General features: G+C 47.2%; 5 protein-coding genes, 2 long non-coding RNA genes and 5 pseudogenes across 19 annotated transcripts in view; 7 read left to right on the forward strand and 5 right to left on the reverse strand.

Annotated features, from left to right (window-relative positions):
* Positions 1–72,881, forward strand: part of IQCA1 (IQ motif containing with AAA domain 1) — a 175,243-nt gene extending 102,362 nt beyond the window's left edge. The window contains 12 exon segments of the mRNA XM_030916569.1: positions 5,431–5,506; positions 12,795–12,844; positions 12,846–12,902; positions 13,073–13,192; positions 17,962–18,020; positions 20,856–20,938; positions 29,691–29,798; positions 33,090–33,289; positions 52,369–52,455; positions 58,661–58,838; positions 65,683–65,921; positions 72,471–72,881. Coding sequence (XP_030772429.1) covers positions 5,431–5,506; positions 12,795–12,844; positions 12,846–12,902; positions 13,073–13,192; positions 17,962–18,020; positions 20,856–20,938; positions 29,691–29,798; positions 33,090–33,289; positions 52,369–52,455; positions 58,661–58,838; positions 65,683–65,921; positions 72,471–72,599 — 1,386 coding nt within the window. The 3' untranslated portion in view covers positions 72,600–72,881.
* Positions 72,882–130,764: 57,883 nt separating this feature from the next.
* Positions 130,765–204,215, forward strand: ASB18 (ankyrin repeat and SOCS box containing 18). Of its 3 annotated transcripts, XM_010364394.2 has the most exons (6): positions 130,765–130,969; positions 153,283–153,405; positions 156,653–156,920; positions 181,412–181,916; positions 201,521–201,634; positions 203,155–204,215. In XM_010364394.2, exons 1-6 carry the CDS (start codon positions 130,765–130,767, stop codon positions 203,338–203,340), a joined length of 1,401 nt encoding a protein of 466 aa, XP_010362696.1. In that variant the 3' UTR covers positions 203,341–204,215. The 3 variants fall into 3 exon arrangements, with proteins under 3 accessions (XP_010362696.1, XP_030772873.1, XP_030772872.1); XM_030917013.1 differs by lacking the exon at positions 153,283–153,405; XM_030917012.1 differs by lacking the exon at positions 130,765–130,969 and having other exon boundaries at positions 153,165–153,405.
* On the reverse strand, positions 171,504–232,152 carry LOC104663269 (annotated as a pseudogene).
* Positions 186,238–186,412, forward strand: LOC115893395 (annotated as a pseudogene).
* Positions 231,237–238,272, forward strand: GBX2 (gastrulation brain homeobox 2). Of its 4 annotated transcripts, none has more exons than XR_004053288.1 (3): positions 231,237–232,182; positions 233,189–234,093; positions 235,505–237,329. XR_004053288.1 is itself a non-coding variant. In XM_010364392.2 (2 exons), exons 1-2 carry the CDS (start codon positions 231,660–231,662, stop codon positions 233,710–233,712), a joined length of 1,047 nt encoding a protein of 348 aa, XP_010362694.1. In that variant the 5' UTR covers positions 231,237–231,659; the 3' UTR covers positions 233,713–234,389. The 4 variants fall into 4 exon arrangements, 1 of the variants encoding a protein (XP_010362694.1); XR_004053290.1 differs by lacking the exon at positions 231,237–232,182 and adding an exon at positions 232,234–232,488 and having other exon boundaries at positions 235,505–237,327; XM_010364392.2 differs by lacking the exon at positions 235,505–237,329 and having other exon boundaries at positions 233,189–234,389.
* A 25,598-nt stretch (positions 238,273–263,870) lies between these two features.
* Positions 263,871–913,898, reverse strand: AGAP1 (ArfGAP with GTPase domain, ankyrin repeat and PH domain 1). Of its 8 annotated transcripts, none has more exons than XM_030916435.1 (19): positions 913,093–913,854; positions 699,133–699,191; positions 690,198–690,285; positions 689,443–689,454; positions 665,493–665,578; positions 662,098–662,239; positions 656,461–656,595; positions 607,400–607,527; positions 605,760–605,915; positions 598,476–598,568; positions 518,526–518,630; positions 491,624–491,792; positions 469,262–469,420; positions 432,130–432,291; positions 364,291–364,445; positions 360,238–360,328; positions 351,766–351,988; positions 275,880–276,135; positions 263,871–271,852 (listed from the first exon to the last, which is right to left on the reverse strand). In XM_030916435.1, the coding sequence occupies exons 1-19, from the start codon at positions 913,253–913,255 to the stop codon at positions 271,649–271,651; spliced, it is 2,586 nt and encodes an 861-aa protein (XP_030772295.1). In that variant the 5' UTR covers positions 913,256–913,854; the 3' UTR covers positions 263,871–271,648. The 8 variants fall into 8 exon arrangements, with proteins under 8 accessions (XP_030772295.1, XP_030772292.1, XP_010362689.1 ...); XM_030916432.1 differs by lacking the exon at positions 913,093–913,854 and adding an exon at positions 735,337–736,723; XM_010364387.2 differs by lacking the exon at positions 689,443–689,454.
* On the forward strand, positions 316,138–324,412 carry LOC115893213. The gene is made up of 3 exons (XR_004053187.1): positions 316,138–316,282; positions 318,772–318,873; positions 324,228–324,412. It is a non-coding gene; the product is annotated as an uncharacterized LOC115893213 (long non-coding RNA).
* LOC104663262 lies at positions 408,700–409,234 on the reverse strand (annotated as a pseudogene).
* LOC115893212 lies at positions 520,258–520,386 on the forward strand (annotated as a pseudogene).
* On the reverse strand, positions 616,930–617,817 carry LOC115893211 (annotated as a pseudogene).
* LOC104663264 (60S ribosomal protein L29) lies at positions 843,674–844,341 on the forward strand. Its single transcript, XM_010364386.2, has one exon. It carries the CDS (start codon positions 843,715–843,717, stop codon positions 844,180–844,182), a length of 468 nt encoding a protein of 155 aa, XP_010362688.2. The 5' UTR covers positions 843,674–843,714; the 3' UTR covers positions 844,183–844,341.
* On the reverse strand, positions 897,937–900,286 carry LOC115893214. The gene is made up of 2 exons (XR_004053188.1): positions 900,239–900,286; positions 897,937–898,556 (listed from the first exon to the last, which is right to left on the reverse strand). It is a non-coding gene; the product is annotated as an uncharacterized LOC115893214 (long non-coding RNA).
* Positions 913,899–1,002,500: the final 88,602 nt, after the last annotated feature.

Below are 1,002,500 nucleotides of genomic sequence, written 5' to 3' on the forward strand. Positions count from 1 at the left end.
TAGGACTTGCCAGTTTCTGGAACTGTGAAAAATACATTTCTTTTGTTTATAAGCCACTTAGTGTATAGTATTTTCTTATAGCAGCTTGAGCTGATCAAGTCATTAGGAATAAACACCTAAAAACCATTAGTATACTTTCAAGGCAGGAGAAATCTGTCTACATGGTATATGCATTAAAAAGGTAGGAGGACTTTGTCAACTCGGACTCATGGTGTGCTGGGAATGTCCAGACAGCGGCATAACTGCAGGCCACCTTCACATGCCGCAAAGGCCAAGGAGGTCACCGGCCATGGCTCCACCCATGACCATTAAACCAACACCGTTGCTTGACTGGGAGCCTGGGTAGCTAGAACAGTCCACAGGAGATGGCCAGGAGGGTGAACAATCTGGAAATCTCTTTTGAGCGATGGGGATAGGAGTCAGGAAGGTTTCATCTGGAGCAGACTTAGGGCATGAAAAGGGTGCAGACTCCTGAGGCTCCAGGAACTGGGCCTCAGCTGATGGAAGGACAACTTCAATGAATCTGTGGCCTTCAGTCAAGCTGCCTGGGGTGGTTTTAAGAAAAAACAACTCCCAATGTCCACACACCTTGGAAAAGATTCTCACTTAATTGAGCATAATTGGTCTAGGGCAGAGCTGGGCATTGGAATTTTTTTTTTTTTTTTTTTTTTTTAGCTTTCCATTGGGTTAAGTCAGAAGAGTTGTCTGACAGTGGAGTGGGGCACCCGCCCTGTGTAGAGGAAGAGAGCATCAGAACTCGGGTCATGGCTGGCCTTCCTCACCTCAGGAAGTGGGCCAGAGTGTGCAAGGCCAGCCACAGCAGTGGGATGGGATCTGGGAAGGTGACCCCTGGTTTCTACTGGCGGAAACGTGTGTGTGACAGTTACAGGGAAGCCCTGGACCTGGGAACCACCCAGTAAAAGGCATCGGGGGAAGAGGGGCTGTGGTGTGGTGCAGTCGGGCCCCTGAGGCATAGTGAGCAAGGAATCCGGGGACAGGAGGACTCAAGGATCTCAGAGGCAGGCCCCGTGCAGCTCTAGCAACCTAGCGAGTCCCACCCTTAGTAGCTGCTCAGGAAAGGTTCACAGGTAAACAGATAGGCTCATGCACCTTCATTTGTAAAAATCAAGATAAGGCCACAATGAACAGAAAAGCAAACAGAATGAAGTTCAGCCCCACCAACTAAAGAAATATAATTTTTCAAAAATACCATGTTGCGCCTATTCATCCAGCAAAACTTTTAAGTCATAAATTATGATTCTGCTATAGCAGATATACATCACATGTGCATGCAAACTAGCCTGCTCCCAACCCCTCGAACCCCCATTCCAGCCAGAGTGATGTCCCAAGGGGCCAATCCCTTCACACCAGGCTCCTGGGTAGCTGCCCTGCTTGTAAGCCAACTCCAAGCTCCCTGAAAAGCACAGCTCACGGTCCTTTCGAGGGCCATCCTCTTTCTCTGTCTCTCCATCTCTGTCTCCCTGTCTCTCTTTTCCTCCCCACTTCTCTTCTCTCCCTCTCTCTCTCCCCGCACTGCAGCCTCATGTCTGCCCAGCCCCACGCAGTCCCCACAGCTGCTGAACCTCCTTCAGCCATCCCTGTGAGACACAGCCTCCCCATCTGGACTTGACACATGCTGTTCCTTCTGCTGGAAACACTTTGCCACACCTCAGTCTCCTTCCCTGGAGCCCTACCCCTCACCCTTCTCCTCTTCCTCCCCTTCATCCATCCCTAAGAGCACAGCCTCACCAGTGTAGGGGCTCCCAGAGACCAAACATAGAACAATCTGAGTATCCAAAACAAAAATGGCAATAATAGACAATAACACTGACAAAAAAGTGATAAAGATGTATGACTCCTTAGTGATACCTGGAAAGAGAGAGACAGACAGATGATAAATAGTATCTCTGAGGATAAATATACTAATGAAAGTGATTCTAAATTTCTCTTTCGTTCATGGATTCTCCCTCTTTCCTCCCAGGCCTTGCTTTATCCACTGCTGGTCTTTTCCTTGCTGCTCTGCAGGCTTTTCTCTAATGCCCGGGTCTCTTGGGAGCCAGGAATGGGGCGTAGCTAACCCGAACTTTGAGTTCTCGGTGGGACTTTCTTACCAGAGAGCTTTGATTTAGTGTGAGCTCTGGAAGGTGGGTGAACTGCGTCATAGGCTTTGGGCCCCCTGGTGTTTCTGGGTCCAGGTTCTCTCCCTGGTTCCCCGCTGGCTGCAGCTCCCCCTGCCTGGCTTATGGGCTGCAGTTCCAGGCAAGCCTGCCATGTCCCCACCTCCCCATGAAGTGAGAGTCCCCTCTGCAGCACCCTGGGCCTCCCCTGAAGCTCTTGTGATCCCGTTTCACATGTCTTCCCGGCTTCCTGGTGACCTGAGCAAATGCAAAGCTGAAAGACACAGTGGACTCAAAACAAAATACAAAGCTGAAAAATGCAAAGCTGAAAAAAGACACGGCGGATTCACAGGGGGACAGACCACAGATGAGAGTCAGCAGGGGCAGGAGGTGTGGCCTTTGAGTGAGCTGGTAACCATGGTCTCAGGGGGCCGTGGAAAGCCCCTGGGAACACTTGAGCCAGCAGGTGACTTGATCAGAGCTACAGTTGCCTCAGAAGGTAACTGAGGCAGCCAAGTGTGCCTTTGCTCCGGGTGTAACCCAGCAGTGTCTTGGGAGGGAGAGCCACTGCCAGCCCTGGGCTGGGGAGGATTCGAGGAAGCCCTGGCTTTCCCAGGAACCTGGGGCATGCGCTGGGGAGAGTCCGATGGCTCCACACCCGGCCTCTTTTATTCCGATGGTTGTGTTTTATTCTCGTGTATCAGGAAACCAATGTATCCACTATGGTTTCACCTTAGCAATAGAGAGTGCCTCTTTAAAGAACGTAAGTGAGTCTTTAAAGAAACGATGGTTCTATTGGTCAGGGATTCTCAGATCTGGCAAAAATCACGATGAGGGACGCAGTGAAGCAGCATGACAGTGGAGACTTTTTCATCAACCCCAAGGAGACCCTGTAACCATTAAGCAGCCCCTCCCCTTCCCCCCTCTCTGCCTCATCCCTACCCCCTGGCCACCATTGATCTGCTTTCTGCCCGAGTTTGTCTGTTTTCATATAAACGAGATTATACACTGTGAGGCCTTTTGGGTCTGGCGTCACACTCTCAGCCTAGGTCTTCACGCTTCCTCCGCTCCGTAGCCTGTGTCCTGTCTTCGTGTCTGTGTTCGCTCTTTCTGTGGGTGAGTTCAGCATTTCATTGTGTGGAAATACATTATGTTTACCCATTTATCCATGGATTGAGCTATACTTTTCCTGTTCTCGCTTCATTCAGCAAATGTCGCGCACAGGCCAAGCGGCCAGGCCACAGGGCTGTCGAGGGTCGTCCCTGCCTGCTGTGTCTGGTGGGAAAAGCAGGCTGTTCTGAGGAAATGACAGTCCTGCAACAAGGGCAGGAAGGCCATCGGAGAGGATTTCAGGAGGACGGGAGGTCTGTTCAGAGTCTGAATTCATCAGAAAGCATAGGAGAAGGGTGGCCTTCCAGGCGGATGGAACAGCAGGGGAAAGAGTGGGGCAGGTGCAGGGGGGTGGCCTTGTCAGCATCTCTGCGGTGATGGTGGAGGCAGGAGGTGGCAAGGACAAAGGCTGCAGAGGGGGCAGGGGCACTCCTGGGGGACCACACCTATGGGGGTGGTGTGTGGTCTGCTGAGGGGCTTGGACTGTATCCTGTGGGGGACGGCACCTCCCAGGAGCTCCAAGACAGATACCTCTGTGGGGCTTTCAAGGAAGGAAGTCGTGAGGCCAGCTCTGCTGCAGACCCCTTCCAGCAGGAGAGAAGAGAGTGACCCCGCGTTAGCCAACCTTGGAGCAAGGGGCCAGGGCAGTGGGACTGGAGGCGGAAGCAGGGAGACCCCAGGAAAGCCTCTGCGGCAGAACAGTGGGGTTTGGTGATTGCTTGGCCATGGGGAGAGAGAGGAGAAATACCTCTGGATCTGATGCATGGATACTACACAACCATGAGGGCCTGTGGGGGCAACGTGTTCAAGCCACTGCATCCCAGAGTCCAACCCTGGAGCCCAGAAACGGAAGGGCCCATCAGGTGCCAGAGTCAGGGTGTGCTTGGGAAGCAGCCCAGGGGAGGCACGCCCACGTCACCCAACTGCTGCCCTTCCTCCCACTGCATAGAGAGTACTGAGCCTGCTTCAGGAACCCGAGGACAGAATAGAGCCAGCGTTGTTCCTTTCTCCCTCTCTAAGGGTAGCAATAGCCATGATGGTGGTCATCGGAAACCTGACTGTTGAGGCAGTTCAACATTATTGCAGAGAAACATCACATGAGGGTTTGCAGGGCCTAGCCCTCACTATTAGGCACAGGTGAACCCTGGCAGCAGAGGGGCAGAGGGGGTCTTGTGCTGGGGCTCAGAGCAGAGCTGTGGCCTGGGCTGATGGCAGGTAGCACTGCAATCTCCAGTCTTGGTGCACAGAGTTGGCAGCAGGCACCAGGGATGGTGGCCTGGCTATCTCTGCTGCGGGGGGCCCAGGGTACGGAAGCTAGCTAGATCCTGGCTCCAGGAAGGAAGCAGGGCCCCAGAGTCAGGCTGCGGCTCGAGATGGCTTCCAGGCTCAAGGACGAGGCAGGTAGCGAGAGGAAGGAACAGCCCAGGTGCTGGAACTGGCAAGCAGCACAGCTCAGCAAAGGATGGGGAGTAGCTCCAAGGGCTGGTTACAGGAACATGAAGGAGGGAGGCAGATGAACTCAGGCTGGGAAATCATCCTTCAGAGCGAGGAAGGAGTGAGAGCATGAGAAGACAGGACCAGGCTGGGTGTGGTGGCTCAGGCCTATAATCCCAACACCGTGGGAGGCTGAGGGGGGCAGATTGCCTGAGCTTAGGAGTTCAAGACCAGCCTGGGCAACATGGCAAAACCCCGCCGCTACAAAAAAATTTAAAAATTAGCCAGGTGTGGTGGTGCACACCTGCAGTCCCAGCTACTGGGGAGGCTGAGGCAGGAGGATCGCTTAAGCCCTGTCTCCAAAAAAAAAAAAAAAAAAAAAAGTTTTTTAATCAAAAAGAAGACAGGATCAAACTCAGGGCATGGGGTACCCCAGGGGAGGCCACTGAGAAGGGAAAGCTGGTATCAGCAGGGGACACTTCAGTGAGCCTGGACCACCCACGCCTGCTCAGTGGACACAGCACTCCATACTCAGACGGGTCAGAGGGGCACTGCCCCGGGGGACCAGGACTGGGCCATACTCAGACGGGCCAGAGGGGCACTGCCCCGGGGGACCAGGACTGGGCCATACTCAGGCCAGAGGGGCACTGCCCCGGGGGACCAGGACTGGGCCTGCACAGCATGAACCCTAGTCACGGTCATCACAGTGTCTGCGCCTTTTGCTGCCCAGTCTTGCCTGTGATTAATGAAAATATTCTGCTTTGAACAGGAAGAAGATGAAAAATGGAAAATGTCACCAAGTCTTTTTCTTCCTGCCATGAAGGAAGGATGTAACGCATACAAAGGTAAGTTTAGGAGAACATGCATGGTCACCGAGACAGCAGCACGTCCTGGGAACCCCGTCAGGGGAGGCTGCTGCATGCTACTCACAACCGAGACGTTCTGCCTGTCTCTATTTTAAATTTCCTGGCCAGGCGAAGTGGCTCAGCGCCTGTAATCCCAGCACTTTGGGAGGCCGAGGCGGGCAGATCACCTGAGGTCAGGAGTTCAAGAGCAGCCTGGCCAACATGGTGAAACCCCGTCTCTTCAAAAATACAAAAATTAGCTGGGCATAACAGCAGGCGTCTGTAATCCCAGCTACTCGGGAGGCTGAACCAGGAGAATCGCTTGAACCCAGGAGGCAAAGCTTGCAGTGAGCCAATATTGCACCATTGCACTCCAGCCTGGGCGGCAGAGCGAGACTCTGTCTCAAAAAAAAAAAAAAAAAATTCCTTTTGGTGGCCTGAAGCATACAATTAGTTAAAAGGCAAGACACATTTAGGATGAGAAGATAGTCAAGACCCCCATCCTGTTTTTGAACCCTTCAGACTTCAGCTGAATGTTTTCATGCTAGTGGCAGGGAAGAAAGATATTTTTAGATTACTTAAATTAAGAAAATTGATACTGTATGTACAGTAAAATGTCTTAATCCTATTAGACTAAGACATGTGCCTGAATTCTGACACACGATTTTTTTGTCAGTTGTTCAGCCTGATGTGTATAGCTGTCATCTGGCTGGATATGCAAATGTAGGAACTGGTCTTTCAGATATTTGCATTTTAATTTCCTAGAACTATTACCCAACTCCTGTGGTTCTACTGTGCCCTCAGGATAAATCCAAACACAGTGACCTGTCCAGATGACCTCGGTCATTAGTGCTAGTGTGGAAGTTTCTGAAAGATGCAATCCGAATGTGAAGTGGAATCTTTCCAAATGGCAGTCATTCATGGCCTCCTTCCCAACCTTGGTCTTCTCTGGATATTATCAACTTAATAGCTGTATTTTTAAATTGACTCTGGGCTTTCACCTTAATAATTGCACCTCATCCTAAGCAACAATATGAATGTGGCCATAGGTTTGATATGCTAGTGACATAAGATAAAAATGCCTGCATGCCACTGAAAATTCTCTTACATACCATGCAAGGGCACCCCACCGCATGAGATGCTGAACTGAAGTGGAACCCCAGCGGGCACGATAACGTTGGCAGGATTTGGCAACTGAATCCATTTTCATTGGGAAGAAAGGAGGTCAAAAGGGAAAACTAACATTTATTAAGTACCTAAGACATGCAAGGCTTGGAGTTTCTCCATGCCCATCTCATTTAATCTTCACAACAACTGGGAGAGGTAAATGTGGCTCTCCTCGTGTGGGCACGTACTGGTAGAAGCCTTGCTGTCATCCAAGCTTAAGAATCCATCACCTACTTAATGGTGCAGAGCAGTCACTATCAAAAACACCTTTTCACTTGCATATTCCTTCAGCAAACAGTCAGCATCTCCAGGGTGCTAGCAGTGCTAGCCCGGAGATATAAAGGTAACACCTGCCAACAACAAGCTTATATGTTGGGGGTTATAGTGGTGGGATCGGGTGGGGAGAGTGGCATAAACTGGGTAGTTTCTGTAAGTTAGGATGACAGTAACAACATCCAGTGGGACCTGCTGGGAGTTGCCATCATCTACATGGTGGGGCCATGGGCCTGGCTAGGGTACCACTGGCATCAGGTGTGTGTCTACAGCAACAATGCCATCTAAGACTCTGCTTTGCACATCATTATTTGGTCTTTACCGCCACCCTCACTGGCTTGTTACTGCATGTATCTATAACTCCCATGCCTTCAAACACTCCAGGTAACATACTAATTCGTTTTCTTCTGAAGCGCACCTTTGTGGAGCCCTCCCTCTCAGCTGCGATCCTTGAGCCTTACTTGGCCTTTGCTAACTTCTTGCCTCTCCCTCATTTTGGTGGAGCTCATTCTCTAGGATGTCCCAAGAAGGGACTCACAGAGGGGAGTTCTGGCTGCCATGGGCATCTGAAAGCTGCCCTGCACTCACACTCAGACAGCAGGTGCCCCGGGATGTGGAAAGCAGGGCTCCCTTCTCTTCTGACACAGCTAAGACGAGGGCACAGGAAGAAAGGAGCCGGAGAGCAGAAGGCTGCTGTCCCATGGCAGGAAGTCAGGGGCTCGTGTCTGAAACTGATAACTCAAGAAGTAGCATGTGAGCATGTTATATAGACACTAGGAAAAGAACACAGAAACTACCCGAAATAGCTTCCATGAAACCAGATCACTACACACTGCCCCTGTGGCCGCTGCGCTTCCTCCAGCAGGCCAGTCACGCTCCACCTCTGGCCCTTATGCTTTCTGTTCCTCTGGCTCAGAATGCTCGTCCCTTTGGGCCTCGGTGCCAGTGAGACCTTCCTTAAGGGCCCTTGTGGAGTGACAGTCCCCCTCTGCCCGTGCCCACCCTTTGCCCACTTGGGTGTGAGTGTGTGTTCACGGACGTTGCTCACGGTGCCATGCCAAGTCCTTGAGGGCAGGACCTTCCATTATCCACCTGCTCTGAGAGCAGTGCCTGGCCCATAATCGGGCTCAATAAAGTCAAAATATAATAACTGAATTTGTCCTGTGGATTGTTAATGAATAAATGAATATAGGAAAGAATGCCATTGGATAATGTAATTGGCAGGTAGACAGAGTGGGACAGGTTTTTCATTATAATCTGTTTAATACTCTGACTTTGTTTAAAACAATGTGTATCATTCTGATACAAGCAAAAATTAATTTGGGAGAAATCTACCGTCCCCATGGGAAGCCAGCTCTTGCAACATGCTGACCGGCCCAAAAGCTCTGAAAACTGTCCACGCCTTTTGTGTAATATCTGTTTCCATTAATGACTGAAAAAGCAAGCAGCATCCCTCCTGGAAGCAAACCCGTGGTGTCATTTTCCTGGTCGGATGGTGTGGCATTGGACTTGTTATCTGCCAGGTCTTTAGTAACTTCAAGGAATTAAATGTCTTCCTCTTGGAATTCTTTTCTTAAAAAATCAAAGGTTTTCCTCTTCAAATAAAACATTAGCATTTTAATCACTAAGATTAGCCCCCCGCCCCGGCGCCCCTCTTTCATTGCCCCCCCACGTGTGAAACTGGCTTGGTCTCGCTTTTCACATTCTTAGGATAAAAGCTCTTTCTCCACTCTAGGAGAGAGTGGGGCAGTTGTTGCCCTTTGAGGGCCATGAATAGCTTCCTGCATTTATAAATGTCCATGAAATTCTTGAAGGGATTGAAAAGTGCCCTGCGCAAAAGTGTCATGAGAAAAGCAAAGTTTCAGTAGAAAACTCCATCCATTTAAACGATCTAGAGGGGAAATGGGCAAAACGGCTGTGCGGCGTTTTATTTTAAATATAGTTGCGACTCCAGAATGAGAATGCGTTCCACCGTACAACTGTTTCTACATAAGTAATTGTGTCATGGTTTCCCTTCTGTGAGAGATTCTGCCTTCCTTTTATCATTAAATACGTTATTTCCTGATTTTAGTGAATCTAGTGAAAAAGAAAAGTAGCTTCCAGTAACTAACAAAGCTGTTCTGTTTAAAATGCCCTCAATGTAACAGGTAGGTGCTGCTATTGCAGAAGATTTAGAAATCCTACAAGGGGGATTGTTATTAGTAAACAGCACGCTATGACACATTTAAACCTTTTCTAGAATTTTCGAGGAAGAATGCTTACAATTTTAAACACGTCAAAGGAAGCATTGATTCCTTTTCCTACATTTTATCACTACGTGTTATTCCTACATTTTGAAGTTTTTCACAGTTTAAGCTTATGCACATTTCAGAAAATTTACTAGAAAAGAGCAATTGGCTTCAAATGCAGGAGTTGTAAACCCTCGGGGCGTTTGGAGTACACGCATCATACAAGCTAACCACAAAGTCTTAAGGGAGTGCAGGGCAAAGAATGAACTTCCACATATTAGTGACATGAAGTATCTCTTCCACCAATGGTATGCTTTAGACAATGTATGCAATACTTGTTTTCTACACCCTGGCTCTCAGGCTGGCCTCTCACTGGGAAGGATTATGTGTAATGAGAAAAGTTCAGCCCAGGCCCCCTCCTGTAGGCCCACTCCAGCCCATCAACCTTTTTCTCCTCTTCTCCCCTCCTGTTGTCACACCTGTTTTGGGCTGGCCACCTGCCCCATGTGAATGATGACACCCCTTGAACTTCGGCCTCACCTCTGCAGTCACCTTCAGAGTCCCATCCGAGCCCCCTTCCCACCCCCAGCTCTGTGCCCCCAATCCCTGGGCCACCTCTTATGAGACTGCCCTGTCAGGAAGGACACCTAAGTGCATTGGTACCATGAAAAATTTGCCACCTTTGTGATTTATTTTTTGTCTGCTTGTAAGCCCACATTAAAAGAAATCTGCATCATTTTCAAAAACCTGCCCAACTGACCTTGCATCACCACAGGCTGCTCCTGCATATCTCTGTGGCAGAGACGGTGCTCAGCCAGCAATACACACAGCCCTGCCCTTCAGTTTGCTGGTAGGAGGTAGGCTGGTCAAGAGCTCCTTGCTGGGTCCTGCTGGACCCCCCACCACCACCTCAGATACCTGCTGAGCCATCCGTGCTGTAGTCTGTCCAGAAGTCAGGTGGACCTGCCTCTGCCATGTGTGGCAAACAATCCCTTCTGCCCAGAAAGTGCTGTGGTCACCTCTGGTATCAGCATCTGCAGCTTGTGAACCCGACCCGCTCTTTTTTATTTTTCTTTTTGAGACGGAGTCTCGCTCTGTTGCCCACACTGGAGTCTCAGCTCACTGCAACCTCTGCCTCCTGGATTCAAGCAATTCTCCTGCCTCAGTCTCCTGAGTAGCTGGGATTTCAGGCACGTGCCACCACACCTGGCTAATTTTTGTATTTTTAGTTGAGACGGGGTTTCACCATGTTGGTCAGGCTGATCTCAAACTCCTGACCTCGTGATCTGCCCACCTCGGCCTCCCAAAGTGCTGGGATTACAGGCATGAGCCACTGCACCCAGCCCGACCCACTCTTTTTGAAAACTGGAGCTGCGTTTCCGTGTCCTGTCTTCCTGCAGGTGTCCTGTCCTGGGGGTCCTGACTCTGACCACTAAAGGCACAGGCACTGGCCCTAGGGCCCCAGTTGCTCTTTGCTGGCACACACCTGCTTTGGGGCATAGCTGTTTCTGGTGTAGCTGCTGTCCTGTGTGATCCTCTCCCTCCAGGAAGTAGAGAGTGTCAGTGAGGTAGGCTAAGACCCTGTGAGATGCTCTGCTTCCTGGGGGATGGCAGCAACTATTTGGGGCTACACTGGAACTGTATATATTTATTTATATATAAATAATTATTAAAAATAAATTATTCATGTAACTTTATTTTATTCCATTTACCATCACCGTATCGGCGTGAGGAAGGGGTTATTTTCATTTCTCAGAAAGGGGAATGGGCTCTGCAAAGGCTGTCCCCTGCTAAGGTCACCAACTGGTAGGTGGTAGGGCAGGGGTTCCACCTGGCCACAAACAGTGGCCCTTGCACCAAGCTGTGCTGCCCCGGGCAGATGGCAGGTGGCCAAAAACCTCGGGACAATTGTCCTGCCTATTTGCCAGTTCTGAGTTTGCATCAGAATCTCCCCAGTCTCTCTCCACCTCTCCTGAGGGTCTAGGCTTTCCTGGGTCTCACAGCATCTCATCCCTGCCCCTTTCCTTGTTCATCCCTTTTGCCAGTTCCTGGTCCTCTGTGGTTTGTTCAGAGACTCAACCTCTCCTTCCCATTCGTTTACCCACATGATTCTCTGGGGAAGCTTCTCTATGCTAGGTCTTCACGTTTGATGGCTCTGGGTCTCTAGCAGCCAGATCTGTTCTTCTGTCTGTGACTATGACTTTCCTCCCAATGTAGAGTTAGAGCGCCACCCTCTCCCTTCTCGGTCAGCGGGTCATGCCATGCTTGTCAGGGAGGCCATGCTGAGAAGCCTCCTTCATTCATTCGCCACCCCACCTGCCTTGCCTCGGCCTGCAGCCTCTGCCGTCTTCACAAGGGGCAGCCCTTGTCCCTCAAAGGTTGGGAGCCTCTGTCTGTGCCCCAAGTCCTCAGCTACCTTCCCAGGTTAAAGGTCATCACAGCCCTAAAGGCAGGTCCCAGTGAAGTGACCAGACTGGTTGGCGGTTGTCAGCTTCACAAATTCCAGCAAATTTCCTTTACGTTCTCGACATAGATTCCAGAAAGACGTCTCCTTCCCCAAATGACAAGTCTTGGCTTCCCACAGGAGACCTTCTTCCAAGTCCCACGTCGAGGATCCAGCTGTTCCACACCTCAGCATACATTTGGAACCTCCCTTCTGAGAAAGGAACTCTATTTCCATTTATTTTAGTGATGGGAAATTATTCTTATTTTGTCTAGGGTCATGTTTCTCTAGGTCCACCCTCCTAACCACCAGGAGGAGGCAAAAGGGAAATTTTAAATATGTGTGATTTCAAAAACATGCAAAAAGTAATTCGGAAATTTAGCTGTTGAATTAGGGAGAAATACTGGGTACTTGTGTGTTTAATGTTGTCTGTTTTATAATAGGAGGCAAGGGATAATTCCTGGAGGGTTCAACAGGCAACAAAATCTTTCATATTTTAGTGAATCATTTGAAGAAAAAAGAATGAGATAAAACATTATAAAAAGGATCACCTATGATTGTATAATCCCACCATTAACATATTGTTTTTACATGATTATAATAATACAGTAGAATACAATTGTATCACACTTAAAAAATATTGAGTAAAACAAGGCCGGGCACAGTGACTCACGCCTGTAATCCCAGCACTTTGGGAGGCCAAGGCGGGTGGATCACGAGGTCAGGAGATCGAGACCATCCTGGTGAACACAGGTGAAACCCCATCTCCACTAAAAATACAAAAAAAATTAACTGGGCGAGGTGGCGGGCACCTGTAGTCCCAGCTACTCGGGAGACTGAGGCAGGAGAATGGCATGAACCCAGGAGGCAGAGCTTGCAGTGAGCCGAGATCGCGCCACTGCACTCCAGCCTGGGGGACAGAGCAAGACTCCGTCTCAAAAAAAAAAAAAAAAAAAAAAAAAAAAAAAAACAATATTTTTACATCAGCAGTTTTTTTTCTTTTTTTGGTGTATTTACAAGCACATATATGAATGTCATCTGTCCAGCTTATTTTACTCAAACTTTTATCCTATGCAAGAGCATATAAAGTTAGGCTTATGTTTATATGGCAATAACTGTTTTCACTAACCTACATCTTTTTAAATTTTTTCTTTTTCTTTACCCTTCTGGAGTATAGAGATCTGGATGAATAAAGATGAGTCTTGGAATTTCTCTCAGGACTTTGATCCCAGAACTGATCAAAGAGGAGAAACGGAAAGAATTAGAGTCAGAGATCAGGGTGCAGGTACAGCTATGTTTATGGTGTAGTAATAGCAAATCATTTACTTCAACCATTGTGCTTCTTTACAATTTCCCATTAATAACCTGCCCCATAATTTAAGGGATTTTTAAACTTCACAAACAAAACTCAAGACGTGCAAAGTGACTTAAAAGTAGTGTTTTGTATTCTCCTAGGTTGATGAGTTGATGAGACAGGAACTAAAAAACTTAAAACTAGCTGTGGACAGAGAAAGGGAGCACCCAGCAAAAGCAGGAAAGAAGAAGAAGGTGAGTGGGGAAGGACCCTGCAGAGGGGTGAGGTGGAGCCAATTCAGTCATGAAAAGCAGCCCCTGCCATTCTGTGGCATGTCCAGGAGGGCTGCCTGTTGCCAGGACACCTCACGGGGAAACATGCCTGCCTTTGGTAAATTTAATTGGTCCACCATTTAACCTTTGGCCTGCAGATTCATAAATAGGATAAACCCAACCATCTGAGAGTAACATCTCCCAAGCCCTGGTCAGTTGCAGATTCATATTACTGATAGCCTCACTGATGGAATGAGAACTATCAAAAGAGCCAAAGCACATTCCCCAAATGGTCTCCCATCTGTTCCTGTACATAGAGCTATAAGGGAGGCCAATGGTAATGAGTAGGATTTTGTGAGTGGGGGAATCATAGGGAAAGGAATTGGATGAATTGAAGTGTAAGTTGCCACCAATCCATCTCACAGTGGTTTAGAGTAGCTAGTTAGATCAGAGTATTTTAAGTTCTTTTAGTTTGCCCCCTGCTTCTACCTTCATTCCAGAGACAGCCCTGTCATTGGGGCCAGATACCCAAAGTAGAGAGCGGGGAGTTCTTCCTCCCTGTCAGTGCTGGCATGAGCACAGGCAGCCTTTGCTTGTCTGGCAGCTTTCTCCACATTCCATGACTGAGCCACTTTTCCTGTGATTCACACATTTTCTCTTAGAGATTTCCACACATTCAGCTGCATTTGTGACTACTTTTGCTAGATCAGGGCCATGTGGTCTTTTCAGGATGACTGGCTCTTGATCCATTTTGTATTGATATTATGGTTTAACCCTGAAGGCAGCTGAATTGGTGTTCTGAAGATCCTTCACTGTAAGCTGAAAACACCAATTTAATAACCATCCATAGATGAAAGTACCTTCACAAGAGCTCTGGGATTCAGGTGAGAGGCTGCAGCACCCAGGTGGAGCACAGAATCATAAAAAAAAAGATGCATTGAAAAGAGTAAGAATGAAAGTTTCACTTTACTCATGTCACCCCAAAGCCCACACATCCTAGTGTCAAGAGATATTTCCTAGACCCATGAGTTCTATCTTGGAAGAAAGGGACAGAGAAGTGAACATCTGACTTTACCATGGAGCTCAGCACCAGGCCTGTGGATCCCAGTACCATGGGCCTCCCACAAGCCCTGATACCAGCCCCATCCACAAAACTCAGTATTGGGCCTGTCTTTGGACCCCAGAACCGTGGGCCTCCCACAAGAAGAGAGCTTGCTTCTTGTGGCAGCTGTCTCCACTTTTGTGATAGCAAGTGTAATAGCAAGTCATTTACTGCAACCATTGTACTTCTTTATTTTTGCGGGCCCATCCACAAAAATCAGTGTTGGGCCTGTCTTTGGACCCCAGAACCAGAAAAGAATCAAAATATAGCACTACAAAACATCATTCAGTTACAAAGCAACTTGTAACTTGAGAGAGGAACGAAAGAACCTCAAAATAGAAATAACTTAACAAAATGGCAAAAGTAAGCCCTTCCTTTCAAAAATTACTTCAGATGTATATAGATTAAACTCACCAATCATAAGATATAGAGTCACTGAACAGATTTTAAAAATTCAACTATATGCTATATACATGTAATTCACTTTAGATTTAGGGACACATAGGCTGAAAGTGAAGGGATGGAAAAAAGATACCTCATGCAAATAATAAGCAAAAGAGAGAAGAAATGGCTATACTTATATCAGACAAAATAGACTTCAAATCAGAAACTGTCACAAGAGACCAAAAAGATCATTAACTAATGATAAAAGGGTCAATTCAATAGGAAGATATAACAAGTATAAATAAATATACACCTTTAATCAAAGCACCTAAATATATGAAGCAAGTATTAACATATCTGAAGGGAGAAATAGACAGCAATACAATAATAGTAGGAGACTTCACTATCCCATTCTCAGTAATGAATATATCATCCAGACAGAAAATCAATAAGGAAACAGCAGACTTGAATAGTGCTAGGAACCAAATAGTCCTAACAGTTATTCTACCCAGCAGCACCAGAACACACATTCTTCTCGAGTATACATGGAACGTTCTCCAGGATATATCACATGCTAAGTCACAAAACAAGTCTTAATAAGTATAAGAATATTGAAAACATTCCAAGTAACTTACAACTGCGATGAAATGAAACTAGAAAACAATAACAAAAATAATACAGAAAAATTCACAAATATGCAGAAATTAAACCACACACTCTCGAACAACCATTGGGTCAAGGAAAAAAATTATAAGGGATATTAGAAAATATATCGAAACAAAATGAAAGCACGACATACCAAAAATTATAGGATGTAGCAAAGTCGATACTAAGAGGGAAGTTTTTCACCATAAATGCCTACATTAAAAATGAACAATCTCAAATAACCAACGTACCTCAAGGAACTAGAACAAGAGGGGAATATTAAACCCAAAGCTAGCACAAGAAAGGAAATAACAAAGATTAGAGCAGAAATCCATGAAATAGAGAATAGATAGACAGTAGGAAAAAATGATAAAACTAAGAGTTGGTTTTCTGAAAGGATTTTAAAAATTGACAAACTATGCTAGACTAAGAAAAAAGAGATGAGATCTAAGTAAATTCAGAAATAGAACAGAGGAAATTACAACCAATGTCAAAGAAACAAAAAAGATCATAAGAGACTATTATGAATAATTAAATGCTAATAAGTTGGACAACCTAGAAGAAATGGATACATTCTTAGAAATATACAACCTACAAGACCAAATCTAGAAGAAATAGAAAGCCTCAACAAGTCAATAACAAAGAGATTAAATCAGTACTCCAAAACCTTCCTGGGATCCTGGAAAACAAAAGGACATTAGGGAAAAATTAGTGGAAACCTAATAAACTTTGGGTTTTTATTGATAATATTGTGCCAATGTTGGTTTCTTAGTTGTGACAAATGTCCCATAGTGATGTAAAATGTTAATATGGAAAATTATGTGAGAGAGATACAGGACCTTTCTGTACTATTTTTGTAATTTTTCTGTAAATCTAAAACTACTATACAATTAAAAGGTTTTGTTTGCAGATAACGTTATTTTCTTGTGGAAAATCCCTAGGAATCTACAAACTCCAAATCAACTTACAGCAGCAAGGGTGCAGGATATACGATAAGCATGCAGAAATCAATTGTGTTTCTACATATTGTCAATGAATACATAGACACAAAAGTTAAAATGGAATGTGCTTTTAAATCACTCAAAAAATGAAATACATATGTGTAAATCTAACAAAACAGATATAGGACTTGTATGTTAAAACTGCACAATGCCAGTGAAAGAAATCAAAGCAGATCTGAATAGATAGACATACCATATTCATGAATTGGAAGACTCAACATAGTAAAAATGTCCATTAGGATATTTTTATAGGATAGGATTAATGCAATTCTATCAAAATACCAGAAATATAATTTGTAGACATAGACAAGTTTATTCTAAAATTGCAAAAGCAATTCAAAGGAGGAAAGATAACTTTTGAATAAGTAGTGCCAGAGTAACTGGACATCTATAAGCAAAAAGAAATGAACCTCAACCTAAGTCTCACACATTATATAAAAATGAATTCAAAATGGGTCACAGACTTAACTTTTAGAAAAACAAAAAGAGGAGACTTTGGGGACCTAAGCCTAGACAAAGAGTTCTTAGAATTAGCATCCAAAATACAATTTTAAAAAGGAAATATTGGATTTCATCAAAACTAAAAATGTGAAAGACCCTGTTAAGAGGATAAAAAGACAAGCTACAGACTGGGAGGAAATATTTGCAAACCACATATCTGACAAAGATCTAGTATTCATATACTCACATATATAGAACTCTCAAACATATAAACATATAAAGAACTCTCAAAACTCAAAAGTTAAAAGACAAGCAACCCAATTGGAGAACGAATGAAAGACATAAAGAGACATTACCCTGAAGAGGATGTACAGATGGCAAATAAGCACATGAAATAAGCACATTTGGAGCATGTCTCTCTAGGCCGTCACAAGTTCCTGAATGCAAAGCCCCTTGGGAACTAGAGGTAGACTGTTGCCTGGCCCTGAGGGCTCCAGATTTGGGGCTAGACGCTAACAGAGAAAGGTGATTGGGTACTGCCTTAGTCTGTTCGAACTGCTATAACAATGTTCTTAGGCTGAGTAATTTATAAACAACAGAAATTAATAGCTCATAGTTCTGGGAGCTGGGAAGTCCAAGATCAAGACACCAGCGGATTCGATGTCTAGTGATTTTGCGTCTGGTGAGGCCTCATTATCCACTTCAAAGATGGTTCCTTCTAGCTGTGTCTTTACAGGGTGGAAGGGTGAACAAGCTCCCTCAGACCTCTCCATGAGAGTGGAACCCTCGTGACCTAATTGCCTCCCAAAGGCCCCATCTCTTAATACCTACCTTGGGGGTAGGTTTCAACTCATGAATTTTGGGGAAACACAAGCTTATATCAGGCACCAAAGGTGAACACAGCTTGACTCTGTGGGACAGAAAGCCAGAATGCTCTTCCCTCTTTGGAATTTGGCGCTTTGCAATTTCCACAGTGGGGATCTCACGTCTATCCACACAAGGACACACCTACATAAGCAACTTGGGATGGGGTCTTCCAGGACAGTCCCTACGTCCATGAAAACACTGCGGCTCCATGTTCACGCCACCACAATTAACTTTCCACCTCCCACCACCCCCAGAAAACAACGTGCTTAGCTAATTTCTAGGACTTATTTGCTTGCCTGTTTTGACTAAATTGTTGGTTATTTCCTTTTTTTCCAAAGAAGAAAGGCAAAAAGAAAGAGAAAAAGACAAAGAAGGATAAAGATTTGACAGCGGACAGGTGAGGAATGGACTCGTTGTGTTGTGATGCATGTGAGAAGAGGGTGCCCCAGAAAAGAGCACAGGAAACCCCAAGGGCACCCCCTCTGTGGTGCCACGCCCTCTTCATCCTCCACAGTCCTGTCCCTACAAATCCCAGACTGGAAAGATGCCTGGGTGGCCCAGAAGGCAAACCTGGACCCCCATGACTTCTGACTTCATATTTTTTAAGTTTTAAAATTCATGGAAGGGGTGTTGTTTAAATTTTTTGTTTAAGAAATAACGGCCTGGTGAAGCTTTTGAGGAAATATGGAGACTCTGAGTACCCACAGGGCAGGAATCTGCCCAAGCGCCTCTGCTGGGGCCCTTGCTCCTGCCGCGGAAGGAATGAGAGCAGTGAGGCCCATGGGCCCAGCTTCAGTGCAGAACGAATGAATTCAGTGTTCATTTTTAACTTGAAGTGGCCTGAAAGTGCTTTAACACTGAAAATAAATAGTACCTAGGTTTTCAAATATTATCAAGGAATTTAATTAAAATCCCTAATAAATAATGTGGGAAATAATTTTGAATGTATATTTTTCTTCCCATGGGTCTTATTAATAGGTCAACACCTGTCGCTCCCCTGTTGGGGGTTCCCTCCCCTCCCTTGGTCATGTCACTCTTCTGTTTGGGCATTCCCTTCCCTCTCCCTTGGTCCTGTCGCTCCCCTGTTTGGGGGTTCCCTCCCCTCTCCCTTGGTCCTGTCACTCTTCTGTTTGGGGGTTCCCTCCCCTTGGTCCTGTCACTACCCTGTTTGGGGGTTCCTGCTTCTCCCTGTGTCCCAGCGTTACTCTCCCCAAACTGTTCGAGAGAAGCTCTGTGAGAGAGAAAGCCCTGCCTAGAGCTCTCTGGGTGGGAAGAGGAGGCCAGAACACCCAGAGGGGCACCGGGCATCTGTAGCCTCCAGGGAGGCCAGAACACTGCCGTGGCCCTGGCAAGCAGCCCCTGGAAACACAGTCAGGGGGAGTGTGCGTTTCTGCTCTCTAGAGAAATGGCTCTCACAGGACATCCATAGAGGGAGAGGGCTGCAGGTTTCTCCACTCAAGTCTCCACTGTTTGAGAAGCAGTTCCAGGTCGAGAAGCTGGGGCTGACTGCTGCCTAAGAGGCAGCTGGTCAGTGTTTTGCGTCTCAGGTGCCCCTGTTCCTGGGGAGGCACACATCTGTCCATGTGCAAACACTGGCACCTCCTGGGGCAGATTTAGGGGACAGAGGGGCCTCAGAGTCCCATCCCTTGAGGAAGGTGCAGCCCATGCTCACACACAATGCCACGGTGTCTTCTACCAGCATTTTTTTTTTTTTTTTTTTTTTTTTTTTTTGAGATGGAGTCTCACTCTGTCGCCTAGGCTGGAGTGCAGTTGTGCCATCTCAGCTCACTGCAACCTCCGCCTCTGGTGTTCAAGCGATTCTCCTGCCTCAGCCTCCTGAGTAGCTGAGATTACAGTTGCCCACCACCAGGCCCAGCTAGTTTTTTGTATTTTTAGTAGAGACGGGGTTTCACCGTGTTGGCCAGGCTGGTCTCAAACTCCTGACCTCAAATGATTGGCCCACCCTAGCCTCCCAAAGTGCTAGGATTACAGGTGTGAGCCACCACGCCTGGCCTCGGACCTTCTTAATATCGTTTGTTCTGATTATGTTAGAGAATCTTCTTCAAATTTATGTTAATATTTTATACCTGTGTTAAGTGTTTATATTAAATAAGTATTCAAGTTAAAACACTGAAGTTGATACCTCCTTGATATATATGGGTCAAATACTGCTATCCCAAATTCCACTAAATTAAATCTTTCTTAACTTTCAGCAGAGGGCATACTACTTTAAACATGTTTGATGGAATACAACTCCAGTCATCCAAAGACTGGGGTCATTGGATTAGCATTTCCCCTAATAGTATTTGGCTTGAATCTAGCTGATATTCTCGGGTGTCTTTTAATCACACTAACTTGGGTCACAGGACAGTCAGAACAACTGTCTAAATAAAGTTGTATTTACAGTTCTCAACTTAGAGAAAGACCAGAGTAGGATGGAAGAATAAAGAAGAGGAAAAGACAAAACATCTCAAAAGATTATACTGAATAATATTGGAATTTAACCTATCTAATTTATGCAAGCCAAACCCAGCTAGTATCACTGGGAGTTTCATCCGTTATGTGGGATAGATACTACGTCTATTTTTTTCTCAATTAGTATAAATTACCAATGTGCTGGCTATATGCCCAAGGTCCTTTTAGAGAAGTGATTTTGACATCTGTAAACACTCCATAAAGTATAACACCCTCCTAAAACACCATCACCCTCATAGCTTTAGACGTTTTATCTTCCATATAAGAATTATCTTCAGTCTCATCCTTTGTTCTTTGTAGGTATTTCTTTCAAACAATTGTGCAATTGGGTTAAAAGGAAACATAAATTTCACAAAGGATTAATGACGTACTACAGCTTGCAGATGCCAGCCGAATATATAATTATAGGTCCATTGCGTTACTATTACTGGGTAATTTCTAATTCATATTTGTGCCATCATGAAGACTGATGGAAGGGCAGACTGCAGGAGTTATAGCTGGTCCCAGACGCCCAAAGATATCATTCTTATTAATGGGAAACATCAGATACACACATGGATGAGTGAAAGTATTGTTTTTAAAAAGCCTAATTTATCCTCAAATTGTAGAAACACTTCAAAACTCCTTTTATTTGCATATGAACAAATGTACTTGGAAATAGATCTGGTTTAAGTTCTCCACATATGTGATCATTAACAGAAATACCACTGATTTCTGTGTGTGTGACTCTGGAACAGACACTCTGCTTTCTCCCCAGGACCATCGAGTCTCTGTATAAGGAACTGGTGGAAGAAGGATTACTGATCCAGGCTCTGAAAGTCAACCTCTCTGATTACATTGGTGAGTACACAAAGAATAATGCATGTGTGTGTCATGTGTCACCTCTTGTGTTTTGAAATCCCAGCAGCCAGAAATATGTTTTATTTACATTTTTGTTCAAGCCAAAACCTAGCCCATGGTGGCTTCTGGTAAATGTCTGTTGGATTGAAATGATTCAAATAACCTGAGAGGATGCTGTGAACTAACAGATTCTCTTAATAAAATGGTTGCAGCTCTCTCCCCTAACGTAATAGAAGCAGGTTTTTAACCTGCTAGCAAGGTTCCTCAATGCATTCTTTCTGGCATAATCTGATTTAAGGAGATGGGGAATTGTTTATGATTTCACATGTTAAAAAATGCACCTGGGACAGCACCTAAGGCTTCCACAACACACTCCTTACTGCAGGAATTATTTCCAGAAGATACCTTCCAATAGAGACACAAATATTGGGGAGGAATGAGGTGGGGACATTTGTTATCACAGCCTCACCTAATGGTTTTCTCTGAATTTTTAAAAAACATGATGATGACCTGAAAATACACTTAAATCTTAAAATTCCTCATAACTGTACCACCCTAATGCAGTTATTAGTTTTACTTTTATGAAGAAATTACCCCAATGGATGACAACATTCTCCTACATAACCACAGAAGGAAAATCACTCAGAAAATCAAACAATAATGCAATACTGTTACCTAATATACAGTGAACTTTCAGCTTTCCCAATTGTCCTGATAATGTCCTGTATACATGTTTGTCTTTCTGCATCCAAAATCCAGCCAAGGATGGTGCAAGTGATTGTTGTGTCTCTTCCGTCTCCCATAATTCCTTCCTTCTGGAACAGTTTCCCAGCCTTCCGCCATCTTTCACAACCCTGGCATTTTTGAAGAGTCTGAGCTGTTCACAGACTGTCCCTCAATTGAATGTGCGTCATGGTTTCCTCATTATTTGATTCAGGGTAAACATTTGACAGGAAAACGATGGCGTGTCCCTGTCAGTGTTTCCCACTGGGGGCACCTAATGCCACTTTGTCCCATCAGTGGTGATGTTAAGTTTAATCCTGTGGCTTAGGCACTGTTCCCTGGATTTCTCCACTGTAAAGCATCATCTTTCCCTTTATAATTAATGAACAATGAATCCAAGGGGTGATATTTTGAGGCTGTGGAGATTCTGTTCCCAGCATCCTTTCAGGCAAGCGTTTTAGCACCCACTGACGATTTTTATCTGCATCAGTTATTGCTGTAGCAGTTGTAAAGTGGAGATTTTTCTCTTTCTATCATTCCTTGTACATTGAATAGATATCATTCTTCTGTAAGAAAGTATGTAATCTTTTAAGATCATGTTATCAGTGTAGACACATGGATTCTTTTTTTATTCAATGTATTATCTATGCCTATCATTATCCATCCTGTTATTTACATTGACCCAATTTTGGTCTGTGAGAGCAAGAAGGCTGGCATTCTCCTTTGATCAAAGGATGGTTATTTTAATCCCTTTTCAAGACAGCCTTGTTTTCTTCTTGAGGACTTGAAGGAGCCCTCACATTTCCTAACAGCATAAGAATTTTGCCAGAATATATATTGAGATATGTTTTGGGTTTCTATTTATTTTACTTTCTGTGTTTCTTCTTCAGGTGCTGGAGAATTTTCTCCTGTGCCTTGATTCTGTTTTGTTAATTCTGTTAATATTTTTAAATGGCTATTTTTAACAGAACCTTCTCTTATTTATGGTTTGGATTTGTGAACAAAAGATCCTAGTGCCTCGTACAATGCCTGGCACATGGTAGATTCCCATTACCTATGTGTGGACTGACTTCTCAACTAATTATTAGTTTCTTATCCCTTCTGAACTTTTTCAATGATCTGTCAATTTTCAGGAAGCATCTTTAAGATGCCTAAGGTTAAAGTGGATGGAGTCAGCCATTTAAGAGTGGCTCTGATATGGTTTAGATCTGTGTGCCCACCAAACCTCATGTAGAATTATAATCCCCAGTGTTGGAGATACGGCCTTGTGGGAGGTGAGTGGATCATGGGGGCAGTTTCTCATGAATGGTTTAGCACCATCCTCCTTGATACTTTCTTCACAGTAGTGAGGTCTCACAAGATTTGGTCATTTAAAAGTGTGTAGCAGTCTGGACACAGTGGCTTATGCCTGCAGTCCAGCATTTTGGGAGGCCAAGGCGGGCGGATCACCTGAGGTCAGGAGTTTGAGACCAGCCTGACCAACATGGAGAAACCTCATCTCTACTGAAGAAAAAAAAAAAAAATTAGCCGGGAGTAGTGGCACTCATCTGTAATCCCAGCTACTCAGGAGGCTGAGGAAGGAGAATCGCTTGAACCTGGGAGGTGGAGGTTGCGGTGAGCTGAGATCGTGCCATTGCACTCCAGCCTGGGCAACAAGAGTGAAACACCATCTCAAAAAACAATAATAATAATTAAAAAATAAAAATAAAAGTGTGTAGCACCTCCCCCTTTTCTCTGTCTTGCTGTGGTTCCCACCATGTGAGACATCTTGCTCCCTCTTTGCCTTGTGTCATGATTGTAAGTTTCCTGAGGCCTCACCAGAAGCCGAGCAGATGCCAGCATCATGCTTCCTGTATACCCTGCAGAACCATGAGCGAATTAAACCTCTTTTAATTATAAATTACCCAGTCTTGGGTATTTCTTTATAGCAATTCAAGAACAAATTCATACAGACTCTAAGTGAAAATGACTCAATCTAACCAAAGTAGTCAAACATCCACCAAAATCTGGCACACTTTGACCTTGTCCATATTTTCATTTTCTCCCAGGTAAGGTCCTTAGCTTGAAAGATGGCAGTGTATCTTCCTAAATCCCCACATCGTAAAACAGATGAACTAGAAAACAAGACCAGAACCCCCCAGGCAACACTTGCACCACAACTAAATGACAAATTTTCCTCATTGAGCCCCAAAGTACAAACTTTAGAGACACCAAAGGACCTGGGAATAGGAGACCCCAAAATAACCAGAGATCAGTGGGCCAGGTAATGTGCAGTGGGCCAGGTAAGAATCAAAGCTGAATCTAGGAGGAGTTTTGCCCACCTCAGTAGCAGATGAGTGCAAAGGACCCGAATAAGAAAATGCGAAGGGGCTGGGACAGTGATTCACCCCAGTGCCTTCCTCCACAGGGCCCATACTACGAAGAAACTCTTGGGAGTGAAGTCAAACTTGAACAGGATAGGAAAAGTAAAGATGAAACATAGAGAAGACCCAGAAGAAATTAGGGAAGGGGACCAGAGCCAGAACATCTCAGAAAGCAAGCCACCACATTTTTAGCATCTATAAAAATGACAGAGGAGGGAGCTCTGTGAAACTGGAAGAGCTATCCTGCACCACACCTCCTTCTAAAAGTATTGGACTATTCGCTCATATAAATTTGAGCAATGGAAAAGTTCAAGGTCAAAGCTCGTGCAAAATTATCATAAGAAAAAAAGAATAAGAAAACATTAACATCCCAAAACGACATCTCCACAAAGCAGGTCTATACTGAAACCTGCTATTGCAAAACAATATACATTCAGAGACTGGGTGCGGTGGTTCATGCCTGTGATCTCAGCACTTTGGTAGACTGAGGGGGGCGGATCATTTAAGATCAGGAGTTCCAGACCAGCCTGGCCAACATGGAGGAACTGCTGTCTCTACAAAAATTACAAAAATTAGCCACGTGTGCTGGCACACACCTGTAATCCCAGCTACTTGGGAGGTTGAGGCAGGAGAATCGCTTGAAGCCAGGGAGGTTGCAGTAAGCCAAGGTTGTGCCAATGCACTCCAGCCTAGGGATCAGAGCAGGACTCCATCTCAAAAAAAAAATAAAAGTTAATATACATTAAAAAATTATAGAAGACGTGTGAGAACAGCATAAAATAGAATAAGTACAACCCAGAAATGAGGTGAGAACTCTCAATAAATATAAATAAGGAGCAAAATGTTATAGAAAAAAAATTATAATGAATACAAGAACAAATAAAAATAATAATGCTTAGAAATAAAAGGCAAAAAGACAAAATTTTTAAAGCAAAATTAGAAATGAAGAATATTAAAAGAATTCAAAAGAGCATGTCAAATATTGATGACAGACAAAGAAAATCCAACATACAGATAATATGAGTCCCTAAAGAAGAAAATCAAAGGAACAGAAAAAATGCAAAGAATTTCGGCCAGCCACAGTGGCCCCCACCTGTAATCTCAGCACTCTGGGAGGCTGAGGCAGGAGGATCTCTTGAGACCAGGTGTTTGAGATCAGCCTAGCAACATAGCAAGACCCTTCTTCTACAAAAAAATAAATAAAAACTAGCTGGGCATGGTGGCACGCACCTGTAGTCCCAGCTACTTAGCAGGCTGAGGCAGGAGGAGCGCTTCAGCCTAGGAATTTGAGGTTGCAGTGAGTCAAGATCACACCACTGCACTTCAGCCTGGGTGAAAGAGCAGGACCTTATCTCAAATTGCAATTTTATAAATATATATAATTTTAATTCATGAAAATTTCTTTTAGGCCTTTTCCTGTTTAGAAAAAGAAAGCGCAGCTCGCTGGTAATGCTCATTTAACTTTATGCGAACATGCTTTTTAAGGCTGAAGCAAATCTGACTGATTTTCAACGTGAAAATAAAATGTAGAAACTGTTCTTGGAGTTATTTCTAAACAGAACTAATATCAGAATCATCTGAATCCTCAGAATTGTCTATTTCAGAGAAAATCAGATTCATCAAATGAATCTTCAGCCAACGACCATTGGAAAACAATGTCAAGATCACGCATAGGAATGCTGCGTTTCTTAGGATTTGATATTTTCAGCGATCAAGAATTACTATATTTTCTAAATGGAAACACCACCACTGAAAACAGAATGCTATAAATAGAATGATGTCTTTTGTTTCTGAAGTCAATATACTAGAGCTATGCAAAAATAATAATAAAAACGAGATGCTTCGTGGCAAAGTTTTCTTGGGGTAAATGCTGCAGCCGAAAGCATCTCTGGTGAGTATTCTCAGGGCAAACAGGAAAGGGTTTAAATGTTTAAAAAACATTAAAACCACATAATGAAAGACCACACTGTCTATCTGAGAATATTGACTCAGATTGATCAAGAAGACATTCTAATAAAAGTGCCTTTGGGCTTCTATGTAAAAGAGATCACAGGACTTGGAAAGGAAAGAAAATTAGATTATCATCAGACTTTTCCACAGCAATGCTTTACACCAGAAGTAAATGGAATAGCATATATAAGATGCTCAAGGAAAGGAAGCAGGATCCTAGGATTTTGTACCCAGTCAGATTTATTTCAAGTACATAGGACACAAACTGATAAACATACAAGAACTCAGCAATTTTCCCCAAGCCCTTCCTGAAGAATCTGCTAAGAATGACCTACTGGCAATCAAAAATGGCGCGAGAGACCTTGGCATGCGGATTGGTAGTGAGCATTCTCCATGTACCCATAAAATCAATAGAAGGTGAGGGCTTCAGGAGAGAGAACACGATGCCTAACAGCTGTGTGCGCTGCCAACATGGCATTGCAGACTTTCTGCCTTAGGGGGACTGGGCTCTTACACAGCTGGGAGCTTCTTCCTGATCTCATAAACTTGGGGAGCTTGGGAATGGCCCCCTGCCTCTGGAAAGCACACTGCTCTCAGCACCCAGCTAAGTCATGCCTCGTCATCTTGTCTAAGAAGAGAATTAACAAGATGAGGACCCAGGCACCCTCACTCACCCTTGGGTTCCCTGGTTTCGAATTTATTATCTTGTTTCCTTTTTAACACCTTGACAACAGAAGCATGGCCCAGAGGGTTCCTCTGTTGCCTGTTCCGTTGCTCCAGAGGCCTGTGCTACAAAGCCTCAGTGCTCAGAGCCCTTTATTTCTTCCTGCTTCTAGAGAAGGAGAGAGGGTGGATGTGGGCTGTTCCTCCCTAGCCCTTCATCCAGGCAGGGCAGGACAGGGATCCCCAGACACAGAACATGGTTTCCCAGATGGATGTCTCCACCAGGCCAGGAATGCGCTACGCAGATCCACCATGCTCAGCCGCTGGACACAAAGTTGCTTTTTATAGTCTTGAGATTTGTAATCCCACTCTTTCCTCAACACCATTGAACTCCAACAGTCATTAGAATCACAGCAGATGAGAGCTACAGGAGACTGAAGGGGAGGAACAGACCCAGAGGATGCGAAGCCTGCATTGCAGAGCTCGGGACGACCCCTTCCTCCAGGCCCAGCCCTCAGCTCCCACCAGCCCACCCCCACCACCCAACCCACTGCTTGCTGCGCCCTTGCATGGCCACCTTGCTCCAAAACTGGCCCTGTGCCCAGCAGCAAGCACCTGCCACAATCTCAGGTGTGCGAGAAATAGCAATTTCCTTATTTTCTTTAAATCACCTTAATTTGGCTTCACAACCCCTATACTAACAAGGTGATTTAAACTCAGTCCTTCTTACCAGTCCCCACCCCTTCCCCTAGATATCATCAAGGCCCCAGTTCCCAGGTAGCACCAGGCTGCAGAGATATTCTGGGGGGCTGGTGCCCATGAAGGCCCCCCAGACCTCCAGGGCCTAGGGGCTGGATGCCCACTGCTCAGGGACCACTGACCAGTCTTTGCTCCCAGGCTCAAGGAATCTCTCATTCCTCTCCTCCTTCTGAGGCTGCTTCCTCCAGGATGCCAGGCCTTTACTTACTCTTTCTGTGCCTCAGTTTCCACTACTATGGGATGAGGCCATTACAGCGAATGCCTCACTAAATTGCTGTAAACATTAAGCGAGTTGCTAGATGGAGCACCCCAGGCCGCACCTGCACGGCATTCAGCTGCTCCCAGCTGGCGTGTGGTCGGCGATCTTTGGTGATTCTTGGTGTAAAACCATCACCTCCCTCTCTGCTTTTATCTTCACGTGGTGCTCTGCCTCTGTGCATGTCTGTCTCTGTGTCCAAATTTCTCCTTTTTTATAAGGACACCAGTCCTGTTGGATTTAGGGTCCGCTCTGATGACCTCATCTTAATGAAATCTATCTGCAACAACCCTATTTCCAAATAAGGTTGTGTTCTGAGATGCTGGGGATTGGGACTTCCACATAGAATTGCAAGGGGATTCGATTCCACCTGTCATGCAGCCCCTGTTTGGTTTTCTGCCCCTTGTTCTGGGTTTCCTGGCATTGTCATGCCCTCTATCCCAAATGCCTTTTCATCTGCCACTTTCTTCTTCCCTCCCCTGTGGAAGATCTGATATCTGTGCAGGGAATCCTGAACTTTCCAAGCTCTGAATGCATGGATGGGAAGGGGCATGACTTCTACGCGGGACCACCGCAAACCCAGGAACGTGCTTTCAGTGCGAGTCTCAGAACTTGGCAGGCAGCCCAGGCTACTTGTGTCCTTGCCTCTGTTAGAAACAACACCCACTAATTCAACGGAATATAATTTGTTTAAACAAAATCTGTTAGGTTCTAGAAAATGTGGTGCGTCTGGAGATTAATACGGGTTTAGATAAGCAGGAAAATTGGGGTCACTTTCCTGTCACCTTTAATGTCATGTTTACTGGCAATGAGCGCTGGATTTAACGGTTGTTACAGGATCTCTTTCTATTCTAGTGGAGGCTAAATTAACCACTCTTCTATTTATTACCTGCTCATTAAAAAGTGTGGTATCTGAAGCCGTAATAGATGCTTTCATTATCGCTCATTCTCCCAACCCATACCCATTGTCCTTGCCAAGGACTTTTTTTATGTGGAGGCTCTGAAAGGCTGCTCCCACCCCACAACAAAACAGCAGTCACTGTCTGAATTTTAACTCTGATTTCCTCAGCATTTGAAAATGCTTAAAAGCTTGGGGTATTTTCAGTGTTTCCTACACACATCAGTGTGCATATTGTACTTGCCGTACACGTGTAGCATCCGAAGCTCTGCGGGACCAGGACTCGCTATAGGAAGAAAGCATCAGGGAAAAAAATCCAGACACGATGATTCATTCATTGAATATTTTTACTCCAGATTCAGATACAAATCAAGAGAGAATCATATGAACCTATAAAGGTCCGTCCTCATGACAAATGGAGACAGCCAAACTAATTTTCTTGGTGACCTTATCTAAATTAGTTAGAAAATAACACTTCAGATTTATGACTAGTTACAATTAAGCCCTTTGATATCTTCTAATTAAACCTGTAAAGATTTATTTCTATATTATTCCTTTGGTCATCTCTTAAAAATATAAAAATGTAAATGAATATTACCCTCAAAAGGAGATGTTTCTATTTATCCTAAATTAGACTCATACCCTTCCTTTCAAATGACTGCATTTTACACTCAGATTTACACTGCTTAATACAAATTCTACATTTTTTGTAGAATTTGATCTTAAATAACTTATTTTTAACGTTTGCACAAATGTTATACATAATCTCTGGGAATATAAATAAAGCGAAGCCCCGTCTATTTCAGCCTTTCTTGTGTGTCCTTCTGTTTAGCACTTTGCCCCATTTCACGTAACTCAATATTCAAATGTTGTTTTAGGAAGTATTAGGAGGTTAATATAATAGTCAACATAATTCCCAGTTTACTGTAGCTAGTAGAGCAGGGCTTTCTTGCCTGGATAGTTTTTCTTCAAACCTTCATGTGAGGAAAGAGGTGTTCTTCATATTGACTCTCCTAATAGGATTCTCTTTGCTCTGAAATGTTAAATTTGTATTCTCTGATCGTTTTTGCAGACCAAAATTATGCAGCTCAGACCAGCGCTGTTTTCCATTTATTTTTCCTCTGTTTCTTTTCTCTCCAGGTGAGTACAGCTACCTGGGGACTACTCTTCGCCAGGTATCCATAGAACCCATGCCCTCCCTCCTGGATGTCAGACAGCTCATCACGTTGTACGGAATCTGGCCATTAGGTAAAGACTCGGCGTGCGCGGATGTGCCTTTTCCAAAGCAGCTTGCAGCACTTGCTAGTTTGGACAGTGTGTTCCTGTTTGTCAGCAAAAGTGCACTGCAGCTTAACTTTTCCTTCTGAGAATTCTGAGTGGGCACAGTTTCATTTTGATAATGTGCCCACGAGCATGCAAAGTACTACCAGGGAGAGCACTTCTGCACCCTCTCTGTGTGCCTGCTCAGCAGTGCTGGGCTGAAGGACATACGGGCAATGAGCTGGGGAGATAATAGGCAAAGCAAGTACCTGCAATTACGATTAATCAAATCAGAGAACGGGCTAGGGCTACCACTTGCCTTTTACCCACAGGCTCCTATTACTAGGTCCTAAACAGAGGCGGCCTTTCAGGAGTCAGTGCAAGTGTATTTCATGGATCTAAAGGATCACCTTTAAGGCCCTGCCAGTTTTCACCGAAGTCTACTCTCACTGCTAAATGAGGTTCAATTGTGACTTTTTTCAGACAGACACACTAGAGCTCTGTGGTGTACAAGTGATGCAGGAAAGATGGGCTCTCCGTAACACAGATATCTGCGGCTCATGTTCGCTTTTTTCTTTTTTTTTTTTTTAATGGCTTTGATATGTGTATGACCTGAATCACCTGGGGCAGGGATGGCAACTCCAGCCAGGAGTTTCAGTTCTGACAACAACTCTCAGATAGAAGTCATCTTCTATGTGTTTAATTTGCTTTAAAATGAGATGGGAGTAGTTCAAACCCTTAGTGTTCCACTTTGACTTCAGCCTATTGGCAAGAAATAGTTAATTCCTCTTCTAAATTAATGTCAGAAGTAGTAAATGGAATTTGGGATTCATATACATATATATGTATATAAAATATTTTATATACATATATATATATTTTTTTAAATGGTGGCCACTGCCCAGACTAAAAACCCGGTCACTCAGCAGAGGACCTTGAGAACATCTCGTGGCCGCTTACATACCTGGCCAGGAGACACCGGCTGCAGCCTAGGGCTGGGGCTTAGACTCTGAAACCACCTTGGTAGAGAAGAGGAAGCCCAGGAAGTATCTGGTCAGCATCCACCCACCCTCCTGGAGGTATTACTGCCACACAAGATCATGGAGAAGTGAAGGGAGGAGGCGTGCGCCCAGAGCAGAAACCATGTCTGCTGTTTCATCTCCTGCCAGACGCCTCCAGGTGGATGTGGTCCAGCTTTTACTGATTCATAAGCAGTTCCAAGATGCAGACGCACTTCCTTGGAGTCACAGGGCTAGGAAGGAGCTAAACTGGGTTGAGGACACAGAACACTGGCCTCCTTGTTATCTCTTAATCCTCGGAAAGTTGAACAGGACTCAGGTGGGAAAACTGGAACCATACTGTGTCTCTTGGTAGCTCTGCAAGAGGGGCAGGAAGAGCTGTGGACACTGGCACACGTGTGTCCTGCCAGTTCCTGGGCCCTCTGCCCACCTTTGCCCTCCCTGAGGTCAGCCAGGCCCCAGTTGAAGAGGCCTCCCTGGGACCACCCTTTTCACGTTTCTGGGTGACCTTGGTGACCACCTCCTTTCTCTGGAAGGCCACTGCCTGTGTCACTGCCACACACTCTCGCAGGCCCACTCACCTGCCTCTGCTCCTCTGCCTCCTGCCGCGCCCCTCCCAACCCAAGAGTCTGTCCCTCAGCACTGTTCTCTCCTCCCTGCCCCGCTCCCAGAAACCTCTCCTGGCCCCCTGGCTTCAGCCAGCACCCCGGCACCTGCCGTCCCACACCACCTTTCAGGTCCCTGACCGCTGGCTCCTCACCCCTCCCTGTGCCAGCCTGGCTTCCCGGCCCCACGTGAAGCCTGCCCACACACCCCCTCACTGCATGTTACCGTTCTGCCCGTTCCTCAGAGGCCAGCCCAGGTGCCACCCCCTCCTGGAAGTCCAGCCTGAGTCCCGCGCGGGGAGCAGTTTCTTCTCTGAACTCCCTGTGGCTCTCCTGGACCTTCGCACCGCTTGCCTCCCAGTTCTCATTATGGCAACTCAGGTTCAGCTCTGCCCCTGGCCTGAACTGTCCACAGCAAACCCTGAGTCTTTTCCACATTTGTGTCACTCCCCGCCACAGCCCCCACTCCCACGGGCACCCGCCCTAGCTCCCAGCCAGGGCCAGCACAGAGCGGCCTTTGATACCCAGGTGTCCAATGCAGGGCACATGAATGGCATCTCTCTCCTGTTGTGGAAAAGTCTGTCCTTTATCCCGTTAGATTGCCGCAGCCCCTGCTAACCACAAAAAAAAGCACGCTCATTGAATTACATTTTGAAGAGAATTTGCTCAAAACCATTTTCTGAGTTTATGTGGAGAATGGTAGGTAGCCATAAGAATGACATGTCCAGTCATCACTTAAAGTTTCTCTATCTTTTCAATTATACAAGAAAAAAGAAAAGCATAATCATTATATTGGCATTTACAGATTATCAAAAAGCGCCCATTAAGTGACAGGAATGCAAACTAACATGATAGTAAATGATTTGATTGCAGCACTTTCCAGAATTTAATCCCATTCACTTTTCAGTTGCTTTGTGCCCAGTACCTGCTCTGCTTGTGTTCTCTGCAGTGGAGAAGACCCACACCTGAGGCCCCTTCTGGGCACTAAGGAAATTGACAGTGGTGGAGAACACAGGGCATGAACCTCCGAATGACTCTAATCATCCAAGTCACTTTATTATCAAGTGTCAGGTTAACTCTGCCGCTACTGACAGCTAGAAACCAGGGCAGGAGAAAGAAGTTCAGGCTACTGCTGCCTGGATCTCCGTCTTCCCTTTATCTCACAAGAATCACTAAATGGTAGGCAAGAGGGTTGCAAGGAAATAAATACTTAGTCAACCTTATCGTCTGTGTCTCCACATTCCTCTTCCCAAGCTTGCAAAGAATTTAATGCTGCTGCTGACAAGCAGAGAAAGCACTCAAAAAAAAAAAAAAAAGAAAAAGAAAAAGAAAACAGCCAAAGGTAAGCTATTGCAGGAATGCTCTTTAAAAATTATGATTTTAGGGGAAATACTGATGTGGAGAGGGGGAGAAGAAGGGTATTAAGGACCCGCAGAGACCCTATGGCTCCACCACGAGCCCTGACATACAAATTAAGAGTGTCACGGAGCCGGCTGGGATGGAGGCGTGTCTCTGGTTTGAAATGCTTTCGACACCTTTATCACTGTTGCAGAAAGTGGGGTCCACACAATGCCGTTTTGACCTTGAGTTATCCTAGTTGAAGAACCACTGATTTTCTTGGCAGAACATTAGCACCTTGCCTCTGCCTTTTTTAGGTTCTGCAGCAGTGCATGAAAAAGCTCCTTTGGTGAAATCGCTGCTATTAGCCGGGCCGTCTGGGGTAGGGAAGAAAATGCTGGTCCATGCCATCTGCACCGAAACAGGAGCCAACCTCTTCAACTTGTCCTCCTCTAACATTGCTGGGAAATACCCTGGCAAAAATGGCCTCCAAATGATGCTGCATGCAGTCTTCAAGGTATTGATTACATTTCTTGGTTTCCAACTCTCCTCCCTCTTTCAAATTACATTTCCAAACCCTGCAGACAATTTCTGTTGGCAGACAAGCATGACTCTCTTAAATTTCCTCATTGTCTACTCCTGCAAATTACTTCATTATTGCATATGGCCAAACACACACAATTAGAAACAACTTCTTTCTTTCCGTAAGCACCCTACCGTGCCATCCTGATCACCCTCCCTCCTTTCTTTCCGTAAGCATCCTACTGTGCCGTCCTGATCACCCTCCCTCTGCCACAGGAACCCTTCTGGAAATGCTTTCATGTCTCATTGAAAATTAAACCCCCAATTGCTTTGTTCGGCCCACCTCACTTTAATAATTGACATCAGGTAGAGATATTTGCATTATTTGGATTCTTCCTTACATGACGTGAGTTACCAAGGTATGGCACCTTCTGTGCTTCTGTGCACTCCTCACACAGGTGTGATGGAGAAGCCTGCAGGCACCTAAGCCAACCAGAGTAATGTAAAGATGCGGTGATATCACAGGATCCGAGCAGCTCTGTGATCTTAGCTAAGCTGCTAGCTTCCCTGGGTCTCCATTTTATCATCACAAAATGAATGTGTTTGAAAGAACTTTGATACAGAATATTTTATATTTAATACAAAGGCTTTACAAAATTTAATTTCTACTTGCTTCAGAACCTCCAGGTTAGCCTTATGCTATTCATTTCAGTTAACTGCCTGTGCCAGCTTTTACTGTATCAAAACCTACTTGGTGGCAAACACTGTCCCATATTGGAGGCCAGGTGTTGGCTCTGTGTCTGCTTTCTGAGGGGCTCTAAAGCATGAGAGATGCTCATCAACGAGGCAGTTTACAGGAATGATAAATGGACAGGAATGTCTCCTCCTTAGTGTCATGCTAATACACCAAGAAACGAGAGAGTGACAGTAGTAGGATTTCTTCCCTTAGCCACATGGTCCCTCCCACTGCAGCAACTCAGGACATGCCACTCTCCTTTTCTCTCGTGCTTGGAAGGAAGGAGTTCACAGAGGAATCTGTGGAGTATGCAATGTGTAACCACCATTTTCATGCACATATGATCATTGTACAACTTTTTTTTGAAATTTATATTCAAGTCATTTACCTATAGTTGATGCTTGAACAACACAGGGGTTGGGGCACTAATCCACTGTGCAGTTGAAAATCCACATATAGCTTTTGACTCCCTAAAAATCTGATTACCAATAGCCTACTGTTGACTGGAAGCCTTCCCAATAACAGAACCAGTTGAATACCACATACTTTGTATGGTGTATGTATTATACACTGTATTCTTATAATCAGCTAGAGCAAAGAAAATGTTATTAAGAATACCATAGAGAAGAAAAAATCTATTTACTCTTCATTAAGTGGAAGTGGTTCATCATAAAGGTCTTCATCTTTGTCTTGTTCACATTGAGGAGGCTGAGGAGAAGGAGAAAGAAGAGGAGGAGTTGGCCTTGCTGTCTTAAGGGTGGCAGAGGCGGAAGAAAATCTGTGTATACATGCACCCACACAGTTCAAACAAGTGTTGTTTAAGGATCGATCAACTGTACCTTTCATTTAGTTATTGGTTTCATTGGTTCATTTCATTGTTTAGGTTAATTTTGTATTTTTTAGTATTTCAAAATTTCTGAGAATTTTGAGGAGCTCTCCAACTATATGCATTTCTGTATTTCTCCCTGTAGTACTGTCAGTGGCTTCACATTTGTTGAAGCACTGTTATGAGATACATCCACGTTTAGGACTGTTATGTCTTCCTTCCTGGTTGATTATTTTATCATTATGAAATGACCCTTTTTGTCCTGGAAATACTCCATGTCTTGAAATCTACCTGGTCTGATACTAATGGAGCCACATCAGCTTTCTTATGCTGAGGGTATATGGTATATTTTTATGCTGTTTTATTTCCAATATGTCTATGTCTTTATAGTTAATGTGGGGAAAAGAAAGAGAGATCAGCCTGTTACTGTGTCTATATAGAAGGAAGTAGACATAAGAGACTCCATTTAGTTCTGTATTTGAAATGCTGTTAATCTGTGACCCTACCCCCAACCTTGTCCTTGCAAGAAATATGCGCTGCAATGACTCAAGGTTTAATGGATATTGGGCTGTGCAGGATGTGTCTTTGTTAAACAAGTACCTGAAGGCAGCTTGCTGGTTAAAAATCCTGCCCGTCCCTGGGCAATGGAACATCTCCGGGTAAAACCCATTGTGTGCTTTGTTTACTGAGCAAGGAGAAAACCGCCTTTAGGAATAAGGTGGGGCTTGCTGGAGCAATACTGCTAAAAGGCTTATGGAGATGTTCGCATATGCATCTCAAGGCACAGCATTTTCCTTTAAACTTATTCATGTTACAAGGATTTTTGTTCATATGTCTTACTGCTGATTTCCTCCCTACAGTGATCCTATTGTCCAGCCACTCCCTTATCATTTTGATGGTAAAGATAATTATCAATAAATACTAAGGGAACTCAGAGGCTGGTGCCGGTGTGGGTCCTCTGTAAGCTGCATGCCGGTCCCCCGGGCCCCGCTTTTCTTTCTCTATACTTTGTCTCTGTGTCTTATTCCTTTTCTCAAGTCTCTCGTTCCACCTAACGAGAAACACCCACAAGTGTGGAGGGGCAGGCCACCCCTTCATCTGGCGCCCAACGTGGGGCTTTTCTCTAAGGTGAAGGTACGCTGGAGCGTGGTCATTGAGGACAAATCGACGAGAGACTCCCGAGTACGTCTACCGTCAGCCTTGCGGTAAGCTTGTGCACTCGGAAGAACCTAGGGTAGCAATGGGGCAAACTAAAAGTAAATATGCCTCTTATTGCAGCTTTATAAAAATTCTCTTAAAAAGAGGGGGAGTTAAAGTGTCTACCAAAAATCTAATTATGCTCTTTTTAAGCAGGCCACCCCTTCAGTTAAAGTGCATTTCTTATGGATAGCACACAGTTGGATTTGCTTTCTTATTCAATCCGACAATATATGTCATTTCACTGGAGCATTTGCTCCGTTTATTTTAAATGCAATTACTTAAATGATTGAGTTAGGTCTACCATTTTGCTAGTTTGTTCTCCATGTGTTCCATTCCTCTTTCATTCAACTTCTCTTTTCCTGCCTTCTTTTTGGTCTTTTTTAATTTTATTTTTCAGTGCTGGCCTACGGATTACTGTAGTCATTCTTAATTTATCACAGTCTATGTAGAATTAATATGGTATTTTACATAAAATATGAGAATCTTGTGACAACATAATCCACTTGTTATCTCTGTCCTTCATTTTCTTATTATACATTTTACATTTATAAATGTTATATATACCACAATAGAATGTTATTTTGCATTTCACAGTCATTTGTATTTTTAAAAAATTAAGAGAGAAGAAATACAGTATTTTATACATCTCCATGTATTTGCCATTTTTAGTACTCTCTGTGTTTCTGTCAAGTTAAGTTTTCACCTGGTATCATTTCCCTTTCAGCTAAAGAACTTCATTTAGCATTTATTTTAGTGTAGGTCTGCTGACAACAAATTTTCTTGGCCTCTATTTTATTTATCTTAAAATATTTTTACATTGCCTCCATTTTTGAAGGATATTTTTGCTGGATATAGAATTCTGGGCTGACCTTTTTTCCAGCACTTTTAAGACATTATTCCATTGTCTTCTGGCCTTCTTTGTTTCTTTTGAAAAGTTAGCAAATTTTTGAATTATTTATCTCCTGTGTATAATGTGTAGATAAATAATTCTATCTCCTGTGCAATCTCCTGTGTCATTATTCTCTGAATAGTCATAAGATTTTCTCTGTTTTGATTTTCATCAGTTTGACTAGTGGTGTGTCTAGGCATTCAGTGTTTGGTTTTTGTTTTTGTTGTTGTTGTATTTATACTGCTTGTAGCTCACTGTGTTCATTGAATCTGTAAACATATGTTTTAAATCAAATTTAGAAACTTTGGGCCATTATTTTCTCCAGTTTGTATTTACTTCATTCTCTGTCTTCTCTCTTTCTGAGGCTCTAATTATATACACATTTGACTGCTTGATATTGCTCCACAAGTCACTGAGGTTCTGTTCTTTCTAGTTCCCACATTGGATATTAATCTGTATTCAAATTTACTTACCCTTTCTTCTACCATCTCTAATCTGCTATTCAGCCCATCTTGTGGCTTATTTTTTATTTCTGATCTTCTTATCTTTTGCTTTTCATTTCTAGCACTTACATCTGCTCATTACTCGTTTTCATTTCTCTGCAGAGTTCTCTATCCTGCCCATTTCATATGACCATCTTTTTCCTTCAAGTCTTTGAACTTAATTGCCTTAGAGCCCTTATGTGCTTATTTCAAAACCGGGGTCATAATGGGGCCTATTTCTATTTGACTGCTTTTCCCTTGACCATGTGTCACATTTCTCTGTTTTTTCATCTGATTGATAATTCTTACTGTATATTAGACATTGTGGATGGTACGTTGTGGAGCCTCTGAAGCAAGTGGGGCTTTGTTCTAGCAGGCAGTTAAATTACTGGCTGATCAGCTTGAACTTGCAGAGGCTTCGTTTTCCATTTTGTTAATATGGCTCTATTTTGACTTTGTCTGTGGTCCAAAGCAAATCTCTTAGTCCTGGAATATGGTCTTTACTCCAAGGTATCAATGGAAAGCCTGTTTACCAAGCTCCTGTGACTTGGCAGTAGCTGAGGAATGTGCTCCATTCTTTTAGTTTTTCATCTATTGCTTTTCACAGAGCTTCTTAGAATCTTCCCCCACGCAAGCACACATCTAAAATTAGCCAGTGATTTGAAGGTGAGCTGGAATTTGAAGCCAGACAACCTGACTTGTGGCCTCCATGTGCTTAACTACCAGTAAGCACTAAGTTCTTCAGAGGAAAGGTAAAATGAACCCATCCTCTTGCCCAAAAGAACACCTAAATTTGTTCATTCTAAACATCAAATTTTGTTGACATTTGACATTGTCAAGTAACAGACAGAAGCACATAAGTATAAAAATATTAGTGTTTTGTAAGCATCCACATATCCCAGACTGTTCCATACATCACTATGTATTAAGTCATTCAGTCCTTACAACAACTCTATGAGGTAGGCATTATCATTATGCCCATTTTTCTGATAAGAAAACTAAGGCACAAGTCATTTTAGTAATTTTCTTGGTTGCAGTGCAATGATAGGATCTCACACAGTCTGGCTCCAGAGCCTCCAAGTTTCAAAACTGCATTATACGGCTGCTCACTGAAGTAGGGCTGAGTTAAGTATCCGTTTTCCGACCCACCAAACAGTTTAGTAGCTCCTGGTGTGAATCTAGGACAGAGCAAGGATGTGATCTTTCTGTTCTCACTCTAGGAAAGTCTTTGTTCCTGCTGCTGAGAGATTTTGTCTTGATACCAGAGAAGTGATCTTTGCGTCTATTAGAATGATCACAAACTGGCATTGTGTGGACCGCAAAATGCTGGGTGTCAAATTAATAAAATGTGGAGCACCACATTCACCCACCTGGGCCACTTCATGTCAGAGTGCCTGACACACACCTCATTAAGCTTCACCTTTCTTGTGTATATAACTGATTAATGAAAGACCCAGAGGTCTCAGGAGTGGGAGCCATTCAATTAAAAATTGTGTGCAGTGAGGCCACCGTGTCCCAGTGTGACTGACAGAGCAGCTATCTGCATTGCAAAGAAGTATTTGATTTTAATTAACCACAGGCAAGGGGGACAGGATGCTCGTGCTGGTACATTGGTGGCAGGAAGCTGGAGTGCCTGACTGTGCCGTGTGAGCCGCAGAACACGGGTCGTGGCTCGAGGGCAGCAAAATATGGTTCGTGGCATTTGCAGGAGAAGGTGAAATAACAGAAGGGCCTGATTCCTCATGGAGTCTTCCTAGAGAGAAGTCCTGTTAGCAAGTTAATCTCGAGAGGCTAAATCATGAAACTACTGGGAAATACGCGTCATTTCTCACTTCAGGCAGGTCGCATTCGCCTCACTCACAGCACCGAGCAAGCACGCAGGGAAAATGAGTTTCTGATTTGTTGCACAACCGTAAATTCAAATCCATTTTGTGATCATTGCATTTGGAGGATTTCTTTATTTTACACACAGTAACTAATAGAATAATGAGTGAGGGGTGATGGGAAGCATTTCCTTTTTAAGAAATGCATTTACAAGTAAATGACTATTATTTCAGATTCCCTATACTACTAAAGCTATACATAGAAAAGAATATACATATCTTGGAAATATAAGGAATATTTGTCTAACCAATTAATAAATATTTGACAAATGATGAACATGCAATAAGCATTTCACAGGTAAAAGAATGTATAAGGCAGGGCTGTTGCCTATCACCCACCCCAGTCTCCTTGAGTCTGTATAACAGTAAATCAGGGCACAGAGGAGCGGGAATGGCTTTTTCTGACCTCTGCCCTGGAGTCAGGCACACGCTAAGGCGTTTTACACATACTTTCTCTTTTAATTGTATCAAAGCTCTGATGAGGTAGGAATTAACATCCCCATTTTACAGATGAGAAAACTGACACTCAGAGTGCTGAATTTCAACAAAAATGCAAAAGAACCAGAGGACTGACCTCTGGATTTCAGTCCAGGTTGGGCCCCAAGACCATCGCATGGCCCCCCCAGCTGGCCTCTGGGGAAGCCTGGGCTCCGCATGCCCCTCCCTGTGGCAGGCTGTGCCCTCCACAAGACACAGGGATAAGGCTTCTCCTGGGCCAGCGAGTCCTGCTGGGAATATCCCAGTGTGAGACAGTGAAGCAACTGAAGGCCATTCTGCTTCTTCCTGCATCCCCATTGCCAGTGAGGCTGCCCCCACCCTCCAGACCTCTCATTAGAGAGGCAAGGGGAGGCCAGGGCAGGGCGCAGGGTAGGAGGCTGGACCAGAGGACGCTTCAGTGGCCCCCTTGGTCCTGGGCAAGGGTCCTCTCTGCCCCCGGAGGTTCGTAGGTTCTGCTTTCCTGCCCTCTGCTTGGTGACCTGGCCCCGAGGGCTGAGTTAGAGTGAGGACCTGGGAGAATGAGGCCGAGGCAGTGTCCACTGTAGAACACGTGGCCCATAGGGGTCTGCAGCCTCTGGACAAAAGGGACCCTCAATGCCCTTGTGCCCCTGTACCACCCACCCAGCTCAGTACCACCACCCGGCTCCTCGGTGGGCTCACAGCCAGCAGCCTATGGCAGCACACCAAGGGCTCTTGCCCAGATGTGGTGTGTGGTGGTGTGGACGGCGAGTCCAGGTGTCCGCAGGGGCGCCTGGCCAGTTTCTGTAGCTCATAGAAGGAATGTTCCTCATAGTAGAAGACTTCTCTTCCTGATTAATAACCCAGACAAAGACATTGCTGCTATTTGTGGATGATTGTATTTAAAACCACACACACACACACAGATGTACAATTAGTGTAGTAAATATGTTAGTCTCATTTTACAAGGTAGATATCAGTAAGGACGATGCAAGGCCTACACCTGGCCACCAAAACAGGGCTGATCAAAAAGGAGGGGGAGAGGAAAGAGAGGAGCAAGGACGGGGGAGAGGGACGCAGGATTTAGCGATTCCGGTGCAGCCTCAGGTGTGGCCGTGGTGGGAGGCCAGTGCCCTGAGTCTTGAGCGCGTCATCCATGAAGAGGCCAGACTCCCCTTCAACTGTGTGCGGAGGCAGCTGCAGGCTGAGGAGGGGCGTGCACATAGGCTTCAGAACCTTTTGTTCTTTACATAGACTTTACTTTTCAGAGCAGCTTTCAGTTCCTAGCGAAAGGGAGGAGAAAGTGCAGACAGCTCCCACATAACCTGTTCTCACATAGGCAGGGCCTCCCCACTCTCCACGCCCCACAGTGGGCCACACCCACCATGTGCTACAGTAAGGAACCCAGACAGACACCTCACTAGCGCCCAGAGTCCGTCAAAACCGCTGTCGGTGGGGGTGCAGGCCTCTGTACGGCCAGTGAGGCCTCTGCCGTTGTTTCCACTGCCTGGAACATCGGCGTCAGTCCTGGGAGGCCACGTCAAACCAGACACCGGGGAGGGGCCCAGGTGGGGAGGGAGACCTAGACCCCCACACATAGGAAAATTCTCGGAATTTAGACACATGCACCCGCAAAGAAAGGAGAAAAAAGAACACGAAAGAAAGGCCCCTAGACCACGGTGGGCCATGTAGCCGGGTCCAGCTGTGTCAGAGGCTGCTGTGGGAAAGGATTCCCAGGAGGAAGGAAACGAGGGCCAGGCTTCTCCAGGACCCGGGATGCACATCCCACTCCACCTGTCCAGTGACGACAGGGAGCACCCCACGGCGGGAGGGCGCCAGGCTGTGGAGGCCCCGGGCGCTGTGTGTCAGTCAGGTGTGGAAACACACTCTGCAGGCTGTCAATCACCAGAACCACAGAGTGGCACCCGCAGGTGTTCTGTATCGGGGCAGTGGGGACAATGTCGGACCAGGGTTTGAGGCCACAAGCATTCAAAATGTTTAGGCAACCCGGAAACACTCGGGGTGGAGGTGATGGAGGTGCCTTGGGAAGTTGAGAATGGCTTTGCACACAGGTTTCTCCAAGCTGGCCAGAGTCCGTGTCACCTGGCGGGAATTCATTGGCCCTAGTGTGGTGGGCAGAGGGCTGGGGAGGAGACAGGGCTTCAAGAGTTAAGTTCAGGTGGTTTGCAAGCCTGACGCCCCCCACTATCCAACACCTTCCCCTTGAACACAGTCTGGAGAAGCACTAATTGCATCGACATGTTCCTGTTACTAGCACCAGCCTGCCCCCGACACACATGCACACTAACACACTTATGCACACTAACATACACTCACACAAACACGCACACACTAACATACACGCACACGCGTGCACACTAACATGCAAACATGTGCACACTAACACACGCTCATACGCACTAACATGCACATGCACATGCACACACACTCATACACACACTCACATACACTGACACACACATTGACCACATATACACACACATACATGCATGTCCTGTCCTAGTTACTCTGCCCAGTCTCTCCTGTGAGCCCCTGCATCCCAGCTCCTCTCTGGTGCTTTGCTCTGCCTCAGTTTACCTCCCATCCCACCCCGGGTCAGCCCAGCCAGGCTTCTCTTTCTAGTGTACCTCTGCCCTTCTTTTGATGATCATTTATGGTTTATGTCCAGCTAATTGCAGTGAGGACTTGAAGTAACCTCTGCAAGAACATAAAAGGTATTACAAGGAAATATAAACTTAAAATGTTGTTTTTCAATGGTGGAAATGCAGGCCAAAATGTCATATGAACTATTTAAACAGAATCCAAGTGACCACAGTATGGGAAAGTGAACCCCCTCCCCCTGCAAATAAGCCTTACTCCCCTGCACCCTCCCTAACCCCGCAGCACCTCACTCAGCGTCACCCATTCAGACACAGGCAGCTGCAGCCTCCACAGGCAGGGTCGATGTCTCCCAACTCCCAGACACCCCGGCCTCCTACCAAAGAGCTCTCAGATGCACCGTAAATACGTGTGGGATGAATGAATGAGTGAATGAGTTTCAGCTGAGACACAGCAGCTGGAAAAAAAAAAAAGTAGCTGTTTTTTTCCTGCAGTTCTCCTTGGCAAGCAAAATAGGATCCTTTGAGAGAGAACCTCCAAAATGTCCAGGGGTCATCTGGGCAGAGCATCTTCATAACCTATGCGTGCCGAAACACAAACAGGTTTTAATTGTTGAGCTATTATCCCCTGAGAATCTAATTCTGATGGTGAAAGTTCGACAGTGTTTCTTTGGAAAATACAAAAGATCAATCCCATAAAATGCATGTGGATGGAGACGTCTTTAGTTGTTTGCTAGAACTTGCTAGCATTTGAAAAAGCACACGGTGGAGATTTGTCTTTATTTCATAATTGACACAAAACAAAAACCCTCTAGTGATATTTGATAGGAGCGAAGAGCCCTCTACTGGCAGGTGAAGTGAATTATCTGACAGAACTCTGGAAAGTTCAATTATGAATTAATTAATGTAATTGTCCATGACCTCAAACTATCTGTGGGTAATTTAAATGAAGCCTTTTCATAGCTAAATGAAAATTAGAAAAGCAAAGCATACCATTTTTCATTAGCAAATTGGCAGAGAGTTTTTTATTATTAATCCTTGTTGAGGAGAGGAGTGTGGAGAGCCAAAGCCCTCATTTATTCCTGGGGACAGTGTAAACAGATGGAACCCCCAGGAGGGCAGTGCAAGAGCACGCGTAAAAATGACACGCACAGAACGTCCGGGCGCCTCCACCTGGAAGCCTCTCCCGGCAGTCATTCTAAGGAAATTCTCAGCCAGGTGCCCTAAATAAGTACTATTTGGAGTAGTAAAAGATGAAAACCATCTATACATTCAAAACAGGGGATTAATTAGAACCCTAATCCTGGTGCTTCCTGTTAAAATTGATAATGGAGAAATAACTTTCATATGACATGAACAAAGCAGCCCATAAAGCAGTATGTGTTGAACAAGATCCCATTTTCGTAAAGGATCTGTAAGGACAGGAAATGTTCGACGGTTGATTCTAGGTGGAGGGAGAAAAGGTGTTGTTTATGCCATTCTGTATATTCTGAGATTTTTACTAAAGAACACTGCTTTTCCGCAAACTGTAAGAGCAGATCTTATTCCCAGCAGAGGTGCCTGCAAACATTTCCTGTGTGGCCTGCACACTTTCTGCAGCAGCAGCCACCCTGCCCTCTGGTGTCTGTGGTGCAAGGAAGATGAGCCCTTCTCCTCCCAGCCCATCCTCCTGCCTTCTGTCCCTAGCCCGTGCTATCCCCAAACATTTCCTGGGCACTGACTACCCCAGCGCCACATCCTCCCCAGGCTCACTGTCTGCCCGTCTTTCTGCAGGAGCTCTCCCTGTCACCTGGCTCTGTTCCCTCCACTCCCTGACAAGGCCACCACTGACCTCCTCATTACCAAACTCTCTGGCCAGCACGGGCCACCGTTGGCCACCCCACCACCACCACCCTGCTCGTTGGCGCCCTGGTTTCGAGGCTGGCTATCCCTCCAGACCCATCCCTTCTCTCCACAGCTGCTGCTCCTTGGCAGCCCAGACCTCCTCTTCTACCATCGTCTTCCCTGCGTGGCCCCAGGCTCTCTGCCACCCTCTCCCGGCCTCATCCACTGTCCCCCTTTATTCGGGAATTCTTTCCATTCACTCTTGAGGCGTCCACTGCTGCTGGTTTGCTGTGGCCTCGGAGGCCTTTCCTGCCCTTGCCTCTCTCCTCTCTGGCCCCAGCACCCCTCCCTGCCTGCCCTGCTGTGTGGGGGCTCATGGCAGCCGACACTGACCTCCTCATTACCATCCTCTGGGCATCTAGCATCGAGCCCCCTCCCGCAACCCACAACCCACTGTTATCAAGTCTGGCCAGTCCTGCCCTCCCCATCCTGCCCTGCCTATCCCCCGCTGTGGGCTCTCATCTTCTCCCTGCAGCAGCCCCTCAGCACCTCCGTGCCTGGGAGGTGTCCTCACTGTGCCACCGCCCACACCTGCCTGCTCCCCAAGGCTGGCACAGCTCCCACCACATCCTCCTCTACACACTCCCCAGAGGCACATCCTCCTCCACACACTGCCCAGAGGGATTTTTCTGTAACATAAAAAGGATCAAAGTTCTTGATTTAAGTCTTTTCCATGCCTTCCACAGCCTCTAGGATACAAGCAACCTCTGTAGCATGGTCACGCACTTTTCTGACCCCTTCCAGAAGTGCCAGGCGCTCCCCATGTGCCCCAAGTGAGGACACCTCACCCTGTGCCCTGGCTCCTGGCCCGAGCAGGGCGCTTCCCGGCCCCCCCCCCCCCCCACCCTTCAGACCATCTGATCTTCTGGAGACCTTAGAAGGCCTGTCTGCTTTAACCGCTATCTGCGGTCTCCATTCCTAGTTCCCCCCACCTGCCCACTTCTCCCTCTTTCTGTCGTTGGTGGCCCTCACTGACATCCTGATTTCCTTGGAACACCCTCAACCTCAGGTCTGCTCTCCCCTACCACAGGTGGGCTCCTGGAGGTCAGGGACCCTGCGTTATTACTCTTTGTGACCCTGGCACCTAGCACAGTGCCTAGCACATCAAAGCTCTTCTGTAAACGTCTTATAAAGGAAGAAATGAAAGAACAGCCTTCATTCTACATTCAGGGCCAAACCTAGCAAAACCTGTCCTTCTTCCCCATGGCAGTCTTTCACGCATTTGAAAACAGCAAACTGACCTGCCTCCAGTCTTCTCTTCTCCAAGACAAGCAGCCTCTGTCCCATTCATCCCTCCTGGACAAAGCAGCTTCCACTTGACACTGCCTCAGTTTCCATGCCTGTCTTCTCTGTGGTCAGACCTGAACATGGTCACCAGGGGTCCCATGACCAGCAGGCCCCTCAGCTTCCCCAGGGGAAGGTCAGGAAAGCCAGAGATCTGAGCTCTGGAGGGCAAGACAGTGATGGCTTTAGGATTCTTCCTGCTGGGATGAAAGATGGTAGTGGATGATACAGGTCAAGGGTAGAGAGACACTTTGGAATAGGCATCCCATCTCCCCTGGCAATGTGGCGGCCACCTGGCCCATGCAAGGCCTTATGGGTGCTGGGCAGACCCAGATCCCACTCCCACCTCCAGCACTTACCAGTTGCTGAGCCAGCACATGACTCACCTCTCACCTGGCTCTGCCTCAGCATCCTCATCTGTGAAAGGGCAGAGCCGCGGGGTGTGGTTGGCACACATGGAGCATGTATCCAGCGAGGATGGAAATGGTGTCCTGGACGCCAGAGCACTTTGCAAACAAATGTTAGTTGTACTGTTATCATCATCCAAGAACACCCTTGGAAAGCGTTTTCTGTTTTGTTTGGTAATAATTGAGCCCTTCCAAACCACATCACTCCAGAGTGCCCCGTACAACCTGTGTGTCCCCAAAGCTGGTGAACTAGGGAAAGGAATTCCTTCACAGGTGTGTGTTAAAAATACAGGAAGCATGGAATTCCCCCATGAGTTCTGAAGGAGCTCCAACTTAAAGGAACAATCACTGACGTCACAGTCAACAGAACGGTGCCGCCGTTTTCAGAACAACTGGTTTAGAATCAGACGCTGGAAACAAGACTGTGAGTCTCACCATCATTCCAAGTTAGTACAATTCCTGTTTCAAGGCTGCGCAGCTTCGTTTGTTAAGAGCAGAAAGAGAAAAGTTAACGCTGAAATTCTTGGTGTTCACATCTGCAATTCCCATCTGGGTTGAGAAAATAAAGGTCCCAATAGGAACTATGGAAAACCCGTTGCTTGCCACGTGGACATCGTGCGAAGTAATCCACAGCAGCCACGAGTGCAGTCAGCTAAGACGAGAGACGGTTGTTTTTGTTTTTGTTTTTAACTTTTATTTCGGGGGTATGTGTGCAGGTTTGCTACATAGGTAAACTTGTGTCACAGGGGTTTGTTGTATAGATTATTTCATCACCCAGGCATTAAGCCCAGTACCCAGTAATGATTTTTTCCACTCCTTTTCCTCCTCCAAACCTTCACCCTCAAGGGAACCTGTTGTTCCCTTCTTTTTGTCCATGTGTTCGCACTGTTTAGCTCCCACTTATAAGTGAGAATAAATGGTATTTCGTTTTCTGTTCCTGCATTAGCTTGCTAAGGATAATGGCCTCCAGCTCTATCCATGGTCTTGCAAAAGACATGATCTCGTTCTTTTTTTATGGCTGCATAGTATTCCATGGTGTATACGTACATTTTCTTTATCCAATCTGAAGAGACAGTTGTTGATGTGAAGATGATTTCTCCATTGATTTCAATTCTAAAACTAAGATTCTTAAGAGGTACTGAAAAAAATAAGGTCTTGCCTTTGTTATTACAAATTATCTTTTCTCTAAGAAGTGTAAACCTTTTTACATACGTCTCATGTTCTTATTTACTTTTGGGCTGAAAGTAGGGAAGCTTTTGACTTAAAATAGCTGTAAGGGAACAACGGCCCCTTGGAGCTTGCCCCCTCCTCGCTCTTCAGCTCCGTCCCTTGGCAGCAGTGCCCAGGCCATGTTGGAAGGAAATCGGGGGCTTGCACCAAGGAGCTGAGAGAATGGAAGACGTGGAGTTGAAAGGGATTAGGAAGTGCCATGAATAGACTGTGGGGCTGTTAGGCGTGGGGAATGAGACAAGGGTGGATACCCAGGCCTCTGGCTTGGGTAGGAGCAGAGTCACACAGGGAACCGGCAGGAGGCAGGATGGAGGGAGGGGAAGGTGGCCTTCTGAGGCTTCCCATTCCATGTGGGAATGGGAAACTCTGGCTGGAGCTCTGGATGTGCATTTGGGTGTGGTCAGCACGTAGACACCAACTGAAGCTACCAGAGTGGATGAGATCAGCCCTCAAGGTGGTATTGAGAGAGCGCAGAGAAACCAGGGCAGGGTCTTTGGGCACCTGTGCCTAAGCCTGCGCATAATAGACATCTCTGCTTCCGGGTGGGGCTTCCTGACCATGGCTGCTCTTCAGCATCATCTGGGGAGCTTTAAAACCTGCGGACGCCGGACGACACCCCAGTCACACCAGAATCTCCAGGGCTGGGACCTAGGTCGTATTTTCCAAAGCTCCCCGGGTGAGCCCAGTGAGAAGCACTGAACTGTCAGTGAAAGAAAGAGGCTTCCCTCTCCAGCTCGTGCTCCGTCCCTCCTCTCTTACCTGCTACTGTGAGACTCCGCACACAGGGATCTCTTTTCTCCAACTTTCAAGCACATGTTGTTGTCAACACCACCTGGTGCTGCTGCTCCTGACTGGGTGCACTTCCCGGTTGGAGTGACCCTGTTCGGACAGGACCCATCCCGTTCCTCTTCCTGCCCTTGCTGCTCTAACGGAGGGTATGGTGCCCAGCCGGGATCAGTATAGATCAGTTCAGTGTACAGTGTCGAGCTCCATTTCCAAAGGCCCTTGAGCACGCCCTGCATTTTCTCCTGGATTTCCCTCCTGCCGCGACTTTCTCCTGCACACTGACCAGAACTCAGAGGCCCCTTCGAATCTAAATTTTATGCAAAAGTTTTCTTTGTAGAAGCACAGAATGTTTAAGCTGGAGAATCACGTAATACTTTGCTGTGATCTACCAGAGAGCTGATTTTATTAAGCTTTTTTAAAAAAAAATCAAAGATGAAGAGAGAAGAGGAGAGAGTTCCTTTTTCCTGTAGCATTTTGTCTGTTTCATTGATGAAAGCTCGGGGGCAAAGCACCTGGCTTGGTGTTTCTCCTCATCAGCTAGTCTTCTCGGCTAGGCTTTGAAATAGACTCACTTCTCAAGTCCACTGGCAGGTGCTATAGGTAATAACCTATGCATTGATTTGAGATTTCAGATTTTGATTTTGTTTTTTTTTTTTTTGCCATAAGTTATTAGGGTACAGGTGGTATTTGGTTACACGAGTAAGTTCTTTAGTGGTGATTTGTGAGATTTTGGTGCACCCATCACCTGAGCAGTATACACTGCACCCTATTTGTAGTCTTTTATCCCTCACCCCCCTCCCACTCTTCCCCACAGGTTCCCAAAGTCCATTGTGTCATTCTTATGCCTTCGCGTCCTAGTGAGAATATATGATGTTAGGTTTTCCATTCCTGAGTTACTTCACTTAGAAAATAGTCTCCAGTCTCATCCAGGTCATTGCAAATGCTGTTAACTCATTTCTTTTTATGGCTGAGTAGTATTCCATTGCATATACATACCACAGTTTTTTATCCACTCATTAATTGATGGGCATTTGGGTTGGTTCCACAATTTTGCAATTGTGAATTGTGCTGCATGTGCAAGTATAAACACGCGTGTGCAAGTATCATTTTCATATCTTTTCCTCTGGGTAGATACAGTAGTGGGATTGCCAGATCAAATGGTAGTTCTACTTTTACTTCTTTATAGAATCTTCACACTGTTTTCCATAGCGGCTATACAAGTTTACATTCCCACCAGCAGTGTAAAAATGTTCCCTGATCACGCCAAAAAATAAAATCCTAGTGGCAAGGCCAAAATAAAGTGCCCACAAATGCAAGTCACCCCTACATTCAGCAGAAAGAAGGGTAGGAGGTCTGGTGCTCTAGGTTGCAGTCAGCCAAGATCGCACCCCTGCACTCCAGCCTGAGTTTTATACCTTGGCATGTTTCTGGGGTCTTGCATCCCTTCTCCCCTGATTCTTCCCTTGGGGTGTGCTGTCCGCATGCACAGTGGCCTGCCAGCACTTAGGAGGGAACATACACAGTGTATTTACTGGTATCTGACGTAGAAGTGATGGCCCATGAAGGAAGAGGGCGAGGCCTCTGGGATTTAAAGATGAGGGTTTGGGTTTTGTTAGCAGCAAAACATACCCAAGTCATGCGGCACCAAAGTATGTTAGCAGTGGCAAATCCATACGGGCCTGCAGCAACCTCAGTTCTTGCCTCCTCAGAAGAAAGAATTGGACCAAGGAGGCAGAAGGAGAGACCAGGCTCGGCAAGTTTTAGAGCAGGAGGGAAAGTTTATTAGAAAGCTTTAGAGCAGTAAGGAAAGGAAGGAAAGGATACTTGGAAGAGCGCGGGGTGGGTGACTTGAAAGACAGGTGCACTGGCCGGGCGCGGTGGCTCACGCCTGGAATCCCCGCACTTTTGGGAGGCCGAGGCAGACAGATCACTTGAGGTCACGAGTTCAAGACCAGCCTGGCCAACGTGGTGAAACTCTCTCTCTCTACTAAAAATACAAAAATTAGCCAGGCATGGTGGCACGCCCCTGTAAACCCAGCTACTTGGAAGGCTGAGGCAGGAGAATCGCTTGAGCCCTGGAGGCAGAGGCTGCAGTCAGCCAAGATCGCGCCACTGCCCTCCAGCCTGGGTTTTATATGTTGGCATGCTTCTGGGGTCTTTCGTCCCTTCTCCCCTGATTCTTCCCTTGGGGTGTGCTGTCCGCGTGCACAGTGGTCGGGAGGGAGCATGCACAGTGTGTTTACTGGAGTTGTGCGCACGCTCACTTGAGACGTTCTTCCCTTACCAGTCGAATGTCCCTGGAAGGTCCTAGACCAGTTAAACACCACCATTTTGCCTCTTAGCGCGCATGCTTGAGCCCACTCGCCCAACCCCTCAGATCTTACTGGGAAGCTGCTGATCGCCAGCTTCCGGTGTTTCTGTTTATCGGGAGACTGCCTTTTCCCAGTGCCGGCTGTGACCAATGATTATTATAGAGACAGTAAACAACCTCCTGCCCATCATGGGATGGTCACCTGATGTTGCTGGTGTGTGTATATATTGGAAGGAGCCCTCTCCTGCTCTGCTTATGCCCGACTAGCTCCCCACTGTAACATGACCACCTACTCGTCTCTGGGGCCTCAGTTCTCAGTTCCAAAGCAGAGGTCCTAGGGCTGGCCCCACATTCATGGTGAGAGTAGATGAGGGAACCCATGGAGGCTGCCTCAGCTGCCAGCACAGACTCTAGCCCCCAGCCTGGGCTCCAGTCCTGCTTCTGCCACGCTGGACCTGTGTGACCAGGGCCGTCACTTAATGTCTGCAAGCCTCGGTTTCCTCGTCTGCAAACAGGGATGATACCAATGGTTCCTGCTTTGTAGGGTTCGGATGAGATAAGCAGTTTATTCCACGTGTGCGAAGGCCTCCAGGAGGAGGCAGTGCCAGGTGTGTGCTGGCTCTGGCCATGTGTGATGCTGGGCACATGGGTGGCTGATGCCTGGCACACGTCTGCCAGCTCACTCACTGCAGATATCACACCACATCGGCTCAGGGATCAGGATTAAAATTTGGGATTCTGAGTTCCTAAATTCTGTGACTCTGGGACTGCAAAACAACACCTACCAAATGGTGCTTGGCTGGCACTCTTTTCTCTCTGAATGTCCGTGTGTGCTGGGGCCTGGGAATGCCGCCGGCCCAGGCGTTGGGCCAGCGCAAGGATCCAGTACAATCAGTGCCCACTTCTGCCTTTGAAGGTGCATAATCTGCTTTATAGCCCTGACTTGCCACTTCGTCCATAATGACGGGGAGGCAGACACTGTGGAGTGTCCCTAGTGATTTTTCCAGCATTCGTTGAATGACTGTCTTGGTTTAAAATCATGCCCGCTGCCTTAATGATGTTTTAAGAAATACAAAAATAGGAGTACATAATGCTGTATTCACCACGGCTTTTATCTGTCACAATTTCGCACAAAGCACAAATTGTTGCAAAAATACCTGAACTTCGCTATCATGGGGGTGCTTTGAAGAGATTGTTAGGTGTACAGCAATTATTCACGGGCCCACGGTAAGTCCCATCCCAGCTCTGTCGCGAGGCCCTGCTTGTCCAGAGGGGCTCAGAGCCGCCTTTCAGGGGGAGCCTGGGCCACAAAGACACAGCCAAACAGAGATGAACAAATAGCCTCATGGGGGCCCGAGTGCTGAAACGGGTTTTTCTCATGGTAAGCAAACTTGAATAAACCTGGGGACGGCCAGAGGTGGTAATTAAAACTCGTGGCCCAGTTCCCCATCCATTTTCAGCAGAAAACTGTGGGTTTCTTTCAAGCCAAACTGAGAGGATGTTGGGGTCCTAGAGCAGAATGTTTGTCCTCAAGCTTGTGCTGCCTGTCAGAACAGGACTGAGAGAGGAGGGGGTTAGGGGAGGGAGGGGGACTTCTCCTGCTGTGAAGGAGGGGACGTGGTGGGGCAGGTTTGGAGCTGCAGAACATTCCTGTGCCTGTGCAGCAGAGCTGAGGAGCCGGACAGGGAGCGCCTCGCCCTGCTCCTGGGAGAGCAGATGCACACCTGAGAGGGAAGTGCATTTACAACCAGCGCTCTGCACACCCCAGAGGGAAGCAGGTTTGCAGCCAGCGCTCTGCACACCCCAGAGGGAAGCAGGTTTGCAGCCAGCGCTCTGCACACCCCAGAGGGAAGCAGGTTTGCAGCCAGCGCTCTGCACACCCCAGAAGGAAGCAGGTTGCAGCCAGGGCTCTGCACACCCCAGAAGGAAGCAGGTTGCAGCCAGGGCTCTGCACACCCCAGAAGGAAGCAGGTTGCAGCCAGGGCTCTGCACACCCCAGAAGGAAGTGCATTTACAAGCAGGGCTCTGCACACCTGAGAGGGAAGCACATTTACAAGCAGGGCCCTGCCTTTTCCTCTGCAGGTGGCTCGACAGCTCCAGCCCTCCGTGGTGTGGATTGAAGACACAGAAAAAACCTTCTACAAAAAAGTTCCCAATGCAGAAAAGACGGTGAGGACTTTCTCATGCCTTACTTTGGCCTTTTCTTTCCTCCAAAGGAGGCCCTTACCAGGGCCTACCTCTACTTTTCGAGAAGGTCTTGCCTTTTCAAGCAAGTAAGGAAACACAGAGGCTGTCTGTAGTGGTCTCTGTCTGTCTGTCCTCTCTGTATTTGAAAGGGTTCTGTGGTCTGACTTTATGAGGCATAGTTTGGAAGGAAAGGAAAGAAAGTGTGGAAGAAAGGGGAGAGGGATTTTCCACCCAAACATACGATTCAGAGGTAACGAACAATTTAGAGAACTCTGCTCAGTTAAAGCAAATGGCACACATAGGAGTTATTATTAGGATTTCCTATTGTTCATCATCATAAATAGCAAAAGGCCCAAAATTTATGAACAAAGACCCTCAACAGAACTGCTAAGTGCACAGCATTCGGGGCCTCCAGGGGGTCCTGTTTCAATTGCTTCCTTCCTTCTTTTCTCTCCTTTCAATGGTCCCCCCCACCCGCCACTTCCCCCCACAAATCACCAGCAAATTTCCCACAAGTTAAAAAAAAATGTGCAGATACACGAGATTGTTATTCCACATCAATTTGCACCAAAGCAAATAGTGGTTAACTGTGAATTTCTGATTAAATTCATAAGGATTTTAATCACTTTTGATCCTTATGTATTATACATCACTTTTCGCAGGTAGAGATGATTTGGATAAAGAGTGGAAGCTCAATCTTTTCTTCCCCAAATGAGCCTTGATTGCTCTGCCATTTCAGAAAGTCTTCAGAGAACTCATTTATTATTTAATCTGGGGTTCTACTAGTTCGCTCCCTCTGCTGGCGAAGTTGCTGCATTGCATAAAAATTTGAAAAGGTCCACAAGTAGTTATGCGAAATGGATGGCAGGAATGACGGGGCTCTCCACCAGGTCCCACGTCTAAGAGAAATGCAGGGCAGTGTTTCATCCCAGGTGTCACACACCTGGAGTTATTAGAAACCTGGCTCATTCATGGGCAGGGGCTACTCCCTCTCCCACCAGACACCAGACATCAGCCTGGGGAATGGAAGACACTGGCCTGGAACTCAGACCAGCCATGCACAGCATTCACACAGCTGGCTGTGTGTCCTTAAACAAGTAACTTAACCTCTCTGAGCCTCCGCTTCCTTTACTATTAAATGAAAGCATTTTAGCCTGCGCGGACTCCGAGTTCATGCAGCCCCCTGCATTCTCCCACAGTGCCCTGGGCTTGCCATCAGTGCCTGCGGCTGTCTGCTCACTGCACGCCTGAATCTCGGAGAGCAAGGGGAATGGGAATGTTCCTCCTGAGAGAGCCAGAGGAGCACTGGGGAAGGAGCACTGAGAGGGGGCCTTTGAGAGAAAGCTGGAGGCAGGGAATGAAATATAGGCCTTGTAGACACCCTCGCATAAAGGGAGTGGATGTGAGGGGAAGGAGGCCCACTGAGGAGGGAACGGAAAGCCATGAAGCAGCAGCCGAGCCTGCAGAACCCTGCCCTGAATCAGCCCTTTTGCTGCTGACACAAAGCGAACCTCTCAGCACTGTCCCTGATTCGCGCAAACCCTGCCCATGCCTCGCTTTGTCCCTGTAGGAAATGAAGGCCACTGGAGGCATGGTCTTTGTTGTGGACGAATTGGACATTTTCTCAGTTCCCTTCCCATTAGAGGAGTCCGTTGTCTGTTGGGGAGGTCAGCTGCACTGAGGACCAGGAGTCACATCCTGGGATAAGTCCTAGGGGACTGCAAGTCAAAGGGCACCCCGGCTTCCTGAGCATCTGCAAGGCCGACCAGGGGACCTGAGCCACCCCAGACTCAGAGCTGCAAGAGGCATGAACACCATCCTCCACCCCCCACCCCCAGTATTTCCACCCCTGGCTCCAATGCTGCAGCAGGAGAGGGACGGGGGAGGAAACCATTGCTTGTGCATGCCCAGCTCTACACGGAACTCCAGCTCCACTCAACCTGCACCGTGCAGTGATAGCATTGCGGGGCCTGCCCTCAGGGAGCAGGGCTGCAGAGTTCCTGCTGCCTTCCTGCATCTCCAGGGCCATGACCGGGCCAGTCCTGCTGTCCTTCCCAGCCTCTGAGACTCTGTGTCTCATCCAAGATCCTCAGCCACCAGGGCCCCAGGTAGCCATGAGCACTGGACGTCCACATTCTGAAGGCGACCAAAGCCAAGGGCAGCAGAGGCATCCACAGGCAAGAGGAGCCCAGGAGGCATTGTAACTGCTCCTCATTGCATCACTCGGCCACCTGGGGAGCCCAGTGTCCTTCCTCCCACCTGCCCCGGCCTCTATCCCAAAGACTGCCCTGATCCCAAGGGCACAGAGGCACAGAGAAGAACATCCAGGAGGCTGGCACTCCACCAGCTACAGCCGCCATACAGGCAGCAGGGCCGACCTTGACCTGGGGTTAAGGGACTCCGGGAAATCCCCTTGAAAATCCACAGTGACTGAAGGCACCCTCCAGCACCTCTGCCTTTGGGGTGAGACCCCTCCCACAGTCAGAGGCAGGAAGTTCACCCGGGGATGGGGCATGGCGAAGACCAGTGACGCCTCCCGAGCATGGAAGTCAAACTTCACGGGTGCAGGGACACTGCTGCAGACAGGAAAAGGAGGACCCCGGCGGCGGTGGGGGACGTCGATTGAACACCTCCTCTTTCCCAGGCACAATACATATGTCAGGGAAACTCCCGGCAACTCTGAGAGGAAGGCATTGTTTTCTCTGTGTCACAATAGAGAACAAAGGCTCCCAGAAGGCACACAGCTGCTCGGGGCTCATGCTGGGATTCAGAAACAAGGTTGCCAGAATGCAGAGGCTAGAGCCTTCTCCCCACCACGCACAGCAGAAGCTGGAAGACACTTAGGGCAAACCACCAGCTTCGCCTTCTGCCCATAGGGTCAGCCCTCCTGGTGCACCTAAACCACACCGCATCCCTGCGGCCCTCTCAGCCCTGGTGCTGCTCTTAACATCATCCCAAAACCTGCCTTTGGGGCCCTCTTGTCTTAGAACCAAATGGGCCCTACTCCAGAATTCTCTGTCCTCCTGCCCACACTCCTGTTCCCCTCACACTGTCCTCAGCAACCTTTGAGAGAAGCCCTCACACCTCTAGAATTTCAGCAAAGTGCAAACTCCAAGTACGGCCCCCCCAACCCCTGCCACTTTTACAAACACACCCCTGCCCCCGGCAGACACCTGGACCAGGCCCGCTCCCTTTCTCCTCCTCCTAGAAGGAGAGCAGTGTCTCCTCCCATCTGCGCCTCGAGTGCACTCAGTCAGTTGTTTGTGTCTGAGGCGAAGGCGGTAAAGAATGAGGCGCACAGGCTGCTCCTGCATTTTCTGCCCCATTACCCTTTGTTACTTCATCTAGCAAGCGCCTCCCTGACATCACGATAGTGCCTCCACCAAGGAATTGCTGCTTTCTTGGGGCTGGCTGTGGCGGTTGTTTTGTGGAGCTAACTGCAGAATAGCAAATTGAAATTGCTGCGTGGATGCTAGCCACTAATTTGAAATTGCCCAAAGAAATACAGTTGTGAGGGACTGGCAGGCCCCACGGTAGGGGCGGCAGTTTTGGAGGTGGCCAGGTGATTGTGGGGTGGTTTGCTGGCATGATTGATGAGCGCACAGGTCTCGTGCATAATGGACAGCTCTGCATTGGAACAGGGGTGATCTGAGTGTAGGAGAACTACCAATTGAATGACACACCTAATTCTGTCCCCTCTTCATGGGACTGCACCTCACCATCAGCAAGGATGTCACTCTGGACATTTTGCCCAGGATCAATGTTTGTTATCCAAATAGGCTGATTCATTTCAAATGTCCCTGCCATTTCAGGACACAAAGGTAGCAGTATCATCTTCTGCCTCGGAAAGGGCAGGGATCACACTGCCATCACCATGGCAACTGGGTTGCTGAGGATGGGCACAGACCATGCAGGTGTGTCTCTAGCCCCATGGATTCTCAGTCTCCAGCCTCGCCAGGACCCTGAGATCAGTCCTACTTCCATTGTTCTTTGGGCAGCTCACATGTGCACCCCACATGCCCAGTCACTCCCACCACCTGCTTTGTTCCTTAAAGGCGAGTCTCACCCCTTAACCCACCACCATCAGCTTGCTGCCCCCACCACTCTATAGAAATTGTTCTCACGAAGTTCTTAGGGCTGGGGACGGTGGCTCACACTTGTAATCCCAGCACTTTGGGAGACCGAGGCGGGCATATCACTTAAGGTCAGAAGTTCGAGACTAGCCTGGCCAACAAGGCAAAACCTTGTCTCTACTAAAAATACAAAAATGAGCCGAGCGTGGGTGGTGCGCACCTGTAATCCCAGCTACTCAGGAGGCACAAGAATCACTTGAACCCAGGAGGTGGTGATTGCAATGAGCAGAGATTGTGCAACTGCACACCAGCCTGGATGACACAGTGAGACTCTGTCTCAAAAATAAAAGAAATTGTTCTCACAAAGTTCTTTGACATGAGAAGTGCAAGACTTTTCTGAAAACTACAAAAACATTGTTGAAAAATATAAAGGAAGCGTAAATAAATGGAAAGACATTTGTATTCATTGGTTGAAAGACTTAATCTTATTAAGATGGTAATAATTCCCAAATTGGCCTACATATTCAATGCAATTCCCATGAAATAGCTGGCTTATTTGCAGAAATTGGTAACTAATCCTAAAATTCATCCAGAAATTCAAGAGACCCAGCCAAAACATTCTTCAAAAGAAAAATAAAGTTGGGGGACTCACATGTTCCAATTTCATTTTCCAACTTACCACAGACCTACAACAATCAAGACAGTATGGTACTGGCCTAAGAAGAGACATAGATCAGTGGATCAGAATCAAGAATCCAGTAATAAAGCCTTATATTACAGTTCATTTTGACAAAGGTGCAAAGACAATTCAATGGAGAAAGAATAATCTTTTCAACAAGTGGTGCTGGGACTATTGGATTGCTACCTGCAAAAGAAAGAGTTGGACCCTTACCTCACACCATATACAAAAATCAACCCATAATGTATCAAAGACCTAAAAATAAGGGCTAAAACTAGAACAATCTTAAAAGAAAATATAGGCATAAATTTTGTGACCTTAGATTAGGCAGTGGTTCCTTAGATATGACACCAAAAGCATAGGCCACAAAAGAAAAACTGCACCTCATCAAAATTTAAAACTTTTTTGCTGCAAAGGACATCCTCAAGAAAGTGAAAAGACAACCCACAGAACAGGAGAAAATGTTTGCAAACCATGTAATATTGAGGGTTTTCTATCTATTAATAGCACCTACAAAGAACCCTTACAACTCAATAATAAAGAAGATAAATAACCCAACTTTTAAAGGGAACCAACAATCTAAATACACATTTTTCCAAATAAGATACACAAATGACCAATAAACACATGAAAAGATACAGGAACATCATTAGCCATCAGCCAAATGGGAGCAAAAATGGCCTCAACTGTGCTTGGGAAGTCTCTGCAGAGGCTGTCACCATTGCCCCTGGTGTGCTCCTCCTTCCCAGGCTTCCTCTTCGCTGTCTGCACTGGGGGCGAGGTTCATTGGCAGCTAAGCTGTTGCCCATGGCAACATGGTCAGATCTGACTCCCACGGGCTGGAAGTCATCCTCCCTGGGGTGCTGAACAGCCAGCCTGTCCTCGTTCGTTCCTCTCCCTCATTAGTGCTGAGATTATACTAAAATAATTCAGGTTCAAACTATTTCCCAACTGCTTCAGAGAGATAAGTTTCACAATCTTATGTAACCAGGTATTTTTCAGACATGAGATGCAGGAGCTGGGCTCTTCATTGTTTCAGCAATCGGCAAAGGAAGTCTTGTGTCCAGCTTCCAAACAACTCAGGAAAATGGGAGCACCACAGCTCATTACAGGTCCCAGTGAGCTTCCTTCCATTTGTAAATCAGCCACCACTTCCCATTCCTAGGGTCAAGGTGCTTCCTTCCTTCCCACCCTCTAAATCTGGACACCAGAGGTTGAGGAAAGGAAACACTGACAATTAAAATCCACTGGGTCATACTGGGAAGCACATTCCAAGATCCATCCCAGGACAAACCTTAAGAAATTGTGTTTGTCAGAGCTTTGCAATCACTTTAACAAACGATGCTGCAATACATTCTAAGTAAATTTTCTTTCATTTTTTCATTCTTTCTTTCTGTATGTGGACCAATTTTTTTTTTCTCTCTCTCTCTCCCAGAATGAACCTAAACGCCTGAAAAGACACCTTCCCCAAATCCTGAAACTCCTGAAACCAGATGACCGGATTCTGATTGTGGGGACCACACGGCGTCCCTTCGATGCTGAACTCCAATCTTTCTGCAAAGTTTACCAGAAAATTATTTTGGTGCCTAGACCAGACTATGCTTCCAGATACGGCAAGTATCCCCCAGCGCCTTCCCATGCATGGTAGCTGAGGCTGGGCTGTCCACTGTGTGCTTGCCAGGAGGGTGGCCCTTGGACCCAGTGAGCGCCAGATGAGGGGAGCCTGCACCCGGTGGGGTGTGCGCACCTGCACCCAACCCAGAGCACATGCTGCAGATGTAAACCACTAGGCCACATTCTGTTCTGAGCGTATTTCTCTCTACCCAAGACAAAAGGAAACTGGACGAGGATTATGATTTCTGGCCCTGACAGTGACAGAAGCCTTGTGGGTGCTGATTCTTCTTGGGACAGGTAGATAGGATCACTCACCTTGCACCCATGGTGATGGTGTTTTCCTCATAGAGCGTAGTTTCTTTTCACCGGGTTGGGTTTTTTGTTTTTTTTTTTTTTCCTTCCAGTCTCAAAGTCCAGTTGCATGATGATTTACTTAAAATGAACATTAAAATACAGGGAGAGCTTACTTTTTCAATTCTTTCTCCTTAAATAGATTCAAAATCCACTACTTTTGAAACATGTTTTTTAATGGGAATGACACAAAAAAAGGGCCCCTGGGAGGCAAAGCAGTGGAGCGGGGAGGAGCCTGGGTCGGGGTTCTCAAGATGCCTGGCTCAGAATCCTAGCTCTGACCCTGCATAGCTGGGTGACCCTGACAAGTCGGTCACCTTCTGAGCCTCCATCTTCTCATCTGTGAAGCAGGAGAATAGTTCATGCCACAGGGCTGCTGTGACACTCACGAGGTGTTAGCAGAGCACCTGGCCCCATATGGCCCCCAGGGAGAAAGGGTGTTGGCAGCAGTGGTGGTGGAGGTAGAGGAAGAGAAGAGGGTGGCATGGGCTGGGCAGGAGGAGGGAATGGCAAACGGCAAGGGAAGCTGAGGAGAGTACTGGCGGCCGTTCTGTTATCTAGTGCTGTGTGAAAACCTCCCTGAAGGCTCAGACAGCACATTATTCCACCGTGTGCTTCCAAGGGTTGTCTGGGCAGAGCTGGGGCATTCTCCTTAATGTACCCCATGATGTGAGAGTCACATGAAAGTTGAGGCTCCTTCATCTGGAGACTGGACAGTGTGGATACCCAGGATTGCTCTTGCATGTGACTGGAGTTGCTGCTACCATCATGGGCACTGAGTGGGGCCTATGTCGACCGGACAGGCTGCACCTGGCCCAGTGCAGCTTCTCACACCCGCAGCTGGGTCCCACGAGGGGTTATCTCATGAGCACATGTTTCAAGAAGTTGGGGCAGTAGCTGAAAGGATTCTTGTGACCCAGCCTCACAAGCCACAGAGTGACCATCTCCACCCTCTGCTGGTCAAGAGGAAGGCACAGGGCCAGCCTAGATTCCAGGGCGACCGAGGACACACGGGTGTGAATGCACAGGGGTGGCTCGTGGCGGGGCCACCAAAACACTGCACTGGTCGGGGAGCGGTGAGGACTTGGAGGTGAGATGGCCATGGCACTATCGGTGTTAGAGATGGTGGGGGGGGGTTGGCTGGAGGTGATAGCATGTGCTAATGGAGACAGAAGTGCTTGCTGGCAGTAGGGGTGGGATGACGCTGAGGAGGCAGAGATGGGGTGGCTGTCTTGGTGGCGGTGTGGGTGGCTCTGGGGAGGGTGTTGGGAATGGTGGCAAAGGTCACATTTGACACTGGAGATGAGGACGGTCAGTGGCAGGAGCAGTAGAGGTGCTGGTGGCAGTGGTGGTGGCCGTGGTGGCAGTGGCAATGGTGGTCAGCATGAATGATAGTAATACAGTGATTAGGTCAGACTTGGTTTCTGTTCTTCCTTCTCCAATCACATGAGCACTGCAAAGCAGAGGGCACGTATGGTCCTCTCTGACTGTTCATAAGTTGCTGCTCAATTTTCTTTGCTAAAAGAACAACCCCCTACTCCCTGCGTGCTATAAACAGCTAGCTTCTTAGCCACTGTTTGCAACATGTGCTTATTTCCATCTTGATAAATTGTGATCCTGGCTTTTTTTTTTTTTTTTTTTTTTTGAGACGGAGTCTTGCTCTGTCGCCCAGGCTGGAGTGCAGTGGCGCCATCTCGGCTCACTACAAGCTCTGCCTCCTGGGTTCACGCCATTCTCCTGCCTCAGCCTCCCAATTAGCTGGGACTACAGGTGCCTGCCACCATGCCCAGCTAATTTTTTTTGTATTCTTAGTAGAGACGGGGTTTCATTGGGTTAGCCAGGATGGCCTTGATCTGTTGACCTCGTGATCTGCCCGCCTCGGCCTCCCCAAGTGCTGGGATTACAGGCGTGAGCCACCGCGCCCGGCCGATAAATTGTAATCCTGGCTTTCTAAATCAATGTTATACACAAAATACAGGAAGACTTTAGGCCCAGCTATTTCTGCATCCATCTAGTGCCTTCTTCATCTTTTAGGGCCTCAAAACACCCCCGCCACAAACCTTTTGCACCCAGCCAGCATCAAAAGAAGCAAGGGAAGACAGGGTGGAGAAGTCACAGGAGATCTTAAGGACTAGACCCAGAACAGGCCAACGTTTCCTCCAGCCAGATCACATTGGCCAGAATGAAAAATATGGATGAAGGGGGTAGGGCTGTCCAGCCAAGAAAGAAGACAGCACGTGACGGGCGGGCACCACAGGCTCGCCGCAGCCCACACAGCCGATGCCATGGGTTCCACGCCCCTGGCCTTAGCAGGGCTACCCCTCTCTCCTCTCATGCACTCTTCTTTTTTTCTTCCTTTTTTGTATTGTGTCTTTATTTTAAGCTATGTTGATGGAATAAGGTAGGGTATTATTAATTCAAAGGGGCTGGAGCATTATTCTGGACTCTGGACAGAATGGTTTTTATTGTTTGACAAAACTATAGGCCCTTTAAAAATGAAGCTACTGATGGATGGCTGGCAATTTTGTTCTTTTGATAAAACACCACGCATCCCTTAAGATTCCAATCACACTACAGATGCCTACCTGAATCTCCTCACAGTATCGTGATGGGAGAGGAAGGAGAGAAAGCGTCCCTCCACCTGTGGGCAGATGATAGAGCTGCACCAGACACTTCTCTCAGGCCCTGGGTTCTGTCCACTGAAGCACATGCTCCTCAATATTTCTATCTTGGGGAGTGATGTGTTCAGGCCACCATTCTGGCTGACATCATTGCCCCTCGTCCAGCATTTCCTCCAGTGACCTTGAAGTTTTCATAGCCACAGTGGCTGGGACATCTGTCATAGAGAAAGACTGTTCTTGTCTTTGCAGTGATCAAAAGTGGTATCTTCCAGTCCGTAAAGCAAGGGCTGCCGATCCATAGCATGGACGGCGGCTTGGCCATCTCTCCACCCGCAATGGAGCTCGAAGGTGTGCCACAGTCCCCACGGCCCCACTCCTCAAATTCCTCCAGGCCACGTGGGGACAGACAGTGCTGAGAAGTGAAGGCTGGATCTGTGGAGGAAACGCAGCCCTCAGGTTCACCAAACATCATTCAATCTCTCCTTTTTTCCCCCAAACCAAGCTGTCTCTGCAAAGAAAATCCACCCCCCAGGCTGATGGATGCCCTGTCTGGTCCCCAGAAATCCCTTCAGGCTTCCTTTTCTCCACATTCCCAGTGCCCTCCTCCTCTTGCCTCTCTCCCTGGGGTCGATTTCGCTAATAACCCAATTCATCACAGGCCCACCCGGACCCAGTGTCTAGTCGGATGGGTCCAGGATCTGTCTTTAGCCATTTCTGCAATCCCAGGCTTCAGAGGGTCAGAAGCTCACCCACATCACGTTATTCACCTCTCAGGCATTTGGAAAACCCCAAATAAAAATGAATGTTCAGAGACTGCATCATCTCGAGCACCAGCCAAGACAGAATCCACTGGGAATGTTGACAGCAGATGAAGGGGAGCCAAAGGCCAGATTCTTTCATCCAAAGAAGGGAAAGAGAATGTAGATTGGTCTGAAGATGTGAGGAGCCTTTTGCATCCAAGAGACCAAAGTAAAATTCAGCACTCGGCCTGGAGAGCCCCTCTGCTGCCCTTAACACTCTGAGGCCCCTAGCCTCGGTCCTCACCAACACAGCCTTCACCACACCCCAGGACTACAGTGCATCTGTGCTCCCCACTGTACTCCTAGACCTGAGACCCCACAGCCTCTGGGGCTCCCATGCTCACTGCCAGCTCCAGTCTCCACCCAGCCCACCATGCTGTGCCTCCCGCCACACCTGACACCACCGTGGGCCCCAGAGCAGCTATTTAAGGGCCAAGAACCCATGAATGGGTGGTTGTGTAAAAGCAATAGAAACGATTCTTTGAAAGACCAACAGCTCAAGTTCATCAGCTGCAGGAAGGGAAGCCAAGCCTGGTTTTGCATCCCCTTCTCTGGGTCTTCAGATGAGCGGGCAGGTGGGCAGGTCCCACCACAGCTGGGACTGCCTCACAGAGCTCTCTTGCTGCAACTCCAGTAAAAATGGTCATCTATGGAGAGTAACCAAGGAGTCATGTATTGAGAGGAATCTTGACCGAAACTCTCCGTGAATACCAAGTATCCTACACTTTAAATGGGCAGCAGCAGGTTTATATGTCCCTCTGGCCCTTGTTGGTCTCCCTGCAGGTCTCCAAAGCCTCGATGCCTAGTCGTCCACAGCTCGGAGGAACTGACAGGCCCCACGGTACACTTCACCCTTTCCCAGTACAGTAACTGTACTCCGTTACTAATGCATCTCTACTCATCAAGTGATCACTCCTGCAAAAAGGTTGGACGATTTGGGCAGAAAACTTCCAAGATTGTGACTGTTGTGGCCTCACAGAGAAGCCAGGAAGAGAGTTAGTTATTGGTTGCCAGGGAGCACATGGCCCTCACCCCTTCCCAGTGATGGTTCCCTTTGGCACCACAGGTAGGACTTTTGCTCATGCTAGCCCAGAACTGAGTCCACAAGCGTGCAACCCAGCCTGGGATACTGACTTCAGCTTTTGGGGCCTTACCTGTGACTCTCCCATAAATTATGTTCCCTTCTCAGCTTCCAGAGTCACCACTCAGACCCACTGGTACTTTGTTTAGATGTTATAAATGTGACCAGCAGACACGTCGGATCTCAAGTGAAGATGTGGGCTAGGTGTTGTTGTTGATGATCATTTTTACCATGGGTTATGTTTTCTTATCTCTAACTCTGCAACAGTTATATTTGGATAAGGATACTCTTCACCTGCTGCCATCTATCCCTACACAAACAGGCTCTGAAACACTCTGTAGCTTATTTTGTGTTGTCTTTTGTACTTGATGTTTTAATGAGGGTTAGGAAACTTCAGTGCAAGATGGAATGAAGAACAATCATTGTTATTGTAATAACAACAGTAACGTAGCTACAGAAAGTCAAGTCCCCACCAAATGCCGGGCTGCTGCACTTCCGAGTGCGTTATAAACACTGTTGGGCTTGTTTTTCACAGCAGCACTGAGAAGTCAATCCTTCTACGCCTGTTTTACAGATAAGACTAGTTTGAGGCTCAAGCTCAAAGAAACCCACCACAGAAGGAGCAGAGTAGAGTCGGGATCTGATGATCCTTTAGGCCAGTTTGGGGTCCCTGTGGCCCTCCTTGGTTTCACTGCAGGTCTCCAAACCCTGAATGCCTGAGCATCCGCAGCTCAGAGAAACTGGCAGGCCCTGAGGTACAGTTCACCCTTTCCCAGCAGCTCAGCTCACCCACAGGGCCAAAGACCCCCAAAAGAGGACAGTGGGGGTGAACTGCTGGAGTAGCTCACAGCCCAAAAGCCAGATTCTCCAGCATGGTTCATAGTTACATTATAATCCATTGTATTCCTTTACAGTACGTAGATCTTTTCCTTTTATCAGCCATTTTTGGATCAACATATTTGTATGATATAGTCATTTAACAGACTCAGAATTAACCCCTTACCAGGCCTGACAATGCTCAGATCAGGTAGTCATTGACATTTTTTTAAAATGGTTTCAAGCGTTCCTCAAGTAAACTCAAAATGGTTTAGAGATATTAGACCAGATTATCCCAGTGCTGAGACTGACAGATGCTCTTGTCAACACCCTTCACCCTTCTCCACTGTCTGGATGTAATTAAATAAGTTACAGCAAGTCTCTTTTACTTCCCTTGTGTTCCCTTTACAGAATAGACGTAATTCTCCAAATACAGAATGATTTTAAGGATTGTACAGGAGTTCATTCCATCTCTAAAGTTAAGCATCCAGAATTATTTCATAGTTCATTTTCACAGCACCCCTGTGTTCAGATTGAAATATCTCATTTACTCCAGGTCCCACAAACCAGAGAACACCCAGGCACTCATCTGAAGGACTCTAGTCAACCAGTGTGTGTTTACAGTTGCTGAGGGGGAAAGAATAAGGGTCAAATTGCTCTATTTAATACAATGTGTAATACAGTGTCTTCCACTGAAAGGGAACTGACCCTGGCAGTAGCTGATGAAAATTGGAATCTGCATTCTGATTCCAGATGTAAAAATAATGTGAGATATTAACTTTATATCTAAAAAAAAAGTTAAACTCCTTATCCAAATTACTTGGGAAATACAATATTCTGATGAGAAGAGATGCCATTATACACCCTATGAAAATTCCAAATGTTGAAACATTAAAACTATACTGATGGTGGTTTTATGTTTTTCCTTGTTAATTTGCAGGGCACTTGTGGATCTGTAGACCTCAGGGTCATTGATATGTATGGCTTATGGTTGAAAATTCTCTAGAGGAAAGCATTTAGTAACTTGGCTTTGGTTCATTTGAGTTACAAATAAGTTAGAGTAGACTTCTGTGTATTCCTTTCTTGATGAGATGCAACTTTCAACCGAGAGGGAAACTGGCACTGATTTCTCAGTGGTAACCCTTGTTCTCTGTATCTTTTCTGGATACAACAGTTCTGTGGAAACAAATCATTGAACGCAATGGAGGAGTCCTCACCAGTGCCTTGAATGTCAGCTGCCTGGCGAAGGTCACTGACGGCTTCACCCAAGGACATATAGTCAAAGTGGTTAAAGCTGTGCTCACAGATCAGAGAATCCGGCGGCAAATTCATAAACCTCTCACTGCAGTTGAGTTTATTACCACAATAACCAGCATGAATCCGGTGTACAAAGAGGAAGAAGAGAGCTTTAAGGTAAATGGAACACCCTGATGACCAAATCTTAGCAGCAAACACTCCTCACACTGCCTCCTCCCTCTGGAGTTCCTGGGCGTCATGAATTGGAACTCTGCCATATACAATGACATTTGGAAACCTGAAATTTTGGATGACAAAATCTTTGGGGTTTTGGCAGTAAAGCATGTGTCTTCCAAATTTCAGGAAAATCATGGTGTGTGGCCTTATATATTAACAGCCAAATTGCAGAATTGAGTAGTAACTTCAAAACCATTGGATTCACATAGGCACATATACTTATTTTGGTTTTTACTTCCTATTTGGTATTATGGAATAAGTTTTGCATAGAGAAATCATTCCCTAAAGAGGATAGTTCAAGCCAATGCTGTTTGGGGCCCATAATTGTCATGGAACACTTTGTTTTTCAGTTTCAGTTCGTTTGCAATAGGAAGCCACAAGATAACTCATCAAAATTTAGTTTTCCGACGTTTGAATACATTCTGACCTATTCACAGAAATTTCTGGATCTGAAGGAAACTTTGAGAATTATTTCTTCCAACACCCTCTCTTACAGGAGGAGTGCCCAGGCCAGTGGGCACTCCTCAAACTCTGCTTGCTCTCCTTTAAGCCAAAATAAATACAGTGGTGTTGTCTTTCTGAAGGAAGTTTTCCCTGGCCAACTCCAAAGGTAAGAGAAGATTATATGCATGCAGTTGAAGGCCACCACAGTATCGGCTGTGCAGTCACCAGAAGGGGCAGTGAAATCCTCATCCGAGCCCATCTCTGGGAGCCTGCTTCACATCAGGAAAATCTCCCTCTGCGACACATCACTTCTCCAGCAAATCTGAAACTATGATTCCTTCCTGGTTTGCCCCTAATTCTTCAGTGAAGCATTAGAAAGGTGAAAAATAGTCATAATAGTGATTTCAGTAATAATGGTCTAGCACAGGAGTTGGCAATCTTTTTCCATAAAGGTCCAGATAGTAAGTATTTTAGGCTTTGACAGCCATGCAGTCTCTATCACAGGTATTCAGTTGTGCATCAGATACAAAAGCATCCATACACAATACAGAAATGAATACGTATGACTGGTTTCCAATAAAACTTTATTTGCAAAAACAGACAACAGGCCAGATTTGGTCCATCAGCCATATTTTGCTGACCCCTGCTCTAGCAAGGCTGAAAAAAAAATTTTAACTCTAGCTGAGTGTTTACCAAGCATTTGAATTATTAACCTATTCTCGCTAACTGTTTAAACCTGTTCATAATTGCTGATATTATCCTCTTCAAATTATACATCATATTCTTTTCTGAAATTCCCAGTTTTTTTCTCCTTTCTAAAATATTAATTTTCCTCCTTATTTTGAGAAGTTAGATGATAGGGTGTGGAAGCCTATCCTTTCTCATGGCTGACCCTTTAACTTTCCAAAGTAATCTCTAGAAGTTTTTCTATCTATAGGTGCTTGAGGTCGATCATACTATTCAAGAAAAGGAATTACTACCCTTTTATGACCTGGGATGAGAATGCATATGCTTCACACATCCATTCTCGGTGTATTTGTTTGCTCTATTCATTTTCAAAAGAAACTGCATCATTTTCCCGCCATTCCCCTTTCCACCCAATCCCTTTGTGCTTCCATTACAGCACCAGTGCTTGGCCCTGTGCCTGGCCCCAAGTAGATGCTTAATCAATTTGTTTAGGGACACATTAATTAAACACATGGATAGATGGAATGACACCCTCACACTGTCCTGAATAATGTGATACCATTGCTCTGGTTCCTTCTAATGAGGCAAACCCTGAGCAATTTCCCCTTGTTGTGCTTCCGACGTTATCTCAGATGAAGACCTTGCAGATTCTCCGAGCACATTCTACCCTGCTCCACAGACGTGATGGAGAGAATATGTATGAAAACAATGATAGTAAGTCTAATAATGTTAGCTAACACTTACTGACTGCTTATTATATGCCAGCCACTGTACTGACTCATTTAGACTCATAACACCCTGTTTTGCACACGAGGAAACTGAGATATGGAGAGTCATGGTAGGCTGGATAATGGCCCCTCAAGGATGTCTGCATCCTCATCCCTGGAACCTGAAAATAAGTGAGGTTACACGGCAGAGGGAGTATAAGGCTGCAGATGGAGTAAGCCTGCTAGTCAGCTGACCTGAAGATAGATTATCCTGAATTATCCTGGTGAGTCCAGTGTAATCATGAAAAGCAGAAGAGGGAGTTGGAAGAGAGAACCAGAGAGAGCAGTCTGAGAAGGCATGTTGGTACTCCAGGCAGGCCAGCGTTGCTATCCAAAGGTGGAGCAGGGGCCACAAGCCAGAAAAGCAGGTGATTTCTGAGAGCTGTAAAAGGCAAGGGAAAGATTCTCACCTAGAACCTCCAGAAAGGGACACGGCACTGCAGACACCTCGATTGTCACCCAGTGAGGCCCGTTCTGGGTTTCTGACCTACAAACCTGTGAAATCATAAATGTGTGGTTTTAAGCCACCATGTTTCTGGAAATTCACTGCAGCAGCAATAAAATAAACAATACAAAAGGCAAGTAAAGTAACAACTAGAAAGTAGCAGAGCTGAAATTCATACCTTTCCCCAAAGCCAACTTCATTTACTATATTCTGTACTGGGTCTCGGTAAATTAGGAGTTCATCGCCCTGAGTACAATGGCCACCTCACCTTACGTTAAAAACAGAGCCAAGGCGAAAAGGAGGAGGAGGGAATCCCCCAGTGCCACTAACAGAGAGGAACATCTCAAAGACAGGAACAACTACATGAGCTAATGCATGGGTAGCCTAGGGGTGTAGGATCCCAACAGAAAGGCAAGGGGAGGCCCGTGAGAGACAGAACGCTGGAACTGCACGAAGCTGGGACACTTTATAGGTTGCCATGGGGAAGTATCAAGGGACTTGTGATCTTCTCCGGGATCTAGGTGGGGAATAAAAGTGGCCCACAAGAAATCAAAATCCAAGCTACGCCATGCACGTCAAATTTCCAAATCTGTACTGCCTCCATAGTCCCAGAGTCTCAAGTTGAAATATTAATATAATTTTTAAAAATGATATGATATCATTAAAATCCCTGAAGTCACATCAAAAGCAAAATTAAAAACCACTCTGTATGGAAATTTAGCCAAGTCAGGGTACATAGGATTCCTACAGGAAATACCAGCCTTGCTGAAGATGAGTTCATAATAAAAAATTATGAGCCACAAGCAATAATCTACCCCAAGGAGAGTCAGCAAATGCAAATAACAGAATAGCACTACCAAGAATCTGAGATAAAAGGACATTCTGAAAGAGACTACAAAATAAGTATGTTTAAATTAAAGACCAGAAACATTAGGGAGGAAAAACAGGCAAATTTGAAAAAGAACCAAATAGAACTTTTGATAGTGAAAAAAATATATAGTCATTAAAATTAAAAACTCAGTGAATCGAGGCAGACAGATCACCTGAGGTCGGAAGTTCAAGACCAGCCTGACCAACATGGAGAAACTCCGTCTCTACTAAAAATACAGAATGAGCTGGGCGTGGTGGCACATGCCTGTAGTCCCAGCTACTCGGGAGCCTGAGGCAGTAGAATCGCTTGGACCCAGGAGGCGGAGGTTGCAGAGAGCCGAGATCGTGCCATTGCACTCCAGCCTGGGCAACAAGAGCGAAACTCTGTCTCAAAAAAATATATAAATAAATAAGTAAATAACTCAGTGAATAAATGTCTGTGGATTTGACAAAACTAAAGAGAAAAAACAAAAGAACTGAAAAAGGGAGCAAAGAAAATGCCTAGAATGCAGCATAGAGAAAAATAAAGGATAGAAATCAAAGAGAGTTTAAGAGTTGGCTGAACATGGTGGCTCATACCTGTAATCCCAGCACTTTGGGAGGCCAAGGCAGATCGCTTGAGGTCAGAAGTTCGATACCAACCTGGCCAACATGGCAAAACCCTGTCTCTACTAAAAATACAAAAATTAGCCAGGCGTGGTGGTACACGCGTGTAGTCCCAGGCTGAGGCAGGAGAATCCTTGAACCTGGGAGATGGAGGTTGCAGTGAGCCAAGATCGTGCCACTGCACTCCAGCCTGGGTGACAGAACAAGACTCTGTCTCAAAAACAAAAACAAAAAGAACGGTTTGTGAAAGATAAAATAATACCTGCTTCTTTTATGACTGGATCTTTGATATCCCTGATATCACCAGGAAGCATTAAGGGAAGCATCCGTCAAAAACATCATTATAAGACCTGGTTCTGTATTTGAGTTTAGAGGATCTTATAGAAGCAACTGTAGAACTACTATGGAGGAAAGAATAAGAAGAGAGACAGAGCCCAGAACAAAACTTCCCACTCTAAATGAGTCTTGGCCAGGCACGGTGGCTCACGCCTGTAATCCCAGCACTTTGGGAGGCCAAGGCAGGTGGATCACTTGAGGTCGTGAGTTTGAGACCAGCCTGAACAACATGACAAAACCCCATCTCTACTAAAAATACAAAAATTAGCCAGGTGCGGTGATGTGTGCTCGAGCAAGACTCCATAAAACACACACACACACACACACACATACACACACACACAAAACAAATCTTATATCAAAATTCCAAAACATTTTAGGAAATCTAGTGCTAAATACAATCTGACAAAATATTTAAATTAATTAATATGTTCAAAAAATAAATGAGAGCATGACTTCCATTAGAAATGTACAGAACATTTTGGGGAAAAAATGAAACGAGAAGAGATAATTATGAAAAAATGTTACAGAAAGAAAGCTTAGAGAGTCAGAAACTGAGGTCCAAATTGCAGAGAAAAAGAAAGCTTAGAAATTAAAAATATGGTAATCAGTATAAAGTGGCAAAGGAAATGAAAGAGGTGTGAACTGTAAACTAAACATGGTCAAAGAGCAATCTGTGGACTGGAAGATGGTCCTGGGGAGCACCCCCCGGTAGTCAACACAGGAAAACAAGAAGGTAAAATCCATAAAAGTATAAAAATCCATCAAAGATGGGTTGAAGACGCTGACCTTCATTAATGGAAGTTCTAGAAGAAAAGAATACAATAAGTGTCAGAGGAGCAATTGTTTAAAGACATTATTACTGAGAATTTTCCTGAATTAAAGATGGATTGAAAATAAACTCCAAGTGAAATAATTTATTAACTAATAAACTCCTAGTAACCAGCGGAACAAATCAAATAAATCTATACCTAGATATATTGTTGGGAACTTAAGAACAAGATTAAAAGCCAGTCTTACAAGCTACCAGATTACCTACCAAGAAACAATTGAGAAATCAGACATCTCTTTAACAACCATAGGTGCCAGAAGATAGCAAAATAATATCTACAAAGTACTAAGGAAAAAAAACTGTCTGCCTAATATTTGTATCCAGATAAACTGGCATACAAGAGACAGGAGAAAAGAGACATTTTAGGATATATGAAGCTGGGCACCATGGCTCACGCTTGTAATCCCTACACTTGGGGAGGCCGAGGCGGGCAGATCACTTGATGTCAGCAGTTCGAGACCAGCCTGGCCAACATGGTGAAACCCTGTCTCTACTGAAAATACAAAAATTAGCCAGGTGTGTTGGCGCACGCCTGTAATCCCAGCTACTCAGGAGGCTGAGGCAGGGGAATCACTTGAATCAGGGAGGCAGAGGTTGCAGTGAGCTGAGATCGCGCCCTTGCACCCTAGCGACAGAGCGAGACTCAGTCTCAGAAAAAAAAAAAAAAAAGACATACAAAGACTGAGAGAGTTTCCCACTGACAGCACTTCAGAGAGCAATTTAGCCATATCAAGTAAAATGGAAGATATTCATTCCCTACAACCCCAGGAGTTCTATTTCTACGTATGTGCCCTAAAGAAGTTCTCTCACATAGGTACAAGGAGAGGTGTAAAAATTGTGAACTTCAGCATTCTTCATAATAACCAAAAATTCAGATGTCATATATCCATTACTAGGATAATTGATAAATAACACGTAATATAATCCTGCAATGAAATATTGCTATTATAAAGTTTATAAACCCAAATGTTTCTTAGGTTTCAAATAAAATGCAAAGGTTGAGAAAAATGCCATTGTGGGGCCAGTTACAATCACTAAGTTCTTGGTTGGTATTTGGGCTTCATTATTTCTACCGTGGTTTCAGCAGCACCTCCCCCAGAGTAGTTGAATGATCGTCCATTGTTCATTGAACATGGCCACATGTGAACCATGAGCACCCTTCACATTCCCAAGAAAACCCAACCTCAGGACACAGTAGGATGCCCGGAAAATAGACGACTTTGTTGGGAAGGATTGCTGGTTAGATTTAGCCTGCGATTCTCTGAAATTGTTAACTCCCTGAGTTAACAAATCATGCAGAAATACAGGTTGAAGTTTCAAATCATGCAGAAAAACAGGCTGGAAAACCCACTGAGAAAGAGGTTGCATTAAGCATACCTTAAATGCCCAAAGTACAATGGCTGCTTGCCCCTTCCTGCTTAGCAGGCTTTTCTTTATTTTTAAGAGTATTGCGGTGAATTGGTATCATTCTGACCCTTTCCGAAACTTCTATTTTATTTCAGAACTGGTATGCCAAAACCCCTCTCGGTAAAAAACGAGCCTTGGCGATAACAGGAGGCAGCACAGAAAAGGCAAAGGACAAAGGGAAAAGGAAAGAAAAGAAAGAGAAAAAGGCAAAAAAGAAAAAGTAATGCCTTTCTGAAGAACCATGCTTGAGTCTCTGGGATGGAGAGGACCCCAACTCGCCAAAGATTCACCATTGCCCGCCTGAGGAAGCCCTCAGGGGAAGGAACTTAGCAGTTTGCAGGTGAGCTGATGCCGCAAACCTGCTAACAACTGCGTGTGCTGTTATGCCTTTCCCAGGCTGGACACCTAGCTGGGTGTTCATCACAACTTTCCATAGCTTTAATCCACGCCAAGTTTGTATGTAACTGAAATTCACTCTTGACGCCCTCCACAGTCTTTCCAAGTTGGACTCTTCCTGTCATTAGTACTAGTTGTCAAATTTAAAATGTGACAGTTAAAGAATATTCTAGTTTGACAATTAGCAAGCAATGAGTATATCATCAGTACACTAGCTTTTTATTAATGGATGTATACTGTATAGTGTCTTGCATCTATTTTAATAAATTAATTCTTTGCTCTAGTAATAGATTTTATATAATGAAATAAAGCTGTTGTCCTTGAACTGACTCAGTAATTTGGTTGCTGGAACTAAAATAGGATCTTACAAATGAACTGTTCCAACATCCTAATTTTGAAGTTGAGATAGCTGAAGTCCAGGTCCCACTGTTCATATTGGGGCCTGGACATCATCAGCCCCACCTAGTCCTCGTTGGAAGGACTGAAAAATTGTCAGGCCAATGACTGGATGAAAAACCATGGCATAAAAATGGGGTAAATGCAGAGAAGAGAAAGCCTACATGAAGAAATAAAACAGGGAAAATAAGAAAAAGATTAAAGAGTAGGGAAAGCTCAAAAGAGAAATTTAAATTGTGTGAGGATGTGAAAGGTTATTGGTGGAAGATAGCAAGTAATCCACTTCTGAATTATGGTAAGAACTCAATCAGAGGAAGTAGACTTCAATTGAGATGGGATGAATTTAACTTGAATTTTAAGAATACCCTGTCTGACCGTTTGGGGTTAGACCACAGAAATTCATAAACTCTCACACTGCATAGACCAGGTCAGGCATCCGAGTTTTACCAGGATTCCCAGTGGCTTGGATCACCAATGGCCAAGAAGGTTCATGGTTTGCAGGTGTCTTCTGACCACCGGCACACCCCCAGCCTGTGTCTGTACACAGCAGACTGACACAAATTGGGACAGACAGAGACAGTCACAGGCTGATGTGCCCGGACAGTTCCGCACTCCCCATGAAGTCATCCTCCTCCTGAGTGTCCTCTCAAACAAACTGCTGCCTTCAGGGTGCCCTGCACAGATTTGCCTTCTCATTACCAAAAGTGCCCCAATTTCCACAGACTCCCCTTACCCACTTCAGACTATGTCTAGCCAAAGCCCAGGGTGGCCTGAGAAACGGCAGACTCCCCACCCTAACATCCCAGAGTGATTTCACATTCATGTCTCCAAGATGGTTCTGCCAAGATCCTTTCACATGTCATGAGACCCCACTTACGGCCCAAGAAGAGAACATCAGGGCTCTAGGATTTGATGTCCATTGCAAAGTAACGAGATCTGCACCGCAAAGAAATGAAACATATGAGGGTAAAAGTAAACCATTTTTTAAAATACCATTTCACTTGATCTTAGTTTCATGACAAGCACACTTTTTCAGAACTCATAAAAACCTGTGCAGGTAACATTTAATAAACAGTAATGAAGTGATGGAAACTTGATACATATGCTTTAGAGCACCATCCAATAGAACTTTCTGCAATGATGGAAAGTTCTAGACCTGTGATCTCCCAGTAGGGGTCACACTAATCTACCAGGCTACTAAGCACTCAAAATGTGGCTGGTGCAACTGAATAACTGAATTTTTAATTTTATTCAATGTTCATTTTCATTTAAATAGCCACACGTGGCTGGTGTGACTGGTGTATTGGGCAGGATGGCGTTAGAGTAACTTAAGTTTAAAAATTGGTAAAGATGGCCGGGCGCGGTGGCTCAAGCCTGTAATCCCAGCACTTTGGGAGGCCGAGACGGGCGGATCACGAGGTCAGGAGATCGAGACCATCCTGGCTAACACGGTGAAACCCCGTCTCTACTAAAAATACAAAAACTAGCCGGGCGAGGTGATGGGTGCCTGTAGTCCCAGCTACTCGGGAGGCTGAGGCAGGAGAATGGTGTAAACCCGGGAGGCGGAGCTAGCCGTGAGCTGAGATCTGGCCACTGCACTCCAGTCCGGGCGACAGAGCGAGACTCCGCCTCAAAAAAAAAAAAAAAAAATTGGTAAAGATATCTAAATATCCTTTCTACATGCTCACTCCCTTTTTCCCAGCACACTAACATGGAGACGTGATTTCCAGGGCCTCACTCAGCCTTTTCCCAAAGGATGGCTTCCTGCCCTGCCCAATGCTAGGTTTGTGCTCTACTTCCACAATGTAAGAATTAAAGAAAGAGGAAAGAAACATGAAAAGCAGCTCAACAGTCAAAGACAGGTTGATTTTGGAGAATAAACCTAAGAGGGGCTTCTGGCTGAGTTAGGTCAGAGGCATGCTCTCTTACAGACCAAGAGTATTTCAAGGTTTAGGGCAGGAGAGCTTATCACAGGTTTGGAATGTTTCTGTGTCTTTTTGTCCCACTTATCTGGGAGGGAGAGTTGTGTGTCTGTTCCCATACATCTTCTGCAGCTGCAGGCATACCCACCGAGCCTGCTTTTAGCTTCCCTATCTTAGCGCACCTAAAGGGAAAGGAATGTACTTATTAGGGTCCATTGTTTTACTGGGGCCCGTTGTATGAGTGTGAAGTTTGTTGGTTACCCAAGAGACTTTCCTCCCACCCTCTGTGCCCGAGCTGTCTTATATGGGTGTTACTCTCTACTCTTTCTGGCTGCTTGCAGTTAGAAGAGAAGTGATATCCTTGAAATGCAAGAGGCTAGAAAGGGAGCTGGAACTGTCTGAGATGTCGGTGCTCCTGCCCTGTCACACATGGGGCCATGAGCTCTGTCTGAAATCTTGGCTAGTGTCAGCCAGCCCCACCTCTCAGCCAAAGATGCATACACTTTTCCGCTGCCCATGGATCAGAGGACCCTTTGTCTGTCACCGCAAAGTCCACCAGAACCAATACGCCATAGCTCAGCACATGCTGGTATTTAAATCACAGCCTGCTGCTTTGTATGTGAGTGGGTGTGGAGAGGGGGTGTAGATACGCTTAGATACACGCACACACATACTCATATTCTGCGTGTTTTACACAAATGGTAACATGCCATTAGAACATATATACTGTTAAAAGCTTCTTGCTGTTTTTGCTTAATTCTGTAACTTGAATATTGTTCAATATCAGCACACACAGACGGGCCTCATTTTGTATTCTCTGCATACTACCCCACTTTATAGATACACCATCATTTATTTAATCAGTCCACTCTGACAGATATTGAGATTATTTCCACCCTTCTGCTAGTCCATACTTGCTGTAATAAGTGCCCTTACATAGTCTTCATGGGTGTATACCAAAAAAAAAGGATGTAGGATTAATTCCTAGAAGGGAAATTACTGGGCCAAATTACCTCTGTCTTTCATTTGGGTAGCTATTGACAGACTGTCCTGTAAAGAGGCACTGGTCACACCGACGCGGCAGGCAAGGGCATGGTTCCTTGTCATCCACGGAGTAGGTCAGCAAACTGTGAATCTATTCACCATCCATGCTGAAAACCCAGAGTCCTCCTGGAAGGTTAGACCGCCATGCCCTGAAACTCCCACTTTTATCTGACATGGAGAGGAAGGAGGAAATGGGAGGAAAGCGATGGCGGGGCTGGACCTGCGGAGGGATCTGAGGACTCCTCAGACCTCTGCTAGGGCCTCCGCTGCCCTGGGCCATTATGTGACAATTAGCTCCTCTTGAGCACGTTCTGAAGTGGAGGGGACGGTAATTAATACCATTAACCCTCATTAAGGGAGCATTCTGCGGGATGGAGTCTGATTCAAGTGCAATTTGAGCTCTCAGGTGGCTCTGCATTTAGGAATAAGTAGGTCCCAGGTCCAAAACCAATGCCAGGGCATGCTGAAAAGATGCTCCTGAGACCGGGGCTGTCGGAGCTTCACCAAACAGCTTCAGAGACAGCAAACTGAAAACGCCCTGATGCTGAAGAATCTCTGTTTGAGACCCTTTTTAAACACATAGCCACATTTAATACGAAGGCCATAATTGTGGTAGGTGGTCACAGGGCTGTTTCACAGGAGTGACATGATTTTTAGCCTCTAATGATACCATGGAACCCAAGCCACGGCGTAAGTGGCTTGTCCTGACCTTGAAAGTCTTAAGACTTGAATTGAAGAGAAGCATGCAATGATGCTAAACGAACCCAAGGAGACAAAGCCTGTGGGTTGCAAACAAAGCTGGCAGCCGCACAAGCAACAGGATGTGAGAAACTAAAAGGACATTGGCCCAAAATGTGTGTGTGAAGGCACCTGAAACCTCCACCACTAGAATCATTCATTCGTCAATGCAGGGTCGACCCCCTAACAATTCTGCTGCGTTCGAATTCACAGTTGCAGCACAGCAGTGGTTTTCTGGCTCATGCTCCAGTTCTGTCACGGAGCACTCTCTGTGTGCTGTGCACAGTGCTAGGGGCTGAGGATGCAGGAGTGAGCTGCTTTGCAGTCTAAGGGGGAAGGACACATTAAGAAAATGGACATATAAATAAATGTGCAAGGCCAGATCCATGCAGTGAACATGAGGAAGAGGAAACCCTACCTAGGCTGAGGGATCAGGAGTTCCATCCCAGGACACAGGGATGAAAAGGCTTCATCCCTGCAAGAACCCTTTTCTGATGGAGAATCTGAGAGTTCGTGATGAAGTGGCAGGTCTCTCTGATTCTTTGGCTCTTCTTAACGGCTGCACCTACTGCCTATATAATCACCCAAGATAGTGCGTTCAAGGCCCCTGGCACAGAGGTACAATCAGTAAGTGTTTATTGCTTTATAGATATTCAGTGAGTTTCTCACGTTGAGCTTTGGGGAGGCAACTGGGAACCCAGGAGTGCGGGGTAGGTTCTGGCCTCTCCACTGCATACTGGTTTTGTTGACAGGTGACTGTCAGAGTTCCCAAGGCCACTAATCCAGTTCCTCAGTGTGGCAAACAAACACTACCTTTTTTTGGTCAAGAGATTAAGCATCCTAGAAATGTAGTCTCTTCAGTCAACTCTAGTGGGTTTACAGCAAGGTTCTGACTGACCCTAACTCAGGCTTCATCCCAGCTGCATCCTGGGCAGAGCCTGGATAAGTCCCAGCTCAGCACACAGCGTTCTCCCTGGATGTGCATTTCATCTTTGCCTCCCTGGGCTATCGTGAGGAGTAAACTGAGCTGTGTACCTGGCACAATGCCTGGCACGAGGGCACATTCTCAGTGAACACTGCCTGCTGTTCAATTATTGCTGAGTGCCCAAAGCAGACCCTGCCCAGCAGAACAGGTGCCATGGGGGCGGGCTCTACCTTCCTGGAATGGAAGTGCAGGCTGTGATGAAGGAGGAGAGGCATGGTAGAAGGGTCCTGTGAGAAGCCCCTGGGGCCCCAAAAAAGCTGGGGCCCTTCTCCAGGTCCTCCCACCACCCTTCTTCTCATTTCACTCTGCTCTGTTTCTCCTGCTGGGGCCACTTTGGGGGTGCCCTGCACGTCTGTCCACCACTTCTTGAATATCCCTGGCTCCACCTCTGGAGCCCTTGGCCAGCCTGGCGCCCACCATTCCTCAGGCCTCGCTCCCTACCTATGTGGAAAGGAAGATGAGCCGGGTGCTATCAAGAGGGTTGTGGCTTTATGGAAAACTCGCTGGGCTGGGCTAATTTCACAAACCTTCTGAGTGACCTTGGGTCAATCTGGCCGCACACATACACACACATGTACAGCATATACACATGCATGCACACACACAGGGCATCCATATACACCACACACTATGCACATGTACACATGTGATCTGTACACACTACACACATAAACACATGCACACATACAAACACAAACTATATACACAAACCACATGCGGTACATACATACACATGTGTACATGTACACACAAACACACACAACAGACATGGACCACTCCCTACACACACACTCATATACATATATACATATACAGGCACACATACACATGCATATACGCATCCCACACATCCAAACACATCACCCCACACATGCACGTGTTCACACACATGCATGCACATACAGGCATGCGTACAGTCCCACAGCTGCCATTATTTCCTCGGTGGGCTCACAGCAGATGCTGGTGACCTGCACACACACCCCTGGGCCTCAAGCCTCTTCCCAGGGCTGCGGCAGGGACAGGAGCAGCAGAACGGGGAGGCCTGGCAGGTGCTGGGATGTGTTTACTGTTTACACCGAGCGCACCGGGAAAGCAGCTTCCTGCTCCCCGTGGGAGTCAGAGGAGCCTCCAGCTGCGGCAGGAAAGGCTGACGCAGACACCGTGGCTCCCAGCTGCACTGTGGGCCCAAGGAGGGCGGGTGGGGGGCCCTGCTGCACCCAAGGAAAGCGGCGTGGACCGGCAACAGGCCAGAAGCGCTGCGCCACTTTACAAGCTAATGAACTTTCCAGGACACAGCGCGGCTCCCCTGCACCGCACCGTGAGACCGTGTCTGCCTGGGAGGAGCAGGATGGAGACTGAATGAGGGGTGATCTGGGACCCTTCCAGGGGACCCCAGGAAGCCATATTTATTTCTTCATCAATAAAAGACCTGGAGTGATCCCCATAAAGAGGCTTCTAGCTCTGAGTTCCTCTTGTTCTTCAGATAGAGGCACTCCACATGCCAGGGGCCTTGAGTTTTGGAGGGGACAGATACTTAAACCGTAGCACTCATTGTGCCTGAAGACGCCATTGCAGACTCCTTATTTTGAAATAAATCTTTCTAGTCGTCTTTTAGAAAAATGTAAGTATCCATGAGAGGGGTGTAAACATGTATGCTTTTGTTGAATTAAGACACAAGCACAGAAAAGGGCTCAACAACTGACATGTAAAGTGGAGATGCTCCCAGCTCCTGAGAAGCCCTTCTCCTGATCACTGCCCTCTCCATTTGCAAAGGCAACTATTGTCCTGATTCCTAGTATCCTAGGATGCTGGGTTACTTTTAGCTGGGTTTGAACTTTATGTACATGTAAGTAAAGAGTGTGTATTCGTTTCTGTCCGGCTTCTTGCAGCCAATGTTATGCTTGTGAGACTCCTGCAGCCTTGCACACAGCTGCAGTTCATCCACTTCCATCACTGTATAGTGTCTCCTTGTAGATGCCACACTTAGTCTTCTTATTTTACTGTTAATGAAAGCCTTTTTTTTTTTAGATGGAATCTCACTCTGTCGCCAGGCTGGAGTGCAGTGGCGCGATCTCAGCTCACTGCAATCTGTCTCCCGGGTTCAAGCGATTCCCCTGCCTCAGCCTCCTGAGTAGCTGGGACTACAAGTGTGCACCACCATGACCGGTTAATTTTTTGTATTTTAGTAGAGACGGAGTTTCACCATGTTGGCCAGGATGGTCTCGATCTCCTGACCTTGTGATCTGCCTGCCTCGGCCTCCCAAAGTGGTGAGATTACAGGCTTGAGCCACAGTGCCCAGCCGAGTGTCTATCATTTTTCTTCAATTTGGGGCTATTATGAATGATGCTGCTGTGGACATGTGTGTCTGTCTCTCTACACACATGTGCACACATTACTGTTTGTATATGCCTAGGAAGACAACTGCTCACCCCAGAGCATCATCACATGTGGTCGCAGTGCCACCAAGTTTACTGAGGTGGCTGCTCCACTTTCCCTGCCACCAGCAATGCATGCAAACTCCCACTGCTCCACATCCTCCCAACGTGGTGTGGTCAGCCGTTTTCATTGTCCCCACTCTGGAGTGTGTGCTATCACACAATGGCTTTAATTTCCTCTTTCCTAATGACTACTGGGTTGCACATCTTTTCATATGAGTAGTGATCATTTGAATATTACCGCACTTTTTAATAAAACCCCTGCTGAGTAGGTTGTCTATTTTTCCATTGGGTTGTCTATTTCTTTCTTATTAATTTTATACTTTAGTGAGAAGCTGTTTGCAGGTGCACGGTTGTGAATATTGTCTCCCACTCTTTAGCTTCCATCTCACTGTCATAATGGTGTCTTTTAATGAAAGTTCCTGCAGTGGCTCATGCCTGTAATCCCAGCACGTTGGGAGGCCAAGGCAGGTGGATCACCTGAGGTCAGGAGTTTGAGACCAGCCTGACCAACATGGTGAAACCCCATCTCTACTAAAAATACAAAAATTATCTGGGTGTGGTGGTGGGTGCCTGTATCCCAGCTACTCCAGAGGCTGAGGCAGGAGAATCACTTGAACCCCGGAGGCAGAGGTTGCAGTGAGCACTCCATCCGGGGCAACAGAGTGAGAGTCCATCTCAAAAAAAAGAGAGAGAGAGAGAAAAGAAAATGAATTCTTAATGTTAAGGTAATTTGGCTTATCAACTTTGTCTTTGTGGTTACAGTTTTTTTGTGTCCTATGTAAGAGTTCTTTGCCTGCCTCAAGATTCTGACACTATTGTTGCTAATAGCTTTCAGAAGCTTTTATTTTAAGTTCTGGTTACATGTGCAGGATGTGCAGGTTTGCTACATAGGTAAATGTGTGCCATGGTGGTTTGCTGCACCTATCAACCCATTACTTAGGTATTAAGCCCAGCATGCATTCCCTCTTTTCCCTAATGCTCTCCCCAAACCCACTGTCCTCCGACAGGCCCCAGTGTGTGTTGCACGTGTCCGTGTTCTCATCGTTCAGCTCCCACTTATAAGTGAGAATATGCAGTGTTTGATTTTCTGTTCCTGCGTTAGTTTGCTGAGGATAATGGCTTCCAGCTTCATCCATGTCCCCGCAAAGGACATGATCTCGTTCCTTTTTATGGCTACATGGTATTCCATGGTGTATATGTACCACATTTTCTTTATCCAGTCTATTACTGATGGGCATTTGGGTTGAGTCCATGTCTTTGCTATTGTGAATAGTGCTGCAATGAACATACACATGCATGTATCTTTATAATAGAATGATTCATATTCCTTTGGGTATATACCCAGTAATGGGATTGCTGAGTCAAATGGTATTTCCAGTCCTAAATCTTTGAGGAATTGCCACAGTGTCTTCCACAATGGTTGAACTGATTCACATTCCCACCAATGGTGTGAAAACGTTCCTATTTCTCCCCTTTTCAGAAGCTTTATTGTTCCACTTATCACATTTATATCTGCCAGTTTGCCTGGAATTGATCTTTGTTCATGGTTCAAGTTTTATTTCATAGCCATATGAATATGTGATTGACCCAAAGACCCAGCACCATTTATTGAAAAGACTGTTCTTTTCCCACTGCTTTTCAGTGCCCTCTATCATTAAAAACAAGTATTTAAAAACAACAACAATGGAAACAAGTGTTTATGTAGGCAGTGATTTGCTTATGAATCCTCTATTCTGATCTACTGCATCTATCATTCTGCCAATATCACATTGACTCGAGCAATGTAGCTTTACAATAATGGTTTGCATCCATAGAGTAAGTCATCCCACCTTTTTCTCCAAAGTATCTTAGACATGCTTGACATTTTGCACTTCTAAAGGAATTTATAATCAGCTTAGGCATTTCCACCAAAAAACTAATATTTTAATGTAAATTATATTGATCAGTTTGAGAAGAACAGACATCTTTACATTATTGAGTTTTCCAGTCCATGAAAGTGATATTTCCCAGCATTTGTTTTAGCCATTAAATTTTCTTAATGATGTTTTGTAATTTTCTGTCTACATATCTTACACATCTTTCCTTAGATTCACTTTGAGGTATTTGATAATTTTCCATTATAAATTACATTTTGAAGTTTTCCTCTATACTTGTTTGTTGCTGGTATATAGAAATTGACTTTTTGAATTGGTTGTATATCCAGCAACAAGCCAAACTTATTATCTAATTTTAATTATTTTTAGATTCTATGGTGTTTTTTAAACATCCATAGGCATATTGCCTTTGGCAAATGACAGTTTTATTTATTTGTTTGCAATTCTCATAGCTTTTTGTTTCTCTTGCTTTATTGCACTGGCTTGGCCATTTAGTTATGATGTTGACTAGAAGTGATCATACAAGACATCCTTGTTTCAGACCTCAGCAGGAAAATGTTCAACATTTTATCAGTTAGTACAAAGTTTTGAAACTATACTTTATCACATTTCATGTGCTAACAATGTTTATCATGTATGGATGTGGACTTGTAGCAGATACTCTTTCTACCTCAATGAAGATGATTATGTGACTTTCTCCTTTTGTTACCATGGTTGATTTTACTGAATGATTTTTAATTGAGTTTTTAGTGAGATAATTATTGATTCACATACTTAAATAATATGGAGAGATCCTACATAGGTTTTACCCAGTCTCCCCCAATGGTAACATTTTGCATAATTATAGTATAATATCACTGATACAATATACCAATTTTATTCAGATTTCTACAGTCTTCCTTGTACTCATTTGTGTGTGTATATATGTATGTATTAAGTTTTATCATCCTCTCAGGTTTGTGTATCCATGAGCACAGCCAAGATACAGAAGAACAATTCCAACCCCACAAGGATCTCTCATGCTGCCCGTTTCTAACCACATCTACTTCCCTCCTACTCCTCTTCCTTTAACCCTTGGCAACCAAGAATCCGTCCTCCATTTCTAAAATTGCGTCATATTAAAAATGTTATATAAATGGAATAAACAGTTCGATACCTCTTAGGATTGGCTTTGTTCACTCAGCATAATTCCGTGGGAATAAGTCCCATGTTGTTGCATGTATTAAAGGTTCATGGCTTTTTATTGTTTGATAGTATTTTATGGTATGGATTCATCACAGTTTTTTTCACCATTCACTTGTTGAAGGACATCTGGGCTCATTCCAAGTTTTAGCTGTTACAAATAAAGTTGCTATGAGGATTTCTGTACAGGTTTTTGTGTGAATATGTTTTTCAGTGAAAAATTGAGATAAGGGCCCAAGAGTGCAATTGCTGGTTCTATGTATGTTTAGCTTTATGAGAAACTGTCAACACTGTCAAACCGTCTTCCATAATGGTAGTACCATTTTACATTCCCAGGTGCAACGTATGAATGATCCACTTTCTCCACATCCTCATCAGCATTTGGTATTGTCACAATTTTTTACCTGATATATATGTAATAATTGATTGATTGATAATGGTTAAACCAGTGTTGCATTTTCAAGTCAAAGTTATGTTTATAGTGTATTTTTTTCATATATCATTTTATTTTCTTTAGTAATATTTGGCTTAGAATATTAGAATATTTGCATCTATGTTCTTAAATGAGACTTGTTTTATAACTTTCTTCTCTTGTAATATTTTTGTTAGGTCTTTATATCAAGACCTCATAAAATCAGTAGCAAAATATTCTTTCTTTTTCTGTTCTTTGCAAGAATTTCTGTAAGATTAGTATTATATTTTCTTAAAGGTTTAGTAGCATTCATGAGTAAATCCATCTGTATAGAAAGGATTTTAATTTCTTAATGAATTTAAGACTATTCAGATTTTCTATTTCTTCTAGTGTCAGTTTTGGTAAGTTGTGTTTTTTAAGGAATTTGTCTATTTCATCTAGATTTTCAAATTTATCAGCATAAAGTTTTCACTATACGTTGTTCTTAGCTTTAATACCTGTAAGACCTGAAATGTTGTCCTATTTTTAATTCTCTGATGTTAGTTATTTGTGCCTTTTCTCTTTTTTCCCTCGATCAGTTTCATCAGTGCTTTATCTTTCCTTTAAAAATAAATATTCAGAGGGCCAATTTTTTGATTTGATGGCTGTCTTTATTGTAATTTTTTTAGTTTATTAATTTCTACTCTTATCTCTATCATTTCTTTCCTTCTATTTCTTGGGATTTAACTTGCTGCTATTTTTCTTAACTTCTTGAGGATAGTTAACTCATTAATTTTTACTCTTTTTTCTTTTCACTATATAGATTTAGACCTATACATTTTTTTCTGAAAATCTATCTCTCGATAGGTATTAAGATTTTCCTTAATCTCCAAGTATGAAATATGGTAATCATGCATTTCAGGCTATACTTATGTGCATATAGAATTAGAGGGGCATATATCAAAATCAGTCATGGGAATGCTTATTTTCTTTGTCACTTTACAGGCTTTTCCTGTATAATACATACTACATTTGCAATTAGAATACAATATGTATATATTTAAGAACTATGATGTACACACGTAAATTAAAAGAAATTAGATCACAATTCAAAAGTGGAGGTTTGGGCTACTATAATGCTCTGTGTGAAGGCATGGTAGACTGAAATGGCTTTGAAAGTTCCATAAATTGAGTAATTGTGGAAAAGCAGATTCAGTGATGTCTCAGTCCTGATGTTAATTTTAATTTTTGTACTAAATCCTTATCTCTATATGTCCTTAGGGAGCACATCTGGAATCTTAGGATAGGTTTTTGAAAAGTGAACCTGTTGAACAATGGAAAATGTGAGTTTTAAGGAATCAATTAATGATTTAAAATATTATAGAAAACAATACAAAAGCTTGTATCTACTTAGCTGAACAATGGCCTGGAAAGTGAAGAGACACATCACCTTAACATAGCTGTAGAATGAAAACACTAGAGGAGAAGAAATAGAAGGAAAAGGGGTTGCACAGTTTCATCCTTTGCAAACCTCACCTGCATTCCCTACTAGCAGCCACTGCTCGCTCTGGCCTGGCTTAGCATCCTGTCGCACTCCAAAGCCTAGGATCGCGTGTCCAAGCATGAGCTTTTCTCAAAGAGGAGACCAGTGAGACAAAAGTGAGCCCAGTAACTGCCCCAACACACACACACACACACACACACACACACACACACACACACACACATATGCACCCCTATCCAGCTGGCCAAGCCCACAGTGTTGCCTGTCCTGGCTGGTCCCCTTTGTGCTCTGCACTATCTCTGCTCTGAACCTAGTACCCCAATATCTGCTTCACTGGGACCACTCTCTGCTACCACAGCAACCATCAGACCTCCAGGATCCTAAGAAAACAGGAATATTGGATGCAGTGCAAGGTCAGTTCTGGCCATGTCTGGAGAAATGTGACCGAAATGAGACAGAGAAGGTGAAGAACAAGGCTCGCTCTTGATAAGACACAGGAGCAAGGCCCCACGGTGAGCCTCGTCCCTGGGATCGGGAGAAACTGACAGACATAGGACTGCCAGGAGATTCCCGAGCTCACAGGGAGCTTGAGCTCTGCCCGCTGCCTCCGACGCTGTGGAGTGAGCACCACCACCTGCTACCTCCAACACAACCCACCCAGGTGCAGCGCTTGCCCTGCCTGCCAGCTCCAGTGTGTATGGGACTCAGAGGGGTGGGGAGATCTCATTGTGTGTGTGGCAGTGAGGCCTGGGTGGAAGTTGATACCAGCTGGAAACCGATGCCTCCCCCCAGCACACACCTGGGGGCTGTGCAGAGAACTACACTAGGCCATGGGACCCCCAAGGCTCCCTGAGCACAGTGTATCGTCCTGGAAGGTGAGATTGGTTGATGCTTGACTCAAACAGCCAGAGCAGGCATGATAGCTCCCTCTTGAAAGATAGATTTTACTCCAAGTGGAAACTAATTGATTCTCCCTCAGCAACTTTCCCAATTGGCTAGAATTCTAAACTGACAGATCGGCGAATGGGGAAGTAACTTTTATATAAAACAGTGAGCCACAGACTTCAAAGTGTTCTCTAAGGGAAATTTAATTATATCCTCCCCAACAAGACATCCAAAATACCCTTGCCTAGCTTTTGTGTGTGTATTTATATGAGGCACAATGCCCACGTCCTGTGACATTAGTATTTCTTTTCACATCACTGGAAATCTGAGTACTTTGGAACTGGTTGGAGCAAATTATAATGCACCCAGCCAGGGCCTTTTGTTACGCAGCCCTTCGACAGTGGTGCCTGCCTGGCCCTCTGAAAGCCCAGGGACCACTGGAGTTCATTTGAGAACACTCTACCCCAAGTTGGTTGTGCAAATTATTTCTGCTCTATGCAGAGAGTCTTTTTATTTTCCTCATGACATCGAGTGACTTTGAATCTTGCATAATATATACTCACACATACACAGGGGAAAGGATTAAGGCACAACCAGGATTAAATAATGCTGATAATAACGAGCTGATGAAACCGGAACCGTCGAGGTTTCCTGTATGTCTCTGGGGCATGGCAGTGCCATGTCCACTTGGGGAGGAAATTCTGGACTGCCAGGACTGGGTTTCTTCTGCAGATGTTTCTGTGTTGTCCTCCAAATGCTTAGCATCTGGATTTGGGATACCTTGGGCCGTGGTGAAGCCAGCTCCTGCCGTTTCTCCTGGGTCCAGGAAAGGGAGGAGTGTAGATCTTTCCAGGGTCAACCAAGGCAAAGGGGGCAACCGGACAGCAAAGGATGCCCACTGCTGCTTCATGGGCCTGTCCTCCTAGGCTTAGCAGTGACCTTGCTGGTGGCCAGGCTGCCCTACACCCTTTGCTTTGTGAGGAAGGTGGACCCAGCCTCTCCTGCACCCATCACTGATCAAGCTGCGGGCAGGCACGGGTGCACAGGCAGCACCAGAGAGCCTGCCGGCCCTGCAGGGATTTGCACCAGCTCTTCTTACCAGCATTGCTCCTCCGGTGGCCAAGGGTGCCCAAGCAGAGATGCCGGTCACTCAACTCAAGGCCTCCCTCCTTGGTGACGCTGGAAACATCCCTCCGTCCTCCAGGAGCACAGTGAGAGCTGGATGAGGAGATGGACCATTGGGCACCTGCCCAGGGGTCCAGTTGAAAGGGACACCAGCACAGCACTGGGGTCACAGTGCCCTCAAGTGGAGATTTGCAGGCACTGCTCTCCATCACTTCCAGATTAAGAACATGCTCTAGGATGACCCATGTGTGTGAGAAATCTCTTACTCTAAATATAAAGATGGAGACATGGCATTTTGTGGATGAGTATATTTATTTGCTAACAGGAAATAAGCTATTCGCCATCTCCAATAAGTAAATGTTGGACAAATATTTAAAGAATGTCAAGAATGTCTGTTTTGAGCCTGCTAGGGGGACCTCCACACGTCCTCCTGCCCCTGCCTTCCCACCCACTCTGCAAATGCTCGCAGGCAATGGCCACCTGCGAGTAAACAGGATGTCTCTGTGAGTAAACGGGATGTCTCTTCCTTGGGACCCTGGAACCTCTCGGGAGGGGTTGGCCTTGGTAGAAAGGGAAGGAAGGGGGACTAGGGCTGAAAGAAACACTCATTTAATGAACATTTTCACTGGGCCGATTTTGTGCAAGGCCCCAGTGGCTATCGACCTTGTGATGCATGGTGTGGCTCTGAAGTGTGGACTGACAGGGCTGGACTTGGGCCAGGGCACAGTGCAGACTCAGGGAGTGCCTGGAGCAGGGAGCCACCACGAGGGAGTTCTCAGCCACTGTGCGGCTGCTTATGTCCTGTAGGAAACATGCAGCGCAGGTAACACGTGTATTCTGATGCCTCTCTTGTGGGTCTCACCTGGTCATCAGCCACCAACCTTCTCTCTTGGCTTCTCATCACCTGCCAGGTGCTGCCCAGAAAGGAAGAGAAAGACTTTGGCTTAAAGGTGGACCCCAGAGGTCCCAACAGCTGGAGGCTCCCACTCACAGCTCCCCTGTATCAGAAGCACTTGTTCCTTCTTTTTGGTTGTTGTTTTGTTGCTTTAAGTTTTATTTTAACTGTTGCATAATAATTGTGCGTATTTATGGAGTACAGTGTGGTGGTCTGATACCTGCCCTCCTGTGTTCATTGCAGCACTATTTACAATAGTCAAGGTGTGGAATCAAACCAAGCGTCCATCTACGGAGGGATGGACTAGAAGAATGTGGTATATACACAGCCGAAACACTATTCCACCGTAAAACTCAATGAATTCCTTTGCAACAATGTGGATGAGCCTAGAGAATGCCATGTTAAGTAGAATTAGCCAAGCACAGAAGGACAAATGCTGCATGTTCCTTCTGGATGGAAGGCAGAGCTCCCACACTGGCCACAGAGAGCTCACTATCACACACCAGTGCTAGCATGAGCTGCCACAGCTGCCCACCTGGGCCACTCACAACTGTGCCACAAGAATCCCCACGCAGAGATCTCTGTGTATTGCTGCATCTGAGTCTGCTGGGTAAGTTCCCAAAAGTGGCACAGCTACGTGGAGGCTCACACACGCAGAAGATGGTGAAGAATAAAAGTCATAGACCAGGGGACACAGCCTCCTGCCAGCCCTCCACGGGGGATCTCCTGGATGATGGACACCCCCAGCAGAGGATGCCTGTCAATCATTCCTGCCATCAGAGGAACTGCCCAAAGGCAGGTATGTTCCACACTGAGAGAAGCAAGGCCTGGTTGGAGACATTTCCTGAATTGTCAGTGTCTGCAAATGCCTTCAGAGGAACCCAGACACTGGCTGGTTCCACCCTCTCCCAGGTCACTTTTCAGTTGGCAAAGCAAGCACAGCACAATGTCTGTATCACTACATGAGGACATCTGCATCACTGCAAGCACACAAGGACACCTGTGTCACTGCAAGTGCACCATGATGCCTGCGTCACTGCAAGCACACAAGGATGCCTGTCACTGCAAGCACACCACAATGCCTGTCACTACAAGCACACCACAATGCCTGTCACTGCAAGCACACCACGATGCCTGTCACTGCAAGCACACCACGATGCCTGTCACTGCAAGCACACCACGATGTCTGCATCACTGCAAGCACACAAGGATGCCTGCATCACTGCAAGCACATGAGGACACCTGTGTCACTGCAAGCACACAATGCCTGTCACTGCAAGCACACAAGGGCATCTGTGTCACTGCAAGCGCACCACGATGCCTGTCACTGCAAGCACATGAGGACGCCTGTGTCACTGCAAGCACACTACGATGCTTGTGCCCCCACTGCATATGAGGACACCTGTGTCACTGTGCATTTAAAAGGCCCCAGGACCTCCCAGCCACACCGGACACAAAAGGGAAGAAGAAAGCAGCAGGGAAGTTATTGTCAGGGGAAAGCTGAAATGAACTCCAAATACATTGAGAGTAGAGAAAATGCTTCCATTAGAGTTTAATTCCACGCCCTCATCACTGGTGGGATGAACATTTCTGAAAGGCAGCTCCATAGAATGTTGCTGAAAGAGTCTGGCATCCTCACACCCCCTGCCTGAGATGATCCTAGAGGACATCCCTGCCACCACCCTTTGGGCCACTGTTAGGATGCTGAGCTGGGCTGCGGGAAAACACCAGAATTAAATCAAAAATGGGCAATGGGGAGAGGACCTTCTAACTGCAAGGGGGCCAGGAAGTTGCTGTCTTGACAAGTCACTGTGAGGCTTAAAAGTAAGCTTTAAAAATAGCATTTTAAAGGGAGTGGCTCAAACAGCCCTGGCTCAGGGACAGGGATCTGCAGGCACTGGCCTCTGCCGTCTCCCTCCTTGCGGCCTCCCCTCTCCTTTGGATGGTGTTTTTTGCAGGCTCCACCTCCCACGTGCCTCTAAGCCTGGGGCACTGTCTTAGGAGCCAGGGGGTCTGCTTGAGATGCGTGCTCTGTACGGGTTCTTCTCCTGCCGGATGTTGAAGAGGCAAGCCCTGAGCACTGACAATCCAGGAATTGACGAATCCACCGGAAAGTGTCCGCCCTGAATCTCAAAAACCCTAAGGACAGGACTGCTTAGTGTGGGCAGTACTGTGTGCTTGGGATGGAAGGACTCACGTGAGGAGGAAGGACCTGACTCTGAGGACAAACATTTCTGATGGCCAAGTGAAGACTCCATCCCACAATCACCCCGCCCCATCCCGCCTAACGTTTCCCTCACTTTATTACAGGACGGGGCTGCAATGGTGTAAGAAGCGGGGGCAGAACAGGAGACGATTATACAGTGGGACAGACATAACCTCTCTGAGCCTCTGTGATAATTTACACACAGGATAATATTAGCAAGTTAAGGCTGCGAGACCCGATGTCTGAAGAGGTGTGATATTAACCAGACAGGCTTCATATTTGAGTGAATGTGGAAGAAATGCTCAGGAATAGAAAATTTGACATCGACCCCTTCTTCCCTCCTTATTAGAATGAGGGATCTGACATGCCTTCCCCAAAGCTAAATAAATGTGTGTTTGTCCACGACTTTATCTTTGTCCTGGCCAGTTATATTAGAATATGACAGTTATTTTGACCTTACCAAACCGCCATCCCCGCCACATCCAGGGTACACACACACACTTCAGTTGACATATCTAATTTGGTTTCATTGTGGGGTGGGGTGACATGTCTCATTGGAAATGTGACATCCTAATGACTTCCACTGACTGTGGAAAGATGTGCAAGGGCTCCTTGAACAAGATGGAGTTTCCGAGTCCTCCTCCTGTTGCCTGGGTGAGACCCTGTGGAATGGAGATTGTCGGGGTGATAAGAGGAGCTGGATCAGGAGAGGGAGGCTGATATGAATATATTGGGGCCAATAAAATCTTCTTGAAAGCTGGTTTCTTGGATACAAGTTGAGGACATGACACCGCTATCATCCAGGGTGTCCTGCTGGCATTATTAGGCCAATAAACCTCCTAAGATTCTCTCTCCCTGCACTTTACCCCGGGAGCCCAGCACCCGACAGCCGTGAGGGGGAGGAGCGCTGGCAGGGACAGCATGATGTGGCCTCACGTTGCTACCGCCCAGAGAGCTCTCGGACAGCTGCAGGTCAATAAAACATCCTCAGACCCTGCCCACTGGACCCCATCTCTGCCCAGGGCCCCTAGGATTGCAGGGAAGACAAAGCTGGTAAGTGGGGACAGGAAGGCTCACTGCACAAAAGGAAGGCTCACTGCACAAAAGAGATGCCTGTTAACTAGAAAGAGTTCACAGGGGGCCCCTGCAGATGTCATCAGGAGACATCACGAAGAGAGAGCAGTGGATCGCACATGTCACCTGGAAGCAAAAATGATGGAAGATCCGGACTGGGCTTAAAGAAACTGACTAGGGCCCCAGTGCATGGGAGGGCACCTGGCAGAACGTGATGTACTGGTTGCCTGAGAGATGTTCACCTGCAGCTCCAGGATCCCATATGTGCCATGCTGCACCCTCCACCTGAGCAGCGCCTCTTGGTGTTAGATGTGCTTTTGACTTTCCTGGGGCTCATGTTAATATACAGATTATGTTTCAGTGGGTCAAGGTAGGACCCCAAGACACTGCATTTCTAACAAGTCTTTGGGTGATATTGATGCTGCAGGTTCCCATAAACACTCTTAGAAATACAGGATCACATCCTCCACCCCAGACCTACTGTATCAGAATGTGCTGTTTATGACATCCCCAGGTGACTCAAATGTACATTAAGATTTCAGAAGTTCTGTTTAGACACCCAGTCTTATTCCCTGAAAATCAGAAAGAGGAGAAACTGGAGAAGATTGTGGACGTTCTTGCCACCAGACAAACAGTCAGAGGCCCCTTATGAACGGACCATGCCTGGGAGCAGCTAGGACGTAATAGATAAGCGGCCGACTGAATTGCCTGTCCATGGCTTGATAGCTGCTATGGTTTGAATGTGTCCCCCCTAAAATTCAGGGGTTGCCAAGGTGATAGTATTAAGAAGTGGGGCCTTTAAGAGGTGATTAGGCCATAGGGACTCCTCTCACATGAACAGGGTTAGCTGCCCCTATAAAAGGACGTGGCAAAGGGAGTTTGTCTCACCTGCCCTTCCACCTTCCACCATGAGAGGACACAGCCAGAAGGCCCTCACCAGACACCAGATGTCAGAGCCTTGATCTTGGACTTCCTGGCCTCCAGAACTGTGGGAAATACATTTCTATTCTTTATAAATTACCCAGTCTCAGGTATCTTGTTGTAGCAGCACAGAACAGACTAAGACATTCGCCATTCATCTGGTGGAGTCTACGCTACAGTGGATTTGTACCCTGACAGCTAAAACACCAAGACCCCACAGGGTCCCTGAGTTTGCTCATTTCAAGTGTACTGAGTCACTGGTGCTCAGGCATTTGCTAAAGTGAGGACAGTAACTGGAACCTAATGGAGATGGATCAGATATGGTGGCTGAGAGGCAATTGGGTTCTACAAAGTTCAGTAGCACTTGCCATTTAAAATCCATTTCCGGCCGGGAGCAGTGGCTCACGCCTGTAATCCCAGCACTTTGGGAAGCCAAGGCAGGTGGATCACCTGAGGTCAGGAGTTCAAGACCAGCCTGACCAATATGGAGAAACCTCATCTCTCCTGAAAATATGAAATTAGCCAGGTGTGGTGGTGCATATTATAATCCCAGCTACACAGGTGGCTGAGGCAGGAGAATCACTTGAACCCAGGAGGCAGAGGTTGTGGTGAGCTGAGATCACGCCATTGCACTCCAGCCTAGGCAACGAGAGTGAAACTCCATCTCAAAATAAATAAATAAATAAATAAATAAATAAATAAATAAATAAATAAATAATAAAATAAAATAAAGTAAAATCCATTTCCCAGTCAGCAGGACCTGGCGGAAGCTGGTATTCTGCTCAGGAAAACTGTCTTGCAAAGACAACACTCAGAATGCCAGGGTCTTCCCAGCAGTCAACACCCTGGCTCTCACCTTGCCTATAGCAATACATGCCAACTTTAGTGCTCATGATCCAAGAACTTTTTAAAAAACTTCTATAAAATGCGGTATAATAAACCAATTTCCTTAAAGCAGGAGCCTGTGAATTTTATCTTTGGAATACCCCCCTCCTTACTGCTTCCTCAGCAAATTTCAGACCTGGATATTTCAGATATTGATGTGGCAATAATTTAATTTGTTTTAACTTGCTTCTTGTTCACTTTCATAGAGATTGAACTTTTTTTCTATATTCTGGAATATTCTGTGAATATCCTTGTCTTATTAGCTTAGAGTACCTCTTCATATGTTGAAAGTATTACTCTTTCTGGTTGTTTTATAAAATCTAAATGTTCTCCCCTAGTCTGTCTTTTGTCTTTTGATTCCACATACAAATATCTGCATACAAATGTCTGTCATTTTTACCTAATCAAATTTGTTCATTTTCCCACTCTAAAGTTTTTTAAAATTTTCCTTTATTTTACTTTATTACTTTTATAGTTTTATTTAAAATCTAGCTAATACATCTGGAATATATTTATATGTGTGCTGTTAGTTAAGAATCTAACTGTACTTCTTTTCCAATGAAGGAAGTCATTCATCCCAATACTGTTTACCAAATTATCTATTCTTTCTATTATTGATTTTAAATTCCATGATATATGATTCGACGAAAAGGAGTGTTACAAAACACGTTAAGTATGATGCTATCTTTGAAAAAGTCATAAAGGAAAATATTAATGTGGTTATTACAGGAATATAGGATTATTTGTAGTTTTATAATTTTCCGTTTCTGTGTATTTTCTGATTCCCTATCATGAAGGTATAATACATTTAGATTTGTATTTGCGTTTGAGGTTTAATGCTTCCAAGTTGTGATAGCATGGGTGTGTGTGCATATGTACGCATGTGTACATGTGTGTCTTTGTCCACATGTCCAAACCCCTGGGCTTGCCTAGGTGTATACATTCCAGTGGCCTCTGCCAGGTACTTCCAAGGGAAGCCCTGAGGTTAGGATTCAGTTTTCACTGACCTATCCATATGCTTTCTCGTGATGGTCCTTATGTCTGAGCAGAGGCATGGGCAGGATAACTGATTGAGCTGGGTGTCGTTTATGTTTGTAAAATTAAGTGAAGACACTGGCCTAAGTGGCAATGGGCCATATGGCTGCAGATAAACACGGGTGGCCTTTCAGGAATGTCATGGCTCCAGTTCCCATGGCCCACGGTGCCATATGCGATCATTGTCCCTACTTGCAATCGTTGGGCCCACCTTGTGGAAAAGGGATAACCTACTTCTCCTATCGGTCCCAACATCACAGTCCTGTTTCCATCAGTGCAAACCTGTGTCTGTCCAAGTTTTTTATCCCACTGCTCTAAATATTCAGGGTTAAACATTGGCACCGCGCTTGGGTTACCTGATAAGTATAGAGACAACAATGCGTTCCATACCAGAGAGTGGTTGCTCACCCACCACTCACCTCTATGGGCAAAGTTCAGACGCCAAACGTCGGGAGTTGACAGAGTGATCTATTAGGCCAGGTGTACGGTGCTAGCCCAAAGAATTGGCCACGCTCTTTCATGACCTGACTGTCCTATAATTTGACACACCATTTCTCAGAAGTAACGGAAGCCAGAGTCAGAAATGGACAGTAGACATGCCTTCCCCATTCCTGGCTATATGAGAAAATAATTTTAAAAACAGGGGTACATGACAGCAAAAAGGCAAGGAACCCAAATGGTCTTTTGTTAAAATATAGATGCACCAGAACATGGAATTTCTTTGACCAGTCAAGTTCATCTGTGTTTATGTGAAGATTCAAATACCCATACACACACACATACAAAAAAGAAAAAAGAAAAAAAAATAACTAAAATACTTCCGGATGCTTTGATTTTATGTCTTGCAGGAAACAAGTCATTGCTTGCATAATTGGTGAAAGGGAAACAGATGTAGAAATAGACACAAAGAAAACCACTTTTTAGGCCAGATGGGGTGGCTCATGCCATATTCCCAGACGTCGGGTGGCTTACTTGAGGCCAGGAGTTCAAGGCTACAATGAGCTATAATCACATGACCACTCCAGCCTGGGCAACAGAGCAAGACTCTGTCTCAAAGAAAAAAAAAAAAGAAAAACATTTTTAAAATATTCCTACTGACCAGTTTGGATAAAACCCTACAGGTTATCAGCAAGAGATAATTCCTTAAACTAAGAATAAATAAAAGGGAACATATGCTTTATCTAAAGCAACAAAACAAGAAGCAGGAAAGAAGGACGGTAAAAAAACACAGAACAGTGAAGCCCAATCCTGCCACCCACAGGCACAGACAGACCTTGGGCAAGACTCGGTCTCCCCAAACCTCAGTTGCTTAGTCTCTAAAACCAATCATCTGACTAGTTCAAGATTCATCCCAGGTCTAAGAATCTCAATGTTCAAAATGTACAACTTTACTGATTTTTATTTTGCTACTTTTCTGTTGCTTTAAGTAGATATAAACAAACACACCTAATAACATTTAAAAAAAAAGTTAAGTGGAAAAACAACCCACAGGATAGAAGAAAATATTTGTAAATCATGTATCTGATAAGGGGCTTATACTTAGAATATATAAAGAATATTTAAAACTCAATAATGACAAGCTAAGCAATCCACTTAAAAAAACAGACAAAGAATTTAAATGGACGCTTCTCAGCCTCCCGTGTAGCTGGCACTACAGGAGTGCTCCACAACACCTGGCTAAATTTTTAATTTTTATACAGATAGGGTCGCTCTGTGTTGCCCAGGCTGGTCTCGAATTCCTGGTCTCAAGCAATTCTCCCGCCTCAACTTCCCAAAATGCTGGGATAACGAGCATCAGCCACCATGCCTGGCTCTGTTTTTCTCATTTATTTTAATTTTTTCTGGCTCCTATCACCTATGTTTGCTTAGGTAACCAGGAACATTGAATGCTATAATTTTGATTGAGAATATGATTGCATTGCTTGTATTTCCAAATTAATACAGTTTCAGCCAGGCACCATGCCTCATACCTATATTCCCAGCACTTTGGGAGGCCGAGGCAGGTGGATCACCTGAGGTCAGGAGTTTGAGACCAGCCTGGCCAACATGGGGAAACCTCGTCTCCACTAAAGATACAAATTAGCCAGGCACAATGGTGGGCACCTATAATCCCAGCTACTTGGGAGGCTAAGGCAGGAGAATCACTTGAACCCAGGAGGTGGAGGTTGCAGCAAGCCAAGATTGTACCACTGCACTCCAGCCTGGCAACAGAGTGAGGCTCTGTCTAAAAAAAATAACTAATTTAAACAAAAAGACCAGTCTCGCTTGACCTAAGTAGAAAGTAACTACACTGGCCAGGCGCGGTGGCTCACTCCTGTAATCCCAGCACTTTGGGAGGCTGAGGTGGGTGGATCACCTGAGGTCAGGAGTTCAAAACCAGCCTAGCCAACATGGTGAACCCTGGTCTCAACTAAAAATACAAAAATTACCCAGGTGTGGTGGCATGCATCTGTAATCCCAGCTATTCGGGAGAAGGAGAAGGAGAAGGAGAAGGAGAAGGAGAAGGAGAAGGAAGGAAGGAAGGAAGGAAGGAAGGAAGGAAGGAAGGAAGGAAGGAAGGAAGGAAGGAAGGAAGGAAGGAAGGAAGGAGGAAAGAGAGAGAGAGAGAAAGAGAGAGAGAGAGAGAGAGAGAAGAAAGAAAGAAAGAAAGAAAGAAAGAAAGAAAGAAAGAAAGAAAGAAAGAAAGAAAGAAAGAGAAAGAGAGAGAGAAAGAAGAAAGAAAAGAAAGAGATAGAAAGAAAGAAAGAAGAAGAGAAAGAAAGAAAAAGGAAGAAAGGAAAGAAAGAAAAAAGAAGAAAGAAAAAGAAAAAAGAAAAAGAAAGAAAAAAAAGAAAGAACTAGGGAGGGAGGGAGGGAGGGAGGGAGAAAACTAACAAAATGAAAACAAAAAATACAAAATTCTAGCGAGATAGGATTGCCTGCAAAGGCTCTCACTCCAAAGGAGTCCTCATCTCTTACTGTTAAAAACAGTTGAAAATGGGCAACTGACTTCCTCACTAGGGGGGCCCATGTGTCTGAAGGCCGAGTCTGTGCATCTCTTAGAACCCACTCACCTCCCTCCAGTGACATCTGTCATATGAACATGTTCTTGCATTGCTATAAAGAAATACCTGAGACTGGGTAATTTATAAGCAACACCATACATAAAGAACCCCAAGCCTTAAACTGGGGTTCACCAGGCACTACAGTTATGTATTTTTGTTTTAGAGAGACAGGATTTTGCTCTGTCACCCAAGCTGGAGTGCAGTGGCATGATCATAGCTCACTGCAGCCTCAACCTCCTGGGCTCAAGCAATCCTCCTGATTCTTTAGCGACTTCATGGACGCCTTGAGAATCAGGATGGGTGGGTGCTGCCCTCTGGCCAAACAAACTTCATCTCAGATGGAGGAACAGGAGTCTAGTGGCTTAGCCCCTTCCCTTGTTTTTCAATTAAACCTTTTATTTTTAGATAACTGCAGATTCACATGCAGTTGTAATAAATAATACAAGAGAGATGAGAGATCCTGTGTCCCCTCCACCCAGTTTCCCCCAAAGGTAACATCTCGCAAAATTATAATACAACATCACAAGAACATTGACAAAAATACAAAGCACTGATCTTACTCGAATTATCCTCATTTTGTGTATTCTGGTGTGTGTGCACATGCACTTAGTTCTATGCAATTTTATCATGTGTAGGATCCTGTATCCACCACCATGGTCGGGATTCGGAACACTTCCTCCAGAAGAATCTTTCTTGTTGCCTTCCTACCAGCACACCCACCTCCCTGCCCTCCTCCATCCCTTAGCCCTGGAAGCCACTATCTGTTCCCCAACTCCATAATTTTGCTATTTCGAGAATGTCATATAAATGGAATGAGACAGTGTGTTACCTTTAGGGACTGACTTTTCTCACTCAGCATAATGCCCGTGAGATTCATCCAAGTTACTGCATATGTCTGTGCCTCTTCCATTGCTGAGCAGTACCCCACGGTATGTCTGCACCACAGTTTCTTTAGCCACTCCCCCATTAAAGGACACTTGGGTTATTTTTGGTTTGGGGTAATTACAAACAAAGTTGCTATGAATATTCATGTATAGGTTTTCGGGTGAACCTAAGTTTTCATTTCTCTGGGATAAATGCCCAGGAGTGAAATTGCTGGGTCTATGGAAATTACATATTTAGTTTACGGAGACGCCACCAAACTGTTTTTCCAGAGTGACTGCACCATGTTACACACTCACCAGCCAGGAATGAGTGAGCCAGTTTCTCTCATCCTCACCAGCATTTGATGTCGCAATTTTTTTTTTTTTTTTTTTTTTGAGACGGAGTCTCACTCTGCCGCCCAGGCTGGAGTGCAGTGGCCGGATCTCAGCTCACTGCAAGCTCCGCCTCCCGGGTTTATGCCATTCTCCTGCCTCAGCCTCCCGAGTAGCTGGGACTACAGGCGCCTGCCACCTCGCCCGGCTAGTTTTTTTTTTTTTGTATTTTTTAGTAGAGACGGGGTTTCACCGTGTTAGCCAGGATGGTCTCGATCTCCTGACCTCGTGATCCGCCCGTCTCGGCCTCCCAAAGTGCTGGGATTACAGGCTTGAGCCACCGCGCCCGGCCCGCAATTTTTTATTTTAGCCATTCTGATCGGTGTGCAGCCATAACTCATTGTCACTTCAAGTTGCACATCCCTGGTGGCTAATGATGGTGAAATCTTTCTGTGTGCATATTTGCCATCTGTACTTCCCCTTCAGTGAAATGGCTGTTCATGTCTTTTGCCCACTTTCCCTTCTTTTAACTAAATTTAATTAACTGAAAAATGTGGTGCTACTTTTAGAGGAACAGGAAGCATGAATCCCAGGCAGAAAAAAAAAAATCAGAAGGTGTGCCTCCTCAAACTTTCATGGACCTGCAGAAATAGCCAGCAGAATTAGCTGAGTTTATTGAACAACTGTTGTCAAGAAGAACATTTAAATAACCTAAGCCGAAGCCTCAGTTGTTTCTGCCAAGTTCTTTGAAGGCTCCAGAAGAATATCCCTATTCGATGCTCTTCCACAGGTCACCGTCTGTGCCTATTTGAAGGGGGGTGGGTGTGTTGAGAATAGGGCTAATGTGTCCTAGAGGGTCCATTAGGATGCAGTCCCAATCCTAATACAGCGTGTGATGAGCATCACATTAAGAAGCTATTTTGGTAGAAATGGACATTAAGGGGTGCCTGGCTTACCGTTTTCCCAGCCACAATCATCCCTTCTCTGCTCTGTGCTATAGCATTCTGAAAGACCCTTGGGTATTTGAGAAAATAAGCAAACTGGAGCTGCTGTATCTGAGGGAAGTCCCAACTCTAGGGAGAGGAATTTCAGCCCCTCCAAGCAGGGGCAAGGGACACACGATGAAACGAGGCACGAGAAGTGCCCTTTTCACCTGCACACCATGTTCACAGCAGTGTTACTCACAATACCCAAAAATGGAAGCAACACGCATGGCCATTGACAATGAGTGGATGAGCAAGATGTGATTTTCTACATGCAACAAAATACTATTCAGCCTTCAAAGGAAGGAAATCCTCACACACGGATGAACCTGGAGGACGTCATAGTCAGTGAAATAAACAGGTCACAAAATGACAAAGAATGTTTGATTCCTCTTAGATATGGTACGTAAGATAGTCAAATCCATAGAGACAGGCGGCAGAATGGCGACTGCCAGGGGCTGGGGCAGGTGGGAATGCGAGCTGTTCAATAGGTTCAGAGCTTCAGTTTGAGAAGAAGAAAGAGCTCTGGAGATGGACGGTGTGATGATCTCACAATAGTATGAATGCACTTAAAGCCACTGAACTTAAAAATGGCTAAAATGAGGCCAAGCACAGTGGCTCACACCTGCAATCCCAGCACTTTGGGAGGCTGAGGCGGATGGATCACTTGAGTCCAGGAGTTCAAAATCACCCTGGGCAACATGGAGAAATCCCATCTCTACAAAAAAATACAAAAATTAGCCAGGCGTAGTGGTCCCACCTACTCAGGAGGCTGAGGTGGGAGGATCACCTGAGCCCAGGAGGCGAGGCTGCAGTGAGCCGAGATCACGCCACTGCCCTACAGCCTGAGTGACACAGTGAGACTCTGTCTAAAAAAATAAATAAATAAATAAAAATAAAATAAAAAAGGTTAAAATGGCAAGTTTTACATTATGTGTATTTTACCACGACTTACAAAAAACGAGGCCAGGCATGGTGGTTCACACCTGTAATCCCACCAGCACTTTGGGAGGCCGAGTTGGGTGGATCACTTGAGCTCAGGAGTTCAAGACCACCCTGGGCAACATGATGAAACCCCGTCTCTACCAAAAATATGAAAAGTTAGCCGAGTGTGGTGCTGCACACCTATAGTCTCAGCTACTTGGGAGGCTAAGGTAGAAAGATCACTTGAGCCCAGGAGTTGGAGGTTGCAGCGAGCCAAGGTCATGCCACTGCACTCCAGCCTGGGCAACAGAGACTCCGTCTCAAAGGAAAAAAAAAAGAAAGAAAAATGCCGGCCGCAGTGGCTCATATCTGTAATTCCAGCACTTTGGGAGATCAAGGCAGGCTGATCACTTGAGGTCAGGAGTTCGAGACAAGCTGACCAACAGGATGAAACCCCACTTCCACTAAAAATAGAAAAATTAGCCAGGCATGATGGTGCATCCCTGTAATCCCAGCTACTTGGGAGGCCGAGGCAGAAGAATCACTTGAACCTGGGAGGTGGAGGTTGCAGTGAAGTGACAGAGCAAGACTCCATCTCAAAAAAAAAAAAGAAAGGAAGAAAGATGGACTGTCCACTTTGGACACACATGGATCTGTGGCCTTCCCAGTCACTGGCTGGGCCTGCTCCAAAGTGCCTTGTTTTGATTCCCCACACCTCCAGGAAAGAGCAAAGTTTAACGACCTGGCAACGAATTCTCATTACCTTCTGAAGCAAAGAATACTTTCCAATTTGCCAGCAGCTGAGTCCAGCCTGATGAGGCTCACCTGGCAATGCTCCTCTGCCCTTCGGAGCTGTGGGAAAAAACTGGCTTTGGAGCAGGAATTTAAGGGAAATTGAGGTCTTATTGGTATTAAATAGATACTTGTTCACATTTTTATCTCTATCAAATCCAGTGGACGCTGCCTGAGGAGAGTCTAAGCACTAACTCTCAAGAGATCAAGGGTTTCAGAGCTAGAATGGACCCCAGAGATAATTTCATCCAAGCTCATCATAGTCCATATGGAGAAACTGAGACCACTTATCAGGGCAGGAAGGGATAGACCCAGGATGCTGTCCATGGCCCTACACCAACCTTGGGCATTCAGCCCTCCATTTATCACACCATCCAGGCCCCATTTAGGCTGTTATTGTAGTCAAATGCCCCTGGGAGAAACACACCTCAATTTCCTACCTGTGGCCATATGCAGATGAATTTTTTTTTTTTTTTTTTTTTTTTTTTTTTTTTTTTGACATGGCATCTCATTCTATCACCCAGGCTGGAGTGCAGTGGAATGATCTCAGCTCACTGCAGCCTCAACCTCCCAGGCTCAAGCAATCCTGCCACCTTAGCCTCTCAAGTAACTGGGATTGTAGGTATGCACCACCATGACTGGCTAATTTTTGTATTTTTGGCAGAGACAAGGTTTCACCAGCTTGCCCAGGCTGGTCTTGAACTCTTGGGCTCAAGTGATTCACCTGTCTTGGCCTCCCAAAGTGCTGTGATTACAGGCATGAGCCACCTTGCCTGACCCACCCACGGATAATTTTTACCATCATGTACATGAGGCTCTCAGCTAAATAGATCTATTTTCCTCTCCCAGGAAGAGGAAGAAACTCCTGTCCTCACAAAGGTTACACCCACGGCCACAGAGTCCTGGCTGAACCGCTGTACACACCTAATGTGTACAGTGTCACATTCACGCCTCACTAAACAACATTCATATAATCATAAAGAGAGCATTGACTGAGTCCTTGCCGTGAGCCAGCACCGTTCATGTGTTAACGCACGTGAGAGTGTTATGTTCCCCTCATTTGATGGAGGAGACTACTGAGGCACAGAGATGTCAGGTTACACCACATGACACGTGGCTGGCGAGGGATGTTAACCCAGGTGAGTTCCAAAGACTCCAGTGGCAAGGGGGATTTGCCTCAACCTCATGCTGATTGATTTAGGATCCAACTCTTACAGCTAACCCCACTCCCCTTCTACAGCATCCTGATGGGTGTGCCCTGTCACCACCTGCAAGGCCTCTTCTCCCGAGGCCTTAGCTCTGCGGGTTCTGGGCAGGTGTGAGCAGAGGATGGGAGGTCAGCGGTTGGCCCCAGGAGAGACACCTTGGGGCTGCTGCCCCAGGCTCACCTGGCCTGGGCTCATCAGCCACATTCCAGGGCCTACCATGGAGAGAGAGCCCCTGGGGACAGGCTTCTGGTCACTTCTGTGAGTGGCCAGTGGTGGAAGGACATCCCTCCCATCAAAATAGTTCCTCTCTCCCCTGCTGCTCTGAGTCCGGCAAGGCACAAGCAGAAGAGCTGTGAGAGGATCTCTCAACCTCCTGAAGGGAGCCTTCCTGAGCTTTCTCATGTGGCCTGTGCCAGTTTGGAAGCCCTAGATGTGATCTGTCCTTCATCCCAGGAAAGAGTTCCATGTCATGTCTTCTAGTGGTTGGGGAGCCGAGTCCTGTCAAAATGGAGCCCAGGACCTCAGCAGCCAGTTATCTGTGGCCGAACTCAAACCAAGATTCCATTAACTGTATTGGTCTGAAAGATACTTAGTCCAATGGGGATAAACATGTCCTTTCATAAAAACTGTCAGTCAGCGTTTACAATCAGGGAGGTTTCCTGAACTAGACTCCTACTCGGGAAGTAAGTTAATCCACTTAAAATTTAAATGATAAAATAAGTCCTTTATTTCTGCACTATTTAGATTCAGAATTTTTGTGAACGCTGACTGCTACACTCAGTCTTCGGCAGCCGGCTGGCCTCAGGTTCTATGACGTTTATGCTGCACCAAGCAAGATACGAACACATTGCACAAAAATAACCCACAGTAGTGGGTCAGAGTGGGGAAAGAATATTTTTTAATTTCTACTTGGGTTTTTAAGGTAACGAAAACATCCTGCATATCAATTGTGACAGTGGGTACATGACAACATGCATTTGTCAAAACTCAAATCTTACACTTAAAATGAGGGAATTTTATTGCATGTCAATTATAGCTCAATAAAGTTGTGTTTATTTATTTATTTATTTATTTTTTGATGGAGTCTCACTCTGTTACCCAGGTTGTGGAGGCACTATCTAGGCTTACTGCAACCTCTGCCTCCTGGGTTCAAGCGACCCTCCTGCCTCAGCCTCCCAAGTATCTGGGCTTACAGGCGCCCGCCGCCACACCCAGCTAATTTTTGTATTTTTAGTAGAGACAGGGTTTCGCCATGTTGGCCCGGCTGGTCTCAAACTCCTGACCTCAGGTAATCTGCCCACTTTGGCCACCCAAAGTGCTGGGATTACAGGCATGAGCCACCATGCCTGGCCATAAAGTTGTTTTAAAATATATATATATATATTTACTTGGCAATGTTTTCTTTTGTGCAAGGTGGACCCATGTACTTTGTCTGGTTTTTTGCAAATCATCCTGTGGAAACCCAAGTTTGCTCACTGCAATTTTGTGATCCCTTCCAGTGGTGATTTGGCGACTGGTGTAGACCAGTGAGCTCAGTAGGATAGTTTCCAGGCAAGGAAGTGCTGAGAAGACCCTAATGCTACTAGATCAAGGGATAACGCCCCACTGTTGCTTGCGGCTCTCTGTCAGCCCTGACCTCCTCTTTCCCAGCCCCCCTCCCAAGGCTGTGTCCATGGCAGCCAACCTGTCTCCCTATTTCTTTCTCACTAGCCACCCCTTGTCTTCTTGTCCCAGGTGCCCCATCCTTGGCTTTGTCTCTTCTCTATCCACACTCACCCTCTGTATAGCATCATCTCACCAAAAGGTCTCAAATGCCATCTAAATGCTGATGGTTTCCAAATTTCTGTCTTCCAGCTGGACCTTTTCCTCAAACTAAAAATAGTGGAGTGTTTCCAACTGCCTACTCAACCCCTGCCTGGGATACATAATGATGAACTCCAACTTTAAAAGTCCAAAGTTGATGTCCTGGGTTTGCCCACTGATGCCTTTAGCTCCCCAGGCCTTCCCTATCCCAGTCATGGACACTCCAAGCTCTGGTGGCTCAGCCCAAAAGCCTAGAGTCACCCTGGGCTCCTCCTCCTCTCACATCCACATCTGATCCATCAGGAAATCCTGACTCCTCTATCTTTAACATATTTTCAGTTTCCAAATTCCTCTCATGCCGTCCACTGCTACTGCCCTGGTCCGAGCCACCAACTCTCACCTGAATTGTTGCAGTAGCTCCATAAGTGTCTCCCTGGTCCCACCCCTGCCCTCTGTAGTCCACCCTCAGATCCTTTCAGCAACCAAAGCAGGCGAGTCATCCTCTGCTCCAGACCTCCAGTAGCCTCCCAAATCCCCCAGCAGAAAAATCAGCCTCCTCATAATGACCTTTAAGCCCCTGCATGACTTAGCCACCCTTCATCTCACTGCACCCCAACCCAGTGAACCTCCTGGTTGTTCCTCAAACACAGCTAGCACATTCCTTGCCCAGGGGTCTTTGCACCTGCTGTTCTCTTGTCCTGGTACACTCTTCCACCCACCCCCACCCCCAATATCTGCATGGCTCCTTCCTCTCTTCCCTTGGTGTTTGCTCAAATGTCACTTTATCCAAGGAAGCGTCCAGATCACGCCACATCAGAAAGCAGCCACCCTTCACCTCTAGTGCTCCCCATCCTTATTTTCCTTCAAGGCACTTTGTGGCCTCTGAGGTGTTTATTTGTTCAGTGTCTCTCATAGAAGCATGGGGACCTTGTCTCTTGTTCACCCCTGTGACCCTGGTGCCTGGAACACAGGATCACTAACTGAGTTCCTGAATTAACCAGTGTGTGCTCAGTCCCCTTCTTCACCCTTGCCCTGCTTCTGCTGGGCTTTCTCGCCCCCCCGCCCCCACTCCGGAAGCCCCACTCTGCCTCTCTAAATCATACCCCGCTCTGGAGCAGGTTCAATGTCACCCCTTCCAGGAAGTCTTCAGAATACATTCCAAACTTACAATCATCTTTTTTCTGATGAACTCCTCCATCACTTACATATCATGTCTACCACCCTTGCCTTTGACATCATGCATTAAAATGTTCTCTAGACTTATGACTGGCTGTCAGCCATATTATAAAGCCTCGGCAAGAAGGATTATTTGGTTTTAATGTTTCTATTCTGTGCCCACTTACAGAGTCTGGAACTGAAAAGACATGAAGCGCACACTTGTTAAACATGGTAACTTTCTATTTCGCCCCAACATCCACACTTGAGAGGTCCTAAACTCAGGAGTAGAGGGGGCCACTGAGGGGGTGCTACCGTCAGTAGTGGGGGGCCCAAGTCCCTACAACCCCAGGCAGTCTGGAAGGCACCAGGAGAATGAGCCCCTCTTCTTCTTGGGCACACATTTCCCCCACCCCAATAGTGGCTTTGTCCCGCTGGTGGGACAGGTGAGGGAAGGGGATTACCACTGCAGGACAAATGAGGCCCGCAGCTCACCCGCCAGAGGGAGAGCAGTAGCTCTGCAGAACAAGTTCCCAAACATTCAGGCTGGTCCTACAGATCCACGTGAAACCAGCATCCCCTCCCCTCCTACCTGGGTTCCCTCCCTCCATCCTACCTAGCTCTCCCCTCAGGCCATCTGCAGCACCCACAGGGGATTAGAATGGGCTGCACTTCCCTGCCCAGCCGGGCTCGGACATCCCCTTCCTCGGCTGTCACAGAGGGAATGTCTGGCATCCTGTGTAAATTTGTTTGGTGCCTGGGCATTCTTCTTGGTGATAACTGGGCTTCTAATTGATTCTAGACATGGGGGCAACTGGACTCTCCCATGCTGTACTCCAGCCGTCCTTCACAAGGCAGAGACTTGGGGAGGTTACATGAAAAACCAGTCACAGCCAAAGGACATAACCCACCTCTGGCAATGGCCACCTGTCAAAGAAGGTACAGCCAGGTCAAGATGCAAGCAGCCAGCACCATTTAGAAGGCAAGAAACCTGGGAACAGCTGCATGGCCTTCAGAACTCTTCAGTAGAAACGACAGATGATTCTGATTGTTGTCTTGTGGTTACTTCCCCTCTACCCTCCTCCCTCTCACCACCAACAGAGAGGGAGCTTCGAACTAGAATACATTTGAATGACAAAATAATTTATGCTTAATTAAGGTGCTGGATTTAAAATAAGAAGTGTAAATGCATAATCACGTGGATTGTTTAATCTCATTGTTTTGCCACTCATTAGCCACTCTTCAGAGATCAGTGACACAGGAGCCATCTCTCTACCCCCAGGTTCTCCTTTCCTCTCCTTCCTAGAAATTATGCCAGATTCACCTTCCTAAAACAGCACCCTGGTCATTTCACAAGCTTTCTCCAAAAAATTATATAGTTGCTCATGAACAGTCGATCCCTGGCATTCAGGACCCTCCCTGCTGCCCCAGCCCCTTCCTGAGGCTCCATCTCACTTGTGCCCTCCTCTCCTGCTGGTCTGGTCTACACACCTGTTGGTGTTTCCATATCATATCCCTTTGCTCACCCACCTCCTTCCAACCAGGAAAACCTTCCACCTTCCAAAATTATGCCCATCCCTTGGATTCCAGTGCAAAAGCCACCTGCCCATGAGTTCTCTGGTTACTATAGCAAGAAGTCACCTCCCCCTCACCACCACTTATTGCCCAGGCTGATCAAGTTCCTTATTTTATGTTCTTATCTTCCCATTTCTTTTGGCTAGATGCCCCTAGAGACCATGAACCTTGTTCTGCAAGCCTAGCGCAGAGGCTTACTAGAATAATTCTTTGGGATTAAGGACAACTGAAAGATAGACCATGTCTCTCCTTAACCCTTCATGATAGATCAGAGAATAAGACCTGTGACAGGCTCAAAGCAGGGAGCATCCCTTACTGCAGGTGCCACTAACACTCATGGTCTCTCCATGCTACCCTCCCATTTTCCCTTTGCTCCTAATCAGCTACTTCACTGATATGGTTTGGCTGTGTCCCCACCCAAATCTCATTTTGAATTGTAGTTCCCATAATCCCCAGGTGTTGTGGGAGGGACCCAGTGGGAGGTAATTTAATAAGGGAGGGGCGGTTACCCTCATGCTGTCCTCATGATAGTGAGTGAGTTCTCACAAGATCTGATGGTTTTATAACGGGCTTTTCCCTCTTTGCTCAGCACTTCCCCTTCCTGCCATCATATGAAGAAGGATGTGTTTGCTTCCCCTTCCACTATGATTGTAAGTTTCCTGAGGCCTCCCCAGCCCTGCAGAGTTGTGATTCAATTACAACTCTTTCCTTTATAAATTACCCAGGCTTGGGTATGTCTTTATTAGCAGTCTGAGAACAGACTAATATACTCTCCCACTAACCACAACAACCATTTCTAATGTTTACTGCTGTACAAGCTCTGTGCCCAGCCATCTCTGCCTCTCTCTCAGCAAATGATTCTGACTCTTATTGTATTAAAAGAAAAGATACCACTAGACTTCCTCTCTCACTAATCTGGACTCCTAGGACAAACTGACATCTGTCTGTCCATCCTTCTTCCCTCCTGAACCAGTGAGTGTGTTCCTGCTTCAGCTGGAGGTGAGACCCCTGACTCTGTGATCATCAGCCTTTCTGCTCCATCGTTTTCTTCCTCTGGCTGCAGTACCTTCCATACAATGAATTCTCTCTGTGGGCACTTTTACTTTTTGGGAATCAAGCATTCTCAAAGCTCTGCAGTCCCACACAATGACAGGTCCATCCTTTTCCCTTCAAATCCTGTCTCCCTGTGACAGTGGACACTCAGTCTTCTCTTTCCTCTGGTCCAATTCTCAGCAAGGCGCAGCCTTCTGCCCCTGGGGTTTGACCAAAGTGGTTTCCCTCATCCTCTGTCCTTCTGCACTGCTCTGTGCCACTAAACACCGCTGATGACTCCCTGGCCTCAGCATCCCGCTCTGCCCTGGGTTCCTTGCTGATCCCCTCTTCTCTGATCATCCCCTCGCACTTCTGTGCATGCTCCCCTTCCCCTCCACACCTCTGGGTGTTGGAACACTGGGGTTCTGTCCTTAGCTGCTTCTCTGTTTTTCTGGGTTTCCTGGGTGACCTCCTTCAATAATATCATCTATTGATGACCCTGTATTTGTTCTTCTGGTCCAGAATCCTCCCAGACATGTACATCCTACCACACCCAAGAAATCTCCATCTGTACGTCCTGCAGGTCTACAGGTGCGACATGTTCAAAGTTGTTCCATCATTTCCCCTCGCAGAACAGTTCTCCTCTTCTCCTGGGTGTTTCCACTTGCACTTAACCCCACAGGCACACAGCCCTGTGGCTCTTAATGCCTCTGCCTCACTGTCATTTGAGACTCTCCAGTCATTGCTCATCTTCCTACAGGGAAGCATGACTCAGCTGGCCTCCTGTCCCAGATAATGTCCCATTAATCCATTCTCCACAGTCCAAGGGAAGCCCACACCACCAGCAGTTAGCCAAGTGCACAGAGCCAGAACCAGAGAGCCAGCGACATGAAGCAGATGTCACATGACTCCTGGTCAGGGTGGCCTCAAGCTGCTGCCTCACAGGATAGAGGATTTAGCCTGTGGCTCTCTACTCTTTGGAGGCCAGGGTGCTCTCCCATGGACAGGATTTAGGAGGCCCACAATAGCATTTGCCCCTTTGCCTTTTGCTGACAAACCCACTTGTGACTCACCCTTCCTGGGTGCATTGATTCATTGCGTCATCTCAGAGCTGAGACTTACCGACCTGAAAACCATTCCCTCTCTTTTTACATTTTTATGTAAACTTATATATAAATTATATCTATAGTGTACTCTCTTATAAAATAGATGTCACTATAGAAAAAATATAATACAGATAAGTCAACAGAAAAAAATGAAATGCATCCTTCAAGTCTTTTCTCTAAGTAAATACATACTTTTTACAAATATGGATCATAATATCCATTTGGTTTTGAAATCAGATGTGCACTTAACAATAAACTGTAAACAAATTTCCATGCCATTAAATATTCTACCAACACAGCATTTGTATGGTCACATAGAACTCCAATGAATCAATGTACCATCATTTACTTAGCCAATTCCCCACTGTTGGATATTTGGGTTGTTTCCAGTTTAAAGGGTTTTAGTAAGCGGACCCTCCCAGGGAAATGTTCCCCCTACGGGAATCACTTGCAATCTTCCAAATGACAGTTTTTCAGCTTCAACAGTCTTGAGATCTAACATGCACCAAGGACTATTTCTAGGCCATCTCATCTACTCCATTAGTCTGTTAATTCCCACACTCATACCACACTTCTAATCACTGTCACTTTGTACCTTCTAGGACACCCCCAATCTTTTATTCACTCCTCAAAGTTTTCTAAAGTAGCCTCATAAATGTGTTCTTTTATTTAAAAAAAAAAAAGCTTTCAGTATGTTTACAAAAATAATACCATCTTGTGGTAGAAAACTGAGAACACACAAAAATTGTAAACCATTTATAGATAACCATGGTTAATATTTGGAATCTCCCATCTTTCTCTAAGCATAATTGTAAATATACTTTACTAAAAATGAAATCATGTCATGCCATGCATTCCATCCTGCAGAAACTTTATGCCCACCAGAAATGTACAGAAATGCCCCCTTTCCTATAGGCATCCCAGCATATACACACACATTTTCAAAGTTTTATCAATTGAATATTTTAGTTTGCATTTCTTTGAATATTAGTGAGACAGAACATCACTTTTAGAAATTTATTGGCATTTTGACTTCTTTCTCGTGAATTGGTTGTAATTGTCGTTGGTCCTTTTTGCCTTTTTGCCACATCAGAGATGTGGAGGTGTCCTTACTGAATATTAAGAAGCCCTTGACATGTGAAGGTTTGATCCTCTGTGACATTTCTCACAGGTGCCCTTTCCACTTAATTTTTAAGGCTTTTTGGTATTTGGAAGTTTAAAATCGCTTGTGTGGGCAAATCTATCTTCGATATTCTACCTTTGTCTTGAAGTTTAGGAAGCCCTTCTTCACCCCAAGGTAATAAAACTGTGTATCTACAGTCTCCTTTAGTGGTGGTATGATTTCATTTTCATTGTTTAAATTTTTAAATCATCCGGGATTTCTTTTGGTGCATGGGATGACAGATTTAACTTGTATTTTTTTCAGCTATGCCAACTGCATTTGTTGACAATCCTTCCTAGAATCATGACTTTAAATGTCACTCTTTTTGTTTTGGCTGCTACAGAACAATATCTGCAACTGGGTAGTTAAAAAGCAACATAATTTTATTTCTCACCTTTCTGGAGGCTGAGAGTCCAGGATCAAGAGGCTGGCAGATTCATTGTTGAGGGCCTGGTCTCCACGTTCAAGATGGCGCCCTGATGCTGCATCTTCTGTTGGGGAGAAACGTTGTGTCCTCCCATGGCGGAAGGTGGAAGGACAAAAAGGGCTGAACACTGCATGAAGCTTCTTTTATAAGGGCCTTAAATCCCATTCATGAGGAAGGAGCCCTCGCGGCCTAATCAATCTTACAGGCCCTGCCTCTTAAGGCCATCACATTGCTAACACTTGAATTTTGGAGGGGACACATTCAAACCATCACAGCCACTATTTACATATTCTAAACCTATTTGTTAGTTCTGTTTCTGAATTTAGTATTCTTCCCTTGATCTTGCATAGATTCTTTTGCCACTGCCACACTTTAAGAATTATTGTAGCTTCATAACATATTTTGTCAGTTTGGCAAGGCAGATTTTCTTCCAAAATTCTTTTATTGTATTTATTGGACATTGTTATGAATTTATTTTCCCAGGATCCCTCCTTCCACAACTTGCACAATTTTCTAACTTTGCTGGTACAGGAAAAAGCCATTAATTCTGTCATTTAAGGCAAAGCAATAGGCTAGCTTACCAAATACTTTTATAAGCTCTAATTAATGTTTTTCAATTGATTTGCTTGGATTTTCTAAATAGCTATAACATTTGCAGATAACGATCAATCATTTTGATTTTCCTTTAAGATATTTATCATTCCTGTTTCTTTTTCCTGTCCTATCACAGTGGCTAAAACTTCTCAAAGAGTATAGAATACTGATCGGGGTCCCCTTGACTACATGCTCCCGTACGGTAAAGGTTGCATTTCTGTGATGCTCCTGACCTTCCTCGAATTCTCATATTTTCCTTCTTGGGAGCATTTGTTTGGGAGAAAGAATTTGCCTGCATGGCTTAGCCTCTTCTGGATTCTCTTTGAATCTGCCACCTGAGAAGACAGCATTGTCTGGTTTTCTCTGCTTCCTGAAAGAGCCAGCCCTAGCTGGGTATGGGTGGGGAGAGTCAGAGCTGCCAGTGGCTGTAGTATGTTGTCTAATTCAGGGACTACTGACAAGCCCTTCTGGCTTCAGATCTAAAGCCACATGCTGCAGTTGGCTTTATCAGTAATGAAGCTGACATTCTGACCCATGTGTCTGATGACTCCTCTCAACTGATTTCAAACTGAGACAGGGAAGAATTGATGATGGTGAGCTTGCTTGTTTTGCTCTTGACCATAGTAAAACTCACCATTAAATATGATGTTGGTTGTTCCTTTTGGACAGATAATCTCTACTATGTAAGAAAATATCCTTTAATTCTAGCTTACTAGTTTTAATAAGAAATGGATATTTAATGGTATTAAATGTTATTGTATCATCTATTGAGATACAATCGTATTTTATCATATTTTATTTTTATTTTATCTCATAATATACCAAAGGATGGTAAAACATGTTAATAATGTTTTTAAAGCTAAACAAATTTTGCAGTCCTACAATACACTATTTGAACATATGTATTATTCTTTGAGCACTTCCTGGATTTGATTTGTTGATCTTTTACATACAATTTTTTGTCTTTTTTTATTTCAACAGTTTTTGGGGTACAGGTGGGTTTTTATTACATGGATAAGCTCTGTAGTGGTGAATTCTGAGATTTCAGTGCACCCCTCACCTGAACAGTGTACACTGTACCCAATATGTAGGCTTCTATACCTTACCTCCCCAATATCCCCCCCAAGTAACCAAAGTCCATTATATCACTTTTATGCCTTTGCATCCTCATAGCTTAGCATACAATATTTGGTTTTTCATTCGTGAGTTACTTCACCTAGAATAATGGCCTCCAGGCCAGGCACAGTGGCCCATGCCTGTAATCCCAACACTTTGGGAGGCCAAGGCAGGCGGGTCACTTGAGGTCAGGAGTTGGAGACCAGCCTGGACAACATGGCGAAACTCCGTCTCTACTAAAAATACAAAAATTAGCTGGGTGTGGTGGCGCATGTAATCACAGCTACTTGGGAGGCTGAGACACGAGAACCCCTTGAACCTGGGAGGTGGAGGTTGCAGTGATCCGAGATCACGACACTGCACTCCAGCCTGGGCAATAAAGTGAGGCTTTGTCTCAAAAAAAAGAAGAAAAAAAAAGAATAATAGCCTCCAGCTCCATCCAAGTTGCTGCAAAAGACATTATTTCATTGCTTTTCATGGCTTAGCAGTATTCCATGGTGTATATATATGCCACATTTTCTTTATAAACTTGTGGATCAGTGGGCACTCAGGTTAGTTCCATATCTTTGCAACTGTGAATTGTGTGGCTATAAAACATTCAGTGCATGTTTCTTTTTCATATAATGACTTCTTTTTCTTTGAGTAGATATCCAGGAGTGGGACTGCTGGATCAATGGCAGTTCTACTTCTAGTTTTTTAAGGAATATCCATATTGTTTTCCATCATGGTTGTACTAATTTACATTCCCACCAGCAGTGTAACAGTATTCCCTTTTCACCACATTCATGCCAACATCTATCGTTTTTTGACTTTTTAATTATGGCCATTCTTGCTGGAGTGAGGTGGAACCTCATTGTGGTTTAATTTTGCATTTCCCTGATGATTAATGATGGTGAGCATTTTGTCATGTTTGTTGGTCATTTGTATATCTTCCTTTGAGAAATGTCTATTCATGAACTTTGCCCACTTTTTGATGGGATTATTTGGGGTTTTTTTCTTGCTAATTTGTTTGAGTTCCTTGTAGATTCTGGATGCTAGTCCTTTGTCAGATGCATAGTTTGTGACTATTTTCTCCCACTCTGTGGGTTGTCTATTTACTCTGCTAATTATTTCTTTTGCTGTGCAGACGGTTTTTAGTTTAATTAGGTCCCATTTATTTATTTTTGGTTTTGTGGCATTTGCTTTCTTTGTCTTAGTCATGAATTCCTTGCCTAAGCCAACAGCCAGAAGAGTTTTCCCAATGTTATCCTCTAGAATTTGTATGGTTTTAGGTCTTAGATTCAAGTCTTTGATCCATCTTGAGTTGATTTTTGTATAAGGTGAGAGATGGGGGTCCAGTTTCATTCTTCTGCATGTGATTTGCCAGTTTTCCCAGCACTATTTATTGAATAGTGTGTCCTTTCCCCAATTTATGTTCTGCATGTTTTGTTGAAGATCAGTTAGCTGTAAGTATTTCGCTTTATTTCAAGGTTCTCTATTCTGTTCCATTGGTCTACATTCCTTTTTTTTATACCAGTACCATGTTGTTTTGGTAATTATAGCTTTGTAGTATACGTTGGGTAATATGATTACATCAGATTTTTTTCTTTTTGATTAGTATTGCTTTGGCTATGCAGGCTCTTTTTTTTGGTTCCATGTGAATTTTAGGATTGTTTTTTCTAGTTCTGTGAAAAATGGTGATGGCATTTTTGTGCGAATTGCATTGGATTTGTAGATTGCTTTGGGAAGTATGGTCATTTTCCCATTCATGAGCATGCAATATGTTTCTATTTGTTTGTATCATCTATGATTTCTTTCAGCAGTTTTTTGTAGTTTTTCTTGTAGAGATCTTTTACCTTCTTGGTTAAGTATATTCCCAGATTTTGTTTGCAGTTATCGTAAAAATAATTGGGTTCTTCATTGGATTCTCAGCTTGGTTTTTATTGGTGTATAGCAGTACTACTGATTTGGGTACGTTGATTTTGTAACCTGTGACTTTACTGAATTTGTTTATCAGATCTAGGAACTTTTTGGATGAATCTTCAGGGGTTTCTAGGTATATGATCACATCACAAGTAAAGAGTGACAGTTTGACTTCCTCTTTTCCAATTTTGATACCCTTTATTTCTTTCTCTTGTCTGATTGCTCTGTCTGGTACTTCCAGTACTCTGTTAAATAGAAGTGGTGAAAGTGGGCATCCATGTCTTGTTCCAGTTCTCATGGGGAATGCTTTCAACTTTTCCCTGTTCGGTATGATGTTGGTTGTCAGTTTGTCATGAATGGCTTTTATTACTTTGAGGTAAATCCCTTCTTTGTCTATTTTTTTAGGGTTTTTATCATAAAGTGATGCTGGATTTTGTCAAATGATTTTTCTGCATCTATTTAAATAATCATATGGTTTTTGTTTTTAATTCTATTTATGTGATGTATCACATTTATTGACTTGTGTATGTTAAACCATCCCTACATCCCCAGTATGAAACCCACTCGATCATGATGTATTGTCTTTTTGATGTGCTACTGTATTTGGTTAGCCAGTATTTTGTTGAGGAGATTCACATCTATGTTCATTGGGGATATTGGTTCGTAGTTTTCTTTTTTTGTTATGTCCTTTCCTGGTTTTGGTATTAGGGTGATACTGGCTTCACAGAATGATTTAGGGAGCATTCCCTCTTTCTCTATCTTTTGGAATAGTCTCAGAAGGATTTCAACGGATTCAGGAGAAAACCAATTTTTCTTTGATTGGTAGAATTCAGCCGTGAACTCATCTGGTCCTGGATTGTTTTGTTGTTGGCAAGTTTTTTTGATGACTGATTCAATCTTGCTACTTGTTACTGATCTGCTCAGGTTTTCTGTTTCTTCCTGATTTAATCTAGGAGAGTTGTATGTTTCCAGGAATTTATCCATTTTCTCTAGATGTTCTAGTTTTTTATATGCCATTTTTGTAATTATATTTGTAACTGATGTTACTCTGGCTTTGTTTGCTGTTGTTCCTGGTGGCTATTATGTTTGTTGTGTTTTGTCTTTTTCTGAATATTTCTTTGACAATATTTTTAATTTCTTCAACAAAATTGATATACTTTGGCTTTCTACCTTTTCATTATTTCACTTTTCATTTTCCTGAAAAATCATTTCATTAACACTTCCAAATGAATTAAAATTTTAAAATATTTCTTCAATATTTAAAATTTTACTATCTAGTTTTAGCCTCCTTTCCCTAAGGCTATATATCTGTGCTCATTCTCTTTTTTTTTTTAATTGACCTTGGTAGAGTTTTTTTTTACATTTTCTTTTTGAAATGATACTGAGTTTTTCAATCATTTCAACTATTTTTCTATTTATTTCATTCATTTCTAAATTTGTTAGTTCTATATTCTTGCCTTTTTAGTTTTATTTTTATATTATTTTATCTGTTGTAACAGTGCTTAGTTCCTTTATTTTCCTTCTTTCTTTGTTTCATAATAAAGACATTTAAGGCTACGAATTTTCTTCTGAAGACAACTTTGGCTACCTTCCACAAATTTTGTGATGTAGTACTCTTGATGACATTCATTTGAAGCTAAATATCTTATTTCTGATTTGATTTCTTCTATAACCTACAAGTTATTATTTAAAATGTTTTTGTTTTTGTTTTGAGATGGTGTCTCACTCTTTTGTCCAGGCTGGAGTTCAGTGGTGAGCTCTCAGCTCACTGGAACCTCCACCTTTTGGGTTCAAGCAATTTTCCTACCTCAGCCTCCCAAGTAGCTGGGATTACAGGAGCCTGCCACGATACCTGCCTAATTTTTTTGTATTTGTAGTAGAGATGGGGTTTCACCATGTTGGCCAGGCTGGTCTCAAATTCCTGACCTCAAATGATCCACCCACCTCGGCCTCCCAAAGTGCTAGGATTACAGGCGTGAGCCACCACGCCTGACCTGTTTTTAATATCCAAGTGCTTTGGTGATTTTTGCTTTTTCTAAGAGTGCTGATATGTTTTCATTTTGTTCACTTGTAGTCAGACAATAAATAAATACATTTCTTTGAAAATTACTAATATTTTCTGTATGGTCTAGGATATGAACAAATGTCCATGCAAAAACAAATCTATAGATATTTGAAAAGACTGTGTGTTGTTGATTTACAAACTACAAAGTGCAATATGTACATTAAATCTATTTATTTATTATATAATAGTAGGCAATGCCTCTGCCACTACCCAACACATTGGGTAGTTTCCTCCCGATTTAAAATAGTTGTTTCTTGGTTGTTTCTCTTTACACCACCATTCCACTACAAGTTCTTGCCCATTTTTCTATGGGACTGCCCACCTTTTACTAATTCATTTGTAGGATCTCTCTTTTCAGTAGAATTTTTGGGTACCTAGACCACTAAGGGTCAATAAGAGGAAGAGGGGAAGAAGTAGGAAGTCTTGGGAACACCAAATATCATCCCAACCAGATGACTAGTGCTGACAGATTGGCCTTTGACGCGTAAGGCTCGGAAGGTGAGCTAAGAGACAATTCAGCCCAGAGTCAGTCTCCATGGAGCCTCCTGGTACTCTCAACAGAAATTCCTGTTCTTCCTAATCCATCTGAGGATATCTTCACCTACATCTCCACTCCTTACAGCCCCATCTTTTTTGGTTTCAAATTATGGAGAAACTCTCATTACAGATTTCTCTGATTATTTCTACCTGGCATTTGTTTCCATTGCTTTTTTTCTTTGAGACAGTCCATTTTTATTTATTTATTTTTGTATTATGAAGTGTAAGATGCAAATAGAAAAGTACACACACCAGGAAAAATGCTGATGAATTATCATGAACACTCCTGTAACTAACACCCAATTCAAGACACAAAACACTCCCAGAAATTCCTCTTATGTCCCTTCCTAATTATTACCTCCTCTTGCTCTTTCAAGGCAATCATTATCTTTTTTTTTTTTCTGAGACAGGGTCTCACACTGTCTCAGGGTCACACTGCAGCCCAGGTAGGAATGCAATGGTGTCATCACAGCTCACTGAAGCCTCCACCTACCAGGCTCAAGCAATCCACCCACCTCAGCCTCTCAAGTAGCTGTGACTACAGGCATGCACCACCATACCCAGCTATATTGTTTTTAGTATAGATGAGGTCTCCCTATGTTGCCCAGGCTGGTTTCAAACTCTTAAGCTCAAGCAATCCTCCCACCTCAACCTCCCAAAGTGCTGGGATTACAGGTGTGAGCCACCATGCCCTGCCAGCAATCATGAACTTGACTGTAATCACTGTAATTTGGTTTTGCCTGTTTTCTAATCTTTATATAAATTGTGTAATACAGGATTTATTCTTAAGTATTTGACAAGTTTCCTTATTCAATATTATATTGTAAGAGTCATCCAGTAACTTGTTACTTGTTACCAGTAACTACAATATATCCATCTTCGTTACTGTATGTTTTCCATGGTAGGAATATACCCACAATTAACTTATCCATTCTCCTGTTGATGGACATTGGGATTGTTTCTAGTTTGGGGCTATTAGGAACAATGCTACTATGAACATTCTAGTAGGTGTCCTACACATGTATACACATTTCTATTGGGAATTTCTGTACACATTTCACCTGCGAGTGAAAATTTTGGGTAACTTCAACTTGAGTAGATAATCTCAGTTTTCCAAAGTAGTTGTACCAAACGTATGTGTATGGAAGTCCACATTGCTCCAAATCCTCAAAAACACTGGTCTTTGCAAACTGTGCCCATTCTAGTGGCTATGTAGTCATATTTCAGTGTAGCTTTAATTTGTGTTTCTCTGCTGACTAATAAGCTTAAGCCCCTTTCATGTATTTATTGTTACTTGGATATTCTCTTGTGGAGTATCCACTCCAGTCTCTTGCCCATTTTTCTACTGAGTTGCCTCTCTTTTTCTTATTGATTTTTAGAAGTTCAGTTCTTTATATGATCTAAATATGTGCACTGTCAGTTTTATATGTTGGAAATATCTTTCTTCACCCTACGGTTTGCTTGCTTTTTTTCCTCTCTTAATAGTATCTTTTGATGACAAGTTATTAATTTAAATAAAGTATAATTAATCAATTATTGTGCTCTACTTTAAAAATTATTCCTTACCAAAAGTAATGAAGATGCTCATTTATCACCTAGAATCTTCATTTTCCTTTTTTTTTTCTTTTGCTTCTCATTACAATCCACCTGAAGGTAAAAACTTGTTTACATAGAATTTGAGATATAGGTCAAATTTATTTGTTTGCCCTGTCCACTCTGCAATGGTACCCTGTATGTTTAAGTCTAATTTGGGCCCACTAGACTATTCATTGTTTTCATGTTTGTTTTTGTGCCCGTGCCACATGGTCATAATGACCATAGTTTTACAGTAAACCTTAGTTTCCACTAGAGTTAATTCTCTCAACTTAGTTTGGAGGAAGTATGGCTTTGCTATTCTTGAAAGATTTATGACAATTCTATGCAGTCAATGTGTGCGCAGCTCCTCCCAGCAGTAGCCCCTGGGTGGGTTCTGGCCAGGCCTGGCTCCTTTCCATCCTGCCCATCCACTCACCTCACATGGAGGCTGCTGGCTTCCTCAGCCAGGCCAATAACTGAGTGCACCTGCTTCTTCTCTACCTTCTGAGCTCCACCACCTCTCTCTGCAATTCCCTTCTTCTCAGGTGGTACAAGGGCAGATTAGCAAGTATATGGCAAAAAAGACTCATAAAGAGGGAGAAACTGTCAGTCCCTACTTCCTGTAAGTCCCCATAATCTTTGCATGATTCCTTGAAAACCCTCCCTTGGCTTTGGGACTCGCCAGTCACACATCCACCTCCATCCTCTATAGGAAGAAAAAGGGATAACTCTTTCTCCTTTAACTCTAAACTCCAAAAAAAAATCAACTTACTCTCTCCTCTCAAGGGACAGTGTATTAGTCCATTCTAGCATTGCTATAAAGAAATACCTGAGACTGGGTACTTTATCAAGAAAACAGGTTTAATTGGCTCATGGTTCTGCAGGCTGTACAGGAAGCACGGTAGCATTAGCTTCTGAGGAGGCCTCAGGAAACTTACAAATCATGGCAGAAGGCAAAGGGCAAGCCAGCATTTCACATAATGGGAGCAAGAGGAAGAGTGGGAGGTGCTTGCTGCACACTTTTAAACAACCAGAACTCCAGAAAACTCACTCACTATACAGTACCACTGAGGGATGGTGCCAAACCATTCGCGAGAAACTGCCCTCATGATCCAATCACCTCCCACCAGACCCCACCTCCAACACGGGGGATTAAAATTTGACATGAGATTTGGTGGGGACACAGATCCAAACGATATCAGACAGGGTCTTAGGGCCAGCTGGGGCAGCCCTCAGTCCTCACTGCCAAGAAGAAACTGACTCCCCACTGCGGGCAGCTCTCTGAACTTGGAATGTGGGGTGCTTGGTACTTTCATACTCAGTTTGGGCCTTAGATGTACTAGGCCACTTCCTGTTTCACTGTACTGTTTATTGTTTCCCAACTTTTTTTTTTTCCAACTGCCTTAGTCCATTCCTGCTGCTGTAACAAAATACTACAGATTGGGTAATTCATAAACAGCAAGGATTTATTTCCTCACAGACCTGGAGACTGCAGAGTCCAAGATCAAGGCAATGGCAGATCTGTAGTTCTGGGGTCTGGTGAGGGCCTCCCTCTGCTTCCAAGATGCACCTTGAATGCCGTGTCCCGACATGGCAGAAGGTGAAGGTCAAAAGACCCTGGCTAGCTCCCTCCACCCTTTAACAAGGTCACTAGTTCCATTCCTGCAGGAGGGGCCCTCGTGACTCAATCATTCCCTTAAGTCTCTACTATTTTAGTACTATCATATTGGTAAGTCAGTTTCAACATATGGATTTTGAGGAATACATTCAGACCTTACCACCAACTTTTCGTTAAACCACATCGCAAGTCTTGAGGTGTTGTTGTTGTTGTTGTTGTTGTTGAGGTGTTGTTGTTGTTGTTGTTGTTGTTGTTGTTGCTGTTTTGAGATGGAGTCTCATTCTGCTGCCCAGGCTGGAGTGCAGTGGCATGATCTCAGCTCACTGCAAACTCCACCTCCTGGGTTCAGGCGATTTTCCTGCCTGAGCCTCCTGAGTAGCTGGGATTACAAGCACCCACTATCGTGCCTGGCTAATTTTTGTATCATTAGTGGAGATGTGGTTTCCCCGTGTTGGCCAGGCTCGTCTCAAACTCCTGACCTCAAGTGATCCACCTGCCTCGGTCTCCCAAAATGCTGGGACTGCAGGTGTGAGCCACCATGCCTAGACAAGTCTTGAGTTCTTAATTTCAATTTTTTTTGAACAACTAAAAATAATTATTGAGATAATTTTTTCAAAACATGATGTGTTTGAACTATTTTCTGCATCCTTGCATGTCTGAGAATCTCTTTCCAATATACATGAACATTAAATAGGCTCAGAATGGAGTTATTGGGTTACAGTATTTTCCCCTCCATACCTTGTAGCCATTTCTCGGTTGCTTTGTGCCACTTTGTCATATGAAGAAACCTGCTACCAATTAACTAATCTGGTTTTTCTATGTTAAAAATTAGGAGTTGTTTCTTTATCCCTGAAATACCAAACTGTCATCAGAATATGTTCAGGTGTGTTTCTATATTTTCACAAAATATCCTGAAAGATACTTTTAATTTAAAGGCAAATCTTACTTTTTAAGGGTGCTTGAAAGGGGTTTTAATTTGGAGAGAAGACATTCTACTCATCAGCTCAGGGAACTCGTCTTAGTCTTCCTGGGCTGCTCAGTTGTTCTGGAGGCTGCAGAGTCCAAGATCAGGTGCCATCAAGGCAGGTTTCCTGCTCAGGCCTCTTGGCTTGGAGGCAGTTGCCATCTTGCCCTCTGTGTGCTCACATGACCTCTTCCTTGTGCATCCACAGAGAAAGGGAGAGCTCTAGTATCTCTTCCTCTTCTATAAGGACACCAGTTCTATAGGATCAGAACTCCATCCTTATGACCTCACTTAACTTTATTTATCTCCTGATATGGTTTGGATCTGTGTCCCCACCCAAATCTCATGTTGAATTATAATCCCTAGTGTTGGAGGTAGGACATGGTGGAAGGTGATTGGATCATGAGGGTAGAGTTCTCATGAATGGTTTAGCACCATCCCCTCGGTGCTGTTCTTGTGATAGTGAGTGAGTGAGTTCTCATAAGATCTGGTTGTTTTCAAAGTGTGTGGCACCTTCCCTGTCTCTCTCTTTTGCTCCTACTCCAGCCATGTAAGACATCCCTGCTTCTGCTTCACCTTCCACCATGATTGAAAGTTTGCCAAGGCCTCCCCAGCCATAATTTCTGTACAGCCTGTGGAACCATGAGCCAATTGAACCTCTTATGATGAACTGATGGGTGCTGACGAGTTGATGGGTGCAGCACACCAACATGGCACAAATATACATATGTAACAAACCTGCACGTTATGCACATGTACCCTAGAACTTAAAGTATAATAAAAATAAGTAAATAAATAAATAAATAAATAAAAATTACCCAGTCTCAGGTATTTCTTTATAGCAATGCAAGAACAGACTAATACAACTCCTTAAAGACCATGTCTCCAATAAAATCACATGGGGGTTAGGGCGTCAGCATATGAACTGGGGGCATGAGGCACAATTCAGTCCACAGCAAAAGGTATATTGTCTTACTTCTTTACTTATTATGTTCTCCCTACTCTCATTTCTCCTAAGATATACACATTTCCTGAATCTGTCTTTGGCATTACTTTTCTTTATGTGCATCATTTTGTTCCTTTCATACTCTGAGTTTGAGAGGATTTCTGTGTCTTGTCTTTTAAATCACTGACTTGGTTTTCTGCAGTCTCAATCACTGTATAAATTTCATTTTAAAACTTGAAATATGGTTTTCATCCCAGAGGACTCTTCCTTGGCCCTCTCTCATTCCTCTTTCAGACAATGTTTATCTAGATTCTCAGTGATAGTATGGATTTGGGATTTTCACAAATTTTCTCACTTCTCGCAGCAACTCTTGTTTCATAAAAAGACATTTACCCTGGGACTCAAAAATCATCCATTCTTTCCCACTGTTGAATTAGAGTTCATGCTTTGCTTATCCTTGAGTGGGGAAGGAGAGAATGACAAAGGGAAGGATAAAGTCTGTGACTTTCTTCAAATGCTAGTTAAGGTGGTATATTAATTATCTTTTGCTGCATAGCAAGTTACTCCAAAAATCTAAAGGGCTAAAGCAGCAAACATTCCTAATTTTACAGTTTCTGCAGGCCAGGAAACTGAACATGGCTTTTGGTGGGTGGTTCTGTCTCTCAGGAGGCTGTCGTCACCCTCAGGCTCCACTAGGGCTGAAGGTTTTCCTGCCCCTTCCCCAGCCCCACTTCTGGGGCCGACTCACCACAAGGCAGCTAGCTTCCCCCAAGGGGAGCCACTGAGGAGGAAGCTACAGAGAGCACCCAACGCAGAAGCCATAGTGTTTTTATAATTTATAACCTAATCACAAAAGTGGCCACCCGTCACTTCTGCTTTAGTGGCACCATATCTGTGAGAAGCAAGTCACAAAGCCTAGCCCAGCCCATGTGAGAGCAGGTTACACAAGGGCATGAATAAAGGGCCATCTCCAATGCTGCCCACCACAGATGGGTTGGATCACGATTATGTGTGTCTGTGGTCAAGTATTTGCAGGCCCAAAGAGAAGAGGACAGACATTAATCCTACGGAAATTTTATTTTTCTGTAACAGAGGCGTGGAAATTAAAAAAAAAAAAACTAGCAAGAGTGATGGCTAGGGAGCCCCACCACTAGGGCAGGGTATTCCGTTCCCGTTTCTTGTGTGCTTCATTTTTTAATCTATACCATCCTGAATGGCAGGCGCTGTGCACCTTTCTGAAGCATGCATGACTGCCCCCCAGGTGCCCACCACAGCCCTCCTCATCTTGCTCACTGCTGCCAGCAGCTGAGTGTGACATGAGATGCTGAGGTTCTGGGCACACTGTGGGGCTCAGGGGTCCTTTCTGAACCTGCCAATGAGGCAAGATCTGCCCCCACTGTCACCCCAGGGCCCCAGCCTGCATTTCTGTCTACTCACACCCTTGGCCAGCTGGTCTACCCTTCCTCAAGCCTGCCCACCCTGTTGATGCCAGAAATGTCTTAAACTTTTTGTCACAGGGATGCACTTTGTCCTAAGTTTAATCACTGATACAGATTTTCTCCATTTTTCTCATTTTCCTTTATTTCAGAGATGATTTGAGATGGAGGTAGGGGATTAAATTTGAAAGCATATGCTCTCTCAAATTATTTTTCGTCCTTAAGTGACTTTACACTGTCCCGCTTTGATCTATTAGGGTGATTTTAACCTCTAATTATCAGAGGGCAGACTTTCCACCTTACATCATTGTGCTTGACTGATGATCCTCTTACCCCCAATGACAGTGTCAGTCGAGAAAAAATGACGAGACAAGTTCCAATCACTTTAGGAGGTTTGTTTGCCAAAATTAAGGACACACGCCCATGACACAGCCTCAGGAAGTCCTGATGACATGTGCCTAAGGTAGTCGGGGCACAGCTTGGTTTTATACATTTTAGGGGGACGTGAGACATCAATCAGTATATGTAAGAAGTACATTGGTTCCATCCAGAAAGGCAAGGACAACTTGAAGCAGGGAGGGGTCTTCCAAGCCACAGATAGATGAAGAGACAAATGGTTGCATTCTTTTGAGTTTCTGATAAGCCTTTCCAAAGGAGGCCATCAGAATATGCATCTAGCTCAGTGAGCAGAGGGATGACTTAGAATAGAATGGGAGGCAGGTTTGTCCTGAGCAGTTCCCAGCTTAGTAATGTTGGGGTCCCAAGATTTTCCTTTCACAGCAGAGACTCACATAATCAGTTAAATAACTCTTTAAAAGCCATGACCCTTGTGGTCTAGTCTCAAATAAGCATCTTGATTAGGAAAACACCATCCAGCAACCAAGAGATTATATCAAAGTAATGGCCTTTCTTTCTTTATCCAATTCCCATCTACTCTCAGGCCTCTTTCTGTTGAAGTCTCCCCTGATACTCCTGGTCCCTGCCTTAGCCCTTGCCCCTCTTCTTTTCCCTCCCACCCCTTCTACATCTTTTCTCACAAAACTACATATCAAGAAACCAAAATAACCGACAGGAAGTGTATTAGTCCATTCTTGCACTGCTACAAAGAAATACCTGAAACTGAGTAATTTATAAAGAAAAGGGGTTTAATTGGCTCTTGGTTCCACAGGCTGTACAGGAAGCATGGCTTGGGGAGGCTTCAGGGAACTTACCGTCATGGCCAAAGGTGAAGGGGAAGCAGGCACATCTTACATGGCAGGAGCAGGAGGAAGACATAGAAGTGGGAAGTGCTACACACATTTTAACAACCAGATCTCATGAGAACTCAGTAGCATGAGAACAGCAAGGGGAAAATCCACCCCCATGATCCAATCACCTCCCCCCAGGCCTCTCCTCCAACATTGGAGATTACAATTCAATGTGAGGTTTGGGAAGGGACACAGATCCAATTCATATCATTCCACCCCAGCCCTTCCCAGATCTCATGTCCTTCTCATTGCAAAATACAATCATTCCTTCTCCATAGTCCCCCAAGTCTTAATTCATTTCATCATTAACTCAAAAGTCCACAGTCCAAAGTCTCATCTGAGACAAGGTAAGTGCCTTCCACCTATGAGCCCATAAAACCAAAAACAAGTTAGTTACTTCCAAGATACAATGGGAGTACAGGCATTGGGTAAATATACTCATTTCAAAAGGGAGGAATTAACCAAAAGAGAGGGGCTACAGGCCCCATGCAAGTCTGAAACCCAGCAAGGCAGTCATAAATCTTAAAACTCCAAAATAATCTCCTTTGATTGCACGTCTCACATCCAGGTCACACTGATACAAGAGGTGGGCTCCCAAGGCCTTGGGCAGCTCCACCCTTGTGGCTCTGCAGGGTGGAGAGTGCCTGCACCCAGGGTGGAGGCAGCCATGGCTGCCCTCAAGTGCTGGCACTGAATGCCTACCACTTTTCCAGGTGCATGGTGCAAGCTGTTGGTGGGTCTACCATTCTGGGGTCTGGAGGATGGTGGCCCTCTTCTTACAGCTCCTCTAGGCAGTGCCCCAGTGGGGACCTTGTGTTGGGGCTCCAACCCCACATTTACCCTCCATGTTGCCTTAGTAGAGGTTCTCCATAAGGGCTCCACCCCTGTAGCAGACTTCTGCCTGGACATTTAGGCATTTTCATACATCCTCTGAAGTGTAGGTGGAGGCTCCCAAGCCTCAACTCTTGCCCATTGTGCACCTGCAGGCTTAACACCACATGGAAGTCACCAAAGCGTCTGGCTTGCATCCTCTGGAACAGAGACCTGAGACACACCTGGGGCCCTTTTAACCACAGCTAGAGCTAGAGTGGCTGGGACACAGGGAGCAGTGTCCTGAGGTTGCACAGGGCAGCAGGGCCCTGGGTCTGGCCCATGAAACCACTCTTCCCAAATCCAAACCATATCAGGAAGGAAGAGGAAGAAGCTGACTAGGAGATGGAAGAACTGGGCACAGAACAAGAGGCAGGACCACACAACACTGGGATGCACAGCCAAGCTGTGTGTTTGCATCTTAACCCTGCCATTTAATAGCCATGTGGCCTCAGCAGTAGCTCCCCACTCAGTTTCCTCATCTCTCAAGTGATAATAACCTCAGTACCATTGAGAGGAGAAAACAAGTTATATTCGCAACACCTTTAGAAAGTGTGTGGCATGTATTGTGAATTATATAATCAACACACACATCAAGAAGTGCCTGGCATTAACCAGAGCTCAAAAGGTGTTTACTGAATGAAAATCATTTGTGTGTTATTTGGGCTTTGATGATTATATTGGTAGGAAATACCCATATCTCCAATTGTACAACTCCATCCTTGCATCATCACAAATCATGCCCCAATAGAGAAAAAAAGTATTTCAAGAATTGTCAACTGACTTTCTTCACGTCTAGTCTGTGCACACATCCCATTGCATTATTTCCAGCCTCTGAAGACACAGGGGAAATGAAAGTGGCCCCTACTCTCTCTCATTGCACAAAGAACCACCTCAAGTTCAAGTATCAAGATTGCACTACAAAGTGGCTACTGCAGCCTGGTGGGTTGACGGGTGAGCCTGGCCCCACACAGAATGGAAAATACATTCACACAAAGATCTCGGTCAAACCTGTCAAGACAGAAAAGCTAGAAAAGACTCATCGAAAAGGAATTCAAATTGGGCATGGTGGCTCACACCTGTAATCCCAGCACTTTGGGAGACTGAAGCGTGAGGGTTGCTTGGGCCCAGGAGTTTGAAACCAGCCTGGGCAACATAGTGAGACCCTCTCTCTGCTAAAAAGAATTTAAAAATTAGCCTGGCATGGTGGCACACACCTCTAGTCCTAGCTACTCAGGAGGCTGAGGTGGCAGGATTAGATTGAGCGCAGGAGGTAAAGGCTGCAGTGAGCAGTGATTGTACCACTGCACTCCAGCCTGGGCAACAGAGTGAGACTCTGTCAAAAAAAAATTAATCTTTAGCAAAATTAAAAAGCTTCTGACCACAAAGAGAAATATCTATGTCACTGGAGCTGAGAATTAGGAGAAATTTTAAAAAGACAGTGGGAATCAAAGACAGGAGAGAGGATGATGCGAGATGATGGAAGCCTCTGTCCTGAGAGCAAAGCCCCAGCTGATCCAGAGTGGGAAGGGCCCAGCAGCTGGATCTGGAGGCAAGGGAGCACCCAATAGCACTCAGGGGACCAGAGGATGAAGGAGCTGCTCTCCATGCTCTCAGGGAAAAGCAGGGACATTTCAGGCCCAGAGAAGAAATGAGTCTCAGTGGTGAATCCATAGACAGGGCTACATCTCAGTCACTTTGAGTGAGTCTAGATGGGCACAGTGCTTGTCCCTTACTCTGAGGTCACAGGAGGGTCTGAGGACTTGGGACTGTTCATTTCTCCCAGACCATGGCCTTCCTTTGGCGATGGACTTAGTGCTGGGACTAAATTAGACCCCAGTTTTATCAACTAATTTATTAGGCTTTGTTATTTTGCTGCAAATGTGTTCAAAACCAAAAGTACTGATGGAGGAGAAAATCACAAGCCTGGCAGTCCTGACCTCTTTGGATGCAGAGCCGCATGACATTAAAAATTCCAGACAATATTTATGCTTCTCTATAAGATACGTGTTATTAGTCCTCATCTAAACACATTTGTAAACATAACTTGATGTAAGTTACATACAATATGTCACTGAAAATACATAAATTATGGTACCCTCCAATGATTATTTAAAAATTAAAATAGAACAATAAAGCGCCCTTTATCTGATGCAGAGAAAGCCAGGATCCGTCTGTCACTGATTGCTGAAATATATTCTACACCTTTCAAGGACAATCGCTGAAGGAGAAAGTCAAACAGATGATTTCCTAGAAGTTAAAAGGGGAAATATTTGTGCTGGGTTCCTTTCTCCTCAAATGATGGTTTAGGCTGCGGGGCACTGGGGTGGGGAGCGGGTGACATTAGATCATCACAAAAAGAAAGAAATAGAGACTAGAAGATTTCATGCTGAAATAAAGAAATTCATGTTGCCTTAAATATAATTTGTGTTAGTTACATTTCAATTCCTAATTTATACATAGCAGGGCTGATAAAGAATTGCATTATAACGAAATTAGCTGGAATAATTAGCATAGGGTATGTGCCACTGATTAAACACCCAGCAGATAGCTTGGTAATTAAGATCAGTGAGTGTCGTATTTTGAGGCTTTGTCATCTTATTATCTGCCTAACAAGTGCTTCATCTTTACCTCCCTTCTGATTTGAAGTTTGATAGCAGTCTCTAATAATTCTCATTTTGTTTCTTTAAATTGCCTTGCCCCAGTGCTGATCATTTTCCTATGGTCACTACCCCCCATTTCATTGTACCTACACAAATGTACTAGCACTAGATTTCTCCCTACATGTAAGACATTTGATGCTGCAAAGTATTTGTGCTTGGAAATTTAAGCTCAAAAATCTCCTTCAAAACCCCCAGTTCTTGGGCCAAAGAAAGAAGCCGAGACCAATTATACTCTGCAGTTCGGTCAAGCCTCTGAACAGCAGGCAGATGCTCGGAGTTCGTATTTCCCTTCTGGGCAGAGTCCATTGCCAGAGATTCCAAGGATGTCTCCATCGGGGTCCATTTGTCAGGGTCTGTGACACTAAAAGGCAGTCACTCCAGTGGCGCTGGCTGCTGCTCATTCATGAGCCCAACCTGTGGTGCCATTGCTCCTCCACTCGGGGAGTCTGGAGTTGGTTGTTGTCATTAAAAAATCCATTGGGGTTTTATCATAGAAGGCAGGGCATTACTATTATCAAAGAATAGAAGGCTTGGGAGGGTCAACTCAAGTTCTTCACTGGCTGAGCCATTCCCCCTGCACCTCCTTAGACTAAAACCAGGACATTTCCACGATTGAAAGGCAGAGTAAATACACTAGCTGTAACAATCAAGAATGCCTTCAGCTGTACGTAACAGAAAACACACAGAAAGTGCTTACGGCATAAAAACAAGAGGTCTGGTGGCTGGGGTTCCAGAGCTGGGGCAGGGGTTCAGAAATGTCATCCCCAGTCTCTCCCCCACTTTCCGTCCCACTCTCCTTTGTGTGATAATCCTTCATTTCATATCTGTTGCTTCCTGGCTGTGATGTGGCTGCTGCACCTCCAGATATCATGTCCATGTTCAAGGAAACAAGAACAGGAAAGAGAGATGCCAGCCACTTCTGTCCTTCTTGATCAGGAAAGCAGATAACTTCCCAGACTCACCCCAGCAGCCCATGCCTGCTACCGCCAGCCAGAATTGGGTTGCAAGGGAGACTGGACATTGAGTAGCAGGCAAAGGAGACTGGGACTGACACTACTGACCTAAATCAACGTGATGCATCCCCAGGGACTGGGCACAGTGCCCCGCCAAGAAAGCCAGGCCTTGTTGGGCAGGGGGAAGGAGAGTGGATGTTGGGCAGTAACTACAGTGCCTGGCACCTCAAGTGCAGATGGAACAGAAGCTGGAAAATCACACAAAGGAGCTGAAAGGAGGAAGAGGGTATATTAGTCAGTGTTCTCCAGAGGAACAGAACCAACAGTATGTAGGGAGAGACAGAGAATTTCTCTTCAAGAATTGGCTCATACTATTGTGCAGTCTTGATAAATCCATCATCAGCAGGGTGGGCTGATAGGCTGGAGACCCAGGGAAGACCTGAGGCTGAGACCAAAGGCTGTCTGCCGCCAGAATTCCTTCTTGCTCAGGGAAGGTCAGTCTTTTGTTCTAATCAGACCTTCAGCTGACTGATGGAGGCGCACGCCACATTAGGGAGGGCCATTGGCCTCACTCCAAGTCTGCCGGTTCAAGAAATTCTAATCTGATCCCAAAAACACCTTCATAGAAACTTCTAGACTGGCGTTGGGCCAAGTCTCTGGGCACTGTGGTCCTGGCCAAATTGAGACATAAAATTAAGCACAAGGGAGAAGAAAGTGGGGAACGGAAAAGGTGGCAAGAGGTAAGGCAAGGCGAAGGAGGCCCTGTAAGCTCCATGGCCTTCACTGGGCCCTCAGAGACCACAGTACACTTGGTGTCAGCAGAGAAGCTGCAGGAACAGCTGTGCTTATGCACAAGTTGTCATGCAGAGACCCAAGCACACTGAAGACACAGGTCAAGGAGAGAAAGCCCCACCTCTGCCCCTAGGAGTGCACAGAAATCCACCTGAGGACTCTGCACTCCCACAAGTCATGGAATTATAGGCTTTGAGCCAAGTTTACCACCCTTGAGGCATGGGGAGGTCGCAGGTAATATTTAGGTTACTTTTCTCTCACTTCTGTGATGCTTTTGTCTTCCTGAGATCAGCCAGTCCTTCTCTGAATTTGGAAACCAAAGATTCCATTCTATTCTATGCAGTTGGAGGCACGTCCAATTTACAGGTGACCAGACGCTCCTTTTAGAGGAAGTGAAGGAACACAAGGGGTAGAATATTAGAAAATATTCCTTTCTGCAGAACGGAGGTCCAAGCCCAGTGCCAGGAAGAGGTTTAAAAAGTTTCAGGAGAGAGCCTCACTTTTGATAAAAGAAGACATTATTCAACAATACCCATGAAAGCTCTCTTTGAAAATATTGTCTCTCCTTCTTACACCACTCACAAACATGTCCACTGCCCCCACCTCTAGAATAATCCTTTGCTGAGGCCTCTGGAAAGATTACTTCACACCTCCCTGCTGGCCGGTGGCCCTCCCCAGGGACTGTAAGAGGAGCCAGGGTGCTGCTACTTATAGCAGCCCTCACGCCACTCTTGCGGACAGCTGCTGACTTTGGAGTCACTTTAGAGGAAGAAAAGAAGGGCTGGTCACTGCACAAACGACACAACAATGTCCAACTCGGATTACCTTCCCGACTACCCACTCAACTCAGATTTAGTGAAGAGATTAAAGTCTGCCCTGGATGCCAAAGATGAGGAGAGAGTGAGGGATTTAATCTGCACTGAAGTCACGCCCGTGGACGCCGTGATAGAACTGGCCAATGACGACTGGATGAAAGACCCCTCGGCTCAGCTGCCTCCCGGCATGCTGCTAGGTAAGCAGAACGAGCCTGCTGCATCTGGGACTTTATTACTAAGTTACGCTGATGGGTGGGCAGATCCTGGAGGTAGAGGGGCAAATGTTTGGAAAAAGCAAATGATATGTACTCGGATATCTGACTCTCATACATACGTGCATACACATGTACTGCATAGACTGTGTACATGCATGTGCTACATAAGCAACAAGTGCAACACAACACAAAAAAACTAACCCTTGGTGCCATAATCCACCACAATGGCTGCTCTGTGGCTCCATTGTTTTCCAAGCTTGTCCATTTGCATATGTAAATTTCACCCACTGATAACCATATCATACACATAATTGTGTGTTCTGCTCCCCAAGATCTAAAAAATCTAAAGTATCTTCCATGTTGCTAGTCTTCCTAATTTCAATCCCCTATTGAAATACTTAAACCAAATGCCTACAAAAATATAATATTTGGTTACCTTTTGGCTTCTATAAATAATGCTGTAATGAGCATCTTTATTAGGATTCATATGGCTTTTTTCTTACTTGGGATTATATCCTTACCATAAATTCCTAGGAGCCATATAACTGGAACAAGAACATAACTTTTTTTCAAAGTGTATTGTTTCTAAATTGGTTCCAAATTGTTTTCCGCAAGGGTTTCTATTCCCTCTGACAGTGAGGTGATGTGTTTTGCCACAGCCTCACCAAGGAGCATCGCTGGTAATGAATGTTTGTATTAAATTGCCATTTAATAAGCGTACACTGGTAATTCTTCACTGCCTGCGCCCATCCTTTCTTTGCAGGTCTGGACGAAGTCTTGTCCACAGGATTTTTCTTTGTAGGCCTCATCAGGTGCAAGACTTGTCTATTTGGGTCTTGGGCAGGAACGCTCCGTCTCTTTGAATCATTTTTATCATTTTGTAGGACTTCTTTATGTAGCATAGAAATCATCCCTTTGTTGTGCTTCCTCAAAGTGTTTTCCTGACCTGTGATTTACTTTTAGTTGTATTGTGCTGTTTCCCAGTTTGTCAGATTAGGGGACGAGGTTAGTCTTGGCCCCTAAGGGGTGCTAAGGGCTCCTCTTCACCCCCATTCTCCCTTCCAACATAGGTGCACACATGCACACACATGTACGCAACATGCAGGAGGAACACGGATGGGACATGTGTGAGAGTTGCTGCCAGGGAATGGAGCTTTCGGGGTGCTGAGATGCTGAAGTCTGAGAATGGAACTTCCGAGGGGGTCCGCCCCACCCCCTTGGTTTGGGTCTAATTCCTGGGCTGCCTCGCAGTGGGGACGTAAGCCAGCCGCTTTAGGAAGGAACCTTCTCTTGCTTCTTCTTCACCTTGGTTTTCCTAATATCCGGCAGGGGTCAGGAGCCATGATTCAAAACTTGGTACCTTCCATCTCTCTAGATGATTGCCCTGGGGGGATGTGGTTAGGGAAGGTTGTCATCACAAGCAGTGATTGGACCAGGAGTGCTGAGCTGTACATCTTGCATTTGCCCTCAAGGCCCACCGTACCCAAGCAGCCCCCGAGGCTGATCTCTGCAAACTGCGTCAGTCCCACTTGCCCTGTGGCTCCTGTTGGGTGCCACTAATGAAAGGAGCTGGGGGAAAGCGAGGGCAGGGCGAGTGCTTCCCCGGCCCTCCTTGCCAGATCGCTGCTGGGTTTAGCACCTCCTTCTGTGGAAGGCTCGGCTCCTTCCCAGCAGCTCCTGCCCCTCTTGCACCATCAGGTACAGGGTTAGGAATGGCCACCCACTGTGGCTGCTGCCGCCTGTAGGTGGTCTCCTGTAGCTCCTGTAACCCTGCCTGCCTTCAGGATGCCCTGAGCTCATGCCATCTGCTTTCTGCTGAGATCCCGACTGCAGCAAGCATCCTCTCAATAGCTCTTCCTTTATAAACCTGTCCCAGTTGGTTGAAGATTTGTGTATTGGGAATCTTGAACCTAAATATCCTTTCTGTTCACATGACTAATTGCCCTGCAAAATCTTTTCTGTGTGTCTCATTTTACCAAACACTTGAAACTGTGAAAATGATGATAAGAATGTTACATTCCTTCCACAATGAATCCATTAAGTTATAAATTACATACTGATATGGTTTGGCTGTGTCCCCACCCAAATCTCATCTTGGATTATAGTTCCCACATGTTGTGGGAGGGACCCAGTGGGAGATAATGGAATCATGGGGGCTGTTTTCCCCATACTATTCTTGTGGTAGTGAATAAGTCTCACAAGAGCTGAAGGTTTTATAAGGGGCTTCCCCTTTCGCTTAGTTCTCCTTATCTCTTGCCTGCCACCACGTAAAACATGCCTTTGTTCTTCCCTCGCCTTCCGTCATGATTGTGAGGCCTTTCCAGCCATGTGGAACTGCGAGTCTGTTAAACCTCTGTCTTTATAAATTACCCAGTCTCCGGTATGTCTTTATCAGCAGCATGAAAACGGACTGATACACATACACATGTACTTTTTCCTACCTAATGATTCAGCAGTGCAGGAACAATTTGATACTGATGACATGTTTAAAGTGCTTGGGTCTCTCCAGGTTGCTTCAATTCAGGATGATGGTATGCTAAATGATTAAACAGGTGATCCTAGGGCACGCCTTATCAGTGACTTTATCACAGAGAAAACAGGCTGGACTTCAGGACGAGGGTGCAGGGAGCAATACAGTCAGACGTTCATTTGGGGTATGCCACTCTGGCTAACATGGGAAACTAGGATTTGAAGGAGGCAGAGAAAGGCTAGGAAGAAGATGAATCTAGCTGGGAGTTCCACTTATTAACGAGGGTACGAGATTAGATCACTGCTTCTCACATAGAGACCCACAAGCTTCCTGAGAAAAGCTCCAAGGTGGGATGAGCTTGGGAACTGCTTTCTGCTGGGTCCTCCCCTCAAGAGATTGTCACGATGACATATCAAAGACTTGGAGGAGTTTTACCACAAAGGGACTTAAGGATTGCAATTGCATTTGGCGCGGTTTCTCATCTCACCCCAGAACCTCACTTTCATGTCTGCTGACAACCCGTAGAATTGGTGATTTGCAGAGGCTCTTGGGGAGCTGCTGCTGGCTTGGATCATCGTTTAGGTTCCCTCCTTCTCCATGCTTCCCTGAAGCCATAATCGCAAAGACTCACTGTCGCAGCCTAAAATTGGCATAGGCTCCTTTTTCCTGTGGGAATAAATGTTCTCTTTCTCAAGGCAAGGGAAAGTTTGGGGGGATCATCCTTCACGGGAGAAAGAGCTGTTTGGATTGTAAGCTACATGTAGGGTATTTACAATTTTTGAACAGTGGTCAAAACTCATCGCAATGACCTTGAAATGCAGCACTTTTGGGAATAGACCCTGTCAAGCATCTAAATCCCTGAGAGGAAGAATGTGAAAAGGAAGGAATGATAACACAGGAAAACGGGGCTGGGCCAAGAGAGGGGGCAGAGCTAGGGATGCCCACCCGGGCCAGGAGAAGGCAAGGGTCAAGGCTCATGTTGGCAAAAGTACCTGGGGGAAAGAAGAGGGAAGAGGTTTCTATCCCAAGGACAACCTCAGTAAACAGAAGAACTCTGAGTTTTGTTCAAAAAATGACAATATGAAAAAATAAGAAAAAGAAAAGTAACCATTCTTTCTGCATGTTAACATGATCACTTGAGGACGTTGCCTCTTGCACTACAATCACCATGCTCATTGGCCTGTAAACGTATTACTTCCACCAAATAGAACAGAAAGAAACAATATATTTTGATGCATCCATGTCAATATCACCACAAAAAAAAAAAAAAAAAAAAAAAAGCATAGAGAAAAAGTGGTATCCAATGGTGGAAAGAAATTTTTCTGGAGAAGTCCCTCAGGTGAACATGTGCCCCCACCTTGGTGCAGGCAGAAGTCAAAGGAACTGAAAGTTTTAGCCCTAGCAGACATTGGGGCAAAGCCCAGAACATACCCTGAGGCAGGCATTAGGTAGGAGAATGGTCATCAATCCGAGTTCTCTTAAAGAGGCGACTGGCCTGTGCCCTTGCGAAGACACACGCTCTCCTGCAAGGATGGACCTGGGATGCCCAACATCCTGCTGGGCTCACTGAGGCTAAGCCCCCCAGCTCCCTACAGTGAGCCTCCCCATCCCAACAGGATCCTCCCAGCCAGGGCTGCACCTCCTCTGCTCACCTTTGCCATCTTATCCTTCCAGATCCCAAGCAGGGGAGGTCACCTCCATTGGAAGGCCATCCCTGAGCTCTGGGACAGAATCTTGCATCCTCCCTCCATGAAAGCATAATGCCTTTAGTCTCCATCCATTACTGAAATGCATGGCCTTGCTAGGCTGGTTTTTATATACTGACTGGACAATTCAAACCCAAATGCAACCTCTTCCAGGGCAAGAACCTCACCTAACACTCGATTATAACCAGAGCCTAGCACGGAGTTCTAGCCCTGAGAGAAAGCTCGGACTCTGGGTGCAGTGACTGGCATGGAGGAGCCAAGCTCCTTTGCTCACCTTCAGCTGGGTGGGCACAGACTGCATTTCCACAGACACTATTGGGATTTGTGTTTCTGCAGAGAAATATTTAATTCTACTTTCTGCTAAAGCCAAGTCTCTATTGTTTAATATTAGTAATAACTGCATTATTTGTGCTTGCCTCTTTTCAATACCAATTGGCTCAGTAGCTGCAGAGAACACAGAGAGGGAGAAAGTACTGGCTGGGGGAGGGGCAGTGAGACCCATCTCGCCCCCAAATGCATCAACTGTACAATTTGGTAACTAGTGTAATCAAAAGACTTAAGAAACAACTGATTACTAATTGCTATTATTAAGGATGTCAGCATTCCATGATTTTGCTGCTGATATATTATATACAAGTCAAGATGCTACTTGAATTCTTGATTGAAATAGAAAAATAGAGGCATTATGTTGTGTTTGGGGTAATGGTATTTAAGCATCCAGAGGAAAGTTAAAGAAATACTAATTGAGTTTTTATTAAGAGATCTCACCAGCCGCATGTATAGGTGGGGAATGAGTGAGGGTAAACACACCACGGACATGTGCATACGTGTGAAAATGGGGTCCATCTGCAGAATTAGACTTCTCATCTAAGGCTTGATGTGGGGCGAACCATGACACATGGGCCGTATCCCCTGCTCCTTTAAGTCAGACATCCTTCCTTATGCCTGGAGAATAACATCACTCAGGACAAACCAAATGGTTGACTCTAAGTTAAATGAGCACAGCTCCCGCCTTGGAGGAATCATTTTCCAACGCAATGACAAGAGCGTACCCATTGATGATGGTGCCAAGACGTGGTGTAATGGGAAGGACAAGGGACTGAGAGGAAGGGGACCCAGGTTCTTGCCTAAGCTTTCCCATGACCTGTGTGACCTTGAACATGTCAGACCACCTCTTTGAACCTTAATTTCCTCATTTTCAAAAATGGATTGGTCTGGATCATCTCTAAGCATCTTTACCAATCGGACTAACTCAGGTTCTAAGACAAATGGCTTGTGTTTGTGGAGGGGATGAACAAAGCCTCCCGACCCCCACTGCCTTCCCAGGAGTGGTGGATTCTAACAGGGGCTTGTGTGGGCCACACCCCGCCTTGGAAGGAAGGGCTCCAGTGCTGAGGTTCAGGTCAAGAGGCAGTGAAGATACCAGCTGGAAGGTGCATAGGAAGCTGGTTTACGAACTCATATGCACAGATGAAGCAGCAGCTTGGCTCAAGGCTTAGGAAGAATAAGTCCCCAAATCAGGGCATGTTCAAACTGAAACTGGTCCTACACAGAGGCCAAGCAGGAGGAGTCGGCAATGCGTCAAGGACCTGCTGTTCCCTGGAGAACAGGTGAGAGCATCTCCAAGAGCTCTCACCTTTCCACTCCTCCGGCTGAGGAAAATGAGGCTTGGAGAAGTTGCATGACACACCTTGGGTTCCACAGGTCGGCAATATAAACCCAGTGCCCTTTCCTGTGCTCCACGGCGCCTGTAGTTCATCCCACAGCTACGTTCTACAGACGGGAACACTGCTGCTCACCTGTGTTGCTAGTCGACAGCCAGTTAGGAGCAGAGCGGGAGCAGGTATGCTTCCTGACTTGTAGTCAGGGACTCTTGCTGCCTACCCACCCAGAGACATTTTGCAGGAAGGTCCCTGAAAAAACTTCCCAGTGAAGCTGTCTACAACCTTTTAATCTGACATGATGCACATATATGCATATGTACACATGCACACACACAGTCATGCACACATGCACACACACACACAATCTCAGTAGATGGAGTCCCTGGTTTCAAATCATTGAGCAAAAATAATCCAAAAAATCACAGGCAAGTGAGTGGGGTGCTAGGCTGGAGAATAAAAACAGAAATGGGAATAAAAACAGAGAGGTCACCCACGGCAGGGCAGGCAGGAGGAGAAGCGTTCTGCTGTCTTGACTGCTCATCCCACCAGAGAGCGTGGGGGCAGGGAGACCCTGCTCGAAGCAAAATGAAATTAAACCTTTCTAAGTACTTATAAATCAGCACCTAATGACACTATCCCACCACCAGCCTGAGCATTGCTCTTATTACTTTGACTTCACAAGCCAGGAAAAGATCCGGAATTATGCACAAATTATTGTTCCATCTTCTTAATTAACGCTGATTGCAAAATTCTTGCTAAAGTCCTTGCTAACAGACTCAATTATGCGCTGCCTGAATTGATTCACCCAGATCAAGTGGAATTTATTAGAAATACACTTTCCTACAATAACATCAGATTATCTTTGAATATAGTTAAATTATTTAGGAATAAAATGGCTGCAGCAGCAGCCCTCTCTTTAGATACAGAAAAATATCTCCCACCACCTAGAATTAAAATGTTTCTTTGCTTTCTATGAGACACACACCCTAGGCTCTTTTTTTTTCCCCAGAAGCAGGTTGAATCACACTGTGATGAGATGAGATGCATGCCTTAGAGCTAATGGTCCCGCTTCAAAGGCACATGGGCAAGAAAAAAAATCCTACAGGGTCGCGTCTCAGCTCCCCCCAAGTACGAACCGTCACTGCCCGTGGAACACAGTGAAATTGCAATTAGACTAAATCAGGATATTTTCAGAATCAAAATTGAGAAACGGGCTAATAAAGAAATGATGTATGCTGATGACATACATCTATTAGCATCACTCCCAAGCACACTGGAGAGTTTGGAAAGAACAAAAAGAAATGAGAATAATAGCGAAGAGGCTTTTCCACCTTTCCAAGATGACGACAGTTTCCTGCCACAAGTGCTCGGCTTGAGAAATAAACATTCCAAAGGAACTAATTGGAAATGGCAGGCATGCTCTCTATAGCCTGATTCTAGCTTCGCATCCAATGCCCCACTATCTTTTAATGCCAGCCTCTGCACCTGGAGATTGGACAGGGACTAGGTTTGTCTTATTTGACACATCCTGCACATAGTAGGTACCTAATAAATATTTATGGGCTGGGCATGATGGTTCATGCCTGTAACCCTAGCACTTTGGGAGGCTGAGGTGGGCAAATCTCTTGAGCCCGGGAGTTTGAGAGCAGCCTGAGCAACATGGCAAGACCCTATCTCTACAAAAAATACAACAATTAGCCAGGCACACACCTATAGTCCCAGTTACTTGGGGGACTGAGGCAGGAGGATCACTTAAGCTGGAAGGTGCTGCAGTGAACCGGGATCGTGCCACTGCACTCCAACCTGGCAACAGTGAAAATCAGTCTCCAAAAAACAAATGAATACATAGAAGTTAAAAATAAATAAAAAATAAATATTAATGCGCCAAATAGCACAGGGAGAACACAGTAGAAATCCTCTGGCTCCACCCTCGAAAGAGGAGCATGTTCCTGGGAGACTGTGACCCAAAGGAAGGAAGCACAAATAAAGGGAGGCCAGCAGCAAACGTAGTGCCCCCCAAGGCATGGCACCTGGGACAGGGAAGTGGGACCCAACTGGGACTTGGGTGTGTAAGTCAGAGAAGAGAGGAAGCCCCAGGCAAAGAGATTGGAACGATATTGTTTGAGGCCACAAATTCTAGGCACAGGTGCTTACCCTTACTTGGAAAGGCCATGAGGAGCCATTCAGCAAAGGAATGAGGTCATCTTAATTTGTAAAGAAAACACCTGACTCTTTTACCTAGTTAAAGAGAAGATAGAGGAGAAAGGACAGGTGCCAGGAGATGCCACCAGCTGCCAGCTGTCCCCTCACAACCACCCTCCTCCTCTGCTTTACCAGCAAAATCCTGTGGCATGCAACATGCCCACCTGAAGAAAGAAATACATCTCCCCACTGTGTTAGTCCATTCTCACATTGCAATAAAGAAATACCAGGCCAGGCGCAGTGGCTCACACCTCTAATCCCCAGCCCTTTAAGAGACCCAGGTGGATGGATCACCTGAGGTCAGGAGTTCAAGACCAGCCTGGCCAACATGGTGAAACCCTGTTTCTACAAAAAATACAAAAATTAGCCAGAGGTGGTGGTGTGCGCCCATAATTTCAGCTACTCAAGAGGCTGAGGCAGGAGAATCCCTTGAACCTGGGAGGCGGAGGTTGCAGTGAGCCAAGATCGTGCCACTGTACGCCAGCCTGGGCGACAGAATGAGACTCCATCTCAAAGAAAAAAAAAGAAATACCAGAGGTTTAATTGGCTCACGGTTCTGCAGGCTGTATGGGAAGCATAGTGGCTTCGGCTTCTAGGGAGACTTCAGGAAACTTTCAATCATGGCGGAAGGCAAATGGGAAGCAGGCGGCTTACACGGCAGGAGCAGGAGCAGGAGAAAGAGCGGGGTGGGGAGTGCTACACACTTTTAAACAAGCAGATCTCACAAGAACTCACTCACTATCTTGAGAACAGCACCAAGGGAACGGCACTAAACCATTCCTGAGAACTCCGCCCCCATGATCCCATCACCTCCGACCAGGCCCCACCTCCCGCATTGAGAATGACAATTCGCCTGAGATCTGGGCGGGGACACAAATCCAAACCCTATCACCCACTTCCCCTGAAGCTAGGGCTGGTCTTGTTCCCATCAACAATGGGATTCACAGCAGATGGAGGAGGACAGAAGACAGAGCCGGCAAATTTGAAAACATCAATAGAAAAATATTTGATCTGAAGAAGAGAAAGTAAAATGATGGGAAATTAAATGAACAGGGTCTGTGGGACAAGATAAAAGGTTTAACATACACAACTGGAGTCCAAGAAAGAGAAGAGAAGAGCAATAACAGGATGGAAAAAACGATTAAAGAAATAACTGCCAAGCGTTTCCCAATTTTAGTGGTAAAAAACATAAGCTTATAGATCCAAGAAGTTCAGCCAACCAGAAGAAGGGCAGAGTTGACAGAAGGGGGTCGGCTGTGTAGGGCTCGCATGGCTGGGTGCTCAATTCCTGTTGCTGAGTCAGGTTTACTCTGAGAATAAACAGCAGGTTCCATGGGAGTGAAGGGGTGAAACGTGTGCAGAGAGAAGGGTGCAATCAGTTCGATATACGGAGATGCATCATGTAACTCTTCTTCCCACAAACCTGCCATGCTCTGTACTGCCTACAGCAAAGGCTGGCCTGTGGGTTGGCTGCCTGTTTTTATGAATAAAGTTTTATTGGAACTCAGCCACCTCCTTCATTTACATATTCTTTATGGCTGCTTTCATGTGAGCGTAGCAGAATTGGGCAGTTGCCACAGAGACCATATGACCTGCAAAATGTAAAATATTTACTGTCTGGCACTTTATGGAAAAAGTTTAGTGACTCCTGTCCAACAGCACACAGTTTAAATATTATAACAGGCATCCAAAGGCCTAAAGATGTACTCTGAGCTAACTCAGCCCTGCCGTTCGTTCCTCCCAACTTCTCTGCTGTTCTCTCCCCACATCCCTGCACCCACCCAGAGGCTGATTAGTCACAGGGCTACTCTGAGGAGGCAGGAGTCACTGTGGGAAGTGTTTGATAGAAATTGACAGTAAGTATTTAGACATGTTTACAGCAATTTAACACATTAATGTAACATCTATGAGTTTGATTTGCAGACTTGTAATTACCTGTTGTTTTTCAGTTTTATTTTTGCCAGTAACTAATTTCATTGTACTTTGAAAGAGAATCAGACCAGGTGAAGTGGCTCAGGCCAGTAATCCCAGCACTTTGGGAGGCTGAGGGGGCAGGATCGCTTGAGGCCAGGAGTTAGAGACCAGCCTGGGCAACATAGTGAGACCCCATCTCCCACCACACACACACAAAAAAATTAATAATAAATTAACCGGCAAGTGCCTATAGTCCCAGTTACTCAGGAGACTGAGGTGGAAGGATCACTTGTGCCCAGGAGTTCAGGTTCCAGTGAGCTATGACTGTACCACTGCACTCTAGCCTAGGCAAGAGAGTGAGATGCTGTCCTTAAAAAAATAAAAACAAAAATAAAGACTGAGCCCCTTGAATAAGAATCAAACTGCAACAGATTAGAATCAGAAAAGAAAAGAAAATCCGTGCTCCCTCACCTCGGGTGCTTAAGAAACTCTGGTCCAAGCCACATCTCCACAACACCTCAGTCCCCAGTCCCTTCCTGGCCTTTGCACAGCCACCTCCTCTGCTGCTTCCTGTCCTCTTGTGTGCCAGCAACACACGCACCATCCTCCCAGTGGCTCGTGAGCTCAGGGGTCAGTGCTGGATGCTGATCAGAGCTTGTTTCGCAGGAAACTTCATAGGATTAACACCTAGAAAGCCAGGCTGGCAAGGGCAGTGGGGACCCTTGACACCACCTAACCATGCCTTGGCTGACTCCAGGGGCAGCTCTGGAACAGAGATGACCCGTCACGGTTTTCCCTGCTTGGGGCCAAAATGGCAGGACAGCTCTAGCTGCACCTGGTTCCATCACTGGATCTGGCCACATTGCGGGGAGTGTTACTGGGTGAGGCAGCTCTGCAGCTGAGGCAAACCGTGGAGGAGCCAACAGCTGGGGTGACAAGTCCTCCCTACAGCTGGGGCCTGGGCGGCTCATCTCTGTGTCCACCAAAGGATCTAGGCCCCTCCTCTCCTCTCAGTCCTGAATCACAGGCCTGCTGTCTGTGGCGGCTTCATTTCCTGCTCAGGTGCCCGTCGGCCTGACCCCTCCACATCATCAAAGGGCTGGCTGCCTTCCTGACTGCACCTGTGTCCCCAAGCGCCATAGCATGGTGGCTAGTGACACCTGCCTCTTGCTCAGGCCGGAACATAGGGTACAGCTCCCCACAGCAATAGATCAGGAGGAGGAAACAGACATCCGGGGGAGGAAATGCACCTTCCGTGTCCTACACCTCCCTCTCGCTTTGCTCAGTTGCCACATTAGGGGAAAGCTGGCCCTTTCCCTAGCCCATCACTCTGATCCCTTATTTGCGGCATCCCCATCTTAATACCTGTACCTCCATAGAGCAGTGATCTGATTCCACCGTTAGTTAATGGTGGCCGTCTGCCCTCCCACTCAATTCAACACTCCTTAAAGGCAAGGATTTCTACTTTTTTTGTGTGAGACAGAGTCTCGCTCTGTTGCCAAGGCTGGAGTGCAGTGGCACGACCTCAGCTCACTGCAGCCTCTGCCTCCCGGGTTCAAGCAATTTTCCTGCCTCAGCTTCCTGAGTAGCTGGGACTCCAGGCGCCCACCACCATGCTCGACTGATTTTTGTACTTTTAGTAGAGACAGGGGTTTACCATGTTGGTCAGCCTGGTCTGGAACTCCTGACCTCAGGTGATCCACCTGCCTCAGCCTCCCAACGTGCTGGGATTACAGGCGTGCGCCGCCGCGCCTGGCTAGATTTCTACTATTCCACCTGCCTCAGCCTCCCGAAGTGCTGGGATTACAGGCTGAGCCACCGCGCCTGGCTAGATTTCTACTACTTATTTCTGTAAGCTTCTAGTACCTGAAAAATGCTCTGTACATGTAAACTCCGTATAGAACATTTCCAAACTGAACAGAAATGTACCCTCCCACCTGCCAGCTGGGAGAGCATTAATGTCACTGAACTCTTCAAAACCTTGACTTTTAAAAAATCTTTCACAATAGGCAAAAAGATGTCTTGTCATTTTTAACTTGCATTTTAAGTTAGTAAAACTGAACGTGATTAGCGGTCCTGTGGTTTAGCGTCACTTATAGTTCTTATCATTTTTTTTGGAAGTTTAAAGTTCTAATTTTGGAATTTAACTCCGTCAGACAAAACTGGCCTCACTTTGCTGTATGCAGTGTCGACCAAATTGTCTCCCAGACCACCCTTCTCAACGGCAGGACAGGTAAACTTCTTGTTTCTAGAAGGGATATAAAGGATCACAGGGCAGAACATTCAGACCAAACCAACTTCAAGAGAGAAGTATTTTGCTCTCTGTGTGAGATTCATAAAAAACAATCAGTCTGAACACGCAATTTGTCTCGAGAGGCAGGAGCTGCAATTTTATCATGTAATTAAATCCCCACGCCAGTTGTAAAGAAACTTCGTCCCCTTTATCAGGGAGAGCTTCAATGATACGCTTTCCAGCAACGTCCCCAGAGTCTATAAATGTCCTTCCAGGGCTATTTACTTGTGGTTGTGCACGCTGAGGATTGGGCCGCTGCGTTTTGCGCTCATCCACAGCGGATCCACGGCGTTCAAGGGCACCTTTGTTTCTGAGCTTCCAAAAAAGCCCTCCTGGCTGCCAGTGAAAGCGGCACTTGACCTTTGGGTAAGATCACGTTAATAATGAGAAGTGACTGTTGTTCTGCATTATCTGCACTGGGCTTGGTAGCAGTGACGGGAAAACAAGTTAGTGAGGTGGTTTCCTCCCTTATTGTGTTCCTCCACTTGATGGAAATGAGATTTCTTAATAATGTGAAATCAGCACAGACAATTTAAGTCATTATTAATAGATGTACTTGATCTGAGGAAGTAAAATGTTTTAATGTTTTGTTAAATGAGGTGTGCTGTGCTAACATTGTTATTCAGAGAGGAGGTTGAGATACTTTAACATTTTTGATATTAATGTCTGTGTGACTAACTCTGGTGGATGGATGTGTCCTGGAACTCTTAAAAGCAGAACTTTATATACCTGCCCGGCTTCTTATTTTTAATTTTTTTTTTTAATTCTGCAGGGAGTGGGGTGAAAGAAAGGTGGCTTTAGACATTAAAACAGGAAGAATAAAGACCAGAAAAGGGTGTGAAAGTAACCCCACTGGAAGGCCTGGGGCTGCTGCACCAGTTTGTAGTAATGTTACTAACCCAGAGTCCAATCAGACTTAGTACATGGCTATTTACAGAAACCCTTCAGGTAAAAAAGGGGAGAAGGAAATTGACCAGGTCAACAAGGTGCACTGGCATATTTAAGAAAGAGTGCACGGAATCTCACAATGTCCACAAGGGTAATGACCTTCTGCCCCTGTCTGTCCACTTGGAAATTTCCAGAAGGAAGCCAGACATTTGCCAATGACCTAGGAAAGAATCTGAACATTTGCCCTTCCCCAAGAACAGAAGAAAATGGCAGGGTGTCCTGCAGCCTCGAAAACTCTACCTCTTGGCTTGAAGGTATGGAAAGTTGTGACCATGCAGAAAGAGCGTGACCCTGCCACAAAGCCCGCCAGCCCCAGGTTTAGCCTCAGCTGGATTAATCCTTGGAGGCTTCTGGGGAAAAGAAAATCACTAGTCAACTCAATGGCAGGAAGCAAAGATCCCAATGTCACGTGAAAATAATCACCATTCAAACACTACCATTTGGATAACCCATTATAATTTCAAGGTGGATTTTACCTTTTTCATCTCATTTGATCCAGAGGCAAAAACTCCCTCTCATTAGCTACCTACACTATAGGACTCAGTTATAAAGAACTAGTGTTTGTGTCTCCTGCAGATGAAATATTATGCTTACTATTTAAGCCTCCAAAATATTCTTTGCAAAATTATATTTAAATCCAGTTGACTTACCTGGCAAATATTAGAGAAATTCCGTCTATTCACTCTGTTAGCCAGACACAAGCCAGGCCTCCTCTCCTGCTTGGATTCTTGCCTTCCTTTTCCTAAATTCACTTCATGGTCTGCAACAAAAGACCACAGCAATTACATTTGTTTAGTATTCTGCCACGGTCCACCCATACAAATGAGCTTCCTCATCAACTAAGTATACCACTTGAAAAACTAAAAATATTAAAGGTACTGCCTTGGAGAAAGTTACATTCATCAGAATCCCTCTCTTTCGAGAAGGGCACTGTATTTGTCTAGAAGCATTTCCTTGACCTGCACCCTGGAGTAGACGTTGAAACCCCACGGGCCCTGGCAATGCACAGAACGACACGGAAGAAAAAGGGGGAGGATTTCTATGGCTGTGCCAGAGAGAAAGGAAACAGACACGGAAGTGAAAAGTGGAATAAGGCTGTGCAAACTGTGATGGACCCCTTCACATCCTCACTGTGATTGCCAGATACACTAAGTGATGCTCTTAGTGGGCTAGCTTGAAAACAAACCAACCAACCAAGAAAAATCAAAGAAGCCCATGGTGGCCGCCATTGTGGGAGGAGAGCGGAAGGTACACAGTGCAAGCAAACACAGAGGTCAAGGACAACACCAGGAAGCAAAGCACAGGGGCTCTCAGGAGTTCTCAGAGGGACTCTCAGTTCCACAAAGCCAAGAGTGCTAATGAGAAAGGGAACTTACATGGTCATCTGTCTGACATGAGTTACTCTTACTGTACAGACGTGCTTTGAATGTTTTCACATAATTTGCTGCATTTATGCCATCTAAATTTGGGTATAAATATCAATGCATCAAAACAACCAACAACATCTGAACCTGAAAACAAGAGAAATAAACTTCTAGTGCCCCAAACAGGGAACCCATAGCAGTGAGTAGCTGTTTCAGCCACACAATTCTCAAGGACAACAGATTCCTACGGGCCTGGGGTTTGAATGCGGCATTGATTGAATCAGCCTGTTGCTCTGATCTGTTGAGACCTTTTGGAATCTTGGCTGTGTCACGCTCCATGGCAGCCATCTGATCCCTAACTTTCCACATATGCATTCAAATCACGATATGTATCACACAGAATAGAGGTAAGTCCAGGGATAAAAGCCACTCCACACTGCATTGAAAGGGTCACAGATTCCACGGCTGCCTTTCACAGCAATGGTTCTCAAACTTGGCTGCATAGTAGAAGTTCCTGGGGACTCTTTTTTTTTTTTGGAGACAGAGTCTTGCTCTGTTGCCCAGGCTGGAGTGTAGTGGCATGATCTCAGCTCACCACAACCTCTGCCTCCTAGGCTCAAGCGATTCTCCTGCCTCAGCCTCCCAAGTAGCTGGGACTACAGGCACATGCCACCTTGCCTGGCCGATTTTTGTATTTTTAGCAGAGACAGGGTTTCACTGTGTTGGCCAGGCTGATCTCAAACTCCTGACCTCAGGTGATCCACTTGCCTCGGCCTCCCAAAGTGCTGGGATTACAGGCGTGAGGCACCACGCCCAGCCACCGGGGACTTTTTAACAGTTCTGATGCCCAGGCTGCACCTCCAGCCCATTATGCCCGAAACTCCCAGGTGGGCTCCAGGCATCGTGTTTTTTAAAGTTCCCCAGGTGATTCATTGTTCCAGCCAAGGTTTGAACTGCTGCTGTCAAGGCATCATGTGCATTATTTCTGCAGTTTGCATTATTTAGCCAGAGTTTCCTAAAGAAAGACTCACACTGCTTCCATCTCCTCCAAGAGGCTGTCATGAAACTGGCATTGCAGGTTGATGCCTATACCCCCTCCGCATATTTATGATAACCCTGTCACAGAAGAAAATTCTAGTCCACCCCGACGTGTTCCTAGTGACTCACGGAGCTCCAGGTGATTCCACTCCATTTTCTAAATGCTCCCAGACCATCCTTTTCATAATCCGTGTAGGGATTTTGCCCAGGTCTAATGTCAAGATCATCAGTCTGAGGAATCCGAAGTCTCTTTCCATTTGAAAACGAAACCTCTAGACTTCTGGTCCTTTTTTTGTTTTATTGCACAGTTCCTCAAAGACTTTGACAATTGTTCAGCAACTTCATACGCAAATTCACTCTTGAAAGAAGTTGAGGCCGGGCGCGGTGGCTCAAGCCTGTAATCCCAGCACTTTGGGAGGCCGAGACGGGCGGATCACGAGGTCAGGAGGTCGAGACCACCCTGGCGAACACGGTGAAACCCCGTCTCTACTAAAAAATACAAAAAACTAGCCAGGCGAGGTGGCGGGCGCCTGTAGTCCCAGCTACTCGGGAGGCTGAGGCAGTTGAATGGCGTAAACCCAGGAGGCGGAGCTTGCACTGAGCTGAGATCCGGCCACTGCACTCCAGCCTGGGTGACAGAGCCAGACTTCGTGTCAAAAAAAAAAAAAAAAAAAAAAAAAGAAGTTGAATTTGTATATGCGCTAAAGTTGGCAAAGAAGATAAAACCTGAGTTGTATCTTGAGGCTATGTATTGGCTTTGACTAAGCGGAGAAAGGTGAGGACCAAAAAAATAATGAGATTAAAATGACCTGACCCAAGCAAGCTATAGATAATGTGAAGGCGGCAGGCAACAAAGAGCACAGTCAAGAGCACTGGGTCAGAAAACAGTGTTATTCACGCCACTACAGGGCATCGTTCAGCTGCTGGGAAAGAAAACTAAAGAACTTCTGTCTGCTGGAGTCCTCCGCTCCTTGCTTTCTCCTGTTTGATCCTTGCAGGCAGGGGTATTATTAGGTTTTTTGCCTTCAAACCCTCAAACCTTAAGACTCACCCTAAAACATAAAAAAGATTACATAAATGCTTACTGAATGAATGAATGAAAATGAATGAATGAATGGGTTGGTTTTCAGGTTTGTTTTAATGCAGTCATCAACATGTGGCTATTATTGTTCTTTAAAAAAAAAAAAAAGACAGCTCTCTGCCACGCTTATGAAGTCATCTGCATGTCCTACTTATGAACTAATGCTATCTACCATGAGCTATTTTTAAAGCTCTCAAAAAAAAAAAAAAAAAAAAAGTCTGTTTCTTGACTACTATGCCTTACCTACTGAAACCAAGCTTGGATATTTAGGGAGCTGTTGACAAATAACACTGGAAAGCTAAATTTAGCATCTGGTGCAGTGTGGCATGGCTTTTATCCCTGGACTTACCTCCAGTGTCCCAGCCCTTTTAAAAATAACCAATGACAAGCTATATCAGGCATCAGAAAATTTGCTAGTTTAAAGTGAAACACAGGTTCAAGTTGGATCAGATTATAGCTGTGCATGAGTAAGTCCTTCAGAAATTTATCTAATCACGAACAATCAGTCTGAGAAAAAATAAAATGGCAAAATGGCTATGCTTAGAGAAAGGAAAGACCCCCAGACCTTCATATTGTGGGGAAATGAACAGTGCAGCCACGGAATACACAACTGAAGGGGGAAGGAGATGAGACCGAAGCCCATCATGTTGTTCTGGTGGACATTTGAGAAGCGAAGTGGTCTCCACTGTGTTACTGTTGGTCATTTTATGCATGCAAACGCATTTGACCTCCAATGAAGGCTCTAAGTTCCTAACAAATATGGTCCATTTCTTCTTTACTGATGCATTTTCCGCTGCACCAGCAGACTCCTAAGCACACAGTGGGCTCTTTGAAAAAAAATCTCTGCTGTTCCCATTGATGACATTGATGCTGCTTTTGCTACTGATGATGTGGATAAGGGAGATGAACTTTAAAAACATGTGAAACAAAGTTTTAAAGAGTTCTCAGGGGGCATACGGTAGCCAAGATTTTTTTTTTTTTTTTTTGAGACGGAGTCTCACTCTGTCACCCAAGCTGCAGTGCAGTGGCATTATCCCGGCTCACTGCAACCTATGCCTCCTGGGTTCAAGCAGCAATTCGCCTGCCTCAGCCTCCCTAGAAGCTGGGATTACGGGGGCGTGCCACCACACCAGGCTAGTTTTTGTATTTTTAGCAGAGACAGGGTTTCACCATGTTGGCCAGGCTGGTCTTGAACTCCTGACCTCAAGTGATCCACCCGCCAAAGTGCTGGGATCATAGGCATGACCTACTGTGCCAGACCAGGTCTTCTTACAAAACCTAGTAAGGATCTCTACAGGTGGGAGAAGGTAGGCTGTGCAGTGAGGTCCACAGATCTGAGGTAAGTCCCCACGCTGAGCACCCGAGATCTGCCCCAGGCCAGCGGAGCGTCCACGTTACTATGGTGTTCTTCCCTAAGGGCGAAAGGCAATAGATGGCCAAGAATAAGAGTAAGAACCACTGAGGAATTTTAACATTGAGCAAATTTCAAAGAGTCCAGTCCATTCGCTCTCTCCCTTATTGACACTGAAGACCTTCTCTGTGTGGAACACCATGCAGTGCATGGAGAACTTCCCAGAGAGGAAGAGGCAGCCCCAGCATCCTCCAAAAAGCTCATGGTGAAGTGGGACACAGACAAGGAACAGCAGTAATAGTTAGAGTGCCCAGTGCCACAGTCAGGGTGCAAGGACAGACATCAGGACTGGTCTTGGAGGTCAAGGGAGGCTAAGCTGTGTTGGAGGATGAATGAGGCTGGCCAGGCAAGGAGGGGAAAATAAGAACCGCAGGCAGAAGGAACAGCCTGCACAGACACCTGGAGAGATGAAGGCACTATCTGGGGACTGCAGATCCCTATGCTAAGGTGTGGCGTGCTCCAGGGACAACAGTGAGGGCAAGGTAGGAAGCCCTTGTACTCATGGGAAGGTGCTTGGGCACGGCTTTGTCAGGACTGAGAAACCCTGAGAAAGGTAACTGAATCTGTGAGTCCCAGTTTCATCACCTGCAAATGACCTCAAGGGTAACCACCTGCAGGGATACACATGACACAGAGTCACTAACAGTGGGTGTCCAGGGAGCAGTAGCCCCCGAGTGCAGCTGGCCCTGACCCCCCAAGAGCTAAGCCCAGTGGGCCCTTCTGCAGCCTCAGAACTGAGTCTTTGCCCAGAGGTCAGATAAACATGGTAAAAAAATAAACTCATGGCCCCCATGGCCACCAACTGGGGTCATGGCCAAGCCTCCCCCCACACCCAGCTGAGGTTGACTCTCACGCGTGTGAGCCCCTCAGCTTTCATGGCACATCCCCTGTCCCTTATCCCCCTGCATCATAGATGTCCAAACGTGGCCTCGTCCCTCCCCACCCAGCACCCCGCAGCCCTCCTCTGTAGAAGAGAGGTGGGTTTTATCATTTGGGTGAACCTCCAGGCCTTGGGTCAGTCTGTGCACATAAACTCATGCCTGTAACAAGGGTCAGAACAAGGGTTCTACAACAAGGGTCAAAACACCTCTATATCAAACCATAAATGTGTGTGATTTCTACTCCACCCTTTGCTGCAACCTCTTGTAAGGAAAATCAAAGGTCTCCCTTTGCTGGGCACCCCTTAGTTACAAAAGATCTTGGTGAAAGGGGCAACCCAAAGGCCAGGTTACTCTTCCAAATAAAGAGCCCACACAGAAAGCCTGCTCTGGTTGGACACTCCGAGGTCGGGGGGCACTTAACGAGAGGTTGGGGGAGTCACAGGGCAGCCTTTGTGTGCAGAGAAGAATGAGAGAGAAGAAACTAGCATAAGAGGAAGCTTAGGAAGCTCGACTGTGACCAAGGATGCGCAGCCCAGTGAGCTGTATTCCTTCATTTCACATCTTTTTCCCTGTTGCTTCTCTGCTATTGCTTCCTGGTTGCAACACCATGTGGGGATGGGATCCCATGGGTCCCCAGGTCTAACATTGGCCATGAGCAAATGGGGGCTCATGCTATGCCCGCCTCCCTGGGCGAGGGTCTGCTTAGCTCTCCTGGGCACGTACTCCACTGCCCTTCTCTCTGCTCATCCAGGCAAAGCTCTCCTGACCCTTTCACCTCTCTCCAGCTTCTGCTCACATAGTTTGTATTGTAACTCATGTGCACAAGTCAAAGAATTCTGTCGCTCACCATCATTGGCCCATTCCAACTTCCTAATGGGGAAAAACAAGAATGGTTGAAAGAAAGAAAGAAAAACAGGCCAAGCACGGTGGCTCACACCTGTAATCCCAGCACTTTGGGAGGCCGAAGTGGGCAGATCACCTGAGGTCAGGAGTTTGAGACCAGCCTAGCTAACAAGGTGAAACCCTGTCTCTACTAAAAATTAAAAAAATTAGCTGGGTGTGGTGGTAAGAATCTGTAGTCCCAGCTACTCAGGAGGCTGAAGCAAGAGAATCACTTGAACCCTGGAGGCAGAGGTTGCAGTGAGCAGAGATCACACTGCTGCACTCCAGCCTGAGTGACAGAGCAAGACTCTGTCTCAAAAAAAAAAAAAAAAAAAAAAGAAGGAAGGAATTGCATATGATTTATATTACAAGAAAAAAAAAATGAGCTTATTTAATTTTTTGACAATAAAATAACCAAACCTTAGTAAATAACTCATAAGTTACTAATCAAGAACTGTTACCATTCATTCAAAAAAAAAAAAATGTGGCATTTCTCATCTTCAGCAAGGGACACACATTTGGGGATCAGTTATCCATCCCTGGAAGAAACTCACAGGTACCAGCACCCCAGATCATGTCTTTGGGAACCTCCCCCATCTGTCCCATGGAGCCTCCTAACACCCAGGGACACTTATCTGGAACCTGGTCATTTGCAGTGTCCAGTGGGGCCTCCCTCACACATCCTCAGGCTCGCCACAACCCTTGGAACACACATCTGCTCATCACTGGTCATGGCAACAGAGAACATGGATGGGATAAAAAGCAAAAAGACACTCTTCAAACCAAGAAAGAGAAGCCTCACTTATTTCAGGTAGTAATTAGTTTTTTTTGAGACAGGGTCTCACTTCACTGCCCAGGCTGAAGTACAGTGGCACAATCATGGTTCCTTATAGCCTCGAGCTCCAGTGATCCTCCCCACCTCAGCCTCCCAAAGAGCTGGGACCACAGGTGCACATCACCATGCCCAGCTAATTTTTTTTTTTTTTTTTTTTTTTGAGAGATGGAGTGACTCTTGCTCTCTTACCTGGTCTCAAACTCCTGGACTCAATCAATTCTCTCACCTCTACCTCCCAAAGTGCTGGGATTGGGCAGACACAGTGTCTCATGCCTGTAATCTCAGCACTTTGGGAGACCGAGGTGGGCGGGTCACTTGAGATCAAGAGTTCGAGACGAGCCTGGTCAACATGGTGAAACCCCATCTCTACAAAAAATAATAATAATAAAAACATTACCTGGCCGTGGCAGCACATGTTTGTAGTCTCAGCTACACAGGAGGCTGAGGTAGGAGAATCACTTGAACCCAGGAGGTGGAGGGTTGCTGTGACTATCATGAAATATTATTCTTCTTTTGATTTTTCCCAACTATTTATAAATGTAGAAACCATTCATAGCACCCAAACCATACAAGAGCTGGGAGTGGAGAGCGCCGACTAGTGACAGCAGACAGACCCTTTCAGCCCTATCACCCTGCGAGTAGGTCCTGCTACGTGGCACCGCCTTCACTTGGAGAGAGACTAAATCCTGGGGAGCCAAGAGCCCTCTCTGGAAAGTGGCTCCTGACAGTGCTGACCCAGTTCTGAGTAGGTCCTACCTGATGAAGTGGAAGCCAGCAGAGTGGTGTGGGGGGACAGAGGACGGACTCTTGAGACAGACGCACGTGGGTTCCAATCACAGCATAGCTGCTAGCTTGCCAAGAGGCCGTGGTCATGCTGTTTCCTTCATGTGGTTGTTATTGGGAGTAAATAAATAAATATGGTACTACTTAAAAAGCAACTAGTGTACAATGGGTGCTTCATAAATATTTGTTTCTTTCCTCTGAGCTTAAGACTTTTATTTCCAGATTCTAAATATAGTACTTTTTTAAAAAATCTGAGAGGATATTACTTATTTGCTAAGTATTCTGGTTACTGACGTCATATTTATAAGTGAGTCTCTTACTCCACATAAACAGGTAAATTCAATGCTATTTAAGACTGGGGAATCATCTGCCCAACAGCAGGATAAACAAGTCCATCACAATTAAATGTGTGCTGGGAGTCTGCCCTCGGTGCATGGAGAGCTGCTTTGGAGCTATCCAGATGTGGTCTGTCTCCAGAGTTAGCATCTATATCATCACAAAGCGGGTGGCTGAGCACTGCAACATCCCAGTGCTCACATGCCCCTGGTCATATCAAGTAACCATTATCACATCAGAGCCCACAGGAGTTATAAATACACCACCATCGAGCCCCAACTGGATGACAATTGAGTAATGACAATAGAAATAGCTCACACTCCGTAAGACCATCTTTCCTGTTCCTGAACTGAAATCGACGGTATCGTAATGCAGAGACAGCCAGGGCCAGACAGAGGAAAACTTCAAATCTTTCAAAAGACAGAGAAGGAGCCGCAAGCTAGAGCAGGGTCTCCAGTGCTGGAGTACCACACTGCCCTGGTCGCAGGGGACCTGGAGCATCTGAAGCCCCTCATGGACCAGTTCTTCCAGGATGCCAATGTAGTATTTGAGATCAGTAAGGATGAGATGGAATGGCAGGTGAAATCTCCAGCCACGTTTGGACTGTCAGGTACCCTTGTTCTTTAAAGCTCAGTCATTTATTTTTAAGGGGCTACTAATACTCTCCTGGAATGTAAGGCTCCCGTGTGTAGACTGGGCACAGTGGCACTGGGTTTAACCTATACAAGAAAAGGACATCTGACGAAGTTTGCTCTGCAGTAGTTTTAAAGTGTAGGTTTTAGGTGATGGCCTATAAGAGATCCAATTGGAAAGGCAAAGCAGCGATTGGCGGGAATGCCTGTCCGATGACGCTGTGTGTGCCTCTTGTCTTTACAAAGGAGCATTGGTTTGGGTGCAGAGCTGCCTGTGCCTGCATCTGGCAGCCAGGGAGGTGGGCGCTGAAGAAGGAAAGTCTCTCCTTCAATTCTGCCCGGAGCAGCCTCTGGCACACAGCTCTGTGTGAGGTTTTTCTATGAATCTGCAAATGCCACAGCTACAGCAGGGTGACCAGGGCACAGCCAGCATCAACAGAGGCAGGACCCCAGGGCTCTCTGTAGATCCTCCTCCTGGAATCTAGGGAATCCCGAGAATGGGGAAGGAAAGGGGAAGAAACCAGAGGTCCTGACTTCGTACATGTCTGCAGGTGCTCTTGCTGCCTGAACATGGTGACTGTGCGCTGGGCAGACAAGCAGACCTCCCAAGTGGAGAGAGGTCCCCTCCTCCCCCTGCCTACTCAGGATGTGTAGACGCTTGCTGACCACCATGCTGCATCCGGGCCTTTCTCGGCTGGCATTGCTTTGGGCACCCCACCTGCCACCGGCTCAGATGCAACATATTTACCAGGAAGTTTCATGTGTTGGAATCTACAGCAGCTCTGCCAGACCAAGGGATTTGAGAATCTGAGGTCAGTGGCCGGTGGCCAGTGTCCCATGTCCCTGATTCTTAAGCTCCGGCAGGCAAAGAATGAGGAAGGTCGGCTTCCAAAGAACTGACACAGTTCTGTTTATACCTCACATGGGAGAAGAGAATAAACTCAAGACACTGTCAGTGGGCCAAGCAGCTTCTGCCAATCAGTGAGGCGGTGGGGGCTGTGGGAAAGGCAAATGGCAGTTCCTGTCGGGGCTGCATGTCCCAGCCGAGTCCTTCTGGGCCTCCTCTCCCTCACCTATCCCAGGCCAAAACTACCAACTGCAGCCCTGGACATACACACACAAATGTCACAGTTTCAAATAGATAGTCACGTTCACCCATCATTTGCACATTCTGTATCCAAAATCAGGTTCCTCTTTCCCTCCTGAATCTTCCCACCCCTAAGTTCTGCTGCTGTCCTAGGGCACACCTGGACAACAGGACGCCGGAGCATGCCCACAGTGAAGGGACGCGGGCTGCTACTGAGGAAACCGCAGCCCCCACGTGAGTAGTGGCCCGAGGCCTCCACACAGGCTGGGAAGAGAGGGAGGCAAGCTCAGGCTGCCTGGATTCCAGTCTCCTTCAGCACAGCCACCTGACTGCCCTGTAGCAGATCCAGCAGCAGAAACTACCAGACCCTGTTTGAAAACAGTGGCCCCATGTGTTCTCCCATGAAAAGACTTCCCGGTGGTCAGTTCCAGCTCCCCTGGTGGGGAATTGAGTACAGGGAGCAGGTCCCCAGTGGCCACCACCTCAGTGCCCCTCCGTGATGGAATGCCGGCCCATCCAGCCCACAGTTATAGAGAGCACTGACATGGGTGAGCCGATGCTTAGAGGGACGCACAACATGCAGAGAAGCCTTAATCCATGTCCCTCCTGGTGGCAGAACTGGGACCAGAGGGTGGGAGTTGCAGAAAGCGGATTCAGGCTTCCTGACTGCATCGCCAAGGACATGGAGATGGTGCTGGCCCATACTGTGGCTGAGCTAGATCCCCACCTGCGGCTTCTTCCCATCAGTCCCTGGGAAGACTCAGGAATCCAGAGTGGGTTTACTGACCTGCTAGGGTCGGGTGGGCCTGGGTTGGGGACTTAGCGTTCCCCAGAGAAGGCAGTAAGTAGTTTTCATCTCTCAAAAAAACGAATCGAATCAAAAAACCAAGCGCTGGTGCCTGCAGGAATGTAGGTTATTGTTACCACGGGGATAACAGTGTAGATAGACTACATCCATCACCCCCTCCAGATCGGACCTGGTCTTCACGGGGAAGGGCAGCTCAAACCCATGCAGGTCCACGTCCCCGGGGCCTCTGGCCACCACCATTCCACGCCAGTCCCACAGCTTCCCCTTCCCCCACCTAGTGCGCAACAAGCTCCAGGCTGGGCCTTGGGGACTCAGGGCGGCTGGAACTCGGCACCACATGCAGGTAGGTAATTAATGAATGGGCTTTCAAGGCTGCTCAGCATGGGTCCCAGGAAGGAGGTGGTGGCCTGTGAAAAGGGTCTCCTCTGCGGCTCATTACAGCCACGGTATCGATTCTTCCATCATTATCAGAAGGCCTTCCTGCCATGTGAAATCCTGCCCCTTGAAGTGTATTCACCAGGGACTACGTCCCCCATTTCCACGAGCGCTCCTGGCCGCTAACAACCTTCCACGGGCTTTTTGAAAGTGCCAAAGTTTTCAGAGAAGTAAAAATGTATAGCACCTGCTCCATTCATCCCTCAAGAAAGAGCAACCCTACACACACACACACACACACACCCCTAAAAAGCGCAAAGAAACAAACCAGAATTGTGCTGAATGTGGACCGCCACATCAAAGCGCGCTTCTAAAAACTCAGCCACTTGCAAGAGAGCTAAACTTTCTCTGAGTCCTTTTCTTGAACAACCTTGGTGATGTGTGGGTCAGTTTGTTTTGTCCGTTGTCTCTTCTTAATGACAAAGGGACAAGTTTGGGGCTCAGCTAAGGGAGTGCTGGATTCGGGAAAATTCCACAACCCACTTTCCTCTTTCAAGCTGCCCTAACTCAGGGCCTGGAACGGTGGATTCCTCACTTCAATTCGCCTACCGTGCACCCTGCTTGGACAGCTTTTAACTGACCCCACTTCCCAGTCACCCTCGTATTCGGCAAAACCATCTTGCTTCTCAATACCTGGCGCCCCATCTCTCTGGCTCCGTTTTAGCCTTCAATCTCTCCTCTGTACTTCTTCCTCTGTCTCCGCCTGTCTCTTCCCAGTGTGTCTCTCTGCTCTCTGTCTCTGCGTGCGTCTCTGATTCTATGCTCTTCTCCCTACATGCCCACCTGGTACCTACCTTTAAGAGACGCGTCACCCTCCTTCCGCCTTAATGAACACCGCCCACCACCCCGACCACTAACCTCCCCCTGACCTTACACTCCACCTCCCTCCCCGCAGGCCTCTGGACCCTGGAATACAAGCGCGAGCTCACCACGCCCCTGTGCATCGCCGCGGCCCACGGCCACACCGCCTGCGTGCGATACCTGCTCGGCCGCGGCGCAGACCCCGACGCCAGCCCCGGCGGCCGCGGCGCCCTGCACGAGGCCTGCCTCGGGGGCCACACGGCCTGCGCCCGCCTGCTGCTGCAGCACCGCGCCGACCCCGACCTGCTCAGCGCCGAGGGCCTGGCGCCTCTGCACCTCTGCCGCACGGTCGCCTCGCTCGGGTAAGGACCTCAGGTCAGGCCCGCGGCGCCCGCCCCACCCCAAGACCAGACCCCTCCCCCAGGCCCCCGACCCCGCCTCCGCCTCCGTCCCAGCCCCCGCCTCCGGACCGAGACCCTGCACCCTCGACTCTGCACACTGGATCCGCAGGTCCGCATCCGCCCCGTCCCTACCCTGGCCCCTGCTTCGGGACCCAGAGCCAAGACCCCTGACCCGGGACCCCAGACCCGGCACCTCCCGGCCCTCGTCCCGCGCCCCGGCCCCCGCGGGTTTAATTAGCGCTTGATTGCGAGCGCGCGCGGGAGGCGCCACGCCGAGGTAATGAGCGCGGTGATCACGGCCCAGCCGCCGGCGCCGGGGATGCTAAAAGGCCACTGGCGGGGTTGGAGGCTGAAAAATTAGGGTTTTTAATGATAATTTTATGCAGAATAATTGTCGCAGTGTGACATAAATGGTTAGCTCCTCGGGCGGGGCTTCCAGGCCCGCTCGGAAACCGAGCTGTGCCGGCCTCTAGGGAGGCCCAGCGGCCGTGCAGCCAGTTCGCGCCCGGGCGCGGGGTCTGGGGGTCCCACAGCACCCCGTCCCTGGAGAGCGCCCTCCCAGCGGTGCTCCGGGGCTCGGAGAAGAAGCGGGGCCACGTGTCTTTGTACAGGACTCGTATTGGGGTTTCTCGGCTTGCATTGTGTCATCTTGACATTTCTGTTAGTCAAAATGCTCCAGCCCCTGCCCTTGGAGTTGTCATTGCGTGGCCTTCTGTCTCTAGGGGAAGATTAAGGAAAGTCGCCCACGCTTAGCGCTGGGAACCCGTGCGGCTCTCAGAAACCGCATCGCCCTTGCTGCTTCTCCACCGACTGTCACAGCTGCTGGATGTCCTGCCCAGCAGGGGCAGCAATGCAGGCAGGCGGGGCTACTGGGCACTCAGGGACCCAGCCAGGGGACCCACCTAAGAAAGGTCACCTGAGTTCAGAGGGGGGACTCAGAGGGCCACGTCGACCCCCGCCAGTCTTGTGAATGAGGAAGGAAACAAGGTTCTAGCAATGCTCTTTAAAAGCAGCTTTACGGAAGTGTGATTGACTTTCAGCAAGCCGCACGTGTTTGAGGCGTACAATTTGGTAAATTCTGCAGATTATACACTCGTGCAACACCCCACAGTCCGTGGAGGTTAGATATTTATCATTGTCCCTGTGGCCTCACGATGCCCACGGTTCTCCCTCCCACTGGCCCCTTCCTCATTCTCCATCCCTAGCATCTGCTTTTTATTACTTGGCTTAGTCTGAAATTTCTAGAATTTTGTATAAATCGAATCTGCAGTCTTTTATCTGGCTTCTCTCGCTCGACATAATTATTTTGAGATTCATCTATGTTGCTGTGTGTATCCGTAGTTCATTCCTTTTATTCCTGGGTAGTGGTCTGTGGTATGGATGAACCACAGTATGCTCATCCATTCATATGTTGGGAGACATTTGATTGTTTCCAGTCTGGGTCTTTTACAAAGTTATCATGCACATTTGTGTGCCAGCCTTTGAATGGGCATATGCTTTTATGTCTTTTGAATAAATACCTAGGATTGGAATGGCTAGGTCACATGATATGATTAAGAACATAACTGTTAGGCTAGGTGCGGTGGCTCACGCCGGTAATTCCCACACCTTGGGAGGCCGAGACAGGCAGATCACTTGAGTCCAGGAGTTCGAGACCAGCCTGGGCAACACGGCAAAGCCCCATCTCTACAAAAAATACAAAAATTAGTCAGGCATGTTGGCATGCACCTGTAATCCCAGCTACTCAGGGGACTGAGGTGGGAGGATCGCTTGAGCACAGGAGTAAGCCCTGTTCACGCCACTGCACTCCAGCCTGGGTGACAGAGTTGAGACCCTATCTCAAAAAATAATAGTCACTAAGAAATGGCCCAACTAGTTTGGAAAGTTGTATCATTTTACATCCCCACCAGCGATGTCTGCATGTTCCAGTTGCTTCACAGTCTCGCCAATATGTGGTATGGTCAGGCCTTAACTGTACACATTCTAACAGGTGTGTAGACATATCTTGTTATAGTTTTGATTTTCATTTCCCTGGTAACTAGTGATGTTGAGCATTGTTTCATGAACTTACTTGCCATCCACATACAGTCATCTGTGGCTTAACAATGGGGATACATTCTCAGAAATGTGTTGTTTCATCATTGTATAAACATCATCGAGTATATTTACACAAACCAGGATGGCATAGCCCACTGCCCCCCTTGGCTATATGGTTTAGCCTCTAGCTCCCAGGCTGCAAAACTGGACAGCATGCTACTGTACTGAATACTGTAGGGAACTGTAACACAATAGGAAGTATTTGTGTATCTAAACATAGAAAAGGTACAGTATAATCTTATGGGACCACTATTGTATATGTGGTCTGTTGTTGACTAAAACCATTGTTATAAGGTACATGACTGTATCTTCTTTGGTAAAGTGTCTGTTTAAATCTTTTGCCCATTTTTTAAATTGGGTTGTTTGTTTTCTTATTTAATTTTGAGGTTTCTTGGGATATTCTATATATGAATCTCTTGTGAGATACATGATTGATAAGTATTACCTGCCAGTCTCTGGCTTAGATTTTATTCTCTTAGCAATGTGTTTTGAAGAACAGAAGTTCTTAATTTTTATGGAGTCCAGTTTATCCGTTTTTTCTCTTTTAAGGATTATGTTGGGTTATGGTGTCTAAAAAAATATTTGCCTAACCCAAGGTCATACAGATTTTCTCTTATATTTTCTTCTAGAAATTTCATAACTTTACATTTTACATTTAAGTCTGTGATCCATTTTGAGTTCATTTCTGAATATAATGTGAACTATGGATAGAAGCTTTTGATTTCTTTATTTTTGCATATGGATATCTGACAGTTCCAGCACTGTTAGTCAAAAATAAGTATTTGTGCATCTCAACCCTTCCTTTCTCCACCAAATGGTCTTTGCACCTTTGTCAAAAATGAATGGACTACATATGCATGAGTTTATTTCTGAGCTGTCTTGTCACGCATGTGCAAAACAGGGCAAGGTCTGACTGGTTCACCTGGTGAAGACATGAGGAGCCACTTTATTACATAAACAGTGAAAGGAAGAGTAGCCAGTGGTGTTGGCTCCTCACAGTCTTTATCCCACACACCAAAGAGGGTAACACCTAGACAAAAGGGGCTGGATGACGTCAACACAAGTTGAAGAATACCCCATTTCTGAGCAGCCATGCCTAGATCTGAACGGAGAGGTTCATAGCGTGTATCTCTATTCTGAAGGGGCTGAAGCAGGAAGCTCCCTGCCTCCTCAGGATCCAGAAGGCATTAAGAAACCGTCTTATAGCAACCTCCTCGGGGACATAGCCAGGCAAGGGGGCAAGGGCCTTATAGCAACTCCTTACAAGCTTCCAACCCAGGAGTACCCAGGTGTTCTGCCGAGACGTGGATTCAGTACTGGTTTGCTTTGTGGCCTATGTGGATATGTGCAGGGTCACCAGGGTGCCATAGCAGAGCCATCCCCCTTCATCTCTATTCTGTTTCATTGCTCTATTTGCCTATTTTAACACCAATACCATACTGTCTTGAACATTGTAACTTTATAATACATTTTGAAGTCAGGTAGTATAAGTTTTCAACCATTGTTCTTTCTCAAAGTTGTTTTGGCTATTCTAACTCCTTTGCATTTCCAGATGAATTTTAGATTCAGTTCATCCATTTCTACAACATAGCCTGCTGCGTTATGTGGTCCAAATCTATAAATCCATTTGAATAAAAATAAAAATATTAAGGCTTTCAAATCATGCACACAATATACTCCTCCATTTATTTAGTTCTTCCTTTTCTCAGCTGTGTTTGATAGTTTTTTAAGGTACAGGGTTTGCATATATTTTGTAAGATTTATCCCTAATTATTTCATTTTTGATGCTGTTGACAACTGTATATTTAAATTTCCAATTCTGATTGTGTGTAGCTACTATATAAAATTTATAATAATTTATTTTTGCATATTGACCTTGTATCCTATAACCCTTCTAAACTCACTGTTCTAGTAGAATTCCACAGGATTTCTTGTAAACAATCATGTCATCTATAAATAAATACAATCTTACTTCTTCTACAATCTAGATGCCTTTTATTACTTTTCCTTGTTTTATTGCACTTACTAGAACCTCCAGTGCACTGCTGAATAAAAATGGTGAGAGCAGACAATTTTTCTTGTTCCTGATCCTAAGGAAAGCATTAATTCACCACTAAGTATGATATTAGCTGTAAAATTTTGCAGATTCCTTTTTTCAGAGATAGAGAGCTCTCTTCTGTTTCTAGTTTGCTGACAGTTTGTATTACAAATTAATATTGAATTTTCTCAAGTGCTTTTTCTACACATATGGAAATTATCATATGGTGTAAGTTTTGTCTGTTAATATAATACTTTATATTGATTAATTTTCAAATGTTAAACTAACCTTGCATTCCTGGGATAAACCACACTTGATCATGAGGAATTATCCTTTTTTATATATTATCGGGCTTGATTTACTGGAAAAAATATTTAATATCCACATCTATGTTCATGAAAGATATTGGTCTGTAGTTTTATTTTCTTATAATATCTTTCTCTGGTTTTGGTATCAGAGTAATGCTGGCCTCAAAAATAATTTGAGGAGTATTCCCTCCTCTTCTATTTTCTGGAAGACCTTGTGTGAAATTATTATTTCTTCCTTAAATGTTTGATAGAATTCATCAGTAAAGCTATCTGGACATGGAGTCTTTTTGTGATAAGGTTTTTAACTATGAATTTAATTTCTTTACTAGCTATAGGGCTACTCAGATTCTTTCTTTTCTTTTTTTTTTTTTTTTGAGTGAGCATTTTAGTGCTTTAATAGTTGTATTTTCTAAGAGATTGACCTCTTTCAGCTAAGTTGTTGAACTTACTGCCATAAAGTTGTTCCTTATTATCCTTCTAAGTGCTGTAGATTCTATAGCGATATCACCTCTCTCATTCATGATGCTAGAATTTGTCTTCTTTTCCCCCTAATAAGTCTTACTTTTGGTTTCATTGTTTTTCTCTATTTCATTGATTTCCACTACACTATTATTCTTTCTTGCTCACATTTGGGTTTCATTGGCTCTTCTTTTCTAGTTTCTTAAGGTGGAAGCTAATGTCATTGAGTTAGGAACTTTCATGTTTTTTAATATAGGCTTTTAGTGCTATACATGTCTCACTACGTACTATTTTAGCTGAATCCCACAAATTTTAATATGAGGTTTTTACTTTCAATCAGTTTTAAATACTTTCTAATTTTCCTTTTTTTTTTTTTTTGAATCATGGGTTATGTAGAAGTATGTTATTGAGTTTCCAAATATGTGGGGATTTTCCAGATATGATTTCTAATTTAATTCCATTGTGGCTAGAGAATTTATTTTGTATGACTTTACTCCTTTCTAAATTTATTGAGAATTGTTTTATGATCCAAGATATGCTATCCCTTGGTAAATGTTTCATGTATACTAGAAAAGAATGTATATTCTGCAGTAGTTCAATGGAGTGTTCTATAAATGTCAATTAAATCAAGTTGCCTAACCGTGTTGTTTAAGATTGCTATATACTTGCTGATTTTCACTGGACTTGTTTTACAAGCTATTGAAAGAAGAGTGTCAAACTCTAAGTATAATTGTGGATTTGTCTGTTTCTCTTTGCAGTTCTATTGGTTTTTGTTTCAAGTAATTTGAAACTCTATTATTAGGTACATAAATGCTTAGCATTATTCTGTCCTTTTGAAGAACGGACCTTTTTATCATCATGAAATTATTTTTCTTTAGTAATATTCTTTGGTCTAGGTCAGGTGCAGTGGATCACACCTATAATCCCAGCACTCTGGGAGGCCAAGGTTGGAGGACTGCATGAGGCCAGGAGTTTGAGACCAGCCTGAGCAACATAACAAGAACCCTTAGCCAGGGGTGATGATAATAAAAATGTATTTCTCACAGTCCTAGAGGCTGGGAAGTCCCAGATCAAGGTGCCAGCAGATTCACTGTCTGGTGAGGGCCTGTTCTCTGCTTCCAAGATGGCATTGTGTTGCTGCATTGTCACATGGCAGAGGAGCAGAAAAAATGGAAGAGGCAAATTTAATCCCTCAAGCCCTTTTATAAGGGCACTAATCCCATCTATGAGGGCCTAATCACTTCCTAATGACCCACCTCTTGATACTATTACATTGGGAATTAAGTTTCAACATGAATTTTGGAGGGACACAAACATTTCAACCACAGCATTTGTCATGTGGACCTCTCTAACATGAAACTGGCTTCATCAAAGTATGCAAGCTGAGGAGACAATAGAGACGATCTGCTTGCAAGATGGAAGTTATTATTCACAGAAACAATCTCCTGTTACCTTTGCAATAGTCTATTGGTTAGCAGCAAATCAAAGGTTCTGTGCACACTCAAGAAGAGGAGAGAAGAGCATGGATATCAGAAGATAGACTTCAATGGGGGACCATGCTAGAGACTGCCTACCACACCATCCTTTCATTTTTTAACTTACCTGTGTCTTTATTTTTTAAGTGGGTTTCTTGTAGGCAGATTATAATTGAGTCTTGCTTTTTTTAATCCAATCTGACAGTTTCTGTTTTTTAATTGGGTGTAGATCATTCACATTTAATGTAATTTTGATACGGTTAGGTTCAAAGCAAATGTCTCTTTCTTTTCTATTTAGTTCATCTATTATTTGTCTCTTTATCTTCTCTTCTAACTTCTTCTATTCTGAACATTTTTAACGATTTCATTTTACTTCCTGTTTTGGCTTACTAGATATAACTTTTTGTTGTGTTAGTGATATCTTTAGGGTTTATAGTATACATCTTTACTTTATCACATTCTACCCTCAGGTAATACTATTCTACTTCATGTGTAGTATAAAAACTATATGGCAGTATACTTCCATTTCTCTCCTCCTGGCCTTTGTGCTATTATTGGTAATATACATTTTACTTCTACATATAAGTCCCGCAATACATTGTTATTATTTTTGTTTAAACAGAGAATTTTCTTTTAAATATATTGAAGTAATAAGAAACAAGTGTTTGTGTTTACTCATATAGTTACCGCTTCCAGTTCCCTTCATGTAGCTCCAAAATTCCATCTAGTATCATTTTCCTTCTGCTTAAAGGGCTTTCTTTAACATTTCTTGCACTGTATGTCTACTGGTAATGGGTCCTTTCAGCATTTGTATGTTTGAAAAAGTCTTCATTTCACCTGAGTAATTGAAAGGCATTTTTGCTGGATACAGCATTATGAGTTGACAGTTCAGTTTTTTATTTTCTTCTTCTTTTTTCTGCACTTTAGACCCATAACTGTACTGTCTTCTAACTTGGATTTTTTAAAATGAGAAATTTGCTATCACCTTTTTGTCTTTGTTCTTTCATATCTAATAAATATCCTTTTATCTGGCTTTAAGATTTTCTGTAATCACTGGTTTTAAGCAATTTGGTTATAAGGTGCTTTTATGTAGTTTTCTTTGTTTCTTTTTTATTATTATTAGATGATGTCTCACTCTGTTGCCTAGATTGGAGTGCAGTGGCATGATCTTAGCTCACTGCAACCTCTGCTTCCCGGATTCACATGATCCTCCTGCCTCAGCCTGCCAGATAGCTGGGATTACAGATGCACGCCACCACACCAGCTAATTTTCGTATTTTTAGTAGATCCAGGGTTTCGCCATGTTGACCAGGTTAGTCTTGAACCCCTGACCTCAGATGATCCGCCCACCTTGGCCTCTCAAAGTGCTGGCCTTAGAGGTGTAAGCCACCACGCCAGGCCAGTTTTCTTTATGTTTCTTATGCTTGGGATTCATTGAGTATCTTAGATCGGTGGGTTTATATGCTTTTCATCCAATTTGGAAATATTTTTGCAATTATTTCCTTTTTTTTTTTTTTTTTTTTGAGACGGAGTCTGGCTTTGTCGCTCAGGCTGGAGTGCAGTGGCCGGATCTCAGCTCACTGCAAGCTCCGCCTCCCGGGTTCATGCCATTCTCCTGCCTCAGCCTCCCGAGTAGCTGGGACTACAGGCACCCGCCACCTCGCCCGGCTAGTTTTTTGTATTTTTTTAGTACAGATGGGGTTTCACCGTGTTCGCCAGGATGGTCTCGATCTCCTGACCTAGTGATCAGCCCATCTCGGCCTCCCAAAGTGCTGGGATTACAGGCGTGAGCCACCGCGCCCAACTGCAATTATTTCTTCACATTTTTTTCTATACAACCAGTACTCTCCTTCAGGGACTTCAATTACACATATACTATGCCACTTAAAATTGTTCCACAGTTCACTGATGCTCTGTTCATTTTGCTCAGCCTCTCTCTGTCTCTCTGATTGATTGATTGATCTTCTCTTCTGAAACACCTGATCTGCCATGAACCTTATCCAGTACATTTTTATCTCCAACACTGTAGTTTCAACTTCAGAATTCCAATTTTAGGACTTACATTTCTGTATTTTACTTAACATGGTCAGTCTTTCCTCTAGCTTCTCCAACAAGTGGAATATAGTTATAACAACTGTTTTAATGGCCCTGCCTACTGATTCTGTCACCTGTGTCATTTCTGTGTCACTTATTTATTTATTGTAGAATTGGGGTCTTGTTTTGCTGCCCAGGCTTGTCTCAAACTCCTGGCTTCAAATGATTCTCCTGCCTCACCCTCCCAAAGTGCTGGGATTACAGGCATAAACCACTGCTCCCAGCCTCTGGGTCACTTTTGATTTTTTGTGGGTTTTTTTTCTCTATATTTCATTGGGTGTTTGATATTTTTGTATTCTTGTCAATATTCTTGATCTCTGCTCTGGAACGTAAAGTTACTTGGAAATAGTTTGATCCTTTTGGGTCTTGCTTTTAAGCTTTATTAGTCAGAATTCAATCAGTAGTTAGTCTAACATTAATTTTTTTTTCTACTACTGAGACAACTCATTTTGGTACTCTCTCCATTCCTAATTATTTATAAGGTTTCACACTTTGGTTGCTGAGAACAGCCACTCTTCCTGAACCTGTGCATTCCTGAACCTGAACCTATTCCTGATGAGCACTGCACCACTTCTGTCCTAGAAACTTTCTGGTAGAAATCCACCAGCCCACACTCTCAACCTCTATGCACACAATATATTTGACATATTTCAGTCAGTTCTAATCCTTCCTTTCAGGTGGTTCTTTCCACAGCTTAGGTAGTTTCCTCATGCCCACACACTAATTAGTGTTGAGCTGAATCCTCAAGGGGGCCCTCTGCAAAGTTCTTTCTGTGTGAAGCTTTCTCCTCTCCAGCACCCTACCCTACAAACTCCAGCTGCCCTGGGATCCCTAGACTTCCAGTGCCATCTCCTCCACTCAGAGAGCTCACCAGGCTCTGCCTGGATCCTCTTCATAGAACCCTCAGCCTGGGAGCCCAGAAGGCCTTTGAGAGGTTGAGAAATCCAATGTTGCCAATCATACTGGGGAGTAAGTTCCAACCTTGTGACACATTTCTGTCCTTAGCTGCAGGCATTCTCCACTTTCCACCAGGAGATTTTCTTTCCAATTATTAATTAAACATGGGTTAATTTCTACCTTGCATTCACTTGCAATTTTTGTTCTTGACTCATCTGATAGATGATTTGCTGGGATGTGAAAAGGTGTCATCTTGTGAAAAAATTATAGAAATTCCATTTATTTTGAAACACACAGCTCCAAGGTCAACCAATATTGATTCCATTCCTGCAAGCATTCAATCACCAGTTATTGAACCCTGTGAGGGGCTGAAGCTGGGCTGCATTAGACATAGTCCCTGCCCTCAAAGTGCTTGCAGTTTCAGGGGAGAGGAAGGTAATGATATGGCAATGTGCCAAACATTGGACCAGAAATACGTCAACTATATTGTATGCATGGAGGTTGAGAATGGGATGCTGGTGGATTTCTACCAGAAAGTTTCTAAGACAGAAAGAAGCATCAGCTTTATTAAAGGACGGAAGCCAACCAAATCAATTGCAAAAGTCTTTCTATATACTAAGAAAAGAGGCAAAATTATTCAATTGTGCATTGAATGCATTCACGTTTGATCACATTTGCATGCGACACAATTTTATATCTACACTTACATATTTAACACATTTGAGGTCCAGGTTGAATTCCAATTCCAACACTTACTAGCTGTGCAACATTGGACAGGTTATTTAATTTTTCTGGGTCTCTGTGTTCTCACTTGTAAAATAGGGATGATAATTGAGCCTACTACATAGGACGGTTATGAGAATTGAATGAATTACTATAGCTAATTTGCTGAGAAGAGCACCTACCAAATAGAATTATGCAGGTGCTGACTGCAATTGCTGGGGCCTCATGTCTAATCACTGTATTTCTTTTATGGGAATTGAAACTGTATTTTACTATTTCAAATTCATTTGGGGGCTTGATGTTTCTTTCCTATCTCCATAGTTGTTGGTCATTTATTACTTACTTGCTATAATGTCTTTAGTCAAGAATATAACTCCCCATTATAACATGTTCCTATGGAAAATATAACCCATTTGATGATATTCCAAGTCAGGGTATTCACCATTCCTCCCTCCCCGCCTTGCCAAAATGCATGGTTATATTTATTGTTCTCTCGTTCAAAATTAAGTTCTTTAAATGCAACATGGTATCCTGCATTGGATCCTAAAATTGAACATGAACATCAGTGGGAAACATGGTAAAATCCAAATAAAGTCAACAGTTTGGTTAATAGTCTTGTACCATTGTTAATTTCTTTGTTTTGACAAATATACCATAATAATATTGGATATTAACTTTAGGGGAAGCTGGTGAAGGATATTCAGAAACTCTCTATGCTATCTTTCCTACTCCTCTGAAAATCTAAAATAATTTTAAAATAAAAAGGTTTTTAAAAATCAAGTCTGCTTCATACCTTAGGCCCCAACTCCTCTCCCACTTTAAAGGATCAGAAAAGTATTGCTTCTTACTAAGAAATGAGAATGCAGCACCCAATCGTAGCACAAAATAAACACAAATGCTGTGAACCCTTACAGTACTCCTGAAGAGAAGCCAACAAGCTTACATTTGGACACCATAAGGGGCTGAGGCCATCTGCAGACCACCAGAGCTACTCAGCTTACACGCTGCACAACAGAATCTAATATCCTGGCTTCCGTTGGTTTTACAAAAATCATACGGGCCCAGGCCATTGTTTAATAAGGACTTTTTAAATGTCTTTTTATTAGAGTGAGGACTTAAAAAATCTCTCTTCTTCTGTCTTCCTCTTATTCCTCCTCTTTCTTCTTTCTCATTTCATTTTCTCTTCTCTGTGTCGCTCTATGGGAATCTTTCCCTTTGACTGTTTAATTTGACACTCTTGACTTATTTAAATCTGGATTATTGGGGGAAAGTTTAAGATAAGTGATGAATAAACCAGCATTTCAGGCAGAACTCTGTAATAGCTGACTTAGAATCCCTTCAATATCAATGATGATAATGGAATATGCTGGCAGGTCCCATTGAACACCTCTACAATAACACAGCCAACTACCTTGAAGGATAAAAAGTTAATAGATGTCGAAAGGGCCTGAGGTTTTGACCATGGCTTTTCAGCTCTAAAGAGTCCCCCTAAAGTCATACTCTGAGGAGGTCTGGCTTCGGGTAGTATAAACATTATCACTTTGACAAGAAAGAGCTACTTTCTCTGCAATCTTTTTAAACACAGTAGATTTTAGGTCATCCTTAATTTTTTTACCTCACAGTAGAGAGGGGGTCGCTGACCTACATACAGAGCCATTCCATTTTCTGACTCTTGATGACAATGGTCTCCACACCTAGGGACCCTGTTCTGCTCCATCCCCTTTTAGTTGGCAATTCGCCATGGGCACAGGACTTTAAAACCTTTGAGTCTCTGAGTTCCTGGGATTAAAAAAAAAAAAATTACCTGTGCTTCCTTCCAACCAGCAAGCTTCAGAATTCAGAATTCAACACACTGAAAGGGATATCAGAGCTTTAATCTAGGAGCCTTTTGAAGAGATTTTCCCAAAAAGAAAAGTTCCAGTAAAGTTACTGTGTTCACATCAGTAGCCTGCATGCTAGCCTCGCCCTATTTATTATCAGATTCCTCTCCTTGATCCTTTTTTATTCGAGATAATTAAAATAAGAAAATAATGTGTTGATGCCCTATTCTTTTTCTTGTCTATAGCTGTCTTGATTTAAACAAAAGTGAGGATGACTTGCTTTCCTCATGGAACTTATTAATGAAAAGCATGCAAGTTTACTTTTTTGTCTCAGGTGTGTTAATTCAACTAAACAAAAAATAATTCATGTGGGCACAGTGGCTCATGCCTGTAATCCCATCATTTTAGGAGGCCAAGACTAGAGGATCACTTGAGCCCAGGAGTTTGAAACCAGCTTGGGCAACATAGTGAGAAAAATTAGCAAGGTGTGGTGGCACACAACTGTAGCCTCAGCTACTTGGGAGGCTGAGTCTGGAGGATCACTTGAGCCCAGGAGGTCGAGGCTACAGTGAGTCATGATCATGTCACTGCACTCCAACCTGAGTGACAGAGTGAGACTCTGTCTTAATAAAAACGAACAAAAAAAAAAAATTATTCATCAGCTGGAGTTGGATCTATAAAAGCAGCTAATTATCTTATGGGTTGGGGAACCCAGTAATCTCCACCTAAGAACAGGAAGTTCACCTGCCTGAGATCCCAGGTTCACAGGCATTGATACATAATCCAGAAAACAATACACTCTTTCCACATCCCAGGGGAGTGACTATTGGTTATTCAAGTAAAGAGGAGAACATGGTCTTGTTCAATAGAACTTTAAGGCATCTTTGCAGAGAAAGGCGGCCCCCAGTAGATGATTTAATATTTGCAGAATGTCACACATTCCTGAGCATTTGCAAATGTCTTATTTACTCTGAACCTCTCAGGCCTGCAAGGCATGGTACAGATTAGAAAACCGAGGCTCAGAGAGAGTCCGTGTTATGCCAGTGAGGTGGCAAGGAACAGAAACCAGCAGAGCCAGGACCCAAAGCCAAAGGTTGTGAGAACAATGCTAAAAGATTGCCTCTCCTTTGTTAACTGAAGTTTTTTTTCCCAAAAACTGTCTATAATCAGGAAGTAGTTCCACTTATCTCTGGCCACCTCCCTTCAAACATCCTCTGTTACAAGTGTGTTCCCTTCCCTGCCCCTCAGTGGCATCCCAGGCACATTCTTCAGCTTTCTAGTCACTTGGCAAGTCCCATTTTAATACCCAAAAGCCAGTCCAGACCAAATCAAAACTTTACACTCTGGGCAAAAGCCTTGATCAGACACTTTCTGAACAACATACAAATGGCCAATAAGCAAATGAAGAGGTGCTCAACATCATTAATCATCAAGGAAATGCAAATGACACCACAAAAAAATATTCACCATTTCACATGCATTAGAATGGCTAAAAAAAAAAAAAAAAAAAAAAAAAACCCTGACAACACCAAATGTTGACAAGATCAGGGAGCAACTAGAACTTTCATACACAGTTTTGGGTGGGTAAAATGATATCTCTTTGGAAAACTGTTTGGCAGTTTCTTATAAAGCTAAATACATACCTACCAGCAATTCCATTTTTAGGTGTTTACCTAAGAAAAATGAGAACATATGTCCCCAGGAAGACTTATACAAAAACATTCATAAAAGCTTTATTCATAATAGGCAAAAAATACAAACATGCAACTGTCCATCAATATCAATGAGAAAATGGCTTAAAATTATGGTATATACATACAATCGAATACGACTCAGCAATTAAAAAAAGAATGAATTACTCCATGCTTGCAACAGTATGGATGAATGTGAACTGCATGATGCTGAGCAAAAGAAGCCAGATACAAAACAGTGGAAAATTTTGGAAAATGCAAAACTAACCCACTGTGAGAAAAATCAGCACAGTGGTTGCCTATGGGGGTTATGACTGACTGGTGGTCAATACAAGAGAAATTCCTGGCAAAATGGAAATATTCTACATCTTTATGGAGGTATTGGTTACACAGGTATAGTCCTTTGTTGAAATTCCTTCAATTGTGCTCTTAAGACTTGTGCATTTCTGTGTGTGTACCTCACAAAAGATATTGTATTAAAATATATATATGTATCTACATGCATACAATGTTTCTCTCATCCAGTTTAAAGCTCCCCCTGGCCAGGCGCGGTGGCTCAAGCCTGTAATCCCAGCACTTTGGGAGGCCGAGGCAGGCGGATCACGAGGTCAGGAGATCCAGACCATCCTGGCTAACACAGTGAAACCCCGTCTCTACTAAAAAATACAAAAATCTAGCTGGGCGAGGTGGCGGGTGCCTGTAGTCCCAGCTACTCGGGAGGCTGAGGCAGGAGAATGGTGTGAACCCGGGAGGCGGAGCTTGCAGTGAGCCGAGATACGGCCACTGCACTCCAACCTGGGCGACAGAGCGAGACTACGTCTCAAAAAAATAATAATAATAAAAATAAAAGCTCCCCCCACCTCACCCCATCCCTGTCTAAGAAGCTAGTAGAGTCTTTCCTTTTCCATTTCCTCCGTTTCTTTTTTTTTTTTTTTTTAGAGATTTGAAGTGATTTTACCTTTATTTCCTTCACTTTAAGCCAATCATGAAATTTCACAGTGATTTCTGGGGTGGGGGCAGAAGGAAGGTGGTGTTAAGAATCATCGGGGCTGTGGCACAGTCAGCCCTCAGAGGTGCAGGCAGGGTGGGCCCTTACTGGAGCAGCTGGAGGAGCACGGACTGCCCTGCCGGCAGGTAGGTGATGTTCTCAGAACGTGAGAACTGGTATGTGATGTCCTCCACGGCTTCCAGCTTGCGCAGCTCGATCAGGCCGTCCCCTGCAGTGGCCAGTGAGTTGGCAATCAGCTCAGCCGCCTTGGAGTCACCCTCAGCAGAGATGATGGCTGACTTTTTCTGCTGCTCAGCCTTTTCCACCACAAATCTGGCCCTCTCTGCTCCCTGCTGAGCCACCTGTTTGGCTTCCGCCGCTTCTGTGAACTCCTTCCCGAAGGTCAGATGTGTCAAGGACACGTCATCCAGGATGAGCCCAAAGGTGGCTGCTTGCTCTGTAAGATCGTCGCTCACCTGCCTGAAGACCAGTTCTCTCTAGGTGATTAGTTCTCCAGCATCAAAGCGAGCCACCACTGACTTGAGGATCTCGGTCGTGATGGATGGCAGCACATGCTCATCATAGGCCTCTCTGATGCTGGTGAAGATGCGAGGAAGCTGGCTAGCGACGGGTCGGAAGAGGATGTGCAGTGTGATGTTGACATTCTGTAAATCTTTGCTACCAGTGATGACTGGCACATTACGTGGTCGAGAACGGCAGTCAAAGATAATTGGTTTCTGTACCCATGGGATGAGAAATTGAGTCCCTTCCCCTACCACAATGTCCTGTACTCTACGGAACTAGTCAAAGATGACAGCTCTGTGCCCAGCATCCACATTATATAAGGCAGAGTTCACCACGCCTCCTGCAACAGCTAAGGCCAGGTCAAACTTGCCAATGGACACAAACACTTTGGCAGCCATGTTTTCTTCTGCTGGACCCTCTCACACCTGCTTCCACTCTGACCTCCATTTCCTCCTTTCCTTTCCTCTCCGATGCTACTGCGTCTTCCTCTTCATCTAGTATATTGGGACCAGGGGATGAGGGAAAGACGAAGAAAAGTTACACATGCCTTACTGAGGAAGGGACACCAAAGAAGCTTCCAGAAAGTCAGATGCTGCTTAGTGGGCATGTGAGGTGTATTAGGCCATTCTTGCACTGCTATAAAGAAATACTTGAGCCTGGGAAATTATAAGAAGAAAAGCTTAATTGGCTTACTGTTCTGCAGGCTGTACAGGAAGCATAATGCTGGGATCTACTTCTAGGGAGGCCTCAGGAAGCTTTTTACTCATGGCAGAAGGTAAACGGCAAGCAGGCACACCACACAGTGAAAGCAGGAGCAGGGATGGGAGGTGCCACACACCATTTTTTGGAGACGGAGTCTCGCTCTGTCACCCAGGCTGGAGTGCCGTGGCACCATCTCAGCTCACTGCAACCTCCGCCTCCAGGGCTCAAGTGATTCTCCTGACTCAGCTTCCCAAGTAGCTGGGACTACAAGCATGTGCCACCACGCCCATCTAATTTTTGTATTTTTAGTAGATATAGGGTTTCACCATGTTGGCCAGGCTGGTCTCGAACTCCCCTCAGGTGATCCACCCATCTTGGCCTCCCAAAGTGTTGGGATTACAGGCATGAGCCACCACACCTGGCTGCCACACACTTTTAAATATCCAGATCACCCATGAACTCGTTATCGTGAGGAAAGCACCAAGGGGATGGTGCTAAACCATTCGTGAGAGATCTACCCCCATGATCCAACCACCTCCCACCAGACCCCACCTCACCCCCAACATTGGGGATTACATTTCAACATGAGATTTCGGCACTGATAAATATCCAAACTATATCATGGGGCAAACAGTGGAGCTGACTTTACAAATCTTGTTCACGAAATCATTTTTCAGTTTGCCAAGGTTCCATTTACAATGGGGAGAGAATTTGCCCAAAATAACATCATCCACTGCAATCATCCCACACTTCAGAAAAACATATGATGGTTGGCAGCCATTGCTCCAAGGGAAACCATGATGACAGAAATGGCCAACCAGTTTCTTTCTCAGTCGCCCTCCTACCCTGATGGATTTGTCTATTCATATCAGCCATTTCAATTGCAAACATTTATGCCTGATAGTCTCATAACTTAGCATCCCAGGAGAGAGGGAGAGAGAAGAAAATGCAGAACAGAAAGTGGGTAGATGGAAGATCCCCAAAGGAAAGCTTCAGCAGAAGGTCCAGGGAAATAAAGTGGAACTGCTCCTCCATCAAAGTCATGGAGCTGTGGCTTCCCCGTCCTTCATCGGAGTCAGCTGGGGCATAGACCCACAGGAGGGAACCTTCCTGCAGCAGCTTCATTAGAAAACACGGCTCTGTTGTCCTCCCAAGGCTCTCCTCCTACCTTGCCCCCATAGGCTGGCACATGCCCAGCACCCACCCTGGGACCCAGCCTTCAACTGCAGCCACACTTCCCCTGGGATGTGTCTCCAGCCCATCTGCTTCTGTGTCATCTCTGAGGAGGAAAAGCAGCAGTAACTAATTCAACAAGATGAGCTCATAACACCCATTACCCCCACTGAATACACTGTGTAGTGCTCAACCCCCTTCTGTCTGTCAGAAGAGATTCCAGCAGCAGTCATGTAAGGAGAACAGGAGAAGGAGCTCAGGATTGCCCAAAGACTCCGGCGACTTCCAGAGACAGATGCTGTATTAGTCCGTTTTCATGCTGCTGATAAAGACATACCTGAGACTGGGCAATTTACAAAAGAAAGAGGTTTATTGGACTTACTGTTCCATGTGGCTGGGGAGGTGGAAGGTGAAAGGCACGTCTCACATGGCAGCAGCAAGAGACAGAATGAGAGCCAAGCAAAAGGGGATTCCCCTTATCAAACCACCAGCTCTTGTGAGACTTACTCACTACCCAGAGAACAGTATGAAGGAAACCGCCCCCATGATTCAGTTAGCTCCCACCGGGTCCTTCCCACAACACATGGGAATTATGGGAGCATAATTCAAGATGAGATTTGGGTGGGGACACAACCAAACCAAATCAGATATTTAACATTTCCAACCAAATGTTCAGAAGCAATGTCCTTTTCCCCCCACACACACAAAAGAGGTGACGTTTGAGTCTTGAATGCAGCCTTATTTTTATCAGTTGTTTGTTGCTGTTGTTGTTGTTGTTGCATTGCTCAGTCAGCATCATCTTTTGGTGGCTGTGGAGTCCTTATATTCACCACTGGATAGCTGGGGGCTGGAGTTCATATCCCAAACAGAACACACTGACTGCAAGGCTACCATCCTCTGCCAGGCCCTGCCCTTGAGACCACTGCTTAAACCTCAAAGACGAACTCCTCGCCAAAAATGAGGGAAGACGTCATCTACCATGCCAGTAGCTGGGAGGACTGGGTGAGAACTAGTTACTGTGCCATCCCATAGAATGCGGTCCCTGGGTCGCCTTGCCCTACCTTCAGTGTCCTGTCGGTGAGTCTGTCCAGGAATTCTTGTGGAGTGATAAAAGAAGAAACACTTCTCCTTGCCTCGAAAGGAGCATGGCACACGTTCTCTGCTTACTGAACGAATGAAAAGGTCAGTGATAACTTGTGGAAAATGCCTAGAACAGAACCTGCCTCAGAGAAGGTGCTTAACAAATAAAACCAGTTGGAAGGGGCAGTGGAGGGGTGTGTGACTGACAGTTGGGAAGCCACATGAAGCAATGAGACCTCTGCTTTGCCACTTCCTGGCCACATGGCCTTATGCATGTCACTGGCATTTTAAGCCTCAGTTTCCCCAACTGTAAATTCTACCTACAATGCAAAGTCGTTGCAGGGACTAAAGATAAATAGTTGTTAAAAAAAAAAAAAAAAAAAGACCAAGTACTGGGGAATCCAAAAGACCTTTCAGTTCAGAACCAGGAGGCAGAGAAGCAGCATTTCCAGGGCTTTAAATAAAGAGGGTGATCAGGAGGCAGACGAGACGAGAGAATGGAAGCCTGGACAGGCTCTGGCTGAGAAGAGGCATCTGGGCAGAGCGTGCAGGGAGCATGGAGGTTTGGCATGCATGTGAGACAGGTGGGAGCAGGTGGGTGAGACAGTTGGGTAAAGGAAGGAGCAAACAGTGGGAGAGCCCAGGCTGAGGCCTTCAGGCCTTGTGCCCTGGGAGGGGACTAGAAAAAGCCAGTGCTTTGGGAAGGTGCTAGAGGGTGGACAGGAGGGTGTGCAGGGAGTGGCCAAAGTCCCACATCCCCCCATCCTGTAGACATGAATTGGAATGACATTGATCCAGCAGTCCCTGATGGGTTCATCTCTATTAACTCCTGCCTTTGGGCTTAAGTTACTTTTTCTTTCTGCTGTCAATCCTAGGCCCCTGTAACAGCCTGTCATTGTAGTCATTATCAAAGACAAAGATGAGGGACCCAGAGATGAATGTGTTTGTCCAAGGTGCTTCATATCAGAAGCTGCTGAGACAACATGATGTCTCCTTAATCTTTGCAAGATAAAGACAAAGTTGTTCTGACATCCTCAGATGGGAATTCTACCCTTAGATCCCAACAGTGACTGTTCTACCCTGACCCCAGGCCTTTCTGACTTTTGCCTATCAGGATAGCAGGAAACCCACTCACAAAATCTTGCCTTGGAGTAAAAGGCTCAGCCAAGGCTGGGTCCCACACATAGGCCTGCAAAGCTTCAGGGATGCTTTCCCTACTGAGCTATTTCTTCTTCCACTGGTGACATTGACACAGAGAAGGCAATGAAATGACAAACTATGCTTTCCCCACTGGGCCATTTCTTCCACTGGTGACACTGATAGGAGGGATTGAAATGATAGTGTTTCAAGGATGGGCCTGGGTCCTGGGGTCAGGTCTGTTATCACTGAGTAGCTCCCAGCCAGCCCAGCCCTCTCCTCTCCTCACCTTCTCATGGGCATTGCCATACATACGTTCCAAAATGTTGCCTATACCTAAACAGATCAATGGAAATTTCAAGCGTATTCTGGGAACCTGGAAAGCCAAAGGGATATTCTTAGAATCCATGAGCTGTTGCTGGAGCAGGTAGGGAGGGTTTTGTTATTAATAACCCCTGTTATGGTTCTTGTATCAAACTGCACCTTGACTTATTTTGGAAAACTTGAAAAATACATGCAGGCAAAAAGGAAACAGAAGCTCCCACTATGCCCACCATCCAGCGATAAACACACATTGCCCTCTAAATTTCTAGGTTTTTTGGCAGGGCACAATGGCTCATGCCTATAATCTCAACACTTTGAGAGGCCAAGGCAGGAAGATCACTTAAGCTCAGGAGCTTCGGAGCAGCCTGGGAAACATAGCAAGACCCCGTCAATACAAAAATAAAACAAAAAAAAAATTCAGCTGAGCATGGGGGCACTTGGCTATAGTCTCAGCTACTTGGGAGACTGAGGCAGGAGGACTGCTGGAGCCCAGAAGTTCAAGGCTGCAGTGAGCCGTGATCATGCCACTGCACTCGAGGCGAGATGATAGAGCAAGATCCTGTCTCTTAAAAAATTAAAATTAAAATCAATTAAAAACTGAAATGAAAAATTTCTGGTATTCTTTTTTTTTGAGATGGAATCTCACTCTGTCACCCAGGCTGGAGTGCAGTTGTGCAATCTCAGCTCACTGCAAGCTCCGCCTCCCAGGTTCACACTATTCTCCTGCCTCAGCCTCCCAAGCAGCTGGGACTACAGGCGCCTGCCACAACTCCCAGCTAAGTTTTTGTATTTTTGGTAAAGCTGGGGTTTCACTGTGTTAGCGAGGATGGTCTCGATCTCCCGACCTCGTGATCCGCCTGCCCTGGCCTCCCAAAGTGCTGGGATTACAGGCGTGAGCCACAGCGCCCGGCCAATTTCTGGTATTCTTCATATACTCATAGATATATTTATGCTTTGTCAAAATGGGACTGTACAGTGGTGCTATTTTGTAACCTGATCTGTTCACATATCCACTGCAAATATATTTTCATGCCATTAAATAGGCTCTCACACCTTCACTTTTAATGACTGCCACTGTGTGCAAGCAGAGACATGCCCCAGTCAATTTCTTGTGTTGTTTCTTCCCCATGCTTGTGGTTCTGCAACTTAAACCATTGCCCACTCTAAAAAAGTGCCAAGGTTTAGCCAATTAGAAGCTCTTCATTAAAAACGAAAAGGGCATCTGCAGCCCTCCAGAGGGTGGGCCAGCGTCCTCATTCCTCTGAAAGGTATCTGTGTTGCAAATAGCAGCCTGGCCATTAGCCAGCTAGGCTGTGCATGTGGAAAAGCCTGGCCATTAGCCAGCTACAGGCTGTGCACGTGGAAAAGGGGACTGGGCGCATTTCCCTGTGGACTTCTTTAGAGACGTTGAGCTGCTTAAAAAATTTTTTTCTTTAAAAAGAAGAAAATGTTTTGTAATTGTTTGCAAGTGCTCACAGGCTCAGTGGCAAAACGAGATGGAACCCTTGATTTCTAACCTCCTGCTGCACTGTTCAAAACTCCTCCCAGAGAAGCAAGTAGGAAGCAAAGTAAAGCACTCTACTGTAAAATTTGCATCCTCCCTTAGCCAATCCTGGTCCCAAAGGACTCCACATCAAACTGTACTTGTTTGTAAAGATCTTTCACTCAAGACCACTTCTCAAGACACTGCTGATGTAGAAATGAGACAGTCCAAAGGGAGAATTTAAAATATTGAGAGCCTCTAGGTAAAAATATAAATGGATTTAAGGGCAGCCGGGAAACCCTCAGTGGATGATCTTGTTCAGAGCTCCAGTTAGGTAAATATAGTAGAAAAGCAGCGGCAAAGAAAAGCTGAAAGGTGTTAATTAATGGAATGTGTTTGTTCAACACGCTTTTAGGGAATACCAATAGTGTGGTAGGCACTGGGAATCAGAGATAAACAAAGCCTCCATTTCTACACCCAAGGAGTTCAAGGTGCTATTTTTTTCTTTTCTTTTTTTTTTTTTTTTTTTTTTTTTGGATAGATTCTCGCTCTGTCGTCCCCAGGTTGGAGTTTAGGGGCACAATCTTGGCTCACTCCAACCTCCACCTCCCGGGTTTAAGTGATTCTCCTGCCTCAGCCTCCCGAGTAACTGGGATTACAGGCATCCACCACTACGCCCAGCTAATTTTGTGTTTTTAGTAGAGATGGGTTTTCACCATGTTGGCCAGGCTGGTATCAAACTCCTGACCTCAGGTGATCCACTCACCTCAGCCTCCCAAAGTGCTGGGATTACAGGCATGAGCCATCGTGCCTGGCCCAACAAATATTTGAAATATGGGGTGACCAATGTGGTGCCTGGGCACATAGTGCAAGGCATGTGACAATACAGAGGTGTGACCCCTCTTCCTCTACCTGGTGGCACAGGAAGGCTTCTAAAAGGAAGGAAAGATGGGACTGTGTGGGCCATCGCGTGCAGCGGGGCAATCTGGAAGAAGCAAGCAGAGGGCATGGGGGCATGGCACGGCAGCGTATGCACTCAGCACCATACCTGGTCAGGTAGAATTGAAGCACGGAGAGGCGGCACCTCAGGAGGTGAACACGGTGAGGCCCCCAGGAGCTGGATCATGATGTGTCCTGGGTCTTGAGGAGAGCAGTGTGGGCTTCGCCCAGCAGGCAGAGGGAGTGGTGGGGTTGTCGGCAGGCACATATTTGCTTCGCACTGGAAAGGTTCCTTCCAGATAGTATGCAGCTTGCTAGATTGCAGCAAGGGGCAAATAAAGAGACTCATAAGGATTCAGAGAAACCATGTGGCCTCAACAAAGGACAGTGACAGTGGGAGTGGAGGGGGGAAGCAGTTCAGGTGATGAGATGGACCCAGCACGGCTCAGTGACCAGTTGAAATGGGGCAGGGAAATAGAAGGGCATGAAAATGGCAAGGAGCAAGTCATCTAGAGCAAGACCCCAAAGAGGCCAAAGAGGACTAACTCTGGGTCAAGATGATCGAGAGGGAGTGCCTTCTTTAGGCATGAGGAAGAGGGAGGCAACAGCAGTTGTCAAAACAGATTCTAATCAGTGTTGAAACAGATGTGTTTGCAGAAGGCAGGCAGGTGAGGGAGTTCCTGGGAGCTGCACCTTGAATGAAGCCAGTGCAGACAGCTAAGAGGGAGGAAGGCGGAAAGAGGGCAGAAGCTCCAGGACCAAGGTCAACACTAGGAGTGGCTAGTGAAGAGCAAGGCATGAGGAGGCGGCCTTAACACTGAAAGGTATCAGTTAACTGAGGCCCAGCTGAGACTAAGTCCAGCTCCATGAATGCTACGTCCTCCAACAGGGCTCAGCAGACCGGCAGAGAAAAGGAGGGGGGTGAAGAATGGACGCTGGCTTGAAGATTCGGCCATTTGAGTAGGGGATGGCCATGGTCCCCTCCATTCAAGGGAACTGAGGTTGTAGATGAAGAGGTGACCACAGTGCTGCCCAGGAAAGGAACTGAAGCCAGGAAGGGTAGAGAGAAACAAGAAGTCCAGGGCCGGGCCGGGCGCGGTGGCTCAAGCCTGTAATCTCAGCACTTTGGGAGGCCGAGACGGGCGGATCACGAGGTCAGGAGATCGAGACCATCCTGGCTAACACAGTGAAACCCCGTCTCTACTAAAAATACAAAAACTAGCCGGGCGAGGTGGCGGACGCCTGTAGTCCCAGCTACTCGGGAGGCTGAGGCAGGAGAATGGCGTGAACCCAGGAGGCGGAGCTTGCAGTGAGCTGAGATCTGGCCACTGCACTCTAGTCCTGGCGACAGAGCGAGACTCCACTTCAAAAAAAAAAAAAAGAAGAAGTCCAGGGCTTCGGTCTCTATAGAGCAAAGATGGCAAGTAGGACCAACAGGCGTTGGGGAGCTGGGGCTGTAGTCTGAAGTTGGCATGTTTGCAGACTTCCAAGGCGGGAGCGGCCTTATCGATGGCAAGTGACTGTGGGAGCAGGTGGCTGAAGTTGGGGGTGGACTTGTGTTTTTCAGTGTCCGTGAAGGACAAGGACCAGCGGAGGGAGGAGGGTCTGTATGAGTGTCTTCCCGCTTCCAGGCTGGAGCACACTTCTCACTAGGCATCTGAGCCCAGGCTGAGCTGTTTAGCGTGCCCCCAGGGGATGGGAGAGGCTCTGAGGAAGCGTTGGTGCCTGGAGTAGAGGAGAGTCATGCTCCTGGAGGCAGCAGAAGAAAGACACTCATCTCTGGGGGAGACCACAGGCTCCCATAGGGGTCTAGAAGCTCCTAGAGACCACTGGGGAATTCGGGTGCAGCCAATATCCAGTCTCTTCAAGAAGCACAGGTAGGCTCACAACAGGGCACGGTTGTGCTTCCCACCTAATGCTCCCCGGACTGTCAGAGGACAGAGCGGTGCCAGGCTGAGTCAGTGTCCTGAGGGATGGGGAAAGTCCCTTCCTGGTGCAAGGCAAGGCTTGCCTCACACCCTCACAAAGCTGAGCGGTTTCCAGAAGGGCTAGATGGGGGCCGAGAAAGAATCTGACCCCCAAGGGCCTCTCCCTAGAACTGTGACGGCCAAACGCTTAACCTCCGGGTGTGACAAACAGCCCAGGTAACCAGTGCGTGGAGCACTGTCATTTGAACCACATCACCCTCCCAGAAAGCTCCAAGAAGTTAAAATGTCCTTATAAATTGTAACTCTGCACGTGGATTCTTATGACATGTCCTTGGCTATTTCCACCACTCGGGAACTGGTGTTGCCATAATCTCGCTCTTTTTTGTTGTTGTTGTTGTTGTTTTTGTTGTTGTTTTTTCCAGCTTAGTTTGAATTTCCGACGCCTTGTATGGGAGAACGGAGCATGTCTTTTCATTCAGGGATCACTTGATATTTTGGAGCAGCAGGCCGGGGGTGGAAGGGTGCGGGCGTCCTGCGGGGCGCCCAAGTGATGGGCCCTGGCCTCCTACAGGTGCGCACAGGCGCTGCTGGAGCACGGGGCCTCGCTGCAGCGCGTGGGCGGCAAGGGCCGGGACACGCCGCTGCACGTGGCGGCGCAGCGCGGCCTGGACGAGCACGCGCGCCTCTACCTGGACCGCGGGGCGTACGTGGACACGAGGAACGGCTGCGGGGAGACGGCCCTAAGCGCGGCCTGCGGGGCGGCGCGGAGACCCGACGAGCACGGGCGCTGCCTGCGCCTGTGCGCGCTGCTGCTGCGGCACGGGGCGGAGGCGGACGCGCGCGACGAGGACGAGCGCAGCCCACTGCACAAGGCCTGCGGCCACGCGAGCCACAGCCTGGCGCGCCTCCTGCTGCGGCACGGCGCCGACGCGGGCGCGCTCGACTATGGCGGGGCCTCGCCGCTGGCCCGCGTGCTGCAGACCGCAGCCTGCGCGCTCCAGGCTGCACCGCAGCGCACGGTGCAGGCGCTGCTCAACCACGGCTCGCCCACTGTGTGGCCCGACGCCTTCCCCAAGGTAAGGCAAGATCCGGCCGGGCTGGCACGTGCCCTGGAGTTTTGCCACTTAGTGACCGGCCTGGGAGCTGGGTTGCATGCGGTGCTCTCAAACTGTAATGGCCCAGGCACCCCTGGGGACTTGTGAAAATGCAGAATCTGCTCAGTGGGTCTGGGGTGGGAGAGCCTGCATTGCTAACAAGCTCCCGGGTGTGGCCGAGACTGCTGGTCCTGGGACCCCATTTTGAGGAGCGGGAACCTAGAAGCCTTCTGATTGGAGCCACTGGGGAATTAAGGGGTTGCATGTCAAGAATGCATCCTTTCAAAGTAGTCACCTGGGGACGGACGCCAGGCACTTATTTCGATGATGCAGTCAGAGCTCAAAATATTTTGGCAGCTCGTCTTTAGGTATAATTTTCAGAACGATGAAAATCAGTCTCTTGCCGCATCTGGCATTTGATCTGAAACGAAATTACCCAATCTGATCATCCACCTTGTTAATGAGAGCGCTTCGTACATTTGCAGACTTCTCTCATTCGGTCCTCACCACATTGCAGTGAAACACGAGAGGCAGGTGATATTCTCCCTCTACCTGGGGTTCGGCCAGGTAAAGTGCCCTGCCCAGGTCATTGCAGTGTTGGGACCTCACCCCCATTCTGGCTCACCCTTGCTGCAGACTTGACTCTGAACAACTCATCCTTGTTCCACCCGTCAGATCTACCCTGAAATAATAATAATAATAATGATAGGCCGGGCGCTGTGGCTCACACCTGTAATCCCAGCACTTTGGGAGGCCGAGGCGGGCGGATTACGAGGTCAGGAGATCAAGACCGTCCTAGCTAACACAGTGAAACCCCGTCTCTAATAAAGAATACAAAAAACTAGCCAGGCGAGGTGGCGGGCGCCTGTAGTCCCAGCTACTCAGGAGGCTGAGGCAGGAGAATGGCGTGAACCCGGGAGGCGGAGCTTGCAGTGAGCCGAGATTGCGCCACTGCACTCCAGCCTGGGCGACAGAGCAAGACTCCGTATCAAAAAAAAAAAAAAAAAGAAAGAAAGAAAGAAAAAAGAAATAATAATGATAAAGAATAAAGATTTCTCACCTCAGACAATACCCAAAAGACTGAAAATGTTTCCAAAATATTGGTTGGAGTAAGAGGTTGTCCTCCCCAAACGACTTCATTGAAGGGGTCATTCCATTAGATGTAAAACCCGGGTATTTTTAATTTAAAAATTATCTCCGGGCCTGGCTAACACAGTGAAACCCCGTCTCTACTAAAAAAATACAAAAAGCTAGCCGGGCGAGGTGGCGGGCGCCTGTAGTCCCAGCTACTCGGGAGGCTGAGGCAGGAGAATGGCCTGAACCCGGGAGGCGGAGCTTGCAGTGAGCCGAGATCCGGCCACTGCACTCCAGCCGGGGCGACAGAGCGAGACTCCGTCTCAAAAAAAAAAAAAAAAATTATCTCCATCAACCAAGACTCATCACTCATAGGCATAAGACATATTTTGGCTTGATTAGTTTTGAACAAATAGCTGAAAAGCTAATGTGCAAAAGGACAGTGTTCTCAGTGGTCTGAACCATCAAGAAGTGAGATTCACACATTTCTCTCAAATGCTAACTTTCCATTATAGGTGCGTTCAGAGTAAAGACTCTATCTAGGAAAAGTTAGAAAATCCCCCAAGACAACTCCCCTAGTGTTTCCTTACTTGAGAAACAGGATGGCACTTTCCGGATGCTATCTCACCCCCTCTATGGGTAATTGTCTTGTGGTGGTCCACTAAGGCAGTGATTTCAATATGGTGGACTCCTGAAAGGGAAGAAATGCTAGCATTTTTATGTTCTGTGACAGCTACCTTTTATTTTTATTATTTAAATTTTAATGTTTCCCATCATTAGCAGGCTTAGTTCATCAACTTATAACATGGAAACAAGACTCACCCACTGCCCTTCCCATGCACGTTACGTCTGCATTAAACCAACACACACTTCAACCCTTGTCATATGAAACTGCATAAAGAATGAAAAGAGGCCAGGCATGGCGACTCACACCTGTAATCCCAGCACTTTGGGAGGCTGAGGCAAGAGGACCACTTGAGTCCAGGAGTTCAAGACCAGCCTGGGCAACATAGCAAGACCCTATCTCTACAAAAAATTTTTTTCAAAAATTAGCTGGGCCTGTTGGCATGCGCCTGTAGTCCCAGCTACTCAAGAGGCTGAGGCAGGAGTATTACCTAAATCCAGGATGTGGAGGCTGCAGTGAGCTGTGATAGCAACACTGCACTCCAGCCTGGGTGATAGAGCAAGACCCTGTCTCCAAAAAAAAGGAATGAAAAGAGAAAACAAACTTTACAGGATGGGCCACAAGGGTAAAATATCTGGGGCAGTTTTTTTTTCTGACTTATTTCTCCAGGACAGAATGGGGCAATTTATTTTAAAGAAAAAGAAAGGAGTCAGTATATTTCAGTGGTGACTACAAGTAATCCTTTGTTAGCTTGAAGTTATTTCAATGTGAGTGATCTCTGACCAGGCTTTCAAGTCCTAGGGGCAGCCCCACAGGCACCATTTCTTGGAACAGGACCTCTGACCCCTGGACTCTGTTCCCAAGGCTGTAGGAATTACCCTGCCTTGACTAGAGATATAGGACAAAGCACAGTGCCTCCTCTCCGGGTGTTCAGGGGCCCTGTTCTGGGATGGGATCACCAATACTATGTCAGCCACACAGGAATGGGGTAGTCAGTGATACAACTCATCCTCCATTCAGGTTGGGGGTAGGTTTAGATTGGGGGGACAGTTTGTTCTGGAGAAATCTTAATACCTTGAGGCTTTCACCAAAAAGCATTGCCCACCACTGCCTCCCTGAACATAGCGCCTGCAAGTGCAGACCTTCCATCAGTGTTTGCTGAATGAATGAAGGGATTCCAGCCACTCCAGGCTTATGGCCTGCACTAAATCTTTGTAAATAAGGATTCCACCTCTTTGCACGGGGATTCCCCCAAACCTCCAGTGGGTACCCCTACACCTGGCCAGGAGTGGGTGGCAGATGGGGACACATTCACCATGCTGAGAATCCCCTAAGCAAAGGCAGCAGTGCCTGTAATGTTCTAGCCTTGTCCCCACAACCGAAGCAAAACACTCTGGAAAGCTAGAGGCAGCCTCTTCCTCCACCCAGTCTCCCTGCAATCGCTCCTCCAGGGACGGCATCTAATCATGTGCGACATCAAAGCAACAGACCCAACAGACGCGGCAGCCGGCCACAAAGATGCTGGGCAGGCACCACACGGGCGCCATGGCGAGGCGAGCGCAGAGCCACCAGCACTGTCACAGGGCACGCCGTCCGTGGGCAGCAGCCGTACTGTGAATAGATGTAAGGAGACACCCATGGAGCACAGAATTACTGAGGCAAAAGGTTTCACAGCGAGCTTATGACATAAATCACAGCTCCCCATGCCCAGACAAAGGCACCATTGCCGCGGCAGGCGGACACAGGGCATCCTTCCGAGCCGGCGCAGTGCTCTGCACTGAGAATCAAAGCAGTGTCATGGCTTCGGAAGCCCACATGTTGACAGTGCCAGGCCTTTCTGCCCGGCTGACCGCTAGTTAACACTGGGGGCAGGGACAGGGCGTCGAGGGCAGGCACAGGGGGCAGGCTGTGGATTCTGGCAGGTTTGGATTCTGGAAGGTGTCAGGACGGGCTGGGGCTGGGCCTGTCAGACAGCAGGCAGGAAGGCAGAGAAGCACACACAGATGTGGACCTGAATTTGTTTGGCACCTGCCACAGGTGACTCTGTGGGCTGGATGCTTGGTCTAGATAAAAGGCTGTGCTCAGGGGCCTCTTTCCTTCAGCCTCTCCTTACCTGGAAGACGAATTTGTGAAACAGTCATGAAGTTCCATGGGATCTTTTCCCAAGGAAGCACTACTTTGCTCTTCTCACCTCTTTGAAGAGCATATTTCTGGCTCGACCCCAGAAAATGATGGAGCATCCAAGAGTGTGGGAAGGTGTAAGTCCAGCCCCGCTCCAAGATGGGACACAGAGCTGATGGTAGCAGCACCCAGCCAGGGCTCACACCCCTGCCCTCCCCTGCCTCCTTCACAGGTGTTCATTTGGGAACCTCCTTGATTGACCGTTCAGTTTACATGGCCAGCCTTATTTGTCCCTGGATGTCACCTGATGCCCGTCCATGAACACTTTTCATTCGCAGTCAGCATGCGTAGCCAGCACACTCTAGCCACTCCTACCCTGTCTCCTATTTTGTGCTATTTCCCAAAGGCCCTTCTGTTTCCTGTGGTGCAGAGGCCAGCAGCAGCCCGGGGAAACGCACCTGCAGGTGGCTGTAAAGAGTTCAGGCTCCCACCTGGCAGAGGAGATGCCACGATCTCAAAGGTGGTTTTCTCAGGGTGAGACTTCTGGATTGCATTCCAGGTCTGATGACCCGCACGGTTTTCCCAGATACGAGAAACTCATAGATGCAGAAACTGCATGATTTGTGGTTGAGAGGGACTGCATTTCCACTTTCCCCTGTGTAAAAATGAAATCCTAATAATACTTCAGACTCAAACTTGTCCACCAGTCGGGGACGTGCAGGGACAACACCAGTAATGAACAATTTCCCCTAAGTCATGTAGGCATTGGCTGTGCTTCCCACGGGCATCCCTTTAGTACTTATGTATTCATTCCACAGACATTTGGGGGAACTTGGGTGCTTGGTACTGGAGTCACGGGGAGGAGCAGGAGCATACGTATTTCCCACCCTGGTGAGGCTGCTTGTCACGTGGATCAGCCAAGGTGAAGTTGCTGTGGTGAGAAGTGCTGCAAAGCACAGAACAGGGGTTTCACCTGGCTGGGGGGGCAGGGTCCAAGGCTCCCTCAAGTGTGTGATGAGTGAGCCGAGATCTGAAGGCTGAAGGCTCAGCTGTGTGAAGCAGGGGACAAACATTCTAGACAAACGTCCTGAGCAAATGTCCTGGAGCAGGACAGGCACGGTTGTCCTGTGCAGTTGGAAAAATGACCCAGTCGCTGGAGAGGAAACAGCTAGGGGCACCAGTTGAGACTAGGCAGCCAAGTGGGGCCTTAAGGGCCTGGGCCTCTGACTTGGGAATATTAGGAGTTGATTACATAATTTTCAAGGAAGGAGATTACATCATCAAATCAGTATTTTGGAATTTCTAAGCTCAACGTAGAGAACACACAAGGTAGGGGGTGGTGGCAGTCCAGGTGAAGGATTCACATAGCTTGCATGGGGGATGGAGGTTGATGCAAGAATAACAGACTCTAGGCCAGAGGCAGTGGCTCATGCCTATAATCCCAGCACTTTGGGAGCCACAAGGATAACCTGAGCCCAGGAGTTTGAGACCAGCCTAGACAACATAGTGAGACCCCATCTCTACAAAAAATTAAAAATAAATTACCTGGGCATGGTGGCATGCACCTGTAGTCCCAGTTACTTAGGAGGCTGAGGCAGGAGGATTACGTAAACTCAGGAGGTGGAAGCTGCAGTGGGCCATGATCACGACACTACACTCCAGCCTGGATGACAGAGCAAGACCTTGTCTTGTAAAAAAAAAAAAAAAAAAAAAAAAAAAAAACAGATTCTAGAAACATCTGCAAATCTCTGGTCTTGTCTCAGCTTCTGAGCACTAACCATACTGCAAATGGAGGCCTAAAGTTTTCATGTTTTCTTTTTACCTAATTACAGAATCAGGTAGAGACTGCGCTTATCCCGATTCCACAGGATTTTTAGTGGGAGATTTCTGAGGTAGCAGTAGTCAAAAAGCAGGGCTTCCCCTCCCATTTTCCCAGAGCCCAGTGCACCCAGTCCCCAGCGGGAGGAGGGAGGAGAGATCATAAGTGGGGCGCCTGTGTTTTTCTTGCTCTTGTTTTATTTCTCCATCTACATATAAAGCAATGTGCCTGTGTGATTTTCCCCCTTAATTTTCTTTCTGCCGCCTCATTAGCTGAAGAGAGTGCGCGTGGATACTAATGACATCAGCATGTCAGAGTAATGTGGCAGCCGCCTCTCCGCAGACAGCAAGGAGGCAGCGGAGATTTTTAAACTGTGTTGGCGTAAAAATAATGAAGGCAGCCAGCTGCCTGGCAAACATGAGGGGGCATGATGCAGAGGACGGGGAGGGGCAGGGAGCCCCAGAGAGGTGGAACAGAGGAGAGACAGAAAATGAATTCCCAGAGACAGGCAATAGGACTCTGTCACAGTCTGTGACCCGGTGGGGGAGGGGTGGGAGGAGGCGGTGCTTTTGCTCTAAGGGAGGACAGCTCTTCCCAGGGTGGGGCATGTCTGGGTTACCTGCGGTCCCTGGGAGCCATTTAACATTTTGCAGAGAAGTGACAGGGCCAGTGGGAGGGTTGCTGGAGGGTTGCGATGAGCAAGACCTAAGCATCGCCTAGGGTACCAGATAAATAGCAGCAGACTCCATCCCGAGGGGTCCAGCGTGAGTCCTTCTTAATGGCGTGATTTTTTCCCAACACAGAAGGGGATAATTGAAATCAGAGATTGCCGTGCACAAGGAAATGGCATGTTAGTGGGGCTCACGATAGCCGGAAATACCAACATGTGTGGGGCGCAGAGAGGGACAGGGCTGGTGAGATGGACTGGGAAGACTGTGCCGGCCCCAGGCCACCTGCCAGGCATTCCCTCTGCGGCTTGGTCTCTCCATGTCTGTGTTCATGCTCCGTCTCTCTCTTTCCCTAAAGCTTGCTAAGCCTGACTCAGTGACAGTAATGGATGAGAACAAAAATAATTGGGCGTGGGGAGGGGACCACTGATAATAGCTCTTACAATGTCAGTATGATGCCCAGTCTAGAAAGAGCAGCTCCTGTCCTCTAAAAAATAGCTTTGAAGGCACAGATTAGAGGAAGGAAGAAAGAAAGGGAGAGAGAGAGAGGAAATCCACAGCAACAACAAGGCAACCTCATGTCTGAGTCTAGGAAGACCCAGACCCAATGTCCTTCTGCTGCACGGCCGTAAGTTTCCAGGCTGTCAGGCAGACATTACCAAAAAAAAAAAAAAAAGGTCAGCCAGGCAGTGGGGGACGCCTGTGAAGCCAGAGTAAAGTGCAGAGGTGAAAATCGCAGGAATCCCGGTTTCAGGGCAACCTGCCAACTGCAGGAAGAGGGTAGCAGGAGGAAGCCTCCAGGCCAAAGTTCAAGTCCACCAAGCTAACCGTCCAACTGGGAACAGGGCTGGATCAGGCCCTCGTCCCCCTCCCTGCACGCTGTCCCTCCACAGTCTCCCGGGTAGGCACAGAGCAGGACCACAGACTTCCCCTGCATGTTGGCAAAATTTGCCTCTGGTTCTCTCCTTAATCAAAGACTAATAAGGAGAAAAAGGAATGGATTCATGGGGGAAAAGAGGACAAACAAAGAAAAATAGAACAGCATCCAGAAAACAGAAAGGAGATCCAAGAAAATCTCAGAAAGTATATGCCATCCTCTATGGAGTACAAGAAGACATAGCCTCTGGGATCCATCGAAACAGTACTAGTTAGGATGAAAACTCAATAGAGTGACATGAAAAGGAAGATGGAGGAGATAGTATACCAAGAAACTAACAGCACAGATTGAATTATACACTAAAGAAGGAAAAGGCAGAGTTGATTCATAAAGAATCAAATCCATGGGTGCTGGGCCATTGACCCTTGTGCTCTCAGACCCTTTTTCCTGCTGTTCCTGGGTCCTGCTCTGCATCCTGGCGGACAGGGCGCAAGGGAAAGCCCCCTCAAACTGCCCTCAGAGCCCCCATCAGCTGGCTTCTAGTTGGACTCAGCCAATGGGAGACACCATGGGAAACTGGAGTATGGAGGAAGAAAGAAGCCAGGGTAGTTCTCCTCTTCTGTCTCTGTCTTGTGTAGCTTCGCCAGCAGCACCTGCATCTTCTCTGTGACACCAACACCCACCAGAAGCCCCTCCCTTCATGGCCCCAGTCCCCAGTGGGTAGCCCCTGACTCAACTTGGTTCCAGCAGATGGCCCTGCTCTCTGGACTCTGATTAGGCTACCTCATCCCACTGTCCCACCAACTCTAAGAGTAATGACAGCTTTCTATTTTGCTAATCTCTGGGCTACTTCACCTTCTCCTTGTTGGAATCTCAGCAGTTTGATTACCTATATAATCAATTCCATGTGTAAAGTTGTTTCTGGTTGAAATACCTGGATTGGTTTCCTTTGCCTGATTGGACTCTGATACAGGTGTCCAGGTGGTTTAAATCACAAGTAGCAGAAAACCCAATTCAAACAGGTTTAAAGAAGGAAATGTATCTTTTTATCTCACATATCAGTAAGTGCAGAAGTAGCAGGCTTCAGAATTGGTTGTTTCAGTGTCTGGATGATGTCCTCAAAGAACCTGGTGCTTTCCAACTCTCTGCTCTGCCATCCTCAGTGAGTCAGCTTTGTCCTCAGAATGGCTCCCTCATGGCCACAAGATGGCTTCCAGCAACAATGGGCCCATTTCCTTGTTCATATCCAGTTGTTCCTTTTTTCTAGAAACCCTGAGGAAGTGTCATCAGTTGGCTTAAACCTGCCCTTCTCTGAACCAATAACTGGCAAAGGAGATCGGATTACCATGATTGGATTAAACTCATCATCTGAATTGTTGGAAAGTCAACCTCAATGTTCACTATAATGAAAGACTAATGTTAAAAACTCTTCTTAAGTGAAGAAAAGAAAAAAAGAGAGAGAAACTAAAAGAGAAAGTGATGGTAATAAAGGATAGAGTAGAGAGCCAACCCACAGATAAGTGATGTTACTGCAGAAGAGCCTAGGACAAATGGATCAGAAATAATAACCAAAGATATAATAGAAGAAAACTTAGCTGCACTGAAAGTCTTAACTTTTGGTTGGCAATCAAAAGGGTGTTCTCTGCAAATCAGTGACGGGAGGCACATACCTATATATGTTCTAACTTAAATGTTCTAAAAAGACATGGAAAAATCTGGCAAAGTATTTAAGTAGAAAACAGGCCATTCATAAAGGAAGAGAAACCAGGCTGGAGTCAGATATTTCTACTGTAATAGTAACATAGGACAATGAAATATCATCTATAGATTTTGAAAGGAAAAGTTTGGACACTAGAATTTTAGACTCAGTGAAGATAGTTTCATTTTGATGACAAAAGACACTTTTAGATATCAAGCGTTCATAAAACATGCCTTTCTAATGCATTTTCTGAAAAAGAAAAAATACTTCAATTATTTATCAGCAAGTATTTACTGAGCACCAGTCATGTCCCAGCAACATACTAGGCACATGGGATAAGTGAGTGAACTGATAAGGGAAAGAAGTATTCCTGCTATGTGGAGCTTACATTCTAATGGGGAAGACAGGCATTAAACACTGAGCATGATCAGCAGACCAAAAAGGTGATAAGGACTATAGAGAAATTAAAAGGGTGGAAGGCAGTTGTAATTTTCAGTTGGGCAGTTAGGGTCAGTGACTGCTGAACAAAGACTTGAGAGACGTGAGGGACCCACTGTGCGGATGTCTGGGGAAGAGCAGTCCAGCAGAGGACCAGCCATCTGTAGCCTAAGGCTGGAGTGGGCCGGTCCTGCGCACAGAACCACAGGGGACCAGTGTGGCCGGAGGTGGAAGGAGCTAGTGGGATGGGAGTAGGAGATGAGATTGGGGGGGTAGGGGAGAGGGCACAGGTTGTGTGAGGTCTATAGGACATTGTAATGACTTTGGCCATTGGAGGGATTTAAGTAGAGGAGTGACGTAATCCAACAATATTTTGTAAAGATCTTCCCCTCAGCACCATGTTAAGCAGATACTTGAGAACAAGGACAACAGACATGGAAAGATGAGTTAGGAGGGTGTTGCTGTGGTTCACATGAGGGATGATGGTGGTGTGAACAAGGAAGGCAATCTGACCCTGGATATATTTTGGAGGTAGAGCCAACAGGATTTTTTTAACAGATTGGATGTGGAGTATAGGAGAAATAGGGGCAATGGATGACTCTGATTCCAGCCCCAGAGACTGCAAGAATGAGTTTGCTGTCAACTGGGAATGGGGCAGGTTATGGGTAGCACAGCAGTTTGGGACCTGGTGAACCAGGGAGTTCAGTTTTTGGTATGTTGAGTGTGAGATACAGTCAGGTGGAGCTACAATGTAAGCAGCTGGGTATTCAAGCGCAAATTTGAGAGGGAGAGATTTGGCCAACCTGGAGATATACCTTTGAGGGTCAGTGAAAAGGGATGGTATTTAAAGCCAGGAAACTAGACAAGATCACCAGCAAGTGAGAGTAAATGGAAAAAAGGAACAGGCCTGAATGCAGAGACAGTCCAATATCTGAAGGATGGAGATGAGACAGCAGCTAAGGAAACTGAAGAGGGGCGACCAGCGAGGTGGAAAGAATGAGAGCACACCTTCCTCGAAGCCAAGTGAAGGCTGCATTGACATAGGAGACATCATCGACATGTCAGGCATGGCTGACACAGCAAGTAAAGTGAGGCAGAGTATGGACCACTGGCAAGGCAGAGCCTGGGCCAAGAGCAGCATTGGTGCCCTTGGTAAGGACAGTATGGGAGAGTGGCTGGGGCTAATGGCCCGTTGAGGTGGACGTACTGCAGCTGACAAAGAGATAACACTAAAGAAGAGCTCAGGAATGGGGAAATCAATCCCCAGATTCTCCCCACCCTTCCCCTTAAATATCTCTCAAAATCTCCTACCCTCCTGACTGCCACCACCCAAGGTGAGGTCACCACCATTTCTCCCCTAGATGGACACGTCTTCTTCACTGGGCTCTCTGTCTCCTCTAAACTCTTCCCCAGATTCAGCCTTGGTGATATTTTCTTGGTTGGTTGGTTGGTCGGTCGGTCGGTCGGTCGGTCGGTCGGTTGGTTGGTGGTTGGTTGGTTGGTTGGGTTGGGTTGGTTTTTGAGACAGGGCCTCACTCTGTTGCCCAGGCTGGAGTGCAGCAGTACAATCATAGCTCACTGCAGCCTCGACCTGCTAGGCTCAAGCAATCCTCCCACCTCAGCCTCCTGGGTAGCTGGGACTACAGGTGCACACCATCAGGACCAGCTAATTTTTTATATTTTTTGTAGAAATAGGATTTCTCCATGTTGCCAAGACTGGTCTCAAACTCCTGGACTCAAGTAATCTGCCTGCCTTGGCTTCCCACAGTGCTGGGATTACAGGCCTGAGCCACCACACCCAGACTTGGTGATATCTCTAAAATTAAAATCAGACCCGGCCGCTCCTCCACTCGTACCCGGCAAGTGCTCCCTGTGTCAGCCTCCTTCTCAGGCAGATAATGGACTCCATGGTCTTCCCTGCTTTGCTCTCCTGTTTCACTGCCCAGCACTCCCCATGTCACACTAATTCCCCAGCTGACATTATTTGCTCCTTCTCACCTCCCAAACCTGGCGTAACATGTTTTCTCTGCCTAGAACACTCTTGTCCCCAGAACTCTCCATGCCTTTTTTCCCCCCCACTAACTCCTGCTCCACGGCCAGGTCTCAACTTGGATGTCACTTCATCCAGAAATCTTCCCCTGAACTCCCCCTCATATGACCACAGCACCTGCATTGTTGTTGTTATGTTTGGGACCATAAAGCTCTGTGAAGGTGGAGCTGGCCATCATAACACGCAGACAAAACACAATCCCTGTCTTCTAGTAGGAGCTCGGCAAATATCTACAGAAGGGATGACTTAAAGTACAGGTGGTGAGCATACAACCAAGCTAGAATCGTGACAAATAATTGGGAAGCGAGTTGTAAAACTAAATGCAAATATCAAAATGGTTACTGAAGGAGATACGCAATATAAAATATGATCATGTAATAATCACAAACTGAACCCAAACTCCAGTATTATTAAGAAAGGAAGGGAGGCCGGGCGCAGTGGCTCAAGCCTGTAATCCCAGCACTTTGGGAGGCCGAGACGGGTGGATCACGAGGTCAGGAGATCAAGACCATCCTGGCTAACACGGTGAAACCACCTCTCTACTAAAAAATACAAAAAACTAGCCGGGCGAGGTGGAGGGCGCCTGTAGTCCCAGCTACTCGGGAGGCTGAGGCAGGAGAATGGCGTAAACCCGGGAGGCAGAGCTTGCAGTGAGCTGAGATCTGGCCACTGCACTCCAGCCTGGGTGACAGAGTGAGACTCCGTCTCAAAAAAAAAAAAAAAAAAAAAAAAAAGGAAGGAAGGGAGAAGAACTGGTTAAGAGAGAAATGTGAGAGATAGGGTGATGGAATATCCAGAGAGAGAGAGAGAGAGATTTTTTTTTTTTTTTTCTTAGACAGAGTCTCACTCTGTCACCCAGGCTGGAGTGCAGTGGCATGATCTCAGCTCACTGCAACCTCTGCCTCCCAGGTTCAAGCAATTCTCCTGCCTCAGCCTCCTGAGTAGCTGGTACTACAGGTGCGTGCCACCACACCCAGCTAATTTTTGTATTTTTAGTAGAGACAGGGTTTCACCATGTTGGCCAGGATGGTCTCCATCTCTTGACCTTGTGATCCGCCCGCCTTGGCCTCCCAAAGTGTTGGGACTACAGGTGTGAGCCACTGCACCAGGCCTAGGTTGATATTTTTTTATTTTAAAGGTAACTAATAGCATTTTAAAGACAGTGCATACTTCCAAAATATGGAAGATGAATCCAAAGAAAATACATACCTGTGCAACAGAACCAGAAAACAAAGGAAACAAGAAGCAGAAAAAAACAAAAAGAATAAAGTGAGACTGGAGTGAGACCAAACACTTGATTTATAACAATAAATGAAAATCGCTTAAACTACCTTTTTATCAACACAGACTCGCAAACACATTTCAAACAAACTGAAACAAAAGGTTAAAATTTAAAAATGAGGCCAGGTGTGGTGGCGCACGCCTGTCATCCCAGCGCTTTGGGAGGCTGAGGCGGGTGGATCACCTGAGGTCAGGAGTTCAAGACCAGCCTGGCCAACATGGTGAAACCCCGTCTCTACAAAAATACAAAAATTAGCCAGGCATGATGGTGGGTCCCTGTAATCCCAACTACTCAGGAGGCTGAGGCGGGAGAATCGCTTGAACCCAGGAGACGGAGGTTGCCCTGAGCCAAGATCTCGCCATTGCATGCCAGCCGGGGTGACAGAGCGAGACTCTGTTTCAAAAAAAAATTAAAGAATGAGCAGAGGCCCAGGCACGGTGGCTCACACCTGTAATCCCAGCACTTTGGGAGGCCAAGGCGGGTGGATTACGAGGTCAGGAGATCGAGACCATCCTGGCTAACACAGTGAAACCCTGTCTCTACTAAAAATACAAAAAATTATCTGGGTGTGGTGGTGGGCGCCTGCAGTCCCTGCTACTTGGGAGGCTGAGGCAGGAGAATGGCATGAACCCAGGAGGCGGAGCTGGCAGTGAGCTGAGATCGCACCACTGCACTCAAGCCTGAGCAAAAGAATGAGACTCCATCTCAAAAAAAAAAAAAAAAAAAAAAAAAGAATGAGCAGAGAGAGATAATTCTGGCAAAAACAAACCAAAAAAAATGTATTTTTATGTCAATATGCAAATAGAATTCCAGGGAAATACACAAAATGAGAGGGGAAAAAATATGCATTTGATATTGACCAAGGATATAGTCCATGGTGAAAAGATAACCATTATAAACTTTATGTGCCAAAGAAGATTGTGTTACAATAGAGAAATTGACTGAAAAATAATTTAGGTGATTCTTAATTCATATCTGTCCATCACAGACCAAGTGAGCCAAGAAAAAAAAAATGAAGTGCAGTAGCCCCAAACTATAAATGTGACAAACATATTTTGAAAGAAATGAAATGCGACTTCTGCTAATGCCGAAACAGACACTGTCTACAGCCATATTGCAATATACCAGAACACTAATAGTAAAAAGTCTGTTAATTTTAAACAATAACATAACCATTTGAAAATGTCATAGCACACTCCCAAATAACTACTGCCTCAACAGTTATTTAATTGCAGACTATTAAGAAAGATGAGCTGGGTGTAGTGGCTCACAGCTATAATCCTGGCACTTTGGGAGGCTACAGTGGGAAGATCACTTGAGCCCAGCCTGGGCAACATAGTGAGACCTTGTCTCTACAAAAAAATTTTTAAAAATTAGCCTGGCATAGTGGCATGCGCCTGTAGTCCCAGCTACTCAGGAGGCTGAGGTGGGAGGATTGCTTGAGTCCAGGAGCTCAAGGCTGTAGTGAGCCATGATCACACCATTGCACTGCAGCATAGGTGACAGAGCAAGACCCTGTCTCAAAATAAGGAAGGAAGGAAGGAAGGAAGGAAGGAAGGAAGGAAGGAAGGAAGGAAGGAAGGAAGGAAGGAAGGAAGGAGGAGGGAGGGAGGGAGGGAGGGAGGGAGGGAGGGAGGGAGGGAGGGAGGGAGGGAGGGAGGGGAAGGGAGGGAAAGAAGGAAGGAAGGAAGGAGGGAGGGGGAGGGAGGGAGGGGAAGGGAGGGAAAGAAGGAAGGAAGGAAGGAAGGAAGGAGGGAGGGAGGGAGGGGAAGGGAGGGAAAGAAAGAAGGAAGGAAGGAAGGAAGGAAGGAAGGAAGGAAGGAAGGAAGGAAGGAAGGAAGGAAGGAAGGAAGGAGACACTGCCTCAAAACTCTTGGCTATGACCCTACCAACATTCAAAGGGAAATTTATACCATTTTAAAAGTTGCTTTTATTATGACTCTAGAAAAAAAGTTATGAAAATGACTGCGCAGTCAATCCAAGGAGCATGAAAGAGAAACAAAACCTACCTAAGGAGATAGGAGAAAGGAATTAATTATGATAAAGGCAAAAATTAAGGGGTTAGAATATTTTAAAAGATAACTGATCAAGAAAATCCCATAGCTGATTTCTTGAAAAAAGGTGCAAAATGGAAAAACCTCCAGCAAAACTAAACAGGAAAACATTGAAAACACAATTACAGTGAATTTCAAATGAGAAAAGGTGCTTATTCATTGATACAGTGAAGATCTCTTCCTTCCACCTTTATGGATCTGTATGGACCTCATTCTACAGCTCTCGGCCCTCTGCCTTCCAGCTGGGTTTAGCCAGTGGGGTGTCCTGGCAGCAGGAGGGAGGAAAGGAGAGTGAGGGCAGAACATGCATTCTCTGGGCTGGCTCTTTGCCTCAGGCTAGCTGTGTATCCCCAAGCAAGGATTGCTGCTTCTGCTAAGACAGCTCACCTGACTGGCCCTTCAGCGCAGGATGGTAATACCTCTGCCACCAACCCCACATTACCACCCTGACCCTTGTCAGTTTCCTTGTACCCACGTCTGGTTAAATAGTTCCTGTATCAATAAACACTTCTGGAATGATCCCATATCGAACTCGCCGTCTCTCTTTTTTTTTTTTTTTTTTTTTTTTTTTTAGACGGAGTCTTGCTCTGTCACCCAGGCTGGAGTGCAGTGGCAGGATCTCAGCTCACTGCAACCTCTCTGCCTCCTGGGTTCAAGCAATTATCCTGCCTCAGCCTCCCGAGTAGCTGGGACTACAGATGTGCACCACTATGCCCAGCTAATTTTGTTGTATTTTTAGTAGAGACAGGGCTTCACTATGTTGGCCAGGCTAGTCTCAAACTCCTGACCTCAGGTGATCCACCCACCTCGGCCTCCCAAAGTGCTGGAATTACAGGAGTGAGCCACTGCGCCCGGCCTCTCCATCTCTTTTCTATTGGACCTTGACTGGTACCTATGCAATGCTAAATTTCTTTAAAATGAAGATTATTTTCCAGGAAAATACAGATTAACAAAATGGACTCAAGAAGAAATCAAAATAAAATGTGCCAGTAAACATGAAAGAAATGAAAAATATCAAATTATGACCTGCAACTAAATGCCAGGCATAGACAATGTCAAATGCAAGATCTACTGTGCCTTCCTAATTCCAATAATGGTCTGCTTTTTAAAATCTTCCCAAGTATTAAAAAATAAATAAATTTTCTCAGATAGTTTTACTAAGTTAACATAACATGATGTTAAAACCTGACAAAAATAGCTCAAAAAATAAAACTATAAACCAAGTTTATTTATTAAAAGAGATTTAAAAATCTTAGTAAATTGAGTCTGGCACTGTATTATATATACTATACTATTTCAAGTGAGAAAAGGGGGCTTATTCATAGATATTATAGTGAAGATCTAGCCTGATCTAGTATACATAATAGCACATATATCTCTCTCTGATATATAGTGATATCATAATTATATTTTTTATATATAATATGTGCATTAAATATAGAAGAATAGCCAAATAGGGCCTGTTTTATGAAGGCAAAAATGGGTCAGTATTGGAAAATCTTTTTCTTTTTTTTTTTTTTTTGAGGCAGAGTCTCACTCTGTCACCCAGACTGGAGTGCAGTGGCATGATCTCAGCTCACTGCAACCTCTACCTCCAGGGTTCAAGCAGTTCTCCTGCCTTAGCCTCCCAAGTAGCTGGGATTACAAACGTGCACCCCCATGCCTGGCTAATGTTTGTATTTTTAGTAGAGAAGGGGTTTCATCATGTTGGTCAGGCTGGTCTTGAACTCCTGACCTCAGGTGATCCACTTACCTCAGCCTCTCAAAGTGCTGGGATTACAGGCATGAGCCACCACGTCCGGCCTGGAAAATCTTTTTCTATCAACTTGGTTAGAAAAAGGCAAAACATGAAATTACATCTTAAACTTTGTAGTAACCTAGGAATAGAAAGATATTTTCTTCACTTAGAACAGAGTATCTATTTGAAACTAATATTCAAGGTTATATTTATGGTGAAACATTAGAGACAATCCTATTAAAGTTAGGAATAAGATAATTATGCATGCTATTAATGTTGTTATTTAGTATTGAACTGAAAAGCTCTAGCCAGTGTAATAAGAGAAATATTAATATTGAGGAGGAAAAAAATCATCATAGACAAAAGTATTGTCTACCTGAAAATAACCCTAATAAATAAAATGTACTTACAAATCAGTGAAGAAGTGAACACACCAATAGAAAAATGAGCAAAAGACATAATTGAGCAATTCACAAAGGAAGAAAAACAAATGGTCAAACAAACAAAACAAAAGTAAATAGTCCATATTGGGGCGGGCGCGGTGGCTCACGCCTGTAATCCCAGCACTTTGGGAGGCTGAGGTGGGCGGATCACGAGGTCAGGAGTTGGAGACCAGCCTAGCCAACATGGTGAAACCCTGTCTCTAATAAAAATTCAAAAATCAGCCGGGTGTGGTGGCACCTGCTTGTAGTCCCAGCCAGTTGGGAGGCCGAGGCAGGAGAATAGCTTGAACTGGGAGGCAGAGGTTGCAGTAAGTCAAGATCACACCACTGCACTCCAGCCTGGGTGACAGAGCAAGACTCCATCCAAAACAAACAAACAAAAAGAGTAATTGATTGTAAATAGATTCACAATCTATTCTGCATGGAAAAAAATCAGATTTCAAAATCATATGCAAAGCATTCACCCATTGTTGTCATATATATTAATTTTCTGTGTAAACACACAAAACATTAGCTTACACAAAATGTTAATAGTAGTTATCTCTGAGGAATATGAATTTTTTTTTTTTTTTTGGTTTGTCATATTTGTATTTTTTTTTTTTTTTTTTTTTTTGAGACGGAGTCTCCCTCTGTCGCCCAGGCTGGAGTGCAGTGGCCGGATCTCAGCTCACTGCAAGCTCCGCCTCCCGGGTTTACGCCATTCTCCTGCTTCAGCCTCCCGAGTAGCTGGGACTACAGGCGCCAGCCACCTCGCCCGGCTAGTTTTTTGTAGTTTTTAGTAGAGACGGGTTTCACTGTGTTAGCCAGGATGGTCTCGATCTCCTGACCTCGCGATCCGCCCGTCTCGGCCTCCCAAAGTGCTGGGATTACAGGCTTGAGCCACCGCGCCTGGCCAATATTTGTATTTTAAAGGGGTTTTAGGTCTGGAGCTGTGGAGAAGGGAACCAAGCTATGAAGTGAGCAGCCAGGATGAGTGACTTCAATACTTTCTTCTGTTTGACTCTGTGTCCATAGAACCCCAGCAGACATGATGCAGGGCAGGCCCCGGTAGTGGTTCAAGTCATTGTTGCAGATATATGGCAGCTGGTCTTAGCAAAGTTGCATAACTTCAGGTTTCTCAACCAAGAAGTAGAAAGAACAAATTATACAACACTTGGCAAATCTTAGACCTCAAAAAGAGAGAGCTACGAAATTGCCCTGCACCTCTCCGAAATCTAATCTGAATTTGGTCCAGCCTCTTTTTTTTTTTTTTTTTTTTTTTTTGAGACTGAGTTTCACTCTTGTTGCCCAGGCTGGAGTGCAGTGGCACAATCTCGGCTCACTGCAACCTCCGCCTCCCGGGTTCAAGTGATTCTCCTGCCTCAGCCTCCCGTGTAGCTGGAATTACAGGCATGTGCCACCAGATCTGGCTAATGTTTGTATTTTAAGTAGAGACGGGGTTTCTCCATGTTGGTCAGGCTGGTCTTCAACCCCCGATGTCAGGTGATCCGCCTGCCTCAGCCTCCCAAACTGCTGGTATTACAGGCGCGAGCCACTGCACCCAGCAACTGAATCTGGTCCAGCTTCTAAATCCAACTACTAATTTACAGAAAACAGAGGAAGAGCAGCATGTCCGCAAACCCCACAGGAATGTAATCAGCAAAAGCCACACAGTGAGAAACGCTACAAATAACCCAGTTCCCACCACAAATAAGTCACATGAAACAAAAAAGGACATCTAAAAATACATCACAGCAACCAGGCTCACTATGTCGGCCTTAACTAGAATGATTATTCAAACCAACAAATTATGTTGTTCATATAATGGCATTTAAGAGAAATCTGTGAATTTAAACACTGTATATGACATGATATTACAAAACTATTGTGAATTTCTCAGATGCTATCATATGTTTCTTCAAAGGGTCATATAAAAGATGCACTGAAATACAGATACAATTATAGGATGCATGGAATTTGCTTTAATCTTAGGGGAAGTGGATGGGGCAGGATTAACCATGGGTTGATGGGAGGGGTGGTACATGGGTTTATCATACTGTTGGTGCTACTTTTGTGTATGAAGGTTCAAACTTCTCCATAACAAAAAAAAAGTTTATTTTTTAAAAGCAAATAGTGTTCCCATCTTTATGGTGAAGCTAATGGACTTGAATTATAAATTTGCGAGTAAGGAAACAGGAATCTTTGCCAGTGGGGACTGTGAAAATAAAATGGAAATGCCAAGTCAAGAGGAAATTCAACAGCAAAACGATTCCTCTCCCCCAATTCTCAATTTCCTGACACATTTGAAAATTGAGGTAAGAAATTGGGAACACCATCCTCGGGCCACACTTTCTCCTAGCAAACTTCATTCCTTTTCTCTGAGCAGCTCTCTGGGGGGCCAAGAAGGCCTACCAAGCCATCAGCATAGCCCCCCGGGAACCTGGATGCTTAAGCACTTGGCCCAGACTTTGGATGGGCGGCCATCATCACGGGAAGAAGGGCTCCCGTGCAGAGCGGTTGCCTTGTGTCTTTGTGTGCACTAACTCAGGTGATCCCTGCAGCAACCCTGTGGTACTGCTCTGTTGCTGTTTCCTGTGTGACTTGGGCACAGGGAGGTCACACAGCTAGGGAGAGCTTCCCCGCACAGCCCCCCACCCTTTCCCCACTGAGACCCAGAACCCAGTCAGCCTACGCTGCGTCTTTCACCTCTTCCCACCAGGTGCTGAAGACCTGCGCATCGGTCCCCGCAGTCGTCGAGGTGCTTTTCAACTCCTACCCTCAGCTCTGTGTGTCAGAGTCCTGGAAGGAAGTGATCCCTGAGGAGGCGTTCCAGGCAAGAGAGCTGCCTTCCCGCCTGCCTTTAGTACAAAACTTGTGTCTGCTTTTGCTTCTTTGCATGGGGAGTTTTGCACTGATATTCAGCTAAGTGTAATGCATCTGAAAAAGGAAGAATGGGAAATGAGGGTGTATTTGCACAATTTCTGTTTTTTTTCTGGAGGTTCCATAATCACACAGCCAGGAGCTTGTTATAGTAGTTGCAGTATCATGGCTTCAAGGAGCACAGAGCCCCATGCTGGCCTGAAAAACGCCAGGGTTCTCTTAACCAGTGTCCAAAGAAAGGCCAGAGCTGCCTGAATCCACGGGCCTAGCTCCATGTCAGGACATACTACTCTGGCCCTGTGAATCGGCTTCATGCTCCAGCTGCTCAAGATATGACCAAGGAAGCAGTGGGCATTACATCTATCCACAACAAAGTCCACAGGTGACTGCCCATTAAAAGAGAGTGAGAACAGGCCAGGTGCGGTGGCTCATGCCTGTAATCCTAGCACTTTCAGAGGCCAAGGCAGGCAGATCACTTGAGGTCAGGAGTTCAAGACCAGCCTGGCCAACATGATGAAACCCTGTCTACTAAAAATACAAAAATTACCTGGGCATGGTGGCAGGCGCCTGTAATCCCAGTTACTCCGGAGGCTAAGGCAGGAGAATTGCTTGAGCCCAGGAGGCAGAGGGTGCAGTGAGCCGAGATCGTGCCACTGCACTCCAGCCTGGGCGACAGAGCTAGACTCCATCTCAAAAAAAAAAAAAAAAAAAAAAAGGGCCGGGTGCAGTGGCTCAAGCCTGTAATCCCAGCACTTTGGGAGGCCGAGACGGGTGGATCACGAGGTCAGGAGATCGAGACCATCCTGGCTAACACGGTGAAACCCCGTCTCTACTAAAAAATACAAAAAACCTAGCCGGGCGAGGTGGCGGGCGCCTGTAGTCCCAGCTACTCGGGAGGCTGAGGCAGGAGAATGGCTTAAACCCGGGAGGCGGAGCTTGCAGTGAGCTGAGATCCGGCCACTGCACTCCAGCCTGGGCGACAGAGCAAGACTCCATCTCAAAAAAAAAAGAGAGAGAGTGAGAAGAGTTGTGTTTGTTTTTTCTGTTTCACTGACTTGAGTCATGTGTGCATGACTGACGACTAGACCAATGCCACGCACTCGCTCCTGAGCCCCTCCCTGGCAAAAGGGAAGAGCTGGTCATGACTGGGGGAGATGAACAGGGCCACCCTGGAACTGCAGGGCTGCTGTGCAAAGAGGATAGAGCAAAACGGAATTCGGGGAGACCACCTGGAGCATCTGAAGTCACCCCAGTCAGAATCCCCTCTCCCTTGGCAGGAACTGTGCTGTGGGAGAGCACACGAGCCCCCGGGTAGAGGGTGGTTCCCACAAAGTGGTGAGTCTCTCCAGTGCGCTTATCAGGGGTCACCTAGCCATAGAAAAGCCCGCTTGTCCCATCCGTGGTCTAGCTAGGAAGAAAACGTATGTCGGTTCCACGTGCCCAGATTTCTAATCCGCCTGCCTTCCCTTCCAGATGCACAAGCCATTCTACCAGTCCCTCTTTGCCTTGGCCCATACCCCGCGCTGCCTGCAGCATCTTTGCCGCTGTGCCCTTCGCAGACTGTTTGGCAAAAGATGCTTTGACCTCATCCCCCTGTTACCCTTGCCAAAGCCCCTGCAGAATTATGTACTTTTGGAGCCACGGGGTGTCTTGCACTGAAACACAGAACACTGCAACCAATGCTGTCGTTCTCCTCGCTGCCCTTCCGTGGAGGCCATGTTGAGGAGAGCACCCTGGTGAAGATGGAGGTGATGGCAGTTCCCTTCCCACTTGCTCTCGGTGGGACCGGGTGAAGCACAGACCTTGCCAAGCTGCAGGTTCACCTCGAAATGGAATTGGCAACAAAAGCCCTATCTGCCTCTCAGGGTCGCTTGTGAAAATCCAGAGAAATCGTGACTATCACAGCACCTGGTCTCGGAAAGTACCTTTCAACAACAGTTAAGCCAAAAGGTACAGTGAGTCCTCGCTTAAGGTCTTCGATAGGTTTTGGGAATCAGCTTTAAGCGAAATGATGTATAACAAAGCCAGTTTTCCCAAGGTTAATTGATATAAACAAGAGTAACGTTCCTACAGCATATTTCTGGTCACAAAAAGATTGCCACACTTCTAAATAAAGACCAATACAGTTCTAATAGTAAACATTGAAATAAATGCAAGCTACGCATACCCTTAAGAGATTAATAACAAGTAAGATAATTATGTGCCCAATTTTTAGTGAATCAGTAAGTGATGGTCGTTGTCCTGCTGGTGGGTTAGATCAAGGAATAAATGTTTGCAAAACGAACCTTGTCAGGAGCACCTCCTGCCACACGAAGTTCAGAACAGTCACCAATGTGGCAGGCTTGCTAGGCCCTCTCATACTGCGTCATTTATTGTCATGCATTTGGATGATTATTGTATGCCTTATGAATTTTTACTTTACAATAATTTGTATTCATTCATTCATTCATATTCTAACATGCTTATTCTAGTTCAGGGTCATGGGTGGCCAGAGCCCACCCCAGCAACTCAGTGTGCAGGGCAGGAACCAGGCCTGGACAGGGTGCTGTTCCATTGCAGGGTACTCACACACCCCCACACCCACCCACCCACACACCCCCACACCCACCCACCCACACACCCCCACACCCACCCACCCACACACCCCCCACACCCACCCACACACACACCCCCACACCCACACACACACACACCCCCACACCCACCCACCCACACACCCCCACACCCACCCACCCACACACCCCCACACCCACCCACCCACACACCCCCACACCCACCCACCCACACACCCCCCCACTCCCACCCACACACACACACCCACCCACACCCACCCACACACACACCCCACACCCACCCACCCACACACCCACCCACACACACACCCCCACACCCACCCACCCACACACCCCCACACCCACCCACCCACACACCCCCACACCCACCCACACACACACCCCCACACCCACCCACCCACACACCCCACACCCACCCACCCACACACCCCCACACCCACCCACACACACACCCCCACACCCACCCACCCACACACCCCCACCCACCCCCACACCCCCACCCACCCACCCCCACACCCACCCACCCACACACCCCCACACCCACCCACACACACACCCCCACACCCACCCACACACACACCCCTACACCCACCCACACACACACCCCCACACCCACCCACCCACCCACACACCCCCACACCCACCCCCACACACACACTGGGGCAATTCAGACACCCCAGCTCACCTCACCTGCTCAGCTTTGGGATGTGGGAGGGAACCGGAACACCCAGAGAAAACCCACACAGACAGTGGCCCTGCCCAGGAATCAGTTTTGTTTCTCATCAGTGTTAAAATAAAATGACATTAAACAAAACATTATTTAAGGACCTGCTGTATACATATTTTTCCAATGTGTTAGCAGCCCTCATGCTGTCCCTGAGCCTTGGGACCCTCCCCTCACAGAGAGGCCTCTCACCCCGCTGGGGCCCGACCACCCAGGGAAGCTTTGTACCCTAGATCACGACGGACCTGCATGTTGAGAAAGGACACTTACAACCGCCGCACACACACCTGCCCAGGGCCTGTTGGTGCTCCCAAGCACGTTACAGTCCAGAGCTCCCCTCCGTGCTCCCAGGCACGTTACAGTCCAGAGCTCCCCTCCGTGCTCCCAAGCACGTTACAGTCCAGAGCTCCCCTCCGTGCTCCCAAGCACGTTACAGTCCAGAGCTCCCCTCCGTGCTCCCAGGCACGTTACAGTCCAGAGCTCCCCTCCGTGCTCCCAGGCACGTTACAGTCCAGAGCTCCCCTCCGTGCTCCCAGGCACGTTACAGTCCAGAGCTCCCCTCCGTGCTCCCAGGCACGTTACAGTCCAGAGCTCCCCTCCGTGCTCCCAGGCACGTTACAGTCCAGAGCTCCCCTCCGTGCTCCCAGGCACGTTACAGTCCAGAGCTCCCCTCCGTGCTCCCAGGCACGTTACAGTCCAGAGCTCCCCTCAGTGCTCCCAGGCACGTTACAATCCAGAGCTCCCCAGAAGGGCACCAGCAGGATGGTAAGTGAGAAGTTGCCATCCTGTGTGAGTCTTCGTGTGACACCTTCACCAGCAGCCACTGCTCCAGCTCCAGGAACAGTCTGGGAAGTCAGATGCCAGGAACAGACACAGGTTGATTGAAGGGGCCTTCAGCTCAGCCTGAGCATCATGCCAAGAGAGATGCTCTAGACATCAAGGACTATATCAACTTTGTCTTATTTTCTCTATTCCATATATATGTACACCTTGAGATAGAGGGTGGTTCCCACAGAATGGTGCATCTCTCTCTAGTGCGCTTATCTGGGATAGTCAGCCATAGAAAAGCCCGCTTGTCCCATCCGTGGTCTGGCTGGGAAGAAAATGTATGTTGGTTCCACGTGCCCAGCTATATATATGCCAGAATCTCACTCTGTCACCCAGTGGTGCAATCATAGCTCACTGCAGCCTCGACCTTCTGGGCTCGAGTGATCCTCTTGCCTCAGCCTCCCATGTAGCTGGGACTACAGGTGCACACCACCACACTAGGATAATTTTTTCTATTTTAAATAGATGGGATCTCGCATGTTGCCCAGGCTCTAATTCCTGGCCTCATGTAATCCTCCTGCCTCTGCCTCCCGAGTACCTGGGATTACAGGAGTGAGCCCCTTCCCCTAGCTTACTTTCTCTATTCAGATTCTTCGACATCTGGGGCCTTGCTGATCCAAGAGGAGCTGACCGTCCCCCACTCCCCACCAACCAGGCTTAGCCAGTTCTTAGAGACAGTGAACAATTTCACACAGAGCATGCTTTTCCAATGTTAGCCAACCAATCTGGAGCCCAGAGCCCACACCTCAACCACCTCTTATATCCCACTCTTTCTCACATGCCAGACCACTGTCTACTCCAGAGCAGTTGCCACACAACTTGGGACAGCCCCATGCCCCAGAATCTGCTGAAATTATCAGACTAGCCAAACTTTAGCCTTGCCCTCTCCTGCCCATTCCTCCCCAACCTCCTGAAAGACCCTGAGGCTTCCCCATGAGCTGCCCCCATGTCACAGCATGCCCTCTCCTCTTAGGAACAGTGTGCAGTAAAACACATTTTCAACAGCAATCATCTCCTGATCTGTTGGCCCTATGAGACATGGAATTGTCTATTAATACATTGTATTTTAAAGCAAAGACTCTTCATGATCATCCTCCAAGGACAAGCAATGGCTCTTGTGCCCCGATGAACCTCAGAGGAAACACTCCCTCTGTATTGGTCTGTTTTGCGTCGCTCTAAAGGAATAGCTGAGGCCGGGCAATTTATAAAGAAAAGAGGTTTATTCAGCTCACAGTTCTGCAGGCTGTACAAGAAGCATTGTGCCAGCATCTGCTTCTGGTGAGGCCTTTCAAGAAGCTTTTACTCATGGCAGAAAGTGAAAGGGAGCCAGTGTGTCACATGGCAAGAGAGGGACAAGGGAGTGAGGAGGAGTTGCTGGGCTTTTTAACGATCAGTTCCCAAGTGCACTAATCCAGCAAGAACTCACTCAATATTGCAGGGAGGGCACCAAGGCCCTGTGACCCAAACGCCTCTCATGGGGCCCTACCTCCAACACTGGGGATCAAACTTCAACATGAGATTAGGAGGGAACAAATATACAAACCATACTACCCTCTCATTGGTAGAGTCTGGAAAGAGAATTCAGACCCCAGCAAATAACTGCAGGGTGAGGTGGGATGTTGTATGCACCATGAGTATAGCCCATTATGGAGTGAAAGGGGGGCCCAGGCTGAGTCCAGGAAGTGAGGATGGGCATCATGAAGGGGGTAGCCAGGCTGTAACTTGGTGGACCATCAAGTTTTAACACAGTGGATCTGCCCAGGGAGTGATAAGACAGCATCCCCCAGTCTATCAGCTGACCCACCTTCACCCACCCTTTGAGATAGACAATTGATCTGTCCTACAAAAGGGCCATGTCAACTCAGCTTCAAGACCCCTCAGATCCCCATCCCAGGCAGATGATTCTCCCCAAGCCTTTCCTACATAGACTTTCAGGAGTTACCACTGCCTCCAAAGGAAAACTTGAATGAAGGCAGGGGTGCAGGGAAGTACAGGGTTCCGTGGAGGGATAGTGATTTACCCTCCTGGCTGGGAGGATCCCCACACTTTGGCAGCTGGAAGGAGGCAAGGCTGGAGAAGGTGGGGGCAGATCAGGAGATACTTGGCTTCCAGACCTAGGATTCTGAACTTCGCTGGACAGGCTATGAGGAACCACAAAACAGGTAAGCAGGTTTGGTCTCAGTGAAACTCTAGGAAGATCGCTTTGTCCCGGAAAGGGATGCAATGCACTGGAAGATGAGTGAGTAGCAGCCCAAGGTAACACCTTAGAGACAGGTACAGAGCTTCTCTACTGAACAAGAACAACGACTGAATTGAGTTACTGAAACTGGCTCAATTTGCTGACCTGGGCAGTGAACATATCTGCGCCTCTCTCGCTTACTTAGGAATTAGTAAGATGTCTGATATAAGGCAGGCCTTCTCCAAATTTGAAGGGATTTTGTTGAAATGCAGATGCAGACTCTAGAGGTTTGCAGTGGGGCCCAGATTCTGTGCTCCAAGCATTTGGATGTTTCTATTAACCTTGGATCTGGTCTGCAGGCCTCACTGAGCAGAGAAACTGCAAAAACCCAGGCCCAGAGCCCAACCCAGAGAAGGAATTCGATCAATGGTTCCTTCTGTTATTAGGATTGTTTTATCATTAGAAGAAGAAAACAGCCCAATATTAAGATAGAGACTGTAAAAAATGGGGAAAAATAGCAATTTTTTTTTTTTTTTTTTTTTTTTTTTTGAGACAAGGTCTCACTCTGTCAGCTAGGCTGGAGTGCAGTGGCTTGAACATGGCTTACTGCAGCCTCGACCTTCTGGGCTCAAGTGATCCTGCTGCCTCAGCCCCTCATGTAGCTGGGACTACAGGTGCACACCATCAATTTTTTTGTTTTTTGTAGAGATGGGGTCTCGCTTTGTTGCCCAGGCTGCTCTTGAACTCCTGGGCTCAGCAATCTGCCTGCCTCAGCCTCCCAAAGTGCTGGGATTACAGACATGAACCACAATGCCCAGCCAGCAATGTTATTTAAATAGCATGGGTAAGAACAGTAAGAAATACAGCCACCATGGCCTTTAAGGAGCCCAGTCCTCACTGAATTCTGAAAATGGAAATATGCCTGTCTTCTAAGACTATACCCTCCAGCCACCCCTTCCACCCCACCCTACCATAGAAAACGGTTTGGTTGACATTCTAAAATTTTAAGTATGTATTGAAGAGTCCTGGAAGAATGCAGAGCTCTTTTAAAACATACTGACGATCGAGACCATCCTGGCTAACATGGCAAAACCCCGTCTCTACTAAAAATACAAAAAATTAGCCTGGCATGGTGGCACGTGCCTGTAATCCCAGCTACTTGGGAGGCTGAGGCAGGAGAATCACTTGAACCTGGGAAGTGGAAGTTGCGGTAAGCTGAGATCACGCCACTGCACTCCAGCCTGGGCGACAGTGGGAGACTCCATCTCAAAAATAAATAAATAAAATAAAAGAATACTGACTTAGCTGGGCATGGTGGCTCATGCCTGTAATCCCAGCACTTTGGGAGGCAGAGGTGGGTGGATGACCTGAGGTCAGGAGTTCAAGACCAGCCTCTGACCAACATGGCAAAACCCTGTCTATACTAAAAATACAAAAATTAGCGGGACACAGTGACAGTTGCCTGTACTCCCAGCTCCTTGAGAGGCTGAGGCCGGAGAATCACTTGAACCTGGGAGGTGGAGGTTGCAGTGAGCCAAGACTGTGCCATTGCACTCTGGCCTGGGTGACAGAAAAAGACTCAGTTTAAATAAATAGATACATACATACATACTGACTTTACACTTCTAAAAATCTAATAAATAATAATCAATTATTAGGTTTCCAAAAACTTATTTTTCCCCAAATTGCAGCTTAAAAACGGCAACATGATTCTCACAATGATCCCCGAAGGTCTCCCCGTAGCTGCCTGAAATTTTGTCAACATGGAGGAATTATTTCTTTTTCATTATTTTTACCCCTAAGATTTTTAAAATTCAGATGCTCCTGGGAAGAGTTAATCCATGAAGTTCCTTTGGAATAAACCATTCACTCATTTGTTCATTTATTTATTTATTTTTATTATTATTATTATTTTTTGAGATGGAGTCTCGCTCTGTTGCCCAGGCTGGAGTGCAGTGGCGCCATCTCGGCTCACTGCAAGCCCCACCTTCCGGGTTCATGCCATTCTCCTGCCTCAGCTTCCCGAGTAGCTGTGATTACAGGTGCCTGCCACCATGCCCGGCTAATTTTTTGTATTTTTAGTAGAGGCAGGGTTTCCATGTTAGCCACGGTGGTCTCAATCTCCTGACCTTGTGATCCACCGGCCTTGGCCTCCCAGAGTGCTGGGATTACAGCCGTGAGCCACTGCCCCTGGCCTATTTTTAATTTTTTTTTTTTTTTTTACATTTTATTGTGGTTAAAAGCACATAATATAAAATTTTCCCAGCTGGGCACAGTGTCTCATGCCTGTAATCCCAGCACTAGGGAGGCCAAGGCAGGTGGATCACGAGGTCAGGAGTTCAAGATCAACTTGGCCAAGATGGTGAAACTCTGTCTCTACTGAAAATACAAAAAAAAAACCAAAAACAAGAAAACAAATTAGCCAGGCATGGTGGCGGGCGCCTGTAATTTCAGCTACTCGGGGGGCTGAGGCAGAGAATTACTTGAACCAGGGAGGTGGAATTTGCAGTGAGCAGAGATCGCGCCACTGCCCTCCAGCCTGGGCGACAGAGTGAGACTCGTCTCAAAAAAAAATTTCCTGCTAGCTATTTTAAGTGTACAGTTCAGTAGTGTTAAGTAGATTCACACTGCTGTGTAATAGTTCTCTAGAACTTTTTCACATTGAAAAGCAACTCCCTGTTTCCCCTCCCCCCAGCCCTGACAACCACCAGTCTACTTACTGTGCCCATAGTTTTGACTGCTCTAAATACCTCCTACTAAGTGGAATCATACAGTATTTGTCCTTTTGCAACTGGCTTCTTTGATTCAGCATAGTGTCCTCAACATTCATCCATGTTGTAGCATGCCACAGGATTTCCTTCTTCTTTTTTGGGGGGTGGGGGTGGGGATTCAGGGTCTTACTCTGTCACCCAGGCTGAAGTGCAGTGTCATGAACACAGCTCACAGCAGCCTTGACCTCCTGGGTTCAGCTGCTTCTCCTGCCTCAGCCTCCTGAGTAGCTGGGACCACAGGCACATGCCACCATATCTGGCTAATTAAAAAAAAAAAAAAAAAATGTTTTGTAGAAACAGGGTCTCGTGCCATGTTGCCCTAGCTGGTCTTGAACTCCTGGGCTCAGGTAATCCTCTCACCTAGGCCTCACAAAGTGCTGAGACTGTAGGCATGAGCCCCATGGCTGGCCTCTTTCTTTTTAAAAGCTGAATAGGCCGGGCGTGGTGGCTCACGCCTGTAGTGAGCACTTCGGGAGGCCAGGGTGGGTGGATCATGAGGTCAGGAGATCGAGACCATCCTGGCTAACACAGTGAAACCCTGTGTCTACTAAAAATACAAAAAAATTAGCCGAGCGTGGTAGCAGGCACCTATAGTCCCAGCTACTCGGGAAGCTGAGGCAGGAGAACTGCTTGAACCCGGGAGGTGGAGCTTGCAGTGAGTCGAGATCGTGCCACTGCACTTCAGCCTGGGCGACAGAGCAAGACTCCATCTCAAAAAATAAAAATAAAAATAAAAAAATAAAAAATAAAAGCTGAATAATATTCTGTTGTATATACTACATTTTGTGTATCCACTCATCTGTCAACGGACACTTAGACTGTTTCCACCTCTTGGCTATGGTGAAGAATGCTGCAATGAATATGGGTGTGCAAACAGCTCTTCCAGATCCTACTTTCAATTCCTTTAGATATATAGCCAAAAGTGGGATTGCCAGATGAGACGGTAATTCTGGATTTAATCTTTTAAGGTACCTCTATATTATTTTTCCATAGCAGCTGCACAATTTTACCTTCCCACCAGCAATATGCAAGAGTTCCAATTCCCCCACATGCTCATCAACAGTAACTATTTTCTGGGTTTCTATTTTTTTCTTGACATTTGCTCATTCATTTAGCTATCACTTTTGAAAGTCTGCTGTGGGTGGAGCCCAGTGCTTGGGGCCAAGGATCCATCATCAACAAGACACACTTGACTGGTGCCCTCCTGCTTTTGGTGCTCACAGCCAAGTATAGGACAGCTTGTCTCAAGGCTGCTGGAGAAACCTGGGCATATTAGGAAGGCATGGAGAGGAAGGGCTCCCATCCTTGGCCATGTTCTCTCTGCCTATGAGCCTGTGTTGAATGAGGGCTGTCATATTCCCAGAGCAGGTAGCAATTTGTGCACCGTGTGGCTTCCCTGGCCATTGTTCTCATTAGTGTCCCACAGGCAGTCAGGCGATTTCTGTGATAAGCATTCCCTTAGTCCCACCCCGCCAAGTCAATATCACATGAACTATGGCAACCAGACCTTCAGCCAAGTGCTCTTGGTCAGCGTGGACCATGTGCAGCAGTCACACAGCAATCAACTGAACCTCCTCAGAAAGAATCCTTCACTCTGCCCCTAACTTCTCAGGAACATGACATCACAGCTGCAAGAGAATGGGTAGAAAATCAAGTGGCACTAGAAATGAGTTCTGAGTCACCTGGGTTCTAGTGGCTGTCGAGATGTGCTGAATATTGTACCTGATTTATGGATGGCCGTAAGACAAAAATGGCTAGTGGGTTATCTGGCCCTATCTTAATCATCAGATGAGATGGAACTTATTCATAGTTTTGTAGAATTTACTGCTAGCAAATTGCTTTGTTAAAGCAAAAAAAAATAAAATGCCTGACAAAAATATTGTTTCAGTGACTGTGTTTAGCTATGCTCTGTGCTACACGTGTTAGGAAGTTCTACAAGTAAAGGACTTGCATAATTCCACATAGATAAGTGTATTAGTCTGTTCTTGCATTGCTATAAAAAATGAGGCTAAGTAGTTTATAAAGAAAAGGTTTAATTGGCTCAAGGTTCTACAGGTTATATAGGAAGGATGGTGCTAGCACCTGTTCCCAGAAAGGGCCTCAGGAAGCTTCAATCATGGCGGAAGGCAAAGGGGGAGCAGGTGCGTTATGTGGCAAGAGTAGAAACAAGAGAGTGGGTAGGTGCAACACTCTTTTTTTTTTTTTTTTTGAAATGGAGTTTCACTTTGTCACCCAGATTGGAGTGCAATGGCACAATCTTGGCTCACTGCAACCTCCATCTCCCAGGTTCAAGGGATTCTCCTGCCTCAGCCTCCAGAGTAGCTGGGATTACAGGCATGCGCCACCATGCCCAGCTAATTTTGTATTTTTAGTAGAGTCAGGGTTTCACCATGTTGGTCAGGCTAGTCTTGAACTCCTGATCTCAGGTGATTTACCCGTCTCAGCCTCCCAAAGTGGTGGGATTACAGGCGTGAGCCACCATGCCTGGCGCAACACTCTTTTAAACAACCAGATCCTATGTGAACAACCAGAGTGAAAACTCACTCATCACCAAGGGGGCGGCACTGAGCCATTTGTGAGGGATCTGCCCCCATGATCCAAACACCACTCACCAGGCCCACCTCCAACACTGTGGACTGCATTTCCACATGAGATTTGGAGAGGACAAATACCACTCACCAGGCCCCCCTCCAACACTGTGGACTGCATTTCCACACGAGATTTGGAGAGGACAAACACCACTCACCAGGCCCCCCTCCAACACTGTGGACTGCATTTCCACACGAGATTTGGAGAGGACAAATACCCAAATCATATCATTCTAGCCTTAGACCCCTACATTTCATGTCCTTCTCACATTTCAAAACACAATTATGTATTTGCAATAGCCTCCCAAAGTCTTAGCTCATTCATTAAATCAAAAGTCCCAAGCCCCAAGTCTCATCTGGAGTGCCTTCCACCCATGAGCCTAGGAGGTCAAAAACAAATTATATACTCCTAAGATACAATGGTGGTACAGGAATTGAGTGTACATTCCCATTCCAAAAGGGAAAAATTGGCCGAAGGAAAGGGTCAGCAGGCCCACCCAAGTCTGTAACGGCAGGGTAGTCATTAAATCTTAAAGCTCCAAAACAATCTCATTTGACTCCACATCCTGCATCCTGGTGTGAGGGCTGGGCTTCCAAGAACTTGGGTAGCCCCACCCCTATGGCTTCCCTGGATGCAGCCCACATGGCTGCTCTCACACGTTGGAGTTGGGTACCTGCAGCTTTTCCACACTGAGGTTGCAAGCTGCCAGTGGCTCTACCATTCTTGGGTCTGAAGGGTGGAGATCCCCTTCCCACAACTGCATTCAGCAGCTGAGCAATCCTGCATTTCCCCTCCATATTGCCCTAGTAGAGGTTCTCTATGGAGGCTCTGTCCCTGTGGCAGGCTTCTGCTTGGGCACCCAGGCTTTTCCATACATTCTCTGGAATCTAAGTGGGAGCTGCCAAACCTCTTTCACTCTTGCATTCTGTGCACCTGCAGTCTTAACACCATGTGGAAGCTGCCAATGTATATGGCAGCTTGTGCTCTCAAAAGCAGTAGCCCAAGCTGTACCTGGGCCCCTCTGAGCTGATGTTGGAGCCAGAGTGGCCAGGATACAGGGAACAGTGTCCTGAGGTTGTACAAGGCAGCAGGGCCCTGGGCCTGCCCCACAAAACCATTCTTTCCTCCTAGTCCTCTGGGCTTGTGATGGGAGGGGCTGCCTTGGAGATCTCTGAAATGTGCTTTCAAGGACTTTTTCCCATTGTCTTGGACATTAACACTAGGCTCCCTTTTAGTCATGCTAATCTCTCTAGCAAATGGTTGCTTAATAGCCTGCTTATATTCTTGTCTTGAAAATGCTTTTTCTTTCTCTGCGACACAGCTAGGCTGCAAATTTTCCAAACTTTTATGCATCAATTCTTTTCAAATATAAGTTGCAACTTTAAGTCATTTCTTTGCTTCTGTAACTGTAGATTGTTAAAAGCAGCCAGGCTGCCTCTTGAACACTTTGCTGCTTAGAAATTTCTTCTATCAGGCTGGACACAGTGGTTCATGCCTATAATCCTCCACTTTGGGAAGCCAAGGTGGGCAGATCAGTTGAGGTCAGGAGTTCGAGACCAGCCCAGCCAACATGGTAAGGCTCCATCTCTACTACAAATACAAAAATTAGCCAAACACAGTGGTGGGTGCCTGTAATCCCAGCTACCTGGGAGGCTGAGGCAGGAGAATCGCTTGAATCCAGGAGCCTGAGGTTGCAGTTAGCCAAGATCATGCCACTGGACTCTAGCCTGGACAACAGAACAAGACTCCATCTCAAAAAAAAAAAAAAAAAAAAAAACAGAATTTCTTCTACCAGATACCCTAAGTCATCATTCTTAAGGTCAAATTCCACAGATCCCTAGGGCATGGACACAATGCAGCCAAGCTCTTTGCTAACGGATAACAAGGGTGACCTTTGCTCCAGTTTCCAATAAGTTCCTCATTTCCATCTGAGATGGCTTTCATTGTCCTGGCCTTCATTGTCCTGGCCTTCATTGTCCATATCACTATCAGCATTTTGTCACAACCATTTAACCAGTCTCAAAGAAGTTCCAAACTTTCCTTCGTCTTCCTGTCTTCTTTGGAGCCCTCCAAACTCTTACAACCTCTGCCCATTACCCAGTTCCAAAGTTGCTTCCACATTTTCAGGTATCTTTATCATAACACCCCCATCTTTGGTACCAAGTTTCTATATTAGTTGGTTCTTGCAATGCTATTAAGAAATAGCTAAGGCTGAGTAATATATAAAGAAAATAGTTTTTTTTGTTTGTTTGTTTTTTGTTTTTTGTTTTTTGTTTTTTTTGAGACGGAGTCTCGCTCTGTCGCCCAGGCTGGAGTGCAGTGGCCGGATCTCAGCTCACTGCAAGCTCCGCCTCCCGGGTTTAAGCCATTCTCCTGCCTCAGCCTCCCGAGTAGCTGGGACTACAGGCACCGCCACCACGCCCGGCTAGTTTTTTGTATTTTTTAGTAGAGACGGGGTTTCACCGTGTTAGCCAGGATGGTCTCGATCTCCTGACCTCGTGATCCGCCCGTCTCGGCCTCCCAAAGTGCTGGGATTACAGGCTTGAGCCACCGTGCCCGGCCAAAGAAAATAGTTTTAATTGCCTCAGGGTTCTGCAGGTTATACAGGAAGCATGGTGTCGGCATGTGCTCCCGGTGAGGGCCTCAGGAAGCTTCAGTCATGGTGGAAGGTGAAGGGGGAACAGGCATGTCATATGGTGAAAGCAGGAGTGAGAGCAAGAAGGGGCAGATGCCACATTCTTTTAAACAACCAGATCTCATGTGAACCACCAGAGCAAGAATTCAGTCCTCACCAAGGGGATAGTGCTATGCTATTCATGAGGGATCTGCCCCCATGACTCAAATGCCTCCCACCAGGCCCCACCTCCAACAATGGAGGTTACATTTCAATATGAGATTTTGAGGGGAAAAACATCAAACCATATCAATAAGAAGAAGAGAAAGAGCCAGTCACAGTGGCTCACACCTATAATCCCAGCACTTTGGGAGGCCAAAGCGGGTGGATACCTTGAGCCCAGGAGTTCGAGACCAGCCTGGGCAATATGGTGAAACTCCATCTTTACCAAAAATACAAAAAATTAGCCAGGTGTGGTGGCATGCACCCATAGACCCAGCTACTCGGGAGGCTAAGATGGGAGGATCACCTGAGCCTGGGAGGTGGAGGTTGCAGTGAGTCAAGATGGCACCACTGAACTCCAACCTGGGTAACAAAGTGAGACTTTGTGAAAGAGAACAAAAAAAAAAGAGAAGACAGAGAAGGAAGAAGAAGAGGAGGAGGGAGACAAGACTAAGAAAAGGAAAGGAGGCAATTAGAGAAGCAGGGAGGGAAAAAAGGAGACAGGGAGGTAAGTTAGTTGATAAACATGTAAAGAGGCACTCTACTTTAAGACTAGAATTATCTTGGCTTACTTCTTTTCCAGTGAACAAAATATACTCTGGTTTGTTTGTTTTATTAAAGGGTCTAAAAATGTTTTCCTTTCTTACACAGTTCACATTGAACATCATTCTTTTTCTCACTGAATATATTATCTAAACTCAATTCTACAAGGCCTAAATTATTTCCTTTAATTTCAAATTTAGCTTTTAATGACACATTCACACAGCTCAAAATTCAAAAAGTAACAAAAGAGTAAAGGATGCTTTTACCAGCTGTTTCTACTTAAAAAAAAAAAAAAAGAAGAAAGATAGCAGAGGGCCAGGCACAGGGGCTCATGCCTGTAATCCCCACCCTTTGGGAGGCAGGAGGATCATTTCAGCCCAGGAGTTCAAGACCAGCCTGGGCAACACAGTGACACCTTATCTCTACCAAAAATTTGAAAATTCACTGGGCATTGTGGCATGCACCTGTGTTCCCAGCTACTCAGGACGCTGAAGCAGGAGGATCACTTAAGCCTGGAAGGTCAGGGCTCCAGTGAACTATGATTGCACCACTGCACTCCAGCCTGGATGACAGAGGGAGACCCTGTGTCAAAGAAACAAAAAAAGACAACAGAGGAAAATTTTCCCTCCAACTTTTGTTGAATGTCTGATTACTACTTGTCATTTGACCACAGAGAATTAAAAAAGAAACAAGTGGCTGGGCACAGTGGCTCACACCTGTAACCTCTGCACTTTGGGAGGCCTAGGAAGGCGGATTGCTGGACCTCAGGAGTTCAAGACCAGCCTGGGCAACCTGGTGAAACCCTATCTCTACCAAAAATACAAAAAATTAGCCAGGCGTGGGCTCACGTGCCTGTGGTCCCAACTACTCGGGGGCTGAGATGAGAGGATCGCTTGACCCTGGGAGGTGGAGATTGCAGCGAGCAGAGATCGTGCTACTACACTCCAACCTGGGTGGCAGAGTGAGACGCCATCTCAAAAAAATAAAATACACAAATGAAGCTCTCTGCCAATATTGGTCCTGGCGAGGCTGGCCTCTGTCAGCACCAACCATGTCCAGGACAGGAAGAAAAAATCATGGTTGGACCATCAGACACAATCCACCATCCACAGGCAATTAGTACACAGAGCCAGCACTGTGTGACATGTTATGTTTAAAACTCTGAGCCCAGCATTAGGCCTGACTTTTTAGTATATTTATGTTGATTTAAGTTACTTGATAATCACTGACTCAGTATGGTTTAAAGAAAATCAAAGCCACTGACTCTTTAAGTCTATGGAGCATTTGCTGATCCCAGTAACTATATATAATTGTCAAATTTCCAATCTCTGAAATGACCCTTTAGACACATACTGATGGGGCAGGCTGTTGAACTTTTGCAAAGACCACTTAACCTTCTGCAGAAACAGTGTAAAATACAGGCTTGGGGAATGAGCTGGTCCACTCCAGCGCCCCCACCTCCTGTCCACGCCAGGCACCTAAGAAGCTACTCAATCACTACAATTTCAGGTGCTATTAGCTTGCCAAGTGCTTTTCATCTCTTAAGGGCTGCCCTAGGACCAAGGGATAAACCAGGAATGTTGTACCTTTTATTCCATTATTTTAAGGATAAATTACTGCTTAGTCAAATTTGTTATGTCCAGATGGGATATGCAGAAACCCCTGTGTTTCAATTATGGTCAATACTGCATCTCATTTCTAGGATTTAAGTGTAGTTTGGGAACATCAAAATCCCTTTCAAACTCTGGGATTTGCCTTGAAATGGTTAACATCTTTCTCTGTTAAAACAAAAATTAATTTCACTAAACTGCTAAAATAAGCCTGAGCAATCTAGAACCCTGCGGAAGATTGCATAGGTATTGAAATTCATTTTCAGAGAGGCCTGCAGGTGGCGCCATAAGCAAACGGTCTTACCCTCGCCCACCACCCTACTCTCCCCAGAATTAAAAAACGAGGAAAACAGGAAGATCTTAGCTCACATGGTAAAGGGGAGGAGAGCCTAGGAAAACTACAGATTCGTAAACTATCGTATAGAATCGTGCTGCCATAATAAAAAATTCAGTAATTAAAATATTGATTATGGAATTGCCTGCTTCCTTTGTATTAAATATGTGCAGTTTATAGGCAATGTGTTTATAAATAAATATAATTTTCAGTTGACTCTTTTATGATACCATAATAACAGCCCAATACTCATTTGTGTGTTAAACGTGTTCTTTAACAAAATTATACATTTACTATTGCAATGTAACTAGCTGGGTTTTCAGCCTTCGTCTCATTTTCCAGAATGGTATTTCTGCAGTCCTAACATTCTCTGCTTAATCACTCCAATAAAAACAGTGGATTTCTTTGTAATGCAATTTGTAAGCAATAAACATGATTGAGAATGCAGTATTTGCTGTCGACTATGTTTAACACAGGGTTTTAATTTAGTGGGTAATTATTCATTTGGTAGACACTTTTTCCATTCACATTTATTTTCCCTGCTCTTAAGAAAGTTCGCAAGTTTGGAGAACCTTGGAAAACCAGGGTTGTGGCGTATTTGATGTAAGCCAGAGTTTGATACAGATGTTACCGCAAGAGAACATTTTTTTTATCTGCTAAAGACAGGAGGTCACATTAACTCGTAATACAGACACATAAAAATGTGATTATGGGTTCTAAACAGAACGCAGTAGGCTCCTAGTTAACACAATGAGATTTCTAGGAAGTGATGCATAAATTCTTCAAAAATGACACATTTCTCACGTTCCATTCCAATTAAATTACTGAGGCAGCTAACAGCCATGAGCACAAAGTACGGGATAAAATGAGGGTTTGCTTCTTGTAACTGTGTCTCTGTGAAAGTATATTTTTATGAGAAGCAGTTAATATTAAGCTATTATTTTTCAGCTGGGCTGGAAGGGATGTCTTGAGCCTTTCTTGTCGCGCTCTCCCTAGAAGAGCCTCCCCCTTTGTTTCTTGGGTTTGCTGATAGGAAGAGCGCGTTGCTCCACCGGCTACCGCCTCCACCTGGGGCTTTGGAGTGAAAGGGATCAGCCCAGGAAGGGGTCCCCAGCGCCAGTCCCCAAGGGTGGGTCTAATCGCTGCCCAGAGGCCCTCAGCCAGGAGATTCAAAGGCGGGAGGCGGCCCCTCTGCTCCGCTCCCCCTACCCGCAGCACCCGGCCGGGACGGGAGGTGCGGGCCTGGCCCCCACTAGCAATCCGCGAACACGCAGGGCCCGTCCTCCACGCCCAGCTCAGGCCTCAGGGACACGAGCGCCCCGCGGCTGCGCGGCGTGGGAGGGGGTTCCGACAGCCTGCGGAGCCCAGCCCCACTCTCCCCAGACCCGCTCGCAGCAAGAGGGGTTCAGGGCTGTTCCCCCGGGAAGGAGGCCCGAAGAGCGTGGAGCTGCCGGGCGGGGTGGGGCGGGCGGGGACGTCGCAAGACAAAAGGATGTGAGGCTTCAAATTCAAAAAGATGTTTTGAAAGCCACGCGCTGGGGTTTGAAAGGCGCTGGGAGGACGGCGGCAGAGCGATCCCAATCAGAAATGCGGTTTGAAGTCCTAATGAACTTGATTGCGTGAACATTTATAATCCCCCATGGCCCTAAATGAAATCAGATATAATCAGAAGATACAGGGAAGGGAGTGTTTACAGCCGACGCCGGGCGGCCGCGGGACGGGGAGATGCGGCCTCGGTATTGATGTCGAAAATGATGGATAACGCGGGAATGGCAAATATACTATTTGTCTAATGGCTCGGCAATTAAATTCCCCTGTAAATGACCCATGCCTCATTTCATCCTAATCTATGGAATTTTGATTGAATTCGTCAGCTCTAATTGAAAAATACTGCACTTTAATGTCTGCATTGCAGTTTCAGGACGAGAGTGGTTTTAATGAGACAGTGCCCCCATGACCCGGGAATATTTGAGACTTTTATTCGGAATTTAAAGCCAGGAGATTGCTCGACTGAGCCCTGAGATTTCCTCTCCTGTATCCACGTCCATCCATCTCCAGACGCGATTTAATAAACGCACTTGCGGATAAATGCGTCCCCGACCCTCGCGCCGACGACGTGTTACCCCACGGGCGCCCCTCCTCGGAATAAGGGACGGCGGAGGCCGGGGCGGCGCGGGGACTGGGGGACTCCGAAGAAGGTCCTGGCCCCTCCCCGGCCCAGGCTTCCCTGCCCTCCCTGCCACCCTGGTCCCCAGGCACTGTTGCGAACCCCAGCCTCCGCCTTCCCTAGGCCAAACCTAGGTGACCTCCCTGGACGAGGAGGCCTGGCTGCTTGCCACCCGCTCACCGGGAGAAGAGACTCGCGCACTCCAAGGGGCCGGGCCCCGACGTGCTTTATATGCAAATGGCGAGGCGAAGCCATCCCTGAGAAATTAGCTACTTGCTGAAGCATATTTACTAGATTGAAATGAGTTAAAGAGAAACATTTTAAGTCGTGCAAACGAGATAATTGGGCCGCATTAAAGCTGGAAATGTTTGCTCCTTTCAAAAAAAAAACAAAACAAAACGCCGGAGGAGGAAGACAACAGAAAAAGGAAGCGCAGAAATGAAGCCCCGGCTGATCAGAGACCGGAAATCCGGTAGTGCACGGGACGGGTTCCCTCAAGGATCTCGGAGGGGATACCCCGACCTGAGAGGTCCTGAAGGCAGCGCCACTCCCGCCCCGGCGCGCGGCCGTTCCCTCATTACAAGGGGCCGATCCCCACCGCGGCCCGCAGGGGGCGCGCTCAAGCCAAGGTCCCGCGGCGAGAACGGTGCCCGGTGGGAGCCAAGGGCGAGGCCAGCCCTAGGTCCTTGGCCGGCAGTTCGGGTACCGCCCCCAACTTCTCCCCCCTCCGTCCCGCCACGCTCCATCGCCAGCGGTATTCAAAACTCTGATGGCATGGGGGGGTTGAGGGGGTGGCCCTGGGGAGACCGAGTGTGGGGGCAAGCAGGAGGCCTAGGTGCACGCGTTGCCTCTCCCCGGCCCACAAGAATGTAGCTGACGTTTTGCACACATATTTTAAAGTAAAATAATCCAAAAAATGACAGAAAAGACTTCTCCCTGGGAAGGCCATGCCTGGCGCCCTGGCGATGCCAGACTTGGTGCTGAGAGCAGACGGCAGAGGGAGGAGTCTCCAGGGTCGGGGACGGCCTCCGCGCCTCCGTCTCGATTCGTGCAATGGGGATGGCGCTGCGCCCAGCCAGTAGAGGCGCTCGCGGGCTCTCCCTTCCGGGGAGAGGCATCGTGTGTTGTGAAATGTCACACTGCGTCCTGTTCCACTGGGTGGCCTCTGATCTGTTTTTAGATGTTCCAGAGGCCGGACGCGGTGCCTCACGCCTGTAATCCCAGCACTTTGGGAGGCCGAGACAGGTGGATCACTTGAGGTCAGGAGTTCGAGACCAGCCTGGCCAACATGGCGAAACCCTGTCTCTACTAAAAATACAAAAATGAACCGGGCGTGGTGGCAAGTGCCTGTAATTCCAGCTACTTGGGAGGCTAAGGCAGGATAATCACTTGGACCTGGGAGACAGAGGTTGCAGTGAGCCGAGATCACGCCACTGCATTCTAGCCTGGGTGTCAGAGTGAGACTCTGTCTCAAAAATTAATCAATTAATAATAAATAAATGCCCCAGAATCTGGTGCCCAGAGGCTGCCCTCCCACGGATACTCTCACTCCGAGAGCACAGGCTTTCGCCCCTGGCTGGCACGCACTCCCCAAGCTCCCTGCAGCGTGCTTGCTCCTGCAGCTGCCCTCCTGAGCATCCTCTCTGGGCCAAGCTCCCGGCCCACGTGTGTTACACGATCGAGTTCAGTGCCCAGTGCCCACATCAACTCGTGCTATATTAATTATCCCCGTTTGGGGGACACAGTCAAGCCGCTGGTGGAGGACAGCGGGGATTCCTGCCCACTAGGCAAATGGAACTGCAGAGGGAGGGTGGCCTCAGCTGCAGCCCAGGACCCTCAGGCCCAGACGTCCGAGGTCTTCCTATCTATCCCCTTCCAGGACCTGCTCAGGGTGAGGCAGAGTCTGCGGAACCTAACATGGATTCTATAAGGAAGCCGAGGCAGGTTTTCTAAGATCACCTCCAAAATCTGACGGTATTTCTTACACCTTCAGCAATCATGGAGGTCTGATTTTATTTCCCCATCGTTTATGACAAAGGCTTCTCTGGTGGCCTGGGTGTTTAAAATGAAAAGAAACTGGAGATCTTTTTCCTGTCCAACTATAGGCCTGAGAAAGACATACCTCTCAGCCCTTCTGACCCCTGGGGATGGACAGTCAGGTCCTACCCTGGATTCCAGAGCCCAGCCAGCGTCCACGGCGGATGCCATTTCTTACGTGGTGCATAGGGGGCGCTGCGGGTGCTTGAGCGCCCTGCACACCCACGAGGATCTTCAGGTTAATACTTCAGAAATTGTGAAGCCTTAAATAAAACTGTTTCCTGCCACTCTCTCATTAACTATAAAATCTATAATACTTATTTGAGTTACGTTTACAGATATGAATAACCTTGTTAGACAGCTAAAAATATAATGTAAAACTACATTATGAAGTTCACTTCATTTTAAAGTATAAATTTCCAAATAACTTACAATATGGGGAATGAACTGAATGTGAAACTTTTTTGGTTAAAGTTAAACTTTAAAAAGTCTCTCATCTCTTAAGGTTTCCAGGATTGTCTTGTTTGTGCTTTAACTGGGTCTACAAGAAACTAGAGAGCAAGGGGAAATTGATAATAATAACTAAGAGAGAGACTAGGAATATCACAGCAACAATTAGATTCTAAAACATTCACCTCCATAAAATAAGGAGATGGGGAGGGAATGAAGTTGGGTAAGTAGAAGAAGAAAGTCCCTGAACTCAATGAAGGCATCAAAGTTGGTCACATGATATCCACTCCAATCATCGTCATTTTCTGAGCCATGATCAATTTCAGCTCCTTCTAAAGCTTCAATGTTCATTATTGTCACAGACTTCAGGGAACAGGTTTGTCCAGGTGGAGACAAGCCAGATAGCTTCTGACTTTGGTTCATTTCCCATACTAGTTTTTCTCATATGCCCAGAAGGAAAGCTAGGAGGCAGAGGGCCTGCAAGAGGCCCATTCACAAAGTCACTGTCAGCGGTGGCTGCTGTGCTGTGGCCTGGTCACACTAGGTATCTGACACACAGGGGACCCCCCCAGAACCAGCCCCCGGCTCCTCTTCTGGTGTCAATGGCTGTGTCCCCTGCAGATAGCAATTGCCCGCCTTCATGTGTGGGTGTAAAGGAACCGCAGGGAAATGACACACGGTCCTGTGAATGACTTCCCCCTGCAGGGGTGTTTTAAAGTCACTGTGCAGAATAAATACTAGATAGCAAGTCTGAACACCTTTTCTGTAACTCCGTGTTCATCATTTGGAGAGAAAAAAAAAAAAACCACTCACTATACACACACACACACACACACACACACACACACACACACACACGGACAACATGCCCCATGCAAAATGTTTTCATTTCCTACAAAACCCAGAAATGTCCTCTAGGAATGTCTGAGAGGCAGCATTCTGGATTCCAGCAATTTTCTGGATTCTTCCCACTGTGACTCAAAGAATTAATCTCTCCTCATTCCCTCAGTTTCCTATTTATTTCACACGCACTCTAGCAGTTTTTGGTCACTAGCTGGAAATACTTTGGGATCTTTGGATTTGTTCTCTGACCTCACTCTTGGTTCCCCTTTTTCTAAAGCTTGGGAACTTCAGGCCACACCCATAGGGAGATGGAATTGTTTGCAGCAAAGTCATGCAAATTGAGTTATCCGTATTTTCCCATGATAAATGGAAGAAACCCAAGGGTTTCAAAGGCCAAGGAGGTCACCATTCCCAATTATTTCTGCAATCACCAAGAAGGGCCGTGTACTTAAAGAACCTGAGGCACTGGGAACAATTGTAGACCTAAAAACAAAGAGGCTCTCCTTCCTGTGAACTCATCCCGACCTTCTTGGGCAGTAGCAGAGAATGATCAGGGGGTGTGACTTAACTGTGGAACTGCTGGAGATGGCCCCAGCCTACCTTGCATTTCTCATGGCTCAGGAGCTGGCTCAGCCTCTTGTGAGACCATGACCTCACAGCCCACCTTGGAGCCCAGGATAGGTGAGGGTTCTAAGAGCCTGAAGTGGGTGGGGGCAGTTGAGTCTGTCGTCACTGGCTCTGGTTCTCCAGGACTTTCAAGTGTCTCAAACAAGAGCAAAGATCTACCCTGGGATGCCCCTCCAATCTGGAAATATGTCTGCCCCAGGTGGTTTCAGGGCAAGGGTTCTTTTCTCTGATTCTGTAAATCTGGTGCCCTACTTTAAGTGAAGTTATCGTGTTTACTTTCTTTAAAGGACGGGAATCTGTTGCCCTCACTTTTTTGTAAACAGAATGGACCCCCCCACCACCACCTCGCATCAGCATACACTCCCCTCCTGTTCTCTCCTGGGAAAAGTCCGTCAGTTAGGGTGACTTTCCCGAGGAGCTTTCTCTGACAGGCACAGGGGTCCTTTGGAGCAATGTCAATGGGGCTAGACACACCTACCCTTGAGTTTTCCAGATGAGCTTATTTCTGAGTGACATTTCCCTGGGAATTCCAATGACTTTCACCCAGGACTTCCACCTGGTGACAGAGGCCATTCCAATTCTCCCTCCCCGTTTAGTCAACATCTCTCCTTTCCATTCATACCCAACCCCGTGCCCCTGTCTTGTGACATTCTTTTCAGGAGGAGGAAATAACCAGAGGAATTTCAGGCTCTGCTTTGCAGGATTTTCTGGAAGAAGAAACAGTTCTTGCTACAGCAATCGCTGCTCATTTGGTCCCAGAAGAAGTTAAAGTTGGAGGGGTGTCCCTGTTGTGGAAGGCTGTTGATTCAACACCCTTCTGCTCCCTCCAGCGCGGTTTCTAAAGGGTTAAATGCGTGCCCTCCGGGCAGACTGCATCCTCTTTAAAATACTAAGCCCCTGAAGCAGGTCGGGGCCATCCTGGAGGCAGCGGCTGGGGACTTGGTTTGGGGTGTCCAACAGTCTCGGGGGGTTCCAGCCTCCAGGGAAGATTCATAGGGTCCATGGCCTGCCTCTCCTAGACACACGGTCTCCTGGCGAGCATTGGAAGCTCGTGGGGCCCACAGCTGAGTGCCGGCCACCGTCCCTGGCCTGCTGCTTCTTCCTCCGTGCGCTGGACGCTGACTGCGTCCAGCCCAGGCCCATTGCGACGCGCCCGCAGCCTTCCAGTACAAGACAGGCGGGATGCGGCGCCCGCACGGTAGCGGACCCGGGCTCCTCAGGAGGGCTGCTCGAGAGGCCGTCCCGAAGGTCCCCAGCCCAGGCCAATGCGCACCCCCTCACCCCTCGGTGCCCTCTGCCGGGCTCCCAGGCCGCAGTTCACGCGGTCCGGGGATTAGCATCTCTGTGAAGTCCCCCAAACAATGCCTGCTGTGCGGGAGATGAAAGCCGGGCTCCGGGTGGCAGGGCGCATTTGAAGTCCCCGAAAGGTGGGGCCTCGGGAATCGAGGGAGCAAATGGGAGGAGATAAAGCCAGGTGAGAAGCGCCTGGCGGCCGGTATCCCCCTCACCAAACACTCCAGGGACTGGGGTTCGCCAACGGACGCGGCCTCCAGAACCCTGGCAGGAGTCAGATCCGGACGGGACACAAGTGGACACCACTTCCATCCGCAGCCCTGGCCTCTGCCCGCACAACTGCAGCCTTTGAGCCCGAGCCCCCAGCCTGGCCTCTGCCTGGTGCTCCCTCTTCCCAGGCTGGGAGCCCCAGGGCGGGCGTACGCCTCAGTCCCCACGGAGAATCCCCCTTTGCCTGGCTAAGTGCTCCCAGAGAGACGTACGCTGAGCGCGGGCGCTGGGCTTCCAGGACGAAGGCGATGGGCGATCAGTTACCCCCAGTGGTCTTGAACTGCCCAGCCTCAATCGTTAGGGCTGCTCTGAAAAAGAACTAGGACACCCACAAGCGCCCTCTGACATCTGGATCCCGGCCGGGGGAGCCGAGCTCCGCGTGGAGTTGGGGTAGTCCCGGGCTCCAAGCGCACGCAACGCGCACCTGGGTGCGCAGTCAGCGCCACAGCGCCCGCCGCCCCAGGGGCTCCGGGGCTGTGCAGAAGTCCACCCCCACCTTCCTGTCCCCAGATCCCACGAGGGCTCCCCTCGCGGGCCTAGCGGCTGTAGCTCCTCCTGTTCCTGGTCGCTGGAGTGGAGAGGGTGGCGCAGGTGTAAAAGGTCACGTTTCCCAGCCTTCAGGCCTGCGGATAACATTTTCCAACTCCCAGGAGGAAATGAAGAAGCAGCAGAAGAAAAACCCTCCCCTTCACATTTCTATTTTGCAGTTGTTTTGTTTCTGCTACTTTGAGGGTGGGGGACAAAAAGCAAAGTTTCTACATAAGAATGTCGCAGCACACACAGTCCCGCAAAGTGTTTCTTCTTCAGGGCGCTTTAGAAAACCCCCTGTCCTGCTTTCTGCATGGTCAAGGAGCAGAATAATGAAACCAAAGACTTTTATTTTATAAACCACTTGATCTTTGCTTGGGAAACTCTATTAATTGAATGGGTTTGCCTTTTTTGCCAGTCCCCTTTATCATTATTTATGGGCTTTAAATTGTTTAAAGTTCCCTTGACGTTCAATTTACAAGTTTGGGGACTTTTTTTGTTCTGCCTTTTGTCCTGGAGAAAGACATCGTGTTGGAAGTGCTTTGAAAAGCCAAACATGAGAGGTTGGCAATGAAAGGGAAGCGGGCGAGATCCCTTTTAATTCCGTCCTGTTGGTGAATGGCTCTTTTACATAATTGCAGGAGCTATTTCAAAGCCAGCCAAGGGCTGACTTCACTTAGAACCACATGGAGTCTATTTTGGGCTTTCAGATTAAAAAAAAAAAAAAGCTGAATAAAATGTTTAAAAAGATGAGGCTTCAGTGCTTTCTGCTACTTGCAAATTGGTGTGTCTGATGGGGAATTTTACACAAGCACCCCTTTGTAAGTGCGTCCTGGCCTCGGGAGGGACTGTTCAGGGTTAGCTGGGTGTGAATCCCAATTGCCCTTCCATAAATAAAACCCATCCCAAGTTATTTCCCAACTATTGCCAGGAGCAAGAGCTGTGGCAATGACCACACGATCGGGCTTCTCAAAATCCCTGTAAACAAAAACAACTCGGTTGCCCGAGAAACCAGCCTGTCGCCTAGGACTGGGCGACTGGCGGGAGCGCCAGACCCGCGAGGCCCGCAGGATTCCCCGCGTCCTCCGAGACCACGGGCGCCCACACCGTATCCTCTCCACGACCACCCGCGACCTCGACTCTGGCGGCGGCAGCGAAGGGCGCGATTCGCGGTGCTTCCTCCTCCAGACTGAGTTGGGCTGGGCTGGGCAGGCCAGCACAAGTTTGCTGCATGAATATTCATGTACTTGTGCGTTTTCTATTTCACCCTCAACCTTCATACATCTGCATGCAAGCGCAGACTGGGACAATCCCGAAGCGAGGGGCCAACTTAATTACCATCACTTTTTCGGAATGTCTGAGGTTTTAAGTGGCATAATCTGAACCTGACACTAGCCTAGCACCTGTCGAGTAAAGTGCCCAGGGGCTGAGCTGTCTTCATCTGGGTTGGGGAGAAGAGGGGAGGGAAGTTCACCAAGTTAACTGGAGTTGGAGGACCCAGTTCTCCCTTCCGGTGCGCCCTTCATTTGTCCTAATTGGAGGGGGGAGGGGATAAAGTTGCAAACATCTGTGCCCGGTGATTTTCCCGCGCAGACTGGGCCGAGCTGAGTCACGGAGGACTCTGCAGTTTGAGGCTGTTATGAGCTAAGGCAAGTAGGAATCCGGAGGATGGATAAGCCATGTATCTGTCGCTCCTGTCCATAAATCTCTCCGAGGATCCGAGAAAACTCTAAAGGCTTTTATTATCCGCAGTCCCCACGCTCTGAACGCTTTGCAGGTAGCTGAGGTGCCCCGAATGAGTCTTGTTAATCACGCCGAAACACAAGGATCCTTTTATGACACGAACAGTCGTTTTCTAAGCAGTTAAGCATTAGACGAGAAAGTATTACTGCATTGCATTTGCGAAAAAAGCACTAGTAAATAAAATTCATATTGATGAAAATTATCTGAACTCACTAATAAAGGATTAGTATTATAACCCCTGCAGTCAATACTTTCTATGGCAATTTATGGATGCAAATAATATGCCATCAAATTATTTCAAGTGTAGCTATAATTCGACGGACCTAAATCTTCTTGCTGAACTTTAAATGTAGAATAATCACCAAAATAATCAAAGGAATCCCTGTCTCTCGGAGGGTAATCAGGCGACAAAAGTCCCTAGAACAATATTTTTGGGGCGAAATAGCAAAGTGCATGGCAAACCTGCTTAGGTAAAATGAATAACAGCTTCCCCGGCATGCCAGTGGCAAGCCGGAAGGGCCCCGGCTGTAGCCACGTAAATCAAGGAAGGAGGGGAGCGTTTCTTAGTATTCAAAAAACAAGGTAATGGCACCCAAGGCTGTGTTACTGTAACTATCTCATAATGAGAGGGAGTATTTATTATGCTCATAAAGATATCAGCCTTTTGCCCTGGGCTTCGATTTTTTTCTTTTTCTTTTTCTTCTTTTCCGGGACTGAAGGAGGGATAGAGCCTGGAAATCCCACAGACACTTCCTTCTCCATGGATCCCAAAGGGAATTCATTTCCCCTCACACTGCCTAAGCCACCTTGGGGTCTGGGCGTGAAGTCAGGGGAGGCAATCCAGGCAGCGTCCTAATGAATTCCTTTCAAACCGTCTGCTGCCGGAGCCATCTATTACTGCGGCCTGGAGTGGGGAAACGCGCTCGAGACGTCTTTGTCCGGGTGGTGGTGGGGAGGGAGGAGGAGGCGAGGAGGAGGAGAGGGCTGGCGGCGGGACCATCGAGATTTCCCAGCGCCCCGGGGCGCCAAGGACACACCCTCCCCTCTTTCCTCCAGGCCCGCTGGATGGGCAGTGGGTCTCCGGCGGGACTCCTGGCGGAGGAGCTGATCTGGGATTAAGGCGTCCCCCGGGGGGCCTTGGGGTTGGAGGGAGAGAAACAGGAAGAACGCGAAAAAAGAGCTTCAAAGAATCGGGTCGATAAATTCATAAAGATCGATTTATCTTTATCTCCCAATTAAATGTGCTTGTAAGTGATACATAACACACGTCCAACACGGGCCAACTCCCCAACCACTAGCTCCTCGGCGTGAGCTGATTTCTAATGACCGAACTAACAATGCCCTTCTTTCCTTCTCCCCAACCCGGTGCTGTTGGCGGTTCAGGGCTGACGTCTAGACCCGGGAAGTTGAAGCCCGGGCCTTGGAGTCGCGAGGAAGCCCCGCGCGCGCTGGTGCGCTCTGCACGGTCTGCCCTTGTCACGAAATTAATTCCATTTTTAAAGGGAAGACAAGAGCTGAAAGTTTTTGTTTTAAAATGGAGGAGGGGATAAGAACGTCCCTGGTTTCCCTCCACCCCCAAATTCCCCTACTTCCAAATTTGGGGGTCTTTACCATTGTCGAGAACAGGGGAAACATCCTGAGGGGACCGGCTCCATCCCGCAGTCAGCAAAGAGGAACCGCGCGCCCTCCAGTCCTCGCGCTGGAAACTGGGCGGCGGCGCCAGGGTGAGCACTCCCTGCGTTCGCAACGTGCTTAATTAGCGCCTATTTACAAAACGCAGCTTTTATTTGAGCAAACATCATAAAGCTTTCATCAGGATAATCTCACGTTACACAATCTGGAGGCGCAGCAACTCCCCCCTTCCTCCCCGAGGATGGAGCAGATAAAGGACTCTCTTTATTATCATAATTATCGTGGTTGTTATTTTGGTGCGCGCTGGCAAAGTGTGTAAATAGGTGCGATGATTAAGAATGTCATGAAAAATGAGAGACGGGATCGCTCACGGGAAAGCCCAGCCCGGGATGGGGGAAGCAGCAGCCTCCCCGCCCCACCTGGAGCGCAGACCAGCAGCGAGCAACCCGGCGGGTTCCCGGCAGCGAGCAGGGCCTGCCTGCTCCCAGCCTTCGCCCCGGGGGTGGCTCTGGAGGGGTAGGACCCTGTCCCCAACTCCAGGATCCTGGCCCGGACCCCAGGCGCAGCCGGAGCACCCAGTGCTGGAGCGAACCGCAGGCAGGTTGGTTCCAGGACAAATACAGTAAAAGAAATAAAGCGCCCCCGGCCCAGCCGCGGGGGTGCGAGCCCCGGAGGCTGCCCTTCGAGGCGGCCTCGACAAGGCTGCAGGGCCCCAAGGTCCGAGTCTTGGAGGTGCCATCCGCCCCTCTCAGGTTTGCGCGGCGCGGGCTAGGCACTCAGGCTCCCGCTCCCCGGCCCGCGCGCCTCCGACGGTGGCGCCCGCAGCCCGTTCGCGGCCAGCTTGGGTGGAAAGGGCGGGGCCCCGCTTTCGCCCCACCCCCTCCCCGCTCAGCCAATGGCCAGCGGCGCCCAGCCCCACGTGAGGCGAGTCGGGCCAGGCGGCAGGCAAAATGTGAATGAGAAAGAGGAGCGCGATTTAAAGGTGCTGGCGGCGCCGGCCGGAGACAAGTACGCCGGCTTCGCGCGCTCCCCAGCGGCCTGCGGGAGGCGACGGACGGCGGGACAGACAGACGGACGGACGGACGGCAGCTTACCGGGGCTTAGGGCCGCACCCGCGACGCGCGCGGGCTCCGACGGGCAAGCGGCGGACGGGGGCTCCGGGGAGCCCGCGGGGCCCGGGCGTCCTCTCCACTCCGGGGCGCACGGTCTCACCCCGCACACCCCCTGCACCCGCCGGGCATGCAGCGGCCCCAGGACTGAGGGGCGGAGGCTTCTGCTCTCCGGATTCCGCTCGGCCCCTGCCCGACACTCCCGGCCGTGCTCCCGGCGTCCGGCGGGCTTCCCGGCGGCGGCGCGGCGCGGGGACTTTTCGCCTCTCGCTGGCCTCTCCCGAGCGCGTCTATGAGCGCAGCGTTCCCGCCGTCGCTGATGATGATGCAGCGCCCGCTGGGGAGTAGCACCGCCTTCAGCATAGACTCGCTGATCGGCAGCCCGCCGCAGCCCAGCCCAGGCCATTTCGTCTACACCGGCTACCCCATGTTCATGCCCTACCGGCCGGTAGTGCTGCCGCCGCCGCCGCCGCCGCCGCCCGCGCTGCCCCAGGCCGCGCTGCAGCCAGCGCTGCCGCCCGCACACCCTCACCACCAGATCCCCAGCCTGCCCACCGGCTTCTGCTCCAGCCTGGCGCAGGGCATGGCGCTCACCTCTACGCTCATGGCCACGCTCCCCGGCGGCTTCTCCGCGTCGCCCCAGCACCAGGAGGCGGCAGCGGCCCGCAAGTTCGCGCCGCAGCCGCTGCCCGGCGGCGGTAACTTCGACAAGGCGGAGGCGCTGCAGGCTGACGCGGAGGACGGCAAAGGCTTCCTGGCCAAAGAGGGCTCGCTGCTCGCCTTCTCCGCGGCCGAGGCGGTGCAGGCTTCGCTTGGTGAGTCGGCGGCGCGCGCAGCCGGGACTCGGGGGCGGGAGGAGGCGGGGGCGGGCCAGCGCCGGGTTCCCGCGGGAGACCAAGGGGCGAGGCCGCGCCCCTGCTCGACCCCCACCGGAGGAGCTGGAGGATGAGGCCCGGCTGTGCCGCTGGGCCTCCGGGGGACATTCAGAGCCACGCAACAAGCGAGGTCTCGGGGGGGCATTTAGCGCCCAGCGACCAGCTGCTGCCCTGGGCCGCGTATCTATCTGACGATGCGTTTGGCCGAGTCCGCCTCTACCGCTCCGTGGTGACCTGGGATCCTGGGTAGGTTGCAGCCTCTAGGGGAGACGAGTTGGGCTGAGCGTCTCAGCCGTGCGTGTGCCCAGGGGCGCCCAGACTTTTTAAACCCCTTCGCTGGTCTTGCTACTTTCCGGGAGAACGGATTGCTGGGAGGCTGTGTGTCTGTGTGTGTGTGTTGGGGGTGTCTGGTGGGAACTTCTAAGGCCACAAAACATCCCTTTGACCAATGTTGTCTGTCTCAAAAAAGACGGTCTGGGATCTGCACGTCCCTACGCTTCCACTCCGGTTAGGAAGCAATTGAGGTTCACTGAATTTTCACGGTGGGGGAGGCAGGATGGATCCTGAATCCCCCCATCAGTCCTCCACCAGCCCCCACCCCAGGGACAAAGCGGGTAATCTCTTGGGCCTTGCGCCTCCTGCTACTTCTCCTATGCTGCCGAGGCTGGGAGGGTGCGGGGGAGGCATGGCGACCCTTTGAGTGATGGTTCTGGGCGAAGGGCCGTCGCCTGTACTGCCTCCTCTCCTTTGAGCTTTCTCACGCTCCCCCCACCCCTCCTCTACCCCTCAAAGGCCAGGAAATCACAATGTGTTAATGTCATAGAAAGACAATCCGCTAAAGGGCGGGGGGCGGGAGGGGGGCACGGAATGCCCAAGTGACAGTGGGAAGGAGAAAAGAAGGCCAGTGTGCGAAATGTAATAAAATGCCGTTTGGTTTTGCTTTCAGTCGGGGCTGTCCGAGGGCAAGGGAAAGACGAGTCAAAGGTGGAAGACGACCCGAAGGGCAAGGAGGAGAGCTTCTCGCTGGAAAGCGATGTGGACTACAGCTCGGATGACAATCTGACTGGCCAGGCAGCTCACAAGGAGGAAGACCCGGGCCACACACTGGAGGAGACCCCGCCGAGCAGCGGCGCGGCGGGCAGCACCACGTCTACGGGCAAGAACCGGCGGCGGCGGACTGCCTTCACCAGCGAGCAGCTGCTGGAGCTGGAGAAGGAGTTCCACTGCAAAAAGTACCTCTCCTTGACCGAGCGCTCGCAGATCGCCCACGCCCTCAAACTCAGCGAGGTGCAGGTGAAAATCTGGTTCCAGAACCGACGGGCCAAGTGGAAACGAGTGAAGGCGGGCAATGCCAATTCCAAGACAGGGGAGCCCTCCCGGAACCCTAAGATCGTCGTCCCCATCCCCGTCCACGTCAGCAGGTTCGCTATCAGAAGTCAGCATCAGCAGCTAGAGCAGGCCCGGCCCTGAGGGTCCAGAAGGGCCAGGGCCTGGCACCCACCTGGAGAAGCCCCCGCACCCAAGGGGACCCATGGTGGACTCCACTGTGTTTGAAGCAACAAAGTCACAGCCCAATTGCGGCCATCCTAAGCAAATTGAGAATATATTCACTAAATGGGCTTAAAAGACTGCTTTTGAAGGGGCTTACAGCCACACCAGAAGACACGCTAAATATTTATTATACTATCCTACTTTGTACATAAATATCTCTATAGACTGGATCTCAGCTGCAGTATTTTGAAAGTTATAGGACTTAATTACCCAGTCATGTTCTCCACTCATTCCAGAAGAAAACAAAACCTCTGCTGTAATATGTGCCGTTAGCAGCCACCTTTCCATACTTTTCCAAAGGTAAACGTGAAACCCAAGAACAAGCGCTGGGGTTTAAACTGATTTTGGTTTGCGTTCTGGCTTTTTGAGTTGACTGAAAAGCAGACATTGTTAGGCAGCCTGGAAATTCGCTTTGCTTTGCTTTGGTTTTGCGTGGCTTTCGTTTCCCCTGGGGTTGCCTATCCTATCTGAGCCATGTGAAGCACGTCTCTGTTGTGTTAATTTATTTGAGTGTAGCTTATTTTCTTATAAGTTATGACATTTAAACAATTTCAGTCCTGTGAATAATAAAAAGGAGAGGGGGGGAGAAAGACCAATCCCTGGGCCTCATAAGTGTGTCCAGAATTTGAATGTCCCGGGCACTGCCAGGGTGTGGCCGGGCAACTGGTCTGGGACCAGTACTGGAGAAACATCCCCTGAAACCTGTTTCCTTAGGCAGCCTGGACTTGAGCCACCCGGCACTTTACCAGGTTTAAAATAGGAGGGCAAGAGCGCCGATAGGGTTACGAATTTAAGAAAACCTAATTTTCACCTTAGAAATCTATATCCCCCTTTTGCACAGCCTAATCGATACCTAGTAGGCCGGCAAACTTCTGCCAGAGGAGGAGGTGGGTGCCCGGAGGAGGCAAGCGAGTGCGGGTATTGGTGGCTTTGCACAAACTCCTGATGCTCCAAATCGACTACAGCCAGGAAGGAAACGTCTTTCCTTTACAAATATCTCCGGCCCGAAAAGAAGCGGTGCTCGCCTGCTGGCAGAGTGAGGGTCCATAAATCAGGCTCCGGGCGTTATCTGGCGACAGGAGCAAAAACCCAGCGAGCCCAGCCGGCTTCCCGGCAGCCCTCAGTGGGAGGCGGAGACGGGCTGGAGCGCCCGCGGCCGCTGCACCTCCCCTTCCGGGCGGGGTCGAGGGGGCGGGACCCGGCCACCGCCCCACCCCAAGGACGCCCCAGTGTCCCGCACTACAAAGGGGGAAAAGGGGAGAGGCTACGCAGGGAGCTGGGAGTCGGTCTGCAAGGGACGGGGAGCTGCGCGCCTCCCCAACTCGGTGGGGCGTGCCTGGTCCCCAAGCCCATTCCTGTCCCACCCCCGACCCTGCGCTCAGAGCCCCGAGCTCCCTGCCGGACTCAGAAGCGCGCCGCCAGATACTGCGGTCCGGCCCGCAGGAGGCTGCGGCGGACAGACCCCGGGCGCCCAGGGGCGTGCAGCGGGCCAGAGAGGGTGAGCGTGGTGGCCACCAAGCCAGCAGCCCGAAGCGCGAGAGAAGCCGGGGCTTCGCCAGCCTCAGCCTTTTGAGTGGGGGAAGGAGGGGAGGCCGGGAAGCCGCTGCAGTGCAGCGGCGCTAGGCCCTCGGCGTGGTTCTCAGCCCAAGAAGGGGAAGCGCGGCCCGCCATGGGTTAACACTAATATTGACTTAATTTTTACTACTTACAGGCCGTCACCTCCCCACGCTGGAGGGGCCTGGGGACCAAGACCTCCACCCAAACTTCAGGCGCAGGGTGAAGGCTGGGAGCGACCGAGTCACCCTTTCCGCCGCGTTCCCAACAGTTCCGGTGGCAGAAAATGGCCCGGGCTTGGTTTTAGAGCCCAGTAAAATAGAAGGGCCAGTCCTCCGAGGGCCTCGGCCGGCTCTGCGGGGCGCCGAGAGCTGCAGAGGCTCTTGGCCGCGCCCCGCCCAGCGCCACGAAGCCTGACAGGGAGGGGATGGCTCCCGGGTCGTGCCCTGGCCTGGCGCGGGGGCCGCAAGGCCCGGATCCCACCTGCCAGGACGCGCACAGCGCAGGTCGCCGGTGAGCGCCATCTGCTCGGGGCAGGTCCCCGCTGGCCACACGACGCTGCTGCAGCATTCGAGGCCCGCAGGGACGTCGTTCCCCGACCCACACACCTGAGCCAGTCTGCCCGTGGCTGGGGGCGAAGAGTTTAGCCGGGAAGGTGGAGGAGCTGCGGCCTCTGCCCCGCCAGCACTGCGGGTCGGGGGAAGAGACCCTGGGACTCCCCGCAGATCCTGGAGTGCCCCCGACATCCCCTTCCACCGTAACAAGTGTAACCCCCACCTGCCTTCTCCAAAAGCCCATGGCAGGCTTGAGGGGCAGAGGGACTGGAAGCCTTGACCGCGCAAACCCGGCGGGAAAGCGAAACCCACTAGGAACTGGAGGCTGCCGTCAGGAAGTCCCGCTCCTGGGACCGAGCTCCGGGCCCTCCCAGCCTCGAGGTCCTCGCCCTATGGAGACAAGAGGAGGAGAGGGCTCGAGCTGGCCGACGCCGCCCGCCCTCCTGCTCCTCGGGGTGCTGACCCCCTACCTCCCCAACCCCTGAGCGCCGGGGCGCCCCCGAGAGCCCGGCAGGGAGGCCAAGGCCCGGGAGACAGGCCGAGGGGAGGAAGATAAACAAGCGGCGCTTGATGGCCGCTGTCATCATGGCCGTCATCATGGCTTTCATTTGGCTGCCTAATGAGTCACATCACAGGCAGAGAGAAAAATTGTCAATCGCCCGGGCCCTAATGAATTTTTTTGCAAATTGTAATCAAGCCAGGCCGTCTCAGCTGGCTGATTAATGAGACCCACGAGGCTCGGCCAGCACCTCCGCTTTTTATTCCATCCCGTCCTCCCTGCACTAAATTAACAGCAACTTGTCTGCGCTTCAAATTAACTCCCAATGATTAATTCTGATGGGGGGGGCCTGAAGAATAGCTTGTTCTAATAGGCTCTGGCCTGAGATGCTGTTAGAAATTAATACACTTCCCCTTTGGCTGCCGGCTTTAATCCAAGGTTGGGTTTTGACATCACTATATTTGTTGTTACAATAAATTCCACTTACATCTGCAGATCAAATAATTACGCTTGGGAGCTCCTTGGACCTGCGCCCCTAGCCATGCACTGCCATGCCTCAGGGCTGCTTGCACCCCGCAGCCACCGACCTAGGCAGAGGTCGGAGGAGGGCCACAGGAACAGTCACTCCACCCAGTGACTGCCCTTGCTCCCTGGCAAGTCAGACACCCCTGCCCCCGTGGAGAACCAAAGGTATGCTGAAAATCCGCAGCCATCTCCCAGTTCGTGGGGCAGGGCCCTCTTTAGCTTGGTCCTGGGCATCAAGCAACTTCCTCTTCCAGGAGGATCCCAGGACTATCTTCCCAGCAGCCAAGACCACCTGCACTGGAGGCTGCTCAAATCCCAACCTGCTCTGGAATTTTCGAGATTTAGTGCATGCTTGTGCATCCAGCCTTTGCCTCCTATCTTCAGCCCCCTGGGTGGCTCTTTCACAGATGGCTTGTCAGCTAAATGGAGAGCAGGGAGTGGCCCTGCAGGCTTTTTTGAGCCTGGGTTTGCCTCAGAGGACATCCTGACTCTATGGCTGTCTGTAGGTCTGGCCTTCAGCCTGGATGCTTGTACCAGCCTGGGCACATCGCTGGTACCTGCATTCCAAGAACCCTTTCTCTCGGGGTCAGCACCCTCTCCGTCTTGTTTGTTTGAGCTTAATGGGCTTAATTATTTCAGCTGCGTCTGGTGACACTCACACAGGGCCTCCGAGGCTGCTCCCTCCAGCCCCAGACCTGTCCAGAACAGAGCCGCGTGTTATGCCCCATGACAGGTGGTTCTAGGTGCACTGAAAGCCAGGAGTGACCTGCTAGCTCTCCGGCCTCAGGAGCCTCTGGATCACCCTCTGGTTCTCACCTCAGGGCCTTCCTAGTCCCAAGTGGCTGGAGCCCACGCATTCAGCAGCACTGGCAGCAGAGACCACTTGGGGCCCTCTTCTTCCCCCGGCTGGACTTCAGTGGCGGTGTGGCACACTTAAGCCCAGCTGTGGCTTCCCAGGGAAGGAGGCTCCAGTGCACACACCTATTTCTGTCCCCAGACCCCCAGGCATCTGCCCAAGCATGCACAGCCAGAGCAGGTGGCCTGCTCTGACCTTCTGGCCACTAGGGCCTCCCAGGCAGCTTCAGTGCAGTGCTCAGGGCCCAGTTCCAGGGTAGCAGGGCTCTGGGGTCTTGGGGGAAGCTAAAGTCGGGGTTCTACAGGGACAGCCTGGATGAAGGGAGGTGGCATTAATCTTCATTTTAGGCCCTTATGGTGTAAACAGGAGAAATATGATCTTGGTAACCCAACATGAATGCAAATCACACCGGCAGAGTAATAAAGCACCTGAAACACCGACGCACAAAAGCAACACCATATGTATGAAGACAACCTGCGTAAATTATAAATTACATCATAAAAATTGATTGCCTATTTGAACAGTTCAGAGGTGGGGGCCTAAGCTGACTTCCCCCCTGCCCTCCGTGGCTTTGGGGAAAGGTCAAGCCGCAGTTCCCCTGGACAGGCGGGACTGGAGTGACTGCACCGAGTCTCCCGGCAGCGCTGCACTGAGGCCTGGCTGGCACAGGGGGCCTGGGAGGCAGGCAGCACACTGTCACTGCAGTCGGCAAGCTCTGCTCGGCTGGGGCAGGGGGACAGGCCCACGCATTTGGGAGCCGCGGAAGGATCCAGGCTTTTTGGACTGGGGGACCAATGGCTGATCATGGCTTGGGTTAGGGCTAGGGTTAGGGTTAGGGTTAGGGAGAGACTGCCCCTTGACCCAGGTCCTGGCTGCCAGTGCCTGGTGCTGCTGCCCTGGAACCCGCTCAGATTTTCCAGCTTGAACTCAAAAAGGTCCCCGTGAGCGCCTCCCTCGGTCTCCACGGAGTTGGCTCTGTACTGAGCAGGGATGTGAGCGTGCGCGTGTGGACGGGTGTGCAAGTGCTTGAGTATGTGTGGGCGTGAGCAGGTGACAGTGGGAGTGTGTGTGTGCGTGTGCCATTCCCTTTCACGTCCAACCCTGCTTTGCCGAGTTTCTCCACATTCCTAATAGCCAAGGGTCAGACCCCACTGGCTCAGCCAAAAATGCTGCCCTCAGGCACCCAGCAAAGCTGAACTGTCCCTGTGCCCCTGAGTCCGCCCCTGTGGACTGCTCCTTCTCACAGTGTATCCCTTCCGTGGCGGGAAGCCCCTCCCCCATTCTTTCCCCTCTGCCTAGAGGACTCCCGCACCCCCCACCACTCTTGTCTGTGACTCCCACCCGGCATCCTGCAGTCCACTTTCCCCCCACTGCCAGGGTTTGGCCTCTGAGCTCTCCCCACATACCCCCAACCTCCAACGCATGGAGCACCCCCCACCCTTTCTGTCCCTGGGATGACCCCCTCCGCAGTTCACACTGCTCCCACCCCCACCTGGACTTCAGAGCTCTTCCGGGTCTGGCCTATGGGCTGTTCCAGCTCACCACCTACGCAGTCCACCATCGACGCCCTAGCCTCCACCGCCAGGCGCCCCTACACTCTCTCTTTCTCTCTCTCTCTCTCTCTCTCTCTCTCTCTCTCTCTCTCTCTCTGCCTCTCTCTCCTCTCTCTCTCTCTGCCTCTCTCTCCTCTCTCTCTCTCTCTCTCTCTCCTCCTAAACTGACTCCCAGCGCCCCCCCCAGCCCATCCCCTTCATGCCGCAGTCGGGCACACCCTCATCCTCTCTCTGGAACTGGCACTCGGAAGGACGCCAATGTGCGGCCCAGAGCTGCGCCACACGCTAGGCTAGGGCTAGGGAAACCGAGGCCAGGGTAGCCCAGGGGTAGGCCGCCAGGGAGTCGTGCACCCCGTGGGCCTCGAGGGAGACAGGCAGGAGGTCCGGCTGCGCTACCGGCCTGGCAGCCTAGACACTCAAGGAGGCAGGGAGGCCGTAGCGGGGCGCGGCGGCCCATCTCGGGCGACCTTGTTCTCCTGATACTCCCGGGGGCCTGAGACAAACCGGGGACCGAGCCCCGAGGGCGCGCCCACGGCTCGAGAGCGGCCTGGGCTCTAGGCGAAAGCCTGAGGCAGGGCCGGGCCCGGGGAAGGGGGGCGGACGTCACTCCGGGCACCCACCCCAAAGCCTTCATCTCTTTATTTCACCGCCACTGGGTCCCTGACGGCCTTTGTCATGCCGGTGCATCTCTGGTGTGGCCGCCGTCGCCCTAAAGGGCCGGGCCCCCCAGCTTCAGCCCCGCGGCCTCCTGAATGACAATGGCTGAAATGGGATTACACAGACCTGATCCTATTAAGCCTGACCGCTAGCGGCCGGGCCCCCAGGCCCGGGCCCGGGAGGACACAGATCTCCTACCCCCACCTTCTCGCGTTCCCCTTCTCCCCGCCCCCCATCCGACTTCCCCCATGCACCTGGCTCGGCGGGGACCCGGCAGAGAGCTGAGCGCCATGAGGGTTTGGAAGTGGCCGCCTGACCCCAGGAAGAGAGAGGCACCCGGCTCTGAATAACAAAAGCCGAGCCTGACCAGGCGGAGGAAGGAAAGAAAGGAGGGACAGACCCCACCCCAGCCTGGCCGGGCCTCGGAGCGTGCAGAGGTGTGTGCAGTCCAGACTGTCAGAAGCCATGCTTGGTGGCTCTGCGTGGCAGTTTCCGAGGCACCTCTCCCACCATGCCATCTGGGACCTGGGATGCGATAGAAACGAGAAAGAGGTGTCCTTGCACCCAGCACCTTACCTGCCCTCCAGTATGGCACAGCCGCCCAGAGGCAAGGGTGAGGGTCCCCTTCTGCAGACAGAGCAGCCAGCCCGGGCAGGGGACTCTGGCTGGGCCGCACTTGCAGCGGGAACTGGCCTGGATCCCTCCAAATCCTGACCTCATCCCCTCCGCAAGCCTTGGGTTCTGAGCCAAGGCCACTGGCACTGACTTCTTTCCAGGGTCGGGGGCCAAGGCAGAGCCCCTTGCCTGCGGGGGAAGGGCGGAACAATGGACGCCCGTCCTGGGAGAGAGGAGAGCCAGATTTTTGACCACCCCTGCTGGTGGATACCGGACAGTGCTTGGGGGAAGCTGCGATGTTTGCTCTTGTTTCAAGTTTTCATTTTTCTTCTCTTCTCAGCCGAGTTCATCATCTTTATTTGAAGTTGGGTAGAACTTGTGGGAGAGGTGCACAGCTGTGTCCAGAGGCCAGAGAGGCCTCCGCTCCTAGTGGAGGCTCCCCTTAGCTAACCAGATCAAACCACTCCACACAGCGGAACCTGCGCTTCGCGGTTGCTTCTAGGGCACAGGTGTCTTCCAGACAGCTTGGTTTCTGGGGGAGGGGAATGGTGTAGTAGAGGTGAAGTGCGTGATAACATCACACGCACACGAGCAGCCCACTCAGGGCTAGATTCACAGCTTTGAACTCAGACCACCTGACTTTCCATCCTCAGGTGGTTAATTCTCCAAGTCTCAGTTTCCTCCTCAGCTGGTCCAATGCAAGCAAAGGGTGCCTTGCCGAGCTGGGCACACAGTGAGTGCCGGTCACCATCAGCCACCGTTTCTATCGCCACCCACGCAGAGGCTGGCTCTTCTGCTGAAGGCTGAAGAGAAACAAGCCTCCAGGGCAGTCCTCCTGCGCGGCTCTCCCTTGGTTAGGGTTTGCTGCGTCTGGTTCAGATTCTTCCATGACAGCCGCTCCACCTGCTCAGCCCAAGTCTGTCTTGCCACACTTTAAGGCCATGTCATTCAGTCCAGTCCTTTGTGGAGATGGTTTGGAATTCATAGTAGCATCTTCTTTACTCACTTGGCAAACAGGCTTCAGATCCTCTGCTGGTGCCCTCCACCTGAGGAGCCTGAGGTCTGTGGAAGGAGATGGCGCTGTGGGCTGCTGACCCAGAGGTGCTTCCGTAGGACGGCTACGCACCTCTTTAACCCATATAGACCCTCTCTGCTCAGTTTCCCCCGTAAAACCAGAGGGTCTCAGTTATCTTCATGTTCTGTCTTTTTTTTTTTTTTTTTTTTTTTTTTTTTTTTTTTTTGAGACGGAGTCTGGCTCTGTCACCCAGGCTGGAGCGCAGTGGCCGGATCTCAGCTCACTGCAAGCTCCGCCTCCCAGGTTTGCACCATTCTCCTGCCTCAGCCTCCCGAGTAGCTGGGACTACAGGCGCCCGCCTCGTCGCCCGGCTAGTTTTTTGTATTTTTTAGTAGAGACGGGGTTTCACCGTCTTAGCCAGGATGGTCTCGATCTCCTGACCTCGTGATCCGCCCATCTCGGCCTCCCAAAGTGCTGGGATTACAGGCTTGAGCCACCGCGCCCGGCCTTCATGTTCTGTCTTATTGGACCTAGTTTGATATCCTAGATCCAGAGGCAGAGGGTCCCTGGGGTTGGCCTGGGGCAGAGGCAGGATTCAGACCCTGTCTTATTCTTAGTCCTGGCAGGGGAGGTCTCAGTGAAGGTGTCAATTATGAACAATGAAGTGTCATTTCAGAAAGGCCTTTTCCATTCCTAGTATTTGCACAATTCCTCCTTTGCACAGGGTCACCCACCTCCCTCAGAGGTGCCTGGTGGATTAGTTAGAAAGATGGCAGGAACCCAAGCATTGCAAAACCTAAGGTAAGAATTTCAACCCTGTGTTGTCACCATCCTTAGTCAAAGAATCTCCAAGCTGGGTAAGATCCTGCCAGATGAATCATTTGATTTTCCGGTAACTTGGGGCTCCGAGCCGCCTGGATGCGGAATGTTGACCTTAATGTGATCACGCAGAGCGTTTCTATTACCAAAGCAGTCACTTCACACATATATATGTGAGCATTACTTTTGAACCTGAGGTTATTGATCATTTCAAGTATGTTTATCAGTTGTCTTGAAGCGGATTTCCATTTTCTGTGACCACAGCTGGAATTTTTCCCCCAGTAATTTTCACATTTCAGCATTTTGAAAGCTACAGATTGCCAGAAAAGAATGATAATCGCCCATCTTTAAATGAGAAATTGTTAATTTGGGGTTTATAAAGGACTTTCTTTAATGAATAGTAGTGAAGACAGATTTGTCTTCCCACCTCATTTTGCAAAGTCACATTTGTGAAGTCAGGAGATTTCCATTCTGCCTCTAATTACTCTCTCCCCCAGCAGGCCTGCAGCGAAGGAGAGGCCACCGGGGGTGAGCTGGGTGGACTGTGGCGGTGCCCTTGGTCCTGAGTGGGTGGCAGCCATATAGAGGATCTGGGGGCTGTCCTCCGGTTACCCCTACACCACCTCCAGGCAGGGCTTTACCACCGGGGCTGTGGGCACTGGCACAGGATAATTCTTTGTGGTGTGGGACTGCCCATGAATGCCAGAGGGGCACCCTGTCATGTGACAGCCAAAAGTGCCCCAGAGGAAAGCAGACCTGTCCCCAGTTAAGTGTCCTCTGCTGGCACTGTGCTAGGCATGAGGGACTGACAGGTGCTTGTTTGCAGTACATGCCCTCAGGGGTTCAGAACCCACGGGGAAGACAGGTAGAACCCAGTGTGGGGAGACCAGTATGCCCTGAGTTCACACAGGGGCCTCATCCCCAGCGTGGATGAGAAAGGTGCTCAGGGCCAGGGATCCCTGGGTGGAGGCTGTGGGATAAGCAGGTATCACCCCAGGGAATGACTTTGCAGTGGAGATGCTTTGGGTCCCCATGGCCTGGAGTCAACATAACAGGGTTTGCATTCAGGCCTCACTCAGACTGGCCACCTGGAACTCCATGCCCTCTGCCTAGAGGCCTCCAAGTTCACCGGTTCCTCCCCTCAGATGCCCTCTGGGCTCTGGCGGTCCTACTTCCCTGGGGGTCTTCACTCTGCCTCTGAAGCTCGGGGTGATTTTGCCCATTTGAGCTCAGTGATTGCAGCCAACCAGAGCTGGGCAGTGGCTGAGGGATCCCTGCCCTGTGGGCACCTGGGCTTCATAGCTGACACCGACCTGGCACCTGGGCTTCATAGCTGACACCGAACGCAGGGCGAGTCCTCAGGTCTGGCAGTGGCCAGTTCTGTGCAGCGAGCCCTCCCTCTTTTCTCAAGGCACCTCTCCTCTGCCAAGGTTGGACAGCACGTTTTTGGTTCAAGGGCCACTTCCTTGGGCTCAGGACCCTCTGGTCTGTCTCAGGGACATGAGGGCCTTCCTGGGGATCTGCTCTGGCCACCCAGAGCTCTTGAGGTGGCTGCTAACCCCACAGGCCTTTGCAATGCTTTCTCAAGATGAATGAATGAATAGTAGATAATGACGATGATGATGATGATACATTTTAAAAAATAATAATAACCCTTCCTCCCCACATTACCCAGCCTCAGCCACCTGACAGCTAAGGAGGCAGTCTAATTTGGAGTCATTTAGCGAAGTCCTTGGTGAGGGCAAGTCTACAACTTCTGAGTAATTCAGCACATTAAGCCCACAGCCTGCCTGCACCCTGGCACTGCAGTGCTCCAGCTGGAGGAATTAGATGAGGTTTTCTGGAAAGTTTCTCATTGACATGATTCCTACTTGACAGAGATGCCTTAGTCTGAAAATCCTGATTTAATAAGATGAGCCCCCTTCCTTGCGCAGCCCTGTGTTAGACCCTCCAGATGCAGGCTGGTAGTGGTTCCAGATGTTCAGTGCAGTCCACCTTCTCCCTTCCTTTCCCTTCCAGAGCACATGAAACCGACTCTGCTGGGGCCCTCAGAGGAGACTGGAGTCACCAGGGAGACCAGTGGGCATGGGGTGGGAGGACAAGAATTGCAAAGATGTCAGCACTCCCCAAACTCATTTATTAGTTAAATGCAATCCCAATCAGATCCCAGTAGAGTTACCTTGGAAGCTTCACCAAATGGTTCTAAAGCACATCTGGGAGAATAAACGTAAGAATTCAGCTGGAGAATTTTTAAAGAGACACATCATGAAGAGGGGCACTTGCTTCAAGAGGAGTGATTGCCCCTTGTGCGTGGGCGATGGACACTCTTTCTAGCATTTGACCTTGAAGCTCACAACAACCCTAGGAAGTAGGTATTACCTTTAACCATACAGAATTGCTGGTATTTGATGACTTTGAGGGCTAGGAAATGGCAATTTTCTATTATCGTCATCTACATTTTGCAAAACCAAGGCACAGAGAAAATAAGAACTGGCGCAAGGTCACACAGCACCATTGGTAGATCCGGAATTTAAACCCAGCTAGGTTGGCTGCAGGGCTGGTGCTCATAAGATTACATTATATAATCAACAGATGATGTAACTCAGAGATAGACTCTAGAATAGGTGAAAATTTAATCTGTGATAAGGAAACCTCTTTGGTTTGGTTCCACAAACCAAATTTGTGGAAAAGGAAAAATTGTTTTGCATATATGATATTTGGAAAAACTGGCTAATTGGAGGAAAAGGTGGAACAATCTTCACTTCCCACCTTGCCACAGATCAATTACAGATGGATTAAAGTATTCAGTGTATAAAAGGCAACCTTTAAAACTATGAAAGAGGATTAGCTGGATCATTATCTGCTGTGTGGGGAGGATACAAGGGAAGAATAGCAAAGCTGTCTACATAAAAAACAGAGGTTTCTGTGCATTCCAAAGATAAAAAAACAATGAAAAATACAAGGAACAATTGGGAAAAATGCTTGTCAGAAACACGATAAGGTGAATTAGTATGTTTCTACATAAAGAGGTAGAATGAAAGAGAAAGAAAATTGGGAAAGGGCATGGATGGCCAGTTCGTGGAAGGTGAAAAGCAAACACACCGATTCCACAAACATATGTGGGGCAGTCATGACTTGTCAGATACCGTTCTGGTCTTGCGGATGGAGCTTGCATTCTATGGGGTGAGGCTGACGCAAAACAAACCAACAGGTGATATGTAATATAACGTCAGGTATTACGAAGACGTGTAACTGATAGGGAGGAGAATAAGGCACAGTAAGGAGGTAGGGAGTGGAAGGGGCTATTTTAGATGAAGAGGTCAGGGACCATCTTGCTGACTATTGGGTAACTTTTTGAAAGAAGCAAGGGGCCGGGCATGGTGGTTCATGCCTGTAATCCCAGCACTTGGGAGGCTGAGGCGGGCAGATCACTGGAGGTCAGGAGTTCAAGACCAGCCTGGCCAACATGGTGAAACTCCATTTTTACTAAAAATACAAAAATTAGCTGGCCATGGTGGCATGTGCCTGTAGTCCCAGCTACTCGGGAGGCTAAAGCAGGAGAATAACTTGAACCTGGAAGGTGAAGGTTGCAATGAGCCAAGATTGCACCACTGCACCCCCAGCCTGGGGAACAGAGCGAAACGGTGTCTCAAAAAGAAAGAAAGAAGCAAGGGCTTAAGAAATGCACAGATCTGGGAGAAGAACATTCCAGGCAGAGGGACAGGCAATGAGACTAATGTAACTGGGTAAATTGGGCAAGGAGGAGAGGGATGAATGATGGGTTCACAGAGGTAGCCAGACACATAATCATGTTTAATCATGGGGAGGTTTGGAGGCTCTGCAAATAATTTTTAATTTTATTTCAAGCGATACAGGAAGACATTAGTGGAGTTAGAGCACAGGGGTACATTTTTTTCTTTTCTTTTTTTTTTTTTTTTTTTTTTTTTTGAGACGGATTCTTGCTCTGTCGCCCAGGCTGGAGTGCAGTGGCCGGATCTCAGCTCACTGCAAGCTCCGCCTCCCGGGTTTATGCCATTCTCCTGCCTCAGCCTCCCGAGTAGCTGGGACTACAGGCGCCTGCCATCTCGCCCGGCTAGTTTTTTGTATTTTTTAGTAGAGACGGGGTTTCACCGTGTAGACCAGGATGGTCTCAATCTCCTGACCTCGTGATCCGCCTGTCTCGGCCTCCCAAAGTGCTGGGATTACAGGCTTGAGCCACCGCGCCCGGCCTTTTTTCTTTATTTTTTAATAAACATATAAAATTGTTCAAACTCAAAAAGATAAACATTAAAACCAAAATGAAATATCAAAAATTTTTAAGACCAGACACTGAAATGGTACAGTTAGACGGACACTCATCTGTGGCTGGAAGAAATACATCTGCTCACTAAATCAATAAACATGCATTGAGCATCCACCATGACCCAGGAGCCAGGTAATGTTTTGTTTTGTTCCTTTCTTAGAGACAGGGTCTCACTCTGTCACCCAGGCTGAAGTGCAGCCATATGGCAAACTTCTGGCTTCAAGCAATCCTCACCTCTTCACCTCCCAAAGTGCTGGAATTACAGGCATAAACCACTGTGCCCTTCCAAGCCAGATAACCTTTGGGGGGTTGGGGAGGCAGCACAAGATAAGAGAGACAAGGGATCTGTGTTCAGGAGGTAGAGCAAAAATGTTCTCTCAGTCTATTTTATATTTGTTAAACAATAAGCAATATACTTTACTATCAAAAACAGTAATGGGCTGGTCTGAGTGCAGTGGTGTTTACAACTAATCGATCACAATGAGTTACAGATTATTTTGTTCCTTCTCCATTCTCACTGCTTCCCTTGACTAGCCTTATTAAAAGAAAATAGGAAAACTACTATTACTTTTATTCAGCATTGTTACTATATATCCTAAGCAAAGCAATAAGATAAGAAAAATAAATAAAAGGCATAGGATGAAGAAGGGGAAAGTCAAAGTGTATTAATGAAAGATATATTTGAAACCAACAAAAATACAAACCACATAGGAAAAATTATAGCTTTTTTTTTGGAGACATGAAAGAACATCAGACCAGCTAGAGAGAGACACCACAGTTTTGGGCAGAAAGATTCAATGTCATAAGCATGTCAGTTATTCCCACAAAAAACCCCATGAAGACATTTGAGGAGCTTGGGTTAAGAATACCCTTGACCCGGCTGGGAACAGTGGCTCAGGCCGGTAATCCCAGCACTTTGGGAGTCTGAGGCAGGCGAATCAGGAGTTTGAGACCAGCCTGGCCAACATGGTGAAACCCCATCTCTACTAAGAGTACAAAAAATTACCTGGGCCTGGTGGCAAATGTTTGTAATCCCAGCTACTTGGGAGCTGAGGCAGGAGAATTGCTTGAACCTGGGAGGTGGAGGTTGCAGTTAGCCGAGATTGCCCCATTGCACTCCAGCCTGGGTGACAAGAACAAAACTGTCAAAAAAAAAAAAAAAAAAAAAAGAATAGCCTTGACCCATGAGAAGAGGAAGATAAGATGATGAAGGATTAAATATCCTGCCAGAAATCAGCCAGGTGTGGTGGCTCACGCCTGTAATCCCAGCACTTTGGGAAGCCAAGGCAGGCAGATCACGAGGTCAGGAGATCGAGACCATCCTGGCTAACATGGTGAAACCTCGTCTCTACTGAAAATACGAAAAAATTTAGCCAGGCATGGTGGTGGGCGCCTGTAGTCCCAGCTACTCGGGAGGCTGAGGCAGGAGAATGGTGTGAACCCGGGAGGTGAAACTTGCAGTGAGCTGAGAACGCACTACTGCACTCCAGCCTGGACGACAGAGCAAGACTCCATCTCAAAAAAAAAAAAAAAGACTTGTAAAGTTCTCTTAAGGAAGAAAGTGTAGCATTGACATGGGAATGAAGAAACCAGGTAAGGAAATAGAAGGAAAGGGCCAATATATATACCCCATGCATCTCTGGAAACTTGATTTATGACAGAGGTAATGGATTATCTATTTTTTTTTTCTTTGAGACGGAGTCTCTCTCTGTTGCCCAGGCTGGAGTGCAGTGGCCGGATCTCAGCTCACTGCAAGCTCCGCTTCCCAGGTTTACGCCATTCTCCTGCCTCAACCTCCAGAGTAGCTGGGACTACAGGCGCCACCTTGCCCGGCTAGTTTTTTGTATTTTTTAGTAGAGACAGGGTTTCACCGTGTTAGCCAGGATGGTCTTGATCTCCTGACCTCATGATCCGCCTGTCTTGGCCTCCCAAAGTGCTGGAATTACAGGCTTGAGCCACCGCGCCCGGCCAAGGAAAGGATCTCTTAAACAGGTTGTAAAGACACTGTTCATCAAATGAGGGCAAAAAAAAAAAAAAAAAAAAAAAGCCACAAACTAGAAGAAAATATTTGCAAGGGATTGGTCTAAAGAATGATAAAGAACAGCTACTCATGACAAAGGAACAAATTAGTCCATATAAAATAGGAAAGAAAAAGTCTATAAACAGGGATTTCACAAAGGAGAAACTATGCTTGGCAAGTACATTTATGAGTATATGCTCAACCTCATTTGTAATCAGAGAAATTCAAACTAAAGCTATTTATTCATGGTACACGATTATACATTCATCAGATTGGCAAAGATGAAAAAGCCTGACAGTACCAAGTGGTGGCAAAGATGTAGAGTACCTGGAACTCTCATACATAGTTGGTGAGGATGTCAATTTGTACTACCACCTAAGAAAGCAGTTTGGCTTTTGTACTGTGAAGTCGAACACACACATATCCTACCACACAGCAGCTCTACTCTTAGGGATGTATTCTAGAACAATGGTTTCAAACAGATACACACAATGATTTTCCAAGGAGTTGCAAGAAACTGACGGTCTTCAGGAACCTATTCAGACAAACTTCCAAATGTCCTCTTCTCTACATTTCCCCTTTTCCGCTTCCCTTTCACAAGTGATGATTTTCCTATTTTCCCTTCCCCATGCTTAAATCTTTTCTTTGATATATCACTGCAGGTTGCAGAAAGTTCTAGACTGTCAGATGTAGGTGCACTGAGAGATATTGATGTCAGAATTGAAAAAGTGAATGACTAGTGATTGCTTTATAAACTCATTGCAAGTCAGGTGGTTTTCAATGCATTGTGCTCAATGACATGGAAGAGGAAGTAATCAAGTTATCAGCTGGTATAATTTTTTTTTTTTTTTTTTGAGGTAGAATCTCACTCTGTCACCCAAGCTAGAGTGCAGTGGTACGATCTCAGCTCATTCCAACCTCCACCTCCCAGGTTCAAGTGATTCTCATGCCTCAGCCTTCCAAAGAGCTGGGATTATGGACATAAGCCCCTGCCTGTTCCCTTACTTTTTAAAAGATAGTTTAGTTATTACACATAACAAGTACTTTTGCTTATTTCTGAGCTTTATAAAACTGGAATCATTCTCTTTTTACATTCAACAGATTTTCCAAGACATGTCCATGTCGTGTGTTACTGAATGGAGTTCATTCATTTGTACTTTCCAGAATGCACCACAATTTGAGTTTCCAGTTTTTGCCATCACCAACCAGGCTGCCAGGAATGTTCTCATACACTTTTCTAGTGTGCAAGAGTTTCCCTAGGTCTATGGTCTTTCAACTCGCCCCTCATGGACTCCCTAAAAGAGTTTGAAAAATTATGTATCCACTCACGTATTTTAAAGTTGAAATCTCAATCTTTTTTAATCATAAGTGTAATCATTGAAAAATGCATAATCTTGGCACTTTGTAAGTATTAGCATTAAAAATAATTACACAAACCTTTAATTTTTGAAATATTTTATTTCATTATATTTCAAGTGTACTATACAAAAAAAATTAGGAATACAAAAGTATTAGGAATTTTGTCAAATATATAAAGCAAGAAATGGCCAAATCTGTTTTGTTTTGTTTGTTTTTTGAGACGGAGTCTCATTCTATCGTCCAGGCTGGAGTGCTTTGGCATGATCTCAACTCACTGCAACCTCCACCTCCTGGGTTCAAGCGATTCTCCTGCCTCAGCCTCTCGAGTAGCTGGGACTACAGGCACACACCACCATGCCTGGCTAATTTTTTGTATTTTCAGTAGAGACGGGGTTTCGCCTTGTTGTCCAGGCTGGTCTTGAACTCCCGGCCTCAGGTGATGCACCAGCCTTGGCCTCCCAAAGTGCTGGGATTACAGGCGTGAGCCATTGCACCCAGCCCTGATTGTGAATAAATACAATTTGCCTCTCTTCCTGGCTTTTTTATTTTTAGTTCGAGACAGGATCTCCCTCTGTCACTCAGGTGGTGGCACAATCACAGCTCACTGCAGCCTTGATCTCCCAGGCTCGAGCAATCATCTCATCTCAGCCTCCTGAGTAGCTGGGACTACAGGTGCGCACCACCACACCAGGCTATTTTTTTTTTTTTTAATTTTTAGTAGAGATAGGGTCTCATCTCACTATGTTGCCCAAGCTGGTCTCAAACTGCTGAGCTCAAGAGATCCTCCAGCTTCAGCCTCCCAAAGTGCTGGGATTGCAGGCGTGAGCCACCATGCCCAGTCTCTTCACAGCAAAACAGTTCTTCACTCTTCAAGCTACACCTTTTTTTTTTTTTTTTTTTTTTTTTGAGACAGAGTCTCTCTCTCTGTTACCCAGGCTGGAGTGCAGTGGCATGAGCTTGGCGCCCTGCACGCCAGCCTGGGCAGCAGAGCAAGACTCTGTCTCAAAAAAAAAAAAAAAAAAAAGTAAGGGAACAATTAGCACAGCATTCAAGATAGCGGTTACCTCTACGGGAGAAATACTCAGGGGCACTGGTAATTTTCTAGCACTTCGGTAGGATGGTGTGTTATTTTGTTATTCACTGTCATAGCTTCTATAAATCCCATTCTAGCATCACACCTTATCTGGTGAAATCTATTTCTCAAATTTAAATATACAGGAAAATTAAAAGAATAGCACGTGAACGCCTGTATACGCTTCACCTACATTCAATGGTCACTAATATTTTATGGTTGTGTGTGGTTGAATCACTCCAAACCCTTCACGCATCTTCTGAGAATAAAGACATGTGACTAGGTTACTCTGAAATCATCACCCACCTAAAAATATTATCAATAATTTTGCAGTAGCTTTCAATTCCCAGTCCATATTTGGATTTCCTCAGGTGCTTCATATGTTATAGCTTTAAAAAAACAGCCATCAAAGTTCATAAATTGCATTTGATTATTATGATTTTTAGTCTCTCTTTCAAGAAAAATTTTTGCTGGGTGCCGTGGCTCGCGTCTGTAATCCTAGTAGTTTGGGAGGCCGAGGTGGGCAGATCACTTGAAGTCAGAAGTTTGAGACCAGCCTGGCCAACATGGTGAACTCCTGTCTCTACTAAAAATACAAAGATTACTTAGGTATGGTGGCAGGTGCCTGTAATTACAGCTACTCAGGAGGTTGAGGTGAGAAGATCACTTGAACCGGGGAGGTGGAAGTTGCAGTGAGCCGAGATTGCTCCACTGCACTCCAGCCTGAGCGACAGAGCGAGACTCCATTTCAAAATATATATATATATTTAATTTAAAAATTTTTTGTTTGTAGAGATGAGATTTCGCTATGTTGCTCAGGCTGTCTTGGACTCCTGGCTTCAAGCAACCTTGCCACCCCAACCTCCCAAAGCACCGGCATTACAGGCATGAACCACAGCGCCCAAATTTGAGTCTCTCTTATTCTACAACACCCACCTCCCCTTCCATGGCATTGATTTTTTGAAGGTTTCATGCAAGTATCCTCACCGAATGCTCTCCTGACTAGATTTGTCAAAGTATTATTTTCTTCTAGTCTTTGTATTTCCTATTGCTGATGCCTTGCTCACAGTGCTGAGGGAAAAAAAACCTTTAAGAAAAGACAAATGACGCGTTTTACTGTATAATATTTACATAGGCAAAATCTGTCCATTCTTCTAAGCTTTTGATTTTTATATTTTGATGAGGCAAGCCTTCTTCAGTCCAGAATTCTAAAAATATGCCATATTTTTCTAATACTTTTGGATTTTGCATTTGCTAGATAAATCCTATTTGGAATTTATTTTTGCTGTGGCAGGGTAGGAGTCTAAGGATACTTGTCCCTGAATGGTTGGCCAACTGTCCCTCCTAGTTTGTTTGTTTGTTTGTTTGTTTGTTTTTGAGATGGAGTCTCGCTCTGTCACCAGGCTGGAGTTCAGTGGCCTGATCTCTGCTCACTGCAATCTCCACCTCCCAGGTTCACGCCATTCTCCTGCCTCAGCCGCCGGAGTACCTGGGACTACGCGCAGCTAAGTTTTTTTTTTTTTTTTTTTTTTTTTAGTAGAGACGTGGTTTCACCGTGTTAGCCAGGATGGTCTCGATCTCCTGACCTCGTGACCTGCCTGCCTTGGCCTCCCAAAGTGCTGGGATTACAGGCGTGAGACACCGTGCCCGTCCAAGTTTTGTATTTTTAGTAGAGATAGGTTTTCACCATGTTGGCCAGGCTGGTCTCGAACTCCTGACCTCAGGTGATCTGCCTTCCTCGGCCTCCCAAGGTGCTGGGATTACAGACCTGAGCCACTGCACCCGGCCTGATCTATTTGTTACTTCCTGCTCCAACACCGCCTCACCTTAATTTTTCTAGTTTTGATACCGGTTGTGGGGAGCTCTTCCTTGTTGTTCTTCATTTTCCACTTTTTCTTAGCTAATTTTTCACATTTTCTCTTCCAAATGAATTTTAGAATCATCTATTTGAGTTGTTTTGAAAATCCCATTTGGACTTTTGACTGCCAATGTCCTGAACTTACAGGCTACTGGAGGGCAAGGTGACATTTTCACAATACAGTCTTGTGCGTGATCACGGGCCAGCTCTCCTGTTGTTCAGGTCTCTGCTGTGCTTCTGGAAAGATTTAGACTTTTGCTCACGTGGGGCTCGCACGTGCCTTCCGCAGTGCATGCCTGGGTGCTTAACAAATATCAGTTGGTATTGTAAATTGGTAACCTTTATCTGACACAAAATTTCAGATGTGATCAGTGTGCAGTTGATTTTTTTGTGGGGTTTCTCTCTCCTGTTCCAATATTTGTACCCCTTTTTATTCTTGTCTATTGCACTGGCTAGACCCTTCCATATAGTAATGAGTGGCAGTGGTGATAATTTGCATCTTTGATGTGTTCCTGACTTTGCCAGGGATGCTTCACTTTGCTTTTTAATCTACGGCTGCATCGGGTTGAAGTTCAGCATGTGTACACACATGCACCCCACCAAGCCAGAGCTCAGATCACTCAACCAGGGATGTAGCTACTCACATTTCCAGGGGTGCTCAGGCCTCAATTTTGCCTTTTCACACAGTTATGTGGCCTTGGGCAGGTTCCTGACCTCTTGACGCCTCATTCTGTTCCTTTGTAAGATGGAGACGATTAGGAGCTCCTAGCTAGGGGATGCTTAACCCCTTCGTGGCTGTACTGCCCTGGCTTTAGATCATGGCTTTAGAGGGCATCATGGCTCTAATCATGGCTTTAGAGGGGATGACACACTCTATAGGCAAATTGGTCTAAATAGATCATGAAAATTTTTATTTTTATTTTTTGAGACGGAGTCTCGCTGTGTCGCCCAGGCTGGAGTGCAGTGGCCGGATCTCAGCTCACTGCAAGCTCCGCCTCCCGGGTTTACACCATTCTCCTGCCTCAGCCTCCCAAGTAGCTGGGACTACAGGCGCCCGCCACCTCACCCGGCTAGTTTTTTGTATTTTTTAGTAGAGACGGGGTTTCACTGTGTTAGCCAGGATGGTCTCGATCTCCTGACCTCGTGATCCGCCCGTCTCGGCCTCCCAAAGTGCTGGGATTACAGGCTTGAGCCACCGCGCCCCGCCCGATCATGAAATATTTTAACTAAAAATACTGTCTTTTCCTTAGGATGTCCTTGAGAACGTAGTAACAAAATATGTATCATGTAAAAATCAATTAGTTACATTAGACCTCCTTGCTCAACCTCTTCTGGGAGGCTTCACTATGCTGATGGGGGAACTGAGCCCACGGAGGCTGTTTGAGGTCCCATATTCAGCGTTTTCCACATATACGTGTGACCACAAAGTCCTCTTTGAGGTTCTATAGAGCAGAACACTTTATTCCAGGTGTGGTGGTAAAGGCTTAGCAACCAGCTCCGGGGGTGGGTATGTGTGGTGGGGAGGACCTTGATTTGTAGCATTTGCCAATTTCCGTGGTGTAAATACTCCCACCTTGGCCAATTCCCAGCTACCCATGTGATGTCACGGAACACAGAATTCCGAAGAGGCACTCATGGGCAGCTCCTGAGAGACAGTGAAAGCCACCTCCCGCACATCACTGCTCAGGTACCTGATATCTCACGAGACCTCCGCTCCCTGAGCGCTGGATGGTGACGCCACTCACTGTGCTCCAACACAGGTCATAGTTTGTGTTCCTTCCAGAAATTGTTTCTGTGCATGCGTCAGTATATATAAATGGGTAAATGATATGTTCATGTGTTGCATTTTATACTAGCAGAGATGTTTTACTCTGTACCTTGACTTTTTAAAAATTACTGTATCACGGTCACTTTTCCATAATCAGAACAAACAGAACATATGCAAGGGCCTGGCTCTGGCTCTTTTGGCCCATTTGGTCCCTTTTTTTTTTTTTTCTTTTTTTCTTTTTTTTTGGAGACAGAGTCTTGCTCTGTCGCCCAGGCCAGAGTTCAGTGGCGCTATCTCAGCTCACTGCAAGCTCCGCCTCCCGGGTCCAAGCAATTCACGTGAATAGCTGAGATTACAGGCTCCCACCACCACGCCCAGCTAATTTTTTGTGTGTATTTTAGTAGAGATGGGGTTTCGCCATGTTGCCTAGGATGGTCTCAAACTCCTGAGCTCAGGCAATCCGCCCGCCTCGGACTCCCAGCAACCGGCCAGTCCATAGCCTCTAACCAGCGCCCTCTATTGGACGTTTCAGTGATTTCCTTTCCAGGCCTCTCCTGGGGCAGTCAGGGCTGAAGGTAACAACCCGGTTCTCCCCAAGCACACGTTTCTGGGGCCTCCCTTGAGGTTCCACCCTGGGCAACCTGGCTCAGTCCTACCTGTTCCCCATCGTGGACTCCTGCAGAGTGGCTGGGAACTGATTTATCTGGGGTGCTACTGCCTAATAACGAGCCAGGAAGTGCCCTTTCCTGAGCTCTTGGGGCTTTCCCCGCCCCCAAACCCACAGACAGGACAACTCTCCGGTGCGATGCAGCTGGGGGAGGTGGAGATTCTCCGGACCTTGGAGCAAGAAGGAGTCTCAGGCTGTGGCGGCTGTGTCCCATCTGTCTCCATCTCAAGATTCTGGGTTCTTGGCAGAGCAGCTGCTTCAGAGTCCGTCTGAACCTGGCTCAAAGCAGGTCCCAGGGCACACCAGGACACTGCAGGCAGGGAAAGCCAGCAGCAACAGCAATTGTGAGCTCCTCCTCGCAGCCACTCGGAAGTAGCTGCTTTCCACTTGGCAACTCTGCGTGGCCAGGGCTGGGAGTCGGGGCAGACGTTTCAGTGTAGTTACAGCTGATGAGTTTCCAGAGCAGTGAGGGGAGGGCAAAACTGACTTATTCAGTATATTAACTAAACACTTTATGCAAGGTGTTGTTTTGGGTGCTGGGAAAAAGTGGACAGTGAGATAGAAGTAGGGCCTGTCCTGGGATCCATGTTCTGGAGACGATGTAGACTCCAGCAGGTAAAGTGCAGGTGTGCTATCACTCAGGAGCGGTAAAGCGCCTCAACGACAAAGAAGGCGGAATAAGGGAAAGGAGAGTGTCGGCAGGGACTGGGTTACAGGGTCAGGCTGTGCTTCTCCGGGGAGATGAGTTTTGAACAGAGATCTAAAGAAGGCAAGGGAGGAGCCACGGGAGGACTGTGTGAGGAGCTAACGGGGCAGGGGCCGGGGTCGGGGCGGGGCGAGGGGAACCGCAAGTGCAACAATGGGAACTCACTCAGATTGTTCAGAAAAAGCAAGGCCGGTGTGTCTGAGGGTGGGGGGCAGGCAATACATGGGGTGTGCATAGGCTATAAGATGGTTTGAAGAATGCTATTTTATTCTTAAAATAAAAGTACAGTGGGGGCACAGCAGCTCACTCCTGTAATCCTAGCACTAGGGGAGGCCAAGGCAGGAGGATTGCTTGAGCCCAGCCTGAGCAATGTAGTGAGACCCCCATCTCTATAAAAAATTAAAAAATCAGCCAGGTGAGGTGGCACATACCTGTAGTCTCAGCTACTCAGGAGGCTGAGGTGAGAGGGTCGTTTGAGTCTCAGAGGTTGAGGCTGTAGTGAGCCATGATTCCACCACTGCCCTCCAGCCTGGGTGACAGAGCAAGACTCTGTCTCAAAAATAAAATTATTTAATTTATTTTAATTTAATTAAAAAATATATGTGGCCTGGCACCGTGGCTCACACCTGTAATCCCAGCCCTCTGGGAGGCCAAGGTGGGTGGATCACCGGAGGTCAGGAGTTCGAGACCAGCCTGGCCAATATGGTGAAACCCCGTCTCTACTAAAAATACAAAAATTAGCTGGATGTGGTGGCGTGTGCCTGTAATCTCAGCTACTCAGGAGGCTGAGGCAGGAGAATCATTCGAACCTGGGAGGTGAAGGTTGCAGTGAGCCAAGATTGTGCCACTGCACTCCAGTCTGGGAAACAAGAGCGAAACTCCATCTAAAAAAAAAAAAAGGTACATGTTTATTTTAAACAGGATGCAGAATGCCAGAACACATATCCACACCCTAAGAAGGCCTGTCTCTGGGTGGTTGGTCATTGTTCATTTCATTATTTCATTTTCTTTCCTTCTTTTAAAAATAGTTATAGAAATAATAATTTTTCAGACAAATAGTTCAAATAAGCAGAAAGAACAAATTAAAATCGAGTTTAATCTCAGGCTGGTGTGGTGGCTCACGCCTATAATTCTAGCACCTTGGGAGGCCGAGGCGGATGGATCGCTTGAGCCCAGGAGTTCAAGACCAGCTTGTGTAACATGTCGGAACCCCATCTCTGCCAAAAATTAGCCTGGCATGGTGGTACATGCCTGTGGTCCCAGCTGAGTGCGGTTTGGCAAAGGCAATTCGCCATACATTTGGAAAACCCACACAAGTGGGGCGCAGTCCTGGGCTACTCCATCCCCTCAGCCACCTCCCCAGCCTGAGGGCAAGAAAGCTGCTGCTGGCTGCACCAGCACAGTCACCTGGACAGGTGGCATCTATTGAGGACTTCGCGAGATATTCAGAGGACCCTGCATACAAGTGAATCACTGAATCCCTTAGCCAGAGGCAGCGCGATGCCAAGTTCCCATCATCCCTGCTAGTGGTGTGTGTGTGTGTGTGTGTGTGTGTGTGTGTGTGTGGTAGTTCCCCTTGTAGTGCAGTAAATGAGGGCTTTTTTTCCCCTCCAGCTTTAAAAATAAACAGATCTTGAAAGTGAGTGCAGCTAGAGCATTGGTCAATATCATATGCAAATAAATAAGTGTTAATTGCCTGCAGTGACTTTGGATGTCAGGTGCGGTTATTGGACCACATTTATGGGCCAATTAGGAGCCTTACTGGACTCTAGTGGTGATAAATTGCGGCAGAGTGGCTTCTCGGAACATGCTGGAGACAGTAGGGCTGATCGTAACTCCTCCCCACTCGCGGCTGGAGTGGACTGCCAGGCTTTGTCCATTGTACAGCTGCACTGTCATCTTCGCTGTCACCACGGGCAGGTCTGGGTGCAGCGAGGGTGGGGTGGGGAGCCCTGTACGAACCCAGGCTAGGGGAGAGCCCGCAGGTCAACAAGGGACCTGGCCCCCGGGACATAGGCCATAGCTGAGGTTCCACCAAAGTGCCATGGGCTGCAGAGGAGGGAGGAGTGAGCGAGCCTGGCCCTTCCTTCCAGGGAACCTGGGTGGGCCTGGCTGGAGTTTGGAAGGAGGGTCCCTTGGGTGCATTGCCCCCCCAGCCCGTGTTTTGTCCTCAGTCCTGTCACAGTTATATTGAGGGTTGGTTTCCTGAAAAGTAGACACAAAGAAAACTGCTGCTGCAGCTGGACGCTCGGCACTCAATTGCTCCAAGGCAGGGAAGGCCATTGATGGGCCAGAGCTTGTTCCTTTGTTCATTCACTGGTTGGGTCAGTGGATATTCGTTCAGGCTGGGCCCTGGGTCCTGGGTGTAACCCACACAGATCCATGATCTTGGAGCTCAGGGGAGGTGCAGGAGAGGGGTGAATGATCCCACAAGAAAAGGCCTGTGGTGAGCACCGCAGAGAGGGCAAGAGCAGGGAAGCCTGACGGAGCCGGGGCCAGGTGTGGAGGCCTCTTTGAGGAAGGGACAGTTCATCGGAGACCCCAGAGATGACAAGGAAGAAGCCACAGAGAGCAGGGCCTTCCCAGGTGGAGGAAAAGGTGGAGAGCAGGATCAGATCCCCAGGAGGGACAAGAAAGGTCAAGGAGAGAACATTCAGGAGCCAGCATGGTCCCCTGGTGGGAGAGGAGGGGGCTGGGAGGGCGGCAGGAGGCAGGGCTGGCCTTCTGGAAGGTTCCCAACTGTGTTTGGATGTTGTGGTCAGGGGTCAGTTTGAACTTTATTTCTTCAGATTCTGTAACTTACGGTTTGGTTTGCTCCTTATCGCAATGCTTCCTGATTTTTAAAAATGTATTTATTTTTATTTTTTAATTAATTTATTTATTTATATTTGAGACGGAGTCTCGCTCTGTTGCCCAGGCTGGAGCGCAGTGGCGCGATCTCGGCTCACTGCAAGCTCCGCCTCCCAGGTTCACACCATTCTCCTGCCTCAGCCTCCCCAGTAGTTGGGACTGCAGGCGCCCGCCACCATACCCGGCTAATTTTTTTGTATTTTTTAGTGGAGACGGGGTTTCACCGTGTTAGCCAGGATGGTCTTAATCTCCTGACCTTGTGATCCATCCACCTCAGCCTCCTAAAGTGCTGGGATTACAGGCATGAGCCACCACGCCCGGCCTTTATTTATTTCTTTATTAGAGACAGGGTCCCACTCTGTTGTCCAGGCTGGAGTGCAGTGGTGCAATCACAGCTCACTGCAGCCTCAAACTCCTGGGCTCAAGTAATCCTCCCACCTCAGCCTCCCGAGTAGCCAACTACAGGTGTATGACGCCACATCTGGCTAATTTAAAAAAATTTTTTGGGCCAGGCGGGGTGGCTCACGCCTGTAATCTCAGCACTTTGGGAGGCCAAGGTGGGTGGATCACGAGGTCAGGAGATCGAGACCATCCTGGCGAACACAGTGAAACCCCATCTCTACTAAAAATACAAAAAATTATCTGGGCGTGGTGGCGGGCGCCTGTAGTCCCAGCTACTTGGGAGGCTGAGGCAGGAGAATGGTGTGAACCTGGGAGGCGGAGCTTGCAGTGAGCCGAGATCTCGCCACTACACTCCAGCCTGGGTGACAGTGCGAGACCCCATCTCAAAAAAAAAAAAAAAAAAAAAGAATTTTTTTTTGGAGAGATGAAGTCTTGTTATGTTGCACAGGCTGATCTTGAACTCCTGGCCTCAAGCGATTCTCCTGCCTCGGCCTCCTAAAGTGCTTGAATTACAGGTGTGAGCCACCATGCCTGGGCTCTTCCTAACTTAAAATCAATTTGTTTTCAGGATCAAAGTAGTTAACCAATGGTTTCTCCAATTTCAGCATGAGTGTACAATATATTAATAAAAAACCCCAAATACTTTCTTTAAAGTCTGTGGCAAAATGTGAGCTTCAAGATATGCCTCAATGTAACTTTTTACAATATAAGATAAGCATCTGGCTTTTGAATTTTTTCAGATTTTGCAATATTTGCAATGAGATATCTTGGAGAGAGGACCCAAATCTAAATACAAAATTCACGTGTTTCACACATACCTTGTACACATAGCCTGAAGGTAATTTTATGCAACATTTTCAATAATTCTCTATATGAAACCAAGTTTTGGCTACAACCTGCCACATGAGGTCAGGTATGGAATTTTCCACCTATGGCATCATGTTGGTGCTCAAAAAGTTTTGGATTTTGGATTATTTTCGGTTTCAGATTAAAGATATTCAACCTGTACATGCTAATGGAGAAAATGGGAACAGTAAAGTATAAGGAAGGAAATAAAAACCACCCAGAATTCCCCAAAGACAGCACTGTTAACATTTTGGATATTTTTTCCTGGATATTAAAATATCTTTAATTAGCAATCACTCCTGTAAATACTTTTATATCCTAATTTTTAATTTATAATATTTCCCCACGTAATAAACACAGTTTGAAATGACTAAATCATCTTCCCCTTTATAGATGCACAATGATATATTTAACTCTCCCCGTGTTGGGCTTTGACCTCGCTTCCGGTATTCTGTTACTCTAAATACCATAGACATGAACATTTTTAGGCACTTGTCAAAGTATTCCCATTATTCCCTGGCCAGATTCGTGGGCACTGAATTCATTCATGTGGTCAATATACACGTATTGAGCCTCTATCGTGATGAAGGCGTGGTCCAGGATCTGGCTTCCTGGGTCATGAGGGAAGCTTTTTTCAGAGTCTTTGTGCACAATTTTTTTTTTTTTTTTTTTGAGACGGAGTCTCGCTCTGTCGCCCAGGCTGGAGTGCAGTGGCCAGATCTCAGCTCACTGCTAGCTCCGCCTCCTGGGTTTACGCTTCTCCTGCCTCAGCCTCCCCAGTAGCCAGGACTACAGGTGCCCGCCACCATGCCCGGCTAGTTTTTGTGTATTTTTTTTTAGTAGAGACGGGGTTTCACCATGTTAGCCAGGATGGTCTCGATCTCCTGACCTTGTGATCCGCCCGTCTCGGCCTCCCAAAGTGCTGGGATTACAGGCTTGAGCCACCGCGCCCAGCGTGCACAATTTCATATGGCTTTGCAGGAGCGGTTTCCACCAGCAGCGTGTTTGGGTTCGTCTCACCACGGCCTTGCCAGCACTGCATGTGATCACAGTAGGTCTTGGCTATGAAATCTAAACATTCAGTCTTGCTTTTGTGACCTGTCTGAGAGCTTCCCAGAGCACCTGACCTAAGTACCTTGGTCTGGGAAGGTGATTCTGTTTTCTACCCCTGGGGCCTCAACATTTCCTAGGAGGGTGACAGATACTCTGAGGTTTACATAGAGCCCTGGAGGGAAGGTGGGTGTGGACAATGCTATGGACAGAGGAGCAGCCACTGAGCAGCAGCAGGGCAGGGACAGCCTGGCCCCGGGTCTCTCCTGGGGAGGGTGTTCTGTGTGCTGACCAAAGGGTGCATGTGAATGTTGGGGAAACAAGGTGGCTGGGCAGGGACCTGAGCTGCCTATTCAATCACTGCTCTCCTTATCCTTCCACATCACCTCCCTCCCCCTGTTTCCCAGGGTCCCTTGCAGCCCTGAGGGACCCCACCCAGTCTGGTCAGTGGTGTGTAAGTGGAGGCACGAGGGTGGCTTCTGGGGAAGCTGGTTAAGAGGGACCGACTCAGCTGCCTCTTCCCTCACCTTCTCTCTTCCTCCCACTGGAACGCAGATGCTGGAGATGCAGCTCTCCAAGCTGCCCAGAGGTAACAAGCACCCGGGAGCCATGGTTGACCAGATGGCCGGGAGGAGGCTGGGCCCAGCAGACTCTGCAGCTGTTGGCCAGCCCAGGCTTGCCTCTCTCCAGGCTTCTTTTGGGAGGAAAAATAAACCATTTATTTAAGCCACTGTTTTGTAAATATGTTAATAATTTCAACAGATAAGCAATATGCATTTTTTTTTTTTTTGAGACAGGGTCTTGCTCTGTTGGAGTGCAGTGGCATGATCTCAGCTCACTGCAACCTCCACCTCCTGGGCTCAAGCGATCCTCCCACCTCAGCCTCCCGAGTAGCTGGGACCACAGGCATGCGCCACACCTGGCTAATGTTTGTATTTTTAGTAGAGACGGGATTCTGGCATGTTGCCCAGGCTGATCTGGAACTTCTGGCCCAGGTGATCCGCCCACCTCAGCCTCCCGAAGTGCTGAGATTACAGGCGTGAGCCACTGCGCTTGGCCATCTATATGCATTTAAATGGCACTGATTCCTCCTAAAAGCACCTTTCCTTGTGCTTTTTTTTCTTCTGTATTTCTTGGAAGCCAAGTCAGCCCGGTACCCTTGTGCATGAGGCTTGTGGATGTCCTGTGACTGCAGATGACCAGGTCTGTGTGCTGGGTGAGGGGCTGCCCTGCCTGTGGCCTCACATTCCATGTTGGGGCTGTCCACAAGGCATTTCGTGGCACTGTGGGCTCCCATGCCATGGGAAAACGTCAACAAAAAATGTCACGAATGTGTCATGAGATCATGAGGTTCTCTATGTCTTGAATGGAAGAGTAGGGGGAAGGGGACACCCCTGTGTCTGCAGAGTCTCTGGAAGGCATTCCCAAAATCAGCGGTGGCTTTTGTTGTTGTTTTGTTTTGAGATGGAGTGTTGTTTTGTTGCCCAGACTGGAGTGCAGTGGCGTGGTCTTGGCTTGCTGCAACCTCTGTCTCTTGGGTTCAAGCGATTCTCCTGCCTTGGCCTCGCGAGTAGCTGGGATTACAGGCGTGCCCCACTACGCCCAGCTGATTTTTGTATTTTTAGTAGAGACGGAGTTTCACCATGTTGGCCAGGCTGGTCTTGAACTCCTGACCTTAGGTGATCCATCCTCCTTGGCCTCCCAAAAGTGCTGGGATTACAGGTGTGAACCACTGCACCTGGCTAGTTTTCTGTTTTTTTTTTTTTTTTTTTTTTTTTTTTTTTTTTTTTTTTTTGAGACCGAGTCTCGCTCTGTCGCCCAGGCTGGAGTGCAGTGGCCGGATCTCAGCTCACTGCAAGCTCCGCCTCCCGGGTTTACGCCATTCTTCTGCCTCAGCCTCCCGAGTAGCTGGGACTACAGGCGCCGCCACTGTGCCCGGCTAGTTTTTTGTATTTTTTAGTAGAGACGGGGTTTCACCGTGTTAGCCAGGATGGTCTCGATCTCCTGACCTCGTGATCCGCCCGTCTTGGCCTCCCAAAGTGCTGGGATTACAGGCTTGAGCCACCGCGCCCGGCTGGTTTTTTTTTTTTTTTTTTTTTTTTTTTGCGGGAGGAAGATATAATGTAGTTTGTATGCAAAAATTACAGTAATATTAATGATAATAATGGTATTAATCAGAGTTCTGGGATGGTTTTACTGCTAGCCACCTGCTGGGAACAGTTCTTATGACACACCTGGGGCAGTGTGGCACAGTGCAAAGATACAGAAGCATCTGGAACTTCTGGGCCCAGTCAACCCTGGCTGGGCAAAGAACATTCTCTTGGAGTTTCTGTCCTTGTAAAGGAAGAAGTCAGAAGAGCCACTCCCGATCTCTTTCCTCATCCCAACTGCAAATTCCCTCGGGCCTGGGGCAGCCCCTCCCCGCAGGAGCCAGAGCTCCTTTTCTGATTTACCTTGCTTGGGCTTAGAAACACAGTTTAATGCCACCAAAAAAAAAAAAAAAAAAGAAAACTCCACGGAAGCGGTGTAGACATATTTTCATTTCTTTATTAGAAAGAGGTCTCTACACCATAGCCACCTCTCTCTGTTACTTTACACATCTTTCTTTTCCCCTTAGAATACTGTACAGCGGACACAAAAAGATCCCAAGGCAGGAAAATACAAACTGGCATATTTAATCAAAACAAGATCATATGAAATAACAAGCGAAGTGAAGTGTCTGTCAACGGTTTTAATTACAGTACAAACAATATAAATAAAGCATCATCGAGTCATTGTGAAAGTGAAGTGTCTGCCAACCGCTTCAATTACAGCACACACAACATAAATAAAGCATCATCGAGTCATTGTGAGACATAAAGTTGCTGAATGAGGTAATAGAAAACATCCAAAAAAAACCAAAACAAAACAAAAACAAAAACAAACCTCAACCCATCTGTGGACACGCCCACGCTGCCCTTCCATCTCTATACACTGCTATTTACAGAAACAGAAAACTGGCTGTACGGTGGGCTGGCCTTCCCTGTCCCTGCCTAGAAATGCATCTCATTTGTCACCTTTGACCTGCTCCGGCTCCCCTTTAGGAAACACGCCCCTGTGGCAAGATGAGAACCAAATTCCAAGCTGGCAGAAGGGAACAGTCAGGGCAGGAGAGTGGGCCAGACAGGGCAGGAGACCTGCCCCCGGGACCCGTGTGACCCTCCCCTCTCCAGGCTGAGCCCAACAAAGGCCTCCCCAGTGCTCAGGTGCTCAGGGCTGAGAGGGGCTGCATCTGGAGAATTAGATGTATTTCAGACACAAAAAACCCAGCTGTGGGAGGGAAACTGATGCTTTTCAAGTCTGCAAGAAGGAATTATTTCCAACATTACACTGCTGGGCCCTCCCCCATTCTCAATGCCACGCAGCAGCTTCTAAATGCACACTTTGCCCATCCACTGTGCAACTGCCCCACCCCTCTCCAGTCACCTGTGTACCCTCAAAACAGCCGTGCTCAGAACCCTGCTGGGACCCTTGGGGCTGGGGAGGTCCCTCATGTGCCAACCTGAGCAGTGCGTGAGACCCACTCCCCAGACTGGCCCCTGGCTCACAACACCCTTGGAGCCTTCTCTGTTCTCCTACCCTGAGAACCCAGGCGGGAAATGCGTTTGCCCAGGGACCTCCAGGAATGTCAGGGGACATCCTAGGGCTGTGGTACTGGGCAGGGGGCTGGGCTGCCTGCCAGTGTCTGCGTGAGGCGCATCAGGATTCCATGTGCCTAGACTGTCCTTCCTCAAGTCCAAAAGCCTCTGAAATCCTCTTGCACAGCTGCTGACTGAGTGGGCTTCCAGTGTCTTCTTTTTACCAGAGCTCTCCAAGCAGCTCAGACATTAGCTTCCTGGGCCAGTGTGGACGGTTCGGCACCAGGGAGATGCAGGGAGATGAGGGTTTAATCCGATTTAGGGGCAGCTGTTCCCAACAGCTGGTGTTTGTTAAGGGGGTTTGTTCCACTGGGAAGATTCCCCAACGCACTCACGCCTTGTTTGGTTCCTTTCTTTCACCTGCATCTCAAGGCAAAGGCCATGCAATTCCCCCAGAGTGCATTCTAGATCAGTCCGATGTGGACTTCGGCAAGGAGTCTCTATTATATGGTTTCACCATCCTCAGGTTGGGGGGTGCTCCCTACAGACGCCCTGTGCCAGGCCAAAATGAAAGTCAAGCCCTGAGCCAGCTCTCCCCACATTCATGAGGATATCCTGTTTCGGGCACACGGAGCAGTCCAGCTTGGGTGTTTGAAGGCCGGATGCCAGAGCCGCCTGCTGGTCTCACTTAGCAGCCTTAGGCCTGAGCGCTGGGGCTTTCAGAGCCCATGCAAGTCTCTGCTAGCCACTCCGGCCCTACCTGCCCATCTCCAGACCCTGAGGCCCATCTGCAGGGGGTGAGGGCCTCAGACAAGAACGGTTCTACCAAACAGGTGCAAAACCCCAAACCAAGTGCTGTCATTTTACACCAAAACCAGCACCTCACAGGGAAAGACAGTAAGAACGGGTGTTCAGATTTAGGTTTGCTTACTGCTACTCTGGGGTGGGTGTTTACTACACTGGTGAACTTAAATACTTTCTCATACAACTCACAGGTTTAAAACAGACTTGTTGGTTTCACAGACTCCCTTTCCAGAATCACCTGCCAACACAGACGTGTGATGCGAAGAAAGCCGCAGACACACCAATTACATGGGGCGGCGGGGGTCGGGGGGGCATTAATATTTCAACAGTCTATTTAAGGGCAGTATTTCTTCTCTAAGGGGAAGAAAGTTTGTGTTTTTGAAACAGTAAATATCTAAGTACATATGTCTTCCTCCATGGAGAGGGCAGGAGTCTGCCATAGGGGTTTCTGTCTCATCACAGACGGGGCACGGGTCACTTCTCTCTAATCACAGACAGCGCAGCATCCCAGGGGCCAGCGATCAAGATCACTCCCTCGCTGTGTCGGAAGGACCAGTCTGAGGACTGTGTCTTAGTGACCCAGCTACTCCAAGGAGATACACCTGCGCCACTTCTGTCTCCCGCATAATGGGAGCAAAGCTGACATTTCACTGAAAAGCAACCTAACGTGCGTGGTTAAATGACAGAGGGCCCGTCCCCACAGGGCACACAGCAGGGCTGGGGCAGATCTGTCCACTGGGCAGGGCAGGGGCGTCTCCTGGCCCCACTATCACCTGGGCGTGCTGGCCTGGCCTGGGGGGACGGGGGCGGCATTAAAGCCATGTGACCACAAGGGCTCCCTGAAGAAAGCCACTCAGAAATCCAAGCGCGAGCCTCGGAAAGGTGGAGAATGCACGCATCGATGCCAAAGGCCCTTATTTAGCTTTTTGGGGAAGGATGAGGGTGACAATCATTCAAGATGTGACTTCACAACACGTGAAACCCCCATCTGAGACGACGGTTGGAAATAAATTACATTTCCTTTGAAGGAAAGCCGCGTGTCTCCAGCACTTCCCTATCAGAACTCCTTCCTGACTGCTTTTCAATTTGTTTGCTTGAAGGCCATAAATACAACCCCAGGGAGTTCTAGAAAAGTCTCAACGACCTTGTGCAGGAGGTGAGGGACGGAAGCAGAGCACATGCCGTGCGGGGAGGGAAGCAGCCCCACTGGAGGTTTGGGGTTTGCTTTCCAAACACCTTTGCCTCCTGAGTAGTTGCTGAGGTCTGATTATACCCCATCTCAGGGGAAGCTACATCGTTGCCAGGTTTCTCACCTCCCAGGGCAGGAATATGGATTTCTCCTCATTTCCAGAACATCCTAAGTGCAGGGAGGAAGAGTTGGCATCCTGGGCACCACGGGGACCAAGGGCGCCTACGGCACATTGCATGCTGCAGACTGAGCAGGTCTCTCTTGTGGGGTAAGATGAGTCCACCAAGTTCAAGCACAAAACACACTGGGAGCCTGGGGACGGGGAGAGAGGGACGGGCCTGCAGCCAAGCACGGCGACCCAGGGTGCTCTCCAGAAAGCTCTGATCTCAGACAGGAGGAGGAGGGGAGGCCCAATGCACGCGTGAGTCACGCAGCTCACGGCAACGGGAAGGTGGCATCTGAAGGGAGGGACGCTGTCCACGCCGACACCACCTCAACAGGCTGTGGGGGAGAGGAAAGGGTCGTCTTGGCCCTGACCAGCACCGGCGAACAGCACGAGGGCAGAACTCAGCCCCTTCCACGCCTCTAGAAAATCAGCTTCAGACTACAAAGTGGAATATCCATGTTGAGAAAAGTGGGCAGGTTCCAGAGAGGCTCTCAGGGAGCAAGCACTTCCTGGGAGCCTCCCCTCCTCACTGACGCTGTTCCCCGCCATGTGGAGGGCCAGGGCAGGGCACTGGCAGGCTGAGAGAGGAGGGCCCCGGGCTTTACGGGAGGCGCTTGGCAAACATGCCCGTCACGGCCTCCCCTGGGTGCAGGCTGGAGGACAGTGTCAGCTACGGGCAGGTTTCCTGGTGTGTGTGCCGGCTTCAGTCCCATCAGTGTTTCTGTTCTTAACACGTGCTCCTGTCTCCCCAGCATCCCCTGGCCAGGTGTGAGGCTGGCATTTACCACACGGGTTTGAAACCTCACTGCACCCTGCAACTTTCACAGATGAGGAAAAAGAGCTCAGGAAGCTGGGTGCTTGTCCAGAGCTGTGTGGGAATCCTCTGGAGGGCTGGCAGCACCGGCTGAGCCTAGGGGTCCGTCTTTTTCATCAGACCATGTTTCTCCCTAACAAGGTTAGCAACAGCTCCTATGCAGACATAGGGAATGACCTCAAATGTGCACAAAAACAGGAAGACGGGTATCTACACTGGATGGCAGAGGCTGGAACCATGCACACCTCATCAGGCTGGGCAAAGTCTCAGAAGAGGGAGCTTCAACGCAAGGCCCTTGTGCTGCAAAGCCACTGCCCAGAACTGGCCTGTGGACCAGGGGCCCTGCAGGAAATGCAATTCAATAAGATCCCGCTCTCTCCTGCGTCTGAAAACCCTGCAATTGGCGAGTGACCTGCTGCCTTCGCCCTCCTTTCCGGTGCATATACATTGTGTACACGCATGGGAGATAGGACACTGCACTTGGTTTTGGGGCAACTGACTCAGAAACTTGTCACTTGCTCACTCTCGGGCTGCTTATTTCCTGGGATGAAACAGAGAGAAGGACCAGGGACCAGGACTGGGATGCTAGGCGGGGTAAACCACTTGTCCACCCCAGCACCTGAGGTCAGAATCAGAGTCCTGTCCCTGTGGGATGTTCCTGCTGCAGCCAGGTCTGCACCACACCCCTCCACTCCCCTCCAAGTTCAGTCTCTGCGAAGCTGAACGTCGGGGTGCAGACGTGTCCAGATCACCCACAGGGTTACACAGGCCGCTCGTGTGCCTCCCCCAGCTGGCTGTTTCTCATCAAGGCAGAGTTTTAATTCTGAACTGGAAAGGTGAGGTGGATCCTGCAGTGGTGATCTGTCATCATCACGTCACAGAACTGAACATGGAAATGAACAACAAAAACTCAACTGCCTTCGCAAACAAGTTACTCTTAACTCCGCCCTTGGTCCTTGCCTCTCCCAGCCTTGGTGGTAATTAGCTTGAAAGTGGGAACGAGAGTGTGGTCAGCAAAGAACGGGCTTCTGGTTAGACACTGAAACACAAACCGATTAGCCAGCTGTCTTCTTTATTTGGAAAGACCCTCGGAACTGCCTTTCCTTTTGCTACTAAAACTTGGGCCCTAGAAAGCGGCTGCGCGTGGAGCAGATAGACATCGCTGAGGATGGCAGGGGAGGGGCTGTGTTTTCTGAGGGGGAGTCATGGCGGCCCGTGCTGGGGACCAGGAAGGGAAAAAGCCGATCTAGCATTCAGGTTGTGGAAGGCAAAGCGAAACAAGAAGTCATTTGGGAAAATATTATATTATAAACACGTAGAATAATATGTACACAGTCATATACATCCCAAAGACAAGCCTCAAGGAGCTCCGTTTCTTCTCAAAAGAAGCTTCACTATGAGAAAGCGTTCCTAGAGTGGGAATTCACTACAATGAAATAATTTAACAATTTCATTTATGCTATATCTGTGTCCACTACAGAGTCTACGGTGAAGGCTGTGTGGAGCGAGTGTGTCCAGTGGATTCGAACACCAATGCGCTCTTCAAAAATAGGCAATGACCTTTTTTTCTTTTCTATTCACATTTGCAATAGCTACACAGTGATGAAACGCAGACTGAAAAATCAAATGGCAGGACGATGGGACTGTCGTCAAAGTTCTCAGACTTGTGGCTTCTGCCCCTGTTATACTTTTGGATACGAGTGAGCTCCACTTAGCTTCGTTAAGATTAGAAGTTTCCATGAAACACTTACCCACATATAAATTATGTGTAAAGCTTTATTTTTTCCCCACCTACTTTAATTTTTTTTAAAAAGTGAAAGAAGAGGAAAAACTCTTATAAAATATAAGGTTTAATATATGAGAGGGAGGAACACCCCGGAGGCTGCCAGCATGTGTGGCTTTGTGTTTCTGTGCTACAGGAGTCTAGTGTCCTCATCTGCCATCGTGACAACCCTTCTCCCCGCGTCACACTGCCAGCGGGCTCTGGGCAAAGCTGCCCCGTTTGCTTTTAATCTAAGGGATGCTGTGGTTTGGCTGACTACGTTTCACCACCACCACGGAAGGCGGCGGATGTCTGAAGCGGCCAGATACCACGACGATGGATATCAGGCGAGGTACTAGCGTGGAGGGCCGGGCTGCCGGGTCAAGGTTGTCTGGGTTCTCGGGAGCCAGTCTGTGCCACAGAACCATCGGCAGCTGCCTTCCGTAAGGCACCTCGGTCTGGCATTCGGAAAACCGCCCCGTCTTGCCAGAGCCCCTTGGTCTTGGTTAGCAAAAGCCGTCTCCGATCTAAACCATGCTTTCAATCATGAGAAACCACATTCCTGCTTTTTCCTTTCTAATATACTCCAGTGTGTCTTTTTTTCTTTCTCAATTTTAATAAGCAAATTGTACCACCATCTTATTCTGAGATGCTCCTTTTTAAAAGCTGTAGATCACGTTAATGGAAGTGTTTACTGCTGGGAATATTTTCCATGTACAATGATCTGTAACCCTCTTATCTCAACTAGTTGCACATTATTAGTTCACATCCAGTTCAATTTATAAATTAAGGGAGGTGCCATTTGTCTGTACAAAAATCAATGCATATTTATGAACTTCTTTTATTCAAATATATTTTCACACATCTTATCTAAATACATAATACAGAAGCCTGTGTGACTTGGGCAATGTGGCCCAGGAGGGCCTGAGACTAACACATCCACCTTGGCAAAAGGACATAAAATCTCTCTTACGGTCGGAAAAAATAGCCTTTTGTGTATTTACTTAGTTTACGAAATATACTCGAAATGCTATTGTTAGCTGTATTTGTGATTTCCTTTTGAATTTGAGTTATTCTTATTTATTTTTCCCATTTTGTTTTTGCACCAAGGAGACTGGAGTCAAATAATACTCAGCGACTGATTTCCTCTCTTTGGACTGAAAAATTAAACAGATACTAAATTATGACAGTGAATTTAGAAAGGAGGGCTCCAAGGGCTTGAAAGAACATGTCTGGGATAATATGATGCTTCTAAGAGTATTGCAATCACATCGTGGCAATCACCGGAGCGTGCCACGTAACTACCTCCTCGGCTAATATGCTTTCTTCTCGGTGATGACTAATCATGTTCTATTAAACAGCAGTAATGCTGGAAGAACTCAACTATACAAGTGTAATGAAGCCAGTATTCTCCCTGGACAGATTAGCTACAACTGATTTGACACATACCATCATAGGGGCTTCAAACCTGACAAACTCTGTGCTTGCTTCTGATTTATGCCGTCAAGCTCCTCAGAGAAGAGATGGAATCCAAGTGTTCCGTTCGGTAGAGGTGAAATGTACTATGTGCTTAACTGCCAGTTAACGGAAGTTGCCCCTTCTCCTTGTTCCTCGCCTCCCCTCCCCCTCACGTCCCCGTCCCTTGTGCCACCAGGACAAGGGTCCTGCGCCGTGTGCTATCGTCAAAGGGCCGAGGCCCGTCGCTCTCTCCTGTTTGTGGTTTAGGGGAGTTTATGAAAAGGAGCCACTTCTGCAGTCTCCCGGCCGCCTCTTCGCCCCTTGAGGATGTCCAGGTTTTGTGATTTTGTTTGGGGTGACAGTGGGTGGGCGGGAAGGAGGCGGCCACCAGGAAGAGGGAGGGGATGCGACGGGACTCACGTGCTGCGAATTCTGAGCGAGTATGCGGCAAGGCTGCCGCGTTCCGGGTGTGGCGAGCAGGCGGGCACGGCTGTTCCTCAGATGATGGTGGGCACCCTCCCGCTGCTGTTGTTCCGGTTATTGTTTCTCCTGGACAGGTTGGGAGTGGCCATGAGCACGAAGCGTTCGTCGGGGCAGCCGTACTGCAGCAGGACGTCGATGCACTCCTGGCTGGAGGCCTGCCGGGCGTAGGCCAGCGCTGTGTTCCCGTGGGCATCTCGGGCCATGACGTCCACCCCGTACTGCGGAGGTAACGGAGCCCACATTAGTATCGGGGGGATGTGATGGAAGGAGGGGGCAGGGATGCTTTCTCTCAGCCCTTTGGCGTGGCTTGTGCTTGGACAGCAGGGCCAGCTACAGAACTGGCTGGCACAGCCTGCACCCATGGCCAGCGGATTCTTTTAAGGAAAGAACGTGTCTTTTTTTCAACTGAAAGCCCCTCCTTTGTGCAACATTAAGGAATCAAAGATAACTTTAGTTTTGCTGTTTCTATTTTGACTTTCCAATTGCAAAAAGAAAAAAAAGATCACTGTTTTGATCTCAGAATTTTCATTATAAGAAATATATAAATAGGCCGGGCGCGGTGGCTCAAGCCTGTAATCCCAGCACTTTGGGAGGCCGAGACGGGCGGATCACGAGGTCAGGAGATCGAGACCCTCCTGGCTAACACGGTGAAACCCCGTCTCTACTAAAAAAAAATACAAAAAACTAGCCGGGCGAGGTGGCGGGCGCCTGTAGTCCCAGCTACTAGGGAGGCTGAGGCAGGAGAATGGCGTAAACCTGGGAGGCGGAGCTTGCAGTGAGCTGAGATCCGGCCACTGCACTCCAGCCCGGGCGACAGAGCGAGACTCTGTCTCAAAAAAAAAAAAAAAAAAAAAAAAAAAAAAAAAAAAGAAATATATAAATAACACATAAGAGCTCAAGAAGAAAAAAAAAATCACCCATAATCTTGCTATTCAGAGATAACCTTTGTCAATTATGGATTTCCTTCCAATGGGTTTTCTTTGAATCTAAATGTGTATGTGCCTAATTGAGATAAGACTATACAAATACTTTGTATTGTTTTTCATTTTTTATTGATCACTATACTGTGATCATTTTCTTACATCATTAAACATTACTCAGAGGCCGGGCGCGGTGGCTCACGCCTGTAATCCCAGCACTTTGGGAGGCCGAGGTGGGCGGATCACGAGGTCAGGAGATCGAGACCATCCTGGCTAACTCGGTGAAACCCCGTCTCTACTAAAAATACAAAAAATTAGCCAGGCGAGGTGGCAGGCACCTGTAGTCCCAGCTACTCGGGAGGCTGAGGCAGGAGAATGATGTGAACCCGGAAGGCGGAGCTTGCAGTGAGCCGAGATCGCGTCACTGCACTCCAGCCTGGGCAACAGAGTGAGACTCCGTCTCAAAAAACAAAAAACAAAAAACATTACTCAGAAGCACGACACAAGCTGTGTGCAGCAGCTCACTGCAGCCCAGGAGTTCAAGATTAGCCTAAGCAATATAGGGAGATCCTGTCTCTAGAAAAAAACACGTTTTTAAAAAACTAGCTGGGCACGGTGGCATGTGCCTGTGGACCCAGCTACACAGGATGCTGAGGTGGGAGGGTCACTTGAGCCTAGGAGGCAGAGGCTGCCGTAGGCCGAGATCACACCACTGTACTCCAGCCTGGGCAACAGAGTAAGACCCAGTCTCCCCACCCCCCAAATAGCATGACACAGGCAAGTCATACAATATTCCACCACAAGAACAGGATTCAGAACTCTCCCCTCAACTGTGCACACTCTGTAAAAATTGTCACTGGAGCTGGGTATGGTGGCTCAATCCTGTAATCCCAGCACTTTGGGAGGCCGAGGTCGGGGGATCACGAGGTCAGGAGTTTGAGACCAGCCTGACCAACATGGTGGAACCCCATCTCTACTAAAAATACAAAAATTATCTGGGCTTGGTGGTGTATGCTTGTAATCCCAGCTAGTCAGGAGGCCGAGGCAGGAGAATTGTGTGAACTCAGGAGACGGAGGTTTCAGTGAGCCAAGATCGTGCCACTGCACTCCAGCCTGGGCGACAGAGTGAGACTCCATCTTAAAAATAAATAAATAAATAAATAAATAAATAAAAATAAATAAATAAAAAATTGTCACTGGAAGAAACAGTACCTGGATGTACGTCCTCACACAGAATCTTTCTCAGGGTTAAAGTACACAACATTTTTAAGCTTTTTGCTCATGAAAAAGAGTGAATTCACTTCCACTTCTGCCAACGCACAATGTATGGGAGTCTGAGGCCACTCAACAGCATGGAACCAGCGCCATCAAAGGAATTCTTGCTCAGTTGGAGGAGGAAACATGGCCTATAATTTATAACTGTGTCCTCTGCTCCCACCAACAATTCGTATGTTTAAGTCCTAATACCCAGTACTTTCGCATGTGACTGTATTTGGGGATAGATCCTTTATGTTGGTATATGAGCTTAAATGAGGTCACAATAGGGTTGGTATTTGTGTGAGAAGAGGAAGAGGCTGTGCTGAGAGGCTGATACCTGTAATCTCAACACTTCGGGAGGCTGAGGTGAGAGGACTGCTTAAAGCCAGGAGTTCAAAACCCATGGGCAATATGGTAAGAACCTAACTCTACAAAAATTAAAAAAAAATTTGCCATTCATGGAGGTGCATGTCTGTGGTCCCAACTACTTGGCAGGCTGGCGGGGGGATTGCTTGAGCCCAGGAGTTCGAGGTTACAGTGGGCTATGATTGTGCTACTGCACTCTAGCCTGGACAACAGAGCAAGACTTCGCCCCAGAAAGGAGGGGAGGGTGGAAAGGAAAGATCTCCCAGGAGCAAGCGCAGAGGAAAGGACCTGTGAGAACACAGGGAGAGGGCGGCCGTCTACCAGCCACGAGAGAGGCCTCACCAGGAACTATCCCTGCCGAGCCTTTGATCTTGTACTTCCAGCCTCCAAAACTGTGAGAAAATAAATGTCTGCTGTTGAAGCACCTGTCTGTGGTGTTTTGTTATGGCAGCCCTAGCATACTACACACAACTCTTACTGAATTTGCATTACATCACATGTATGACTAATGAGTAAAAGGTAGTATCTTTGATTTTGGTGTAGTGTCTGTATATCTCATCTCATTCTCCAACTGCACCCATCAAAAAAGTCAGATCAAGGCCAGGTGTGGTGGGTCATGCCTGTAATCCCAGCACTTTGGGAGGCCGAGGAGTTCGAGACCAGTCTGACCAACCTGGTGAAACCCCGTCTCTACTAAAAATATAAAAATTAGTTGGGCGTGGTGGCGGGTGCCTGTAATCCCAGCTACTCGGGGGGCTGAGGCAGAAGAATCGCTTGAACCTGGGAGGCGGATGTTGCAGTGAGCCGAGGTCGCACGACTGCACTCCAGCCTGGGCGACAGAGCAAGACTGTCTCAAAAAAACAAAAAAACGTCAGATCAAAAACATGCAGAAACCTGCAGCACTCTACACATGCTGCTGTAGAATGTTGCTGCTGTGCTGGACTGACCCATCCTGCCCTGTGAGTGGAGACAGAAGAGCCTCCAGCTGGGTGTCCCACCTCTGGGTGCCGTCCCCACTTCTGGGCATACACTTGCCTTCTCTACCTGGGGAGCCTCCCTGCAGGTGGAGTCTGCCTCTGATGGGGACCTGCCTCGGCTGAAGCCCCAGGGGTCCACGGGCAGCCCCTAGGTGGGCATGGCTTCTCAGACGTGGCTCCCGGGTGGCACAGGCAAGGCCTCTCTGCACAACCACTTTATCCTTCTCTTTTACTCATTCAAGCATTGTGACACATGCTTCAACAGGAATGTAAAGAATACTCTTCCCCAGTAGAAATTCATCAGAATGGTTCAAAAGAAGCCCTCTGACAAACTCCTGCCACATCAGACCTCAAAGTTTAGGGTCCAGTCTTTCTCTGTTAAGTGAATAGAAACACCAAAGGTTTGGAAATGGGGAAACCCTACAAGCCATCCCGTTAATACACCGCCTTCTCTCCAGAAGATGATGGAAATGAAAAAGAGGGACACCACAAAGCCTCCTTGACAAGGGGCAATTTTCAGAAACTCTGGCAAGTGCTGTACACGGAGGACCGACTGTGTCTCTATAAGGCCCTCTGCCCTTCAATCAGAGTTTCCCATTAGGAACTGTTCCCACTTGCGGACAAAGAACAACAGCTTTCTGCCAGAAAGATGCCCACGGAAGCAGAACAAAGCAGAGAGTGCCCCCTGTGGCCCCGTCCTCTGCCAGGGGTGCCGACCACCTACCCAGATCAGGAGCTGTGCCAGGACCACATTCCCCTTGCGGCAGGCCAGATGCAGCGCCGTGCGGCCGTCTCCCTCCCCGCAGGTCTCGTTCACCTCGTCCCGGGAGCCGTGTGCCAGCAGCAGGATGGCCATCCGCAGGTCCTCGTCGGCGGTGGCCCGCAGCAGGTGCTGGCCCAGGGACAGCTCCGTGCAGGGTAGTGGGGCCAGGAAGAGCTTCTGCTCGTACTTGGCACGGATCCACCGTTCCTTCTCTTCCCTGCAAAGAGCCACCAGACAGGTGCGGTCACGATCAGGCCCAAGAACACAGGCTGCAAGCACCCGCCCCATGTGGTCGGGAGGAGCCAAGAGGGAAGTGAAGTAACAGAAAGCAAAGGTCTTCACTCGGCACAAAGCTCCCTGGAGGAAAGGTTTATCCACCTTCACAAAACAGTATCCTCACCAGCAGCATCAGCCCAGAAATGCAGATTCTCAGGTCATGTCCCAGACCCCCTGAATCCGAACCTCCAGGAGTGTTTTAACAAGCCCGCAGGGGATTCCAATAGGCCCAAGGTATGAGAGCCGCTGATCTCAGGCTCACACGCTGTCTTGGTGCTCTTTGTTTCTGTCACTTTTAGTGCAGAATCTGTCCTTGGAAAGAAAACTATCAAGTGAGGGCTCAAGGCCATGGCCTTGGATCAGTGGCTCTCACAGGCCGAGGCACGGGGGAACCACCCTACTGCCTAGGACTGGCACGATGGAAGCATGGTCTCCGGGGCCGAAAGCATGGACCTACATGATGGAAGCATGGTCTCAGGGGCCGAGAGCATGGACCTGCATGATGGAAGCATGGTCTCAGGGGCCGAGAGCATGGTCCTGTATGATGGAAGCATGGTCTCAGGGGCCGAGAGCACGGACCTGCATGATGGAAGCATGGTCTCCAGGACCGAGAGCACGGACCTGCATGATGGAAGCATGGTCTCAGGGGCCGAGAGCATGGACCTGTATGATGGAAGCATGGTCTCAGGGGCCGAGAGCATGGACCTGTATGATGGAAGCATGGTCTCAGGGACCGAGAGCATGGACCTGTATGATGGAAGCATGGTCTCAGGGACCGAGAGCATGGACCTGTATGATGGAAGCATGGTCTCAGGGGCCGAGAGCATGGACCTGTATGATGGAAGCATGGTCTCAGGGACCGAGAGCATGGACCTGCATGATGGAAGCATGGTCTCAGGGGCCGAGAGCATGGACCTGCATGATGGAAGCATGGTCTCCGGGACCGAGAGCCATGGACCTGCATGATGGAAGCATGGTCTCAGGGGCCGAGAGCATGGACCTGCATGATGGAAGCATGGTCTCAGGGGCCGAGAGCATGGACCTGCATGATGGAAGCATGGTCTCAGGGGCCGAGAGCACGGACCTGCATGATGGAAGCATGGTCTCCAGGACCGAGAGCACGGACCTGCATGATGGAAGCATGGTCTCAGGGGCCGAGAGCATGGACCTGTATGATGGAAGCATGGTCTCAGGGGCCGAGAGCATGGACCTGTATGATGGAAGCATGGTCTCAGGGACCGAGAGCATGGACCTGTATGATGGAAGCATGGTCTCAGGGACCGAGAGCATGGACCTGTATGATGGAAGCATGGTCTCAGGGGCCGAGAGCATGGACCTGTATGATGGAAGCATGGTCTCAGGGACCGAGAGCATGGACCTGCATGATGGAAGCATGGTCTCAGGGGCCGAGAGCATGGACTTGCATGATGGAAGCATGGTCTCCGGGACCGAGAGCCATGGACCTGCATGATGGAAGCATGGTCTCAGGGGCCGAGAGCATGGACCTGCATGATGGAAGCATGGTCTCAGGGGCCGAGAGCATGGTCCTGTATGATGGAAGCATGGTCTCAGGGGCCGAGAGCACGGACCTGCATGATGGAAGCATGGTCTCCAGGACCGAGAGCACGGACCTGCATGATGGAAGCATGGTCTCAGGGGCCGAGAGCATGGACCTGTATGATGGAAGCATGGTCTCAGGGACCGAGAGCATGGACCTGCATGATGGAAGCATGGTCTCAGGGGCCGAGAGCATGGACCTGCATGATGGAAGCATGGTCTCCGGGACCGAGAGCCATGGACCTGCATGATGGAAGCATGGTCTCAGGGGCCGAGAGCATGGACCTGCATGATGGAAGCATGGTCTCAGGGGCCGAGAGCATGGTCCTGTATGATGGAAGCATGGTCTCAGGGGCCGAGAGCACGGACCTGCATGATGGAAGCATGGTCTCCAGGACCGAGAGCACGGACCTGCATGATGGAAGCATGGTCTCAGGGGCCGAGAGCATGGACCTGTATGATGGAAGCATGGTCTCAGGGGCCGAGAGCATGGACCTGTATGATGGAAGCATGGTCTCAGGGACCGAGAGCATGGACCTGTATGATGGAAGCATGGTCTCAGGGACCGAGAGCATGGACCTGTATGATGGAAGCATGGTCTCAGGGGCCGAGAGCATGGACCTGTATGATGGAAGCATGGTCTCAGGGACCGAGAGCATGGACCTGCATGATGGAAGCATGGTCTCAGGGGCCGAGAGCATGGACCTGCATGATGGAAGCATGGTCTCCGGGACCGAGAGCCATGGACCTGCATGATGGAAGCATGGTCTCAGGGGCCGAGAGCATGGACCTGCATGATGGAAGCATGGTCTCAGGGGCCGAGAGCATGGACCTGCATGATGGAAGCATGGTCTCAGGGGCCGAGAGCATGGACCTGCATGATGGAAGCATGGTCTCAGGGGCCGAGAGCATGGACTTGTATGATGGAAGCATGGTCTCAGGGGCCGAGAGCATGGACCTGCATGATGGAAGCATGGTCTCAGGGGCCGAGAGCATGGACCTACATGATGGAAGCATGGTCTCCAGGACCGAGAGCATGGACCTGCATGATGGAAGCATGGTCTCCAGGACCGAGAGCATGGACCTGCATGATGGAAGCATGGTCTCAGGGACCGAGAGCATGGACCTGCATGATGGAAGCATGGTCTCAGGGGCCGAGAGCATGGACCTGCATGATGGAAGCATGGTCTCAGGGGCCGAGAGCATGGACCTGCATGATGGAAGCATGGTCTCAGGGGCCGAGAGCACGGACCTGCATGATGGAAGCATGGTCTCCAGGGCCGAGAGCACGGACCTGTATGATGGAAGCATGGTCTCAGGGGCTGAGAGCATGGACCTGTATGATGGAAGCATGGTCTCAGGGGCTGAGAGCATGGACCTGTATGATGGAAGCATGGTCTCAGGGGCCGAGAGCTGTTTTACTGTAAGCAGGACTGTAGTCAGGACTATAGGACACTTGGCTGAAGCTGAGGGGTGGGGGGACAGGACAGCCAGTGCGCTCCCCACAGCTGGGGGTGCCCATGTGGTCTTAGCTCCAAACTCCGAAATAGGAGTTGTGTGTGTGGACTCCCCAGGTTTTCTAAACCCTTTCAGCTGAAGAAAACATGGCAACAGACTCAAGCAGGAGAGGGCAGAGACTCCAATGAGGAGGTTTAGAAGGGAGATGCAGCTTTTAGAATCTCCAGATACTTGGGAAAGGCTTAAGTGGAAAGGACAGAATGTAAGGAACTCCTTAAATGAAAAAGAACGGTTGGGTGTTCTGAGGGAAACTGTTGCAGGGACTGGGAAACAGGCAGGTAGCTCCCAGAAGCTAGAGCTGAGCCCAGAGGCAGAGGAGAGGATGAAGCTGGGGAGGGGTGCATGGGGTCGGGGGTGTGGGGAGCAGATGATGCTGGTGCCTGCCCGCCCCCAGCATCACAACCTGGCTAAGATGGGGCTGTCTGAGCTGGCCAGTGTCATACGTGGTGGTCTTCTCCTGGAGGGTCTACAGAGGATGGGGACCCTGCTACCCATCTGTGGGGAGGGCTGAGAAGGAGAGGACAGGATGAGATGAGAAGCTCAAGAAATATAAGAGGAAACCGACAGTAAGACACATTTATGTTGACCCAGAGGAAGGACCCCAGGCGAGCAGCTCCTGTATTCTGGCTACTCACGATGGTTTCTGGTTTCTTAAAAAAGTGTGAGAGATACTGAAAACTCAAGACTCTGTAGCACTGCTAGAGGGGGGAAAAAGGTGGGGTGGTGGGGGACAAGAAATTTACAAAGAACAATGTGAGATTTTACAAGTAGCTCTTGAAATTTTACGAGGATCCCAGGAGCAGAGCCCAGCCAGGGAAGTGCTCCCTGCCTGCCTTTTTGATAAGGATGACAAAGAAAAGAGGCCAGGAGCAGTGGCTCATGCCTGTAATCCTAGCACTTTGGGAGGTTGAGGTGGGTGGATCACCTGAGGTCAGGAGTTTGAGACCAGCTTGGCCAACATGGCGAAACCCCGTCTCTACAAAAAATACAAAAATTAGCCGGTGTGGTGGCAGGTGTCTGTAATCCCAGCTACTCGGGAGGCCGAGGTAGGAGAATTGCTTGAACCCGGGAGGCAGAGGTTGCAGTGAGCCGAGACTGCACCACTGCACTCCAACCTGGGTGATAGAATGAGACTCTGTCTCAAAAAAAAAAAAAAAAAAAAGTAAGAAAAAGAAAAGCCCTACATGTAAGAAAGCACTGCAGTTACCCACAGAGACTTTAATAACGCGCTGATTCACAATTGCCCTCTCCAAAATTCAGGTTTCTCCAGGGGAATAATCAGAGTACACAGCTACAAATGACACAGAGAAATCACTCAGGGCTTCCGCGAAAGTCTAGAAAGAAAACTCATTACCCATGACATTTCTGCTTCCGAAGTACAGAGGAAAGGCCTTGTTTACACCTTTTACCCGTGTTTACATTGCACCTAGTGATCTAGTGTCGGGTTAGCCCTAATCTGTTTTTAAATACTTAGGCAAACAAATTCTTCCAGGAGTAAATCTGGATTAGTTTTGCTTCACTTCCTGGTACATGTGAGTGACCCCAGAGTGACCCCCGACTCTTTTCATTTGGAGATTTCCAGGACAAACACTTGGCTACAGCTGAGAACTGACACCAGCCCCCACAAATGCAGCGGAGGCAGCCCCCGCACCCCACTCGGGCAAAAACGCAAGCACAAAAGCACTGACAATGTCTGGGAAATACGGGTTCAGGAGGCAGACAGAAAGAAGTGCTTCTGATACTGTTTTAAAGGCCTTGTTGAAAATGTATTAAACATTTGTCGATGCATTTCGTAAATCACGAAAGAGAAGGGGCAAAGCGTGAATTAAATGAAAAGGAGGAAGGATACGTCCAGACTTTCCAGTTCCAATTTGCTAACTCTCATTTTTTGGTAGGCATTAAAATCACAACTATTTGATTCCGCTCCGATTGATTTTAATAGCCATTGCCAAATCACCCAGGGATAAACCAGATAACTTAACACAGTAGCTACAGTGCTAACTGCAATTATTCAATTTCTTTTTAATATTCGAACATCCCAGCCAAAGAATGAGTACAAACCTACAGCTCCTGAACCCTTCCCTGTGTCAGTATGTTCTCCCCGGGAACTGCTGGAGTGATTCTTTGTCCTCACATCTCACCCCATAGGCAACCTCATCTGAACTGACAAGCTGATACACAGTTGAATGAGCTGTTCTTTACTTTTAAAAATCAGGATTGTTGGCCAGGCGTGGTGGCTCACACCTGTAATCCCAGCACTTTGGGAGGCCGAGGTGGGCGGATCACGAGGTCAGGAGATGGAGACCATCCTGGCTAACACGGTGAAACCCCGTCTCTACTAAAAAAAAAAAAAAAAAAATTAGCCGGGCACGGTGGCGGGCACCTGTAGCCCCAGCTACTCGGGAGGCTGAGGCAGGAGAATGGTGCGAACCTGGGAGGCGGAGCTTGCAGCGAGCCGAGATTGCACCACTGCACTCCAGCCTGGGTGACAGAGTGAGAGTCTGTCAAAAGAAAAGGAAAAGAAAAGAAAAGAAAAGAAAAGAAAGCAAAACAGAAGCTTTCAATGCTGACTTCTGAGTCCTTTGGGACTGCAATATTTCCGTGTTTTTTGGACACTAGGAGGTGATCAGGGAGCTAGGGGCAGTCACTGGGCTTTGTGTCTACATCAGACGTGATTCTTGTTAGCAGCTGAAATTTAACTAGTATGAAAACAGGACTCAGACAAGGGCGCTGGGTTTTTTGGGTGCTACTTCAGCAACCTCATGCATGTCAGTCGCCTGCTGTGACTTGAAGCCCACCTCCTGTGGATGTTCCCATCCTGATACCAGGGGCAAAGCTTAGCTCCCTGCACTTTCTGCAAGGCCCAAAGGCAGGAAAAGCAAATCTCGCCACTAACACTGGGCTCGCAGGCCGCACTCTTAAGCATTAGAGAGATTGTGGCCTGCGTGCCTGCTGTTTTCAACTTAGTGGTGCAGATGTTCACCTTTCTAATAACTTCTTGGACCCTCCTTTCCTCATCTGTCAAATGGGGACAGTGACATCTACACTAGGCAGGGCTGTTTTGGGATTTGGGATCACACATTTGGATGACACCATGGCCACAGCGGTTCCCATTCAAACAGCGGCTGTGGTTATGACCAAAGAGAACCTCTCTGATAATTCAACATTATGTGAGCAACAGGAGCTCACCAGTGGAAGCGGCACATATAGGGGAAGTGCTAGTGGCATGGGGCCGTGGGTACTGAAGGCCTGCTGGGCACGGGAGGCTTCTAAATCACAGCTGTGTGTACATACGAGCTTCACGCAACTCCTCATGCCCAGCATGGTACGGGGGCCACTCTTGGCCAGAGGCCTTGCCGAGCCAGCTGGCATCTTGTGAGCTCCCCTGAGGGTGCAGAGGATCCTGAGACTCTGGGGTAAGGAGTTTGGCTGGTTTAAATGACCCCATAGCTGTCAGAGTTGCAGGAGCAACATCTGGTTGGCTCCTGCCCCATAGCCTTGAGATGTTTAAAGGCTTCTTGGATGTTAAGAGGATGAGTCGTGTCCCACAAAATTCACATGCTGAAGCCTTAACCCTCAATGTTGCTGTATGTGGAGATGGGATCTTCAGGGAGAGAATCAAGGTTAAATGACGCTATAAAGGTACAGCCCTAATTCAATAAGCCAGATGTCTGTATAAGAGGATGAGACACTGGCGATGTCTCTCTTCCTCTGAGCGCGCCCGGAGGAAAGGCAGGACACAGGGAGAAGGCACCATCTGAACCAGGGAGAGAGGTCTCACCAGAACCAACCCTCTGGGCACCCTGACCCCGGACTTCCAGCCTCCAGAACTGTGAGACGTGAATGTCCTGCACTTAAGCCACCTGCGTGTATTATATTATTATGGCAGCCTGAGCTGACGCATACTCTGGATAGCATCCTTCATCTTTCTCACTAGTGTCTGCAAACACAGGTCACATGTGACCGAGGGACATGCTGACAATGGCTTCTTCTCGATGACAATATTCCGTCTAGAGGCATTTGCCCTAAGAAGCCACCACGTCAAAGCACACAGACTCAGATAGTCACTCGGAGGCCGCGATTCTACTTCTGGGATCCCTGGCTTGTCTTGGCTGAGCCCTTCATTTTCCCCAAGGAAGGCCAGTTCAAGAGCAGGCAGCCGGCAGTAGATCACCTCCCCTCATTCCAATCCCCGGGAGGACCACTGCTCACAGCCTCCGTTAGCTAATGAGCTAAAAAATGAATTATTGGCGCGGTTGGCCGTCAGCAGAAAGGAGGGGGCCCAGGTCCTCATTTGATGCGGTGCTGACACACCTTTAAATAAATCAACCGCAGTAGAGCGAGGGAAAATGAGGGAATGGGCGACTCAGCGGAAGAAAGGCACTGACACAATCCCCAAAATGAAAAGAAAAGGTACATTTAAGGCGCCATCGTATTTTATATTTGCTTTTCTTCTTGCCTAAAAGAAGACCTCTTTTGTAGGTGGCTCTTTCTCTCTCTCTGGGCCATGTCAGGAAGCCATCTACAGGGACAGCCAGGCACTGAGCACAGGACATAGGAATCACCGGGTAGGTCGCAGGAGCCATGAACCCTCTGGTTTTTTCAGGGTCTGAGAGCTCAGAGACAGATACTCTAGCATTGCTGCCTGATGGGCTTTGCTGCACCTGACCTTGAGGGGTGGTGACTTGGCCAAGGTGGCTTTCCTGTGTCCACCCCAAAGACAATTATCTTGGACACTCCCCACCTGCAACCCGCATACTTAGTGCCCGCCGCGCCAAATCCACCGTATGAGTCAGCTGGCAAGGTGTGATCTCCATGTAACCAGAGCACTTAGTGTCGCCACCTGCAACCCGCATACTTAGTGCCCGCCGCGCCAAATCCACCGTATGACTCAGCTGGCAAGGTGTGATCTCCATGCAACCAGAGCACTTAGTGTCGCCACCTGCAACCCGCATACTTAGTGCCCGCCGCGCCAAATCCACCGTATGACTCAGCTGGCAAGGTGTGATCTCCATGTAACCAGAGCACTTAGAGTCGCCACCTGCAACCCGCATACTTAGTGCCCGCCGCGCCAAATCCACCGTATGACTCAGCTGGCAAGGTGTGATCTCCATGTAACCAGAGCACTTAGAGTCGCCACCTGCAACCCGCATACTTAGTGCCCGCCGCGCCAAATCCACCGTATGACTCAGCTGGCAAGGTGTAATCTCCATGTAACCAGAGCACTTAAGTGTCGCCACCTGCAACCCGCATACTTAGTGCCCGCCGCGCCAAATCCACCGTATGACTCAGCTGGCAAGGTGTGATCTCCATGTAACCAGAGCACTTAGTGTCGCCACCTGCAACCCGCATACTTAGTGCCCGCCGCGCCAAATCCGCCGTATGACTCAGCTGGCAAGGTGTGATCTCCATGTAACCAGAGCACTTAGTGTCGCCACCTGCAACCCGCATACTTAGTGCCCGCCGCGCCAAATCCGCCGTATGACTCAGCTGGCAAGGTGTGATCTCCATGTAACCAGAGCACTTAGTGTCGCCACCTGCAACCCGCATACTTAGTGCCCGCCGCGCCAAATCCACCGTATGACTCAGCTGGCAAGGTGTGATCTCCATGTAACCAGAGCACTTAGAGTCGGGGTAAGGGTGACAGTAACTGATTTTATTGATCATTCCTGGTAACACCAGACTCTTAAGAGGACTCCCGAGCAAATACACATTAAAAACAAACTCTAGCCAGGCACGGTGGCTCACGCCTGTAATCCCAGCACTTTGGGAGGCTGAAGTGGGTGGATCACGAGGTCAGGAGTTCAAGACCAGCCTGGCCAACATGGTAAAATCCCATCTCTACTAAAAACAGAAGTGTGGTGGTGGACGCCTGTAATCCCAGCTACTCGGGCGGCTCAGGCAGAGAATTGCTTGAACCCGGGAGGTGGAGGTTGCGTCAGCCAAGATCACACCACTGCACTCCAGCCTGGGCAACAGAGAGAGACTCAGTCTCAAAAACAAACTCCATATCAAATGTGGAACAAGATGCACATGTGACGGCAGACTGGTGGCCATATTTTCGGATATCATAGGAAAAAAGAAAGGCTGCAGGAAAGAAGAGACAGGTCGATTTTATTGCAAGTTTCAAAAGGGGAGAGAGTGGAGAGCCTAGAACTGACAGACCTGGCTTTTCCTTCCTTGAAACAGAGCAAGAAGGAAGGAAAGATCCAGGGAATTTTACACCATCCAGGCCAGACAGGGCTGCAGAGCAGAAGCAGGGAGGCTCCCAATCTAGTCCCCACCTTCAGGACAGGCCTGGAGCCATGAGGTGGCCGGCTGCGCCTGGCAGGGCCAAAGTTCTCTTCTCTGGAAAAAGATGGATGCTGAGCTGCCTTCAACCTGCCCAGCGACCAGACTGAAAGAGCGGGAGAGCCTCCTGTGCATGTACGCGGGAGCGTGAGTGCTGACTGAGAGAGGAGAGCCTTCTGTGCGTGTGCGTGTGCGAGTGCCGGCTCCCGACTCCTGAGCCCCTGAGGTCGGACCAGGATGCTCACGCTGCTCCCAGTTTGCCCAGCATCATACAACTCCCAGAACCTGCGAACAGAAAGCAGGTGCTGCACAGACAGCATGACAGCCAATCCAGTGACAACAGAACCAAGGCAGAGTCAATAACACATCAGGAGGGAGGGGATGGGGGATGGAGAGAAGCATTTGTGTTTACAAAAGAAAATGTGCAAGTCAGCGTTGTGGGGAGAGAGAGCTTTTCTTTCTTTTCTTTCTCTCTCTTTTTTTTTTTTGAGATGGAGTCTCGCTCGCTGTGCCGCCCAGGCTGGAGTGCAGTGGCACTATCTTGGCTCACTACAACCTCCACCTCCTGGGTTCAAGCAATTCTCCTGCCTCAGCCTCCTGAGTATCTGGGATTATAGGCATGTGCCACCATGTCCGCCTAATCTTTGTATTTTTAGTAGAGATGGGGTTTTGCCATGTTGGCCAGGCTGGTCTCAAACTATGGACCTCAGGTGATCCACCCTCTTCAGCCTCCCAAAGTGCTGGGATTACAGGTGTAAGCCACCACACCTGGCCTCCAGAGAGTTTTCATTTCAATCTCTGTGGCAAGGACTCAGGGTGGGGGCCAATCATCACATGCAGGCTGCACCGGGCTCTGTCTTGCGGTTACAGGTCCTGGGGTAAAAGCCCGAGGGAAGACCACATGGGAGGCCTCACTGCAGTGCCCACTGGAGAATGTACCTGAGCAAGACCATTCGCGTGACAACACTGTCGATGACTCCATTGAAAATGCAACAACCAACTGTGATGGTTTATCTGTCCTCAAGTGACTGGGGGATGCCACGGGCAGATCTGTGTGTTCCCGACACTTCACAATGCCCGATACTGGGATGGACCCTTTCTTCTTCTTCTTCTTCTTTTTGAGATAGGGTCTCACTGCCACCCAGGCTGGAGTACAGTGGCTTGACCAGGGCTCACTATAGCCTCAAGACTCCTGGGCTCAAGCAGTTCTCTCAACTCAGCCTCCAAAGTAGCTGGGAATACAGGCGTGTACCACCATGCTTGGCTAATTTTTTATACTTTTTGTAGAGATGGGGTTTCACCATGTTGCCCAGACTGGTCTCAAACTCCTGGACTCAAGTGATCCACCTGCCTTGTGCTAGGGTTACAAGTGTTGAGACACAGTGCCCAGTCTTCTTCTCTTTTCGTTTTTTTTCTTTTTTAAGATAGGGTCTTGCTATGTTGCCCAGGCTGGGTTTGAGCAGGCTGGACTGCTTTGGTCCCAAGCGATCCTCCTACCTCAGTCTCTTGAGCAGCTGTGACTACAGATGTGTGCCACCATGCCTCGCTTTTTGTTTTTTTGTTTTGTTTTGTAGAGATAGGGGTCTTGCTCTATTGCCCAGGTTGGGATTCAAGCAATCCCTCCACCTCAGCCTCCTGAATAGCTGGGCCCATAGGCATGCACCACCATGCTCAGCTGGGATCAGCCCTTTCTCATCCCAGTGACTGGAAATGCTGCAGTGAGGGTGCCTTCCCTGCACGGATTTATCAACAAAGTCTGCTCTTTTATCATTGCTATGTGTTTGCGTCACCCCAAATCCATCTGCTGAAATCCTAATTCCCCAAGGTGATGTTATTAAGAGGGAGGGCCTTTGGGAGGTGACCAGCTGCTGATGGCCCTGCCCTCATAAATGGGATTTAGGGCTCCTATAAAAGAGGCCTGAGGAAGCTGGTTTGCCTCTTCTACCACATGAGGACGCAGCAATGAGGTATTCTCCATGAAGCAGAGACTGAGCCCTCACCAGACACCGAATCTGCCGGTGCCTCTATCTTGGACTTTCCAGCCTCCAGAACTGTCAGCAAGACACTTCTTTTGCTTATAAATTACCCCATCTAAGTATTTTGTTATAGCAGCCCCAGAGGACTAAGACAATTATAAACATAGGTCTTTCTGCATAATTTCTCCATCTTTATTTACAATGCTACATGAGCCAAATGGTGGGTTTTAGGTGACTGATCATGGACATATATTTATATAATGTAGAGTCACTATTAAAATAGACAAACTCTGTTATACAGACTAGGAAAAGTATCAGTAATGTTCACAGCCAATGCTTATCAAGTATTTGTGATGTGCCAACCGCTGACTTGAGGCTTTTTTGTTTTTTGAGACAGGGTCTTGCTTTATCACCCTGACCAGAGTGCAGTGGCGCAATCACAGCTCACTGCAGTCTGGAACTCCTGGGCTCAAGTGATCCTCCTGCCTCAGCCTCCCAGGTAGGTGGAACTACAGGTGCACATCACCATGCCCAGCTAATTTTTAATTTTTTTGTAGAGAAGGGGGTCTTTTTTGGAGACAGGGTCTCTCTCTGTTGCCCAGGTTGGAGTGCAGTGGCTCCACCAGGGTTGCCCAGGCTGGTCTTGAACTCCTGGCCTCAAGGAATCCTCTCACCTTGGCCTCCCAAAGTGCTGGGATGGTAGGTGTGAGTCACTGTACCCAGCCCAGGCGGAAGCATTTGCACAACTACCTGATTTAATTCTGACAACACCTAGTGAGGAAGGTCATATTATTACCCCCATCTTAGAGGAGAAGGACAGTGATACAGCACACTGCCCAGGACCCCCAGCTGGGACACCTGACAGACCAGCTGCCCTGGCACTGCCTGACCTCTTGTTCAGGGATCTGATGCCTCCCAAATTAGGAAACTTCTTCCTATCTGCACAGCTACCACCTGGGCTTCGAGAGTCTAGGTGGATCCACAGCTCCACTCTCACTCTCTCCCTTTGGCCATCTCAACATTTGGTTCTGGTCTTTGCTGAAGGGTTAGGTAGGGTTTGCTTCAGAGAAAGAATCTAGAGCTGTGTCCCCCAGTGGGGCAGCTATAAGCTGCCCGTGGGTGTAGACGTGAATTAATTGAAACAAAATAACATTAAAAACACAGTTCCTTTAGACACATTTCAAGTGCTTTACATAAATGTGCGGTTGGCAGCTGCCACCTTGGGCTGCTCGGATCCAGAACATTTCCACAGCTGCCGGTCTAGAGCATGGACACTGCCACCGACTAGGACGTCTCCACGGCTGCCAGTCTGGAGCACCGACACTGACGCCGACTAGGACGTCTCCACGGCTGCCAGTCTGGAGCACCGACACTGCCGCCGACTAGGACGTCTCCACGGCTGCCAGTCTGGAGCACCGACACTGCCGCCGACTAGGACGTCTCCACGGCTGCCAGTCTGGAGCACCGACACTGACGCCGACTAGGACGTCTCCACGGCTGCCAGTCTGGAGCACTGACACTGACGCCGACTAGGACGTCTCCACGGCTGCCAGTCTGGAGCACTGACACTGCCGCCGACTAGGACGTCTCCACGGCTGCCAGTCTGGAGCACTGACACTGACGCCGACTAGGACGTCTCCACGGCTGCCAGTCTGGAGCACTGACACTGCCGCTGACTAGGACATTTCCACGGCTGCCGATTGAGAACGCTTCTGCTATTACAGAGGATGCATGGATCTAGATCATCTCAGTTCTTCCTTCCTCCTCTTCTTCACTATCAAAACTATCTATAATTTATTATTATAAATATTTATAATAATTACAAAGATTAATAATAATTCATGGAATTTTAGAATGAAGAGAAAGGAGATCACTAAAAGGAAAAGGCAAGTCATACAGACACCAGTACCCAAAACAGAAGTGCTGCCCAGGTAGGAGGTGCTCGGGGGGTGAGGCTGACCAGGCGGCTGAGTCCCAGAGGTGACCTTGGTCACTGCTAGTGGCAGTGTCATTTATGCACTGGCAAATCCTTGTCAGCGATGAGCAAAGCGTAGACCAAGACCTCTGGGGACACCTGGAGAGCGCAGGGAGAGTCACACCCACACACAACTACCTTCAGAGAGAAACGCTGTCTTCCCGCAATGCCCCATTCTCTGTTCCTCATGCATTTGAGAGCTACAAAGATGCAGTCTCACACAGCCACCATCAGCTGTGTTTTGGTCCTGGCAGGGAAGGGTCAGCACATTGCCAAGGGGTAATAAGGTTAATGGGTTGGATTCCCAGAAAAGAAAGTTTTAAGCAAATAACCACAAAGCTTCTGACTGCCTTTCAGCACTGTCTTGTGGCAGGGGCTGGGAGATGAACGGGACACAGACAAGGGAGTGGGCAGCCAGACGCCCGCCTTGGTCCTCACAGGGGCCGCTGTGTGTGGCAGGGCTGGGGCACTCTGGGATGCTATAAAAACGGTCTCTTGGTGGTTTCATCCTCAGCCTTCGAATCTCACAAACGTGGCTTTCTCAGCACGTCTATAAAACACTGAGCAACAGCCTTTCCCGAAAGTGCACTCCAGGTCGAGTCTAATGTGTTCATTTTTATTGGAACCTCCTCTCTTCCAGTGTGAAAAGGCCAAAAGAAGAATTTGTGTATGTGTGCCTGCCACTTGTCACAGTCTTCCCTTTGGAAACATTTTCCCCTGCCCCCGCCAACAGGTGGGAGAGGAGTTCGGCAGTGATATTCAAGGAGATTCTGTCGCAGAGGGGGCTGGCACGGAGGAACACCCTCGGGGTAAGGAGCAGACACTGGAGGGGACCCACCGGCCTGGTGCTGAAACTGACAGAGGAGAGGAAGGGCAGAGGAAGAAGAGAAAAGAGGGCTAGCAGCAAGGAATTTCCAGAGTGCTTCCTGCCTCAAGCAAAACAGGAACTGGGAGGGGAGGCATGGAAGAGGGGGCTGGAACAATACATAAGGAAGAGAGAGGGGCTTCCTCTCTCGGCAGGGGAAGACCCCGGCCCACTGCGAGCAGGCGCTGACAGCTGCCTCCCCCTTGCATGCATGCCTTCTCCCCGAGCTGCGTTGCTAGGGGGTCAGGCGGAGGGACGGAGCACAGCCCACAAAGGCCAGTGGATATTTATTCCTTAATTACTGAATGCTTTTAAGAAGCTGGCCACTGTAAATCCCGCACACGGGGAGCAGGAGTCAGTGGACAAGGATTTATGCTTGTGGGGCAAAGACAAAATAAATATCCCGCCTGACTTCTGATCAATATTATGAGTGTTTTTGCCAACCTGCAGGGTGTTTTATGAGCACAGAGGAACAGAAGAGGATCATTATTAATTAAATAAAGTCAACCATATTAGGCTTATTACTTCTGCAAGTCACAGTTAAATGTGCCCGGCGGCAGGTGTGGGGGCTGGCGGATCCCCGGCAGGTGCGGGCCCCAGGCGGCCCAGGAGAGCGAAGATGTGCCCGGGTGCTCTGGCCCCAGCCAGGTTTTCCTGATTCTGCAGTGCCCTGTGCAGGCTGGCACAGCCTGTGTTGTTCCAGAAGGGATTGGGGCAAGGGGAGGGCCAGTTACCGGGAGGTGAGCTTGGTCTTGTCCCCAAACCTTCGCCTGAGGTTCAGGTTGAGACTTGGTGCACTCGTGACTTTGCTGTCATTAGCCACTGGGCACTCCCAACCCTCCCTGCCTGTTGAGAACCTGACCAGCCCGAGTAGGATAATATTCCTGGATACAAGTCACAGTGCAAATGCAGCCTCATTCTTCCACAGTTTTCAGGTGAACTATGGAGACTATCCGAGGAATCATGAAAGCAGGCACCTAGGACATGTGGGACCGGGCCAGCGGCCCACAGCAGCCCGGGAGGGAGGATGCGTGAGGCTAGCTAGTGAACTCAGCCAGCTCAGGCCCAAGGGTCTGTTTGGTGTGTAGATGTGCCAAGCGCTCAAGAAGCACCCAGCACAGAGGAGGAGGGACCCAGGCCTCTCTGGGCAGGGCCATGGTTGGCTGTGGGGCCCTGGGCAGCCACCCTCTTCCAGGCCTCAGTTTCCTTCTAGAGAGGCTCAATGATTCAAGGCCTGCTGCCTCTGAAGTTTGAGGTCCTGTAGGAGAATCCGCTGGGGGGGTAAAGACAGGACAGAGGGCAGCTGCTGCCCCTCGGGAACAGAGAGCTGCCTGCCAGCAAAAGGCCTGCACAGCAGGTACAGACCCCACCCAGGGTGCTCTCTCACTGAGCCTCCTCCCAGGACGGCCTTGGCCCAGCTTGCCATGTTGACACATCTGTAAAATGCACCATAGGCCAGGGCAGCCACCCCCTCGTAGACTTCAGGCACCTCCACGGGGCCCAGCACACTCTGTGAGATGCAGTTGGGCAAGGAGGCAGAAGAGGTTCTTGCGGTCCTCTCTCCTGGGTCCCCATCGTGAAGCCAGACCTTGCCTGCTCCTCCCGGCCTACTCCTGCGAGACCTGCAGACCCCATCCTGCTGCCACCAGCACCATGACTAACGCAGGTGGAAAAATGAGCCCATGGCCTGCAGACAGCCCTGCCCACCAGCTGGCTGTGTGTGACCCCAGCTGCTTTCTCCAACTGCATTCATGGGAGATTCACCCCAGAATGAAAGACCTGGCTTACGTGAATTCTTGGGTCCCTGGAATCACAGCATGCCCCGCCGAGCCCACCCTTCTCGAAGCTTTTCACTGCTTACTTGGGATGCCACAAGGCTGGAAGAAGTGCAGTGCCCATCACACAAAGGGCAGGGGCTGGCTGAGTCACACACACAACAGCCTGGGTGGCACACAGGTGCCCAGGGGCCCCGTGCCCTGTGCCCTGCTGCAGTGCCTGCCCATTAACCCTCCTTAGGCCGGCTCTGGCGAGCTGCATATGGACATCTGCTTCCCACTCTGGTTTGGATGACATGCTAGGAAAGGCCAAGAGAGGCTTGGCCACTGCTGCTCTGCAGATGGACCAAAGCTCCTCAGGCTTCAATCAAAGTTCTAAAACCAAGGTCCTCTCTAGCTCCAGCCACACTGATTCTAGTATGTGCTTTGAAATTAGCAAACAGAGCAGGCGTCCTGATGCCCAGGGCCTGGCCCCAAAGGCTGCCAGCCAGCCAGCCAAGGGCAGCCAGAAAACAGTGCAAGGTGCAAGGTGTCCCTGGGAGGGGCAACAGGAGCGCTGGTGTGTGCGTGCTCCCGAAAGTCACTCGCTGAGGCCCTAACCCCCCATATGATGGTGTTTGGAGACAGGACCTCTGGGAGGTGATTAGGACAGGAGACTAGACCCCATGAATGGGATTCTCATCCTTACAAGAAGAGGCACAAGAGGGGCCAGGCGCGGTGGCACACGCCTGTAATCCCAGCACTTTGGGAGGCCAAGGTGGGTAGATCACAAGGTCAGGAGATGGAGACCATTTTGGTTAACACGGTGAAACCCTGTCTCTACTAAAAATACAAAAACAAAATTAGCCAGGTGTGGTGGTGGGTGCCTGTAGTCCCAGCTACTCGGGAGGCTGAGGCGGGAGAATGGCGTGAACCCAGGAGGCAGAGGTTGCAGTGAGCCGAGTTTGAGCCACTGCACTCCAGCCTGAGTGACGGAGTCTCACAAAAAAAAAAAAAAAAAAGAGACGCAAGAGAGATGCCCCTCTCCTCTCTCCTCCACGTGAGGACACTGCAAGAGGCATCTGTCTATAAGCCAGGAAGAGGTCCCTCACCAGAAACAAATCAGCCGACACCTTGATGGTGGACTTCCCAGCCCTCAGAAGCGTGAGGAATACATGTCTGTTGTGCATTTTGTCACAGCAGGCGGAGCTCACAGAGCCTCTGTCTTCCTCTCTGTTCTTGGTCCCCCTGCCCGTCCCATCTTTCACCCCTACCTGGCTATCATGTTAAAACTGAAGTTGACTCAAGATTGTGTGCAAGCCGGGTTCTTAATTTTAAAACAGGTAAGTGGGATGTTTTGGATTTTCCCATTCAGACCAATTCACCACTTTGCTTGAATCTAACTGCTTTTCCTTATAGGTAGCCCGAATGCATGTCTTGTTGGCTTGGAAAGTCAGCCCTGATCTCTACTCCCCTGGGTGAGGGCCGTGCCTTCTCTCACTGAGACAGACGGAAGGAACTCAGCTTCGTCTTCCTGCCCAGCAGCCAGGAAAGCCTGTCTCTCCTAATGCTAACCTGCCAGGGTGGAGTTGGTGAAATGCAGTCAGAGCTACAGGCACAGGCTGAGACGGGCATCCACAGCTCTGCTCTGGTACCTCGAGGACTCTCTGTGCACGCTGCTAGTACTTTTTTTTTTTTTTTTTTTTTTGAGACAGAGTCTCACTGTGTAGCCCAGGCTGCAGTGCAGTGGCATGATCTTGGGCTCACTGCTACCTCCACCTCCCGGGTCCCAGTTCAAGTGATTCTTCTGCCTCAGCCTCCCAAGTAGCTGGGATTACAGGCATGCACCACTATGCCCAGCTAATTTTTGTATTTTTAGTAGAGATGGGGTTTCACCATATTGGCCAAGCTGGTCTTGAACTCCTGACCTTGTGATCTACCCACCTTGGCCTCCCAAAGTGCTGGGATTACGGGAGTGAGCCACCGCACCTGACCTGTACACACTCGTCTTTGTAACCCAAGTTGGATTGTCTAAGAGGCGAGAGGGCTGTGGCTTTGTAAGGGATTCTGATGATGGTCCTGACCCTCACAGCCCTGTGCCACCAGGAATCACAGAAGAGACAAGGGTTTTGTGGGTGGCAGACAGCACAGGCGCCGGTGGACGGCGGGATCCACCCTGATGCGGAGTCGTTTGATGAGGCTGCAGGACTGAATGAAGCCTCCACCTGTCTAGGAGCACAGCTGGGGGACTTCTTAGTCCTGTGCAGCCAGAGGGCACTGGGGATGGCACAGGATGGGGTGCTGGTGGCTGCACTGCTTTGGGAAACTGGAACTGCCCGTGTCAGCCTGGCCTGGTGGTGTGTCTCCACAGCAGCCAACAGGCCTGGCCCTATCAGCGCCCCGGCTGCTGGCACGGGCCCTCAGCCTCTTCTCGCAGGCCTTTACATAGGCCTCCCGCCTTGCGGGGCTCCTGGGGCAGACCCACTGCCCAAGGCCCCCCACCTAAATGCAAGTGGGAAGTACCTAAGGTTTCACATTGCTGCAGGCCTGGGTTCGAATATTCAGTTTCCCTATCTGCAGAAAGGGGATAAAACCCTCCACATCTTAAGGATACAGTAAGGATGCAAGGCGGTTGTGCATGTGGCTCAATGCCTAGGTTAGCCCTTGGTAAACGCGCAAGGTCAGAGTGGGGACAGAAGCCAGGGAGGATGGCGGGGTGCTTAGAAGGGGCCCAGGAGAGGCTGGGCACATGGCTAACGCCTGTAATACCAGCACTTTGGGAGGCCGAGGTGGGCGGATCATGAGGTCAGGAGTTCGAGACCAGCCTGACCAACATGGTGAAACCCCATCTCTACTAAATACAAAAATTTAGCCAGGCGTGGTGGTGGCTGCCTATAATCCCAGTTACTTGGGAGGCTGAGGCAGGAGAACTGCTTGAACCCAGGAGGCGGAGGTTACAGTGAGCCGAGATTGCGTCACTGCACTCCGGCTCTGGAGGACAGAGCAAGACTCCGTCTCAGGGGAAAAACAAAAAGAAAGAAAGAAAGAAACAAACAAACAAACAAGGGGCCCAGGAGAAAAAGATGGAGCCTGTGCTGAGGTGGGGGGTGGGGAGCGGCCCAGCGGGGTCAGACTGCACAGACTGTGAACAAAATGAGGACCAGCCAGCCCAGCTGCCCTCTTGGGGGCTAACATGCCCCAAACTGGGTGCTCAGGGCTTGTGACCAGTGGGTGGGACCATTACTTTGGAAACAGCAGAGCCTGGCACGTGGGGTGACTGACCAGTGACCTTGGTGTAGAGATTTTTCCTTTTTCTGGGAGGCAGTGGGCAGAGATGAGGCCAGAGGATGGCACGGGACAGAGGTGCTGGTTTTGGTGAGGGAGACCCCTCCATGACTGTCTTGTCCAGACATGTGCTGTCTGGAGCAGGGAGAGGCGCTATGCTGGGGGCTGTGTCTTCTGGGAGTCTGTTAATGGGGCAGGCGTTGGAGATGTGGCACCCAGGAGGCCAGGCCTGGGGGTGGGGGGTGGGCAGAAACTCCGGAGGGAAGGGGATAGGCAGAGCCAAGAGGTGGGGTGGGGGCTTGCAGTGGGGGAACAGAAAGCCATTTTGAAGTCTAACTTTTAGGAAAGTGACTTTTGAAAAAAATGTTACACTATTAGTGAAAGGCAAAACATCCAGAATGTTCCAGAAGCAGCCGAGATATTTTTAATTTTACTATTTCCCCACCATTTTCTACTCTGTTGTAAAAACAACACAACAAAACACGGAACGTTTACAGGAAAAATTGCCAGTGACACCCCCTTCACTCGCAAAGTCTCTTTGTGTCTCTGAGCCCCTTCCTGCCATTCTCCACTTGCAGACATATTTTCCCTATTTGGCATTTAACACAGGCAACTTTATTATTCTGCTCAAAGGAAGTTTTTCTTTTTTTTTCCAGAGTCTTACTCTGTTGCCCGGGCTGGAGTACAATGACGCGATCTCAGCTCACTGCAACCTCCTCATCCTGGGTTCAAGTGATTCTCCTGCCTCAGTCTCCTGAGTAGCTGGGATTACAGGCATAAGCCACCACACTCGGCTAATTTTTGTATTTTTAGTAGACACAGGGTTTCACCATGCTGGCCAGGCTGGTCTCAAACTCCTGGCCTCAAGAGATCTGCCCGCCTCAGCCTCCCAAAGTGCTGCGATTATAGGCACGAGCCACCGTGCCCGGCCTCAAAGGAAGTTTTGTAAGGGAAGTCTGTGAATTCATTTGGAAACTGTGTGCATGTGTCTGCACAGAAACACAGCTAAGCCATGCTAGTCACATACAGAGTGGAAGTTTCTGTACTTCACCATCAGAAAAAATGTGAACTACTGTTTTAAAGCATAAATCCCGATAAATGTGTGCCCAGTGAGAGGGAGCCCGAGCCAGTGGGGTGAGGCCGTCCTATACTCCGCGTAATGTGGCATGAAGCGCACGGCGGTCCTGGTGGTAGCAGCCCCCATCACAGAGAATTAAGTTCACCATAACAGTGGCTGATGTGATCGGCTTTGGAACATATCGCATCATAAACAGATAAGGGAAGAGAAATGGCCCTTTTCCTCCGCTCAGGATACTGTAAAGTGGATGCGAGCCCTTGCCGTACGTGTACCGATGCCCTTTAGACACCAGGGAGAGGAACAGCCAATGCTCTTCTCACACGGGAGAGCCAGGGACAGGCCGGAGTGACTGCAGAGGGCACAGGACAGGCCGGTGGCTTCTCAGGGACTTGTTGGCTAAGTGGTTGTCAAACCCGAGAAAGAGAAGGTCGCAGGCTATGATACGGCGACACGTTCGGAAAAAGTTGCAGAGAACTCCAAGCAGGCTTCTAATACAAACTGCCAGGTGGCTGTAAGAACTGCAGCCTGTGGTAATATTATTTTTTAAAGACATAGAACTCTTGCTTTGGAACAATAAGGAGTCTTCTTAATGTGGTGATCCTTTTAATCTGCTTGTGGTAGGGGATTACAACAGTTAAAACGGCCAAACAACAGTACCAACAACCACACAGACTCTAAGAGAGGACAGGCATGGGAGTGGGGAATAACCAAAGGGAAACACATTGAAAATTAATTTGCATTTTGACTTTTTTCAAAATACGAAAACATGGAAACATGCTGAAAGCAGCTGACAGAATGAGGGGCCTGGGTCTGCGGATCCCTGTGTCAGCCTGGCTGACACTCACATTCTTTGCAATGGGGTTGCCTGGCATGAAGCCACTCACTCCAGCCAAGATGAATTCCATCCAGGGTAATGATGACTGGAATTTTATTATAGACTGGATGGCGTTTCCAGAGAAAACCCAACAAATGTACAGTACCTGGCTTTTCTTTCTCAACTAATTTTTTTTTTTTTTTCTTGAGACAGAATCTCACTGTGTTGCCCAGGTTGGAGTGCAGTGATGTGATCTTGGCTCACTGCAGCCTCCGCTTCCTGGGCTTCAGCGATTCTCGTGCCTCAGCCTCCCGAGTAGCTGGGACAACAGGCGTGCACCACACCACGTCCGGCTAATCTTTTTTGTATTTTTAGTAGAGATGAGGTTTCACCATGTTGGCCAGGCTGATCTTGAACTCCTGGTCTCAAGTGATCTGCCTGCCTTGGCCACCCAAAATGCTGGGATTACAGGTGTGAACCACTGCATCCGGCCTCAACTAATCTTAACCTTAAAAATAATACAAATATCAGAGTCAAATCTACACATCCACTAGGTTTTTTCCCCTCCCTAAGTCTGGCTGTGTAGCTGGAGAGCTGATGAGAACGATTCATCACGAATATATAAATTAATTCTCTAGAGTAAGGAAAGCATTATGATTTAACAAGCTAAGTGAAATTCTTTCATTAAAATCACCAAACCTATCACTAATGGGATCAGGAGGCAGAAACTGGTCAGATGTTTTATTTTCTACAATTGACACAGAGTTTAACTTGCTCAATGTCATTGATTTTGATAAAGCAAAAATCAAAACTCTCTGCTGAGCTTCTTGGTGGGGAAGGAACCCTAGAAAAGGGGCATGGAGGGGGGGCCTCGGGGCTCTGTTAGCCCAAGGCTGGCTGCATGGGCGTGGGTCTCTATGGTTGCACAGGGCCCTGGTGCTCAGAAGGGGCCCATGCTCGGTTCTGCTGTTACCACCTTGAAATTCTTTTTTATTTTTTTTTTGAGATGGAGTCTTGCTCTGTGGCCCAGGCTGGAGTGCAATGGCACAATCTCGCCTCACTGGAACCTCCGCCTCCTGGGTTCAACCACTCCTGGGTTCAACCAATTCTCTCTCTTAGCCTCCTGGGTAGCTGGGATTATAGGCGCATGCCACCATGCTTGGGTAATTTTTGTATTTTTAATAGAGACGGGGTTTCACCATATTGGTTAAGCTGGTCTTGAACTCCTGACCTCAGGTGATCCACCTGTCTCAGCCTCCCAAAGTGCTGGGATTACAGGTGTGAGCCACCGCGCCCAGCCTCAAATTCTTGATAATTATTGAAATGGGCCCTAAATTCTCTAACTGATCCTGGAGAGCCCAGTTGCTTTCAAGTGTCGGTTGGTGGCAAAGATATCACCAAGTCCTCTGAGAAACAATATAAAACCATACAGTGAGGTTTTCAGGAAGCTAGATTTTTGAATTTGTAGGGCAATTCTGATGTTATGGCCTCCCTATAAAATGTCCTTTTTTTGAAATGATGGTTGACAGGGAATGACTTATGTAATGTCCTCAATTCTGCAAAATTAAGAACCAAGCACCCTATTTCTATTTCCCAAATACATTTTAAAACCTGACTTAACTGGGAAGCCCCAACCCCCGTGCGTCCTTGCAGTGAAGTCCGTGCCCAGCAGCCTACCTGCTGGCTGCTCTGCTGCGGAGGTGGGGCTAGTCTGCTCCTAGGCCTGGCCTCCTTCCTCTGTTCTTACGCACTAGGATGGTTGGAGGCCTTTACAAAAGGCTTTTAGGGCCAGGCGGGCTAACGCCTGTCATTCCAGCACTTGGGGAGGCTAACGTGGCAGGATCACTGGAAGCCAAGGGTTTCAGATCAGCCTGGTCAACATGAGACCTTGTCTCTATAAAAATTAAAAAAAAATTAGCTGGGTATGGTGCTGCACACCTGCAGTCCCAGCTACTTGGGAGACTGATGTGGGGGATTGCTTGAGCCCAGGAGTTACAAGTGGCAGCGAGCTATGTTTGTGGCACTGCACTCCAGCCTGGGCAGGAGAGCAAGACCCTGTTGCTCTTAAAAAAAAAAAAAAAAAAAAAGGATTTCATTAAGTCAGCCAACATTTTAATTTAATTAATTTATTTTTGCATCAGAGTCTTGCTGTGTCACCCAGGCTGGATTGCAGCGGTGCAATCTCGGCTCACTGTGACCTCCGCCTCCTAGGTTCAAGTGATTCTTGTGTCTCTGCCTCCTGAGTAGCTGGGATTATTGGCGTGCACTACTATGCCCAGCTGATTTTTATATTTTTAGTAAAGATGAAGTTTCATCATGTTGCCCAGGCTGGTCTTGAACTCCTGACCTCGTGTGTTCCCCCTTGGCCTCCCAAAGTGCTGGGATTACAGGTGTGAGCCCCCGCACCTGGCCCAACATTAATTTTAAATGAATAAAACATTCAGAATCTAAAAAAACAGTATGACAGTTCAGCAAGGCATTAGCGTACAGTCCAGCAATTCCGCTTCTAGGTATATACCCAAAAGAATCGAAAGCAGGGACTGAAGTAGACATTTGTATGTCCACGTTCATAGCAGCATTCTTCACAATAGCTAAGATGTGGAAGAAACACAAGTGTTCATTGACAAAAGTTTAGATAAGCAAAATGTGGTCTATCCACACAATGGAATAGCATTCACCTTTCTTAAAGGCTGCATATTCTAATATTCAGGGATAGAAATTCTAATATCTGCTACAACATGATGAACCTTGAGGACACTCTGCTAATGAGGTAAGTCAGGCACAAAAGACACATACTATAGGATTCCACTCACATGAGGTGCCGGGAGTCGTCATTTCATAGAGAAGGAGAGGAGAATGGCACGGGCCAGGGGCCAGGGGATGTGGGGGTTTGTATTTCATAGGTACAAAGTTTCAGTTTGGGATAATGGAAAAGTTCTGGAGATGGATGGTGGTGATGGTTGTGCAGCAATGTCAACGTACTGAGCACCACTGAACTGCCCACTTAAAATTGGTTAAGATGTCCTAACCTCGTGATCCACCCACCTTGGCCTCCCAAAGTGCCAGCATTACAGGCATGAGCCACCGCACCTGGCTGAGACCACCCTGGTCAACATGGCGAAAACCCATTTCTACTAAAATACAAAAACTTAGCTGGGCGTGGTGGCGCACGCCTGTAGTTCCAGCTACTCAGGAGGCTGAGGCAGGGGAATCACTTGAACCTGGGAGGCAAGGTTGCAGTGAACGGAGATCGCGCCACTGCACTCCAGCCTAGCGACAGAGCAAGACTCCATCTCCAAAAACAAAAAAACAAAAAAAACAAAACAACAAAACAAAACAAAAGGTTAGGTAAATTTTATGTTAGATATATTTCATCACAATTAAAAAATCCAGACTCTGGGTACTCCTTTGCTCCCTCAGACAGACACCACAGTGTGAGTCAAGTTGCAAGCCCATGTTTTGAAGGCCCACATTTAGCCAAAGAACTTAAAATTGATACATTTTTACCTATCATGGGTTTGGATCATACTCCTGAAAGACACAATTCCAAATGCCATAATCCTAAATGCTGAAAAAAGTACAGCATTTTATTATAAACGCTTATTTGAAGATTTGAGGGACTTTGCAGGAGGAAATAGATTTCACTTGAGTCCCAAACCATAGCGACAGATTCGGAATTGGTGCCATCAAGGCTTCTGAAAGTGAATTTCAAGATATTATCAATAAACTTTGTTTTTCCATTCAGCATAATGCATTTGGTAAAAAGGTCAGATGAGAGGATTGGCCAGGTGATACTGGAAGGATGAAACTTCGGTTTAAAAGTGCTTCATTCGGCCCTGCGGGGTGGCTCACACCTGTAATCTCAGCATTTTGGGAGGCTGACGTGGATCACTTGAGGTCGGGAGCTCGAGACCAGCCTGGCCAACATGGTGAAACCCCATCTCTACTAAAAAAAAAAAAAAATACAAAAAATTAGCTGGGTGTGGTGGTGGGCACCTGTAATCCCAGCTACTCAGGAGGCCAAGGCAGAAGAATCACTTGAACCGGGGAGGCGGAGGTTGCAGTGAGACGAGATCGTGCCACTGCACTCCTGCCTGGGTGACAACAGCGAGACTCTGTCTCAAAAAAATAAAAAATAAAAAAATAATAAAATTGCATCATTTGTCTGCATTGGCATTTCATCTAACTGATGACATTCCAGGAGCGTTTTTTATTTCTTTTGAGATGGAGTCTCACTCTGCTCCCCAGGCCGGAGTGCAGTAGCGCGATCTTGGCTTACTGCAACCTCTGCCTCCCAGGTTCAAGGGATTCTGTTGCCTCAGCTTCCCAGTAGTTGGGATTACAGGCGGGCACCACCACGCCCAGCTAATTTTTGTATTTTAGTAGAGATGGGTGTTTCACCATGTTGGCCAGGCTGGTCTCAAACTCCCGACCTCCGGGCTTCGCCCGCCTTGGCCTCCCAAAGTGATGATATTACAGGCGTGAGCCACTGCGCCTGGCCGACATTCCAGGAGCTTTTAACGAGAAAAGTCATATTTGGGTGAAGAAGCCAGTGAAGTTACCTACTGGTTCAACAATAACTATGCACATGGTAGGGTAAGATACACAGTATTGCTGTTCTATCACCAGTATTGCTTCCACCAGATCTGTGGTTTGTATCTCAGTGAATGCAGAATGGATTTCCAAGTACCCAAAACAATAAAGAAGCATGGCACAGAAGCTGGGGAAATGTCATGGGAAATAACTCATGTTGGCAAACCCTGAATCACAGAAGAATTTCCAAAAGAGCAGCGTCGCACAGAAAATGAATGTGAATTTATTCTCTACAGAGTCACATCCTAAAAGGAAAAAAGCAGCTATGTGGCATGATGCAAAATTCAAGAATATAATGATCGTGAAAGGTGGCCAGCTCTTAGGGACTATCTCTGTGCACTACCCATAATCTATCCCTAAACGAATATACTTCTTCATATGTCAAATTTCTTAAAAGTTTTTTCCACAATTTTACATTGTCAGCATTATTCTAATTAGTTTTATGCATTTTTTGCAAACTTGACTCCATCAAAGTACATTTACCACAACACTGTAAGCACTGTGCCCATGTCAACATCTACCAACATGAGAATTTCCTGTTACATTTTCCCCTTTTTTTTTTTTGGCATTTTTTTAAGAGAGAGTCTTTTTTTCATATTTTTAATCTTTTTTTATTTTACAGAGAAGGCATCTCACTATGTTGCCTAGGCTGGTCTCAAACTCCTGTGCTCAAGTGATCCTCCGGCCTCAGCCTCCCACAGTGCTGGGATTACACACACAAGCCACTGTGCCCAGCCAAGACAGGGTCCAACTCTGTCAACCAGGCTGGAATGCAGTGGTATGATCATGGCTCACTGCAGCCTTGACTTTCTGGGCTCCAGTGATCCTCCCACTTCAGCCTCCCAGTAGTCGGGACCACAGGCGCATGCAACCACACCTGGCTAATTTTTCAATTTTTTGTAGAGAGGGGGTTTCACCACAGTTCCCCAGCTGGTCTTGAACTCCTGAGCTCAAGTAATCCACCCACCTTGGCCTCCCAAAGTGTTGGAATTACAGGCGTCAGCTACCACGCCTGCCCTGCCCCGCCCCCCCCAACCTTTTTTGCGACAGTGTCTCACTCTCACCAAGGCTAAAGTACAATGGCTTGATCAGGGTTCACTGCAGCCTGGACCTCCCGGGCTCAACTGCTCCTCCTATCTCATCCTCAAGAGTAGCTGGGACCTTGGCCGGGCGCGGTGGCTCAAGCCTGTAATCCCAGCACTTTGGGAGGCCGAGACGGGCGGATCACGAGGTCAGAAGATCGAGACCATCCTGGCTAACCTGGTGAAACCCCGTCTCTACTAAAAAATACAAAAAACTAGCCAGGTGTGGTGGTGGGCGCCTGTAGTCCTAGCTACTCGGGAGGCTGAGGCAGGAGAACGGCATAAACCCAGGAGGCAGAGCTTGCAGTGAGCTAAGATCCGGCCACTGCACTCCAGCCTGGGCCACAGAGCAAGACTCTGTCTCAAAAAAAAAAAAAAAAAAAAGAGTAGCTGGGACCACAGGCACGTGCCACTACACCCGGCTAATTTTTTTTTTTTTCTTTTTTTTGTAGAGATTGGGTCTCGCTATGATGCCTAGGCTGGTCTCGAACTCCTGGACTCAAGTGATCTGCCTGCCTTAGCTTCCCAAAGTTTTAGGATTACAGACATGAGCCACTGTTGCTCCGATCAATTTTTCCATCTTCTGTGCCAGGCTTTTTCATGGTTTTGGGTATGTGGAAATGCATTCTGTATGCACTTATATACAGTCCACAAATTTCATGAAATTTCTTCAATAAATGAACATCTACATTTGTGAAAGATAAAATTTCTCCAGATCTCACTGGGTGCAGTGCTCATGCCTGTAATCCCAGTGCTTTGGGAGGTCAAGATGGGAAGATCGCTTGAATCCAGGAGATCAAGACCAGCCTGAACAACACAGTGAAGCCTGGTCTCTACAAAAAATACAAAAACTAGCTGGTCGTGGCAGTCTATGCCTATATTTGCAACTACTCAGGAGGCTGAAGTGGGAGGTTTGCTTGATCCCGGGAGGCGGAGGTTGCAGTGAACCATGATTGAGCCATGGCTCTCCAGCCTGAGCAACAGAGACCCTGTCCTAAAAAAAAAAAAAAAAAAAAAAAAAGATTCTCAGCTCTTAGCTCTTTTGGCAACTTCATAGGCCATGGTGACCCATCATATTTGCATTTTTTTTTTTTTTATTATACTTTAAGTTCTAGGGTACATGTGCATAACGTGCAGGTTTGTTACATATGTATACTTATGCCATGTTGGTGTGCTGCACCCATCAACTCGTCAGCACCCATCAATTCATCATTTATATCATGTATAACTCCCCAAGGCAATCCCTCCCTCCTCCCCCCTCCCCATGATAGGCCCCAGTGTGTGATGTTCCCCTTCCCGAGTCTTTATTTATTTTTTTTTTAAGATCCAGAGTCTCATTATGTTGCCCAGGCTGGCCTGGAAATTCTGGGCTCAAGTGATCCTCCTGACGTGGCCTTCTGAGTAGCTGGGACTATGGTTGTGTGCCATACACTGGGTCCATCACAACTTTTGATCAATCTTGTCAAAAGACTGAAGAAGTTCATCACTGTATTTCAGGTGTTATAAAGCTGAGTGCACACAATTAGCAACCACACTGACATGCATTGATATATTTCTGACCTATGAATACGGTCTGCTTGTAACTGTTATAGCCGTATGACTGCTGTTAGTACACCGGGGGTTTTTATGCTTGCAAAAATATATGTTATCATTGCCTATTTTATCGTGAAAAGTGCTCTAAAAAGTGTTCTGCTGAGTTTTTACATGTTTCTCAGAGAAACCCCCTTCAAAAATGTCAAAAAATATCTTAAGTAATTTTTCAAATGATCTTTTCCAGGATTATATTTTTGGGATTTCGATTTTTTGGGATTGTGATTTGGGGGATTTCACACTTGAGATTTCAGTTTTTCAAGATTTCAAGACTTGGAATTACGGTGTTTGGGATTGCGTCTTTCATGATCATGACTGGTACCCACTGATATGTGGTCAATATTCAGTTTTCCCCAACTGATCAAAAAATATGTTCTAGGGCTGAATTTCTCTCCCAATCCAGGATATATGTTGCCTTTGGTCATCCTCTTACACCTCCTCCCATGTGAGAGTCCCTTCCAAATCCCCCTCTTCTGTCTGGCCTTTCTTTACCTTGGTCTTTTGAGGATTTCAAGTTATTTCTATCGTAAAATGCCCCCAACTGTGTTTGTCCGATTCCATTTGGGTCAAAATATTACTACGGAGGTGCCACGTCTCCCTTGTATCACCAGCAGGAGGCACAGACTGTGAGTCGTTCCACTGCTGAGTCTGTCAGAGTCTGCGGTTAAAGCAGGAGCCAACAGGCCTCTGTCCAGGTCCCTGTCCCCCTTTACAACAACCAAGTGATCCCTGGGCTGACACCGTGAGGCGGAATATCTTGTTCCTCTCCCCCAAGGGGCGCAGCTTCAGTTGATGATCCCTGACTGAACCAATTAAAATATCACGTTCTTGCCGGGCATGGTGCCTCACGCCTGTAATCCCAGCACTTTGGGAGGCCGAGGCGGGCGGATCACAAGGTCAGGAGTTCAAGACCAGCCTGGCCAATATGGTTAAACCCCATCTCTACCAAAAATACAAAAAGTAGCTGGGCATGGTAGCACATGTCTGTAATCCCAGCTACTTGGGAGGCTGAGGCAGGAGAATCACTTGAACCCAGGAGGCGGAGGCTGCAGTGAGCCAAGACCATGCCACTGCACTCTAGCCTGGTGACAGAGCGAGACTCCGTCTCAAAAAAAAAAAAAAAAAAGAAACAAAAATCACATTCTTGGTTGCGGGATAGAGATCTTTCAGTTCCCTCATCCTATCTGTTTACTGGTTGGCATTTTTTATAAAGAAGAGCTTCTCCCCCACTGCCTTTCTGGAGTATCGTCGTGGACCCATGTTTAAAAATTAAATGTGTCACATAAACTGCCACCACCACTATTCTTTTTGATGCTTCAATTCTTCCAGATCTGGCCAGTGGGAGGCCTGGAGCCACTCTTGTTTCTGTTTGCTGCGTCTGCCCTGGTCCCTGGCAGCTTTATGCGTTCTTTCTGGCACAGCAGGATGCTCCCGGGCCATTCCCTACTTCTCAACCAGATCTGGAATGAGCCATTTCTCCAAGAAGCCCAGATTCTTTTAAGGGAAGTCACCTTTTAGTTTGATTGATTGTTTTAAACTTTTTAGTAAACTTTTTTGAAGTAGTTGTGGATTCACATGGAGTTTAAAGAAATAATGCGGCCGGGCACGGTGGCTCGCGCCTGTAATCCCAGCACTTTGGAAGGCCAAGGCAGGTGGATCATGAGGTCAGGAATTTGAGATCAGCCTGGCCAACACAGTGAAACTCCGTCTCTACTAAAAATACAAAAATTAGCTGGGCGCGGTGGCGGGCACCTGTAATCCCAGTTACTTGAGAGGCTGAGGCAGGAGAACTGCTTGAACCCAGGCAGAGGTTGCAGTGAGCCGAGATCGCGCCACTGTACTCTAGCCTGAGTGACAGAGCAAGACTCCATCACAAAAAAAAAAAAAAAAAAAAGAAAGAAAAATAAATAATACAGAGATCTCATGTACTCCTTACCTGGTTTCCCCCTAAAGGCAGTATCTTGAAAAACCATAGTATATTATCACCATTAGGATATTGATACAATCCACCTGGCCTGTTCACATTTCCCGTTTTCCTTGTGGTCATTTGTATTTATGTGTCCATGTATTTGGTTCAATGCAATTTGATCACAGGCACATTCCTGTATCTAGCACCAGTCAAGGGTCTCTCTTGTTGCCTTTTTAAAACCTCACCCCCTACTCCATCCCTAACCCTGGACAACCACTAACCTGTTCTCTAGCTCCATAATTCTGTAATATCAACAGTGTGACATAAACAGAACCCTACAGCATGCGATCTTTTGGGATTGGCTTTTTTTCACTCAATGTAATTCCCCGCAGATTCACCTAAGTTGTTGTGTGTATTAAGAATTCAATCCTTTTCACTGCCAACTACTTTTCCACACTGTGGATGGTCTACAGTTTGTTTACTTTTTCACCCACTGAAGGGCATCTGGGTTGTTTCTGGTTTTGGGCTCTTACGAACAACACCACTAAGAACATTCACATATAGGTTTTTGTGTAAATCTAAGTTTTATGGTTTATTTATTAAGGCAGAGCCTTGCTTTGTTGCCCAGGCTGACTGTAACCGCTGCTTCCCAGGCTCAAGCGATCCTCCTGTCTCAGTCTCCTGGGTAGTTGGGACTACAGGTGCATGCCACCATACCCGGCTAATTTTTGCATTTTTTTTGTAGAGACGGGATCTTGCTATGTTGCCCAGGCTGGTCTTGAACTCCCGGGCTCAGCTATCTGTCTGCCTCAGCCTCCCAAAGTGCTGGGATTACAGGAGTGACCACCGTGCCCAGCCTAGGCTTTTCTCTCTCTAGGGTGAGTGCCTAATAGCGCAGATGCTGAGTCATAAGGAAGGTGCATGTTTCGTTTTATAAGAAACTGTCAAACTGTTTTTCGGAGCAGAGGCAACTAAATGTTAAAAACAGTATTTGATAAAACCAAATTCCATTATGAAAAAGGAACGGTTGAGACCCTCAGGATTTAGAGGAACTTGAAATCCTCTGTGTCAGAGGGCAGGGCCCCAGGCGACCTGGACTAGCAGCGACCTCCATCTTCACCCCTCCAAAGTTCCTGCACAGAGAGACACGCACAGCTGACTCAGATCTGTTTTTGGAAGTATATTGGACATGCAGACATGCAAACACACATGCATGTGCGTAGAAAACGCATGGCCAAGGACACGACACGCGGGCAGCAGACTGATGCGTCAGGAATGTGCTTACCAGGAAGGATTCCGGCCGGCGCGGCAGCTCACCCCTGTAACCCCAGCACTTCGGCGGGCCGAGGCAGGCGAATCACTTGAGGTCAGGAGGTCGAGACCAGCCTGGCCAACATGGTGAAACCTTGTCCCTACTAAAAACACAAAATTAGCCGGGTGTGGTGGCGCACGCCTATAATCCCAGCTACTCAGGAGGCTGAGGCATGAGAATTGCTTGCACCTGGGAGGCGGAGGGTGCAGTGGGCCAAGATCTTCCACTGCACTTCAGCCTGGGCAACAAGAGCGAAACTCCCTCTCAAAAAATACAAAACAAAACACCACCATCTTGACCAATCAAACAAAAACAAGGAAGGATTATGTTTGCAAGCTGGGCAGTACAACTGGGAAGACCCCCTCTCTGCTAGCTTTCAATATCAAAAAGTGATGAAAATAACACAAAAATCTGAACAACTAGAAACACGCTGCAGGAGGCAGGTCTCCCTCCGGCCCCCTCCTCTCACTCGCTTGGCAAAGCCCGTTTGCTTTTCCATGCCTCTGTTCCCTCCCTTCACAGTCTCTTTGGGGGCACATTTGGAAATTATTTAAAAAGATAAAATGCCTCTAATCTGTTACCAATTAGAAGAAACATGTGAATATTATTTTCTAATTTGTGACTCTTGAGTGTGCGTCTCAAAAACCAGAGAGAAGTGATTGAAATAATTATGTCTGCTTCTGAATATTTCTATTATGCTCTTGAAATAAGAGGGTGGCTGTGTCCTCTTTGCATGGTATGCCTGAGGGCTGAATGTATCAGTAAGAACATCAAAGTTCTGGGTGCGAACGGCCACAGAACCGCCATTTCTACACAGCCCATCTCTGGCCTGTGCAGCTGGAGGCCAGGATGGCAACAGAGGGGCGAGGACACGGCTGGTCTCTTTGAAGGGCTCAGGCGCGCAGGGCAGCGTGAGGAGAGCAGTGGGTTTCCTGGTAAACACGTGCTCCTCCCTGCAACTCCACTCACCCCAAACTTCTGTATCCGATGGAGTCATTTGCAGCCGAAGAGCCACTGTACAGGCATAAGGTTGATTTATAACAGGAGCAGGGTGGGTTTTTTTTTTCCAACCTAGTCATAGTACGACTTGAGTGACTAACTCCTGAAAATTGGTAATTTCTTGGTGGTTAACAGTAGAAAGTCCACCAATGAGAAGTGAGGCATGCTAATAAATTTATAGGGCGTTATATGCCAATTAGACCTCGTCAGCCATTCAAGAGGCAGGGATGCCAGTCAGGTTATCATTCCACAAATGCACTCTTTATTGCCTGCACTCTTGCAATTCAATCCCCCATTTGTATGTCTGAAAAGCGGCATATTAATGCTGACTGTACAGGAATCAGAAATGTGCAGAGGGCCTTTTTGGTTAAACAACCTCTCTTTTCTTCTGTGCAAACTCTTCTTTGTTCTCCAGTGCCAAATAAGGACTTTGGGTCGAGCATTAACTCTATATGGAATCAGATTCCTTCCAGACTTTGGGTCTCATCAACAGCCAACAGGCGCAGGCCATCAGGCCACCTCCCAGTTGCTCTGCTCACTCTCTTCTGCCCGTACCCGGCAGCCTAGTAGGTGCTTTATCTCCAGCATGTAGTTCATTGGCAAGGACCTCAGCTTGACCCGGGATGGCATCTTTGCAACTGGCAGACTGAGAGGCACAGCAGCACATGTGTCCTTTACGGAAGAACAAGGAACATGTAGCACTGCCCAGGGAAACTGTGTGTGTCAGTTTGCTCTTTGTGTCAAATTGACTACACTGACTTTAAGCTTTTATTTTTTTTCTTGGGGAAAAAAAAATCACACAAGTGTATGTGCTTTGAAAAGACCTCATCCACGCAGAAATGTACAAACTGGACTTGGACGCTGCCACCCATGTGAGCGGTCTGACTTGTACCCTCTCCTTTCGGATATTTTCTGCCCCAAGTGTAGCATCCCACTCTTTCTACTCCTTCACGTGATGGATGGTGATGTACCTTCCACCTTCTGTACTTTGAAACATATTATAAAAATCAGTTCTCTCTCTCTTTTGGTAGAAGTGAGTTCTTTGAATTTGATTTCAGCCCTGTGTGTCTTTAGGACTTTCACCATCACCATCGAATGCCCTGTTAAGCATCCATTCTTTCAAGAAATACCCACTAAGCACTTGTGAGGAATGAGGTACTGCACTGCACCGTGAGGTTCTGGAACACAGGTGAATACAGGCAGATGGATACACAGATTCGTGACAATGGGGACAGGGCTACAATTGTGGTATAAACTGCTGGAATTCACAGAAATCAAACAAACAAAAGAGAATCTATGGTTTTTACTATGTAGACAGCTCTGGACTTAGTTTACAAAATTAAGGTGTAGTTAAACCCAGATAAATAATTAACACTATGTTCTGCAGCTTAAGAATACAAAATGCCTCAGTAAACAGGAAAGCATCTATGAATCTGCCTGGAGCCCGTGAGTCACTGCACCAACATTTAAGTTCACAGAGGCATCCTCCTCATGTCACAGCTACCACCCGCTGACCCAACAGTGAGGATGACTCTGTGGAAATGCCAGCCAACTCACATGCCCACTGCAAGTGTCTTACCCTCCAAGACGGTCATTACAGAGTGTGACAACCCAGGACCCCAAACTCCAGATGCTTAATGGGCCTTTGCACTTTCCAGCAGAGCTGGAGCTATCTAGCTGTTTCTTCAGTGTGCATTAAACCCCTTCAAAGCATTGCAGGGGAAAACTTTCCTTTTGCCAATTCCAAAATGAAAACCGTGCTGGCCGCTCTCAGTCAGGTGACGGAAGGATGCCACTGTCTGACGACACTCGGACACGTGATGAAGTTGGGGACTCAGAGACGGGGATGTGGCTAGGTGTCCTGGAGCCCAGCTGGGTAAGGTTCACAATGAAAGGCACATTGGTGAAGGTCCCCACTTTTCTGGAAATAACAATCGTGGAGACTGAGGGTCTTTCTTGCTCATGAGGGAGTCCTGCCAGATAGCCATCATGAAACTGAATAACCTGGACCCCGGAGCCAAGGATACCAAGCAGGTCTCTTGCCCTCCCTGCCCCTCTCCTGGCTGTGTGAGATGCTGATGTTTAATCGAGAACAGTCTTCAAGGTATTTACACATCTTTAAGCAGGTGCCAACCAGAGAGGACCGCCATAACGTCTCCCCCGCAAAGACCTCTGGTCTTTTCCTCCCCACAGCCCATATCAAAAGCTTTGTGATAATAAATAATTAATCTAGTTTAATGGACACCAACTTCTTCTTATTTGGTGCTTCACGGACAAAGAAAATGGATATGTCCCCGGTTGTCACCTAACCAATAAGGGCACTTACATGGCTTATGAGACTACATAATGGACCACATGGAAACAGAACAAAGCTTTGAAAAACGCCAGGAGATCACGTTATCACGTTTACCCAAGGGTCTCCATTCAGAACATCAGACTGGTCACAGGTGGGCATGAGCCGTCCAAGCGGCCAGTCATGGGGAAGTGTGCACCGCGGTCCTACACCGCATTTGCCATTTCAGCCGGGACTGTGGGGCGGGCACAAGCTCTCTCGGGAAGATGGTGTGGTAGAGCCATGAGAAGTGTCTAGGTCATAATATAAAAGGTAGATGATCCTGCAAGAAGAGGTTGTCTGTCCTTGGAGTAGGGCTGTCGGGGACCTGGACTCTTTCAATAAACACACAGAGCTAGCCCCCGCCCCCACCCCCAGCCCAGGCTCTGGCTTCCTCTCATTCCCACCTCGCCCCCTAAATAACACTGGAATGCCCTGTCCCCTGATGGGCTCCATAATGAGAAGGCCTGTCAATCACAGCTCCATTAGCCTGGACAGACTTTCACTTCCTGAAACAATTTATTGGATTCCCAGAAGCAAATGGGCCTTCTTCCTTTTCAGCTCTGTTTTTAGGGAGCTATTCAGAGGGAGTGTGTGCCCCTTCTGCTCCTGCTGTGCGGCCTTTGTTTCCCTCATTTACTCATGAAAACAGTTTCCTGAGTTTACCTACCTCCTCTGTCCTGGGTCTCCCGAGTGTTTGCCAAAACTTTTTTCCCCCACTGTTTAGTAGCCACACAAAACCCACCAGCTGCTTCCAGCTACTCAACCAGGGAGGAAGCGGGGAATTTTATTTGCAGATTTCTGGAGGGAGGGAGGTAGGGCAGGGGGGTGGGGGAGGGGAGAGGCACATACTTGAAGAAATTAAATTTATGCGAAGAAAGAAAGAAAGAATGCTGATGACTACGTGCTGGCTGATGGATGCCCTCCTGTGTATCTCTGGGGTCCATGACTTCGTTCCCTTTCTGTCTCATTCCTGACCAAGAATTTAAGCAGCTCTATTAAAAATGACTAAAGACGCCCTAGCTAAAATTTTATCCTAAGAATATTGAAAATTTTTTGGAATGTATGCACAACACTTCTCAGCTCTATGCTATGAGCGACGGTTAGTTTTGTTTGGATAAGACTTCCAGCTATTTAAAAGAGAAACTATGGTACCTGCAATCAAATTGTTGCCCAAAGATTTTAGATGGGCAGTACTTCTTTCAGCTTCTGAATTGAAAAGGAGGATTTAAAATTACATAAAATAATATTTTCTTTCTAGTGCTCTTCTTACAGAATAATATACACTGTGCAACTACCCTTGAGCAGTAAGGCGATCTTCTTTTAGCATAAATCAGTTTAACTTTTAACCTGGGAAAACAGACTGAAGAAGACAGAGAGTTATGTCTCGCCTTCTGAGAATTTCGAGTCAATAGTAAATTGGGGGGCACGTTAGTGCCACTGAGATCCAATCAGGATAAAATTATGCAGTCAGGTAAGAAATAATATCTATTAGGCTAATTTAATCACCGAATACTTTACAGATGAATTAGAATTTAGAATCCAATTATTTCTTACATTCGGACTGTCAGAGCCGGTATCTAAGCAGGAGGAGGGGAAACAGCACTAGGAAAAAGAAGATTAGGAGAAAAAGGAAGATGAGGCAGCTTTAAAAATGCAGTAAATGGAACAGACCCTGTCCCGCTCCAAGGCTGTGATAACAGCAGAGAAATGACGAGTGTGGTCAGGGTTGCTGCCATCAGCCCAGCCCAGCAGCCAGATGAACCCACGGCCAGGACGCGGGAATTTGCTATCACTGATGGACAGCCATTGTCCCCTCCAGGAGCCCTCCTCCTTGTAGTGGGCTTGTCTTCACAAAGGAAGCCGACTGGGCCACATCCTGAGGCGGCCCATGGAGCCAGGCAGCTCCTTGGCCTGGAAAACCACAGGATGCCCCTGGGGGCCACCACATGGGCCCTGGTCACGCCCTGGGCAATGGGACTCGGCCTAACCCTCTTCTAGCCCCCGGTTCTCTTTAGGGCTGCGTTTCTTTTTATGAACAGTAAAGGCTGTCTGGAGATGGGGAGGAGAGAAATGAGAAAAAAGGAGCCCTGAGCCTGCTGGGCCTCTGGGATCCATGGGCTGGTCCTACCAGCTGGGACAGTGTTTGTTGCTCCTTGTGTGGGGAAACTGGGGATGAATGGAAACTCAGGCTGGGAAGTGAGGCTGGCACTAGAGACGCACTAGAGATTCGATCATCTGAGCAAGAACAAAACTAGCCTTACAGACTGCTCCTCTCCCAGACAGATCCTCTGGGCGGTTGGGGAGAGCTGCAGCAACAAAGGACGCTTCTGATTTGCACCCTAGTGCTCTAGCATGACTGGGTGCTCCAGAAAGAATCAAACACCGCCCCCACCTTCTCTGTTTGTCCTGGCCAGTTCAGGCAGTCATAGAATTGGGTAAATAAAAATTTTATTTTATTTTATTTTTTTGAGATGGAGTCTCGCTCTTTTGTCCAGGCTGGAGTGCAATGGCATGATCTCGGCTCACCGCAACCTCTGCCTCCTGGGTTCAAGCGATCCCCGCTCAGACTCCTGAGGAGCTGGGACTACAGGCGCCTGCAGCACGCCCGGCTAATTTTTGTATTTTTAGCAGAGATGCGGTTTCACCATGTTGGCCAGGCTGGTCTCGAACTCCTGACCTCAAATGATCTGCCTGCCTCGGCCTCCCAAAGTCCTGGGATTACAGGCGTGAGCCACCGCGCCCGGCAAAAATTCTTATAATTGATATTTGAGTTGTGAATAGAACGACATATTTGTTTCAAGGTTTCTATTAGTTATATCCATAAAGAGGTTTTCCTGAAAGAAAATGGCTGAAAATTACTTTTTGTTTGCATGCTACATTTTCTTTAAGAAACAGACATACACTGAAGCCCCTTGCATTATGGCTGTTTCAAAAAGCTCAACAATCTCCCACCCTTCCAAAAGTAGAGTAGGAATGTCAGGGAAAAACTACTACTTATCATTCGTTCCAGAATGATCCTTACAGCGTGAAGTGAATGAATGTACTGTGAATTTAAATTTTTATATGCCAGCAGGTCACGGGGCTGGCCGTCAAGACTGAATACACTTGTTTAAGTTTAAGGTGGCCGCAGAGACCCCTCCTCTTCAGGAAGGCACAACTAAAGCGAACCATCATTACAGCCATTCCCCACTGGGGCCTCCCAGCCCCACTCCAAGGCGGTAGCGGGAGTGAACTTTGGTGTTTACAGGCCGTAGGCGTTTTATGATGGTGGTGCTTCCTGCCTGGCTGAACAGAGAGTGCCAATCCTCCAGACTGTGTGAGTCCTCCTCCTGCACCTTTTCTTCCACCTGGCACACAATGAGTCCTTATGATCTCTTTAATTACTGAACTGGATCCCTCTGTTCCTTCTCATTGTGTGTGCCTGTGTGTATGTGTGCATATGTGTGTGCCTGTGTGTGCACATGTGTGTCTGTGTATGTGTGCACATGTGTGTGTATGTGTGCACATGTGTGTGCCTGTGTGCACGTGTCTGTGTATGTGTGCACGTGTGTGCCTGTGTATGTGTGCGCACGTGTGTGCCTGTGTGCACGTGTGCCTGTGTATGTGTGCACATGTGTGCCTGTGTATGTGTGCACATGTGTGCCTGTGTGCACGTGTCTATGTATGTGTGCCTGTGTGTGCCTGTGTATGTGTGCGCACGTGTGTGCCTGTGTGCACGTGTGCCTGTGTATGTGTGCACATGTGTGTGCCTGTGTGCACGTGTGCCTGTGTATGTGTGCACATGTGTGTGCATACACACGCACATCCCCATTTATCTCTGATTCATTTAATTGAGGGCAGGGCATCAAATGAGATCTCAGAAGAGGCACTCCTTGCTCTATGATGATTTATTGCGGCTCTTAAAAACACCTGTTCATCCATTCATCCTTTTGTAAAAAACCAGACTTAATGTGCAGTTTTTTTAAGGTATCAAAAAAACCCTTCCTATGTAATATATTAAGTTAAAAAAACAAAAAAACCCCACATTATTACAAGAAAATAAACTAAGAATGATCATAAGAAAGCCTCCCAAATGTGGGGTACTTCTCTTTCTATGTAGGTATACGTGTGGGCATGGACACATTTATATGGAATTCCAGTGACGACTTCTTACTTAAGCTGGTAACTGCTTGAAAATAAACAGGCTCTTCAAAATAATAAGAGAATCACTTGTAGCATTTAGGCACCAACTTTGATGCGTTCATACCAAAAATATCTCTTCCTTATAATAAAATGAAAACAATCCTTTAATCTTTCCTTTAGAGAAAATATCAGCCTCCAAAGCCAAAACGTCAACGTAATGAGCCCGTGAGGAGGACGACGCTTCCTTGTAACAAACCGAGCTCATCACATGACATCTGCATTATTAGGCACACACTGGCTGACCTGAAAAACCCAACACCGAAGCCTCGGTGACTGACAACAGCCCCTTCTTCGGCAAGTTCATGAGCCAGTCTAAATGGAAGGCGGGGCCTCTTTCCTTTTCTGGTTTTTTTTTTTTTTTTTGAGACAGAGTTTGGCTCTTGTTGCCCAGGCTGGAGTGCAATGGCGCGATCTCGGCTCACTGCAACCTCTGCCTCCCAGGTTCAAGTGATTCTCCTGCCTCGGCCTCCTAAGTAGCTGGGATTACAGGCGTGCACCACCATGCCCGGCTAATTTTGTATTTTTAGTAGAAATGGGGTTTCTGCATTTTGGTCAGGCTGGTCTCGAACTCCTGATCTCAGATGATCTGGCCTCCTCGGCCTCCCAAAGTGCTGGGATTACAGGTGTGAGCCACTGTGCCTGGCCGATGGAGTTTTGCTCTTGTCGTCCAGTCTGGAGTTCAATGGCATGATCTCGGCTCACTGCAACCTCCGCCTACAGGGTTCAAGCAATTCTCCTGCCTCAGCCTCCCCAGTAGCTGGGATCACAGGTGCCCACCACCACGCCAGGTTAAGTTTTGTATTTTTAGTAGATACGGGGTTTCACCATGTTGGCAAGGCTGGTCCCAAACTCCTGGCCTCAGGTGATCCACCTATCTCAGCCTCCCAAAGTGTTGCGATTATAGGCATGAGCCATTGCACCCGGCCCTCTTTTCTTCAACTAGGTGAATTTCGTAAACCAATCACCACTGCAGGTAAGCTGTTTGCCCCTGATAGGCCTTTTGGGAACCATCTTCCTTTCTGGAGGAGATCGATGCTTAGGAAAAGCTCTCCCTCCCTGAGAGATCAAATGGGCAGCAGCCCCGTAGCAGGACCTGGTGGGTGAGCTCCCACCACATGCCTAATTAATGACCCTGCTGGTCGCAGCTGGAAGAGCTGAGCTGGGGGTGATTAATTAAATTAGCTGGCAGAGGAAATTACAGTGGAAAAGCCAAGGTTTGATTGCTCCATAATTAACCGCAGTGCAAATAATATCTGCATCTATAACTTCCAGCGATGAGATCAGAAGCCAATTGAATTTGGCACTGATTGAAGCTGTAAATATCCCGTGGTGAAAAATGATAGGTTTGTTCTAGAGGGAAAACTTACAGAAATGGACATCTAGCAAATGTGATCGGGGGAAAGAAAAGGCACCAGAGGAAACGGCAGGAAGGAAGCCTTACCTTTCATGCTGCCTTTTTCCAACATTAAAACAACTCTTTTTTCACATTTCTTTTGGATTAGTGACTAGGCGTGCTGTATTTCCTGTCTCTAAATTTCAGGTTTGACTTCCCATGCATGGAACCTATGTTAGGGTTCCATCCCCCTTTCTCGTTCCAGGGATTAAAACCCAATTCAAAAATAATTTCATAGGCTAATAGGAGGGGACCGCTTTCATCTCCCTGAGAAGAAAAATGTTCTATTTAGACCATCAAATGCATGAGCTATTGCAGCTTTTCTGGATAATGACATTTTTTCTTCTTTGTAACAATTTTCATGTTCAAAATATGGTTTCATTAGCAATAGGATTCTACTTAAAAGAAAAAAAGTATTTTATACAGATAATTGCCCTGCAAAAAAAAAAAAAAAACCACAGAACTTTCAGCAGACTGGAAACATTACTTTTTCTACCATCCACATATTTTCACTATAAGTTGTTTTAAGGAAGGAGTCATGCGTCTCTACTGGAAAAGCTTTGAAAAGTGATGACTTGGTGGCTTTGGACCAGGAGGTGTGGTTTCTGTCTGCAACTGGTCAGAAAGAATTTACCCCAGTCTTGACACACAGACTCTCAGTCGGGTGGAGGACACACTGCAGCTACTAAAATGTGACACAGAGAGTATCTGTCCAAATGTAGTGGGGTTCAGACATGCACCCCAGCCATTTTCTCCGCTGAGCTTCCATACAACCTGAGGGGTCAGTATGGCAGGTGTGATTACTCTCTCTCTCTCTCTCTCTCTTTATTTTTAAAGAAGAAAGTTGAGAAAGGTGGTCAGTGTTGTGGCAGGACAAGACCCCGGCCTCCTGCCCATTGTCCTCACTCTAGCCAGGCCTCTCCCTTCCTGATTCTATGTGGTTTTCCTTCCAACAGACAACTGCATCTGCACCCTATGCTGAGATGTACCCACAGGCACCACCTGTCTGGATGGAAAGAAATAGGCAGGGCTGTGACTGTCATGGGGGTTTGATGACATGGGCCACAGTGTCTACAGAGGTCAGAATAATGTGGTAGAAGGGAAATGGCTCCCAAAGACGTCAACGTCCTAATCCCCAGGAGCTGTGACTATGCAACCTCACATGGCAATTTAACTGCAGATACAGTTAAGCCAAGGCCCTTGAAGGGGGAGAGTATCTTGGATTATCCAGGTGGGCCCAATTTACAAGGGTCCTTATAAGAGGGTCATATGAATAGGAGCATCAGAGTCAGAAGATGTGAGGTCAGAGGGGATGCAAGGCCACCAAGACGAGTGGCAGCTTCTAGAAGCTGCAAAAGACAAGGGCATGGACTCCCTCATAGCCTCTAGAAGGAATGACACCATGCAGACCCAGCTTGGACTTCTGACCTCCAGAACTGTAATGGAATACATCCGTGTTACTTTAAACTACTTAGTGGGTGGTAATTTGTTACAGCAGCAATGGGAATCTTTTTTTTTTTTTTTTTTTTTGAGACGGAGTCTCGCTCTGTCGCCCAGGCTGGAGTGCAGTGGCCGGATCTCAGCTCACTGCAAGCTCCACCTCCCGGGTTCACGCCATTCTCCTGCCTCAGCCTCCCGAGTAGCTGGGACTACAGGCGCCCGCCACCTCGCCCGGCTAGTTTTTTTTTTTTTTTTTGTATTTTTTAGTAGAGACAGGGTTTCACCGTGTTAGCCAGGATGGTCTCGATCTCCTGACCTCGTGATCTGCCCGTCTCGGCCTCCCAAAGTGCTGGGATTACAGGCTTGAGCCACCGTGCCCGGCCAGCAATGGGAATCTTATACCTACCCTATTAGGAAGAGAAAGACTGAGAGGCTAAAAGCTGGATGGATGAAACGTGTATGAGACACGGCAGGTAGCTGTCCTTGGTGGCATCCATTGAGCTTGATGTCTGGTGTGATCTGTCCCTCTTGGCCACAGAGTCTCCATAACACCTCTTCCCTTGGCCTGGGAATTCCACAGGACCTCTAAACTTGTCTGGTTGCAAACTGATGTCCTAATTTCCTCCTAGCTGTCCCTCCCAGACCGAGATGGAGGTTTCTGGACTCACAGAATCTAGACCAGAGACTTGGTGGAGAAGGCAGTCTGATCTCTGCCTTCCTTCCTTTGCCAGGTAACAATTCTTCTCTCTCCTTTCCCCGTGTCTTTCCAGCAGAGGCTCTGCCTGCCTTTTTCCCCACCTATCTTTCCAAGAACGTGCACAGGAAACAGCCTTGGACGACGGAGACAGCATCTCCCTCCAGAGCACACGGCAAATGTGCTTTCTGCCCACTGTAGAAGATTTGGGTTCCTAAGCTTAGGGTTCCGTTCCTGCAATGCAGCCCTTGATGTGTGCGGATGCCGTGGGGCCCTGACTGCATCACAGCTATGGGCACTGGGGCCCGGGAAATGACCCAGATGCTAATACTCTGGCTACTGCTATTGCTGTGAATAACGAATTTTTCTTTGTCTCTGACCCTGAAGTCTCGTATCTTAGACCAACTCCATGAAACTGGAAGGCCAACTTGCCAGGGAAGTAAAATCTCAAACCCATCACAAGTTCTCATTCCCTGGTAACCAGCGCCTCCAGTGTTAGTCTTCAGCAACAGTGGAATACATGTTAGCATACTGGGGGGTCCTCTTTTATACCTTTGCGTGGGGGTTCCCTTCATCTGTACCACCCCTTCCCTGTCCCACCAACTGCCTGTCAGGGCCACTCCATCTCAGGTTTTTTTCTCTGAGGCTTGCCTTGACCCTGCAGCCCACTTCCTCCTGTTTGCCCACTTCTGCTGCAGTTTTTGCATGGATCACTCTCTCTCTCTCTCTCTCTATATATATATATATATATGTGTGTGTGTGTGTGTGTGTGTGTATATATACACATATACACTTTTTTTTTTTTTTTGAGATGAGGTCTCTGTTACCCAGGCTGGAATGCAGTGGCACGATCACAGCTCACTGCAGCCTTAAACTCCTGGGCTCAAGTGATCCTCCCAACTCAGCCTTCTGAGTAGCTGGGACTACAGACACATGCCACCATGCCTGTTTTTTTTTTTTTTTTTCTTTTTAATTTTGTTTTTTTGTAGAGACAGAGTCTCACTACGCTGCCTAGGCTGGTCTCAAACTCCTGGTCTCAAGGAACTTTCCCGCCTCGGCCTCCCAAAGTGCTGGGATTACAGGTGTAAGAAATGGTGCCTGGCCAGCATGGGTCACAGTATCAAGCAATTTTTGGTGTGTCTGTCTCCCCTTCATGTTGTGAGCTTCCTGAGGGCAGGTGTGGGGCTAGCACAGTGCCTGGCACACAGCAGCTAGAGGGTACTCTGTAGAACCCTCTGTCTAATGCCAGGCCGGGCGCAGCATCAGAGCCCTAACCCACCAGGTAGGGGTGTGGATCAGGCTGTTTCAACCACCTCCTACACCCCCAGCCCCGGCGTCAGGTATCTTCCCCCATGAGGGATGAGGCTAAAGGGATGGGACTGGAACTTCACTGTTTTGGGTCACTGTGTGAAGCTGGACCTTCTGCTGGAATGAAGAACAGAGCTGGAGGTGAGAAAGGAAAGGCAGTGGGTGTGACCACCCACTTAACCATGTGGGATGGGGCAGCTGCAGGGGTGGGAGGGTGGGCAACGAGCCTGGTAGAAAAACCAGTCTGGCTCAAACTTAGGATTCCTACAGGGAGAAGGGGCCGGAGGGTGGACTGGGTCCCATGGTCCCATCCAGCACCCAGCCACAGGAGCCAGATAGGGGAGAGACGTGTGTGAAACATCTGGTGTCAAGAAATGCTAGCACGCTGCTCAGCAGGTAGTTCAGTAGTAATACTTATCCAGGGAGATGACGTTTTCAAAGGCAAAAGTGCCCAATAAGTGCAACCCACCCCTCTGGGAGAGGCAGCTTGTGGCTTTTGCTGGGAAGGAATTCTCAAGGCAATTAAAGTCACAGCAGGGTGACTCATGATTGGTTTCACACATCAACCTGGCCAGGCCACCTGGCCCAGTGATTTCATCACACGTAACCTATGCATTACTGTGAAGGCCTTTTGTAGATGTCACCTACAGTCCGTGGACTCCAAGCAAAGGCGATTATCCTTGATAATGCAGGTGGGCCTCATCCCATCAGGTGAGGGCCCAAAGAGCAAAAAACAGGTTTCCTGACGACGAAATCCTACATCAAGCGTGCAGCACTAACTTCTGCCTGGGTTTCCAGAACACCAGCCTGTCCTGCACACTTCAGATTTCTCTCTCACACACACACCACCAGGCTGCCTGCCCTACACACTTCAGATTACACACACACAATTGGTTGCTTCTCTGGAGAACCCTGATGGATACAGCAGGGCTGAGAGCAGAGCAATGAGCCAATCGAAGCAGAGCTCTAGCACTGTGAGGCTGGCAGTGACCCTGGGGAGGCGCAAGGTGAGAAAGAACAGATGCACATGGAGGGCACCACCCTTCTGGAGAGCAGCACGGTGATGCTGGATCAATACCTGAAAAAGTCCACAGCCTTTGACCTCGTTTGGCTCCTTCTAGAAACTCATCCTTAGAAATGAATTAATCATAAGCTCCATAAGCTGTACTCACAAACATGCTCAACCCAGAGGTATTTCAATATTTCACTGCAAACCCATGTCCAAGGGGGATGATTATGTAATGACGGCTCAACCATGGATGGATTACTGTGACACCATCAAAAATAATGCTTTAAAAGACACACATGGCCGGGCGCGGTGGCTCACGCCTGTAATCCCAGCACTTTGGGAGGTCGAGGTGGGCGGATCACCTGAGGTCAGGAGTTCGAGACAAGCCTGACCAATATGATGAAACCCCGTCTCTACTAAAAATACAAAAATTAGCCGGGCGTGGTGGCATGCGCCTGTAATCCCAGCTACTCAAGAGGCTGAGACAGGAGAATCACTTCAACACAGGAGGCAGAGGTTGCAGTGAGCCGAGATCGTGCCATTGCACTCCAGCTTGGGCATCAGAGCGAAACTCCGTCTCAAAAAAAAAAAAAAAAAAAAAAAAAAAGACATACATAAGGACATGAGAAGATGTTCACGATATAGTATTAGCCCAAAAAACGCTCTTCAATTGTCTTTAAAGCATTGTTTCTTTCCACAAATGTTACATAGGAAGACTATATGTAATATGTCAAACATTAACTGATTATCTCTTGAGGGTTGGAATATATATATATATATATAATTATTATTATTTTTTCTACTCTTTTTTCTTTCTTTGAGATAGGGTCTCACTCTGTTGCCCAGGCTGGAGTGCAGTGGCGTAATCACAGCTTACTGCAACCTCCGCCTCCCAGACTCAAGCGATTCTCCCGCCTCAGCCTGGGACCACAGACATGCACCACCATGCCTGGCTTTTTTTGGGGGGGGTATTTTCTGTAGTGACAGGATTTTGCCATGTTGCCGAGGCTGGTCTTGAATTCCTAGGCTCAAGCAATCAGCTCACCTTGGCCTCCCAAAGTGCTGGGATTACAGGCATGAGCCGCTGTGCTGGGCCTATTTTTCTCCTCTGTAGGATACAGTCACTTCCCAAAATGTGACTCTGGCTCACTGGAGGCATCTGTCTAGGAATCATTCTGTTGCCAGGTGTGTTCATAGTGCTGGGGCTTCCCTCTTTAGTGGTTTAGGAAATCATATGTACCGTAAAGAAGCCTCTGTAATTTTGTTTAATCCAGTTCTTATAACATAACAACTCCTTTTCCAGAAACATCTATCATAACTCTCTGAGATTAAAATTTCCAGGAGTATACTGTGGAAATCACGGCTTTCCCAGATTCAATGGTGTCCTGGGTCACATGCTGAGAAGGTCAGGACAGCTTGTTATGGTATGGGCCACGTGTAAAGTTGTCAGGAAGTAGACATTTTCAAGACTTTTTTTTTTAGATGGAGTCTCACTCTGTCAACCAGGCTGGAGTACAATGGCGTGATCTCGACTCACTGCAACCTCTGCCTCCAGGGTTCAAGCGATTCTGCCTCAGTCTCCCAAGTAGCTGGGATTACAGGTGCATGCCACCCTGCCTGGCTAATTTTTGTATGTTTAGTAGATGGGGATTCACCATGTTGGCCAGGCTGGTCTCGAACTCTTGACCTCAAGTGATCCAACCACTTTGGCCTCTCAAAGTGCTGGGATTACAGGCATGAGCCACGGCGCCCAGCCTCAAGATTTTAAAAAACTCCACAATATTCTCTTGTGAAACCAATCTGACTTTCAATTCCTAGATCTGATTGAGGGGTGCCTCTGAAGGAGGACCGCTAGGACAGCACCGGTCTTGGGCTTTGGTAAGGAGCAGAGCTGCCCTTGGATCCCTGGTCTGTGTGAGGGGTGGCACCGCCTCCGCCTCCGCCTGGGTGACCCGCGCTGCCCTGGCCTCCCCTGCATCGTGGCCCCTGCTGTCACTCCCTGCGGAGGTTTGCTCTAATGGAACTTCTGTTGCTTCCTCTGAATATCTGTTTGCCTTCTCCAAATGAATTTCAGATTAAGCCACCTATTCGGCCACAGATTTCAAAGCTAGAATCAATGACGGCATCTTGATGACACTGGGCAGCTCTCAGCATTCACTGCTGTTTGTCAAAGGCTCCTCTTGGGACCTTTGTCAGGGACGCAGAAAGGCCTGTGAGGTTTGGGAAGAGCTTGAAGGGGCTATGAGCTCCTCAAAGCAGTGGAGGAGACAGGAGCTCCTCAAAGCTCCTGGGGGGCTTCCCCTGGAGGCCACTGAGGGGGACGTCGGCTGTTTCCAGTGCTGAAAAACCTGGCAGGTCCCATATTTACCTGGAAGGCTTTGAAAACCAAAGAAAAAGATTCGGTCCCAGCTTCCTTCATCCTCACCCAAGGCTAGAACACTGAGCCACCATGTCCAGCCTGTTTCTTTCACTGAGAACTCACTATTAGGATGTCTAAGGGGGCAGCAGCCAGGACCCTTTGTGGCTTCAACCCCCATCCGTCTGTCTTATGTTTTCCTTAGTTTTCTTAATAAACTGGGAGCCCTTGAGGCTGGGGATGGGCAGTACCAAGTCTTCTGTTTTCCTCAACAGCTTTATTAAGGTATAATTTACATACCATAAGATCTACCTGTTTTTAGGGATACACTTCAGTGATTTTTAGTAAAAAAAAAACCAGCTTGCAACCATCACCAGAATCTGGTTTAGAACATTTCTGTCACCCCTAAAAGATTCCTCATGCCCACCTGAAATTCCCATTTCCACACCGATGCAAATGCTTCTCTTTCTATCTCTACAGACAGGCCTTTTCTGAGATTCCATATAAACAGCATCACAACACCTACATAGCCTTTTGGGTTTCTTTTTTTTTTTTTTGAGAGGTCTGGCTCTATCATCCAAGCTGAGTGCAGTGGAGTGATCTTGGCTCACTGCAACCTCCAACTCTCAGGCTCAAACCATTCTCCCACCTCAGCCTCCCGAGTAGCTAGGACTACAGGTGTGCAACCACGCCTGGCTAATTTCTGTATTTTTTGCAGAGATGGGGTTTTGCCATGCGGTCCAGGCTGGTCTTGAATTCATGAGCTCAACTGATCTGCATGCTTCCGCCTCTCAAACTGCTGGAATCACTGCAGGCATGAGCCACCGTGCCCAGCCTGGTTTCTGTCACTGAGAACTCAGTCTTTATGTTAATTCTATAGACTCTGAGTAAACGAAAACAAGAAATGGAAATAAAAACCAAATCTGCGTGTGCTTTGCACTGAAGAAATTTTTGGTCACTGTCTAATTCAATAAATGTTTCATAACATTTTTCCACATTTATTTTGGTTGAGTGTGGTTCAGAATGCCTACTGTATGTAGGTGTTGGGTTTTATGGAGACTATTACCTCGTAAGAGCAAATGGACTCTTTTAATGTTTAGAATGAACTGGAAACTGCTGAGTTTAAGCTTATAAAAATTAAGAACAGCCTGTGCCAGGCCAGATAAAAACTGTTCATTAACTTCCCAGAGTGCACAGTGTGCACAGAACACCCCAATATCCTTCTATGCTGATCCAAAGTAGTCCCAAAGAAATGGCTAAAGCTTTTACAGTTGATGCTATGGGGAGGGAGTGGAGAGAATCACACGCTTCCCAAGCTAGCAGGGGCTCTCCGGGGGTCTTCTTGCTTAGCCTCTCCCTTGCAGAGGGTACTGATGTTACGAGAAGCGACTGATGCTGACTTGTGGCCCACATGGTCCAGGAAGGCAAGGTTTCTCACCAGGGCCCCTACTGCGTCAAGCTGCTCCTCACAGTCAGCTGGGATGCAATGGAGAAAACTCTCATGCCAACTGTCACTGGATCTTTAATGAGAAGGAAAGTTGTCTACTAGGAAGGACTGTTTGGAAGTCCAAAAAACCATCGGCTATCTGTTCTGGGGGAAGCCATTTCCCCTGCCTTCTCTGAAGTGGAGGAGTCAGAATGGAAACCGAGGCACGCAGCAGAGGCAGAATCCGTCGTAATGCAATGCCAGACTGCTCCCATTGGCAAAAGCACAGGATGGAGTATGGCCCCGAGCTCGCTCAACAGCTCCTCAGGAGGGTCTGCTTTAAGCCCTGGCCCTGGCCAGAGCTGGGCCTGTGTGTGGGCAGCCTGGCAGGGCCTGATGGGGACCAGCGTGGAAACCCCAGCCCACCCTCAGCCTTGCTTTTCTTTCCTCTTTCACAGCCATGTTGCCTGCCCCCAAAGGTGTGGTGGCTTTATCTGGGGGCGACAGTGGTTTGAGGTTCCTGACGACCCACGGGGCCCATCTCCAGAGAAAAGCCTTTGCTCTGTTCACTGGCCAGGTGTGGGCTTGTGACTCCCCTATGCAGCTTCTTCCTGGGCCTCTGCTCTCTGCCCCACCTCGTCATCCCTTCATTCAGACTCTGTCAGGCAGAGCTTCCCTATCTTGGCTTTACATGCAAATCAGCTGGGGAATTTCTGCAAATTCTGAAAGTCTAAACCTCACCTCTGTCTAATCACAGTCTCGGGGTGAGGCAGACATCAGCCTTTTTAGAGCCCCAGGTGCTCTAGGGGGCAGCTACTCTCAAAAGTGTGGCCCCTGGACCTGCAGCCCCAGCCTCTCCTGGGAACTTGTCAGAATGCAGATTCGCCCGTTCTGCCCCAGGCACACTGAGTGAGAACTTCTGGGGCTGGCTGGGTTTTCAACACGCCCTCCAGGTGATTCTGAGAACTGCGGCCCCAGGAGGGTTTCTGACCCTCAGCACTGCCAGGTAACTCTCTGTTGCAGGGGAGTTTCCCTGTGCATTACAGGCTGGCCAGCAGCATCCCTGGCCCTGCCCACTAGATGCCAGTGGCAGCTCCCCAGCCCCCCACCACGCTAGGACAATCCAGAATGTCTCTTTTTTTTTGTTTTTGTTTTTTTTGAGACGGAGTCTCGCTCTGTCGCCCAGGCTGGAGTACAGTGGCCGGATCTCAGCTCACTGCAAGCTCCGCCTCCCGGGTTTACGCCATTCTCCTGCCTCAGCCTCCCGAGTAGCTGGGACTACAGGCGCCCACCACCTCGCCCGGCTAGTTTTTTGTATTTTTTAGTAGAGACGGGGTTTCACCGGGTTAGCCAGGATGGTCTCGATCTCCTGACCTTGTGATCCGCCCGTCTCGGCCTCCCAAAGTGCTGGGATTACAGGCTTGAGCCACCGCGCCCGGCCGACAATCCAGAACGTCTCCAGGCATTTCCGAATGTCCCTGGGGGCAGATCAGCCCCAGGTGAGAACCTGTGCTCCTGGAGGAGACCCTGGCACCCAGAGGGTGGTTCTTGACCCGGGATGTGCAGTGGAAATGCTTGGGGGGAGGGGCATGCCCAGGCTCACCAGCATAGTGTGATTCTGTGGGTCTGGCGGGGGGCTGCAGGTCTCCCGCAGATTCTAAAATGTGTTGAGAAAGCCACGGGAGATGGTGGGGTAAAGCCATGTTGTGGCCCACGTGAACAAGCTGACCTGCCTGTACCCCCACCACTGATGAAGTTACAAGTTACAACGGTTAAGCGGCTTCTAAGCTCAAAGTTGCTGTGGTGGGCCCTGGACTCGGGAAGGGGAACATCACACATCGGGGCCTATCATGGGGAGGAGGGAGGGGGGAGGGATTGCATTGGGAGTTATACCTGATATAAATGACGAATTGATGGGTGCTGACGAGTTGATGGGTGCAGCACACCAACATGGCACAAGTATACATATGTAACAAACCTGCACGTTATGCACATGTACCCTAGAACTTAAAGTATAAAAAAAAAAACAAAAAAAAAAAAACAAAAATTATAATTAAAAAAAAAGATCAGGTTACTTAATCACCATTCTCAGGTTATGTTATAGGTAGTTATAAATTATTTTATATGCGAGCATCATTACAAGGTCCTTGTCAAAGACTAACTTACGACAATTACTCCCGACTGGCGCAACACCAGGATGGAATAATCCAACATCCCCACTCCCCAGCTGTTTTGCAAGTTGACAGGGCAAATGTAACTCCTGCCCTGATAAGCCATCTAGACCCATGATGGCTAAACATGGGCCACATGTGGCCATCAGAAGCTTGAAATGTGGCTAGTCCTAATGGAGATGTGCTGTGTGAAATAACTTACTGACATGTCAAAGGCTCAGAATAAAAGAAGAATATAGGCCAGGCACGGTGGCTTATACCTGTAATCCCAGTACTTTGGGAGACTGAGGCAGGCGGTTCATGAGGAGAGGAGTTCAAGACCAGCCTGGTCAATATGGTGGAACCCCGTCTCTACTAAAAAATACAAAAATTAGCCGGGCGTGCTGGTGCGTGCCTGTAGTACCAGCTACTCAGGAGGCTGAGGCAGGAGAATTGCTTGAATTTGGTAGGTGGAGGTTGCAGTGAGCTGAGACCGCCCCACTGCCTACTCCAGCCTGGCGACAGAGCCAGACTCCGTCTCAAAAAAAAAAAAAAAAAAAATATATATATATATACATATATATACACACACACACACACACACACATATATATACATAGGTATATATATAAATCTCCTGAATGCTTTTTTACATTGCTTGCTATGCTGAATTGACATGTTAGATATACTGGGTTAACTATATTATTAAAATTACTTCCATCAGATTTTTTTGACTTTTAAACATGTAGCTACTAGAAAATTTAAAATAACACATGCGGCTGCTGGTATAGTTCAGTTGGACCACAGACAGTGGTGATGGTAAGACATTAGAGGGGAAAATGTAAGAAAAGACTATTTTTGGGATAGATGCAGTGCTTCACTCCTGTAATCCTAGCACTTTCGGAGGCCAAGGTGGAAGGATCACTTGAAATCAGGAGTTTGCACCAACCTGGCCAACAAAGTGAGACCCTGTCTATACCTACCTACCCACATAAGGAAGTAAATTAAATTACATTTAGCTGGTCATGGTGGCTCATACCTGTAATCCTGACTCCTCAGGAGGCTGAGGCAGGAGGAGCCTTTGAGCCCAGGAGTTTAAGGTTGCAGTGAGCCATGATCACACCACTGTACTCCACTCTGGGCAACAGAGTGAGACCCTATCTCTGCTTTTTTTTTTTTTGAGACAGAGTCTTGCTCTGTCCCCAGGCTGGAGTGCAGTGGCAAGATCTCAAATCACTCACTGCAAGCTCCGCCTCCCGGGTTCAAGCAATTCTCCTGCCTCAGCTTCCCGAGTAGCTGCGACTACAGGTGTGTGCCACCATGCCCAGCTAATTTTTTGTATTTTTAGTAGAGATGGAGTTTCACCATGTTGGCCAAGATGGTCTTGATCTCTTGACCTTGTGATCCACCCACCTCAGCCTCCCAAAGTGCTGGGATTATAGGCACAAACTACCGTGCCCAGCAACCTTATCCCTAAAACAAAACAAAACAAAACAAAAAACAAAGACTACTTTTGGAGAGGACGGGGAGACAAAAGCATTTTTTGAGAATTGAAAAACCACAGGATATGTGAGTTTTTAAAAAAGGTTTAGTTCTCTCCTAGAGATGGGCCAGGGACACCATTTGGAGAATCATCTGGTGTCTTTGGACAATTTTAAGTTTACCACAACACTGGATAATTCCAAAATCTGGATTGGTTTTTAAAACCGAGAAAAATTACGACTCTGTGTGCCAGCCACAGGCAGCTGTAGTGCTCCAACCTGTCTGTCTCAGGAGGCTGCTGGGAGCTTCCAGAAGACCCTGAACAGGGGCTGGGCAGCAGCGAAACTCCCCAGCAACACTGGGGAGCACTCCCCTGCTGCTGGCCATTTTTTTTCCCTTCTTCATTTCTATTATTAAAACTTTCACTTTTAATTCAGCACTTTCAGACACATCAGCCCAAATGGCTTTCCTAGGCTGGTCCTGGTCAGTCCACTGCAGATCAGGCAGGTTTTCCTGCATCGCACTGCAGATTCACAAATGCTGGCTGAACTGGTTACCGTGAGTCCCCTCTGCACACACTGCACACACAAGGGTCTACGGATCACATGGCCCGTGTGGTTCTGGGAGAGTGGCTGTTGAACAAATGCTCCAGATTGTAGGTATCCTCGGGGTCAGGCCCTGCCACTCCCTGCTAGGCCCTCACAGTCACTTGGGTGGCCTCTGTCTGCTCTCTGTGCTAGAACCAATCCTTCCAGGAGTGGCTGGGACCACTGAGGTGCTCAGCAGGAAGCCATCTGCAGGCCAGGTGAGCTCAGACTTGGTCCATGACTATCCCAGACAGTTCACAAACCCCTTCTATTGTCTCAAATAAAATCTGTTGGACACCTAAAAAATCCTGCATATTTAGCGTGAGTGCTTCTTTGATTTTCTAAAAAGGATCCTTCGGGGCTAAGGCCACTGATGTCAAAGAAATGAACCAGCGCTGCCCTCCAAGCCCGACTGGGCAGGCGGTTCCCATCTTCTCGCTCCACGCCGGCAAAGCCGTGGGCTTCCTTAACGGTCTCAGAAACATGATCTCCTCCAGCTTTGTTTAAAACTCAGAACATGCTCTCTTTGATTTTTCCCACCACTTAAAATGTGGCATATCTTTTCTTTTTTCTAACAGCTTTGTTGAGATGTAATTCACATACCCTACAATTCACTCATTTCCAAATGCACCATTCAATGGTTTTAGCATTTTTCAGAGTCATGGAACCACCATGACAATCAATTTTGGGACATTCTAGTCACCCCAAAAAGAAGTCCCACGAGCAAGCACTGCCCATCCCCCCTGATGTCTCCCCACCCCTGCCCCGGCCCAGGGCCACCCCAATCCACTTTCTGTCTGTATGGATTGGGCCTATCCTGGCCATTTCATATAATCACACGGTATGAAGTCTTTTGTGACCGGCTTCATAATGCTGAAGGTGCATTCACATTGTAGTATACATCAATGCTTCAGTCCTCTTTGTGGCTGAACAATATTCCATTGTGTGGATACACTGTATTTTGTTTATGCATTCATTGGTGGATAGACATTTTAGTTTGTTTCCACTGCTTAGCTAATAGGAACAATGCTGCCACGAACATTTATGTGCAAGTTTCTGTTGAACACAGGTTTCATTTCTCTTGTGTACACACCTAGGGGTGGAACTGGTAGGCCACAGAGTAGCTGTAAAATTACACTGAAACTTTGGAGGAACTCCTAACTTTATAGATGCTCATCTGCCAAGAGTCCTTCAGAATTAGCCTGAGGATTTACATGCAGCTCTTTTTCTCTTTTTTTTTTGACATGGAGTCTCTCGCCCTGTCACCCAGGCTGGAATGCAGTGGTGCGATCTCAGCTCACTGCAACCTCCGCCTCCCAGGTTCAAGCAATTCTCCTGCCCCAGCCTCCTAAGCAGCTGGGATTACAGGCGTGTGCCACCACGCCCAGCTAATTTTTGTATTTTTAGTAAAGACGGGGTTTCACTATGTTGGTTAGGCTGGTCTCAAACTCTTGACCTCGTGATCCGCCCGCCTCGGCCTCCCAAAGTGTTGGGATTACAGGCGTGAGCCACCACGCCCAGCCCATGTGCAGCTCTTTTTCATTCATCCGGGTGGGTGAGTACGGCATCTGGATGCTGCCCCTAACCACTTGCCCTGATGCCAAATCCAAACCAAGAGGAAACTGGGAACAAAAGGAGAACTAGCAGGTCCACTTCCAGAGGAGGAAACTGAGTCTGGGGAAGGCGCGGGTCACAGCTGCACAGCTTTCGGGAGCAAAGTGGGGCTCACATCCCAGTGGTACTCCTAACACCAACGCTCTCATACAGTGCCACAGCCAGCAGATGCCAGGGCTCTAAGCACCACTGACAGTGGACCACTTGGGTGGCGTCAGTCACCAATGTCACACTGGGTGAAAGGCAAGCCATGCCATTCATGTCAATGACATATCCCTGGCCCTCTACGGCTCTGATCTCATGGATAGCTTATTAAAAATCTGACCAAAATTTTAAAATGGCAGAAAATTAGAAAATAAAGATAAGCAATAAATAAGAATAAATCAGAACCCTATCCCCTAGAAAAAGAGACAATTAACAATTTGGGGTACACTGTATTTTAACGGAATACCATAGCTATCTCCCCATGTAATTACATTTTCACCTGCACCACATTTCATGGCTTCAAAATGTTACACTGGCCGGGTGCAGTGGCTCACTCCGGTAATCCCAATACTTTAGGAGGCTGAGGTGGGCGGATCACTTGAGGTCAGGTATTCAAGACCAGCCTGGCCAACATGGTGAAAACCTGTCTTTACTAAAAATACAAAAGTTAGCCAGGTGTGGTGGTGTGCACCTGTAATCCCAGCTATTTGGGAGGCTGAGGCAGGAGAACTGCTTGAACCTGGGAGGCAGAGGTTGCAGTGAGCCAAGGTTACGCCACTGCCCTCCAGACTGGGCGACAGAGCGAGACTCTGTATCACAAGAAAAAAAAAGTTGCACTGTTTATATCATGTGCTATAATCATTTGTATAAATAATGCATACGCTTACCATATAAAATGTATACATTATATATAATTCATTACATTATATGAAATGTAAGATTTTATGATATATATTCAATTATACATGTTTACATTGCACATCGTCACATGTACACCACAAAATCATGTATTTTATATAATGTAAGTATATGTATTACTTGCATACTAAAGTAATTATTTAATTGCCTATTTTGAATTTTTGCTTTATTTAAAATTTCTTTTCTTTTCTTTTTCTTTGTTTGAGATGGAGTCTCACTGTTGCCCAGGCTGGAGTGCACTGGCGTGATCTCGGCTCACTGCAATCTTCACCTCCCGGGTTCAAGTGATTCTCCTGCCTCAGCCTCCAAAGTAGTTGGGATTACTGGCACGTGCCACCACGCCCAGCCAATTGTTGCATTTTTAATAGAGACGGGGTTTCACCATGTTAGCCAGTATGGTCTTGATCTCCTGACCTCATGATCCACCTGCCTTGGCCTCCCAAAGTGCTGGGATTACAGGCATGAGCCACCACGCTCAGCCTACATCCTTCATTTTTTAGGATAAATGTTAAGAGAAGAACTGCTACGTCAAAAAGCAAATCATTTTAAAGGCTATTGACACATATTGCCAAGTTCCTTCCAGGAAGGTTTTCCCAACTTTCACTCTTACCAGCAGCACCGAAGGAGAGGAAAGGGAGTTGGCCAACAGGAAGGGTTATTATATTAACGAACTAAACAATCTCTATTTTTTACCATCAGATGTTTCATAGCGATTTGTGCTAATTATTTGATTTTTTCTTTTTTTGAGCTGGAGTCTTGCTCTGTTGCCCAGGCTGGAGTGTAGTGGCACAATCTAGGCTCACTACAACCTCTGCTTCCTGGGTTTAAGCAATTCTCCCTCAGCCTCCGAGTAGCTGGGATTACAGGCGCACGCCACCATGCCCAGCTAATTTTTGTATTTTTTAGTAGAGACGAGGTTTCGTCATGTTGGCCGGGCTGGTCTCAAACTCCTGACTTCAGGCGATCTGCCTGGCTTGGCCTCCCAAAGTGCTGGGATTACAGGTGTGAGCCACCATGCCCGGCCAATTATTTGATTTCAGTAAGAGCCACTCTGTCTTATAGGAACATACACAACATATCCTTCTCTTTGCCAGATGAGCTAGCAAAGGATGGATGGCTGACTCTCACAGCCCAGTGGTTACAATTTGGGACACGATGCAAAACATCCAGGAATGGTCATTACTCTGAGTCCCTTGTGAAAAACACTTGCTCTTCCTCATCTCACTTCACGTGAACACGACATACTGGAAAGGATGTGCAGAATGTCTCTATTAAGAGACGAAGTTTCTTCCCCAGAACAGAGGAGAGACCGGACCCCATTCTCTTCTTCCAATACATGTTACTCTCAATCTCGGCTACATCATCTAGTGCATAGTAACATGGATTATTTTACACTGCTTCCTAAGAAAATAATCGGATTGTCTTTCTAGAAACACCCTTCCTTTCTCAAAGGGGCCAGCTCAATCCTAGGCATTTCTGTAGATACTGAAGACTTGTCCTGCACACTTGATTTAGCACATTATAGCAAATATGAAAGGTAGACAGAATATTTTTCATTATAATTTTTAATGAAGTTTCTGAACTTGCTCAGTGTCTCACTCTTATAACCTTTTCCCCTTTAAAAGCTTAGTGATTTTTCCTTAAGAAAAACTAATGGATGACTTCTATTTAGAATTCAGCCCTCTATTGAGAAGATTAGGTGTTCAGCGTTGTGTTACATACATTGTTCATTTAATTCCTGAAATCATTCTGATGAGGCAGGTACTACACTTACCCCTCACTTGGCAGATTGGGAAACTGAGGCACAGTGAGGGTAATCATCCAGCCCAGGTCACACAGCAAGCCAGTGGTGAAGACCAGGTTGGATCCTGCCAGTCTGACCTGAGTTGGAACTCTGAACCCCAAGTCCAAAAGCAGGTCTACACAGAGTACATCTGACATACAGTAAACTCTTAGGTCTCAGTGATAAAAAAAAAAAAAAAAATTGGTTGGTGAGAAGACATTTTCAGATATCCCCTTACATGCGGAAAATGTATCATTGGTAGATACACAATCCTTTTCAATTATATTTTTGAGTGATAGTAGCCAGGCACAAAAACGTATATACCATATAATTCCATTTCCATGAATTTTCTAAGAGGCAAAACTAACCTATCCTGACAGATGTCAGATTCATGGCTGCTTCTGAACAGGGAGAATAAACAGGAGGGGGGATGGGGAAGTTCCTGGGATGATAGGGATATTATTGATAGACCTATGCAGTTATCAAAACCAATTGAACTGACTGTATATTCAAAATGTGTGCAAGGCAGTATGCAAATTATACCCCAATATAAATTTCTTTTTTCAAGCTAAAAGAAAAATATGCCACTTGCTCTGGGTAATCCAACCATTTTAAGAGTTCATGATGTATCTCAACAATCTAAAAAGAATGGCATGATACTGGCACTTTGAGAATGAGGTATTCAAAATTCTAGTAATTCGGCTGGGCATGGCGTCTCGCGCCTGTAATCCCAGCACTTTGGAAGGCTGACGCAGGTGGACCAATTGAGGTCAGGAATTTGACACCAGCCTGGCCAACATGGCAAAACCCCATCTCTACTACAAATACAAAAATGAGCTGGGCGTGGTGGCGGGCGTCTGTAATCCCAGCTACTCAGGAGGGTGAGGCAGGAGAATCACTTGAGTCCGGGAGGCAGAGGTTGCAGTGAACTGAGATTGTGCCACTGCACCAGCTAGGGCGACAGAGTGAGACTCTGTCTCAAAACAAACAACACCCCCCCCCCAAGAGAAAAACCAATAAAAAACAAAAACCAAAATCCTAGTAATTTGTGCATTCACTGCAGCCTGCAAATCAGGGCTTCCTGAGGCCCATGTGACAGTAAAAGGATTTGCAAAGTGAGTGTCCCCTCCAGAGCTTGGGCAGGGTGGCGCTAGTGGGACAAGCAATGAAAGAAGGGTTTTCAGGACACATGGGCAAGTCACTACTGAGGGCACATCCCACTGAGGGCCAGGAGTAGTGACTCTGATGTTGCTGGACACACGCCGACCACAGTGCCACCCCGGCCACCAGATAGCTACTCCCTAGAATCTCAGTGCAACAGCCGGGAACAAGCACAGTGACTTGTCATGTTTAATGATGCAAAGATCTTCCCAACTGATAAGGAAACTGCTGGACAGAAGGAAGGGCTCCGGAAGGCTTTGCTGAAAGCAGTGCTAGACGGTGGGTCCTCAGGCTTCATTTGTCCTGCAGCCCAACTGGGCGCCACAGAGCTCTGCAACCCAGCAGGAGGCTGCTGTCAGAAGAGCCCCGTTTTTAAGAGGATGATGGAGATGATCTGTTCCGGCAACAATGGGATCCCACTCGCTTGCCTTAGGAAACAGGATTTTGTTGTAAATATGTACATTTAAAAGCATTCCTTTTTCTATGAGCTCTGCAACCCCTGTGAGCCTCCCTTTCGATAATCACCCAACTGTCCACAGGCTGGCCGAACACTGTTCCTGTTCCAGAGAGAGCCTGATGGAGTGTTAGCAACATGTCAGAAAAGGTTTCTAGGCTGCCTGTGAACAGAACATTTAGGGGAGCTTTCTTTGATGGTGGCTTCACAGCCAGATGAAAACTGGCCACGGGGCGAGTGTATTTCAGAAATAAAATGCATCCAGTTGAATGCAGAGTCACAAGCAGGCAGCAACAATAGGGGCCCGAGGAGCTGAAGACACCACCATTGACACTCCTAACTCAAAGCCAATGGACGTGCCCCTGTGTGGGAATAAGTTATTCAACTTCCACTGGCTTGGCAATTTCAAAACCACAAGTGGGAACGTCAGTAACAGAGCCTGTTCCAACACCGTGTTGAAACCCAGAGGTTTTGACGAAGCCCGTGATGAAGGCAGCACGTAAGCCTTCTGGCCTCCGATAAGCTGCTGTCTGTACCTGCCTCACCTCTCCAGCAGTATCAGTCAGGCTGACACTCCACGGAGCCTTTGCCTGGCCACTTCCACTTCCTTTTTCTATCAGTCATACATTGCGACTCTAACTTTAGTTTTAGGGGAAAGAAACAATGAAAAAGTAACATTCTCTCTCAAATATTTATTGAATGTCTACTATGATTCCTCTGGAATGTTACAGAAAAGGTGATTATTCTTATTTTCATTTTATGTGTTTAGAAAGGCAGACTTTGGCAATTTAGAATGAAAACATATTCCTCTTTCTCAGTTCATTCCTTCCACACCCCAAAAGAATTCTCCCAGGAAGGGTGCGAGGCTCTTCCAGGCCTTTTCACGTGCTGCTGAAAGGATACCAGCAATCAGCTGGTGGGAGCCCAGCCTGGGTCCCTCTGCAGCACTGCGGGTCTAACTTTTGGAGGGCTCTTTCCATGCTCCTCAGCAGGGGTGCTACTGGCATTTTGTTTATTTATTTATTGAGTTTTGAGGCAGAGTCTTGCTCTGTCCTCCAGGATGGAGTGCAGTGGCGCGATCTCAGCTCACTGCAACCTCCGCCTCCCGGGTTCAGGCGACTCTCCTGCCTCAGCCTCCTGAGTAGCTGGGATTACAGACGTGTGCCACTATGCCTGGCTAATTTTTGTGTTTTTTTAGTAGAGACGGGGGTTTCACCATGTTGGCCAGGCAGGTCTCAAACTCCTGACCTCATGTGATCCACCCACCTTGGCCTCCCCAAAGGGCTAGGATTACAGGCGCGAGCCACCGCAGAACCAATTTTCACTGTGTAGGAGAGTCCTGGGCTTTAGCATCGGAGGCTGAAAGCCACTGGAGGCATTTGCAACCATAATTCCACGCTCCTAAGCCACGCTGTTGGCTTATCTCAGGAGCCTGTGGGTGATGGGTCCACAGGCTTGGTTAATTACAGTCAAGTCACTTTTCCTGTCTGGGTGTCATCTTCTCTGATTTTAAATAGTTATCTCCTAATTTCTTAAGATGGCAAGGATCAGTGTGAAGACACTGTGGCAGCTCTTCGAGGTTCCTGAGGAGAAACTTACAGGCAAGTCATCATGATTATGTATGTGTCCTCCAGGGTCATTTGTATTAGATCATGTACATCAGAGATGCTTTTTATATGAGTGGATCCCTAAAACTGAGTGATGTGTACTCCAGAAAACGTTCATTTTCCGGACCCCTGGTTGATGAAATTTGTATCAGTTATAAATGACATTTAATTATTTGAAACTTTAATGGGCCTCAAGTAATTCTGTGAAGAAGTCAGATCTCTGCAGCCAGGAGTGGCTTGCTTTGTCCCACTGGCCTCGGACAGTTTGCCTCTGAAGCCCAGTGACCCAACCACAAAGCCAAGACTGCACAGGTGAGGCTAGGCCTCTGCTATACTGGGTGGCCAGCCTAGAAATCAATCAATCAATCAATCAATCAATTAATCAATCAATCAATCTTGTCAAAATCACCAGCACAAATGTGTGCAGCTTCTACCTTTCTTAACATGAAAATAATCTCATCCAGATTTTAAGACCGGAATTATCTTTTGTGTATTGTTTAAAGGCCTCATCATCTTCCCAATGGCCCAAGAAAGAAACTAAACGTTGACATGAATGTTTGTCTTTCCACACCGTACATTCACTTTGGTTAAGAGTCCTGGTGGCTCACGCCTGCAATCCCAACACTTCGGAGGTCGAGGCCGGTGGATCACTTGGGGTCAGGAGTTCAAGACTGGCTTGGCCAACGTGGCGAAACCCCATCTCTACTAAATATACAAAAATTAGCCAGGAGTGGTGGTGGGCACCTGTAATCCCAGGCAGGAGGCTCAGGCAGGAGAATCACTTGAACCTGGGAGGTGGAAGTTGCAGTGAGCCAAGATCGCGCCACTGCACTCCAGCCTGGGCAACAGAGCAGAAAGAGTCCTGAATACAGCCGGGTGCAGTGCCTCACACCTGTAATCCCAGCGCTTTGGGAGGCCAAGGCAGGAGGATCACTGGAGGCCAGGAGTTTGAAACCAGCCTGGGCAATATAGTGAGATCCCCATCTCTTAAAAAAAAAAAAAAAACAGCTGATGGCCAGGTGTGATGGCTCGCGCCTGTAATTCCAGCACTTTGGGAGGCCGAGGCGGGTGGATTACGAGGTCAGGAGTTCAAGACCAGCCTGGCCAAGATGGTGAAACCCCATCTCTACTAAAAATACAAAAATTAGCCGGACGTGGTGGTGGACGCCTGTAATCCCAGCTACTTGGGAGGCTGAGACAGAGAACTGCTTGAACCCAGGAGGTGGAGGCTGCAGTGAGCCAATATTGTGCCACTGCACTCCAGCCTGGACGACGAAGTGAGACTCCATCTCAAAAAAAAAAAAAAAAAAAAAAAACCCAAAAAAACAACCATGGAGGCACGTGCCTATGTGCCTGTAGTCCCAGCTACTTGGGAGGCTGACTAGGGAGGATTGCGGATTGCTTGAGCCTGGGAGTCTGGGATTGCAGTAAGCTATGATCATGCCACTGCATTCAAGCCTGTGTGATAGAGTGAGATTCTGTCTCTAAAAAAATACATGAAATAAATGAAAAGTAACAACAACAACAACAAAATACGAGTCCTGAGTATGCTCCCAGAATCCCATATTAGCCTGACTCTGCCTCCCTCCCCTCCCTTCTGGCCATGGCTCCCTCTAGGAAGGTCAGATCTGGGGGGGCGGTTCTGGCCCATCCTCCATGCACAGGCTCAGGGAGACTCAGGCCTGAGTTTCCTCATCCAGCAAAAGGAAAGAATGACGTTGGTTTGTTGTATGGATTCCACAAGGCAGGGCTTGTCAAGTGCCTGGTCGCTCCCAGGGATCCCCAGTATCTGGTGGTGATGATTGCTGATTCAGACTCACTTGCTCACCTGGATAGATGCACCACCTTCCACCTGCTCTCGCCCTCCTCTGGGACGTCCGCGGGGCAGAATTTGCCTGCAGTGCACATCCTGCTCAGAGCTCTGCTCCCCAGGCCTGAGGAGGGGCAGCCACACTAGCCCTTGCCCAGCACCCAGGTCCCGTTCCTGTGCACCAGCACCTTTGCCCCAGCTGCTCTCTTTGTGGAACACCCTGGCCCATCTGTTTTCCTTTGGAAATCCTTTTTCTTCCAAAATCGACACAATTTATATACCATAAAATTTACACTTTAAAAGTGTATATAACTCAGTGATTTTTAGTATATTTGCGAGGTTGTACAACCATCACTACTATGCAAATCCAGGTCATTTTTGCTGTCTCCAAAAGAAGTTTTGTACTCATTAGTCAGTCACTCCCTATACGTCATTGCCCCTCCCTCCCCTGCACCTGGCAAGCATGAATCTGCTTTGCATTACTATGGAGGTGCCTGTTTTGGCCATCAGACAGATGGAGTGGTACACGGTGTAGCCTTCTGTGTCTGCTTCCTTTCCTTTAGCATCATGTTTTCAAGGTTCACCCAAGCTACAACCTGTATCTACACTTTACTCCTTCCCGTGGCAGAATCACATTCTGGTGGCTGGATAGACCATGTTTTGTCCACCCATTCATCCACAGATGGACACTTGGGTTACTTCCACTTTTTGGCTATTACGAATGATGTTGCTGCGAACACTCATGTGTACACTTTTGTGTTGACATGTGTTTTCATGTATCTTAGGTATAGACCTGGGAGAGGAATGGCTGGGTCATACGGTCACTCTAGGTCTAACTTTTTGAGGAAGTGCCAGACTATCTTCCCAAGTGGCTGCACCATTTGGCATTCCCATTGGGAGCGTCCGAGAGCTCCAGTGTCTCCACATTCCTCACTAACACTTGCCATAGCTGTCCAAGAGCATGTGCGGTGGGGCCTACGGGTTTCTGATCTGCATTTCCCTAAAAAGTAATGACATTAGGCATCTTTTCATGTATTTATCGGCCATTTTTATATCCTCTTTGGAGGAATGCCTATTTAGATTCTCAGCCCATTTTTATTATTTTACTGATTTTATTTTTGAGACGAGGTCTCGTTCTGTTATCCAGGCTAGAGTGGAGTGGTGTGATAATGGCTCACTGCAACCTCAAACTCCTAGACTCAAGAGGTCCTCCCACCTCAGCCTCCCAGGTAGCTGGGACTATAGGTGTGCCCCACTGTGTCCAGCTAATTTTTAAAAGATTTTGTAGAGGTGGGGTCTCACTGTGTTGATCAGGCAGGTCTTGAGCTGTTGGCCTCAAGTGATCCTCCTGCCTCAGCCTCCCCACGTGCTGGGATTATGGGTATGAGCCTCCGTGCCCAGCTCTTTGCCCATGTTTAAATTGGACAATCTAACCTTCTATTGTTGAGTTGTGTGTGTTTTTTTTTAATTCTTATTTTTTTGAGATGGGGTCTCACTCTGTTGCCCAGGCTGGAGTGCAGTGGTGTGATCATGGCTCGCTGAAGCCTTGACCTCCTAAGCTCAACCAATCCTCCTGCCTCAGCCTCCTGAGTGGCTTACCTATGACCACAGGTGCACGTCACCATGCCTGGCTAATTTTTTTATTTTTTGTAGAGATGGGGTATCCCTATGTTGTCCAGGCTGGTTTCAAACTCCTGGGCTCCAGTGATCCTCCCACCTTGGCCTCCCAAAGTGCTAGGATTACAGGCATGAGCCACCATGCCCGGCTGTAACTGTTCTTTAAATATTCTGGATACCAGACCCCTATTAGATATTTAATTTTCAAATGTTTTCACCCATTTTGTGCATCTTTAGTTTTTTGACACTGCCCTTTGAAGCACTAAAATTTTAATTTGGCGAATATTCAATTTATCTATTGTTGCTTTTATTGCATTTACTTTAGGTATCATATCTAAGAAACCACTGCCTAAAGTCACAAAGATTTACCCCTTATTTTCTTCTAAAAGTTTTATAGTTTCAGTTTTTGCACTGAAGTCTTTGATAAATTTGGAGTTAATGTGTGTGTGTGTTTTTTTTGAGACGAAGTCTTGCTCTGTCACCCAGGCTGGAGTGCAGTGGTGTGACCTTGGCTCACTGCAACCTCCAAATCTTGGGATCAAGTGATTATTTTGCCTTAGCCTTCCAAGTAGCTGGGATTACAGGTGCATGTCACCATGCCCAGCTAATTTTTGTATTTTTAGGAGAGATGGGGTTTCACCATATTGGCCAGGCTGGTCTCGAACTCCTGACCTCAAATGTCGACCCGCCTCCGCCTCCCAAAGTGCTAGGATTACAGGCGTTGGAGTTAATTTTTATATATAGCATCAGATAAGAGTCTAACTTCATTCTTTTGCAAGTGGATATCCAGTTGTCCCAGGACCACTTCCTAAAAAGACTATTCTTTCCCCATTGATGGGGAAGATACCTTGGCATCTTTTTTGGAAATCAACTGACCACCGACGAAGGGGCTTATTTCCGGACTCTCGATTCTACTTCATTGATGTATATGTCTATTTTTACACCCATATCACACAGGCTTGGATCACCATGGTTTTGTAGTAAAGTCTGAAATCAGAAAGTGTGAGATCTCCAACTTTTTAACACTTTTTTCAAGACTGTTTTTGATATTTGATGGTCTCTTACTGTACCATATGAATTTTAGGATAAGCTGTCAAATTTTTGGAAAAAAACCAGGCAGCTGAGATTCTGAAAGTGATTTTGCAGACTCTGTACATTGATTTGAAGAGTACTGCCATCTTAGCAATAAGTATTCCAACCCATTAACATGATGTTATTTCATTTATTTAGGTCTTCTTTAATTTCTTTCAATGATGCTTTGTAGTTTTCAGTGTACAGGTAATTTACTCCTAAGTGTATTACTCTTTTTGATACTATTTGTAAATGGAATTGTCCTTAATTTTATTTTGATTGTTCATTGCCAGTGTATAGAAATACAATAGTTTTTGTTTTTTTTTTAGGATAAGGTCTTGTTATGTTGCCCAGGCTGGTCTTGAACTCCCAGCTTCAAGTCAGCCTCCCAAAACATTGGGATTTAAGGCATGAGCCACTGCACTTGGCCTTTTTGATTTTTTAAGAGTCAGAGTTGTGCTCTGTTCCCCAGGCTGGAAAGTGGTGGTGCAATTGTGGCCCACTGCAGCCTTGAAATCCTGGGCTCGAGCAATCCTCCTGCCTTAGCCTCTTGAGTAGCTGGAACTACAGGCCTGTGCCACCATGGCCAGCTAAGAGTTTTGCATATTGATGTTGTATCCTTCAATTTTGCTTGTTTCTTGTGGGTTCCTTAGGATTTTCTACATAAAAGATTATGTCATCTGGAAATGGAGGTAGTTTTACTTCTTCTTTTCAAATCTGGTTGCCTTTGGTTTCTTCTTCTTGCCTAATTCCCTGGCTTGAACCTTCAGTATAATGCTGAACAGATCTGGTGATATTCTTGTCTTGTTCGTGATCTTAGGGGAAAAGCCTGCAGTATTTCACCATAATAGTACAATGTTAGCTGTGGGGTTTTTAGAGATGTCCTTTATCAGGTTCAGCAAATTTCCTTTTATTCCTAGTTTGCTGAGTGTTTGTTACCAGGAAAGGGCAATGGGTTTTGTCAAATGTATTTTCTGCATCCCTTGAAAAGATTATGTTTTTCTCTCTTTACTGTATTAATGTGGTATATTACACTGACTGATTTCTGTGTGTTGAACCAACCTTGCCTTCCTTGCATTCAATGCCACCTGATCACAGAGTATAATCCTCTTGTAGATGCTCTCTGGCTGTAACATCTGCTGGATATGTTAGGCCAGACAACAGTCTGGTAAAGGAAGAAAACAGAAGACTTGGGTCTCCAGAAGTGAGGAATGAAGTCCAGGGACTTGGACTAAGACAGTTGAGTTCACAGGTGAGATTGTGGACTTTAATTTTTCCTACTTAGTGCAGACCAGAGTGTCTCAAACTTTAATGTGCATAAGAATTACCTAGAGAGTTAAAACACACCACTGGACCCTACCCCCTAGGGATGCTGACTGAGTAAGCCTGGGTGGGGCTCAAGAATATACCTTTCTATGTGATACTGATGCTACGATAAACCACTATATAGATACAAAGCAAAATAAACATGGACCACATCTTCTATATCAGCAGGTCCTACACAACCACTGGGGAGGGCATGGACCACTTGTCCCTCTCACTGCCAGTATGCATGACCCAGGCCTCAAAGCTGATTGTGTCTTCCAGATAAAAAGGAAGCCCAGGAAACTTCATAAATATTATTTTCTTTTAGCACTAATCTACATAATTAAGTGGGTGGAAAAATGACTAGTCTCTTCTTAGAAATGAGGAATTACCCTTCTTTTAAAAAGATTAAAATGGCAGAAGATGCTAGGCATGAAACCAGAACCAGGAACTTTGTGGCCTGAGCTATGGCTCCATACTGTACCATGCAGATAATAAATATGATTGTGAGGTCTCTGCAATATAGGCTTTACATTCCCAAAAGGCAGTGTTGGGTCAGGGACATGAGTAGGATGTGGTTCTGTGAAACATGGGGGCTCTAACTCTGCACCTGTGTGGGTGGATCTCAACATTTTACAGTTCTCAGCGCTGTTTTTTTGTGGAAGCTCTTAGGATTAGCACTGGTGGAAGAGAATTAAGACTTTATTTATTTATTTTTATTTATTTATTTTTTGAGACGGAGTCTGGCTCTGTCGCCCAGGCTGGAGTGCAGTGGCCGGATCTCAGCTCACTGCAAGCTCCGCCTCCTGGGCTTACGCCATTCTCCTGCCTCAGCCTCCCGAGTATCTGGGACTACAGGCGCCCGCCACCTCGCCCAGCTAGTTTTTTGTATTTTTTAGTAGAGACGGGGTTTCACCGTGTCAGCCGGGATGGTCTCGATCTCCTGACCTCGTGATCCGCCCGTCTCGGCCTCCCAAAGTGCTAGGATTACAGGCTTGAGCCACCGCGCCCGGCGAGAATTAAGACTTTTAGAATCATGGCTATGTGACTTAAAAGGTCAGGTTTTGGCCAGCCACAGTGGCTCATGCCTGTAATCCCAGCACTTTGTGGGGCCGAGGCAGGCGATCACTTGAGGTCAGGAGTTCGAGACCAGCCTGGCTAACATGTCAAAACCCTAAAAATGTATTTTCTACTAAAATGTATTTCTCTACTAAAAATACAAAAATTAGCAGGCTATGGTGGTGCACGCCTGTAACCCTAGCTACTTGGGAGGTTGAGGTAGCAGAATCGCTTGAACCTAGGAGGTGGAGGTCGCAGTGAGCCGAGATTGCGCCACTGCACTTTAGCCTGGGCGGCAGAGTGAGACGCCAACTAAAAAAGAAAAAAAAAAAAAAAAAGTTAAGTTTGCTACACGAATGTAAACTAAAATGGAAGAGGCTTTATGATTACTTACATTACTGTAAGTGAAGCTACTGTCCAGTGGAAAGATACTGTAGTTATATTATTATACATAAGTTTGCACTACTTATTTAATAAGTTTGACACACGATGGCTACTGAGATAGAAACTGACCGGGGCGAGTGGTAGGGGATGCTGCTAAACATGTCAATTCTCTCAATGCCACTACTGACATGGATTTGGCAGAAAAGGAACAGGAGCAGCAGCAGGACTGCAGAGCGGCATCTGGAGTCAGATCCTGGTGCCTGCAGTCTGACCCGCGCTCCCATGTGACCCTGGCACACTCTTGGGAATGGGGATAATCCAAGCACACAGGGCACTGCATGCTCTGGCCATGTTTTTGTCTCTCTCCTCTTCATTATGAAGAAGAAGAAAGAGAAAAGTGCCCTAGAAGACAGAGAATCCCTGGTACAAAATAAGCAAAACACCACTGAAAGACAGGGCCCCTTGGAAAATGCTTCGACTGCTGGAGCAATCAAAATACAGGCCATATTTATTGGCCTATGTTATATAATTCAAGCCTAAAAAGGTTAATCTTCCCATTCCATTCCTTCATATACTCCCGCAAGTAGACACGGGCTTGAACGTGGGCAGGACACCTGGAAGCCAGTTGCTACCTGCTGATGACTTGCCTTCTCATCTGCTAGGGGTAGTAAAAATTCTTAAGCATCAGAAACTCCTTACTTGTCACGACGGTCATATTTCAGAATGTAAATGATAAGGATTTTCAACCCAAGACAGCTCTGTGGTAGCAAAGTCGGCTCCCAGCACACACTGGTTTCTTGCAGGATCAAACAAATAACTGGGGTTCGTGTGCGGCAGGCGGCATGATACACCGAGAGCACCATTCTGTCCGTCTGGTTCAAAGGCAAATGTGAGTACAGTTATCCTTTCAAAAGCAGATCCCATTATACTTAAACCTCATGGAGAATCTTCTTAGAATCACCGTTCTTATAATTAGAGCCAGGCTTTACGGAGAGCTTGCTCGAATTCCCACCAAGCTCCCTGGCGGAGGTTCACTAGATGCACTGCTGTGCCTGTTGTCAAGTGTAATCTAGAGGTATTATTTTAAAGGCAGTGTTAACGTACTTCTCATTTGTACATTTTCCTAATTGGCTTAATATTTATAGCAGAATATTTCTGATCCGGGCCCGGAGCTCTAGTAAACTGAAGCATATTTAGCAGTGTGCTAATGAGGACCATCCAGTCATGAAGGGTGGCTAAGTGAGTTATGGTTCTCTCGGTCTGATTCCAAGTTGGCTTGCTAAGAGAAGTTGCTAAAATATCTTAAGTAAAGGCTGAGGTCCCCGAGCAGCTGTTGCGTTTGGAGAGCTGAGGATGTATAAACTTTATTGGTAGTAAATGTCACTCCTGCAAGCAGACGGTGTGCCTGCAAACCCACGGCTCCTTGGAGAAGTCTGCCACTGTCGTGGCTTGAGCAGGGCATCGTCCCCGCCTGGACGGGGAAACTAGGAGGGTGGACCCGCTCTGCGGCTGGGGCCAGGGCATGCCCACTGACAGGCACGCCGTGGTGACAGAAATTCACTTTGAGTTGCAATTAGTGGCACTGTCATTTTCGGGGGCTCCTGCCAATTAATTAAGCCTGTCAAATAGAAAAACCACAGCGTTCACATGATAATTTATATCGGAAGAGACGAGCCTCACAGAGCACAGCGGCTTCCTCCACAAACAGAATTCTCCCTCAGAGCACTGAAAGAAACACATGAAAACAAGGCACAGAAAACCACACGCAAAAGTGTGCATGTGTGTACGTGTAGGGGGGTCTGCACGGGGAAGAAGAAAGTTAAACTGTCCTTGCTATAATTGTTAACTCTGATCGCCGGAGTAGAAGACAGGCTGATTAAAACTCCAAACGAGCCTCCAGCTCCCTGAACCCTCTGCGTCCGGGATGATAGAATCAGAGGAGTTTATTCATACCATTAAGCCCCAGAGAACTTAATTGAAAGAAGAGCACAGCCCGGACCTTGACAAGCGGGAGGTCACAGTAATTGCTGCCGGACATATTTAACATTAAGATAATCAGGCCATTAATTACCCTTTGGATCATTAAATCAGCCAGTTGCAAAATGAAATTTCTGCCTCTATTACTCACTTGAGAGACCACAGGGGTGGCCTTTAATTTATCAGTGAGCTTGAGATACAAAGGCTGGGGCTGGGGGAGGGCAGCCGGGGAGGGGGCCCGGGCCCGGCAGTGGCGGCAGGGGCAGGGCATCAATCCGCCATGCTCGGTGATCGTGGCAAATTAACTAGGTAAGATAACCTCCGCTTCCAAAGGCAGGAGCTGGGAGTATGTAAATAGATGAGGGCAGACAGGGAGATCAGAGTCTGCACACCACTTAGCAGGATAATAAAGGAAATCATCCTTGATTATCAGTGCTAATTTGGACACTGCCGGTAGCTTGTTATGCGTGTTCTGAGTAGCATTTAATTAATTCAATTGCTTGTTAATGAGGGAAGTGACATGTGGGGAGCAGATGCCACCCAACTGCAGATGGACTCTGGTCATCGCGGCAAAGTCCTTTTTCTATTTTTTTTCTCCTTTCTCCCCCTCCCCATTTTTTTTTTTTTAAAGAAAGAAAATAGGAAAAGGTGTCAAGCATAGAGGAACACTCAAAAGAGACAAAACATTGACCTCAGCAGGCCAAGAACTGTTGAAAAATAATAAGATGAGACAGTCCTGGGGCTGTGTGGGCAGTCGTGTTCCCTGAGGCCACATTTGGAACAGTGCATCTTTATGCCAGAAATTTGAGCCCGAGATTACTATATTGTGATCTTATGATCAAACCTAACAAGACAAAGACACAGCCAAGTGGTACTGCTTTTAATATCTCAGAGTTAGCTGTAGGGATCCAATTATTTTCAGTTTGGATACATTTCCCCTTTATCAATATCTCCATGTGCATAAATAAGATGAAAGTGGAGTTCCAGAATCAAAGAGAGACGGAACTCACATCACTGGGCAGACTTGTTCCATCTGGAAGTGTACGGCCAGTCTCTCCCACGCAGATTTCTGATGTCTGGCCCCAAATCTTCCTATCGAAGGCGACATCTTTTTATAGGTTAAAGATGAGAAGGGAGTTTAGGCACGGAGGTGAACTTACAAATAATGGGGGGAAGAAAAAGAAAAAGGATGCTAAAAGAGGGAAAAGAACACGTACTAAATCAGCAAACTCGGTTCCCTTCCAAGTGGCATCAAAGAGGTAATGGGTGATTTCAGTTGCGCTTAGAGCTCCTCTCAAGGGCTCTTTCAGGGAATTGAAAACACTGTTCTCCACTTCCAGGTTCCTTTGATTTCCTGGCCCAAATCAGCAGGCTCCCAAACCCCCGTGTAAACAGGCTACCTGCACTCAAATGCAAATAGCAGCGAGTCCCTGCAGGGCCGTGGGGGCCAAATGCTTTGACCCTGGGACGCAGAGATGGGAGACGCGGCGCCACGCAGAGCGAGGCTTCCGCCAAGAGGAATGAGGCACCAGAGGGCTCTGCTCCGTCTTGCTAGGAAATCACTTGCACTGCAGCCAATCCCAAATGTTTTTAAGTGCAATGGGGACAACAGCAAAGAACAACGGGCCGGGGCACTGCTGTGCAGCCCTGGAAACACTGCTGTGTCGGGAGAGAGGATGAGAGGATGGAGAGAGGGAGAGAGGATGTGCGTGGACGGGTTTACTGAGACGGCTTTGCTGGTGCTGCAAACGTCAAAGCCCCAGTTTCACTCACATGAGGAATTCCAAGGCCCCGAAGGAGCAAGAGCACCTGACATGGGTTCCATGATGATGAGTTCCCGCTTTCACTCAGTTACTCGTTCAATCATTCATTCATGCAGGAGACATTCGCTCCACTGTTTCAACATCTTCACCTCTGAGCTTATTACTCTCGCCTTTGAAAGGCTCACCAAGGAGCTCGGCAACTTCTCCCTACAGTAACACCATGTGCCTCTAACACTGGAACCCAGAGCCCTGCCTGGCTGGTGGCCCCCGGCCCCGCTGCTCAACGCCCTACAACACGCTATGTTATGGTACCACACAAACACACAAGTCGGGTGTTATGAAGTCCGGTTCTACACACAGCTGACTGCTCCCTTCTTAAACCCCTAAAACCTAGTTAGTTCTGTCCACTATTACTACCTCGCCACCACTTCAACGTCCCCACTTAAAATCAATATTTTAAGTGTGTGCTTAAATGGTATCAATAGCAATTAGAGAGGGGAATTGTGATTCTACCCCAGATGTAGTTAATTGTTGTAGCATTGATCTGTTCTCTAACGCGCTGCTTTCTCCAAATTAAACCCCCATTACAGAGGGGGACGAAGGGCGTCCTCTCCCCTCCTGTGACAATAAATTTAATATCGAATGCACTGGGAAAAAATGGCAGTTGTTGCAGAATCCATCCAAAAAGATTTTTTTTTTCCTTCCTAGGAGTAATTAAAAGATGCTTTTCTTGACTAATGATTCCCCTGTTTAGGAATGGGAAGTCAATACTGCTTCAGCCGTCAGCTTCGATTGATCATGATGCTGCTCAAGTTTGAACGGCAGTTCTCAGGGCGGCAGAGATTTACTAGAACCAATTATAAGCTGTCCCAAGCTGCCCTAATCAGGGGTGCAGGGACACGGCAGAGGCCGGCTGTCCAGGGCGCCTGCTGTCTTAACTGGCTGCACGAATAGGTGACTCCAGTGTGCGGCAGTCTCTTTGGAGGAAGATCTGCTGTGTTCTACTTCCCCACAGTCTTGAATTGTGTGTGTGTGTGTGTGTGTGTGTGTGTGTGTGTGTGTGTTTGGGGGTGGGTGCAGGCGGAATGACGCATTTCTAATTATATTCCACTGTCAGAATGAATCTTCTGCACAAGACGGAATGGACCAGAGCTCCTCGGGAAAACAGCTGGGCCCTTTTTCAAAGAATTACACCGAATATATTGCACTTGGCTTTTCCTTCGATAGAGATAAAAATTTATTAAAATATTTCTTTTTGGTATTACCTCAGGGCCACATTAAAAGAACCTTCCAGCTGTTTCTCCTAACAATCGTAGGTTCTGCAGAGACCAGGAGGGGTGGAGGGAGTGGGGAAGGGGGAGCGGGGGTGGCTTTGAAAGGCAGAATCTTCTCACGTCATGGACAGAAAGAACTGCGTGCGGAGATTCCAGCCCGGCTTTCACTTTCCCATTTTCTATTGAGGAGGTGGTGAAGGTGGTGGGAGTCTGAATTTCTACTCTGTTACTGGCCTGGGTGTGTTTTGCTTTGGACAGTGTAGTTAAGGCTTCCCACATGTTCCACCAGGACCCCGGCCTTCCAGCTGGAAGGGACAGAGGCCTTGCTGGCTGCCTTTAGTCCTCTTGGTAACAGGTGGGACAGACAGAACCCATGAAGAGATAAACCCCTCCCCTCTCCCCTGCCCTGAGGGTTGCTTTTAAAGTGCCAGCCCTGGCTCAGAGGCCCTTCCTGCTTCTGCTCTTTGGGCCTCCCCATCCCTGCTCCTCCTCATTCATGGGAGACTGCCATCCACGGTGCTGGACTCGCTGACACGCACACCTCCCCACGGGCCAAGCCTGCATCCGCCGAGGCCACTCCCACCCTCCAACCAGCCTTCCCACCTGGTCCCCTGGCCGCGGCCCCGGGAATCACTCCCTATTCCAGCTCAGATGCCATGTCTCCAGTGACACTTCCCAGAACGCACCTACTGCCAGCACTCTCCCGAGCCCTGGCATCCTCAGGCGGCCCCGAGAACCTTCACCAATCACCAGGGAACTGCAATCATCACTTACTGTTTCTTTACTACCAGAAAGTGCTCAATGATTATTTGCTGATTTTCATTGAAAACAACTCCCCAGGAAAATTACTACAGGCACAAAGAAACATTCAATTCTTGTATGTGTTTATCTTCTTAGGTGCGAAGGGAATTTAGAAATGCCACAGTTACCTTCAGCAACAGCAGGGAACCACATCACCAACACCACAGTCTCGGAGAGGAATTACAACTCGGCACTGCTCTTTAGGAAAGCTATGGTGACTGAAGAAAAGATGGGACCGACCTGCAACCACTGTACTTGTGAGAAAGCAAGTCTCGGCAATAGGTCTCTAAAATACAATGATGTGATGTACCTAACACTGGAAAAAAGACTGGGCTCTACACTCAAGAACTTAATTCAAGGATGCAAATTAGAACTATAAAATACCTGTGCACACACAATCTTCATTTATGAATGAAGATGAAATTATAAAATATTTATCAGGTAAAACATGAACCCATATATTTGCTTCTAATAATTCTAAATTGTTTCTAAATTGTAATGGATGGATAAACAAACTTTTCTAATAATTCAGGGTATTGAAAATAGTGAATGTGCTTCTTTTACATATAAACAGTAAGATGCATTGTTTTTTCCAACATATTTCAATGTTTTCTGTATTCATACATTCAGCTCAATCTAATTTCCAATCATTTTTCATTTTCAGACCCAAGTTTCCTCCAATGTTATTATCTATGAAAAAATAGGTATGAAAACATGAATTCATGTTTTAAGCACGTCCACAGTTGATGACCCGGCCGATTTCTATGGTAGTGTTAAACCAAGAAAAATAATTTTTAAAGTCCACAGTGTCTTCGGTTTGTAAGAAACTTACCCCTGTTTATACTATAAAGCATAACTCATAAAGTGCTCGTGTATCAAAACCATGTAATTTTAAATAAATACGTTCTTTGCACCTTTCCTGTCCTCCCCACTACCACAGAATCCCTCACACAGAGAGCAAGATGAGTAACACACCAGCTTCATTCTCTCCAGTGAGCCAAAGGTGGCACCACAAATTCATTTTCCAGTGTTAATGAATTGAAGTCCACCAGCCCTTCTCACGTTCTTACTGCTCTGCAGTAGAAACCGGTTTCTGTGGCTGAACCACAGATTACCACTTGAACTTTCATTGTATCTGATCAGCAGCAAAACGAATCAGAGGAACCTAAAAAGTACCAGCGATGGGAGACCTCTCCTCTCCCTTCATGTCTTCAGACACCTGAGAGGCAAACACTGACAGCAAACCTCAAACCCCTACTTCCTATTGTGGGGGAAAAACATAGCACCTGAGCAACCCTGGAAGCCACTTGCTTTGGACAAGCACGGAGATGAAATGCTCTATTCTGCCTCCATGCCATATGCCTTCTGAGAAGACATGCCATTTTATCACCTCTTAGGAACATTAAACATGTATGTGTACTCAAAAACGGTTTATAACAGCTGTAAATGAAAAATGAGAAACTAAACGGCCTCAAAATAAATGCGTTTTTTACACTGTTTAACAATTAACATTAATGAGGAGTGACACCATACATTATGCTGAACTCGGGTGACTAAATGTGTTAGAGATATATTTTAGAAAGCAAAATATATTTTGTTACCATAAAAATAACTTTTATGTGATGGTGGCGGGGGGGAATGACAGAGCAGATGCTTATCAAAGCTGTAAGAATAACAAAATTAAAGGATCAAAAATTCATAATTAGTGTCAACGGCACAGCTTATGCCTATTAGAAATGTATTAATTAAAGTAATGTATTCATAAGGTTAGAAGCTTAATACATTTCTAAGAGGGGGAGAGAAATCTCCAAGGCCTAAAAACAAACATAAAAAATTAAGGAGTGTGAATTATCCATGTCTGCTTAAGACCAGTTTTAAACACAGACATTCCTATGCCGGATGAATCAGAACTCCTTAACTCCTACAGGTTATCAGGGCCATCCCAATTGTGGCCGTCATGACGATCACTTCCAGTTGCCTAACTGCTGGCAAACGTGTCGGGAGCTAGGCATCTTCCAAAGTTCCTACCTTGTGGAGTCTACTGAGGGTTTCGTCCGCCCCTGGCTGCTCTCTTCCCAGACGCTGTTGGCTAGCTCGTTCCCGATGGACGACATCACCTTGATGAGCTCGACTGGCCAGTCATCCAGGTCCAGAGATCGGACTCGGGACAGGTGGGTGCCAAGATTCCGGTGGATCCCTGAGCACTCGATGCACATGAGGGCTCCCAAGTTCAAACTGGCCCAGTTAGGATCTATGGGAAGAGGAACAGAATGCTAAATGCAATCAGACCATCATCTCTCATTCCAACTGTCCTTAGAAATACAAGGCCACAAATCAGTCCAACTTCACATCGACAGGCTCTTCCTAGAACCACATCCACGGCTAGAAGAAATGCTCCCTAGCCAGTGCTCAGTCCTGTTTGAGGTGTCCCAAATGACTGGCAGTTGGTAGTAGCTTCAGAACACATTTGGCTGAAGCCAAAGCCTTGGAGTTTCCCACACTAAATAATTGACAGTGTTGGTTTGGATAGAAAAGATGCACTTTCCCATACGTCACAGCAGCATTCACCTTGAGAGGGCTGACCTGTATGGGGAAAAAAACACGTGTGACTCAGCACCCACGGTGGACAGCTGCTGCTGAGGAGAAGTGCTGAGGGGCAGCCAGGTGACACCGTGACTCTGGTCATTCCCTCATTGCTACCTCTGCAGCCACTGGCACATCAAAGTTTCCAGGAGGTACACAATGGGCATGCCTGCAAATTTCAAAGATAAGAGAGAGGTACACTACAGTGCAAAAATACCGTTTTCAGTGATCTTATTTAACTATAGCTACTGAAGCAACTGCACTGTGGGCAAGTTGGCGGGCAAGGCCCTTTGGTGGGGTTATCACGCAGCGCAACCAACGCTGACTTGCAGAATGAATGGTGACAGGCTTTGGGCTGTGAAACCAGACCAAGGACTAGTGCAAGGATTGCGCAGGACAAGAAGTGGGTTCAGACAGCAGCACTGGGACCCCAGAACTGGAGCACTCACTGCGTGAAACTGGCTGGCATCATCAGAAGACCAAGAACTCAGGCCTGGGTTGACTTCATGCTAGAATCTACAGCTGATGTGCCGAGATGGGGTTGCCCTTGAGAGTCAATGGCTTTCACCGCTGTAAGTAGACACGGCTTACTCACCTGGGAATAGGCAATGTTTACTCCGGGCACACTTGAAGAGTCAACAAAAGACCAAGTAGCTCAGGTCACATTTGACTCACTAGGGAGACATCTTTTGTTTTAAATGTCAAGTGACCAGCAATAGCTTTACGCCAGTTGATCAGAAATCAGAAAACCAGTCCTTTATTTAACATCTACTGCACGTGCAAGAAGGCAGTGACAGATACCACAAGAAATGTGAGAAGAGGCTGGGTGCGGTGGCTCATGCCTGTAATTCCAGCACTTTGGGAGGCCAAGATGGGCGAGATGAGGTCAGGAGTTCGAGACCAGCATGACCAACATGGTGAAACCCTGTCTCTACTAAAATTCCAAAAAAGTTAGCTGGGCATGGTGGAGGGCACCGGTAATCCCAGCTCCTTGGGAGGCTGTGGCAGGAGAATTGCTTGAACTTGGGAGATGGAGGTTGCAGTGAGCTGAGATCCTGCCACTGCACTCCAGCCTGAGCAACAAAGCGAGACTCCTTCTAAAAAAAAAAAAAAAAAAAAAAAAAAAAAAAGAAATGCGAGAAGAGAGGTCTGTGACCTCAGAGAGGTTCTGGCTGGGAAGGGGAAACCTGTGCAACAAATGGAGAAAACCCAAGCAGAAGAGAACAGAGAAATGCAGAGACTCAATGCTAAAAAGTGTAGTCAGAACCAATGCGCAGGTGGCACAGGAAGGAAGAGAGCAGCGGGGACAGGAAGGATAGCCACATGGGGGATGCCCTGGTCTGGGGGTGTGGAGGGTGGAGGCATGGCACACAGCTGGCATGGACCCCTCCTCGCCTGTGGCTCTCCCTTTGTGTCTGCACAGCCCACCTCTCCACTGGCCCCCTCTGCTTCTGCACCTCTGGATCACTGACAACCAGGTCTCCACCTCCAGATCATGGACGCAGCACAGCCAAAGTCACCAGCCCCTTCCAGGGCTAAACCCAAAAGACTCCTGTGGCCAACATTTCACTTGGCCTCTTGTGGGCTGGTCAGTGCCCAACTCCTCCTCACAACATTGACTACTACTTTTTTTTTTGAAATAGGGTCTCTCATGGTGGCACAATCACTGCTCACTGCAGCCTTAAACTCCTGGGCTCCAGTGATCCTCCTGCCTCAGCTTCTCGAGTGGCTGGGACTATAGGTGCATACCACCATGCCTGGCTAACTTTTTACATTTTTTTTGCAGAGATGGGGTCTTGCTATGTTGCCTAGGCTGGTCTTGAACCCCTGGGCTCAAGCAATCCTCCTGCCCGGGCCTCCCAAATGTTGGGATTACAGGCATAAGCCATTGTGCTGGGCCAGTGCTAACTTCTGATACCTTTTTGGTCAACAACCTCTCTGGATTTTTTTCCCACTTTCCTGGTTGCTCTGTTGGGATCTCTTTCCCAGCTCTTCCTCCCTGACCTCAGGGCTCCTGTGGGGTCATCTCTTCCAATTCTGTAGTCTCTTTTAGGCCAACCCAACCCACACTTTAATCACCACCCAAGCACTAACACCTCTTCCTGGCTCCCGAATTATCATACACGCAACGACCACGTACATATCAGTTGGGAGAATCTCCTCGTCAACATCCACTCTGCAAATGCATTCTTCTGCCAGGTCCTTCCTGTCTCAGCTATTCAAGTGGGACCCAGGGGTCCACCTTGATTCTTCCATCATTCCCACAGCCAATCGCAAGGTTCTCAACCTCTCGTAAGTCCAACCCTTTCTTCTAGAACCTACTGCTCCGATGGGCGTCCTCACCAGTATCGCAACTGGGGTGCAAGGGGCTCCTGTCTGCGGCCTCGCCCGTCACTTCCCTGCAGACCTCTTCACACAACAGCCAGGGCCCCACTGAACACAGTAGTGCTGATCATGTCACACCACCGCTCAAAACCCAGCACCTCTCCTGCTCCCTTACGTCCCCGCATCCGGCCCACCAAGTGCTGTGGGGAAGGGTCTCACACACTGTCCCCACTCACATCTGGATCCCTACAGCCACTTGCCTAAACTCTTGCCAGAACCTCTGATTTGGTACCTATGCCCACCCCACCGCCCTCCATGCCGCTGTGGGTTACAGACACAGAAGCCACTCATGCTGGCCCCTCATTCAGACCTTCGTGCACCCGCCTCCTACCTCCCCCAAGCAGCTCCCAGGCTGTCAGGTCCAGATCTGAAGGACGACATGAACGCATGGGACACGTTCCTGTGCCTGGACTCCGAATTCTGTGAAACCCAAAATGTTGCAGGGGGCGGGGGATAAAGTGTTCCAGGGCCCCGTGCTCACCACCCTCCGCTTAGAGACAGGGAAGGCTGGGGCTGACTGAGGGGAGAACCTCGCCTCTGCTCCAGCAGAGAATGACTCATCGGAAGGGTTGGGATCTAAGCATCACCACTGCAATTTCCTTGAAAGACGTCTTAAGGCCAACTGGGACACTTTGCTGTGTCTCGGCCTGGGTGGAGAACCTCGGCCTGTGGCTGATCCCAGCCTCCTAGCACGGCCTCAGACCTCTGAACTGTCTCCTGCCCCCGACCTGGCTTCAGGCCCCGCTGGTTCCACAGCCCCAGGCCTGCCGTGCCTGTTCTCCAGGCCCCCACACCTGTGTGCGTGCCACCTGCCAGCACTGCCTTTTCACCTTTGTCCTCTGTAAGCCTCTCGCTCTCTGGGCCTCAGCTCCCCTCCTGAGAAACGAGGCTAATCATTCCCATCCTCAAGGGGCGTCAGAAGGATTAAAAGCTACGAGGCACTTAGAGCAGTGGCTGCCCCATGGGAAGTACAGTGTTAGGTGTTGGCTGTAATTACATCTGTTCCTTCACATATTCAGCCAATATTAACACACTGGCTTCTGGGGATACAGCGGTGAAGAAAATGGAGAAAAATCCCTGCCCACAGAAATGTAGGACGTAGATTCTATGCGGACAGACCAACCAGGAAAAAGTAAAAAAACTAGGCCCAGCACAGTGGCCCCCGCCTATAATCCCAGCACTTTGGGAGGCCAATGTGGGAGGATCGCTGAAGGCCAGGAGTTTAAGAACAGCCTGGGCAGCATAGTGAGACTACCTCTCCACAAAAATTTTAAAAAATCAACTCGGCATGGTGGCATGCACATATAGTCACAGCTACTCAGGAGTCTGAGGTGGGAGGATTGCTGGAGCCTAAGAGTTGAAGGCTGCAGTGAGCCATGATTATACTGCTGCAACCAAGGACAGGCCCTGAGAGGCAGCCCATCTGCTGCAGTGCTGCACTCCATCCTGGGCTATAGGGCAAGACCCCATCTCAACCCACTCCTGCCCCCACCCAAACCAGAAAAGAGCTAAGAAAATTGTACGATACACCAGAGCTAGGAAGCCCTCAGGGCAGGACAGCAGGGAGTAGGGATGTGTGTGTGTGATTTCAAACCTGGTGGTCAGGGAAGGACTAAGAGGCAACAATGGGACAGAAACCCAACGTTGCGGGACCCGAGGTTCTATTTGTGGGCCAAGCTGAAGATGAGAGCCTGGATGTGCTCCTACCGTAGGCTGTGGTGAGCTATCTGGTGGTAGTGGTGGGTACCAGTCCCCTCTTGTGTGCAGGCCTGGAGTCCACAAAGGGAAATAAGGCAGGGCAGGATTCTAGACATCAGAAAGGCCCAGGAGAGAGGGGCACCTGTGAGGTCCACGCAGCAGGGCGAGAGGGACCAGCACACAGTCAGCTCTGACCAGGGCTTCATTCACGACATGGATGGGCAGACAGAAAGCAGCAGAAAGGGTGGGCTGCCTCTCAGGGCCTGTCCATGAAGGTCAGACCTGCTGGTGAGAGCCACTGATGGTCCCAAGCCCTAGGATTCTCAGGGGCCTCAGGTGTGGACTTCCCTTGGCATGTCCCTGGCAGAAGGCAGGCAACAGGTGCCCTAAACAAAGGCCCCACTGTCCGATGGGCCTGGGACACGCTGGGATGGGCCGTGCTGAATAGGCATCTTCAGAGGCAGGACTCCCCAGAAGCACAGGTGTCCGAAGGCTGCAACTTCCTGGGAGGTGGATGCTGTTAAGAGTTTCCCAAATTCACTGGCTCTCGGAAACCCTTTATAGACAGGCACCCCCAAAGCTCCAGAAGCTCAGCGTCCACTCTGGAAACAGTGCTGTGGGATGTGCCCAGTGCACAGACAGAGGGGGCTCCTGGTGGTCTAGGGCATTAGGGGGCCAGGGAGCTGTTACCACAATTCCAAATTCCACTGCTGCATGACAATCTGCAAGCCTCAAAAGATCCTACCACTCAGACACGACTGGTGCTAACCTTTCAGAGATCAGCTTACAGATCTTTCCCCGCTAAATACCTGGAAATATCGTTAGGTTCATCCAGACTCATTGTCATGCCCCTTTTTCATTTTACAGCACAGTATGAAGTTTCTTTATCTCAGTTAAGCCCCCTACCCTCCCTTTTTTTCCCTTGAGACGAAGTCTCACTCTGTCGCCCAGGCTGGAGTGCAATGACGCGATCTTGGCTCACTGCAAACTCCGCCTCTCCAGTTCAAGTGATTCTCCTGCCTCAGCCTCCCAAGTAGCCAGGATTACAGGCATGTGCCACCATGCCCGGTTAACTTTTGTATTTTTAATAGAGATGGGGTTTCACCATGTTGGCCAGCCTGGTCTCGAACTCCTGACCTCAGATGATCCACCCACCTCAGCCTCCCAAAGTGCTGGGATTACAGGTGTGAGCCACCACGCCCAGGATCAATTAAGCCTTTTCCATGATTTTTAAAGGTAGAAAAGAGAAGACATCACCATGAACTGCATTTCAAATTGTTAAGACATTTGGGATGCTTCTGATTTTGTGCCATACAAAGCACTGTGATGAACATCTGGAAAGAGAGATCTCTGCGCCTGCCTTGCTCAGTCCCATCTGTTTAGTTCCTGGAGTGTACACCTGGAGTCAAGGGCATCCACTCTTCAAAAGCTTTTTATATCCATTTTCAAAAGGCCCCATGGAGGTGTTTACAGTTCATCATCAGTGTGGGCAGTGTACCTATCCCAGTACTTTCACCAAAATTGGGTATTTTTACTTAACACATCCTTGCCAACGTGCTACATCTTCTGAGCCTTTCCATTCTTCTCAAGGCCCTTGTTCTTGAGAAAATACAGCAGGCTGGCCAACAGCTTGGTTTGAATCCTGCTATGGGACTTGCTATTTCTGTGACCTCAGACAAATGACTTGACCCTTCAGGCTCCTCAATTCCTCCCCTTTAAGTGGGGCCCACAGCAGCAACAACTATTAGGGTTGCAGAATGAAAAGACAGCGCTTGCGAGGGTTTGGCACGGGGCTGACACAGACCACACGTTTAGCAAATGCGTGCTTGCTATCGCCTTTCTCCTGAATTGTCAAACTCTGCCTCTTCCCTTTGTCCCTGTCTATCTGCTCAGGTGGTCTTGCTCAGAACAAACTGGCCCACACCTCCCCTGCACTGGCCTCCCCTTCCCACCCCTATCCGCACTCACAAGCACAAGCTCATCTCAGACAGGACCTGCGACCTCCGATTTGCCCGGTATCACGGTCCCCGCAAGCCACGGATGGCTTTCTTTTAAAGCAACCTTCAGATGCATGGTGGAAACAACTGCAGGCATTTTCCTTAATGGATGTTCTAATATTTCTCAGATTTGTGCTTTTAAAAAAGCTCTTACTTTTAAAACTTTTTGATAGAAACATACTTCAAATAACTGCTTCTCTCTTCGAACTTCATTTCACCACACATTTGAAAGTAAAACTTAAAAATTCAAACATAAGGAGGTGCTTTAAAGAACAACCTCAAGATACTTGGAGAAGAACCCCTTCCCTCACCCGCAGGACAGACTCCTCCACAGAGGCCGTAGACGGACTTTTGATCTCTCTCCTGCCTGCTATGCCGCTGAGTGGACTCTTGGAGGGGTGCTTCCCTTCCCTTTTGTCTGGAGCAGTCCTGGGCTCCTGTCTCCCTTCCCGGCCGAGCTGACCCTGGCTGGCCTCCTCCCTGCTTTGCCTCTATTCCAGTCTGTTCAAAATGGTCTGGCCAGATCCGTCTCCCCAAGTGGAGCTCAGGGTCCATCTCCTTCCTGCTCTAAAACTCCAGTGATGTCCCTCTGCTTACACATGAAGAACAAAGCTGGCAAGTTTCACTTAGCACTCACACTCCAACTGGCTTCTACCGGTTTCCCAGCCCAAACAGCACCTCTGATCCTACAACCACCTGGAGCAGCTCTCCTCAAGCCACTCACTTTGCTCACAATGATTCCTTCGGCCCCTTCCCTGTACACACCCTGCCCGTCTCCAGAGCCCTGCTGACAGACAGCTCCTGCCTGGGTGGCAAGGCCGCTGGGTGCCCCTGATGACTCTCCCCAGCGCTTAGCTCCATGGTCAGCAGGTCGGTGCCTTGTCCAGTGCGTTTCAGGCTTCAGGATGGCAGGACCCACCACGCCATGCACGTTTGACTCCTGGGCGGCACCCAGCCTGGTACCAGCACCTCTTACCTTGTTTGAACTGGACTTCCTTCTCTTCAAAACACTACTTAACAAAAAAAAAAAATCTGAATGGAAGAAGTTTACTGAATGTCTCCAATACTGTCTCTGGGCTGGGACTGCAACAATGAAAATAAGTCCACACTCTCAATATCATGACAACAAAATGACTTTTTCAAAGGGAAAATAATAGTATGGATTAGACAACAGAAAGCATGAAATAAAACTGGGTTACTCTATGGCACAAAGCAGTACTTACAACTTGTATCAGTTCAATCAGAGGCATTAGTGGGTAATGGATTTAAGACCAAAAAAAAAAAAAAAACAAAAAAAAAAACAAAGACATAATTTGATGGTGAAACCCAGAACATATGATTATGAAATTAAAAAAACAATACCCAGAAATCTCTAGGCAGGAATGAACCAATTATATTCTATTTTTATGAAAAAAAATCAGTAAGTGATCACTGATTAATCAAAAAGTAAGCCAGCCACCATGCCTGGCTAATTTCTAATTTTTTGTAGAGATGGGGGTCTCCCTGTGTTGCCCAGGCTGGTCTTGAACTCCCGGCCTTCCTAGCCTTGGCACAGGCTGTGGGGCCGAATCCTTCGCACCCCAGGTGTGACTGCTGCTCATCGGATGCCTAAGGCAAGGAAAGACTCACAGAAACGCACCCTGCAGACAGGGGTGAGGCTTGTGTGGAAGGCGCTCTGTTAAGGTAAAATCCAAACAAAATATCTCAGTTTCCTAAAAGCAGTTAACTCTTATCTGCCAAACAGGACAGACGTGAGTTCCCTGCAACCCGGGCCTAGTGGGACCATGTGGTCTCCAGCTGCAGAGTGCCAGCCCCTGCTGCCACCGCATACACTTACTCTGGGTATCGCAGTCCACACAGTGGGAGTTCCCGCGCATGTTCCGGATCGACTGCAGGGCCATGGCCTCGCTCTGGCTCGTCAGCCGGGACTGGGCACGAGGAAGACACAAATACAAGGAGAAACGCACATCACTGATAACGTCAGGAAAAGATCAAACAGATTGGGAGCAAATGTAGGATGAGGGTAGTTTCCAAACAATCACTCCTGTTTTGATGTCTTTGGGAAAGAGCATAACTGAAGGAGACATCATCATGCACGGGGCTGGGGGGAGGGAGGAAATGTCACATTTTAACACTCAGCAGCTAAGAGGGACTCTGCCAGAAATGAGCAAAGAGGAGAGCTCTGGATCATCTGTGAATAAACATGGACCATGGTCACCTCGAGAAGGTAAATGGGTAACCTTCTGGGCAGCAGCCACATGTCTACTTGATATGAAGAATGAGAAAGAAATAATCCGTTTATAAGCCCAGGGTTAGGGCTTCATCAGCACTGTAAGACATATCTCATGGTTTCTTGTCAGAAAACCCCATCCATACCACACATCACCCTGGGAGATGCACCTGTCATCTGAAGACCCTCAGTTGCCACAGTGACAAAGCCACTCACCAAGGTGGGGACAGGGATGAACATGAGCATAGCTGGGGGTGCTGATTCTTAACCTTACACTTGATGGCTTGCTTTATTTATTTATTTATTTATTTATTATTTATTTATTAAGCCAGCGTCTCTGTGGCTGAAGCTGGGGTGCAGTGGCACGATCATAGCTCACTGCAGCCTTGAACTCCTGGGCTCAAGTGATCCTCCTGCCTCAGCCTCCTATAGTGTTGAGATTACAGGTGTGAGCCACTGCACCTACCTCTATGGTCTTCTTTAAAAAGGATTTAAAAACATATGTGCTCACTGCAGCAAGTTTAGAAAATACAGAGAGGGGAAAAAGAACATAAAGATTTATAAACAATAATATGGCCATCCATAGTTAAGCATTATTAACATTTTGATATCTGTTCTTTCAGCCTGTTGTTTAAACACATCTACATACACATACGTACTTTAAAAAGCCAGCATAATACATATTGCTGGGTAGAAACCTGCCCTTTCTAGCCTAATGACATCTGTTCATTGCTCAGTGCCATCACATAGTCTCTGACATCATCATTTTAAATGGCTGCATAGCATTCCACTTAGTGAAGACCTATTTATTAAGTTCTCTTTGATGGACATTTAAGTCACTTCCAATTTTTCTCTATCATAAACAATGCTGTAAGAACATACGATGGCTAAGTCTTGGTACACATCCATGATTATTTACTAAGAACAGATTCCTGGAAGTAGAAGTTCGAAGTGAAAGGTATGTACTGGATATGTACCTTTTTCCTCCCCTAGAGAGAGGGTCTTGCTCTGTTGCCCAGGCTGGAGTAGTGCAATCACAGCTCAATGCAGCCTTCATCTCCTGGGCTCAAGTGGCTCTTCCACCTCAGCCTCCTGAGTAGTTGGAACTACAGGTGTGAGCCATGCATCTGGCTATTTTAAAATTTGTAGAAACGGGGGGTCTCCCTACGTTGCCCAGGCTGGTTTCAAACTCTTGGCCTCAAGTGATCTTTCCACCTTAGCCTCCCAAAGCACTAGGAGTACAGGCGTGAATCATCGTATCTGGCTGCTATGTACAGTTTTTAAGGCTTATTAAATATGCATTTAATATCACAGTTAAAGCAAAAATTGATCTATTTCAGAGGATAGTTAAAATAAGCTTGATTTTTGTGTAAGAATTTTTCATAAATTGAAACATCTCATGTCAAATTGATGTGAAACAATATATTCCTTGCTACATAATAATAAATTGTAATGTATTAATTACTACTGTCTAATTAGCATCATGCATTATTGAATTTTAATTCCCTTTGGTTAGATACCCAAGTATTCAAAATATGTTTAAACAGTTTACACTGGCATCTGGAATGCACATGTGTGATCACACACACACACACACGGATGTGCTTCTCTCTCTCTGTGTACATGTATCACTTCTGTAGTTGGTTTGTCTTGTCTCTGTCTGTCTGTCTAGCTATGCCTATACTTGTATCAGCTTCAATTATCCACTGGCAGGTAAAACATTATAAAGCTGGTGGTCAACTGGGCCTGTGTTTTTGCCCTCCTGCCACTCCTTGTGGACAGTATTTCCATGTTTTATGCCCTCACACCTGTTCAACCAATGCCCAAGATGACCAGCTGTGAGTTGGCCACCTTTGGTTGCTCAATGCATTCTCCTCCCAAGGGAGCAATTCCCTGGAGCACAGGTGCCTAGTGGGGGCCAAGGGGCAGCATTCTAAAGGCTTGCGTGTGCATCGGCTGAGACACGAGCAGGGAGGAGCCTGGCAAGGTGTGGAATGGGAAAGGCTGCCACCATCCCAGATCTTCCTGAATTAGGTCGAGGTGGCATGGGCTCAGAGTCTGCCGTGAGAGACTGTGATTCTCCCATGAAGGCGGGAATCTGTGCCTCTGTTTGGTAACACATTCTGCCTCCCCGCCTTCCTTCTCAGAATGAGCTGCCCACGCTTGGAGGATGCGGCGTGCTGTTGCTCCCCATCGAGGTGGCCCCAAAGCACCCTGTGCTCGTTTCAGGAGGCATATCGTGGATGCATGTGGACGTGACCCAGTAAAGCCAGGGTGCATGGAATGAAAGGCAGTGGTTCTCCCCACCTTGGGTATAAAACATCTTTTAAAAAGGGAAGCAAATTACATTATAATAATAATGACTGTGGTCTGGTTTACCCTGGTTAAAGAGGGTAATAAAATAAGACACTTTATCTTTCTGAAAGACAGACTCTCTTTTTAGTGACAAAGCTGCACATAAATCATTGGCAGAAATTTCTTTAAATGGTTACAAATGAAACTGCAGGTCGGTGGGTAACGTCCTGTCTCTTAGTTTCTAGTTGAACATAGTCTGAAATATCAAAATGCTCTCCAAAAGTCTATAGCGCCCCAACAAAGAGGTTCAAGAGAACCAAACATGAAAATAATGACATGGAAGCAATCCTTGACGGGAAAAAGGACTTTTGCAGAAGGAATATCACTGGGCAGTAGTCTAGAGAACACAGGTTAAGCCAGGTGCAGTAGCTCATGCCTGGAATCCCAGCACTCTGGGCATCTGAGGCAGGTGGATCACTTGAGCCCAAGAGTTTGAGACCAGCCTGGGCAACATGATGAAACCCCACCTCCACAAAGAATATATATTAAATCAATAAATATATAAATAAATAAGCAAGCAAGCCAGGCATGGTGGCACATGCCTGTAGTCCCAGCTACTTAGGAGGCTGAGGTGGGAGGAATGCTTGAGCTTGGAGATTGCAGTGAGCTGAGATTGTGCCACTGTACTCCAGCCTAGGTGACAGACAGACTCTCTCCAGAGAAAAAAAAGAGAGAAAAAAAATATAGGTTAAAATCTTTTTTCTTTTTTAGCTAAATAACTACAAAAACCAAATTGCCTCTAATTTTTTTTTTAATATAGAAAAGAGCTGCAACACTACCTCTAATTATTGAATAAAACACATACCAGGCTTTATCAGTTTAGATAACCGAAACTTTATCTTCCCAAGCTCCCTGCACGCTCATATAGACCCTGTACTTTTCATTTATGTCCCTAACAAGAGATGGTTTTCCAACTTGATATCAATTTGAATTCTGGGCATTATGAGAACAGTGCATCTTTAAGTCCATCTCTTTTTTTCTGAGCGTATTCTGTCCAAAACAAAAATAAATGTGGACCCAGAAGCCATAAGAGTCCAAAAGATTCCCTCTGGGATTGGCTAAGAGAGTGAAGATTTAACCTTGGCTCTTCTGCCAGGGAAGCATGGTCAGGCTGGAACACTCACATATGACGGTTATGGACACAGGTGTTTCTGATCGTTTTAGTTATTGAGCTTTCTGCTCACAAAGAATAGCTAGGTCCTGTCATTCACACCAGTCCTCTATTTTCCCCTCCGTGGGGCATTACTTGGGGCTCGCGTTCCCCGAGCAGCCGCAGCCCTGGTTTTGGGCAGCCTGGGGCCTCACCTTGTTCTTGCTGCTCTCGCACGACTGCAGGCTGGCCAGGATCTGGCTCTCGATGGCTTGGACCCAGGCATCCCGCTCCTCATATGTCGTGGCTTCAAAGTGCCACGTTTGGCCAGTGAGGGACACAATGATAAACTCAAAGTTTTCTTCTTGTTCTGAAACACAGAGTGTGGGATGAAGAGTTTAGCTTTCACGAGACAGCAGTCCCCCTGCTGGCCCTCTGTCATAGAAGTGCCTCTGGGTTCAGCTGCCCCTGCACGGGCTGGTGACGCACACAGCACTGGACAACCACAGCAGCGGAGATCTGAATCTATGCACCTCCCAGCACTCCAGACATGGTTCCTAAGGCCAGCATGGCTTAGCCAGGTTTCAACCAAGGCTCAGGGGACAAGGCCTGATGAAATTGACGAGTGATGTCAGTGTCTCTGTGTGGTGCACACACAAAACAACTTACGAGAATAACTATGTAACTCATGGCTGACCATCCTTATCTGTGGGATGAAAATTAAGTTAGGGCCGCTAACCTCCGGATGCAGGGTTAATTTCTACCAAGCACTCGCATAGATCCACAGACATTCCATGGAAAGAGGAACGTGGGAAGGTTTCTGTTCTTTTATGGCAGAGGACCTGTTGCCAGTGGGAGAGGCATCAATTCCCGTGTTTCATTTGGGCAGAGTGTGTGGGATCCCGCGCGCCTTAGGAGGATCTCAGCTGAGACAGGCCCCAGACTTGGTAGCCACTCTGGGGCCGTGACTGGAATGGGAAGAAAGGAACTTGGGGCTACCCCTGCAACCCCACCTGCCACATCTGAGTCTTTGGGCAAATTCCTTGACTCTTCGAGGTTCATTTTTTCTAACCCATAAAATGAAGGCAAAGGGCCCCGACTGTCTAGTGCTTTTCTGCTAGCTCCATGAAGTGTACAGACCCACGTGGACGTGGGGCCTGGTCCATGCGAGACACTCCACAGATTCATGCCGGCCTCTGTTCATGATTCCTGTCCCCACTCCCAGCCCCCAAGTCCCTGCCAAAGGAGGAGGCACCACTGGCAAAGAGCATAACTAATTACAGACAAGCATGAATAATTTTTTTTGAGATGGGGTCCCACTTTGTGGTCCAAGCTGGAGTGCTGTAGTACGATCACAGCTCACTACATCTTCCACCTCCCAGGTTCAAGCGAGCCTCCTGCCTTTGCCTCCTGAGACCCTAGGCTAGTCTCAAACTCCTGAACTCAAGTGATCCTCACTCCTTGGCCTCCCAAAGTGCTGAGTGACAAGTGTGAGCCACTGCATCAGACCCTCATTAAGAAATCTTCAGCTGGGATTTCAGACGCAACACCTCATTTGACTCAAGTTTCCAGGCCCTGGCCTGTGAACTAGCTGCATTAGAATCCCCTGGCAAGCAACTATTATTGGTACTGACTTTCATCTACCTGTCTGCCAACTACTTTACTTATCTCCGTCCCCAGCCCGTGGCCATTGGGCTGGCTCATGTCTACTGCACGGACCTCTGACCTTTCAGACTCTTGGTCCCTGTAGCCCAGCTTCTAAGCACGGCTTACTGCCCTTACCTAGGCTGGCTCTCCCAGGCCCTTCCTGGGACATAAGGATGTGCCACCCCACTCGCCCTTTCCCCACTCCTTTCTGGCTGGGTGGACGTGCAGCCCTCTTTATGGCTGAGATCCCTTCCACCTGAACAGCTCACTGATGCCACCAAGCCCCAGTCCCAGGGTGTGGGGACAGCGCCCAGCCAGAGAGGGCCCATGGCCTCCACCAGCCCCTCAAAGGTCTGTGACTCCCCTAGGTGCTGACAGCCACTGTGCCCCGGGCATATTCTGGGGGACTGCAGGAAAGTGCTGTGATGTGGGTGCTGAGTGGAGGTTGGGCCTGAGGTCCTGGCTGGTTAGTCCCCCTTGGGGTGTTGGCACTGAGGCCCACCCCATCTGTGAAAGGGACTGATCTGGGCTGGAGTGGGAGGGGAGAGAAAAGTCTTCACAGGAAGTTCTCGGCTGGCCCATACGGTATGTGGGTGTCCTTTGTGCTCTCAATCACCCTGGTTCCTGATTTCTGGAGAGCTGGTGACAAGAGGTCAGGATGAGAGGGTCTGGTCGCTCAGGAATGTTATCCCAATCTACTGGGCTCTTGAATTTGAAGAACAAATGATCCCCCCACCACCTGTGTATTGATGCAGATGTAAACACTCCACCTGCTGTGGAAAGGAGGGTGGGGGAGGAAGGTGGGGGTCGGGGTGTCTGCAGGTCATGCCTTCAGTAATGACCTTAAACACTCAGGGACTTGGGAGTTTTCATTAAAAAAAAAAAAAAAAATCATTGTAACTGTAAGTTTCACATAGGTTTCACCATGGCTGACTTACAATGATACCATGCAATTACTGGCTGAGCCACTGCCTCTGTGGGTCTTGGTCCAGCTTCTTGATCCATGGGCTTTTATGTCCTAGTACTATGAATTACAATATTTTCCTTACAGATTCTCATAGGATAGTGCCCTAATTCATGTATGTTATGCAAAACTCCCCTAGTGAACAGATAGGTAAGGTAAGAAAAACTACGTAACTCACAGTTAGGTCATAAGGAACACTTGGTAATTCATGGGTGGGATGTGACAATTTTTCATTAGGAGATCAACTCAACAGGCTCACACTTTGTTTAATCTGTGAAATTCAAATACACGTATCAAAGCTCCCTCTGATCAGTGTTTATTGGATCTTCTAGTGAAAAAAATTACAACCATTAGCTTCCCAGTTAAATTTCTGCACAACTGGTCCCCTGTAAAGCTTTCCTGTTCAAATGTGTGGCTCCAGTCAGTCATGAGCTACAGTCACTGGAACAAAGGCCAAGAGCTGAACTTGCATTACACTGTACAGGTGCAGGTCTCGGTCACTGTGGTCCTTAGCTGCCCTCCCCCACATGCTAGGCACTGGGCTGGGTGGAAGGGATTCCAGCATGCAGAAGCCTGTGCCCTCTAAACGTTTCTACATGGTGAGGACGGGCACACACAAGCAGGCAGATGACTGAACACAAAGTGATAAAAACAATGCAAATCTGAAGGAAGTTCCACGGGAACATCTCTATTTTTTGCCTCATCTCAATGCAGTAGCTGCTATCTGGTATCTTGCACTGGAATACTCTCAGTATCTCATGCAAAGACAAAACTTGCAAATTAAATTGCTAAAGCACAGTTTGGCTCTGCCCGATTAATTATGTAAACAAAATTTACCTATGCATGCAAACTCTACTTAGAGGAACAAATATATGTAAGTGTTCACAGGAACATCAGAACCCATTTCGAGCCTAATATCCAAATGTGCTCCCTACAGTGCCTGTTCTACGGCTTCATCACTCACTCTATTTATTTATTTATTTTTCGAGACAGAGTTTTGCTCTTGTCTCCCAGGCTGGAGTGCAATGGCGTGATCTCAGCTCACTGCAACCTCCGCCTCTCGGGTTCAAGCGATTCTCCTGCCTCAGCCTCCTGAGTAGATGGGATTACAGGTGGGTGCTACTACACCTAGTGAATTTTGTATTTTTAGTAGAGATGGGTTTCTCCATGTTGGCCAGGCTGGTCTTGAACTCCTGACCTCAGGTGATCCGCCCACCTTGGTCTCCCAAAGTGCTGGGATTACAGGCATGAGTCACTGCACCTGGCCGAACATTCACTTTAACAATCTATCCCACCACCTGTCTTCTCCTTATACTGGACACAAGTAAGTTCCCTTTTCTAGTATCTTCTATGTCACTCAATATTTCTGTGTCTCCTTTCAGCTCCTGGTCCTTTCTTCCCCCATCTCTCTGCATCCTTTACCTGGTCCCCTCATACCTTCTTGCGGACCTGGATTTGATATGGTTTCCTCACTCTCTTGCAAACCTGATGTCCCCCTTCTACAGACCTCCTGCCCTCCCTTCCTGATCTCACTCCATCCTTGAGAGAGATCATCACCTCTTTTCATCCTTCACTCGCACAGTCTGCAAAGCAGACACGTGTATGCATGCATCCAGCTCTTTACCACACTGTGTTTTCTAATAATGCTTCCCCATCATCCACCCTATTGAAACCTCACTTTATAAGATTACAAATCAAGGAACAGCCAGGGGTCATGGGCTGTGCTCAGTCTTCTTTCTCACTGACTCCCCTCTTTTTGGAGCACCTTACGGGGCTGATAGGCACCACCATCTTGCAGTATTTTCCCCGTTGGTCTTCTGAGATGCTTGATCACCCTGAAGACTCACCCAGATGTGAGCAAGGCATTTATCAGGGTGAATGAAAGAGATGTGAATAGAGTTACATGGATTCACAACTAAGGGGTACTAAGTAGCATAAACTAGTAGGAGGTCTGCAGCGGTCAACCATGGAACTTTTACCTCTGTCTTGCCTCATTCAATATTCATTATGTTTTATCAATGACTTGGATAAAGACATATAAAGTCTGCTTACCAAATTTTGAAAGCAAAGAGTTTTGGGGGATAACAGATAAACTAAAGTTTTATTCCCATCCCTAGGGTCTAAAAAGAGGAGGATCTGTGAGCTGAACTGACAACTCAAATGGTCAAATGCATGACTAGAATTCCTTCCCTTGGACCCCAACAGCAAAAGAGGTTTTGGGGGAAGATTTTGCTTCCTAACTACAAATATGAACAGGCTGAAGGACTGCAGTGAACAGCAAGCCCATAATGGGGCTCCCGATGAAAGTGAAGGCTGTGAGTGTGTCATCCACAATGGTGAGGAGGTGGTCCTGTCTCCATCACTCAGGGTGGTAGCCAGCAGGCACCACAGTAAGAGCCTAATGCCAGGGACTGCTCACTGGGGACTCTGAGCACAGGGGACTTCTGTCTGATGGAAGAGGGATGACACCTGTTTTGGGTGCCCTGGAGTCAACCTAGGACAGAAAAAAATGATGGAGACCCTGCAAGTGGAAGATTCTTTCCCCCTCACAACTATCCACAGATGGAGCTTATGGGTTCTGCTCCCTTGGGAGTTTCAGGCCCTTGAATGTGGCCCTTTCAGAGGGAGAATGGTGGGAATTCAGCATCTCATAGGTGATTGGGAGGGCCCTAGCTGAGAACTATCTTGCATCTGTGTTCTCAATGCAGGCAGCTCTGAGCAGCTGCAGGGAGTTCTGTGTTGAGATCTCCAAGGCTGGCTCCAGGCTCCTGGAGAAGGATCTGTGATTAGCTAGCAATGTCTACCCCAGGGCAAGGAGGGGGGTGCCCGTGGCGTGCCTGCCATCTTCTCACTGTGTAACTATAGTTCTCTTTCCAGCTTTCTGATCACTGCTTCTCTTTCTCCTCCCTGGTTCCTCTGCATGTGGCCTTTAGTAAAGGCAAACTTCAAGTTTAGTTAATGTTCCTCCTTCCTCCTCCCTTCTTCTTAAGGGTTCCTTTCCTTCCGAAGCTCAGTCACTTCCTACAGACATGTACAGTTCATATATACATATATACACACATATATACATACACACATATATATCTAATTCATATATCTAATCGGTTTTAGATTTTTAAATGCCCATGGATTGTTTCTCAAATACTTTGTCCTCATTATCAAATTTAACATGCATCACATAGATTTGCTAGAATTTTCAAATGCTCCTCTTGGGGCTCTGTATTTCTCTTAATGATTACAATGCTATTCTAATCATAAAATCTCAAAATTACCTGGATTCCTCCCTCTCCCTCTTCCTACTGCCATCTCATCAGTCACAGCCCTGCTTAGCAATATCCGCCAATCTGTACTCTTCCACGTCCTTCCACTTTCAGCCCTTGCCTGACTGTTAATTGGCTCTGGCCCAGCTTTAACCCTTCTCTGAGTTTACCGTGTAGGAAGTTTGTGCAGTTGCTCCCTCCCCAACACTTAAGCACTTCTCCCTTGTTCCTGGGGCCTGGCTTCTCTTCCAAGCTGATTGCTTCACAACACAGCAGTCCACAGTGACGCCTGATCTCCAAGAGGACCCTCCTTCTCCCTCCCCAAATCAGATACACAAGCTGAAACTAGAACTGTGAGCCTAAAGTGCTAAAAACCTGCAAAAGTGAAGGCTACCCTGAAAGGCAAACACCTTTGGTAGCACAACAGATAAGGTCCTAAGACAGGAAACACAAACCCAGGGTCTGGCACCCGGCAATCCTGCAAGGACAGGAGCCGGGAAGCCCCAGGTCTCAGAACTCCCTTGGCTTCTGGTGTCTTCTCTACAGAAAAGCTTCCCATGGACGGAGACCAATTACACCTGAACTCAAAACCAGAGGTCACCCAACACACTGCAAACAAGACAGCAGATTTAGATCCAAAGCATTACTGATACAGGCCGGGCACAGTGGCTCACGCCTGTAATCCCAGCACTTTGGGAGGCTGAGGCTGGTGGATCACCTAAGGTGTCAGGAGTTCAAGACCAGCCTGGTCAGCATGGTGAAACCCCATCACTAGAGACAGATTGCTCTTAACCAAATATCAAGACGGATCACAGACTTGTTAAGAGTAACAGTCAGAGTCGTGCGAGTGTGGAATAATATCCTCAAGGGAAAATAACAGTGTAGACATGAGACTCAGGAAAATTCTTGAGATTCACTCTGAAGAACAAGAGTGAAATACAGGCCAGGTGCAGGGGATCGCGTCTGCCATCTCAGCACTTTGGGATGTGAGGTGGGAGAATCACTTAAGCCCAGGAGTTCAAGACTGGTCTGGGCAACATAGTGAGACCTCATCTCTACAAAAAATTTGAAAATTAGCCAGGCATGGTGGCTTGTACCTGTAGCCCCAGCTACTTGGGAGGCTGAGGTGGGAGGATCACTTGAGCCTGGGAGATGGAGGCTGCAGTGAGCTGTGATCACACCACTGTACTCCAGCCTGGGTCACAGAGTGAGACTCTATGAAAGAAAAAAACAGAAAAGAAAAGAGCAGAGAAGAAAAGAAAGGAGGAGAAAAGAAAGGGAAAGAGAAAAGAAAAAGAAAGAAAAAACAAAATATAATTTTTCTGCAAAAAACCCCAAAAGTGCTTATTACCAATAGACGTCCACTAGGGAAATTACTAAATGATATATTTCAGGGACAGGCACAGTGGCTCACGCCTGTAATCCCAACACTTTGGGAGGCTGAGGCAGGCGGATGATCTGAGGTCAGGAGTTCAAGACCTGCCGGGCCAACATAGCGAAACCCTGTCTCTACTAAAATACCAAAAAAACAAACAAACTAACAAAAAAAATTGGCTGGGCATGGTGGCAGGCACCTGCAATACCAGCTACTTGGGAGGCTGAGAAAGGAGAATCACTTGAACCTGGGAAGCGGAGGTTGCAGTGAGCTGAGATCACGCCACTGAACTCCAGCCTGGGTGACAAAGCAAGACTTCATCTCGGAAAAAAAAAAAAGATGTACTTCAGGAAGATCCTAGAAGGCAGGTTTGTGAAAGACATGTTGATGAGCAAAGGAACTGATAAATACGTAAAAAAAAAAAAAAAAATCTAAATAAAAACAATACTAAGACTGCTAATGACAATGCCTACCATGGGAAAAGTCAAAATGCTGGAGAACGTGAGAGTGGCGGTGAGGACATGGGAGTTAGGATGTCACAGGGGCCTTGGACTGCTCTCCTGGGGAAGGTTAAGGACTCACTTCACATGTTGGTAAATTAAGTCTATGTGGTAAACTTCTGCAAGAAAAGAAGTAGAATGTGCAATTTTTCAACCAGAAGAAAGAAAAAAAAAAATAAAGAGAAAGAAGCATGATTAAAACTTCTTAGTCAACGAGGAATAGAAGAGAACTCCCTTACCTTGGACAGAGATGATCTCTCCCTAAACCCACAGTGTCACTAATCCTAAGGGTGAGATGTCAGAAACACACCTTTGAACACTCAGTTACAGGATGCTCAAGACAAGGACACCCACTGTAACTGCTTTTTTTCATCCCTGCTACCCGGTGTAGCAAGACAAAAATAAGGAAATATAAGACTGAGATATTGGAAAGGAAGATAAAGACATTCACAAGGTATATGACTGTCTTCATAGAAAACCCCAAATCACCTACAAATTATTAAAAACCTAACAGCAGTTGGCAAATGGGCAAGATATAAGATGAATACAAAAATATTAATCGCATTTCTGTACACTAGCAAACACAAATCGTATTTAAGCAGGCCTTCCCAAATCATAGGCATATATTTGTATCTGTGAGTAGAAAAGGAGAGACACAAGACTCGTGAATGAGCAAAATACTTCCCTAAAAGTAACGTAAAGAACCACTTGGTATCCGCAGCCGCTCAGAAGAGGTGGTAAAGAGAAAACTTCACAATTTGCCTGGAGGTGACGGATCAGCCAGAGTCTGAGGGTGGCCTGCTCAGGTTCAGGCCTCCTCTCTTGGAGAATGAAACCCTGGCTAACTGGCTAATTACCGTCAAACACCAACAAGACCCAACAGAGTAAAGAGGAAACAGACGCAAGACACTCTGGGATCCAGGCTGATGGGCACCAGCTCCAGGTAAAGGCATGGACTAGGAAGGCCAGCGCCATGATAGGCCCTGCTCACCCAGGAAAGCACAGCTAAGCTTCGCTTCCCAACTAAGAACCAACTGTGCAACCCTAGGCTCACTTAAGATACTCTTTTTTCGAGGGGGAGTCCTGTGCAATAACTCTAAACCTGGAAAAGCACAGGATTATACAAATAATGAAGAAACGAAGACAAGAATTGCAATCCTCAGGATCAACAGCTTGGTGATAAAGTGTGGTGAGCAGGAAGCTGTGCCATCTCTGTGATCCTTGGGTATGGTCTGTCTCTGACGTGTACGAAGCACACACAAAGGCCCTGTGATCACAGGGCAGGTCTTAACGCCACGCTTTTCCGTGTGAGTAGCAGTTCACCACGCAGTGAATGCAGTGAGATGCCGATGAACAGCTCTTTGGGGTTTCTGTTCTGTTTGGACTGGATGGTTCAGCCTATACCTGGAAAAGCAGAAGATGGCCCCCTCTGTCTCGTCAATGCAGCGTCCAGCACCAGCTCCCAAATCAAGAGGCAATGGTGCTTCTGGCCCTGGGCTGGCCTCTCCCAGGCAGGCTGTGCTGATGGGGACCGGGGCTGAACAGTGTTGCAAACATCTGGGACACCTGGAGGGGAGAGGCTCAGTCTGCCCTGGGGGAGGCAGGGCAGAGGCGGGAGATGGAACCCTACACCCTCAGTGCAGAGGCGGGCCCCAGTAGGGGGACTACCCTGTGCCTTCTTTTGGATTTTCAGGCCCTGAAATCTATGACAAGGATCTGAACAGCTGGACCTTGCTTCCTGAGGAAGGATTAACATCTGAGCACAGAGCCTAATTAAGGTCACTCTACACCAGCACTGCCGAGTGGAATCCAGCTATGCTAGGCCATGTGTTTCCTAGGATCCTGTGTTTAGGTGGCTTTATTTTTTTAATTTTCAGGGAGAGTAATAGGTGAATACCCATACATAGAGTTTCAGATCTAATTTATATCTGCCATATGACTTTTCTCTGCCTCCCAAGATTAAAAAAATAAGCACAAGGATTACAGAGCAACTGCATAGTCACGTTACAACTTCCAGGAAGAAATCTGTTTATCTGTAACAAATCTACTGCATGGAATAATAAATACAAAAAATAATACCACTGGGCTCCAAATTCTGTATCAGGCACAACGCCAGGACTTTACAGCCATTATTGCGTGTAATCATTTTCCTCTCTTAAAGTGGCAGTACTCTTCCTCCATTTCCTAAAAACAAATTAACATTAAAAAAGGAGCTCTCCTTAGGAATCAAAGATGGCGTAGGGGCCGGAAGGGTCTCCCAGTGGTTTTCCATTATCTTCTCTTATTCCTCAGGCCAAGAGAGCAAGACGGCTGGGCCTTTTGAAAGTAGTTTCCCCAGAAATCCCTCAACAGCTTGTGCTACTGTTATTCTTTTTTTTCTGAGATGGATTCTCACTCTGTAGCACAGGCTCGAGTGCAATGGCGCGATCTTAGCTCACTGCAACCTCCCCTTCCCAGGTTCAAGTGATTCTCTTGCCTCAGCCTCCTGAGTAGCTGGGACTACAGGCGTGAGCCACCACGCCCAGTGTCTCATTCTTTTAAAATTGGATTTCTGTCGTTACTAAACCCAGTTCTGACTAATCCAGTACAGAAGACCTATCCTGGTGGTGATCTCCTATGTGCTGCTCTGGTGACATTATTAGGTCAACACCCAGCAAATCTCAAGATTTAATCCGTGTTTACACTTTGGTGGCACTGCAGTGACCATTTACGCTCATTATGTAAACAGTGAATAGATTTTTGGACCCAAGTGTTTTCCCTTCTTCTGTGTGGAGAGAACAGGAACATGCTCCTCCTGAGGTTCAAAGAAGAATTTTTAGCAGATGATAGAGCCTTATTCAAATCACCAATGGCCCCGAAGGGCTGCAGCACATTACAAAGTGACATGGTGATGACATTTTACTTATGAGCAACTAAATTAAAAATGATCAAAACAGTAATTGGCAGCGTGAGGCCCATCAGTCAGAGACAGAGCCGAGCATTACTCTCCACTGCCACCCTCACTTCAAACGTGCAGAACAAGCACGAACCCGTGAGGATGCCCCGTTCCGAGCTTTCATTTTTTGTGGTGTCATTTCACTAATACAAACTTCCTATTAGTGACAATTGCAGTGGCTTCTATTTCATTCACTGTAAAGACAGATTTTGGGTTGTAGAAGTTCCTGATGGTATATCCATTAAAAGCATGTTGAAGTTTCAGATACACTCACAGACAGCAAAATTAATCCCCCTGCTCCTGAAAAATCAAAATGCCACCACGCCCCAAAGCCCAAGTAACAGACGGTGTGCTGTTTCCCAGTGTGACATTCCAGGGCTTAGCTGTTTCATAAAGTTTTGTGATTGGGCTCACAGGGATTTAAACAGTTTTCTGTGTTTAACGGTTAGCTGTGGAAAGGTCCACTGTAATAGTATTTTAGCACCATGAACCTGTCGAAATCAACCTGCCCAATTATTCCAAACGACATTAATAACACCGGATATTACACTAATTGTGTCCAGTTTCTATGCAGACGAGGCCCCGTGGGGCTAATTTTGCCTCCTTAGGGGCAAGAAACTCAGCCATCAGACTGATTTCACAAGGAATCCCTCCTCATTACACGAATCCAGGCTGTCAAACTTTTTTTTTTCTTAAAGGTTAATGGGCCAATCCGTCATCAATTATTTTTTGGCAGAATTCTAGCAGACAAAGGGTTAAAAGGCTAAAAACAGCTGAAAACCGTTTCACATTTGGAAGCTGATTTCAACAGGAGGCATCTGACAAGGATGCATGGGGGAGTGTGGGTGCCAGGCGAGGGAAGGAGGGAGGCACAGAGGCACAGGTCTCGGGCAAGGGGTTTGGGGAAGAGGACAACTGCACTGTGCTCTTGCAAAGGCCAAGAGGACCTGGATCTGTGTCCTGGACTATGACGCAAAATGGCTCAACGCTGTTGATGGGGCCGGGCGCAGTGGCTCATGCCTGTAATCCTAACACTTTGGGAGGCTGAGGTGGGCAGACTGCCTGAGCTCAGGAGTTCGAGACCAGCCTGGGCAACATGAAGAAACCCCATCTCTACTAAATTATGAATAAAAAAAAATTAGCTGGGCGTGGTAGTGTGCGCCTATAGTCCGAGCTACTCGGGAAGCTGAGGCAGGAGAACTACTTGAACCTGGGAGGTGGAGGTTGTAGTGAGCCAAGATCACGCCACTACACTCCAGCTTGGGTGACAAAGAGAGACTCCGTTTCCAAAAAAAAAGAAAAAACTGCTGATGGGTGCAGGTGCAAGATCACGCCACTGTACTCCAGCCTGGATGACAAAGCAAGACTCCGTCTCCAAAAAAAACCACAAACAAACAAAGAAAAAAATTACTGATGGGCGCAGGTGCAATGCCGAGATCTGTTTCTCTTCTGAATCAAAAAAGGCTCAAGGAGGATGTAGAAGTCACACACTCCAAGTTCTTCAATGACCGGATGAGAATCTGGGTCCTGGGGAGAGAGGAGGTTCTCCCAGGGTGCCCTATAGCCTGAAATCCAGGATCCTGAGGCCCACCCAGTGTTCCATCCGCAAGGCTAAGCATCCTTTGTGACACATTTAATGACAAACCCATGATGAAAACGAAATGTGCTATTGCAACGGTGCAGAGATGACATGCTCAGCGTGGAGGATGGCCATGTTCGCTGCACGCAGAGTCCAGGATCTACCAAGCCCAGAGGCCTCCAGACAGCACCACTGCAAAATGACGGGAAAATACAACAGCCAGGGCCTGAGCAGAAAATAACCATCTTCTCCACTCCTGCCCTTGGTAAAAGAATTGGGACTTCTGTTTTAGGAGACACCACAAAGCCCTGGTGAACACATTACCACCGATGCTTACCTTCCGCCAAGCCTTTGTTCTTTTCCCCCTTTGAACAAGTGAGTTTTCGCTACGGGTTTTCCCAGTTTCTGTCCGAACCAGAGCTCCAACTTTGGGGTTCTGTCTCCTGGAACCTACTTCCTACTCTGCCATCGACAGACTGGTACCCATGAACAGCCCACTTCATCTTTCTGATTTCAGCTTTATCTGCAAGGGAGGTGCCACGCTGGACCTGGGATGACAAAGGGAAGCTCTCTCTCCTTTTATTTTAAAAACAGACATTCCTAACTGTTCCTGAAGAGGCTGGTGCAGCCCCAGAATTCCTCTTCACACAGTTCTCCAGGTAGCCACTGTCAATGGAATGGGGTTGGAATGTACTCGCTACCTTGTGGTCTTTCTCCCTCTACCACGACCCATACCCTAAGCGGCAATGTGTGGCAATGTCAGGCACCTACCCGGGCTTTAATGCTATTTTCCGTCATACACTTTGTAAAATCCTCCAATATTTGTTTTAAAAGCATCTATTACATAGGCATGTGGCTTATTTTACCCAACTATGACAAAAAGTGCACACATTAAGATGTCAGCCAAAACGCAGTATTAAAAAGTCAGTTTTTATTTTCAAATTTTCTCCCATTTTTGTAGGAAAAGATTGATGTGAAAGAAAGCCTGCTGGCCGGGTGCGGTGGCTCAAGCCTGTAATCCTAACACTTTGAGAGGCCTAGTTGGGGCAGATCACTTGAGGTCAGGAGTTCGGGAGCAGCCTGCGTGACATGGCAAAACCTCATCTCTACTAAAAATACAAAAAGTAGCTGGGTGTGGTGGCGGGTGTCTGTAATCCCAGCTACTCAGGAGGCCGAGGCATGAGAATCACTTGAACCCTGGAGATGGAGGCTGCAGCGAGCGGAGATTGTGCCACTGCACTCCAGCCTGGGCAACAGAGTGAGACTCCCTGTTCAAAAAACAAAAACAAAAAAAAAGACAAAGAAAGCAGGCAAGCCTGGAGAATATGGACCAGGGTTGTACAGAACCAAGACTTATGGAAAATAACACATAAAGCCCACCCCTTACTATAATTGAGAAGTTATTAATTTTAAACCAAAACAAAAGATCATTATAAACACACACAGTTCACGGTTCTCAGGTTAACTATTTTTGGAAACTCTGAATTTGGTCAATATCTTTGTTAAGCCAAGAGAGTCCAACAGAGGTGCTGTCCTGTGGCTTAATTTAGAAGAGTGTGATTAATTCTGCGAAGAAGCAAGTCCCCACAGGTAAATTACAAGGTTAGGAATGTTTAACTACTAAATATTCCCCGGGAAGGTTCTCATGACATACAAACGACGCTTTTGTTTTACAAACACGTCATAAAGGGTTGGGATACCAGTTCAAGGGCCACGTGTAAAGAAACTCCATTTGAAAGCTTTGGCTTCCAGATCTGTAGGATGCCATATGTGCCTTTTTTTTTTTTTCTTTTCTGAGACAGGGTCTCTGTCGCCCAGGCTGGAGGACAATGGCATCATCTCGGCTCACTGTAACCTCCACCTCCTGGGCTCAAGTGCTCCTCCCACCTCAGCCTCCCGAGTAGCTGGGACTACAGGCGTGTGCCACCACGCCTGGCTAATTCTTGTATTTTTTGTAGAGAAAAATTTGTTGCCCAGGCTGGTCTTGAATTCCTGAACTCAGGCAATCCACCCACCTCAGCCTCCCAAAGTGATGGGATTAGAGATGTGAGTCACCGTGCCTGGCCCATGCATGTCTTAAATGAAGAAAAGACTCCAAAACAAAGCTCTTGGAAAAAAAAAAAAAAAGTTACCTGACCGCAAATTGAAAATATCTTGCGACATGGCAGGGGTGAGGGTTGAGGTCTCCCTTGTACTTTCTCCGTCCCAGACACCCTGTGAAAGCGTCAGGCCCAAGTGTTCCGTTTAGAAAGAGAAAGCAATGAGAGGCGCGTGCTGTGATTTATCTCGATTTATCTCGTTACTAAGTGGTAACCATTTGTTACTCATCCTGACACACTCCCCACTTTGCAGAGGTCCCCTTGGGCTCCTAATTATAGGACTAAGTGAACACGGCCACGCTGGGCAGGCCTAGGGCGGGTTCCTCTGCAAGAGTCCAGCATGGCCATCATGAGACCCGGCCCCCAGGCTCACCAGGAACCTGCAGGGGCACCCTCCACTATCCACGGGGGGCTTCCTCTCCTAGGTGCTGCCCAGCGCCGAGGTGATGCCCAAGACTGCCATCCTTTCAAAAGGAGGGGGCTAGAAAAATGAGCATTCTTGCTTCTCTCCCCAAAACGTCGATTCTAGTTATTCTCCACGCAAGGGTTTCCTAAATCTGAAGTTACCTGCATTAGTTTGTTTTTTTTTTTTTTTTTTTTTTTTTGAGACAGAGTCTTGCTCTGTCACCCAGGCTGGAGTGTAGTGGCACGATCTTGGCTCACTGCAACCTCTGCCTCCCTGGTTCAAGAGATTCTTGTGCCTCAGCCTCCCAAGTAGCTGGGATTACAGGCATGCACCACCACGCCCAGCTAATTTTTGTATTTTTAGTAGAGACGGGGTTTCACCACATTCATCAGGCTGGTCTCGAATGCCTGACCTCAAGCGATCCGTCCACCTCGACCTCCCAAAGTGCTGGGGTTACAGGAGTGAGCCACTGCGACCAGCCTACCTGCATTAGTTCTTAGTTGGTGGTGCTCATCACTGAGGGCGACTGGCTTTGGCCCACTCTGCTCTGCACTGATACATGAAAAAGGCCTACCGAATAGTCCACAGATATTCTCCATGGAGTCTTTGGGTCATTTTTCTATTAAATAAGTCTGTATAGCAATTTAATAGCAGCCACGGTGACCAGCTTACCCATGTGCCAAGCTCTGTGGGAAGCGCTTCACAGGCTTCACTTCATTTCTTCTTCAATTACCCTTCGAGGTAGGTTTTATTGTCTCCGTGCGAGAGGAAGAAAAGAACAGAGAGGAACGACAGATCCAGGAAAGCGTCCCAAGCCACAGAGCTGGGAAGTGACAGAGAGGGGATGAGACCGAGGCGTGTGTGACTCGACAGCCAAATTTCTACAACTGACGATTCTTCTCAGATGGAGAAAGCAAATGGAAGCAGGAGGGTAGGTTTAAAAGTCTCGAAAACAGATTAAGTTTCATTTCTAAATTCCCCCCCTATGCTTCACAGGCAATGCTTCTTATCAAATCTCTGTTCCTGGCTACATACGTTTAAGCACTGCAATTTTCTTTGAATAACAGAATCTGGGTACTCGAGTAGTGGGGCTTCTGGTCCCAGGCAAGGACCAATGCAGGGGCCATGTTCCACGCCTCTAGGTATGTTAGCTTGCTGACTCCTCCCCACACCCTGTGCAGTGGCCGTCAGTTTATAGGTGGGGAAACCAAGGTACAGGGAAGACACATCAAGAACCCAAGGTTAGAGCTATGAAGTGGGGATGTGGGACTGAACCAAGACCACCTGACTTAAGATTTGGGCTTGAGTCTGGTGCCAACGCCTGCCTCGCACAAACAAGAGCAGTGATTCAGTGTGAAAGAGAACTCCGCCTGAGCCTGGAGAATGCTCACCGCAGAGAGCAGGTTCTGGAAGGCAGCCTGTGAGGACCTGCACGGGGCACTGGGGAGACTGCTGGGGCATCTGGTGGGGGCCTTGATCAAACACTGCAGTGAGTCCTTCAGGAAACACACAACACGATGGGTCACAAGATTGTCAAGCAGGGCTGCCTTCTTCCTCTGTTGGAGATGACGCTGATGGCTGTCTGCAGATCTGTGGATCATCTAGTCCTCTCCACCGGTCCCGGTCCCCAAAGAATCCTCTGCACATACCTCACACTCAAGCCTAAGGGCGCGGCAGGCTCTGTACTGAGCCCCGTCCAGGTGCAGGCTGTTGCCTCCACCCGGAATTCCACCCCATCTCCCTGAGAGCTCCTGGGGCTCATGCCTGCCCTTCTCCCAGGCTCACTTTCTTCTTTTATAAAACAAAGAGGAAAAGATCTCCCTCTGCTAGCGGTGCATGACAGGATGCAGGAAATTGCTCAGTGCTGAGGATGTGGTCACTGTGGTTCCTGTCACATCCTGCAGGCTGTGATACCTGTCCTGACCCCTAAATTAAATGTATTTCCGCTCTCCACAAAGTCCCCAGAACATCCAGGGCCTCTTCCCTCCTTCTGCATGAGATCCTTTGCGCAGCCTCCTAGACTGACAGTAAGCTCCCTGAGGGCAGTGGGCAGGTGCACCTTTACCCTCTCCATTGCCCCAGAACCCAACACAGGCAATGGCGCATCCCGGCAGGGAGCTGAGAGTCAGGAACAAGGAGGCAGGCCTACCTCACACTCAGCAAGACCATCATTCTCAGATGTGGGTCTGTAATTTGTTTAACTGTGAATGAGCTGAAGTCTCAGAACTGTGACCAAGAATACGAGTGGTAGAGGGAATGGCCCACGAGTTAGGCCTGCTCACATCTGCTCAGAGAAACAGTGACCATCTGGGCTGTTCAGTGGAGAAGGCAGGTGCGGGTCTGACTGCAGGCCTGAGGCTCGAAGCTGTATCTGTGATGAATTCTCCAAAAGGAGGTTTGCTGTTTCCCCACGGCCACGCCTATGCTTGGAATTGCCGTGTCAGGGAGACTGGGTTCCAGCAATCTCACCCACTGTGGTGAAGAGAAGTACCCAAAGCAGAGGTTTCCCAGGCCTGTTGCTGGGGCGAGCTCTAAATCCACAGAAATGGGCCTTTATAGACAGGCTCCAATTGGGACTTTAGGCCAATACTGAATCTAGCTAACACTTGCATGCAAGCGTCATCACCTATGTGAAGAGGCCTATCTTAAGTATTCGTTCTGCTGCCAGGGAATGGGCTTGGTACCCCAAGAAGTGCCCCCTTGTTTCCTAAAACTTCTCTCCTTTATCTGTTTAGGTACTGGAAGTACTTTTCTTCTGCTAAAACAGTGAGCTTAAACGCTCTTGAAAGAGCCCATGTGTTCACCCAACTCACAGCGGATGATAACATCATCTGTGTTTAGAGGCATGGGGCAGGCAAGGCCTGGAGATGGGTCCAGGTGTTGTGCAATTCTGCCCTGCCGTGCAGCGAACAGAGGCCTCCCTCCCGAGTTTCCTCTTGCACAACGTCCACTCTTCCGCCACTTGGTCCACTTTGTTCTTTCTCCAATACATTTACTTTAGAGTTGAACATGTGTGAGTCTAGCCTCAGTCATCTGGTATTTAGATCTTTTTCTCCCTTGGGTTGGGAGTCAGCAGTTTATTGGAGGATCATATCATTAAGACACCCTTCCATTCACAAGCTCCTGAGATGGAAAAGTTACAGCTGCATTCTGGTTGAAGAATATTCAATTTCACCCATCTTGAGAAAGTTCATTGTTAAAAAGCAACAAAAGTTTGTACACTGGTGCGATCGTATATATCCCAAGTTTCTATCTCGGTTTCAGTGTTAGCCGTAACAGACAGACAACAGATAAAATATTTTTGTTTTTTAATCTTGTCTGTGCGTTTCCCTTGCAAGTTTTGTTTGTTTTTATCCACTCCTGACATCCATCCACAAACTCCTTCCACGTGGATCCGTGAGCAGGTCCCAGAGTCAAGAGATCTGGACACATGTCCCGCCACTGGTACATGCTAGCTTGTTCTGCAGAAAATCACTTGAGTTATCAGAATCCCAACTTTCCATCCATCACATGATACCTACCTGGCAAGGGGAGTGTGAAGATTAAATGAGATAATGTGGTCCAGGGGCCGGAAGAGAGAGGACATAGAACAAAAAGCGCTTCAGAGAGATCCTTAGACTCAAACTGTGGCTCTGCCCATCTCTCCTAAACCTGGATCCCGAGGAAAGTCCCAGAACAGCTGAGTCCACTCCCATCTCCCAGCGGGTGGTCTCCCCTTATCCCTGAAGCTCAAGTTCTCCCTCTAGACACAGGAAACTCTAGTGTCCACCTTACTTGGGTGGTGTTTTTTGGGTGCCTTTGAGTAAATCACTCAAGTGGGCCACTTTAAAAGATATTCCACTTAGGGATGGGTATATTTAGTATAATACTCAAGACGTGAGGTTAAAACAAAAGCTAAAGTTCAGGATACAGATTTTCGTGAAGGTTCGCTTTATAGACAGTGAATATGTGATAACATCACACATCAAAAGGCTGCAAATCAGAAAGGAATATGATAATTATTTTATATAATTTTATAAATTCTTTAATGTACTTTTTTTTTTTTTGAGATGGAGTCTCGCTCTGTCATCCAGACTGGAGTGCAGTGGAGTGATCTTGGCTCACTGCAACCTCTGCCTCCTGGGTTCAAGTGATTCTCCCGCCTCAGCCTCCTGAGTAGCTGGGATTACAGGTGCCCGCCACTATGCTTGGGTAATTTTTAAAAATTATTTTTAGTAGAGATGGGGTTTCATCGTGTTGGCCAGGCTGGTCTCGAACTCCTGACCTCAGGTGATCCACCTGTCTCAGCCTCCCAAAGTGCTGGGATTACAGGTATGAGCCACTGCATCTGGCCTGAATTCTGTAATACATTATTAAAAACCATATGAAATGAGATTGTATGTGTACAGATGTTAATCTTAAACCCAAAGTAAATGAAGAATACTGTCTTTTAATTGAAAATTCACACATGACCTTGAACAGCAAACAGAAACTTACTGTAACTGAGAAAAATGAGAGAAAATGTAAGGAACAATTGGATATGCAGTCATTATTTAATACCCCCAGGAATGCCTTTCATAGCTACTGACAGACAGACCCCAAGTTTGCAATGCTATACAGTACTGACAGATTTCAGAGAGGAATTCGCACCATCCGCCCCGCCGAGGTGCTGGGCAGCGCAGATGCTGCGTATTACCTGAGAAGCTAAGGCTGAGAAGTTTGCACTGCTGCAAATCCTCACTCCTGGTTCTACTGGGTCCCGTGTCACCCACCAGCGTCTCCAGTAAGGCCAGCAAGTCTCAGGGAACCATTAGCCCCCAAGGCTAAGGAGGTATGCCCCTTGCTATCCCCCAATTTTGTATACAGTTGCATTTGAAATCAGACCTCACAATTTTTTTTTAAAAGGCTGGAAGTCAATAAACAAACTTGTTGCGACAAACCCACATGCATACAAAAATAAATAAATAAAAAAACCCCAACGTATTTGGTAAGGACACAGGGAGGAGAAATGATATGCACGCTAAGTTGAAAAACTTTTAAAAAACAGTGAAAAGAGTACATTAATACCCTTTAAAATGCAACAAAAACGATACTGAATGTGACGTTTCTTAAATTCTATTCTTTTCCCCCTTTCACTTGGTGTTTCTTGAGTGCTTTGAAAGAAGATACCCACCAGGCCAAGCTCCACTGGTATCTTAACACACAACAATTTCCCCTTGAGAAATGAAAAAAAAAAAAAAATTAAAAAATGGCTCTTTGACAAGCCATAGTGAAAACGTAGATTTGTTTTCCAGATTTCTTTCTTTTTTTTTTTCCTGGCTGAGAGCAGGGCTTTCAGTGGCAAGACAGGAGTAATTGTGAAGGAAAGAAAAAAGAGGATGGCGATATAAATCAGCAAAGGTTAATGACCGGGATGTGAAGAGAGGGACTTGTTTACAGAAATAGCATGCAATTTAAAATTTACAAGAGATTTAATGCCATGGCTTGGCAATCGCTAAAATCAACAGCCCAGAAAACAGTGACATTAAGAAAAATATTACAGTTATAATAATCCCCAAATAAGTCAATTAGTGTTAGGGCACGAGCTTGCGATTACTTGACCCATTTGGCTTGCACTTAAGTGAAAAAAAATTTCCCCCTATTATACCAAGATTGCTGGATTGTGACCTGCTTTGCATCACACCTCCTATACCCCCACCTCCCTTATGTGTGCGTAGGCGGATGGTGGTGGCTTTCCCTTGCCTGGCATCAAAATAATTCTGACCCTTGACATTTGTAATCATAAAAAAAAAAGGCAATTTATAATTGTGTTGTTCAAATGAAGGTGGGGGAAAAATTCAATCTGCTATTATACAAAAGCAATGACGGCTGTCTTCGGTGAAAAAAGCAACGCAAGTCAATTTGTGAACTTTGGCACCAAACGACCTTTAGAAACACAACAAAATACTGAATTTACAAGCAATAGCAGCCCATGCAAATGGCCCGGGCCTGCTTGCCTGTGGATTAGAGCTGCACAGAGCATTATGGAGAATGCTTCCACAAAACAAATTAAGACTGTTACTTAAATGTCACGGCACACTATTGTATTTGGCTACAGATCATTACACCTGATACTAACACTTTAAAAAACTGTAATAACTTGGGAAATATTACACTGAGTGCCCACATGTATAAAGGAAAAGAAAAAAGAGGAGAAAACAGGTTTCTGAAGTAATTTAAACATCACTACTCTGCGACTGAAGGAAAAGGTCAAAATTTAAGTAGGCTGAAGGGAACATGAATGGTAAAATAAAACACACACAAAAAGATGAAAAGACCACAGGAATGACTCTGCAAACACAATAAGGGAGCATGCGGCTTCGGGCAAATTGCATTTCCATGCCTGTGTTGAAAGGGAAGGGGCGGGCAGGGGATGAGGCGGGAAGAGGCAGGTGGAGGTGTGGAGGCGTTACCTTCGGTGTTGGTGCTGCTGCTGTATATATTTCGCAGGCTACCAACACGGTTTAGTTTCCATGCTTTGCGTTTGGCTGCATCCCGAGAGCAGAAAGGGGAGAGGGGAAAAAGAGAGAAAACAAAAAGGAAAAGAAAACAAATGAAAAGGGGAGAAAAAAAAATGGTCAAAGCAGCACACAACGTTGCCTCAGAGCTGTCTGCGCGAAGCGGGTGGGTGCCATGGAGCTCCCTGGCCCGAGCCCTCCAACTCCCCCACAGTCAACAGAGGAAGTCGGGAAGGGCGGAGGTGGATCAGGGTCATCAGGTTCGTATCTCACATCAAAGAAGTACCCACGTGCAGAAGTCTACTTCGCCCTGCTGGGTTTCACACGTGGCCACTCAAAACAGCACAAAACTTGGCCTCTGCCTTGAGAAATGATGGCGCCATTTGAAGGAGCTATGATGCCAGTCACCATAAGCCCTTTGATTCAGCCAAATATTAGGAGCATGTCAAATCAAGAGACCCCGGTTAGGAGCAGCAGTTCATGCCTATGTGTTGCAGAAGGTAGGTTTTAAAACCAAGAGCTGTTAAAAAAGTAAGTTGTCTTCCCCAGACAGATTTTTGATCCAGGCAATATCTACAGCAGCAAAACCCTAGTGCCATTCTGCTGTCTTGAAGGGAGGAGTCCATTCTCTTTGACGCTTGGAGGAGTTTCAGGCTCTAAATGGAGCTCCTGGGAACCAGAGGAGAAAATGCCACCTCAGGTTCTCAGAAGGAAGGACAAAACGCCTAGGCACCAACAGCGGGACGCTGGGTTAAGAAGAGAAGCAATTTAACAAGGACGCACCAGGCCCACCACTCAGGCTGTGGGCAGTCCCTGACTGGATCACTGAGATGGGACCCCCACCCTCCAGGGACACATTCTCCACCCCACCAGGCCTCCACCCTCCCAACCATCAACTCAGAAATGCTGACATCTGTGGCAGGGAAGACGTCGACTTGAGGCATTCTCTCTCCCTTCAGGAGACATTTTATAAAAACCCAAGAGTTAAACAGGGTGGCTCAAGTCTTCAGACAAATGCAGGGAAAGGCACAGCCCCAGGTCACAGGGCTGGAGGGCTCGGCCTGCCGTGCAGGCAGGTACGACGGAATGCTTAGTGGCGGTCACTGCCATTCACCTTCTGAACAAGGGGTCTCACAGGACCGTCTGTCTCTCTCAACTTCCACAGGCAGGGAGAGAAACCAGTGCAAGCTCCCACGGGGCTCTGTGTGGCCGTCTGTTTAATGCAGGTGAGCAGTGCCTATCTGGGACAGGCAGGCCTTTACATTTCCAGAGGCAGGTCTTAGGCCCACAAAGCAGGCAGCCAGGCTGACCCTTTGGTTCCCAAGGCATGAGTTGGCCAACGGTCAGCTCCCTAATCAACCCCAACGCGTTCCTGACTTATGACAGGTTAACTCTTCTTGCCTGCTGTAGTGTTTGAGACAAAATTCTCAATTTCAAACAGTACAGTTTAGGCTGTGGTTGTAGGTTCTGCGTGTGCACCAAGTTCTGGTGGCCACAAAATGACCCAGGGTGATGCCTAGGCCCCTGTGATGAGTTATGCTGCAGAAATGAATCTGAAGAGCTTCTAACTACACTGGATTTCTTTGTAGAGACAACACAAAACATACGCGAGAAACCTGAACCTTTAAGGAAGTAAATAAAATTCTGCGATAAAGCACTGTATACTTAGGATGCAAATTTTACATCACTCACAAGTAAAAACTAGCTGTGATTTAGCTGCCTCTTGATTTAAAGTGATATTAACTTGTTATAACTAAACACATCTAACAATTCCTTTGCAGCGTGAAAATCAACAAATAGGCCAGGTCCTCACACCTGTAATCCCAGAACTTTGGGAGGCTGAGGTGGGCGGATCACTTGAGGACAGAAGTTCGAGACCAGCCTGGCCAGCATGGCAAAACACCGTCTCTACTAAAAATACAAAAATTAGCTGGGCATGGTAGGGCACGCCTATAATCCCAGCTACTCTGGAGGGAGAGGTTGCAGTGAGCTGAGATCGCACCACGGTACTCCAGCCTGGGCAACAGTGAGAGACTCCGTCTCAAAAAATTAAAAAAAAAAAAAAAAAAAATCAACCAATAATTTAGTAAGAAACAACCTCTAAACTAGCAAGGCATCTGCAGTTTTACAGGATATGGGTCTACATTTAATTTTTCACAAGTGAAGTCTTCCTTATGTCTATACCTTCAGGTTTCTTCACTATCTATAAGGTCCGACCTAAGTATCTGTCTCAGGTGATTCCAAACCTGGGAAAAGGATCCTCAGAACCCACGGGTACAAATACCTTGCATGAGGAACAAAGGAAACCAAACCCCTCACAGCTCTCAAATGTGTGCTTTAGAAATGCTTGATAGGTATGTACCAGGGGCCCCAGGCATAATGATGCGGAATTAGGCACGGGCTTAATTTTTAACTGCTGCAGCTCTGGTGTCTGGGACAGTATTTCACAAGTTCCAGAAAGAAGTAGCCATGACGAGGCTGCACTCCTCAGAGTACAACTTACCTCCTTCTGCAACATTTACATAGAAATAGGCAGAATGGAGGCTGGGCACCCCTCAGGAGGGGAGGGATGCTGGAGTGCAGGAAGCCTCTTTCCTCGCCCGCTTTCTGCCTTGCATTTTTCACACTCCGCTTTCCCATTACCACAGGATGTATAAGCAGGAAGTGAACTTGCAGCCTGGCTTTCTATTAACCTATTGATGAAATAATCCATTTTAATGTGCAAAATGTCATGCCTGTTTCTTCCTCTTAAACAAATGGACGTTTTCTGGCTGATACCAAGGTCCTGATACGTGCATCGGTCTCCGGGGACATTGATTGCTCTAAGTTCCCTTGTTTAGAAGCTTCTCAACGAGCAAATACAATCCTATTATCATCAATAACACCTCGGGTTATGTCGGATGCTGCTGCCTGGAATCGCGCCCAGAGGCTACGGAGGCACTGCACCAAATGGAACCAGGAGGCTCCGAGCTGATGTTCGGTGCCACCTGGCCACTGCCCACCACTGGCAGCCTCCCTCTGGTCTCAGGCCTTTGGAATAAAAGGTGATTCTCGGGGACTTCAGGGGGACTAGCTATAGACTAAACTTTCCAGGTCTTTATTTTAATTAAAATCAATTAAAAGTGTTAGTAAAATTCCTGTTTTACTTTCAGAAATATTCTTCCTCTTAAACACAGGCTAACTTATTTTGATTTTGTTACTAATGCTATTTCTCACAAAACCTATTGTTCTGATATCAAAATTTCACCTATTATTCAATAAAAAGGCAGCAGGGTGTGAGCATTCTGTGTTTTCCACTCTGCTATTTTGCTTGCTGCATAGGCAAAAGTCTCTTCCGTAAACAGTTTCACAATGCCTCCCATAGCTATGTACGCGGCAGGACGTCTCAGCATTCTCTTACATGTTTAAAAACACACATGCAAATCTCAATAGACATGAAATCCCACAGGTATAATTTCAGATGTGGTACAAACTGATTGTCAGCTCCAGTGTAGACAGCAAGACTATCTTTTCTCACTTTAGTCTGCAAATCAGATGGAACTTTCTGAGCTCTATCTGGGTACGCAGAACAGTCAGTGGGCCTGGGGAGAGAATGCCACACGTAGGAGGACAGCACTGGCCCCACAATGGTGCCAAAACGTGAACCGTGAGCTCAGGTGAAACACAAGAGTGCTACATGTGGGTATTCACAGCAAGAGGTGCAGCAAGAGAATCACCGCTGACTGCTGGGAATTTAAAACACACATGGAAAACGCATCATCATACTGGCTGGAAGGTATTTTCTAAGGATTAAAAGGATCAAAACTTTGAAAAACTCAGGTTAAGACAATGCAGGCGGACTCACTCCTAAACTCTAAGATAAAATGTTTACCCTTATCTTAACAATGGTATTAATTTCCCTGCAAACACACACAGAGCCCTCCTGTTGAGGAACACCGAAGGCTTTAGTAAACTGAATTCACAAGACAGTCTTTGAATTACAAAGAGAGATCACTGTGGCACCTTCTGGTACCACAATCCTAATGTGGACAAAGTGTGCTTTATGTCTGCACTGGCTATGTATGTATTTTCTACGTCTTCAGGTTGGCAGATGGGATGGGTGTCACTCCACTCTTGAGGGTCTCACGTGGTGCACACCAGAGTGATGCATTTAAAGAAGAAAGCCTGATGGAAACTTTAATTCACAGAACATTTCTTAAGGCATCTGATAGTTATAAACAACAAATCTTGTGTCTGGATGACCAAACGAGGCCTGGCATAATATACTCAACTCCTTGTAATTACTAACAGACAGTCACGATCTTTTCAGAGAGAGACAGAAGGGGAAAGTGTGCAGTTTACTACGTCTTTCTACTAAGTTAGAGTAGCTGGAATCATTTAGTGTTAACAGCTCCCAATTATTACACCTCTCCTTATTTTTAGAAGCTACAGCTTTTCATCTGGGTTCTTGCAACATGAGGGACTTCAATTTTTATTCTGAAATAAAATTTGTTAATTTGTTTCTCTAAAAGTTTTTTTTTTTTTTTAAACTAACACATGTGAATGCCTGAAAACTTATCACCTGAGACTCTTTTCACTGGCTCTGTATAAGCAGAATAAAAATATTCTTTAGTCTGCCGGCATGCTCAAACGAGCAAGGTTTTATTCTAAACTCTTCCTCCATCATTGTACCAGGAAACCACAAGCTTATTAATGTCACCTCTGGTCTCCTCCTGACAGCACTCTTTGTTGATCAGATAAATATTCCTCAGATAGCTGATTAAAAAATGATGCAGCGCTGAGGCTGTGTGTCCAAGGCGCGTCAGCCATGTTGGACGTCCAAGTGTGCATGAATTACATCCTGGCGTGAACCGAGCAGGGCCGGCTAAATGAGGCACGCTGCAGCCCTCAGAATCAATTATGAGAACTAATAGGATCTTTTTACCTCCACGGAGGCAGGGGCTGGGTTGAAGAGGTGTGCCACTCATTTCTAACAATGTCTTGTCTCCGAATGAAACAAATAGCTCTCTCTATTCATATAAGGGAGTGCAAATTTGTACCTCTAAGAAAAGTCAAATGATCACCTTGTCAGACAGTACTACTCTCTGTCCACATCAGACGTGTATTAATTTATTTTTAAAGATGCCATCAGTATAAATGCCACCGTTGCAGAGGGGAGCGTCTCTGCTCCTCGGAGTGTGTCAGGCTGACTGCGGCACAAGGATCCTTGATATAAAGATCATCCCCCAGGAACCTCGGCAGGTGTTAGCGGATTCTGCTGTGGTTTTGTGCCACTTCCAGTTTAGTGTGCCCGGTATCCCGTGATCTTTTGTCCATGGAGATTTCATTGTGAGGTTAGAGATTGGGGATTTCTTTTGTGCTGGCCATTTGAACGTTCATTTGCTCAACAAGACGGTGTAAATGTTCTGTTCTCTTATAAAAAGGCAGTGGATTTCTTTTTTTCATAAGATGCAACCCAGAAGATTCTTCCACTATGTGAACTCACTACTTTAGCTGTGAAGGGGCTTGACATGATGGCTGCTTCCTGGCGGAGACCTCACAGAGAAGGAGTCATGTTGAAACGTCAGTTCAAAGGGCCTTTGAAGAAGGATTAAACAAAACCCAAGGCCAAGCAAATATATAGGAAACATGTTCAGGAAGGAAAATAACTTTATCGTGATCAGTTTCTGTCAAGGCCAACAGTTTTCGTAATTTGGAGCCACAAAACACAGAAGATAAAATATCTAAGTAAAACTCATGAAATAAAAGTCATCAATCTCGAATTAGGGAATTTGAATCTGGTTTCCAATAACTCATAATGGCTTTCTTTATAGAGTAAATACAACTTTCACATTGGTGGTTTCTTTCAACCTCTTACTCTGTGAAAACTGCCACGGGCTTCTCCATAGTGGGCTCATGTAGGTGCACCCGGGAAATACCATCAACCCGGGAAAATAGGGAAAATAAAAACGAAGCAAGACCTCCAGGATATGCAATAAAACCAGAAGTTCCAATTAAGTCGAGAGCTGGTTTTCCCTTTGGCCTAGAAATACGCAGAGGCAGAGATCAAGGGTACAGGTGCACCCCAAATCCACTGGGCATTTTGGTACAACACCAAGAGTGTAAGTTTTCACAGGGAGTGAAAAGCAGTGAGTTGAAGTAGGATATAACTTCACGATACATTTCTAATGTAGACTTTTTGTTTTGCACATTGTCATATGAACATGAGAAATGCATCAGTGAAAAACAGAAACTTCTCTCCCTGTTTTCACAGAGTGCCTGCTCATTTTGCAAAGGAAAGGCTTTTTTGGAGGATGGCTTGTCAGGGAATTGACACCGGGGCTCCATGGTTCCTGGGCTTCCCCTTCTGCGGGGTATATGACAACAACATAAGAACAGAAACCGACGAGGCCTCGGGTGTGGCTGGGCCCCAGCCAGCATCATGAGGCATCCCCTGCCTAGATAGAAAATAACCTCACCGTGATCAGTTTTATTTTCTAGATCTAGTTTTTCGGCTGCACAGTGTTACATGCACTCCAATCATCACATGTGTTAGGACTGAATACTTGGCAATCAAAATTGAAAACACACACACAGTAAACCAAATTCTCACTTAGAAAAAAATGAGGTTCAAATTAGCTTTTCAAAACCAAATGACGTGTGGAATAACATGCACCTCTTTCTTGTGAGATTTGATCAGTTGTGGTCACACAATTGTGTGGGTTGAGCAGTAGTGGTGCCCGGGAGCAGCCGCAGGTCCACTGACTTCTGCCCCTTCTCATATCCCCTCTCCAAGGACTGGCTGGCTGCTCTGTGAAACGGATAGCAGGCTGGGGGCTGGGGATGCCGGGATGGGGAGGCTGGTGAGGAGGGGCCACCTCAGCCCTCCTGAGACAGAAATGGGTGATAATGGGAAACATTCATCTCTTTTTTTCCCTCATCCCTTTCTTCTTTTTAATTTCCTCTAACAGAATATATTGCAGGCCTTTTGGTTCTTTTTTTTTTTCTTAAACACAAAATCTTTTTCAAACATTCCAAAAAACTTGTTTCTTAATCAAACTCCAAATTCTGTTATCATATTTCAAAGGCAATGGCCAGTTCAAGCAACTCATCAAAGGTATAATTATGTAATGACTGCTGCTTGTGCTCTCACGCAGGGCCGTAATTGGGGGGCTGTGATCACTGGACCACCAGCCTCCACAATGGCAAACAACCACCCTTCTGGAAGTATTTGATCTGCCATCTTTGTAGTTGAGTTCTGACAACTAGAGCGGGTGAAATGATACACTTCAGGGTTATCCAGTCAATCGCGTTCCTCTTATATGTCAGCCATCTGAACTGAAGACTGGTGAAAATATCTACTAGAGATAATTTTAGCTTTTCCATTTAAGGACTTGTCTGGAAATTCCCAAAAGTATCCTTATGGTTTGAGAAATCATGAAAACCATAAGATACACAGCATTTATTCAGTCAATCAAGTATTAATACAAAGATCAACGTGGAAAAACAAAGGAAGCATTCCCAACTCTGGGCTCTTCTCGCTATTATGGAAATACCTTCCTTTAAACACTCACAGATTTCCTACCATAAAACTGCTCTGACCGTAACTTCACAACTTTTTAGCATGCTCTTTGGTTACTGTGAATGAGTAAACAAGGTCATTATTGATCTGGGAGGGCCTGAAAAAGCACTGCAGGGCTAACACAACAACGGAATAAAAAAAAGTCTCATTTCTTTCATTTAAAATTAAATACATCAACTTCATTCAGGTTTCAGCAAGAACTCATTGGAAGACTAACATTAATGCAGAAGCAAAGTTAATTTTATGTTAACTTAATATTAAGAATAAGCCATGGCTAATCTACCTTTTCCATTTTTCCTTTAAAGTTCTTATCCGTACACACACACAACTATCACATTGTAAGCATAAATCCAACAGAGACCTGTACTACCTTTTAATGTGAAGTATTGTGTTTCCATAATTTTCCAAACTGTCCCTTATAACAGTTGCATCATGGAGGTAGTATAACATAGTTGTAGCCATTCCTTATGTTAAAACACTTAGTTATTTCCAATTTTATGCCAGTGAGAATATGAAATCTGTTAAATATAGATACAAATGGTTACATTTAGAAACATTCGTAGATATATATGCATATGCAGGTTAATATACACACATGTATTTCTTTATTCTGTTGGCCAAGAGAACCAAGAAATGGCACCCCAGAAGCAATGGGCACACCTAGTTCCAAGACACTGATTTCTAATACTATTCTCTGGTAAAAGGAACCAAAGCTCTTTGGGGAAACAGCTGATTCTAAGATTGTGGCAGGAAAGATACAAAGTGCACCTTGTACTGACAGAAAGGAAGGAAAGTGCTCAAACAAAAGAAAACCCACAGAGATCGGGTGCAGGAGCAAAGGGCGCGGGAGCAGCCAGAAGAGCTCCTAGGAGCCACAGGTGGAATAATCTGAGCCACAGCAGTATTGGATAGCAGGCTAGAATACAAAATAAATATTCACAAGTCCATATGAATATAAATAGACAATTGAATATATTCATAAATGGGGGAGAGAGACAAATCTCCCCTGCAAAAGAATTCTAAATAATTTACATAGACACCCCGCCCTCAAGGACAGGGGGTCTAACAGCCCACTCCTTAAGTGCAGAGTGACTTCCTTCCAAAAGTACAGCATGGGCTGGGGAGGGGCGCAATGACTTCACAGCAGAGAAACTTGACAGACACTACCTCAAGTCAAAGGATCAACATCAGCAGCCATAAATAAAATTGACGGTAGATACCCTTGACAGGATAGGATGGAAATAGCACATCACCCTGTGGTCTTTCTCCACAAAACTCTTACCTCAAGACTAATCCTGAGAAAAGCACTGCACAAATTCCAGTAGAGGGACTCCTATCATACACCTGGCCCAGCATGCCTCAAGACCTTCAAGGTCATCAAACACAAGAAAAGTCTGAGAAAATGTCCCAGCCAAGAGAAGGCTAAGGAGACGTGACAACGGAATAAAATGTGGATCCTGGAACAGAAACAGGGCATGAGGGTAAAGCTAACGAGATGCAAAGAGAGTGTGGAATTTAATTAATAAAAACGTGTCAATATTGGCTCCTTAACTGTAAGAAATGTACCATACTAATGAAAGAGGTAAATTAACAGGGGATAGGGTGGGCATGGTGGTTCACACCTGTAATCCCAGCATTTTGGGAGGCTGAGGTGGGCGGATCATTTGAGGTCAGGAGTTTGAGACCAGCCTGGCCAACATGGTGAAACCCAGTCTCTACCAAAAACAAAAAAATTAGCCGGTGGCACACTCCTGTAGTCCCAGCTATTTGGGAGGCTGAAGGATGAGAATCGCTTGAGTATGGGAGGTGGAGGGTGCAATGAGCCAAGATTGCGCCACTGCACTCGAGCCTTGGTGACAGAGTGAGACCCTATCACAAAAACAAACAAAAACCAAAACACATACACACACAAAACAGCGGACACTTGTCAGGGGGAAGTGGTGGGAAGCCTACGGGAATTACCTATAATATCTCCTCAATTTTTCTAAAAGTCTAAAGCTTTCCTAGAAAACAAAGTCTATCAAATACACTCTAATAAGCATCTTGAACAGGAATATTATTTTTTCTTCCATTCATTTTAGTTGTTTCCATAGAGTAAAATGCCAAGAGTAACACTGCCAAATTAAAGGCTGGAAGTATTTGATAGCTTGGAGTACACACAGAGAAAACTATTATCTCGTCACAATATATCATTTCTTCTCCTCACTAAATTTTACAAATTAATGACAATTTGAAATCTTACTGTGGCACACACACTGTATGTCCTATTTGCTACTGAACTGCTTAACAACTCGAAAGCCTGCCCCAACTGGCATTCAGTTGTGACTGAAAGAAGTACTATTTAATTTACGATTGCGAAGATGGCTTTCAAAGTATGTTTGCTAACTAATATTCTTTGGAGGCAATAAGTTACCAATGCCAGTTCTTCTGGATACTGTGCTGTCTCCTTATATTTTATTTGGAATTGTGGGAGGAGGGCATAGCCTCCTGATGCTCTTTGGCGGTAGACCAGCTGTTTCCACAAAGACGCAGAACACTGCTTGAAATTATTATTTTTGCCTTTAACAGATTACAACGTATGCTTGAACCATGTTCCAGCTAATTTTCAGGATTAGCTTTTAATGATCAGAAATGAGTTTTGGCCCACTGGGAAAAAAAGGTTTGTGCTTATGTTGAATTTGGATCCCAGCTTCTAATCAGCACACTAAAATCATCTTTTTAATAACAATGACAAAGTTCAGTAAAGCTGGAGACTTGGGTCATGCTAAGCTGGCTTTGTGAAATTCACCGAGGCACATCTGTGGTCGCTCATCTCCCCTGGGAAGGTCTGAACTCAGGAATGGTCTCAAGAACCCCAACTGCTACAGTCGGGAGACAAAATGAGCATCTTTCCTGAGACAGGAAAAACAGTGACAAAGTTACACAGGAGGAGGTTTGCAGTCACCCAGGCATCCACAATACACTGTCCTAAATAGGAATATGTGGGGCACAAGATATGAGGTGCCCACTGGCTATTTTCACCAAAGCTCATTCCACCTGTAAAAACCCCAAGTGAGTTGCCAGAAAAAGGAATACTAAACTACCCATACCACAGAGCCACGGAGTCCAGGGGCTGACTGTCTGACCACATCTATCTATACCACGTATGTATTATTTAGGGGTTCTCTCGTATTCTTTCCTTTTAAATTCTTTGGAAAAAAAGTTACATACTTACAGATAGTGTAGGACATGTAAACTGCCAGAAAACAAAGTAGCAGGACAGCAGGGACCCCTCCACAGTGACCTGAACGCAGGCTGTGTCAGGTTTCAGTGGGGTTAATGACTGAATTTGATCAGTGTGGAAGTGCCCACCAGGCCCTCCTCTCTGCACCATCAGGTGCATGGCCAGAGAAAGAACAGGCGCAAATCCAAGGGAGAGTGTGGGGTGGAGAGAGCTGGGGTGTGGGACTTAAGGTCACCCCATGTGGGTGGCAGTGGTGCAGGGCGGCTGGGGGTGACTCCGGGCCCCGGGCTGTGGGTCCCTTGTCTGTGCTCAGAGTCCACCTCCATCTCAGCATGGCCATGAGGAGGACGTGCGACCACACACACACAGGGGGGTAAAATCTTGGTGCCTTAGTGCGGGCCAGCACCCTCCCCTGCTGTGTGAGGTCAAGGTCCTCCAAAGGACAAAGACCCATGAAAAGAAAGCATCCCGGGCCGGGCGTGGTGGTTCACTCTTGTAATAGTAGCACACTGGGAGGCTGAGGCAGGCAGATCACCTGAGGCTAGGAATTCGAGACCAGCCTAGGCAACACGGCAAAACCCCGTTTCTACTAAAAATACAAAAATTAGCTGGGCATGGTGGCATGTACCTGTAATCCCAGCTACTTGGGGGGTTGAGGCACAAGAACTGCTTGAACCTGGGAGGCAGAGGCTGCAGTAAGAGCTGAGATCGTGCCATTGCACTCCGGCCTGGGCAACAGAGTAAGACTCTGTCGGCACACAGTGGGCAAATATGTGAATAACTTTCTAACTGACTTCTGTGTTAGTTCCTGAGTCATCTTCTTCTTGGTGAGCAAAGCAAAAGAAAAGCTGGGTGCAGAGCAGGTATCTCGTGGCTGTTCTGGAACCCAGTGACCCCGGCCCTCCTATTCACTCACAAACTTCACCTTAGGAGGCTTGGTCATTTTTCAAACCACACTTAACTTGAGCACATACTGAATTCAATGCAAGAAATATCATATACATGTTTATATTTATAGAAATCTAATACGAATTGGACTTCTGAAACTTTTGGTAAAATTCAATACTTATATGAAATCTCGCTTTTCAGGGGGACTCTCACAGACCTGCCCATCTCTGTGTCCCTGCTTTAAATGTTTAAGTGTCCTGTATTCATCCAGGAGGGACAAGAAGATGCAGAGTTCCACCCTCAAAGGCCAAAGACTGCCAATGAACAGGAATGCATGAAGTAATTCTTTCCAAGACCTTCTATAAGCACAGCCAGTGACCCCCTCATGAGAGGGGGTGACATTACTTGTTAACATATTTGTTTCATGTCTCTTTTGTCAGAAAATCAGGATTCGCTTATAAAAGCACACAGTCTCTCCCCTACTCACACAGGTGCACACATGTGCGCATGGATACACGGAAGAGAGTGAGGATAGGAAAGGGGATGGGGAAGAAGGAAAGTCATTTGCAGACTGTCCAGCTGGGGATGACATCTGAGCTCTGAGACACTGGCAGTTCCAGGACATGACCGGCAGCCTCCTGGGCTCAGGCTGCATGCATGGGTAATGTTGTGTTTGTCTGTTTATTCTCAGAGCCCAGCACGTGCCTACCACACATGTTCTGAACGAGTTTGCTGAATGAATGACTCAGTAACAAATGGGCCCCTGGTAGCACTGCTTGTGCAGGGAAGCCAGCAGTTCCAGGCACGTCACTTGAGAAACTCTCTGTTCTCACCCATGACCCTGCCAACACAGACGTCCCAAGTCTGGCTGTTTCTCACGGTGTCCTCACCCAAGTCCAGGACCAGCCATGGATGCATGAGTTGAATGAGCAACGCAAGCTTCTTCTCAGGCAGAGACGTCCACAGGAGCAAAGCATGAGCGCTTCAGAGTGTATTTAAAACGTTCAGGGCAGTATTACTGGCAACTGTTAAAACACAGTTGGGGCAATTTCAATGCCCAACGAAACCTATTAGAGGCCACGTATTCTACACATTGTCCTGCAGCCTTTCAAACAGCTTGTGGAAGAACTGGAGACTCATGGGGCGTTAAATTAGAAAAGTAAAATTCCAGAATATACATGGTATGACCTAATTTATGCAGAAACAAAACAAAAGGTGAAATCCCTGCCCCTCCAGGATGTGCTAATCTTTCGCTCTCGGCCTCCTGGTCTCCCAGCCCTGGCCTCTGTGTCCTCTCACTTCCCATATTAACTCCATCAGCAAGTCCTGCCAGCTCTGCTTCCAACCCACAGTCTGTGTCTCTCCTGTGGTGCCCATGCCTGGGGAAGCCGCCGTCACCACTGCCTACTTCAGCCCCTGCAGCCCACTCTGCCCAGCCGCCAGAGGGGAATTTTCAATGTTAACAGGCTCACGTTAACACACCTTCCCCGGCTCCCTACTGTGCAGAGGACACAAGAGACTGGGCAGGGGGCATTAGTAGCCTGCACCTGCCACAATGCACTGCACGCTGGGTGGCGTGAAACCACAGAAATGCGTTTCCTCTGGGTTCCTCAGAGGCCTGAAGGCTGTGCTCCCCATGAAGGCTCCCCAGAGGACCTGTCCCTTTCCTTTCTCTTGGTTTCTGATGGTGGTGTTTATCTCAGCTTTTTCCGCCCACAGCCGTGCTGCCCCAGCCACCACCCGAGTCTCCACACGGTGCTTTCTGTGTGTCTGTCTCGCCTCTGAGGGTCCATCCCTTCCCCTCCTGTGTGGCTAATGACATCTGCCATGACCCTGGTTCCATATAAGGCCACATTCTGAGGTACTGGGGGTTAGAACTTCAACTCATCTCCTTCTAGAGGTCACAATTCAGCCCACAACAGATGCACGACAGTCCTTGGTGGCACAGACTCTCGTCCTACTCATGCCATGCGGCGTCTGCCTCCCTCACTTGGCCCCGGTTCCTTCCACGCAGGCCCTCTCTCATCAGGCACTCTCTGCGCCTGGAAGACCCTCCTCACAGATCAGCACAAGTGAGGCTCCTTCTTGCTGTCACGGGCAACTCCTCCGTCCTCCTTAGTGGCCCTCACTGCAAACACAATCTCTAGCACCTGGCCCACCACACCATCGGGGCTCATCGCCCCAGGCACGTGCCACTATCTGAAATCACCTGTGTTTTGTTCCTCATTGTGCACCTCCCTGCAGGGAAGTGAGTGCCAACGACGTCCGTGTCCGTCCTGCTCAAGTCAGGCTCGGGCTGGTGTTTGCCCAGCCTCTGCACAGAGCCGGGGCTCCATGGCCTTCTAGGAACAGGCTCAGGGGGTGGGGGATTCACACCCTACCATCAACGCTCAGGGTAGGGGACTGGACGGAGGAGGGGGACGCAGGACCACTGTCTCTAAACAACTTTTTATTATTTGAGCTGTCACGCATAGCGATTTTTGTACAGAAAGTCCTCAGTGCCATCGACAGGTTCTTGGACATGTGTGACTTGAAGCAAAACTGTGTACAGCAGGTCCTCAAATAACTTTGTTTCCTTCCAAGTTGTTACGTTATGATGCTGATGAGGAAAAAAACTGGCTTCATTATAAGTCATTTTGCTTCAAGTCAAAGTTTTAAGAACCTATTGACGGCGTTGAGTGAGGACTTAGTGTAATTGGAAAGATAAAAATAAGAACGTAACACGCAGCTCTCCAGTGATGCTGACACAAACGCTGACCTGCAGGGGCCGTGTGTCCTCCCAGATGGACGCTGCATGCTCATGGCTACTAACAAACCAACCTTGGAGGACGTCCACATGTGAGGACACCGGTCCAGAAGCTGGCCTTCACACATTCTTTCTGACAGTCATTAGAAGCAGGATCAATGGTCTATGAGACTATTCTGAACTCATGACTATAAAACTACATTCTTGGTGTAGCAGATTTGTTTTGGGCACACATCAGGAGCACCCAAAAATGTAAAAATCGTGACTTACAAGTTTAAATGAATGGAAGTCAGAACACTGCCCCGCTTTACACAGCTCAGACCTGACCCCCAACATTCAGGGAAGCATCAAGATACAGGTTCCTCATCAATACCATAATCAGCATCATCACCACCATACCATATTGGTCATCACACTGCCATCATCGCCATTACCACCACCACTATCATCATCACCACCACCTCTCACCATCATCACCACCATACCATATTGGTCATCACACTGCCATCATCGCCATTACCACCACCACCACCACCATCGTCACCACCACCACCACCACCACCTCTCACCATTGTCACCACAATCACTACCACCATTGTCACCACCACTATAACCTCTCACCATCATCACCACCATACCATATTGGGCATCACACTGCCATCATCGCCATTACCACCACCACTATCATCACCATCACCACCACCACTATCATCACCATCACCACCATCACCTCCATCATCACCACTGCCACCATCACCACCAACTCTCACATCATCACCACTATACCATATTGGTCATCACACTGCCATCATCACCATTACCACTATCATCATCACCACCACCACCCCATCATCACCACCATCATCAACACCACTTCTCACCATCATCACCACAATCACTACCACCATTGTCACCACCACCACCACCTCTCACCATCATCACCACCATATCATATTGGTCACCATACCATCATCATCATTCTTGCCATCACCACTACCACCACCATCGTTAACTCTCACCACTGTCACCATAATCACCACCACTACCCTGTCACTACCAGCCCTATAACCTCTCACCATCATCACTACCATACCATATTGATCATCATACTATCATTGTCATTGCCATCACCACTACCGCCACCACCACCAACTCTCACCATCCTCACCACACTCACAACCACCACCACCACCAACTCTCACCAGTGTCACCACAATCATTACCACCACTGTCACAATCACCTTCATAACCTCACCATCACCACTGTACATTAATCATCATACCATCGCCATCAGCGTTACTGCTATCATCACCACTGCTATCATCATTGTCATCACTACCACCCGCACCTCTCACCATTGTCACTATCACCATCCCTAACTTCTGCTGAGCCAGGTACCATGCTGAGCACTTACCATAGCTTTAGATTTAGAAAGCTGGCCTTAAGGCATTATTTTATCTCATTCCATTTTCCCAGCCTTTCCATGAGTGAAGTACTATTCTATCTCCATTCCAGAGGTGTAAGAGCCAGGCTGAAGCCCCACAGCTTTCAGGGGTAAGGTAGGGGCTCAGTGAGAGGGGCTCCGGAGCCTGCTGGCTCACCTCCAATGCATCCATATTCTTACCCCTGTCCCTGCAGTCAAGAAAACCTGACATATGCCTCAGGTAATCTTTAGCTTTTTCTCCGAGATTTCTCCACTAGGTGGTAACTGAGCAGAGCTTCCTAAACACTGATACAAAATGTTTTCCTCCCATCTGCAGTAAAATTAGAAAAAGAGGCTCTGAGCAGCGTCAGGGTAAGTCAGTTAATTGTACCTCGGCCAGAGCTTACACTTGCTCTCTCCCGTCGATGCTTACGCAGTCTTCTTCTATGAAACGATGGTGGCAGTCCACGGTGGTTATTGTTTTAAATATCCTTGTTTGGCAAAACTCAAAGTTGGTCAATCTTATGTTAGTCTCTCAATTTACTGACACGATTTCGTTAATCACTGAAATTACAAATGCCTGGGGTCCACTTTCAGAGCAAAACAGCAGGCATCATATTGGGCATCACACTGCCATCATCGCCATTACCACCACCACTATCATCACCATCACCACCATCACCTCCATCATCACCACTGCCACCATCACCACCAACTCTCACCATCATCACCACTATACCATATTGGTCATCACACTGCCATCATCACCATTACCACTATCATCAGGCAACAGCGACCTAACTGCATCCAAACTGTGGGCCCTTCACATTTCTCACCAGTCTTCGAGACCCCGAAGTGTTACGTGGAAGATGACCGTGGCTCGCAGTTTCAAAGAATACCCCATAAACAAATGCACTGGGAGGTCCGCTTAAAAACGCAATCCCTACAAAAGGCACTGAGCTACTATGCAATTAAGAGTGCAGACCAGAACCTTCCATTTGAATGGGCTTCAGATTTTTTAGTTAGGAAAACAAAAGAGTTTTTCTTGGTTATTCTGGAGACGGACTGTGCTGGGGAGCTGGAGTGGCTCAGAAGCTCTCAAAACAACTTCTTCTTAAACAATAAACCAAAAGCTTTCACAAGGATCAACATACGCAGTCCCCACATACAGTGGGCAGTTACCCCACGGTCAGCTAGATGCTGCGGTCATGGAAGACACAAGACAGGGCTCCAGACCACACAAAAATCTCTGGCCACGCTACAAAAATACCGAACAGTAACCTTAAGGTAGTAGAGAAAGGTGCTGGGAAGTACTAGAAATGCAATTTAGAATGACATCTTAAATTACGAGTTATACTATATTTTAAAAGATCTTCATTAGGCCAGGCGTGGTGGTTCATGCCTGTAGTCCCAACACTTTGGGAGGCTGAGGTGGGCCGATCACCTGAGGTCAGGAGTTTAAGACCATCCTGACCAACATGGAGAAACCCCGTCTCTACTAAAAATACAAAATTAGGCGGGCATGGTGACGTGCGCCTGTAATTCCAGCTGCCTGGGAGGCTGAGGAAGGAGAATCACTTGGACCCGGGAGGCAGAGGTTGCAGTGAGCCAACATTGCGCCATTGCACTCCAGCCTGGGCAACGAGAGTGAAACTCTGTCTCAACACCACCACCACCACCACCACAAAGATCTTCATTAAAGGCAATACGCATGTATCTGTGTACCTATGCATGCACACACACTCCTGTCTCCATTATGGGAAAAGCCAGAACTCTGGTAGAATAATTAAACAGGTCTCCATGATACATACATTCAGTGATTTTTTTTTTCTTCTCCTACATTTAGCTAGTGGTGGATTTATTTCTTCTGATAAATTAGACTTCAGTAAAAAAGTAAAAAAACTGGCAAGGATTCATCTCTTTCAGTGGTTCCCAAATTTTACAAAATACGCTGAGGCGTCTTTGGATGAGCACGATTTGGCAACATTCTAAAATGACTGTTTCCCATTAATCACAATTTCACTATATGATTACTTCCACCTACACAAACCTACACACTGATTCCAGGCCCTTGGCATCTCCAGAGGTCTGTTCCTGCAGGCTGGGAGCTGTGCTCCATCCTCTCTCCTTACTCCAGATGAACTGGGCGTAATGGTGAACAGAAGGTCCCCGGTGGGCAGCCGGCTGGCAGGGCCTGGCTCTACCGCCAGGTCATGCTGACATCAGCGCTTGGGTGCAGGTAGGAACAACACAATTTCTCTAATCAAGATGGTTGGCATTTAAATTAAAAGGCAAGAATATTTCCATAAAAGGATCAGTAGGTGGTAACAGAATAATGCCCACCTGTTTACTATTCTCATAACTACAGTAGAAATTAACTATGTGTCAAGGCATAAGTTAAAAAAATTAGAAGACACCTGTCAGATACGAATCTCTAACGGGCCAAGTGGCCGTGGGAGATGAGTGTGGCCTAATTTCTGCTGGAGAGGTGGGCAGTGGACGGGTTTCCACCTGGGTGCAGGTGTCAAGCGGGGGCCCTGCTGGTGGAAGCTTTGAGTTGTTAACTACAGATAAATAAATGACAATGGCCACTACTAATCGCTTATTGAATAATGAAACTGACACAACTGATAAAAGGTTTCAATCTTGAGAAAAATGATTTATCATATCCCAGTTTACTGGCACTGCTTTTTGTGTGACAAACGGTTGGCAAGCTTCCGGTTAATCTCTGTACCCCTCCGAGCCCACGTGGCAGCTTGGGCTCACACATCCAAATCAGAAACAGCTAATAACACTGCACGGAGGCTGAGAGGGCTGAAGACTGGTCTTTGATCGAGGCTGACCTCCAGACCTATCGCACAATGACTTCCAAACCCATTCTTGGCAATGGGTGAGGGAAAGTGAGGGACAGAAGAGCCAGAGGCAAGAAAGAAAGGAACACTACCACACCACCACCACCACCACTACCACCACCACCACCACTACCACCACCATCACGACACTCAGGCCACAGCTTGCAGTGACGCATCTAAAGCATGGTTCCGAGAAGGAGAAATGGAATCATCAATGGGACCAAAGCATCAACGGCTTCCGATAAGGTCTGTGCAGCTTTCTCGATGGCAGAATCGGACCCACAGTGTCAAGCTGCTCTGCTAAGGTTGTCTGCCACACGTCGGTGGGGGGCTGCTGTGTACAGTGAATGTGCCTTCCGTTTATGATGCACAGAGGGTCTTTCTTCTTTAATTTTTTCTTTCTTTTGTTTGTTTGTTGAGTCAGTCTTGCTCTGTCGCTGAGGCTTAAGTGCAGTGGCACCATCTTGGCTCACTGCAATCTCCGCCTCCCAGGTTCAAGCAATCCTTCTGCCTCAGCCTCCCAAGGAGGTGGGATTATAGGCGCACACCACCAAGCCTGGCTAATTTTTGTATTTTTAGTAGAAACAGGGTTTCACCACGTTGGCCAGGCTGGTCTCGAACTCCTAACCTCAAGTGATGTGCCCACCTCGGCTTCCCAAAGTGTTGGGAGTACGGGTATGAGCCACTGTGCCTAGCCTTTTCTTTTGTTTTTTTTTACTATGGGAGGGGGGGTGGGGCATGACAGCTTTAAGTAAATTAAAGATTTTATTTATAAGCAATATTCCAAATAAGGTATTTACTACTGTGGTACTCCAAATCATACATTTACTACTGTGGTACAGAATAAGATACTGTTGTATTCTTTTTTTTTTTGAAGCAGTCTTGCACTGTCTCCCTGGTTGGAGTACAATGGCGCGACCTGGGCTCACTGCAACCTCTGCCTCACGGGTTCAAGCGATTCTCTTGCCTCAGCCTCCCAAGTAGCTGAAATTACAGGAGCATACCACCATGTTTGGCTAACGTTTTTGTATTTTTAGTAGAGATGGGGTTTCACTATGTTGGTCAGGCTTGTCTCAAACTCTTTTTTTTTTTTTTTTTTTTTGAGATGGAGTCTCGCTCTGTCACCCAGGCTGGAGTGCAGTGGCCGGATCTCAGCTCACTGCAAGCTCCGCCTCCCGGGTTTATGCCATTCTCCTGCCTCAGCCTCCCGAGTAGCTGGGACTACAGGCACCCGCCACCTTGCCCGGCTAGTTTTTTGTAATTTTTTTAGTAGAGATGGGGTTTCACCATGTTAGCCAGGATGGTCTCGATCTCCTGACCTCATGATCCGCCCGCCTCGGCCTCCCAAAGTGCTGGGATTACAGGCTTGAGGCACTGCACCCGGCCTTTGTCTCAAACTCCTAAACCTTGTGATCCACCTGCCTTGGCCTCCCAAAGTCCTTAGGATTACAGGTGTGAGCCATTGTGCCTGGCCTATTCTAATTTTAGTTAAAAAAAAAAAAGAAAAAAAAAGGAAAAAAAAACAAAAGAAATCCATCACGCTCTTCCCTTCAGAAGTTTGTGTAACGTGGAAATCTAAACAACTGAGCACTCTGAACTCTCCACTGCTGCCTCGTCACTGTATCATCTGTTTGCGGGGGGCTGGGAAAGTCAGGACTGAACATGGTAATGACCTACTTCTCAACTTCCAAACCAGAAAGAAACGACCCCCTGTTCACGCTGTCCTATCCACAGGTAACTAAGTATGAGCACTAAAAAACTTGTTACATGAGAAGAAACGAATTTTGAGGTATGCCTTATCAACTATGTTATCTTCATTAACTATGGCACAGCACGAACATGACAGGGAACACCCCTAAATGGAACCAGCTTTCAGGAGGGCATAAAAGCACAGACATGGAGAAATGCTAAATACGATGGGTTTCAACAGGAATGGACGTAGGCACTCTAAGATGAAGGTGTCTTGCCGAAATGAGAGTATGGAATGACAAGACTGTTAAAAAGGACACACATGGAAAGCGTGTTTAGAAGCTTTGGGGGATACAGAAAGAGTGCCGTAACTTGGGCATGATATGCTAGAGGAATTAGAAGCTGGGGGACACACAGCCAATGGGGGTCCCTGGGGAAGGTGTCTGTGCTACAGCTGTCCTGTGGAGCAGGCTTATGGGCTATTGTAACTTTTCGAAGCTAAAAAAACAAAACAAAACACCTAGGACCTGTGTTCCTATGACATCTGGAATGTTCTGGGTTTTCATATTAGTAAAATCCCAATTGCTTACAGACTTTTCCCAAATTAGAAGTGAGGAGGTCTCAGGACGTCCCAAATGTTGCTGGGTAAGTAATTAAAACTCTACCTTCTCAAAGTCCACCTGGGGACACACCTGCGCTCCCCAGGACTGGAACAGCAACTACACAACCAAAGCAGAAGGGTGTGGCAAAGCCGGTTTGGTAAGAAATAGTTTAAGTTAAACAAGGGTATTTTCAAATGGAGGGTTTCTCAGAGCCCTTCATTGGGTATTGTGCATCAAAAACTCCAACAGGGAGACAGGCTGCAACATTCTCCATGCGTTTTCCTTCACGGTATCTTGCTGGCTTCAGTTTCCACAATGTGAACTTTGGGAAGCACTGGTTTATATCACATAAAACCATACTTGCAGAAAAGAAATACATTGCAAATCCAATTCGTACCTCCCTATAGGCCTACGGAGATGCTCCCTATCTCCCACTTTGAGAAGCAGTTTCTATCAGGCACGTACCACATGCACACCCTGTCCTGGACTTTCAGGGACACCAGGCAACATCTGAGAGTAGTCTCCTGCCTTCCTGGGCTTCCAGTCTAGTCAAAGGGACAAGGCTAACCCAAGTGAAATGTTTAAAACACTGGCAGCAGGTCAGAACACAAGGCTGCCAAGGCCGCTCCAAGGCAGTACATATCAATAGCATTGTATAGACTGGCCTGAGCTGAGGAAAAGATCACTGCAAATCGCCTTTCTCCCCGTAAAACCAGTTTGCTGTTTGAACTGTACAACTGTCAATTGTGGGAATCCCATATATACGCTGCTATCAATACTTACATACTTAAACAACTCCATATACTAGCCAGAATCTCTGCTAAAGTCATTTTCGGATTGTACATATGAAAAAAATCAATCCATGTCGTAAACTCATATTTTTGTGATGTGTAACAATAACTTTTGCTACTATCCTACATGAAAGGCAGACATGACAGCACGGAGGCATTTCCAGTTCCACTATGTGGACAGCCAGGCTCTCCCAGGTAGGGAGGAGGTCAAAGAGAGACATCCATGGTTCACAATGGAAGGAGGCCAACACAAGCTCAACTGTGAAGGCCATGAAGCAATGCGCAGCCTGTGCATGGAAACAGCTGGTCTACCCCAAAGAGCAGCAGGAGGCTATATTAACAGGAGGCTATGCTCTCCTTGGCGTCCACGGCCCTGACGCATCCCCAGGCGGGCATGACCTTAGTGGCCAGGATATTCTTGGTGAGTTGAAGAGTCACCTTAAAAATGTGGTTCAGTGCTATTTAATGTGTAATTTCTGATGATTATTGCCTTCAACATTTAAAAAGCATAATATAACAAGTGATCTCTTAGAAGAACACGACAATGTCCCCGAGCCTTTCTCAGGTGAGTCAATAAAATCTGAAAATACACTGTACATAATTTGGCTCCCTGAGTAATATTGCAGTCTATAAGAACTGAATCCTCAGAAAGGAATGGGTGGCAGCCTCTGTCCCCACATGGAGGGTCGCCTGCCGCTACATGCCAGACACTTGAAGCACAGGAGTTCACTGACTGAATCCTGACAACAGTCTTGGGAGGTGGACAACCTGACCGTTCCCATTTTACAGCAGAGAGCACTATGGGAGAGCGTGTGGCACTCGCCCAGGCCACCCTGCCAGGAAGAAGTGGAGCTGCAATTCAAACCCATGAAGACTGGCTCCTCTGTGCACTCCTCACCACCCCTGTTATCTGGGCCCTCACAGATGAGAGAGAAGTGTGGACATTTGTGAGGCTGGATGTTTCACTTTCACGGACAGCAAGATTCTAAGCATTTTTCTGCAAGTCTGAATCTGTGGAGAATCTTTTACTTTTTTCCCCCGACTCACAATTCAAGAAGACATTACAGGAGAAAATCAGAGGTAAAAAGAACATTTTCCAAAGTCGGAGCAATGAGAAGAAATGAAACCCTTACATGAAATATTTCAGCAGAAGAGAAATTCCTTCTTCTTCATTAGATTTGGGAATTGCAGAAGGAAATGCCTTAATTACCCATGAGGCAAGATAGCCTTACGTGACTGCCTTCACTTTAAGAGCCTTAGAGAGAATGCCCAGTATTAAACGCTTATGTCTTTTTCCAATTGCTGGGCAACTCCAATGCCACGCACCAACCTCTGAAAATAATCTTATACGAAATGAAATGATTTAAAAACCCATCTTCTTTCTTTCTTTTTTTTTTTTTTTTGTTATTTAGTTTTTATTTCATAATCATAAACTTAACTCTGCAATCCAGCTAGGCATGGGAGAGAACAAGGAAAACACGGAACCCAAAGGGAACTGCAGCGAGAGCACAAAGATTCTAGGATACTGCGAGCAAATGGGGTGGAGGGGTGCTCTCCTGAGCTACAGAAGGAATGGTCTGGTGGTTAAGATAAAACACAAGTCAAACTTATTCGAGTTGTCCACAGTCAGCAATGGTGATCTTCTTGCTGGTCTTGCCATTCCTGGACCCAAAGCGCTCCATGGCCTCCACAATATTCATGCCTTCTTTCACTTTGCCAAAGACCACATGCTTGCCATCCAACCACTCAGTCTTGGCAGTGCAGATGAAAAACTGGGAACCATTTGTGTTGGGTCCAGCATTTGCCATGGACAAGATGCCAGGACCTGTATGCTTTAGGATGAAGTTCTCATCTTCAAATTTCTCCCCATAGATGAACTTGCCACCAGTGCCATTATGGCATGTGAAGTCACCACCCTGACACATAAACCCTGGAATAATTCTGTGAAAGCAGGAACCCTTATAACCAAATCCTTTCTCTCCAGTGCTCAGAGCACGAAAATTTTCTGCTGCCTTTGGAACCTTGTCTGCAAACAGCTCGAAGGAGACGCGGCCCAAGGGCTCGCCGTCGACGGCAATGTCGAAGAACACGGTAGGGTTGACCATGGCTAGTACTACAAGAATTTCCTCGGCGGCAGCGTCTGCAAAGCCCATCTTCTTTCTTTAAGAGGTGGGGTCTCACTGGGATGCCCAGGCAGTACTTGAACTCCTGGCCTCAAGCGACCTTCCCGCCTCAGTCTCCCTAGGAAACTGCCTTGAAACTGTTAAGAGTGATATGCATTTTTGTTAGCACCACTTCATATTTGCTGGTTCTCTGGACCACTTTTTTAAACTGTCCAATTTTCTGATTGATCATGCTGCTTGGATAGAATAAATCCTACAAATATTGGAATATAGTTGTATGTGGAGAATGAGCTAGAACATACTGAATAAAGTTGTTTTTTTTTTTTTTTGAGACGGAATCTCCCTTTGTCACCCAGGCTGTAGTGCAGTGGCGCAACCTTGGCTCACTGCAAGCTCTGCCTCCTGGGTTCACATCATTCTCCTGCCTCAGCCTCTCGAGTAGCTGGGACTACAGGTGACTGCCACCACGGCCGGCTAATTTTTTGTATTTTCAGTGGAGACGGGGTTTCACTGTGTTAGCCAGGATGGTCTCGATCTCCTGACCTTGTGATCCGCCCGCCTCAGCCTCCCAAAGTGTTGGGATTACAGTTGTGAGCCACCGCACCGAGCTGAATAAAGTATTTTTATACTGACCCTTGCAAATTAAAGGACAGAGAAATAAGAAATGTATAATAATTCTTGAGACATAAAATACTTCTCCAGTCACATTACCAGAGAATAAGTACAACACAAAAATCTAGGTAAAATTCAGCTTGTTTTACACAATACAGTAGAACATAAGCATACAGCACGTGATGTTAACTACAAACAAGTACTGAGTTTAATGCGGCCACCACGACATGTGCAAACACAGTTCCCCGGCCAGGAAGACGCCGACCACAGTGGGCTACCTGGCGACAGCCTCACCTCTGCTGTGTGGTCTCCTTGGTGAGTCCTGCTTGGCTGCCTTCGTGGAAAAGAACCTTGCCCACCCCTGGTGGTCCCAATTCCTCTTACTCTATCTTGTTCACACAGATCTAGCTGATCACAATCTGACATATTACACATTCATTATTTACTGTTGCAGTCCACATGCGCTTCTAGAACCTTGCCACTCTCCATCCAGAGGCAGAGTCTATTTCTGCTACCCTAGACCTTAGGTGGGACTCTGACTGTGTTGACTACAGATGGAGTAAAATTGACACTCTGTGTCCTCTGAGGCAAGGTCACAGAGGAAACGAGACTTCAGCCCAGCCTCGTACCTCTCTCATGTGATGCCTGCCCTTGGAATCCAGCCGCCAGGTTGGAAGGAAGCCCTGGCCACATGCAGAGGTCCCGTGTAGGTGTTCTGGCTGAAAGCCCTTGCTAAGGTCCCACCCAACAGGCAGCATCAACAGGCAGACACGTGAACGACTGGGATTCGAGATGTTGCCAGTCTTGGCTTCTGAGTCTTCCAGGTGAGGCCCCAAACATCATGAGGCAGACACAGGCCTTCCTAGCTGCAGCCATCCTAATTCCTGACCCACAGAGGCTGCGGGGAAGCATCTTTGCGGGAACTCTGCTGGAAAGTGTGGCTGGACACAGGGGCACACATCAGTGGAGAGAGATGGGTGCTTTAAGGAGGATGATCTGTTTTGAAAACAGCATCTACTGCTCAAATAGTAACTTTGACACAACAGATAATATTTGAGCTTTTGTTTTTCTGCAATTTGATTTAAACCAATAAAACAGGGTAGGAAAAACATGAAAAAAAAAAAAAAGGTTTTAACAGGAATCTTAATGGTAGAGCTCTTGGGACAACATAAGAATGGCTTGTGGGGCTGTGGGTCCTGGGGTGGGGCCCACATTTTGATGAGTCTGAATCTTGGTGACGCTGGTCCTTCACACAGATCTAGCTGATCTTAACCTAAACCACTGGTTCCCAATCCTGGCTACACAGCTGAATGATCTAAACTGTCCAGATTGCTGACTGGCCAGCCCTTCCCCCTCTCTTTCATCTCTTCTCCTCTGGGCAAAAGGAAGACTCATGGATTCCCTCTTCCGAGGCTGTCCCTCCCAGTGAGCTGCTGCTGTGACTGCTCCACTCCATGCACTTCTCCCGCATGGAGTGATGCTTGCCAATGTCTTCAGTCCTCCTCCCACTGATCCACCTGCCCCAGGGATTCCCCGTCCTCCTGGACTCCTCAATTCATGACTCTTTCTAAAACCAACACCCAGGAGCTGGTGCAGCCTGAACTCTCCTAATCCCCTCTAGCTTCTCCCACATCTTTCTGGGCGGCCCTAAGCTTCGTGTGTGGCTTCACGTCCTCCTTCCACACAGGCAGCCCCTCAGCTATGCCACCAGTGTGCCCAGGCCCTGCCTGGGGCTGCCTCCCCAGGGCAAACCCTCCTCCAGCCCAGCTCATCCTGTCCCAGCTCCCACCTCTCCCCTACGCTCATCACCACTGAGCTGCGGACCCTCCTGATGTTTTCACCTGGTCTGTTCTTCCTTCCCCCCCATGGTTCCAGTTGGGGGAAGGCTTAGGAACTAGGTTTTCATTCAGGACATTGTAAGCTTACAAAGTCACCAGATGGGCAGAGGAGCTGGGTGAAGCCACACGCAGCAGCGACCTCTACATAGTGCCCGGTCAATAAATACCTGTCAGCGGCCTCAATGAAAAATATCTGATTCCAAGGAAGAAGGAAGACACCACAGACAACAAGCTGTTAAGATCTGGTATTGCCTAAGTCTTACAGTTTTAAAGAACAATAGCAACCATCATCATCACCTTCATCTCACATTATTATCTGAAGGACACAGGAGAGGAATTCTCAGGGGATGCAAACTCTGAAGAACAGGAAAACCAAGACCCCACATTGTCGGCGAAGGGAAGCCTGACAACATGCGGTCTGTGCGGTCCTCGGGAGACCCAAACTAAAACTCAACGACCCCAAGGTGCAGGTGACCCCAAGGTGCAGGTGCGTGACAATTGGAGGCCCACCAGCTCCCAGGCAAAGCAGCGCTGAAGCAAATCACCTGCTGGGAGACCATCACTCACTGAAGCAAATCACCTGCTGGGAGACCATGTGAGTGATGAGAGTCAAGGAGGTGACAGTGACGCCCAGTCTGGGAAACACAAGCCGACCACAGCAAAAAGGGTGGGTGCAGGGGAATGAGCACGCATCACCGATTCTGAAGTGCAATCTGAGAGCTCATCTTGTCCAGAGTGGAGTCGGCGGGAAAAAACATAATCATCTCGTCTTTAAGATTCCATTTACCCACTGGGCCACTCATTACTGGAGAGTTATAGGAAAAATGCAAGTGTTTCAGAGACAATGGAAAAAGCTGACCTCTGCAGACAAACGAAAACAAGGAGAAATGCCTGCATGCCTTGACTCAGTACCTGCTGCTCAGAGACACAGCCACACCCGCCAGAGAACACTTACACTAAGGTTCAGAAATCACTTTCCGACTTCAGGGTAGGGGCGCGGGTGGCATTTAAGGACAATAAATTCTGAGTAGTATCTGAAGCAGATGCAACTGATTCATGGCCACAGGGACAAGGGATCCATTGTCAACCACACACCAATCAAAAGGAGTTTTAGGCCAGGCACAGTGGTTCACGCCTGTAATCCTACCACTTTGGGAGGCTGAGGCAGGTGGATCACCTGAAGTCAGGAGTTCAAGACCAGCTTGGCCAATATGGTGAAGCCCCGTCTCTACTAAAAACACAAATATTAGCCAGGTGTGGTGGCGGGCACCTTTAACCCCATCTACTTGGGAGGCTGAGGCAGGAGAATCACTTGAACTCGGGAGGCGGAGGTTGCGGTGAGCCGAGATCGTGCCACCACACTCCAGCCTGGGCAATAGAGTGAGACTCTGTTTCAAAAAACAAAACAGAACAAACACAAAATAACAAAAGGGGTTTTAACTACCAACCTTCTGCATACTTTTGGTTTTATTTTCTGGAAAAAGCAACAATACTTTTAATGTGTTTAAATCACCTACTTTTGTAATTAGGAGGGAGCCTAAAAGTTGACTGGCTCCATTACAGGAACTTCTTTAATTCTGTATTACGCATGGACGGATGAGGACAAGGTGAAGTCACAGAATGATGTAAGAGAAGAATTTGGCGGTTCCCACACAGTTACATGGAAATTGAATAACCTGCTCCTCAATGACTCCTGGGCAAATAATGAAATTAAGGCAGAAATCAAGAAGTTCTTTGAAACCAATGAGAACAAAGAGAGAACTTAGCCAGAATCTCTGGGACACCACTAAAGCAGTGTTCAGAGGAAAATTTATAGCACTAAATGCCCACATTGGAAACAGCTAGAGAGGCAAGAACAAACTAATCCAAAAGCTAGCAGAAGACAAGAAATAACTAAGATCAGAGAAGAACTGATAGAGACATGAAAAACCCTCCAGAAAAAAAAAAAAAAAAAATCAATGAATCCAGTAGCTGGATTTTTCGAAAAAAACCAAAAAACAATGAATCCAATAGCTGGTTTTTTGAAAAAAATTAACAAAACAGACCGCTAGCTAAACTAATAAAGAAGAAGAGAGAGAAAAATCAAATCAAAATAATACAAAATGATAAAAGGGATATTACCACTGACCCCACAGAAATACAAACTACCATCAGAGAATACTACAAACACCTCTATGCAAATAAACTAGAAAATCTAGAAGAAACGGATAAATTTCTGGACACATACATCCTACCAAGACTAAACTAGGAAGAAGTCTAATCCCTGAATAGACCAATAACAAGTTCTGAAATTGAGGCAGTAATTAATAGCCTACCAACCAAAAAATAAATTAAAAAAATAAAATAAAATAAAATAAAAAGCCCAGGACCAGACAGCTTCACAGCTGAATTCTAACAGAAATACAAAGAGCTGGTACCATTCCTTCTGAAACTATTCCAAACAATTGAAAAGGACACACTCCTCCCTAACTCATTTTATGAAGCCAGCATCATCCAGATACCAAAACCAGGAAGAGACACAACCCAAAAAGAAAACTTCAGGTAAATATCCCTGATGAACATCAAGGTAAAAATCTTCAATAAAATACTGGCAAAACAAGTCCAGCAGCACATCAAAAAACTTATCCACCACGATCAAGTCGGCTTCATCCCTGGGATGCAAGGTTGGTTCAACACATGCAAATCAATAAATGTAAACCATCACATAAACAGAACCAAAGATAAAACCACATCATTATATCAATAGATGCAGAAAAGGCCTTCGATAAAATTCAACATCCCTTCATGTTAAAAACTCTCAATAAACTAGGTATTCATGGAACATATCTCAAAATAGTAAGAGCTATTTATGACAAACCCACAGGCAATATCGTATTCAATGTGCAAGAGCTGGAAGTATTCCTTCTGAAAACTGGTACAAGACAAGAGCGCTCTCTCTCACCGCTCCCATTCAACACAGTGTTGCAATTTCTGGCCGGGACAATCAGGCAAGCGAAGGAAATAAAGGGTATGCAAATAGGAAGAGAGGAAGTCAAACTGTCTCTGTTTGCAGATGACATGATTTTATATTGAGAAAACCCCATCATCTCAGCCTAAAAACTCCTTGAACTAATAAGCAACTTCAGCAAAAAGTCTCAGGATATACAAGATTAATGTGCAAAAATCACAAGCATTCCTTTACACCAATAATAAGCAAGCAGAGAGCCAAATCATGAATGAACTCTCATTCACAATCATTACAAAGAGAATAAAATACCTGGGAATACAACTAACAAGGGATGTGAAGGCTGTCTGCAAGGAGAACTACAAACCACTGCTCAAGGAAATAAGAGAGGACACAAAAAAAATGGAAAAACACTCCATCCTCACGGACAGGAAGAATCAATATCATAAAAATGGCCATACTGCCTGAAGTAATTTACAGATTCAATGCTATTCCTATGAAACTACCATTGACATTCTCCATAGAATTAGAAAAAACTGTTTTAAATTTCATATAGAATCAAAGAAGACCCTGTATAGCCAAAACAATCCTAAGCAAAAAGAACAAATCTGAAGGCATCACGCTACCTGACTTCAAACTATACTACGAGGCTACAGTAACCAAAACAGCATGGTACTGGTACCAAAACAGACATATAGACCAATGGAGCAGAACAGAGACCTCAGAAATAACACCACACATATACAACCAACTGATCTTTGACAAACCTGACAAAAACAAGCAATGGGGAAAGGATTTCCTACTTGGTAAATGGTAGTGGGAAAACTGACTAGTCATATGCAGAAAACTGAAACGGGACCCCTTCCTTACACCTTTTACAAAAATTAACTCAAGATGAATTAAAGAGTTAAATGTAAAACCTCAAACCATAAAAACCCTAGAAGAAAACCTGACCAATACCATTCAGGACATAGACATGTGCAAAGACTTGATGACAAAAATGCCAAAAGCAATGGCAGCAAAAGCCAAAATTGACAAATGGGATCTAACTAAACTAAAGAGCATCCACACAGCAAAAGAAACTACCATCAGAGTGAACAGGCAACCTACAGACTGGGAGAACATTTCTGCAATCTATCCATCTGACAAAGGGCTAATATCCAGAATCTACAAAGAACTTAAACAAATTTACAAGAAACAAACAACCCCATCAAAAAGTGGGCAAAGGATATGAACAGACATTTCTCAAAAGAAGACATTTATGCAGCCAACAAACATATAAAGAAAAGCTCAACATCACTGATCATCAGAGAAATGCAAATCAAAACCACAATGAGATACTATCTCATGCCAGTTATAATGGTGATTATTAAAAAGTCAGGAAACAAAAGATGCTGGTGAGGCTATGGAGAAATAGGAATGCTTTTACACTGTTGGTGGGAATGTAAACTAGTTCAACCACTGTGGAAGACAGTATAGTGATTCCTCAAGGATCTAGAGCCAGAAATACCATTTGATCCAGCCATCCTATTACTGGGTTTATACCCAAAGGAATATAAATCATTCTGCTATAAAGACACATGCACACATAACGTTTATTGCAGCACTATTCACAATAGCAAAGACATGGAACCAACCCAAATGCCCAACAATGACAGACTGGGTAAAGAAAATGTAGTACATATATACCATGGAATACTATGCAGCCATAAAAAGGAATGAGATCATGTCCTTTGCAGGGACATGGATGAAGCGGGAAGCCATTATCCTCAGCAAACTAAGACAGGAACAGAAAATCAAACACCGTAGGTTCTCACTCATAAGTGGGAGTTGAACACTGAGAACACATGGACACAGAGAGGGGAACACCACATACCAGGGTCTGTTGTGGGGTCGGGGGTAAGGGAAGGGAACTTAGAAGATGGGTCAATAGGTGCGGCAAACCACCATGGCACATGTATACCTATGTAACAAACCTGCACGACTTGTGCATGTATCCTTTTTATTATTTTGTTTTTGAATAAATAAAGAAAAAAAAAAAAAGAATTTGGTGGTTCTTTGAAAAGCTGAACAGAGTTACCAGATGACCCAGCAATTCCACTCCTAGGTTTATACCCTGAAAAAACTGAAAACAGGGACTCAAACAGATACTCGTATGACAATGTTCACTGCAGCATCATTCACAATAGCCAAAAGTTGGAAACAATCCAAGTGTCCCTCAACAAACAAAATGTAGTAAATCCACACTATGAAATGTTATCCATCCTTAAAAAAGAGTGGTGTATGGACACATGCTACAGCATGGAACATCATGCCAAATATAAGATGCCAGACACAAAAAGATCCATATTCAACTATCACATGATTCTATATATGAAATACCCAGGTGACACACATTCACAGACAGAAAACAGATCAGAGGTCACAGGGGCTGGGAGAAGTAGGGGCTCGGGAGCTGCTACTTCATGGTTAGCAGGTTTCTGTTTGGAGTGAAGACAATGTTTTGGGAATGGTGGTCATGGTTGTCCAGCACTGTGAATGTGCAAATATAATTCAACTGGCACTGAATTGAACACTTAAAAATGATTAAAATGGCAAATTCTGTGTTACATACAGCCATGTATCCCCATCATTAAGTGATGCATTCTGAGAAACGTGTTGTTAGGTGATGTTGTCATTGTGTGACCATCACAGAGTCCATACATAAGCCTAGATGGCGTGGCCTACCACACACCCAGGGTGTGTGTAGAGCCTGTTGCTCCCAGGGCATAAACCCATACAGTATGTGACTGTACCGAATACTGTCGGTGGCGGTAACACAATGGGAAGTGTGTATTTAAACATCCAACCATAGAAAAGGCACAGTAAGGACATGGTATTGTAATCTCATGGGACCACCATCACATTACGTGGTCCATCATTGAACAAAATGTCGCAATGTGATGCACGACTGTATTTTGCCACAATAAAAAAGTTCAAAGAAAAAAGAAAGAAAAAAAGGGAATAAGAAAGGGAGAAAAAGACAATGATGAAGTTATGGATGGGAAAAGAAGGGAAATTAAATAAGAGAAGCAAGGACAGTCTTACAGGAAAAAGGAGAATGGAACAGAAAGAAGGAAAGGAGAAAAAGGGGCCAGAATGTAGAAAGTGATGGGAGGTTGGTGCTGGAGAGGAGGAGCTGAACAAAAGGAGGGGGCCTAGTAAGAGGAGGAGCCCCTTGCCTGGCCCCCGGCCCTGGTGCATGCCCTCCCAGTCGTGTTCCCTGCAGCAGCACTGGTCCTTTGCACACCTGTACAGAGACCCTGCTGCAGCTTCCCCTTGCTGGGCACTTCCATAACCCCCCATCTTGCCCCTTCCACCAGCCCCAGCATCCAGGGAGACCCCTGAGGCCAGCTTCCTCTCCCAGCAAACGGCCCTGCAGCAGTGAGTACACTTCCAGAGACCCTGCGGGCTTATGGAGTGTCTCCTCATGCTCACACATCACTCATCTGAACAGTGTGGAGGAGGGTTTTCAAATGCTTGTTAGGGTTTGGGAAAAGAATTAAAACAAGAACTGGATTTGGCCTATAAACGAATGGGTATCAAATCTTGTCTCAGAACTCAAGTAAAAGAACTTGGGAAAAAGTAGCTCTCCTGGGCAAACTAAGCTGATGGGCAATCAGAAACAGAAGGCAACAAGTCACTGATGACATAACATATTAATCTTTGAATGTTCAGAAGGAAAGAAAACCAATTTCCCATCAATGACATTCTGGAACCACTCGGGACACAATGGTGGAAGTCTGGAAAGAATGGCTGGCTTTGGTTCTGCCCTTCCACGAATGGACTGGGCAGGTGTTTCTGTGCTGCTCAAAAGGAAACAGGGCCTAAACCTTCTCTATGTCCCTTCAATGAGCCTGGGAGAGCAGACGAGGAAGAGGGAGGTTGAAAATTCCTATCTCTGGTAGTCCCCTAGAGCCAATGATAACACAAGTTACTTTTACCATGTATGAGTTCTTCAAACCAACACCCCACAACAGCAGAGCCTCATCGGATGAATCATCCCCCCTTCCTTCTGACCCCCTAGCGATGACCCTCCCAGCTGATGTCCCCACGTTGTGCAGAATAAAGTAATATTTGGGGGGAAAATCAAGAAAACAGTTACAGATCTTAAATTGCTGAATTAATTGGCCTGTTGAGGTAATTATATGCTCATTGTAAGAGTGACTCTGCATTCACAGCTAAAAGTGTTTCTGCATGTTTACTGACTCTTTGATTCTCCTTAAATGTGAGAAATGGATTTACTTGTCCAGGTAAAATTACCAGGCTGCAAAGAGATCATCATTATATATGCCAGCTTTCCAAAATTACAGCCTTTGAAACTCTGATCATTTGTTCTTCGTGGATCTGATATTTTCCAAGTGCTGTAAAAATGCCTTCTGTCAATCTGCTGCAGCACAGCCTCGGGTAAAATGTCAGACGTTTTTATGGTTGGAATATTAACTTATTAGAATTAAGAAACACTCTTCAGATAACCCATAATAAAACCCCTTATTTTATATGAACTTCTTCTGTAGGAAGAATCCTAGACAAGCCAAGATTTGGAGGCAAGACCACTGAAAAGACAAGCACCCCCTTCCAAGGGGAGGGAAGGTCACGGTGGAGACGTGTTAGAGGCAGCGAGCACTGCTGCCCTCGCCTGGATCGGTGGCCCTATCGCCGCTTTCTATGTCTATGGCCTTGAGCAAGTTACTTAAACTTTATGACCCTCGGTAACCTCGGTTATAAAAATGGGGATAATGGCACCCACCTCCCAGGTTCTTGTGAGGGTTACGAGACGCTGCGTGCAAAGCATTTAAGCCCAGTGCCTGACACATGGCAATAGTCAATAATTGACTGTGATGATATTGCTCATAGATTGTCAACTATGAGTTTCTGTTTTGAGGTTGGTTTCCTCCCTGAAAGAGGCATCACTAAATGTGTATTCTGGTAGAAAATATTTTATTTTCATGAAATTCAGAAAGAAAAAAAATAACACTGTGTGTGTGTGTGTGTGTGTGTGTGTGTGTGTGTGTACGCATGGAACATGAACTTAGAAATCCTGGTCAGCTCTCTCAGGGGTGTTCTGGTAACCATGCCTACAGTATATCGTGGCTTCTGCAGAAAACCAACTGAAGGGGAAAATCATTCCTACCCAAAGAAAGCAAGAAAGATCCAAATGAAAAATCAAGCCAAAGAACAAAGCTACCTATTTATTTAATGAAGAAGAGTCAAATCAAGCGATTGAAATACCTGCTGGAGCAATGCTAGGACTCTCATCCCTCACATAAGCTTAGTGACCAGAGGACCCCAGGCAGCGTGTCTTGGTGAGTTCAAGACAGACTCTGAGAGACATCTCACAGTGATCACATACTCTGGGGTGTCCAATTCCTTAAGCCTTGCACAAAATGTTAAAAAAAAAAAAAAAAAAACCTTAGAAATTGTCCTAATAATTCTAAGACAATCCTTAAGACAAGAATCAGAATTAACAGCATAACATGAGGAGGCAAAAAAACTTGGTTTATACCAGTTTTCACTTCTACATAGTAACATTGGTTTAATTGTCTGACTTTCGTAACAGGCAACATCATGCCTCAATCTGGTAGGAAACAATCCCATCCTTTCAAATGTCCCCAGACTTCAAGATCAATAGCAAGGGGAGGGAGGAAACAATGGGAGAAAGCCTTTTGGGCACAGGGTAGCAGGCTGAGCCCAAACCCAGCAATGCTGACATGAGCTCCACGGTCACATGGAGCGACCACTCAACAGTAGGAAGAATTCTCTGCCTATTTTCCTGCAGATGAAAATATCTTTAGATAATCAATGCTTTTATGCCAAGATGGAAACTAACCGCCAGATCTCCTCAAAGCTTGGAGCCTCCCCTGGATCAATCCGGGAACCTGAACACGGTGGCCACATAATTGAACCTGTCCTCGACGCTCAACATGTGTGCTCAGCGGCAAATGCGGTGAGATATCTTAAATATTATCAAACACCATATCATTAAACAGAAATTAGATGGAAACAAGGGAAGCCTAAAAATTGACTAGGAGTTCGGATGCTCTCAATGGCTAATATGTCCATTTTTCACCTGAAGCCCTCTCCAAACGCAGTTTTGCTATTAAGCAAAACCCAAAGAAAGGTGATCAATTCCAACTAAAAAGCACTTATCCTGGGATGACGATGTACAAGGCACTTCAAACCCCTGGCTGCCTGCCAAAACCCAGACAACAGCCATCAATGTTTCCGACTATTCGAGGAGCACAGGGGCCATGCATAATTGACTAGAAGATGGGCTAAAACTGTGCCCAATCAGTGTGTGATCAAAAACGCGTGGAATATTCAGCGCCACTTGATTACACGGAGGTTCGTCCTTTCACTCTCCTCATGAAATCTCTTCAAGGTCCACAGTACTGTAATAAGATCATTACTGTCAAGCGGTACGAATCGCAGGCAATGAGTCTTGGGATAGGGAGTCATACTTCACAAGCTCCCCTGCTTTCTCTCGCTCTCTTTTTTTTGTATTTTACTGCATGCAGAGGCAGCAAGGCGACGAGGTGGCAGATAATGATCACATCACTGTGTGGCAACTAGAAAGGCACTTTTAAGAAAAAGCAGAGCGAAATCAGCTTAAGAGAAAACTAAAACATTTTTCCTTTGCTTTTTTCCGCTTAAAAAAATTAAATAGAATTAAACTGTGTGCAGTAGGCACTTTTCATGAACTCTGATACAATGTCATTGATTTTACCCATTTGATAGATTTTCATATTGCAGCAAAGCCCATTACCCCACAGACAAATGGCCAATTTTCTCCATGTCCCACGTGCACAAGAGGCCCTTGTGAAGTTGTGTGTGCGTGCCCGGCAATGCCTGCCGGAGCGTTCACTGCGCCTGTCCTTTCATTGGCTCCACACCCTGGTGCCTATGGTACGTCTGAGATGAGAAAGGGGTGGAGTGGAAAGCCAAGAGGGTATTACTACATTAACTAAAGATTACTAAATAAACACACAAAGTTTATCTCAACTACACCTTCTCCAAAGCATGAATAATCCATCTTGATAAAATGAGAGCGAGTCAGTAACTATGATCGGACCCCGCAGCCAGGCGAGACAGGCATTTGATTAACACTTAAATCAGCCATGCAGGATTCAAATGAACGATGGGGGGGCTTCATCAATCGCCACCCTCCTCCCTCCAACCTCAAACTGCCCTTAAAAATGCGCACTCGAGCTGGCTGTGGTGATACGTGCTTGTCAATGGCAGCAACTCAGGAAGCTGACATGGGAGGATCTCTTGAGACCAGGGATTTAAGACTAGCCTGGACAACACAGTGAGACCACATCTCAAAAAGAACACAAATACACTTCCCTCATCCGGAAAAAAAAAAAAAAAAAAAAAAAAAAAAAGGCATACCACTCTTAAAATGAACAGGAAAACTGGGTTTACTGCATCTGAATTAAATGTCCATAAGTCCAAAAAAATTTCAAGAGATGTCCCCTTGTAACACAGCCCATCTAATCCTGTAGGTTCTAACTGTCTGCAAAGCAGCCGAAGCAGTGATTTACATCTTTTTTAAAAAACGTGTCAGAGTGTGCATGCACCGTTTTGCAAGGAAGCCATACCACAACCCAACAGGCCTCCTGAGAAAACCAGCAAAGGAATGACTGCCTCCCAGTTCTCAAGGGCAGTGGTGGGGATCCGTGGGCACGGCCCTGCTGTGCTGCAGAAATGGACATGTACAGAGGGAGAAGCAACTCTGAGAGCCACAGGATTGAGAGTCAGAGGCCTGCAGAAGGCTCTCCTCCCACTCCAATCCCCTGCAGCCTTTTCCAGGTTAACAGATGAAATCCAAAGCAAAATACAGACTTCCAAGTCCCAGAGGCCACTCATCTGCTGGCCTTGGGCAAATTACTCAACTTTATTCAACCCTCTTCCTCATTTGTGACAACAGAAATGCCACCACACACCTGCCAACACTGCACAGGGCCGTTTTAAGGATGCAATGAGGTAGCGCACGTTTACGAGCAGGCAGTAAATCCATGGTGTCCTTCCTTTGCATTGGATGATGTCTCCTGACAACAAATCCAAGACTCGGAAGGGAAGAGTGAAGGGGAAAGAACAGCTGTGATCTGTCCAAGCAGTTTCTGACCTGAGAGAGTCCATGAAATATTTTCCTTAAATGGTATATGGTGAGTGGGTGAGTGGGTGGGTGGGGGCCACAGGGACATTAATCCCACAACGAGGAATAGAAAGTCACATGGTTTTACAGACTGAATGTTTGTCTCCCTCCAAAATTCACATGTTGTAGCTCCTCACCCCACCAACGTGCTGGTATTTGGAGACTGGGCCTTTGGGAGGTGATGAGGGTTAGTTGAGGCCATGAGGGCTGGGCCCTCATGATGGGATGTGTGTTCTTGTAAGACAAAGAAGAGCTTCTCTCTGTGTGTGTGTGCACACCACAGAAGGGCCACATGAGGACACAGCAAACAAAGGGCCACCTGCAAGCCAGGAAGAGAGTTCTCCCTAGGAACAGAGTCAGTTGGCACCGTGATCTTGGACTTCGCAGCCTACAGAACGATGAGAAATGAGTTTCTGCTGGTTAAGCCCCCAGTCTGTGGCATTTTGATATGGCAGGCTAAGACAAACGGTAGGTGCAATTTTATTTCATCCTCCCCATTTGCCAAGTTGCTTCCACATAGACTAAGTTTTACATTAGTCAATATCCCTTTTGTTTTACATCTTTAGACAGAGGAACGAAGTCGCCACTGCCTGTGAGATAAAACACTGCCTAGTTTCATGATTGCCAGGGCTGGGAGGAAAGAGAAAGCGAGCTCAGCTAGAACATCTGAAAATATAACCCCCTGGGCATCTCTACTTCCCGAAGCCCAGGCCGCACATATCTAACAGAGCATGGGAACATCTGAGGGCTGCTGAGGCCGAGAAAAATGCCCTCGTGCATGAGATGAGAACCTCTCATACCTTGCTGCGGAACATTTCAATCTGCATCCCTGTACTTTGTGTGTAAAATACATGCAGCTGAGAAAGTATAAAAGAGTAGATGAAGATTTAGAAGAGTAAGGAAGACACAAGTTGAACAGCACTGGCCGCCAGAACCAGCCCCTCTTCCAGCTTCGGGACCTTGATCGGAGTGGACCATAATTTCACCGTGACTTAAATGACATCCAAAGAGCCTGAGAGCTCAAACATTTTGAGACCATCAAGAAAATGACTTCAAGACAGATCCTAGATGCTGATGAAAGTCGACCAACACAGGGTCTCCCAAGCTAGCCCGAATTCTACTCCCAGGGTGCACAGAGGAAAACACGGTGTCCCGAGTTCTCCGCCGGTGGACACCGGAACCTGTGAGCAGCTCATGCTAACCGAGCCTCACTTGCAGGAGAGAATCTCGAAGTCTAGCTAAAAAAAGGAGGTGAGGTCCGTCACATTTCTGTATCTTAGAAAGGGACCTTGTGAGTAGTGAGCATTTTTCAAAGGCGAGTTTATGCTTCTGTGTAGCAGGAGGCTAAGGAGCTCAAACGCTTGTCTGTGGCGTCAGGAGTTGCCTAGGTGCCCCCAGGAGCTCCAAGCCACCTCCTTACAAGATTTAGTTTGTTTTGACTTTTCAGATTGTTTCCTTTTTTCCTCCTTGGAATAGCAGATATTTCGTTCTCTACAGAATGTGTGTGAGTGTCTATTGCCCTTTGCGGAACCTCCCTGAGGTCCCCCAGGCAGCTGGGGGTGCCCTGTGCTCCTGCATATCCAAGTTTCCCAGCGCATTTCTGCTTTCTCCACTGGTCTATGTGCGTCCTGATGGCTGGGCCGCTTCAGTTAACGTCCCATCCAGCATCAGACAAAACTCTTGAGTGCAGTAGGTGCTCAATGAACGTTCTTGGACCTGAATCTAACCCCTTTAAGTTTGTGTATGCTTAAAAAAATTAAAAACAAACAAACAAACAAAACCACACTACCAAAAATCCTTCTGTGCATCGGTTCATCATGATGGGAATCCTCTGTTCTGGCTGCCCCTGCTGTGATCGACTCATCTTTGTTTATTTCCAACCTGCCGGCTTCCACAAAGGATGTGAGAGCGCTTACAGCTTCTGTGTGTTTGTGGCAGCCGGACCGTACCCTCCAGGATGGCTTTTGAGTCAACTGTGCCCAATCTACAATGTCAATGTCTAGAGTAAACCCAGATGATCTACTCAATTTCAGCAAACTCATTCTCTTGGAAGCTGGAGTTACAACCTGAGAGCAAACTCTCTTTGGAAAAGTCATCTAGTTTGTGGGGAGGAGGCAAGTCCATCAGGATACATGACAGCTCAAGGGTGAGGAAACCCAGCCAGTCTTCCGATACCCTTAGCAGAGTCCAATGACTGCATTGCCAGTGTATCTCCCAGGAAAATGTTCTGATTCTTGGTTTTCCACATTCGCTATAATGAACTGTTCAACTCAACTGTTCAGATGCACTAACCAGTGGTTCACCAATAAGGAAGTTTAATTAAGAAGTCCTTATTGTATCAAAAAGTACTGTTGATTATGCAGTTTTTATGGAGCTGATTGTGGAGACTTCTTGTTCCCTTTCCAGGGTAGCTGCCAATGGTAAACAAGGAGCAGACACGGGAGGTGCCGGTGGAACGCTGATGGAGATGAAAAGGAGAAAACCCCATGGAGGAATGACATTAACACTCGTGCTACTGGATCTCCCCTCCAGCTTCCTCCAAATAACACAGAATTCAATGTGAAAGCCCCTGTAGACGGGATATAAACCTGGAAGGTAACAGTTTCCGGGCCCTGACACCTTGCCAGTCATGTGCTCACCATCACGTGCATACTAATTGCACCCCAGGAGTGAGAACAGATGAGAACCTTGTGCTAATAAGACTCTTACAACCTTGTTATATTCTAAATAACAAAACAAACACACTGTCCTCCCAATCAGGGCATGCGAAATCCCCAAACTACCCAGCAATGGCTCAAGCTGCATGACAGTCCATCTAACTGGATGGTTACAGATTAACTGAGAGCTTCCACGCACCCACATATTGCTTTTCTGTAATAATGAATATGCAAGAAAAAAACAACAACACCGTACGCTACACATGCACGATTCTTTAATTTCTCTCCAAAGTGCCTTCCAAAACATCAACTAATTAATATATAAAAAAAAAAGTCCTAAGGTAAAAGGTAACTGATCAAGAATAGCAACATCTGTTTCTTAGCATCTAAGTAAAAACAAAACTCAATTTTGTGACTAATGAAATCACCACCACTGGTGTTTAAAGTTGTAAACAGGCAACATTTAATGAAAAAGTAATGCTTTCTGCAGTTTTATTAAATAAGACAACCATTATGTGCTCAATCTGCACAATAAAAATTAAGCTCTACAACAGGTTAGCCTTCCCTAACTTTTACAACTCAGTCCGTTTTTGTGCTTCTTCTGAATTCCCATGCCTTTCTCGAATATTCTGCCTGACATCCTCGTTATAGTTTCTTGCATGTCTTATCTCCATAATCAGGCTCTAAACTCCTTGGAGAGAAAGAGGAACTGAGTTTCATTTCTCAACGTCTCCCATGGAGCCAAACACACAATGCTCTCCCTGTGGTGGTTGCTTCATATTTGATGAAAGAATAAAATGATCCACAATTTCAGGTTCTCCTTTGAAAGAGTGAAGGGAAACTAAGTCCTGGGTGACCTCTGCAACTCTGGAGTTAATGAAATTTGTCAACATTTCATTGCTCAGTGAGTGCAGCTGTGATGAGCAATTCATTTTCTACCATAACAGTGAGAGGCCCGTTTGTGACTTACCCTCTACAGGAGAATCTTTCAATATCCATCCAGGATCAACCACACAATGGCTGCGATAAAGACCAGAATGAACAACCAAAGGAACAAGATGAGAAGGATAAAATAAATTCCCTTCTGAGACCTTCAGAACAAAGCGCTGTGAACCCAAGGGGGGGAAAACACCAGGATTTCTGCATACCCTCTCGTATAATAAGATTGGGTAAATCCAGCCCGGTCCTGCATTTTTAAAGAAAGATCTTTGCTACACAACTTCTAGATGTTATGAGACATATAAAAGTCAGTGTCTTTACATGGAATCTGAGAAATATCAAGGAGGCTATTCAGTGTGCCCCACTCCCAGATTCAAAAGCAGCTCCACACACCTCAAAGACTTGCTTTTTGCCTGGTGGAAAGAGTTTGAGGCAGAGAATCAAGAGACAGTTCTGTCACCTACCAGCAATCTGACCCTGGACAAGAAAGCCACTTAACCTCTCTCTACTTCAGCCTTTTCACTGGGGAAACAGGGAAATTAGCACTTGATGCAAACTTGCATGAATGTTATAAAACTAACGAGAACCACCAGGTTCGGGGCCACAGAATGGGACTGCAGAGACCGTTCATTTTAGCAATGACAACCTCACTACTGGGCCTGAGATAAGAAGATGCCCAGAAAGTATTGTAATTCAAAGACAGTGCCAAGAGGTGACAAGCCATTAAAGATCTGGAAAATCCCAGATCTTTTCCAGGTGCTTTTCCCTGGAAACATACCCTTAAACTCGGACCTGGTCGGGAATCCAGGGCCGTGGTGCAATCACCTTCCAGAGCCTGGGTTCCTCTACCGTGGTCCAACCCATGCAGACCTCATGCAGAGTCAGGGTCACTCCCTCTCAGGTGGCCCTGGTTCACAGAGCTTTTCCTAGAGCTTTTAATATCAGAACCAAAATACATCTCCTTGAGGCTTCCACCCATCAGGTCCCATGGTTACCACCTGGGCCATCCAGGAGTCAGGATGCCCTTCACTCGGCAGACCTTCCACCAGCTGGTCACAGTCACCATGCCTCATGGCCCTCATCCTCGTCACCACCCTTTTCTCCAGTCACTACACGCTCCCTCCACGCATGGGCTTCAGGCCCCGTCATCATCCTGCCCAGTCACATCTCAAGCTCCTTCCACCGGTCTACAATGACCAGGCAGCATAGCAGCCCGTCTGTGATGTAAGAGCCTAGTGGCGGGCTCCGTCATCCACACATCTCCTGGTAACCCTCAGGACCCAAAATATACACAACAAGATAAGGGATTCTCCAGTCACAGTCCCTGCTCCTGCAACTTTCTAGATTCATCCAATTCATGTTAAATTGTAAACCTAAGAAAATAAAGGCTCTCCTTAGGCTGGGGTCTGACACCCTCTGCCATCTGGTGCAGAACAAAGTGGCCGTTCTTCAGCAAAAAGAGCACAGCAAGGACCCGTGCAGGGAGAAACTCAATGGCAGGAACAGCCCTATTTCCACCGGTCACCCTGACAGCCCCGTGCAGATACAGTGTGTCTGGGTTTGCAGCAGCAGATACTGATGATTCCTACCATCAACCTTTACTTTCTGAATGAGCGCGCCACAGAGGTTAGAAACAGCTAGAGTGAGAACCTCTGCGCTTGGCTGGGAGTCTAGGAAGACGAAGTTCTGGCAGGGTCCTTGTCGCGCACAGCTGGGGAAGGGTGCTGAGGTCTGTTCAGGAAGGCGCGAGGGCTCCCTGGGCCAGGCTAAAGCCAGACCCTGGGGGATGATGGATGGGAGCACACACCCCTGCCCTCTAGAGGCTTCGTTTCCTGTGCTTGCGGACCACCAGCAGAGTGGCATGGCACAGGCTACAGGGGCTTGCAGGAGGTGCTGTGAAAGACGAACACTCTGCGGCTTCCGTTGGTTTTGTCTTGGTCCTGGGAGCCAACTGTGTGAACTGGCATCCTGGGCTCTCAGGCCTTTTGGCTTCTGGTTGGATTTGGTCAAGGAGGGGCCACTGGAGACCAGTGGGAGGGAGAAGAGTGAGGTCACCCTCACCCTCCCGGTCACCACAGCTGGATGTGTCTCTCCCGAAGGCCACAGATCCTAGCTGGAAGCTTTCCCGGATAGTTGCCCTCTCTTTGCCCCATTATACCCCAGGTTCTATACCAAACCCACCGCTCTCCCTGCACCTCTGCAGACAGTCCCAGGAAGACTGTCCTCAGCGAGCCAGCTTGCAGCCCCATCCCATTCCAGATTCATCAGCTGACCTCAATGGATTCTACTGACCAATGGATTCAAAGGACCCTGAAGAATTTGCTGACTTCAATGGAATTTTATTTTTCTTACACTCTAAAGAGATTTGAACCTAGTTATTTGTTCCAATAGGGTATGTTAAAAACCATAAAATTCAACTACTTTACACACATCTTCTATACAATTTTTTATATCTGTAATTCCAACTTTTCAGCACTTGGCCAGGTGACAGAGAACAAACTAGTAGTAACCAGTCACAGAGCCTTGCAGGAAAGAGGAGCAGAAATGGTTTCTTATAATTAAACAGTATTCTTAAAATATAAAATACAGGCCAGGTGTGGTGACTCATGCCTGTAATCCCAGCACTTTGGGAGGCTGAGGTGGGAGGATTGCTAGAGCCCAGGAGTTCAAGACCAGCCTGGGCAAAAGAGTGAAACTCTGTTTCTACAAAAAAACAAAAAATTAGTCAGGTGTCATGGTGCCTGCCTGTGGTCCCAGCTACTTAGGAGGCTGAGGTGGGAGGATCACTTGAACCTGGGAGGTCGAGGCTGCAGTGAGCCATGATCGCACCACTGCACCCCAGCCTGGGTGACAGAGTGAGACTCTGTCTCAAAAAATACAATCAATCAATCAATAAATAAAATAAAACAAAACAGATATAACTAGCTTTAATTTCAAGAACAGAATGTTTAATTTGGGTGTTTTACACAATGTACTTTCAAGGAATTAACAGTAAATAAAACTATCAGAAACATCGTATATCATTGAATCTACAATGATAAGATATGTTCTGACTTTAGAGATGTTCCGATTTGGGGGGGAAAACGTGGCTCTGAAAAAATGAAATATAGACTGTTTCATAAAAGTGACTCATTTGTAGTCTGATAGGTAACTCTTCCCAGAGAAAAATGATACATTCTTTTTATAAATAACTTATGACTTATTTTCTATTGGAAAGATGTCATAGCCGCTGACATAGAGACCAGACTCTCCTAATTAGAGAGTGGGTGGATCCCTTGAAACCTCTGCCTTGGAATTCCAAACACACGCCACCCTCTTACACATCCATGTTTGAGACACTTGCTATTTTCTAATCTTGGAGTTTCCATGGTGCCTGAAATCTTTCTGCTGGTGTTACCACTTCAGCAGTAAGACCCTTTAAGGAAAGGGGTCCCCAGTTGCTGCTTGGACACAGCCCCTGTCTCAGCCTTGGTATCCACTATTGCCTGGCACCCACATACCATCCCACTCACTCAGCAAGTGGACTCGAAACATCAGGCGTCCAACATGGTCATGGTCACTTGTCAAACTTCCTTCAAACGCACCAGTACTGAAGGGAACACTGGGTAGTACCAGCTGCTCAATTAAATGTGCAGAAACGCTACTGATTTATGGTGGCGCACCCCCCCACATTAACTTATTTACACAGCAGTCAACACGTGGGTGGGATAATGAAAGTGTATCTAAGTGGCAACCGTCAGTTCCTACCAGGCTGTGCATTAAAAAAAACCACAGACCTCCACTGGAAACACACAACAAATGCAAAAAGGCGTGTACCTGTGAAAATGAGCACACGGCCTGACCCTAAAGGGAATCTAACCCCTGCCCCTGTATGTGCAGCCTGGGGGTGTGGAGGGCACAGGCTGCCCACCCTGGGGGAGGCTAACCTTCTTCCCAATCAGGGACGGGTGGTCACACGTGCTTGCCAGGGTGATTTTTGCCAAACGGTTGTCTGAAGGAGTCTTACCAACACAACGCGCTTGTGGCTGAATCCGTTTTCAGTGGGAAGGTCAGTGGCACCTGTGGCTGCTCTGACCCGTAACTATTACTTTCCACCATCGCTGACTAAATGGAATTATCCTCACTCACCACTACATGAGAAAAATCTTTTTTTCAAAGACAGAGTCTCACTCTGTCGCCCAGGCTGGAGTGCAGTGGCGTGGTCTCAGTTCACTGCAACCTCCACCTCCTGGGTTCAATCAACTCTCCCACCACAGCCTCCCAAGTAGCTGGGATGACAGGCGTGCGCCACCACACCCAGCTCATTTTTGTATTTTTAGTAGAGACAGAATTTCATCCTGTTGGCCAGGCTGGTCTCAAACTCCTGACGTCACGTGATCTTCCTGCCTTGGCCTCCCAAAATGCTGGGATTACAGGTGTAAGCCACCGTGCCTGGCCGAAAAATCAGTTTTTATTGCCTAAATATGTTAGCAGAAAGCTTATAGGAGGCAAAACGGGAAGAAATGTCATGAAGGAGAAAGGCTTCCAACCATTCTGCAGAGGCTGGTGGGCTACTCAGAGTTCGGAACCTCAGCTTCCTGATGATGAAAGAAATGATGCCCCCCGCCTCGGGCATTATGGAAACACACACCCCACGCTCTGCCCCTTCCCTGCTAACACGCGCACCTGGGGTTCATGCACTCCGCTCTGGATATGCGAAGGGGACGGGCCACCCCCTCAATGTGGCCACTGTCTGATAGCTCGCGGGTTTGAACCCTCAATCGAGCAGAGCATCTGGAAAAAGCATGGCAGCCACAGAGAAAGGACAGAAGCCATCAAGGTTGCCCCTGGGCACAAGACCCTTGCTGAAGACACGCTTTTACCACTGCCGTTCTCACAGGTAACCACACTCTCTTACCACTGCCGGGCTCACAGGCAACAATTCATGTTCTGACAACAAGGTTCCCAAATTTTAATTTTTCCTTTTAAGTACTCCTTTGTTACAACTGCACTAATTTTACCTCTCAGAATGTGGGGGGTATGTGTGTATGTATGTGTGTGTATGCGTGCACTCACGTGTCTCTACTTACATCTATGGAATTAAAAAAAAGGGAATTCACTTGCAGGAGCCACTTCAGGAAGCTCAGGTCCAGTCATCAGTGGCAATAAAAACTAAGGAAGGACTCAGGTGAAAGGAGACTCACAATGAGCGGTGACAACTGGAAGATTAATAGAGCCCACATACCAGAAAGAGCTGACGGACATGAACAGAAGAGGTGTTTATCACAATACGCTGCTAAAAGCTGAAATCAAGGCAGGTGTCTGGTTAGTTAAGGGTCACCAATATCAGAGACGATTCCTAAACTAGAAGTAGGCACGGTCCCCAGCGGAGTCACGCAGCATGGCCCGCCTTGGCTGGAGAGGACACTCGCCCAGGCTGCCAGGGTGGGCGAGGCCTCAGAACCGGATCAGGCCTGTGGCTGGGAGAACAGCACTCCTACTAGCTACCAGGAACAGCGGCCAAGAGTGAGAGCGGATTTGGTTGAGAAACATGAGAATCAGACCGTGATGAAAAGGTCCCAAAGGCCCTCAGCCCTCTAGTGCCACCTTGCAAACAGAAAGCACATTCGGTGACCAGCATTACTGTGCATTTGTGGTGCTAAGGGTGTCTAATTTCACATATTTGAAGAATAACAAAAGAATCTTCCGAAGTGGAGACTCTCTCCCTGGGCACTCTGGAGCCCTTACCTTCAGCAGTGCCGGACAGGCCATCGGCTTTGAAGTTGCTAGTGCTTTTCTTCCTTCGGTGCTTCTTTCTGTTGGCGTGAGGGGAGGGGGGCGGGTCGAGCTTGGGGCTGGTGGTGCTGGAGATACTGGGGCTGGAGCATACGGAGTCACCCAGCCCCGTGTCTGCCGTTGGACCGGAAAAGGCAAAAAAAAAAAAAAAAAAAAAAAAACGCAGAGAGTGAGCACTTACAAAGTAGAGTATGCAGAAACAGCACAGCCACGCTCCTCCCACATCACACGGGGTCCTGCAAGTAACATCCCATCACTGCATTGCTGGGTTGGAGGCCCAGAGCCTCTGGTATGAGATGGGCTCGGTCCCCCTTGCTCTACTGTGCCACCCGCTATTTAAAAACAAGCATTTATTTTTCTATCACCAGCATGCTATGGATAAGTTCTCCTTCTCTCCTCTGCATGACTGGAGCTCTGCAAAAGGAAAGGGGTGAGTTTATGCTTTTTAGTAGTCTTTCTCTTCTTAAAATTACCTTGATATATTAGAAATGAAAACGATGCATTTAAGAATACATTTGGAAATATCATCTGAAATGGGTTTGACTCCTGTGGGTGCACAGGATAAGGGATTCCTGATCCTTTCTTCTGGCCTCAATATTACAGATGAGTGTAACTTCATCTTGTTTTATTATCAGTGAAAAATTCTATGCTATTTTTTTCTCTCTCTCACCAATGTCCAGTGACAGTGTTTGGAAGTCGATATAGCAGGCCTGCCAATTTTTGATTCACTGAAGCCACTTAGAAAAGTTTCAAAACCAGTGCACACGTGATTATTCACTGTAAGTGAAACTCTCAATGTATTATGTCCATTTGTATCTTTATCAAAGAGAAGGCCAAAGTGGTACTAAATAACCAGAACGCACATATAATTCAACCAGGGTGGAAAAGTACACTGAACATGCGCAGGAAAAACAGGTGGTGCATGCCTCTGAAATCTTGAAAAGTTTTCATTTTACGATTCAGCATCTTTAAGTCCAAAGTCAGTGTTCTGTGCAGCACACTGCACCCATTCAGCTGATTTTTTGAGCACTGACTGTGAGCCAGCAGCTTTTCGAGATGCTGGGAGCCACCACTGATTGAGGAGAAACAGATAAAACATTCCTGCCCCCAATGGGAACCCTCTAAAGTGGAGTGGCAGCGACATGGCAGCCGGGCTAGAACCTAGAGTCCATCAGAAGCTGGTAAGAGTTATGGGAAAGACAGAATAGGAACATGGGGCATCGAGGCTAGGAGGTTTGGGAGAGGTGGCAGTGATGGGGGGTGTCATTTAAAATAGGGTAGCTGGGGCAGGTCTCGCTGAGCAGGGGACACTGAGTTAAGACTTAAAAATGGCAGAGGAGTGAGAAGGTAATGAGGGCAGAGAAACAGCCAGAGCCTGGCTCTAAGGAGGGATCCTGGTGTGTTCCAGAAACGGAGAGGGGGCCGGAGTGGCGGCGGCCGGTGTGGGTGGGGGAGGCCCGTGGAAGGTGGCACTGGAGAGGAGGGGGGCTTGTGGGCCACCGTGAAGACCCTCGCCTGTGCTCTGGGGGAAATGGGGAGCCACTGCAGGGTTTTGAGCAGAACAGTGACATGATTTCAAATATAAAGATAATGGAAATCAAAATGAATTGAAAATATGTTTATTTTGCGAAGTTCTAGGAATTTTTATCGTATGTTGAGAAATGCAAAAACATTCAATTTAAGGTATCTGAGAAATACATATGGTCCCAAGAGCACCCCGACGCACGTTCCTGGCCGCCCTAAGGCAGAGACCCCTCGCCCCTCTCTGCACGGTCGGAAACATCACCTGTTATTGCACACACCCTTTACACATGGAAGAAGAGGGCTGTGGGGAGCTCCTCCTGCGAAGCGGGTGAAGGGCCACCCCAGGGCTCCTGCAGGGCAGGCCAGGCAGCACTGGACACCGCGAGACCCCTGAGACAGTGTCCACCGTGTGCACTCCTTGTGGGTGGACACTCACTCACAAAAGGCGGAAGTTCCCTTCACCACTTTAAGGAGTTGCGAGAAATGTGGCAATTCGGTGTCTCAGCGACTTTCCCTCTACCAGGCCGGAAGTGCTTCCTACAGATGCACATCCTTAGATGCAGAGGCACATGGACAGGTCACCGTCCCCTGGCAGCAGGTGGGAGGTAACGTCAATGGCAGAAATCTGGCTGTCAGCTTCCTGGGACATCACTGTTGTGACTCCACCATCATGGCTCCTCTACTGGTCTTCTCGCATCTCCTCCGTTCCCAGAGAAACGAGTTCCCCTCTCCTCCATCCCTAGGGGAACGGGCTCTCCTCTCTCCATCCTCAGAGGAACAGGCTCCCTTCTCTCCATCCACAGAGGAATGGGCTCCCCTCTCCTCCATCCCCTGAGAAACAAGCTCCCCTCTCCTCTATCCCCAGCGGAATGGGCTCCCCTCTCCTCCATCCCTAGGGGAACAGGCTCCCCTCTCTCCATCCTCAGAGGAATGAGCTCCCCTCTCTCCATCCCCAGAAGAATGGGTCCCCCTCTCTCCATTCCTAGAGGAACGGGCTCCCCTCTCTCCATCCCTAGAGGAAGGGGCTCCCCTCTCCTCCATCCCTAGAGAAACGGGCTCCGCTCTCTCCATCCCTAGAGGAACGGGCTCCCCTCTCCTCCATCCCTAGAGGAACGGGCTCCCCTCTCTCCATCCCTAGAGGAACGGGCTCCCCTCTCCTCCATCCCTAGAGGAACAGGCTCCCCTCTCTCCATCCCTAGAGGAACAGGCTCCCCTCTCTCCATCCCTAGAGGAATGGGCTCCCCTCTCTCCATCCCTAGAGGAACGGGCTCCCCTCTCTCGCTAAATGAACCTTCCTAGCTTGTCCTGGTTCCATCTTTCATCCTCAGGTGTCTTGGCCAGGTCACTTCCACTCATTCCTCCCTCTCCATCGCTTCATTCCTGTCCTTAGAGGTCCCAAGATCTTTCATACCTGCTTCCCTACACCTTTCCTTAACCCCATTATTCCTTAACCCTTGAAGCCATAGTCTCAACAGCAAATACTCATCTGAGGTCACTACCCATCAGGGGTTATCGCAAGCTCCACCTTCAGCAATGCGTTCAGGGCTCTAAGCAATCTGCTGAGGCACATGGTGTCCCTACCACCTCCACTTTACAGATTAGAAAACCAAGGCACAGGGGGAGGTTAAGTAACTTGCTGAAGTCACAGAGCTCGGTCAGGTCTGCTCAAAACTGCTGCAGACCTCTCCAGACAAGGTTCCTATCCAGATAGAGGGTTTAAATTCATTGCGTTTCTTCCTGACTCCTTGAAGTCTGGCTTCCCTCACCACTGCTTCAAAATGGCACACTGTTTCACTGTGCCTTCCTTCGCCCCCTTAAGCCTTCCGTTCCCTTATCATGCTAACTGTGCCCACCCAAGATGCCATGTTTTCCTGCCTCTCCTCCCTACGTCCGCACGGGCATTCTCCATGTGCATGACACCAACACTGGTTCCAGGCTTGGCTCTACCTGAACCTCCCCTCCCGGCAGCCGGCTCCCAAGAAACACGACTCACTCTGACCTTTGCATTCCGGGCAGCTTTCTCTGCTATCACCTTGCGCTTCACCCTTGAAACCTGACACTTGCCCACCACTTCTGCCCAACTCCTGCTTTCCACGGTGGACATCTGGTAAACCTCCTTGGTCAGCTGGACCCAAGGTGCAGCCAGCAGTCCTGAGACCCCCGAGCCTGCACTATGGCTGTTTGGTTGCGGTGGGACTGCAGAGGTGGGAGCGGGCAGGTTTAAACAAGACACGTCCCTTGCCTTGAGCAGCCTGGGACCCCAAGCTCAATCTGTTTTCACAAAGCCGCTCCCTGGCTGCCTGCTCTCCGTTTAAGCACCATTCACCCCTGGTCCAGTTCTTACCTCACCCCCAAGCCTGGACCGTGTAGCCAGCTCCACGAGGTCCCTCTCCTCCCAGACTTTTTAAGCTGTCCCACGATTTTACAATACTAATATTTCTAAAGTAGTGGTTCTTATATGTATTTCTGAAATACTAGATTCCACTGAATATCAGATAAAAGTTATAGATACCCCGGAAAAAAGGGCAAGACTAATTCATTTTTGTGTATGATTTAACACTGTTCAGAAGTCTCGTGACGTTCGGGGGTAGGACATCCAGAGACCACCAAGATCATGACCTGGTTCTAAAGCAACCCTTCCCTGTGTTATTTATTCAGTGCTCAAACCAGGCAGTGAATCCTTTTGCTCATTTTAAATATTTTCTGCCCAGGATTCCCAAGTCTTCACCCCCTTACCCCATCCTCTCTATTCAGTGTTAGGAGCCCACTCTGCCAGGCCTGGTGCCAGGCCATGGGCAACAATGGTCACTGTGACTGTCTTTGTCCTCAGAGAGCTCAACCCTAGTCCTGCAGGCAGATAAGCAGAACAGGCAAACGCAACTTTCCTGCTGCTGGGGGCCGCTATTAAGTAACATTATATTAAAATCATATTATTATTTTACTCTGTCCCTTGGGTGGCCTCTCATTTCGACAGGCCATGTTCATCCCCAACTGTGTGTCCTTCCTTCTGTCACTCTGTGTTTAACACCCTCTCCCAAACTAACATTTCTCATCTCTAAACTCCTATGGAGCCCACAGTTAGGACCTTTTGCACGCGGCTGCCAGTCGCTTATCTCAACCTAACTAGCACGCCTATGCCCATGCCCAAGGCAACCACTGGTGCTCGCCTCCCCCGTGACCTGTGCAATGCGGAGCCCACAGCAGGTGCGTTATACCATAAACTGTCCTCCATTATCCAGTGGTTGTTTTTATGAGTGTATACCACTATTTCTAAGACACTCACAACATATACATTAGGTATGTCGTCCACACGACAGGCTTCCACACGGGCATGGTGGGTGGGTCCACTGCTAGGCTCTCTATTCCAGGCCACCACTCTTTATGTCTCTCTCCGTGTTCTAAGCTTATGCGTTGTTACTCTTCACAATTGTCTTAGTTACGCTTGGCCGTTCTGACCATATACTCCCATCCATCCATCCACGTCAATGAAAAAGACGGTGGACATGGTGGAGTCAAGATAGAGCTTCCCACCTTCAGATGCACCATCCACTCCTGGGAGATTCTGAGAGTGACCACTGAGCCCAGATAAATCATACTGTCTTTGTGTTCAGCTCACATACCTTTCAACTTGCCTATGAGGAAACCAAGGAACAATCTTGTCAAATACTCTGCTGAGAGTTACATGGGTACCCAACTCACACATATTTTTGACAACTTAAAAACAACAAAGGGACATCTATTTGATGTCTATCCATTCTCTTTAATAAACTATCCCTGTTCAAATACATGCTTCCTTTTCCATGTGCACACAAAGCACCCCTTTAACCATCAAATTCAGAATCCCACCTGGATGTGACCTGACTCACTGGCACCTAGCTCAGAATTCATGTTTCTGCAAATCAAAATGGCACGTCTGTTACTAGGCCCTTCCCACTTCCAGCTGTAGAAAACTTTTTGCAAAATAGTTGACAAGGACAGGGCCCTCTCATTTCCAAGCTTTCTCCATATCTTGGAACATTTATAATTCAGGGAGAAATCCCGGACTTACCTGGAGGAAGCAGCTAAGTGGTAGTCTTGGGGAGGAGACAGCACTCGGAAATACCACCACCCACCTTCCCCTTAGAGACCATCACAGCCAACCCACCAACATTTCCTCCACATCCGCATTTTCCTTTTGCGTCCTTCCATACCAGCGCTTCCAGCCCCATGGGACTCTCGATTCCCACAGATCCACTGGTTCTCCAGGAGCCCCCACCCAGGACCTCTGGCAATGGATGGAGACGTTTCTGGGTATCAAACTGGGTGGGGTGGAGGTGCTAGAGGCATCAGGTGGTAGAAGCCAGAGGTACTGAAAAATGCCCTACAATGCACAGGACAGCCCCCGTCACAAAGAACAGTCTAAAATACCTCAAATATCAATAGCGAGAAACCCCACAGAATTTAACCAGAACTTCTAGTCTTCAATCTCTCGAAGGCTCCTCATTTGGAATTTTGATCTGTCTGCATCTCAACCTCCTGGGTGTCCTTTCCAGCACCCTGGCCTCTGCACCACTCCACCCTCATGAAGCTCTTCTGCCCTGGACCTCAGCCGCCCTCTCTCATGGTCTCACCCAGGCTTGCTACCAGCAAGAACCACAGTTTCTGGGGTCTATAACTGCCACCCCTCACCCCTGCCTCCCCGGCTCACTAGGCCTTCACTCCCATGGCTGCTCTATGCCCTGAGTTCCACGCCATCTGACGTCCAACCTGCTCACATCCCACTGTTGTCCTTATACAGCCAGGTGGCATCCCACACTACTTGAAACTCACCCTTGTAAGTTTCCCTTCTCCCAACCACCTCTCCTGAGCAGGAAGCCCCAACTTCACTGACTTCCAACCCTCCACGTGCTTGGCACCATCACGGGCCAGGGCTGGGAGAGGGTGGTGCTGTGCACACCGGCCACCTCTGCGTGATCAATGTACCCCTCCATGGTCTCTGGCCTGCCTTTCAATCCTACCTCACTTCTGTAGTAACTCACTTCCCACTCTCCAGGGGGCTATTTCACAGCCTCTCCTCCCGCTTCAAACACCCCACGCCCCACACCATTCCTGTGATGACCTCACTTTTCACTTCACTGAAAAACACAAAACGAAAAACCAAAAGCATCCATCAAAAGAGGGCACCCTCCACCCCGCCCTGCCCCAGCCTGTCCCAGCAGTCTCCATGGGCACGGGGCCCCTCCCCTGGGAACTGGATGCTCCCCCAGCACCCGGCACTAAACATGAGCCGTCATCTCACTTTTTTTTTTTTTGAGATGGAGTCTTGCTCTGTCGCCAGGCTGGAGTGCAGTGGCGTGATCTCGGCTCACTGCCACCTCTGCCTCCCGAGTTCAAGCGATTCTCCTGCACCACGCCCAGCTAATTTTTGTATTTTCAGTGAAGAACGGTGCTTCATCATGTTGGCCAGGATGGTCTCGATCTCTTGACCTCGTGATCCGCCAGCTTCGACCTCCCAAAGTGTTGGGATTACAGGCGTGAGCCACCGCATCCAGCCCCGTCATCTCACATTTTTAATGCAACTCTCCCTTGGCCCCACACCTCCACCCTGGATATTTGACTCCCACCCTTCTTTAAAGTACAACTCCCCAGGGCCTGTCCCTCTGCACTGCTGTCCACAGGTGGCCTCACTCCAGTCCCGCTCACATCCCACCAACCACTGGGGTCAGCAGCACCCTGCAGGTGCTGCATCAGTGGACAAGGCTCAAAGCAGTCACACCAGTCTCGGCAGCATCCACACAGCTCATCCCTGCCACCTTAGATGGGGAACTGTGTCGAGGGGTTCTGCTAGGCAGGCAGAAGGGATACCAGGAAGTTTTAGACTCCAGAAGCCAAAGGAAGAAGCCCTAAGAGAGGCCTTCCCCAAGCTGGCCACTGGCACATCCAGCCCCTCCCAGCCCCCTGTGCTCAGTGGCTCTCTCCACATGGAGACACGACATGTTCCATGAGGGTTTCTTTGTTTACAGAACATCTTCCCTGCGAGTGCTCCAGCTTCAGGAAGGTGGGCCTTCGCTCATCCTCTTCGCCAGCACACATCCTTCCTGAAGCATATTCAGGATGAGTAATGGGGTTCCATACGTATTTGTTTTATGAAAGAACTGACCTCTGTGTGAGAGGCACTTGCACAGGTGGATGGAACGGACCACTTTCTGGTGTAATCACACAGCAGTGTATCAATTTCGCGACTTACAGTTTTAAAACTAGCCACAAGCACGCTTTTGTGCCAAAGCACTGTCCTGTGAGTTTCCAACCATTTGGAATCTAGTTTTAGGCAATCGACTGAGCCCATGAGTGAAGTCTATTGACATGGAGAAAGCATCTCCCTGTTGAGTGTCCCCATGCACCAAGCATGCCCTAGGAGCTGGCTGCTCTCAGAGAATAAAGGGCAAGACCCCTGTCTCCACCGGGCTGATTTTTAAGGAGTGAAGAGAATGCCTATCAGATTTCTTGCTTGATGCCTTCCATAAAAGATGATTTTTCTGGGCCCTGCTACTTGAACAAAGAAGGAAGAGGGGAATTACATCTCTCGCAAGCACGCCGACGGCAGGGGCTGCAGGTGCAGGGAGAAGTGAGGTATGTAAGAGTCCGCACGCACCCCTGCACTGGGCCGAGCATACCCAGGCTACCTCCAGCCGCCCCAGAGAATGGGACCAACAGGGAGATGAAGGTGTCATTGCACCAGGAGAAAGCCCAGGAGAGGGCTGGGGAGAAAGAGCAGAAAAATGCGAGCCTTGCTCTGGCCACTGCAGAGAGAGGGAGGCAAGCTTTTCAGAGGACACAGGGTTGTCATGGAATAAAAACGACGGTGATCTCAAGAATGGAAACAAAAAGCAAGGCCAGCATTCATGAGCTCCTCGCAATCGTCCTCAGGAGGCTATGACTCGAGTAACTGACGTGTGCAAAGCACCCGAGATCCCGGAAGCAGCACCAGCCCACGCTCCCATCTGCCGCTCACAGGGCCGAGGTCCTCCAAGGTGGGTCCGCAAGCACCCTCCCGCCCCCATTTGGAGGCATGGAGTTGAGGCAGTGAGTGACTTTCCAGGCCATGCTGCAGGCAGGGCGTGGCGCATCTCTGCCCACTGTGTTCTCCTGCCACGGCAAAGCTCCAACACTCTATGACCCAGGCCCTGGACATTTTACTCCAACTTTCTTGCTGGAAGGAGACAACCAGTGGCACCTGACCACTCAGAGGTGGGGTGTCTATGGCGGCCCAAGAGGGAGGCACTCAAGCCCTTAGAAAAGTCACGGTGCTCTGGGCTGGGGCGAGCGGGAGCAGGTTCGGCAGGAGTGGACAGGCAGCCTGCGGGGAAAGCCGCACAGCTTTGACAGGAGGGAGCTCTGGTGCCAGTTCCAGATGCCTGCCCGTGGGAGGGCCCAGCTGTAGCAGCAGGGGCACCGGCTGCACGAGGGAGTGGCCACCATGGTGCTGAGAAGGCGATGGCAGCGGTGAAATGGGATGTGAACTGAGGGGGCCGTGGCAGGAGACAGAAGTCGAGCAGGAAGTGTGACCTGGGACTCAAGACCAGTGAAGACCAACCAGAGAGGACCCGCCTGGAGGCCAGGCCCTGCCTGACCTCTCCTGGGCTGGGTGTTCTCATGGTAAGAATGACCAGGTTCCTGTCCACCGGGCGCTGGGCTCTGCCACGGGAATATGAATGCCCCTGGCTTCTAGGTCTTGAGAGCTCCCTTTCAAGGAGTTAACATTCCCCTGGTTTAAAATATGAGCAATCACAACGCACTAGGCTTCCACGCTGTGCTTTTCCATTCCGACTACTCCTCTCGCCTGACAAGGTATTCCTCAAATTGAAGAGGCCCCGAAAGCCCCGCCTGAGACACTGTAAATGAGCTCCAGCCGGCCCACGGAGCGCCATCCGCTCCTCCTGGCTGCATACAAAGAACGCATTTTATTTTGTATCAATTACCGGGCGCCAGGACAGACGACTACTGTCGATGGTGTTAAGTACAGGAGGGGAGAAACGAGCAAAAAGCCATGCCAAATTAAAAAAGCGAGCGCCTCATTACTCCACATCTCAAGTGGCTTTGACGGAGGGACGCGGGGTCCCGAGCCACGTGGCGCTGAACCAGGATGGGCCGGCACCATCCTGCACATTCAATGTCAGCCATTAGTTCTTCCCAATCGGGCATCCATGTTCAACGCACACCCCCAAAAATATATAATATGAGCAATAATGATCACAATCTGCAGTCTCTCCGAGCTTCGGAACGTGAAGTATGAGTCAAAGAAGCAGTTTCACTTTTCACTCGGAGAGCTGACAAGCATGACTAGAGGGGGAATAAAATAACATTCCGTCCGCATAAATATCAAGCAGCCTGCTTGAGACTGATGGGCCAGGAATGTATTCTTAGCTATCATTCCGGCAGACAGGCCCAAGGACACTCATAACTTATTTTACAATCATTTAGTTTCAGCTCAAGTGGAAAACGTGACAACTTATCTCTGCTGACAAGATGCCATATCGAACCTTACAATTAACTCTCCTCCGATTATCTGCCCAGCCGATCATTAGCCGGGCAATTTTTGATGAACCGTTGCAGGGAGCTCGCCTTGGTGAGGGTCCTCGCCAGGTGTGCTGATAGGTTTTTGATATCCCGGGTGATATTCGAGAGAGGAGGCTCCGTGCTTGTGATTCTCATGTCCCTCCCGCTTCCGAGGGTCTCTAAGCGTGTCCGCTGGGGGAGGTGCTGGGCGTAGGCGTACTTGATCTCTGCAAGCCTCCCTGCCGCAAGGACTCCCGCCGTTACTGCTGCCCTTAGCAGGGCCTTAATCCCCGCCCGGGTCAGATCTTCCCTGACCCTGGAGCCTGGATTTCAGGGAGTGCTGGGCCCTCCAGAGACATCTCCAACCACTCTTCCGCAGGGGGCTCAGTTTGATGAGGGGCACGCCAAGAATTTGCTAGAAGGAGCCAACACTCACTCTGGGGGAGCTTCAGTGGTTCCCGAAGAGTTGGCTGTTAATTTTCTATATGTTGATTAAAGATACAAAATGCCTTAAAACATGTTCATAAGAAGCATGCATCTATACAGGAAAAAAAGGAAAAGGAAGAAGAAAAGAGAGAGGAAAACGCTGAGCACATGTGTATCGGCCCCCCGCCCCTGCTGGCTTCCACCCATACCTTAATTTACCTGTTTGGCAGTGTCAGGTACATGACTAAAAATCCTTTTTTGTTTGGTATTAAAAGAATTTAAAATTATCAAAGACAGGCCCGTTTGTAGGTGTCAGGAGGGGAAATCAGTTGAGGGCTGAAGCCCCCTATGAACTCAAGATGAAGTCGTTGTAGGAACTCGTGAATTAAAACGCACTTCCTTTGACACACGGCCAACGATAGAAAGCTAATTTGGATCTTTAATAAGGGCTCTGTTCTTTCTGAAGCTTACAGAGATGCGCAGGCCGGTAAATAAAGAACAGGCCACCTTTGCCATCCGAGGAAATGACAACATCCTGGGTCTCTGTTAAAAGGTGAGTGTGAAGTGAGGTTCAAAACCTCACCCCTTCGCACAGTCCTTTTGACGGGAGCTTTCAGCGGGAGGAGGCTGACTTGAATTCCCCATCTCTGAAGAGGTTTCAGAGACTGGTATTGTCTCTTCCCTTTGCCGCTCACACAGAGGTACACAATGTCAGAGGGCAGCGGGGACACGGCAGGGGGCCCAGGAAGATGACAGGTGTTGGCGAAAGGAAAAGACGACACAGTGTTAGGCTGAGTTATAAAAACGGGGAGGAAAGGAATACAATAGGAGGAGCCAGAACCAAGAGAACACACGGGAGAGAAGAATCGCCCACTCGGGCCATTTCCAATTACGCCCAGAGATCTCTCTAAATTAAGCCGAGTCAGTAGGAATTTAGGAAATTGGATCTTCCATTGAGATGAGGACCTTGATGACTGAAATATGTTTATAAAGCTTTACAAAGAAAAAAAGCACATGTTCTGACCACCGATTCGGGTACAGAGTTTCTTTCTGGAGACGATGAAAATGTTCTGAGATTGACTGTGGTGATGGTTGCACGTATCTGTGAGATACTAAAAACTACTGCATTGCACCCATTAAATGCGGGCGGGAAGTGTGTTACGTGATTTTTACCTGAATAAAGCTATTTAAAAAACAAGAAAAAAATGGGAGGGGTTGTTGTGTTAAATGCTACAAAGCAATTAAATACGGGAGATTTTAAAAAGTCCACTGTATGGTCCAGTGAGATGGGGGGGGGGGGCAGATGGGGGAGACGGTGGGCCGGGTTCCCCCAGAAACGGAAGCTAAAGGCCATCATGAGACTTGGGCCACGAGCTGAGTCTGGATGTGGCTGTCTGGTCTCCAGCCACCTGCCAGGATCTGGCTCTACACAGCGGACCCATGGGAGGCCCTAGTCTTGGTTGCTCATAGGGCCCCACACTGAAGGGGTGTCCCCAGCCTCCTCCTTCCCACAGGCGGGACAGCCCTGGGCTTCTCAAGCTTCTCTGTTCTCACCTCCCAGGTCATACTCCTCTGCTCTTTCCTCTGGTTCCTGTCGCTTTCTTTGCATCCCATCCGTTTCCTGGTATCTCTCGTTTCTTGTCCACTACAACAGTTTTTTTTTTTTTTTTTTTTTTGTGCTGGAGGGCCAGCTGGCGCCGACCGGCATCATCCAATTTGAAGGGATGACAGAAGGAACACAGAGTGGCCAAGTGAGGCAGAAAGTCTGGGGAAGCCACGGGGAGTGTGCCAGGAAGGAGCATGCTTGGGAATGCACATCAGGATTTTATAGTTAAGGCTCAAAAATCAAATTGTTCTCTAGCTGATTTTTAGCTGAATGCAAGCAGCACAAAGTTTAAATTAATACGGTGAACTCCAATAAATGGGAAGGCACGATGCGCAGTGCTGTTAGGTGGAAATGAAATCATTTCGAGAGATTCCTGCTTCTCCCCAGCCTCTTCACTTTTTACGTAATCAGCCACTACCATTTCTCAAGTTGGGTGCTCAGATCTGTTAAATTGAAAAGAGATTCTGTTTCACATGTGAGGGTGAGCAGGCTGGGGAAGAGTCTGAGGGTGTCTTGCAGAAAACTCAATTAAATCAGGAAGGTAATTAGATGTAGGAGCCCTCTTTGATCACATAAATTTCTCATCTTTAGAAATTTAGCTGTTTCTAAGAAAAGTCACATGTAGTCAAAAGATCCACTGCTGCACAGGAAAGCGTCCTGTCTGAGCAGGGAAGGTGGGCTCCTTAGGCCAGTACAGTGAGGGGCTTTGTCCAGGGTCCTGAATGCACCTGGCTACTTCACTCTGCTCAAGGTACAGCAATACACCAAACTCAGGCCGCTGCCTTGAAATACATCCCTGCTCTTATCTACTGACATAATGTGGTTTGAAAAAGTGTGTTGGTGTCCTTAGCTATCGGAAAACCTGACATGCAGAAGCCCAGACTTAAAAAGGAGTCAATCTGGTTGTGAGATATCATCCCATGGGTTGAGCGTTAAATGTCATAAGATAAGTAATAGGGTTCTTTTCTTCTTTAACATCATAAAGAGCAGAATATGCTTTGGTTTGCTTAGTCAGTTCCCTGCTGCTTAGATGGATTCCAAATTTTTGACCATAAATCAGTACTTCTGTGTGTTTTCAGTAATGAGAATTATGACTTTGGGGGCAGTTTTCGAGACACAGGCTCAGGAACACGAGCATTCGTGGGGCTCTGGATATATGCTGCTGAGCCGAAGTTCTGGGCTGCTCCCATCAATGGTGTATGGGGATGTCAAAGCTGTGTGTCGCTGGAGCCGACACGTCTGTTACACTTCAGCTCCCACCCTGCCCACCTGCTGATGGAGAGGTCCCCGTTCCTCAGGACAGCCCACACCCAGGGTACAAGGAGGAGGCAGATGGAGGTCAGGGAGAAAACTTTATGGTGCTCCATGAACTGGAACCGCACAGACTCAAAGTCAGCTCCAGCCCCAGCCTAGCCACCCGGCCATGTGACCCTGGGCATGTCATTTCTTTTAGCCTCAATTTCTTCACACAGGAAATGAACAAAATAGCACCCCTGAACCTCTACCCTCAAACAGCCTCACCCTACTTTTGCTCTCTTCTCCATCTTGGTCAACTAAGATGGCCAAGAGCTAGTTAAAGACCCTCCATGTCAAACCAAGGGGAGGCAGTGCCATGTGGCCCATCTACCATGTGCTTGGTGTGGGGCTGGACAATGTCCAGACACATGGAGGGACAGACAGACTCACGCCCCAGTCAGGCTGTCTCCTAGGAGCTGTGATAATAGCAGTAAAGAAACAAAGCTCCTGCTCTAAAAAGCTTAGGTGCCAGCAAGGGGAGAGAGTTAATAAGCATATATATGTGTGCGTATCGATCATGAGGAGGGATGACAAGTGCTGTGGACAAAACTGAAGGACTCGCAATGGGGTGGCAGGTGGAGGCGGGGTATGGAGGCTGCTGGTGTGCTGGGCCGCCCTTGTTCCTAAAGAAAGTGCAAACATGGCTGTGAAGGGCCTCCGGCTTTTCCAGAGAATCATCACTCACACAGTTAAATTTAACGCAGGACCTCAACACAGACCCGTAACATATGAGATGCACGTCACTTCTGGAAAAGATGAGGCATTGTAAGGAGAAAGTCAGAGACCGATGAGACAGGATGTTGGGAAATACAGTTTTAGACCTGCCACAGTGAAAGCTGCACAGACCACCGTGCCTGTGAGCCGTGCTGGGAGGGCTGAAGCCTGCCCTTCAGTGGCACAGGAGGCAGCCTCACTTCCCAGCTCCCTCGGACACTGCACCCCTTTCATGGCCCTTAGTGTGCTATGATTGCTTCTGTGGATGTCTCCTTTATGTGGCTGTGTCCCTCTGATTTTTTTTTTTTTTTTTTTTTGAGGTGGAGTTTCACTCTTACCGCAAAGGCTAGAGTGCCATGGCGTGACCTTGACTCACAGCAACCTCCGCCTCCCGGGTTCAAGCGATTCTCCTGCCTCAGCCTCCCAAGTAGCTGGGATTACAGGCATGTGCCACCACGCCTGGCTAATTTTGTATTTTTAGTAGAGAATAGAGGAAACAGGGTTTCTCCATATTGGTCAGGCTAGTCTCGAACTCCCGACCTCAGGTAATCCGCCTGCCTCAGCCTCCCAAAGTGCTGGGATTACAGGCACGAGCCACTGTGCCCGGCCTGAGTTTTAAAAGCACATTTTCTTTTTCAGACAATGTCTCACTGTCACCAGGCTGGAGTGCAGTGGCATGATCATAGCTCACTGCAGCCTTGAACTCCTGGGCTCCAGCGATCCTCCTGCCTCAGCCTCCCAAGAAGCTGGGACCACAGGTGTGCCCCACCATGCTCTGATGATTTCTTTGTAGAGAGAGGGTCTCACTATACCTCCCAGGCTAGTCTCAGACTCCTAGCTTGAGTGATCCTTCTGCTTTGGGCTCCCAAAGCACTGAGATTACAGGCGTGGAAAAAATTTTCTTTATGGATGCTCAGTGGCCAGTAAGCACCATGCACAAAATAGGTGCTCCATAATCAAGTCCGTCAAGACAAGGAGGTGCCAAGTAAGACCACTGCAGCACAAGAACACACAAAATTTGAGTAATGTCTTTGAAATGCTGGAGGGAAAAAAATGCAGTATACTTCTAATTATCTATTTAAGGCTTAGGAGTGTTGAATATTATTTAAATACCAGCTAAGAAATCTGTGTGAAATATCCTTCAGTTTGAACATTTTGGAGAATAAAAAATTAACATAATGATAAATTACACCTTCTTTCCCCTTGGCCATCACATGTAACCTTTTGTTATGTTAGAAGGCAACCATGGGAACCATCAGGGTACTTTTTTGGGGGTTAAATCAAATACTAATTTGCACTAATATGCAAAATTCATTCCCCCTTATCTGTCCTCATAGAAATATTTTGTAAACACCTAAAATATTTGAAAAACTTCTTGTTCCAGGTGATTTCGTGACTCTCTCCTAAACTGTAGACAGGAGGTTTCATTATGAAAAGGGGTCCTTGGGGCTCCCAAGCCTTTAGTGGAGGTGGGTGGCACGTCCCAGTCAGCGAGGACGGTGATAGCATCGTGGTGTCAGGTGCCTCGTACGGAAGGCCCAGTCACTTGAAAGAGAGGCCGTACGGGTCCTTCCGCCACACCTGGCTCTAACAATTGCCCCAGTCAACAGGCTGGAGGTCATAGAGCAATACTCTGGCTCTTGGAGCCACCCAGCCCACAGGGCAGCTTTGAGGGCTTGGGTTCCACTGGTAATTTATCCACAGTGACCCTGAACAGAAGGCCGTTGGGGCTGAGCTGAAGGAGGCGATGCAACTGCTCAGGACCACCAGGATGGTGAGGCTCAGCACCGGAGGGACACGATCTTGACAGCACACTTGAGTGCTGTGTGCGGGAAACTCCAGATATTTACAGATTTGACCAACAACTACCCAGGGCCACTCGGGGGAGGCGCTGTTTAAGGCCCTGGGAAATAGCAGCGAAACAAAACAGAGTATTTCCAGTTAAAAAAAAAACAACAAACAGGTGAAACTTACAGTGCAAACACTTCACACTAATCCAATCCTAATTCTATATTGACACAGACTGACTCGAAGACACAGGGGCACTCAAAATATATCTGTGTACACTTGCATCATGAGCTGCCTGGGGCATCTCTCTGGTACCTGGATAACCATTTAAGAATATAAACATTTTTGATAAAAATACAGGAAAAAAGTCCCCATATTTAAATTTGAGGATTTGGCTGACGAATTTTTTTTTTTAAAGCTATGTTATGACTTCTTTGACAGCCACCGAAAAGAAAATATTTTTCTCTCCTGCTGTTTTAGGATTTTGCCAATGACTAATGACGGTGCTACATATTTTATGTAGATTCCAAGGCTGGGGTTCACCTCTAACTTCTTCTGCTTGAAAACTAGATATTATCAGCCCATTCATGTCTCTGACAAGAGGCAGGTGAGCTCTGCTCAGCACATTCATGTCAATAAGGAAGTTGAAACATGAGGTCAGCTGTGCACTGAATATTGGAATCAATCTGGTGTGGTGTTAATGAGAAGATGAGGCTTATGACCTTTCACTGCCGACTACACTATTAAACAACTGTGTTTAAAAATAATCGACCAGGTCACAAATACATAGCAGGCAGGATGACAGAAGCTTCCCCAAACCAGATGGTAAATGAGTAGATCAGGGTGGACCATTTGTTTCCAACAAAAACCTGTAGCTCAGACTTCCTCTTGCAAAGGAACCTGACAGTTTCCTGCATTTATGAAGCTCTAAGTTTGGCTGGTGTAAAAACTGCCTGTGTGTGATGGGACTGGGAGACTGGCGTGCTGTGACTCACCTGCCGCCCAAGGCTCCAGTCATCCGGGATAGGAGGAAATGTTTATTTTATATCAACAGACAACGAGCGATTCCCGAGAATGAATTGGTGAGAAACAAAGGCTGTAGCAAAGGGCAGTGACACGAGCCGCCTTCACCAGGATGACATTCATTCTGTCTTTCCTGGGAGAACCTCCATTTACACGTGTTTCTCAGTGCAATTATTAATATGTGGTCACGGCAATCTTAAACCAACCCTGCAATCATTCCAAAAATAATGAGAAGAACAAAGTTCAGAGGAAATCTAATAATTTTGACTAAGCTTTGGGCAAGTAAGAGGTTTGAAAACCTGCTACACGTTTTTTAGTTCTACGCTACTCTCTCTCTTGATGACCGACAGCATTGTCCATAGTCGTACCTAGGGCTGGTAAACGCTGGGAAAGTTTGTAACATGAAAGATAATTTGAATGCGCTGTGGACATCGATCGAGTATATACTTGGGGTAACTATCTCCACTAACACCTCCACTCATGAGCATCTTCATCCACAACTGCAGCTCAAAGTCAGAAGTATCTTCTAAAGCACAGCCTTTTAAAAAAACAGTTCCATCACAGTGGCCAAATGTGTCTTCTTTAGTCTGTATTTTCCACAAAATTAGAAATCATTCAGAGTGCAAACTCTGGAATTAATGATATTTAAAAACTAGAATTAAATTTACTTCCAACAAAAAACTATGAATAATTCACCATTACTATTAGATACTACTAGAACATTCTTTTTTTAAAACAGAACTGAGTTTGTTTGCACCAACAAAGTTGTATCATATTATTTCCACTAGTATCTTAGAATTTGGGCTCTGTCCTAGCCCCCAAAAAAAAAAAAAAAAAAAAAAAAAAAAAAAAAAAAAAAAAAAAAAAAGGCGCCTGGAGATCCTGAGTTACATTTGCTGTGAGTTTAAAGCATTTTCTTTATCAAACTAAAATTTTGTTAACATAGTTCAGTCAGATACTGTGGTTGATCTTTAGGGAAAATTGCTTTAAAATAAACTGAAAGGTAAGATTGTGCTCCAAAATGTAGTAACTGACATTTTTCTCTTTTCCTTTAAGCAAAACCCTGACCTCCTGTGGCTGCTGGAAGGGTCAGTGTTGGATGTGGTGAGAATTAGAATCCTGGCCAGCTGGCTATTCAGCAGACAAAGCTCCGGCCATTCTTCCCTACAGCGGCCTTTCATCCCCCCACCTCTCAGCCAGAATCAGGGTCCCTCCCTTCCTTCCCAGCGCTGCCAGCCCCCAATCCTCAGGAGTACATCCCTTTTCTCCTCCCGCAATTCCTGCAGGTTCCCACCAGCCATAATTTTCTCTTGCATGCACTCCTGGCATTTGCTCCTGCCCACACACCCTGTGATGTCCTATGGCATAGCCATGGCCAGGTCTGGCTGGCTGGCTCCTGATATTCTTTGGAATTCTGTAGCTCACCAGCCCAAGTCCCTGTGCTGGGCTGGGGAAACCTGGAGTCACCACTGGGAGAGAAGACTTTCCCGGGGCACTCTGGGCATGAGACTGGCGGGAGTTTCTTACTTCAAATTTGTGCAGGCTCACTGGGGCCATAACCCAGGCTAGACTGTCACACTCACCCCACTTTCTGTGCTCTCTAACTCCAGCATGGACCTTCACCCATCCCGACTGGCTTTTCCCAGCAAACACCTCACTCTCTGTGCCCAAGCGTCTCCCAGCGACCCTCCAGGGAGCCGCTGCATCGCTACTTTTAGCGTCTTCCCAGATTTCCCAGCTCTGGCTACAGAAAAAGAAGAAACAGGTGTAGTTTCTTCCATGAAATTCAGGTTAGTTTTCTAGTTCTACATCCAGGATACTTTTGCCTAGGCGAGGGAGTCCATTTTTCCTGGCAGAACTTTCCATTCTGCATGAGCTGTGACTCTGGCCTTTGATACTGTGGTCAGAGATGAGCACAGCATCCACATGCTGGGGGGTGCGGCGTGGCTGGGGAAGCTCAGCCCCAGGGGTGTTTATGCAGCTGGAGCAACTTGTGTTTTGCTTGTATTTTATGAGGCTAAGTGGAAAATGTAAAGATTTTAACTGATATTAGTGAAAAGAGCATGGCGCTTATAAGCTTACTATGCAAAAGAGGCACAAAAATTGAACTTGCGAGGCATGCTCCAAGCGTCAAATCGACACGGCCTTAGGTGCTCGAGGGATTTAAGCAGACCTGTTCAGTTGTGAAGAAAGAGACTAAGATGATGATGTAGAGACATGGTGCAGAAGAACAAGCTGAGAAGCAGCATAATCAGGAATTTCATGGCATTTTTCAGCTCCTTGGGAAGAGCACCCCCTGGCCACCGCCCTCTTTTCAAGCGGTATGGCTGCACTTCTTACCAATTCAACTTCATAGTTGTTTCCAGAAAAAAAAAATTATAAAGGAAATGACAGGTTGAGTATCCCTAATCCGAAAATCCGAAATGTTCCAAAAGCTGAAAATTTTTGAGTGCTGAAGTGATGCTAAAAGGAAATGCTCAATGGAGCCCTTCGGATTTTGGATTTTAGCTTTAGGGAGCTCAACCTGCCTGTCTGAAAGAAGAGGCCTTCCTGTATTTGACTGCACATCAGGCACTTTTCAAAAACCTATCGACTCATGCCATGCCTGCCTCACCCAGGGAGAAGGGGCTGGGGCAAGAGAGGATTCAGAGCCTTGCTCCCCATCTGGGCAGGTGAAAATATTCACTGACTATGAAAAATTACAACTTGCTTAATCTAACTAAACTGTAAGTCGTGATATATCCTATTGTGGACAGTGCGTTTATAAATAATTCCAGGTAACACTGGAATGCTGTTGGCTTTACTGGACACGGCATAGGCTTTGCAGAGCCGCACCGTGATTTGATACCTGGCTGCTCTGTACTGAATTGGATCTTCCTGTACACCTGTCATTTTCTTGACTGTGTGGCAAGTGGCAGGATGGGGGCCACGATCCTAGCATTCTCTGTCTTGACACATGCCTCCGCTTGGCTGCTGTGCCCCCACTGTCCCCTCCAAGTCTCAAACACTCGCCTTTGCCTGCCCTTCTCTGTCACGGCCAGCTGAGGACCCCGCTCTAGCACCACAAAGACAGACTCACTGCACTCACTTTTTAAATTAAAGTTTCAAACTAAACATCCCTACTGCCGAAGCGGACGTGGAAATTCTCAAATGTTCACCTCTCAATTTGTGTTTTCATTATGAAATTCGTATTTTAAAATAACTTCATTTAAAACATTTGTAGCCCAGGCGCAGTGGCTCACTCCTATAATGCCAGGGCTTTGGGAGATGAAGGTGGGGGAACACTTAAGCTCAGGAGTTCAAGACCAGCCTGGGCACTACAGTGAAACCCCCATCTCTACCAAAAATACAAAAAATTAGCTGGGCATGGTGGCACGTGCTGTGGTCCCAGGTTCTTGGGAGGATGAAGTGGGAGGATCCCTTGAGCCCAGGAGGCAGAGTCTGCAGTGAGCTGAGATCGTGCCACTGCAGTCTGCCTAAGTGACAGACTGAGACTCTGTCTCTAAGACAAAAAATAAAATAAAATAAAATAAAAACCCTGCACATTTTTAGATAAGTATGTACTTATTACTAAAAGCTGAAACGGAACAGGTAAAACTTCCCAGGAAAACAGGTAAAACTTCCCATGAGTCCCCTGCCCTCTTCATTTGCTCCATATTTCGCATGCCAGATCCTCCTCACCCGCACAAGTTATTTAAATTCTTTAGGACTTGAGCAAGTTATTCAAATTATTTACGACTCAGTTTAATCATTTGAAAATGAGGATAATAGTACCACCTCAGAGAACTTCAGTGTAGACGTAACAAATAGTGCCTATAAAGCATTGAATCCAGGGCTTAGACATTGGCAAACAGTAACGTTCAGCTGCTCATTCTACCACCTAATACTTAGAAAAATCACTCAAGAGAGGCTGACTGTGCCTCTACTGATGAAGACATTGTTCTAGGCTTTGAGAATAGAGGCAAACAAGACAGTCCCTCCCTTTAAGAAGCTTAAATTCTGGTGTGTGTGTTGGGGGGTAGATGACAGATCAGAAAATGGATCCAGCAGTCCCACTACTGGGTATCTACCCAGAGGAAAATAAGTCATTATACAAAAAGACACTTGTACACACATGTTTATAGCAGCACAATTTGCAACTGCAAAAATACAGAACCAGTCCAAATGCCCATCAATCAACGAGTGGATAAAGAAAATGTTATATATATAAATGTTATATATATATAAAATTATGGAATACTACTCAGCCATAAAAAGGAACAAAATAATGGCATTTGCAGCAACCTAGGCAGATGTGGAGACCATTATTCCAAGTGAAGTAACTCAGGAATGGCAAACCAAACATGGTATGCTCTCCCTCATAAATAGGAGCTAAGCTATGAGGATGCAAAGGCGTAAGAGTGATACAACGGACTCTGGGGACTCAGGTGAAAGGGTGGGAGGGGCTGAGGGATAAAAGACTACACACTGGGTACAGTATACACTGCTCGGGTGATGGGTGCACCAAAATCTCAGAAACCAGCACTAAAGAACTTATCCATATAACCAAATACTACCTGTTCCCCAAAAGCCTACTGAACTCAAAATAAAAACCAGAAAAAAAGAATCAGATTTCAATCAGCTAAATAAAATATCTATATATAATATTTTTAAAAAAGAAAGGAGTAGAGGACAAAGGTTGTTAGAAGGTGAGTGGTGGCATGGAGAAGTAAGGTGGGGAAGAAGGACATGGACAAGTTAAAACTGGGGTCAGAAACGTCTCATGGTGAAGGTGGTATTTGGTGGACATGAGGGTGGGGAGGGGTTCCCATGCACAGCTGGTGAAAAGGCACTGGGGTGGCAGGGATATGCCTGGCTTGGCAGAGGGGCAGGACCACACAGTGCTGCTTCCCTGCTGGTTCTTAGAACAATGACACCTGGTGATTTCAATGGCCAGCTTTCCAAGCTACTACATAGAAAGCAGCATGGAATGGCTGCACAGCCTCCCGTGGAGGGGCCCCCAGTCCCCTACTGCTGGACATGGAGATTGTTTCTAGTTTCTGAACTGTTTCCAGAGACTGTGGAAATTTAACATATTTATACTTATTTTCTTTTAAATGGCATTAAGTACATGAAAATATTCTATGACATGGAAAATTTTAATGAACATATTGTATGTTTAAGTGGAAAAAGCCTGGCTGGGCGCAGTAGCTTCCACCTTTAATCCCAGCACTTTGGGAGGCCAAGGCAAGTGGATCACCTGAGGTCAGGAGAATCGCTTGAACCTGGGAGGTAGAGGTTGCAGTGAGCTGAGATCGCACCACTGCACTCCAGCCTGGCTGACAGAACGAGACTCTGTCTCAAAAAAACCGAAAAACCAAAAAAACCAAAAAAACAAAAAAAGGAAAAAAGCCTATTATGATCCAATCCCCTTTGGGGGAATAACCAAATAACCACACACACACAAACTGGAAGGGTATACACCCGCAAAATTAACAGCTTTGTTTAGGACTGAGTTTTCTAGAAACCAAAGAGCTTATCTGCATTTTAAATGTTTCTAAAATGTTTTTAAATTAGGGGAAAAGCGCATCATTTGGATCTGTGTCTCCGCCCAGATCTCACGTCAAATTGTCATCCCCAGTGCTGGAGGTGGGGCCTGGTGGGAGGTGACTGGATCATGGGGGCAGAGTTCCCCCTCGATGTCGGTCTCATGAGATCTGGTCACTTGAAATTGTGCGGCAAGTCCCCTCATACCGCCCCCCCGCCGCCAGCCATGTGAAGTGCGGGGTCCCCCTCTGCCTTCTGCCATGATGGTAAGTTTCCCCAGGCACCTTCCAGAAGCCAAGCGGACGCCAACATCACATTTCCCATACAGCGTGTGGAACAATGAGCCAACAAAACCTCTTGCCTTTATAAATTGCCCAGTCTCAGGTGTTTATTTATAGCAGTGTGAGAACAGATTCATACAGGTACACACTCCCAAATCTAACAGCTTTGTGTAGGACGGAGTTTTTTTAGAAACCAAAAAGCTTAATTGCATTTTAAATGTTTCTAAAATTTATGTTTTTTTATTACAGGAAAATGCAAAGGTATTATTGTAAAATCAGCAAAGAGAAATGGTAGATAACCCATATGCTGGAAGAAAAAGGCAGACTTGTAAAAACGGGCTGAAATATGCGCAACAGACACCAACATTCTGCTGCCCTCCAGCCACGCACTGTGGCCTCCATTTACTGGTGGGACTTGTCCACTAGCGCACACGTTAACCATGCTTCTGTAATGAAGGAATTTTAAAAATGAAAAGCTTCACAAAACACAATTTTAGGAAAAGAGAAAAGTTGTTTAAAAGGACAAATAATTTCTTTTTTAAAAAATTAATTGTCAGGAACTTGGATTAGCAAGATTTGATCAATAACCCTTTGGTTTACAACGTTGCCACCGTCCCCCAGGAGGAAGCCCTACGTAAAAGCCAGGTGCTGGTCCAGGTAATAACCCAAACCTTGACTGCTTCAGAAGGTGGTGTAAGATGATAATTTTTCCAGAACGTGTGGTCGGAATGGATGCTGCAGCCTCACAAATCTCATCTGGGGGCCTGACCCGCCTGTCTTGCTGTCGCTGCCACTGCCTCCTGATTGATGAGGGCCTGACGTGCCCCCGGACTCCAATTCCCCTCATACCACCCCCATAAAGGCTCTCGCAAAGAGACACTGACGTGGTGCCTCTGGACACAGCCTTTCCTGAACATTTGGATGTTGAGGAAAGCAACAGCCAGCCAGATGATTTCAGATGTATTACTTTGGGGGAATGGAGATACTTATTTCACTTTCTGCATTAATACGAAGCTTGATAATAGAACAAAGAATGGGTCAACGGCTGGTTTAAAGTTGAGTTTCCCCACTTGGGAAAGTAAGCTTCAAATGTGGAAGTACATAAAGAATTTGGAAGTAGATGGAATTTTCTGATTCTATTTCACGTAGGAAGTAATTCTTAAGTGGTATGCTTACCCAGTTATAATTTCAAAATCCAGCAAAGGACTATTTATCTACAGACATCATAAAAATAGAGTACCGAAAAAGATAACTGGTAAGGTTGTTAACCTGATGAATGTTCAGAGAGCAAGTCTCCTCCTAGAGCTGAATTCTTGAACTATGACCGGATGGAATGATCATGTGTGAGAACAGTGTGATGTACTTACCGATAATCTGAAGCCCCTCATTCTGTTTTCTCTATGTAATTATAATTGTTGCCTGTAAATATGTATATTATTTAACAGGATCTGAAATATACATAGAAGCATCTCCTTGCAAATGTAGTTAAGATTTTAAAAATCCCACTGCAGAGATAATGTAGCAATTAAAATAGCATTTATAACTAAATATGTTTAAAATGTTTCTTCTCATATGAAAGAGTAAAATTTTAAGTCATTTAAAATCACCATCTGCTTCTGTGATATAAAATTTTTAGTATCATTGTATAATTAATATTAATATCACTTTCTGTTAATAACCTTATCTGTCACGTAATAAAGCCAAGATGTAACATGATATGTTCATTGAAAGACATTTAAGAGTGCAAAACCAAAGTAACATACACATCCTAAAGGAGAAGCTGCACAGTGGGCTTGCTCAGTCACACCCCACCCTCTGTCACCCGTCCTTGGCTGTCTCTCGAGCTAGCCATGTTACAACCATCTTATAACAACTTGTTCGTTTTAAATACCTCTCTTCTTCAACACTCGCTTCTTCCATGCCTTTCTTTCTCCTTGATACCCCCCACCCCCGCCAAATTTTAAGCGACCAGGCACGGTGACTCATGCCTGTAATCCCAGCACTTTGGGAGGCCAAGGAGGATCACCTGAGGTCAGGAGTTCGAGACCAGCCTGGCCAACATGGCGAAACCCCGTCTCCACCAAAAACACAAAAATTAGCCAGGCATACTGGCATGCGGCTGTAATCCCAGCTAGTTGGGAGGCTGAGGCAGGAGAATTACTTGAACCTGGAAGTGAGCCAAGATCGTGCCACTGCACTCTAGCCTGGGAGACAAGGCTGAAACTCTGTCTCAAAAAAAAAAAAAAAAAAAAAAAAAGCCCTTTAGATCTTTGCCTTTTTGCATGTGTTTATAAAATCTACAAAAGGCAGTAAGGGAGGAAATGAGAAAGATTTGACCAATTTTATTTGAATAGTTGACAAAGTCACCAGGGAGACAGTACGATTGAGGTTTCTTAACCTGTTGGCTTCCTAGGTTGTGCCACTGAGCAAACCACAGAAATACAAAGCAAATATTTTCCTGTCCCAAGAGTGGTATAAAGTCATGTGGAAAAAAAGTCCTGTATTGCTTAAAAATGTACATTATAAAATCAGACCTTCTAATGTTGAGAACACAAAAGATCACAAAGTTTTCTTTCCAGTTGGAGAAGCAGCACATATTATTTGGCAAATATTCAAATATATGTGCCTCTTAAGTAGCTGGGACTACAGACACACAACACCAGGCCAGCTATTTAAATGAATTTCTTTAGTAGAGATAGGGTCTCTCCATGTTGCCCAGGTTGGTCTCAAACTGACAAATCTTTCTGTGCTGTACTACCTATTCATAATTTGAAGCTAGGGTAGTCAATGATGCTTTCTATCTTTAAAAAGTCCCCCTGAAATTCAAAATTTGCATCTGCAAACATGGGGACTAAAAAAATTAATAAAACGCTACATAATTTCGTAAAATTTTAGATTTCTGTATGCTAGGAAATTTTTAAAATGTAAGTTTTTTTTTTTTTTTTTTTTTTTTGAGACGGAGTTTTGCTCTTGTTACCCAGGTTGGAGTGCAACGGTGCGATCTCTGCTCACCACAACCTCTGCCTCCCAGGTTCAAGCAATTCTCCTGCCTCAGCCTCCTGAGTAGCTGGGATTACAGGTATGCACCACCACGCCCAGCTAATTTTGTATTTTTAGTATAGACGGGGTTTCTCCATGTTGGTCAGGCTGGTCTTGAACTCCTGACCTCAGGTGATCTGCCCGCCTTGGCCTCCCAAACTGCTGGGATTACAGGTGTGAGCCACTGCGCCCGGCCTAAAATGTAAGTTAATGACACATTGTTGCCTTGAGGCCAATGAGAAGTGACCTGACTAAAAACTGGGCCAAGCAAATGAGAAAGGAACCAAGGAACGAGATGCAAATTTCAGTGACGGCTCTACCTGCGGCTCCTGGACTTCTGGAACCAGGGGAATTGTGGGTTGTCTGCAGTGAGCCCACTCTGCTCTCGATTAACCCAGCCTGGCATAACCTGTCTACATAGCAGACGATAACCCAGGCTGACTCAAGAGGGATCTTTTCAGATCACATTCCTCTCCTCCCTAGGAGACGATGAGAGTAGTCATGGCTGGGGATATGAGCTTGGGTACCTTCAGTCCAGAGGAACAGGCAGGCCTATATCAAGAGGAGTGCAGGGAGGGTGGGAGAGAGCTGAGTTCTGGGCCACATCCACTAGGGCATTCTGCTGGCTCAGCCTCACGGGCAATCCTTTTTAGAATCCTTTTCCTCACTCTTCCTGACTGGGTTGGAACCTTCCTTTCTTCCTCCGTGCCTCACCTTCAGTGGCTGCCCTTCTCACCCCCCCACCACAAAGCTCCATAGCCGCTCATACCCTTCCCTTTGCGTGGATCCCACACCCTTTAGCCTACTGAGTTCTTGGCAGCATCTGTTGAACTGGACCCACTGATGCGTCCATCCTCTCTGGGGTCACTTTCCAGTGTACCCTGGGACACCACTGCACATGATAAAGTGCTAGTTATATGTTTGTCAAATGAACGGAACGAACGACAAACAGATACGTTGCTGTGATGGTCTCAGTTGAAAACACGCTTAGTAATTCACACACTCATGCATGCACGCCTTGACTTCAGAACGCGAACGGATGCCTCGCACCTGCTCACCCTCATTTTACTTTTCACCACCTGACAAAGCAGATTTCAATTTGTTTCCTTAGTGATGATCTGTCGGTTCTTCTTTTGCAACTAGAGAGACCTGGGAACTCCGTTTGGATTCCTGCTCCACTCCCAGGGCCAGGGCAGTGGGTGGCCACCAGTGGTCAATAAATACTTGCGGACTAAATGAAGTTACATATGAAATAACTGCTGTGAAATGTACCTAATCTACATAATCCCTATTAATTTACACCACTGACTTTACTTATGATTCAGGAACAGGCTAAGATGATCCAAGGCAGGAAACCCAGTTTCCACTCTAACTACTGATACTAATTTAAGAACCTGTTGCTGAGACTGCTGCCAGTGTTTTCTGCCATAAACTGTATACACGGTGACCAACATGCTCAGTCTTAAGGGGCACTAGCACTGGTTCTCTGTTAAGAACCAGTTTCTAAAGCAATATGCAAAGCATTAAGATACTTAATCTTAAAAATTCAAAAAATTATATCATATAAAACTGGTGGGAGCCTTGGAGCTCATTTCGCAAGTCTAATAAAATACACCAAGCCACCCGCCCCTGCCACCACTTGGACGATTGCTATTTGGGGATGCCATTCAAGTGTGCTCACTAACTCAGCATAATTCCTGTGCAATGACATTGTGATGACGGGCTGGGCACAGCTCCAGGTAGTCAAGAAAGTGGAGACAGACAAGACCCTGAAGCCCCCCTTTCTGGTGGAGTTAGAATTCTTGCAGAAGACACATAAGCAAACAGGATCATTTCGGATAGTGACAGACGCTAGAAAAACCATACAAGATGACAGGGGCAGGATGACCGCTAGTGACGGGGTAGGAGTCAAACAAGAATGTGCCCAGAGTAAGTCAAGCCACAACACTTGCTGAGAAAGACAATAAAAGTCTGGGTAACCTCGCAGAACGGGATGGAGAGGGGTTGTCTGCAGCGATGTGCACATGCTGGACCCGACGTCTGGGAGGAAGCCTGAACCATTTGGTGGATGACTCATCCCAGATCTCAGCAGAGCAGCCGGCTGGAGCCGTGGAGAGGCCGTCAAGAAACAGGGGTCAGACCAGCTGGGGCCTTGCCAGCCAGAAATCAAGAATTGAGAATATATTCCATGGCAGTGGGAAGCCACTGGAGTGGGTGTGGGGAGTGGCAATCTGGCTCACGTTTTGTTTTTTTAAAAGGTGAATCTGGCTGCAGAGAGAGAGGACTTTTGGGAAGTAAGAATGACAGGCCAGAGATAAGTTACGACTGATGCAGCAGAAGGACTGGGGGAACACAGAGGAGGTGGAGGTACGGGGCACGGGGCAGACCCAGCTTGTATTCTTGGAGGTCAAGTGGAGGGAACCAAGCAAATGAACAGACTGTGAGGTGAGGCCAAGGGAGGGTGTGCACGTGACGCTTTGGGTGTGTCTTTAGCTATCGGGAGGATAGATGGTGAAAAGGTGGGTGAGAAACAGACGCTCTGGATGAAAGCTGGAGTTCTTCAAACACGCTGAGCACGAGCCTCCCAACTGCCTTCCACAAGTAGGCATTTGGTTACCTGCGTTCGATGCGGAGAGAGCGGTCATGGCTGGGGTGTGAACTTGGGTATCTTCTGGTCTAGAGGAATGGGCAGGCCTAGTTCAAGAGGAGTGCAGGGAGGATAGGAGAGAGCTGAGTTCTGGGCCACATCCATCACCTGAGGTCTGGTGGTAAAAGGAGGATGACACAGGGGGCAGCCAGAGAGCAGCAGGAGAAACCCGTGTCTATCTTCAGAGAAGCCCAGAGGAGAGAGGGTTTCAAGCAAGACGGGGAGTCAGCAGGGCTTCCACTACGAAGATGACCACGGGAACCAAGGAGCGCTCCCGGGACTGATGCGGATGAGAGCAGTGTTGGAGGGTGCTGGCCTGATGACACATGGGAGAGGGTCGAAGAGAACGTGGGTGGTAGCTGGGGACAGAGGAGTGTCCTGGAATGTGTGGTGAGAAGGAAAGTAGGAGGAGAGGCGGAAACTGCAGAGGGCCATGGTGCTAGGCTGAGCGATGGCCAAGCAGGTGTGTAAGCTGAAAGCAGTGATCCAATATCCGGGAGAAACCACTGGGACAGGAGAGGGTGTCCGCAGAAGGAGAGTCCTTTGGAAGACGAGAGGTGATGGGTTCAGAGGTGGAAGGGATGCCCTACCTCATGTCCAAGCAGGAACAGATCACACATGGTGGCTCCACAGGCTGGAGAGGCATATGGGTTTTGGCATGGGAGAGACACAGGCACCTTCTGCCATTTCATTGGGAAAGGAGGCAGACGGCCTTCAGGCAAGGGAGAGGAAAGCAGGGATGCCAGAGGAGAAAGCTGGAAACAGTCACTGGGAACTGTCTCACTGCATCATACTACTTGGTGTCAAAAAGATGTCTTTCCTGCAACTCCTACCCGTTGCTCCCAGTTCAACTCTCTAGGTTTACACAGAATCAGGATCAGATTTTGTCCTATGACCACCAGTCACACACATCATTCAGGTCCCTCTGAAAGAGCTTCTCAACTCTGGTTGCGTATCTCAAACCCCTGGGGGACATTCCACTGCTAGGGCTCCATCCCAGACCAAATGGACTAGATCTCTAGCTGTTGGTCCCAGGAACAAACTTTTAAGAAATCGCCACCAAGAATATAATGGGCAGCCATTGGACAACGCCTTCCCGAGAGGCTCCTCCGGCCTCCCAGGTTTTCAGCCACGCTGGCTGCTGAGGGTTTCAGGCCCCTCCCTCCATCCCGGCCTCCGCTTCATGTGCTTCCCAGTCTGCCTATGTCTTTCTCAAAACATGGCCCCCGAAAGGATCCTCGGAGCCCAGTGAGACGTTCACAACCTCTCTCGTCCTTAGTGTGGAATGTTAAGTCTTGAAAGCACTTCTGCAGACAAACCACATCCAGGCCTTCCCCACCAGGGTCCGGTACTCCTATTCCATTATCTGTAAAGTTGGTTTATGGAGCCTGAATTCAAGATTTTATCTGTTTCACTTTGTTAGTTTTGACCCATTTTGTAGTCTCTAAATCTGGAGATTTCAATGTAGATTATGTCTCAGCTTGTGGCATCCACACATCTGATGGCCTCACCCTCCCTGTCCTCACAAACACAGCGGAGGGACACGCTGAGCACCCAGTGTTCTTGGAGGCGGTCGGGGGGGGGCAGGGGAACAGCTTAGTGACAATTACGACACAGCCTGTTTGAATCTAGCCTTGCCCGCTGACCTGCTGCTGCAATAGGCCCAACTGCCCTCTGCTCCTGCTTCCTCATCTAAAATGGGGAAGTCTCTGGCGCTCATCTCCTGGGGGCCTGTGCCCGGCAAGCAGCGAGTTCCACGAATGTCACATCACGTCAACGCTGGTGGCAGAAGGACTGCTGCTGAAGCAGCCGTGGCCCCAGGCGGATGCTCTGAGAAGCGGTGTGGAAAGCACCTTGAGGACCAGGCACTGCCCTGGATTGGCTGCAGTAACCCTCTTGTAAACCAGAAACTGGCTTTCCCTTCTTTGGGAAGGATTCTTACCGAGTTACGGTGCAATGCAGCAACCGCAGCTGGAAGGGGCCACGGAAGCAAAACCTTCATTGCCCAGATTGGGGCTTCCTGACCATGGCACTGCTGGTGTTTTGGGCTGAATAACTGTCGGCTGTCGGGGGCTGGCCTCTACACCACGGCACACTCAGCAGCGCCCTGGTGGCTTCTACCCACTAGCTTCCAGTAGCATCACCCTCCTGTACGTGACAACCAAGAACGCCTTGAGACATCACGAACTGTCCCAGGGAGACAAAATCACCCCTGGTCGGGAGCCCTGGAATAGAGGAAGATACGCCGAAGGCCAGGGGACTAAGAAGTCTGGTCCAGGCACTACAGCAACTATCAACAATATCCTTCTCTACTCCCTGTTTACGAGGATTTCTAGAATTTTTTTTTTTTTTGCCTTGCAACAACATAAGGATTTCTGGTCTTCGGGCATGAAATGCGCTGCCCCCGTTTGGTTTTGATCACGGGGCAGCATTTCACTGTCCTCTGTTTCCCCTGGTCAGCGGCTACTGCTGAAAATAGCTGATAGGAAGGAACTAAGGAGACAAAGTACAAAGTTACAACATTCTGATTGGGAGGAAAAAAAAAATCCACCTTTCACCCCCTGTGTCCAGTTACCCCAGGACGCTTCTGCCTGCTCCTCGGCCACATGCAGAGATAGGAAAGCAGGCTCCGAGCACAGAAGGGAGCGGGGTCAGCCTTTTAATTAGGCCGGCCAGCCTGGCGAGCCGAGCAGCCCCCCGGCGGTGAGGCAGGGAGTGCCCAGCTTTGAGAGATGAGAGCCCAGGGGCCTTTAACACTGAGCTAAGCTGAAGGTTGATGACAACCCCCAGGGAAGGCTTTTGAATGCCAGCCAAGATTTGGGAAGAATTGATAAAGGAAACTTCAGCATCAGGGAGAGAAGACAAAATGTCGATCCATCTTAGAATGTATTTCCTTGAAAAGCAAGTGCTATCAAAAGACAAACAATTTTTATGATACAATGTTTTAGTACTAAGCATGCGTTTCTCCTTTAAAAAAAAAATAGCAGAGGGGAATGATTATAAGCTTTGAAATCAGAAAGACCTGGGTTTGAATGTTGGCTAATTATGGTAAGTATGGTCTTGGTTTCTCAGCCTTTTGGAAGCTCAGTTATCAGGCACAGATGATGATCCCCAGGAAAACGAGTGTTAGGTGTGAAGGTCACCACAGGGGAGGCAGTCAACACATGTACTTCCTCCTTTCTACGCTTCATTGACCCCCTCCCATCAAAGAAGCTTCCAGGTCAGAGACCGGCAGTATCACATTACCGCCGCCTGCTGGTCATGCACTAAAATTGTCAGTATAACATCCAAAAAGAGAAAAAAAAATGCTCCAATTATAAAGATAAAAATTGATGAACGGTGTGGACATGCTTGCTGGAAAGTGTGGTTCAAATGCATTGGCTCCAAAAGGAAGTGTGGGACGGACAGCTTCCGAAGCTGAAACTCGTGTTTCGAACCCCCATCATCAAAACTGACGTGCAAAACATTTTTATAATGAGAAAAGACATTTAAAAGTTGGCAAAAACTCAAATGCTTTCCATTGAGGATCAGCTGCTTTACAACCACAGAGTCTGCTGAAAAGACACAATGATTACATGGCCAGAAGGAAACAGGGACCAGAGCATACACACGCACACACACACGTGATGCACTCCTTCCACGTGGAAGATGGATATGGTGTTTGTGCTCGATGGTGACAAGGCCGCATGGTGGCCTGGGGGAGGCCAAGGGAAGTGAGGCCCAAGAGCCACACGGAAGAGTCATGTGAAGAAATGCAATATTAACAGTGATGGCCAGTCGGTGTGGCAGAAGATAAACTGTTGGACTGAAGCAATCGGGGATGGGGTGGAGCTATCAGAAGAACCTGACAGCCCAGGGCTGGGGGAGCGAGGCTGCCACGGCAACAGCATCAGCCGAGGCCACCAGCTGAGGCTGGCCCAGGCAGGAGCCAGCGGGGAGGGCTGGCCAGGCTCACCCAGGTACTCAGGAGGTAGGCAGGCAGGTAAGCGCTCTGGCCCTGAGGACAGGTGCGATGCATCTTGCCTCGAAGTAAGATAGGACGGCCAAGTATGCTACAAACGACCCCCCCAGGGCCCCTGCTACCCACAGTGATGCTGACTCGTGGCTAACACTTCCAGAGGAAATTACCTATGGAGGAAATGATTAATCAAAAAAAAAGTACAGGCTTCCAGTAAGATTCAAGAGAACCCTCAGCCAATAGTTGTTGCAGAGATAATTGTTCTGAATCTATCAATAAAGCAAAGCTGCCCCTTCATTGACTGCAAACACCAATTTCTTTCACCCAGGATTATAAGTTGGTGTTCACGGGCTCACTACTGCCATTACGGTGATAAACAGTTTAAACCACAACAGGATCTGACATGTAGATCAATTCTGGGTCCATAAAGAATCTACACAAGAGGTTGCAGGACAGGAATTTACAGCCACCAGTTTTTATTCTCTCTTGCTGCAAAAATTACTTCTGTCAAACACTTAGAAGAGTGAGAAAAAATGTAAAAAAATTAATTTTTCATGTACTCCTGGAACGGCCTTTTTCAATGCAGAGGCGCAAGATGAATATGTTTCTGCATTTAAAAAATTACACTCGGCAGCATGTGGTGCTCAGCAGAGGAGGGATCCAATCCTCTGTGCTGCCTGCAAGCCAGCAGACGGCAATTTGAAACCCTGAACCGAGCTGTCTGCATTTTCTCTAAGGGCAGATGCGGGTCTCATGTTAGCAACGCCAAATTATATTAGACATTTAATTTTAAACCTCAGGTACTTAAATGTGAAACCTTACAACAGTAATAGTCATAAAGCAGTGGGCATTCCATTTCACAAAATGGATTCTCTTCTTCTTCCCTTAATTTAAGCAGCACCTCCTGTTTTGTAGGTTGCCCCTACAAAGGAATCTATCTAATTAGGAGTTTCTCACAGCTGCTTTAAAGGCAGAAACCCCGGGGGGACTTGTGTGTCTAGAGAGTTCTGAAAAGTTCTCCAGAGCCAAAGTCTTAATTTAGGGTGGAAAGGGGGGCAGAGAAACAGTGAATCCCAGTGTTGTTAGGATTATGATGTTTTAGAATAAGAGTGAGCGACAATGGGAAGGCAAACTTGCCAACACGGGCGTCTGTCTTCCCAAGCTGCTTAGGCTCTCCCCGTTCATTCCTGCTGCTGCACAGAGTGAGCGACTCTGAAATCCAAACCAAAGACTAGGGATGGGGGCAGATACATTTAAAAAGAAAGTGGGGGCAGGGGGGACTTAATATGACCTGCAACTTAAGAAGAAAGAACATGACAGAAAGCTCTTAACCATGTTTGTTTCTGCTGTGATTACTTTCTAAGCCCTGCAGCGAAGGTTTATACCAAGACTGAGGCCTTGAAATCCATTCATAAACACGTTTTCTGGAAGTTGTCCATGAGATCCCGTGCCCTGGTGTTCACTAAAAATTGCTGGGGTCTAGCCACTTGACGAATCAGCGCACTGAAGGGGGGAATGACGCGAACCAGAGGGATGCCGGGATGGTGCCCTTGGCGCAGACAGACAAGGATGGGTCCAGCGGGTCTGGGTGGAGCCTGAATTCTGCATCACCAGTCAAATCCCTGGAGCTGGCAGATGCCACACGGTCCATGGACCAGGCTTTGGGAAGTGAGGACTTACAGCAGTGGTTTCCAAGCTTCAGCATGCCATGTGGTCCCAGAGGGCTTGCTATACACAGGTTGCCTGGTCCCATCCCCTGAGGACTGGATTCAGTGGGACTGACACGGGGCCTGAGAACGGACATTTCTAAGCAGTTCCCAGGGGTGGCTGCGGCTGCTGCTCCTGGAGGCACACCTTGGCATGCAGTGATGTTTGGGGAGCTGAATCGGGCCACCTGAGTTTGAGTCCTGGCCCCTCCCAGGATATGACTTCGAGCAGGTGATACTTAGCCCTTCTGTACCAAAGGCAGCCCCTGGAGAGGGGAGGTAACAACTGCATCGACTCTGTGGCGGTCAAATGAGATTATCTACATAAAGCTCGCGATAAATTGTAGCTCCTACTGTTATTATTGTCTCCCTTTTCAAAATATTTTGGGTATTGACATATTATTAATCCTTAGAAAACGCGGGAATCAACCAAGATCCCCATAAAACTGCAGGGATCAAACTTCTGCGCGCCGCTCTGCTGCCGTTCTGGATCTTTGCTCCGTAAAATGTCAGCTCCCAAGTCTGAAAATCAGATGCTCATTTGGCAGCGCTGGGCTCTCAGCACTCATCTCTTCTGGTCTCTCCTCGTTTTTCTGCACCCCAACTATCACCTTTCACTTCACTGTAGCTCGTGGCTATTCCATCTTCCCTTTTCCTCCTCTCTGGGTCTTTGTCCGAAGTGCCCCAATGCTTATAATAACTTCCTCCTGCTGTTTTGCACAAAAAAATCCATCTGGTTCTTTAAGCATGGCTCAAGTTTGATTTTCTTTGGGAAGCTTTCCTTGATCAACCCTATCAATCCTTAAACGACCTGCACAATTTCAGCCCTGGGCTCTCCCTACAGCTCTCCTTCCATGTCCCTCAGCAGGCTGACATCTGGGGCATCCGCTTGCTTGTTTCTTATCTTCTGTGTTCAGGGTTCAAGATTTACGAGGTCAGGGAGCACACTGGTCTTTAATGGACACCCACGTGGGTTAATATGATAGAAATTGCTTTGTGAATAAAAAACTGGCATTCAAGCTTAGGTGACTTTGGACTCGCATGGGTACTGTACAAATGCGTGTGTGCAGACAATGCAGCCTGCTTCTGTGGAAAGAGACTTCCAACCAAACCGAGGCTCTGGAAAGCAGAGTGTCACGACGTGGCAGTGTGGAAACGCCCATCGCACGTACGAACAGCTCGACAGAAAGAGCTACTCGGTAGAGGGAAACTCACCCAGTGAGTCTTTATCAAACAGGTAAGTGTGCAAAAGGAAAATCTGTATAGGATGAATTTTAGATGAATATTTAAAGACCTGTATTACTGGCACCTCAACTACTCTCACTCAGCAAAGGCTGCTTGGTAAGGCAAGGCCTTGTCCGTGTCACCTGTGCACCTGGCTCCAGAAGGCCCAGTGTGCATCTCCCCACACCCTCAAATGTGGCCCGGAGCAAGAACACCTTCACCAGACGGCGGCCACAGAACGAAACGTTATCAAATAGTAATACTCATAGATGACATATCTTTTAAAGTATTTGATAATGAAGTATGTGGACTCTTTGCTCCTCCTAAAGGAACTGTGATAACAGTAGTTCTTCAGTCATGAAGAGCCAAGTGTCCGGTGTTGTGGCACACGCCTAACTACTACGTAAGGGAGGGGAGAACGTGTCCATTGAACAGATGAGAAAACGGAGGCTCATGGAGGTACAGAGGCTCATGCTAGGCTGCCTGGTTGGCACGTGGCGGGGTTTCAGCTGCAGCACACACAGGTCTGATGAAAGGCCGACTACGAGGCCTGCTGGGGCATGCAATGGTTACGAAGGGAGTAAACTGTAGACGGTTAATTTATCCTAACTTCAAACTTCTTGTTTAGGGTTTTCAGGGCTTTCATCGTGATTCCAGATGAGGCAGAGAGCCTTGGAGAGCCCTTGAAGAGGCTGCAGGCAGACCTTTGCTATCTACCAAAGCGCCTTCTTTTGAGGGAAGGAAGAAGCCCCAACGCTGGGGTGGGAATGGGCCAGCTGGGGCAGGCGCGTGACGCTCTGTGTGTCTGCCCCAAGTCACAGGCTTTTCCAGACCCGCAGCGCTATGGCGTGCAGCTGCCTTGCTGACTCCGCGCCTCCTGGCACGGTTTGGAGACGTCTTCCTTTAAGGCTTCTGCTTGGTGGTGTCTGCGGAGCCACTAGAAATAAGGATGATGTTTACCCAAAGCAAATGTCCTGCTGCAGCAGCTGGTGGGTCTACAGGGAAGACCTGATGCTGAATCTTTTAATTAGAACAAATTATGCTAAGATTACTCTAAAACCCTGTCTGATAGTTTACATACAACAGTGGGAATTCCTTTAAATACCGGTGAACAGGCCAGAGACAAAACGCCACAGGCAAACCCTGCTGCAGCCGCCAGGGTGCCCTCCGTGCCGCGTCCTTCACGCTCCACACAGACGGCGAGATCGTTTCCAACGTGCACGCTTGTTCCCCGAAAAGCTGGCTACATTTGTCAAAATAATAATAATAATAACAATAATAATGCCGAAGGAATGTGAAAACTGAGGGATTACAAAGGGGACTCCAGAATTTAGAGGGTACATCAGGAATTCTGGAAAACAGATAAGGAGACTGAATTCACCCTAATGATATAAAACGTGCACTAGTGTAGAAGTGTAGGCCACGCTGTGTAGGGCAGTGTGATTGGGGAGATAAAATCAGATACTATTTATCAGCGCTGCCACCTCTGTCACGTGACTCTGGGTAAGCCACCTGCCCTGTCTGCAGCCTCAGTTTCCAAACTGACCAAATGGGATGACCACCTCCTCCCTGTGCCGAAGAGGAACAGAAGAGATGACGTGGGCAAGACAGCCTAGCAAGGACAAAACGTTCCACAGATGAAAGGCAAGGTGTGAGTCTCTGCTGCAGCCGCCCCACGGGGTGCCGCGCTCCCAGAGGAGCATGAGAGCTTAGGGCGTCCTGTCCAGCCCCCGGCTTACAACGAAGGACCTCGAGGTGGCCGCGGGCCCGTGGGGCTGCGCCCCCTCTTACCACTGCTGATGGCCGAGTTTGCAATGACTGTAGCCTCACTCCACTGGTCGGCACTGGAGACTGAGTAGGAGCGCTGGTGCATGCCGTCGGGTCGGCTGTTGAAGGAGACCAGGCTGATGCCGCTTGCCATCTGAGACCCAGATGCACTAGTGACATTCCCTAGGAATAAACAAGTCAGGTGAACACCACCGCGGACTGCAGACCACAGAAACCAGCGCGAGTTAGTCTACGGGACCCATGCGCTGGCACACAGTGCGCCTTACCACCGAGAGCAGCCCTCGTCCTGCCTGCATGGCAAACGGAAGCGACAGACAGAAGATATTCGGGAGGAATAAAAGGCGGATGCCAATCTTGATGGTGCCTGACAAAGCAACGTGAGGGGACCTCATGCCTCAGATGACTCGCACAGAACAACCCTATACAAAGGCGCAACCCAAGTGCAATCGCAACATCGGGTGGAAGAGAAGACAAAAGACCCAGTCGGTCTCAGCAGAGGCACCGCGATCCAGCAGGCTGGCAAGATGGTGGCTCCAGAAGCCTGGCCGTGTCACCCTATCAACGGAAGAGAAAATGATCACCCATTGAGAGTCAACTGTCTGGTGCCAGAGGATTATTTTCATGGGGAAGCCATACTTTATGATGAACACAAATCAAAGTCCCTAGACACGACACGGAGGAAATGCAGGCTCTTCAACCAGGTAAGTTTACTCTTAACCTTGAAAAGACTAAGCAGAGGAAAAATAACCTGCGTGACTTCACAGAGCACACGGGCTGTGATGAAAAATGATTCCATTGTATACTTAATGATTTGAATCAGTTGCTCAACATCAAAATGAATTATTATCTGGTCATACCAATTTTAGACTCAAAAACATAATTAAGTGCCTTTCTCTAAAGCTCAGCCAATCATACCTTGCTGCCAGCGAATTAGTCTGTTAGGTCTGTTTGCAGATCTTCGGAGGTATTAGGGCCTTTTATAAAAAAATTTTCTTCCAATTGTTTTAGTTCAGAACCAACTAAGTTCTAAACTGTCTCAACAGAAGTTTTTCAAAGTGCCGGATTTTATAATAAATACGCAGCCCATATTAGCAGTTCTTAAATCTGGCCAATTACCAGAATTTCCTGTGGAGCTTTTTAAAACTAGAGGCTTCAAAAAATACAGATTTTGATTCAGAAGCTCTGGGAATGGGGCTTGGGAAAAGATGCATTTTCAAAAGCACGCCGGTGATCTGGATGAGAAGCCAGAGGCAGGAACCAGGTCTCCCCTCAAACAAGTGGCCTCACTGCGATCCCGTGCAGCACCGGGAAGCCAGGGAATGACGAGCTGAAGCCAGCGTACAAGCCCTACACCCAATCAGCGATTAACAACCATGAGGCGTTTGGCTTTGAAGAATAGAGTTTTGCCTTAAAAAAAGAAAAGATACCTATTTTATGCTGTTGTCTGAACTGAGTACATTCTGAACGTCATAGGCAGGTCTGTTTGATTCCAGAAAAAAGTCCAAAGTGATGGCCCAGGGAGGGAAGGATGGGAAAGCCACAGAGGCTGTGGTCTTCGGGCCTACAGCAGCAGCATTGCCAAGAGGCATGAGAGAAATGCAGAATCCCAGGCCCCACCCACCAACTGCCTCTTAGTAAGATCCCGGGTGATGTGCATGCACATTAATGACAAAAACCACTCCAGCCAGAAAATCACCACCATGAAACGAAAAATCGCAACCAAAACTCCACCACGGCAGACCACTGGCATCCAAGGGGCTCAGGTGGGAGGAGCACAGCACAATGGCTTGGAAGCCTCGGGTCTGGGTTCCCCTGCTTACATGTAGGGTCTTGAGGCAGTTTCTCATGCCCCTAATCCCTGATGTTCTGAGAGCTCCATCTCAGGGCACGGGCGCGCCCTAACGCCCTAGAAATGCACAGCGTCATTTGGAGCTCATATTTTGCATGATGGTGCCATGTGGTGCTCCCACGCTTGCTCCTGCACCAAGCCTCACAGCAGCCTGGGGAGGTGGACCAGGCGTGTGGCATCTTAGAGACGTGGAGGAGCAGCCCAGGGCTGGCAATGTGGCACTAAGGGGAGCACTCACGCTCCTTCCTGTATTCTCCACGTGCCACCATCGAAGCCACCCTGGGGTTGTCCTCTGGGTATTGTGTGCCTCAGCCGGGTCCGTATTACAATAGGACATTCAGACCCCACAGAAGGCGGCATCCGCACAGAGCAGAGGAGACAGTCCCATCTGCAGGATCCCCTCCTGGAGCCTGTGCCCACCGTGTTCCTGCCATACCACTTCTCCGTCCCGCTCTCCTCCTGGGAAGGCACCCATATGGGCTGCACCGTTGGCTCCAGCACCTTCTAGCTTCTCACTGGGCTCAACCAATAGTGAGCACGGCAGGAATCTAAAGGAGAGAGGAGGGTGAGGGTGGGTGCTGACTCCAGGGCTCCTTCCCCGAGCAGTCGTCTTGCTGGGTGACCCCCTCTCTCCTTGGCCCTTGGTGCCTGCATTGTCCTGTGTGCTTCTCTTCCCCTTCTCTACCTCAATCCCACACAGCCACCTATGGAAGGTACGTTTGGGGAGGAGGCGCCCCCCAAGAGTGGCTGCCGGGCCTTCCTTGGCCTGGTTCCGCTTTTATCATGCGAATTCCGAGCAGACAAAAGGCTTCCAGACACTGCTGACATTGTTAAGGTGGGCGAAAGGACTCCAGAAAGGTGGAAAGGGACAATGACGAGATGCCTGCAAACAGTTGGGGGTGCAGCAGGGGGGACACCTCCCTTGCTGGGACCCTGACTGCCGTGCCAGGCACTTCTGGGCCTCCTCTACCTGCAGGGACACCTGCTGTGTGGGTACGGTGTCAAGGAGGTGATTTCTTCCCCACTGCAATGCCCAATCAGACCCCTGTCAAGTCATTATTAAGCATGCCATCTGTCCACAGGCCTCATTTTATACCAGCTTTAGGCATATAAGGTTCCAACACCTGAAAAACAAGAAAGAATTTCACGATGTCTGTCTGTCCCTCCATCTTTGGGTCATTGATGACAACATGGCACTCAATACAGCACCACTTCTCTTGCCCCTTCTCCCTGGAGAGTGGTTCTCCGATGACAACCAGGCCTAGAAACCTTCCGGAACAATTCCCTTTAAAAGGCAGAGGAAAGTATTTCAGTGTATTCACTGACTCCTTGCAATTAAGCTCCAAAAATAAGTATCCACACACAGTAAGGAGAGCCAAGTCAATCTCAACTCCAGACAAGGGACACGAAATGTTCCAATGGAGGTAGCTGATCAAGAACTCATCTTAGGTTTACCAGTTCTTCATCTCAAGGCCAAATATCACACTACTAAAAAAGGAAGGGAGAGATTCCTTCAAGTCTACACACTAATGAGAAACAACAGGACCCTGCCGCGAACGCACTCGTTTTCAAACTTCTGTCTGTCCAGCAAAATTCAAGCCCAAGTCCAATCCACTGAGATGCTGGTGGAGCAGCTCTGGGGGTGTGGCTCAGAGCCCACCTTCTGCCTCCTGACAGAGTCCCAAGGAACCAACCCGGAATCTCTGGGGTGAAGAACCTCCTGGCAAGACCACATGCTCCTGGTGTCCAGATGGAAGACACCAGACCAGCTATGCACAATCCTTCTGACGGCAGACTCTTAGAGCCCTATAGCTCGTGAAGGCCCCCAAGCCCCAACCACACCCACTTCCCCACTGCAGGACTAAACTGAAACAGCCATGACTGAATTTGGGCCACATCACGGTGTATACATGGACACACAGTGATAAAGGTGAAATTTTCAATCAGATCCATAGACTACCGCCTGACGTCCAGGCTGAGCTCATAGATGCATTTTTACTTAGTTCATAATTTCTTTCAAAGTAGAATTAAATTGGGTGATTTCACTTAAAAATTGGTGGTTTCTGGCATCACTTAGAAAATAAGAGTATCTGGGAGCTGTGGGCCTGTGTTTGTGAACACAGAGCTGACAGTCTCTCTCTCTCTGGATCTGTCTGCAGGATCTGAGTGGGTTCCGCTGTTGCCCAGGCTCACACCTGCCTCCCCCAAACCCACTGCACTCAACCCACCTCACTCTTGACCTTTGGTCAAGACTTCCAAAATACGCAGAGGAGGAGTCTCATTCCATAAGCAAAACATTTCCGATTTTCTTGCAAGGGAGTAAATCTGTTTTAATATATACCCATTCACTATATTTGATGTCAGTTAAACTTTCTTTCAGAAAAACCAACTAACCACGATGTAAAGAAACAAAAGTATTTTCTGTGATAATGCAGAAACGTATTTGTTTAACTAAAAAAAATTATAGAGGGTCAGAAATACTGTTTCTGGGATCCGAACACAGTACTTGCCTTCCAACATAAATGCATGAAGACATCTGCTTTAACTCTGAGGCAAACCAGCAGTCCACGGCCTGAGCCACGACACTATGGAAGCTGCCATGCTGGGTTAACAGGCCCGTGGAGCATCTCGTGCCACGTGTCAGCGGTCCCAGGTCAGTGGCCACACTTTGAGGCATTTCCACTCACTTTCAGTAAATCCACCCGTCAAAGAAATGAACCACCCCCAAATGTGAAGTGAATCTTTTTTAATAACCATGCACATTCCAAATCCAATTATAGTGTAATACTTTCTCATGCTTATTTTTATACACATGCGCATACAGTCTAACATGTATCCTCATTTCTGTTCTTGAATGAATGTCATTAACTAACTGACCTACTAATGCTGTCCTGGCATCCAGTTTTGTTATGTAAGCATCAAGCAATACCAGCCTTATGTGTTACCACACAGGAGTTTTGAACACTTTTGGAAATATCTTTAAGCATAAAAGGAAGAGTCTGTTTAAAATCATTGTCTTCTCACTCAAAGTACTTGAGGGCTACTGTTTTCACTGACTGGAATTCATTTCATGTTAACAAGTTATTAATTAAGGCTGAAAGTCTGAAGTCCTCATTTGTGAAAGAAGCTGATGACTTTGATTGCTTGAGAGGTAAGGATCCTGACATCAAGACCAGCTAGGATACAAGTGCACCAAACACTGTTCTAGCAGTCCTGCTGAGGTGGGGGGCCTCATACCCAGCAACCAGGTTGAAGGGCAGGGGACCTAAACCCACGTGCCACCAACAGTCAATAAAGACACCAAGCTCTGCTGCTACTATATTGATTAGTTAAATCAAATTTTCACACCTAGACCTGATAGCTAAGAGGGTGAGTTTAAGGAAAGGCCTGAGTGCTTGCTACCCAGGCATTAAAGTTACTACTTCAAGAAGGCTACTAGACTTAGAGCTACATTGAGAAATGCCAGGAGGAATGCAAGGTGCATGGGGTCTGCAGGAAGCCATGCCCCAACCTTCAGCCCCCGTAATGCCCAGGAAAGAGCCCCTTGAGTCTGTCTCCATCAGGGACCACCTCAACACACAGCTGTTTCGCTGCAGAATTTCATTCCTGTGTCTGAGGAATAAGACATGAAGCTGGGGTCTTTTAGACGTGGGGGAACTCTGCGCACCATAGTTGGAAATGTTCTTTGCAGGCATGTCTGTATTTCCCTAGAAGGAAGAGATTATAAAAGCCAGATTAGAATGTCCTCCTTCCTGGGGTAGACGAGGTAAGTCTAACAAGTGGTCCTAACTCATCAACCTCAAGTCATGGGCAAATACAAGAGTCTTAAAAGGAAGTTTCTACCCCTGGAAGCTGAGGGGACACTTGTACTTGGGGATAAGTACAAGGATGTGGCCCCTTTGGGGGTGAGTACTCTCCACTCTTCCCTTCCCTTACATTCCTCCCTGCCTTCCACTCTCCCTGCCACCACCAGCACGTCCTGCCCCACTGCTGCTGGCAGCCAGCTCTCCGCAGGCCTCAGTTTCTTCTCGTCTTTTGAGTGTGGACACAGGCAGGTGCCCTCTGCTCTCGGTTATTTTGCAAGGGATGCTGACAGAGTGAACAGACTGGTACGACAGAGGTAGTGTCTACTTCCAGAGAGGGGCACATCTGTTTGCTGTCTGGGACAGTAAATGTCGCTTTCCACGGCAAACTTTGGACAGGCTTGCTTACATGCTATTATTAAACACAGGGGTTTCCTAAGCTCGGGGTTCCTCTTACTGTGTGAGTCACTGTGTGTGCTGGTGTCACCCTGTGGGAACTGAGGCTTGGGGAGCCAGTGCATGACAATGCTGATACTCTCACTATTGCTATTGCTGCAAGAGACTGTCATTTATCTTGATCCAGGAGTCTCATCACCCAGGAACCTAGGTTGGCTAACCTGTTAACCCGTGGGTAGGGGAAGATGGGAACCGGCATGCAGGAGCTGCCGCCTGTTCTAACACTGACCTTCTAGCTTGCTGAGCAGCCACATGGAACTGAGCCTCTACTGTGTTGAGCACGATGAAGGAAGGAGTCCCTGTCTTAGGAAACCTACAATCTAGTCTAGTAGAAGGTATACAGCAGGTTCACATGTGGCCCAAGTGCAAGACAGAGTAACACAAGAGTGGCCAGAAAGTATGAGGGGCAGGGAGCCCACCCCTGCTGGAAGGTACAGGAGAGGCTCCAGGGGACACTGCGGCTTTTAAACTTTGGAATTAGGCCCATCTAGATAAAGAACAGATGGAAAGGGGAGATACTACCTTAAGTCTAAGGTAGTATCTTGCAAGGGATGTTGACAGAGTGAACAGACTGGTATGAGAGGGGTAGCGTCTACTTCCAGAGAGGGGCACATCTATTTGCTGTCTGGGACAGTAAATGTCGCTTTCCATGGCAAACTTTGGACAGGCTTGCCTAGGTGCTATTATTAAACATGGGGGCTTCCTAAGCTTGGGGTTGTCCCAGGACAACCTGTATCGCTCTTCCAATCGACTTACCAGATGCAAAGCTTTCATAAAACATTTCAAGATCAATTCTGTTTTTCTCCTTTCAGATTTCTCTTCTCCTTTCACATCTTTCAGATTTAAATCATACAGATGCACATAAACATGGCTACCAAAAAGTAGATGCTAGAATGTTCAGAGCAGCACTGCTCGTAACAGCCCATGCTGGGAATGACGGCACTGTCCATCACCGTAGGTACATCACGGTACAATGGAACATTACACAATGGTAACAATGAACTACTGACACGGGCCACAACTGGGGCAGCATCACACACAGAACACAGAGCCAAAGACAAGTGCGAGAGTGCCAAGTGTTAGGATCCTGTTCAAGGACAGGCGAAACCCATCTATGGAGTGAGAAATCACCCTTGTGAGTGGGGTGGGGTGGGGGTGCATGTGACAGGAAGGGGTCCATGAGGGCTGGCTACCTGCTGCTTCTGGATGTGAGTGGTGGCCCCTGTAAACGTGGCTGTGACTTACGATTATAGAAACAAAATACTTTTGTTTCTTTACATATGACTTACGAACCCTGAGCTTAGGAAACCCGTGTTTAATAATAGCATGTAAGTAAGCCTGTCCAAAATTTGCCGTGGAAAGCGACATTTACTGTCCCAGAGAGCAAACAGAAGTGCCCCTCTCTGGAGTGGCACAGAGTGTACCCTCTCGGAAGTACAGAATCATAAGTCATTCTTATGTGTATGTTGTATCAATAACACTTATCCAAAAAACGAGAAAATGTCATTGGAATGGTTTGTGAATGCAGAGGTCAGGTCAGGAAGTGTAAGAGATAGAATAGGGTTGTGCAAGGGAACACTTTTATCAGCAATAAGTCCTTAAAAAGTGGCCCAGCCCCAAACTGTATAGGATGCTGGCTTCCACAAGAAGGCAGTCATAAAAGGACCTTTTCGGCATTGTCCCCCAAATATTATTTGCGTTACCATGAAATACATGATTGACAACTTGGCCCATTCTGAACTCAGAAAGAGCGTTTCCTCAAATACTCCATCTACGGATCAGCTGGTACTCGCCCCGATTAGCAGGGGGCGAGCGCATTACCATGCTAATCCATGTCCTCGCAGCGCCACTTCCTTGATATGGATATGTGTGTGTGCTTACTGCGCTGCCTTGATTAGTGCCAGCTTCCATGTGTCAAAAGCGCCAGATTCTTTCCAAAGAATAATTTTAGCTGTACTTATATCCCTAAAGTGGAAGAGTTGATTTGAAAAGGTACTTACCTCCACCATATGCTATTTTTCTTTAAACAATTTGCATTTCAAAGTGAATATGGCATTTATATCTGAATGAATATCAGTATGTTGCCTGAACTGATCTCAAATGAGCATGAAAAAGATGCTGGTTTTCTATTGAACAAGAATGTTTTCATCCACCAAATGACATCAAAGACAGAATCCCTCTTTTAAGCTATTGGCTTATTACATTAAAAATAGCCTGTTCTGATTTTTAAAAATATACTCTGAAATGATGGCTTTTCACAGCATACAAAGAAAGATTCATCAACAAATCTTTACAATAACAATAACAAAATACAAAAGTTCATTCCCTGCACCTTCCAATTTTGGTCTGTCTTTACAAATAGGACTTAACTTCACCAAAGCATTTCACTAGGAAAATAATAGCTGGCATTTGACTTATTGGTTAAATAAGCCTGAAGAGAGGAGCAACTATTGGTGATGGGTGATAGGAACTTTCATGTACATAGAGGGCAGGGAAAGAGCCAAAAAGGATTCTATGAGCACCTAAGTGTAAACTAGACGTTTATTCCCACTGCAGAATTGTATACCTGTTATTTTAAAAAATCCTAATTACAGGAATATGACTGACAGGAATTCACCCCTCCCCTCTGGAGCCCTCACCCTCAGAAACATCCAGGGACTGCTTTTTTCGGTCCAATCTCATTCATAGATAGCTTCAAATGCTATAAAAACTCAGCGTGAGTGGCTACCTTGCAAACCCTACAGCTGCACTGCACCCGTTATGCGCATGCGTGGGAAAAGCAGGTTCCCTGGAATCACAACTGGATGAAGGAGGCGACGCTAATGGTCACATCACTTCAAACTAGGCCTTCGCCATCTGTTCTGTCCTCTAATTACAAACTCAAAAAGAATATAATTCACAACACTACCATAAAAAGTGACACACATGATTTAAGGCCTGTGAATGAGACCCCTTCGCTCCTGTATTTGCATTGGAGATCTGCCTTGTTTTTGGCAAGTGGAATTTCAGGCTAAGAGGATTTTTTTCCAAGGACACACTCCGTATCTTGTAAGATGTAGGCATTCAGGACTCTGCATCCTGTGATACTTGTTTTGTAAAAGAGTACAATTCAACCTTCTACTAGGGAGACACAAATCTGGTGTTTCTTGATACCTTCCTTTTTAGTTAAGAGATTTTCCAGGTTATGTTTATCAGAGACAAAGTACAGAGTTCAGACCTAGTCACAATGACAGATGTAATTACTACTAAATACAGCAATGTGGCCAGGCTTAGGATTCAACATCCTGGAATTATACAGCCCACGGCTCTTTCCTACAATGTAGAAACAGGTCATTGTATGCTGCTTCCTCCCTGCTCTAAATTATGAAGTCAAGGAAAAAATAATGGGGGCCTATTTTGTTGTACTGTTAAAATTTACTTGGCAAAAAAGTACAGATAAACAAATAATATAAACTGAATCCACCAAAATCTCATCTAATAGATCGATTTTTTAGTGAACATACGCATACATTTTTCTTGGTTATGGCCACAGAAAAGATGTAACTTTATATACCTCTTTAATATGATTTCCTAACCATTTCCCCCATGTTGTTATATAATCTTCATAATTTTAGATATGTAACACTATTGATTTAATGTACATAATTTATATTACCATTTTTCTACTTCTGGATAGTTTTGGTTGTTTCCAATTTCTGACTGTAAACAACACTGCAAAGGACATCTTCTACTTTTGAATTTTCCTTAGGAGAAATTCTCAGTAGCATTATTACTGGAACAAACAGCATAATGTGTCTTTCTGATTCATGGTATGTGTTGCTAATTTTCTTAATGACCAGTAACTAAAAGAAGATGGAACCTGGGCATCTTTAAAATAATTTAGTCCATAATTTCTAAAGTGGATAATAATAATAATGAAGAAATGGTGATAATGATAACAGTATGCCCCATGTGGTTAATATAATGATCAAATTATGTAAAGCACTCTGTAAACTGCAAAACCTCTACAGATATCAGTTATTAATCTCATCAACAGTGGGTTTTCCTATCTCTACAGTTTTTTAGCAGAAGCTTAAAATGATGATGTTGCTAATTTTGTCTTTAAAATCTAAAACGTGGCCGGGCGCGGTGGCTCAAGCCTGTAATCCCAGCACTTTGGGAGGCCGAGACGGGCGGATCACGAGGTCAGGAGATCGAAACCATCCTGGCTAACACGGTGAAACCCTGTCTCTACTGAAAAATTACAAAAAATTAGCCGGGCGAGATGGCGGGCGCCTGTAGTCCCAGCTACTCGGGAGGCTGAGGCGAGAGAATGGCGTAAACCTGGGAGGCGGAGCTTGCAGTGAGCTGAGATCCAGCCACTGCACTGCAGCCTGGGCGACAGAGCGAGACTCCGTCTCAAAAAAAAAAAAAAAAAAAAAAAATCTAAAACGTCTGAACATTCTCCTTACGTTTCCCTTGTAATGGTGTCTCTACATGTATAAACTGTGCATGCCATCTGCCTTCTGTTTGCTTTAGTGCTATAGTTGGCATCACTTTGCTTGAGCTCCCTCCCTCCCTCAGTGAGTGCTTACTGAACACCCACCATCAACTAGTGAAGTGCTTGGTGCTGTGGACAACTCCACAGCATGCCCATCTTCCAGCATCCCAAAGGTCTGATGATCAGAGCGATGCCAATGTTGTCAGAGGTATAGTTTACAAAAGAAAGGAAGGAGAGAAAAAAAAGCCAAACCGAACCCTGTGTTTGGGGCACCATGTACACGCAGATGAAGGACATGGCCTGACAGCAGGTGACAGTGAGCTGGAGCGCCAGGGTCATCCCTTCCTTCCCATCCCTGGGTTACTGCTCCATGTTGGGGGTGGATATCATGTGGCATCTCGTACAATTCAAGACAAAGTATTTACCATGTCAGACGCTAACTTCTCATTTAAGTAATTATATTTAGAAATAAGTGTATTTATTTATTCTAAAGACAAAGCAGCTTTCTCCAGCCACACAGTTCTACACTGAACAGAAAAAATATATAGAATCCAGACCCAGATGCAACGACAAATGTCATGACTACTAAATACATCAATGTGGCCATGCAGAATTCAACATCCTAGAATTAAGACGGTTCATTGTCACTTCCTAAAATGTGGAGTTTTATTCTGATCTTTGCAAAACAATGTGTGCCCTTCTCATTTTGCCATTTTTATCTGCTGAAGGAATACGTGCTGCTCCAGATTCCGATAGTGTTTACAGAGAGAGCCATCATATGGCTGGCTTGGCCACAATCCATCTCCGGGTTATATGGACAAGCTGATACGCAACGGTGGCGATGAGGTGTGTAAGCATTATGAAAACGGAGAAGAGTTTTTCTTTGTTTGGTGTCTTCCTTTGCCATGAATAACGGTTCCATCTTTATTCTTTCTCCTTTATATGATAAATGCAACAGGTGTGTGGGTGTGTGTGTGTGTGTGTTTTAACATAAAATTCATTTTCATTTGACAACACTGTTTTGAGGGGAGCTTTCTCTGGTCATCTCTGAATTTTACAGTCCCTTTCCAGGAGCAGGTGGCCACACTGCTCTACTCTGAGAAGTATTCACTACTACTTCTTTCTCTGCCTTCCAGTTCTTACAAAATGATCTCACAACCGAATCCAGCAATGACACAGGGAAGACTAAGTACCAAGGGTACCCCAGGCTCACAAGCCTGATAACATGGGCGGGTTTTACAGGTTTGCTGGTTGGGATGTTGCCGAGTTTGACCACTCACTAGAAATATTCCAGAAAGGCAATCGTGCACTATATGAGTGGTAACTCAAAACAATGGGCCACGAGGTTTCAAGACGGAAAAATGTCATGATTACTTCGAAAAACTCTCCTCTGCCAATGTGGGAAAGGACTGCAGAAAGCAGGGAAGCCACGGACTCAACTCCAGCCTGGAAGAGTCAGAAGCCCCTTCCCAAGGCCGCGGTTCTCACTGGCGCCTGGGGCTGGCTGCTGGCTCCCTGGTGGAGGGGGCCTGAGTAATTCACACAGGCTCTTCCCGGCACCTCGTCTTTCCCACAGCTGACCCTGCAGACCACTTCACTGGTCTCAGAAGCATCAGTGCAGCAGCTGAAACACTATTCCTCACCACCCACATGCATTTTTGAGAGAAAAAAAGTTTTTGAAGCAACTTTTATTTACTTGTAGGCACACCTGTTACCACATCCAACTCAGGAGCCTGGCCATCCTGTTATGCCTCAGCTGAAATCATCAGAATCAAGTTGCTTTAGTTGGTTCTTTCAGAAAAGAACACTCCACTTAGAGTTCAAATAACGGAAGCTTTCCTTACATCGGAAGTGCAACACTTACTTCTGAATTGCACACCAATGCTCGGGACCATGGAGGGCTACTACAGGGGAACATCATCTGCAGGAAACCAACTAATCTCCTCCTCAACATCGATCACTTACATTTCACATGACAGGTAACATGCAGGAATACAGACTTAATGAAAAAATAATTGCTAGGTCACAAAACTAAAAGAGGATAACAAAGAAAGAGAAATAACAGTGTATGCCTCCAAGAGTTTACAATTTCATGACGGAAGCAATATCACACGAATTTGCCTAAACCTCAGTGGGAGCAATGTATAAACACAGAAACAACTAGCAGTGAGAATGCATTACTCATACAAGTGAAGATACTGCAATTCATAAAAAGAACTAAGATGAACTTTCGTGTCTTTAAATGTCAGATTTAGCTAACTCCCTGATGTCTAAGAGAAGAAGCCTCACAAAACATTAACTTTTTCCCTAAAAATTGTCAAACAGACATTAAAACCAATTACAACAAAACCTGGTTTATGAAAGCAGATATCACATGCTACTGATATTGAGGTTTTATTTCAGAAAAATAATTCTCAACTCTCAATAAGGCTTCTGTTTGCAAATGGTCTACACCAAAGTGCTAGAAGGGTACTTAGCAGAAGCCTCCAATTTACATATCAGAGGTTGGAACCAAGATCCAATGTGTGGGAAACTCCCGGGTGACCTCGGTTGACATGAGTGGGAAGCAAGGATCTGTGTTCCACCAAGCCTTGGCCACGCTGCATGCCGGCAGGGGACACGCGTGGACTGACACTGCTCATCCAGGGCCCACAACAGACTCCGGACTCCAGAGTTATTATAATGTTTTCTAGACCATTTGAAACTAAACAAAGAAAAACTTTCTTTCCATGAGACAACAACGGGTCTAGTTTTGATGTTGCGTTATTTTTTTTTAATAGCTATTACCACTGTAACAGCAGCTTCGCGACTCCGCGTCTGCAGTGTGAGCAGTTTTGATAAACAGCCTCTGCGGGCCACACAACGGGGATAATGTATCCTTAAGTACCGCCAATGAGCTGCCATTCTGCACAGCCAATTACTTCTGTGCGTCTGTCACTCAAAGGAAAAATGACTGAGCCCATTAGATCAAACCTTTGTCACTGTTCCTAATGCACTCTTAGGCCTCATTAATCTCCGGGAGCAGCAACAGAGCCGCCGGTGCCTCATTGCCTCCCCCAAGCAGGCCCACGTGAAGCCTCTCATCTCTCCCCCAAGTGCACCACGTTAATCAAGCTCTCCTTATTACCCCGGTCCCTGTCACGGCGGAGAGCGCTCCCTCTTAAATGCTCTCATTATGACCCATCTTTAGAGCCGGCTAAGTGGAAAAAAAGAGAGAGGGAGAGAGGGAGAAAGAGGACGAGAGAGAAAGGAGAGGAAAAAGCAAGTCCGATCACATTAATATTCATGACAATAATTAGTATTCTAGGTCACTGAATATTCATGCTATTAGTTTGGTTTTTTATGGGTTTGCTGGATGTCCTGATTGCTGAAGTGTGGAGAAAACAGCATGGTTGAGACTTTAGATGTCAACGGCAGTTCAATACTCAAAACACATTTGCTGTCCCCGCCTCCCCCGCCTCCCCTGGAAAATCAGCTTCAACCCTCCTGACGGCTTTAATATTTCGAAACCGCTGGGGGCCTCAAGTGGGGAAGGGGGGATGTGGAGGAGAAGGGGAAAGGTTTCCTTTGACAAAGGTCTAAGCATCAATCTGGTTAGGATAAAAACATATCCATAGTTGCAAAAACCCAACAAAGACACACTTTAGAGACAAGAAGATATCTGTCATCCTAGAACAAAAATGTCACAACCAGGAGTTACAGAATAAAGTGACCACAGGACACAGACTGGAGCAGATAGCTCCATGGAGATCCATGAAAGTCCAGAAGAGCATTTCTTCTGTCTGCCCCCTCACTGCCATGATAGTGGGATGCTGTCTGTTGGGGAGCATGGGTTTGTGAAGTCTAAGCCCTATGTCCATTACGTCTACTCAAAGGCTATGTCAATGCTTTATTGTATTTGAAAAATTAATTCAAGAACATAATTTCTTTCCCCTCTTCCTTCCTTTTGGTATGACCATTATGATGAAGTAATGAAATGATATAATTCTGTGAAGTCAGCATCAGCCAAGCTTTTCAGAGGAATGCTGTGTGTTCTTCTCCGTAGAACAGAAGTGGACACCATTTCCCCATTTTAAAAACAAGGAAGCTGGGGTTTAGTGAGACAACTTCAGAAGTGTCTGAGACAGGAGAAATGGGATTCTATTCAGTGATTTTGCCTCCGAAACCCTTGCTGTCAGCCATTATGTTTTCCTGCTCTCTACTTAAATGTGAAAATAACTGTGGAAGCCAATACAACTCTGCATTCTGTTACATGTGGATACAGCGTCGCCAAACTAGGCTGGCCAAACATTCATGTCAGAAAATACCTTGATGTTTTACCTCCTTCTCTGGACCTATACCTGCAATTCAAGTTGCGAAGATTCTCCAAAATGTGGCTTCTGGTGGATCCCCACTAGAATGGCAACTTAAGACAGCGTAAGTTCCAGGCCAAAAGAATGGAAGTGGATAATGGCCATGGACATCCTGAGAAGCTAGTGACCTTGAATGAGGAAGGGAAGGTTTAACCAGGCCTGAATAAATATTTTTTGGATTCTTCTTTTTTTCTGGAGTAGATCCTTAAGTAATTTTTTCAAAACCCTTTAAGACAGAGATGTTGTATAGCCCTGTATGTTGTCTAAAGATGTCTTTTTTTCTACCTTCAGTTTGATTAGTAGTCGTCTTTGCATGGGCTTCTAGGTTCAGAATTAATTGTCCTTAGGAGGGAATATTTCCATTATATTTAAGAATGCATGTTGCTCTTGAGAATTCTACAGTCAGATTTCTCTTGTAGGTTACCTTGTTGTTCTCCTATTTCAGGTGTGTTTTAAGATTTTATTTTTATTTTTGCAGAGCCTCCTCTCCCATCCAACTTGATACTTGACTCTTCAGATATCCTTACTTGCCTCTAGTATATATTTTTCTGTTATATCTTTGACTACCAACATGTCTTTAGCCATGTTCTTTACAGTATTTGTCTACTGAATTTTTTTATTTTTTGCAATTTTTATTTCTAAAACTCTTTCTCCTATAGTATTTTCACATATTCTTTATTTTTTTGACACAGGCCTCACTCTGTTGCCCAGGCTGGAGTACAGTGGCATGATCACGGCTCACTGCAGCCTTAACCTCTTGGGCTCAAGCTATCCTCCCACCTCAGCCTCCCCAGCAGCTGGGACCACAGGCACTCATCACTATGCCCAGCTAATTTTTGCATTTTTTGTAAAGACAGGGTTTCACCATGTTGCCCAGGTTGGTCTCGAACTCTTGGGCTCAGGTGATCTGCCCACCTAGGCCTCCCAAAGTGCTGTGGTTACAGGCATGAGCCACCATGCACGGCCAAACACATGCTCTCGGTTTGCTTAATTTTATGAGTATCATTAATAACTAACCTATTAAATTCTTCTGTTGACAGGAGTTATAATTTCCTTTTAAATTCCCTTTCACCAAAATGTCACTCTTTTTCCTAAGATCAGTTATCCTTCACATTTTTACTGTTGATTCCCACAAACATCTTCGTTGTCCATTATCTATGAATAAGAGCATGTGGACTGATAAGGCAGATGAAGTGGCCAAGGTTTTCTCTGCAGCCTCGACCAACCAGAAGGCTTGTTATGGGCTCTGAGCAGGTGTATGGCCCATGCTGACTGGTGGGTTTCATTTTAGACCTATTGTGTGGGGCGCTGTGAGTGGCTGGTGCACTTCATACCACCTATGGTCTGAGCTGCCTTGCCTCTCCATTTCTTTCTCTTCCTCTGTGACTGTGAGGAGGTTTGAGTTTCACAATCATCTCCGTTTCCCTCTTTCGAGCACCAGCATCCACATCAAAAGGTTCTGCTCTCCCTAGGCATGCTGCCTGTTCCCATGCATGCTCTCTTGGGGGTGTTGGTGGCAGGGACAACACTGGCCAGCTCTCCTTGATTTCGTCGCACAGCCTGCTCTGTGCCCCAGCCCACTCCTGAACTCCACGACTGCCACAGGGAGCCCAGAGCCACCCCATCACCATTGCAGCTCCTCTGCCGTCCTCAATGCATGAGCCCCAGAGGGTGGCCCGAGCCCAGTCATCAGAAGTGCACAAGGCAGCTGCTCTGACAGTGCGTGTTTCTTCCTCTCTCCCAAATCCATGGCAAAAACTGACAGGAAGATGACCACATTTCCAGCGTTTTAAAGTGTGAAATGTAGTCACTATTTCAATACAGGCAAATAACTTCCCAAGTCCTAGGAATACCCCACCCCAAACCCCCTCCAGGTATTTTCTATTCAATTGCCCCAAGTATCCCTTCAGCACTTATCATTCCTTACAATGATCTTACTTGTGTGTTTATCTTTGGAATCCTCCACCCCCACTTGAGTGTAAGGCTCCTGGAGAGACCGTCTTGTCCTCCCCCTACCCCAATATCCGGAGCATTAATCAAGGGTGGGCGCACAGCAGACTCAGTAACAATGGAGATGAATGGCACAGGAGGCGGCGACACAATCCAGTCTCTGTGTCAGTAAACTGGTGGGAGAAATTAAAAGTCAACACTGACATACAGTTAGGCATGATAATATTTGAAATATGGAATGCATGATGACTGCGTGCCAGAGAATCAACAGAAACCTCCAATAGCTATTCCAACTAACAAGAGTTCAGCAAGATGGCGGAATATAGAAAATACAAAAAGTAGGAGTTTTCTTAATTCTTACCAATTAGATGACATAATAGACCCCACCCCTCTAAAAACGATTAGCTTCACAATGCATCAAAAATTATAAACTAACAGAATAGATTAACAAGACATGTCCAGCATCTAAATGAAAACAAAAATGCTGAACTTTGCTGGAGGCTATAATACAAATTTGAATAAATTGGGAAATAACATAGTAAAGATATCACTTCCTCCACAATTAATAGCTTAAAACCAATGCCAGTTAAAAGCCATGATAGGATTATTTTTATTATTTTATTTTATTTACGTGCCCGTATCACAGCCTCAGGAAGTCCTGATGTCATGTGCCCCAATGAGGGGATTATTTTTTATCAAGACGGAGAAGGTTTCAAGTTATTCTTTAGTTCATTTGAGAAAAATAAGCAGGTAGCAGTAGCCAAGAAAAACTGGAAGATAAAAGAGAAATATTCAACTGTGTTATATACTACCAGATATAAATGGAGTCATAAACCTACGACATTGTGGTAAATCTACCTAAGGTAAGACAATGCAGGGATACCAGGTCTCGGAATAACATCTGAGAGGCCAGAAACACAGCCCATTTGATGAAATGACTGAGTTCTACAACAAAGGAGACATATGGAATTAATAAGGAAAGAAAAAAAATTCAACAAAGAGAAAAAAGGACAGTTGAGTATTTATTTGAATAAAAAATTCAATTAGATTTCTGTCACACACAATAGACCCAAACAAATTAAAGGTGGATTAGGGGCTAAATACATGCATATACATGTATACACACACATACATACAGATATATATGCATATACATATATTCACACACATAAACACATATACATATATTTTTTAAGGAAAAAAACAGTAAAACTAAAACTTAGAAGTATACATATAGAAACTGTGATCTGGTTTCAAGATTATTAAAGGCTTTCTAAATAGCTTAAAGTAGAAATCACAACAGTAAAAGATAATCTGATTATAAATAAAAGAGAGGGAAAACCTCTTTATGTAAAGAAGACCATAAAATTTAAAAGGTAAATAATAAACTGGGGAAATACCTGCAAAATATATTCATATCCTAAATATACAAAGAGTTATTAGATATCACTAAGAAAAAGACAAGAACCTAGAGCAAAAATGGGCAAATATACACCTAAACAATTAATTACAACGTAAGAAACACATACAGCTAACACATGTGAGCTGTTCAGCTTCCCTACCGATTGAAGAAATCCAAATAACAAAACATGAGGTATTTTTATGGCTTATCAGATTAGCATAAATTCTAACAATAATATTAATAGCATTAGCAAGTGTGTGAGGTGAAATGGGTGACAGCTATGGATGGGAAGAGTTTTTATATAAAACCTTTTAGAAGTTAATTTGGAAATGTGTATCAAGAACCCTGGAAATGGTTGTACCAACCGAATGAATCATTCCACATATGGACAGTAATTCCAAAGCAATAATAGGTGTTATCCACAAAGACTTAGGTTCATACATACATCAAGTCTATGTGAATGCAAATTACAGGAAGAGAAGGCATAAATCTAATTCAATCACATTGAGATAAGAAAATGAATACAGAAATGAAAACACAAAGAAAGAAAACCCTCCAGTTCACCTAGAACTGAGACAAAACAAACGAGTCTCAAGAGTGAAGAATAAAGTATTCAATTTTTTGGCACACAGCTCTCTAATACCTATTTTTAGCTAAAAGTCTGTCTCTTAAATGTAGCCTCAATTTATTTCAGATTTAATTTGTTGTGTTGGAATTCCTCGGGTGAAAGGACATTTTGTGAATGATGGTTTTAGACATAAGAAACTCAATTTTCAAAGAGCATAAAAACTCAAATCCCCAAACGCTTTAATTTCTTAAGCAAGAAAGAATGTATCACTTTACAGATTCATGTTCATGTTTAGAGGAGGTGAATGCAAATTAAAATTTCCCAATATTTTAATGAAGCTGCTTCCTCTTACAGAAGTGCCTCCACCCGCGGCTTATTCTCAGAACCAAAGAATGAAGCTGAGCAATCCACAGGGGCTGCCATCTGAGGATCTACCTGTGCATTCTCGCTGCACACCAGCTGATGACTTCACCGGCATGCTTGGTCAGGGTGCCACTTCCCTTAGCACTGCTGTGGCCATGAGGCATTTTCTTCTTCCCAAAGTGGCACTGCCTTTGTGCTAAGGCCATCCCCCCACTTCTGTATCCCTAGTTGGAATCCAGAGAAGAGGGAAAGTCAGCCAGGCCCCTGTGTGGGATTAACCTGTCTGAGGGTTGCGGAGATGTCCTGTTACACACTGAGGGCTGTGACCATGGAAAAGGAATTTCAATCTCGTCACAACCCTCCCATTTGCCCAACAGGGGGGCTCTTAAAGAGAATGAAACTGAGCAATGGGAAATGCCTTCCAAGGACACATAGCTCACTCCCTCAAAGAGAGAGGCCCATGCCACAGCCGATTCCATCAGATATGGCACGGTTTATAGGGTCTTTGCATTATCTACTTATAATCAAACATTAGTGTTTCCCTTAGGACAACAGTGGCATTTGGCTCCAAGGAACGTAAGTCTCAAGATGAGGAAGCTCGAAATCCTACTTTTACATAGTGAGCGCTTCTTCACAGATTTGGTGCTCTTCCTTCATATCTGTGTGCCTGGCAAATTCCTATCCTTTATTCAAACTCAGCAGGTATCCCCTATTCCTTGAAGCCTGGCCCACCTCCTGGGGTGGAGCTGACCATAGCATCACTGAGTCTCCATGCCCTGCCCTTTACACAGCCCTCCTGGGGCCTGGTGCGGCCTCTGTCTACTTGTCTCTCTCCCCAACAACAGGGGAGATTCCTGAGGGCAGGAACTATATCTCAGGCACACACTAGAAACTACACGAATGGCATGATTTAGCCATTCCACAATGTGTATACATAATTCAAAACACCATGTTACAAAGATAAATAACTTTTTATTTAAGTTTAATTAATTCTATTTAACATATTTTTATCAGTTTAAAATTATAAAAATGAAACTCAATAAACACTTGTTGACTTAAATAACTAGATGACTAGATGTGATGTGATAGGTCAGAAGGGGAGATGGAAATGGAAGAATTCTAAAGGTTAGGGACTCCATATCTATAGTTTGCATAATTTCTGGCACAAAATAGGTGCTTGATAGATTTTTTCTTTCTTTTTTTTTTTTTTTTGAGACAGGGTCTCACTCTGTTGTGCAGGCTGGAGTGCAGTGGCGTGATCTCAGCTCACTGCAACCTTCGCCTCCTGGGTTTAAGCGATTCCCCTGCCTCAGCCTCCTGAGTAGCTGGGATTACAGGCACATACCACCACACCCAGCTAATTTTTGTATTTTTATGTTGGCCAGGCTGGTCTTGAACTCCTGACCTCAGGTGATTCACCCACCTCAGCCTCCCAAAGTGCTGGGGTTACAGGCGTGAGCCACCGCACCCGGCCTATAGATATTCTTTGAATAAATGAATGAGTTTACGTAATGTGCTAATGCAATAAAGCCTTCAGCTTTTTCCTCACTACAGATTGTTTTCTCTTTCTTGTGCCCTTCTTTTCTCTTCCCACCCCATAGTTAGCAAAATGCTCTAGTAAGAAAAACCTCATGCATGTCTTGGAAGAAAGGTCGGCAGGTCATAGAAGCCCCAGGAAAAATACTGTTCTCACTTTTCTGGGAGGCACTCAAGACTCCTTTAGCATAAAGCCAGTTTTTATTTTGATGAGAAACAACAGCTTGTGTTTGTATTCAGCTTTCCCAGCACTTCCATGTTATATCTTCTCTGACATCGCTCCCCCTGCAACAGAGGCAGGCCAGGCAAGAGCACCCCAGTGTGGTGGGAAGGAACCAGCTCAGTGACTGCCTAACACTGTGCGGTGGAGCCCAGGATGGAGGACCCAAATCTGAACTCCTCTGTACCATCCTGCTCTCAGAAGAGGAAAGTGCAGCATTAAAGACCAGAAACTCTTGTAGGAGAGAAATCTGTTGTTTTTTTTTGTTTTTGTTTTTGAGATGGAGTCCCGCTCTGTCACCCTGGCTGGAGTGCAATGATGCAATCTCGGCTCACTGCAACCTCCGCCTCTCGGGGTCAAGCGATTCTCCTGCCTCAGCCTCCCAAGTAGCTGAGATTACAGGCACCTGCCACCACGCCCGGCTAGTTTTTGTATTTGTAGTACAGCTGGGGTTTCACCAGGTTGGCCAGGCTGGTCTCGAACTCCTGACCTCAGGCGATCCTCCCACCTCAGTCTCCCAAAGTGCTGGAATTATAGGCGTGAGCCACTGCGCCTAGCCAGAAATCTGTTTTAAGAAGACAGGATGTAGGTGGGAGAGAAGAAAGTTCTGGACTTCCTGCTGGAGAAAATGCAACATTCTTGAAGGGATTTCCCTATGCTGAAGGAGCCTGACTGTGTGTGTGGGAGGACTCAAGAGCATCTTCACCTTATCTCTGATGAACAGCAATGGGAAGGTTCATGACACAGGGCAATTATTTGCAAAAACGTAAATAAAAATGAACGTCATTTTGGATGGCTTGCAACTGGGCACAGAGGCCAGGAATTTCTAAACACACCAACATTTGCGAAAATAACAGCTTTCTCTGATCCTGAATGAATAAAAAATCTCCTTTAAAAGAGAATACAGAGAACCAAAGTTGCATTAAAGAATGGCAGATAATTAAAAATACAGTAACACAAAATTTGCATTTTATATAGGTCAAATGGTTTCCTCTGAATGTTGCGTCCGAATGGTTTTACCACTTTCATACATACAGTTATCACAAATGAGTTAATCTTTGACATTAACATGAATTCATGTTTTTCAGAAGGCCCTTAAATACCCAGTTCACATGTTAAACTTCACTTTCCACCACGCAGCCCCGCGAAAGGCCTAGATGCATGATTTTTGCAGCTGTGATTCAAAGCGCCATTTGCTCGCTGGCATTTGCGGAACTGAAAGTTTAAAGGAAATGGTCAGCCACAGAGGGGATAAGGTTTCTAACCCTTAATCTGTAACGTGATAGTTGCCGCCTCCACTTAACCTAAGGGCCCAGCATTGCCCTCAAGCCTGGACCATCTGTTGCCGTTGAACTTGATTTCTTAGTGCGTTTGCTGTAAGCTTACCTGAATTGGGTGAGATGTGTAAACTGCTCATGTCCTTGGACAGGCCATTGGTTTTAGGGCTGGAGATGGGCGCGCAGGCTGACGTGGCTCGGGGTGGCCTCTTCCCTGGGACTTTCACAGTGGTTCTCAGAAGGTCAATCTCCTTACCATGAACATTCTGCATGTAATCCTGTTCAAAATGTTAAACATCCAAGAGAGATAAAAAAAAAAAAGACCTTTTACAACCTAGAACAAAAGGGTCTATCAGACGTCATGAGTTATAACCCTAAGACCCTTCCACTGTGGAAAGCACTTTAAAAATCATGAGATTTTTATCTGCAGAGTACTGGTAGCATCATCATTATATTTAATCAGAGTTTTGCTTCTGTTTCCTGAACTAACCCAGGAGCTACAGATACAAGGAGAGACACAGCAGGTACCTCCTTCAAGGGGCATTAGGAAGTAAGTCTACACATAAAATCCGATTTTTTGAACTCTTGTTTATCAGAGAGCACATTAGGCTCCTCCCATAAATTCCAAATAAAATTCCATGGAGTAGGAAACCATGTTGTAATAACCTTTCTGTTTCAGATGGGAATGTCATTAAAATCTTGATAAGGCTGAAGCCCTCTGGTGAAAAATCAGGAGAAAACTGGAAGTAAAAAGGTCAAGTGTTTCGCGAAGAACCAGGAAGACGTCCAAGGGGTGGGAGTTATGGTATCAAAAAAATAGGGAGCTCCGGGATGGATACAAAACAGCTGGATGTTAGAAAAAGAATCTGGCTTTCTAGGCCTTGGAAGCACATGACCAGCAGCGATCAGGGAACTACCGGGAAGCCTCGGTGGACAGTGACGGCTCTCTGGCAGCTCACTTAACTCACCGTGGAGTCAAACAGTACCTGGGAACTGACTGAAGGGCAGGGAAGGGGGAAGGTGAACAAGCACCTGAGAGCCGGGGCATGGGCCTGCTGGCCAGTGAGTTACTGATCCTTTAGTGCATCATCATCATCATCACTCATTGTTATTTATTTTTTTTTTTTTGGTGATGAGACTCCTTGCCTGCAAATACAGTATCTTAAGCACTCTGGACACATACTACTCGATATCACACCTTAAGAAAGAATATATACTCAGCCCTCTGTAACAATATAACAATTAAAAAATACAAAATAAGAAAATATTGCATTTATGTTGCATGAGGTATAAGTAATCTAGGGATGATTTAAGGTATACGGGAGAATGTGTGCAGGTTATATGTAAATACTATGCTGTATTATATAAGGAACTTGAGCATTTGAGGATCTTGGTATTCTGGAGGGTCCTGGAGCCAATCCCACATGAATACAGAGAAATGATTGTATTTGGAAATCACCCTTGGAAAAACAACATTTCAAGTGTTTTAAGACTCTGCAGGAAGTGGGAATAAATATGCTCTTTCTTTGGCAGGATCTTGGTGAATTCCCTTTAGATTTGAAAACCAATAAATTTGTCTTTGTTTTAAGTAATTAAGTTCAAGTGAACATAATTCCATTTCATTTATTAATTTTTTTAGACATGGGGTCTTGCTAGGTTGCCCAGGTTGGTGTCCAACTCCTAGTCTCAAGTCACCCTCCCAAAGCACTGGGGTTACAGGCATAAGCCACCGTGCTCAGCCAACGTAATTTTAGAAGAACTGCCAAATAAACTCCCATGCTGGATGCAAGGGACTGGGGCAGGGTGGGCAAGTGGTCTGCTGTCTTTTAACAGCCCAACGGCAGTTACCTGATGCAGAGAGATAGTTGGATAAAGTTCTAGAATCATTATGCAAGGGTTGGAAACCTCTGTCTCAGGGACTAGGAAACTTGGCCAAGTGTTTTGAGGGAGCTGCTGGGACACAGGGTAGCAGAGAGGCCAAAGCGAGATCCCAGTGGCTTCCAGCAAACAGGCTGTCCACCTTTTTTTCTTTTTTGAGACAAGAGTCTCACTCTACTGCCCAGGCTGCAGTGCAGTGGCATGCTCTCAGCTCACTGCAACCTCTGCCTTCCAGATTCAAGTGATTCTCCTGCTTCAGTCTCCTGAGTAGCTGGGATGACAGGCAAGCAGTACACCTTTTAATTGTAGGACAACACCCACACTTGTGAAGGAGTCACAGGTTTATCAACAAGTAGATGTTTGCTGATAGAAGAAACGGCACAACGAAAGCCACGAAGTACACAATTCCAGTTCAGGGGAAAGGAATGAAATCGTGGGTCCTTGGGGCAGAGGATGAGAAGACCTGTTTTCTCCCTGCCCAACCACGGGCAGGTGGGTGAGCCTGGGGTGTGACAGTGTAGACCTCCCCGCAACCGACGCGACTTAGAGGGTGCCACGTGGAGCCAAATCAGACTCAAGGGAAAAGGGTGCAGGAATTCTCAACGGCAGGATGGGCGGGAGGAGAACCTCTTACATGAGGGCACAGCCACACTGGCGGGGGACATTCTGGCAGAGAAACAGAGAAATGCAGGTTCCCCTACACCAGCCCCAGAGGGACAAGATGCTTCAGGGTCCTTGGTGACCCCTGAGGACAGAAGTCTTGGGGCAGACAGAAAGCTCAAAACACCAAGGTCAGAACCAGGAGGAAGAACAATGGGCTGAAGACCAGTGAAGAAAGGATCAGAAACTGCCACAGTGGGGCAAGTTCGGAGGCAGGGGCAAGGCCGGGTATTCCCCGGCAGAGGACAGACAGGCCATCCAGGCAGAAAACCCTGGCACGCGTGTATCTCACATCAGCCCAGAGGCCGGGAGCAGAGGTGCCTGGCCACCTGAGGCTGGTGACTGGCCATTTCATCTTACAGGGTGGCTCAGGGAGGATGGCCTGACTCTCAGGGCAGGCTGGCCGGAGTCAGCCACGGTCCCGCTGGAGGAAAGCTGTCATGGTGGGTTTGGGGTATGGGAGGGTGGTATCTGGGCTGGGAACCGCAAATCTGACTTCACCAGCCCCCGAAAGGAGATTCCACTTGGAAGCCGAGATGCTGGACTCCACAAAACACAAACAACTTTGAGAGGATGTAGACCAAAGACAGAAAGAAAGTTATTATTGAATTAACTCTGTTAAACTAGATGGAAGGAAAGGTAGAGCTGGAAGAGACACAGGAATTCTCAGGACTGTGCCGTGTTGAGGATGACAAATGAAAAGCGTTTCAGGCTGGGTGCAGTGGCTCACTGCCTTGTAATCCCAGCACTTTGGGAGGCCGAGGCGGGTGGATCACTTGAGCTCAGGAGTTCAAGACCAGCCTAGCCAACATGGTGAAATGCCTTCTCTACTAAAAATACAAAATTAGCCAGGCATGGTGGCAGGTGCCTTTAAGCCCAGCTACTTAGGAGGCTAAGGCAGGAGAATAGCTTGAACTTGGGAGACAGAGGTTGCAGTGAGCAGAGATCGTGCCATTGCACTCCAGCCTGAGTGACAAGACCTAAACTCTGTCTTGAAAAGGAAAGAAAAGAAAAGAAAAGGCACATCATAGAGTGGTGAGCGTCGGTCATTTCTTAAAGCAGGTTTTTCTCAAGCATCTTTACTTTAATTCCATTAATATCCACTGAAAATATGCAAACCCAACTTTCCAAACCGAAGTTCATGCTTGTAAATAATGAATTCCTTCTTGCACAGTTACTCCTTTAAAAATATCAACTTGCTATAACTTTTTTCCTTAATGCCAATTCTTAACAAATTAAAATACAATAACAGGAGTGTAATTGAGCATTTATTGCTTATGGGCTCTAAAATGAGGCTAATCAGATAGTGACTAAGCCTCAGCATGGGCTCTTGTAATAGGCATGTTTTAACATACAATAACCAGGATATTTTATTTAAAATTATTATAGAAATGTACCAAGTGTCTGCTCTCCAGATTCGAAAGCGGCAAGGGAACCCATTTATCTTTAGCTCAGCATGGGCTAAGGGATCTGTTTTCTTGCCTGAGTTAGGCATTACAACTTCAGAACTAGCTCTAAAAAAAAAAAATCGGTATATAAAATAGCCAATTCTTATATTTCAAGGCACTGCACAATTTTAAAAACTTTACAAAATGCATTTCCTAGTCAATAAAAGTCCTCCGACTCAGTGCTTCACACACAGGTGGGAGGTGAAGACACAGGTATCTGTGGCTTCTAGTTCCTCCCAAGAGGAACGACACCGAGCTTTCTGGTTTTGAAAGAACTGATCCTTTTCATCTCTCTCCCCAGCTTGGTACCTGAGGAATTAAAGCTACAACCACTAAACAATGTCCTTCTTAGAAGTCAAGGGGCTGTGCAGACCCTTCACGGGTCTGAGGCAGGGTACTGGGTAAAATTAAGACAGGAAGCTTGATTCTGATATGCAAATGTTACAGATACTATCCTTCTCCATGTTCCTTGTTGAAAATGCTGATCGAAGATAAAAGAGGAAAAACCCTTTAACAAGGCGTGAGGGTAATTCAAAGCCAAGTACTTTTAAACAGCACTTAACAAGTCCCTGGGGCCCACTCAAGAGCCAGGCCCCCCAGAGGTGCCATCTCCTGCCCCTCAACAGCTTGAAAAAGTAGTAATTGCAAACCTATTTGCATTTTCCTTCTCAAGTTGTCCATGATCATCACGCGGCTTATTTTTTCCAAGCAGGCGCCAGAGCAAAGGGACCTGTTTCCGAACCCGCCAATCGCTCGGTAACTGTGCCTTGCTGTCCCCCTGCAACCCTGCTCCGGCACCTTTGCCATCCCTTGTTTTTTACATTTCGCTCCTAATTATGTTGCATCTATTGCCGTACACTTAATTAGCTGCATTAATGTGATTTCTTTTCACATAGTCAAGCAATTAAGAGCTATGATTGAGTTTCATTCAATTAGCCTCAACAAACATGCTAATTGATGTCCCAGATGCAAATGAGGTGCAATGAGAGAAACCTGCTAGCAATTGAGAGCCGTGTCAGAGACCCACAGCTTTCAGCTTGCTGACAGCAGCACAGCTTAACGTGGCGCCCGCCTTCTGTGGGGCTGCCTTTGGAGAAGGATGCAGAGTCATTAGTACCTCGGTGTACCAGATCCCTCCTGATACAGAGAATTAATTGATTCGCTGCTGTATCACGTTGTCCTAGAATTTCACAGCTATGTGTTCCCAGGACCGGGAGGTTACCAAATGAGTAACACTTGGCTCCAGTAAGGAGGGTGGTACAAAGTCCTCATCAAAATACCGTATTAGGCTACTAAAAAATATACAAGAATTCTCCCCAAAACTACAAAGGGAAAGGTGCGTACATCTTGTCTTGGCAATCCCAGATTCCACTATGTGCCTGATGGCCTCTCCCGTCCTCAGTAAATGGTGAGTTCATCTTAGTCAGCTCTGGGGCATTTGGCACTTGAAGTTAAGCTCAAAATACAGCAATCCATCAACAGTCCCTAAAAATACCCTTACTATATTGATTCTTACTGCCTCGCGTCCGGAGGTTACCTTTGGCTGTCTGGTGAAAGATGGTTTGCTGATGTGTTCACAGGGGTACTAGAAGCAGTTAACAAGATCTTAAAGCTAAACTGAAATGCATAAACTATATGACTGGCATCTCAACATTAGATCAGAAATAAGCATAAGGCTTTGAAAATGTGACAGTGCTTACGCGCCACTTTCTTCAAGGATAATGTAATCAGCATACTCCATGTTTACGTATACTTTAAAAAAGTATTAAGACTTTTAATTTACATAGTTCAAGGATGGAAAAAATAATGGAAAATAGTGGAAATCTTTTCCAATTCGGTTTCTCCATTAAGTTCTAGTTTATAACTGTACATGTATGTTGAGAAATATATTTTATATTAATATATAATACTGAAAAGATAGATAACTCTTCAGACAAATCAATAAGATTTTCAAAACAATTCAGAAACAGTACTTGTCCTTTTTATTGCTGTGTTGACATTGGTTTTGATGGTGCAAACATGCTGGTGATTAACATGAATCAGAGTGGGAGCCCCAAACTGTTACTAGTCACCATCACATTATTCACTGGCATGTTCTTTAAGTACGAACAAAAACAGTTTCACTTACAGATGTTCTGAATACACTTAAAAAAGAAGCGCTACTGATTTTTAAACATTTCAACCTTTGAGTGCATGTCTTCATTTTCTCAGGTGCGACGTGGAAAGCATGCATAAAGCATTTTTGCTGGGTACCGGAGGGTGATGGTTGGAGTTGCAAGCTGAACTAGCCACTTTTGTGGTGGGACAACATTTTTACCTGAAAGAATGACTATGCCAGACATTGACTGACTATGGCTTTCAGTTCTACGTATGTGGCAAACTTGTATCTCTAACTGCGAGCTTAATACCTTCCAAAGACTTAGCAACTTTTCTGACAAGATTTGCGGTGACATCAATGACATTTTTTGATGTTCTATGATGAAAACGGTCACTATTTAGAAATCTGCATACCTCATTTCAGAAATAGTTTTTCTTGAAATGGCCGGGGTATGACGTCACATGCCTGGATGCATATGGATATGCTTGTGTGGATAAAACACACATAAAAGATCATTCAAAGGGCAAGTCAGTTGGATGGATTTTAAGGTAGTAGAGGAGGAAAAAAAATTAGTGATTTCACATTGCAGTACTAAGCTTTAAGATTAACTATCACATGTTGAGTTTTGGTGAAGTATGCAAGAGGAATATCCACAATGATCTGAAATGATGATTGTACTCCTCCCTCTTCCAACCACACATCTGTGTAACATGAGATATTCAAAGACTAACCAAAACAATCTATCACAACAGACTGACGCAGATATGAGAATCCAGCTCTCTTACATGAAACTGGGTATCAAAGAGACCTAAAAAATATACAAAACAATGCAACCCTTTCATGGCTTTTTATTTTGAAAATTATACTTTTCACAAAATTATTATTTACATTAACATGTAATGGGTGGTTTATTGTCAAATGGATTACACATTTAAAATTTTTCTCAGTTTGAATTTCTAACATGATGAATATCAATAGACAGAAGCCATATGAACAAATGCTCTTTGGGGTCCCTCCATAATTTTTTTTTTTTTTTCTTGAGACGGAGTCTCTCTCTGTTGCCCAGGCTGGAGTACAGCAGTGTGATCTCGGCTCACTGCAATTTCTGCCTCCCGGGTTCAAGCGATTCTGCTGCCTCAGCCTCCCGAGTAGCTGGAACTACAGGCACGTTCCTAAGGTCAGATAATTTCTGTAGTTTTAGCAGAGATGGGATTTCACCATGTTGGCCAGACTAGTCTCCAAGTTCTGACTTCAGGTGACCCACCCGCCTTGGCCTCCCAAAGTGTTGGGATTACAGGCGTGAGCCACCATGCCTGGCTCATACTTCTTAAAAAGATAAAGGGGTCCTGAGTCCAAAGTCTTGAGAACCACTAGTCTAGCTTTATATCTGCAAAGCAGCCATTGGCTCCATGTGTATGCTTTTATGTACACAACCCGGGAGGAGGAAAGGGTTGGACTGTGGAAAGATACTGTAAATGTTTTCACATTTGTTTGTTCCTCCTTCTCCTGGAGGAAAAGAACGACTCATTATTTCCTATTTTTACTGCACATCATAAATATCCAGCGTCAAAAGGAAGCAGTAATTTGTTAAGTTCTATCTTTAAAGAGCCTCACTTCTGGGCTTAAAAAAAAAAAAAAGGGCCGGGCGCGGTGACTCAAGCCTGTAATCCCAGTACTTTGGGAGGCAGAGACGGGTGGATCACGAGGTCAGGAGGTCGAGACCAGCCTGGCTAACACAGTGAAACCCCGTCTCTACCAAAAAATACAAAAAACTAGCCGGGCAAGGTGGCGGGCGCCTGTAGTCCCAGCTACTCGGGAGGCTGAGGCAGGAGAATGGCATGAACCTGGGAGGCGGAGCTTGCAGTGAGCCGAGATCGCACCACTGCACTCCAGCCTGGGCAACAGGGCGAGACTCTGTCTCAAAAAAAAAAAAGTACGTAAGAGAAGCCATTGTAAAGTCCACTGCTATTCCCAAACTCTGTTTAATATTATTTTCAAAGGAAACTAATCATAAAGACACATATAGGACCACCCATTCAAAAAGATCAAGCAAATGTTCATGTCCCACATTCATAATAATAAACAATAGCCTCGTACGTAGTCACAGGTGCAGACCAAAGTCATGTTCCTAAAAATACTGTGAAAATATTGTAAAACTACGAAAACTCTTCTGGCCACATCCCTTCAAATCACAGAACTCAAAGAAGACAATTTCTCTTCTCTCCAAAGGATCATACTCACAATAGCAAGGTAGGAAGCAACTTCAAAAGGAAAAATCCCATGAGAAATAATTTTGTTTCGGAAGACAGCCAACAGCATTCCAGTGTTTCTCTTTCAGAACCGCCTTCCTAAAGACTACTTGATCCATGCTTGCAAGTACATGAGAGTGACCAGCAGCCATGGCAGGAAGAAGGCACCTGGCCAATCAGATGTGTAGCACGGATAGAGGCAAACGGCTCATGCTTATGGAAGTCACTGGTCTTACCATGTTCCCCATCATCCTGAAGCAGCTGGATTGACAGAAGGGTGGAATGGCCTTTTGAAGTCATAATTACAATGCCAACTAGGTGACAATCCTTTGCAGGGCTGGGGCAAAGTTCTCCAGAAGGCCGTGTATGCTCTGAATCAGTGTCCAATATATGGTACTGTTTTTCCCATTGCCAGCATTCACGGGTCCAGGAATTGAGGGGCAGAAATGGAAGTGGCACCACTCACCGTCACCCCTAGTGACCCACTAGCTAAATTTTTGCTTCCTGTTCCCGCAACATTATATTCTGCTGGCCTAGGGGTCTCAGTTCCAGAGGGAGAAATGCTGCCACCAGGAGACACAATAACAATTCCATTAAACTGGAAGATTGTCACCTGGCCACTTTGGGCTCCTCCTACCTCAAAGTCAAGAGGCTAACAAGGAAGTTACAGTGTTGGCTGGAGTGACTGACCTGGACTATCAAGATGAAATCAGTCTATCACTCCATCATGGAAGTAAGGAAGAGTATGTGTGGAATATTCTTACTTAGTAAATCCTTTATTGGGTCTGGGTCATTACACTACACGTGGTAAAAGAGAAGGTTGTGATGCCTTGTTGGGGACCAGTGGTGGCAGCTTCTCGTACAATGGAGAGTCCCTACATGACAGCAAAAGCAAACTTCCCTGCTCCATGTGCTGCAGAGGCCAGCGTCCAACATGTGTGGGCTCAGGTCCACCAGCCCAAAGGGGTAAGTTATTCTAATACAAATCAAAAAGCAGAAAATTCCAAATCAAATTATGAATACACCTCTTGCTTGTATCTGTCTTGACTGCCCTACTATATTGAGGTTTACACTGCGGGAAAGATTTTTCTCATTCTAGGTTAAAGTGAGTATTACGCAGTTGTAATCCATGCCTACTCAAACCTAGCCTGTACAATGAATGCCTCGGACATGAAAACAGCTGCCTGTCTCTACACAGTCGCTGTAGGCCTCTCACTACAATGAACTTCAAGGAGCCAGCACCATTCCTTTGCTGTCCTAGTATTTTAATATTTGAATATGGCTTGAAACAACTGGATCAGCAGATCCTAGAAATTTTGTTATATGGAAATGTTCACCATGGTGATAGTGCCTGTCTGGGTCTCTTTAAAACTTCAGATTGCTTTGGATGAATTTGCTGAAATGTGCAGCTAAAACAGATAGTATATATATGTCTATATATATCTATATAGACATATATATATATTTTTAGACAGAGTTTGCTCTTGTTGCTCAGGCTGCAGTGCAATGGCATGATCTCGGTTCACTGCAACCTCCGCCTCCTGGGTTCAAGCAATTCTCCTGCCTCAGCCTCCCGAGTAGCTGGGATTACAGGTGCCCGCCACCATGCCTGGCTAATTTTTGTATTTTTAGTAGAGACGGTGTTTCTCCATGTTAACTAGGCTGGTCTCGAACACCTGACCTCAAGTGATCCACCTGCCTCGGCCTCCCAAAGTGCTGGGATTACAGGGGTGAGCCACCGCACCCGGCCAAACAGTAGAGTTTTAAGACAGCAGAGCATATACATCTGTCCTCTGAAGTGAGTATCGATTGCTACATTGTGTCTTCTGCCATCAGACCCAAGGTAACATGGAGAAACTCCCACTTCGGTTTTTCCCCATGACAAATGGTAAGTACTTCCAATTTTTAAACTTTCCACCTAGGCCTATTTAGAACTCTCCTAATTGTATTTTTCCCAGGAATTACTCTGTTTTCCTAAACATAACGCCTACCAAGGGAGTTCACAGCACCTTGTATTAGATTCCATTCAAATGAATCAGGTAATTCACTGATAACCACACTTGTCTGATTTCCTAAAGAAGTCTTCGGAAGACCCAAGTCCACTTTCTCTTGGTCAGGGAATAAGCCTCGAACTCAGAGCGCCTCCACTGTCTTCCGAGTTGCACACGTAGGGCATGTCATTCAGCCACTCAGAGTCCCCATGTCCACATCTTTAAAAACAGTTCTTGCTTCATGATACTGTTGTGAGGGTTCACTGAGATGATACTGAAGTGTTTAACAGAGAGCCAAAGCCCTCAATAAATGTTAGCTCTTACCACTGTTGTCCAATAAAAATACTGAAATATTTTCTCTCTGACTTTATGGGGCAATTTCTTGAGCTAAAGGTGTTGTTCCCACTTGAGGTAGCAATTCAGACATGATAAGTCATTAGGGTTGACCTGCAAAGCCATTTTTCACTTTGCAGCACAGGGGGGGAAACACAGAAAACCTGTCCTCTGCAAACGCATGACATTTTCTGCTTTTTCTTCTTTCTCTTCCCCCACCCCCCTTTTTTTTTTTTTTTTTAAGTGGGGGCGGCATGTATATGATAGTCAGACATTTTTATTGCAAAATGCCGTCTGGAAAAGATGCAAAACAAAATTGCTAAAATGCAAGGGGAAAAAAAAAGGGGGGGAAAAACAAAAGGCCCCGTTCCCTTTGCTTATTGAGTTCAAAGGCATAACATGTAGCACCCTGCAGCAAATGGGAAGCTACACTAATTTTAAAGCCATAAAACGCTATCAAGTGCCCTGCGGGGCAGGACTACTCTGAAGCTAGTGGCACCTAAATAAGACATGGTTCATTTACTTCGCAGCTTAGCCTAATGTAATCATCAGCGGATTTTTAGCCTAGAGTTGTAACAGGCAAATAGCCGATGCGGCAGAGGCGGCCCTCCCAGCCATCGAGGGGGCTGCAGCTAGATTGCTGTTGATTAGAAAATTTTTCAGTTTTGACAAGCACTTAATGAACATAAATCGCACCTTGATTGGTTTCCATTTGGGGCCACAGGCACACCTGAGAAGAAACAGGCCTCTCCAGCCCCGCCCCTCCCTACCTTTCAAGACCTCGGCAACAAGCTCGCAATCAGGTTAGGAGCCAAGTAAGAAAATATTTATAAAATATAATAATGAAATTCAATTTCTTAGAAGTAAAAGAACATTCCTCATGACCCCCCACAGTTATCCTCTCCCACTGAGTCCTCGGCTGTGACTTACTGTTGCTGAGGAAACCAGAGGGATTGGATTTATTTACTTTGCGTAAGAATTTTTGGCCTCTATGAGTAACACTAAAAGGCCAAAAACAGAAAACAAAATGTTTATCAATAGGGTACAAAGGACAGCCAGAGACGATCTGACATATCACGCTGTATACTGGTAGGACAATGTCTCTTGGATTCCACTGGAAGCTTAGAGACTCAAACCCTCCAGCCACACTGTTAAATCTGCTATTTATAGAAACACACACATGCTCTATTTTTTCATTTTATCTGGAAATGCAAGAAGGCAGAATTTTTCAGTGCTGAAAATAGGTTAGATAGCATCTACGCTATTTAGTGGTTTAATTTTTAGAAATATGAGGACTTGGTCAGGCACGGGGGTTCACGCCTGTAACCCCAGCACTTTGGGAGGCCGAGGTGGGCGGATCAGTTGAGGTCAGGAATTTGAGACCAGCCTAGCCAACAGGGCAAAACCCTGTCCCTACCAAAAATATAAAAATTAGCAGGGCATGGTGGAATTGCTTGAACCCCGGAGGCGGAGGTTGCAGTGAGCTGAGATAACGTCACTGCACTCCAGCCTGGGCAACAGAGCGAGACTTTGTCTCAAAAAAACAAATAAAACCAAATAAAACAAAAAACAAACAAACAAAAAAACAGAAAAGAAAAAAATAAGAGGACTTTATTTTGTCCAGTCTCACCCTACTTCCATTCACCACGTGTCAACAACATCAACGATGAAATGTCATGAGGACAGCTTTCGGCCCTTTTATTTTTAAATCGCAAACATTTCCAAACCCTGGGGGTATATAAAATAAAGAATTCTTTAGACAGAAATAGACTTTGATAAAGAATCCTTTTTGTGTTTGCGTAACAGTAGTGAGTTTTTTGGTAGGCTCCGTTTCCAACAAAAGTTGTCAATATGCCCTGAAAATATTTCTACTCTTATGGTGGTCTAATACCTGGCTTTGGAACTGTTGCTCTATGGGAGAAACAACAGACCATAATCTTTCAAACAGGTCACGTGAATGACAAAGCTCCTTCCCAGGTCACCTAGGTGCTTGGCAAACTCCGGGGGGGCCCACGTGACCACGTCATTGCTAGGTGGTTTTCTTATCACATGGCTTCCAGACCACCATGCAGGTTACGAAGCCTGCACAGTTCACTGCGGTGAGGACTGAGCCCAGCAAATGTCCTACGACCAGCGTGCTGGCAAGGTTGGGCAGGTTTAACATTCAGCCATACTCTGTAGCTTTCCCATGTTAGAGTTTTTACATTTAAAACCCAAGCTCTGAAGAGTTATCTGTATGCTCACATTCCTAGCAGCATTGTTCACAATGGCCAAGAGGTGGAAGCAAGTGTCCATCCATGGACAAACACAATGTGGTGTGTACATATGACGGAATATTACTCAGCCTCAAACGGGAAGAAAATTCTGACACACACTACAACTGGAAGAACCTTGAGGACATAATGTTAAATGCAACAAGCCAGTCATAAAAAAACAAACAGTGTTATGACTTCATTTATATGAGGTTCCTAGAGCAGACAAATTCATAGAGACAGAAACTAGATGCTGGTTGCCAGGGGCTGAGGGGAGTGGGGATGGGAATTTGTGTTTATGGGTAACATAGCTTGTTTTGTAAGATGGAAAAGTTCTGGAGGTTGATTGCCCAATGACATGAACATACATGGTACTATTGAATCGTATACTTAAAATGGTTAAGATGGCAAATGTTGTATGTATTTTACAATTAAAATGAAAAAAAAAAACAACTAACAAAATCCTGAAGCTTTTCTCCCACCATCGAGATCCTTCTCTAAGTTGCAGCAAATGGAGCCAGAATATGGCTGAGACATATTTCTGCTTCCTAAAAGCGTCGCATGGTGGATTCCTTCTACGAGGTTTCAGGAACTCTAGTCCTACAGATTTAAGGAAAGGTTAAGCATATGGGCTAATTGTGCCCCCATCTATCCATCTATCTATCCATCTATCCATCCATCCATCCATCCATCCATCCATCCATCCATCCATCCATCCATCCATCCACCCACCCACCCACCCATCCATCCATCCATCCATCCATCCAACAAGCCAGTGTTCCAGATGTTAGAGATACATTGGTGACATACACATCCTTGCCTCAAGGAGCTTCCAGTCTTGTGGGAGAATCAGAGAGACGGCCCCCTAGAGTAATGTGAGACCACACACAGCATGGGTGCTCAAATAGGCCGAGTGGGGGGAAACTCCCAAGAGGAGGCAGCATATAAGCCAGGATTGCCAGAAAACATGGCAAGTATGAGAAACTAAAAGCAAACAATGACAGCGATAGAGCAGGAAGGGGGTGAGAGGCGAGTCTGAGGAGGCAAGCTGGGGCAAGAGCAGGGGCACAGACATCATCCAAGGGGGAGGAGGGATCTATCTCCATCGTCGAAATACAGAAAATAACTCAAAGGAGGGAAATAAACAAAAATATGATTAGAATGACAAGGTGAAGGTTAAAAGCAGTTGAGGAGTAATCGCTATTCTTCGTACAGCCAACAGGTTTTGGAAACTTCATGAGCAGGCCACTGCGCTAGTTGAACTGAGCAAAAATGCAGGATGCACACTCGGCGGGTATGGTCTGCAAGATCATCTCATGTGACTTCTGGCGCCATTCTGGATGAATTCCCAGGAGGAAGAGAAAACAGAGGCCGAGGTTATGGGTGGAGGAAGAAGAGCTAGCAAAGCAGTCACTGCATAATTGACCTTGAGAGGCTCAGTGATTCTCACACTGTGCCTGAGTCCCAGGACTCCACAAAGTCATGTTGGAACCAACATGGAGGTGGGTGGGGAAATGGCAGGACCGGAAACAATGTCTGATTCCCAGTTCGGTGTTCCTTTGACCTGCACACCAGAGGATCAGCTAAGAAAGGAGCTGACTCTCACTTTAGAATGGAGGAGGAGAAGAAATCTTAAGAAGGAAGGAGGTAATTTACATTTGCAAACCACAAAGATCCAACACCTTTACTTCACAATCTACATAAAATAAGTTGAAATGAAGTTGTGCCCATAGCTCTGTGTGTGTGTGTGTGTATGCGCATGTGTATGTGTGTATGTATGTGAGTGTGTATTGTATGTATGTGAGTGTGTATTGTATGTGTGAGTGTGAGTGTATGATGTACGTATGGTCCTATGCGTGTATTCACAATACATTTTAACATCAATTGTCTGTTGGAAGGCTGCCTCAAATCCTATCTTGGAAAGAGGCAGGGCTGCAGTATGACTTGAAGCAGGCAATATCTACACATCAAGGTTGCCGAGGTGACATTCACAGCATTGGCTTGAAGGGCCAGGTGTCCCTGTGAAAGCAATCCGTGCGGAAAGCTGGACTCTGGCTGTTCCCAGGGAACTGAAGAACATTCAGACTCAAGGATATGAGTGTAAGCTCCGTTCAATGGGGATTATTTCTTTAGTCCCAAGAACAGCCAACCAGCTGAGGATTCTTCCTGCTTCCCCCGAGCTGACTCCTGCCAGTCTTAGAAACTTGCAGAAACACTGGTTGCGGTTCATATTGTTTACGAAACCATTCCCATCTGCCTAAAACAGACAGCTCAGGCAAGAACAGCAATGTTGGTTTGTTGTCATAGAGTTCCAGATCTTTGTTCTTTAATATCTGTATAATCTCCTCATATACCTCTAAATGGATTGGTTTTTGGATTCCAGTGAGGTTTTTAGATTTTGCAGCATTTGTAATAGTGCCGTGTGAGTGAGTACGTGTGTGAGTGTGTGTTCTCCCCTCTACCCTATGTCAACTTAGGGAGTCCATGTTGTATGACGTGGTGAGTATTGTTAGCTCAATCACACCACAATCTGTAGAGCAGAGCCAGGATTGCCAATGTTGAGGGTTGGAGTCCAGGCAGTTCAGAAGCAAAGATGCTGAAGGAGTCACATGATTGGAAGCTTCATTGTGGCAGCACTGTGACCAGTGCGTACTAAGCAATACCTATGTGCCACTCACATGACAACCCCTGGGCAGACTGTGGGGAACACAGCTCTCCTCCTCAATGATGTACACTAGATGGGGCAGAAAAGGACATTCTCACCACAGACAATGACACACTAGATGGGGCCTGGGAACCAGGGAGGGCCATGAAGGCACAACTGTATGATGGACACAGTGTACCCTCATGATAGACAAGGCACATCCTCACCACAGACACGCCACACCCATGGCACAGACACGGCGCTCCCTTATGATGGACACGGCACACCCGCACCACAGACACGCCACACCCATGCCACAGACACGGCGCTCCCTTATGATGGACACTGCACACCCGCACCACAGACACGCCACACCCACGCCACAGACACGGCGCTCCCTTATGATGGACACAGCACACCCGCACCACAGACACGGCACACCCATGCCACAGACACGGTGCTCCCTTATGATGGACACGGCACACCCATACCACAGACACGCCACACCCATGCCACAGACACAGCGCTCCCTTATGATGGACACAGCACACCCGCACCACAGACACGGCACACCCATGCCACAGACACGGTGCTCCCTTATGATGGACACGCCACACCCATGCCACAGACACGGCACTCCCTTACTATGGACACGGCACACCCGCACCACAGACACGCCACACCCATGCCACAGACACGGTGCTCCCTTATGATGGACACGGCACACCCATACCACAGACACGCCACACCCATGCCACAGACACAGCGCTCCCTTACTATGGACACGGCACACCCGCACCACAGACACGCCACACCCATGCCACAGACACAGTGCTCCCTTATGATGGACAAGGCACACCCGCACCACAGACACGCCACACCCATGCCACAGACACGGCGCTCCCTTACTATGGACACGGCACACCCGCACCACAGACACGCCACACCCATGCCACAGACACGGTGCTCCCTTATGATGGACACGGCACACCTGCACCACAGACACGCCACACCCATGCCACAGACACGGCACTCCCTTATTATGGACACGGCACACCCGCACCACAGACATGCCACACCCATGCCACAGACACGGCGCTCCCTTACGATGGACAAGGCACACCCGCACCACAGACATGCCACACCCACGCCACAGACACGGCGCTCCCTTACTATGGACACGGCACACCCGCACCACAGACACGCCACACCCATGCCACAGACACGGCGCTCCCTTACTATGGACATGGCACACCCATGCCACAGACCAGCACTCCCTTATGATGGATACAGCACACCTGCACCACAGACACAGCACACCCACACCACAGACGTGGCACACCCGCACCAGAGACACAGCACACGAAAGGCCAAAGGACAGCTCCAGGCACCTTGGCTTATGACCAAGAAAGCAAGATGAAATAATTTTTGATCTTAAGATGAATCACGCCTTCTGCAGCAGCGTGCCATAGATGTGACATGTCTGACTACGCTCTTCTCAGTAAGAAAGGGAGGTCTGTCTTTTTGGTCATCCCAGCTTCACATCTGAAAATCTGGCCTTCACATTTGTCAATCCAGTAGCCTGTACAGGAGTTATTCTGATTGTTTCAATGTTCTGGGGAAATCAGTGAAAAGTTTTTCTGAGTGTAAATGAATATTCACCACCTCAAGAAGTTCGAGGTCCACCCTAGCAGACATGTGAAGGTGGGTGAAGAGACGGATCACAGATTCTTAGTGAATCCCCAATCCGAGTAAAATACTGCAGTCCTGTGTGAGGAATTCGTGTATTTACAAAGGCAATTACAGGCACTGAGCACAGCCACGAGCTGCTGTTCTCACAGTATAGGTATCTTTTTTTTTTTCTTGAATGATTTCTTTAGAGGAAAATACCCACTTAGGAATCATCACAGATCTTTTTATTGTCTTTATATCAGTAAAGAAGTGGGTCTTCTGTCTGATTTTGAAACTAGAAACTTTCTGAAATCTGCCTTCTGATGACAATTTTAGAGAGTCCAGGTTTGGCTGCCCTGGCTTTGAAAAAACAAAACCAAATCTCGATGACACACAGAATCAAAGGGTTTGTGTGTTGCAGGGGAGTCCAAGCCACTCAGTTAGAAATTAACCTGCCTAGTAATGAAGGAAAGCTCTTTAATAATTTTAAAGGAGGAAAACTTAAGAAGGAAAAGTCCAGTATTGCAGGTCAGGAAGAAATGACAGAGCCACAGCTGTTTTAATCTGGGCACATGCAGAATGGAAAGGAATCTAAGAAGGAGATTTTTTTTTTTTTTTCTGAGATGGAGTCTCACTCTGTTGCTGACGCTGGAGTGCAGTGGCACCATGTCGGCTCGCTGCAACCTCCGTCTCCTGGGTTCAAGGAATTCTCCTGCCTCAGCCTCCCAAGTAGCTGGGATTACAGGCACCCACCACCACACCCGGTTAGCTTTTATATTTTTCGTAGAGATGGGGTTTCACCATATTGGCCAGGCTGGTCTCGAACTCCTGACCTCAGGTGATCCAACCACCTCAGTCTCCCGAAGTGCTGGGATTACAGGTGTGATCCACCGTGCCTGGCCAGAAGGAGGTTTTTTAAAAGTCTGAGCAGTTCATGCACGTCAGCCAGGTATGGGCCGGAGGGGAGGAGTTTCACAGCTGCCAAACGACCTCCTGAGGAAGCCCAGAGAGCCAGGATCGGAACTCAGGTGAGCTTTCCTGGACAGAGGCACCGTGAAGTCCTTGGCTTGACCGTGAGGCCACTGAGCTCATCCTTCCAGGTACACTTAGGAATCCCACTGCACACATCTTTGTCAGCAGGAATTGCAGCCATGCACTCGATGGCCATGCTCGCGACACGGAAGATGAATAGGTGGCCACGCTGAAAACTGTGAAGCCCTGAGGTCCAAGTTCTTTCTCATTATGCCTCCATTTTTCTATCAAGGTGCTCCCTAAGGCTCACATTTAAGTCCACAGAAAGGGACTCTCAGGGTCTCAGAACAGGCGGCCCTCGATCCACCTCAACTGCGATCCAGCGAAGTGTCTGAAACCCTGAGACACTCATCTATATTTTCCCCCAATAAAGTTAAGCAGTCAGGGCTTTTTAAAAGTCTTGGAGACATACAATTTTTCAAAGACACAAACATGTAGGCCACGGAGCAGCAGCAGCAGCCAGCGTGCTTGCTTTGACCGTGTCAGTCTTATTCACATATTTGGGGTTATCTTTGCAAAATGCCAAGTGGAGGTAAAGGAGTTGTTAGGGTGGTCAGTCCCAGAGTAAGTGTGACCAGGTCCCAGCTTGCCTGGGGCTTCCCTGATTTTAGCTATGGCAGTCCGGCACCCTGGGAACCCCTCAGTCCTGCAGAAAACCAGGGCGGTTGGTCACCCCATTAAGGCAGTTTCATTCATTATTTGGTTGAGCTTTCTATGTGTTATCTAAACTGGGTTATAGGTTTCATTTAATAATAGCATCTTGAGAAAGAAAGATGAAATAACTGAAGCTTTTTTTTTTTTTTTTTTTTTTTTTTTTTTTTCTTTAAGCCCCAGTTTTAGTCTTACCCCCAGTAGCTTCAACTTTAGGACAGCGTTTTCCTTAGAAATCCAACTAACTCCATTAGCTTTTGTTTGCTAAGAGCTTTTGGTGAAAGTTTCAGAGCTCGCACTCTTCAGAGTCTGAAGTGACTCTTTCTCATCATGCCTCCATTTTTCTCTTGAGGTGCTCCCCAAGGCTCACATTTGCGTTCACAGATATTATTAAGTTTGAAGACAACGTCATCAAAACTTCCTACCCAGTCAAAGAACTCGTACTCCACGTTTCCAAAACGGACACCTTCCAGCCAGTTCCCAATGTCTACCTTCAAACGCACCCACTAGAACAGACGTAACCTGAGCGTCCGCAGCAGGGCACCTCTGTGTGACCCGAAAGCTACGCAGACGCTCCTGGACAGGCTGGGCAGCCCCCCCTACTGTCAACCAGTGGCTGAGCATACTCTGCCAGGGAAGCAATGATGTGGACGCTGTAGGTTCATTCACCTCTCCCCACTCTGGCGCTGTCCTTGTTATCCTGCCCTACCACTGGCCTTTAGGAATAACCACAGCCAGGTGCAGTGGCTCACACCTGTAATCTCAGCACTTTGGGAGGCTCAGGCAGGTGGATCACTTGAGGTCAGGAGTTTGAGACCAGCTTGGGCAACATGGTGAAACCTCATCTCTACTAAAACAAAAAATTAGCCAGGTGTGGTGGTGCACACCTATAATCCCAGCTACTTGGGAGGCTGAGGCAGGAGAATCACTTGAACTCGGAGGTTGCAGTGAGCTGAGATTGTGCCACAGCACTCCAGCCTGGGGGACAGAGGAAGACTCTTAAAAATAAAATAAAATAAAATAACTACAGTGGAAATCTACCATCACTTCCTCCTGTGCCCATACCTCCTTCTCTCAACCTACAAAGCACAGAAGTGCAGGGACCCCATCGTCCTGGGGCAGCCAGTGCTAACATCTCCTAAGGCTTTGGGGAAGAGTTGAAGGAGGCTGGGAGATGTGGCTGTGGGTGATGGCTGCGGTCAAGACTTCATAGAATCCAAGCTGAGCACATCTGGGGCCTGGAGGTATCACTGGCATAAACCTTCAGGGAGCTTTCTTAGTCTGAGTTGGCTCAATGTTTCCCTCTGATTTCCAGGGAAATTATCACATCCTATGACCCGACTACTCCATAAGCAATTCTGTTTCACTGCTTAGAAAAAGAGGTTCTCTCCTAAGAAAAAGTTTTAAGGTTTTCAACAACAGGAAACAGACCTGGGGAAAAAGATTTCCCTCCACATCTTCCATCTGTGGTGTAGGAAGGGTATGTAGATGTAGCTTATGTCCTAAGTAAAGGGCAGAGTGAGGCTGGGCTGTGTGTCAAAGGAACTAGGGATTGCTGGTCTCCTAACAATCTTTGTAAGGACTGAGCTGGGGGCTCAGGGCAAAAAACCCCCCAAAAAACCAAAAAAACAAACAAACCGAGAAAGGTTTTCTTGTCATTCTGGGAGATGACAAGAACAGAAGGAGAAATCTGAAGCAATTCAGTGGGAAGGAAAGTGGCATCCCAGGGCCACCACCCAGCTGAAGTCCCTTGTCATGATCTGCTGCACGTAGAAAGCTGCCCCCGTTCTGAGGGAGACACGCAGTCCCTGGGGATCAGTATTTGTGAGTTTCCCAGGCCTCCGACCCATTCCAGGTACATGTTCAGCCTCACACCAGCCCCACAGTGTCCTGCAATGCCAGGTGCCCCCAGTTTCATGACTGGCTGCTTTGTTCTGAAGCCACAGTTCCCAAGAGCAGGTCATCCTGCTGAGATTCCACAAGCTCAGCACACAGCACGGCTACCTACCGACTGGCCAAGAGCTGGGTCTATTTTAGAACACACCGATGTGTGGAAAACATCTGTCTGGGACTGATACTTGAAGTTCGTGTCCAAAGGTGATGGATCTTTCACACAAACATGTCGTGGACACTTGTGCAATAAGCAAACCGTGTTCAGATACCTCAGGAATCGAACTCACCTCTTCAGGGAGATCTTTTTCTAAGGGCATCTAATGGAGACATTGAAAAACCCTCATCCAGAGTTTTTAGCCAGGTTAGGAAATGGTCTCCTGCTTCCACAGTGTGCAAAGGAACTGAAAGCCGGGGTTCCCCACTGCTGCGGCATCTTTCCCAAGTAAAGGTATGAGGATGCTGGCACTGCCGGGAGCCTGCAGGAGCGGAGGCGGCCACAGGGAAGGCTGGGATAGCGGGTGGCCGCTCCACCCGACAGCAACAAATGCTATACCTGCCTCTATCAACTCTTTTTTTTTTTTTTTTTTAAAGACAGGGTCTTGTTCTGTTGCCCAAGCTGGAGTGCAGTGGCACGATCACAGCTCACTGTGCAGCCCTGACCTCCTGGCTCAAGTGATCCTCCTGACTCAGCCTCCTGAGTAGCTGGGACCACAGGTGTGCTCTACCATGCCTGGCTCTTTTTTTTATTTGTTGTAGAGATGGGGTCTCTCCATGTTGCCCAGGCTGGTCTATCAACTCGGCCCTTGCATGCCTGTCTTGTCTAGGGAGGACCGGTTGGGGAGCTTGCTGGGGAATTCAATTTGGTTGACTAATGCAGGAGCCGTGTGGAGCAGCCCTAGGAGGGCAGTTGAGCCTTCTAGACCCTCCTATCCCACATGGGCAGTCCTCTGACATCGGCCACTATGCCTGAGCATCCCTGTGTCACAGAGGGAGAAGGACAAGGCTGGTAAAGACCCTCAATTCCACCCTCTGGGTTTGATCCTAAAGAAAAAACAATCCTGAGATCCTGTTGAACTACCCCCTCCCCCACCCCCGCCCATAACCACATTGGCCTATAGAATTTAAACTTGACTCAGTTGTTTACTCTTGCTCCAACGTTCCTTGTATGCCAGACCCTCTCCCCAGATCCCTGAATTTAACATGATAAGCAAATGGAAGGAGGCTGCTGGTGGCACCAGGGTCCAGCCTCACGGGGACTGTGAGCAGCACACACATGGACAGAAAACAAATGTTTGTGCTGGAAGGAAGAGGGCCTCGCCACCACAGGCAAGCACTGGTGTTGATGGGCTGCTGCACGGCCCTACCTCATCTCTGTCTGAACCTGCCATATTTAATACAACTGCAGGCCTGGTACTCTCAAGTCCCCACCCCATAATAGAAGTATTAGCTGATTAGAATCCCATCTCCCCAAAAGCATGCTAGTTTCCTTTTTAGTCCACTAATTACCTGGGCTTCTTAGGTTAGTGGTATACACCAGGAGCTGGTACAGCAACCTCACTATTGATACTCGCTTACATCTTTGTAGAAAACTCTAAAAATATCTGACGGTTTGGCTGGGATTTTTTCCTGGGCTCTGTGGAAAAGAACGGGCTGTAGGCTGTGCTACACGAGAACAACGCAGGCCCCTGTTCCAGGGGCTCCTGCTCTGGGGCTTTTGCTCTGGGGGCTCCTGCGGAACCTGGGCCCACCTGCCTTTCAGAGAAAAGGTGGATGAGAACCGTGTTCTCAGAAACCAGATAACATTTTCCTCTAGTGTAAGAGAGGGAGTTATTCTGGTCCACTGACAGGTTAACATCTACTTTTAATGACTTGATATAGGTCTACAGAGGCTGGCATAGGCCCGAATCCCAGAGGAGAGAAAAGGAAGCAGGTTCCCATGTTCAGACAATAGGGTGTTAACAGTGAGAGGCCCCACTACACGCTGTGGTCAGTAATAGAGTCAGGACCAACAATAATGACTCTGAAACTCAAACGCCACAAATCTTGGTAGCTTCCCCAGCACTTCACCACTTATGCCACCACTGCATGTGGCCAAGGACTCTCAAAGTCCTTCTGCCATAATACATCCTGGAGATAACCAATGATGTGGGTGTCACAGTGTGGTCTGTGTTTAACTGAGATCATCTGGTTCTACGATCTTTTGAAATTTTCCAGACTGAGATAACGGGGTCACTCTCACGGTGTAGAATTTTGGGACTTGGACTAGCAACACATTTGCACATTCTCAAGTTTCTTATTAAGGAAAATCTGGATTTGGCTCATGGGTGTCCCATTGAATGCCTCTTCCCATTTTGAACCAAGACCACCAGACTAACTCAGCTGGTGTGGGTCAGCATGTCCCCTAACAACTCACAACAGAACAGACTCGTACGCACCTGTCAGAGAATACCCCTGGAAGTCACTACCTCTCCACAATTTTATCCAATGCTTGGCTGTGAAAATGAAACCAGTGAAGGATTACATGGAAGGTCATGCAATCTCACCAGGCTCTAGTGATTCAAATCCATTCCTGGATTAAGCCCCTCCCCTAGGGAACTATGTAACTGCATCAAAAATTTCAGTTCCAAGGAGACTAAAGCATTAACAGGATTGCATCTGAAAATGACATTGCCTCGCCGGGCGCAGTGGCTTAAGCCGGTAATCCCAGCACTTTGTGAGGCCAAGGCAGGTGGATCACGAGGTCAGGAGATCAAGACCATCCTGGCTAACAGAGTGAAACCTCGTCTCTACTGAAAATACAAAAAATTAGCTGGGTGTGCTGGCGGGCGCCTGTAGTCCCAGCTACTCTGTAGGCTGAGGCAGGAGAATGGCGTGAACCCGGGAGGTGGAGCTTGCAGTGAGCCGAGATCATGCCACTGCACTGCAGCCCGGGCGACAGAGCGAGACTCCGTCTCACAAAAAAAAAAAAAAAAAAAAAAAGAAAGAAAGAAAATGACATTGGCTCTTGCTTGTTATACAATTATACAGCAAAGGCCCACTGCGCCCCTCTTCTGTACTCCAATAATATTCACGCATACCTATGAATGAAGGCCAAAGGATGGAATTGGCAAACACTGAGGGACATGACAAGAAAAAGCCTGTGGATAGGAGAATTTTTGAAGAACTGGTTGTGATTCTATACTCAAGAGGTTGGATGAAAAGCAAACAGTCTTTAGGCCTCCTAAGGGAATCTTCTGATACATATCGTTGTTACCACACCTGCCCCTTGGCAAGAAGCAGCAAACATCCCTTCCACTGAGCCTGGGCTCAGCAGTGAGCATAGGTTGACTGGAAATGTATCATTCATCAGCTCTCACTTTTTACTGGTCAGTGAGTCTTACCAAGAATGATATTTTGATTGCACTTCTCTAACTTACATAAAGCAACTGGTTCAACAGTTAGACCTCTGCTCTCTGACAGGGTCCATAGGAGGAGCTAAGCCAGCAACAGGGCAGCCCCGCCGCTGCTGATGGAGCAACTTTGCAGAGAGAACGAGGGAAGACCTGGTGCCTTGCTGTTGTTCTGATGGATGGAAGCTGGGTGTGCAGCGGAGACCTGCAGAACTGGAGACCTAGATGGGGTGGTCCTGGAGAGATGCCAACTTGGTCCCAGGTGGGCCTCATGGAACAGGTATTATTACATCTCTCTGATTTGAGGGCCCCCTGGAGAACCAGTATGACTATATTCCAAAACTAAACTAGTGGGTCACTGAGCACAAAGGAATTTCCTTACTACAATAAAGAATATCTATGTAAGAATCTATCCTTATCTATATCTTGAACCCCACTGAATAGTAATGCATGGGAGGTACTCTCAGTAACAACAGAAACCAGAGATGCTGATGGAACACCTGCTTTGCTGCGTGGTTCTGAAAGGTGTAGCTACTGCTAAAAGATAAGGAGACAAGGGCAACTCAGGCCAGCAAGTGAATTCGGCATCAAGGTTACTATGTGCTACCTACCATATTAGGAAAAGCTATTCTTTCTGAAGGTAAATGTTCTTGAGAGGACAGAGAAAAGGCCAGATGAGACAAACTAATACAACCTTTCTGGGAATTTGACAACATACACCAAAACCATGAAAGCACACGTAACTCTTCAACACAGGAAGCCGACTGCTAGGAATTTATCCTAGGCAAGGCAAACGGACAAGGGGACAGAGAGATAAACAGAGGAATGCTGGTTAGAGTTCTTTATGATAGTGAAAAACTGAAACTAAATTTATTTGAGAAGGTTCATTTTTCAGATACCGTGGGATCAATGAAGGCATATCCACACAGTGGAATATTACATAATCATTAAAAATGGTGGTATACAAGTACATTTCTTGACATGAAAATATCTACCGTTAGTGAGGAAGGCAGGCTGTGGGCAGTGTATACACAATGGCCACGTGTTTGTGGAAGGAAAAGGCATATATACATAGAAAGAGCTGGGGGTATGCACCCTAAAATGTTAAGTCAGGTTCCCTAGGTGGTATTTTAGGAATAATATTAATTTTCTTCAATATGCTTTTTCTAACTTCTCATCAATAACTGTGTCATTTTATAAAGCATTTCCAATTTTTAAAAATCAATAGCTTAGCTGGGTGTCATGGCTCATGACTGTAATCCTAGCACATTGGGAAGGCGAGGTTAGGCAGATTGCTTGAGGCCAAGAATTCAAAACTAGCCTGGGCAACATAGGGAGACCCAATCTCTACCAAAAACTACAAAAAATACTGCTGCTGCTGCTACTATTACCACTAGCCTGACACAGTGATAGAAAGTTGTCCTTTGTATCTGTGGATTCTGAATGTGCAGATTCAATCAATTGTGGATTAAAAATATTCAAAAGACGGCCAGGCGTGGTGGCTCATACCCGTAATCCCAGCATTTTGGGAGGCCGACACAGGCAGATTTCTTGAGGTCAGGAGTTCGAGACCAGCCTGGCCAACGTGGTGAAACCACGCCTCTACTAAAAGTACAAAAAAATTTAGCTGGGTGTGGTGGCAGGCACCTGCAATTCCAGCTATTTGGGAGGCCGAGGCAGGAGAATCGCTTGAATCCAGGAGAGAGAGGTTGCAGTGAGCCAGGATCACACCACTGCACTCCAGCCTGGGAGACACAGCGAGATTCCTCTCCAAAAAAAAAAAAAAAGAAAGAAAAAAAAATCAAAGGAAAAAAAAAAAAACTGAAAAATAACTAATACAACAGTGAAAAATTATACAAATAAAAAACAGTATAGCAACTATTTACAGATAATTTACATTCTATTACATATTATAAGTAATCTAGAGATGACTTAAAAGTATAGAGGAGGATGCACTCAGGTTATACGCAGATACTATGCTATTTTATATAAGGGACTCGAGCATCATGGATTTTGGTATCCGAGGCAGATCCCAGAATCCATTCCCCATAGATACTGAGGGACAATGGAATAGAAGGACTGACTTCCACCATATATTCTAATCTACACATTTCTCTACATTAAGTAAGAGTTATGGAATGTATTGCTATGAAACTAGAATTAACATCCCAACTTTAAATTTTATCAAGGGTAGAATGTCTGCATTTTTTGTATTTTATCAATGGGTAGAATGTCTGCATTTCTTCCCCAAGAATAAAGTTAATTTTGTTTATAAATCTATCTTACACACCACCAGTATAACAAACTTATATATAACACAAACTTACATATAACACAAAGAGAAAAGTTTCTTTTGCCTAATGAACTGGAATGTGTTATCTGACAGTAAAAGCTGAGTCATGAATTGCACTTAACTTCTGATTTTTGTTCACAGCTTTTCAAAGCTAAATCCTGGGTTCAATTGTGATTGTTTCCTTCATTCTCGATTTTCAGATACATCACTCTTCTCTCCTTTCTCTTTTCTTCTTGCCCCTGTCTTTTTACTCTCATCTAAAATTTTACTTCATCTGTGCCTTTTATTGTAATTCTTTGTAGAATTGGAAAGCCACAGATTGACTGGCAGGGAGGGGAAGAGAGAGAAAGACATATGGTCTAGTGGAGTGTGAGGGACAGTGTTATTTATCTCACAGTTGAGCAGGAGAGCAAATACGAACTTTCACTTCAAACAGAGACAAGAGGCTGGGCTGCTGGTAGGTCCCCCTTCCCTACGGTGTTTAGTTGAGGTCTGCAGCTGTTAATTGCTCCGAGGGGGCCATACTCACATGTAAACTGGGGTGATAGGTCAGCACGCCATTGTCACACAGGGTGACATATTTCTTTTTCCACTCTTTATTCAACGATTTGCCACTTCGCTTCAACAGCATGCCCTGCAAGGGAAAAAGAGCCAAACAGAAAGTCTAACGTAAATAAAAAAAAAAAGAAAACCAGGTACACAGGCAACGCATACGTTCAAAACACTTGTGTGTGTGCGGGACTTCACTCTGTGATGCTGGCGAATGCTAAAAGATGTGCCATTAGTTCAACAAATACAACACGAACACAGGGAGGTGTGCTACACTTACATCTTTTGGATAATTAACTGCTAAACACACAGGAAACACCTAAAGGTATAATGTTTTAAAGAAAGAAACCTCAGGCTGGGCACAGTGTAGGGATCATTTGAGCCCAGGAGTTCGAGACCAGCCTGGGCAAGATGCTGACACCCCCATCTCTAAACAAATAATTAATTAATAAATAAATAAAATTAGCTGGGCATGGTGGTGAGCTTCTGTAATCCCAGTTACTTGGGGGGCTGAGGTGGGAGGATCCCTTGAGCCCAGGAGGTTGAGGTGGCAGTGAGCTATGATTGTACCACCGTACTCCAGCCTGAGTGACAAAGCGAGACCTTGTGAAAGAAAGAGAGAGGGGAGAGGAGAGACAGAGAGGAAAAGAAAGAACAAACTAAAAAAACTGCATTGGCCGGGCGTGGTGGCTCAAGTCTGTAATCCCAGCACTTTGGGAGGCCAAGACGGGCGGATCCCGAGGTCAGGAAATTGAGACCATCCTGGCTAACACGGTGAAACCCCGTCTCTACTGAAAAATACGAAAAACTAGCCGGGCGAGGGGCGGGTGCCTGTAGTCCCAGCTACTCGGGAGGCTGAGGCAGGAGAATGGTGTAAACCCGGGAGGCGGAGCTTACAGTGAGCCGAGATCGCGCCACTGCCCTCCAGCCTGGGCGACAAAGTGAGACTCCGTCTCAAAAAACAAAACAAAACAAAATTAAAACTGCATTAACTGAGCTGGGCACAGTGGCTCACGCCTGTAATCCCAGCACTCTGGGAGGCTGAGGCGGGCAGATCACCTGAGGTCAGGAGTTTGAGACCAGCCTGGCTAACCATGGCCAACACTGGCGAAACACTGTCTCTACTAAAAATACAAAAATTAGCTGGGCGTAGTGGTGGGCACCTATAATCTCAGCTACTCGGGGAGGCTGAGGCAGGAGAATTGCTTGAACGCAGGAGGCAGAGGTTGCAGTGAGCTGACATCCCGCCACGGCACTCCAGCCTGGGCTCTAGCAGGAGACTCTGCCAAAAAACAAACAAACAAACACAAACAAACCAACCAACCAAACAACCAACCAACCAGCGGGCTCAGAGCGGGATGGCACTGATTGTTTTAAGAAAATGGCAGACAGCTGGGCGCGGTGGCTCAAGCCTGTAATCCCAGCACTTTGGGAGGCTGAGACGGGTGGATCACAAGGTTAGGAGATCAAGACCACCCTGGCTAACATGGTGAAACCCCGTCTCTACTAAAAAATACAAAAAAACTAGCCGGGCGAGGTGGCGGGCACCTGTAGTCCCAGCTACTCGGGAGGCTGAGGCAGGAGAATGGTGTAAACCCGGGAGGCGGAGCTTGCAGTGAGCCGAGATCGCACCACTGCACTCCAGCCTGGGTGACAGAGCGACAGAGCGACAGAGCAAGACTCCGTCTCAAAAAAAAAAAAAAAAAAAGAAAATGGCAGACAAACCAGACATGGGGGAATCGCCAGCTTTGATGCCGCCAAGCTGAAGAAAACAGAGACGCAGGAGAAGAACACCCTGCCGACCAGAGACCATTGGGCAGAAGCGGAGTGAAATTTCCTAAGAGCCTGGAGGATTTCCTGCCCTCGTCATCCCTGAGACCCCAGTCGTGGTGTGGAGGAAGAGCCACCTGCAAGATGGACACAAGCCACAAGCCGCACTGTGAACCTGGGCACCCCGCACCGATGCCACCGGCCTGTGGGTCTCTGAAGGAACCACTCCCAATCGGACTGCCAAATTCTCTGGTTGGCTCCGGGACATTATAGAAAATTATTTCTATGAATAATGAAAATAAAACACACCTCGTGGCCAAAAAAACACCAAAAAACAAAACAAAACAAAACTCACAAAAAACCCCAGAAAAACCCAAACTGCATTAACTGTATTCTCACCTAAGATTTGTAAAGAAGAATTTTTTTTACAGTTTCCTTCATTTCAGATTTTTTATTAAAACCAAAATTCCACTGGCAAATTTCAGTAACAATATTTAATAGATGAATCCCATGTAATTGACTCTAATTCACTTTTAATGAAATCATATTAGGCCTTCTTGAAAACCACTCAGAATCTGAAACCAACACATTTTTGAAGCCATGTTTAATCCAGTTTTCTTAAACGGTTGCTGAGAATTTCTTCTTGTTTTAACACCAATTCCCAGCAAGCCTTGCTCTATCTTTACAGGTTTCCCTTTGCTAAGGAAGCCGATGGCCAACACTGAGCCTGGGCAGGCCCAGCGCCTTGAGCTGGGGTTCTCTCCTCAGCCCGGGCTCCGTGCCTGTCCAGCTCAGTCCCTTTCAACGACAGCGTTCACTTCGGGAGTCTCTGCCTCTGTCTTCCTCCCTTCTCATCTTACTCTGCTCCATGTTAACCAAGAAAACTGAATCTCTTTACTTCCTCTTCTGCTATCCTTTTATAAACTTATGTAACCTTAACAGGACTGAGAAAGCGTAAGACTCAGGCTAATTCACCTGGACTGAGGCAGAAGGAAAGTTATGAGTTTTGAAATACAAGAAGACGCTTTGAGAAAGCCGAGATGCCCCACGAGTCACCTCCGGAACTTTTCCCAGGCTCCACTGACCTCCTAAACTCTGCTATCTTTCAAGAATCACAACATGAGAATGAATTAAGTACTATTATGGGATATAATTGAGTTCAAGTTCCAATTAATTACCAATACTGCGACATTACTGTTTTTTATTTACTAAATCGTAACCAAGTTTTGCGAACATAATGAAGTACGGGCCAGCTTGGGGCTCCAACCACCACTAGACATTGTTGCTTAAGGGAAAACATCTGAGTTTGAAACGACTTTGGAAGATGATTTCTTTGCAAGTTCTTACTCACAGAAACGTGGCAAAATGTGGCATACCTTGATTTCTTGGAATCTAAATCACTATAAACCAAATACGGAACTGAGACCAATCAACTGAACGAACCAAGTCCATAGGAAAATGCTAACTAAGTTGCAAACCACGACAATAAGAGCTTCCTCGCATGCAGGAATTAGAGGAGAGGGGCAGTCACCACTAGTGACGCAGTAATAAATAAGCGATTGCTTCAACTCATGAGAGACCCCTCTCCAGTGGGATTCCCGAGGATTTTAAAACTTAGCATAACAAAGCCTCACGCAAGGTCCTTTTTTTTTTTTTTGAGACGAAGTCTCCCTCTGCCGCCCAGGCTGGAGTGCAGTGGTGCGATCTCGGCTCACTGCAACCTCCGCCTCCCAGGTTCAAGTGATGCTCCTGCCTCAGCCTCCCAAATAGCTGGGATTACAGACACGTGCCACCATGCCCGGCTAAATTTTTTTCTTTTTTTCTTTTTTTTGTATTTTTAGTAGAAACGGGGTTTCACCACGTTAGCCAGGCTGATCTCGAACTCTTGACCTCAGGTGATCCACCTGCCTCAGCCTCCCAAAGTGCTGGGATTACAGGCATGAGCCACTGCACCCGGCCCTCAGTCAAGTTCTCCAATGGGCTCCCATTTTTCCATCATTTATTTCAGATGGAATTCAAACGATGACAAGTCTCTGGTGTCACCAGAAGATGACAGATGCTCCCGGCTTCATTCAGAAAGCTTCGTCCCTTCCCACTCAGACAAACGCTGGCCACGGCGCACGCCCCTGGGGCTCCATGCGGATGGACTTACACCACTCTTCTGGCTGGCGTGTGGGGGGTGCTTTCGCGAGCAAATCATATCCTCAAAATTGTTCTACCACAGTGAAGGCTACGAGGACTTACTTGTTAAGGAAAAAAGGGGAAACAGTCTAATCGGGAGGCATGTGAAGACATGATTTCATAGCTTTCTGAAGAACTAAACTAGGCTAAATTAAAACTTTTTTTTTTAATTAAAAAAAAAAAAAAGGCTGGAGTGCAGTGATGCCATCATAGCTTCTTGTGGCCTTGAACTCCTGGGCTCAAGTGATCCTCCCTCCTTCCTCCTGAGTAGCTTGGGATTACAGGCGTGTGCCATCCTGTTCGGCTAATTTTTTTTATTTTTGTTTTTTGTGAAGATATGGTCTCGCTGTATTGCCCAGGTTGGAGTGCAGTACACTGATGCAATTACAGCTCACTGCAACCTTGAACTTTCTGGCTCAAGCAATCCTCCGGCCCCAGTCTCCTCCGAGTAGCTAGGACTACACATACGTGCCACCATGTCTGTCTAATTTTTTATTTTATTTTTTGTAGAGACAGGGTCTCACCATCTTGCCCAGGCTGGTCTCAAACTCCTGGGCTCAAGCAATCCTCCCACCTTGGCTTCCCAAAGGTGCTGGGGTAACAGCGAAGTGAGCCACTGTGCTGCCTCGCTTAGGTCTTCAGAAAGTGCTGGATGACAGGGAGTGAGCCACTGCACCTGGCCTAGGCTGATTTTCTTTTGATCCTAGGAAAACTCTTAATAAACTTAAGAGCTTATTAAATAAATAAACTTAACTTAAACTCTACGTCTTGCCAGGGAGGATAATCTTGGATTACAGGCACTGTTCAAATGCTGCGTTAAGTCGGCAGGACTACGGAATACCCTGGCCTCTTAGGAGTCATATTTCTGCCTTCCAGCCTCGGCCCCAGTTGGGTTTATTATATGACCCCCCCACCAAGAACTGCTGTGGAGACGAAGAGCCACTTGGCTGCCCGGCTTGTCACGTCATGGCTGTGGTCCAGCTGGGCTGGGGCAGGTGCGCTTTTCTTTCAGTGGCTGGAGCACTACCCCACGCTCAGCCTGGCTGTGCAGTCGTGTCCCCTGACTCTCCTGCTCCCCAAAGGAACAGGTCAGGGGCAGCAAAGTTATGGAAGCCATGGCTCCCTGAAAGCCAGGACTCTGAGTTACACAGGGCAAGTGTCTTGTTAGCTAATGGAACGTGGCAGGGCCAGCCCTCCTGCCCGCTTCACTCCTGCCAGGACACTGGGCTGCCGGGCTGCCAAAGTCTCCCGTTCCTACTCATGGGCGGTGACCTGCTCCCCACACAGAACCACTGGGTGTTCCAGCCACTGCCCAGCCCAGCACTTTTGGTTTTGAACCTCAGCTTCCGCTTCCAAAGCACAAACACCAAGGGGCGGCTGCTCAGGATCCTTCTGGCAGGCACCTCTGTCACCTGAGTCCCTTGTAGGGAGAGAAGTGAGACTTCATGACAACTCGCATTTTATCTTCCCGCTGCACCCCACAGTTTACAGAGGGTATTCCCAATTCCCAAGACATTCTGATTCAGTCAAGGACCATGAGCAGACAGGGGCTCCGCTACACTCCCAAATTCCCACGGAAACAAAACGTGAGCTCGGAGTGAGAGCAGATGAGCAAATATTTCCCTTAACTGAGAGTGCACATGGCTCCAGAGGAAGCAGTTTCTGTTTGCTAAATCCAGGAGCAGCCTGAGAAGGCCTCCACTCTGAGTGTCTTCAAGGAAAGGAGAACAGGACAAGAAATCTTATTATTATTATTATTATACTTTAAGTTCTATGGTACATGTGCACAATGTGCAGGTTTGTTACATAGGTATACATGTGCCATGTTGCTGTGCTGCACCCATTAACTCGTCATTTACATTAGGTATGTCTCCTAATGCTATCCCTCCCCACTACCCCCTCCCCACAATAGGACCCGCTGTGTGATGCTCCCCTTCCTGTGTCCAAGTGATCTCATTGTTCAATTCCCACCTATGAGTGAGAACATGTGGTGTTTGGTTTTCTGTTCTTGCGATAGTTTGCTGAGAATAATGGTTTCCAGAAATGAACGAAGCCTCCAAGAAGTATGGGATTATGTGAAAAGACCAAATCTACATCTGATTGGTGTGCCTGAAAGTGATGGGGAAATGGAACCAAGTTGGAAAACACTCTTCAGGATATCATCCAGGAGAACTTCCCCAACCTAGTAAGGCAGGCCAACATCCAAATTCAGAAAATACAGAGAACGCCACAAAGATACTCCTCAAGAAGAGCAACTCCAAGACACATAATTGTCAGATTCACCAAAGTTGAAATGAAGGAAAAAATGTTAAGGGCAGCCAGAGGACAAGAAATCTTAACCCGACTAGCAAATTCTAGGAACAGGGTGCCCAGGGCTGCTGGAAACTGGAGGTCAGACCTGCTTGGCAAGGAGGCGTACTTTAGCCCAGAACATGACAGGGCCACATGCCGCCACCACCAGGCCCCTGGGGTTGTGCAACACAGTGACCCTGCAGGGCTGGAGGGCCCCATGTGTCCAGATATGCTGATTATCGAAGAGAAGTAGAAACATCGGACTTGTGTGTGATGGTTTCTTATGTTAAAATACTGGCCACAGGTACACATTTTTGCACTGAACACAGGTTACACCGAACCTGCTGCAGGCCAGCTGCACATGCGCACGGTGTTTGTGACTTTTGGCCAAGAGTCACTGGGGTTGGATGGAGCCCCCCTGGCCTCCCATGGATCTAAGGATCCAGCAGTCACAGCACCCATACTCTCCATCTGACATGGGGAGCGTGGCCTGAGGGGCAGCGGTGTGCAGAGGCCACGCTATCGGGTTTCCGCGGGCACCGTGGGCCCTTCTCTCAAACCAGCGGGCTACCCTCAGCCCCACTTCCTGCCTGGCCCTGGAGGTGCCTGAATGTCTGGGCCCTGCCATAGGTGAGCAGGGTGGAGGAAGGAAGGGGTTATCTGATTTGCATTAGGAAAGATTCCCCTGGTGAGGAGTTGGCAAGACGGAAGCGCTTTCCGGCTCAAAGTGTGGCCCACTTTGGAGCAGCGGTTGGGTCTACTCGAGAGGGGAGGAATCAATCCGAATGTAACAAGATCCCCAGATGGTCTGAGCAAATTTGAGACACGTTGGAAGAATTTTTAAAATTTTGAGTGTATTTTAATCACTATCTAAAAAGTGATCCAAAACCACCACTGGATTCCACCACCCGAGTTGGCATCTCTCACTTCCTGGGTCACGAGTTGCGCTAAGGGGGAGAGCACCGAGGGAGACGCAACATGTAAATCACTCACTCCGAGAACAAGTCAACCCCCGGGGAAGGCACCGCATGCTGTACACAAAACGATTTCTCAGTATGAAAGCAGGAAAGGAAGAGGCTGGTGTCACCACGTGATACAGTCACGAGGCAGCTGAAACCAAAGGAGCCTGCACTGCAACCGTCATCCCTAACCCCTGGCACGGAAGGCTGTCATTTTGTTTCAGCAAAACATCATCATCCTTATCATTAAATGCACAATAAATTAATGCTATTAATTTAAAATTTTAATAAATATAACTTTTATATTTATTTAAAAGCTATAAAGACAAGGAGCTAAATCTTAGTTTTCTGCTTGTACCTAACTGCGTAATTATTATCAAAACAATTAAATAAATGTTGAAGGATTCATGAGATTTTTGTTCTTTGAAAAGGCTCTGGCTGGGCGCGGTAGCTCACGCCTGTAATTCCAGCAATTTGGGAGGCCGAGGTAGGTGGATCACGAGGTCAGGAGTTCAAGACCAGCCTGACCAACACAGTGAAACCCCATCTCTACTAAAAATACAAAAATTAGCCGGGCATGGTGACGCATGCCTGTAATCCCAGCTACTTGGGAGGCTGAGGTAGAAGAATTGCTTGAACCCGGGAGGCGGAGGTTGCAGTGAGCCAAGATTGCGCCATTGCACTCCAGAATGGGCAACAAGAGTGAAACTCTGTCTTAAAAACAAAAACAAAAACAAAACAAAACAAAAGTTCCACACCATTCAAATGTGGGAAAGACTGGTCTAGAATGGCAGTGATGATCAGGGATATTTCTGGGGGCAAGGGAGGAGAAGGTTAGGCAGGCAAGGAGAACGCAGGTGCGAGAAACACGCTGGAGGTAAAATCGGGACAAGGCACTGGGTGGGGTGGGGCGGGGCCAGCACAGACAAAGTCAGGCTTTAGTTGTTGTGGCCCAGTGGGGTCATTCACTGAGCCAGAGAGTACAGGAGCTGGTGACCAGGAGGGAAAAGAAGACTTTGGTATCAGCCACACAGCACTGGAGGGGCTGGTGACCCAGGTAGGCAAGGCGGCCAGGCCAGCCGTTGAGGTTCCACGTTCAAGGAGGAAGTCTGGGAGATGGAGGGTGGCTGGGGAGGAGCCAAGAGATACAGGAAGAAGCCTGGGGAGTGAACATGGTCACACTTAAGGTTTAGCATGCAAGGGCCGGGTTATAATCTGCTTAGCCAATACAGAATCAGAATCCCATTTTGAAGAATTATTATCTAACGGTCAGCAAAATTTTCCTGAGAATCTTTAAGATCATGATGTAATCATTTAATAGGTTGACTAGTTCATTCTCCTTTAAAAATAAATTATTTTAAATATTTCTGAAAGTACATAAATTGATAGTAAAAAGCATCATGTTCACCTTAGGAAAACAACAGATAGAATATTTGCAGTTTCAAATGAGGAAGCTAGAGAATAATGAAGTAAATAAAGAGAAAGCAACGCCCACCTCTATTGGAGATGATGAAATTATCTGCAGGTGAGCCCCTTCCCCTAGAAACAAGTTATCTAATTACAGCGAGGAGACCCTGGTCATGGGTCTGACATAGAACAACTACTTTTTGAGGAAATTAGCATTTGTTCCATTATATGGTCAAACTTAACTCTCATTAAATGAATCCATGTTAAATATAAACAAACAATGCATCGAGGTTTTAAAATGAAATAAAAAGACATTCACCAGTTGAATAAAAATTTGTAAGTCCCTAGTGCAATTACAATGTATTTTGGAAGATGTGTTTGTCTGATCAGTCTAGATAATCAGCCATCAAAATCAGTGCACGTACTGTTTGGCAATGAGAAGTGTAGATATCTGTGCACAACTAACACGAAAGTCTCCAAGTGGCTCCACGTGTTGGTTTCATGGCGCCCCATAAGCAAATGCAGATGGAAAACAAGAGAGCACACACTCCCGGGAAAGCTGGGGAGAGAAGCTCTACTCAACCACAGGCCCGGGCTGCAGGTGGAACCTCAGGAAACGTGCTGGGAATCATGTGTCCAATCGTAGCCTTCAAAGCACAAGTGTTCCAACACACAGTAAGCACGTGACTCAGAATCGACCTGGCCCTGAGAAGCACAGCCTTGTGGGTATCACAGACCTGTGCTGAGGTCTCAGCCCCGGCAAACATCAAGTGGGGAAGGCTGGTCCCCTGGGAATCAGATCTCTCAGCAGACAGCACGATGGTGAGCCTTGCACCTCGGTGGGCTTTTATACTAAGATCCCAGGAACCCAAAGTGCTTGTTCATCCCAAGCATTTAAAATACCATTGATTCTATTACAATTGTTGTTAGTCCCAGGAATTCTAAAAGGTGGAAACAAACGACGGGAGTTGCTCTCTAGTTGGCAGATACAGAGACAGGACGGGGCCGTGGACCAGTAAGGTTGAAAAGTGACCCCATTTATAAAACAAGGCTGACCTCCTCCTTGCAGCAAGGGCAGATGGGGGAAAGGGGGTGACAGGGCTCTCTCCATCCCAGGACCCCAGGAATACTGCCCCTGGCCTCCACGGTTCTTCCCCCAAAACTCAGTCTTCCATCAGTTCTAGTTTCTCTTTTCGCCCACGTTTGGGAGCTGTTTCTAGTTTGCCTCCACTTCAAAAGAGGTTACTGCTTATCTAATGGAAATGTGGGGCCATGACACTGACAATTTCTCTGATAAGTGGGTATTTTAGTACCAGTTTTTAAACTCAGCCCATGTCTGCCTTGATCCATGAACATGCGTGCATGCGTGCACGCGCACACACACGCGTGCACACACACACAGAGTACCTTGGTTCTAGGAGTGATGCTGTCTTTGTAATGAGTTCTATACATGAATGCCTTCTCTTTCACATTCAATGTCCAGGTTCTCTTGAAACTTCCAGAGTAGATGAAGGCAAAGCCAGAAACGTGACAGAGTCCTGTCCTGACCCATGGGGATAGGAGCAGCTGGTCCAAGTGAGGCCTGCCACAGCATCTTGAGCGCACCCCTGCCCCACCCAAACCCGTCAGATGTTAGCATCTGAGCCTCTTAGCTCCCTGCAAGTGCACTTCGGTTGCTCTGCCTAGGTGAAAGCATCTAGAGTGATGGACAGCAACTATAACCACAGCCCTGGCCCCAAGGAGGCATGAGGGCAGTCATGTCTGAGAAGCTACTGCAGCGCCCCCAGTTAAGCCACCTTCTTTCTACATCACCAGGTAACCTCGGGAGCTCAGCTCAAGAATATGGTTCTGGGTCAGGTGCGGTGGCTTACACCTGTAATCCCAGCACTTTGGGAGGCCGTGGCGGGCAGATCACGAGGTCAGGAGATCGAGAACATCCTAGCCAACATAGTGAAGCTCCGTCTCTACTAAAATGCAAAAAATTAGCCGGGTGTGGTGGCGGGCGCCAGTAGACCCAGCTACTCAGGAGGCTGAGGTAGGGGAATCACTTGAACCCGGGAAGCAGAGGTTGCCGTGGAGCTGAGATCATGCCACTGCATTCCAGCCGGGCAACAAAGCAAGACTCCGTCTCAAACAAAAACAAAAACAGAAACAAAACAAAAAACAAAAAACAGAATGTGGTTCAGGGCTGGGCATGATGGCTCACGCCTGTGACCCCAGCACTTTGGGAGGCGGAGGCGAGGGGACTGTGTAAGTCCAGGAGTTTCAGACCAGCCTGGGCAACAAATTGAAACCCTTGAAAGCCCGTCTCTACAAAAAATACACAAATTAGCCGGGTGTGGTGGTGAGCACCTATAGTCCCAGCTACCCGGGAAGCTGAGGTACAGAACTGTCTGAGCTCAGGAGGTCGAGGCTGCAGTGAGCAGTGACTGCCACTGCACTCCAGCCTGGGTGACAGAATAAGACCTTGTTTCAAAAACAAAACAAAAATGTGGTTCTGGACTGACATCAACGTCCTTCCACATGGACCGGACAGCTGCACTGGCCTTCCCAGAGCCGGGCAGCTTAGGCCTCCAACTTACTACACAGGCTTCAACTTCCTTGAAGGGCCCCAATCCCAGGAAAGCCCAGACTCCCCAGCTGTGGTTTTAACGCCCACAGATCTTTGACATCAGAGAGTCCATGTCTGCACTTATACATGTAAACCTTAAAAAAAAAAAAGGTTTGCCAAAACAATAGGATAAACTACAAAACTCTCTATTGTCTCTCCTTAAATAATTCTAAAAGGCCTTTTCTCAAAAGCACGATTAGACAGCTCTCTGATGAGTGAAGACGTTGGCTGGGGCTTCAGAAGCAGGAGGCAAGATGAGCGTTCGTAATCAGAGGTTCAATTGGACTACAAATGAGCAGACTCGGGAAATAGATTTTGTGGATTAAAAACATGCTTTTTCTTTCTTGGCTTAAATTAATTCTGAACATTGATTTTTGAAGAGTGTTTGTACCAAGTGGGAATCACAGAATTTCAGCCTAGAGCGGCCCCAGAAGTTAAACCATTCAGCCCTGAATCTGCTACAAAAATGTTTTGCAGTATCCCCAACTGGGGCCCCTCAGTCTCTGCATGAGCACCCTGGGGACAGGGGTCCACAGGTCTCAACAGTGAGAGCTGCCTGGACGATCTCCCTCGGAAAGAGCCAGGGTCCTCTGCCCTCCCAGGGCGCGGCTGGTACCTAACGCTAGAGCTGCACTGAGCTGGTGGGGACTTCCACGGACCGTGGAGCCGCCACAAAAGCCCCAGTGAGATGTCTTCTCATATGTGGCAACACAAGCCAAGCCCCTTCTTAGTCCACACTCTTCCCAAAGCAAGTTCCAGTTTGACCATGGGACGCCCCTCTGAATACACTCAGCGTCCCCCACGTGCAGCAGCTAAATGGAAAACAACTAGGGAAGACAGGGAGCCCGTCGCCTTCCTTAGGGAGGAAGTGGTACTAAGGTGGCCCCCACTGGTCTGGGCTGAGCGTGCAGACAGCCTCCCCTAAGCTTCCATCAGTCCGAACTTTCACACTTCCCTACTCTAGGGACCAAGAAGATGGAAAACTCTAAAAATAGTTTATTTGAAACTTTTAGAGGACATGAAGCCATGATCCTACTGGTCAGGAGATGACAGAGGCCGGAAGGCTCTGCCGGAGACGCTCAGGCAGACAGTTCCCGTCAGTGAGTGCCAATGGCCCCTGTGATCCTAAGTTTTTTTGATTCCGCATAACCCAGGGCCAAACGGCATGGTGGCATGTCACCATGCATACTTTGTCCATCTCTCAGATGCCACTTTTGTACATGTGAAAACCACCTCTGCTTAAGATTCTTTCTTGCTGTCCAGCTGTCACAGTGAAGACATCAATTAAAATGCTTTCTTTGACTCCTATGTGGCTTCGGCATTTATTTTAAAAAGTTTTTTTTTTATTTCTATGCAATATTGGGCTCAGTCTGAACCAGACGCTGCTGCTCTAAGTGCCTTGCAACTGTGAACCCACTGAAAGTGCATGACAACCGGGTGGTCATTGATTATCCTCATTTCATGGACAGGAATTGGTATGACACCTTTAACAGGGGTCCAAAGAGTGTGAACACCAGTCCCTCAGCATTCACAACTGCGTATTTCATCAACTGCAGTTTCATCACAATTGACATCCACGACGATCCTCATTTCACGGATAAGGACGCTGAAACAGACTGGTTATGGAACTTGCCCCACGTGCACAGCCAGCGTGCTATCTGTTCTCCAAAGACGGCTCCCACTGAACCACACTTCGTGGCACTGGTGCCCCGGTATAAATAAATCCTCCCACACTGACCCTGGGCTGCCCGAGACTCACTTTAGCTAACAGCATCCATGGAAATAACACTATCTCCTTTGGGTTTAATTCTCGAGAAAGCCTCGCAGCACCTGCCTTGGGGAGCTCTGACAGACAAGTCAGCCCTGCTGGGCTCTGTCCACAGACCTCAGCCACAGTGTTCTAACAAATAGTCAAACGATCATTTTCGTAAATCCTGAAGTATCAGGGCAGATCCTTATGCAGCAACAGGTAAGAAAAACAGAATTAGCATCCTGTACTGCTGTAACAAAAATCAAAAACACATGGCAGTGGCTTTGGAACCAGGCAGTTGGCTGAGGCTAGCAGAGATGTAAGAAGCATGAGTGGAAGTTGTGATGACAGTGATGAAAATCCTACCTGAGGATGGAAATGGGGCTGGCAGATCGTGCACCAGCAGGGCAATCAGCAAACCTGCTCCCCCATCAGGGCGATGGGTAGCATAGCAAGAGTGCCTCGTGAGCCTGCACACCTGGCTACCAGATTGCCATGCTGGATGCTGGAAGTGCTCCTGGCTCTGTCAAATACGGGAGGAGAGAGGAGGTCCAGGAAATTTCCCAGCACAATTAGAACAAATATTTCAACTGAAAACCTTGCTGGACTGATCACAAAACAGTTTCTCATTCCCAGCTTCTCCTGACAGCAGAAAACCCTTGCGTAAGAACCGGCATCGGAACTAAGATCAAATTCTGGGGATACCAGTAGCTGTGATCACAGAATGAGGACCCCTTCAACGGTGTGGCAGTCAGACCCTTTCCATGAGAACTCAAAGATTTGAAGGCAATGCCTCACAGACCCTTCTGATTAGAGATCCATGGATTACAGAGAGAAATCTGTGTATTAGTTTTTGTTTAATGGAACAGATTATGATTCGACACAAAGGATACCCACAAGATTTTTAAAGGAATTATACCACCTTGGATTAAAATGCACAGAGAAAGTTTAGAAAGAAAAGTGGTCTCTGGGCCCTCAACTTTAAGTACAGCAGGAAGCAGGCTGAGAAAGCTGTGTAGTAGCAAACATGGGTCAATTCTTATGGGAGAGGCAGAGCCCAGGGCCAAGGAGGATGCCTCCTGGGGAGAACATACCATTCTTATGCCCAGAGCAGGGTGAATCTGCATCATGTGCTGGCTGGATTTCAGAATTGTTATGGGCCAGTGACTGCTCCATGTCTCTTGTCCCTCTCCACCCTTTTTTGTTTTGTTTTGAGATGGAGTTTCGCTCTTGTCGCCCAGGCTAGAGGGCAATGGTGCGACCTCGGCTCACCACAACCTCTGCTTCCTGGGTTCAAGTGATTCTCCTGCCTCAGCCTCCGAAGTAGCTGGGATTACAGGCATGTGCTACCACGCCTGGCTAATTTTGTATTTTTAGTAGAGACAGGGTTTCACCATGTTGGCTAGGCTGGTCTCTAACTCCCGACCTGAGGTGATCCACCCGTCTCAGCCTCCCAAAGTGCTGGGATTACAGCCTCTCCACCTTTTTAGAATAAGGGTATCTGTTGCAGTTCTCCTGTTCCTGAGTCACCCCTGCACAGTGTGTGAGATAACTTGTCTCCTAGGTACCCTGGTCTTCCGATGGGGAGGACCATATCCAAGGAGACTCATCCACATGTGTACCTGGTGTAGATGACAAGGCCATGACCTTTGAGCCTGGGCTGGATGCCATAATGGCTTGAGACTTTGGGTAGCTGGGGACAGGCTGTGGGTACTTTGCATGAAGGAGGGTAGAGTGAAGTAGATAGTGTCCAAAGATGGCACACAAAAACCAGTCCCCTCATCCCCCGTGGTGCTCATACCCTGTGTGATCACTCTGCCCTCTGACTCAATTGAACCAACAGAATGTGGTGGAAATTATGTTGTGCCACTTCCGGCCAAAGCCTGAAGAAGGCCTGGAAGCTCCTGCTTTTATGCCCCTGGGAAGCCTGAGCAGCCTTGTGAAGAGGTCAAACTATCCTACCAGGGAGACCAAGGAAAGAGGAGACATCCTGAGACTGCTCGAGGAAGAACTGGGGTCTCAGACAGATCACTGCCCATGACCTTTCCATGTTAGCCCCCAGCCAGCTGAGCCACTTCTGCTGAGGCACCCGATACATTAGTAAAGAAATGATCTTGGACGCTGCAGCCCTAAGAAGTACATTGTGGAGCATGGACAAACTGTCCCCAATATGCCCTGCCCAAACTCCTGGCCCACAGAATGATAAACAATAAGGTGGCACTGTTTTTAAAAATTATTTTTTATTTTTGAGATGGAGTCTCGCTCTGTTGCCCAGGCTGGAGTGCAGTGGCGCGATCTTGGCTCACTGCAACCTCCACCTTCTGGGTTCAAGTGTTTCTCCTACCTCACTCGGCCTCCTGAGTAGCTGGGATTCTAGGCACCCGCCACCACGTCTGTTTTTTTTTTTTTTTTTTTTTTTTTTTGGTACTCTTTAGTAGAGATGCGGTTTCATCATGTTAGCCAGGTTGGTCTCAATCTCCTGACCTAGTGATCCACCTGCCTTGGCCTCCCAAAGTGCTGGGATTACAGGTGTGAACCACCACACCTGGCCAAAATGGCACTGTTTTAAGCCACTATAATTCGGGCTCATCACCCAGCAATAGATAACCCAAATGGCAGTAAGGGGCAGAAACAGGGGCAAGATTCGAGGTACAAACCAAGGGTTTGTACTTGTTACCCCCTGCTTTGCTGCTTCCGTGTGAACCATTTCATCTACGAGACAAATTTTAACTTGTTTGTATAGCAAGAAATTTTAAGTGTTTTGTGACATCGCAAATTATTCTTCTTACCTTACTTGGAAATGGCAAATGTTGGTCTAATTCCTACCACCTATTTACTGACATATCAGAAAGACTGATTTTAATGATCTACAACCAAAATATTAGGATTCCAGGCAGGCACATTTTGCTTTCTGCCCAAGGAACCTTTTCTACAGTGGAGCAAAGAGTAGAATTGTCTTTTGGCTGCAATCTCTTTATTCGTCATGTGTATTCTTTGTCTAGTCCCAAGAGGTCATTGAAAGCCAAAAGCAATGTTAAGTGTACAAGCTTTAAATAACTTACAAAGTTAATGTAATGAATGGAAGTGCTATCTGAAATCCATCACTCAGTGTTTGCTGCAGCCCCAAGCTGTGATAAAACACCACTCATAAATTTATATTAAAACTCTGCTCGATAGCAATTATTTACCAACAAAGATTTATTGACTGCATTAGAGACTGGGGGTCTTAACCAGGCAAATCAGTCTTTGTTTTGAGTCTCAGGGACCAAATGGTGCTGGCCTCTGCTCGCACAGAGATCGTCGTTACACAGAGGGAACATTTCATGGCTAAGCTCCTACGTGGTGATGGAGCAACAGTCTCAACGCAGGCGGCTCCAAGTCGAGATCAGATTATCAACAGACACGTCCACAACCACTCGCCTTTGCTCTGTGGGCAGCATTCTTTGTCGGCTTTAACAGACACCGGGAGGCCACACATGCATTTGATTGAATGTAAAGGACAGTGCCCGTGTGATTTCGCAGCGAGGTCCAATGAATCCTCTTGCTGCTGCAGGAGCACCAATAGTTTCCCAATTACCAAGTTAAAAAAAAAAAAGTTTTTCCTGGCTTAAAAACATCCACGCAAGTTCAAAAATGTTTGTTTCTACTTCTAAAAAAAAAAAAAAGTGATGTTTGAGTACTTCTGTGGTTTTACAGTGAATACTGTTAATCGCTCATTTAGTACTTTATGATTTGCATTCATTACACTTTGGAACAGGTTCTTGTTAAAGGTTTCTATGAAGTTCTAAAATGGCTCAGAGAAAAGCTGGTACCTTTAACTGAGATCCAAAGAGTGTGAGTACCAATCACTCAATTTTCACATTTGTGTTTAATAATTTTATTCTAATTATTCTAATTAAGATTTTTTTCCCTATAACATGTATTAAAATTGTGGCTGAGAGGAACCAAACTGACCTCAATAAAACTAGAGAAACACATTTGGGTGGGTGGTAGGTGGACGGAATGTCATCATTGGAAACTGGAGAAGCACACGGGTCATACAAGCTGTGACCTATTCTTCCCTCATGGCACCAGCTCCATGTGGAAAATGGTCCATCCAGGTGATGCCCCTGCTGAGGCTCCCGACATCCCACTCTTTCGTGACGAACACTTACTCATCTTGATTCTGTCTTCTCATTATGCTAAGCTATACTCTGCAGATAACACCTAGCTAGAAATAGGCCTGGACCCATGAGAGTGAAAATCCATGGCCTGGTGTGCTTGGTTTGGGGGTCACCCTCCCTCACTTGCACTCACGATTAGGCTGGTGCGTGCGTGCGCCCGCCCGCCCGAGCGTGCGCGCGCGCGCGCGCACACACACACACACACACACACACACACACACAGACAACTACAGCACCAGCATAAGGTGTACAATCCCGAGTGGCCAGAGCCTTCCCACCTAACAGGAACTTTCACAGCCTGTGCACCCTCATCCAGACTATTAGCACTGGGGATCCTAAGGGACTGGGGCCGGCAACCTCCCACATGTTGGCCAAATCTGATCTTCTGCCTCTTTCTGTAAATAAAGTTTTATCGGAACACAGTCAAGTTCATTCGTTGGAATGGGTGCATCTGCCCTGAACTGGCAGAGGTAGGTAGCTCAGGAGAAACCACAGGACCCATGAAGCCTAACGTATTCCTCTCTAGCCTTTTACAGAAGACTGTTGATTCCTGCTACAGGACAGGAAACCATGCAGACCCAACCAGAGGCCATCACCTTTCATGTAAATTGAGAAATTCAATTCTTTCTCTCCGATATGTCCTTCTTGCATCCTCCCCCTTACTCCGGCCATCCTCGTGAGCACCCCTTTAGCCTCCCACGCTGAGCTGCAGGGTCACAGGCTCTGCATAAGCAAACACCCCCCCCGCAATGCTCATTCATTAGACGATGACTATTATGGGCTGCATTGTGCTCCACTCCCTAATTCAGATATTGAGATCCTAATGCCCAGCACTCACAATGTGACTCTATTTGGAGTCAGGGCCTTTACAGAGCAAATCATGTTAAAATAAGGCTGTTAGGATGGGCCCTAATCCAATATGACTGTTGTCCTTATTAGAAAAGATCAGGACACAGATACTCACAGAGAAAGACCACATGAAGACACAGGGAGAAGATGGCTGTCTGCAAGCCAAGGAGAGAAGCTTCGGGAGAAGCCAGTCCCGCTGGTGCCTTGATCTAAGACTTCCAAGCCTCCAGAACTGGGAGACAAACGTTTGCTGTTTAAGACAAAGTCTGTCGTCTTCTGTTACGGCAGTTCGAGCTGACTCACATACAGGTGTGTGAACAGGACGTGCACTGCTCTAGGACAGAGAAATGCTGTCCTCCCTTTCCCCCTCCCACACCGACGGCACCCGGCATGGGAGATGGTCCAACGCTGACCTCACCAGTCTCACCAAATACGCCCCACAGGCCCTGGTGTCACACTGGGGACTTCAGCTGTCTCTTCCCCACTTGCTGGAGTCTCAATTCCCATTCCGTACTGGACACACTTCCCCAAGCATCTATCAGGCACCTCAAGTCCAACACACCCCAATCACACACACAGATTGTCTCCCCAGTGGGTTAGGAATTCTGGGGAGTGAGGACTGTCTGAGGCGGCTCTGGCTCCCAGATTCCCACATCAGTAGCTGGCACCTGGCTCAACCTGCAAGAATAATCACGCCAAGTTATAGGTACTCCTAGTCTCAGAAAATAAAATAAAAAAAATCAAAGCAATCCATCAAAAACCTAAAACCAAAAATAAAGAAGCGCACAGGGTGTCACATGCTGCCGCTTAATTAAAACAGCATCAAGACAATCTGGATGAGTGACGCACATACTGTAGGAAGTAGGATTTAACAGAAAAAACCAAGGGTGGCAAAAATGACCAGACCACAGATACACATATATGGATCAAGGCAGCTTTCATTCAAGCTGCAGAAAATGCCGCTAAGTGGAAGAAGTAAATCAATAACATAGAAATCATTCGTTGGGTGCAAAACACATCCCAATTAACTGGCTCTCCTCAGTCCTCCACAAATGGAAAACTTCTGGCAAATTCACATCCACGATGCTGGGAGGTAAATTTTGGTAAAAGGAGATGACTAGAAAATCTGACCAGCAGACACAAGCTTTGCCACTACTAAATCTTTTTAACTTTCTATCCAGTTTAAAGTGTTTCCATAGGAACAGCAGGAATCCCCCCCTTAACCGAGCTTTTTAAAATAGTAATATTTCCCGCCCTGCCCCTCCTCCAGAGCACCTATTATTTTACAGATGGAGGCTTTTCTGTTGCTCCTTCTGTACAGTGGAGGGAGTTGGGGGGGTGGCAAACGGGCCAGGGGCTGATTCTGGATCTTTAACCAGCTCCCCAAAGACCCCCTCCCCTTTCTGGTGAGTAATATTTCTGTCGTTCTGCCAGGTTGCAGGGTACAAAGGGTTACACTTTAATTGAGCTGTCAGCATCTCCAACAATCCTATAAAGCCCCGATTATGCACGGCGGGGTTAGTGACACACTTGTTATTGTGGATGCCCTATTTGCGAAACCCAAGCCTGTGCCACACACAGGTCAGTTCACCCGCGCGACCTTCCTGTCATTAGCTGCGTCTATTCCTACCTCACTGCTGAGAAAATCACACAGCACAGGCTTCAAAGTGCCGGTCGGGACTGGATTCGGCCAGGAGCTAATCACCCACAAATCCAGCTCAAATGGCAATAATTGGCTAAACTGCTCCCCTCTCCAGAGCTCAGCAGTAATTTGGGATAATAAAGAAAAGAATTATTCAGCTAACTGCCCCGAAATGTATGCTTTGTGACCGACACACTTCACATTTTAATAATGATGGACACAGAATCCAATTTAATACAGCGTCCACTGAATAACAAGACCAAGAACAATGACAGGGAAAGAAATAAAAAGTTTGTTGTGTTTCTTTCCTTCCCTTTAAAAAAAACCATGCTGACGATAAGTAATGCCGATGACATGTATGGTTCACATTAGGTCTGGCTAGCATTATTAAGTCTCAACCAGAACCAAATGCTAATCAAAGGAATTTTGAATATGGGCAGAAAAAAAGCCAATGAAGCTACTATATGCTGGGGTACTAAAACCAAACCAAACCTCCTCCATCCGAAGGAAAGAAAAGAAAGGAAAGGGAAACTAAGAAAAACAATAATTTTTTTTTCCCCACCAGGACTGACAGATCCCCTCTTGATTTTTCTAGTTAATATTATATCTTGATCGCCTCGTTTTTCTTCCCCTTCACTCTGTCTCTCCCTGTCATAAGATTTTCGGGGACGACACCAGGGACGACAGTATCTGCACTTAATGGCTGCCGGTAACACCTCTGCAGGATGGCCCTCCGCGGTGACCTGCGTTCGGGGGCTCCGGGGGCCGTGCAATGGAGCAGAAATGCTCTGTCACCTTCTGGCCGCCCATCTCCTCCTCCCACCCAGACAGCCCTGGAGGCCAGAACCGCAAACAAAACCAAAGGGCACTTACCATGGTCTGGAAATGGACTCCATTTCTCCCATAGCTAAAGAAAATTAAACAGAATCCAACTGCCTGCCTAGGAAGTATACCCAGGCCTCCAGGCTGGTCACAGAGTGAGCCGAACCCCCACTTCATGTGATGGGGGCATTCTGCGAAAACGCAAAGAGTTCACGGGACCACACAGTGGCACATGGATATGGCAGGGAGGAATTCCTGTAAAAGGAACAATCAGTACCTGCTGCTCCTGCTTTATTCTAGCGAACGATCCCTAAATTGTTGCCATTGCAAAGATTATACATGCTACCGCAACTGTTTATTAACTCACGTGGGAATGGCCTGCTTGCGCATTCAAGTCAGATCTGTAGAGTCAAAACCGGGGACATCAGGCAAGCTATGACGTCGATCTTCATATCTATGGGAATACTCACGAGTCCTCTGCATGGGAGATGTGTCCTTTCCAACACACACTTTTAAATACAGAAAGTTCCTGAAAGACACACTTCCCTTGTTCTCTCTAGTTCCTCTTTCCCATTTCTGGCAACTTTTCACCCACCTGACTCTTCAATGCTCAGAGTTCCTTTCTTTCTGAGTTAACTCTTCCCCTAGAAGGCCTCATCCACAGCTGCAGACATCAGTACCTGGTGTCCCACAAGTGGCACATCCTCAGCCCGCAAGCCAAGTGTCCCGGCTCACACCAGGGATTCCTCCCACGCTGCTGTCTTGCATTGGCGAGCGACCTGCAGCTAGCCATGTGCTCTCCCGACCCGGGCCTTCGATGACCTTGGGCCCAGGAGGCCCACCTCACACTGCCTCCCCAACCCCAGCCAGCGTCTGTCTCCTGGTCAGCTGAAATCATCCCTCGCTCAAAGAGGAGGCTGTCCTTGGACCTGTACTGTCCCACAGGGCCACCATCAGCCACATGTGCCAACTGAGGACTCGACGGGAGGCCAATCCCAGGTGAGAGGTGCTGTATAGGTGAACTACACACCAGATTTTGAAGGTTCCACAGGGCACAAGGTAACTTTTTGTATTGACTATATGCTAAAATGATCAAACACTGGATATACTAGGTTAAATAGAGCATACTAAAATAAACTTTGGATTCACTTGTTTCCTCTCACTTTTTCTAATGTACCTGCCCCTGCAAAATGGAAATCACATTGTGGTTGGCACTGTGTTTCCATTTGACAGGGCTGTTCAGATCACGTGGGATGCCACTGCCGTCTGGCTCCTTAGTTGCTGGATCATGGGCTTATGGACAGTAGGGACCATTGCCGTCTTGCCCATAACCTGGCAAATATCAAGTGTTCAAAAAGTACTGGATGAATGAATTACTGATTCTAACAAATATCATGAATGGTAAAAAGTTTCATGGAGGTTAAATAATTGGGCAAAGTAATATAACCAGTGAGGAGGAAAGGTGAAGCCACATTGTCTATGGGCTCCAAATCCCATTATGGTAACTACATACATATGCCCTGCCCTACACAGAGCAGAGGAGATTAGAAAGAGCATGCACACAGAGATCTCACCGGAGACCAAAGCAACCCAAACAGTCTCAATGCATGCATGGTGAGTGGACAGCACTACCCTGGATGCGAAGTGGCATGAAGAACACACCCAGGGCTGCCCTCAGGATCCTGACATCTGTTACAGAAGTTCAGAGGTGCCTATGGTTGGTGAAGGCAATTCAGACATGGACTAGAGGTTCTACTGCAGAAATGAAAAAGATGACTCACTTTCTTCCTGATTAAAGAAAGAGAAAGGTTTATGCAGACAAATAGCCATGTGTCAATTTTAGTCTTAAAGACTTAAACCAAGAATGGCTAAAAGGTACCTGGGACAGTTTGCAAGTGGGCTCCCACTGCCCTACCCCACGGTGATGGCAGATGGCATCTGCAGCACCTAAGCCCCAGAAGCCTTCTCAACACAGTACTCCATGCAGTCTCCGCTACGGATGAAAACTGGCACGGAAAACGCACCCTGCATCCGGCCCTGATTTCCAGAAACATTCCATGTACACATTTCATTACGAGCAGAGCAAATGTTTCCTTATACTGCCATTACTACCACTGCCACTTTGACAATGACGATGACAAGGACCGCTACCACTGCTACTAGCAGTAATTCCCTACTACAAATAATTTAATTTCTTGGGCATCTGAATACCATCCCGAACGGATTAGAAGTTAGAAAATAAACTATGCTTCTGGAGAACAAAGTGCATTGAATCAGGGTCATGGTCCCGGGCTGCGTGTGCCTGGAGCCATGGATAAACGGAGCCATGGATGAACGGAGCCATGGATGAACAGGGTCATGGATGAACGCCCGGGACAGCTGGGCCCCTGAGTGGTCTAATGCGCTCCTGCAGTTTTCTTCCTGAGACACTCACCTGCCAGGTGCTAAGCTATCCAGTAGCACAAGCTGAAGAAGGCACTCCTGGTTCTGATCTGTGATAAAAAAAATGAGCTCAAGCAAAGGTACCCAGGACACTCAGGAACCCCATGGCCAGGGTTCCCAATGGTTCTCTTCCCCCCAAATGGGACTTTTTAAGTCATGTTACATCTAAAATGTCAGAGAGATTTTTCTACAGATGTTAACGTTTCATTGAAGGAAACGCCAAGTTACTGGAAATGGTGACCAGATGGGGGTAAGATATAGATATGCATAGAGAAGGTGAAGGGTCATGCCCAGAATCATTCCCCTGATGAGCAGGAACCAGGGTATCTACCAGTCCACCAGCTGCCCACCAGGGACACAGTGGGTCTTTCTACAGACGAGCAGTCAGCTCAACTGCCTGGACCTTCCTGGAACTAAGGCGAGGGAAGAGAGCCGCCAGCATGCGCTCCCTGTAAATCACAGGCAGAGGCTGCCCTGCTAAACACAGGTGGTGAACGTGACAGTTAACGTGGGACGGCTTGGATGTGTTTCGTTTCCACCAAATGTCCTCTATGAAAGCCTTCTCTGTTCCAACTTAGAGGCTGTAACAGAGATTGCATGCTGTTGCTATCAGTAAGAAATGTGTTCCCTGATGATGGAGGAGATTTACATGGTGCCTGTGACACCTTACCAGTTTCAAAAATCTGGATGAAATGCACGGCAATGGTCAAAATGGCACTTCTGGAAATGACCACATAAAACAGACCACACCTTATTCCACTCCAAAGTTCCCAAATGCCAATTACCATTTACAGAAGAGGAGGAAGTGATGTTGAACAAATCCTCTGATTCATCACATTTACAAGAAAACAACTCAAATAGTCCCTCTATAGAAGTTGATTGTTAATCAGAACAGTCTAATGATGAACCACTGCAAATATTATATCAGCAAGTTAAAAACGGCCTTGTTTCAATGGAAGAATCACACGTACATACCATAAAGTATTGTATTTCATGCCCCATTTCCTGTAACATATTAGTGGGTTCAGTCATCAAGTGACAATTGTCTCCTTGCCTGGTTCAGATATTGTGGGGGTTGAGAGGAGGGGTGTGTGCAGTGGGAGAACAGCCCTCGGAGGCTGATGGCCATACACGGGGAGAGATTCGGTACTATTTGTTTTATGGGCCCATCAACAATATTAAATAATTGCACATCTCCGTTTTGGCAAATAATGCAGTCTTGGTAAATATTTATTTTTATACATGCTAATTGAACCACCATTTGGCATGTTGTTCTTCCTTTAATTATTCAAGATTACTCAAAAAAGAACGGCTGAATAGCAGAATCTTCCTGCAATTATTTGATTAATTTACTTCACTATTAAAATGTCAGAAACATTAATTCGAAAAACCAGAATCTGCACTACCGCCACTTCTCTGTAAAGCTAAACACTGTACTGTCTTTAATTATGAGCTGTTTGGAATCTCAGTCACTTGCTATATTTTCAAAAAATTCCAAAACTGAGAGTAAGATTCACGAGGACAATATTGCACTTGTTAGATTCCCTTTAACACTATTCTAGATACCATTAATAAAATACTTATCTGTGATGTGAGACTGGAAGGTATGGGGAGACAGTGGTGACTAGAAAGCTGTGCAGTTAGAAAAAAGGAATCCTCATATTAAATCCATAAGCCACCTCCTTGAGGCAAAAAAAAAAAAAAGGTAATTATAATTATGGTTTCAAGTTAGAACACAGTTAAAGGAAATACAGAATGCACTTATGTAATGACTTCCAGCAGAGCTCAGAATCATCTTCCTTTTTGCCTTGAGTGCTAGGACGCTCAGAGACAAAGTTATATTTTTTATTTCCCAGTGTATGTTTTCTGGGATAACGTCCTTTCCTTTGTTGCTTGACAACTATCTTTTCACTGTTTTAATGAGTATCTGTGTTTCTTTCAGGGTAAGATACAAGCTAAAAGGAGGAGGAAGAGGAGCATAAGAAGAAAACAAACTGAGATGAAGGATTAGCCCCTAAACTTAGCATTACTGAGGACAGAAGAAAGCAATTATGAGACTGGGCTGGGAGGGGAAGGTAACCCATGGGGATGGTGATCCCAGCCTAGTTCCTTTCCAAGAGACATTCGCTGTGGTGTGGCCATACAACCTCTGCTTGCTGGTGGAAGGCGCTGCGCACAGCCAAGAACTGAGTTGTCCCAGAATCAGAGCTGTTTGTTGCCTCTTGCTGCCGAAAGAGGAGCAGCTCCAGGGCGGAGGCATTTCAGAGCCTTTTGAACTCCACACAGTACTGTGAAGGGCAGGCAATGGCTTTTCAGACAATAGTTCAGAACTTATTCAGCAAAGCTCGATTCTTTCCTTCAAAGGTTGAAATTTGTTCTACAGATAAAAGTAATGCCTTCGGGAAAATAACTCTAAGGCCTTCCGGACAAATGCGAGACTCTCTGAGCATTGAGTTACTATTGTGTTAAGGTATAGTCAGCTATGGAAATACAGTTAGAAAAGGGAAGCAGGAACTTTTTTTTTTTTTAAACTGTTCAGGAAAAGTAAGAAACTGGAAGGCCTCATACCAATTAGTCGTTCCTATCTGAACACTGCAGATTCAAAATACTGTGTAGTTTTTAGAGGTAATATGCTCCAGTTTTGCAAGGGGATGGAACAAAAGGCAGAGGGGGGGTTGCAGATTTCAGGATGGGGGTTCTAACCGGGCCAGTCATGGCCATTTCCCCGTAACAACAGAGAATGGTTCTCTGGTCTTAGCAAACAATTCCTCCCATTTAACTTCTCTGAAAACTTCTTATGGGTGGAGAGGGAGTTAACAAAAGAAACAATATGTATAAAAAAAAAATGCAAGGTGCCCAGAGTACGGCTAATGGAATTTGATGCTGGCTTTAATTTTAATGAAGAAAGTTGCCAGTAGCAACAAAACTGTCAGCAGCCGCCGAGCACCATTAATAAAGATCGAGACAACATTAGTGCCCGGCACCAGTACAAAAGGTTCCCCTCGCTTCATGCTGAGCTAAATTGGCTGCCCAATTTTTCTTAAGTGTCCATTCTATTTAGAAGACAATTTATTAATTTTTGCCATTCATTGTCAGTTGACAGGCCATCATTTTGTAGCCCGAATTTTAGATGAAAACTAATTGAAAAGACTGGCAGTATTTATGAGGGGTATTATTTGTCAATTACAGTGGCAAATACTCCTTGCTACCACCAACTTTGATGCCCCTGATCTCTGGGTGTGAACACTGTTACTGCTGGCGTTAAAATATGAGTAAGCCTCTCCCTGCTCATCAATTTCACAGGCATGTAGGGAAACCACCTTTCATGTTCTAGGGACCTTTTATGGTCGATGGATACATTGTAACTTTTGACAAAGGGGAAGTACACATCAAGTAATGATCACAGACAATCATGCACACAAAATATAATTCATTGTGAACTAATTCATATTTATGATTTTTTATCATCTCTCAATAATAGTTATTGGTTAAAAGGTCTGTTTCCTAAATTTTGTATGGTTTCAAAACATTTTCCCCCTAAACTAGTGCATCTTAAACTCAAATATGTACAAACAGGATATATACATTCTGCCCATTAATTTGCCAACTTGAAAGCTCAATGTCTTATCTTAAAAAAAGGCTGACTTTTTATAAGCAAAAACGTTTTCAATCAGTAAGAAGCCCTTAGAAACTTTGTAACTAAAGTTTGATAAGTATACTTCTCTAAAAATATTATGTTCATGTTCTATAACATTATCCTTACATTTTTTAACACACACTACCAAAACCGTTGATAAAACGCATCTTAGCAATGAATAGTAATCTGCTTACTAACTAAAGAAAAATCTACTGAATTACAATTTTATATGCCCAACTTAACTTCGTTTATGTGGTAATGTTGATGATGGAATTCATTGAAGATTGTTATATAGTTTGGATTATGTTCAATTTGAATTTATACAAAGTTGAAGATTTTAGCAATTAAGATACACATTTTCCCAAAGTGGTGATACTAAAGTAAATGCTGTACCGTCACAGTATCGTGTAACAGTCCTGTACAGTCCTGTTACATAGTATCATGTAACAGTCGTGTAGTATCCAGTCCTGTACCAGAAAAGTGAAAATCCCCCAAGATCACCCAGGAAGCAGCCCTGGGTATATGCCTCACACTCCCAACATGGGCAGACAGTGTGGCAAAACACACAGCACAGGGAGACAGGCCTGCTTCTGCAGGCTCTCGTTCTTTCAGCGCTTTTTCTGGAAAACTCTTTATACCCAGTCAATTCCCAAATGCCGACTGTACTACATTCTTGCAAATGAATTAAACAAAACTGCTTATCATTAGCTGCTTCCAGTCTTCCCTCATCACCAACTGACTTTGAATTTGCTGCTATACAAAAGCTGGTTGGCAAACCGAGGAGGTACTCTTCTGTGTCATTTCTGTATGGTGCATATGTGGAGAAACAGACAATGTATACACATGACACGCAATGCATCCATGTTCTTGGTGTATCGACTTCTGTAGGTTCTGTTTAAGAAGGAACAGCTGCTGTAATCCCAGCACTTTGGGAGGCCGAGACGGGCGGATCACGAGGTCAGGAGATGGAGACCATCCTGGCTAACACGGTGAAACCCCGTCTCTACTAAAAAATACAAAAAAAAAAAACTAGCCGGGCGAGGTGGCGGGCGCCTGTAGTCCCAGCTACTCGGAGGCTGAGGCAGGAGAATGGCATAAACCCGGCAGGCGGAGGTTGCAGTGAGCTGAGAACCGGCCACTGCACTCCAGCCCGGGCGACAGAGCGAGACTCCGTCTCAAAAAAAAAAAATAAAATAAAATAAAAAAAAATAAATAAAAAAGGAACAGCTGCAATCAGGGTGGAAAGCCGCACGCATGCTGTGAGCCACTGGAGGGTTGGGGTCAGGACCCTGCAAGGCAGGAAGTTGTGTCTGAGGGTCTCCTTGGGGATGCTCATGAAAGGATCGACGACAGCGGCCCCCAACCTTTTTGGCACCAGGGACCAGTTTCCTGGAAGACAAGTTTTCCATGGATAGGGAGGGGGGATGGTTTGAGGGTGAAACTGCTCCACCTCAGATCATCGGGCAGTAGATTCTCAAAGAAGTGTGCATCCTAGATCCCTCACATGTGTAGTTCTCAACAGGGTTCGCACTTCTATGAGAATCTAATGCCCCCGCTGACCTGATGGGAGGCGGCGATCAGGTAGTAATACTCACTCACCCGCCGCTCACCTCCTGCTGTGTGGCCTGGTTCCTAACAGGCCACAGACTGGTACCAGGCTGTCACCCAGGAATGGGTGACCCCTGCTCTAAAGTGTAGCATCTCAGGCTCACCACCTGCGTCTCCACGGAGATCACTGATGCTACTACTGCTCCAGTGAGGGCACTTCCCATGGAACGTCTGACTCCCACTTACACAAATCCGGGCCCATTAAATACCGTGTGGCTGAGTGTGTGTGTCTTCACGTTTCTCTACGGCGGCATTCTTTCAGGCATTGGTCTCACATCTACCACATCCAACCGAACCGCAGCGCGGGAACCAAGCGTGTTCTCAGAACCCTGAGCTCACGACAGTGGCCAGCACTTGCAGGAGGCCTTCAGGTCTGAGTGTCAACTAGGGAACAGTGGCTGAAGTTCTAAAATTTCAGGACAACTTGGGCAAGGGACATTTATGGTGGCTGTCCTACATCCAACTCCTGTGCTCATGGCCAGGACCTGTGACTCTGCATGGGAAGGTGACCCTTTCCCATCCTGGCCTGTGTACTCTAGGTTAACATGTGGCCTAGGCCAAGACAATGAGCCCCAGTCACAGGAACTGGTTCAGTACTGGACAGGCAGATGGTCCACACGGGGCTGCTCACGACTGATGAGGGCATTTCCAGGCCTCTGGTTTGAGTCTACTGCTGGCTGACACGTGGAAAGGACAGGAACCTCAAGGGCCCAAGTTTAAGCACACGGGTCATGAGAATGTACAGATCCTGACGGCAGTCCCAACCCAAAGGGATGGAACTCAAGCCATGCCTCCTCACGGTGCTGTTTGGGGTGACCCCCCTGCTTCCATGAGTCAGAGAATCCCTACTTTACTGACACCAAGCGAATCACATTTTCTTATATGGAAAACCCAAATAATTCTCGGTGAATCACTGGGTATAAGAATAAACTAAAGAGAAGAAGCTATAGCTTCAGTGATGCTAATGTAAGATGAACATTTAAGAATATTTTCGGCCGGGCGCCGTGGCTCACGCCTGTAACGCCAGCAATTTGGGAGGCCAAGGTGAACGGATCACAAGGTCAGGAGTTCAGGACCAGCCTGGCCCATCCGGTGAAACCCCACCTCTACTAAAAATACAAAAATTAGCCGGGCGTGGTGGCGGGCGCCTGTAGTTCCAGCTACTTGGGAGGCCAAGGCAGGAGAATCACTTGAACCCAAGAGGCAGAAGTTGCAGTGAGCCAAGATCATGCCACCGCACTCCAGCCTGGGTGACAGACCGAGACTCCGTCTCAAAAAAAAAAAAAAAAAGAATATTCTCAGTACTTCTGAGACAAGGCTGACCCCCCTGGGAATGCAGTAGCCTCCGTGCATCTACAGACCCCACAGGGTAAACAAGTCATTTCCTCTAAGGCATGAGGATCAAGGATGTGTCCCCACTCACCCACTTGTCACTGTCACACATTTACCAACACCCAGTCTCCAATTCAAACAAATATCTTCTGACTTGAATTCAGGGGAGCTGCTCAGCCTCTCAGTCTTCTCAGCACGGTGGAGGTAAAAGAATGAGATGAGTAGCTGTGTATTTATAATATCAAAATCAAAAGTTCAGAGCAGCGAATCTAAAGGAAAGATTGATACTCTATATTTAAAGCAGAAACTGCTCGATTTTAAATTTACTATAACTCAACTTTTATGACTTCAAAAACGTACTGAACGTAACGCAGTTCAGAATTTGGTGTGAAAAATGATAAATCTGTAACTGAATGAATAAGGGCATCTAAGAAACTATAGCAATTATCTTTAAATGTAGTCTAGCAAAGAGAACTTAGAATTTCAGCTGACATGTAGCTTTGAATAAATCTACTGATGATTAATTTTGACATGCCTGTCACACTACTAACTCCCTGGAAAATCAAAGCAACCATTTTCCAGGTAGACTTTTGTTACTGATCACAAGGATGACCTCACGCTTCCATTTCCGTGCGCCACCCCCAGGGACGGCAAGCACACGCATCACCACGTCAGTTTTCCACCTGGGGCCTGATGAGGCCGGTTTGTTGAACATCACAGACAAATACCTTCATCTTTTTTTGCCTTTAAACCTTTTCTACTTTTCTGTTCCTTCACGAAATAAGGGTCCATGAGTCACCCTAGTTTAAAATAACTGGCATTAAGATTTCAGAAGTAACAAATACAAGGAGGCAGATCTCATGGTGGGGCCTCCTCTGAAGCATCCTCTCACAAAGTCTACGTGATGAAGTTGTAGCTGACCAAACGTCTTAGGCTCCCAGAGCAGAGGCGATCTACACTTCTGAGGGCATTGTACAGGATGCAGACTCCAAAAACAAGAATGAATAAAGATTTGTTTCTCATTTGCTCCATTAACTCCTCTAGGAAAACAATAATAATAATAATAAAACAAGTGAAACCAGGGGACACCCAGCCATTTTTGAGCTCTGACCATGGGAGTCCACAATTCACTGCCATCAGCAACTGCCACTTAATAGATAAAGCATGTCAGGCTTGGAGGGTAAGAAACATCCCCAGGTCCACCATTAGTAAGCGGACGCGGCAGCCCTAGGCTCCAAGCCGGTCTGGGTTGAAAGCCTCTGGTTTCCTACAATGCGCTGAAATGCTACAATGCACTGAAATGGGCTGCTGTACAGCTGGCTGTGCCTTTGCAGCCACAACAGCAGCTGAGGCTGGAATGAGGCAGCCATCTTCCCCCACCTCTGTGATGAAGGGCAAATAGCCAGCAGGGAGGTGAGCTGGCAGGAGTGGCCCCATCTGATGCCAAGCAGAGCTAGAGACAGGCCTCATAGGTCCCATCTAACGGGGAGAGAAGCAGGGAAGGAGAGCAGGCCCGTAGGGAGCCAACAGGACCACAGCCCATGTTCAGTTGGATGTGGGGGAGGAGCAGGGTCTACTCCATGCAATATTCTTTCTCCATGTGACCTTGAACAAGGCCTGAGTTTCTCGGCTGTGACGGGAGTTGTCAACGCTTGATCACTGGTTTTCAAATTGGGTTTGCTGGAGGTGACCCCACAAGCCCTGGAAGACAAGGGGAGGCTGAGCGGGAGTGCCTGCCTCTACACGGCGGCTCCACTCTCTCTAGCTGAGTTATTTGAATTTTATCCAGTCGTATAAGGTGCAATCATCCCATGAGCCTACACATCAACTTCCTTTTGCTATACTCAAAGCAAGCCTGGAATGGACATATTTACCATATTTGCTTCATTAAAAACTCGGAATCGTTAGGTATGGCTCAATTATGGCATCTAGTATCTCCACATGGGCAGCTGACAATGAGTCTACAATGAATGACTAGGGACTTTCGCTGGTAACAGTGCTTCCCAAGTTAACTCCTTATAGCCTACACTTAAAAACAAAACAAACTAGCAACCATCCTTTCCCCCATCCACACACACCTGTCTGTTGGCTTCTCATCCTACTTCGCAAAAATGAACTAGTTTGTTCTACAAATTTCAGCACTTGTAGATGCACTTATCATACTTTACTCCCTAAATGAGGCTGAATAATATATTCGTCTGATTAAATTTTCATTAACATCCAAAATCATTATTCAGCCATATTGTCTGAAAAAACATTCTGGCCTTAAGTCCCCAAATAATTACCATAGGGTGGTCTGGAAAAGTGATACCTAGTCTTGCTAACAAAGAAGAAACAAAACTGCCATTTAATCTGTCTATTATAAAACACTGTAGAAGAGTGAAAAGAAAGGCTCACATCTTCCTATCTGCCACATCCCTGGGGCACTGAGAGGTTTATCTGTACCTGCCTGGGGGTTAATTAGAAAGGAACAACGAAAATCACAAGGAAGTTGACATTATTTCCAACTCAGTACCAAGAAAGTCACAACCTTCCCTGTTCCTAAAACAATTCCTCACTCAACCTGCCTGAATCAGATATTTCAAATCTTGAAGCAGAGTAGGGGAGCCATTTTACCCTGTTTTTTTTCTCATCCAGTCTATAAAACGCAGTCAAGACATATCCGCTCAATCTTGAATTTTAATGTCTTATGGTTCTACTACTGCTCGTACCCAAAACATGCAAAGTGCCAGCAAATGGATTTTTCTTTAAAAAAAGGTTCCTTAAAGAAAGAGCGTAAACTCTCATTGATTTCCTTCCTTTGTGGACTGAATTGCCCACTATAGAAATTAAGGGGTCTTTTGTGAGTTGCCCAACTTTCTGGAGGAGTGCTCCGTTTCTCCAGCTCTCCCTCCCGTAACCTCTTTGTTGGAAGGTGTCAAAGGTCTATCAGAGATGCGCTGAAGTCAGGACAAACAGCGACGGCCTGCGAGCTATCGGCAGATCTGGAGTTCACCTCTATGTTAACTCCCACCGCTAATTCATCATGGCCCGGACAGCTGGGCTGATTGTGGGCCTTCAGCACAATGCGGGCTGGGCTGACCACCCCTTGGCCCTGGCCAGGGGGAGGACTGACGGGCACGGGCTCCAGCAGGCCCGAGATAAGTGCTGGCTGTCAGTGCAAGGACAAAGAAGGGCAGGCCCTGGGGAGAGAAAGGAGATAAAAAAAATTCTTCACAACTGCTTTATCTGATGAGGGTTATGGCTAATTAATTATAAACTCAATTACCTAACCCTTACTTCAGCAGTCTCTATTCATTAAGAGATAAAACTTGACTGACGGCTAACTTTCTCTCGCACACATCCACACACAGCATGCTCGCTTCAATTTAGACTCGCAAACACCCAATTTCCTAAAAAGATCTCCAAAGGCACCCATACCTGTCAGGCGCCTGTCAAAAGGCGGTCTGTTTGGGGGTTCCCTCCGTTTCCACCCCAAGCCCCCTCCGCGCACACTAGGAGGGCCCTGCTCCCATGCTGAGCGCTGGCATTAGAAAGCAAACGCAGACGCAGACAATAGGGCATTATGCACGCCCGGGCCCCTCTCCGCTGCCTCGCTCGTCTCTGCTGCATTTTAAGTGAATCTTTTAATTTGGGAGCTCAAATTGGGTAATCGGCTACAGAACCGTTTTTCCTCTTCCCGAGTAAATCTTTTCAATCAGAAACGGGAGAAACGAGCACTCAAGCATATATTAGTTTTAAATATAAATCTCCATTTCCCCCCTAAATTCTGGACAGGCCTGACCTTCTTTTCAGTTCCTGGCACCTTGTTTCAGAGTCGGCAGCAGCTCACAGGCCTGTTTCATCAATGGGTTCTATTCAGCGGAGGTTGTTAATCTCTTTCACCCTCTCTCCGCTTTGCCCACTTTAATGTATTTTCATGTCTATAAGTTCTTTTAATAAGCTGGGAGGGTCTGGGAGAGAAATACTTCAGGTTTCCTTACTGCTCGTCGCCAAAATTACCTCTGGCGTACTGCAGATGAGATGTGCGAGTTGTGCATCAAAACACAGGGTTTTATTTCTTTTCCTAACAGGAGGCTACCAAAGCCCCCAGATTTAATTTCAGCTCAATTATTATTATGGCGAGCAGTCAAGAAGCGCTTCCCCATCCCCTTCTTCTTTCTGTTCATGGGCTCCTTGCAGTTGCACTTGTATTTCCGGGTGTTCTGGGTTCAGGGCCACACATGCGGAGATGAGCCCAGAGTACACTGCCGTGGGCATCCTGGTGTCACTGGCTGCAAACGCTCCAAGCGGAGAGATATCCAAGGGACACTGGTAGCAAGTAATTGCAAGAACACACAACACACTTTGCCTTAAAAAAAAAAATCCCCAAAACAGGGGCCATTTTCCCATCACTCGCCTGTGGCACACGGTACATTGGTGGACAGGTGAAGTTTAGGGAAAGGGGTGATGTGCAGACCCCTGGGGCTAAGCTGCCTCTGCCTTTCCCAGGAAATGGCCTTGCTAAGTGTGTTCACCGTTCCATGGCCTCCCAGTCCAAACCCCATGTCTGTAGCGGAGCCGCATTTCCCTCCCAGCTCCGATCGAACAGCAGGAGTGCCAGGCGGGCATTGATGGTCTATATTCAGCACTGACAGCCTGGACAGGGCCCTCTGAGGTCCACTGGCTCCTCGCACTCTAGGCCAGGCCGTGAGCTCAGAGGTCCTGGTGACATTGGCTGCTGTGTCCGAGGTTAACACTGGGCCGTGCCTAGAAATCAGGTCTCCTGGCTCCTTGACAGCCCCGCACCCTTCCTGTGGGAGAGTCCTGTGAACGCCAACCCCGTGAACGGCCTGCCCGGGAGCCCCTCCGTAGGTTAAGCAGGGAGGCTGTGTACAGCGGGAGGATGCTGGGCCAGGTCCCGGAACAGCCATTCCCTTGCTAAACCCCTCGGGCAGGTCAGTCAGCCCCTGCCCACCACAGAACCACAGTCCCCCAAATGGACTTGAACCTGGAAACCCACTGCTCCCTGGAATGCACCTGACATGAGTGGGCTGTGGGGTGGGCCATGGAATTCCCTGACTTTGAAGTACAGTCATCATCCTTTCAAATCTAAAATGTGTGTGAAGTCACCACCCCCATCCTGTGGGATGGCATGAAGATGAAGGGTGACCAGAAACAGGAATACTCTTTGCAAAAGCAGCTATTTTTTGTGAGAACACACAACAGCTATTCCAAAATGTCCTGAAGTATGTCTTTGCAAAGCCCTACCTGCCAGCAGCCTCAGGAAACCAAGGGGCAACACCACGCCCTCGTTTCCCAAGTGAGGCCTCTGGAGTCAGAGCTGCTCAGAGGGATGTCTTCACCAAGGTGTGTGGACACTCTCATGTGGGGTGGCAGAGCAAGCTGGCTGATGTCCTGCAGAGGTGCATGATGCAGAGGTGCTGGGACCAAGGGCACCACGTCAGGCACTGCCCCTGGGGAGGTGGCTCCTTTCAGAACTACAGAGAGGCCACACATGAGTAGAGCAAGACTGGAAGAGAGGTAGAGGCCAGTCACTTGTGGCTATGGAGATTTCCATTGCATTTAGATGTAACAGACCACCTCCCACTGCTTCAGATGTTTTTCTGCAGAGCTGGAACACACACATCTTCCTTCTAGAATCTCCATTCCTTTGGCTCAGCTGCAGCCTCTGTGTTTGCTAATGTTTTCCGGTGACTAATCCATGGTTTGCCTGAATCTGTCCAAAGCACTGTAAGAAGTGCTGTGGGCTGCAGAGCCCTGGGGCCAGGACACCGTGGGGTGAGTGGGAAAGGCAAGGAGACAGGCATGTGTACACCCAGCATGGGCAAGTGCCAGGCCAGACCTGCTCAGGAGGCATCAATGCTCCTCCCCGCCTTTCCTCTGCCCTGTCCTCCATCAAAGAGGAAGAGGCTGTGAAGAAGGCTGAGAGGGAAAAGTGAGAAAGGCAGGACCAAGAGAGAGTGGTGGTAAGAGGGAGAGAGGAGCATGTCAGGGTGTGAGTGGCTTGTTCTACACACGTGTGAGATGGGGACAGGCGCACAGGGCACCCAGAACATGCCCGTCTTCCTCCCCTCCAGGGTCAGGACGCAGAGTGGACGGTGGAGCAGGGAAAAGGCCATCTGTCCTGGAGAACGGAAGGCTTGCCCTAGTTAGTGGCCATGAGGAACTGAGAAAGGCCAGGTGAGGGGTCGGGTGAGACTGGACACTCCATGCCCAACAGGCGGCAACCCTTATCCAGGCCTGGCATCCCTGCAGCATGAAGAAGTCGTGGCTGCAGAGGCTGAGCTCTCAGGGTACAGGCAGAAGGGGGCCAGGGCTTCTGCTCACTCCAGAAACCCTCCAGCGTCACACATGAAAACCTGCACTCAAACTGTGATGTTTTGCAAACCTGTCCTCCACTGCAGGAGGAGAGGCCACTGCCTGAAAACTTAACGTTGGCTTGTTTCTATCATCTACACCACTCCGATAGAGAAATCACTTTTAAATTTGATTTCAAGCAATGAATACTTGGAGAGACATTCACCAAAAATCCAGTTAATTATAGTCATATGTGTACTCGTCATTGGCCCTGGTTGGCCAATAGAAGGAAGATATTTGCAACTTTTCCCAGGAAATTATATTCTAAATCCTTCACGAGGTGGACCTCGTCCTTTTTCTGAGAACACTCGATGGCGGTCTTTAGTATTCACTGGCATAATTAGGACTGCAGTTAATTTCATTAAATTCTCTTGCTGCTAAATGAAGCAGATTATGAGACATCTTTTATTGCAAGGCGTGAAATTACAGCCTGTCAGCTGCCAATGGTGGGGTGAAACTAATGAATTACAGGGTAAATAACACCAGAATTAACCAGCCAATTTAACATAGTGCCACGGAACAAAGTCATTTTTACTTAGAGCTTTAAGGAATAACATGGCCAGGATACCTCCAAAGCACACCGAGGGACAGGGAAATCAGTCCTGGGATACTGACAACCCTAAACACTGAGATGGGCAGGAAAGGGGGAGAACAAAGCAGCCCCGCATACAATTCCTAAAACCTTCCCCAATATCAGAAGAGCATTCAGAGCCCAAATGAGAGAAACTCCTCAAATACTCACTAGCTGGGGGGGAAAAGTTAAAGCACTAAATGATTACGGTGCAACTGTGTGTTCTCACTTGATCTTTTTGGTCAAAGGACCAGGAAAATCATCTGGTTATCTGGGTGCTGTGTGATTTACATTTCAACACACACAGCAGGGTTTGGAAAATGTAAAAGTACTTTGAAAATAGGACCTTCCGAGCAAACTAAATTACCAAGATTATTCTCAAGAGTAATGATCTCACCATGGACATCACAATCAATGGATTATTAATTTCATTGTGAATTATTTCCAGTTTTTGCTAAATCCAAATCTTTGTTGAGACAATAATTATTTCCCTCTTTTTCTTAAGCATGTTCTTAAGTATGTTCTCATATGGCATAGGCAGCTGAACAGCTCCCAGTGTTAGAAGGAAGAGACGTACCTCTGAGTACGACCTCGTTCCTTATTCATTGACCTTGCATGGACTCTGTCCCAGGTTCTGTGCTGGGTGTGGGTGGACAGATTGACAGCACAGGCACAGCACTGTCTATCCACAGATGGGGTCAGACAGATGCAGTTTAGTGAAAGCTAGGCCAAGACAGGGCCATGCCCAGAGCGCTGTGAGGAGCCAGGCAAGGGCCCTTAACCTAGTGTGAGGACAGCTGTGTGAGCCACGGCTCATGGAAACAGCGTCCTCAGGATGATGGCGAGTGACAGTGTAACCGGCGGGATCCTCCCTGTCTAGGGCACCCAGAAACCAAGCAGTGCCTAGAAACAGGTATCACGCAGGAGGCTGTGAACGGCTGTTGCTTACAGAATGGACCAAAAGTTGTGTTATGCCAAAGGTTTTAATTCTTCCCCATTGTATTAACCAGACTGTGAAAACACAGGACTTTTTAACCCTGGTGTGAGAAGTGGCTTCCAAGGCCGCCTGGTAAGATCCATCATGTAAAACATAAGTCAGGAACAGGATCACTTCCTGGGGATTCTGCCATCCTCGGTCAAGAAATGGAAAACGGAGCCCCAGGGAGCTTGGCTTGGGCAGCACCTTCATGTGAGATATACGTCAGGTGTCGTGTACGAGAGCCACTGTCGTAGCAAACAAGCACAGAAAGGTGCCCGTTTCAGGATCTACGAACGGTACTGAATAGAAATGATCTCTTTAGTAACACCAGCTGTACTGCTTGAGTGATGAGTAGTCAAAATATTAAAAATTTTTCTTATTTGATAAAATGACTCAGATTAAATTACTATGGCTAGAACAGCTTTACGATAAACTTGATTCATTTTAACCCTGTCATATCTTTTCAAAGATGTAATTTTCTATACAAAATGAACTTCAAGCTAAATAATTTATGAAGTGGTTCACATTACTTATGAATTTAATATTGAGTATGTACACTGTGTAACAACATCATTTTCTTTGTGAATCATTTTTCTTTTGGACAAAATTGAAAGCAAGAGCCATTGAGTAGAAAGAGCATTGGTATTTTGGGATAGAGTCAAAAGCCAGAATGGCCATACATGAAAAAGACGGCCGATTTTCAGTCCCAGTTTCCTTTCGACAGCATTACTTTTTCTGAACCCAATCATCTTTTCTTCCTTAGTTTGCTATTCTGTTAATGAAACCACCATTCTTACAGGCACCCATTCTGGAAACCTAAAGTCTCATGAGATGTTCTACCTTTAAGCCTCTATATTCAAAAAGTTGCTGAGTCTTGGAGTGCTTGCTGGTCCACCTGTTTGCCTGCCACAGTGGCCTCTGCACCAACCTCCTAGCATTTTGCTCAACATGTTGAACCTGGGACATGTCAAGCAATCCACGACTCTTAACCTCTTAGGGTGGGGAAGATGGGGAGGCCACAGGCCCTCTTCAAAACTGTGGAGCCAGACCAGGCTCAGTGGCTCATGCCTGTCATCCCAGCACTTTGAGAGGCCAAGGCAGGAGGACTGCTCGAGACCAGGAGTTCCAGACCAGCCTGGGACACACAGTGAGACCCTGTTCTCTACGAAAAAGAAACATCAGCCAGCCATGGTGGAGTATGCTTGTAGTCCTAGCTACTGGGGAGGCTGAGGTGAGAGGATCACTTGAGCCCAGGAGTTAGAGGCTGCAGTGAGCTGTGATTATGGCACTGCACTCCAGCCTGGGCCTTATCTCTAAAAACAAACAAACAAAAATTATTTAACAAATAAATAGGCCAGGCACAGTGGTTCATGCCTGTAATCTCAGCACTTTTAGAGACTGAGGTGGGAGGATCACTTGAGGTCATGAGTTCCCACCTGGCCAACATGGTGAAACCCTGTCTCTACTAAAAAAACAAACAAACAAACAAAAATTAACCAGGAATCATGGTGCCTGCTTGTAATCCCAGCTACTCAGGAGGCTGAGGCAGAAGAATCGCCTGAACCCAGGAGGTGGAAGTCGCAGTGAGCTGAGATCATCGTACCACTGTACTCCAGCCTGGGTGACAAAGTGAGATTCTGTCAATAAATAAATAAATCACCCATAGAACCTCTTCTGAGAAGATGTACATACAAACTCTTACATTCCATTTTGGGTTTCACAAGGGTCTACAAACCTCAGGGTAAGAATTTACAAATGGCTTTCTTTAAAATCTTCTGAGTCCTACATCGAAATTTCCAACAGTTCAGTAAATGATTTACAAGGATGTCTCTTTCAAACTCAACGGCTTATGGAGAAAAAGACATCTAAATATAGGATCTCAGTAAAATATGGTGAGTGTAAAGGTGAGAAGTTTGAGGAAATAGTGAAATTAAAAAAAATTTTTTTTAAATTTAATTTAGTATTCTTTAAATTTAAGCCTTATCTGGGAGGTCTGGAGGGCCTTGGAAAGATTTCAACCCTGTGGCTGCAGCTGAAGGGTGAGTGGAGGGGCCACTCTGGGGGTGCAGGAAGAAGGGCGTATCTGAGGGCTACAGACTGAAGGCTGGAAACCAGTGAGGGGGCCCGAACACACATCCAGGCCCCAAACCACATGCACGACTCCTTTGGCGGGCACGACGGGACAGGTGCTCAGGAAGAAAGGGAGGAAGGACCTGGTGACCATCCAGGAGCAGCTGGAGAAAGATAATAGATGAGACCAGGAATAGTCCTGACTGGCGACTTGGGTGACTCCATGGATGTCACCGAGAGGCAAAGACAAGCAGATTATACCAGAAAACATACACCGAGAAATTAAAAAGCAGATCTGGGGGGTCAGGAAAGGAGGAACTGGAAGCAAAGATTTGCGGCTGACTGGTTAGGCTGTCGGTGGCTAGTGGTCACCCCACAGCTAAGGACTGGGTGTCCTCAGGAAGCCCAGGGTTCGCCCAGTTGGCTGAGCAATGCTCAGCCCCCATTCCATTTGCTGACTCAGAAACTCAGGGTATCACATGATTTTCTGCTTACATATCTGCAAAATCTGCACTCCCAGAAGCCAGCACGGTGTTGGATTTTGGTCTGGGGGTCCCCTGAGCACACCATACATGTGGTCTGAGCTGGATTAATTACAGACTCAGCTGCTAGAGTCCTGTGCAGGGGTCTGGCTTGTCTCCCCCGTACTCGCCGCTGGGCCTCTTTGTGAGATCCTGGGATGGCTGGGCTGGTGCTCCCAGGTCTCCTGGACACGCGTAGCTCTTGGGACTAAGCTTCAGCCCCATCCACAGTTCTCTGTTTGAGTGATCGGCTAAACAGGGTGACGCAGGACTTGGGGTTAGGAGGCTGCCTTGTAGACTGCTCAATTCAGCCATGTGGAGCCCCACTGCTGGGCCGGGACCCCGCTAGGTCCTGGGGACATGGAACAGCAAGCTATAATTGCTGCTCATACAAAAATCAGAGTCTAGTGGGGGAGGCGGCAAAGGTAATAAATTATCATTACCCAGCGTGACGGGTGCCACTATGTTCGTCTACAGAAGGCCATCTTGGGAATGAAGGGATGAGGCACAGAAAAGAGGCACCCCTCGGGCCAGGGAGAGGAAAGCTAGGAAGACTTCTGAGGGGGTGACAGCACTAACGCCATGTCTTGGACCAGCAGGACCAGTCAGGTGAGTGATGGATGGAAGAGCACTGTGTGCCCAGGTCCGGAGAGAAGGCCACTCAGATGCCTAGGGACTTGGGTGTTGGGCGTGGATAAGACAGAAGCTAGGACAGGAAGGCAGACATCGGTCAGGGGGGGCCCCTAAATGCCGTGCCAAGCTGCACGGGCTTCCTGGGAAGGTCAGGGGGTGGGTTTAATGCAGAGACGCCATCTTGGTGACTTGGGGATGTACGGGCTTCCTGGGAAGGTCGGGGTGGGTTTAATGCAGAGACGCCATCTTGGTGACTTGGGGACTATTTCTAGTTTACAGAAGCACTTTCATCAGCCCCCAAAAGCGCATAATAGATGTTTGGAATCAGTTGCCAACATTTAATTATTGTAAAATTTTATATGCGAATCAAAATTCCTGGCTTTCCTTAAACACTAGGACCATCTGGGAACACGAGGCCACTGAGCATGAGGAGGGTGGAAGTGAGGGACGGCTGCCCCTGTGGGTGGGAGCTGCCCTTCCTGTTCACCCAGACCCTTGCCCTCTCCAAACCCACTTATGACAAGTACCTGCCTGGCTCCTGCATTCAAGTTAAACATTTTAATTCATTGTTTAGAACATTCAAGATGGAGAGGGAATGGGGATGAGAGCCATGAGCTGAGCTCCAGACCAGCAGGGGAGGCCTGTGGGGGCAAGCCAAGGACTCCCATATGCAGACAATGGATGGCCCGGAAGGCTTTCAGCAGGAAAGACTTCATTAGCAGTGGGGAGAACAGACTCAATGGGGCCAAGACTGAGGCTGGGTGGTCCTATGTGGACTCCTGCCAGATTCCAAGAGAGAGAGGTTCAAGTTCTGAGCTGGGGCAGCGGGCAAGGTCCTGAGTGACACTGATGACAATCTGAGGCCATGCTGGGAAGCAGGCTCCTTTCTCTGCCAGCTCCACACGACTGGCGGCCCAGGAGGCTGCCTGGAAGAAGATTCTGGGCCAAGTGTGGACACAAAAGGAAAAGAAAATGTGGCAGTGACTCTCGATGGTGGCCACTGGCACCCAGGTCTATGCTGTCCACTGACATCTTGGAAAAGTCCAATGGGGAGGTCCTGACAGGAGCTGGGCTGATGAGATGAAAAGGATCCCAGTGGCTACACATCTAGGGAGAGCTGGCCTAAAAACAGCGATCTCAGATGCAGGGCGGAGGGGAGCCCAGGTGCAGAAAGACCATAGTTGATGGCGAAGAGAAGGCTGGCGCTGCTGGTCAAGACATGGCACCCAGAGGCTCCAAATGGGGAACGAAGGGAGGCAGAGGCATCCCGGGGCAGAAAGAGCGCCGTGCGGGAGGAGCTGCACTGCTTTTCTGGAAATGGTAACATTGTTCACTGGTTCCAGAAAATACCTTTCCAGGAAGAAAGTGGGGCCCAATCAGACCCTGCCATGGAGTAAGCAGACACAGAGGAGGAATTCTGACATGAACTCAAAGAAAGGAAGAGAAAGGGACTCAGCGTGGGACAAAGGGAGGAGATGGAAAGAATCACTCGGGTGAGAAAGGGGAGGCAGTGAGCAGTGAGACCCAGGGGGCTGGAAGGCCGCAGCCGAAGCTCAGGTCCTCCCCAAGACTGCTCTCTAAGAGGAAGGAGGGCTGGTGATGGGTTCTGGGAGCCGGGGGTCCAGGGAGCCTGCAGGGATGAACAGCAACTTCACAGGTGGATTTGGTCTCGAAGGGCTGCAGGGTGGAAAACCAACAAGGGTGGTAACAGGACAATGAGCACTTCTGTGTCATTTTGAAGGCCCGCGTCCTCAACTTTACATCAAGTCTCACGTGGGCCAGGCACGGCAGCTCATGCCTGTAATCCCAGCACTTTGGGAGGCTGAGGCGGGCAGATCACCTGAGGTCAGGAGTTCGAGACAATCCTGACTAACATGGTGAAACCCCATCTCTACCAAAAATACAAAATTAGCTGGGCGTGGTGGTGTGCGCCTGTAATCTCAGCTAGTCGGGAGGCTGAGGCAGAAGAATCACTTGAACCTGGGATGTGGAAGTTGCAGTGAACCAAGATCACACCACCGCACTCTGGTCTGGATGACAGAGTGAGACTCCATCTCAAAAAAACGAAACAAAACAAAAAAACCTCACACACGGGATGAAAACTTCAGTTTATAGAATTAACAGGGTAAGAAACTCAAATCCACAGGGAGGCTTGCTACAGGTGGGTCTTTTTTGGCACGTCCCAAAGGATCCCTTCTCAAAACATTATGTTTAAATTCACAGGATTACAAAAGAACCAATCACATCAAAATGCAGTCACCAAAATATAAGCAATGCCTGTGGCTGGGTAATAAGCACACTGCTTTATTAATGCACTGAGACGCGATGGCAGACTTAGTACCCATCATTGCCAAATGGTGACCAGAGAAAACAACCTATTCAATTATCTGTGACAATGGCAATGTGCTGTGAACGTGTCTGCAATTCAGAGGGCGGCAAAGTCACAGGTTCTGCTAACATGACTGTGGATCGTTGAGGACATTCATGTCTGAAGGAAACGTTAACTTTCAGTTGAAGTCAGTGGAAATATGAATGAATTTCCCCTAGCCACATTCACGGACCCCTGAATTCTAGCTACAGAACCACAGAGTCTGTGCTCCGAAACTAAGAAACCGGGAGCAGGAGGAAGCCCAACGCCAGCAGGCCGGGGAGACGCGCCGCCATGGAGTGAGCCAGGGCTTCCAACGAGAGGCCCTCGTCCACAAGAGCGGCACCCGGCAGGAAGCAGCAGGTGAAAACCTTAGTATCCGAGCATCTGCATGGAGTGGTGGACGGCAAGATTTCTTCTAAACACGGAGAAGCATCGAAGTTCCTGAACTCACTAATGAGGGTGTAGGGAAGACTTCCCAGAGCTTCAGGGGAATAGAGAGAGCAGTGGGATATGGGCGAGGAAACAGGAAATCAGGAGGAAATGCAACCTGGATGAGACTATAGGCGGGAATATAACTTACGCTCTCAGCAACAACCGAGGAAAACAGAAACTCAGAGCTGTCTGGAAGGAACTGTCCTTTGGTGAAAATTAAATGCATGCGTAACATAAAGCCAAATTACAATGCCTAACATGTACAAAGTGTTTGACAAATATAGGTAATTATCGATAAATTGCTAAATGATAAGCTACAAGTTTTCTTTTTTGAGACAGGGTCTTGTTCTGTCACAGCTCATGCTGGAGTGCAGTGGCGTGATCATGGTTCACTGCAGCCTCGACCTCCCTGAGCTCAGGTGATCCTACCTCCGCCTCCAGAGTCGCTGGGACCACAGATGGACACCACTACGCCTGGCTAATCTGTTTATTTCCTGCAGAGATGGGGTCTATGTTGCCCAGGCTGGTCTAGAACTCCTGGGGTCAAGGGATGCGCTCGCCTTGGCCTCCTACAGTGCTGGGATTAGTGTTGAGCCACCACATCAGGCCCGCAAGCTACTAACTTAAAGCAAATGTATCTCTGCTCTACGGTTTCCTTGGGTTTCCTTGTGAGCGGGGACTGTTGGTAACTTCTGTTTGGAACAGTTTGCCACTGTATCATTTATTATTCCAAGCCAATCGGTAACTTCTAGACCTGTTCCTCCCCTTAGCATCACAGCTGGGCCTCTCCTGGGCGGTGTCTACACTTGCTGTACCGTGGCTCCCTCCTGCTCATTGTTCCCAGTCCTGTCGCTGCTTCCCCTCCACCATTTCCCTGATGTCATCAATGACCCCTCCATCCCACAAGCCAATGGACATGTGTTAGTTCTTTTCCTATTTGATCTCCCTCTTTCAAAAGGCAAGTTCTTTTTTGTTCTCCTAGGAGAACAGTCTCTCACGTTTCTTTCCCGCTTCTCTGGTCCTGTTTGCTTTCTGGTGATTCTGCCTTTGTCTCTCCTAAGAACACCAGTGTTCCTTAGCTCTCATTCCATGAAATTTCTGGACCTCACACTCTCTCATGTCTTCAATGGCTATTTCTGTGTGATTCCCAAATACACACCACCTTCAGCACAAGTGTCCCTCATCTATTAAAAAAAATAACAACAACAAAAAACTCTTCTTTCTCCTTCATCCTCCATATCGAATCAACCTGTCCATCAGTCCTATATATTCTACTTCCCGAACGCCTCCAGACAGGTCTTCTCCTCTCCAATCCTGCAGCCCCCAACTCTGACAGCCCACCAGGCTCTCCCTGGGAATGCTGCTCTACCGACCACCTCCTGCCTGGGCTCCTGCCCTCCGACGGCCTCCATTCTACAGCCAGCTTGGCCTTTCTGAAGTACAACATGGTTGAATGGTGCTGCCAAGACAACACGGACCCATGAGTATTGAGGACTGACCCACCACAGTGCATGGCTTCTAAAGGGGGAAGTATAGAAAGGAGGCTCAGGAAGAGGCTATTTCTAACACCTTCTGGGCAAAGGTGAGAACAAGGAGAGGAACAGCCGTGTTTTCTCTGCCCCTACATAAATGTCACCCTGTTATGTCTCTAAGCCACTTTACTTTCTTTAATGGTCACTGCAATGGCTGAAGCCATGAGAATGGACAGCGGCGGCTTGTTGGCATGAAAGCGCGGCTGTCAACAGGTGTCACCTCTGGAGGGAACCTACCCTAACTCCCCTAACTGTAAGGCCAGGAGGGGAAAAACAGAAACCACAGGCTGTGGGAAGATCACAATATGACCTGATTACCAACATCCCCATCAAGGGTTTTGAACAAACAGCTAATACGCTCTTAGATGGAAAATTATTTTCCTCATAAATTATTTCAGATTTTAATTTTCCCCTTTTCTGGGTATGCCGCCTCCCTTCATTGACTTTCTCATTTTAACAGAAGTTCATAATTCTTTATAAGGTTCTCTCATCCTGTGTTGGTGACATCTATTTCTGAGTGGAAATCAGGCTACGAAAATGTCTTTCAAATGATAATCTGCAAATAAAAAACCATTTCATGTATGAAAAGGCAAATACTCGTCCTGTTCCCATGTCTCCTGGAGAGGAGGTACACACAGGAGCCCCTTTCCTCTGCCTAATGTTCCTCTAAAGTGGGTGTTCTTAAGAGGCTGGAAATGAATTCGCTGGGAAAATGGATTCTCAACAAATCTAACCTCCCCAGGAAAGCCCATTCCCAAAGCCTGGGGTCTGGCTCCTGCAACATCATGTTTTGGTTTTCAGGTGGGGTCTTGCTCTGCCGCCCAGGCTGGAGTGCAGGAGTGCCATCACAGCTCACTGCAGCCTTGAGCTCCTGGCCTCCCGTCTTAGACCCCCAAAGTGCTAAGATCAGAGGCATGAGCTACCGTGCCCTAGGGCTTGTTTTTTGTTTTTTAAAGCTCTCCAGGTGATTCTGATGAACACCTTCAAAAGGGAAACACTAGAGAATAGATGCCCGGACCCCACCCAGGCCCAAGGAGTATGACTCTGACCCTCCGTGGACAGAGTGTGTGTGTATGTGTGCGCGCAGGCCTGCACCTGTGGGCATTTCCAGGGTTGAAAATCACTGGTCCAATGCCTTTGGGGTCTTCTTATGCCACATTTAAATGGAGAAGCACAGGTTTGTGTTCTCAGACATTCTATTGCAAACTCATTCTACTGTTGGTAAGTTTTTTCCATAAAAGATTGCTTCATGCTAAATGCAGACTCAGGTCCCTGGGAAGAGAAATGGCATGGGCATGACTTCTGATGTTTAGACCTCGGTCACACAAAATACCAAACAGGGTTAATATGCTAAATACTGAAACACCAACCATTTATCTCTTGAATAAATCTCACATACATCCGAGTTAGCCTAATGAATGGCTTTATGTTTCCAACTGAAATTCGAGAGCGGCAAAATTTAACCAGAAAGTCTTAGGCACTGGATTTTTTTGTTGTTGTTGTTGTTGAGACGGAGTCTCGCTGTGTCATCCAGGCTGGAGTGCAGTGGCCGGATCTCAGCTCACTGCAAGCTCTGCCTCCCGGGTTTACGCCATTCTCCTGCCTCAGCCTCCTGAGTAGCTGGGACTACAGGCGCCCGCCACCTCACCCGGCTAGTTTTTTGCATTTTTTTAGTAGAGACGGGGTTTCACCGTGTTAGCCAGGATGGTCTCGATCTCCTGACCTCGTGATCCGCCCGTCTCGGCCTCCCAAAGTGCTGGGATTACAGGCTTGAGCCACTGTGCCCGGCCTGGCAGTGGATTTTTGACTTACAAGTCCAAAAAGTTGTGTTCACTTCTAATTTATGCTTCTTAAAAAAAAAAAGTCTTTAATCAATTAAGGTCTCAGAGAGAGGCTTTCTGTTCACTAAATGTCATCTGAAGAAAATACTAGAAGGTTGGGGATGGATGTAACACATGAAACTGAAGCAAATGCTCCCTTTGGGGTTCCCCGGCACATTTTATCTAGTGCATACCTAGTAGAGTCAGATCTGCACGGCAGTTACTGAGACAAACCTAACTTTCTTCCTAGGTTGTGAGTTCTTAAGAGCGTAGATGTATCTCACTCAAATCAATTTCCTTTTTATAACTACTGATGGTGGCTAATACATATATATGGTCAATAAATGCTGGCTGGCACAATATGTAGTTAATCATGTCATAATATTTTGGAGCAAAGTATTTTGAATTCATCAGATTTTCTGAAAGTAACACTTACCCCTGGGAAAAATTCCAAGGAGGAATGAATGCTTCAGAAAGCACAGCGCCTCTTCCTCCTCCTACCATATGAAATGTTACAGAAAACGTATATATACATACTTTTAGCAAAATCATTTTGGAGGCAAAATATTCACCAATGGCAAGTCTGTTATTTATCAATAGTGCCATTTACTTACATTTGTGAGATGGCTCACTTGTCAATTAAATGTGTTAAACTACAGCTTTGTAAAATAACCCTGACATTCCCTCTTTTTTTTTTTGGAGACACAGTCTCACTCTGTCACCCAGGCTGGAGTACAATGGCACAATCTATGCTCACTGCAATCTCCGCCTCTTGGGTTCAAGTGATTCTCTTGCCTCAGCATCCCAAGTAGCTGGGACTACACGTGTGCACCACGATGTCCAGCTAAGTTTTTTTGTGTTTTTAGTAGAGATGGGGTTTCACCATGTTGGCCAGACTGGTCTCAGACTCCTGACCTCAGGTGATCTACCCGCCTCAGCCTCCGAAAGGGCTGGAACTACAGGTGTGAGCCACCACACCCGGCTCTGACATCACCTCTTAGTCTTTATTAAGGGAGCTTGTACTTCCTTATCTATTCTATTTTTCTGCTTAATTTTTTTCTAACATTTATCTGGAATTAACAGTCATAAATTTATTGATGAGAAAAGAGACTCCTCCGATATGGAGTTACTATGACCTAATAAGGTTCAACGTCTAGTGTCTACATATGGTTACTTTTATAGGAATACAGCGATCATGATGATAGTAACTGTTATTTAGTGGGCTATTATTATATGCCACCTGCTTTACAGGTAGTATCCATCATCTTATTAATCCACCAACAACCCTGGGGAAGAGGGTTGTTTTATCATCCTCATTCTGCACCGGAGTTAACTGAGGTTCAGAGAGGTCTAGGGCTCTAAGGCTCACAGCCGGCAAGCAGGCTCTCCTTCCAAGGCTTACGGCCCTGGACCTAGCAGCCCTCCCCACTCTTCCAGCAGTTGTCACCCTGAACATTAGTGTCAGGGCTCAGGCCTGCAACTGCGTATCTGGATCCTTTAAAGTAAATGTTCCCTCTCAGTAAAGTATTCAGTATTACTTTAATGTAACCGCTGTTAATCATATTTAACCTGAACCTTTCTAAAAAAAAATTCATGCAGGCTGGGTGCGGTGGCTCATGCCTGTAATCCCAGCACTTTGGGAGGCTGTGGTGGGTGGATCACCTGAGGTCAGGAGTTCAAGACCAGCCTGATCAACATAGAGAAACTCTGTCTCTACTAAAAATACAAAATGAGCCAGGCGTCGTGTCACATGCCTGTAATCCCAGCTACTTGGGAGGCTGAGGCAGGAGAATCACTTGAACCCCAGAGGCAGAGGTTGCGGTAAGCCGCGATTGTGCCATTGCACTCCAGCTTGGACAACAAGAGCAAAACTCCGTCTCAAACCGCAAAAGAAAAGAAAACAAACAAACAAACAAACCCTTGAACTCTCCATCCAGCTGCCTGAGTTGTGATCTCCAGTTTTACACCGGCATTCTGAATCACCTAGAGAGTTAACCGTGAATGTAAATGGCACCAGTGTTACCCGTTCCTTCTGTTCTGTCTGTGCCCCCATTGCTCTGGCCTGAGTCATAGTTCTCTATCTCGAGGAGGGAGCTTTAGAACCCATCACTCTCAGCTGGGTCATAGTTCTCCATCTCGAGGAGGCAGCTTTAGAACCCATTGCTCTGGCCTGGGTCATAGTTCTCCATCTCAAGGACCGAGCTTTAGAACCACTGCTCTTGCCTAAGTCATACTTCTCTATCTCGAGGAGGTAGCTTTAGAAAACATACCAGGAACTTGATTCTTCAGGGCTGTCTCCATCTTCTCCCGCTCCTTGAGAAGAGTGGATGGAGTCCTGAATTTTTGGAATCACCCACCTAAACTGGTTAACTTTAAATGCCTCCCCCTGAAGCTTGACACAAATCAACACAGTTTGAAATGTGAGAACCCAAGAAGAGAAAAAGTGTGATGGACACCAGATTTTCACTTCCCGGCTAAGGTCCTTGCAGCAGGCTGGCTGAGACACTGACTTCGGTATCACAGTGTGAACCTGTACTTAACTGACTGGGTTCTGAACCAATCTCAGTCATGAGCGTAGCTTTCAAAAGTCAGCAGCATTCCCACAAGGGAGTGGACGCATTTCCTACAGGACCACTTTTTGGTGTCTCTCCTCTATTGGCCCCTAAAGGATTCCACAGGGCCATCCCCAGCGCTCCCGACCACCTGCTGCAGTGCTCTAACTTGAGTATTACTCAATATTGCTTTTGATCGCTGTACCTTTGCCAAAGAATGAAGGTAATGGAAAATTTATGGCAATATTTATAGGCATCAAAAGTTTGCTTCTTTCAAAAGCCGGCTAAAGGGCTTTAGACGCGTGCTGTTCAGTTTACTCTTTTGATTGCTTTTCCACTATGTAAATCAATTTGTTAATGTTCCTTACAAAATGCATGAGCCAGTTATACTGACAAACACACAAAGCTCATTCGTAATTAGCAGTTAATTAGTAAGAAGGAACAGATGCTGTTAGAGTTTCAGCAGGCGAACAGGTTCTGTAAACAATGCTTATAAATCTAAATGAATTTATTAACCACAATACAACTGTCAACATTTTGTTGGCAACCATACAAAATATGGCAGAATCCCCAAAATGTCTCTACAATGTATTAATACTCACGGTGACAGCCGGAGCCTCTCCAGTCAGTGGTTGGCTGTTGTCAGCCGCCTTCTTTGTCTAAGCAGCAGTATCGAAATCATTACTTTCTACCTTAATCTCTGATACACACTTATTAGTAAGCTACATGAGCAAAGCTTAACATGATACAAACTTTCTGCAACGCAGACATGATTTTGTTGGAAAGTGCTCAGCACAGGGCTAAGCACCAAAGTCCCAGCAATCTCCAGGAACTCAGTGTCCATGGAGAGCCAGATAGGAACCTCTCATCCTCCTTGGAAAAGCTTACACAATGTGCCAGGTACTTTAACAAAGTAATGGACAAAGTGCTAAGAGGCCCACAGGATGGGGCAGCGGGCAACTTACACCTCAGATGAATGAGAATGGTTACGCAAGAGAGGGGCTACATGAGCAACATCTGAAAAGATGACAAGTTTACAAAACAGACAAGACGTAGATGAAGGAAGAAAAATGCTCCAAGCTGAGGAGCGTCTCTGGCAGGGGTGGCAGCACAAGACACACTGTGTATTTGAAAACCAAGAAAGTTGATGGCTGGGAGCTCTGGGGAAACTATCTGAGACCAGACCAGGGCTGGGGTGTGCAGGGCTCCTACGCCTTCCAAGGGTTATAAACATTTTGGTGCAGGCCATGGGGAGCCACTGAAGACTGCAAGTGAGGCTGTGACAAAATCCAGCTGGCACTCACTGAAAGCTACCTCTGAGCTCAGTGTGGGAAATGCATGCCTGGGGAACACAGTGAGGGCACCTGTCCATCCGGTGAGGCTACTGTGCAATCCGGGAGAGCAGAAGTAGTGAGAATCGGGAACGGGGGAGGTGTGAGGCCGACGCACGGGGATGCCAAGGCTGTAAGCAAGACTCCCTGCTCTGGTTTCTGAAGTCATCCCTGTCCACTCCAACTAATGAATCACATGTTCTCGTGATGTTAGGAAAATGCTTCTGCAAGTTTTCTGCATAGAGTCTGTTCCACCTGTGTGGCGTGATTAAGACGGGCTCTCCCTGTGGCACAGGGGCCTCATCCTTCACCACTCGACCCGAGCCTCTAAGGGCCCGGATATTCCGCCCAAGTGCCCAGAAGTCAACCTCTCTTTCCACATCCACCTTTCTCCAGATGCTTGTCTAACTTCGGAGCCTCTCGCTCTTGCTGACCTTTATTTAAATGGCATTTCCTATTCTCTCACGGGGACCTCGCAGGGACCTCCTTTCTAATGGTCTGCTAAGTGAACAACTGGTGAAAATGAATGTGAACTCCAGCGGATGGTACCCAAAAAACTGACATTCCAGGTAAAATATTTTTTCAAGGCAGGCACAGAATACGTAAATTAAGAGCCACAATTATGGGTTAGGCTGCAGAGGAGGACAGGGCTCTGCCCTCCTGCTGTTCACAGACCCAGCTCTGTGGCCTGGGTGGGTGCCGCCCAGATCCCAGATGCAACACGAGGACAGGACGCAGCATGGGAAGCAGTTATTCCAGCAGGCGGGGACAGAGGGTGAACCAGGATACACCATTTGATAGAGCAGAAGGCACATCTGAATCTGCAGTGTGATCCTGTCCCCATGTTCTGTCTGACACTGGTGTGTCCCTATGAAATAAAAGCCTGCACGTCATCCTATATGGAAGAACATGCAGAGACACGAACCCCATGGCCAGCACACCTCTGTGTACCTGTGGATGCAGCTCAAGAAAACCTGGAACTTTTCTCCCACAAGGCACCATATGGGGCACCCATCTGACCACGGTGATAGCGCTGAGAACTAACCTCAGGTGTTCCAACCGGGTAAACGAGAGCTCAGCATGCCAGCAGACTGCATGGAGACACAGCACTGGATTGCTCCAGACTGACCTACATGGAGAAGGCTGGCTCACCCAGGATGACAGCTAACATGTCAATACTGGACAAACAGCCAGTGCTGCTACTATGATGTTTTACAAAATATGTGAGATAATTAGTGGGTCATGAAATTACTTTAGTGAGCTGCAACCAGAGCTTTAAAACAAAAACAAAAACAAAAACAAAGAACCAGATTGGAGGATTGGCATGAGATGCACTTAGGAGCATTTCACGGAACTTTTGTTTCAATTATACACATGTATACATAAACATGCACACATATAACCAGTGTGTGATTTCATTTTGTAAGTACATTTGTAGTAGGATCCCATTTGATAAATGTATTTAAAGGTTTACCAGTTATCGTTCCATTTATTCCTTCAGGATATATTTCTTGAGCACCTTTTATGACATTCACTGTAACGAAAAGTCAAGATTTCTACCCACATGGAAGCCGGGGTAGGTGCGATCCGGAGTGACACTAGCAAGCACTCCGAGGAGGGAGTGGGGTGATGGGGAGAGTCAAGGTGAGCACGAAGGCTTTGGGGAGTGGGGGTGGGTGGGTTAGAAGGTGTTTCACAGAAAGTGAACTCGAGAGGTGCAAACTATGGGGATAACCACGTTCATCCCAGAGTAATGGCATTAAGGGGGTGAATTGTTTTTGTCCATGAACATCTCCTAATTTTGCTACAGTAAGCAGGCATGATTTTTCTAAGTTTCTAAAATAATGCTGCCCGACCCTTCCTTCCTGCTCATTTGGCCACGTGTGGTCCCTCTCCTGTGCCTACGCGAGCCTCTGCCGTGGCCCTGGCATTACTCAGCATGGTTGCAGGCCGACGGTGCTCCCACAGCACTGCTCCAACGGAGAGCGCCTGCAGCACCCAACGGCCTGCTTGCTGCCTGCACCCTAGGGTCCTGCCAGTGTCCCCAAGCCAGCTGCTCTCTGGCTTGCCTCTTCTGCCATGTTCCCTGGCCCACCAGCCCCCTCTAGGTCTTGTTTCCTTGTGATGATGCCCATCCCCTGGCCATCAGATGTGACATCGTCTCAGAGCCAAAGGCCCTGGCCCTGGGTCACGGCAGTGATAGAGGCTACTCACTGCCTTGGGGCTGCCAGTCTCCTGTCGTACACCACGAAGCAGGGGAGAGACCAGCCTCCTCCTGGCAGCCTGGGCTCTCCCTCCCTCTCTCTCACACGCACAGTATTGATCCATGGGATCTGGGTGCCAGCTGCCCACCTGCCTTCTAATCTGTGGGGCTGAACATCCCCCCACTCCCAAGGCTCAGCCAGGCTTGGTTTGCACGTGGTCACTTCAGCCAATAAGCGCAGCTGTAAACAGGCAACGACTTCCCCAGCTGTTAATTACAGATGTTATTAGCACTGACATGGGATGGGGAGAATTATTATTCATAAGAACTTCACAGATTCCTGAATGCCTATTAAGTGGAATGAAGTCTAGAATGTCTACAATATATAACTCATAAAACGTCACCCATTCTACATTTCATACAATGTATAAAAGTGCTTTTAAGAACTGTATATGCTCCTAAGCAATTATCTCATCGGAAGAGCTGATGATTTTGAGGATGTGCTCACTCAGAAGGTTTAACAGTGTAGAAATTGTTGAAATTAATTTTACCAAACTAAAGAAAATGCTAATGATATATTACAGGCAAAATCAAGCCCAAGATCTATATAAAAGGCATATCAATAAGCTGGAGAACCTTGAAGGAGAACAATGATTAGGAATGAAAAGAAGAAAGAGCAAGAAAATGAGAAGACAAGCTAGAGACTGGGAGAAAATATCTATAAAAACACATCTGAAAAGGAATATTATCCAAAACATACAAAGAAACTTTCAAATCAACAAGAAAGTGAACAACTCAATCGAAAAATGAGCAGAAGATCCGAACAGAAACCTCACCAAAGACGACCTACAGATGGCAAATGAATGTATGAAAAGATGCTCCTCATTATATGTCATTAGGTAACTGCAAATGAAAATGATCAGGGGATACCACTATACACACATCAGAATGGCCAAAGTCTAACACTGACAACACCAAGTGCTGGCAGGATGTGGAGCAAGAGAAACTCTCATTTATTGCTGGTGGAAGTAAAAAGTGATACAGCTACTCTGGAAGAGAGTTTGGCAGTTTCTTACAAAATTGAAAATATTCTTACCATACCATCTAGCAATCATGTTCTTTGGTATTTACACAAATGAGCTGAAAACTTAGGTCCACACAAAAACCTGCACCCAAATGTGTATTAGCAGCAGAAATCATAATTGCAAAAAGTTGGAAGCACCCAAGATGTCTTTCAATAGGTGAATGGATAAACATACTGTGGTACATCCAGGCAATGGAATAGTACTCAGCACTGAAAAAGAAATGAGCTACTGAGTCATGGAAAGACATGGAGAAAGCTTAAATGCATATTAGCGAAAGAAGCCAATCTGAAAAGCTTACACCTCTATGATTCTAACTCTATGGCATCCTGGAAAAGGAAAAACTAGAGAGGCAGTAAAAAGATCTGTGATTTCAGGGGGTGGGGGAAATGAACAGGTAGAACACAGGATTTTTAGGGCAGTGAAACTGTTTCTTATGACCCTATATACCACAGTGGTGGATACAGCTCATTATAAATTTGTCCAGATTCACAGAACACACTCCAACAATGAACCCTAAAGTACAGATGGACCGAGGGTGACAGTGCTGTCAGTGCAGGCACATCAGCTGCAACAGACAGTGGGGGACAATGGTGGAGGCTGTGGGTGTCCTTCTGCTCAACTTTGCTGTGACCTAAAACTGCTCTAAAAAAGAACATCTACTTTTTTTTTTTTTTTTAAAAAAGAAGAAGAGTGAAACACTCCAGACCAATCCAGTTAAAGTCTCGAATGTGATTCCCTAACAGCTGTCATCAGCACAGAGAGCAGTCGGCAGGTGCTGGTACCACTGTGACTCTCACGGGCCACACTCGGGACATCTTATAAAGGTAGCAAATGCCAGCCCCGTAGAAGGGCTTCCCAGGTATTGCCTACACCTGTGACACACAGGTGACAAGGCAGCACCCATCAACATTCTCACAGGAGTCCCCACCATCCAGTCCCACTCCTGCTTAGCTGCAGACAACTAACCAGCTAATAACTTCCAAGGAAGAAATATATTATAAATGCATTTTCCACCTGCTGTGAGGAACAGTGGGAGTGCTGTGTTAGTGGCTTGAGGCCACACCCTGCCCTGGGCACCTCAAGGTGCAACCCCTACCCCCAACATTGCTTCCCCCCACAAATAAACTCCGAGCCCCCTGAGCCCCCAAAGTATCTCTCAAAGAGCGCTCAGCATGCAACACTTCTGAACTGTAAACTCGCTGGTACACACGGACCTGATGAGAGGGCACCCTCTATCAGCGTTTTCTGACTGATGGGATGTTTAATGAAATGAACACTTTGAAAAACAATGAATGCACTAGAATTAGGAGAAGCAAAAAGGGTAAATATATATACAGACTCTAAGTGTGCTTACCTAGTCCTCCATGCCCACACAGCAATATGGAGAGAAAGGGAATTCCTCACTTCTGAGGGAACACCTATCAAACATCAGGAAGCCATTAGGAGATTATTATTGGCTGTACAGAAACCTAAACAGGTGGCAGTCTTACACTGCTCGGGTCATCAGAAAGGAAAGGAAAGGGAAATAGAAGGGAACCGCCAAGAGGATATTGAAGCCAAAAGAGCCACAAGGCAGGACCCTCCATTAGAAATGCTTATAGAAGGACCCCTAGTACGAGGTAATCCCCTCCAGGAAACCAAGCCCCAGTGCTCAGCAGGAAAAACAGAATAGGGAACCTCACGAGGACACACTTTCCTCCCCTCCAGATGGCTAGCCACCGAAGAAGGAACAATACTTTTGCCTGCAGCTAACCAATAGAAATTACTTAAAACCCTTCACCAAACTTTTCACTTAGGCATTGACAGCACCCATCAGATGGCCAAATTATTATTTACTGGACCAAGCCTTTTCAAAACTATCAAGCAGATAGTCAGGGCCTGTGAAGTGTGCCAAAGAAATAATCCTGTGCACTGCAGACCATACATTTCAATCCCTGTATCTTTAACCTCCTTGTTAAGTTTGTCTCTTCCAGAATTGAAGCTGTAAAACTACAAATGGTTCTTCAAATGGAGCCCCAGATGTAGTCCATGACTAAGATCTACTGCGGACCCCTGGACCGGCCAGCTAGCCTGTGCTCCCACGTTAATGACATCGAAGACACCCCTCCTGAGGAAATCTCAACTGCATAACCCCTACTACACCCCAATTCAGGAGGAAGCAGTTAGAGTGGTCGTCACCCAACCTCCCCAACAGCACTTGGGTTTTCCTGTTGAGAGGGGGGGAATGAGAGACAGGACTAGCTGGATTTCCTAGGCCGACTAAGAATCCCTAAACCTAGCTGGGAAGGTGACCACATCCACCTTTAAACATGGGGCTTGCAACTTAGCTCACACCCGACCAATCAGATAGTAAGAAGAGCTCACTTAAATGCTAATTACGCAACAACAGGAGGTAAAGAAATAGCCAATCATCTGTTGCCTGAGGGCGCAGTGGGAGAGACAAAGATCGGGATATAAACCCAGGCATTCCAGCCAGCAACAGCAACCCCCTTGGGTCCCCTCCCTCTGTATGGGAGCTCTGTTTTCACTCTATTTCACTCTATTAAATCTTGCAACTGCAAAAAAACAAAACAAAACAAAACAAAACAAAACAAAAAAAGAAAGAAAAACAATGAATAGAACTGACGGCTTCAAAAGTGCCTGCAACCAGAAAATTCACTGGCCTTCATTTGAAGACAAAGGACACTGCTAAGCGGCAGCACACATCTATCTCCTCATTGACATGACCAAAATATGAAAAAAATTCCATCTGCTACATAATTCAGTGGACTTTTACTAAGTAAACTAATCCTCCACCAGCACTCAAACGGAGACTGTAGCCTGGCCCATTGGTGTCATGGGGAAGTCGCACAGAGCCGATTCCTACCTTGTCTGCATCTTCTCTGGGCCTCCCAGTCTCGGATCACAGTGCCCTTGCGTTGGAAAGTACTGCTTTAGCACTGGACAATGTCTTCACAAATGAGACCGACTCCATCAGCTGCCAAAGCTCTGCATCACGCTGTCCCACCCTGATCCCGTCTTCCTTTGACTGTCCATGTCCAGGTGTCCTGGTCCCCATGTGCCCCCACTCTTCCGTTGACTGTCCACGTCCAGATGTGCCAGTCCCCATCCCCAGCAATCTTCCTTCTAACTGTCCACGTCCAGGTGTGGCAGTCCCCACCCCCAGCAATCTTCCTTCTGACTGTCCACGTCCAGATGTGCCAGTCCCCACCCCCAGCAATCTTCCTTCTGACTGTCCATGTCCAGGTGTGCCGGTCCCCACCCCCAGCAACCTTCCTTCTGACTGTCCATGTCCAGATGTGCTGGTCCCCACACCCAGCAATCTTCCTTCTGACTGTCCATGTCCAGATGTGCCAGTCCCCACCCCCAGCAATCTTCCTTCTGACTGTCCATGTCCAGGTGTGCCGGTCCCCACCCCCAGCAATCTTCCTTCTGACTGTCCATGTCCAGATGTGCCGGTCCCCACCCCCAGCAATCTTCCTTCTGACTGTCCATGTCCAGGTGTGCTGGTCCCCAGAGACTACCTGTCACTTCCTGAAGCTCTGCCTGTCCCGGCCCAGTGACACCCACTCTCTATTGCCAGTTCTTCACACCACCTTCTCTGGTCCTTGACCAGCCCCTGCATGGAAAACTCCTCAGGGCCAAGCAGCCTCCTGTCTATCTGTGCCTTCTACACAGCTCAGCACAAAGGGGAGACCATCAGGCTGAGACACCAAACCCTCATGGAGTTTGAAGAATTTCCCACAAAGAAGATATAGAAATACACAGAGTCCAAAAAATTAAAAATCACCAACTTATAAAAAATACCTTCACAACAGACAACAAGCTAACATCACGATTAATTTTTCACAAACTACCCAACTGGCTTCATCAGGAGTGGTAGTGAATTCTCCAGTGGCAATTCACTACAGATTTGGCCAGGATTGACTCAGATGTGAAATGCTGTGCCCTTTCTTGCTCAAAAGGTCTCAGGGTTCTTAGGAAAGTCAGAACTTGGTTATTAACATGGCCAGTCTCTACATCCCGAAAATACTTCTCCCTTTGGAAACAGGTGACTGACTGCTAACGCTGCCCCTATCACATAACGGACATAAAGAAAAGAAATCCTTGATCAAGAAAGTGGAATTCTGACAAAGGCCACAGTGGTCCAGCTCTCTCTCTTCAGAAAATGAAATGCACCATCTAACAGCAAGGCCAGGGGCCGGGGGGATGCACGGAGGCCACCTGAAAGCCCAAGGTCAGCCAGGCTCTGCCTCACGCCCTGTGACAGAACAAACAGGGAAAGCAGGTTGCAGACAAAGTCCTGGTGCCAATCCACCCAGACACTGGTGCCCATCTACCCAGCAGCCCAGATGTTGAAAGACAACAGGAATAAAACAGAGAGACCTGCCTTAGACTGAACTCTGTACCAGTCCCCGAAACTTCATCTTAAGACAATGACACCTGACCCCCAAAGCTGAGGCTCAGAACTCCAGAGAGGCCCCGTCTGAGAGCTGTGTCTTGCAAACGAGGACTCAAGGTCTGTCCTTTCTCAAAGGATCCACTGCACATTCGAATGGTAAAGGCTGTGAGTCATGCAAAATGACACCCATTATCTTCGTGTGGTTTAGCATGTCCTCAACGTGTCAACCAGGGACACCTGGTGACACCGCAGTAGCATGTGGACCCAGCAGTCTTGGGATGGACTTTGAAAATGCTGGGTGAGCGAAAGCTTCTGGAGTTTGCTCCCTGACATTCCACTCTTAGGACAACATGCTCTCAAAGTAAACTTGAGCCTAAATTCTACCACGGATGACCCGCTACGTTTCCAATTCCAGAGGCTTATCAACTAAGACATACACACCCCTGGGCATGACCTCTCCAGGGCTTTTCTGCCTTCCCACAGAACAAATGTGACTCGTGGGCAGTCCCACACAATGCATAAGCGTTAGTTTACCACTCCCAGGCTGTGTGACATTGAGTAAGCGGCTCAACTTCTCTGAGCATTCATTCTGTCTGTGAAAGGGGGATTATGCCATTATCCTTCCGAAGGTGGTTGTGAGAATTGTGATTTTTCATTAAATAAGTATTTACTGAGCGCTACTCTAGGTGTCTGGGATACACTAGTGACCAAAAAAAGAAATTTCGGACATTGGGGTCCTTACGTTCCAGGGGCTGCCACTGTGCTAGGGGTCGGCCTAGCACAGAGAAATGCTCATTTCACTGAGTTCAAAATACCTCCTCTTCCATCAAGTCCTGTACCCAAGAAAGACACTTGAATTTAATCCCATTATTTCCCAGAAACCTGAGAACAAACCAGCAAATACTCATCCCCAGGAAACCAAAATTCAGGATCCCCATCCGCTCTCATCTTTCTCTGGGATACTTGTCGTTAGGTCTGTCAAAATGCAGTCCCTTGGTGAGCTGACTTGCTGCGCCGTCAGGACCCACAGTGGCTGGGCAAGCCTCAGTACCGGAACCCTGCTGGGCCCGCCCGCTCCAGAAACCAGCGCAGCCTCCCTCCCTCGCAGCCCGGCCCTCCAGGCCTCTCCCCCTAAGCATGCTAGCAACACCCCAACAGGCCCACAGTATTCCGGAGTGAAGACAGCCACCCCTGGAAACACCCCTCCATCTTCAAGGCCTACATTTCTCTAGTATTCTGACAGCTCTTAGTAGGGGCAAGCTATGTTGGGGCAAAGCCTCCCGGACTAACCTTGGAAGTGTAATTCAAGACCGGTGGCGATTCAGCTATTCTTAGGTGTGCGGCCTGTGCCACTTGTGACTTACGCTCAGAGGGCAGAATGCGGGCCATGGCCACGGCCACGCCCTCTCCCCTTCCTTCCAGGGGCTGCAGCAAAGTATCCTGGCACACTAAAGAACTTTTAAAAGTCATTGATAAGGCTCATTAATGTATCAAAATGTCACCTACTCAATGTGAACCATTAAAAATTATTAGTACAAGTATTAGTAGAAATAGTCATTAAAGTGCAGAAATATCATGAGAAATATCAAGTAGAAATATTCATCACCTTGGAGCTATGCCTGCATCCCTTGCCTCCTGCTCCAAGCCCCTCAGCCACGTGGGTCAGGAGCTGTGCCCTGTGGTCTCAGCCCTCAGCTCAAAGCCCTGAAACCACAGGGTGAGCAAAGAGAGTCTGGGTGGAGAATCAGTTTCACTCAAGCACTTGGAGAAAAACAGCAATGTTAACTGACAAATAATAGAAAGCATATTCAAACACGTAGTACGTTTATGAAGCAGAAAGCAAAAGTCACATCTGTTTTTAAAATAAGATGTTTGCAGCTGCGTCCTCTCATCTTGAAGGGGGGACGTATTTCCTCTCCTCTGCGATTTGGGGAGATGCACAAGCCACACTACAAACCCGCCCAGGGTTGAAGAGCTCCCCTCCTCCCCGCCCTGCTTAGGATGAGCCATGGTCTCGTACTGAGTTCTCCAACAGGCGGAGCCACCATATCTGAAGAGGGAAGGTACTTTTCTCTAACTTAATCAAAGTTAGTGAAACAGGAGGAAGGAGTTACGAAATCATTGCTTTGGAGGCTGTTTCGCCAAATTTGTGTCTTTCAGAAACATTCTGTGGAGAAAGTGACGAAGACAGCCAGCTACTTCCACAGGAACTTCGTGAAGAGACTTTCAGGGGGGCTAATGTTGGAAAAAAAATTTTTAAAAAGATATGGGGAAGCAGGCCAGATGCAGTGGCTCACACCTGTAATTCCAGCACTTTGGGAGGCTGAGAGGGGTGGTAGGAGTTCGAGCCCAGCCTGGCCAACACGGTAAAACCCCGTCTCTACTAAAAGTACAAAAGTAGCCGGGTGTGGTGGTGGGAGCCTGTAATCCCAGCTACTCGGGAGGCTGAAGCAGGAGAATCACTTGAACCTGGGAGGTGCAGGTTGCAGTGCACCAAGATCATGCCACTGCACTCCAGCCTGGGTGACAGAGCAGCAAGACTCTGTCTCAAAAAAAGGAGGGGAGCGGGGGAAGAAAAAAAAAGTAAGTGCAATGGAGCAACGGAGACGAAAGTAGAAAGAATGAACCTGAAATGCATGATTATGCAGCTGATGGTTACCTTTCCTTATCCCCAGTCAGGCCCTGTATCTGGCCAAGCCGCACCTCTGAGTTGGCAGAGGTTGGACTTTGGGGCCCTTAATAAGCCATGCTCATGAGGAAAACCAGGTTACTCCATTTGAGGGTAACCTGAAAGGAATCTATCAGGCATAGAGAGGCTGCCAAAGCTCTGCCATCCAGTAAGCAAACAGTGTGTTCCTTCTCCTTCTACTGGAGCCAACAACTAACCAAGTGGCTCTTTCATCACAGGGCGTGGCGCCATGTTAGCACGGTTTAGCACACCTCTTCCACGGCTGGGTGCAGCAACAATTGAGAGGGCTTCTATTTTTTTTTTCCATTTTTAATGTTTGAGTACACAGTAGGTGTATATATTTACGAGGCACAGGAGATGTTCTGATACAGGCATGCAATGTGAAAGTAGCACACCGTGGAGAACAAGGTCTCCATCCTCTCACTTATCCACTGAGCTACAAACAATCCAATGACACCCTGTAAGTTATTGTTCAATGTACAGCTATTACTGACTGTAGTCACCCTGCTGTGCTGTCAAATAGTAGGTCTCACTCATTCTATTTTTTGGACCTAGAGAGGGTTTTTATATTTCAAATTAAACACGATTTTTTATTGTATATACTGACCAACATGCAAACATATTTATCTGATAAATTAGTAACTGTGTTCAATGTATATTTAGTTCTAGCCATCTTAAGCTTTTTAATGAAGACATTGCTAAATACATTTTCTGCTTTACCTAACTGAAAATAAAATACTACCATCTACTTTTAAAAGTAGACACGGAAATAATGCACATGATTTTTGCCCCAGTTAAGCAAAAGCATAATGATATTTATATGTGTAAGTGATCACGGGAAGGGCAACAGAAAAAATAACGGACTGACCTAAAATTAATAATAATAGTTTTCAAAAACTTGTTAATGCTGCTTTTCAGGCCATAAGCACAGCCAACAAGATATTAAAAATGTTTTCCTCAAAATGAAGCCACAGCTACCATGTTGGCAGCTGTTCAAAGGGTCGCCAGATCTTCCGCTGGAAATTGAAAAGGACAACGGTTTCCACATCTTCCACATAAGCAGCACCAGTATGTGCATCATTTCAGAGTCCTCTTCCCTTGGTCACCAAGAAGGAAGGGGTCTGGAGATGGGAGCCCGCATCCAGGAAGCCTGGCCCACGATGGCTCACTGTCTCTCCTTCTATCCACACTCAATTTAAACAAGGAGAAACAGGTCTCATTTTCTTCCAGTATCATTCTCAGTAGCAATTTGCACTTTTCTACAAATGGTCTTTCGTATGGTTATTCTTGCTGAATTGCAAACAATAAGAAAACGCTTCCATAAATCAAGTCTCCTGAATCTCCTCCACTGTTGATAAAAAAGGAGGGTTTCCATTAGGGGGAGAGAAAAATCAGAAAAGTGCCTGTAAACGTAAGACATAAAAACGTGCTTTCCTTTTCCTGAAATTATCCAAACCCGTGAATGCACCGGTTATCTTGATGGGTATACATCAAACAACAACACGCCTGAGAAACACACAGCTGTGTTTTAGGTGGGTATTTTTTGGTGCCGCGAAAGAATGAGGGCCGTCTGATATAAGGGCGCAGCTCATCTAAGTGTGGAATATATTTTTATTGCTCTGGGAATAGTCACTGTTAACTGAATGCAACAACAAAAAGGGGGAAAAGGAGCATGCAGACCCGAGGGAATCACCAAATCAATTAACAAGTAATTCGGGAACTAATTTCTATATTGCCTCTTAGCACAAAATTGTATCTTTAATTTCTCCGGCAATAAGCATCTCAATGATGGTCCTAACACACACTGACGCTGTAAATGAGTTTACAAGTATCTCTTTTTGATTGGCTGTACAACATTATTTCTTCACAGTTCAATGCTACTGTAGCCAAGTGCTCTGAAATATTTAATTATACTGGTAGCTACCAGTTACCAATTTGCAAGATCCACAGTGAGTACAGTACATTTTAAAGAACCAGTAATCAACTAATTAAAACCACTGTCAATCCCAGATACTCCAATTACAAACAACTGCTTTCAAATACACTTATTCGAGGATTTCTGCATTAAGGCAAAACGGATCTCGCAGAAGGCCAAGCTGTACCATGGAACGCGGGTGCCACCAACCAAAGACCCCTCAGTGTTGGCGCTACTTAGAAAACGTTTCTGCAGCAGTCCCTGGGTGTAGTCCTGTGCCTGAATTTTTAACATAAACAAAATGTTGTTATATATTTTTAAGTTAAGTTAGATACTGGGAGCTCGGTGCTACATAAGGAACTTCAATGTGAAGGCCGCTGGTTTTAGGATAAGCAGACCTGGGTTTGAATCTTATCTTTGCCTCTTCCAGGCTCTAGGAAATCATGCAAGGCAAGCCTCAGCTTTCTCATCTATAAAATGTGCAGGGGAATGAATGCCAACTAGCCTCACAGGACTGCTGGGAATCAATGAGCCTGCGAGATACATAAACACAAAGGATGGTCATGTTCTCTCTTAGTAACCAGATGCTTTCAAATGTAATGCTTTTTATCTATCTCCTTGCATATTAAAAAACAAATAGATAAAACAGCATGAAGCTTAAGAATTCAACTTAGAAAAAGGTGACCAGTCACAATACAATAAAAATATCTGGGTTGAAACAGTAAACAAACACTATTTGTTATTTCTATTTTTTTGAGAAGTGCACAAGGAATGAGGAAATGCCCGTGTCAGTGGTGGAAAAGGTACTGGAAGAACATCTGGAAGGACCTTGGACAAGCTCTTTACCATTCCCGGGACTCAGTTTCCCTATGTAGAAGATGAGGGTGTTCCAGCTTTAAAAACAGCACGTTTGTTGGGCAATTCACCGTAATTCGGGCGCTAGCACAGGGAAAAGCACTCGAGCTGGGTGTGGTGGCTCACACCCATAGTTCCAGCTACTCCGAGAGGCTAAGGCAGGAGGTTCGCTTGAAGCCAGGAGCTTGAGACCAGCCTGGGTGACATGGGGAGGTGGGGAAGGAGAGCACTCAGTTATTTGGGCAACAATGGGAAGATGGAAGGGAAAAATAAATCTTAGGGTTAATCTACAGAATTATAGATTATAATTGTGAACATAATATATAATATGTTACATATCATAACATGTTAACATATTACATGAATTTACATATGTATATACATACTATATATAGTTTTTGTTCTCTGAGAGAAATTACTTGGGAAAAACAGGTAAGATTCTGAATAACAATTTCCAACCTTCATGAACGAAATTATATGAGACGAAATCCAAAGAACACACGTTGGTTTGTGGCCGTGCCTTTGTCAAGCTTCTTAACCCAAACAGAGGACCACGCCTGGGTCACAGCGGCACTTGAACCGCATCTTTTGCTTGATAAACATATTGGCATGGCCTGAAAGGAAATCAATAGCCATCCATCCTTCCCTTGGATGTGCTGGGTATCTACGGCGTGCCGACCCCTCGGGGTCCACGACCAGGGGCCCCTCTTGTTCAGTTCCAGAACTGCCACCCCATTCTCACCAGATCTATCTGGGAAGGTCCACTCACACTCACACCCTCAACACTCCCAGCTTGGGCTCACTCAGGGCTTCTCCAGTCCCTCTTCACCACTGAGCTGCTTCAGCTTCTCCCCATTCCCAAGCTTCTCTAGCTCCTCCTCACCCTTGGGCTTCTCCAGCTCCTCCTCACCCTTGAGTTTCTTCAGCTTCTCTTCATTTTTGAGCTTCTCCAGCTCCACTTCACCCTTGAGCTCCTCCAGCTTCTCTAATTCTTGAGCTCCTCCAGCTCTTCCTCACCCTTGAGCTTCTCCAGTTCCTCCTCACCTTTGAGTTTCTCCAGCTCCTTGTCACCTTTGAGCTTCCTCTCAATTCTTGAGCTTCTCCAGCTCCCCCTCACCCCTGGGCTTCTCTAGCTCCTCCTCACTCCTGGGCTTCTCCAGTTCCTCCTCACCTCTAGGTTTCCCCAGGTCTTAAGTAACCAATAAGTTTCAAAATCATCCTCATTTACTCCTTCCCTCCAGTACAGGAGGAGTGAAAAAGCACTTTAAATTTTATTAAGAACTGTGCACATTTACCAGAAGAAAGTAGTTTTCATGTTATAAAACCTACTTATTATTGAATACAATGTCCAACTTTAAAAATGATCTGCACAGCCTCAAAGTATCTCCCCCAAGACATGCATCCCTATCTTTATCAAATGGAAAAATAAGAACTCAAGGGAGAAATCCAATAGGTCTCGCCTTGTCCAAATGACCAGGGTCAATGTCCTCAGGAATAAGACAGGTAGACAGCACCAGGAAGGTGCAAAGCTTCTGTGGTTTTCCTGCCAGAAATGTAGATCTTCTATCTATTCAGGAGATGACATTGGGCAATCCAAATTAAAGGGCTTTCTACAAAGTAACTGATCAATATTCCTAAAACAGTGTCAAGGTCATGGACCGTAAGAAAGACAGGAAATTTCTCAGGGTGGAAGTGGCAAAGTAAATAAAGCAATTAAGTGAAAGGAGGGATCATGGATTGGATCCTGAGATAAAAAAGAACGTTTCAGGAAAAACGTGAAATGTGAAGAAGGCATATAGATAAGTTACTAGTACTTTACCAATACTAATTTCCTGGGTTTTATAGCTGTACTAAGTTACATAAAAATGTCCACAGTGGAGGAAGCTAAGTGAAGGGTATATGGGCTCTCTGTATTATTTTTTGCAAATTTCCTTCAAATCTAAAATTACTTCAAAACAAGAAGTTAAAATTTTTAAAGTTCCCTGTAGTCCCAGCTACTCGGGAGGCTGAGGCAGGAGAATGGCGTGAACCCAGGAGGCAGAGCTTGCAGTGAGCTGAGATGGTACCACTGCACTCCAGCCTGGGTGACAGAGCGAGACTCTATCTCAAAACAAACAAACAAAAAAAAAGTAAAGTTCTGCTTTAATCCTAGCCCAATTCACTTGTTACTGTGTTCCTATTCATCCAATTTAACACCACATGTATACATATTTTCATGTTCCAATTATTACACACAGTTTTATGTTTTATGCTTTCAGTTATCTCTAAAGAGTATTCAAATTGGCCATTTTAATGGCTGTACATCCTGGTACTATTCAGTCAGCAATTACTAATTTAACTTCTTGCTTGTTGAAAATTTGTAGCTCCCAGAATTTTAATATTATAAATAACTGCTATGCACACTGTTTTACACTAAAGGTGTTTTTCCATTTCTCCTAGTGAATTATTCCTTTGAGGATAAACTTCTACAAGACAGATCACTGGGACAAAGTGCATCAAATTTCTTATGTCCATCATATATGACTGTTAGATTGCCCTTCAAGAGGGCTGGGTCAAGTTTCAGGACTATAGCAGTGCATTTCCACAACTCTGCTCCTCCTAATATTTCTTAGAGTAGGATTTTATCGTTCTTTGTTAATGATACATTTTAGTATACAATGATTTCATACTGTCTTAAATCTCCATTACTTTATATATGAGCAAAGGAAGGCCACACACCCACATCCAGGGCTATCTGCTTCTCACGGTTCTCACTGCCCGATCATGACTTGGCACATTACTCATGTCTCCACCAGTACTTCTATGTAGTTGGTGTTTTATATATTTGTATAAAATTAATTTTTATGTACACTAAAAATACAAACATTCTTGCTTTTAACACTAATTCCAGTCACAGAGGTTGTGGCTGATAGACACTGAACAATACGGTAAAAACCTGGCAATTACAAAAACAGTCTGGTGTTCCTAAACCTTGTGGGTTTAACCTTAAAGAATTCCTTATAAACAAAATCATGTATGTGAAGACATTTATTTAGACAAATTTCTTCTGTATAAATACTCAAAAGTAGAAAAGTTATATAAGAAACCAGTTTTCTGAAATTATTTTGGGTCACTGGCAAAAGTTTTATTCTTTGCAGATTAAAAAAAAATGTGACCACTTTTGTGTAACCTAAATATACTATCTTATATACATAAAAGTTAAAGAATGTTGACTTAAAAATTATAATGTTCCTGAAAATACAATTTAATGAATACTGCAACTTCTCCAATATAACATATTATTTTAAACAAAATCTGTTTCGATGAAGAAGACATTTTAGCCAGGCACGGTGGCTGTAATCCCAGCACTTTGGAAGGCCGAGGCGAGCGAATCACCTGAGGTTGGGAGTTGGAGACCAGCCTGAACAACATGGAGAAACCCCATCTCTATTAAAAATACAAAATTAGCTGGGCGTGGTGGTGCATGCCTGTAATCCCAGCTACTCAGGAGGCTGAGGCAAAAGAATCACTTGAACCTGGGAGGCAGAGGTTGTGGTGAGCTGAGATTGCACCATTGCACTCCAGCCTGGGTAACAAGAGTGAAACTCCATCTCAAAAAAAAAAAAAAAAAGAAAAAAGAAAAGCCATTTTACACAATTAACTTATGCTACCTAGTATTACTACCACCAGCAACCTCCCTAACAAATACCCTCCCTGCTGTGTAAACAATGCGGGAGGAAGAACATGTCTCGGAGTGTGCACCATCAGGAAGCACGTGGCAAAGGAGACGCGAAGGATGCACACATGTATCAACAGGGAAGATAGAGAGCAAAAGCCCAAGAACGGATGGGCATCGAAGGAGAGAAGAGGAAAGAGAACACATCTCATCAGTTTTCTCGGACCAGAAGGCATCTGACACGGGCCTCATGGATGGCAAGATTTTCACAAGCACAGATTAAAGGGATGGCACCAACCAAAGTTAAGAGTCATCTGTGTGTGAGGCCAGAAACAAAGAAGCCCCAAGTGACTCCATGCACCTAGAAAGGGGATCTCAAAGTATGGCTCCTGGATTAGCAGCATCAGCATCACTTGAGAACACAGAAATGCAATTTCCTGCCAGGTGCAGCAGCTCATGCCTGTAATCCCAGCACCTAGGGAGGTGGAGGTGGTTGGATTGCCCGAGCTCAGGAGTTTGAGACCAGCCTGGGCAACATGGCAAAAACTGGTCTCTATTAAAAGTACAAAAAATTAGCCAGGTATGGTGGTGCACGCTTGTAGTCCCAGCTACTTGGGAGGCTGAGTTATGAGGATCAATTCAACACGGGAGGCAGAGGTTGCAGTGAGCCAAGATCGTACCATTTCACTCCAGCCTGGGTGACAGAGTAGACTCTGTCTCCAAAAAAAAAAAAAAAAAAAAAGAAATACAATTTCCTAATACTTGATTCTGACCTACTCAGGCAACCTCTGGGCCCACAGAGACTCTGATGAACACTGGAGTTCAAGGACCTCATCTGATCTTGATCCAGGTGCCAGACAGCACAGATTCTCCAGGACAGCCCTGCATACAACAGCCTGCCTTGCTGGTCCCCCACCAGGAAAGTACACCGTGTACTTGACGCTTGATCTCGCATTGAAAAGACGGCCACGGGCCGGGCATGGGGGCTCATGCCTGTAATCCCAACACTTTGGGAGGCTGAGGCAGGTGGATTACCCGAGATCAGGAGTTCGAGAACAGCCTGACTAACATGGTGAAACCCCGTCTCTACGAAAAATACAAAACTTAGCCAGGCGAGGTGGCTCGTACCTGTAATCCCAGCTACTCAGGAGGGTGAGGCAGGAGAATTGCTGAAGGTCAGGAGTTTGAGACCAGCCTAACATGGTAAAACCCTGTCTCTACTAAAATACAAAACGTAGCTGGGCATGGTGGCCTGTGCCTGTAATCCCAGCTACTTGGGAGGCTGAGGCAGGAGAATCGCTTGAACCTGGGAGGCAGAGGTTGCAGTGAGCCGAGATCATGCCATTGCACTCCAGCCTGGGTGACAGAGCAAGACTCTGTCTCAAAAAAAAAAAAAAAAAAAAAAAGAAAAAGAAAAAGAAAAAAAGACGGTCATGGTGAGCACAGATTGCATGGTGGGGGCAGGAGGGGGATGCAACAGCACAGGTTTTTCTAGAAAGTTTCAGAGAGGACTCCTGGATTTGAATCCCAGCTCTTCCACTCACGGGGAGGTAACATCAGTCTCATACCTTAACATCCCCAAACCTCAAACTCTTCGTCTAGAACAGAGTAGCAAGTTGTGTCTTAGGTTGGTGGAGGATTAAATGAGGTCTTATGATGAGGCATCCAATGTAATAATGCACAATACATACTCGGCATATAACTGCCAGCATTCTTATTACAAGTCTCACACAGTAATAATGTGGTTGATTCTGATCGAGTTTAAGCAGAAGAAAAGGTTACGGAGTAAATATTGCAGGGAGCAGATGGGACTGAACTAGGAGGACTAGGCTTGGGACGGCCCTAAGATGTTAATAGTATTTTGAAATGTTTCTGTTTTCACCAGTCTGCAAACATTAACTATAGTATTAGGTATTTTATAGACAATGTCTAACTAGGAACATATTTCCTAAACTAACAAACTCTTCTGTTTTTGGGGGGCGGACAGAGTCTCACTCTGTCACCCAGGCTGGAGTGCAGTGGTGCGATCTCAGCTCACTGCAACCTCCCCCTCCCGGGTTTAAGTGATTCTCCTGCCTCAGCCTCCTGAGTAGTTGGAATTACAGGCATGCACCACCATGCCCGGCTAATTTTTGTATTTTTAGTAGAGATGGGGTTTCACCATGTTGGCCGGAACTCCTGACCTCAAGTGATCTGCCTGCCTCAGCCTCCCAAAGTGCTGGAATTACAGGCATGGGACATCGCACCCAACCCAAAACTAACAAACTCTTCCATGCCTAGTTTATAATATTTACATTCCTATATATTTAATTATAGCTGTCAGCTTTGGTACCAAGGAAATAGTGTTTTTTGGTTTCAAAACTTGGCCTTCAGTGAGCCAGTTAAAAGTAAATTCTTTTACTTTTAGACGTAGGGAAGGAAAAAGTGTTTTTGCTACTCAAAACTCTCTGATAAAAATGTCAGTGCCTGATGACTTTCCTGCAAAGCCTCAAAAGAGGACTGTGAAGACTTCTTAAGCTGCCACCTTCAGAACTTGTGGAGCCAAAGGCTCTGGAGTAGGCAACAAGCAGACCCATGTCATCAAGCGGTGTGTGAGGGAGAACCACAGCGATAGTCTTGGGACAGAGTGGACAGTCTGGGCTTTCCTGACCATGTCTGGGAAAATGTGTCTGGTGTGAGAGCCATGCCAAGTGCGGTAAGTTCCATGGTTGCTGCTTCTAAACAAAACATGAAACGCTGACGGCCAGTGATTCTCTCTGCCAGGAGAGGTGCTTGTTTGGGTGTCAAATTCTCTATTCACAAAGGACAAAACTCAGCTTGGGAGAAGTCCTGTTCCACAGTCCAAGTTCCTACACGAGGAGAAACTGAGTCTGCTGTCAGGAACTGTTAAATAAATACTGCAGAACTGAAATAAGACTTTAACGATATGATTTCCTCAGGATTATTGGTCTTGATAGATGTCTTTTTTTTTTTTTTCTTTTTGAGAGAGATCCAAAAAGGAGTCTAGTAGCGTGATCTTGGCTTACTGCAACCTCCGTCTCCTGGGTTCAAGTGATTCTCATGCCTCAGCCTCCCAAGTAGCTGGGATTACAGGTGCGCACCACCACGTGGGGCTAGTTTTTGCATTTTTACTAGAGATGAGTTTTTGCTGTGTTGGCCAGGCTGGTCTTGAACTCCTGGCCTCAGGTGATCCACTCACATCGGTCTCCCAAAGTGCTGAGATTAGAGGCGTGAGCCACCACACCCAGCTGGTAGACATCTGTTCTGTGTAGTGTTTGCAAATGGCCAAAGACTGTGGGAAGTAGTCATAGCTACTTGTCATGTGTGTGGAATTTAACCTTTAAGGTGAAAGGCCTCCTAAGTCTGACCTGGGGTCCCTGCACTCCTGCTCTTTCTTTCTTTTCCCTATCTTTTCCTTCTTCTCTTCTCTCTTTCTCTTCATTTTTTTTTGTGAGACGCAGTCTTGCTCTGTCACCCAGGCTGGAGTGCAGTGGTGCAATCTCAGCTCACTGCAGCCTCCACCTCCTGGGTTCCTGCAATTCTCCTGCCTCAGCCTCCCGAATAGCTGGGACTACAGGTGCCCGCCACCACACCTGGCTGATTTTTTATATTTTTAGTAGAGACGGGGGTTTCACCGTGTCAGGATGGTCTCGATCTCCTGACCTTGTGATCCACCCACCTCGGCCTCCCAAAGTGCTGGGATTACAGGCATGGGCCCCTGCGCCCAGCTGTATCTTTCAGTAATGAAGTAAGTATACAGCCATCTTTTATACCTGGGAGAAATTAAACAAAACACAAAGCACCACAGCCACTATCAAAGCAACCAGTGACACAACTGATGGACAGCAGGCACCTGCTCAATCCACAGGCTTTTCCAGAACATCCCCAGCTGCAGGCCCAACGTTTGCCCGCGGCCCTGAGGAGCTGCCTCTGCAAGGAAAGGGAGTTTTGGTTTTCAAAACCAGCCTGAAGGAGGTCTCCCATGGACGCGATTAAAAGGCCTTAACAGCTGTAAAATGCACTGCACAGAGAGCTACGCACCTTGGATGAGGATTCGTTCCAGCAACAGTCTTATTTCAAACGACAACAGTTTACCAAACTTAGGAGAGTTTCAATGGAAACCCTCAAGTTGGAGTACTTCGAGTCTCGTATGTTTCCTATCTAACGCGTGCGGCCTCGTAAGCTTTTCTTTTTTATTCTCAAACATGTTGGTCAGAAATCAAGTGGCCTCACCTTGTATGACCAGGAAGGCCTAAGCTAGGACATTCCAGATGGAAAGAACATGGCAGATGGCCCTCGGCCACACAGAGCTCAGCTCCCGTCCCAGCTCTGCTACTACCCAGCTGTGTGTTACAGGATGAAATATGTCCCCCCAAATTTGCACATTGAAGCCCTCAGCCCCAGGCGGACTGTATTTGGAGACGAGGACTTTAAGGGGGTCTGTAACGTTCAATGACCTTGTACAGATGGGGCCCTAATTCAATGGGACTGGCATCATTATAAGAAAAAGAGGCACCAGGCGTGTGCACATGGAGTCCAGGCCATAGGAGGGCACAGTAAGAAGGCAACAGGCTCAAGCCAAGGAGAGGTCTCTTCAGAAACTGCCAGGCCTTGTCTTGGAGAACCAAGAGATCAACTTCCGCTGTTTAAGCCGGGGCTGCCTGGCCTGCCCCACTGTCTTCCCAAGCCTTAATGTTCCCATATGGGAAAGCGGACCGCGGCACTTCCTAGGTAAGAGGGACGGCAGCAGAAAACTCTAGCACAGGGCACTCGAAAAAGTGGTCAATAAACGCTGGTTACCGCCAATACTCTGGTACATGAGAACCCCCATCATCTCAAACCCTGTGGGGACAGAGTAAGAAGGGGAGGGAGATCTATTCCGTGTGGCCACAAGTCTCTAAACCCCCACACCACTGCTCCTACAAACAATACGGGGAAATCAACCCCCCTCTGCAGGGCAGCCAGAGTCCTTGGCAAGCAGATGCCCCGGGCCTTTAGGACCCTCCTGCCCACTTCCTCGTGAACCCCTCCATCCGCAGCTCTGCTCTCCGCCTCCCTCCTGTTCTGTCACCACCTACTTGTATGTCCCAGTTCAGTGGGATTGTCCCCATCTCCATTTAGCTGTCCTTTCCTCACCCTCTCCTGTCTAACTCAGTAGAATTCACCATTCTTTGGTGTGACACCCGTCCACTTGCATTGGGGGTCATGGGATGGGATTGTCAGTACATGTCTGAGCTGAGCCCGGGGGCTGCAGACACCTTCTGCCTCCTCCAGCCCTAGCAGAGGACCCAGGGCATGTCACACAAGGACCAGAGCACAGTTGTTACTAGCTGATCACATCTGATAAGAAATTAATTCTAGAAATAAGTATCTTATTGATTCATCAACACAAAAACAAGTTCTGGCAACATTAACTTTGAGAATCTTCCCTTTACTTGTAGAATAGCTTGTATTTCTGGAGCTCATGGGGAATTGGATTTCACCACCACTGCTCAACTTTTAAAGAAAATAAGCACTATTTTGCTGAAACAAATCACTTAGATACTATCCCGGTGAAATGGGAGGCAGGCAGGGAGGCAGGGAGGTGCTGGGTAGAGCAGGGCAGGCCACCTGGTGAGAGCTCCACCCTTGGGCCTATGCCCACAGACCTAGGTAAGGACAAGCACTCCAGTTTTTGCGCCCAAACACTGCATTTTCCGAGACCACCCCGGCCTGCCATGCCCCCCCATCCTGTGCCTATAAAAACCCTGAGACCCTAGCGGGCGCACACACACAAGCAGCTGGGCATCGAGAGAAGCACACCGGCAGAAGAACACACCCACAGACTCTGGAAGGCCACCAATGGCAGAATGATGTGGATGACATGGAATTCAGCTGGCGGCGGTAGGAGGAGAGTCTGGCCACTCAGTGGCTGGACTCCAGGGGAAGACCACCTTCCCACTCCATCCCCCTTCTGGCTCCCATCCATCTGCTGAGAGCTACTGCCACCACTCAGTAAAACCTTGCACTCCTTCTCCAAGCCAACGTGTGATCCAATTCTTCCAGTACACTAAGGAAAGAACCCTGAGATACAGAAACCCTCTGTCCTTGCAATAAGGCAGAGGGACTAATTGAGCTGATGATCACAGGCCGCCTGTGGACAGCCAAGCCAAAAAGCACACTGTAACACATGCCCACGGGGGCTTCAGGAGCTGTAAACGCCCAGCCCAAGACCATGCTGTGGGGTCAGAGCCTACGCTCCCCACAAGCCGCCTGTCTGCCTGCCCCGCTAGGGGTCTGAGCTGCAGGGCCCCGAAGAAGTGAGCCACACCCCATCACACGCCCTGCGAGGGGGATAAAGGAACTTTTCCTGTTTCACTAGCTCCTGGATAATGGATACACAGACGACACACTGAGTCTTAAAAGTAACTTCCGTTCTTGGAAGTGCCATTCTGCTGGCATGGCAGTTGGTAGCGTCTGAAGCACCTTGGCCTACGCTACTTTCCATCACCCTCATGCAGGCCTCACGACCAAGGGAAGTATTCTTTCCGATTGCTTTGCAGATTTGTGTATAAATGATGGGTTTTGTGTTTTGACTAAAGTAATTCCAATAAACATTCTGTGCATCTTGCGAGGAACATACTGTCACCCACCAATGTTGCCAAAAGGGCGGGGATGTAGGGGAGGGTGTGCCCGATATACTCAAAGACGGATGACTGTCATTTCACGTGTAGGCCTCCAGATATTCTGGACTGTGCTGGCAATGACAATATGAGATTTGAGGAGTCAAAGTAAAAGCACTGATACACCTGCCTGGCCATTAAATTAATCATCGTAACTGGGCCCGGTCTGTTGTGAACCAGGCTGAATATAAGACTCTCACGGAGCTGTTCACCCAAGTGAGGTCAATTAGCTTGCAGGGCACGGCAAGTTCACCCAGTAAATTATCTGCTTCTGGGGAGCACAACGGGCCCTGATGCCCAGGCAGAGCTGATTTGCCACGTGGGTGGGCATCGTACACTTGGCGAGCCTCTCGCTCACCTTGTTTCCTCAATGGTTGGGCTTAATAAACGTGAGCTGTCCTCCTGTAAACCTCTGCCTACGCAGAGAGGCCGCAGGCCTGCGGAGCTCCTCTCTCCACAGCCCTGAAGGAAGGGCACTGCCATTCCTCTCCATCTCTTCCAATCTCTATCAAAGTTTCGGTGCGGTCTTCACATTTGTTTCCTCCATGAAAGCAGCACGCGATGGCGAGGCAGTCAACCAACTCACTGTGACCAGTGTCCACGTTTCAGGAGCTGTTAACGCGGGTGTCATTAGGCTGCTTTCATTCTGTCCACGCCACACAATACACCCCTCGTGTTGATCCCAGGTACCAGACAACACAGGTCGGTGGCCTGCGGCAGGCTGGACGAGGGGATTAACTCCAGAGGTGCCTTTCACTTAATTGACAATTGCCTCTTTCTACTCAACTGAGGATCAAAACACGCACGGCTTCAAAACAGCTCACAGGCCTGATGGCGGGTGCGGTGGGCTTGTCCCGGGCAGGCCGGCTCTTCCTCTGACCGCTTGGGAAGGTTCTTCCCGTGGCTTCAGAGGGCTGCTGGAAAATGACCGCTCTCACAGCTGACTCCCTGGAGGTGGTCATGACATCAGGGTTCAAGGTCAAAATGAAGACTTAACAAAAAAAGTTTTGAGGAATGTTGTTTCTTTGGTGTCTCCACCGAGCATCACAAAAGGGAGCCTGCCGGATGGAAGGTCCCCCTTAGCGCCCTGCAGCCCCGAGAACTGACAAACAACACCTTGGCGGGCATCGCAGAGGAAGGACCAGAGTGGGTGGCCTGCAAGAAAAGGACCCCCAGCACGTGACCACCGCAGCCATCAGGGCTGTCGCCTCCCGATGCACACCTCTCTGCCTACCTTTCTTTGAGGCAAGCAGAGACCTGGTTCTCTCAAAACATCAGCCAGTTGATCAAATAAACAAACACAAAACTTCCGAAAGTCACAGGCAGTGTTCTTCCCATGAACCTCTAAGAGCTCTCTGTGAGTCCTGCTAGCACCTAAATCCTTAAACACAAAACCATGAGTGCGAGACACCTGGCCAAAGCTGAGCCAGGCCAGGGGCGGCCCCTCTGAGGGGTCTGCATGACAGGGAGGGGTCGTCCCCATGGCCTGAGGCACAGAGCATGCCCCGCACACTTTCTGCATTTCTCATTCCTGACTAACCCTAGGAATGCCAATCCTCTGACGGTCCAACCACAAACCAGGGACGGGGAATAATGGCTACATACAGTTGGCCTGTCTGAAGCAGGAAGAAAAGACCCCCAAATGGAAGCATGATAAGGCAGAGATGGTATCTTCCATTCTGTTTCATTCTCTGAAACCTCATGAGACAACACATAGTCTAAAAAGATGTCATGAGGAGGTTCCGTGTGTCCCCACCAAATAAAAATAACATGTTTTCAATTGTGTAAGTATGATGAAATACACTGAGCACGATTTTCAAAAAATTCAAATCCTTCTAGTGTACGCTACCAAGTACAAGGCAAGTCTTGAACGGTTTCTGCAGCCTGGACATCAGGGGCAGGAGGGGATGGCCAGGTTCTCTGGCCAGGGCTCTGCGAAGGGCAGGGAGGAGGCCAAGGCGTACGGCTGTGTATCTGTACTCAAATATAGAGATTAAAAAATGCTAAAAAGAAAGAAAGAAAGGAGAGACACAGCTGCCATCCCCCAAACAGACCTCCCATCTGCCACCCACGATTTGCATGTCACCTTCTCCGGGCTCATTTGTACTTCATTAACTGCCATTGACTTAACAAGATTTATGCAAATGGCACCATAGGAGCTCCCTAACTCCCACTGCAATCAAGTGATTATGTATGTACAACTCTCCACAGCAATGAAAAATTAATACGTGACAAGCCCACTCGCCGCTGAGCCAGGCCTCTGGCTTTTATTTTTCTTGCTTTGCTTTTTAATTTTTACTCCAATAGACCTTATCTTCTTAGTTAAAAAAAAAGAAAGAAAGAAACCGAACTCTCTGAACCAATCTCTTCCAAGACCCCAGAAAGGACACAAAAGGAGAAACAGACCCAGGTCCACAAGAAATGAAGTTATAGTCCAGAAAATAAGTTATATTCTTGATGAGGAATCTGTAATTGGGAGAAAGAAGAGATAATGTCATTGACCATCATGATTCGGCGAACTCCCACACTGAGGTCGGGGGAGCCTTGGTGCTCACGGTGAACCAGCTATCACATGGAAGTGAAAGTGGGTTAACATAAGCCACTGCGACATGTACAATCTGTAAACTCAGAGGTTAGGTTGCAGAGTGTTGAAGGCTGACTTGCTGGGTCCTAAACCATCCGTTACAAGACTCCTGTTGGGGGAAAGAAGAGTCTGCATTAGCAACTCCACGCAGGTTGCTGAAGTTCTGAAACGATTCCTCTGCCATTAGGCAAAGGTCCATTAGCTGGTGTGTGAGGCTCTAATCACGCAGACCTGAGTCTTTCACACAGGCTGAGCACCAAGACACAGTTCTCTGCAGCTGGTGACAAAAGCAGAGAACACGTTTGCGGCAAACACGGTGAGGATGGGAATGGAAAGATGCCTCCCACCCGGAGAATGGCTGAGCACGGCTGTGTTATCCCTGGAGAAACATGTTGCTGCAGGCAGTCTCAGAAGTTTCTTTACACAGTCATAAGATACTTTCGTCTCAGGTTGTGGTTCACTTATTTAATTTAAAACATGTAACGTTGCTTCCTAAGCTTTCTGAAGGCTTTTCATCGACGGGCAGTGGAAAGGGCATGGGCGTGGGGGCAGAGAGGCCTGGTCTGCATCCTTGCACCTACTTCCTGGCTGCCTGGTATAGGGTCCTCCCCATCTCTGTGTTTAAAATAAGGACAACACAGCTACCACAACTGTGGCAATGTCGAGGATTAAATGGGATCCCGAATGAATAGCACTTACATAATAAGCACTCATTTAATTGTTCATTTATTCAACAAATAATTCGGTTGAGTTTCTAGAATATGGCCTTCAGGCTCCATCCCCTGCAATCCTCTCATTTCATTTCCACACTGAAGTCATCACACCAGGAGGGTCAGGAATTCGGGCTACCTGGAGTGATCTATGTTCCTTTAGAAACAAGGGCACATGCAGGGATGTGAGATAAATTGATACAACCGTCTGCAGATCCACATCCATCTGCCCGATGCACAGAGAGGCTTTGACAAGGGTGCCCTGAACATGACTAATTCAAAAATCCAGTATTGCTAACATTTAAAAATTCTCTGTGGAACCTCCACATCTAACTGCTTCAAGGGCTTCAGACATCATCCAGTCCCCCATTTTACAGATGAGGCACCTGAGGCCTGGAGAGCCAGCCACAGGGGGACTCTGCTGGGCCAGGTGTGGATTTGAGGAGGGAGCTGTCTGTGGCTGCAAGAGGGGGACAATTAGGAGGGACAAGGAGCTCCCTGTGCCCAGGAGTCACCGGGAAATCAGACCATGATTTAGATTTCAACGAGATTACTTTGAACATTCACAATCGAAAGGCTTCCAAGGACTGGATAATACTCATTTTACGCTTGATGGTCAACTCCAATCTGCACACATATTGAAAAGCTAGTCTGCAAAGCTAGCCCCCTCCACAGATGAGCAGGGTACAAATTGAATGAAGGTTCCAATTATTCTGGGGGCCCGCCTGGCTCGCACAGAGGGACTCCTGCCAGGCTGGTGAGCACTCCCACCCAAATCAACCACAGACAGGCATTAAGAAAACGGTCTATTATTAAGTTTTAATATTCCCCAAAGTAAATGTCCTGGCACCAGTTTATAAAAAAGAAAATAAAATGTTAAATGATTTTTAAATTCCAGTTGAAAAAGGTATCAATGGCATAAAAATTACACATTAAAATCAGCTTATGCAGAGTTAGGTTAAAAATAAATGCACCAAGAAAGAATAAACAACTATGTGCATGGACCTCTAAAGTGAAGGACCTTTTTTATAGTGAAAACACCACCCACCATCAAAGTGGGAAGTTCTGTTGTTGCTTTCTTTGAATATATGGAGGGAAGAGAACCTCTCCTTAAGGTGCTCTGGGCCAGTCCATACATTTGCGGCCCAGTAGATGAACGTGTGTCTTACACAGATGCATGAGGGCCTTGGTGATGACCTGTAGGCCTCCTTCTTCTCTGCCTGGCAAAGGCATGCCCTGTGAGCAAGGAAGAAGCAAGCCTGATCCCGGGCAGGGTCAGTTATGCTGCGGACAGAGGTGTGGTCTTTGCAGTAGTTCCTGGGCATCTTGGGAAACTCTGTGGACTCCCTCCTCTGGTCTCACCCAAGATGCCGTGGCCCTATTTAACCCCTACCTCTCCCACATCTTCACGCTGACACTGCCTGGCCACCCTCTAAGGCTGTGTTCCTATTTGCTTCAAATGGACGAAACCTACATGACCAGAATAATCCTCCCGTTTTTAAGGGCAGCCAGTGCCTACACAGTTCCTAAGGGATTAGGGACGCGACGCAGGTACCCACAGGAGAGAAGACAGCAAAGCAGTGAGCTGGACCAGAGGTGCACACCGGTCACAAGCCCTGTGCCTGAGAGGCGGAGCCATTCTCCTGCCCACAGAGGCTTTTGCTCAAGAAGGATGCACTCCAAATCAATTGGCTTTCTTTAACAAACCACAAGATGCCATTTCCAGAAGCCACTGTGTGGGGTTGAACTCTATTTTTATTCTCCTTGGAAATCGAACCACAATCTACGTCACACGTGGACTCCAGGGTTTTTTTTTTTTTTCTTATTGGAGACATAAAGTGATTTAGAATCCGGTTCTGGGCTAATGAAACCCTGTTCCAGGCTAGCAACACAGGCCAAAACAAATGGTTGAATTCAAGGCCTGTTGTGTAATGAGGAAGTTTAATTAAGGCCCCACATTACAGCTGTAAATGTTCCTTTATATAATAAGGTCTAAATGAAACCGAACCTAATCAAAGTTACAATTCCTTCATTAGCAAATTACAAACAAGAGCGCACAGCTGACACACCGGCCATGATTATCACAACTAATTGCCTCGTTGTTACAAACCAGCCTGAAACAGTGTTCAGATGTCCGTCTGTGAGAGCAAATTAGGGCCACGTCGGGCTGTTCCTGTGATCACAAGGGGCTCTTGTAGGCGATCTGAGTTACCCCTGTTGCCCGGCGGCCCGCGGCCCAATCAAAGCCGTGCTACAAAGGCAGCCTTTGAAGGCTCTCAGCCTGGAAACGCACTCCATATGCAGGCGGGCAGCCTGCACTTCATTAGGTCTGTTGTCTCCGTTCCCTCTTCTCATTCTAATGATCCCATTTGAATACACACAGGAACTCTGCTAATTGATGTCAAGTGACAGACTTCTACATTCATCAACAGAGCACAGCAGACAGACCTTGGCGCGCGAGCCAGCATCATCTCCGGGAAGACCTGAGGTGTGTCTCCGGCGACAGGGAGGGAAGGATGGGGATGCTGCTCACCTGTTTAATTGGGATGGCTCGGCCGCTCCCGATGCTGTCCGCACGACTCTCCAGGCCTTTCTTCTCTTTGTCTGGGTCGCTCCCTTTCCGAGACTGCAAAGCAAAAGGAAAGTTGGCATCTGGGTAAGGGCTGTGGTTCACAGACGGGGCTCTGCCCCTGTTTGCAGAATTCCTGCCAATACACATTTAGAAAACACGCGTGATCTATGTGTGCACACAGACATGTCCGACCAGCAGACCGCTCGGTAGTTCATCTCCACTGACTCATCATTTTTAAAGAGAACCGTCTAAACTTTCCCGCTGACTTTTCCACCACAAAATTATCTTTTAATTCTTTTTTAAAAAGTTCAAAATTCAATTACTACAAACCAATGGGCCATAGAGGAAAGTAACGCCCAATAGAAAAACGCATTCGAAAGCTGCAGTTCACATAGCCGAGGAAAAAAGGGGCTGCTCAATGTTCATTTGGAAAATCCACTACATAAACATACATATTTAACTAATGTTTGAAGGATTTTAAAATTCTATTAACTAGTCAGCTGTGCGATTTAACGGCACACCCTCGATTAGTATCAAGGTGCTGTTAACATTTTCCTTGTATCGCTTCTGGATGGGTGGAAAATGGCAAATTCGAAGTTAAGCTAATGGACAAAACCACAAAAAATAACGAAGGGAAAAGAAAACCCCTGAAAATCGCCTTTGGACCACAGGTCAGTATTTGGGAAATAACGAACAGCTTTGTTTGACAAGGTCCTGAGTCAATTATCTCCGATGCACTGCTGACCTGCTGCGGACGACGAGTGCCGGGCGCTGGGTGGGAAGGGTGGCGACCTTTAACCCAGGGAAGCCCCAGCCAAAAGCACACGTTGACTTGGGTAAAACTGAAGGAGCTCCATCGTCTCAGCCTCCTCTCTCGATGGCATGAGGAAGTGTGAGCACAATGATTTTCTGACAGATTTATTTTATTATGAGAGAAAGATCGGAGACTCGTCCTCCTTAATAACTGTGCTGACAAGTGACAACTTCACTCCATTACTTTTCAATGGGAACATTACTCACGCAATATTGAAAATGGAGAAACATTTTCATGTGCTTTTCAAATCTGAGATGATATATGAAATGAACAGACTTTGTGGTGTCCACTGCTACAATGAAACGCTAATGGAATCCAGGTTCAAAGGGATGTGAGATGGAACAGCTGATTTAAAAAATATACATATTAAAAGGGGACAATGTCACGGGTCGTAATAAAAACAAGGGCTGATGAGACACATTTAGGATTCCAGAGGTATCCTCTGGATAGAGGCTGCTACCAAATTAAGGAGGAGGACAAGGAAAACAGTTCCCATGATGGAAACTCAGATCCAGCACTTCAAAGGGTGCTATTCTCCTGCGCAGCCGTGCTCATTAGGAAATACGCTTCGCAGATGGTGATAAGAGCTGATGTTTACTGAACACCTACTATGTGCCAAGCACTGTGCACTTGTTTCCCTTAGGATGGTGGATGCCTAGAATGAGATGACAGGGAATAAATCAAGTAATAAACACAAAGTTGCAGAAGATATAAAACGTAAGGTTAACCCTTTGGGCTAGGAGGAAAACAGAGATATTTATCAATTCCTTGTCAAGAGCTCATTTTTCTCTTTAATTAATTAATAATGTATAGTAAGAGCTACACAATAGCCTTAAATTCTTTTCTCCACGTCTCAATTGATGAGAAAAGCTGGCTCCTGAGGTTCCTACTTTTAAAATAAATTTCAAAGCACACAGTGATAACACTAAAAAAAAATTTTTTTTAATTAACAAAGAATATTTACGAGTACTTTGGGAATTTTACAAATTCTAAATTTCTAAATTTGGAAATCCATCTTCATTATTCTCTATTAACCAGAATAATTAACAAAACAAACATTAAAAAATTAACATGTTCCTCAAGGCAGCACATCTGTCCCCCCCAGCCACTCCATGCTCAGAACAGAATTTCAGATTCCACTTGAAATGGGAAGAAATAGCTCATTGCCCTGCTGCAAACACCTTAGAACACGAACTGTGAACAACAAAACTCAACATCTGATCACACACTGAGATAAAAGAGACTGAAACTTCAGTAAGACTTCATTGCAAAAATAAAACAAAAATTTCCTGACAACTTTAACAATTGGCTGGAGACAGTCAAAACACTAAAATTTCCAGGAAAGAACAGTGGCAAGCTGTTAGGCAAAAGAGTTTGCTGTACCTCAGCCCCACAATCACTTTGTCTACATCAGGCTGTATCCATAACATTGAAATCCGACAACCAGACTCAATCAAATCCAATGGACAGAGACACCCCAGCATATACAAATTCCCAGTAGGGTTTCCTTTCTCTGCCAAGTTGGGAGACTTCATCACTAATGGCACATCCTTCTGTGATGCTGGAATTGGCTTTGAGGAATCATCAGACACAAGGCAGCCCTCAGCACCCACGGCGTCTGCCAGGAGTGACCCTGCCCTGCATACAGCCTGCTGCACACTGCCCGAAATGTAACAACAGCAGATCACACCCATCCCAGAAGGGTTGCAGATTTAAAGTCAACGCACAGCAAGCCACCATAGTAACTGCTTCGCCTCCAACAAACACTCAGTGCAGAGGAAAGAAAGGTTAAGGTAATCCAATTATCACCTGCTTCTTTACAAAAATGTTTAACTTCTCGACATGGTGAGAGAAGCCATGAAGGACACCCCCATCAACTAACTACCTGCCTACAGGAACAAGGGCATCATTGCCAAGAGCCCTCTGTATCAAACAGAAACCGCTTTCCCCCTTTCAACCAGTGGCTAAGTCAACGGCTGCTGGAACACACTATGGGAGGTACCCAGGAGCTCCTCTGCAAAAACAAATAAATGCCATTCAAACAGTTCTGTTCACACTATGAATTTTGCTGCCTTTTTTTTTTTTATGGCAAGTTTCTGAGTTGGGCAATGTATATTCACAATCTTTGCTTCCTGGGTACGCTTGGCTCTGTTTAATGGTATCAGCATTATACGGTAAGCTTTTAAAAAATATCACATAAATGACATCGTTATTATAAAGCTTGAAAATGGACAAAGCCATACAATGTATAATTTCAGGACTCAAACTAGAGCAAGTTGACAGCATGGACACAGATAATATAGACCAAATTCAGGTTAATGCTGATCCCTGGGCAGACAGGCAGGAGAAATGGGTTCTGGAGGCACATGGAAGGAGCTGCAACTTTTACTTAGGATTTGCTTATTTCTTGCAGTAGCAGCGTGGCAGAAAAGGGCTTGTATTTGATGAAGTGTGTGGTGAGTACACATATGCTTTTTATTTCTGTATGTCTGAAAAATTTTTCTAATAAAACATTTTAACCACATGTAAACTAGGGCTGCTAAACTAAATTAATTGCTCTAAGAACCCATATTACCAAACTAGGGATTAACTGGAGACAGTCTTTTAACGCTTTTTTCCCGAAAGAAATGAATGAAATAAAATATAACTTAGTGTCTGATTAGTAAAGTATAATTCCTACTGTAAATGTAACATATAATTTGGACTATGACAGAGATTTTGTTTGTACTCTTTTGTAAAAAAGTGTCATTTATTTTTGTTTAAAAATTGTATATGAATATATGCAAACAAACATCTGGGAGCACAAAATGTTAGCCCAGAGCAGTACATTACAGTCTACTTTATAAAATGTATAAGAATGGTATTGGAAAAAATGATGCGTGTACTACTTAATTAACTGTGGCCTCTTTATGATGTTCTAATAAATACGGTGGATAGTGCCCCTCCAGCTGGGTGTTACAATCCCAGTCTGCACAAATTTTTATTCACTAAGATTGTCTGTATACCATGCATCTGTCCTCCGACTAGATACTTCCAAACAAATACACATTTTAATAGTTTATGCCTATAATCACCAACAACTGCCAGGGATGAAGAGTCTATCAAATTTTACATATTTAAAAATAGAAGAAAACTGGTCATGCTAAAAATTTAATTTCTTAATTGCTATGATTTCAAAATTAATTTGCCTTCTTTTTGTTCCTTGGATGACACTGACATCTAGTGGAGTTACTATTTCCAAGAACTTCAACTTAAGACTACACCACATGCATCATCACCATCACCACCACCACCACCACCATCATCATCATCATCACCATTATTTTGTTCAATGTCGAGCCCACAGAGGACCAACATATGGATCCCTGCCCAGAACTATCACCATCTTTTCCTTAAACGCCACAATGCAAACCTATTGCAGTGGCAGCTTCTTTTATGACTCCAAGTTTCTATTCTCACTAATGCCAATGAGGCAGCTGGATTCAATTTCTGATCTGATCTCAAATTTGTTTCCCAAGATCAAGGAGAAAGACAACAAACACTGGTCACACTTAGATCCACAGGCAGGCCATTATATTACGCGACACATTAATGGCGAAATAATTAACTGTCATTTTTGGTCACTGTAACAATGAGTTTTTACTGGCTTCTGCACCTGCCCTGTCCAGCCTCTTCATGGATGCCTGTAAGTGCATGTGTGTGTCTGCAGCGTGAATCCGCAGGAACAGGGTCTCTCTTCCTAGGGTGCAGAGTCCCTTCTCCTTCACCCTAAACTCTTTCTCTTGAACATGTGTTGACTCTGGCAGCGAGATTCTCCTAGACACTGAGCAAAACCAGGGCTGTGCAGACAGCAGATGTTAAGTCAGTATTTATTAACTGAGCTGTTATTTTGATTCTCTCTGCCTTAAAGTGTTTTCCTCCCTAAGTCACCTGGGTGGTCAGTTACCCAGTGGGATACTACTTTCTGGCACACTCCAGTTCCAGAGCTTATAAAGGGAGGGGACGGGAAGGTGCTGGCATTCTCCTCATAAATATTCTCATTTTTAAAGACACTTTGTGGTTTTTAAATTTCTCTCCTTTGAAAAGAAAGCAAAGTCCACAAGCAGAAAATGTGGCCCTCAGAAGGTGTCTGAGAATGAGTGCTGTCCCCCTTCCACTCCCTTAACAAAGGCACAGAAGGTGTTCTCGACCACCACAATGACAAGCCTGCCCCTCCTCCCAGGGCACAGGCCGCCTGCCCACAGCCCACCCTCTCGCAATCCAGCTGCATCTTTGGCTATTGGTCTCTCAAGTCACCGAGTCATTGTGCAGCCTGTTCTGAGAGGAAACACTTCAACCCAGAGCCCCCCAGCCTGGGTGCAGACAGGGGCTCCAGGTGTTAAGACGGAGCTGGGAAGCAGCTATTTAGGTAACTGCTGCTGTTCTCGGTGTGTCTGAAGAAACTGCCCAATAAAACATGTTATCCATGCACTAATTTAAGCATGTGAGATACTCACCTGTATTCTGCAGAAACCTAATTACCCACCTCCTATAATCTATCACATATGCTTAACACTACCAGAAATCATTTTATAGCATCAATGGGAGTAAGAAAACAACGGAAGCAATGCCACCAGGTCTCTTCTGCCTCCTCCAGGAAGCCTTCCCGGAAGCCCCACTGCAGAAGTACTGTGGTTTCCAGCTCAAAGAGGTCAAGTCATTTGCCTAAGGTCAAACATCCGTCAGCAGTGGAGGCCGGGGTCTGAGCTTGGTCTGTCTGATCAGTCCTGCCCCTGCTGCCCAGCAGCAGCCTCTGTGGGAGCTGATGTGGCGTAAGGCAACCAGCAAAGGCAAGAGGAGGTGTGTGCAGCTGGCAACTGCCTCAGCAGTCATGAGCATCCAATGAGAGCCTGCCCCAGACACGTGGCAGACGGGCTGGGGATCTCCCAGACTTGGCAGGAACCACAACGTAATATCAAGATCGGATTTACAAAGGGGCAAGCAATCTGACTCCCAGCCACCCCTCTAGAGTCCTCCTTTAACTCAATAGGAAATATTAAGCTCTGCATCTGGGTCAGCAGTAATCAATCAGAAATGGAAGTCAGATGGTTTAAAACAGGGCACCACTGACATGTGGGGCTGGATAATTCCCTGCTGTGAGCGGCTGACCTGTGCACTGTGGGATGCTTTGCAGCACCCCTGGTTGTTACTCACGACTCGACAATTGCAGAACCTTACCTTCCCACTCCCATACTCCTGTTGTGATAGCCCAAAGTTTCTCCAGAAATTGCCAAATGTCCTTGGAGAGCAAAACCACCCTGGTTGAGAAGCACTGTTTCAAAAGCATGTACTTGTAAGGCATGATCCAGGGAGGAAAAGCATTCTTCTCAAGTCCAAAGGCTTCGGCCACCTGACAGCAGCCGCGCCTGGAATTTGGGGCTCAACTGTGTAGACTCCAGATTGACTGGTAATGTCTGCTATGCACAGGGAAGGGACAGGCTGGTGGCATTTTGCCTCCTCTGTAATTCAGGGATTCTCTGCATCTCAATCACCCAGGGAGTTTTTAACACTTCCCATGCTGGCTGTGCACTATGGCTCTTGCCTGTAATCCCAGCACTTCAGGAGGCCAAGGCGGGAGGATGGCTTGAGCCCAGGAGTTCAAGACCACCCTAGGCAACACAGTAAAACCCACTTCTTAAAAAAAAAAAAAAATAGCCACACACAGTGGTGAGTGTCTGTGGTCCCAGCTACTCAGAAGGCTGAAGTGGGAGGATTTCAGGAGGTTGAGGCTGCAGGGAGCCATGACTGAGCCACTGCACTCCAGCCTGGGCAACAGAGTGAGACCCCGTCTCAAAAGGGGGGTAAAAAAAAAAGGAACTACGTGTGCCCGAGTGCACCCAGATTGTGAATTTATAAACCTGAACCCAGATAGCTCATCTCTGCTTTCAACATGCTCTACAGAAAAAAACCCAAGTGGAGAGCCTCATGGCAATGAGCCTCCAGGAAGTACCTCCCAGCCCCCAGCCTCCACCCCGAGGGCAGCACCAGGCACGCCAGCAGAAGAAGAGGGCCTGTGGACAGTAATAGCTTAGATATCATCTGAAACATTAGACACACACATCTGGGAAACTTAAGAGTTTTGTCATCTCCTTGTATCCACTGTGACATGTCTTTAGCTGGAGCCACAGGATAACAAGTGCCTTTATACACACCCCCAGCTCTTTATTTCAGACACATGAAGTCAGGAATGTCTACACTAAGAAACCCCCACTCTACTCAACATTCAAATCTTTGCTTCTCATGATTTTCTTAGTCTTCCACAGAAATCAATGATATTAACTTTAATATAGTTGAGATTCTACAAATACCACTGAACCGTGTGGCAACCAGGTTTGCATTAATGGAGACGCTTCAGAATCCCATTCAAATCTCAACCCAGGGGTGACACTCACGGTGAACAGGTTGGACCGGCGCTTGGACTGCTTGCGAACAGGTGTGGGCGTGTTGGCAGTGGGAGGAACATCGATCCGAAGTTCCTTCTGGCTGGTGCTGGGAGTCGATGGAACGGAGGAGGAATAGTCGCTTAAACTCCCACCTCCATTACTTGTCTGAAATGATTAAAATCCAAGGTTTTATTAATGACACACTCAGGAACCCAAGCCCTCCACTTAAGCAAGGTCATAACCAACAAGTGAGCATGAGCCCCATGGAAGGGATGCGTGAGAATGGCTGACTGGCGTCTATGGCTTTGCCAGGTGTATTAGCATCATGTCTACGAAGTCTCATCCTGGAATATGCCAACCATCTCACTCAGTGGCGTCCCCTAAGAAAAGTGACTGAAGACAAAGAAGTCTCTTTCATTTAACTTAGAAGATTTCTGAAGTTCAAATTTGATTATTTTCTCTTTTCTCTGAAAATGAAAGAGACTGGTTAAACTAAATGGATTCTATGTTTCCTTCACTGCCTTAGATCAGTAGAACCACAGCTAAAATTCTGAAAGCGACACCTGGAAAATCTGAGTGTTTTTGAAAAGTATTTCAAGATTCACCGAAAAATAAACACAGCAAGTGAAGACATTCTTTTTTTATGTATTTATTTTTTTGAGACAGGGTCTCACTCTGTCACCCAGGCTGGAGTGCAGTGGTGCAATCTCACTCACTGCAGCCTCGATCTTCTGCTGGGCACAGGTGATCCTCCCACCTCAGCCTCCCAAGGCACAAGACACCATGCCTGGCTAATTTTTCTATTTTTTGTAGATACAGAGGTGTGATTCTGCCATGTTGCCCAGGCTGGTCTTGAACTACTGAGCTCATGTGATCCACCTGCCTTGAGCTCCCAAAGTGCTGGGATTACAGGCATCTGCCACTCAGCCCAGCCAGCATGAACATTCATGACTGAACATTCATGACTGTACCTGGACAGGCTCTGACAATACATGCCCTAACTTTACTGGCTTCCCAAGTGAACTGAAAGCATGACACTGAACCTTTTCGCCATGTCCTTAAAAAAAAAAAGTGCCAATAGAATACCTGCCCAGGAAACGTAATCAAAAAACAAGCACAGGCAAAAACAAAGCATTAAGAGGTTTTTGGTTGGGTTCTTCAAAGTGACAATTATTTCGTTTGCTTCCAAGTAAATAATTTTGCAAAATGTTGTTATGGAAAGATAGCAGTTTCTATGGGACCTAAGGGAGATGGTAATTATAATTGAATGCCACTATCAAATTTAAGTATAAAGCGAGATTGGCCATTAAGATTTACTCACAACGGTTCAACCTATAAGCAGACTAGGACCAAGACCAGAGAAGGGTGGTTTAAATCACCAGCGAGGACCACAGCCACACACCTCCCATCACCACCTGGGCCAGCATGCCTCATAACACAGGCAGCATGAAGACAGAAAACAGTAAAGAATGATTCCCATAAAACTCACTTGGCCACAGCAGTTTCTGAAGAAAATGTTAAGTCAATTACATCATGCTGTTACTCACAAAGTTGAAAAAAAAAAAAAATCAACCTTGCATTGGCTGGGAACACTATTTACACATTCTCTTTGGTTCTAAGAGTCTGACTTCTCATGTCACTTAACATACCTGGCTGATGTGCACGGCGGACACCTGCGCAGAACAGACGGAAGAATGGCTGGGAGAATTAGGCAGCGACTTGCAGGGTCCTATGGACAGCTGCTGCTTCTTCCTTGTGGCAACAATCTTCTGGGCAACTGGTGGACGCACAGACAAAAAGAAATCCATGTCAATCAATTTCCAAATTCAGGAACAGAGCAGAGATCATCAGTCTGTCATTGAAATTTGTTATTTCCTTCTTTCACAGTAATAGCATTCCTGGTTCTTAGTTGGGCAAATGACAATCAGAATAAATATGACGTTTTCCAGAGCCTCTTCTCACCCCCCCCACCCCCCCATCAGCTGAACATGGCCAGGTACACCAGCTCTGGCCAGCAGGATAAGAGCAGAAGGATCACAGGGCAGCTTTTAAGGATCTTTCTTGAGAGCTTCCCTTTGCCCCCAAATTCTTGTATGGTTTTCCTACTTGTTGCCTGAAATGCACAAATGTTATGTAGCCTCAGCAGCACTGTGGAACACGAGGTGACACTGGGAACAGGAGCCACATGGGAGGGAGACAGAGCCGGTCCCCCGACTCCGGTCCCCCACCTCCACAGAAGGCCTCAGCAGCCCTGCACAGACCACCTCAGAGGAATGTGAAGCAAAAAAATACACACCTGTCTCAATTAAGTTATTCTCATAAAATGATCTTTTTTCCCAGTTACTTGGAACAAAAATAATCCTAAATAAGGCAGGGCAATTTAACCAAACCCCCTGGAAAGACAAAAACTGTTTTTTTTGGTTTTTTTTTCCCCCTAAAGCCTAAAGAATTCCTCTTAACTCTACAAGCTATCATACAGAATTATATTCAAGGACATGTAATTATATCAAAGACCTCTTTTATTTAAATATATTACTGCACACATTGGAAGTTTATCTTAATCAATACAAATCTAAATTCAAGCAGCCATAACTTCTCTTGGCAAATAGGCTCGCTGATAAAGCATACTGGATGTAATTGGAAAGGAAGTCAACGATTAGAAAACTCTTCCTACACCAATGGGTGTCAGTGCTGCAGAATAACTACAGTTTTGATTTGAATAGATGTGTGTCTTTGGGGACTAGCAGTAATTAAGTTCAACGATATTCAATCCTTGTCTTTGCCTAGATAGTTGCTATTTTCGGAGATGTCCATGGAAAAGAACATGTGATCTCTTCCCAGCAATAGGTTTTAACATAGACGGGGTCCATATCGTGTTTGCAGATAATTTCTTTTCCGAATGAATACAATTTTAATAAGAAACTGGTCTGTCCACAGCCTATAGGTTTCATGTAAATGAATGATGGTATAAATATGATTAAGTGAAAATGCGATATATAAAAAATGGCTCGCAGAGATGAAGAAGCAGCTTCATTAGTTACATCCCACCTCCAATAGGCCTCTTATCATCCTGAAAGGATGATATCAATTAATTTATCTTCCGGTAGTGTATTGATCATAACCTTCATCAGCTAATCATGTTTAAATTACAGAGGAATATCGTGGCACTCTGTCATTTCAGAACCATTGGCATATTGATCTGGGGTCTTTGAAGACATTTACTAGAATATTTCGAAAGTTCATTACGTGAACTCAAAAATAAAATCTAAGATTTCAACAGATGCAAAATGTGTTGTCTAGGTACCCTGAAATTGCAAACACCAAAAGTAAATTAGCCAAAAATCATAACTGCCTGGGTGAGAGCTAAAGTACTGCTACTTTGTTTTTGAAAAATAGCAATAAGGGACTTTGATTATCAACTACACCGATAACTGATTTTACTCCCAGCCTCAGAGTTACTATTCAGCTGGATGGCCACACTGACTTTACACTGGTAAGAAATGCGCAGATGTCAGAATTAGACAGGTCTAGGAGGCAGGCTTTGAGAGCTCTGCAGACATTTTCATTTGTAGAAACTAGGGCAAGACGTGAGAAACTTACTACAAGTCAAATATGTTATTAAAATTTCTACTGTATGAAACTTCAAATGCAAATGAATGTTCTGTCCTTCCTACTTGGAGTCTAGGAAGAGTCAGTTCATGAGTAAAGAGAATATTTTTACAACAAAGCCTCTCATCAAACTACAGACAGGATGTACAAAGTATGAGTATTTAGCATTGTTAACTGCTGAAATTATTCTATTTAATTATTGTTCTACCACATTAATTAAAAAATAAAACGAAGTCACAACATCCAATAACTGGTAGTATTTTTTAAACTCTACTGTTTTTTTCGTATTTGTCCTATTTCCCCTCCACCTGTAACTGTTATGTCCTTCCTGCTTCCATACACAAACGAAGGAAAGAAAATGATTTATAAATATATTGTTCTAAAATATACAGACTGCTTGAATGCTTTAAGACTATAGGGTGACCCATAAGAATAAGGGAAAACTTTAATGAAGAACAAAAAGTATCTGACTTGAGGGGGAGGAGGGAGAGTATGAGGAACAGGAAGGGAAAGGACTCCTCTGTAACATCTGCCTATGTCTCCCCCATCTTGAAAATGCAAACTGACTACAGAGTCAACGCTGGCAAACAGCCACAAATTTGTCAATGGCTGTTGCTGCTATTTGCTCAATGTCCCAGGGATGGGGTGGAATCTCTGGGCGCCTCACTTAAAGACATCCCTAAATGAATTGTTTGGGCAAGCAAAAAACTAGTGTGACGACTGCCATCCAAGACATCCGCAATCCTTCTCCACATAACCCGGCAGCAGGCTGGGTGAGTTCACAAAAGCTCCTAGAGGGAAAAGCTTGCTGGGTCTATGTGAGTGGAGGAACCCCCGCTCCATTCCCACCCCCAAAAAAACAACTCAAAGAAAATGGATGGAATGTCACGGGAGGGAGATCGTCTTCTGTGGCTGTAATCGCTAATTACTCATAATATTTAGAACATTTAAATGTTAATAGGTTTAACATGTGAATATTACCCCAGACTATGCTGTCTGGGAAGCTTTTTATAACCATTGAGTTTTTGTCTATATTTGATTATTCAAGAAATAAATTTGCTGTTTTATATAAATACATATGTTCAATGTAAACGTGTATTGGTGCAGAGACATAAATGTTCAATGTAAATGTGTGTGGGTACAGAGACATAAATGTTCAATGTAAAAGTGTGTGGGTGCAGAGACATAAATGTTCAATGTAAACGTGTATGGGTGCACAGACACAAATATGTTCAATGTAAACGTGTGTGGGTGCATAGACATATAGATTCAATGTAAACATGTGAGTGTGCAAAGACATATGTTCCATGTAAATGTGTGTGGGTGCATAGACAAAGATGTTCAATGTAAACGTGTTTGATGCATAGGCATAAATATGTTCAATGTAAATGTGTGTGGGTACATAGACATAAATATGTTCAATGTAAATGTGTGTGGGCACATAGACATAAATATGTTCAATGTAAACGTGTTTGGCGCATAGACATAAATATGTTCAATGTAAATGTGTGTGGGCGCACAGACATAAATATGTTCAATGTAAACGTGTTTGGCACATAGACATAAATATGTTCAATGTAAATGTCTTTGTTGCATAGACATAAATATGTTCAATGTAAATGTGTGAGGGTGCATAGACATAAATATGTTCAATGTAAATGTGTGAGGGTGCATAGACATAAATATGTTCAATGTAAATGTATGTGGGTGCATAGATCAGAAACACAATCACATGGACTTATGTAAAAAAAATCTGGAAGTTGCTGGGCGTGGGGGCTCACACCTATAATCCCAGCATTTTGGGAGGCTGAGGTGGGCAAATCACCTGAGGTCAGGAGTTCAAGTCCAGCCTGGCCAACATGGCGAAACCCCATCTCTACTAAAAATACAAAAATTAGCTGTGTGTGGTGGCGGATGCCTGTAATCCCAGCTACTTGGGAGGCTGAGACAAGAGAATCACTTGAACTTGGGAGGCAGAGGTTACAGCGAGCCAAGATTGCACCACTGCACTCCAGCCTGGGCAACAGAGACAGTCTCAGAAAAATTAAATTTAATGTTTAAAGAAGTCTGGAAGCTTTGTCATTGAGATTTGATCTTTTCTCAAATTGGACGGCACACTTCACCATGACTCTGTCACACGAGCTATTCCTAAATCTAAAACAGTGTCAGCGGGTACAGAAAACATTTGCTCTTACTACTGACACTACCAATTAAATTACCCTCCTGAGACTCCCAAGAGTAATGCTTAGCGTTCTTTTGAAAGTCACTTCCTCTACGATTTTAAAATTTTATTTGGATTTACAGATAGAAGATACCTTTAGCTAGCCCCTCGACTGTGCACGTGTGCGTGTGTGTGTACCCTGTGTAAAGGTGAAAACCAAGCCGGTTTCACCACGGGCTCAGAAGGGAGAAGTGCGCCCATCTTTAGGGAGTAGAGCAGGCAGGTGCTTGGGACAGGATGCAGGGGGTTCTGGGGGCTGGAAATGGGTCCTTCTTGACCTGAGGATAATTTTGTGACAACTTTTTAAGCCCAAAAATACATTCATGTATGTTTCCATTCTTCAATTTAAAAAAAAGTTTAAGAACAAAAAAAGTGAAGCATACATTTACTTTATCTACAAATTGTAAATGTTTTATTCTATAGAGGGAAACAACACCCTTTAATTAGTGGTTAAAAATAAGACAATAGCTCCCAAACAAGGCTTCATTAAATCCTGACATAATGCCCAATTTCTACTTCCACCTTGTTTCTAAATCACACAAAATGAGGCAAGGAATCGCCCTTGGTCACACTATGAGCCTCCGGGCTAGCCTCATGCCCTCTATAACCAGAGAACAGCTCCTCCTCCTCCTCCACCTTGCTGTTCAAAGGCTGAGCAAGGCTGGGTGGCCTACACTTCCCATCTATTAACTCATTTCATCCTCTCAGCTCTTTCATTTTGCAGGTGAGAAAAACCAGGCAGCGAGTTCACCAGAGCAATCCGACGGCTCCGTGACTGCTCATGACACCACCACGTGGCAATCAAACACCCAACTTCCCTGCCAGCGCCCCAACAGACTGTCCTGCTTCCACAGTACGAATGTGTTCTTTTGCCCTGCACCCTGTTTCTTATCCATTTCTAACTTTTATTTGGGTGACTAAACAAAATGCTGAACAGGACTGAGTGTGGCGACCAGCACACGGGAGGTGCTCACCAAGATTGCCCCAATTACACTGTGTGCCACACCCCATTCCCAGCCAAATGCTGAAAAGGACTGAATGTGGTGACCGGCACACAGGAGGTGCTCACCAAGGCACACCGATTACCCCGTGTGCCACACCCCATTCCCAGCCAGGCCTTCTGGAAAGCTTGGGGATGCTGCTGGACTCTGCCTCTCCTGCTCTCTGCAATCCCTGGGCTGGGCCTGCCATTGCCATGGTCACTGGGAACGACCCAGAGGCCAGGTCGCACGTTCCTGGACCTCTGAGCAGCACGTGGCATTCCTGATCATTCCCTCCTTTCCTCTTCTGCATCTTCCTTGGGCTTCCATAAACCCTGACGTCCCTGGTTTTCCTCCTCCGGCTGGAACTTCTCTTTCTCATCCTCCCTTGCTGGCTCCTGAAGTATGGGTGCTTCCCTGGCGTCCTCCTGGAGTCCTCTTTTTCCCCATGCCCTCTGCCTGGGCAATCTCCTCGTGAATGTCTCAGTCACCACCTCAGTGCCAGGCGCTCCCACCATTGCCACTGCCATGAAGAGCTCTGCCTCGCATCCTGCCTTCTAGAGTTGTGCAGCCAATGACCAACTCAGGATCTCCCCTTGGATCTGCTTGCAGCGCCTTCAAGTCTGCGCTGCCCAGCCTGGGCCTCCTCGCCTCTCTCCGACCTGCCTCTCATCTGTTTTCTAGCTCAGTCGATGGCACACCCACTCTTCAGCACAGACAGAACAGGCCTAACAGATTACTGGTTCAACCACCAGAGTTTCCCAGAAATTCATCTTCACTGCCACTGCCTTGATCTTTAAGACTGATCCCTCCATAGCTGGTGACCAAAGCAGCTTCCAAATGAGTCTCCCTGACTGCCCCCTAAAGGACCTGAACACGCCGCGGGGTGACCTCAAAGGCAGATCTTACCACGGCACTGTTCTATTTCTACTTCTTCAACAGCTCCTTAGCAAAACTGGGCTCTTTCACGTTTGGGGAAGGTGGCTTGTCCACTCCTGGTATTTCCTGGTATTAGCACTACTGGATAAGGATCATAGTCTCTTCTGGAATAAGCGGAAAGCTCAGACAAGCCCCATGCAGCAGCTTTATGGGGGACCAGATGACACGCGAAGGGTGGGAAAAGTGGGCCCGGGCAGAGAACTAAGGAAGACACAGAGAAAGCGTAGAGATTCCAGTGACACCGAAGAGCCACCATTAGATGACAACCAACAACTCGGTGTAAATCGAGCCCACGTTTGGGAAGAGGATTCCTCTGCTACCAGGAAAGCTGGAGCACAGTGAGGCCAGTAACTCGGGAGAAGGGGGAGCAATTCCGAGTAAGCACTGTTAGGGAGGGATTATAAAGTACGAACCACATCTCCAATAAAACCGTATTTTAAATGTTCATCATAGACACACTGATGAAATTTAATTCACATGAGACGAAACACTAACTTTACTCCACGAAAATATTTTAAAAGCAAAATTTATGCAGCTGAGGGCACTGCAAGTCTTGTCGTGTCTTTGGTGTCTCCACCCAAAGGTGACATTTACTCCACCTTTCATTGAAAGGCTCTTCCAGGTCGGGGGCGGTGGCTCACGCCTATAATTCCAGCACTTTGAGAGGCTGAGGTGGGCGGATCACCTGAGGTCAGGAGTTCAAGACCAGCCTGGTCAACATGGTGAAACCCTGTCTCTACTAAAAATACAAAAATTAGCCAAGCATGGTAGTGTGTGCCTGTAGTGCCAGCTACCCTGGAGGCTGAGGCAGAAGAGTTGCTTGAACCCAGGAGGCAGAAGTTGTAGTGAGCCGTGAGCCAAGATCACGCCACTGTACTCCAGCCTGGCCAAAGAGCAAGAATCCGTCTCAAAAAAAAAAAAAAAAAAAAAAAAATCAATCAACGTGCCGTCTTATTGTTTATCATGATTCTGTGGGGCAGGAGTTTGGGCAGGGCGTATCAGGGACAGTTTTCCCTAATCCATCTCAAAAAAAAAAAAAAACAGAAAAGGGAAAAAGAAAAAGAAAGGATCTTCCACTCGAAACATAGGGGGCTTACCTGGAGACCTTCCATAAATAATGAAAGCCACTACCGGCTATAAATCTTCCAGTAACAAATAAAAGATCCCCTAACGTCTCAACTTGGTTTTAAATTACAGTAGAGTGATCATTAAACTATCTTATTAATTAAGAAGAAACTAATTACCAAATTATCTATGTAGTTCAGAATGTGTGACTTTGGAGTGAAAAGAAATACGCAGAATTTTTCTCACCATAAAAATCTCAAAGTTAAATGTTAAAGAAGGTGTACTCTATATGGTTGCTAATTCAAGCCCATCTCCTAAACGTGTTTTCATATGATCTGTGTTTTGAGCAATAAAGAAAAGCTAAGTCAAATCACAGCCACGTGAGGAAGCACACACATCCTTGAGGGTCTCTTGGGTTTTCCGGCTACAGTATGTTCCTTAATGGCAATCAGTGAACCATGGTACCTACGGCATGGCCTGGCACTTACACACCTGTGGAGATCCTGTCCAACTGTGCCGTCTACTGAAGAATACAGTCAGCCCATGTTCCAAGACAATGGATCAACTCCACGGAGCTGGGACCTCTTCTGGAAATGCTTGAGGCCATGCTGTATTTAACTTCCTAGGGCCAGGGCCTGCCCGACACTCAAAGGGCACACACCAACTGGATGAATGCATGGATGGATCAACAGTGGGGCCGGAGTGGGAAGGTTATAAGAAGGTAGTGGTAGAAGATGCTGAAACGGGCAACTAGACATGCATTTCTAAGGACTTGGTATGCAGAGAAGAGAGGCAAGTGTGAAGCTGTCCTTAGCGCAACGGAGGTTATTCACGTTGAATAGTGAAGAGATTTATGCTTTGGAAAGATACCTGGGGTGGTTAGAAAATACAGGTCATTCCTACCTAGAGTGTGCAGGGGTGTGGGGAGGGGAGAGGCTGGGAAAGAGCCTCAGGGGCTGAACTCAGCAGCCTGGTTCCAGCTGTTTCCCGAGAAACACACAGTTTGCATTTTGAGACTCCCATATCTAAAAGTGTGTCCCTCTACCCTTTTACTGGATTAATATTTTGGCAGCACATAGAATTCTAGGCTAATTACATATCATCTGATGATTCTAAGCTACCCAAATGAGTTCTGATAAGCGGATACAAGCTCACTGATACAGTTTTAGCTAAACTCCAACAGTTTCTTTAATCTGCGTTCCATCTTCCCATAAGCACGGCGACCTCACAAGGAGAAATTCATTATCCCTGTTCTAGAAGAAGAGACTTTCATCATTTTTTTGCCACTACCTTTAAAATCAGCACTTCGCTATTCACCCCAAATCTACCCATTCCCACCCATCCTTCACACAGATGCTGCATTTATGAACAAGTCTGGTCCAGCCACTTCCACATTTCAACAGGACAAATTCTAATTTTTGCAAATTATTTTTTTTTTTGCAGAATACTTTCCCAATCAAAACAAATACTAACAAGGAAGGTAAGACATCCTGCAATAAACAGGTCATAAATTTAACGTAGGGGTGTATAAATAGGAAATGCTCTTCTATGCATTTGCTTTTCGGTTCCTTGTCACTGAAATCCTAATGAGAGGCTGTGGCCAAGATTCAACTGCTCAAGCAAGTCATTAGGACTTGCTGTGCCCCAAGCAAGCCAGCAGGAGAAAGGGTTTGGTGGGTGGTAATCCTTCGATAACTTACCTCACGTATATCAAAGTAATCCTTTGATGCTTTTACCTTCTGAGTACCGAAGCACAAAATATGTCTCTCTCTCTCTTTCTCTCTCTCTCTCTATATATTTTTTTGTGCAAACAACCCTCTAATCTAAAACAGGTTATGGTTAAAAAGGCAAGCTTGCTTTAATTTCTTCTAGTGAAGCTTTCAAGTTTTTCCTGAAGTACTAAGTCCGAATTCTTTTTTTTTTTTTTTCCAAATGCCAACAGTCTTTATTATGAGAAAGCAGTGTTATCTAGGAAAGTCACACGCTGGTTTCTTATACAATGACAAAGCAGGTTTCTTAAATAATTTACACACGGCAGAAATTGCTTTTGAACAGGGCTACCCCCTCCCGGCACACCCACAGTACTCCGCGTTGAGCATATAAATAGGTACCCGTGAGCCCAGGGTCGTAAGCCTGGAAATATCTCCTATGCCTTCCTCCGAGTCCCTGGTAGGGAAAGCGGGGATGACAATGGGGCCCCCAAGAGCCTTGGCACCAGAAACACGGTGGGTGAGTGACTCTGCGGATGACTCCCCAAAAACCAGGCACGTGGGTACACAGCTAAGAGCTCTCAAACATCTGAGGCTAGCACTTCACGTTATAGATGAGGCAAATAGAAGGCTCAAGGTCAAGTGTACGATGAGTTTCTAAGCTCAAGAGTCCCCTGGGAAAGCAGAAGGAACAATTCTCCCCTTCTGCAAGGTCTCCCCAAGACACTCTCAGGCTATGGCAGGCAGTCACTGATGGGTCCAGATGTGGCCGGAGCAGGGGGCTCTGGGCCCCTTGTTAGGTGCTTGTTAGCAGTGGCCCGGGGGTACTGACAACTCCTGGGGGTTTCCTCCGGGAAGCTCATGGGGAAGCATAGACATCCTTGAGTACGAAGACTTGGCGGTCAGATAGGGCTTGTTTCCTCTCTTCCGCCATAATGGCTTCCTCTAGCTCTTGGGACAGCTTCTGGAGATGCTGGATTCCTGCCCCCACAGGCTCTGGGTCACTGTCAGATTCGCTGGGAGAGCAGAGGGGCTCTGTTGAGGAGTAGGGGCTCCGGAAGGCAGCCTCCCGCCTTGACCGCCGTAATGGGTGGGCACGTGAGCCCATTCGGGCCGAGAGGTGGTGATGCTCCTTCTCCCAGGGGTCTGTGGCAGAGTGGGCAGGGGTGGCTCCAGACAGCCGAGTGCTCTTCTGGCTCAGGCTGTGAGTTGGGGATCCACTGCCCTTCTGTGCGCCTCTCTTCCGCCTCCTGGCCTTCACGTGCGTTTCCACCAGCCACTTGGTGCCACTTTGGCAGGACTCTTGGATTCTCTGGCTCTGGGGTTTCCAGGCGCTTCCAGGAGGGGCCTGTGCAGAGGTTGAGGTTGACGGCTCTCAGGGGCAGCCTCCTTTGGAACTGTCTGCACAGAGACCCCAGGGCCCCTGCAGAGGTCTCCTGATGGCTGGCCCCAGGCTGCAGCTCCTTGCTGTCCTCCAGCTGCTCCTGGTGCCGGAGAGATCTCCGGCGCACAGAGGTCCCCATGCTCTGCCACCGAGAAGCCATTTGCCTGACCAAGAGTCTTCTCTGTCCACTAGACCCGGACAGCACCAACGCGGATCACAGCCGGAGCACCGAAGTCCGAATTCTTAATCTGAAATTCAGCTCTTGTCTGTATTCTTTTTATCTCGTTGTATTAAAACAAATTTATCTTCATTTATGTCGCAATTACCTATTAGGGTTGTTAATTTGCTGGAAATGAAGCTATTGTTTAATTGCTCCTATTAATCGGGGGATTTAAATGCCGACTGTAATAAACAGTTACCTTCAGGACGGAGCAAAGTCAAGGCTGCTGACATTAATTTCAGAATTTTAGAATGAGGGGAAATTTCTACCATGTCTAGGGCAGCTGGAGTTCCCTTTTCCTTTCAGAGAAAAGGGGAAAGAACACAATTAAAAACAAAAACAAGAACAACAAACACCCTGTGCTGAAGCAAATAGAGTATAGTTGACATCTGTTAACATGTGGATCCAATTCTGGTATAAAGTAGTTGTTTGTGGTAAAGGGGACATTAAATCATGCTGCAGGAAACACACACCCCTTCCTCTTCCATCTCTTCCATGCATTCCTTCACAGCACAATCGTTCCTTAAAATTTCATCCCAAAGTCAAGCTGCCAAAAATCAGGAATGTTTGATTCCCATAGTCACCCTGGGCTACAGGGCCACAGGGGCTGGGGAGCTGACCATCTGCCAGGCTCCAGGCCTCGGAAGGACCAGGGATCCTGTATTCAGAAGCACCAGCATGCCAACATTCACTCCCCTGAGAGATGTGGAAAAGCACCCTAAACGTGGTGTGGCCCTGCAGCTGGTTTCGTCTACCGCCAGTGTGAACGCACGCTTCTGAGGGTTCCATTCTGCTTCCATCAGCACGTCTCCCCCACCATTTGGGAAAGGAGAAGGGGCTCGATACGATCCTGTCTGGAGAACCCTCGGGGGTCATGTGTCAGGCTTCAGTCTGCCCCATGTGCCAACAGGACGCCCACCAGTCAGTTCCAGGCACTGGGATGTGCACTGAGGACACCGATGGACCCTCCCACTCCTCTCCTCGTCCCACTTTACCTCCCACTCCTCTCCTCACCCCGCCTCACCTACTCTCCCACTCCTCTCCCTGCCCTGCCTCGCCTTCCCTCAGCATTGGTCTCATCCATGCCTTCTCCAGTTTTCAAACTCAGCCACCTTCATCCAAAATCCGCACCATACCATCCTGGCTTACTAGTTGTTTATCCTTTTGGTGGACCTTCCTGAATTAAAATCCTCAGATCTTCTAGGTCTTTTCCTATCCTTAGGGATTAGGAGTTTGTACATCCAAGTCATACTCCAGCTTGAAGGACTTAAGCTGTGTCTGTAACCCTGTGTCTCTGGGTGGCTGTACCACAGAGTCCCAGTATGGGGCTCTGCTTCTCGGTGCACTTGAGCTAAGTACTGTGTATGATCATGGCCTTTCAAAACCTCTTGCCCCAGTCAAGTAAGTCCTACCCATCAAGCACAGTAGTTAAGTCAGGATGACACCCATGAGGCACGCGTGACCCAGAGGCTGCAGTGCTGATGCCAATGGCCTAGGAAGGCCCCAGAATGTATAATACTTGGTCAAACTCTTGGCCCCAGAATGCTCATCATGGTCATGGCTCTTGGTCCCGGAATGCCCATGGCCTAGAATGCTCTTGATCCTACAATGTACTTGGTCATCCTCCTGGTCCCAGAATGCTCTTTGGCTTGCTCTTGGTCAATGCAGAGTTAAGCAAGTCCTCAAAGAAACCAAGCAAGTTGCTGCCCATTCTTTAATACGTGGAGTTGGCTGCTTTTCCCTTTCATGTGTCAAGGAAGGTTTCTTTACTATGCTTTATAGCATCCCTCACTCATCCCATTTACTGACTGTTTTCATTGAGCAACTAGTATGTGCCAGGCAACTTGCTAGATGTGGGAGACTGTGGGATCCAGACAAATCTGCCAGCTGCACCATCAAGAAAATGTCAACCAACCAACCAGAACATCCCATCCACCTCCTGCACGCCTTGTCAGCACCTTTCTCTCCCAATGTGTTAGATAAGTGACAGCGTGCGGGATACAGAAAGCGCTGTCTAGAGAGGTGTGTGTTTATGATGCAGACAAAGAAGGAATCATCTGCAAGAGGGAAATACTGAGAGATTATGAATGTTGCATAGACACAGAAGAGACACTTAAACCAGGAAACACTCAGATGGGTGAATGAAACATGAGAAAGTATTCCGCCCGTGGAACAGGCGGTCATTAGTGCATGACGAAGAAAAGCTTTCACGACATAGGAAACCCACATGGTTTGCAAGCAGCAGCCAAGGGGGAGGCAGCCCCTGCTAGTTCAACTCTAAAACAGGAGAGGGGAGAAGTCTGAGAACTCAAAGGCAAGAAGTGAGAACTGGAACCCATTGATCACAAGACTGTGGGGCCACGGCCTGGGCCAGCTCGACTCTGAGCACTGCCTAAGTATGTGTCAAAGTGGCAGGAGCTGGTGTCAAGACCCTTAAGGGGGGGCTGACAGCTCCCTCAAGGAAGCCTGATGGAAACAAAACTAGCATATGCCAGAAAAGATGTCAAGGAGAATACGGGAGCCAGTACAAGCGGGGAAGAGTGACAGGCCCGGGAGGATCAATGGACAGAGCTCATGCTTTCTCACTGGAACTCCAGAGGTCTCCTGATCCCTATAAACAAATGAACTTATTCTTCAGGACCTTATTAATGAGCTTCTTCTTCGGGACCTCACCTGCTCAGAGTAAGAGAGCTGTGCTCTTCTCATCACAGGGCACAAGAAAATAGACGAAATCTTGTCACAGGCACGTTCTCCTTCGGATAGCTTTTAACTTTCCAGAAAAATGGACTGTAACACAACTGAAGCTGTTTTCCTATTTCCAAAAATAATTATAACTACAACAATCTCCATAAAAATTTCAGAATCTCTTAGAGCGCTGAACACACCATTTCCCTCCATGCCCAACTACAATTCTGTATTAATTATTCCACTTAATTAAATAAATCATCATCAACAACAAGTAGGCAGAATTCAAAAGCAGCTCACACAGCTTGGTTAATCTGAAATGGAGAAAGATATGTAAAAAGCATAGATCAAAGATCTTCGGAAGAGCAGAGCTTTCTAGAACAGGACACTGTTCTATTCTCCTTGTGATACAGGTTAACACAGGGTTGAATACAGACTCTCATTAGAAAACATGTAACATTTCAAATGCTACAATTAAACACAGTACAAATCTGTTCCAAAGGCCAGGAGATGATTAACTTTCTCGCTCACTTATTCTCAAGCTGGATGCAAATCAGCGTCTTCCAAGACGAGGCAAGTGAATATCCCAGTAAATTGGCAATACAATTTAGATGGCAGGCAAGGATCTCAAAGATAAATGGCTTAAACAAAGAGGGGAAAGATGAACCTGTCACTTCTTCTCAACTCATCAAGCTGCCTCGCAGAGAAAGCTGATGATCCTGGAGCAGCAATGCTTCTGCCACCCCCTGAAGGTGACGGCTCACCCGGCAATTCTTTAATCCACACGGCGAGGCTCCTCCACACTCTTCCACGCCAGCACGGCTACAGGACTTCCCTTTTCCATCCACATTTTTTTAAAAGGCCCAAATTAGGGGTTACAAAGTAAACTAACACAATTTGTCAGCAGAATGAAAGAAAGACCTAAGTGCAGATAAATGTGGTGGTATCAAAGGAATACGACACACTATGAAGACAGGATACAGAAAAAGCGATTGGCAAAGGATTTTAAAACATACACAGAGAAAAACATACCAACAAAAACATGATAGCGTGCCAGACTGATTACGCGAACTTATCCCAGCTAAAGAAACTACACAAAATTTAAAATAGATTGTGCTAAATTATCCCAGCTGAACTACACAAAATTTTAAAGAAAATAGATTATGCTAAATTATTCCAGCTAAAGAAAAATAGATTATGCTAAATTATTCCAGCTAAACTACACAAAATTTTGAAGAAAAAAAGATGACGAGATCAAGATAAATGAGGAACAGGAGACTCAAGAGTCCTAAAGAAGGGAAAACATAAGGTGTAAAGGCCAAAAGTCGATTTTGAAATCAGGAACCTTGAGACAGATTCAATTAAGTACAATAATTGGTTTTCTTTCTAAAAAATTAACAGTTTGATTAATACAGGCTTAACAACTTATCAGGCCTAACTTGCTTCCTATGTTTAGATATGAATACCAACAGAAAAAGGAGTTCAGAAACTTCTCTAATCTTTCCATTTGTCACAGGCACACTCTCCTTCGGATAGCTTCTAACTTTTAAGAAAAATGAACGTATCTACCACCACTGAAGCTGTTTTCCTATTTCCAGAAATAATTATCCTTACAACAATCTCCATAAAAAAGACATTTTCTTCTTAAGGTGGGGGAGAGAAGATGTCTTGGTTGGAACCTGAGAGAATTATTCCTCTCCTTCCTGCTCTGTTAATAATGAACCAGCCGCGGTGGCCCTGTGCACAGGAAGAAGTGACAGTGACACACAGGTTGAATTATACAATGTATTGTGATGCAATTAGGAAGAAGGATGAGATGACAAAACAGATTTCCACTTGGTCTTCAACAGGGCTTTGTGCATTAAGTTATTGTAATACTCTCCCCAGCACCCATCCATTATTACTACTTAACCAGCATTACCTCCCAGAAACCTACCTTTTCTGATACATGAAGATCCTTTGGGGAAGTTTTGCCCTTTGTGATGTTATAGGAACATTACCCACGAAGTCAGGAGATGCATGATGAATGTGAGGGTCCACATAAACACTTTTAAAATAATCTACATACAATTCGACATGATTGACATATAAATCTAGACAAATTTTTTTTTGCATAGGCCACGGCTACTGAAGAGTTAAGTATATAGCAGAGAGAAACTTTTCATGGTTTTTTTCCCCCCCTTTAATAAGAAATTAAGTTTATCAATTGCCATTGTAATTACTCACAGCACCTCAGGTAATTAAAAGGGATCTAAATCTAATTTTATTTACATTTAGAATACCTGAGGTCATCACCGATCAAGATTTCACATTTGTGACTAATAATGTTTAAGTGTTAGAGTTCAGCAGAGAATACTGATTGATTTTGAATCTGTAATCTGCTGTGATTTAGAAATTGTGAGGAAGTCAAAGTATTCTTACTGTTACTGCAGTTTCTACGCATTAGTGAAATTCTTCAAAGAATCATGTATGCCTTTTAATTCTGGCAGGATTCATTTTTTAAAAAATTGTGGCTCATCATAATACTGTACACTTCTACTTGTGAGAAAGCACTCACATTAAATTAGGTTTATCTGGACCCATCTTCATGTAAGAGCTCTACAATGACATTTTTAATGCAGTAACAATTATTTTGATTTTCCCCTATATTTTATTAACACATTTTTTAAGCATACAAAAAAAGTTGAAAGTGAACACCTCCTTCCACTCCAGCTACATTTTATAATTGTAACATGTTGCTATATACTTGCTTTATTACATATCTATCTATCCATCCATCCGTCCGTCCGTCCATCCATCCATCCGTCTGTCCGTCCATTTCATTTTCTGATGCAATTCAACTATGGTGCAGGCATCAGTTCACTTCACTCCCACACATTTCAACATGCACGTGATTAACTATTAGGTTCTTTTTTTGAGATTAAATGTACATACTGTGAAATGTAAAACACCTTAGTTGTACCAGTCCATGAATGTTGACAGATGCCGTGTAAGCCAAGCCACGATGAAAATATCCCTCTAAGGAGTTCCTCTGGGCCACCCCCAACCCCAACCAATCCTGCCTTCTCACTTCCTGGCAACCACTCTTCCGATTTCTTTCATCACCAATTAGTTTGCCTGTTGTCGAACTTCATATAAATGGAATCATTCTTTTCTGTGCATGCCTCTTTCCACAGAGCATAATGTTCTGCGGGCATGTCCATAAAAACAAGTTTTCAAACCACATCACTGGCATAACAAGATACTAGAATCCTGTGATGACAGGGACGGGACAAGGTCTTTTTCTCTCCACAGTGACACAGAGCAGTCAGTCCTCTGCTTCCTAACAGGACTCTATGAGAACATGGTGATGTTCTACCACAAACAAAGGAATACCTGATTATCAATAACTTCTCTGGTCCGGCCACGGATGAGCAAGGAACAGACTTTTTAGAACATTAAGCATATATCTAAATTTATTTGACCTGAGGTATGTAAGTGTTAGCTATAGGTAAAAGGTTATAATGACTCTTCAGGCCATAAATTCAACTTTTTTTGCCCCCAAATCTTGCTATAAACTACCCTAGGAAACTATCTTTCAATAAGAAAAGCCTGAGAAACACTGTCTTTGGTGACATCATAGTGCAAAGCTCACTGAGAAAAATGGCATTTTTTTTTTTTTTTTTGAGACGGAGTCTTGCTCTGTCGCCTGGGCTGGAGTGCAGTGGCCAGATCTCAGCTCACTGCAAGCTCCGCCTCCCGGGTTCACGCCATTCTCCTGCCTCAGCCTCCCCAGTAGCTGGGACTACAGGCGCCCGCCAACTCGCCCGGCTAGCTTTTTGTATTTTTCAGTAGAGACGGGGTTTCACTGTGTTAGCCAGGATGGTCTCAAACTCCTGACCTCGTGATCCGCCCGTCTCGGCCTCCCAAAGTGCTGGGATTACAGGCTTGAGCCACCGTGCCCAGCCAGAAAAATGGTATTTAAGAAAAAAAATCCATGGTGAACACTTTGAAAACAAGTCTCAATCACAGACTCGATCCTCACTCTACAACCTACACACACACACAAACACACACACACAATCTCCTGCTGATCACAAAGTAGTCTACAAAGTTAAAAACTAAAATAAATAAACCACTATTTATTACATTTACAGCTGAAAATGGTGCCTCCCGTACCATGCCTATTCTGTCACTGCCAGTCACACAACTACTTGGAAAAGGTATACCGCCACTTAAACACAGTCCATAGGTTTACCTTAATACTGAACGCTGTGAAAACTAAGCATGCAATACGGTTTCCTCAATACCATCCAAGGGTGATAAAGAGAAAGTGGGAATAGCTGACGGGGATTCCTATTCAGTTATTCCAAAGAAGGTAGATTTTCCTTCCGGGCTTCCGAGTTCTCCCAATGGTACTGCTACACAGCACCTTTTTATCTATTACCAGCATAAATGTTTACATATAAGCTCTTCTAGTGATGCTTTTGCAAATTCATTTTGAAGGGGGAAAAAAACAATGTGCATAGATAAAAAGAACTCAAATTTGTGCCAGTTAATAACCCAAACCATTAGCACCCATCTGAAGAATTAAAGGAAGTAATTTGAAAGTAATGCAACCATTTCATTGTGGACACTCAAATACATCTGTGGATGAGATACGTAAGAAAAAGGCAAATTACAGCTTGTAAAATTTAAGATGGCAAATGGTGACATTGTCAAAGTATAGAAAATCGGCTATTTCCTTCCTCCAAAAAATAACATACATGAGAAAAGATGGTAAAGATGTTACCTCTGTTTTCAAAACAGATTTCTCTTTTGATGGAAAAAATACAAAAACAAAAACAACAAAAAAACAGGCAGGAGTGTATATACTGTATAGTAGCCAAAGTTATCCTTCAAATAGATTGAAAATCCACCCAACCATGGCTTTGAATCAAACGCCATGCTCTCGGTGCCCTGCGTCTGGCCTGCAGCCTCTCCTGAGGAGGGCACCTGCCCAGCTCCATCTCCTGGGCTGGAGGCCTTCCTTCTGAAATGAAGAGCTGGTCCTGCTGTCCAGTTACACTAGGCCTTAAAACAACAATTCCAATCAACTGTGGCCAACCTGTGAACAATGAAAGGAACCACATTGTATCACTGGGTCTAGAAAGTTAAAGGCTATCACAGCTTCCATGATGCAAAAAGATGTAGTTTCAAGTTTCCTTGATTCTACAAAAGGAATGCAGAAACTCCGTATGTACTAGTGGCGTCCATTAGAGAAACAGGCATCTGATGAAAAGATTATTTACATCCAAAAAAAAAAAAAGCCCCCCCACCACCTTCTACTCACCCCCCCCCCCCCCAAAAAAAAAGCCAACTGGTGATAGGAACAATAATTTGCCATTTGGGTGTTTTTCGAAACAGCTTCCACTGGCTCAGGCCTTACCCTTCCAGAGCCCAACTGCATCAGAAAAAAGAGATACTGGATACTGTTTGGCTTAGGAAGGCTTCTAGGTGCCTCTGAGACTGTGAATCTAGGAATGAACAGGTGTCCAATGAAAAACTGTCTGCATTTGGTAAGTGTGATTTAGTCTCCAATAAAGACCCAACTCTTCATTTGTGCCTTTCTGGCCTTTATAAGCATTTAACTGTCATAACATCCATAATTCAGCATAGAAAAGGCATCATAGAGCATTTATTATAAATCTTACAAAACATCTAAGGCCCCTTTGCACTTTAATCATGAGCTAACAGTTACAATAAGATTGTATTAAAAATTTAAACTGCCCTACTTAAGCAATTTACCTTCAAACGTCCATTTCCAGGGAATGAATCCAAGGGATATGAATGTCGAACCCTTGGTCAGATTTATTGCACCAAAGAATATTTCTCCCGATATAGCTCTGATGAGTGAAGTCTAATGACTTTAGTTTTATTACTTTTTAAGCACTTAATGGGAAAATTTAGACATTTTCACAAGACTGAGCTTCAACAAGAATGGTACATTTAAAAAATGACAGGTAGGGAAAGGTCTATAAGATTACTTTAGACATACCCAGATTAAATATAATCAGTGGAAATTTTAAGGCAATGGCTAATATCACAGGCTTGCCTCTGTCATTATTAGTTTGGGTTTCTTTTTTTTAAAATGTCTTAAATAATAGTCCAGAGAATATTTAGCAAAGAGTAACTGCAGAGAATTTTATTATTATACATGTAAAATTTTAAAGCCATTTAAAAACACCACAGTATTTAATTTTTTTTCCCACACTTATAAACCACCTACCTTGAAGAGGCTATACAGCCTATATCGTAATTATCTCGGTATAATTACCCCAGCCTTGGCCAGGATCAACTGTTTCTACCACCAACCAGACTGTCAGCGGGAGAACTATCTTCAAAATGTTAAGAAGCAAATCTAAAAGTTTTCCTTTACTTGAAGTAATTTTTTCCCCCTAACTTAAACCCACAGCTGTGATCCCTCAGATTTCAATTAATGCCTAGGCAGTAATCCTATCAATCAGCAAGGACTATAAATTTCTTATCTTTCTCATTAGCTACACCGTTGCACAGCTTAAATATAAACATACCTTGCCACAGCACTGTAAATTACTTGGCCGAGCGACTCTACCCATCGTCAGAAGGGGCAGGAATGATTTCAGCAAATCTGTGGTGTGCTTGCTGCACTAAAGCTGATTTACACTTCTCCAAAAAAATAAAAAAAAACACCAAGAATCACACTGACAGCAGATCTCTTTGAGTTTGCTTATTTGGCTTAAAACTGATAATGACCTGACTTTATTAGTATTACTAAGTTTTATGGGCAGAATCCAATTTTCTGTGGAAAACATATATATATATATATATATATTTTTGCTGCATCTGCCAATGATATCTTTTGCAGTTACCTGTAGCTATTAATTTTTTTAAACCTGAATTCCTCAACTTCCTTTTTAAAGCTGTAAAAAAAAAAAAAAGGCAACAAACTATCTTCTTCTTGAAATAAAATTAGGCACAACTGTATCAAGAGATGGCGAAAACAGGAGGTAGGGTGGAGGTGGGAGGGGCAGTCCACCAGGAATGTCACCTCCTATCGCAAACACTCTTTTAGGCTAACGTGGTGATACCATTACTCTGGGTCTTGCATGAACCGTTTCATTCAATTTTCTCTAAGGAGACTGTGCAGTCCAATTTTTTCATGGAATAGAGACTATTTATGCCACTTGCTGTTAAGTACAAACTTTGCAGCCTACATTCCGAGTGCCAGTGATGAGGATTTTGCTGCTGCACCTTACAAAGCAGCTGTCAGGGGTCCAGGCTTTAGGCTGCACAGTTCCCACAGCGGACGGGGCCTCAGCCATGAGCTTCCAGTTTCCTATCACATTCACTTTATGCCTAATTTAATTAATTGTATCTTTCAAATTAAAATGGATGTAGCACATTAACTGGCTATCACCTTCAGTCTGCAAAGCCTATAGGTTACTGATGATCTCACCTGAAGGAAACCAGGGGCAGGGATGTCTGAGCCCCAGCTCCAAGGGCACCTCTAGCCAGGGCGGTACTGCCATCTAGTGGCCTCCGCTGTCACTTGCCAGACTTTTCCAAGGAGCAGCTTGGGCTCTGGACTCGGAGAGCTGAAGGGCAGAAACCGGAGCGCCAGCGGGTTCTGGGTGCTGAGCTCTGACATATTCTCACATAGCCAAACATGGCATTTGAAGAGCCCGGCGGGGTAAGACTAATAGACTGATGTCCTACGGGAGGAAACGTAACCAACATTCATCCCCAATTATTTTCAGATTATGAACAACCCAAGAGTGGCCCAGGCCCCTCAAAACAAGTCAAACCCAAAACCATCTCAAAAACAGAGCTAAATCGTTAGGTTTGAGGCTATGTGAATTGTATCTTGGGGAAGCTGTATTTTAAAAATAACACACGCCACCTGAATCCACTGATGTGTCTACAAGGATTTTTCTCCCTCGAGTCCTCTGGCTGCTCCTTGTCAGGTTACTGAGGCTTCCTTGCAGATGAGTCTGTGTTTTCGGCAAATGTTCACAGGTCGCCTGACAGAGGTGGGGAGCGCTGACGCTGACTGCCCGGGTTCCCAGCTCAATTAGGCAATTTATGACCCGCACGATCTTTAGCAAGTTACCTGGCTCTTTTGTGCCTCAGTTTCCTTATCTGCAAAATGTACACACACGATGTACTTCTTGGGGTTGGTGAGGAAAGTCAGTTAATCCATGTGAGGCACAGATGGGGTGCCAGTCTCACGCAGCAAGGACTGCCACGGGGCTGGAGAGACCACAGAGATGTAGGTGACAAAGATGGGGTACCCGGGCTGGCATCCCTAATATGAGGGTCTAGATGTGGTTCTTGATCCCATGGGGTTTATAGTCTAGACCAAGAACACAGCCACCAGAGGTCACTGTCATCTCCAGGCCATGCTGAGCCCCACCTTGTGTGGGGTCCTGCTCCAAGCACTGGTAGGGCCTCTGTCATCACCAGTTTCTCAGATGAGGACCCTGGCACTGCGTCTCGGGTCAGGGGAGCCACATGGCAGCCACGAATTCCGACCCCAGAACTGAACTAGGGAGAAGAGGCGGAAGAAATACTCCCTGGGAAGCTAGGAGCTGAAGCTCTACGCTCACAGATAAGGAGTGAGTGAGGGGTTCCAGGGCAGGAGGAAGAGCACAGAGCCGGAAGGATGAGGACAGGGACTCTAAGAATCTCGAGGAACCTTCTGGCTCTCAGGATCCACAGCATAGGGGAGTCTGAGAAAGACACTAAAGAGGTGCTGTCTGATGAGACGTGAAATAAAATTCCCCGCTGGCTTCACTGGTCAAAGAACTGGGGGAAATGGGTGGATACCCAAAGTGGAAAGTGCAGAAGGAAACCCAGGCGGGGCGATGGTGGCTGGGGCCAGGGCACTGATGGCAAGGGTCGCACAAGGTACGTGAACCAATATAACCTGGTGCTCAAGCGGCCACAGAGTCAGAGCGGTCTAGGGGTCTAACCTGAGCCAGGGACACAGGGGCCACTCAGCTGGGGCCCAGGTGTGATGTCAAGGACACAGCTGATATTTAAGTCTCAAGCTCAGAGAAAGGATCTCAGTGGGCGGAAATGTGAGCGCCCCGGTGAAACACACAGATAGGAGATCACCCAGGTCCGAGGCAGAGGGTGAGGGCAGCGGGCCCAGGGCAGAGCCAGGAGGGGCCAAGGAAGCCCCCTCCTCCCAACCACTACAAACATTTCAAAGGTACAGAAAATGTAACATACAACAGATAAACCTCATAAACCCACAAACATCCAACAAATACAAGTCCTTTGCCATATTTGTTCTAATCTCTGTATTTGTCAACTGAGTCAGTTACATCACAGCCATCATTTGTTAACGTCCCAAACACTTGAGCATGCACCTTTATCAGGACATCTGCCTACCTAGTCCTTATGCCAATGGGCAGGAGGCTTGAACATGCTCAGGTGACAGCTGAAGGCACTCAGGACCGGTGTCGGATTCTGAGAAGGCGATTGGAGGGGCGCAGGTTAGACAGCTGGGACTCATCCTCTATGGCAACAGGACGTGGCGAGTACAGCCAGCGTAATTTGCTGGTGAAACAATGGTTTCTGCTCCCAGAGGCAGACGTGAGGCTGCCTGCTGATAACGAGGAGGAAGGTGGGTGGATATCAGCCCCACAGAGGCTCTTCACACCTGGAATTTTTCTTCTGTCCCAGGTCTGCTGGTTCTGTCTCCAGCTTGGAGCAACTCAATAAATCACTTTTGTCTTTTTTTTTTTTTTTTTCCTTTTTGAGACAGTCTTGCTCTATCACCCAGGCTGGAGTGCAGTGGGGCAATCTTGGCTCACTGCAACCTCTGCTTCCCAGGTTCAAGTGATTCTCCTGCCTCAGCCTCCCGAGCAGCTGGGACTACAAGGGCCCACCACCACGCCTGGCTAAATTTTTTTGTATTTTTAGTAGAGATGGGGTTTCACTGTGCTAGCCAGGGTGGTCTCGATCTCCTGACCTCGTGATCCGTCCGCCTCGGCCTCCCAAAGTGCTGGGATTACAGGCGTGAGCCACCGTGCCCGGAATCACTTTTATCTTTACTTCCTCGTTCCTCTGCGGGATCCAGTCCGGCCTCTCAAGAGCAGATGCTCATATGATAAAACGTGCTGGGAACTCGCCATGTACTCCACAAAGGGAAGCAAGAGTGAGCACAGCCCTACCTTTTCCTGCTCGGAGGCTGCTTCCAGGTTGGCGGAAAAGGCAGAGATAGGTTTCAGCCAAGAAAGGGCTAGGGGAGCCTGGAGGTTTTGGAAAAGGGGCTCCGAGCTAGTGCTGACGCCTGAGGTACGGGCAGGTTTTTGCTCAGTGGAGCAAGCATTCGAGGCTAAGGAAAGGGTGCGAGCTTGCAGCGCCTGGAGTACAAGGTGTGCAAGGGGAAGGGGTAGGGCCCTCCGCTCCCTGCAGGGCATGGCACCTGCAACACAGGAGGCTCTCTGGGAATAGCTGCTCAGTGAGCGAGTGACACCCACTGTGGCAGGTGGTGCCACATTCAGAGGGCAGGAATCCCGGCGCCCTGCACTGCCTGCTGCCTTACACATACATGGCCTTCAACTTAGGAGACCCTCGAAGAGTTCACAGCCAAAAACAAGTTTGGAAACCACTATGGTAGGTGCTAGGGAGTCATCAAAGGCTTTTGAGCAGGAAAGAATCCTATCTGAGCTGTCACAGGCAAGCGCAGAGGCCAGCACAGCAAAGATTCGGAGTGGGGGCATCTGCTTGGATACAGAGGGGGAGGCTGACAAAGCAGTCTCAGTGACCGAGGAGGAGGCCTGGACTTCTGAATGGGCAGTGAGTAGGGGGAGAGAGGCTGAGGGACTGGAAGCAACACCAGTCCTGACCACCCCTGCTTGGCCTTGGAGCCCCACCCTCCTCCCTTGTCACTCTCATTCATTAAGCCACACTGATGGAGAATTCACCACATTCTAGACACTGTGACCAGAATTTTGAAACAGGTCCACTTGGCCCTTGTAGAGCTTATCAAAGCAAAATCAGTTCTTAAGAGGAAGGGTCACGCATCTAACATACATTCAAAACCAAACACAACGCAGTCTCCTAAGCCGTACAATGTCCGATGTCCACACTTCCTAATAAACTAGGAAAATATCTTAGGAAAACCTTCAAAGGGCCGAAGCTGGCAGTTGCACATAAGGCAATCCTAGGCACAAGAAAAACCTAAACACTTAAAAGGAATCAACAGGCCATCTTGATATTCAATTCTTATTGCCAACTCTGCACAACCTCCTTGAAAACTTATGTTCAGAAATTCCTAAAATGTGTTTCCAACGTTTTTCTATCTTTGAAATACTTCCAGGAGTACTAATCAATGTTTTGATTAATTACATGTACATAGAATTTAAGACAAAGTGAAGGCTCTTCCATCCCCTCAAGTCCCCAGAGAAAGTTTGTAATAGCAAAGGACCATCATTACTAAATTAGAGTGTAACCAGGTATGTACCGGAGTTAACACATAACTCGGGGCAGGGTAGGAGGAAGGACTATGACACTTCTCAGTGGCCATGAATTATTAAGCCTTTATCTCCTGACAGACAAGAGAAATCTAGGCTGACAACAACAGAGGAAAGTACATTTATTTTTCTTTTTTGTCTTTAAGAAATAAGCTCAGAAGGTAGGAAATCACATTTTTAAAAAAAGCTTTCTATGGTAACTTGTCCTGGAAATAAAGTCATTACATCCATGATTTAAGAGAACAGCTTTTTATGCTTCCACTAATAAAACTCACTTTTGGCTGGCACAAAGTGATCTCACAAGAATTCTTTCAGTCATCAGGGTCCCAAACACAGGCTATACTGATGCAAACCTCCTTTCACTGAGGGTGACACGGCCCCACGACAATCCTGCGCCAAAGAGTGTACAACCATCTGGGACAGGAATCCCAAATGGTTGGTTCCTGGACACCTGCAGGACCTGTGGGCGCTGTCTCCACTCACCTTCTCTGTTCCCCGGCTGGCTGCAGACAGACAGGACAATCTCCAACGTCCCTTCTGTCCACCCGGTCCTTTTTCTTCGTCACCACTCCTGGAGCTTTCTCTCAAACCTTCCCAGAATTTACAGGGGAATCCCTTCCATAAAAGAAATAAATTTGGCTCTCAGCAGGAAACTCCAGCCTTCCCCAAACTGACACTGACATGTCAACAGGGACCCCAGTGAGGGGTGGTGGCTTCGTTTTTGTAGCCTAGTGACAAGTACAGGAGGTGAATGAATGGGCGAGTGAATGCAGGCGTCAGTCACTCAGATCATCCCACTGCAGAGATCTCACTCATCTGAATTCTCTTTCACAAGATAAAAAGGTTAGTAATTACTTTAGGACTGCATCTGTTTTCTACTCTGAGACTTCACTGAAGATACCAAAATAAGTTCATTTGAAATCTCTGATTGGATTCAAAGTACCGCCATAAAGATGCAGGCAGCCTGTGTAGCTAAGGTAATTGGAAGCGGCCTAACGACTATTTTAATTACTGCATTTAGGCCCAGCTCTACTTCAGAGCACTGGCTTCATTTCCATTTTAAATGCGACAGTTCTCAGTCCTTGATCGCTTTCCTATCAGCAATTTTTAGGCTACTACACTTGAAGGTTTGGATTCTTAGTTTCCCATTAGCCTACTGGTCCTGCCCAAGTCCACACTGATTTGGGAAAAGTGACTGCCTGCCGTGATGGAAGGGAGGTACCCAACCCGACAGACTCAGCCCTTTCTAAAAACTGGAAGCAGGGGTGAGTCGCGGAACTCCCTCTGCAGCAGGGCCTCCATCTTTCCATCCCTGGGCTGGCGACGGTACGCCAGGGACTCCTCTGATGGCTGTGGATGGGGGAGGCTAGCATTTCTTCTGCCTTACGGATTTTCTGGATGTGCATTCTTAGAGGTACACCGTACTTCATGGGAGAAATGTCTATAATATCAAGAATAAGGGCATTCATCTATTAGTTGAATTTTCAAGATTTTCTACAAATAGTTTTCTCATGGATCTGGATATTTAATTACAAGACAGTAAAACAATTTGAGATAAAGAAATTTAGCTTTTGTTCACAGTAGTCATAATAGTAGTAATAATTGCTATCTCTTGGTCCTGTTTACTTTTGCTAAAAATCTTGGGGGGGGGGGAGGGAAGATTGGCTGAATGAACTAGCAGGCGAGATGAAGAGTTGGTTGTCTTCAAACATAAAATCTCTCTTCAAGCAAGAAAAGAAGAAAAAAAATCTCTTCAGTAAATGTTGGCAATATTTTCAAAAAGATTTTCTTTTCTTTTGGTGCAAGGACAATAAAGGAAAACAAAGGACACTCAATTAATTAGAAGATAAACTGGTTCTCCGAAGAAAACCAGCCCCAACTCAGAAAACTTTGACAGGCGAGGACATGACTCACCAGTCCATTCACAGGTCCAACCACTGTTTCTAATGAATGAGCCAGCGCTATTATTTAAAAGGATCTGAATCTATAGTGAGGCAGTAGAATAGAGTATGGGGGCAGGGAACCTAAGGCTGATTCACGCTGACTTCCAGGAACTAAATAGAAGGAAAACCCCAACTTTCTATACCTAAGTAACAAAAGGACCTGAGGCTGCTCCCTTTGCAACCCCCTCCCTGCCTTCTTCTGCATGGCAGACAGAAAATCGAAAGTGCCTCTGCCCGGTTGCTTTCTGCAACCAATCAGACATTTGCATAGGAGTGTACCTTTGTAACTTTGCTTCAGCCTTTGATTGGCTGCTTTCCACCGCCAATCAGACTGACCCTAGGTCAAATCTTCATTTGCATAGAAGCATAACCTTTGTCACCTCACTTCCACCTTGGATTGGTTGCTTTCCGCAACAAATCAGACTGACTGGGGGCCACTATTTCATTTGCATGGGGTGTACGCCAAGTGGCCAATGGGAAACCTCTAGAGGATATTTAAACCCCAGAAAAGTCTGTAACTGGGTTCTTGAGCCCCCTATGCTCGGGCTGCTCCCACCCTGTGGAGTGTACTCTCGCTTTCAATAAATCTCTGCTTTTGTTGCTTCATTCTTTCCTTGCCTTGTTTGTGCATTTTGTTCAGTTCTTTGTTCAAAAGGCCAAGAACCTGGACACCTTCCACCAGTAACATCAGTAAGTTGATCTGCTTCCAAAACACAGAGGGGAGAAAAAGTGCTTACAGAGAGCTTGGTGCTTTTTACGCTACATCCCAACAAAATCAAACAGAGCCATTCCAACAGCTTTACTGGGCACGTAAAGACTGCAGGGCCCACAAGGACTCGGTCGCCTCCTGAAGGTCAGAGACTGACCAGTGTGCATCCCAGGCTCTGAGGGCGGCCTCTGCCTCTCTGCTTGCGGCTAGTTCTGTGTGAAGGGTGGTCACAGTCACTCAGCTGTGCTCAGTCCTGTGACAATGAACTCTCTGCCTTGTGTTTACTGTCACCCACCTTCTTGGGCCCAAGCTACAGACACATGTCAGCTATGATGGGCATTCCCAGAAGGAGATAATCAAGAAAAGGCAGATACATTTCACAGCTGGGTCAACTGAGTGAGATGCTGAATCACCATGAATGGGAGGACTCTGTGGTTCAGTCCAGCGTTTATCCATCCACAGGCCATAATCTACAAGTGTTGGCTTCTCGGATAGCTGACTGAGGAACAACTAAGATGGAGATCTGATGGGGCTGGAATTCATGTGCCTGCTGGTGAGTAGCTATTTGTCAACAGCTGTCTTTAGGGAAGCTTGTCAAGAGAAATCAGTTTCTCTGTGTGGTCTGTGATGAGCATCCGCTCTGCTTGTCTTGTCGTTAGCAGGATTATAAGAAACATCTGGGGCTAGGTGCGGTGGCTTACACATGTAATGTGTACTTTGGGAGGCTGTACAAAGCACTTTGGGAGGCTGAGGCAGACGGATCACCTGAGGTCAGGTTTCGAGACCAGCCTGGCCAACATGGTGAAATCCCGTCTCTACTAAAAATACAAAAATTAGCCAGGCGTGGTGGTTGGTTAATTAACGTAATCTCAGCTACTTGGGAGGCTGAGGCAGGAGAATCACTTGAACCTGGGAGGTGCAGGTTGCAGTGAGCCAAGATCACGCCACTGCACTCCAGCCTGGGCAACAGAGCAAGACTCCATCTCAAAAAAAAAAAAAAAGAAAAAAGAAAAAGAAAAAAGAAATATCTCAGTTCTGGAACGTTCCATTAACTTCTATTTTCTAAACAGAATCGTTAATGTAATTCCATCTGAATTTTTTGTCACAGGTCTCGAAACAAGTAAAAAGGACGAATGATTAAAATATGCAGTATCATAAGGCTAAAACGACATACTGATTCTTTGAAGAGAAATTCAGAACTCATATCTAACGCTGGGGAGAGACAGGAGTGCTGGGAAGATGGGGAGGTAAGGAGTGAGTGTGTGGGAAGAAGGAAGCAGGGGGCCCCTGGCTGCATAAGATGACACTGACGCAGATGGGGGCCCACCACAATGGCCGGAGAGGAGCCAGCAGTCACACAGCCTCTCCTGCTCACTTCAGCTTCCCAGGCTCTAAGCCTCTCCAGGCGGGGATGAGTCTTTGGGGAAGACCCGACAGGGCAGATGGAGCTCTCAAGTCACGTGAACACGTGGCCACCTGTTCCATGAGTCAGAGACCAGCATGTCTCCAGTTGAAAAGCCACACCCGTCGTCTCTGCATGCCACACATCCCCTAGGTCACCCTGGCTGTGTCGTGTGGCAGATCTGTGGGTTCCTGGTGGTGCCCTGCTCCCCCAGGTGTGCCCACGTGTGGTGGGAGCCCCAGAGCAGCCCCGAGGCTCCTTAGGTGCACCTGAATCTTCTGCACCTATGGCATGGCCTAGAGATCGTGCTCCCCCGCAGAAGCCCTCTGGAGCCGGCCTGCCTCTGACCATCTGCCTTAGCTTCCCGCAGCTACTCTAACAAGTTCCCACAAACCCAGTGGCCCAAAAGAAACTTAATTTCCTCAAAGTTCTGGAGGTCAAAGTTCGAAATCGCCATCACTTGGCTGACAGCAAGGTGCTGGGGGCCACGGTGGACCCAGAGGCTCTAGGGGAGCAGTCACCTGTGGCTGCCACACTCCTGGGCCATGTCAGTCCCAACATCCAGGCAGCATCTTCAAACTCCTTTGCTCCACGTGGACCCTTCTGCCTTCCTATTATAAGGATACACGCAACTGCTTTCAGGACCTGACCAGAATGTATTCAAGATTCTTCATCACATCTGCAAAGACCCTTTATATTCTGGACATAAAATATAACACGCATCAATTCCAGGGATTGGAACATGAGTATCTTTTGGGAACCCATCTTCCCGCCCACCACACCATCTCGGTACAGGGATCGGACATTCCTGAAGCTTTGGAATCTGTCATTTCGAGCTTAATTATCCTAGCACTGACTGTGATAATCCACCAAAGGCAATTTTTTTCCTCAAAATCCACCAGCTTTTCTAAGTAGTTTAAATAAAAGTCTGAAATGATTCTGAGTGTTCTAAGCCTTGCCCTTCAATGGAAGCTTCTATTTAAATCTTCTGCTGTAGATTTTATGATTGGGTGAATACTCATCACGGGTTTAGGAGTGGATCTTGATAAAATCCAGCTCAGCTTTATCATTTGCCAGCAAAAAGGGGACTCAGTGAGCCTGTCCAGTCCCTGGCAATTTTCATCAAATGTATTTATTTAATGATATCAGTTCCATTATTTCCAATGAGACATCTACTTATCAAAGGGATGGACTCCTGTCACCCTCTGGCTACTGGTGACTTCTCATGGCGAAATCTACCTGGAAGCCAGTTTTTAACTGCACAGTCCACAGGTGACCAGGGACGCAGGAGAGGGGGTCCTGACAGGCTGACATCCCCCACACACAGCAGGGACTTGGGGTACTCATCCGAGAGCCCTGCCATGCGCCAGCTCCTGTCTCCCCATGACCGGGGTGCTCTGGTCAGACCCAGGAACGTCACAACTGGCTGTGCCTGGGCTAAATGCCCAGAGTCTAATCTGCTGTGAGTTCAACAAAAGCTCTTGAACAACAGGCAGGCACTCCTGCTACCCAGTAGGCACTCAAAAAATATGCACAGAACGGACCCAGCGAAGGACTGAGCAGCACATGGCTGTCTCTGGGGATGTCCATCCACCGCCAGCAGATGCCAGCAGGGAAAAACATGCTATGGTGTCATCAAGACATGGGTTCCAGAGGAAATTAAATAACATGGTAAATAGTGTCAGGCCTTATTAAAGCAAATTATTTAAAAGAGAGTCCCAATTTTACTTAAGAAGTATTGAAAACTAAGGGGCATTTACAATTAAATATTAGTTATTGGCTGGGCATGGTGGCTCATGCCTGTAATCCCAGCACTTTGGGAGGCCGAGGCAGGTGGATTACCTGAGGTCAGGAGATCAAGACCAGCCTGGGCAACATGAAACCCAGTCTCTACTGAAACTACAAAAATTTGCCGGGCGTGGTGGCGCAGCTTGAGGAGATTTTATGACTGGCTGAACACCCGTCATGGGATGCAGGAGCCCTCTGGAGTCCCGGCTTGAGAACCACTTGAGCCTGGGAGGCTGCGGCTGCCATGAGCCAAGATTGCACCACTGCAGTACAGCCTGGGTGACAGAGTGAGGCTCTGTCTCAAAAAGAAGGGTTAGAAAAAAATGTGTATATATATTAGTTATTATTAGCAGGTGGGATGACAGGTGATTTTTACTGGCTTTCTTATAGTTTCCTGTATTTTTACAAACAAGTTATTTTAATCACAAAAACATGTTTAAATGTATGTAAATATTGAGAAGATATGAGATACACATGCTAATATACGAAACATACATAACTGTGTATCTTAATAGAAATGGATGTGCAGTGTAACTCTGGAAAAGCGAAGTCCGTGGAAAGGACCAGATGCTCCTTGGCAGCTGAGGGCCATGTCCTCCCCTGCGCCAGTGCACACCTCAGCCAACACAAGCCAGGCCACCTCTGCACGACGTCTGTGCCTCCCCCATGATCCACGACCGGGTGAGAGGCGGCACCTGGAGATGCCCGTTAGTCACTGCCTCCCCGACATTTTGACGATATTTTACAGCAATTATTTGTATGCTGTGTTGGAAGGATTTCCTTTGAATGTCGTTAAATTTCTTCAAGAGCATCCTAACTTATCTCACACAACAATATGAACAGAACAACTAACTGTTTGCGTTTCTTTAACCACCATTTGGGCAAAGGGCCTGCCTAGGAAGGAGGACAGAAACCAAAGGCCCAAGTGAGGCTTGTCACCATCTCTCTCACAAAACTCCAATTCTTTAAAATATTAGTTAGTAGCATAAGCCAATGATGCAATGCCAACAATTTTCTGCAAAAGGGTGAAGATCACACAACTTTGCCATTAGAGGAAAAAGAAAACTCCAAGTAGAAAGACTTGGGCACACGCCGCTCAGCAGCCCAGGCATGTCCTGGCTCTCGTGGGTTGAAGAGACAGACCCAGCTCTGTGTGCAGGTGAGCAGTGACTGCATGACCTGCCACCAATCCTAGGAGTGCTCCTGGAGGGCACCATGCCAGGCACTGGGGGGACAAAAGACGTGCCTGGACCCCAAGGCAGCAGCAACAGGACTGTGTGACGGAGCTACTGGGGACGGGCACCAAGAACCCAGAAGAGGGAAAACAGCCGGGGAAACAAAATATCTGGGAAAATGATCCTAGGCTGGCCATTTCCAATCCAGTTAAATAATTTTCACTCATTTATTGGGAATTACTCGTGTCACTGGGATCTTTAGTGCAGTTGGTATAATTATTGGGGTATTTGCTAAGGTCTGTCATCAGGAATCCTATTTCTGAGATGAGGGTTCTTTAAACTGCATTTCGGCAGCAGGTGCTGCTTCTTCTGTAAGAAATGCATCTGGGAACTCGATGACGCAGAGGAAGCTGCAGCGCTGGCCGAACTGGGGCCTGGACCACATGGCTTCCCCTATCCTCCTGACAACACTGTCAACCGCTCACAGTGCTGGGAGCCGGCTTCATCCCACGGAGGCTGTGCCTCTCTACAAAGCCGTGCCCACCTGCAGGCAAGTTCTGTGAATGCGCCCTGGCACCATGCACATCCTTGGATGCCGCTGGAGTTTACTGATTCTACTGCATCTCCTGAATGTTGGGCCACAGTTCTACCCACTGGCTCCCCATAGAATGCCCTAATTTTTAGAGGATGGTAAAACATTGTCTTTTGGCACTAACAGACTACTTTGAGAAAGCCACCCTCCTAAAGGCAGCGCAGCACTCTGTTGTGAGGAAATGCCCACTTTCACTCACTTTTCTCATGACTTTCTGCCAAATGTTCACTATTCTATATACTGAAAGTGGTAAAATTCTTGAAAATCTTTAATAAATTCTAGACACTCAATTTGTACATATTCTGATAGAGAAAATGTTTGAAGAATACTGAGTTTGTGATTGGATGTATTTCTCGTTTGAGGTACTGAAAATACAATTAGTCCCATTTTACAAATACAGAAATTGAAAATGTTCTGATCTGAGATGCTACAATTTCTCAAATTCTAAAGAACCTTATATAGTGAGAGAAAATAAAGGGTGAAAACAGTAAACAAACAAAGGAAAACTGGCAGGGAGCAGTCCTCTATCCAAGGGTGGGAAAACCTAAGAGGGAAAAGAAAAAAACCTTCACGAAGCTAGAAGACTCTGCCCAGGCACGTTGGCTCACACCTGTAATTCTAGCATTGTGGGAGGTAGAGGTGAGTGGAATGGTTGAGGCCAGGAGTTTGAAACCAGTCTGGCCAACATGGTGTAACCCTGTTTCTACTAAAAATACAGAAATGAGTCGGGCATGATGGTGCGGGTGCCTGGAGTCCAAGCTACTTGGGAGGCCGAGGCAGGAGAATTGCTTGAACCTGGGAGGCAGAGGCTGCAGTGAGTCCAGATCGCACCACTGCACTCCAGCCTGGGCGACAGAGCCAGATTCCTTCTCAAAAAAAACAAAACAAAAAACTCCCCGAAGAAACCTTTGTATCTTTGGCCAACTTTTCTTTTGATTCTTCTGTAAAGTTACATGCAAGGCAAAATCACAGGATATATAACCACAGAACGTAGAATTCTTTAACCACAGAATATAAAATTTCACCTTTTCAATTTTGTTCTCCTCCTCATTCCAATGAATGAAACTTTTTTACTTCTGCACTCACGTGCTGCTGATCCAGTAACTTCACACGCTTTATGGAGTGTATCTTATTACAAGTCTAAATGGTCTCTTAAACCAGTGTGTTTTATTAGGTCTGTGTTCTCCATGGTGACAGCAAAAGGAAAAAATATGTGTGAGAATAATCCTTAGAAGCGCTTTCAATGCCCCCTAGTGGCGGTTCACTAAATTACAACAGCACTTGAATGCATACACTGTACTTTATGGGCCACATGGTCCTTCTAGCTCAGACCTCGTCACAGATCCAATGTCCTGTTACCCACATGTTCTGCTGCACGGAGAAAACGCTCTGTGTGAATGAGTTTTTATTAGTTAGCTTATAAAAAATAATCGATGTGTTGATTATCATACTGCATTTAATCCAAGCACCCTGTGTTCAAATGGCTTAAATTTTATTAAAAATAATAACTTAAAGGGGCATTTTATTTTAGCTCACTACCAAGTTTTTAAATGTAGCCAATGGCTTCTAAGTATAACATTTATAAAACAAGAAAAAAACTGTGCAGCCAAAATATATAGACCTAATTTCTAGCACCCGCCTTGCTACTGAACATGCTCTGACAAGACTGGTCCTGTCCACCTGTGAGGGGAAGGGTCGAGCTAGGTGGGGTCTCTGTCCTTCCAGCTCTGAAATTCTACACATCTAGAGGTCAGGCCAGAAATGTAAGCGCTACCTTGGACTTTTCATTGAATAATGAAATCTCGGTGTGGGCATGGGAGTATTTCCTAGTATCCAGATGACTATGCTGGTGTTCAGTATTTTTTCTTACAGTTTACACACAAAGTTAAATGAGGGAATTTTCTGAAACTTCAGAATTCACAGACCATAAACAGTCACTCTGAACTATGGCTGTGCTTAGAATACAGTTGGCTGGGGACAAGTCACAGCCTCTCCTGCAGAAGTAGACATGTAGAAGCCAAAGTGCTGCTGAACATTTAGGGGGGAAGCGAGTGCTCAGCCCAGGGAGAAGGGAACACGTGGTACAGTCCACCTGGCTGCGCTCACGGGACCAGGACTGACCACGCAGCAGCAAGCCGATGAGCCCCCAGTGTTCGGCTTCTCTTTTTAGGCTGGAGTGCTGCTGATTAATTCTATGTTTGACTACGAAGTGCAGGCACATGTTTCCACTGGACGGGCCGGGCCTGTGGGGGCAGCATGAGACTGCCACCCTTGCGGAAAACAAAGCAGCTGCCACGGGTGCTCCCAGATGCCCCCATCCCACAGACACTCCCAGATGCCCCCATCCCACAGACACTCCCAGGTGCCCCCATCCCACAGACACTCCCAGGTGCCCCCATCCCACAGACACTCCCACGCATCCCCATCCCACGGACGCTCCCAGATGCCCCCATCCCACGGACGCTCCCAGATGCCCCCATCCCACGGACGCTCCCAGATGCCCCCATCCCACGGACGCTCCCAGATGCCCCCATCTCACGGACGCTCCCAGATGCCCCCATCTCACGGACACTCCCAGATGCCCCCATCTCACAGGCGCTCCCAGGTGCCCCCATCAGGGGTGGGAACATGTAGGCAGCTGAGCCGACTCAGGATGCAGCACAGATAAGGAGGCAAGTTTGGGTTTTAATTCTTTAACTGTTGTGGCAGTGACCTGTCAGTGACTGAGTTCTGAAATCTTGATACTTCAAACATGGAAGAACAGATTCTTGTGATCAGCAAAGCGGGGGACGTGCTTTAGGTGCCTGGGAAACACAGGTCTACCCGACCAAGGTCCCCAGTTCAGATGGACGATGAGGAGAAGCAGAAAAGGAATAAACGTGGCAACGGGGAGGAGCTGAAGCAACCGTAGCGGGACACAGCTCTTCCCTGAACCTCGGTTTCTGAGCGTGAAAATGAAGGGTAGAGAGGGGTTCTCAAGCCCTTCAGAGCACCAACAACGTACAGCCATGCTCAAGAACTGGCAGTTTTGCTTTCTCTTTGCCTCCCTTGAAGTGTACTCCAGATATTTGTCTGTAAGGTGCTGATGTGCCGATAAAAGCGCCTACCAACCAGTCGGAAGAGTTTATGGAAGCACCCTACTTCTGCCGTGGAAGTTAACCTCCACGTGTCACAGCCACACACGGGCCAGAGCCACGCACGGGCCACAGCCATGCACGGGCCATAGCCATGCACAGGCCACAGCCATGCACGGGCCACAGCCACACACGGGTCACAGCCATACATGGCTCACAGCCACACACAGATCTTCAGACCAGCACTCTGTGCTGTCAGCATTCTGGGGAGCATGGCTGCGCCCACCTCTGCAACCGCCTGATGACCCCAAAAGGGCGCATCTGTAAGAGCAGCAAGGACTGCCTGGGTCCCACGTGTCACCCTCGATAGCAGACCTTTCCTAGCTAGGACAGGTACAAAATCAGTTAACAAAACTGATGACAGGACGTGGACTTATTTTCTTATTTGGGGGTGCCTTACATGAAATAATACTTGACTTTTTTCTGTGTATAAACTGATAGAGGTTTTCAAAATGAATATACCCAGTGTGGCCAGGTGTAGAAAAAGGGCAGCTGCTGGAGAACCCTGAATTAGGACGGGCCTCCTAGAAGGCAAGTCAACACTGAGGATTGAAAGCCTTAACACTCTGCAAGCCATGGACGTACAGTCTCACTTCCAGAAATGTATCCTAGGAGAAAATTAGGAAGGACAGAGACACAGCTTTCAGTGAAGAGAACCATGCGTGGAAGCACTGACCAAAATGAAATACAGAGGGATAAAAACCCAACTGAATGTCTAACTGGAGACTGGATCCAAACGCTGTTCTGTTTGCTCGCGGAAACGCCATGGGTAGGAAAAGAATTCACAGGTTGGGGATCTCTTACCCGAAATGCTTGGAAACCAGGGTGTTTCGAATTTCAGTTTTGTTTTTTTTATTTTTTATTTTTTATTTTGGAGTATTTGCAGAATATCTGCAGACTGAGCATCCCTAAACTGAAAACCTGGAATCCGAAATTCTCCATGAGCACTTGTGTGGCATGTCTGCACTCAAAACATTTCAGACTTTGGAGCATTGCCAGTTTTAGAGTTTGGATTTTCGGATTAGGGATGCTCCACGTGTATGTGAAAGAGTATGCTATAAAGTCTCACAATGCATGACAGTCCATCTTTTTCAAACACGGCAGGCACATGTGCGCAAGTGCACGTGCGCACGCACACACACACTCACCCACTGAGCCTTAACAATCATTGCCCCTGGGTGGCAGTGTTGTGAGTGGTTTTATTTCCATATTTTATATCCTCTAAAAATGATCTTTCTTCTCTTTGGCAAATTTCACAAAATCCAATGTACTCACTGAAGGTTTTACAATCTATTTTTCCTTTTTTTTTGAGATGGAGTCTCAACTCTGTCTTCCAGGCTGGAATGCAGTGCTGCAATCTCAGCTCACCACAACCTCTGCCTCCTGGGTTCAAGCAGTCCTCCTGCCTTAGCCTCCTGAGCAGCTGGGATTACAGGTGGCCACCACCATGCTCAGCTAAATTGTTTTTTGCATTTTTAGTAGACACAGGGTTTCTCCATGTTGGCCGGGCTGGACCTGAACTCCTGACCTCAGGGGATCCACCTGCCTTGGCCTACCAAAGTGCTGGAATACAGGTGTGAGCCATTGCATCTGGCCTATTTTTCTCTAAGAAAAACAAGGTTGAAATCCACTCTTCACAGCTGACTTTTGCTTGCATCAGGGAAGACTGACAAGGCTGTCAGTGCATCATTCTCGTCACAATGCTTCCAGTGGTTCCGCATTCAATACACAAACTCACTCAGGATTTCAGAGCCCAGCCTTTAAGGATGCCCCTGATTTGCTCCAATTCTTCACCTCCTCTTGGAGCCAGTGCCTGGCCAGGCTCACCCTACAAGGACCATGCAAAAAATATCAAAAGTCCACGAGACAAAGCCACCCTTTCCGAGGTTAAAGAACTTCACGACTTAAAAAGGATTACTTTTCCTCATCTGCCATGAAGTGAACAAATTCAGTGCTGCTAATGCAGTGGTTTGAGGGTAGCTCCCCCATGAGTGAAGTCTACTTCGGAAAAAGGACCATATGGCTATGTCCATAATCTCTGCAATTTTTTTTTTTTTTTTTGAGACGGAGTTTTGCTCTTGTCCCCCAGGTTGGAGTGCAATGGCACAATCTTGGCTCATTGCAACCTCTGCCTCCCAGGTTCAGGCGATTCTCCTGCCTCAGCCTCCTGAGTAGCTGGGATTACAGGCACGCACCACCACGCCCGGCTAATTTTTTTGTTTTTAGTAGAGACAGGGTTTCATCATGTTGGCCAGGCTGGTCTCAAACTCCCAACCTCAAGTGATCCACCCACCTTGGCCTCCCAAAGTGCTGGGATTACAGGCGTGAGCTACTGTGTGTCCAGCCTATGTCCATATTCTCTAAGGAAAAAAATTATAAAAAACTTCAAAATAACTGGAAAACATCAGCTACGGATTGTAACAACTTCTGACTAGCCTAGCTAAGTAATATTCTCTTAATCTTTTCATCAGCGATTCCGTGGAGGGTTAACTAGGTCAAAAAGTACATCACTACTTAATCATTTTAAAAACATTAGAAAGAGCAGAATGCCGTGGCATTATGAACAGATTATGAACAAAAATAAAAGCCATTTGTATGCATTAATGATACATCACGCTAATTCAAGCTGGCTAAAGTCATTAGAGAGAAGTCCTGGGGCAAAACACAGCTATGATACCGCAGTGCAGAAAAGTATTAAAATAACCATTTTCTACGTCATTGATAAAATTAATTCTATGAGCAAAAGAGATGAGTCTTAACATGAAAATCAAAATAGAGAACTTTCCTAATAGTGTGTTTAATGATCTAATGTTGGCAGTGTGAGAGTTAATTCAGGCATTTCTCTGCACACGTATGAGCATCTGTGCACACTTAACGTTTCCAGTAAGAGAAGCACAGCAGGAAAAATCCCAGACTTAGGGTAAGAAATTGCCAGAAGAGATCACAGGCTCTATTAACACAATATTTTACAACACTACTAAATAACAAATATTGTCTCTCGTTGTTTGTAATATCAACCTTAAGATTTTAAGATAATTTCTTCCTGTTATCTCTGAATCAAAATTCCTTTCCTTATTGATTCCTTTGATGTCACTTTATCATGTTTCATACTTGACCCCATATTGTTAAGGCCAGCAGGTGCAATCTGTGGAGTACAGAGCACAATGATAATTAAGATATTCCCTCCCCCACCTAAACATTTTCATGTTAAATGGCTGGTGTTAAGCAAATCAAGCGACAGACTGAGAGAGAATCCTTTAAAAGTGGGGCTGCTGGGAGTGGTGGCTAATGCCCATAACCCCATCACACTTTGGAAGGCTGAGACAGGTGGATCACTTGAGACCAGGAGCCGGAGACTAGATTTGGCAATATATCAAAACTCCCATCTCTACAAAGATTTTGAAAAATGAGCTGGGCATGGTGGCACGCACCAGCAGTGCTAGCTACTCAGGAGGCTGAGGCAGGAGGACTGCTTGAGCCCAAGAGTCTGAAACTGCAGTGAGCTATGATGGCATCACTGTACTCCAGTCTGTGTGACAGGCGAGATCCTGTCTCAATTAAGAAATAATAATAAAAAGAAGGGGTAACTCCAAACAAGAAACAAGCTGATTTCCTATTGCTAAGATGACAGAATTGAAATGGTGTTCAAAAACACTTGGATGATTTAAGGATCATCACCTCAAGCACATTCTCCAATTAGTTCTGAAAATGGTTGGTGTAGTTTCATAATGAATTCTATCTTACACATTCGTATTTATTTTGTTTTCGGTTTTGTCTTTTTGAGACGGAGTCTCACGCTGTTGCCCAGGCTGGAGTGCAGCAACGTGATCTCAGCTCACTGCAACCTCCACCTCCCGGGTTCAAGAGATTCTCCCGCCTCAGCCTCCTGAGTAGCTGGGATTACAGGCGTGCGGCACCACGCCCAGCTAATTTTTGTAGTTTTAGAGACGGGGCTTTCGGCATGTTGGCCAGGCTGGTCTCAAACTGCTGACCTCAGGTAATCCGCCCGCCTCAGCCTTCCAACGTGCTGAGATTACAGCTGTGAGCCTCCGCGCCCAGCCCATCTTCTATATTTGTATTTACTGAGTGAGTATGGAAGATTTTTGTCTCAGCTGATGTGCCAGAAGCTTCCCTCATCAGTAAAACATGCACTTTCATAGCTTCATGAGGGTAAGAATTTTTCAATCCAAACTAATTTTTTTTCTAAAAATAATAACTCAAAAGTATGTTTCATTTTGTTGGATTTTTTTAAACCTCTGAATGTATGGTTTACTATACAAAAAGCTTTATTTTAGCTTTGGTATTAAGTTGCTATTTCAGTTTATAATTTAACCCTGTTGTAGAAAGAGCTTCTTTGGTTAAGAACTGAATTTGAACAAGCGTTATGAAGAAAGGAGTTGGCAATGTCATGTTTCATAAAAATGATCACTGTCAAACATGTACGGATTTTCCCATCCAAATATAAACCAGGGATATGGCATAAGAGAAAGACCCACACAAACCCACAAAGGCTTCTTCCTTACACGTGCGCCCCCACCAACAGGCTGAATCAAGTCTCCTTACAGTCAGTGGCAGGTCAGCACCTCCCCCATTCGCTGGGAGATAAGCTACCAGGCCGGCCAGATGCGGCTCTTCTGAAGACAATCTGCAGATTCTGAGAAGCCCCGAATGGCCCTGCATCAGATGCTGCCGGCGAGTGACATCAATGACCCTAGGGCTAATGACACCAGAACGGCTCCCAAACTAGCATCAAACCCCCTTATATGGCCGGGTGCCATGCCTCACGCCTTGTAATCCCAGCACTTTAGGAGGCTGAGGCAGTCGGATCGCTTTGAGTTCAGGAGTTTGAGACTAGCCTGGGCAACATGGCAAAACCCCATTTCCACTAAACATGCAAAAACTAGCTGGGTGTGGTGGCACGCACCTGTAATCCCAGCTACTTGGGAGGCTGCAGTGGGAGGATGGCTTGAGCCCAGAAGGCAGAGGTTGCAGTGAACCAAGATTGTGTCACTGCACTCCAGCTTGTGTGACAGAGTGAGACACAGTCTCAAAACAAAACAAAAACAACATGCCTTACGTGACTTGATCATCCAACCCCCACTTGTATTGGTACCGCATAAGTGCTGCCAGAGCCTTATGTAAGTCACTTTCTTCGTGTCATCTTTGTTCTCAGAAAATGTTGAAATATGAACCCCCTTAATGAAGTGTAATTTAAGCAGCTGAACCTCTTTCATATTGTCCTAATACACATCAACCACCCATCTGCCCCTGAAGTCTTGGAATTAGACTTTCAATGTGTGGTGGGGGTGGGGGTGTGGAGAGGGGGGCAGTGATGAGTACAGGTGCACAGCCAAGACCACAGGTAGAAACGGGAAATGCTGGCCCGGCCTGACACCAGCTGCACCATGTGCCTCTGGGAAGGAAGCATTTCCCACAATGTAGTCCCAGCTGTAACTGGGCCTAATGAGATCCACTATCCTACATCATAAGCCGTTAAATTGTTATATAATTATTAGTCATTACAAGTGATTAAAAAATGGACAATTAATGACCCATTAATTCACCTTTTGAACATATATCAAGTGCCTAATGTACACATATACAGGGCTTGCTTTCAAGTGTAAAAAATCTTATTTTTTGAAGTATTCCCTCGCTAACACACACACACACGCCCGCACACACACACACACACAAGTTCCAATCTAATCTCTAATACAATAAAGGAGGAAAAAAAATAGCAACGAAAACAAATCATAAAACCGGCCACCCCAACAATGAAAATTCAGCTGGTTTCAGGAAAGAACGGAATAGGCCTCACTGATATATCCTTTAACAGCACAAAGACTGCGGTGTAAGCAAAACGAAATGGTGCAAGATGATGGAGGACTCAGGAGAAAAGGCCCAGAAGACCGCGTACATTCACCGATGCTCTAGCGCACGCAATTAGGTGGCACCAACGGGCTCATTAATACAGCTCCCCTGGTTGTGGACTCACCTGTAATTAGGACCAGGCAGCTGCCGACATTTAATGTGAGGTGGGTTCTTTGTACACCAGGATTTCAATCTCTGGAAGCAAAGCATCAAGAGCCACCGAGGTTCCCTGACTTGCCGCACAACCTTGGTAAAATCACGCAACCTCTCCCAGCTCGGGCTCTCGGCATGGGTTAGACATGCCCATGTGAGCTGTTACTGGGAAGGGACGAAAGACAAATGGAATGGCTTCTGTAAAAGTGCTTTCCAGAATGTTAATTGCAACACAAACATAAAAAACCTGGGGCAATGAGGTCAAAGGACTAACATAGATCTGCCTAGACCAGGAACTACTCTGCCAGATAAATACCCATCCACCAGGATGATGTACACAGCGTGTAATCAGAGGAAGCCCTAATAAGCCACAGGCTGTGGCCGTGCTAGCACCTGGCACACAGAGCCCTTCCAGCGCCACTGCCCAGCTTTCCCATACACCCAGACCCCACTGTCTCTCCCTCCACAATAATGCAGGTCTGTTCTAGGACAGAAGTCTCCCATGTGAGAGCACAAAACTGGCCCTGGAGACAGTTAAGCAGAGAGATGATAATTTGTAATTTACCTCTTTGACATGGATCTTGACCTGGTCTAACAACTATTATCAGAGTCAAAGTTCTGCATGTAGGTTTTCCTATGGTCGTACGAATACAAGGTTAAGAAGAGGCTGAGGTTTTGGTGGGGAGCACGCCCTAGCACAGTGCAGATCATACATATAATGTGATGCTTTAAACTGGGATTTGACACCTGACTAGAAGGCTCAGAAGACGCATGCAAGAATATTAAATTCTACATACCAGCAGTCCCCAACCTTTATGGCACCAAGCACGGGTTTCATGGAAGACAATTTTTCCAAGAATCAGGGGTTGGGGGGGCCGGTGGGGGATGGGGATGGTGTTGGGATGAAACTGTTCCACCTCAGATCGTCAGGCATTAGATTCTCATAAGGAGCGTGTAACCTAGATCCCACGCATGTGCAGTTCACAATAGGGCTCGTGCTCCTAGGATCTAATGCTGCCGCTGATCCGACAGGACGCGGAGCTCAGGGAGTAATGCTCGCTTGCCAGCTGCTCACCTCCTGTGCGGCTTGACTGGAGACCCCTACTGTATACAAAACATGCTGGGATGCAAAAAAACAATCCACGCATAAAACCACACTGTGGACCACTCAGATACATCTTTATCAGCTCGTTCTAGGAGAGGGGGAGTGAAGGGAGAAAGGGTACCAAGCTGTTTGGAGAAGAAGAAATGAAAACAATTCTTTGTACCACTATCAGGTTGTACTCCTGATCGCACATGAACGGGAAACCCCTCTTTCTGTAGGTATCAGGGGCCTTTAAAATCCCACATGCCATACAGCTACCACAAGGACACCATAATTTAACAGTCATAAACCATGCCCAGTAAAAGTTGGGGTGCACTGGCTCTAAAATGTCAAACAAAAACACCCTGATCCTGTCTCCCCGACTGAACAGATGCCACCACACAGGCCCCTGTGTTCCTCTACGGCACAGCCACCTGCAGCAGAGAAAGCTCCTAACACGCCACTCAGGAAGACAAGAAACTCAAATGCATCTGAATACAGACTAAAACTGACGCTCTCCAAAACCTAACTGCAGGGAACGACAGTGCTGAATGCACCATCCAAGAATATACAGGCAGAGCCTGATCTCTGCTCTCTTCCTCCCAAGGTGCACGTGTAATGCTCAAAAGGGCCCTGTCGTTACCTATACATGGCTTGCTACCACCTTGAACATGACTTGGCCTTCTGAAGGGAGGATTTACTTTTGTCGCTAAGCTATAACTATTTTAGGTGACCTTTCAGCATGTAAGCTGAGAAATCCCATTGCCAACACTACATCTTTCCTGACCTTCCGAAGACCTGACTACAGTCCCATGTCAGACACGCACTCTGTCTGTCCGGAAGAGCTGCTTGCTGCCACTCAAAAAGCTGGTTCTTCATATGATGTGGGAGAAACGTCTCTTTAAAAAAGACTCACAAGCTGGGCGCAGTGGGTCATGCCTGTAATCCCAGCACTTTGGAAGGCTGAGGCTAGAGGATCACTTGACTTGAGGCCAGGATATCAAGACCAGCCTAGCCAACATGGCATAAACCAGTCTCTACTAAATATACAAACAACTAGCTGGGCATGGTGGTACATGCCTGTAATCCCAGCTATTCAGGAATCTGAGGCAGGAGAACTGCTTGCAACCAGGAGGTAGAGGTTCCAGTGAGCCTAGGTCGTGCCTGGGATTTGACACCTGACTAGAAGGTGACAGAGACCCTGCCTGAAAAAGGAAGGGAGGGAGGGAGGGACGGAGGAAGGGAGGGAGAGTGGAAGGAATCACAGGACCAGAGAAACAATGTCTACAAGGAATGAACTTTATTTTTCTTTAATCCTTCTTGTTCATGTATCCAGGCCCTAGCAGAACAAATGAACAGGGACTTTCAAAAAATTTCATGCCAAACACTGAAATCACCATTTTAACCTTAAGAATAGAAAAACTTGTATATAGGTAATTTCCCAGATGTGGCAAGAGGCAAACAGAGCCACGCAGAATCTGACAGGTGCAGAGCCACTGGCTGTGGGACGATCTAGGAACGGGAGCCCCGTGCAGCCCCCACAGACGGACCTGCAGCCCCCAGCTGCCAAGTCCACACGTCCAGCCTGCCCCAGCCCCCAGTGTCTCCCTCTCCCAGGGCTCTGCTAAGAATCCAAACAGTTGGGTATCCATGGTCCATGTCCAGCTCAGCTGCCCAGGTCAAGCAGAAATCATCTTGTGGAGCCAGCTCACCCTGTCCCATAAGTCACACGATCTCGCCTGCGAGCAGAAGCGAAGACGCTCCCAGGCTGCTGGGAAGGACCCCCAGAAAACGGCCTGGGCCGTCACACTTCTTCTCCACCCCTGGGCAAGACACAAGGTCATGTTTCTGGGTGACTGATGTTTACCCTCTCCAGCGGACCTTAACTTCACGGAGGAAGGGACCCTGCCCGCGCTTCCGAATCTGCCTCTAGCCCCTGACCAGAGGCACAGTGGGTGGGAAGCTGGTGCTCAGACGAACAAGTGACTGGATGGATGAACCAGCTTGCTAGCCTGCTTCCCAATACCTAAAGCCACTTGCTAGTAGCCATCTGGCAACTCCATGAATGAAAGAAAAGTAAACAGGACTACACAAGTGAACAGGAAAGTGAATGCAATGTTTCTTCATTAATTTGTACAATCTCCTTTTGTTATAAGACACTAAGAAGTCAAATGTTGAAGAAGCAAAGAATAAGGTCCCTGGCCTTTTAAATGAACCTTGGTACAGAGTCAATCAGGAACGCAGACTCTGCAGGGCAATGGAAGCAGCTGGATTGTTTTTTCTTTTATTTACAAGCCGAACATTACGTAGAAATTACACGGTTTTCCTTCATGTTTTCTTTCTACCATATATAGGTATAAAAAGTAAATAAACAAAGTAAGCCCTAGGGCAAAAAAGAAGCCAGAGAGTCATCGAGACGGCTGAATAAACTGAGTCTGCAAGTGGGCAGGGGCCCTGCTGGCTGGGTGCGTCCCCTGCCAGGCCCTCCCCAGACCGGTGGGCAGAGCGGGCAGCGGCCCTGCTGGCTGGGTGCACACCCTTCGAAGCCCTCCCCAGACCTGTGGGTAGAGCAGACAGGGGCCCTGCTGGCTGGGTGTGTCCCCTGAGACAGGCTGTGCCCCTTTGGGTCAAGCTATGTCATTTCTCTAAACCTCGATTTCTTCAACATTATATAAACCTTACAATGTTTAACTTTCCTTTAGGATTTTTACTTTGTTATTGTTAGGGATTGCTAAGTACTGAATAAAGCTTCTCCTCAGCAACTACTTTTATCACTAACAATGAGAGTGTTTGTGATTTAAGTGAAAAAATATATATAAGAAACCATATACCATATAACTACTATATAAAATATGCAGAGTAACCCTGATTTTATTTTTAAAATGTATCTTCATATGAAAATATTTGAAGGACAAAAAAAATGCAACAGTCACAGAAGTTGCAGCATCACAGGTATTTGCTTTTCAGATTCCATAAAGTTCGAATACTTTTTTTTTTTTTTTTTTTTTGAGACAGTGGCTCTGTCACCCAGGCTGGAGTGCAGTGGTGCGATCTCGGCTCACGGCAACCTCTGCTTCCCAGATTCAAGCAATTCTCCTGCTTCAGCCTCCTGAGTAGCTGGGATTACAGGCACTCACCACCACACCCAGCTAATTTTTTGTAATTTTAGAAGAGATGGGGTTTCGCCATGCTGTCCAGACTGGTCTCAAACTCCTGGCCTCAGGTGATCCACCTGCCTCGGCCTCCCAAAGTGCTGGGATTACAGGCGTGAGTCACCACACTCGGCCAAAATCTGAATACTTAATGAGAATGTATTATGTCTTTTTTTCTTTTTGAGACGGAGTTTTGTTCTTGTTGCCCAAGCTGGAGTGTAATGGCGCAATCTCAGCTCACTGCAACCTCCACCTCTGGGGTTCATGTGATTCTCCTGCCTCAGCTTCCTCAGTAGGTGGGATTACAGGTGCATGCCACCACACCCAGGTAATTTTTTTGTATTATTAGTAGAAACGGGGTTTCACCATGTTAGCCAGGCTGGTCTCAAACTCCTGATCTCAGGTGATCTGCCTGCCTCGGCCTCCCAAAGTGCTGGGATTACAGGTGTGACCCACCGTGCCCGGCAGAGAATGTACTATTTCTAAAACACGAAACTGGAATGGAAATCTCCTGTGCCTATGAAAACAGACACTCGTCACAGCACTACCTGGGGAGGTGTGACATGAGCTGTCACAGCAACGGTGATGCTTTATCTCAGTATTTTAAAATAAAAATATTTAGAAATATCAGTCCTTATTCTCCCCTTGCCAACCCCTCAACTTGACGAAAACAAAACACTTCCAACACAGAGGTGGCTGCCTGTCCTCAGACTTGAATGTGCTGGGTATGGTATGGAACTCAACCCAAATTCTTACCCTGAAATCCCGACCCTCAGGGGAAAAGTGGGGCCTCTGCCAGGTGACTGATCACAAGGGTGGAGCCCTGTGATGGGTTAAGCGCCTTTATGGGAAGGGACAGGCGAGGGCTCATGTCCTCTGTTCTCCACTATGTGAGCACACAGCCCACCAGGAGGATGGCCCTCGGCAGGCACCACACCCACCAGCACCTGGCCCTGGACTCCCATCCTCCATAACTGGGAAAAACAAAAGTCTGTTGTGTAAGCCACTGGGTCTTGTTAGAGCAGCCAGAATGGACGAAGACAGGCTGTTTGGCAGGAAGGCACCATCATCCTGACATTCTCCAGTATTCATTAATTGATAACATTATTTTTATAAGGAACATTCATCAATTTATGGAAAACTCATGTATGTTAACCATGATAAACATAAAAGCAAAGGAGTCATTGTGCAGACTCAACTTATCCAGACAACTGAGTCCCTGATATCCTGCATCAGGGACTGGCAAGCTCTCTCTGCACGGGGCCAGAGTGTAAATATTCTGGGCTTTGCAGGCCGCAAAGACCCTCATCTCTGCTGTCACAGCTGGAGAACAGCCCAAACCCGCTGTAGCCCATCGACACAAAGCGTGGCTCTGCGTCACCAAAAGTCTATTTACAGCCAGGCGTGGTGGCTCATGCCTATAATCCTAGCACTCTAGGAGGCCAAGGTCGGCGGACTGCCTGAACTCAGGAGTTTGAGACCAACTTGGGCAACATGGTGAAAATCTGGTCTCTACTAAAATATAAAACATTAGCCGGGTGTGGTGGCGTGTGCCTGTAATCCCAGCTACTAGGGAGGCTAAGGCACAAGAATTGCCTGAACCTGGGAAGCGGAGGTTGCAGTGAGCCGATCGCACCCCTGCACTCCAGCCTGGGTGGCAGAGCGAGACTCTGTCTAAAAAAAAGGAAGAAAAGTCTATTTATGAAAACAGGCAGCAGGCCTCATGCATGGACCCGGGGACGCTTCATCTACAAAGCTTTACTTCAACATTCACGGGGCCTCAGCAGCGCGGTGGCCGACAGTGACCTTGCTCCCTGAGGGTTCACCTCTCGGAAGAGCTCCAAGGGCCTCCCTGCACAGTTCTTCCAAGTCTTACTAACATCTCACTAACCTTCACCGGCATGGCTTGAAATGAAGTTTGCTCCCCACAGGACGTTCTCCCAACAGAGGCGGCACGAGGTGCCCGGAATAAACGTGAGTGGAGGGAAGAAGCGGCTGTGGGCCCCCAGCGACTTCGTGCTGCCTCTCAGGGGAACCCTGCGCTGCTTCAGCACTGGCACTGGAAAAGGCGAGAAGAAACGTTGAGGCCGTGAAGGACTAACTAGGACCAACGTGCTGAAATGCAGCTAAGTATCTGAGAGGCAGAGATGCGTGGGAAGAGACGGCGGGCTCAGAAAAGGAACCTCACTGCTACAGGAAAGAAAACGTCAAGTCTGAGAACTCATGTCATCTTTGAAACTGAGTTGAACAGTGAACGTATAGAATCTCTACAACTGCATCTGAAGACTACTTGAAACATTTAAAAGAACAACACAGACTGCCCCATTTGGAGGAGGTCCCGGAACAGTCCTATAGTCACTGCTTTCATAGTCCGTCTTCGGGGTCAGGGCGCAGCGAGTCCTCCATCTCCTCCCAGCTCTGAGCGGCTCTGGCACTCTCCAGAGAGCCCCAGCGTGGCTGCCCTGCTCTGCCCCCAACAACCCCTCGGCACCAGAGCAGGGGCACAGGTGGCTCTGCCCCCATGGATTAAACCAGAAGGGGAGAGGACCCTACAAGTGATTTCCACCACTCCCGCCAGCAATGCCACCCTCTGCCAGAACACCATGCCTCTCCCAAGTTCCAAAGTTGAAAAGACTGGATTTAGAAACATCAGTCTTTATTCACCCCACACCTTCCTATCCCCAGGGTGACGCCACCTCTCCCGCCCACCCCACGCATCTCCACAGGCTCCTCTCTCATAGCCGACGTCTGGAGCTACAGTCATCTGCCAATATCTGACCCCCTGCAGAACCTCAGCCCTTCTAGGAGAATTTTCTGTCTGATTTGTGGCCGTTCCTGAAGGCAGATGATCAATAATGAATAAAATCACCTAAAAACAATTCCAAAAGGCTGGTCCTCACTTGCTGCTGTGAGTCCTACCGTGTCATGTTATTATGTTTTTGGTGGGAAAGTCCAGACTTGATACTCACTCTCCTCCTTTCAGTTCTCTCCTCAAAGCCTGATATCAAATATTGCAACTGCTTTAAAGGACGGGATTGGATTAAGCATGGGCAATGACAATAAAGAAATGGCTCACAAACAAGTTTTACAGAGCCCATGGATGAACAACAGCTCAAGAAATGTTCTATCCTGTATACAAAAAGGCCCCATAGGTGACACGCAGACCCAACACCAGGCTGTTCTCAAGCCATGTCTTGTTGTCTCTTCTGAACACAGCACTTTATATCCAAAACATACCTGAGAGTCGCCTCCGGAATGGAGTGCTCTCGACACTAACGCCCACCCATCAATGACCACCCATCAATGACGTGTTTCCGCCACCCACGTGCACAAGTGCAGGCAGGACTGATTTCTTGAAATGCCTCCTGTATCGTGAACTGAAAGTAAATTCCCAGCCATGCGCATTTACCGTCCTGGAAGACCCTCTCCACGTTCAGCCCGTAGGTAGCACACGTCTCGTAGTACGTGCACCGTTTCAGGTCATTGGAGAGCTTCCTCGCCCTGGCGTCATCGATGACCCTCGGGTTAGTAGAACTTATGGCATCTGGAACAGAAGACCAAAAAAGTAACAGCACGGTGACAACGACAGCTCTGACTACTTCCCACACTCCCCACGTTGCAGAAAACCGGTACCTTACTCAACAGAAATGTAATCAGTCTATGAATCTGGAGTTTGTAGAGCATAGTTTGCCTCCCAAATAACAGGTTCAAACACCAGAGAAAGTTATTCATTAGTAGAAATGTGTTTTGCAGGAGAGCTTCTGAAACTGAAATTTCACAATGTTCAGAAAGAAGCAACAAGACTTAAATGTGGGTCTAGAGGACACATACTTCAGAAAGAAGGAAAAACCACACACACAGTCCCTATGTGCAGGTCCCCTTCTGTGCACCATGCAGGTGGCTAAGCATATGCCCTACACTGGCATTATTCTTCTAGGCGTGGTCGCTTGTCCAATGACCCATTTAATAAATGCTCACTGAGGCCCCATTTTGGGTCTGTTCCTGTTCTATGCACAGGGACACCCCAGTGAATGAAACAGACATTCTAGCTGGCCAGAGAGGCAAGCAGAAAATAAAGACGAATGTGATGAATGGTTCTGAATGTAAGATGGCCACACCGTGAGTGATGCCGGGAAGGAGGTCAGGAGGCTTGGGTGAGTCTAGGTTTTAGAGCCCTTGCTAAAGGGATCAGGGAATCCTCACCTGCAGCAGGTGGGTGCAGCAGGCACTGCCTGGGGCAGAGTGCCTGAGGCAGAGGGCGGCAGGGCAGCTGGTGCATGTGAGGGAGATGCTGCGGGGGTGAGGCCTAGGGGGCGAGGGAGGTGTGCGGAGAGGGGAGCAATGAGTCCCCTGAGGTTCTGATGGACCTCCTCAGGGTCACAGGTGACCTGAATCCCCCCAATCTAAGTCATGTGTGCACATGGGGGCATTTGAGCAGCTGCAGAGATGTTGGCACCAGTTTCCTAAAAGAGAAACTGAGCCTTTTTTTTTTTTTTTTTTTTTTAAGTTCAGCTGCCAGGATTCCCCAGCCTCAGACCCGCCCCATTCATTCTGTTACTATTGAGTTACAGTGGCACATGGAACACAGAAATGAGGAGCTGGAATGTGAACAGCCACGAGGCTTAGGGGTGAGAGAGGACTTTTCACAGACGGTTTTCTTTTTCTTTCTTTCTTTCTTTTTTTTTATGAGATGGAGTCTCACTCTGTCGCCCAGACTGGAGTACAGTGGCATGATCTGGCTCACTGCAACCTCTGCCTCCTGGTTTCAAGTGACTCTCCTGCCTCAGGCTCCCAAGTAGCTGGCATTACAGGTACCCACCACCACGCCCAGCTAATTGTTTGTATTTTTAGTAGACACAGGGTTTCACCATGTTGGCCAGGCTGATGTCAAACTCCTGGCCTCAAGTGATTCACCCGCCTGGGCCTCCCAAAGTGCTGGGATTACAGGCGTGAGCCACTGCACCCAGCCTTCAGGGACAGTTTCCTAACCTGAATCTTTTTCATAGGGCTTGAAGGCTCTTACGTCAAAGAAAACAATAAGCGACTCTTTCAACAAAAATCCACCAACAGGATTTCTCTACCAGCCAAAGAAATAGTAGCGAAGTTATACTGCAGAGTGACACCTTTGACATTTTATTTTTGTGGAGGAAGGGCATTTGGTAACTCCATTTTCTGAAGTATATTTAAAACGTGACGTCCGGAGGAATTTATCCAGTTTTTCCTTTTCTCTTTTCTCATGTTATTTTCTCAGCCCTATGAAATAGGTTTGGGCTGACGTTTCTCCGTTACCAGAAGGCAACTGACCTCTGTAATTAAGGGTTCCTCCTTTGACAATCGCCACTACAGCCTCCATAGGCTGCACCCCCGTTCCAGGGATACGGTTAAAGGGCACCTCATCCTGCCTTCTTGTCTTGCTGATTAGTAAATCTCACTTGCATTTCACAACATTTAAGAAAATAGTTTTTTTTTCTTTAAGTACAAACATTTCTTTTTAATTGTAGAAAGAAGTTAGAAGTCCATGATGTTTCAATGTTCTAGGATAATTCTGAAAACACAGGCCACGTGGCATCCACCTGGCTTCCATGAGACCCTGACCTGCAGCCCAGCGATCCCGCAGCCCCTCCGTCCTCAGTGGCTCACTCGGTTTCTGTCAACTTTCCGCTTCAAAGGTGCACCATTGGAATCTCTGCCACTGTATGGAAATGGGCTTCTGCACTCGCATTTTGGTTCTATACCTGTCTCATTTTCATTCCACTTTTAACTCCGTAGCTTTTTACAGATCCTGCTTCTCCCTCAAATCAATTTCATTTGCAAGTCTTTAAAACAGAACCTGTTTAACAAACATTAAATGATTACCTCATTCATTCCCATCTTGTCCAATTACGAACATTCGTGTAGTCCTTAGCTACTGCCCAGAAAGAGCTCCTGCTGGCAGAGCTGCCCCTCCTGCCAGCGGGCGGAGGCCTCACCCCAGCCCAGGCATTCTTTGGCAATGAACCTAATTCCTCTTCGGTTCTTTCCCATCCCATATGCTCTGACCTCTCTGGCTGCCTACCCCAAACCAGCAGGAAGAGAAATGCCAGGTGCCCTCTTGGACAACGTGGTCCCTCTTTTGTCTCTGGCAGCCCAGGAAGCCAAGCCCCTGCAAAAGCAACCGAGCACAGGCTTTACAGAGAGCAAGTCTGCAGGCAGGAAGCAAGCGTTGCAGCAGGGACCCTCAGAGCCCACGTGCATGCCAGCTTCCTGCCACCGGGCTGCTGGGGTGCTCCTTGAAGTCTAGGTAAGGACCAAGAGAATCCCACAGGTGAGGAATGCAGCCCTAATTGGAACTTTTCGTTCTGGTTCATCTGGGGGTGGTCCAGCTAAAAGGAGTCCACAGGGAGGGCGCGGGGCCGGCTTACCTGCTCACCCCAGGAGGGTGTGCGGCCGGCTTTACCTCCCCACCCCGGAGGCCACCCTCGCACATGCAGACACTCCCTTGTGGTCTTCCTGGGCATCTTTCCACATCCGATCAATGGATGTTCATGGAATCCATGGGAATAAACGGGGGTACTTTCTTTTACTCAAGGACTTCACCTTCATTAGGGTTTCCTGAGACTCTAAGTAGCCATCCCGGCAGGAGGCTGGATGTGCCCCTCGGCTCAGGCAGGAGACTCAGAGGGATATGCTGTCTCCAGGGGCAGGGATAGTTGGGGGTGGGGTTCAGGATCCCAGGCAGGGCCCTTGGAACACCAGTCACACACTGAAATATGAGGGACAAAAGCAGCCACCATTAGACGCCTATCACCTACCCATGGATGCACTGAGTGTCTTTTGGGAATTCCTGTTGAACCCCAGCAGAGCCCCGGGGGTCAAGGTCACACAGCAGCAGCCAGTCACATGCAGGTGTGTGTGGTCCCAACTCCCAGGATCTCAGACACTCCCTTCCTACTGACGGAACATGGCTGTGTACTCAGAACTCCGAGAACAGACACTGATCGCAGAGAATCCTTCCAGGCTGGGAACTTCACTGCCACTTTTCACAGTGAGTCCAAGCAAAAGCCCATTCTGAGTCCTAAAATCAAACCTCCTGAGCTCCAGCAGCCCACGAGCGGTGTCTGCACAGCCCCGAAGGACTGCTCAGAAATGCCATGGTCGGGCCTGCGGGAAGGGGAGCTTATCTGGAATTTCTCTATTCGACTTCAAGGCAGCTTCAAGCAGAATCTGCTGTGGATGAGCATCCACTTGAAACACGATTAGGAATTTTCAAGATGTCACCTCAAATACAGCAATTCTGCATTCTCACAAGAACCAAGGACTTTTTGGTGGTGCGGCCTTGTCTCCTGGTGAACACTAGAGGGCGTGTTAGGCCTAAGAATCCCTCCTCCCTTCTGTGATAGGAAAAACAGAGCTCTGGCTCTGAGGGTTTCAGGAGGGAGAGTGACCGGTGGCTACTCCACGAGTTCTTTTAAAAAAAAAAAAAAATGGTGGAGAGGTGCTCTCCAGGAAGCCCAACTCTAACACCTCCCATCTATCACACTGAGAAGATGCTTTTAGTTTTCTCTTTCTTTTTTTTTTTTTTTTCTTGAGATGGAGTCTCCCTCTACCAGGCTGGAGTGCAGTGGCACAATCTTGGCTCACTGCAACCTCCACCTCCTCAGATTCAAAAGATTCTCCTGCCTCAGCCTCCCAAGTAGTTGGGATTACAGGTACCCGCCAGCATGCCTGGCTTTTTATTTTATTTTATTTTATTTTTTTGAGACAGAATCTTACTCTGTCACCCAGGCTGGAGTGCAGTGGCACGATCTCAGCTCCCTGCAACCTCCGCTTCCTGGGTTCAAGTGATTCTCCTGCCTCAGCCTCCTGAGTAGTTGGGATTACAGGCATGCGCCACCATGCCTGGCTAATTTTTCTATTTTTAGTAGAGACGGGGTTTCACCATGTTGGCCAGGCTGGTCAACTCCTGACTTCAAGTGATCCACCTGCCTAGGCCTCCCAAAGTGCTGGGATTACAGGTGTGAGCCACCATGTCTGGCTGCAAAATGCTTTTAGTTTACGCCACACTATTTATCTGGGCTTCTGTAGGTTCCTGATCAAGCAGCCAATCATTTGCCTGCGCAACCTCCTACTTAGACCACACCCAGTGCGGTATGGACAGCTGATGTCCTAATGAGAAACGTCTCGCCTCAGAGCATGGACGGGCATGTCAGATAGGCTAATTTTAAAAGAATTTGCAAAACAGTCTATTAACAGCCACAACAAAAATGAAGGGATATACAATTTTTCCTGACGGGATTATTTGTCAGTTACCCGTATTTCTGACAAAGCAGTTTTAAAGCTAACCTCCACCTGACTTTTAAAAACATCCTATGTGACATCGTAGACCCTAGTGGCAGACCCCAGCACAGCCATGGGTCTGTGATCAAGAACGAGGATGCTGTGCCTCAGTCCATGTGACAGCCACTCTACTAACAGACCAAGCGTGAAGTGACGTGATGGAAAACAAGAAACGTGCCCAGCATAATTCTATGCTCTCTGAGGCGCCTGCTAGATTAAATATGAGATACAGATCACAAGACAGTGACAAGTAGAACTTAATAAACGGAACTGCTCTATGTTGAAAATCAGCACTATTTTCAAGATGCACTGAAAGATAAGCTTTAATAGACTGTTTATAAATCATTTCATAGAACGCAGAATTAAAATACAGCAGAAAACAATATCTGTATTTGGCTATATATGTTTATACACAAAACACACACACACACACACACACACACACATATATATATTTTTTTCTCCCCAGAAAACAAGGGAAAATAGATTTATTTTTCCTAAAGCACCTAGGATATGTGTGTGTGTGTTGTTTTCAGGTTGTTAAATGAGTGGTTCCACCATAAAATCCAATCAGGAAATGTGATAATTTCAGTTTCACGATTTTTCCCAAAAAAGTGAGCGTTCAGTAGGCAATTTTTCCTTTTTTAAAGCATTTTTAAAACTACCCCATACTGAAAATACGTAACTGTTAGAATCCTCTCAAAACAACCTGCACATGAGCATCACTCACCCTGGGTTCCCACCAGAACCAGAGGAATCTCGCTCGTGTTCCGATAGTTGGCCATGCGACTGTAGTAGTGGTAAACAGTCTGGAAACTTATTTCATCCTCCAAGCTGAAGACAAATATAACAGCGTCCACCCACATGGCAAACTAGGGAGAGAAGAAGGGGAGGAGAGCAGGAGCTGAGTGAGAAGGCTTAATTAAGAACAGACGTCTGGACGGTGGCGGGCAGCAGGGACTGCAGGAATCCCCTCGGTTGTGTGCTGGGTGCCTGACTTGACTGTCACTGTCACACACTGTCATGGCACCAACGTCCTCCTCCTGAGCACACCGTGCGTGGGCGGTGTTCCCCTCGGGAATGGGGCCTTCATCCTGTTCCCACTCAAGACGCTCTGTCTTCAGAGGACACAAACCACACAGTCTCCCCGCGGTCCTCATGCTCCTGGCCTGTCCACCTGCTGCCCCGACCAGCCAAGACGGCCCGCAGACAGGCGGCCAGCCCCATTTCCTGCCAGAGCCTCTCAAACCCCGAGGCTTTCCACTGTACTCTCAACCTCTTAAGGAAGCCTTGCTGGACCCCTCAGGCCTGCTCAGAACCTCCCCACCCCACAGTCCTCCCCACTCGCTACCGCAGCAGCCGGCCTACTCTGATGAAGGGTAAAGACTCAACCCAGGCTCAACCTTGGCTGAACTCCTGCAGCACCCCTGCAAGAAAATAACTATTTATTTTCAGGGAAATTAACAAAACTTAGGGAAGAAAGCCTGACTCTTGCCATTTTGTTCTTGCTTTGCTGTACTCATTCTTGTCTTGCCAGTTTAACCTACATCGCATCCTCTTTCTGACAAATACCCACACTGTCAGGCATATATTAATGCCTCATTTAGTACTAATAACCATCTTGCAAAACTGGAGCTGAGTGAGTGCAGCCTCCCTGCAGGGCAGACGCTTCCCACACTCACTGCAACTGGCTCAGCAAATCTGACATCAGGTCTATCAGGCAACAAAGATCCTTCTCCTTCCAAGCGGAAATTTGAAAAACAAAACCGAAATGTATCCTGTTTCCTTTCTCTCTAAAAGCAGCTGTAGTTCCAGATAGGTTTTTATGGCCAAGGTAATCACCTCTAATACATTTGGGGAATGTTTTTAATGGGTTAAACTCTGACTTCCGCATATAAGTGAAAAGTGTATTCAGTTATATGTAAAACGTTTACATGAGAAAACTTAACCCAAAGTTCTAATGATAAATACAAAATTAAATGAGAATGAGGACTTGAAAACAAAGAAGGCTGGGAGAGACCTGGGAAGACTGCGATGGCAGCTCCCACAGACTGCAGCAGTGCAGCAGGACCTAGACTGATGAAAGGCATCTCCTTTTCCTCTTCTCTGCCTTGAGGAAGGCTCTTCCTGTCTCTTCCAAACAAGCGGGAGGAGCAGACTCCCCCTGCGCCATGAAGAGCGCTGGCTGACCGGAACCAGACCTCAGTTCCCAAACCCGGAGCTGAAGCCCATTTGAACATCCACCCGGAGGAAACATGTACCGTGGCCGTCATCTCCTAAGGGTGCATTCTGACTTCCACGCTCCTTGTGTGTGGGGTACCCAATACATAATCCCCCACTCTAACATGTTCACCATCAGAAAACTGAAACTATGCTTTGGGAGTTTTTTGTTTTTTGAGACGAAGTCTCGCTCTGTCGCCCAGGCTGGAGTGCAGTGGTGAGATCTCGGCTCACTGCAACCGCCTCCTTCTAGGTTTAAGCGATTCTGCTGCCTCAGCCTCCCAAGTAGCTGGGATTATAGGTACACGTCACCACGCCTGGCTACTTTTTGTATTTTTAGTAGAAACGGGGTTTCACCATGTTGGCCAGGCTGGTCTTGAATTCCCGACGTCAGGTGATCCGCTTGCCTAAGCTTCCCAAAGTGCTCAGATTACAGGTGTGAGCCTCTTCTGTAGATTTTTCTATATATATAAGCTTTCGTGCTTCATATTCAATTTTATGCTTCATATACTGCTAAGACTTGCTCCTTAATCGTGGAGAAAAAAGCTTGTTTCCAGTCACTCAAAACATTTACGTGCTGGGGAAAACGGAAAATAAACTCAGGTGAGTCTAAACGTTACCTACTTCTTTCTCCGATCACCAGCCACAGGAGGGCCCTTGCATCCAAGAGTTCCTTTGCAGCAGAACACCGTCCTATACCCTCCGTGGGACTAAGAAAGAGCTGACTTTTATCAGCATCACAAACCTAGGATCCTATCAGTCAGACCTCTAACTTAGCCCTGCCTTACTATAAACTACCAGATGGTCACTGAACATGGGCTCAAACTGCTTTGCAACTAAGTTCTCACTTTTAACATGTCTTCAAGGTCTTTCCTTATTATGATCAGCATATGGTATCGTTAATGCTAAGAAACAAAATGTTACACACTTTAACATCTTTGAAATCAGAATGCACCTAATTATTGCGGCTGTTTCACAGTTTAATTGGCAGCATTCTCCCTTTGAATATTGGTACATCCTACGGTCACTGATGTTTTAGAGTCAATGGCACATGGCAAATCTGTGGCATCTTCTGTATAACCACACAGCCCTCCAATGTGTGGAGTACTAGACCTGAGGCCTAAGAAGTCCTGTATTCAATATCTTTCACTTTCATCATCTTACAATCCTATGCTGCATGTTCACAAAAAGACAGGTCCAGGAGATAACGCCAAGAAAATCTTTGACGTTCAGTTTGCATTTACCAGCTCCTGGCTCCTTTCAAGTGTTTACTCGGTAAATTATGCTTCAAGTAAAACAAAGCAGGTTAAAGAAACCAAAAAAGAGATCTTCCACACGCATGCTTTGTTATTTCCAGAATGCTCATCTTTCCAGGGACTTCCAAAGAAATCATCATGTGCTTCATACCAGCTTTCGGTGGAGACCGCCTTGCTTGGGCCAAGGCCAGGGAGGCACAGAGGTGCCAACGCCTATGGTTAGCAGAGACAGAGAGAAGATGAGACTCCAAATTCCACCCAGCAAGCTCTCCACATCTCACTGCTCTAGAGATCACACCACTCAAAGGAAAAGGCCAAAACACAAACCAAACTACAGACATGTCCAGATGTCATTTCAACTGGGTTCCCCAGCCAGGGCAGAGGGTGCGTTTCCTGCCTTTTTAAAAACACAGAAAGTGAAAAGCTACCATATACACCCAACTTCTCTGTAGGATTTAGTCCGGGGGGGAGGGGGAGGGGAAAGACTTAGCTTCTTAGAGATGAGAAAAAATGCAGTGACAGGAAACATTTTTTATGGGACTTCCACCTTTTTGGAAAGCACTTCACTGATTTCTAGAAGCACGTGTTGAATGAAACCTTAGAAAACAAAGGGAAAAAGAGCTGGCTTGGGGCGTATGCATATACTCACCTGTGCCTCCGGGGGGCCCCCTTCATCTCTAATCAGCAGCAGATAGCTCTGTCCGTCAACGACAATCTCTTTCTTGAACCTGCCACCTGCCACACACACAAAACATCTCGTTACACAAGAACAGCAGAGAGTGAGGAGGGCAGACAGACGTGGGCTTCGCTTGTGGAAAAATACACCCTAGGCTGTCGCCCTGGAGGCAACTAAGTATTTAGGATGTCGCCAGCAAACGCTGAATTTTAACAGAGCTGAACTCAGATTTAAATGTTCGTCTGTAAGAACTCGTGTGAGTTTCCAGTTAGAAGGCACAGCCTCCTTTGCAATGCCAGTCACTCGTGGCCAAGAAGTGTGGACTTTTCATGTGGGCTTTCTATGTAAATTCAGGAATTCTCACTCACTGGGAAACAGAGAACATCAAAATTGTCATTCTCTTGTTGGGTTCACGAAACTGAAACCAAATTTTTCATGCTTAACATGTGCCTGATCTGCAACCTCTTGGTAAATGACAGGGCCGAGAACCTGTATTCTCCTCAAGAGAAACCCAGTTCTTGAAAGGGAGACACAGAACATCATGAGAATGGTGTTTCCAGAGTCACAGGCCACAATTAGGGGAGGGACGCTTCACTACTACACACGGGTTAGACAGAAACTACTGGATGGGACCTCCACACATGTGGAGACAGCAGAGCAGCAGCTGACAGGAGGCGTTAGAGACCACGCGGGGTTAACGGGAGACCACCGGGACCCTGCAGGAACAGAGGAGACCACGAGGAGGGGGACAGGCATGAGGGGCCCGGTGCTACCCTGGATGTCCCGGCCCCTGATGCTCTCAGGAGGGGATGGTACAAGGTTGCTGCAGTGCCCAGCCGGCCCTCTAGGCCAGCCCTGCTCCTCCTCGGCAGCAGGAAGGACTCCACCCTGGCTCCTCTGCCTTCTCCAACGACAGACGCCCCCTCCAGATCCTGGGCTCTGAGAGCACGCTAGGGGACCCTCACAGGGATTCAGAACTCTCGTTTTAGAGAGGGGAAGGCACACATCAGTTCCTAGCTCTCCTCTTCTGCTCCTCTGTGCGGATGTCTTCCATAAACCCTGTCTAAACCCCAAATCACTGGATCCAGAGGACAACGCTGTCAGAGCCCAGAGGCTACCTGCCAGCTCCTCTGCCGCCCAGATACACATCTGATTCCCTCCCCTGCAACAGGAACCTTCCCTCCTAGAATCCTGGGTCTGAACCACATCAGTGTCCGAGAGGCAAAAAATCAGAGTACCCATCCCAGCCTGAAAGTGTACGAGGCCCTCCAGACAGGCAGCTACCCTCTGAGGCCACAGAGGGCTGACTGGGGTACTGGCCCGTTCCCGCAAACTCCCGCCGCACTTGTGTGCTCACACTCAACACCTATGCCACCATCACAGGCAGCTGCATTTGCTAAAGCAAATAAATCTGCTGTTCAGTTCACTCAGTAACACAACAATGAAGAAAACCTTTTGATATTAAAGCGGATAAACTCTCATTTTGCTGTCCCCCCATCACTGAAACAAGAGAGTGGGGCCTGCTGGAAACGGTCAGGCTGAGGTCCATTAGCAGGGGACAGAGCCGGGCCAGTCAGGACGCCGGGTCCAGACAGGGTGAGGCCCAGCTGCACGAGGGGCCCAAAGACTCAGGGTCCCTGAATCGAGAGTGCTCATAGGCAAAAAGGAAACTGCTTTTCTAGCAGAGCTCTTGTCATCATGAAACAAGCTGGGAAACATCTGACCCAGGTGGACGTCCCCACGTATGTGAAGCTGATGCAGACGGTCGCCCCCAGACCCCGATACTGATCTAGCTCTGCCTGAACCCTAGCTCTGCCACACACAGCTGTGTAGCCTCGCCTCACCTCTCCCCACCTCAGTGTCCCCAGATGCAAAGGGGATGATGTCCTAGCAGGTGAGGAGTAACAAGTTGACACAAAGCACTCTGAACAGTACCCAGCCTGGTCTTACTTGAAATTTCTGCCAAGGTTCTTTTAACCTGCTTTTATAAAAGTCATATTTAACATTGAATAAACCTGCTTACGACACAAAAATCTGCAACAGTGATAGCAATATTATTTCTCTTTAAAAAAACTTTTTAAAAAGAGATGCTGGAAACCTGCTATATCTTGGAGACATGAATCAAATGTGACCCTTTTAAGAAAAATAACATTTGAGGCTGGATGCGGTGGCTCACACCTGTAATTCCAGCACTTTGGGAGGCCAAGGCAGGTGGATCACCTGAGGTCAGGAGTTCGAGACCAGCCTGACCAACATGGTGAAACCCTGTCTCTACTAAAAATACAAAAATCAGCCAGGTGGGGTGGCTGGTGCCTGTAATCCCAGCTACTTGGGAGGCTGAGACTGGAGAATTGCTTGAACCTGGGAGGTGGAGGTTGCAGTGAGCCAAGATTGTGCCACTGCTCCAGCCTAAGACTGTGTCTGAAAAAAAAAAATAATAATAAAAAGAAAAAAAGAAAAAGAAAAATAACATTTGAAAAGGAAATCTGTTACTCCTTATTTGGAGAAAAATCTCCTTCATACCCTGATCTGTGCATGGCCCCAGGTAGCAGCCCACCAGGTTCAAATCCCTGTCTAGCCCTTCCTGGCTGGGTGACCTGCGGCAAATAACTCAACTGCTCGGTGCCTCAGTCTCCTCACCTGTGAAATGAGGGTAAACAGAGCCTTCTTTAATGAGTTAATGCATGAAAAGCACTTAGAATCCTGCTTAGGACAGAGAGCTCAGTTAATAGGTATCCTCATCACCCCCACCCCACTTATCTCACCCCCAAGTATTTTCATATCCCTCCACTCTTCTTCCCTGCCCCTCACATTCATTGAAATCGTCTACACTTCTTTGCTAGGTTTCTGCATAAATTTCCCACCTGTCCGCGCCCACTCCCGGCCTTGGCTCCTCCTTCCCCTAACATATATAGCACAGCAGAGGGACCTCACCGCGACATTGTCCTGACCCTGTGTCCTGAGCCCCACATGTGCTCCTCTGCGCCCTCCGGACGCTGATTGCCCTACAGGGCCCTGGCTCCAGTCCTGCCCTCTGACGGCTACCCCAGATACAAGAGTACGTGGAAGCCCTTCCCTGCTAGATGAATCCTAGGGTTCAACTTTGATGAGGCTTCGTCTTGTCGAGGCACGCTGGCCCCAGGTCCCATTCCTCAATCACTAGACTGTGTCACCTCCAGAGCAAGAAGGGAGGAGTGGAGCCTGTCCCAGGGGCCCTGCAATGCCAGTGTCCCTTGGCTGCCTACCTCCCTGGGAGTGGGAACTTGGGGAGTGTCACCACCCAGCTCTCGTGGAATGACCATGACGCCTTGGCAGATGACCCCCCCACCCCGCTGCATTCAGGTGAGTACACGCAGGACGGATTTCACGTCCATCCTCTCCTTTGCTTCCTCTAACATGTTTTTGCAGAGTCACGTTCACAAGTGAAGAAGCTTCCAGGTGGCTGAATCACAACATTCAAGTTACAAAAACTTCCCTAGAAGGGCACTGAGCCTTCTCGCTTCTGCTCTTCTACAGTCTCTGGCTTTGTGACCTCAAGCAAAGGACTCCAGGCCCAACTTTCATTGCCTCTAAAAGCAGCAGTGATTCCTTCTCTCATCAGCAAGGTCTCTTCGAATCCTAAAGTCGGTTTACATTTTTCCCTCCCCAGATACAGAGTAAAATTAACAGTTCTTTTCAGCATTTTACAGTTTCAAACACTAGATACTGGTAATTGATTTACATGATTTTTTTTTTGTATTACCCTTAGAAAGCAAAAATTAAATACTGCTAAGTATTTGCCACAAACCCAAAGGTGAATAATAAGATAAAAGTCAGCCAGGTGCTCAAGCAACCAGGTTGTAAGAATTCAAGAATGTCTTTACTGGGGACGTTTTCAAAAGGTCCTGCAGGGCACTACTGATAGGAGCAGGCTCAGCTCAATAGGACCACTGGGCCTTGAGAAGCCTGGGCTGGCAGGTAGGTAACACTTTAAAATTCATTTTCTGCACTTGAACCACTTTAACCACAGGAGAGCCTTAGGATGACAGCATGGTTGGCAACAAGCTGGTATTCTGCCGGCACCACCACTCGCATCATTTTAAATTCAACCCCACCATTTCATCAGATCTCATCCCAGTCATTAGATTTTCATTGTTGTTGTTTGTGTGTGTGTGTGTGTGTGTGTGTGTGTGTGTGTGTGTGTGTGTGTGTTCTGAGACACAGTCTCACTCTGTTGCCTACGTTGGAGTGCGGTGGCACAGACAGGCTCACTGCAACCTCGACTGCCTAGGCTCAAGAGATCCTCCCACCTCAGCCTCCCAAGTAGCCGGGTCCACGGACACGCACCGGCATACCTGGATAAATGAGATGGGGCCTCATTATGTTGCCCAGGCTAGTCTTGAACTCCTGGGCTCAAGCGGTCCACCTGCCTCAGCCTCCCAAAGGGAGATCTTTTTTCTACCAAAATTTTAGAGGATATCACCAAATTCTACATCCAGTTTCAAGCTGAATGTCGCTTTTTAAATGCCTATTTTGTTCCCGTTTCCACGTATTTTCCTGCAGGTCTGTTTTGCCCACCTGGATCCTCCCAGAACCCGATGCACACAGCTTGGCCCATGGCCCATGTGACAGATATGCCATGAGGGATGTGCAATCTTCTCTGCTGCCAATTATGTTGACATAACACTAAATCGTATCAGGATAACTTCATTCTCAAAAAGGGTTTTCAGTCTCTCCAAATCTGACGTCCCTGTCAGACACGCATCTGGCCCAGGCACACCTGTGAACAGGTGCTAGGCGAGCTCTGCAGGCAGGGCAAGTGTCCACCCTGGAACCGTAGCACCTCCCAACGGCGGGCACCCCCAGGCTGAGGAACCAGACAGATCAGCCACAGCTGCCTGACCCTAAGGTGGAACCAGGTTGCTGGGCAGCTGTGACCGCATCTCAGTGAGAGGTGAAAACAGAGTCCCAGTCTCACTGAAATCTGTGCTTCCCCAGGACACAAGGATGTCACCGGAGGTAAACAGCATCACATGGAATCCTCAGCCTAGAGCAGAGGGAGGTGAGAACAGAACCTGCATCCTTTCTGGGCTTGGCTTTCTGTACTGAGTTTAAAGCAGAATGGAGTGCTCTTATCTCATCTGAGTTACTTGGGGATACAGCAGTACTGTCTTCTTGTCTGAACTCAACTTCAAGTACAACGTATTAGGTTTCTGTTTCACCCCAAGGCAAGTGTTCAGGGTTCCCAGAACATGTGGAAACTGCACTGGGAGCCTTGGTTTGCCCTTGAGCTTGTATTTGTAAGTGAGTCGAGGTCTTAATTTTTCCCTAAATCCCACACTGCAGAGAGAAAAGTGTATGGAAGGTGGAACTGAGTTATTTCCACCAAGATGCTGAAGTGGATGTGTTCGCCGTGAATGAATAGCACACCAGCAGGAAGAAAAGGATACAGCTGCCCTCTTGTTTTTAAATACCTTTTTCTAAGTCCTCCTAGCCTTTCGTGATTATTTCTCTGAAGCCTGGTCTCACAATATGAGAACCAGTTTTAAATGTGGGCTGCAGGGGGAAATAAAACAAGCGGGTTCCTTCGAGTTTCTGCACTCACGCGAGGTGGAGCTACAGCAGAGCCTCTTCAACACAAGTGCGGTCTACACAGAGAGCCATCGGAGAGGGGGATCATCTATGCTGTCATTTCTGCTTTCAGAAAAAAAAAGAGAAAACTGAACTTTCCCATTCCAAAAAAAGGGCTCTTTTGGGAGTCAACACTGCAACAGATGTTTGGCATTTCTGTCATTTTGGCTAATTGAACTGAAAGCTATCAACGTATCATTAACAGTCCTCCAAGCGACAGCTATGGCAACGACAGTGTGCTTTCCAAAGCCGTCATCTACAAAGCACTTGTTTTCCCACATCATCCCCGTTATCCCTCACCCCGTCTTATGATGCAAACATCACTGGCGACGCCCAAATCCACGCAGGAGGAAAAGCAGTTCAGACACAAAGCAAGAGCTCCACGGGCAGCACGCGGCAGGACCAAGACGCAAATCCAGACGCTCTGACTGCTTCTTACCCCTCCCTCTCTTCCATGTGAACTTCTGCTAAGACAAGCCCTACAGAAACAAAGCCAGCAGCCTCCGTGTTTGCTGGGTTTTGCAGCACTCACAAGGCCAACATCAAACATGCAGAGAGGTGGGACTATCTTATCCTTACTCCACTCACACTCGGGGAAGGGTGGTCTCTGCCTCTAGCTCCAACAATCATCACTGTGCTTAGGAAACTAAAAAGACACCTATCTGTAACTTTCATTTTCTACTGTTGATTTTTATCTTTTTAAAGTGTTTTATTATTATTTTTCTTCATGCCTGAGCTAAGGATGAAAATGACTCGACTTCAAAGCTGCATGTGTAGAACCCACTGTTTCCCTTTGCCATTAGAGAGGGGAGGGACCTCATGCAGTGTCTGATCAAGATGCAGTGGAGCCACCCGGTTCTTTCAGCAGGTGCAAGCTGGCCATGCCTCGTCAACCGCCCAACGCTGTGCGGTTCAGACTGGACGGGAGAGACAGGCGGAGCACGGCTGGCAGGTCCTGGGTTCCTTCCGGCCATGTGTTTGGGATTTCTTCCAGGAAAACATTTTCAAAATTCATCTACAATATTCTTTCTTGCTGAGTGCCATCATGACATCGGGAGAAAATCTGCAAACTGTATTGTTCCCTAATCATTTTTAACAAGTGGGATGAGATGGATACCTTGGGAAGGACAATAGGCTCTTGTTTTTCCCTCGGCGAATACTTAAAATTTCAATCATGAATGCGCCAGAAATTTGTAAAAAATTAATTTGGCTCGTTTAACTTGGATAAAAATACTGAAGTCAGTCACCAATGTTGGGGTTTTGGAGAAGTTTTGTATTGTGATATTTAAAAGGAATTTTGGACCACATATTTATTTATACACTGGGAAAAAGGTTTTATTGGTAACATCTTTGTTTACAAAATTTAGCCAAATCAGATTTCACTTCCTCTCTCAACTTGTTTTTTTAAAACTTACATTGTATAATAAAAAGTAACTATTATACAAAGGTACCAGCAGTGAGTGGGGACCCAACACGTGGGGACTGCTGACTATTTCCGGGGGGAAACACGCCGGGGTTCTGACCCGCAGTGAAGTGGGGCACTTAACACACGATTTTCCTGGGCAGGCCACGGTCTCTCACGGTTTTATTTAACCCAGATCTAAGCAAGGTACTAAAGGAACACGGAAAAAGAAAAAAGCCAAACTCCAGGTTAAGACGGTGGATAAGAACTTCACTGCAACTGAATTTTCTTTCCTCTTTTCCTAATAAAGCAAGGGGGAAACATGAAAGCCCGAAGGAAGGAACTTCACCATCCAACAGGAAAAAGGGCACAGCTTAACATAACAGACCTCAAAAAATGCAGGCTCTAAGGAACGAAAAGGAAGATTTGAGCTGGGCGGAGGCTCCTCGTCTCTCCTGAGCCATCAGCACCCCACCACTCCACCCCAAAGTGTGCAGGGAAGAAACAGAAGGGGCAGCCGTGGCCTCATCTTTCTGGTCTCCTGACTGAGGAATGGAGATGACAAAGCCTTGGAAGTGAATGGCCTGGCAGAGGCTCTCTGGAGGCGAAGAAGATGCCCGCGGTGCCTGGTGAGTGGGAGAAGTGACCCACGCAGGGGGGCACCTCAAGGGGAACAATGATACATTCCTCCCACCCCCCAGGACAGGTGAAGGGAACCTGGAAGAGGACGTGGTAAATTCCCAGGAAGAGCAGAGCTCTGGTCCCTAATGAAGGGCAGACTCCTTCAACGGGAGGCAGCTCCCTCTGACTACAGAGGGATGGCAGGGCATGGATGCTCAGCAAATCCTGGGATCTCTGGAAGAACGGCATCCAGTCTCAGGTCCCGCAGCATGGCCAGTGACACTCGACAGATGCCCCCAAACGCCCCTGCAGCTGGCTGGGAGAGGTGGCTGAGCTCCAGCAAATGGGAATGTGGACAGAATGGTCCAGCCCATCTCATCCGGGACACTCAGGATGACAGCATCTCCTCTCCCTCACTTTCTCCCACCACAGGAAGCAGGGCGGTGAGAGGCTCCCAACAGCCCAGATCTGACTCAGAATGAGGGAGAAGCCTTTCCAGTGGTCAGCGTCAGTCTCGGTCAAGACAATGTCTGGGAAGACAGGTCCAGCAGGCTGAAGAGCAGGGCTGGGAACATTATGCAAAGGCTCCCCAGCAGGGAAAACAGGAAGGTGGGAGAGGCTTGGGAATAGGATGGAGGGAAGGGAACAGAAGAGAAACAAAGCAACAATGGAGAAGAAAACAAAACTCAAAAAGCAGAGGGAAGTCCCTTAAACCGCTTCCCACTCCAATGTGACTTAAGAAAGAACAGCCATTCCGTGAGACGAGAAACTCCAGGATGAGAATTTGAAACAACATGAGATAAAATGGAAACGTCCAGATCTGAGGATCAAAACAGCATTTGGGGAACTGATGAATAAAATTAGAAAAAGTAAGGAGCAGGAGAGACAAGGCTGAAAGAGCGGCTTGAAACAGACACAGTCAATGAGATTAAAAAGACAGAGGTAGAGTATTTAAGAGAGAAGTTCATTGACAAACGGACCTAAACAAAAGGATAAATGGTATCTCTGACAACACATCCCCAACAAAAGGACTCAAAGACTATTCGAAGATAAAAGACAAAGGAATGTTCCTGAGACGCAGAAAGATCTGAATCCGCAGATCAAAAGTGCACGCGATATCCCAGGAAAATGTGACACAGATTCACAGCTTTCAAGATGAGAAAACCGAGGTCTGGGGAAAAACAGCACACGCTGGCCGAGGTGGGGGGCGGGGTTCTTATTGGCTGCAAGACCTCTGAGCAGCAGGGTTTCAAAGTGAGTTCCAAGGAGCATTTTTCCAAGGAGGCATCAGCGAGTTCAAAAATGGCTACAGGACCGGTGCGGTGGCTGAGACCTGTAATAATCCCAGGACTTTAGGAGGCCAAGGTGGGAGAAGCGCTTGAGCTCAGGAATTTAAAACCAGCCCTGGCAACATAATGAGACCGACTCTATAAAAAATTTAAAATTTTGCCAGGCATGGTGGCACAGGCCTGTAGTCCCAGCTACTAAGAAGGCTGAGGCAGGAGGATCGCTTGAGTCTGGAAGTTTGAAGCTGCAGTGAGCCATGACTGCCCCACCGCACTCCAGCCTGGGAAACAGAGTGAGACCCTGTCTCCAAAATAAAAATAATTAAAAAAAAAAAAGGCTGCTTTAGATATTTTAAAATACATATATACACCTGTTTTTTAAAACTGTATCACAGTAACAACAAGCCTGCACTCAAGTGTGCTACTGAATAAAAGTGAGACCAAGAACACAGAACACATGGGTAAACTCACGTGTTGGGTAAACTCCTGTGTAAAGCAGAGTCCACCTGCTGTGGCTTAGGCTGGAAGACTGCAGCTTCACACTGGCCTTTCAACAACCTTGGCCTGCATTTGTTTGCACCTGAAAATTATGCAGACAAGCACACAGCTGTGGGAGGCATCCAACCTTCTCATGAGTGACATGTCAGGTAAGCAGTAAGGACTGTTAACTAGCTGACTCTTCAAAGTATGTTATGGTGGGTTTAATGTTTACCATGACTTAGAAGGCTTCTATCTGACAACTTCCAAGGAATGAGAACAGTTGCTTTTACTGACCCACCTTGGAATTCTTGAAGACCCACTACTCCTATACTTAAAGACTTTGTATCTATTTAATTGAAGAGCGCTTGAAATTACAAGTAGGTTGATAAGGAAAGGGTTAAAGAAAGGGTGGGGAGAAGTCCTTCTGAACCCCTTCAGCACATCTCTGAATGCACACAAGCAGGAGGATGGCCTGAACACAGAAGGTGGAGGTTGCGATGAGCCGAGATCACACCACTGCACTCCAGTCTGGGCGTCTCCCCGCCAAAAAAAAAAAAAAAGGAGAGGACTTACCTGAGTAGCTCAGGAATTACTGATACAAAGTAAACAAAAACAAACTTAACTGGATGAAAAACCAGATATAAAACTGAAACCTGGAGACCTGAAGGTCCTAATATGTGTTCATGAAAATAACTTCATTGCTGTCTTCAAATGTACAAATATATAAACTTGAACTAGTAAAAGTTATACTTACAATATTTTTGAAAAAATATGATATTGCTGCTCGAAAAGAAGCTAAAAAGCTAGTGTTTGAGAAAACAGTTTCTTGCCCAATAGTTACAATTTAATTTTCTTACGTCTTGACTTCCAAGAGCTTTGAGAAAAACAAAACTTAGCAGCTTAACACATAAAACCTATTAAGAGCTCTCTCTTCCAAATAACATATTTTAAAAACTAAAATAAAAACAGGCCAGGCGTGGGGGCTGACACCTGTAAAACCAGCCTCAGCCTCCTGAGTAGCTGGGAGTACAGGCACCCACCACCATGCCCAGATAATTTTTGTGTTTTTAGTAGAGACAGGGTTTTGCCACGTTGGCCAGGCTGGTCTCGAACTCCTCACCTCAGGTGATCCACCCGCCTCGGCCTCCCCAAGTGTGACCCTGAATATCTCTTGTGGCCTCTGGTGCCTCTGTTTCCCTAGGTGTAAATGAGCTCATCCACGTCGGCTGTCAGCTTCCTGAAACATCACAAGTGGCTCATAAAAATTAACGAATGACTGCTACATTACCACCATGACTACATCATTTCCAAATGGAAACTCACACATGGAGGGAGAGTTTAGCAACACCAATTCAATGAACAGAAGCAGCAAAACTGCAACAACTAGAACATGAGGGATGCATCTGTCTTCTGTTCAATTCCCAGAGGAAAGCCAGGCCTCTTCCTAATATGCAGTCGTAATTCCATGCTTTCTGGAAGATTCAGGATACATCTCTTTCTTTACATCAAAATAGCCTATAAAATAGCATGTCTTGGACAAGTGCTTCTCAAATGGCTCCAGGGACAAGATTCTACAAATCTCCAGTAAAGGAGTAGATGTTTATCCGAGTGTGTGGCATGTTCCTAAAGTCAGACCAGAGCTTGCAGGTAAGCAAGTGATAAAATAACAAAGGGGAACGCATCTGCTGTATACTCAGCCGATGATACAATCTGGTTCCTATTAGTGTGAGCTCCTTTTCTGCAACTACACCACAAGGGCCTGTGCCTGTTTCTCCATTACCACCCCACACAGGTCAAGAACATCTTGGTCATCTCAACCACCACCAAACATCCAGCCCCATAACATGCCAGACACAGCCTTGATGCCAGGAATAGGGTGAACAAGACAAGGTCTCCGCCCTGATGGAGTTTATTGTCCAGAGCAGCAGGAGAAGCAAACTAACTCATCTTAGACAAGGAGAGCCGGGCTGGGGGCTGGGGGTTGGGGGTTGGGGGTGAGCTGCAGGTAAGCTCAGCCTGCACCTCTCAGAGAAAACGATTGGGGGCTGCTTTTCAATCACCACTCTGAAGAAAAAAAATAGTCACATAATGATGGGCCCCACCCAATAAAACCTAATTTACAACCAAATAAGTAAACTGTTGATTGAAAATCTTCCAACACTCACCAACGCAGTGGTGCTTGAATATTTCAGCATCTCCCGCTGTCTCTGAGATAGCCTGCATGGTCAACTTAACATATTTAGTCATACACATTTGGTTCTTGTGAGGAAAATGATTCTTAATATTTTGTACATTTATTTTAAGCATAAAAAGGGTAAACAGGCACAGTGGCTCACACCTGTAATACCAGAACTTTGGGAGGCCAAGTCAAGAAGATGGCTTAAGCCCAGGAGTTCAAGGTGTAGTGAGCTATGATGGCACCACTGCACTCCAGCCCAGGTGACAGAGTGAGACCTTATCTCGTTTAAATAAAATAAAAAAAAAAAGTAAACAAAGGAAAATTGCAGAACTGGAGAAAGTGCCTAACTCCTCACCTGGGGTATTTAAATAAGGCTTTCTCACCAAGTAATGGCACCGTGGCCTGAGATGGATGCACAACAGTACAAGTGTTAGCATCCAGAGAGGGCAGGAAGCGACAGCAGAGTGCCACTCAGGGGCCCCTCGGCAGTTACTCGGCTGCCCACACGGGCTCCTCATCCCTCAGAGCCTATTGCTCTACACTAGTGCTTCCTATGTGAACGTAACTTTAGATTAAAAAATAATTGGCTTTACATGAACTCTCTTTTTCAATATGCAATTCAGGAAGTGAGTATGTAGAAGTATGGGCTGATGAGCTGTTAGTCCACATGTAATTCTCTGAATGTAAATAAGGTGCTTGTTTCAAGAAACTAAGAAAGGGTGGTTGCTATTCGATGAGCCTAAGAAAGGGCGGTTGCTATTCGATGAGCCTGCATGGAGAAACCAAGAAATCCTACGCGATTTGACTGCTCTACGTCGGTTTTCTACACTGTAGGGTAGGGGCTGGCGAACTGCCCATATAAGAGGCCAGAAAGTAAGTACTTTAGGCCTTGCATGCTGTATCCTTGTTTTTATGTTTACGACCCTTTAAAAAAAACTAAAAACCTCTGTTCTCAGGCAGTAGCAACACAGACGAGGTGACAGGTCGCTGCTGCAGTCTCATCTTTGGTATTTCTTTTGTTGACAGATGCACTTTGTTCTTCTAACTGCCAGACTCCTTTTACTCTGGGGACTCCGGAAAATGCATCTGTAATTCTTACAATCCTGAGGTGACACTGTAATGGCTTTAATGGAAGGAGGCCAGCAAGTTGTCTCCAGGCCTGTCCCCATCCTAACTAGGATTTTGGTCCCCAAGAATACCCAAGTGGACCAACGCCCTGAGCTGGAAAGCACCAAGACCGGGTCCAGCCTCTCATCCACAGGTGGCAGAGGTAAGACCGCCCCTAGACCACCCCTACAGCATCCTCGTGGGGGATGGGGTCACTGGCTCTCAGGTTGAGCTGACCACCCAAGGCCCAGTGGTTCTTCCAGGAACCTCCTGCCTCTGGAACATCTTGGAATGAGCTACATCTGCCACTGAGGCACTGCCAGGCTCCCAGCCAAGATGCTGCCCATGTTAAAGTAGGTACCAGGTCACATGGTTCTAGACAGTCCAAACATACCCGGGAACCAGTTTTTCTTAGGCCTAATAAGCAGATGCAGCTCCTGAAGGAGCAAGTGCCCTAGTCAGCGCAGGGGGCTTCATGGTGATGGGTTTCAGCAGCTCATCCCATTAGCCAGTGTCAAGGTCCAGAGGTAGCCTGGGGATTCCCCTATCTGTCCTCTTAAGTCCCTCTCCAAAGCCAGTGCTCCTACTAATAACCTGGCTGGAGCCCTGGAGCCCAGTCGCCCTGACTCTATCGTGCCTCTGCCCGGCCAACCCCACTTCTCCTCTCTCTGTCCCTGGAAGACCCACACAGCAGCTGGCCTGGTCCCCTGCCAGATGGTGCAGCCACATCACACCTGGGTTTTGACTGTTCCTCCACACCCCCTGCTCTTGTCCAGGCTCCAAACCTCCCTTCTTCGTCCAACTTAAACATACTCCCTTCTTGTGTCTAGAGGGAGACGCTGCAGGCTGGCTTCCCCTCCTCCCCACCCCACTCTTGGTCCACCAGGCATGCTTTCATTTCAACGTATTTGGCCTTCAAAGAGCAAGTGCTGATTTTTTTCCTTCTTCCTTGTGGTGGTGTTATTTTTAAAAATATACAACATTAAGAAACGGGGCTCCGAAAATAAACACTGGCCACGTGGACTGCCCTCACGCAACAAGAAGAGACCACCAGCTTGTGGACCCAGGGCAGGCACCAGAAGCTGTCACACTAGCACTCCTCCTGCACTCAGACCCTGCCTTAGAATCCTCCTGAACTCTGTGCCTTCCAGAAGCCACCAAGCATGGATAAAGGACTACACTGTGAGTTGAATCAGGTTTCCATTTCTGGTCTGGGTCAATCATTAATGAATTTATTACGTTAAGCCATTGGAACCATATGAAAATGTCATCTTTTGCAGATTATTGGCAGCCGTATATAGCCTAATTTACATTGATTAAAAAGCGCGCGTGGACACACACACACACACACACACACAGAGTCTGGCCCAGTCCTTTTCAGATCTCACGGCTGGCAGCCCATGAAGCGGAGCGGGGAGCTTGGGGGCACTTTCACTACATCTCAAATTCTCCTGATGTAATTCTTTCTGGCACTCGACCTAATTTGCTATTGGGACCTTCCTTCAACTTCTACTTTCCTTGTCTCCATTGTCCTGGCCCTTGGAGTTTGCCATGGGCAGAGAAGTAGCACTTAGTGTCCAGGTCCCCACTGGGCAGGCACGATCTTACAGGATGCAACATTTTCTTCGGGGAGCTGCGAGAGGCAATCCCAGGTCTAACCACTGCTGAGTGGAACGTGTTCTCCGCACATTCAATTTCATTCCCGGCCTCCTCTCAAGCGTCAATCTCTCCATCCTGACCCACAGCCAGGCCCTCAAACTAGACATGCTGCACCCTCACCCTGTCTTTTCTCTGCACTTCACCTTTTTTAGTATGCTACCTTCCACAGGAAACCATTCAACCCCGATTGCTGGACTGCCTACGCCTAAGAAAGGCTGTATTATGATCAATATGGGTACCTTCTGAGAAACTGCTCTCTCCCCTTTTCTGACACCGATAAAATAGGTTGGGGGAGAAGGGGAGAGGAGGAGGAGTGGTGAGTTAATGTGGCTGATGATGTTGGAGGAAGGATGTAAAAACATTATTTTGTGGAGAAGGATCTGACATTTTTAAGATCCAAACAATGTATAACATTCCAAAGACTAAGCTTTCAGCATTGGAGATTAAGAAGGAAAAACTTGGCTGAAAATGTCAGAGGTCCACAGCCCAAGTGAGACTGTAAGTCACAGGGAGACATTTACCAGAGGTAGTTTTGGGGTGAATTCAAACATACCCCAGGTGCTTCTCCTTTAGCACCCAAGTTCAAACCGTGCAAGCTGGGTGTAACCTGATCTGTGAATTAGGAGAGAGAACTGCACCGCACAACATCCCCCTCCCTCCAACCCCCTTACTGGCCAAAATGCTTAAAAAGGACAAACTCTGAAGACACAAGGTTCAGACACAAGGTTCAGACGTGCCTCCCTGCCTTTTCTGGGGTCCACCTTCTGCCCAGCCCTAGTCTATCATACTCCTGCTCAAGCCACTCAGCTCAATTAGGCTGACCTCATCTCCCTACCCCAAGAGACAGAACAATCAAAACATCCCCTCCAACCCCTGTGATACGGATTGTTTTAGGGAAAAGCATGTGGCTCAAATGAGGCCACGTGGAACTGACTTATAGTCTTTTGCTGGAGCTATTGACAAAAATACTCACCTTTCCCTCCTCACCATATCTGAGCACTAACGACCATGAAACCACCATGAAGGGCTTGCTACCAAGTGGGGAGACCTGGCTGGGCATGAAGACCAACACAGGCAAGAAATGGGGGAGAGGGTTCCTCAAAAACTCCAGTGCATCAGGAGAGTAGGGTCTTTCTAACACTAAATCCATCCCCTTGGCTGCTCCAGGGATGCAAGTTAAGAAGTTAATAATTCACCACTGGCCCCTTCCCTTTCTGTTTTAGCTCTTTTAAGTTGGTCAACGATCTCTTGCAACCAAAAGAGCACAAACTAACACAATGGGCATGGCCCTGGGGCTTCCAGACCAGAACAAGAGGTTCCTGGCCAGGGGCAGACTGGTCTGCTGCCATTTGGTCTCCTGGACCTGGAGCTGGGCTTCCAGAGAGATGGCGTGATCAAGGCCAAAGACGGGAGCACTGAACACAGGCTAAAGTGTGTGATGGTGGTTCCGTTGGGATAGATCCAATGGCTCTTTTAATCCGCAATTAATAGGTAAATGCGCACAAAGCCTCAGAACACCTTTGGGGTAAAATTTCTCTAGGAAAAATGAAGAATGATTAGTAATTACATATGTGAAACTTTCTAGGCTCTAGTCTCCTTTTTCCTCTTAAAGAACAGTTTTGTTAAAACCTCTGATGCCGTGAGGTTTCTTAGGGAAGCAACAGTTGTGTCAACAGCATGTGCTGTGCTGTTTCTGGGCTCTGTGAGTTAAGGGACACGTATGAGCCTCTGGGTCCTGCCCTGAGGAGACAGTGACTCCCGACAGAAGCCAGCGGGCTTGTCCTCTTCAGGGCGCTCCCAGACCGGGTGTAAGTCCCAGCCCTGAATCATGGTTACTTATTCAGAAAGGTCTTTTCTCTGGAACGCAGGCTCCACCGCAGGCCCAGTATGGCTTTCAGTAAGCCCTGGATTTCTTGTCAAATTAATTATAACAATATGGGACAATACATTCTGAGTCCATGCAGCCAACTCAAAACACACTCTGCCCTGCCAATTTCGTCAATGCCAAAAACATGACAATCTCCTTAGTCTGATTTTACAGCTTTTTTTTCTTGCTCAAAATGAAACAGAACATGCTTCCTTTTATTATTTTTTTGAACATCTAGTAACGTTATCATCCTTTACCTATTTTTAGACAGTATCACCTGATCCTCATTGGCAGCTTCCATGCCAGGGGTCAAGTTAGGGACTGTTACACACACACAGGAAGACAAGAACAAAGGGGAATGGTATTTCCATGGTGAGTGATCAGGGTAATTCTGAAAATCATCAGTGAAGATGGCTGAACTGACTTCTGCTGTATCTATGAAACCAACATAGCAGCAGGCTCATAATCTCAAAGTTTACAGATAATCCTCATTAAAAAATTATCATGTGTTTATAATCACTTGGTTGCAACTAACGGTCAAATTCAGGTTGAAAAATCTAAATGGCTAGATTTCACGACTAGTCAAGTGTTACTGGGGTATTACAGGTTTTTTTTTTTTTTTTTTTTTTTCCACTGGAACATTAAACAGCACCCGAGAACAGCTTTAGAAATAAGCCCTAACATCTGGGATGCAGTGGTAGCTGACAACTATTTTTTTTTTAAACTTATTTGACTTGGAAAGGGTTTTTGGAGCTGACAGCTTAAACACACTTCATGTGTCCCAGAAAATAAGACTGGGTGTTTACCACATGTTTTGTTTCTAGGAAACTGAGTAAACATTCGTTAAAACATATTTAAGATACACGTGCTCCTGAGAACACATTTACTGTCCTGATGACAGGAAAAAATTCTAGGCAGTCCTGGAGGAGGGTAGCAAGGCTGACCCCGGGAGAAAGACTCGAAGGTGGCCGTACAGCCAGCTGGCTCTGGAGGCCAGAAGCCAGTGGCCAGTAGAACTCTCCTCCAGCATGCCGCATCAGCAGCTAGGAACAAGCAACAGAAGCCAAACACGCAGTGGAAAATCCCAGAACCCTTCAGCCTCAGGGCAGCACAGCCTGACCCCCGAGATGCTGGAAACGAGACGTCCTTTCTCCAGGAGGTGAAGCAGCTCATTCCTTCCTACAGAACCTCCAAGCCTTTAGCAAACTCTGATGTGAACCAAATAAACCGAACAGACAAGCCAAAGGGTTCTCTTGGAGAGATGTGAGAAATGAAATGGGTCTGGTGTACTTTCCTACTTCCCAGGCACAAAGCAAAAGTATGTTTGAGAATTTCCTATGACTTATGCTCAAAAACTCGACTTTCCTGAGTTATGGAACCGTCAAGCTTCATCTCACCCACTGTTTCTCACTGGTCCTCACCTGGTAGTTATAATTGCTCTTAGCACCTGGTATTTTCTCTTACAGCTTTTCCTCATGAGCACGGGGCGTTGAGGTTTCTTCAGTCTCCCTTATCTGTTTTGGACTCTTCTTTACATAGGGAAGCCCCCTCGCAGGTACCTTTTCCACCTGGGAGGACACCGGCTTCCCTGCCCTACGCTGGCAGGCTCTCGAGTGAAACAGCTGCCTTGAGCTCCTTGACCTTACTCTTCCAGCTACGTCGACTATCATATTCTTTCGGCAAAACGAACAGGGGAGGCTAATCTCCTAGTGACCAATGTGTTCTGTCTTTGGGACAGAGCATGGGGACAGCTGCTGCCTATGTGTGGCCTGAGCTGGGAAGATGGAAGAGCCTGGAGATGGGGCGGATGGGCTGGAGGGTCACCCTTCTGGGAGGGAGGCAGGGCGGGCACAGCCTTTACCAGCCATCCCCATTACCAGGCTCCCGGCCAGGAGCTCGCTGGCTGTAGGCCTAGGCACATTCAGGGCTGTCTCAGCCTTGGAGCTAGCTTTCTGCCTAAAATTTTGAGTTGGTTAAGAATCAACAGAAACTCTAGATTCCATCACTGAAGGAAGGAGCCCCTGCTGAATTCAGCTCATGAAGACTCGGGAATGACAGGGCCAACGTTCCCACATCATGCCTGGCTAAGGCCCTTCCCTGCGAATCCCTCTGTGTGGTGGCAGCAGGCTACAACAACACTGACCCTCGCAGGCAGCCACCGGGCCTCATGGGCAGGCCGGCCCCGGCCCTCCTTTTGCCACTTTCACACCCGGATGTTGGTTTCTTCCGGATCTGGGACGAAAGGCGGCTCTCAGATGGCACACCTTCCTCTCGGGACTTTCAGTGCCATTTCGCAGCTTGGAGTTGGTCTATGAACATTCTTAAGTCGGTCTCGACCAACCAACCATAAAACCTCCCACTCAATCCATACACAGTTTAATCTCATCTTGGGAAACTTGTGGGGCCACCTTTCTGCCCTACTCCAGTGAGCCACGATCTCAACGTGGTGCCAGCTTGCAGCTTTTCTGGCCCTTAGGTCCTTCTAGCACATGGGGTTACCCTGCACAGCTCAGGAGGGCCCATGGCCCAGGGCACCTGGGACGCCATGGGTGACACAGAGAAAGACATCCTAGCGAATGGGTCTCAGAGCAATGACTCAGTTCTGCAACCTGGAAAGATCTCAGGAGGATGCCACACTCTCCCCACCTGCAGGGGCTGAAGTGTCTCGGGGCAGGTCCACATTTCCTATCAAATGTCCACATAATACTGGATGTCCTAGCTTTGTTTCCTTTGACTTTTTCTGTTTTGAAAGGAGAGTTAAAAGCTCAGTGGCATCATGTGGGGTCTGTGTTGGGGGAGGCAGGCACATGCTGAATAGGAAGCACATAAACACACGACGAGCAAAGTCACATCACACATCCAAAACATCACACGATTCTAATCAGCAGCCATTAATAGGGCTCAACTGGCAAATGAGGAATTTTCATTTGATTCTGGAAGTGAATGTCAGCTGTGAAATTGTCCTCAGAGGTGTGAAGGTCACTGCCAGCCCATGAGTCCTTGTGAGGTTCTAGAACACCAGCAGAGCTTGCAAAAGCATCGCTGGCAGAACCGTGACCACCACCAAGGGATGGGGCCAACTCCAGCAGTTGTAAGTGCAGTGCCCATCTAAACCAAGCTTCTCTAACCTGCTACCCAGGATGGCTTTGAATGCGGCCCAACACAAATTTGTAAACTTTCTTAACACATGAGTTTTTAGTGTGTGTATAATTTTTTTTTTTTTTTTTTTTTTAGCTGATTTGCTATTGTTAGTGTTAAGTGTATTTTATGTGCGGCCCAAGACAATTCTTCTTCTTCCAATGTAGCCCAGGGAAGCCAAAAGACTGGACACCCCTGGAAAACATCACAGGTATATAACGCACACACTGCTGCGGATTGAATGTGTCCCTCAGAAGATACGTTCAAGCCCTAACCCCTGGGACCTGTGGTGGGACCTCACCTGGATACAGGGTCTTTGTAGATGGGATCAAGGAAAGATGAGGTCATGCTGGAGGAGGGTGGGACCTAAATCAAATGGCTGTTGTCCTTATAAGAAAAAAAGTTTGGACACGGTCACCGGTAGCTGGGAAAATGCTGTGACCACAGAGACAGAGACTGGAGTTAGGAGTCTGAGCCAAGAAATGCCAGGGATTGCTGACCACCACCAGAAACTCTCCCAGCCATCTAAATATCCCAGCCACAGGTCATGATTAGGATAAAGGATATTCACGCACTAATTAAATCACAACAACTGTGCACAGACATACAACAGATTCAACCTCAAAGCCTGCAGAGGGACCAATGCCGTCAACACCTTCATTTCTGACTTGCGAGAATACATTCTGTTTTAAGCCACAGTTTGTGGTACTTTGTTACCACAGCCCTAGGACTGAGGTACATATACATATATTACACACCTGGGTGTGCACACACACACACGCATGAGCACGCACACCCAATTAAGGAATGTGTCTATACAAGAGGTTTACTTTCGGACTGCTTTCATGAAATCACAAGCTCTCTATGGAGTTACCCACTTTCACATTGTTAATTCACTAATTGAAAAACAGTATTTACATCCTTCCCTCATTTGAACTGTATCTTTAAAATCATCTAAATCTTGTGAGTTGGCTCTCTTCACTGTAACAATAAAATATCAACCAAAATGCATCACACAATTAAAAGACAGCAGATGTTACCCTCTGGGACGGAGCTAAAATGCATCTGATGTATCTGCTGAAAAGTAGGCTCAGATCTGGAGACGGCTCTGCACCAGAAATGTTTCTACCAAGAGAGAGCTCTCCCCGGAAGACAGGAAGGCCCTCACCGCCTCACCCCTCCCAGCTATCTACATATCCTAGCTACAGGTCAGGATTAGGAATATAAAGGATATTCACGCACTAATTAAATCAGAACTGCACAGACACAGAACAGATTCAACATTCAACCTCTAAGCTGCAAAAGGAACCAACCCCGTCAACACCTTGATTTCAGACTTCTAAGAACTATGAGAATACATTTCTGTTTTAAGCCACACTGTGTGTGGTATTTTGTTACTACAATGCTAGGAGTGAAGTACACATACACATATTACACATCAAGGTGTACACACACATACACACACACACACACACACACACACACACACACACACACACACACACACACAGTTAAGGAATCTGTCAATCCAAGAGTTTTACTCTCTGACTGCTTTCGTGGAATCACAAGCTCCCTACCGTGTTATCCACTTTTGCGCTGCTAATTCACTAACTGAAAAGCAGAATATTTACATCCGTCCCTCATTTGAACTGCATCTTTAAAATTATCTAAATTTTGGCTGGATGTGGTGGCTCATGCCTGTAATCCCAACACTTTGGGAGGCCCAGGCGGGTGGATCACTTGAGGTCAGGAGTTCGAGACCAGCCTGGCCAATATGGTGAAACCCCACCTCTACTAAAAATACAAAAATTATCCAGGCATGGTGGCACGCACCTGTAATACCAGCTACTCAGGAGGCCTCAGCAGGAGGATCACTTGAACCCTGGAGGCAGAGGTTGCAGTGAGCTGAGATCGCGCCACTGCACTCCAGTCTGGGTGACAGAGTGAGAGACTCCGTCTCAAAATAAATAAATAAATAATATAATCCAAATCTTGTGAGTTGGCTCTCTTCACTACAAGAATAAAATATCAACCAAAATGCATCATACAATTAAAAGACAGCAGATATTACCCTCTGGGATGGAGCTAAAATGCATCTAATGTATCTGATGAAAAAGCAGGCTCGGATCTGGAGATGGCTCTGCACCAGAAATCTTTCTACCACAAGAGAGCTCTCCCCTGAAGACAGGAAGGCCCTCACCACCTCACCCCTCCCAGCAAGCTACATATCCCAGCCACGGGTCAGGATTAGGATATAAAGGATATTCACGCACTAATAAATCAGAAGAACAGGGTACAGACGTTTAAGAAGCACAGGGAGAATCCAAGGAACTACCCAGACAGGCAGATACACAGCAAAATGCCTTTCATTCAAAGTAGCTGCCCAGTTGATCGCTCTAGCAATCATACGAGGAAAGGGGGGCTGATGAGAAAGGAGCAGTACACCAAGAAATGGGAAGGTCACAGAGCTCACTCAAAATCCAATCCCTCAACCGGGCGCCAATTACTCCCACCATCGGTTGTGCCCTCACCTTTGTGTGGGTAACTAACCACAGGTGAGGCTGGGCCATCGTCGGCTTTGTCAACCTCCAGCACTCCCCAAGGACAATACATCCCTTTGACATTCTCCACACACCTAGGCGACAGCAGAGTAAATTATATCCCAAACCCACAACACTCTATACCTAAAGCTTCTCAATTAAGTAAAGCACAGGTAATTGATCAACATTCACTGGACAAAACTTGAAATCACTTTCCAGGTACAGGCTCCCTGAGCATGAGAAGGAATTTCAGGATGGCAGGACCATGGTATGAAAGAAATCACGGCTTCTCATTCACTTTCTTTCCCAAACAGCAAGTATGGCTCCCTTCATTACAAGTTACATTACAACAAGCTATGGCTCCCTGCTGCCACTGTCATGAGGCACACAGTCAAATGAACAGGAAGTAAAAGTCCGTTCCCTGGTCTCGTTAAGAGGGGCAAAGACAGTGTGGAACCACCTGCTTGGTTCTACACGGGAAAGGTGGCTCAGCCATGAGAAGTATGAATTCAGCAGGACTAAGAGTCTTCCAGGCACAAGGAGCCACGTATTCATAAATCTTTCAGCACCCGGGGGCCCTAGATGCACACCCACTGGGGTGCACCTGGACGTCTGCTGCTGTCAGCTCCTCACACTCCCACAGAACAATCCCTGGGACCTTGAGTCAAAAGATGAGAGGCCACATGCCCAGGGAGGGCTGCTGCAGGGCATGAGAAAAGGTCAGGGATCATGATCTTTCCCCTGACCCAGGAAGCCTTGGGCATGGGGCCCCACGGAGGGGATGAGCTATTTCCACTTTGCAGATGAAGAAAGGGAGGTACTCACCCATGCTCCTACTCTTAACAATAATATATTTTTAAAAACCATCGACAATACTATGAAATTCCAATGGAGTAAAATGAACTACTTGAAAAATCAAAGAAGCAGGACTGTTAGTGATCAGTTTAGGTCCCCCCAAAATCCTTCCTTTTGATGTACAAACGTTCAAGAGAAATGCCTTGGTGTTAGTCAAAATTTAAGGGTCAATTATGCATCGCAAAGACATCACAGCTGCAACCAAACACAATGGAACACAGTGTGAATGCCCAGAGGTAAAAAAGCAAAAAGCCATAAAAATGACCAAATAGCTGTACAGCAGAAAGGCTACCATGAGGGAGTCGTGGTCCCTGTTCTTACTCCAGAGACCCAGGGCCTCCAGCGCAGCCCCACCAGATACCTGAACCCCAGGGCCAGGGACAGCCAGAGCAACAGCAACACCCACGTCTAACTTCTGTGATCCCAGGTTGAAATCCACAGAGTTGCAAGGGCCTGAAGGTAGACTTACTTGGAAAAGGTGGTCATTTCACTTGCAGGTGAGTTAACCTCTGTATAACCTCTACAATAGCGAGCCCTGAGAAATAAGTGGAAAACCCAAGGGAACATCTCTAAAAGATTCTCTAGGTGTCATCAGCTGGCTGTGGCTAACATTCAGACTCCAACACAAAGGAGCAAATAAAAGCCATCAAAACTCAGGGACAGAGCCTTGGCAAAATGTGGCCTTTGCTCGTTTCTCCAAATCATGCCATTTTCTAGCATCTGTATGCATTTCTCAGTGGATAGGCAAGCTTTCTCTTACTGACCCCCACATACAAGCCTTCATTTCCATCTTTAATCTTCCTAAATCATCATTTCAGTATGGAAGGTCTTTTCCTGAAGCATGAGGTGTTCATTACATGACTGCACAATTCTGCAAAACAGTGGCAGAGCCTCAAGCCACTTCTATACTTTTCTGAACGGTTCCACAGTATTCAGGACAAGAGTTAAATGCCAGGACAGGTGTTACAGGAAACAGGTGAAGCTACTTGGGACTACTGCTAAAAAGACAACTAAGGGACAAAACAGGGTGGAATGTTCAACTGAAAAAAAAAGATAAAATGAAACCAAATAGGATGGTACATAGAACAAGGAGGGAAGCGAACGCTACAGTACAAAGTGGTGCCTTTCCTCTCTCTCCAAAACAAGACAAGCGCTGCCATGAAGAAAAGGAATAGTTACCTGCATCCATATCTGCAAAGAATGGAACAGCCAGTAAGAAAAAGAAGGAACCAGAAATTCAGTGTCTCAGAGTTGGATTTAACACGGTTACATGGAGAGAAAATTTCATTTAGAAAACTGCTTGTCAACTACACCCCTTCATTACGGGACGTGGGAGCTAAATGCTTTCCTATCATTATCATAACTTTATTTAAGGCAAAAAATAAAATATGGACATGTTAACTGAAGAAGTAAATGCCTAATGGCAAAAAAAAAAAAAAATCTTACTCTCATGCAAAATGATTATTAAATGTTTATAAATATAAGGGGGGAAACATACTCAAACATATGGTGGTGGTAATCTGAACGTCTTATCCAGAAAGGCTCATATCTATAACTAAGTTGTCATTACATACAAGTTATGTATAAATTCAATATCCAGATCACAGAAATGTCCAGTCAATATTTAAAGGAGTAACAGTGGATAAAAAGGACACCGGATTAAAAACGACATTTGAAAGGACAGAACAATTAGATAAGAAATAAATTCAATGGTATTTCATGGTTCTACTGTACTATTCCAAATACCAAAGTGAATATAATGGGTTTGCTAGAAATACTACAGAAGAAACCACATACTTAAGGGTTTTTACTGCTTGGTATATTTTATTGCTTTCTTGACCTGTGATACATCAAAGTCATGATTTAGAATGTGCTAAGGAAAATTTTTTTAAAACTACATTCTTAAGCTTGCAACTGCCTGCCAAACAGCATACCTTCCGGAGACTCCTCCTGGACATATGTGCCCGTCAGGTACCGGTGCACCAGGGCAGACTTGCCGCTGGCCAAGTTACCCACAATTCCCTGAAACAGAAACGGACAACCGTTAAGCATAATCAAATCACTCTATTTGGCATTTTGCAAATACAAAGAGGCTAAAATAGACAGGAGGCCTAAACACAAACATAACCAAGCACTGGCTGGATGGCCAAAAACAAGCTCGTTCAGTACTTCTATTGGAGTAAAAGGGAGTCCAACACTCCTAATTAACATCTCATGTTCTCATCAGCCTCAACAGCTGCAATGGCATCAGCAATGCTGGAATAAACACTGGTTTGGCATTCTTCCAGAAAACAAGCACACTGCTTACATCAGGGCTGTGTTCCTTGAGTTAGCCCGCCGGCATCTACTGTGCACCCTCCAGAGACGGAGAAAAGCAGCAAGTGAGGTGGCATCCAAGGGCAGAGCTGAGTGACATGGAGAGAGTGGCGAGAACCCATGCATGGTAGCATCTCTAGGGAATGAGTCTAGGGTAGACTTGGGGGCAGGACAACAGGAGCAGAAAAGAGCAGTGTGGGGAGACCTGGGGGTGGAGGAGTGAGGCAGGGGCCGGCCATACAGGTAAGGACACACACCTGCCTCCCAGACACAGGACCCACCATGGCATCTCCGAGAAAAAGGGGATGGTGCCGGGGCTGCTGGGAGAGACAGCAAAGGTGCTCGTTTGTGCTGGATTAGAAGGCGACCCTCAGGAGTAAGGGTGACATGAGGGCCACTGTCCTAGCAGTAACCTGGCGGCAAGGCTGACCCTCCAGGAGCTTCTTCAGAGGAAGCCTCTCTGTTGACACAGTGGACACACCTGGCCTCCAAGCCTCCAAGTGGGTGGATCCCACAGGAAACCTCCCTTTCCCTGTGCCTGGGAGCTGTATACCCCCGACACCGCCTTCTGTGGGAAGCTGCTCATCAAAAACCTCCTGCATTTTAATCTCTTCCTCCCCCACTAGAACATCGCTAGCGATCAAATTTAAGCATGATCGAACTGATTCCTTTAAAAGCCCAAAACATCACAAGGGACCCATCCCTGGGCACAGGCGCTTATTAAGGCCACTTGCCATTCCCAGAGCTGGGACTCGGCCCCACTTGCTCTCGGTTCCACTTGTTGACCTCCCTCCTGCCTCCACTCAAATTATCTGAAGCTCTGGCCCTGTTGCTACCAGGAAACTGCCCACTAGGTCACCCATGACTTTCATTTCAAAGCCACTAGCCTGTCTTGCTCTGACCTGACCCCATCACCGGCAGCTGCTGCTAAGACACTCTCTTCCAACTCTCACATTGGCTTCCGCCTCTACCTCCCTCCCAGCCCTGTGGGCTCTTCCTCCATCTGCCGGGACACCCTGGGGCTCGCCAGGGCTCCATCCTCACATCTCCAACTGATCCTCCACTCTAAGGTCCCAACATGTGCCTGTCCATATCCAACTTTCTCTCAATGAGCTGTGATTCCATTTAAAAGGAGACGCCCTGCAGACTCTGGAATCATAGCTCGTTGACAGAAGGTTGATGTGGGAAAAAAAGCTGCCTATTCCCAAAATCTCATCCCCTGGCCGCCGTCCACCCCAGCTTCCAGGCGCCCCTATTCAGCTCCCACCAGGATTTCTTATATATCCATACACCACCTACGTGGTGCTCACGCCTCGACGAGTCCACACCTCGCCTCTCTCCCCCAGACTGCTCATCAGCTTCTGAGGCCACATTATACCCAGCCTCTCAAACCAGAAAGCCGGAGGCCATCCCTGACTCCCAGTGGCTGGAAGTCAGGGAGCCCGCTCCCTCCTGGGCACGCTGCTGCCACCTCGGTGTGGACTCTCCGGTGTGCAGAGATCGAGGAAGCAGCCTCTAGGGCCTCTCCCTGCCTGCAAGCACCTGCTCTTCATCCCGAGAACACCAGAGAGGTTCCTGGAAACAAACTGACCATGAGAAAGTGGCATTCCTTCATTTCACAAGCCCTGGGAGACTCCTGCTGCCTGGAGGACAAACTCCAAACATTTTAGGAACAAACTGTCTCCCTCCAAATCCTCACACACAACTTTGCTGGCAGCTAATGGACCCAGCAGGTCCGTGAACTTGCCACAAGAACACTTCACTGCTCCTGTCACCTGAGCACCCCTCCCCTCTCACCTGATGAGGGCTTCACTTTCTCCTGGGAAGGCTTCCCTGCTTTCCTCCCATCCCCAGAGGGCCTTGACAGTGGCTGGTGAGGCCCTGGGCTGCACCTACCACTACACTTAGGACCTGAGGGCCAAGATCTATGTCTCTGGATACGGGCCAAGACGCCAACTCCAACTCTGTACACTTGTCATAGTTTCTGGCCCCTGGAGAGGCCTGGTAAACATAAGATGGGTCGATGGATAGATGGATGGCAAGGAAGAACGATGGGAGGGAGGGAGGAAGGAGAGATGGAAAGACAGCGGAGAGGAGAGGAGGAGAAACAGGAGGGAGGAAGGAACACTGATTAAGTAGATGATAGAGCCAATAGCTATAAGAACAAACAGGGCCGGGCGCGGTGGCTCACGCCTGTCATCCCAGCACTTTGGGAGGCCGAGGCGGGCAGATCACGAAGTCAGGAGATCGAGACCATCCTGGCTAACACGGTGAAACCCCATCTCTACTAAAAATACAAAAAAAATTAGCCGGGTGTGGTGGCGCACACCTATAGTAGTCCCAGCTCCTCAGGTGGCTGAGGCAGGAGAATCGTTTGAACCCGGGAGGCGGAGGTTGCAGTGAGCCGACATCACGCCTCTGCACTCCACTCCAGCATGGGTGACAGAGCGAGACTCCGAAAGAAAGAAAGGAAAGAAAGAAAGAAAGAAAGAAAGGAAAGAAAGAAAGAAAGAAAGAAAGAAAGGAAAGAAAGAAAGAAAGAAAGAAAGAAAGAAAGAAAGAAGAAAGAAGAAAGGAAAGAAAGAGAAAGAAGAAAGAAAGGAAAGAAGAAGAAAGAAAGAAAGAAGGAAAGAAAGAAAGAAATAAGATAAAGAAAAGACAGAACAAAAATACGAAAGATAAAAAGATAACATAAGCCAGAACGCACGAAGGAACGATAAGAACCCTCGAAAGCAGAAGGACGAATTAAGTCAGCAAAGCATTCCTTCCAAGGCTTCCTTACTCGCATCCCTTCCGTACGGAGTTCCTTCCTCCCCTTCGCGACTTCCTTCCTCCTCACTTCCAACTCCAGCCACCCCTACTCCACCCTCAGCCAGACCCTCCACTCCATCCGTCCCACTACATAGACCACTACCACCCTTCCTCCCAAAAAGCAAGAAGAAAGAAACAAACAAACAAACAAACATAGAAGAACGTATTTGGCATGACAGTGTAGAAAAAAGGTTCTCAGTGATTTACAGGCCACCGTGGTCTGCTGTCTGAGTGATGGCTTATGGATCCAAATGTTCTCCTTCACCCAGTCGTGGCCGCTCCCACTCTCTACTCATCAGCCAGAGTGGCCTTTCTAAAACCTATACCCGGTCCTTTCCTTTTTTACACCCCAGTTACAACCCTCCTGTCTCTCACCTTCCTGCTCTCTGCTCGGCCTTCTAGTCAATCAGCTACCAAGCCCCATCCTAACAGGCCTTGCTGTCTCCAGGCAACTAAAGCTTTCCACATCAATCATTCTCTGAAACCTACTCTTTCTATCAGTTCAGATGTCACTTCCTCTGAGAAGCCTGCAGCTATGGTAGGAATGTTTAGGCTTCCCCCTCCTACTCCCACACTCCCAGCCAAACTCATATGTTGAAACCTAACCCCCGGCTGGGCACGGTGGTTCACGCCTGTAATCCCAGCCCTTTGGGAGGCTGAGGCAGGTGGATCACCTGAGGTCAGGAATTCAAGACCAGACTGGCCAACATGGTGAAACCCCATCTCTACTAAAAAAATAAAAAAATTAGCCAGGTGTGGCAGTACATGCCTGTAATCCCAGCTATTCCAGGCTGAGGCAGGTGGATCACCTGAGATCAGGAGTTCAAGACCAGACTGGCCAACATGGTGAAACCTCATCACTACTAAAAAAATACAAAAATTAGCCAGACGTGGTGGTTCATGCCTGTAATCCCAGCTACTCGAGGCTGAGGCAGGAGAATCACTTGAACCTGGGAGGCAGAGGTTGCAGTGAGCTGAGTTTGCACCACTGCACTCCAGCCTGGGTGACAGAGCTGGTAAAAAATAAAAACAAAATAATACATAATTTTTTAAAAAAAGAACCGTAACCCCCAAGGTGACTGTATTACGAGGTGAGACAGCTGTGGGAGCAGATTAATGCCCTTATAGAAGAGGCCTGAGAAAGACCTCTTGCCTCTTCCTCCACGTGAGGACACAGCAAGAAGATGCCACCTACAAACTAGCAAGCAGGTCCTCAGGCATCAAATCTGCAGGCGCCTTGATCTTGGACTTCCCCGCCTCCAGAACTGTGAGCTACACATTTCTGTTGTTTATCAGCTGCTTAGTGTATGATATTTTGTTGCAGGAGCCGGAAGAGACGAAGACACCTTCCTAATGCCACAGTCTCAATTGGATGGCTCTCCTGAAAGCTCCCTTGGGCCACTGCCCCAAGGATATCTTACAAGGGAATACATTATTTTGGAAACAACAGTATGTTGATCTGGCTCCCTCCAATACTGACAATTCCTCAAGGGCAGGCACCCTGTCTTACTTGTCTTGTTCTCTGAATTTCTGAGTAACACAGAGCCCAAGGTAGACGCTAAACAGCACTGGCCGAGTAAAAGAATGGGTAAGTAGATGAATGACTCCACTGCTGGTGAGTATGAATGAGATGCTTATTACTAAGGCTCACAGCCAGGCTCAAGTCAGGCTGTGTGGACAGATTCTAAAAAAAGCTGTTTCCCCTCCTAATTCGACGTACATCTTTTTTTTACTCTGGGCCTCTATAATCTGAGAATTTCTACCTACTAATTATTCTTTTGCTCAAGGGCACCCACTGTTTGTCAGCTTCATGCTGGGAAAATCCAAAACAGTATGCCACAGAATTAAATTTTTAATTAAGATCAGTTTCTCTTTCCCGAGGAAGAAAATGCTCAAAAACCAAACATCCTTTGGTCTGCGCCTTCTCTGCATAGCAACGTTCCTGCCTTCTTCCGCCTAACAAGATGGGCAAAGACTAAGCTCACACTTTAGGGGAACAAAGGCAATCAATCTTGGAGTGCAGCGGGAAGGGGCTTGGTTTGGCTGGAACAGCCATCTCACAGACCACCTCACATGATGCCACACATGATGGCATTATTTTACTTTGAGATGCTGGTGGAAATTAACGGTTATCACGTCACCTGTGAAGCTGTCGCAGCAGCTGCTGGAAGTAAACCAAGACAGAGGAAATCAATCCAGAGCGAGCCAAAGAGCTACGTGAGGAGGAATGAAGTGTCTTAAAAACCACAGAACTACACACTTAAGGCAAGAAGAGGTCGCCACTGTCAACCCCGCATCGTCTAGTGCGGGGCCATGAAGTGTGTCGGAGCCCATACTCGGCCCTTCATATGACAAGGCCAAAGGGAGCGCAGTGTCTTTCTAAACTGTTTTTCTCTAGCGCCCCACACTTCACCACTGACCTGCTAACCTTGAGGTTTGCTGAGAAGGAAATGAAGGCTTTTAGAAAAATCCCAGTTGGTGTTCAATGAAAATACACAAATAGGATGTGAGGAGCTGGGGACTGAGGTCCCCGACACAGGCAAGATGTCCAGGGCCTATCTGCCTTCCCTCCGACAGAAGCACCAAGCCTTTGCTGCTGGGCACACATCCGCAGCCAGCAGCAGCTGGCTCCTCTGTGGCACCAAAAGCAACTGGTCATGGACGATCTGACCACAGTGCAACTTCAGAAAACATAAGGCCGGGTGCGGTGGCTCACGCCTGTCATCCCAGCACTTTGGGAGGCCAAGGCAGGCGGATGACTCGAGGTCAGGAGTTCGAGAACAGCCTAGCCAATACGGTAAAATCTTGTCTCTACTAAAAATACGCAAATTAGCCAGATGTGGTGGTGGGTGCGTGTCATCCCAGCTACTTGGGAGGCTGAGGCACGAGAATCACTTGAACCCAGGAGGCAGGTTGCAGTGAGCCGAGATGGCACCACTGCACTCCGGCCTGGGTGACAGAGTGAGACCCCGTCACAAAAAAAAAAAAAAAAGAAAGAAAGAAAGAAAAGAAAACACAAGGCATGGTACTACCACTCTTGAGAAGAAAGCGAACATTGAATTTTTTTTCTCTGACAGATTTCAAAAGATTTACTGCAAAATGTTACATAAAGGGCCTATTGGAGGCTTGCCATGACATCATGTCACTGCTGTGCTTGTGAAGCAAGGGCTGGGTTCCTGAGACGCTGACATAAAGGGCCACCTGTCCTGGGGGGGCTGCACTAGGAAGGAAACAATTGCAGCCCTATAGGCACTTGGAGATTGCTTAGGGAACAATGCAGCGCTTTCTTCAGACCCTGAGCACTCCTTAGCACACAAGAGATCTGCTGGGGCTGCCGATGAGGACCAGCACCCGCTGATGCCACGACAGGAAGGCACTTGGGCTAGAGCAGAGCTGGTGGGCCTGCCAGGATCCCATCCATCCACACTGAGGCCAGGGACAGGAGTGTTCTGAGAACTGCAGAACCAACAGCACTGAAGTCCCCGGTGTCAGCAAATTGAAGCAAGCCTTAAGACAGTCCATTTCAGAATGAGGAGCCCGTGCTGCCTTAAACGCAACTGTCTCCTCTAGCTCTCCTCCAGCAGGTATTCCAGAAAATCACATGCCTTCGAAATACCAGGAGAGCACAAGGTTTTGGTGGTAAGCATCCTCGATTGTGGGTTGGTATGATCATGTGGGCCCTCCCTGAACCTGTAACACCTTGAACTGCCAAGTCAGGAGGTTCGATACTTGACGATCAGTTAGTCTGTAATGCTGGCACTAGGGTGGCCACTGGCCCTATGTGGCTATTTCAATTTAAATGAACTAGAATCAAACTTAAAATGCAGCTCCTTGATGGCACTGACTGGCCACATTTCAATCACTCAACAGCCACATGGTGCCAGCCACAACCGCACTGGGCAGTGCAGACACAGGAGGTTTGTACCGTCGAGAAAGTGCTACCAGGCAGTGCGGTGGTGGAAGCCCTAACTCCAGGTTCAAACCTCAGCTCCACCACTTACTGTGGCTCCGTGGGCAAGTTCTTCATGTCTCTGAGCACCAGTTTCCTCATCTGTGAAATGGGGATAACCGTACCTACCCCTCCCCATGGGGCAGTTGTCAGGATTAAGTAATGTTGTAAAGCACTCAGAGCGCGACCCGCACAGAGCCGAGCCAGCGCTGTATCGACACCGTCACCACCAGTAAAGCACCGTGCCTGCTGTTCCGTGCCCATCACAGCACCTGAGTGGCAGGGGCTGCCTTAACAGGGAGTAACTGAAACTGGGGGATTGTTCTGGAAATCTCCTGGTAACAACACTGCCAAGCCTGTGCCATTCATTCAACACATATTTCCTGGACGGCTTCAATGGGCTTAAGACACCCTGCCAGTGCCGCGGTGACAAAGCACACAAAAGGCAGAAAGAGGCGGCTCTTTGCAGGCCAGTCTTGCAGAACCCCAGGCTTCTGAGACGGCACTGGGACTGAGAGATGCTTTGTCTCCCATGGGCGAGCGCTGCAGGGACAGCCCAGAGACCTTCAGGGAGGAATAGGGCGGGGGGCAGACACCGGGAAGGAGATGGGCCCAGCCGACGACACCCCGTGGTCGCAGTGGGGATGAGTGTGTGTCAGACACCAATGAGAGAGAGGGCACAGTGACCACGGGGCGTTCCCATCTCAGGGCTCTCCCACTCATTGTACTTCATCTCCTAAGTTTAAAAACGAATACTTTTCCTGGTGACAAAAGGCTTTTCAAAGACCTAGAAGTTCTTTGTTGCTGTATCTCCTCATCTCAGACATGAGAGACCAAAAGGATCCTGTCTCCTGGCCCCTGTCTTGTCCTCCAAGCACGCAATGAGGTTGGGGGTCAGTGGGGAGGAGTCCACGGGCTGCAGGGGATCTGGTGCTGTCAACAGAAATGCAGAGGACAGAGACACTAGGCAGGCCCATGCCAGAGTCTGCAGAACAGCGAGAGCTCATCTGCTTTCCTTTCATGGTCAAATTAGAAAATACATACACACACACACAGAAATTAGACATATATACACACATATATGCATGCATACATACATACATAAATATAAACATACACACACAGAAATCAGCCATACATACACATATATACCTACATACATAAACATACACACAAACGCCACATATTTCACAACAAAGAACGTGGTTGTTTCGAAGTTAGACTTGCCCCTTCCTTCCATCCTACGGTGGGTGGTGACTAGAGGGGAGTGGCTGGAAAGGGTGGCTGCAATGGACCATCTTTTACATACGCCAATTTGAAGCTCTGGATAATTTCACCGAAAGGGTAAAGTTAATAATAAAAGACAAAAAATTTTAATTTTATGCCAATACTTGGTCATAGGGTAAATAGTCACATTTCAAAAATGATGGATACCAAAGTGTGGCCACCCATTACAGAAGCCTTCCGTGACCTCCTGCAAAGGACAAATCAACCCACCCACGAGACATGAGAGAGAGGATGATGATGGCCTCTGCCCTGCACATGAAACGCCACCCTGGCTGGGTGGGAGTCATGGCTGTCGTCGCTGTCCCAGGGGCACTCAGGGACTTGGACTCTAGTCCCAAGCTATCAACTACACCTGGCCCTTCCCAGGAACACACCCAGAGTCACACTCCCCGTCTGGGCCCCAGGCGATGACCAGTTGCCTGGGAATGCAGGCTTGGGTGTGCACAGAGCCCCCCCTTCCCACAGGTGAGGAAGGACAACTGCCAGGGCCAGAAGGAACCACTCACCACTTTGAGCTCCGGGACAGACCGACTCAGCGTCCATTCCTGGCTGTTCACAAAGGCATCTGAAACACAGAAGGGCACAAAGTCAGACACCACAACTCACGTAAAGGCCGAGTCAAAGTACCTCCCATGGGCCATTTTCCCATCCGAAGGCCACCGAAGATGGTGCAGACCAGCCACCTTGTGTCACTCCCACTCCAGAAAGATCGGTTTGTCCCAGTTCAAGACACTCAGCTAGATGGCCAGTGAGGTGTTCCAGCTCCAAGTCTGTGGTCAGTAACACATGCTCTGTCCAATGACTTGGAAAGTTACTGAAAAATCTAACTTTCCATTTTTTCCCTGCTCAAGCCACAGCCCTTCCTACGGAGGAGCATGTATCTTCAGACCCTCCTGACTATGCCTGTTCACAAGTGTGGAGATATTTAAGGACACGCCTCGCTTTCTGGGAAGTGATTCTGTTAGAGCCAGTAGGTCCACTTTTGGTCTTTTGGTTGTCTACTACAATAGTCACTTTTCCGAAATCCCACACACACAGAAAAAAGTATGACGACTGAATTTGAAGATCTTAACACTCACAATGTAAGTTAACACTTTAGTGTTTATAAATAACAGGCTACAGCTCAGAAGAAAGATCTGGTGCTACAGTTTTGATCCTCACAAAGATATTAAACACTGAACACCCAGCCAAGATGGTTTAGACTACGTCAGAAAGATGGAGGGCTCCTAAGCTCCATGGGGTGGTCTACAGAGTCCAGCTCTGTGCAGGGGCACTCTCCCCCGCCTCCCCTGAAGGACTGTGCACAGGGCACCCACCCTATACAGATGACCCAAACCACCATGGCTTTACCTGCGACCCAGTTTTCCACAGCGGCCACAAGCCACTCTTATCATAATGAGACCCCACGATAGTAGCCATGATCTGTCCTAATGACCACGTAGCAGCTCGGTCAACACAAGCCGAGTGGGCTGGACTAGAGGAAGGAAGTGCATCCCACTGACAGAAAAATAGCTCTTTCCACATGGGATTCACTTCCGATATACTGTCCTCCAATGTTGAAACTTAGTCTACATTATGTCTAAGAAGTGACATGATTTGTAAGATGCTTAAAAGTTAAGAAAAACCATCACCTTCAAAGAACTGTGTGATATGAGGACCTCATGGATGCAGGGCTGGAAGCCAAGGGCCTGACCAGACCATGGATGTGACACAGGAAGGCAAGCCTGGCATCTGAAGGAGGCCAGGCACACCCTGGGGAGCACAAGCCACCATGTCACACGCTGGGGGAGCACAAGCCACCATGTCACACGCTGGGGGAGCACAACCCACCAGGTCACACGCTGGGGGAGCACAACCCACCAGGTCACACGCTGGGGGAGCACAACCCATCAGGTCACACACTGGGGAGGGAGCACGTCCCACCAGGTCACACGCAGGGGAGGCATAACCCACCATGTCACACGCTGGGGGAGCACAACCCATCAGGTCACACACTGGGGAGGGAGCACGTCCCACCAGGTCACACGCGGGGGAGCACAACCCACCATGTCACACGCTAGGGAGGGAGCACGTCCCACCAGGTCACACGCGGGGGAGCACATCCCACCGGGTCACAGATTGGGGAGCAGGTCCCACCGGGTCACACGCTGGGGAGCACGTCCTACCGGGTCACAGATTGGGGAGCACGTCCCACCAGGTCACACGCGGGGGAGCACGTCCCACCAGGTCACACGCGGGGGAGCACGTCCCACCAGGTCACACGCTGGGGAGCACGTCCCACCAGGTCACAGATTGGGGAGTACGTCCTACCGGGTCACACGCTGGGAAGCATGTCCCACCAGGTCACAGATTGGGGGGCACATCTACCCAGTGTGTGCTGGGCGGGGAGCCAGGGGGGCAACTGTGCAGCAAACCAACCAGATGCCATAGGCCCTACAACGACAGCACCAAGGGTCTCCCGATGTCGAGTGAGACATCCAGTCAGAGGAACACTCCCTGCTCCAGAAAAGGAGAGCTGGGTAGATCAGGAGGAGATCTGAGTGATCTCTAGAGGGCAGAGACTTTCGGGGCACAAAAATGCCTGTCCAGCTGGCAGAGGCCCATCTGCAGGAGCTCAGGAGAAAAGTGCAAGAGCCCTGAGAAAGAAGATGCCTGTGGGCAGGACTTTCCCTGCACTGCCCACAAAGACTCCAAGTCACTGTCCCTCTACTCTCCTCCCACTGACACGGACACATTGGGAGCTCAATATCGGGGGTGTACATTGTGATTTTGCATAATTGTGCACCCAAACACCACGCCAACATGCTGCAGACAAACTTTACCCATGCAGAGATGACGTGAGGAACGCACTAGCATGGGCCTGACACCCAGCAGGCGCTCAGTGATTACTAATTGTGTCTTAATACCATAAGTGAACAACAGCATTACCAATTAAGTTGCAAAACACTTCTTTCTGTTAACTACTCTCGCAGAAAAATGGCAATGTGGCCTCAGAGGATCTGCAGGGTGACCCCAATGGTCCAGGGAAAACTGAAAGGTCAATGATGATGACTCCAAAATGCATGCACTAATAGTGTCCAGCTTCTCAGAACGTCACCCTGTTGCTGCACTGTAACAAACCACACCCTGGTTAAGTAACTGTGGATATATCCACATAATGAAATAGTAAAACCAATAATTGAAGCTCAACATACTGCAGTGGAGATCCCCCAAGGTCTTCAAGTGAAGACAGCCAGGTGTGATACAGAGATGGATGGACAGGACCCTCACAAACGCATTCCTAAAAAGTGTATGGGGGGGTGAGGGGTGCAAAACATGCATATGCTTGTCAAAGCTGAGACTATTTCTGGTAAAATTTCAAACTTAACAGGTGCTGATTTAGGGTTAGGAACTGGAAGGCTGAAGTCAAGGGTGATGAGACAATTTTCCTTTCATTGTCACCTTCTGGCACCTTTTTAGTTTCATTCCATTTGGCACATAAGAAATTAAATTGTGAAGTTTTAAAAATGAACTTTAATAGTAAAACAAAGAGGGTAAACTGTGAATTAAAATGAGCTCTATTCATCAATGCACTGCTGATTTTAAAACACATACCACCATAAGATTAACTAAAAATAAATATAAAATATTCATTATAAATTAAGCAGTGCTCCATTAAACAAAGATGCATGATTATATAAACACTGGAAAAATGTGAGGCATCTTTTTACTTGCAAATACATCCTCACTTGAATGGAACATATTTGTGTTTGTGGCAACAAGAGTAATAGAATAAATACTTGACTCGATTGGCCAAAACTCTTCATCTCCCATTAAAAAAACATTTATTTTAAAAACTTTCATCACCTCCGTTACTGCCCCGTCAAAATGGAATGCTGCCTCCTACAAAGCTAAATGAAAATTAACAAAAGATTCGCGGAAGCCATACATACCAAAATAGTCCTTTCTCCTACTCCACTATGGGGACCTATCTGTGGGCTGGACATGGTGCTGCTGTGGAATTGTTCATCACTCAGTAGGTGGGGTCGAGGAAGGGCGGGGCAGGGCCCAGGCCAGCTGTTCTGCCTCCTTCCGAAGTGCAGGAACACCAGAAGGATAAACATGCCTCAGGGAAACACGGCTTGGTGTGTGCGCATGAGTGTGTGGATGCACACCTGGATATGTGCACACCTGTGTTCCTGGATCAGCCAGAATCCAGTGTCACAGAGGATGCAGCTCGTTCTCAGAAGTGTCTTGGCCAGGAGTTCAAGACCAGCCTAGCCAACATGGCGAATTCTCGTTTCTACTAAAAATACAAAAAGTAGCCAGGCGTGGTGGCACATGATTATAATCCCAGTTGCTTGGGAGACTGAGGCAGGAGAATTGCTTGAACCCGGGAGGCAGGGGTTGCAGCGAACCAAGATCCCACCACTGCACTCCAGCCTGGGCGACAGAGTAAGACTGTCTCAAAAAAAAAAAAAAAAAAGCGTCTTGTGAGTGTTTTACAGTCGAGGTTGGTGACAGTAATGATCCTTCCCAAGAGCTAGCCAGGTGCTGGGCTCAGTGACCACTGCAGCCCTTCAGAGCAGGTTCTCCCTGCTGCTGCCCCTGGACACAGCGGGACACTTGGGAAAGTCCCCCTTGGCAATGCCAGATTCTAAAACCCTCCCTCATTACCTGCTGTGTTGCTCAGAGCCTGCTTGCCCTAGACTCACCTGGGATGCTTAGCAAAGCCGGCAACAGGTGAGCATCAGCCAGCACTCTGGAAATTAGAGCCTTCAAATTGGCATTTCTTTTTTCTTTTTTTTTTTTTTGAGACAGAGTCTCATTCTGTTGCCAGGCTGGAGTGCAGTGGTGCGATCTTGGCTCACTGCAACCTCCGCCTCCTGAGTTCAAGAGATTCTCCTGCCTCAGCCTCTCGAGTAGCTGGGACTACAAGTGCCCGCCACCACACCCGGCTAATTTTTGTATTTTTAGTAAAGACAGGGTTTCACCATGTTGGCCAGGATAGTCTCGATCTCCTGACCTGGTGATTGTCTGCCTCGGCCTCCCAAAGAGCTGGAAATATAGGCAAGAGCCACCGCACCCGGCCTCAAATCAGCATTTCTAACAAGCTCCCTGCAGAGCTTTGTCCACACTTTATTACTCTCCGTCTTCAATTTTTCAAAATTTGCTAAGCGGATGTTACAAGTGTAAAACACCAAGAGCGGGAATTTCTGAGAAATGTGAAAACAGCACAGGTTGTCACAGGCAGAAAGTGCTGTAGTTACTGAGGCTAAAGGCTCCTACCCACCCCATAATGCAGCCCTCAGAGATGAGTCCTGCTTTTCCCACCGGGTCCTGCCCATCCCAGTGTCCATGGGAGACCAAGATGAGGCAGAGAGAAATCGGTGAGGGGTCAGGGAGCCAGGAGTCATGAGTTTGGCAATGACCTCAGTTACCTTTCTGGTCTCTCAATTTCCTTGCCATAAAACAGAAGCATTTCTGGCCAGGTGCAGTGGCTCACGCCTGTAATCCCCGTACTTTGGGAGGCTAAGGGGGGGTGGATCACCTGAGATCAGGAGTTCAAGACTAGCCTGCAGGCGGATCACTTGAGGTCAGGAGTTTGAGATTAGACTGCAGGTGGATCACCTGAGGTCAGGAGTTCGAGACTAGCCTGCTCAACATGGCAAAACTCCTTCCCTACTAAAAATACAAAAATTAGCTGGGCATGGTGGTGGGCGCCTGTAATCCCAGCTACTTGGAGGTTGAGGCAGGAGAATCGCTTGAACCCGGGAGGCAGAGGTTGTGGTGAGACGAGATTGTGCCACTGCACTCCAGCCTAGGGGATGGGGAGGGGAGGGGGGGGGGAGAGAGGGAGGGGGATGGGGAGGGAGGGGGAGCGGAGAGGGGGAGGGGGAGGGGGGAAGGGGGAGGGGGAGGGGGGAAGGGGGAGGGGGAGGGGGGAAGGGGGAGGGGGAGGGGGGAAGGGGGAGGGGGGGAGGGGGGAAAGGGGAGGGGGGAGGGGGGAAAGGGGAGGGGGGAGGGGGGAAAGGGGAGGGGGGAGGGGGGAAAGGGGAGGGGGGAGGGGGGAAAGGGGAGGGGAGAGGGGGGAGGGGGGCTGTATTCCAGCCTGGGGGATGGGGGGAGGGGGGGAAGAGGAGGGTAGAGGGGAGGGGGAGAGGGAAGGGAGAGGAGGGGAGGGGAGGGTAGTAGTTCTCTCCTAAGGCTTCTGTAAGGTCCCAAGGAGATGCTACCAAGGAGGTGGCAGGACACCTGGGAAAGGGCCCAACTACCCAGACGAAGCCCCCCTATTACCTTTGGTGGTAGGATGATTAAAGAGTAGGGCTCAAGGCCCAGTTGTCCAGGTGCCACAGCCGGCGGGGGGCGGGGGGGGAAGGGGATGCTCCTGCTCAGAGACAGGCACACAGGCTCACAGGCTACCTGAACTCGCTGCTGCGCTGGAGGCATAGGTGAGCCTGGAGCAACACATGGCCTGCCAAGTCCTGATGAAGCAACCACACCACAGCGATAGAAAACCGTGGCTCAGGCTGGGCATGGTGGCTCACGCCTGTCATCCCAGCACTTAATGTGAGGCTGAGGGGGGCAGATCACTTGAGGTCAGGAATTTGAGACCAGCCTGGCCAGCATGGTGAAATCACACCTCTACTAAAAATATAAAAACTAGCCAAGTGAGGTGGTACGCACCTGTAATCCCAGCTACGTGGGGGGCTTGAGGCAGGAGAATTGCTTGAACCTGGGAGGTGGAGGCGGCAGTGAGCTAAGATTGCGCCACTGTACTCCAGCCTGAGTGACAGAGCCAGACTGTCAACAAAACAAAACAAAACAAAACAAAAACCAAGAAAACTGGCTCACAGTGACCATTAACTCCACATGGAGTAAAACAAACTAAAAGGCATTACTAGAGTTAGTTTTCATCCCAGGTCAACTCATATTGCATCAACCCACATAAAATTGCCGGGTCAATCTGACCGTAGCCAGTAGGAGATGCTCCTGCTTGGAGACAGGCACACATGCTACCTGTACTCGCTGCTGCGCTAGAGGCACAAATATGGTCAAATATGGTTGAATAACGGCAATTTCATAGGGAGGTTCAACCTACAGCACATAAACATGCATGAAAAATGTCATCCATGTGATATGACTACTAACATACACCAGAAATTCTAGAGTGGGAAGTAATCCTGGAAATGCCTCCACTTGGCCTTTCTTAGCATTCTACCTCAGCAAACAACAGCATCAAAGGAACAGGGTCCAAGGACTACGGTCAAGGAAGAGAACTTTCAGAGGAGACTGGACCTGAGATAAGGAAGCCCCACCTTCCCAGGCTGCGGGAGCCCGGCTGCAAGGACCAGGTAAGGCAGCTCCTGTCCAGCAGTGCCTCCACTGCATCCTTCCTCAGGATTTCAGAGCCTTCTGCTAAAGGCTCCCCGACAATCTTCATTCGACAAGGGAGCCAGGACCTCATCTTCATTAGAACAGCCATCGCCTGGCAGGTAGGCTCATTCCCCAGCAGAGCTATGGACTCTAATTTTCTCCTCCAAATTATCAACTAGAAGCACAGCGGGCAGCCAAATATCAGAATGACTTGATGGTCTCCTGTGTCATGCTCACCCCCAGCCCAGTCCCCAGCCCTGTTTGGCTCCAGGAACCACAAATACGCATTCCAGACAAAACTGGTGAAATTATACACAAGGGTAAAAAAAGGAACCAGAAATTGCAGGTGAGATTTTAAAAACAACGTATTATCTCAGAGATTAGGATGTTTCTTTGAAAACCTTAAATGTCACAAGGATTTTAACTATTATTTTTAGCACAGAAAAGGGGAGGTGCGTTTTTAGTTTAAAGCAGCTATAAAGTCCCCAGATATAAAATAAAACAACAATGGAAGAAAGATGGCACATCCACACGCAGAGGAGAGGAGCGCTGGAGGAGGCTGTGGCTGCCGCGGCCGGGTCAGTTCTGTGCCGAGGAAGGAAGTGGAGTCCTTAATAAAGAAATCCATTTCAATGCAGCCGGAAAAGAGCCCGCTGCAAACTGGATCAGACATAATCCGCTGATGACTTTCAAATGCAGGACTTAGCAGAAGTTCACCAGCACAGTTTCAATGATATGATTTAAATTCTTATTTGGAAATCCTTGAATCCCTATAATAACTGAAATAAAACATAAACCCTGGGGATACCAGATTGGTTTCAGGCTTCCCTGGAAGTTCAGGCTCAAAGATCCTTTTCAGCAGCCTCAAAGATCCACAGACAAGACAGGTTCCCACCCTGCCACGTCCCGACAGCATCCCCTGCCTTCCCATTCACCAGGCCCTCTCAGTGCAGGGTGACGAACACCTGGCCACCAACACAGCACCATGCCCACGCCTGCAGCCACATCCATACCACTGCCTGCAATTCCAAGGCTCTTTCCCCTGAGCCCTGAGGTGACTCAGAATCTGTCACAACAAGGTCAGCATTTGACTGGGTCCTCTCTCTTCTCCTCTAAGGAAATCCCAAAGCAAAAGTCTATCAGCCCAAATGGGCTCTAGAGGAATTGCAGGTTTTTAACTTCTTAGAGGATAGTGATTGTTTTTCCTCTCTCTCTCTCTCATATATATACATACGCATATATGCATATATGTATGTATGTATATATAAATATACAAAATACACACTAGAGTATATAATATATACGTAATATGTAATATATGCATATAACTATATTATATAGAGTATATAATACACATATAGACATATATAATATATACTAGAGTATGTAATACATAATATACACATATAATACCTACATTATAAATATACACTATGTAGAGTATATTATATAATATATATAATATACACTGCACACACACACACAGAAATTGATTCTCACTCTGTCACCCAGGCTGGAGTGCAGTGGCACAATCTTGGCTCACTGCAACCTCTGCCTCCAGGGTTCAAGGGAATTCTCCTGCCTCAGCCTCTCGAGTAGCTGGGACTACAGGCACGCGATACCATGCCTGGTTAATTTTTGTATTTTCAGTAGAGACGGGGTTCCGCCATGTTCCCCAGGCTGGTCTGGAACTCCTGACTTCAAATGATCCGCCCACCTTGGCTTCCCAAAGTGCTGGGATTACAAGTGTGAGCCACCACGCCCCGCCTCATTTTCATTACAGTTTCTTCAAAAGCATTCCTGAGTGCCTCATAATACTCCTGCTCCAGAATCACCGTTCCCCAAGAACGCCCTTGTTGTGGGTGTCTAAAGCATTGCTTAAAGGATTCATGTCTGAGAGCAGCAAAGCAGAGGGCGTATGGATTTGAAAGTGAAAACAGCAAGAAAGAAAATTGCCCTTTCTTTTTTAACATGTGAAAATAGAGGCCCCACCTACAGCCTTGGGGGCGGAGCACAGTTCTCCTGCGCAGCTGGGATTATTTTCCACATTTCCTTCAGAAGAACTGTGTTTCATTAGCTGAGGCTGCTTCAGAATATTTAATGCATAGGCCGGGCGCGGTGGCTCAAGCCTGTAATCCCAGCACTTTGGGAGGCCAAGACGGGCGGATCACGAGGTCAGGAGATCGAGACCATCCTGGCTAACACGGTGAAACCCCGTCTCTACTAAAAATACAAAAACTAGCTGGGCGAGGTGGCGGGCGCCTGTAGTCCCAGCTACTCGGGAGGCTGAGGCAGGAGAATGGCGTAAACCCAGGAGGCGGAGCTTGCAGTGAGCTGAGATCTGGCCACTGCACTCCAGTCCGGGCAACAGAGCGAGACTCCACCTCAAAAAAAAAAAAAAAAAAGAATATTTAATGCATAAATAATAACTTCACAGTCCTGAAACTCGTGCCCCAATTCCACCCAATTTCCACCTCACTGTTATAAACCAAGGTGATAACAGGTTTTGTTGCAAGCGTCTTCCTAGGGCAGGTTTTGGGTCCAGTGCAGTATGGCCTTCTGACCCCAGTTTGTTAACCTACAGGCTGAGTACAAGCTTGTTCACAGATGCAGGGAAGACATTCATCCCAAGCTCCAGAAACAGGCCATTCCCCCAACACCGAGGTCCCAAGAAGAATCAGCCTCAGGTTGCCTCCAAAATACATTTTGCGGCCTCCTCGGCACTTCTGGCAAAGCCCCACACCTCACAAGTTCCTTGTTTCACAGAGTCTCGCTTCCATCCTTAATTCTCGAACCTGGACAGCTTGGTAGAGAGTGCAGACACCCCCACTGCGATGGTAGAGAGTGCAGACACCCCCACTGCGATGGCAGAGAGTGCAGTCACCCCCACTGCGATGGTAGAGAGTGCAGACACCCCCACTGTGAATGCTTGTTCTCCTGGAGCCCGGACTGCTGACGTGGTCAGTGGAGAAGGAATGGCCTGCCCATCCTGTGGGTAAAGCACTGCGGCTCTCAAAACCAAAATTGCTTCCGAGTTTGCAACTCCGAGTGACGTTAACCACTTTGGGCATGGAATGCAATTTGGCTGTGGTCCTTCACTTTTTGGAGGGCATTTCATGACTCTAAGAAGTAAATTTCAGCCACAAAATGCTGCCGGGGTTTTACAAAGTGGGAGGGAGTATCCAGGATCCCATTTAACCCCCGAGGAGTCACAGAACTCCAGGGGAAAAAAGTACAATTCAACTTCCAGTATACAGTGAGCTCCAACGTCATGAAAAGTCAGCCCCAGTTTCCCCTGCTAAAGGGACCAAGCCCCTGATCGCCATCATCCAAAACCTTCTTAGCCTTCTTACAAATACATCAGGCTCTCTGGACCAAGATAACCCAACCAAAGACACTGCCTGCATCTACAGGAGGTCTCCCCAGGCCCTGGAGCCCTGTCCCCCGACCCAGCTCATCCACTGTAGTTCCCATGCCTCAGCAGTAACACCTGACTCCCCCCACCAAAAGAGGGGAAAACCTGGAGGGGAAGGGTGGGGGCATGGGGCCCAGTGGGGACATCCTGCCCAATCAGTTCTTTCCTTCCCACCTTCCCGTCCCTCCTGTGCGAGCCTGGGGTGGGGGAATGGGGGGTGGCATGTCTGATGCCAGTGGTGGTCCAGGCCCCCATCTCCTGCCTGCACCACCGACCAGCCACGGGGACGGGGCTCCCCTGTGCTCCTCTCCTCTCTAATCTCCAGACAACTGCCTTCAGGAGCTTGCTAAAAATCCACCCCAGGGTTTCACACGCTGACTACATGTTCAATTTATTGTTGAGCCTCTGAGTAACTGAGCTTCTATCTGAAGTGGGAAGAGCAATAAAAATGTAAAAATTGTGATAGGTGTGATGAACAATTATGCAACCATCAAGCTGCTACAATAACAAGAACCTGAGAAAATGACTGTAGGAACACACTGAGCGCCACCACCAGAACGCCAGCTGTCACACTAGGGAGACTCGGCCTCCTGCCAGGGGTTCCTGGCACCCCAAGAAGCGGGAGAACATCGTCACCTTAGACCAAAGCCAGAATCCTACATTTCATATAAGAAGTAGAATTCTGAACAGATCTCGAGAATGTTTTAAAACATGTTAACACCTAAAATGAAACCGCCGAGTCCTTGACAGTAAAAATGTTGAAATAGGGATATTTTATGAAAAGGTACGAGTCAGAAACTGCAAGAGAAAACAAAATTCATAGATTAAGTTCACAGCCTTTTTTTTTTTTTTCTGAGATATAATAGTAGGCCGGGCGCGGTGGCTCAAGCCTGTAATCCCAGCACTTTGGGAGGCCGAGACAGGCGGATCACGAGGTCAGAAGATCGAGACCATCCTGGCTAACACGGTGAAACCCCGTCTCTACTAAAAAATACAAAAAACTAGCTGGGCGAGGTGGCGGGCGTCTGTAGTCCCAGCTACTCAGAGGCTGAGGCAGGAGAACGGCGTAAACCCGGGAGGCGGAGCTTGCAGTGAGCTGAGATCCGGCCACTGCCCTCCAGCCCGGGCGACAGAGCGAGACTCCGTCTCAAAAAAAAAAAAAAAAAAAAAAAAAAAAAAAAAAAAAAGAGAGTGATATAATAGTAGACAGCTATTTGTCTTACTGCAGTTTGGGTGGAGATACATATTATTTATTAAAACAGGGGTCCCCAACCATGGGGACATGGACTGATACTTATCCGTGGCCTGTTAGGAACAGGGCCACACAGCTGGAGGTGAGCGGCGGGTGAGCCAGCAAAGCGAAGCTTCATCTGTATTTACAGCCACTCCCCATGGCTCCCATTACCTCCTGCGCCCTGCCTCCTGTCGTATCAGTGGCGGCATTGGAGTCTCATAGGAGTGCGAGCTCCATTGTGAACCGCACCTGCGAGGGATCTAGGATGCGTGCTCTTTATGAGAATCTAATGCCTGATGATCTGAGGTGGAACAGTTTCATCCCAAACCATCCCGCCTCCCCCGACCCCTGGGTCCCTGGAAAAACTGTCTTCCACAAAACCAGTCACTGGTGCCAAAAAAAAAAAATCGATGGAGACCACTGTATTAAAAGGTAATTTCGACTCTGCAGCTTAGATGCTGGTAGCATGCAAGAGCCACTGTATTTGCTTAAGTTCAGACAAAGTTGACAGACATGAGAACATTTTCCCGGGTTAAAATAAAGAATGTAGGAGAGAAGATATTTACAATTCATATGTAGAGTTTGTCAGTCCTGGGCTGGATATAATTGGGCCTGACAGTTTTCATTCCAGAAAGAATTATCAACTCAGTCATATTGTTTAATTCATGGTGAAATTAATGTTTATAATAAGGGATGGCTCAATAATAGACACGAACAAATCCAGAAGATTATTACAGAAAGAGCAATCAGAATTAACTTGCTCCTTACTGTTGCTGAATTTTGGCCACAACAGCAGACTAAGAAATTGGTTGAGGGAGGGTCCGTGGGGCAAGGTGAAGGGAGCACAGTCTGTGAAGCCAAGGGTCACCCCTCCCAGGCAGAGGTGTGACAGGCACAGAGAGTTCACTGCCATGTCACTCACAGAGAAGCATTCCTTCATCAGGGATTGCAGGGGGAAGTGGGAGCAGTGACTGATGTGGCTAAACTACTTCTAACAACCTCACATGAAGAACTACATGTATATCCAACACAGCTCACAAGCAAACCAGCACCTCCCCATCCCGATGCGGCAATGCTCGTTCAAATCCACGCTCTGCTTGGAACACCTGGGCAGCTTTTCTGTGAGTCACTTAGCCTGTTGGGGCCTCAATCTCTTCATCTGTGAAATGGGAGGGCCGCATCTGGTTCTTCCAGCTCTCACCTCCCAGAATCTGCTCTTAGTAAGAACACCCTTTCCATGCAGATCTAAAGCTGGCTGGTGCCTGGGGCTGTCCCAGCTTCTCTCAGGTTAATGGGCTGGCACTGACCAAAGGGGAAGGTTCAGCTAAAATCACCCCTGACTTAATGTTGATAAAAGCAAATCAAACCAAACAAAAGTTAGGATATTTCTCTCTCTCTCTTTTTTTTTTTTTTTTTTTTTGAGATAGAGTCTCCAGGCTCTGTCGCCAGGCTGGAGTGCAGTGATGTCATCTTGGTTCACTGCAACCTCTGACTCCCTGGTTCAAGCGATTCTCCAGCCTCAGCCCCCGAGTAGCTAGGATGACAGGCATGCACCACCACACCCAGCTGATTTCTGTATTTTTAGTAGAGATGGGGTTTCACCGTGTTGGCCGGGATGGTCTCATATAAGACGGGGACAAGGCTCATTCTGAGAGGCGGCATGGAGAACTTTTCCCCCACAAATAAGTCTGCAGCACATGCATGGGGAATGGGCAGTGATTTCATGGTGCCACTACTAATTTTGTGGTTGTGTTACATGATTAAAACAAATCCTGCCCATCAGGTTGTAATGCCCGGCAAACCTAACCAGCCTCCTGGGAGAAGGCCTGTTGAGCCAGCTGACCCACACAGACCCTCTCTTCTCCCTGTGGGCTTGGTCTGTGCCTCACATCCAAGATGCCACGATCCAGGCTGGAAAGTGTGGAAGCTGGGGCACCCGACCCGCCCTTGACACTGAAATGTCCACCGTGCATCCTGGGACCTCACACGACTCTTAGTTTCCCCATCACTGATGCTCAGGGTAAGGGTCATAAGCCATGGTTTAAAAATTGGTAAACAGGCCGGGGGCTGTGGCTCATGCCTGTAATCCCAGCACTTTGGGAGGCCGAGGCAGGTGGATCACCCGAGGTCAGGAGTTCAAGAACAGCCTGACCAACATGAAGAAACCTTGTCTCTACTAAAAGTACAAAAATTAGCTGGGAGTGAGGGTGCACACCTGTGATCCCAGCTACTTTGGAGGCTGAGGCAGGAGAATCGGGAGGCACAGGTTGCAGTGAGCCGAGATCATGCCTCTGCACGCCAGCCTGGGCAACAGAGTGAAACTCCGTCTCAAAAAAAAAAAAAAAAAAGGTAAACAAAACAATCACGCAGGTTCCCTCTAGGCAATACCCATCCTGGTGCCACTCTGTCGACAACCCCACGCAAGCATCTCCTTGGCCCTCCTCTGTTCTCAGCACAGACCTTCCACTGGTGCACTGAAGGGAATAAAACTTGAAGACTATGTCACAGAGGTGTTGGTGATTCAGCATCTCCCGCGACCATGCTGTCTGGTGTCCAGGAAAGAAGCTACCTCCTTGTGAAGGACAGTGACCCCTCTCAGCTCCCTGGGCTTGGAGCTCAAATGTTACTGTAAACACGCACAGTTTCTTTGTGCCCCTGCTGACTTACCTCTGACCTCTTTCACCCAGCAAAGTGCCCCCACTGTACCCGGCCCTCTGCCTGACCAGCTCAGATGTGGAAGAGACACTGCTCTGCCAATATGTATGCTCAGAGGCAGACCTTGGCCCCACCAAATACTGTGTCTGGAACAAAAGCTGTCCTCGAAAAAAAGTTCCATGACAGATCAAGTGTAATATACTGAGCACAAAAACTGGGCTACAGATTGTCTGTAACCTGAGCCCCTGAGCTCCCCTCATGAACACTCAGCCCCAGGCCCAGCACCTCAGAGAAGCCGCTGACTGGCATGCACCCCACCAGCATCAAACCACGCTTTGCCCTGCTGCCCCTATGCCCTCCCCCCTTGCCTTCCTGGGCCATCCTTTTCTGACTCGGCCTTAGTGCCTAGCCAGTGGGCTCCCCTCGCTGACCCTCAGCCCGTGTTCACCGTGTCACTGACGGATTGAGACGGCCTATAAACACCTGTGGAGGACGCTGTCTTCAAGAATATCCAATTGATCTTACAACAGCAGCTATCTCTGAGGGACGGGGGCTAGGGGATTGCCTTTTTCTCTTTACCAGTTTCAATCCTGTTGTAAGTCTGTATGATGAGCATCTAGTATTTCTGTAAGACAGGGCAATAAAGGTGCTCTCACGGAGAGGAGCAGGTCCTTTCTACACCTCTAAGGGCTATTAGGGTGTGAGTTGATTCATCTGCATCCACGTGGCGATCAAGCTGAAACCCTGAAGCCTGCAAAGATCAGCTTCGATGCTTAAAACACCGGCCAGCATCGTTAAGGAGGAAACATGAGGCTTCCTTGTTGCTTCCCAGCTTCTCATTCTTCACACTATGAATGTCAAAGATTTTTACCTGGCTTCAAGGGTATACAGTCTATCTGATAGTAAAAGAGCAGACATAGGATTTTTAAAATACTTACATTCTCCAACTATGGAGCCCTGCTCAGCACCTCCCACCCGCCCACGTGCAGGTGAAACTGTAAAGAAGCCGGAACCTCCCCCATGCATCCTGATGCTTACACGTCTCTTCATTTGATATCCAAGTCTGAGATGCGTTTGCTTCCTAATCATCCATAACTCCTCAGGAGAGGAGAGGAACACCCCACATATACAAGGTGAGCTGTGCAGTGACAGCAGGACTTGCCCCGAAAGGTGTCCAGGAGATGCCTGAGCAAGACGAGGAGGAGCAAGTGTCCTTGGGAAGGTAGCAGCTTCTCGATCTTTTTCTTTTTTTCTCCCTGAGGCAGAGTCTCACTTTGTCACTCAGGCTGGAGTGCAGTGGCGCAGTCTCGGCTCACTGCAACCTCCACCTCCCGTTAAAGCAATTCTCCTGCCTCAGCCTCTCAGTAGCTGGGATTACAGGGGCCTGCCGCCAGGCCCAGCTAATTTTTTGTATTTTTAGTAGAGATGGGGTTTCACCATGTTGGCCAGGCTGGTCTTGAACTCCTGACCTCAGGTGATCCACCCACCTCAGCCTCCCGAAGTGCTGGGATTACAGGTGTGAGCCACCACGTCCGGCCAGCTTCCTGATCTTATTCCTTATGCTTTACATCACTAGACTTCAAGATAAATGGACAGTTAACTATGCAGCTTCCAGAATCACATGGTAGTCTCTGTTACTTTTTACAAAATGTTCCTGGTATGCTTTGCAACAGTGGGAGACACTGAAACTGCCATGTTTTTCCAATGGGAACATCATTAACCCCCAAGTAAATGCTGGGGACCAACTCAAAGGACCCACACTCATGCCAGAGGAAATCCAGTTTATTTCTGATTTTTTCAATGGGAATAGAAACTAATCCAAATCCATTCTCAGTTAACTCTTATCTAATTTCTACACCCTCCTATGGGAATAGCAAGCACTACTACATCTAATGTTTTGTGGGGTTTTTTGGGGATGAGGTCTCACTATGTTGCCCAGGCTGCACTCGAACTCCTGAGTTCAAGCGATCCTCCCGCCGCAGCTTCCTGGGTAGCTAGGACTACAGTCGTGAGCCACCACGCCTGGCTTCACGCTCTTTTAATGAGGGCTTTCTACAATGCCTTCGCGTGACTGTGGTGGGCACCAGCCTGCCCCCCCTGTTCAGGGGTAAAGCCTTCAGTACCTGGCTGCCGCGAGTGCAGGTGGCTGGTCACTCCAGTCCGAGTCCCCACGCCAGAGACTGCACTTGGGCTGCGAAGTCAGTGGTGTGGCCCAAGGATACGACCCCCGGAGGGCAGAACACATCCAATCACAGACTGGTAACAGTCATAAAGGCCCAGCCCCCTTGCCTAATGAGGGACAGCTTTGAGCGCTACCCCAGCTCCTAAGCCCACAGTGCCACCACCTTCAGGGCCCCTGAACCCTTTGTGGAGACTGCACTGCAGCCCCAAAGACCCCTCCTCCAGGCCTGCCAGCTGAGCGAACCCTTAGGTGGGAGCTCCAGAGGCTCTGTAGCACGTGCTCTCCTTCCAGAGCCTCCTTCCCGAGGAGCTGGCCTCCGCCTGGCCTTCCCCAGCAGTGACTGTCGCAGCCCACACCAGGAAGGCCCCTAGGCCAGTGAGTGGAATCTGACACTCTACAGTCCACACTGGGCCTCAGCCACTGGTCTGCAGGCCACATTCCCTCTCCCATGGACGGTACCTGCCAACTCCACTGACGCCACCGCCCACAGCAGCAGGTCCTGCTCACTGCCTCCCTCCCTCCCTCGATATCTCCAGAGCCAGGCAGTACCACACCGAGGGAGATATGCACACCAAGCATGCCCTGATTCCGCCTTCGAGAAGCAGCAGAGCAGGCGACCAGCAAGTCCACCGCAAGACCTGTGACTGCAGGCTGTAATGAATGCCACGGAGGACACACGAGGTGGTGGAAAAGGATAAGCAGGGGAGACTGGTGGGGTGCATGTCAGTGAGCGGCTTCTCTGAGGTGCTGGGACTAGGGGCTGAGGGTCAGCGAGGGGAGCCCTCTGGCTAGGCACTGAGGCCGAGTCAGAAAAGGATGGCCCAGGAAGGCAAGTTGGGAGGGCATAGGGGCAGTAGTGCCAAGTGTGGTTTGATGCTGGTGCTGGAGTGCAGAGTTTGGGTTTCATTCTAATGGCAGTGGAAGTCACTTGGTGGCTTTTGGGAGTCGGAAGGCAACATGAGTCACATTTTCTAGCTGGTGCCCCTCCTGCTCTCTAAGCCAGATCAGGCTTGGTGTGCGCCTGGCAGTGCAGGCACAAAGGAGAAAGTGGACGGCCCAGTGCTGGAGAAGGCAAAGTACCCACTGGCACACTAGGGAAGATGGAAGGCAGGGGCCACGTTCTGCTATGGGGATGAGGCCAGAGGAGCAGGTGCGACGCAGCAGGCATATCTACATGGGTGTCACCACCTAGACTGATGAGACCTGGCCAGGCAGGGGGATCTGCCAGGGAGCCCCCAACTTTGGCTTATGGATACATAACACATGTACAAAAGCTTCCTAGATGGATATTCAAAGTCAAACTCAATATGCGCACTTGGGGTCTGAATTGATTTGGTTTACTTCGTTTACATCCTCTTGAGAAAACTTTATGGTCTTTGTTAACTGGCTCTGTCTTACCACTAGGAACTAGATAACCAGCAACTAGAGGATGTGCTTTCGTAATGCTGCTGACTTCGCTGTGACATTTCACAATATGCTGCATGTCTGTTTCTACTGGGAACTCCGACTCTGCATTCCTGCCTTGCCTCTAAGTTCCCTCTCCTGGATGTCACTGGCCATTGTCCCCAAGCTCATCCCTATCCAGTACTTTCTCCTAGTGGGTGAATGTGGGGTGGGCAGCAGTGCAGGGGTCAACATGACGGAGGCCACACTCAGGACAGGGCAGGAAGGGAATGGAGGCATGGTCCCCAGAGCAAGAGGCCCCTCAGTTCCCCAGTTTGGAGCCTTCTGCAGATGTGCACGAGCCCAAAGCAACACGACTTGTCCTGAGTCTCCCGCCGGTGTCCACTGTCCAGCACTTGTCAACATGGGGCCTGGCAGTGGTCACATCCACAAATGACCGTGGTTATCCAATTGTTTGAGAACCACTGTTGCTGTGTGGAGGGAGAGGGACTGACAGTCAGTCACAGAATCCTCAGTGCCCCAAATAAATGTTGGCACATCTCAAATGAGTATCTTTAGAGTCTTCAGCAGATTGTAAAGATGTGTTAAATCTACTTTCGCTTCTTGCGATGGAGACGTTTAACAATTCCTGCCTCCAAAAGTAAGTACTGGCAACCATTGGCCGTTACATAGGTGTGCCTTTCTAACTTGCCACCAACAGGGTGGCGCCCACTGCCAGAGTGGCCTTTCCCTGGATATGACAGTCCTGGGGCCGGGTGCAGAGACCTACGTGCATGTGCTTGATTGATGGTGGGGAAAAAGGCACCAGCATCAAGCAGCCCAGAGCCTCCCAGGGCTGGGGTTTCGCAGAAGGGACTAAGGCCTCAGGATCACCTGGGCAGACTCCTCACTGGCCCTGCCTCAGCCTAGGGAGCAGAGTCTGGAGGATGGGGTAGAATCTTGTCTACAAACCCCACCCCGGCACTCTAGGCACACTAATCTGAGTGTTCTAAGATATAGGCTCACAGCCTAATTGGAGAAAACCGGGTGGTGAGCAACTTCCAAGAAGGCTCCTGGCGTATCTAAAATAGCAGCCACGAATCCCTGCCAAACCCTCAGGCCAGATCCGAAGTGTTTACGTGGCTGGATTTAGAACTCCGAAAATAAAACCATTGATTTTAACTTCTCAAAACCAATACTATGACTAGACTGGAGAAAAAATAAATACATTAAGAAGAAACACAATGACTTTACCCGAAGATACTGTAAAAGCAACAAAAAGTCAATGCGCCTGCCCCAAGCAGACAGGTGTCTACCAGTGGCCGGAAGTCCATACCTTTTCCCAAAGAGCTCCTTCAAATACATTCAGGGCCAGGAGCACTGGCTGCCCAACCCGTCAGAGCTCCTCAAGCAGACACCCTGCTGTAGATCTCAGCTTTAGCAATATCCATCCTGCCTCGGACTCTGGGTCTGATGTGGCTGCTTAGGTGTCTGAGTTGGCCAGCCTCCTCTACCGGAAGCTAGGAATAAACCAAGCTTTCCTCCTCAGTTACCACCTTTATTTTAAACTAGAAGCTGTGTCTCAATGTTTCAAATGCACAATATCAAGTGCTCCAATGTAAGCCCTGCCTCTGAAACAAAATTTAACCTGAAGACCCAGGCTCCCTCCTGCACCTGCCCCTGCCCCCAGGGGCACGGCCTCCCCAGCCCCAGAAGTCCGCCCCACCTGCTGCTTTCACCTTTAAAGGGTGGGGTGCAGAGGGAGGGTCAGAGTCCCTTTTAGCTCAACATTCCAGGGTTGTTTAAGACTGTGTACTGAAGTTCTCTGAGTGATAAAAGTGAAGCCACTGGATTGGCTCCAAGCATGAGGTAGGAAGTGAGATCCCTCAGTACCTCAGGTAGGGGTAGAGGGGAACCTGGGGAACCAGTGCCTGGGGAGAAGAGACTGTCAATACTGCATGAAAACCCACAAGGAGAGACACCCGGGGGCTTAGAACTCCCAGTCACCTTTGCATTTGCTGTGATATCACTTTCATCAAATGCATGCAACAATGCGATCCATTTACCATCTGAAAAAATTAGACCAGGGAAATAAACAAAAGCAGTATTAAAAAAAACATAAATGACACTATAGGTTCTGAAGTGCTCCATGCACACAGAAACTCCTGGAAAGGAGGTGTAGGACACCACCCCAGACACTCTCCTGGCAGCAGCCTCAGCCCTGCTGGCCGAGTCTCTGCAGGCACGAGCTGGCACATCACACAAGTGTGCACATACATACATGCAGGACAGTTTACCAACAGCACAGCTCTATGACTGTCCCAAAAAGTGGAACTCTCAACCGAGTGGGAATGTTTCAGATACTTCATTACACAGATTTGAGGTTACGGGTGGTCCCTATGGTGACCTGCCAATTTGGGGTCCATCAGAAATTATTTGCCTGAAACAAGGAAAACAAGAGCGGAGTTGAGAAACAGACTTAAGACTTTCAGAATTCCCCACCACACAGTACCATCTTTCTCTGGCTTACAAATGCACTATTATTTTCCTGGACAAGCTCTTCTGCCTGCCTCTCTGCAGTCAAAATTGTTATGTTCTATGGTTTAACGCACTACTGTCTGCTCACTACCCGGTATTGTGCTGGAGACCCTACGGGCCGATGAATAGCAGCAGGCACATGCCAGGCCGGCATGGTGAGCTGTGCAGTGACCTGTGGACACAGCAACCTCACTCTCTCCATTGCTCTTGCTCTAGCTCCCAAGTGCCCTGAACCATCTTAGTGCCAGCGAATGAAGAGTGTCCAAGGCACAGGCAGGGCCAGGGCCATCTACTGAAGGCAGCACAAGGGCCAGCAAAGCACAGAAGCCCTGAAACCCCTAACTCATGGGATAGACTTGGGCTTATTTCTTCATTGCTCTATAACTATGTATATGTAGATGTCTCCTACAGATAACCAATCAGTCTTACAGACCTACGGAACAATAATCGACCGCACAGGGTTGTTGCTGGAATCACTGCACAAATGCATGCCAAGTGCTCCCAACAGTATTCAGCTTGGCGAACGTCACACGCGTGTGGCTGCTGCTGCTGCAACTGCGTTACTGTGGCACAGCAACAAACCCCGTCTAAACACAGGCACAGGTGGTTCTGGCCCTCAAATAGCACTAGCAGGTGAATTAGGGGACAGGATGAGGGGACCCAGGCCTAGCCCTGCCATTGATTCCCCTGCTCCTCCAACATGTCACCAAAACATGCTAATGTTCATTTCCTCCAATACAAAATGAATAAACAATGACTTTTCTTTCAGCAGCGGTGACTCCCTTGTCTAGTCTTAACAGGCACACACGTGGTCATGACAAAAATCTCAACAAAAGGAAAAAATTCCAATTCCCACTTCCCACCCACCTAAACCTGGAGATGTATGATACAACAGATTCTAGCAGGGCCTGCAGTTTCATGTGGCGGGATCTGGCTTTTTCTGAAAGCAGCTTACATCTGCAGGGCATACTAAGCACCACCGAGAGAGGCACAAAGTTTCAGAAGTCTGTCTGAAGCGGGGGGGCTGGAAATGTGAGAGGTGAGTGAGTGGAGGGGACCCTCATGACCTTCCAGAGAGAATGCAAAAAACAATGTCAGGAAAGCAAAAGTGGAGAGTGCAGATTCCTTCCTGCACACACCTGCTCCCCAAACAGACATCACGGACCCCAAACACCAACAAGCAAAAGGAGTGGTCACACACCGAAAATACTGACACCTGTATCCATCTACAGCCCAGCAAGAGCAGACAGGAGATTCAAGATCTGAGGGCAAGGCTGGGCATGGTGGCTCAACGCCTGTAATCCCAGTACTCTGGGACACCGAGGCAGGCAGATCTCTTGATCAAGGTCAGGAGTCTGAGACCAGCCTGGCCAGCATGGTAAAACCCCGTCTCTACTGAAAATACAAAAATTAGCTGGGCATGGTGGTGCGTGCCTGTAATCCCAGCTACTCTGGAGGCTGAGGCTGGAGAATAGCTTGAACCCAGGAGGTGGAGGTTGCAGTGAGCTGAGATCGCACCACTGCACTCCCTGGGTGACAGAGTGAGCCTCCATCTCAAAATAAATAAATAAATAAATAAATAAATAAATAAATAAATAGTCAGAGGGCAGAGATTAAGAAAATCCAAAAAAAAAAAAAAAAGAAAAGAAGAAAAAGAAAAATCCAGGAACACATCCTTCTACCAGAGAGCACTGATTCCTCAGTAACGTGTACTTTGCCCTCACTTAAATTATCTGACCTTCCTCATCACAGCTAATGTCTTAAATAAATCTCTGGCTACATCCCGCGAAGGAAAATAAGTCTGATCTGAATGAAGGTGGTGTTCTGGCCTTCCTGCATCTCTGTGTATTTTGGAAATGGACAAAATGAAAACTCATCAGGTTATGTAAAATCTTTCTAACACTGGTCCTCATGTAATACGTTTTGATCTGCATGTTTATCAAATTAAACTGACAGACATCCAATGTATCTGTTTGGAAACTCACTTAAAATGAATTTTAAACTGGTATCTACGACGAAGGGTTACTACAATTTACACATATCAGACTGTCACCCCCAAAGGCCAACTACAAATGAAATCTGGACTCAAAGGTCTGCAGAGGGATGACATTCCTACACATGAAAGGTTTGGGTTAGCACTCGCCACCTAGGAACATTAAAACTGCAATCATTACACCTGATGGAACTGGAGAACTTAATCTCCTTCCAAGGGATCAATATCTACCTTAGACTTCAAAGAAATGCGAAACGTCGCAAACATCTCCTGCGGTGTGGAAAATTAACTGCCTGAAGAATGGGAATCTGTTTGATAGCAAATGCCCAGATTCTTCTGTTGAGAATAATGTTTACTTTTAGAGCTAAGGTGCATCCCTTCACTGGACATATGAGGAAACTGAGGCCAAGTGAGACTGTTATCAGCTCCCGCCCACCTGATCTGCCATCTGCACGTCAAGTGACCAGACATGTAATAAATTTCAGCAGGGTTCATCAGGATTGAGTGGAGAGTGAGCAGAAAGACAGTGAGCAAGATGATTATTCAAAAAGCCTTCCTAGGCCAAGCCCAGTGGCTCAGACCTGTAATCCCAACATTTGGGAGGCAGAGGCAGGAGGTTCACTTAAGCTCAAGGCTCTGAGACCAGCCTGGGCAGCACAGTAAGACCTCATCTCTACCAAAAATATATATATATATATTTTAATTACCTGGGCATGATGGCATGTGTCTGTAGTCTCAGCAACTTGGGTGGCTGAGGTGGGAAGATTGCTTAAGCCCATGGCTGTTGTGAGCCATGATCATGCTACTGTGCTCCAGCCTGGGCTTCAGAGAGAGACCCTGTCTCAAAAAAACAAAACAAACCAAAAAATACACACACATACACACACATATATACATGTATATATACATATACATATATGCACATATGTGTATATGTACATACACGCACGCATACGTATGTGTACATATATGTATACACATGTATGTATATGTGTATACACGTATATACACATATATAGGTGTGTGTATATATGTGTCTATATACATGTATGCAAACTGAAAGTGAATCCTAGGGCTTGCTCCTTCACCAGGCCACGACGGGCTGGGTCTCATGATTGCCTTAAGAAAGGCTGTCTCCCAGTGTGGTGATTCCTCAAGGATCTAGAACTAGAAATACCATTTGACCCAGCAATCCCATTACTGGGTATATACCCAAAGGATTATAAATCATGCCACTATAAAGACACATGTACATGTATGTTTACTGTGGCACTATTCACAATAGCAAAGACTTGGAACCAACCCAAATGTCCATCAGTGATAGACTGGATTAAGAAAATGTGGCATATATACACCAAGGAATACTATGCAGCCATAAAAAAGGATGCATTTGGCTGGGCACAGTGGCTCACGCCTATAATCCCAGCACTTTGGGAGGCTGAGGTGGGCAGATCACATGAGGTCAGGAGTTCGAGACCAGCCTAGCCAACACGGTGAAACCTCGTCTCTACTAAAAATACAAAATTAGCTGGGCATGGTGGTGCCTGTCTATAGTCCCAGCTACCCAGGAGGCTGAGGCAGGAGAATCACTGGAATCCAGGAGGCAGAGGTTGCAGTGAGCCAAGACTGCACCACTGCACTCCAGCCTGGGTGACAGAGTGAGACTGCATCTCAAAAAAAAAAAAAAAAAAAAAAAAGAAAAGAAAAGAAAAAAAGAGAAAGAAAAAGGATGAGTTCACGTCCTTTGCAGGGACATGGATGACACTGGAAACCATCATTCTCAGCAAAACTTTCACAAGGACAGAAAACCAAACATCACGTGCTCTCACTTACAGGTCGAAGTTGAACAATGAGAACACATGGACACCGGGCGGGTAACATCACATGCCGGGGCCTGTCAGGGGCCGGGGGGTTGGGGGTGGTGGAAATAGCATTAGGAGAAATACCTAATATAAATGACGAGTTGATGGGTGTAGCAAGCCAACATGGCACATGTATACCTACATAACAAACTTGCATGTTGTGCACATGTACCCTAGAACTTAAAGTATAATGAAAAAAAAAAAAAAAGGCCATCTCCTCAAAGGCGAGCGAGCTGGACTCTTGACCTCAGCATACACCTTTCAATTCAGAGCTTCTTTGCCTTTCTAACAAGTTATTCCTAAATTTTACAAACTTACATTTAACACATTTAAATATTAAAATAACTAAACTTATTTTATAATCTATAAATTTTATTGTATAATTTATAAATATTAAATATAATACGTATTAAGTATTGTACAATATTTATAAATTATACAAATCTAGATGGTATTATATCAAATATGAGGGAGGCAAGTACATTTTTAATAAAACAATGGTATCTAAAATAGTTACTTCTTTCCAAGGGATCAGTATTTTTACCAATTCTGTCTTTTTTGTTGTTGTTTTTTGAAATGGAGTCTTACTCTGTTGCCCAAGCTGGAGTGCAGTGGTGCGATCTCAGCTCACTGCAATCTCTGCCTCCCGAGTTCAGGCAATTCTCCCACCTCAGCCCCCCGAGTAGCTGGGATTACAGGCATCCGCCACCATGCCTGGCTAATTATTTTAGTATTTTTACTAGAGACAGGGTTTCACCATGTTGGCCAGGCTGGTCTCGAACTCCTGACCTCAAGTGATCAGCCTACCTTGGCCTACCAAAGTGCTATGATTACAGGAGTTGAGCCACCGCGCCAGTCCCCAGTTCTGTCTTAAAGAAAATAATTTACTTTGGGTTTTCCAGGAGAATAAGATTTCCCATAGACACAGAACCATGGCAGGGTAGCCGCACTTCCTTCCAGAACATTCCCTGTGTTGGAGGGGGTGGGATGAGTCCATTAACAAAAAGGACTGTAAACTACAGCAGCTGGCAACAAGCCGGAACACGAACTCCATGCTCGTGCTGCCTGAAAACACACACACACAAACACGCATGTGAGCACACTCCCACACGAGTTCACTCACCAACGCCCAGCAGGTTAAATGCCATTGCCAGTCCTCGCTTTTCGGGTGAGAAAACTGAAGCACAGACAGGTTAAATAACTTGCTAAAGGTCACACATCTAGAAACCGGCAAATTCAGGGTTCTGGGCCAGGCACGGTGGCTCAGGCCTGTAATCCCAGCACTTTGGGAGGCCAACGTGGGCGGATCATTTGAGGTCACGAGTTCGAGACCAGCCTGGCCAACATTGCGAAACCCCATCTCTACTAAAAAATTTTAAAACATTAACCAGGCATGGTGGCACGCACCTGTAATCACAGCTACTCGAGAGGCTGAGGCAGGAGAATCGCTTGAACCTGGGAGGCAGAGGTTGCAGTGAGCCAAGATTGCACCACTGCACCCAGCCTGGACAACAGAGTGAGACTCCATCTCATATAAAACGAAACAAAACCCCCACCAAACAGGATCCTGGCTCCAGATGCCTCATTCTTAGCTACCAAGCTAGTTCAGAGTGAAAATGAAATATGACCATCTTGAAAGGAGGAGTCCACAATGTATATATTGTTATTTCTACGTTAAAACAAACAAAAGTGTTGATACTGTTTTATAACACAGTATAAAATATGCAAACTGAGGCCGGGCGTGGTGGCTCACACCTGTAATCTCAGCACTTTGAGAGGCTGAGGTGGGTGGATCACAAGGTCAGGAGTTCGAGACCAGCCTGGCCAACATGGTGAAACCCCGTCTCTACTAAAAATATTTAAAAAATTAGCCAGGCGTAATGGCGGATGCCTGTAGTCCCAGCTACTTGGGAGGATGAGGCAGAGAATTGCTTGAACCCAGGAGGCGGAGGCTGCAGTGAGCCGAGATCGCACCACTGCGCTCCAGCCTATGCGACAGAGCAAGACTCCGTCTCAAATAAAAACTACAAGCAAACTAAATTAGACCCTTTATAGGACTTAAGGTATGCACATGTGGAAAACAATAAATTTCGCCAATACTGTAATTTCCAACTTACTGCTCTACTAACAATCTACTTTTAAAAGTCAATTAACACAGAGTCTAAGAGCACATTATTCAGTAAGTGCTGGTCAATGCTAACGGTACAGATGAAAATTAAAACTGTATTCTATGTTTAGGTGCATACTGTATTCCACATTTATTCTTGTCTTGTGAACTTGAACTGTTAGTCTCAAGAATGAGTGAACAAAGCCTTTACACTTTCACACATCTTTCAAAAAACAATGGTTCTGCATGTGTCTGGCGTCCACGTGTGGGCTGTGTTGGGAGAAGGGAGCAGACAAGATGGTTAACCAGCTGGAGGAAAGGTAACAGGACAGTCACCCCTCTCCCGTTCCAGCATGGCACCAGGTTTGCAGTCACCTGCTCCTCCACTCTAGTGCATGCTTCCTCCTTGGGAGGCGCACAAGAAGTGTCAGAGAGAGTGTCAAAAGGACTAAAATTTTCAGAGGCCAGCAAACTGCCCAGCTGAGAGGAAGCAGGAAAAACACAGCTGGCTGCATCCTGAGCTGCAGCTGTGAGCACGGTCATCGTATCTGCATTCACAGTCCCAGTGTCAGTTCAGGTGTTCAGAGGGGGAAGCTGGCCCAGGAAGTGTGGAGTGGGACTCTGAGCTGAACCTGTGGGAGCCCGCAGCCACTCTCTTCCCACCAGGCCAGGCGATTCTTCTGGTGAGGCCTGAAGATGAGGATGTGCCTAAGGACAGCAATCCCAACAAGGAGAAGCTCAGGCAGGCTACCCATGCCAGGATGTTCCTGGCAGGTACAGCCCAGCTACACATACCTGCGTAGGTACTATCACCATGTCAGCACCAGCCAAAATGGATGTCACTTGCTCCCTGCCAAGAAGAAGACACCAGGAGAAGCCAGCCTTCTACTCTCGGTGCCTCCCACCATGGCATCAAGAGGATGCCTGGGACCCCTTCCTCAGGCCCACAGAGAGCCACAGAACAGAGACGGGGGGAATCACACATCAAGTCACCTGAGATGGGTCCAAATGGTCACAAGCGTGCTTCCCAAGTCACAGCTTCCAGAGGGGGCTGCAGGGCCCCTGACCCCTCTGGACACCAGCATTCATACTCAAACCCCTGCCCCATCCCACCCCCACAAGGGCTCAGGCCCAACACTTCTCCCGCAGCCCAATCAAAGCCCAAACATCCTTGAATTCTTTTTTTTTTTTTTTTTTTTTTTGAGATGGAGTCTCGCTCTGTCGCCAGGGCTGGAGTGCAGTGGCCAGATCTCAGCTCACTGCAAGCTCCGCCTCCCGGGTTTGCGCCATTCTCCTGCCTCAGCCTCCCGAGTAGCTGGGACTACAGGCACCCGCCACCTCGCCCGGCTCGTTTTTTGTAATTTTTAGTAGAGACAGGGTTTCACCGTGTTAGCCAGGATGGTCTCGATCTCCTGACCTCGTGATCCGCCTGTCTCGGCCTCCCAAAGTGCTGGGATTACAGGCTTGAGCCACCGTGCCCAGCCTGAATTGTTAATATTTTAGCTCATTTCCACGGACAAAGCAGATTTTATCAATCTTCTATGAATATATATTTAATCACCGCTCTTCAGTCGCAGGGCGTGGGTAGCCACAAGGAAAGCCAGCCATGGGGCCAGCTCCCTGTGCTCTGGTCTCTTGCATATAAAGCTAAAGTTCCTCTCACTAGTTACCTGCTGGCACAACCATTATCTAAGTTTGTAACATCATCTTCAATGGTTAAGCCATGGTGCTTTTGATCCAAAGTAGTCGTACATTACTTACAAACGACAGTCAAAATGTCAGCGTCAGTACAACACAGATCCACGTAACACCATTCGTATCATATTAGAAACCTAAATATCTGAAAATACTGAATTCACCGAATGACCTTTATTAGACTCCAGTGAACAAACCTCATCAATACATTGTGTCAATGCTTTCTTACTCTGAAGATGGAAAGTCACGCCCAACAAGGAATATCCATCCTTATTCTCTAAAATCTCAAGAGCACAGATGACTCTGCTTTCCAGGCAATGCTCTCTGGTGCCAGCCCTCCGGAAGAAGGCACAGCAGGGATTATGAAAGGTGACGCTGGGACGCAGCACTCAGACTAGCTCTCCAAAATAAACACATATTTGGCTTGTACCAGGAATGAGACGAATCCATATGCTGCCAAGTAATCGTTACTCCTCCAGTTCTATGAATAAGAGGAGTGGGAAGGGGATTAAGCCAAAGGAAAAAAAGAGCTCTATTCTTCCCGTTTATAATTTTAAGGTAACAATGGTCAATCATTTTAAAGGAAGTAGTTAAATTGAAGATCATGAGAAAACACAGGGGAAAACAGTGAAAGCAAAATACAAGGTTGGCTTATACTTGTAGCTTCGGGATATAAAAAATCCACCTGGGCAAATGTATATCTCATAGTAACTATAAATACAAACATAGCCACATATGCAATGTTTCTATTTTTAGGTCTTTTGCAAAACCCATATTACAGCTAAATCAAGTAAAACAAAGATATGGTGCTGGGCTGCACGGTGACACATTTGTTTACTGGCATAAGGTAGGCAGGGCTCAGGGATGTAGATAACTAGGCAGAACCACCTTACTAACCGAAGTATTGCTGTCAAGACTAAATCCACTCCACTGAATCAAGACACTGTGCTTTCTCCATGTGGCAATTTAAATGTGTTCCAACAACCAACAGAAAAGCGTTCATTCTTTCTTGCCACCATCATTGTATTATCCACACACCTAAAATCAGTTTTTGAGTCAAGACTGTGCATAGGAGGAATCCGATTAAGATCATGCCCAGCCACCACTCGCCATCTGGATGCCCTGAAGACAAATGGCATCGGTATCGAGAGGGGCTTCATGGCCAAACACAAGCCCAGGCAGCACTACTGTGGGGCTGGCAGGCGGGAAAGGGAGAGTGGGAAGCAGGGACCTTCCACCCAGCACTTCGCAGCTGACAGGCAGAACTCTTACTACATCTCAGGTGAGCCGGCAGAATATACCAGGATTCCAAGGTGGGGGCGGGAGGCAGGCAGGCAGGAGGACAGTCCAAAGAAACTCCAGACAAGTATCTTCCTTTAAATCTGGGAGAAAAGTAACCGCTGAGAGAAGATCAGGTGAAAAATCAAATCCTAGATTCTGAAAGGACTCTAGACCTTGAAAACTAGGATGGGACTTGAAGACCACCAATGCTACCCGCGACAATACACACAGCCCCCATCCTAACAGTCCCTCACCAGCCCGAGTCTGGGTGCCTCCAGTGATAGGAGAAGCCAGCTTCTTCCACATTGGAATAGCTCTGCTTGTGAGAAATGACTTCCTAATTCGGAGCCCAAATCCTTTTGCCTTTAAGTTTCCTTAAGCAGCGCTAGACACTGTGTCCTTTCCATGTCTGTTTCTCTAATACTAGGAACAAAGCCTCCATGCTCCAGTCTCCTCTTCCAAATGACACATCCACAGTGTCTTCAATGAACTTGGCTTCCAGAGTGTTCATGAACCAGATCAGGAGAGCAGAGTAGACATCTATGAACAAATCCAAAAGAGAACAGACTCTCAGAAGGTTGGGATTCTAGTTTGGCAACTGAAATAGCCAGAAGAGTGAGCTATCCAAGTGTCTTGGAGCCTGTCAACGAGCTGCACTGGCACCAGAGGAGCAGGACCAGCGCCGTGCAGGCCCGTCAGCACCATAAGCAACTGTGCCCGCTCCTGAGACAGCAGCACTTACGGTACAGGAAAGCAAGTCACAAACACACATCCTCAAGGCCAAAACCCTGCTTTGCATACTTCACAGAACAACTGGTTTTGCTTTTTTTTTTTTTTTCTGTAAAGAGCTAATGGGGGCAGAAAGGCAGAAACTGGATAAATATTCTTCCCTCACCTCCACCAACAGAAGTGGTATCTGAGTGATTCTGATCCTGTGTAGGAGTCAGAGAGGGTGGGGCCCGTGTCAGAAAGGCTGGCGGCATTGTTCACGGAGTCAGTCTCAAGTGCCTGGCAGTCAGCAGACCAGCTCAAAGAAGCCCTTGCAATGACAGGCACAGAGAGCAAAGGAACACAAGATTCCCTCTGACAATCGTCTCAAACAAATGAACATCCACTCAAACGATGCCCCCAAAGGCCGTACAGAGAAAAAAGGAGCGTTCCTGCATGCTGACCAAGACACCCGGCACACGACGTCGCGTGAAATCTTGGACCTAACGATCACACCAGAAACGGATTCAAAATATTTTCACCATTCCCAACAAAGGACAGTATAGGAAAGCAACCATCATTTTCCCTTCCACTCCCACCGACCCAAAGGCACCTCATAAAAATTATCTTCATTTGTTAGATAAGGAGCCGCTGAAACAATCCCTTCACAAGCCTCTCACTGGTACACCCTGGTACTGAATGAGAGAGGAGAGGACTCCCATCTTCTGACCCAGTGAAGCGTGCTGTCTGGTAAGCTTTCTGAGTCTTTAGAGCTGTTAGTGATGTCACAATTAAAAATCAACCAGGAAAATGAACACAACAAAAGATTATAAGAATACAAAGGGCCAAGACCCATCGTTGAATTAAAACTAGCTAAACGAACTTAAAGGAGCAGCTACATTCATGTCTTAATAGGAGAAGAGAGAACTAGCAAAGGTGAGTACATGTATCAACAATGGGAAACAGTTCTAGGGCTGTCATCCACAAGGAACAATCAGCACCACAGCAGATTCTAATTTGGGCTGAACAAAACCTAAACCAAAACGATCATGGGCAGATGGTACTTCTTTCTAAATAACGAAGAGACAATAATCTCCCCCCTTTCTGCTAATCCATTGACCTTAATACCAATTCTGTTCTTAACCACCTGGCAACATGAGTGCAGCTGTGCGCACTTCGGCTCATCACGAGACTACCCTCAATAACTAAAACTTTTTTTTTGTTATTTCACTCATTGTGACATCATTTTAAGCTAATATAATTGTTTCAAATCATTACAGGAAAATAAATTGACAATAGCCTAAAGGAGAATTCCTATCAGAAACAAAAACCATATACCAAAAACAGTTTTCAAAAACAAAAACACGAAAGCTCACTGCAGAAAGAGTAACATCCTGTTTTATGTTTAGTGTTAGCATTAGTCATAAAGATCTGGGGAACAGGAATAAATTCTTAACAATTACAGAAATCCCAAACACCTTGCTGGTGGAGTCGTCTCTACCTGATAAACTCCTACAGATCCTACAAGATCCAGCTCGTTTACCCCTCTGTGAGGCCTTACATTAACTCCTTCCCATTAACTCAAGGACATTCAATTCACTCCCTCTTCTAGTTCTCATTAGTTCCTCCCACAAACATTTACTAAAATCTATGTGTCCAGGACACTGCCTATAACTCGGCAGTACACAGAGGAATGATGACGCTTCATGCCCAGGAAGGACTCACCAGTTAGAAGTGGCAGGCATGTATGCGAGGTTATTATTACACAGTGCGACTAGTGCTCTAATGGAGATACGCCGTGCAGAGAAACAGTCATATCTTCCCTCAAGTACCCCGTGAGGCTGTGATTCATTCAATCGTTTCCATCTCCTCCAGTGTGCTACTGACCTGTGAAGACAGGAACTGTGCTCTAGTTAGCTCCAGCTCCCACTGCCTAGTGAACGCAGAACACACTATAGAAACGCAATATATGTTTGTTAATGCATTAGGGACAATAAGATTACTTAAAAAAACAAAACTACCGGTGCTTTATAATTGGGTCTTACAGCTCCAAACGAAAGGTATTTGTTAACTGTATAACCCAATAATTTGCTGCAATGTGCGTGTTAGCACTGGAGGACCTCTGGAGCAGATATACTTTTGAACATTCCTCTGGTGGCAGGATATTCCACCCCAAGTCATCAAAGAGAAAGATGTTGACAGGTGACCTATGCTGAAACTTGGGCTCCAACCTAAGGAAATAAACACAGCAGGACACAGACCCCGGGGTGGCTTACAAGGTTCCCTGGCTGACCTTCAGCACAGCTCTTCCATGTACCCCAAGCACAACTGCTCTGTCTCCAGGAGAATAATTTTAGCCCTAAACAAAAATAATGAGAAGTTTCCCAAATTGCTATCTGGAGTCATTTACAAAAAGCAAGCAAACGCTAGGAATGTTCAATTGTAACAGCAAAAGACTGTAGCTAATCAATTCTAATAACAAAAGACTGTGATCAGTTCAAAATGTTTCAAATGAGCAACACTGAATTACATAGTTTCCTTACAAGTGTCCTTTTCAGGAACAAATCAAATTTAAAAATCAAAATCTATCAAATTGTTTCCTTGAATTGTTGTGTCCTCACATTCTCCACTGAAGGTTGTTTGTTTAAAATGATTTAGAAAACAAAAACAAAACCGGGGTGCGGCGGCTCATGCCTGTAATCCCAGCACTTTGGGAGACCGAGGGGGGTGGATCAAGAGGTCAAGAGATGGAGACCATCCTGGCCAACATGGTGAAACCACCTCTCTACTAAAAATACAAAAACTAGCTGGGCATGGTGGCGGACGCCTGTAGTCCCAGCTACTTGGGAGGCTGAGGCAGGAGAATCGCTTGAACCTGGGAGGGGGAGGTTGCAGTGAGCCGAAATTGGGTCACTGCACTCCAGCCTGGCAACAGAGTGAGACTCCGTCCCAAAAAAAAAAAAAAAAAGTCTGTCACCCTACAGTAATTGAGTGATATAAATCAAGGAAATCAGAAATTAAAGAACAAAGCCACTCATAAAATGTGCTGTCAAAAATTAGTTGTAAGTTACTAATTTTAAAAGCTAACCTCAGTAAGAGTATCAATGAATCACTTTATTACTGTAATCAATCCTCCCAGACAGCTAGAGAACACCCTAAAGACACCGAATGCTCTGGATGGGCAGAGTCAGTGTGGACTTCACTCCCAGCGCAGCTGGTTCCAGGGCTGGCCCGGATGGCATCCACTGGGATGCAGAGAGCATGCGCTGCAAGGGGACACCCTACAATGTCATTAATCATTTATTATTTGATCTTTCCTTGCATTAAATTATACTTGAGTCAACGGACTCTGCCTCAATACATGTGTATCAGGTAACACGAAACTGCTCTTGATCTGACACAGGGTCTTTCTGGAATGTCTGCTGGCCAGCTGCTATCAGCTGCAAGCCTTATATAGAGGGAGCAGCCCTGAACTCAGGGAGGCAACTGTTCTGCGTTGGGGGAAGAACTGGGAAGAGCCTAAAAAGACAAGTTCCAACACGGATCAGACAGTACAAGAGAATCATCCTACAAAAGGTAGGTGTTCCAATCCTTTCATCCTTAACGCCTTGAGTTCAGAATACAGGCAAACCAAAGGCACACATGTGTAGGAGCCCGTGTGTGTTTTAAAATAAGACTCCAGCCATCTTGCTTCCCTGTGCTAATGGAAATACCTTGCCTAAGCATTTAAGAAGCCAAATAGACTATTTAATGCAATAATTACTTTGTCTTTAGTTTCCTGTAGCCAATTCAAAAATTTACTTAGCTGTTTCAAAGAAGATGGAAAGCTTCTAACAGAAGGAAAACCTGCACCAGCTGATGTCATTTTTAATTTCCTTTATATTTTCAAGGGCTCTAAATTTTAAACATTATGGCTAAGATGCAGAGAAAGCCGGTGGTGCTTCTCATGATGCTTATCATGTTGCAGATCTACGACAGTTTAGCTGTCAATCTAAAATTCAAAAAGGTCTGAGAATGGAAGGAACTTCTTTTCATAAATGGTTGGCAAATTATTTTGGTGGCAAAACCAGACTCTAACCTAACTGGCATGAGGCTATTTTTAATCACTATTTATTTCACTGAGTGTGGATATCTCAGGCTTTGCTGCAAAATACTAGTGTGTTATTACAGGGCGCCACCCGACCTCACAGGCAGTGTTCTATAACACACACCATTTTACCTTCCTCAGATCCAAAATTTCCGAGTTCTACAAACTCACCTGTCCCCAGTGGTTTCGGGACTTGCATCCTATGGACATTTACAGGGAAACCGAGCCTGGGCTCTACTGCATCTGACTCTTACCTTAGAGACTCTTATCTAAATTCAAAATCTTATACAGCACCTAAATTCTGAATCATTTATGTCACAGGAAGCAAATATGTAAAGACTGGAGATGTGTAATAAAATGAGAGGTTGTGATACTTGTGGGGACAACAGCTTTTACCTGTAATAGACACTGGTATCACCAAAATCCTAAGAATATTGAAATTTCAGACATTTTAGTCAAAGGCAAAGAATTTATCCAGGTGAAAGATGTAGCTTTTTTCAGTATGTAATTACCTAGCACTTCAGAAAAAAGTGAGGCCCTAGAGTTCTGACCATATGTGCTGTAGTGTAGTTCATTAAATTTCCATTTTTCTATACAACTCACAATGCTAGTAATATTATGTCTCAGACCAAAGTAATTCCACCCAGAGAAGAACTGACCACAAAGAACAAACTGAGCATTACTATAAATATTCCAACACACGTCACCCCCTTACTACTCCAAATCTACTATCAATCCATTCGACCAGAGGAACTACCCAAACCCCAAATGCTTTTAACTTGTATCAAGAGGGACCACAACGAAACGCATCCTCTCTAAATCATGTCTGTGCCTTTCTCTTTCTCTCTCTGATACAAACTTGTCTGGAACCAAGGCAGCTAATTACTGTTTTCTTCAAAGTCCACAGAACAAAGATGCAAACCTGCTATTAGAGAACTGGGACCTTCAGGTCTTAACTTCCTCTGAACGCCAACGATGACAGGAGCAATTTCGTGCAAACCAATTCTTTTAACAAAATAACACGCATCATTTTCTAATATTTTAAGAGAATACACGAAGGGAAGTTTCTGGAGGCTCTGACCCCCAAATGCTACCAAAAGGTTAACTGATTCCTGCAGTGGAATACCATATCTGGCTGGAGATCCCTCCCTGCAAAGTTCCTGTCAGAGGACATAAGGGAACAGACACCTGAGGTTTCAGAACAGGCTGCAGGGCTGCAGTTTTCCTGCCCCTTTGCTAGCCTACATTACGAGGAAACAGATCCAGTCCCAGACTCGCTCTCCTCATTAAGATGCCACCTGGGCCGGGCGCGGTGGCTCAAGCCTGTAATCCCAGCATTTTGGGAGGCCGAGACGGGCGGATCACGAGGTCAGAAGATCGAGACCATCCTGGCTAACACTGTGAAACCCCGTCTCTACTAAAAAATACAAAAAACTAGCCGGGCGAGGTGGCGGCGCCTGTAGTTCCAGCTACTCGGGAGGCTGAGGCAGGAGAATGGCGTAAACCCAGGAGGCGGAGCTTGCAGTGAGCTGAGATCCGGCCACTGCACTCCAGCCTGGGCGACAGAGCGAGACTCCGTCTCAAAAAAAAAAAAAAAAAAAAAAAGCCACCTGGCAGGAAAGCTGTGGAGAGAGAGACCTCCGTCCCGCCCTGCGCCCCACCACTGTAGTGAAGTGTCCTCACAGCCAGCTCAATACCGAGGGCCACGGAGTCATCTGAGGCCACACCACAGCACTCACAGATGGTAGCACCAACAGGGAGACGACTCCAGGCAGGGAGGGGCGCCAGGATGAATGCCGGCTCTTCCCACCCAGGCAGCGGCACCTGTGCGGCGGCGACCGGCGAGCCTCAGCTCCCTGGGACGGCCTCACAGGTGTCGCGGGCAGCCAGTTGAGGGCCCTCTCCCGCAGAAGGCCGAGCCAGAACGCGAGGGAAGTCGGCGCCGCCTGGCAAGGCGACCTGTCCCGGGTCAAGCTCTCCTTGATGAAGGTGGTGGACCCCGAGGGAAACTAGCACGCACAGCCAGGCGCAGGGGCAGCCAGAAAACCCAGGACCGCTGCGCCCTGCTAGGGAGAACCGCAGTACCCGAGTTCACATCTCTCGAGGCCACGTGCGGGCTACCGACCCGGGAGGGCGGGTTCCATGGCCACCGCGGAGCCAGCAAGTCCCCACCACGCCCCTTCCCGTCCCGGGACCCCTGGCCACGCTGCCCACCTCTGCGCGGGGAGCCGTCGATGCTCTCGGCGCTGGACGAGTGCGCCTCGGCCGGCGGCCGCCGCAGACTGAAGTAGCCGCGCGGCCGCGAGGCTCCGCTCCGTGGGGAGGGCCCGCCGCCCGGGCCCCCATCTCTGCGCGCGAAGATGCCGCTGAAGAAGCGCAGCAGTCGGTGTTCCGAGGCTGCGCCGGCCCCGGCCGCCGCCCGCGCGCGCTCCAGCCGCTGCAGGTCGCTGTTGTCTAGCGTGCGGTTCTTGCTCTTACTGCGCTCCCAACGCTCCAGGTCCGACAGCGTGTCGTTCTTGCTGAGCACCTCGCCCACGTCCAGGGTGTTGCGCTTCTCCGAGGAGGGCTGCGTGGCAGCCGCGGGCTCCAGGGTGACCCCGGCGGCGGCCTCGTCACCCGGCGCCCAGGCCAGGCTCCCGGAGCTGCTGTGGCGCCTCCCACCGTCCAGTGTCCGGCCCTGCGGCGCCTCAGGCCCGCTCCAGTGCCTGAAGCTCAAGCTCCGCCGCAGGGGCGCGGCCCGGGCCCCCTCCACGTCGGGGCTGCAGGGCGCTGGCGAGCCTCGTCCCTCCTCCTCCGCCCGCACGCTGCTGGCCAGGTCCGCGGGCTCCAGGCCGCGTGCGCACGGCCGGAGCCGCCCCAGCTCCAGCTGCCCGGTGCTGCGGGTGCGGTAGGTGCGGAAATCCCATGCGCGCGGCCGGCGACCCTCCGGTTCCTCCGCCTCCTCGGCTTCCTCCTCAAGCCGCCCGGGCGCGTCCGGGGAGCGCGCGGGCCGGGGCCGCCGAGCCGGGCGCGGGTCCGGGCCGCCGGAGCCCGGGGCAGCCAGCTGCTCTTTCCTGACCATGGTCACCGAGATGCGGTAGACGGTCTTTCTGGGAGGCGTCCCGCGCGGCATCGCGTCCGCGGGTGGCGACGCGGGCTCACCGCTGCCGTCCAACAAGTACATGTCGCCCGCACACTGGGGCCCCGCCGCATCCAGCGAGCCCGCGGGCTGGGAGGGCACCGGGTCAGGCGGGGAGGGCAGGCGGTCCGGGAGTGTGGCCCACGCCCCCCGCTCGCCGCGAGGGCCGCACTCAGGCTGCGGGGAAGGCGCCCCTGGCACCCGCCGGCCCGTACGCCTCGCCGCCCGAGTGCCGGGGTCCGGGCCCGGGGCGCCGAGCCATGGGCCGGCCGGGCCAGGCGAGGCGGCCGGTCAGGCGCGAGAGCACTCTCGCCAGCAGGTGCGGCCGCGGTGCGCAGGGCCCAGGGCGGGCGGCGGCGCCCGCGGCTTCATTGTCTACGACGCGGGGCCCGTGCGCATCCTCCCACCCCGGCAGCACAGCTCGGCGGTTCCGCAGCCTCCGCCACTCCTTGGGCTCCGGGACGCGCGGACAGCTGCGCCGGCTGCGACCGAAGGGTGGCGGGCGGCGGGCGGCGGTTTAAAATGGAAACGCGCGCCGGGGCGGGGCGGGCGGCGGGGCCAACGTGCAGGGACCGCGGGCCGCGCGCCCAGCCGGGCTGGCGGAGTCCCGGGAGCGCGGTGGCGGCGGCGGCGGCGAGCGCGGCGGCGTGCAGGCCCAAGCGCCGGGATGGATCCGCGCAGCGCGGACCGGAGCCACAGGGGGGCCTAGCCCAGCACCAGCCTGCACCCTAAAACCACGCACACTTTGGGGCTTGGCCTGCAAAAACAAAACTAGGGGCATGTCTCACCTGCTGCGCGTTTATATGAGGCATCTTTCCTAACCATGCAGCTTCGAAGATGCAACTCATGTGACTTGTTTAAAAAAGTATCTTTAGGCCGGGCGCGGTGGCTCAAGCCTGTAATCCCAGCACTTTGGGAGGCCGAGACTCTCGGGCGGATCACGAGGTCAGAAGATCGAGACCATCCTGGCTAACACGGTGAAACCCTGTCTCTACTAAAAACTACAAAAACAAAAAAAACTAGCCGGGCGAGGTGGCGGCGCCTGTAGTCCCAGCTACCCGGGAGAATGAGGCTGGAGAATGGTGTAAACCCGGGAGGCGGAGCTTGCAGTGAGCTGAGATCCGGCCACAGCACTCCAGCCTGGGTGACAGAGCGAGACTCCGTCTCAAAAAAAAAAGTATCTTTAGCACCTGTTACCCCCAACCTCACCTAGGAACAGGAGCAAGTGGGCTTCCAGGAAGACAAGAACAAAGATATGTGACTGTGAGGGGAGGGTGCTGTTTACACCAATGCCCTGCCAATGAAGGGCCACAATCTGTCTCCTAACATAATTCTATCTTGTTTTCATTTTCAATTAGCAATAATCTCACCCCAGATAAACCTCTATGGCTACGATACTGCCTCTGTGCAAAGCTTCTAAAATAATCTCGTAGGGTTATTTTACCAATGTGTGGGGAAAGATTCCTCACAGGTAAGCACTTGCTCCCCATGACAACAGACAGGAGAATACTGCGGTTAAGAGCAAGAAGACAGACGTGCCTGCCGGCAAGCCAGGCTTATCCACTGACAAACCACCTGCTTTTCCACCTGTAAGATAGGAGTGCCGAGAAAAGCTCCTAAACTTTGAGCATTCTTGTGAAGATTAAATTGATTAAAATCCTATGTGCCATGCATTCTGTATACATGCTACATATTCACCATTAATACTGAAAACTGAACTTCTCTTCCATCAAATCCCCCACTTCCTACCTGGTGGGCTGACAGATACTGGTCTTGGATATTATCCGAGGCCACACAATATTTAGACATAGGTGATCAACTTATCAGTTCCTCACGCTGTCTTAAACACAGATGTCTTGTTTCAGAGTTTTCTTGATGAAAAGTTTCAGAAGGAAAAATACAATGTCCCCTAATCACACCACATGCTTACATGACCTTCTCCAGACCTAGAAATGCCACAGCTTGCTACAGGCTGTTTCTGGGCAAGGTGCTGGTGGCCAGGCCAGGGGGAAGCATTACTTTGGGATATGCTATTTGCAGGCAGGGATTGTCAGGTGCCAACTTTCCCTACTTTAATCTTACTGTGGGGGTACCTATTGTGTTCACGGCACTGGAAGTGGCATAAAAATGAATAGGGCAAGCTCTCTTTTGAGGAAAGTTATAGAAGTTATAGCCTAGGAAATCTGGATTTTATGACAGCTTGAAATTTAATATTCAGATTTAATGAAATAAATCAGAGTGACTGCTAGGTGATTCACTTTATTTTTCTTGAACGGATACTTTAAAATACACCTGACCACCCTCTCTGGCCTCAACCTTAACATGATTTTCACCATCATAGGCTCACACCTCAGCCTACCTGCTACTCAAACTTTAAAGGCTCTGGATGTGGTACCTCTGATTACGTCCTCATTGTAAGGAGGGGGTTCCCAAGACAGAATCATTTTACCTTTTGAGTTTCAATAAAGAAGCCCTCTTTGATAAGAACCAAGAACCCCCAACTTCTAGAGTGGGAGCCAGGTGGGATTCATCTGTCAGAATGGTTCAGAATGACAGCCTAACGCCCATCTGGTTAGGGAGATGCAGAGGCTTGGAGACAAAGGGCACTTCCCCAGGGCTACACAGCTCCTCAGTAAGGGTGAAATCTGGGGTTTGGGGGTCACACTGCCTGTGCTCATTTTTTTTGTCTTAGTAAGCATCAGCATTCTGCTTTGTTGATAACAAAGACCAAAGTAAACATGTGAATATTACTAAACTCCAAGCAAATCAAATGTAAATGTTATCTTGACATTTCCAGGTAGCATTTTTAGCAAACTTTCAGACTTACTCATTTTTCTATTGGTTCATTTATTCATCGAATATATATTAAGTACCTACTGCAATGCTACACAGTGACAATGCAGGGGTTCTGTCCTCAAAGAATTGACACAACTCCCAAAAAATGCTAAGACTATGTGATTTTACCACAAAAAGACAGTGGGGGAGATAAAAGCTTCGCGATAATCCCAGAGACAGCTACAGTGCCATACGGTCTCTTTAATGATGAACACCACTACAATTTGGCAAAAGTCTAAAATTTTATCACTGCAGCTATACAGACTTAAAGGTCACCCAGGTCTGTAAGTTGAGAAACGGAGCAACGTGGACAGACAGAGATCTTTGCTACTGTCAAGGGTGGGACCAGAACCCTGGGCTCCTAACTTAGCCAGGTGTGGGAAGGGGAGGTCAATTCCCACTATTTGAGACCATGGCTATGTTCAGATACTGAGATGAACTTTAATATGAAAGTAGCTTGTCCATAATTAAGATATGCAAATCTATCTCACTTGTTATCTGAAGCATTCACAGAGCCCAAAGTAAAAAATAAAGCAGTACTCCTTCGGGGCTAAAATACTGGACTGTTTGTGTCTCCCAATTACTGTACCTTTGTCTAGAATCCATCCCAGGTTTTGCACTTTGCCATATGAGATGCAGGCTGCAGAGTAGAAGAATCCATTCCATCCACCTTAGATGACACTGACTCTTCCAGGGAACCTCTTTCAGCCATAGCCAGTGTGTTTGTGATCCTTCAGCATTTCCACCTCAGAAGGAAGCACTTATTTTCCATACTGATCATAATAATGCCATGTCAAGTGCGACTGTGGGTGCTGAAAAACCTGGTCACAGAGATTTGCCTTTCCCCACTGCCCTAGAGAGATGGGCTCTCCCGATGCAAGAAGACACATGCTCCCGACATGTCACTCGAAAATCTAAATCCCCTTCTACAAAGCCAGACCAGTCTTTTTTGAAGAGGAAAAAAAAAATCATAATCCTATATATGTTCAGGTGGCATTATGCTTTATTTTTCAGTCGTTTTTTAAACTGACTCCACTAGACTGTCATTTCTTGAATTTTTCCATGCCATGGAGCATTATCACCATTTTTTTTTTAAGCATGTAGTTGATTTCACTGCTACCTCAAAACCAAACAGCAGCCGGGCAATGCCTCCGTGCTGCAGGGACTAATGCCGCCCGAGAGAGGAAGACTGCAGAGGAGAGTTCAGGAAAGGTGCCAGCCCTAGCTAACCCCCATTCATCACCCTCAGCAGCTGGCTTCGCTTCCTTAGTTCCAACTTTATGAGATGCTTTGGCCACCCTCCCACGACTCCTCTGTCCCGGGTCATTTCTAGCGAGCTATAAATCAAACATTCTCCTTGAGAATAGTATTTCCAAGTGTTGCTAGAGTCGATAAGCCTTATTTAAAGGAAACTTCTGGTAGCCAGTCAGCAGAGCCATCTGCTACACAGGCTGGCTTTCCAAATAACAGAACCTGACAGCCAGTAATCACGTTTGCAGTATCTTAGCAGAACCGCGTCTGCTAACTGTAGAAACTGGCCAACCACTGGTTCTGCCCTGGCCCTAGCATGCCCACCCCCGGAGCCAACCAAGAGCCCCTTCATGGGCATATCAAAGACTATTTTCTGGTAGCCAGTTGGCTGACAGATACATGTAAGAAGCAGCAATTAGAAAGACAGTTATGTCTTATTAATACTTTTATATTTTTAGCATGAGACTCAAATTCTCATCTGAGAATGTCATGGTAGAATGGTTTCTAAGCTAAGATTTGCCATGATGCTCAGCTTCCAGGAACTGAAAATTCTGCATGCATCTCTTTGCCTGGCACACTCCAGCCAAACTCACTGGGGATCCCATTTTTCTCATTTTAAAAGCTGAAGGTTAAACATGGAACTGTAAAAGAGATGGGGACTTGACCCTTATCTGCTAGTCGAGGAAGGACTGGTATGGTCTGTCTCTAAGGCAGGAACACTGATCCAGCAGGAAAAAAGACCCTAGAAGGTCCTCTGAGCACCTGCATCCTTCCTGTGTTTTTTCTTAAGGACCAACGACGGCAATTCCTGCAACAGAACACTGGCCATTTCTATTGTGTATGAACACACCACCACACAGACAGGCTAGAGGGCAGTGGCAAGATCATAGCTCACTACAGCCTTGAACTCCTGGGCTCAAGTGATCCTCCTGCCTCCTGAAAAGCTGGGACCACAGGCACATGTCACCACCCCTGGCTAATTTTTAAATTTTTCTGTAGAGAGGAGGGTCTTGCCATGTTGCCCAGGCTGCTCTCGAACTCCTCACCTCAGGTGATTCTCCCACCGTGGCCTCCTAAAGTGCTGGGATTTACAGGCGTGAGCCATCATGCTTGGCTAACGTTTTTTTTTTTTTTTTTTTTTTTTCATTTATTATAAAGATGGGGGTCTCACTATATTCCATAGGTGGGTCTCCCTTGTTACGCCTGCACCTGGCTAAGGGTTGAGGTGGCATCACTCACACATACCTTATGCTCTGAGAATGGGAACTGCCACGTTACAGAAGAAGAGACTTTAGTTCTACCTACGCATGAGGAACACGGGAGAGATTCAGGCCCAGATTCCTTTCCTCCATGCAGCCAACAGGAAGCACTGGACCCCACACTAAGCCTTCATTTCCACTTAAACAGGCCAGTGAGAAGCAAGCTTGGTTTTAAAACAAGCCAGTAAGTGTCCGTTGTGAGTAGATTCTTATTACCAAACAAAAGGAAAATATTAGATATTTCTTGGTAGTTTTTCTTGCTAAGTGTCAGGCAAAGGTGACTTAAGATATTAAATCAGGCCGGGCATGGTGGCTCATGTTTGTAATACCAGCACTTTGGAAGGCCGAGGCGGGTGGATCACCTGAGGTCAGGAGTTTGAGACCAGCCTGGCCGACATGGTAAAACCTTTTTTTTTTTTGAGACGGAGTCTCGCTCTGCCGCCCAGGCTGGAGTGCAGTGGCCGGATCTCAGCTCACTGCAAGCTCCGCCTCCCGGGTTTACGCCATTCTCCTGCCTCAGCCTCCCGAGTAGCTGGGACTACAGGCGCCCGCCATGTCGCCCGGCTAGTTTTTTGTATTTTTGTAGTTTTTAGTAGAGACAGGGTTTCACCGTGTTAGCCAGGATGGTCTCGATCTCCTGACCTCGTGATCCGCCCGTCTCGGCCTCCCAAAGTGCTGGGATTACAGGCTTGAGCCACCGTGCCCGGCCCGGTAAAACCTTTTTTATATCTGTAAAAATACAGAACAAAAATTAGCTGGGCGTGGTGGTGTGTACCTGTAATCCCAGCTACCTGGGAGGCTGAGGCAGGCAAATCGCTTGAACCCAGGAGGCAGAGGTTGCAGTGAGCTGAGATCATGCCACTGCACTCTAGCCTGGGCAACAAGAGTGAAACTCCGTCTCCAAAAAAAAATAAAAAATAATAAAAAAGCTATATATTAAAATTCGATCTATTTAAGCATTGTTTTATAGAGCCAACACAAACAACACTGAGCAGCCACTTTACAAACACAGCAGCTCCCAGTTCTGGCCACAGTTAGAAAGTCCCCAAAGGAGCTCCCATCGACCATCCAGCCTTTGAGCTCAGGGACAGGAGGGATGCGGTCAAGGGTAACACACAACACTGCAGCTGTCTATCAGACAGCCTCAAAGCAGCTCTGGAGCTTGTGTGCAGAAAAACCAAGACATCCCTACAAATTATCTAATCTTCCTAGTATTAGGTACAGGGGAACAGGCCTGTTTGGTAACATTTTCCTCTACAGGATTCACGGGAGGGAACTCTTCTAATATCGCCATGTGTACGATGGTCTTCATGCAGACATTCCTTCTCAAAGCACAGGGAAGAGTCAGATTTGGATTCGCCTAAGAGCCTTCTGGAGTAGGAACGAATACCACGAACTGTCAGAGAACAATGACCTAAATATGTTTGACAACATCTGGATGTTTACCAAGCTTTTCTTTAGATCCACTGACCTCAAAGATTTAGAAAATCCATGACTTACATGAAAATCACATCGAGGCCACAAACGATGCCCTGGGAATTTCTGCCAGCCCCATTACAAAGCCCAGCTTCTGGAAGAGCGTCATTTTACACAGTTCTCCCTTCTGCATCCCATCTGGGATTTGGCTGCAGAGATATCTGAAAAATCTTTGATCTGTGCTGAGGAGACTTGAATATTTGATGTATCTTTTTCCTCTAAATGTGGAAAACAAAATGCCTACGATGCCAGTTCAAAGCCCAACCCAATGCTGCTGCTCCCGTCTCAGCAGAGGGAGGGACATGATTGCTCCCCTTCCATTTTTTTTTTTTTTTAAGACAGAGTTTCGCTCTTGTTGTCCAGACTGGAGTGCAATGGTGCAATCAATCTCGACTCACTGTAACCTCTGCCTCCCAGGTTCAAGCGATTCCTCCTGTCTCAGCCTCCCAAGTAGATGGGATCACAGGCACCCGCCACCACACCCAGCTAATTTTTTGTATTTTCAGTGGAGACGGGGTTTCACCTTGTTGGTCAGGCTGACCTCAAATGATCCACCCGCCTTGGCCTCCCAAAGTGCTGGGATTACAGGCATGAGCCACCACACCCAGCTCCCCTTCCTCTATTAGCCAGCGTGTCCCTAGCTCGGTGTTCCCCAGGCTTGGAGGAAAACACATCAGGGGCTGCTGGGAGCGGCAGCTACCTGCCCTCCTAGTTAGAATGTGCATGGGAGCTCTTAAGAAAGAACTGGGTCCCCGGGATCACGTCTGACACAGTAAGATGGAATAAAACCTCTGCTCGCCATGTACCAGTCAGCAGTGGCCAGGAGCACTGAGCAGGGTGAGGGGTTCTTGCAGCGGGGCAGGGGGATGAGGGACCCAGAGGCTGGGTGTGAGCCCCGAGAACCCCAATTCCTGCAGCTGCTGAGCACCTTTGGTGAGTTATGACACCGTGCTATCTCTCCTCTGTCCAAAATCACCAACTTCGGCCAGGCATGGTGGCGTGCGTCTGTAATCCCAGCTACTTGGGAGGCTGAGGCAGGAGCCTCAGCTTGAAGCCAGGAGGCCGAGATTGCAATGAGCCAAGATGCCACCACTGCAATCCAGCCTGTGCAACAGAGTCAAAAAAAAAAAAAAAAAAAAAAAAATCACCAACTTCCATGAAGGCAGAGACCGAGTGGGGGAATGATAAACTAAATTGTGATGGCCACACGATCTACATTACTTCAAAACCGCTGTGAGTCCTCCCCTCCAAAGACGCACTCTGTCCCGGGGAGTGTGGCTGAAGGTGGGACCTGGTTGGTTACGTACCAAGACTTTCCAAATCTGGAAAAGGAGGTTAACTCCTCATCAGCTCAGCTCTGCGTGCTGACTGAAGGATCAGAGGCAGCCTGCACAGACACTCTCTAAAGCCACGCCACAAGTTAAGATGTGACTACCTGGCATGGCACGGCACTGAGTGGATACACCAAGCTGGGATTCATGTGCCACCACCCTGGGTCCCGTTTTTCCTGGTCACTGCCTCACAGTCACTCCACCCTAAAGGAGCTGAGTAGGGTGGTCAGCTTGGAGGTGGAGGGCCAGGCTGTGCCGCCTCCTCAGCGCCATGGTCTTTTCCTTCCCTGAGTTCCTGGGGCCTCCTCCCATGGCCATACCCCAACTCACCCAGGATAATGCTGCCCTGCAGTCTTGGCCTCCAAAAGCCCTTTCTCTGCCCACAACTCCCAGGTTGGCCATCCTTTCTTTCTGGAACTTCCCCTCCAGCTGTAGGGGAGCTGACTGTCACGCATCCTTTCCATCCCAACTCAGAGCTGCCTCCTGGCACCTCCTTCTCTGTCCAGCAGAGGCCAAGGGATATCACTGTATCACTGTCCACTCCAGACATGGCCCCACCTGTACCTGGCTCCTGTGAGACCCCACCTGGGCATGCCCCAAAGGCGGATCTGTACAAACTCCAGCGCACTGGACCAGTGTTCTCCAAGCACGGTCCACAGATCAGCAGCAGGGGCTTCACCCGGAAACCTGACCCCACCCCGAGATGCCCCTCGTCTCCCGGAGATTCAGGTGAGCACGAGCATCGGAAGCCCCAAGTCCACCTCACCAAGCCCAGCTGCAGATGCACACGTGTTGGGGCTGCTTCCAGCATCCCACAGCCCCACCACCCCCACAGCCCTGGCCAGCCCGTTTCCCATTCCTAGGATTCCTTGAAACTATCACTGCCCCATCCCCTCAGTAGGATGGCCTCCGGCCATGACTTCAGAGCTCCCTCAATGTCCTGCCTCCCGCCCACACCCAACTCTCTGGCTCAGAGTTGGCAGATGGACCCTGCACCCTCAATCATAATCACTGCCTTTCCTTCACTTGGCAGAGGAAAACACTCGATTACATCCCACTTAACAGAAAACACAAACAGCCTACCTCTCCTCCCTCCCTCCCTCCAGCCCTCAACAAAAGCCTGTCCTCCACCTGTCAATCTCTCCCCACTTGCGTATCTGTCTGAATTACCCGAAGAGTCCACACTCCCTCTACTGTTTACAGCCTCTTCATCCATCCCGGGATTCCCACAGCACACGCGTCCTTGCTGACCCACCCCCAGACATAGCCTACTCTCAGGAAACCATCCTTACTCCTGCAATCAGAGTCTGAGGGTACAATTCTGTTTGGAGCCCTCAGTGAGTCCCTGTCACCTGCAAAATAAAGCATCCATTTCCTTAACCGGTATTCAAGGCCCCTGACACTCTCCAGTCTCCCCAGTTGCACTGAGTGGCTAAGAGGCTGGGGTCCAAGGCCAGAAGGATGCAAACCACATGTGACCTCGGGAATGTGACCTTGCGGCTCTGCATCAGGTTTTCATTTCTGCAAAAACGAGACAATAACAATACGGTAGCTGTGACAATAAGATGTGATGATGTATGGGAAGCATCTGCTCCAATGCTGAAAACCAACAGGGGTTGTTTCTGCTGCATCCCAAGATTCCCCATCTGAGCACACCAGTGTCCTTTCTAGTTCCCAACCACACCATACCCAGTCTCGCCACTGTCTCCTGCTGGGACCAGCAGGATGGAGCTCAACTCTACACATCACTGGGGCCTGGACTGAGGAGTCCCCAAGCTCTTTCTCCTGCTGGCTCTGACCCCTTCTTCTCCCCTCACACTTGGGCACACCTGTGCGCACCTGGGCACGCTTCCTTGGCATCTGTCACCCTGCCCTGACACTTCCATTTATAGAACCCCCTCCTTCAGTCAAGGACAACTTCTATCTCTCACCCTCAAGCCCTTATAATAAATGCAGCTTGGAGGTTGACTTAATCAATCCAGGTAATGCCTCAGTCATGTTACCAACAACAAGGTTGGTCAACTTGTGTTAAACCCCCAAGAAGCCCACTTACCCTTCCACACAGTGCATCCCCCACCATGACCCCGCAAGTTTATCTATGAAGTCTCCAGTGGTTAGGGAAAGACACAGAGAAGAGGGTGATTCACTTCTTCCCCTGGCCACAAAAATCCTCAGCGCAGCTGATCTTGGGTGGCCGCCACCCTGAGAAAGCCTGTCCCTCCCTCCCGCGGTGGAAAACATGAAAACACACTCACTGTGTGTGCTGAGGGGGTAGGGAGCATCCCGGAGGGTGACTGCCTGGGAAAAGTCAGACCGGTGGCAGCTGCTTCATTTCAGGGAATGGGATACTGGTCAGACACAGGGGTCTGCAGCCTTGAGGGGCCCATGCAGGGGTGCCTGTGGGCCTGTTCCTTCCCTGCCCACCCCACCAGCCTGGGCCCATGCCAGGCCCACTGCACAAGGAGACAGATGTAAATTCACAAGTCCCTGACCCTCCCAGGACCAGAGGTGGCTGGCTGGTTCCCCAGACTTCGCATCCAAGGGCTTATCTGCAGAGGCCAGGGCCCCAGCTGAAAAACAAAGAAATATACACTATTGATCCAGGGCTTAGAAGATCCATTAAGAAACAGAATACTTGGAATAACTGAGAACTGTTTACAGAGAGGATAATAATTGAACCCATCCCCAGAGCTGATGCAGGGATCTGACAGCCCTCGGCACCTGGACCTGCACAGGTTCTCAAAGGAATGGTTGCTGTGCTTCAAAGAGCACCTTCAGGGGAGCTGCAAAGGGACCCCGAGCAGGGCATCGACATCTGGGAAGTGACCCACAAAGACGTGTTCAGATAGCACCCTGACTGTCAAAGGATTTCCCCAGAAGCAACAGTTGTTGGAAATTTTGAAAAAGGTGACAGGTTCAGCCTGCCCAGCTGACGCCCCTTCCCAGTACGCCAAGACCAATGCTTAAGGAGGACGTGGTGGCACTTCAGACGTTAATCCAGTTCATCCATTCTACCCCCAAAGTGCCCCGGAGAGGTAGGTACTATTACTATCCCGATTTTACAGACACAGAAAGACATAAAAAGTCAGCCACAGGTTAAAAGAGTCCCTGGATCTCACTGTAAAGAGTGGGCCTGGATTGAAGTCCACGACCCACTCATCAGATTCACAGAAACACACAAACTCTTCTCGGCGGGGTGTGGGAATCCAGCTCCAGGGCCTTCCCCAGGACAAGCCCAGAACAGCAGGTGGACTTGCAAAAGGAGGCCGGCATGGAAGTTGGCAGGGCGGGAACAATGGAGGGCCTCTCAAAGGAAAGCGAGAGCTGTACATTTTGCTGGGCTGCTTCAGTGTGAGAGCAGGAAGGAGGAAAGGGGGGGGGCGGGGGCAGAGAGAAAAGCAATGTGTTAAAAGAGCTTTCGGAGAAAGTACCCAGAAATGGTAGTCAAAAGGGGTAAAACACCAACAACAAAAACAGAAGGTCCCTCCCTGGTATTCCAAGGGGGAGGGTGCTGAAAACTCAAGGCTGATTGGGGTAAAACAGGCTCCCATTTCATTTCAATGTCAAAGGACAAAGGAACAGCCCAGTGGTCAGGATTATCTCCCAAATCCCGCCCTCACCACCAAGTCCCCAGTTTCCTTCCAGAGTTCCTGGAAAGGCTGGGCAGGTGCTCCTTGAGCTGGCTCTGCCCCGCCAACAGCTCCAGGGAAGCCCAGCCTTGTCCACTGCCCAGGTCTCTCTTTTGAGCCTGTCCACCCCTCCATCCCTGCTGGGCGCGTGCCCCCAGCACCCTCTCACCCGACACTCCACTCCACACCTCCTCCCAGACTCGACCTCGACCCCAGGAGGCTGCAGGAAAGGCTTTCAATTGTAGATGTCTCTTTGCTAATGCGGAAATACTCACTTATAAAGCCATAAATTCTTCCCATCCGAAGCATTCCGGATATAATTAGAGCAGTACCAAGGCCTGGGCCTTCGAAAAATCGCTTATTTCTCCAAACACATCCAGACCTTTCGCAGGTCTGTCAACCCAGACCCTTCCAAGGAAAATATCAGCACCATTATTTCTAAAGCTGGTAATAGAAGACATTTTGCTAATAGAAGAAGGTATGCACAAACAAGAAAAAATGCTTTGCAAAAGTGTAAAGGAAAAAAATTCCACAAATATTTAATAGGCCACCAAGGTTTTAATGACCTTCAACTAGCAACAGAAAGATTTTAATGTTCATAACATTTGAAGCCATCACTGTACGAGTTTACCAGCGTTGACCTAACAAAGTACCACGGGTTGTGTGGTTCAAACAACAGACACCTATTTATTCCAGTTCTGGAGCCTAGAAGGAAGAAATCAGCACAGAGTGGACAGGGCTGGTCTCTTTCCAGGTCTCTCGGCTTGGACATGCCGTCTTCTCCCTGTGTCCTCACATGGTCTTTCCTCTGTGTGTCTGTCTTAATCTCCTCCTCTTATAAGGACACAGTCTTACTGGATTAGGGTCCACTCTACTAACCTCATTTTGACTCGTCACCTCTTTCAAGAAACTGTCTCCAAATAGAATCGCATTACGAGGCACTGGGGTTAGGACTTAAAACACACACATTCTGGGAGGCACAGTTTAGCCCACAGGAATCACCACCATGCGCTGGGCATGGTGGCTCACAGCACTTTGGGAGGCCAAGGCCGATGGATTACCGGAGGTCAGGAGTTCAACACCAGCCTGGCCAACATGGTGAAACCCCATCTCTATTAAAAATATAAAAAATTAGCTGGGCGTGGTGGTGGGCACCTGTAATCCCAGCTACTCCAGAGGCTGAGGCAGGAGAATCACCTGAACCCGGGGGTGGGGGCGGACAGAGGTTGCAGTGAGCTGAGGTCATGCCATTATATTACAGCCAGGGAGACAACAGGGAAACTCCATCTCAAATAATAATAATAATAATAATAATAATAATAATAATAATAATACCACCACCATAACTTAAAGTAATGGGAACATTCGGTGTGTAATAGTCACATCTGGATTCACAGAAGGCCTTTTTCTCAATAAAAACTCAAATAGCGACATAAACAAGGTCACGCATTGCACAACTCAACTCCAGGGCTACCCAGTGCCCTACAACTGAAGTAGCAGTTATAAATTGGAGAGAAACTCAGGACTGAGAGAGACAAGATCTCCCGTATCTGAGGATGAAGTCCAGAGGCTTCCAACTGGAAGAAGCAGAGAGTCCCTCACGGCTCAATTTCACTGTGATACTCTGGGGGAAAGCAGAAACGTTGGAAAGTAGGCAAGTTAACAGTACATGTGTGAGAGCTCAGTCAGCTTATCTGGACTCTGGTTTCCACTTTTCAATGGAATATTAATTGGATTCATTTAAAATCATGCATGTCTTGCTCAAATATTAAATCATAATCCATGTGACTGTGGTCGGCAATTTCAGCGGGGACTCCTAGTGCAGAACTGAACAGGATGCCTTTCCTTTTCCTTTCTGTTACGTTGAAGGACTGCAGCATTATGTTATAAATAAAGTTTTGGTGCCGCAAAAGGAATAGCACTCAAATATAAAATTCTCTTTTTAATTCTCAGCAAGGCAAGTTACTTCCATAGAAGGGTGCGCCCTTAAAGATGGAGCAATGGTGAGCGCGCACTTGGACAAGGGAGGGTAGGGGGGTCTTATCCCTGATGCACGTGGCCCCTGCTGCGGTGTCAATCCACTATTGGGTTAGACCGTACAGGCTACATTAATTCCGACTGGATAATTGAAAGAGAGTGACGGGGTGAGTGGTTTGGCGGCAAAAATGGTTATGCAGGGTGGAGAATGACTCAGGGCGGAGCAGGAAGCAGGTAATCGGAATGAGTCAGGGTGGAGTCGGTGATTGAAATGAGTCAGGGTGGAGCAGGTAATAAGAAAAGGTTGCTTTATGAGAAAGTTAAGCTTAAAAGTAAAAGGCAAAGAATTGAACATACTGACATATTGATTCTTTGAAATTTAGAATCCATATCTAACAATTAGCTTCATGTAAACCCAAGTCTTAGGCTTGAAACTGTTTTTTGTTCTTGTGCAAGCACGTAGCCTTAAAACAAGCATACAATGCCTGCCCTGCAAAAAAAGTTGTCTTCTTGAAAGCCGAATATCTGTCTCCATCAGGGTACAAAGCACCAAGATAAATGAAAGCAATATTCTCTACTGCTTGTCCTCATTAGCCATCATCAGCAGGAGCGACCCCCTGAGGCCAATCAGAATGGGCACTGCAGTCTTCCTGGTGAAGGAGAACTCCAGTGCCCTTGCAGGGAAGGAAGAAACGTGCGATGGATTACTTTCCCTGGACTCTGCATTTCTCTGGCTTTCCTGGTAGAGTGCATACAGCCCTGCTAGTGACTTATTAGAAGTAGTGGAGCTCCAACAACTGCCTTGCCACATCCTGCACTGCTCCCTCCCTTTTCCATGCAAAACCCAGGGTCATATTCCAACAAAGATTCTTCCACAGCATCCAGGGTGGTGCCTCACTTTAAAAAAAAAAAAAAAAGACCTTGGAAATTTCTACTGAATAAACTTAATCCTGAAGAAATCATGCTTTTGGAAATGTGTTAAAAATACACGCATGGCACTACAGATCCCTTCTTTAAGGCATCTTGTTCCATGTGGACTTGCAGAGCGACACATGGGGCACCTGCTTTGCTGGAACGCAGTGAACTGCTTGGCCTGGGATCCCACTCACAGGCAGCCTTGCTAGAGAAACGTTTTCACAGCTACTAACTCATCAGATACAGGTACTCAACACAGGTCAGATATTTCCGTCTAGGGGCAGGGAGTATTATACTGGTGAAATACCGGAAAAGGGATCAAAAGTAAGACTAGAGAGCCCATGAGGCAATAAAGGACTAGACACCTGGGTTGTCCAGGTGTGATTCTGCAACGCTTAAAGAGATCCCTGGGCATTACCAACATCGAAATTACCTAGAAGGAAATTCAGGCCACATCACTTTCCAGCTTTCCATCTATTGTCTTTTTCACACACCACAAGGAATGCATACACCAGGCTACGAAATTGTGATCTCCCAATGGAATAAAGTGCTTTAAAGAACAAAAATGGAGACAGCGACCCATCTACCTTCCAGCTTCTGTACACTTAATTAATTCCATGTTCAATTTCAGCACGAATAAATTTTCAAAGCTTATGTCTCCTGATAAATCTATGCTGACCTTGTACCAAATGCACAAATGTTTCTGTTAACACACAACTCAAAAAAAAAAAAAAAAAAAAAAGAGGATCATTCTGGATATAGTAATTAATATTCTTTATTCGTGAAAGAGCTTTGTTTAAAACGGTATGATTCAATCAGAAAGTCATTTTCTTTCCGAGTTTGCTGGCCTTCCGATATGAATGCAAATCATGGTGACAAAGACAACATAGGGATTGAAAACATACTGCCTACTCCTTATAATTGTTTAATCTTGCTCCAGATATAGCTGGGAGATTCTAATTGAATATTTTGAAGATTTTTATTCCAATTTTCTTGAGACCATTGGCCTACGTGAAAATAAAGCAGAGACTAGTGATGAAGACCTTTCTGATGAAATTATCATCAAGCACTGTCATTTGATAAGAGAAAGAAAAAAGGATCTTAAAAATCCTGTGGGTATGATTAGAAGCATGTCATCTTTAGAAGCGGCCGGGGGGACTACTGACTACTAATAACCAAGTTCACGTCACTTTAAATGTGTCACCATCTTGAGATGGCTTTATCTCCACTAACAGACACGTAGGGACATCTGAGGATGATCTGACTTGGTGAACCATTCTTTACTTTTGGTCTCTACACTGCGACAGCAACGCACCTATTAAAATATTTCTTGTCATCATTCAATCAGTGGCATAGAATATTGTACCCCTTCTGAAGCCATCATTTATTAAAATATCCAATTGGAAGATATGTTTCCCTTATCTTGCTATTGTAGTTACACAGTTAAGCAACCCCAGCTGTGCAGGAAATACCATGGCAGTGAAGACATCGTTGAGCATAGAGGAATCAATTGGGGTTCCTGTCAAAGATGTCACACGCCACAAAGAGGCCAGGGGATAAAACACAAACACCCATGTTACGCTAAGCACACAGTTATATATAGAGTCCCTTCATGGGTCTCTGTTGTCCTGTCCCAATCCAGATTGAAATACGCAACGAATGAAGCTAAAGGATGCGATTAAAATCTCCTTTAGGTACCCGTCCGATTCTTCCCCTGGTTCTGTATCTGTACTTTCTAAAATTAACATGGATTGTTTTTGTTTTGTTTTGTTTTTGAGACAGACTCTCACTCTGTCACCCAGGCTGGAGCGCAGTGGCGCAATCTCAGTTCACTGCAATCTCTGCCTCCCGGGTTCAAGCGATTCTCCTGCCTCAGCCTTCCAAGTAGCTGGGATTACAGGTGCCCACCACCACGCCTGGCTAATTTTTGTGTTTTCAACGGAGATGGGGTTTTTTAGTAGAGACGGGGTTTCACCATGTTGGCCGGGCTGGTCTTGAACTCCTGACCTCCAGTGATCCACCCGCCTGGGCCTCTCAAAGTGCTGGAATGACAGGTGTGTGCCACCGTGCCTGGCCTGGGATCATTTAGTTTCTGTTTGACTCTACCCTTGAGTTCTCTTCCCTGATGTCCAGCAATGGCTCTGAAAGGACGACGTGGCATCTTCTGAATCACATGGACTCTCCCCCGCGAGCCTGATAGAGGCTGCTCTCTCAACATGGACTCAATGCTGTCACCCCACAGACAGGTGACCTGCTTAGGGTGGCTGTTGGAGGCTGATGGGCCTCTAAGGGGCAGGAAGCATGCAGAGGACAGGGGGTCTCCAGGGACACAGTGGCCCGGGGTGGGGAGGGGGCGGGGGGTCCTCAGGTCTGCGTGGGCAGAAGGCTGGAAAGTAGCCAGATAACTAAGATGGCCATCTCCTGATAAGCATGGAAGCCAGGGCCCTGTCACAGGGTCACAGAGAGGTGGGCTGCTCCCAGAGGGACACAGGACATTCAATCAAGCTTCCAGTCAGCCAGTCAGGGAAGTCACTATAAAAGCTGCCTCTGCCACCTGGAAAGCTGATCAGCTGGTCTCCTGCCCAGTCCAGGGGTCTTTCAAATGAAATTAAGTTTGCCCCCTTCAATATGGTCTAGGGTTTGCAATATCCTGTATTTCTCAATTATAACCATTAAAAAAGTAGAGAGTTCAAAAAACAAAAAGGGCGCCCCAAACCCTAAGAATTTCATACCAAAAGACACTTGCTGTAAAACAGGGCTCCTTCTCATCAAGACAAGCTGTCTTCTGGGTACCATGCTGCTTTTATATGCCTGTCCCTCCCCGTGAACCTCTTTATCCTTTCCGGAACAAGATACGAGTATAAATATAAATCAACCTGTCAATTATTATGAAAATCTCTTTAGCTTAGATTCCTAGAAGCACAATTCCTGAGTCAAAGGAAGCCAACATTTCATACATTCACATTTCCAAACAAATGTTTACAAAGGTTTCCATTCCCACCATCATTACTTGGGGGGCTCAATGTTGCCCACTCCCAGCCCACCCACCAGCACACAGGCTTAATCTGCCAACAGCCACAATGTGTCTAGAGGGCTGAATTTGTCTATGTCGTCGTCGTCACTGTTTTTAGTCTTTGCTGATTTGTTCAGTAACAGCATTTCAGATTAATTCGTTTTTGTCTATTTGCCTATGGGAATCTTCATGTTTTTCCAATCTATTTGTATGGGCTGTTTAAACATCAGGAATAACCATTTGTCTGCAACATTCCCTGCAAATATGTTTCCCTTAAACTTGTCAAAATGAGGATTGGAGTATGTCAAGAACAAAACATGTTAGGAACATTGCTGATGCAGATATCTGGCAGATCGTTTTCTCAGTGGCACTAGATCTCCTTCCTATTTATCATCATCCATTGAGTCGTTCCCTACCTCGTCCACTAGATTCCTTGGCCTGTGACCACTGCCTGCAGGGGTGTCTCTCTTTTTTTTTTTGAGACAGAGTTTCACTCTGTCGCCCAGGCTAGAGTGCACTGGCTGGCACAATCTCAGCTCACTGCAACCACCGCCTCTCAGGTTCAACGGATTCTCCCACCTCAGCCTCCCGAGTAGCTGGGACTACAGAAGCATGCGACCACACCCAGATAATTTTTTTATATTTTTAAGAGAGACCTGGTTTCACCATATTGTCCAGGCTGGTCTTGAACTCTTGACCTCAGGTGATCCACCCACCTCAGCCTCCCAAAGTGCTGGGATTATAGGCGTGAGCCACCGTGCCCAGCCAGGGTCTCTATCTTGGCTGTCTCCTAACGGTGCCACACATCTCAGAGGTTGCTCTGCCAGACCCAGTTCTTTCAGAGCACATACTAGCTCTTTTTACAGGACATTCCTTTAGTAAGACTTTCTAGAGTTTTACTTGAAGCTAAGCTTACAGGTTTGTAATCTGCGAAAAACACACTTTTTCCTACTCTGAAAATTGGTACATTTTTGACATTGAGTTTTCTGTGCCCTATTTGCCAAGGTTTTCTTCAGCAGAGCAGGGTAAAGAGCAAAAGCTAATTTCCAGGAACACTCCGGACCTCAGAAGGCACCACTTGCCACAGCATGAGACTGCAGAGTTTTATGTGTCCTTCTTTGCTGTATCCCCTGTGCCTAGAACTGAAACAGAGCATGCTCAAGTAACACATAATAGATGGAGGGGTGAGTGGGCAGAGGAAGGAGAGGAGGAAGACATGGATGTCTAGGTGGGTGGAAGGATGGAGGGACAGAAGGACAGATGGACAGATGAATAAACGAATGAACAAACCCAACTCCCAGAACTCACTCTGTGGCCCAGGCTGGAGCGCAGTGGCACCATCTCGGCTCGCTGCCACCTCTGCCTCCCGGGTTCAAGTGATTTTTTCTGTCTTAGCCTCCTGAGTAGCTGGGATTACAGGCACGCGCCACCACGTCCAGCTAATTTTTGTATTTCTAGTAGAGATGGGGTTTCTCCATATTAGGCAGGCTGGTCTCGAACTCCTGATCTCAGGCGATCCACCCGCCTTGGCCTCCCAAAGTGCTAGCATTACAGGCGTGAGCCACCATGCCTAGCTGGTTTAATCAATTCCTTTTTTAATATTTTCCATCCAAAGATCACCATCTAATCAAAAATATATTTTTCTGATGGTAGAGGATGTTCATCCGATTTCATTTACTGAATTGTGTTGCCCTGGAATCTCATCAATTAACCTGAGCCAGACATTAGAAAGCCACTACTCTGGTGTAAAAGGCACTCCACAGTAAAATAAGAGAAGCCAGCCCATACTTGCGTGGAGGAGCTGAAGTACTTCAATTGGTTTCATTTTCATCAGCCTAGATCTTTAAATTAGTGACACCTGATGCCCTATACGTTACAGTATCATTACAGTGATAGAATCTATAGAGTAGTGCTCCTCAAGGCGAGGTCCCAGACAAGCAGCATCAGCACAACCACCTGGGAGGTGCTAGAAGAGCAGAATCTCGGCCAGGTGCCATGGCTCCCTTCTGTATTCCTAGCACTCTGGGAGGCTGAGTGGCGGGCGTGGCGGCTCATGCCTGTAATCTCAGCATTTGGGGAGGGCAAGGGAGGAGGATCATTTGAGTTCAGGAGTTCAAGACTAACCCAGGCAACACAGCAAGATCCCATCTCTACAAAAAGTCTCAAAATTAGCTGGGTGTGGTGGGGTACACTTGTAGTCCCAGCTACTCGGGAGGCTGAGGTAAGAGAATTGCTTGAGCCTGGGAGTCTGAGGCTGCAGTGAGCTATGACTGCACCACTGCCCTCCGGCCCAGGTGACAGAGCAAGACGTTGTCTCAGAAAAGAAATGTGATTGCTCAACTAAAAACCTCTGTTCACTAAGGCTTCAATCTGATCTGAGACAGTCATGCTACATGGGTACCCTCAAGCAAATATTTGAACGGCAGGGCAGACTGTGTTCAAATTGTTAAGATGATGATTACAAAACTCAGTCGCATGCAGTTGGTGACCAGACTGGAACCTTTGAAAAGCAAACAAAAAGCTGACCTTGTCTCACTGGCAACATTCACTGTGAAGACTCTTGACTTTCTGTGATGAGGATGAGCCTGCTTGGAGCCCGGCCCCTTCACACTGGCCAGGAAGTTGGACAGAAGGCCTCAGCCTGTGCCTCTCTAGGCCTAAGGGTGGCCCAAGCACCCACAGGTCAGTTCCAGCAGTGATCTTGAACTTATCTCTAGTTGTTGTTTGGGGGTTGGAAAGATGGAGAAATCAGAGAGCAGGTGGAAAAGTTAGGGGCGGGGCGGGGGGCAAGGGAGAGAACCAACACACCAGCACAGGAAAAGCAAGCATGTCATGTTAAAATTCAGCAAAGCCTAACCCAGCTAACCAACATGCCCACCGTTCCTACGTGGAGAGGAGGCTTCACAAGGCTGCAAGCTGACATCTGGTTTCGGTCAATAACATTATTCCTGAGGCACATCTTAGAATGCTGCATTTCAATCACCTGCATTTCAAGTCTTGCTAGTAAGGTTGGTACAGGCAAGAATTTCTAGTTCTTTCAAAAGATTCATTTTGGACCTTGAGAGAGTCTATTCATAACTGTTAAATAAAGATGCATTATCTTAAGATGGCTCCTTTTCTGTTTACCAAACAGAACAATCTTTTTTTTTTTTTTTTTTTTTTTTTGAGACACAGTCTAGCTCTGTTGCCCAGGCTGGAGTGCAGTGGTGCCATCTCACTGCAACCTCTGCCTCCCAGGTTCAAGGGATTCTTCTGCCTCAGCTTCCCAAGGAGCTTAGATTACAGGCACCTACCACCATGCTCAGTTAAGTATTTTCAGTAGAGACTAGGTTTCACTGTGTTGGCCAGGCTGGTCTCGAACTCCTCATGATCTGCCCACCTGGGACTCCTAAAGTGCTGGGATTACAAGCATGAACCACCGCGCCCGGCCGGAACAACCTTCTTGATGTCAACCAAGAAGCTTGATAGACCTGGTTTCACCACTTCTGGGCTGGGGCAATTATAGCAATGGAGCAAAGAATTGTTAGATTCTGCAGTCCTTATCCCAAGTTGTAATTTTCAGACAAGACCCTCGCTCAAAAATTAGAAAAGCTCTCTAAGCTGTTTAAAAATTACCTTTCTATAAATTCTGATGTAACAAGCAGAGACTGGCTAGTTGTTTCTGTGCTGGTTTTCTCCTGTCCCTGGACACTCAGGCCGACCTTGTCTCCCCATCTCCCTCTGCAGGAAGGGGTGGTCATCTGACTGTGTGCTGACCCATGGAAGGGGGATGTGCAAAGCTCTGTGGCCCTGCCAGGTCTGGGGCGTAAACCCCTACAATACCCCATCCTCTCAACTCTTCTCCTTTCACGGTGGCCCTGGATGGCTGAACCCAGTCATGGAAGGGTGCCTCTAAGCACAGGCATCTCTTTCCAACTTAATGTGAAAGGGCAATAAACATCCCTTTGGTTCGTCATTGAGAATTTGGGATTTATCTGTTGCTGTTTAACAATAGTGCCCTAATAAATACAAAGCCGGAGACCTCACTTCTCGTGAATTCTATCCCTTAGCTTCCTTTCAATGGGCTAAATCCATCTTCTAGAGCAACTCTGAGAGAGGTATGTGAACTCACCTCTTCATTTTTGTTTTATGTAGAGTTAATTAGTTTTCAACTTTAATTCTACTTTGCCATATGGCAGGATGTAGGCCTAAGATTAGAACTCATACCTTGACCGGGTGCAGTGCTCATGCCTATAATCCCAGCACTTTGGGTGGCCGAGGAGGGCGCATCACTTGAGGTCAGGAATTCGAGACCAGCCTGGCCAACATGGCGAAACCTCATCTCTGCTGAAAATACAAAAAATTAGCTGGGTGTGGTGGAAGGCACCTGTAATCCCAGCTGCTCGGCAGGCTGAGGCAGGAGAATCGCTTGAACCTGGGAGGCAGAGGTTGCAGTGAGCCAAGATCGCGCCACTGCACTCCAGCCTGGGTGACAAGAGTAAAATTGTCTCCAAAAAAAAAAAAAAAAAAGTCTTGTTGCTCAACTATACTTAAATGCAATCTACGCAAGTCATCCTTGAAAGACAGCGAAGCTGAACACAATAATATTGCTATAGCGTCAACATGTAACAGGGGTTCTCAATGCATGGGTCATGGTGGACCAATGGACGCAGCACCACCGGTCAGAACTCTGGCACCAAGGCGCACTGGGCTGCGTATCAGTTCTACCTCTCAAATCCCACGGCCTCTCTTGCCAAGATCCCCTGGTGGCCAAGTGCCTGACTTGGCTTTTCCTCATGCTGACCCAACAGGGATGTTCGAATGATTCCCTCCAAGTGCAGAGAAAATGGCAGGTCTCCAGTTCTGGGGATGAAGATTCCGCAGTGAGCTATCTACACCCAAGCAGAGAATGATGATGAGGTACTCTCAGATAAACGGGGGCGATCCTCTGTGGTTTTGGTACAGACTCCATGGAAACGCACGTGTAAGCACCAGCATGTCCAAGGGCTAAACATCAACAAGAGTTCTCAGGAGTCCCTGCAGACACACATACGTCCGTGAAGAGGCCACATGACAGTGAACGGGACAGAGACCGCGCTGGCAACAGGCTCCGCTCCGTTCTTCCCACTCTCACTCGGTATTATCTAATCAGGAAGAAATCTAACTGTTCTTCCAGACTTTCTTCTCCCATCCTCTCATCTCGCCTCCAAGGATTCCATCCAGTACTTCCCAACCACCTGCAGCGGAAGCAGCTCAAATAATCCTATGACATCTGCAAGTCTGCAAGGCTGACCTTTCCCGGCTCCAACTGCTCCCTGCTTCCAGAACGTGAAGGCTGCTTTGCGATAGAGTGACCCCCCTTTGTGGCCAGGGGAGCCCTCTTTCTGCTCATTCCAGGCCTCCCTTACTACAGAGGCACAGAACAAGAGTAGCACACATCACGGGGGCTCTGTCATCTGCTTCCTTTGAGTAGATAATCAGTTTTCACTCAGAGGAAGATCACAGGACACGGAAGAACCGAATGTGTGTGCTGGCTCAGATACCAGGGGCCCTATTAAGAGATAGCGTAATGGGAAAGTAGGTTTTTTCCCCCCACAAAGTATCTATTTCTAAGCTATGTTTCAACAGTGCACTGCAGTGGTTTCTGGCTTCCTATTCAAGGGAAGAGAAACCGGGTTTTGCTCAGATGGATATACAAGATACGGTTATCTCACTGGGCCCCTGCAGATGGGAGATGGTAAATGCCTAATGACTTTCCCAGGGGAGAACTTTGGGGGCTCACTTGGCAACACTAAACAGATCTATCCCTTTCTGTCAAACCAAGAAAGTTTTCCAGTTTTTTCCATTTCCCCAGTGCCACGATGATGATCACTGCTTCTTGACAAACACATTAAAAGATAATGTGGGGAAAATTGTTAACATCCTTTAAACTTTCTTTTCTTTCTTTCTTTTTTTTTTTTTGAGACCCAGTCTCGCTCTTGTTGCCCAGGCTGGAGTGCAATGGCACGATCTCGGCTCACTGCAACCTCCGCCTCCTAGGTTCAAGCAATTCTCCTGCCCCAGTCTCCCGAGGAGCTGGGACTACAGACGCCCGCCACCACGCCCAGTTAATTTTTGTATTTTTAGTAGAGACGGAGTTTCACCACATTGGTCTCGAACTCCTGACCTCGTGATCCACCCACCTCAGCCTCCCAAAGTGCTGGGATTACAGGTGTGAGCCACCGCACCTGGCTATCCTTTAAACTTTCAAAGAATCCATGTATGCACAGCCTGAGCCTCAGTTTCCCCCTCTGCAATAGAAGGAAGGGGGAAGAAGCTGGTCCCTGGAGTCTGTCCCAACTGCGTATTTTCTCCTCCCAAGGAAACCTGCCCCAAAGCCAGGGCTAACCCGACAGTCACCTCCGCCATTCGGCACCTCGCCAGTTCCCCCCCTACAGTCACCTCCGCCGTTTGGCACATCTCCAGGTCCCCCCCTACAATCACCTCCGCCGTCCGGCACCTCGCCAGGTTCCCCCACTACAGTCACCTCCGTCGTTCGGTACCTACCAGGTCCCCCCCTACAGTTACCTCCGCCCTTCGGCACCTCGCCAGGTCCCCCCCAAAGTCACCACCGCCATTCGGGACCTGCCAGGTCCCCCCCCTACAGTCACCTCCGCCGTTTGGCACCTCTCCAGGTCCCCCCCTACAGTCACCTCCGCCGTCCGGCACCTCACCAGGTCCCCCCCTACAGTGACCTCCGCCGTTCGGTACCTCGCCAGGTCCCCCCACCACCGTGCCTTGTCATGGCAGCACATCACAGACAGGCGGCCCCAAACACCACAGTCTAGGCCATGAGAAATCTCTCAAGACTCAGCAACCTGGGATTCGCCTGATCTTTGCAAAGCAAAATAATTTTATTCCAAAACAATGAGATAACTACTTCTCTATTTTCCCTCCTCCTTCTAAAAGCAAGAATTATGTCTGCACATCTCGCATAAGCAGAGTCCTCTACGGCTGCTGTAACTTCTGAAGCAAAGTGGCCCTGGGAAAGTAGTAGTCAGAGCGCCCGCTGATTCACTCCCAGGCTGGTGTGGAGGCCGGAAGCTGGCCTGCCTTCCAGGGTAGGTCTGCCTCTGGACAGCTGGCCCCTGGTGGATGACGCTCCCAACAGCTGTTAGGACAAGTGGAAGGTGGAGAAGACAAGTCCAGGCATGACTGTCCACTGGGAGTGCTGGCAAAACCAAGACCCAAATCCCCATTCAGAGGGCTGCTGCTGTCCTGGGCTCTGATAAACCTACTGGGGACAGTCCCTGCAGATAAATACCTAAGCCAGGTTTTCCTCGGTCACAAGCTCTCTTCCAATCAATGCCAGTGGGTGCAGCCCCAGGTCCCAGGAGGTTGAGTGCAGAGGGCCCCCCCACCTCAAGTTTCTTGGTAAATCCTCCCCCATTGAATGCCCCCAAATGTCAGTGAGGAAATAAATGCACACTCAGAAAAGAGATACCACTGCACATGCCACGAGCTAGTAAGACTTAGGAGAGGAATCCCCAGTGCCAGAAGGCCAAGTCGAGCAGGCGCCCCACTCCGTGGATGGGCACCCTCTGGAGGGCCCCCAGGGAAGTAAGGTAAAAACACAGGCCTGTGCACGCCTGGGACCTGAGAACCTACCATGAGGCTTTATGCTGAGTAAAGAAGCAAGATGATGTAAGAAGATACCTGAAGAAACGGACAATCAATAGTAAACGGCTTAAATGCTCACAAAATGGGAATGAAGAGAGTGGAGCAGTTTCAGAGAATCTTGTGCCACTGTTCAAATGACAACTGTGAAGGCTAAAGAGCAATGCAGAAAATGCTAACAATAATTTTTAAAAAGCACTGGAATCAGGTCATATCTGTGCACAGGGAAAAGCAAGGCTGGAGAGGACACAGAATACTCCATCCAGGTAATGTGTTGAAATTAGATTATGGGAAATCATTCTTCAACCATCATATCCTATAGTGTGGTAATGTTATGCCAGTAACATTGCTTGTGAAATCAATAAAATACGTATTTTTTAAAATGTAATACATAATGTCACTGAACGTATGCGGGGGGAAAAAGTAAAGCCTTGGGACAAAGACAAGAGAAGCAGGGTTCTGAGTAAGAGGCACAGCCGCACGGGCGGGAGAGGAGCCCACAGGCACAGACGGGCCACGCAACCCACTCAGCCTCTCCAACTTTTTGACATTTACCACAGTGCTGCTTGAAGTGCCTGCCGCCTTGGAATGCAAAGGGAGGCATCCTACCCGCCTGCCCCCCACCCCCGCAAAAAAAAAAAAAAAAAAAAAAAAAAAAAACAGGTCAGGGAGAGGAGAGGCATTTCTTTTCTAATCACAGATTACCCTAACACAGCCAGTACACTTAAAAAAAAAAAGGAAGGGAGGGAGGGAGGGAGGGAGAGAGGGAAAGAGAGAGAAAGAAAGAAAAAGGGAAAGAGAGAGAGAGAAAGAGAAAGAAAGACGCCGGGTGTGGTGGCTCACGCCTGTAATCCCAGCACTTTGGGAGGCCGAGGCAGGCAGATCACAAGGTCAGAAGATCGAGACCATCACGCGGTGAAACCCCATCTCTACTAAAAATAAAAAAATTTAAAAAATTAGCCGGGCGTGGTGGCGAGCACCTGTAGTCCCAGCTACTCGGAAGGCTGAGGCAGGAGAATGGCGTGAACCCGGGAGGTGGAGACTGCAGTGAGCGGAGATTGTGCCACTGCACTCCAGCCTGGGTGGCAGAGTGAAACTCCATCTCAAAAAAAGAAAGAAAAGAAAGATGGAAAGGAAAGGAAAAATGAAAGGAAAGGAAAGGATGGAAGGAGGGAGGGAGGAACAAACGAAAGAGGAAGGAAGGAAGGAAGGAAGGAAGGAAGGAAGGAAGGAAGGAAGGAAGGAAGGAAGGAAGGAAGGAAGGCAGGCAGGCAGGCAGGCAGGCAGGCAGGCAGGCAGGCAGGCAGGCAGGCAGGCAGGCAGGCAATCACAGTACTGAGGACCTACACATACATCTGTGGTTTTATTTGCCTGAATCGTTTATTTGTAACATTAGAGAGTAATTTTTTTAGTTCAAAACTCCCATTACACATTGTTTCGGATAATGTGTAGGTCTGACCAACTCCATTTCTATAATTTAGTGGGGGGCAGGACATGTGCTTTGCGTGATTTATGGGAAATACTCTCTAATCACAACCTGAATTAAACTCCCAGAGGAAAAAAGAACTATTGTAGGCAAAGGTATTAGGCCAGTCGTTACAAAAAGGCAGAGTGATGAGACATTATAAAATACATTGTTATCAGACAAATCAGACAATTATAAAAGACACTGTTATCAGGCAGGAAAACAGGTGGAGGGGCCAGCGCGGCTTGCCAGCCCGCCTAAATGAGTGGGAGCAATCAGGACTCCTAGACTTTTCTCTCCAATCTCTTCCAATCCACCAAATTTCTGACACTTCTTCAAGTGGAAAGAAAAAGAATCTGCCTCCCAGACTCACTCTCAGGCAGGTTTGCAAAGTGAAGTTCAAAGTGTTTGCCTGCCTAGACTATTCTTTTTTTTTTTTTTTTTTTGAGACGGAGTCTTGCTCTGCCACCCAGGCTGGAGTGCAGTGGCTGGATCTCAGCTCACTGCAAGCTCCGCCTCCCGGGTTTACGCCATTCTCCTGCCTCAGCCTCCCGAGTAGCTGGGACTACAGGCGCCCGCCTCGTCGCCTGGCTAGTTTTTTGTATTTTTAAGTAGAGACAGGGTTTCACCGTATTAGCCAGGATGGTCTCGATCTCCTGACCTCGTGATCCGCCCGTCTCGGCCTCCCAAAGTGCTAGGATTACAGGCTTGAGCCACCGCACCCGGCCTGATTATTCTTTAGAATTTGCCCTCATGACATTTTTGAAAGAAGACAGGAGAATAACAACGGTGGTATGTAAACAGAGCAGACAGGGGTTAGAGAGAGGGAGGCCAGCCCCATTCATGGTTTTTCCCGCAGTCATTCCCAATTAGACAGCTTAATTACAGACTGAAGCTGTTCACCGAAGAGAACAGCCAGTAAACAACCAGGAAATGCAACTCCTAGCTGGTCTCTAATTAAGCTGGGCCTGTCAGTGGGGAAAAATGGTCCTTTGGAGTTTTAGGATTTTCTTGTTCCTAAGTTCTGAGATGGGTAATACATGCTTCCTTCTTTTTCTGGGATTACCCTTCTGACCTGGGTTGGGCCAGCCTCCCCCAACCTTCGAATTTCTGCTAGAAGGAACAGCACCTTTTCTCCTGGCCTGAGGCCACATGGCCAGTACAGATCATTTTTTCTTTTTTAACTGCAGGGTGAAACCAGCCAGAGCTAGGGAGATAGGGAGTTCGAATCAGGAAGGGTAAGAAATGTTACAGGGTCTTAAGCTTGCCTGTAACAACTGTCCTTCTCTATCTGGGAATCTAGCGGAAAACAGCAAAGTGAGTTTCTGACTAACTGCAACTGTCCACCTCACACAAGAACTGCCAGTATTAGTGACAGACAGTGCTGGTGTGCACCTGAGAGGGATGAAGTTAAGTGCCTGTAAACAAAGAAATGCAATTAGGTTGCCCTAAAGGCTGCTAACCATTTCCTAAGAGATAACCCAAATCTAGCAGAGAACCCCATTATCAAGAAAAACAAAAAGTGCTTTTGAGCAACTGTGGGTCTCTAACCCCATCATGGGCAAATTACAACTACAAAGGTGCTGATCTCCCGAAGGGGAAACTGTCCATCCCTGCCAACTCTATCAATCCCTGGACCCCACAAGACATTGCAAATAATCCAAAAAGGAAGTCCAAGAACAGTTTATCCTGCTCCTAAAGTGTTTTAAAGAGCCTGAGAAGCCAAACTGGATGGTCTAGAATGTGAGATGGAAAGCGCTGATTTTGAGAACATGAGATGCAGCAAGGCAAGCGCTGCCACTTTTCTAAGAGTGAAGGGCAGTCCCTGCGATTCTTCCCCAAACAAAAGTGTGCCCAGAACATTTGGGCACCAGAAACACAGCAGGCAACTTGACCAATAAAGGCCAGAGAGTGCTGAGTGGATGATGGGGACAAGTCCCACCCACCATGAGATCATCCCACGATGTTTCCACATCTGTTCATGAGCCTCATTCTCAACGGCCAACAGTCGCTGAGCAACAGCTCTGGCCAGAGAAACAAATTCCCTCCCCAGCCTCCTCTTCTTCTGCCCACCCTGGAAACGCTGGGATTCCCCGGGTTCTATCGCAGGCGGACTTCTCGGGCCACACCATGGTCCTGGGTGAGCTCACCCACCCACCCCCAGGGCGTGCTTTCTGTCTTCCGATAACCTTCAAACAGACGCCCCCAGCTGAGCTCTGAGCTTGAGAACCACTCACCCAACAGCCTACTCAGCTGCTCCCTGGGAACCACAGACAAACACAGCATGGCCAAAGCTGAGCCCATCCCCTCCCTCGACCTGTGGGCCACTATCATCTGTTCAATTCCCCAAGCCCCACATCCACCCTCATTCCTGCCTTGACCAAACTCCATCCATCAAGTCCTCTAGAAGCTCCCTCTCAAATGGCTCTAAGACTCTTTTGTCCCCTCCTCTCCACCCCTACTGACACCGTTTTAACAAGTGGGTCTCAGCAGGTGATTCTGTCCCCCAGTGGACGTTTGATCTGGATTGTCTGAAGACACTGTTGGTCACCGCAGCTGGAAGAGATGCTACTGGCATCTAGTAGGTAGGGGCCAAAGATGCTCCTAAACATCCTGACATGCACAGAACAAAGAATTATCTGGCATGAAATGTCAATACTGCTGAAGCTGAAGACCCCTGAGGCCCACGCCAGCCCTCGCCTGGGTTGCAACCAGCTTCCTGCCTGCTCCCTCCTCCTCCGGCCTCAGCCTGTTCTCCACTGGGACTCCAGGACACCACGTTATTCTTCTCCGGAAAGCAAAGGCAATGACGGCTCCTAATTCTCCTACTAATTGGGAGCCACCATTCACACTGTGGTATCTTTCTTTCCTGTCTTTTTTCTGGGCATATATCCAGTTTTGAGGGTTTTTCAATACAAAACTGAGCTTATATGTGACCTACTATTTTATAACTTGTTTTAACTTAATAAAGTGAAATAACATTTTCCATCACCATTGTGATGTTTATTTTAACTAGTTTCTATTCATGACTTCTTCTTGGAGCACACTTCGGTTTTCCCCACGATTTCAGTCAAAGTTTATGGAGCACCCACCCTGTGTAGTGCACCTCCCAAGATGAAGGCCTGGAGTCTCCAGGCTCCAGTTCCAAGAGCCCAGCTGTGAGGGGCCACACTTACCTCTCCGGATACAGCAGCCCAGGCAGATGGGAGGAGTATACCCAGGCCACACAGCTCTGCTATGTGACAGAACCAACTAGAGTCTTGCTCTCCTGACTGTCTACCCACACCTGCGATGGTTAATGTTATGTGTCAATCTGATTGGGCATTTCATTGGGCTAAGGAATGCCCAGACAGCTGATAAGGCATTATTTGTGGGTGTGTCTATGAGGGTGTTCCTGGAAGAGATAACAATTCAATCGGTAGAACGAGTAAAGATGATCTCCCTCACCCATGCAGGGGGCATCATCCAATCCACTGAGGACCCAAAGAGGGCAAACAGGTGGAGGAAGGGCAAACTCACTCTCTCTGTTGGAGCTGGAACGTCTGTCTCTTCCTGTGCTCGGACATCAGCGCTCCTGGTTCTCAGGCTGAAAGATGCCACCAGCCTTCCCAGTTCTCCAGTTAGAAGACGGCAGATCATGAGGCCTCTGGACCTTCATAATCTCACGAACCAATTCCCCTAACAAACCTCCTCTTCTATATCCATACATCCTACTGGTTCTGGTTCTCTGAGAACCCTGAATAATGCAAGACTCACTTTCTTCCATACACAGTACTTCCTCTTCGTATTTGTAAAGGTCTGAAACATATAGCCCTCTGGCCCGAACTTTCCACCTTCACTTTTGTCTTAAAAATAATAATTAGGGCTGAGCACGGTGGCTGTACACCTGTAATCCCAGCTACTCAGGAGGCTGAGGCAGGAGGACAGCTTGAGTCCAGGAGTTCAAGACCAGCTTGGCAACATAGTGAGACCCTGTCTCTACAAAAAAAAAAAAAAAAAAAAAAAAAAAAAATTACAATTAGCCAGGCATGGTGGCATACACCTGTGGTCCCACTCACTGGTGGGGCTGCAGTGGGAGGATCACTTGAACCCAGGAGGTCGAGGCTGCAGTGAGCTATGACGGTGCCACTGTACTCCAGCCTGGCCTGGGTGACAAAGCAAGACTCTGTCTTTTTTAAAAAGTCACATTTTGAGCTCCTAGGAGGTACCAGGCAAACTGTCACTACCACTCGATAAAGCAAGTCTTAACCTCATTTTACAGACAAAGGAACTGAGACCGGTGGCAATTGCCTCGTACAAGACGCTGAATCCCACAGTGAGTCAGGTAACATTTTAGTTTCCTGCGGCTGCTGTAACAAAGTACCACAATCTGAGTGGCTTCAAAAACAGACATACATCGTCTCACAGTTGTGGATGCCAGTAGTCCAAGATCAAGACATCAGCAGGGAGGGTTCCTTTAGGGGTGGTGAGGGAGGGTCTGCTGCGGGCCTCTGTCCTGGCTTCTGGTGGCTGTCTGGTTATCCTTGGCATTCTTTTTGGCTTGCAGAAGCATTACCACAATCTTCACATGACGTTCTCCCTCTGTGCATCTGCGTCCAAATTTCCCTTCTCAGAAGGACACCCATCATATTAGACGAGGGGCCCACCCCACTCTGGCATGACCTCATCTTAAATACTTACATCTGCAACGACCTTATTTCCATTCTGAGAGACGACCACATTCATAGGCACTGGGCGGTAGGACTTCAACTCCCAACAAGTGATGACACAACAACCTGGTCAGGCCAACTCACCTCTGAGCCAGCGGGGTCCCGGAACGGTGAGTCCAGCCCAATGTCATGGGACGCTGATGTGGAGGGTCCCAGAGGTGAGGGATGCCTAGGGGAGTGGATGCTGCGAGGGGGGGGCCTCTGGAAGGGGAGGCTTCACATCAGCTTGGTTTCTGGATGAGTCCTCTGCCATCCCTGACACTGACTGAGAGAGCTCGAGACCAGACAGCCAGCTTCCCTTTCCACAGGCATGACCAAATCCACAGTGAAGGGCTTTCTCTTGGGTGTGAATGATTTGACTTCAGTGATCCCACAAATGCTCCCTGAGTGGGTGTGTTCATTTTATAGTGGTCACCCCAAAAATTCGGGGTAGGGGACACTTCCCTGTCTGTCTGCACACAGCCAGATAAAGTCCTGGAAAGGTGCCTCAAGGATAAAGGTTCTGCACTCGCCGAAGAAAGGAGAAGAAACCAGAACTGAGCTGGATGAAATTCAGGACCAGCCTTTCTCCTGAGAATCTTTTGCTCCATAAGATGAGACTTTTATTATTTTTATTTATTTATTTATTTATTTATTTATTTATTTATTTATTTATTTTTTATTTATTTTCTGAGACAGAGTCTTGCTCTTATTGCCCAGGCTGGAGTGCAGTGGCACGATCTCGGCTCACTGCAATCTCCGCCTTCCGGGTTCAAGCGATTCTTCTGCCTCAGCCTCCAAAGTAGCTGGGATTACACGCTTGCACCCCCATGCCAATTTTTGTATTTTTAGTAGAGATGGGATTTCACCACGTTGGCCAGGCTTGTCTTGAACTCCTGACCTCATGATCCACCCGCCTTGGACTCCCAAAGTGCTGGGATTACAGGCGTGAGTCACTGGGCCCAGTCTAAGATGAGACTTTCAAAGCACTGAAAGGACATTTGTTCTACCCAGAACGACTTATCGGTAAACCTCTAAAACCAACACATTTTAACCTTCTCGCCTCACACATCAGACTTCTAGGCAACATAGCTCTCCATAGCACAGCATCAGTGCAGGAGTGAGGCAGCTTTGGAGAAGGCGCCATGGCTAACTCTGATGCCTACCGTAGAAAACTCATTGATCTAGTCAGGTTGCTCTAGGTTTCCAAAAGAAAACCAAAGTGCATTCTTTCTTCTGTCTTCTTGTTCCTCCGAGACTTATCCCATGGTTCCATATCATGTTATATCATCTCAGACAATGGAACTTTTTGGATGATGAATAAAAGAACAAATTCATCACATCTAAATGACAAATTTTCAGAGTAACTTGTTTTCCTAGGAGGGCTTATTACCAGGCAAGATGAAAGTCAATCGTACGGGCAGAGAAAAGGAGAAAGGGAGAAATGACCTGCTTGTACAAGGAGACCATGCGCAGCTCACTCACGGGCATGTTTCATTCTCTGCTACGTTCCTTCGGGGAGGCATCCTCATTCCCATTTTCAGATGAGGACGCGGAGGCTTGGAAAGGTTTGACTGACCCACCGCTGCCACACGCAGGGTCAGGGTAAGGCTGGCATCGACACTCAGGACCCCTGTCTCTAAGTTCAGCCGCTCTTTCTACTTATACCACAGAGCCCCTAGACCACCACGTCCTGGGGCAGGAGATTCCCAACTGGAGAGGAAACATTCACACTTTAGAGGGAAAACTGGTCCCAGAATTGAGAAAGGGCCACAGAAAATTCCATGCAGATCTGAGGACACACAGTTGGCCACTGTCTACAGTGAGGGGAGGATGAGGGTGAGGAGGTGGGGGTGGATCAGGCACCGTCTGCTCCATTCACTCGTGCATGCAACAAACACATCCTAACACCGATAACCAGCCAAAGCATGTTCTGGAACAAAACAGAGCCTCCTTCATGGTACGCAAACTCCGTTCTCTCTGAAAATTAAACATTTTGACATTTTGAAAAGATGGTTTTATTTTGATCAAAATAAAAAAAAATTAGTGTTCTCAGTTTCGAACTAAAGCAAGAACACAGAGAAATCTGATGAGGAAAAAACCACAAAAATGTGGAACACAAGCCTTTCTCAGATGGGATGCAGAGGAAGAACTTAGGCTGTGCCCAAACTCCCCAAAAGGCTCAGCTTTCTCTGATGAATCGCAGTGTCTTGGCCACAATTAGTCTGCAGTACAGGTGGCTGAATTGATTAGAGACGGGCTTGCTTCACAGCCTGAGAGACTCCATTTTGACACAAAAACTTGTTTTTTTGATGGACAGCTTCTAAGCTCCAGCTCCCACAGCTGCTTGTGGCAGGACCAAGTCCCATCTCAGGGATGCCCTTGGCAACCTTCCGGAGTCTCAGCTCTCTGTTGCTTAAACAGTACCATAGGCAGGGTGCACAATTATTACAAGGACAGTGCTGCTGCTGTGTTTAAGACTCCAAAGGATGTATAGATGAAATATACAGATACACAGAGATACACAGTGAACTAGGTGCTTTCCTCTAGCAATGCACCAATGCAAACTCAAACACGCATTCTGGAATATATGCCATAACTGATCATCAGGACTCGAAGAAATTCAGGAGACAGACAAGATTAATGGTGGGAAAATCGAGTGAGAATCCCCACAAACTTGCCGTAAAGCCTCAGCTATGGCTTTCCCCAGGCCTGTGGGCCCGTCCACCCAAGATCTTTAGAAAATCAGGGCACCAGGCTGCAACGTTGCAGGCAGGGGCTTGCTGGGGGCTGTAACGTTGCAGGGAGGGGCTTGCTGGGGGCTGCAACGTTGCAGGGAGGGGCTTGCTGGGGGCTGCAACGTTGCAGGGAGGGGCTTGCTGGGGCTGGGAAAAATGATACCCCAAAGTAAAGGCCTCCCCCAGAAGCAGCCAAGTTTCTCTCTGAGCTTCTCCTGTTCTCCTGTCTCTTATCCCTCATTCTCCCCTGAGCCACAGGAACTAGAATTCTTCTTCCCTAAGACAGGTCATAGAAACCAAAACCCTTTTTCCCCAAAGCTAGCCATAAGCCTAAAAATATTACTCTAATCTTCCCCTATCTTTTTAGGTAAAGCTGTCATAAGGTAATTAAGACCCTCATTCCAGAGGGGTCCCATCCCATACCTGGGAGGAAGAAATGTTACACAGAGGCCAAGAGGAATCTGGACAGGCCTTGCTGGGTCTCCCCACTCCATCTATGACAATTCACTCATGTCCTTTTTTTTTCTGAGACGGAGTCTCGCTCTGTCGTCCAGGCTGGAGTGCAGTGGTGCGATCTCGGCTCACTGCAAGCTCCACCTACCAGGTTCATGCCATTCTCCTGCCTCAGCCTCCCAAGTAGCTGGGACTACAGGCGTCCGCCACCACGCCTGGCTAATTTTTTGTATTTTTGGTAGAGACAGGGTTTCACCATGTTAGCCAGGATGCTCTCCATCTCCTGACCTTGTGATCCACCCACCTTGGCCTCCTAAAGTGCTGGGATTACAGATGTGAGCCACCACGCCCGGCCCTTTTTCTTTTTCTTTTTTTTTAAGATGGAGTCTTGCTATTATCACCCAGGCTGGAGTGCAATGGCATGATCTTGACTCACTGCAACCTCCTCCTCCCAGGTTCAAGCGATTCTCCTGCTTCAGCCCCTCAAGTAGCTGGGATTACAGGAGCCCGCCACCATGCCTGGCTAATTTTGTATTTTTAGTAGAGATGGGGTTTCACCATGTCGCCAAACTGGTCTCGAACTCCTGACCTCAAGTGATCCACCACCTTGGCCTCCCAAAGTGCTGGGATGACAGGCATGAGCCACTGTGCCTGGCCCGCTCATGCCCTTTTTGTCCAATTCCACTTCTACTTGGCTGCCCCCAAGTCATGGAACCAAGGCACACAGACGACCTCCCCTGAATTTTCGGGTCTTCATTCTGCAGGCTCCCATGTGACGTTAAATCAGGATCAAACAAATGTGTAATGCTTTTCTCTTGTTAACCTGTCTTTTGTTACAGGGATGTGGGCCATGACCCTTATGATGGAGTAGAAAGGGATCACGCCCTTTCTGCCACTAGAGGTTCAAGCAAAAACAGAACTCAAAAGCCCACCCAGAGCCAGGGGTTCAGAGGCTGCACCACGGGCTTCTGGTTTGGAAGGAAGCCAAGACCCCTTCCTGCAAGGCTAGGGCCAACCCCACTTTGCAAGAGGTAGTCTCCCTTTTTCTGCCAGCAAAGCACCTGAACCTTCTTCTAAAATAATTATGTAAATCCAAGCAAGGAAATCAAAGCGGCAGAGCATGTTTTATAAACCACACACCAGCACGCCACCAGGCGCCACAAGAGGAAAACCGGGCTGATGAATGTGCAATGGCCGGCTATCAAGTCACTTGATTAAATCAGCAGGCACTGTTTAGCATGGGAAACAGGGCCACCTACACGGCAGGTAAGGCGGCAGAGCCTCTATCCCCAGAGGGAGGCCAGGTGGAGCTAGAAAAACTGAAGCAACCGAAGCAATCAAAGTTTCCCAACTGCTGCCAAGACCCCAGTCCGATTTCAGCAAAGAAAGTAAAAATAACACCTATCAGACTTGGCCATCAGCAGATGGTCACGGATGACCTCAGGTGTGCTTCCGACTTGCCAGCCCACCAGAGCCCATCAGGCATGCAAAGCTCACTAGGCAGTTGCTGACTACTGCAAGTATAACAGATGTGGCAAAACAGGGGCTCCATGGAAGAACACAAAGGCAGAGGGAGGCTGAGAGGTCCCAGCTCCCCACAGCTGCCCTCACAACTCTGAGGCACCCCGAGGACGGCTAGAGGCTCTCAAGCTCAGAAACTGACTTCTTCAGCTCCTTGGGATGGCTGGCTGGGCGGTTCATGGGAATACTGCTCTGGTGGTGGGAGACGAAGTCAGAAAACCAGTTCATTAACCCCCCTTAAGTCACTGAACTGCCAGGGTGGCTAAGCTCTGGATCTTGCAGATAACACATTCTCACCTTGTGTGTTAATCAGAATCACTTGGCCACGTATGTCTGAAAACCCCAAATAACAGTGGCTTATACAAGACAGAAGGATATTTCTCTTATCCCTTAACAAAATCTCCAGGTGGGCTGTCCCTGGAGGCTGGTGACCCCATAAACCCAGACCCCTTCCAATGCCAACATGACCCTCGCTGTCCCGGTCTCCGATAGTGGCCAGCTATCATATATGCATGTAGGTAACAGATGGAAAAAGCAGAAAGGAAGGGTCAAAGGGAGATCTTCCAGAAGCTGCCACAAAACACCTCCAGTTGCATCCCATGAGTGACCACACCTGACAGCAGGAAGGGCCACCCAGCCCTAGGACCCAGGAACCCTCTCTAACAGCAGTGATGGCCCACCCAGAGGCTGTCCTCCTTGGCTCTCCCGCCACCTGGCCTCTCCTTGGCTAGCTCGCACAGCCTGGCCAGTCATGGTTGGCGAATCCATCGTCCTTCCTTGTGCCATGCTGGACGTTTCAGATGAACTCTCTAACTCAATCCTTCCAAGCCTTTAGGGGACACCACCCTTTTGTTACCCTGGGATCTGACAGCATTCCAGTTACCGAGTTTGCCATTTACCCACTGGAAGGAGCTTTTCAACGTGTTTATTTGCAGAAGTAATGAACCCTGCTAACATCAGCCCTTGTCCTGTGGATTTTCCCTGAGTGTATAACCCTGGTATCCAGGCATTACCAGCGCATTTGCATATGAAGGAGCTAGACTGTGGGCCCTGTCAAAATATTTTTGACAGGCCAAAGACGCGTTTTACGACACGATTCACAGTTACCAGAGAATGTGTTCACAATATGCTTCCGCAATCTGCCCCTCTCGTGCAGCGGCTCTTTGTTTTGATCGGGCTGCGGCTGGCTGTCACTCGTGTTCATACATTATGCAGACCCGCAACGGGTTGGGCCAGCACACAGACCTCAGTTCAAATCATTAGGAGGAGAAATGACAAACGGAGGCAGCGGGGCTGAGCGTTGCCATGGTGGCAGCAACAGAGGGTGGTCCTGTTCTGACGAAGGACAAATGTACCTGCACCTAAGCCAGTGGCGAGCCAAGGGGCACACCAGGGCAGACAAGGAGCAGGACCAATTAACAAGAACTGAGGCACACATCAGCTGCTGCTCCCCAAACCAACCCCCTAATTCTTTCTCAAATACAGCTTACCAATAACATGGATGTGCAATATTACAACATGACATGGAAAAATGCTAATGTGTCAAGGCTACAAGCCCTATCTCAAACATCTTTAAAAAAACAATGTACAGGGGCTGGGCATGGCGGCTCACGCCTGTAATCCCAGCATTTTGGGAGGCCGAGGCAGGTGGATCACCTGAGGTCAGGAGTTCAAGACCAGCCTGACCAACATGGTGAAACCCTGTCTCTACTAAAAATACAAAAATTAGCTAGGCTTGGTGGCGGGTTCCTGTAATCCCAGCTACTCGGGAGGCTGAGGCAGAATTGGATGAACCCGGAAAGTAGAGGTTGCAGTGAGCTGAGATCACACCACTGCACTCCAGCCTGGGAAACAGAGCGAGACTTCGTCTCAAAGAAAAAAAAAAAAAGGACACAAAGATGTTTAGGAAGAATTCCACTAAAATATTAAAAATTGTGTGATAACTCCCTGGGTTTTCAAAAATTAATTCTTTGTTTCAGTATATGTTTAATTTCCCATAAAATCTTTCTACATTCTTCTATTTTTAAAGTTTCATCTTCATGCATTTCCACCCTGCTGGAAAAAAAATTAAATGTAATCAGACATTTTGTATACAGTGATGAAGTAGTTAATATCTGCTTTGAAAATGATACTTTAATTAATAAAGTAAAAGTCATAAAAATCTCTGGAGTAATGGTAATTCCATGTCTTTCATAAAGTCTATGTCACATTATCAATGTTGATTTTTTTTTTTTTAGGAGACAGGGTCTCACTCAGTCACCCAGGCTGGAGTGCAGTGGTATGATCACGGCTCACTGCAGCCTTGACCTCCTGGCTCAAGGGATCCTCCAGAGGGGCTGGGACTACAAGTGCATGACACCACGCCAAGGTTTTTGTTTGTTTGTTTGTTTGTTGTTTTTTTACATTTATGGTAGAGATAGGGTCTTACTATGTTGCCAGGGCTAGTCTTAAACTCTTGGGCTCGAGCAATCCTCCTGCCTTGGCCTCCCAAAGTGCTGCGATTACAGGCATGAGCCACTGCTCCCAGACCCTCAATGATTTCTTACTCTTAAAAATCCTCAGGAAGTCCCCATGCTGAACACTCGGTCCCCGTGCTGGACACTTGATACTCACCTGCTGATTTTCATGTCTCTGTCCTGTTCTCCTTTTCTTGGTCTATGGTGTCTGACTAGGGCCAGAGCCTCCCAGCACCCACTTTCCTCCTTGCTCCCCAATAAGTCTGATCCTGTTACATCTCAAGAGATGGGCAGTGGCATCAATCAACAGGTGGATAAAGAAACTGTGGTATACATATATACACGATGGAATACTACTCAGCCATAAGAAGGAATGAATTAAAGGCATTTGCAGTGACCTGGAAGAGCTTGGACACTATTATTCTAAGTGAATAACTCAGGAATGGAAAACCAAACATTGTTGTTCTCACTGATAGGTGGCAGCTAAGCTATGAGGACGCAAAGGCATAAGAATGATACAATGGCTTACACCCGTAATCCCAGCACTTCTGGGAGACCGAGGTGGGCAGATCACCAGGTCAGGAGTTCGAGACCAGCCTGGCCAATATGGTGAAACCCTATCTCTACTAAAAATACAAAAATTAGCCAGGAGCGGTAGTTCGCACCTGTAATTTCAGCTACTCAGGAGGCTGAGGCAGGAGAATTGCTAGAACCCAGGAGGCAGGGGTTGCAGTGAGCCAAGATCACGGCACTACATTCCAGCCTGGGTAGCAGAGTGAGACTCCGTCTCAAAAACAAAACAAAACAAAACAAAAAATGATACAATGGACTTTGGGGACTTGCAGGGAAGGATGGAAGAGGGGGCAAGGGATAGAAGACTAGAAATAAGGTGCAGTGTACACTGCTTGGGTGACGGGTGCACCAGAATCTCAAAAGTCATCACTAAAGAACTTACTCATGTAACCAAACACCACTTGTACCCCAATAACCTATGGAAAAAAAAAGAAATGGGCAATGGCTCCCTCTTCTTTCCAGAGCATTCAAGGCCCCACCCAATCTTGTCTTCATCTTCCCCCAAAGATACCCTGGGCTCTTCCAGAACCGGGTACTTCTACCTGCTTGTTCTGCCTGGAGCTCACTTCCAGGCTTCCCTTCTGCCAACCACATTCCCAGAAATCCATGCAAAGAACACCCCCTTTCTGGCCCTGCCCGGGTCCCCCGCTCCCTGCTTGGTGCCCCTGGACATGCCCAGTGCTCCTCCATGGGGACAGGAACAAGCACAGGGCAGTGGTCAGGCTCAGAATCCTCTGTCCCAGCAGTGGCTCCACCACTGGCAGGTGAGGGGCTCTCGCTGAGCTGCCGAGTCTCTTAAAGGACTATGGGTGGCAATGCACAGGTGCCCAGGACAGTGCCTGATGTGTGCTGGGGGCTGGCCCTGCCTTCTCCCCATCTGCTCACCACTGAACTAATCCCAGTGCAGTCAATGGTCTCACAGAGGTGTCTAGTGCTCCCCCTTCTCCCACCAGATGCAGGTCCACCTTGCTTCGGGGGGAGACCTGCCCAGTAAGTGCACGAGGGACTCGGATCCTCTCCCTGTGTCAGTCAAGGGCACAGTGCCAGTTCTGCCTATGCCCCCCTTCTTTTCCACCAAACGCACCATTTTCTTTCCTAAGTTCATGCTCCTGAGGGAACCTCTTCCTCCCTCCCATCGAGAAGATTCCAGGACATATTTTTCTAGTTCTGACCTTGTCCCATCTCCGTTTGGCCACAACTCAAAAATAACATTCAAACCACTGAGAAAAATCACCAAGAAAAACCATTTCCCTTTCTCAGCAATAAACATGAGCCCCAACTGTGAATAATCTCAAACGGGAGTATTGCAATGGGAGACTAAGGGCTGAGCCAGGGACAAAGTATTTTACTGTTATTATCCTGGGCAATCTGGGGGACACAGACCCCAAAATCAACACATGCTGCTGCTTCATCTCACATCACAAAATAAGCCCCGAGGGCACTGGACTTGGTACGAAGACGGTCAGACGCTAAGGCTGGGGGATCCGCATGCCCAACATAAAGAACTCAAAACAGCCGGGCGCCGTGGCTCACGCCCGTAACCCCAGCACTTTGGGAGGCCGAGGTGGACTGATCACTTGAGGTCAGGAGTTCGAGACCAGCAGGGCCAACATGGCAAAACCCCGCCTCTACTGAAAATACAAAAATTAGCCGGGCATGGTGGTACATGCCTGTGATCCCAGCTACTCAGGAGACTGAGGCAGGAGAATTGCTTAAACCCAGGAAGTGGAGGTTGCAGTGAACCCAGATCGCGCCACTGCACTCTAGCCTGGGCAACAGAGACCCAGTCTTAAAAACAACAACAACAACAACAAAAACACCTCAAAACAGCCTGGGGCCCGCATAGGAAAATCAGGGGACAATGCCACTCCCCCTTACAATTCAGACTGAATCTTTTATTAAAAGGATTCCACAGCGTAAAATTAAATGACAAAACAATATCCATGTGATTTCTTACTTTTCAACTTCAGACAGTTTGGTTTCAAACTGACGTTATGTGAATAGTGAAAATAAATCCAACACACCTATGTGCTGGAATGACCCAGTACCAGTGGATTTCAAAAATGAAGTCCTTAATGGGACATATGAGAACAGAGATCAGGCCATGGGCCACGGGCCAAATCCAGCCCACCATGTGTTTTTGTAAATAAAGTTTTATTGAAACGCATCCAGGCCAAGTTGTATCTGTTCCTCTTCCTACAACAGAGTTGAGCAGTTGCCAGAGATGGTACCATCCACAAAGCCTAAAATAGTCACCATCTGGCCCATTCTGGAAAATGCACTATAACATTTTACTTCAACTATACTTTCGCCCCTTGGAAAATACATTTTTAGTATTACTCAGGTTACTTCTTAAATAACTATTCACATAATTAATGTGTTCATTGAGGAAAGGAGATATACAAATTTAAGGAAAAAAATGTAAAGGGAAAAAATATCACTTATAAAATCCACTGTCACTGCCACAAACATTCTGCTGTATGCCTTTCCAGACTGCTATAGACATACGTACTTTTAAAAAATGCCACCATTAACTGTCACACACTTCCCATGTGCCACGCACTGCACACAGGCCTTACATGCATCGCCCCATTAATGCACCAAGCAAGCTTACAAGGGAGTGACAGCCATATTCAGTTCGTTTTTTTCTTGAGACAGTCTCACTCTGTCACCCAGGCTGGAGTACAGTGGCATGATCTCGGCTTACTGCAACCTCTGCCTCTCAGGTTCAAGCGATTCTCCTGCCTCAGCCTCCCAAGTAGCTGGGATTACAGGTATGCACTGCCATGCCCGGCTAATTTTTTTTTTTATTTTTAGTAGAGATGGGGTTTCGTCATGTTGGCCAGGCTGGTCTCGACTCCTGACCTGAAGTGATCCACCTGCCTCAGCCTCTCAAAGTTCTGGAATGACAGGCAGGCGCCACTGCACAGGCCTATATTCAGTGATTTCTGCACAGTATGGAGGCAGACACAGATATCACACTTCCCAAGTTTTCGTTCATAGGCTGCAGCAGCAAATGCCTGTGCATTATTTTTACAAATAGCTCTGCTAATATTCTACTTCCCTGAAACACCTTTCTCTGTGTGGAATTTCAAGATTAAATGTGAGAACATTTTCAATGTTTGGTCACATGTTGTCACAATGCTTTCCAGATGCAGCGGCAACATCTACACCTCCCAACAGTGTGGGGCAACCTCCCAAATTATTTTAATCTTCTCTTAGAAACCTCACTGAGCCATGATTACAATGAAAAGTACTAGCTGAAGCTACAAACAAACCATAATGTATTTCAGATGACTATCTTCCCTCCAGCTGAATATGTCACAGTCAACTCCGTATTTAGAGAAGTTGCACAAAGATCTCTGAAACACACACCTGCCCTCATGTATGTTGTTCCCTATGAACCCCCCCTTTTAAGCTGAAGTTTATAAACAACTAAAATTTGGTGACTTGTACTTGCAAAATCGGCAGTTTTGTTGGGTTGGTAACAAGACACATGCAAAGTATGGTTTTCTCTTTCAAACCGTTGAAACCCACCATCCCTCCAAAGGAAAGGCACCTTTCTCCCAGATATACAGAACCTCCCCTGACCTCTGTGATGCAGGACTCCCATGAATTTCTTCCAGCTGCCTCAGCTAGGCTTTCAAACTGTCCACACGTGCAGGTCTTCACACCTCCTCCAGGTCACCTTCTACTCACTGCTGCCAAAAGTATCACCCCAGAGTTGGAGGCCTGAGTGCCCTGCAGGGGGCCCTGAAGCACTTCCGGCATGCGCAGAGGGGACTGCTGGAGTCAGAGAGTTCAAGGTCACGAAGGAAAGAGCAACAGCAAGAGCCTAGAGCAGGCACCTGGAATGATTCTGAGAGCCCTCCGCATCTAGTGATCACACCTGCTGTGTTAGTCCAGTCTTGCATTACTCTAAAGGAATACCTGAGGCTGGGTAATTAATAAGTTTAATTGGCTCACGGTTCTGCAGAGTGTGTAGAAAGCATGGTATCAGCATCTGGTTTTGGTGAGGCCTCAGGAAGTTTCCAATCATGGTAGAAGGTGAAGGAGGAGCAGAATATCACATGGCAAGAGCGGGAGTAGAGGGGTCGGGGAACGGGGAAGGGGCACACTCCCTTGAACTGAATCTTGCATGAACTGAGCAAGAACTCACTCATCACCAAGGGGATGGTGCTAAACCATTCATGAGGGACCTGCCCCACGATCCAATCACCACCCCACCAGGCCCCACTTCCAACACTGGGAATCACATTTCAACAAGAGATCTGAAGGGGACAAACATCCAAACCATATCACCTGCTATGACCTGAGTGGCTATAGCTGAGTCCCCTGGCAAAATCAGAATCTCCTCCACCCTCCCCACCAGCACAAACATTACAACGCCAGCACACATGCACATACACTTTATGGCACACAGAACAGAAAAGGCTATATTTAAATAACAAAATATTTTAAGTTCCAAATGGAATATTCTAGAGCAGATAAAACGAAAGAACCAGAGCAACATGTAGCAGAACAACTGTTTTTCCATTCCAACTGCTGAAGGACATCTTCAGCAGGTGACCACTGTAGGTGCTTCCCCTCACACACACAGAGCACCATCGACTGTCAGCGGAGGAAAGAGATCCGGATGGGAAAGACAGACTATCTTCAACAGAACAGAGGAGGGGGAAGGGGACTTCCACTGTATCGGTAGGGGCTTCTTCCATAAACGTCAACATGCACAACATATAGAGAAAGCAAATATGGTAAAATGTCCCATCATGGAGAAATGACATCCATCATGGTCTTCTCTCCAGCTTTTAGTATTTGAACCATCCTGTACATTCAACGATTAAGATACAAGGTACGTTTAATGGTGAGAAGTTTCCTTTCACAAAGTCTCACTTGTAATGGTGGCTGCAGAGCTGATATTTGGCCACTGGCTTTCCTGGATTCAGCCTGGGAGCAGGTTGGCCTTATTTTGGTGTTTTTCTATTAGTCGTAAGCAGTGACAGACCCCCAAGACTGCTTACGAGCACACTTAGAAACACGAATGGATCCAACTTCTCCAGGAGACAGCTCAAATTGGAATCATCTTGAAAATGGAAACAAAATATTCCTCTTGGGCACTACACCTTATTAAGTCTGACCTTTTGCTGCATTACAAATACTAAGCATTCTATAAATACTGAAAAACACTACAATACTCAAAAAAATCTGACATGTAAATTAATGGCTTAGGGAGGCTGAAAGCAGAGATGCATCATTCATTCTGAGAAAACGTCCAAAATGAGGGGAGAAGTGAAGATCCAAAAAGTCAAGAAATACGTCGCAACTGCATCACAGACCTGCAACACAGCACCCTGACCTACCACGCATCTGCAGCCTGGCTCAAAGGTCTGCAGCTTCAGCAGCCAGCTTGGGAGCACCACGCAGTGAAGGCCCAGCAGTACAGGAACAGGAACAGAGAAGCGCTGAGCAAGAGGGGCTGAAACAAACATACTCGATCTCATGGCTCGTGTCATCCCGAAACCTTCAAGCAGCAAATCTCAAAGCCACCACGTGCCGAACAAGTGAAGTCTAATAACCCACCATCTCCAAATTAACTAGTTTTCCATCCCCAAAATATGGTTTGCTGATATTTATACAACGAGACAAAGCAAATCTTGATTTGTAGGCTAACGTCCAGATTCATTTGATAGGCCCAACATGCTATAATACAATCAACAAGCAGAGGTCAGCCTGCAGAACATGCACAAATCTCCAAAACAGTCCATCCGTTCAGATGCATTGTTTCTGCAGCTGTATTGAAAGTTCAAAACGAAAGGAAAGGCCTATTGATTTAAAAATATCATAGCTGTAGCAGCCTGGAGAACATGAGGAAATCCACAGGAAAATGAGCTGCAAGAGAGACATCTGTTCCCCCCAAAAGAATGTCCAAGTTAGCTTCTAACCTCATCCACTTTTCTCAACCCAGAATAAACTTAGATTCAGTGACAGTCATTGCTGTTGACTTTTTTCCCCTCCTGCTTCCCTCCAGTGTGCAGGTGGGAATAGTGCAGACGTGACTCTCATGCCAATAGGGCCGTGAAGCAATGCTGACTCCGAGAAGAGACGATTAACATCACAATTTACTTTCTACAATGACTGTCCAGTGTATGCGCAGGAAGTGACATGTGTGCCTGCCCTGAAGTCTCACTGTATAACGGGGCCTGGGTAAATGGCTTAATGCTAAGAGAGTCGGGCATGTGTGAGTGCGCTACAAACATTAGCTACTGTGGTCCAAGTGATCCACAGCACCTCTGAGAGTGTCCACAGAACCATGTGCTTCTGATCCAGCCAGGGCTCCAATTTCACAGGTCGGGTTCTCAAAACTGATGCTGGCTATAGTGTTAAAGTTCACTTACTGAGTCCACGAAGAGGAGCAACTGAGACACTGCGGTTCAGTTAAAGGAAACACAGCGACAGCCAACACTGTCCTCAACTGCTGTCTTCAGATCCCAGACACCTATCTCTGCAGACTGAGTCCAGGCACCAGGTCTAGACCTATTCATCTCCCCAGTGACATGGGCAGACAGGCATGAGCAGTGTGGCCGTCAAGAAGCTCAGGGAGCTCTGAAGGATGAGAATGCTACAGACCACTAATGCTGTCCAGAGACTTATCCCAGGACCTGCTGACAGTCTATCCCACTGCGAGCACTCCACAAAGCCAGCGGGAGGGCTGGGGTGACTGTGACCATTCCCAGGAAGCAAAGACGACAGGTTCCTTTCCCAAAACTGGGAAAAGCATGAAGAACAGCAGCTTTTAACCTAAGCTACTTTAGCTAAATCTAATCTTGCACAGAAAAAAAAAAAAAGTTTATTTTGGATGTCTGCATGTAACCTATTCAAAACACAACAAGACAAGACGAAGGCATCCTAAAGTGTTGAATATGATCTTAGGTTGGACAGTAGCAAGCTGACCACTAGCTAGAGGCATGCATTTAAAATTCTGCTCCATCAGCGACAACAAAAAGGACAGAGTCTGTAAGAGGCCGTCAGAAACATCCACACAGTGGCCGCTGTTCTGAGTGGGTAGGGGTCTGCGTGGCACTCCCTTCAGATCACACCCCGTCTCCACTCGTATCCAACCGCAAAGAGCCGGAATATCAGCAGCTGCTCCCGGGGCTTACTGCCATGTGCCCTCTCCTGTTAGACTGGGAATACCTCCCAAGTGACTGCTGTGCCTCTTCCATCTTCAAATCCTTAGGACATAAACCCAGGGCAGAGAGCAGGCACTCCAACTTGTAACGCATGAACAATGGGCTCAGGGAACGACCATCCCTTGTGTTGGAGAGACCAAAAGGGTCACTGACCTCAGGAGTCAGAGGAGCTCCAAATGCATGATGGGCAGGGGCCACTGGGGTCAGCCCAGCCGGTGGCCAGAGAAGCCAGATCAGAGACATGACACGGCCCTTGATGGTTTAGGTGGAAGCCCTTGACACCTTCTCGTTACAGCCTTATAGGTACAGGAGGTAAGAAAGGAGACAATGCCAACGACAGCAGCAGAGGCTCTGGCTCATACGGCCCTGTCTAAGTACCTGATGCTGTTCCAAAGCTTACTTCGCATAACCCTCCCACCCACTCTGGGAGGTAGGGACTGTTAACATACCCATTTTACTGAAACACATGAAAAAACCAAGGCACAATGAAATTAAATAGATCAGCCGGGCGCAGTGGCTCACATCTGTAATCCTAGCAATTTGGGAGGCCGAGGTGGGCAGATGACAGGAGGTCAGAAATTCAAGACCACCCTGGCCAACACGGTGAATCCCTGTCTCTACCAAAAATACAAAAATTTAGCCAGGTACGGTGGCGGGCGCCTGCAGTCTCAGCTCCTCGGGAGGCTGAGGTAGCAGAACTGCTCGAACCTAGGAGGCAGAGGTTGCAGTGAGCCGAGATCGTGCCATTGCATTCCAGCCTGGGTGACAAGAGTGAAACTGGGTCTCAAAAAAAAGGAAAAAATTAACTAGATCTCCAAGGCCACCCAGCCACTTCAGCAGCAGAGCCGAGATGCAGATGCAGCCCACTGGCTCCTGAACTCACAACGGACGCCAGCCCTCTCCATCAGAGGTGATGGGGAGTCAAGAACTTGTCACCAATAAAAGCTGTAGGGCTGCAGTTCAGGAATTACTTCCCACAACTAGAAGGAAACCGGAGCAAAATCAGGATCATTCATTCACATGTTCACCTGCATGCCTAACGAACATCGATAAAGGGCCTAGCATGAGCTGGGTCCAGTCTAGGTGCTGGGGACACAGCAAACACAAGCCCTTATATTCCATCCAGTGGGGAGAGAGAGACACCAGACATGTCAGGGAGCTGGGGTTTATGGGGAAATAGGAAGCAGGTAAGGAGGAGGGGCTGTGGCTGGGAGCAGGGTCAGGTGCCACGGATGATCCTCAATGACACTGGAGGTGAGGCTGAAGGAAGTGAGGGCCGAGCTGCAAGGGCCCCAGGAAGGTCTTCCAGAAAGAGGAAGCAGTGCAGACATGTAAGGGGAAGAGCATGCATTTCGTTGAAGGATCAGCAGAGCCATGCAAGGGGAGAGCGGTAGAAGGCGAGGGCCAGGAGGAGGTTTTGGCACAGGGCATCACACATCACACCCTGACCCGGGTTCTGAGGGATGCCTTTGGCTGCTGGGCAAGTGGACTGTCCAGGAGAGTAGCAGCATCGGCTTGAAGAGCAGAGCAGTAATCCACCAAGCAACGCTGCTGCCCGGGACCAGGGTGCTAACGGCTGAGGTGGCCCAGGAAGCCACTGCATCCTGGATATACTCTGAAGGCACAGCCCAGCATTTGCTGATTTCTGGAAGGCGGTTCCTTTGCCAGCATCCATGCCCTGCAGAAGAAGAATGGCAAGTCTCCAGCATGCGAGGACTTCAGCTGTGACAAAGAAGGTCCCTGGGGGGCGAGGGCAGGGGCTGCAGAGGCCCAGTAAGGCAGCACCACACCTGGGGGCACAGGCAGCTACAGAGACAGTAACACTGGTCTCCTTGGGACAGCCATGCCACCAAGAACAACTGGCCCGGGATCGGGGGGCCAGCAGCAGCCCAGGCTCAGGAAAACCAAGCCCAGCACATAGTATGGCCGCACACTCTGGACAAATCTTGTAGAAAATAGTAGAATGAGGCCCTTGCTGCAATGCAGAACCACCCGCACACCTGTCCCCTCAGAGGAGGTGGACACCCACCTGAGTTGCTGGGAGTTTGCAGCAACTCGGTCACCAAAGCTGGTGTTGCTGACCTCCAGCAGCTGGCTGCCTCTTGGCAGTCTTGTCCCCTTCCAGTGCAGCCAGCCCAGGATGCTCATGAAATTAAAGGGGTGGGCATGGGGAAAAGGGCTGCGTCCACATGGAGCCTTTTCTCTCCTCCAGCCGGAGACTGCGCTCAAGATCCTAGGGTCCAACAGCCCCAGGTTTGATCCCAGCTCCCCCACTTCATGATGTGAACTCGGGCAAATCATTCAACTTCTCTGAGTGTTGGTTTCCTTCATGGTAAAGCGGGGATAGCCCTGTCCTTACTGCATGAGTTCCCTATTGCTACTCTAACAAACCACCAACTTGGTGGCTTGCTTGACACAACACACATTTCTTACCTTACCTCCAAGGTCTAAAATCCATATGGGCTAAAATCAAGGTGACTTAGGGTTGTGATCCTGGAGGTTCTGGGATAGAGTCTATTTTCTTGCCTTTTCCGGCACCTAGAGACCTCCCCCATTCCTTGGCTTATAGCTCCATCACTCCAGCCTCTGCTTTCATCTTCACATCTCCTTCTGTGACTCTGCCCAAAAGATCATTCTTACTGTCTCCTTTGACAGAGACCCCTTTGATTATGACAGACCCATCCAGATAACCCAGAATAATCTCCCAATGCAAGGTCGTTAATTTCTTTTGCCAACATAAGGTCACACATTCACAGGTCTCAGGGATTAGGACTCGGGACATCTTTGGGGGCCATTATTACCTCTACCACATCTACCCACCCAGGTTTTAATTTCTGCTTTTGTTCTGAGGATTACATAAGATTATACATACCACATAACAAGGGCTCAGCAATAATAATTATTAGCAGCCACTATTAAAATTTAAAGTCTTGTAGGCCGGGCACGGTGGCTCAAGCCTGTAATCCCAGCACTTTGGGAGGCCGAGACGGGCGGATCACGAGGTCAGGAGATCGAGACCATCCTGGCTAACACGGTGAAACCCCGTCTCTACTAAAAATACAAAAAACTAGCCGGGCGAGGTGGCGGCGCCTGTAGTCCCAGCTACCGGGGAGGCTGAGGCAGGAGAATGGCGTGAACCCGGGAGGCGGAGCTTGCAGTGAGCTGAGATCCGGCCACTGCACTCCAGCCCAGGCGACAGAGAGAGACTCCGTCTCAAATAAATAAATAAATAAATAAGTCTTGTAATTTTAAGCTTTTATGGTACATTATTTAAATGTAAGTTTAATAATGGATCTTAATAAAAAGATAAAATAACTAAAGCCTTTTCATCTATAAATCCTTAACTTGAAGCTTTATGCTTGAATTGAGACTGAAAACTTTTTGCACTAATGTGAAATGGGTCTACCAGAAAGTGAAGGTTAGAAAAAAAACTAAGAAAAGACCAGACCTGCAGGAGGCCAATTAAACTGGACAGACAGGGGCTTCAAATTGCAGGAACAGACCAGGTGCCCCACGACAACAGAACCTAGTCACACCCACTCTGTAGAGTAGGATGAAGGCCAAGGAAAACCAACTACTCCCTAAAAATCACCTACAAAAACCTACTGGCATTTTCCAGCTCTTGTGGTTTAGCAATGATAACACAGAAATTACTAGCATCCCACGTATTTGGAGCTCTGGGTCAAAACAAACAAAAAAATCACAGTAACTCATGGATATCACGGGGTACACATCACCACTGCAGTAATAGTTAAAGGGAGCAGAAACTGCATGCGCCCAAGACCGAACACATCCCACCCTCCAAAACGTGCGCGATCACATACAGATGCAGACCTTCCAAGTCTGAGCTTCTCAAAATTACACAGGTGGCATCCTCTTGGTTGATGCTCCACGAAATGTGAGCTACTTAACTCAGTTCAGTTAACTCGCCATCCCCTACGAACCCACACCGCCACAAAGGAGACTCAGGTCCCCCAACTGCCATCTCAGTGTGTATTTAAATTCAAAAGTGTGGCCGGGCGCGGTGGCTCAAGCCTGTAATCCCAGCACTTTGGGAGGCCGAGACGGGTGGATCACGAGGTCAGGAGATCGAGACCATCCTGGCTAACACTGTGAAACCCCGTCTCTACTAAAAAATACAAAAAACTAGCCGGGCGAGGTGGTGGGCGCCTGTAGTCCCAGCTACTCGGAGGCTGAGGCAGGAGAATGGCGTAAACCCGGGAGGCGGAGCTTGCAGTGAGCTGAGAACTAGCCACTGCACTCCAGCCTGGGTGACAGAGCGAGACTCTGTCTCAAAAAAAAAAAAAAAGTGTATGCACGTATATCTCAAAACTATGTACTGCATCCACTTACTTAATAAAAGAAATCTGAATTCGGAGTGTTTTTAAAAACAATAAAACAAAATACTCGTGTATGTAAGATATGTTTCTATCCAAACTATTAGCCAGGCCACAGAAATAGAGATTATAACTCAAAAACAAATGTTCTTTTGTTTGTTTGAGATGGAGTCTCACTCTGTCGCCCAGGCTGGAATGCAGTGGTAGGATCTCGGCTCACTGCAACCTCCGCCTCCCAGGTTCAAGCGATTCTCCTGCCTCTGCCTTCCGAGTAGCTGGGATTACAGGCGCCCACCATCGTACCTGGCTAATTTTTGTATTTTTAGTAGAGACAGAGTTTCACCATGTTGGCCAGGCTGGTCTCAAACCCCTGACCTCAGGTGATCCACCAACCTCAGCCTCCCAAAGTGCTCAGATTACAGGTGTGAGCCACCGCACTTGGCCAAAAACAAATGTTCTTTACAACAACAAAATTAACAGCAAGCACACTGCTGATTTGGGGCTTAATGATTTCAAACACTATTCTAATTTCCTCTTAAAAATCAAAAATGTTTTCAAAAATTGTAGACAAAGCATCTTGGTTGTGCTTTGAACATTAATAAAATCTAATTCTCTGGACATTTTAACCTAGTTTTGAAAGTTATTTTAACTGCTGTTCCTCGTCTATTCACACGTGTTTGTTTTCTGTTTTAACAACATTTTTTCCCCCTACATTACAATTAATTCTGAAAATTAAAGTCACAATCCCCTGGTAAGGCCACTTCAGCATGCCAAAAATGAAAGCAAATGTTTCCCTTCTTTACTGCAAATTCATAAAATGTGAGCCCAGCCCAACCCCTAGAGAGCTGATGTGACTTTGACTTTTCAACTCATTTGAAGCTTAAAAAAAAAAAAAATTAAAGATTCACATTTGTTCATTTTACAAGCATCCCTAGGGAAGTTAATAATGGCATTTAAGAATTACAAGATACATCCCTCCTCACTTCAGTAAAGCAACAAAAAAGCACGTTTCCTAAGTGTCAGGCTACACAATGATTTTTAAAATCATGCATTCAGAATTTTGTTTTCACTATTTGTTTTTAAATCTGTTCAGGACAGAAACATTTATTAAGGGTCTACTCTGTGCTAGGCACCAAGCGTTTTCCAGTTGAACACAACCGGACAGAATGAAACCGCAGGAGGGGCAAGAAGCCAGAAACCTATAAGTTTTGTATACCCACAAATGTGTTTTATTTAACGAGCTTAATTAATCTAGGGTTAAGAGAAGATAGGTAGCAACGAAGTTGCTAGGTCAGAGGCCAAATACATTGTTAGGGTTTTTATTATGGTTTGACAAATTTCTCTCCAGAGGGTTATCTCAATTTACATTTTTCCCACTTAAATGTAAAAGGGGAACTATTTCCCATCACCTTCGCCAACACTGGGCCTTTGTTTTTAACACTGAACTTAACCTGATGAAAAGAAAGAGGTCACCTGTACTTTCTTTTTTTTTTTCTTTTTATATTTGAGATGCAGTCTCACTCTGTAGCCAGGCTGGAGTGCAGTGGCGCAATCTCGGCTCACTGCAACCTCTGCCTCCCGGGTTCAAGTGATTCTCCTGCTTCAGCCTCCCGAGTAGCTGGGACTACAGGCGTGCGTCACCACGCCCAGCTAATTTCTGTATTTTTAGTAGAGACAGGGTTTCATCATGTTGGCCAGGATGGTCTAGATCTCTTGACCTCGTGATCCGCCTGCCTCGGCCTCCCAAAGTGCTGGGATTACAGGCTTAAACCACCGCACCTGGCCCAGAAGTCACCTGTCATTTTAATTGTTCTTCTTTAATCAACAAAGGCAAATATATTTACATCTTAATTGCTCCTTTGTTTCTTCTTTTACGAATTTTGTGCCCATTTCCTTTCGTTAGGAAATACCTGTTTTTCTTATTGTTTTGTAAGAACTCTTTACATATAGAAGACAACGCTCTACATGTAATAAATATTTTTGTTGGTCTTTTAATTTTGCTACAACTGTTTGTGCTGTTCAGAAGGTGTTCTGTTGTTTGGATGCTGTCAAAGTAATCCCCTTTCATTTATTTTCTGCCCTCGAAGTCCATCCCAAGAATATATGAACAAAAATACTCACTTTTTGAGGAAAGGATTCTGTCTTTGGAATGGCTATGAACACAAAGAGAAAAACAATAATTTGACCTAGTTTCACAATAACCCAGCTCCCCGAGAGGGAAAATGCATAGCTATCCTGTGAAGTCAGGGGAGCGGAGGAACGCTGACCCCACTTCCTTAAAATACTTTCTCTTGGCATTAAAAAATAGGTTGCAATGGCTCAGAGATGAGATTCATGCCAAATGTGCATTTGATCCATGCTTACGGATAAATTTAGGCAAAATTTAATAAATTCTCTGCCTACAAACAGTGGAGAGATAATGCTTTGAAAAAAATAGCTCAGGCTGTGAGTAAAGAATGGGATCATTCCAACTTTTGGTCATATTAGATCACTCCAATTGTAACAATACTGGCAAGCTCCTCAGTGGGGCCCATTACAAGGCGGTGCGAGGCAGAGCGGGGAGGATGGATGCTGTAGTCACATGCCCTTTGAAGTCTGGTTCTGACTCCCGACCACGTGATCCTGGACGACCCAACCGAGGCTGGGGATGTCCCTGGACCGTGCAAGCTGGCTGGCAGTGGAAGTGAGAACGCCCGCCTCTGTGGGTTGTCATAGCAATCAAATGAAGGAGCAGAGGCTGCTCGTTCCCTGCGCAGAAGAGTCACGCGTACTTGCGCTCTTCGCGAAAGAGGCTGTAATCATTTGCATTTTATTAGAAATTTTAAAACCCGCACCGCCAGGAAAACCACTCACCTCGAACGGCCCCCTTTATTTAAGCGCACCACACACAGGCAGACGCTTACTTGGACTTCGACTATTTTCCAGTCAGCCCCAGTAAACCAAATTCGTTGTAAAATGTCATATACGGCATTGGGCTCTGAGTAGAGAGCTAAACATCTCAGCTAAACCATTAATTTAATAGTCACAGAATCAAACTGATTCCCTAAGAGGCCAAGAAAATGGGAAAAGACAGCACCCTCTTGGTACCCAACGTTGTGTTCTATTTCGCACAAAAGAATTCACGGAGAATATCGAGTTAGCCAGTCTAACATCTTCCCTAAGCGTGTGGAAAAAGGGGCCTGCCCCTGAGCCTGGCACACCCCAAACCGTAAGCCAATCTGCAATGGGGGTAGAGAGCCAACCCACACTCCTGCAGGCCTGGGTGCTCCGGAGGGAAGCGAAACTGATAAGATTTTACACCAGGCAGCCTTCGATGACTTTCCACTGCTCAGAGGCTAAAGGGCAAAGCCACCCCCCACCCCCGCTTGCCACGTTTCTCCTTGCCTTCTCTCTCCCTTGAGCTACAACTGCCTTCTTCCCTCCCCAAATACATCCAGCTGGTCACAGCCCCTTTGCTGCTGCTCCTCTGGGATGACACACACTCCTACACCATCTGAGACCTGAAGCAAGAGCAGCAGCTCCCTAGAAAACTCCCGCTCGCCAGGAGCCCTTCCTGGATCCCACTTTTGTTATACACGCTCCAGCGTTAGCCACCTCCCAGCTTTAAGTGACACTGACCACACTGCTAACTGTATGATTACGGGGTGACTCTGGCCAATGTCACCATCCCTACTAGACTCCAAGGACCCCCGAAGCCAAAGACCTTGGCTGCTTCTGCTCACCAGCACCAGTAGGGTGTCCAGCACATTCACAGATGTACAATCAATATTTGGCGAATCAATAAATGAATAGATACCAAGCAAGAAAACTTAGAGCTTTTAGGAGTATTTGGCCAAAATCCACACAAGGAAACCAAAACAAAACAAAAAAACATACCAAAGATTCTGAATTCTGATTCATCTACAACATTCTCATTAACAAAGCATTTTCGCAGGCTACCGCTAGCCAGGTGTCACCTAAGTCCCCTACACAGCAGATGGACAAGGCCACCCTGAGGGCCGCACAGAGCCGCTATATGCTAATTCACTGTTAATTACAGCCTCTCCTTGAACTGCAGGAGGAGCCTCGTTCTATAGGGAAGGCCGCGCCAATTAGGCACATTCACAAAGGAATATTTTAAAGTAATTACCAGTTTATATTAATCCTTCTTTTAATGTATCAGCAGATCACCTGGAATAATAGCAATAAAGTGGTTCTAGTTACCTGTGATTTATTTCCTCTTTTACTCCCTTCCTTACAATTTCTTGTAGTTTTTTTTTAGGGAGAATGGGGAGATAAAGGGAGAGAGGAAAGAAGGCTTTACTATTTACCTAGAAACACTCTCCTTGGCCTCTACCTCCTTAAGGGGAATGAAGAGTTCTGTTGGTTTCTGAATCCACAGTTTCTACTCAAAAAGATATATGTCTTCTCATTGAAGGAAGCAAAAGGCTTGGGTAACAGCTCTCAAAATACGCATTAAGTGTAAACAGCTTTGGATTTTAAGATATAACCCATTTTTTGGCCGGGCGCGGTGGCTCAAGCCTGTAATCCCAGCACTTTGGGAGGCCGAGACGGGCGGATCATGAGGTCAGGAGATCGAGACCATCCTGGCTAATACGGTGAAACCCCGTCTCTACTAAAAAATACAAAAAACTAGCCGGGCGACGAGGCGGGCGCCTGTAGTCCCAGCTACTCGGGAGGCTGAGGCAGAAGAATGGCGTGAACCCGGGAGGCGGAGCTTGCAGTGAGCTGAGAGCCGGCCACTGCACTCCAGCCTGGGCGGCAGAGCAAGACTCCGTCTCAAAAAAAAAAAAAAAAAAAAAAGATATAACCCATTTTCTTACCAAATAAGCTGCCAAATTAAAAGGTGCTTACATCCCCAGGTCTGCTTGCCTCAAAAATCTCAGGTAAAGAACATTAAATGTGGCTGAGTGCAGTGGCACAGACCTGTAATCCCAGCACTTTTGGAAGCCGAGGCAGGCGGATTACTTGAGGCCAGGAGTTCAAGACCAGGCTGGCCTGCATGGCGAAACCCAGTCTTTACTAAAAATACAAAAATTAGCTGGGCATGGTGGTGCCTGCCTATAATCCCAGCTATTTGGGAGGCAGAGGTTACAGTAAGCTGAGATCGTACCACTGCACTCCAGCCTGGGCAACAGCGTGAGCTCCATTTCCACACACACAAAAAAAAAAAACAGCAAAACTCTCTCGTTACAATCTATATCTATTTGCTCACCTCACCTGGGAAAGAGAGGTTAACTCCAAATCAGAAGGACATCCTCAGGCATCATCAGAGACGCCTCACAATGGAGAGATAAAAGGCCACAAACATAACCTGGGCTGAGTTTCAATTGGAAGCAGAAGCCAGAATCCAGAGACGTGGGGTCATTCCCCCCACGAGATCACAACATCACTGGCAGGCCAACCTGGAAGCAGGTGCTGGGCAGGCGTCCAGCATGCAAGCCCAGGTGGGACTCAGGACACCTGGCTGGCTGGCCACCCCATGCAGAAGGATCACTGCACCTCAAGCGACGCTGGATGCACTGGTCTGGAATTCCAAAGTTTGGTCCATGTGAACCACAACTGTTCTTACATGAGTTTTACGCATTTGCAGGTTCTGAGGAGTCAGGGAGACCCCCACACAGTCACGTTCTTTTCCCTTAGCACCTGAATACAATTAGCTATTAAGTACGTATTTGTCAGTTTGAATAAGTACAAAGGCAAAGACCAATTCATAGATCATCTGGAAGGGTCCAGCACTCTAGGCGTTGCCCCTGAGATCTCATTACCAGGGCCAAGGGCTCCAGCTGACATAAATTATTTACTGCTGTCCTTGCCCTCTGATTATGCACACACATTAAATGCAACCAAGGGGCATCTGAGCCCCACTTTAACCAGGCACCGCCTCCACGCCACAGGAGAGGGGCAATCAATTCACAAGCACCCCTGAGATGAAAGGTGCTGGCGTAAAATCTGTACACTCTCTCTTTCAGCACAGCAAACCCGCCCAAGCAGCAGATTACCTGGGCTTCACTGAGAAAAGAAAACGCGTGAAACAATGAGCCATCTGGAAAACAAAGACCTGAAATTGCACTCAGATTACGATTACAAGTAGAAAATAAAGCATGTCTGATTGTTCTCCAGTGAGACTGCAGGCTGCAGACCAGAATGATTTTACATAATTATTAACATCAATATTGATGGAGGACTGCCTAGCAGGGAGGCCGCTGGGCCGGGTGTGTGACCGCAGCCTAGGATGTGGTCTCAACCCTTAAACCGTGCCCACAAGTATGCCAAACAGCAATGCTTCAGTCACAGAACAGTGACCATATGTTCCACAACTGGAACAGGGAGGGAAGGATTTCTTTGTCTCCTATGTACATCTATTTATATGAAAACTCCTACAAAGGTATAAATGAAAATCATTAATATCATTGACGAATGCTCTTTAAAGAAATTAAGACAGTTATACGAAATCTAGATTTTAGCAGAAACTCAAGGTTGTTTTTTTCTCTATGTAATGTTCCTCACAATTGGTTTACTATCCTGCTTATCAATCAAAAGATCCAAGCCTCTCTGGGCTCCCTGCTCAGAGGACACATATGGAGAGGGATTCTCCAATGACACCACGTCTGTAATCTGCAGGCCTGGGCACCACAGGGAAGTACATGGGCATCACAAATCACCACCTCAAAGCAGGAATCAGAACCACCCACCCCATGTTACCACAGGTGTGTGCAAATGCAGACAAACCACTCCTCCAAAAATCAGCTCCTTAATAATTATTCATTATGAAAATAGGAAGGCTGCACTGAGGATGACCATGACCTTGAAATATTAACATCATTTTCTATTATATTCATTGGAGCATCCTGACCTCAAGGGGCTTGCAATCTGAAAGGGAGACTCTTCATCTCCAAGGAAAGTGTTATGTGGGCCAAAAGGGAGTCAAACCAAGAACACCTTTGCAGCTGCCTAAGAAGGTGCTCTGGCAAGACAGCATGGAAGTGGTAGCCCCGACGCTGGGCGGGGGAACATTTCAACTGGCAAAATGAAGTGAGAGGTGGAGGACCCAGTGGGGCAGAGTCCTCCTCTCAGAGCAGTGTAAGGTCAACACACTAGCACACCCAGGGAGCTGACTGGGCTACGGGGACACAGGCAGGCAGTCAGCAGGATGCCGGAGGTCATGGTGCACAGTTTCAATGCAGAAGAAGGTGCCTTGGGAAGAAAGCCAAGCCAACGTCAGTCAACCATCCCACTGGGTGGCTCTTCAGAGGGGCTGAAAAGGATCATAGGCAGGGGACACCTGAAACAAAACTGGGCTACAGGAAAAGAATGAGAAGGTTGTGGGCAGGGGGTGGTGTCAAGGCAGAAAGCAGGGCCTGCAAGAGTTTTCTGAACCAGAGCACACCTGTGGCACAGTCTTAGCGCACCTCCTCGCCAGCCCAGGGTCTCAGCTCCAGGTCAGGGAGCTCACAGGAGCGCAGGGCGTTGACGGTGGGTCTGCATTGTGGATGTGTGTGGAAGCACTGTGCTATGGGCTGTATTGAGCTCTCCTGAAATTCGTATATTAAAGCTCTAACCCCCAATGCGATGGTATCTGAGGTGGGATCTTTGGAAGGTAATCAGGGTTGGACAAGGTCATAAGGATGGGGCCCTCATGATGGGATCAGCACCCTTATAAAAGGAGATAGCAGAGAGCTGGCATGCTCTGCACCACGTGAGGATAGCAAAACAGCAGACATCTAGAAGCCAGGACAAGAGTCTCTCCAGAGCCTAACCGTGCCAGCACCCTGATCTTGGACTTCAGCCTCTAGAACTGTGAGAAAATGAATTTCTGTGGTTTAAGGCACCCAGCATCTGGTATTTTGGTACGGCGGCCCAAGCAGACAAATGCACGGTGGACTCCAAGATGACCAAGTATCAGGGCACAGCAGATCCTGCCTGGCCAACTAAGAAGCCAGAGCCGTGTTCGGTGCAGACTCAAGCAGGCACACAGGATGACTGTGGTTCTATCAGGCAGCAGTCAACACAGAGCAGAAGCCAGAAGCTGGGCTGGAGCTTACTCCAAAGGTGGAGACAAGCCTGTCACCATATCTGTAACTAGGAGCTCAAAGTGCTGGCCCTGCACAGAGTCGGGACAAATGCAGGAAAAGCACTGCTGCTGACAGCTTTACAATTATCCCACCCTAGCTAAATGGAGCTGTCGCCCAGTGCCAAACTGTCCCTGAGGAAGGAGACGTCAGGTATTCCAAGGTGGCTGGCCACTCACTCCCTGCACCCAGCCCAATGACTTCACCTCATGCACCCGGCAAGCAAGACTCCATTTACCCACCTCTGAAACACAAAGCCAAGAGTTGCGCCTTCAATCCTGCCAAGAGACACATATGCCCACAGCCTTCTGCTACACTTTCTGGCCTGTGAGATGGGAGCGAAAGTGGCCACATAACTTCTGAGCCAGAGCATGCAACGGCCAACAGAAGATCTCCAGGGCTCCTGTTCCTCCGGTACAGAACCAGGGACGTTTACAATAAGGATGCTTCCCCAGCCCGGAACCTCAGGGCACTGAGACAGGCAGGAGTCCCTCTGCCATCCTCAGCACGCATGTAGGTCCGGGGTCAGAGCGAAGAACAGGACTTCTCTACTGAAAACTCAAGACGTGTGGCTGCCTATGACCACAGCACACCCAGCCTGCCTTCCCCACACCCTCTCGTGCTTCTTCCACAGCCCAGCCCCTAGTTCTTACGTCTTGGAATCTCGAATGATCGTGCCCAGCAGACCTTGCTATTTTCTCCACCAGTTGTGGAGGCTTCCTGCTCATTCTGAAGCTCTCCGTGCCCCATGTCTCCATGTCCTCTGGCCATTTCAATAGGACTTCTCATGCTAGGGGCTCAATTTCATTGTGTTCTCTTCCAAGCGCCACCAGTGGCCACGTCCGCTTTTCCTTATGTTCCCATGGCTTGTTTACGGTCACCATCAGTGATCAAGAAAAAGTGCTCAGAAAGCTGCCTCACCAGGACCTGGTCCCAAACTCTCCTGACCATCAAGAAAGAAAACTGCCAAAAATAAGGCAAGAACGTAACAAATTCACCAGTCCCCTGTGATAAGCACCCTTCCCAGTGACAAAGCTCTGTGCAAAAATGCAGAACTTGACCACTGCCTCCTTCCTCCCTCCATGATCTCTTAAATTTGCTCTTCTGTAATTATTACTACTACTTCTACTACTATTATTCCCAGTACTATTGTTTGCATAGTTGGGGGTATTAGGAATTGGGGGGAAGTCAAGAACAAGCTGAAAGGTTTTATGGCCGAAGTTGGGTCATGCCAGCTCAAACCTTCGGACAATCTATTTGAATTTCACCCTCGTCCCCTGATCTTCCAGGCCTCTGACAGACTGACATCAAGGCCTGCCATCAGATATATTCCATGGAAAATCACTCCTCTCCCCCCTACTAAGAAAGTAAGGAGAAGAACAATTTTTTGGTTGGAAGCCAAGTAGCAGCAGGGCCTCTGGAATCCGGAGACGTCGTTCCTGTCTTGGCTCTGTTGTTTCCTGGGCCTGGGACCCCGGATGCATCCCCCAGTCTTGCAACCTCTCTGGACGTCATCAGCTCCCTGATGTCCTCCCATCCATTCAGAGGGTAGGGTTGGTCTCACTGGGAGAGGCAGAGGGTCCCAGCCCAACGCTGGGCCAGGGGGGCCGCTGCCGTGGGACCCGGGACCTGACCACCCACTCCCTGAGCATCTCCAGGTCTCCATGGCCTGGAGCAGCTCCACCTCCTGAAGGCCTCACCCCACAGAATCCCAGCCAAGCCCTCTCAGCTGGTCTCCAATCAGCGGGTTTCCTCCCAGAGCCAGATCACACGGGGGTGGGGGGGAAGACACAATGGAATTTTACAGAATACGGCCATGGATCCAGCCTGCTCTGATTCTGACAGTCTCCAGCATGTTTGCCAACACACTTTCCCTGCAAGATGAAGAAGGGCTGCTAGACGTGAGCCAAGGAGAGAAGAGATGCTGAGGCTCCGCAAGGGGATGCTCCAGAGGCATCACTCTGTGAAGCCCAAAATGAAAAGTGAGTAAAGCTAAAAACGACCCAGTCAACATACAGACGATGCCAACCTGCCTACGCTCTGAGACAGGACGCTATGAAGTCGGGGTAAGCTCTTCAGCAGCCACCTCGTGTCTGAGATGCAGCAGGCACTCACTCACTCGAGGTACTTCCAAGTCAAAACTTGAAGATCTAGACGCATATTTTCAAAAGAATAATATTTGTTTTGGTAGAACACAACATCTAGATATTATCTATCCTTTTAAAAATCCTAAAATACTACTAAACCTCAAAGACTGTTCCCCGATAGTGACTTGGGGTCTGGGAATCCAAGCCTTCCACCAGCGCAGCAGTCTCCCACCCCGCTGCCCTTCCACCTCCAGGAGGCTGCCCTCGAGGCTGGCTTGCAGCTTCCCACACCCAAGCCTGCACTTAAAGTGCGATCCAGAGTCCTTGGTGGAGGCCCAAAGCTGTCCTCTTGTGTGCGCCAGCTGAAGGGGGCCTTACAAGGCTTGGGGTCTAGCCCCCTTCAGGTGACAGACAAGGTAAAGGCTGAGAAAGGTACCCCAAATCAATCTCCATCCTCTAACAGTGGATACCCAGGCCAATGGGCTCCTGGCAAGGCTACATGAAGTCAGAACAGCTCTCTTCCTGCCCTGGGCTCTGTGAGTTTGCTTGTTGCTGTGGGGAGTCCTAAAGGTAGGTTAATATTATTCTGTATAATAGCTAGATTTCCACATAACTGCGAGATTGCATGAATATAAGGTAAAGTTTGATCCAAGTACACTGTTATTAGCACACAACGGAATATTAGAACCCAAGTACTAGTGGGCTAAATCATGCATTGAGCTTCAACAAAATGTCCCATTTCCCACTTAGGATTCCCTGGCATGGTCTAGGGGCAGCCCTGGGTCAGGGCAGGGAGGGGGGCTCTGGATTTGGAAACAAAGGAACTCACTGTGGTCCCACCTCTGCCACTTAACAGATCCGGGAAACGTCCCTCACCCAGCTGACCCTGTTTTTTTGTCAGCGGGATGTAAACAATAATTTAATACCCATTTTTCTCACCTGACAGTCTCATGGGCCAGATGAGATAGTGTGTGTGAAACAGGTTTGTAAACAGTTGCAAACAATTTTAATTTAAGGTAAGCAGTGCTTTTTTTTTTTTTTTTTTTTTTTTTTTTTTGAGAGGGAGTCTTGCTCGGCGCTGTCATCAGGCTGGAGCGCAGTGGTGATCTCGGCTCACTGCAGCCTCTGCCTCAAGCGATTCCCCTGCCTCAGCCTCCCGAGTAGCTGGGACTGCAGGCGTGCGCCACCACGCCAGGCTAATTGTTTTGTATTTCAGTAGAGATGGGGTTTCGCCATGTCGGTCACACTGGTCTGGATTTCCTGACCCTCAGGTGATCCACCCGCCTCGGCCTCACAAAGCAGTGGGATTAAAAGCGTGAGCCACTACACCAACAGGTTTGTAAACAACGGTAAACAATTATAATTTAAGGTAAGCTGTGTTCCTTCTTTCTTTCAAGTTCTGGCACCAATGAATGCTTCTATGACTCAGGATTGGCTTTCGATTAATCGGTGACACGCAAGATTCATTCTGATGCCCAATCGCTTTTTTCAAAAAAGGTTCATTATGGATGTAATACTAGACATTCCAAACATACGCCCAGATGATGCTTTCACAGAAGTACTTCTTGGTCTCTGAATGGAGTAACTCATTCCTGCTACCCCAAACCCCCAAATCTACCAGAGGCTGGCTCCAGGGTGAAGGATATTCATCTCTGGCAAGCGGGTTTTGCTTTCCTTAAAAACAGATACGTGATCGGCTCTCAGCCGTCTGCTGTTGTGGAGAACGGAAGTCCTTTCTTCGGCCTCCTACATCACATTCACCAAGGAGTTCAAAAAGGACAGTCACAAACACATGTGAAGCAATGCCAAGGGTGATCAATGGAACGCAAGCCACTGGCCAGAGCAGAGGCCTCACTTCTCACCTGTGAAAGGCCGGGGAAATGGCCGATCTTGGGAACCATGATTACTCAACACTGTTTACAAGAACTCTTCTCTGCAGACCTACAAACATGTTTGCTTGTTTTGTTGTTTTCCTTATAAAACACATACTTATTGGAGAAAGTGTAGAAAATCCTTAAACAGTAGAAAGAAAAGCGCTGTAATTCCACCAGGCAAACACATCTTAGTGTCTGCAGACAGCATTAAGCAACCGGAGTGCCGTTCACCACCACGCCGCAGCCGAGGGAGGAGGGTGTGCGTGCCGCGTCGCCATGGCAACACAGGGCGTACACCGCGTCCTCTATACTCATCGGATCTGCGCTGAAATTCTAGAGTCATTGACTAATTGCTGGTTGAGAACAAATGTTAGACAACAAAAATGTGCTGACCGGGTACAGCTGGCAATTTTTACAAAAGCAACCTCTTCAAAGACCTCCCTGTTTCTGATGGAGAATGAGTCTAAAATGCCTAAATTTTTGTATGTGTGCCTGCATTTCTTCAATGTCGCTTTCCTTCTGGTCTCTCTTAGGATGTCTTGAATAACTGGTGTTTCCATCCGTTAGGAACCCACACTTGCCTTGGCAACAAGGTAGGGAGAAGATAAATGACACGGGGATACAAATGGGGGGTACCAGATAATGCCGTGCTGCACGACAAGCCGGAAGGGCCGGCATCGTCTGGTGAAGAACAGATTTTAGGATTAGCTAGAATCTTCACATGTGGCAAAATTCTGCTCTCTGGATGTCAGTTGTGCAGCCTTGGGGTGGTTACAAACTCCCTGAGCCTGGCTTTCCTCATCTGTAAAATGAGGATAATAAGAATAATAATATAAATGAAGATGAGGGGTGTGAAATGCAAAACAGCACAGCTCCTGGAACGCGGAAAGCACTCAGTTATTATTTATTACTTATTACCACTTATTTATTACTATTAAATGTTATCTGTCAAAAGAAACATGAGGCTGGGCGCAGTGGCTCACGCCTGTAATCCCAGCACCTTGGGAGGCTGAGGCAGGCAGATCGCTTGATTGAAGTCAGGAGTTGGTGACCAGCCTGGCCAACATGGTGAAACCTGTCTCTACTAAAAATATAAAAATTAGCTGGGCGTGGTGGCGCCCGCCTGTGGCCGGCTACTCGGGAGGCTGAGGAATGAGAATCACTTGAATCCGGGAGACGGAAGTTGCAGTAAGCTGAGATGGCGCCACTGCCCTCCAGCCTGGGGGACAGAGTGAGACTCGTCTCAAAAAAATAAAAAACAAAAATAAAAAAGCAGCATGAAAGTGCAACCTAAAGGAACTGGCATAAAGAGGACAGTAACAAGCACTTGTTTTTTGAGGCAGGGTCTCGCTCTGTTGCCCATGCTGAAGTGCACTGGCATAGTCATGGTTCATTGTAGCCTCAACCTCCCAGGCTCAAAGGATCCTCCTGCCTCAGCCTCCTGAGTAGCTGGCACTATAGGTGCACACCACCATGTTCAGCTAATTAAAAAAAATTTTTTTTTATAGATGGGGTCTCACTATGTTGCCCAGGCTGGTCTCAGATTCCTGGAGTAAAGCAATCCTTCCACCTTGGCTTCCCAAAGTGCCGGTATTACAGGCAAGAGCCACACTACTCTTTTTATATATGCCAGTGGGAGGAATGATACATCTGAACTAATTTTTTTTTAAATTCCATTCCTGATGCCAGATTCTGAAATATGCCTCAATTCTGATATATTTATCTTAAAAGAAAAAAAAATGAGCAAATTAATCGCATGGCTGGAGAGCTTCTAGCAAGATCCAGCTGCTACGCAATAGATTTTTCATTCTTCATCTCAGGGATGCTCAAAGAAACCAGAGTCACCAGTGTGTCATTCTGATGGGTGGGTGCCTATGCCAAGACGGCAACTTGCAGACGGTCAACCCACTCGATGGATGCATTCCTTTCTGACAAATGTGGTACGACCCACCTAACTAACGACCAAGAATTTCAGTGTTCAAATTCCCCATGAAACATTTCATAGCCAAAACACTTACAAGCAGGACTTCACAGATATGAGAGGAGAAAATACTTCACACATGGAGAGACACTCACCGTCAAGAGGAAAAGATAAAAAGCGACTTGTTTGAAAAACAAATCACTGAAAGTTGCCTATCTACGGCACTGAACATAACTTTTACACCCAAAAGAGAAGGTATCTAACTAAATAATTGCATTTCCTGGTGTATGCTACAGTTTCTTAAAGCATTTGCTCTATGACTTTCATACTGCTCCTAGCACCTGAACTGCGTAGCTATTCATTCTACATTAAGTCATTGAATAAATAATGTATTGAGCACTACGAAGCACCCATTCTGATCTCGGTGTTCGGCACACATCTGTGCACTCTGGTAGCTCACAGTTCCGCAGTGGTGCACAGACAAGAAAACAAATACAGTAAGTGCCTTAGTTCGTTTTTCATGCTACTGATATATACACACCCTAGGCTGGGTAATATATAAAGAAAAAGAGGTTTAATGGACTCACAGTTCCAAGTGGCTGGGGAGGCCTCACAATAATGGCAGAAAGTGAAAGGCGCATCTTACATGGCAGGCAAGAGACAAATGAGAGCCAAGCAAAAGGGGTTTCCCTTTATAAAACCATCAGATCTCATGAGACTTATTCACTACCATGAAAACAGTATGGGGAAACTGCCCCCATGATTCAATTATCCCCCACTGGGTCCTTCCCACAACATGTGGGAATTACGGAAGCCACAATTCAAGATGAGATTTGGGTGGGGACACAGCCAAACTGTATCAGTAAGAAATGTGTCCTATGGGCTAGACACGGTGGCTCACGCCTGTAATCCCAGCACTTTGGGAAGCTGAGGCGGGCGGATCATCTGAGGTCAGGAGTTCAAGACCTGCCTGACCAACATGGTGAAACCCCTTCTCTACTAAAAATACAAAAATTAGCCAGGTGTGGTGGCAAGTGCTTGTAATACCAGGTGCTCAGGAGGCTGAGGCACAAGAATCATTTGAAGCCAGGAGGCGGCAGTTGCAGTGAGCCGCGATCACGCCACTGCACTCCAGCCTGGGTGACTAGGCGAGATTCCATCTCAAAAAAAGAAAAAGAAATGTGTCCGATGCAGATAACTGCTACGGAAAATGGAAACAAGACAAGAGGAACTGTGGAGGTGGAGGAAACATGCACCGTTAGGCTGAACAGGGCGGTCGCACTGAGAAGCTGAGGTCTGAGCAAAGGCTTGAAGGAAGGGAAAAATGCAGGAAGAGGAAGGGCACTCAGGCAGAGGGCACGGCTGGTGCAAAGGCCCTGGGGCTAGTGTGCTAGAGGAACGGCAGGGACTGAGTGTGGCTGGAGTGGAGGGAATGAGGGTGAGCCTGGTGGGCAAAGAGGTAGCAGGGAAAGAAGGCCAAGCAGGGGTTAACAAAGTTCCACTGCCACAGGCCAGACAGTAGATAGTTTAGGTTTTGTGGACCAAGAGACAAAATCGAGGGAATTATGTAGGTCTCGTCACAACTACTGAATTCTGCCGATGTCACATGAAAGCAGCCACAGATAACATTTGAGCAAACAGGCATGGCTATGACCCAACATGGCTTTATTTGTGCTCACTGAAATACGAATTTCATATCATTGTCATGCACCACAAATTATTCTTTTGATTTCTTTCCCCAACTACTTAAAACCACAGCAACTGTGCTGAGCTAGAAAGCCATACAGAAGCAGGTGGCAGCAGTTTGCCAGTGCCTGCTCTGGGGCCCTATAGGCAATAGTAAGGACCCTGGTATTTATGCTGAGTATTTTGGAGACGCGCGGCAGGTGTGAGGCCCAGGAGTCATGTGACCGGACTTGGGTTTTAGGGGTCACCCTGGAGTCTCCTTTGAGAATGGACCTTTTGGGTTGAGGCATAGAGGTCACCTAAGAGGTCACTGCAGTGACCTGGGTGACATGGTGGCTGGATTGTGTTGAACCTCCAGGGTGACTGTACCAGAAACAGGGCCTGTTGGGAAGTAATTAACTTTTAAAGAGGTTGCCAAGGTTGGCCTCCAGTGATCTTCCCGCCTCAGCACTGGGATCACAAGTGTGAGCCCCCACACCTGGCTCCACGGACTGGTGATATGTTTTGGCTGTGTCTCCACCCAAATCTCATCTTGAATTGTAGCTCCCACAATTCGCATGTGTCATGGGAGGGACCCAGTAGGAGGTTACTGAATCATGGGGCTGGTTTCCCCTATACTGTTCTGTGGTAGTAAATAAATCTCACAGGATCTGATGGTTTTATAAACATAGGTTCCCCTGCACAAGCTCTCTTGCCTGCTGCCATGTAAGATGTGACTTTGTTCCTCATTCACCTTCCACTATGACTGTGAGGCCTCCCCAGCTATGTAGAACTGTGAGTCCGTTAAACCTCTTTCCTTTATAAATTACCCAGTCACAGGTATGTCTTTATCAGAAGTGTGAGAACAGACTAATACAACTGGTGTTCTTATAACAAGAGGAAGAGAGAGCAAACCTGTCTCCATGTGCTTCTCCTTCCCTCCTCACCTCTCTCCCCTCCCCCAAGCACAGAGAGGACGCAGTAAGGAGGAACCATCTGCGAGCCAGAAAGAGGGGCCCCTCCAGAAACGCCACCTTGACCTTGGATTTTCAACTTCTGCAACTATGAGCAAATATACTTCTGTTCAGCCACCCACTCTGTGGTCTCTGTCGTGACAGCCCAAGCTGACTAAGACAGCGGCATCCAGCGGAGGTGGGCAGGGCCGGACCCTGCAGGTACTGGGGCAGTGGCGTTTCTCAGCTGGGCTGGATACAGAAGGCAGTGAGAAGAGGAGAGGCGTTACCAGGACTCTGAGGTCTGGGGCCAGAACAAGCAGTAAAAACAAAGTGAGCACCAGCTGAGATGGGGAGGCTGCAGGTGAAACAATGGTGGATATGATGGTTAATACTGAGTGTCAACCTGACTGGATTGAAAGATGCAAAGTATTGATCCTGGGTGTGTCTGGGAGGGTGTTGCCAAAGGAGATTAACATTTGAGTCGGGCTGGGAAAGGCAGACCCACCCTTAATCTGGGTGGGCACCATCTAATCAGCTGCCAGCTAATACGAAGCAGGCAGAAAAACATGAATAGGCAAGACTGGCTTAGCCTCCCAGCGTACATCTTTCTCTCATGCTGGATGCTTCCTGCCCTCGAACATCGGACTCCCAAGTTCTTCAGCTTTGGGACTAGGACTGGCTTCCTTGCTCCTCAGCTTGCCGACAGCCTATTGTGGGACCTTGTGATCATGTGAGTTAATACTCCTTAATAAACTCCCCTTTATTATGTATCTGTCCTACTGGTTCCATCCCTCTAGAGAATCCTAACACAGCGGGGATGGTGGGGGTCTTAACGAGGAGGTATCTACAGGGATATGGGGGTTTACAGGGCAGTGGGTGGGTAAAAGGAGGGCTTCAGGTGAGGGCTCCCTGAGCTTGAGTTGCTAGTGAGTGTTTCCAGCACAGTCCATGAAGGCTGAAAAGGTAGTGCCAACACCTCCCTTAGGAGCAGCCCCCTGGAAGCAGGCACATTGATCGTTTGTGGGGTAAACAGAGGCCATAAATCATCCGAATTAGATCATCAGCTCTGGCCCTGCTGCCAGATGAGCTACAGACTATTTCCAGTGTCAGCTTTTTGGATTTTGGATAAGGGACTTGAACCTATAATTACTGAGTAAATAACAGCTACGAGAGAGGAAGAAAGGCTGGGATGGAGAGAGGGGCTCCCAGAGGCTGTTTCCATTCCCCGAAGTTGGCACCCGGAAGTTTCCTGTGGCTGCAGTTTGTACCTACTCGTCTTTAAAGTTGTCTGGAAGAATTGCCTGTTTTCAAATCATAGTGGAACCTCTGTCCTGAACACAGGCACCTCCCTGAGTCAGTTTCTCAGAAATTATTTTCCTCATCCTTCAGGGCTCCCCATCGTGGGTACCGGCACTGCCTCCACCAGGGGCGACTGACCGCACCATCGCATCCCAGGATCCCTGCTCATCTTCCCAGCCCTGGGGCAGGTGCTCTCTCTGAACCTGGAGGAGAAAAGCCCTCGGTCGTTGAATCTGCCTAGAAAGCCAGCGATCAGGTGGCATCAAGTGGGGCCCAGAAAGGGCACTGGCGGAAGTGACACTGGGCAAGTGGCCCGCAGGATTCCCTCTGAAGGACGAAAACAGGCTCTACGATCCACTCCCGGGAGGTTCTGGAGGCACGTGGGCCATGGCAGGGGATCCACAGTTCTGTGCAATTGTCCAAGGCAGAGTAACCATTCTGGACAAATCCTGATTTCGTGGGGGCTTTTTATAAACTTATTTTTGTGGCCATGGAATAAAGAGTAAGAGAGCTTTGCAGTCATTTCCCACATCACACATAACTGCCCTCTGCATGCGGCTAATTCATACCTCCTCCTGGGTCATCCAGAGCTCACCCTGCAGCACCCACTTCCCCAGCCTCCTCGACACCTGCCACACCTTCTCCAACACCAGACTCCTCCTGGGCAAAATTGGGGCAGAAAGGAAGCACACCGCCACCCAACACACAGTGTAAATGTACTCCTGGCCACATGCCCTCGGCCACTGAAATGAACAGCTGTGTGGGTTCTCACAGTATTTGTGGAAGGGACTGGCTGCGCAACCCGGGGTGCTTTCTACAAGCAGCTAGAAATGTCCTTTCTGGCGTCAAGTAAGTTCTCCACGAGGAAAACAGAAGCAGCATCTCAAACGGACTTACCGCCAGCATCTGAAGGCATGCGAGTAATAAACGCATTCCTACCTGCTCCGAGGACAGCAGTAAGCCCATCTGTGTATACCACCACACAGGGAAATGTCAACAAGAGGAAGACAGGCTCCCACTCATCCACCCAACCAAATATTTAAAGCAGCTGAGTCCATCCACAGCCCTAAATATTTAGATCAGTGAATAAAGAACTCGTTTCTCATGTGCTTTTTAAATAAAGCCATTGCTCGAGTACACACAGCAAGTGCGACAGGAATGAAGCCCTAGCTCTTCTCTCTGACCATCAGTGAGAAGTAACCAATCACCTCTCTCTGCCAGGGGATCTTGGGTTCACCAAGGGAGAGCAGCGCTCTAAGGACAATGAGGACTCTCCCGTGTGACCTGGACCACCACACTCACCTGCCCAAAGAAGCACCACACAATTTCAGAGCTCTCAGCTCCCGGATGTGAGGAAATGGCTCCTGACTTCTCCCAGGATAAAGCCCCAATTCCTCAACTTGCACTGATACCCTCCCTTCAGATCAGCAGAGTCCTATCTGCATGCGGTGACCTCCCACCCTCCCCACCCACCAAGCCCCATCACCTGCCTGGGCTCTGAATTTAATTTACAAGGAGCCCTTTGCTCACATCCTTAATCAAGGGCTCCCCATTCCTATGGTTCTTTCTGTTCAAATGCAAGATCTCGTTGCCAAATCAAGGTTTCCTAGAACTGTACTTTCTAAACATGGTGCCTTGTTCTTCATGGACAATATACAGAAAGTGAGAAGAGATCAACACCCCCCTGGAAGCACCTATTGTGGGACCTTGTGATTGTGTGAGTTAATACTACTCAATAAACACATATCCTATGTGTGTGTGTGTGTATATATATATATATATATATAATATACTACTCAATAAAGGCATATATATGTGTGTGTATAATATACTACTCAATAAACATATGTGTGATATATGACATAGGATATATACATATATCATATAGGATATACGCATATATACCCATATATAGAATAGATCATATATCATATATATTGGATATATATCCTATATATCACACATACACACATCCTATTAGTTCTGTCCCTCTAGAGAACCCTAATACAGTGGGGGTGTATTGGGGAAGGTTTCCCAAAAAGGTGGTCAGCAGACCTGGTTTCAACAATCTTCAGGGGTGATGTATGTTTTTAAATGGGTTTTCATTTTGAATAAAATCTAAAACAAATTATCTTAAAAAATAAGGACTTTGCCATGAGTCCGGCTGAGGTAGTGGGACTAAGACGTTCCACTGTGCACCAAACACACAGCTCTGGGCCACCATGCTGAGTGGCACAGTCAGCACCAGAGGGACGACTCCCTCACAGCAAAAACGCATCATCTGTACATTCAACATAAAGCAGCTCCTTTTCACATCTTTGCATTTAATTTGGCAATCCTGAGTTTATACTTGAGTAATCCCAGGACGATGAGTAAAAGAAAGTTAAGATTTGTTTTATGTCATCCAGTAAGTCCTCACTTCACATCACCAATAGGTTCCTGGAAACAGCAACTTTAAATGAGACGACGTACAATGCAACCAAGTTTCCCATAGGTTTATTTGATATAAACAAGAGTTAAGCTCCTATGGCTTATTTCTGGTCACAAAAACATCACCAAACGTCTAAATAAACACCAAAGCACTTCTAATATTAAACACTGCAATAAATGTGAGCTTGCATACATGTAAGAAAGATTAGTAAAAATAAGTAAAACAATTATTTACCCAATTACTCTAGTTCAGGGTGGTGGGTGGCTGGAGCCTGTCCCAGCAGCTCAGTGGGGGCCGGCAAGAACCAGGGCGCTGGCCAGGGCGCTGTTCCATCGTGGGGCCACTCACACATGCCCACACTCACTCAGACTGGGGCGCTGTAGACATGCCATTCACCTAATGTGCACAGCTTTGGGACGTGGACAGAAACCGGAGGACCTAAAGGAAACACGGGAGAACATGCACACGCCATACAGATGGGGCCCCAGCAGGAATCCATTTTTTTTCATCATCAGCATTAGAACAAATCCATGTTATTCGAGGGCGTGCTGTACATTTTTGGGTAACCCAAAAATAATAACAGTATCAATTGTGCAGTGAGGTGGTTACAATGTTCTCCTTTACAAGCAGTCTGGACAGTTACTTACAGCTGGGGACACTCCTCAGGGTCAACTAGTCTGAAGCTCAGGAGACAGAGAAAAAGGAAAGGAAGTGACGGAAAGACTGGCCAAGCAAGGGGTGCTTGCTGGGTGGCCAAGGTGTGTGGCCCTGGAGGCGCCAAGGCCCTGCACGAAGGGCTGTGTGTGACAGAGGACAAAGCAAACCCCGTCCTCATCTCTGGGAGCTGTGCTTGCAGACAGAAGGTGGCCCTGAGCACACAACACTCACTCCCAATCTTCTCCACGTGTCCTGAACACCTCCAGTGCCCCCAGCTCTGCCCTGGAGGCTGGCAACAAGGGTGATAACACTGAACCACAGGGCACCCCTGCCTTTGGTGGTTGAAGGGGCATCTTTCCAAATAGAAGAACTCTGGAGCTGGAGTCTGGAAACTTCACTCTTTTTGTTTTTTGTTTTTTTGACCAAGTGAGGTTTATTCCTAAAACGCAAAATTGGCTTAAATTTTTTTTTTTATTATTATTATACTTCAAGTTCTAGGGAACATGTGCACAACGTGCAGGTTTGTTACACATGTGTACATGTGCCATGCTGGTGTGCTTTCAATCTCCATTCCCTTAATCTGGCTGTGATGAGTCAGCCGGGGTTGCTGTCACAAAGACAGAGGCACTTCCACAACACACATTTACCTCTCACCGTTCTGGCAGCTGGAAGTCCAAGCTCAAGGGACTGGTCAATTTGGTTCCTGGTGAGGCCTCTTCCTGCAGAAGCCGTATCTCCTCATGATGTCCTCATAGGGTACAGACCAAGCACTCCTGAGGGGCATTCATGCCACCACGAGGGGTCCACCCCCGTGACCTAACACCTCCCACAGACCCCATCTCCTAATACCATCCCACTGCGGGGTGGGGCTTCCACATACAAATGCGAGGTGGGACACAATTTAGCCCACAGCCCCAGCCTTAGGAAACATCGTTGGTTTTCTCATCTTTAGGACTGGCGCATAAGAGAGGAAGAGTGAAAGCTGATTGACCTCCGAGGTTTCTTTTCTATCTAAAAGTCTATCGTTCTAAAAATAAATTTAACAAATGCATCAGATACAGCCCATATGATGACAGAGCACCTGCAGTCAGGAACCTGGGAGGGGTCTCTCCAACTCTGTCTGCCTCTCCCCAGACCAGGGACCAGCAGCCGGGGCGCTACCTGCCACTCACCAGAAACACAAACTCTCAGGCCCACCCTGCCTTGCTGAATCCAAATCTGCAGGTAAAAAGGTCCCAAGGTGACTCCAGGCACACGGCAGTCTGAGCAGCTGAAGTAAGTCTCTGGATGCCCCTCTCAGGTAGACTCCCGTCCTCAAGGTCCTTGGGGCTGCAGTCTGAGACTCTATTTCCTCGTATCTCTGTAGGGCCCCACAGGCATCTGGATAGTCCCACCTGTCTAGTTTGAGCATCTGTTAAATAAGAGTGAATACACATCCATGGCCAGATTCTGATTCCGTTTAATCTTAATCGCCTTAGATGGAGTTGGGAATGTTTACAGTGTTCACGGACAGCTGTGCCACTGACACTTGACATGAAGTCAGAGCGAAGGCTGTGCTTATCGGTGATTTCCATGGAAAGATGGCATCACTCTGTTAGGCGCACAGCAGGCTCTTAGGACACGCAATTTCACAGGGCTGTGATTTTCACAGCCACTTCCAAGACCATAGCTTCTAACATCGGAAACATCTGCCGGGTCCCTGTACACAGTACACAAAGTAATAGATTACTGCTTCATTCTGAGACGAAACACTTTGACCTTGTCCTTCTCCATCATAGTTTAAGAAGCTGCCCTAGTTTATGCTGATTTATTCTTAAACAGTTCTTAGCAAGGCAAGTAAATGTCTAATTTTTTTTAATTTTCAAAGACAAGTGAAACTTTCTCAAATAGCCTTTGCCACCTCATATCGCTATCAACTGCTAGTTTTTGTTAATTTCACATCAATCGTCAGCTACAAATATTTGTGCCGTATCAGCAGGGGATTTATTAGTGAGCAAGCTTTAGCGACGCATCTGCACAAACACCAAGCGTGAGGGACAGTTTGTTTATGCATCTCACTCCCTCCACCTGCTGGCGGCTGCTGGAAATGAGTCCCCCAAAAATCCAGGCTTCGGTTTGTACTAAGTGGCACCGACAAACCGACCTAGTACTGCTTTACTTAGCTACAAGTAACAGCATAATTGAAAGTGCTATACATGTTTTTCAGAACAAAAAAACACAGGAGCAGGCACATTAAGGCAGCAGCAGGCCCAGGAGTGCGAGTAAGGTGAGTTCTGGACTTCAGCCACACTTACTTCCCGAGAATGTATTTCAGTGTCCACTGGACCTACGCGCTTCGGGTCAGTTTCACGGTTTCCGGCCCCTCGGGGGTGTGCTCCCCAGGAAGCCTGTCTTTCTAAGAGTCAGCTGCCAACTGCTGCTGGTGAGAAGTCCAGGAGCTGTTTCCAGGCATCAAAATCATGTTGGCCAGATCCCTTACAAACCCTCAGTTTCCCTCCCCTTCCCCCGGAGGCTGGGCTGTACCTACTCCTCTCCCAAGCCCTCTGAGTCAAGGCTGCCCCTTATTCTCTGAAACCCCGTTTCTGGAAAAAACACTGGAGTTCTTCAGGTCTGCAATAGGCCCCTCTGGCTCCACACCTGCCTCACCTGGGCCATTCCATCCATATGCCGGGAGGCGCCCCTCTCCTCCTTGCCAGTGCCAACCTGGTGCTCTGGCTCTAGCTACCTCCTCTAGATAGCAGCAGATGAAATTTTCCTTAAAAAATATGTTGATACTCTTATTTATATCATTAAACAAAAAACAAACCAAAAAAAAAAAAAAAAAAAAAAAACAGCAATCTGGGCCGGGTGCAGTGGCTCCCACCTGTAATCCCAGCACTCTGGGAGGCCGAGGCAGGTAGATCACTTGAGGCCAGGAGTTCGAGACCAGCCTGGCCAACATGGTGAAACCCTGTCTTTACTAAAAATCAAAAAAACAAAACAAAACAAAACAAAACAAAATTAGCTGGGTGTGGTGGCATGCCTCTGTAATCCCTGCTACTTGGGAGGCCAAGGCAGGAGAATTGCTTGAACCCAGGAGATAGAGGTTGCAGTGAGCCAAGATCACGCCACTGCACACCAGCCTGGGTAACAGAGCAAGACTTCTTCTCAAAACAAACAAACAAAAAAACCCAGCAATCTGGAAAACTCCGCATCATATTGTCAATTCTTTAAAATTGATAAATGTCATGAAATGCTGAACACAGTGCCTGGCTCACAGAGATGCTCTACCCATCAGAGGAAGGAAGGACAGAAGAAAGGAAGCCAAAAGGAAACTATCATTTACAAAGAACAGCAAGAGACAGAAAGTTACTCCTTCTCTCAAGGAAGAAAGGACTGTACAGGGGAGGAGACGCTACCTCTGATCCTCATTTTGTTTTTCAGGTTTGATAATAAAACTAATATTTAAATACGAAAAAAAAAAAAAAAAACCCCACAATGCCTATTTGCTACAGATACTAGAATCTTCCTAGTCACCAGAAGGGGGCAGCATTTTAAAGGCCATGTAAAAACTGTTTATTCTGGCTCTACAGTAAGAAGCTCAAGTACTAAAGTCTATTTGAAAAGCAAACGCCTATCAGATTCTATTTAACATCTCAATCTCCACTTCCTTAATACCACTTGAAAACTATCCTTACTACATGTGCACCTGTGATTATTAAATAAAAAATTTCATTAAACTTACGTATACTCTTAAATTCACCTTAGAATTTGATTCATTTTTTTTTCCTTCTCTTCTTTTTCTTTTTGAAACAGGGTCTTGCTCTGTCCCCCAGGCTGGAGTTCAGTGGCACAATCATGGCTCACTGTAGCCTTGAACTCCTGGGCTCAAGTGATCCTCCTACCTCAGCCTCCCAAGTAGCTGGGACTACAGATGTTCACCATCATGCCCAGCTAATTTTTGATTTTTTTTTTTTTTTAAGAGATGTTGGTCTCACTATGTTGCCCGGGCTGGTCTTGAACTCCAGGCCTCATGCAATCCTCCCATCTTGGCCTCCCAAAGTGCTGGGATTACGGGAATGAGCCAGTGAGCGTGGTCCTTTTTACTTAATTAGCTGTAGTGCTACACAATTTGAATACACATTTTTGAAAACCTCAAAGCCAAAACACACAGTAGATATATTTATGTATGTATATACCCAAAAAACATATTTATGTTGTAGAGTTGGCAGGCATCATTTGCTTAAATGAAGCAAAAACCTTGAAGATTTTAACAGTTCATCAGAAACATTTAACATGTAAATCAAGCAGGAAAAAGTACTGTAATCTAAAACAATTAAAATTAGATTCTGTCCTCCCCACCTAAAAAAACTTACTAATATCACCATAACTCATTCTGAAATAAATTTTAAGCCTTTGCTTTTAAATCAGAGGTTGTTCTGTTCCACTTTTGTTTCCTAAGCTCAGTCTTGGGTCTCTGGGGTTAACACCATTCCTCCAGGTAACAGCCTATTTACCCAATCCAATTGTCACCCATGAGCTGCATGACAGAATCTTCCGGAGAGCTCAGGAAAAGCTGCCCGTCTGAATGCCAGCTTGGGAGCCACAGGTGATTCCGATTTACATCTCAGGTTGAGGGTGGATGATATCAGTAAGGATTATAGGCCCATAACCTGCACCCCTCTCCCTTACTTCCAAGCCCTCTCTCACCGGGTCAGGTGAACAGGGCCTTCAGCAGGTCAGGGTCACCTAAGGCTCATTTCAGACGCTTAGCGGCCCTCCAGGCCACCCTCCCTGCCACCTGATCATCCTTAACTGAAGCTGTCAGACAGCCTATCCTTATTTTGAGATGCCAAGTGTCTCCCTGAGACGCCAGTGTTCCTGGAAACTGTGCAGAAGGTGGTCCCCACCCCATCTTCCATTTCCCAAGGGGTGCTCTCTTCTGCAGATGAGCAGCCACCCAGCACCCTCACCCTGCAAGGGCACAGCTTTAGCCATCACGTCCCCAGGCAACCTCGGCCAGACACAGGCTTTGGGACTGAACCCTAAGATGCGCCCATATTCCGTGTGCAACATCAAGCAGTACTGAGGTCTCACCTCCCTGCCTTGACTCTGACATGGTTACTTCAGTTCAACACGCCTTCCGTGAAGCCAGCTTGGAATCTGCTCAAACCCACGAGAAAGTAAGGCCTGACTGGCTGATTCCTTAGGGAGAATCTCCAAGAGCTCATGCCACCAGCAGCAAGCCCGCAGTGAGCCCTAAAGGAGCCTGTCCTGGAGCCCAGCCCTCCAAAACCCTGGAAAGGCAAGGTCATCTTGTGGTTCAAAGCTCCTTCACCATCTTGCTCACTGCCCCCAGAACATGGCTCATCTACTCCTCCTTCTGGAGTATGGTGCCCAGAATTAAATGCAGCATCCAGGTGGCCAGGGCAGTGGAGGAGGAGCCTCCTCAGCTGCAGAGCAGGGATACTGAGCACAGCTCCTGGCCTCCGGTCACCCTCCCTCCCCAGGCCTTCCTGGCCACAGGGCGCTGTCCAGCCAAGCCTGGGCCCCTGTGAACCAGTGCCACTTCAATATATGACTGTATGAGTCTGTTCTTGCGTTGTCATAAAGGAATGCCCGAGGCTGGGTAATTTATAAAGAAAGAGGTTTATTTTGGCTCATGGTCCTGAAGGCCATACAGGAAGCTGGTAGCAGCATCTGCTCTTGCTGAGGGCCTCCCAGAGCTTCCAATCATGTGGGAAGGGGAAGGGGGAGCAGGGATGTCACATGGCAAGAGAGGAGTGAGAGAGAGAAGGGGGGGATACCAGACTCTTTTAAACAACCAAGTCTCTTGGCATCTAATACTGTATATTGTTTTGTAAAGGAAAATTAAAAACAAAACAAAACAGATCTCTCATGAACTATCAGAGCAAGAATTCACTCACTGACAAGGGGGTGGTGCTAAGACATTCATGAAGGATTCACCCCCATGACCCAAGCACCTGCACCGGGCCTCATTTCCAACACTGGAGATCACATTTCAAGGTGAGATTTGTAGGAGAAAATCATCCAAACCACATCAGTGACATTAGGCTGAAGAGGCCGTGGCTCATCCCAGACTCGAGGTCAAACAGCTGGCTGCAGCCTGGGGCACATTTGCCTCTGCGGAGTCAACATCACACCAAGAGAAGGAGGGATTAGGTCTCTAAACCCAAATCCGTGTGCCTTTGCTGCGCATTCTGGCCAGGGCCACCGCGTTTCAGACCCCAGACCCCGGCGGCACATTGCTTCCCACTCCACTCCTCCTCCACTCAGTCAATTCATTCCTTCACTGTTTACAGAATTTTAAAAACAGGGCCGGGAGCAGTGGCTCACGCCTGTAATCACAACACTCTGGGAGGCTGAGGTGGGCACGTCACCTGAGTCCAGGACTTCAAGATCAGCCTGGCCAACATGGCAAAACCCCATCTCTACTAAAAATGCAAAAATTAGCTGGGCGTGGTGGTGGGCGCCTGTAATCCCAGCTATTCGGGAGGCCGAGGCACAAGAATCACTTGAACCCAGATGGCAGAGGTTGCAGTGAACCGAGATCGCCCCACTGCACTCCAGCCTGGGCAACAGAGCGAGACTCTGTCTCAAAAAATTAAAAAATGTATTAAAAAAAAAAAAAAAAACAGAAATGAGTGGCCTATCCTGGCAGGTTCTGTTATCTTTAAACTCAAAAAGCAGGTTGTGGTGGAGAGTAAAATGCAGGGCATTGCTGGTGACCCCCAGAAGCCCTGTCTCTGGGCACGGTCACAGTCTCCAGCCTCCCATCCCTTCCAGTAGCACCTGTTCATCACCAGCTTCAACACCCAACTTCGCGGAGCTCAGGCCTCCTTCCATATCCCTAGGAGGTGCAGACACTGGGAATCTGTGCAGACACTCCCTGGTCAACTCGGCATCTGGCATAAAAGGATGGGCACCCTAAAGGTTAAGAATATTTATCTTTGGGCAGAGAGCTTATGGGTGCTTACATCAGTATTTTAAGAAAGACTAAAAACTAGTTCTGAAACTGGAGCTTTTAAACGTTACCACGGAGTAAAAATTCAGGCAGACAGCAACAGTGAGAGAAAAGAAAGGGCCAGGCATGGTGGCTCATGCCTGTAATCCCAGAACTTTGGGAGGCTGAGACGGGCAGATCACTTAGTCAGGGGATCGGGATCAGCCTGCTCAACATAGTGAAACCCCCTCTCTCCTAAAAACACAAAAATTAGCCGGATGTGGTGGCACTCACCTGTAATCCCAGCTACTCGGGAGGTTGAGGCAGGAGAATCGCTAGAACCCGGGAGGCAAAGGCTGCAGTGAGCTGAGATTGTGCCACTGCACTCCAGCCTGGGCAACAGAGCGAGATACCATCTCAAAAAAAAAAGGAAAAGACACTTCCTACTCATTCCCAACCCCTTTCCTAGAGGCGGGCCTCTCTCTCTCTCCAGATGCTCTGAATTCTGGCTACCCCAACTCTGAGTGAGTCCTGGCGGTGCCCTCCTGGCTAAAAAACGCTAAAATGACCACTGCATCCTCCAGTTATCTCCAATCTCTCTCTGTCTCTCTCTCTCTCTCTCTCTGTGTGTGTGTGTGTGTAAACACACACATATATATATATATATATATATCTCAAAATATGTATGTTTTTTGAGATGGGGTTTCACTGTGTCATCCAGAATAATTATAAAATGCAAAGATAGCCCTTCCCAAAGAGGACGTGCCACCTAGAGCGGACATGGTCTTCCTGCCCATGAAGAACCAGGAGTTACACTTGAAAAGTTTGGTTGGACGGGAAATTCAGAAATAAGCCATTAACTGGGACCAGCACTGGCGCAGTGGCTCATGCCTGTAATCCCAACACTTTGGGATGACAACGTGGGCGGATCACCTGAGGTCAGGAGTTCGAGACCAGCCTGGCCAAAATGGTAAAACTCTATCTCTACTAAAAATACAAAAAAGTTAGCCAGGCGTGGTGACAGGCGCCTGTAATCCCAACTACTTGGGAGGCTGAGGCAGGAGAATCACTTGAACCCGGGAGGCAGGGGTTGCAGTGAGCCAAGACTGCGCCACTGCACTCCAGCCTAGGCAACAAGAACAAAACTCCATCTCAAAAAAACAAAAGAACAAACAAACAAACAAAAAATACGCTATTAAGTGGTATTTCTCAAAATCTCCCTTTCTGCCAGCACTGGGGCTCCTGATACTTCCAGAGGCCCTGAGCCCTGAACCCAAGAGGAACCAGAAAGGGCATTTCAGGGTCTCCCAGAGCAAGGAGCACCTGGGAAATCTGGCAGAGCTATTCAAGGTCAAGAAAACACAGTTGTATTTCAATAGGAAAACAACTCAGCACGAACACAACAAACAGTGGGAAATACAGACTGCTGAGAAACCTAGGGGCCAGGCAAAATTCTCAAACAAGCCAGGAAAGCAGGCCACTCGGGACCTTTCCCAGCCAGAAGATTCTTTAAAGGTCTTGTCAGTAATCACAATCCCCAACGTGCTGTGTAAAGGAGGCAGAACACTGTCTGCAGAGCTGACTGCAAATTTCAGTGAATAATGACATGTATGACATTCTTGATCTATAATTTACTCTAGTAATCTCCAAATCAAAGATGGATTTTAAAGGAACAGAAAGATAACCATTTGTGCTACTCTGTGAATTTAACAAAATTCAGAAATTTTTCCAAAAAGGAATGAGTCAAAATGAATATGGTATAATTTGTTAGTAACTCAGCTATAGAAGACTGTTAATAGCTCTTTGAAAACCCGATTATTTTTTACCCAGATTTTACTATATGGAGGGGGTTAAGTGTGAGAGGCCAGATACGGCCAGGGTGTAACAGTCACCGGGAGTCCTGGGTGTTAAGGGGTCTCGAACGTCTCAGCATCAAGGGTGAGGGAAGTGACAGTATGTTGACATTAAAGAAAGAAATGGGAAGGGTGGTTGAGTGTAGGGAAGTGGTAAGAAAAGAAACCCTAATCTTCCCTTTGTTCTGATGTTTTATCCACAATGAATCCTGAGAACTAACTTCCCAGTAACAATTTTCATTTAACAGCAGCAGAATGAAATAACTGATGCAAATGCGCACTTTGTTTTTTTCTTTTTTGTTTTGAGACAGGGTCTCACTCTGTCACCCAAGCTGAATGCAGTGGTGCAATCTCGGTTCATCATAACCTCCATCTCCCGGGTTCAAGCAATTCTCCTGCCTCAGCCTCCCGAGTAGCTGAGACTACAGGCATGCGCCACCACACCCAACTAATTTTTGTATTTTTAGTAGAGACAGGGTTTCACTATGTTGGTAAGGCTGGTCTCAACTCCTGACCTCAGGTGATCCACGTGCGTCGGCCTCCCAATGGGCTGGGATGACAGGCGTGAGCCACCGCGCCTGGTCGCAAATGAGCATTTCTAAGGCCGCCAGATGACTTCCCTTCCATTTATGGGAAGCTGCAGGCATGAAAGGAGCAGCAGGACCTGGAGACCCCTTTGGGGCTGAGCGTTAGCTCCTGACCCTCACACTGGCCTCTTAAGCCCATACTTAAGTGAAACAGGTTGTTGTGAGATTTTTTTTTTTTTTAAGGCCGAGTTTTGCTCTTGTTGCCCAGGCTGGAGTGAAATGGCGCTATCTCAGCTCAATGCAACCTCCACCTCCAGTGTTCAAGCAATTCTCCTGCCTCAGCCTCCTGAGTAGCTGGGATTACAGGTACCTGCCACGACGCCTGGTTAATTTTTAAAAATATTTTTAGTAGAGACGGGTTTCACCATGTTGGCCAGGGTGGTTTCAAGCTGCTGACCTCAAGTGATCCACCCACCTTGGCCTCCCAAAGTTCTGGAATTATAGGCGTGAGCCACCGTGCCCGGCCTGCTGTGAGACTTAAACAAAATAATGCATTTCTGGTCCTTCAAAGAGCACCTAGCACATGGTGAGCATCCCACTGCCCTGAGCTCAGAATCCCAACCTCCCACCTATGGTTACTACAGGGAAGAGGAGCAACTGAACAGAAAGCTGCTGCCTCTCATTCTCCGTCACTCTCCAGCTGTTTGCAGCTCCATCTGCTTAAAAGACAGGAGTCCTCTCTTCACCCCTCAGAAACTCGGTCCGACTTTTCCACCCAGAATGCTCTGCACGGAATGAGGAGACAAGAAGTGCCTGCTCAGTTAACAAGTGAAATCAAGGTGAGTCTATTATTACCACCATGTTTCTGTTTGGGTAATACCTTCTCCCTACAAATGGCTCAAAAACTATTCAATTCAAACCACTGACTCATCCATTCAAATAAGGATTTTGTGAGCATTTAAACTGCACTAGAATTAACTAGAGATGGAGCTAGACAGAGTAAATGTGTTTGTTTTCATGGGACTCAAAACTGCCACCCTAGTAATTTCCTGCCTCCGGATCTGGTTGCTAGTTACACACGTGAGTTCATCCAAGCTGTATGCTGACAGGCCGTGCATGGTATGTGACTTACACTCCAACAAAACCCGTCCTCGAGAAAACTCCTTCACTCAGGTCTTTTCCAGCCAACCGCCCTCCTGTTCTATCAGGAATGGGAGGATTTATCCCCCAAGCTAAGCTTCCTCTGACGGAAGAGCTTTGCCCCATCTCTTAGTGCTCTGTTGTTCACGTACAGAAACCGTACTGTGCAGGGAGAGTCCTGCACAGCCTTACTCTGCCAACACAAGTTGGAAATGCTGAACACCAAGGTCCAGGACAGTGTGTGGATTATCACCAACAGACCTCCGTCTGCAAGGGCCTTCAGGTCACATGGGCCTGTGCACACCATCCTCTGGCGTCAGCCTCTGCATGGACACAAGGAGCACACAAGACACTCGCTCGCAGCAGCCCTGACTGCTATGAATTCGAGGCCCAGACATCACATAACATCTGCCTCCACCTTGCCTTCCACAGGGGAGTCCAAATATTTGGGGAGGTCACAGCCTCTTCAGGCTCAACAATCGTCTCTTTCCCAGCTCCACACACACCCGGGGGTTGCGGCAGGGGGCCCACCTGCATCCTTCATGGAATGAGTTTGCAGAGGGCAAAGTGGGTGGTCTGGTCAGTGCAGAGTACAGCAGGCTTCTCTCTGCTCTCTTCTGGATAACATGCCCGTATCGTGGGCTGAGGGCTCACCCTGTTCACGTGTATGCACGCGCGCACGCACACACGGCAGTGTTGACTTACACTCAGCCAACGGCCGACCTAAATCCTTACATTTACTGTTTTTTCCAGGAGGGGGTTTTTTCAGCCACTTCCCCAACCTGCATTTGACTCACTCATGAAGCTCCTAAATCACCTTCCCACTCAAGCCCAACACCAAATCTGCTGCCAGAACCTGTCTAAATACACTTCTCAGTGACAGCTGCAATCCTGAAACCTGAGAATTTAACTGATTTCTCCAAGTAGTTTGGTTTGCCAACCCATGCAGGATTTACTGGGTTTTTAACAACTCACCTGTGCTCTCCAGGCCCTCCAATTAAACAGAAAGGGTGAGACTGCCTTTACTTCGGGTCCGCACAAAATAATAAGCCAACCCTGCAGCAGAAGGTAAGACAGTGGTGGACGGTAAAAGTCGGCATGTGATCGGTTTGAATGCACCTGTTGGTTTTTACCTGCAAGTTTTTCTAAAGGTAAAAGTACATTTAAGTAAAAATGGACTCAAATTTCTGTGGAGCCTTTTTAAGTACCTCTTCCCAACCCTAGATTGAATCACCTATTCCCTGCAGATGATGATGTAATGATCAAAATGAATGTGAACTCAAAGAGACAAAATACTAAGCCTCAGAACGCATTCAGGCTGCACAATGGCCCCCAGAGATGCCCACAGACTCACTCCTGGAACCTGAGAGTCTGTGGCTCCACGTGGCAAAGCCACTGTGTGCATGTGATTAGGTGAAAGACTTTGAGATGGGGGTTTTGTGACGATTCTGGATTACACAGGTGGGTCTAATGTAATCACAGGAGGTCAAGGTCAGAGCAGGCCACGCAGCTACCGCGGCAGAGGTCAGAGTGATACAGAGCTAAGGCCAGGAATGCAGCAGTCACTGAAGCAGGAAAAAGCAAGAAAATCGAGGCCAGAGCCTCCAAAAGGAGCACAGCCTTTGATTTTAGGCCTGTAAGACCCATTTGGAGCTTCTGAGCTTCAGAACTGTACTAAACCTATGCTGTTTTAAGCCATTTAGTGTGTGGTAATTTGTTACAACAGCAATGAGAAACGAATCCACAGCCAAAAGAGGGAAAGACCAAAGCTAAAGAAAAAGGTCAGAGCTACAAGAAATCCACAAGAGTCTCTATCAGAGAGTCAGAAAGAAGGTTGCAAGAAGCTAGGGGCAGCAGCAGAAGCACTGGACCTAAGAGGGCCAGGGGGTGATGCCTAAAAGGAGTTTTTTGGTTTTGGATTTTCTTTTAAAAAAAAAGAGGTAATGGCTTAGCCACAATACACTGGGTAGCCACACAATAGCCAACGGCCTCCAAGTTTCCACTGAGAAAAGCAATAAAAGCAGAGACCACGTGGCAATGGGAGAGGGAGGAGTGAGCAGCAAATAGGTACTCAGAGGTCATGGGTAACTGTGGGGAGGGTTAGCACTGCTGTAATCAAGTACTACAGACCAGGTGGCTCAAACAGCAGAAACGTATTCCCCCGCAGTTCTGGAAGCCAGAAGTTCAAAAAATCAAGATGTCTGCAGGACCGTGCTCCTCATGAAGGCTGGGGGAGGGGATCTCTCCTTGCCTCTTCCTAGCACGGCTTGCTCCGGCCTCTGCCTCCATCGTGACCTGGCCCTTCCTGCCTGTTGCTGTCGCAACCTCCCTCTTCTCAGATGAACACTGATCACTGGATCAGGACCCACTCCAATCTAGTATGACCTCATCTTAACTAATTACAGGCAAAGGCCCTGTCTCCAAGTATGGCCACACACACGACTACCAAGGTTAGGACTTGAACATCACTATTTTGGGGGACACATTTCAACCCACAACAGTCTTCCCTCAACCCTGTTCCTATAAGAACAAAGAGTGTAGAACTTAAATCACTCGTTAATGTAATTATCATGTTCAATGACAGGCCTGGACACAGGCTTTCCCAAGGCCTTCTTTCTTCACAGATTTCCATGCAAAAAAAAAAAAAAGTGGCTTATTAAGGGTCATGCTTCATATTCTTAGTGAGGCAAGGCTGGAAGACGGCCTGATGTCATGCTCTGCAGAAACCGCAAGGGTATCATGAGCTACGTCTGCACTCTCCAGGAGGCTCTGCCACTACTGTGTTTTCAATCCTGATAATGCAATGTAGGCAATTCGACAATTAAAAACAGGCCCTGGCCAGGTGTGGTGGCTCATGCCCATAATCCCAGCACTCTGGGGGGCTGAGGCAGGAGGATCATTTAAGTCCAGGAGTTCAAAGAGCAGCCTGGGCAGCAAAGTGAGACCCCATCTTCTTTTGTTGTTTTTTTAAGACATGATCTCATTTTGTCACCCAGGCTGGAGTGCAGTGGTACAATCTTGGCTCACTGCAACCTCCGCCTCCTGGGTTCCAGCGATTCTGCCTCAGCCTCCTGAGTAGCGGGGATTATAGGCACACCACCACACCCAGCTAGTTTCTGTATTTTTAGTAGAGACGGGGTTTCACTGTATTAGCCAGACTGGTCTCGAACTCCTGGCCTCAAGTCATCCACCTGCCTCAGCCTCCCAAACTGCTGGGATTACAGGAATGAGCCACCACACCAAGCCTCTGAGACCCCATCTTTAACAAAAAAAAAAAAAAAAAAAAAAAAAAATTAGCCAGGAATGGTGGTGCACGCTTGTGGCCCCAGCTACACGAGAGCCTGAGTATGAGGCTGAGTATGCTCTCTTCCTATCAGGCCAATAACCACCGGCCTGAAGCAGCCGCATAGGTTCAAATGAGTTTCTCTGGTAAGATCACCATGGCCAGGGTTCTGTGGCAGTGAGACTAACCCAGGCAGGGGACCCACACCTGATCCTGGCCCCCTTGGAGTGGCCCCAGAGCCCCTGGCTTCTGGCCTTTCCCTTTATGAGTCAAGGACAAATGAGGATTATTCTAGAAAATGCAGCTGGTCTGAAAGTGGCCAATTAACTAGGGAAAACTATTTCAACTTTAACACACAGGGGTCCTTGGCAGGTTCCGAGCCAAATCCCCAACAATGTAATATGAGTGGAAAGCAGCCTTACAAGCTTCCTCCCGATTCCGGAACACGCTCCATCAAAGGCTCACCGAAATCCTTGCCAGCGCTACCTCCTGGAGTCAGTCAGTGCTAGAAAGCACTTTAGGAAATGCAGCAGAAAGCTGTGATCCTGGGAGGCTAGGACGGGAGACACAAGTGCCGGCCGGGCGCGGTGGCTCAAGCCTGTAATCCCAGCACTTTGGGAAGCCGAGATGGGCAGATCACGAGGTCAGGAGATCGAGACCATCCTGGCTAACACGGTGAAACCCCATCTCTACTAAAAAATACAAAAAACTAGCCGGGCGAGGGGGCGGGCGCCTGTAGTCCCAGCTACTCGGGAGGCTGAGGCAGGAAAATGGCGTAAACCCGGGAGGCGGAGCTTGCAGTGAGCTGAGATCCGGCCACTGTACTCCAGCCTGGGCGACAGAGCGAGACTCCGTCTCAAAAAAAACAAAAACAAAAAACAAAACAAAACAAAAAACCAAAAACAAGTGCCAACTCCTGCTAACAGCAATGAGAGTCCAATAAGGACCACGAGCCACTGCACTCTGACTTCTCCCAGGCTCCTTTGGCCATCGCTGCAGCAGCTAAATCCTTCCTTCTGAAGTACGTTCTGTGCGTTTGTTGTAAAACACTTTTAAGAAGTATTTATAGGTCCTCCCCCAAAGAATCCTTCTTTTATATCTGAGAAGCCCAAAATGTGGCATCCCTTTAATCTCAAGGCACCACACCTCACCACATAATTACATGCATGACCAACCAACCCCACAATCTGACTCAAGAGAGCTTCATCAATGCAACGAGCTCCCATGATGCCTAAGGGGACAGCCATGCTTCTCCATGAGGACTCATCAGCATTTAGGGCCAGTCACTTCATCAATGCAACGAGCTCCCATGATGCCTAAGGGGACAGCCATGCTTCTCCATGAGGACTCATCAGCATTTAGGGCCAGTCACTTATACACGGTGTGGCTCCTGTCCAGTACACTGCAAAGGTCAAGCAATCCTGGTCTTGGGCTTTAGTGACAACCTGAATGCCGGCACACAAAGCCACACCACCTCTGCAGGCAGCACCACGCAGCTGGGTAGAAAGGCTCAGCACACTCCTGCACCTGCCAAAGGTCAGGCTCAAGCTGGGGCAAGAATGGGTCAAAACCACAATCATGCGCTCCAGGACTCACATCTGGTGACCAGGGGCCCCACTAGGATCCAGGGGTCTCTGCTACTCGTACAGGGTAGACAGCCCCATAGCATCACTACAACTCCTGCCTGCTGCAATCACGTCTTCCCTGGGTGGAAGGAACATTTCATGTCTCCTAAAGACAGCGTTTAGTATGTTGGGTTGCTGAAGGACATCAACACTCAGGCCTTAAGAATTTCCTGAGGTGAACACAGAACAATAAACCTCCCCAGGTGCTAATTCAATAATCATAGTCCAGTTTTCTTCTTCCAGATTTTAAATTTTGACACCAATCATTGTGATGTTTGAGAACGATCATGTGACTGCAGGATATCCATGGTAACCTTGTTGTTTTCTTTCTTTTTTTTCTTTTTTTGAAGATGGAGCCTCACTCTGTCGCCCAGGCTGCAGTGCAGTAGTACGATCTCAGCTCACTGCAACCTCCACTTCCCGGGTTCAAGCAATTCTCCTGCCTCAGCCTCTTAAGTAGCTGGGATTACAGGCACACACCACTATGCCCGGCTAACTTTTTGTATTTTAGTAGAGACGGAATTTCACCGTGTTGCCCAGGCTGGTCTTGAACTCCTGAGTTCAGGCAATCTGCCTGCCTCGGCCTCCCAAAGTGCTGGGATTACAGGCGTGAGCCACTGTACCCGCCTATTTTCTTTTTAAATGGCCTCCTGGAACATATTTCCACCAGTTTCACACTCAATCCATTAAAAAAAAGAACAATATAAACAATCATATCCATGATCGAATTCTTATAAAGCTGGGAACAAAGACCGAGCCAGAAGTCCTGCACCTCCACTGAAGAGTGTGCAACCTCCAAGTCTCCATCTCTTTCTTTTTTTTTTTTTTTTTGACACAGACTTTCACTATTGTCACCCAGGCTAGAGAGCAATGGTAGGGTCTCAGCTCACTGCAACCTCTGCCTCCCAGGTTCGAATGATTTTCCTGCCTCAGCCTCCCAAGTAGCTGGGATTACAGGCACCCACCACCACACCTGGCATTTTTTTTTTTTTTCTTGAGATGGGGTTTCACCATGTTGGCCAGGCTGGTCTCAAACTTCTGACCTCAGGTGATCTGCCCACCTAGGCCTCCCAAAGCAGTCTCTGTTTCTTAAAAAGCCTCTACTCCACACCTCACAGATTATCATAAGGATCAGAGGATGCAATAATATATACAAAAGTGCTTTGTAAACTGTCAAGCCATGTGGTAAACACAGCAGTCACGAGTTATTCACCACACGAGGAGCAGGGCCACATTATGCCCTGAGGTCTAGAGCAAGAACCCACTGCTCAGAGACAGGATGATCACCTCTCACACCAGGTCAGATACATCCTCTCTAGATTTTTCTCTTTCCACCTTGAACTCAGGCTGTGTGATTTCATTCACTATTGCAATTGCTGACTGTCATCTAAGTGCCACTGTCAAAATATCAGAGGCCAAAGAAGTCAAAAAGAACTAAACACAAAAAGATAGCTATCATCAGGTAACAAAACCATTCTCAATAAACTCAGCTTCGAGAACTTCTGTACATGAAAATGCCCAGTCAGGCACAAGCAGCTGTGTTTTCATATGTTAATGTCGTTTGTTCTAAGAGGGAAGCACTCCCAGATACACTCAGCTAGAAGATACACTCAGCTAGCGTCTAGAAGACACTAGAATGGCGGAGTGGAAAGCGTGCCCTCCTCAACCACTGCCTCCAACAAGCACCAAGGGAAAAGCCGCAGCTGCCACTGTGAAGGAGATGCAAGAAAATGAAGAAATCAGCCCAACAAAATGTAAGCGGCTGGCATGTCTTCATTCTCACCACTAATGGGGAGAACAGTATGGCGGTTCTTCACAAAGTCAAATACAATTACCTTTCCACCCAACCACTCAGCTCCTAAGGATATACCCCAAAGAAGTGACAATGGTAACTCCAGCAAATCCCTGTACATGCACGTTCATAGCTATGAACACGGTTCCCTGTAGCCACATGGTTCCCTGTAGCCAAAAGATGGACACAGCCCAAACGCCCAACAACAGATGAATGAACGAACAAAATGTGGTCCCTCCATACAGTGAAATATCATTCAGCTGTAGAAAGGAATGAAGCACCGATGCATGCCACAACCCTCGATGAATCTCAAAAACATTACACTAAGGGAAAGAGCCCAGTCACAAAAGGTCACATGTTGTATGGTTCTGTTTATATGAAATGTCCAGAATGGGCAAACCCACAGGAACAGAAGACGGCGGTCATCAGGGGCTAGGGAGAGGGGGAAACGGGCAATGATGGCCAAAGAGTATGGGGTTTCCCCTCGGGGGTGATGAAACTGTTTTGGAACTAGACAGGGGTGGGTGGTTACATCACATGGCGCGTGCACTAAATGCCAGGTAAGTGTTCACTTTTGTTTTTTTTTTTTTGTTTTTTTGTTGAGACGGAGTCTCGCTCTGTTGCCCAGGCTGGAGTGCAGTGGCCGGATCTCAGCTCACTGCAAGCTCCGCCTCCCGGGTTTATGCCATTCTCCTGCCTCAGCCTCCCAAGTAGCTGGGACTATAGGCACCCGCCACCTTGCTCGGCTAGTTTTTTGTATTTTTTTTTAGAGACGGGGTTACACTGTGTTAGCAAGGATGGTCTCGATCTCCTGACCTTGTGATCCGCCCGTCTCAGCCTCCCAAAGTGCTGGGATTACAGGCTTGAGCCACCGCGCCCGGCCTAAGTGTTCACTTTTAAATGGTTAACTTTATGTTATGTACATTTTGCCTCAATCCTCAATAATAATTTTTAACAACACCAAGAAGAGCCAAGTCACCCCCCTGGGATTGCAACCCACCGCTGTATGGATCACGCCCAAGTAAGGTTTGCTTTGTTTTTTAACAAAAAGGCTGGAGACCTCGGGGCATGGGAAGGACAGTGAAAGGTCATATCACGCCAGGAAGGACTAAAGCAAAAGTGTCGCCTGGTAAACTGTCAAGTACTGACGAGGTGCCTCAGAACGTGGCCTGGCCGCCCCAGGATGCTACTGTGTGGCATCAGAGTGAGACCGTCAGGGGTTTCCAAGGTGCCTCCCATGCGGAGAAAACTGGAGCCCGGCTCTGCAGAAGCCAGCTGGGTGTAAACAGAAGTGCCTTTCATTTCTGAAGCCCTCAGTGGGCAGGGGCTGACACAGTGTGTCCTTATACGAAAGTTTTACGACAGTAAACAAGCCACAGAAATGAGCGCTCCACGGTGACACATGCTGGGGAAGGCTGTTTCAGGATGATAATTTGGTTTCCTGGTTTTCTTTCCATGATGATTAAACTAGGTACCTTTTAACCGTAGCCAGTAATAAGAAAATCCTTAATTCTTCTAAGACTTAGACTAGCAAAGAGAAAGAAACAGAAGCAATTCAAATGACATACCTACATCGGTCTGTATGACTGACAGCTAGAGGGACAGGTAGACAAAGGTAAAATTTTGACCCTCAACAGTGAAAAACTATTGGGCTACACACAAATGTTTATTTAAATAGCTTATTGTAAAGACTTATTGTAAAGACTGAGTCTCGCTCTATTGCCCAGGTTGGAGTGCAGTGGCACAATCTCGGCTCACTGCAACCTCCACCTCCCAGGTTCAAGTGATTCTCCTGCCTCAGCCTCCCAAGTAGCTGGGATTACAGGCACCCACCACCACACCCGGCTAATTTTTGTATTTTTAGTAGAGACGAGGGTTCACCATGTTGGCCAGGCTGGTCTCGAACTCCTGACCTCAAGTGATCTGCCTGCCTCAGCCTCCCAAAGTGTTGGGGTGGCATAAGCCACTGTACCCAGCCTGTAATTTTTTAAACTACGGCGAAATACACATAAAATGCACCGTTCTGCCACTTTTAAGTGTGCAGCTCAGTGGCACTAAGTACCTTCACACTGTCACATGCTTACTATAAATTTTGAAGGTCTTAGTCATGTCACTGACTTCTCCCAGAACACCTGGGGGCAGGTAAGGGGAATAGGCATTGTGGTTCTTGGGTCGTGGGTTGGGAAGGAGAGGTCAGATCCTTGTCCACAAAGGTGTGGGGCACAGTGCAGGTGGGAGACGGGCACCGTGGAGCTCAGGCTGACTCTGACGGCAGTTTCATGACCTGGGGGGGCTCAGCTCCAACGGTGGCGGCCAAGTCCTTTATAGCTCTACTGATCAGTGGTGGTCCCAGAACTGAGCCCCCCCCCACCCCGAACTCTTCCCCCTGCTCCCAATCATGCTCGGACCCTCACAGCAGCAGGCAGGATAACAGTGGTACCCAGCTCCTCACCAGGGGCAGTCCTGACGGCGGGGCCAGCACAAGCAGGCACCTGGATGGTGTCAGGTGCGATCCAGGCGCCCCCATGCAGACACTGCTCCCTTCTCTGCAGCAGGAGCCTCAACAAACAGCCCCGCTCAGACCAGGCTCAGTGTTTGGTTTTTTTCATCCGTACAAAGGCGAACTATCAGGTCCCAGCGAGCAGACATGGGGCTTTTGTGCAGCACTGAAGGAGGGATTACATTTCAGGAATAGCAAACCTACTCTCTCTCCCAGGGGAGGCCAGCAGACAAGCCTGTGTTGAATGCACTTTTTGTTTACTGGTTCAATCACCCAAGCCTTCGAGGGGATGACGACACACACGTTCCACTCGGGGAATGTTCCGAATGCTCAGAGTTAACTGCCCAAACAAAAACAACCAGGGGAAGAGCCATGCAGTCAGGCAGCCACACAGCCATGCTCCGGGCAGTAAGGAACTCTCAGCTACCACCGACTCCAGCAAGCGACCAGGGACACAGGAGCTTCAGATCATTTCCAAACAAACACAGGACTCTGCTCCGAGCAGGCATTCAGTGAGAGGCAGCGTCTCATCTGGCAAAGGCTCTGGGCAGAAAGTCAAGAGAAAGGGGTTTAAATCAAAACCCTAAGGCCGTGGTGTCCAATACAGTAGTTCTAGCCACAGGTGCTACTGAGCACTAAAACGTGGCCAAATTGAAATGTGTGATGAATGAAGGTGACACAGCACCACCCAAAGCATCAGTACCAAACAGGATTATAGCATACCTCGTCCACAAATTCCAGATAATTGCAATGAAAGGATAATATTTTGGATATGTTGGATTAAACAGAGTTTATTAAAATTAATTTCATCTGTTTCTTTTTATTTTTTCTAATGTAGCTAGTAGAAAATTTTAAATGACCTATGTGGCTGGCATTCTACTTCCACTGGACAGAAGTACAAGGGGGTTCAAGAAAGTCTGATCTTTCAGGACAACAGAAATGCTTTCGGTGGTGGAGATGTGGAGGTGGAGTTCGGCATCTGGGGTACGGAGGGAAGACAGATACCTATGGAAGGAGGGGAGGAAGCAGAACTGACCACAGAGAGGCTGAACTGCCAGGCAAGCCTGAGGCCACCTTACCAATCCAACAGGGAGCAATGGAGAGGCCATCTGAATCGTCCCATGATGGGTCCAGATGGCCCTACCCTTCTGCCCTTCACACCCTGGAAGAACAGTCATGGGAAGATGGTCTGATAGGATGTGCCCTAAAGCTGGGCATCTCTCCATGAGGGGCTGCAGCTAATGATGCTCCCAGCAGCAGGGGCAACAGTCCTCCCTCAGAGGGGGCCCAGGCCAAGGCATCCCTCTCCTCTCCTCTCCTCTCCTCTCCTGAGTTCCACCTTGTTGCCTGCGGGACTCGAACCTGCCCTCCACGGCCTCTGAGGTTCTAGCAGCCTTTAGGGCACAGCATGACCCCTTGGGAACACTGCAGTCAACCAATATCTGAAACAAAGTTCTTAAAACCAGATTCAATAAGTCAACTCATAAAAATCAGGCAATGCTTCCAGCACATCAACAGTAGATATTCCCCAAGCACCACCTGCCTCGTGACCAGAACATACCATACTCGCCAAACTTCAGGGGAAACAGCAAGTGAGGACACAGCACACTAAGAAGCACGTGCTGAGTACAACACACACAAAAATAATCAATGCATCAGCTCTGAGTGAACCAGGTTAACACCTCCCGGCCCCCAACGCTTTTACAGAAAAGACTGGAGAGTAAAATGAATATGGCGACTGACGAACTGGACAAAGACTCACAGCACAGAGGCGACCAAAGCCCCCATCCTACCTTTGCCACTGGGGACCTGAGGCCCAGGGTTGCACCAGGTATGGACCCGGCCTCCTGCCTGGTGCCCTCCCAGCCTGGTGGCTCCTCCTGTTGCAGCCAGGCTCTAGGGAGCAGCAAATCACCCACAGTTGGTCTCTGCCACACAGCGGCTTATTGCAGGCTGTGCATGCACAGTGACACCCAGAGAGGCTTAGGTCCCTAAGACAAGAGAAAGGGATCCAAGAAGTTATGTGAGGGGACAACATGTCTTATAAAAATGCCACTGTTTTTTGTTTTTGTTTTTTTCACATCATCTTTTGAAAACAGAAAATAAGGTAACGTCTTATCTGATGTCGACAGGAGACAATTCAATGGAGACATACTTCCCTCCCCAATCTCAGGAAAGAGGTGGTTATTTTACAGAAAGAAAAAGGATGCCAGAAACAGAAAAAAGACATATCTCCATTTACTTGAAAAGAAAAAAAGCTGAAAAGAACCTTTGCAATAAAAAAGTGCTATAATTTTAGGCATGCAAACTTGTGCGTTCACACCTTTCCCTACGGCAGCCCTTTCTTCCAGGTTCCAGGAATAGAGCCGAGGGCGCATGTCTGAGGGCGCATCTCTGGACACCAGTGTCCAACACCTGGCCACCCGCAAGCACAGCTCACAGGCGAGGCAGAGCAACAGGACAAATGGGTATCTGAAGATATTGTTCAACAGTCTAGAATCACATTGGTCCTTAAAGGAGAAAGTCTTCAAGTTTCCTTGGCTCAGCTTTTCCCAAACTTCATGCACCACCTTTGTGGCTTCTGCCACATTCAAAGACCACCTAAACTATCAACTACTTCACCTCTCTTCAACTTTAAATTCTTTCAAATCTTAAGTTTATCCTAAGTATTAATATTTATGAACTCACACCTTTGGTGTCTTTTTAATACACATTAAAACATATACAAATAATCAACAAACATCACATGTAATTCAGGAATTTAGGAAACATTCATTATGCCAAGCTACATTTTCTACAACTATTGAGCAGCTGGAAAAATACCCACAAATCCAACCACCATCTCTTTATTCTCAATGTCATCTTTTTCTGGTTTGTCGTTTTTGTTTTTTGAGACAGGATCTCACTCTGTCACCCAGGCTGGCATGCAGTGGTACAATAGTGGCTCACTGCAGCCCCAACTTCCCAAGCTCCAGCGATCATCCCACTTCAGTCTCCCATGTAGCTGGGACCATAGGTGTGTGCCTCCACACCTGGTTGATTTTTGTATTTTTGGAAGAGTCGGGGCTTTGCCACGTTGCCTAGGCTGGTCTCGAACTCCTGAGCTCAGGTGATCCACTCGCCTCGGCCTCCCTAAGTGCTAGAATTACACGCGTGATCCACTGTGCCCAGACTCAACTAAGTTTAGATTCTAAACCAAAGGTCTCAGAAAATATTCAAAATTAGTTATTTGGTCTTGTGTGATTTTTTTCTTTTCTTTTTCTCGTTCATTCTCTCCTGGTGTACTTGCTCCATTATTCCTCTTAATACAGTCTCTTTAGAAAGCAAAAGGCCTTCCTTTTAGGGGTCAAATGTGCATAGCTATTCATTAACTGTTACACAGAACCAAAAAGGACCTAAAACAATACTGCTTGACTTTTTGAACAACCTGGTAAAAACTACCAAATCAAGGAAACCAAAGACTTCAGTGGTGGGAAGTGTTTAAAGAGATTTAAAGGTATAATCTGATCACAGCTATTAAAAGAGAAATTACACTGTCAAAAAGGGCTCTTACCAGTAGCTGAGATTTACTTTATCAGATAATGCACCTTCACTAATTACATTTTGTTATACAGTTTATGCATTTAGCAAAGAAAAAAAACTGCTTCACACATACAATTAAATCAATCCATTGAGGCCTTTCCCTTAAGGTAAGGGAACACTTTCAGCTCTTCTGTTCGGAAGATTTTAATGCCTGATGGCAGGAGTGGGGGTGGATCTCAAAGGCGTTTTTAGGATGATTACCCAAACGGTAAACAACCTGAAAAAGTCCGTCCAGGCCCTGATGCTTCAGGTTCCAGAATGCATTCACAGCTGAATGCCCAGCTTGGTCTGCGTGCTGCTAACGAAGCTGATGACAACTTTTAGGTGATGTCCCTGCAGGCTGTGGACCTCAGACAGGACAGGCCCCAAGGCACCCAGGCCCTGCCTCCCTGACAAGCTAACAGTCAGGGTCTGGTGAAGCCAGCGGGCTCCTGGCCAACACAGGAAGGGAGGGGTCAATGAAAAGGTTGTGTAGACAGCAGGGGAAAGCTGAACAGAATGCTACCCTGCAGGGAGGCTCTGCCAGGAGCCAGCTCCAGCCATGAATGTATGGGGTCTCCAGCCTCTCAGCTGGCCAGGCTCAGCACTGGGGCGAGGCAAGCATTTGGATTTAGGAATGCATGTTCCATGTGGTAACAGCTATCCTGACCAGCCACCCCTGACCTGACTCTCCAGATGAGCCGAGGCACACCTGCCAAGGCCACCACGCTGGTGACGGGGTGCACCCACGCCGTTTGCAGACCAGAATTCGGTCCTCCAGTGCCAGCAGTGTTGTTGCCACACTTTCTTCCGTACGCTTCCTTCTAACTATAATTACATCACTTAAATATCACACAAATTGATGAAATGGGAGTTTTAATAACAGTAACTATAATGACATCATCTGATTAAACATTATACACACTGACTAAATAAGAATTTAAATAAGAGGATTTTTTCCTCCGAAAATGAAGTTGAATGTTTTGATAAGTCTCAATGAAGACAAGCTGCTTAAAAAAAAAATGTAAGTAAGTGTAGGCAAGACAATTTTAAAGATGGAGCAGCAGCGGGTGCAGGGGCACACACCTGTAATCCCAGCACTGCAGGGGGCTAAGGTTAAAGGATCACTTCAGCCCAGGAATTTGAGACCAACCTGGGCAACAAAGTAAGACGCTGTCTCTATCAGGAAGTAAAAAAGTAACCAGGTGTGGTGGTACACGCCTGTCGCCCAGCCACTCTAGGATCGCTTGAGCCCAGGAGATCCAGGGTGTGTTGAGTTGTTTGTGCCACTGCACTGCAGCCCGGGTAATAGAGCGAGATAGTATCTTTAAAAAAAAAAAAAGAAAGAAAAAAAATTAAAAAAAGATGGAGCAGTGGGGGGAGTCTGAGAGCAGCTCTCATGCTGCTTCTCAATCACGTTCTAAAAGGAGTCTCAGGCAGAATGTCTGCTTGCCTGCCCCCAACGCCAGAAGCTCCCGCAGCCGAGCTGGTCCTGTTCACGTGTGTAGCCTTGCTCGGGGCTGGGCACACACTGGGCACACAGTAGGTCCTCCTTCATGGGGCTGAAGTCAGTGTGACACACACAACAGCCTGCCAGAGCAGGAAGACTCTAAGGGCAGCTGCTGTGGCATTCCAAATTGAGAGGTGACTTCTAGCCAAGGTGATGGGGAAGTTGGCCACTATTTTCTGGACAGGTGAGATTTTAGCTGGGGCAGAAGCCCAGGTGCAGAGAAGTGGGCAGGAAGCCCCTATGAGAGGGACTTCAGAGATGAAAACAGCAAGGGCAGGGGTGACGGGACCTGTAGGGTGTGGTGCAAAGGATGCAGGAGGCAGGACATCTAGAGGACAGAGGAGCACCCGCCGGAGAAGGGCGGTGGTGCCCAGTGGTGGAACCTGGCTGACGGATATCACTCCTATTGCCCAGAGAACTCCCCCACCAGTGCACAGCAACAGGGAGGTGCCAGTCATGGGGCTCAGTCACTCCGTGCCTGGTGCCCTGCAGGGGAGGCCAAATGCACTCCAATGCCACTCCCGAAATTATGTGCATCCAGAAAGTCCTAAGTCACACAGCCATGCTGCGGTGCAAGAGGCTGTCAACAAGAGCCAGCTGACGCACACAGGGCACGGCACGCAATCGCCCCCCCACAAGGGCTCTCAGTAATGCCACCTGGCAACGCTTTGCCAAGCAAAGCTCAATAACGTTCAGACCCAAATTAGAGGCTAAGCCTCGCCAAAGTCAGGAGCAGAGCTATGAGCTTTGAAAATCAGGTTGGATGTTTTGAGAAGTTTCAATCAAGACGAGTTGCTTTAAAAAAAAAAAAAAAAAGAATATATATATATGTATACACACACACACACACACACACAAGTGTGGGCAAGACAACTTTAAAGATGGAGCAGCAGCTGGATGTGGCAGCAAATGCCTGTAGTCCCAGCACTTTGGGAGGCCAAGATTGGAGGACCTTTTGAGCCTAGGAGTTTAAGACCAGCCTGGGCAACAAAGTAAAACCCTTTCAGAGGGCCACTTTGTTGGGGGAAGTGAAGCCTCTTTCCCTTCATTGAACACTGACTATATACTACAGTGTCTGCCTCTTCCCTTTCAGCAAGTCATCTCCCAGGTGAGTTGCCTTTAAAATGAAAATTCACAATTCCCCTGTAGCACAAAGAGCTACCCAGGCAATAAGTATTGGGAAAGAACCAAGGAAATGGGTTTAGATACAAAGGAAGTGTAGGTGGTTAATATTTTAACCTCAGCTGAACAAACACTGGCCAATAGAACTCTCAGCCATGACAGAAACCTTTCATTATCTGTGTGGTCCAATAAGGCAGCCATCAGCAGCACATGGTTATCAGGCCTGGAAAATGTGGCTAGTGCACCCAAGGAACTGAATCTTTCATTTAAATTTAGCCACATGAGGCCTATACTGGAGGATACACAGCTACAGCATATAGAGACAATCATTCATAAAATGCTTTACTATGCATAAGATACTGATATGGTGTGAATCCTTGTCCTAATCCCAAACTTCATGTCGAACTGTAACACCCAATGTTGGAGGTGCGGCCTGGTGGGAGGTGACTGGATCACGGGGGTGGATCCTCCATGAACGGCTTAGCACCATCCCCTTGGTGCTGTTGTTGTGATAGGGAGTTCTCATGAGATCTGGCTGTTTAAAAGTGTGTGGTACATCCCCCTACAACCTCCTCTTACTCCTACTCCAACCATGTGATACGTGGGCTCCCTCTTCACCTTCCGCGATGACTGTAAGTTCCCTGAGGCCACCCAGAAGCTGAGCAAATGCTGCCATGCTTCCTGTACAGCCTGCAGAACTGTGAGCCAGTTAAACCTGTTTTCTTTATAAATTACTCAGTCTCGGCTGGGCGAGGTGGCTGAAGCCTGTAATCCCAGCACTTTGGGAGGCCGAGATGGGCAGATCACGAGGTCAGGAGATCGAGACCATCCTGGCTAACACGGTGAAACCTGGTCTCTACTAAAAACTACAAAAAAACTAGCCGGGCGAGGTGGCGGCGCCTGTAGTCCCAGCTACCCGGGAGGCTGAGGCAGGAGAATGGCGTGAACCCGGGAGGCAGAGCTTGCAGTGAGCTGAGATCCGGCCACAGCACTCCAGCCTGGGTGACAGAGCGAGACTCTGTCTTAAAAATAAATAAATAAATAAATAAATAAATAAATAAATAAATAAATAAATAAATAAATAAAAATTACCCAGTCTCAGGTATTCCTTTATAGCAGTGTGAGAACAGATGAATGCAGATACCTAAGATTCCTCGAACAGCACTACTTGCCAGGCACCGGCCTAATCACCTACACGCACTGTCACACTGAATCCTGATAAAACGTTTTCAGATGTTTGCCATTATCTCCACTTCACAGAGGAAGAAACCGAGGCTAAAGGAAGCTGGAACCTAAATGGTCTTTGGATTTAAAAGAATCTTGGGACACCCAAAGAAACTTCATTTTAAAAAACTAGTCTCTAATGCCGAGGCCAAAGAGCAGCACTAAAACCACCACCAAACACACCTAGCAAGTGATCAAAAGAACGCTCGATGAGTACACTGCTTCTTCTCAAAGTCTCTGCAAAGACAGACAGGAATGGGAGGCTGGCTTTACATGGAATGTGCTTCCCACATTAAAAGGGACCCAAGCATATTTGTGTAATAAGTCTTTGTCCTCTTTTTAAGCAGAACTCTCACACACATTATAACTATAAGATAATGATCTGGCTTTAACATTCCTTTTGGTCAGCAACAGGGAGACCAGCATTAAGCAACCTGTTGTTTTCTTGAAAGGAACCTCCTGCCCCTACCTAGGCCCCATAAAGAAATGGCTTCCTAATGGAGGCGGAGGCTTGTAGGTGGCAACAGCTGCTGGTTGGGGGCTGCTCAAGCCTTCTCCACCAGGGCAGTAGCACCGATCATCGCTTTAGGAAGAAGAAATGTAACAACTTCTTCTCACGGAATTGGGCACGGCAAGTAAAGCAAAGGCTGGGGGGAAGCCTGGGAACTCATTGTGAAGAAAATGAAAATAACTTCCCTTTGATTCCCTCTTCAAAAAGAAAATCCCAAACTGAAAGAAACAGAGAAGGAAAGAAAAAGAGAACTGACTGAGTAACAAAGACGACAGGCGGTGCAAATATTTTGGATCCCGGGCCAGTCACACCAGGTTTTCCTTAGATATACAATTCTGCTTTTCATGTTCAATTCTATAAACATTCTAAATTTTTGCTGTTTTCACTAAGCAAGTAAAGAGACCACCAATCGGAAAAACAATAGCATCTACTTTCAGCTACTGATTAGCAATGGGGATTGGGGAGAACTCCAGAGAGCCTAAGAAATAAAAACTACCCAAGGCTCCGTCTTAGAACCTACAGGCTCCATACAAAGACCTGGAACTCCTGTGAGGGGCAAAACCCAGAAAGAGTTTGGCAAAGGTGTAAGACTGCAAACCCTCACACAGGGGCACAGTCCCTCCACGGATGTCCGTTCCCCGAACCTGTCCCCAGGAAGGTTTGCTCACAGACCATGCTCACGTGGGCAGAGGGCAGAATTCAGGGCTCAGAGGCATAAGAGGCCAGGTTCGTTTTCCATTTTGCCCTGTACTGCCTATAGAGCCACCAAAAGTCTCCCTGTGCCTTAGTTTCCTTATCTGTAAACCTGAATCCCGAAACCTACTTTGGAAGGTTGCTGGGAAGATTTAAGGATAACATACACAAGGGGACACCTGGCCAGGAGAGGCATCCACTTGGGGTCATGGACTTACTCCAAGATCCTTTCTAACAATGTGAGGGAAACGGAATCATGGGTGCCCCAAAATGTCCATGTCCCAACACCCAGAACCTATGAATATGCTGCTATATCCTTCTATGGCAAAAGGAACTTTGCTGGTGTGATTAAATTAATGGCATTGAGGTGAGGGTGTCTTGGACTATCCAGGGGGGTTCAATGTAATTACAGGCATCCTTGTAAGAGGAAGCAGTAAAGTTAGGGGTCAACATGATGATGGTACAGAGGGACAGAGAGGTGGGAAGATGCTCCATCCACTGCTGCCTTTCAGGATGAAAGCCAAGGACTGCAGGTGGCTTCTGGATGCTAGAAAAGGGAATGAAATGGATTCTCCCTGCACCCTCTAGAAAGAACACAGCTTTGTGGATGCATTTAAGGACTTCTGACCTCAAAGAGAATGACGTGTGCTGTTTTTTACCACTAAATATGTCGTAATCTGTTATAGCAGCAGTAAGAAACATCTGCAGTTGCTTCCTCTTACAACCAGCACCGAGCCAGCAGCGATCCACATCCTCCCCCAACACACACACAGCTTCTCCTTCCTGCCGTCTGGGTCTCGGTTCTTGCCAGGTGCCCGCCACATGCTAAGTGCTGTTGGCTTTAGGACATGGCTTCACTTCATCAAGGAGCTTCAGTTTCTTTCTCCGTAAAATGGAGACAAATTCTGGTTCAATGGGTTGTTGCGTCAACAGAGTAAGAGAACGGGCGTCCACGCTCCGCACAGTGCCTAGCCCACGGCAGGCAGCCCACGAACAGCAGCAGCTCAGATCCCACAGAGCTGCTCATCAACCTGCAAGCACCCCTTCGCCCTCAAGTTAGCTGGCAGAGCATCACCAAGCCCAGTAAGGAATGACATCCACGTGGGCCTCGATCTGACAACCTGACACCTTCAGGGGCCTCTTTTCATGCAGGCTGCAGCTCAGGATGCTGTCCAGGGGCCCGGAGGCCACTAGAGACATCACAAGGTCAGTGTTGAAATCCCCACTGAGTCACAGCCCCAGAGACTGAAGGGAACTGGCAGTGACACCCAGCCCACAGCACAACCTCCCAGGGGCCACATACCTGGCACTGCTTAAATACCCGCAAAGATGTTAGCTCCAAAGCCACCTTGTGGAAATGTCTCAGTTCTGCCCCAGAGCATCCTCTAGTGCACAGCCCTCCTGTTCTCAAGGCCCTCCGCGTATTGAGAGACCACTGTCACCTTTCCCCTCTCCACCTTCATCTTTGTCCTTTCCTCTCTCCTCCCCCACTTCCCCTACAGGCCCAGAGCCCTTGGTTTCCTCAGCTGCCCCCCACAGTGGACAATGCCCACTCTTCCCACCCCAATGCCACCTTCTTCCTGGCCACCACCATCAGATGCTCCTGCCCTGTAGCCCCTTCTCCCCACCACTCCCTGGGCCTCTAAATAGTCCACCAGTCCCACAGTATTCGACGGGCTGGGAGGAAGCAGGTTGAAAACATGGTGTTCACAGCTCCCCCGCTGCATACTGGCACAGACCTGAGACCCATGAAAAGATAGCTCCCATACAGATGTACGGCACAGGAACAGACACAGCGGGAGAAGCAAGCGTGCAGGTGTGGGTGGGGAGCTGTGGAACCTCTGCCAGGGACAGTGACTGGGGCTTGGAGAGAAGGATGACCAGGTAGGTGCTTGAGCTAAATGACACCCAGGGCCCATCTCCCAGCTGAGGGCAGGGCCCACCGGGACTCTGGAAGGGAAGGCCATGGGCCAGCTGAGGGCAGGATAGTCCTCTCCCGTGAACAAACACCGCTCGGCCTTTTCCCGTTCTCATGTCTGAACATCCTTCCAACTGAAACTGGGACAGGAAAGGAGAGGCAAAGACATCCGGCCCACACATCCAAGCTCTGTGCACACCCTCCGCCAAGGGCTGCCTGCTGGCCTGGGGGTGGGCACACTGGCAGTGTGCTCCCTTTAGGGGGACAGACCTGTGGGAGAGGTCCACACAGCCCCCTCAACCAGGCTCAGGCCTGTACTGGGGTGAACAGTGTCCTCCCAAAGTTCACACCCACCCAGAAGGCACACGCCAGGAAGAGGGCACCTGATAACAGAAGCAGAGACTGGAGTGACGCAGCTGCAAGGGATGTCCAGGATTGCTAGGGGCCACCAGAAGCCAGAAGAGGCTAGGAGGAATCCTGCCCTAGCTTCTGGAGGGAGCACAGCTCTGGGCACACCTTGATCTTGGGCTTCAGTCCTCCAGAACTGTGAGAGAATGACATTCTGTTGTTTTAAGCCACCTAGTTTGTGGCTGTTACGACAGTCATGGGAAACTGACACAGGACCCCCTTCCGGCAGGGAAACCTAGGGTCCACTCATGTTAACCCTAACAACTTCTGCCTGAATACGCATATCATGTTCCTCGAACAGCCTCTCCCCGGTCCCAGCTGGTCCTGCGGGATGAGGAAGGTGCTTAGCATACAACATAAATAAGAGAGGCAGGAGACAGATCTGCCTACTCACAGCACTGGTGACCTAGTCCTCTGTTTCATAAAATAAAGTGCTGGCCAAAACGCACGGCACACTCATGATTTGTGCTTTTCACTGTTTATGAATGCTTATCTGGAAATTAAAAAACAAAACAGTAAATCAATATTGATCTCGAGTTAATAATAGCAGCTATGGATGCAGCAGTCCTTCAGTCTGCCGTTGACTTTGCAATGCACTGAAAAATAATACAAGGCCGCGCGTGGTGGCTCACATCTGTAATCCCAACACTTTGGGAGGCTAAGGCAGTCTGAAACCAGACTGACCAACATGGAGAAACCCCGTCTGCACTAAAAATACAAAATTAGCCAGGCGTGGTGGCACATGCCTGTAATCCCAGCTACTTGGGAGGCTGAGGGAGGAGAATCGCTTGAATTCCAGAGGCGGACATTGCAGTGAACCTAGATCACGTCATTGCACTCCAGCCTGGGCGAAAGAGCGAAATTCTATCTCAAAATAATAATAATAATAATAATAATAATAATAATAATAATAATACAATCGAGGAATGGGCAAATGAAAGATGACACAAGCAGAGGAAAATATTGCTTATCGAATCTAGACAGGGTACAAGTACTCACTATAAAATTATTTCCACTTCTCTGTATGAAAGTTTTCATAATGAAATGTTGTAAAACAACAGTTCAGTTGTAAAACAATAGTTCAGTGGCAAAACATTCTTTAATAGTTTCTTAATATCTTAAGAGGCTGAGGTGGACAAATTGCCCACCAGCCTGGACAACATGGTAAAACCCGGTCTCTATCAAAATAAAAAATTAGCCAGGCATGGTGGCATGCACCTGTAGTCCCAGCGACTCAGGAGGCTGAGGTGGGAGAATGGTTTGAGCCTGGGAGGCTGAAGTTCCAGTGAGCAGAAATCATGCCACTGCACTCTAGCCTGGGTGACAGAGCCGACCCTGTCTCAAAAAGAAAAAAAATTCCAAAACATCTTTTAATGTCAATGACATGAGAAGCTTTTGGTATTGACGCTTTATAGCAGGCCTTTTAAGAGTATTTTCATCACAAATGACTAATGAGGTAAAGTGTCTTCACAATAACATTCACACACAGGAATCCCTGGTCAGTTCCTGCGAGCCCCGCCCCACCTTTCGTAGGTCACACTGTTAATTATGCTGGGTGGGCATGAGTGGTAACTGCACAGGCAACCCTGGAGATGAGAATCCTAAGATGGACCTGTTAAAATACCCCCTTCATTCCTATAAAACAGATACCACATAGCTAAGTGGGACCTCTTCACCTTGGTTTAAAATGCTGACAAGGGACAAAGAGCACCATGTGGCATGGGGCCAACGCCAGGCTCACACCTGGCCCTGCAAGACTGCTCCTGGCTCACACCTGGCCCTGTGAGGATGCTCCTGGCTCACACCTGGACCTGCGTGGATGATCCTGGTTCACACCGGGCCCTGCAAGGACGATCCTGGCTCACACCTGGACCTGAGAGGACGCTCCTGGCTCGCACCTGGACCTGAGAGGATGATCCTGGCTCATACCTGGACCTGGGTGGTGGTTCAGGCTCACACCTGGACCTGGGTGGTGGTCCAGGCTCACACCTGGCCCTAGGAGGATGATCCTGGCTCACAACTGGCCACGGGTGGTGGTTCAGGCTCACACCTTGGTCGTGGGTGCTGGCCCAGGCTCACACCTGGCCCTGAGAGGATGATCCAGGCTCACACCTTGGCCGTGGGTGCTGATCCAGGCTCATACCTGGTCATGGGTGGTGGTCCAGGCTCACAAGTAGCCCTGGGTGGTGGTCCAGTCTCACATCTGGCCATGGGTGGTGGTCCAGGCTCATACCTAGCCCTGGGTGGTGGGTGGTCCAGGCTCACATCTGGCCATGGGTGGTGGTCCAGGCTCATACCTGGTCATGGGTGGTGGTCCAGGCTCACATCTGGCCATGGGTGGTGGTCCAGGCTCACAAGTAGCCCTGGGTGGTGGTCCAGGCTCACATCTGGCCATGGGTGGTGGTCCAGGCTCATATCTAGCCCTGGGTGGTGGGTGGTCCAGGCTCACATCTGGCCATGGGTGGTGGTCCAGGCTCATACCTGGTCATGGGTGGTGGTCCAGGCTCACATCTGGCCATGGGTGGTGGTCCAGGCTCACATCTGGCCACGGGTGGTGGTCCCGCTCATACCTGGCCCCCTGGCAGGCTCAAGGCAGGCAAGCCCTTAACTACATGTGAACTGGATGAAAAGTGGAAGAACCTTAAATTTAGGAGTAGCACTTGAAGATATACTCAGAAGTATAGACAGTTCCATGGAATTTGCAGGGAGCTTGTCTCGGGTATTTGGCCTGAGCAACTAAAATCCTTCCCCCACCGAAGGTACCTGCAGGCCTTCCTGGCCTACTGTATGGCAGAAGGAATCAACTTCTGCAGCCAAGAATGCTCAGTAATAGTAACAGTATCCCTGGAGAGTGTAAGGCTCAACAAGGCTGTCATGTAAGCCAGGTTTCTCAGTCCAAGGAAAGCATCCCGGCTGTCTCCCCTGGTCAGTAGTAGCCAGATCACTTTAGGATTAGATGGATAAAGGCCAGGGTCACGGTCATAAATAGATTTTAAAAGGTTGTGTGGGCTAAAGAAAAAACGTTCATGAGAAAAGGTAACTGAAAAGAGGAAGACCTACTGACTGGTTCGGAGACATTTTCTCCAAACGCAGAGCCACGCACTCGCCACGACACATGCACTCTCCCACAAAGAGGCTCCGGGAGCATCTGAGGACGGGTTTGGGAATCACAGACCTGTCCATACCCACCACCCGGCTTCCCAGTGATAGCCATGTGACCTGGAGCAAGCTTCTTAACCTGCCGGAACCTCAGTGGCCCCAGCTGTAAAAGAGGGTAACAGACCCACTTCACGGGGGTGTGACAAGGATTCAATCAAACAGTCCAATTCAGAGCCAGCACAGAGCCTAGCATATACCAGACCCTCAAGAAATGCTCCCTTCCTTCTCTCTCTCCATGCAGAGTTCCCTTCCCAAGCCATAGCCAAGTTCATTAGAATCAAGAGAATACAGCAAATTCCTAGAACTTACCCAGAGAGCCAAAATCACCCTATCCAAGAACAGGACGATCACTTTCTTAACAATCCAAGTCCCCTGGCCCCCGGCTATAATTTACACAGGAGAACGTTATAAAACGACAACTTCCTGTCCAACTGTAAAAATAGCCCAGTGTGTGCTGAGGACCCTGGATCCAATTAACACATTACTTTCCTCCACAGAAGGAGCCGAGGCATCTTAGTTTCTGCCTGGGCGGAGGAAAGGGGGGCTGATTAGCGGAGCTCGGGAAACTTCTTGGGGGGTCACCTGGGCAAGAGGCATGGCAGTGTGAGCTCAAGCCACGGCCAGGAGAGCGGGGCACAGAGGCAGACACAAGAGCAGTGATAAAAGAACCAGACACAGCAAAGAGGGGCAGGATGGAAAGAAATGACGTGCTAGGGACGCCCAGTGGGCCAGGGCTGGGGGGCACGGCCAAGGCCAGGCAGCTCAGGGGGTGCGAGGCATGAGAGATGCTGGAACTGCACGCCTCCCACGGACAACAGAGGTGCTGCATTCAGCACGAGGCAGGTCCTGTTTGCAGACTCCCCACAGGAGCCCCAGGCCAAAGTGACTGTACTTATTTTATTTTTATTATTTTTTGAGATAGGGTCTTGTTCTGTTGCCCCAGGCTGGTGTGCAGTGGCATGCTCCCAGCTCACTGCAATCTTGGCTTCCTGGGCTCAAAGGATTCTCCCGCCTCACAGACGCACACCACTATGCTGGGCTAATGTTTTTTTTTTTTTTTTTTTTTTTTTTACAGAGACGGGGTTCTCCCTATGTTGTCCAGGCTGGTCTTAACCTCCTGGGCTCAATTAATCCTCCCACCTCAGCCTCCCGAAGTTCTGGGATTACAGGCATGAGCCACAACACCAGCCAGTATCCCCATTTTAAAGATGAAAAACACAGAGGCATGGTGACTTGCCCAAGGTCGCCCAGCTGCAAAGGACCGGAGCCAGGACCGAACCGGAGCCATCTGGCTCCAGAGGCCCTGCTCTTAAAGAGGACTAAGGGTTTTCACAAAAGAAGGCATGTGGAGGAGGCTTTTGCGAAGGACTCAAAGATAGTCCTGAGTCTGCCAGGCCACCAGAAAGCGTGGGGCAGTGGAGGGAAGCAAGACTGCTGGGACTGGGGAGGCACCTTGGCGAGTTGACGGCAGGAAGGGAAAGCAGTCTCTCACACACCGTGCTCAGAAACACATGCCAGCAGTGCTATTCAGGAACAGGGCGCTCTGCCCCAAAACGCTCAAGAGGGAGGGGGGCTTCGGGGAACCATCTCTCCCCAAGGTTAGTGCCAAGTGGTGCAAAAAAAGACACGCTTTCCACTCCTTACACCACAGAGGCAAAAAGTATAATCACATGCTATAATCACTTGATTGCAGTCATAATATGTTATGATTTGACTACACTGCTTATCAAGGCATGAGAAAATAAAGGTACAGTTTCAATCACACTTAATGTAACACAGGAATCAAGGAATTGCTTTAAATTATGGTGAACAGCCTTAAAAGTTAACTAAAAACTGACTGATTTCCTTTAGAAGATTGCTTGACATAATCTTTTACATGCAAAAGTATAACACTACACATACCCCAATCTCTCAGCTCAAATATTTCGCTATCATTTGTTAAGATGTGTGTTTTTTCTTCCGGTTCTAGGAGCTTCGGGAGCAGCGGCTAAAGGTGCAGACATGGCCAAGTCCAAGAACCACACCACACACAACCAGTCCCGAAAATGGCACAGAAATGGTATCAAGAAACCCCGATCACAAAGATACGAATCTCTTAAGGGGCTGGACCCCAAGTTCCTGAGGAACATGCGCTTTGCCAAGAAGCACAACAAGAAGGGCCTAAAGAAGATGCAGGCCAACAACGCCAAGGCCATGAGTGCACGTGCCGAGGCTGTCAAGGCCCTCGTAAAGCCCAAGGAGGTTAAGCCCAAGATCCCAAAGGGTGTCAGCCGCAAGCTTGATCGACTTGCCTACATTGCCCACCCCAAGCTTGGGAAGCGTGCTCGTGCTCGCATTGCCAAGGGGCTCCGGCTGTGCCGGCCAAAGGCCAAGGCCAAGGATCAAACCAAGGCTCAGGCTGCAGCTCCAGTTTCAATTCCAGCTCAGGCTCCCAAAGGTGCCCAGGCCACTACAAAGGCTACAGAGTAGGTATCTCTGTGTGCCAACGTGAGGACAGAAGGACTGGTGCGACCCCCCACCCCCACCTCCGGGCTGCCATCTGCATGGCGCTGTGGTCCTCCTGTGCTGTTTGTACAAATAAACCTGAGGCAGGATTTGTTAGCCTCTGTCTATGAAAAAAAAAAAAAAGGTGTGTTTTTGCTATTTTGACAATGTCAAGGTATGAGCTGGTTTGCTTTGGAGAAAAACCTCAAGATAGTCCATGGAAGAGCCATAAATCTACGTTAAATTAAAAGCCTTGAATTTTGTAAAATATGACAGAAGTCCAACTGGGAAGGGTATAAAGAAACCTATGTTTCAACTTGACTGGAAGTCACGGCTTTCCTCTGCAAACAGAAGCAGCTTAGGCTCCGATCTGTCAACAGTTTTTAAATCAAAGGCCTTAGTTTCTGCCTTAAACACTAAGTCAATTACAGTTCTAATCCACAGAAGGTATGTAATGGGCCTCTATTTAAGTTTACAGATACTTTTTCCAAATACTGAATTAGCTATGTAATCCTCTCAACATCCTCCCCAGCTAGGCAGACAGCAAAAAGCCTCAACAATACTTGCCTGGGGCTGGGACTGTCCAGGGTTAGCCCTAAACCTTAGAAGGAAGCCAGGTACACCCATCCACAACCCTCCAGCCCTCCCCTTCTCCCAGCATCCCTCCAGGTCAGCAGCCAGAGGAAGCCAGAGATAAACAGTGTAACTATTAATAATTACACACCTGAACCAACGAGTAGGAATAAAGAAAAATTCTACCATGTCGGGAAGGCCCTCCCAACCTCACCCCCTAAGTCAGTGGAAGAGCTTAGCAAGCCCTCCTGCCTTTCCCCGCAGCCCCTGACCTACAAGGTTTCCAAAAGGTCATTTGTTTGTGGGTAGTTTAAAAAGTGGGGATACCCTTCCCTAAGGAAATAACATTGGAAACAGCGACTAGGTCCATGGACAACTCACTGAAACCTCCCCATCCCACAGTGAAACCGAAACTCTGTATTCACATAAAGAGCACAGGTGAGGAGGCAGTGAGACTGCGGAAGTCGACACAACAGAGAAGGCTAAATCGAGACCCTAGGCAGGGGTGCACCCAGCACCAGTCCTGGGAGACCTTGTCCCACACTCTCCCCTGCAGGAGCCACTGTCTCCTGCCGCAAGCCTTCTGTGCGTGGCCCAAATAACCAGGCAGTGGCATCCACTCCAAAGAAACACTCCCACCTTTATTGCCTGCACTGATATTCTGGACAACATTTTTTACGACTTTTTAAGGAGACATGAGAAACTGACAAGAGGGCGGAGCATCTGGTTGTGACCTGAGGTTTCCCGGAGCATCGCTTGGCCTAGTGGAGAAGGCAACATCTGAGGTTTACCAGGCTGGAAAGGGGAGGTGCACTCATCTCCTACTGCCACGGTGACCACTCAGCTGACTGGCTTAGCATGACGTGATTTCACTGTCTGACAGTTCTGAGGGTCACAAGTCCAACGTGGGTCTCACCAGGCTTACTCAGGTGTCAGCAGGGCTGTGCGCCCTTCAGGAGGCTCCAAGTTTCCTCACCTTTTCCATAACTTTTAGATGCCATCCACAGTCTTTGGCTGGTAGCCTCCCTCCATCATCAAAGCCAACAGCGCTGCAACTCTCTCACTCTCCTTCCACAGTCCCCTAACTCTCCTCTTTCACTTCCCTCTTCTACTTTTAAGTACTCTCATCATTTCATTGAGCCCACAAGATCATCCATCTCAAAGTTCTTAATCATATCAGTAAAGTCCCTTTGGCCATGTAAGGTAACATCATCACAAGTTCTGGGGATTAGGGGACAGGCATCTCGGGGCCATTTTTCTGCCTACCACAGTATGGGAAGGGATGGGGAGGGGAAGGGGGAGGCAAGGAGGGAGGGATGGAGAGGGGAGGGGGAGAGGGGAGAGGGGAAGGATGGGGGGAGGGGAGAGGAGAGGGGAAGGAGAGAAAGAGAGAGAGAAAAAGAGAAAGAAAGAAAGAAAGAAAGAAAGAAAGAAAGAAAGAAAGAAAGAAAGAAGAAAGAAAGAAAGAGAGAGAGAGAGAAAGAAAGAGAAAGAAAGAAGAAAGAAAGAAAAGAAAGAGAAAGAAAAAGAAAGAGAGAGAGAGAAGAGAGAGGAGGGAGGTTAGGGAGGGGGGGGAGGTGGCTTTCCTGTTCTAATTTCTTTTCTGCTATCTCTTATCTTCTTTCTTCTCTTCTTTCTCTTCTCCTTCTCTTTCTTCTACGTCTCTTCTCTTCGCTTAAGAGGGAGAATCAATCAATCGATCTAAGCATGCTGATACGAAGACAACCAAATATGCTATGGAGGGGAAAATAACCTGTACAACAATATTAATAGAATTTCATTTTCCTTTTAAAAAATTGACAATTACCCCATCTTATACCATATACAAAAAGTAAGTCAAAATCAAAGACCTAAATGTAAAATAAACCATCAGAAAGCTCTCAGAAGAAAACATAAGGAGTATATTCTCATGACCCTGGATTAGGCAGTGATTTCTTAAATATGACAACAAACTCCAAATAACCAAAGAAAAAAACAGGTAAATTAGATTTCATTAAAATGAAAAGCTTTAGTACCTCAAAGAACAATATCAATAACATTAATGGACAAACCACAGAAAAAAATATATTTGCAAATCATACATCTAATAAGTGTCTACTATCCAGAATCCATAAATAACTCCAACCACTCAACAATAAAAAGACCCAATTTAAAAACAATCAAAAGATTTGAATAGATATTACTCCTAAGATATACAAATGGCTGATAAGCATATTAAAAAAAAAAAAAGTCAACACCTTTAGCCACAAGGGAAATGCAAATCAAAACCACAGTGAGATACCACATCGTACCCACCAAAATGCTAAATTTCAGAGGTATAGAAAATTTCTGGGAGGCCATAACATAACCACGTAACAGTGGTCATGTCTGGGGATCTGGATGAGGGATCATGAGGGATATCCTTCAGCTTTGTATCTCCTGTGCTAATTTTTCCTACACTGAGTACACATTACTTTCATAATGAAAAACTGACTTTCAACCTTAGAGAAGAAAGTTCACAATGAGAGATACTGACACTAATGTCAACCAACCCACTGGCACAGGGCAAGCACCCACCAGCAGCTGCAGGCGTGTTCATCACAGAGGCCTCTGGCTTGCCGCAGAGAAGCCCATCAAGTACAAAACATCAGCACCTGCTTCTCAGAACAACCTTCCAAACAGTCTTGGCATACCCAAATCACCCCTTCATTGTATTTTTATAAAGTCTCAGCTGGCAAGTTTCTAAAAAATCTTCAAGCCAGCCGTGGCGGCGGCTTAGGCCTATAATCCCAGCCCTTTGGGAAGCTGAGGCGGGAGGATCGCTGAAGCCCAGGAGTTCAAGACCAGCCTGGGCAACATGGCAAGACCCCATCTATACACACACAAAAATACAAAATATTAGTCGGGTGTAGTGGTGCATGCCTGTAGTCCCAGCTACCTAGGAGGCTGAGGTGGGAGAATTTCTAAGCCGAGGAGTTCAAGACCAGCCTGGGCAACATAGCAAGACCCCATCTACATACACACAAAAATACAAACTATTAGTTGGGTGTAGTGGCGCATGCCTGTAGTCCCAGTTACCTAGGAGGCTGAGGTGGGAGAATTTCTTGAGCCTGGGAGGCAAAGGTTGCAGTGAGCGGAGATCACACCACTGTACTCCAGCCTAGGACACAGAGCAAGACCCTATCTTAAAAAAAAAAAAAAAAAATCTTCAATGACGTGTAATGAACTTTTTTTTTTCTTTATTAAGAACAGACATGTTTGAGGCTATGGTAATGATTTCACAGCACTCAACATTTGTAGATGTTCTCCTTCTACCCACAGTACCTTGGGGCTCCTCAGGAAATCAATTTGCACAGTGTATTTATGGCTGAAGGCATAACGGCATTATTGTAGGTTGCTGCGGCTGAAAGCGGTTGCATCTTTCTAATTGCACATTTCAAGGCAGAGTCCTTTGTGAGGAATGCGGTCCCCATCCCATAACATTGTTCCTATGGGAAAACCAGACTGAGCTTCCTGGAACTCAGTGTGGGGGAAAGTGGGCTGGCCTCTCTGAGGTCTTTTTATTTCTCCTGAAGGCTACAACTGGAGGGTAGAGGGGTTAAAGCAGAAAGGGAAAGGAAATGGATGGAGACGTGAGAACATTCTGGAAAAGCTCTGAGTATTTTCAAGGCCTTGAGAGGTCAGATTTCAAAACATATGGCTTTCCTGGTCACACTTTATTCTTGGAATCAATCATACACATATCTCCCCCAGAGATGCTGGGAGACAGGGAAACCGGAACCAAGAAACACACACAGAGGTCTCCAAAGCACAGACGCCTGTCAGGGACAGACAGCAGAGGTGATGAGGAGATGACAGAAAAGAAAAGGAAGAGATGACAGTACTCGAGGAGGAGAGCCTGGTCCATCCCCACTGAGCATCACACCCCCATCTACACACAGTCCATGAGGAACCGAATAATCCCCATAAATGTGCGTGTGTACCGCATACCCCTCAGGGCCAGGCACAGAGCAAGGCTCCTTTCCACACAGGGAAGGCCGCCATCCCCCTTCTCCACAGCCCATGCCTGGTCCTCTTCCCACTCACAGATGGACTCTGCCCCAGGTGTATCTGTCTCTAAAGACCACTTTGTTCGTCTAAACCTATCATTTTACAAACAGGCAGCCTCTGGAGGGAAGCTAACCTGTCCAGGACCTCACTCACATGGGGCAGGGCTCAAGGAAGCACCAATAGGTTCCTCAAACGTCATTTAAGTATCAACAGTTAACTGTGAATCTAAAGTGTCTAACTTCCCCTTGTCAAAATGTAGCCAAGTCCGTCGTTTTCATAAGGCACGACCCCAGCACGTACCATGAAGGTGCACACAGCCACAGAGCGGGACCTGAAGTGCCTGCTCTGGGGTCAGGATGTCTGGGTGGACCACAGAAAGTTCCTCGACCCTCTGTGCCCCAGTTTCCTTATCAAGACAGCAGGGAAAGTTCTAGGACAGGATGCTGGAAGGATTAAGTGGGCTTCTTCAGGTTAAGCACTGAGAGTTACTGGCACAGAGAAAAAGGCCAATAAATGTGTACTGACATCATTTCTCATTTTCCATTTTTTATAAGTTCTCTTTATATAAGTTCTCAAAAGCCAGAATCTTTGGAATGAACTCAGACTTCATGCCTTTTACCAAATCAAGATGACTCCAGAGTCCATCCCCAGCATCACCGTCTTCGGAGTGATTTCCCTTCCCAACGGTGATACATGAACAAGCCTTTCCAGTCTTAAATAAAATCAACACGTGGTGAGCAACAGCTTCCGAGGGGAAGGAACCGGGATCCCATGAAAGAGCCGGGCTCTGGGCATCCCCATGACCAGCCCAGCTCGGTTCCAGCCTTTTCCTCTCATTCCAAGTGGCAGATGTTCCCAGGGCTTCACCTCCCAGGATCATGAATGGCGGTTCACGTCCAACAGGCTCTGCTATGGAAGCAAGCAGGAGGCAGATCCGGTCAGCAAGACAACCAGACCCACGGGCTCCAGAGCTCATCCCAGGACCCAGTCTCGCAAGTCCCCAGTCCCGCATCAGCTGGGAAGGCCAAGCCTGCCTTCAGGATCCGCCCCCCAACCTCCAGAAAGCCCTGTGTTGCACCACAGAAGTAGCACTAAATGCTGTATCCTCAGAAAATGATCAAACCTGGATCTAAAATAAGACAGCCCTCAGTTCAAACCTGCCTTCTACACTGACAGTGAAGAGCAAAAGACCACACAAGCTTAGGTCAGGAATGTAACCAAAAGACACTTCCAGTAACACATTCACTCCAGGGTAAATAAGGGCCACTTCTCAAATACACAATAGGCCACGCCTTTTAGATTCATGACCTTACGGTCTGAGAAGTTTAATGTTCATCTTACTGTACTTCCTAAGGCAGGAGACACATATAACTATCTTACATTCGTTTGTGTTAATTTACATGTAGTAGCATATTATTTACATGCACATAGGGGAGAGAGGGAACCAGAGTATTGGAAAGGAAGACCACCTTCCACTGAACTCAGCAGAAGGCTCCGGATGCCTTCCCTCCCACCAGGTGCCTGGTTAGAGCAGAAAACAGATAAAAGGTTAGGCACTCATGACCCTCTACTGAAGTCCTTCTCTGGTTTGTGTCACCTGAGTCCCCAAGACTGCCTTGTCCCATCCTGAAGACTTAGGTGTGGACAACCTGGACGAGACTGGCCTGGGCCTTGGGGTCAGTGTCTCTCTTCTCTCTTCTGTAGCCACTGAAGCAAAGGGTGAGCCCCAGAATGCAGACGGCAGGTGTAGGCCAAGGACAAAGGGGACCCAGGGGGTCACAGGCTTGTTCTTGGACCTGGACCTGGGGGCTGATCAGTGGCCTGGACAGAAAGGGTGCTCTGTGATCAGTCGAGGCATGAGGAGGCAGCTCTGAGGAGCTGCTGCAGGTGTGCAGGCCAGGCCTCACCAGGCTGGCTCCCTCCCACATGCACAACCCTTCTTCAGGTCTCAGTCTCCCCGTCCATCCTTCTGGAGGCTTCCGGAAGTCACGCTGGAGGCATCGCTCTCCTGCAGGATGCTGTTTCTCCCTCACAGCTCCCAGGCAGCCCACAGGTAGAAACACAAGGACACAGCAGCCAGGTCTACATCGCTTTGCTTTTGAGGTCTAAGTATTGCTTTGCCTCATCGTGTACCTGGCCCAGAGCAGGTGCCCCAAATATTCCTCAGCCAGTGAACCAACCAACCAATCAATGCCCTGCACAAACCTGCAAACTCAAGTCTCACACACATGGGATGCCCCCAAATCAAGTCGCTATTTAACTTCTGTAACTCAGAAGTGAGTGATGACCTCCAAAATCTCCTCTCCTGAGCACTTCAGCCAACCAGGGCTTCACTATGGTCTGAATCACAGAGGGAGACTGACAAGGCCAAAGCAGAAGTTCAAAAATATGGTTTGGGCCAACTTCCTTATATTCTGTCAAAAGGAATCTGGTGAAAAGACCCCAAGGCCTGAAGAGCTCATGCACAGCCCGACCTCCAAACATGACTACCTCTTCCTGCTGCAGGACAGCTGGCGGTGGTGGACAGAATGACATAAGCTGCCTTCGCTTGCAGCCAGTGACCCCCATGCCACCCCCAGTCCAGCCCTGGATGTGCCTGGAGAGTGTGCCCCACATGCCTGTTCCCTGAGCTCCACCCACCCACCTGCTCGAGGTTCACGTGTGTCACTGGCAGGGACCAGGCATCTATGAGCATCTTCCGATGCACGTGGCCAGGCTTTGCAGACTGGACTGGGGACTGCCTTTACTCAGACACTAGAAATGGAGAGCAATGAACACAAAGAGACAGGGCAGGGTGGCAGGTTCTGTGCATCACAGAAGTGGGTGGGGACGGCAAGAAGGATGGCACTGCAGAGCAGGTACAAGCCTCTGGCTCCTTTAAGAGAGATTTCAGAAACATCCATCTGGCAACAGGAATCAGCAGCCCCTGTGGCTCTGCCTAGGAGCATCCAGGCTGGCTCTGGCGGCCACACTGTCCTCACCCCAGCCCTACCCCACAATGCTGAGAAGCCAATGCTCCACCACCTCTCAAGGACCCTCTACAATTAAACTGGCTGGAGAAGAGGCATTGTTTGAAAAACTCAAGAAACAGTTCCGGCCAAGTGCGGTGGCTCACACCTGTAATCCTGGCAATTTGGGAGGCCGAGGTGGCCGAATCACCTAAGGTCAGGAGTTCGAGACCAACCTGGCCAACATGGTAAAACCCCGTCTCCACTAAAAACACAAAAATGAGCCAGGCATGGTGGCAGGCGCCTGTAATCCCAGCTACTCAGGAGGCTGCGGCAGGAAAATTGCTTGAACCCAGGAGGCAGTGAGCCAAGACTGCACCACAGCACTCCAGCCTGGGCAACAAGAGCAAAACTCTGTCTCAAAAAAAAAAAAAAAAAAAAAAAAGAAAGAAAGAAAGAAACAGTTCCATGATTTTAAAAGGGAAAGGAAAGAGAAGAAAGAAACAGCTCCAACGGACATCAAGGCATTTTTCAAGGCACTTGGAACCTCCAACCACAGGCGTGTAAATGGACCATCCTCCCTAAAGCTGGAGCCTTGCTGGTGGTTTCCTGAAAGGCACTGGGAACAGCAGGCCCAGGTGCAGAGCGGGCTTCTGATTAACGGGCTGTAACACAGCAGCCTGGCCTGGCGTTTTCTTTCCTTCCCAGGAAATCAATGCCCGGGCGTGGGTGCCCCACCTCCACCTGGGGTTGTCAAGAGCTCACCCGTGGCCCCTAGGAGGGACCTCAAAACAAATGCCACTTGGCCCAGTCACATGCAAACTTCCCAAATAAGAAACCCAAATAAATGGTGCGGAGCATCTAAGCAGGCCACTCTCTGCTTCAGCGTGAGCACCACAAGGCAGGCTGGACCACGCTAATTAAAATGAGATGCTCAAGATCAGAGTTCCTAATTACCTGCCAAATTAATGTGCTGTCTTACAGGCTCCTTCTCCTTCTCCCAAAAGCCCTACCTTAACCCAACCTTTCTATTTTTGAAGATCACTTTCCCCAGAGCCCTTCTGCAGGCCTCCCGCAGCGACCGGGTGGTACTGGTTACAAACAAGCTTCCCCAAATTTCTGGCCAGAGGTAAGTCACCGACAAAAGCCTTTGTCCACCCAGTAAGGGGTCCAGGAGGGCTGACTTCAGAGGGCTGGTCTTGGTACAGGCCCCACCACGGGGTGGGGTGGGAGGCGGAGGCAACCGTGCTTTGGGATCCTTACATGGAAGTTTCTTTCACGCATCAATTGAACCAATTCACTATCAGGTGGAAATGCTACTTCAACTGCTCAGCATGAGGAGTGCCACTTACGAATGTCACATGATCTCACAGGTGCCCTGAACGCTCCTCTCCTGCACCCCACCCTCACCTGCTTGAGACTCTGGCACTTGGCTCTCTCCAAATCCAGGACCCGGGAGGCAACCTTCCAAATGGTGGCTCCAGACATAAACTGTACCTGGGTCACCAGGGACCAGGCTCCACTTCACACACAAATGCCACACCCCCAAATGTGAGCCAACAGGCCAGAGAGATGCGTGGACTTGCCTTCTTAGTATCGACAACGATGATTCTAGCTGGAGCAATTATTTACTAACTACTCACCATGTGCCAGTGACCTCGAATCAGTTCTTAACTAATCCTAGCAATACAATCATGTAGTTTTTAAAACTAACTGTGGGATTAAAGGAGAAGTATGTAAACAACTATGTTTTATTAAAAATTCACAGGAGCATCATGACCTGATCAAGACAAAAAAACTCACAACTTCCTCTGACCCCCACTGCCTCCCAGATGTCCACAGTCACGGGTCACCTCTTGATCTCAAACCCCTCCTCTTCTCCCAGCCCTTAATATAAAAAGCCTAAAATCTGTACTGACTTAAGACAGTACTTGAGAATGTTAGTTCACCATCTTCTTGGTTTTCAAATACACCTGCTTTTTCTCCCACCAACCCTAGTCTCTCAAGTCTGGCTTTCGAGTGGTAAGTAGCTGATTCTGTATTCAGTTACAGTATTAATGCCAATTGCAGATGAAATAAAGCAGAGGCTCAGAGGAACCACCCAGCTAGGGAGTTGACTGAAAACTGAAACCCAGATGTGGCTGTCCCCATACCCTTCACTGTGTCACACACACAATCAGATACATGTGTGTGGATGTATGTGTGTGAGAAGTTAGGGCCAAGACAGGCGCTGCCTCTCTGCACTCCTTGAGCCCACAACAAGGCCTCCGATGCTCTGCGGAGTCAGAACCCGGCTCAGCAGAGAGGGATGGGGCCCATCACACTCTCTGTCGGGCACTGCATTCTGTAGCTGGCTTTCTGAAACCCAACTCTCTCAACTTTGGCCACTGCTCTCTTCTCACTCTTCACCTCTCTGAACTCTCCTGGTCTCCTTTTCCTCCATTCTCCAGGTTAAGCCTCTCTGCATCCCTCACCCACAATCCAGCTCCAAACCTCTGCCAGGTGTGTGTGCACCTGCCCATCCCCCCACATCCCCAGTGCCTGGCCAATGGCAGCAGCATCCCCCTACACACATTGTGGGTGAGCTCATGAGGGCAACTGAAGCCAGGTGTGAATGAAGGAGTAGCAGAAAAAAATCCCACACTTCCCAGGAAGTCCATTCCCCAGTGCTCTGCACGGCACTCAAGCAGCCAATGGCGCTGCTTGGCTTGGTTTGTGTCTTCCTGAGCTCCAACAATGCCAAGCCTTAAACACATAATGGAATCCCACTTGCATTATAAGGGCACCAAGGCAGCACTCCAAACCTGGCTTCCTAAGCTATTTGCAGTTACTAAATGTCCCCGACAGAATTTCTTGGCGCCAATGTCTCTCTACTTCCTGCAGAAACTATTTCTCAACACCATCAATAGGCAGAACTGCAGGTGGTTCTCAGAAGCCCTGTCCAGAGTACCGCAGCCAGAGTTACAGGGCACTGAACAGCCAAGCACACAACACTCCCTGCAGTCCCCTTCCAGCGGGTGGCAGGCACCCGAGAAAAAACATTAGTTCTACAACTCCAACTAGAGTTATTTCAAGAAATCTTGCAAACTTCCTGTCTTTTTAAGAGGGTAAAATTAACCAGGAGAAAGCTGGGATCACCCTCCTGGCTCCTCACAGCTGAAGGACAGCAGTGGCCGCCTCCAGCTTCACAGGAAGCTCCTGAGGCCCAGCAATGCTCAGTTTGTGTTCTCCAGAGGACCCCCTTTCTACACCTTCGGGACCTACCAGTCAAGGTAAAGAGCAAAGGTAACATTCAGAGAAAGCCTTTTAGGGTTTATCCTGCTTTCCCTAAAGATGCTCCACTCACAAATGCTCAGCAAACATCCTGCAGGAAAGAAACAGCGCCCATCTGCCATGTGCCTTGGAAAGAAAAACGTTTTAATTAGTCTCACAAAGGGTCCTTAGAATGTATGCAGCTCAGGCTGGCAATGGTAGTTCACGCCTATAATCCCAGCACTTTGGGAGGCTGAGGTGGGTGTATCCCTCGAGCCCAGGAGTTAGAGACCAACCTGAGTATCACTGGGTGACACCTGTCTCTACAAAAAAAAAACATTAGCCAGGTGTGGTGGGACCTATAGTCCCAGCTACTTGGGAGGCTGAGCTGGGAGGACGACCTGAGCCTGGGAGGTTGAGGCTGCAGTGAGCTATGATCGAGTTACTGCACTCCAGCCTGAGTGACAGAGTGAGACCTCGTCTCAACGAAAAGAATTCGTCTAGCCCCTCTCTCCTCACCCTCTAAGAATCAACTCAAGAGATGCAGAGGCCTGGAAATCCTGATCCAAGAAGGCATACAAGTGAGACATGAGGACCTTTCCCAGGTGGCCTAACCTGAGATGACATCAAGCAACCAACTCATACCACTGGGGGCGGCCAGGGAGGTGGGATGCCCCCGACCCCCACTTCTCTTCCTCAGAAGCAACTCACTCTTAAGAAACACGATCTATGGCCAAGCGTGGTGGCTCATGCCTGTAATCCCAGCACTTTGAGAGGCCAGGGTGGGTGGATCACTTGGGACCAGGAGTTCAAGACCAGCCTGGCCAACATAATGAAACCCCATTTCTACTAAAATACAAACATGAGCTGGTTGTGGTGGTGCACGCCTGCAGTCCCAGCTATTCGGGAGGCTGAGGCAGGAGAATTGCTTGAACCCAGGAGGTGGAGGTGGCAGTGAGCTGAGACAGTGCCACTGCAGTCCAGCCTGGGCCACCGAGTGAGACCCCATCTCAAAAAAAAATAAGATAAAAATAAATAAACACTATCTCATCAGCATCAAAGAGCTCACTCTGGCCACAGGAAGGATCTGCGATCGTCACCACGTTCGGCATCGTGCGCGGAGATCCCCATGCCTCGGGTGTGGGCACTGCTGATCCTGTGCTATGGTCCTGCTGGGCCCTCTGCACCTCTGCGGCAAGCACACCTGTCTGTGGCTCCCAGGCTGAAGCCTGCGGACCCTCATCCACTCCAAGTCTGGAGTCAGCAGGTGTGCGGTGGGGCCCAAGAACTGGCATTCTAGCACACTCCGGATGGGCACTGACACTGCTGTGAATGGCATTTGAGGTGAGGAAGGCAGAGCTGGGACCAGGACCTGAGAGCCCGTGTGCACGCTCAGCTGACTCCCAATGACGAACAGCTATGAGAAGTCACTGGCAGTGATTTTATAAAGAGCTCAAAGGCAAAGAAACACAGAGTCCCAGAGAAAGAGTGCCAGAGGGGACCCTAGCACAAGGTATGAATGTGGGGACGTGCCCTCCTCGCCAGTCGGGGCTGCGGAGAACACTGTGATGAGGAGGTGTCTTGGGCTGCCTGTGTGCTCCGTGATAATCCATCTAAGACAGCCACGGGGGCTGGGAGTGTGCAGACTGCACACAGGATGCTGGTTCTGCCCCACTCAGGGTCTACTCCAGACATGGAATGCCACTCGATCTCTGAAGCAGCAACCCTACCCGTCCTTCCTGAAAATGTGCAACACAAGGACATTCATCATGTTATACAGCTGCAGACCACGAAAGAGTTATGTGAGACTACCAGAGCCAAGGAGCAAGGCCCAGGTAGTTCCTCCACCACTGAGGGCCGCCTCATACCTGTGGTTATCTGAGACCATCCCCAGCCTCTCATTACCCTCCACCTGTGCAGGGCGAGTCCTCCCACTCACTCCACCAATCCTCATGCTCCCGGGGATGTTAGGCCGCTGTGAGATGCAACTAGGGTGTTGTCTACACCTGTTTGCCAGAGTAAGAATCCTGAGAGGTGTCAACAGTTCTCCTATATAGACCGCGAGCTGCTAGGGGCACTCTTAAACTCAAGTGAATGCCCTGAAATTATCAACACATTTGCCAGGTGCTAAAATGTGAACAGTATTAGGCTCATTTTTTAAAAATTAGATGGTGCAGGCCAGGTGCAGTGGCTCACGCCTATAGTCCCAGCACTCTGGGAGGCCGAGGCGGGTGGATCACAAGGTCAGGAGATCGAGACCATCCTGGCTAACATGGTGAAACCCCGTCTCTAGTAAAAACACACAAAAAAATTAGCCGGGCGTGGTAGCAGGCGCCTGTAGTCCCAGCTACTCGGGAGGCTGAGGCAGGAGAATGGTGTGAATCTGGGAGGCGGAGCTTGCAGTGAGCCGAGATTGTGCCACTGCACTCCAGCCTGGGCAACAGAGCGAGACTCCATTTAAAAAAAAAAAAAAAAATTAGATGGTGCAAAGGAGTTTTAAAGAAACAAAAGTAATCCAAAGGAACAAAAGCTGCCCACAGGCAGGCAGAAGACGGACGAGCAATGCAACTCCCCACATGAAAGGCTGCCAGCACCACCTAGAACAGCAAGGCTGGGCTAAAGGCACAGGCTGGAAGCAAGGGTCTCCCGCTGGCTGGTGAACACCCTACATCGCCTCCCAATCTCAACAGCATCTCTCCAAGTAGCTGAGGGTGCTCTCTGGGGTTCTCTGACAGGAGGGGGATTAAGCAGTCTGCAACCCTGCATGCTGCCCTTCCCAGGTGAGAGCTGGCATCCCAGCAGGCTGCACTCGCCAGCTCTTCCCAGTCATCCCTGTCCTCCACGTTCCTCCCACCTTTGTCATCTACAGGAACCAGTCTCTTCTAGTTTGCATTCCTTAGAAATAAAAGGTCTGGAAAATCCCACTGAACATGGCACACCATCCTCAAAGAACTAGGAGGTATAAAATCTAAGAGGAAGCCTTGAATGATTCATGAGCTCCAAGTACCCTGGGGCAGAGCAGGTCCCAGTTTCTGCACAAGCTGCTCCGCAGTGCTTTCCACGCAGTCTTGGACCACCTTGCAGGCAGGGCAGGTCCTCTCTAGGGCAGGGGTCCAGATGCTTTTTCTGTAAGGATCAGGTGCAAACACAGCCAAAGGCAATATAAGCGAAAGGCTATGGCTGTGTTCCAATAACCCTTTATGTTAAAAAAAACGGGGCAGTGGCCTGAGTTGGCCGACCCGTGTCCCAGAGCACCCCTGGTCAGACACATGGGTACTCCTCTAATGAAGGGTGCACCCTCACATGCGCAGATAACTCAGGTTCTGCTGCCAAATGAGTGGGCTGCAACAATCAGTGCTTTGGGGTTTTCAAATTCCAGATAAGGGGCTGCAGGTCTTCATACATTGTGGTATTTATTTTTTTTTGAAGACGGAGTTTCATGTTTTTTGCCCAGGCTGGAGTGCAATGGCACGATCTTGGCTCACTGCAACCTCCGCTTCCTGGGTTCAAGTGATTCTCCTGCCTCAGCCTCCTGAGGAGCTAGGATTGCAGGTGCATGCCACCATGCCTGGCTAATTTTGTATTTTTAGTAGAGACGGGGTTTCACCATGTTGGCCAGGCTGGTCTCGAACTCCTGACCTCAGGTGATTTGCCCGCCTCCCAAAGTGCTGGGATTACAGGTGTAAGCCACTGCACCCGGCCCGTCGCTGCATTTCTGAAGGTAAGTTGGAGAGAGGTGAAAAGAATCTGAAAGTGGAGGAAAAGGAACTGGGAGAAAGTGAGCCCATTCAGTAGCACCAGCCTGTAGCGCATCTTACATGAGCGGCACTACAGGAACAGGAGAGCAGTGCGGCATGCAGGGCAGCCCTACCACTGCCGTTCCAACGGAGATGAGATGCAGTCTGCTGAGTGCTTGACTCAGCTCTCTGCCCTAGAACAGGAACAGCAGAGCAATCACGGCGTTTGTTTTCTTGCTGTAAGATGGACACAGCGATTTCTCATGACACTGGGGCAGAAACAGCAGCCTGACGCCAACCCTTTGACAACAGCTTGGCTAACAAATATTGTACCTGTCACCACTATACCTGCATTCTCATGAAATAATTTACGAACGATGTGCTAAACACAGACAGGCGTGGAATTTCACTGGGCTCTTTTCTGTTCAACCCACAGACACCGAGCATCTGCCTGTTGCCTCCACTACCAAGTTCACCCTGGCATTTGCAAATTCAGCTTCTCACAGGAGCAAGGGGAAATAAGGCCAATCCCACAGTAGAAAGGACTCATGGCCAAGCACGGTGGCTCACACCTGTAATCCCAGAACTTCGGGAGGCTGAGGAGGGCAGACCATTTGAGGTCAGGAGTTCGAGACCAGCCTGGCCAACATGGCAAAACCTCGTCTCTACTAAAAATACAAAAATTAGTCGGGCGTGGTGGTTGGTGCCTGTAATCCCAGTATTCTAGGAGGCCAAGACAGGCAGATCACCAGAGGTCAGGAGTTTGAGACCAATCTGGCCAATATGGTGAAACTCCGTCTTTACTAAAAATACGAAAATTAGCCAGGTGTGGTGGTGCATGCCTGCAATCCCACCTACTCTGGAGGCTGAGGCAGGAGAATCGCTTGAACCCGGGAGGCAGAGGTTGCAGTGAGCCGAGATCACACCACCGCACTCCAGTCTGGGTGACAAAGCGAGACTCCATCTCAAAAAAACAAATATAAAAATAAGTCAATGTAAGCAGCCTGGAGTTTTATTCAGGTGTTGGGAGAAAAAATAATTAAAAACAGGTAAAGACTTGCTACAGAGATTTCTTAAAGCCTTCAAGAATCAGAAAAAGAAAGTGTGTAACTCTGGACATGGGCCTCAAGTGGCTAGCTCATCTCCTTGGAGCTAATGGTGTCCCAAAGCCACCGCCTGTCCGCGCCCTGGTCTGTGTTGGAGCGTAGAAAGCATCTCTCCACCGTGGGGTCTTACCCTACGATCCTAAAATCATGGGGATTTTTTCCCTGTTAAACAGTCAAAGACTCCTAGATCTCTGCGGGGAAGCCTCTTTCTGCTGAAGCGGTTCAGCTCTGCACAGCTCTACGGCTGCCACAGCAGGTCCCCACGGTGGAGAGCTGAGGACTGCCAGTGAGCCGCCTGCACAGTCGGCTTCCACAAACTGCTTGGTTTTCCTTAACCTTCTTTTAACCTGCTTCAAGATGCACAGCAGCATCTACATAACAATCTTTTCATTTTGTCAAAGAAGAAACTGATGACCACCGAGGTAAAGTAACTTGCTAACCAAGAAAGAGCACACGGAGAGGTCTCAGACTGACAGCTCCTTGTTCTGACCCACCCTGAGGTCATTCACGTGGTTCTGGACTCCACATCTGCTGGTGAGAAGACAAGTCATCGTCATCACTCCCAAGGACGCCCCCACACCCCCATCACCACCCCAGCCATGTCCCCACACTCACACCCTTACCATCACCACTAGCTGCGAAGAAACCTGAACCCTGGATGGAAATCACCATTCACCTTGGAAGGGCCCCAGCCTGGCTTCCCAGCAGAGATCTGCGACAGACGTGCGGATCCCAGGCACTGGCTCTGGGGCCATAATTCCTTCTCTTGTTAGGACATTAGGAACCACTAGGAGTGCAACCTGGCTAACTTAAATCTGGCTACTTACAGACTATACTTCCACTTTTCTTGTCCCTTCTGCCTCTGAAAAAAGACTCTTAAGCCATCTATTTCTCTTTGTGGGATATAATCAAGGACCTGAAAAAGCAGGATGGCCCCTTCAGGTGGCAACTGAGGGCCTGCTGGACACTCAGACATGGGGATCCTGTAGCTCCACCTTGGGCTCGGATGAACGATAGTCACACAAAATAAGAAATATGGCGCAGTGGCTCAAGCCTGTAATCCCAGCACTTTGGGAGGCCGAGACGGGCAGATCAAGAGGTCAGGAGATCGAGACCATCCTGGCTAACACGGTGAAACCCCGTCTCTACTAAAAATACAAAAAAAACTAGCCGGGCGAGGTGGCGGGCGCCTGTAGTCCCAGCTACTTGGGAGGCTGAGGCAGGAGAATGGCGTAAACCCGGGAGGCGGAGCTTGCAGTGAGCTGAGATCTGGCCACTGCACTCCAGTCCGGGCAACAGAGTGAGACTCCACCTCAAAAAAAAAAAAAAAAAAGAAAGAAAAGAGAGAAATCAAATGAATTCTAGCAGAACAGCCCGGATTGGTGTGGCCTGCTTTGATGAGAGCTGTCCTCCGTCCCTGAATTTCTGCCCTCCCCTTCACAGACAGACTTTTGCAGTTCATTTGAAAGCACACAGCACAGCTGGGCACAGACGGAACCTAACTCACTCCTCACAGCAGGCGAGGGCTGAAGAATCTTAAAGAATGAGGAGGATCTGGCCAAGGTGCCTACGGGCGAAGGGTGGGGAGCCATCCAGACAGAGGGGACCCTGCCTTCCTGTCTTCATGGTCAAGAGTCAGTCATTCAAGTACTCAGCAACGCCAACAATGCCTGGTGCTTTTTCGAGTACTCAGCAAAGCCAACGATGGCTGGTGCTTTGCAAGATATCGGAGGTGTGTGGACAGTGGTCCTGGGCCTCGGCACTTTCAGCACCAGCAGAGCCAAGACAGAATCCAGCTCCGTCCAGCATAAAGCAACATCCCACAGGCTGGAAGAAGCATGTCATTGCAGGTGAGAGGAGGGAAAGAGGACTCCAGCCAAGTAATCCGGGGGAGCACGGGAGCAATACGTGTTGATTTCCAGAGGCAGAATCTGCAGGGAGAGCTGCCAGGAAGGAACTCCACTCAGGGCAGTGACGCCCACGGCCCAGCGTCTTCAGAAAGAGCAAATGACTCTGGGAAACAGCAACGAAGTCGGAGTAAAACTAACAATGTGCTAGAAGCAGAAAACCCCAGCTGCTACTACTTCCCCTGCAGGTGCAAGAGACCCAGAAAGGTTCTGGCTCAGTCTCAAACTTCCTATAAGTAAACCTCTAAGGGCTCACACACCAGCCCTGCAGAACTGTGACAAGGAGGGAGGCACTGTTCTCCTGAACCTGGTAACCCTGCAATAATCATTGTTCCTTCCTTTCCAGGGCTACATACTCACACTCGGGCTGCACAGCTGAATTAAGCCGTGTTTCACCGATCACATTCTTGAACATTGAACACTATTTTCCACACGAGAAGGAGGTGATGGCCAAAACGATTTTACTCAGTGGCACTATTATTAACAAGCCCTTTGAACCTGTGTGCCGCTATTTAGAACAACTTGTACGGTGCCCATATCGTGGACCGCGTGGAGTCATATTTCCACTAACAGACCACGATCTAAACAACAAAGCAGCAAGAACCATGGTAAGGGACGGAAGGCTGGAACGGAAGGTTCAGAAAATTGTCTAATTCCACTATATAGAGTGTAAAAGACTTACTGGTATGTCAAATGACCCCTTACCCCATTAGAATACTGCTGAACTCAAACCTGAACTTTAAAACTACTCAAAATTTAACTTAAAACCTTCCCCACCACACCAAGAATACTCAAGTATTGAGAAGACAGCAACGTGACCCAGCAGAAACAAAGCAAGTCTGAAATCTGAGAGGAAAGGTCCCTCAAGTCAACATTCCAGCAGGAAGACAGATTTTCCACCAACTGGAAATTGGAGTTTGACAGTGATAGTGTGGGAGGGCCTCAGGCGAAGGGCTGCCTGGGAGAGGCAGCAGTGGTTTTGGGGGCCATCTACAATCCAGCAGGGGTACTCAGCAGGCCTCCCCACCTCCACCCGGCCCAAGATGCACTGTCCCACCTCGGTGGACCACTGATGGGATAACACCTGGATGACTTCGTGCATGACAGAGGAAGGGGCTCCGTGGTCAGTCCGGCTGGCTCCTCGCTTTGAGAAATGGATTTCCAGCGATGGAAGCCTCCTTCTAGCCACAATGACCGGGGGAAGATTCACATGTTCAGCCCAAGGGGACCGCTGAGGCCCCAAAGAGTATCCTTTCCTTCTAAAACTTACATGGTAGGAAACTCCTAGAGAGGAAGAAAGCCAGTCCCTGTGAGGCTCAGAACCTCGTAAGCAATGCCAGGAGGCACAAACCCAGGCGGTGCGGTGCTTGCACAAATTTAACAAAAGGGAGTCCACTGGCTCCCTTCTTGCCACACCACTTGACCTTCCCTGGACCAGTGGACAGGAGGAGACCCCTCCTGAAAGCCAGGGAAAGTCATATCTGAGCAATCTGTCACTCCTCATAAAGACATGCCGCCATTCACAAATGAAATGCCTTTTAAGCATTTGAGCATATTCAAGGTTAGCCTTATGAAAATGTCACCCCGAATCGCTCTGCATACAAACGTGTTTGTTTAAAGTGGGGGCAGGGGGTTACTCAACAGCCAGCACACGAGGAACGGGGCACGGCCAGAGCCAACCTGAACTAGGCCACAGCAGTGGCCTGGGCACAGGCAGCAGAGAGATAACTCTTCCTATTTGCAGCAAGCCCTTGGCCAGGTATCACCCTGGAACCATCCCGTGATTCCCTGACAAGTCTCTGTTTTTAGAGGGCACGTGTTGCCTGGATACAGCTCCTAGGGCCAGTGTGAGCTCGGATGGCTACCGCCCTGACACCACCACTCTAAGGAGCTCTCGTGCTGTTCCTACAGATGCACAGGCCTGAGGTGGTTTCAGCCCAGTCTCCCAGGCCTGCACGGAAGGGCTCCAGGAGACAGATCCTTGGAGAGTGAGGTCAACCCCCCACCTGCCTCACTGCTATCCCGGGCACTGTAACCAGGCACCAGCGCCACAGCTCCGGGCTGAGGAGAGGCCCAGGAAATACCCCCCGGCCAGCCACAGCCCTTGCTGCACAGCTCAATCCAGCATGGTTCTTCCCAGCCAGGTAGACAGGCCCAGCCCCAGCTTCTCCTCTGGATGCTCTGCCATGTCCTTCATCCCGTGATTAAGACTGAAACCAGCAGTTCTCCTCATACAGGGGGACACAGCCCATCAGCCAGAATTCCAGGCTCTGATTCAACTCTCTCCTGGAGATCATGCCCCACAGAAGTGGAAACTGAATACAGGGAAGCCACTAACTTTACCCTGAAGAACACGTACGTTCCGACTAGGTATTTCTCACTGATGCTGCCTGGCTCAGTCAAGCCCCCACTCAGAACCTGTGGGCGACACTGAGTCACTTTGGCTGCTGATGACTGTGATAATCTGACTACTGCCTGCATCCCAGCCGGGAAAGAGAAGCCGTGGGACACTCAACAGCCAACACCCAATGGGGGGCAGGGGGCGGGGATTGAGGGGGGAGCAGGGTCGCAATACCCAAGGAGGGAGGGAATGACTGTGGCTCCTGGCTCAACTCGCCAAACAGGTCCTGAAGAAAAGTCCGCCCTCAGCAAACAGGAAGTCAGGCTTCCAGGAGACCATCCCCAGGTCAGGAAAACAAGGACAAAAGCCCAATGCAACTGGACTCCTCCCCTTGGGTGATGCAATTCACACAGGTGAAAGTGAGATTTAGAGCCTTTTATGGGAGGGGCCTCAGTCCCAAGAGACACAGGGAGCAGTGTTGGGGGCTGAAGCACCATGGGGCCTGCAGGGGTCTCAAACGGCTTGGTACAAAAAACACATATATTTACATACACAGAGATTGATAAAGCAAATACAACAAACTAGTTTTTTTAAGTCTCCAAGAAAATCAACTTTTTAAGATCATATTTGCAAGCAATTCTCAGAACAGTCTATTTTTTGAAATGATTGTACATGTAAAATATTTTATTAAGAATTTTTAATCTGAATGGACATATCAAAGGTATGTATCAGTATCACATGGGTCAGGAGGATGTACGGACTTGGGATTTTTCCTTTTTAACAGTGAATAGGTATTATCAGACAGAGATGAGACTTTCTTTTTCGGTGATGGAGGCTGGGAGTTGATGAGCTCTTTTGATCCGGTAAAGATGGCGCTGTCTGAAGCTGCAGGAGGAAACGAGCTCCATTGATTGCTTCCTTTTCATCTGAGGATTCAATCCCGCTCATCCACACGAGGGCGGGTTCCCTGAAGGCCAAGGCCAAGACCCTGGCCCTGACCCTTGTGCTCAGGCTGGGTCTCTGCTCACAAGGCTTCAAACACCTAACTCCGGGCTCTCTGACAACTGGCCCCCACAGGGACCCACTGTCTGAACTGCACTTTGCTTCCTAGGTCTCGCTCTGAAGTCCAGCTGCAATAAATGAAAGTGAAAATACAAAGCACACAAACAGTTCCAGCCTTGGGGGCAATAACCCTGCTTCCACAAAGGATAACAACTTCCATCCTGGAACAATCTGGTCATTCGCAACTTAGGTCCTTATCCATTTAATATGTCAAGATAATATCCAGTGTCCGCAGAAAAAAATAAATAATGCAGCCGTCAGAAAGAACTAATGGAGGTCATACCGTGCAATTCATTAAATAGAACATTACATAGCAGTGGAAATGGATGAACTATAGCTATGCGATTACCATGACTCATTACCAAAAATCATGCTTAGCCAACAAAGCAAGTCACAGAACCACATACAGGTGAATAACATCTATATAAAGTTTACAGAAACAGGTAAAATTGAGCAATATATACTTTAGGGACATTATATACATAATGAGGTAGAGATTCAGATACAGATACAGGTATGTTAAGTGATAAAGTTAAGAATGGAAAAAGGAAATAATGAACAGAAGATTTAGGAAGGGGGTTGGGGGCGTGGACGCAAAGTAAATGGAGAAGAGGCCCACAAGATGCTTCAAGGTGCTTCATCCCATTTTAATTCAACAAGGATGTGCTCACCATTACTCTCTCCCAGGCACTGCAAGAGGAAGATTTTGTGAACATTTTCTCCAGCATTCCCCTCCAAAGAGAAAGCACCCAGGGAGGGAGCACAGCTTTCTAGCATCTTTAAAAACATCATTTATTTTGCATTTCTGATAACCAGGCCCTTTTCTCTTTTTTGATTCTATTAATTTCTTTTCAAATTCTCTCCTCAATTAGGATAAAGAAACGGATTGAGGCTGGGTACAATGGCTCACGCCTATAATCCCAACATTCTGGGAGGCTGAGGCGGGTGGATCACCTGAGGTCAGGAGCTCGAGACCAGCCTGGCCAACAATGGCAAAACCCCATCTTGACTAAAAATACAAAAATTAGCCAGGCATTGGTGGCGCGTGCCCGTAATCCCAGCTACTCGGGATGCTGAGGCATGAGAATTGCTTGAACTCAGGAGACAGAGGTTGCAGTGAGTTGAGACTGCACCACTGCACTGCAGCCTGGGCAACAGAGTAAGACTCTGTCTCAAAAAAAAAAAGAGGAAAAAGAAAAAGAAAAAAGAAAGAAAGAAAGAAAAGAACAACAAATGGATTGAGAGGAACAAAATGAGATGGTGGTGTCCCCACCTGCCACTGTACATCTGTCCATCCTGTCCTACCCCTTCCCCACCACCTTCCTAAGCAGGACACAGGGCAGTTCCCTGGGAGGGATGGGGCAGTCCAGAGACCTGTGGGCCTGAACGGAGGCCAGGAGGACTGCAGTGGATGACCAGGCGGAGGCACTAGACACTTCCTTGCCCCAGACTGAAAGGGCTTGCTTTCCTATTTCCAAAATAAGTGCAAGGGAAAGCTTCATGTCCTTTAGTTGCTCTTCATTTTCATTCCTATCCCTTCTGTCTCTCATGTCCCCCACTGGCACCCAGAACTAACACTCCTGACCCCAGGCCCCACAGCAAGTCCTTACCGAAGCGTCTCTCCTGGAAGCCTCTCTTCTTAGAACAAATGGTTGATAAAAGAGAGGTGAGTTGATCTAGATTCCAGCTACCTCCGCCCCACAGCTCAGTATCTCTGAGGACACAGCAGCCACCTGCACCACCTCACACCTGGGTCTCCTCCCTCCCACCCTAGAAGGGAAATATGGGAGAGGAGGTGGAAGAGAAAAAAATACCAAAATAGACACAATCCGAAAAATAACCGCACAACAAGGAAGGAGGGAGCATGACTTCCTGAAGAGGAGCAAGAACTGGAGGCAACAGGCCAGCACCCCTCACAAGGCAGCGCCAGGCAGGGATGAGACCCACGGCCCATCCCCATCCCTCAAAATGGGCATGGAGTTCAACCAGAAAGCTCCCTAAGAGATCCACTACCTGGCATGCGTCAAGACTGCAAAGCACTGTTGTCACTCCATGCCCTGTTGGTATCTCTAAGGCCATGACAATCCTGTGCATCATAAAAGTCCAGCTGCAGAAGGTAACCTTCCTAGTACACATTTTCCTGGCAGGCGTTGCAGAAAAAGTCCTGATTAGATGCAATCGGATGTGTGCAGAGCAATCTCTGCGAGGCTGCACAAGGTCTTGAGACCAACGCAGATCACTATTTTAAATTAGGAAAAGGCAGGTAGGCACGGGTTCTCTTTCTCACCCTGAAAGCTTGCAATTAGCAATGTAGCTGCCACTTGGCTGTGAACAAGAAGGTATAATATAAAACTCTCCCTTTAAGAAAGCAGTGAGTGAAACATGACCAAGTTTTTCTTTCTGCCTCCCACTAGGAAAAAAAATGGCTTTAAAATGCTATAAGAAAGTACTAACAGGTTCAAAAAGCCTTTTTCCACTTACTTGAAAAAACTTTTAAAATGCCATAATAAAGTAATAGTAAGTAAGCTTTCTCCACACTAGAATTCCAAGTCTGGCTCCAGGATACTAAATCCTATCTTGGACAACACACTTCCACAGTCTCTGCAAAAAGGAAAGCTCAAGGAAAGTAGGAACGCCGATGCGGGGATGGGAACGGGCGGCTCTACGAGATGAGTGAGGATGGCTCAGCCTCAACCAGAGGCAGAGGGAAGGTGGTCTCCGTGGCGGAGACTGGAGTTACCACCAGGTGATAATTTGCTCCACGCCTGCAACAAGGAGGAGACAGCAAGGCGTGCGGATGTCTGTGCAGAGAACAGGACCCCAAGACTTAGGGGGAAGGTGGTCTCCGTGGCGGAGACTGGAGTTACCACCAGGTGATAACTTGCTCCACGCCTGCAACAAGGAGGAGACAGCAAGGCGTGCGGATGTCTGTGCAGAGAACAGGACCCCAAGACTTAGGTCTCAGCCCCTTCCCCACCCCTCGGTGTACAAGCATGCACACACACACACACACACGCACACACACACACACACACGCAGTGGCTGAGGTTCTTCCTCCACAGCCTAGGAGAGGAGCAAGCATATTCTCCCACAGTCTGAGTAGAATCCAATGCATTTTGTGATCACATAACGCGAATCACATAAAAATAAGATGCTCTTTTTCCTTCGGCAGCCCCACAGACACAAGATGCCTCAGCCAGAAACGAACCTTGTCCCTGCCCTGGAAATTCCGATTTTACATTATAAGTCAGTAACACCCAATTCGTACAACCACAAACAGTGAAAGGCTCCAAATAAGCCTATAACCCTATTTTCTTTTCAGCAACATCACAGTATGGATTAGACTTCACAGCGATTCTCTGAATTTATCCTGGGAGAACAGGGTATAAGCTGAGATTTGGCTTTTATCTTGACTATGCAACAGTAATGGCTCTACCACGCATATTAGCAGCCTCAGAAAATATGAATTAACAGCTAACAAGAAACCTCTTAGTGCAGTTGGTACAAAATATCAGAAAAAGATGTCAAGCCTGCTATTAGGAGAAACCATGCTAGTTATTCCGATGACCGAAGCACACGATCTAAAATGTGGCTGACTTAATGCCGTGCAGAAAAATGGAGGGCAAAAGGGAGAGAAAAAAAACCACAAAACACACAAGTGACTGCCAGCAGTGAGTCCCTCCAATCACTCGGTGACTTTAGCCTGAAAACCTCCATGACCCTCAGCCAACAGTATCCCAATTGCTGAGATAATTATTAGACAAAATTTGGAACTCAACAATTTGGACGTGAAAGCACTACAGGATCAATATTAATATTGGTAAGTAATAAAAAGAAACAAACAGATCATTTTCACATGGAGAGCTGCAAGCTTTAAGATTTCTCCTATTTTACACGTGCCCAGCAATGGGGCAGCCAAGACATGAACACAAGGGCATGTAAATACGGTGCTGTCCTCTCCCCGCTACCTGAGCAGTCAGAGCTCCCCTGTCCTCATGACTCTTCAGCCTCCATGAGGCCCCACACTGCCTGGCCTCCCTGCTTCCCTGAGCTGACGCCAGCCCTCTCCCTCAAGCTCTGTGCTTCCTCAAGGCCTCTGCCTTTCTCTTCCTTGGGCCTGGAAGCAGCATCCACCCTCTCCCCTCCAGGCTCTGCAGCGGATGCCACCTTCCCAGCCAGGCTCCCGAGGTGCCCCTGGACCCACACACACATTCACACCGCCCCTGCTCTCATTGTTTTCCTTGCCACGTTTGCTAGCTGTGGTGCTGTATGTTTTACTAAATCGTGCTTATTGTTTATGTCCTCCACTCGTCCCCCAAAACATGAGCTCTGTGAAGATGTGTTTGAGTCTCTTTTGTTCATCATGGCATCCCCATCGCTGGACCTGGGCAGGCGCGGAGGAGCCGCTCATCAGGGACCTGCCTCACTAGAGAGGAATGAAGAAACGCACACACGGATAGATGGACTCATGGAGAAGCTGGCCGGACTCCCGCACCTGCCCACAGCGGAGAACCAGGGAGCCATGGCCTGTCCAACTGCAGAGGGAGGGGAGAGGTGGAAGAAAGCCGCAGTCCCTGGAAACTAAGAAAAGGTGAAACACCTTGTCCCCCAGCCACAGAAGTGAAAAACACTAACTCGTGAAGACTCAAGCGAATGCTCCTCTCTCTGTGGTTCACCACTGCATTTGGGGATGCCACACGGACTCCAAGACATCTTCACAGACCTCATGTTTTCAGGGACGGGTGGAGGACATAAGCAAGGGGTGTGTGTGTGTGAAGCATGCCACACACAAACCCAGAGGTCCTTCTGTATGTGTGTGGGATGCCACACAGAAACCCCAGGGTCCTGCTGTGTGTGTGTGTGTGTGTGTGTGTGTGTGTGTGTGTGTGTAGGATGCCACATACAAACCCCGGGGTCTTGCTATGTGTGTGGGTGTGTCTGTGTGTGTGTGTGTAGGATGCCAAACACAAACCCCGGGGTCCTTCTGTGTCTGTGTATGTGTGTAGGATGCCACACACAAACCGGGGGTCCTGCTGTGTGTGTGTGTGTCTATGTGTGTGTGTGCAGGATGCCACACAAACTCCGAGGTCCTTCTGTGTGTGTGTGTGTGTGTGTGTGTGTGTGTAGGATGCCACACAGAAACCCCGGGGTCCTGCTGTGTGTGTGGGTGGGTGTGTGTGTGTAGGATGCCACATACAAACCCCGGGGTCCTGCTGTGTGTGTGGGTGTGTCTGTGTGTGTGCGTAGGATGCCAAACACAAACCCCGGGGTCCTTCTGTGTCTGTGTATGTGTGTAGGATGCCACACACAAACCGGGGGTCCTGCTGTGTGTGTGTGTGTGTGTCTATGTGTGTGTGTGTGTGTAGGATGCCACACACAAACCCCAGGGTCCGTGTGTGTGTGTGTGTGCAGGATGCCACACAAACTCCGAGGTCCTTCTGTGTGTGTGTGTGTGTGTGTGTGTGTAGGATGCCACACATAAACCCTGGGGTCCTGCTGTGTGTGTGTGTGTGTGTGTGTGTGTGTGTGTGTGTAGGATGCCACACACAAACCCTGGGGTCCTGCTGTGTGTGTGTGTGTGTGTGTGTGTGCGTGTGCGTGTGCGTGTAGGATGCCACACAAACCCTGGGGTCTTTCTGTGTGTATTTGTGTGTGTAGGATGCCACACACAAACCCTGGGGTCCTGCTGCATGTGTGTGTGTGTATGTGAGCACACGCACATGTGTGTGTGTATGTGTAGGATGCCACCCACAAACCCCGGGGTCCTGCTGTGTGTGTGTGTGTGTGTGTGTGTGCAGGATGCCACACACAAACCCCCGGGTGCTGCTGTGTGTGTGTGTGTGTTTACGTGTAGGATGCCACACACAAACCCCAGGGTCCTGCTGTGTGTACTGGGAGGAAATCGTGAGAAAGCCACAAAGAAAGCAGCCCCTCCACCCCCACAGGGGCCTAGAGGAGGCACCACCAGGGGAACAGAAAGACATCTTGGAAGCGTGAGTCTTAAAGGTGAGGCTGGCTCCAGGAGAGCAGGAAGCAGATGGGGCGAGGGGCCTTACGTCCGCCAGACAAGGAGGGCAGGAAAGCCACTGTGGCCGGAACCTGGAGAGCTTCAAAGGCCAGGCTACCTGCGCGTGGGCTCCCAGTGGTGTCTGCCACTCCCAGAAGGTTCTGGAAAGCAGAGCCGCTGCCTGCCGGGCTATGTAGAGACTGAGCCCACTGCATGTCACACGCTCACTTATTAGGCATGAAAATACAAGTTTTGTGAAAGGCGGCAGAAAGGCTTTTCTATAGAAAATGAAAGTGAGTGGCTTGAATGGCAAAGAGCATTAAAGGGCTGGGGCTGGAGCTGGAGCTGGAGCGCAACGCGGGTGCCTGGCACAGCCCCGCCCGGCCCCCAGGGTCTTTGAGGAAACCTTTGGCCCCGCCACCGTTCCTTGCTACCTGCCGCGCAGAACAGAGACAGGGGAGGATAAAGAGGACAGGGATTTCATTTCATGTGTTTTTTTAAATCCAAAATACTACCCTAAGATCAATTCCTCCTGCACCTCGATGGGAAAAAGAAAAAGGGCAGTGAAGTTCTAATTTCATTTGGTAGTAACTGACATAATGAGGGTCAGGCGCCGCGACCTCACACCCTCTTCAATAAACTTGCTCGTCGCACGCAGTACTTCATTTTCTTGAACTCGGCTCTACCTGGAAGTTCGCACGCCCGCATTGAAAGAGACGTGCAGATGAAACGGGAGGCAGCAGCGAGGGCACTGTGAAAACTGCTCCGTCAGGTCCTCCGCTCCTGCAAAGGATGGGAGGCAACCTGGTGCGAGTGGCCCGGTGGAGAGAGGCTGACCTGGGCTGCCTGGCACATGCCCCTGCGGAAAAGTATTGGCCCTGGCAAGAATCCATTCACCTGGGGGGGCAGGTCCTTTTACATCTGCAGACACATGGGCTCCAACGTCAGCGAGGATGCGGGAACGGGCGAGAGGCATTTGCAGGGAAAAAGCATCCTGGGCTGCTCCCTAAGCACTAGTGTCTGCTTCCCACTGTCACTCGCTTGAGTGACACTATTTACAGAAAATGTCAATACAACTGATAACTCATCCTAAGACCCCTAAAGAGAGCAGGATGAGGCTAAAACAAGATACCCTGACAACTAAAGATGTAGACTGATACTACTCCCCAGGCACTGACGCCTGCACGGGCTGCCGTCGGCTCTTCCATGGATGACTGCCTTTGAATTTCCCCATGCCATGCTGAAGACGCACTACCACTATCCCTGTGTCCCTGAATGAGGAAACGGTGGCACCGTGTATCCCTGAGGCTTCAATGAAATGATTTGCACTGGGCATATATTATGATTAGACTGAACAATATAATTTATAGATGAATATGTATATAAACAAACCTCTAAGCTTCAAGCACTGATCAAAGGTAAATGACCTTGAGGCTGAAACAGGTTATGGAGACAAAAATACCAACCCAACAATGAACTATCAAACATGCATCTCCAAGAAAACATCGAACCTGGTAAAACAGCACAGCCACCCTTGGGCACTGCAGGCAGGTGCCACGGTATTTTTTTAGGTGTACATTTAATCCAATGAGTCCTCAGATGGACGCTGCTTTTTAAATAGTGGAAATGTCTGACCGACCCCTATCATCACGGCAGCGACCTCTTATTAAACATGGACTGTGTGCGAGTGACGTGGCAGCAGGCACTGTATTTATTTCCCCAGTCCTCCCCTCATCCCCACAATGAGCACACTATCGGTCCCATTTGGCAAAGAACACCGACCATCTGGCAAGCCCTTGGCCTGAGCCACCAGGGGTCGGCAGGAGGGCACAATCCAAACACGCCACGCTGATTCTGAGACAAAAGGGCATGGAGAACACGCAGTGAGTACTCCTTCTGCACCCAGAGGACTACTGTGACATCAACAGAGATGGTGTTTGGAGGCTCCAATCAAGTGCTACAGAAATGTTGGTTAGGGAGCTACCCATGTGGCTCCCCTGAAGCCCACTCCCTCCCTGGAGAAGTTCTTTGCACGAAGCATTGGTTTGGTTCAGCAGTTAAGCCACAATCAACATGGTTTAGGCAGCAAGCGCTTGTACAGCTCACAGTCCAAACCAACCAACTCTCTTGACCGTTATCCCCAAGTCCAAAATGGATGCTTGCAGCACAGAGGGGCCGGTGGGGAGGGATCCAACTCCTGGGAGCAGAGCTGAGGGGTGAAACCAGGGGACAGGAGCAGTAACAGCTCCTCACACATGAGAAAATCCTGACGCTGATTTCTTGCTGGCCTCCCAATGCCATTTTCTAAGCATTCCTTTTTATCAGAGCAAAACATGAAAGAACAAAGACCCAAAAAATATAATAAAGCCTGGCTGATGATTTTAAATACTGGAGTAGGATGCTTGCCATGTGTTTAATCTCAGCCAGAGTGTAATTTTGTTCAACATTCCAAGCAAAATCTTTGTTTTGATCCTTAGCATAAAATGCCACCCAGTTCCTAATGATCTGACATGCTTCTTTCTATACAATGGTAATTATAATATAGCAAACTAATGAGTAATGGGTGTACACATTTCCCTAAGACTGTTCTCCACTTGTCTGATACAGAAAAATTAGTCATTAAGCTTTCTTACATAATTTCCCATTAAAATCCGCTTCATTTCCTGCCTGCCACAAACATTTGGATGTATCTTCATTAATTTTTAAAAAATTAAAGTCAAAACCTCTTTCATCAGAATGTGGCTGATGATGGTTTTTAGCAAGCTTGACCATTTCTGGTTTTTAATGAACTATTACTGGATTTTTAAAAGATGTTTTCTTAAAATACTAACATCCACAGCAGAGCTGTAACTCCACACACATCCGTGACGCTCCTAACTTAACGCGGTCATGACTCCTGCCACATCGACTCACTCCCCACTATACATGGTTGTGGGTTTTTTTCCTTTATAAAAATCTATAGCAAGTTATTGATATTGACCAATTGATTTTTTTTCCCCTTCAAACAAAAGCATGACTAGTCTGAAGCATCAATGACAGAATGAAACCAAGGAAAGGGAAAGCCACAATTTCCAACATACAAAAGTAGCACTGGGTGGGTAACAAAGTAGCCCACGGCTGTTCACAGTCACTGGTAAGGACCACGGCCAGCCACGCACCGGCTGCCAGGAGGGAATGGCACGGCTCACTGCCCACTGCAGCCAGAGCCACGCTGTGCCCACGTACCAAACAAAGGGTAAGCTGAGGCAGGCAGGAGCTCTTGGTTTTCTTTTCACTTCTTTTACAACATTAACTTATGACATTTTTTATTTAAAGCATCCAAAGAGTGTTTTTAGTAGAGTTTGAGATGAGTCAATCTCAATACATCCGTGATTAAATATCAAGCAAACTTTTAAAAAGACAGTTTATGAAAAGGTGAGGACACAGAAAAATGTCGCTGTAGTAATAGGAGAAAAACTGGACAAACCACTGCATATGTGACACATACACAACCCTCATAAAACACAAAGGTAGGGCAGGTGCAGTGGCTCATGCCTGTAATCCTAGCATTTTGGGAGGCAGAGGCAGGAGGATCGCTTAAGCCCAAGTCTGACACCATTCTGGGTGAAACCCTATCTCTACAAAAACACAAAAATCAGCTAGGTGTGATGGCATGGGCCTGTAGTCCCAAGTATTTGGGAGGTGGAGGTGAGAGGATCACTTGAGCCAGGCAGGCAGAGGTTGCAGTGAGCTGAGATCACACCATTGTACTGCAGCCTGGGTAAGAGAGAGACATTGTCTCAGGAAAAAAAAAAAAAAAAAAAAAAAAAAAAAAAACCACAAAGGTAGGGAAAAAAAAATCCCCAAGAGTAACAGCAGGTACCTCCAGATGGATGAATTATAGGTGACTGTTTTCTTCTTCTTTATAGTTTTCCATAGTAGCATATAACACGCTGATACGGTTTTAAAAAGTTAAACTCATTTCCTGCAACATCTACTTTTTGTGATCAACTCTACCTTTTCTCCTGTATTTTCCTTTTTAGAATTCTAAAACTTAAACAAGAGTCTGCCAGGTGTCCGATCTAATGGGGACAGCCACTTCACAGGGCTGGAGTCCCTGCTTGCAATTTAAAAGCAAAGCTAGGCCGGGTGTGGTGGCTCACGCCTATAATCCCAGCACTTTGACAGGCGCATGGATCGCCTGAGGTCAGGAGTTCAAGACCAACACGGTGAAATCCCCGTCTCTCCTAAAAATACAAAAAATTAGCCAGGCATGGTGGCAGGCGCCTGTAATCCCAGCTACTCTGGGAGGCCGAGATGGGAGAATCGCTTGAACCCAGGAGGCGGAGGTTGCAGCAAGCCAAGATCGTGCCACTGCACTCCAGCCTGGGTGCCACAGCAAGACTCTGTCTCAAAAAAAAAAAAAGGCAAAGCTACCAGAGAACCAAAGGTGTCCCAATTCCCTTGTCCCACTGGATGTGGCACAAGTGAGGACACATGCACGAATCATTACCAAATTTCGGGGCCAAAGTGGCAGGTGACATGGGAGCGGGTCACTCATGAGCTACAGGACATGAAAAGAGAAGACTGATGCAGAGATGAGGACAGGAAGCCATGGAGCAGGGCGGAAAGGATGGGCAGTGAACACTCAACACCATGCGTGAGAGGGAGAATCCAGGAGCCAGAGTCTGCCCAGCTAGAAAAGCCATAGGAAGGAGTGAGACCTCTTCCATGCACGTGACCAGCAGTGTGAGGCTGGCTGCAAAAGTGCCAGTCATCTCATGAACTGCAAGATGAAGCACTGCCTCCCAGCAAAAAGAGGAGCTCCAGCCAGTGAAGAAGAGCCCAGAGGTATCACTGGACCAGAAGAATCCGCTGTGATCCCAAAGTCAGCCTCCTTGTGCTGAGTCTAGATTGGCAGACACGTGCATCAGCACTGTGCTAAATATCCCAACTCTTTGTTCAGCTACTGGTTTTCTCACTATACTTCCTAAACTGAAGTGGAAGTCTGTGGAGACCACCGAGAGGCTTTGGGTTGGCCAGTGTCCCCCTACCCTCACCCGGTGTTGAACTGGCTCAGCCCCAATGACAGCAGGTGTGCAGGGCCTCCCACAGTGAGGAAAGAGTCAGCCCTCAGGAGAAACATGGAGGAAGGAGACTGAGGTGGGCAGACACCACCCTCCCCAAAGATGCCTAAGTCCTAATCCCCGGGACCTGTGACTATGACTTTACATGATGAAGAGGCACTGTCGCTGTGATTAAGTTGGGGATTTTAAGACAGGGAAATTATTCAAGATTATCCAGATGGGCCCAGTGTAATCACAGGGGTCCTTATCAAATGAAAGAAGAAAGCAGAGGAGCTGGAGAAAGGGACATCAGGATGGAGTGGAGTGCAGAAGAAGGGATCAAAGATGCTACGTGGCTCATTTTGAAGACAGAGGAAGGGGCCATGAGCCAAGGAATGCGGGCAGCCTCTAGAAGCTGGAAAAGGCAAGGAAACAAATTCTCTCCTAGAGCCTGCAGAAGGAATACAGCCCCCTGATATTAGGAGCTGACCTCCACAACTGTAACAGAATAAATGTGTGTTGTTTGAAGCCACTGCATCTGGGGTAACCTTGTACAGCTGCAATGGGAAACAGAAACAGGGACCGAGATCACAAGGGCTCCCGTGAAAGCCCTTGTAACTACTACCTATCTAAAGCCAAAGCACAGTCTAAGGGGATATCACATGGCGCATATGACAAGTCAATAGTACATCGAAATCTTTCAGTCCTGAGTTCAGATACAGCAAGACTGGGAATGAGCTCAGCCTCTGCAGCAGCTGGCTCTGGTCAGTTCATGAACCTGCATTTGAGGCTAACTGCAGCTGTGGGATGATCCCCGTCTTGTAGTCCTATGGGGGGGTTTTACTGTCACTGGTACAAGACTCCTCAGTACACGGGTACAAGACTTGTACAAAACCATACAGAAGCTTCAGACTGCAAAGCCTCCAACAAGCCTTATTGTAGCCTTTCAATCTCCAGAGGACACGTAGTTGTTGAATCCCATCCTCATCACCCAACAAGGTGGACACTGCCTTTGCCCAGCCCAATTCTTGCACCAATCCAGCTCCGAGCCCTCCTCCCAACCACTCAGGCTGATGGGCCTGGGGCCTGGATTTCTGCCCACCCAGCTTCACTTCTCTCCTCAGCTGCCCAGCCACTGCTTCCAACATTCCCAACAGTCCAGAGCTGAGGATTCACATGCAGACCAATGTGTGCACCTCACACAGGGGGTCATCAGTGGGGGTCAGGTTAATAGTCATGAAATAACCTCAATGTGGGGGCTTCACTGCTCCCTTTCAGGTCCTGGATTCTGTGATGTGGGGAGCATGAGCTCTCAAGCGTTCTGTATTAACTGGAGTCTCATGCTAACTGTACAGCTGTCCCCCGTCCCAGACACTCCGCATGCTTGCGAGATCTGTACCTCCTGCCAATTCAATCCCCATCCACAGGCTCTAAGATCAGGCACCCCTGGACACCAAACCTGGATTCACCATTTGCCACTTTAATCCTTACAATGGCAATGACAGCATGGATTCTGTAAATTATTATAAGAGGTCACCCATGTACATAAGACACTTGGCAACAGTGGCTGTCCACTAAATTGTGGCTACGACAACCAACAGCACAAAGCAGCCTCCAGCATACACTGTAAGACTAGTTCCCTGGGAGGGCTGAGATCAACTTTCCACCACAGGAAAGGACCGGCGCCAAGGCAACACTTGCATGGCCACAGGGGCTCTGTCACAACGCAGCTAGGAAAGTTACCAGACAGCAGGGGTGCGGCCTAGGGGCCACGGAGTTACAGTCTCAAGCAAGGGGACTTGGTGTTTTGTGGCTCTCAGAAACAATTGGCACCACAGAGAAGGAAAGAGAGAAGACACACAGCAGGAGAAATCAAGTAATAACCAATAGCCAGACAATGATCACAAAAACTCACCCCACTGGCTGGGGGCGGTGGCTCATGCGTGTCATCCCAGCACTCTGGGAACCCAATGTGGGTGGATCACCTGAGGTCAGGAGTTTGAGACCGGCCTGACCAACATAGCAAAATCCCGTCTCTACTAAAAATACAAGATTAGCTGGGCATGGTGGCACATGACTGCAATCCTAGCTACTAGGGAGGCTAAGGCAGGAGAACCGCTTGCAACCTGGGAGGTAGAGGTTTCAGTGAGCCAAGATCACGCCACTGCAGTCCAGCCTGGGCGACAGAACGAAACTCCGTCTCAAAACAAACAAAAACTTAGCCCCACATACAAATGCACACAAGAGAAAGCTGGAGAGGTATGGTCTCCCAGAACTACTACACAAAACAAGCTGAGCAAACATCCTTTGTTGAGAAGCCAATCTTTCACTGACTAAAGGAAAACGACAAGCTCCCTGACATCTCGCCATATGCAACTCCCACACTGTGCTTCGACTTTTCCCTGCATGTCTGTCATTTTTCCATCTCACTCTCTAATTCTAGATCCGAAATCAGCCAAAAGTCCATAATCAATACCCTTATAAAGCATAAGAAATAAAAATAAAACCGCCAGTGGGAGGGGAGGGGGCAGGGGATGGAGCCTGAGTGCACAGATGGTGGCTGGAGCAGGGATTGCTGGGGTGAAAGAATTCATGCGCTCCAGCAGCCTGGCATGGCTCAGGAATGCCAACCACGCAGCCAGGTTCCCCCTAAGATGCAAGGTCCTGAATGTGGGGGGATGGGGAAGGAGGTCCATTCTGCTTGGAGGGTAAATTGGTACAAACTTTCTGGAGCTAATGCAACAATATGCTATTATTGTTAAAAACAAATTTTTGACAGACCAATTTTTGACAGATCCAGGACAACATTACAAAGAGCCTAATGAGGTTATCATGAAAATATCCTCACTGCATTGCCGAGAATAGTGAAAACTGAGAAGCGACTTACATGTCCAAAGAAGTGTGGCTAGTTAAGAAACATCTGTGTACTCAAGCTGATACAGATAGAATTTGGTGAAGACGCTCTACTTATTATACTGCTAGGTGTGAAACGCAGGGCATAAGGCTTACGAATACCTTTATACAAAGGAGCCTCTCTGTTCTAAGGTGTGAATGGGAGCAAGAAAAGAACATCTGTAATGACAGACACAAGAATTAAAATATCGCGTCTTGAAATGCTAGGCTGTGAGCATTTATTTTCGCCCTGTTTCTACTGTGAATAATCCTACAATGAACACAAATTATAGATGTTTAAAGTAGGCCAGGAGCGGTAGCGCACTCCAGTAATCCCAGCACTTTGGGAGGCCAAGATGGGCAGACGGCTTGAGCAAAAGAGTTCGAGACCAGCCTGGGCAACGTAGCGAGACCTTGTCTCCACAAAAAAATGCAAAAAAAAAAAAAATTAGCCAGGCACGACGGTGCATGCCCGTGGTCCCAGATACTCAAGAGGCTGAGGTGAGCGGATCGCCTGAACCTAGGGGGTCGAGGCTGCAGTGAACCATGATCGTGCCCCTGCACTCTAGCCTAGGCAACAGAGTGAGACCACGTCTCAATCAATCAATACGGTAAGTAAAGTCTGTTTCAAAATAATAGAACAGCCCTGACAGGCACAGGAATGGAGTATGATTTTTCCGGTGTTTTCCCCATTTATTAATAACTGTGTGATTTAGGTCAATTTAAGTGTGTAAGCAGCCCTACCTCCACACTGAGACGCCTGCCTGGCCAATGTCTTCATTCTGCTCCCTGAATCCTCCTCCTCTCATCACATGTCATCCACCATTTCTCATTTCCAGGGGATTTTCCAATATCCCATCCCTTATCTATTTCTACTGATTGCTGTATGTCACGGACAAAATATTAACTTGTCACAGGACAACTACTGTTTCATTTTTGCTTGATACAGCTTCACGGAAGACTCTGAGTTTGCCAGCGTTTCCATCTCAGAAGAAAAACGAGACTAGAATGCCTCCACCCCAAAAGTGTGGAGATAAGTCCTTTCCAAAACAAAACCACCATATCTGGTCTACCATTTCATTTCATCTGTGGAAGTTTTCCTATTTGTTTCTGGACACAACCCACCCACATATGATTTGACAGAAAAGTTGGTATTTTAACTTTTAGGTTTATCATAAATCGTAACTATTCTGAACCCAAAGAAGCAACAAGCACCTCAAATTTCCAACCTCAGGGTGGCAATGACCTTTTACCCATCACGCATGTTGTTCAGGTCCTCATCAGTATATCCCTTTGATATTAATGCACACACAGTAATTCCGTAAAGTTCTTATTACTTGTAAAAACGTTTTTTAATTTTTAAGGTTTTTTTTTACTTCTCCAAATAATTCATTCCTTGTCACCCTAACTTATTCACTAGAGGCTTGTTAAATCTTTTTATGTAACGAGATTTCAAGAGGAATAGTCTACAATTTCAAATGATTTTCTAAGTGCAAAAATAAAAATCTAATTCACAGTCTCCAGTCTCCGAGTAAACAGGTATGAGTTATAAGCAAAGGGAAGCTATTGGAAGAGACAGGCCAAGACATCTGTGGTGCACCAAAGCCCTTCACACACCCTCCCCCATGGAAGACCACAGGACCAAGAGCACAGCTGGTCTGCAGGTTCCTGTCAATCAAGAGAACCCAGATATGCCTCTAGATTCATCTGGCTGAGTGGCCTTTACTTTGAAAAAAGCCATCCAGATACAACTGCCTCTCAGTTCTCCACTTTATAAATCAGTCCTCTCTCCCGTAATGGAGACATTTGCTTAAGATCACATCAATATCTCCAGTTTCCAAAGAGGCACTGACATACAACACAAATTTAACATTAAACAGTTACTGCCCCAAAAGAGAGAAAGTAAATGAAAGTAATCAATCTCAATTTTCTGTGCTAAATTTCATGCCTGCCCCATGTACTAACCGTAAGAAATTTAACCCTGACATTTTAAGGTGACATTCAGATTCTGCAGACTAAGGAGGAACACACGATACATTTTAAAGCTTTTCTTAATTGAAAAATCCTATTTTGCAACAGAGACATTTTACCTAGAATCTGCAAAAAGAATTAGTTTTTCTAGGATTTAATAACTAGCTGGCGAACAATATCCAACAACTGGCCCAAGAAGACACCTGTTCACTGAAGAGTTTCTCTCCTCGCCCCCACCCCCACTAATTATGTTTGGGTCTAAGACAAGCCAATGAGGTCCCTACAAGAAAGGGGTGAGGTCCCTACAAGAGAGCGGTGATGTGTTACCTGCCATCAGGTTTTCTCTTGGACACAGGGTCCCTTCCTCGCTGGGCAGCAGGAGCTGTTGTTAGGCACCCTCTCCAGCGGTAAGCACGTTTTCCTACTTTACAGGAGGGAGCAACTCATCCACGTGGGGAAGGCATGGTAGGCGGGCAGTGGTGGGGTGGGGGTTAAACTTACCCATGGGGGCTGGGTGCAGCCCCGTGGCCTGTCTTCTCACAGCAAGGACGAGCAACTGCCCATCTACATCCACTGCTCTCCCCAGATTCTCAGCTCAAAGGCTCTAAACTTGACCCTACCATCAGGCTGTGCAAAAATATCGCATAGGACTGTACACTTTCACTCCCACGACACTGCAGCCTGGTAACTACCCTGTCTTGTTCCTGCCAAACCGGATAAGGAGGCAGGACTAAAAGTTACATCTGGGCCACAGTGGACCATGCTGTCCCCAGCCTCACTCTGGTGTGATCCTACTTGCTCTGGGCAGGACTTCTGATCAGAGCCCAAGTCCCTGGGTGTTGCTGGGTTCCAAGGGCAGCCAGATGCCGGGAGACAATGGTGGTCCACGGATGCCCGTGGTAAGAATACACATCAGCATTTCTGATGGAGCGTCTACAGTGACACAGCCCTTTCCACAGTCCCATGGAACTCAGCAAATGCCAGTCATCGTCCCCACCGCAAGGACAGGGAAGCAAGGCACAATCCCATATCCTGGTCAGGTCACAGGGTAGGGAGTGGGCCATTCAACCCAAGGCCACTGCCCCCAGCCACATCCTTGCAGGGTCATCCCCACTGGAAGGGTGGGGAGGCAGGCTGCAATCCCATACCCCGGTCAGGTCACAGGGTGGTCGGTGGGCCATTCAACCTGAGACCACCGTCCCCCTGCTACACCCATGCAGGGTAATCCTCCCTGGAAGGGCAGGGAAGCAGGGTGCAATCCCATACCCTGGTCAGGTCACACGGTGGTCAGTGGGCCTTTCAACCCAAGGTCACCTGACCACTGGTCACCACCCCCCAGCAGTACATGCAGCCTCCCCTGCAGACATCCATTCCCACCCCACTGCCTGACTGGGAACACCTGCCGTTTCACCCTTGGGTGAAACAAAGCCTTTCCCAAATTAGCTTGTCACAGTGAGGACCACTAAGGGCCAGGAGGGAGCCAAGCGGACAGCATGCACCTGGACGTGGGCACGGGAATCTGCACCGAGTAGCCGACCCTGCCAGGGACCATCCATCAAGTCCTAGGCCTTGACTCAGGGGCTGGTAAGAAGCAGTTCCTCTCAAAATTCACAACAATCACCACGCGGCACAGGTGAGCAAAGCCTACATCCCCACAGGGAAGGCAACGCTTTCTCCCCAAGAGCCCCCTGGGGCTCCAGCGGAAGGACAGCACCCTCACCCTGTTACGGGCTGAATGCGTGTGTCCCCCCGAATCCGTATGCTGAAGCCCTAAACCCAGTGTGATGGCATGAGGAAGTGGGGCCTCTGGGAGGTGGTCAGGTTTAGATGAAGTCATGGCAGTGAGGAGCATGATGGGATCAGTGCCCTTACAGGAAGAGGAAGAGACCAGCCTTTCTCTCTCTCTCTCCACCATGAGAGGCCACAGTGAGAAGGCAGCCATCTGTAAGCCAGGAAGACAGCCCTCACCTGAGCCTGCCCTCGCTGGCTCCCTCATCTCGGACTCCTAGCCTCCAGAACTGCGAGACGTCAACAACTATTGTTTAAGCCACTCAGTCTTAGGTGTTTTGTTACAGTAGCCCCAGCTAAGACATCCTGGTGGCATAATGTCACCCACAAGACATCCACCATGCCAACTGCCAATCCTGGGAGATATCAGAAGGATCTATCCTTCTCCTCTTCTGCCCGCAGGTTGCCCAGAGATGCAGGTCAAATCGTTCTAACAGTACCAAACAGATATCACCATAAAGTTCAGCTTTCCAGCCTTACAGAGAAAACAGGCTCAGGTACAAAGGCCAAGACGTCCTCCTTTCCTCTCATCTTGCTTGTCTTTCCCACTCAGCCATCTTCACACACCTTTCAGCCTCTCCCGTGCCTTGTGGCCAGCCTCTTCATCGGCATCACCCTGTCCCTGTAATCGCTCCCTCATCAGGGCCAGTATCCTCCAAGCACTCATCATACTCAAGTTTCTCCCAACCAAAAACCTGGCCTTCCTCATGGGCTGTCTTCCTTCCCTCCCCACCTTGGCTTCTCCAGGGTGTCTCCCATTCTCTTGTGTCCTCTCCTTCCTCACCTGCACCGTCACCACCATCATACCTCCTATGAACCATAAGATTGGTATTATCAAGACCCCACACGCACAGAAAGGCTGAGCATCTTACGGAGGAGAGGTACCTCAGAGCTGGTACAGACAGAAGCCCAGGAGGTCTAAGTTCACTGCGCCCACTCCTTACCACCTTTTTACCAAACCAGTGACCTCTCCAAATCCTCAACAGACGTGACATTCTCGCCACTCCATCTGGACTCCCTGTACACAGTTCCCGCTTCTAACAGAGCCTGGCCTAAGGCGGGCACACGAACAATGTTTACTGACGTTTAAGGAACTGCCAGGAAGCCTCATCACCCCTAAACAGACTCTAAGCCTCTTGAGGAAATGTTCTAGGCTTCTCAGAGCCCAGTCAGCCTCTAGGAATCAAAAAGACTGTACATCCTGATTACATCCGATGTATTCAAAAACCAAGCTGTGCCTCTCTGGCAAACATCCAAAAGTTTGACAACACCCTGTTGGGAAAGAGGCACTCACATATATTGCTGGTGGCACACTTATTATGGATGGGAATTTGGCAACCTTCAGCAAAACTACATGCACATTACCCTTTTGACTTAGCAATCCTCCTTTCTAGGCATCTATCCCAAAAATACATTGACAAGAAATAAGAAAAAGATAGATGCAGACTATACAGCACTATTTTTTAAATAGCAACACACACACACACAAAACAAACAAAAACAAGAAACTGGCTCAATCCCAACGTCTATCAATAGGGGACCTGTTAATAAATTGGAAACCGTTTCACAATGAGGCCTGTTCTGGAACCCACGCTATGGAGTGGTTTCTCGAACATGTTCCTAAAGTTAAAAAGGCAAATGAAAAACAGTGCATGGGAAGCTACATGTATCTAAGCAGAGGTTATGTTACATACTCATACACATGGATGTGCTTATATTTAAAAGAGACAATATAAACAATACTCATTAAAAAATATTTATAGGTGAAGAGAAGAAAACAAGGTAAAAAACTGACAAAGATAGAGTCTTTGAATTTATCTTTAAGAATCAAAGCCAGGACTCTTAGAATTTCTTTTGATGACGTGACACTGGTTCCACATAAATATTTAACTAGTTACATAAGTATTTCCCTAAAAATTGAAAATAAAGAAATGCATCTAAGTACATCTCCACCAGGATAGCAGAGTCACAGAGAAGACCAATTCCACATGACTTAAAACACAGTAACTGGAGTTCATCACCGAAAGTGAGACAAACCCTAAGGATGAAAATCATGTTGAACTCGTTCTGGTGGTCACACTGTTGGAAGCTGCGCTGGAGATGTCTTCTGAGAGTTGTCTGGGGAAGCCCAAAGCAAATGAGGAATTATGTTCGCGTCCCTGAAAACCCTGACTGCTAGAGAGAAGACCAATGTACTACACGAGCCTGGAGCATCTTTCCGTCTTTATCTTTCCTGTGACATCAGAAATTTAGGAAGCAGTCAATGTCATGTCAAGAGAACACAGGAGGCTTCCTGAAACGCTGCCACATGCCGAAGATGGGATCATTGGAGCATCCGTAACAGCTTCCATCGGAATGTAGCACGTACACTTAATCCGGAGAGTTCACAATGATCTAAAACTAATTAGTCAATTTTAACAGGAGTCTACTAAACCAACACTTGCTATTTTTACAATTAGTAAATAAAGAGGGTTATCTTGCCTTTCCTACATGACCTGAATGGTACTCTTTATAGATTATCTCATCTTAAACAAATAACAGCAAAAAAAAAAATGACAGGATTATAAAATCACCATTTTGCAACCCCTGACAAGCTAACTGGTCCAGACTGCCAACATGGACAAAGTGACAAATACAAGGTGGGATCCTCCTGATGAACCACACAGACCCGCCCAGGAAGGAGTCCAACCAAATCAAACAAAAGCTAAAAACCTAAACAAGCCTCCAAACACCCACTAATTTATAGGAAAATACAGGAGACAAAGGAGCATGCCAACTGACTCCAAGGGGAGGCAGTCAAAAAACTCCAGACCAGCAATGCTGGCTTCTGAACAAACACAGGCCCTGGGAAGGAGAGAAAGACGGTTGTGGAACCTACTCACTGGAGGAGTTTTGGAAGACGTCGCCACCAACTGCAACGTGCACACAGTATTTGACCCTGATTCAAAGAGGCAGACGGAGGGGAAAGTTATGGTAATCATGAGACAACTGGAAATGTGGGCACAGACTGGGCATCTGACCATATTAAGGAACTGCTCATTTTCTAGAGTGTGGTAATGGTCATGGGTGCTTTTTTAAGTTCTCATCTTTTAGAGATAGATACTGAAATATTTACAGATGAAATGGCAGGGTGTCTGAAATTCACTTCAAAATAATATTCAGGCCAGGCACAGTGACTCACGCCTGTAATCCCAGCACATTGCGAGGCCGAGATGGGCGAAATTACCTGAGGTCAGGAGTTTGAGAACAGCCTGGACAACATGATGAAATCCCATCGCTACTAAAAACACAAAAAAATTAGGCAGGTGTGGTGGTGGGCACCTGTAATCCCAGCTAATCGGGAGGCTGAGGCAGAAGAATTGCTTGAACCCAGGAGGTGGAGGTTGCAGTGAACCGAGATCGTGCCACTGCACTCCAGCCTGGGCAACAAGAGTGAGACCCTTCGGCTGCAGGAGCAGTGGGCATTCACGAACGGCACCCACGAGGCAAGCCTGCCAGTCCAGATGTGAAGTTTAACCTGAGGACGTGCAGCTGCTGTTAGCTATGCCACCATCCCTCTGGCTTATGATACAGAAAGTTATTATTACTTTGAGGATTAAAAAATTGATATCCAGGCTGGGCGCGGTGGCTCAAGCCTGTAATCCCAGCACTTTGGGAGGCCGAGACCGGCGGATCATGAGGTCAGGAGATCAAGACCATCCTGGCTAACACGGTGAAACCTTGTCTCTACTAAAAATACAAAAACTAGCCGGGCGAGGTGGCGGGCGCCTGTAGTCCCAGCTACTCTGGAGGCTGAGGCAGGAGAATGGCATAAATCCGGGAGGCAGAGCTTGCAGTGAGCTGAGATCCGGTCACTGCACTCCAGCCCGGGCGACAGAGCGAGACTCCGCCTCAAAAAAAAAAAAAATTGATATCCAAGCATTAATTTTTTCTGTTTGTGTGCAAGTGGAGGCTGTTTTCTTATTAAAACATTCAAAACATCACATGTCACTCTCCTTTCTCTTTGTCCTATGGCAGAAAACACCAGCTGAAGAGACATTTGCAAAGCTCCATGCCCCTCCCGAGGCTGACGGTGGGAAACAGCTGGCACCCGGTGACCTGCAGCTTCCGCCCTGGCTCTTCGTCAGAAAAAGAGGAAATCCAAGGAATTTCTATGAAACCAAATGCAGGGCGGGGCACACACATCACAAAAAGTCTTAGAAGAGAATATGGGAGGTAAGGAAATTGGTTGATTGCCAATTTTATTTGTCACTTTTTATATTCCTTATGAAAAACCTTTTCTAAAAGCATTCAGAGATCATTGTCAGTGGGAGAAAGAGAAGTCAAAGGCATCCGGTTGCCCAAAGCTGGGTTTTAAGATTTCTGATAAGCACCCAATCAATCAAACAGTGTAAACAGCTCCACTGTCTTCACGTGGATTAAACACCAGAGTTACAGAAACAACACAGTGAAACCAATGCAGCAGAAGAGTCGTCTTCGGGCAAAGGGGAGATGGCCACAGCCTTTCTGCGCTTTCTCTAAGAAAGCATTTCCAGCTCTCGGATTAAGGTCCCTGCACTGCACCTTCGGAGACTGGGACTGCCAGAGCTTCCACCCCTCACCTGTAAATGGGGGTAAGAACCCCAACCGAGGCAAGCCAGGACTCAGACTTCAATGGCAACTATGAGTACTACCTTTTTTTTTTGAAACAGAGTCTCACTCTGTCACCCAGGCTGGAGTGCAGAGGCACGATCTTGGCTCACTGCAACCTCCACTTCTTGGGTTCAAGAGATTCTCCTGCCTCAGCCTCCCGTGTAGCTAGGGTTACAGGTATGCGCCGCCATGCCTGATTTTTGTGTAGAAACGGGGTTTCACCATGTTGGTCAGTCTGGTCTCAAACTCCTGACCTCAACTGATCTGCCTGCCTCGGCCTCCAAGAGTGCTGGAATTACAGGTGCAAGCCACTGCACCTGGCCCAGAATTCTTTTTAAATAGAGTTTTAATTTTTTTCATCATCTAGTTTATATTTTTAAAACATGACTTTGATCTAAACAAATTCTTTTACTTTTTTTTTTTTTTTTTACAAAGTAAAGAGGATCTCCTGCCTCGTGGCTGCTACTTCTTTCCAGTAAAATTTAGTCCCTGCAACCTCAATTAAAATAAAATGATCATAAAGATCTATGTTGGGCACAGCTATGTTGTCAAAGCCCTGCTCTGGGTTAAGTGACGAAACACTCGTGATGCTACATCAGCGACAAATCCTCGGAAACCACCAGGGAGGGAGGATGCTGTACGGACTGCGCAGTATCCCCCAAATGCCTCTGCAGAGGCTCACGCCCCATGGTGACTGTCGCTGGAGATAAGGTCTTTAAGGAGGCAATCATGGTAATATGGGGGCTTAAGGGTGGGACCCTCGTCCAACAAGACTGGTGTCCTCCTGAGAATGGAGAAACACTGAAGACCACACACAAGGAAAAGAGCAGGTGAGACACAGAACGGGAAAAAACCAAACCTGCCAGTGCCTGGATCGTGGGCTCTTGGCCTCCAGAACTGTGAGAAAACACGTTTGGGCCTCCCAGTCTGTGGTATTTTGTCACAGCAGCCCGAGCTGACTCATGCAGGCGCCAAGCCCCTCCAAAGCCGCACGGCACCCGTGGCTGCAGCCTGCCATGCTGGTAGGTCTACCCTATAGGGCCAAAAATGCTTCTACCTGCAACTGCCCATCATTAACATCTGCATGGCTGTATGCAGGGGGGCAACCAAAGAAGAAAGTTCAGTCCTACTGCACCAACCCAGCTGACGGAACAGGGTCCCACAAAGCACTCTCCCAAACCGGGCAGCAACCCCACTTACTCCCAGAATACAGGGAAGTATTCTGAAGCCTGCCAGGGAGCTGAGTGGACCCGCATCCACTCACTCATCCACTCCATAAGCATTTGTCCCAGGGTCTCCAGGTGTGACGGGAAGCCAGGGTGCCTAGGGCCAGAGGCCACAAACACATTCCTGCTGGGTCCCGGAGGAGGGAGGCCAGCCAGGAATAGGGGTGGCATGAACTGCGCTCAGGCTGCAGGTGCCAAGCACTTACATTTGTTTCCTTTGGAGTAAAGCAAGAGGAAACTGAGGCTCCAACTTCAGATGGCTTTCCCAAAAGCACACAGCTAGAAGGAAGCTGCACCAGACTCCATTTGAGGACTCTTCTTAGACACGACATACACGGTGCACGACATACGCTGCCTCTCAACATGCAGCTGTACCGTGGAGGAGAAAGGAGAAAAGTGCCACAGGAGATTTAAAAAAAAAAAAAAAAAATGCTCCTGGGCCTGAGAGAGGGAAGGAGTACAGCATTTCTGTTTTATTTCTATGGGCTCAGGAGCAGAGCAGAACATTCAGGAAAGACATTCATTCTGCAAAGCCTTTACTGGGGATATACTATTCACCAGGCACGCATGTCAAAGAGGAGCCACGTGCCCAGAGGGATGGGAAGACAGCACATTCCAACCATGAAGTCGGGGAGCAGAAGGAAGCACCGGTGAGGGAGAGTCCATGGGAACCGCCGGGCCAGCAGTAGCAGCAGCAGCGGAGCCCATGCGGTAGAAGCACCTGAGCACTGAGGCACCCAGCCACCTGTCGCGATCCTCGGATGATTGGGCCACAGAGGCCGCACACCCCAGTAACCAACTTCTCCCCGCTCCTAGCAAGCCCTTAAGTCACTGTTGCTGAGCTCCCCTCACCCCCTTCAATATCTCTTTTCCACCAAGATGCAAAAGGCAACACCATCCTCTAGCATTTGCCCAGCACTATGTGTGTTTATTTCCTTCCTATTTGCAAGAAGTCATTCAAAATGTAGACAGCATCTTAATAGTTTGCACATGATATGCCTGCACACCTTCGGGTTAGCATCCGTGTCAAAAGTCACCAACGAACACATCACAATCTCTCCATTTCCATTCTCTTGTAAAGGCTGCAGAATGTCTGCCTCAACACTAAGCAGACTTTTTTCTGCAAAATTACAAGGAAACACTGAACAAGGGCAGATACACAAAATGATCCCCATGACGCCTGACGAACGACTCCGTGTTGAGACAGCAGCTAGTGACCCTTCCCACCCCAGTGGATCAGCGCTGTTACTGCCAGCTCAGTATCTACACCCCGTCTTTCAGAGAACCTTCCTTTGAGGACCTGCCCCGCTATTCTCTCTGCTGTCACTCTGATGAGGCTGTCCATGAAAGGCCTCCCCTGGCCAAGGAGTGGCAGAATCTGGGCCAATCAAATACTCTCCAGGCAACCCAAGCAGTGCCCTAAATACACAGGCAGCCTGTGCCTGTCCCCTGGGCCCCTGGTTCAGTCTACTCCAATGCCTCCATGCTCAAAGCCATCCCCACAACCTTCCAATAAAATCCACGTCTGCTGGAGTCAGCCAGAATGGGATTCTCATATTTTCAACCAAGGACCCAAAGAGTCAACTTACCACAGTCCCCAGCTGGAAGGGTAAACAAGTTCTGACAGTTCTAAAAGGCAAAGCCAAGGACCCAAAGAGTCAACTTACCACAGTCCCCAGCTGGAAGGGTAAACAAGTTCTGACAGTTCTAAAAGGCAAAGCCCATCTGCTAAAGGCAAACATTACCTAAATGTAAGGACTTTTTTAATGCCCTAAATTCTGATGGCAACTCCCAAAGAAAAGATTCCCAAAATGGTGGCCATGGCAACCTCAACGGCCTGAGTATACAAGTTCCCCAACGATCAATATGGCCGCAGCCCCCTTCTCTGGGACATGAGTCCTTGAACATCTGATCTAAACAACTGGTATGTTCCTTGTTGCTACACAGGCTGTGCCCTGCAGGCCAGAGTCCATCTCACCTCCCTCGTGCAGTTAAGCTCCACGGAGCTCTCACCATGTGTCCAGTCCTGGAGAAGACACTGGGGTTTGGTCCCTGAGCACCTTGAGCCCATGCTGGGGCGAGACGTGCAGTCCCCATCACAGCAAAGTGCACAGGCTACCAGGTGGCGGGCCCTGGCATCGCCAGCAGGAGCCATGGAAATGGCCTTGGGGAAGCAGGACTCTTGAGCTGGGTTGTGAAGGCGTCGGGTGGGTTAAGAAAAGAGGCTTGCCAAGGGGCAGGACTCAGGTGATCCAAAGCCACAGAAGGGGCCCCAGGCAGAGCAAGCAGCCTGCCAGGAACTGTGAGCCTGGTTCCTGGTATCCTACGCAACAAAGGTGCCACAGGCGGGGCGAGACCAGGCTGGAGAGCAGGCAGGGCCATAGCAAAGGGCCTGGCAGTCCAGCGAGGCAACTCCATTTCCATTTCTTTACTTCCTCCTGACTCCTTCTAAAAAGGCTTAAGGGTGAGGCCAAGGAATTTCAACTTCATTCTAAAAGCCCTAGTGAGCCATTTAAAGGCTTAAGCAGGTTGAGGTCTGGGTAGATTTATATTTTGGGATCTATTTATGGGTTAACCCAGCTGTCAAACATGAATTGCCACATCATTCTCTGAGAGGAGATGTGTGTGTGCGCATGCGGACCACACTGGCACACACCAAGGTGAGACTCAGGAAAATCGCCTGTGCTCAGTCATCTGAATACAGAAACATGTCTTCTGGACACATAAACACCCACAGGAAAGATACAGGGGAACATACAACCTCATCATAAAACATCTCAACAGGAGCCTGGGAGTTACCAAACTGTTAAAACTTGAAAAGTTACAAAATTGCTCTTTATTTGGAAGAGGACAATCATTCTTGGGAGGGTTGAGTGTGGGGGGACTGTGTGTTGTTGGGTCTTCAGATTTTTTAACTAAGAAAGGACTCCAACCTCATGGACATCATAATGGCAAACCAGTTTTGATGCTTCTAGACCCCATCAAGCACAGCTGGGTGGTATTCTATCCGCCAGCCAGGAATGCGCCCACTGGAACAGTCCAGGTTCCAGGTTTTGGTTTACCCACTGTTCCCCATGCCATGGCACCTGGATTGGGAGTGCCCAGAGCCATAGTACCCAAAGTGTGGCACCAAAATGGCAGCAGCAGCCTTTCCAGGGGACTCGTCAGCGAGGCAAGTTCCCAGGTCTCACCCCACACCCACTGAATCAGAACTTCTGTGGGTGGAGCCCAGTGATCTGCATTTCCTATTTTTTTTTTTTTTTTTTTTCTGAGACAGAGTCTCGCTCTGCCACCCAGGCTGCAGTGCAGTGGTGCAATCTCAGTTTGCTGCAACCTCCACCTCCTGGGTTCAAGGGATTCTCCTGCCTCAAGCTCCTGAATAGCTGGGATTATAGGTGCCTGCCACCACTACTGGCTGATTTTTGTATTTTTAGTAGAGACGGGGTTTCACCATGTTGGCCAAGCTGGTCTCGAACTCCTGACCTCAAGTGATCTGCCCACCTCGGCCTCCCAAAGTGTTGGGATTACAGGCATGAACCACCCGCATCCGCACAGTGATCTGCATTTTAACCCACCCTCAGTTGAAACACAGGTGACCTGAGGTGACCCTGATGCAGGCTAAAGTCTGAGAACCACTGATCTCAAACCTTTAAGACCACTTAACAGCAAGAAAAAGCTGGAGAAGCCACATCTGAACTAGAAAAGCACAAACGGGTCCAACAAAACTGCAAACTAGATTTTCTCAAAAATGACCCGAACTGCCACAAAATGAACTGGTCAGGATAAACTTGACCAGAATCAAGAGTGCCCAGCTCTAAACAGATGCTGCCGGAGGAATCTCACATGCAGAGGGCCCAGGCCAGCAGGGAGCCCTGCTCGTGCATTAATGGCACAGTGTGTTTTTTTTATAACATCCAAAGCACTTAAAAGAATAACATTTTCACTCATATATCTCAACAACTTCCTGGAAAGGAAGGCAAAGGGCAGATTCTCTGGCTGGCGCAAAGGTTACACGGTCAGAAGGGACCCAGGAGCCACCGAGCAGGGGCAGGCAGGATGGGAGGCCCAGGGAGCTCATCACCTACCTCCAGTTCAGACACCTTTGCCCAGCTGCCCACACCACGGCAAATCCTAACAGGGAAATCAAGGCAGGAATGGGGGAGGATGTGCATGGATTGATCGATCGATTGATTGGTTTTTAGTGATAGGGTCTCACTCTGTTGCCCAGGTTGGAGAGTGGTGGTGCAATCATGGCTCACTGCAGCCTCAACCTCCTAGGCTCAGGCAATCCTCCCACCTCAGTCTCCTGAGCAGCTGGGACCATAGGCAGCACCAACACACCTGGCTTTTTTTGTTTTTTAGTAGAGATGGGGGTCTCCCTATGTTACCCAGACTGGTCTTGAACTCCTAGCTTCAAGCAATCCTCCCACCTCGGTCTCCCAAAGTGTTGGGATCACAGGTGTGAGCCAATGCGCCTGCCCAATTTTCTTATTCTTATGTCAACAAAACAGTGTTTCCCCAAGCTTGGCATTCTCCCCTAAAAGTTAAAAAACAGATACTCAAAGAAACTCTCAAACTCCCAAACAAGATACAGCCATCTGCCCCACATTCTGCTGATGCAGCATCAGATCAAGAAGTGACTGACATGGCCACCGATGTGGACAATGACCATCACCACACAGACACACATTCATACACACATTCATACACTCACACACACACATTCACACTCTCACGCACTCACACATTCACACAAACACTGACACATTCACACTCACATTCACACACACACGCATTCACACATTCACACACTCACACATTCACATTCACACACTTGCACTCACAATCACACTCACGCATTCACACACATGCATTCACAAATTAACACACATTCATACACACTCATTCACACACATTCACACATTCTCACAGTCACACATTCACACATACACATTCACACACATCCACACACATTCACTCATTCACTCATTCTCCCACATATTCACATACACATTCACACATATACACACAATCTCACAAGCATGTTTTATAGGAACAAAATCCACAGTTTGGGGAAATTACACGGGTTTTTCTCCCCACCCTACAAACAGAACTGCCAGGGGAACTCTCTCGAATGCAGAATTGTCAAAAAGATTTATATATAAAAGTTTCCAGATTTTCTCTTGGCCAGAAAACAAGTGAGTAATTTCCCTGAGCCCAGCATAGGTTAATAATCAAAGAAGTTCGTTAGGAACTGCCCTGAGCTCAGGCTGCCAGGCGGTTAGTCATAAAGAGCTAGGTGGAATTTGCCTACTCAGGCAATGGGAGGAGAGAGAGAGTCACATCCCCACGGAGAAGCCGGTTTCCTAGAACACTTGTGGGCCAGGAGCTGGCTGAGCCCCCTGCTGCTCCCGGCTGCCCCCTCCCTGAGGGCCTGGGTCAGACCCCAGGGAACCAGGTATCCTTGCTCACCGAGAGGGCGGTCCCCTCTGGACACACAGGTAGACACACCTCTAGAAAATTCCACCAGTTCCCACCTGAAACAGAAGCGTGTACCAGAGTGACCCTTGGTGAGTGCAGATCAGAGGCTGAGGGGGTCACAGAGCTCATCTGACCTGGGGTTCTCAGTCTCAGGACGATGAAGACTCAGGGCTGCCCCCAGCATGGTGGGATCTTGGGCAGCGTCCCTCACCTCCACCTGCCACGTGCCAGTAACAACCACGCCACCCCAAAGTTGTAACAAACCGAAAATTGCCCCAGACATTGCCAGATGTCCTCTTGGGGGCTACAATGCTTGCACGCCATACCCACCCACCCCTAGCACCTTGTTGAAAACTGATCTTGGCCAAACATCTGGATTTACAGACAGGGAAACTGAGGTCAGAGGTCACAAGGAGAGGCACACTGGCTCTGCTCCCTTGGGTTCTGCGACCTTATAAGGTGGTCTTCAGTATGCACCTCTTTCTTGGGCTTCTCCTTTCCCTCTTCAGCCTCACCCCTACAGCCTCCCACCCCCTCATCAGTACAAGACACTTCACAGCCCAAGAGACACAGACGGCAAACACTCTTTCTGAAGGACAGCTGCTATCCCATCACTGCCAGAAGCCTGCTGAACTTAAGCCCAAAGTGGACACTGCTAGCGGGAGAGTAAAATCAACCAATTTGGAAAACAGTAGGCAGTTTACGTAAAAAATACACACCCACCACATCTCCCAGCCACTCCACTCCCAGGGATCTACCCAAGAGAAATGAAAGCACGTGCCCATATGTAGACTTGTGTGTGAATGTTCACAGCAGCTCTATTTGTAAAAGCCAAGAACCGGAAACAACTCCATCAATATCCATCTGCAGGATAAACACATTGTGGTAAATCCATACAATGGAACATTACTCAGCAATGAAAAAGAAAAAGCTACAGATATACATCACAACTTGAATGACCCTAAAAATCATCCTGCTGATTGAATGAAGCCAGTCAAAGAAGGGGTCCTTTACTGCAGTGGTCCCTAACCTTTTTGGCACCAGGGGCCAGTTTCGTGGAAGACAATTTTTCCAGTGATGAGAGGCAGGGGGATGGTTTCGTGATGATTCAAATGCATTACCTTTATTGTGCACCTTATTTCTATTATTACTACATTGTAACATATAATGAAATAATTCTACAACTCACCATAACGTAGAATCAGTGGGAGCCCTGAGCTTGTTTTCCTTCAACTCGATGGTCCCATCTGGGGGGGACGGGAGACGGCGGCAGATCATCGGGCATTAGTCTCATAAGGAGCGCCAAATCTAGATCCCTCATATGTGCTGTTCACAGCAGGGTTTGTGCTCTTATGAGAATCTAATGCCACCACTGATCTGACAGGAAGTGGAGCTCAGAGGGTAATGTATGGCACAGGGAATGGCTGTAAATACAGATGAAGCTTCACTTGCTGGCCTGCCACTCACCTCCTGCTGTGCGGCCTGGTTGCTAATAGGCCAGTACTGGTCCACGGCCCAGAGGTTGGGGACCCCCTTTTTAATGCATCTTATTTCTATTTAAATCTGGAAAATGCAAACTAATCCACAGTGACAGACAGCAGATGATTGCAAGCAGACAGGCAGAGGCGGTGTGGGTTGCAAAGGGGCACGAGGAAGTGTTGGGGTCAGGGAATGGTCACCTCCCATACCTCCGCTGTGGCTACACGGGTCAAAACTCATCAAATGGTAAACTTTCAAGAGTTGGAGTTTACTTTTTATGTAAATCGTACCTCTGGCTGGGCACAGTGGCTCACACCTATAATCCCAACATTTTGGGAAGATGAGGAGGGCGGATCACTTGAGGTCAGGAGTTCGAGACCAGCCTGGCCAACATGGTGAAACCCTGTCTCCACTAAAAATACAAAAATTAGCCGGGCGTGGTTGTGGATGTTTATACTCCCAGCTACTCAAGAGGCTGAGGAAGGTGAACTGCTTAAAGCCAGGAACCCGGGAGGCAGAGGTTACAGCGAGCCGAGATCATGCCACTACACTCAAGCCTAGGTGACAGAGCCAGACTCCATCTCAAATAAAAAAAAAAAAAAATCACACTTTTATAAAGAGGTAGACAAAAATCAAGTAAGTGCAGACAAAGCATTCCAACCATAAAACCCACCAGTAATTTTCACAGTAACTGTCAGTAATCGTTCACATCACATGAGTTCACACCACCCTCTAGGTAAGTCTGGTTCAAGCAGGTGAGGGTGGCTGCAGGTGAGCACACACCCCACACTGCTAGGCCGCCACTGAGTGGGAAGCAGATAGCACAGTCACCAGCACACCCCCCACTAAAGCGGTGGAGAGTCTGGCGACACTTGGCATCAGGCCCATGCACTGGATTCTGCCACTTCCGGCTCTGCCACCTTCCTCTGTGTAACCCTGGGCAAATCACTTTGATGCCCAGAGCATCCCTTTCTCCCTCTTTTGCTAATTACAGCACAGGGGGAAAGTAACTTCTATTTACATGTATAAAAAGTTAACTGCCCACTAACATCTCCATTATTAAAATGTCACAGAATTTGTGTGGCTTAAATGTAAGCTGTATTTTCAGCTAGCTAGGATTAAAGGTGTTGCAGATTTCCTAAACTCAGGTGAATTTTCAAAGGCATGCTGTTTGGAAATCCTCCCTCCTCCCGTACTGCGGAACCTGTAATCGCAGGCAGTCAGCTTGCCTCCATGCCTCCTCCTCATGTAATCAAAACCGTCAGTCAGCATCCCAGCCACCACCAACTCTCAGCAAGGGAATAAAAGTGAACCAACAGCTGTTATTTTCTTTATAACCTTGGTGAGTAAAAAACTGAGGGTGAATGTGAGTTTCAAAACACAAATTGAAATCTGCCGGAGAGCTGCAAACTGCAGAGAGAATTCCCCAAGTACTGTCTGCAGACTAATGGCCTGATTTCTGAAGTTTCCTTTTCTGCTTTATCAAAACATCAAAACTGTAGGTGGCATTACTTGGCATATACCTGAAGGAATACACATTGTTCTACCATAAAGACACATGCAATTAGTTATGTGTTCACTGTGGCACTACTCACAATAGCAAAGACACGGAATCAACCAAAATGCCCATCAGTGGTGGGCTGAATAAAGAAAATGTGGTACCTACACACCGTGGAGTACTATGCAGCCATAAAAAAAGGAAGGAGATCATGTCCTGTGCAGCAACATGGATGGAGCTGGAGACCAATATCATAAGCAAACCAGCAGAGGAACAGAAAACCAAATATCTCATGTTCTCACTTGAGCCAAACATTGACACAAAGAAAGGAACAACAGCCACCAAGGCCTAGCTGAGGGTGGAGGGTTGGAGGAGGCAAAGGACTGAAAAACTACCTATCAGGTACTGTACTTACTATGCGTGTGATGAAATAATCTATACACCAGACCCCCATGACACACAACTTACCTATGTAACACACCTGCATGTGTACCCCTGAAACTAAAAGCTTTTTAAAAAAATAAAAATAAAAACCCATGGGTGGCTGGTGTCCATGGGTCCTGAGTTCGAATCCTGCCTCTACCACCTTCAGGAGTGGGAAGATTCAGCAAGACTTTAAACTCTCCAGGCTGCAGGCTCCTGACCTGCCAAAGGAGGGTTCTACCACCTCTGTCTGGCAGTGACCAGGATAACAAAATGACACAAAGGACACCCAGCCCTGAACACGGTGTCCTGAGTGTCGTCCCCAAACACTCAGGTGGCAGGTGCTATTATGAATTTTATTCAGTGAGGGGAAGGGAAGAAACCAGGAGGATGGTTCAGGAAATGTCCCATAGAAATTTCTGGAATCTGGAGCAGGAGCAGCTGTCAGAGATGCCTGCAGGCAATGGTGTCACTTACAAGGCAAAACCGCACCGGCTGCTGCAGTAGAGCTGTGCCCCAGTCCAGCGGGACGCCCCCGACTTCTCCGCCAGCGCTCCCCTGCCATCACCATCCAGACTCTTGCCAGCTTCTCACTTATCCTCCTCACTCTTATGTCTTCTCGTCCTAAACACAGATTCATAACTAACGTCTGAATAAAACCACAGGTGACAGGGTGACAGGGACAAAAACTCCTTAGTTGGTCGGCACACAGGACACTCAGCAACTGCCCATCTATTAATGACAAGACAGATTCTGGGCAGCTGCTTCATTCAGGCCTGTGCAGGTACTGACGCTTAGCATTAAAGAGACGACTCACGACTACAGAGCAGTCACCCAAAGAAATGGCAGGAGGTCCTAAGTCAGGGTCGCCCCAGCGCAAGTGTAACCGGCTGCCCACGGGCTCCAGGAAGAAAGACTCAGCAAGTGGCCACTCCAGCTCCAGATCCCTCCAAGCTCAAGTCCTGCGAGAGACGATAATGTACACAAGACTGGAAGAAAAATGCACAGAAATAAACCCTGCCCATACCCTGTGGGCACACAGCTGAGGTCTCTATGTCACCTGCTCTGCCGTTCACTTCCCAAGGCTCCAGCCCTCATTCTCTCCCAGCTTTGCAAACCATCGACACAGGAAAGAGGATGAACATGGATGTGAACGAGGAAAACAAGAGTGTGTGCTTCGCTTTCGTGTGTGGTTTTGCGTCTCACTGGCCCTGCCCGTATAGACCCTGCTTCTGGCGGCTCCTAACCAAGAATGTTCCCAGTGGCATCCTATTTTCAAAACAAGAAACTGTTGGACAAATAAATTCAAGTTTCTACGTAAAATTCTGAAATTTATGTCCAGACACCCCCAAAAGACAATATCATAGTCATCGCAATTCAATTTTTTTTTGAGACAAGATCTCACTCTGTCACCCAGGGTGGAGTGCAGTGACGCAATCACAGCTCACTGCAGCCTGCAATTTCTTGGCTCATGCAATCCTCCTACCTCAGCCACCCAAGTAGCTAGGACTAATGGCACTCGCCACTGTGCCGAGACTGGTCTCAAACTCCTGGCCTCCAGCAATCCTCCCACTTTGGCCACCCAAAGTGCTGAGATTACAAGCATGAGCCACCGCATCCTGCTTCAAATTTTTTAAAATATTGAAACTCAAGCTAAATAAATAAATAAATAAATAAAATAGGGCCGGGCACAGTGATTCATGCCTGTAATCCCTGTACTTTGGGAGGTCAAGGTGGGTGGATCATCTGAGGTCAGGAGTTTGAGACCAGCCTGGCCAACCTGGTGAACCCCATCTCTACTAAAAATACAAAAATTAGCTGGGCGTGGTGGCGGGTGCCTGTAATCCCAGCTACTCGGGAGGCTGAGGCAGGAGAATCACTTGAACCCAGGAGGCAGAGGTTGCAGTGAGCTGAGATCGCACCATTGCACTCCAGCCTGGGTAGAAGAAAAAAAAATTAAAACATAAAATAAAAATTAAAAAAAAAAAACTCAGTATCTGGATCTAACAAGAATTATGTAACAAGAGCCAAGGTAACAGTAACCATGGAAAATGGGTCTTCTAAACATACATTTCTGGAAACGCTGACTGCAATGAGCTCCCTCCCTTACAACATCCCTGATGCTGTTCCCACAGCCCAGACCCCCGGTCACCAGCATCTCCATCCTGTGTGGTAACAGCTGGGTATCAAAGCACTCCCGGCCAGGCGCAGTGGTTCACGCCTGTAATCCCAGCACTTTGGGAGGCCGAGGTGGGCGGATCACCTGAGGTTAGGAGTTCGACACCAGCCTGGCCAACATGGTGAAACCCCATCTCTACTAAAAATATAAAAATTAGCTGGGTGTGGTGGTACATGTCTGTAGCCCCAGCAACCCAGGAGGCTGAGACAGGAGAATCGTTTGAACCTGGGAGGCAAAGGCTGCAGTGAGCCGAGATCACACCACTGCACTCCAGCCTGGTCGACAGAGCGAGCGAAACTCCATCTCAAAAAAAAAAAAAAAAAAGGAAAGAAAAGAAAAAAAGAAAAAAAAAAGCACTCCCCTCTCCAAGCGGGATCCATAATCAGTAGTTCCTACCATCCAATAAAAGGTCTCCCAGCCTGCTTTCAGGGGCTGTCAAGGATCACTCACCATTCAGCCGCCTACCCTGCTCTTCCCAGGTTGAAGAGACTGTTCCGGATGCTCCAATCATAGTACCCACTGGCCTGGAAAGCCCGGAAAGCCCTCCTGACGGCTACCTGGCTTCCAGGATCTCTCCCTGGACTCCGCCCCATCCCCCAGGCCCCTCCCACACAGCCTTGTGTGGCTCAGATCTCTACGTGTATTAGTGGCTCCCAGGTGAGATCTGAAGGGCCCTGAGTGTCCCACACGTCTGCCTGTTCTCCCAGCTTCAAAAACTGGGCTCTGCCCAGTGAAGGGGCATGATAAAATCTGGTCCATTGATTCTCACATTTAGCCATTTCCCCTACTAAACAAAGTAAGTATAAACTTGGTCCTCCCACCACCATCCCTCAAAATAAATATTTGCCATTGCAAAGCCACCAGAGAAATCCACACATGCACACACCGCCCTTACTCAATCCATGGCCCCGCGTGTCCTTCCTGGCTCTGGCCTTGTTTAGCACTGGCCTTTGTGGAGGGGGATGGGCAGCTCCCAGGACACAGACCCGGAACAAAGAAAATTACTCCTTGAGTTGGCAACACTTAGTTTTTTTTTTTCTTTTGTGTCTTCAGCATAATTGCTACAAACAACAAAAACTGAATAATGCTAATACGTAACTATGAAGGCCATAACACAGTTTAGGCCAAACATACAGAGTGAATTCCCTTTCAAACACCAACACAGATCCAGTGGGTTATCTAAAACTCAGCACAGAGATGGATTGAGGCTGCTTGGGGCTCAGCCAGAAAGAGTCCCCCAGTTGACAACTGACTTCTGCTAGGAGCCAAGGAGAGCCAAAGGGGGCCCCTGTTCCAGTCCCAGGGGAACTGCACCCTCTTCCTGGTGAGGGATTTCGCTTACACAGCTCCATTCACAGAGCCGTCATTATTCAACTAACAAGGAATTAATAGCCTGCAGACAATCCAAAAGTTTAAAAACCTACTCTCTAAGACAGTGCTGGAAATGCATTAGCCATGCAAATATTTGTTTATGAACAAACAACTGAAAGAATGAAAATCAGTAGAGGGAGACAAATGGCCATCCTGAGTGTCATAAAATGAACCTTGAAAGCACTGAAAGGTTTCCCAGGTAGGGGCTGCTGGGCTGAAGGAGCGGCCTCACGAGCAGCTACGTCCAACCCACAGAGAGAAAGAGACAGAGCCCAGCATACACCCGACAGAAATGAGGCCATAAGGGCACCAAAAGGCAAGCGAGAATCTGCACAGTGGTGCTATTCATGATGGCCCCAAAACAGGCAGCCACTCAAACACTGACAGCCCCCAAAACAGGCAGCCACTCAAACACTGACAGCCCCCAAAACAGGCAGCCACTCAAACACTGACAGCCCCCAAAACAGGCAGCCACTCAAACACTGACAGCCCCCAAAACAGGCAGCCACTCAAACACTGACAGCCCCAAAACAGGGAACCACTCAAACACTGACAGCCCCAAAACAGGGAACCACTCAAACACTGACAGCCCCAAAACAGGGAACCACTCAAACACTGACAGCCCCAAAACAGGGAACCACTCAAACACTGACAGCCCCAAAACAGGGAACCACTCAAACACTGACAGCCCCAAAACAGGCAGCCACTCAAACACTGACAGCCCCAAAACAGGGAACCACTCAAACACTGACAGCCCCAAAACAGGCAGCCACTCAAACACTGACAGCCCCCAAAACAGGCAGCCACTCAAACACTGACAGCCCCCAAAACAGGCAGCCACTCAAACACTGACAGCCCCCAAAACAGGGAACCACTCAAACACTGACAGCCCCAAAACAGGGAACCACTCAAACACTGACAGCCCCCAAAACAGGCAGCCACTCAAACACTGACAGCCCCCAAAACAGGCAGCCACTCAAACACTGACAGCCCCCAAAACAGGCAGCCACTCAAACACTGACAGCCCCCAAAACAGGCAGCCACTCAAACACTGACAGCCCAACCCAACTGACAGCCCAACAGCAGCCACTCAAACACTGACAGCCCCCAAAACAGGCAGCCACTCAAACACTGACAGCCCCCAAAACAGGCAGCCACTCAAACACTGACAGCCCCCAAAACAGGCAGCCACTCAAACACTGACAGCCCCAAAACACGCAGCCACTCAAACACTGACAGCCCCCAAAACAGGCAGCCACTCAAACACTGACAGCCCCCAAAACAGGCAGCCACTCAAACCTGACAGCCCCAAAACAGGAACCACTCAAACACTGACAGCCCCAAAACAGGGAACCACTCAAACACTGACAGCCCAAAACAGGGAACCACCAAACACTGACAGCCCCAAAACAGGGAACCACTCAAACACTGACAGCCCCAAAACAGGAACCACTCAACACTGACAGCCCCAAAACAGGAACCACTCAAACACTGACAGCCCCAAAACAGGCAAGCCACTCAAACACTGACAGCCCCCAAAACAGGCAGCCACTCAAACACTGACAGCCCCAAAACAGGCAGCCACTCAAACACTGACAGCCCCCAACAGGCAGCCACTCAAACACTGACCAGCCCCCAAAACAGGGAACCACTCAAACACTGTACAGCCCCAAAACAGGGAACCACTCAAACACTGACAGCCCCAAAACAGGCAGCCACTCAAACACTGACAGCCCCCAAAAAGGCAGCCACTCAAACACTGACAGCCCCCAAAACAGGCAGCCACTCAAACACTGACAGCCCCCAAAACAGGCAGCCACTCAACCTGACAGCCCCAAAACAGGCAGCCACTCAAACACTGACAGCCCCAAAACACGCAGCCACTCAAACACTGACAGCCCCAAAACAGGCAGCCACTCAAACACCTGACAGCCCCCAAAACAGGCAGGCCACTCAAACACTGAACCAGCCCCCAAAACAGGCAGCCACTCAACCTGTGACAGCCCCCAAAAACGGCAGCCACTCAAACACTGACAGCCCAAAACATGCAGCCACTCAAACCTGACAGCCCCAAACAGGCAGCCACTCAAACACTGACAGCCCCCAAAAACAGGCAGCCACTCAAACACTGACAGCCCCAAAACAGGCAGCCTCAAACACTGACATCCCCAAAACGGGAACCACACAAACACTGACAGCCCCAAAACAGGGAAGCCACTCAAACACTGACAGCCCCAAAACAGGCAGCCACTCAAACACTGACAGCCCCAAAACAGTGAAGCCACTAAACACTGACAGCCCCAAAACAGGGAACCACTCAAACACTGACAGCCCCAAAACAGGGAAGCCACTCAAACACTGACAGCCCCAAAACAGGGAACCACTCAAACACTGACAGCCCCAAAACAGGGAACCACTCAAACACTGACAGCCCCAAAACAGGGAACCACTCAAACACTGACAGCCCCAAAACAGGGAACCACTCAAACACTGACAGCCCCAAAACAGGGAACCACTCAAACACTGACAGCCCCAAAACAGGCAGCCACTCAAACACTGACAGCCCCAAAACAGGGAACCACTCAAACACTGACAGCCCCCAAAACAGGGAACCACTCAAACACTGACAGACCCAAAACAGGCAGCCACTCAAACACTGACAGCCCCCATAACAGGGAACCACTCAAACACTGACGGCCCCCAAAACAGGCAACCACTTAAGCGCACATCACAGGCGGAAGAGACCAATAAACGGGGGCTACAATTTCTAACCACCCTCAAGGTAGATGAGTCTGGGCTGGCCACTGAACTGGATGCTGGTACCACAAACAGTTTGTGAAAACTTTCTCCTTTATGACTCAGGCACCTTTCTCTATGTTATGTGTCAAAAAAAAAGAGAGTTCGAGGCTGGGTGCAGTGGCTCAAGCCTGTAATCCTAAGACTTCAGGAGGCCAAGGCAACACAGCGAGAAGCCATCTCTACAAAAAAATTAAAAAAAAAAAAATTAGTCTGACATGGTGGTATGTGCCTGTGGTCCCAGCTACTTGGGAGGCCAAGGCAGGAGGATCGCTTCAGGAGGGCACGGCTTCAGTAAGCCATGATCATGCCACTGTACTTCAGCCTGACTGACATTCGAGACTGTCTCAAAAATTTAAAAATAGGTCAGGCACGGTGGCTCATGCCTGTAATCCCAGCACTCTGGAAGGCTGAGGCAGGTGAACGGCTTGAGTGCAGAATTTGAAGACCAGCCCAGGTAACAAGGTGAAACCCCATCTCTACTGAAGATACAACGAATTAGCCAAGCGTGGTGCACGCCTATAGTCCCAGCTACTTGGGGGGCTGAGGTGGGAGGATCACTTGAGTCTGGGAGGTTGAGGCTACAAATGAGTCCCAATAGTGCCACTGCACTGCAGCCTGAGCAACAGAGAACCTGTCTCAAAAAACAAATCATAAATAATAAAAAGTTCCAAGAAAGAGTTTGAAGTGGTCTCAATCCCACCAGTTCCAAACCCAAACTTCAAGTACCACATGAACACTCAGAGATCCAGGCTTGATTGCTGAAGCTAAAATTACCACAATGCTGTTCCCCGCCAATCACACCATCCCCTCCCAAATCAGGTTCACCAGCCTGAACTTCCAGCAGGAGCAGTGTCGTCAGAACAGGAGCAGATACTGGATCCGGGCTCACAGCAGCACCCCAGACCTTCGAAAACAACAACAAAGCGGGGGCAGACAGGCTTCCGGGAGTGCCCTCTCTGGAAAACATGCTGGATTCTCCCCCACTGAAAAGGGCAGCTCAACGCACAAACAGGATGGAAGTTCAGGGCAATCAGTTCTTTCCAAATTGATTTCTTTTTCATTACATAAGCTAGCCAGCACTTCCGACAATACCAATCCTGCTGAAGGGTACCATCACACGGTGGGCATGCCCCCAAGGTGACATTTAAGAAGTGAAAACTCTTTCCTGAAAAAAGGGTAGGTCTTGTGGCTATTTTTTGCAGGCATTCATATACATTTTTTAAAAATATCTAACTTCTGTCTTTCAAGTATCCTCGATACTATAAATCACTATCGGCTAAAACTAAAACGTGTTGAATTGAAGCTAAATTTACTTTCTAAAGATACCATTCTGCCTTTAAGACTATTATCTGAGTGAGAATAGGGGAACAGTAGCTTTGTCCTAAGCTGGAAATCAACATGGTTATATTTACTAGAGCCTGTTGAATGTTGACATTTCTCCAAGACCAAACATAAATCATTTGTGAACACGGCCAGTAATTATTTGAAATTCTTCTCCCAGAACCATGAAAAGTGTTTTCCCACCCTTTAAAAAAAATTAAAAAAGGAAATAAAAAGCTTCTAACCATGATGCTAATGACAACCAGACGGCATGAGCAGTTTTAAAGATTAGACAGTTGCTTGTGTAGAAACACTGTACAAATACTCCAACACTGCAGCCCAAAAAAGACAATCCCCATCAAACAGCGGGAGAAGTGTGAAATTTGCAAATGAGCCCCTGGTTAAACAAAAACACCAATCTGTTCCCAGAGAGCTCAGGGTGGCCACCTGTTCGGGGCTGGTGGCAAGTTCTGGTTACCAACGGAAGAAACAATACTGGAGTGAGCAGCGACAGCCCCCTCTCCGGCCCTGGTCCCCACCCTCGAGCCTATATTTAGTCTGCTCTTTATGGAAAATGTCCCAACCTCGCACACAAACAAGCTATCTGGCTGGTTATTCAAAAGATCCATCAACGATCTCTTCTGCAGGGAGTGGTATTTGTTTTCCTTTCCTCCCCAGGCCTCAGACACAAGCACGATACCCACTTCTGGCCATGATCACTTGTGAGAAAAGTCCTGGAAGACAGAGGGACTGGACCCAATGGACAATGCCAGCCCTGCCTCCGGATGGTCATCACTGCATCCTGGGAAAGACAGAGGCCCACACTATGAAATGGGACCCCCAAATCCCCCTCAGCCCCTCAGAAGCACAGAGCTTCCAGAAGGCCAGGGCTCACTGCAGCACACACAAAGCACTTGTACCCCTGAATAAAAATAACAGATGCTGCAAAGATTAGAGATTAACATCTGTAGAGTGCATTTTGTTTCTCGGAGAAAGGTACTTAACAAAGGGAAGGAATTATGTAGCTAAGCACCAGATCAGAACCTCAAACCCTGGATTTTAAAAATAGCTAAGCCTCATCCGCTTTGCCAGACTCAATCACTTAAGCTAAGGACTCGAAGGGTCTGGAGGATTGGGATGGGGGCAGGGAGGGGGACACAGGTTTGCTAGAGTGTACAGAAACATGAGACAAAATGAAATCGGTGGTTAAAACAAGCCAGAGTGAGACTCACAAACTATAAACACCTGCAGGGTATACAGGGGGAAAAACGGATGCAAAATAAGGGATTTTCATCTTAACAAAATAAAATGCCTGGTTTAGGCAAAAAACAAGAGGTGGTAGCAACAGGGCTGCAGGTTTTGATTTGAAGGTTCCTGCAGCTGCCCCCACTGCTTCTCTCCCTTCTGAGTCACTTCCTTCAGGCTCCTCCAACAGCTCTTTTAAGCTACTAGTAACATCTAGATCCTGTCTTTTACAGAAATGTGCTTTCAACTTGGAAATATTGGTAACAAAATGTGTCATCTGCCAAATTATCATACAATAAGTGAATATTGAAGAATCCCATCTAAATATACATGAGACTACATTAAAAAGCAACAATCTCCGAAAGACAAGAAGGAAAATCCACAAAACCACAGAATGAGACTAGAAGGAAATGGACATCAGCTGCCTCCACCTCCAGACCAGATTCTCTTGGCAATGGCCATCCGCCATGCCACCATGTCACAGAAACACAGCCCACTGGCAGATGCCCCTGAGAGCAATAACTGAGGCACACCCTGAGAATGGCCCCGCACGGCAGGTGCACCTGAATGTGTGTTCGGGATTCTGAGCTAATGAATCCTGGGAGTGGCCAACCCGGAGATTCATTCCTTATCTATGAGGAACATCTAAACCACCAGCCTGTCCCATGGAAAGCAGGCCATACAGGGTATTGAGGCTCTTCGATTGGGGTTAAAAGAAGGTGGCTGGGTGGTGGTTGTTTGGAGGAGTGTGTTAAGTGAAAACGCTATATAAACTGCACACTTTCTGAAAGCAGGTAGCAGCGCTTCTCTTGCCGAGGCTGCCATGGGACCGCTATGTACATAAGTTCCCCTAATAAACCCTGTGTCTTTTGTTTGCTGGATCTAGGTCTCTTCTCCAGTCTCTTGAACCCAGTGCCATCCCTAATGAAACTTAAAGGGGTCCAGGACGACAGACCCAGCATTCAGCTCCTTTTCAAAAAGCATCATGGAGATCACATGAACACCAGCTTGAAACCATTCGGATCTGGTTTAAGTCCCTCCTCCACCACACTTAGCCTGTGTGACCACAAGCAACTCCCTGAGCAGCTGGCCTTCGGTGTCTTCACCTGCAACCTGCAGGAGAGGCTGATGAAACCTTCTCACCTGGCTACAAGCAAAGCAAGGAAGAAGAAGTAATGGCCCAGAGACGATACCAAGTCAACTGGAGCTGCCTTCCCTCTACAGCAATGCTTCCTGAAGTGTGGTCCCTGGACCAGGGCATCCGCATCCTCAGGACACTTGTTAGAGAGGCATATTCTTGCATCCTGCTCCAAACCCACAGAACTAAAAACTTGGGAGGTATGGGACGGGCCGGCAATCTGTTTCCACCAGCCCTCAATGTGACCTGACACACACTCACGTTGCTCTCAGTGTGACACCGAAGATACTACATCACGGCAGTGACACAGGCTGTCACCCGTTTGTCCTCTCAATATTGATTCTATGTCTGAAATTCACTTACACCAAACATAAACACCAACCTGTTGTAGACAGGTGATCTGAAAAAGCTGCCAAGATTTAGCAAGCACATCTTTTGCTTCCCCTACCTACAGTAAAGAAAATTTCACTTCCATCCCAAACACCACATGATACTGAGTTCCCACCAAGCCAGCCCACCAAATCCAAAAGGTGTCGAACCCTAACTTCTGTGCTCTGGGGACGTTTCAAAATGCCCTCACTTCTGCAGCGCATAAACACTGTTGATCCTACCAAGAAGGAGCTTCTGAAAGGACCCTCTGGCAAGTCAGCCAGCCAACAAACAACCCTCGGGCATCCTTCGAGGGCCAGACAGGACATATCAAACCACTGAGGATACAACAATAAACAAGCCCTGACATCTGCCCTCGACCAGCTTCCAGACCTCCTGACCAGCTTCCGGACCTCCCGACCAGCTTCCACCTCCCGACCAGCTTCCAGACCTCCCGGCTGGAGTGGGATTAAGTAGGTGGGCCAAACGGGGTGGGCAAAGAGCAGGAGGGCCTTAATTCTGGCGAGGCAAGGCTGGTCATGAGTGACACCAACACAGACCGGGCCTCGCATGGTGAGCAACAGGCAGAGAAGGTGGCATCTCAAAGAGCACCTGCACCACAACTAAGAGGCATGAGTAAGCCGGACTCAGACTCACAAGGAACACCCACATGGAGGCGGCCCCGGGTTCTGGTAAGGTACGAGAGCTCACCTGGAAGCAACTAAAAGCCAACTGGGCGTTATTTTTAAGGAGGGGACTGCAAACCTGCTGCCTTCCATTCAACCTGAAGGATTATGAACATGGCCAATGGTGACAAAGAAACATGACACTTATCGGCGGCAGGAAGAAAATGTTTGTTTCCCTAAACATGCACACCTGCATCAACCGGACTAAATACATTTCCACGTGAAAACAAACGCTTCTGAAGTTTTGCCACAGTCAGTTGCTTTACAAAGAATACTTTTGGTTCTTTGGGGCCTTCTCAAATCCTCTTGCCTTAGGTGGCGGAAACAAGCTTGGGACGCTTTGCACACATGGCCTATGGGAAGTATGAATAACAAGGGCTCTGCTTCTATCTCACACGGCGACAGAGGGCCAGAGGTGAGGCTGGACGGGCCCAGCTCACCGCTCTTGCACAAGTGTCCCAAGCTTGCTGGGCCTCAGCAGTGCATCTGTGTACAGGATCGCCGCAGGATGAACTGAGATGATGCACATTAGACACTCCGCACTCTGCGGGGCACAGATGCTCAACAGAGCAGCTGTATCATGGGACACAATGGGGAACCCTGACCCACCTTCCCAGGTCCCCCAAACACTGGGGCTCAGATACTACTAAAGGGTCCTGGAATCTCCCTGTGAAAATGCCCTTAAGAAGTGCAGGGCAGGGTTCTCCCACCAAATGCCAGGCCAGGCCAGGCCACTGGAGAGCTTGGGTTTCCTCTCATCGGCCACCTGGTGGGGATGGAGGCTTGAGGGCTGGCTGAGGGCTCAACCTCAGAAGAAGGCCAACCTTCCCGGCGACGCCGGGGAACTGGGGAATCGCGCTGCCTGGCTGAATGTGCTGGCTGGGTTATCACTCACATCACGGTCCTGCTGCTGGCAAGCTAAATTACGATGTGCAACTGCTAAGAGAGGCTTTATCCCTGAAAGAAGAACAAGCTTTATTGAACAAGAAAGGCAGTTGATTCATCTACCTCAACACCATCAACCCCAGATGGAGTTTTCTAAAGAGAATCAGAGGGCAAACTAACACACGCTGTTCAGATTGGAGGCAAGGTGGGTCTCAGGCTCATTTCTGGCCATGGTGGCTGCAGAGGCTCTGGAGATGACACAACTGTGTGGCTACGTTTCACAGCACGCCATGCCCCATAGGACATCACAGAAACCTGATCAGATAAATCTGGAACAATCAGCAATGCTTCCTTAAACTCTAGCAATTTGGGGGTGGGGGAGGGAGGAATAAACCTCTCAATGTACAAAATAAAAATTGGGGGAAAAAAAACATCTCTCTGACAAGCTAATGTTTTAAAACAAGACTGAGGGCAAAATCACATGTAATCCCATGCCTACAAACAGGATTACAGATCTGTTTTTATTTGGGAGCCTTGGTGAGCCTTTCAACTAAAATATATTTCGTCCATCGTTAAGAGATTTTCTAACCCAGACCCACTTCAAGTCGTTCTGAAATGAGCATCAGCCAAAACATCCTTCCCTTGGACAAGGCCGCACCTCACTCCAAGAGCAAAAATTCCTGAAGATGCCAGAAAACAGTGAACTTTTGAGTAGGGTGCAGCCAAATGTGGGAATATTGTGCCAACAAGAGAAACCCTATCTTCAAAAGCTCTTCATAACATTAAGAAGCGCCCACATCATGGTAGTCCAGAGGCTTTGGAAGTCAGACCCCAATTTTGTGTATGTACATATGGAGGAAGGGGGAGGGGGAAAACTCCAGTTGGAAATCTTCTAAAATGTGGCTAGTTTTCTGTCTGGTGGGACAAGTGACTTTTTGAGCCATTTGTTATGACGTGCACCTGCTGTTCTGATTAGAAATGGGTAGACTTTAAAACCTCCAAGGTGTACGCACAGGCAGGGGCAGCTCCTTGCCGGGAGCCCTCTGCAGTTACTGTGATGTTCCAGCGCAGGCTGAGTTGCCAGCACTGGGTTTCTGCCATCCACACGCAGTCTGGAGACTGAAACTCCATTCAAATGACCCCTTGGTTCAGATCAGACTTTAAACCACCGCAGTCAAATGTTCAGGAGACCATTATCCCTCCCTGAACCTCCACCCGCTCCTCCATAAAATGAGGATAACAGGGTTGGTGAAGTCACACAATGAGACGACAAATGCAAAAAGATTTCTGTTAAAGTTCTACAGAAATGAAAGGTGGGTATCATTATTGATCACAGAAGAACACGCAAAGAACAGTAGCAAGTCTGAGTGGTTCTTCGGCCTCACTAAATTAACTACAGCTCCACACAATGTAGACATCCCTATTTCTAAGAGAAAAATAACAGCATCCCCCCAGTCCCCAACAGGCTTCGCCCAATGATTCTAAGTCTTATGAAACATGACAAGGATCCTGGCCAAGAAGGGGCCTATAGTCTCAAATCACAAAGGGAAGCGTCACACTGTCAAAAACCACCATCATCTAGGAACGACTTTTTTTTTTTTTTTTTAAGGAAGAAAGGAAAAGGCAACCACATCCTCTTTCTAGAAAGTCAAACTGCTTTGCTGGAAGTGCTTGAGCCCCAGAGCTCAGCTTCAAGAATGGGAAATAAAAACAAGGTGCTGTGAACCCCACTCAGCCAGAGGTCTCCACGCAGCAACAGAGGCTCTGAGCCAGGTGCCTTCAATACCTGACACCGGCTTCCTCAGCATTTCATCAGACTTCTGCAGATGCTGCCAGCCAGCCAGGAAGAACCATCTGAAATGAGCACCGTGCAGCCTTCACAGCTCCCGTACCAGACGCAGAGCTGGAGCTCTGGAGGAACCTTGCTGCAACACCACCCAATCATCAGCAGAGGGGTGCAGGTCCCACCGCCTCTCACCACGAGACATGGCCTGTCTCTTGAGGAATTCACAGAGCATCTTAAGTCACCAACAAGGCAGCCAGGTGACCTCATGGGAGACAGATACACACAAAGAGCCAGGACCCCATAAAGCTGGAGCTCCACCTGGATCCTCCCCTGGAATTAGCAAGTACCCCAAGGGTATAGTCTGCCAGTCAGCCAGCCTGGCTGGGACATGGTTCAAGTCTACAGGGCTGCCAAATGCCAAGGGCTCAGCAACACAACATCCACTTTCTCCACCTAACTGGCCAAGTTTCAAACCAAAACACTTCGGGGTTAGTAGTTCAGACTGCATAGTGCCAAGGCAAAGCCTCTCTGTGGGCTGATACCCTCTCCCTCACAGAGGGAGGAGGCTGGGCGACGCCAGCACCAGGCTTTCAGGCACATTCCTGCCGGCCTTGAGCCATTCTCAATGTTCCTCAATAAAGGTCTTACCGGCCAGTCTGTATTATGGACAAGCCACTCCGCAGGCTTTTTACCATCACTGGCCAATAGCGCTGACAGGGGAGAAAGTGCTGATCAACTGTGGCTAGGATCTGACTCCCCACTGCCCACACACATGTCACCTGGTGCCCCAGGTAAGTCTTGGCAGGACCAAAGGGATGAAGCAAGGAAATAATTCAGCAGCCTGGAAACAGAGAAATGAGAGCCACCAGAAATCCAAAGGGCACAGTCTCGGAAGGCAGACTGCTGTTGTAGCTCTCCTGGAAGGCCATGGCCCTGCCTGACATTCAGAGGGAAGCGGGGGATTCTGCCCAAGTATCCTGTCCCCCTTAAAACCACAGCACCCTCCACTTCAGTGGCCTCCAAGTGCAGACATAGGAAAGCGAGACCCTTCCGCTGGAGGACGCCCTGCCCTCCTGGTAGGGTTCTTCCCTCCTCTCATCCAATCCAGGACTTCTGGTTGGTACAAAGCACACTACCGGGGCCAGCGTCTGCACAGGGGCAAATGGACCTGCATCTGGACACGATGCTCCCGCGGTTGGGGCTGGCTCTCGGCATCCACTAAGTTCAACTGCACCCCTGAATTGAGCAAAGACACTAAGGAGGACAGCCCTCCACCGCCCAAACACGCCGGTCCGGGCCTCGCCCCCCGAGGCAGCACTTCTCAGAACACGTCTTCAACGTTCAGCAAGACGCCCAGGCCTGGCAACCTGTCAGGGGTCGGGTGGCGCCAACCCCTCTTGCTGCCCCCGGCGTCTGCTGGGCCGGGACGCTTGGGCGGCCCAGGACGCTGAGGCACCGAGCCACTTTCCCGCAGGAGAGGCTCTATTGTCCATTAGCAAATTAACGCTGACGATCCATCTTCCTGGCGGAGCTCGCGGCGTGCGGGGCGCAGGCGACGCTCGCCGGCCTTGCAAGGCAAGCAGCGCCGCAATGCTCCCTCTGCGGGGCAGCCGCGTGCCCCAGCCGGCGAGTGTGGACACCCGCACGCACACAGCGCACACCCCCGCCGCGCCGCGGGCGTCCGCGCCTTCCCGAGGCCCCAAGGCGGCCCGGCCCTCACCTTCGATGGCGATGACGTGCTCCCGGATCTGGTTCTGCAGCACCGGCTCCTCCACGCGCTCCAGCAGCTCGTAGATGGAGTAGATGTTGGGGTGGACCGACTCGAAGCGCTGGATCTCGGCCCGGATGGCAGCCGAGTTGGCCAGCTGCTGCTGGTAGTTCATGGTGCAGGCGCCGCGTCCGGAGCCGCGCGCCCCCCGCCGCCGCCGCCCCGCGCCCCGGGGCCCGAGGGCCGCCGAGCCCGGGGCTCCGCAGCCCCCGGGGAGCCGGGCCCGCCGGCGGCGGGCGGAGGAGGCGCGAGAAGAAAGGCGCGGGCGGAGCAGGCGCGGGGCTGGCCCGCGGGCTCAGTTCATGCCCGGGACGCGCGGCCAGCAAGCGAGCGGGCCCCGGCGTCCCGGGTCAGCGGGCCGCCCGCGGGGAGCGCGCCCCCATGGAGCGCGCCGCGGCGGGCGCGGCCGGCCCCAGAGGAGGCTCGCTGGGGCGCCTTCCTGAGCCGCAGCCGCCTTCCAGCCCTAGGGGCTGCTCCGCCGAGCAGCCATTAAAGCCCAGGCAGCCGCCGCACTCCGAGCGCCGGGGCCGAGGGCCGACCCCTGGGCAGTGTGACCGCGCCGCTCCCGGCTCCTGGCCGCGGCGTGGGTCCGCGCGCTGCGTACTGCGCCGCCCGGCGCGTCGGGACCCCGCGCGAGCCCGCCGTGCGCCGCCGGCCGAGCTGGAACCGAGCCGCAGGCGCCGTGCAAGCCGCGGAGCCCGCTCCGAGCGCCGCCCGCCGCCTGCCCGGCCGGCCCCCTCCCTGGCACGCAGGGCTCCGGCCCACGTCGGCCCCGCCCCCGCCTTCGCCCGCGCCCGCGCCCCGCCCGCCCGCGCGCTCGCCGCCCTCCGGCCGCCGCCGCTGCGTCCTCCTTGGCGCTTCCCAGCGCGCCGGATCCCGGGGAATTGCGCCAGGCCCCGCCCCGCGCCTGCCTCTGGTCTTCCTGGGACTTGTAGTCCGCGCCCCCGGCGGGCCGGGGCGGCGGGGTGCGCGGGGTGTTCACACCGGGCCAGGGTGCGGGACCCTGCCGCCAGCCGGGCCCTGCGTCGCCCATCTCCTATCCGGGTTCTCGCGGCGGCCCCCGCGCCCTGGCACGGGGGAGGCTGCCCAGGAGTCCGCCCGCCTGCGTTTTTGTTTGTTTCCAAGCGGCTGGCTCCAGGAGCCTCTGCGACTCGCCAGCGTCCCACGGCCTCGCTTGGTTAGCGGGCCTCCCCCTCCCGCGTTTAGTAAGTTTCTGCCTCCTTTTCTCAAAGTAGCACACGTGTTTTCTCTTAATACATACGATTTCTTTCCAAAGGCGAAGTGCCTCCTGAACCCATGCGGCGTGGAGATCCACACTCCACGAGTGGACTAAAGTTTAGACAGGGGTGCGAGATGCGACAAAATACCACGGAGGCTTTCGAGGCATCCTTCTCCCTTACAATTTTTAAAAATTGAGCCGTGGATCTCAAGCTGCTGCCTCCTGAGCGCCGCTGCCTGCTCCACGGGGGTCCCTAGCCCCTGGCCTGTCCGTCCCACAGCAATACCCGATTGAGCTCAGCTCAGCCCGGGGACCCCGCAGAGCTGGGACCGCACTGCAGCAGCGCTTGGAAGGCTCGTCCCGCAGCCTTGAGGCAAATGGGACCCTTGAGATTTGCGGAAGCACCGACTGCTGGGCGGTCCCACAAGGTCCTGGATTGAGGACACTGGCTAAGTCCCTGCCCCCAGCCATCGGCGTGGTCTTTTTGAAACACAATCAGCCGGCCGGCATCCCAGTTTAAAGTCTGCTGAGCCTTCACCGGCTCACATGCAGTTTGCTATGGCCTAAGCACCCTGGTATCCAGCTGTGTTGGCTTACTGGCTGGGTTCCACAACTTGCCAGAGACGTGCTGACATTTTTACTATTCCGGGCCTGCTTGTCTTCTCCTTGACTCTTAGGCACAGGTCATCACACCATGGCTCGGGCTTTCCACGCATAATTAACTCTAGTAACCAAAAGGCAGGCATGTGGCCTCACCTAACCTGACTTAGCAGCAGCTGATCACTCGCGGATCACTCGGTGTCCACTCCTGGAAACCCCTTCTCCCAGTGCTCACCAGGGCTTCCCGCTGTGTTTCTGGCTTCGCTGTCCCTTTTGTGGTTTTCTCCTACTCCCCTAACGTCTAAATATGGAGGGCCCCAGGGCTTATGGTTAGGCCTCTTTCATTTGCTGTTTGCTGTGATCACCTCTGTCTTATGATTTGAATATCATACACAGGTTAATGAAGCTCACGTGTATCTCCAGCCTTGACCTCACCACTGAATAACAAATTCACATACACCTGCATCCTCAACATTTCCGGAAGCCTAGCTGGTGTTTTAAGTCCAGCATGTTGCCAGGTGAACTCCTGCCATCCCTTCCTGCTACATCTCCTAAAAATCTTCTCCATCCCAGTCACGGGCAACTCCAGGCCATCATTTGCTTAGGCTAAAAATTCGGTTCTGTCATTTTTGCTTCTCATTTTCTCATATCCCAAATTGTGTCAGCTCCACCTTCAAAGGATCCAGAATCCCACGACTTCACTCACTCCCACCACTCAGCTGAAGTCAGGATCATCTAGCTGGATCATCACTAGATCTAACAATTGTAATAGCTCCCTGCCTCCTACCTGTTCCCTTACAATGTATTCTCAATAAGTCAGACCTGGTGAAACTTACAAAACCTTTGTCAGGGCTTGTCATGCCTTTTCTCAAAACCCTCCAGTGACTCCCATCTGGCCGCCCCTAGAGGCATGAGCTCTTATCAAAAGCTGCTCAGGGGCTGAGCTATTCCCTTACTTGTAAGCTAACAAGTTAGCCTGCCACAATTCATGGATGCTGGCAGAAGACATGAGACTCCCAGATCAGAAACCAAGGACTTTGTTATTCATAACAATAGCATTAGTCAGAATATCAGCATTTTCATGCACCGGTTCATGGATCCCCAATTCCCATGGGCAGCATAAGGCCCAGGTGAAGCCTGTACTTGCAGTCAGCTGCCCTATAGGAGTTTTGTAAGTTTTATAAGTTTTCAATCCTGAGCTTAGAGAGCTCAGATGCTTCATATGGGCAATAAGTGTGTCTGCCCTTCACTCCAGAGGGAGACACTGTTTTCATCATGGATAGTAAGTATGTCTACCCTTGACTTGGCAGAAAACATTATCTCTGTCTTCCAAGGCTGTTTGCTCTGCAGACATCCTTGAGAATATAGTCCAGAGCAAAGGCAGCTGGTGTCTCTGCCTGTGTGCCTATGTTACCCAGCAAGGGTTGCCATGAAAACCTTCTGTGAGCCTGTCCTGATGCCTCATGCCCGTAATCCAACACTTTGGGAGGACTGCTGGAGCCCAGGAGTTCGAGATCAGCCTGGGCAACATGGTGAAACCCCGTCTCTACAAACAATTAGCCAGGCATGGTGTTGTGAACCTCTAGTCCCAGCTACTCAGGAGGCTGTGGTGGGAGGATGGCTTGAGCCCAGGAGGTCAAGGTTGCAGTAAGCTGTGATCAGACCACTGCACTCTAGCCTGGAAGACAGAGCAAGACGGTCTCAAAAAAAAAAAAAAAAAAAAAAAAAAAAAAAAAAAAAGCTTCCACAGACTACATGGCTTTAACAGAAATCCATTTTCTCACAATGCTGGAGGCTGAAAGAGCCAAGATCAAGCTGTTGCAGGGATGGTTTCTCCTTGGCTTGTGGATGCTGCCTTCTCACTGTGGCCTCATGGGGGTCTTTCCTCTGTATGTCCATGTCCCCATCTCCCCTTCTTAGAAGGACTCCATTCATATTGGATTCAACCCCCTCCTAATGACATCATCTTAGCGTAGTCATCTCTTTCAAGGTCCAATTTCTGAATATAGTCATAGTCTGGAGTACTGGGAGTTAGGACTTTAACATATTTGTTATATTTGGGGGCATAATTCAACCTATGACTGTCCCTCTTGCCACAGCATCTCTACTTCTAGCCTGTTCTCTCCTCTTTGGCCACACTGGCCTCCTTGCTGCCCCATAAATACACCCATCACACCCCCACCCTTGTCATCTGTTTCTCTGTCTCCCTGCCCCCTTCACCAGGACTATTGTTTCCTTATGTATTTGCTCCAAAGCCACCTTCTCAATGTGACTTTCCCTAACATCTTCTCTAAAATGGCATCCCTGTTTCCCAATACTTCATGTCCCCCTCCTTGCTGTAGTAGAAAGAATAATGGTCCCCTAAGATGTCTACATCCTAATCCCTGAAACCAGTAGATATGTTAGTCTAAGTGGCAAAGGACTTTACAGGTGTGATTAAACTAAGGATCTTGAGATGAAGAGATTATCCCAGATTATCTGAGTGGGCCCAGTGTAATCACAGCAGGCCTTGTACAAGGAAGGCAGGAGGGTCAGAAACAGAGGAGATGTGAAGACAGGTGTAAGGGAGAGAGAGAGGAGAGGAAGGCAAGGGAGAGAGAGAGATTGGAAGATGCTGCTGGGCTGGCTTTGAAGATGGAGGAGGGGGCCACCAGCCAGGGAATGCAGGCTGCCTCTACAAGCTGGAAAATGGAAGAAAACAGATTCTTTCCTACAGACTCCAGAAGGATCACAGCCCTATTGACCCATTTTTGGACTTTTGACCCCCAGAACTATAAGATAATACAATTTTGTCATTTAAGCCACTCAATCTGTGCTAATTTGTTATAGCAGCAATGGGAGATGAATGCACTTGCTTTATGTTTTTCTTAGCACTTATTCCTGTCTAACTCACCATATATTTTACTTATTTATCTTGTGTATGGTTTGTGTCCCCCATTAGAACATAAGCTCCATGAGGGCCAGGATTATTTTTTGTCTGTTTCGCTCCCCATTCTATTCCCAGTGCCTATAACAGTAGCTGACACATAGTAGCTACCTAATAAATGTTTGGCAAACAAACAGCTTCTCCATTAAATTGTAATTGTCATGAAGACAAGAACCATGTTTCTCTTGCACAGGCCTTGGAGCATTGTAATGCAACAAACATTCAATAAATTAATTAATCAACAATAGCTCTCCTACGGTAAAAGCTGTTCTCTCATCATGCCAGGCACGTTGTAGGTGCCTAGTAAAGGTTTACTGAGTTAAAATTGAAGTTTCTCCAGCAACATGGGACCCAGTGACATTTACCAGGAATGTGCTGCAGATTTATCTTCCGTGAATACAGCCAATAATTCTAGCTTTGTGTGTGTGTGCGTGTGTGTGTGTGTGTGATGGTCCTTCCAGGCACTTATAAGCTCTGAGTGAAAACGCCACGGTGAGAGCAAGCCAAGTCTTAAAGTAGTGAATGTCTTCTGTCCCAGAAATATCAAAGATGGTTTGAATGATCAGCCCATTCATTCGTTCATTCATTCTGTCACTTATTTATTCATTCAAGAAATCTTTATTGATCATCTACTGTATCCTAGGCAGGGTGATATGTTCTAGGGATACAGAGGTGAAAGATGAAGCTTGCCTTTAGTGAGTTTGCATTCCAGGGGATTATCTCTTGAAGAAACATTGCTTCTAGGGTTCAATTTCTGAATCCAATCTGAGACTATAAACAAAGAATAAGTGAGAGGCCAGGCACGGTGGCTCACACCTATAATCCCAGCACTTTGGGAGAGCAAGGTGGGTGGATCACCTGAGGTCAGGAGTTCAAGACCAGCCTGGCCAACATGGTGAAACCCTGTCTCTACTAAAAATACAAAAATCAGCTGGGCATGGTTGTGCACGCCTGTAGTCCCAGCTACTCAGGAAGCTGAGGGAGGAGAATCACTTGAACCCAGGAGGCAGAAGTTGCAGTGAGCCAAGATCACACCACTGCACTCCAGCCTGGGCAACAGAGTGAGACTCTCTCTTAAAAAAGAAAGAAGGAGAGAAAGAGAGAAAGAGAGAATGGGAGAAAGATAGAGAGGGAGGGAGGGAGAGAGGGAGGGAGGGAGAGAAGGATAGAGGGAGAGAGAGAGAGAGAGAAAGAAAGAAGGAAGGAAGGAAGGAAGGAAGGAAGGAAGGAAGGAAGGAAGGAAGGAAGGAAGGAAGGAAGAAAAGGAAAGAAAGAAAGAGAGAGAAAGGAAGGGAGAGAAAGAAAAAGGGAACAAGTGAGAATATCTGTGGATGAAGACGGCCATGATGATTCATACACATGAACACAGAGCTTACACACAAGAACATTCAGTGGCTGAGCAAGGCTGGAAGAATAATTCTGGTAATGTCTAATTAAAAGTGTGAATTAAAGACAATTCTGCCAGTGACCAGCATAGTCCTGTATTCCTAATGCACAGCAGCGGGAGTTGTGAGCTTCATAGGAATATCTTTACAGTGATCACTTGATTTTATTTATTTATTTATTTATTTATTTTTAGACAGGTTCTCACTCTGTCCCCAGGCTGGAGTGCAGTGGCGCAAACACAGCTCACTGCAATCTCAAATTCCTGGGCCCAATCGACCCTCCCGCCTCAGCCTCCTGAGTAACTGGGACTACAGGCACATGCCACCTTGCCGGGCTATTTTTTGTATTTTTTAAGAGATGGGATTTTGCCATGTTGCCCCAGCTTGTCTTGAACTTCTGGGCTCAAGTAATCTGCCCACCTCAGCCTTCAAAAATTCTGGGACTACAGGCGTGAGACACCGCACCCAGACACTGCCATCACTTTAAACATCCAAATGCTAGACCTGACACACAGCTACATAGCTCTTCCACCTCGACTAGCTCTAAGAAGTGTTTTAGGAAATGTCTGAAACTTAGTGTGTCTCTAGACTTTTGTGTGCTTTACCCATTTGCCTGATCTTGAACTACTTTCATTAGCATCCTTCCCATACCTGGATAAAGAGCTTCATGACATTTTTATTTGACATGCGTGTGGACTATAATATGACAGAGCTTGATTCATATAGCATGGGATCTCCAGCAGGTCTTGATGAAGCCAGCAGTGGGAGCTTTGGTTAATTAGTGCCTCATAAAGGCTTTGGGCTCCTGGTGGGAGGGGTATATGGGAGAGCAGAGGAGGGCAAGAACAAGGAGAAATAATCCAGAAACTCCACTGATCAAATTTCCTTTTCTTGCTTTTTGCCCTTCTTTGGTGAAATAACTCTGCAATGAAGACCAGATACACCCAGACTGTGTTTGCAGTTTGTAGTTTGGGCATTTGACGATGTATTGGTCTCACCAGCAATCTGTATCAGTTAGCTTTGCCCACAAAAATGCTGCATAACAAACATTCACAAAATCTCAGCAGCATGCAACTTTGAGCATTCACTTTGCTCACCCTTTTAGGGCCGGCTGTGAGTCAGCCAATCTAGGCTGGGCTCTGCTGGGTTTTTCAGCTCTACCTTACGGCGCTCTCATTCTCCTCCTGGCACCACCAGGCATCTTAGTGAGGCAGAAGTGCAAGAAAAGAAACCCCAGTGTGCAAGTGTGCAAGCGCATTCCAAGTGGCTGCACCCTTCACGTCCGCTGATATCCCCTTGGACAAGGCAAGTCACAAGAGTGAGCCCAGAGTCAGGAAGGGACACACACCCCACCATAGCAGAGGGCCCTGCAAAGTTACATGGCAATGGTGTAGATGTATAATCCCATCTCTGGGAGGTAGTGCAGAGCCAGCTACTAGTTCAGTCTGTCACACCATCTTCGGCCATTCATTAGGCTGAAATTGAGTGCCTCATTCAGTTCTTTGGCTCACTGAAGACAGCAATGATGTCTCACAGGGTGGCGGTGAACATCAATAAGATATGCATGCTATGCTTTGTCAACTGGAGATGTTATTCCAGCAGGGGAGCCAAGGAGCTCTTTAAGCCTCCATTTTATTATGTGTAAAAGATAAATTATTACACCTAAAGCATTCCATTATTACTGTTCAAAGAGCTCTAGTCAACTTGCCTAATTCACATATCAAAGAAATGACTGAGCTAGGATTTGAATCCAGATCAATTTTACTCTTTTTTTTTTTTATGGGAAGCAATAGAAAGGTGGTGTCCATGTTTTCTATATGTGTAATTTCTCCAACCACCGAATGCAGCAAAAGCAGTGAGGCAGGATTTCTGAGACTGGCTCATAAAAACACTACAGCTTCTACTTGTTTCTTCTCCCATACTCCCACCCACTTGCCCTTGACCACCATGTTGTGAGGAAGCTCAAGCCACATGGAAGGGCTGTAAGTAAATAAAATATCCTTCAGATGACTCCAGCTCTTATGCTTCAGGTCTCCCAGTTGATACCCTAGATATGGTGGAAAGATACAAGCTGGACCCTCTGAGCCTTGTCAGAATTCCTGACCCACAGAAACTCCAAGAAGTAATAAATGATTATCATTGTTTTAAGCCACTAAATGTTAGAGTAATTCATTCTACAGTTATAGATACTTACAGCATTCCTGGAAATGTGTAAGAATACATGAGAATTCTGGTATGTGTGTGTGAGAGAGCTTACCAATGCATGACATCTTTATTCCTTGAGTCATCATTTACCAAGTATTGCATGTTGAAAGGGCCACATGTTTACCTTGAATAAGGGACCCCTTGAGAGAGAGCCCAGTCCCCATGCTGGTTCTGCTTGTCATCTCCAGGCAGCCCTTATCTGATGACCATGACTCATCTTCTAAAACATTATGAGTTTTCTATTGCTGCCGCGTGGCTTAGACACACAGGCATTATCTTACAGTTCTGTAGGTCAGAACTCTGATGCAGAGCTCACCAGGCTAAACCCAAGGTACTGGCAGGGCTGCGTTCATTTCTGTGGGCTCTGGGAGGATCTGTTTCCTTGCCTTGCCCAGATTCTACAGGCCACCTGCATTCCTTGGTGGTGGCCCCTTCCTCCCTCTATTTCAGAGCCAGCAAAGGTGAATTGAGTCTTTTTCACATCACGTCACTCTGACCTTCTCCTTTGCCTCCCTCTCCCAATTTTCAAGACCCTTGTGATGATACAGAGTCCAGCTAAATAATCCAGGGTGATCTCCCCATCTCAAGGCCATCCACAACCTGAATTCCCCTTTGCTATGTAAGGTCACATACCCAACAGGTTCTAGATATGAGGACGTGGACATCGTGGACAGGGAATGTCGTTCTGCCTGTGACACATTGATAAAATCTTGCCGCTGTCCAACATGCATTTCCTGTTGACTATTTGGGGTTGTCAGGTGTAATAGAAATTGCCTTTTGCTTTTGTTTTTTAACAATGGGGTGTCACTTTGCTGCCCAGGCTGGAGTGCAGTGGCACGATTATGGCTCACTGCAGCCTCAAACTCCTGGGCTCAAGGGATCCTCCCACCTCAGCCTCTGAGTAGCTGGAACTGCAAGTGTGCCACCATGCCTGGCTAATTTTTTTTTTTTTTTTTTTTTTTTGTAGAGACAGGGTCTCACTATCTTTTCCAGGCTCACTTTGAACTCCTGGGTTCAAGTGATCCCCCTGCTTCGGCCTCCTAAAGTGTTGGGATTACAGGGGTGAGCCACACATCCAGCCAGTTATTGTATTTCAATCCACATCTACATAACTAGAAGAATACTCAATGCTTGTTAGGTTAGCCTGGGCTTATTTATAAGCTTAAAAGAATATCTTCCTGGCCAGATGTGGTGGCTCATGCCTATAATCCCAGCACTTTGGGAGGCCAAGGTGGGAGGATCACTTGAGCCCAGCAGTTCAAGTTCAGTCTAGGTGACATAGTGAGACCTTGTCTCTATTAAAAACAAAACAATAATTAGCTGGGCATGGTAGCACGTGCCTGTAGTCCCAGCTACTCAGGAAGCTGAGGTGGGAAGATCTCTTGAGCCCAGGAGATAGAGAGAGCAAGCTTGTCCAACCCCCGGCCTGCGGGCCACATGAAGCCCAGAACAGCTTTGAATGTGATCCAATACAAATCAGTAAACTTTCTTAAAACATTATGAGATTTTTTTGTGTGTGATTCTCTTTTTTCGCTCATCAGCTATTGTTAGTGTGAATATGTTTTACGTGTGGCCCAAGACAATTCTTCTTCTCCCAGTGTGGCCCAGGGCAGCCGAAAGATTGCACAGCCCTGAGTTAGAGGTTTCAGTGAGCTATGATTTTGCCACTGCACTCCAACCTGTCCAGTCTGGGTGACAGAGCAAGACCCTGTTTCAAAAAAAGAGAATATTTTTCCTGATGTGCAAAGTAAACAAACGTGCAGCAGTACTGTTTGCTTAAAGTCACTTTTTTTTTTGAGACGGAGTCTTGCTCTGTCGCCCGGGCTGGAGTGCAGTGGCCAGATCTCAGCTCACTGCAAGCTCCGCCTCCCGAGTTTACACCATTCTCCTGCCTCAGCCTCTGGAGTAGCGGGGACTACAGGCGCCCGCCACTTCGCCCGGCTAGTTTTTTGTATTTTTAGTAGAGACGGGGTTTCACCGTGTTAGCCAGGATGGTCTCGATCTCCTGACCTCGTGATCCGCCCGTCTCGGCCTCCCAAAGGGCTGGGATTACAGGCTTGAGCCACCGCGCCCGGCCTAAAGTCACTTTTTAAAAGATGTTCCCATTTATTGGATATCCTTAAAATTAATTTAATAGAGTCTATAGCTTTTATCACAATTTTCAAAATCTCATTCAAAATGCAGCCTTCACCTCCCAGGCTCCAGCAATCCTCCAATTCCCCTGCCTCGGCCCCCCAAGTAGCTGGGACTATAGGTGCGAACCACCACGCCCAGCTAGTTTTGTGGGGTATTTTTTGTATTTTTTATAGAGATGGGGTTTCATCATGTTGCCTAGACTGGTCTCAAACTCCTGAGGTCAAGTGATTCACCTGCCTCGGCCTCTAAAATGCTGGGATTACAGGCGTGAGCCACTGTGCACAGGCAAGGATGTGTTTCTTAAAGGCTCTTAGAAACCTTTAGGGTAACAAAAGGTGAGACAGGGGCTAATGAAATCTCAACACTGGATACCACTTTTCCTGCAAGTTCCTTAGTCACAACCATGTGGCCTGGCCACCTTGCCTCACCTTTGCCCTCAAGGACTCAACATCTGCCCTCTGACCTGTCCCCTGCCTTCTTCTGGGGGCAGTCACTCCTTTCCCACAGTTGCCACCCTCTTGGATTGCCAAGAAGGAATTTTCCCTAAGCCATAATATTTTATGGTACTCACATATTTTCCTAAATTACAGAGTGTTACTCAGAGATGACCTCTATGGGTCAGGATTTTTTAATAGGTTGAGAAATCAATTCAATCAATCCCTAGGCTAGGCTAGACTAAGATAGCGGTACACCGCAGATAAGGGTCTATCCACAGGTGCTATCTAAAGGTAATAATTGTTCTGTGAAACTTTTGTAATTGAAGACAGAGAAGAAGTACTATTTCTCAGAGGACAAGCACATAAGCAAAACCTGCACCCTGCCTTCTACCTCGGTGTCTTTGCTGAGCGTAACTATTCCGGAGTTCCCATGTTGTACTGGTTCCCCGTGGCTGCTGTAACGAATTAGCAAAAACTTGGTGGCTTTAAACAATACGTATTATCGTCTTATAGATCTGGAAGAACTATAATGGTCTGGAATGATCTGTCTTACAGAACTGGAAGTCAGAAATGGGTTTCGCCGAGCTAAAATCGAGGCATTGGGCAGGGTTGCATTCCTTTCTGGAGGCTCTAGGAGAGGGTCTGTTTCCTTGCCTTTTTTGGCTTTTAGAGGCTGCCTACATTCCTTGGTCCCTAGCCCTTTACTCCATCTTTAAAGCACTGTAGCATCTTCAAATCTCTGACCCCCCTGCTTCCTTCTTTGGCTTTAAGGGCCCTTGTGATTGTGATAAACCCACTTGGATAATTCAGAATAACCCCCGTTCTTTAGATCCCTAATTTAAGCACATAGGCAGCGTTCCTTTTGCCATATAAGGTGCATTTCACAGTGGCTCACGCCTGTAATCCCAGCATTTTGGAGGCCGAGTCCATGAGGACATGGACACTTTGGGGGAGCCTTTCTCCAGCCTGGCACTCATGCTGAGAATGCACGGAAATAGATACAGGCTTTGCATATTTCCCCGAAATACATCATGGGATGTTCCTTGGATATATCCACACCAAAAAATACTTCATCACACACACACACACACACACACACACACACCAGCCTGTCAGCGCAAAATGTAAGCACTGTTGGCTTTCTTCATTTTCATTTAAAGCAGGGAATTAATTTAAAAAAAATTTTTTTTGAGACAGAGTCTTGCTTTGTAACTCAGGCCGGAGGGAAGTGGTGTGATCCACGGCTCACTGCAGCCTTGACCTCTCAGACTCAGTTGATCCTCCCACCTCAGCCTCCCGAGTAGCTGGGACTACAGGCATGTGCCACCATATCCGGCTAAATGTTTTACTTTTTGTAGAGATAGAGTTTTGTCATTTTATCAAGGCTTGTATTGAACTCCTGGGCTCAAGCAATCCGCTTGCCTTGGCCTCCCAAAGTGCTGGGATTACGGGCCTGAGCCACCACACTTGGCCTAATTTAATGTTTTTAAATGTATTCAATGTAATACATAGAGTACAGAGAAAATCAGTTATATTAAAATGCAGTTATCAAGATATGTAACCATTTGTGATATAGGAATATATATGCTTCTTTGTTAACAAAGTAATTAACAAGGTGTAGTGCTGGTCTAACTACCATAACTCTGGATTATTGATGAACTTAAGCAATATTTAAATATACTTGTAATATTTGAATGTAATAGGAAAATATCTAATTCCTTTTGGTGACAAAGTCACAGATATTCCTACTTCTGTGATTTGTTGTCTACATTCGTGATGAAAGGAAATGCTACATTTCAATTCCAGTTAAGTGAAATTAGAGATGTCAGTGTTTTCTTATTCAAGTTCATAGAATGCTTCCTCTAAGGCCAGGACAGAGACAGAGAGGACAGTGTCTGGCTCGGGCAGAGGGTTAGGGTCTTCCAAGGCAAGTCCTTTCTCTTCCTTTTTTTTTTTGAGATGGAGTCTCACTCTGTTGCCCAGGCTGGAGTGCAGTGGTGCGATCTCGGCTCACTGCAACCTCCGCCTCCTGGGTTCAAGCGATTCGCCTGCCTCAGCCTCCTGAGTAGCAGCGACTATAGGTGTGTGCCACCATGCTCAGATAATTTTTGTATTTTTATTAGAGACGGGGTTTCACCATGTTGGCCAGGATTATCTCAATCTCCTGACCTCATGATCCGCCTGTCTCGGCCTGGCAAACTGCTGGGATTACAGGCACGAGCCACGGCACCCGGCCTGATCCTTTCTTTTAGATTGTAAAATACATATAACACAGCATTTCCCACCTCAGTCATTTCCAGGTGCACAGTTCAGCAGTGTGAAGTGTTAAGTATATTCACGTTGTGGTACACCCAGCTCCAGCTCTCTTCTCACCTTGCAAAACTGAAACTCCCTGTGCTTGAAAAAAAAAAACTCCCCTTTCTTGCTCCCCTAGGTCCCTGGCAATCACCATTCTACTTTGTGTTTCTGTGAATCTGTGTTAGGTACCTCATACAGTGTTTGCCCTTTTGTGACTGGTTTATTTCATGTATCATAATTTCCTCAAGATTCATCTATGGTAAAGCCTGTGTCAGAGCCTTCTTCCTGAATCATATTTGATTGTCCCTGCCATATTTTGTCCATCCATTCATCTGTCAATGGACGCTTGGATTGCTTCCAGCTTTTAGCTGTGGCGAACAATGCTGCTATGAACATGGAGGTACCGACCTCTCTTCCATAACCTGCTTCTGATTCTCTGGGTACACGTCCCGAAGCAGCACTGCTGGATAAGGCAGGTTCTTTTTTTTTTTTTTGAGACAGAGTTTCGCTTTTGTTGCCCAGGCTAGAATGCAGTGGCATGACCTCAACTCACTGCAACCTCCGCCTTCTGGGTTCAAGTGATTCTCCTACCTCATCCTCCCCAATAGCTAGGATTATAGGCACATGACACCATGCCTGGCTAATTTTTGTATTTTTGGTAGAGGCGGGATTTCACCATATTGGCCAGGCTGGTCTCGAACTCCTGACCTCAGGTGATCCTCCTGCCTTGGCCTTCCAAAGTGCTGGGATTACAGGGGTGAGCCACCGCACCCAGCCAGGCAGGTCCTTTTAATGTCACATAAGAGCTCAACTCAGCTTCGTGGAGTTCACTGTGCATTCAGGCCAAGGTTACAACTTAGGAGTTAAAACTCCTAAGCTTTGTGTCTGAGGGAAATAGAAGGATGCATTCTGTTTAAGTGTGTCACAAAGTCAGCTATGAAAGGGACCTCAGGGCTCCTTTTCCACACTGATGAGAAAACTGAGGCTCCACAGGTGAAGTGACTTACCCAACCTCACACAGCTCCTTAGAAACAGACCCAGGAGCGAACCTGAGCCGCTGAAGCTACCAAGTGCAGAGCAAGCATGGGGGTGGACCTGAACCAGCTGCAGACCCCAAGGCTTGTGGTGTCAGGTAACAAAGCAGAGGGTGGTGTGGCCCCCTGGGATGAGGAAGAGGAAGGGGCGATGCAGAAATTTTACTGCTGGGTGGAAACGCTCCTGCCCCTTCTCTGATGGAAACACAGTCACACAAGGACTGCTGCCCTGCAAGGTTTCCATGGAGGTGGCAGCTGCTGCTTTTTCCCTTTTCAAATGAGGGTAATGTGCAAAGAGTCCCATTCTTCAAACAACCTCCTCAAACCACCTTCTGTATGTGCCACGAAAATGCCAGTCCATGTTGACACCAGCTATGGGGACAGGGGGAGGGGAACTTCCAATCCATCTGTAGCTTGCACACCCACTTGGCTTTCACAGTGTTTCAAGTGGATGTTTATAGAGACACATGCTAACACAATTGTGCAAATCATTTCCTCCATGCATCCAGTGCAAAACGCAGGATAATTCTGAGTGTATGAATTCTTCTCTCATAAAATGGAAGATTAATTTGCTTATACACATTCCGTGAGCTGATTAAAAAGCTGGTTTTATACACATAGCTTTGGCTGATGCACAAATTAGACATTGAGAAATCAGATGCAAATGAGTAGTTTGCAGACACTTTTGAAATTATATAATCATTTCCCAGATCATGTGAACACCAAGAAACTGATTTAGAATAGATCTATTGAGGCAGCTAAAAGAAGGCTTCTGTAATGTTGACCAACTTCATTCTTCTCATCACATGTATCATTTATTTTTGTAAAGCATCTTTGCACTTTAGCTGTTGTTTGCTCATTTGTTTTGTATATATTCTGCTACAATATCTTTGGGATTATTGTTAAACTTTAGGATTTAATACATTTGGTAAACTGTTCCTTTTAATGCAGCCCCGGAGCAGAGTATACACAAAATGACAGCCACTGCAAAGGACCGCTTTTCTGTTCTTCAGGTTTCCCCTGGTTTCCAAAAATAGATTCAGTTTAAATATTTATTGAAATGCCACTAAATACAGGTGAGGCACCTTTCCACATTATCTCATTTAACCTTCTAAGACCTTGCAAGGCAGACAAAGCTGTCCAAAGATGAAACCCTGAAGGCTGAGGAAGCGGTGACTTGCCCAAGGCTCAGCTTTCTGAGTGTAAATCCACAAACCCACAAGTTTTCCATGATAACCACAGTGTTTCTCCTAATCTTAAAAACACAGTGGGATATTTCATCTGTGTGATCACAGGGACATTTTTCTGCCATTTAGAAGACAAGCCCATTATAAATCGTATGTTGATCAATGTGCATGGTGAGTACGTGACTTCCCGTAGCGTTGGAGAACATTTTTACTGACCATTTTGCTCATCCAGGCTGGAGTGCAGTGGCATGATCTCAGCTCACTGCAACCTCCACCTCCTGGGTTCAAGCGATTCTCCAGCCTCAGCCTCTCAAGTAGCTGGGATTACAGGCACCTGCCACCACGGCCAGCTAATTTTTGTATTTTTAGTAGAGACAGGGTTTCACCATGTTGGTCAGGCTGGTCTTGAACTCCTGGCCTCAGGTGATCTACCCGCCTTGGCCTCCCAAAGTGCTGGGATTACAGGTATGAGCCACTGCACCCAACCTCTCAATGTTTTTTGGCTGTGTAGTATGACCTACCCAGTTGACTTGCTAGCTCACCATAATCCCTTCTGGTCAAACTATGAGTGTGCATGGCAGACACCCACCAGCACGTGCCCCACCCGGATCCATGGCCACATCTGTCACGCAGCGGGCTGGCCGACGTTTTGGATATATCCCAAGAACATAAGAGGCCCTTTGGAAGAGGAACATCAGCAATTTGTTTGGACTTGCCACCTCCTTTCCTTAGAACAGTGGCCATCAGACTGTGTTCTGTGGAGCCTGCTACCCCTGAAAACCTGCACAAAATGGGGGTAAGGGGTCTATATACTCTCTCCCACTGACAGCTAGGTTAAGTGATAATAGTCCATTCCTGCTTCATTCTGTCTGATCAGAGATTTGGGTGGACTGGTACCTACAGCCTGGGTACTCAAACGGCTATAGCCCCCAAGCCCTGACCCCCTTTGTGTAAAAGCTCCACTTTGATCTTTTTAATATATGAGGTTCCCCATTAGACTTACTTGGTGGGGGGGAGTTAAGAACCACCGGTACTGAGTATCAAAATATTTTGTAGATATTAATACTTTCCAAGGCCAGGAGTGGTGGTTCACACCTGTAATCCCAGCACTTTGAGAGGCTGGGACGAGCAGATCATTTGAGGTCAGGAGTTCAAGACCAGCCTGGCCAACATGGTGAAACCATGTCTCTACTAAAAATTAAAAAAAAAAAAATGAGCTGGGCGTGGTGGTGGGTACCTGTATTCCCAGTTACTTGGGAGGCTAAGGAATGAGAATCCCTTGAACTCAGGAGGCAGAGGTTGCAGTGAAAAAAAACAAAAACAAAACTTTCCAGTGCCATGACACTTCTTCATTATTATCTGGGCATCAGCCACTTGGGTGTCTTTGCTGTACTGGTTACATAAGGAGAGAGTGAAGGAATGATATGGGCAAATGAGGAATTAGTGAAGAAGACTCCCCTTTGACACCTCCCACCAGTTCTGTTTTCCTTTTCTCCACTGAATGCTCTCTGCACCCTGCAGCCTCCTGGCCAGGCCAAGCATCTTCCCTCTGGCCTCTGTCCAGCTTTTCCTCAAGCCCAAGTGACAGAAGTGTTTCGTGTCCCTTGCAGGGCGCTGCTCTAGGAGGCTGCCCAGCCATCCCATCCTCCGTCCATCTCCTGGGCTGCAGGGAGGAGAAGGGAGCTCCTAGCTGTAGAGGAGGTGCAGCAGCAGTGGAAGGAGCAGGAGGTTTGCCTTGGCTGGAGCATGGTGAGTGCAGGGCTCTCCTGGCTCAGCCACCAGCTTCCTGTCAAGTGGAGTAAATGACTTTCTCTCCTGGGCCTCAGGGTCCTCACTTGAAAAACGTCAGCTGGACCAGAGGACCTGGAGGCCACATGCCTTGGACTTTAAAGTGCACAGACATCACCTGATATATTCCTTACAATGTGTATTCTGATGCAGTGGGTCTTAAGGAATAAATAATTCTGCACTTACTTATTTTTTAGAACTTAAGATATTTAATTTTGTTTCTTTAATAATGGCTAATATTTATTTTTTTAATTTCAACTGGTATTTTAGATACAGGGATTACATGTGTAGACTTGTTATGCAGGTTTATTGTGTGATGCTGAGGTTTGGGATAGAGATCCTGTCACCCTGGTAGTGAGCATAGTACCCAAAAGGTAGTTTGTCAATCCACACTCCTTCCCTCCCACTTCTAGTAGCCCACAGTGTCTACTGTTCCCATGTTTATGTGCATGTGTGCTCACTGTTTAGCTCCTACTTATAAGTGAGAACATGCAGTATTTGGTTTTCTGTTCCTGTGTTATTTCACTTAAGATTATGGCCGCCAACTACATCTATGTTCCTGCAAAGGACATAATTTTGTGGTTTTTTAATGGCTGCATATTATTCCATGGTATATATGTACCACAGTTTCTTTATCCAGTCCACCATTTATGGGCACCAAGGTTAATTCCATGCCTTAGCTACTATGAATAACACGACAAAGAACATATGAATGCATGCGTCATTCTGGTAGAATGATTTACTTTCCTTTGGGTGTATACCCAGTAATGGGATTGTTGGGTGGAGTGATAGTTCTGTTTCAAATTCTGTTCTTTGAGAAATCTCCAAACTGCTTTCCACAGTGGCAGAACTAATGTACATTCCCACCAACAGTGATAAATGTTCTCTTTTCTCCTCAGCCTTGCCAGCATCTGTTGTTTTTTGACTTTTTTGTAATAGCTATTCTGACCAGTGTGAGATGGCATCTCATTGTGGTTTTGATTTGCATTTCTCTGATGATTAGTGATGGTAAGCATTTTTTTTTTTTTCATGTTTGGTTGGCTGCTTGTATGTCTTCTTTTGAGAAGTGTCTGTTCATATCCTTTGCTCATTTTTTAATGGGGCTATTTGTTTTCTGCTTGTTGATTTGTTTAAGCTCCCACTCTCACCATTCCTGTACAACATAGTACTGGAAGTCCTAGCCAAAGCAATCAGGCAAGAGAAAGAAATAAAAGGCATCCAAATAGAAAAAGAAGAAGGCGGATTATCTGTCTTCATTGATCATACCACTGATCATTCATTATACATAAAAAACTCTAAAGGCTCTGCCAAAAGGCTTTTCTTTTTTCAAAAGGATATAAAATCAATACACAAAAATCAGTAGCATTTTTATACACCAGTAACATCTAGGCTGGGAGTCAAATCAAGAACACAATTCCATTTACAACAGCCACAAAGAGAATGAAATATCCAGGAATATAGCTAGCCAAGGAGGTGAAATATTTCTACAAGGAGAACTATAAAGCACTGCTGAAGGAAATCAGAGATGGTACAAATAAATGAAAAAACATTCCATGCTCATGGATTGGAAAAATCAATATAATTTAAGTGCCCATACTGCCCAAAGCAATATATAGATTTAATGCTACTCCTATCAAACTACCAATGTCATTTTTCACAGAATTTGAAAAAACTATTCTAAAATTCATATAGAACCAAAAAAGAGCTAAATAGCCAAAGCAATCCTAAGTAAAAAGAACAAAATTAGAGGCATCACATTATCTGACTTCAAACTATACCGTAAGGCTACAGTAACCAAAACATCAGGGTACTGGTGCAAAACAGACACATAGACCAACAGAATAGAATGGAAAACTCAGAAATAAAGCTTCACACCTACAACCATCTTATCTTTGACAAGGGTGACAAAAACAAGCAATGGGGAAAGAAATCTCCATTCAATAAATGATGTTGGGATAACTGGCTAGCCTTATGCAGAATAATGAAATTAGACCCCTACCTTTCACCATATACAAAAGTTAACTCAAGATGGATTAGAGATTTAAATGTAAGATCTCAAACTATAAAAATCCTAGAAGAAAACCTAGGAAGGCCGGGCGCGGTGGCTCATGCCTGTAATCCTAGCACTTTGGGAAGCCAAGGTGGGTGGATCACCTGAGGTCAGGAGTTTGTGACCAGCCTGGCCAACACGGTGAAACCCCATCTCTACTAAAAATACAAAAACTAGCTGGGGGTGGTGGCAGGTGCCTATAATCCCAGCTACTTGGGAGGCTGAGGCAGGAGAATCGCTTGAACCCGGGAGGCAGAAGTTTCAGTGAGCTAAGACCATGCCATTGCATTCCACCCTGGGCAGCAAGAGTGAAACTCTGATGGAAAGAAAGAAAGAAAGAAAGAAAGAAAGAAAGAAAGAAAGAAAGAAAGAAAGAAAGAAAGAAAGAAAGAAAGAAAGAAAGAAAGAAAAAGAAAGAAAGAAAGAAAGAAAGGAGGGAGGGAGGGAGGGAGGGAGGGAGGGAGGGAGGGAGGGAGGGAGGGAGGGAAGGAGGGAAGGAAGGAAAGAAGGAAGGAAGGAAGGAAAGAAGGAAGGAAAGAAGGAAGGAAACCAAGGAAACAAGGAAGGAAACCAAGGAAAGAAGGAAGGAAACCGAGGAAATACCCTTCTCAATATCAGTGTTGGCAAAGAATTTTTGACTAAGTCCCCAAAAGAAATTGCAACAAAAACAATAATTGACAATTGGGATCTAATTAAACTGAAGAGCTTCTGCATAGCAAAAGAAACTATGGGCAGAGTAAATAGACAGCCCACAGAATGGGAGAAAATACACTCAAACTATGCATCTGATGAAAGACCAACATTCAGAATCCATAAGGAGATTCTGCATTTCCAACAGGTTCCAGGAACAGGTCCGCCGCTCTTGCATGGAGAAGCCAGTCTGGAGGCACCAGGCAGAATGATACGGGAATGGGCTGATCAGGCAGAATGATGTGGGAATGGGCTCTTGTAACTTACACAGCTGTCATTGGAAAGGTTTCTTTTCTGTGTTCTAATCATTGCTATTCAATTTCTCTCTAAACTGTTTTAGACCATAGCCCTGTTTGAGGAAGCCTACTGTATTTGTGAAAACCAAAGTAGCTCCCAGAAATTTCATAGAAACGAACACAATCCTTGCTTCTTTCCCTCTGAGATCCAAAGGCCCTGGTTGTACATTTCGCCACACTGCCTGCTTAGTTATTAGAAGCAGAAAGTCATTCCCAGGTTCATAGAGTAAAACGTCCTTGCTGGGGTGCGGTGGGTGTCTCACCAGTTATCTTTCCTCAGACCTGGAGTAGAGTCTCGTGGTCCATGACTGCTGGAAGCTCACCTGTCTTCTGCCTTGACAGCAGCCTGGGCTCAGCCTGGGCTCGTGCTTCCTGGAAGTGATGTTAGGCTCAATCAGCCTTATGCTTGATGAGTTTGATGAGGTCCTGCGTGGCAAGACCTGGGTGCTACACCTGCTGATGGGTCTTTTTTATGGATGAGGAAACAGAAGCTTACAGCTAGCCTCAAGCCACCCCAAAGTCAATGGCAGAGGTAAGAGGAGGACAAGATGTCAGCTCCATCACCCTCTCCAGAGAACCCCTAAACCTAACACAAAGAGAAGGTTGCATACACCGGTCCACTTGGTTCAAATTCTGGCTCTGCCGTGGTTAGCTCTGTGATTTGGGGTGAATTCATTCTCTTATTCAGGCCTCGGTTTCCTCATGTGTAAAATGGAGCCACTAAAAACGTCTCCTGCCTGCAGAATTATGATGATGTTTCCAGGAATTTGCCCCATCTGCCATATTATTAGCGACATGAATAACTTTAATTTATGCACATGCAATTACAATGTTTAATGTCTTTTTACACTTGCCTTCGAACTCAAAGTACATCTAACTGAATTTAAATATGCTCTCTGCCATCTTATTTTTCAAGATATATGCATTGGTATCCTGGCTAAAGCGGTGAAACCCCGTCTCTACTAAAAATACAAAAAATTAGCCGGGCGTGGTGGCGGGCGCCTATAGTCCCAGCTACTCAGGAGGCTGAGGCAGGAGAATGGCGTGAACCTGGGAGGTGGAGCTTGCAGTGAGCCGAGATTGCGCCACTGCACTCCAGCCTGGGCGACAGAGCGAGACTCCATCTCCAAAAACAAAACAAAACAAAAAAAACAACACATGCATTGGTGGGGGGGTTAGGCTTAGCATAAAAATGGGGCCAGTCAACCAATCAACACATATTTGTTGAGTCCTGCTCTGTGTCAGGTGGTATTTGGGGAGACAGGTATGTATTTGGGGAGCATGACGCTAGAGATTCAGGATGCCGTGGTAAAGGAAGCAGAAAGGTCACTTCCTTTTCAGAGCTGCCGGGGTGGACAGAGAGTAAGTGAATACTTTCTCATCACTAATTAACTAACTTCAAGGGTGCGCTCCCGTGCACATGAGGTAAGTCACACTTGACGTTGGCTTCAGTGTCTGCACCCCAAGGGTCTGGAGCCAGATTTCCGTTTTCCTTTCTCTCAGATTCATGCGTTTATTACTCCGTGGCACCTGAGCTTCCCTTTGACTCTGAGCTTCACGGGCATGATGAGCTGGAGTTGCAGGGACAGGTTTGAAGAGCAGAAGCTGGTCAGATTTTGGCAAGTGATAGGAGTTTTTGTTTGTTCATGTGTTTTTTAGAGTCAGGGTCTTGCTCTGTCACCCAGGCTGGAATGCAGTGGTATGATCGTGGCTCACTGCAACTTTGAATTCCCGGGCTCAAGCCATCCTCCTGCCTCAACCTCCCGAGTGACTAGGACTACAGGCGTATAACGCCACGCCCTGCTAATTTTGAAAAAGGAAATTTTGTAGAGATGGGGGAGTCTCACTACATTGCCCAAGCTGGTCTCAAACTCCTGACCTTAAGCAAACTTCCCTCCTTGGCCTCCAAAAGGGCTGGGAGTACAGGCATGAGCCACTGCACCCAGCCTTGTTTGTCTTGAAGAGAGGGAATAAATGTTTGCAGAAGAATAAAGTTAAAACTCTTAGGTGATTAAAGGTAGAGTTTCAAGGCTCTCTGGGAAGAAATGGGAGGAGGAGAGGATACCCAGTAATGGGTAGTCAGGTCTAAAACCTAGAGGCAGAAACAATAAGACTAATGGGAATCTTCGTTAAATTTTACTATATGGCACATGATCTATTTTAAACCACTATGTGACATTCTTTTCTTTCTATAGGAAATCCATAAAATCTACATTACTTGCACATGCATTGGACCTGGATGTGGACCTTTCAGTTTGAATGGAAGGAGTGCTGGGGCTGAGTGGGGGAGTGAGGGACAATACTCCTAGGCTCCAGCCTCCCAGGGTACAGGTGTGCGGGTTGGGTCAGAGCAGGGTTCCTAGTCTTGCCCTGCCTGTTCAAGCAGCTTCACCCACCAGTTCTGGTCTCAAGGGTACCACTTTTGCTCCCTGGAGGAATCCCTATGGCCAAAGTGTAGACCCACTGGGAACTGTCCAGCACTGCAGAGCATAAGACGTGGGTGAGGGGCATATTGGCAGGGAGACCATCTTTTTTCCATCTTGCCTTGAAACAGAGAGCCCCTGGCCAGTCGTGGACTGTTTGGTCATGGCGCTAGAAGCGGGTGAGGACTGACCTTGGGGCAGTTTGGAACAGGTGATGCAAAGGGAGCCAACCTTTGTGAAGCTTGCTCCAATCAATGCTCAGCTATCGCGTCACCTGTCTCCAAGGTGCTGGCGACGTCAGGAGGCCAATGATGCTCTTAGAGATTCTCTAAAGCAAACAAGCCCATCTTCATTATGCTACTCCAGGATCCTGGGGAAGCTGGCAAGGTCCTGATGGTGGTGTCAGGTCACCTTAAGATCCGAGCAGACTGGAGGTGCAGGAACCTGACAGGTGATTGTTAAGTGACAGATTTAGGTCTAGAATGCCACTGCCTCATTCTCACTGTGCTTCAGCTGCGCTCATATCCAGTGATTGTCAATTACAAACAAACCAGGTTGGAATCAGTCTGCTGGTCTCAACGTGGAAATCAAACTTCCCCACCTCTCTGTTTTAATGACTTCCCCCCAAACTCTGTTAAAGGTGCAGAGCTCATGTTCCCTCTTCTGATATCACGCAGGCTTTTCTGCAGAGAAGAGGCTAGTGGAGTGGTATGTCTGTGGACAAGCTGGGCTCAGATGGTCCAGGAGCTTCCCTGGTGGGCAGGGCTACCGCTATGGGCTGAATTGTGTTCCCCCACCCCAGTGCATATGTTGGAGCGCTCACACCCAATCTGGTTGTTTTTGGAGATAGGGCTTTCAGGAATTTCTTAAGGTTAAATGTGGGCATAAGAATATGGTCCTAATCCGATAGAGTTGGTGGCCTTAGAGAAGATCTTGTTCTCTCTGTCAAGTGCACGCTCCAAGAAAATGCCATGTGAAGACATAGCAAGAAAGTGGTCATTTGCAAACCAAGAACAGAGTCCTTATCAGAACCCAATCATGCTGGCACCCTGATCTTGGACTTCCAGCCTCCAGAACCGTGAGAAATAAATTTCAGTTTCTTAAGTCCATAGTATTTTGTTATAGCAGCCCCAGCTGACCAAAACAGCTACTGTCTTCCTGGCTTCCTGGCTCTATTCTTGTCTGAGCAATTCCTCCCAGCAACTCATAGGCACAAAACACCATTATAACCCAGCTGGAAAGCAATGTGGCAACATGTTGCAGAAATGTTTGTGCCTTTGGCCTTGTCATTCCAGTCCTGAGTATTTTTAGGAAGCAATTTAACAGCAGGAAAAAACTGTACATTGAAGATGCTCCCTGGAATGATACCTTTCAGGTCATCAAATCAGAAGTATTTGACAATATAGAACTATCCAAAACAGGCAACGCTGTGTCAACTTGGTAAAATGTGGTACAGTAAGACTACAAGTAGGAGGGTTATATAGAGATGTAAAATGTATATATGTATTTCACAGCAAGTTTCGCTCTTGTCGTCCAGGCTGGAGTGCAGTGGCATGATCTCTGCTCACTGCAACCTCCACCTCCTGGGTTCAAGTGATTCTCCTCCCTCAGACTTCCGAGAAGCTGGGATTATAGGCACCTGCCACCACACCTGGCTAATTTCTTTTTTTTTTTTGAGATGGAGTCTTGCCCTGTCACCCAGGCTGGAGTACAGTGGCGCAATCTCGGCTCACTGCAAGCTCTGCCTCCCAGGTTCACGCCATTCTCCTGCCTCAGCCTCCTGAGTAGCTGGGACTACAGGTGCCTGTCACCACGCCTGGCTAATTTTTTGTATTTTTAGTAGAGACAGGGTTTCACCATGTTAGCCAGGATGGTCTCGATCTCCTGACCTCGTGATCTGCCAGCCTCAGCCTCCCAAAGTGCTGAGATTACAGGCATGAGCCTCCGCGCCCGGCTACACCCGGCTAATTTTTGTATTTGTGGTAGAGATGGGGTTTCACCTTGTTGGCCAGGCTGGTCTCGAACTCCCTACCTCAAGTGATCCGTCCACCTCAGCCTCCCAAACTGCTGGGATTACAAGCGTGAGCCACCACACCTGGCTGAAAATAGATTTTATAGTATATAGTTTAAAAAGGCAAAATGCTACAACTTGCGAGTGTTTTAATTAGAAATATGAAAAAATGTACCCATGCATAGGAAAATAGGAAGAAAATATGCCAATTAATTAACTTAAGGTGGTGGGATGTTAGGGAATTTAAACAATTTTTCCTTATGCTTGAAGTTTCGTTGTTTCTACAGAGAACAAAACAAGGCTTATGCTTGTCAGCCTGCATCCTCAGCAGAGCCTGTTTTTCTCCTCCGGCTAAGAGTTTCCAGACCCACAAGAGGCCTTTGATGCCAGTCCCATGGGGCTCTATTTTATAATGGAAGAGATCATCCACTTGTCACAGGAACTGCATCCTACACAGCAGTGTAAACCGTCACCGCAGTCCCCCGACAGCCTTCTCTGCACCTTGCCATTAACCTCGCACCTGAGCTCACCTCTGGTTAATAGAAAAACCTACATAAAGCCCGGAGCCAAGACTAACTTCAATTTTCCACAGCTTTACACTGGCCAGCCATTTCTCACACTGGGGTGTCACATGATTTGCTTCTCACGACAAAATTCCCTGGAACCAGATCCTTCTCTGAGTCAGAGCTGAGTCCTCAAGCTGAGCTGAGTATGGGGTAGCAGGAGGGAGGTGATACCCGGCCTGGCCATTTTTGACATTGAGACATCAGGAGCGGGACTGCCTCCACTTCCCTTCCCAGTGACGGGCAGGAGCATCTCCTGCTTCCGTGTGTGCCGGGGCAGAGTCCATCTCACAGTCCTTAGACTCGTAAGGTCTCTTTATCTACATTACTCAGGTGCACGCTGTCCTTTGGAATTAAATTTACACAAGAAGTGATATTCTCCATTGATACAGCACCTTTATTCAACTTTTGGATCTGTTTTCTTTTCAATGTAAACAAATGAATATACGGCAACAAAACAAAAACAAAACAAAACCCCAAAACACAAAATGATCTAAAGAAAAAAACCAAAACTATGTCCCTGCCCACCAGTTCTACTAATTGGGAGTAATTATTGGCAAATTCCTATGTATCCTCGGGTCTATCATGTTTGCCTCTGAGCAGAATCTGTATGAATATTCTGTATCCTTTGAAAACAAAACAGGACCAAGTTAGGATCATACTATGCTTTGTTCTAGCCTCATGTTTTTCACTTAATTATGTATCTTGGGGATCTTATCAGCACATATATACTTTTAATTTTTTATTTTTGTGGGTACATGGTAGATGTACATGTTTATGGGCTACATGGGATGTTTAGAAAGAGGCATGTAATGTGTAATAATCACATTGTGGGGAATGAGGTATCTATCCCCTCAAGTATTTATCCTTTGTATCATAAACAATCCAATTACACTCTTTTTTTTTTTTTTTTTTTTTTTTTGAGACGGAGTCTTGCTCTGTCACCCAGGCTGGAGTACAGTGGCCGGATCTCAGCTCACTGCAAGCTCCACCTCCCAGGTTCACGCCATTCTCCTGCCTCAGCCTCCCGAGTAGCTGGGACTACAGGCGCCCGCCACCTCGCCCAGCTAGTTTTTTGTATTTTTAGTAGAGACAGGGTTTCACCGTGTTAGCCAGAATGGTCTCGATCTCCTGACCTCGTGATCCGCCCGTCTCAGCCTCCCAAAGTGCTGGGATTACAGGCTTGAGCCACCGCGCCCGGCCCAATTACACTCTTAATTATTCTAAAATATACAACTAAATTATTATTGACTATGGTCACCTCATTGCAACACTTTTTTTTTTTTTTTTTTTTTGAGACGGAGTCTCACTCTGTCACCAAGCTGGAGTGCAATGGCGCGATCTCGGCTCACTGCAACCTCCGATTCCCTGGTTCAAGCGATTCTCCTGCCTCGGTTTCCCGAGTAGCTGGGATCACAGGCACGCGCCACTATGCCCAGCTAATTTTTGTATTTTTAGTAGAGACGAGGTTTCACCATGTTGACCAGGCTGGTCTCAATCTTCTGACCTCGTGATCCATCTGCCTTGGCCTCCCAAAGTGTTGGGAGCCACTGTGCCCAGCCAACACATATATTTTAATGGGTGCATAGTATCTTACTTAGAGCTGTAGCATAATTTATTTACATAGACCCTTTAATAGACATTTCAGGGATTTTTCTTTTTTTTTTTTAAATAACAAACGCAGCTGCAAGTGAGCATTTTGTACACATACTTTGTGCACATTTGGAAGTATATTTGTAGATTTGTAGGGTTTTTTTATTTTTTATTTTTAGATAGGGTCTGGCTCTGTTACCCAGGCTGAAATGTGGTAGTATAATCATGATTCACTACAGCCTCCACATCCTGGACTTAAGCAAGCCTTCCTCCTTAGCCTCCTGAGTAACTGAGACCACAGGCACGTACCACCAAGCCCGGCTTATTTTTTGTAGAGATTAGGTCTCACTATGTTGCCGAGGCTGGTCTTGAACTTCTGGCGGAGTTGAAGCCAGGAGTTCGAGACCAGCCTGGGCAACATAGTGAGAAGCCTGCCTCAGTCTCCCAAAGTGCTGGGATTACCTGTGTGAGCCACTGTGCCCGGCCTGGTAAAATTTTAGTGATGGACATACTGGGTCAAAGGTAACATGCATTTAAAACGTTGATTTCTGCTGACAAACTCAATACACTGACGTAGTTTATTCTTCTACCATCAACGTGTGACCCTACCAGATTTTCCACATTCTAGCAAATGATGCATGCAAACTGTTTAATTTTCCCAATGATAGTTGAAAAGTGGTCTCTTCCATTATTTAATGATGATACCATCATTATTTAATTTGTGTTTTCTTAATTCTGGGGTTAAGCATCCTCTAAAGTATTTGTTGGCTGTTTATATCTTTTTAGTTCAATGAAATGCCCTGTTCTTGACACAGTTTTTTCTCTTGGGCTTTTGTCCTTCTATTATTATTTTATTAAGGAAGTTAGCCCTTTATCTGCTTGTAGGTTATAAATCTTCTGGTTTTTTTTTTTTTTTTTAACCATTTGAAGCCTGTTTACTAGATTATTTTTCAACAGAGGACATTTTAAATTTTTATTTAGCAATTTGAACAATTGTTCTCTAGTTTTTAGGTTCTTGCATTGGTTTTTAGGTTTTGCATTGATTTATCTCCATTCCAAGATTTTAAAATCCATGTTTTGTTTTCTTCTAGTGCTTTAATAAGACACATTTTTAGGCCAGGCACGGTGGCTCACTCCAGTAATCCCAGCACTTTGGGAGGCCGAGGCTGGTGGATCACGAGTTCAGGAGTTTGAAACCAGCCTGGCCAACATGGTGAAACCCTGTCTCTACTAAAAATACAAAAATTAGCTGGGCATGGTGGTGCGTACCTGTAGTCCCAGCCACTCGGGAGGCTGAGGCAGGAGAATCACTTGAACCCAGGAGGTGGAGGTTGCAGGCAGCCGAGATCGCGCCACTGTACTCCAGCCTGGCAAGAGAGCGAGACTGTATCTCAATAATAATAATAATGATAATAATGTACGTTTTTACATTTAAATCTTTGAACAATCCAGAGCAGCTTCATTCAGTAGAACCTCCTGTGTTAATGGAAATGTTCTGTGTTGTCCAATATGGCAGCCACTGGCCCCATGTGGCTCTTGAGCACATGAATTGTGGCTAATGCAACTGAATATAAATTTTTACCATTATTTGATTTAAATTAATTTAACTTTAAAGAGCTCCAGGTGACTGGTGGCTACATTATTGCAGCCTGCACATCTAGAGTTTATTCTGGTCTTAAGATTGCAGTAAGAGCCAGGTGCGGTGGCTCATGCTGGTAATCCCAGCACTTTGGGAGGCTGAGGTGGGTGGATCCCTTGAACTCAGGAGTTCGAGACCAGTTTGGGCAATATAGTGCCCAATATGGTTCTCCAAGAGAACCCTCTGTTGAGGCTGCTGGTGCCTGTGCCTCACTCCACCTAACAGTGGCTGAGCTGCAGAAGTGCAGGCCATTCTGATGCACCGGGATGGAGTGTAGATGGGAGTGCTTGGGAGAACTGGAGCCTGCTCCCCAGCGGAGGACTCTGACAGTGGGAGCTGGCTGGGGCACCTGTGATAGATGGCAGAGCTGGGGGAGTGGACTGCTGTACAGTTGCACAGACCCCCAACATTTTTGTATCTCTACAAAAAATACAAAATGAGCCAGGCATGGTGGTGTGCACCTATAATCCCAGCTACCCAGGAGGCTAAGATGGGAGAATTGCTTGAACCCAGGAGGCGGAGGTTGCAATGAGCTGAGATCTCACTACTGTGCTCCAGCCTGGGCAACAGAGACTCTGTCTCAAAAATTAAATAAATTAAAAAATAAAAATAAAAAAATTGCAGTAGGGGCAGGGCAAGATGTCTCATGCCTGTAATCCCTGCACTTTGGGAGGCTGAGGTGGGTGGATCACTTGAGGTCAGGAGTTTGCAGTCAACCTGGCCAACACGGTAAAAACCTTGTCTCTACTAAAAATACAAAAATTAGCCATGCATGGTAGTGCATGCTTGTAATCCCAGCTACTTGGGAAGCTGAGGCAGAAGAATCACTTGAACCAGGAGGCGGAGTTTGCAGTGAACTGAGATGGAGCCATTGAACTCCAGCCTGGAAGAAAGAGCGAGACTGTCTCAAAATAATAACAACAACAACAATAATAATAATAATAATTGCAGTATGGATCACTTCCCCACCCCCACTCGCTGATACCAGTTGTCCCAATGTCATGCACAGAACCTTGCTTTTGCCCTAGATGTGAAGTGTCCCCATTGCCATATGCTCAATTCCCATGTATATTTGAGTCTATTTCTGGATACTCTGCTTAGTTTCATTGATTTTAGGGAAACTTTATATCTTTATGAGAGCTTTCAGAGAGCTTCTCTACTTCACAGTATCTCAGAGCCTTAGGATTGCTTAACAGAAGCATCTGTTGGCTAACCTTAGCATAGAAGATGGCAATTTTTTCTTTGTTAGTTCCCATTCTATTTTTTGACAATAATATTAAACCTGAACTAACAATGATGGCAAAGAACATGGAAAAACAGCCGAAGGGTTGACACGTGGGATTTTTAAAGAACTAAACACACACACACATGCACACACACACATATTTTTCCAAAGTTTTCGTGGGGAGCCAGTTTCAGGTAAATGGGGCTAGGCGAGGTCAGTTTCAGCATCTTCATGTACATGTCTCTGGGCCCTTCCATCCCAAACAGCAGTTATTCCTCACTCATCCTGAGCCTCCCACACCTGCCCTCCCCTCCTCACTCAGGAAAGGACCGAGCCAAAGTCCTCTCACAGGAAAGCCCAACGGGTCCTTCTCAGAGGGATGAGCATTTCGAAGGGGAGAAGATCCCTGACTTTATAAGAATAATAATGACAAATTGCTGGGGAATTTCTGGTACAACCATTCAGAAGAGACCAATAGTTGGGGATGTTAAGTCACCTTCTTGTCTGCTAAGAAACTTGATTTCTTAGATTTGTAAGATTTGTTGGCTGGGTGCGGTGGCTCACGCCTGTAATCCCAGCACTTTGGGAGGCTGAGGCAGGTGGGTCACCTAAGGTCAGGAGTTCGAGACCAGCCTGGCCAACATGGTGAAACTCCGTCTATACTAAAAATGCAAAAATTAGCTGGGTGTGGTGGCGTGTGCCTGTAATCCCAGCTACTTGGGAGGCTGAGGCAGGAAAATCACTTGAACCCGGGAGGTAGAGGTTACAGTGAGCTGAGATGGTGCCTCTATACTCCAGCCTGGGCAACAGAGCAAGACTTGTCTCAAAAAAGAAAAAAAAAATTTTTTTGTCAAGTGGGTAAATGCCAAGGAGGAGCCATAAGGAACAGTCTTGACTCCCAGCTGTCATTCTTCTTTACTTTTCCAATCCTGCTCCATTGTTTCTCCCTTTCTGGCCATCTCAGCTATCATAGCCTCATTTAGGTGATGCCAATTCCCTTCCCAAGATTAAATGATTGAGGGCAGCCTAATACCGAGACTTCCACCTCGTCTAGGTGCCGAACCCCACCATGGGAGAGAGGGTGCCTCTGCTCTTCCTTCTCCCATCCTTTCCTGTCTGTGTCTTCTGGGGTCAGGGCAGGCAGAGAAGGGCTTAGCAGAAAGGAGCAAAAGTTATTAGACTTTGAGGGTGTTCTTTGTAGTTCTTTCTTGGCTCTCAAAGCCCTTGGCCATGGCACATGTCCAAGTGCTGGCTCTCTTGTCACACTCAAGATATCAGCTCTTAGGAGGGCCTGTGCTCTAACTTACTGCAGCTCTGCTCAACTCCTGCCCCAGGGTCCAGCCCACAGCTTCTTACAGCTGAGGACCCTATGCCCTTGAAGGCTGCCTTTCTGGGTGGGTTCCCATAATGTCAACTCTAGTCAGTCTATCTTCTCAGCATCTACTTGCCACTCCCCTCCCAAAGAAAAAACTCATACGTTCATACCAGACCCAATGTTGGGGGTCTGTGCAATTGTACAGTGGCCCACTCCACCAGCCCTGCCATCTATCACAGTTGCCCCAGCCAGCTCCCACTGTCAGAGTCCTCCGCTGGGGAGCAGGCTCCAGTTCTCCCAAGCACTCCCATCTACACTCCATCCCAGTGCATCAGAATGGCCTGCACTTCTGCAGCTCAGCCACTGTTAGGTGGAGTGAGGCACAGGCACCAGCAGCCTCAACAGAGGGTTCTCTTGGAGGCATCTGGGGTTTGAGGTGGGAGTAGCGGGAAAACACTTCAGTGCCCTCTGCCACCTCAGTTGGACTCCTCTCCATTTCTTCCTCAATTCCTACCAGCGATCTCCAGTAAACTCCAGTCTTTCTAAAGATAGCTTGCTGATGGGAGTGGATTTGAGTACTGCAAAACCTACCTGGTCCACTCAGGATAAATTCTATGGGGATGTGTCTTGTCTTGTCTTGTCTTTTCTTTCTCTCTCTCTCTCTCTTTCTTTTTTGAGATGGAGTTTTGCTCTTGTCGCCCACGCTGGAGTGCAGTGGTGCGATCTCAGCTCACTGCAACCTCCATCTCCCAGATTCAAGTGATTCTTCTGCCTCAACCTCCCAAGTAGCTGGGATTACAGGCATGCACCACCAAACCCAGATAATTTTGTATTTTTAGTAGAGATGGGGTTTCACCATGTTGGTCAGGCTGGTCTCGAACTCCTGACCTCAGGTGATCCACCCACCTCAGCCTCCCGAAATCCTGGGATTACAGGCATGAACCACCGCGCCTGGAAGGGGTGTGTCTTGAAGCTGGACTTTAGAACCCGAAGTTATTTTAGAACGAAATGCTAGAACAACAGTTAGCAAAACAAAAAGAGAAAAGTTTTTAAGTTGGTAGGTATTCAGATTCATTTTGAAGTTCTTTCTTTACATTTGCACTGCCACTGGGAAGGTTTTTTCTCCTCTTTGGCAAAAGTAGGCTTCGTGTTATCCATTCCAGCTCGCTGTGTGCAGCAAGCACGTGACAGGCATCCTACCTGGCTGCGGCTGCAGCTGTAGCTGAGCAGAGTCAACCCGTGGAATCCAGGTATGGGCAGCAGAGATGGCCCCATGATGCTTGGCACAGCTATAAGCTCTCCCAATGGGAACAGGTGGAAATTGTGCTAAGTTCAGATAAGAGGTATCTAATTAATAAGAAATTTAAAGAAGACCCAGTTTGTGCCCCACAGTGAGTAGTCTCCTTATACAAATGCCATAGACCAGCAGATTCAGGGAACCTCGTGGCCACAATGGGCCTAACTGTCCTTTACGGAAGCATAGCTGAGCATAGCTGAGAATCAGAAACCGGCTTTGGGAAATAGATATCGGCCAGTTAGTTCCACATTCATTTTCAATTGCTTGTGAACTGAGACATTTTCCTCACAAATAAAACACAAAAGGTAATTTTCCTCTGCTGACATTGAATTTTGAAAATCAGGCTGGATGTGTTGGCTCATGGCTGTAATCCCAGCACTTTGGGAGGCCAAGGCGGGATGATTGCTTGAGCCCAGGAATTTGAGACCAGCCTGGGCAACATAGCGAGATTTTGTCTCTACAAAAAAAGTTTTTTTTTAATTAGCTGGATGCTGTAGTGTACAACTATGGGCCCAGCTACTCAGGAGGCTGAGGTGAGAGGATTGCTTCAGCCCAGAGGGTCAAGGCTGCAGTGAGCCATGATTGCACCACTGCTCTCCAGCCTGGGCAACAGAACAAGATCCTGTCTCAAAAATAAAACAAAACAAAAACAAACAAACAAAAAACAACAACAAAAGAAAATCATGCTGGCCAGGCGTGATGGCTCACGCCTGTAATCCCAGCACTTTGGGAGTCTGAGGCTGGCGGATCATGAGGTCAGGAGATCGAGACCATCCTGGCTAACATGGTGAAACCCCGTCTCTACTAAAAAATATGAAAAACTAGCCCGGCGAGGTGGTGGGCGCCTGTAGTCCCAGCTACTCGGGAGGCTGAGGCAGGAGAATGGTGTGAACATGGGAGGTGGAGCTTGCAGTGAGCCGAGATCATGCCACTGCAGTCCAGCCTGGGCGACAGAGTGAGACTCCATTTCAAAAAAAAAAAAAAAAAAAAAATCATGCTGAAGGCCTTTTGTTTTGTATTTAAGTCCTAGAAATATAAATCGGTAGCCAGAGCTGTCTTGAGCGCCTTGTCAATGCCGAATGCATGAGCAGGGCATGCATTCCGCTCATGCATCTGCTTCTCTAAGTCCATGAGCATCCTCATTTTCTCTCAAGGGGAACCATTGTTTTGTTCAACCCACATCCGTTGAGCAGCATTGATAACCAGCTCCTCAATGAGTAGAGGCAAGGGAGGGAAGAATCAGGATGTGGGTTATAATCCTGGTGCTGGGTCCGGCTCTGAACCTTTCCATATGAGTCTTCTCGGGCTGCTCTCACAAAGCCCCGCAAACTGGGTGACTTAAAACAACAGAAATTCACTCTCCGGCAGTCATGAGGCCAGAAGTCCAACAGCATAGGTGGCAGCAGGGTGGGTTCCTTCTTGGGGAGCCCAGAGGTTGAATCTCTCCCATGCTTCTCTCCTGGCTTTGCTGGGAGTCTTTGGCGTTCCTTGGTTCATGGACACATCGCTCCAGTCTCTGCCCCTGTACATGCACAGCATGCTCCCTGTGTCTGTCTCTGTGTCTCTTCTTTTTATAAGGACATCATTCGTATTGCATTAAGGGCCCACCCTACACCAGTAACACCTCATCTTAACTTCACATCTTAATGACATCCACAAAGACCCTATTTCCAATTCAAGTTGTATTCACAGGTTTAGGACTTCAACCTCTTGTTTTGGGGGACACAATTCAACACCTTCCAACCTGGCTTCTGCTGTTGGGATATTTACTGTGAGAGTCACGAGGAAGAGCTCTGCAGTCCTGGTGACATCTAGCTAGCCCACACTACCTCTTCCCCAGTGCCTTGAGGAGCAGCCCTTGGCTACTGACGGCAGACCAATGATTGTAATTCGTGTTCTTCATTCGGTCACACAAAACCCAAACTAATGCACAAAAAGTGAATGTAGTGGGTCACAGTTAGTAATAGAGCTGGTACAATCTTTGAAAAATCTCTTCTCCACAACTCTCAGATTCTTCCTAACCATTAGCCTTTGGTCTAACTGAATTTTCCTACTTGTTCTCTTGCTCTACTTATTTCCTTCTGAGATCGCAAATGAATCACCTCGTGAAAGTACACACTTGTCACACTTCTTTTGAATTCTGATCCCTTTAATTCTGATCCTTTGATCCTTTGTCACTGACACCCATCCTGTTTCCTGTGCTAACAGACCAACAGCTTTGCTCTTATCTTCACCCCCTGGCGGCATGACTCTGAGTTGTGTCCCTAGATAGCATGTAATTTCCACCAGTGTTTATGGAACATTCTATCTAGCCCATCTCCTCTGCTGACTCATCATGTTCAGTTTGAGAGCTTCAAACTGGCCAGTGTTGGTGGACAGGGCAAGTGTGACACAAGAGTCACCCACAGGCAAGTAGCCCCCACTCTGGGCTCACCTCTTCTTCCGTTTTGCATAACTCCATCCCAATCCTCTGACTGTCGGTCTCTTCCACTCAGCTCTCCCAATAGCTGGGCTGTTTAGTTGACATCAACTCCCAACAGCTGGGCTGTGTGGTTGTCCTGATGTTGACATCTTTGGGCTGTTTGCAAAGGAGAAGCCTCTAGCATTCTGCCTGGATTTTTGTTTTTGTTGTTGTTTTGTTTTAAGATACAGTCTTACTCTGTTGCCCAGGCTGGAGTGCAGTGGCTCCATGATAGTTCACTGCAGCCTTGGACTCCTAAGCTCAAATGATCCTCCCATCTTAGCCCCCTGAATAGATGGGACTACAAGCACATCATGTCCAGCTAATTTTTTTATTTTTATTTTTTTTTTGTAGAGACAGAATCTCACTATGTTGCCCAGGCTGTTCTCTAACTCTTAGGCTCCAGCAATCTGACTGCCTTGACCACCCAAAGTTCTGGGATTACAAGCATGAGCCCTGAACTCGTGCCCGGCCCTGCTTAGAGTTGAGGTCCTGCAGCCCGTGCTCTGGAGCTGTGAGAGGAAGGGGTGGGGTCTCAGCATCCAGAAAGCGAACATTCACCAACCTCCCCATCTTTAGTAGGAGGCTCTGCTCTCAGGGGAGCCTGGTGTGGCCAGTCCAGAGGGCGTTTGCTTTCCTCTCTCCTGAGAGTCCAGTCCCAGGCTTTGCTGGGTGAGAAGAGGCATTTTCTCAACTGAGTGTTGCTTGAATGAACCCTCATCCCATTCTCCTTGGTTCAGCTCTATGACTGCTGCCCCAACTCACCCTACTTCTGGAGGTACCTAGATGTTTCGGTGATTCCACACCTTGGATCTTAGCCTTCTCGTAGACTGCATAGAGTTCCCAAGCTCTGTTGGATCTTTATCACTCACTGGACTGCTTTCCAACTTCCAAGTCTTGTGGCTGTTGTTTAGTTTTCCATTTTTCTCATTTATATGCCTTAAAACAACACTTTTGTATTGTATTATATGGCTCTATTGTAATACATTTAGTTAATCAACTATTGTTTTGGATATTTAAATTGTTTCCATTTTTGTTATGTTGCAGTGAAGCTGAATTGAACAGCCTTGTGCATATTTGTTCCTATAGCTGTTCAACTGTTTCTTAGAATAAATTATTGAAAGAGAAATTGCTGGAAACACAAACATACACAATATTTACTACATATTATATACATATCAAAAGATTTATGAGTATATACATATTAATATCATATATAATATATGTTCTAGATATATCTGATAATATAGTTTAAAAAATGGTTTTGATGCTATCCAGTGCAGATACACTTTTCTTTCATTAACTTCAGTGGTTGGGGTCGGACTCTTTGGGCTCAAATCTCAGCTCTTGCACTCACAGTTGGTGTGATATCATTAGCCTCTCTGTGTGTCAGTGTGCTCCTCTGTGAAATGGCCATGATAGATTGCCTGACTTTCAGATTCAGTGCAGCAATCACTGTAACGACCCTGGCACTGAGCCCAGCACAGAACCAGCCCCTAGGAAGGTTCTGAAATGCTGGCCTTCAGGGCCAGGAAATAGCATTCCTGACTTCCTTTTTTTCCTTTTTTTTTTTTTTTTTATTTTTTGAGACAGGATCTTGCTCTGTCACCCAGGCTGGAATGCAGTGGTACCATCACTGCTCACTGCAGCCTTGATCTCCTGGGCTCAAGCAATTCTCCTACCTCAGCCTCCTGAGTAGCTGGGACCAGAGGTGCATACCGCCAACCCTGGCTAATTAAATTTTTTTTTTTTTGTAGAGATGAGGATCTCACTATGTTGCCTAGGCCAGTCTTGAACTCCTGGGCCCAAACAATTCTCCCGTCTCAGCCTCCCAAAGTGCTGGGATTATAGACGTGAGCCACCGCTCACATTATAGATTATAGATCTGATCCCCACCTGACTTCTGAACAATGCTAAACTAAATAAAAATAATCAGTGGACAGAGACCTCAATGTCCCCTTTATTACTGACAAGGCCAGATTGAAGGAACAGCTTATTAGCTCCCTACCTGTACTGTAGAATTGGCACAGGCATTGGAGGGAGGTTTGAGTCTGTGCCCAGCTAGACATTATACCCCATCCCTACCTTGGGCTGGTCTGCATAGAGACAGAAGGGGAAAGACAGACTCTTGGGGCTTAGACTGTCCATAGGTTACCTTCTTGCAGGAGAACAGTGAGAGCTGGAGCTGTTGCCCACAGAGAGCTTGCTCTGCTACTGTGGGGTGGGGGCAGCAGGCCTGGAGTGCTCTGGGAAAATCCTTCTTCAAGAAAACCAGAGGGGCTGCTTCTCTGATCCCAGCTTTCTGTTTTCCTTACCCCGTGGGCCCTCCGTTCAAGACAGTGGTCGACCAAGGGCCAGCCTCACCTCCCAGAGCAAGCAAAGCAGCAGTTTGTCTGAGCAGGGCTGTGCCCAACTTCCTGTCATGCTATCTAACACCAGGCACTGGGCTTTCAGGGATTCTCTCAGGAGCTTAGAGCAGTACAGAGTTTGCTCCTAAAGAGCTCTGCAATCAATCAGAATACCACATGAGTTAAATCAACTCAAGGTCACTTTTCCTCAAGGGCAAACACTCACTGTCTTTTATTTCTCATCTCAAATTGTATCTAACCTTGTTGTTTGACATCGCTTATCAGAGGTTCTGCAATGTGATCAAATGGCATCCTAAAGACACGCCCAAAATTCAGAGGCACTGAGAAGTTGCCTCATATTTGAATATAAACCCCCTCTTCATTAAGAAATTCCTGGGGATAAATTAAAACCAGAAGATTAAGTTTCCTTGCAAGTTTTAGTTCAAAGCAGTGAAAGTCCAAGGGAATCAAAGTTGAAATTAAATTTTTTTGCCCTTGCGAGTTAAAAGTCAAAGAAATTAAAGACCAAACATCAAGCTCCCCAGTTTCTAATTTGTCTCGGGCTCAGCCATAGATGTTCTTGACAGATGTGTGGGTAGCCCCAGGGCACTTCCTGCCGTTGGGTTCTCCTCTGTTGGAGACGGCAGGGTTTCCAACTTCGGCCACAGAAGACAGTCCCCTGGTGTCTTAGTTGCCTAGGACTGCCATAACAAGAGAGCACAAACCGGATGGCTTAAAATGACTAAAATTAGCCTGGGCAACATAGTGTGACCCCATTTCTACAAAAAATAGAAAAAATTAGCCAACTGTGGTCGTGCACACCTGTAGTCCCAGCTACTTGGGAGGTGGAGACAGGAAGATCACATGAGCCCAGGAGTTCAAGACAGCAGTGAGTTATGATTGTATCACTGCACTCCAGCTGGGCAACAGAGCAAGACCCTGTTTCAAAAGAAAACAAAACGCAAGTCAACAAAAAACAACAGAAATGTATTCTCTCATAACTCTGGAGGCTAAAAGTTCAAAATCCTGGTGTCATCAGGATTGGTTCCTTCTGGAAGTTCTAAGAAAGAAACCATCCCATGCCTCTCTCCAGCTTCTGCGGTTGCTGAGACCCCTTGCTGTGCCTTGGCTTGTGGACCCTCCACTCCAGTCTCTGCCTCTGTCCTCATGTCACCTTCTCTGTGACTCTGTGTGTCCTTTTTCTGTCTCTTATAAGGACACTAATAGGATTTAGGGCCCACCCAAATTCCATATGCTCTCTGTATTAGTCTGTTCTCTTGCTGCTGCTAAAGACATACCTGAGACTGGGTGATTTGTAAAGAAAAAGAGTTTTAATGGACTCACAGTTCCATGTGGCTGGGGAGGCCTCACAATCATTGTGGAAGGTGAGGGAAGAATAAAGGCACATCTTACATGGGGGCAGGCAAAGAGACAATGAGAGCCAAGCGAAAGGGGTTTCCCCTTATAAAACCGTGAGATCTCATGAGACTTATTCACTACCATGAGAACAGCGTGGGAGAAACCACCTCCATGATTCAATGATCTCCCACTGGGTCCCTCCCACCACACATAGGAATTATGGGAGCTACAATTCAAGATGAGATTTGGGTGGGGACATAGCCAAACCACATCACTTTCACTTAGATCCTTAATTAATTCCATCTGCAAATATACCCTGTTTCTAAAGAAGGTCACATTTTGAGCTTCTGGGTGGACACAAATTTTTGTGCTACTGCACTTGGGGAGAGTCAGTGACTCCTGGCACCCAGACCATATCCCACCCCTGTGGATTCTGAATCTCTGGGGCGAGGCCCCAGCAACAGGACTTTTCAAGTCTCCTTGGGCGATTCCAACGTGCAGCCATGGCTGAGAAGCTGATTCAGGCCTCAGAAAGTTGAGTGGGTCTCTTGCATGTACCTCTTTTAAAATGGCCAAGAGTGAAAAGGATGGGAACAAGGGAATGCCCTGGGCACACCATGTGCCTTAAGGAAGCAGACTCGTGCCAGCCTTGCAGCCACCCCGGGGTGGGGTCTGAATGAGGGGAGGAGGTGGGGAGAACCTTGCTTTCACCTCCAAGGATGCCCACCAGTCTAAGGGAGTTGACTGCCACTTTCATAGTATATTTTATTTCAGCTGGAGTTTTTAACAACTTAGATGGAGTTTAGCTTTATTGAGGGCAGACTTTAAACACTCTTTACACCGAATTCTATTAGCTCGGGTTAATCGTATGGCCGTGGTGGTTGGCACAAAATTGATCAACCCTAAATATTAGTATAGCTTAGTTAAACTTTCGTTTATTACTAAAGATTTATCACTGCTGTTTCCCGTGGGGGTATGGTTGAGCAAAGTGTTTTGAGCTGCATTCGGACTGGTGAGCACCCTTGACCTCTGAATGACAGTGTTTTGAGCCGCATTCGGAATGGTGGGCACCCTTGACCTCTGAATGACAAAGTGTTTTGAGCCACATTCGGACTGGTGGGCACCCTTGACCTCTGAATGACAGTGTTTTGAGCCGCATTCGGACTGGTGGGCACCCTTGACCTCTGAATGACAAAGTGTTTGAGCCGCATTCAGACTGGTGGGCACCCTTGACCTCTGAATGACAAAGTGTTTTGAGCCGCATTCGACTGGTGGGCACCCTTGACCTCTGAATGACAAAGTGTTCTGAGCCGCATTCGGACTGGTGGGCACCCTTGACCTCTGAATGACAAAGTGTTCTGAGCCGCATTCGGACTGGTGGGCACCCTTGACCTCTGAATGACAAAGTGTTCTGAGCCGCATTCGGACTGGTGGGCACCCTTGACCTCTGAATGACAAAGTGTTCTGAGCCGCATTCGGACTGGTGGGCACCCTTGACCTCTGAATGACAAAGTGTTCTGAGCCGCATTCGGACTGGTGGGCACCCTTGACCTCTGAATGACAAAGTGTTCTGAGCCGCATTCGGACTGGTGGGCACCCTTGACCTCTGAATGACAAAGTGTTCTGAGCCGCATTCGGACTGGTGGGCACCCTTGACCTCTGAATGACAAAGTGTTCTGAGCCGCATTCGGACTGGTGGGCACCCTTGACCTCTGAATGACAAAGTGTTTTGAGCCGCATTCGGACTGGTGGGCACCCTTGACCTCTGAATGACAGTGTTTTGAGCCGCATTCGGACTGGTGGACACCCTTGACCTCTGAATGACAAAGTGTTTTGAGCCGCATTCGGACTGGTGGGCACCCTTGACCTCTGAATGACGAAGTGTTTTGAGCCGCATTCGGACTGGTGGGCACCCTTGACCTCTGAATGACGAAGTGTTTTGAGCCGCATTCGACTGGTGGGCACCCTTGACCTCTGAATGACAAAGTGTTTTGACCCACATTCGGACTGGTGGGCACCCTTGACCTCTGAATGACAGTGTTTTGAGCCGCATTCGGACTGGTGAGCACCCTTGACCTCTGAATGACAAAGTGTTTTGAGCCGCATTCGGACTGGTGGGCACCCTTGACCTCTGAATGACAGTGTTTTGAGCCGCATTCGGACTGGTGGGCACCCTTGACCTCTGAATGACAGTGTTTTGAACCGCATTCGGACTGGTGGGCACCCTTGACCTCTGAATGACGAAGTGTTTTGAGCCGCATTCGGACTGGTGGGCACCCTTGACCTCTGAATGACAGTGTTTTGAGCCGCATTCGGATGGGTGGGCACCCTTGACCTCTGAATGACAGTGTTTTGAGCCGCATTCGGACTGGTGGGCACCCTTGACCTCTGAATGACAGTGTTTTGAGCCGCATTCGGACTGGTGGGCACCCTTGACCTCTGAATGACAGTGTTTTGAGCCGCATTCGGACGGGTGGGCACCCTTGACCTCTGAATGAAATGCAAGAGGAAGAACCTGTATCAAGACGTTGTGATGATGCTGTGTTTGCTTCATCTCAGGGAGAATCCATCTGCTCATCGGAGACTTTGCTGTCTTCGGGCAAAGCTTACACATTTGTGGTGGGCGCACACCCCATTCCCAGCTCTTACTTGAGATAATACTTTTCCCTATAAATACATACTTATGATGGTAGCATAAGTATATATTTTCCCCATTCTGCATAAGGAGACCTCTGATTTTGCCTTTTCATTTTCAGCCCAAGCTCTGGGCTGCTCCACTGGGCTTATGGGGCCTGGTCTTGAAGTGTTTGGCTGGTGTGGGTTTCCCACTGCTGTCCTTATCTGACGGTGGTGGTGGGGGCCCTTGAGTTTCTAGTGGTTTAAGTTATTTCCTAAATTGAACATGTAATTTTTCTTAATTTTGTATTTCTTCTTAATTGTTCTTAATATTTTTTCTTAATTTCTTTCTAATTAAGCATGTAGGGTGAGCCTTGCTTGCCTGGTCTAAGTGCCTTGCCTCCTATTTCCTGTGGCTTTGGTTTTTCCAACGGACTCCTCCATACTCTGCCTTGTGAGGCTGCCATAGTGAGAAAAATGAAATCAAAATGTTCTAGGTCTGTCGTAACCACCCACTGTTCAAAAGGTTCTCTTCTGCTGACGACTGACTCCCTTCCTGAGTGGGACAATTCTACCTGGGTGATATTCTCCCATAAGATAAGTATTTAGGCTGGCCTTAGACTTAATTTATTACCGCCCTCCTTGGCTCAGGACATCTTGGCTGAATCTCCTCTTAGAGTTCTTATTCCTGGAGCTTGTTCTCATAGGGTACAGGAAGTACTCTTGTCACTCCGACTGTGACACCTTAAAATCCACCCAAGGATGCTACTTTCAGTGTTTTGCTCTCATCTTGGCGGCCTTCTCTCAAATCTGTTCATATTTTCTGTACCCACTTAGAATAGCTGTTCAACCATTAATGGTGTTTTTCCAGCTACACTTACCACAGACTCTGATGCTCCAAGTGGTTCTCCTGGAAAGGTGGGCCTTCCAACATAGCCCTGAGAGCACAGAGTTGCTAGATTTCATCAGACACCATTGCTGCTTCTGATCTGTTGACAATGAAGACTATGTTGTCACCAGCATCCTCCCCCTTTCCCCTGTAAGAGTAGTTAGGAGTGCCCTTTCCTGTTGATATTTGTCTTTCCTAGACCATATATCTCATTTTTCCCCTGCAATACTGCTGTGGATGTCTGCTGGATTCCACTCTTTCTCCTATCTCATAAGGAAATTTCTTTCTCCAGTGGAAACCTCCTGGTTGGCCTAATTTTTATTTTTCCAAGGCTGCTGTTCTGACTTTAAGCCTTAAGCATTTTTTCTTAAATGTCACTCTGATTTCTTCTTGATTTTTAAGCAAATATGATTTCTAAAGACAACAAGTAATGGGCACAGGACTTTTTAGCTTTTGGGTTGGCAACAATTTACTGACTTGTTTCTCTATCTTAATCTACAATGGCAGCTTATGTACACACACACACACACACACACCCCTGCATATATATGTGATGGTAGCATAAGTATATATTATTTTACAACAGAGACCTGTGGCTTTTTTAATTTGTTTATTGCCAGAAATCCACCACCTCCTGAGAGTGAGTCAGTTTGGGTCTCTGAAGTTGAAAGCCAATATCAGAGCTTTTGCAATGAACAGATCAGATCCAGAGCTGACTTGAGACCCTGATGGGGAACCACAAGGTTCAGCTGAGTCCCTCCGGCTTTCTCCTTGGCTGTGCATGAAGAATAGAACTGGGTAATCAATCTATTACTGCCCATCTCCCTCATGCTAAAGCCTCAATGAATGTGGAACCCAGCTGCCTCACAGTTTAAAAGCAGAACATATTCTGTCAAAGGAGGTCTCCTTTAGCCTTAGCCTCACCTGTAATACCAGCATGCATATTCTGATGTGTCTGCACAGTGCGGCTCAAGGTCAAGCCACAGCAGCCTGCACACCAAGGCCGCCCACGCAGCTCATGTCTGGCTAATGCACCTGCTTGGTCCCTGTGGCACATGCCTGTGCTAAGGCCCCGGGGTCTGTGCAGCTTCCCTGCAGCTTGTGCCACCTGTTCAGGTTTGCATAGGTTGTCCTAGCTTGGGAGCATTTGCTAAGGTGTGGGTAGCCTGTACTTGGTCAAGGTCAAGACCTACTGCCCTTCCTGTTGAAAAACAAAACTACCCAAACCTGCAGCAACTCACCAAGGTCAGACCTCATTTGGACTATTTAAAATCTGCTCGTCCAGAAGCTACGAGAAGTTACTAGAAACTGTCAATATCCAAAATCTGCAACGTCTGTTCTCACTAAAACCTCAATTGACCCGTGTCTTTTGTAATCCAAAAAGGACTCCTATACCAGATCATGGTTTAGACGTATGGCAGGACCAGGCTTAGAAGTACCCTATTGGCTCACCATAAGTAAAGACAAAGGATGGCAGCCTGGAAAGCTTGGGGCTGGAAGCTGTAGATGTAAATTCAGCTCTTTGCTGGCAGAAGTGGGGGTGGGCCTGAGCTATGCAAACTCTATCTCTTTTCCTGACTTCCCAATCAGGTCACTGAACCCAGCCTTCTAGGGAAAAGTAAGAGGTAGGACAAGGAATTGGAGTATTTAGGGAAAGTTTCTCTCATGGAAACCAGTGTAGCAATGGAGAAGCAGTGGAAATGCAGTTACCACTAATAAGGAGGAGTTGAATGCCTTTTAGAGATTTAGCACTATTTTGAGGTTGTCACCGACGCATCTTGTGTTAGCTTGTGAATGGTAAGCTTCATATTAGCATCTAAACTCAGGGGTTTCCAGTGTCCCTTACTGAAGTGTTAAATTATACACAAGTCTTTCACCCAACATGCAGTTAATTGCTGTGGATTGGTAGAGCTCCAATGTCCATAGAAAATGCAATTTTGGAAGTAAAATTCAATGTGATATAAGTATCTTAATTTATTTGACTCTTTGCCAGTTATAACGTTTAGAGAATTGGCAATTACATTAGGATAATTTTCATTCTATTTCGTGAGCCCCTACGTCTGTCTTTTTTTTTTTTTTTTTTTTTTGAGACGGAGTCTTGCTCTGTCACCCAGGTTGGAGTGCTGTGTGGCCGGATCTCAGCTCACTGCAAGCTCCGCCTCCCGGGTTCACGTCATTCTCCTGCCTCAGCCTCCTGGGTAGCTGGGACTACAGGTGCCACCACCTCGCCCGGCTAGATTTTTGTAGTTTTTAGTAGAGATGGGGTTTCACCATGTTAGCCAGGATGGTCTTGATCTCCTGACCTCGTGATCCACCCGTCTTGGCCTCCCAAAGTGCTGGGATTACAGGCTTGAGCCACCGCGCCCAGCCCACATCTGTCTTAAGCTGCATTACTAGAGGAGGAGCTCAAGTGAAGTATACCCTTGCGGGGTGTTCACAAGTCCTCTCAGGCTACAAAAGGGACTGGAGGTTTCTGGAGGATTGGTTCTGCTGACATTTCCACGACACTAGTAGCCTCCCCGATATACTTACCTAGAACAGGATAAATGAACCCTGTGGTGTTGGATTGGAATCAGAGGTATCAGCATAAACTCATCATTTTAAAGAGCAAGCGTAACAGATGATAGATAGTGTAGCTGTATGTGTACACATGGGTTATTAACACATACATATATTTCCTAGCTCTGTCTGCTGAGACAGTCTAGAAACAATGACATCCCACTAACAATGAGTAAACCTAGTGCCCGTAGCTTGGTCTTTAAACACCATCCCCAATAAAAGGAAGCAAGGGAAGCAAGGGAAGTGGTGCCAGGGCAGGGAAAATACAAGATGAGCCTAGAACATCCTGTGATGCCAGGAAGTAAGGGAGTGCTCAAGAAAAGATGGAGTTTGTCAAAAGATTGCCAGAGTCAACCTAAAGGACCTGTTAGTGGCCCAAGAAGAAACATTTGAGCAAGAAAACAAATGATGATAATACTGAATTTTAATGTAAAGAATAAAATAAGGGTGGGCATGGTGGCGCAAGCTTGTAATCCTAGCACTTTGGGAGGCCGAGGTGGGCAGATCATGAAGTCAGGAGTTTGAGACCAGCCTGGCCAACAAAGTGAAACCTTGTATCTACTAAAAATACAAAAATTAACTGGGCATGGTGGTGTGTGCCTGTAATCCCAGCTACTGAGGAGGCTGAGGCAGGAGAATGGCTTGAATCCAGGAGGTGGAGGTTGCAGTGAGCCAAGATTGTGCCACTGTACTCCAGCCTGGGAGACAGAGCAAAACTCCATCTCAAAAAAGCAAAAACAAAAACAAAAGCCAAAAAACAAAAAGCAAAAATTAGCTGGGTGTGGTGGTGGGCGCCTGTAGTCCCAGCTACTGGGGAGGCTGAGGCAGGATAATCGCTTGAACCTGGGAGGCAGAGGTGCCGTAAGCTGAGATAGCACCGCTGCACTCCAGCCTGGGCAGCAGATTGAGACTCCATCTCAAAAAAAAAAAAAATAAATAAAATAAAATAAAATAAAATAAAATAAAAAGCCATCATGACTTTGTAATGGTACAAATGAACAATTGCATAAATAGGTGAGTAAATGGGGGAGCAATAGAATTTCAATTACTAAAGAGAAACAGAAGGAAGTAGAGGAGAACATTAAGCGGACACCTCAGTAATAATTGCTGCAGATAAGAGCCCCACTGATACTAAAATTAGTAGTTTTAGAAACCACTAAACTAAATCCAGAAACTACTAAACTAAACCTACTTAGTAGTTTAACTAAAAACTAAGTAGTTTTAAATTAAAATTAGAAAGTTACAGGAGAAATAGGGTTTGTATAGTCTCAGAGTATCTCCTTGAAGATACTAATCAACTACCAAGAAGAGAGAAAGATAGTAACTTACAGTGGAGAAGGCTGGCAGAGACCAACGTAACCACACGATCAAGGTAAATGTGCACATATTGGCATCAGGAACTCCTTGATAAGATGCACGGAAAGGATGTAATGTCATTTTTTTTGCCACATTATTGCTAAACTATGTACAACTTTGCACCAATCATGAGGAAACATTGGCCAAACCTAAAATGAGGAACATTCCATAGAATAACTGATCAACATTCTCCAAAAATGTCAACGTTGGGAAAAATGGGGAAAGACTTAGGAACTGTGACACACTGGAGGAGATTGGTAAGAACTAATTAAATGCAACATGGGCTCCTAGATGAGCTTTGGGGCAGAAAAAGCATATTCATGAAAAATTGCTGAGATTCTAATAAGGACTGCAGTTTGGTTAATAACAGCATAGCAGTATTAATTTCCTGTTCTTGATTAAACTATGGTTGTGTTAGCATTAGTTGGAAGCACAGTATACTACTTTTATATCTTTTTTAATGTCTAAAATTAATTCAAAATAAAAAGTTTAAAGGAAAACATTTTCTCTCCTTGTGACTTCATGCAGAAGCAGGTCCAGATTTTGTGGAGACTGAAGAATAATTTTGGAGAGCCTCTTTAAGAAGAATGTCAAATTATGAATATTAGATACAAAAACTATGAAAATTAGCCACCAAAATCAATATTAATTTAAAAAGAGTAAAAAAGTACAAGAGATTTTTGATTATACATAATTTTGTAATTGAATTGCGCTCATACTACAAACACTGACTTATAGAAAAATATTATGCTTTTGGCTGGGGACGTTGGCTCACGCCTATAATCCCACCATTTTGGGAGGCCGAGATGGGCGGATCACTTGAGGTCAGGAGTTCGAGACCAGTCTGGCCCACATGGTGAAACCCTGTCTCTACTAAAACCACAAAAATTAAATGCCAGGTGTGGTGGTGGTTTCCTGTAATCCCAGCTACTCAGGAGGCTGAGGCAGGAGAATCATTTGAACACGGGAGGTGGAGGTGGCTGAGATTGTGCTATTGCACTCCAGCAGGGCAACAAGAGTGAAACTCCCTCAAGAAAAAAAAAAAAAAAAAGGAAAGAAAGAAAAAGAAAAATATGCTTTCAATGAAACCTTGTTTATGTAGCCCATTTTGCTGTGTGGGTAGCAATTTGCATGCTGTGTCTTCTAGAGCCATCAGACTTGGTAAGGACAAAATGTGTCCGATATGTGAAAACACAATCTACAGGTTGATGTGCATAAACAATACATCTTTATCCATGGGTGTGCCTGCTGTTTGTATCACTGCTGCAGGTTAGTGTGCACTTACACAGAAATTCTGGTAAGTTCTATTCACACAATTCCCATGGGTAAAGGAAAACTTTGTCCATGTGCAGCATTAAAGTATAGATTCCTTATGAGAGAGGATGGCCACTGGAGGTAGCCGCTGTGAGCACTGAGGCCTCAGCTTATGATTTTACACACATAATGGCTGGGAGAGCTTCCCACAGACCAGCTTCAGCATCTGCCTTTAAACTCGTGTTTACTCTTCCACCCACATGTTTGGAATGCTGGGAACCAAAGAGTGCTGGAAGCCCGCAGGTCACTAAGCAATGGCCCGGTCAGTACATCAGGTACATCAACTGAGCCACAGAGTGGGCGACAGGATTATTCCTGGCAGCTATTCCTATGCAGAGATGGCTAGAATACCACAACCATGCACAAAAAGTCACCACAAGCCAGATATTAATAAATAACCCATTAAACTCCAACTGAATATATCACCAAGGCAACTTCCTCTCAGTCAGATGCCAAAACTGCCCACAGCAGTTTAATGGCACCAGCATGAGGAGAGGTGGACAGAGAGAAGGATTAGAAAGAGAGAGTGTGTATGGTTGTAACCAACTGCTGTTAAAACATCTTAGTTTTGGCCGAGCACAGTGGCTCATACCTGTAATCCCAACACTTTGGGAAGCTGAGGCAGGAGGATTGCTTGAGCCCAGGAGTTTGAGACCAGCCTGGGCAACACATTGAGACCCTGTCTCTTCAAAAATAAACACATAAAAAAAAAATAGCTGGGCGTGGTGATGAGCACCTGTAGTCCTGGCCTGCAAGCCTTTTCTGTCTGTCTTTCCCATCCCTTCTCTTCTAGTCCCCCTTTGTGGAGACATCTCTGACTTCCTTGGCTTTTCTCTTCAAGACACTGCAAACAAGAATGACTCCACCCTGGAAGCTAGAGAGAGGGAAGGCTGAGCATGACCCCGCACTGGTATTGCTTGTCTCTGTTCTACACTAAGAGCTTAGGTTCCCTTATAATCCAGCCCTGATGGTTAACTTGTACCAGGTGCCAGGTGAGCTCTGCACGTTGCCCCTTGAAATATTCCTAATGACTCCATGACAAAAGCAAGAGTGATATTCAACTTGGGGAGCTTTGGTAGGGCATAAACAATGACCGATCGGAAATGGACTTGGCTATAGTGATGGATCAGGGCCCTGGAGGCCTGCCGGTGAACTGGGCATAAACTTTCTCACTGCCACATTGTGTGAAAATGGTGGGACAGCCCTGGGGCAGAGGCCGGGGGAGTTGTCATGGAGAGGGTTCAGACAAAGAGATGGGGACAGTGGCTATTTGCCAATTGGCTTATAAACATTTTAACATTTTATGGCCCTCCTAGTGCCAATAGCCTGAATGCCAGCTCTGGAGATGGGAACTGAGACTGTCTTCATTTCACAGAGGAGAAAAAAAGATTGAGAACTGGTAACTAATTCAGGCTTACCCAGGAGTAGCTTGCAGAGGCAGCTGTAGTGTCCACTTCCTTAACCATTGGCCTTGGGGCCTCTACATGAAGGCAGGGTCCCCTCTTGCTTCCTCTGTCATTCACTCTGTCCCTTGGTGTTGCTGCACACCTACTGGGATGGGAAATCCATGCTTTAAAGGAGAGGAAATCAAGTGAGAGCCTCTCACAAGAAACCATCTGGCTCCAGGAATGGGTTTGTGGCATCTGGGAAAGGCTTTTTCATGGAAGAAAGAATGCCCATGACCTCCTCAGCTGCTGGATCATTGAAGGCCAAACTAGACTTTGCATAATAATTTTAAAAAGCCCAGCATGTAGATATGCCAAGACCAGCCTGACCAGATTAGCAAAGCAGCATCTTAAACAAGACGCCACTTAGTGTGAGAATGACTTCTCTCAAATTGTTGCCAGCGCTGGCCGTCTTCCAACAGTTTCATCTTTGACAATTAGGCAGGTAGGAATTGGTATTGTATTGTGGTTTTGATTTGCATTCACTTCTGAGAGAGATTGAATATCTTAAAGTCAATATTTAGGAAGGTGTTTTTGACTACATGTATCAGAACTAAATGTACTTACACGTGAGTTTCATTTACAGAAATGTATCATTTATTCTGGCACAGGAACACAAAGGTTTATAATAATAATAATAATATTTGACAATTACTGAGTGTTTACAACATGCCAGATGCTGTTCTAAGCACTTAATGTTATTATCTCATTTCACTCAGACAACAACCTATTGGGAGGTACTTCGTCTATTCCCATTATACAGATGAAAATACTGAGACAGAGAGAGTAATATCTTGCCCACAAGTCACAAAGTGAATTTATTACAGTACTGTATATAATTGCAACATCCAGAAATGACATATAGCTGTCAATTGGAGAACTGGCTAGATAAAATTTAGAATAGTCATTCAATGGAATGCTGGACAGCTAGCTACTTGGATGAGTAACACAGATGCTTATTACTATGGTAAGGAAAGATGTCCAAGATATACACTATTAGGTGAAAAAATAAGTGACAAAATAGTATCAGCCCACTTAAATATATTATAAATGTATTTATGTATGGATCTGCTTCTGTATGGGTAGACATTACCTGGAAGAACATGTAAGAAAGCCATATAGGGCCGGGCATTGGGGCCCACGCCTATAATCCCAGCACTTTGGGAGGCTGAGGCGGGCCAATCCCTTGAGGCCTGGAGTTTGAGACCAGCCTGGCCAATGTGGCAAAACCCCATCTTTACTAAAAATACCAAAAAATTAGCCAGGCGTGGTGGGGCACACCTGTAGCCCCAGCTACTTGGAAGGTTGAAGCAGGAGAATTGCTTGAACCCAGGAAGTGGAGGTTTCAGTGAGCTGAGATTGCGTCACTGCACTCCAGCCTGGGTGACAGAGTAAGACTCCGTAAAAAGAGGAAGAAGAAGAAGAAGGAGAAGGAGAAGGGGAAGGAGAAGGAGGAGGAGGAGGAGGAGGAGAGGAAGAAGAAGAAGAAGAAGAAGAAGAAGAAGAAGAAGAAGAAGAAGAAGAAGAAGAAGAGAAGGAGAAGGAGAAGGAGAAGGAGAAGGAGAAGGAGAAGGAGAAGGAGAAGGAGAAGGAGAAGGAGAAGGAGAAGGAGAAGGAGAAGGAGAAGGAGAAGGAAGAAGAAGAAGAAGAAGAAGAAGAAGAAGAAGAAGAAGAAGAAGAAGAAGAAGCAGCAGCAGCAGCAGCAGCAGCAGCAGCGGAGCAACAACAAGAACGAGAAGAAGAAAAAGAAGAAGAAGGAGAAGAAGAAGAAGAAATCCATATGGGACAAATAAGCTACTTGTGGTTACCCATGGAACATAGAATTGGGATAAAGGAGAGGAACCGTATTTTTCACTTTGTATACTTCTATACAGCTTGGTTTTTAAAAAGTACCATGACTATGTATTACTTTAGAAATTTTTAAAAATTGCATTTTAAATGGACGTCATGGTCTCTAGCTCATGGGACTGTTTCGAGAATTAAAAGAACTGACAATGAAGGGGTCTAGCCTATGCCCAACTTAAAGTTGGACCTCAGTGAATATTAATTCTGAACCTAATACAATGCTTGGCAAGGGGTATGCTCTACATCATTATTGACTGAAGAGTGAGTTCTGCTCTGAGCAAGTGTACTAACTGCTTTAAACTTGAGTTTCTTTTAATTAAAATAATGTGTAAGAAAAACAGCACGCGACTTGTAGAGCTCATGTGATTGCTGTGAGGACGAACATGCCATAGAGAAAGTCACCTTGGACTTGGCTCAGAGTGCTGGGCTAAGAATTGAGTGCCGCCACTCACAGGCATGTGTCTGCAGGAAGCATATGGGTCTCAGGTTGCTGGAGGATCAATTCAATAACGCATTCAAGGCAAGGCTTCTGTCAATGCTAAAACACTGCACCTATGTTCAGCTGTGTAAAGGCATCACATGAAACAAACGATGCGACCCCCTGATCTTGTCCAATTCATTAAAAACAAACCAAACGAAATAAACTCAGGGGCTGGGCACGGTGGCTCACGCCTGTAATCCCAGCACTTTGGGAGGCTGAGGCGGGTGGATCACCTGAGGCCAGGAATTCGAGACCAGCCTGGCCAACATGGTGAAGCTCCATCTCCACTAAAAATACAAAAGTTAGCCAGGAGTGGTGGTGGGCGCCTGTAATCCCAGCTACTCGGGAGACTGAGGCAGGAGAATCGCTTGAACCCTGGAGGCGGAGGTTGCAGTGAGCTGAGATCATGCCACTGCACTCCAGCCTGGGCAACAGGAGTGAAACTCCGTCTCAAAAAATAAGTAAATAAATAAAATAAACTCAGGGAGCACTCACCAAAATGGATTACATGAAATCATTTCAATCAACTCTCTATTCTTTTTCTTTCAGAAAAAGATGGGAGGACTTCCAGGTTCCACTTAGGATGTAGGAAGGTGGAAAAGAGCAGGGCTCACACCCCAACAACAGCACATCTCCAACACCGTGGCCTTTCCAATCCCATCACAGCGCTGAGGTCAACAGGCAGTCAGCCTGAAAGTTGAGGAAAGACGTGTGGCTCGGGCCTGAGCGGCGGCTTATCTGAATCAGAGCATGGGAGGAAACGGGTTGGGGGGCAGGATGGGGGGTGCAGAGGAACACGCAGCAGGTGAGAAGATTCCAGCCAGGACTTTTAACTGATTGACAAAGGCCGAGTGAGGGCTCTCCTGAGAGCATGGGCTCCCAGGGACTGCAGCCACAAGGGAACTTTGCACCCACTCCTGGCTCTTCTCTGCAGACCTCACCAATTGCTCACAAGAAAAATGAGGGTGGGGTGGGAGGAGCAGCTGCCACTAAGGGAAAGGCCCAGAGGCCCCCAGGGACCTTCTCACATGGGAAATGAGAGCCTTAAGCTGCTGGGGGGCGGAGGTGGGGTGGTGGAGGAGGAGCAAATCCTGCTCTATTACTTTAATTAGTAGAAACTGAGATTTAAAGCTGATGAAGACCCATTTTGTCTGGAGGAAAGAGGGAAAAAAAGTCTTCTACTCCTGGGAGAGTGACAGGGAACCAAGAGAGGGTTCTTGGCTCTCACACAAGAAAGAATTCAGGCAGGGCAAGTCCACAAAGTGAAAGCAAGTGTATTAGGAAAATAAAGAAATAAAAGAATGACTGCTCTGAGGGCTGCTGGTTGCCAGTTTTTTTGGTTATTTCTTGATTATGTTAAATATAGTGAACCCCAAGTTTCTCTTCAAAGAATCAGTATGTTAGTATGTTCAGCTCTGTTATTCTTTGATTCTCCATTTTAAAGTTTAAGCTCCTGGTTCTCTTCAGTCCCTCACCTGTTGTTTCAGTAAACAACTTTCCTGTCAGTCCTAATCAGTAGTTCACATCTGTTCCACTGGTCACCTGCTCCGTCCTGACTCATCCCCGTCACCTGCTTTGACCTGAGTCACCCCTGGTCACCTGCTCTGACCTAAGACACCCTTAGTTACCTGTTCCTCACCGTCCTTCATGCCAAACTACTCACCCCACCACCCTGGCTCATACCCCTGCCCTCTTTAAAAAAAAAAATCGGAATTAGCTTAGGCTATGCAGTCCAACCCTAGCCAGCAGGGGAATGACACAGCAGTAGGGGCTACCTGCATCAGGAATAATAACTCCTGCCCCTCCCCTGTCCAGGTGTGCTCTCGCCATTGTTCCATCCATGAGGAGCAGCCTTTCTGCAGAAAGCAAAAGTTGCCTTGTGAGAAAATTAAATTTATGTTCAAGTGTTGTTTCTTTGTGGCACCGGGGAACAAGCATTTTGCATTTCTAACAATTATATGCTAAACAAGAGGTGGATTATTCGTGTCTCCCCTTTGTAGACCATACAGGGTAACTTCCTATTGTTGCCATGGCATTTGTAAACTCTCATGGCGCTTGTGGGAGTGTAGCTGTGAGGATGACCAGAGGTCACTCTTGTCGCCATTTTGGTTTATGTGGATTTTGGCCGGCTTCTTTACTGCAACCTGTTTTATCAGCAAGGTCTTTATGGCATGTATCTTGTGCTGACCTCCTATCTCATCTTGTGATTTAGAATGCCTTAACCCTCTGGGAATGCAGCCCAGTAGGTCTCAGCCTCCTTTTACCCAGCCCCTATTCAAGATGGAGTTGCTCTGGTTCCCACACCTCTGACCTTTCCACTGGGATAGGGACAAGAAGGAGGGGAGAGGCATCCTCTATGGCGTGCATCACAGGAACAGCCCAACACTGAGATGCAGCACTGGCCTTCAGAAAAGCTCTCTGGCCACCCAGCCTACACCCTAGCAGGAGGTAATTCCTGAGGAATTTGAAGCTGATGGTGCACTGAGGATAATCATAGCAACAAGACTCAAACCCAGTTCAGCTCCTGCCTAGACTGACCCAGCATCTCAAGCCAGAGGTCTGGAAGAAAAAGAGGCCTACCTGTCTCAAGGCACAATACAATGAGATGTACCTCAGCCCTTGTTGGCCTATGTAGGAAGGTCAGTTTTCAACCCCAAACCACAAAACACATAACAAAGTCAAGAAAAATCAGCTTACTGTTAAGAGACTAAGCAATTGGTAAAACCAGATTTAGAAATGACTCCAGAAGTTGGAGCTATCAGAGGAAATTTGAAAGAACTATGATTAATATATGAAAGTTCAAATGGAAACAGTGTGTATGTAGGTGAGCAGATGTGGTATTTCAGTACAGAGATGGAAACCATTAGAGACAATCAAAGGGAAATTTTAGGGGTGGGGAGGGGGGAACCCATGGCAACAGAGATGAGGAATGCCACTGACAGGTTCATCAGACAGCTTCACATAGCTGAGAAAAAGACTCCAGTAAACCTGAAGATAGGTTAATAAAAATTCACCCAAACTGAAACACAGAGAAAAAATAACCAAACAGAAGAGAACAACCAAGCCGGGCGCGGTGGCTCATGCCTGTAATTCCAGTACTTTGGGAGGCTGAGGCGAGCAGATCACCTGAGGTCCAGAGGTCGAGACCAGCCTGGCCAACATGGCAAAACCCTGTCTCTACTAAAAATACAAAAATTAGCTGGGTGTGGTGGTGTGTGCCTGTAATGCCAACTACTTGGGAGGCTGAGGCAGGAGAATGACTTGAAGCCAGGAGGCGGAGGTTGCAGTGGGCTGAGATCGCACCATTGCACTTTGCATTTCAGCCTGGGCAACAAGAGCGAAACTCCGTCTCAAAAATAAATAAATAAATAAATAAATAAATAAATAAATAAATAAACAAACAAAGAAGAGAACATCCAAGAGCTGTAGGATGGTAACAGCATGTGGTCTAGTATGTGTGCAATTGAAATCCCAGAAAGAGAAGAGAGGAGAGAACAGGCACAAGAAATATTTTAAAGAGATAACAGTGAAGAACTTCCTAAAAAGCATCAAAGGCCTTAATCTACATTAGCCAACAAGCTCAGAGAATACCAAGTGGGCTAAACGATAAACAAAACAAGAAGCCACACCTAGACTCACCGTATTCAAACTGCGGAAAATCCACGGAATAAAATGAAAATAGTGAAGGCAGCCATGGTGGGAGGTGAGAACACATTTCAAAAAAAGAGAGAATTATGGCAGACTTCTCTCCAGAAGATAAGAAAGCTAGAAGATAGGCTGGGTGCGGTGGCTCAGGCCTGTAATCCCAGCACTTTGGGAGGCTGAGGTAGGCAGATCACGAGGTCAGAAGATTGAGACAATCCTGGCTAACACGGTGAAATCCCATCTCTACTAAAATACAAAAAAAAAAAAAAAAGAAAAAATTAGCTGGGCATGGTGGCAGGCACCTGTTTTCCCAGCTACTCGGGGAGGCTGAGGCAGGAGAATTGCTTGAACCCGGGAGGCAGAGGTTGCAGTGAGCCAAGATCACGCCACTTGCACTCCAGCCTGGTGACAGAGAGAGACTCTGTCTCAAACAAACAAATAAATAAACAAACAAAAAAGAAAGCTAGAAGATAATGAAGTGATTCTTTTTTTTTTTTTTTGAGACAGAGTCTCACTTTGCTGCCCAGGATGGAGTGTAATGGTGCGATCTCAGCTCACTGCAGCCTTGCCTCCTGGGTTCAAGTGATTCTCCTGCCTCAGCCTCCCATGTAGCTGGAATTGCAGGCACCCACCCCCACACCAAGCTAATTTTTGTATTTTTAGTAGAGATGGAGTTTTACCATGTTGGCCAGGCTGGTATTGAACTCCTGACCTCAAGTGATTCACCCACCTCGGCCTCCCAAAGTGCTGGGATTACAGGCATGAGCCACTGTGCCCGGCCTGAAGTTACATTTTTACAATAAAAGAAAAAAACTCTAAACCTGCAAATTCTGAGCTCTATACCTAGGAAAATACCTTTCAGAAATGAAGAAGATAGAGTTTCTTCCCCCCCCCCCAGTAATGCAAAACCTGAGAGAATTCATTACAAGCAGACCTGTACCAAAAGAAATGCTAAAGGAAATTCTTCAGACAGAAGGATTAGGAAGAGATTATGGATCGACACGGGAAATAGAGTGCTAAAAATAGAATGCAAGTACAAAGAAAATGCATGTCTTTTTCTTATTTTTAATCACTAGAAGACAATTGACAGTCTACAGCAAAAGTAGTAGCAATGGGTCGGGCACAGCGGCTCATGCCTGTAATCCCAGCGCTTCGGGAGGCTGAAGCAAGTGGATCACCTGAGGTCGGGAGTTTGAGACCAGCCTGACTAACATGGTGAAACCCTGTCTCTACTAAAAATACAAAAATTAGCCAGGCATGGTGGCGGGCGCCTGAATCCCAGCTACTCAGGAGCCTAAGACAGGAGAATTGCTTGAACCTGAGAGGTGGAGGTTGCAGTGAGCCAAGATCACGCCACTGTACTCCAGCCTGGGTGACAGAGCGAGACTCTGTCTCGAATCATTCAATCAATCAATCAATCAATCAATCAATCAAGTAGTACCGATGTAACTGTGTGTTTACAGCAGGTAAATGAGTGACAGCATGAGGGATGGGAGAGAGGAACTGGGGTTCTACTGTTGTTAGCTACTCTACACACGAAGATGTCTGATATTATTGAGGGTAAATTGTAATTTGATTTGCTTTGTAGCCCCTGTATTCCTACATTGATTCACCCTTTCCTGTCCGTCAACAGCTTCTTGGGAGGATCCTGCAACGTCCCGGCCTTTCAGATATTGAAAAGCTCGGTGCAGTCCCTTTTGATCCTGCATTCTTATATCCAGCTCCTGTCTTCCCCGAGGGCTCCAGCACCCACCAGGCATCATCCTGAGGGGCCGGCAATGGGAACATTCCCTTCTCGCCTCCTCCAGCATTTTGGTGTCTGGGAGGAGGGTGGAGGAGGGCCCAGGTCTCTGCTTACCTGGCGCTGCTGTGTGTGTCCGCCCTGTGCTTGGCAGCTGTGTGGGTGCCTGTGTGTGTCCAGACCCCTCGGGTTTGGTTGCAGCCCCTCATTACCCAGTCCTCAGACTCCCGCTTGCCCTATTTCCCCTTGGCGGCTGCCCAGTCATGCCGTCCACCTCCCAGCCTCCCGCGGCGAGGGCCCAAGGTGCCGAAGAGTCCCCGATTCTCTCTCGGGAAGCTCAGGTGTCCCTGCTGCGAGAAACCGGGGAAGATTGCTGTTCCCAGCGGTGCCCCTCTCTGGCCTTTCTTCCAGCACCGACTGTCCTTTCCTCTGCTCAGATAGACTGGGGAACAGCAAGTCAGCTTCTTCAGCCACCGCCCAAGTGGGGATGAGGGCAGCCTTCCTTTCTTTAGGCATCCTGCAGTCTCTGTGGGACAGTCCCAGGGCTCCTCCTACCACCTGCTTTGCAGGGAAAGTTCCACTCTTTGGTAGAGGTCAGATGCACATGGGCTGGTGGTGTATGTCTTTTCTATGCCATTGAAAACACGACAGACGAGCCGATCCACTTTAGTTATTCCCCACAAATGAGCCCAGATGCCAAGGCAAGGATGCATAGGAGAAACCTATTAAATACTAGGAATAATGCATTTCTTTTGCCTTCTATCTCTAGGTCAATTTTCCATAGCTTACTATGCAACCGACAATGTAAATAACGCAACTGAAGAGTATCCTTAAAATATTGTTTTGTGATGGTAGAAAAGAGGAGTTTGAGCTTCCCAATTTTTTAAACCTTATTTTCTTTTCTCCCTAAATACAAAAACAATGAACATTGTCAAAAAAAATGAGGAAAGGGTATGTAGAGGAGATAGAAAAATTGCAGAACCAAATCTCTTAGACTGATAGCTAAAGTCTCATGACTTGGATTCAGGCTGGGTTTCCCACTTCCTGGTGGCCCCTCTGCAGCCACGGGGCCTGCCACCGTGTACCTCTCCTGTGCATCTTTGCTTGTGATGAGCTGTTACTGCCAAAGGGCTTTAGACTTACCACCAAAATACAGCAAGCATTTTGGTTTACATTTTCCACAGACTCTCTCTGCATATATATGCTTATGTAACTTGACTATGCTATTTTGATTACAGCTGTCGATGGAACAACTCAGCCAAGCCTCCCTTTCTCAGCAGCAACAGAGGTGGCAGACTTTGATATTTCAAAGCCCTCCAGGAAGAAGCAGGGTGGCAGTGCCAGCACTGTGCTGTGTGCCGGAAGTGAGACAGCTCTGCAAACAAGCGCTCCTCGCAGAAAGCAGAAAAGATGTCCAATGACCCTGAACCTTGGTTGTGTGTGTGTGTGTGTGTGTGTGTGTGTGTGTGTGTCTAATGACAAGTTGGAAGGGAAAAGAGCTTTTGCTAGTCTTTCCTTCACCTATTGTCTTTCTGCCATTATTTTCTAACTCAGAGATTGGCAATCTATGCCATGGCATGGTGGTGGGTGGGCACGTGGCATTGGGGATGACTTTGGAGGGCTCTGAGGATGGGCAGAAACAGGTTTGAAGCACAGCCTTGTGTCTACTAGGCTTGAAGCTTGTTCTCCACCTTAGCTGTCACTTAAGCCTGAGAAAAAATAAGAGAGGGAGGGAGAGAGAGACAGAGAGAAAGAGAGAGAGAGAGAGAGAGAGAGAGAGAGAGAGAGAGAGAGAGAGAGAGAGAGAGAGAGAGAGAGAGAGAGATTCCCTAACATATCAGACATGCTTTACCCTCAAAGGAGAGTGAGATTTTTCTCCCTTCTGCCTATTTGAACTTGGAGTTTGGAATTTTTTTTTTTTTTGCTTTCTTCATTCTTTTTTTTCTTATCTTGAAACCTATAGACTTTTGAAAAGATTACTATTATTATTTTAAAATAATATTGGATTCTTCCTGACCACCTAATACATTTAGAGGCCAGGCCCATATCTAGGTCATATTGTCTTTTTTTTTTTTTTTTTTTTTTTTTTACTTTTACACTGCAGTTCTTTTGCAACTGGAAAGTTAACATAATTTTCCAATTCACAAGGCCATGGGCCATGAGGAAAAGAGGTGTTATTGCTAATTTCTAACCTATAAGTTGGAAAGACATTTCCCAAACACTGTGCTATGTAACACTAGTACCGCCAAGTGTATACGGCTATTTCATGGGCAGACCACTCTGTGATTAAAATAAACAAGAAAGAAAGAAAAGAAATTATGAATATTGGTGATTCATTTACAATGAATGTTAGCATTGTAAAGGCTTTTGTAAGTTTTGCCATAGAGAAATGTATCTAACATGTTAAGCTAGAATTCTCCAAACTAACTTGACTCCAGACAAATTTTTCTTTAAGAATTGCCAAACCCAGGTATGGTGGCTCACTTCTGTAATTCCAGCACTTTGAGGGGGACAAGATGAAAGGATTGCTTGAGCTCAGGAGTTCCAGACCAATCCTCACAACATAGCAAGACCCTGTGTCTACAAAAATTAAAAAATAAAAAAAGTTAGCCAGACACAGTGGCATGTGCCTGTAGTTCCAGCTACTCAGGAGGCTGAGGTAGGAGGATAGCCTGAGCACAAGAGTTCATGGCTACAGTGAGCTATGACCAAGTCATTGCACTCCAGCCTGGGTGATTGAGTGAGGCCACTGTCTCTAAAAAAAAAAAAATTGCCATACAATAAAGAAAATGTGGTATACATACACAATGGAATATTATTTAGCCATGAAAAAGGATGAAGTCCTGTCCTTTGCAGCAACATGGACAGAACTAGAGGTTACATTAAGTAAGCCAGGCACAGAAAGACAAATATTAAATGTTCTTACTCATATGTGGGAGTTAAAAAAGTGGATTTCATGAAGATAGAGAGCAGATGGTGGAAGGGTATGGGGGAGAAGGGAATGAAAAGAAATTAATAAGTACAAATATACAATTTTATGGAAGAAATAAGACCTAGTGTTAGATAGATCAGTAAGGTGATTGTAGTTTACAATAATCTATAGCAGGGATCCCCAACGCGTGTGCCATGGACTAGTATCAGTCCATGGCCTGTTAGGAACAGGGCCGCACAGTAGAAGGTGAGTGGCAGGTGAACAAGCATGACTGCCTGAGCTCTGCCTCCTGTCAGATCAGCGGGGGCATTAGATTCTCCTAGGAGAACGGTGCATGCGAGGGATCTAGGTTGCATGCTCAGCTGATCCATGGTACATTTCAAAGTAGCTTGAAGAGAATTCAAATGGTTCTAACATAAAGAAAGACAAATATTTGAGGTGATGGATATTCCAACTACATTGGTTTGATTTTTGCAATCTATATGAATATATTAAATTATCACATGTACCCCTCCAAATTAATTAAACATATTAGTGGCTCAATTTTCTTTTGCTGTATTGATCTATATCTCTATATATTTTTTGTTAATATCACACTATCTTGATAACTGTAGCTTTATAGTGAACCTTGAAATCACATGATGTAAATATTCTGTCTGTTTTTATTCTTCTTTTTCAAAAATGATTTTGGCTATTCTAGGTCCTTTTCCTTTCCAAATTAAATTTAGAATTGACTTTTGAATTTCTACACAAAAGAATTGTCATTTTGAAAAACTCTGAATTGTATTGAATTTAAAAAGTTAAATAACTGGGCCGGGCACAGTGACTCATGCCTGTAACCCCAACACTTTGGGAGGTTGAGGTGGGTGGATCACCTGAGGTCAGGAGTTCAAGACCAGCCTGGCCAATATGGTAAAACCCTGTCTCTACTAAAAACACAAAAATCAACTGGGTGTGGTGGCATGCGCCTGTAATCCCAGCTACTCGGGAGGCTGAGGCAGGAGAATCGGCTTGAACCCAGGAGGAGGAGGTTGCAAAGCCAAGATCGTGTGACTGTACTCCAGCCTGTGTGACAGAGTGAGACTCCATCTAAAATAAATAAATAAATAAATACATAACTGGGCCTATTCCTTTTTATAAGCAGTTGAAATATAAGCTTGAGTGGCCGCAATAAGATTAAATTCTGAGCCTCCATTCAAAATCATTCTAATAGGCCCTACACTTCTAATGTGCTATTTGTCTTTGGTCCCTAGATGATTTGTTTGTTTATTTGCTCATTCATTCATTCATCAATTTGCTAAGTATTTAGGGAATCTGAAATTTTTCACATAGAGTCTCTGCCCTCAAGAAGCTAGAGATGAAGATGACAACTGACTCCATTGAAGGGCAAGATAATACTAATAATATCAATTAATCAATTCATTAAACTAGTAATTTAGTGAATAGTAAATAGAATGCACTCAACAACATTTCTGGGGAAATGTGAGTAAACCAGGCCAAGTCCCCGCCTTCATGCGATTAACACTCTGTTTAGGAGAGGCAGACAGTAAACAAACACATATGTAAAACACCGGTATGTCAGCTGGTGACATGTGTTGAAAGTAGGGAACAGGGCTAGGCATGGTGGCTTAAACCTGTAATCCCAGCGCTTTGGGAGGCTGAGGTAGGCGGATCACCTGAGGTCAGGAGTTCGACACCAGCCTGGCCAACATGGTGAAATCCCGTCTCTATGAAAAAAAAAGCAAAAAAAAACAAAACAAAACAAAAAAAATTAGCCGAGCGTGGTGGCGTGTGCCTGTAATCACAGCTACTTCGGAGGCTGAGGCAGGAGAATCGCTTGAATCCTAGAGGCAGAGGTTGTGGTGAGCCGAGAATGCATCATTGCACTCTAGCCTGGGCGACAAGAGCGAAACTCCGTCTCACAAAGAAAAAGAAAAAAAAGAAAGTAGAGAACGGGACAGGGAGTGCCCGGTTGGGAGAGTGTGAGGTCAGGGTGCTCAGAACAGAGTTCACTGAGACGTAACATTAGATGTCTGCATGTGGAGTTGCTTACTTCCCTGGCGAAGAGCATTCCGGCAAAGGAAAGAGGCAGCGTACTGGCTGGGGATCCGGTCTGCTGAGACAGAGCCTTATAGAATGTTGCATAGTCACAGACTGACATCCCATCACCTCTGCCATATTCCATTAGTTGGAGGCAAGTGACAGGCCCTGCCCACACCCAAGCAGAGGGGACCACAGGAAGGTGCCAACACCAGGAGGCTGAGACTGTGGGGACTGTCTCAGTGTTTCCACAACAGGGCATTTTTCAAGGAGGCCAAATGGCATTTGATGTTCAGAAACCCGCCTCTCTGACAACAGCCCACCTAAGCACATGGACAGTTTCTCTGTCCTATAAGTTTATTGAGAACAGAGACCTCTGTCTTATATATACCTGTGCTTTCAGATTCTAGCTCAGCACCAGACACATAGTTGGCACTCAAAAAAATGTTTGTGGCAATGAATGAAACAGAATGAAGTTGTGTTGCATTACAGAATAGTGACGTAATTGGCAAAGGGGGACCATTCCGTCCAACACTGAAGGAGATGGAGAAAACGAAGGTGAAAGAAGGTACAAAATAAACACATCTGAAATGGAAAGGGGATGGATATAGACAATTTTGCGTGCTTTCCAAAATATTTAAAATCTTCTTCCCATTATTAAAGAGTTGTTTGTAAGGCAGTAACTAGGAACCAGCAAGTGCCCCCCTCCAACGGGGCATGCTGTGCACATGATAAGCCTTTCCTGATAGGGAGGTTGGAGGAGCAGATGAGCAGCACACCAAATATGACCCATCCTCAGGAGGGTCCCCAAATCTTCATGATATTGTTAGGGTGAAGGGTTTACAATCTGACCTGGATTACAGTTCATGCAGTCATGAACAGCTGTGGGACAATTATACCTACAGAGCATTGATTAACTGACCAATGTCAACATCAATGATGGTTATCGGTTGGGTGTAGTGGCTCATGCCTGTAATCCCAGCACTTTGGGAGGCTAAGACAGGTGGATTGCTTGACCTCAGGAGTTCAAGACCAGCCTGGGCAATATGGTGAAACTTTGTCTCTACCAAAAATACAAAAACTAGCCAGACGTGGTGGCACATGCCTGTGGTCCTAGCTACTCGGGAGGCTGAGGTGGGAGGATCACTGGAGCCCGGGAGGTGGAGGTTGCAGGGAGCCGTGATCATGCCACTGTACTCCAGCCTGGGTGACATGACAGAGTGAGACACTGCCTCAAAACAAATAAACAAACAAACAAACAAACATAAAAAAAAGAAAAGAAAAGAAAAGAAAAAGAAAGAAAGAAAAAGGATAGTTTTCTCTAGTGCTTCACCTCGTCCTAGTCAACATTTTAAAAACCTGAAGCTCCCTTGCTCAGTAGAGTCTGTTTCTCTTTGGTGACATTTGTTCAAGTCGCAGCTCCTCAGCTTAGATCAGCTGTGTCACTGGCCTTGCACAGTTCCCTTCCTGGCTATGATGGATGCCAACGTGGCTGTCTTCCAAGTTCCATCATTTCCACTGCACTCATTAGATCTTGTGTCGCTCAGCCTTATATCAGCAGTGTCGGTTCCTCTCCCAGCCTTGGCCATCTTCTTAGCGTGAACTTGTTATTAAAACTAGCTAAGACCTTTCCAGAGGCTCTTCTTTTAGTCAAATGAGACATCTGGTGGACACCCAGCTCCTCCATATATTTCAAGCCACACTTTGTTTTTGCGATGGATTTGTGATTTAGGATGTAGGATGTGTGTGATTTAGGTGTAGGATGGAGTCATATGCCTCCTCTGAAAGGCCACACTTTCTCCCAACTGAGTTGTTTTCCTTTCCTGGAATCAGCCTTCTTCTCCCCGAGCTCCTCTCCTCCCCAAATGAGTTTCTACTCTTTCTCCGTAGATGCATTTACAAGCTCAAAATTCTGCCTAACTTAGCTGACTGTTTCAAGGCAAGCTTAGAGCAGCTCCCTTTGGTGTAGAAAATGAGAATTCTTCTTATTTAAATGATGGTGAAATATTTAAGGCTGAATTATTGTACTGAACTTAAACCCTCTAATGGACATTACAAAAGTGTTTCCCTTGTAACCATTTAAACCTGTAAAAAGGGCACAAATGTGCAAGGAAGCATTTCAAGGTCACGTTGGAGACCGTGTCCTGGGCTGTGATCCAATTATCGGTTGGGAGGAGGACACACGTGTGAAGCGGTGTCCCTTCTAGCTTTGGGGAAGTTATTTTTGTAAGTCCGGGGAATGTCTCAGTGGGTCCTGGGCAAGTGACTCTTTCCTCGGCTGTGTTCTCCGAGGGGAGAGAGCCTGTCTGCTTGGGTCAAGTCACGTCCTGTGAAGTCGGAGTGCTGTGAAGGTTCTTGGCACGGATTAGCTTTTGTGCCCTTAGCCACTATGGTCTTTCCCTTGGGCTCCTTCCAACAGGATGGTGTGGGCATACGGTGCCAAATGGCCCTGAAACAGAGGCAGTGATGTGAGCACAGAGAGGACAGCTGCCTTGTAGCCTGACATCCGCCTAAACGCCCCACTCCACACACAGCACACAGGAAGAAAACCTGCTTACGTTCACATTGCAGACCTGCCTGAGTTCATTCTCACAGTCGGATTTTCTATATTTAGGCTTTTCCTTCATCTAGGGAAGCACCTGCAGGTTACTAATACCTCAAAGTACCGATTTTCTTTTTTTCTAGAAATCAACACATGTAGGGGTTGATAGGCTAGAATGACACAAAAATAGTCCAGCACTTGCAACTACTAAAATATGTTAAAAGCAAGCAGAGGAGTTATTCTAGACAGTTGGCACAAAAGTCAGAGCATCTTACTAAATAAGAGCTCATTTTGGAAACTTAACATTGCTTTAATATACAAGTAATATGTGATCGTTGCTGAAATATCAGAAGAGTCAGATAAATCAGGAGAAAACATGGGGAAAACACTTGTAATCAGAGGGTAGCATTTAAGGACTTCTGAATGTCCTTGCAGAGTATTCTCCATGTTATGTGGAAATCAATCACATGCTATTTATAACCTGCTATTTTTTTTTTTTTTTTTTTTTTTGAGATGGAGTATTGCTCTGTTACCCAGGCTGGAGTGCAGTGGCATGATCTCGGCTCACTGCAACCTCTGCCTCCCAGGTTCAAGCGATTCTCCTGCCTCAGCCTCCTGAGTAGCTGGGATTACAGGCGCCCACCACCACATCTGGCTATTTTTTGTTTTTGTCGTATTTTTAGTAGAGATGGGATTTCACCATGTTGACCAGGCTGGTCTCGAACTCCGGACCTCAAGTGATCCACCCACCTCGGCCTCCCAAAATGCAGGGATTACAGGTATGAGCCACTGTGCTCAGCCAGAACCTGCTTTTTTACTTAATACATTATGAATAACTTTCCATATTGATTAATTTATTTCTGCAGTATAACTTTTAAGGGCTGCATATTATTTCATCATATAGTTGTGTCATAATTTACTGAATTGATACCTTAATTCTTGACTGATGAAATCGCTTCTAATCTTTCACCACAAATTTTCTCACAATAGTCATGAATGTTTGTAACGTTTTTGTTTTGTGTCCCAGGTACACAGGATTGGATTGGGCACCATCTCCAGCTTGGGGCGCTCGATCTTCATTAATCCATTTTGAAAACATTTCCTATTACTTTTTTGTTCTTTACCCTCATTCCAAGTCTCACTCCATTTCTCCCCTTAGATCCTACTGTTGAGTAATTTATGTGTGTCCTTCCGATCTATCTTCCATTTTCTAGACCTTTATTTATACGCAGGTGTAATCTGGTGAAAGATATATATTGCTTTACATGTTTTAAAATGTGAACTTCTCAATTTCCCTTCAACATCATATAGTGAGCATTTCTCATGTTGGTTTGTGTAGCTTTCTTCCTCCCTTTTTGTTTCTGAGGCGTATTCAATCATGTGCAGGAACTGAATGTCGTGTGTCTTCCCATCCTGGTGCTGGACTTTTAGATTATTCCTGACTTTATGTTATCATAAGCAATGCTGTAAGGAACATCCTCATAGATGTACTTTAGTGGCCCAATGTGCAAGTTTATTGGAGATATTTACCTTGGAGTTGAATTTCTAGGTACCATTATGTGTGCAGAGTAATTTCCATTAATTAGCTTTGCAAGTTTATACTCCTACTAATGGTGTGTGGGGATTCATGCCCCACTCCCCGCACCGCAATAGGATCTTGTTTAAAATTGTGGGCCAATCCGACAGGTACAAAGCGACCATTTTTACCGATTTAACTTATGATTACTAACAGGGACATTTCATTATGTGTTTTTAGCTATTTATTTGTTTCCAGCTGTGAATAAACTCTTCATAGCCTTTTACCATCTTCTATTTTTTCATTATATATTCTAGGCTTAATTTTCTGTGTTGTATATGCTGAAGTCATCCTTCAGTCAGTTATCTGCCTATTAATTTCATCTCTGAATTGAAATCTTTACCTTTCAGTTGGTCTTAAACCACAAATCTCCTCCTTTATGTTTGATCTTTCAGAATCTTATGTAAGAAATCATTTCTCACCCCCATAGTAGAGTTCTTTCTTAATTAACTACTTCCTTAGAATACATTATTTAGAAATGGTATTGCTGGGACAGTAAGTATTTATTAGATCTCTTTGCTTACAATGGAAAGAAATTCAGCTCCAACAGCATAATGTAAGGAAATGTATTGGCTCACTTAACTGAGAGATCAAAGGCATGGACTCAGTTTCAGGAGCAGCTGGATCCAGGAGTTCAAATAATGTAATTAGGGCATTGGTGCTGTGTCTTCCCATCTTTCCCTGTTGCCTGGGCTTGATTTTCAACAAGAAGTCTCTATGTGGTGTCAAAAAGGAACACCGGCCAGTTTTGTCCCATAAAGTCTACAGAGGTTGTAATTGTCTTTCCTGGTATCCCTGGGAAAAGTCCTGAGAAAGGCTTTGCCTAGTGGCTTTGAGGTGTGCCATGTCAGTTTACCATTGCCATGGCAACACCTGGAAGTTACCATCCCTTTCCATGGCAATAACCCGATGACCCAGAAGTTACCACCCCTTTCCTAGAAATTTCTGCACAATGTGCCCCTTAATTTGCATGAAATTAAAAGTGGGTATAAATATGACTGTAGGAGTGCCTTTGAGCAACGACTCTGGGCACACTGCCTGTTGGGTAGCCCAGCTTGCAAGGAGCTGCACCTCTGCTGCTGCTGTGCAATGCCACTTTAACAAAAGCTGCTGTCTAACACCACAGGCTCGTCCTTGAGTTCTTTCCTGGGTGAAGCCCAGAACCTTCCTGGCCTAAGCCACCATTTTTGGCTCGCCTGACCTGCATCAGCTCAAGTCTCACGTCTACCCTTGGGAATGGGGAGAAATGGCTCTTGATTTGAAGTATTATGAACGCCCCCCCGCCCCCAGAAAAGGAGAACAGTGGTTTCCCAGAAAGGGACATGCTGGACAAATAAGCATATGTCCATATTTTTTTATTTTGTGATACATACTGGTTCCAGAATAGTGAACCAATTTCCATTCTCAGAAATAGCCGTGAAAAATATTCCTTTATGACATCCTTCCCAACAGTAAGTATTATCATTTTAAAGACTTTACAAGTTTAATAGACAAAAGATAACCCTGTGATTCATTTAATTTTTTTGTTTGTTTTGAGAAGGAGTCTCACTCTGTTGCCCAGGCTGGAGTACGATGGCACAATATCTGCTCACTGCAACATCTACCTCCTGGGTTCAAGTGATTCTCTTGTCTCAGCCTCCCGAGTAGTTGGGATTACAAGTGCTTGCCGCCATGCCCAGCTAATTTTTGTGTTTTTAGTTGGGATGGAGTTTCACTATGTTGGCCAGGCTGGTCTTGAACTCCTGACTTCAGGTGATCCACCCGCCTTGGCCTCCCAAAGTGCTGGGGTCACAGGTGTGAGCCACCATGCCCAGCCTGATTCATTTAATTTGATTTTCTGGATTACTATGTGGGTTAAGCATATTTTTATGTATTTATCAGTCATTTGTTTTGAAGGGATTTTCACATATTTATTGGTCATTTGCTTTGGGGTGTGGCATGGTGAGATCATTTCTTGCCCTTCACAGGGCACAGCACTTGCTGGGTAATGAGGGAACTGGCCGGTTCTCTGGTTGGGATGCCTAAATCTCAACCTGGAAGTAGAAACTAGGGTGAGATTCTATTTTATGAAACAAAGGTGGGCCTACCTTCAGCAGAAGCCCGGGGATACAGTTCCTAACCTATTGTTGTTTGCCCGATAACCAGTGTCAACTTCTTTCCCCATCCTGGCAATAGCTTATATTGTCATTCATTAAATGGGAGTCCTTCTGAATTTGCGTCTTCTACATTTTCATGGAGACTGGGGGCTGTTGTCCAGGCACCATTTCGGACTAGAAGGGGAACGCTTTTAGATTTCAGAATCATGTGAATGTCCCCTCCTACTCTGTCCCACTGGATTACAGGAGTGTGGACGAGGATACAGCACTAGACACACCTGTGTTTTGACGATTCATACCTGAGACCAGCAGTCTCTCCTCCTGCTGGAGCTCTCTCCATGAGGCTTCTTATCACACGTCCTTCAGGCAGTCTCCCAGAATCATGTTTGTCCTGTACAGCAATCATCTCTCTGTCCACGGCTGGCTGCCTGCCGGCTTGCTTCCTCTTTGGCCCTGCGGTGGCCACTCCAGTGAGGTCCAGCTGGGCGCTTGGCCAGTCCGGCTTCCCCTTCTGGCCCAGGATCTCCTTTCTCACCAGGGACAGATGGGGTCCCCGCAGCAGAGAGCAATGCCTGAATGGTCGACCACTCTGCATCCACTGCAGCTTTCATTGTTTTACAATACATAGCTTTTGAGTGCACCAAAATCATGATTCCCATTCAAATCCTTCAGAGCTAAAATTTTTTTTTCTTTTTAAGAGAACTAGTTCATATAAATATTTAATCTAACAGATACAACACGCTAAACAAAACCAAACCCAAAAAAGCCTTTAAGACTGTTGTTTTATTAATGTCCTTGTGAAGATTCGTCTGGGATTGATAAAGGATAGGAAGTGGTCCCTTTGCTCTGGGAGCACGCAGAGTCAATGGTGGGATAGGAGAATGCTTCCTTATTTGGGGTGCGAGTCAGGGACCAATGGGAGTGCTGCTGGTAGCCGACTCCACCCTCGAGGACCCTCACACCTGGCTTCTTCACTGTCCTGCCTCTGGGAGACTGCACCCAGCAGGAGGAGAATCACTCAAAAGCTCTTCAAGTTCCTGCGGAGCCACCTCAGGGGCCGCTGAGACCGTCCTCATCCCACAGTGGTCCTCTGAGCGCATCGGCTGATCCTCCACAAGTGCGGCCACCCGCCCTGCTGATCCCGCCCCCAACAGCTAACACAGCGATGGGGCTGCTGTAGTCCCAAGTTGGCCCCCTCCCCGAATCAGCTAAAGTGGGTATCTAGGCAGGCCGGGTTCCCCAGACAACCACGGTGGCCCCATTCCCAACGCCTTTTGCTCAGGAATCTCTTGGAGCTGCCAGGAAATCCAGAGATGGTGGAGGAGGGCACCCGCCCATCCTGGGTTCTGGGGAGCTGACCTCTCCTGTGCTGAAGCAGGTCAGTCATCACCCAGGAGCCCTGAGCTGGGCCCGGCTGATGCATGCGGTGGCTTAGGGCCTGTGTAGTTTCTGGCCGGGAGGCTGATTCTGAGAGAGCAAGCTGACAGTTCTAGGCAGCAGGGCCTAGAGTGCAGTCTGGCCTACACACGCAGCTTAACATGTGACTGACTCATAAGTGTTTGGACCCGAGGTTCATGTCGTCCGTTTGTGTGCGTGCATCCACACATGGTAACGGGAGCCTTGGAGCAGGGATGACTGATTTTCCATGTGCCCCAAGTTTCCTTCTTTGTCTGATTCTGCACAGATTTGGGACACCTGTTCCAGTCTTCCTTGTGACCCAGGGATGGTGGCTCTGTCCAGAGAGAGAAAAAGGGTGAAGAGGGGCTGCCTCATGTTCATCTGATGGGCCCGGGCTGTACTCTCCATGGAGTGGCACTCGCCCAGGAGAAGACATCCCTTGGGAGACCTGGTGTCCTTGCCCCCTGCCTGTGTGGGGCAGAACCAGTCAGCCTTCAGGTGAGACAGAAAGTGGGTGCCCACCAGGTTGCACAGGGTAAGTCACAAGCCAGGAAATGGGTATTTGGTGACCACAGCTCAGGCATGGACTGGAGATGCATGAAGACTCCTCATGGCAAACCCTTTGCTCGCTCTGCTGGGTCACAGGACACAAAGCATCCCAGAGCAGGGGAGGCAGTGCAGTGATTGAGGCTTGTCATGCTCCCTGGAGACTGGCCGGATGTCTGAGTGTTCCTGGTATGGAAGAGCACGTGGGAACTGCCGTGATTCTCAAAGTGTGGCGTGGAGAAAGTCCACATGGTGGCCTCAGGCAGATCCCCAGAGGCAAGTCATGTATTATATCTAAGGGCCGAGTGCAAGTCCAAGGACTTGGTTTCATTTATGACCAAGCACTCCTCCAAATGAGTTATCAACAACTTCTACAAAGGAGCACTCAGAAGCGAAAACTAACATGTCACTAGCGTGTGCTGCAGTTAATTTGTTTAGCTGCTAGCAAAACTGGCTGCCACGAAGAGCCAGACATTTCCTTCTTTCTCTCTCTCTCTCTTTCTCTCTCTCTCCTTCTCTCCCTTTCTCTCTCTCTCTCTCTTTCTTTTCTTTTCTTTTTTTTTTTTTCTTTTTTCTTTCAACAGGTTCTCACTCTGTTACCCAGTGCAGTGTCATGATCTTGGCTCACTGCAACCTCTGCCTCCCAGGCTACCTTAACCTCCCGAGTAGCTGGGATCACAGGCATGTGTCATCACACCTGGGTAATTTTTTGTAGAGATAGGATTTCACCATGTTGCCCATGCTGGCCTCCAACTCCTGGGCTCGAGCAATCCACCAGCATCAGCTTCCCAAAGTGCTAGGATTGCAGGTGTTAGCCACTGTGCCCAGCCTAGAAATTTCTACCAAGCCTGTGTGCACGTGGATTCTCAAGGTTCTTATTTTGGGGTAGGTTTTTGTCCTTATCAGTACATCATCAATGCCATCTTCAATTGAACATGGTTATTAATTTTAGCTATTTTTTAAAAATTCAAATTTATTGAGGTCTAATTTATATACAACAGAATGCATCTATTTTAATGTATAATTTGATGAATTTTGACAAGTCTATCATCTAATTACTATCTCATTCAAGATACAGAACATTTCCATCACTCCAGAAAGTTCCTATGGGCTCTCCTTTGTGGTCAGACTCCACCATCAGGTAACCACTGTTCTGGTTTCTATCACCATTGGTTAGTTTTGGCTATTCTAAACTTCGTATAAATGGAACCATACAGTACATGTTCTTGTGTATCTGAATTCTTTTGCTTAACATAATACCAGTGACATGCATTCATGTTATTGTGACCATCAGAAATTTATTCTTTTTCATTACAATTATGGGCATACCTTGGAGATATTGTGGGTTTGGTTTCAGACTGCCACAATAAAGTGAATATCACAATAAAGTGAGTCACATAAATTTTTTGACTTCTCAGTGTATATTAAAGTTATGTTTAGGGTGGGCATACTGGTTCATGCCTGTAATCCCAGCATGTTGGGAAGGCAAGGCAGGTGGATCACTTGAGGCCAGTAGTTCAAGACCAGCCTGGCCAACAGAGTGAAACCCCATCTCTACTAAAAATGCAAAAATTAGCTAGGGGTGGTGATGTGTGCCTGTAATCCCAGCTACTTGGGAGGGTGAGACAGGAGAATCACTTGAACCTGGGAGGCTGAGGTTGCAGTGAACCAAGATTGCTACACTGCATTCCAGCCTGAGTGACAGAGCAAGACCTTGTCTCAAAAAAAAGTTATGTTTATACTATATGTAGTCTATTAAGTATGCAACAGCATTATGTCTAAAATATATATATACCTTAATTAAAAAATAGTTTATTGCTAAAAAATGCTAGCAATCTATCTGAGTCTTTAATGAGTTGGAATCTTTTGCTGGTGGAGGGTCTTGCCTCAATCTTCACGCTGCTGACTGATCAGGATGGTGGTTGCTGAAAATTGGGGTGGCTATAACAATTTCTTAAAATAAGACACAAAAGTTTGCTGCTTTGACAATTTCTTCCTTTTATGAAAGATTTCTCTATAGTGTGTGATGCTGTTTGATTGTATCCTACCTATATAGAACTTCTTTCAAAATTGGAGTTAATCTTCTCAAACTTTGCTATTGCTTAGTCAACTAAGTTTATGTAAGATTCTAAGTCCCTGCTATGCAAATTACCAGGCCAAGTTAAAAATAAAATAAAATAATTTCTTCGTTGTCATTTCAACAAGGTTCATAGCATCTTCACCAGGCATAGATCCCATCTCAAGAAACCACTTTCTTTGCTCATCCATAAGAAGCAACTCCTCATTCATTCAAGTTTATCATGAGGTTGCAACAATTCAGTCACACCTTCAGGCTCCACTTCTAATTTTAGTTATCTTGCTATTTCTACCACATCTTAAGTTACTTCTTCCACTGAAGTCTCGAACCCCTTAAACCCATGAAGTTTGGGATAAACTTCTTCCAAACTCCTGTTAATGTTTATATTTTGAGCTCCTCCCACAGATCACAAAGTTCTTAATGACATCTAGAATGGTGAATCCTTTCCGGAAGGTTTTCCATTTACCTTGCCCAGATCTATTATAGGAATCACTATATATGACAGCTATAGGCTTATGAAATGTATTTCTTAAATATTAAGACTTGAAAGTTGAAATTACTCCTTGATCTGCGGGCTGCAGAATGGACATTGTGTTAATAGGCATGAAAAGAACATTAATCTCCTTGTACATCTCCATCAGAGCTTTTGGGTGACCATGTTCACTGTCAATGAGAGTACTATTTTGAAAGGAATCTTTTTTCCTAAGCAGTAGGTCTCAACATTGGGCTTAAAATATTCAATTGACCATGCTGTGCTGTCACCCAGGCTTTGCTGTTCCATTTATACAGCAAATGAATCAATTTAGCATAATTCTTAAGGGTTCTATGATTTTCCGAAAGGTAAATGACCATTAGCTTCAACTTAAAGTCACCAGCCGCATTAGCCTCTAACAAGAGAGTCAGCCTGTCCTTTGAAGCTTTGAAGCCAGGTGTTGACTTCTCTCTAGCTATGGAAGTCTTGGATGGCATCTTCTTCCAGTAGAAGGCTGTTTCCTCTACATTAAAAATCTGTTGTTTAGTGCAGCCACCTTCATCAGTGATCTTAGGTAGAGCTTCTGCATAACCTGATGCAGCTTCTACATCAGCACTGGCTGTGTCACCTTGTGCTTTTATGTTATGGAAATGGCTTCTTTCCTTTAACCTCATGAACCAACTTCTGCTAACTTCAAATTTTCTTCTGCAGCTTCCTCACCTCTCTCAGCCTTCAGTAGAATTAAAGAGACTTAGGGCCTTTTTCTGGATTGGGCTTTGGCTTAAGGAAATGTTATGGCTGGCTTTTCTTTCTTCTACTTAAATCACTAACACTTTCTTCATATCAGCAATAAGGCTGTTTCACTTCCTTATCATTTGTATGCTCACTGGAGTCGCACTTTTAATTTCCTTCCAGAACTTTTCACAACTTGGGTACCTGTTTGGTAGAAGAGTAGCTTTCGTCCTACTTTTGATGGGCACTCCTCACTAAGCTTAATCATTTCCAGCTTCTGATTTAAAGTGAGAGACATGTGACTCTTCCTTTCACTTGATCATTTAGAAGGCCTTACAAGGTGAACTGGCTTACTTCCAATATTATTATGTCTCACGGAATAGGGAGGCCAGGGGAGAGGAAGAGAGATGCCAGGAACCACCGGTTAGCGTAGCAGTCAGACCACATACCATATTTATAGATGAGTTTGCTGTCTTATATGGGCATGGTTCATGGAGCCCCTAAAACAATGACAATAGTGACATTGAAGATCACTGATCACAGATCACCATCACAGATATAATAACAATAATAAAGTCTGAAATATTGCAAGAATATGTCACCAAAATGTGACACAGAGACACAAAGTGAATGCATGTTGTTGGAAAAATGGCACTGATATACTTGTTCAACTCAGGGTTGCCACAAATCTTCAATTTGTAAAAAATGCAATATCTGTAAAGTGCAATAGGCAAACTACGCCTGTGCATTTTTTTTTTGTTTTTTGTTTTTTTTTTGAGACAGGCTCTCGCTCTGTGCAGTGGTGTGATCTTGGCTGTCTCCTCTTGTTTGTTAATAATTAGTTATTCACTTTACTCTCTCTTTTGCTTTCCCTATAGGTGGAAAAGTTGGAGGTATAGCTGTCACTCTCATGTTCGGAGCTGCTCTCTTTCTGAGCCATCAAGAGCTTGCACACTATGAGAGCTGGGTTTGGTCTGAGTCCCAATCGGGCCTACAGCCCCCCACCTTCATGTGCACCTGGCCTCTAGTCATGTGTTCTCCTGCCTCAGAAGGTACCTGTGTACAGGCAACTCTGGCTGCAAATGTGTTGTGGATGTGTCTTTTTTTGTTGTTGTTGCCATTATCGTTATTATTTTTGAGACAAGAGTCTCACTCTATCACGCAGGCTGGAGTGCAGTGGTATGATCTCGGCTCACTGCAGCCTCGACCTCAGGGCTCAGGTGATCTTCCCACCTCAGCCTTTTGAGTAGTTAAGACTACAGGCATGTGCCACCACACCACCACACCTGGCTCCTTTTTGGCCTTTTTTTTTGGAGGGTCTGGGTTTTGCCATATTGCGCAGCAGGTCTTGAACTCCTGGGCTTAAGGGATTGGCCTCAGCCTCCCAAAGTGCTGAGATTATAGGCATGAGCCACCACACCCATATGTGTCTTTGGCTATCCTAGGAGTGTCCCCCAAGTGCCATCCAGATCCAGATTCACCTTGAAGATGTTCTAGTTTTTCCTCCCTCCCTCTCAGGACAGGAGTTGGGAGTTGGCACCTGTCCTGCTCTGGCTGGGTCCAGTTCCTTGCAGCCCTGCCAAACCCCTCTCTGGTCCAGATCTCAACACCCCCTTGCCATGGTTGCTGTCATCTGGAGCCTCACTGCCCTCCCACAATGATGCAGCCACTTCTGATCTGCCAAGACTGTGACCTCTGCACCTGGTTGGCAGCTGCTGCCATTCCTTTTGCTCCGCTCCAGCTGGTCACCCTGGGCTGCTGCTGGATCTGCCTGGCTCAAGGCTAGGATGTGAAAGCTTCAGCATCCAGATGGGTGTTTTTAGAGGTTGGGACCCTGGGACCTGGACCAGACTGGGTGAGAACTACACAGTGGTGGCCCAGGTAGTACTTCTTTGAGTGATGGCATCCTGATTGATGAGGGAAGGCACCAGGAGTCAGGTTAGGGGGAGGGAGGAGGGAGGGAACAATGGGAAAATGAATCACAAGACTGGGGCTGGGAGGATTGGAGGGAGTTAGATGTGCTGTGCGAATCAGCTTGGGAGGGATAAAGGTGGAATCTGTGAGTGGGAGGAGGGCATCCAAGGCCCATTTTAATGCGGCACTGGACACACTGGGTGGGGACAGACTGGGTGGTTGAAAGAGCCAGGTAGACCAGATAAGCTGGCAGGGCACCAGGCACCTCTGGGCTCCTGCCTCAGGAACCTGACTCTAACATTTCCTCATCTCAGAGTGAGTCCCCTCTTCCTCCAAGTGTCCTACCCAGGGCTTACTCTGAGGTGCCCGTCTCCTCCTGCTTGTTGTCAAAAACTGGAGCATCTTTTTTTTTTTTTTTTTTTTTTTTTTGAGACGGAGTCTCGCTCTGTCGCCCAGGCTGGAGTGCAGTGGCCGGATCTCAGCTCACTGCAAGCTCCGCCTCCTGGGTCCACGCCATTCTCCCGCCTCAGCCTCCCGAGTAGCTGGGACTCAGGCGCCCGCCACCTCGCTCGGCTAATTTTTTGTATTTTTTTAAATGGAGACGGGGTTTCACTGTGTTAGCCAGGATGGTCTCGACCTCCTGACCTTGTGATCCGCCCGCCTCGGCCTCCCAAAGTGCTGGGATTACAGGCTTGAGCCACCGCGCCCGGCCAACTGGAGCATCTTAACCTAAGTGCAGGTGATCTAATCTGAGCTCCAAATCCTCCCTAAAGGCCCCACTTGCTGGGATTTGGGGCTTCTTATGTCACAGTGGAAGTAGACAGAAGAAAACGGTGCTCTTGGATTGAGCGCAGTGGCTCACGCCTGTAATCCCAGCACTTTGGGAGGCCAAGGAGGGTGGATCACCTGAGGTCAGGAGTTCAAGACCAGCCTGGCCAACATGGTGAAACCCCATCTCTACTAAAAATACAAAAGTTAGCTGGGTGTGGTGGCAGATGCCTGTAACCCCAGCTACTCGGGAAGCTGAGGCAGAAGAATTGCTTAAACCCTGGAGGTGGAGGTTGCAGTGAGCCAAGATCACGCCACCATACTCTAACCTGGGCGACAGAGTGAGACTGTGTCTAAAAACTAAAACAAAAACGGTGCTCTAGTAACACAGAAACGGTGACTGAGCACTTGGTCAGGGGACCTTGCACACAAGCTTGGCTCTGTCCTGTGAATTTCTTGTGTTCCAGAGGTTCAAGGGCCTCGTCCTGCTCTTTGTAGAAATGGAACTCCATCCTGAAGATAAAAGATTTCTGCTGCTGGGCTCACTTGAAGACACTTTCTGACTTACATGAATAATTAGCATGGTATAAACACACTTTATTTGAATACATGCTTTCTTCTTATTCAAAACTGTATGCTCTTTTGAAGTCAGAGATAACATGTCTTCATTTTCTATTTCCGCAGCATGGCCAGAGACTTGTATACAATGGGTGCCAATTAAGTATTTGTTGCATTGAACCGGAAAGCCAAAGTGAAACGCTCTCAATCCTCGCAATGGGTTGTTCCTTCTGTGTTTAAAATCTCATTCCAGAGCCACACTGTGACCGTCTATGGGAATCGTGCATATCTATGTTACCTCCGCCTCTCCTGATGCAGCAAAAGCATTTAACAAAAGCTGCACCTCCCATTTGGAAGCTTGTCTTCTTACTGGGAGGACAGCTCCAGCGTGTACATTCATTCCTTGCTGGAGAGGTGGGTGTTGGGTGGAGTTAGGGGAGGGAGAAGGTGTTAAAACACCATGGGAATAGGTTGCATTGAAACTATTGAAAGTCAAGGGTGGCGCCTGTGTTTTCTCACTTAATTAACCAAGTAACACAGTTATTAGCTAAGTGGAACTTCACGGAGAGGATGCCCCACCCGGGCTGGCTGTGTGGAAGCAACAGGAGCTTGAGTGTTGGAACGCTGACCGCCATCACTCTCCCTGTGCCCTGCCATGAAGGGGAAAACACAAGTCACCACGAGGCCACTGAGAGTGGGGGACAGGGCCATAGACTGGACGTCAGGACGCCCAGGATGGAGCCTGGGCTCAGCCTTTAACTCGTTGAATGACCTTGGCAGGCCATTTCACGCTGCTGCAATTCAGTATCCTCATCCATAAAAGCATTGGACAGATCAGATGACCCGCGAGGTCCCTTTCATCACAGATGCTTTAAATCTGAAATTTCCTTTGGGCTTTAACATTCTCCGCCTGAGGAGGCAGAACAGTGAGGCATCAAGACACAGACTCTGAAGCTGTGGCATGGCTGGGGGGCCCAGACGTGGCTCAGTCAGGAGGGTACTGGCAGCATAGTTTGGGCACAGCGTGGTCCACAAATGAAGGGCTGACCACTCAGCAACTCTGAAGACATTGGGGTGGCTAATGATACAATTTTTCCAGTTTTTCATAGCTATTGAGGACATTTATGAAAATCTCTTTATATGCAAGCAATTGGCCACAGACCTTTAGACTGAAGTTTAGTGTTGCCCATCTTCACATATAAGTGTATCTCCTAAAAACAATCGTGCCTTGGAAAAGTAAGATGTAAACTGCACGTGGTCTGATAAAGTGGTTTGCTGTCAAAATAGAGCCAAATAATAAGATGTGCTGGATGTAGGCAAATAATATCGTTCACACTCAAATAATATGCAGAGCTGGTAGGGAAATAATATTTTGCATAAATAGCTTCAGAAAGGGACGTTCAGTTCCACACCCTGTGTTCTCATCTGATCAAATTTTCTCCACAAGGGGTGAGCTAAGCAGGTCTCCAGCTCAACATATTCTGGAACTGCTGGGAAGCAAACAGACTCCCCTGGGAAACATTATTTTTTTGTTTGTTTGTTTAAGGAGACTCAGAATTTTTTGCAATGTGGAAAAATGCATATCCTAGATCATAAAATTAATGTAGCATTTTGGGTGTTAGTTTGAGGTTGAAAAATAGCAAAATGAAAAATATTGAATGTGGAAGTATTCCTTTTTTTTTTGAGACAGAGTCTCACCGTCACTCAGGCTACAGTGTAGTGGCACAATCATAGCTCACTACAGCGTTGAAATCCTAGGCTTAATCGATCCTCCCAACTCAGCCTCCTGAGTAGCTGGGACTACAGGCACGCACCACTGTGCCAGCTGATTTTTAAGATTTAATTTTAGTAGAGACAAGGTCTCATCATGTTGCCCAGGCTAGTTTCAAACTCCTGAGCTCAAGCAATCCTCCCACCTCAGCCTCCCAAAGTTCTGGGATTACAGGTGTGAGCCACTGCACCTGGCCCGAAGTATTCTTGTAGGTAGATAAGTTCAAATGCCGTCTTTTACACAGAGTAAGATCTCAAAGGGATGTTGTTATAAGCCATTTGTGTTCTTCATTAATTTGGAAGACCTTGAAGACCCTAGAAGCAGAGAGGTATAATGATAATGCATGAAATTAATTCATTCGATGCTGCAGTCTTGGAAGAGGTCATTTATCATATGGTGCATGTGCATCCTGAAAAGCAACTTTAAAAATCAATGATTATTTAAAAGTTGATGAACTATTTATACAAAAAAGTGTGGTTTTTTTTTTTTTTTTTTTTTCAATCTACAGTGGGATACTTCAAGAATTTTACCAAGAAGTTAACATTTTGACATATATATTGTCTCAGACTGCCATAACCAAATGCCATAGACTGGATGACTTAACCAACAGAAATTTATTTCTGATAGCACTAGAGGCTGGGATGTCCAAGATCAAGGTGCTGGTAGTAGGTTTCGCTTAGGGCCTCTTCTCTTGCTGTGGGCACCTGGCATCTGGCTGTGTGCTCACACGGCTTCTCTGTGAGTGTGGAGGGAGAGAGAAAGCCAGCTCTTTGGAGTTTCTTCTGTAAGGGTACTAATTCCATCGTGAGGGTCCCATCTTCATCTGATCCTATTCCTCTCCCAAAGACCCCATTTCTAAATACCATCCATTGGAGGTTAGGACTTCAGTATATGAATTTTGGGTGGACACAAACATTCAGTCTATAACATGTGCTTTGTACACACATTTACTCATAAGCTATGCTTCTTTTAGACTGTTGCTTTGAAAGCCAGCAGGCAGGAAAGCGGGGATCATCCAGCCAGTGTGCAGCGGCTGCCAAGAGGAAGTGAGTGGAGAAGGGACACAGGTCTTTCATCCTGGCTTGGCGATGGAGGTTGGATGGCACTGACTGCAGGGCCAGCTTTGCGGTGCCCCTGCCTTCCACCCCAGACCTGCTTAGCACGTTTGGTGTGGGGAAGGCATTGTTAAGACCGTGCTTTTTCCATCCATCCATGAGTTTATTATCCACAAGAAAAATAGTACAAAACACGTGACCATCACTGGGACACCAACAGCGGCCATCCAGGAGACCTCTGGCAGTCCCATTTCATCAGGCAAAGTCACGCACGGTGGAAGAGCAGGGATTCTGGGAGGCCACTTCTCAGTCCTAGATCTTCCATTCTGCTCTACCTGCATTCTGCCCTACCAAATTTTAACTCGCTTCCCGAAACCTCAGATACTTTCCAAGCCCAGACCCTGATGACATGGCAATTTCTCTTTGAGGGAAATGATGCCCCTCCCCTCCAACTCCAATGCAGTTCTTTCTCCTCTTCCCACCCTTGGCTCAGGGACCAGCTTCTCCATGACCTTCCCAGAAAACCCACTTCAAGGGATCTCCCCCTGAGCACACAGCACATTTTCTCTGTACTATTTGAGTCATCTCACCAACTCCTTGTGTTGTCAACATGAAGATTCTGAGGTCCTTAAGGTCGGGGGAAAATGCAATTAGGTTCTTCTTTGAACTTGCTCAGCTGCTGAGAACCAGGCTAGGAGAAGGCTCTGGAGTGTGTGCTGATTGGCTCAGGCGCCCAGATCATCCACCCTTGACAAACACTAAGGAAATACAATAGGAAATTCCTTTCCTCAACCAAGAGAACATCTTGTTGCTATGAAACGTGTAACAATTATGAAAGTCATGACAACGTGCTACAGCGAAACTGATCCCGGTCAAGTATTAGGAGAAAGAGAAGGGGTCCACAGCTTATTGGGGTCAGCAAGTAGCAGGTTCTGTCTATTATTTAATTTAATTTTCACAACAAACCTGTGAATTAGGCATTTGCTTCCCTGTGTAATTGGTGAGGAAGCTGAGCCTTGTAGAGATTGACTTGACAGAAGCCAACTAATTAACAAATGGCAGAATGGGAATAACATTTAGATGCATTTGATTTCTAAGTCTATGCTTTTTTCGTATATTAAAGAACCTTCTGACATACTATACATATGCAAGTATATTTAATCACAGTAAATTTCAGATTTAAAACATCCTCCTTCATGCCGAGAATTAAATATATGAATGGGTTCTCAGAGCTTCCCTCTGTTACGTTGTGTCTTTACTCACCTTGATACCTGTGGACAGTGTTCATGTCACTTCTGGGTTAGGCAATCCTGATCCGTCCAATCTAAAGTGATGACCTTCAGTGCTTTTTTGTTTTTTCTTACGTCAAGAATTCAGGCATTTATTAAACTTTTAGGACGGACTTTAAGAAGACAGAACACATGAAAAAAAACGGACTATTATTAGTCAGCAGGGAAATGCAAGTCAAAACCATGATGAGATACCAAGTTACACCCATTAGGATATCTGTAATAATAGTAATAATAATAAGCTGGCGCCTGTAGTCTCAGCTACTCGGGAGGCTGAGGCAGAAGAATCGTTTGAACCTGGGAGGCGGAGGTTGCAGTGAGCTGAGATCGCCCCACTGCACTCCAGCCTGGTGACAGAGCGAGACTCTGTCTCAATAATAATAATAATAAGATACTAAGTATTGATAGATGTGTGGAGAAATTGGAGTCTCATTCATTGCTGGTGGGGGTGTAAAATGGTACACCCACTTTGGGAAATAGTCTGGCAGTTCCTAAAAATGTTACATATGGAGTTATCATATGACATAGCAATTCCACTCCTAGGTATCTACCCAAGAGAAAGAGAAAGATATGTCCTCATAACAGCTTGTATGTGAATGTTTATAACAGACTTATTCAAAATAGCCAATAAGGGGAAGCAAACTAAACCTCCATCAACAGATGAATGGAAAAACAAAATGTGGTAAATCCAAACAATGGAATATTATTTGATAATAAAAGGAATGAAGTGCAACAACATGAACGTTGAAAACATTACGTTAAGTGAAACGAGCCAGTCACAAAAGACCATACATTCTTTGATTCCATTTAAATGAAATTTCCAAAATAGGCAAATCAATAGAGATGGGAAATAGATTCGTGGTTTCCAGGGACTGGGAAAAAGAGGGAGTGATTCCCACTCTCTAATGGTGTGATGGTTACTACTGAGTGTCAACTTGATTGGATTGAAGGATGCAAAGTATTGATCCTGGGTGTGTCTGGGAAGGTGTTGCCAAAGGAGACTGACATTTGAGTCAGTGGGCTGGGAAGGACAGACCCACCCTTAATCTGGTGGGCATAATCTAATCAGCTACCAGCTAAAATAAAGCAGGCAGAATGGAAAGGTGAGACTGGCCTAGCCTTCCAGCCTACATCTTTCTCCCGTGCTGGATGTTTCCTGCCCTCAAACATCAGACTCCAAATTCTTCAGTTTTGAGACTCGGACTGGCTCTCCTTGCTCCTCAAGCTTGCAGACAGCCTAATGTGGGACCTTGTGATTGTGTAAGTTAATATTAAGAGACTCCCATATATCTATATCTATATCTATATCTATATCTATATCTATATCTATATCTATATCTATATATCTCTTATTAGTTCTGTCCCTCTAGGGAACCTTGACTAACACAAATGGGTATGGATTTTCTTTTTGGGATGATGGAATATTTTAAAGTTAGTGCTGAAGGTTGCACAGTATTGTGAATGCACTAAAAACTATTGAATTGTACACTGGAATGGATGAATTTTATATTATGTGAATTGTATCTCAATAATGCTATTATTTGAGAAAAAATGGAGAAAGGAAGGAAGGAAGGCAAAAGGAAGAAAGAAGGAAAGAAAGAAGAAAGCAGGCACCCCTACTGCCTGTCCTTGTAGAGCCCAAGGGTCTGGGTCATTCAAGAAACTGGTCCACTAGCAGTTTCTCAAGTCCCCATGCACCTTCTGAACACCATGCTTCTGTTCATCCCATTCATCCTGGAAGGCTCTTCCCACTTCTGTCTGCTTGGCCCAGCTCCTTTCATGCCCACTCTTCTCTGGGGTTTCTGCAGAGTGACCTGGCAGGTTGCCCTGCTCTCTTATCTGTGTGCCCAAAGACTGAGCTCTTTTGGGCTTATCACATGGTGCCATGGTTCCTGGCCACCTGTCCATCTTCCTGATGACTCTGAAGGTTTGTGGAGGGTCAGGACACACTTGCAGTTATTTCTGAGTACCTAGCAGCTGGCACAGGACCTGGCAGACAGCAAAAGCAGGTAAATGCATGTGGAGTGGAACTGCAGCTATCCACACAAAGGCCACACGCACACCAACTCCCACCCCCAACCCCGCCCCAGGGAAAAGCCCAGGCAGAATTCACTGCATTTCTTTTTAACCAATTTCCTCTTTCCTGTTATATTTAGGGCAAATGATCAAGTATGTGTGTTGCCATTGTGATTAAAAAAAAAAAAAATCCCCAGGTTTGTAATCCAATTCAGGAAACTGGAGATTTTACTAACCAGTGCTGAGAAAAATTGGCAGGTTCTGCTAGAAATTCAGAATGCCAAAAAAGTCAAAGGCAATTACCTTGAAAACAGCAATTTACCTTGTGCTATCAACTTACTTTGCCTTCTGTAGAATAAGTAAAATTGATTTAATTTAATAATGTGTTTGCCAATTCTGAGAAAACTTGGTCAAAATAGTAAATAATTTCATGGAAGATACATATTTGCTGCCTAAATGCCAAATTATTTTGTTCACAGTTTAGATACATTCCATAAATGTTTTGAGAGTATCAATGGAATATTCGGATCACTAATTGATCAGTGCTGGCCTGCTTCAATTATAGTTTGTATTACTTAGGAATTTTGGTTGCAAAGGACAGAATGTCCTATGAACTGTTTAACCAAGAAGATAAATCCATTTTAAGGGCATCAGGACCTCTATGAACCTAAGGCCTGAGAGACTACTGAGCTTCAGGGCAGAATGAAATCAGGCACTGGAATTCAATGGGACTCTCAGGAAGAACACTGCCAGGGCCTCCAGTTTCTGCTTCCCCCAGTCTCTGTGTCAGCCTTTGCTTTGCTGCCCAAAGGCCATCTCTGCATCCCAGCCAACACATTTCAAAATGGTGTCCCAACAGCTCCAACGTTCATGTTGGCTTTATTCAAGATAAGAGTCAAGCTTATATGGAAATGGCCTCATTTCCAAATTACATATACATTTAAAGTTAATCTTGGTAAATTTCAGATTAAAAACATCCTCTTCCAAGCCAGGAATTAAGTACACAAATGGAACTTCTCTCCACACACAAAGAGTTCTTTGGTCTGGCTTAAGTCAGGTGCCCAGCATAGTGATATACAAACCTGGATGTTCCCTGTGGGCCACGTAGATGAACAAAGCAGGCTCAGTCCCAGCAGGAGGAAGGGCCTGCTGGGCGGATAAAACAATCTTACCTGTCATACAGGGACAGAGCTCTTGGCTCCTCCTCTGCAACTTTGACACCAGTTCCCTACAACCGCACTGGAATTTCCCTGAGCTCTTTTCTGTGCAGCTCAATAACAATAGTAAATAATCATTTACTATTCTCACTACTTTTTTCTAAACTCTTTTTTCATTCTATTTCCTTAAAAAAGATGCTTTCTTCCCCAGCAATTTATAAATGCCTGTGTTGCAATATGGATTATTATTATTTTTTGAGATGGTGTCTTACTATGTTGCCCAGACTGGACTTGAACTAGGCTCAATCAACCCTCCTGCCCCAGCCTCCCGAGTAGCTGGTATCACAGGCACGTACCACCACTCTCAGCTAATACGGATTATTTTATAAGTAACACTTGGAAAAGTTGAAATTCCATGGAGACCCTCTAGAGGTGCAGGGCCAGCTAGTGGTGGGATACAGTGGGTGGGGTCAAGGGAATGAGGAAAGGGTGTTAAGATCTCGGATCTGCAGTCAATATCCATAGTTGGCCTGCATTCTCCACTGTGGACTGCTGTTGGAATCAGGAGTCAGGTTGGAGGTCTAGTCAACAAGAGGAGAGGATAAGGAGGGGGACATTTGGCTGCTTCCATAGGTGTCTAGGGCTGGTTCACTGGAACCCCAGGCTTGGGTGGCTATGGGGTATAGATCACACCCATAAAAGATGACAACCCGTGTTCTTCTGCCCAGCTGAGTCTAAGGGAGGTGGGGCTTTGGTACCCAGAGCTAGAGACTGGGGGACTGCTGGGCCAGGAGGTCTAGGGGCTTTGGCCATCAGCTTGTCCAGAGACGGCAGTTATGGAGGGAATGTGGAGAGGGGTCGTGGGTTGGCAGATTTTCATAGGCCCTGAGCCTGGATGGGATTCAGGGATGGGTTCAGGAGGCAGGAAGTCAAGATAAGCTGCTACTTATTCACAAGGCTGAAGAGGGCAATGGAGAGGTATCTTGGGATGGTCTTCACCCACTGCTATGGCTGAAGGTTCTAATATCTTCTTTCCTTCCAGGACTGGGTGGGGCTGAGATGGCAGTTGCAAGGTGTATTATTAGTCCATTTTCACATTGCTGTAAAGAAATACCTGGGCCGTGCGCGGTGGCTCACGCCTGTAATCCCAGCACTTTGGGAGGCCGAGACGGGCGGATCACGAGGTCAGGAGATCAAGACCATCCTGGCTAACACGGTGAAACCCCATCTCTACTAAAAAAGATACAAAAAACTAGCCGGGCGAGGTGGCGGGCGCCTGTAGTCCCAGCTACTCGGGAGGCTGAGGCAGGAGAATGGCGTAAACCCGGGAGGCGGAGCTTGCAGTGAGCTGAGATCCGGCCACTGCACTCCAGCCTGGGAGACAGAGTAAGACTCTGTCTCAAAAAAAAAAAAAAAAAAAAAAAAAGAAATACCTGAGGCTGGGTAATTTATAGAGAAAAGAGGTTTACTTGGCTCATGGTTCTGCAGGCTGTACAGGAAGTGTGATGCTGGCATCTGCTTAGTTTCTGGGAGGCCTCAGGAAACTTACAATCATGGCAGAAGGTGAAAGGGGAGCAGTGCTATCACATGGCCAGATTTGGAGGAAGAGAGGGGAGGAAGATGCTATCACCAGGACAGTACCAAGAGGATGATGCTAAATCATTCATGAGAGATCCACTCCTACAATCGATTCACCTCCCACCAGGCCTCCCCTCCAGCATTGGGGATTACATGTTGACATGAGATCATATCACAGGGTGACTCAGGAAGGTAGGGGCTGGCTACTTGGAGTGACGGATAGTGACCAGGTCCAGGGGTCTGAAGACCTGGGTTCTCATGAGAGCTCTCTCCCTGTTAGTCATTGATCTCACAGCATTTGCCATCTCTGCAAGCAGGCTTCCTCAGCTGTAAAATAGGAAGAAGAAAAGTAACTCCCTGTGAGACTTAAATAAGGTCACAGACCTCAAGTCTCTTACACAGATAGTTTGGCACAAGGGAAGCTTAATGGGTGTCAATGCCCTGCCTTCAGCTTCGCCTTCCCCATCCCCTCCTTCTCCTTTCCTCTCCTTCTCCCACTTTCTCCTTCTTCATCTCACTCCAGTTGCCCAGGCTGGAGTGCAGTGGCATGATCTTGGCTCACTGAAGCCTCGACCTTCCTGGCTCAGGTGATTCTCCCACCTCAGCCTCCAGAGTAGTTGGGACTACAGGCATGTGCCACCACACCTGGTTAATTTTTTATATTTTTTGTAGAGACGGGTATCTGACATGTTGCCCAGGCTGGGATCTGCCCGCCCTGGCCTCCCAAAGTGTTGGGATTATAGATGATGTGAGCCACTGCACCTGGCCCCCTTGGCTTCTTCGAATGCTGAATAAAATATTTGTCTCCTTGCCTTATAAAAGCGGATCGCAAATTTCCTTCTGACATCACAGGGATATTTGCAGGTTCAAATGTTCTGATGCACATGAGGGTGCCCTGGCTGTGATTAGTAGTGAATGTTGAATACTCCTCGGTCCTCTAATTTCCCAGTCTCGCTTAAAGTTAGATTGGGACTAGGTTCCAGCCCATGTGATGTGGGCAGAAGTTATGTGAGCCACCTCCAATCCTGACTTTAAGAACACCCTCCAGATTCCGCAGTTCTCTCCCTTCTTCTACCATAACCACCTTGGAAGCCATGGAAGTAAGGGGGCTGCCCCACCTGCATTGTGAGAAATCAACCTTTATTGGGGGTTTGTTTTGCAGAATAGCTGAGTCTATTCTAATTCAGGTACTTTGAAATTCCTCAAGGGTTATCCAACAAACAAGCAAGCAAACAACCAACCAAACAAACAAAACCCACACACTCAAGATGATGCCGAAGCTGCTTCCTGCTTACAGAGATCCATTTGGGAAAATGCGAAACATACAGGAAATGTACAGCATCCTAATGTTCAGTTGGTATGTTTTCTACAATGTAATGATCTAGGCTTGAGAATTGTTTCACACTTGTCTTTACATTATAATTTTTTTTTCTTTTTGAGATGGAGCCTTGCTCTGTCACCCAGCCTGGAGTGCAATGGCGCGATCTTGGCTCATTGCAACCTCCGCCTCTCAAGCCATTCTCCTGCCCCAGCCTCCCAAGTAGCTGGGATTACAGGCACCCACTGCTATGTCCGGCTAAGTTCTGTATTTTTAGGAGAGACAGATTTCACCGTGTTGGCCAGGCTGTTCTTGAATCCCTGACCTTAAGTGATCTGCCTACCTTGGCCTCCCAAAGTGCTAGGATTACAGGCATAAAGCACTGTGCCTGGCCTATATTATAAAATTAATACATGCTTACGGTAAAAAAAATTTTAGAGTGTAGAAAGGTACAATCTGAAAAGCAGAAATTACTCTCACCCTCTCAAACACAGTCCTGTTCCTGAGATAGTATTTCTTGTAGTTATTCTCTTCAATTATAAACACTTTTTTAAATAAAAGAAGCACAACTGGGATTCCCTTAAATATATTCTTCAATAATTTGCCTGTTAGCTTTTAATATAGATTATGAATATCTTTCCATGAAGACCTATTTTAAAAATGACAACATAGTATTTCATCATGTAAATATACCATAATTTATTTAAACAATTTTATGTTTTTCAGGGTTTTTCAATTGCAAATAATGCTGCAATAAATGTGCATGTTGGCCGGGCACATTGGCTCACACCTGTAATCCCAGCACTTTGGGATGCCAAAGTGGGTGGATCACTTGAGCCCAGGAGTTCAAAACTAGCCTGGGCAACATGGTAAAACCCCATCTCTGCAAAAAAAAAAAAAAAAAAAAAAAAAAAATACAGAAAACTAGCTAGGCATGGTGGCATGCACCTGTAGTCCCAGCTACTTAGATGGCTGAGGGAAGAGGATCACTTGAGCCCGGGAGGTGGAGGGTGCAGTGAGCTGAGATCACATCACTGCACTCCAGCCTGGGCAATAGAGTGACTCCAGCCTGGGCAATAGAGTGAGACTCTGTCTCAAAAAAAAAAAAAAAAAAGTTCATGTTTACATCTTTGCAAATTTCTGGAAGCTTATTTGCAGGAAAAATTTCTAAAAGGGGAGTTTCTTGGTCAAAGGGTATGTGCTTTGGAAATGCTGAGAGATTGTGCCAAATGGCTCTCCCAAAGTACAATAGCAATTTACGCTCCCAAGAGGAGTACCTCAGTGCAGTCACTGCTTTCCAAGGAGGGTTTTTAATGTATTTATTCATGCTTGCATTCAACCAGTCATTCAATCAACCAATCAACCAAGCTTCACTGGATTGTCTATTATGTGTCAAGTGCTCTATGGATAATACGGTGAGGGGAGCAGATTTGAATTTTGCCCTGCTTGGGTGACAGTGTAGTGGAGAGTAGCTGTGCACCATTATATGTATTTTGATATATGTAGTAAGAAAAAGTATGAGAGACCACGAGACCACAGAGCCGTTGGTAATGATCTAGCCCAGGAGCATCAACTTAGACCATTTGCAGGAATGATCAGCTGGAACCCCATGTTTAGGCCTTTCAGAAACTAACACAAATACTCTCTGTGGCTTGTTTTTCTTTTTCTTTTGCCTTGGTTAATGTTTATTTTCTCTATTCTTTGTCACTAGGCACAATGGAGTCCTTCATTTCTCTAGATTTCGTTCTTTATTAAATAGGACCAGCTGGTGGTAGCTTGCCTTCCTTTTGTTGTAAAATCATTGTGCCTTCACCTTTACTTGATGTCTGGACTTCGTAAGACTTTTTTCCTTTCTCAAAATTATTATTTAAAAAAATGTTTAATTGGGTGGGGCTCTTGGCTCACGCCTGTAATCCCAGCACTTTGGGAGGCCAAGGTGAGTGGATCACCTGAGGTCAGGATTTTGAGATCAGCCTGGTTAACATGGTGAAACTCCGTATTTACTAAAAATGCAAAAATTAGCTGGATGTGGTGGTGCGCACCCATAATCCCAGACACTTGGGGTGCCTGTAATCCCAGCTACTTGGGAGACTGAGGCAAGAGAATGGTTTGAACCCAGGAAGCAGTGGTGGCAGTCAGCCGAGATTCTGCCACTGCACTCCAGCCTGGGCGACAGGGCAAGACCCCATATCCAAAAAAAAAAGTTTAATTGATGTAAAAGATACATGACATAAAATGTACCATCTTGACCATTTTAAAGAGCACAGTTCAATCTTGTTAAGGACATTCATGTTGTGCACCAGTCTCTAGAACTCTTTTCGTCTTCCCAAATTGAAAATCTGTATCCACTCAGCAGTAACTCACCCTCTCTCCTCCCCAGGGTAGCCACCACTCTACTGTCTGTCTCTATGATTCTGGCTACTCCAGGTGCCTCATATAAATGGAATCGGACAGTATTTGTCCTTTTGTGACTTCTTTCACTTAGCGTAATATCCTCAAGATTCATCCATGTTGTAGCATGGGTCAGGACTTCCTTTCTTTTTTTTTTTTTTTTTTGAGACGGAGTCTTGCTCTGTCGCCCAGGCTGGAGTGCAGTGGCGCCATCTCGGCTCACTGCAAGCTCCGCCTCCCGGGTTCACACCATTCTCCTGCCTCAGCCTCCCAAGTAGCTGGGACGACAGGTGCCCACCACCTCGCCCGGCTAGTTTTTTGTATTTTTAGTAGAGACGGGGTTTCACCGTGTTAGCCAGGATGGTCTCGATCTCCTGATCTCGTGATCTGCCCGCCTTGGCCTCCCAAAGTGCTGGGATTACAGGCATGAGCCACCGCACCCAGCTGACTTCCTTCCTTTTTAAGGCTGAGTAATATTCCCTTGAGTGCATACACCACCTCTTGTTTGTCCTTTTCTCCCCTGATGGACCCTTGGGTTGCTTCCACCTTTTGGCTGTTGCAAATAACGCTGCTACAAACATGGGTATACACATAGCTCTTTTAGTTCCTGCTTTTTATTATGTTGAGCATTTACCCAGAAATGGAATTGCTGGATCACATTGTAATTGGTAATCCTATGTTTATTTTTAGTTGTTGTTTAAAGAGACAGGGTCTTGCTTTGTCATCTAGGCTGGAGACCAGTGGCACGATCTCCACTC

Source organism: Rhinopithecus roxellana, chromosome 14 (genome assembly GCF_007565055.1).
Source record: "Rhinopithecus roxellana isolate Shanxi Qingling chromosome 14, ASM756505v1, whole genome shotgun sequence".
Classification (NCBI taxonomy): Eukaryota; Metazoa; Chordata; class Mammalia; order Primates; family Cercopithecidae; genus Rhinopithecus; species Rhinopithecus roxellana.

Coding starts and splice junctions, on each gene's coding strand:
- LOC104663264 (XM_010364386.2), top strand. CDS start 843,715: ATGGCCAAGTCCAAGAACCACACCACACACAACCAGTCCCGAAAATGG.
- ASB18 (XM_010364394.2), top strand. CDS start 130,765: ATGTCCAACTCGGATTACCTTCCCGACTACCCACTCAACTCAGATTTA. Junction 156,921..181,411: donor CGCACGGTCGCCTCGCTCGG/GTAAGGACCTCA, acceptor GGCCTCCTACAG/GTGCGCACAGGCGCTGCTGG. Junction 181,917..201,520: donor GGCCCGACGCCTTCCCCAAG/GTAAGGCAAGAT, acceptor TCTTCCCACCAG/GTGCTGAAGACCTGCGCATC.
- GBX2 (XM_010364392.2), top strand. CDS start 231,660: ATGAGCGCAGCGTTCCCGCCGTCGCTGATGATGATGCAGCGCCCGCTG. Junction 232,183..233,188: donor GGCGGTGCAGGCTTCGCTTG/GTGAGTCGGCGG, acceptor TTTTGCTTTCAG/TCGGGGCTGTCCGAGGGCAA.
- AGAP1 (XM_030916432.1), bottom strand. CDS start 736,285: ATGTACTTGTTGGACGGCAGCGGTGAGCCCGCGTCGCCACCCGCGGAC. Junction 605,916..607,399: donor CCGCCGTGCACATCAGCCAG/GTATGTTAAGTG, acceptor TAATCATTTCAG/ACAAGTAATGGAGGTGGGAG. Junction 360,329..364,290: donor GCGAGAGCAGCAAGAACAAG/GTGAGGCCCCAG, acceptor CCTCGTGCCCAG/TCCCGGCTGACGAGCCAGAG.